At 42.0% G+C, this 1,086,633-nt stretch overlaps 8 protein-coding genes and 1 long non-coding RNA gene across 11 annotated transcripts; 6 read left to right on the top strand and 3 right to left on the bottom strand.

Moving 5' to 3' along the window:
• Positions 1-3,223: 3,223 nt before the first annotated feature.
• LOC129821394 (serine/threonine-protein kinase 17B-like) lies at positions 3,224-29,777 on the top strand. The gene is made up of 8 exons (XM_055879024.1): positions 3,224-3,418; positions 3,766-3,901; positions 5,978-6,190; positions 23,138-23,276; positions 23,713-23,839; positions 23,965-24,013; positions 24,188-24,367; positions 24,586-29,777. The coding sequence occupies exons 2-8, from the start codon at positions 3,783-3,785 to the stop codon at positions 24,800-24,802; spliced, it is 1,044 nt and encodes a 347-aa protein (XP_055734999.1). The 5' UTR covers positions 3,224-3,418; positions 3,766-3,782; the 3' UTR covers positions 24,803-29,777.
• A 12,648-nt stretch (positions 29,778-42,425) lies between these two features.
• LOC129821500 (nck-associated protein 5-like) lies at positions 42,426-152,223 on the top strand. Its single transcript, XM_055879173.1, has 12 exons — positions 42,426-42,486; positions 80,037-80,253; positions 82,445-82,535; positions 84,160-84,321; positions 94,292-94,360; positions 102,292-102,330; positions 105,587-105,706; positions 129,216-129,389; positions 129,531-132,454; positions 133,050-133,167; positions 139,109-139,190; positions 151,732-152,223. Exons 1-12 carry the CDS (start codon positions 42,426-42,428, stop codon positions 152,202-152,204), a joined length of 4,530 nt encoding a protein of 1,509 aa, XP_055735148.1. The 3' UTR covers positions 152,205-152,223.
• Positions 152,224-182,142: 29,919 nt separating this feature from the next.
• Positions 182,143-232,254, top strand: LOC129821393 (ly6/PLAUR domain-containing protein 1-like). The gene is made up of 3 exons (XM_055879023.1): positions 182,143-182,570; positions 190,778-190,912; positions 227,864-232,254. The coding sequence occupies exons 1-3, from the start codon at positions 182,522-182,524 to the stop codon at positions 228,118-228,120; spliced, it is 441 nt and encodes a 146-aa protein (XP_055734998.1). The 5' UTR covers positions 182,143-182,521; the 3' UTR covers positions 228,121-232,254.
• On the bottom strand, positions 231,536-295,392 carry LOC129821392 (G-protein coupled receptor 39-like). The gene is made up of 3 exons (XM_055879022.1): positions 295,099-295,392; positions 294,055-294,909; positions 231,536-232,744 (listed from the first exon to the last, which is right to left on the bottom strand). The coding sequence occupies exons 2-3, from the start codon at positions 294,842-294,844 to the stop codon at positions 232,242-232,244; spliced, it is 1,293 nt and encodes a 430-aa protein (XP_055734997.1). The 5' UTR covers positions 294,845-294,909; positions 295,099-295,392; the 3' UTR covers positions 231,536-232,241.
• A 14,466-nt stretch (positions 295,393-309,858) lies between these two features.
• Positions 309,859-343,876, bottom strand: LOC129821390 (solute carrier family 35 member F5-like). Its single transcript, XM_055879020.1, has 17 exons — positions 343,668-343,876; positions 342,183-342,279; positions 341,743-341,805; positions 341,502-341,636; positions 340,812-340,961; positions 340,569-340,634; positions 340,341-340,422; positions 329,651-329,841; positions 320,728-320,809; positions 320,404-320,491; positions 320,247-320,311; positions 319,815-319,919; positions 319,405-319,564; positions 318,007-318,097; positions 317,230-317,387; positions 316,804-316,904; positions 309,859-312,190 (listed from the first exon to the last, which is right to left on the bottom strand). Exons 4-16 carry the CDS (start codon positions 341,634-341,636, stop codon positions 316,823-316,825), a joined length of 1,455 nt encoding a protein of 484 aa, XP_055734995.1. The 5' UTR covers positions 341,743-341,805; positions 342,183-342,279; positions 343,668-343,876; the 3' UTR covers positions 309,859-312,190; positions 316,804-316,822.
• Positions 330,638-331,395, top strand: LOC129821391 (uncharacterized). The gene is made up of 2 exons (XR_008754304.1): positions 330,638-331,091; positions 331,302-331,395. It is a non-coding gene; the product is annotated as an uncharacterized LOC129821391 (long non-coding RNA).
• A 12,015-nt stretch (positions 343,877-355,891) lies between the features above and the next one.
• On the top strand, positions 355,892-383,499 carry LOC129821389 (actin-related protein 3-like). The gene is made up of 12 exons (XM_055879019.1): positions 355,892-356,087; positions 364,330-364,385; positions 364,811-364,923; positions 367,701-367,811; positions 369,260-369,355; positions 369,574-369,681; positions 370,544-370,687; positions 379,939-380,112; positions 380,861-380,953; positions 381,172-381,297; positions 381,472-381,555; positions 382,408-383,499. The coding sequence occupies exons 1-12, from the start codon at positions 356,044-356,046 to the stop codon at positions 382,501-382,503; spliced, it is 1,245 nt and encodes a 414-aa protein (XP_055734994.1). The 5' UTR covers positions 355,892-356,043; the 3' UTR covers positions 382,504-383,499.
• A 97,799-nt stretch (positions 383,500-481,298) lies between these two features.
• LOC129821387 (inactive dipeptidyl peptidase 10-like) lies at positions 481,299-795,668 on the top strand. 3 transcript variants are annotated; one of them, XM_055879015.1, is made up of 26 exons: positions 481,301-481,569; positions 638,753-638,867; positions 640,742-640,837; positions 676,482-676,576; positions 676,824-676,898; positions 695,502-695,554; positions 695,898-695,979; positions 708,008-708,128; positions 712,771-712,925; positions 744,569-744,666; positions 744,770-744,893; positions 745,734-745,772; positions 745,986-746,093; positions 746,333-746,424; positions 754,228-754,275; positions 755,259-755,380; positions 758,632-758,676; positions 769,758-769,856; positions 769,953-770,022; positions 770,177-770,371; positions 770,603-770,657; positions 770,858-770,957; positions 775,044-775,102; positions 791,851-791,923; positions 792,330-792,403; positions 794,206-795,668. In XM_055879015.1, exons 1-26 carry the CDS (start codon positions 481,498-481,500, stop codon positions 794,341-794,343), a joined length of 2,403 nt encoding a protein of 800 aa, XP_055734990.1. In that variant the 5' UTR covers positions 481,301-481,497; the 3' UTR covers positions 794,344-795,668. The 3 variants fall into 3 exon arrangements, with proteins under 3 accessions (XP_055734992.1, XP_055734990.1, XP_055734991.1); XM_055879016.1 differs by lacking the exon at positions 481,301-481,569 and adding an exon at positions 603,884-604,388; XM_055879017.1 differs by lacking the exons at positions 791,851-791,923; positions 792,330-792,403; positions 794,206-795,668 and adding an exon at positions 775,736-775,951 and having other exon boundaries at positions 481,299-481,569.
• A 9,009-nt stretch (positions 795,669-804,677) lies between these two features.
• Positions 804,678-1,050,257, bottom strand: LOC129821388 (inactive dipeptidyl peptidase 10-like). Its single transcript, XM_055879018.1, has 26 exons — positions 1,050,053-1,050,257; positions 883,693-883,804; positions 876,359-876,454; positions 872,062-872,156; positions 871,637-871,711; positions 842,396-842,448; positions 840,299-840,380; positions 834,340-834,460; positions 833,298-833,452; positions 825,881-825,978; positions 825,589-825,712; positions 824,403-824,441; positions 824,102-824,209; positions 821,226-821,317; positions 820,887-820,934; positions 819,132-819,253; positions 818,863-818,910; positions 815,357-815,455; positions 814,495-814,564; positions 809,404-809,598; positions 809,211-809,265; positions 808,970-809,069; positions 808,111-808,169; positions 807,751-807,823; positions 807,031-807,104; positions 804,678-806,328 (listed from the first exon to the last, which is right to left on the bottom strand). Exons 1-26 carry the CDS (start codon positions 1,050,107-1,050,109, stop codon positions 806,194-806,196), a joined length of 2,385 nt encoding a protein of 794 aa, XP_055734993.1. The 5' UTR covers positions 1,050,110-1,050,257; the 3' UTR covers positions 804,678-806,193.
• Between the last annotated feature and the right edge of the window lie 36,376 nt (positions 1,050,258-1,086,633).

Raw genomic sequence — 1,086,633 nt, 5'->3', positions numbered from 1 at the left:
CTCCGGAAGGTGGTGATTGACTCCGCTGTCCTGGCGTCGTGAGGGAGTTTGTTCCACCATTGGGGTGCCAGAGCAGCGAACAGTTTTGACTGGGCTGAGCGGGAACTGTACTTCCTCAGTGGTAGGGAGGCGAGCAGGCCAGAGGTGGATGAACGCAGTGCCCTTGTTTGGGTGTAGGGCCTGATCAGAGCCTGAAGGTACTGAGGTGCCGTTCCCCTCACAGCTCCGTAGGCAAGCACCATGGTCTTGTAGCGGAAGCGAGCTTCACTTTACATGTTGCATTTATATTTTTGTTCAGTGTATTACGTCCATGTGAAAATGTGGTGCAAACTGAGACATCACCGCTCAAGTTGGTAATCCAATGTTTTGAAAATAGCTGGCTAGCCATCTGTCCAGTACATATCTAATGTTATCTTAAGGCTACCTCTGCAGTTTATTTTGTCATTGACAGGATGTACATTTATCCTACTTATTTCCTGACATTGTCCAATCCTGATTCTCATTAATTATCCCTTCCTCCTCCAATGAATTCCATGTTACCCACTTCCTCACCAGACAGTAGCAACAAATTATTAGAAACGGTGCTAATTTCATTCAACATTTTAAAAAGGGTAGTATACATTTACAGTAGACATTTCCCTGATCATAGTCTAGCTCAAAACTAATGACTGTTTCAGCATGTAAAAAGTAACAGTACAAAACATACATTTTAGCAAACATAAAAGTGAGTTGACTAAATAGATATTTAATAAACGTTTCGAACCAATACATACTATAGACCTGCTAAATTACTCACATAATTCTGTATTTATTTAAGATGTAACAATTGTTCATGAAGCAAACATTGTATGACTTGGTGAAGGTGTGGGAGAAAGAAGCAGTCTGTTTTCCTCCCCATCCATCTGTGGTGCTTGTTCAATATAGCATGTGGAGATTCCTGTGAACATCAAGAGTCATAAACACGTCATTCTGAACAGCAACATCTTCCAAACAAGAATTTAGACCAGTTGACAATTCAACAGAATTCAGTCTTGTTCATGATCGGTACAACATGAGACAAATAGCAAGCCATGGTATATCAGACTGTATACCACAGGTATGAGTCAATCTTACTTGTTTACTGTTAAATTATGTTGGTAACCAGTTTTTAATAGCAATAAGGCACCTTGGGGGTTTGTGGTATATGGCCAATATACCACGGCTAAGGGCTGTATCCAGGCACTCCGCATTGCATCATAAGTAAGAACAGCCCTAAGCCGTGGTATTTTGTCCATATACCACAAACCTCTGAGGCGCCTAATTGCTTAAATATAACAGATAATTGCACATGTGAGGTTTCAAATAATTATGTTACTACTACTAGCTTGCTCTCTCCCTGTTTTTCCTGAACATGTTTATCTTATATAGCTAGTTGTTATTGTTCTTCCTTGCTCATCCAAAGCAGGCTTTTTTCCTCCTCGTTAGTCTTCAGATGCTTGACTACATGATCATCATGTTGTGGCTGTAATATGGACATTGCATTAGAACTAGATACACTCTTAGAAAAAAGGGTTCTTCAGCTGTCCCCATAGTATAACCCTTTTTAGTTCCAGGTAGAACCCTCTGTGAAAATGGTTCTACATGGAACCAACAAGGGTTCTTCAAAAGGTTATCCTATAGGGACAGCTGAATAGCTTTTTAAGTTCTAGATAGCACCTTTTTCTAAGAGTGTAGCTTATCAGATAGACATTTTCAGGAAAAGCAGCTCATTTAGCAAGCCAATCAAATGTCTCTGATATAACTAGCTAGTAATTCTTGTTCTATAGACGTTCCTCCTCCTCGCTGGTCTGCAGATGCTTGCGTACTTGACATTTCCTAGAACTAACAACTTTACCAGAAATACATTTTTCAGGAAAAGCAGCTCATTTAGCAAGCCAATAAAATACCTATTGCATTAGTTCAACCTTGAAATATGGCTGCTCAAGATAGAGATCTTACCATTTTATCTCTGTAGCAGTTTTGTCTCACCTCTTCTGGGCACTGCAACAGGCAGATCTTATTCCCCATTCTCTATTGTCTAGATTCTGCAAGGAGCTAGCCTGTTATCCTAAACCATTAGCTAATAGCTAAGTTAGCCAACTTGATCAAATACATCTCACCTTGCTAACTAGCAAAGCCAACCAATTACACAACACATATATACAAAGTAAACAATTATTTTCTAAAATAAAGTTAGTCACAACCAAATGACAAACAAAGAACTATTGCTCTGTTCCACACGTAACAACCAGTAGGCTAGACAGAATACTGTAATGAAACAGCAGGGAGCAGGTCTCGAACCCTCAACCTCCTAGCCCGAGGTCCGGCGCGCTATCGACTGTGCCGCAAAAGCATGCTCGTGCGGCAGAATCGATTTCCGCGCTTATAAACCACGTGTCGTTACAATACTATTGCGAGCTATCTAACTAACCTTGCTATTTCAATTCAAATAGGTGAGATACCCAGCGTCAGCTTTGTAGTTTTAATGCTATGTGGAAAAAGTGGTTTTAATTTATTCCTCCATTTTTCTCACCAACGCCTTGACTAATTTTAACAATTTGATCCATATCTAGAAACACATTCTCCCTCCCTGAGTAAGCGATTAATCGCAAAAAGCCGGAAGTCAAAGAAATTCAAACTCACAAAAATGGTGGTGTGAGGCCTACAATGTGGTACTTTCAGACACATGGAACGTACCCGTTACTACACAGGCGTTCAGAACGTGTGCAGTGGCACAATCTCATGCGTCTGAAAGCACAATATTCAAAAGTTCTAATCACCTTGTAAATGCAGGTGTAATGAACGCGTGTAAAAATGCCTGGCACAATTTCATGCGTCTGAAAGTGCAATATTAAAAAATTCGAATCACCTGTAAATGCAAGTGTAATGAACGCCTGTAAAAATGCCCACAACAAGCGCTCAAATCAAGACGATTTGAAACTCTTGGCCTTCCATTTAAAATTCCCATAACAAGCGTTCAAATCACCTGTAAACAAACTGGACACAAAAATCGCGTGTATAAAAAAAAATACATTTCACACTTGAAAAAAGCAAGTGAAAAATGAATAAGTGTTAAGACGTGTTCCGGGTAAGACGACTTGAAACTCTTGGCCTTCCATACCTCACAGCAGGTGGCGGCATGCACAAAGAAATTGCGCGAACGCCACGATAGCAAAGAAGAAGCTGTAGACACCTCGCGCGTGCGCATAACGAGGCGGCAAATATCAAACCTGTGGACAGGTGAATGGTAGTAAAATTAGAAGACGTTTTGCGCACATCGACGAGTGTAAGGATTTTAGCCAGTTGTTAGGAAACTAGGCACTAAAGTCGCTAATAACTCAACAATGTCCCAAGGGACAGTTTCGGCACGTTTGTCAATCAACCCCACAAGTGCCAATTCGTGAGTGACGTAATTCGCTGTCTAGCTTACGTATTAGTGTTGTTTGTTTAGTTAGCTGCAGTACAGTAGATGAGCTGACGTTAACCGTTGTTCTTGTTGACCTGTCTGTCAAACAAGTAACTAACGTTAGCTAGTTTTTCTCCAACTAGTTAACAAGTTCTCTACAGCTAAAACATTTCAAACTAGCGAACTTAGTTATTTAGCTATGTAACGTTATCCAGCTAATATAATGATGTTAGTAAACGCTAGTTAGCTATAAAACTGCCAACTAACCTTAACTGGTTTAGCACTAAACACATTTCGCTAGCTAGTCTACGGCCTTAACAGGCGCTAATTTATTCCCACAGTCAGGCTAACAACAACGATGTCTCGGAGGCGGCTTGACAACCGCAATGGACCTAATGGGTTACTTGGAGAAATTCAAACCCTTATCAATACGGAACCGATGGACAGTATGTACGAAATCACCGGCGAGTTGGGCAGGTGAGCCAATGCTAACGTTACGATGTCCCCCTTTCAAACTTTCTAATTCCTTCATTCTCTTCTCACATCTTGACCTCCTTCTGACTCCATCTTGACCGTCTGATGCATCACTGGCCTCTTGGATTATAGAGCGATACATCACAATATACTGCTGACTAACTAACGCGTCAAATATGATTAGAACTAACGTTATCCTTAAAATTAGCTATAACATGGCACCTCTGATAACCTCAGTGTAACGTTAGTTAGCTGTAGGAGTCTACTAACAGTTAAGACTTTTTAACTACATTGATGCTTGAACTTTGTTTATTAACTGTAAATGCCTACCTACAATAAAGCTAGCAAGGCTACATCTAAGATTGTGTATCAGATAGATTTGGTGTACCGTGAGTTTTTATGGTTGGATAGGCTAAATGTTAGAAATTGCACCAAATAGGCAAGTCTACAAATAGATTTGTGGAAAGGCATTTCTCACAAGATCATTTCGTTTTATGAAATTTCGTGAAAATGCGACCTTGGTGGACATTTTTTGTTCCGTTTTCACACGATTACTTCATTGTCCTTTTTGTAAGCGATGTGGCTATAAGTGCTCTACATGAGCCAAACCTAACCTTTGTTGCCTATTATAAAGGACCCATTAGGGTATGTCGCATCGCTGGTGTTCCCAACCTTGCTAGTGCAATTCAGGAAGCAAGGGCATGTGAAAACCAGACTTTAACTGTTTTCTTGGTGTTGTTGGCAAAGTTTTTAGGGGAAACATTGGCTACATTAAGAATTTGTGCCTAAACAAATATCTGTTATCATGGTATTATTACCGACCGCAGGACCCCCCTTGACTTTGTTAGTCAGCCTCGCTCAGATATATTAAAAACGGCAAACGTTTCTCTCTACCCTATGGCAAAAGGTGTAGAATTGCAGGAGATTCGTTATAAAACAGCTAATTTTCCACTACCACATGGCGAAATGAGTAGAATTGCAGGAAATTCGTTATAAAATTGTTAAATGTTCTCTCCGCCCAATGGAAAATGTGTAAAATACAGAAAACTTGCTTTAAAACTGTAACGTTTCCTCTCCGCTGTCAACAGGAGGGCCACTAAAACTTTGGTCAAGAGCGTCTGCTAAATGACCTAAATGTACATTTTACATTTACATACAGTACCAGTCAAACGTTTGGACACACTTACTCATTACAGGGTTTTTGTTTATTTTTTACTTTTTGTATATTTTAGAATAATAGTGAATACATCAAAACTATGAAATAACACATGTAATAACCAAAAAAGTGTTAAACAAATCAAAATATATTATATATGAAATTCTTCAAAGTAGCCACCCTTTTCCTTGATGATAGCTTTGCACACTCTTGGCATTCTCTCAACCAGCTTTGTGCGTTAGTCACCTGGAGTGCGTTTCAATTAACAGGTGTGCCGTGGTAAAAGTTAATTTGTGGAAATTCTTTCCTTAATGCATTTTAGCCAATCAGTTATGTTGTGACAAGGTAGGGGTGGTACACAGCGGATAGCCCTATTTGGTAAAAGACCAAGTCCATATTATGGCAAGAATACCTCAAATAAGCAAAGAGAAACGACAGTCCATCATTACTTTAAGACATGAAGGTCAGTCAATCCATAATATTTCAATAACTTTTAAAGCTCAGTATATGTGGGAAGTCCTTCAAAACTGTTGGATTAGCATTCCAAGGGAAGCTGGCTGGGAGAATGCCACGTGTGCAAATGTCATCAAGGCAAAGGGTGGCTACTTTGAAGAATCTAAAATATATTTTGATTTGTTTAACACTTTTTGGTTACTACATGATTCCACTTGTTATTTCATAGTTTTGATGTATTCTTTTATTCAACAATGTAGAAAATAGTAAAAATAAAGAACCCGAATGAGTAGAAAATAGTAAAAATAAAGAACCCAAATGAGTAGGTGTGTTCAAACTTTTGACTGGTACTGTATGAACTGATGTACAAATGGTAACAATGTTGTCTCCTTCAGAGAAGACTAAAATGACCCAGATAGTGTGTGATTAAAAAATAACTCAGCCCTCCCTCGCTCTGTCCTTGGTGCCAGGGGGAAATTTGCAGTGGTGAAGCGGTGCACGGAGAAGGCCACGGGAAAGGTGTTCGCCGCCAAGTTCCTGCGGAAGCGGCGGCAGGGCCGAGACTGCCGGGCCGAGGTGGTGCACGAGATGGCCGTGCTGGAGGCGGCCCGCAACAACCCTCGTGTGGTCAACCTGCAAGCTGCCTACGAGACAGACCACGACATCATCCTGCTGCTGGAATAGTGAGTTGTTATTGGCAACTTTTTTATTTTTTATTGCACTCAGTGCTATCAGTTCAATCAGTAACATTTGAAATGTTTATTGTTCCCACAACATCCACTTCACACCGCCATCAGCTTCCTCCACTACATCTGTCAACTCCTTAAAAACCTTTTCTCAATAGGGGGGGCGCTATTTCCACTTTGTAAAAAATCGTTCCCAAATTAAACTGCCTCGTACTCAATTCTTGCTCGTACAATATGCATATTATTATTACTATTGGATAGAAAACACTAGTTTCTAAAACCGTTTGAATTATATCTGTTAGTAAAACAGAACTCATTTTGCAGCAAACTTCCTGTCAGGAAGTGAGAAATCTGAAATCGAGGGCTCTGTTCCAGGGTCAGTTTATTAACCTGTTGAGGCTGGGGGCGCTGTTGTCACTATTTATGCTAATCGTGTAATTTTTGAAACGGCTTCCCACAAAATTCTTGATCTTACAATATGCATATTATTATTATTATTGGATAGAAAACAGTCTATAGTTTCTATAGGAGTTGAAATTTTGTCTCTAAGTGGAACAGAACCCATTCTACAGCAATTTCCCTGACATGGAGTCAGATTTCAGAAATGTTGGCCCCTGATCTGCAGTCAGTTAAAAGGCCACTGTTATTGCTATGAGTATACGGACACTGCTTACGTCTTCCCCTGGATGCCTTTACGTGATGACGATTTGAATGGGGTCGATTGCGCGTTCACAGGCACTATAAATTAAAAAACCCTGTAGCTAGTAAGTCTTTTGGAGCTGCGTTATGCGCGTGGAGGACACCGACCCGCACCTGTTCCAAGCATTAGTGTTGGGAGTAATCTTTCTCCGGTCATGTTAAGACTCGTTATAGGAGTTAAAAACATCATAAGGTAGTTAATTTAAAGCGTTTTATAGCAATTTATATCCGTTTAGTGCGATTTTGGGGCATTTATTTCTGAAACGCTGTGAATCGCTGGGCACGCTTCCAGTTCATCCCGAACGCAGTTGGCATTTCCACATGGCAAGAGGACAGCTTTCCACCAAAAGACGATTAGACCCAAGAAAGGATCATTTGCCCAAGATACTGATGGAAGAACAGCTCAAAGTAGGACATTTTTATTATGATAAATCGTGTTTCTGTCGAAAAATGTTAGTGGCTTAGGACGCCATGTTTTTTGACGTAGCTTCGCTTGGCGCAAACTGTATTGAAAAGTAAGGATAATTTAAAAAATGTAATTCCGCGATTGTATTAAGAATTAAATTGTCTATCAATCCCTGTCCACCCTATATTTTTTAGTCACGTTTATGAGTATTTATGTATAAGAGTAGATCACTGTCTAATATGGCGCACGGACATTTTCTCACCAGCTGGGCTACATTTCACATTGTCTAACCATGATTTTGGTGGCTAAATATGCACATTTTCGAACAAACTGTATATGTATGGTGTAATGTGATGTTACAGGGGTGTCATCTGAAGAATTCTGAGAAGGTTAGTGAAAAAAATAATATATTTTGGCGATGTTGACGTTATCGCTCTCTTTGGCTAGAATCAATGCTGGGCTGCTATGTGCTATGTGCTATGCTAATATAACGATTTATTGTGTTTTCGCTGTAAGACACTTAGAAAATCTGAAATATTGTCTGTATTCACAGGATCTGTGTCTTTCGATTAGTGTATGCTGTGTATTTTTACGAAATGTTTGATGATTAGTAAGTAGGTAAACACGTTGCTCTATGTAGTTATTCTAGTCCATTTGTGACGGTGGGTGCAATTGTAACCTATGCCATCTACCTGAAATATGCACATTTTTCTAACAAAACCTATCCCATACCATAAATATGTTATCAGACTGTCATCTGATGAGTTTTTTTCTTGGTTAGGGGCTATAAATATCTTAGTTTAGCCGAATTGGTGATAGCTACTGGTGTTGGTGGACAAATAAAAGATGGTGGATTATGCTAATGTGTTTTTAGGTAATAGATTTACATCTTTACATATTGTGTCTTCCCTGTAAAACATTTTAAAAATCTGACATGTTGGCTGGATTCACAAGATCTGTGTCTTTCATTAGCTGTATTGGACTTTAATGTGTGAAAGTTAAATATTTAAAAAAAAAATTTTTTTTGAATTTCGCCGCTCTGCCTTTTCAGTGGGGGTGGGGGGGGAGTGCCGCTAGCGGCACCCTCATCCTAGACAGGTTAATTTGCATGGAATCTATGGGTCTACATGCACTGCATACGCCTTCCACTAGATGTCAGTAGGCAGTGAGAGTTTGAATGGGGTGTCTAGCTAGATCTGAGGCCGAACAAGACCTCTTGGAACCGTGGGTCTGGTCTTTTCACCGTTTAGCTTGACGCAAGAGGGACCTCTGCATTGCGTTCAGAAAAGCTTTCGTTTTAGAAGTTAAATATATCCGGCTCTGATTTTATTTGATATGTGTTAAAAACATCAAACTAGTTATATTAAACCGACTTATATCAGTTTATATCAGTTGATTGCGATTTTCGGTATTTTGTTTGTTATGCGTTCTGGTGAGTTGGGCACTTCCGTGCCGCATGGCCATCTTTGTTAGCTAAATCGACAGATGAAGACGACATTCACCAACCGAACAACAATTATTCTGAAAAAAAGGACACCTTGTACAAGATTCTGATGGAAGCTCATCAAATAGTAGGAACCATTTATGATATTATTTCGTATTTCTGTCAAATGTTTAGACTATATTCCGCCCAGATTTCGGGCGCTGTCTCGCTATAACGTAAGCTGTATGTCGTACTAAGGTTATTTAAAAAAATCTAACACAGCGGTTGCATTAAGAACTAGTGTATCTTTCATTTGCTGTCCAACCTGTATTTGTTAGTAAAGTATATGATTAGTTATTTGATTAGATGATGTGAGTGTCAGAAATACATTGTTCAACCACGAATTGTACCGCTAAATATGCACATTTTCGAACAAACCATATGTGTATTGTGTAATATGATGTTATAGGACTGTCATCTGATGAAGTTTGAGAAGGTTAGTGAAAAAATTAATATCTTTTGCTGGTTTATTCGCTATCGCTAACGTGCCTTGAATGAATGCGGTTGTGTGGTAGGCTATTGTAGTAAGCTAATATAATGCTATATTGTGTTTTCGCTGTAAAACACTTAAAAAATCAGAAATATTGGCTGGATTCACAAGATGTTTTTTTTTGTTTGTTTGTTTTTTTTTTTCATTTGCTGTACACCGTGTATTTTTCATAAATGTTTTATGATGAGTATTTAGGTATTTCACGTTGGTTTCTGTAGTTATTCTAACTGCTTTGGTGAGACTTGTGATGGTGGCTGCAATGTAAAACTATGAATTATACCTGAAATATGCACATTTTTCGAACAAAACATATGCTATACAATAAATATGTTATCAGACTGTCATCTGATGAAGTTGTTTCTTGGTTAGTGACTATTTATATCTTTATTTGGTCGAATTTGTGATAGCTACCTATGCAGTAAAAAAATTGTGAAAATATGCGGTTGGGTCTTTTGCTATCGTGATTATCTAATAGAAATACATATTGTGTTTTCTCTGTAAAACATTTTAAAAATCGGAAATGATGGCTGGAGTCACAAGATGTGTATCTTTCATCTGGTGTCTTGGACTTGTGATTTCATGATATTTAGATGCTAGTATTTACTTGTGGCGCTATGCTAGGCTATGCTAGTCAGCTTTTTTACTGATGAGGGTGCTCCCGGATCCGGGATGAGTACCAAGTAGAAGTTTTAACTCATGTATGTTTATTTATTTTTTAAATATATAAACTTATCCATTGTACAGGACAGATGATAAACTGTTAAGATTTTTAAATAGCCTATCATATAACTGAGACCGTATGTGTCATTGCTATGGATGCAAATTTAGGCAAATTTTGCTTCTGACTAACCCCCATTCATTAACCGGGTCAGCAAACGGTTATATTTTTTTACAAGACTAAAGTGACGTGACCAACAGAAAATGCTATGCATGCATACCAGGAACGGACATTTTTCATTAAGAGCTTAATGGAAACATTCAACAATAGCAAGCCTATCGTTTTACAGTCAAAAGGCTATATCCTATGATTGAGCATGCAATCCCTGTAATGAAGCAGTTAATAAAACACAATTTTCAAATATTTGCCAAAATGCAATTCGCGGAAAAACACAGTTCTTAACAGCGCACCTAATGCGAGCAGTTCCATATATGACAGCTAAAAACCTCTGTTAGAACCTAAAAGATGGGGAATCTAATACCAACAACTAGGATGGGTTGCTATGACTAGGATTGTGCCTTAGGCTTCTGGACAGCAAAAGAAAGTTCATATAAAACAGTAGAGAAATGATGGTCAATACATTATTATTTTTTCAGCCTTTATTTAACTAGGCAAGTCGGTTAAGAACAAATTCTTATTTATGACGGCCTACCAGAGAACAGTGGGTTAACTGCCTTGTTCAGGGGAAGAACGACAGATTTTTGCCTTGTCAGCTCGGCGATTTAAACAAGCAACCTTTCGGTTACTGCTCTAACCACTAGGCTACCTGCCACTAATGGCATGAGGAAGTCTTTATAAAATTTCCTCCAGGTTTCTATGGTAGGATTTTGGCTAGGCTACTTTGAAGCAATGTATGACATTGCTCCTTATTTGAAGTCAAGTAAAACATTCAGGTTTCAAACAATTATACTGCCTCAAGCTTGCAAAGTGGTGGGTGACGCACTGATAGCCTGCCTACCGTTGACTATAGCCTATGCACTCGAATGGGAATGTGAGGTGCTCTTGAATTACGAGTTGAGATTGAGAAATAAAAGTAGTATCGCTTTTTAATCGTGGTCATCAAGAGTTTAATAGCGATTGCATTTAGAATTGTTATTTATTGCGCAATGACTGGGTTTATAAAAGCACGTTTCACTCCAGTACCAGCTTTTTCAGGCGGTGCCCTCGCGCAGTCTGAGAGGTGATAGGCTATTCCGCTCCTCTAACTAGGCTCTGTACGCTGTGCGAGTGTAATAAATAAGATGCATGACTGGGGCTGTGGCGGTTATGACATTTTGTCAGCCTGTTATTGTCATGCAAAAGAATGCTGGTCTCACTGATTGACCGTTTATTAACGTAAACATGTAAAGCATCTCCAGGCCTCTGCACATACAAGCTGCTGATGCACTACTTTTGAACATCTACATAAAAAAAATTATTATAATAAATCTATTTAACGTACACCATCACAATCAATCCATTATTTATTTTAGTCAGTTCTAAAGAAACATGATAGGAAGCTCACGTATTTCAGAAGAACAGAATATGAGTTGGCCTACTGTAGTCTTATGTTATCTTGCTATGCTCCATTCCATAGGCTGTAGGCTTGTTCATTTAGCGGACAAGATATGCTTAAGTCCCGTGCCATTACTTTATCTGATTTTATAGAAAGAGGAATATAACTGAGCTTAGCTGAAGAAAATATAAATATATTTTTTCCCAATTAGAGTGAGTGCGCATATGAAGTCGCTGTGTTGAGCGTAAAAGTTATCATTTGAAACAGGTCCTATATGCTAGACTGAGAGTTATTTGTAGGTGTGAATTATATAAACCTTAGAATGTCTTCTAAATCAAAACGGCATGGTACAACTATAGGCTGTTGATGATTTGAGACAGGAGCAACAAAAAAGCTTGCACTCTGTTCCTTGCCTCAGGCTGCACAGCTGTTCTCTCATGAAGTTATCATATTTTCACTGATCAGACTATTCTCAATTTAATCTTGTCTTTACTAATATGTAAACATAGTTTCGATTTAGAATAGCCCGTTATCAAATGGGCAGGTGAAAAAATACATGTCTGGGAGTGAAAGTAATTCCTGTCCCATCTTGTCATGTTAATTATTTTCCTGTACTGTCCTGATCCTGCAACAGTTCTATAACCTCTGAACTTTCCTGTCCCTTCCCGATTAAAAAATCACTCCCGTCCCGTGCTCATTTTTGCGCCAGAAATATGTAGGCTATTATTTGTTTTCGAAATATTGAAAATAATTTCAGTAATTCCATATGTGACAGTGATATGTAGTTGTCTTACCTGCACTGACTGTAGGCCTAAGTCGATCTGGTTAAGACCGTATTCGAAATGACCTAAATGTAGATGATTAAGCTTGGAGGATGAGGACAGACCCCAGCAAGATGGTCTGCTCAGCACCTTCATAAAACTGTAGCCTACAGCTGAGCACTGTACACCATATGAACATTTACACACACATTAACATTTACAACTTGAACATAAAACATCAAATTAACCTGAGCGTCAGTACTGCATAAGTCAATCTATTTATATATCACTCTTCACCTCAGATGGCACGGGTTTAGTTAAATACGCAAACAATTGGGTTTGAAGGTAAACTTGTTAGGAGTAGAGCTTCAGGCCGCTTGTCCAGCTCTCCGATTGGTAGCCTATTTGATTGACCTGTCTGGCACCGGGGTTCCGCTAGCAGAACTCCTCCCACATTCCACTGAAAATGCAGAGCGCGAAATTCAAAACATATTTTTTTGAAATATTTAAATATCACACTTTAACAAGTCCAATACAGCAAATGAAAGATACACATCTTGTGAATCCAGGCAACATGTCCGATTTTTAAAATGTTTTACAGCGAAAACACCACATATTTATGTTAGCTCACCACCAAATACAAAAAAAGACAGACATTTTTCACAGCACAGGTAGCATGCACAAAGCCAACCAAACTAACCAAGAAACAACTTCATCAGACGACAGTCTTATAACATGTTATACAATAAATCTATGTTTTGTTCGAAAAATGTGCATATTTGAGGTATAAATCAGTTTTACATTGCAGCTACCATCACAGCTACCATCAGAAATAGCACCGACGCAGCCAGAGTAATTACAGACACCAACGTCAAATACCTAAATACTCATCATAAAACATTTCTGAAAAATCGATGGTGTACAGCAAATTAAAGACAAACATCTTGTGAATCCAGCCAATATTTCCGATTTTTTAAAAGTATTTTACAGCGAAAACACAATATAGCATTATATTAGCTTACTACAATAGCCTACCACACTATTGCATTCATTCATCAAGGCACGTTAGCGATAGCAATAGGCACGTTAGCGATAGCGAATAAACCAGCAAAAGATATTAATTTTCACTAACCTTCATAAACCTTCATCAGATGACAGTCCTATAACATCAGGTTATACATACACTTATGTTTTGTTCGAAAATGTGCATATTTAGAGCTGAAATCAGTGGTTATACATTGTGCTAACGTAGGATCTTTTTCCCAGAATGTGCGGATATTTTTATGACACTCAACTATTCTGACCAAATAACTATTCATAAACGTTACTAGAAAATACATGTTGAATAGGAAATGATAGATACACTAGTTCTTAATGCAATCGCCGTGTTAGAATTCTAAAAATAACTTCATTACGACATCCAGCTTAGTTATAGCAAGAGAGTACCCAAAATCTGGGCGCAAACTACGATTTCACATGTTCGACAGATATATGAAATAGCATCATAAAATGGGTCCTACTTTTGCTGATCTTCCATCAGAATGTTGTACAAGGGGTCCTTTGTCCAGAACAATCGTTGTTTGGTTTTAGAATGTCCTCTTCTCCAGTCAATTAGCACGGAAAGCTAGCAAAGTAGCGCAAAGCTCTCCTTCCTGAACAAAGGCACACAACGCAACACGCCTAACGTCCCGAATAAATTTCAATAATCTAATAAAACTATATTGAAAAAACATACTTTGCGATGATATTGTCACATTTATCAAATAAAATTAAAGCCGGAGATATTAGTCGTCTATAACGACAGCTTTTCAGAAGGCAATACCAGGTCCCTTCTCGCGCGCTCCATAAAACAGGAAACTGGTGACACGTCATGCCGAGAGCTTTTATTCGACCCCAGATCAAGTTATACACTCAATTTCTTCTCTCACTGCCTGTCGACATCTAGTGGAAGACGTATGAAGTGCATGTAGACTAATAAATATGAAGGACATTTATAGGCAGGCCCTAGAACAGAGCATCGATTTCAGATTTTCCACTTCCTGTCAGGAAGTTTGCTGCAAAATTAGTTCTGTTTTACTCACAGATATAATTAAAACGGTTTTAGAAACTAGAGAGTGTTTTCTATCCAATAGTACTAATAATATGCATATTGTACGAGCAAGAATTGAGTACGAGGCCGTTTAATTTGGGCACGATTTTCCCCCAAAGTGAAAACAGCGCCTTCTGTCCTCAACAGGTTAAACCACAGCATTATTTATGTTTTTACATGCCATGTACACTACATACAAAATATTTGGACACCCCTTCAAATTAGTGTATTCAGCTATTTCAGCCACATCTGTTGCTGACAGGTGTATAAAATTGAGCACACAGCCATGCAATCTCCATAGAAAACATTGGCAGTAGAATGGCCTTACTGAAGAGCTCTGACTTTCAACGTGGCACCGTTATAGGACGCCACCTTTCCAACAAGTCAGTTCGTCAAATTTCTGCCCTGCTTAAGCTGCCCCGGTCAACTGTAAGTGCTGTCAAGTGGAAAAGTCTAGGAACAACAACGGCTCAGCCGCGAAGAGGTAGGCCACACAAGCTCACAGAAAGGGACCGCTCAGTGCTGAAGTGCACAGCGCATACAAATCGCCTGTTCTTGGTTGCAACACTCACTACCAAGTTCCAAACTGCCTCTGGAAGCAACGTCGGCACAATAAGTGTTTGTCGGGAGCTTCATGAAATGGGTTTCCATGGCCGAGCAGCCACACACAAGCCTAAGATCACCATGCCAAGTGTCTGCTGGAGTGGTGTAAAGCTTGCCGCCATTGGACTCTGGAGCAGTGGAAACACGTTTTCTGGAGTGATGAATCACGCTTCACCATCTGGCAGTCCGACGAACCGATCTGGGTTTGGCGGATGCCAGGAGAACGCTACCTGCCCCAATGCATAGTGCCATCTGTAAAGTTTAGTGGAAGAGGAATAATGGTCTGGGGCTGTTTTTCATGGTTCAAGCTAGACTTCTTAGTTTCAGTGAAGGGAAATGTTAATGTTTGAGCATACAATGACATTCCAGACAATTCTGTGCTTCCAACTTTGTGGCAACAGTTCGGGGATGGCCCTTTCCTGTGGCCGACCTCACTAATACTCTTGTGGCTGAATGGAAGCAAGTCCCTGCAGCAATGTTCCAACATCTAGTGGAAAGCCTTACCAAAAGCGTGAAGGCGGTTATTGCAGTAAAGGGGGGAGGTGGAATGTGGAGGGGGAAGGTGGAGGAGTGCAAGGTCTCTAACATCCACCAGCTCCGTGACGTCGTCATGGAGGAGTGGAAGAGGACTCCAGTGGCAACCTGTGAAGCTCTGGTGAACTCCATGCCCAAGAGGGTTAAGGCAGTGCTGGAAAATGATGGTGGACACACAAAATATTGACACTTTGGGCCGTCTCATGCTACCACTAGAGTGAAAGCACCGCCAGCATTCAAAAGTGACCAAAACATCAGCCAGGAAGCATAGGAACTGAGAAGTGGTCTGTGGTCACCACCTGCAGAACCACTCCTTTATTGGGGGTGTCTTGCTAATTGCCTATAATTTCCACCTGTTGTCTATTCCATTTGCACAACCGCATGTGAAATTTATTGTCAATCAGTGTTGCTTCCTAAGTGAACAGTTTGATTTCACAGAAGTGTGATTGACTTGGAGTTACATTGTGTTGTTTAAGTGTTCCCTTTATTTTTTTGAGCAGTGTATATATAAATAACTTAACTATTCCTGTACTGCCGGTTCCTGTAGACTGTTGATCCTGTCCTGAATTTGATTCTAGAACTAAACTCCCATTCCTACCAGAATCCCGGGGGACCCGTGTCAATACAGATAGCCCGGTTAGCCAATGTTGGACGGGTTGGTTGGGCCAATTAAGGTAGTATGTACATGAATGTATAGTTAAAGTGACTATGCATATATGATAAACAGAGAGTAGCAGCAGCGTAAAAAAGGGGTTGGGGGGGGCACACAATGCAAATTGCCCGGGTAGCCATTTGATTACCTGTTCAGGAGTCTTGATGTGATTTTTGATTGCATTGATGACAGTGGTTAGATGGACAATAGACCCCATTAGGACCTGATGGCCAGTTGGGTACTACCAAAGCATGCCCAGAGTAGAGGTCGGCCGATTTAATTAGGGCCAATTTGAAGTTTTCATAATCGGTAATCGGCATTTTTTGGACACCGATTATGGCCGATTACATTGCACTCCACGAGGAGACTGCGTGGCAGGCTGACTGCCTTTTACACGAGTGCAGCAAGAGCCACGGTAAGTTGCTAGCTAGCATTAAACTTATCTTATAAAAAACAATCAATCTTAACATAATCACTAGTTAACTACACATGGTTGATGATATTACTAGTTTATCTAGCTTGTCCTGCTTGCATATAATCGATGTGGTAGCTGTTAATTTATCATCGAATCACAGCCTACTTCGCCAAACGGGTGATGATTTAACAAGCACATTCGTGAAAAATCACTGTCGTTGCACCAATGTCTACCTAACCATAAACATCAATGCCTTTCTTAAAATCAATACAAATGTATATATTTTTAAACCTGCATATTTAGTTAATATTGCCTGGTAACATGTATTTATTTTAACTAGGGCAATTGTGTCACTTCTCTTGCGTTCTGTGCAAGCAGAGTCAGGGTATATGCAGCAGTTTAGGCTGCCTAGCTCGTAGCGAACTGTGTGAAGACCATTTCTTCCTAACAAGGACCGTAATTAATTTGCTAGAATTGTACATAATTATGACATAATGTTGAAGGTTGTGCAATGTAACAGCAATATTTAGACTCTGGGATGCCACCCGTTAGATAAAATACGAAACGGTTCCGTATTTCACTGAAACAATAAACTATTTTTCTTCTTCGAAATGATAGTTTCTGCATTTTACCATATTAATGACCTACGGCTCGTATTTCTGTGTGTTATATTATAATTAAGACTATGATTTGATATTTGATAGAGCAGTCTGACTGAGCGGTGGTAGGCAGCAGCATGCTGGTAAGCATTCATTCAAACAGCACTTTCCTGCATTTGCCAGCAGCTCTTTGCTGTGCATTGTGCTGTTTATGACTTCAAGCCTATCAACGCACGATATTAGGCTGGCAATACTAAAGTACCTATTAGAACATCCAATAGTCAAAGGTATATGAAGTACAAAAATGGTATAGAGAGAAATAGTCCTATAATTCCTATTAAAAACTACAACACTTCTTGCCTTGGAATACTGAAGACTCATGTTAAAAGGAACCATCAGCTTTCATATGTTCTAAACAAGGAACTTAAACGTTAGCTTTTTTACATGGCAAATATTGCACTTTTACTTTCTTCTCCAACGCTTTGTTTTTGCATTATTTAAGCCAAATTGAACATGTTTCATTATTTCAGACTAAATAGATTTTATTAATGTGTTAAGTTAAAATAAGTGTTCATTCAATTGTCATCATTACATACAGTATATATAAAATTGGCCGATTTTAATCGGTATCGGCTTTTTTTGGTCCTCCAATAATCGGTATCAGCGTTGAATAATGATAATCGGTCGACCTCTAGTCCAGAGTGCATAAAAGGAGATTACCGTGGCTCAACGGTCATGTGGAATTTTACTGCAGTCATGACTCATGACTGCCGGTGTGGCGCTAATACAGCCACCTAGGGCTGAGCAATATGGCCATATCTCTTCATCATATACACTATCATTCAAATGTTTGGATACACCTACTCATTCCAGGTTTAAAAAATAGATATTTAAAAAAATTAAAAAAAAATAAAAAAAATGGACTATTTACTACATTGTAGATTAATAGTGAAGACATCAAAACTAAAGTGGCTTGCGAAAGTATTCACCCCCTTGGCATTTTTCCTATTTTGTTGCCTTACAACCTGGAACTAAAATAGATTTTTTTGGGGGGGGTTGTATCATTTGATTTACACAACATGCCTACCACTTTGAAGATGCAAAATATTTTTGGGTGAAACAAACAAGAAATAAAACAAAAAAACAGAACTTAAGCGTGCATACCTATTCACCCCCCCAAAGGCAATACTTTGTAGAGCCACCTTTTGCAGCAATTATACCCCAAGAGACTTGCAGCTGTGTCTCTATAAGCTTAGCACATCTAGCCACTGGAATGTTTGCCCATTCTTCAAGGCAAAACTGCTCCAGCTCCTTCAAGTTGGATGGGTTCCGCTGGTGTACAGCAATTTTTTAATCATACCACAGATTCTCAATTGGATTGAGGTCTGGGCTTTGACTAGGCCATTCCAAGGCATTTAAATGTTCCCCCTGAAACCACTCAAGTGTTGCTTTAGCAGAATGCTTAGGGCCATTGTCCTGCTGGAAGGTGAACCTCCATCCCAGTCTCAAATCTCTAGAAGACTGAAACCGGTTTCCCCTCAAGAATTTCCCTGTATTTAGCGCCATCCATCATCCCTTCAATTCTGACTAGTTTCCCTGTTCCTGCCGATGGAAAAACATCCCCACAGCATGATGATGCCACCACCATACTTCAATGTGGGGATGGTAAGGTGTTGGGTTTGCGCCAGAAATGGTGTTTCCTTGATGGTCGAAAGGTCAATTTTAGTCTCATCTGACCAGAGTACCTTCTCTTTTTTTTATTTTTTATTTTATTTTTATAAACCCCTTTTCTCCCCAATTTCGTGGTATCCAATTGTTAGTAATTACTATCTTGTCTCATCGCTACAACTCCCATACGGGCTCGGGAGAGACGAAGGTCGAAAGCCATGCGTCCTCCGAAACACAACCCAACCAAGCAGCACTGATTCTTAACACAGCGCGCCTCCAACCCGGAAGCCAGCCGCATCAATGTGTCGGAGGAAACACAGTGCACCTGGCTACCTTGGTTAGCGTGCACTGCGCGAGACAAAGATATCCCTACCGGCCAAACCCTCCCTAACCCGGACGACGCTGGGCCAATTGTGCGTTGCCCCGTGGACCTCCCGGTCGCGGCCGGCTGCGACAGAGCCTGGGCGCGAACCCAGAGTCTCTGGTGGCACAGCTAGCGCTGCGATGCAGCGCCCTAGACCACTGCGCCACCCGGGAGGCCCAGAGTACCTTCTTTAATATGTTTTGGGAGACTCCCACATGCCTTTAGGCAAACACCAAATGTGTTTGCTTATTTTTTTTCTTTAATTATCTAAGGGCTTTTTTCTTGCCACTCTTCTGTAAAGCCCAGCTCTGTGGAGTGTATGGCTTAAAGTGGTCCTATGGACAGATACTCCAATCTTCACTGTGGAGCTTTGCTGCTCCATCAAGGATACCTTTGGTCTCTTTGTTGCTTCTCTGATTAATGCCCTTCTTGCCTGGTCTGTACATTTTTGTCGGGGTTGTGACACTTTGATTGCACGCAGGTGGATTTCATTTAACTAATTATGTGACTTCTAAAGGAAATTGGTTGCACCAAATCTTATTTAGGGACTTCATAGCATAGGGGTGAATACATATGCACCCACCACTTTTCTGTTTATTTTTTAGAATAAAAATATATATTTATTTTTCATTTCACTTTACCAGTTTGGACTATTTTGTGTATGTCCATTACATGAAATTCAAATAAAAAATCTATTTAAATTACAGGTTGTAATGCAACAAAATAGGAAAAACGCAGAGGGGGGTGAATACTTTTGCAAGGCACTGTATGAAATAACACACATGGAATCATGTAGTAACCAAAAAGTTGTTAAACAAATGAAAAATTGAGATTCTTCATATTCTTCAAAGTAGCCACCCTTTGCCTTGATGACAGCTTTGCACACTGTTGGCATTCTCTCATCCAACTTTGTAGGGTAGTCACCTGGAATGCATTTCAATTACCAGGTCTTCCTTGTTAAAAGTTTGAGCCAATCAGTTGTGTTGTGACCACGGTAGGGTGGTATACAGAAGATAGCCCTTTTTGGTAAAAGACCAAGTCTATATTATGGCATGAACTGCTCAAATATGCAATGAGAAACCACAGTCCATCATAACTTTAAGGCATGAAGTTCAGTCAATCTGGAAAATTTCTTCAAGTGCAGTCACAAAAACCATCAAGCGCTATGATGAAACTCATGAGGACTGCCACAGGAAAGGAAGACCCAGTGTTGCCTCTGCTGCAGAGGATAAGTTCATTCGAGTTACCAGCCTCAGAATTGCAGCCCAAATATATTATTCAGAGTTAAAGTAACAGACACATCTCAACATCAACTTTTCAGAGGAGACTGCATGAATCAGGCCTTCATGGCCGAATTGCTGCAAAGAAACCACTTCTAACGGGCACCAATAAGACCACTCACACTTGCTTGGGCCAAGAAACAAGAACAATGGACATTAGACTAGTGGAAATCGGTCCTTTTGCTCTGAGTGCGAATTTGATATTTTTGGTTCCAACTGCCGTGTCTTTGAGACGCGTAGTATGTGAACAGATGATCTTTGCATATGTCGTTCCAACCGTGAAGCATGGAGGAGGACGTGTGATGGTGTGGGAGTGCTTTGCTGGTGTACTGTCTGTCATTTTTTTTAAATTCAAGGCATGCTTAACCAGCATGACTACCACAGCATTCTGCAGCGATACGCCATCCCATCTGGTTTGCGGTTAGGGGGACGATCATTTGTATTTTAACAGGACAATGACCCAACACACCTCCAGGCTGAGTGATGCATCAGATGACCTGGCCTCCACAATCACCCGACCTAAACCCAATTGAGCTGGTTTTAGATGAGTTGTACCGCAGAGTGAAGAAAAAGCAGCCAACAAGTGCTCAGCATATGTGGGAACTATTTCAAGACTGTTGGAAAAGCATTCCAGGTGAAGCTAGTTGAGCGCATGCTAAGAGTGTGCAAAGCTGGCAACGGGTGGCTACATATAAAATATATTTTGATTTGTTTAAAACTTTTTTTTGGTTACTACATGATTCCATATGTTATTTCATAGTTTTCACTATTATTCTAAAATGTAGAAAATAGTTAAAATATATATATATAGAAAAACCCTGGAATGAGGTTTCCAAACTTTAAAAAATATATTTTCTCTAAATAAACATTGTACAATTTAAAGGTCAACCACGCTGCATTTGAATCAGTCAGCAATAATCTAATGAATGCAGGGCTTGTGAAGTTGTACCTAAATATAAGCCATCCACAACCATTAGTCCCAATAATTTAATTATTGTGTCAAAATAGTTTAACCTGCTTTTTTTTCTTTTGTAATAATCACTTTCTGGCTTTCAAGTCGGTCTATGAAAATGCCTCTTTTGTCACAAATGTAACTAGAATCATGCATAATGCACATTCACTAATGATAACTTCTTGTAGCAGGCATTAAACTTTGGAAATTAACACAGGTCTCATCAACAATGTCTCAAGCCAACTTGCTAGTGATTAGCCAGCTAATCTTTGTATTTCAAGTTTAGCCAACTTGGATCTATTTGAATACCCTTCTGTCTGTCTCCAACTGTTTGAAAAGCATGTTTGAAAAGCCTGTACACTCTGTTCAGATGTTGAAATCAAGTGGCCTACCTTATTTCTTAGAATGAGAATGAGTTGCCAATTCCTTTATATAATTGTGTTTTATGCTTATTGCACATTTTATAAAACAGACTTGACAGCTAGTATAACGTTATTTGGTACCCCAATGCAGTGCGACAAACTGAGCATTCATTTTCCAGCATCAATATTCATTGATACTCTCGTTTTAGTCACTACTCTCCACGCAATTTGAGTAGTTGAGACAACTTTCATAACGATACCCTTTTTAACTTCTCCTTTATTACAGTAAAATAATGTCTCATTGTGTTTGTGTCCATGTGACCGATTTCTGTTGGACCAAACCTGAAATGCAAATAGCGAGTTGAAACAGCTTTTTAGAGATGTGATCTCTCTCAACTGTGTTGGTGAGAGTGGTAGGGGGAGGGGTTCAGGGTGTGTGTGTAAACCATAGAGGAAGAGGCAAACCGAGAGGTTTCACTCTGGCTGAAATCTGTCAAATAAGGCCAATGCGTTTCTACAGTATGGGCTTATTTTGGACCTTAGCTTGTCGCCTGCCTTTGGGACAATGATTCCCATTGTTAGGGCGGAGACGTGTATAATGACGAGATGGATACACAGATCTCTGGTGTAAATGGGAAGGTGCACACAGCGAAGGAGACTAAAAATACAACGCGAGAACAAGCGGAAATAAACATGAATAATAACAAAACATTGATTTGTGCAATACAGGCATTTGGAATATGGTGCAAAGACATTCATTTGATAGATTGCCCAGCCCTGCAGTCACCGCAACAGCCGTGACTATACATGACGACTGACAAACACGTGCCAATTTAATTTTACAAATGAACCTATTGACTGTTAACCATGACCGGATGTATTTTCAGAGGCTAACCAGTTAACCATTAACAATCCCTAGTGATTGCGCTTTGAACTTCATTGGAACGAGTACACCTTTTACTCTGAATCCAGCGAAACAGAAACTAGAATGCAGATTGGAGATAAAGAATTCAATCCACATTCTGTCCTTAGGTTGGAAAGTTCTGTTGTTCCTAAACTCCACCCGTGGCACTCTTGTGTATTCTGAGAGCCAACTCGAATAGAAACGTTTCAACCCTCCCTATTTGTTTCATTGAGTTTTGAAGAAAGACTTACTAATCCTTCCACGAAAGCAGAGTGCCTTGTAAACTCTGAAAGGGATAGTCTATTCCATTAGAAATAGACAATTATCTGTTGCCAAACCTGAAATGATATGAAACAGACTTATGCGCTCATCAGAGCCAAAACCACCTAGGTTTTATGGATGTAAGAATGCAACAATTGATGATATTTAGCGTTAGACACTGTGACAGTACTGACTACCGTGTTTCACAGTGCGGCGGGGGGTGAGATCTTTGACTACTGTGACTGTGATGAGCTGCTCCCCGAGGGCCAGGTCACACGGCTGATCAGACAGATGCTGGAGGGCGTTCACCTTCTCCACCAGACCAGCGTGGTGCACCTGGACCTCAAGGTCTGTCCCTCCACACCTATTAATGCACACACACAGACTAGTTTACAAACAGAAGTGCACTGCGCACACACGCATACAACAAAAACACATGCATATACCTAAAATACACTTCTCAACTTTATTTGCTCCCTTTAATAATCTTTACATCACCACCTGCATATTTACATTTTACCAGAACGACTTACAGGAGCAGTTAGGGTTAAGTTCCTTGCTCAAGGACGCAACGACAGATTTTTCACCTAGTCAGCTTGGGCCAGTAACCAAAAAGTCACTGGTTTGAATCCCCAACGCCCTTAACTGCTTGGCTACCTGCCGTCCCACTTCTCCCCTGTAAACATGATCACATGCGGAAAGGATTGTGCTGTATACAGCTGTAATTATGACCCTGCACAAACTTATGTCACCCTATTGGACTACTCTTCCCTCTTTCTTACAGCCCCAGAACATTCTCTTGACCAGCCTGGCTCCGCTGGGGGACATAAAGATTGTGGACTTTGGCCTGGCGCGCAAACTGGGCACAGTCGGAGAGCTCCGAGAGATCTTGGGCACGCCCGAGTATGTGGGTAAGGCAACGTCCATTTAACTTATGTCCAACATTCCCTAAACCAGTTGCAATTAAGTCTGACATTCTACACTAACAATGTTGCAATGTAATGATCTGGCCTCTTTCTCCCTTGTTATACCTTAGCCCCAGAAATTCTAAACTACGAGCCTATCACCACGGCAACTGACTTGTGGTGAGTCATCACAATCAACACTATAAACTTGAATGACTGTGGATAGATATGTATGTGCGTGCCTGCCTGCCTGCCTGCCTGCGGCACTTGTGTGAAGTGTGTGTTTGCAGGTCATTGCGCGTGTGTACTCTGACACATTTGTACTAACTGTGTTCTGGGTGTGTTATTCCTCAGGAGTGTGGGGGTGATAGCCTACATGCTGGTGACAGGCGAGTCTCCGTTTGCAGGAGACGACAAACAGGAGACGTACCTGAACGTGTCCCAAGTCAATGTGGACTACAGCCAAGAGGCCTTCTCCAGGGTGTCGGAGCTCGCCGTCGACTTCATCCGCAAGCTGCTGGTCAAAACACCAGAGTAAGGGGGAATGTTGCAGGCCAGTTAAAGTTCAGGGAATTCAAATCATAAGGGAAGTACTGCTACTGACAGGAAGTGTTGTCACATTGTGTTTAGCAATACAGAAAATGTAAAAAAAAATATTTCATTTTAAATATTTGTGTTTGTGAGATATAAATTCAGCTAGAACTTTCACCACTTGGTGTTCACCTTGGTCCGTTTTCACCCTCTCCACACAGGGACAGGTCCAGTGCAGCCGACTGTATGACCCACCCCTGGCTGTGGCATCAGTACCCAAGTACCGAGCCCGTCACGCCACGTACACGCCGCCAGAGGAGCAGTGGTAACAAGTGGGCCGCCCCACCCGAGGACCCACAGGACAAGGAGAACTTCACCTTGGACTCGCCCCACGCCAAGCGGTTTCGGTTTGATGTGGACACGCCCGGGGACTTTTGAGGGGGAAAGAGCGACGCAAGCGCCCCCCTCCTGCGACCTCCCCTTGTGGTTTTATGCAGCAAGGAACCTGCAGGCCTTTTCTGTTCTACCGCTCGCTTGTATCCAGTGTGTCCGGCCAAACCAAAGTTAACCAGCTTACTTTGTGATCTAATGAGTAATAGTATTTTAGAGTGAGCTGTTTTGTCTTTTGTTTTGTCTAGGACATTTATGTCCCTGAATTTACAGAGAATGGGTGGCCAGATATATCTCAAGGGAAATCGATGCTATACTGTTTTTCCACAAACTTTTAAGAGACATTTTAAACAGTCAACAAATTATTACTTGACCATTTTTGCCAGAAGGCTAATAAGTGGTCGTAAAAGTGTTCTTAGACGCTAAAAAGCATTTGAAAGAACACTGAGCTGTGCAGATACAAGCTAAATCAGTCTACTTGAGGACGTGAAAGTAAAGTATCCTCGTACTATATGCTTGTTTGCTTGACCCAAGATGTGCATTACCTCCCTACTCTCAAACAAGCATTAGCTTTGGGCCATGGCTTTCGCCGAGTGGCATATTACATTCCATTCCATCTGACATTCCCTTGTCTAGTTCTCAGGAACTCTACAACACATCTGAAAATGCATGTCATTGAAGACAGGTTTTCTATGCACACATTACCCAGCCATGGCCTGCATGATAAGTAAGCCAATGAGTCATGCTATTTTCTGTCTATTACAGTGTTTATTGTTTACCTGAACTCTCCTGGTTTACAATTCCACAGTAATAGAGGCGGTTTAAGAGGGCTCTAAAAAAGGTGACTCATAGACAGTTCACACCACACCCATGCTTACTCAAATGTTTCTGCAAAGTTGTCAGTTCCTCTTTAATCATTAGCCTAAGGCAAATGTGACTGAAGCACTTTCTATTTATCATCTGGGTATTTCATGAATTACTTACCTGGAAAATGACCATGTCCTCTGAAGTGTTTCTATTCCAAGTATAACTTGAACACAACTTATTTCCTGATGTTCACCAAAGTAATCTAATCTGCATCCCTTTAATCAGCATTAAAAAGCTATTACATTTTTCTAGGGCTCGGAAGCCTTTTAAAGCTCAATGAGTCAGATACAGTGCATTTGGAAAGTATTCAGACCTTGACTTTTTCTACATTTTGTAAAGTTACAGCCTTGTTCTAAAATGGATTAAATCGTTTTTTTTCCCCTTCATCAATCTACACACAATGCCCCATAATGATAAAGTAAAAACAGGTCTTTAGAAGCACGTTTGGCAGCGATTACATCCTTGAGTCGTCTTGGGTTTGACGCTGCAAGCTTGGCACAACTGCATTTGGGGAGTTTCTCCCATTTTTCTCTGCAGATCCTCTCAAGCTCTGTTCGTTTGGATGGGGAGCGTTTCAGTTCTCTCCAGGGATGTTCAATCGGGTTCAAGTCCAGGCTCTGCTGGGCCACTCAAGGACATTAAAAGACTTGTCCCGAAGCCACTTCTGCGTTGTCTTGGCTGTGTGCTTAGGGTTGTTGTCCTGTTGGAAGGTGAACCTTCGCCCCAGTCTGAGGTCCTGAGCGTTCTCAAGCAGGTTTTCCTCAAGGATGTCTCTGTACTTTGCTTCATTCATCTTTCCTTCGATCCTGACTAGTCTCCAAGTCCCTGCTGCTGAAAAACATTCGCACAGCATGATGCTGCCACCACCATGCTTCACCATAGGGATGGCACCAGGTTTCCTTGGCACTTGGCATTCGGCCCAAATAGTTCAATATTGGTTTCATCAGACCAGAGAATTTTTTTTCTCATGGTCTGAGTCTTTAGGTGCCTTTTGGCAAACTCTAAGAGGGCTGTCGTGCCTTTTAACTGAGTGCGATCCGTCTGGCCACTACCATAAAGGCCTGATTTGGTGGAGTGTTGCAGAGATGGTTGCTCTTCTGGAAGGTTCTCCCATCTTCACAGAGGAGCTCTGTCAAAGTGACCATCGAATTCTTGGTCACCTCCCTGACCAAGGCTCTTCTCCCCCGATTGCTCAGTTTGGCAAGGTGGCCAGCTTTAGGAAGAGTCTTGGTGGTTCCAAACTTCTTCCATTTAAGAATGATGGAGGCCACTCTATTCTTGGACCTTCAATGTTGCAGAAATGTTTTGGTATCCTTCCCCAGATCTGTGCCTCAACATAATCCTGTCTCGGAGCTCTACGGACCATACCTTCAACCTCATGGCTTGGTTTTTGCTCTGACGTGCACTGTCAACTGTGGGACGTTATATAGACATGTGTGTGCCTTTCCAAATCATGTCCAATCAATTGAATTTGCCACAGGTGGACTCCAATCAAGTTGTAGAAACATCTCAAGGATGATCAATGGAAACAGGATTCAGTTGAGCTCAATTTCTAGTCTCATAGCAAAGGATCTGCAAAGTGGTGTAAATAAGGTATTTCTAATTTTTATAAATTAAAAAAACAATTAATTTGTTTGCTTTGTCATTATGAGGTATTGTGTGTAGATGTGGATTTTTTTTTTTGATTTAATACATTTTAGAATAAGACTAACGTAACAATGTGGAAGAAGGGAAGGGGTCTGGATACTTTCCGAATTCTCTGTATATTGGGAGTCATAACAGATTGTCTCTGTATGGAGGCGAATACATTCCGTCCTATCCCCTCTTCATTCCATTTCCTTCTCGTCTCAGGGCAAATGACTTTTCACTTTGGTCATTACTATTGTGTGCCTCTTTTTATATTTGCCCTTTTTATGTACATTTTGTCTAACCTGATTATCAATATATTTATATAATGGGATGGTGTTTTGTTTGTTTAGATGTACATTGTGCTTTTATTTAACTGGATTCCGATGGGTTTATTAAGAATATATGGGATATAGCATCTCTTAACAAAAATATGTTTTGGTAATGGGTGACATAAAATTTAAATATGCTTTGCTTGTAAAGTGGTGAATGTTTGATATGCGTGACAGTTTTGGCAAAGTGATTAGAGATGGATTTATAATAGAAAAGATGGGTTTCGGTTATGAGGAAAGGGTATGCCGTTGAGATGCTTGCGGAGAGGACGATAAAATATTTTTGGTTACGGAAGTGATGTGGGTAAAGGTTATGGAATTGACTATGAATTATGGACAGGAAAACTTTTTAGTAATGCAGTCGATTAACAGGAGAAACATTTTTGAGATATTTGTACAGTGTTACCAGGAGGAGAATTATTTTTGGGATATATGGACGGTCCTTGAACGGAACATTTTTGACAGTGAAGAACATGAAATGGAAGTGCTCTGTTGAGCATTCATTCACATGGAAGCCCATCCACCTGTGAACTTATGAAATAATATACAAATGCTTCCAGGGGTTCTCAGTATTGAATCTGGATTGTTATGAAGCCTAACTGCCAGTAGACCTCAACTGAACATGTCAGTTGTCCAAAAAGGTGCAAAGACTTTCTTGTTTGTGGTCCTCAAGGTTTCCCAGAGAGAGGTCACCGGCCTGGCACACACAATAGCCTTTGTCTTGGAGAGGGGCTTCTCCAGTCACGGCCAAGCGCTCAATGTATGCTGTCATCCATACGGAGAACTAGAACACCACTACATCATTACATTGGTTTAGTAATCATTACCCTCAGTTCAAAGACATTAAAATAGAAGTTTGAGGTGCTGCTGTCACCAATTGGCACAAAGTGGACTTGTACAACTTGATTATTTGTAGGAGCGCAACTGGTGTATGACTGAGTACCACAGGAGGTTGGTGGCACCTTTTAATTAGGGAGGATGGATGGTAATGGCTGGAGCAGAATAGGTGGAATGTTTGATGCCATTCCATTTGTGCCGTTCCAGACATTATTATGAGCTGTTCTCCCCTCAGCAGCCTCCACTACTGAGGCCAAGTGACACAAAATGGACTTGATTACAGTTGTAGGAGATTCACTGCTGTAACGCTATTGTTTTGTATCGCTGTTCGCTGAGACCAATTGGCACAGAAGTGGACTTGTACAACTTGGTTATATTTGTGAGTGTGCCACTGCTTTTTCATTTTGTACGGCTGTCAGAATGGACTTTGACTTACAGACGTCAGTCAAGTGACTGACTGGTCTCTGGGGACTTAAGTGGCATTTTCTCCCACTTTACCAGGGTAATACTTAAGGAAAGGTGGGTAAAACTCGTGCTAGTTAGAAGCACAAGCAATAACCCTTCGAAAGATATGTTTATTTTGCAACTGATAGATTTTAGGTACACTCAGTTTAGAATGGACCAATTCAAATGCAATCAAAAACAATTTACACTGAACAAAAATATAAATGCAAAATGTGAAGTTTTGGTCCATGAGCTGAAATAAAAGATCCCAGAAATGTTAGATATACACAAAAAGCTTATTTCTCAAATTTTGTCTACAGATTTGACATGCCTATTAGTGAGCATTTCTCCTTTGCCAAACTAATCCATCCACCTGACAAGAGTGGCATAGCAAGAAGCGGATTAATCAGCATTATCATTACACAGGTGCACCTTGTGGTGGGGATAATAAAAGGCCACTAAAATGTGCAGTTTTGTCACACAACACAATGCCACAGATGTCTCAAACTTTGAGGGAGTGTGTAATTGGCATGCTGCCTGCAGGAATATCCACCAGAGAATTGAATGTTAATTTCTCTACTATAAGCTGCCTCCAATGAAATTTGTCAGTATGTCCAACCAGCTCAAAACCGCCGGCCACGTGTAACCACGCCAACCCAGGACCTCCACATGTGGCTTCTTCACCTGTGAGATCGTCTGAGACCAGCCACCTGGACAGCTGATGAAACAGTATTTTTCTCTGTAATAAAGCCCTTTTGTGGGGAGAAACTCATTTTTATTGGCTGGGTCTGGGCCTATGCCCACCCATGGCTGCGCCCCTGCCTAGTTGTGAAATCCATAGATTATGGTGTAATGAATTTATTTCAATTGACTGATTTCCTTATATGAACTGTTACTCAGTAAAATCATTGACATTTTTGCATGTTGTGTTTACATTTTTGTTCAGTATAATAACCAGTTATTTCCAGGGACAATTGTTCAGCACTTGGAACTACAGTATAACAAATCAAAATATAGGGGTAGGAGAGGAAGTATGGGGCCCACGTGGGTAACTGGGGGACCCTGCTTTGATTGGGTAAGTGATTAATAAAGAGTAAAACAAATAACTGCATAATAAAAAAATGTGACTTGTCATAGGCGGGAGGAGCCCGCTCTCAATGTTCAAAATACACCAGAGAGCATAATTTAGCCAGGTGACTACCTCATGAAGCTGATTGAGAGAATGCCAAGAGTGCAAAGCTGTCATCAAGGCAAAGGTTGGCTACTTTGAAGAATCTCAAATATATTTTGATTTGTTTAACACTTTCTTGGTTATTACATGATTTCATATGTGTTATTTCATAGTTTTAATATCTTCACTATTATAGAAAATAGTAAAAAAAATACTCATCTAATTATGTTACTATCAATTGATTAAGCTATTCACTTTCTGTACAATAGAAGATGTTTAAACCCAGACAGCTTTAAGGTAAACACTTGTGACCTTCTCTCGTAGGGTTAAGCCACGGAAGAAGAGTAGCAAACAGTTAAAGATGAAATTTTTCTGCATTGGTAGGCCTACTCTGTCTGGGGTGGAAAGGTAGGCCTACTCTGTCTGGGGTGGAAAGGTAGGCCTACTCTGTCTGGGGTGGAAAGGTAGGCCTACTCTGTCTGGGGTGGAAAGGTAGGCCTAACTTTTGAAAGTATCATGCTCAGATTTAATTATTTGCAAACAAAGACTGTTTCATTGCAAACAAGACACACTGATTTGGCATTAGGCTAGATGAACACATAGGCCTATCTCTGTCCAGTCTTAGCCTGTAATTTCGGTTATTTGTGTGGTACTAAACATTCTTCTAATATGTAAAATGACGTAGAGTTGCATGAAATATTTATAAAATTTAAAAAAATTCTCTGACCTGCAAATACGATGATAGATTCCAGCAATGCTTTTACTATAAAGGAGATCTCTTGTCCACTGTGGTCTGCAAATTTACAAAAGTCTGGCCCGCAGGCCTGTGCACTAAAAACTGCCTGCATTGCCATGGTATGCTTAATGGATGAACAGTTTCTTAAACTGCATATCTAAGGCTCTGGTCTATCCAAGAAGTGAGGGTAAATGGTAGACATGTTCTCTGCTATACACTTTGTTTAAATTATTCATTTGGGTATAGGGTAGGGTCACTTGTCTTTTCAGTTAGGGTTTAGGTAAAATACATTTTATTGAAGGGAGGGACATCTATTTTTATTTCAGAGAGGTTACATTTTCTCCATGTAACCCTTATTATAAATAAAGTTCAAATCCTAAATGACTAAAATGTCAAATTTAAAGATCATGAGGGCTGATACATTCGCATGCCAGGGTTTATTTTTGGAGAACATGTTCTCTCAGACTGCGTTTATGCACCCAACTCTTTGAAACAAAAAAAAAATCTAGATTATTATCTAATATTTCCTCATTTACCACTCCCTACATACTGCTTGCCTGACCAGTCGTCTGCTATGAAAAGTGCCAGTCTTAAGAGCTATGTATTGAGTTGTCTGACGCCTGGAGAATAATACATCCCGGGGGGAGAGATTTTACTTTCTTTTCTCAGTCGCACCAGATTTTATTTCTAGAATAAATCAAATCAAATGTTTTTTTGTCACGTGCTTTGTAAACAACAGGTGTGGACTAACAGTGAAATGCTTACTTACTGGATCATTTTCCAACAATGCACAGTTAAAGATAAAAAAAAATAGAGAGAGAAATAGTGACACGAGGAATAAATACACAGTGAATACCAGAAGGCCAAATATGCACCGGTACATATTTGTGTACAAGGCAGTGCTTGGCCTACTCCCTACATATCGTTGCTCCTCACTAACAACAACATCCTACAGCCTCTGCAATCTCAGTCAATGCTCTCATTCTCAGTTCCTAGGGCAAGGACTGAAATTGGGAAGCAATCCTTCTCCTACAGTACAACACTCCTTGGTCTTGGAACAAACTACAAAATACTTAAAAACTAGAGGAGAGGGTCTCACTGCCTGAGTTTAAAGCTCTGACAGAATAACATGTCATTGTTTTGTGTGGTGTCATTATGCATGTGTGCGTATGTTATGTGTGTGTGGGAGTATGTGTGTATTTGTGTATGTGTGGTATACGTGTATGTGTACTATTGGTATACGTACTCTATCTGACCATTGTCTTTTACCATTACTATCAGTCCTCCTTATAATGATCTCTCCTGCTGTTATTGGCGACTTAATCCCTCAATATTGAGCAGCCTGGCATTTACTGATTATATCACAACTCAATTAAACTTTTTTATGTCTGTTATAATCACCAGATGTCAGCCCATCAATGCTGTAGGAAACAGCCAAAGCTTACATGAGAGGGGCTATTATATATCAGCTAAAAAAAAGGAAGCTATTAATTTTTTATATATTTTTTAATTTCACCTTTATTTAACCAGGTAGTTGAGAACAGTTTCTCATTAAAAAACAACTGTTTCTATAGAATATGATTCAGATTGAGAAAGAATTGAAAACCACATTCTCTAAAACTGTGTCAAGGGAATTCAGCTTCAGACCAACTTCTAACAAGAAAAGCTGAATCTGCTAGCTTCTTTGCCGGGCAAAGGCTCTATTAACCAAGCAGTAAACCAGGCAGACTTCTTGATCGCCTTGCAAGGGGTAAAGTGGAAACTGTTCCATATTATTGCTTAAAGACAGTAATGGGCTCAGGCACCATGACAATAAGAATATAAATAGGATTATGAGGGATTTTTGATCAAAATCTTTACTCTGAGTGTGTCTCATCTGAGGTGAAGAGGAAAGAGTTTATCGATAGGGTTGCTTTTCTATCCGTAGCAGAGGAATAGAGAGAGGAACTTTGTAGACCAATCACAGGGGAGAAGGTCTCTGAGGCCATTCACTCATTTAAAGGGGACGGATATTGCCCTGAATTTTATAAAAGTATAAGTAAGCTTGTTCTCTCACTGACATGTATTTACATTCTTATCAAAAGGGAAGTATCCCAACTATTAACTTGGAAAATATTACTCTAATTTTGAAAAGGAGTAAGCCTCCTGCTGAGTGCGGGTCTCAACGGCCTATAAGCCATAGAAAATAAGTTAAACGGCTTGAGAGCCTACTGCCTGGACATATAAATCTAGACCAAACTGGCTTTGTATTAAATCGATTTTCATTTTAAACATCAGAAGGCTCTTGAACATGATACGATTTGCTAGTCAGACTAACCATAGGACACTTGCTGTGTGCCTACATGCTGGAAAGGCATTTGATAGGGTGAAGTGGGGTTATTTGTTTGAGGAGATTTCCTTGAATGTATACAGGTTTCATGTCACTCACCAGCAGCTTGTGGTATTACTAATGGCCAATGCTCTGCCCCTTTTCCCCTGGCCAGGGGTACAAGACAAGGCTGTCCCCTTCTCCCTTGCTCTTTGTGCTAGCGCTTGAGCCACTAGCTGAAACTATCAGAATCCGGCAAGATATCCAGGGTATGACAGTTTGTAACATGACACATAAGATCGCATACTGATAAAACATTTAAATCAAGGTAACGCATAAAAAGGTACCCATAGTCTTATAGAGAGAAGACTATTCACTAGTTGTATTGGAAAACTAGAGCGAGTGTGTAACGGTACCACGGAAAGCTGCTAACAGCTTTCTGTAGGCATTTAGAAGAAAAGTCTATGTGGTCTGCAGCCACTACAAAATAACACAAGGTATTTTTTAATACGGGGTGTTATTTATATGTATAGCAAGTAGCGGCAAGAGAACAATTGAAGATGCATATGGGTAATAAGGGAGATTACAGAGTGTGTTTGGGAATAGTACTAAGTGAATGTGGATGGGAAAATTGTGAGATATGACATATTAAGCTGAAAGATTGATATTTGGAAAACAATAGCTGATTGAAATGTGGATAATACATGGATTGAAATTATTACTATTAAGATTGGATTGAAATTTGAATAACAAGAGATAGATTGAAATGTAGCTATTAAGCATTGAGCGAATGAGAGCTGTCAGGGGACCAGCTCCAGTTTGAATATGGAGTGAATGTGAGCAGAGTTTGCCCGTTCTGTGTGAGTTGAGTTTTCTAGTTCTGTGTGAGCTGATCTATAACGTTATCTACAGTAGAGGATAACGTGTTAGAAATCTCATAAGTGATAACATGTCTCGGATGATGTCTTGATTAGTAACGAGGATAACATGTTTAGATTACATGTCTCGATTAGTAACGAGGATAACATCTCTGAGGGTAACATGACTCATTCTGATAATATGACGATAACATGTCTCATCAGTGGAGTTTGGTGTATAACGTCATTATGTATGGAGATATGAAAGAAGAGAACTATTTCCGAATATGCTGTAAATAGAACAACTATTGTAAATATCGAAACCCCTGTATGAATAGAACACTAGTCTATTCATCATTGCTTTGCACAAAAAGGGCTTCACAGGCAAGGATATTGCTGCCAGTAAGATTGCACCTGAATCAACCATTTATCGGATCATCAAGAACTTCAAGGAGAGCGGTTCAATTGTTGTGAAGAAGGCTTCAGGGCGCCTAAGAAAGTCCAGCAAGCGCCAGGACCGTCTCTTAAAGTTGATTCAGCTGCGGGATCGGGGCACCGCCAGTACAGAGCTTGCTCAGGAATGGTAGCAGGCAGGTGTGAGTGCATCTGCATGCACAGTGAGGCGAAGACTTTTGGAGGATGGCCTGGTGTCAAGAAGGGCAGCAAAGAAGCCACTTCTCTACAGGAAAAACATCAGGGACAGACTGATATTCTGCAAAAGGTACAGGGATTGGACTGCTGAGGACTGGGGTAAAGTCATTTTCTCTGATGAATCCCCTTTCTGATTGTTTGGGGCATTCGGAAAAAAGCTTGTCCGGAGAAGACAAGGTGAGCGCTACCATCAGTCCTGTGTCATGCCAACAGTAAAGCATCCTGAGACCATTCATGTGTGGGGTTGCTTCTAAGGCTAGGGAGTGGGCTCACTCACAATTTTGCTTAAGAACGCAGCCATGAATAAAGAATGGTACAAACACATCCTCCGAGAGCAACTCCCAACCATCCAGGAACAGTTTGATGACGAAAAATGCCTTTTCCAGCATGATGGAGCACCTTGCCATAAGGCAAAAGTGATACCTAAGTGGCTCGGGGAACAAAACATTGATATTTTGGGTCCATGGCCAGGAAACTCCCCAGACCTTAATTCCATTGAGAACTTGTGGTCAATCCTCAAGAGGCGGGTGGACAAACAAAACCCCACAAATTCTGACCAACTCCAAGCATTGATTATGCAGGAATGGGCTGCCATCAGTCAGGGTGTGGCCCAGAAGTTAATTGACAGCATGCCAGGGCGGATTGCAGAGGTCTTGAAAAAGAAGGGTCAGCACTGCAAATATTGACTCTTTGCATCAACTTCATGTAATTGTCAATAAAAGCCTTTGACACTTATGAAATGCTTGTAATTATACTTCAGTACTCCATAGTAACATCTGACAAAAATATCCAAAGACACTGAAGCAGCAAACTTTGTGGAAATTAATATTTGTGTCATTCTCAAAAGTTTTGGCCACGACTGTACAGTCACATTAGCCTCTGTGGTAGTTAGTTAGCTCGCTAGCTAACGGTTAGCTAATGTAACTTAACAAAGCTAATGTTAGCTTGCAAAGTTACAAATCACATCGCCAGATAGCAGGTGGCTAATTACATGGATATGCTTTGGAATGTCTAGCTAGCCTATTATGACAGCTAGCTAGATTTTGGTTTAGATAAACAAATGTAGTTTGCTTGCCAGCTAGTTAGCTATGTAACGTTAGCTACCTTACCTGATCTTGTTCTCTTTTTTGCTTAGCTGATTTTGGCATATCGGATGCCTTCTACTTTAAAGCGAAGGGGGAAATCAATGCAATAATATCACTATTTGACAACATGGCAATCCCATCAGTTGAGACTTCAGTTCTGTTTCGAAATCCTCTGTCTAACAGTGACAAATACAAACCCATACATTTTGATATTTCCTCCAAGGGGCAGTCCTCCACGTTCCGAAATCGCTACGAGTTCTGGATATTGTGTGGTTTGCTTACAACCAAGAAATGTACCGGTGAGATGCGGAAATGCTTGTATTTGCGTGCAGTGAGGCTATTAAATATTTTATGACACATATGATATGTTAATAACATATTAATGGACGTACAGTGCTTTCGGAAAGTATTCAGGCCCATTGACTTTTTACACATTTTGTTACGGTACAGCCTTATTCTAAAATGTATTAAATACATGTTTTTCCTCATCAATCTAAGCACAATACCCCTTAATGACAAGGTGAAAAGAGATTTTTTAAATTTTAGCAAATGTAGAAAAAAAAGAAAAAATAGAAAAACCTTATTTACATAAGTTTTCAGACCTTTTGCTATGAGACTCGAAAATTGAGCTCAGGTGCATCCTTTCCGTTGATCATTCTTGATGTTTCTACAACTTGGAGTCCACCTGTGGTAAATTCAATTGATTGGACAGGATTTTGAAAGGGACACACCTGTCTATATAAGGTCCCACAGTTGACAATGCATGTCAGAGCAAAAACCAAGCCATGAGGTCGAAGGAATATTCCGTAGAGCTGCGAGACAGGATTGTGTCGAGGCACAGATCTGGGGAAGGGTACCAAAAAAGTACTGCAGCATTGAAGGTCCCCAAGAACAGAGTTGCCTCCATCAATCTTAAATGGAAGAAGTTTGGAACCACCAAAACTCTTCCTAGAGCTGGCTGCCTGGCTAAACTGAGCAATCGGGGGAGAAGGGTCTTGGTCAGGGTAGTGACCAAAAACCCGATGGTCACTCTGACAGAGATAACTCCCCAAATACAGGTGTGCCAAGCTTGTCATACGTAAGAAGACTCAAGGCTGTAATCATTGTCAAAGGTGCTTCAACAAAGTACTGAGTAAAGGGTCTGAATACTCATGTAAATGTGATATTTCAACAACATTTTTTTTTTTTTTTGCACAATCCAGGTGTGCAAAGCTTTTAGAGACTTACCCAGAAAGACTCACAGCTATAATCACTGCCAAAGGGGATTCTAACTTATTGACCGAGGAGTATAAATACCTATGTAAATGAGATATCTGTATTTCATTTTAAATAAATGTACAAACATTTCTAAAAACACGTTTTCACTTTGTCATTATGTGGTATTTTTTGTAGATATATTTAATACGTTTTGAATTCAGTGTGCTGCCATCCTGTTAACAGATTATTTTATTACAATGGTTAAGATGGATTTTCATTGTGTTCCATGGTGTTATTTGCCCCCTAGTGGAGCTTTCTGGTACTTAGAATGTACGCAAACAGGAAGTAGAGAATTCGTTCTACATGCATAGAAGCAGCTAAAAACAATGCCACAGTGCAGGTCTTTCAGTGTAGCTATTTCTTGTCACGCTTCAGCCTTGGAAAATATTTGTTTGTAAGTTCGATTCAAGCATTTAGCTAGTGATGATAATCTTGTTATTGATAGAGTTGTTTACATATCAATGTTGGTTGGTTGCATTTACTCACACAAATTGCAATGCTTTTCATGTATGCCGTTAGCTGTATTGCTTTGCTCGTGCGTCATGCAAACGAATTGTAAAATATACAATACTGTAGTTTTGTTACCGATTCTAGTGTAATATGCTTTGTTATTCTACATAGATGGTTGTACATTATTAGAGTAATGAAAGGAGTTAGTCAATTACCATATGAGTAACAATTAGCTATATGGTTTGGCATCATGCCAGATGCATGGTACCTTAGCACGTGCTTTGTATTCATGCAACTTCAAATGTATAATGTACAGCTACAGTATGTCGGTCTGAATTGAATACTAAAGTATGTTCTTTTCTGTATTTTGCAGTTTTACAACATAAACGTTTTCAATATATTCATTCAAGAAAAGTCACGCCTTGGGAGTTTTATTGAAGACTTAGTTGTTAGCTATCTGTCTAGTTTTGCATGGGAACGCAACTCAAGGGCAGAATATTCAGGCTGTAACCCAACAAAATGTGGAATAAGTCAAGGGGTATGAATACTTTCTGAAGGTACTGTATGTTCCTTGTCTGTTTCAGGGGGATGGCTCACAGTGCCATGGGCCGTGTCTAGTCGCTTGTCTCCTCAACATCTCTGAAGTCCGCAGGAAAGACCTGTTAGAAACGGGCAGGGGCAGCCATAATTTACAGTACCAGTCAAAAGTTTGGAGACACCTACTTATTCAAGGGTTTTTCTTTATTTTTACTATTTTATACATTGTAGAACAATAGTGAAGACATCACCACTATGAAATAACACATATGGAATCACCCTGCCTTTCTAAGGTCTTCGAAAGCCAAGTCAACAAACAGATTACCGACCATTTCGAATCACACCACACCTTCTCCGCTATGCAATCTGGTTTCAGAGCTGGTCATGGGTGCACCTCAGCCACGCTCAAGGTCATAAACGATATCGTAACCGCCATCGATAGGAAACAATACTGTGCAGCCGTATTCATTGACCTGGCCAAGGCTTTTGACTCTGTCAATCACCACATCCTCATTGGCAGACTCGACAGCCTTGGTTTCTCTAATGATTGCCTCGCCTGGTTCACCAACTACTTCTCTGATAGAGTTCAGTGTGTCAAATCGGAGGGTCTGTTGTCCGGGCCTCTGGCAGTCTCTATGGGGGTGCCACAGGGTTCAATTCTTGGACCGACTCTCTTCTCTGTTTACATCAATGATGTCGCTCTTGCTGCTGGTGATTCTCTGATCCACCTCTACGCAGACGACACTATTCTGAATACTTCTGGCCCTTCTTTTGACACTGTTAACAACCCTCCAGGCGAGCTTCAATGCCATACAACTCTCCTTCCGTGGCCTCCAACTGCTCTTAAATACAAGTAAAACCAAATGCATGCTCTTCAACCGATCGCTGCCTGCTCCTGCCCGCCTGTCCAACATCACTACTTTGGACGGCTCTGACTTAGAATATGTGGACAACTACAAATACCTAGGTGTCTGGTTAGACTGTAAACTCTCCTTCCAGACCCACATCAAACATCTCCAATCCAAAGTCAAATCTAGAATTGGCTTCCTATTCCGCAACAAAGCATCCTTTACTCATGCTGCCAAACATACCCTTGTAAAACTGACCATCCTACCAATCCTCGACTTGTAAACTCTCCTTCCAGACCCACATCAAACATCTCCAATCCAAAGTCAAATCTAGAATTGGCTTCCTATTCCGCAACAAAGCATCCTTTACTCATGCTGCCAAACATACCCTTGTAAAACTGACCATCCTACCAATCCTCGACTTCGGTGATGTCATTTACAAAATAGCCTCCAAAACCCTACTCAATAAATTGGATGCAGTCTATCACAGTGCCATCCGTTTTGTCACCAAAGCCCCATATACTACCCACCACTGCGACCTGTACACTCTCGTTGGCTGGCCCTCGCTTCATACTCGTCGCCAAACCCATTGGTTCCAGGTCATCTACAAGACCCTGCTAGGTAAAGTCCCCCCTTATCTCAGCTCGCTGGTCACCATAGCAGCACCTACCTGTAGCACGCGCTCCAGCAGGTATATCTCTCTAGTCACCCCCAAAACCAATTCTTCCTTTGGACGCCTCTCCTTCCAGTTCTCTGCTGCCAATGACTGGAACGAACTACAAAAATCTCTGAAACTGGAAACACCTATCTCCCTCACTAGCTTTAAGCACCAGCTGTCAGAGCAGCTCATAGATTACTGCACCTGTACATAACCCATCTACAATTTAGCCCAAACAACTACCTCTTTACCTACTGTATTTATTTATTAATTTATTTTGCTCCTTTGCACCCCATTATTTCTGTCTCTACTTTGCACTTTCTTCCAATGCAAACCAACCATTCCAGTGTTTTTTTTTTAGTTTTTATTTTACTTGCTGTGTTGTACTCACTTCGCCTCCATGGCCTTTTTATATTTTTATTTATTTATACATATATCTGTTTGCCTTCACCTCCCTTATCTCACCTCACTTGCTCACATTGTATATAGACTTATTTTTTTTCACTGTATTATTGACTATATGTTTGTTTTTACTCCATGTGTAACTATGTGTTGTTGTATGTGTCGAACTGCTTTGCTTTATCTTGGCCAGGTCGCAATTGTAAATGAGAACGTGTTCTCAATTTGCCTACCTGGTTAAATAAAGGTTAAATAAATAAAAAATATAGTAACCAAAACAGTGTTAAACAAATCAAAATATATTTTACATTTTAGATTCTTCAAAGTAGCCACTTGATGACAGCTTCGCACACGTGTGCAATTCTCTCAACCAGCTTCATGAGGTAGTCACCTGGAAAAAAAGGCCCTAAAAATTGTCAGACTCCAGCCACCCTAGTCATAGACTGTTCTCTCTGCTACCGCATGGCAAACGGTACCGGAGCGTCAAGGTTAGGTCCAAGAGACTTCTAAACAGCTTCTACCCCCAAGCCATAAGACTCCTGAACATCTAATCAAATGGCTACCGAGACTATTTGCATTGCCCCCCGCTTTTATGCCATTGCTACTCTGTTATTATCTATGCATAGTCACTTTAATGTACCTACATGTACATATTACCTCAATTACCTCGACTAACCAGTGCCCCCGCACATTGACTCTGTACCGGTACCCCCCTGTACATAGTCTCGCTATTGTTATTTTACTACTGCTCTTTAATTACTTGTTACTTTTATTTCTTGTTCTTATAATTTCAATTACCTGGTGTGCCTTGTTAAAAGTTAATTTGTGGAATTCCTTTCCTTTTTAATGCGTTAAATCTTTTTTGGTTATTACATGATTCCATATGTGTTATTTCATAGTTTCGATGTCTTCACTATTATTCTACAATGTACAAAATAGTAACTGGTGATCATTTATGTATCACCAATATTTACATTTCCCAACAGACATGATCGTGGAGATGGATGGATATGAATTTTTAGGCACAATAAAATGATAGCACATACCTTATCCCAATTGTAGAAGGAGTTGTCAATGTGTTTCTGTTGCAGGGGAGGCAGTGTTGTCTGCCTGTGAGCAGGCCCGTGGGCTGATTGACATGAGTGCCCATGCAGTGGGCCATCCAAAAATGGCCATTGTGCCCCTCTATCCTCTGGGAGAGGAGGTGGGACGGGAGGACTATGCAAAGGAAGCTAGAGCCATATGTGTGTGCGTATGTGCATACTCTTTAAGGCTTTCTCTCCTCTCAGTATACTTGCATCATACTGTATACAGGTATACAGCACATTTGAAAAGTACATTTACATAATTTAGCAGATGCTTTTTTGTCTAGAGCAACTTACATTAGTGAGTGCATACATTATCCATACTAGTCCCCTGTGGGAATTGAACCCACGACCCTGGCATTGTAAGCACCATGCTCTACCAACTGAGCTACAAAGTATTCAGACCCCTTACATTTTTTCACAATTTGTTACGTTGCAGCCTTATTCTAAAATGGATTAAAAAAATACAAATCCTCATCAATCTACAAACAATACCACATAATGACAAAGTGGAAAAAGGTTTTTAGAAATTTGCAAACATTTCTAAAACCATGTTTTTACTTTATCATTATGGGGTATTGTGTGTAGATTGATGAGGGGGAAAAAACTAAATTTAATCCATAAAAAAAAATAAGGCTGTAACGTAACAAAATTTGGAAAAAGTAAAAGGGTCCGAATACCTTCTGTGTGTACTGTACATTGTGAGGCGTCTCTTGCAGTGGTGTATGTATGTAAGGTATGTATGCTAACCCATCTTCTCATCTTGTCCAGCGGTGGCTGCTTGACTGACTGAGTGGGTAAGTGGCACCAGTGCTTTCTTTTTTGGCTGGGCAGTCTCGCCTCAGCATTGAGGCCTGGTGCAGAGACGCAAGGAGGTGGGCTGGTTCAGGAAGAATCCAGACACGTGAACCATCCAACCCGACATTGGGCTCCTGCCACAGAGACAGTACAGCCTCAGAGATTAGCACCGGTTTAGGGCTAATATTGACATGTCACTGGATGAAATGTGAGGTGATTTTGGAAACTCAGGATCAGGTTCCATTTGCAAGTTTCATTCTAAAAAGACAGTCCCTCAGTTCCCCCACATTACACTCTTATGAAGCAGAGAACAGGGAGAGTGTACCCAGAGTGTAACCACTAATTGGGCACATTTGAAAATAGCCCCATCTCTGTAATATTTAGTTTGCACCCTTTTGTGACCTTTTTTTTTATTTGTGACCTTTCACCTCACCATTGACATGCAGGCGTCGGAGTTAGTCCCTAGATCATCAACTGGAACATCACAATTGATACCCAGGACCTGGCTCTTGGGCGCAGCAACGCCATGGCGATCAGGGGGCCTACCAAGGGTGCAAGTGCTGGCCCTTTCACACAATGGTTCTATGGAGAGCATAAAGGGGAACTCCCCTAGCCAGGTTGGCGGGTGAGACGTGGCCAACCTACAATATTGGTGGGCAGCCGTGCTTCCACACCCCGGCATCTCTTATCACAGCCAGGGTGGCAGAGCTGGCAGGACAGCAGGGATGGCCACTAAGAGCACGACGCTGGAAGGGTTCACCCCCATGAGTGCAGGGGCCTGGCAGAGTGAGCTTTGTCATTGGACATTGCTGAGTTCTAGAAAGGAGCAGGGTACACATGTAACTGTACAAAATGTTCCCACAAACCCTCAACGTTTTGTATCATTCAGGTTGATAGGACTTAGAATGTAATAGTACTTGCAAGCTGTTATCTGAAAGGTTTACAGGGTATGAATTGCACAAATGCATGACTATTACGCAACAGTTTTGAATCAGTGGGCTCTGGATTTGATGTAGCATATCTGAACAAAGAGATTGTACAGAGAATCTTATTTGGTGTTGTGATCATGGCCCTATTATCGATTTAAAGTTGAGGCAAGAGTTGTGTAAATTATTGAATGACGTCAATGGGAGACTTGCACAACATTTTTTGTTAATCGTGCATATCTCTAGTCCCAGCTTTGATGCACCTGTACTGCTCTCAATGGTGCATCTCGGTAGAAGTTCGTGAGGATACGTTGTACGGCATGGTCCTACAGTCAGCCAGGTCGGTTCTGGCCACCTTCAGACAAACCTGAACACTGTTTGACATGGTATAGTCCTTCACCGAGACGTGCCTAAACACATATACATTTGTCCTGTCTTTTTACATGTTATTGCCTTCCCGATTGGATTTAATATTGCCAGGTGATGTTGGCTTACCCCTAAAGCTATTTATAATGACGGCCTACCCCGGTCAAACCCTAACCCAGACGAAACTGGGACAATTGTGCGCCGCCTTATGAGACTTGCAATCACAGCCAGGTTGTGATACAGCCTGGAATCAAACCAGGGTCTGTACTGACACCTCTTGCACTGAGATACAGTGCCTTAGACCGCTGTGCCACTCGGGAGTGCAGTGGCGCAAGTTTGTACATTGCATCTTCTAATGTCCACCACTTTGGAATTTGGGCGATGCTCAGGCTATTTCCTGTTTGGAATAAATAAGGCACTGTGTTTACAGATGGGTCCTGGATAATTTACTGTAATCAGGTGTACATCGCTTTCTGTCAGAGACTATTTTTATCATCCAAGATGCAAGTTCATAATATCCTAGAGCATGTACAGTGCCTTCAGAAAGTATCCACACCCCTTGACTTCTTCCAAATGTTGCTGTGTTACATTGCGTTGTGTTAAAATTGAATACATTGAGATACCCCACAATGTCGAAGTGGAATAAAAAAATTAAAAAACATTTTTACAAATTAATAAAAAATGAAAAGCTGAAGTGTATTGAGTCAATAAGTGTTATGGCAAGCCTAAATAAGTAGTAAGAGTAAAACTTGTTTAGCAAGTTACATAATAAGTTACATGGACTCACTCTGTGTGCAATAATCGTGTTTAACATGATTTTTGAATGACTACCTGTACCCAACACATAGAATTATCTGTAAGGTCACTCAGCCGAGCAGTGAATTTCAAACACAGATTCAACTACAAAGACCAGGGAGGTTTGCCAATGCCTCGCAAAGAAGGGCACGTATTGGTAGATGGGTAAAAAAAAAAATCGGACATTGAATATCACTTTGTGCATGGTGAAGTTATTCAAATCAAATCAAAATGTATTGGTCACATACACGTGTTTAGCAGATGTTATTGCGGTTGTAGCGAAATGCTTGTGTTTCTAGCTATGACAGTGCAATAATATCTAACTGTAACAGTCTCTTTCGGTGAGAGAGTGGACCAAGGCGCAGCGGGTGATGAATACATAATGATTTATTTGACAAGACGAACACTGACACGAAATACACTTGATAATTTACAAAATAACAAACGCACGTAGACAGACCTGAACTAACGAACTTACATAAACACGAAGAACGCATGAAACAGGTACAGACTACATAAACGAACGAACAAACCGAAACAATCCCGTGTGGTGCAACAAACACAGACACAGGAGACAACCACCCACAACAAACAATGTGAAACAAACTCCCTATATATGGTTCTCAATCAGAGGAAAACGTAAAACACCTGCCTCTGATTGAGAGCCATACAAGGTCAATTAAACCTGACACTTAACATAGAACAAACAACAGAGACTGCCCACCTAGCTCACGTCCTGACCCACTAAACACAACTATACAAAAGGAAAACAAGGTCAGGAACGTGACACTAACAAGTAAAATCTAACAATTTCACAACATATACCCAATACACACAAATCTAAGTAAATGAATGATGAATTAAGAATATATAAATAAATGAGCAATGTCAGAGCGGTGTACATTAAGATACAGTAGAATAGAATACAGTATCTACAGTACATATGAGATGAGTAATGCAAGATATGTAAACATTATTAAAGCGTTTAGTATTCCGTTTATTAAAGTGGCCTGTGATTTCAAGTGTATGTATATATGCAGCATCCTCTAGTGTGCTAGTGATGGCTTTTACCAATCTGATGGCCTTGAGATAGAAGCTGTTTTTCAGTCTCTTGGTCCCAGCTTTGATGCACCAATACTGCCCTCTCCTTCTGGATGATAACAGGGTGAACAGGCAGTGGCTCGGGTGGTTGTTATCCTTGATGTTCTTTTTGGCCTTCCTGTGACATTGGGTGATGTAGGTGTCCTGGAGGGCAGGAAGTTTGCCCCCGGTGATGCGTTGGGCAGACCGCACCACCCTCTGGAGAGCCCTGAGGTTGAGGGCGGTGCAGTTGCCGTACCAGGCGGTGATACAGCCCGACAGGACGCTCTCAATTGTACATCTGTAAAAGTTTGTGAGAGTTTTAGGTGACAAGCCAAATTTCTTCAGCCTCCAGAGGTTTAAGAGGCGCAGTTGTGCCTACTTTTAATTAGGACACTGCCACAACTGGAGGTCTGCTGGTTGGATTATTTTTATTTGCCCTGCACACGAAGAGACAACACACACTATTTTAGCCTTTGGCGCAGTCACAGTTCTCAGGCACCTCGCTAGCCGAAGGTCAGGCAAAAGAGAACAATAAGGGGGTATGGAAATACAGATAACCCGCGATGGGCCAAACCAAAATAAACAAAACTTTTACAATCACGCGTATGTACAATATTGATATGAAAAGGTGTTTGTACACCAAAAAATAGCATTAGCTATGCAGCTGTAATTAAATTTTAAAAAACACACTGAATTATTATTATTATTATCAAATTAGTAGTGTCAGACGACTGATCAGAATCCTGGTAGAATCCTCAGGTTCCTCCCACAAAGGCAAAGGCAGAAAGTTGACTGGCATAATCAGGTTCCTATGCACAGTTTTGATGCGTCCAGTGGTAGGGTGTTGTATACGATATGTGTTCAGTGAGCTGTTCTTCGCAACAACTATGTACACCACACTCTCCCAGCGATCAGCCAGTTTCTTCTTGCCCCTCTCCCCCTTGTTAGCAAGTAGAACTCTGTCTCCCTTCTGCACCGAGTGACCCTTAGACCGTCTGTTGTAGACCTTGGCTTGTCTCTTTTGTTGCTTACTGGCATGCTGCTGGGCCAATGTCATGGCCTCTCTCAGATCCTCACCCAGAGACTGGACATACTTATCCACATCTACTGTGTCCCCATCCAACAGCACACTTTCAAACATAACATCTACCGGCAACCTAGGGGTGCGTCCGAACATCAAGAAGAATGGTGGAAACCCAGTAGTCTAATGAACAGTGCAGTTATAGGAGAATGTCAATGTGTTCAACATCTGAGGCCATTTAGCCTTGGACCTAGCTGGCAGAGCTCTAATCATCCCACCCAGTGTGTGATTCAGACGTTCTGCTTGACTGTTACCCATGGGATGATAAGGTGTGGTGTGGGACTTTTCAACACCAGATAACTGAAGTAATTCTGCAATAAGGGAACTCTCAAAGTTAGCACCCCTGTCAGAATGGATACAATCAGCGAACCCATAAATGCAGAAGAAATTATTCCAGAGAACACGAGCAACAGTCTTAGCAGACTGGTTTGGACATGGATACGCACAGGCCAGCTTAGTAAAGTGATCAGTCACTACTAACACATCAATAGACTTGTTGTTTGAATCTTCTGCAGTCCAGAAATCAATACACACGAGTTCTAAAGGTGCCCTTGTCACAATGGAGACAAGTGGAGCTCTTGCTTCAGGCTCAGGTGCTTTACTCAACACACATCTCTTACAGTGGGCCACGTACTCCTTGACATCCTTTTCCATAGATTCCCAGTAAAACCGCTGTCTCGTGAGCCACAATGTGCGCTGCTGACCCTGATGACCAGCATCATCATGAACTCCCTTCAACACAAGGCCTCTCAAAGACACAGGTACGACATACTGGAATATTTTCTTCTTACTCACTGGGTGTTTTGAGACACGATACAGAATCCCTAATCGCGTGGTGAGTTTTCCCCACTGTCTTAGAGTATAAACTGTTTCTTTAACTTCAAGTACTCGCTCTCTCCTAGATGGGCGCCGGCCTTTATCTACAAAGAACATGACTCTGCTGATGATAGGATCCAGTGACTGGTTATCATACAGCTCCTTATGTGTAAGGACAGGTAAAGGGCTCTGACCCATGGACATCAACTTCTCAAGGTGCTGCACATGTGAAACGGCCCTCACTGTGTCACCATCCTCCCATCGGCGGTAAGCATGGAGGACAGCAGACACCTCTTCACAGGAAACCAACCCACTGACATCGTCTCCAGCTCTACTCAACTCACTGCCAGGAGCCATAGACGTTCTACAGCCAGCCTCGGGCTGCTCACAGGAGAGGTGGAACATGTCTTGTACATCATCCACTCAAAGACCTCTGGCTGTCCAGCAGGACATCATATGGAATTCTTGTCAGTCGGTGCAGAACTTTGGAGCGGACAAATGGCTCTCTGCTCAAAGCATCAGCAACGACATTCTTGGGCCCTGGTATGTACTGGATATCAAAATCAAAGGGTGCCAGCTTTGCAACCCATCTCTGCTCGCATGCATCAAGTCTCGGCTTTGTAAGAATATATTTGAGTGGATTGTTGTTGGTCCACACAACTTATGCCCTTGCAGCCAATGGCTGAATTGATCATGAATGTCCCATTTTATGGCTAGAAATTCCAGCCGGTGAGCAGGATACTTGGATTGTGCATGATTATGAGATTTACTAGCAAAAGCTATTGGCCTGGCTATGGCCTTCCCATCTTGCACTTGGGATAGTACAGCTCCCAAACCACTAGTAGAGGCATCAACAGAAAGTGAAAATGTCTGAGAAAAATCTGGATGAGCCAGCAGTGCCTGGTCAACTAGTGCTGCTTTCAAAGCTTCAAAAGCGAGTTGACATTCAGCAGTCCAGTCCGCAGCAGTGAGCCTGAGAGAGGGACCTGGCCTCTTTCTGCCCTTGCCTCTCCTAGGCTTCTTCTGACCTGTAGTCAGCTGAAACAATGACCTAGCAACCATGGAACAATTCTCAATGTAGTGTTGATAGTATACTACCATACCAAGGAAAGAACGGATTTTGCTAGGAGACGGAGTGACACCCTCAGCTTCCATCATCTCACTCTCAGTCACATTTAAAATGGTTTGAGCCTTAGCAGGGTCAGTGGCTACACCCTCCTGAGAAATGATGTGGCCCAAAAACTTAACAGACCTCCTCAAAAACTTGCACTTAGACGGAGACAGTTTAAGATTGTGCTCGTGCAACCGCTGAAAAAGCATCTCAAGTCTCTGCAGACTCTCTTCCTCCGTCTTAGCAAAAAACCACCAGATCATCCAAATAGCAAAGGAGACTTAGAAAGTTTTGGTCCCCAAAGATGGTCAGCATCATTCTCATAAAAGTAGCTGGGCTGTTGCAAAGGCCATGAGGTAAACGATTGTACTCGTGCAGACCTAAAGGAGAGGAAAAGGCAGTGTATTTCTTATTCTCCTCATGCAGTGGCACATTGTAGTACCCTGATGTCAAGTCTGTTGTGCTGAAGAAGGCATTACCTCCCAGCGAAGCAAGTACATCAGCCCGATGAGGCAGGGGATGAACATCCTTTACTGTGGGGGGCTTTTAACCACCTAAAGTCAGTACATAGACGCAAGTCCCCATTATTTTTCCATACCAGCAGCAATGGTGAGGCATACTCGCTGCTGGATTTTCTGAGGATTTCCCTGGGTTTTTGGTAATGAGCTGGAGAAAGCCTACGATAAGGTAATCGAAATGGGCGGTCATCAGTCAGCCGCATGCGATGGCAGAACTCTTTTGCCTCGCCACAATCCAGGCTATGTCTAGAGAACACTGTGACATACTTCATACTTCTCGACTAGTTTGTCTTTCCAGAACTGTGAAACTGGACTCTCCTCAACAGACAAGCCTTGAAGTTCAAGATTGCTCAGTGTACTGTTGCCATTAACTACACTGCCACCAACTGAACTCTTAGCTGTAAGACTGCCATGTGAGCTGTCACATTGTACTTTTGCCACGTTCTGGTAAGCTGCTTGCTGTTTGACATCATCAAAATCCTCCAATGCAATGCAAGGGTACACATTCGCCACTTTAGCATTTTGTCTCAGGGTAACTGGTGAAGTTGTTGGATTCACAATCTTCACAGGGAGCTATCCATCCCCCCACAGAGGCGTAACTACTCTCCCTACTGATATGTGTCGATTCACACAACGAGACGTGCTGGGCTCGACAACAACAGTACTGCCCACAGAGACTTTTGTCTTTGGCGGTAGGCGGCCCCACACCAGATGCTCACTCATGGGTTGGAGCGTTCCTGCTCTCTTCAACTTAATGGTGCCCCCTTTATCTGGGATGGAGTCTCCTCTCCATCTCTCCAGATTTGATAGGAGACGCAGGAACTGGCTGTCATCACACTGGCCAGAAGGACCTGGCGTACCCACCACCCGCCACTAGCTGTCATTTGATTTGAACTGTCTAATCAGAGACTTCAACACGTTAGTGCCCACAATGAGTTCATCAACCTGCCCATCTACAATAAGCACTGGGACTACTTAACTGAAGCCATAAAACTGTATGTTTAAGTCACACATGCCCACTGAGCTAGTTTGCGTCCCACCACAACCCACCAGAATGATGTCTGAAGGAGCTAGAAAGTTCCCCTCTACCACTCCTGCCTCCCTCAACCGAGGTGCAATATCTGCGCACAGAGTAGTAGCCATGGACCCACTATCTAACATCCCCTTCAGCTCAACTTTATCCTGTACTAGCACGATGGTGTAAAACAAACTGTCAGTCATTCTGAGTAATTCTCATTGGTTTCTGAAAAATTACTGTGTTGTTCTTGGGTACTGACTCACAAAACAAAGAATAAACAGATTGGATATCATCATCAGTGGAGGACAAATTAGACTGCCCCACATTGCCCTCCTCAGAATGGAGGCTTTCTAGTTTTCCTGAGACCTGCCAGTCTGTCCACATCCAGGGCTCTGTCGCTGCCCAGTCTCACTACAGTCAAAGCTCATATGGCCCGGAGAGAGGCACTTGAAACACAGCTGGTGCATCTGACAGTGAGCTTTGGTCCAGTGATTAGTGCTTCCACAGACAGCGCTCTCACGCTGACGTTTGGGGAACTGTTTATGGGGCCCTCTGTTCACAATCTGAGTATTGCTGACAAAGAGCCTTCTTTAACACACTCAAAACTTTCTCTAATGTCCCCCCCCCCCCCCCCCTCAGATACAGATGGGGCCTGTTCTGGTTCACGGCCACATCGAGAAAAAGATGACACATTAGGTCTGCTCACAGGATCCACTTCCTCCTGGGGGGATCAAGGACAGCAGCCACCTGCTGTGAAAGTTGTGTTCTACATGCTTTACGCTCCCTTAACAGTTCATCCAAACGATCCTGTACCTCACTGGCTGTCCAGTCACAAAGAGGTTTGCATTTGAACACTTGGGCCAACTCTTTATCAGGACAGTTGCGTACGAACATGACTGCCAACTCTGAGCACTGATTGGGCAAGGTTCTACCCTCACTTACAATGTACTGTTCAGCTGCCTCTGCAGCTTTGTTAAGCCTAATCCAGAAATCTAGTGGACCCTCATTAGCATATGGTTTCATTGAATAGAAATCAGCTAATGGCATACCTGAGCAGACAGTATCCCAAAAGTGTTGCTTGAGAACATTAAACACTGCCTTAACATCTGTGACAACAGGGTTGCTACACATCCAGACTTAGGTCACATCCCATGCCCTCCCCATGAGCCTAGACATCACCTCCCCAACATTCTCAGACCCAGTGTAACACCTCTTCTCTAGGTAGACTCCCATTAGCTCCTCCCACTCCAGGACAAAGTACTTATCTGAGCCATCAACCCTAAAGAAAGGTGGAGCACTAACATCTGACTTCACAACCAGATTCAGCTTGGACGCATCAATAAAAGTTGACCCACATTGCTCAGGCAGGGGAAACTGCTGGGGTTGATGAGGGGAATGGGCAGGAGAAAGACTTGAAGCCCCAGGCTGCAGTAAACTCGCTCTGATAGATTCTCCTATCTCTGACCCAATCTGCTTAATAAGGTCACTAAGCTGACTCGGAGGTGTCCCATTATTTCTGAGGACTGGGGATGATTGTACATCAAGAGACATAGGTGGGATACCCTGGTCAGTTGGAATTAACAGCCTACCCCTCCCAGTGCTTGTAAACTCAGGTTTAGCAAATACTCTACTCCCAGGAGCTGACTGTACAAATGGTGTAAATGCAAGGACACCCCTCCCTCTACCCACAATCCCCAGCACAACTTATCTTATGGACTTGAGAGTCTTCCATGGTTCAATAGAGCACTAAACACAATGTAATTTACTGCATACAAATACCCCAAAAAATTCAATAAACAAATTCCTTCAAAACAGGCAAATAAACATCAATACCCTTATCTAGTGAATATGCTACATTCACCTTCACTATTTACAGTATACATTCACTTATAGCAAACCATCAAAAGTGCGCATGCGCAGATCGCGCATCTCCTCCACATGCACAGCTCCGGTGGTCGGCTTGAGCTGACCAGTCGGCAGGTCGCGGCACCAGTTTGTAGCGTGGTTCGTATTTGCCCTGCACACAAAGAGACAACACACAATATTTTAGCCCCTGGCGCAGTCACAGCTCTCAGGCACCTCGCTAGCCGAAGGTCAGGCAAAAGAGAACAATAAGGGGGTATGGAAATACAGATAACCCGCGATGGACCAAACCAAAATATACAAAACTTTTACAATCACATGTATGTACAATATTGATATGAAAAAGTGTTTGTACACCAAAAAATAACATTAGCTATGCAGCTGTAATTAAATTTAAAAAAACACTGAATTATTATTATTATTATCAAATTATTCACATCCCCTCTTGACCTGGCCTATTTGAATTGGTCCTTGTGTGCAACTTGGTGCATAATCTAGGGGAACAACATCACACTGTTACATATGCACTATCATCTTAATGATTGTGTGTACCATTATGGTTTGTCTGTACAGTTAACTTTAGGTATGAATTTTCCTTCAGTCGTCTATACTCATTTGCATTAGTGTTATATTCATCTGTACGACCCCTCTTAACGTGTGCACATTCATCCCAATGTATCTTGTCCAGCTGAGCCTCTTAGTCATACAGTTAATGCAGCCATGCAGCTTCATCTCATCAGTACAGTACATACTACACACACACACACGCACGCACGCACGCACGCACGCACGCACGCACGCACGCACGCACGCACGCACGCACGCACGCACGCACACACACACACACACACACACACACACACACACACACACACACACACACACACACACACTCCCTGCCAGCCTTTGGAGTATCAGGCCACAATGTAGGTCACGACATAAGCCCAGGGGTGTCCTGGTCCTCCCAACACTGTCACACACACACTCATGTTGTACATGGACATGCACATGAATCCCTATTCTCATTTTTGCTCATTTATATTCCAACCCTACAGTATCCATCGCACACTCATAAATTACAGTTTTTTACAATCGCTAGGACCCATTTCTCAATACTTCAAAACTCTTCACACAGTTCTCCTAACTAACTTTCAGCTTGGCACAGTAGTTTATTTCACGTGCAAAATGCCCTAAAACTACCAAAACACTTCATACACGTCTCAAATCAACTCGTTCTTCCATAACACTAGCAACGGTTGTCACCCAACAAGCACAAGTTGTCGCTCATAACACAATGACATAAACAACACTAACAACAGGAGGCATTACACAATGTTTTCTTTACAAAACAAGAATGACACCTCTCTAACTGTTAAGAATACACTGCAGTATATGTTACAGGAATGCATCAGACATGATGCAATATGCTTCAATATGTTTTATGTCATTTTATGGCATTGAGTGATTCCAAAATAAAATAATTTGTATATTCACCATCTACCGATACAGATACAGTAGCAATACTAGTCAACCCTGTCTTATGCATTTGGCCACAGGTTCTCATCCACATCACATCTTATGTCATCTTGGACAATACACCTAGGAAAGAATCTTTTGGCATGCCTGGTCCATCCCTGGCAATCTTCTTCAGACATGTCCAGGCATCCACCATTCATTGCGTCCAGGAGTGACATTTGATCATGTGGATGGTGGTCATAAACGTTCCACCTCCATGAGGAAAATAATTCCTCTATGGGGTTGAGGAATAGAGAGTAAGGAAGGAGGAAAAGTGACACCATCCTGGGATGGGCTGCAAACTACTCTGTGACTGCACGGGAGTGGTGAAATGCCACATTGTCCCATACAATTACAAACGTTGGCCGATTTCGCCTCACTGCAAACCTTTCCTCACCTGGCACAACCCTTTCCTCACCTGGCACAACTCTTCCATAGAGGTCACCCAGGAATGAAATGAGATGCTCAGTGTTGTATGGCCCAATTAGCTCTTTTTCCAGTCACATTCCTTTCATACAGTGTTTTGGCCAAGTTGAAACCAGCCTCATCCACAAAGATGAATCTGTGGGGTGTTCGCCTGGCTTCAATCTCCATGACTCTCTAAAATAAATCCACAATGCAACATAAGAGTTAGGCTATTACGGTAGTTTACATTATACCTTAAAACATGCAGTTGTGTGCCTCTGCCCTGTTTGGTTCTGTTCAAAACCAGTTCTCTATTTTATAGTCATCTTACCTGGACTTATTGGTTCCTGAGTTGCTTGACTCGTTCAGAGTTCCTCTCAAAGGGGACAGTGTACAACTGCTTCATCCTGACTTGATGTTGTTTCAGGACTCTAGAAATATTTGTTATGCTTACATTGTCTGCCAACACTCGTTGCGAATCTCTGTGAGTTTTATGCCATTGTTTCTGATGACCATATCAACGATTGCAGTTTCCTGCACAGCAGTGAAAATCCTACCTCTCCCGCCTGGGGGAGGTAACCGTTCGGTCCTAAGCAGAAATACAAAAACAATTACAATTACACACAAGTAGGTTTGGAGGCTTTGCTCAATATACTTCTGTAATGTGCAGTTTAGTCAGATGCCCTTGCAGAATGCACATCTTACCTGTTGTTTTGCCGGAAATGTCTCAGAATAGATGCCACTGTTGAGCGTTGCAGATTTGGCTGCACTCTCAGACCAGCCTCTCTCATTGATAGACCATGATTTATTACATGATGAATTATAGTAGCCCGAATCTCATCTGAGACTACAGCTCTGGATCTTCCTCTCAGTCTTCTTCCACCACACATACGTACTCCTCTCCCTCTCCCAGCCACTCTTCTTCCTCTGTCAGCCACTTCTCTATCTCTGGCTGGGTCCATGTTTACATTACAGTGCAGCATTATTCCTAAAATGTCCACTTTTGTAAAGATGGTAATGTAATTGAAAGACTAACACCTGGGTAGGTGTTCAGCTACAATGGGAATCAGCTGTCTAATTGTTTTGATAGTATTTCATTTTTTAGATTTGGAATATATTTCAATAGGGTGTTACTGTAGAAATGTAGCAAATTTATGTCTTATTCAATTTTGTGTTATTTTAGGTTTTGAACTTAAGTGTAACAGTTTTGAAAATAGTATGTGCAACATGTGCAAATTGGCCTGTAGGTACATAGAGTTTTGGTGGTGGTTGTGTCTGAGTGAGAAAAGACTTGAAAATTGAAAGATGTAGTCATTGAATGCGTTTTGTACCAAAGCAATGAAAAATGATCCACAGTTTAGCCACATAGACTGCTGTTGTGTTCACTGTGTAAAGAGTTTTGAAAAAGTGACCTAAGTATTGAGAAATGGGTCCTAGCGATTGTAAAAAAAAAACTGTAACACTCACTCCACACTTCATTCAATCTAAGCAACTGTCACTCATGTCCCCATACATTAGCTTACTGTCTGTCATAGGATGCAATTGGTGATGTGTGGCATCTGGTGGCTTAGAACCAGTCAGTTGGGTGCTCTTACTAGAAGAACAACCACAAGTCTGAAGACTCATGTATTCCCCTCAGGTGAAGAAATGACAACTAATTGACTGTCTCTATGCACACTCACAGGACTCAACACATTCACACACACTGGCACTCCAACACACACACACACACACACACACACACACACACACACACACACACACACACACACACACACACACACACACACACACACACACACACACACACACACACACACACACACACACACACACACACACACACACACACACACACACAATCATCGTATACACTGCTGCTACTCTGTTCATCATATATTCCCGATGCCTAGTCACCTTACCCCTGTACATATCTACCTCTATCACTCCAGTATCCATATGTTATTTTTAGTACTACATTGATATTGATGACTGCATTGTTGGATTTAGAGCTGGCAAGAAAGGCATTTCACTGTACTTGTGCACATGACATTAAAACTCTCTCTCTCACTCCCCTTTTCTCTCTCTACATACCTCCCTCTTTATTAATCTCATTAAGCCTGGTGAGTCACTTCTGAGAGCCCTAATGACTATAAAATGCCATCATGCTAGTTTCTAGGTTGACACTGCCTTCTAAGCACTTTCTAGGAGGGTGCTTTGGATCCTCAATAGATCGTGTGGATTAGGGAGTCACTGAGCAAACAGACATTATGATAACATGGAATTGGTTGTCTGTTACTGTATTTTCAAACCATAAATATACTGTAGATCAGGGATGTGCAACTCCAGTCTTCGGGGACCTGATTGGTGTCACATTTTTGCCCCAGCTAACACCTGACTCCAATAATCAACTAATCACGATCTTCAGTTTAGAATGCAATTAGTTTAATCAGCTGTGTTCACTAGGGATGGGGGAAAAGTGTGACACCACTCCGGCCCCTGAGGACTTCAGTTGCCCCTCCCTGCTCCAGATACTATATTATATCATATCAGGCGTTAATGCTATTGCCCTTATTTTATAGCCCTTACATTTCTCTCTAATAATCTAATGTTCACTATAGAAATGTCACTGTAATTATCAAATGCTTTAAGAGTTTTATGCATTTTAGTTCTTCAATAGACGCGGTATAGGATTCTTTTGAAATGAGTTGCCTGGCAGCGTATCATCTGAGGGTCATGTGACATGATGTGCATCTTCTATTGAATCATACCACTCCACTGAAGACATTGGACTAATCTTTTCAAAAGAGGGGCACAACCGAGACCAATTCAGTCGTGACCGTGTAGCATATCTTCCTCGGCAGTGCCCACAAGTCACACATTCCCTTTGAACTTAATAGATTTTGTCAATTCAAATACATTTATACCATTGGTCAAATATCGCATTGGTACATTCTCATGTAAAGTATTACGATTTTGAAGTACCTATGGAGGCAACTTTGACCTCATGGTCTCATCATGGTCTCTCTCTTTAAAATAGTACAAAATGCGATGGCTATCCTCACCAGCCTTGCAGAAGCAGAACATGCCACCTATGAAGTCAGCAGTCCCCAACCCCCACCCCGAACACATGTTATACATGCCCCGGGCACAGGCTGAGCATAACACTGAAACACAGCTGAGAGAGAGAGAGAGAGAGGGGGGGGGGGGGGGGGTGAGAAAGAGAGAGAGGAAGTATGAGTGAGCATCAGAGAAAAGGACAGAAATAGAGTGATTAAGGAGTTATTGCAGAGAGGCTAAGAGAGAGAGAGAGAGAGAGAGAGAGAGATAAAGAGAGAGAGAGAAATGTAGGTGCACATGGGGTTATGGTATTTTTGCGAGAGCCTTTTCCTTTCATCTCCGTGGATATGAACCTCAAGTGGATTTTGTTGTCTCAGATTCCTACTGGATTTCCCTGTAATTCCTCCCTGGATCTAAACAGCTGTTGAAGTCGTGAAGACCAAACCGTGCCTTCTCTTCATTGAAGCTTCAACATGGGCCCTTGACTGGGTTCCCTGGCTGGATTTTATTTTATCTCTATTTCACCAGGTGGTCCCATTGAGATCAAAATACTTATTTTTCAAGGGAGACCTGGCCATTAAGGATGGTGCTATGTTGCGCCCCCACTGATCACCACCACTGCGTGCTCTACAGTGAAGATTCCTCCATGTGCTGACATCCCTACTCATGGATAGCCGCTGGCAGGGTAAGACGCTGCCATGACGGCTGCTTTAAATTAATGACCGTCATGCTGAAATGTAAGCCTGCTTCGTGCGGCGCTGGATTGCCACATTGTTGGTGTGTTATGCATGGCCTGAGAATTGTCATGGCGACTGACTGACAGACAGACAGACAGATGACAATTGTGAGGTATGGTTTGTGTAGCAGTAGCAAGGTCCATGATGTGTTAATGGACCGCACTTATGTAATAAGGAGTATAAACTGGATAAACCCAAAGGAGTATAAACCCCAAGGGGTATATTCAAAATGGCACTGTGCCGGGTAACTGTGAATTACGGTTGAAACTTGAATGCGGAATCCAATGGTTTTCCGTGCCAGCTGTGCACTTTAGGTGAAGCAACTTTCTTAGATTAGTGTACATGCAGAGTATTGCTTCTGTTGGCGCCTATCTAAACAAGTGTGCACACAGATCCAAAACGGGAGTACAACATTTTGAAAAGTGCGTAGCACGCGTTATGTGATGTACACCTCCGTGTTTCTTCCCGACGAGAAGGCTGTCTCATCCAATAGAAATGGGAGATAATGGGCAACAACAACAGCAGCAGCAGCCCTGAATAGGAGAGGACTCTTACTCAACAGTGGATGTGATGTGGCTCAGGGCAAGGGGATGGTCATTGTCCACAGATACATTTGCATGATTAGTCCATCAAGGCACACAATCGACTGACTGGACAAGAGAGACTGCGAAATACCTTTAGGTTGAGGTAGTTAAGCTACATGTTTAGGGTACAACCAGGCAAGTGCAACGAGAATATGATACACACAGTGAACGATATAAATACTCTCCGTCATAAATAGACTGTGGTAGTATGCATTCATTTTAGTTTCATGAAATCAAATAGTTTATGTAATCAAGGTGTTGTTTACATAATCAAGTTTGTGCTGCAGATAGCAATAGCCTGGGAGCAAAGATAGCTAGCCCCGCTTCTACAGGCTTATATATGGGTACTCTAACCTATCTAAAATAAATAAGACAGTTCATTTTCAGCTGGCGTCAGAGGCTTTATCAACAACATGTTTGTATACTTTTTGTCTTGAACACCCTGCAGGCCCTTACTGCACATCCTTGCTTCACCCCTTTGGGTAGAACTGAATTGTTACGCAACTAGGGCCGCGCAATACGGCCTAAAAATCACATCTAAATTTTTTCAAACTTATGGGCGATTCATGTTTCAGTATCAGTCAAAAGTTTGAAAAACCAACTCATTCAAGGGTTTTTCTTAATTTTTTACGATTTTCTACATTGTTGAATAATAGTAAATACATCAAAACTATGAAATAACACATATGGAATCATGCAGTAACCAAAAAAGTGTTAAACAAATTAAAATATATTTTATATTATTCAAAGTAGCCACCCTTTGCCTTGATGAGAGCTTTGCACACTCTTGGCATTCTCTCAACGAGCTTCACCTGGAATGCTTTTCCAACAGTCTTGAAGGAGTTCCCACATATGCTGAGCACTTGTTGGCTGCTTTTCCTTCATTCTGCGGTCCATCTCATCCCAAACCATCTCAATTGGGTTGTCAGGTGATTGTAGAGGCCAGGTCATCTGATGCAGAACTCCATCACTCTCCTTCTTGGTCAAATAGCCCTTACACAGCCTGGAGGTGTGTTGAGTCATTGTCCTGGTAGCCATGCTGGTTAAGTGTGCCTTGAATTGTAAATTATTATAATTCACAGACAGTGTCACCAGCAAAGCACCCCCACACCATCACACCTCCTCCTCCATGCTTCACGGTGGGAACTACACATGCAGAGATGATCTGTTCACCTACTCTGCGTCTCACAAAGACACGGCAGTTGGAACCCAAAATCTCAAATCTGGACTCATCAGACCAAAGGACAGATTTCCACTGGTATAATGTCCATTGCTCGTGTTTCTTGGCCCAAGCAAGTCTCTTCTTATTATTGGTGTCCTATAGTAGTGGTTTCTTTGCAGCAATTCGACTATGAAGGCCTGGTTCACGCAGTCTCCTCTGAACAGTTGATGTTGAGATGTGTCTGTTACTTGAACTATGTGAAGCATTTATTTGAGCTGCAATCTGAGGTGCAGTTAACTCTAATGAACTTATCTTCTGCAGCAGAGGTAACTCTGGGTCTTCCTTTCCTTCCTCATTTCATCATAGCTTTTGCGATTGCACTTGAAGAAACTTTGACAGACCTTCATGTCTTAAAGTAATGATGGACTGTCGTTTCTCATTGCTTATTTGAGCTGTTCTTGCCATACACAACTGATTGGCTGAAACGCATTAAGAAGGAAAGACATATCCCAGTATTCCTCCTCACCCTCAGACTCGCCCCTCGGCTTAGCCGACCAATCCGTGTTCCCCCCCCCCCAACATTTTTTGGGGGGGCTGCCTCTCGGGCTTCCGTCGTGGTCGAGAACTTCGGAGTCGACGTTGATCCTCCTTTCTCACCCGGGCCCAGGATCTCTGCTCCTCCTGGCCACGTTGCTTGGTCCTTTGGTGGTGGGATCTTCTGTCACGATCGTTATAAGGAGTGGACCAAGATGCAGCGTGGTATGTTTCCATCCTTTTATTTGGAAGAGAAACTAAAAGAACAAAAACAAATACCGCAAACAAACGAAACGTGACGCTCAGAGTAGTGCTCACAGGCAACTATACCTAGACAAGATCCCACAAAGCACAATGGGGAAATGGCTATCTAAATATGATCCCCAATCAGAGACAACGATAAACTGCTGCCTCTGATTGGGAACCACACCAGTCCAACATAGACATACAATTCCCCTAGATAACCCACCCTTAATCACACCCCGACCTAACCAACATAGAGAATAAACATCTCTCTATGGTCTGGGTGTGACACATGCATATCATTGCATGTTCATAGTGACATAGAGCAGGGGCACTTACCATAGTTGCACATATGGAGAAAATATTTAAAGGCCTAGGGTACGAGAACATTTTTACCTTTTAAAGATACATTTCATGCAATTCGACATCATTTTACGTGACTGGAGACTTTGGCATTTCAATGCCGTGTTCAAAACTCTCTGATTTGGAAATCTCCGACTTCTGACTCCAGTGCTTTCAAGATAACTGAGGACTCATTCAACTCGGAATTCCAAGTCGGGAGCTCAGGCCTCTTTCTAGAGCTCCGAGTTTCGACCCGAAGATCACTGACGTCGTGTTTGGACCTTGTTTTTTTCAGAGTTCCCAGTTGTCATGAAAGCACCATAATACCACACAAATGTTCGAAATGACAAGCTACTTTGACACTGACAAACTGATAATCTGAGATCAATAAAACGACCTCGTCTTGAATTCATCAATAGCCTAGGCCTAGGTGTTTGCAGACACATATTGTAGCCTACAATATCAGGAGGAAATTATAGTCCTAAAAATGCTTTCCAGCTTTACTGACTCACTCAATGATGCGCAGCTCACTCGCTGGTGATGGCCGATGAGCTCATGCTAAAAGCCTCTCTCTCTCTCTCTCTCTCTCTCTCTCTCTCTCTCTCTCTCTCTCTCTCTCTCTCTCTCTCTCTCTCTCTCTCTCTCTCTCTCTCTCTCTCTCTCTCTCTCTCGTTTTACTTTATAAAACAATAGGCCTATTTGAAAGTTGATCAAATATTTTGGTAGCCAACAGCAGACAGATGCGAGTCCTCTCATTTTGTCAGGAGCCATTTGCTTTCCAACCTGTGTTTTCCAGCTATAGTATTTCAAGTATTGCCAAAGGCCTGTTTCGTCTGCATGCTGTTTGTTCAGTGACAGATTTGCCACGTGTTTCCGACTGTAGGCTATGCCTTGTTAGTGGGCTAAACCCCAGAGCTAGGAATTGTTAATTTATTTTTTAGCTGATCCTCTGTGGCTAAATGATATGCCAAAAAGTACGATCTTTGTCCCCATGTGCAGTTGCAAACCGTAGTCTGGCTTTTTTTATGGCGGTTGTGGAGCAGTGGCTTCTTCCTTGCTGAGCAGACTTTCAGGTTATGTCGATATAGGCCTCATTTTACTGTGGATATAGATACTTTTGTACCTGTTTCCTCCAGCATCTTCATAAGGTCCTTTTCTGTTGTGCTGGGATTGATTTGCACTTTTCGCACTAAAGTACGTTCATCTCTAGGAGACAGAACGCGTCTCCTTCCTGAGCGGTATGATGGCTGCGTGGTCCCATGGTGTTTATACTTGCGTACTATTGTTTGTACAGATGAACGTGGTACCTTCATGCGTTTGGATATTGCTCCCAACGATGAACCAGACTTGTGGAGTTCTACATGAGGTCTTGGCTGATTTCTTTTGATTTTCCCATGATGTCAAGCAAAGAGGCACTGAGTTTGAAGGTTGGCTTTGAAATACATCCACAGGTAAACCTTCAATTGACTCAAATTATGTCAATTAGCGTATCAGAAGCTTCTAAAGCCATGACATCATTTTCTGGAATTTTCCAAGCTGTTTAAAGGCACAGTCAACTCAGTGTATGTAAACTTCTGACCCACTGGAATTGTGATACAGTGAATTTTAAGTGAAATAATCTGTCTGTAAACAATTGTCGGAAAAATGACTTGTGTCATGCACGAAGTAGATGTCCTAACCGACTTGCCAAAACTATCGTTTGTTAACAAGAAATTTGTGGAGTGGTTGAAAAACGAATTTTAATTTCTCCAACCTAAGTGTATGTAAACTTCCGACTTCAACTGTATGTGCCCTCTGTTCCCCATTGTCCTTGTTGATTATTGTTCAAGTTGGTCTTGTGAGTACTTGTGCTCTGTTGAATCGGCTTGCATGTTACAGTGTTAGTGTATACTTGTTATTACGGGTCTCGTCCCGTGTATTGTTATTACGGGTTTCGTCCCGTGTATTTATTAGAGGTTTTACACCTCTCTCTTTGTTTGGGTACAGCCCTGTGTTATATTTTGACGTGTTTGTTTTGGGCTTCGTCCCCGTCATGTTCATGACATACGCTTTTTTGGGTAGTGAAATAAACCCCCCCTATTTTGTATTCCTGCGCCTGTCAGCGTTTTTGTGCGCTTTTGTGTTGCTTAATATGTGTGATAAGACATATTTTTTTGCGACGTAATTCATAGGTAAACACACGCATTTTTGTGCAACTGTATTAATTGGAAAATACTTGTTCGGGGTGGCAAACTTCGGAACAATCTTTTGGAAGTTATTATAGCAATGCATGATGGGCAATGGTGTTATACATTCCCATTTTTTGTGTCCCACATTTATTTATATATTTCTAAAAAACATGTAAACAACCCAATATTGTTAATCAACCAGGTTGTCACCGAAATAATTATAATGTCATTGTAGCCTTACTGTAACGGTTGTCGTCGATGGAAGGAGAGGACCAAAGCCCAGCGTGGTTAGTGTTCATCTTATTTAATGAAACTGAAACTGAACACTTCAAATTACAAAACAACAAAGTGAAAACCGAAACAGTTCTATCTGGTGCAGACACACAAAGACTGAAAACAACCACCCACAAAACCCAACAGAAAACAGGCTACCTAAATATGGTTCCCAATCAGGGACAACGATTGACAGCTGCCTCTGATTGAGAACCATATTAGGCCAAACACAGAAAACCAACACAGAAATAGAAAACATAGATTACCCACCCAACTCAGGTCCTGACCACACTAAAACAAAGAAAATACAAAAGAACTATGGTCAGAACGTGACAGTACCCCGCCCCCTTCCAAGGTGCGGACTCCGGCCGCAAAACCTGAACCTATAGGGGAGGGTCTGGGTGGGCATCTGTCCGCGGTGGACGCTCTGGCACTGGACGTGGACCCCACTCCACCATTGTCATTACCCGCTTCCATGGCCTCCTAGGAACGGCGACCCTCGCCGCCGACCTAGGATTGGCAACCCTACTAAATGGCTCCACTGGACTGAGGGGCGCCTCTGGACTGAGGGGCAGCTCAGGACTGAGGGGCAGCTCAGGACTGAAAGGCAGCTCAGGACTGAGGGGCAGCTCCGGACTGAGGGGCAGCTCCGGACTGAGGGGCAGCTCCGGACTGAGGGGCAGCTCCGGACTGAAGGGCAGCTCTGGCAGCTCCTGACTGCCGGACGGCTCTGACGGCTCCTGACTGGCGGACGGCTCTGGCGGCTCCTGACTGGCGGACGGCTCTTGTGGCTCCTGACTGGCGGGCGGCTCTGGCGGCTCCTGACTTGCGGCCGGCTCTGGCGGCTCCTGGCTGGCGGGTGGCTCTGACGGCTCAGGACAGACGGGCGGCTCTGACGGCTCAGGACAGACGGGCGGCTCAGGCGGCGCTGGACAGATGGGCAGCTCTGGCGGCTCCTGACTGGCGGGAGGATCTGGCGGCTCCTGACTGGCGGGCGGCTCTGGCGGCTCAGCACAGACGGGCGGCTCTGATGGCTCAGGACAGACGGGCGGCTCTTACGGCTCAGGACAGACGGACGGCTCTGGCGGCTCAGGACAGACGGGCGGCTCAGGCGGCGCTGGACAGACGGGCAGCTCAGGCGGCGCTAGACAGACGGGCAGCTCAGGCGGCGCTGGACAGACGGGCAGCTCAGGCGGCGCTGGACAGACGGGCAGCTCAGGCGGCGCTGGACAGACGGGCAGCTCAGGCGGCGCTGGACAGACGGGCAGCTCAGGCGGCGCTGGACAGACGGGAGACTCTGGCCTGCTGAGGCGCACAGTAGGCCTGGTGCGTGGTGCCGGAATTGGTGGTACCGGGCTGGGGACAAGCACCACTGGGCGAGTGCGGGGAGCAGGAACAGGGCATACTGGACCCTGGAGACGCACAGTAGGCTTGGTGCGTGGTGCCGGAACTGGTGGTACCGAACTGGGGACACACACCACTGGGCGAGTGCGGGGAGGAGGAACAGGGCGTACTGGACTCTGGAGACGCACAGGAAGCCTGGTGCGTGGTGTTGGCACTGGTGGTACTGGGCTGGTGCGAGGGGCTGCCACAGGCGGACTGGTTCTCCTGTTGCTGCCCGTGACCACGCTGCTTGGTCCTTTTTTTGGTGGGTGGTTCTGTAACGGTTGTCGTCAGTGGAAGGAGAGGACCAAAGCGCAGCGTGGTTAGTGTTCATCTTATTTAATGAAACTGAAACTGAACACTTCAAATTACAAAACAACAAAGTGAAAACCTAAACAGTTCTATCTGGTGCAGACACACAAAGACTGAAAACAACCACCCACAAAACCCAACAGAAAACAGGCTACCTAAATATGGCTCCCAATCAGGGACAACGATTGACAGCTGCCTCTGATTGAGAACCATATCAGGCCAAACACAGAAAACCAACACAGAAATAGAAAACATAGATTACCCACCCAACTCACGCCCTGACCACACTAAAATAAAGAAAATACAAAAGAACTATGGTCAGAACGTGACATTTACGTTGTTGCCATTTTTTGTAATGCAAATACTGTTTTCTATTCTTATTTTTGCTTAATACTTTGGGATACTGGAAAGGCCCTCTTTTTGTGAAGGCAACAGTAGGCCTACACAATTTTCTTCATAACGCATTTTGTATTTCATGGAGTCTACATTACACAATTTTCTTCATAACGCATTTAGTACAAGCAACCACTTTTTCATGTACATTACACCATTTCTTTCATAATGCATTTTATCAAAGGCTATGTTGCCAGATTGGAGAAAAAATACAGATTTTTCTGTTGTGTTTTGTGGTATCGATGAAGGTATTTGATTATGGATTGGGGATACATTTTTATGATGGGAGATTGTAATACACACCATAATACACACACACGCACACAAACACTTACACACATAATACACACACTCACTTTGTTTGCATTCAAGTTCTAGCCAACTCTTTACTTTTGTAGGAATTATAATGTATTAAATATTTTTATCTAGTTGTCATGTATTCATTATCTTTAACTGGTGAAATGTTTGTAGTTTGCATGTTTCAGTAATAAGGAAGATGGTTAAATAGTCGTACATTTCTGCTTGATTTAGATTTAGGTCAATTTGGCATTTTTATACATATTCTGCATTTCCACTGAAGAAAGAAAGAATTATGTTCAATGTCAGCAGCACTTTCCATTGAGAAATGCTCAGTCTGAAGCCTTTCGGACACGCGTTTCACAGCCAATCATAATTATACAAGTTATATCACCTTAAAAGGGGTTTAAGAGAGTCTGAGGGAATAGGGGTATAAGAGAGTCTGACGTATAACCACTTACTTGAGTTCAGTCTTCGCCGATGAGAAGCAAGAGAGGCCCAGCTTTGTCCTTCATGACTGGGAAAGGCCTCAATTCTAGGCCGTGGGAAATCCTACATCCATCTCCTTAGATCAGGACAGGATGGATCAACAGTGATTCATATTATTGGTTTGCACCCTAAAAAAACGGATAGTTGTGTTTTTCTGCATAACACACTTCCATTATTTGTCTACCCGTATGATGTGGATCATTGCCAGGTTATTAGATGAGAAGCTTCAGAAACAAAGTAACACCATGGTTGTAAACACTTTCAACAGGAAGTTTGCAAATGTGTATCGTGACTTTGTTTTGGGGCCACACTGGTACGTTAACTCATGTAAATGTCTAGTCACAGAGGATTTTCTTCTGAATAAACGGTCAGGGCAAAGCACTTTCCATTCCGCTTCAGGCAACTTTGATGTAAGGCTTGATCACACCTGTAGTGACCACTTCTATCCGTCACGCCCGTTGTTGCTTATCTATTATTCACTAGATATATCAATGTAATTACACCCAACACAATGTTGAATAGCAGAATGCTTCCCACCACTAGATCACTTAACTAGACGTGAGCTGGACGTGAGCCCAACGCTGCCAACAATGTAGCGGAAGAAAGTAAATGATAGACACGAGCATAATAATCATTATGAAATGGCCTTGGAAGTGCCATTAGTGTAAGCTAACATAATTCATTATTTTACATTAACCTGTTACACTGCATTGGTGTGGCTTAATTGATCATAGCCCAGACTCGTTATAATTGCAAATACCATGCAGTTGCTCCAGGGGAATTTAAACCAAACATATATTTTTTTGCAGGTATTCTGTTTCCCCACATTTATTGATTTATTAATTTCCCATCATGAAAATGTATCCCCATTCCCCAATCAAATACCTTCCTCAACAACACAAAAAAACCTGACAATATAGCTTTTTTCCAATCTGGCAACCGTCTGATATAGCAACAGTATCCCAAAGTATTAAGTGAAAACAAGCATAGAAAACAGCATTGACATTAATAATAAATAAAACATAAGGCTACTATGATATTGTAGCAACCCTCAAAGACAGCTGTGTGTAATGAGTTATGCTGTTCGTTTCTTGTGTTGCACTTACCAGTACCCAGTGTTCGCGAGGTCCAACATTTTTTTGTATTTATTTTATTTCACCTTTATTTAACCAGGTAGGCCAGTTGAGAACAAGTTCTCATTTACAACTGCGACCTGGCCAAGATAAAGCAAAGTAGTGCGACAAAAACAACAACACAGAGTTACACATAAAACAAACGTACAGTCAATAACACAAAATAAATGAAAAATAGAAAGATCTATGTCCAGTGTGTACAAATGTAGAAGAGTAGGGAGGTAGGCAATAAATAGTCCATAGAGGCGAAAATATTTACAATTTAACATTAATACTGGAGTGATATATGTGCAGATGATGATGTGCAAGTAGAGATACTGGGGTGCAAAATAGCAAGAGGGTAAGTAATAATATGGGGATGAGGTAGTTGGGTGTGCTATGTACAGATTGGCTGTGTACACGTAAAGTGATTGGTAAGCTGCTCTGACAGCTGATGCTTAACGTTAGAGAGGGAGATATAAGACTCCAGCTTTAGAGATGTTTGCAATTCGTTCAAGTCATTGGCAGCAGAGAACTGGAAGGAAAGACGGCCAAAGGAAGTGTTAGCTTTGGGGATGACCAGTGAAATATACTTGCTGGATCGCGTGCTACGGGTGGGTGTTGCTATGGTGACCAGTGAGCTGAGATAAGCCAGGACTTTACCTATTAAAGACTTATAGATGACCTGGAGCAAGTGGGTTTGGAGACGAATATGTAGTGAGGGCCAGCCAACGAGAGCATACAGGTTGCAGTGGTGGGTAGCATATGGGGCTTTGGTGACAAAACGGATGGCAATGTGATAGACTACATCCAGTTTGCTGAGTAGAGTGTTGGAGGCTATTTTGTAAATGACATCGCCGAAGTCAAGGATCGGTAGGATAGTCAGTTTTATGAGGGTATTTTTGGCAGCATGAGTGAAGGAGGCTTTGTTGCGAAATAGGAAGCCTATTCTAGATTTAATTTTGGATTGGAGATGCTAAATGTGAGTCTGGGAGGAGAGTTTACAGTCTAACCAGACACCTAAGTATTTGTAGTTGTCCACATATTCTAAGTCAGAACCGTCCAGAGTAGTGATGCTAGTTGGGCGGGAGGGTGCGGGCAGCAATCGGTTGAAGAACATGCACTTAGTTTTACTAGCATTTAAAAGTAGTTGGAGGCCACGGAAGGAGTGTTGTACGGCATTGAAGCTCGTTTGGAGGCACAGTATCCAAAGAAGGGCCAGATGTATACAGAATGGTGTCGTCTGCGTAGAGGTGGATCAGACCAGCAGCAAGAGCGACATCATTGTAATACACAAAGAAAAGAGTCGGCTCGAGAATTGAACCCTGCCAATCAACCTGTTATCTGCCAAACACGGGAACGCCTAGAATGTTCCAGTGCCGGGCATCCTTGTGCTTAGTGGAGCGGTGGGGCGGTTTGGAAGGGGGGTGGAGCACCGCAAGTTTAAGACCATGCTTAGCCATTGTTCTCTCTCCTTACGTCTGGTCTTAACAATAGATGAGTCACCGTTGTTTGATACTGTTTTCCTTGGTTTATTTGGCGTGGGCTACGGCCAAACAGTAGCCTGTGTTGAGTTCGGTTAACAAATCGTAAACGCAATCCTCCGTCTGGACATTTGTTAATTTATGATCTAGCCAGGTCAATACAATATTATAATTATATCGGTGACAACCTGGATGATTAACAATATTGGATTATTAACATGTTTCTTTTTTCATATAAATACATGTGGGACACAAAAAAAGGCAGTGTAGAACACCATTGCCCAAAATGCATTGCACCAATAACTTTCAAAAGATTGTTCCGAAATTTGCCACCCCAAAAATGTATTTTACTGTGAATGAAGTCGCACAAATATTGGTGTCTATTCCTGCGAATTAAGTCGAACAAAAATTTTAGTATTTTCATACACAAAAAAAGCACAATCTGCTGAAACACTTTTGTACATATTTGCACGAATTGAGTGTGAGATTGTTTTGTTCTATGAGGAAATAAATGATGAAGTGCAACGCTGGAGAGATGAGAGTTGCAGGCTCATTCATGTCTATCAGAGTAGAGAGAGGGAGATCATAGTTAGTGAATCTCGTTCCAGTTCTGCGAGACACAGGCACGCTTCTCACACAGCCACGGCCAGCCGTTGGTCTCTAACATACAGTAGGTTGCAATGTTGTGCAAACCATAAGCCGAGGCCGGCCCAACCCGAATCAACTCGTACAATATCATGCCCGGCCCTGATAAGCACTGTCATGAGTATGACAGTCTTTGGCTAAAAGGCTGCTAACAGTACGTGATACCCCAATGCCATGCGACAAACTGAGTATTAATTTTCCATAATCAATGTTCATTTGCAGGCTACTCTTGTTTTAGTAGAGTATGCTCTAAGTGCAATTATTATTAGTATTCTTTTTTTAATTGAACCTTTATTTAATTATAGTTTTTGAGACATAAATGGGTATTGTTGTAAAAACGTCTCTATCGCAGTAAAATAATGTCTCAATGTGTTTTGGTGTCCATATGGCCGATTATGTTGGACCAAACCTCAAATGCAAATAGCAAGTTGAAACCGCTTGTCAGAGAGGAAGATGTGATCTCTCTCAACGTTGTTGGCGAGAGAGGCAGGGGGAGGGGCTTGGTGTGTGTGTAAACCATAGAGGAAGAGGCAAAGCGAGAGGTTTCACTCTTGCTAAAATCTGTCCCAAATAAGCCCATAAAAACACATTGACCTAAGCTTGTCACTCACCTTCCCGCCTTTGGGACAACGATTCCCATTGCTAGGGAGGAGACTAGAATCTCATCATTATATACAGATCTCTGGTGTAAGTGGGAAGGTGGACACAGCACAGAGGAGCAATGGAGACGAGACCAAAAATACAACATGAGAACAAGCGGCAAATAAACGCTCATAAAACCGAAAAATAACAAAAAATTCCTGAATACTTAGATTCTAATCCTGAATGCTGATTGGTTTAAACCACATTCCAGCCGGTGTCTATTTAAGTGGTAATGCCAGAGAAGCCTGTGTTTGGAGGATGTATTGGCACGGGTGTTGTGGGGCCCCCGTGTTGAGGATCAGCAAAGTGGAGGTGTTGTTTCCTAACTTCACCACCTGGGGGCGGCCCATCAGGAAGTCCAGGACCCAGTTGCACAGGGCGAGGTTCAGACCCAGGGTTCCGAGCTTAATGATGAGCTTGGAGGGTGCTATGGAGTTGAATGCTGAGCTATAGTCAATGAACAGCATTCTTACATAGGTATTCCTCTTGTCCAGATGGGATAGGGCAGTGTGCAGAGCGATGGCGATTGAAACGTCTGTGGATCAATTGGGGCGGTAAGCAAATGAAAGTGGGTCTAGGCTCTAGGTATCAGGTAAGGTAGAAGTGATATGATCCTTAACTAGCCTCTCAAAGCACTTTATGATGACAGAAGAGAGGGTTACAGGGTGATGGTCATTTAGTTCAGTTACCTTTGCTTTCTTGGGTACAGGAACAATGGTGGACATCTTGAAGCAAGTGTAGACAGCAGACTGGGATGGGGAGAGATTGAATATGTCCGTAAACTCTCCAGCCAGCTGGTCTGCGCATGCTCTGAGGACGCGGCTAGGGATACCGCCTGGGCCGGCAGCCTTGCGAGAGTTAACACGCTTAAATGTCTTACTCACATCAGCCATGGAGAAGGAGAGCCCACAGTCCTTGGTAGCGGGCTGTGTCGGTGGCACTGTCTTATCCTCAAAGCGTGCAAATAAGGTGTTAAGCTTGTCCGGAAGCAAAATGTCAGTTTACGGATGTGGCTGGTTTTCCCTTTGTAGTCTGTGATTGTCTGTAGACCCTGCCACATAAGTCTTGTGTCTGAGCCGTTGAATTGTGACTCCACTTTGTCTCTGACATTTTGCCTGTTTGATTGCCTTATGGTGGGAATAACTACACTGTTTGTATTCAGCCACATTCCCAGTCACCTTGCCATCTATCCACGGTTTCTGTTTTGGGTAGGTTTTAATACAACTTCTCCTATACACTTCCTGATGAAATCAGTCACTGTGTCCGTGTATTCGTCGATGTTATTCTCAGAAGCTACGGGAAACATATCCCAGTCCGCGTGATCAAAACAATCTTGAAGCATGGATTCCGATTGGTCAGACCAGCGTTGAATAGAACTTAGCACGGGTACTTCCTGTTTGAGTTTCTGCCTATAGGAAGAGAGGAGAAAAAGTTGTGATCAGATTTGCTGAAGGGTGGGCGGGTGTCACGATAGTCTTCTTGTGAGAGATTGGACCAAGGCGCAGCGTGTGCAAAATACATCTCTTTATTGTGGAAGAGAGAAAAACACGAAAACGAACACTATACACAAACTAACAAAAACAACAAACGACCGTGAAGCTAAATAACGTAAGTGCACAGACAAGCAACAAACGTTCAATATAGACAATTACCCAAAAACACATGATGCCCATGGCTGCCTTAAATATGGCTCCCAATTAGAGACAATAAACCACAGCTGTCTCTAATTGAGAACCAATCTAGGCAGCCATCGACATACAAACACCTAGACAAGACATTGCCCCATTAAACCTAAAAACCCCTAGACAAACCAAAACACATACTTCCCCATGTCACACCCTGACCTAACTAAAATAATAATGAAAACAAAGATAACTAAGGCCAGGGTGTGACAGCGGGAGAGGTTCTTGTAGGCATTTCGGTGGTCCAATGTTTTTCCAGCGTGAGTACTAAAGTCAATGAGTTGTTAGAACTTCGGTAGCGTTTTCCTCAAATTTGCTTTGTTAAAATCCCCAGCTACAATAAATGTGGCCTCAGGATATGTGGTTTCCAGTTTGCATAAAGTCTAGTGTAGTTCTTTGAGGGCCGTCGTGATATCGGCTTAAGGGGGAATATACACGGCTGTGACTGTAACCGAAGAGAATACTCGTAGGAGGTAATACGGTCGGCATTTGATTGTGAGGTATTCTAGGTCGGGTGAACAAAAGGACTTGAGTGTCTGTATGTTATGACAATCACACCATGACTAGTTAATCATGGAACATACACCCCCGCCTTTCTTCTTCCCGGAGAGTTATTTATTCATGTCTGCGTGATGGACTCAGAACATTATCACTTTTATACAACAGGTTACCAACATATTCAAATAATGACTGATATATTTTCATTAAAAACTGTATTTTGATTAATTTAGTCATAATATTTCATCCTTCCACAAGATATAGTCCCGACACAAATTTAGGGTTGCTACCCAAGCCGGCTGGTTATTTGTTCTATCTGTTCTGTGTCTATGGACTGGCGACCCAGTCGTTCGTTCTAAACGTTCCATTGCCGTACTGGCTAGTACTCCTATCTCTTGCTTGCTAGCTGGCCAACTACAGTTCATTTACAGTCACGTCAAAAAGTGTAGCCAGAATAACATCAAAGTAGCTGCATTTGCATTTGTTTAAGCTGTTTTCTAGTGACATTTACCTGGATACATCCATAACAATGAGCTAATGAGGTGCGATTTCACCTGACATAGAAAATTTGCTCACTCGTCAGGACACTGTTGTTCAGAGGAGCTAGCCAATAACACAGCTAACACAATCACTTCAAACTGAAGCTGGAAAGGCTGCAAACTAGCTGCACGTCATTTAGTTGGACCTTTTTTCAATTTACATTTCTTTGTGTATAACCATAAAAAGGATGCCAGCTGATTCATGTTTTTGACTGGCTGAGAAACACTGCTTGTCTGTCTTATCCAGACTCCCATCACGTTCGTTACTATGGGACAGCTGGAGATCCAATTTGAATATTGAAACAATCTTTCAATGTTGGAGAGGCAGACAGAAAGGTTTATACAAATCTCCGCAGTTAAAAACTAAATCTTAGTCTAAAAGAAATGTGAGATAATGTGCTATTTATAGTGGTCTAGATGTTGTTGTTTTTTCTCCCCAATTGTTAGTAGTTACTGTCTTGTCTCATCGCTACAACTCCCGTACGGGCTTGGGAGAGACAAAGGTCGAGGGCCATGCATCCTCCGAAACACAACCCAACCAAGCCACACTGCTTCTTAACACAGCGCGCATCCAACCCGGAAGCCAGCCGCACCAATGTGTCGGAGGAAACACCGTACACCTAGCGACCTGGTCAGCGTGCACTGCGCCCGGCCCGCCACAGGAGTCACTAGTGCACGACGAGACAAGGATATCCCTACCGGCCAAACCCTCCCTAACCCGGACGACGCTAGGCCAATTGTGCGTCGCCCCATGGACCTCACGGTTGCGGCCGGCTGCGATCTGCCTGGGCACAGCTGTGCCTTAGACCACTGCGCCACACGGGAGGCCTAGATGCTTTTTATAGTGGAGATCAAGTATGTACATTTCCTGGCATGGCTGATGAGAAAGTGGATTGCGCAGTCAGATGGAACAGACTAAATAGGCACTTTAACGTCATAGATTTAGCCGGTGGTAACTTGTGGAATAGAAACCGTCTGGAATGCAGTTTTAACCAATCAGCATTCAGGATTAGAACCACGTGTTAAATTCAATATATCGCCCTGCCCTATACACAATTTTACTGAAGAATCTACATAGTCTTTTAACATAATGTATGGTAAATGTCTGTCGGTACTACTGCTGAATCTGAGATGTGGAGGGGAAATGGTTGGTTCTGGGTTCCCGGAATTAAACAGAACAGTACACTGTACAAGTTATGTCAAATGATCAAGTTTTCTGGGTTGCAGCAGGATGTGAGTTACTGAAGAAATATTTGAACGTAAAGGTCCCAAGGCCTTACCCTAATTCATTCAAAACATCAATGCAAGAGGAAGAGGAGAGCTTCCTCAATTATACTAATTTACCCTCCACCCAGAGGAAAACATTTAATGACAGTGTTTATTTTTCTGTTCTAAATTTTTCCAAATAAGCACACATACAGTGGACTGCTGCCTGCTGCTGACAAGACAGCAATGGAATGACTGTGGGCCCACCCTCAATTGTTCCCACACCATGGGCTCAATTCAGGATTGTGGTATAAATGTTTGCACATGTTGATTTGATTTGCGCACATTTAAGTATTGCACACGTATGAACTGAAGATTCGACAGCATCTTACTCGTGTATGTTCACTTGTCAGAGGAACAATTTGTGAGGATTGTGAGGAACTATTAATCCACTATGGCAACAATTGTATGTTTTACCCTGGTCACCATAGATGTAGTGTTTATCTGAGCATATGAGGGCCTATCATGTTTGTCCTCACAGTAAACCCCAACAATGGGTGAATCCCTTGGCTTGGTAATGTAATTAAATACAAAACAAACCCCAGCACAGCAGCTCTCGCACAGCCCTCTAACATGCTAGTCTGACACTCCTGATCTAGGTCACTTGTCCTGAGTTCCGGCAGATCCTACTAATTCAGTGAACTCTCGCCTTTTACTTTGCCTGTGTATGCTACTGTAGCCTCGGCGCTTTCACCATCACTTTAGATAGATATTGCAGATATAGCTTTGTTTTTGAAATGCAGAGTCTATGCATTTCTTTATTCGTTGTTATTAATGAGCAGATTTTTGAGCTAGGCAAACTGCTCTTTTAGAAAGGCTTTGACATTTTACGATTATGAACCATCTCCATGGATTCAAAATCCACAAGCGTTCGAATGATGGCATTGTTACCATTATATTATGATGGAATATTACACTGAATTGAATGGAAATATTTTGACATTAATACAATGTGTGCAGATCATGCTATTTATCAACCAATGCATACAAAAGTAAATTCCAGATTAAGAATCATGCTCTTGGGTTGAGAGCTCCATCTGCAGGACATAATAAAGAGAACATCGATACTATTATATGAGGCAGACTGTTACATAATGCCCATACACGAGATCTGTTTCATAATAATAGTATTTTCCACACCATATATTTATTGCCCATACACAGAATATCCATAAGAGTGACATAAATGTAGTGACTAAATGCTACTAGAAAAATAAATACATGCTGCGATTAAATCAAATGTCACGTGACACGGAGATTGATTTCACGACTCCATGCCTTAATTCCCCTCTAGTAACTGATTGTGTTCACCACTAGATGGGAGTAATGAACCAGGTTATAGTCAATACTGCCAGGCACCTAGTCTCCGCAACCCAGAAGCAGACAAATATGACAAAAACTGACATTCAAATTGATGTCTCGCACATTTGTAGTTAGAATGTAAACGTTTGGGATGATACTGCTGGAGAGATTAATATGGTTATTTAGAAGGAGAAATATGCTGAGAATATAAGACATATATGTATCTACAAGTAAAAACATGTTTCTGTCCAACAAATAATTGCACCATTCTAAATTGCATACAAGTTTGAGGAAAAAGACCATATATTTGACTATAGAAAAGATTGTTGAATGAGTCAAGGAACCAACATTTTACTGAACTAAGCTCATACATAATATCACAGACTTGACATTAGCCTACAATGAATAAAACTCATAAAATAAAAGACATTCTTTCAGAAACAAATGAAATAGGGATTGAGTTTGTGTTACCTCTAACAGCACAAACAAATGGTGCACTCATAAGTTGCAATGGCAGTAATGCAGTTTATAGAAATGAATATGTAAATAGGCTACTTGGCAGCATGTTGAATGGAGAACGGTGGTTCGACATGATGAGAGAGCAGAAGAGAGCTTGCGTCATCACATAGGCTGCTGTTCAATAGGCCTAAACGTTCAATAAATAAAGGAATAGCCTAAATGTTCAAGAAAAACATGTTCAAGAGAAAAAAGGGAACACTATATTTGCGGGTTAGAGTCCTGTGCGGGCCTGAGATTTTCACTTTATCACATATAGTCGGGTGGTTGCGGACAGGTTATTAGCAATTGCAAGTAGCTGCAGGTGAACAAACTACTGAACCGCGCACCACTAGTGTGAATCATTTCTGAAGGCACTGTAGGTGGCAGGCTACAACTCAGATTTTTTCATATCGCCACCACTGCAGTTCAACCTAAGTATTTTCTCATATGTCATTGGGATGTAGTCAGACCTGTAACCTGTCAACTATGGGGTTATAACACATATTTTTGTTGAGGTTTTCCCAAGTAACATGCCAATTTGCTTGGTCCTTATGTAACCTACTATCTTTGCATAGATAAAGGATTATGATATCATGCAAGATTAACAGAAAAATATGATATTTATTTATGTTACAACCGGTATTCATTCTTCTTACAGCCTAGCTGGAGAACAAACAACATCTGGGCGTAGAGAGAGAGGAGAGGGACAAGGTTCAGCAGACACATAGCCAGATGGTGTCACTCCAACAACACTTCTCCAGGTACTGTAACGCAACTTCACGTCCACCCACACCCCCTTAGGGTGCCATGCAGCATAGATGTAACCAACACAATTGTTTCCGGTGTGAGGGAATTACACCCTTTAACATAGTTATAGCTATATGACAACTCAAACCACGCCTCACCAACACTATAAACACCATGACCAAAAGCTTACCTCCATGAAATGTAATGGTATGTTTGAGAAATTTCAGGTGGAAAATGACATTTACATCTTCCCTTGTGTTACGCAACACATGAAAAACTGTGCATAGGGACCCCATGAGAACCCCATGGTAACCTAGACAGAACCCAGACAACGCAACCCAACCCAAAGACTGTGGTATATTCAAACATGGCCAACACAGTAATATTCCAGGTCAATATCCTTCTGTCCTTCTAGAATAAATCTATGTAATATGAACCAGGTCAGCTTTAAATTCAGTAACGTTCACAGAAGCGTCGATGGGTACCGTACTGTCGTCTGTTGACGTTGTTTCAATGGAAAACTACAAAGCCAGGTGTCAACACTTTTCTCTAAAACTTAATATGAAATAAAAACTATTTGCAGAAATCCAGCAACTATATTTATTTTATTTTGATCACCTTCTCAGTGCGTGATAATTCATCGAAAATAATTCCTGCATCCAGACAGTGCATTGTGCACCCGCCAACTTTCTTTCAATTCGCAGGTGGCTAAAACTATCTCACAGGAGAAAGCATCCGAGTGAGCAAAACAGCGCCCCTCTGTATTACTATATGTAGCCCATGTATCTGGTGCTGTCTGGCCAAAAATAGTATGACAAGCCATATTATTTTTGGCCAGATAGCATCACATACAGTAGATGAGCTACACATACATGTCCTTTGCCTCGACGACGTTGGTAGTATAATCATTAGCACCTGTCTTTTTTACTAAAGAAATGCATTAACTTAGGTAATTTTTCTGGTAAAATTAAATTTACATTCTTTCTTTTTCTTTTTTTCTGCCCCACGCTGAAAGCGCCTCATTGCTGCAGCTTAATTTCAATGAAAGGCCTCGAGCGGAGCATGGGGGAGCCTCAAGCAGGGAGATTATTCATTTTTTTACAAGTATAATTTTTGTTTAAATTATGCCCAGCTCACAAAGCCCCTTGATGATGTGAGGTCTGAGGCAATTGCCTCTTCTGCCTAATGGTAAGTCCACTACTGGTTTTGTGCAATGTTGGTGATTTCAAAGCATGGCAAATGTAATGTTTTAGAAAAGCACATCCAATCAAATAGATTCCTTAGTTTATTTTATATCTTCATGGCACTTGCTCCTTTAAACAATAACATCATGCAGTGTGCGAGAGAGATCTATGTTTATGCACCTTTTAAAATTATTTAATTTGGATTCATTGTTATGATTGTACAGTACAAATGATTAAAGCACCAGTGAAGTTAAAGTTCTCTCTATAATTAGATTTTTATAAAAAATACATAATTAAAGAACCTTATTTGTGCAAGGGGTGCGTAACCGGTGGCAGGGAAGTCAGACGCAGGAGAGCAGAACTAAGTAATAGCCGAAGCAGTTTAATAGCAAAACCCACGGCATAAAAAGTAACAGGACATGGGTACAAAACCCGTCACGCACCAGTCAACATGTGCACAAGCACTTACAAAAAACAATCTCACACAAAGACATGGGGGGGAACAGAAGGTTAAATACACAACAAGTAATTGAGGGAATTGAAACCAGATGTGAGGAAAAACAAGACAAAACACATGGAAAATGAAAAGTGGATCGATGAAGGCTAGAAGACGGGCGACGCCGACCGCCGTGCGCCGCCCGAACAAGGAGAGGACCCGACTTCGGTGGAAGTCGTGACAATTTGTTACTCATGAGTAACTCAAAACAATTAAATAACTGATCTGAAAATATTGTTAAAGCGCTGTTCTTTTAATTGACAAGCACACATCTTCATTTTACAACTATGTATATAGTATATCAACCCAGTTCAACAGACACAAAAAGGTTTTGCCTCCCTACAAAAGTAAATGAGGTGTAGGCCTACAGAAAGTTTATGTGGTTTGGTCTAATCGAGGCGGAGCCAAATAACTGTTGTAAAGACCATTTTCAGACAGAGAGATATGATAATTTTGTGGAAGAATCAAACCACTTTTTGATCTGGCGTTACAGAGGTAAATTGATATCTGTGGTCCCTGTACCACTTAAAATATGATACTATTTCATTCATTACTGCTGGTGGAGAACCTAACAATTGAAAATGCCTGACAACCTTTAATTTGGAGTGAACTAGTACACCATCCACTTCAGTGACCCGCTTCCCCCTCTTGACAGTATTCAGCCCCAACTCCAGAATTAAAAGTGTTTTTCTGTGGAGCTTCTGGTATCCAGACACACCTCAGTGCATTAGAAAGCTGTGGCTGCTCAGTAATGACAACCCTGGAGAGCAGAAGCCAGCATTGTGCTCTGAGTTAGTCTCTGCCTGCCTGCCTCGGATTAGCAGGGCTACAGTAGTTAGGGTCTGTCATTGGAGTGGACGGTGAAAGGGGTCACTTCACGGCCTGTTTGTAAAACTAGGGCATCCATTCACACATTGTGTGCTGGCGATGGGGGAGGTTTTGAGAATTGTAGCCTTTGGCAAAATGTTATGGAGCAGCAGCAAACCATTTGGTGATAAGGTGGTTGTCCCTTTGTCTGTGGCTTCAATGGAGAAAATCTAGATAACAACACACAAGGGGAATATGCACATGTTGGGTTGAACGCGCACGCACACACACACACACACACACACACACACACACACACACACACACACACACACACACACACACACACACACACACACACACACACACACACACACACACACACACACACACACACACATGTGTGCAGAAATCACACATGCCTGCACACACACATTAACCAAATACTTGCAACATTAGAAATGTAATGCTTTATCCTTGTAATGCAAGAGGTTTAAGTGGTCCCAGATCCCCAATACGCATTTAACAATACCTAGCAGTATATCTGTCAGGCCTCTTTGTGCGAGTACAGTTTTCCTCGATTGCTTAACACTCGTAACAGGGATCACTTTTGCAAACAGTAAACACAGCCCACTAAACTGCAAGTGCGTTTGCCAACACATTTCTCTTGCAAAATGCTAACACTATCAACACTTAAAATACTTGTCACAATATTAAATAACTATCAAAACCGTATAATGTGTCATCTAATGAGATCATCTTACCATTTATTAGATAATGGCTCAACAAATACTAACCATAACCATCAATAGACCAACTTTTTTCTAAGAAAAAGAATCAACGGTACAAGATGGTAATCAAACATTTTATAGAAGTGAGCTGTATTCTTATAATTTACTCTTATCCATGCTTTTTCACTGTGGAATTCCCTCATGAGCTACTGCCCATGGGTGTGTTATCATATGACTTCACTATAGACAGATGAGGACAAGGGCAGACAGAGTTCACCAAAAGGCCAACACTGAAACACACTGAAGCACTAAGTCACCAGGGTGTGTTTTTGGATCTTGGTCAAGAAAAGGTGATAAGAGGTCACCACAAGGTGGACCTGCATGATCCCAATCCATGAAGGGACAAGCACCTGATTGTTTTTCTGTCTCTAAGTTGATTTGTGGCTCTAATGTTTTGACGCTGTCACGGTTAGTGGTCCAACAGTAATGCAGTAAAAAAAACTCAATTAAACAGGGTGCTTTACTAGGACAATACAAGCCAGGTATGGTACAACCTGCCTCCTTTTCTATCTGTGTGACAGTAGGCCAGCTATATGTTTATGTGAATGTGTTTGTGCGTTTACATATTTACGTTGTCTGCCTGTCCGTCTGTCCGTCCCTTTGCACTCTGTCTGTCTGTCTGTCTGTCTGAATAGGTTGTCTGTCTGAACATTGTGTCAGTCTAAACTGTCTGTCTGGCTGGAAAGACGACATATAATATAGCCTTGTTTCAGTAATCCATGAAAACAAAACAACTATTGTTTTTGGTCGTATCTTGGTCGTATCTTAACAACGTTTCTATAGTTTGTCGTGCACGCTTGATAGAAGCAGTGAGCACATGACCCAGTAGAACAGGGACTAATGTCTCAGTTCTGATATTTGCTAAAATTGTAAGTACTGTATGAGGAAAATAACATTATATTTAGAGGAGTTCTTCAAACTCCATCCATAGTGCAACATTGAGCTAAAGGCTATTACTGATTAACTGATTACGGGCAAAGGCCTTAAACGCTGCATTGCCCTTGCCCTTGAGGAGTTCAGTGTTTGGACAGATGGAAGAGAGCTTCACTCCCAACCTTTATCCCTGCCAGACCCAGAGTCATGGGATAGGGTTGTCACAGAAACAGGGGCCTCCTTTTTAGTGAATAGTCGAACAGAGGGTGGAACATGTCATTTTCCAATTCCGGGAGCACTCAGGCTCACATTATTCCTCACTGGCCTACATAAAGAGGCCGGAGACCCACTTTTACCAAATGCCCACTCACACACACGCACTCACACACACGGAATGCTAACTGAATCCCAGTATGAATACACTATGGACCTGAGGAATATGTGCACCGTGTTTATAGCATTATTTAGAGGGAACAGCAACGTCCCAGAATTTGGATGGAACAACAGCATGGGGTGAGTGGTTGACTGTGTTATAAGAGGAGTTTAAAAGGTTTTTATTGAGGGTGAAGATAAACAATAGCTTAGTTTAAGAGCGTGTCATTTGATATGAATTGCAATGTATGAAGTAGGACAGAGCTGAGACGTAATGAGACAGCGATATAATGAATGAGACATTGCTGGGATGTTCAGAGAATGCTATTATACAGTATGTGGTTGAATAAAGAGAGTGAGAATGAGATGTAGTGAGACAAAGCTGGGATACATGGAAAAGCACGGAAATGGGGATAAGATATTCTGAATGAGACAAAGCTGAGCTGTAGTGAGACTATGATGTCACGCATACCAGTCTCACTGAGAAAGTGATATCTGCGAATGAAACAGTAACGTGACACAAAGCACAAGGCTGCCATAGATTAGCCCAGGAGTCAAGTTCAGCGTGACAAGTGAATGGAGAGCAGGGAAAAGGATAGAGAGGTTAGTGTGATTGTTATACAAGCTTTAAGAAGAGGGGCTCGCTCAGCAGGGTTGAGAAGAGGTTATGGCTAAACGCCACCAAAACAAATCAACGAGGGTGCAAATTATTTTAGTAAAGTACTCACACATTGTTATGTAAACTTCTGATACCGTTTAGCAACTGCTGTGCTTAAGTAACTACAAGCTATGTCACAAAAGTGAGCCTGTCATTTCTAGTAATTAGTCTAATAAATACATTGAATTGAATGTATTAATTAGAGTAAAGTACTATAAAACCAAAACGGTGTGCATTGTTTCATTATTCCATTTAGTTACTTCCCTTTAAATGTGTTGTTATTTTTTATTTTGTACTTTTTACCCCTTTTTCACCCCAATTTCGTGATGTCCAAATGGTAGTTACACTCTTGTCCCATTGCTGCAACTCCCATACGGACTCCGGAGAGGCGAAGGTCGAGAGCCATGCGTCCTCCGAAACACGACCCTGCCAAGCCGCACTGCTTCTTGACACACTGCTCGCTTAACCCGGAAGCCAGCCGCACCAATGTGTCGAAGGAAACACCGTCCAACTGGCGACCGTATCAGCGTACATGCGCCCGCACCGCCACAGGATTCACTAGAACGTGATGGGACAAGGACATCCCGGCCGGCCAAACCCTCCCCTGACCCGGACGACACTGGGCCAGTTGTGCGTCGTCTCATGGGTCTCCCGGTCACGGCCGGCTATGATACAGCCCTGGATCGAACCCGGATCTGTAGTGACGCATCAAGCACTGTAGTACCTTAGACCACTTTGCCACTCGGGAGGCACCTTTCCTTTGTTTTTACTTGCCATTTTTTTGCAATTTCCTGCTAGTCAAGCATAAGTGGGTCTGCACTTCCTCTCCTGTTTATTTGCTGGGTAGTTTGCAGGTCAGTGCCAGTGTCTCCAATACCCAAGACCTTCCCTCAAAGAGTTGCCTGGAAAAGCCTGGTCACAGTTAGCTGGGTTGGACTAATATCGGTTCCACATGCATCAAGCGGAGAAAAGTTGCTATAGAAATAACCGGGAAAAATGTCACTGAGCACAGCATTATGAGAAACGTGGTCAGTGTCTAAGGGAAAGCAATTACAAATCCGTAAACAAGGATGTACCAGTTTAATGAGGACTAAGAGCTCAAATGTCAGCTAGCATGATGGTTGTTTGCAAAGGTTACTAACTGACGGGCAAAGTCTTCACCAACAGAGAAATCTAAAGTATGATACAATGGGTTGGAGTCCAAATATTTCGGGGGCTGTGATCTTATTCGTTGACGACTGAGGTGTCTTCGTAGGCTACTCGTTGTTAGTTAGGAGTTTTTTGGCAATGCGGTTACATATGACGCATTCATGACGCTTAAATAATAGTTATGTCAGGTGTAAAATAGTCATGCCTTATCTTATGTGTCCCTTAGAATGAAGTGTTACTTTGTTCTGTTTGTTGGCACACTGCCCTGGGTGTCGATCTGAAACACATTCAATGACAGCTTCGTGACATGTGCTGTTACATGTATGTATTTCTCCTCCCACGTACTGTATGAACCAGCCAGATCGTGTTCATTAGGCATCAAGCGGAAGAAAACTGTCTGACACAGGAAGGGACTACCTGAACTTATTCAGTAAGAAAGGCTCATTTTAGTTTTCTGTTTTCCCTCAAGCTTGTTTATTCCACAGTCTATGTTCTGATTGGTGCCCTTGCTCTGTGTGCCTGCAGCATGGAGGAGATGGTGAGGACCCTGCTACAGAACCAGGACACACTGGAGGACCCCAGCGTGGATCCATTAGACCTCAGGAAGGCCTACAAGGTACAACACTGACCATATTGGTTCATTTGCTTTCTGTTTATGTTGTTAACTAAATAAATAAATACAAATTTTATGCAAGTATGCAAAATGTGATAAATCACCTTCTAGGTTCTGTAATAAACAGTGTTGCATGAAAGGCTGTGAACAATCAGAGATTTTTTGTGAGAAATTATCATATCACAAAGGAAAATATTAACTTTCAGTTCACTGTCATCGGCGATCCCCTGTAATATCTTACTGTACATACAGTAGCATGGGGATAGGGTATTTGGAAGAGACAGTGGGAAGAGTGGTCCCCCTTAGGCTAGATTCTATCAAATCTCCTGATGAATGTCATATACTGTAGCAGCTTAGGTCAGTCACACATTCTGACACCAATGCAGCGACCGCCAAGAGCAGGTACAGCCACTGGGGATATTCGAACCCTAGTCACCTGGCTCCAAGGCAAGTACGCTAACCACAGTCCCAAAATAGTTCATAAATAGGGGAATGCTTCCAACTCATTCAGAATTGCAGGGTCGTTACAATACAATACATTGATGGGGTCCTATTGTGTTTTTTACCATTTTACCATGATCTCTCTGCAAGGTATTATTTTGTTTTTCCTGTAACACATTATGGGGTCTTTGGCCACAATTCAGGTTTTAAGTACCTGTAACATATTGTTAATCAGAATTAATGGGAAAGTGGCTGGATTTTAAGACACACTTACGTAACACTGGACGGCACTGCATGTATAAGTAATTATGAGGGAAGTATGTGTCACTGGAGAACTTACTAATTGTCTACTGGATGGTTGCTTGGTTTTGAGAAAGTTGCAATGCGATGAACACTAAATCGGTTTGCAGCCATGATGTTTCGTAGACTCGACAGTACACTACGCCCTCACACGCCTTTTCGACCACTCCATATCTCGAAAACGTGTGGTATGCAAATGAATGTTGTAAGTAGCGGGGCTAAAAGTTTTTGACATAAAAACTAACACGGCGTTGTACAAATGCCAATAAGCATTTGTGGATAATCATCAGAGCTTTTAAAGTTACTTCACAATACTTCATGGAAGGAAGGAGACTTCCTTCCGTATTTCATAATGTTACAGATAATTAATGCCAAGTTGTTTATGCGTCAATCAATAAACATTGGGGGTGTCAACCAAGGACAAGCCTTATGAGTTATGGTGGCAAAATGGTGAAATGAGCAGCCAGCGAAATAAGAAGTAGCCTACTGTGTTAGTGGTGGCTATAAAACCAACTATAATTGTGAAGAGGCAGCTACAAAATAGCAAATATAACATCAATCAAATCCTGTGATTGCTCTTCTTGCAAGGAGTCAAAATACTATGAATTGGAAGTCTTAATTTTCGTGCCTTCACAGTTTTTGCAGTTCATATACAGCAAACCGCAGATACAGAACAGCAGTTCACCTTCTGTATATGACGAAATAAAATCCATACTGTAGGCCAAATTCTATATCTTTCTATTAATACTTTGTGTACATGTACAGTATCTTGTATGTTGGAGAAAATAGACGAGGCAAATAACCCCTTAGTTCCAATAGGCAATGCATGACAAAAATAGTTTCAGCAACTTTGTGGCTCCCTGCAACCCCTCTTTCTATGGTTTAGGACAAACTCCTGGAGGAGATGTGGAAACAGCAGGACAGTCTGGAGGGCCCACTGCCCCCCTCGAAAGAAAGGAGGCCCAACTCTCCAGGAGCCGTCAGTAGTGGACACGAGGAGGACTACGACGAGACTAAGCCCATTCTAGAGCGTCTGCGGGCCCTTGAGGTAAGCTCAGGCACAGGAGAGTCTATTTTCCCCTTACTACCTCTCTCCATCCTCTCTTATGGATACTTCATAGGGTTAATTACCAATATAAATGTTTTGCTGTAATGTCACACTTGGTATATTCGAAGTTGGTCAGGAATTTGAAGCCTACTCACATTGGCTCATTTTATTATATCATTAGGATCATGATATAAGCATAAATTAAGAGTAGATAAAGTGCCGGTAACAATGGTGTTACTTGTACTGTATGTAGGTCAGAGACGGACAATCTTGGAGGCTTTCTCTCCAACCAAGTAGAAATGCACTTGATTCTACTGATTAAAGCCGATTGGTCAAGCTTCGATTAGTTGAACCAGGTGTGTTACTGCTTGTGTGGAGCAAAAGCCTGCGCCTATACTGGACATGTGTGTATCTTTAGTCTGAATATGGCCCGTAAAGAGAACATTTTAAGTTCTCCAAAGGTTATATGAGGATACGGTAGTGCAGTGGGCACCGTACCGAAGGGGATAGTATCTGGCCTGTCAGAAACACTTTGATAACTATACACATTCATTCTGTCTGTTGAAGCTGCCAGGTATCATTCCTTAGACCGTCAATCGTACTTTAGTCTGGCTGATTCCATTATGAGCTAAGAGCTGATTGAATACATAGTCCCAGGTTAATGCAGAAAGAAGAAAAGAAAAGATGACAGTGATTCTATTCATTATATTCTATTCTACTTTATTCATTCTTTGTGTCCATTTCAGTATTTTCTATGTGAAAAGGCCAGAGTATATTCATGCAGAGAGGAATGGGTCTGACTTGACAGTACTTAGTCATATCCAGTATGTGATAATTCCGTAACGAACTGGTAGTTAACGTTTGAAGCCACTGTTCCTGAATATATTCCTCATTCACACCTGCTCTACAGAAAGCTAATATGAGGTACAAACTGTCAGCAGATCCCAGATCAGTAATATTTTGGGGGCCCTAAGCGAGATTTGGTAACTTTGTGGGCATTTTAGGACCCCCACTCTTGGCAGTGGATAATTATTTTGCAGTGTTATTCTACTTAATTTTTTGTAATTGTTCACATTTTGCCACAGAGCGGAGAAGATGTTGCAGTTTTAAGACGAATTTCATGCAATTCTACTCATTTTGCTTTTGGGTGGAGAGAAATGTTTGCAGTTTCAAAGGGAATATTGCAATTTTGCCATGAGGTGGAGATAAACTTGAGCCGTTTTAAAGCAAATCTCCTGCAAGTGTACACATTTTCCCATGATTTATGCCATGTTCAAATTATATCTGAGTGAGAGTGACTAAGAAAATCAATAGGGTCCCCTGGAGTTCAGGACCCCTGGGCACATGCCCCGTGTGCCGGTCGGTAATTTGGTGATGTTTACTACAAGGTTTAGTTAGCTGGCTAGGCTAACTTACCTACAGCAGCAATCTAAAACATGTTAGCTGACATGGGCAAATTGAGTGACTGTCAGTAACCACGTTTCCATCCACAGTTTTTAACTCATACATCACGACAGCTGTGATGGAAACAGGAGGTTTTGGTACAATTTATCAATGCAAACGGATCATTTGTTCGTTCGACACGGTGGGATCTTTGTGTGTCGGTAAAATGAATTATGATCGAAATGGCGGTAATTATACAATTACCATCATGTCGAAGTAAACTTTAAGTCACACGATGATATGTGGTGTGGTCCTCCCACTGCGATTTGGGAAACCTTGCAGTTTATTAGGCTACAGATTAAATAAATTACAATGAACTTCACAGGGTGTTGAAATTGCAGGGTGATCTTCATGCTCCTTTCCAGTAAAATAGAGGGTGTTATTCTGGTGCCATGATGATTGATGCTTGACTGCCATTTGACAAAGAAAATATTATTGCATTTTACCCATAAAAATCTCACTGTATCTGTGAGCTGTTGGCTAGAGCACACGTGCCAAGACCAGAGTGGGCTAATTTGTTATTTAACAAAACTTTCGATTTTTTTTCGGTAAAGGCGAAAAAGTACATTTTGTGTGCACTAAGTCAAGAGTGTGCAAAGCTGTCATCAAGGCAAAGGGTGACTACTTTGAAGAATCTCAAATGTAAAATATATTTTGATTTGTTTAACACTTTTGGTTACTACATGATTCCATAAGTGTTATTTCATAGTTTTGATGTCTACACTATTATTCTACAATGTAGAAAATAGCCACAAAAAAAGAAAAACCCTTGAATTAGTAGGTGTGTTCAAACATTTGACTGGTACTGCACATGTGACTAAATTAAATCAATTTTTACCCGTTTTTTCATGAAAAAGGAAAAGTTAGGGATTCATGCACTGCATAAAACACATACGATGAGGAGAAATAGTACAACTTCAAGTTTTTTGTGATCTACCTTTGCTTTAACCGTTCGTACAGGGAGGATTTAGTAACTTTGCCCCACCCCATGTGAATGTGAATGTGATTCAGGGCTATCACATTCACATTCACACCTATACCCCATCCAGATGGTCAATGGATCAGCAGGAGTAATGGACTATTATATCCATCCCCATTGATTAGACTGGATTAATGAAAACATTGTCATCTAACTCAGCAGTAGCCTTCATAGTTTTAATTGTATTACAATCAAATATATTTGGAATCAGGAGGAATACGTCCACATTTCATTTAGCACGCAAGCATGACCATTACTTCCATAAACCTGCTTCTTAAATTACATTGAATACCTTGTCTGCCTCTGTAGACGCCATTGTATATTTTATATTTTGACTCATATATTTTGGTTTCTGCTTTCCCTGTTAATTATATTTGTAAATAAACGTTTAGTCTGACAATCATTGACATTATACATTTCCTCGTTTAATTTCAAACTACTTCCCGAGTTTTCCAGCTGTGAAACATTAAAAAAATCGAATCAAATTGGATTTGTCACATGCTTCGTAAACAACAGGTGTAGGCTGACAGTGAAATCCTTACTTACAGAGGCCTTCACAACAATGCAGAGAGAAAAATAGAGAAATAATAACACCAGGAATAAAATCACAATGAGTAACGATGACTTGATTATATACGAGGTACCAGTACCAAATCTATCTGCAGGGGTACGAGGCAATCGAGGTAGCTTTCCGTGCGGTAGCAGAGAGAACAGTCTATGACTTGGGTGGCTGAAGACTTTTTAAAATGTATTTTTGTTGAGAACAAGTTCTCATTTGCAACTGCGACTTGGCCAAGATAAAGCAAAGCAATTCGACACATACAACAACACATAGTTACACATGGAATAAACAAAACATACAGTCAATAATACAAAAAAAAAAAAAAAAAAAAAAAAAGTCTATAAACAATGTGAGCAAATGAGGTGAGATAAGGGAGGTAAAGGCAAAAAAAGGCCATGGTGGCGAGGTAAATACAATATAGCTGTAACGGTCCTGACCTGTTTTATGTTGTTTTTGTATGTGTTTATGGTCAGGGCGTGTGTTTTGGGTGGGCAGTCTATGTTTTGTATTTCTAGGTTGGGTTTTGTGTTCGGCCTGGTATGATTCTCAATTAGAGACAGGTGTGTATCGTTTGTCTCTAATTGAGAGTCATACTAAGGCAGCCAGGGTTTCACTGGTGTTTTGTGGGTGTTTGTTCCTGTGTCCACACATGGACGGTTGAAGGTTAGTCACGTTAGTTGTTTTGTAGTTTTGTAGTGTCTTGTTTGCTGTTTTCATTAAAAGATGGCTTATTTCCCTCAATCCGCATCTTGGTCCTATCCATGCTCCTCCTCGTTTGAGGAGGAGAACAACATTGACTGCCTTTACAGAAACACCCACCATAACAGGACCAAGCGGATTGAGGAGAGAGAAAAGGAACTAAAGCACTGGACACAGGAGGAATGGTCTTGGGAGATCATGGACGGAAAGGGACCCTGGGGAAGGGTTGGAGAGAATCGCCGCTCTCGGGAGGAGGAGAAGGCAGCCACAGCCCAGGAGCGGTGGATTGAGGAGGCAGCACGTATGAGAGGCTGGAAGCCCGAGAGGCTCACCCAAAAATTTCTTGGGGGGGGGCTAAAGGGGAGTGTGGCGAAGCCGGGTTGGATACCTGAGCCAACTCCCCGGGCTTGCCGTGGAGTAAGAGGGCGTCGTACTGGTCAGACACCGTGTTATGCGGTAAAGCGCACGGTGTCCCCAGTACGCGTGCTTAGCCCAGTGCGGGCTATTCCACCTTGCCGCACTGGGAGGGCTAGGTTGGGCATCGAGCCGAGTGCCATGAAGCCGGCCCAACGTATCTGGTCTCCAGTACGTCTCCTCGGGCCGGCGTACATGGCACCAGCCTTACAGGTGGTGTCCCCGGTTCGCCTGCAGAGCCCAGTGCGGGCTATTCCACCTCGCCGCACTGGCAGGGCTACGGGGACCATTCAACCTGGTAAGGTTGGGGAGGCTCGGTGCTCAAGAGCACGTGTCCTCCTTCACGGTCCGGTATATCCGGCGCCACCTTCCCACACCAGCTCAGTACCACCAGTGCCTACACCACGCACCAGGCTTCCAGTGCATCTCCAGAGCCCTGTTCCTCTTCCACGCACTCTCCCTATGGTGCGTGTCTCCAGCCCGGTACCTCCAGTTCCGGTACCACGCACCAGGCCTAGAGTGCGCCACGAGAGTCCAGTGTGCCCAGTTCCTGTTCCCCGCACTCGCCCTGAGGTGCGTGCCCTCAGCCCGGTACCTCCAGTTCCGGTACCACGCACCAGGCCTATAGTGCGTCTCAGCCGGCCAGAGTCTGCCGTCTGCCTAGCGCCAGAGCCGTCCTGCCATGACCAGCCAGAGCCGTCCTGCCATGACCAGCCAGAGCCGTCCTGCCATGACCAGCCAGAGCCGTCCTGCCATGACCAGCCAGAGCCGTCCTGCCATGACCAGCCAGAGCCGTCCTGCCATGACCAGCCAGAGCCGTCCTGCCATGACCAGCCAGAGCCGTCCTGCCATGACCAGCCAGAGCCGTCCTGCCATGACCAGCCAGAGCCGTCCTGCCATGACCTGCCAGAGCCGTCCTGCCATGACCTGCCAGAGCCGTCCTGCCATGACCTGCCAGAGCCGTCCTGCTATGACCTGCCAGAGCCGTCCAGCCAGGACCTGCCAGAGCCGTCCAGCCAGGACCTGCCGGAGCCCCTCAGCCAGGACCTGCCGCCCCTTATCCCGGTGCTGCCCCTTATCCCGGTGCTGCCCCTTGTCCCGGTGCTGCCCCTTGTCCCGGTGCTGGTCCTTATCCCGGTGCTGCCCCTTGTCCCGGTGCTGCCCCTTGTCCCGGTGCTGCCCCTTGTCCCGGTGCTGCCCCTTGTCCCGGTGCTGCCCCTTGTCCCGGTGCTGCCCCTTGTCCCGGTGCTGCCCCTTGTCCCGGTGCTGCCCCTTGTCCCGGTGCTGCCCCTTGTCCCGGTGCTGCCCCTTGTCCCGGTGCTGCCCCTTGTCCCGGTGATGCCCCTTGTCCCGGTGATGCCCCTTCTCCCGGTGCTGGCCGCTCATTTAGGGGATGTTAGTTTTAGGGTGGTCATTGGGAGGGGAAGACAGAAGCGGGGAGTGACTATGGTGGTGTGGGGACAGCATCCAGAGCCTGAGCCACCACCGTGGTCAACTGCCCACCCAGACCCTCCCCTGGACTTTGTGCTGGTGCGCCCGGCGTTCGCACCTTGAGGGGGGGGTTCTGTAACGGTCCTGACCTGTTTTATGTTGTTTTTGTATGTGTTTATGGTCAGGGCGTGTGTTTTGGGTGGGCAGTCTATGTTTTGTATTTCTAGGTTGGGTTTTGTGTTCGGCCTGGTATGATTCTCAATTAGAGACAGGTGTGTATCGTTTGTCTCTAATTGAGAGTCATACTAAGGCAGCCAGGGTTTCACTGGTGTTTTGTGGGTGTTTGTTCCTGTGTCCACACATGGACGGTTGAAGGTTAGTCACGTTAGTTGTTTTGTAGTTTTGTAGTGTCTTGTTTGCTGTTTTCATTAAAAGATGGCTTATTTCCCTCAATCCGCATCTTGGTCCTATCCATGCTCCTCCTCGTTTGAGGAGGAGAACAACATTGACTGCCTTTACAGAAACACCCACCATAACAGGACCAAGCGGATTGAGGAGAGAGAAAAGGAACTAAAGCACTGGACACAGGAGGAATGGTCTTGGGAGATCATGGACGGAAAGGGACCCTGGGGAAGGGTTGGAGAGAATCGCCGCTCTCGGGAGGAGGAGAAGGCAGCCACAGCCCAGGAGCGGTGGATTGAGGAGGCAGCACGTATGAGAGGCTGGAAGCCCGAGAGGCTCACCCAAAAATTTCTTGGGGGGGGGCTAAAGGGGAGTGTGGCGAAGCCGGGTTGGATACCTGAGCCAACTCCCCGGGCTTGCCGTGGAGTAAGAGGGCGTCGTACTGGTCAGACACCGTGTTATGCGGTAAAGCGCACGGTGTCCCCAGTACGCGTGCTTAGCCCAGTGCGGGCTATTCCACCTTGCCGCACTGGGAGGGCTAGGTTGGGCATCGAGCCGAGTGCCATGAAGCCGGCCCAACGTATCTGGTCTCCAGTACGTCTCCTCGGGCCGGCGTACATGGCACCAGCCTTACAGGTGGTGTCCCCGGTTCGCCTGCAGAGCCCAGTGCGGGCTATTCCACCTCGCCGCACTGGCAGGGCTACGGGGACCATTCAACCTGGTAAGGTTGGGGAGGCTCGGTGCTCAAGAGCACGTGTCCTCCTTCACGGTCCGGTATATCCGGCGCCACCTTCCCACACCAGCTCAGTACCACCAGTGCCTACACCACGCACCAGGCTTCCAGTGCATCTCCAGAGCCCTGTTCCTCTTCCACGCACTCTCCCTATGGTGCGTGTCTCCAGCCCGGTACCTCCAGTTCCGGTACCACCCTCCCCTGGACTTTGTGCTGGTGCGCCCGGCGTTCGCACCTTGAGGGGGGGGTTCTGTAACGGTCCTGACCTGTTTTATGTTGTTTTTGTATGTGTTTATGGTCAGGGCGTGTGTTTTGGGTGGGCAGTCTATGTTTTGTATTTCTAGGTTGGGTTTTGTGTTCGGCCTGGTATGATTCTCAATTAGAGACAGGTGTGTATCGTTTGTCTCTAATTGAGAGTCATACTAAGGCAGCCAGGGTTTCACTGGTGTTTTGTGGGTGTTTGTTCCTGTGTCCACACATGGACGGTTGAAGGTTAGTCACGTTAGTTGTTTTGTAGTTTTGTAGTGTCTTGTTTGCTGTTTTCATTAAAAGATGGCTTATTTCCCTCAATCCGCATCTTGGTCCTATCCATGCTCCTCCTCGTTTGAGGAGGAGAACAACATTGACTGCCTTTACAATAGCAAGTAAAACACTGGAATGGTAGATTTGCAGTGGAAGTGTCCACGTATTCTAAGTCAGAGCCGTCCAGAGTAGTGATGCTGGACGGGCGAGCAGGTGCGGGCAGTGATCGGTTGAAAAGCATGTATTTAGTTTTACTTGTGTTTAAGAGCAGTTGGAGGCCACGGAAGGAGAGTGGAATGGCATTAAAGCTCGTCTGGAGGTTAGTTAACACAGTGTCCAAAGAGGGGCCAGAAGTATACAGAATGGTGTCGTCTGCGTAGAGGTGGATCAGAGACTCACCAGCAGCAAGAGCAACATCATTGATGTATCCAGAGAAGAGAGTCAGCCCGAAGATTGAACCCTGTGGGACCCCCATAGAGACTGCAAGAGGTCCGGACAACAGGCCCTCCGATTTGACACACTGAACTCTATCAGAGAAGTAGTTGGTAAACCAGGCAATGCAATTATTTGAGAAACCAAAGCTGTTGAGTCTGCCAATAAGAATGTGGTGATTGACAGAGTCGAAAGCCTTGGCCAGGTCGATGAATACGGCTGCGCAGTAATGTCTCTTATCGATGGCGGTTATTATGTTGTTTAGGACCTTGAGCGTGGCTGAGGTGCACCCATGACCAGCTCTGAAACCCGATTGCATAGCGGAGAAGGTACGGTGGGATTCGAAATGGTCGGTAATCTGTTTGTTAACTTGACTTTCGAAGACCTTAGAAACACAGGGTAGGATAGATATAGGTCTGTAGCAGTTTGGGTCTAGAGTGTCACCCCCTTTGAAGAGGGGGATGACCGCGGCAGCTTTCCAATCTTTGGCAATTTGTTGTGCCTTCCTCTGACACCACCTGGTATGTAGGTCCTGGATGGCAGGGAGCTCAGTCCCAGTGATGTACTGGGCCATAGGCACTCCCCTCTATAGCACCTTGCGGTTGGATGCCAAGCACTTGCCACACCAAGAGGTGATGCCGCCAGAAAAGATGCTCTCAATGGTGCAGCTGTATAACTTTGTTTTATTTATTTATTGATCTGAGGGTCCATGCTAACTCTTTTCAGCCTCCTGATGAGGAAGAGGCATTGTCGTGCTTTCTTCACAACTGTGTTGGTGGGTGTGGACCATTCATTTCTTAGTGATGTGGACATTTGAAGCTCTCAACCTGCTCCACGACAGCCCCGTTGATGTGGATGGGGGTATGCTCTGCCCTCCATTTCACAATCAGCTCCTTTGTTTTGCTGACTTTAAGTGAAAGGTTGTTGTCCTGGCACCCCACCGCCAGATCACTGACCTCCTCCTTGTAGGCTGTCTCATCGTCGTCGGTGATCAGGCCTACCACCGCCAGGCTTTTCTTTGGATTTTCTCCTACCATATCTATTGTGTTATAGTCTACTACATTTTTTAAACATTTCTATCAACTTTAAAGTGTTTTCTTTCCAATGGTACCAATGTCAGTGAAAACAGTTGGGGGCTTCCCTGTAATCCGCCATGAACAATTTGCTGCAAACTGAAGTAAGTCAATAAACAAATGAACACAGATCCAGCCGACTGTGCTCACTGTCTAGAGAAGCCTCTCATTTGATTCTCTTCACCACCTCAACCAAAAAGTAATTTGTTTCTCATTTGCTTGCTGAGGAGGCAAAGAAGCGACACGGATATCTGGTTTTGAATACTCTGCTTTCCGCATGTCAATCGATTTAATTATTTGTCTTTTTAAAAAAGTTAATTCATCTAAGTTTAGATGACTCACATTTGAACCCACTCTTATTTACATAGCGTTCGTGCTAATGAACGCATAAAGAGCTGTGGGTAGGGTAAAAATGTGATGCACGAATACACACACACCCACACAGGCAGGCATGCACACACATTTATAACACATAAAAACAGTGATGGCATCCTAATTAAAATACATGTTATACATGAGAGGTTAATAAAACTGTTTTTTTTTTTTAAATCATTGTGAGATGCTTCTATACCTTATAAAATGTTCCTGTGATTTTCAGCAACAGCTGAGCATAAAACAAACCATTCACTTTTCCTCCCTCGCAAACCACCAAACACTTCCAGCAGTTGTCTATAATATTTACTAAGTAGCATCCCCGAGTCTCTTAGCTAGTATAATACCTTAGCTACCCCTTGAGAGATTTACTGAACTAATAATTGCAATAGAAAGCTACCTTACTCGCTTCTGTATTCTTGGAATGGATCCGTTCCTGATTGGAAACCTTCTACCAGTAATTTCTTTCCACCTGGGACACCTCCAGGAGACCTGGTGGCTCTTAGGGATGGGATTGAGATACCACAGATTTATAGCATTATCCATTGACTGTGTATACTTTGGCGGATAGGCCTCATAAGGCCCTTATTGACATATGACTCCAGTGAGAAAGAGATTGTAGAATAGTAAGCAAAGAGGTGCTGTACAGAATGTGTTGTGAACCAAAAGGGTTCTTCAAAGGGTTCTACCATGGGGACAGCTGAGGAACCCTTTAAAGTTTGAGAAATAACAAACAATTCCAAGAGTATAAGAGTTTCCTTCAGCTCAGTCAAGAGCTGATGTGTATACAAGTGGTATGTTTATCTGTAATTGTTTAAAGATTTATATTTAGAATATATTTATATGGACACGTGAAAGTGTTTTTTTGTGTACATATTCAGTATATCTGGAGGTGTTTGCTATTACAGGTGGAGAACTCTGCCTTGACAAAGGAGAACGACAACCAGAGGAAGCAGTATGAACGCTGTCTGGATGAGGTGAGTGACTCTTTCTCTCTCTCTCGCTCTCTCTCTCTCTCTCAGACGCACAGACACACAAAAACAGACACACTCACAGCAGAAGACACAGATACACACATACTCACACAGTTAAGTTAACAATCACAAGCGGAAGCACTTACTCATTCCTTTGTAATTGTATCAGCCCTTCTCAACCCATTTTTTCATTAGTAAATAGACGCTTATCAAGATATTGATCGTCGTAAATGCTCTGTCGATGCAGTGCCGGAATCTAGATTGCAATCAGCTGCTGGATGAGACAGAAGCAAGAATCAGGGGCAATTTACGCCAGAACTGGCATAGACTTTCAAGTTCACCAGAGTGTTTGCATCTCAAATGGCCCCCTATTCCTTATGTAGTGCACTACTTTTGACCAGGGCGGTGCCATTTAGGGTGCCATTTGGGCTGAAGCCAGTGAGTTCACTGGGTTTACTTTAAGCTGAAATGCTTTATAGGGTCTGGAAAGGACGAGAAATTACTGCAGTTTCCTTATGGAAACAGACATAGAGTCTGTTTCTAACCTGTTTTTCAGGTTTTTGAATCTGATGAGAGTTAAAGCAGCAGTTAGTGGGGCGGCAGGTAGCCTAGCGGTTAGCGCGTTGGACTAGTAACCGCAAAGGTTGCGAGATCGAATCCCAGAGCTGACAAGGTAAAAATCTGTCATTCTGCCGCTGAACAAGGCATTTAACACACACTAGGCCGTCATTGAAAATAAGAATTTGTTCATAACTGACTTGCCTAGATAAATAAAAAGCTAGAATCCTTAGTTGCTACATCAATTTTTTGGACGTGTAAATTAATGATATATACCCATTGACTCTTCAAGAATTTAACTTATTGAACTAAAACCCCTAAATATAACCTTGGTTTAACCCAATGTTTGTAAACAAAGTAAATGTAAACAAACATGGTTAAAACGATCATGTTGATAACATGATGATGAGTCCTTGCATCCATAGCTCTGTCTATGAATTTGAAAGTGGTTACATTTCTCCAGCCCCATCCCTTAGCTTTTCACTGGAACCGGGGTGGGGAGGACACTTTGTTATTGTTTCTAAGCAGTGGAGCTCTAAGGGATGGGACCTCCTGCTCAGAAAGACTGGCCGGGAGGGATCAAGTGTGGGGTTGCATGCCCTCCTTTCCTCCATCGCAAGGGCTGAGCTGATTGTCTCTCCAAACTGACAAATGGAATTGTTTTAAGAAGGTCATACCATGGGTCATTTGGCTAATTGATTTTGAGTTTTAGGACCCCTTTACGTATAAAAAAATAAATAAATATATATATAGAAATTATTTAATAAAATATAGCAATAAGAAAAAAATAAAGGAATAAGGAAGGAAAAATAAAGGAATAAGGTTTTGAAGTGTCTGTCCTATATCTAGGAGACATTTTCATTTTTTAAAACACATATTTAACCCCTTATTTTTGTTGGCATAAAACTACCTCCCTACTTCCATTAATTTGTATGGGTTTCCTTTAGACTAGTGGTGACACTTGTGGGGGTCATAGAGCAAAACCGAGAACACCATTGAACACCATCCAGGCTGTATCACATCCGGCCGTGATTGGGAGTCCCGCAGGGCGGCGCACAATTGGCCCAGCGTCATCCGGGTTTGGCCGAGGTAGGTCGTCATTGCAAATAAGAATTTGTTCTTAACTGACTAGCCTAGTTAAATCAAGGTTAAATCAAAATACATTGTGTTCATGAGAGTCCCATTAGTTTGTAGGCCAAACTGTTTGGATGCTACTTCGGGATGTGTCCTGGTCTGACAAACAGCGCTGTACCTCTTCCACTTCCACCGCAGATGCGGAAGGGTGACATAGGCGGATGCGGTGGACTGAGACGCAGCCCATGCAAAAAACAGATATCTTAGACCGACAGATTTTGATGGGGATTTTTTCGTATTATGTTACTTAGATTGAATCACCAGTGCGTCAATAGACTAGGGGGTTAATGAGGCAGTTACCATGGCGCTATCCTCTTGAATTTGAAGTATTCAGGGAGAAGACAAAATGTTTCGAAGCAACTGTAGTGAGAGTAATTCACTCTGTATGGGTTGAGAACTTGTTATAGTTTGTGCATGGGCTTTTTTTTGGCCAATCTCTCAGGGTGCTCTGTGTCAGGACTTCTGAGACAAGTTGTCGTGACAGCTGGATTAAAGGGCAACATGTTCTACTGAATTAAAATGGTACCACTGAGTCATAACTACATGTGTTGATTCAGAACCGAGTCAAGTCAAGCTAAGCTGCACTGTGCCTGCACTAGCCTAGTTGTTCGTCCACCATACTTTCAGGAACAGTGCTGAAATGGACAATGTGATTTTTATTTTTTAGCAGAACCAGCATGATACACTTCTGGTTGACACAATTGTCTTTCAGACAAAAAATAATATTATCTGTGTTCAAGTTTCTGCTCATGTTTACTGCTATGTATGAATCTTCAGCCTTCCTCCCATCCTCCAGCTCTTATGAATATTACATAAGGAGAGCTTAACTCATTAGATTAAATTATGCCATGTAATAAGCAGTGAATTAGTGGTCACTGTGATGCAACCAGCCAGTTCATCTTTGTCACCGGTAGCAACTCATCAGCTAACACAGTACCCTCCAAAAGGACCACTGTCTTCTGTAAGGATCTTAAGTCTAAAGTCACATTTCTACAGCATCTCTGCCCCCTGCCAGCTCACACAGTCAGCAATGTGCAGTGCACTCAACATCACTCTTGACATCCCCAAAATGTTGAATGATCAGCACATTCTCTGAAACTAAACTACATAATTGCTCAATTATATAACTGAGATCAAGTAATAAGTTCAAGCCCTTCATGACATTCTGCTACCTTCGTTCATATTGCATATTCAAGGCTACCAACTCAACAAAATGTTTTTTAACTGCGTGGAAGCGAACCGAGGGCCTCTCACATTAAAAGCCTTTTTCTTGAAAAGACAGGAGATTTCGACCAAGATAATAAATAGAGCAGTTAAAAAAAATTGCGATGGCAAGATGACATTGAAAAGGTAAAAGAGGAGACTTGACCAGGATCCAGTCTAAGTAAAAGATTTAATACAGAACTTTCGAAAGGTACAGGTAGTCATGAGAATGCAAAAGGTCTGATGGTAAAAAGGACTCTTCAAGGTGTCGAAAGCGTTCCAAAGGGATGCTGGCCCATGTTGACTCCAATGCCTCCCACAGTTGTGTCAAGTTGGCTAGATGTCCTTTGGGTAGTGGACCATTCTTGATACATGGGAAACTGTTGAGCGTGAAAACCCACCAGCGTTGCAGTTCTTGATACAAACCGGTGACCCTGGCACCTACTGCCATAACCCATTCTAAGGCACTTAAATATTTTTTCTTGCCCTTTCACCCTCTGAATGGATAATCCCATATCAGCGGGAAGTAGGCGTGTTGAGGGTGCTTTAATCTGTCTCCTCCCCTTCCTCTACACTGATTGAAGTGGATTTAACAAGTGACATCAATAAGGGATCATAACTTTCACCTGCTCAGTCTATGTCATGGAAAGAGCATGTGTTCTTAATGTTTTGTACACTTAGTGTAGTCATGAGAATTCAAAATGCCTGACGGTAAAAAAAAAAATCTTTGTTTTAAGACATAGTAATTCTGAATTACGCATACATGCATCAGTACAGACGATGGATGATATGAAACTGATACAACATTCAATTGAACTAAGAGAACAGTGAGACATTTTCTACTTTGGATACAGTGTGGTGTTCAGCAGCCTAAAGCCATTTCAAGGTTTGTATTGTCACGAATTGAGGCCTCCATCTGGGTCAGCCTCCCCAACAGGCAGGCGATAAAAGGTGTATAAGGGGATGACCTTGTAAAACCTGGAGTAACACATGTGCAAACTAATCCCCTAATTATCTCTCTCCCTCTGACCAACAAACACTAGAGTTTAACCATGGCTTAAGTAAGCACCTGTACTTAATAAGGGGTGTGGCCAATTTGCACCTACCCTGTTCCAATGCCTGGGCTGCGATCAGTACATAAAAATGTAATAGAATAAAATTGAAAGGAAACGGTGCTGTAGTGAACGATCAGTTGAAAAACAGGGAGGGGTTGGGTTTGTGGGTTCAAAATGCAACGCTGCCCTTTAAATACGTCACTCGCTGCTTCAAGCCACATCAAATCAAATGTATTTATATAGCCCTTCTTACATCAGCTGATATATCAAAGTGCTGTACAGAAACCCAGCCTAAAACCCCAAACAGCAAGCAATGCAAGTGTAGAAGCACGGTGGCTAGGAAAAACTCCCTAGAAAGGCCAAAACCTAGGAAGAAACCTAGAGAGGAACCAGGCTATGAGGGGTGGCCAGTCCTCTTCTGGCTGTGCCGGGTGGAGATTATAACAGAACATGGCCAAGATGTTCAAATGTTCATAAATGACCAGCAGGATCAAATAATAATAATCACAGTAGTTGTCGAGGGTGCAACAAGTCAGCACTCCAGGAGTAAATGTCAGTTGGCTTTTCATAGCCGATCATTGAGAGTATCTCTACCGCTCCTGCTGTCTCTAGAGAGTTGAAAACAGCAGGTCTGGGACAGGTTGCTTGTCCAGTGAACAGGTCAGGGTTCCATAGCCGCAGGCAGAACAGTTGAAACTGGAGCAGCAGCACGGCCAGGTGGACTGGGGACAGCAAGGAGTCATCATGCCAGGTAGTTCTGAGGCATGGTCCTAGGGCTCAGGTCCTCCTAGAGAGAGAAAGAAAGAAAGAAAGAGAGAGAGAAAGAGAGAATTAGAGAGAGCATACTTAAATTCACACAGGACACCGGATAAGACAAGAGAAATACTCCAGATATAACAGACTGACCCTAGCCCCCGACACATAAACTACTGCAGCATAAATACTGGAGGCTGAGACGGGAGGGGTCACAAGCCACACCCCAGAACACCCACCGAATGTAGGAAACGTATCTCAAAGTCTGTTCAAGAACGTTTTGGGAAAATGTGTCGTTCAGTACAAACCGTTCCGCAACTTAGCAAACGTTCAAGTGACCTGAATGCACCCTTGTTCTAAACACACACCACACACCACACACCACACACCACACACCACACACCACACACCACACACCCACACACACACACACACACACACACACACACACACACACACAATTCTTTAACTGTAGAAATGTAGATGATAGTATTAACGGGGCGTCACACGGAGTTACTGGAAGTTCGGAGTTCCGACTGGGAAATTTCACTTGAACAACGCGCCAAGTCGTAATTACATGTGGGAAACTCGAGTTGCCGAGGTAGTGGCGTTTCACCACTGGCCTTTCACCACTGGCCTTTCATCTTTTCAACAAAAAGATTACAACAAATCCGTTTTTTAGAATTACAAGCTTATCAATGCGGATAATGTGGCTAGTTTCACCATATTGTCAATGTTAAGCAAACAAGTTACCTTTCTTAGTAGCAACGTTAGCTTGCTTATCTAGATAGCTAAAATCGTATTGGTTCAATAATGACTCTGACTTTAATAGCACTTGAACACAGTCATGTCAGACTCACGACTTCTTAGCGACAGTTCGAAATTTACTGGGGTGGGTGGTCCAAAGTAGGGGACGGTTGTGTGTTTTTTTATTGGGTAAAAAGGAGGGTGGTGCATTTTTCCCCTGGTTTACATTCACCCTTTTTCCGATTTGACTATATGTACTGAATAAAAATACAAATGTGTTCATGAAACAATTTCAAAGATTTGACTTATTTACAGTTCACACAAGGAATTCAGTCAATTGAAATCAATTCATTAGGCCCTAATCTATGGATTTCACATGACAGGGCAGGGGTAAAGCAATGGGTCGATGTGGGAGGGCAGCCTAGCCCAGCCAATCAGAATGAGTTTTTACCCACAAAAGGGCTTTATTACAGATAGAAATACCTCTCAGCACCCCCCACGCCCCTCAGACTATCCCGCAGTTGAAGCAGCCGGATGTGGAGGTCCTGGGCTGGTGTGGTTGCACGTGATCTATGGTTGTGAGGACGGTTGGACGTACTGGCAAATTCTCTAAAACAACGTGGAAGGCAGCTTATAATGGAGAAATGAAAATTCAATTCTCTAGCAACTGCTCTGGTGGATATTCCTGCAGCCGGCATGCCAATTCCATCTATGGCATTATGTTGTGTGACAAAACTGCATATTTTAAAGTGGCCTTTAATTGTCCCCAGCACAAGGTGCACCTGTGTAACGATCATACCGTTTTATCAGCTTCTTGATATGCTAAACCTGGTAGGTGACTGTATTATGTTGGCAAAGGAGACATGCTCACTAACAGACATGTAAACAAATTTGTGCTAAAATATTTTGAGAAATACGCTTTTTCTGTGAATGGAAAATGTCAGGGATTTTTTTTCCATGAAACATGGGCCCAACACATTACATATGTTGCGTTTATATTTTTGCTCAGTGTAATTTATTCCATACTAGCCAAATTTCCTCATCTGCTTGCATGCGCCTCCCCTATTTGAAGGTGTTTTGGTACTTCCCTTATGCAATTGATGACGCTTTACCGCGCACTAACTATGCTACAGGTCAATATAGTCTATCCTGCCCTCTCTCCACCGTTCATAGTGACAATGTGCTAACTAGCAATCATACCACATAAAATCATTCAAAGCTGCACCAATTTTCAATTTTCAAAAGCGGAAAGGCCAGGTGAGTCATTGAGCATGAAAGAACAGTGAAGAGATGAGACACAGATCAACAAGCTACCCTCTTGATCTTGTTAAGGGACAGCACAATTACCCTACCTAGACGAGCCTACAAATTGCAATGAATAATTGCATTATTGTTTTCAAGTGAGTACAAAATTATAGTAAACTGAAGTGAAAATGTCATTTAAATAATTGCGCAAAGGCCCTGTGATTTGAAAATGTAATTCCATTCATTTCGACAGTTTATAAGTTACAATGCAAATTATTAGCAAATTATTAGTCTATATTTTACGTTCTGATACTGAGATGCCCTGTGTGTCGCGGATCATCATTCTCCCAAGTCGTCCTATAATAATGCGACTACATATGCTCCTAACAGGCCCAGTTATTCAGGAAGGCTTAACGCGCACTCTGCTTCCTCTCCGTTCTGACCGGCAATATAGCATCAACATTTTGAAAAACTGATTTCCACCTTGCTGATCATTGTCTGCCGCTGGCTCTTATCGTAGTGTAGGTCTAATGGAACAGGCAGGGAGAGTTAGGTCGTTTGTGGTGGTTGGCAAACCTTCTAGCCCTGAGTAGCTTCGACGGTGCCACAAAAGCATGCTGAAGTGGGAAAGTCGGTATCCAGGGTCGTTATGGTCGTTATAGTCATTGTTACTTGTGGTCGTATGTTATGTTGTTATATCGGAGGGGGAAGGTGTGCAGTAGTTTTTTACATTGGGGGGGGGGGGTCGTGTAAAGAATTAAAATGTTGGGGAGGGATGGTGCAAGGAGAGGGTCGTGTAAAAATATTTTTTACGTTGGGATGGGGGTGCATTTTATTTTTATGACACCTCAAGTTGGACCACCCGTGACCTGTCCCTTAATTAGGACGTTTCCCACGTCTGACGAGCATCTGAACACTCCATCAATATTGTTGATAATATTGAATGAAAAGAACAAGTAGAGCCCTTGAAACGAACAACCAATTGAGACAACAATTAAAACATCGGGGGGGAGTGAATAAACGTCCCCAGTGAAGATCTGCTTCTTCACACAAGCGTTACACAACAAGCCTGGACGAATCAAATCCAAATTGTATCAGTCACAAACACATATTTAGCAAATGTTGTTGTGCGTGAATGTTGACTGAATGTCGTCTTCACTTTTCTTTGAGAGTGTTGCTTATGCGACATCTCTCTATGTCATTTACCTCTCTTCTCTCTTCCCCATCTTCCTCTTCAAGGTGGCCAATCAGGTGGTTCAAGCTCTCCTCACTCAAAAGGTTTGTCTTCGTTTTGTTTTGATTGAAGCATCGTTAAATAAGTCTTACCAAGTCTAATGGAGGCTATGAGAGAAATAACGGTGGAATGTCATAATGATATATAGTTGTGTACTAGGTAGCAAGTCATGTCTGTTGAAACTGAAAGACCACATGCTCACTTTAGCTGTTGGTGTATGCGAATTTCTGCGGACTTGCCATCGGCCAGCAGGCCAAATTTCACATATTTATCCACTTTGGGGTCGCAAAGTCTAACGATGATTTTCATTAAGGTCCATGTCTGTGGGCTATACAGTGCATTCGGAAAGTATTCAGACTCCTTGACTTTTTCCACATTTTGTTACATGACAGCCTTATTCTAAAATTGATTCAATTGTTTTTTCTCCCCTCATCAATCTTCACAACAATATCCCATAATGACAAGGCAAAAACAGATTATAATTTTTTTTTGCAAATGTATACAAATAAAAATCTTAAATGTCACATTTACGTAAGTATTGATAACCTTTACTCAATACTTTGTTAAAACACCTTTGGCAGTGGATACAGCTTCGATTCTTCTTGAGTATGATGCTAAAAGCTTGGCACACCTATATTTGGGGAGTTTTTCCCATTCTTCTCTGCAGAACCTCTCAAGCTCTGTCAGGTTGGAAGGGGAGCGTCGCTGCACAGCTATTTTCAGTTCTCTCCAGACATGTTCGATCAGGTTCAAGTCCGGGCTCTGGCTGGGCCACTCAAGGACATTCAGGGACTTGTCCCGGAGACACTCCTGCGTCGTCTTGGCTGTGTGCTTAGGGTTGTTGTCTTGTTGGAAGGTGAACCTTCACCACAGTCTGAGGTCTTGAGCGCTCTGGAGCAGGTTTTCACAAGGATCTTCACTGTATGATGTTGCCAGGTTTCCTCCAGGCGTGACGCTTGGCTTTCAGGCCAAGGAGTTCAATATTGTTTTCATTAGACTAGAGAATCTTGTTTCTCCTGGTCTGAGATTCCATTATGTGCCTTTTTTCAAGCTCTAAGCGGGCTGTCATGTGCCTTTTACTGAGGAGAGGCTTCAGTCTGGACACTCTACCATAAATCTCTGATTGGTGGAGTGTTGCAGAGATGGTTGTCCTTCTGGAAGGTTCTCCCATCTCCACAGAGGAACTCTTGAGCTCTGTCAGAGTGACCATTGGCTTCTTAGTCACCTCCCTGATCAAGGCCCTTCTCCCCCGATTGCTCAGTGTGGCCAGACGGCCAGCTCTAGGAAGAGTATTGGTGGTTCCCAACTTCTTCCATTTAAGTATAGTACACTTAAATATTTTGGACACATCTACTCATTCAATGTTTTTTCTTTATTTGTACAATGTTATATATTGTAGAATAATAGTCAAGACATGAAAACTATGAAATAACATATACGGAATCATGTATTAACCAAAATCAATTTGAGATTTGAGATTCTTCAAATTAGCCACCCTTTGCCTTGATGACAGCTTTGTACACTCTTGGGATTTTCTCAAAAAGCTTCACCTGGAATGCTTTTCCAACAGTCTTGAAGGAGTTCCCACATATGCTGAGCACTTGCTGGCTGCTTTTCCTTCACTCTGCAGTCCAACTTATCCTAAACCTTCTCAATTGGGTTGAGGTCAGGTGATTGTGGATGCCAGGTCATCTGATGCAGCACTCCATCACTCTCCTTCTTGGTCAAATAGCTTTTACACAGTCTGGAGGTGTGTTGGGTCATTGTCCTGTTGAAAAACAAATGATAGTCCCACAGAGCGCAAACGAGTTGGGATGGCGTATCACTGCAGAATTCTGTGGTAGCCATGCTGGTTAAGTTTGCCTTGATTTCTAAATAAATGTTGTTGGAAGCCACTGTGTTCTTGGGGACCTTCAATGCTGCAAAAAAAAATGATAACCTTCCCCAGATCTGTGCTTCGACACAATCTTGTCTTGGAGCTCTACGGACAATTCCTTCGACCTCATGGCTTGGTTTTTGCTCTGACATGAACTGTCAACAGTGGGACCTTACAGTTGAAGTCGGAAGTTTACATACACTTAGGATGGAGTCATTACAATTTGTTTTTCAACCACTCCACAAATTTCTTATTAACAAACTATAGTTTTGGCAGGTTGGTATGGTATTTTCCAACAATTGTTTACAGACAGATTATTTCACTTATAAATCATTGTGTCACAATCCCAGTGGGTCAGAAGATTTCATACACTAAATTGACTGTGCCTTTAAACAGCTTGGAAAATTCCAGAAAATTCTGTCATGGCTTTAGAAGCTTTGGAAGGAGGCATGATCCCAAGCATACTTCCCAAATACATTTAATTGAACTAGCCTACCTGGTTAAATAAAGGTGAAAAAAAATGGAGGTGTTCCTGTGGATGTATTTCAAGGGCAACCTTCAAACTCAGTCCTCTTTGCTTGACATCATGGGAAAATCTAAAGAAATCAGCCAAGAACTCAGAAAAAAAAATTGTAGACCTCCACAAGTCTGGTTCATCCTTGGGAGCAATTTCCAAACTCCTGAAGGTATCACGTTCATCTGTACAAACAAAAGTACGAAAGTATAAACACCATGGGACCACGCATCTGTCATACCGCTCAGGAAGGAGACGCGTTCTGTCTCCTAGAGATGAACATACTGTACTTTGGTGCAAAAAGTGCAAATCAATCCCAGAACAACAACAAAGTACCTTGTGAAGATATTGGAGGAAACAGGTACAAAAGTATCTATATCCACAGGTAAACGAGTCCTATATCGACATAACCTGAAAGGCCACTCAGCAAGGAAGAAGCCACTGCTCCAAATCCGCCATGAAAAAGCCAGACTACGGTTTGCAACTGCACATGGGGACAAAGATCTTACTTTTTAAAGCAAAGACTCACTGAGTTTGAAGGTAGGCCTTGAAATACATCCACAGGTACACCTCCAATTGACTCAAATGATGTCAATTAGCCTATCAGAAGCTTCTAAAGCCATAACATAATTTTTGGGAATTTTCCAAGCTGTTTAAAGGCTCAGTCAACTTAGTGTATGTAAACTTCTGACCCACTGGAGTTGTGGTACAGTGAATTATAAGTGAAATAATTTGTGTGTAAACAATTTTTGGATAAATTACTTGTGTCATGCACAAAGTAGATGTCCTAACCGACTTTCCAAAACTAAGTGTATGTAATCTTACGACTTCAACTGTATAATTATAAAACTGGTTCATACTGTGCATAGTGTAACCAACCATTATTGTGTTTATGTGGGTGAATCTCCAGGACCTGAAGGAGGAGTGTGTGAAGCTGAGGACACGCGTGTTTGACTTGGAGCAGCAGAACCGCATACTGAGCGTTCTGTTCCAGCAGCGGGTCAAAACATCCACCAACCCTATCTCTCAGGTAGGCTGGCCTGGCATAGACTGGATACAGGCAAATATTGACCAGTTATAAGCGTGCTATAATCGCATTTGAGCAGGTTCATGGGTTTATAATAACATTATAAGTTGACGACCTTGAACGCGTAGTCTAGAATTGGTAAATACATTTTTTGACTAGTCAATTTGAATTTAAAGTAACGATATATAGCCACTGGTTATTGAAGACTATGACTTACAAAAGTCTCATGAGCTTAGTTCTACTGTCTTACCACAGCATTAAAAAATATATATTGTTTTACTCTCTTGTTTGTAAACAATATAATTGTAAACAAACACTGTATAGCTTCAAAACATGGGTAGAACTGTTATTTTGAGCTCATGGATAGTCAAAGCTTTCATCCATCGCGCTGTCTTTGAATTTAAGAGCTGGTCCATTTCTCTAGCCCCATACCGTTGCTGTTTACCGAAACACGTTTTGTTTCAAATCTCAGATTGTGCCTTTAAAGAGAGATACAGAGAAGGTATTCTTCAAGAGCAATAACATATCAATGCACATTCCACCATAGAACCGTACTTGTCTACTTCAAATTCACTATGAATCTTAAGAATATATCTAATTAAGTAAGTTATAATAATTACAGAATAATTATGTCATGAAATTATATTTCTGAACGATGGATTATTACAGTGCTATGACAGCCAATTATCTTGTTATTTGTCCTATTAGATATTCAAAAGGAGCATGTTGTTAATTTCAAGCGAGCTACAGGCATGTCCAAAACAGATGATACCCAACCTCTATTGCCTTGAACAGCTGAAGCCTATGACACACGAAGCAATCTGAATGCAATGTATGTTGTATGTTGCTTGCAACACAGTTGCATCTGGGTTACTCATAAATCAATCCTATTTCACGCAACTGACTGTACAGTAGGCAATGTCCAATCAGTGAGCGCTTGGAACTCCGACCCAGTTGTCATGTCAACAAAGGTGTCAATGCTGCTGCAAACCATGACAAAACAGACATGCCAAATGGGAAATGTATGAACAATTCTGGACACCACGGCCAGCCGAGGTTTATGTAAATGATCTGGCATTCAATAAATGTCATTTTAAAAGTGAACCCAGATCTTTCTCTGTCCAGTTTCAACAGAAATGCTCCAACATGAACTACACTAGCTAGCTAGTTTGGTAAAACATGGTTGGCAAATAGGCAGCATTTTGGCTATATTGATGCTGTTATAAATGACCAAACTTTTGATACACAAATCATTTATGAAACCATGCTGTGATGTATGACAGGATTGTGTGTTGCATGCAATTTGACATGCATTTGAAATGCTTTGTGTATCAGCAAAGTTGCTTGAGATCATGTCACTTGCGACTTTCGTCTGGAACAGAAATAGCATGCAAATTGTATTCGGTCATCTAAGAGTATTGCTGACCGAAAGAATTCTAGGAGATACTTTGTTAATACCGTAATGTTCAAAGTCGATTAGTCCAACGTAGACAGACACTATTCATATATTCGTCCCGTGGGGGATTCAGCACATCTACTCCCTGGGTAGTGTTGCACAGTGTTTTGACATCTATGGTGGGTCGTTCATCTCTTTGCAAATCCATGAACAGTAGTAGGAGGCTGCACAGATCCGCCAGGGAGTAGGAACCTTGGGAGATTAGCCTGTTGCTATTTCATCTGAAGAAAAAAAATATTACAATAGAGAGAGAAAATGACAGATAAAAATAATGATATTAATCAAGTCTCTTTCTAGTTATTCTCAACTAAAAAATGTCCTCACTTCAAATGGTCACGGTTTGAACATAGCATAGAACATTTATGAAATGTATGAATCCCCTGCCAGTTCATTAAGTCTACTGTATGCTTACAAGTGCAGTAAGACGTCGTTCCACATCCCTGGCCTTTTCTATAAAGGTCAAATGTACCAACTTGCCAAGGGTGCAACTGACTGGACTTCTTCCTGCCAGAGATCAGTGGCTGCATGGAGTTGTATTGGTAGAGATCTGACAGGGTACAATATGTGTTACTATTGTACAAGATTCAAGTGGGATTAGACATAGCCATGGGAAGTTGTTTTGAGTAGGGGTGCTTTATAATAAAGCATTGCATGCATCTATGCAGACTAATCAATCAATCAATCAATTTTATTTTATATAGCCCTTCGTACATCAGATAATATCTCGAAGTGCTGTACAGAAACCCAGCCTAAAACCCCAAACAGCTAGAATGCAGGTGTAGAAGCACGGTGGCTAGGAAAAACTCCCTAGAAAGGCCAAAACCTAGGAAGAAACCTAGAGAGGAACCAGGCTATGAGGGGTGGCCAGTCCTCTTCTGGCTGTGCCGGGTGGAGATTATAACAGAACTATGCCAAGATGTTCAAAAATGTTCATAAGTGACAAGCATGGTCAAATAATAATGAATAATTTTCAGTTGGCTTTTCATAGCTGATCATTAAGAGTTGAAAAACAACAGGTCTGGGACAGGTGGCGGTTCCATAACCGCAGGCAGAACAGCTGAAACTGGAATAGCAGCAAGGCCAGGCGGACTGGGGACAGCAAGGAGTCACCACGGGCGGCAGTCCCGACGCATGGTCCTAGGGCCCAGGTCCTCCGAGAGAAAGAAAGAGAGAAGGAGAAAATTAGAGAGAGCCAAGATTTTCAAAATGTTCATAAATGACAAGCATGGTCAAATAATAATCAGGAATAAATCTCAGTTGGCTTTTCATAGCCGATCATTAAGAGTTGAAAACAGCAGGTCTGGGACAGGTAGGGGTTCCATAACCGCAGGCAGAAGAGTTGAAACTGGAATAGCAGCAAGGCCAGGCGGACTGAGGGCAGCAAGGAGTCACCACGGCCGGTAGTCCCGACGTATGGTCCTAGGGCTCAGGTCCTCCGAGAGAAAGAAAGAGAGAAGGAGAAAATTAGAGAGAGCCAAGATTTTCAAAATGTTCATAAATGACAAGCATGGTCAAATAATAATCAGGAATAAATCTCAGTTGGCTTTTCATAGCCGATCATTAAGAGTTGAAAACAGCAGGTCTGGGACAGGTAGGGGTTCCATAACCGCAGGCAGAAGAGTTGAAACTGGAATAGCAGCAAGGCCGGGCGGACTGGGGACAGCAAGGTGTCAGCATGCCCGGTAGTCCTGACGTATGGTCCTAGGGCTCAGGTTCTCAGAGAGAAAGAGAGAACGAGAGAATTAGAGAGAGCATACTTAAATTCACACAGGACACTGGATAAGACAGGAGAAGTACTCCAGGTATAACCAACTGACCCTAGCCCCCCGACACATAAACTACTGCAGCATAAATACTGGAGGCTGAGACAGGAGCGGTCAGGAGACACTGCGGTCAGGTAACAATACAAAAATACAAAAAAGGAGCGGTCAGGAGACACTGAATAGGCGGTCAGGTAACAATACAAAAATAACTCCTAATGTGATGAGTAGCCTAAGCATAGGACACGATTCAGTAACAGTATCACTGCAGCCTCAATTAATGTAACACATGGCTGTTTGCAGAAAAAGCCTTTTGCGAACAGTGAGCACATTTCTTTGTACTGCTTTAATTACAACAGGTGTGTGAGAGAGAGAAGGGAAAAACTAGAGGGGTGTTGTAACTAAATGAGTAAACAGAAGATTGTACCTAATAAAACTGAGCACAAAAATAGAACAGTTTTAGGACCATGGACAGCTATGCGAGCCATCACGGAAAAAAGCACTGATCCAGCACTTGATCCAGCACAGGCGAGGCCGTGCCCTGTTGCTTGCTAGTGGGCTACGTGTTTGACATGGGCCGGAGAAGGCCTGCGAGCCGAGGGCGAGAGAATGCCATGCCCCATATTTGGTATTGTTCTTATTTCCTTTTCACCAAGTTTCGAATTGTAAACTAATACAAAATAGAACTGGGAGACTACTGCGAGCGCTGCTCCAGATCACTTGATATCTACCACAAGGGAGAGAGAGGCGGAGAGGGAGAGAGAGGGACAGAGAGGGGGAGAGGGACAGAGAGGAGGGAGAGAGAGAGATCCGAATCAACTTAAACTAAACTGTCTATCATACAGAAGAGCATGTGTCCGACTCCAAACCCCCACAACTGAATAGACGAGAGCATAAATCATGAGCGCACTGCTTACAAAACAGAGACGAGAGCTCTCCATGGCGAATCATGCCGTTGCCACCCAACTAAATCCAGGAAAGTGGACTGACTCACTTATCACTGGAACCTCGCAGCGAAGCACTCCTCCCAATTGCTCAACAAACCACAACACAACAACTGCGTTCAAGAACAGAAGAAGAAGAGTTGATTCATTTCAGTAGCACCACACAATCCACAAGCTATTGGCCATGGCGCACAAGAGTAGCCAACACATTAACATTGCAATAATATGACTGTCACGCCCTGGCCTTAGTATTCTTTGTTTTCTTTATTATTTTAGTTAGGTCAGGGTGTGACATGGGGAATGTTTGTGTTTTGTTGGTTTTGGGTGTTTCTATGGTAAAGGGGTTGTTGGGTGTAGTAAATGGGTTTGTGTTGAGTACATGTGTCTAGCGTTGTCTATGTATGTTTAGTTGTCTAGGAGAGTCTATGGTTACCTGAATGAGTTCCCAATTAGAGACAGCTGATTTCGGTTGTCTCTGATTGGGAGCCTTATTTAGGGTAGCCATAGGCTTTCATTTGTTGTGAGTAGTTGTCTATGTGATACGTTTGTAGCCAGTGTGTGCACATCGTTGTTTAGCTTCACGATCGTTTTCTTGTTTTGTTTAGTGTTTAAGTGTTTTTGTTTCGTTTTGCCTTCTTCGTCAATAAAAGGAGATGGCTTATTTTCCTAATGCTGCGTTTTGGTCCGTCAATCCTCCACACGATCGTGACAATGACATTTTTACATTTACATTTTAGTCATTTAGCAGACGCTCTTATCCAGAGCGACTTACAGCAGAGTGCATACATTTTTATTACATACATTTTTGATTTATTTATATATATATTTTTTTACATACTGAGACAAGGGTTCACTGTACAATGACATATTGTAACGCAGCAAAAAACAATTCATACATGTGGCCTGCTGGAGGTCATTTTGCAGGGCTCTGGCAGTGCACCTCCTTGCACTAAGGCGGAGGTACCGGTCCTGCTGCTGGGTTGTTGCCCTCCTACGGCCTCCTTCACGTCTCCTGATGTACTGGCCTGTCTCCTGGTAGCGCCTGCATGCTCTGGACACTACGCTGACAGACACAGCAAACCTTTTTGCCACAGTTCGCATTGATGTGCCATCCTGGATGAACTGCACTACCTGAGCCACTTGTGTGGGTTGTAGACTCCGTCTCATGCTACCACTAGAGTGAGAGCACCGCCAGCATTCAAAAGTGACCAAAACATCAGCCAGGAAGCATAGGAACTGAGAAGTGGTCTGTGGTCACCACCTGCAGAACCACTTCTTTATTGGGGGTGTCTTGCTAATTGCCTATAATTTCCACCTTTTGTCTGTTCCATTTGCACAACAGCATGTGAAATTTATTGTCAATCGGTGCTGCTTCCTAAGTGGACAGTTTGATTTCACAGAAGTGTGATTGACTTGGAGTTACATTGTGTTGTTTAAGTGTTCCCTTTATTTTTTTGAGCAGTGTATATATGCATCTGTTGGTCACAGATACATACAAAAAAAGGAAGGGGCGTGGATCAGAAAATCAGTCAGTATCTGGTATGACTACCATTTGCCTCATGCAGCGCAAAATCTCCTTCGCATAGCTAATCAGGCTGTTTATTGTGGCCTGTTGAATGTTGTCCTACTCCTCTTCAATGCCTGTGCGAAGTTGCTGGACACTGGCGGGAAATGGAACATGCTGTCGTATAATTCGATCCAGAGCATCCCAAACACGCTCCATGGGTGACATGTCTGGTGCATATGAGGGCCATGGATCAACTGGGACATTTTCAAATTCCAGGAATTGTGTACAGATCCTTGTGACATGAGGCTGTGCATTATCTGTAACGATCGTCGTCATATTCCTCCTCCTCGGGTGAGGAGGAGCATGGATCAGACCAACACGCAGCGAGGTATGTGGACATAATGATTTATTAGACAAAAACGACGAAACACGAAATAACACTTTAGAAATACAAAATAACAAAACGAACTAAACAGACCTAAACTTACGAACTTACATGAAACGAAGAACACACGAACAGGAACAGACAAGCCGAAACAGTCCCGTGTGGTAACATGTACTGACACGGAAGACAACCACCCACAACAAACAATGTGAAACAACCTACCTTAATATGACTCTCAATCAGAGGAAACGCCAAACACCTGCCTCTAATTGAGAGCCATACCAGGCAACCTATTAACCCAACATAGAAAACACATAACATAGACTACCCACCCAAAACTCACGCCCTGACCAATTAAACACATACCAAACAACAGAAAACAGGTCAGGAACGTGACATTATCACGCTGAAACATGAGGTGATGGAGCAGATGAACGGCATGACAATGGGCCTCAGGATCTCATCACTGTATCTCTGTGCATTCACATTTTTATGGATAAAATGCAATTGTGCTCATTTTCCGTAGCTTATGCCTGCCTGCCCATACCATAACCCCACTGCCACCCATACCATAACCCTGGACATTCTGACATTCCCCCCAGGTGTTGAAGGTAGGAAACAACATCTCCACATTGCTGACCCTCAACACTGGGGCCCCACAAGGGTGCGTGCTCAGCCCCCTCCTGTACTCCCTGTTCACCCATGACTGCGTGGCCATGCAGGCCTCCAACTCAAGATGGCCTACAGGGAGGAGGTGAGGGCCCTCGGAGTGTGGTGTCAGGAAAATAACCTCACACTCAATGTCAACAAAACAAAGGAGATGATCGTGGACTTCAGGAAACAGCAGAGGGAGCAGCCCCTTATCCACGGTGACGGGACAGTAGTGGAGAAGGTGGACAGTTTTGAGTTCCTTGGTGTACACATCACGGACAAACTGAAATGGTCCACCCACACAGACAGCGTGGTGAAGAAGGCGCAGCAGTGCCTCTTCAACCTCAGGAGGCTGAAGAAATTCGAACTTTTACAGATGCACAACCGAGAGCATCCTGTCAGGCTGTATCACCGCCTGGTACGGCAACTGCTCCGCACACAACCGGAAGGCTCTTCAGAGGGTAGTGAGGTCTGCACAATGCATCACGGGGGGCAAACTACCTGCCCTCCAGGACACCTACACTACCCGATGTCACAGGAAGGCCATAAAGATCATCAAGGACAACAACCACCCGAGCCACTGCCTATTCACCCCGCTATCATCCAGAAGGCGAGGTCAGTACAGGTGCATCAAAGCGGGGACCAAGAGACAGAAGCTCTTTTTCAATCTCAAGGCCATCAGACTGTTAAACAGCCATCACTAACATTGAGTGGCTGCTGCCAACATACTGACTCATCTCTAGTCACTTTAATAATGAAAAAATGTATGTAATAAATGTATCACTAGCCACTTTAAACAATGCCACTTTATACACTGCTCAAAAAAATATAGGGAACACTTAAACAACACATTGTAACTCCAAGTCAATCACACTTCTGTGAAATCAAACTGTCCACTTAGGAAGCAACACTGATTGACAATAAATTTCACATGCTGTTGTGCAAATGGAATAGACAAAAGGTGGAAATTATAGGCAATTAGCAAGACACCCCCAAAAAAGGAGTGATTCTGCAGGTGGTGACCACAGACCACTTCTCAGTTCCTATGCTTCCTGGCTGATGTTTTGGTCACTTTTGAATGCTGGCGGTGCTCTCACTCTAGTGGTAGCATGAGACGTAGTCTACAACCCACACAAGTGGCTCAGGTAGTGCAGTTCATCCAGGATGGCACATCAATGCGAGCTGTGGCAAAAAGGTTTGCTGTGTCTGTCAGCGTAGTGTCCAGAGCATGCAGGCGCTACCAGGAGACAGGCCAGTACATCAGGAGATGTGGAGGAGGCCGTAGGAGGGCAACAACCCAGCAGCAGGACCGCTACCTCCGCCTTTGTGCAAGGAGGTGCACTGCCAGAGCCCTGCAAAATGACCTCCAGCAGGCCACATCGTCTCCACATCGTCTCCTGAGAGCAAATATCTTGTGTCCCCACCTGAGTTCTCATACTCCAGCACTTCAGCATCTTGAGGCCGATTTGGGTAGCTCATGCCGGCACCTTGGTCATGAATGGAATCAGTCTTAATTAATATTAGGCTGTCATTGTTACTTTTTTATTTTTTTATTTTATTTCACCTTTATTTAACCAGGTAGGCCAGTTGAGAACAAGTTCTGATTTACAAATGCGACCATGCCAAGATAAAGCAAAGCAGTGCGACATAAACAACAACACAGAGTTACACATAAACAAAAGTACAGTCAATAACACAAAATAAAAGAAAAATAGAATAGATCTATGTACAGTGTGTGCAAATATAGAAGAGTAGAGAGGTAAGGCAATAAATAGGCCATAGAGGCGAAATAATTACAAATTAGCTGTCACGCCCTGGCCTTAGTTATCTTTGTTTTCTGTAATATTTTGGTTAGGTCAGGGTGTGACAGGGGGGATGTTTGTGTGTTTTTGTCTCGTCTGGGGTGGTTGTATGGTATAGGGGGTTTTGGTAGAGTGTATGGGTTTGTGTTGAGTGCAGGTGTCTAGGTAAGTCTATGGTTGCCTGAATGGTTCTCAATCAGAGACAGTTGTCATTCATTGTCTCTGATTGGGAGCCATATTTAAGGCAGCCATAGGCAGTAGGCTTTTGTGGGTAATTGTCTATGTCTATGTTGCATGTGTGCACGTAGTTTGATTAGCTTCACGATCGTTTGTTGTTTTTGTTCGTTTGTAAGTGTTTGTCTTCATTAAAGAAGATGTATTCATATCACGCTGCGCCTTGGTCCTCTCTTCAAAGTTACGACGATCGTGACATTAGCATTAACACTGGAGTGATAGATTTGCAGAGAATTTGCAGAGCAAGTTGAGATACTGGGGTGCAAAAGAGCAAGAGGATAAGTAACAATATGGGGATGAGGTAGTTGGGTGTGCTATTTACAGATTGGCTGTGTACGGGTACAGGGATCGGTAAACTGCTCTGACAGCTGATGCTTAAAGTTAGAGAGGGATATATAAGACTCCAGCTTCAGTGATTTTTGCAATTTGTTCCAGTCATTGGCAGCAGAGAGATGGAAGGAAAGGCGGCCAAAGGAAGTGTTGGCTTTGGGAATGACCAGTGAAATATACCTGCTGGAGCGCGTGCTACAGGTGGGTGTTGCTATGGTGACCAGTGAGCTGAGATAATGCGGGGCTTTACCTAGCAAAGACTTTTGGGGGTTTGGCGACGAATATGTAGTGAGGGCCAGCCAACGAGACAATACAGGTCGCAGTGGTGGATAGTATATGGGGCTTTGGTGACAAAACAGTTTGCTGATTAGAGTGTTGGAGGCTATTTTGTAAATGACATCGCCGAAGTCAAGGATCGTTTGGATAGTCAGTTTTACGAGGGTATGTTTGGCAGCATGAGTGAAGGAGGCTTTGTTGTGAAATAGGAAGACGATTCTGGATTTAAATTTGGATTGGAGATGCTTAATGGGAGTCTGGAAGGAGAGTTTACAGTCTAACCAGACACCTAGGTATTTGTAGTTGTCCACATATTCTAAGTCAGAGCCATTAAGAGTTGTGATGCTGGACGGGCGGGCAGGTGCAGGCAGTGATCGATTGAAGAGCATGCACTTAGTTTTACTAGCATTTAAAAGTAGTTGGAGACCACGGAAGGAGTGTTGTACGGCATTGAAGCTCATTTGGAGGTTTGTTAGCACAGTGTCCAAAGAACGGCCAGATGTATGCAGAATGGTGTCGTCTGCGTAGAGGTGGATCAGAGAATCACAAGCAGCAAGAGCGACATCATTGACATATACAGAGAAAAGAGTCGGCCCGAGAATTGAACCCTGTGGCACCCCCATAGAGACTGCCAGAGGTCCGGACAACAGGCCCTCCGATTCGACACACTGAACTCTATCTGAGAAGTAGTTGGTGAACCAGACGAGGCAGTCATTTGAGGAACCAAGGCTATTGAGTCTGCCGATAAGAATGCGGTGATTGACAGAGTCGAAAGCCTTGGCCAGGTCGTTGAAGACGGCTGCACAGTACTGTCTTTTATCCATGGCAGTTATGATATCGTTTAGGGCCTTGAGAGTGGCTGAGGTGCACCCATGACCAGCTCGGAAACCAGATTGCATAGAGGAGAAGGTACGTGATCTGTTCGAAATGGTACATGATCTGTTAGTTATCTTGGCTTTCGAAGATTTTAGAAAGGCAGGGCAGGATGGATATGGGTCTATAACAGTTTGGGTTTAGTGTCTCCCCCTTTGAAGAGGGGGATGACCCCGGCAGCTTTCCAATCTTTGGGGATCTCAGACGATACAAAATAGAGGTTGAATAGGCTGGTAATAGGGGTTGCAACAATTTAGAAAGAGAGGGTCCAGATTGTCTAGCCCTGCTGATATGTAGGGATACAGATTTTGCAGCTCTTTCAGAACATCAGCTATCTGGATTTGGGTGAAGGAGAAGCGGGGGTGGGGGGATGGGGGGCAAGTTGCTGCAGGGGGATCTGAGATGTTGGCCAGGGTAGGGTTAGCCAGGTGGAAAGCATGGCCAGCCGTAGAAAAATGCTTGTTGAAATGATCGATTATCATAGATTTATCAGTGGTGACAGTGTTTCCTTTCCTCAGTGCAGTGAGCAGCTGGGAGGAGGTGCTCTTATTCTCCATGGACTTTACAGTGTCCCAAAACATTTTGGAATTAGTGCTACAGGATGCAAATTTTTGTTTGAAAAAGCTAGCCTTAATTTTACTACCTGACTGAGTTTATTTGTTCCTGAATTCCCTGAAAAGTTGCATATCGCGGGGGCTATTCGATGCTAATGCAGAACGCCACAGGATGTTTTTGTGCTGGTCAAGGGCAGTCAAGTCTGGGGTGAACCAAGGGCTATATCTGTTCCTGGTTCTACATTTATTTTTGAATGGGGCATGCTTATTTAAGATGTTGAGGAAAGCACTTTTAAAGAGCAACCAGGCATCCTCTACTGACGGGATGAGGTCAATATCCTTCCAGGAAAACCGGGCCAGGTCGATTAGAAAGGCCTGCTCGCTGAAGTACTTATTTTATTGGCTTTGTTTTATCGATGTTCCATGTCATATTAGTACTTTATTATGTATGACTTGCATGTGTTTTAACCTTGTGTGGTCTATGTGTGTCATTCATTTAATTACGCTGTTTTTGAATGCAAACCTTTGCTTTCATCTCTTCCACGACACGGTCATCTCTCAGTGCCCTGACCCGTTCCCTCAGCACATTGGCACATTTGAGGGCGCCAAGTGCACTCACCTTGGTGCTCTGCAGGGTCCTGGCCACTGTCTCACATGGACCGAACAGTGCTTCACAACACAATATGCTGAAGTTGTTTCTTGTTTCCCCCTTGACACTCGTGTCATCCTTCAGCATGTCGTGTGTGAAGTGGAGATTACTTCCCGCGGTGCAGACAGGCGAGATGAAAACCCCCCAAAACTCAGTGTGACTCCAGGTTCGGGCCGACATACTGGAGACTGCTGAGAATTAAATACAATTTGAATTGAGTTGTTCCATGGTGCTCATGTCAGTTGCGCCATCAGCAGACACTAATATGTGCAACACAATCTCCCTCTGTACTGGGCGAGCCAGTTGTTGAATGAGCTCATTCTGTATTGTGTCCGACATCCAGTTGTCTCTCCTGAGAACCCATTCCTTTGGTAGACTGTAAGTGCATTTTATTATCAACGAGTTGTGTCGCCTCTAAAATGCACTCCCTAGCGGATGAGAAATCAAATGGATCTAAATTAGCCAAATCTGAAAACAAGGCACTGATTGGGGTGGTACCTAGAACAGCAACTTTTTAAGGGACTTTGTGTGTAGAGGTGACTTTTCATGTTCCCTAAACTTCTCGGCTGCTTTGCGCCAGTTTGAAAGAATGCCATCTGTGGGTGCAGTAGGCCAAGAATGCTCCTCCGCTTGGGGCTGGGCTAACGTGGAGGGTAGGGACTGGGCACAGAGTAACTGGTGGACTGCTGCAGGTGCTAGATGCAGCAGGCCTGTGGTTTTCATCAGTTGGAGCTGCTATGATGGCAGTTTTTTTTGGTTGGCTAGTACCACGATTGAAAAAATCCGAAATCATTTTCTGAGACAATTTGATTTTGATCTTGTAAATGCTAACTGCTAGCCTACAGGAAAGAATGAACAGGAAACGTTTAACCTTGCGGTAATGCATTGTAAATGATTGGTTGTAGTCTACAATTTGAATAATTAGATTTTTTTATTTTTTATTTCATCGCCCCTACCCCAATCCCATTATAAATTAAATCAATAATGCAATGGAAAAATAGCAGGGGGTGCTGCTATTTTGCCGCTCCCCCAGCACCCCTACTTGTATGTATCATGTGGCGTGTGTTATAGTTAGGATTGTTAGGATATCAGTGCCCTTTTCGTGTTAGAGCTTGTGTTTTCAGAAGAAAAAGACTCCTGGAGTTCCAACTGAATCAAAACCGGCTGCCAGGTGTTCGATAATTTCCCAAGGAACCCTTGGTTTTACTTTTTTCAGTGTCTGATGAAACCCTAAAAAAAATATTTTTAGGAGGTTGGGACAGATGGTAGTCCTGATTCAGATTCAGAGTTGGAGTGTTTAATAGTCACGTGTACAGGGTTGCAGGTGTGATTGCAGGATACAGTGAAAATCTTAGGCGCCAAGCTCCAACATACAGGACTAAGTGAAATGAAATCATGAAAATGTCCATAGGGGGAGTAGCAGAGCGGAGGGGGGGAGCATGTAGCTATTTAGCAGCCTGTTGGTCTGAGGGTAGAAACTATTGGTCAGTCTTCCAGTTTTTGCCACGATGCTCCTGTACTGCCCACGTCTGAGTGATTGAAGCGGGGACAACAGGGCATGGCTATGAGTCCCAGATGATGTTCTTGGCCTTCCTGCGACACCTGGTGTTGTAGGTTTCCTGTAGAGCAGGCAGCGTGCACCCAATGGTGCGTTTGGCAGCACGTAGAACGCTCTGAAGCGCCTTGCGGTCTGCGGCAGTGGAGTTGCCGTACCAGGCTGTGATTCAGCCCGACAGTATGCTCTCGATGGTGCTCCTGTAGAACACAGTGAAGACCCACGGAGACAGGGCAAATTTCTTCAGCATCCCGAGGTTGAAGAGTCGCTGTCGTGCATTCTTCACCACTGTGTCAGCGTGGTTAGACCATTTCAGCTTCTTTGAGATGTGTACGCCAAGGAATGTGAAGTAATTGACCAGGGATGGGGGCATGTCCAGCCTGGTTCCTCATGAACTCCACAATCAGCTCCTTTGTTTTGCTAACATTGAGGAAAAGTTTTTTTTACCCGGCACCACGCCGTCACAGTGCCTGTCTCGTTGTTGTTGCTAATGTAATGCGGTCTGTGTGTAGCTGGTGTAGAGGAGTCAGGCACAGGACAGCAGATATGAGTAAATAAACGTACTTTACTCAAAATATAGAAATGCAATACAAAAAGAGAGCCCACATCAACGGACCGTACTACATACAAACTCATAGGTATGCAGATAACATTTGCGTATAACATTTGTCTGTCAAATGAAAAGAAGAGAGTGTGACCTGCAGCGAGATTTCAGGCTCTCAAGCAGTTCAATCTACTGCTGGCCTCCTGGGCATCTTGAGTTTCTGTGATAAGACATTATGATGCCCCTAGCATTGGAATGAATTAGTAATGGCTCACAGGAGCATGTAATGTGGAGAATGCTCTCCCTTGATTTATTGGTTCAGCACACACCGTTATCCAGTATGCTGTGGGTGTACTAGACCGCCTTACAATATAGAAATGATTTAGGCAATGACTTCATGCTTTTAGGCAGAATCCTAACTTGTGATCTGGGCACTTGACTCAAATTCTTACGTTTTTCGTCCATATACATCAATAAATGATTTTCACATACTGTATCTTATTTCAAGGTTTGTAAATAAGGATTATTCATTGAGGGAATTTGCATTGTTTCTGATGTGATGATGTAAATTGTAGATCACATGTGTTCATCTGCCATTGGATTTCGGTATGGATTACAGTACATATTTGATCATGTTCAATTTAGATTCCAATAACAATATCACATTTACTCTGTCCACATGACATTGGACAGTTCCCGACCGAATAAACAATTTCCTGTTTATTTGATCATGATTCCTGAATCGTGTGATATGTGATGTGTGTACACGTTTTTTCCCGTTCAGAGCTTCAGGGTCAGTTTGATGTGTTCTGAAAGGACTTTCACTGGGAGAGCTCGGTGTGTCACCTGTCCCTTCCAAACGTTGGCCGACAGTGTTGAGTGAGTCACTCTACCCATTGGTGACATTGGCTTAGCTCGAGCCTCAAGCTGATTCCGTACGTACATATAGAAACCGACAGAGATCCAGAGATAGAACAAGAGTGAGCAAAAGAGGTAGATGAAGAAAGCAGATAAACAAAGAAAGGAAAGAGGTAGCGACTGTGAATGAAATAGGTTCAAATTCGGTACCTTGTGATTTAGAAGAGAAAATAATTGTCAAAGTATGAGCTGTTTTCAGTTCAATATAAGACATCAAGCGTGCTCTATATCCGAGACATATTAGATGTAGCATGTAAGATGGTAATGGTTGCTCCTGTAGAAGTTTTTGCTCATGCTTGTGCTTTTGCTCATGCAGAAACAGTTCTAAGGCCATGGGCCATGTCTTTCTAATGCCATCGGTATATGCTCTTAGAAAAGCAATTCATCTTGTGATTACCAAGACAAAGATCCATGGCTTTAGTCAATTAAATCAAATCAATTGTCTCATGCTTCGTAAATAACAGATTTTTCAACAACAAGATCTTCACAGATCTTCATTGTAAAGGGTTTAAACACTGTTTCCCATGCTTGTTCAATGAACCATAAATAATTAATGAACATGCACCTGTGGTACGGTCGTTAAGACACTAACAGCTTACAGACGGTAGGCAATTAGGGTCACAGTTATGAAAACTTAGGACACAAAAGAGGCCTTTCTACTGACTCTGAAAAAAACAAAAAGAAAGATGCCCAGGGTCCCTGCTCATCTGCGTGAACGTGCCTTAGGCATGCTGCAAAGAGGCATGAGGACTGCAGGTGTGGCCAGGGCGGTAAATTGCAATGTCCGTACTGTGAGACGCCTAAGACAGAGCTACAGGGAGACAGGACGGACAGCTGATCGTCCTCGCAGTTGCAGACCACGTGTAACATCACCTGCACAGGATTGGTACATCCAAACATGACACATGCGGGACAGGTACAGGATGGCAACAACAACTGCCCGAGTTACACCAGGAATGCACAATCTCGCCATCAGTTCTCAAACTATTCGCAATAGGCTGAGAGGCGCTGGACTGAGGGCTTGTAGGCTTGTTGTAAGGCAGGTCCTCACCAGACATCACCGGCAACAATGTCGCCTATGGGCACAAACTCACCGTCGCTGGACCAGACAGGACTGGCAAGAAGTGCTCTTCACTGATGAGTCGCGGTTTTGTCTCAGCAGGGGTGATGGTCGGATTCGCGTTTATCGTCGAAGGAATGAGCGTTACACCAAGGCCTGTATTCTGGAGAGGGATCGATTTGGAGGTGGAGGGTCCGTCATGGTCTGGGGCGGTGTGTCACAGAATCATCGGACTGAGCTTGTTGTCATTGGAGGCAATCTCAACGCTGTGCGTTACAGGGAAGACATCCTCCTCCCTCATGTGGTACCCTTCCTGCAGGCTCATCCTGACATGACCCTCCAGCATGACATTGCCACCAGCCATACTGCTCATTCTGTGCATGATTTCCTGCAAGACAGGAATATCAGTGTTCTGCCATGGCCAGTGAAGAGCCCGGATCTCAATGCCATTGAGGAGGATCGGAGGGTGAGGGCTAGGGTCATTCCCCCAAAAAATATCAGAGAACTTGCAGGTACCTTGGTGGAAGAGTGGGGTAACATCTCACAGCAAGAACTGGCAAATCTGGTGCAGTCCATGAGGAGGAAATTCACTGCAGTACTTAATGCAGCTGGTAGCCATACCAGATACTGACTGTTACTTTTGATATTTTTAGCAGTTTGATGTGTTGGGGGTATCACCATAACTGGAAATTCCCCAAATAGCCAAAGCAGACATGCACATATTATAGATTTAACCAATGCCCGGACAGCCACACAAACATGAATAGTTCCATCATTGCAATGTTACTAACCAAGTAATAAGGCCCAGAAACATTCGATATTAACAACACAAAGGAAAGTGAAAGTCTTTGAAATGAATACCATGTCCTCACACTGACCTGGGGTGAGTTTTTCTAAAACCGTCTTAGCTAGTGGTACTTTATTTCTATCAATGAACCAGGTGTACGCCACACGCAGTAGTAACTGTAGAGCGGTAGTCACATAGAGGCACACAGGAGATTCTTTCCCTCGGGGTTACGTAACGCTGCATGGGCCCAGGCCAAGCTTGGTCTGTTGCGCTGCTTTCCCCATGTCTCTGTCTAGTGTGAAAATGAAAGTGAACAGCAGTACAGACTAATTACTGGATGGACTGCAAGCCATGGTGCTCAGCAACCCGAGAGGGAAGAGGAGAGATGAGGAAGAAAAGAGGGGGGGGGGGTGAAATGGCTTTATCTTCACATGACCTTTTCATTCAATTTCTAATGCATATTTGGAGATTCGTGGAGATGCATCTCATCCCAAAAAAATCTGAATCTTTGTGTGTCTTTTAGACATATGTGATATTGGGATTGTTCTCTCTGCTACCTTACGTCAAGCGGTTCCCGTAGCGCCAAGTCTAGATCCAAGAGGCTTCTAAACAGCTTCTACCCCCCCAAGCCATAAGACTCCTGAACATCTAATCAAATGGCTACGGCAGACTATTTGCATTAACCCCCCACCCCCCGTCTTTTACACCGCAGTCACTCTCTGTTGTTATCATCTATGCATAGTCACTTTAATAAGTCTACCTACATGTACATATTACCTCAATTACATTGTTTAACCGGTGCACCCGCACATTGACTCTGTACCGGTACCCCCCTGTACATAGTCTCGCTATTGTTATTTCACTACTGCTCTTTAATTACTTGTTACTTTTATTTCTTATTCTTATTCTTATTTTATTTTTTGAACTGCATTGTTGGTAGGGGCTCGTATGTAAGCATTTCACTGTAAGGTCTACTACGCCTGTTGTATTCGGCGCATGTGACTAATAACATTTTATTTGATTTGATTTGATTACTTTCGAATATCATATATGGACATTTCCTTACGGCCAGATGTGGACTCGTTCTATATCCTGAGATATGTGACATCCTATTTTCTGTCTTCATGTTGACAAGTATTGACTGTATACATATCATATCTGTGTTTTCTCAGCACATTCAAAGGCCTTTCTTTGAATTTTGTCCCAATTTTTGTTCTGTGATAAAGGGCAATATTATATAAGTGTGTTGATGCAATCAAGGTGACATTGGTTATACCCAGCTTTTATTTTCACATTCAAAATGTATCTTAACAGCAGAAAACAAGAACATTTTAGTTATTGTACAATATCCCCTAGCTTTCAAATTCTCTTAAAGTCATTCAGATATGAAAGCAGGAAAAATTCTCCCAGCACTGGAACCGAAGTCGCCCTTGACCCGTAATCGCTGCTGTACATGGAATGTTTTTGTTTTACTGTATCAGTGATGTCAAATCTCTGAGAAACTCTTGGAGTTGCCAGCGGTAATTAGCTTGCGGATTAATCCGCTTGAACGTGCTTTTGTTTGGCATTCTCCCGCAGCGCTTGTGAAATAAAGTATAGAGCAGATCACCAAATACTAGGTGAATATCAATGAATGGACTAAATCGGCCTAGTCCCCAGCTCCCTGATGCAATTATTTTCTATTCACATTAATTATTGCTAACAGATGACACTAATGACTTTGAGCGAATGCTGGCAATGGTAGCCCTGTTAGGGATCAATGCTATTTAAAAAGGGGTCACATCACACCTAACACTTTCCGTCTTTCAAAATGTTTTGCATGTCAGCAATCAAGTTCTCAAGATATAGAACTTTCAAAATACAGAAAGTGTCTCAGTATGATGCATTTGAAAGTTCTATATCTTGAAAACTTGCTTGCTGACACGCAAAACATTTTGGGACTGTATCAACAGTGGAATAATGACGTAAATGCCAAAATATAGTTCTTGAGTGGTATTTTCCTTCAAGTTTAAATCAACGTTTATTGGTCTCTTACACAGTTTAGCAGATGTCATAGTGAAATTCTTGCGTTACTAGCTCCTAACAGTGCAGCAAAAATGTCAAACAAATACAACAAAAAAATAGAAACAAGAAATCAGGAACTAACCCAGTTCAAATCAAATCAAATATTAAGCGTCCGATGCCCAGAATACAACAGGTGTAGTAGACCTCAAGGTGAAATGCTGACTTATTTACAGTCAACCAAATTAACACTTTATCAGTAATCCAAATGCAATCTATGCGTATACACACCAAAAATATATATTAAGAATGATATGTACACCAGTGAGCTATGTCGAGAATTCAGTGTCAATAAACAGTATAACAAAATGTGATGTACAGTAGTAGATGTATTAGAATGAGCTATGTGAAGAATACACTAAATTAATACACAGTGTGAAAAACATTATGAAAGAAATAGTCCAGTGTTTAATGTCTCTATATACATGGGACTGCAGCATTGGCTGTGTGTGAGTGTGTGTACGCTACCAGTCAAACGTTTTAGAACACTAGCTCATTCAAGGGTTTTTCTTTATTTTTTACTATTTTCCACATTGTAGAAACTATGTAGAAAACTATGAAATAACACATATGGAATCATGTAGTTACCAAAAAAAGTGTTAAATCAAAATTCTTTAAAAAGCCACCTTTTGACCTTGATGACAGCTTTGCACACTCTTGGCATTCTCTCAACCAGCTTCATGAGGTAGTCACCTGGAATGCATTTAAATTACAGGTGTGCCTTGTTAAAAGATCATTTGTGGAATTTCTTTCCTTCTTAATGCATTTGAGCCAATCAGTTGTGTTGTAACAAGGTAGGGGGGTATACAGAAGATAGCCCTATTAGGTAAAAGACCAAGTCCATATTACGGCAAGAACAGCTCAAATAAGCAAAGAGAAACAACAGTCCATCATTGCTTTAAGACATGAAGGTCAGTCAATATGGAACATTTCAAGAACTTTGAAAGTTTCTTCAAGTGCAGTCGCAAAAACCATCAAGCGCTATGATGAAACTGGCTCTCATGAGGACCACCACAGGAATGGAAGACCCAGAGTTACCTCTGCTGCAGAGGATACGTTCATTAGAGTTACCAGCTTAAGAAATTGCATCCCAAATAAATGCTTCACAGAGTTCAAGTAACAGACACATCTCAACATCAACTGTTCAGAGGAAACTGTCAATCAGGCATTCATGGTCGAATTGCTGCAAAGAAACCACTACTGAAGTACACCAATAAGAAGAAGATACTTGCTTGGGCCAAGAAACACGAGCAATGGAAATTAGACCAGTGGAAATTTGTCCTTTGGTCTGGAGTCCAAATTGGCTTTTGGTTCCAACTGCCGTGTCTTTGTGAGATGCGGTGGGGGTGAACAGATGATCTCTGCATGTGTATTTCCCACCGTAAAGCATGGAGGAGGTGTGATGGTGTGGTGGTGCTTTGCTGGTGACACTGTCTATAATTTATTTAGAATTCAAGGCACACTTAATCAGCATGGTTACCACAGCATTCTGCAGTGATACACCATCAAATCTGGTTATGGGCTTAGTGGGACTATCATTTGTTTTTCAACAGGACAATGACCCAACACACCTCCAGGCTGTGGAAAGGCTATTTCACCAAGAAGGAGAGTGATGGAGTGCTGCATCAGATGACCTGCCTCCACAATCCCCCGACCTCAACCAAATTGAGATGGTTCGGGATGAGTCGAACCGCAGAGTGAAGGAAAAGCAGCCAACAAGTGCTCAGCATATGTGGAAACTCCTTCAAGACTGTTAGAAAAGCATTTCATGTGAAGCTGGTTGAGAAAATGCCAAGAGTTTGCAAAGCTGTCATCAAGGAAAAAGGGTGGCTATTTAAAGAATTTTGATTTGTTTTTGGTTAGTACGTGATTCCATATGTGTTATTTCATAGTTTTGATGTCTTCACTATTATTCTACAATGTAGAAAATAGTAAAAATAAAGAAAAACCCTTGAATGAGTAGGTGTTCTAAAACTTTTGACCGGTAGTGTATGTGCGTGTATTTGTGAGTATGGGCTTCTGCGTGTGTAAGTAGATATCCTGTCTAGGATCAGCGTGGCGCTAGCGGCACACCCCCCCCCCCCCACACTGAAAAACCAGTGCCGCGAAATTCAAAAAAAATATTTTTTTTAAATATTTAACTTTCACAAATTAAAGTCCAATACAGCTAATGAAAGACACAGATCTTGTGAATCCAGTCAACATGTCCGATTTTTAAAATGTTTTACAGGGAAGACACAATATGTAAAGATGTACATCTATTACCTAAAAACACATTAGCATAATCCACCATCTTTTATTTGTCCACCAACACCAGTAGCCATCACCAATTCGGCTAAACTAAGATATTTATAGCCCCTAACCAACAAAAAAACTCATTAGATGACAGTCTGATAACATATTTATGGTATGGGATAGGTTTTGTTAGAAAAAAGTGCATATTTCAGGTAGATGGCATAGGTTACAATTGCACCCACCGTCACAAATGGAATAGAAAAACTACTTAGAGCAACGTGTTTACCTACTTACTAATCATCAAACATTTCGTAAAAATACACAGCATACACGAATCGAAAGACACAGATCCTGTGAATACAGACAATATTTCAGATTTTCTAAGTGTCTTACAGCGAAAACACAATAAATCGTTATATTAGCGTAGCACATAGCACATAGCAGCCCAGCATTGATTCTAGCCAAAGTGAGCGATAAAAGTCAACATCGCCAAAAGATATTAATTTTTTCACTAACCTTCTCAGAATTCTTCCGATGACACTCCTGTAACATCATATTACACAATCCATATAGAGTTTGATCGCAAATGTTTATATTTAGCCACCAAAATCATGGTTAGACAATGTGAAATGTAGACAAGCTGGTCAGAAAATGTCCTTGCGCCACTTAGACAGTGATCTACTCTTATACATAAATACTCATAAACGTGACTAAAAAATATAGGGTGGACAGGGATTGATAGACAATTTAATTCTTAATACAATTGCGGAATTACATTTTTTTATTTATCCTTACTTTTCAATACAGTTTGCGCCTAGCGAAGCTACGTCATAAAACATGGCGTCCTAAGCCACTAAAATGTTTCGACAGAAACACGATTTATCATAATAAAAATGTCCTACCTTGAGCTGTTCTTCCATCAGTATCTTGGGCAAAGGATCCTTTCTTGAGAGCAATCGTCTTTTGGTGGAAAGCTGTCCTCTTGCCATGTGGAAATGCCTACTGCGTTCGGGATGAACTGAAAAGCGTGCCCAACTATTCACATCGTTGCAAAAATAAATGTCCCAAAATCGCACTAAACGGATATAAATTGCTATAAAACGCTTTAAATTAACTACCTTATGATGTTTTTAACTCCCATAACGAGTAGAAACATGACCCGAGTAATATTACCCCCTTCACTAATGCTTGGAACAGGAGCGGGCCGGTGTCCTCTAGGCGCATGACGCAGCTCCAAAAGAATGACTAGCTTCACGGTTTTTTCATTTGTGGGGCCTGTGAACGCGCAATCGACCCCATTGGAATCGTCATCACGTAAAGGCATCCAGGGGAAGACGTAAGAAGTGTCCGTATAGTCATAGCAATATCAGTGCCGTTTTAACTGACTTCAGAACAGTGGCCAACATTTCTGAAATCTGAATCCATGTCAGGGAAATTGCTGTAGAATGGGCTCTGTTCCACTTAGAGACAAAATTTCAACTCCTATAGAAACTATAGACTGTTTTCTATCCAATAATAATAATAATATGCATATTGTACGATCAAGGATTTTGTGGGAAGCCGTTTCAAAAATTACCAAATTAGCATAAATAGTCTAAACAGCGCCCCCATCCCCAACAGGATATGCGAGTACTGGAGTCAGTGTGTTTGAGGTGTCTATCTTTGTCTCTTACTACAGGAGATGACGTGATGGCTGTTCAACAGTCTGATTGCCTGGAGATAGAAGTTGTTTTTCAGTCTCTTGGTACTGGGTTTGATGCACCTGTACTGTCTCTGTCTGCTAGATGGTAGCAGAGTGAACAGAACGTAACTCGGGTGACTGAGGTCCTTGGTGATCTTCTTGGCCTCATCCATCAAGTGTGGCTGGTGGCTGAGGTCCTTGGTGATCTTCTTGGCCTCATCCATCAAGTGTGGCTGGTGGCTGAGGTCCTTGGGGATCTTCTTGGCCTCATCCATCAAGTGTGGCTGAGGGTTGGCCAAGTAGACCTACCATTCTGGGAACAGACACATTCTCTTTGCTCACAGGCTATGTGATTGAAAGTTGGATAAAGCATTTTCCCTTTGGGAAACGACGTCCCATGGTTCCAACCAGAGAGAGAAGTTAAGAGAGGAGGAGTGAGGCTGAGTCATAGACCACTGTGTGATTATCGATCACTGTCCATCCTGTAGACTCACGCTAAACAACAGTATTACTCATCTGACATTTGTCATTTATTATGCATTAACTTTTGAGATATGATAGAATTCCAAAAACCCAAGGGTCTACAGGCTCAGTGAATTGTACATCTAAGTCTTGGCACTGAGACCACAGATTGTAAAGCGTTCAGTAACTGGGATACAATCCAATGTGCGTTATAGCAGAGGGCACTATAGAGTTGTCAATGCGTCTTTCAACAGCATTTTCGCTGATGTCCACATAGATTACCTTCATCAAAAACTCTGCACATGTCAGCTAAATGGGAAATTAGCTCTAAAAGTATTTTATAATGCCCTGTGCTGTAATGCACATTGGATTGAATCTCAGCCTTAGTTTCTGACTTTTGATGAACAATACATAATCAAGACAAAACAAAGATTGTCTGCATGCACAGAGAAGACGAGTGAATGCCTGCATTGCAGAGTGAGATTTCTGTGACAAGTGGAGTGGAGAATGTCATACCTTTCCTTAATTAGCCGTTGGATGGAAAGGGACAGTGATGTATTCAATAGTTCATTTTTTTGTTAGTCGTGAACTGCTTAACCTATTTGGAAAATGTTTTGAATTGCTCTGAAGATGGGCTTTCTACCAAAATCGTATCAAAATAAACCTTTATTTTCATTCAAGTCACTTCTCCCTGCTGATACTTCACTTCCATGTGTCTGTCTTTTGAATTTCCGTGCGGGGACAATAAAGTTTGAACTTAATTTCTGAACGCACTCCTTATTTTCCAGGAAGTCCAGCAGAATGGGAAGGCAAGTGTTCCTGCAGGGAGGTGGCCCAGCCTGCTTAGTCTAACCTGTCCACGCAGTAGCTGCAGTGGCAGCGAGGCCTCATTATCCAGCGCCTCTACTGAGTACTCCAGTGGTTCACATACTTGGGCAGAAGGACGTCGCTCCTCCAAGCTGGTCAGTCTCCCAGTCTGAACTCAAACAAATTGCATTCATAAATTACTATGTAGGATGGATTCTCAACCTTCATCAAGACATTCCAATGTCTTTATTTTTTGTTGTTGTTGACAACTAAAATGTCTTTCTCTTTTGTCACAGTCTGTAATAAGCCGGGAGAAGAGGATGAGCGCAGGGTCAGTGTCCAGCAATCAGTCTGTCCCAGCGGAGCAGCCCGATCTAAATTGGAAGGAGGGACACATTCTGAAAGGCCTGAAGAGGCTCCAAATGCGCAGCCCAACTCCCAAGGAGACATCTTCACTCGCCTCCACGTCACATTTCAAGGACTGCATTACCTCCAACGAGGGCATATACTCTTTAGGGGTTAAGGGGGGGCCCCAGGGGGTAGTGCCTAAATTGCCATTGGCAAAGGGAAATTATTTTAAGCCAGGAGCAGGAGTCAGAGCCTTAATCTCTGACTCAGACGATGCAGATGATGAACTGCCTCAATCACCAGCCAGGGAGTCCTGCGTCCAACCCATTAAAGAGACTCTCCATCTGGAAGGAGAGCCTGCGTCTGAATTGGGAACGGCACAAGGGGGAAAGAGCTCTACGGTCTACAACTCCCAAGAGGAGCCTGTAAGACTCGTAAGTCCCAGCAACTCCATCTCACCTATCAAAGATGTCTTCTTGCTCGAGGGTCCCACACTGAAGCCTGGACTCAGCCCAACGGAGAGCCCTACCATTACGAGTGGACTTCAAAATAAAAACTGGATAGAAAAAGACAGGCTAGTTACAAGACATAGTTACAATTTGAGGCCAGAGAGGGTTAAACAGCCACAAAACAAAGTTACGGTCAAACATCTAGAGGCACGGGCTAGGGAAGTGAGCCTACCCATTCAGTATGCAGCAGCCAGAGCTCTGAGTTGGGTTAGTGAGGCCAGACAGCGCAGTGCTTCCATGGATACGAAGCAGTACAGAGAGCTGAACAGCCAGGGTGGAGCTGATACCAAGGACTACACCATTTCCGAGTCCCGACAGAGGAAAACAAAGCCTAAGGCCTGCGACTCAGCAAGGAAGGCCTTTATCCTCCGAAGCAAGAGTGCGGATGGAGGTCCAGACCAGGCCAAGCTACACCAGCCCCTTCGTCAGAAACTTATCAAAGTCAATCAAAGGACCAAGAACCGCTCGAACCCTCCTGGGCCAGGTGGCCCTCGCACAAAGATTAGCCTTAGCAAGGCACCAGGTCCAGCTAAGGCATCAGTACAAATGGCTGAGAAAGGTGAGACTGCTAGTGGGGTAAGAACTTCAGGGCCCCTTGAGAATACAGTACATGGCTCCCCTTCTTACTCCCCTCAGAAACTGGTCAAAGTATTTGAGCCACCTGTGCTGAATGATTGTCCCAAGAGCACATCTAAAGAGTCCCAACCAGTCTCCAAACTTCCATCAAGAAACGACTGTGGGGTAAAAGGCTCCAACTCCAACAATTCAGCTTGCTCTCCACTTAAACAGAGGCAGCAAGACCAGCACTCGGATTCCTCTCGGAATGATATCAGGTCCCCTTCACCTCCACTTCCACCAGGTCGGACCACCTCCCTAATGATTCGACCTGGTTATGGCTCCTTACCTCAGGCGCATAAGCCTGTGGTTATGCTCCAAACCTCTAATACCGTGAAGGCAACTGCTCGTAGCACCAAACCTCCGTCAAGTCATCATTCAGCTGTTTTACAAAAGCAACCTCTAGCCCCCAACAAAATGCAAGACACTCGTCATATGGCTCCCAAAATGGGTGTTGAGGTGAAAAAGTCACCAAAATGGGTCCCTGCCAAAGTCTACCATCCTTTACCAACTTCGACCACTCTTCAAGAATCCAAGGAAACAGACTCTTCCCAATTCTCAATGAACAGGACTGTGGCACAAGCCTCCCATCGGGAAAATAGTGTTCCCTTTGTGGTGCCAAATCAGGACAGCTTACCTGTGTCCCAGCAAGGCAATGGTGAGCCACAAAGTACAGAGCCCTTACCTCAGGCCTCAGCGTCTCTACTTTGCCATGACATAGTTAGTATCTCTCAACATTCTGTGACCAGGGCAGTAAATGCATTCCTTCCTGTTGGCTCCATAACCAATGAGACAACCCCAAACCTGGGCAACAACTTTGCAGTTATCACTGCTACAAAGGGAGTGCAGACTTTTGACACCTTCAACCAGGACACCTACAGACGTCCAATGATGCACTGTGTCCATGCAGCTGTAGCCAAGGCCAAAGCCAGGAGAAAGCTTGAGACCCACTGTAGCTCACTAGAGGAGGCTGCACTCCCACCTCCAGTGGCAGAGAATGGTGTAACTTTGGACTGGAGATTTGATGAAGAGAGCTGGCTATTTAAGCGCTCGGTCTCAGTCTCGACCCGACCTCCTCTCCATCCGGTTATGGGCATGAATGGAGCGAAGGCTCGCAGTCAAAGCTTCGGCGCACGCTATATGGACAGACCGAACATCAGCAGGTCCGGAAATGTCCCTAGTCACATCAAAACTAACTCAAGAAGCTCTTTGAATTCTCTTGGTGATGTATTCCGGGGTAGTATGAGTTGCTCCAATAGCTACAATTGTCCAAGGAACAAATCCCACATCAACAATGTCATGATTGAGGAAGGCTTGCCAAAACCTCTGCATCTGGAGGCCTCCAGTGATCGATTTGGTCTCAAACGCCAGAGAGTAAACTCATTTTCACATCTCCAGACCGAGAAACAGTCCCCTAGCACCTTCTATGAACGTATCCATGGGGAACCAGAGAGACAGTCAAACATCTCCACCATTGAGGAGAAGGTCATGATGGGAATCGAGGAGAATTTGCAGAAATCTCAGCAGAAGGAGAAGACAACTGAAACTAAGCAGAAATCCGGTTCACTGTCAAACTGGTTTGGATTCCGCAAGAGCAAGCTCCCTGCTCCGATTGGTAAAAAAGGAGATTCTCCAAAGGGAAAGGAGGAGAAGAAGGAACCTAAGCTTGGATCTCTCTTGGGTGGGAAGCAGGCAAAGTTTGACAAAAAGAAGGAGGGGAGGAAAAGTGAAGGTCATCAAATGGATGGGTAAGGCTTTTATAATGTTTAGGTGGGGTAGCTGAGAAGTCATGTTCACCGTTTTACTGCTGGGAAAATAATGTTTATGAGAGGCTCCAAGACAATGTAACTTCTTATTCATTACAAAAAATAACCTTGCTTTAATGTAATGCATTGGTCATCTTTACCATAAAGGCCGAAATCTACTGTTGCTTTTCACTTAAAGGAGATTTTTGATATTGTCTTCAGTAATGATTGAAATCAATTAAATCCAACATCAGTATCTCTGCTTAAAACTACTGAGTTCGATAGTTTTGAGTCATACCTCATGTACACTGAACAAGCACAACTTGACTGAAACATCAAACAGATCTCTTCATATCTTTCCATGAGGTGATTTACTGCCCCAGATAACCTAAGCCATTGCCATCAAGCGCTGTTAGAAACTTGTATCACTCCACGAAGTCCAGAGACCAGTTCAGACATCTTTCAGACCCATATAGCACAGCAAGGTAGGCAGTGGCTTCACAGTATCATTTATTATCTGAAACACCCCTGGGCATGGTAAGTCAGTATGAAAGACTCGCAGATTATAGTGGTTACGTGAAAACCTGTTTTCTTTCAGCTCGGTTGGGAAAAGAGACTCCCAAGATACATTGCTCGTCTGCCTTTCGATGGCCTCCCTGGGAGCCCCAGGTAACAGCAACATACAAGGACAAACCGACATCTGTGGGGACACAAAGGTACATTCAATTATACACAACATAAGGAGAAGGACTGTGTTATCGGTTTAGGTTCCATTTTATGTCGATTTCAGTCAACACTGGGATTAAATTGAATTTGAAATTAGAATTGAGAAATTAGAATTAACCTTATGGGCATTTTCCCATACAAATTCTTTGTCCAATTCAATTCCTGAAATGACTGGAAAATGTATTGACCATAACTCTACAATGTGTCCATTTCATGTCTAATGATTAAATTATGGGGTATGCATGCATAATGTCTCTGAAAGGCCAATTATAGAAAACAATATTTCTGTTTATGACAATTTGTGTCAACACACCTTTGCATGGACCTCAAGTCAGATAAGTGAATTATACATTTAACAGTGACAGTTAATTTCAACCTGTCAGTTTTTCTGGAAGACTTGTATTACTACCTCTTCCCTAGCACCAGAAGACACACTTTCCGAAAGGAAGTATTTCTGTATAATACCATAATCTGTACAGGAAGGAAGTGGAGCTAAGAAAGAAATACTGTATGATCAAAACTGACCTCGCAAGGTCCCATCTATTGGAAAAACAGAGAGCTGAGATTAATACAAAGGGAAAAGGGGTGGGTGACAGAAAGAAAGAAAGGAAAATATGAGAAGAATATAAAGGACCCAGGAATACATCAGATGGATATGGAGTTAGGGTGAGAGACAAGAAAGACAAGAATGGAGAGAAGGTGAATAGAGAAAGAAAATTGTAACAAAGACTTACAAATAAATAAACGCCAAAGAAACATAGATTACCGGAACAAACCCTTCATATGTTTAGTATGGATCAGTGTAGGTCGCTGAGGGGAGGAATGACGTGTTTGATGTTTTTGAAACAATTCCACCTATTCTGCTCTAGCCATTTCCAGGAGCCCGTCCTCCCAAATTAAGGTGCCAGCTGTCTACCAAATTAAATAAGAATGGCGCCGGAGGAGATGGCTGCTGTTTTACGGGCTCCTAACCAATCGTGCTATTTTGTGTGTTTTTTCGCATTGTTTGTAACTTATTTGGTACATAATGTTTCTGCCACCGTCTCTGATGACTGAAAAGAGCTTCTGGATATCAGAACAGCGATTGCTCACCTCGAACTGGACGAAGATTTTTCTTTAATGAGTCGGACGCGAAGGATTTACTCCAAACACTGGACCAGGCCAAAATCCCGTCATTCGCATTGAAGAAAAGATGGTGATAGAGGGGACGCAGGTCCAGGTGCCTTGTGAGAATTTGTCGGCAAATGGATAACCCGCCTCTACCATCCGTCCGATTGGCCAACGTGCAATCATTGGAGAATAAACTGGATGAGCTCCGTTCAAGACTTTCATCTTACCAACAGGACATTAATAACTGTAATATCTTATGTTTCACCGAGTCGTGGCTGAACGACAACATGGATAACATACAGCTGGCTGGGTATTCGGTGCATCGCCAAGAGAGAACAGCTGCCTCCGGTAAGACAAGGGGTGGCTGTCTGTGTCTATTTGTCAATAACAGCTGGTGCGCAAAATCAAATATTAAGGAAGTCTCAAGGTTTTGCTCGCCTGAGGTAGAGTATCTCATGATAAGGTGTAGACCACACTATTTACCAAGAGAGTTTTCACCTATAATTTTCGTAGCTGTTTATATACCATCACATACTGATGCTGGCACTAAGACCGCACTCAACGAGCTGTGTAAAGCCATAAGTAAACAAGAAAATGCTCATCCAAAGGCAACGCTCCTGATGGCCGGTGACTTTAATGCAGGGAAATGTAAATCTGTTTTACCTCATTTCTATCAGGATGTTACATGTGCAACTAGACCACCTTTACTCCACACACAAAGCTCTCCCTCGCCCTCCATTTGGCAAATGTGACCATAATTATATCCTCCTGATTCCTGCTTACAAGCAAAAACTAAAGCAAGAAGTACCAGTGACTCGCTCAATACGGAAGTGGTCAGATGAAACAGATGCTAAGCTACAGGACTGATTTGCTGGAACAGATTGGAATATGTTCTGGGGCTCATCCGATGGCATTGAGGAGAATACCACATCAGTCATCGGCTTCATCAATAAGTCTATGACATTGTCCCCACAGTGACCGTACGTACATACCTCAACCAGAAGCCATGGTTAACAGGCAAAATCCGTACTGAGCTAAAGGGTAGAGCTGCCGCTTTCAAGGAGCGGGACTCTAACCTGGACGCTTATAAGAAATCCTGCTATGCCCTCAGATGAACCATCAAACGACGCTCGTCGGATGTGGCAGGGCTTGCAAACTATTACGGACTACAAAGGGAAGACCAGCCGCGAGCTGCCAACGGACACAAGCTGATCCTCAACACGGGGGTCCCTTAGGGGTGCGTGCTTAGTCCCCTCCTCTGTTCACCCATGATTGCATGGCCAAGCATGACTCCAACACCATCATTAAGTTTGCCAACAACACAATCGTGGTAGGTTTGATCACCGACAAGGATGAGACAGCCTATAGGGAGGAGGTCAGAGACCTGACAGGGTGGTGCCAGGACAACAGCCTCTCCCTCAACGTGATCAAGACAAAGGAGACGATCGTGGACTACAGGAAAAGGAGGGCCGAGCACGCCCCCATTCTCATTGACGGGGCTGTAGTGGAGCAGGTTGAGAGCTTCAAGTTCCTTGGTGTTCACATCACCAACAAACTAACATGGTGCAAACACACCAAGACAGTAAGGAAGAGTGCACGAAAACGCCTATTCCCCCTCAGGAGACTGAAAAGATTTGACATGGGTCCTCAGATCCTCAAAAGGTTCTACAGCTGCACCATCGAGAGCATCCTGCCTGGTTGCATCACCGCCTGGTATGGCAACTGCTCAGCCTCTGACCTTAAGGCACTACAGAGGGTAATGCATACTGCCCAGTACATCACTGGGGCCAAGCTTCCTGCCATCCAAGACCTATATACCATGCTTTGTCAGATGAAGGCCATAAAAATTGCCAAAGACTCCAGCCACCCTAGTCATACACTGTTCTCTCTGATACCGCACTGCAAACAGTACCGGAGCGCCAAGTCTAGGTCCAAAAGTCTTCTTAACAGCTTCTACCCCCACGCCATAAGACTGCTGATTAGCTAATCAAATGGCTGTCCTGACTATTTGCATTGACCCATCACCCCCTTTTTTTACACTGCTGCTACTCGCTGTTTATTATACATGTATATGCATAGTCACTTTACCCCTACCTACATGTACATATTACCTCAATAACCTCGACTAACCTGTACATCCACACATTGACTCGGTACCGGTACCCCCTGTATATTGCCTCGTTATTTTTATTTAATTATTTAGTAAATATTTTTCTTAACTCTTATTTTTCTTAAAACTGCACTGTTGGTTAAGGGCTTGTAAGTAAGCATTTCATGGTAAGGTGTATGTATACCTGTTGTATTCAGCGCATGTGACAAATAACATTTGATTTGATTTGACCTCCTGTGGTATGGATCACTCCAACACATTCACACATGATCACAAACATGGATGAGATACTGGAGATATTTAATCTACACTTAAGAAGAAATAGAAACACGTAAAGTGTTGTTCATGTAAAAATAAAAGATCCCTGAAATGTTCCATACCCACAAAAATATCATTTCTCTCACCTTTTGTTAACAAATTTGTTTGCATCCCTGTTAGTGAGCATTTCTCCTTTGCCAAGATAATCCATCCACCTGAGAGGTGTGGCATATCATGTTTCAGCATGATAATGCACGGCCCCATGTCGCAAGGATCTGTACACAATTCCTCAAGCTGAAAATGGCCCAGTTCTTCCATGGCCTGCGTACTCACCAGACATGTCACCCGTTAAGCATGCTTGGGATGCTCTGGATCAACGTGTACGAAAGAGTGTTCCAGTTCCTGCCAATATACGGCAATTGAAGAACACTGGAACAACATTCCATAGGCCACAATTGACAGCCTGATCAACTCAATGTGAAGGAGATGTGTCGCACTGCATGAGGCTAAATAGATTTGGGCCTAATTTATTTATTTCAATTGATTGGAACTCGGTAAAATCTTTGAAATTGTTGCATGTTGTGTTTATATTTTTGTTCAGTGTAGATACTGAGGAAAATCTATGGACTATTTCGATTAGTACACACATTCACAAGCAGTCTTGATAATAGAGTGATCATTAGAATGAACATTGCTTTGAAGTCTTTTCAGTGAAAGTCCATCATTGTCCTGATGTGATCAAAAAGAAAGGAGGACCAAGGGACTCTTCATATAATTAATTAAAATGCCTTTATTAGTATGGCATGTTCAATAGAAACAAAGTTGTTTAAAAACCGACGCGTTTCGGCTGCATGGCCTTCGTCAGGGAGTACAGAAAAAGGAGAATACAATGTCCTCTTTTGAAATTGCCTTTTGAAAGGCAATTGCCCTCAGCTATGTTTGGACTGTTGTTCATGTTTTGCTGTGGTCTAGTGTACTGTGGAATATATTGCTTTCTTGTTCTGGACACTTCTCCCAGTCTGTCGCGCTTCTACTAAGTTGAACCCAAAAGCAGACCAGGACAAGGAGAGTAAGACGAAGGTGAGTATTTATTTACAAGTTTGAATGTAGTGATAGAAAAATCCAAGTGACGGAGGTGAGTTGATGGGATTGAATAGGCAGAACCAATGAAGTAACTGAAGTCACCGACGACCAGGTAGGGATGAGATGAGTGTTCCGGGTGAATGACTGTAGACAGAAAAAACGGAGGTGAGTTCAAGGCAAGCAAGACGTACAAAACAACAAAACAAACTCTATCAAACTGGAGGCTGATACACTGGCACAACATACGATCCGGCAGGGAATAGATGTCAGGTCAGCGCTTATGAAGTGGAGGGGTGATGATCAGGACCAGGTGTGCAGATAGCTGATGGGATACAGGTGCAGGTACTCAGAGATACAGGGTGCGTTCCAGGACACCGGAAAAAACACTCCAGGACAGAACACAGGCAAAAACAAACTCAGGAAGCGGGATTCGTGACACAGTCGTGGTTAGGGCTGGAACTGCCTCTCTGAGTGTTCTGATGCTTCTAGCTTGGAGTTGTATGCTCATGATAACATAGCTACAGTATTTCACCTTTTCATGTGTATATTATTGCTTACTAGGTGTGTCCAATTTGGTAACCATTCCCTCTTCTAATTAGGGCTAATTGGAAAAGCCTTTCAAAAGAGGACATTGTATTCTCCTTTTTCTGTACTCCCTGACGAAGGCCATGCAGCCGAAACGCGTCGGTTTTTAAACAACTTTGTTTCTATTGAACATTCCATACTAATAAAGGCATTTTAATTAATTATGTGAAGAGTGCCTTGGTCCTCCTTTCTTTTTGATGACCAATTTACACCTTTTACCAAAGAGCACCTTCTATCTACCAAAATGTACTATAGTGTACCTTAGTAGCGCTTCCCTTCCTCCTCTTTCTATTGTCCTGATGTGATTCAGATACATATTATTTACCTGTTGCATGGATACATTATCAGATAGGCCTATAACAAACTCTAATTCAATTGCCATTTTAGCTGTCAAGACTATCAGAGATTTTCCCACCAAACTTAAGACCTACTCTGTTCAATTACATTACCAGGGGTGAAAATAAGTCAAATCTGTCAAGTAGTCAACTGGCTAAATGGTCTTCTTGCTGGTTCAGAAACTTTTGTGAGATTGTGCTTTACAAAGAACTGAAATCATGTCTTAACATAGAGGACTGGGGACTCTTTATGCCTTTTAAGGGATATATTCATACCACTTTATAATCATAGAGTCAAACCATGATGATAGATTGCCACCACAAATTAAATATAAAACATGTAATCACAAGTACAGACAACTCATCTGTTGCTTTACAATTGACATATCCCATTTTAGTCCCCTATTCTGTACATGTATAATTATGTTTTCTTCCTGCTTCCACAAACAGACAAAGACACAGAGGATGAACCTCAGGACTGATAATGACCACAGAGTTGCTCTGAAGAGCCCCAGTGAAGATCACTTTATCGGTAAGGGAATTAAGAAAACTATCTGTGTTGTACTTGATAGATGGGTCACGTCGAAAATTAACCCCTTGCTTCTACCCATAGCGACTTCATGTAGATTTGTAAGAATTGGGGAGGTGTTTTATGGTAGTAACTCCACTCTAAAATCCTATCCAGATCTACACAAGGGCACTTTCCATCCGTCAAGGACCATTTTACCCTTTAACCCCAATGCAGTGATCTTCAAACCATAGAGATCCTATGAAATGAGTATTCTAATTACAAATTCAATTCTATGCTTCAAACCTGGTCCTGAATACATTAAAATCGTTCAACCTTTGAATTGCTCAAGCACCGGTAATGCTAGCAGATTTCCTTCCTAGCCCTCTGACCTCTTTTCTGTCATGTCATTGTAACCTATGAACCGAATTGAAAGGGATGGAATCGCAGTTGAAAGAGCAAGGTTGAGAGCAAACACTGTTTCACTGTACGTGACAACCCCTCACTCAGAGTTACCGTTTCCTTTTATGCGTTTGACTTCACAGAGAAATACTGAAGCACAGTGTGTTCGGTCTTTCTCTCATTAAGGATGATTTAGATAGTGTCAAAGTGACAGCCAAGCATGCTCAAATGAAGTGTTTCAACTGCGTGAGTCGAAGGAATAATGCAACTTATCGAATTTAATGGCAACTAGAAGCAACTTCCAAGTGAGTGGAGGTCTAAATGTCACTCGGTATATTTGATCAATTTGAACATTTAAGGACAATATGCTGACCTATGGTAAAACCTTTGGATATTTGAATCATTTACTTGTTGAATAGGTCTGCCAAAGCCATCTGTAAAATTAGCATGTCAAAACGCATTTAGTCAAACAAAGGAAAACCATCCTTAAACTACACTGAACAAAAAAATTAACGCAACATGCAACAATTTCAAAGATTTTACTGAGTTACAGTTCATAAGGAAATCCGTCAATTTAATTCAATTCATTAGACCCTAATCTATGGATTTCACATGACTGGGAGTACAGATATGCATCTGTTGGTCACAGATATCTTACAAAAAAGGTAGGGATGTGGATCAGAAAACCAGTCAGTAGCTAGTGTGACCACCATTTGCCTCTTGCTGCACGACACATCTCCTTCGCATAGAGTTGCTCAGGCTGTTTATTGTGGCCTGTGTAATATTGTCCCACTCCTCTTCAATGGCTGTGCAAAGTTTCTGGATAATGCACAGCCCCATGTCCCAAACATGCTCAATGGGTGACATGTCTGATGAGAATGCAGGCCATGGAAGAACGGGGACATTTTCACCTACCAGGAATTGTGTACAGATCCTTGCTACATGGGGCCGTGCATTATCATGCTGAAACATGAGGTGATGGCTGCGGATGAATGGCACGACAATGGGCCTCAGGATCTCATCACGGTATCTCTGTGCATTCAAACTAAAATAGAATGCAATTGTGTTCGTTGTCCATAGCTTATGCCTGCCCATACCATAACACAACTGCCACCATGGGGCCTTCTGTTCACAATGTTGACATCAGCAAACCCCTCGCCCACACAACGCCATACACGCGGTCTGCCATCTGCCCTATGCAATTGAAACCGGGATTCATCCATGAAGAGCACACTTCTCCAGTGTGCCAGTGGCCATCGAAAGTGAGCATTTGCCTACTGAAGTCGGTTACGACACCGAACTGCAGTCAGGTCAAGACCCTGGTGAGGACAATGAGTACGCAGGTGAGCTTCCCTGAGACAGTTTCTGACAGTTTGTGAAGAAATTATTCCGTTGTGCAAACCCACAGTTTCATCAGCTTTCTGGGTGGCTGGTCTCAGGTGATCCAACAGGTGAAAAGGCCGGATGTGGAGGTCCTGGGCTTGCCTTGTTACACGTGGTCTGCAGTTGTGAGGCCAGTTGGACATACTGCCAAATTCTTTAAAATAAGGTTTATTTTAGAGAAATTCTACATTAAATTCTCTGGTAGACATTCCTGCAATCAGCATGCCAATTGCACACTCACTCAAAACTTGAGACATCTGTGACATTGTGTCGTGTGACAAAACGGCACATGTTGAAGTGGCTTTTGATTGTCCCCATCACAAGGTGCACCTGTGTAATGATCATGCTGTTTAATCAGCTTCTTGACATGCCACACCTGTCAGGTGGATGGAATATCTTGGCAAAGGAGAAATGCTCAATAACAGGATGTAAGCAAATTTGTGGCCACAATTTGAGAGAAAATGTGAACATTTCGGGGATATTTTATTTCAGCTCATGAAACATGGGACCTTTTGCGTTTATGTTTTTTGTTCAGTGTAATAACATGTGTAAAGTAACAATTGTTTGGAGTGGAGGATTGGTTGGGTGATTTTCCCTTTCAAAATCTTCTTTAAAGGGCCTGTGTGAACAATTTGATTGTCTATCCTGCAGCCCTGTTACATTCACCTGTCAAGTGACCTCCCTCAACCATTTGAAAACCTTGAAATAAGTTCAATAGACATGAATAAGTAACACAATTTCCAGTGAATAAAAAATTAGCAGATGGTTAACATTCTAGCATTGGTCTCACCCCTAATGAAGCCTTCACATAAGGCAGGGGTCCTTAAACTTTTTCAGCCTGGGACGCAAATGAGATATTCAGTGTTTTCCTGGGACCCAAGCTCATAAAAACATGCCACCTTTTGGGGGCCCTAAACAATTCAGTGGCTCCCTCTTGATGGTGGAGAGAACATGTAAGTATTAAAGTGAATTTCCTGTAATTCTACACATTTTGCCATGGGGCGTAGAGGAAAGGTCCAATGCAGTGTTTGGGTGGGGAGGGAAAAACTGAACATGTGCAGTTATTGGCAGAGAGGTTTGGAACTCTCTTATTTTTCTATTAACAAATTCACCACATGGAATTTTGACTTCTATAACCGAACGTTTTGTACTCACGATACTCTATACCAAAATGATCCCATATATGCCACGGCAAAAAAAGGCGTATTAGCTAAGTCACAGAATGACACTTCCCGCGTGGCACACACTGGTTGAATCAACATCGTTTCACACTGGACACACACTGGACACACTGGACACACTGGTTGAATCAACATCGTTTCACACTGGACATACACTGGTTGAATCAACATCGTTTCACACTGGACACACACTGGTTGAATCAACATCGTTTCACACTGGACACACACTGGTTGAATCAACATTGTTTCCACATCATTTCAATGAAATTACATTGAACCAATTGACGTCTATCCCCAGTGGGTTGATCCAGACAGATAAACTCAATCGTTGGGCGTTTTTTTTAATTCAAACATGACACTTCACATTTGATGTAAAAAAAATTCAGAGACAGCCATGTATGCATTAATGAATCAATTATACAATCATGCGATTCCTATGACTTTGTTTTTACCAATCTAACTACATATCAAGATAATGGTAATCATGTATTTGAATGGTAAATCTCTATTCATAAACTGGGTAAATCAAGATATAGCCTAAGCCTATTCACAATACAGGTGAATGCATATTCAATAGGAATCTGTGCATGCATTTGCTGTTTTCCTGGGGCTACAGATGACAATCGGTTTCCCTTCCATTTGGGAATTGTTTTATTCTACTGATCAAGAACATTTGCATAGAAGTAGCAATCTCTTCTTTTATAAAAGGGTGCGTCTCTTTAACCCAGTAATGACGTCATTCATGACCAGGCACATGCCCACACAGTTGAGTTGAGTTCGGTGAGGGTCTGGGGACAAGATGTGACACAGACAAAAGGGGAAAGTTTCTTTGGATGGGAGGGAGAGACGATTAAGTGAATTAATACCGTTTTTGGTGACAATAAGCTTTGAAATCAGCATATTTTACATTATGGTTCGTATATTATTATTATTATAATAATATTGACGCTGGATGACAGCTGATATCAGGAACATGATGACTCCTCGTCAAAATGAATATGGCGTGGAAAGAATTCAACTCTTTCCAGAATCTACAGGAACAAAGTTCAGGAAGCCATCTGGCATGCAAAACAGACATTTTAGTCAAACCAGATTTCTCATCTTAAAAAAGAAAACCCACACACTTATTAGCCTCCTGGACTGTTTATACAAGCGATCAGACATCCCATCCACCATAACCACCCTCATCACCGTTGACAAAATTGACTACACCATAACCATTGAACGCCTAATCTAACTGGGTGTCAGACCTGCCCTCACAGCATAGCTCTGCAGTTTTGTGACCGTCCGCAAAAAAACAGATACGCTACCAAGACAGCCTCTCAGGCTGGCAGGAGCTGATGGCGTGGCTCGAGGGACTCTTCTTGGCCCTCTCATCTTCCTTGCAGTCATAGAAAGTGCAGCCCAGGATTTCGACAATAGGTGGAAATATGTTTACGATCTAAATCTGGTCCACACGTGTACAACAGGAAACATCAGCACACCATAGCAGGCCCTGAACAACTTCAACTGTCAAATGCAAAGTGACCTTCACAAGAAATCCACCTGTCCCGTGCCCTCTCCGGATCGAGGGCCAGCATCTCAAAGTATTTGATAGTAGAACGATTTTAGTGGTAATGGTACAGAAGGACTTACAATAGGGTGAGCAGGTTGCAACTATGGTAACCAAGAGCAACAGTAAACCTTTTCTCCTTCGCTACTATAATAGGTTCCATGTGCCACAGGAAGACCTGATGACCATTTGGACCGGCTACACCGGCCCACCACGGAGAATAGTGCTCCTGCTTGGCACAGCTCTGTGTTTCAATGTGTAGCAGGAGACAGAACGCGTCTCATTCCTGAGTGGTATGACGGCTGCGTGGTCCCATGGTGTTTATACTTGCGTACTATTGTTTGTACAGATGAACGTGGTACCTTCAGGCGTTTGAAAATTGCTCCCAACGATGAACCAGACTTGTGGAGTTCTACAATTATTTTTCTGGAGTCTTGGCTGATTTCTTTTGATTTTCCCATGATGTCAAGCAAAGAGACACTGAGTTTGACGGTAGGCCTTGAAATACATCCACAAGTACACCTCCAAATGACTCAAATGATGTCAATTAACCTATCAGAAGCTTCTAAAGCCATGACATAATTTTCTGGAATTTTCCAAGCTGTTTAAAGGCACCGCCAACTTAGTGTATGTAAACTTCTGACCCACTGGAATTGTGATACAATGAATTATAAGTGAAATAATCTGTCTGTAAACAATTGTTGGAAAAATTACATGTGTCATGCACAAAGTAGATGTCCTAACCGACTTGCCAAAACTATAGTTTGTTAAACAAGATATTTGTGGAGTGGTTGAAAAACGAGTTTTAATGACTCCAACCAAAGTCTATGTAAACTTCCGACTTCAACTGTATATACATATAACATTTTAGAATAATGCCGTAACATAACAAAATGTGGAAAAAGTCAATGGGTCTGAATACTTTCCGAATGCACTGTATATATATATATATATATATATATATATATATATATATATATTTGGAAAGGCACACACCTGTCTACAAAAGGTCCCACACTTGACACTGCATGTCAGAGAAAAAAACAAGCCATGAGGTCGAAGGAATTGTACGTAGAGCTCTGAGACAGGATCGTGGGGAATTTGGGTTTTTGGAATTTGGGGAATGGTACCAAAAAATGTATGCAGCATTGAAGAACACAGTGGCCTCCATCATTCTTAAATGGAAGACATTTGGAACCACTAAAACTCTTCCTAGAGCTGGCCAGATGGCCAAACTGAGCAATCGGGGGAGAAGGGCCTTGGTCAGGGAGGTGACCAAGAACCTGATGGTCCCACTGACAGAGCTTCAGAGTTCCTCCATGGAGATGGGATAAACTTCCAGAAGGACAACCATCTCTGCAGCACTACACCAATCAGGCCCTCATGATAGAGTGGCCTGACAGAAGCCACTCCTCAGTTATAGGTACATGACAGCCCGCTTGGAGTTTGCCAAAAGGCACTTAAAGGACTCTCAAACCATGATGAACAAGATTCTCTGGTGTGATGAAACCAAGATTGAACTCTTTGGCCTGAATGCCAAACGTCACGTCTGGAGGAAACCTGGCACCATCCCTACCGTGAAGCATGATGGTGGCAGCATCATGCTGTGGAGATGTTTTTCAGCAGCAGGGACTGGGAGATTAGTCAGGATCAAGGGAAAGATGAACGGAGCAAAGTACAGAGAGATCCTTGATGAAAACCTGCTCCAGAGTGATCAGGACCACAGACTGGGGCGAAGGTTCACCTTCCAACAGGACAACAACCTTAAGCACACAGCCAACACAGCGCAGGAGTGGCTTCGTGTCAAGTCTCTGAATGTCCTTAAGTTGCCCAGCCAGAGCCTAGACTTGAACCGGATAGAACATCTCTGGAGAGACCTGAAAATAGCTGTGCTACGACGCTCCCCATCCAACCTGACAGAGAATAAGAGGATCTGCACAAAAGAATGGGAGAAACTCTCCAAATACAGGTGTGCCAAGCTTGTAGCATCATACCCAAGAAGACTTGAGGCTGTAATCACTGCCAAAGGTGCTTCAACAAAGTACTGAGCAAAGGGTCTGAATACTTATCTAAATATGATATTTCATTTTTACATTTTTTGTACATTTGCTAAAACATCTAGAAACCTGTTTTTGCTTTGTCATTATGGGGTATTGTGTGTAGATTGATGAGAGAAAAAAAACAATTTAATACATTTTAGAATAAGGCTGTAAAGTAACAAAATATGGAAAAAGTCAAGGGGTCTGGATACTTGTATAAAGCTTATAAAAAGGAAGAGATGCTTATGCCTAACCGCAGAGAGGCAGTGATATGCCGGTGGCATGCTACGACACCGGCATGCATTTCTTTATGTCAGATGGCTACTGCGTCTGCTATACAGATATAAACGTACAGAAGGAGGCTAATTCATTATTTTTTCGATCTGAATATTTTGTATAAAGATAAGCATTATATTATCATATTATAAGGGTAACTCTGGTGGACCTTAAACAGTCTTCTTGACCTTTAATTCAACTGTCAGAGTCAGTTAGAGTGCCGGAGCGCACTGCCTTCATATCATAGGCCTGCAGTAGCTAAAGCTTAATAATAGCCACACCATACCAAACCTTCACAAATGTTTCTAAACTTTGTTAGGGTGATATCAAAAGTAAGTCAATGTCACGATCGTCGTAACTTTGTTGAGAGGACCAAGGCGCAGCGTGATAGAAAGACATCTTCTTTTTATTATGAAGACGAACAAACGAACAAAACAAACAGACGACCGTGAAGCTATTCAAACAAAAAGTGCTGACACTAAACACTACACATAGACAATTACCCACAATAGCCTAATGCCTGTGGCTGCCTTAAATATGGCTCCCAATCATAGACAATGAATGTCAGTTGTCTCTGATTGAGAACCATTCAGGCAACCATAGACATACCAAGACACATACACTCAAACACAAACCCATACACTCTACCAAAACCCCCTATACCATACAACCACCCAAGACGAGACAAATACACACAAACATCCCCCCTGTCACACCCTGACCTAACCAAAATATTACAGAAAACAAAGATAACTAAGGCCAGGGCGTGACAGTACCCCCCCCCCCCCCCCCCCCAAAGGTGCGGACTCCGGCCGCAAAACCTGACACAGAAGGGGAGGGTCCGGGTGGGCCTTCCTACGGCGGCGGCTCGGGTGCGGGACGTGGCCCCCACTCCACCATATTTAATACCCGCTTTGGTGGCTCTGGCTGACTGGTGGCTCTGGCAGATCCTGGCTGGCTGGCGGCTCTGGCAGATCCTGGCTGGCTGGCGGCTCTGGCAGATCCTGGCTGATTGGCGGCTCTGGCAGATCCTGGCTGGCTGGCGGCTCTGGCAGATCCTGGCTGGCGGGCAGCTCTAGCTGGTCTTGGCTGGCGGGTGGCTCTAGCTGGTCATGGCTGGCGGGCGGCTCTGGCTGGTCATGGCTGGCGGGCGGCTCTGGCTGGTCATGGCTGGCGGGCGGCCCTGGCTGGTCATGGCTGGCGGGCGGCCCTGGCTGGTCAAGGCTGGCGGGCGACTCTGGCTGGTCCTGTCTGGCGGGCGGCTCTGGCTGCTCCATTCTGGCGGGCGGCTCTGGCTGCTCCTGTCTGGCGGGCGGCTCTGGCTGCTCCTGTCTGGCGGGCGGCTCTGACGGCTCGGGACAGACGGGCGGCTCTGACGGCTCGGAACAGACGGGCGGCTCTGACGGCTCGGGACAGACGGGCGGCTCTGACGGCTCGGGACAGACGGGCGGCTCTGACGGCTCGTGACAGACGGGCGGCTCTGACGGCTCGGAACAGACGGGCGGCTCTGACGGTTCGGGACAGACGGGCGGCTCTGACGGCTCGGGACAGACGGGCAGCTCTGACGGCTCTGGGCAGACGGACAGCGCAGGCGGCACTGGACAGACGGACAGTGCAGGCGGCACTGGGCAGACGGACAGTGCAGGCGGCACTGGGCAGACGGCAGACTCTGGCCGGCTGAGGCGCACAGTAGGCCTGGTGCGTGGTACCGGAACTGTAGGTACTGGGCTAAGGACACGCACCTCAAGGCTAGTGCGGGGAGCAGCAACAGGACGCACAGGACTCTGGAGACGCACAGGAGGCTTGGTGCGTGGTGCCGGAACTGGTGGTACCGGGCTGGAGACATGCACCATAGGGCGAGTGCGTGGAGGAGGAACAGGGCTCTGGAGACACACTGGAAGCCTGGTGCATGGTGTTGGCACTGGTGGTACTGGGCTGGGGCGGGGAGGTGGCGCCGGATAAACCGGACCATGCAGGCGTACTGGCTCCCTTGAGCACTGAGCCTGCCCAACCTTACCTGGTTGCATGCTCCCCGTAGCCCGACCAGTGCGGGGAGGTGGAATAACCCGCACTGGCCTGTGTAAGCGAACCGGGGACACCTTGCGTAAGGCTGGTGCCATGTATGCTGGCCCGAGGAGACGCACTGGAGACCAGACGCGTTGAGCCGGCTTCATGGCACCTTGCTCAATACTCAATCTAGCCCTGCCAGTGCGGGGAGGTGGAATAACCCGCACCGGGCTATGCACACGTACAGGAGACACCATGCGCTCTACCGCATAACACGGTGTCTGCCCGTACTCTCGCACTCCACGGTAAGCATAGGGAGTTGGCGCAGGTCTCCTACCTGACTTCGCCACACTCCGTTGTAGCCCCCCCCCCCAAGAAATATTTGGGTTTTACTCGCGGGCTTCCAGCCTTGCTTCCGTGCTGCCTCCTCATATCGCCTCCTCTCGGCTTTAGCTGCCTCCAGCTCTTCACGAGGGAGGCGATATTCTCCCGGTTGTGCCCAAGGTCCCTTACCATCCAGTATCTCCTCCCAAGTCCAAGAATCCTGTATGCGCTGCTCCTGCTGCTGCTTGACACGCTGCTTGGTCCGAGTTTGGTGGGTAATTCTGTCACGATCGTCGTAACTTTGTTGAGAGGACCAAGGCGCAGCGTGATAGAAAGACATCTACTTTTTATTATGAAGACGAACAAACGAACAAAAACAACAAACAGACAACCGTGAAGCTATTCAAACAAAACGTGCTGACACTAAACACTACACATAGACAATTACCCACAATAGCCTAATGCCTGTGGCTGCCTTAAATATGGCTCCCAATCAGAGACAATGAATGACAGCTGTCTCTGATTGAAAACCATTCAGGCAACCATAGACATACCTAGACACCTACACTCAAACACAAACCCATACACTCTACCAAAACCCCCTATACCATACAACCACCCAAGACGAGACAAATACACACACACATCCCCCCTGTCACACCCTGACCTAACCAAAATATTACAGAAAACAAAGATAACTAAGGCCAGGGCGTGACAGTCAAGCCATTGTTTATAGGGAAAATACGATCAGAAGAGCTAATGTAAACCAGGGAAAAAACACACTATCCTCCCCTGTGACCCCAAAAACCCACACAACCCTCCCAAAAGCAAAAAAAGTTTGACAACCCTCCCCTATTTTGGACCACCCCTCCTCCGGTAAATTTTGTGATCTGTCCTTTACCCTGTAGTGCGAAAAATATAATTCATATTTCTATGTGGTTTAATCCCCAGTGACATTTCTATACTCCGCCAACGAAGCAAATGTGTCTCATTTATCTTGTCTCCTCTGAATTAATAAATAGTCTTATAAAGATCTTTGGTCTTTACCACAGTGATTTTCTAACTTTTCTGGCCACGCACCCTATCAACCCCTAGCAAACCTTGAAACCTGTGTGTTAAAATCTGCGTTAAAATTTGACAAAAGCTCAGTTGATTATGTTGATGATTTTCTTTGATGTATTCAACCACCAAGCCACATTGATGCAAAGTTGATAAATCTAATAAAGTTGATTGGTCGTGTACACAGTTTAGCAGGTGTTAGACTAACACTTTGAACTATGCTGCGGTGCATTGAACTTATTTTTTATGCTTGAATATGGATGAACTGTAAACGTCATGCCATGAATACTACTTTCTTCCTTCTCATCAATATTTACACACGAGGACACCCGAAGGACTTCTGTGTGACTTTAAGATATTGAATATACAGTTGACCTTTGAGTTTAGATGTTCATACTGTTCCATTTGATCATCGCCGGTTGTTTGTAGCCACTGAACTTTGTAGGTGTTAGCTTGTTAGTCCTTGTTCAGTGTCTTTTCATTCTTTCAGGCAAATTGAAAGGAGATCAGACAAGGACAGGATCCTTAGCTAGTGCCAAGGGCTTTTTGAGGGCAATCAATGGTCAACCTCTCTGATGCTGCCTTCCCATGCAAGGAAGTGTCACAGAGGTCCTTGTTAAGTTTTTCCTTCAAAAACACTAATCAATAACGTCTCCGATCTGTATCGTGCTCTTGCCCTTATTAGTTCATCCTATTAGTTACTCCTGCTTGTGTGACAGGAAAGCAAGAGCTACTTCCAAGAGTGGCCTCCCGGGTAGCGCAGTGGTCTAGGGCACTGCATCGCAGTGCTAGCTGCGCCACCAGAGTCTCTGGGTTCGTGCCCAGGCTGGGCTGGGTTCGCGCCCAGGCTCTGTCGCAGCCGGCCGCAACCGGGATGTCCGTGGGGTGACGCACAATTGGCATAGCGTCGTTAGGGAGGGTTTGGCCGGTAGGGATATCCTTCTCTCAATATGTAAATAAAATGTATGCATTCTACTGTAAGTCGCTCTGGATAAGAGCGTCTGCTAAATGACTAAAATGTAAATGTAATGTAAAATGTTGTTGTTATTTATTTCGAGAGCTGTTTGTTACAGGTTTGTCACAATTTGAAACTGACCCCCTGAATCGTCTAAGTTTATTCTTGATGTATAATTAAAACACATAGTGAATGAAGACACCCAATTATCAGTGAAGTTGTCAGTTAGCAGCCCACCTGTTTCTCTGGATTGCTGAAGAGGAGCCAGTATTTTATTTTCTGTTGCTAAAGAAGTCTACTGGCTATTAGGTAGAAAATCATGCCAGCATGACAAGGAGACAGGGACTTTGATGGTTTGATTTCAATATATCTTGTTCTGAGCTGTGTTTGTCTGTGCCAGGAGGTGCATGTGAAAGAATGCAGTGTGAGAATGCAAAATGACAAGAGTTGTCATTATTGTACTATAATTATTTTATACATTAAATATTCAAACATTGTGTTGCCCAGCATACTACATGAAGTGTAGAGTTGTATTACAGTTGAAAAAGATACGTATTCAAAATTGCTTGAACAGTAATTCATTAGCAATCGCTTTGTCACCAACTGTACAATATCATAAATGCACTTCATTTGACACACTGCCACTAAATCACAATCTCAATTGGTCTCAAAAGTGCCACATTTCCCCTAAGCTTTATCCACCATGATTCCTCTCTGTTTGGGTGAAGCCCATTCTCTCTGGTGGCAACCGTGGTATCATGCGCTAATTAGCGAGGAATCATTAGCCAGCATCACAGTTAAATGTAATTGGATTGTACGTAACTACCATCCATCTGGCTTGGCTCTTAGAGAGGACCTTTGCCGAGTGGCGTAGAACGAAAAAAACAGACCATCTGTTGCATTAATGTACTGAAATTACCACAAGGCTGCCTGGGTGACAGCCAGTCGCAGCTGGTTAAGACTCCCTCATGCACAACATAATGTGGTCGAGATAGGACAGGGGACAAGGAGAGAACAGACAATCAAACCAGGCTGGAGAGAAAATAATTCATTAAAATTGATCATGTTGAGGATAATGTTGCATTTCATGTTGCGGAGACATATTTCCAATGCTATTATAAACCCATTAATTCATAGATTTTCGATGTTATACTAGTCATAACATGAGGTAGTTATCATTATTCAGAGGGCATAAATAACACAAGATTTTTGCGGTGTGATTGTATTTTGTTTTTATTTGATGCAATACAGCAGGCATCTGCTTGACTCTTGATGATACCTACTTAACCAATTATATGAAAACATGACATTCTGTTTAGATGTTTCCTTTTGTTGTGTGTCATTCCTGCATCTCCAAGCCCTATCATGTTTTTTCCTTGTGCCTCAGGCTCCGGCTGCAAGATGCGAATGTTGGACAGCGGCATTGGAACGTTCCCCCTCCTCGATTCCTCCTCCTTCTACTCCTCCATCCTCCACCTCCTTCCCAAGTCCACATCGGCCCAACAGTCCCTCAGCCCTCCCAGTGCTCCCAGTTCCTCTGGTGAGGAGGTGTCAGCCTCCCCATTACCCCGGTGGAGAGTACCGTCTGGCTCAAAAGACCCTCCCTGCAGCCAACCAGGCCTGGACAGCTCCTCGTTATCCGACACCACTGTGACCCTTGTCCAATCAGTGCCTTATCCCACTGTGGCCTTCCTTCAGCCTGTCCAATCCCTGTCTAAGCCCCTTGTGACCTGTGCCAGTGTGTGTGATACCCAGAGCAAGCTGCCCAGACTAGCCTCAGGTAAAGTCAATAGACCACTTGTCCAGAGATACATCTGTCTGGTCATCGGGATCTCAGTCGCGGTCTCAACTTACTGTTGAGAGTTAAGGAGAAAACACATCGCACCAATTGACGGTCTCCAATTTGTTCGCATGTTGGACCCGCTGGTGGGAGACTGACAGCTGTAATTTCTCCCCGTTTTTTTACATTTAGATTCGGTTTGACACTTGGTTGTAGCTTTTTTACATTTAGATTCGGTTTGACACTTGGTTGTAGCTTTTTTACATTTAGAATCGGTTTGCAAATTACAACCGGCACTCTGTTCAGAGGTGCTAAGTATAAACGCTTGACAATCCTATCGGTGTGTCCTTGTCTTTAGAATGGTAGAATACAAAGGTGGCAAATTTTTGAATTTGGTAGTGCATCAGCAGTTTTCCTCTTCTTACGTCAGTCACTGACAGTCACTCAATTAGCCCCATTGCAAAATGTGTAGAATTTCAGAAAATGTGCTTTAAAACTGCATCATTTTCTTTGCACCCCTTTGCAAAATAGGTGGAATTGCAGGAACATTTTCTCTCCACTGCCAAAAAGGGAGCCTCTAAAATATTTTGCCCGTGAGGTAAATACAGTCCCGGAGGGGACAGTGATCAGAACTTGTTATTACTCCAACTAAAGCCAGCATTAAGGCAGAGGATCACATTTTAAGTGAGCAGAGAGAAGAGGCTTGCCCATATTAGTATGCGAATGATAGCCCCAGTTTAGACTCTGCTAAAGAGACACTCTCAATTAGCCTGTCATGAGAGGAGATTTGGTGGTGATTGAAATTCATATCTCACTCGCTAGGTTTCCATCCAATTGGTGACAGATTTTCATAAAAGGCTGTGAGTGATGACGGAATGCAAATATAAATACCTTTTGAGGTATAATTACCATGTACCAAATAAAACATCCAAGTTAAATGGGTTTCCATCGAATTTTCAACTCTACTGATGGTTTTCTCACTCAAAAATGTTGCTTTATATTGCGAGTGTGCCCACGCACATGCAATCTAGCCAACAGCTCAGATACAGTGTGGTTAGGCCTATAGCCTGCATGTTTTTTCTTCTTCTAGGCAAGTCAGTTTTAAGAACAAATTCTTATTTACAATGACAGCCTAGGAACAGTGGGTTAACTGCCTTGTTCAGGGGCAGAACGGTAGATTTTTACCTTGTCAGCTCGGGGATTCAATCTAGCATCCTTTCGGTTACTGGCCCAATGCTCTTGTAACGAATCTCATCCTCGTCTGACGAGGAATATGAAAGATCGGACCAAAGTGCAGCGTGGTACGTGTTCATGATTTATTAAATAAAAACTGAAATACCAAAAAACAACAGTGAATGAAATGACGAAACAGTTCTGTAAGGTGACATACACTAAACAGAAAACAACTACCCACAAACACAGGTGGGAACAGGCTACCTAAGTATGGTTCTCAATCAGAGACAACGATTGACAGCTGCCTCTGATTGGGAACCATACCAGGCCAAACACAGAAATAAAAAAACATAGAACAAAACATAGAATGCCCACCCCAACTCACGCCCTGACCAAACCAAAATAGAGTATTAAAAAAGGAACTAAGGTCAGAACGTGACAGCTCTAACCACTAGGATACCTTGGCGCCCCAAGATGATGAGATTATTGATGAGATTATTATGAGAATACTATGAGATTATTATGAGATTATTATGGACAAAAGAGCGAGATTATTTTTATTTGTCCAACGGCAGCCAAACATTGATGATCCTGTCACCAGAATCAGACACTCAATATTTACATGAATATTTACATTATGTTCACTGTGCAATTTCACCACAATGTGAAGTTCATAAATTAATTTAATCTGTAGCCTAATAAACTGCATGATTTCCCAAGTCTCCAAGTTTACTTCGATATGATGGTTATTATAATAATATTTGGGCATAAAAGTGTTTCCACCAACATTTCTCGCATAAGTTATTAGACCTGTTTCTTTTTATCTGATATGTACTTAACTCTGATAAAAAGGTTGGATGGAAACCTGGTTATAGTGATGCACAGCGAGTTTATTTTTTGGTTGGCACTATTTCTGAGGTGGGGTGTAGTGTCAAGAGAAAAACTGACAAAAATGGCCATTGTTAAGTGATGCCCAGATAATGCCTTAGGATGGGACAATAACAATAACTTCTGTTAATTACCGAACACCAGATTCAGTGAAAAAGGCTCTATGCTCTAGATGTTTTCTATTACAACTGTATTGTTCTCCTGTTACTGTTTGCAAAGCAATAGAACAATCCCTTAATAACTTATTTTATGGATGAGGTTCACTTTGTCTGGGATGACACTCAGCAGTATCATGGAAACAACATCCTTTTCGAAAGCAATATGTACGGGGGAAAACATGTTGTGCTCTGACAACTAGAGAGGAGGTGCTGCCGAAAAATGACTAACTACTGGGAATGGATGTAATATTATTCTATGTTTAATAAAATATGACTTTTTACACATGGAGAGAGTGTTGCACCCTACACCCGTCTGCATTGCAGATATTGTTACCCTGGGGGTGTAAGAGAAAATCAACTTGACACTGCTGTATATTGCTGTCTTAGAATACTGAGAATCTGTTAGAATGTAATGACCAGGGCCTCCTTAGTGGCGCAGTGGTCTAAAGCACTGCATCGCAGTCGGTAGGCGTCACTACGGACCTGGGTTCGATCTCAGGCTGTGTCACAACCGGCTGTGACCGTGAGTCCCATAGAGCGGCGCACAATTGGCCCAGCCTTGTCTGGGTTAGGGGAGGGTTTGGCCGGGGGAGCTTTATTTGGCTCATCGTGCTCTAGCGACCCCTTGTGGTGGGCCGGGTGCCTGCAGGCTGATCCTGGTTGTCAGTTGAACGGTGTTTCCTCCAACACATTGGTGCAGCTGGCTTCCAGGTTAAGCGAGCGGGTGTTATGTTTGGCGGGTCATGTTTCGGAGGACGCATGACTCGACTTTTGCCTCTCCTGAGCCCGTTGGGGAGTTGCTGCGATGAGACAAGATTTAAAAAGGGGGTAAAATACTAAAAAATAAATGTAATGACCATACCACTTGAACAAAACCGTGCTCTCTCTTCTTTTTTCAGCAGTTAGAATGACATGATCGTGAAAGACTGACAACTGCTAAGAAACCATCAGCAGTGAGTTGTTTTTAAAACAATATTATTTGTTTTATTGGTAGGTGGAATGGAACCAATGATATTGAGCCATTTCAAATCAAAGACAAGCCCTGCCAACATAGACAGCAGACAAGACTCCAGTTTGCTGTTAGAACCGTTAGCCATTTGATATCCAATTAATTGATTATAGCAATCAAGGAATGCACTGAAAGTAATTTTCAGAATAGAATAACTGTTCTACAATCATCGGTAGTTGATCAACCATAGGCCTGCACTTACAGGAGTCAATATGTAAGAAGACTGGTTCTGTGGAGCTAGTAAAAATATACAATTACACAGCAAATGTACAAATATTTATTTGATTTTAATTTATTTTAATTTAATTTAATTTATTTATTTCACCTTTTTTTAACCAGGTAGGCCAGTTGAGAACAAGTTCTCATTTACAACTGCATTGTCGGAACTAGAAGCACAAGCATTTCGCTACACTCGCATTAACATCTGCTAACCATGTGTATGTGACAAATACAATTTGATTTGATTTGACCTGGCCAAGTTAAAGCATAGCAGTGTAACAAAAACAACAACACAGAGTTACACATAAACAAACGTACAGTCAATAACACAAAATAAATGAAAAATAGAAAGATCTATGTACAGTGTGTGCAAATGTAGAAGAGTAGGGAGGTAGGCAATAAATAGTCCATAGAAGCGAAAATATTTACAATTTAGCATTAATACTGGAGTGATAGATGTGCAGATGATGATGTGCAAGTAGAAATACTGGGGTACAAAAGAGCAAGAGTGTAAGTAATAATAGGGGGATGAGGTAGTTGGGTGTGCTATTTACAGATTGGCTGTGTACAGGTACAGGGATCGGTAAGCTGCTCTGACAGCTGATGATTAAAGTTAGAGAAGGAGATATAAGACTCCAGCTTCACAGATTTTTGCAATTCGTTCCAGTCACTGGCAGCAACGAGAGCATAGAGGTCGCAGTGGTGGGTAGTATATGGGGCGTTGGTGATAAAATGGATTGCACTGTGAAAGACTACATCCAGTTTGCTGAGTAGAGTGTTGGGGGCTATTTTGTAAATGACATCGCCAAAGTCAAAGTGAAGGAGGCTTTGTTGCAAAATAGGAAGCCGATTCTGGATTTAATTTTGGATTGGAGATGCTTAATGGGAGTCTGGAAGGAGAGTTTACAGTCTAGCCAGACACCTAGGTATTTGTAGTTGTCCACATATTCTAGGTCAGAACCATCAAGAGTCGTGATGCTAGTCGGGCGGGAGGGTGCGGGCAGCAATCGATTGAAGAGCATGCATTTAGTTTTACTAGCATTTAAAAGCAGTTGGAGGCCACGGAAGGAGTGTTGTATGGCGTTGAAGCTCGTCTGAAGGTTTGTTAGCACAGTGTCCAAGAAGGGCCAGATGTATACAGATTTTTTTTTTTTTTTACCTTTATTTAACTAGGCAAGTCAGTTAAGAACAAATTCTTATTTTCAATGACGGCCTAGGAACAGTGGGTTAACTGCCTGTTCAGGGGCAGAACGACAGATTTGTACCTTGTCAGCTTGGGGATTTGAACTTGCAACCTTTCGGTTACTAGTCCAACGCTCTAACCACTAGGCTACCCTGCCTAGTGAATGGTGTCGTCTGCGTAGAGGTGGATCAGAGAATCACAAGCAGCAAGAGCAACATCATTGATGTATCCAGAGAAAAGAGTTGGCCCGAGAATTGAGCCCTGTGGCACCCCCATAGAGACTGCCAGAGGTCCAGACAACAGGCCCTCCGATTTGACACACTGAACTCTACCTGAGAAGTAGTTGATAAACCAGGCGAGGCAGTCATTTGAGAAGCCAAGGCGATTGAGTCTTGTGGTGATTGACAGAGTCGAAAGCCTTGGCCAGGTCAATGAAGATGGCTGCACAGTACTGTCTTTTATCGATGGTGGCTATGATATTGTTTAGGACCTTGAGGGTGGCTGAAGTGCACCAGCTCGAAAACCAGATTGCATAGTGGAGAAAGTACGATGGGATTCGAAATGGTCGGTGATCTGTTTATTAACTTGGCTTTCGAAGATTTTATAAAGGCAGGGCAGGATGGATATAGGTCTACAACAGATTGGGTCTAAGGTTTCTCCCCTTTGAAGAGGGGGTTCACCGCGGCAGCTTTCCAAACTTTGGGGATCTCAGACGATACGAAACAAAGGTTGAATAGGTTAGTAATAGGGGTTGCAACAATTTTTGAAAAAGAGGTTCCAGATTGTCTAGCCCAGCTGATTTGTAGGGATCCAGATTTTGCAGCTCTTTCAGAACATCAGCTGTCTGGATTTGGGTGAAGGAGAAGTGGGGTGGGGGTTGGGGGGGGGGGCATGTTGCTGCAGGGGGTGCTGAGGTGTTGGCCGGGGTAGGGGTAGCCAGGTGGAAAGCATGGCCAGTCGTGGAAAATGCTTATTGAAATGATCAATTATCGTAGATATATCAGTGTTGACAGTGTTTCCTATCCTCAGTGCAGTGGGCAGCTGGGAGGAGGTGCTCTTATTCTCCATGGACTTTACAGTGTCCCAAAACTTTTGGGAATTAGTGCTACAGGAAGCAAATTTCTGTTTGAAAAAGCTAGCCTTAGCTTTCCTAACTGACTGAGTATATTGGTTCCTGACTTCCCTGAAGAGATGCATATCGCGGGGGCTATCGATGCTAATGCAGAATGCCCCAGGATGTTTTTGTGCTGGTCAAGGGCCGTCAAGTCTGGGGTGAACCAAGGGCTATATCTGTTCTTAGTTCAACATTTTTTGAATTGGGCATGCTTATTTAAGATGGAGAGGAAAGCACTTCTGAAGAGCAATCAGGCATCCTCTACTGACGGGATGAGGTCAATATCCTCCCAGGATACCAGGGCCAGATCGGTTAGAAAGGCCTGTTCCCTGAAGTGTTTTAGGGAGCGTTTGACAGTGATGAGGTGTAACCGTTTGACCGCGGACCCATTAGGCATGCAGGCAATGAGGCAGTGATTGCTGAGATCCTGGTTGAAGACAGCAGAGGTGTATTTAGAGAGCAAGTTGGTCAGGATGATATCTAAGAGGCTGCCCTTGGTTACGGATTTTGGGTTGTACCTGGTTGGTTCCTTGATTATTTGTGTGAGATTGAAGGCATCTAGCTTAGATTGTAGGACGGCCGGGGTGTTAAGAAAGTCCCAGTTTAGGTCACTTAACAGTACGAACTCTGAAGATGGATGGGGGGCGATCAATTCACATGTGGTGTCCAGGGCACAGCTGGGGGCTGAAGGGGGTCTATAACAAGCTGCAACGGTGAGAGAGTTTTTTCTGGAAAGGTGGATTTTTAAATGAAGAAGCTCAAATTGTTTGGTCACAGACCTGGATAGTATGACAGAACTCTGCAGGCTATCTCTGCAGTAGATTGCAACTCTGCTCGCTTTGGCAGTTTTATCTTGTCAGAAAATGGGAAAATGTTAGTTAGGGATGGAAATGTCAGGATTTTTGGTGGCCTTCCTAAGCCAGGATTCAGACACGGCTAGGACATCCGGGTTGGCAGAGTGTGCTAAAGCAGTGAATAAAACAAACTTTGGGAGGAGGCTTCTAATGTTAACATGCATGAAACCAATGCTTTTACAGTTACATGTGGGATAATGTGCTCTGAAACCATTAGCAAGCCATGCATAAAAAGCCTGCTGAAGTGTGTGAGTCATGGTTGATAATGGAAGTGTCTTCCTACGGCTACCCCCCCTTACTACCATGATGAGCAGCCATTTTGACTGCAACATTCTAAGAGTCTAATAAATGCATTTCATATATGCTATTGGAAAAATAATCATTTGGTTATGTTTATGAAGGTCTTGGGTAACATTAGAATACGGGGGGAAAAAAAACATTTCAATGAACACAATAGCATTTCCATTAGTTTATGTTACTGTAGACTATCAGCTGCCACATGCTCATGTTGAACAGGAACAGTATGAACAGCATGGAACAGTTATTCTTGGAAAATGTGATATTTTGAATAGACCTAATCTCTTCCATTTGGAGAGTTATTTGGCAAAGGTAAGGGTTTTGGAAACCTCAGAATCTGCTGTTTCTGATACTATATCGAAATCCTCCATGTAGGGTTGCAAAGCTACCGGTAAATGACCAAAGTTACCAGAATCTTTGTTAATTTTGGTAATTAACAGCTAATCTATGGCAATCTATGGTATCTTTGGTAATTTATACTTGAATAACTAAAACAACAAGTAATTCATATATAGTATTATTTTTTTTACATCTGTGTTCATATTGTCCATGAGTTTCTCATGGTAGACCATATAGTAAAAGAGAAAATTGGTTTATATTAAGGATAATGTTTTACAGCTACGTCATTAAATTGAATTAATTATTTCATATGTTAAAATTGCCATACAGAGGGCCAGAGATAATTACAGTCACTGGTCATAATCTGAAGTACCCAAAAGGGCCACTAGATGTCTTGTGATAAATTACGTAAAATCCTTGAACGTTACCAAAATTCTGGTAGTTTACTGGTAAACTTAGATAGTTTCCAGTAATTTACCCTCCATTTTACCCTTAACTGCATGTGACTCTATAGGAGGATTTGAAAAAGTAACTTTTTAGCGCTCCACTGAACAAAAATGGCATCCTCTTAAAACTGCTTATAACACCAATTCTGTTTGTGATATCAAAATTCTAACATACTGTAAGTGTGTTAAATAGACCTACAGTATTTAGGAAAAGTCGAGGACAGAAGGGGCCATGACTTAAAAAATGGCACAGATATTCCCATTTAAAATTTGCATGCAGTCAAAATGACTGCCTCTGCGCTTCTATTGTTAAAGAGTGCATCCTGTCAATTTTTTGGGTGTTGGTGGATATCAAATAAGATGGAATTGATTCTCAAGGAAGTTCTGCATTAAATATCTCAATGCATTAAATCTGTCATGAAATAGGTGCGATTGTTTAGTATAGTATTTTATTAGATTCCCCGTTAGCTGTTTCTAAAGCAGCAGAAGCTACTCTTCCTCAAGTCAATTTTGAGAATAGCAACTATAAAAATAATAAAAACAAGTGGGTCACTATCAATTCACTTCCAAAAGTATTATATTGTTTCCTGGTTGCACTCGACCACCATAAAGCTCTTGATTATTTATCTTCAATTCCCTTGCCAAATTGGAGTATGATGAGTCATTTAACAGTGTCCTGTGGATGCCACACTTATGATTAAAGACTGGGGCCACCCTGATTTCTCCGTCAGGTATTGATTAAACCCATTACTATACAACCCCACAGGTCTACGCTATTTGTCAAGCGCGGCCTCTAACTCTCCACCTTCACTGGATGTCCCCGGAGGACAGAATGACCATAAATATAGTCTAGTGTATTCCTGTGTGTCACTGTAAAAGTAATGTAGACTGACTGGAACATCAACACATATATTGATGACAGTACAAATATATTGATGAAAGTACTTTTATGTATTTTACGTAACTTAATTGAACTACCATTCAGATAATTTTCTACGTGTAAAAGCACTTTGACAATTTGGAAAAGAATGTTAGATATTACAGTGATTCTTATTTCATCATTGAAATTTGAGACTGCACTTGATTGTAAAGAGCTGTAAAGCAGTTCAAAGTCAAGACTTGACTGTTAGATTGCACTGTTGCATACACTGTTACACACTTGCATACACTGTTACACACTATCACAGAACTGGTCCTGTGTACTGCTATATGTCTTGTTACTTCACAAGCATCGAAATTATAGGCTGTAGTTTGCTGTAGGGTTAGGAATTCGACAATAGCCCGAAGTCTGATACATTTTATTTTCTCACCACGTTTGTCTGTCAGAAAACGTTTTTTACCTGTGTGCAGGAAATTGAAGTTTACATGAAGTGTGACTTTTGTCTTCTGCATCGTAATTCTGTATAGGTTACTTCTTCCTGAGAGGAAAACTGGAAGTATGTGACATGTATTTCTGAGTTTTTTTAATCACTCCTGGCAAATTTCTTTCATGAATGTGTTCCGGTAGAGTAGCCGTAAACCTGTCTTTGCAATGTGCTGGTCCCAAGGTCAAAGTATAATATTAACAGTAAGGTTAGTATTTGGTGTGTGTATTAGCTAAGAGCATAACGATTCACAGTATTAATAATAATGGGTGAACCAGAGTTTTTGCTGGTCAGGTAAGGGCCCCATGCACAGCTGTAATTATTTAATGATTGACATGATTGTAATTATCATGATTGACATGACGACATTATTGGTATATCTTTAAAGCCAGAGGTTAAACCTGATCTATATGTGTTCCTACAAAAAATCTCCCCTGAAACCGACTAAATAGCCATGCAAAGAGACATCAAATGTAATTGGTAGTTCAGAAAGGGGTGATTTAGAATACATTAGCATCTCTCACCTCCCCCTAGTTGTTCTTGTTTAATGCAGTAATGTACTTAATTAACGTTTAAACGTCTTTGTCATTTGAGTAACAACCTTGCGGCTAGGTTCCATCGTCAAATATGCAGCCTTCAGTGAAACATCATTATGAGCAAGAATGATTGACGTTTATGACTTTGACCCTATGTTGCATTCCAACACCTTGGCAGCTGCAGAGCGACAGGTGTCTCGGACATTTTGCTGAGCTCATAATCGTCCAATTGCAAATGATTCATGCCATCGCAATGAAACTCCTTGATTGTCCATATGGCTGAAACGCTAAGATTTGAGGTACTTGTGTATTATTAGTAGGAAGGTTGAAGTTGAACTTTCATCCCGACAGCAGTGGGTGGAGAGTTTGCCGTTTTTCATAATGAAACAATTGCAATTGCATTTTTTTGTGTGACACAGATGTTGATTTTTCCACATGTATCATCTAATTCTGTTTTCCTCTTCCATTTCAGAATGAATTATGGAACAAAATGAGACGCATCGAGGGGAGAGAGGGCAATCAGCAGGCATGTAACCTAGAGGGAGATGCATGATTACAATGGCTCATGGATCAAACAAAAGCACTCTACCTACCTTTAGGAATAGAACTGCCCGGGAAAACATGTTATGTCAACATATGAAGGCTAGAAGCCTGAAAGTTGCCCATTTCCTCCTGATGAGTTTCTGTCCACAGGACCAGACGTGTTAAATTCAACTATTGATTTACAGTCACAGGCAATTATAATCATCATTGGACTTGGTTTGCTGTACTTGACACACATTAGCCTCTTCAGTAGCTTTACCAGTTAACTCACACTTAGGTACTGTGCTGTAATTTCTAATTGCTCCTTATCTTATCAACTTAATTGTCGACGGATGGCGTGGGAAGAACGCCACAATGACCTTCTCTCTTTCGGGAGTTTTATGAAAGGGATAGTTCACTCAATTTACAAAATATTGATTTCCTTACCCTGTATAAGCAGTCTTTGGACAAGGTAAGACATGTTTATTGAAAATATTATTTTGCCCAATAAGCAGTTGTTTTCTCTCAAATAGATAGTTAAAGATATTGGGTAGCTAGCTAGCGAATTTTTGCCATATTAGCATAGACATACAGAAAGTCAAGCACCTCAAAACAAGACCTTGTATCAAGAACAAGATACAACTAGCTGAAACAAGCCACCTACGATTCCCCACATGCCAGCTTCTTGTCAATGTTGCTAGCTATCTGATGTTGCTATTTATCTGCCCCATCAATGCGCAGGCGTAATGTTCTTGACGTTGTCGGGAAACCCGTCTATATGTACTGTCAACTGACACACAAAATCAGTGCGCAACAAACATAACTTCCAGGACGTCTGACTGGCTAATAAGCTATCAATCACAGAAGTACAGAATAGGCAGGATCTCCACTCATAACTGTGTCGTTCCACCTCAAAAATCACCAGAAAGAAGATTGACACCCACCATCTCAGATTGTTCTGAAATCGGTTCTGTAGTTAGTGACAGATTCCATTAGCGTTCCTAAAACATTATTTTGTCTAAATATAATTTGATCTCTGAGAAATTCAGCTAATTGATTGCACCCAAATTGGGCATTTTAGTTGACAGGATTCTGATAATATTCAATTAATACAGTACCCAACATCCGACATGGATCAAACATGGGATGACTCAACTGTATGTCACTACATTGAATAGATTCACCCTAAAACCGCATGAACAAGTAAATTAAAAAGCACGTTAGCTTTGTATAGAACAAGCACTTTTAATGACGTGTTACACATTACTGAACTCTTGTATGTATAGTATACCTATGAACTCAGTTATACATAAGCGCAACATGAATATTGCTATGCAATCAGCTCAGGGAAATGCCATTACTCATTTAGGAAAGACTTAATAGATGGCTATATGGAAGTTATAAGCAGGTTTTCAATTTAACCCCAACACATGTTTTTTGTGTAATGTAATGTATATTTACAGTGCCTTCAGAAAGTATTCACACCTTTTAACTTTTTCCACATTTTGTTGTTTATTTTTGTATTTATTTAACCTGGCAAGTCAGTTTAGAACAAATTCTTATTTACAATGATGGCCTACCACGGCCAAACCCTCCCCTAACCCAGACAATGCTGGGCCAATGGTGCGCTGCCCAAAGAGACTCCCAATCACGGACGTTTGTGATACAGACCAGGATCAAACCCGGGTCTATAGTGATGCTTCAAGCACCCTGCGCCACTCAGGATCCCTGTGTTACAGCCTGAGATTAAAATAGATTAAATGTAGATTTTTTGTCACCTGCCTACACACAATAACCCATAATTTCAAAGTAGAATTATGTTTTTCGATTTTTTTTATTTTTACAAATGATAAAAAAATGTAAAGCTGAAATGTATTCAACCCCTTTGGTGTGACAAGCCTAAATAAGTCCCGGAGTACAAATTTGCTAAACATGTCACATAATAAGTTGCATGGACTGACTGTCAATGACTGCCTCATCTTTGTACCCCAAAAATACAGTTATCTGTAAGGTCCCTGTAAAGAAGGGCACCTATTGGTAGTTGGGTAAACATTTTAAAAGCAGACACTGTAGATCCCTTTGAGCATGGTGAAGTTATTATTTGGATGGTGTATCAATACACACAGTCACTACAAAGACACAGGCATCCTTCTTAACCTGTTTGGCGTGCAAGCCCGACGTCGGTACATTTATGACAACAGCCAGCTCAATGTGCAGGGCGCGAAATATATTTTTTTTAAATATTTAACTTTCACACATTAACAAGTCCAATACAGCATATGAAAGGTACAGATCTTGTGAATCCAGCCAACATGTCCGATTTTTAAAATGTTTTACAGGGAAGACAAAATATGTAAATCTATTAGCTAACCACGTTAGCAAAAGACTCCACTTTTATTACTCCATCAGTTTTTGACTCCATCAGTAGCTATCACAAATTCGGCCAAATAAAGATATAAATAGCCACTAACCAAGAAACAACCTCATCAGATGACAGTCTGATAACATATTTATTGTATAGCATATGTTTTGTTGGAAAAATTTGCATATTTCAGGTATAAATCATTGTTTACATTTCAGCTACAATCAGAAATTGCACCGAAAGCAGCCATAATATTTACAGACACCAACGTCAAATACCTAATTACTCATCATAAAACATTTCTGAAAAATACATAGTGTACAGCAAATGAAAGACAGGCATCTTGTGATTCCAGACACTATTTCCGATTTATTAAATGTTTTACAGCGAAAACAAAATGTAGCGTTATATTAGCTTAGCCACAATAGCCAGAAACACTTGGGCGCCGACGACCAGTTCACATGCGCAACAGATATTAGAAATAGCATCATAAAATGTTTCTTACTTTTGGTGATCTTCCGTCAGAATGTTGGACAAGGTGTCCTTTGTCCAGAACAGTCGTTGTTTGGATCTGGAACGGCAAATTTCCCTCTTCATTTAGCATGGGCACTTGCCAAGTGGCACGGATCTCTCCAACTTCAACAAAGTCAGAGAACGGAACACGGCAAAATTGATTAAACTATATTGAAAAAACATACTTTACGATGATATGGTCACATGTATCAAATAAAATCTAAACCGGAGATGTTAGTCGACCATAACGACAGCTAAACAGAAGGCAAATCCATGTCCTCTTTCGAGCGCTCCAGAAACAGGAAATGGACGGTCACGTCATACAAAGAGCTTTAATTCCACCTCAGACTAAGATAGACACAACATTTCTTCTCTCACCGCCTCTTGACAACCAGGGGAAGGTGTATGAAGTGTACGTAGACTCTTACGTTCATTGCTTATGTATAGGCATGAAGTTGAACAGAGCATAAATTTCTGACATTCCACTTCCTGGTCAGGAGATGTGCTGCAGAATGAGTTCTGTTTCACTCAGAGAAATAATTCAAACGGTTTTAGAAACTAGAGAGTGTTTTCTATCCAATAGTAATAATAATATGCATATTGTACGAGCAAGAATTGAGTACGAGGCCGTTTGAAATGGGCACGATTTAACTGGCTACTCAATACTGCCCCTTGCAGCCATAAGAAGTGTTAACATAGTTGCCGGAGAGGAAGGAAACCACACAGGGATTTCACCATGAGGCCAACAGTTGCAGAGTCAAACAGTTACAGAGTTTAATGGCTGTGATAGGAGAAAACTGAGGATGGATGTAAAGGCTGTCGTTCTCCTCATCCTCGGACGAGGAGAGGAGAGAAGGATCATCAGACCAAAATGCAGCATTCGGGAAATAAGCCATCTTTTTATTTGTAACGACGATGGCAACACGAAAAACAAAACACTTTCAAAATTACAAAACAAGAAAACGACGTAGACGAAAAAACCTGAACATGAACTTACTAAACTAAAACGTAAAACTCACGGACAGGAACAGACTACATCGAAACGAAACGAACAACCGAACAGTCCCGTATGGTGCAAGACATAACACAGATACGGAAGACAATCACCCACAAACAAACAGTGAGAACACCCTACCTAAATATGACTCTTAATTAGAGGAAAACGCAAACCACCTGCCTCTAATTAAGAGCCATACCAGGCAACCCAAAACCAACATAGAAACAGAAAACATAGACTGCCCACCCAAAACACACGCCCTGACCATAAACACATACAAAAACAACATAAAACAGGTCAGGACCGTTACAGAACCCCCCCCTCAAGGTGCGAACGCCGGGCGCACCAGCACAAAGTCCAGGGGAGGGTCTGGGTGGGCAGTTGACCACGGTGGTGGCTCCGGCTCTGGACGCTGTCCCCACACCACCATAGTCACTCCCCGCTTCTGTCTTCCCCTCCCAATGACCACCCTAAAACTAACATCCCCTAAATGAACGGCCAGCACCGGGACAAGGGGCAGCACCGGGACAAGGGGCAGCACCGGGACAAGGGGCAGCACCGGGACAAGGGGCAGCACCGGGACAAGGGGCAGCACCGGGATAAGGGGCAGCACCGGGACAAGGGGCAGCACCGGGACAAGGGGCAGGTCCCGGCTGATATACTCAGGCAGATCCTGACTGAACGGCTCTTGACGCTCATGGCAGGCTGACGGCTCTCGACGCTCATGGCAGGCTGACGGCTCTCGACGCTCATGGCAGGCTGACGGCTCTCGACGCTCATGGCAGGCTGACGGCTCTCGACGCTCATGGCAGGCTGACGGCTCTCGACGCTCATGGCAGGCTGACGGCTCTCGACGCTCATGGCAGGCTGACGGCTCTCGACGCTCATGGCAGGCTGACGGCTCTCGACGCTCATGGCAGGCTGACGGCTCTCGACGCTCATGGCAGGCTGACGGCTCTCGACGCTCATGGCAGGCTGACGGCTCTCGACGCTCATGGCTCTCTGACAGATCCTGTCTGGTTGGCGGCTCTGGCAGATCCTGTCTGGTTGGCGGCTCTGGCAGATCCTGTCTGGTTGGCGGCTCTGGCAGATCCTGTCTGGTTGGCGGCTCTGGCAGATCCTGTCTGGTTGGCGGCTCTGGCAGATCCTGTCTGGTTGGCGGCTCTGGCAGATCCTGTCTGGTTGGCGGCTCTGGCAGATCCTGTCTGGTTGGCGGCTCTGGCAGATCCTGTCTGGCGGGCGGCTCTAGCGGCTCCTGTCTGGCGTGCGGCTCTAGCGGCTCCTGTCTGGCAGACGGCTCTGTAGGCTCATGGCAGACGGGCGGCTTAGCAGGCTCATGGCAGACGGGCGGCTTTGCAGGCTCATTGCAGACGGATGGCTCAGACGGCGCTGGGGAGACGGATGGCTCAGATGGCGCTGGGGAGACGGATGGCTCAGATGGCGCTGGGGAGACGGATGGCTCTGGCCGGATACGGCGCACTGTAGACCTGGTGCGTGGTGCCGGAACTGGAGGCACCGGGCTAAGGATAAGCACCTTCCTACTAGTGCGGAGAGCAGGGACAGGGCACACTGTACTCTCAAAGCCCACTCTATAACTGATGCGAGGTACCGGCACTGGTGACACCGGGCTGAGGACAAGCACATCAGGATTAGTAGGGGGAGAAGATACAGTGTGTACAGGGCTCTGGAGACGCACAGGAGGCTTTGTGCGTGGTGCCGGAACTGGAGGCACCGGGCTAGATACACGCACTACAGGGAGAGTGCGTGGAGGAGGAACTGGGCTCAGGAGACGCACTGGTAGCCTAGTGCGTAGTGTAGGCACTGTAGGTACTAGGCTGGGGCGGGGAGGTGGCGCCGGAAATACCGGACCGTGGAGGCGTACTGGCACTCTTGAGCATTGAGCCTGCCCAACCTTACCTGGTTGAATGCTCCCGGTCGCCCGACCAGTGCGGGGAGGTGGAATAACCCGCACCGACCTATGTAGGCGAACCGGGGAAACCATGCGTAAGGCAGGTGCCATGTATGCCGGCCCGAGGAGACGCACTGGAGACCAGACGCGTTGAGCCGGCCTCATGACACCTGGCTCAATACCCAATCTAGCCCTGCCAGTGCGGGGAGGTGGAATAACCCGCACTGGCCTATGCACTCGAACAGGAGACACCGTGCGCTCTACTGCGTAACACGGCGCCTGCCCGTACTCCCGCTCTCCACGGTAAGCCTGGGAAGTGGGCGCAGGTCTCCTACCTGCCCTTGGCCCACTACCTCTTAGCCCCCCCCCAAGAAATTTTTGGGTGTTACTTACGGGCTTTTTGGGCTTCCGTGCCAGACGCGTTCCCTCATAATCTCCGGTAGCCTCTGCTCTCCTCAGTGCCTCCAGCTGTTCCCATGGGAGGCGATCCCTACCAGCCAGGATCTCCTCCCATGTGTAGACACCTTTTCCGTCCAATATATCGTCCCAAGTCCATTGCTCCTTCTTTTCCTGTCCCTTACTCCATTGAGTTTTCCCTTGCCGCTTGGTCCTAGCGTGGTGGGTGATTCTGTAAAGGCTGTCGTTCTCCTCATCCTCGGACGAGGAGAGGAGAGAAGGATCATCAGACCAAAATGCAGCATTCGGGAAATAAGCCATCTTTTTATTTGTAACGACGATGGCAACACGAAAAACAAAACACTTTCAAAATTACAAAACAAGAAAACGACGTAGACGAAAAAACCTGAACATGAACTTACTAAACTAAAACGTAAAACTCACGGACAGGAACAGACTACATCGAAACGAAACGAACAACCGAACAGTCCCGTATGGTGCAAGACATAACACAGATACGGAAGACAATCACCCACAAACAAACAGTGAGAACACCCTACCTAAATATGACTCTTAATTAGAGGAAAACGCAAACCACCTGCCTCTAATTAAGAGCCATACCAGGCAACCCAAAACCAACATAGAAACAGAAAACATAGACTGCCCACCCAAAACACACGCCCTGACCATAAACACATACAAAAACAACATAAAACAGGTCAGGACCGTTACAATGGATCAACAACATTATAGTTACTCCACAATACTAACCTAAATGACAGAGTGAAAAGAAAGAATTCTGTACAGAATAAAAAATATTCCAAAACATGCATCCTGTTTGCAATAAGGCACTAAAGTAAAACTACAAAAATTATAGCAAAAAAAATAACTTTTTGTCTTCAATACAACACAACACATCACTGAGTACCATTCTTCACATTTTCAAGCATGGTGGTGTGTGTAGGTGAGAGAAAAAAACAATTTAATCAATTTTGAATTCAGGCTGTAACACAACAAAATGTGCAATAATTTAAAGGGTATGAATATGTTCTGTATAAACTTCATATGTATAAAATAACTGTGTGAGGTATTGCGTTTAGGCAACTCACTTTTAAGCTCCAAATATAATGCATATTGTGTACTCTACTGATCTTTCATTGTTATGAATGCATTCTGACATGTTTGGCTACTTAGGCTGCTATATGAAATGTTTTGCTTCCCTAACCTTTTTTAAAATTGTTTCCCTACCTTGACTTTTATACATTGTGACGACCATTTACCCCAGGGTGGTCTCTCTCCTCCTGGGTATACAGTAGTGCATAATCAGTCCTGGTAACCTGGGGTATTTTAGACACCACACCAGAGCCAGAATAAGGACATAACAAAAATATATTAGCACTGTTGTGACCTATTGTATTGCCCCCATATTCCCAACCAACCATAGTCCATCCTACGTCACCACTTATGACAAAATGTGTAAATGTAGTATGACAGAAAACAACTTTGGGCTTTCTGAGAAGCAAGCCAAACTATCCCTAAAACTATTGGGATACATATCAGGTCAATTTTCTATATGACTACAGAGATAGTCTCGATTGATACTCCCTATAAAGAGACATTAAAGAGGCTATCTGCATTTCAACAAAAACTATGTTTCTGAGCTACTGTTTTGGTAAAAAATCTGAGGTGTGGGGCTGGAGAAATGTAACAACTTTCAAATTCATAGACAGAGATATGGGTGCAAGGACTGAGCATACATGATATTCTAATTATTGTGTTAATCATGTTTTGAGGCTGTACAGTATTTGCTTACAATTAAACAATGGAGTAAAACAAGCTTATATTTTGGTATGACAGTTGAACTAAGCTAATTAGGAATTTCTAAGATATACTCAATACAATCACAGATTGCCCTTTTAACCTTATGTATGAAACATAAACTATTGTGTAACATTAATTGACGACAATTAGTTATTTTTGCCAACAGATTAAACTATTACAATTTCACACAAAATAAGTCATTTGAATAGATGCCATAAATACTTATGAAATACTACTGCTTTCCTCTAATGCACACTTACAAATGTATATCACTGTTTATACTCATGATAACCCTTTAATTGTTGCAATATTGCATTTATTTTTAAGAAAATATGAATAACTGTTAATAGATTTTTTATGAGTATAGTAATATACATGTGGACTAGCCATTTAAGCAATTCTAACGCGTCAATGAAGTCTTCCGACATGGTACTGGTTGTGAGAGCATGAAGTCTTCCCACATGGTACTGGTTGTGAGAGCATGAAGTCTTCCCACATGGTACTGGTTGTGAGAGCATGAAGTCTTCCCACATGGTACTGGTTGTGAGAGCATGAAGTCTTCCCACATGGTACTGGTTGTGAGAGCATAAAGTCTTCCAACATGGTACTGGTTGTGAGAGCATGAAGTCTTCCCACATGGTACTGGTTGTGAGAGCATGAAGTCTTCCCACATGGTACTGGTTGTGAGAGCATGAAGTCTTCCCACATGGTACTGGTTGTGAGAGCATGAAGTCTTCCCACATGTACTGGTTGTGAGAGCATGAAGTCTTCCCACATGGTACTGGTTGTGAGAGCATAAAGTCTTCCCACATGGTACTGGTTGTGAGAGCATGAAGTCTTCCCACATGGTACTGGTTGTGAGAGCATGAAGTCTTCCCACATGGTACTGGTTGTGAGAGCATGAAGTCTTCCCACATGGTACTGGTTGTGAGAGCATGAAGTCTTCCCACATGGTACTGGTTGTGAGAGCATGAAGTCTTCCCACATGGTACTGGTTGTGAGAGCATGAAGTCTTCCCACATGGTACTGGTTGTGAGAGCATGAAGTCTTCCCACATGGTACTGGTTGTGAGAGCATAAAGTCTTCCCACATGGTACTGGTTGTGAGAGCATGAAGTCTTCCCACATGGTACTGGTTGTGAGAGCATGAAGTCTTCCCACATGGTACTGGTTGTGAGAGCATGAAGTCTTCCCACATGGTACTGGTTGTGAGAGCATGAAGTCTTCCCACATGGTACTGGTTGTGAGAGCATGAAGTCTTTGGTTTGATATTGTTCATATTAATGGAGAGAGTCAATTTCGAAAGACTATTGTATTTTTTTTGTATTCATGCCTTAAAACCCAGTACTTGTATGCTGTACATAAGTATGGTGATTACAATGTTCTTTACTATTCATCCTCAGCTCTCTGTTTTTCTAAGAACTCAATGCCAGTTATGTTCCTCTATGTGATAATTTGTCCGATGTTTGACAATACTATCCTCTGTTCTATCCAAAAACCTATCAGGGTGAAATAAACTATTTCAGCACTTATGGTGTTGCTACCACCAGGGGACATTATTATGTCATAAAAACCTGACTACGCCAACTGGTGGAGGTTTGGAGCACCAGGACGGTTAAATGTAAAAGATCTAGTGACCAGTTGGGAACCACAGTAACCATGAAACACAAGGAAGCAAGAGTTCAGCAAAAAGTATTAACATTTATTTAAAACAATAGGCAGATTGGAAATGTATAAAAAATGATGTAGGCCACCCACTAAAGGGGTTAGCGTGGAATCGATTACACACAACAACAACAAAAAAGAGTTTATCTTGTTTTAGGGGATACGGGAATTCTGGCAGCCTGCCAGCGCCGAGCCTCGTTTTACTCCGGTTCTGTCCACTCATCTGTGTGGGCCTGAGGCACAAAGAAACAAGGAACAGCAAATATTTCTCAACTGTTGGCTCAATATTCACAAGGTTGAGGAATTGTTGCTCTCATGATAATCACCTCTTATTAACAGTAACAGGCCAGTATTCCAAAACAATAGATACAGTAATAATCCAATCCACATGAATTGTCAATACTTTAAAAGCATTTGTCCTTCCTTTTAAAAGCAGTGAGCCAGGTATTGCAGGTACGTTAAAAGGGAGTGAGATTAAAAGACAGCAATATTGGTCCTTTGACAGGCATTTAACGTTTCACTTCCCTGTTTACTTTGTGAACCAGTCCGGATTTTGCCGCTGATCAGTCTGATGCGCCTTCAAAACTTCATCGTAGCTCCGCTCCGTTTTTCCAGTTCCAGTGTTTCGCAAGAGGTCCTTCCTCGTCTCTGTCCCAAACCATTCTGGCACACCTTCTTCTTCTTCCTCAAGTTGCATCGCACTGAGCGCCTGCTCCCTCTGATCTGAAAAAGCACAAACAAACATCACAAGTCCACTTTGGGTTCATTCTGGCACATGTTGCTTCCATGGCCTTTAAATACACACCTCAATCTGGTCATCCACCAATGGGAATGTGCTGGACATTGAATTATTGATTCTTGCATTCTCACGAGGGGCTGAGAAATTCCGGGAAGTGGTGTGCTCCTGTATTCCCTCCGTAGTAGCACTCCAATGTTGACAGCGATGCTCCTGTGAGTAAACAGTGGAACTTCCAACAAGGGTAAGTGAAACAGTGCAAAAAAGGTGTGATCAAGACATGTTACGGTGGAATGTACAACAAAGACCTCATTATCATTTTGTCTTTGTCATTTCAGGACAGTTATAGTGTTATATTGACCAAAATATAATGTGTGTGATTGTTAAAAGTAATTATGTCTGTGTGTGAACAGTCAATGTGGTTTGTGAGGGCATTAGTACATACACTGGCAATATACTGTAAGTACAAAATCTGCTTGCAGTGTATACTGTACATAACAGACTTACAAAGTTGTCATATTGCCTTAACACCACTGTTGAGAGTTAAGTCCATGGGTCAATGAATCATTGATTACCACAGTGACTCGAATCTCACCTTTGCGAAAGCTCACCTGTCTTTTCTCCCAAATATGTCTTAGAATGTGGATCTACTGTACTTCTAAAGAATCCATTGAAAGTAAGAGTGCCTTTAACCTTGAGCAGTGACAGCTGTCAGATGACTTAAGTCCTGGCTCTAAGTCACTGTGACATATACCTTCCCTTTGATGAATAGATCTTGATTCAGCATGAACCCCCGGGATTCTTTTTCCAACAGGCAAAATGTACGGGGCAGCTAAGGTTTTGCTATTGGTTTGAAAGTCTCTCTCCACATCTTGATCCTGTTGTCATACCATATTTAAATTCAGCATCTGAACCGGCAGAGGCCTTAGGTTCAATGTTATTTGAAGGTCTGTTTGTTGTATATTTGAACGTTTGATACAGTGCCTTGCAAAAGTATTCATCTCCCTTGACTTTTTTCCTATTTTGTTGCATTACAACCTGTCATTTAAATTGATTTCTATTTGGCTGTCATGTAACAAAATAGTCCAAACAGGTTTCGCAAAATGAAAAAAATTACTTGTTTCAAAAAGTTATTTAAAATTTAATTTAAAAAAAGTGGTGCGTGCATATGTATTCACCCCCTTTGCTATGACGCCGTTACATAAGATCTGGTGCAACCAATTACCTTCAGAATGCACAGAATTAGTTAAATAAAGTCCACCTGTGTGCAATCTAAGTGTCACATGATCTCAGTATATATACACCTGTTCTGAAAGGCACCACTAAGCAAGCAGCACCATGAAGACCAAAGAGCTCTCTAAACAGGTCAGGGACAAAGTTGTGGAGAAGTAAAGACAGGGTTGGGTTGTAAAAAAAATATCAGAAACTTTGAACATCCCACAGAGCACCATTAAATCCATTATTAAAAAATGAAAGAATATGGCACCACAACAAACCTGCCAAGAGAGGGTCTCCCACCAAAACTCCCGGACCAGGCAAGAAAGGCATTAATCAGAGAGGCAACAAAGATCAAAGATAACCCTGAAGGAGCTGCAAAGCTCCACAGCGGAGATTGGAGTATCTGTCCATAGAACCACTTTAAGCCCTACAATCCACAGAGCTAGGCATTACGGAAGAGTGGCCAAAAAAAAAAGCTATTGCTTAATTAAAGAAAAAGAAAATAAGCAAACACGTTTGGTGTTCGCCAAAAGGCATGTGGGAGACTCCCCAAACATATGGAAGAAGGTACTCTGGTCAGATGAGACAAAAATTGAGCCTTTGGGCCATCAAGGAAAACAAAATGTCTAGCGCAAACCCAACACCTCTCATCACCCTGAGAACACATCCCCACAGTGAAGCATGGTGGTGGCAGCATCATGCTGTGGGGATGTTTTACATCGTCAGGGACTGGGAAACTGGTCAGAACCGAAGGAATGCTCGATGGTGCTAAATACAGGGAAATTCTTGAGGGAAACCTGTTTCAGTCTTCCAGAGATTTGAGACTGGGACGGGGGTTCATCTTCCAGCAGGACAATGATCCTAAGCATACTGGTAAAGCAACACTCGAGTGGTTTAAGGGGAAACATTTAAATGTCTTGGAATGGCCTAGTCAAAGCCCAGACCTCAATCTAATTGAGAATCTTTGGTATGACCAAAAATATTGCTGTACACCAGTGGAACCCATCCAACTTGAAAGAGCTGGAGCAGTTTTGCCTTGAAGAATGGGCAAAAATCCCAGTGGCTAGATGTGCCAAGGTTATAGAGACATACCCCAAGAGACTTGCAGCTGTAATTGCTGCAAAAGGTGGCTCTGCAAAGTATTGACTTGGGGCGGTGAATAGTTATGCACCCTCAAGGTCTCAATTTTTTTTGTCTTATTTCTTGTTTTGATTCACACCAAAACATTATTTGGCATCTTCAAAGTGGTAGGCATGTTGTGTAAATCAAATGATAGAAACCCCTCAAAAATCTATTTTAATTCCAGGTTGTAAGGCAACAATATTAGAAAAATGCCAAGGGGGTGAATAGTTTCTAAGCCACTGTAGTTTCTGATACTTTCCTTGCTGTCCAAGCCAATGCCTCAAAGGTTAACTTCTTATGGCTGCAGGGGCAGTATTGAGTAGCTTGGATGAAAGGTGCACAGAGGTGCCCAGAGTAAACAGCCTGCTCCTCAGTCATAGTTGCTAATATATGCCTATTATTATTAGAATTGGATAGAAAACACTCTGAAGTTTCTAAAACTGTTTGAATTATGTCTGTGAGTATAACAGAACTCATATGGTAGGCAAAAACCTGAGAAAAAATCCAAACAGGAAGTGGAAATTCTGAGGCTGGTAGATTTTCAACCAAGCTCCCATTGAAATTACAGCGAGATATGGATCAGTTTTCACTTCTTTTGGCTTTTACTATATGTCAACAGTCTGTAGAACTTTGTCTGATGACTCTCCTGTGAAGGGGGGCCGAAGGAGACAGGAATGAGTCACCACTGCCATGAGGTGACCATTCTTTCACCATGCGCGTTCACATAAGAGGGAGCTCCGTTCCATCGCTCATCTGAAGTCAATGTAATTCTCCGGTTGGAACGTTCTTCAAGATTTATGTTAAACACATTCTAAAGATTGATTCAACACATCGTTTGACATGTTTCTACGGACTGTTACGGAACTTTTGGACATTTCGTCAGGTTTTAGTGAACGCGCTTTCCTGACGTTGGATTTGTATACCAAAACCGTGACAAAAATAGCTATTTGGACATAAATGAGGGACATTACCGAAAAAAAACGAACGTTTCTTGTGGAAGTGGGAGTCCTGGGAGTGCATTCCGACGAATATCAGCAAAGGTAAGTGAAGATTTATAATGCTTTTTACGAGTTTTGTTGACTGCACAATTTGGGCAGGTAACTGTATGGCTTGCTTTTGTGGCTGAACTCTGTTTTCAGATTATTGAATATTGTGTTTTGCCGGAAAGCTTTTTGAAATCTGACACAGCGGTTGCATTAAGAACAAGTGTATCTTTAATTCTATGTAAAACATGTATCTTTCATCAAAGTTTATGATGAGTATTTCTGTTATTTGGATATTTTGGAGGCATTTCTGAACATGGCGCCAATGTAAACGGAGGTTTTTGGATATAAATATGAACTTAATCGAACAAAACATATATGTATTGTGTAATATGAAGTCCTATGAGTGTCATCTGATGAAGATCATCAAAGGTTAGTGATTAATTTTATCTCTATTTGTGTTATTTGTAACTCCTCTCTTTGGCTGGAAAAATGGCAGAATTTTTCTTTGAGTTGATGGTGACCTAACATAATCGTTTGTGGTGCTTTTGCTGAAAAGCCTATTTGAAATCGTACACTTTGGTGGGATTAACAACAAGATTACCTTTAAAATGGTATAAGACACATGTATGTTTGAGGAATTTTAATTATGACATTTCTGTTGTTTGAATTTGCCGCCCTGCACATTCACTGGCTGTTGTCATATCGATCCCGTTACCGGGATTGCAGTCATAAGAAGTTTTAAGGGCTCGATTCAATCCGTACCAAAGTTCAGCGCCATAGGGCGCTTGAAATGTAAAGGTAATTTTCGATTGAGCAAACATATGCAGTGCTTAGCGTGAATGCAGTCTCCGCGAACGCGGGAAAATTGCATTGAAATTAAAATTGTGCTATAGCGCTGAACTTTGGCATTACGGATTTAATCGAGCCTTAAGCAAGCTTTGGGTAACAGTTTTAGGCTGGGATTCAATACGATCACCCCTATTCGGCTATGCACCTTTTAAAGTCAATGTTACTGAGTTCTCTGAGACCACATTCACGGTAAACGCTGCATATGTCTGCTCAATCGGAAATGGAAATGTCAAGCGCTCTATTATGCAGATCTAACGCTGATCGGGTTTAATGCTGGCTTTAATATCATTCATCGGCATTCATGACAGGTATAATAAGACAAGAAAACTTCACAATTCACAAACATTTCACAAAATCTGCAATGTTCTAACCCTAAAGAGAGAGATCAAGCTTACTTGATAACAAACTGGTGAATTGCATTCAATGTGAGCCTTGTGGCTGTAATCAATCGGTATCGCCGGAGTTCAGTGGTATGTATAGCATGCTTGAAATGTAAAGGTAATTTCCGATTGAGCCGACATATGCAGCGTTTGCCGGGAACGCAGTCTCTACTAACATAGGAACATTGTCTTTAAATGCCAATCCAGTACAATATGGAACTTTGGCAATAGAGACTGAGGGGGTTTATTTAAAAAAAAAAGTCATAATAAAAGTATTCGGAATCCCCAAAAACTTTTTGGCTTACTGGGGCCAATTAACAGATTTTGAGCTCTAATGAAGCAGGGTATTCTTAACAATTGACAGTCTCTTGATGGGCAATTATGGAGGAATAAATAAAGCTAATTAACTTAACTCAGTAGCCTAAGTCAAGAGCAACTCCTCAATAGCCCTCTGATACTGTCAAGAGGGTATGATAGAGGGAGAAAAAAAGTCTGTCTATCTCTTGAAAGGTCATCATTAATAATAAGAATATGTTCTTAATTGACTTACCGGTAAGTGTGTAAATAAAGGTTTGATAAATAAACTACAAACCATTTTGAAAAGACAGGAACAGTGCAATAAACGATGTTGGACTGGTCAGCAATGGCTATAGGCTTGACAAATAGGCTACTATACGGTATATACCTCTTGTTGATTCAAGTCTTAGTCATTCTGATGGAACATTTGAAGGTTGACATAGAGTATACATTCACAGTGTTCCTTGTGAAGGTGTCGTTAACCTTCACACAGGAACATGTGGGCAGGTGTAGACAGCCATCTAGTGAAAATTAGTTTGGAGCCTGGAAAGAGTAAATCGACGTGGAGCGCAATTCAGCAGCGCGAGACAGGGTGTTAGATGGTTTTGTAGAGGAAATTGCAGCTCAGTTTGAAACTCTTATTCAGAAAGAGCACCATGCTGTACTATTTCTGATTCCTCTTAGCAGAAAAAAGGTACTGTATCTTATCTACTATCCCTTTCTACATACACAGTACATTTTGCAGTGATAAATCAACACTTAAAGAGTTCCTTTTAGCACTACCTCAGATAACATATGGTCTCACTATATAGAGTGTAAAAAGTACACTGTGTTACATTTTGAGTGTTAATGTAGTGTAAAAAAATCAGCACTGCTTTCATTACACTTGTCGGTGTTACTTAAATGTAACATTATAGGGTAATTAACACTCAGTGTTATTTCAATTCAACACTAGTGTTAATCTAAAGGTAACTCCTGTTATTGTTCAACAAAAGCACTGTTACAGTAAATCATTTTGGGTGTTGTTTTAACACTGTGTGGTGTAAAGCCTAATTTACATATTTCCCATGGTGGTGTTTCTTTTTCGAGTGACGTATAGAGTCACCACCCATGACTTTATTTGTTAGTGACAGAGACATGATTGTTGAATTCTTTGCTTTCAAAGGCCTGTGGATTTTACCAAATGAGCACGTAGGTGAAAGTTATCATAAAAACTTTTTGAAAATACATTACATCATAAGGCCTTACTTTGATGGCCTAGTTTTAACCTAAACAGTGATGTTAGGAAATTCTAAGACACAGATTTTTAAAAAACACAGATTTTTAAAAACAATCCTAAAAAATGTACCTGCAGTAGAGCATGCTGGGAAATACAGTGGCTTGCGAAAGTATTCATCCCCTTGGCTATTTTCTTATTTTGTTGCCTTACAACCTGGAATTAAAATGGATTTTTGGGGGGGGGTTGTATCATTTGATTTACACAACATGCCTACCAATTTGAAGGTGCCAGATATTCTTTCTTGTGAAACAAGCAAGAAATAAGGCAAAAAAACTGAAAACTTGAGCGTGCATAACTATTCACCCCCTTAAAGTTTATACATTGAAGAGCCACCTTTTGCATCAATTAGAGCTGCAAGTATCTTGGGGTATGTCTCTATAAGCTTGGCACGTCTAACCACTGGGATTTTTGACCATTTTTCAAGGCAAAACTGCTCCAGCTCCTTCAAGTTGGAAGTGTTCAGCTGGTGTACAGCAATCTTTAAGTCATACCAAAGATTCTCAATTGGATTGAGGTCTGGGCTTTGACTAGGCCATTCCAAGACATTTAAATTCTTCCCCTTAAACCACTTGAGTGTTGCTTTACCAGTACGATTAGGGCCATTGTCCTGCTGGAAGGTCTCAAATCTCTGGAAGACTGAAACAGGTTTCCCTCAAGAATTTCCCTGTATTTAGCACCATCCATCATTCCTTCAATTGTGACCAGTTTCCCAGTCCCTGACGATGAAAAACATCCCCACAGCATGATGCTGCCACCACCATGCTTCACTGTGGGGATGATATTCTCGGGGTGGTGAGAGGTGTTGGGTTTGCGCCAGACATTGCGTTTTCTTGATGGCCAAAAAGCTAAATTTTAGTCTCATCTGACCAGAGTACAATCTTCCATATGTTTGGGGAGTCTCCCACATGCCTTTTGGCGAACACCAAACGTTTTTGCTTATTTTTTTCTTTAAGCAATGGCTTTTTTTCTGGCCACTCTTCCGTAAAGCCCAGCTCTGTGGAGTGTACGGCTTCAAGTGGTCCTATGGACAGATACTCCAATCTCCGCTGTGGAGCGTTGCAGCTCCTTCAGGGTTATCTTTGATCTCAATGGTGCTCTATGGGATGTTCAGAGTTTTTTTTTTTTTTTTTTTTTTTTTTTTTAACTCAAACCTGATCTGCACTTCTCCACAACTTTGGTGCCCCTTGCTTATTGGTGTTGCAGACTCTGGGGGCTTTCAGAACAGGTGTATATATACTGATATTATGTGACAGATCATGTGACACTGAGATTGCACACAGCTGGACTTTATTTAACTAATTATGTGACTTCTGAAGGTAATTGGTTGCACCAGATCTTATTTAGGGGCTTCATAGCAAAGGGGATGGAAACATATGCACACACCACTTTCTTGTTTTTATTTTTTATTTTTTTATTGAAAGAAGTATTTTTTTTAATTTCACTTCACCAATTTGGACTATTTTGTGTATGTCCATTACATGAAATCCAAATAAAGATCCATTCAAATTACAGGTTGAAATGCAACAAAATAGGAAAAACACCAAGGGGGATGAATACTTTTGCAAGGCACTGTATGATAATGATGGGTGTGGTTTTGGTTGGGACTGTTTTACTCTCCACAGTGTAAAACAATAACTCTGGTTATCAACACCAACACTGGGGTGCTTTTCACACCACTCTTACAGAGTGAATTTAACGCCTGAATCAACATTAGAAATGTTACAAAAAAATCAACACAACCATGCAATCATAATGGAAAAGCATATCTCATTGTGTTCATATGCATGAATACTGATAAGGCATACAAAATAGCTATAGACATAGGCAGACTGGCAAATCTAGAAAATACGTGAAGGGCCGGACCATCTTTCATTGGGGTGGGCTGGTAAAAAAAACAAAATCTCTATAAATAAATAAAAATTAATAAAGACATGTCCGGCGGCCCATGGGCCGTTTTTTAAAATTACTTTTGCGCAATTTCTCTGTTGTCATATTAATCTATATTGAGCATTTTTCTGACCAACGGTCAACGGCCGGCCCCCCTACCAAGATGTGCCGGTCCGGTTTTCTGATTGGCTGAGCTGAGGAGGCGCAAATTCACATTCAAAGTCAAATGTGACCCGATTCAGGAAACTAGGCGTATGTCGCAAGTCACGACTTCACAGGAGAGCCGTTTGAACGGAAAAAATATTTTTGACCTTTCATGTGCCTTAATAGCAAACTTGTACACCATCTGTAAATATGAATAACATTGTTACATTACGAGCCTTCTTGGTTAAGCCACAGAAAAAGTGAGCAACCTTCCCACTAGCCCTGATTGGCTGAGATAATAAGTGGGCTGTACATGCTGAGAGAGGAGTTCGGATTAGTCTGCCATATTGAAGACGTCTGTCTATTTGAGCTCTTCAGTCTGTGTTGGTAATCCTGTCGAACGGGGCTTTTTTTAATGTATTGTGTAGTGGAGCTGCATAAGTGTTGCTCTCCATTTTCTGGAGGATCAAGTTTTGAAATCAGTGGAATTAGAGTATGATAGCTAAAGAGATGGAGAAAACACCTGTCTCCGGATTACATCTTCAAACTAAGGACAACCGTGGTATGGCATTCCTGACAGGGAGACGCGTCCATGATGCATGTTGATGTACAGTATACAGGTAAGATAGTCTAGCGTTAGCTACGCAAGTTACATTTTAAGATATGTTGTGTTTATAAATTTGACAGGAAGTGGTTTCATTTCAAGCTAAAGTGTATTGCTAGCTAGCTAGCTAACGTTAGCTGGCTGGCTCCCTAGCTGACGTTATGGTTTGTTTCCAAGAGCCGTTTTCTTTTTTAGTTAGCGCCTTATGTTAGGCAGTGTTGGAACTTTGTTCATTGTTGTTTAACTAGCTAACTTTAGCTGGCTGGCTCGTTAGCTAACATTACGTGACGTGCGTACAACACCCGTTGAATATGGTCGGTGTCAGTAAACATCTGCAAAAAAAGCGTAATGAAATTGTTGCCAGCTGAGCTGGTTAGGCTGTTTTCATGTTATCCATAGGTAAACAAATCATCGGCCAGAGCATCAAGTGTACACTCCGAGAGCGAAACGAGATGGGTGGGGCTATAGCTTAAGGTACTGAATGGGTGTAGACAAAGAAGAGCTCTTCACTAGATACCAAAACATTAAAAGGCCATTTTCTCAATAGTGAGTTTACAAGTTGATCAACTTTCAAAGCGGAATTATTTTCCATTGTTTCTCAAATACAGTGTATGACATACCATTTTGTAGCTCCGGGTCTCTACTTTAATCCAATGTAAAAAAAAACAACAACACAATTTCACATTTTGCTACATGAGACCAAATCCAGGTGGTGAGTCACAAATGCAATCATCAAAGAGAGTGATACCTGTTCTGACTCTCTGTCAGTCACTCAGTCAGAATAGAGAAATTGAAATGTGTCACGCTGATGTGACTAAAATGCCAGGGCTGAATTTTTATCCCAGTCCGCCCCTGGATATAGATTACTTTATAGCACTAGAAATCTGATTAAAATCATAACATTTTTGGATTAAACACATAATCATATCACACTGTACACTTGCGACCGCCACTCCCCTCCCAGTTATCTCTGGCAAGTGCAGTGGCTGGTCTCACTGTCGAATCAGAGGTACGCAGGACTGAACGTTTAGGAGGCTACCATGGACGTTCGTCGGATCCATAAATGGACTGTGCACTACTCGCAACATCACCAGGTCTAATGTGTCCTTCCCAAGCGACACCATCGAAAGAATGCAGCTGCTTACTTACACAACTTTGTTCGGGTTTATCCTCAAAGCAGGTATGTTACCCACGGGATTTGTTAACTGTAACGCTGAAAGCCGTTTTGGAATGCAATGGATAGTCTACCTAAATTATGTGTAATACCAGAGGATATGAGTCTAAATGGAGTAGGCATAGTATTAATAATAACGTGTTTTGTTTTACTAATTGTTTTAACGCTCTAACAATATTTGGAGAGGAAGATAAGCTCAGGGTGGGTCATTGATGGCCAGTAGGTTACCCTGCTGCGCAAGCAATTTGGTTATTTTGAAAGGGGGGGGGGAAGTTGATAACATTTTCGGTAGTTTTTTACTTCTTTGTGATATTTCCTACTGCGTCTTTACGCACGGTTTGGCACTGTTGACGTGGGAACGCTAAATGATTATCTTTACACCAGTGTGTGGATGTCAAGAGAATGAGACAAGCCTGCTTACAGATGGAAACACTGTTCGAAACAATTTTGACAAAGGAGTGTATGCAACCGGTTCCCCTTAGTGCGTATTGATGCCTATATTATCACACATCCCTTGTAGCCTACGACACTTACCCGATTGAGAATAGTTAATTTGCTTAAATTGTGCCAGATGCTGCTGGAACAGGATCCGGCATCTCTCCTTTTTGGACTGTTTCGTTCCGGGACCTATTTGGCCGGATCCAATACCTCTCATGGCATGAAAAATAATCATAAAAAATATATACATGTGCATATATAATAAAAGCGAACAAAGTTCATTTGAGTTGCCTCTCAATTAGGTATCCTAAAAACCCCGAGTTGATTCGGGTTGGGCCGGCTGCTCTTAAGGTTTGCGCAACATTGTAACCTACAATGCATTCGGAAAGGATAGAACTTGAATCTCGTTTCAGTTCTGAGAGACACGGACGCGCTTCTCACACAGCCACGGCCATGCGTTGGTATCAAACATACAGTGCATTCTGAAAGTATTCAGACCCCTTTACTTTTTCCACCTTTTGTGATGTTACAGCCTTATTCTAAAATGGATTAAAAAATGTTTTCCCTACGTCAGTTTACACACAATACTCCATGACAAAGCAAAAACAGGTTTTTCGAAATTTTTGAAGAAAGAAACTGGGGGGAAACGAAAATATCACATTTACATAAGAATTCAGACTCTTAGTAGTTTCTTGAAGCACCTTTGGCAGCAATTACAGCATCGAGTCTTCTTGGGTATGAGACGGTACAAGCTTGGCACACCAGTATTAGGGGAGTTTCTCCCATTCTTCTCTGCAGATCCTCTCAAGCTCTGTGAGGTTGGATGGGGAGCGTCACTGCACAGCTATTTTCAGTTATGTCCAGAGATGTTCTTATCGGGTTCAAGTCCGGGCTCTGGCTGGGCTACTCAAGGATATTCAGAGACTTGTCCCGAAGCCACTCCTGCGTTGTCTTGGCTGTGTGCTTAGGGTTGTTGTCCAGTTGGAAGGTGAACCTTCACCCCAGTCTGAGGTCCTGAATGCTTTTCATCAAGGATCTCTCTGTACTTTGCTCCGTTCATCTTTCCCTCGATCCTGACTAGTCTCCCATTCCCTGCCTCTGAAAACATCCCCACAGCATGATGCTGCCACCCCCATGCTTCACCATAGGGATGGTGCCAGGTTTCCCCCAGACGTGACGCTTGGCATTCAGGCCAAAGAGTTCGATCTTGATTTCATCAGACCAGAGAATCTTGTTTCTCATGGTCTGAGAGTCTTTAGATGCCTTTTGGCAAACTCCAAGTGGCTGTCATGTGCCTTTTACTGAGGAGTGGCTTCCGTCTGGCCACTCTACCATAAAGGCCTGATTGGTGGAGTACTGCAGAGATGGTTGTCCTTCTAGAAGGTTCTCCCATCTCCACATAGGAACTCTGGAGGGAGCTCTGTCAGAGTGACCATCGGGTTCTTGGTCACTCTGACCAAGGCCCTTCTCCCACAATTTCTCAGTTTGACTGGGCGGCCAGCTCTAGGAAGAGTCTTGGTGGTTCTAAACTTCCTCCATTTAAGAATGATGGAGGCCATTGTTTTCTTTGGGGCACTTCAATGCTGCAGACATTTTTTGGTACCCTTCCTCAGATCTGTGCCTTGACACAATCCTGTCTCGGAGCTCATTCCTTCAACCTCATTGCTTGGTTTTTGCTCTGACATGCACTGTCAACTGTGGGACCTTGTATAGTCAGGTATGTGCCGTTCCAAATCATGTCCAATTAATTGAATTTGCCACAGGTGGACTCCAATCAAGTTGTCGAAACATCTCAAGGATGATCAATGGAAACAGGATGCACCTGAGCTCAATTTCGAGTCTCATAGCAAAGGGTCTGGATACTTATGTAAATAAGGTATTTCGTTTTTTTATTTGAAATGAATTTTCAAAAATGTATAAAAATCTGTTTTCACTTTGTCATTATGGGGTATTGTGTGTAGATTGACGAGGAAATACAATAATGTAATCAATTTTAGAATAAGGCTGTAACGTAACAAAATCTGGAAAAGTCAAGGTGTCTGAATACTTTCCGAATGCACTGTATGTTTGAGACCAACGCATGGCCGTGGCTTTGTGAGAAGCGCGTCTGTGTCTCTCAGAACTGAAACGAGATTCACGTTCTATGATCTCCCTCCCTCGCTCTGCTCTGATAGATATGAACGAGCCGGCAACTCTCATCTCTCCAGCGTTGCACGTCATTATTTATTTCCTTTATAGAACAACACAATCTCACGCTCAATTCATTAAAATATGTACAGAAAGTATTTCAGCAGATGTTGTGTCTTTTTATGTGGTTTTGTGTCGCTTAATTCATGTGAAAATACACACATTTCTGTTCGACTTAATTTGTTGGAAAATACACACATTTTTGTGCGACTTCATTCATAGGAAAATGCGCTTTTGGGGGGCAAACTTTGGAAAAAATATTTTGAAGGTTATTGGAGCAATGCGTTTTGGGCAATGGGGTTCTGCAATGGGTTTTTTGTGTCCCACATTTATTTATATTAAAAAAACGTGTTAACATCCCAATATTGTTAATCAACCAGGTTGTCACCGAAATACTTATAATAAAATAGTATCCTTACGTTTTTCAATGTATTATTCATGCCAATGCTGTGTTTTCTGTGCTTGTTTTTTCTTAATACTTTTGGACACTGGTGCTATGTCGGATTTATGAGGGTTGCCTAATTGGGGTTATAGCTGTATTTGTCAGTTTTTTTTGTGGTATTGAGGAAGGTATTTGATTGGGGAAACGGGATACATTTCCATTATGGAAAATTAATTAATCATTAAATGTGGGGAAACAGAAGACCTGCAAAAATCTGTTTTGTTTAAATTCCCCTGGTGCAACTGCATGGTATTTGCAATTATAACGAGTACAATGATCAATTAAGCCATATCAATGCAGTTAAACAGGTTAATGTAAAATAATGAATTATGTTTGCTTACACTAATGGCACTTCCAAGGCCGTTTCATGATGATTATTACGGTCATGTCAATCATGTTATATACTTAGGCTATTGTAACAAGGCACATTTATAGACTTATTTTTTTTCACTGTATTATTGACTATATGTTTGTTTTACTCCATGTGTAACTATGTGTTGTTGTATGTGTCGAACTGCTTTGCTTTATCTTGGCTAGGTCGCAATTGTAAATGAGAACGTGTTCTCAATTTGCCTACCTGGTTAAATAAAGGTTAAATAAAAAATAAATATGCCAGCATTGTAGGCCTACTGCCTCTGCCCAGAGGCCTACTAGGCTTTCATGTCAATGGCTGTTAGAGCTCACTTTGCCATGTATGAGCACTGGTTAGAGTCCCTGTTGCAGTTTATTCTGCTATATTGTTGGCAGCGTTGGGCTCACGTCCAGCTCACGTCTAGTTAAGTGATCTAGTGGTGGGAAGCATTCTGCTATTCAACATTGTGTTGGGTGTAATTACATTGATATATCTAGTGAACAATGGATAAGCAACAACGGGCGTGACGGATAGAAGTCGTCACTACAGGTGTGATCAAGCCTTACATCAAAGTTGTCTGAAGCGGAATGGAAAGTGTTACGCCCTGACCGTTTATTCAGAAGAAAATCCTCTGTGACTAGACATTTACATGAGTTAACGTACCAGTGTGGCCCCAAAACAAAGTCACGATACACATTTGCAAACTTCCTGTTGAAAGTGTTTACAACCATGGTGTTACTTTGTTTCTGAAGCTTCTCATCTAATAACCTGGCAATGATCCACATCATACGGGTAGACAAATAATGGAAGTGTGTTATGCAGAAAAACACAACTATCCGTTTTTTTAGGGTGCAAACCAATAATATGAATCACTGTTGATCCATCCTGTCCTGATCTAATGAGATGGATGAAGGATTTCTTATGGCCTAGAATCGAGGCCTTATGGATGAAACTATGGCCCTCTTGGTTCTCATTGGCAAAGACTGAACTCAAGTTAGGGGTTATATGTCAGACTCTCCTATACCACTTTACCCAAATGTTATACCCCAGAGGTTGTAAATAAACCCTTTTTAAGATGATATAACTTGTATCGTTATTACAGGGCAGTGAAACCAATAGCCGAAGGGCTTCAGACTAAGCATTTCTCACTGGAAAGCATAGGGTTAGGGTATTGAATTCATTTCAGACTCTCCTATACCACTATTTCCAACACCTTACACCCCATAGGTTGTAAATAAAAAAATGTAAGATATAACTTGTTACATTATTATAGGGCTGTGAAAGCCATTGCCGAATGGCGTCAGACTGGAAATTGCTTCTGACATTGAACATAGCTCAGGGTTAGGGCATTTAATTAATTTAAGATTCTCCTGTGCCACTTTTCTCAACATCTTATACCCAATAGTTTTTAAATAAACCCTTTTTAGGCTATTAGAACTTGTATCATTATTATAGGGCTGTGAAACCCGTAGCCGAATGGCTTCTGCCGTGATGTGACTACCATTAATGTGATGACGGCTATTTTATGAAATCTATTAACTATGTTAAATTATTACATGATTCAATAAATCACGTAACAATTAACTCATTAATAACTTGAGGCACCATGGGAAAAGTTTGCTTAATGAGTTACCATTTCCCGAAGTAACCCAGGAATATATCAGAATAAATCGTTATCATACTAGTCATCCATTAATCATTATTTCATCATATCAGTCTCATTCTGAACGTCGCAAAATTCTTGGATATCTGCACAAACCCTAGTCTAAATGATGATTCAGCGATACACAAATTGGCTTAATTATTTATTTACTAACTAACTAAATAATCACACAGAAATACATAAACACAAACACACATAAGTTGAATTGATTACTAACATAATGCAATGAAAAGTCCCTAGTGGACAAACCCGATATGACAGCTTGTTACACAATGAAAGGGATGGGAAAAGAAAGCGAGGGAGAGATAGAGAGTGGGCTTATTGTACATACATGTGGGAAATACGCTCATCATAAATATGGATATTTAGCACCCTAACAACCGCTCATTCAGATTTAAAAATGCAACACATATTTACGATTGTATGTCTTTGTCGTCTCTCTGTTGAAATCTCCCGTCCGTCTATGGCGAGTAGTTTGATATAAGTATCTGGTTGTCCAGCAGAGGTCACATGTCCTCAGTTGTAGTAGGCTTTTTGGTCTTTGAGTGTTCGTTAGACTTGATACATCAGAGGTACACATGCGGTGGTCTTTGGGTCGAGTTTACTAGACTAAACTACTTAAACAGCTGCAGACTGAATGTTGCGATGTAGTCTTTATCTTCTTCACTCGAGAGTTTGAGTCTTACCATTTTTTGGTCTTGTGGTTCTAAACCATTTCAATTTGTAGCCACCACTCCATGCTTTCTGGTCTAATGTAAATGTTGATACCATTCATTTATGCACTCTGCTTGGATGGCGGTTCCATCACATTGCAACAATGTCTGTGTTCTCGTGAGTGTGGTTACTGACTTGGCAAAAGTTTATATAAAAACAATTATCTCATTTTGAAGGCTAAAATCACCACAAAAAAATAACAGAAACATCTGTATTTATTCTCCAATCTGGCAACTCTCAGAAAACTCCACATAGCCTTGTACCCCAATAACAAGGCATAGTCTACAGTCGGGAATGCGCGGCAAATCTGTCAGTGAACAAACAGCATGCATACAGGCCTTTAGCAATATTTCAAATACAGTCGCTAGAAAACACAGGTTGGAAAGCAAATGGCTCCTGCTGAAAAGAAAAGTCTCTAATCTGTCTGCTGTAGGCTACCAAAATATTTGATCAACTTTCAAATAGGCCTATTGTTTTATAAAATAAAACGAGAGAGAGAGAGAGAGATGCTTTTAGCACGAGCACATCGGCCATCACCAGCGAGTGAGCTGCGCATCATTGAGTGAGTCAGTAAAGCTGGAAAGCATTTTTACGACTACAATTTCCTCCTGATATTGTAGGCTACAATATGTTTCTGCACACACCTAGGCCTAGGCTATTGATGGATTCAACACAAGGACGTTTTTATTGATCTCAGTGTGTCAGTGTCAAGTAGCTTGTCATTTACATAATTTGTGTGGTATTATGGTGCTTTCATGACAACTGGGAACTCTGGAAAAAACGAGGTTGAATCATAATGTCAGTGATCTTCATGTTAGAAAGTCGGAGCTCTAGAAAGAGGCCTGAGCTCCCGACTTGGAATTCCGTGTTGGATGACCGTTCAAAACAACTTTTTCCCCCAGAGTTCTCAGTTGTCTTGAATGCACTAAAGTCAGAAGTCGGAGATTTCCCAATTACGAGTTCCCATGTTTTGAACAAGTCATTAAAAAAGATTATGCCAACATCTCCAGTCATGTAAAATGATGTAGAAATGCATGAAAGGCATTTATGAAAGGCCACATTTTCCCCAAACCCATGGCCACTAAAAATGTTCTCCATGTGTGCAACTTCAGTAAGCGCCTCTACTCTACTGCTCTATGTCACTACGCAAATGCAATGATATGCAATGCTTTACTATAAAGGTGATGTTTTTCTCATGCGTTCCCGGTACCTCAGAGCTCCCTATTTCACAACACTATCGTGCTTTACATTTTGCTCCGGCACCTCCCGATTTACAAATTATGCACTGGGAATATATTATGTTTGGTAGTCTCATTCTATTGCTTCACATTGAATGACATCAACATAATTTGTTTTTGCTCACGTAATAGAGGGAGTTTAATGGTAATAGAACTCTCTTTTGCTGCATATCAAATGTCTCTCTCTGCCTGCCAAGAATGTCGTTTTTGATGTATCCCTGAAACCTGGTTTGACTGAATTAGTGTAACTTTCCCCTGGGTACCTGGAAAAAAACGCCCATGTACCCTGACATGGCAATTTCCCAACTGTCTGCCCTTATTAACAGTTTAAGATGTGTGTTTACCAAAGCAGAACTCCAGAAAATGAGTAACATTTGGATGGGGCATACTGTTGCACACTGGATGATTTAGCAGTGCTCATTGTGCAGTCAACTTGTTCTCTTTACATTTTCATTTGAGACCCAGTCACTACTCAACTGTAGCTGGATGAAGTTGCTTGCTGTGGTCATAGTTGGTAAATAAGGTGAATAAGCTACATTTAGATTCTTTCAGGTCCATTTTCAAGTTGAATAAGGTCCGACAGGGCTTTCTGATGCTCGCGTGAATTTTTTTGCGGACACAATGGCCTGTTAAGGAAAATGTTCTAATATCTGATGGTCTGTCAGGGGAGCACACTCTCCAACATGCACAATGCATCAGGTGAATGTTTCATGTCTGCTGATGTCAAGTTATAGGGTTTTGGTGAATTACAAAACATATTTTATGATTATACTGTATGACTTAACCACAGTAATTGCAGCTGCAGTTGTAACAGGAATCTTGTCATATTAGCCGATATCAAAATATTTTCAGAGGAAAAAAGGTGAAATGTGCCAAAGTGCAGGATTGGACTATAGTTGCAGAAGTAGTGAAAAATAAGGCTGAGATCCACATGAGTTAAATAGTTTGGACATGTCTGCACAGATATTTGTGAACTGTTTCATAGTTTTACCATACCATGCCTTACTGTATGTGTTGTTTGCACAGTATATTTTGTTGTCTATGGGTATACTAATGTCTCACTTTATACTTTTGTATTGTATTGTAATGAATTTTGAGTTCTTTAAAAAAAAAACTGACAGGTAATTCAATTAGGAACAGATTTGCAATGGAAACCTGTGTTTCTCACGTATGTTGCAGGGCTGGCACTGCAGATCCAGTGTTATCAGTGTGAAGAGGTCACTCACAATGACTGCTCCACACCCGAGTTCATCGTCAACTGCACTGTCAACGTGCAAGACATGTGTCAGAAGGAGGTACTAGTGAAAGAAGACGGTAAGCCACATATGATATGAACTTACTTGACTTAAACCGTTGTACTCTGTGAGAAGCACACAGTAGGCCAATCTAGCCAAGAAAGGTGTGTTTTGGTTGTTTGGTCTTGACGATTGTGTTGAGATCTTTCCGGTGCCTTCTATCTGTAACATGTACAAACATAAAACATAAATGCTTGGAGATTCACTCTGGGAATTTGAAAAACACCTGAATGCATTCAAATGAACACGAAGGACTTTCCCCACTGGGCAAAGACATCAGTTAAACGTCTAGTTTTGAGTTGCATTGGTTGAGACGTCAACTAACATGAATTCAACCAAAGCTGTCACCCTGTCATTGAATATAGGTAAACAATTGGGTGAAAAAATATGTTGATTACTTTTAGTAAATCCAGTCAGTTTTCCACGTTCATTCAACTTAATCATTTTTCTTGACATTTTTGTTATTACTGTTTTTTTGTTACATATACAGCACCAGTGAAAAGTTTGGTCACACCTACTCATTCAAGGGTTTTTCTTTATCTTGACTATTTTTTACATTGTTAGAATAATAGTGAAGACATAAAAACAATGAAATAACACATACGGAATCATGAAGTAACCTAAACAAATCAAAATATATGTTACATTTTAGATTCTTCAAAGTAGCAACCCTTTGCCTTGATGACAGCTTTGGACACTCTTGGCATTCAATCAACCAGTTTCACCTGGAATGCTTTTTCAACAGTCTTGAAGGAGTTCCCACATATGCTGAGCACTTGTTGGCTGCTTTTCCTTCACTCTGCGGTCCAACTCATCCCAAACCATCTCAATGGGGTTGAGGTCAGGTGATTTTGGAGGCCAGGTCATCTGATGAAGCACTCCATCACTCTCCGTCTTGGTCAAGTACCCCTTACACAACCTGGAGGTGTGTTGGGTCATTGTCCTGTTGAAAAACAAATTATAGTTCCACTAAGCGCAAACCAGATGGGATGGCGTATCAGTGCAGAATACTGTGGTAGGCATGCTGGTTAACTGTAGCTTGAATTCAAAATAAATCACAGACAGTGTCACACGCAAAGCATCCCCACACCATCACACCTCCTCCTCCATCCTTCACGGTGGGAACCACACATGCGGAGATCATCCATTCACCTACTCTGCGTTTCACAAAGACACGGCGGTTGGAACCAAAATCTCAAATTTGGACTCATCAGACCAAAGAACAGATTTCCAGCAGTCTAATGTCCATTGCTCATGTTTCTTGGACCAAGCAAGTCTATTATTCTTATTGGTGTCCTTTAGTAGTGGTTTCTTTGCAGCAATTCAACCATAAAGGCCTGATTCACGTAGTCTCCTCTGAACAGTTGATGTTGAGATGTGTCTGTTACTTGAACTCTGTGAAGCATTTATTTGGGCTGCAATTTCTGAGGCTGGTAACTCTAATGAACTTATCCTTTGCAGCAGAGGTAACTCTGGGTCTTCCTTTCCTGTGGCAGTCCTCATGAGAGCCAGCTTCATCATTGCGATTGATGGTTATTGCGAATGTACTTGAAGAAACTTTCAAAGTTCTTGAAATGTTCCGTATTGACTGACCTTCATGTCTTAAGGTAATGATGGACTGTAATTTTTCTTTCCTCATTTGAGCTGTTCTTGCCATAATATGGACTTGGTCTTTTACCAAATAGGGCTATCTTCTGTATACCACCCCTAACTTGTCACAACACAACTGATTGGCTCAAACGCATCAAGAAGGAAATTAATTCCACAAATGAACTTTTAACAAGGCACACCTGTCATTTCAAATGCATCCCAGGTGACTACCTCATGAGGCTGGTTGAGAGAATGCCAAGACTGTGCAAAGCTGTCATCAAGGCAAAGGGTGGCTACTGTGAAGATATAAAATACAATTTGATTTGTTTACCACTTTTTTGGTTACTACTTGTCCTCTCGCTCAGTTGGGCCTCCCACTCCTCTTTCTATTCTGGTTTGAGCCACTCCTCTTTCTATTCTGGTTAGAGCCAGTTGTGCATATGGAACATTTCTGGGATGTTTTATTTCAGCTCATGAAACATGGGACCAACACTTTACTTGTTCCGTTTATATTTTTGTTAAGTATATATTACATGTACTAACAATAGTCTAGTCTAAACGATCAACCATCATATTGGCTGCCTCATACCATTACTGCTTTACAGGAGTAGCTTGTATTTCAAAAAATGTCCTCTAAGCTGTCAGCCGAGTGCGTTGCGACTGAATACCATAGTGACAATTACTGGCAGTAATTCATTTTATCACATGGCTGCAGCTGTAATGGGCTATATTTTCAACTCATTATGCACAATGTATAAGCCTGATTGTCCATAGTCTATGAACCATAACTTTCAAATCCTACATTGGGCTTTATACATAACCACCTAAATGGAAGAGAAGAATTGGGCAGAAAAAGAAGACAAAAAGGGCCCACGGCCGATGTGCACCAAAAACAGTAGGCCTGCGTATTGCTGTTGTTGTTCATGTAGGTCCTAGCCTGTCATTTCTTCATGAAGGCCTACTGAAAACGTGGGTGAGCTGAAGTGCACTTACATTTGCCCTTACATAAGGACTCTACTTCCAATCCATCAATGTCCCATTTGCCTATTCATTCGATGCACATCTGCTGTGAGTTGCAGACATAAGGTACCGCTTATAGTAGTAGCCTAATCAATAACTTCTAACACAATATCACAACTAAAAATACAATTCTCTTTTATTACATTACATAGGCCAAAAAGCTTACTGGCCCCATACAGTTGAAGTCGGATGTTTACATACACCTTAGCCAAATACATTTAAACTCAGTTTTTCACAATTTCTGACACTTAATCCTAGTAACAATTCCCTGTCGGATCACCACTTTGTTTAAGGAATGTGAAATGTCATAATAATAGTAGAGATAATTATTTATTTCATCACATTCCCAATGGTTCAGAAGTTTACACCCACTCAATTAGTATTTGGTTGCAATGCCTTTACATTGTTTGACTTGGGTCAAATGTTTCGGGTAGCCTTCCACAAGCTTCCCACAATAAGTTGGGTGAATTTTGGCCCATTTCTTCTGACAGAACTGGTGTAACTGAGTCAGGTTTGTAGGCCTCCTTGCTCGTACACATTTTTTTTTTTTTGTGTGATGGTCACTCCAATACCTTGACATTGTTGTCCTTAAGCCATTTTGCCACAACTTTGGAAGTATGCTTGGGGTCATTGTCCATTTGGAAGACCCATTTGTGACCAAGCTTTAACTTCCCAACTGATATCTTGAGATGTTGCTTCAATATATCCACATAATTTTCCTTCTCATGATGCTATCTATTTTGTGAAGTGCACCAGTCCCTCCTGCAGCGAAGCACCCCCACAATATGATGCTGCCACCTCTGGTCTGATTAAATGTCCTCTGGTCTGATTAAAACAAAAATAGAACTGTTTGGCCATAATAACAATAGTTATGTTTGGAGGAAAAAGGGGGAGGCTTGCAAGCCAAAGAACACCATCCCTACCGTGAAGCACGGGGTGGTGTAGCGAACTTCGTCGGGAGAAGGAGAAGACCAAGGTGCAGCGTGGAAAGTGTTCATTTTAATGATATTAAATAAACTGAACACTGAATTAACAAAATACAACAAAGAGGGAGAACGAAACGAAACAGTTCTATAAGGTATACACACAAAACAGAAAACAACCACCCACAAACACAGATGGGAACAGGCTACCTATGTATGGTTCTCAATCAGAGACAACGATAGACAGCTGCCTCTGATTGGGAACCATACCAGGCCAAACACATAGAAATACAAAACAAGGACAACATAGAACACCAGACATAGAATGCCCACCCAAACTCACGCCCTGACCAACCAAAATAGAGACATAAAAAGGATCTCTACGGTCAGGGCGTGACAGGTGGCAGCATCATGTTGTGGGGGTGCTTTGCTGCAGGAGGGACTGGTGCACTTCACAAAATAAATGGCTTCATGAGGAAGGAAAATCATGTGGATATATTGAAGCAACATCTCAAGACATCACTCAGGAAGTTAAAGCTTGGTTTTGGAGTATCAAGGTATTGGAGTGGCCATCACAAAGCCCTGACCTCAATCCTACAGAAAATATGTAGGCAGAACTGAAAAAGCGTGTGCGAGCAAGGAGGCCTACAAATCTGACTCAGTTACACCAGCTCTGTCAGGAGGAATGGGCCAAAATTCACCCACGAAGCCTCCAGTGAGGATCCATGGCACAAAGCCTCCAGTGAGGATCCATGGCACGAAACCTCCAGTGAGGAGTTATGGCACGAGGCCCCCAACGAAGGACGTCAGTCCTGAGCCTCCAGCGACGCCCTCTAGTTTGGAGCCTCCAGCGACGCCCTCTAGTCCGGAGCCTCCAGCGACACCCTCTAGTCCGGAGCAGCCAGAGTCTCCCTCCTGTCCGGAGCAGCCAGAGTCTCCCTCCTGTCCGGAGCAGCCAGAGTCTCCCTCCTGTCCGGAGCAGCCAGAGTCTCCCTCCTGTCCGGAGCAGCCAGAGTCTCCCTCCTGTCCGGAGCAGCCAGAGTCTCCCTCCTGTCCGGAGCAGCCAGAGTCTCCCTCCTGTCCGGAGTTCTATGTTGTTCTTGTTTCTTGTTTTGTATTTCTATGTGTTTGGCCTGGTGTGGTTCCCAATCAGAGGCAGCTGTCTATCGTTGTCTCTGATTGAGAACCATACTTAGGTAGCCTGTTCCCACCTGTGTTTGTGGGTGGTTGTTTTCTGTTTTGTGTGTGTGTACCTTACAGGACTGTTTCGTTTCGTTCTCTCTCTTTGTTGTATTTTGTTCATTCAGTGTTCAGTTTATTTTATATCATTAAAATGAACACTTTCCACGCTGCACCTTGGTCTTCTCCTTCTCCCAACGAAGTTCGCTACACCACCCTGTGCTTCACGGTAGGGATGGTGTTCTTTGGCTTGCAAGCCTCCCCCTTTTTCCTCCAAACATAACTATTGTTATTATGGCCAAACAGTTCTCTTTTTGTTTTAATCAGACCAGAGGACATTTAATCAGACCAGAGGTGGCAGCATCATATTGTGGGGGTGCTTCGCTGCAGGAGGGACTGGTGCACTTCACAAAATAGATAGCATCATGAGAAGGAAAATTATGTGGATATATTGAAGCAACATCTCAAGACATCAGTTAGGAAGTTAAAGCTTGGTCACAAATGGGTCTTCCAAATGGACAATGACCCCAAGCATACTTCCAAAGTTGTGGCAAAATGGCTTAAGGACAACAATGTCAAGGTATTGGAGTGGCCACCACAAAGCCCTGACCTCAATCCTATAGAACATGTGTGGGCTGAACTGAAAAAGTGTGTGCGAGCAAGGAGGCCTCCAAACCTGACTCAGTTACACCAGTTCTGTCAGAAGAAATGGGCCAAAATTCACCCAACTTATTGTGGGAAGCTTGTGGAAGGCTACCCGAAACATTTGACCCAAGTTAAACAATGTAAAGGCAATGCTACCAAATACTAATTGAGTGTATGCAAACTTCTGACCCACTGGGAATGTGATGAAATAAATAAATAGGCTCTGTTGCGCCATTCTTCACCACACTGTCTGTGTGGGTGATCCATTTCAGTTTGTAAGTGATGTGTACCTCAAGGAACTTGAAGCTTTCCATAATCTCCACTGCAGTCCCGCCGATGTAGATAGGGGGGTGCACCTTCTGCTGTTTCTTGAAGTCCACAAACCCATTTAGCCACTTCACCTATCTGTGTACAAAGTAATTTACTGTACAACATAAATATCTGGTCATGGTCCCAGTCTTATGATCCACCTTTGATAGTGTTGGAGTCATCTTTCCTATGGGTATATTGTCCTTGTAGGTTGTTTGTTTCTTCCTGGTGTTTGGATTGCCTTCATAACGGGTCAGTTTCTTAGCACTGGGTCTGCTTTGTTATCACACTTCTTGAAATTGGGGATTTCTGTTTGGGGGCCATTTTTCCTTCCAGATGAACAAATACAGCATAAGCCCCTGTCTTTCAAAGCATTACATGTGATTCAAGATCCAAAGGGCATGGACATTGTATTGTGGAGTCGAAAGCACGTTAAGAAAATGTCCACATGAATGCCCATGTACATTTATGCTTTAATCTCACTGCGTTGTCATTATCGACTCCGCTGTGCCAACGAGGCTCGGGGAATTCCTTTGACCTGCTGTAGTCTTATCAGTGTTTGAAATGTAACTGATACTTTTCCAGTTTGTTTGACTCGCCACATTCATTAAAAACCACAATGAGAGTCTATTTGATTGAGGCAAGTACACTGCTCTGCTTCCTAGAAAGATAGAGGTGTCTGACGTGCGTGTTCTAACTGAGAGATTAAGGCCTAGATCCCAAGCCATGTACTCCATGTCTGCTTCCATCAAACTATACAACTTCTTTCCAGCCAAGTGGCTGGTGGCAGAACAATGGAGTTTCTGTGAACATCACCCAAAAGAGCCATCTACGAAGAAAATCCATCTGAGAAAAAAAAATCTGCACTTCACATTTAAATGATGGCCATTATTCAGCCATGCTCCGAGGGACAGAACCGTCTACCCCCTCCCTCCCTCATCATCATCCCCCTCAGATTATTTCTTGAGAAATGACAGGGTGTGTTGCGGTTTCACTTGGCTAGAGTGCTCTGCTTTCCCACACTCCCCTGGCTGGGATGATGATGATTGCTTGTCTCTGCTTGGTTGCAGTTCATTTCGATGGCTGCTTGCTCTTTTGTGGAGTGCTTTAGCCAAACCAGCATGGCCTACTTGTGAGGACTCCAGTTGCTGAGGAATTGCCTCTCCCCTGTGTAGATGCTGTCATTAAGAATATATAATCGCTGCCCGTCATTATGTTAGCAGCCATCTTACAATAGATGGTAAATAATTCAGTGTAATAATACAAACACAAATACAATGGCTTAGAATTGAAAATCCTGCAATGAACATAATATTGATGGATGCTGCCTGTCTCTGTCAGAATGGGCATATTGTTAGTTGTGGTTCCACACAGTGGGACATTTATATAGTGACTCATATAGTGGGACATTTATAGATTTTTTGGGACAGGCAGCAGGTACCCTAGCAGTTAAGAGCGTTGGGCCAGTAACCGAAAGGTTGCTGGTTCAAATACCAGAGCAGACTAGGTGAAAAATCTGTTGATGTGCCCTTGAGCAAGGCACTTAACCCTAATGGCTCCTCTAATTTGCTTTGGATAAGAGCGTCTGCCAAATAACATAAAAATGTACATGTTAATGAAGTGTACAACAATACTAAATATAGTTACATTGAAATAATGCCTGACAACCATTCAGAGCTGTAGGCTACACGTTTATTTATGTGGTCCATGAAGGACTTTTGATATGGTCAATTTAACCATGGCCTCATCCACATGCAGTAAAAGTAACATGACATGACACACGAGCATGTCAACACCTTCATAAAATATTATTCAATCTACATGGTAAACAGCAGTAACATAAATTACGACTGTTTCATATAAATGTTTTATGGCGTACACACATACAGATAAGTGATGTGCTTACGGTTGCCTTGCCTGGTGTGTGTCTGTCACTTTTGCAGCTTATCTATTTTAAGGGATCTGTGCATTTGTCAGGGGTGCGTAACTGGTGGCATGGAAGTCAAACGCAGGAGAGCAGAACTTGGTAAATAGCCGGAGCTGTTTAATGTACATAACTACCGGCATACAAAAATAAAAAACAAAACACATCGGCACAAAAACCCGTATCGCACCAGTCACATAAAGCACACGTACTTACAGTAAACAATTCCCGACAAGGACATGGGGGAAACAGAGTAAACATGTACAACATGTAATTAAGGAATTGAAACCAGGTGAGTGTGACAACCAGACAAAACAAATGGAACATGAAAAATGGATCGGCGATGGCTAGAAGACCGGTGATGTCGACCGCCGAACACAGCCCGGACAAGGAGAGGAACCGAAGTCGAGACAGTACCCCCTCCTTGAGAGCCGCGCGACACCGGCCTCGGGGACTACCCGGAGGACGAGGCGCAGGGTGATCCGGACGGAGACAGTGGAAATCCCGCAGCATAGAAGGGTCCAACACGTTTTCCTCCGGAACCCAGCATCTCTCCTTCGACCCGTACCCCTCCCAGTCCACTAGGTATTGAAGGCCCCTCGCGCGACGTCTCGAATCCAGGATGGATCGAACAGAGTACGCCGGGGCCCCCTCGATTTCCAGAGGGGGCGGAGGAACCTCCCGCACCTCAGCTTCCTGGAGTGGACCAGCCACCACCGGCCTGAGGAGAGACACATGGGACGAGGTGTTAATGCGGTAATCAGGAGGAAGCTGTAACCTATAACATACCTCATTCACTCTCCTCAGGACTTTAAATGGCCCCACAAACCGCGGACCCAGCTTCCCACAGGGCAGGTGGAGGGGCAGGTTCCGGGTCGAGAACCAGACCCGGTCCCCCGGTGCGAACACCAGGGCCTCACTGCGGTGACGGTCTGCGCCCACTTTCTGGCGCAGCACGGCGCGCTGAAGATGGACATGGGCGGCGTCCCATGTCTCCTCCGCTCGCCGGAACCAGTCATCCACCGCAGGAGCTTCGGTCTGACTCTGATGCCAAGGAGCCAGAACCGACTGATTCCCTAACACACACTGAAAGGGAGAGAGGTTAGTGGAGGAGTGGCGGAGTGGCGGAGTGAGTTCTGGGCCATCTCTGCCCAAGGCACGAACACTGCCCACTCCCCCGGCCGGTCCTCAGAAACCTACCCACATCCTGGTTAACTCTTTCCACCTGCCCATTACTCTCAGGGTGAAAACCTGAGGTAAGGCTGACCGAGACCCCCAGACGTTCCATGAACGCCCTCCAGACCCTCGAAGTGAACTGGGGACCCCGATCAAACACTTTATCCTCAGGCACCCCATAGTGCCAGAAGATGTGAGTAAATAGGGCCTCCGCAGTCTGTAGGACCGTAGGGAGAACGGGCTAAGGGAGGAGATGACAGGACTTAGAAAAACGATCCACAATGACCAGGATCGTGGTGTTTTCCTGTGAAGGTGGAAGATCGGTTATGAAATCCACCGACAGGTGCGACCACGGCCGTTGTGGAACGGGTAAGGGTTGTAACTTACCTCTGGGCAGGTGCCTAGGAGCCTTACACTGGGCGCACATCGAACAGGAGGAAACATAAACCCTCACATCCTTAGCCAAGGTGGGCCACCAGTACTTCCCGTTAAGACAGCGCAATGTCCGAACAATCCCAGGATGATCAGAGGAGGATGAAGTGTGGGCCCAATAGATCAACCGGTCGCGGACAGCAGACGGAACGTACAGACGCCCAGCTGGACACTGAGGGGGAGTGGGCTCTGCATGTAACGCCTGCTCAATGTCCACGTCCAGCTCCCACACTACCGGCGCCACCAAACAAGAGGCGGGGAGTATGGGAGTGGGATCCATGGACCGCTCCTCTGTGTCATACTGCCGGGGCGTTAAGTCCACACTTTCTTTATATCGTAAAGATTTTAAATGATTATTGAAGTTATCCCTGTGGTAATGTAAGCACAGTACATGCGTAATTTGGTCAGGTTGAGATTTGGAATAATGTGTCTTTGTGAAGGTTGTCGATAGAGTTATTTGATCATTCCATTGAATCACTGGGGTACTAGCCATTGGAAAGTCTTTATATTGCAAAGCCTTTAAATTATTTTTGAAGTTATCCCTGTGGTAATGTGAGCACAGTACATTTGTAATTTGGTTAGGTTGAGGTTTGTAATCATGTGATTAACAGTTACGGGGTACCGATGTTGGAATGTTTTTGTCGGTTTTGGATTTGATCAACCTGTCACGATCGTCTTCGGGAGAAAGAGAGGAGGACCAAAGCGCAGCGTGGTTTGAATACATTCTTCTAAGTTTAATGAAGAACACTTAAACAAAATACAACAAAACGAATAAGACAAACGTGACTGCTATATAAACACTGTGCTAACATGCAACATAACATAACATAGCCGATACGAGGTGCTGTTATGTACCACACCGGGCTATGCCTGCGCACCGGGGACACCGTGCGCATCTATGCATAACACGGTGCCTGCCCGGTCGCTCTCTCTCCACGGTAAGCACGGGAGTTGGCTCAGGTCTCCTACCTGGCTTAGCCACACTCCCCGTCTTCCTCCCCACCCAAGACATTTTTGGGGCTGCCTCTCTGGCTTCCAGCCGCGCTTACGCGCAGCCTCCTCATACCGCCGCCTCTCCGCTTTCGCTGCCTCCAGCTCAGCTTTTGGGCGGCGATATTTACCAGCCTGTGCCCAGGGTCCCTTACCTCCCAAGTCCATTTCTCCACAAAGCGCTGTTCCTCCATTTCTCACTGCTTGGTCCATTGATGGTGGGTTATTCTGTCACGATCGTCTTCGGGTAAAAGAGAGGAGGACCAAAGCGCAGCGTGGTTTGAATACGTTCTTCTAATTTTAATGAAGAACACTTAAACAAAAAACAACAAAACGAATAAGACGAACGTGACCGCTATATAAACACTGTGCTAACATGCAACATAACATAGACAATAACCCACAACCCACAATACAAAAAAGGCTACCGAAATATGGTTCCCAATCAGAGACAACGCAAAACACCTGTTTCTGATTGAGAACCATATCAGGCCAAACACATAAAAATAGACAAACCAGACATACAACATGGAATGCCCACTCAGATCACACCCTGACCAAACAAAACATAAAACATACAAAGCAAACTATGGTCAGGGCGTGACACAACCAATACTTTCATTTGATGTGAAGTTGGCTTTTATGTTACTGTACTGTTTACAGCCTCAAAATATATTTTATATTCAACTTCATACATATTTATGACTTGCGTGTTGGATGATTGAAGTAAACATACTGGTTAGTAAGTGAAATATTAGATTTTCAGCACGTTAATATGTTCCCTAAATGTGGTAGGCCTATGGCTTTTAAGACTTCCATATTAGTTACATTGTAACAGGTAAGCTCAGTCAAATTCAGCTAAAATATTATTTGAACCCAGCTCTGGGATCATGAAGGACATGAGAATGACAAAGGAAGATTATCAGGACACCAATAACGTAGTCCACCAATTTGTTTCCACCATTCCATAAGTTATGATATTGTCATGCCTACTCCCGCTCCCATTCTCTGGCACTCGACGGCGCCAGGCGGCCCATCATTACGCACACCTGTCACCATCGTTACGCACATCAGCGCTTCATTGGACTCACCTGGACTCCATTACTTATTGATTGCCTCCCCTATATCTGTCTATTCCTCAGTTTCATCCCTGTGTCAGCAATAATGTTGTTTCGTTCCCCCTGTCCAGACGCTGCCCTTGTTTTATCAAATTTTCACTCCCTGTAGTTGCTTCTCGTCTGTCCTCACAGAATGCTGACACCACAATTTGAAGCATCAGTGAGTATTGTTTTGGTTGGTGGCGTCGGGTCCGGGGCCAGGGGTCGAGAGGTTTCCTTGGCTCGGCAGGCTCCTGTCCCACGTCATGCCTCAGCCGGTTCGCCAGGCTCCCACGCCTCAGCCGGAGGGCGCATTGATGGTACTGTACACCCAGGGATAAAGTCAGTCAGTCAAAAAAGCCGGAGCTGCTGCTGGATTATTTATATGCAAACATTAACCATCCAGCTAGCTAGCTAGCCAAGGCAAACAAACTGATTGAACAATTCCTCTAACTTTGAGATTGAAGACCACCATGTTGATGTGATCAAAACAGCTTTTTTTTTAAATGTAACAAAACACACTTAAAGTGTTCAAATATTTACAAAAAGTACAGGAGCTCTCTACCTAGGCGACCTCACGTCATCATGGCAAACATGGAAAGCACCATCAAATGTATCATGTCGATGAAATGTACTAAATTTACTGAATTATGTATTTTCAGTCTATCCTGACCACCCCCTCAAGCCAGGCTTCTAGGTGAGAATATGTCTATGTCTGGCTACATAAGACTAACCCAACTCAAAGTGACTTAGACAGAATGGACATGTGACTGTCCAAAAATGGACACTGTATGTACAGGATGTGAACCTGCAAAACTCAGCAGTGCACTGATGGTTGTTCTCCTCTCAAGGCTTAAAGCTGGAATCCTTAATGGTGAAACTGCCATGTCCGTTTGGGATATTATGTCAGCATAGAAGTTACTTCAAAAATAACAAACACTGTTTTTTTCCCCTCGGACATCATTTCACCTGCGATGGAACAGCAGAAGATGTAGCGCATTTTTTATAACCACATATCTTGACGCACCACCTCCGTTTCGTCCACCCAACAACAACAATAACAAAGGTGCAGGGACAGACAGCGTCGCCGTTTCCCGTAATGCGGATTCAATATTTTAATAGCCAGCCATTTGCCCAGAGGGTAAATATCTGTCTTCAGGGCGATGGCGAGGTAACCGCAGTAGTGCTCATCAGTGAACTTTGCTATTTCAACACCTGCTCAAACTTTTGTCCAAGTCCCTTAACCTCTAACGAGCATCTACCCCGGATCCGGGAGCACCCCCCACCCCCCACCCCCCACACTGATTAGCATCGCTAGCATAGCGTCACAATTAAATAGTAGCATCTAAATATCATTAAATCACAAGTCCAAGACACCTAATGAAAGATACAGATCCTGTGAATAAAGCCACCATTTCAGATTTTTAAAATGTTTTACAGGGAAGACAAAATATGCAAATCTATTAGCTAACCACGTTAGCAAAAGACACCACTTTTCTAACTCCATCAGTTTCTTACTCCATCAGGTGCTATCACCAATTCGGCTAAACTAAGATATTGATAGCCACTAACCAAGAAAAAACCTCCTCAGATGACAGTCTGATAACATATTTATGGTATATGATAGGTTTTGTTAGAAAAATGTGCATATTTCAGGTAGATATCATAGTTTACAATTGCACCCACCGTCACAAATGGACTAGAATAAATACATAGAGCAACGTGTTTACCTAATTACTAAGCATCAAACATTTCGTAAAAATACACAGCATACACTAATCGAAAGACACAGATCCTGTGAATACAGACAATATTTCAGATTTTCTAAGTGTCTTACAGCGAAAACACAATAAATCGTTATATTAGCATACCACATGTGCAAACATTACCCCAGCATTGATTCTAGCCAAAGAGAGCGATAACGTAAACATCGCCAAAATATATTAATTTTTTCACTAACCTTCTCAGAATTCTTCAGATGACACTCCTGTAACATCACATTACAACATACATATACAGTTTGTTCGAAAATGTGCATATTTAGCCACCAAAATCATGGTTAGACAATGAGAAAAGTAGCCCAGCTGGTCAGACAATGTCGTGCGCCATATTAGATAGTGATCTAGTCGTATACATAAATACTCATAAACGTGACTAAAAAATATAGGGTGGACAGCGATTGATAGACAATTTAATTCTTAATACAATCGCTGATTTACATTTTTTAAATTATCCTTACTTTTCAATACAGTTTGCGCCAAGCGAAGCTACGTCTAACAAGATGGCGTCATAAGCCATTAACATTTTTCGACAGAAACACGATTTATCATAATAAATTGTTCCTACTTTGAGCTGTTCTTCCATCAGAATCTTGGGCAAAGAATCCTTTCTTGGGTCTAATCGTCTTTTGGTCGAAAGCTGTCCTCTTGCCATGTGGAAATGCCCACTGCGTTCAGCATGAACTGGAAACGTGTCCGGAGCTTGAAAGTGTCTCAGAAATAAATGTCCCAAAATCGCACTAAACGGATATAAATTGCTATAAAACGGTTTAAATTAACTACCTTATGATGTTTTTAACTCCTATAACGAGTAAAAACGTGACCGGAGAAATATTACTCCCTACACTAATGCTTGGAAAAAGAGCAGGTCGGTGTCCACCGCGCGCCCGGCGCATCTGGAAAAGAGTTCCTACCTACAGGTTTTTTTCATTTATAGTGGCTGTGATTGGGCAATCGATACCATTCAAAGCGTCATCACGTAAAGGCATCCAGGGGAAGACGTAAGCAGTGTCCGTATCCTGATAGCGTTCACAGTGGCCTTTAAACTGACTCCAGATCAGGGGCCAAAATGTGTGAAATCTGACTCTATGTCAGGGAAATTGCTGTAGAATGAGTTCTGTTCCACTCAGAGACAAAATTCCAACGCCTATAGAAACTAGAGAGTGTTTTCTATCCAATAATAGTAATAATATGCATATTGTACGAGCAAGAATTGAGTAGGAAGCCGTTTAGTCTGTAATGCAATTATGCTAATGAGAAAACAGCACCCCCTGTAGTCGCAAGAAGTTAATTACATAAATGAATGATTTATTTGAAAGTTTCGTCCATTATAATTGGCTGATCAATGTGTGGTTAGGTTCAGTGAAGCGTCTGGTCCAAGAGATGATGAAGCCTTATAAGCCGTAGTTGTGAATAAAACTACATTTGGTTTAACTACTGAATGTGCCCTCCTCTCTTATTCATTCCTATACAGACTGCATATCTTGATGACAGGTTTATATTGGCTATAATGTAATATAATATAATTAATGGCATCTAATGTCAACGCTTTGTCGTGTTTGATACAGTATAAATCTCATAGTAAACTGTTGAAAGTGTAAAATATAGCCTTCAAATGAAGATACGTAGAAGTTTGCTGGCCACACACCAATACATGGATTTTACAGTCAAACTATCACTTAAATAGCAGTCAACTGTTGATATCCTATGCAGCGTGATTCATTTAAGTTAACTAACAGAAAAGGTGGTCTGGTCCCCTTTCCGTGATGGCGGCCTCCCAAAATCAACATCTGACAATCTAAAATATATACTGTAGACATAAGCTATCTACAAGTACTCGTCTAACCAACCATGTATAGGTTATTCCAAGTTTCTGTGTGGCCTTTGAATAGTGTTTGTTTAAACAGCTCTTCACCCCAAACGTTTGCCCCCTGTTCTATTCAGCGTGATATCGTTCTATTTCAGCGTGATATCGATGGAAGTGATCAACAGAAAAAGTGTAACGTTATAGTTAATGCGTTGGCGACCCACTTAAATTAAAATGCAACACTTCAAAATGTTGTTAGCCCAGGGTTTCCCAAACTCGGTCCTCGGGCTCCCAAAGGGTACACGTTTAGTTTTTTTGCCCTAGCACTACACAGCTGATTCAAATAATCAACTAATCATCAAGGTATGATCATTTGAGTCATCGGTGTAGTGTTAGGGCAAAAACCAAAACCCGAGAAGCGAGTTTGGGAAATGCTGAGCTAGCCGTTTCTTCAAATTGTCCTCTAACCAGTGATGTACACATTATTCCCAGATTCCGTGTGGTTTTTGAGCTGTGTTACTTTTAACAGGACGTGCAACCTCATCTCCCCCCTCTCGCGCAATGGATTTCAACGTGATATCGATATGAGTGATTGACAAATACGTGTTGTGTGTCTCTTTCCGTTTTGGCGACCCCCAAATCACAATGCCTCACTCCAAAATGTAGCTGACTGTCTTCTGCAGGTTGTTCTCTAACCATTATTTTGTTTCAACAGCACACCAGCTGAATTCCCCCTGAACTATATCAGTGATTTATTGCCACTTGTCAAAACACCAGGGTTTTTGGTGCGTGTGCAGATTTAAAAAATACAAGTAATATGATTAGTATTGTTGCACATGTACAGTATGTGTAGATAGTATATTTTATGGTTAGGTTTTCAATATATCACAAACTGTTTCTGCATATTGGTTATTGATTTGGACATGTTAAAGCTGTGTTTTGACATTGGGCTATTTATCAACAGGAAGCAGCAACAGCATAATTTTACACTTAAGTTTTAGGAATATAAATGGAACATTTAAACCTAATTTCCAATGGTATTGTACTTAATTGGATTAAAAAGTGCTAAATGAGTCCAAAAACGTGCTGCAATTGATTGATTTTGATGGTATACCAGAAATCACTAAAACGGGTTTTCCCTGCCTAGTCTCAGCCACCCAGAGATTACAACTATTGAAACTATGACATTAATGTTTGTGTTGAAATACACTGCAGTGCCGTTATTGAAACCACAGTCGAGGTTCTAACCACATGATTATTTTTCTATCTAGTTTGCGAAGGCCACTCGGTAGGTTTGTCTGCGTTTCTGCCTGCATGGCACAGAAAAACCCACCTTTAAAAGTGAAATCCCACCGATCCACACGAGGGTCCACTCGCCGCTGTACGTGCAGCCAACCATATCCTTTCTCATTAGTGTTTGAGAGTACATGGTACATTTTTTTTACTCTCTTTTCTCACAAAATACCTCAACATGATCATTTAGACCGGGTAGTGCTGCAGCCTCTTTGGAGTTCCACTCTGAAATTTGAATCAAATCCCTCGAGCGGAAAAATGGTCGAAACACGATTGCGTCTGGAATCTTTATGGTCGTTCATGCAATATGAATGAGTGTTTCACCATTGCCTGGTGGTCTTGAGATTTATTGTAATGATATTGGCAAGACTTACTCGGCTCACGCTTTTTAAGTTGCAGCACCATTATTGGTGGTATGGAATACAATCATACTGCCTAATACATAAAGGTGTAGTGGCACTGTCACTTTAATCTAAATGACGGAGTGCCTCAGGAATCGTATGCACATTTCAAGACAATGCATGCAGTCATCCATATTAGCGAATTAGCTTAAAATGATGTCATTATGCATATTTCTATGATCTCACATGAGGTACCAATTATGGAACATTAGGTACAGAACGTCACATGCAAAAACAAGGTGAAAGTTGGAAATGGTTCTTGAATGTTTCACTTTCGTAGCCTGACAATTGAAAACAAACTACTGTTTGATACTTCTCTGTTTGCTATGCTGTCATGGACTACTCATCTGAGGCTTTCTAATTCCCCCCCCGAGCTTTTCAAACACTGTCATGTTTACCAGCTTAGGATGCCACTGCGATGACAAATTTGTGTACAAAGAATTTTAAATGGAATGCCATATGTCACCACCTCAGTTTCCACTTGAATATTGGAGAGCCACCGTGACAGTGTCAACTCCATGGTTGAAATGGTACACTAATAGGGATGCCAGAGGGGACTTCTGAGACAAGGTGTCAGCTGAACACTTACTCAGCGCCAACATTTGTTTGACACTAGGCTTTAAGGTTTGCTAGCACCGGTAGTATTTATACTTTGACGTTCAGTCGTGAATGAAGTCTATTGAGCTCTACTTACACAGATGTGAAGACTTCTGTAGGTGCACATTTTGTTGTTGTCTGAATGGTTGTGTACAAAATTAGATTTGAGTTATGATGACTGTATTTTGAGCCATGACTGTTTTCCTTGAATTGGATTAGGAAACAACTCAAAGCTCATTTTGTGCACATCACCAGTTCCTAACCACTTACTTGCAATCTGAAGTAATTGCCTATACATTGAAAGGCTTACATAAGATAGACACTGTACATGTTGATGACACACAAAACTAAATGTTAGATAACCATAAGACCAAAAAATAATTTAATTAAATAGCATTCATTTTCAATTAGATGTCAGAGTAGCGATAGTTCCAAGTCTCAATATAATATTAGTGATTTTGGCAGAAGCAGTGTTTCATGTGAATGTCTGTCTTTTCTAATTTATTGTCATGTGGAAAATGGAGTCTGTGTGTGTGACCGAATTAACTGTGATTCATCAATAGATTGTGTAAGAGAGACAATCATATCAACACGGGCGTCAGAGTTGAATCGAAAACAAATGTTAGAAATTCATGCACTCAGTACTGCTTTTGGCAGAATTGATGTCAGAAACATGTCCCCACTATGTTCCACAGGAATGCTCTCGATGATGTGCACTGAATACGTGGTGTGAAATAAGTCAAGTCTATTTTTTCTATGTTTTTCAAAAAAGTTACTTTCTATTCAAGGGGGCAGATTCTCTGATACCCATCTGGGATACGCTCTCTCCGACTGTGCAATTTCGGTTGCATCTCGCACCTGCACGTATCTGTCCATCAAACATGTAAACAACTATCATACATGTTCCACAGCAACCTACTCTATCCAAACTAATTGGTGGAGTAAATGATTGAGCTAAATGTAAAAACGATGTTTATTTAACAGGGTAAAAAAATGAATCAAAACTATATGAACCATTCTTTTTTGGGGGGCTGTGAACGGTTCAGAACTTTATTTGTTTTATTTATTTAACCTTTATTTAACTAGGCAAGTCAAATTCTTATTTACAATGACAGCCTACACCTGCCAAACTTAGACGACGGTGGGCCAATTGTGCACCGCCCTATGGGACTCCCAATCACGGCCGGTTGTGATACAGCCTGGATTCGAACCAGGGTGTCTGTAGTGACGCCACAAGCACTGAGATGCAGTGCCTTAGATCGCTGTGCCACTCTGCGCTGGTCGGTACACTGGAACAGAAATAAAGAAATATGGGTTCTGCGCAGAACAGAGCGATTGGAAAGAAAATCTGGTTCCAACCGCTGGTACAAACGAACGCTGGACTGACAGGAAATGAAAACGTGTTTTTCCGAGTAAAATGCCCTGGTTACACTTTACATTAAGTTACCCTTATTACTATGTAACTACACAGTATTAACTGTGGTAACAACATAGTAGTTACATAGGTATTACAATGTAATGACTTGATAATAGGGTTGTAGCGTTACAGTTATTACACAATAGCGGACATGGATAAAGATGGTGAACCCAATGTAGTTATACCACAAATTCCAAAAAGTAGATTGTGCAAATTTTTGGGCACATTGAACTATGTTGCATCCCGTAGTTTAAGAACTCTGTGGGTAGTGAATTCCTCCATCTTTATGCACCTTCGCTATTGAAGGTGCACAAGGACCGTGTAATTCCACATCCACTTGCTGAATGTTAATCCACATGTGTAATTACTGATGGTATTACCCATTTTCCGTGTGTATGTTTGAAAGTCACCTGTGAATTACCATGTCAATACCTCAAACCAAAGCCAAGCCCTTACAAAAAACGTACGATGGTATTACTATGGTACTTTCATTCATACCATGGTACTGGTATGGTACTTTCACTTATACCACAGTATATTCTGAATCATGGAAATGTACCATGATTTTAGCCTTGAAGTATGATGGTACTACCATGGTACTGCCATTGTACCTAAATATTACCATGATATGGCATCATTTATAACATGGTATAGATCTGAATCATGGAAATGTACAATGGTTTTAACTTTGAAGTATGATGTGACTGCCATGCACCTAAAAAAATACCATGGCATTGCCTTATGGAAATACCATGGCTTTAATGTGCATTATACATTCTACCACGGTAGCACACAATTATGATAAATGGTAACACAAATTATCATATTGTTCCATCTTTATTAATTGTGCGTTACCATAGTACAATGGCAGTATAATAAATTAACCCACACAAGGTCAAAAGAGGTTGGTTGGTATTATATTGAATGTATATACCTGCATGGGCAAGTTTCTGATAAAGTCACAGGCAGGCTATTATTGTTGGTCCTAGTTTGTCTGTAACGTCAAAGAAAAGGGAAATACTTGCTATGAAAAAAAGTTAATACTTTCCATTTTTGCTCCAGTTTGGGTTGCCTGTGTTGCCAATATAAAATGTGGGACAATGTGAGATGTAATCAAATACAATCAAATATTATTTGTCACATACACATTTCTAGCAGATGTTATTGCGGGTGTTGCGAAATGCTTGTGTTCCTAATCTTTGAAATGCTTGTGGTCCTAATGTAATGTAGCCTAATCTTTGGCATATTGTAATCATTTACAGTACTTATAGTCAAGGGGTGCTGTGTTTGTTTCGACCCAGAGAGGCAGTCGCTTGCTCTAGTGCCGCTCGCTCTAGTGGTTGCTTCACACGCTCTCACTCTACTGTAGAGTGGCTCTCGTGCTGGCCTGCGTCAGTTGTCAGAGTCAGTTGAATGAGAGCCCGAGCCTGTTGGAGAGTTGCAGCGATGAGACAAGATCGTAATTGGATGTGACGAAATTGCGGGAAAAAAGGGTAAATTAAATATTTAATCATCACGTTGACCGAGTTCTAAAGCATAGGATGGAAACTGACGTTGGATAAAGTTACCATTAGAGAGTCATATTTACTGCCGCTGTTTACCCGCTCTTCATTGAATTTCTTCACTTTGACATGAGGAGCACCGGCGAAACGGGACTTGTCTCTTTTGAATGTCAGCCATTACATTCGGTTGAGCCGCATGGCAGAGTAGACTCTTTTCCATCTTACAGACTGGCCGTCAGTCGACAAGTCATCAATGTGCTACGCACTACTTACGTGGAAACGAGAACCAAGGCTAATATTTAGGTTCCTCCAGCTGGGGTGGGCATCCGATTCCTACTGCTTGACTCCGTCTGACACTCTGAGAACTCCGAGAAATCTGAGGGTGACAAAAGAGAGGGATTAGTCGGCCTTAAATCGGATGGTAGCGCCTTCGGCATTGTATGGAACTGTATCACTATGTGTGTATCACTATGTGTACGTATGTATGTTGTGTACCGTGTCATCCCTTTCGGCCTGTATTCTTATCCGGTCTAGTCACCATGAGGGTAATTCTTACTCCCAGAGTCCCTGGAACATGGGACACATCCGTAGACGGTATGCTTTTACGCTAAGGCTAGTGGCTAGGCGGTGTTGGGGAGGTTGCCCTCCTTTCCCCCGCCTGCCCTTTACTAGAGCGCGAGGCCATAGTTCACAAAAAGGTTTGAGGTTGAAACGAAAGCATCCGGGTGCTCCACCGCCACTGTCGCCAAGGCGACGGCAAGGGGAAACATTAAACCTCCGCCTGAGCCGGGGCGCAGAGCGGTCGGCCACCCTCCCGGGCCAGAACCCCGCGCCAATGGAAGGGAGAAGCGGAGGGCAAGGGGCCCCTGCAATACCCAGCCCTCATAGTCATAGATACTCCCGCCATTTTCCCACACTTCAGTGGTCTGTTTTGCTTGACGGCCCTCCTACCTGCAACCATTTTTTACGGTTATATATGTGTTCCCTTTCTTGTAGTGTATTTTGTTGCCCGCTTTACTATAGATCGAGGTAATCCTTATCCTGAAGTCACAGATCTGACTTGCCGACTTCTCTTACCTACATTGTTCTAAGGCTGTTCACCTTGGAGACCTGCTACAGATATGGGTATGGCCCGGCGCGAGATTTACACCCTCTCCCCTGGATTTTCAAGGGCCAGCGAGAGCTGACCGTACACCGCCGGAACCGCAACGCTTTCCAGAGCTTGAGCCCCTCTCTCGGGGCGAACCCATTCCAGGTTGCACTGCCCTTCACAAAGAAAAGATAACTCTCCCCGGGGCTCCCGCCAGCTTCTCCGGGATTGGTCGCGTTACCGCACTAGATGCCTCGCAGTGCCCGTCTCCGCAACTCCCAATTCGGGGATCTGAACCCGACTCCCTTTCGATCGGTCGGGGGCGACAAAGGCCATCGCCCCTCCCTTTCGAACGGCGTTCGCCCATCTCTTGGGACCGGCTGACCCATGTTCAACTGCTGTTCACATAGAACCCTTCTCCACTTCTGCGTTCAAAGTTCTCATTTGAATATTTACAACTACCACCAAGATCTAGTCAAGCTAGCCTGTTGTAGTCATGGCAACAGGAACAACAAACCTTCAAACCAAGTATAAATTTACGAATGCGCAACACCCGTTAAATATGACCGGTGTCAGTAAACGTTGGCAGGTGCTGGTTGAGAGAACGTGTGCAAAGCTGTCATCAAGAGTTAAGGGTGCCTATTTCAAGCATCTCAAATATAAAATATATTAAGATTTGTTTAACCCTTTTTTGCTTACTACTGTACATGATTTCATAATTTTGATGTCTTCACTATTATTCTACAATGTAGAAAATAGTAAAAATAAAGAAAAACCCTTGAATGACTAGGTGTTCTAAAACTTTTGACCGGTAGTGTATGCTTGATTTATTCCACAAAAGAGCTTTATGTGGTGAAAAATTGTGCAGGAAACATATTTTCCAGGACATTAAAGCTTGTTGGTGAAACCAAGCCAATTTAGCAGGTAATCTTTCAGGGATATAATTACATTTCAGTAAAAATTGAAGACCTCCCAACTTATTAAACACATTGTTTGGAATTAAATACCAAATTGATTCTGTATTGACCAAACATCTTTTCAACCAATTGATCTTGAAAGTGTTATTTATGTCAACACTTCCAGACCTCCTTCAGATCTTTTATTTGAGAGGACTGACTTTTAGTTTGAGAATTATTTTTCCACTCAAGTCAAGAAAGGTATTGTTGATTTCTTTACAGGTAGAGGGATTTACAAATAAAGATAATGACGGGTACACAAAGCGAGACAGTCCCTCTGCCTTGGACAGAAGCACTCTCCCAAGTATAGAAAGATCCCTTTGTAGCCAATTATTAAATATATTATTGGTTCTTAATTTTATGAGAGAAATTAATATGTTGCCAGACTAAGTGTTTTTTTGATAGTCGTATTCCTAAATATTTAACACAGTCCTTTACAGGAATATTTTACATTTTGTTATCATCACAGTCATCTAAACATAAGATTTCACATTTATTTAGTTTTAGTCCAGATGCAGTAGAGAATGCAGTGATAGCATTAAGGGCATGATCTTTGACCTGGTCTTTGTCTTTTTAAAAAATAATAGTTTCGCCAGTTGGGAAGTTTTGATTTCTCTGTTAAAAATGGATAAGCCATGCACATTTGCATTATTCAGAATATCTAGAGATAGAGGTTCCACTACCAAAAGGAATAAAAAGGGCGAAACTGGGCATCCCTGTCGTACACTCCTGTTGATACTGAATATTTAGGATTTATTAAGGTCTAGTATCACAACCATTTTCAATGCAATCTTGAAACATACTATTAATAGGGTATTCTAGTAACTCCCAAAACTACCTATAGATTTCAACTGACAGGCCATCAGGGCCAAGTGATTTCCCTTTTTTCATTGAATTCAGAGCCTCTAATTTCTTCAATTGACACAGGTGAATCGCAAACTGAGTGGAAATCATCCTCAATTACAGGGACATAATTCTGAATGTGGCAAATGTAGCTTTCAAAAGCATCTTCCTGAAATTGTGAGTTGTAAAGGTTTTCATAAATGGAATTGACAAATGTTGATATTGTAATGGGATCCTTGTATAATACATCATTCATTTTGAGTGCCATTATAGATTTTATTTTGGAGTTTCTCTTTTCAAAGAGAGGATATGTCGGATATGTGCCGGATATGTGCAAAGCTGTTCTAATTCTAGTTGTAAAGATTTAAATACAGACTCTTCTTCTTGAGATAGATTATCTGTCTTTAGAAAACTGTCAAGCTTGCGCATCAAATATTTTTCTCTAAGGTTATCCAGGTGCTTCAACTCAATGGCTACAACTCTGACTTCATATTTGAAGAATCTCCATCTACTTCCATGACCCAAGTCTTTTCTTGCAAAAAATATCTTTGGCTAACGATTTGATGTTTCCAAAGAAAATAGGATCTTTAAGAAGTGTGTTGTTTAATTTCCAATATCCTCGAATACCTTTTGATTTTTTAGTAGCTTGTAAATTCAGGGAAATCAAATGATGATCAGAAAAGGGAGTCAACTGATGATTACATCTATAACAAATTGTAACATAAAGGGGGGAATTAGGAATAAGGTCCAGGTATAACCCTTTGCATCCTGATTGAAATAATGTCAGGCATCATCAACAGAGAGATCCTTGCATAATGTTATGATGATATTGCTATTTTGAGAGCTTTGACTCATTCTAGGAGGAAAATGATCCGCAGATGTATTGTTAAAATCTCCTGAGAGAATTAGAAAAGCCTCTGAGTATTTGTTACGTAAATCCTGGAATGTTCTGGTAAATTGGGCAAAAGGTGTCTTATTTAGGGCATGCTAGTTATGTCCATACTCATTAAAGGTGATGAAAATAGCATTGTCAAGTTTAACAGTTACTATGACAGTTACTACATCTGCCATCATGTGAAGATGTGGTTTCTAGAATATCGCCTTTAAACTTGTGGGTTAGCGTCAAAACACCAGCAGAACGGTTTGATCCATGACTGATATAGGCCATGTCTCCCCATTGTGACTTCCAAAATTTCAAGTCACTTTCACACTAATGAGTTTCCTGAAGAAAGACAAAATATGCATTAATGCGTTTACAATATAAAAATAAGGCTTTCCTTTTTGTAACATCTCTCAAACCCCTAGATTTCAGGCTAACAATATTGAGTGAGTTGAAAACAAATTCCTGCATTAAAAAAATAAAGAGACACATACTGGACAACTGATGTAGTAATGTGAACAATAAAACAAACAGTAAACCTTGAGAGGGTTACTCCGACGGAAAACTACACTCAGTTGAGATAGCGGTAGTTATCAGTGTAACAAATCACTTTTCAAATTTTTGGGGTAAATTTACTTGTGGCAGTACAGTAAATGTACTCTTGGCAGTACTCACAGTTGTGGGTCATGTCATCAGAGTTAACCAGTAATCTTTCTTCCTTCGATGATCGCGTTACGGCCCTTGAACCCTGCCTTTTTCCCCTCTTGTCGTGCTTTCTGTACAAGCGGCCACAGTTTCTCCCTGGCTGTCTGATCCTCAAAGAGGCTCTGATGCTGAGCTTCTTCTCATCTAGAAACTTGTTCTTCATGACCATTTTCCAGATGATGTCCCTGTAGTTGCGATTAGGGAAACGCAGAATGACATTGCGAGGGGCTCCATCAGATCTTCGTTTCTCAAGTTGATGTACCACGTCGATCACGTCTCTTAGCTTGTCTTTGATGGACGGAGCCACCTTTCCCAGGATATTGATGACTGATTCCCTAATGTCCTCTCCCTCTACCTCTCTTACAACTTGGATTTTCAGATTCCACCTGCGAGAGTACTGTTGAAGTTCATCTACAATCTCACACAGCTCATTATTTTGGGATTGCAGTTTCTTCAGCTCGTTCTCTAGGAACGTTATATTTTCCTTGTTCTCGCTCACAACTGTGTGAAGCTGACAGACAGTCTCTGACAAATGATCAATCTTCTTTTATGTTTCTTCGGTAGCCAGCTGTCACGACTTCTGCCGAAGTCAATGCCTCTCCTTGTTCGGGCGGTGCTCGGCGATCGACGTCACCGGTCTTCTAGCCATCATTGATCTATGTTTAATTTTCCATATGTTTTGTCTGGTCTTTTTACTCACCTGTCTCCAATCCCATTCATTAATTGTTGTGTATTTAACCCTCTGTTTCCCCTCATGTCCTTGTCAGAGATTGTTTATTGTTATGTTCATGTTTATGGATTGGTTTGCGACGGGTTCTTGTACCCACATTTATTTTATTATGGACTTTGGTTTTGGAGTTTATGTTTTCATTTATTAAAATACTCAATTTATACCAAGTTTAATTCTCCTGCGCTTGACTTCCCTGCCACCTACATACACAATGTGACACCAGCTCCATGATGGACACTTTGGAGAATGTGGCGTCTTGTTTAGTAGTCAGTGTCTGGATTGCAAAAAAAAGTTCAGACATGGAAATGTCCTCTTTCACTTTTTTCTCCACGATATTTTTAATTGGGGTTCGAGGTAAAGAGATTGCAAGGATCTCATCCTGGTCCGCCTTGTTCTGTCTCTTGCTTGAGCTAGCGGCATCTTGTGTATCCATGCTGCTCGGGCTCTCGTCGTAGCTGGCATGCCCGCCGTCTTCTGTGAGGCTTGGATATTCATTTACATTTACATTTAAGTCATTTAGCAGACGCTCTTATCCAGAGCGACTTACAAATTGGTGCATTCACCTTATGACATCCAGTGGAACAGCCACTTTACAATAGTGCATCTAGATCTTTTAAGGGGGGGGGGGGGGGGGCAGAAGGATTGCTTTATCCTATCCTAGGTATTCCTTGAAGAGGTGGGGTTTCAGGTGTCTCCGGAAGGTGGTGATTGACTCCGCTGTCCTGGCGTCGTGAGGGAGTTTGTTCCACCATTGGGGTGCCAGAGCAGCGAACAGTTTTGACTGGGCTGAGCGGGAACTGTACTTCCTCAGTGGTAGGGAGGCGAGCAGGCCAGAGGTGGATGAACGCAGTGCCCTTGTTTGGGTGTAGGGCCTGATCAGAGCCTGAAGGTACTGAGGTGCCGTTCCCCTCACAGCTCCGTAGGCAAGCACCATGGTCTTGTAGCGGATGCGAGCTTCAACTGGAAGCCAGTGGAGAGAGCGGAGGAGCGGGGTGACGTGAGAGAACTTGGGAAGGTTGAACACCAGACGGGCTGCGGCGTTCTGGATGAGTTGTAGGGGTTTAATGGCACAGGCAGGGAGCCCAGCCAACAGCGAGTTGCAGTAATCCAGACGGGAGATGACAAGTGCCTGGATTAGGACCTGCGCCGCTTCCTGTGTGAGGCAGGGTCGTACTCTGCGGATGTTGTAGAGCATGAACCTACAGGAACGGGCCACCGCCTTGATGTTAGTGGAGAACGACAGGGTGTTGTCCAGGATCACGCCAAGGTTCTTAGCGCTCTGGGAGGAGGACACAATGGAGTTGTCAACCGTGATGGCGAGATCATGGAACGGACAGTCCTTCCCCGGGAGGAAGAGCAGCTCCGTCTTGCCGAGGTTCAGCTTGAGGTGGTGATCCGTCATCCACACTGATATGTCTGCCAGACATGCAGAGATGCGATTCGCCACCTGGTCATCAGAAGGGGGAAAGGAGAAGATTAATTGTGTGTCGTCTGCATAGCAATGATAGGAGAGACCATGTGAGGTTATGACAGAGCCAAGTGACTTGGTGTATAGCGAGAATAGGAGAGGGCCTAGAACAGAGCCCTGGGGGACACCAGTGGTGAGAGCGCGTGGTGAGGAGACAGATTCTCGCCACGCCACCTGGTAGGAGCGACCTGTCAGGTAGGACGCAATCCAAGCGTGGGCCGCGCCGGAGATGCCCAACTCGGAGAGGGTGGGGAGGAGGATCTGATGGTTCACAGTATCGAAGGCAGCCGATAGGTCTAGAAGGATGAGAGCAGAGGAGAGAGAGTTAGCTTTAGCAGTGCGGAGCGCCTCCGTGATACAGAGAAGAGCAGTCTCAGTTGAGTGACTAGTCTTGAAACCTGACTGATTTGGATCAAGAAGGTCATTCTGAGAGAGATAGCAGGAGAGCTGGCCAAGGACGGCACGTTCAAGAGTTTTGGAGAGAAAAGAAAGAAGGGATACTGGTCTGTAGTTGTTGACATCGGAGGGATCGAGTGTAGGTTTTTTCAGAAGGGGTGCAACTCTCGCTCTCTTGAAGACGGAAGGGACGTAGCCAGCGGTCAAGGATGAGTTGATGAGCGAGGTGAGGTAAGGTAGAAGGTCTCCGGAAATGGTCTGGAGAAGAGAGGAGGGGATAGGGTCAAGCGGGCAGGTTGTTGGGCGGCCGGCCGTCACAAGACGCGAGATTTCATCTGGAGAGAGAGGGGAGAAAGAGGTCAAAGCACAGGGTTGGGCAGTGTGAGCAGAACCAGCGGTGTCGTTTGACTTAGCAAACGAGGATCGGATGTCGTCGACCTTCTTTTCAAAATGGTTGACGAAGTCGTCTGCAGAGAGGGAGGGGGGGGGGGAGGAGGATTCAGGAGGGAGGAGAAGGTGGCAAAGAGCTTCCTAGGGTTAGAGGCAGATGCTTGGAATTTAGAGTGGTAGAAAGTGGCTTTAGCAGCAGAGACAGAAGAGGAAAATGTAGAGAGGAGGGAGTGAAAGGATGCCAGGTCCGCAGGGAGGCGCGTTTTCCTTCATTTCCGCTCGGCTGCCCGGAGCCCTGTTTTGTGAGCTCCCAATGAGTCGTCGAGCCACGGAGCGGGAGGGGAGGACCGAGCCGGCCTGGAGGATAGGGGACATAGAGAGTCAAAGGATGCAGAAAGGGAGGAGAGGAGGGTTGAGGAGGCAGAATCAGGAGATAGGTTGGAGAAGGTTTGGGCAGAGGGAAGAGATGATAGGATGGAAGAGGAGAGAGTAGCGGGGGAGAGAGAGCGAAGGTTGGGACGGCGCGATACCATCCGAGTAGGGGCAGTGTGGGAATTGTTGGATGAGAGCGAGAGGGAAAAGGATACAAGGTAGTGGTCGGAGACTTGGAGGGGAGTTGCAATGAGGTTAGTGGAAGAACAGCATCTAGTAAAGATGAGGTCAAGCGTATTGCCTGCCTTGTGAGTAGGGGGGGAAGGTGAGAGGGTGAGGTCAAAAGAGGAGAGGAGTGGAAAGAAGGAGGCAGAGAGGAATGAGTCAAAGGTAGACATGGGGAGGTTAAAGTCACCCAGAACTGTGAGAGGTGAGCCGTCCTCAGGAAAGGAGCTTATCAAGGCATCAAGCTCATTGATGAACTCTCCAAGGGAACCTGGAGGGCGATAAATGATAAGGATGTTAAGCTTGAAAGGGCTGGTAACTGTGACAGCATGGAATTCAAAGGAGGCGATAGACAGATGGGTAAGGGGAGAAAGAGAGAATGACCACTTGGGAGAGATGAGGATCCCGGTGCCACCACCCCGCTGACCAGAAGGTCTCGGGGTGTGCGAGAACACGTGGGCAGACGAAGAGAGAGCAGTAGGAGTAGCAGTGTTATCTGTGGTGAGCCATGTTTCCGTCAGTGCCAAGAAGTCGAGGGACTGGAGGGACGCATAGGCTGAGATGAGCTCTGCCTTGTTGGCCGCAGATCGGCAGTTCCAGAGGCTACCGGAGACCTGGAACTCCACGTGGGTCGTGCGGGCTGGGACCACCAGGTTAGGGTGGGCGCGGCCACGCGGTGTGAAGCGTTTGTATGGTCTGTGCAGAGAGGAGAGAACAGGGATAGACAGACACATAGTTGACAGGCTCCAGAAGAGGCTACGCTAATGCAAAGGAGATTAGAATGACAAGTGGGCTACACGTCTCGAATGTTCAGAAAGTTAAGCTTACGTTGCAAAAAATAAATAAAATAAAAGATCTTATTGACTAAAATGATATAGTACTGCTGGCTGGTGAAGTAGCCTGGCTAGCAGTGGCTACGTTGTTGAAAGTGAAGCTGGCTAGGTAACCTCGACAATTTCACTAAATTTCTCTAAACTACACAATTATCATGGATACAAGGACAGCAAAGACAACTAGCTAACACTACGCTAATCAAGTCGTTCCGTTGTAATGTAAGTTTCTACAGTGCTGCTATTCGGTAGAAGTTGGTAAGCTAGCAGTGTTGGCTAGGTAGGAGGACGGCAGCGCGGCAGGCGAAAAATAGCTGGCTAGCTAACCGATAATTACTCAAAGCTACACAATTATCTTAGATACAAAGATAGCAAAGAAAACTATGTAGCTAGCTAACACTACACAAGTCAAGTCGTTCCGTTGTAATGTAATCGTTTCTACAGTGCTGCTAATCGGTGGCTAGCTGGCTAGCTAGCAGGGTTGACTACGTTACGTTACGTTACGTTAGGACGAGAATACCTGGCTAGCGAACCTCAGCGAACCTCGATAACTACACAATTATCACCGATACAAAGACGGCTATGTAGCCAGCTAAGTAGCTAGCTAAGATCGAACAAATACAAATCAAAGATAGCAAAGACAACTGTGTAGTCAGCCAACACCACACTGATCAAGTCGTTCCGTTGTAATGCACTCGTTTCTACAATGCTGCTATTCGGTGGCAAGCTGGCTAGCTAGCAGTGTTGGCTACGTTGCGTTACGTTAGGGCGAAAATAGCTGGCTGGCGAACCTCAATAACTACACAATTATGTTTGATGCAAAGACGGCTATGTAGCTAGCTAAGATCAAACAAATCAAACCGTTGTACTGTAATGAAAATGAAAATCAGACCGTTGTACTATAATGAAATGTAATGAAAAGTTATACTACTATTCGGTAGACGGTGGACGTTTGCTAGCTGCTGGGCAGATAGCAGTGTGGACTACGATAGACGACGAAATACGATAATTACGCAATTATCTTTTATACACAGACGGCTAAGTAGCTGGCTAAGTAGCTAGCTAAGAAGAAATTGCTAAGGTTAGACAAATTAAACCGTTGTACTATAATGAAATGTAATGAAATGTAATGAAAAGTTATACTACCTGCAGAGCGAATGCAAATGCGACCGCTCGCTCCAAACCGGATGTTTGGTAACTTTGGTAATGTTTGGTAATATTCCATCTTCTGTTGTCTTTCTGTCGTGTTCTTCCCATTCAATTTGACAAAAATGAACTCTAAACTTACTATATGTAGCTAAAACAAGTTATAGTTAGTTTCTTGCTACATTGACTGTGTTAAGTTCTAAATAAACAGGGTTAAAAACACGCGGACGACTAGTAAAGCTCAAACCAAGTTTGTTCACCCAATGGGTCAGACAGTTGAACAGAGTAAGACATATTCACACAAGCACTGGTATTTAAACCTTCTTCCTATGCTGAGTCTCCTCCTTACACATACGGACAGCCAATACATCTTTATTACTAGACAGGACTTTTGTGATGCATGTTCTTTCTCACTTCATCTGACCTGACCTCGGCCAAAATTCCTCACTCCTCCCCAACTCACGGCTGTCCTGATGATCTGATCCAGACATTGTTTCATTGTACTACCATGGTTCATTTGTGTACCCTGGTAGCTAGGACATTGAAAAAAAATTGTGTTTTTTTTACAGGAAAATACCATGGTAGTTGCACCAGTATTTTCCAGCCATGTAGTGATCAAAAAACATGCAATTTTTTTTATTGTACTAGCTACCATGTTATATTTTTGTAAGGGAGGGTGGTAAAAGCTAGCTAGTGTTTCCCCATGGTTCACAAATCTAGATAGCTAAGCCCTGGCACAATCTCAACATGATTTCCAACTCAGTCAATAACAGTTACAGAATCGTCAAAAAACTCATGACACATTTAGTTAACAATGTTATTTCACTGTTTTGAGACTTACATTGCACTTTTGCACATTACAACCTTTAAAAACAGGACCAATTAAGAGATTAAAAACAGCAAGTATATCCTATCCAACTACATTGTTCTTACATTACACTTGATTCGGTATTAGATTTGAGCCAGAAAGTAACACAGAAATAAACTTGTTGACAATAAGCAGTTGTTAATGAGAGACAATGCCCTGTTACAATTGTTGTTACCAGGTCCTAACCTATTTACATCATTAGATCAGTATGGTATCAACCCTGGTATTACCTGTGGATTTGATGGTAGTGGCACCATGTAGTTACATGTAAAAAGGTCACATTTTGGTTTGAGTTATTAACATGGTAATTCACATGTGACTTTCAGAGGTGTAATTACAAAACATTAGTTACATAGTAGAACAATAAAATGTGCAATAACATCAGTAATGTGTTGTTGTTCCAATTTTGTAATAACTGACACCACTACAACCGTATTACCATGTAATTACATAGGTATTACTATGTAACTACTGTACTATGTTGTTACTGCAGTTATTACTGTGTAGGTACATAGTAAGAGGGGCAACATAACGTAAGGTGTTACCAACAGTACTTTAAAGAATGTGAGTCCTGGAATAACAAAGATAAATCGTTCTGGTTAAGAGGGTCTGCTAAATGACAAGAATGTAAATGTAAATATCTATTGTTGCCTCTTACAAGCCAAATTGTAAACATCAGATGTGATAATTAACTTGTTTACTTGCTACTCAGAATGGCGCTGCAATGGGATAGCTGTCGTTTTACGGGCTCCTGACCAATTCTGCTATTTTTTTCTGATCTTAACTTATTTTGTACATAATCGTTTTCTATGACCGAAAAGAGTTTCTGGACATCAGAACAGCGATCACTAACCTCGATTTGGATGAAGATTTATACTTCAATGAGTTGGCTGCGCTGGACATACTGCTCACCCCGGACCAGGCCTTAATCCCCAAGACATGGAAAAGGAAAAGACAACATAAGACATGCCTACATGCTGGCACCCTGACGAAACTACTTTGCAGAGTAAATAGTCCTCTCTCTGTGTTCTATTGGCGAACATAAAATCACTGGAGATTAAACTGGATGAGCTCCCTTCAATAGTATCCAATCAATAGGACCTATGTTTCTCAGAGTCGTGGCTGAACAAGGACATGGATAATATACATCTAGCTGATTTTTCTATGCATCATCAAGACCATACAGCAGCTTGGGGTATGGTTAGGGAGAGGAGTATGTCTGTTAACAACAGCTGGTGCTCGCTCTAATGCTCGCAATGCTGGCATTAAGATCGCACTCAACGAGCTGTATAGGGCCATAAGCAAAAAAACTTAAAAAAATGCTCATCCATTTCTACCAGCATGTCAACTGTGCAACTAGAGGAGACAAAATATTGATCACCTTAACTCCACACACAGAAATGCATACAAAGCTCTCCCTCACCCTCCATTTCTCCAAAACTCTATCCCCCTGGTTCCTGCATACAAGCAAATACTCAAACAGGAAGTGGCATTAACGCCATCAATACAGAAGTGGTCAGATGAAGAAGATGCTAAGCTACAGGACTGTTTTGTTGGCACAGACTGAAATATGTTTCGACATTCATCCAATGGCATTGAGGAGTTTACCACATCAGTCACCAGATTAAGTAATAGGTGCATGGACAACGTCATTCCCACAGTGACCGTACGTACATATCCCAACCCGAAGCCATGGATTATAGGAAACATCCACACTGAGCTAAAGGCTAGAGCTGCCACTTTCAAGGGGCGGGACACTAATCTGGACGCTTATAAAAATCCTGCTACGACCTCAGATGAGCCATCAAATAGGCAAAGAAAGCGTCAATACAGGACTAAGATTAAATCCAACTACACCGGCTCTGATGCTCATCGGATGTGTCAGGACTTGCAAATTATCACGGATTACAAAGGGAAACCCAGCCACAAGTTGCCCAGTGACGCAAACCTACCAGACGAGCTAAATGCCTTCTATGCTCGCTTCGAGGCAAGCAACACCGAACCATGCATAAAAGCACCAGCTGTTCCAGACGACTGTATGATCACACTCTCCATAGCTGATTTGAGTAAGCTTTAAACAGGTTAACATTCACAAGGTCACAGAGCCAAACGGATTACCAGGACGCGTACTCAGAGCATGCTCTGACCAGCTGGCAAGTTTCTTTTCAACCTCTCCCTGACCCAGTCTGTAATACCTACCTGTTTCAAGCAAACCACCATAGCATGCCCAAGCACGCCAAGGTAACCTATCTAAATTACTTTGAAATGCTTTGAAACAGCCTAGACCCACTCCAATTCGTATATCGCCCAAACAGATCCACAGATGACACAATCTCTATTGCACTCCACAATGCCCTCTCCCACCTGGACAAGAGGAACACCTATGCGAGAGTGCTGTTCATTGACTACAGTTCAGCGTTCAGCACCATAGTGTCCTCCAAGCGCATCACTAAGCTAAGGACCCTAGGACTGAACACCTACCTTTGCAACTGTATCGAGGACCTCCTAACGGGCCATCCTTAAGTTTTGAGGGTAGGCAAAAACACATCCGCAACACTGACCCTCAACACGGGGTACCCTCAGGGGTGCATGCTTAGTCCCCTCCTGTATTCCCAGTTCACCCATGACCGCGTGGCCAGGCACGACTCCAACACCATCAGCCTATAGGGAGGAGGCCAAAGACCTGGCAATGTGGTGCCAGGATAACAACCTCTCCCTCAACGTCAGCAAGACAAATGAACTGATCGTGGACTACAGGGAACGGAGGGCTGACCACGACCCAAATTTACATTGACTCGGCTGTAGTGGAGTGGGTCGAGAGTCCACATCACTAAAGATCTATCATGGTCACACACACCAACACAGTTGTGAAGAGGGCATGCCTATTCCCCCTCAGGAGGCTAAAAAGATTTGGTATGGGCCCTCAGATCCTCAAAAAGTTATACAGCTGCATCACTGTGAGCATCTTAACAGGCTGCATCACCACTTGGTATGGCAACTGCTTGGCATCCGACTGCAAGGCGCTACAGAGGGTAATGTGTACAGCACAGTACATCGCTGGGGCCAAGCTCCCTGCCATCCAGAAAGGCCCTAGAAATTGTCAAAGACTCCAGCATCCAAGTCATAGACTGTTCTCTCTGCTACCGCACTGCAAGTGATACCGATGCACCAAGTCTGGAACCAACAGGACCCTGAACAGCTTCTACCCCCAAAGCCATGAGACTGATAAATAGTCAAATAGTTAACCAAATAGCTATTTGGACTGCATTGACCCTTTTTGCACTAACTTTTTTGACTCTTCACATATGCTGCTGCTACTGTTTATTATACTATATATCCTATTGGCTAGTCACTTTATTCCTAGTTATATTTACATATTTACCTCAATTACCTCATACCGCTGCACATTGACATGGTACTTGTACCCTGTGCCAAGTTATCGTTACTCATTGTGTATTTATTATTCATTGTATTATTATTTCTCTATTTTCTTTCTCTGCATTGTCGGGAAGGGCCAGTAAGTCTACACCTGTTTACGAAGCATATGACAAGTTACATTTGATTTAATTTGAGGATCTCCCCAGAGAAAGGGAGAAAGCTATTGTCTTTCATTGAAGTACAGTGTTCCACCACCTGACAGCTCTGCGTGTAACAAACACTGTGATGACCCAGTCTTTGTGGCGTGCCAGCAAATCCATCCCCTTGCTTTTAGCCCACAAAGCCATAATGTTGTAGGCTACACTTACTCTGTTCAGAATTGATTGTTTGATACCAGTTGGGAAGAGATAAGTGGAATTACAATATTGTCTTTGTAATGGGACACCAACTGTAAACAATTTCTTTATGACACTGTTCTCCGTGTTGAGTTAAGCCTCGCCCTATAACTGCATTTCATGCTTTGCTTTGCATGTCCTGTTGACACTGGTTATTCACATACACTATATATACAAAAGTATGTGGACACCCCTTCAAATTAGTGGATTTGGCTATTTCAGCCACACCTGTTGCTGACAAGTGTATAAAATCGAGCACAAAGCCATGAAATATCCGTAGACAAACATTGGCAGTAAAATGGCATTACTGAAGTGCTCAGTGACTTACAACGTGGCCCGTCATAGGATCCGACCTTTCCAACAAGTCCGTTCATCAAATTTCTGCCCTGTTAGAGCTGCCCCGGTCAACTGTAAGTGCTGTTATTGTGAAGTGGAAACGTCTAGGAGCAACAATGGCTCAGCTGTGAAGTGCTAGGCCACACACGCTCACAGAACGGGACCGCCGAGTGCTGAAGCGCATAGCGTGTAAAAATAGTCTGTCCTCAGTTGCAACTCTTACTACCGAGTTCCAAACTACCTCTGGAAGTAACGCCAGCACAAGAACTGTTCATCGTGAGCTTCATGAAATGGGTCTCCATGGCCGAGCAGCAGCACACAAGCCTAAGATCACCATGTGCAATGCTAAGTGTCGGCTGGAGTTGTGTAAAGCTCGCCACCATTGGACTCTGGAGCAGTGGAAATGAGCTGTTTTTCATAATTTGGGCTAGGCCCCTTAGTTCCAGTGAAGGGAAATCTTAATGCTACAGCATACAATGACCTTCTAAACGATTCTGTGCTTCCAACTTTGTGGCAACAGTTTGTTGAAGGCCTTTTCCTGTTTCAGCATGACAATGCCCCCCATGTACAAAGCAAGGGCCATACAGAAATGGTTTATCGAGAATGGTGTGGAAGAACTTAACAGGCCTGCACAGAGCCCTGACCTCAACCCCGTCGAACACCTTTGGGATGAATTGGAATGCCGACTGCGAGCCAGGCTTAATCGCCCAACATCAGTGCCCGACCTCACTAATGCTCTTGTGGCTGAATTGAAGCAAGTCCCCACAGCAATGTTCCAACATCTAGTGGAAAGCCTTCCCAATTCCATATTAATGACCATGATTTTGGAATGAGATGTTCGACGAGCAGGTGTTCACATACTTTTGGTCATTTAGTGTAAGTATCACTCTCAGACTCAGCAAATTTTCGTCTTCCCTGTATTGTATGCCACAGGTCTACATGTACATTGCACTCTAAAAGATAAGGACTGCCACACCCAATGTCCTCTCACAATATGATTATACTACAGCAGATTATCTGTAGAAAATGTATTCTCTGAAAAATTCTTAACATAATCATTCTCAAGAGCCCAATATCTTGAACATAACAGATATTCAGTGGCCTTGAGAACCTTCATGCAAAATCAATGGACACTGCCAAGGGGAATAATCTTCAAGAGAATCAACTCGAAGGCATACGAATACATAGCCATCCAGGTGATTATTGGTGTATACCTTGTAATTGTAATTTTCATAGACTGACTTTTATCTCAGAATGATGACTAATGCATCTTCTGTGAGTCAGGAGGACCACTTTCTGCCATTGTGCGTTTGGTAACAAGGTACTGAAGAGGGCACACTGTACCCGACTCCATTACGTGGTAATTGGTTATCTTTGTGAAGGCACAGCTTGTAGATTCACTGTGGATTACTGAATTAGTAAAGAAGCTCTCTCAGGAGACTCACATTGACCACACCGTATAGTTGGAGTGCCCGAACCCTGGATAAATGTTTTAGTTATGCCACATACTGTATATAGAGATCGAGAAATTCGATTGATGGATGATTTTCCAAATGTTCATTCATGTCTAACAACAGATCTAATAACTTGTCTGTCCACTGTATGGCTGTATTACAATTTATTCATTATTAGAACTCCTCTAATAAACCACACATGTTATGTGTAGATTTGCTTTCCATAAACAATCACACAGACATACACAGACTGTTGCCTGATTCAAACTATATTTTATTTTCACATCGTCCTGACCAGCCCGGTTCCAGCAACTACGTTGGATGGCTAACCAATCCCACAGTGTAGTACAGCTCAGCTTACTTCAGAGGTGTGTTATAAGTATCTTGGCATACAGTATCTAACGGCAATGTTTCTGTCCTTGTTCCAGGAAAACACTACCGCAAGTCCTGCGCCTCGTCTGGTGCCTGCCTCATCGCCTCCTCTGGCTACCAGCAGTTCTGCACAGGGAAACTCAACTCAGTGTGCATCAGCTGCTGCAACACACCCCTCTGTAATGGACCGCGTCAGAAGAAACAGAGTTCCAGAAAAAGAGTTCCCTCTGCTGCCTCGTCTCTAATCCCACTACCCAGCCTCTCCCTCATTTGTATTCCCTTCCTCCTGTACCCATCCTCCATATTCTGCTGACAGAGCTTACGATTGGCTGGTTTGGTCTCATCAAGACTGTGGTCCAGCTTTTTGGACTCAGCCTGTGCTTCAGTGAAAGGTTCTCCAGCCTGTACGGTGTCCATATCTTCAATGGATGTGTGACACTGTCCTAATATGGACACCGTATTTAAGAAGATGCCCTAATATGGACAGTGACTTAAGGTCTAAAGACATTGACTGAAATGAGGTACTGATCTTGACAAATATGTTCATTGAGTGAGTCAGGTTTGATAGACAATAGGCAGGTTAACCAATGGCCCAGGTTTATTTGACAAAAGCAAGCTAGGTGTAATGGAAACGGAAGATATAGATCGACAACATTATTATCCATTTGACAGGGTTGATTTGACTTTTGCTAAACTTTCCTTATTGCCACAATGATGATGGAAACAGTGTTTTTTCAAATAAATGCTGATTGCCAAATCATTTTGAAGGTACCAGTTAAAAGTTTGGACAGACCTACTCATTCCAAGATTTTTCTTTATTTTGACTATTTTCTACATTGTAGAATAATAGTGGACACATCAAAACTATGAAATAACACATATAGAATCATGTAGTAACCAAAAAAGTGTTAAACAAATCAACATATATCTTAAATGTGAGATTCTTCAAAGTAGCCACTATTTGCCTTGATGACAGCTTTTTGCACCCTCTTGGCATTCTCTCAACCAGCTTCATGAGGTAATCACCTGGAATGCATTTTAATTAACAGGTGTGCCTTGTTAATTTGTGGAATTTCTTTCCTTCTTAATGCGTTTGAGCCAATCAGTTGTGTTGTGACAAGGTAGAGGTGGTATACAGAAGATAGCCCTATTTGGTAAAAGACCATGTCCATATTATGGCAATAACAGCTCAAATAAGCAAAGAGAAACAGCAGTCCATCATTATTTTAACACATGAAGGTCAGTCAATACGTAAAATTTCAAGAACTTTGAAAGTTTCTTCAAGTGCATTCGCAAAAACCATCAAGCTCTATGATGAAACTGGCTCTCATGAGGACCGCACAGGAAAGGAAGACCCAGAGTTACCTCTGCTGCAGAGGATAAGTTCATTACAGTTACCAGCCTCAGAAAATGCAGCCCAAATAAATGCTACACAGAGTTCATGTAACAGACACATCTCAACATCAACTGTTCAGAGGAAACTGTGTGAATCAGGCCTCCATGGTCGAATTGCTGCAAAGAAAAAACTCCTAAAGGACACCAATAAGAAGAAGAGACGTGCTTGGGCCAAGAAACATGAGCAATGGACATTAGACCGATGGAAATCTGTCCTTTGGTCTGATGAGTCCAAATTTGAGCTTTTTGGACTCATCCAATGTGTCTTTGTGAGACGCAGAGTAGGTGAACGGATGATCTCCGCATTTGTGGTTCCCACCGTGAAGCATGGAGGAGGTGGTGTGATGGTGTGGCGATGCTTTGCGTGTGTCACTGTCTGATTTATTTAGAATTCAAGGCACACTTAACCAGCATGCCTACCACAGCATTCTGCAGCGATACGCCATCCCATCTGGTTTGCACTTAGTGGGACTATCATTTATTTTTCAACAGGACAATGACCCAACACACTTCCAGGCTATGTAAGGGCTATTTGACCAAGAAGGAGAGTGATGGAGTGCTGCATCAGATGACCAAGCATCCACAATCACCCGACCTCAACCCAATTGAGATGGTTTGGGATGAGTTGGACCGTGGAGTGAAGGAAAAGCAGCCAAAAGGGGCTCAGCATATGTGGGAACTTCAAGACTGTTGGAAAAGCATTCCAGGTGAAGCTGGTTGAGAGAATGCCAAGCATGTGCAAAGCTGTCATCAAGGCAAAGGGTGGCTACTTTGAAGAATCTCAAATATAAAATATATTTTGATTTTGTTTAACACTTTTTTGGTTAGAACATGATTCCATATGTGTTATTTCATAGTTTTGATGTATTCACTATTATTCTACAATGTATAAAATAGTACAAATAAAGAAAAACCCTTGAACGAGTAGGTGTGTCCAAACTTTTGACTGGTACTGTATGCTGGGCACATGATGGCATCACATAACTTTAAAGCTCCGCTACACGTTTAATTCTAAATGCCAACTGCTTGCAAAAAAAAAAATATATACTATAAAATGAATGTTTCTTTGCAGGACAAGGATTGTCCTGACTTTCACAAAGGCCTGAATTGCTTTGCCTTGTTGGCAAGTTTTACCTTCCAATTATTTCAGATCTACAGGAGTGTAAGTTTCACCATGGCACGGACGGTGGCAATACATTGGCACATGATAGTTAATATAATATGGCAAATGTTAGTAAATGATTTCATTTTATCAATGTTGCTGGCTTTTGCAAGCCTACCTGAGAAATGAAACCGATAGGTGGGAGGGCATACAGGCTGTCGCCAAATTATTAATGTGCTATTTGCCTAAATGGGTAATAGAAACACTTAAACCACATTTTGTTCGACACCGTAGGTTTTTGCAAACAATTTTTTTTTTGGTGTGACGTCACTATGTACAGCTGTTTTAGATAGTTAATTGGAAACACACACAGGCAATTGTCACATGTATTTTCTATGCAAACTTTCTAAATGTCAACAAAAAAATCACTGGACAAGTTCATGGAAACATAGCTGTTGACTGGCCAACTGAGGGCACTAGAAGGTAATATGTACATTTATAGATGAACTGGATGAGGTATATTTGTACAGTAGATGAAATGGAGTTCATGAGGTTGGCACTAGAAGGTAATATGTACATGTATAGATGAACTGGATGAGGTATATTTGTACAGTAGATGAAATGGAGTTCAACTGAGGGCACTAGAAGGTAATATGTACATGTATAGATGAACTGGATGAGGTATATTTGTACAGTAGATGAAATGGAGTTCAACTGAGGGCACTAGAAGGTAATATGTACATGTATAGATGAACTGGATGAGGTATATTTGTACAGTAGATGAAATGGAGTTCAACTGAGGGCACTAGAAGGTAATATGTACATGTATAGATGAACTGGATGAGGTATATTTGTACAGTAGATGAAATGGAGTTCAACTGAGGGCACTAGAAGGTAATATGTACATGTATAGATGAACTGGATGAGGTATATTTGTACAGTAGATGAAATGGAGTTCAACTGAGGGCACTAGAAGGTAATATGTACATGTATAGATGAACTGGATGAGGTATATTTGTACAGTAGATGAAATGGAGTTCAACTGAGGGCACTAGAAGGTAATATGTACATGTATAGATGAACTGGATGAGGTATATTTGTACAGTAGATGAAATGGAGTTCAACTGAGGGCACTAGAAGGTAATATGTACATGTATAGATGAACTGGATGAGGTATATTTGTACAGTAGATGAAATGGAGATGAAAAAAAACACAAATAACACAACAGAGTAAGTGTCCATTTTTAATATTAAAATAATGATGCAGATACTGTAGTGATGAAACATAAATTACATTTGTCTTGAGATCAAATCATGTGCACTGGGTCCAATTTAGGAAGTGGTCAACTATGTCAGTGGATGCCATGCAAATGAATGGAAAAGTATACTTTGGACACAATGTACAATGCAGACACCATGTCATGATGAACAATGTTGAGATTAGTTTTCACTGGCATCTTAAGTGACTGATAATATGAGTTACAGTATGGCCAAGAGAAGTGTAATCTCATGTAATGGAAACAAATCACTGTAATTAACACTGCTCAAATACCAAGCTTTTCCAATGTTCCAGGTATTACAATGTACAGTATGAGATGAAATTGGTAAAAATGTCCTGACTGTTCTTTGACTGGATGTATTACTTAGTATGTTAGACTCCTCACATATTATGTCTGTAGAGGCACCTCTCTGACAAATCAGCTTGTGGCAGATTGTTGGAGTCTGGGTTGGATGACACCTTGTATCCCTCTTCGATGAATTGAATACTGTAATACTGAACACAGCCAGGTGTCTCTCTTTTGGTTCATCTTTCAAAGTCGCATAGAAGTCTTTCTGGACTGTATTGACTCACAATGTCAATCCTACTTCATAACCTCAGCCAAGAAGCATGTTAGAGCATAAGTCAAAACAACTGTCATACATGTATTTTAATAAACTTATATTTCAGTCTCTTCGGGGATGTTTCCCTTTCGGACTGAATTTGAAAGTGATTCATCGGTTGTGGGGAGGGCCTCCCCAGGGCTGGGAGGGGGAGTGTCCTTAGGACTATGGAAGGTAGTGAACGTAGGCATCTTGAACTCCTTGCTCTGAGTCTGAGGAGACCTGTTGCCACCACCACGACGCAGTGACTTTAGCAGGGGCCGCAGTGAGCGGGCCGAGTTGGCCTCGAAGCTCCTCAGAGTCCGCTTGTTTACGTGCTCGATGGTGAGGCGGCAGCGTAGCACCTGGACGAAGACCTGTCGGAACTGGCGGGAAGAGAGGTTGTACAGGAAGGGGTTGAGCACGGAACTAAGGTAGAAGAAGGTGTCGGCCACAGGGTGCAGCACCACATAGTTGCGGAAGTAGGACATGGTCCAGCTGGACTTGGGCACGGCGGCGGTCATCAGGCGACGCACCTGGTTGGGCAGCCAGCACACGGTAAGGGAGCCCACGATTAAACCTGAGAAAGAGGGAGGGGGAGCGAGAGGGAAGGAAAGAGAAAAAGTAATTAAGAATTTTCGATAATGGGAGAAGAGGGCAGTGGACCACACCTGGGTTAAAATACATGCGTATTAAGTATTTGTTATTTAAATACTTGTTTTCTGTGCATTTTCAAATAATGTGGCTAAATCAGCTACTTCTATTTGAAGTATTTGAAGGTCTTTCAAATAACTTCCTATAAATAGCCAGAACTATTTTGAAATACTTATTTACAAATATATTATTTCAAATACCACCAGAAGACCTGCATTCAAATGCACGGGGTGTTTAAATATTTCATATTTTAAAATACACTGAGTGTGGCAAATAAACCTGATAAATATCTCGCAGCTCTCACAAAACGAGTACATGTTAAACCAGTAATCATTTTAAAAGATGAAGATACAAAGGGGTAATTAGAAACAACAACACAATGACAATTGTAAAAGTTTCTATGAAAATGTATATAAATCAGAATTAAACAACAGTTGGACGGTTCCTATAGCCTTCTTAGACTCAACAAGAAGCAATTATCAGCAGACTGAAAACAGAGATACCCCAAGAATAAACCTTAGATGCTGTTGAAACAGTTGCATGGAGAAAAGCACCAGGAATGGATGGCTTCTATTCAGTCATTTGGAACGAAGTAGCCCCCCTACTTACATATGACAACACGTCACTCAATTCAGTACTTCCTAGTTCCATGTATCAAACAGTTATTTCAGTTCAATTAAAACCAGCAAAATCTGGAGAGTCCCCTGCTGATTAAAGACCCACAAGTTGAATAAATTGTGACAAAATAATAACAAAGATTAAAAGCTATAGAATTGCAAATGTCATACCAGACTTCATATACACTACCGTTCAAAGTTTGGGGTCACTTAGACATTTTTTTGTACATTAAAATAACATCAAATTGATCAGAAATACAGTGTAGACATTGTTAATGTTGTAAATGACTATTGTAGCTGGGAACAGCAGAATTGTTATGGAATATCTACATAGGCATACAGAGGCCCATTATCAGGAACCATGTTAGCTAATCCAAGTTTATCATTTTAAAAGGCTAATTGATCATTAGAAAACCCTTTTGCAATTATGTTAGAACAGCTGTTTTTCCTGATTAAAGAAGCAATAAAACTGGCCTTCTTTAGACTAGTTGTGTATCTGGAGCATCAGCATTTGTGGGTTCGATTACAGGCTCAAAATGGCCAGACACAAAGAATTTTCTTCTGAAACTCATCAGTCTATTGTTGTTCTGAGAAATGAAGGCTATTCCATGCGAGAAATTGCCAAGAAAATGAAGATCTTGTACAACGCTGTGTAGTACTCCCTTCACAGAACAGCACAATCTGGCTCTAACCAGAATAGAAAGAGGAGTGGGAGGCCCCAGTGCGCAACTGAGCAAGAGGACAAGTACATTAGAGTGTCTACTTTGAGAAACAAAAGCCTCTCAAGTCCTCAACTGGCAGCTTCATTAAATAGTACCCGCAAAACACCAGTCTCAACGTCAACAGTGAAGAGGCGACACCGGGATGCTGGCCTTCTAGGCAGAGTTCCTCTGTCCAGTGTCTGTGTTCTTTTGCCCATCTTAATCTTTTCTGTATATTGGCCAGTCTGAGATATGGCTTTTTCTTTGCAACTCTGCCTAGAAGGCCAGCATCCTGGAGTCGCCTCTTCACTGTTGACGTTGAAACTGGTGTTTTGCAGGTACTATTTAATGATGCTGCCAGTTGAGGACTTGTGAGACATCTGTCCAAATGTATTTCCAAATACATTACAATACTCAACTACTTGTTTTCTAATTGAAATATCCAAATACTGTACTTATTCTGAAATATCATTGAAAATAATTGAATAACCCTAAATAGTATTTCGAACCCAGGTCGGTGGACTACTGAATAATGCAAATATTTTTTTGTAGATTGGGTTTGCTTTGCCATCTAAACCAGCGTCGATGCAATGATATGCTTTCGAGAATACTCAGAAACAATGCCTTTTGTTGGTGTTTTTGAACATTTTTGTGCTGTCTCTTTACATGAACTGATTTAGTTTCCCCTGATGATTCGTAATGCTAATTATACTAAGACAAAAACAACCATTTGATATGAAGTGCACTGTTAAAAAATATACAATTTATCGGTGCATGGAGGTCTGTGCTGTTGCAAAAAATACTGCCGGCTAGTCCTTAGGGCAAGGTGATTTCAAATTACATTTAGATCATTTGTATTTATTTAAATTCATATCAGCATACTACTATTATGAATTGAGGACTGAAATTGAAATGCTGTGAAATTCAACAAAAAACGGGAAAATAAAAATGATGGGGTGTGGAGATATTTTCTTCAGCCCTCTCACAGTAAAGTGGAGCTGAGAGTGTAAGACGTGCAGTATGGGTCGACACTGTGAAGGGGTCCATTAGAGAAATTCCCTGAAGGGTAATTACACTTTCTTACTGTCTCCTTGCTCATTTGAGTGAATGTCAGACTACAACAGTACCCATTTGAATGAAAAACATTATACAACAAATGAAGAAAAAACCTAAACAGGGATATATGTATTTTTATCCGATTTATGTTTTCGTTAAAGGGCTAACTTAGCTGGGTGTAACTGAAGTGTAACTGTGCCAAGCAATTATTTTAAAAGAAAACCCCAGAATAAAGGCAACTGCTGAAAACATTGTTATGACTGAACATTATCCTTGCCAAAATAAATTAAATAGGATTTTAATAAGAAGGCCAAAACATTTTCTTGGTAGGTCTCAGACTGTAGAAATCCTCTGTGATGAGGCAAAAGTTTTTGATATATTCCTACCTGGCTAATGTTGTATGTACCTCTTTGGGGAAAACACTGCTAAATGGGTTCTACACTGCAGGACAAAGTGGTAACAATTTGCTTGATTGTAAAAGAATAACTCCCGCACACATAGTTACCGATCCCTCATTCATTTATTTGAACACTTTTAAGTATTAAAACAAATAAGTATTAAACAGTCTAACACTTTAAGTGTTGAAATAAATAGCTTAAAACCTTTTCTCAATAGGGGGCGCTGTTTTCACTTTGTAAAAAATTCGTTGCCAAATTAAACTGCCTCGTACTCAATTCTTGCTCGTACAATATGCATATTATTATTACTATTGGATAGAAAACACTATCTAGTTTCTAAAACCGTTTGAATTATATCTGCGAGTAAAACAGAACTCAAGTTGGAGCAATTTTCCTGTGAGGAAGTGAGAAATCTGAAATCAGTCAGGCTGTTCTGAGGTCAGCTTATTAATTTGCAAGTCGTCTATTGGTCGAGATGCACTGCATACGCCTTCCCCTAGATGTCAGCAAATAGTGAGAATTGGAATGGTGTTGATAGGCAGATCTGAGGCCATATAAAGGGTTTGGGAACGTGGGGTCCACTCTTTTCAACATACGCCATGACGCAAGACAGACCTCAGGATGGCGTTCTGGAAAGCTACCGTTATAGGCCTTAGATATATCCGGCTCTGATTTTATTCGATATAGGTGTTAAAGAGATCATAATGTTGTTATTTTAAACCGAGTTATATCAGTTTATATCAGTATACTGCGATTTTTGGATATTTCTTTGTGCTGCGTTCTAGTGAGTTGGGCACGTCTGGGCCACATGGCAAATGTTTACTGCTAATTCTAAAGTTGAAGGCGACAATCTACAACCAAGCAACGATTCTTTTGGACAAAGGACAACTTGCCTGAGATTCTGATGGGAGCTCATCAAAAAGTAAGAACTCTTTATGATGTTAATTCGTTGTTCTGTTGAAAAATGGACTAATGTATCTTTCATTTGCTGTCCAACCTGTATTTTTTAGTCAAGTTTATGATTAGTTACTGATTAGATTAGGTGCCTCTCACAAGATTTCTCCCGACATATTGTTGGCAGCTTGGCTACTATTCTCATTGTATAACCACGATTTGTGCCGCTAATTATGCACATTTTCGAACAAACTCTATATGAATTGTGTAATATGATGTTATAGGACTGTCATCTGAAGAAGTTTGAGTAGGTTATTGAAAAAATGTATATCTTTTGCTGGTTTATTGGTTATCGCTATTGTTGGCTTGAATCAGTGCTGTTGTGTGGTTGGCTATTGTAGTAAGCTAATATAATGCTATATTGTGTTTTCGCTGTAAAACACTTAAAAAATCTGAAATATTGGCTGGATTCACAAGATCTTTGTCTTTCATTTGCTGTACGCTGTGTATTTTTCATAAATGTTTTATGATGAGTATTTAGGTAATTCACGTTGGTCTCTGTAGTTATTCTAGTTGCTTTGGTGAGAGTTGTGATGGTGGCTGCAATGTAAAACTATGATTTATAGTGAAATATGCACATTTTTCGAACAAAACATATGCTATACAAGTTGTTTCTTGGTTAGTGACTATTTATATCTTTATTTGGTCAAAATTGTGATAGCTACCTATGCAGGAAAAAAATGGTGGAGAAAAAAAAGTTATGTCTTTTGCTATCGTGGTTAGCTAATAGAAATACATATTGTGTCTTCCCTGTAAAACATTTTAAAAAATCAGAAATGATGACTGGATTCACACGATGTGTATCTTTCATCTGGTGTCTTGGACTTGATATTTAATGATATTTAGATGCTAGTATTTACTTGTGACGCTATGCTAGGCTATGCTAGTCAGCTTTTTTACTGATGGGGTGCTCCCGGATCCGGGATTGTGATGAAGTAGAAGTTAACAATTTAGTTTAACAATTTGCTGACAAACACTTACATGAAGTTATAGATTCTACAAGACATAACTATTTACCCTATTCTTATTTCCAGTACATAGTCAGCTGCTTATCTAGAATTCCACATGCAAATTACAGTTCCTGTTGGCTTTGGCTCATACATGTTCGTTGTGCAGACTTGAGTCTATTCGAAAGACGTCATTCAGCAGGTTGATCGTCCATTTACAAACAGAATTCTTCCACAGTGTGAATGCACAATGAGGCAAAGTCATACAGTAATCATGGCTGTGAAGCAGCAGGCTAACCTTCACTTTGTCCCTGGGGGAACTATGAAGTAAAGGTTTAGTTTGAATCTACCAACTGTCCGGAATGGGTCTTCAAAAACTCAAGACAGAGAAACTTTAAATGTCAAACATACAGTATAGGCTTAGATAATTGGCATCAGCCTGGTGTGTTATGATTATGCTATAATTGGTGCACAAACCATGAGTTATGGTCTCAGCACATCTCTAGCATATGCTTTAAGCGTCATACTAAAGTAGACTAAGCTGACAGTGTAGCACGTGGAGGTTACGTGGAGTGGAACAGGGAAACCCAAGAGCAGACTCAGACGAGGAGACTGGGATGAAGTAACCAAGGTATTTGTTGAAAAACAGGGGGAAGATGGAGTGCAGGCCAAGGGAAGCTCGGGCGGGTTGCAGGAAACCATATGCGGAGGCTGAGGCTAGAGCGAGAGGGGTTAGGACAGGGTAAGCAAGTCCGGGGGGGAACCCAAGGGAGCAGTAGAGTGGGGAATCCAGGGCAAAGTAGCAGGATGAGGAGACGTGGGACTGGAGACATGGACCAGGAGTCAGAGCGGGCAGAACAGTAACGGAGAAGAAAACCGTGTTAGGCAAGGAAAACAGACACAACAGGATCTAAATAGTAACAAATGGATAGAACCGTAGACTGACTGAGCAAAGATTACGATCTGGCAGTGTGGAAATAGCAGGCCTGAATATTTGTAGAGGTCTTGATTATGGAACAGATTGCAGCTGGTGGGGATCTGCTGACTCCAGCACACCTGTCTCTGCCCACACACAGAGGGAGAGAGAGAGAGCACTAGGGTGGTGGCAGTTCAAGGAGACACTGCTGAGCAGTAGAGGGCGTGACAGGAGCAGATGTAACAGTACCCCACTTGGCACCCGACCAGACTTATCTGGGTGTAAGGTATAGAACTCATGTAAGAGGGAGGGGTCCAGAATGTGACTGCGGGGCACCCAGCAGCGCTACTCCGGTCCATATCCTTCCCAGTCCACCAGGTACTGCCAGCCGCGACCCTGATGGTGCACATCCAAAAGCCAGCAGATGGTATAGGCAGGATGGTCATCGATGAGCTGAAGGGGTGGAGGAACTGCTGCAGGAGGAGACAGGGGACTGGAGCAGACAGGTTTAATCAGGGATACATGGAAGGTAGGATGGATCCTGAGACAGGCTGGGAGTTTCAGGCGCACAGCAGAGGGGTTAATGACACGGTCAACTTCAAAGGGACCAATGAATCGCGAAGGAAAGTTTCTTCGATGCCACCTTCAATGGCAAGTCCTTTGATGAGAGCCATATCTTTTGACCTGGGGTGTAGATTAGGGCTGAGACCCGGCGATGGTTGGCTTGGGACTGGATCCTGTCGGAGGCACGAAGAAGGGCAGCCTGAGCCTTCCTCCAGGTACGAAGACAACTAAGCAGATGGTCCTGGACAGAGGGAACCGCAACCTCAACCTCTTGGGCGGAGAACAAGGGGGGGGGGGGGGTTGGTAACCCAGAGCACACTCGAAAGGTGACATACCTGATGAGGTGTTGGTGAGGGTGTTGTGGACATATTCAACGCAGGGTATCTGAGTGCTCTAGGAGGAAGGGTTAGCAGAAGTCACGCAGCGTACGGCAGTCTCCATCTCTTCGTTTGGCCGTTGGTCTGGGGGTGATATCCAGAAGAAAGACTGACATTGATACCAAGAGCTGAACAGAAGGATCTCCATACCTAGGAGGTAAACTGGGGTCGCCTGTCGGAAACAATGTCAGTGGAAATGCCATCCAGACGAAACACATGGGATAGTAGCAGGTCCGCAGTCTCTCTGGAGAACGGGAGCTTGGAGAGCGGAATGAAGTGAGCCATTTTGAAAAACCTGTCAATAATGTTGAGGATGACGGATTTACCGTTAGATGGGGGAAGGCCAGTGATGATGTCCAGAACTATATGTGACCAGGGGCTACTGGGTATGGGAAGACGGCGCAGCAGCCCGAAAGTGGGTTTAGTGGAGGTTTTGTTCCAAGCACAAACTGAGCAGGCTGAGATACGGGACCCGATCTCCCAGGCAACGGCGGCATTGATGCAGGTGGATGGCACAATGGCTTCTGGCTCAGTTCCCGTGTTGTCGGTGGCGAACTGGCAGGAGAGGGCATCAGGCTTGGTATTCTTTGAACCGGGGCGATAAGTGAGTGTAAAATTGAATCTACCGAAGAACAAGGCCCACCTGGCTTCCCAGGAGTTCAGATGTTTGGCGGTCTGGATGTAGGACAGGTTTTTATGGTCCTTCCACACGATGAAGGGGGGGACAGAGCCCTCCAGTCAGTGACGCCATTTCTCAAGAGACAGTTTAACTGCCAGTAGTTCCCGGTTTCCGATGTCAAAATTCCTCTGCAGGTGAGAGCTTACGGGAAAAGAATGCACATGGGTGGACCGTCTGATCAGAAGGGTAACGTTGAGACAGAACAGCACCTATCCCGGTGTCAGAGGCGTCCACCTCCACGATGAACTGGAGTCCTGGGTCAGGCTAAGGACCGGAGGTGAAGCGACGCTTAAGTTTCAGGAATGTTGCCTCTGCTTCAGGTTGGAGGGCGCAGGCCACTCTGTGACTGCCATGATCTTGGCGGGGTCCATACGAAACTGTCCCTGTGCAATAATATAACCAGGAAAGACACTGAGGCAGCATGGAACTCACATTTTTCAGCTTTAACAAAAAGATTATTCTCCAACAGCCGTTGAAGAACTTGGTGAATGTGTTGCTGGTGAGCCTCAGGGTCCTTGGAAATAATCAGGATGTCATCTGAATAGACAAAAACGAAGCATCCAATCACATCCCTCTGCACATCATTGACTAAGTTATGGAAAACTGCCGGGGCGTTAGTAAGACCAAAAGGCATGACCAAATACTCAGTGACCCAGTGGTTTGCTGAACACAGTCTTCCACTCGTCCCCCTCGCATATGCGGTCAAGGTGATAGGCATTCCGGAGGTCGAGTTTGGTAAACACCGTGGCACCATGGAGGGGGGAAAAGCAGAGCTGATGAGTGGCAAAGAGTACTTGTTCTTTACTGTGATATTATTCAGCCCACGGAAGTCTATGCAGGGCCTCAGTGACCTATTCTTCCTTTTCACAAAGAAAAATCCAGCACCCACCAGGGAGGAAGATGGCTTGATGAGTCCTGCAGCCAGAAAATCCTGGATGTACCTTTCCATAGCCTCTTGCTTGGGACAAGAGAGGTTAAATAACCGGCTACTGGGAAGAGGATCTCCAGGCTGGAGGTCAATTGGACAGTCGTATGGCCGATGAGGCGGTAACGACAGGGCATGGTGCTTGCTGAACACAGGAGCTAGATCGTGATACTCTGGAGGAACTGATGACAGGTCCAGAGGTTCTGGAATGACCTGGGGCACAGACAAGGCAGGGAGGGGGACGGGCAGAATGTAGACAATTAGAGTGACAAAATGAACTCCAAGTGGTTACCTTTCCGGCGGTCCAGTCAATCTTTGGGTTGTGTAGCTTTAAACATGGATGGCGAAGAACCAGGGGGGAGTAAGGACAGTCGATTATGTGGAAACTGATATTTTCCTGGTGGTTTCCAGAGAGACGCGGGATGACAGGGATGGTTCTCTCAGACATGGGCGTGGAGCTGTCTGTTGAGAGCATTGGCATCAAGGGGTGATTCGAGTCGGACAGTGTCCAGGCCTAACACCTCGGTCCAGGAAGAGAGCAGATAGAGAAAAAGCCTGGCTCTGACAGACAAGGTTGCCTTCAAGCAGGGGTCTGGGGGAAGATGGGCAGGCGATTTGGCTCAACAGTATATCCCCCACTACTGCCGAGCCCCCTTTTTTGCTGGACGCAGGGAACAAGTGGAGACCAGGTGACCAACCTGGCCACAGTATAGGTAGCACCCAGCGCCGATTCGACGCTGCATCTCCTCTGGAGAGAGACGGGCCCGGGCCGAGCTGCATGGATTCAGGATCAGGAAGAGCCTTGGAAAGGGATGCAGTCGAAGAAGAAGAACAAGTTGCTGAACAGATCTTATGGTGCATGCAACCCTACCTACTATCTCCCTCCAATGCTCACTGAGACGGTTGTCGATGCCGATGGCAAGAGAGATGAGTTCATCAAGTCTATCAGGCTCATCCCTGGACACCAACTCGTCCTTGATGGTCTCAGTGAGCACGTTCTGGAATGCTCCCTGAAGGGCCTACCGTTTCTGCAGCTCTCAGCGGCGAGGGTGCGGAACTCACATACCATCTCAGCAACACTATGGGGGCCTTGACGGAGGGACATGAGTCGTTTAGCGGCATCCTTACTGATCGTACTGTTACGTGGAGTGGAACAGAGAAACCCAAGAGCAGACTCAGATGACTGGGATGAAGTAACCAAGGTATTTATTGAAACACAGGGGGAAGATGGAGTGCAGGCCAGGGGAAGCTCGGGCGGGTTGCAGGAAACTAGGTGCTGAGGCTGGAGTGAGAGGGGTTGGGACAGGGTAAGCAGGTCCGGAGGGGAATCCAAGGGAACAGTAGAGTGGGGAATCCAGGGCAGAGTAGCAGGATGAGGAGACGTGGGACTGGAGACAAGGACCAGAGTCAGAGCGGGCAGAACTGTAGCGGAAGGGAAAACCGTGTCAGGCAAGGTAAACAGGCACAACAGCATCTAAATAGTAACAACCGGATAGAACCGTAGACTGACTGAGCAGAGATTACGATCTGGCAGTGTGGAAGTGGCAGGGCTGAGTATTTGTAGAGGTCTTGATTATGGAACAGGTTGCAGCTGTGGGGGTTTGCTCTGACTCCAGCACACCTGTCTCTGCCCACACAATCACACACACAGAGAGAGAGGGAGAGAGCATTGGGGGAGTGGTGGCAGATAATGAGACACAGGATGAGCAGTAGAGGGCGTGGCAGGAGTAGATGTAACAGTGGAGGTTAATAAACTCCAACCCTGGTTGGTAGTGAGTTTGGACTATTATAGTCTAACTATTCTCTTACCTATGCACATGCTAGTATTGTGTTGAAGATGCGTTATGTCCAATATCCACACTCAACCATATTTCTAAATCTAAATTAATTATGCTTAGTTACACACCAACAAATGCATCCTGAAGATACAACTTCCTGAAACGTTGATTGAATGCATCAAGAACTCATACTTAACGTGTCGATGGGCACCGATTTCCCAATTGACATCAAGTCAAGGAAATAGAAATTGCCAAGGTCCACAGCTCGAGTTACAGACATTGGAGAGGCAAAAAAAAAAAAGTTTGTATATTTTATTCATTACAAACATGTCTCTAGACAATACAAGCCTAAAGGGGTAAACAGAAAACTGATAGGGTAAGTCAAATGGAAACTTCTCAAATAATATTGAGCAGGAATACATGAATAACAACGCTATTAAATTGCTCCAGTGGTGCTCAAACCTTTTTTACATCTGGACTAATTTTCACTAGTCCAAATGTAAGAACATTTTGTCAAAAACGGCACAATTTTCTGAGTGTATGACTGTGCATGAAATATCTCTCCGTATTACATTATTATAACCAATGGGTTTGTGATAATTTGACCATCAATAATAGATCTGCTTCTCTGGCTAGTTGTATTGTGCAGACCAAGTTGTTCTTGTGCATGTTGGACTTTACTTCATAATTGAAAATGAACTTTATAATCCTGAGAGGATTTTCTCATTCAACTGTCATGGTTTGGGCCATATAATTTCTATAGACAAATAATGAAATTACTTTTCAGGCCAGTCATTAGTACTCCATAGCAGCTATTTGTTAGCTACGTACACTTGATTTGTAATTATTTTCTTGTCAAATGTCAATTTTATCTTTAACGATAGATAGGTATGTCAGAGACAAATTGTGTTTCTCAAAATGCATACTACAGTGCTCCGAACACGCAAATTGGAGCACGGAAAGGTCGGAGTATGAGTCCATATCAAAGTATACGAAACTGAGCACGGAGAGCACTTCTAGGATGCATACTCTGTTTGTTCATGTTTACCTGCCTACGTACCGTAGATGGCAAGCCCATAAAAGTCAATAAGGCTAACTGGCTAGCTACTAGTGCTAGTAGTAGAATTGACATCTATCCTGCATAATATTCATTTTGGGTCATTTTTGCCTGGTAAACTATCTAGTTAGCTACATTATTACGATTCACATATAGCTCGCTGATAGTTATGAAGTAATACGGTTGCTTTGTGTATATCTTGTGTAGTTTTGTGTTGCCATTGTCCTGGCTGGAAGAAGGTCCAATGAATGAGGTTTCTTATATCTCTCAGATAGACACTTCAAAACCTTGTTCCTTAAGATTTATTTTTTGACTGTATGTTTTTCCATGTAGTAGGGAGAGTGCGAGCACTTCTCAAATGTATTGTTTTATGCACGCTCCACACTCTCGTCCTCACAAGAAAATACTCAAGTGAGCGTGGTTGGAAAACGCACTCAGAGCATGAGAGTGTGGAGCGCGGCAGTACGCATATTGATCTATGTAAAGTATCAATACCCTAAACCATAACACCTCACAGACCAGTGAAACAATACAATTTCCATTAACAAGCTCCAATCTGTGCTTACCAGCAGAACGAGGAACCATGACAGCCACAGGCCCACTTCCACCGGTCACCGTAAGCCACATTAGCTTGTCTCCAGGCAGAGGCCAATCCATTAGCAGGCCACTGTGACCGTAGCATGTTAGTCATAGCAGAGGTCAACCCATTAAAGGCTGGACAGGCCACTGCACTACGCGTCAGCTGATTACCAGCAGGGTCAGTGGCAACGGGGCCAATTCCCTGCCTCAGTCAACGCACAACATGCAGACAGCTAACAAATGCCATCAGTGGCCTCCCTTCCAAACAATGCAGCAGAGGGACAAATGGGACTGGAATTTTAAAAAGGAAAGCCTGCACGCGGTACTGTATAACGCTGCTGTCGTGCTTTATTCCTGCACACGCACATTACTCGACATACGAGACTGGAGCATAGCATATGTCTCAGTTAGACTGCTGAAGGGGTTGTGGGACATGGGAATGCACTACTCTGTGTATGCTTTTGAGGGAGCATAATAAATAGTTAATTTAATTTATATGATTGTGGAGACATCTATGAATACTAAAGAAGCCTGAAAACCGATTGCTTTTTTTTTTTTCACGGCAAAATCTTTTAACCCCTTTGTGTGTAAAATCAACCAGGGGCCTGTCACAATAACCCTTAACAAGACAAGCACGTAACATGAGGATTATGAGAGGGACAGAGGGAGAGCTAAAGAAAGAAGGGATGGAGGGAGAGAGCGGAGAGAGGCTGTACGAAAGAAAAAGAGGTAGACGGGACGAGAGAGTGAGAGGAAGAGTGGGAAGGACAGCGATGAAGAGGAGAGAAGGGATAACAAGAGAGGAGAATAAAGCCAGTGGTGAGATAATGAAGAGGCAGAGCATAACACACCACACACTAAGAGCTCTCTATGGATAGACACAGACAAAAGAGGCAGTGCTTACACTTTTCAGTGAATGATCATTATTGGCGCTATCCACAGGTCCACTGGTTCACATTAGACTAATACAGTCCCGCAGGTGCAGCATTAGAGTCCCGCAGGTGCAGTATACATACAAAGGTGATGAGAACACCGCTCTCTGATCTGCTACTCACAAACCAAGCCAAGAGTTCATGGTCCACACAACAGAAACTCTTCACTACCCTACTGCTTTTGAGGAAAGGGTACTAAATGCCAGTTTTCAATTCAATTCAAAATAACTGGGGACTTGTGTTAGGCTATAATGTAATCAAAATAACCCAGTGCAACCAATTGGTTCATTTCTTCCTTGTCAAATGGAAGATTCATGACTAGGATTATAAGCAGTTACACACAAATTAGTAAAGTGTGGAGTTTGTTGCCCTTGAGCATTAAGGACCACTTTTAAATACATTTCTTTACACACACTTTATTACATTTCTGTCAGTTTAATAAAAATCAATGACAATTGCAAGGCTGAGTGAGCTTTGCTTGATTCTCTTAGAATCGATTAAGTCTATCTTTCGCATGACCTTTTAGCTGATCCCATGTCCAAATGTTACATTTAGCAGAGAACCATGAAGACAATGCTGACTGCTATCCTATTGTCTCCAAATTCCTGTGGAGGCAGTCGATCCCCGAGTTTGGTTCCTCCTATCCCATGGCTTCCTCATTCTAATGTGGCCAGTCACCTGGAAAATTGGCATTTGGCCAGCATGGATTGGTGCCCGTGAAACAGCAATAGAATACAACTGTAAAACATTCAAATGTTATAGCCTCCATAATGGTAGTTGCTTTGTCAATGCATGTTGATTGATGTTTTTTGTTGTTGTCTTGTGGGTCTTTGATTGAATATAGTATCTAGTATCTATCTTATGCTATAACCATATGCCATGAACACACACCACGCACATACAACTCACAACATTTGTAGTCATATCATGTTGTCAAGACACAAAAGGTACACAAACGGTGCACACCCACATCTACATATCCCCCCTTCCCTCCCCACACACACACACACACTGTATATCACCAGCATTCACCATTATCATACATGCTTGGCGAAACACACTTATGTTCTGGCACTGGGTCTGTTTGTTTTTCTGCTATCATGCTGGGCACTCCTGCTGCCTCACACTGTATATTATGAAAGAACCGTCTGGACAGCCTGGTCCCATGCCACACACACATACACAGACAGTACCATAGAGCCCCCTTAATAAAGTATTACCTTCTCCTGCCAAGGACAGTACAGGTCCAGTTACTAATTAGAAAGCAATTAAAGCTGATTATTCAACCAATTAATTCCCTGTCTCGTCTGTAAATGGAGTCTCTCTGATTGAACCTCTCGTATTTATTGTGTGGCTAGATATCGCTCCGTGGTAGTTACACCACTATTGTTATGTAGTACAAACAGGTTATAGAACCTGTAAGCAAATGTGTGGTCTAAAAAAAAAACTAGAGTTGATTGACGCACTCGGGCGTCACACGGTGACGTCAATGTGAATATTGAATAGCTTCCGTGTGTTTATGCCAGGCCCCCAGTGTCAAGTCTGGAGTGTGAAGTCAAGAGCTCTGCTGGTCGACTACTGTGTAGCAACCTAGCAGTACCAAAAGCCCTGGTCTGTCCTAGAAAGCCTATGTCAATTACGATTTCCAGAACGTACGCAATTTTTGGGGGGGATGCCCGTTTTGGGCTCTAACATTAGTTTATTATGATCAAATTCGATCTCCATGATTAATTATTTACAAGTTTGCTACAAGTCAAGATATTTAATTAAATAGTGATCCATTCTGACTAAAACATTTGTCGTCACACAGGACCACGTGCTGACACAGACGAATCACGGGCCGGCAGGCCACAAGGAGGCTCGTTTGCATGTGTCTGAGGCAAGATGAAAATGACTACATCGGCCATGATCCTTTGCTAGCTACGGCCACTTTCACAAGGATCCTTAGCAATATTTTGGTGCCATTCAGCAATTCAAATACCCCCGGCTTCAGGCGCCATTGTGAGTTTTCCCTAGGAATATGTGAATAACGTCAGCCCTATAACTATCTACTGATTTGAATGTCTATGGTTTATGCTAGAGACCTATCGTTACTTTTAGTGGCTGCAGCTCAATCTCCTATTTCTTCCGCCAATATAAAGTTTGCACCTATTCCATAACACGGGGCTTGTGAAAGCCGCCTTTTCGTACACATGAGAGGATCCGGAAAAGAAAATAGTCCAGAACCGTGTGAGCTACAAACTAATGTCACCACCATCGATTGTGTCTCACGAACATGACAATGACGGTTGTTTGGCTCTACGACATACACAAGCTATATATACAGCAGTCGTCTGAACTCTCTGTCACGGATGTTCTCATTTCAATAAGGTCTTCTCACAAAACCGACTGTCCAGACCGAACCGTTGGAGTGACAAACGAACAAACACGAAGGTGTCGGTTGTCCTGCTTCAGGGGAAGTTTCAGGGGTAGTCTGAAGGTAACCCAGTAAGTACCGGGCTGTAAAAATGGCAAAAAAGTGCATAGGGGTACAATGTGCCACAATAACATGACCAAATAAGTGTCAAATGTAGAGATTTTTTCCTGAGGTTTCTTATATCTCTCAGATAGACACTTCAAAACCTTGTTCCTTAAGATTTATTTTTTGACTGTATGTTTTTCCATGTACAAATGTGTTATTCAATGCATTTCTATGGCTTATAGCGGTAAAGGCCAAATTCAATGTTTCATCAAATACTTGTTTCTATATTTTTTTTATATATCTACAGACGTCCTAAAATTCTAAATCAAATGGCTAAATGATACATTTTACGATCATCTTTCATACAGTGGCTTCCAAAAGTATTCACCCCCCCTCACACCCCCCTCACATATTTTTTATTGTGACACAAACAAGAAATAAGACAAAAAAAATGGAAAACTTGAGTGTGCATAACTATTCACCCCCACTCCCCCTCAATACTTTGTAGAGCCACATTTTGCAACAATTACAGCTGCAAGTCACTTGGGGTTTGTCTCTATAAGCTTGGCACATCTAGCCACTGGGATTTTTGCCAATTCTTCAAGGCAAAACTGCTCCAGCTCCTTCAAGTTGGATGGGTTCCGTTGTTGTACAGCAATCTTTAAGTCATACCAAAGATTCTCAATTGGATTGAGGTCTGGGCTTTGACTAGGCCATTCCAAGACATTTAAATGTTTCCCCTTGAACCACTCAAGTGTTGCTTTAGCAGTATGCTTAGGGTCATTCTCCTGCTGGAAGGTGAACCTCCGTCCCAGTCTCAAATCTCTGGAAGACTGAAACAGGTTTCCCTCAAGAATTTCCCCGTATTTAGCAACATCCATCATTCCTTCAATTCCAAGTCCCTGCCGATGAAAAACATCCCCACAGCATGATGAGGCCACCACCATGCTTCACTGTGGGGATGTGTTCTTGGGGTATTGAGAGGTGTTGGGTTTGCTCCAGACATTGCGTTTCCTTGATGGCCAAACCCAAAATGTTTATCTCATCTGACCAGAGTACCTTCTTCCATATGTTTGGAGAGTCTCTCACATTCCTTTTGGCGAACACCAAACGTGTTTGCTTATTTTTCTCTTTAAGAAATAGATTTTTTTCTGGCCACTCTTCCGTAAAGCCCAGCTCTGTGGAGTGTACGGCTTACAGTGGTCCTATGGACAGATACTCCAATCTCCGCTGTGGAGCTTTGCAGCTCCTTCAGGGTTATCTTTGGTCTCTTTGTTGCCTTTCTGATTAATGCCCATTCTTGCCTGGTATGTGAGTTTTGTTGTGGTGCCATATTCTTAAAAAAAATTAATAATGGATTTAAATGGTGCTCCATGGGATGTTCAAAGTTTCTGATATTTTTTTTATAACCCAACCCTGATCTGTACTTCTCCAAAACTTTGTCCCTGACCTGTTTGGAGAGCTCCTTTGTCTTCATGGTGCCGCTTGCTTGGTGGTGCCCCTTGCTTCGTAGTGTTGCAGACTCTAGGGCCTTTCAGAACATGTGTATATATACTGAGATCATGTGACAGATCATGTGACACTTAGATTGCACACATGTGGACTTTACTTAACAAATTATGTGACTTCTGAAGGTAATTGGTTGCACCAGATCTTATTTAGGGGCTTCACAGCAAAGGGGGTGAATACATATGTACGCACCACTTTTCTGTTTAAAATAATAATAATGTTTTTTTTTTAACTTCACTTTACCAATTTGGACTATTTTGTGTATGTCCATTACATGAAATCCAAATAAAAATCTATTTAATTACAATTTAACTAACCTCCAACAAAATTTTAAAAATGCCAAGGGGGATGAATACTTTTGCAAGGCACTGTACTCACAACATGGGAAGTTCTATTGCCTTAGAGAAAAATGTTAGTCCATCCGTGATGATCCACTGCCACCATGCGGAACTTCCATAGCCTACCACGCTACTCAATTTGTTCTCCCTCATTGACGTCCATGACACACTTCTTTGCCTCTTTTGAGTCTGTGAAATTACATAATGATCCTCCTCCCAGAACACGGCGGGATATTGGAACGAGTATTTGATTCCCTGTTTCAGGCACTTATGCCTCACCTCCATGAACGCATTTCTCTTGTCTTGAACCTCTTTGGAACAGTCAGGAAAAAACTCCACCTTTGTCCCCTTCCATTGAAAAGTCCGAAACTATTTGGCTCTGAGCCGGACCTTCTCTCTGTCAGTATATTGTTATAATTTCACCAGGATAGGCCGGGGGTTGCGTGGGGCTGGCCTGGGCGCCATCGACAAAAGACAGTACTGTGCAGCCGTCTTCATCGACCTGGCCAAGGCTTTCGACTCTGTCAATCACAGTATTCTTATCAGCAGACTCAATAGCCTTGGTTTCTCTAATGACTGCCTCGCCTGGTTCACCAACTACTTTGCAGGCAGAGTTCAGTGTGTCAAATCGGGCGGGCCTGTTGTCCGGACCTCTGGCAGTCTCTACGGGGTAACCCCGGCGATCAATTCTCGGGCCGACTCTTTTCTCTGTATATATACCGTATATGATGTCGCTGTTGCTGCGGGTGATTCCCTCATCCACCTCTACGCAGACGACACCATTCTGTATACTTCTAGCCCTTCCTTGGACACTGTGCTAACTAACCTCCAAACGAGCTTCAATGCCATACAACACTCCTTCCGGGGCCTCCAACTGCTCTTAAACGCTAATAAAACCAAATGCATGCTCTTCAACCGTTCGCTGTCCGCACCCGCCCCCCCGACTAGCATCACCACCCTTGACGGTTATGACCCAGAATATGTGGACTAGAAATACCTAGGTGTCTGGCTAGACTGTAAACTCTCCTTCCAGACTCATTTTAAACATCTCCAATCCAAAATCAAATCTAGAAGCGGCTTCCTATTTCGCAACAAAGCCTCCTTCACTCACGCCGCCAAACGCACCCTAGTAAAACTGACTATCCTATCAATCCTCGACTTTGGCGATGTCATCTACAAAATAGCTTCCAATACTCTACTCAGCAAACTGGATGCAGTCTATCACAGTGCCATCCGTTTTGTTACCAAATCACCTTATACCACCCACCACTGCGACATGTATGCTCTAGTCGGCTACATATTCGTCGCCAGACCCACTGACTCCAGGGCATCTATACTTATATTTCCCTCACCAACATTAAAAATCAGCTATCTGAGCAGCTAACCGATCGCTGCAGCTGTACACAGTGCATCTGTAAATAGCCCACCCAATCTACCTACCTCATCTCCATACTGTTTTTATTTACTTTTCTGCTCTTTTGCACATCAGTATCTCTCTACTTGCACATCATCATCTGCTCATTTATCACTCCAGTGTTAATCTGCTAAATTGTAATTCTTCGCTACTATGGCTTATATATTGCCTACCTCCTCATGCCTTTTGCACACATTGTATATAGACTTTCTTTTTTTCTACTATGTCATTGACTTGTTTATTGTGGTATTGGCTTGTTTATTGTTTATTCCATGTTATTCCATGTGTAACTCTGTGTTGTTGTCTGTGTCACACTGCTTTGCTTTATCTTGGCCAGGTCGCAGTTATAAATGAGAACTTGTTCTCAACTAGCCTACCTGGTTAAATAAAGGTAAAACCAGACTCTGCTGACTTTCTTCGTTTAGCTAAGCAGCTAGCTAGCTATTTTGATGCTGTTAGCCAGCCTAGCTTGCTGACATTTGCAAGTCACAAAGTGTGCCCTGTTTCTGGTGCATGTATTTCATGATACACGTTTGCTACAACACCTTGCTAAAACAAGTTGATCTGAATGCCCTGTTTTTAGTCAGCTGTTCTAAAACCGGCTAGTTTTGTCCCATCTCTCCTTATGTCGTATGTTCTATCTGAACTGGGATAAAGACGGTGAGGTTCGTTAATAACAGTGCATTGAGGAAAAATAGATTTAGGGAATAGAAGAGGTGAAGTTCTAGTCACTGATAAACACGTTTGTAATTTAGTGTTGCAAACAGACAGACAGCCATGCACAGTTCAGATCAGAAGGCGCAGAGACATACACTCCCATTCAAAAGTTTGGGGTCACTTAAAAACGTCCTTGTTTTTGGAAGAAAAGAATTTTTTTTTGGTCCATTAAAATAACATCAAATTGATCAGAAATACAGTGTAGACATTGTTAATGTTGTAAATGACTACTGTAGCTGGAAACGGCAGATTTTTCTAAGGAATATCTACATAGGCATACAGAGGCCCAATATCAGCAACCATCACTCCTGTGTTCCAATGGCACGTTTTGTTAGCTAATTCAAGTGTATCATTTTAAAAGGCTAATTGATCATTAGAAAACCCTTTTTGCAATTATGTTAGCACAGCTGAAAACTGCTGTGCTGATTACAGAAGCAATAAAACTGGCCTTCTTTAGTCGCTATTCATGTAATGAAGAAGTAATCCCTTAAAACACACCCACCTTCGGGGAAGTCAACTGATGTTCACCATCTGTGCCCATTTAACATAGGCTAGATTTACATAGTTATTACTTCTAAACAAAAACATTTTAGGGGGTTGTCATAGGCTTACAATGTTGTTTTTGTATTATTTCTTGAAGTTGTCAAAGACTCCAGTCACCTAAGTCATAGACTTTTCTCTCTGTTACCGCACGACAAGCGGTACCGGAGCGCCAAGTCTAGGTCCAAAAGGCTCCATAACAGCTTCTACCCCCAAGTTATAAGACTGCTGAGCAATTAATCATTGTTGAATTGCTACAAAGATATCACTACTAAAGGACATCAAGGCAAAGGGTGGCTACTTTGAAGATTCTCAAATAGAAAACAGATTTGTTTAACACTTTTTTGGTTACTACATGATTCCATATGTGTTATTTCATAGTTCATGTCTTCACTATTACGCTACAATGTAGAAAATAGTAAAAAGAAAAGAAAACCCCTGGAATGAGTAGGTGTGTCCAAACTTTTGACTGATTTTGTATTTTTGTACATGTATATTAAAGCCGCAATATGTAACTTTTTGAGCGAACCGACCAAATTCACATAAAAATTGTAGTTATCGATCTGTCATTCTCATTGAAAGAAGTGGTAGATGTGTGTTCTATGTGTGCTATTTGTATGCTTTCCGTTCTTAAGTTCCATTTTTGCATCTTTCACTTTCAGTTTTGTTCACCAGCTTCAAACAGCTGAAAAAATATATATTTCACAGCAGTTTAGATGTTATAATGATTCTTAAAAAAATGACTGCTTGTTTAGTCACATAAACTGAAATTAGGCTAAATATTAGAATTTTAGCAACCAGGAAATGGCGGAATATATTCATATGTTCACATGTTCATATCATGTTTACATACTACTTTGCTCATTTCACATGTATATACTGTATTTTACTTCATTTTAGTCAATGCCACTCCGACACACTTCAATCGAATATTTATATATTTCTTCATTCCATTATTTTACTTTTAGATGTGTGTATTGTTGTGAATCGTTTTTAGATACTATTGAACTGTTATATACTACTGCACTGTTGGAGCTAAGAACCCAAGCATTTCGCTACACCCGCAATGACATCTGTGTATGTGACCAATACAATTTGGAATAGTCTGTCCATTATTTGTGTACATGGACCCTAAGCATGATGGATTGTTAATTGCTTAATTAACTCAGGAACCACACCTGGGTGGTTAATAGCTTAATTTACTGAAGTGTTTCCATTATTTTGGCAGTTACCTGTATGTGTGACGCACACAAAATATATGGTCACATTTGTGTTAATATATTGTTTCTTTGTATTGGGAAAGAATGTTTTTACTGAAATGTCAGTCCTCTAAGGTTTAGCCATTGTGATGCGTTTATACTACTGTTGGCCAGTAGGGGGCAGTGAGACGTGTCCGCTTCGCACTGGGACTATATGCGACCATGCACCTGTTTGTTCTCATAATTGAGAGAACCTTTGAAAGAGAAGCCACGTTCTCCTGTTTCATCATTTATCCTGTGTTACAGGAACTATTATCTGCTGCACCAGTCCCAAAAATGGGATCTGTAACATATGCACCTATTCATTTTTTAAGAATATAACTTGCAAATGTCTCATTGACTTAGCTAAACTGTCATACCACATGAGAACACAAAATAGCTAGTTTTACTATAATGTTTGTATTAAAACAATGTTTTTGATATCATGGGTGCTTAGTCCTTGCATCCACAGCTCTGTCTACGAATTTGAAAGTGTAAGTTTTGTAATTGTTTTAACTGCAATTTTCCCCTTTAACACCCCGGGCCGTCCTACAATCTAAGCTAGATGCCCTCAATATCACACAAATTATAAAAGAACCTACCAGGTACCACCCCAAATCCGTAAACATGGCCACCCTTATAGATGTCATCCTGACCAACTTGCCCTCTAAATACACCTCGGATGTTTTCAACCAGGATCTCAGCGATCACTGCCTCATTGCCTGAGTCCGTTATGGGTCCGCGGTCAAATGAACACCCCTCATCACCGTCAAACGCTCCCTAAAACACTTCAGCGAGCAGGCCTTTCTAATCGACCTGGCCCGGGTATCCTGGAAGGATATTGACCTCATCCCGTCAGTAGAGGATGCCTGGTTGTTCTTTGAAAGTGCTTTCCTCACCATCTTAAATAAGCATGCCCCTTTCAAAAAATGTAGAACTAAGAACAGATATAGCCCTTGGTTCACTACAGACCTGACTGCCCTTGACCAGCACAAAAACATCCTGTGATGTACTGCACTAGCATCGAATAGTCCCCACGATATGCAATTTTTCAGGGAAGTCAGGAACCAATATACACAGTCAGTTAGGAAAGCAAAGGCTAGCTTTTCATACGGAAATTTGCATCCTGCAGCACTAATCCAAAAATTTGGGGGACACTGTAAAGTCTATGGAGAATAAGAGCACCTCCTCCCAGCTGCCCACTGCACTGAGGCTAGGAAACACTGTCACCCCCGATAAATCCATGATAATCGAGAATTTCAATAAGCATTTCTCTACGGCTGTCCATGCTTTCCACCTGGCTACCCCAACCCGCCCAAATGCTCTGCACCTACTGCAGCAACTGGCCCAAGCCCCCCCCCCCCACCCCGCGCTTCTCCTTCACCCAAATCGAGCCAGCTGTAAAATCTGGATCCGTACAAATCAGCTGGGCTAGACAATCTGGACCCTTTCTAAAATTATCTGCCGCCATTGTTGCAACCCCTATTACTAGTCTGTTCAACCTCTCTTTCATATCATCTGAGATTCCTAAAGATTGGAAAGCGGCCACGGTCATCCCCCTCTTCAAAGGGGGAGACACTCTAGACTCAAACTGTTACAGACCTATATCCATCCTAACCTGCCTTTCTAAAGTCTTCGAAAGCCAAGTGAACAAACAGATCACCGACCATTTCGAATCCCACCGTACCTTCTCCACTATGCAATCTGGTTTCCGAGCTGGTCACGGGTGCAACTCAGCCACGCTCAAGGTACTATATCTATAAAGTATATATACATAGTATCTCTACTTGCATATCATCTGCTCATTTATCACTCCAGTGTTAATCTGCTAAATTGTAATTATTCGCTCCTATGGCCTATTTATTGCCTACCTCCTCATGCCTTTTGCACACAATGTATATAGACTTTCTTTTTTCTACTGTGTCATTGACTTCTTTATTGTGTTATTGGCTTGTTTATTGATTACTCCATGTGTAACGCTGTGTTGTTGTCTGTGTCACACTGCTTTGCTTTATCTTTGCCAGGTCGCAGTTGCAAATGAGAACTTGTTCTCAACTAGCCTACCTGGTTAAATAAAGGTGAAATAAAAAAAATAAAAATATATGATAAACTGAGAGTAGCAGCAGCGTAAAAGAGGGCTTGGGGGGCGCACAGTGAAAATAGTCCGGGTAGCCATTTGATTACCTGTTCGGGAGTCTTATGGCTTGGGAGTAAAAACTGTAGAGAAACCTTTTTGTCCTAGACTTGACACTCCAGTACCGCTTGCCATGCAGTAGTAGCGAGAACAGTCTATGACTGGGGTGGCTGGGGTCTTTGTCAATTTTTAGGGCCTTCCTCTGACACCGCCTGGCGTAGAGGTCCTGGATGGCAGGCAGCTTAGCCCCAGTGATGTACTGGGCCGTACGCACGTGGCCCTGAAGCCAGGATATGTATATAATTGGTACCATTGGAAAGAAAACACTGAAGTTTGTAGAAATGTTAAAATAATGTAGGAGAATATAACAAAATAGATATGATAGCAGAAAATCCAAAGAAAAACCAACCAGAATTTTATTTGAGAGACCATCCTCTTAGAAATACAAGAGAAAGGTCATATTGTAAATTAGCTCCCTGGATGCAATTCCTATGGCTTCCACAGGGTGTCAGCAGTCTATGTTCAAGGTTTCAGGCTTGTAACTTCAAAAACAAATAAGAAATAACAGTTGTAGTAGAAGGACACAGTCTTGGAAATCTGTGTTTGTGTGCACCATGAAGAACTTACGCACCTGCTAAAATTGGTTTCCTATTGAACATACCTCTTTCCTAAACACATTTTATAGTTTGATTTCATTTTAGGTTTTCGGAGGAGTAAATAGAAATGTATTTTGACTTGTTGAAACAAAGTTTAGGGGTAGATTTTCGGATTCCTTTCTCTGCAAATTGAACGAGTGGGTTACTCAAATCGATGGCGCCAACTAAACTGACTTTGTGGGATATAAATAAGGATTTTATCTAACAAAACGACACTACATGTTATTGCTGGTTCCCTTTGGATGACAAATCAGAGGAAGATTTTCAAAAAGTAAGTGAATATTTAATCTTTATATGTGAATGTATGAAACCTGTGCCGGTGTAAAAATACTTTGATGTGGGGCCCCATCCTCAAACAATCGCATGGCATGTTTTCGCTGTAATAGCTACTGTAAATCGGAGAGTGCAGTTAGATTAAAAAGAACGTAAGCTTTCAGCCAATATAAGACACTTATATGTACCAAAATATTTAAAATCCTTAATATTCATTTGAATTACACGCCCTCCAGTTTCACCGGAAGTTGTCCCGCTAGCGGGACCCCGATCCTTATTTAAGCATATCCCAATTCAGGTCACCTAGCAGTATGAACTCTGATGATAGATGGGGGAAATCAATTCACATATGGTGTGCAGGGCACAGCTGGGAGCTGAGGGGGGTTTATAACAACCGGCAACAGTGAGGGACTTATTTCTGGAGAGATGGATCTTTAAAATTAGAAGCTCAAACTGTTTGGGAGTAGACCTGGAAAGTATGACAGAACTCTGCAGGCTATGTCTACAGTAGACTGAAATTCCGCCCCCTTTTGCAGTTCTGTCTTGATGGAAAATGTTGTAATTGGGGATGGAAATTTCAGAATTTTTGGTGGCCTTCCTAAGCCAGGATTCAGACATGGCTAGGACATCATGGTCGGTGGAGTGTGCTAATGCAGTGAATAAAGCAAACTTAGGGAGGAGGCTTCTGATGTTAACATGCATGAACCCAAGGCTTTTACGGTTGCAGAAGTCAGCAAATGAGAGCGCCTGGGGACACACAGGGCCTGGGTTAACCTCTACATCACCAGAAGAACAGAGGAGGAGTAGGATGAGGGTATGGCTAAAGGCCTTTTACGGTTGCAGAACTGGTCGTCTAGTGCTTTGGGAACAGAGAATAACAGGAGCAGACTTCTGGGCGTGGTAGGATAGATTTAGGGCATAGTGTACAGACAAGGGTATGGTAGGGTGCGAGTACAGTGGGGGTAAACCTGGGCATTGAGTGACGATGAGAGAGGTTGCATCTTTGGAGACGCCAGTTAAGCTAGGTGAGGTCTCTGCATGTGTGGGGGGAGGGACAAGGGGGCTATCTGAGGGATGTTGAGCAGGACTAGGGGCTAGGCAGTAAAATAAAACAATGAGAGCTGCCCTAAACAACAGTATACAAGGCATATTGACATTAGAGAGAGGCATAAAGCAATCACAGGTGTTGATTGGGAGAGCTAAGACAACAACGGGTGAGACAACAACGGGTAAATGCCGATAAATGGGCAGAGAGGGTCAGTTAGCTACACACAGGGCCTGAGTTTGAGGCTGGGGCCGACAGATAAACAAAATGAAGTACCGTGTTAATCCAGTCCAGCAGGCATCAGCTGTGTAGCTGAGTGATCATAGGGTCCAATGAGCAGCAATAGATGAAACAGGGAGTCGTTCGGTAGTCGATTACTACGCTAAGCGAGCGGGAGACAAATTTGATTTGATTTGTGTTCAGGAAGCTAGCGGGCCGGGGAAAGCAGATGGATCGTCACCACATCCACGACGCAGAGCCCGGTTAAGAGCACATTGGCCGAATTACGTCAGCAGATCAGCAGACCAGTCGTGATGGATCGGCAGGGCTCCGTGTCAACAAAGGGTCCAGGCTCAAATTGGCAAGAGAGGTATTGTAGTGCCATGACATAACAGATAACTCCACATTAAATTGTAACTGGCATAGTCGGCAGGATGAATAAAAGTAAAAGGTATAATGACAATACTGCTCCGTTACAACGCCACAAAGGTGGTATGTCAAGATGCCTCAAGCCAATGGAAGAGTTCTGTTTTGGGTTCTACAAGGAACACAAAAGGGTTCTACCTGAAACCAAAAAGGGTTCTACTTGGAACCAAAAAGGGTTCTCCTATGGGGACAAAGATTTTTTTCTAAGAATGTACAGGCTTGACACTATAACTAACTACCTCACACCAGAGACGAGTGGAGCTATGTATTAATTACACTAATGCTGTAGAGGGAACCTGGGCTCCAGCTTCCATTGGTTTTACTCTGATTAATACAGGAGGCCCATAACAATGCTTTATGGAAAACGATGACTGTGGGAGCCGGGAGCCAGAGCCAAAAGAAGAATGCCTCCCTTGCTCCATCCATTCATCTCTCAATTTGACCACTGCTGGTCCTCAAGGCCTTCTACAGCTGAATGCCAATTAGGAACAGGCATATTCTTATTTTCTGGTCATGTCACAGTCCCAACCTGATGGTGGAAGGAATGGAGGGAGCGGGAGAAGGAAAGAAAGAGAAAGTGGAGAAAAGTTGTTGGTAAGTTGGTTAAGCAATTCACCTTTAACATCTTTGTGTGTATGGGGAGTGCATCTAACGTGACTAGTGTGGTGAGCATTTCCATACATCTTACAAGGCACTTCTGATGCCAACTGGTAGGCTATAAAACACACAGTTTGTCTGTTTATAGCTTTGACTTCCAGAAGTGCTCTGGTAGCCATGATTAATCTCATCAATGATGACTGACTGAACAGAGGACTGACTGAACATGCCAACAGAATATGTGCAAACACTGCTCAATGCTAAGCGGATAATATTGTGGACTGTTTCATGATACTGCAGATCAGACTATGCACCAAGTCTGTAACCAACAGGACCCTGAACAGCTTCTACACCAAGCCATAAGACTGCTAAATAGTTAACCAAATAGCTACCAGGACTATCTTCATTGACCCTTTTTGCACTAAGTCTTTTCAAATCAAATCAAAGTTTATTTGTCACGTGCGGCGAATACAACAGGTGTGTAGACCTTACAGTGAAATGCTTACTTACAGGCTCTAACCAACAGTGCAAAAAAGGTATTAGGTGAACAATAGGTAAGTAAAGAAATACAAACAACAGTAAAAAGACAGTGAAGAATAACAGAAGCGAGGCTATATACAGTAGCGAGGCTACATACAGACAACGGTTAATCGGGCTAATTGAGGTAGTATGTACATGTAGATATGGTTAAAGTGACTATGCATATATGATAAACAGAGAGTAGCAGTAGCGGAAAAGAGGGGTTGGCAGGTGGCGGGAACCAATTCAGATAGCCCGGTTAGCCAATGTGCGGGGGCACTGGTTGGTCGGACCAATTGAGGTAGTACGTACATGAATGTATAGTTAATGTGTCTATGCATATATGATAAACAGAGAGAAGCAGCAGCGTAAAAGAGGGCTTGGGGGGGTGAACACAATGCAAATAGTCCGAGTAGTCATTTGATTACCTGTTCAGGAGTCGTATGGCTTGGGGGGTAAAAACTGTTGAGAAGCCTTTTTGTCCTAGACTTGGCACTCCGATACCACTTTTCACGCGGTAGTAGAGAGAACAGTCTACGACTGCGGTGGCCGGGGTCTTTGACAATTTTTAGGGCCTTCCTCTGACACCGCCAGTGATGTACTGGGCCGTACGCACTACCCTCTGTAGTGCCGTGCGGTCAGAGGCCATGCAGTTGCCGTACCAGGCAGTGATGCAACTAGTCAGGATGCTCTCAATGTTGCAGCTGTAGAAACTTTTGAGTATCTGAGGACCAATGCCAAATCATTTAAGTTTCCTGAGGGGGAATAGGCTTTGTCGTGCCCTCTTCACGACTGTCTTGGTGTGTTTGGACCATTCTAGTTTGTTGGTGATGTGGACACCAAGGAACTTAAAGCTCTCAACCTGCTCCACTACAGCCCCGTCGATGAGAATGGGGGCGTGCTCGGTCCTCCTTTTCCTGTCGTCCACAATCATCTCCTTAGTTTTGGTTACGTTGAGGGATAGGTTGTTATTCTGGCAACACCAGACCAGGTCTCTGACCTCTTACCTATAGGCTGTCTAGTCGTTGTTGGTGATCAGGCTTACCACTGTTGTGTCATCTGCAAACTTAATGATGGTGTTGGAGTCATGCCTGGCCATGCAGTGGTGGGTGAACAGGGAGTACAGAAGAGGACTGAGCCCGCACACCTGGGGGGCTCCAGTGTTGAGGATCAGCGTGGCAGATGTGTTGCTAACTACCCTCACCACCTGGGGGCGGCCCGTCAGGAAGTCCAGGATCTCAGTGACTTTCAAAGTCATAAGATGCCTCCTTTCCAACAAGTCAGTTATCAAATTTCTGCCCTGGTAGAGCTTCCCCGGTCAACTGTAAGTGCTGTTTTTGTGAAGTGGAAACGTTTAGTAGCAACAACGGCTCAGGCGCAAAGTGGTAGGCCACACAAGCTCACAGAACGGGACTGCTGAGTGTTGAAGTGCATAGCTTGTAAAAATCGTCTGACCTCGGTTGCAACACTTACTACCGAGCTCCAAACTGCCTCTGGAAGTAACGTCAGCACAAGAACTGTTCGTCGGGAACTTCATGAAATGTGTTTCCATGGCCAAGCAGCCACACACCAGCCTAAAATGATCATGCGCAATGCCAAGCGTCGGCTGGAGTGGTGTAATGCTCGCCGCCATCGGACTCTGGAGCAGTGGAATTGTGCACTCTGGATCGATGAATCAGGCTTCACCATCTGGCAGTCCGACGGATAAATCTGGGTTTGGTGGATGCCAGGAGAACGCTACCTGCCAGAATGCATAGTGCCAACTGTAAAGTTTGGTGGAGGAGGAATAATGGTCTGACGCTGTTTTTCTTGGTTCGGGCTAGGCTCCTTTGTTCCAGTGAAGGGAAATCTTAACGCTATAGCATATGATGACATTCTAGACAATTCTGTGCTTCCAACTTTGTGGCAACAGTTTAGGGAAGGCCCTTTCCTGTTTCAGCATGACAATGCCCCCGTGCACAAAGCGAGGCCCATACAGAACTGGTTTGTCGAGATCCGTTTGGAAGAACTTGACTGGCCTACACAGAGCCCTGACCTCAACCCCATCGAACACCTTTGGGATGAATTGAGATGAACGCTGACTGTGAGCCAGGCCTATTTTATTTGATACCTTATTGCACGAGTGGGCCTGGCCATCTTCCTCTGTCGACCAGAACGATGTGTGGTCTCTGTGATATTGACTCATATATTTCTGACTAGACTAGGTTGTAGTTCGACTTTTGAGAATATCAAAGGAAAAGGACTGAATCGTCTCTTGGAAAAACACTGCAGGTATTCAGGAAAGTTCATGACCGACCCTTAAAAGAGAATTATAATACTAAATAAGTCTATCATCCGCATTTAAGAGGAAGGTTTAAAAGCAGCTGCTCTGAAAAATAAAGACTAACCTTAATATACCTCAACACGTCCTGAAGGGCATGTTTTGAGTCTCCCTTTCTGAATGACTTTTTAATTGCTTATCAAAGTCAAGATTGTACACACCAGGCCACTGTATTGTTTGTTTCTATCGAGTGAAAACTCCTTGAAGCAAATTCCTGGCATTTGCTTATCCTCAAGGAGCTACAGAAAGGAAAACTTGTCCTCCTTGCTTATCCTCAAGGAGCTACAGAAAGGAAAACTTGTCCACCCCCATATTTGTCCTTGTATGCCTGTAGCCCTACCCTCAACAGGTCATCTCAAAGAACCATCAACCATTTTGGAAAAAATAAAGAAAAGGTGTGTCACATATTTATACGCAACATTAGAGTCTTGAGACAGACATGGACCTACAGGAAAATATGTTAGCCTACCCATACCATTAATGTAGGCTAACGCTGTCCAGTAACACAACGATAATAGGCTTATACCTGTCACCGCACCATGGCACTGTAGAGATAGGGCCTAGCTTTCAGGGTCTCTGAGGGGTTAGGTATGGGCAAGATACTACTGCTAAAAGGTAGCACACAAGAAACTCATCTCATTTTACCTGAGGCCTCTCAGTGCTACACACTGTGCAAAAGATCATCACAACCCTGAAGCATTTCCATCGAGAGAGGAAGGCAGGGTCGAAGCTCTCTTATAAACATTGAAATACTGACATTTTAAAAGATCCAACGCAGACGTTTTTTTTATCTCAATATCAAATAATTTCTGGTTAATAATTAAGTACCCTACTATGATTGTTTTGAATTAAAATGGTCAAAAAGAAACAAAAATAGCTTCTTCGCAAAATGCAATTTCTCATGCAAGGATTTTGCGAGGACTGTCTGGGAGTGGTCTGAGAAAGGGGTCTAATTGGAGGACACTAATGAGTGGGATGTGTAACCTGAACACTAGCTGTTATTGGCAGAGGAGAGCTAACTCTCTTTGTTATTCGTCTATTACTGTACCTTATACCGCCTGGTGATGTCACCAGGAGGTCCAAAAAACCCACCCAGGCAAACAAGCTGAAATTTCAGGTGGTCTTTTCAAACAGCTCTTACACAAAAAGCATTATCATAAATGTCACAATTTCACAGTATTATTCCAACCTCATAGTATGGTTTGTTTTTGCTCTGAAATCCAGCCCTTTAGATTTGAAATGATGCAACGACTACGAGGTAAAGTGCAGACTATCGCCTGAACCGTTTGGAAATTACAGCACTTTTTAAGGGGCCAAAAGTAATGGGCCAAATTCTCTTATATATGTATTAAAGTTTAGTATTTGGTCCCATATTCCTAGTACACAATGATTTCATCAAGCTTGTGACTCCACAAACGTGTATGCATTTGCTGTTTGTTTTGGTTTTTGTTTAAGATTATGTTGTGCCCAATAGAAATGAATGGTACATAATGTAGTGTGTCATTTCGGAGTCACTTTAATTGTAAATAAGAATAGAATACTTTTCTAAACACTTCTACCTTAATGTGGATGCTACCATGATTACTGATAATCCTGACTGAATCGTGAATAATGATGAGTGAGAAAGTTACATACGTACAAATATAATACCCCCAAGACATGCTAACCTCTCACCACTACAATAACGGGTAGGTTAGCATTTTTTGGGGAGGTATGATATTTGTGTGTCTAACTTTCTCAAAAATAATCTGAGACACAAGCAAAACAATCAGCAAATACATCCAACAAGTGTGCCGAGTCGCAAGCTTGATGTAATCATTGTGTGCAAGTAATATGGGACCGAATACTACACTTTTGACTACTTTAATACACATAAGTGAATTTGTCCCAATACTTTGGGTAACCTAAAATGCGGATACTATGTACAAAAATTCTTTTCTAAACGATTCACCTGATATGGATGAAAATACCCTCAAATTAAAGCTGACAGTCTGAATTTTATTAGTCAATGTACTGTATAATTTCAAATCGAAAGTGCTGGAGTACAGAGCCAAAACAACGAGAAATATGTCAAAATCCCTATACTTTTGGAACTCATTATATATAAAACACAAAGAAATCACATTTTTGGACTGCACTGGCCATTTAACAAGGTAACAGTTTGACGAGTGCTACTGAAAGGTATTACAGAAAAACACAGTGACAAATTCACTAATTTCTCACAAACTACTCAGTGACGTTAGTATCCTCAAAGACCAAAACGTGAGAACAATTACAGCAAATGGCGTGTGGTTATAGCATCCACTGTTATGTAAATATTGAGTATGTCATGTAAAAGGAATCAGTCAATGTCAAGTTATGGCAACTTGATTCTTATTTGTATTCCACCACTATCACATCAAGCCCTACATATTGTCAGACAAGTAAACACACCCACACAATTATTCTGTCATTGCCCTCTGTGCCGTCACACCATGAAGCCATGCTATTCTCCCCGTCAGCCATTGTCTCCTGTGTGTGTTAGTGAGTCGAGCTGTCACTCTGAGGTAGGATTGCCGATAGCAACACCACTAAGGCAGGGAGCCCATCATTAAAAGTATGCGGCTGTCATTCTGCGGGAGGGAGGGAAGAAAGGATGGAGGGAGGGAGGAGAGGAAAGAGGGTGTTAAATCGACCTGCCCGGAGGGAATCGTACATCTCTTGTCACAAATCCTTCCCTGGGGTTTGTTTTACTTCACCATCCGGCAGGTAAAAAAGGGGACCATCGTCTGTGGTGCAGTTATACACAATAAATAAACAACATCGATCCAATGGACTGCGGTTTAAGAGTTGTGTAGGTGGCAATAGGGTTGTCACCATGTTTATGAAATATGGGCGCATTCTGGCTGACTGGGGATGAGAGAGAGTTGATAGAGGGGAACGGGTCTTTACAGGACTGAGAGGTTTAAAGGATGTAGTCTAAGACTGATTCAGTGAGTAGGAATTCCTTACAAAGGGGAATAGTCAACAGATAGGTGGTGCAGGCCTTAATGCACTGTAACGTGATGACAAGCAGACTTGTTTTGAAGAAGTTGTGAAGTCTAGAAGTATTGAGAGTGTGTGTTCACATTAAGAGACCGATGAGAAGCAATGCCTCCATTGAATAAGACAGAAAATGTGAATAAATGGACTTAGGCTACACGTAACAGTGTAGCCTAATTACCAATTGTTAAATGATAATTACACCATTGTGACAAGAGAAGATCGAAATCCCATGTAGCTGTGAGTGCTATTCAACATGGTGTGTGTCAAGTACTTTTACACAACATTCTCAACAAGTCTAATTTACTCTAATAGAAAAATAACAATGTCAAAGCCACCAACCAATAAGTGAAAGGAAGCAAACAACCCACTCTGTATGTTTATGCCTCAAAGCACTTTTATATTTAACCCTTATTTTACCAGGTCAATTGACTGAGAACACATTCTCATTTACAGCAACGACCTGGGGAATAGTTACAGGGGAGAGGAAGGGGGGACGGACGAGCCAATCGGAAGCTTACAGCTTTTACCACACCACATATCTACCCTGTCAGCGTGGAATAATACACGCTGCACAGACAAAGTTCACACCACACGTTGGGCTAAAAAGGGCGCGTGTCAAAGGCCGAAGGCGGCAAAACAAAATGAATATTAGTTTCGGAAATGCAAGCCGCCGTGACCGACCAAAAAATATCTAAAGCAATTAACCTTATGTCCTATTTGTGATGTGTGGGCAACTTAACGAGTTGGCACACTGCATTTAATTACTCTCCAAAGTCACAGAGTCCACCCAAGATGAAAAAGTTACTTTCAAGGTAAAGTGGCAAGGTGACAGCGGTGATTACCACAGCCCAGGTTGTTTTTAATGAGCACTTCTAACAACCCCCATACAGATACATCTTGACTAGTCTCACTGAACTCTCTCAGTGTAGCGCAATAGGCCTTGTCTAGATAGGCACGTTACTATCTACCCCAAGCCACTTAACCATATTGAAGCAGTGGTAAGCAAGTTTACCTAAGAGCCAGGAGAACTGCGTTCGAAACCCGCATGGAGCATTGCTACAATATTGTCATGTCAGCTTAATTAACTTAAGTTGACATCTCAGCACAGAAATACAGTATGACACGCAAAGCAAATATATGAAAATGTGTAGACCTCCTGAATAAGGATGTCGCGTTGAGACAAAAATCTGTCAACGCAAGCACAAAGTTGACCCTAAACTCAATAAGACCTCTATAGGAAAATGAATCAATGCATTTCTGAATGTATTGCTGCTGCACTTCCTGTCTCTCAATATCGGGCAGTTATGAATTTTAGAGTAGCTGAGAGTGATATGATAATTTTAGGACCCTGAGGGGAGCGAGGTAGAGCCAGGTGAAGTGGATTGATTAAAATAAGCCGTCGGCAATGACACACATTTTTATAGACATCATTTGCACTGCGGGTCTATGAAGTGGTACACGTAGGGCTGTGACGGTCATGGAATTTTGGATTACAGTAATTGGCCGGCCAAATGATGATGGTTCTGTGGATGCCATGGCACCATAAGGTAACCTAGGCAGAGAACTCTGTAAATATTGAACATATTTTGTATTCTTTTTTTACAATTTGGGGGGCTTTGGCTACTCTAGGGTTTGACCATTATATCCTGTGGTATTGACTCTCAGCGTTGCTGAGTAGTAAAGTACAGATACCTCCCACCAAAATAGAGTATAAAATCTATATTTTATATACTTGATGTGATACTAGTATTCACTCAAGATAATACAATACTTTGTTTTTATATTAGCAAATATTCAAGATTAAAACATTCTTGAATGTCCTCTCATATACTTCTAAAGTGAACAATGATGATATTCATTTGGAAGAGTCAGCTTTTTAAACCAACATGGCTCAGTTTAAATTGTTTTTACATTGTAGTAAAACAAAATCTCATTTGATATTACACCAAGTAGTACTTTAAAGTACTTTTACTTAAGTACTTTACACCACTAGTTCTAGTTATATGTTTGCTGCTGTGGCATTGTGGAGGGCGTTGCCTAGGCAACCAAAGACTCGTTTGCTTGTTTCAGCATAGAGTGACAAAGTTTCATCATGTTGTTAAGAGTCCATGTTATGGCCGAACTGCACAAATGCCCGGCTGCCCTGTCTTGTCAGCTGTCCATTCCACACAAAAATAAGAATAAATGTTAAACAGTTATGATGGTTACACGGTTATACGGTAATTGTGCCAGCCCATGCAGTGGCTCTTGTAATATTCACATTTCTGAATATTGCTTTGCTGCACTTACATTTTCAATCAACATGAGTGTCAGCAAAACTTGTTGGATTCAGTATCTTTCAGATTAGCTATCCAAATAATTTGATTGTTTTGTACTTTTCCCCTTGGCCAATGTAGGTTTTTGGGTAATGGGCAAGAAATGTACAGATTAAGGCTATTGTAAGCCTATGAGTCAATCATCGAAACTTGTGTATATTACTATATATTGTTATCAGCTAATATACAGTACATGTTGGACTGCATAATGCAAATATCTTAGTAGAGTAGGCCTATACACAGTCACTAATAAAGACTTAATAATAACAGTAATTCAATCAAATAAAAAGGCCTAGACATGCATAGCCAATTTAAATGTTTCTATTGAAAAGGGAGTGTATTGCCATCTTCTGGTTAAAAGCAATAGATACTGACCTATGTTAGTTTATAGGACCTGAGAGTAAAGCAAGTCTTCCCTGTCAACACTAAACACATTGTCATACAGCACATGAACCATTCTGAATGATTGTCTGTTTACAATGAAAGAGACAGAGGTGAACATCTTTGCAAAAAAGTCAAACAAGTGCTGCGTGTAACTGCAAACAGTACGCTTTTGTACAAAATAAAAATCAGTGAAATACTAATGTAAAACTGTTTTCACTCTACCGCAGTGCTGTAAACCTTTATAGAATATGCAACAAACAAAAAAAACAATTTTAGGGGGAATACAGTTATGACTTTGCACGATTACAAATACAGTATAGCCTATGTTATGGTATAGGATAGGCTGTTTAGTTTAGTTCTTATGAGCACACTAAAAAAGGGCTTTTTGGTGCGGAAAAAGAGGCATTATGCTTTTACCCTTCATTTCATCATCCCTGCATACCAGAATCATCTAACGTAATTATCCAATTAGTCCAAAATAAAATCCCAAACATGTGGATTGACTTCAAATTAAATATCTGCACACACATACTAAAGCCTCTTCAAGGACATTATGAACATCAATATTTCACTACTTATTATTTGTGTTTTAGGAAGCAACATTTTTTCGGCAAGATTCACTTTTTTTTTTGCGCTTGTGCCTACTTTTTTCTGAATGAGTTGGGTAGAGCGTCTAATCTGCACCTTTTATAGTCTACCTGTTGATATGCTTTAAAAAAACAAAAAACAAGATGGCATAGCAGTCAGACGTCCTTTGTCCTCGTCTTGTCGTGTCTCGTGTATATATATATTTTCATCTTTCTTCGCATATCTTTTATATATTTTCTTTCCAAAAACTCAACTTCAAAACACTCTCCTGCAACCCACCTGACCAGTTTAAAAAAATAAGTATTATTTACCTTAAATCTGAAATCCACAATAGAAGCTAGCCAGAAGCTAGCCAGAAGCTAGCCAGAAATAAGCCAGAAGCTAGCCAGTTTACTGGCTAACGTTAGTATTCAGCTAACCACGGTTTGTGGTCATCAGCTATCCTTTAGCTCGAAAAGCTATCGCCAGTTTTGTACAAAGCGACTCAGAACATACCGGACCTATTTTTCTCTCCATATCCTCGGATTTCAACCACAAGCTCTGGACATTTACACCTGGATCTTGCAGCTAGCTAGCTGCTATCTGTGTGACTATTGGCTTACGTCGATCCCGGAGCAAATATCAATTATTCCGGAGCTAGCCAGCTGAAGAGTTCCATCAGCCACTCCTGGGCTACAATCACCTATCCGGACCCGTTTTACTGCCGATGCGGAGCCCCAATGGGCCTTCACGACTGGACTACCGACGTTATCTGCCCGAGGGAGTTATCCAACTGGCCCCTCCGTCGCGACGTTACCTGAACGCCCATCTGCGGCCCGCTAATCGTTAGCTGTCTTATTGGCTGCTATCTGAATAGGTCTATCGGACAATTTTTCTTGGGTCACGATAACTATATCTATTTTGCCAATTGGATTGATCCCCTCTACCAAACGGAACCCCACTAATCTACCGTCGGAAACGCACGAGGTGGCTAAAAACAGACCTCCATCCTATGTTAGCTTGCTACCGATGGCCCGGCTAGCTGTCTGAATTCGCCGTTACCCCAACCAACCTCACTACTCACTGGACCCTTATGATCACTCGACTAAGCATTCCTCTCCTAAATGTCAATATGCCTTGTCCATTGCTGTTCTGGTTAGTGTTTATTGGCGTATTTCACTGTAGAGCCGCTAGCCTTGCTCATTATACCTTATCCAACCTTTCAGTTCCACCACTCACACATGCGATGACATTTCAATTATGTTTCTAGAGACAATATCTCTCTCATCATCACTCAATACCTAGGTTTACCTCCACTGTATTCACATCCTACCATACCTTTGTCTGTACATTATACCTTGAAGCTATTTTATCGCCCCCAGAAACCCCCTTTTACTCTCTGTTCCGGACGTACTAGACAACCAATTCAAAATAGCTTTTAGCCGTACCCTTATCCTACTCCTCCTCTGTTCCTCTGGTGATGTAGAGGTGAATCCAGGCCCTGCAGTGCCTAGCTCAACTCCTATTCCCCAGGCGCTCTCTTTTGATGAGTTCTGTAATCGTAATAGCCTTGGTTTCATGCATGTTAACATTAGAAGCCTCCTCCCTAAGTTTGTTTTATTCACTGCTTTAGCACACTCTGCCAACCCGGATGTTCTAGCCGTGTCTGAATCCTGGCTTAGGAAGACCACCAAAAATTCTGAAATCTCCATTCCTAACTACAACATTTTCAGGCAAGATAGAACGGCCAAAGGGGGCGGTGTTGCAATCTACCGCTAAGATAGCCTGCAGAGTTCTGTTCTACTATCCAGGTCTGTACCCAGGCAATTTGAACTTCTACTTTTAAAAATCCACCTCTCTAAAAACAAATCTCTCACCGTTGCCGCCTGCTATAGACCACCCTCTGCCCCCAGCTGTGCTCTGGACACCATATTTGAACTGATTGCCCCCCATCTATCTTCAGAGCTCGTGCTGCTAGGCGACCTAAACTGGAACATGCTTAACACCCCAGCCATCCTACAATCTAAGCTTGATGCCCTCAATCTCACACAAATTATCAATGAACCTATCAGGTACCACCCCAAAGCCGTAAACACGGGCACCCTCATAGATATCATCCTAACCAACTTGCCCTCTAAATACACCTCTGCTGTTTTCAACCAAGATCTCAGCGATCACTGCCTCATTGTTTGCATCCGTAATGGGTCAGCGGTCAAACGACCTCCACTCATCACTGTCAAACGCTCCCTGAAACACTTCAGCTAGCAGGCCTTTCTAATCGACCTGGCCGGGGTATCCTGGAAGGATATTGATCTCATCCCGTCAGTAGAGGATGCCTGGTTATTATTTTTTTTTAAATGCCTTCCTTTAAATGCCTTCTTAAATAAGCATGCCCCATTCAAGAAATTTAGAACCAGGAACAGATATAGCCCTTGGTTCTCTCCAGACCTGACTGCCCTTAACCAACACAAAAACATCCTATGGCGTTCTGCATTAGCATCAAACAGCCCCCGTGATATGCAACTTTTCAGGGAAGCTAGAAACCAATATACACAGGCAGTTAGAAAAGTCAAGGCTAGCTTTTTCAAGCAGAAATTTGCTTCCTGCAACACAAACTCAAAACAGTTCTGGGACACTGTAAAGTCCATGGAGAATAAGAACACCTCCTCCCAGCTGCACCTCAGCCACGGTCAAGGTCCTAAACGATATCCTAACCGCCATCGATAAGAAACAATACTGTGCAGCCGTATTCATTGACCTGGCCAAGGCTTTCGACTCTGTCAATCACCACATCCTCATCGGCAGACTCGATAGCCTTGGTTTCTCAAATGACTGCCTCGCCTGGTTTACCAACTACTTCTCTGATAGAGTTCAGTGTGTCAAATCGGAGGGCCTGTTGTCCGGGCCGCTGGCAGTCTCTATGGGGGTGCCACAGGGTTCAATTCTTGGATTGACTCTCTTCTCTGTATACATCAATGATGTCGCTCTTGCTGCTGGTGAGTCTCTGATCCACCTCTACGCAGACGACACCATTCTGTATACTTCTGGCCCTTCTTTGGACACTGTGTTAACAACCCTCCAGGCGAGCTTCAATGCCATACAACTCTCCTTCCGTGGCCTCCAATTGCTCTTAAATACAAGTAAAACTAAATGCATGCTCTTCAACCAATCGCTGCCTGCACCTGCCCGCCCGTCCAACATCACTACTCTGGACGGTTCTGACTTAGAATATGTGGACAACTACAAATACCTAGGTGTCTGGTTAGACTGTAAACTCTCCTTCCAGACTCACATCAAACATCTCCAATCCAAAGATACATTTCCCAATTTCACAACAAAGCATCCTTCACTCATGCTGCCAAACATACCCTTGTAAAACTGAACATCCTACCGATCCTCGACTTCGGCGATGTCATTTACAAAATAGCCTCCAATACCCTACTCAACAAATTGGATGCAGTCTATCACAGTGCCATCCGTTTTGTCACCAAAGCCCCATAAACTACCCACCACTGCGACCTGTACGCTCTCGTTGGCTGGCCCTCGCTTCATACTCGTCGCCAAACCCACTGGCTCCAGGTCATCTACAAGACCCTGCTAGGTACAGTCCCCCCTTATCTCAGCTCGCTGGTCACCATAGCAGCACCCACCTGTAGCACGCGCTCCAGCAGGTATATCTCTCTGGTCACCCCCAAAACCAATTCTTCCTTTGGCCGCCTCTCCTTCCAGTTCTCTGCTGCCAATGACTGGAACGAACTACAAAAATCTCTGAAACTGGAAACATTTATCTCCCTCACTAGCTTTAAGCACCAGCTGTCAGAGCAGCTCACAGATTACTGCACCTGTACATAGCCCATCTATAAATTTGTCTTGTCACCGAAAACACTCACAAACTTTTACAGATGCACAATCGAGAGCATCCTGTTGGGCTGTATCACCGCCTGGTACGGCAACTGCTCCGCCCACAATCGTAGGCTATCCAGAGGGTAGTGAGGTCTGCACAACGCATCACCGGGGGAAAACAACCTGGCCTCCAGGACACCAACACCACCTGACGTCACAGGAAGGCCAAAAAGATCATCAAGGACAACAACCACCTGAGCCACTGCCTGTTCACCCCGCTATCATCCAGAAGGCGAGGTCAGTACAGGTGCATCAAAGCTGGGACCAAGAGACTGAAAAACAGCTTCTATCTCAAGGCCATCAGACTGTTAAACAGCCATCACTAACATTGAGTGGCTGCTGCCAACATACTGACTCAAATCTCTAGCCACTTTAATAATAAAAAATTGGATTAAATAAATGTATCACTAGTCACTTTAAACACTGCCACTTTATTTAATGTTTACATACCCTACATTACTCATCTCATATGTACATGCTGTACTCTACACCATCTACTGCATCTTGCCTATGCCGTTCGGCCATTCCTTTACACTTGTGTGTAAAAGGTAGTTGTGAAATTATTTGATTACTTGTCAGATATTACTGCATGGTCGGAACTAGAAGCACAAGCATTTCACTACACTCGCATTAACATCTGCTAACCATGTGTATGTGACCAATAAAATTGTATTTAATTTGATTTGAACCAGGTGAGGCAGTCATTAGAGAAACCAAGGCTGTTGAGTCTGCCGATAAGAATACGGTGATTGACAGAGCCGAAAGCTTTGGCCAGGTTGATGAAGACGGCTGCACAGTACTGTCTTTTGTCGATGGCGATTACCATATTGTTTAGGACCTTGAGCGTGGCTGAGGTGCACCCATTAGGAAACCAGATTGCATAGCGGAGAAGGTACGATGGGATTCGAAATGGTAGGTGATCTGTTTGTAACTTGGCTTTCGAAGACTTCAGAAAGGCAGGGCCGGATCAATATAGGTCTGTAACAGTTTGGGTCTAGAGTGTCTCCCCCTTTGAAGTGGGGGATGACCGCGGCCGCTTTCCAATCTTTAGGAATCTCAGACCACACGAAAGAGAGATTGAACAGACTAGTAATAGGGGTTGCAAAAATGGCGGCAGATCATTTTAGGAAGAGATGGTCCAGATTGCCTAGCCCAGCTGATTTGTAGGGATCCAGATTTTGCAGCTCTATCAGAACATCAGCTGTCTGGGTTTGGGTGAAGGAGAAGCAGGGGGGTCTTGGGCCAGTTGCTGCGGGGGGTGCAGAGCTGTTGGCCGGGGTTGGGGTAGCCAGGTGGAAAGCATGGACAGCCGTAGAGAAATGCTTATTGAAATTCTCGATTATCGTGAATTTATCGGTGGTGACAGTGTTTCCTAGTCTCAGTGCAGTAGGCAGCTGGGAGGAGGTGCTCTTATTCTCCATAGACTTTACAGTGTGCCAGAACTTTTTGGAAGTAGTGCTGCAGGGTGCAAATTTCTGTTTGAAAAAGCTAGCCTTTGCTTTCCTAACTGACTGTGTGTATTGGTTCCCGACTTCCCTGAAAAGTTGCATATCGCGGGGACTATTCGATGCTAGTGCAGTACATCACAGGATGTCTTTGTGCTGGTCAAGGGCCGTCAAGTCTGAAGTGAACCAAGGGCTATATCTGTTCTTAGTTCAAAATGTTTTGAAAGGGGCTTCCTTATTTATGATGGTGAGGAAAGCATTTATAAGGAACAACTAGACATCCTCTACTGACGAGATGCGGTCAATATCCTTCCAGGATACCCGGGCCAGGTCGATTAGAAAGGCCTGCTCGCAGAAGTGTTTTAGGGAGCATTTGACAGCGATGAGGGGTGGTTGTTTGACCGCGGACCCATAACGGACATAACATACCAAACATAACGTATATTACTAATGAGGGTCCCTGATTTTCGTTGACTATGTTACGTCTACCCCTATTGTCAGGGTGCTTTCTTCAAATCAAATTTTATTGGTCACATACACATATTTAGCAGATGTTATTGCGGGTGTAGTGAAATGCTTCTTTTGAAACAACTTTGATTGAAACAAACTTTTTGGGGGGGACTGACTGGCTGTAATATGAGTTGAGTTTATATGACCTGATTAAATGTATCCACACATTTACAGTTAACTGTCTGGTCTGTGTTGTTGTTTACTTTGACACTGTTGAATTGTTAACTGCCTGCAAATACACGGAATCAACCAGAACAACTTCTTCACCTTGCTCACCTTTGCAAGACAAAGTAAATATGAAGAACATATTGGCCGTGTGTGTCAGATGATTATGGAGATGCTTTTGCATTTCTTGATTTCAGACGCGGTCTATTGTGCATTTTCATTTGTAGTAAAGTAGCCTAATTTTGCAGGTTTTGCAGAATATATTATTGTCATTTTCTGTGAAGGTCACAGTGGGGTCCTGACACACTTTTTTCCAGAAATATTAATATATTGGATCTACTATTATTTTCTATATACGCTCTTAGAAAAACGGTTTCCAAAGGGTTCTTCAGTTGTCCCCATAGGAGAACCCTTTTTGGTTCGAGGTAGAACCAGGTTTCGGTGGGCAGCTATATGTTGTCCTTTTTGTATGTACTATTATTTGTTGGTCACCACTTACTAGCATTGACTGCTGATAGCTACTTTATTGAGGAAAAATGTACTTACTATGACTAAGATGTGGTTGTCCCACTTAGCTATCTTAAAACGAATGCACTAAAAGTAAGTCACTCGATAAGAGAGTCTGCTAAATGACTAAAATGTAAATGTAAAATAACATCAATAACTCGTTTGAGCTAGTCGACCAAGGAGGTAAGACTGAGCTGGCCCTGGATCCAGGTAAGTTTGCCGTCTCCTGGGGAACATGTATACAACACGGTCTGCATACTCCGACTTCTCACGCAAATGCACACATTAAATCAGGTTACAGACCATTTAGCTAGGCCTAGGATCCCTAGGCTCAGCGAGTGTTGCAATATTAGTATGCTAGCTAGCTGGTTTCGTAACACCTATGACTAGGCCCAGCAGTGGGGTAGTGTTCATATTATTGATGTTTTTTACAGTTATCTATGGAAGAGGTGGCCGTTACTCTTCTTTAAAAGGCTTACAAAGGAACTTTGTAAAAGGCTTACAAAGAAACTTAAACTGTTCCAACATTTTTTCAGTTATGCTCAGTCATCCTACTCCTATTCAGGTTAAGGGGAAGGGGAAGGGTGTTGCATGTTCTTGGCTCAATTTGTTTGTCACACAAAGCTGTGATTTGCCTGCTGTTCCCTCTCAACTGGTGGAAGACGACACTCTGATTGAGTGTCTGTCGCAATCTGAATGAGAACAAAGCTGTGCATCCCAAATGACACCCTATTCACAATGTAGTGCACTACTTTTGACCAGGGCCCATATGGCTCTGGTCAAAAGTAGTGCACTACATTGGGAATAGGGTGTCATTTGGAAGAATTTATATGATTCATCTTGTATCTCCCCTTGAGACACTAGTGCTGCTTTCAAACAATTTCAGAATACACAATTCTTAACAAACACTAATGTGTGGATCAAAGTTTCCATTGGTTTAGATAGAACTGGCTTTCATGTGAAGTTGATCAGACACGAATTCATGCAACATAAGCTACAGTACTTGAGTGTATTAAATACTACTGTAATGAAAGTATAATTAAGCAATAATGCCCGAGGGGGTGTGGTATATGGGCAATATATCACGGCTAAGGGCTGTTCTTAGGCACGACGCAAACGTGGTATATTGACCATATATCACAAACCCGAGGTGCCTTATTCCTATTATACAGTGTGTTTGGAAAGTATTCAGACCCATTCCTTCTTCACACATTTTGTTACGTTACAGCCTCATTCTAAAATGGATTGAAAAATGGATTGAAAAATGTCACAATTAACCCCATAATGACAAAGCCCCAAAAGCTTTTTAGAAATGTTTGCAAATGTATTACAAATAAAAAACTGAAATACCATATTTACATAACTATAGAGACGCTTTACTATGAGACTCAAAATTGAGCTCAGGTGCAGGACAACCATCTCTGCAGCACTCCACCAATCAGGCCTTTATGGTAGTGGCCAGACAGAAGCAGCTCCTCAGTAAAAGGCACATGACAGCCCGCTTGGAGTTTGCCAAAAGGCACCTTAAGGACTCTCAGACCATGAGAAACATGATTGTCTGATCTGATGAAACCAAGATTGAACACTTTGGCTTTGAATGCCAAGCGTCACGTCTGGAGGAAACCTGGTAGCATCCCTACGGTGAAGCATGGTGGTGGAAGGATCATGCTGTGGGGATGTTTCTCAGTGGCAGGGACTGGTCTGGGGAAGGGTACCAGACTGTTGTAGTCTCAGGATTGAGGGAAAGATGAACAGAGCAAAGTACAGAGAGATCCTTGATGAAAATCTGCTCCAGAGCGCTCAGAACCTCATACTGGGGCAAAGGTTCACCTTCCAACAGGACAACAACCTTAACCACACAGCCAAGACAATGCAGGAGTGGCTTCGGGACAAGTCTCTGAATGCCCTTGAGTGTCCCAGTCAGAGCCCGGACTTGAACCCGATCGAGCATCACTGGAGAGACCTGAAAATAGCTGTGCAGCAAAACTCCCCATCCAACCTGACAGAACTTGAGAGGTTTTGCAGAGAAGAATGGGAGAAACTCCTCAAATACAGGTGTGCCAAGCTTGTAGCGTCATACCCAAGAGGACTCGAGGCTCTAATTACTGCCAAAGGTGCTTCAACAAAGTACTTATGTAAATGTGATATCAGTTTTTTATTTGTAATAAATCTACAAGAATTTCTAAAAACCTGTTTTTGCTTTGTCATTATGGGGTATTGTGTGTAGATTGATAAGGATTTTATCATACCAGTTGTATATACTGTCTGATATACCACAGCTGCCAGCCAATCAGCAGTTTGTAATTAAATATATACTCATAAAATGACATTATTTTTTATAGTGAAGCATTACTATTACTATTAATTCCAAATGAACATGCCCAAACTAGAAGTCTCCAAAATGAATACTTCATCAGGCCTACCCAGAACTCATTTGTAAAGTGAGTTTAGTCAAAGAAGCATGACAATTGTACAGACCATCACTTCAAATAGGTTCCCCCCCATATTCATCCAACATACTCGTCAGGAGACAGGGAGGATTTTGCATTACTCCAAGAATTTGCCAGAGAGGCAGATTGACAATTTCCTTAAGGGACGGGCTGGGGGTAAACGCAGTGACCCACGGTCCCAGAGAGCACCAGCATCAGAAGACGAGGGGGGCATCTCCAGTCCGCCCAGAACACTGAGGCACCATGCAGGGGAAGAGCAGATACACTGGCCTCTTCATCATAGCTCTATGTGGGGTGGCCTGGTCTGTTGAGAGAGCTCTTCAACGTGGACAGCCGGATAAACAGCACAGACGCACATACTGTAGGTACTGCAGTGAGCACTACACTGGCTTGGCGTCCATTGAAGATGTAGCGGGTTTGGATGGACCTATTGGTTGGGACACCAATAACCAAATGATAAGGTGTTGGAATAACCACTCAATCAACTCAGTTGAAGACACCGTGAACTGTGTCTTCATTGCCAAAAAGGTACTGACATTGTATCAGTTCAGTGATTTGCAATTCACTTTCTACTGCTTTGAGGAGATGCGACAAATGACCCTGGTCCATGAGAAGACATGGGAGGAGGCCGTGCGTTACTGTAGAAAGCATTTCACTGACATCGTCAGCCGTCTCTCTGAGAACGAGAATAACGTTGCAATGAGAAAGATCCAGGAGGAGATAAAGAATACCACTGATGCTGTAGTCCACTGGTGTAGATGGGCCTACGCTTCCTTGGTGGCTACTGTCTGTGGGTGAACAGGGATGCCTTGGATTACGAGAACAGGGAGGGTTGGGATGATAATTGTTCCTCCGCATTTCCTTGTGGAAGCGTTACCACTAAAAAGCTCCATTGGGGATACGTAAAAATGTGAGAGGAAGCCGAGGTTCATCTGCTACAAGGAGTGATTCGGTACATTGTTTGCTGAGAAGTTGTTAATTACTAATGATCATAATGAATAGTTACCTGTATGACTTTTAAGACAATCGCAGATTGAGAGACAATTCTTACTCGTCCTTTTCATTATTCGCAAATGATATATTAACTGTATAAACATCCTGTTGACTGTATAACCATTAACAATGAAACATATCTTTATGTAAATACATTGATTGAAATAGTTGTTAGAGACAGTTTAGTATAAATAATGCTATCATGTGGTTAACATTATTCGGTTAAACTTGACCTTTACAAAAGGCACTTTTTAATAAACTGCTTATACGAGGCCATTAATAGTTTATAATTTCATTACAGAGATTAGCTTCATGTAGTGAAACAAAACGGCCATATATTTACCTATTAACTTGTTATTGGTGGATTCATTAAAGCCGATGTCCATATTATTTTCATCCTCGTCTGTGTAGTAGTTACACACGATATTATCTCCTTCCTCATTACCATTACCGATAATAGTAAGATTTGTCCAGGCCTCAATTGTTCCTTGACGAGCACCATTCATTCTAATAGTATCTGTATCAACTGGAAAATTGGGAGAGAGAGTGAGGTTGTTGGCATCTTAGTCCAAAATGTTGTTGTAGCAGTTCCGCCTGCCAGCAGTAATCTTCTCTGATTGTTTGCGAGATTCAAGTGGTTGTCATCGTTAAGTAACATAATAGATGCTAAGCATTAAATATTTCAATTCATTCACTATGAAATTGTAACTTTCCCCCGGGAAGCATTTAACTGCAGGGCACTCCCACATCATATGAAGTAACGTGCCTACCTGATTTAGGGGACACAGTGAACAACAGTTGGGCGATGAGGCCAATTTAATTGTAAAACGTTTCCTTGGTGTTAAATATAGTCTGTGAACAAGTATGGGAATGCCATTTTGATTCCCAGTTACATTGTTTTTTAATTTAGCACCTAATAGAAATTGTGTGAGCAATAATAGGACCAAAGTGTAGTTTACATTTTTTAAGAGATATATCAAGTGAAGACCAGTGGTGGGAAAAGTACTCAAATATCATACTTTAGTAAAAATAATGATACCTTAACAGAAAATGACTCAAGTAAAAGTGAAAGTTACCCAGTAAAACACTAATGGGGTAAAAGTCTGAAAGTATCTGGTATTAAATAAACTTAAGTACAGTGTTAGAAAAAGTACTCAATCGTCATACTTGAGTAAAAGTACAAAGTAAAAGTAAATGCTATACATCAAATTCCTTATATTAAGCAAACCAGACGGCAAGATTTTCTTCTTATTTTTAATTACGGACATACAGGGGCACACTCCATCACTCAGAGATAATTTACAAACACAGTATTTGTGTTTCGTGAGTCCGCCAGTTCAGAAGCAGTAGGGTTGACAAAGTGTTATTTTGATAGGTGCCCTAATTCTGTCCTGGTTGAGCATTCTAAATGTAATGAGTACTTTTAGGTGTCAGGGAATATGTATGGAGTAAAAAGTACCATATTGTCTTTAGTAATATAGTGGAGTAAAATTAAAAGTTGTCAAACATATAAACAGTAAATTAAAGTACAGACACCCAAAAAAACTAAGTAAGTAGTACTTTAAAGTATTTTTAGTTACACTACCATTAAAAAGTTTGGGGTCACTTAGAAATGTCCTTGTTTTTGAAAGAAAATCACATTTTTTGTCCATTAAAATAACATCAAATTGATCAGAAATACAGTGTAGACATTGTTAATGTTGTAAATGACTATTGTAGCTGGAAACGGTAGATTTGTTATGGAATATCTACATAGGCGTACAGAGACCCATTATCAGCAACCATCACTCCTGTGTTCCAATGGCACGTTGAGTTAGCTAATCAAAGTTTATCATTTTAAAAGGCTAATTGATCATTAGAAAACCCTTTTGCAATTATGTTAGAACAGCTGAACACACCCACCTTCAGGGAAGTCAACTGATGTTCACCATCTGTGCCCATTCAACATAGGCTAGATTTACGTAGTTATTACTTCTAAAGACATTTTTTTGGGGGGGGGGTTCTCATAGGCTTACAATGTTGTTTTTGTATTATTTCTTGAAGTTGTCAAAGACTCCAGTCACCTAAGTCAGAGACTTTTCTATCTGTTACCGCACGGCAAGCGGTACCGGAGCGCCAAGTCTAGGTCCAAAAGGCTCAATAACAGCTTCTACCCCCAAGTTATAAGACTGCTGGACAGTCAAATGGCCACCCAGATTATTTCCATTGATTTGAACAGTCGCTAAGATTATATTTAGTTGTGATTGTTGCAAAATCCCTATTTTGAAGGATTACCATGGAAGTAATGGTTGAGTCTTACTCGGTGGATGGCAAATTTTGCTCTTTAAAAAAAAATCAAAACATTAAGTTCTGTCTTGACTTTGGAAAGAGTAATAGCTACCGGGTGTGAAAAGAGTGTTTGTTGAGAACGCTGTAACACAGTTAACAATTGTCCAAATCTGATGTCTTCTTTTATTGTGATTTATTCAGCGAAGATACAAATGCAGTTGAATTATTTTTATAAAACCTTTGGTGGCATCCCATAGAATCCGCAGGTCATTGACAGAATTCTAATTGATCATTACGAATTAATTTTGTGAAATTTCTATTTGATCACAGAATGTATGATGTTGTAGTAATGAAATGTTGAAACGCCACCTTGTGGCTCTTTTCGGAGATGTATACATTTGAAATAGGCAGTTGTAAGCGTAGTGGTCAGACAAGCTCATATGTGAAATTTCTATTTTCTTACTGAAAGCAAATATAGGTTTAGAAAATAGTATTAAATCAAGAATAATTTATGCCGGTTTGAGTAGAAAGTGTACTCTTTTGCTTCGGGATTATTCATCATGATATTAATCATCAGAGGATAATTGCCTCAAAACAATGTCATTTAAGTTTTCATTTCCATTGGCTCAGTATGACATGATTGTCACCTGCTCCAGTGATTGGGATGCCTTCATCACTGTAATATGGCCAGCCATCTCCCTGTTCTGTCAGAACCAGACCCCGTAGGGAGGTCACCGGAGCACATACTGTACACTCAATCTGATTCTCACTCTATCCAATATCAAAGACACAATTAGACCAGTGAAGATGTACGTGCCGACATGTAATTGAGTCTATGAAAATGGCATCTTGTTTTTACACTCCAGGCAATGAGATCATTACACAACAGCGTCAATCAGTTATTACTATGTTTGAGTGTGTTCACTTACTTTAAAATATAACATGAATAAAATAATATTGTATAAAATATACTATACTATGATTTCACCTTTATTTAACCAGGTAGGCCAGTTGAGAACAAGTTCTCATTTACAACTGTGAACTGGCCAAGATAAAGCAAATCAGTGCGACTAAAACAACAACACAGAGTTACACATGGAATAAACAAACATACAGTCAATAACACAATAGAGAAATCTATGTACAGTGTGTGAAAATGTAGTAAAATGAGGGCGGTAAGGCAATAAATATGTCACGATCGTGTGGAGGATTTACGGACCAAAACGCAGCATTTGGAAAATACGCCATCTCGTTTATTTATGACGAAGGCAAAACGAAACAAAAAACACTTACACATCAAACAAAACAATAAACGATCGTGAAGCTACAAACGTTGTGCACAAACATACATGCTACTAACGTTCTTACATAGACAATTACCCACAACCAATGAGAGCCTATGGCTACCCTAAATAAGGCTCCCAATCAGAGACAACCGAAATCAGCTGTCTCTAATTGGGAACTCATTCAGGCCACCATAGACTCTCCTAGACAACTAAACATACATAGAAAACACTAGACACCTGTACTCCACACAAACCCATATACTATACAACAACCCATAACCCCTTTACCATATAAACACCCAACACCAACAAAACATAAACATTCCCCATGTCACACCCTGACCTAACTAAAATAATAAAGAAAACCAATAATACTAAGGCCAGGGTGTGACATAACCCCCCCCTTGAGGCGCGAACTCCGGGCGCACCATACACAGTCTAGGGGAGGGTCTGGGTGGGCTTCCATCCACGGTGGCGGCTCCGGCTCTGGTCGCGGTCCCCACGTCACCACAGTACCTAAACACCTCCTAGGCTTCCTCCAAACGACCCCCCTCCACCTTAACCCCATTGCATTCAGGGGCAGTTCCGGACTAAGGGGCAGTACCAGGGTAAGAGGCAGTACCAGGGTCAGGGGCAGTACTAGGGTCAGGGACAGTACCAGGGTCAGGGGCAGTACCAGGGTAAGGGGCAGCACCAGGGTAAGGGGCAGCTCCGGACTGAGTAATGGCAGCTCCGGACTGAGTAATGGCAGCTCCGGACTGAGGGACTGCAGCTCCGGACTGAGGGACTGCAGCTCCGGACTGAGGGACTGCAGCTCCGGACTGAGGGACGGCCCATGGCTGGCTGACAGATCTGGCTGCTCATGGCTGGCTAACGGATCTGGCTGCTCATGGCTGGCTAACTGATCTGGCTGCTCATGGCTGGCTGACGGATCTGGCTGCTCATGGCTGGCTGACGGATCTGGCTGCTCATGGCTGGCTGACGGATCTGGCTGCTCATGGCTGGCTGACGGATCTGGCTGCTCATGGCTAGCTGACGGATCTGGCTGCTCATGGCTAGCTGACGGATCTGGCTGCTCATGGCTAGCTGACGGATCTGGCTGCTCATGGCTAGCTGACGGATCTGGCTGCTCATGGCTAGCTGACGGATCTGGCTGCTCATGGCTAGCTGACGGATCTGGCTGCTCATGGCTAGCTGACGGATCTGGCTGCTCATGGCTGGCTGACGGATCTGGCTGCTCATGGCTGGCTGACGGATCTGGCTGCTCATGGCTAGCTGACGGATCTGGCTGCTCATGGCTGGCTGACGGATCTGGCTGCTCATGGCTGGCTGACTGATCTGGCTGCTCCTGTCTGGTTGGCGGCTCTGGCAGATCCTGTCTGGTTGGCGGCTCTGGCAGATCCTGTCTGGTTGGCGGCTCTGGCAGATCCTGTCTGACGGACGGCTCTAGCGGCTCCTGTCTGGCTGGCGGCTCTAGCGGCTCCTGTCTGGCGGACGGCTCAGTGGGCTCATGGCAGACGGGCGGCTTTGCAGGCTCATGGCAGACGGGCGGCTTTGCAGGCTCATTGCAGACGGATGGCTCAGATGGCGCTGGGGAGACGGATGGCTCAGATGGCGCTGGGGAGACGGATGGCTCAGATGGCGCTTGGCAAACAGGCAGTTCAGTCATTGCAGTGCAGACGGCAGACTCCTGCCGGCTGAGGCGCACTGTAGGCCTGGTGCGTGGTGCCGGGACTGGTGGCACCGGGCTGGGGACACGCATCTCAGGGCTAGTGCGGGGAGCAGCAACAGGACGCACAGGACTCTGGGGACACACAGGAGGCTTGGTGCGTGGTTTAGACACTGGTGGTAAAGGGCTGGAGACACGCACCATATAGCTAGTGCGTGGAGGAGGCACTGGTGGTACTGGGTTGGGGCGGGGAGGTGGCGCCGGAAATACCGGACCGTGCAGGCGTACTGGCTCCCTTGAACGCCGAGCCTGCCCAACCTTACCTGGTTCTATGCTCCCCGTCGCCTGACCAGTACGGGGAGGTGGAATAACCCGCACCGGCCTATGTAGGCGAACCGGGGACACCATGCGTAAGGCTGGTGCCATGTACGCCGGCCCGAGGAGACGCACTGGTGACCAGATGCGTTGGGCCGGCTTCATGACATATGGCTCAACGCTCAGTCTAGCCCGGCCGATACGTGGAGCTGCAATGTACCGAACCGGGCTATGCACGCGTACAGGAGACACCGTGCGCTCTACTGCGTAACACGGTGTCTGCCCGTACTCTCGCTCTCCACGGTAAGTACAGGGAGTAGGCGCAGGTTTCCTACCTGACTTCGCCACACTCCCTTTAAGGCCCCCCCCAAGAAATTTTTGGGTTGTACTCACGGGCTTCCAGCCTTGTCTCCGTGCTGCCTCCTCATATCGCCTCCTCTCGGCTTTCGCTGCCTCCAGCTCTTCACGAGGGAGGCGATATTCTCCAGGTTGATCCCACGGCCCCTTACCATCCAGTATCTCCTCCCATGTCCAGAAATCCTTTATGGGTAGGTCCTGTTGCCTTGTTTTCCGCTGCTTGGTCCGATGGTGGGTAATTCTGTCACGATCGTGTGGAGGATTTACGGACCAAAACGCAGCATTTGGAAAATACGCCATCTCGTTTATTTATGACGAAGGCAAAACGAAACAAAAAACACTTACACATCAAACAAAACAATAAACGATCGTGAAGCTACAAACGTTGTGCACAAACATACATGCTACTAACGTTCTTACATAGACAATTACCCACAACCAATGAGAGCCTATGGCTACCCTAAATAAGGCTCCCAATCAGAGACAACCGAAATCAGCTGTCTCTAATTGGGAACTCATTCAGGCCACCATAGACTCTCCTAGACAACTAAACATACATAGAAAACACTAGACACCTGTACTCCACACAAACCCATATACTATACAACAACCCATAACCCCTTTACCATATAAACACCCAACACCAACAAAACATAAACATTCCCCATGTCACACCCTGACCTAACTAAAATAATAAAGAAAACCAATAATACTAAGGCCAGGGTGTGACAAAATAGGCCTTAGTGGCGAAATAATTACAATTTAGCATTAACACTGGAGTGATAGATGTGCAAGTAGAGATACTGGGGTGCAAAAGAGCAAAGTTTATACATGATAAGGTTTCAAAAGAGCATGCAAGTCTTAAAATCAATGTGCTACATTACATCAATGTGTCCTGTGTTAATACAGTAAAAGCATGATGAATGTTGATGGGTCAAAGACGTATAAGGTTTTCAAAGTAGCAAAAAAATAAAACAGCAATTACAATTCTCTAAAATGCTTTTTTATGTTCAATGGAGTGTCACCTATGCCCTTATTTGAGTTATATTCAAGAATAAAGCCAATAATACATTTTTTCTGTGATTCATATGAATATACCCTAGTAAAATGTAAATCAGTATAAGCGTTTTTTTTTTTTTTTTTTTTTTATGCCAATATTTCATAATCACAAGGTTATATATCCATGCTTAGACTGGCAGAAATATAACTACCCAGAAAAAAATGACATTTTATTTTGAATACCACATATTTGATGTGTCATGGGTACAACTCAAGATTTGGTATTTTTTTTTTACAAAAACAATCTGAAAAAAATCATTGAAAATATCTTTCACTTCATCCTTTGAGATTTGTTTTTGTCTCTCTGAGTCAACAACACAAAATGATTGTATTTTAATATAAAATACTGGTGTTATACTGTATGACACTATTTTGTTACCCTGAATGACACATATCACTAAGGCCCACAAGTGATTCCTTCAGCAGTAACAATAATGATCATATTAACTATTATTAGTAGCAGCAATAGTATTTTTCTTTTAGCTATTTTTTTAAAGATATAAAACTGTGTAAAAAACAGGATAAGATGTTTAAAATGTGCAGGCTAGCTGAACTTAGATTGCTTCCATACTAGAGAGAGAGAGAGAAATGACCCATACGCCACACACATAAAGAACATGGGTTTTACTATGCAACATAGTTTAACTGGCACATGAGATACAATTTAATTCACGTAGGATTAAATTAGCATTGAACATTTCAAACAAAGCATTCATCGAAAAACATTCCGTAAACATTGTGCAAAAAACTGTAGTTTTGCTTAAAATCATCACGAAACAGTGGAGATCAGGCATTTGAAAGAAAATACTTAAAAAATTATCCCACCAACATCAAAACAAAACATTTCTGTATTCTGAACATCAGAATATTAACCAAATCCATTGTCTGAACATCAAATGGAACTCATCAACGTTCTCAAACTGAACTCATCATTCAATAACATCTTTAAAACATGGATTTATTTTTAGTTTGCTTGTGTATGTCATTTTCTTGTGTAGGCCTATGTAGTATTCTGTAGCCTAACTGGTGTGTAACTTGGAATTTGGACCAATGAAGCTCTGTAAACTTTTCCCAGTCAGAGTTGCAGAGTTTTGAATTCCTTCGTTTTGTAGTAAACGGCTCTGGTTCGGAGATTACTGCTTGGACATCCGACTTGAAGTATTATGTGATGTCCTTAACTTGGGGCCATGCAAATTAATTAATTATTTCTGCTGCTTGTTGCATGCAACCGATTTCCATCTCCCCTTCCACAACCTTCAGAACTTGGCCGACAAATGGCTGGTAATCGTAATTGACTATTACGAACTTTCCGTTTTAAATCCTCTTGTGGTTTCACCATTGTGTACAAGCTGTCTTCTATTTATGCATTTTGCTTCTGAAAGTCCACCTCTGTTGGAGCATTGCACTCACAGGAGATGCATGCTCGGGAGCAGAAGCAGGACACCTCCCGATGGTGGATCTTTCCAGGTTCCTTTGCGATGATCTGGTGGATTTTTAAGGTTCCTTTGACAGCTGGCAACTCATTTGGAACTGCTTTATCAAATCGGTTAATCTCATCCTCAGCAATCCAGAAGTACTTTACACGTGACTGCGTTTTCTCCAGCATGGTGTAGAGCTCCTTTGGGCTCTGGAGGTCACCACCGTTTTTTTGACAAACTCATCTGCACAGCGTTTCACGGAACCACCAAACCCAACGGGTGCACCTTTTCCGTGGGACTTTTCAGATTTTTTTTTTTTCCTTCTTATTATCCAAGACTGGCTTCAGATCAGCCCACACGGCACGCTCGTCATGCCGAAGCGACTCTGAAATGGAGACATAGGATTGGCATTCCTGTGATGTGTACACAACCCTTGTGTGTACAGTTGCCTGCTTACGGCCGGCCGGCCTCCAAAATGAAAAACTTGAACCTCTGTATGCAGCTGACACGCTTCATTTTCATAAAAGTCCATGTGGATTACAACCTCGTGTTCTTTAAGTGTGTCTTTTAAGTTTCGGCACTGCTCAACTTGATGCAGCCAGTTAAACTGCAGGTACACACATGCAATTTGAGCTACACAAAATAGCTACATAAAATGCCCATCAAACTACTTCAATTCAAACTTGTACAGTCTCAATTTTTCATAAAGTTCCCCAAATGTGAAGCAGCTATTAACGAATATAATTCAAAATAAAAAAAATGATCCATAAATGTGTGTGTGTAATATTATATTAACTAATATAATCCATCAGTTATACCTTAACTGCAGTTCAATAAAACATTGACTACAGTGTAATAGTGCAACTTAATGTTAAGTGTTATCCACCCAGCTTTATATCCTATTATATCCTATTCTGTTGCTGACAGTAGCATGAAACCATGAAAACAATACCTTGCTTTTCTTCTGGCTAGTCTTTCCTCCCTAGCAACTGGATCTGCGTTTAATATTTTGTCTGTGCCGTGCAGCCCTCTCCTTATTGGACAACGGCATCTACAGTATAAAGATAATGTGCCTTGAAATACGTTAAGATGCCATAAAATAGTTTGAAATGCTAATATTCAGTATTCATACAACAAGTAATTATGAATTGCATGATTAAATGTTGTAAACGAGTGAAAACATGGGATAACAAACTACTGTCATTCAGCATAACGGGTGACATTGTGGTATAACATGACACTTTTGTTGTGCTGAAGGACAAAAGCGTGATACTGAAGAATGGATTTCCCACATAAACATATTTAACAGGAAGTTCCTTGGCCACCTATATAAAGTAATGACCTATAAAGATTATCCTTACTTTTCATATTTAATATAGCTTTTTATAAAATAATAACATTAAAAGTATGTTTTCTGTGTTGTTCTGAAGGACATGTGGATGTTACTAGAGGGTGGAAAGGTGAAATCATCAAATATTTCAGAGAGATTTACTCACCTCATAACTTTGATAGAGGGTCTTTAATTGGTATTATTTGTGATGTCACATGATTACCATCATGTGATATGCTTTAAAATGGCGTTTTACCTTTGCTATATTGAATGACATTGATGAAGCGCAGAAGTCCGGGGCAAAAGCTATTCAAGTTTTTAATTTTTTTTTTAGATGCAGTATGTCGCCTATAATTCTATGTGTTGTTGCAAACAATAACACAATTATGCCATGGGTGTTCATTTATATTTTTAGGATGAATTTCTACATTTTAAAAACACTTTCGTCGTTAGAATTTTAACCCGGACTGTTACACTGAAGGACATTTTGACACTTTAGGGCTCAATAACTCCCTTAATGTAATAGTTTGCAACACAATCATTTCTGGGTCAAAAGAAGGGTAAGTGTTGAGTGATTTAACATTATATTTCTACATATTTATCTTTTTTATGTTAAACGAATGGCCTTCGGACACCGAATGTACACGTCTCGTCTTTGACCCTGATACTACAGCACCGTGTTACAGGTAAAGTGGCTAGAAAGGGTAGCACTGTGCCCTCTGAGACTCAAATCATCAGGCTGATGGCATTAGTTATTCTCTCAGAATAGTTAGTGAAGAAAACACTGTTCTAGACCGGCTGATGAATTCTTCCTGTCCTACCTTACCGGGAGGCTGATAAATTACTGAAGCTACTGGCTAAATTACAGTCATGCTATTGGAACCTTATGTAGTCAATCCCTTTGTCATGAAAAGGGGGAGCAGATGGTACAAAGCATGACACAGGATAAATCATCTCACACAATGAACACTAGACTGGAAAATGAGGGTTTGACGAACATATACATCATTTATATAGCAGCAAATTCGGGAGGTAGCCCAGCCTAGGATTTGAACCCAGGACCAGCAATTGTCAACCAGGGACTGCTTTTACAGTTTTTCCCAAAATTGCACTTTCTCCATGACACTGTTCATTTATTTTGACAACAGACATGTACTTAACCTTACTATGCTCCAGCAACTCACCAATGCTTCAAGTCTCCAAGACATGTCTCCGTACTATGGGGGACCAAGCCTTCTGCTCCCGTGCCCCTCGCCTCGGGAAGGCTCTCCCTGAACATTTGAGAGCTGCTCCATCGATCAGAACTTTTAAAATTTGCCTTACAACATATTTATACAGATTGTCTTTCTTATAGTCCTACTCTTAAGTCCTTTTAGCACATCTATTCTACTACTGTACTTCTATTTCCTGTCTTGATGCTAAACGTTTTTATACTGAACAACAATATATACGCAACATGCTACAATTTCAAAGATTTGACTGAGATACAGTTCATATAAGGAAATCAGTTCATTGAAATAAATTCATTAGACCCTAATCTATGGATTTCACATGACTTCCCAGTCATTGTTGGTCACAGATACACGCCCCTACCTTTTTATTTAAGGTATCAGAAAAACAGTATCTGATGTGACCACCATTTGCCTCATGCAGCGTGACACATCTCCTTCGCATAGAGTTGATCAGGCTGTTGATTGTGGCCTGTGGAATGTTGTCCCACTTCCTCTTCAATGGCTGTGCAAATTTGCTGGATATTGACGGGAACTGGAACACGCAGTCGTAAACATCGATTCAGAGCATTCCAAACATTCTCAATGGGTGACATGTCTGATGAGTACGCAGGCCATGGAAGAACTGGGACATTTTCAGGTTCCAGGAATTGTATACAGATCCTTGCGACATGGGTGCCGTGCATTATCATGCTGAAACATGAGGTGATGGCAGCGGATGAGTGGCACGACAATGGGTCTCAGGATCTCGTCACAGTATCTCTGTGCATTCAAAATGCCATTGATAAAATGCTATTGTGTTCAATAGCTTATGCCTGCCCATACCATAACCCCACCGCCATCATGGGACACTCTGTTTACAATGTTGACATCAGCAAACCACTCGCCCACACGACGCCATACACGCTGTCTGCCATCTGCCTGGTACAGTTGAAAACGGGATTGATCTGTGAAGAGCACACTTTTCCAGTGTGCCAGTGGCCATAAACGGTGAGAATTTGCCCACTAAAGTTGATTACGACGCCAAACTGCAGTCAGGTCAAGACCCTGGTGAGGACGACGAGCACGCTGATGAGCTTCCCTGAGACGGTTTCTGATAGAAATTATTTGGTTGTGCAAAACCAGTTTCATCAGCTTTCTGGGTGGCTGGTCTCAGATGATCCCGCAGGTGAAGAAGCCGGATGTGGATGTCTTGGGCTGGCGTGGTTATACATGGTCTGCGATTGCGAGACCGGTTGGACATACTGCCAATTTCTTGTGTTGTGTGACCTGTTATTGTCCCCAGCACAAGGTGCACCTATGCAATGGTCATCCTGTTTAATCAGCTTCTTGATATGCCACACCTGGCATATCCAGGTGGATGGATTATCTTGGCAAAGGAGAAATGTTCACTAACAGGGATGTAAACAAATTTGTGCACAACATCTGGGAGAAATAAGCTCTTTGTATGTACGGAACATTTCTGGGATCTTTTATTTCAGCTCATTACATGTTGCGTTTATATTTTTGTTCAGTGTATTTTATGTAATTTAAAAAAAATCCTTATTTACGTTTTTGTCTATGTAGAGCATTGAGATAACACTGTAATGAAGTGTTATGCAAATGACATGTATTATTATTATTACATTCTGATTGCAACACAAACTCAAGGATGCCATGTTGCAATTCTAGCTGATGAATACAACCACACCGCTCTGAAAACAAATACACATAATTACATATGAATCACTTTCAAAGTGCCACTTGTCAAGTGGCAGCAGACCAGCCAGGCACTGAAATTCCTACCTTGCAATCAGTTGAAGGACAGCTCTTCAAGCACTGCTCAGTGAGCTGTTGTACCTTCAAGTAGTGATCACTGGTCTAGTAGTGAAATGGAAGCCATGATGGCATAACCAATTGTGGAGATTGTTGTTGTCTGAAAGGGCTGTGATGGTATTTAGGAATGGAGAAGCCTTAGGATGTACATGAACAAAGTAACTAAAGAAGCTACATATTTCTAAGGCGAATCCAATGATGATTTAGCATATACCTGGTTTCTAAGCGTACACGATATGGTTAGCGTATATGCTACTGTAGGCCTATATTTTACAAATGGACATTCTTCAAATTTATATCACTTATTTAACTGTTGATTTAGATGAATAATATATAATAGATGACACACAGAAATGTAAAAATGCAAGGGTATGTTGTCTGTGTTCTAAATATGAATATGTATACATTGAATGGTTCAAGTAGGTGGTTGAGAGGAGCAGAGTGCAGTATTGAGGAGAGATGAGGCTACACGTTCTCTCAGTTTACATTATCAAGTGCCAAATTGAAGTAAATCTGCCCATTTTCAATTTGATAACACAAGTAGCCGCAGAGAGATCTACTGTACCATTAATAGAGTAATTTTAATCTAAATATATCATACTGTTGGGTTCTGAAAATATGAAATATACTTATTCAGGTCACTGAGGGAGAGAGGGGAATGTATAACATTTACATTCTGTCCGGATATATTATTGTTCGCCATCAGGGATCCTATGGGAGAAGAGACACTCTGGTACAAGTCAACATGACAGCCGTGAGTTGGGGAGGCGTGAGCAAAGGGAGGTCAGATGAGGAAGAACAGATATCACTAAAGTTCAGTCTAGCAAAAAAGATGCATTGTCTTTTCAGATGTGTAGGAGGAGACTCGGTATAGGAGAAAGGATTAAATATCAGTGCTTGTGTGAATATGTCTTATGCAGCTGTATGACCCAATGGGTGAATAAACTTGGTCTAAGCTTTACTAATTGTCTGTGAAATTTTATAAGGTTAATTTAGAACCTAACAATACATTATATTCACGTTGACGTCCGATACTCTTTGCCATGTGGTATTATTTGCTGTCGGGATAAACTATTGCCTGGAAACCCTGTAACCAATTTAGAGCAAACACTTCACATGTGCATGTTGACTTGTCTGCACGCAGCCACACATAGTAATCATTATAGTCAATGTTAAGATGGATTACAGGCCTCCAATTCTAGACCGATGTCTCTGTCAACAAATGTACAGTATACAAGGCTTCCTGCTTCCAGCACCCGAGAACTTTACATTCATTCAAGACATGAGAAAATACAATAATACGGTCCCGAACTAATGAAGAAATAACTCTACATACTTAATGTGTATACACACTACAATGTTGTGTGGTATTTCTTTCTATCCACGTGACATCAATATAACATGGCCAACTACAGGCGTGTTCTTCATGTGAGTTCCCTTGAGATTCTCTGTGGACAGTAATGGCAAAGACCACCCCAAACAGAAGACGTATGTGTGAAATCAATCATTTGAATGGTCATAACATTTAAAAATGGTGTCGTGGAGTCAATCGGAGCTTGGGGCCCGAGAGTGGCATTTCCACTGTTAAGTAAACAGAGGAGTTAGACAGACTCTCAACACAGAGGTGGCACCACATGTCCCAGCGTGGTGTGGTGAGAAAAAACATTCTGGGGCCCATCGTTTTTCCTGATCTGGTAACCTAAGCAGGTAAAACTACGGACATTGTATGGTATGGCATGACTAATCTATTGTAAAAAGGTTTAAAATGGGCTATGATCGAACCAGAGTTTTTCTTATCAGGTTACATGGATTCTAAAAAACTCCTGGAAAAACTCCTGGCCTTGGAGAGGATGAAAAACCTGTCAAACTGCAGCAACAGTACTTATATATTTTTTTAAGGGACTAGGGGGTTTCCTATGCAGACACAGAGAAAGCAACATGATTGGACAATAGAACTAACAGAGCTTGCTTTATGCAGATTGGCATAGTGTAGTCCTGACATATGCAACTGTAGGCCTAATATGAAATTGACTTACGGTCTATGTCAGCTATTGTTTTTAGAGATTAATTCCAGTTAATACGTTTAGATTGAAAAAGGTAGGTAGCCTAGTCAGCCCAAGTCTGAATATAAACCAAATTCAAACTTGAGCTGACAAAATGTTTCTTCATCCCGTCGATGCAGAGGTTCCATCGACTTTTATAGCACTCTAATTCTATAGGGTTGGTCTTGAACTCCTTGTTGTCTTTCAGGAGTAATGAGGCCTTCTTTTCCAGGTAAGCACTTTTCGTTTTGCTTTCTTTTATCTCAGCAGCATTGAATTCAAACGCCTCAGATGCTTTCGTGATCCTGAGAATGTTCTGTTTGATTTGAGAGTTAATGTCCTCAAGTGTTTTGTCTTGCTTATCGAACCTGTCTTTGAGCATGTTATCTCCAGGTAGTGTTGCATTGGAAGTCTTGTCTACTTTTGGTTCATTTTCATCTCCTTCCCCGGGTTTGCCTTTATCTTTGGGTTGTGGTCTTTAATGGGGGAAACGTGAGAGGAATCCCTGCGTCTGTCTTTTGGTCCTGATGAGGAGGGGATAGCCAGGACATAGTAGTGTAGTGGTCAGATGCTTTTGCTCTGTAGCCTTAGCGTTGTTGCAATGGTTGTTGCTCGCTCCTTTGACACTAGCTTTCAGAGGACCGGATCCTGAGGAAAATGTTTTACATTGACATTCTCTTCTAGGACAATAACCAACAGTATAGTGACTAATACGTCTTTTGTATTTACAGTATTTTGAATTGAGTGAAGTTCAGGTTGTAAATATAAATTGAGAGACTTCGCTAACTAGCGCTTTGAAGTTTGCGTGCTTAGGTCGTCATCTTGACGAAATACCCAATACTGGAGGAAAGTGAAGAGAGCGCCTTGAGCGTTGTGTCCAGCATTCACGACCTGTGATCTCCGTAAATCTGATTGGTCAAGACACAGCAACGAGCTTGCAGCAGCACTTCGATGTGAAGGACAGCGAAATTGCGCTCGAGTTGTGAGTTGACAAATCATGAGGCAAATAGAAATAAAAAACAATACTTTGGCCATCTTTTTAACGCTTTGCGACAATATATTTTATTAACCTAAATCAAAATCGCCACACATTTTCCGGCGGCCCTGTCACAACAGCTACACTGTCTACCAGTTGGAATGCAATGGTGTACACGCCCTGTGTAATGCAAACATGCACACGGACACACACACACACATTGTGGCCACCAGTTGGCTAAACAAAATGTATCATCATCCTTTCAAAATTGCAATCGGTAACATCTTAGATATTTTAGGTAGAATGTAAAAGTGTCAACTTACCTAGAAAAAGGATGGTTTGCTTCTTGGCGGCTTTGACCCTAGCACTCTCGTGTTTTGGCTTGTCCTCTATACCGTTGACCCCTCTTCCTATGGGCCCCATGGTTTTCTGAAGGACCAGGATCATGGCCCGACACATGACTCCCACGCTGACCAGCACCACCATGTACACAATGAACGCCACAAAGATACTGGCCCTGTACATCCCCCACTGGTTTCTCAGGTTGGTGCAGAACGTCAGGTTCTGGACGGGCATGATGGCTCGCTCTGGGACATAGCCCTCCATTCCTGTGACGAACAGCAGCGGGAGGGCTATGAACACGGACGTGACCCAGGCGAGAGCGATGAGACTCCCCGTTGTTCGCTCTCTGCCCAGGACCTTGAAGCGGAACGGGTGGCAAATGGCTATGTAGCGTTCAAAGCTGAGCGTCGCCACGTTCAAGATGGTGGCGTAACTGCAGGCCTCAAACAGAAAGTTGTAGATCTTGCAGGAAGCGTCACCCGAGGCTGAGGTGAAGGGGAACCACGTGGCACTATAGAGCTCTACAGGCATTCCTATGAGGAGGACCAGAAGGTCGGAACATGCCAGGCTCACCATGTGGTCCGTGACGTACTTTTGCAGGTAGCCATTCTGCCGCAGCACCTGTGTCACCCGAATGGTGATTCCATTACCCACGATGCCTGTGAGCAGGATGAGGCTGTACAGGACAGTGAGGAAGACTTTGATGGCATAGTTGGGCTCCAGCTCCTTCCAGTCTTTCTCCTCGGCTATCTCGGCCTCCCCCTCATTCATGGTTACTTAGTTTCGATTTCCAGATATAGATTTTTTCCTAGCGTATCAGTTCAGCAGGGCAGAGTCTGTAATAGAGTCCAGAGGAAATCCAAACAGCCAGGGAGAGATATATTTTTCAGAGATAAAATCATATATTTCTGACACCCTCGTCCAAAACCGTGGTTAACTCTAAAAGTAGATTAATTTAACACAGACCTCTTGGTTGCCCAGATAAACCATATCACAGAAGAATATTAGGATCCCATTAGACATACCAGAAAGTTTCTTCCTTGTTTTAGCTTCTTTGATACACACGACTCAACGTGGCAGGACTTCCCATTACTGGCCTGAAGTCTGAGTTTTGTACCATCGGCCGTCCGCACAGTTCTTCATCCAGAAAGTATTGGATTTACTCCTTTGCTTGTGCCATGCTTCAAGCTGCACCCTGACAGCAGGCACTGATTTTCTCCTATCTCCTCTCTCCTACCAGTTAAAAATTAAACTTCAGAGCAAGGGAGAGAGAGAGCACGGCCCTGTTCTGTTATCACTACTCAAGTGCAGTATGAACCCTGGCTCTACTTCAGGGACAAGGGTGATTGTGTGTAGGCGGGACCAAGGCTTACTACACATCTCTTTAGTCATACAGAGGTGTGGCCCTTCCCGAATATTATCAACTCCCATTTGGATGAATATAATACTTGCCAGAACTAAAAAATTTAACTTTGCTACATGGCACATTTATTCAAACACTATTCTTAGGCTTATTTACACAAATTAAAACTATTTCAGAATATACAAATGACTTTGACACTCTTCCACATGCCTTCTAAGAAAACAGAAGTGGTGAAATAACTTCACTGTGTAGGATGAATGTAAACAAAAGGCATACCGGTACATGGAAGTTAAAAAGTTCGAATGGAGGAAGTTGTATTGAAACTAGCCAGACATGACTGAATTAAAGTGCACACATTTTCTATTGAGGCCGTATCAAGTGCATATCACTTGACATTAACAATGAGCTGGCTCCAGACAGGAAGTAAATCAAACAAAAACGAACACTTTGATTTAAGACAGGAAAAGTGACTGTATCCATTCTAGGAAAACTTGGCCTGCAATCTGCTCTGATTTCACATAAGCATATTCCACAACAATTTGAGGTGGGTAAAGTTATAAAGCAGGTTTTACAAATCTGATTAGAGCACAGACTTGATTGGTTGAGTGCCAATCTCCGTGTCCTCAAAAGCTCTCATGCAGATAAAGCATGATAACCCAGGCCTATCTGCATGACAAAGCGTTGTCAGGCAGGTGCACTCTCAACAGCGAAGCTAGCGAAATCAATTTGGTTTGTTTACAATAATTACCCTACCTCTTCATTTTCATCCCTTTTCTATTTTCCTAATGATCTATCATTATGTTCTGTAATTGCCCTGATTGTAAATGTCTCTGTAAAACTGATATTTTGAATGTTGTATGAGACGAGATGCTGACGTGCGTTTGACAAAACAGCTGAACCGAGTGCACGATGAATCACGAAAGAAATATATCGCTGCAAGTAATGTACAAATAGTACAACGGGCAGAACACAGAGAGACAGGTATGACGTTTCCCAATGTCAACTTATGAGGATAGGTGAGAGCTGTATCCTCTTATGAGCCTTTCACAATTATGGTCCAATTCCATTACTACAATTCATGCCAGCTGAATTTGGATATGGAATTTGCCCATGTAACTGCAATTATCTTCAATGCCTAGACATATTGGATCCAAACCAGAAATGTATTTGGAAGCCATAACGTTATTGACGTAATTACACTGCTAGCTTCTGTGTTCATCTTTTGTAGCTAGTATAAATATACATTCTATAAAACAGGAATGTGGTTTCTATTTAGTGTTGTCATAAACACCAAAGATCATACAATACAAGAGTTGATCTATTGTTTTTCCTCTGTGCCAGTTTTTGACTCGTAAGTTGGTCTTAAAAAGTCTCTCAAATGTTTTTGGCCGGATTTCTCGGACATAAATTGATAATAGCTTATTGTGGGTCAATGCAATGATGTACAGTAGATTACACTGTACATACGATACTAAAAACAACACTCATACTATCGCTATTGTATTAGTCTTTCAGGATAGAAAACCATTGTACAATTCAATTGTGTAGGCCATAGAGAAGTCTGAAAAATGTATAAAACTGTTAAGAGATGGTGTTAGGTGGAGATCTGCTCCCCTGATTTGGACTTCCTTACCTCTCAGGCTGAATTAAAAACACTATCTGGCCAAATGAACGACCATGAACATACTGCTCTCTTCCAACCTAATCAGAGAGCGGAGTGGAAGAGGATTCACTGAATACAACACAACTTCTGAACTGTAAACCAGAAGTCGTCCTGAGTTTTGAGTTTAGACTTGGGTCTTCTGTAGGTAGTCCTGTGACCAATAACAGAGATACAGAAGGAAATGATAAAGTGTGAACCAACACACACAACACAAACCTTAGCTAACAAATCCTAGGTAACTTGAGCCCTACACTTACAAATCATGTTTGAGGAACACTTTGGTCAACTCTTAGTTCAACTCAGGATAACCGGTACCACGAAAGTGGCTCACCTTTAAGCCAGGTACATTTCTATGGCAACAAATCCTTCAGAACGAGCCTGAATGAAGTGTCTGAGCCTAGAATTGAGGAAAAATGAAATCAGACTCCCTCCCTCTCGCAAAGATTGCATCATCATCCCCTTCATTTGAGGTAGACGACTGATATTTTCTTGAATGTTTTTGTGTTAAAAAATAGTAATGTTAAAATACATATCACATTACAAATGCAGTAATGACAGAATACATTTGAAACGTCACGCACAGTGAAACTTTTCTATAACTAAATACAATGAATGCATATAGTTCGGAGTGGGAAAAAAGCTGCTTGTGTATTGATAAGCACACCAAAGACGACTTTAACAATAAGTAATCAAATAAAGACGGCACTTCTAAAAGCCTATTTCACATCAAAGCCTGCTGAACTTCCAAAATAACTTTTTGACTTCAGCACAAATTAAAATGTGACACTGACCCGCCTATGGATTGATGTTCCGGCATTGTCTCAAAGAAGAGTTTGGCGTTCGACTCGCCATGTGCGAGAAGCACGTGCAGGTACAAGCTTGCTAGGGTTAGCGGCGGGCAGACGAGCAATATCCACCTGCGTAGTATGGATGAGGCCTGAGCTGGAATGTTTAGCTAACTGAAGCTGGCTAGCTTTATAAGTAAATCTAGCTTGATTCGTAGTGTACCACTCTGCCCTGTGGTGGGTACATGTTGTTTGAAGCACAGTAGACCAACATAGCTACAGAAAAGTGGCAGGTCTTGGTAGTGCACAGTTAGGGCTGTGGTGTACATTTGAAAATTGGCTATTTCAGCTTTTGACCAGCTTTAACTTTTTTGTGATGTTATTGAAATAGGTTTAGATTTCAAAATAGTAAATTAGATGGCAAAAAAAAGGTATCTTAACTGAGGGAAAGTAGGGATAAAAGGACAAACCTTATGAAAAAGCACTATAGCATTCCTATAAGATTCCATTAGAAACTGTAAGTTTTTTTATAATACCCTATAGTTAGCTTATAGTATACACTGCTCAAAAAAATAAAGGGAACACTAAAATAACACATCCTAGATCTGAATGAATGAAATATTCTTATTAAATACTTTTTTCTTTACATAGTTGAATGTGCTGACAACAAAATTACACAAAAAGTATAAATGGAAATCAAATTTATCAACCCATGGAGGTCTGGATTTGGAGTCACACTCAAAATTAAAGTGGAAAACCACACTACAGGCTGATCCAACTTTGATGTAATGTCCTTAAAACAAGTCAAAATGAGGCTCAGTAGTGTGTGTGGCCTCCATGTGCCTGTATGACCTCCCTACAACACCTGGGCATGCTCCTGATGAGGTGGCGGATTGTCTCCTGAGGGATCTCCTCCCAGACCTGGACTAAAGCATCCGCCAACTCCTGGACAGTCTGTGGTGCAACGTGGCGTTGGTGGATGGAGCGAGACATGATGTCCCAGATGTGCTCAATTGGATTCAGGTCTGGGGAACGGGCGGGCCAGTCCATAGCATCAATGCCTTCCTCTTGCAGGAACTGCTGACACACTCCAGCCACATGAGGTCTAGCATTGTCTTGCATTAGGAGGAACCCAGGGCCAACCGCACCAGCATATGGTCTCACAAGGGGTCTGAGGATCTCATCTCGGTACCTAATGGCAGTCAGGCTACCTCTGGTGAGCACATGGAGGGCTGTGCGTCCCCCCAAAGAAATGCCACCCCACACCATGAGTGACCCACCGCCAAACCGGTCATGCTGGAGGATGTTGCAGGCAGCAGAACGTTCTCCACGGCGTCTCCAGACTCTGTCACATGTGCTCATGTGCTCAGTGTGAACCTGCTTTCATCTGTGAAGAGCACAGGGCACCAGTGGCGAATTTGCCAATCTTGGTGTTCTCTGGCAAATGCCAAACGTCCTGCACGGTGTTGGGCTGTAAGCACAACACCCACCTGTGGACGTCGGGCCCTCATACCACCCTCATGGAGTCTGTTTCTGACCGTTTGAGCAGACACATGCACATTTGTGGCCTGCTGGAGGTCATTTTGCAGGGCTCTGGCAGTGCTCCACCTGCTCCTCCTTGCACAAAGGCGGAGGTAGCGGTCCTGCTGCTGGGTTGTTGCCCTCCTACGGCCTCCTCCACGTCTCCTGATGTACTGGCCTGTCTCCTGGTAGCGCATCCATGCTCTGGACACTACGCTGACAGACACAGCAAACCTTCTTGCCACAGCTCGCATTGATGTGCCATCCTGGATGAGCTGCACTACCTGAGCCACTTGTGTGGGTTGTAGACTCCGTCTCATGCTATCACTAGAGTGAAAGCACCGCCAGCATTCAAAAGTGACCAAAACTTCAGCCAGGAAGCATAGGAACTGAGAAGTGGTCTGTGGTCACCACCTGCAGAACCACTTCTTTATTGGGGGTGTCTTGCTAATTGCCTATAATTTCCACCTTTTGTCTGTTCCATTTGCACAACAGCATGTGAAATTTATTGTCAATCAGTGTTGCTTCCTAAGTGGACAGTTTGATTTCACAGAAGTGTGATTGACTTGGAGTTACATTTTGTTGTTTAAGTGTTCCCTTTATTTTTTTGAGCAGTGTATTATTTTGCTATGAAAATACTATAGAATGATTATAGGAGTCCCTATAGTATGTATTTTTGACCTATAATGACTTCAAAATATCCAATAAGATTTCAATAGTATAAATGTTATGCAGTATCTCTATAGTGTTCTTATGAATTTAAATAGCGTTCCTGTATTATTTTCTATAGTATTCCACTGAAGTTGTTGAGAGAATTCCTACAGGCTATTCCTGTCGGGTTTGTCATAGTGTTCTAATTGAAGTGACGAAAATTATCCAAGAAAAAACATTTCCTGCAAGCAAAAAAAGAAAGCCAACCACTTTTTATTTTATATGCCAACATGGGTATAGCCAGGTAACTTTTAAAGTAGTGTGAATTTTTGGGATGGATATTTTCAATACATTACATCCATTAAAAACATGTGGCATCTTAGTAAAAACAGACAAGTAATATTAATGTTCATGTATTTTAATAAAAAACAAAAAAAATAACATGAATTAACATAAATACATTTACACTTGATATCGTCCAAAGAAAAAGCTTTTTTTTGGGAATCGACCTCTCAACTGTCACATTTTTTTTATGACATGCCTAGATTGAGGTTAATAAACAAACTGTCAGCTTGAATTGCATATGGTTGAACCACAACAATGGGAATAGGCTGACATAAGCAGTTTGTTTGACAAATGCAATTCAGTCGAACAAAGAAACAGAACAGCAGTTGGGCACAACGTCCATTTTTTTAACACGACTGAGGTGTCATCCCTTTTTTCTGAGATTTTGTAGTTAGTTGTGTGATAAACAATCTGTTCACAAATGAATTGACCGTATGACCACAGGTTGGGACGGGACAGATCAGGTAATTAGTTCTTCTACAGAAAGTTTTACAGAAGCTGATCACTTATATACAGTGATCGCGGTATTCTTGTAATTTCCTTTGGCGGCTTGAGAGTCGGGAGTCTAATTCTGTAATTTGTCGACCTATGTACCATGGATTCAAACAGTTGCACGTGTCCAATCAAAGAGACAGAAGTTGTCGAGTTATGCCGAGGAGAACAGGATGCATGTAGTCAGGCGCAAAACCAAACAAAATGTTGAACAATGGAAGCAAAAACAGTGTTGACAACCCCTTTACACCATTTTGCGGAATGTCAGTGTGAGCAGCGTGAAATGCATTATCCTTAAATTGAGTGTGTGATCTTTCAATTTGCAGTTGTTGACTGTAAGGATATGATCTTACATATCCCTCTGCCTTTTGGGACAACTTTACCAGGGTGCAAGCACCAATCACAACCATATTCCCCATTGACTTTCTTACAGTAACGAAGGATTGGCCTGGCTATTGCATCTGAGGAACAAATCAAGGGGAAGACCTTTGTCCTCTTCAAAATCCCACTGTTATCTCTCTAAAGTAATGGGTTTTGGGCTAAATTGAAACATTCATCAATAAAGGTTTTAAAAAGGTATCCATTCTGGGGTTTTCTGGGCCAAACCAAAGTCCTGCAACCATCACATTTTCTTTCCGATGTATGGTAAATTGAAGGGGCCAAACTGAGTAATTTGAGGAGTTAAAAATGGGTACACCCTCACAGTTCCAGGTTCATGTTAAATCATCAGCAGATAGCCTCTTGTCTTTCAGTAATGTCTGGTACATCTTTCCATCCATGACATCCTCAATTTCATATTCCTCTTCCTTCACTGTTTTCCTAAAAACATCTATTCCATGGTTCCCCAGTGAATCTCGCAGAAGGTCCCTCAGAGGGATTGACAAAAGTTTTGTTTCTCTGATGAAGGACGTTCCACAGTGTGAGCAATTTGTGTCTTCGGGTTGCTTTTCTAAGTTGTTTTGGCATTCATCACAAAATAAACGAGACAACTGTCAGGGCTGGATTACCCCGCAACTTTTTGAAGAGATATTGAGAAGTTGGAACCAAGCAAATTCAGCAAGGCAAGTAGGTCTATCAGGGCAGTTCAAGGAAAGGTGATAATGCAGAACAAAGAGCATTATTGCCATAAGGCATTGCCCTTTTGTTACTGATGCCCCAGGGTAAATAATTTCTTCGTTCTAAAAAGATTTAGATTCAAGGTATTTTTAAACATTTGTTGAAGCGAGAAGGAAATGTATTATACATCTGCAAAGGTAGAACAGATTGCTAAGGCCTGAGAGTTGTGTGTTTGTGTACCTGACACTAACCATCTCAGGGGCATCATCACGGTCTAAATCATCAGAGCCAGGTTGATTGGGGTGTGTTAGAGGGTCCTAAAAAATTAACAGAGAAAACCAACACAGAACATTATCTAATGAGAATATTCGCTAGAATACGTGACACTGACTTCACAAGGGTGAGGCTAAGAAACTGAATGTCTGTGTGTGTGTGTGTGTGGGGGGGGGGGGGGAGTCTACCTGACATGCGACTAAATCCTCATTAAACTCTAAATAATCAGAGCCATGTTGATTGAGGTTGTAAGTAGCTAGCTGGAAACTAGACACTATATACAAATACTGACAATGTACCATCTAGCTAACAAGTTAACTAGATACTGTATCTAGCTAGCAGATATCTTCTACTTCATCACAATCCCGGATCCGGGAGCACCCCCATCAGTAAAAAAGCTGACTAGCATAGCCTAGCATAGCATCACAAGTAAATACTAGCATCTACATATCATTAAATCACAAGTCCAAGACACCAGATGAAAGATACACATCTTGTGAATCCAGCCATCATTTCTGATTTTTAAAATGTTTTACAGGGAAGACACAATATGTAAATCTATTAGCTAACCACGATAGCAAAAGACACAACTTTTTTTTCTCCACCATTTTTTTCCTGCATAGGTAGCTATCACAATTTCGACCAAATAAAGATATAAATAGCCACTAACCAAGAAACAACTTAATCAGATGACAGTCTGATAACATATTTATTGTATAGCATATGTTTTGTTAGAAAAATGTGCATATTTCAGCTATAAATCATAGTTTACCATTGCAGCCACCATCACAACTCTCACCAAAGCAACTACAATAACTACAGAGACCATCGTGTATTACCTAAATACTCATCATAAAACATTTCTGAAAAATACACAGCGTACAGCAAATGAAAGACAAAGATCTTGTGAATCCAGCCAATATTTCAGATTTTTTAAGTGTTTTACAGCGAAAACACAATATAGCATTATATTAGCTTACTACAATAGCCAACCACACAACAGCATTGATTCAGGCCAACAAAAGCGATAACGAATAAACCAGCAAAAGATATTACTTTTTTCACTAACCTTCTCAAACTTCTTCAGATGACAGTCCTATAACATCATATTACACAATACATATAGAGTTTGTTTGAAAATGTGCATATTTAGCGGCACAAATCGTGGTTATACAATGAGAAAAGTAGCCAAGCTGCCAACAATATGTCGGGAGAAATCTTGGGAGAGGCACCTAATCTAATCAGTAACTAATCCTAAACTTGACTAAAAAATACAGGTTGGACAGCAAATGAAAGATACATCAGTTCTTAATGCAATCGCTGTGTTAGATTTTTAAAATTAACGTTACTACGACATACAGCGTGCGTTAAAGCGAGACCGCACCGAGATTAATGGCGGAATATGAGTTTAACATTTTTCAACAGAACAACGAATTAACATCATAAATAGTTCTTACTTTTTGATGAGCTCCCATCAGAATCTTGGGCAAGTTGTCCTTTTTCCAAAAGAATCGTTGCTCGGTTGTAGATTGTCGTCTTCAACGTTGGAATTAGCAGTAAACATTAGCCATGTGGCAAAGACGTGTCCAACTCACTAAAACGCAGCACTAATAAATACCCGAAAATCGCAATATACTGATATAAACTGATATAACTCGGTTTAAAACAACAACATTATGATGTCTTTAACACCTATATCGAATAAAAACAGAGCCGGATATATCTAAGGGCTATAACGGGAGCTTTCTAGACCGACATCCAGAGGTCCTTTTTGCGTCATGGCGAAGAGAAGAAAGGACGGACCCCATGTTGCCAGCCCATTTATAAGCTCTCAGATCTGCCTAGCAACACTATTTCAATTCTCACTATTCGCTGACATCCAGGGGAAGGCGTATGCAGTGCATCTCAACCAATAGAAGACAAGCAAATTAATAAAGGGACCTCAGAACAGCCTGCAGATTTCAGCATTCTCACATCCTCATAGGAAAATTGCTCTAACTCCAGTTATGTTTTACTCACAGATATAATTCAAACGGTTTTAGAAACTAGAGAGTGTTTTCTATCCAATAGTAATAATAATATGCATATTGTACGAGCAAGAATTGAGTACGAGGCAGTTTAATTTGGGAATGAAATTATTACAAAGTGCCAACAGCACCCCCTATTGAGAAAAGGATATACAGCTAGTGTGTACATACCAGTAACAGCATAGCTAAGCAATTGAACACCCCAAGCAGTAATATGGTTGTAGCTACATTAAAAAAAATCAATCTAGTTTTCTAGAGCTCACACCTAGCTAAGGCAATATAACAACAGCAATACCTTAATATTTCTCCTTGACCTGGTCTGTCGAGGAAAAGGGAAGTTTTCATCACGCATCCATTTTTTATATGGTCCCCTTATCACTCGGACTGGAGTCATTTCTTACAAGGGTAAGCAAATTAACAAATTGTTGAAAACTGCTTGCATTATGTCAACTGCCAATGAAACTGATTCCGTAGCTAGCTATAAAAAAAACTTGCCGCCAAAGCATAAAAGGCGCCAAGCTCTACGTAACTAAATCGTGCGCATGGGCGAAATTCTAAAAACTAGGCGAGAGCAAAACAAATAACGGTTTACTCTCAGTTTGCACTTTGCAGCAGAAGCAAAATATCACCAAACATGTATGCACTTGTGGATTTTTTTGAAGGGACATCAGAAATTGTTCCAGTGGAAAATATTGAAGAGTTTGATCGGCCGTGCGACAATTGTCGTGGAAATATTCAGTCAATAATATTTCTCAAATACCGGAGCCTGTGAGTTCAAATTGGCTTTTATTACAGAGTAATATAAGCCGAGCTGGTTCATGAAAACAACTGCCTTTCGAGCTTTGGCACACAATTTTTATACAGGTTTCATCCTTATGTCACACACATAGTAACTCCTCTTTATGTTAATGATTCATCCCCTCTGACATTTAGCCACCGTTATCTTTTAGCCTTGCACTAATTTTTGTTTGGTTTCACATTAGAGCATGGAAACTTTAGAGCCATAGCAATGGTTCAAAAATAAATAGACATGTTCACTCCCAAGACAGGTGCATGTCTAATGGTGCCTAATGACCTATATATACATACAGAGTGCACTTATTCTGCAGACCACTCTGAGATGAGCACACATGTTCTGGAAAGTTCCCAATAGGTGTAACCATAGCAACAGTAAATATTAGGCCATAGCACTGGTACAGAAATAAACAGTCATGTCCAGTCCCCAGACAGGTGCATGTCTAATGGTGTCTAATGACGCAGACACACATATGGAGTGCACTCATCCTGCTGTCTCCTCTGAAATGTATAATGGACACATATGTATTGGAAAATGTCCAATACAATTTGAAAGAATGTATTGTTAATTGGCAGCGTACGGGGAAGAGATATCCCGCCTATGTCATGGCTCTGGATGGTAAGCTAACTAGCTAGTTAACGTTACCCAGATAATGACACAGTATACCGTAGCTAGCTAACAATATATGGTTAATGTTATCAATCGTTAAACTTACGTTATTAAAAAGTTATACCGTCAAGACATTGGCTATAACAATAACAACTAATGTAGCTAACGTTAGCTAGCTAAGGAGCTAGTTATATCACTTAAGTTCACTAGTATGTGTAGGTAGCATGCTAACCACTGGCTAGTTAGCTGTTCGTCAGGCCGATCCACCAGCTTACTAGCTGCTGGTTAGCACGTAAGCTAGCTAACACATTAACTAGGCTGATTGCCAGGTCGTTGTTGTAAATAACAATGTGTTCTTAACGGACTTGCCTGGTAAAATAAAACAAAAGATATAACTAGTAAGCAAAGTTGGGGTATGGAACATGGTGAGTGATGTGAGCAGCTCTAAGCTATCACCTAGCTAATAATATAAATTATTACTTTGTAGAAGATCGCAAGAGACTAGTAGAAATTTCAAAAAAGGTCAGAATGTGCAAGATAAGAAAGGGAGAGGAATGAGGGACAAAAGATAGAGCCCACATTATGTGGAAGAAGCGGAAAATACTACTCAAAAGGTATGCTTAGTTGTGAAGTTGACTAACGTTAGCTATATCTTTGCGCAAAATCTGTAATTTCCTGACTGTAGCTATGTTACTCTACCAGAGTGTATCACAGAAAAAGAAGAGGGCCGAGTCTGAAAAGAAACATCAAGGGGAACTAATGACCAGTGTATCACGTCAAGTAAGTTCCTAACACTTTGTAGCATTAGTTGTGCAATTAAAGTTGATGCATTAAAGGTGAATTTAACCCTGTCTCATCTACTTAATGTACTAATCACTAATATTACCATAACACTTGTCATAAAAATCTGATTTCTCCTCAACGCAACCAAATACATGTAAAAAAAAATGTTCTGTGGTAAATAATTATGCCTGAAACATCTCCAACCATTGAGACTAAAAAACACCACAAATAGTGTCCATTGCTGGTCTTTAAAAAATATGTTGCCTATTCATGTCTAAATTTGTAAGCTGTACAAAGAATCTTTGTCCTTCCAGGCCAGACCTCAAAGTGACACAGAGAGTGAGGACCTCACCTTAGTGTCAAAACAGAATATGCAAATGCAGCTAACAATGAAAACTTTCAAATAAGTGAGCTCAAAAGAGAAAATACAGCACTCAGACAATCTCTCTCCGTGATTGAAGGTAAGCATTCCTGTGGATGCTCCCACAGAATATTCTCACCCTGCATGCAAGTCCGGGTTTAGTTTGGTATATATCCATAGATATCAAATCAAAGTATATTTGTCACGTGCGCTGAATAGAACAGGTGTAGACCTTACAGTGAATTGCTTACTAACCAATAGTGCAAAAAAGGTATTAGGTGAACAATAGGTAGGTAAAGAAATAAAACAACAGTAAAAAGACAGGCTATATACAGTAGCGAGGCTACCTACAGACACCGGTTAGTCAGGCTGATTGATGTAGTATGCACATGTAGATATGGTTAAAGTGATTATGCATATATGATGAACAGAGAGTAGCAGTAGCGTAAAAGATGGGTTGACGGGTGGAACACAATGCAGATAGCCCGGTTAGCCAATGTGCGGGAGCACTGGTTGGTCGGGCCAATTGAGGTAGTATGTACATGAATGTATAGTTAAAGTGACTATGCATATATAATAAACAGAGAGTAGCAGCAGTGTAAAAAGAGGGTTTGGGGGGGGGGAGACACACAATGCAAATAGTCCGGGTAGCCATTTGATTACCTGTTCAGGAGTCTTATGGCTTGGGGGTAAAAACTGTTGAGAAGCCTTTTTGTCCTAGACTTGCCATGCGGTAGTAGAGAGAACACTCTATGACTGGAGTGGCTGGGGTCTTTGACAATTTTTAGGGCCTTCCTCTGACACCGCCTTGTGTAGAGATCCTGGATGGCAGGCAGCTAAGCTCCAGTGATGTACTGGGCCGTATGCACTACCCTATGTAGTGCCTTGCGGTCAGAGTCCAAGCAGTTGCCATACTAGGCAGTGATGCAACCAGTCAGGATGCTCATCGATGTTGCAGCTGTAGAACCTTTTGAGGATCTCAGGACCCATGACAAATCTTTTTCGTTTCCTGAGGGGGAATAGGCTTTGTCGTGCCCTCTTCACGACTATCTTGGTGTGTTTGGACCATTCTAGTTTGTTGTTGATGTGGACACCAAGGAACTTGAAGCTCTCAACCTGCTCCACTACAGCCCCGTCAATGAGAATGGGGGCGTGCTCGGTCCTCCTTTTCTTGTAGTCCACAACCATCTCCTTAGTCTTGGTTACGTTGAGGGATAGGTTGTTATTCTGGCACCACCCGGCCAGGTCTCTGACTTCCTCCCTATAGGCTGTCTCGTCGTTGTCGGTGATCAGGCCTACCACTGTTGTGTTGTCTGCAAAGTGTGATACGGTGATTAGGTTCAGTTGTAGGTGTATCTGTGAGTAGGTGCAGTTGTCGTGTCTACCAATTGATAGTTGAATGCATATTACATGCAAGTCTAATGATAGCATGTGTTCTAAATTGTCAGTTGCCAGGTTTGCTCCAGGAGGTGAAAAACCTAAAGAGGGAGAGAATGAGACACACAACTTCAAAGGGTGTCTGTTTGTTTGGTTTACGCATGATGACCAGAATGAGGAGTAGGAAAGATGATTAGAAGATGGAAGGAGGTGGTTGAATTAATCTCTATTCACTTTCTCTAACTCTGTCGTGTGTTCCCGGACATCATGGCAATTGGATCCACACCCATCTCCAAAACTCACATCGGTGAGAGAGGAAACACAGTTTCTAACAGTGAGTGTGTTTGGTTTAAGCATGATGATCAGAATATGAGGAGTAGAGATTGAGAGTTGGAGGAATGATTAGAAGTTGTAAGGAGGTGGTTGAATGAATCTGTATTGAATCTCTTTAACTGTCTGTCATACTGTGTGTTCCCAGACATCATGGCTGGTGGATCCACATCCTTCCTCCAAACCCCAAAAGCAGCACTCCAAGACATAGCCGTCACAACCCTACGAGACAGCATGGTAGGGTGACTTGAGCTGTACAGCGGGGATGCAAACCAGTCACAATTTGAATAGAAAAGCAGGTGTATTAACATTGTAACAATACAGCAAGCAGAAAAATATTGTATGGATGTGCAGTTTTACTTACTTTACCGTAAATGTTTAACGCATATTGTAGTACAATGATCATTTGTCTTATAAGTGTTTTAATTTATAGCGCGCCATATAGGATTATGCAAAACATATTCACGAAACTATTTCTCGTTAACTACTAAAACTATCTAACGGAGTACAGGAAGCAAACAACTTGAGTCATGGCAGAAAGGACGACGAGAATTGTTTTAAAATTCAAAAACATTTACTTACTTAAAAGGGGTGGTTCATCGAAAAAATATTTTAACCTCTTTAGAACATTTGCTTAGGCATTAGCCTTTACCAGAGACCGTTTTTAGGCTAGTTGGATCAGTATTTAGAATTCTAAAATTTTATTTCAAAATGCGACATTTACGATTGTATCTAGAATGTATGAAAAACTATGTATTTATCCTCACTTTATGCAACAAATGTTGTCTTGTCATTGAATTGCACAAGAACAATCTTTTTTGCTTTGAAACATGTTACAAAAATTGACCTACTAGGTTAATGTTTTCTTCAGTTTGTGTCATCTGGTTGATACTCTTCCTCTTGTTCCAAAGATTTAAGTAAGTAAGTTCTGACTCTGACCCAAGTCGCGGCTTGGCGCAAATTAATCGAAAATTACTTTCTGGATTTTAATGAAAAAAATTTCCGATATCATTGGGAAATATTAGGCTAGGTAAATATTTTAGCAAAGTAATCTTATTCCTTTAAGAATACTATAGTATGTCCGAATTTACCATCAGAATATTTCTATAATAATCTTATAGGATCACTATAACATTGCTATAGTTATTGCTATATTTTTACTATAAGAATGCTATATTCTATAGTATGTCCGAATTTACCACAAGTTTTTATACGTTTTTCAGTTATATATGTATAATACTCTTTTACTGCTTTCGTAAGGGAAGAATCACAATTTTAAAAAATTCTTACAATCTGATTTGGGAAAATAGCACTGAAGTCTATCTACTAAAAAAACGATATTTGAGACAAGAATGAAAATCTTCAGTTTTAATAGTGCAGCATAACATTAGAAAAAGGACTTTACGCAATTTCACCAAAGACTCTTAAAAGAGCCTGTGATGATAGGCTAAACTACGATGATCACACTTAGATAAATCTGTATACATCTTTTTAAAAGAGATCCATTAATAAAGGACAGGAAATTATCAAAACAAAATCTGATTGGACAGAGGAAAAAGTCATCCTTCCCCCAAAGTACCTGAGAAAGAAAAAAACAACCTTCATACGATATACGCACATTTCGTAAGAACCGTTGAAAAAAATACATTTTTTAAAAAACCTTTTAAAAACATGAGCTTTGAGAAAATATATACAATGCACTTATTGATGGGCGAGGTGCCAGATGCATAAGAGACTTCAACATGGATGATATGCGGGGAAATCTGATAAATGTTTAGATGGGAAACAAATTATCAACTTTCGTAGGATGTATAGTTCCAGAGTGGCTGGGTTTTTCGCAAGTAAAAATAGGCTACAGGAACCACATGTTTTAAACATCCAAATATATCTCACGGCTGGTTTCCTTTGTGCATGAATCATAGCTGATGGTAATAAGAGCTACTGGCTAGGGTAGATGATTATTTTATTTTTTTACAATGTGAAAGTAACAACCGAGTTGGACAAAGGTAAAACATGCACTTGATGGGCTGAACTTTTTTCCACTTTACAGGGCAAGTTATTACTTCCTGCAGTTAGCTCAAGTCATAAAATGTCTTCCATCCACAATGGGTGCTGGGCAAACACTCCATAAAGTTCTGTACACAGGTTGACAGCTGGTGGAATAACATTGATAACATGCCCATTGTCATGGTGTACATCAAGGGTTACAGAAGAGACAGTTCACTTTAACCGATCAAACATGTGTTTAAGTCAAATAAAATCAGCAATAGAATAAGGGTGAGTGGGTGATTGATTTGAATTTCATGTGCTGATCAAACAAAATGTGTCTAAAATACAATTGTTGGACATAGAAACTCTATTATAGCATAAAATTGTCCGTTTTCAACAGGTGAAAGATATTCAATCAGATCAGGTCCCCGTTCGTAGCTCTGCAATACCCAGCAAAGTGGTATGAATAATCTCAGATGCAATAACATTTTCTATTTACGACTATGGGAATCTAATTGGATGAAAAATAGTGCTTCTGTAACATACTGGAAAATCCATGTACTTGGTCTGTCTTAAATCCTTTTTAGTGTCAAAACAGTCAAGACTTTAAAAGAACAAAAAACATTGGAGTAAACCATTTTTCGGAGAACACGAAGGCCAGATACTCAGAGGGTCTTTGTAGTAGTCATTTTTCAAAACACAAACTAAAAAGTAAGAATACTTCATTCGAATTTCATGGCGTAGTACAGTATTTAGACCTGTTTTGAGATGGTTACTGTTTTCGGTTGGAAAGGCAACAGCATTATAACTTCTGTATAGCAGCTTAGCTTAGTCGAGGGGTTAATGTTCGTTCCCATTCTAACACACAAAAGGCTTCATCACAGTTTGCCTTCATGATCCAGCATTACCTGGCTGCCAGGGGCCAGAGATGGAGAGATGTAGAATATGGGGGAGAAATCAAATGCGGTAGTTCATAGGCTGTAGTGCCGTCTCCTACTCTCAAACTTCTGAGACTGCTTGTTCACAGGAACTACTACTCTGTGTCTCAGAGTAGCAGTGCTGATCAAGGGACAGGTGCTCCCTGTCTATATAATCTTATTCATTATGATCTAAAAGGCAAAATGGATCCTTTATTAATACTTTAACTCTGAGACTATTTGTGAATACGCCCAGATCTCTACATCAGATGTGTAAATCACCTAATAGCCTGATGATCAAATCCATGACCGACTTGTTCCACCCATACTATTTCTACATTAACGAGAATTAATTTTGCCTGCTCCCAAACCTACTCCTGTGAACAAGCAGCGACCCTTTCATTGTTAAAAATCGCTGCCACGGGAATAACAACCTTGCTCTTCTCCTTATGAAACCACTCTGTCCGATTATTTAAACGTGTGCCATTTGAAGTGGCCACATGACACTATGAATCATTGATAAAAAGGCCGGCACCTTCAGAACCGTCAAGTTTTTCTTTTTACACATTCAACACAGCAAAACACACAATCTCAGTCAATGACGAGTCGCATCAACGCTGTACAAAGTAAAAAGAGTTCATCTTGTAGAGATGGAGCGTCAATTCCACACGGCAGAGAATAAATAGGTTGAATAAGAGGCACTGGGGATAGTTCAAGGTCTCTGTTTGGTTGCTTCAAGATTGTCACTTCAGCAAGCCGCTCCGCGCTGTATTCACGATCTGGTGAGAGACAGAAAAAGGTGAGAGAGTACACCTTGGTTTTCTATTGGAGACAGATGTTTGCAGGTCTCACTGACTTATTCTGATATAAAAAGGGAGATCTGAAAGACTTCCATTTCATGTGCCTGTTGTTCACATTGTCATATTTTTTTATCTTGCCGATATCAGGTCGTTAGATGCCCCACGGAGGGTCTCAAACGCATTGTGACTAAAGCTGTGTTGCCTGTCTACCGGAAGTTGATGCTGTTGCTATGCAACTTCTTGTTAGCATAGCTTGTTAGCATACAACTTCATTAACAATATCCATTGAGAACACACACCTATACCACTTAGCTAAGCTAAGAATGACGTGAATAATCAAGTCATACGCTGGGTAGTTAGATAGCATATAGTTAATATACTAGTAAGTTCTATATATTAGTAGCCAACTAACGTTAGGATGGTAGCTAGCTAACATACCGGTACATAAAAGCAACTGCTGTAATGATATGCTACGTGCTTCGTAAGGCTAGCGACGCTAACAAATTGCCAGACAACGTAACTTCTTTGAAAAGGCATTACTTTAATACATTGCTCAACATTTACTTAATATTTGTCATAATTAGTTAAAGCAATGAATTTCAATACACGGACTTCGGCTGCAAATCTTCCACCATTTTCTTAAAATCTGAAATGTTGTGAAGCCACGCCCATTTGCTGAAGAATTGCATTATGTGCTCCAAAAGTACAGAAATAGTGTAAACTGCTTGTATACTTCGTATTTTGGCGAATGTATTACGACATTATGGAACTTTTGGCATTCTAACTATATCCATACTATGACCAATAAGCATACTACATTCTCTATTTACGTCACAAATAGAACGGTTAGTGCGGTTAGTATGAGTATTCAAACACAGCTTAAGTTGTCATTGTTGCTATGAAAACCACTGACAGCCTCCAGCTGGTTGCGTTGAGAAAAAAAACCTTGCTACATCATCATCAGCATAAATCCAGCAGAATACTAGCTGCATGTCTACCTTGGTAAAAGGGGGAGGGTATTTATCAGACAAATCCTGGATAGTCTGGAAGCTCAGAATAAGTACTCAATGGTTAGCTCTAATACAGCATTCACCAACAGCACATCTACGAGACACCATGTCTTCATTTAAAATGTATTGAAAACCCTTAAAAGGGAAAACTAATTACATTTTTTCACATGGTGAAATCCAGATCCCTTGGAGTCTTATCTAAAATATTTACTTGATGATCATCCTAAGTCATGTCCTTCCTCTCTCACGCAATACTGTGTCTAAACATTGAAGTAGATAAAAGCGAGACAGATGTTCAAAGACAAACAAATTGCATGATTATAGGAAGTGAGTTAATCCAGTGTTTTCCTGACGATAAGTGGCAAATATCATTGGACAAAGAGCAAATACTTGTGTCTGTTATCAAATCAAATGTTATTAGTCACATGCGCCGAATACAGTGAAATGCTTACTTACGAGCCCCTAACCGACAGTGCAGTTTAAAAAAATAGAAGAGATAAAAGTAACAAGTAATTAAAGCGCAGCAGTAAAAAATAACAATATATACAGGGGAGTGCCGGTACAGAGTCAATGTGAGGGGGCACCGGTTAGTTAAAGTAGTATGTACATGTAGGTAGAGTTAATTAAAGTGACTATGCATATATGACAAGAGAGTGGCAATGGTGTAAAGAGGGGGGAGGGGGGCAATGTGAATAGTCTGGGTAGCCATTTGATTAGATGTTCAGGAGTCTTATGGCTTGGGGGTAGAAGCTGTTTAGAAGCCTCTTGGACCTAGACTTGGAGCTCCGGTACCGCTTGCCGTGCGGTAGCAGAGAGAACAGTCTATGACTAGGGTGGATGGAGTCTGACAATTTTTATGTCCTGGATGGCAGGAAGCTTGGCCACAGTGATGTACTGGGCCGTTCGCACTACCCTCTGTAGTGCCTTGCGGTCGGAGGCCGAGCAGTTGCCATACCAGGCAGTGATGCAACCAGCCAGGATGGTCTTGATGGTGCCTCTGTAGAACCTTGTGAGGATCTGAGGACCCATGCCAAATATTTTCAGTCTCCTGAGGGGGAATAGGTTTTGTCGTGCCCGCTTCACGACTGTCATGGTGTGCTTGGACCATGTTAGTTTGTTGGTGATGTGGACACCAAGGAACTTGAAGCTCTCAACCTGCTCCACTGCAGCCCCGTCGATGAGAATGGGGGCGTGCTCAGTCCACAATCATCTCCTTTGTCTTGATCACGTTGAGGGAGAGGTTGTTGTCCTGGCACCACACAGTCAGGTCTCTGACCTCCTCCCTATAGGCAGTCTAGTTGTTGTCGGTGACCAGGGCTACCGCTGTTGTGTCATCAGCAAATTTAATAATGGTGTTGGAGTCATGCCTGGCCGTGCTGTCATGAGTGAACAGGAAGTACACGAGGGGGCTGAACATGCACCCCTGGGGGGGGCCCCTGTGCTGAGGATCAACGTGGCGGATGTGTTGTTGCCTACCCTTACCACGTGGGGGTGGCCCGTCAGGAAGTCCAGGATCCAGTTGCAGAGGGAGGTGTTTAGTCCCAGGGTTCTTAGCTTATTGATAAGCTTTGTGGGCACTAAGGTGTTGAACACTGAGCTGTAGTCAATGAATAGCATTCTCACATAGGTGTTCCTTATGTCCAGGTGGGAAAGGGCAGTGTGGAGTGCAATAGAGATGGCATCATCCGTGGATCTGTTAGGGCGATATGCAAATTGGAGTGGGTCTAGGGTTTCTGGGATGATGGTGTTGATGTGCCAGCCTTTCAAAGCACTTCATGGCTACAGACGTGAGTGCTACGGGTCAGTAGTCATTTAGGCAGGTTACCTTAGTGTTCTTGGGCACTATGCTGGTCTGCTTAAAACATGTGGGTATTACAGATACGGACAGGGAGAGTATGAAAATGTCAGTGAAGACACCTGCTTGTTGGTCAGCGCATGCTCGCAGGACACGTCCTGGTAATCCGTCTGGCCCTGCGGCCTTGTGAATGTTGACCTGTCTAAAGGTCTTACTCACATTGGCTGTGGAGAGCGTGATCACAGTCTTCTGGTACAGCTAGTGCTCTCAGGCATGTTTCAGTGTTATTTGCCTCGAAGCGAGCATAGAAGTAGTTTAGATCGTCCGTTAGGCTCATGTCACGGGGCAGCTCTCGGCTGTGCTTCTCTTTGTAGTCTGTAATGGTTTGAAGGCCCTGCCACATCCGACGAGCGCCAGAGCCGGTGTAGTACGACTCGATCTTAGTCCTGTATTGTCCCTTTGACTGTTTGATGGTTCGTCAGAGGGCATAGCGGGTTTTCTTATAAGCTTCCAGGTTAGGGTCCCAGCTCTAGCCTTCAGCTCAGTGTGGATATTGTCTGTAATCCATGGTTTCTGGTTGGGGTATGTACGTACGGTTACTGTGGGGATGATGTCATCGATGCACTTATTGATGAAGCCAATGACAGATGTGGTGTACTCCTCAATGCCACTGGACGAATCCCGGAACATATTCCAGTCTGTGCTAGCAAAACAGTCCTGTAGCTTAGCATCTGCTTCATCTGACCACTTTTTTATTGATCTAGTCACTGGTGCTTCATGCTTTAATTTTTGCTTGTAAGCAGGAATCAGGACAGAATTATGGTCAGATTTGCCAAATGGAGGGCGAGGGAGAGCTTTGTATGCATCTGTGTGTGGAGTATAGGTGGTCCAGTTCTTTCCCCTCTGGTTGCACATTTAACATGTTGATAGAAGTTAGGTAAAACTGATTTAAGTTTCCCTGCATTAAAGTCCCCGGCTACTAGGAGCACCGCCTCTGGGTGAGCATTTTCTTGTTTGCTTATGGCGGAATACAGCTCATTCAATGCTATCTTAGTGCCAGCCTCTGACTGTGGTGGTATGTAAACAGCTACAAAGATTATAGATGAGAACTCTCTCGGTAGGTAATGTGGTCTGCAGCTTATCATGAGAAACTCTACCTCAGGCGAGCAATAGCTTAAGACTTCCTTTCGATATCGTGCACCAGCTGATGTTTACAAAAATACATAGACCAGACGGTGCTGTTCTATCCTGCCGGTACATTGTATAACCAGCCAGCTGTATGTTGATATTGCCGTCTTTTAGCCACGACTCCGTGAAGCACAAGATGTTACAGTCTTTAATGTCCCGTTGGTAGTTTAATCTTCCCAATAACTCGTCCATTTTATTGTCCAAAGAATACAAGTTTGCGAGCAGAATTGAGGAGAGTCGGGGTTTATTAGATCGCCTCCTACTCTTCAGAAGGCAGCCCGCTCTCCGGCCTCTCTTTCTCTGCCTCCTCTTCACGCAGATCACTGGGGTCGGGGGCCTGTTCCCTAGGGTATCCATGTGTATGTGTGTATATAGTGCGTATGTTATTGTGTGTGTGTGTGTATGCATGTGTCTATGTTTGTGTTGCTTCACAGTCCCCGCTGTTCCATAAGGTATTTTTTTAATCTGTTTTTTAAATCAAATTTTACTGCTTGCATCAGTTACTTGATGTGGAATAGAGTTCCATGCAGTCATGGCTCTATGTAGGTAACCTCAGGTTGTAGCAGGACATAGAAAAAATAAAAGTTGTGTCTCCTTACCCTGTGACTGGCTGGTGGATCACGAGCAGAAGCTTTCGTTGTCATGGGAGACAGTGTGTAAGGGAATAAGGCTTTCACACTGTTCACTGTCCTCTGGCAATCTGAGGGAAGAGGATTATCCTTATCATCATGACCATGATCATAAACACTACCTGAATGGGAACAACTAGCATTCAGATAAGAACTGAGTGCAATCACAATATATCAAATTAGCGCCATAAACGCGAAATAATTTAAATACAATCCCAGCAAGCCTAAAGGCAACCAACACTATCCATTGTCCTGGATTCAATGGGGCACATTTCAATTTGGGCAAATTTAAGTGTGTGTGTGTATACACAATTCCTGTGAAAGTAAAACCTTACAAAGCATTGGCCAAGTAAACAGTAGGCAAAAATACAAAGAGTAGCGTGTTTTTCCCAATACCTTTGAATCCGATGTTTCGAGCGGCATATGAAGGCAAACACTCTTCGTAGCCCCACCATGACGGGGTCCCAGTTGTTGTAGTGGCATAACAGAGTGGCGATGAAGAAGGAGAGGAAGACGGGAACCGCTCCAGCGAAAAACAGCCAGGAGAAACTCACCTGGGGACCGAAATATAGCAGTAAAGAATGTGATAGCTGCTTACATAGTATACCTATAGATGTACAGCAAGTGCCGGCTGCCTAACAGTGGGTCAATAACATTCCAAAACTTGCAATACAGCTACATGTATAACAATCACCACCATCTCAGAAGGATGGCTTCTTACAAGATGAGTGCATTGTACTTGAACTTCAGTGTTACTAGCTAGCATGTACTGTATTTAAGAAATGAGAGTTGTTGACTTGACATCTCAACAGACTGGATATCCAACATCAGAAGCCTGGGAGTTGTCTAACTATTGCCACAAAGAAATATGCTATTTTTAAACTTCAAATGATGCTATATCCCATGCAGTCTACTAAGGGAATAGCTTCTAAGGTTTCAAAGTTAGATCCCCACAGGCAGACAGACAAAACTCACTCATAACCTTGCTAGATGAAGCCCTGTCATAAAACTCATTACGCTAAGTGCCATGTGACAAAGCATCCATCACAAACCAATTCACAAACCAATTCCACTTTATTTGACCTATAAACTGACTCCACCTTTGGTAGAGCAGCCATGCTCAAGGGTGTGATAGCAACATAGACATGCAGTAATAATACTGCCCCCTCTTACCTTCTGCATGCATATGTCTGCTATGATGGACAGTGGGATGGTGAGGCTGAGGGCCAGAGTGCCTATGAGGGAGGAGGTAAGGAAGCAGCCCCTATGGAGAGAACACACAACATTATATTGAACACACAACAAGGTTACAATTAAATCAAATGCAAAAAAGCTCCTCTTATGCAATAAATAAAATTGTATCACTTGGCATAACTCTGCATATCACACTATAGCCCAGTGGTCACCAACAGGTCGATCTCCTACTGCGCTGGCCAATCGGATTGCTCAAATCACCGTGCCTACAGCTTCCACGACAAAAATTGGATACCAGCCTACTGAGATTTCATAACTTTTAAAACCATGACCAGAGAAAGACTGTTCATGAATACAGCAAAGAGCTGCTGTTTTTAGGAGTGAGTTCATGTCTAGGTTTTTATTGCAGCCCCATCAACACTGTTTTTATTCAACATCATTACATAACATGCTTCTCCATACTTCCACTCATGCTGCAGCTGCAATGAATGAGTAGCCAAGTATCGATAGGCCTGCGTTTTTTTATATTATTATCAGCGTGTCGTGTCTATTTTAATATTGAGGAATATTTCACTTTCTTTGCTCATAGGAACAACTTGAATTTGTGCATGACGCAGATGCGGTCTGACTTGAGTTTCACCATCAGGTGGAAGACTGTCCCCTCTCTCTGGTCAGTCTCACCGGAGGAAAGGAAGGAGAGAGCAGGGACCGTGAGAGGCGGACCCTCTGCTGCTCTCTCCCCCCTCTGCTGAGACTAATGCCGTGTTCAAAACAACTGGGAACTTCAAAATCTCCGACTTCCAACATTCAAGACAACTGAACTCTGAAAAAAACGAGATCCGACTGGACAAAAAAGTTTGGAACGGTCATCCAACTCGGAATTCCAAGTCAGAAACTCTGGCATCTTTCTAGAACTCCGACCTGAAGATCACTGACGTCATGATTTGACCTTGTTGTTCCCCCCCCCCCAGAGTCCAGTAAAATAAAAAAGCTTACAGCACAAACCTCAATACTACAGAACAGTTTTTATTTTGGTAACGTTACATTATCTATTTTATTAATATGAGCGGTAGATCTCGACTTGCTTTTTGACTGTGAAAGTGATCTTGACTGGTGACCACTGCTTTAGACAGAGGGACGAATCTTAACCAGAGATATGTGTGGCTAACTTGCATTTTGGTGCATATCTCATATTCACATCAATGCATGATTTAAGTACAAGTCCAAGTTACGCACACATATATAATTTTCCGATTCAAGATACGCGTTTCTGCACAGTGTGTGTTTCTGCAGTGTGAATAGCAGAGTGGACAAGGAGTAGTAAACATATGTGGTCATTCAATCAATCAAACCATCCATTCATCAACCGAGACGCACCAGAGCCAGAGGAACTCGGAGAGCACAGTGCCGATGAGGCCGTTGATGAGGATGTAGGTCCACACTAGCTTGCTGGGCAGCTCAAAGGCCTCAAAGCCTGTGTAGTGAAGCACAAGGAAGCCTGGCCATAGGAGGAGCAGGTTGAACAACCCCACAAATCCTAAGAGACACAAATAAGAGAAGATCACTACTGTATTAATACTGATATGTTGACATTTAGCGCTATTTGCAGGTGAAAATGTTATTACATATTACAAACATTTAATTGAATATAATTACTGTATACACAATTCAGGATCATTATATGGAGTTATATCAGTGAAGAAAAGACCATCTGAAAATCAGCAACAGACCAAGCTGCCACACCAGACTCTAGTAAGATGTTTAAGACCTAACTATGATCTACTTACCAAAGAACATAGGGATGTCCAGCTTGTCCTCCCGGTCCACCTTCCTCTTGATCATGACGATGTAGACGGCGTACAGCGCAGCCCCAGCCAACGACCACAGGGAGCCTGAACATTACACGACTTCATCATGTTATGTTATGCTAATAAAAACCCTTCCTCATGGTTTCTCTCCAAATGTTTTTTCTGCAATGCAAGCAAACGTGACATCGAGGCATGGCCTGCACGTCTAGAGAGGATTTAATGCTTAAATAATACATTGTATTTATATAGCACATTTCTAGGACACAAATCAAGTACGGTGCAAGGCATGACAAATACATACAATATGAAGTGGGATAGAAAAGTAACAGGAGGAAGGGAAAAAGACAAACAAATACAAAAAGGTTTTGAGGAATGATGTTTATCTGGAGCACTTCTATCTCTCATTGTTACCTGTAGCACCGTTCCCATCGGGGCTGTCTATGCTGGAAAAACTGACCAGAGCCACTCCTCCCATGCTATGGGGAAAGGGACCAGACAAACAATGTAACTACAGACAATAGTAAGAAACCAGAGTAACTACAATAATTCAGCTTATGTCATGGCTTACCTCAGAGCCACAGCTAAAAGCTTGGACAGAGTAAAGCGGTCACTGCTGTTACTGGGAAATACGGCCGCCAGGATGAGGGTGAAGAGACCTGGTGAGACAAATACCAGCGAGAATACCAACAACCTGTGTAAGGTGACATGTTGAAATACCCCTTCTGTAGTTATCTAACATCGTAACATTTCTTTGCAACAAGTTATTCCAAAGGAACAATACTGACTTTTTTTTTCTCTTTTTTTAAAAATTAGAAACATCCATGTTTTTTTCATTGTAAGATCCTACATGTAAAATTAGCTGTGTAAAGTCATATTTAGTCTACGGACTCACCTGAAGTGGAGGACAGAACGTTCACTATGGCAACCGGAGTGTCAGACAGGGCCTCTTGGTAGGAGAGGTTGGCTAGGAACCACTGAGGGAGAGCAGGAGGCAGATACGGGTCAGCATGACACTTTTAATGTGTGATTGGTAGATTGACGATTACTCATGTGTGTAGATTTCCCTCAGCTCTGAGTCATTGCTCATGTGGGAAATGAGTGATGATACAAAGATTTGTTTACAAGCACAAAGTTTGTAAGATAAACGAGTTCAGGATTCTGCATGCATAATGTGTTAATTTACACTATTCACGAAGGGCAAACCACAAAGCCATGACTTCTTGGTGAGGGGGGGGGGTCATTCCACCTCAAAAAGCACAAGAAAGAGGTTTGACACCCGCCATCTCAGATTGTTCTTAAATCGTTTCTGTAGTTAGAAACAGATAAAATTAGCATTCCTGTAACATTTTATTGAAATATAATTTGATCTCTGAGAAATTAAGAAAATTGATCGCACCCAAATTGGCTACTTTCAATGTTAGGATTCATATAATATTCAATATATTAAAATAACGTCCGATTTGGACCTCCAAAAATTCTAACAATGAGTAAGACCTGATGATTCCAAAGAAATGGTAAAAAGCCACCCACGGAACCCACCCGCCAATCCCACCCTAACAATGAGTATATACAGCCGTGGCCAAAACTTTTTTTCAAATAATGCACCATGTCTATCAGAAAACTATTGAAAAAATATTTTGGTATCCACATATGTCTTTGGTTTACAGTTGAACAAAACAAGAATAATTTACAACATCTTAGCTTATTCCACAAAGAAGTCCTAAAATGACCCAGACAATATTATTGGCACCGTCTGGAAGTAGTTACAAATAATTCGATTTCAAGCAGGTGATTCTCCTCTACTTTGGAATTAAACTCTCCTGGGGTGCCTGCAATATAAAAAAACACTAATTCAAACCGTTTTAATAGAGAAAACGACTCATTCTTCCTGTTTTGTGTCACTTTGTGTGTACCGCAATGAGCATGGAGAAAAGAAACACAGAATTATCTGAAGAGGTCAGACAAAAATATATATATTTTTAAGTGTTTTTTATTTTATTTAACTAGGCAAGACATTTAGGGACAAATTCTTATTTACAATGACAGCCTACCGGGGAACAGTGGGGCAGAACGACAGATTTTACCTTGTTAGCTCTGGGATTCGATCCAGCAACTTTTCAGTTACTTGCCCAATGCTCTGTCCACAAGGCTATCTGCCGCCCCATTGTAGCCAAACATGGACAATCTCGAATCTCCAGAAACCTTGATGTTCCGGTTTCCACCGTACATGTTATCAATATGTTTAAGGCCCATGCCTCTGTAGCCAACCTCCCTGGACATGGTTGCAAGAGACAACTTGATGGAAGCGAAGGATTGGTGGAGAAAGCACCTCGATCAACTGCCACACAGATTCAAGACATTCAGACCCAAGTTAAGAGAGTTAACTCGCACCATCCGACACCAACTCAATGAAAGGGGGTTATATGGTAGGAGACCCAGGAGGACCCCACTGCTGAGAGAGAGAGATAAGAAATCCCGACTGCAACTTGCCAAAACACACCTGAACATGCCAAAATCCTTCTGGGATAATGTGCTGTGGACAGATGAGACCAAATTAGAGCATTTTAGTAAAAGCACACCATCTCTATGTTTACAGAAAAATAAATAAAAAATAAGCCTTCAAAGAAAACACCTTCCGTACAGTCAAACATGGAGGAGGTTCAGTGATGTTTTGGGGTAGCTTTTCTGCCTCTGGCACTAGGTGCCTTGAATGTGTGCATGGCATAATGAAATCAGGAGAACACCAAGGCATTTTGGAGCGCAATGTCAGACCAAGTGTCAGAAAGATGGGTCTTTGTCGAAGGTCACGGGTCTTTCAGCAGACGCCCAAAACACTTTAAAAAGCACCCAGGAACGGTTCAAGACGAAAGGCTGGACTGTTCTGAAGTGGCCAACAACTTGTGGAGAGATCTGAAAACAGTAGTCGGGAGAAAGCACCCTGGGAGAATTGGGCCAAATTGCCAGTACAGAGGTGCAGGAAGTTCATCGATGGCTATAGGAAAAGCTTGATTGCAGTTATTTTGACCAAAGGCTGTGCAACAAAATATTAAGACTCTAGGGTGTCAATAATTTTTTCAATGCCATTTGTTTATTTAATGATTTAAATTGATATATTAAGTTCTGAATCAAAAAAACGTTCTGCAATTTTAACAGTGAAATAAAGAATTGTGGAGACCAAGTACTTCGGCCAATTTCAACTTATTTGTTGTGAAAATTGTGAGTTACTTGAAAAAAGTGCAAGGGTGCCAATATTTTTGGTCACAAATGTAGTGTCAGTTCCCTATGTCTGACAAGTAGTATGGAGCTGCGGCTCAGAGGATTCTTTTTTCATCCTATGTAATGTATTCCCAGTGAGTTTGGTGATGTTAATATCCCCTGTTCAGAGTAGAGGTCGACCGATTACGATTTTTCAACGCCGATACCGATTATTGGAGGACCAAAAAAAGCCGATACCGATTAATTGGGCGATTTTTTATTTGTAATAATGACAATTACAACAATACTGAATGAACACTTATTTTAACTTAATATAATACATCAATAAAAATCAATTTACCCTCAAATAAATAATGAAACATGTTCAATTTGGTTTAAATAATGCAAAAACAAAAGTGTTGTAAAAGAAAGTAAAAGTGCAATATGTGCCATGTAAAAAAGCTAACGTTTAAGTTCCTTGCTCAGAACATGAGAACATATGAAAGCTGGTGGTTCCTTTTAACATGAGTCCTCAATATTCCAAGGTACGAGGTTTAAGGTTGTAGTTAATATAGTATTTATAGGACTATTTATCTCTATACCATTTGTATTTCATATACCTTTGACTATTGGATGTTCTTATAGGCACTTTAGTATTGCCAGTGTAACCGTATAGCTTTCCGTCCCTCTCCTCGCCAATAACTGGGCTCGAACCAGGAACACATCAACAGCAGCCACCCTCGAAGCATCGTTACCCATCGCTCCACAAAAGCCGGGTAACTCCCCTCTGCAAGGGGAACAACTACTGCAAGTCTCAGAGCGAGTGACGTTTGAAACACTATTAGCGCGCACCTCGCTAACTAGCTAGCCATTTCACATCGGTTACACCAGCCTAATCTGTGGAGTTGATAGGCTTGAAGTCAATAACAGCTCAATGCTTGAAGCACAGCGAGGAGCTGCTGGCAAAACGCACGAAAGTGCTGTTTGAATGAATGCTTACGAGCCTGCTGCCTACCACCGCTCAGTCAGACTGCTCTATCAAATATCAAATCATAGAATTAATTCTAACATAACACACAGAAATACGAGCCTTTGGTCATTAATATGGTCGAATCCGGAAACTATCATTTGGAAAACAAAACGTTTATTATTTCAGTGAAATACAGAACCGTTCCGTATTTTATCTAACGGTTGGCATCCCTAAGTCTAAATATTACTGTTACATTGTACAACCTTCAATGTTATGTCATAATTACGTAAGATTCTGGCAAATTAGTTTGCAACGAGCCAGGCAGCCCAAACTGTTGCATATACTCTGACTCTGCGTGCAATGAACGCAAGAGTAGTGACACAATTTCACCTGGTTAATATTGCCTGCTAACCTGAATATCTTTTAGCTAAATATGCAGTTTTAAAAATATATACTTCTGTGTATTGATTTTAAGAAAGGCATTGATGTTTATGGTTAGGTACACATTGGAGCAACGACAGTCCTTTTTTGCAAATGCGCACCGCATCGATTAAATGCAACGCAGGACACACTAGATAACCTCTACCGAGTACCTAACCCGGATTCGGGAGCACCCCCCACCCCCCCCACACTGATTAGCATCGCTAGCATAGCGTCACAATTAAATAGTAGCATCTAAATATCATTAAATCACAAGTCCAAGACACCCAATGAAAGACACAGATCTTGTGAATAAAGCCACCATTTCAGATTTTTTAAAATGTTTTACAGGGAAGACACAATATGTAAATCTATTAGCTAAACACGTTAGCAAAAGACACCATTTTTTTACTCCAACAGTTTTTTCCTGCGTCAGTAGATATCACTAATTCGACTAAATGAAAATATATATAGCCACTAACCAAGAAACAAATTCCTAAGATGACAGTCTGATAACATATTTATGGTATAGCATAGTTTTTTTTTTTTAAATGTGCATTTTTCAGGTATAAATCACAGTTCTACATTGCAGCTGCAATCTGATATAGTGCTGATGCAGCCAGAACAATTACAGAGACCAACGTCATATAACTAATTACTTGTCTTAAAACATTTCAGAAAAAATACACAGCGTACAGATATTGAAAGCCCAACATCTGGTGAATCCAAACAATATTTCAGATTTATTAAATGTTTTATAGCGAAAACAAAATGTAGCGCTAAATTAGCATAGCCACGCCAGCCAGAACCAGCTGGGCGCGCCCGACCAGTTCACATGCACGACAGATATATGAAATAACATCGTAAATTGGGTCTTACTATTGCTGATCTTTCATCAGAATGTTGATAAAGGTGTCCTTAGTCCTGATGAGTCGTTCAAACCATTCACAATGGCAACTTTCCCTCTTCATTTAGCATAGGTACTGGTCGACTAGCACGGTTCTGTCCAAAGTTAAAAAACTCACAGAACGGAACACGGCAAAACTCCCGAAAAAATTCAAATAATCTGATTAAACTATATTGAAAAAACATACATTAAGATGATATGGTCACATGTATCAAACAAACTTCGAGACGGAGATAGTTTTCATCCGTAACGGCAGCATAACAAAAGACAATTGCACCTCTAAAACGCGCGTTTCAGAGAACCGGAAGTTGTCGGTCACGCTAAAGAAATAGGTCTTATTTCACGTCAGTACAAGATAAACAAAAAATTTCTCCTCTGACGTCTTCATGACACCCAGAGGAAGACGAATGAAGTGTGTTTCGGGTCATAGGTGGCGTGACCATATATAGGCAGAGCGTTGAAGCGAGCATACACATCTTGCAATCTTCTTCTTGCTCAGGGAAAGTGCTGTCAAATGACTTATGTTTCACTCAGAGACAAAATTGAAACGGTTTTAGAAACCATAGCTTGTTTTCTATCCAATGGTATATGGTTATATGCATATAGTAACAGCAATAATTGAATAAGAGGCAGTTTAATCTGTAGAGGAAATTATGCTAATGCGAAAACAGCACCCCCTGTATTCTCAAGAAGATAAACTAGTAATATCATCAACCATGTGTAGTTAGCTAGTGATTATGATTGATTGATTGTTTTTTTATAAGAGAAGTTTAATGCTAGCTAGCAACTTACCTTGGCTTCTTACTGCATTCGCGTAACATGCAGGCTCCTCGTGGAGTGCAATGAGAGGCAGGTGGTTAGAGCGTTCGACTAGTTAACTAAGGTTGCAAAATTGAATACCCGAGCTGACAAGGTAAAAATCTGTCGTTCTGCCCCTGAACAAGGCAGTTAGCCCACCGTTCCTAGGCAGTCATTGAAAATAAGAATGTGTTGGGGCAGTATTGAGTAGCTTGGATGAAAGGTGCACAGAGGAGCCCAGAGTAAACGGCCTGCTCCTCAGTCATAGTTGCTAATATATGCATATTATTATTGGATAGAAAACACTGAAGTTTCTAAAACGGTTTGAATTATGTCTGTGGGTATAACAGTACTCATATGGCAGGCAAAAACCTGAGAAGTTCCACTTCCTGTTTGGATTTTTTCTGAGGCTGTTTTTCAACCAAGCTCCCATTGACATTACAGCGAGATATGGATGAGTTTTCACTTCCTACGGCTTCCACTAGATGTCAACAGTCAATAGAACTTTGTCTGATGACTCTAATGTGAAGGGGGGCCGAAGGAGACAGGAATTAGTCACGAGCTGACCATGCTTTGACCACGCGCATTCACGTGATAGGCAGCTCCGTTCCATCGCTCAACTGAAGTCAATCTAATTCTCCGGTTGGAACGTTATTCAAGATGTATGTTAACAACATTCTAAAGATTGATTCAGTACATCGTTTGACATGTTTCTGACTGTTATGGAACTTTTGGACATTGTCATGTTATAGTGGACGCGCTTTGTGACTTTGGAATTGTTTACCAAATGCGCTAACCAAAGTAGCTAATTGGACATAAATAACGGACATTATCGAACAAATCAAGCATTTATTGGGGACCTGGGATTCCTAGGACTGCATTCTGATGAAGTTCATCAAAGGTAAGGAAAATGTATCATGTATTTTCTGGTTTCTGTTGACTCCAACATGGCAGCTAATTGGGCTATTGTTCTGAGCGCCGTCTCAGATTATTGCATGATTTGATTTTTCCGTAATTTTTTTTTTAAATCTGACACAGCGGTTGCATTAAGGAGAGGTATATCTACAATTCCATGTGTATAACTTGTGTTATCATCTACATTTATGATGAGTATTTCTGTTGAAACGATGTGGCTATGCAAAATCACTGGATGTTTTTGGAACTAGTGAATGTAACGCACCAATGTAAACTGATTATTTTATATAAATATGAACTTTATCAAACAAAACATGCATTTATTGTGTAACATGAAGTCCTATGAGTGTCATCTGATGAAGATCTTAAAGGTTAGTGATTCATTTTATTCTATTTCTGCTTTTTGTGACTGCTATATGTCGCTGGAAAAATGGCTGTGCTTATTGTGATTTGGTGGTGACCTAACATAATCGTTTGTGGTGCTTTCGCTGAAAAGCATATTTGAAAATCAGACACTTTGGTGGGATTAACAACAAGATTACCTTTAAAATGATATAAGACACATGTATGTTTGAGGAATTTTAATTATGAGATTTCTGTTGTTTGAATTTGGCGCCCTGCACTTTCACTGGCTGTTGTCATATCGATCCCGTTAGCGGGATGCAGCCATAAGAAGTTTTAACTGACTTGCCTAGTTAAATAAAGGTGTAAAAAAAAGATATAATTCGGCCAAATCGGTGTCCAAAAATACCGATTTCCGATTGTTATGAAAACTTGAAAATCGGCCCTAATTAAATTGGCCATTCCGATTAATCGGTCAACCTCTAATTCAGAGAAATTAGTCACTGAAGTTGTTAGGTTTATGTTCTATCCTGCATCCTGATATTACCAGGTCTGACCACTAGATGGCACTGTTCTGGGTGTTTGTTTTTAAAGAATTGCATTGGATATGTGCCACAAATGCAAAAAAGTTAGCATTTGAAACAATGGGCAGGTAAACAAAACCAAAGTATGGGTGACATGTCTGGTGAGTATGCAGGCCGTGGAAACCTGGGACATTTTCAGCTTCCAAGAATTGTGTACAGATCCTTGCAACATGGGGACGCGCATTATCATGATGAAACATAGGTGATGGCAGTGGATGAATGGCACGACAATGGGCCTCAGGATCTTGTCACGGTATCTCTGTGCATTCAAATTGCCATCGACAAAATACAATGGCTTTCAATGTCCTTAGCTTATAACAGCTCATACCATAACCCCTCCGCCACCATGGGCTCCTCTGTTCACAACGTTGACATCAGCAAACCACTCGCCCACAAGAGGCCATACACGCTGTCTGCCATCTGCCCGATACAGTTGAAACCAGGATTCATCTGTGAAGAGCACACTTCTCCAGCGTGTCAGTGGCCATCGAAGGTGAGCATTTCCCCACTCAAGTCGGTTATTATGCCGAACTGCAGTCAAGTCAAGACCCTGGTGAGGATGACGAGCACGCAGATGAACTTCCCGGAGACGGTTTATGACAGTTTGTGCAGAAATTCTTCAGTTGTGCAAACCCACAGTCAGCTGTTTGGGTTGCTGGTCTTAGACAATCCCGTAGGTGAAGAAGCCAGATGTGGAGGTTCTGGGCTGACGTGGTTAAACATGGTCTGCGGTTGAGGCCGGTTGGACGTACTGCGAAATTCTCTAAAATGATGGCTTACAGTAGAGAAATAAACATTAAATTTTCTGGCAACAGCACTGGTGGACATTACTGTAGTCCGCATGTCAATTGCATGCTCCCTCAAAACTTGAGGCATCTGTGGCATTGTGTTCTGTGACAAAACTGCACATTTTAGAGTGGCTTTTAATTGTTCCGAGCACAAGGTGCACCTCTGTAATGATCATGCGGTTTCATCAGCTTCTTGATATGCCACACCTGTCAGGTGGATAGTTTATCTTTGCAACAGAGAAATGCTCACTAAAATTTGTGTGCAAATTTGTGTGCAAAATTTGAGAGAAATACATTTTTTGTGCATTTAGAAAATGTCACGGATGTTTTAGTTCAGCTCATGAAGCTAACACTTTACATGTTGCATTAATATTTTTGTTCAGTGTAACTTCATTTCTCAGAGGTCCAATTTTATTTCTACAAAATAATAATCTTATCCGTTTCTAACTACAGAAAGGATCTCAGAACAATCTGAGATGGTGGGTGTCATGACTTGCTGAAATGACATGGAACGACTCTGGGGGTGTTCTTCAGCAAACACACTGCAGCAAACACACTGCAGCAAAATTAGTAGTACTACCAGCAATAACTCATCAATGATAATAATAAACTTTGTAGGTAACTCACCTACTACTAACAGTTAACAGTAATGTGACAAGTTTAACTATTTAGATTAAGTTGACAGACATTAAAAATAGAAAAAAAGACTTTATTGCCTTATACATTTGGGTTTTGGTTCAATTGCCTATACTCCAAAGATGTATTTAAGATACTGACTTTTCTTCCTCCAACTTAATACGGAGGTGCCCAGCTAGTATACTAAAGTTCGAGAGACTACCAATTCAGTAAGTCTACAGACACAAAACAAGTTCTCACACTCTGAAAATGTGACTCACCACAAAGCAGAAGAAGAAGCTGATCTTGGCCACGTCGGTGACGGTGAACTTGCCCACAGTGCGGAGCACGGCCTCCTGGTCCTTGGCGGCGGGGAAGGACATGCGGGACAGCTTGGCTTCCAGGGCCTGTGTGGACGGGAGCTGGCGTACCTCCATGATGTTGCTGAAGCGCACCCGCTGTTTTTTAGAGGCTGAGAGGTGGGAGGATGGAGGGGTGCAGAGAGAGATCAGCATTTTAGGCCTTTGTGTCTTTGTATAAGAAGTAAATGAAGTGGTAGCTAGATGGATCACAGCATGACAAATGAAATGAACGAGACAATGAACCCTTCATCTAACGCATGCTTTTATTCTACTTATGTAAAAAAGCAATGAGTGTGAGTATTTAGCGCTCATACAATGAGTATTTAGCACAGGCGTTTTCTAAAAACCATCCGGTGCCCTATACTGGGCTTTTGGCACAATAATAGCATGGGATTGAATGGGGCAGCTTTGATTGGACACTTGAAAGTATAGGACCCTGAAAGCAAAAATGTACGTAATCTCCAAATGTACTATAATCATTCTATAACGATCAACACAGACAGAGCAATATGTAATCGTTTCATAATGAGAAACAAGAGAGGACACTAAGCCAGAGGGTCACTCAAAAGGTCAGACCCAGTTCTCATGAGACAACCTTTTCTTTCACATTATTTATCAACTCACTCTCATGGGTCAAACTTGATGGCCATCACATCTCACAGCTCATCAGAAATACTACACCAAACATCTCGGTTAGATGTAAAATTACGCAAAGACGACATCCTAGGCAAAAACATCAAAATGACTTCGATTTCTTGATTCGTTTTTAGATTCATTCTGATTAAGTATATACTGGCTATTTTGTTGCTATGGCATCTCAAGAAGGACAAACGGTAATATTGCCACGTTTTTCTAGATTTTCAAGCGAAGGTCTTTTAATGGAGTATGCGAGACAGAGACGTTAGCTTCGCCTAGCCGAGTTCTGCTAGAAGCAAACCGAACCTAATATGTGGGCGCCTTAAAGGTACATTTCATGGCTGCTCTATTTCACTATATATGTCTACATATCATATGCGCCATAAAAAGGTTGCACTTTCTCACTACACGCATATACGAGCGTTTCTGCATCCACCAGTAGAAACGGGCCAGCTACATTTCCTGGTTGTAAGCAAACCACAAAGAGAACAGCCCCGTGGAGGTGTATCGAATTGATGTGAGACATATCAAAATGTCTGTTTGTAGCCAGCACTTTCAGCCAGAGGACTTCGAAACAGAACAGTAATCTCAACTGATGGGGTTGCCATGTCATCAAACTTTGAAAAGTGATGCTATTCCATCGCTGTTCTCCTTCACTTCAAAGAGGAAGGCCAACAGCCAACATCAGCCAACATTAGCGCAGTATAAAATAAGTCAAACTGAGGTAACGTTACCTGGTTAACGAACTACATGTGTTTATCTAAACCAACATCTAGCTAGCGTTCATAAGACGCTGGCTAGACATTCCAAATAATATGAATGTAATTAGCCAGCTGCTATCTGGTGATGTAACTTTGCAAGTTAACCTTAGCTTCGTTAGGTTACATTAGCTCGCTAGCCAACTGCCGCATAACTAACATTGTGTTCTATTTAGAGTCCGATCCCATCAACACCTGCAGTGGCATCAACATCAAGCTCAGTACCAGGAACATCTATCACGTAAAATCTTACTAAAATCGCACAGAAAACAGTACCGGAGCGCCAAGTCTAGGACCAAAAGGCTCCTTAATAGCTTCTACCTCCAAGCCATAAGACTTCTGAACAATTAATAAAATGGATACCGGACTATTTACATTAGATAAATTTTTCCATGACTCAATGATGAAGAAATAAATATACTGGAGCTAGGCATAAACATAGTCCGTGTCTTGTCATAGCTGGTGTGTTTACAAATGGGCTACAACTTGTACTGTAGTTATCTCTGTATTGTGGAGGCATAGTTGATTGAAGGCTTGGAAGACTAAATTTGAGAAGAGGCAGTAATAGTAAGGAGCTGGTGTGGGTGACTGACTGGTGGGTATTGTGTTTGAAGGATAGTATGCATGAGGGGAGTGGGTGGATATAGTACCTTGTTTGAGTGTGTATTGATGGCAACGCCCATGGCGGCATTTTCTGAGCTAGACGCACCAACAACACATAAAGCCTCACATAATTCTGCCCCAAAACAACAAAAATGTCTCTCAACCAATGGCATATGGGCTTTTTAGGTGAGCGCTGATACCTCCCTGTGATGAGCAGTGCCCACTTTGTCAAAGGCGCAAAATATTTTTCTTGTCCATTCCCAGCCCGCCTCTCCAGGGTGCTGTTAGGAGAGGTCGCAACGGCACTCCACCAACGTTCCGTCTCAAAAATAATCTAACATAAATTATGTAGCAGATAGAGTATGTGGACTTTTCTGTAGCCTACAGGCTGGAGATAAAATGTAATGAGATGGACACTTCATACATCATGCAGGTTTCTCCGATCAAATAGCCTAACCTAAATGGCGCTCAATCAAAAGAAAATGCGCTGTAATGTTAACATATCCTAAAAAGAGGACAGGTCAAAGTAAAATGGACAATCACAACAATGAGTTTAACCCCATTGTCATGATCAGTGGTTTCAAGTTTTAATCTGTATTTTTGACAAGCTGATCATAGCAAAGAAGAAAATACTTCTAAATTTCCCACTGTGTAAACACATTGCAAATAGGCTCATGATAACTCCTGATAAAATTGGGTAGCTGATATTAAGAGCTTAATTAGCCCAATTGATTAGTCACAGGAATCAGGACCAATAAAGACAATGCTACAGGCGGTGGGCCTACCACATGGATGGGCATTCATAAACTGTAGGCTAGTAAGCATGGACCGATGCCTTTTAGATGTTTATTTTTGTGCAGTTTGGACCGGCCTTGATTTCCACATCCACAGACATTGGTTTTTGGTCCAGTCCGGACCAAACATGAACCAATCACAGATATCTATGTTTGGTTCAAATTGTGTCTGGTCTGGACCAGCCTTGATTTGGCCCCCCAAATTTTTTTTTTCCAACTTTCATTCAGAACAAAAAAATTGCCTGATTTCAACAACCGGGAAAAAAGTATTTTTCAAAGTCCGGAAAAATATATATTTTAAACATGAAAAATACTTTTTCACCTTTCATTCTGAACCTAAATCGAACAAAACTTCAATGTCATTTTGGTACTGGGACTACTCTAGTTTTGCAGGGGGCCTGCGTTTTTTGGTTTCGCCTTGGGCGGCAGAACAGCAAGGACCAGCCCTGATTGATGGGAACAAAGTAGTAAGATGTTGGCTAATCACTGACTACTGTGTGTCCTACAGACTAATCCTTCTGCTGCTGCTAATGACCTTGACACCAGTTTTAGTAGTACAGCGCCCGTAGACCCGTAAAATAAGCTCAACCTCATCTGATTTTGAAACAAGCCAGGACAGCCAAAGGTATTTATGAAAGCACAATACCCTCAAACAAAATAGCCATTATGAACTGGGTGGTTCAAGCCCAGCATTATGTTGGTAAACCAGTTTAAAAATAGCAATAAGACACATCGGGGGCTTGTGATATATGACCAATATACCATGGCTAAGGGCTGTGTCGTAGCACTCCGTGTTGCGTCGTGCTTAAGAACAGCCCTTAGACGTGGTATATTGGCCATATACCACACCCCCTCTGCCTTATTGCTTAAATAAACTAAACTATCTACAAGACAAGATCTCCTCAAACATTTTACACCTTTGCAGTCAGTTCTTTGGCATGGGGAGAGGGGCTGTTAGTATACTCTCCTAGCCAATTCACACTGTAGGTGATCATACACAACTAGACTGTCTACAAGTCCCCCTCAAACTTCTCACATATTTGCTAACAGCCCATTTCAATGCCCCATTATTGACTGAGTATAACCAAACACATAATAGTCTACTGTACCCTTTTTTGTGTACAGATGAACATGGTTAAGTGTATGGCTACACATCAGTCTTCATGTTTTATACATCCTCATGATTAGTCTTCAGGTCAAAGCAGTGGGTGGTGAAGAACATCGCCAAAGCCTGCTAACCAGCTGGCATTACCCAAAACACAAGAGGTTCAACCAGTTGAAGAACATTCTGGAATCTGCCTGGAACATTCAACCAACACAACATCCATATTCAGTTAGACTGATGTAGTATAATATAGAATGCCTAGTATGCTCACAACTGCATTGCGGTATAGACATTGCTAGCTGTTGTACATAATATTTTGTGTGTACTGACAAGTGACTAAATGATTCCGGCTGCATCTGAAACCAATCAAGTGTTGACTTCAACTTCAGGATCATGTCATTGTGATATTCATCAAATGTATTTGGATAAACTAGCTACAATCTTATTGCTAAATCAAATGACAGGGAGTTGGTTAATCATTTAAAATAATTTGTTGGCAAGTAAACATGTTTCAATAAAACAGTAGATTAGTCTGTCAATATAGCATATAAGTAGACATGGCTTGTAATCAAGACAGCGTTTATTTGCTCTGGAGACAGATGAGTTTACACAGCAGTATGCAGGAACAGTTATGGCAATGTATGACATACAGTAAAAGAAAGATACCATTAACGCTTATAACACTAGTTCTAAAAAGGGAATACTTGCATATGGTGTGTTTGGGTGCTGCAGTGAGGTGTTCGGAGTCACTTTGACACAAGGAAAGATTGTAGTTAGGGGACCTTTCACATCTCCTCTTGAGAGTCAACTTCTTTGTGTCCAAGCGGTATTGTCTGTGAGAGAAAGACAAAAAACACTATTAGACATTCATAGGCAATCACTGTGTACTGTTTGTATTCCTACTGTAGCAGCATGGTGTAGAATGAGACATCCCACAGACACACACTAGCTAGCTAGAACACACGGGTATAGTTACTCCAAGACTAAAGAAAGCCAAAGTAATTTCTTTACTCTCTGCCATCATCATCAAAACACTTCTCCAGTTTTGCTCTTAATGACAGGCACTGAGGCTAACTAGGCTAGTTGGTTAACTAGCTATAACATTAGACTACAGTACATTTTAGGTTTAGCAAGCACAGCTAGCTTGGCTTGTAGTGATACTAGCAAGCCCGGTTATTGCAGAATCGATCATTAAATTGTACAACACTGCCACGTGTAAAATGTGTAAAATGAAAGGTTATATTGCTACCTGGCTACTGACAGCAAAACAACTTACTCGTTTGTTACTTGCCTCCTGAGTCCTGGTCCAGCTGGTCTAAGCTGCCACCGCTGCTTGCCGGTCTCGCAATTATTATTTATCCTTGCTGTCTCAACTTGTCTTCAGTGTATTCCGACTCAAATAAATAGGGCTGCATGTTCCTAAAGAAAAAATAAATATTGTCCAGCTCTTCTTGGAAAGAGGAATCATCAGTAGCAGCCATTAGCTAGGTTTCCTCCAATTGGCGACAGATTCTCATGAAAAAATAATCATCTGCATTAAAAAAATATGCGCATTTTACCACCAGTGGTGCGTTTACACCAAACAGACTTGTGGATAAAAATTTGTGCACGATGACGTAGTGCACACAAAATTTACTTTTTATGTACCGAATAAAAATCTAATGTTCAATGTGTTTCCATCACATTTTCAACTCGACCAATACTTTTGTCACAAAAACTTTTAGGGTAAATAAGAATGTTTCTAAACACTTCTACATTAATGTGATTGCTGCCATGATTATGATCATCCTTAATGAACCGTGAATAATGATGAGTGAGAAAGTTAAAAACGCAGAAATATCATTCTCCCAAGACATGCTAACCTTTCATCAGTGGGGGGGTGGGGGGGGCATCTAACTTTTCTCACTCATCATTGTTCACGATTCATTCAGGACTATCCGTAATCATGATAGCATACACATTAATGTAGCGGTGTTAAGAAACATATTCTGTTCGTATTTACAATGAAAGTGACTAAATACATTATTTACAATTCATTTCTATTGGGTACAAAATAATCTGAAACACAACCACAACAAACAACAAATGCATCCAACAAGTTTGTAGTCACAAACTTGCTGTAATCATTGCGTGCTAGGAATATGGGACCAAATACTAAACTTGACTACTTTAATACACATAAGTGTATTTGTCCCAATACTTTTCGTCCCCTAAAATGAGGTAATATACACAAAATGTGCTGCAACTTCTAAACGGTTCACCCGATATGGATGATAAAAATACCCTCAAATTAAAGCTGACAGTTTGCACTTTTAACTTCATACTCATTGTATCATTTCAACAAAAAATGTGTCACTGTCCTAAAACTTTTAGAGCTCACCATAGCTCCAGTGAACCTGTAAACGAGTACATCCACTGTTTTGAAAAGCCAGCCTTCGAGGGTCGGGAACAATTCATTGGGCTCCCGTCAGGCTGTATTTAGTTTCATTACAAAGCCAGGCAAAATGAGTCAACCTAAAAATCCAGCAATGTCCTGGCAGATAGTCCAATTCTTATTTACAATGACGGCCTACACCGGCCAAACCCGGACGCTGCTGAGCCAATTGTGCTCCGCCCTATTGAATTGAATTTATTTTGGGTAACAGACATATACAACAAAATGTACAATGTGGATCCAGAGGATATGACTTGAAAGCATTAATTAAAATGCTTGTTTCCTAAGTGGCCCTCGATGGTAAAAACAATAACGCATATAATGGGACTCCCAATCACGAACAAGGACAACCATATCTACTCACTGGTAGCGTGATCATGCAATTGGCAAAACACAAAGGCCCCACTAATTGCAACAAAACATGACTCCATTCAATTTTAGATCAGACAGCAGGCTTAATCAATCAATGACGTCATTGTTTGAACTCTCCCAGCGCAAAAAAAATAAAAAATGTCCAGCTATAGTGCATAATTATGTCTGGGGCACCCTCTTATCACTCATAATTATGTGGAGGCTGGAAGAACACCCCAAATAGTGTCTATTGGTGAAGCTTCCCTTTAACAGTCCCATTCTACAACCCCATTATTTTCCAAGGTCTTTACATATAAATATCAACCTTAGCCAATAGCAATGTGTGCAATAATTATTATGTGCAATGTCTTGACTTCTGTGTGGAAACGCATCTGTATGTCCTGATCTTTTTTTATTTCATTTATTTTTATGTTTTTTATTATATAATATTTTTCATATTTGTATATTCACCTGCTCGGGGACTGCAGACAGAAATGAGCTGTTGGCTAAATCTGGTACAACAAATGTGTACCGAGAGTGTACTGAGATTGTTGTACTGTACATTGTCCCTCTTCAAATAATGTATTATTTCAGAGAAAAATGTAGAATTCAGAATGTTTGCTTGTGATATAAATCATTGTTGCTATGGCTTTGCAATTCATATACAAGGGACTCTAGATTTCTAAATGTTTGGTTAAATTGTTGCGACAAGATGAGGAGCCAATACAACGAGGGAGGGAGGCAGGTGGGCACAGGTTGCCAGTCAAATCACAGGACCATTCGTGTTTGTAGCCAGCGTGGGAAATGAACACCTGCCAAATGAGGGTCGATTTTGGCATTGGCGGGTAAGAATGTCTGTTTCACAAGCCACATTGGCAGGTGGTCATACACAGCATTTGGGCACAGTTTTTTTCATTACAAACCCCAAATGTAGAAGCTGGTGAAATTGATCTGAAAGCCTACTAAAGTGTGACTTTGTCCTCGTGTTTCTTGGTTAGTTGCATCGTTTTGTCACACACTAGGTTGTTTTTCAATATTAAGTTTGAATTGGCTGCAACTCTCTGCTGCTAGCGCAGACACAGATTATCATCTCTGACAGAGAGACACAGAGATTATCATCTCAGACAGACACAGAGGCCAGCTGAACATATTTGTTTTGCTCCTAAATGTATTTGTGTGCTCCTAAATATCAACTCATGTAGTCCTTGTAAAAAATGTCAGCGTTACAGCCCTGAACTAATGATAATAAATAAGCCATATCACTCAGCATTTTGTTGGCAGGGCAGGCACTTTGTTTACTCTGATTGATGTTCAGTTGTAGAACTGTTTGTCAGGTTTTACGTTTTTAATCAAAGTTATTTATTTTAATCTACAGTACATTGGTTAAAACACTGGTCACAAAAATGTAATTAGCGATATACCACATTACTTCTTACTAGTAATACATTTATTGTTTTAGAAATATTACAAAACACGCTCATCAGTTGTTTGCAATACATTTATGGTGTAATTATGACGGAAAAATATTTTGGCTGGTAAAAAATCTGAGTGGCTGGTAGATGTATGAATCTATCTGCCACAGTGTCTGGTGAACCAAAAAGTAAATGTCCCACCCTGGTTGTAGCCTGTCGAGAGGGCCTATGTTATATCTAAAAACCATGGAAATCAATAAACAAATTCAAGTTATGTGAGGCACCTTATCCTCACTGTGGTCAGGATTATCATATTCGGTCTGTCAATCATGAATTTAACCACATCTAAGCACTTTGATGTAGAGAACAAAGATTGCCCATAGGGTGAAACAAGTAGCCTAAATGATTGAACATGGAAAAGATAATCTCAATCAACAAGACAGTCCACAGGATTCCTACTCTCTAACATGATGAAATATTGATTATTGAAGGTTTCTTTGAAGAAAATACTCATTAAACAACCGCTGCTCCCGAGTGGTGCAGCAATCTAAGGTACTGCATCTCAGAGCTAGAGGCATCACTACAGACACCCTGGTTCGATTCCAGGCTGTATTACAACCGGCCATGATTGGGAGTCCCATAGGGCGGCGCACAATTGGCTCAGCGTCGTCCGGGTTAGGGTTTGGCAGGGGTAGGCCGTCATTGTAAATAAGAATTTGTTCTTAACTGACTTGCCTAGTTAAATAAAGATATACACTGCTCAAAAAAATAAAGGGAACACTTAAACAACACAATGTAACTATAAGTCAATCACACTTCTGTGAAATCAAACTGTCCACTTAGGAAGCAACACTCATTGACAATAAATTGCACATGCTGTTGTGCAAATGGAATAGACAAAAGGTGGAAATTATAGGCAATTAGCAAGACACCCCCCAAAACAGGAGTGATTCTGCAGGTGGTGACCACAGACCACTTCTCAGTTCCTATGCTTCCTGGCTGATGTTTTGGTCACTTTTGAATGCTGGCGGTGCTCTCACTCTAGTGGTAGCATGAGACGGAGTCTACAACCCACACAAGTGGCTCAGGTAGTGCAGTTCATCCAGGATGGCACATCAATGCGAACTGTGGCAAAAAGGTTTGCTGTGTCTGTCAGCGTAGTGTCCAGAGCATGCAGGCGCTACCAGGAGACAGGCCAGTACATCAGGAGACGTGGAGGAGGCCGTAGGAGGGCAACAACCCAGCAGCAGGACCGCTACCTCAGCCTTTGTGCAAGGAGGCGCACTGCCAGCGCCCTGCAAAATGACCTCCAGCAGGCCACAAATGTGCATGTGTCAGCATATGGTCTCACAAGGGGTCTGAGGATCTCATCTCGGCACCTAATGGCAGTCAGGCTACCTCTGGCGAGCACATGGAGGGCTGTGCGGCCCCACAAAGAAATGCCACCCCACACCATGACTGACCCATCGCCAAACCGGTCATGCTGGAGGATGTTGCAGGCAGCAGAACGTTCTCCACGGCGTCTCCAGACTCTGTCACGCCTGTCACATGTGCTCAGTGTGAACCTGCTTTTATCTGTGAAGAGCATAGGGCGCCAGTGGCGAATTTGCCAATCTTGGTGTTCTCTGGCAAATGCCAAACGTCCTGCACGGTGTTGGGCTGTAAGCTCAACCCCCACCTGTGGACGTCAGGCCCTCATACCACCCTCATGGAGTCTGTTTCTGACCGTTTGAGCAGACACATGCACATTTGTGGCCTGCTGGAGGTCATTTTGCAGGGCTCTGGCAGTGCACCTCCTTTCACTAAGGCGGAGGTACCGGTCCTGCTGCTGGGTTGTTGCCCTCCTACAGCCTCCTCCACGTCTCCTGATGTACTGGCCTGTCTCCTGGTAGCGCCTGCATGCTCTGGACACTACGCTGACAGACACAGCAAACCTTTTTGCCACAGTTCGCATTGATGTGCCATCCTGGATGAACTGCACTACCTGAGCCACTTGTGTGGGTTGTAGACTCCTTCCCATGCTACCACTAGAGTGAGAGCACCGCTAGCATGCAAAAGTGACCAAAACATCAGCCAGGAAGCATAGGAACTGAGAAGTGGTCTGTGGTCACCACCTGCAGAATCACTCCTGTTTTGGGGGTGTCTTGCTAATTGCCTATAATTTCCACCTTTTGTCTATTCCATTTGCACAACAGCATGTGAAATTTATTGTCAATGAGTGTTGCTTCCTAAGTGGACAGTTTGATTTCACAGAAGTGTGATTGACTTGGAGTTACATTGTGTTGTTTAAGTGTTCCCTTTATTTTTTTGAGCAGTGTATATATATATATATATATATATATATATATATATATATATATATATATAATATATTTTAGACTTTGTTTACCAGCTAAATAAGGAAATATTATTATTTATAGATCTTCATCAAATATTTAATCTACATTCTTAGTCTGTTGGTTAGTCTGCTAAAGGTTTTATTTCTAAATATAAAAAATATATATTTTAATACTCACTGGAATCACAGTCTTCATTGGCACAGTTTGTCTGTTCTGTGGGAAGGTCCTGAAACTTCACAGGAACGTACAGGGGTTCACTCTGAAGTAAGAAAGAAAGTCTTCAACTAACGGACTCAACTAAAAGCATTTCTTATCATCACATTCATTACAGTATATTCAGCCAGCCAACAGTAAAATCTAAATGTGAGTCAGGGAGAATACAAAAAGCAAATCAATTATACTCACTAAGGTATGGTCATTCAAACTGGTATCGTTGATACAGGGGGTAAAGTAGGCCTCGGCATCAGCAAACTGTGGGAAAATACTGTAGGTTAGACTGGGCTGTTTCATCATAGCAAATCAACATTACCTTAGTATCAACAACCACTACAAATATACTGCATGTGCTAAGCAACAATTTATCTTTAGAGGGAAACAACAATGTTTCGCTGCCCCCATGTGGTTGTGGGACGTCAGTGCTATACGTACAAAGGCTGCGTGTCGTCCCCGGAGACTGCCCGTGCACTGCTGCCTCCATGGCCTCCACAGCAGGAACCCCAGCAGGTACAGCACAAACATGGAGGTCTTGGTGAACGTGCTGAAGAAGGGCTTATTGTACTCCTGCCGCTTGAATATGTACTGGGGGAAAATAGAGGTGAAAAAAGTATGACTTACTGTTCAAATGTCTGGCACTTCAAACTGATCCAGTGCAGATTAAAGAAAAAAATAATTAGGGTAAAGTCACTTTGAAACTATTGAGATGTGGCTATTCCTAGTACAGGGCGGGGGGTATTAAAAATGTCTGGATAGACATTATGAGCAACATGGCGAAAACGTGACCCCACTAGTAGGCAAGGTGGAGCTACTACCATATTCCTAGTCAATCCTTTCAAATCTACACAAGTGCCTATGGGGTAGGGGTTAGCGGTCAAGCATTGTCGTGTAATTGAGCACTAGTCTTAAGATTGAGCATATTATCCGAAATAAAGGGTGCCTATCCCAGGCCACCCATTTCTGGATTGGTGCTGGTTTCCATTTCTCCCTGTACACTGTAATTGTCTGTAAATTGCACCTGCCAATCAGTTCCAAGCTTAAAAGCAAATACAAGAAGTAGGAATATGGCCCACGAAACCAGGGGAGATGTGCACCCCTGGTCTACAGGAAGTGCTAGTGTCTTACTGAGGTGAGCTCAGAGGAAGCAACCCAGATGATGTCCACCAGCACGAGGATGACCACCCCCAGGGCCATGCGTCTCTGCTGGGCCACCGTGCTGCTCTGAGAACCAATCCGGTTCATGATGAACACCCACACCATCTGGACAAACACACAAACATGTTATTACACACACACATTTCAAAACTGTTCATAAACAAATACCAAAAACAGATGTCTGGGAGATGTTCTTCAGATGTGACAGTACCTGGAAATTCTAATACAGGATTCTTCAGAGTTTTGGACTTTCTGACTCGGAACAGGCAGGAATCTGAAACCGTGTCAAAGTAGATCATGAGAAACACTGTCCAACAATCCTATAGGGAGTGCACAAAACTCATCAACCGCAATCTACTATACGTCATATTGTTATACAACACCGAACGTTACTGTTTGGGTCAAAATCCATATAGATATCTGAAACCCAGACAAAGATGTTATAGGCTATGCCTAGCTGTTTGGTGACAATGGTTTCACAGGACACAAGACACAAGAATGGGGGTTTTCTTCAGAGCTGCCTCAACCAAAAATGATTTGTGACGTTACAAACTAATTTTAACACATTCTAACATCTGTACACTTTTCAACTGGTTTACCCACAAATATTAGAGTTTACAATTACTTTTTAAGAACTCTTTAGGATCTTACCGGGTCGACCCCAGGATAGGCGCGTTGGCTCTAGGAGTTGCTGTGCAGACCAGTTCAGGAAAGAGGAACACCAACATGGGGCTTCACAGGCACCATACTTCACATGCAATGAAACGGGGAAAACAAATAAGAACCTGACAATGTTCATTATCATAGCTAAGACAATTCGAAACCAATTTTTTTAACAGAAAGACAGGCAGGAGAAAAATAATAAGAAATCTATCAGCAGAAAAGAGGTAGGCCTCCACACAGACGAGTATGACGGGACTATTCACTGATTAGTCTAAAAAGTCATTGATGAAATATGCTATGCTCTCCTAATAAAAACACATAAGCCTACATCATTCCTACTAGATTTGACTAAATGCTCATTTTTGCACCACCTGAGTAAACACATCTAGTTCTCTCATGGGTGTACTTACTAGGAAGCAAACAGGCCAAAACAGGGACCAACCTGAACTTGTCCATTATGAAACTGTTTTAGATGGAAAATGCACCAGCACTAATGCACCAGATCTTGGAGGGGAAACCAGAGGTGTCTAAGGGTCAGAGCTAGGTCCCTTTGAAACATGGCCTATCCACAAGGGGACTTGAGAAGACTCATGAGACCATAGACCTACTGGTAAAATGCACCTGACATGAGGGGGGTACTTCAGGGGTACTCTGGGTAGAGAAGAAAAAAACAGTTGGTGGTACAGTAACCGAAAAAGGTTGTGAACCACTGGATTAGCAGACAGGGAGCGGCTTATGAATGAACGCATTCATCGTTCTAATGTTTGCTCAGTGTTGCCTTAGCTATGCTAGTCTACTAGGGAGGAATCATGTATGCTAACGTTACAACTATGCAGAAGATTTGCATTATTTAACTAACGTTACAAAGTAGCCCTTTATCCATAGCAACATCAAAGAACTATGGAGTAAATTACCGAAAAAAAATCCTGATATTTTTAGCCAAGTAGCTAAATCGAATAATCACGGTCAAGGAGGCATGCACAACATACATTTGTCAAAGGGGTGAGAGGAGTTTGACACGTCACTGAGTCTGACAGATTACTGTCTGTAACACTATAACGTTAGTTAGTGGTAGTGATTGCGGAGGTGCCCTTCATTTTATAATCAGATCTTTCTAAGCAGCTCACTAGCTCGATTCATCATTCATAGGACAAACAAGAGCGAAAGAGGGGGTAGTTAGCTTGATAACAACTAACAAGATAAACCATTTCTTCCTCTGCTCGCAATGACTCACGAGCTTGTTAACTAGCTGCAATATCATGCCGATTAGACAGCAGTTATCTAATTTAGCTAGTTAGTTTACCTGAATTAGTTTAAAATTCATGTAAAAAGTTATTTTTGCAATATGGGAACTGCAGTACTAGAGCCATTATTAGCCAACGCGTGAACTAGCTAGCTTTCTCGATGTTTACAGCTAACGTTGGCTACAGAGTAGCTAGTTACCGTCAACAAATCATTCGTATTAAACGTTACCTAGCTAGCTAGATGGTAAGTAGGTTTCGTTCTATTTGACGTGGTCGTTCATTCTTCGTCTTTGCAGGAAAATAAAATTGCTTGATCATCGGTAATACATGTACAGTGTGCGATGATAACACATATCTAAACAAACTGGTTTTGTTGTAAACATTAACAATCCTTATGATTCCTGCTCAGGTGACTCTGCTTAGTCATTTAATTAAGACGCAGAGACTTCTGGTATATGCAGTCTTAATTTGGCGCCATGTATAATATTTTATACTCAACAAGACTTCACTTCCCATGAAGCAGCTAGAGTGCAGCTGGCGTTGGTAGAAAATATACATTTGACATGTAGGCCTACACAGAATCAAACCATGTATATGGGATGTATATTTTGTTGACATGTACAGTATACAAAATATATACATTAATAAAATCAAGACATATATTTGAGGAAATACTATATATCACAGTATTTTTAAAATTTTAAATAACAGTTAAACCACCATCAATCTAAATCTACATGTCATTGGAGGCATGTTTCAACATTCATTTATCAAATTTTACACAATGAATTAATACAATTGTTGAAGCAATACTATAATGGCTACCATACTCCACACAATAGATTAATTGCATTTTTTGAAGGAATACTACACCATATATCAGAGTTATTTTGAATAAAATAATTGCAATAGACTAGTGCACACGCCTGAGAAGAGGACCATTGTGATACTGCAAGCTTTTAGAAATCCATAATCCATGCCCTTTTTCTCAGATTTGTCAGAAAAACAAAGACAGTGGGAACCAGACAGATCTTTTAGAGGTCCTCAGGTGCAAGTGCTATTTGACATACTGCATCTGTCTGATGATAATGATGACCCATTGTATCTGATGACAATTTTGGAAAGGTCTATAAAAAAAAAAGTGAATTGTTTGGCTCTGATTTGAGGAAAATGATGGAATTATATGAAAATTAAGTGGGATGAAAACAACACACAATACAAATTAGTATATGGCAACATAGACAAATTGGAAGGAAGTCAAGTATATATTGACAAATTAGATTAATCCATTGGCTAATTTCAAATTGTCTAATGCATATTTGTATTAGAATGCAATGGCTTAATTATGTAGCTAGCACTGTAAAACTCATTCCTGGCCCAGAGCTCTCTGTTCATCATATATGCATAGTCACTTTAACCATATCTGCATGTACATACTACCTCAATCAACCTGACTAACCGGTGTCAGTATAGCCTCGCTACATTTATAGCCTCGCTACTGTATATAGCCTGTCTTTTTATTGTTGTTTTATTTCTTTACTTACCTATTGTTCACCTAACACTTTTTTTGCACGATTGGTTAGAGCCTGTAAGTAAGCATTTTACTGTAAGGTCTACACCTGTTGTATTCAGTGCACGTGACAAATAATCTTTGATTTGATTTGAGCATGTGTGTGTATATAAATTAGGCCAAAGGTCAGTGACTGAGATGTTGTGTGTATCTCACACTACTGCAAAATTATATTATTTTATTTGATGTTATTAAGGCACAACCACCTAAAATAAAAAAGTAAATTACATCATAATTTCCTCAAAGTTTTTTTACCAACAGATGTAGCCTATTTAATAGACTATCATTTTAGAATATGCAGAAAATGTATCTTCCAATTGCAACGTCTGCCTATACCCACACATTCTCCCAAGAAAAGTTTATATTTTTAATACCCTCAAACACCAAGTTAGGCATACCTAATTTTAAAATAGACCATCATCACTGTCAATTGTGAATTATAATTCTTCACCTTTTCATTTGATTGATCTCAATCAGTTTCATGGGAATTGATCTCAATCAGTTTCATGGGAATATGCATTTAAATCTTCTTGAAGTACCGTTTTGTGAGCAAATAAGAACAAATGGTGTTAATCTATTTGCCTTTTCTTGTATTTTCAATCAAAGCATATATCCTGCCAATTGAGTGGTGCTCTCAGTTTAGTTTTGGCACATCACTTTTTTGTGACTGTCCAGTTTCAGCTAACTATCCTAAAATCTCATTAGAAATTAGGTGTTTTTGGTGTAACAGTATAGTTATAGGCCTGCTATGCTATGCTATTATATTCAGTTCTGTTATGTATATTCATAATCTTGCAAGACATTCATTTATGGAGCGATTTCAGTGCCAACAGAAATTGTACTTGAATTCGATACTTTTGAATTTGTATTCAAATATTGAATTTGTATTTAATATTTTTGAATTTGTAAAGCACAAATGTAATCATTGAATTCATAAATTGACCTTGTATTTCATGATTTGAAATTTAATTGAGTGAATATTGCATTCAGTTTAAAATGTCTATTTAGTTGAAATTATATGTTCGGTTTCAATATGGTAGATATTGCATTCATTGTCTGAGTATCAAGATTCCAAACTATCATTTCAAGTTTCCAAAACTTCTCAGATGCATTCAGGTCCGTGTGCTTATGGGTAATTCATATTTCCTTTCATCTCAGCAAGACCAAACAAGAGGAAATTAATAGTTTTGTTATTTTTCTTGTTGAAAACCAAAACGAAAATGTTATATCAACTCGTTTATGGTTTACAAATTGGGCATCGAGTAACAGAAAACGAATAAAGACAAAATGTATATACAGATATATATTTTTTTTTACCTGGAAGTACACGCCCCCTAATATAATATTCATGGTGCATACCGTCTGTGTTTACAGTCTGGGTTGATCTTAAGTGTCCGCCGCACATAGAAAGGATTAGAAATTTGTGTGACAGGAAGATACAAATAGTAATGTCAGCCAAGATGCTTAACTTATCATGCCAATAGAACGAACTCAACACAGTTGGCTTTTACTACTTTCCTAGCTAGCATTAGCCGGCTAACGTTACTGCTGACTAACTAGCAGGCTGGCTAGTGGAAGTAAACGAGTCCCTCATGCTAGCTAGTAGTTAAGGTTAGTCTCTCAACCTGCTAAATTACAAAATGAAGCGGCCCGGCCAGAGGTACCTGCTGCAGAAAGGTGAGATTTCTACACTGCCTTACCAAGCAAAAAGGCAGTAACTGCTCATAGCGTGGAACTGAGAAAAATGTATTGCATTTTATTTTATTTTATATACCTTAGTTTCACAGTAACTTTATGCAGTTATTGCTAACATGACCCCCATTTTATCCCAAACAATAGAGGCAGGATACTTGCCCGCATGTATTTAATGTAGCAAAAATGAAGAACTCATTTTCGACCAAATGAGCAATTACTGCTTTTTTGCTTTTCCTCAATTACCTCGACACCGGTGCCCTCGCACATTGACTCTGTACTGGTACTCCCTGTATATAGCCCCGGTATTTTTATTTACTGCTGCTCTTTAATTATTTGTTATTCTTATCTCTTCATTTTTGGGGGTGTATTTTCTTAACTACATTGTTGGTTAAGGGCTTGTAAGTAAGAATTTTATTGAAGGGTCTACACCTGTTGTATTTGGCGCGTGTGACAAAATTTGATTTGCTTGGTAGGGCAGTACAATACTTTCCGTAGCTACTTAGCTAGATCTTCTGTTTGGCTTGTGCTTATTCACGGAGTAGTGTTAAAGATTGATGATATTTACTAGAAGAGAGAGACCAAGTTGAGACGCTAGACCAGGTGGATAAGGTATGATATTTAAGGCAGTTTAATAAGTTGCAAAGATATCTGACAACACGTGCACGGGCTCTTCCATTTAGCTCAGAGGGAGCTAGCAGGAGGAGCCCCGACTCATATTGTGCAATACATTTTATACAGTGAAACGACGTAGTTAGATTCTAGTAGTTCTGCTCTCCTGACTGGTCGCTGTGAGTGGAGGGCGGTCCCCTTCAGGCTGATATCAATGTTCCATTGGTTCTCAGTAGTGTTCTTTGTCCTTGGAACTCCCGCCTGAAACAGGGGTTTGTGTGTGTGTGTGTGTGTGTGTGTGTGTGTGTGTGTATGCATGCGCATGCTCGTTGAGTGCCATGCCGGTCTGGGTTGTCTCTTGTATTGACAAGATGTTGTAGCAGACACCAGCAACTGGCGCCTGAGGTCAGAGCGCCCCCCTGAGGTCAGAGCTCATAAATGGTTTGTGTCAGCCATCTCTCTGTGTGTGTGTGTGGGAGTAAGGTTAGTATCTGGCACAGGCAGAACTGGTTCATCTGTGGGGTGCAGCAAAGTGTTACAACCACGTCTGCTTTAATAATGAAGGCATTATAACAATATTATAGCTAACAGTAGCCTACTAATGAACTTAAGTTACTGTAAATGGGTACATATCTGAACCTTTGTATTGCTATTTCTTACCCATTTCAATACAACAATATCCAGTGAAGCTACAGTCAATGCTGATATTGTGTGTGTGGGCTCAGAATGTGCCTGCAGGAGGACACAGTATGGCATCTCAACAGATTATCATGAATTTCATCCAGTTACATCTGCCAATACAATAAATTAAAAATCTGACTTTTTTATTGGTGTCCAACTCTCTCTCATTGACAGGACCATTCACACAGTCCAGTCACTTAGCCCTATCCAGAAGCTCTCCAGGGCCATGCAAAAAGCCTGGCCCCATGACTAAGTTTGCATATCTCTCTAATTTTGTTGTACCCTACCATGCTGAGACCATCTGTCTCTAGAACAACATTCAACATTTCAAAGGATACCGTGACGGTTTTGGCTCAATAAAACAAAGTAAAACACACCAATCCCTGTCCTAATTTCAACAATGTGTACTAATGTGGTATACCTCTTATTTTTTGTAGTAAATCTCGCTCATTTGTGCCTCTGGTCTGGAAACTCAGTCATATTTTTAAAACTTATTTTCAACTTCAGTATTCAAAATGGTCTGGCTGCTCCCATATTAATTATAAGCTGAAAGTAGGACTTAGTTATAAAAGCTCTCATATGGTGTTTGTCATTAGAATTTTGGTGGGCACAATTAATTTGACTAGGATAAAAGAGGACCTACTGCCTGATGCCTCTGGATCTGCAGATGGATACAGAGAAGATATTGTCTCAACACTTACCTTCCAATCGGTGTTGGCAACTCAATAGTACTGGAAATGACACCCTTCAAGTACTGAGCAAATGTCCAAATGAATGAAATGCCCTTCATTTGCATTGCGAATGTTGCTTTGGTTTTTGTGACCAACAGTACGAATGTAAGAGTGGTAACTCAAATTATCAAAGCTGCTATAATCCAAATTGAGCAGCTTGAGTGCCATTACTCAGTGTTGAAGTCATTAAACCCACATTTCTGAAACGTTTAACCTGCTGTGCTCTGCTCCCTATACTATCAACCTGAAGTGCAACACACCCTCCTGTTTCGTAAAATGAAATATTAACACCGAGCAGTTTACAAGCTACATGTAAAATATAACACCAGAATTGAATGACCATCCCGTTGATATAAATCAACACAAAACACTATAGATCTGGAGAAAGTGACTGCCAAATATGAGAAGTCTATCACTAAACCTGCATTGGAAATACTTATGACATATGTATTAATCATAACAGATAATGGCAATGCACCATTCTACACATATCTACGAGTGATATCAAGGCTGTGACAATACATCTTGATTTGGCATATAGTGGTGACAGACTGTACTGTCAAACAAAGCTGAGAGAGAGTGAAAGACTAGAGATGTAGCTTCATTCAACTCACTGTAGTTAGCCAGTAAAATATTCTAGGTTATGTTTTGCTGGCATTTTTTCAAAGCTTTTATGCTCTCTATTAACCTCATTTGAAGTTTAACTGTGGTACAATAATACACTGAGTCCATCGTGATATGGAATATGGGTTTATTAGACACATACATGAACACGTACACGAGTAAGTCTTTGTCAGAGCTAACAAGCCACAACTGAATGATGCTTGTAATTTTGTTCTAAACTCAATGAAAACAAACAAACAGGCCACTGGTCGATCTTAACACATCTGCGAGTGATATCACTGAGCTGTGACAACGCATCTTGCTATGGCCTATAATGGAACATATTTATTTACTGTCAAACACATTGACTTCTACTGTAACTGTAAAACGGTAGACTATTGTGTGCTTAACTTTCAGAAACATTAACACTGGAAAAAATAGTTTTGGAAATTGTCAAGGTAGATCTGTCATCACCGCCAGGGCTTCCCCCAGACCGACCACCCTTTGGGTTTCTAGTGGACCCTCTGCCCGGCACTGTGATAAGTTCTGTGCGCACTCTCTCCCACAAGCATGGCACTCCATCTCTCATTGTTCTATCTGTGCTTGAATGTTATATTAGGGGGTGTGTACTTCAAGGTACAAAAATAAAATAGGATACATTTAGTCATTATTTGTCTTCTGTTATTCGATGCCCAATTTCGAGACCACAAACGAGAAAACAAGTTGATATCCAATTTTCGTTTTGAACTTGAAAAATTATAAAATTATACATTTCCTCGTTTGGCCTTGCTGAGATGAAAGGAAATAGGAATTATCCATAAGCACACGGACCTATTAGGAATAAGCAACAGATCTTGATGAGTGTTATTTTAATGGGTTGGAACGCCCTCCATGGTGCTGAATGGACTGCCAGGATCGCGCAATGATATTAAAGAAGTTGAACCAACTTGTGGTGCTGAAGGATAGCTCTGACATTTAGCCAGTTCAGGAACAAACAACAATTTGCGGTATAGCCTAATAGGCCTACGACTACGTGGTATAGCTATTTGTAGCCTATAGCCTAATATAAATTCAAATATAGCTTAATATCATTGCACTGTTTGCAAGGAGAGACAGAAATAAACACTTTCTTTTGAAACTCGTCAGTCTATTCTTGTTCTGAGAAATGAAGGCTATTCCATGGGAGAAATTGCCAAGAAACTGAAGATCTCGTACAACGCTGTGTACTACTCCCTTCACAGAACTGCGCAAACTGGCTCTAACCAGAATAGAAAGAGGAGTGGGAGGCCCGGTGCACAACTAAGCAAGAGGACAAGTACATTAGCGTCTAGTTTGAGAAACAGACGCCTCACAAGAATGTTAAATGTGTTTCCTGTCAGGTATTTTAATTATCTGTATTGTCTACTTCATGAATGTTTGTGAAGTCTTGATTGTGGTTGTTTGTAATGTCTTGTTAATTGGTGTTGGACCCCAGGAAGATTAGCTAGCGTATGGTGTTAGCTAATGGGGATCCTAATAAAAAATTACAAGTCCTCAACTGGCAGCTTCATTAAATAGTACCTGCAAACCACCAGTCTCAACGTCAACAGTGAAGAGGCGACTCTGGGATGCTGGCCTTCTAGGCAGAGTCCTCTGTCCAGTGTCTGTGTTCTTTTGCCCATCTTAATATTTTCTTTTCATTGGTCAGTCTGAGATATGGCTTTTTCTTTGCAACTCTGCCTAGAAGGCCATTAATAATGTTTACACTGTATTTCTGATCAATTATGTTATTTTAATGGACAAAAAATGTGCTTTTCTTTCAAAAACAAGGACATTTCTATGTGACCCCAAACTTTTGAACAGTAGTGTAATTCATTTGAATAGATTAAACAAAATGTTTTATTACCTCCAACTTGGACCAATTCACATTTCCAATTTCCTGACATACCAAGCTAGAACGGGCCCTGCATCTCAACCAACAGCCAATATAGGCTAACTATCCCAAGCAGGGCTACAGCAACTTCCATAGAGGGTCAGGCTGCTTGGGCTTTGCGTTGGCTTCTCTGGTTTGGGTGTCCTCAGCAGAATGGTGTTGCCATAACTATGTGGTCACATACAGTGGGGCAAAAAAGTATTTAGTCAGCCACCAATTGTGCATGTTCTCCCACTTAAAGATGAGAGAGGCCTGTAATTTTCATCATAGGTACACTTCAACTATGACAGACAAAATGAGAAAAAAAAATCCAGAAAATCACATTGTAGGATTTTTAATGAATTACATAGACCTTACATAGACAGGTGTGTGTGCCTTTCCAAATGATGTCCAATCAATTGAATATACCACAGGTGGGCTCCCATCAAGTTGTAGAAACATCAAGGATGATCAACGGAAACAAGATGCACCTGAGCTCAATTTTCTCATAGCAAAGGGTCTGAATACTTAGCGACCAGTCAAAAGTTTGGACACACCTAGTAATTCAAGGATTCTTTAATTTGACTGTTTTCTACATTGTAGAATAATATTTAAGACATCAAAACTATGAACACATATGGAATCACATAGTAACCAAAAAAGTGTTTAACAAATCAAAATATATTTGATATTTGAGATTCTTCAAAGTTGCAACCCTTTGCCTTTGGCAGCTTTTCACATTCTCTCAACCAGCTTCACCTGGAATGCTTTTCCAACAATCTTGAAGGAGTTCCCACATATGCTGAGCACCTGTTGGCTGCTATTCCTTCAGCCTGCGGTCCAACTCATCCCAAACCATCTCAATTGGATTGAGGTCGAGTGATTGTAGAGGCCAGGTCATCTGATGCAGCACACCATCACTCTCCTTCTTGGTCAAATAGACCTTACAGACTGGAGGTGTGTTGGGTCATTGTCCTGTTGAAAAACAAATAAGTCCCTCTAAGCGCAAACCAGATGGTATTGCGTATCGCTGCAGAATGCTGTGCTAGCCATACTGGTTAAGTTTGACTTGAATTCTAAATAAATCACAGACAGTGTCACCAGCAAAGCACCATCACACCTCCTCCTTCATGCTTCACGGTGGGAACCATACATGCGGGGATCGGATCATCCGTTCACCTACTCTGCGTCTCACAAAGACACGGCGGTTGGAACCAAAAATCTCACATTTGGATTTTCCACTGGTCTAATGTCCATTGCTGGTGTTTCTTGGCCCAAGCAAGTCTCTTCTTCTCATTGGTGTCCTTTAGTAGTGGTTTCTTTGCAGCAATTCGACCATGAATGCCTGATTCACACAGTCTCCTCTGAACAGTTGCTGTTGAGATGTGTCTGTTACTTAAACTCTGTGAAGCATTTATTTGGGCTGCAATCTGAGGTGCAGTTAACTCTAATGAACGTATCCTCTGCAGCAGAGGTGACTCTGGGTCTTCCTTTCCTGTGGTGGTCCTCATGAGAGCCAGTTTCATATATCGCTTGATGGCTTTTACAACTGCATTTGTAGAAACATCCAAAGTTCTTTCAATTTTCCACATTGACTGACCCTCATGTCTGAAAGTAATGATGGACTGTTGTTGTCTTTGCTTATTTGAGCTGTTCTTGTCATAATATGGACTTGGTCTTTTAACAAATAGGGCAATCTTCTGTATACCTCCCCTACCTTGTCACAACTGATTGGCTCAAATGCATGAAGAAAATAAATTACTCAAATTAACTTTTAAGAAGGCACACCTGTTAATTGAAATGCATTCCAGGTGACTACCTCATGAAGCTGTTTGAGAGAAAGCCAAGAGTGTGCAAAGCTGTCAAGGCAAAGGGTGGCTACTTTTAAGAATCTCAAATGTAAAATATATTTTTACATTTGAAGTAACTTTTTTGGTTACTACATGATTCCATATGTGTTATTTCATAGTTTTGATGTCTTCACTATTCTACAATATAGAAAATAAACTCAGCAAAAAAATGAACGTCCCTTTTTCAGGACCCTGTCTTTGAAAGATAATTCGTAAAAATCTAAATAACTTCACAGATCTTCATTGTAAAGGGTTTAAACACTGTTTCCCATGCTTGTTCAATGAACCATAAACAATTAATTAACATGCACCTGTGGAACGGTCGTTAAGGCACTAACAGCTTACAGACGGTAGGCAATTAAGGTCACAGTTATGAAAACTTAGGACACTAAAGAGGCCTTTCTACGGACTCTGAAAAACACCAAAAGAAAGATGCCCAGGGTCCCTGCTCATCTGCTTGAACGTGCCTTAGGCATGCTGTAAGGAGGGGCAATAAATTGCAATGTCCGTACTGTGAGACGCCTAAGACAGCGCTACAGGGAGACAAGACGGACAGCTGATCGTCCTCACAGTGGCACACCACGTGTAACAACATCTACACAGGATCGTTACATCCGAACATCACACCTGCGGGACAGGTACAGGATGGCAACAACAACTGCCCGAGTTACAGCAGGAACGCACAACCCCTCATCAGTGCACAAACGGTTCACAATAGGCTGAGAAAGGCTGGACTCAGGACTTGTAGGCTTGTTGTAAGGCAGGTCCTCACCAGACATCACCGGCAACAATGTCGCCTGTGGGCACAAACCCACCGTCGCTGGACCAGACAGGACTGGCAAGAAGTGCTCTTCACTGACGAGCCGTGGTTTTGTCTTACCAGGGGTGATGGTCGGATTCGCGTTTATCGTCGAAGGAATGAGCGTTACACCGAGGCCTGTACTCTGGAGCGGGATCGATTTGGAGGTGGAGGGTCTGTCATGGTCTGGGGCGGTGTGTCACAGCATCATTGGACTGGGCTTGTTGTCATTGCAGGCAATCTCAACGCTGTGCGTTACAGGGAAGACATACTCCTCCCCCATGTGGTACCCTTCCTGCAGGCTCATCCTGACATGACCCTCCAGGATGACAATGCCATCAGCCATACTGCTCGTTCTACTTAATGCAGCTGGTGGCCACACCAGATACTGACTGTTACTTTTGATTTTGACCCCCACCCCCTTTTGTTCAGGGACACATTATTAAATTTCTGTTAGTCACATGTCTGGATTTTTGCTGAGTTTATTTTTACTAAAGAAAACCCTTTGAATTAGGTGTCCAAACTTTTAACTGGTACTGTATGTAAATAACGTATATTTTTGTGTGCCTGGAGCACAGAGAGTAGCATAGAAACGCATCAAGACAAACCCTTCTTAGTATGCTATGTTTTCTCTGATTTATGCCAGTGTGAAAGAGATTGCAACCTTACGGGGGAGATGCACATGATGTAAGATGACCTGAAAGAGTTATCCATACAGACAGCGTGATTGATAGGTGAAACTCACAGGCATCTTGAAGCTGAGGCTAGGCGCCCACGAAGGTGAGGGGCCCAGACATGCCAAACCACAAAGCCAAGATGGCCACCAGCGTGCTGAAGGGGATGGCTGCCAAGAAGCCCTCCACCCACAGGATCAGGTTAATCAGGAAGTCTGCAAACAAGAGCCTGAGAGGGAGGGATTAAAGGGGTAGGGGGGGACAGTGAATATTTTACTGGAAAAATGGGCAACAGCATCAGCCCCATAATCTCCATAAAGTCTAAAGACATGTTTAAATATTTTTTCAGTCAAGCATGTTGCCATGATGTGTAAAAGCTGTTATTGACAAAAGGGAATATTTATCATAAATACATAGAAAATTTTGTTGTTTTGACAAGGAGTATTCATTAGAAAAGTGGTGGATTTCATCCTAGCGAATAATTTTAATTAAAATGTAGTCCACTCCTGATCGGCTAAACGTTCACATTTGTAAAATAAGGATATATAACCAAAACAACACTCACTGTTCTTGTTATAAATGCATGCCTATTGTCTCAAGTTAATCAGGACAGCCCTTATCAACAGTCACAAAGTGGTTTACAGATACCCAGCCTAAAAACCCCTAAGCAATGCAGCGGCAGAAGCACAGTGACTACATGGGCTAAACTTGATCAGCAGAAGTCTGGGACAAGATAGAACGCAGAGGTTAGACACTAAACTCAAAGCAAGCAGATTTGACATGAGCAAATGTAGTTTTGATTCACAGATGAAGAGTCCCCAGTTGCAAGTTTAGTAAAGTAGTTGCATTAATTCTCAAATTGAGTTGCATGCTTGTAAATCTTATTCAATGTATTCACATAATGTATCAAGTTATGTTTGCAAGTGTTGTATTTATTCACACATCACTTACGTGCTTGCAAGTGTTGTGTGCGACTACAAAACTGATAATACAGGTGAAACTCATATTTGACATGTGCAAATCATACTTTACATGCATGTACACTTATGTCTCTATTTTACCTTCGAACACAGGGGCCACTGTGAACCACACTGCCTGCATTGCTCAAGCGCTCCCCGGCGTCAGCCATCTTGCCTCTCCCTGCCTGCCGGTTTCCACTAGATAACGCAGCCACAAAGTCAAAATTGGCTATATCGGAAAATAATAATGACATTTTTTTTGTTTTTTGTTCTTATTTAAAGCATAGGTTAAGACATAATGTTGGCGGAGTGGTTAAGATTTCAAATCAGATTTTAAGATGAGAAATTGTAGAAAGAGGCGGGGTTTATGACTTTGTGGCTGTGTAACCTAGTGACGACCTGCCTGTCCAAGACCAAGTGCGGAAGTAAAAACTGTACGGGTTCTGGATTCCGTACTTCTGTGGACGGTTTGCAAGATCCTCCACCCGACACAGACTGCTTTCAATACAAAACAAACATTTGTGATTACCAGAAGTACACGAGATGGCAGGACGATTACCGGCGTGTGTTGTCGACTGTGGTACAGGGTAAGCTATTCAAACTAGAACGCTGTACAGACAGCATCGAGATTTTGGGTGTCACCGAGACAGCCCATCGCTGTCAGCAACTGGGTGTGTTGCTAGTTAGCTTGCTAAATATAATTAATGTAACCTTTCATGCCGATTCATTGCGAAACAAATGTTTTCATTGTTTTGTTAGGTCGTTATTGCACGACTGTTTCATTGTAATTGACTGCGGTTTGCTGTGTTCGCTAGTTGGCTAACGCGTTAGCTAGATGGCAAAAGCGTGCTAATTGCTTGATATCAGAAAATGTTTTTTTGTCGGAAAGGCTTTTTCAATACAAAAAAATACTAACCCTATTGCTGGGGTTCTAATATAACTGTTTTACATTTCTGACTTACTCTGAGTGGACATTATAAATGGGCTTTGCATATTTTTTTGTACTGTGTAATGGTAGTTACTAGCTATACAGTTCATAAGTAATTTTACAGTGCTCACTACAAGTCATCCCCGACTTTGAGCACGCGCAGAGCGACTTCCTATATTGTCGACTTCCTCATTCACGCTTTTTAGTCCATATATGGTCGTTTTCGGCATCTGAACATGTTTTTTTGATTAGCAAACTTCTCTAATTTCTTCACTTTAGCTCTAGTCTGATCCTTAAATATCTCAAATGAAACTACACATGAATCATTTTTCTGAAAAGCAAAGACTGATTCGAATTCGTAAATAAACAAGGGAATTTTCATTTAAGAGTGACCTCACAGTTCTACAACGCTTTTCATTGATTGTGCATACTTCTGCATTATGCCCAATATTTTTGGATGCCAATATATTCATTGCACGTCCCAAGATGTATTCAAAGCCAGTGAATAAGGAACAGTTAGGTTTAGGCTAATCCCTCATTATCGAACTGTGCAATACATCACAACATTTTAGTTGCCTCGTTTTAGCAAATAATCACTTTGGTGAGTCTTATTCAGTAACACAATAATGTTTTTGTTCGGTCCTCAGTCTTTGAATAAGTATTGCTAGTGCAATTCTCTGCATCTGTTACTTGTGTTAATTGTTCGGCCTACTTATTCTTTATCAATGTACATGATTTAATCTAAGGAGCAATATCTAATGTATGCATTTGAAATATCCTTGGCCTAGATGTAGATTATTTGAAATTACAGGGATTTATGTTTAATACTATAGTTAGGGTTATTGCCTAACTGAGATGCGACTGTGCTGCAGCACTTGCATGTAAAGACTTGAACTCGTCACTCCGTATGTTGCCCTGCATACCTCTCCACTTATCTTCCCCCCTCCCTTTGGGCTATTAGGCTAGTGCATCTGGTCCTCGCTGGGGAAGAGGACAGGAAACTACAGCTGAGGATGGAGAATGAGGCTAACTCCTTTGTAAAGCAGATGTTTGAAAATGCTGAGAAGGCCAAGATGCTAAAGTATCAGACCAGCAGAAATCAAATCGAGTACACCACCACACAGCTCATGAGTCACGCTCAAATAGCCAAAATGTGTGAACTGAACTCCACATCCTTTTACCTCATGCACAAGTGGGATGCTATTCTTAGAACTCAACTGTTCCATTTCACTGTTATTGTAGGGCTAGTTTGTCCATTCCTCTGTAAAAGTTGTTTTCGGGGCTATGTGAAAGAGCCACTATTTTATGTAGGCTACTGTATAATATGTTTTTTGCAGGGGTCCATTCTTGGTCAAAACAAAGGCTTCATATGTAGGCTAGGTGTTGCAGGCAAGGCTTACAACTGAGACCTGTACCTGCGACTAGGGTGGAGTCGTCCTTTGCTTATCATCCACAGCAAACAGTTTTTATCTCATATATATTTCGGCCTAATCATTGTCTAAATTTAGCCTGCATTTGGTCTTGATTCACAGTATAGCCTAGTGGATAGGCCTAGTTAGCATTTCACAGAGAGCTACCCAGTCCAGGCCCACTGCCCAATCTCGACTCGATCTCTAGCCCCCACCTTCTATCTCTTTCATAGAAAGTGGGCCTAGATTTTTAGAAGATTGGGTGTAAGCAGTATGTCAGAATATCCCCACTATAGAGAGGGTGAGTTAGGACAATGGACAGCCTACCTTCCTCTCTATCTCACCTATCCAATCCTTTAAGATATAGTGACGAAGGGCAGGGATCAGCAAGTAGATTCAGCCCTGGGCCGATTTTATTTTACATTTACTTTTACATTTAAGTCATTTAGCAGACGCTCTTATCCAGAGCGACTTACAAATTTTAAATTACAAATCATTTGTAGAATGCAAATTGACCGCAAGAAGCCCAAACAGATATATTTGACTAAAACGTAGTCATTGCTTACATTTGTATACGATCATGTCTCTATTTTTCGTGGGAATAGTTGGGGGAAAGATTTCCAAAATTAAAATCACTTGGAGCTGATTTCCTAGTGTTTTTAATTTACTATTTTATGTCCAACAATGACAATGTTAAATAAGAATGCAAATTTGCAAAGAACACTTGGGGCACCAAAAACCCCCACCCGTGGGCTAAATTCGGCCTGTGGGCCGCCAGTTGGGGAACCCTGTGCTAGGGGGTCGATTTGGAATTGAAACACTCCTGTGTTTGTGTTTGTGTCCACTGCTAGGAGTGTGGTGCAACAGGCTTGTTGAGGCAGGTAGCTGCCCCAGACATGCTAGGGCTGTTCAGTGGAATGAAGCCCTAAGCCTGTGTTTTTGTGTCTTCCACGTTCCAAGTGCACATAGTAGAATTCTTCTTCTTCTTCATAGTTAGGCTTTTATAAGCAACTAGGCCTAGCCTACTTTCTAGCTAGGCTATAGCCTATTCATTGAAACTATGGAATTGAAAAGCATCTTTAGACAATGTCTCATCCTTATTGTAGTGTCAACTAAGCTAGGCCTATATCCTTATGGTATTGTCTCAACTAGGCTATATCCTTAAGGTATTGTCTCAACTAGACTAGGCTATATCCTAGAGCTGACCACATTTTAGTCGACTGGTCATTTGTTTGGTCGATAGACTGTTGGTTGACCGACATTTCTTTAGTCGAGCAGTCGCAAAATATATATATTTTTTTATGGTGCACAAGACACCTGTCTGATTTGCACCTGTCTCAGTGGACTAATCCATTGCAGGCCACAGGGATGGCACAGTCCATCACTCTAAGACACGTGATACTGAAATTGTATGCAAAAATAATGGTGCAACACTAAAATCAATTTTATTACAAATGCGCTTTCTCCCTCGATGGATAGGGTCGCTGTCCGCGGTTCTTAAATGTAATTTACAGTGCGCCGTATAATTGGCACCTTTCCCCGTGTTGCTATGTGCATAATATTAAAGTTAACCAGCATATTGGGATTGAGAACAATGCGGCGGAGGCAGCAGCAGAGACGAGGAAACAGCCCTTGCCTTAGCCTAATTGTCAAAGCAAATTTAGTAGAGAGGAAACCCCAACTTAATTAGGTCTGTAATCAATAGCCTAACTGTTAAATGTACCTGGCTTTATAAATCATCCACATATACAGTATCTACAAAAGTTAGACAGATCTGTTTTCTGTTTGAGTGTTTTTTTTATTTATAGCCTACTGAGTCCGTGAGCACCAAGCCTCATGCAACGGTAAAATGTCGGACAAAGACATTTTTTTTTTTTTTAGAACAGACTGGTATTACTTATTTATTCAGTGTTCCAAACGGGCAGAAAAATAATACAGCACCTCTTTGTCACACATAATATGCACGCAGCTCTTGCTCCTATACCCTCTTTTCTTGATCTCCTACTTATTGTTATTACAATTAGGATGATCGTCATTATAATAATATGTAATGTCGTTATCATTTGTAGGCTTTGTTTAGTAGCCTTGAATAGCCATTGAGCTGTAGGCCTGAGAGCACGTCCCTGTTTAGTCTTAATTTACTTGCGCCTATATTTCAATAAATAGGCTACTGTATCATTCGTTCATGCCATCACACAGCATACGAGTCATTCATGCGTTGAAATGCAATCGAGCGTTTTAGTTTAAAAATGAAATCACAAAGGGAATTTTGAATAATTTGCCTTAACAATAAATAAACCGCAATTGACAAATGCATGCTACTGTTTTTAGTCTGCTGTAATAAAGGCTTTATATTTGGGCAGGGTGATATTGAAAAAATATATCACAGTATTTAAAAAACAATGACGGTATTTGACAGTATTTTTAGTTTTTGTATAATACAAATTCTACATTTGCTTTATAAGTAGTGGGAGATCCTAGGGTGGCAACACATGCATTCTAAGTGATTTCAATGAGTCTTTCTCCATTCTGATTGCTTTATACTGTTCAATTCAACTTCAACCAAAACAAATTTCAGCACTTTTATTAATTTCTGCATTTCCTGCACTCAATTGCAGTGGTGGAAAAAGTTCTCAATTGTCATACTTGAGTTAAAGTAAAGATACCTTTAATAGAAAATGACTCAAGTAAAAGTCACCCAGTAATATACTACTTGAGTAAAAGTCTAAAAGTATTTGGTTTTAAATATACTTAAGTATCAAAAGGTGAAAGTGTAAATAATTTCAAATTCCTTATATTAAGCAAACCAAATGGCACCATTTACTTTTTTATTTTTATTTACGGATAGCCAGGGGTACACTCAGACAGAAATAATTTACAAACAAAGCATTTGTGTTTAGTGAGTCCTCCAGATCAGAGGTAGTAGATGATCAGGGATATTCTCTTGACAAGTGTGTGAATTGGACCATTATCCTGTCCTGCTAAGCATTCAAAATGTAACGAGTACTTTTAGGTGTCAGGGAAAATGCATGGAGTGAGAAGTACAGTATTTTCTTTATGAATGTAGTGAAGTAAAAGTTGTCAAAAAATAGTAAAGTACAGATACCAACAAAAAAAAATGACGTAAGTAGTACTTGTAAGTATTTTTTACTTATGTACTTTACACCACTGCTCAATTAAGATAATTTCCACACTGCCACCAAGGGCTGCACAATATGCACGATAAATCATCTAGGATTTATTTTTAACCAAATGTTGCAATTGCGATTTGACTTACCAATTATCAAATTGTGTTAGTCACATGCATACAGCAGGTGCAGACCTTAGTGAAATGCTTACTTACGAGCCCCTAACCAACAATGCTGTTTCAAAAAATACAGATAAAAATAAGAGATAAAATTAACAAGTAATTAAAGAGCAGCAGTGAAATAACAATAGCGAGACTATATACAGGGGGGGGGGGGGGAGATACCGATTCAGAGTCAATGTGCGGGGGCACCGGTTATTTGAGGTAGTATGTACATGTAGGTAGAGTTATTAAAGTGACTATGCATAGATGACAACATAGTAGCAGTGGTGTAAAGAGGGAAGGGGGGGCACTGCAAATAGTCTGGGTAGCCATTTGACTAGATGTTCAGGAGTCTTATGGCTTGGGGGTAGAAGCTGTTTAGAAGCCTCTTGGACCTAGACTTGGCGCTCCGGTACCGCTTGCCGTGCGGTAGCAGAGAGAACAGTCTATGACTAGGGTGGCTGGAATCTTTGACAATTTTTAGGGCCTTTCTCTGACACCGCCTGGTATAGAGGTCCTGGATGGCAGGAAGCTTGGCCCCAGTGATGTACTGGGCCATTCGCACTACCCTCTGTAGTTCCTTGCGGTCGGAGGCCGAGCAGTTGCCATACCCCGCAGTGATGCAACCAGGCAGGATGCTCTCGATGGTGCAGCTGTAGAACCTTTTGAGGACCTATGCCAAATCTTTTCAGTCTCCTGAGTGAGAATAGGTATGTCGTGCCCTCTTCACGACTGTCTTGGTGTGCTTGGACCATGTTAGTTTGTTGGTGATGTGGGCACCATAGAACTTGAAGCTCCCAACGTCCTCCACTGCAGCCCCGTCGATGAGAATGGGAGCGTGCTCGGTCCTCTTTTTCCTGTAGTCCACAATCATCTCCTTAGTCTTGATCACGCTGAGGGCGAGGTTGTTGTCCTGGCACCACACGGCCAGGTCTCTGATCTCCCTATAGGCTGTCTCGTCGTTGTCGGTGATCAGGTTTACCACTGTTGTGTCATCGGCAAATTTAATGATGGTGTTGGAGTCGTGCCTGGCCGTGCAGTCATGAGTGAACAGGAGGGGACTGAGCACGCACCCCTGGGGGGCCCCTGTGTTGAGGATCACCGTTGTGGATGTGTTGCTACCTACCCTTACCACCTGGGGGTGACCTGTCAAGAAGTCCAGGATCCAGTTGCAGAGGGAGGTGTTTAGTCCCAGGGTCCTTAGCTTAGTGATGAGCTTTGAAGGCACTATGGTGTTGTACACTGAGCTGTAGTCAGTGAATAGCATGCTCACATAGGTGTTCCTTTTGTCCAGGTGGGAAAGAGCAGTATGGAGTGCAATGGAGATGGCGGCAAATTGGTTTGGGTCTAGGGTTTCTGGGATGATGGTGTTGATGTGAGCCATGACCAGCCTTTCAAGGTACTTCATGGCTACAGATGTGAGTGCTATGGGTCGGTAGTCGTTTAGGCAGGTTACCTTAGTGTTCTTGGGCACAGGGACTATGGTGGTCTGTTGTATATATATTTTTTAGAATAGACTCTGGTATACTTATTTAGTGTGTACACTGTTCCAAATTGTCTGAAAAAAGAAAAATATTGTAATCTAACAGCAACTGTCTGGCACACACAATCCGCACGCAACGCTTGCTCCTATACCCTCCTTTTATACGTGTGTTGGATTATTGATCTCCAGTAGTTTTTCCACAACTTCCGCAGGCGACTTCCCCTTTCCCTCCTGAGTAACCATTTCGAGTTTCTTTTTCACGTCCGCCACATCCATTTTGCTGTCACGTGTTCGGAGTTTGTTATAAACAATTTATTGACGTGATTATGATAGGTTATAGGTCAAGCCCTATTGGTCACATGCATGCGCCGCTTACATTTTTCACGTAAAGAGAGCAAGGGTTGAGGGAATAGGCTGTTTTTTTCCAAAACAAATGAGGGATTTCGTAAAACAGAACTTTTCAGTCAGAAACAATTAACAAACTACATGGCGTAAATGATGTTGCAGCTTCAGCACGGACAGCGCAATAAACATGTTCTGTGCTGTGATGCCTTTTCGCTGCAGTAGAGGAGAGCGAGACAACGTGCACCAGTCACACAGGTACTCGCTGTCATTGTTTGAACACAGTGAACATCGTGTTCTTTCTTGAGTCATTTGTGTGTTTTATCGATTGGTCGAAGGAACAGTACGACTCTCGGTCGACTAAGACTTTTTTTAGTCGGGGACAGCCCTACCATATCTCTAACTAGTGTGTGTATCAACTAGGCTATGTCCTTATTTTTGGTTCATGCACTTTAGAGACTGCTACTGCCTCCTCCCAAGTACATGAACTGAAAGACTGCACTGTTATGACTAGTAGTTACTTGCCTACTGTAGTCTTTGATGCACACTGTGCTTTGGCACTCTTCAACAGTGTCCTCGATCATTCCCATGGGCCCTGTCCAGGAAGCGATGGGAGAACAGAGCCACAGCCGCCGACATCTGGCTAGCATGTGCCTAGCAAAACGCCACTACACAATGGATCATAGAAAGGCCCATGAAATGTGCTAGTATTTAAGTCTTTGATGTGGTATTTAAGCTAGGTTATGTTCCAAGTGTTACGTCTATATGTTGGGAAAAATTTGGGAAATAGTTTTGACCACAACAAAAGACCATTAGATAGGTTCTCCGGGTATGTGTGGGAAGTCTGTGCCATGCTAGCCTAAATGCCCACCCCAAGTTTTCAGAGATTTCTGCCGACTGCCAACTTTCAAACACTAATATGCCCATTTTTTATGATTTTGACAGTTTCTGTACATTTTGGGGCTGAGCACTCTAGGCTTCATTATCGATCTGTGGAAGGCTTTAGCCTACTGCAAGTGAACTTCAAATGCAACACTGCTGGCACTCCAACTAGTTGTAGGATGACGCTATGCTAAGATTTATACGTGTGTTGGATTTTGGGAAATGTATGAATAGCCGCTTTGATTCCAAATGCCCTTTTACACTCTTCCTATCGAAGGGTAGGCTATTCAGAGTTGAGCTGCAGTTGTTGGCTCTGATCCATGGAAGAACAGGGGTTGTATTGAAGCTAACCCAAATATAGTCTAGGCTTGCTAATATATCTTTTTCTTTTTTACCAACTGGCACCCATACAACATAAATGTGCACAGTGAGCATGTGTTAAGTCTACCGTGGCTGTTAAATCTAATGGTGTAGCTACCTTTTCGCTCTCTTCCAGATACACAAAGCTGGGGTATGCAGGGAACACAGAGCCACAGTTCATTGTTCCATCATGTGAGTATATCTGCCCAGACGATTCGCCTCACATAGAGGGTAGGCCTAACTGTTGAACTTGAACTCAGCCAGTGGTGATTATTATTTTTTTTTTACATGTTGTGTTGCCTAGACCAAAGTAATTTTAAAGCTGGTCAAGCAGAGAGCTAACACGGTTTCAAAGAGGGGAACCCTTTGGGGCCATGCGTTGGGAATACAAGTCCGGAGAGTGAACAGTGAGGACATAGTTCACTCTTGCACTTGGTGTTTGACTGAATTTGTGTCTTCTTTAGAGAACACACATAGTATCCCTAACAAAGCTCTTTCATCAAACACAGCCTTAGTCTAATCGATTCGCTCTTTCTCTTTCACGCTCCTTCTCGTGCTCTCTTGCTCTTTCTCTCTCGCGCGCTCTTGCTCTCTGTCCCTCCATCTCTTCCTCCCAGGTATTGCAATCAAAGAGTCAGCCAAGGTTGGATCAAGGACGGTCAAGGGGGTGGACGACCTGGACTTCTTCATTGGCGACGAGGGGATAGACAAGCCCAATTACGCCACAAAGGTACCAAACCTGTTGACTTGAAAAGGCTACAGGCCCACCCAATACAGTATATCAAAGCTCACATAAACCACAAACAAACCTGCCAACCATGACAGCCTAGAAGTCATTTTTATTTACAAGCCCACCAATTGGAAGTTGTCATGCAAGGTGTGTCACGCGGCCTGCAAGGTGTGTCACGCGGCCTGCAAGGTGTGTCACGCGGCCTGCAAGGTGTGTCACGCGGCCTGCAAGGTGTGTCACGCGGCCTGCAAGGTGTGTCACGCGGCCTGCAAGGTGTGTCACGCGGCCTGCAAGGTGTGTCACGCGGCCTGCAAGGTGTGTCACGCGGCCTGCAAGGTGTGTCACGCGGCCTGCAAGGTGTGTCACGCGGCCTGCAAGGTGTGTCACGCGGCCTGCAAGGTGTGTCACGCGGCCTGCAAGGTGTGTCACGCGGCCTGCAAGGTGTGTCACGCGGCCTGCAAGGTGTGTCACGCGGCCTGCAAGGTGTGTCACGCGGCCTGCAAGGTGTGTCACGCGGCCTGCAAGGTGTGTCACGCGGCCTGCAAGGTGTGTCACGCGGCCTGCAAGGTGTGTCACGCGGCCTGCAAGGTGTGTCACGCGGCCTGCAAGGTGTGTCACGCGGCCTGCAAGGTGTGTCACGCGGCCTGCAAGGTGTGTCACGCGGCCTGCAAGGTGTGTCACGCGGCCTGCAAGGTGTGTCACGCGGCCTGCAAGGTGTGTCACGCGGCCTGCAAGGTGTGTCACGCGGCCTGCAAGGTGTGTCACGCGGCCTGCAAGGTGTGTCACGCGGCCTGCAAGGTGTGTCACGCGGCCTGCAAGGTGTGTCACGCGGCCTGCAAGGTGTGTCACGCGGCCTGCAAGGTGTGTCACGCGGCCTGCAAGGTGTGTCACGCGGCCTGCAAGGTGTGTCACGCGGCCTGCAAGGTGTGTCACGCGGCCTGCAAGGTGTGTCACGCGGCCTGCAAGGTGTGTCACGCGGCCTGCAAGGTGTGTCACGCGGCCTGCAAGGTGTGTCACGCGGCCTGCAAGGTGTGTCACGCGGCCTGCAAGGTGTGTCACGCGGCCTGCAAGGTGTGTCACGCGGCCTGCAAGGTGTGTCACGCGGCCTGCAAGGTGTGTCACGCGGCCTGCAAGGTGTGTCACGCGGCCTGCAAGGTGTGTCACGCGGCCTGCAAGGTGTGTCACGCGGCCTGCAAGGTGTGTCACGCGGCCTGCAAGGTGTGTCACGCGGCCTGCAAGGTGTGTCACGCGGCCTGCAAGGTGTGTCACGCGGCCTGCAAGGTGTCGTGATAACTCACATACTGTGTGTTTAACAGATTCCTCTTCCAAGGCAATATGGAAACAATATACTTCACTAGAGAGGCATCTGTCACAGCTAGTCACTAAGCCATGTACTGAATGAATGTTAGTATTCCTACGCCATGCAGGCCTACGAAATGTATGTTATTGTATGCTGAACAATAAAAATATAGATGCAACATGCAGACAATTTCAAAGATTTTACCGAGTTACAGTTCATGTAAGGAAATCAGTCAATTGAAGTTTCATTAGGCCTTAATCTATGGATTTCACATGACTGGGAATACAGATATGCATCTGTTGGTCACAGATACAAAAAAAATTAAATATGGGCATGAATCAGACAACCAGTCCATATCTGGTGTGTTCACCATGTGTCCCTCTGCATAAGGCAGATCACCTTCGCAAAGAGTTGATCAGGCTTTTGATTGTGGCCCGTGGAACGTTGTCCCACTCCTCTTCAATGGCTGTGCGAAGTTTCTGGATATTGGTATTAACTGGAACACGCTGTTCTACACGTCGATCCAGAGCATCACAAACATGCTCATTGGGAGACATGTTTGGTGAGTATGCTGGTCATGGAAGAACTGGGACATTTTCAGCCTCCAGTAATTGTGTACAGATCGTTGAGACATGGGGCCATGCATTATCATGTTGAAACATGAGGTGATGGGGGCGGATGAATGGCACAACAGTGGGGCTCAGGCTCTCGTTACTGTATCTCTGTGCGTTCAAATTGCCATAGATAAAATGTGATTGTGTTTGTTATCCGTAGCTTATGCCTGCACATGCATAACCCCACTGCCACCATGGGGCACTCTGTTCACATCAGCAAACCGCTAGCCCACACGATGCCATACACGTGGTCTGCAGTTCTGAGGCTGGTTGAACGTACTGCCAGATTCTCTAAAACAACGTTAGAGGAGACTTATGGTAGAGAAATGAACATTACATTTTCTGTCAGTGGCTCTGGTGGCCATTTTTGCAGTCAGCATGCCAATGGCACACTCACTGAACTTGAGACATCGGTGGCGTTGTAACAACTGCACGTTATAGAGTGGCCTTACATTGTCGCCAGCACACTGTGCACCTGTGTAATGATCATGCTGTTTTTAATCAGCTTCTTAATATGTCACAAGTATCAAGTGGAACGATTATCTTTGCAAAGGAGAAATGCTCACTAACAGGGATGTAAACAAATTTGTGCACAACATTTTTGAGAAAAATAGCTTTTTGTGCGTATGGAACATTTCTGAGATCTTTTATTTCAGCTCATGAAACATGGGACCAACTCAACTACGTGTTGCGTTTTATAATTTTGTTCAGTGTACTTGGTTTGTCACTAGGTCATGTCCTAAATGTAAGTTGGTGTACTTGAAGTTTCATTCAACCATGCACTAAAGTGTATGTTGGTGTACTTGGTGTCACTTAGTAATTTACTAGCCTGTGTGACTGACCTTTGACCTCTCGCCCACCAGTGGCCGATCCGTCACGGCATCGTGGAGGACTGGGACCTAATGGAGCGGTTCATGGAGCAGGTCATCTTCAAGTACCTGAGGGCAGAGCCTGAGGACCACTACTTCCTGTTGGTAAGAGGCCCATGGGCCAAATGGGACATTTACGGAATAGGAAGAAACCATGTTGATGGATAGAGGGTAGGCTCTCTTTCCAACTTCCTGGGAGAAACAACAACCGGCTGTACTGTGGAACTCAAGGGCCTGAGTTGTGCAACCGTGGTTTAAAAAGTGATGTCATAAATGTCAAGAGACTTGAGGAAGTACGACTATATCGGCACTGTGAGCCATGTGAAATGGATCCGCTAGTGAAGGGAACTGAAACTAAATGTTTAAAACAGTCGGCCAAAATCTTTAAATTATGAGCTTTATCTCATTCTCTGTGAATTGGGTTGCATTTAAAGCCAGTGTTTGTGATCCATTAACACAAAGTTGACTATTCCTTAATAAAAGGTTGAAAATAGAGCCCATTTCAAAAGGACTTCCCTGACAGTTATAAATGCATTGTGAGGCTCTTATAATGCATTGTAACTAAGACCTGTTCTGTAGGTGCAAAGCGAGGAGTTTTACATGTAATTGAGGTGACGGTCATGGAATTTTGGATGATGTTTATTCACCTAACATAGGTGAATAGAGGAAAAACGAAAGGAAATGAAGGTACTTATTCAAGAACGATCAAGTGTAATGTATTACAAAAATAAAGCGAATTGGATGAAACATTTTGAAAAATGCAACGTTTTTCTTGAATCTTCAGCATGAAAATTATACCAAAAACGATTTATTTAATCCAAAATCAAATCTAGAAATGGCTTCCTATTTCACAGAAAAGCATCCTTCACTCATGCTGCCAAGCATACCCTCATAAAACCGACCATCCTACCGATCCTCGACTTCGGCGATGTCAGTCTATCACAGTGCCATCCGTTTTGTCACCAAAGCCCCATTTACTACCCACCACTGGGATCTGTATGCTCTCGTTGGCTGGCCCTCGCTTCATATTCGTCACCAAACCCACTGGCTCCAGGTCAGCTACAAGTCTCTGCTCGGTAAAGCCCCGCCTTATCTCAGCTCACTGGTCACTATAGCAGCACCCACCCGTAGCACGCGCTCCAGCAGGTATATTTCACTGGTCACCCCCAAAGCCAATTCTTCCTTTGGCCGCCTTTCCTTCCAGTTCTCTGCTGCCAATGACTGGAAAGAACTGCAAAAATCACTGAAGCTGGAGACTCACATCTCCCTCACTAGCTTTATGCACCAGCTGTCAGAGCAGCTGGTGCTTAAAAACATTGTTAACAAGTCCATGTTACCTCTGAAACGGACTCTACCGCACGAATGCCCGGCCGTCCGGTCTTCAATCAGCTGTTCATCCCACACGCTAAAATAATTAAAAGGTCATAACCGTCGGTTATACGGTAATTGTGCCAACCCTAATTGAGTGTCCATGTGGTTGTTATTAAAACTGATGGATTAGTGTGTCTGTGTGTGGAAGTCTTAACCCCCAGTACTGTGGTGTCCTCTTGCAGACAGAGCCTCCTCTGAACACACCAGAGAACAGAGAGTACACAGCAGAGATCATGTTTGAGTCCTTCAACGTCCCAGGGCTCTACATCGCAGTGCAGGTAAACGCTTAATCTCTGGGAACACAATTTTATCTAGCACACACACACACACACAGCCGATATGCTGTTAAACTGTATAAAACACAGACTCCGTAACTGCCCTCTGCTGTTGTGGTAAAGGATGTGGTCAATGACATCGCAGACTTGCTGATGTAAGACACGACAGTGTTGTTTTACAATGGTGTCACATTGATGCTGTTTTCTCTGTCCCCCACCAGGCTGTCCTGGCACTGGCGGCCTCCTGGACATCCAGACAGGTAGGGGAGAGGACACTGACGGGGACGGTCATCGACAGTGGAGACGGAGTCACCCACGTTATCCCTGTGGTGAGTGGCACAATCAGCTGACCTAAGGACAGCCTTCTCACACATGACAGAAAATACAGATATATTACAAACACAGTATAGGGGGAGAACTTTTTGTAATGGGGAGGTACAATCTGAAGTGATTTGTTCCATTACAAAGGGTTTGGATTCTGTGTGCCATACTGAACACATCCCTGGTTGTAGTGAAAGGCTCCCTCAGCCAGACCTCTAATTGTTCAAGTTGAGGTTCATGTGTCTCAATACTTTTCAGTGGCCTCATTTGCTTGTCTCCTTTCGTATTTTCTGAACTGATCTTAAAAAAGACTGGATTGGTAAAAGCCAGGGAAAAGATTCATATTGTGGGTATGTTTTTTTCTTTTTCTTGTCCATTTATTTTCAATCAGTGCAGATGATGGAGAGGAAACTATGAAAGTAGGCCACTGTATACTTTTGACACACAGACTTAGGTAAAGAAGGAATTTCCTGGCAAGAACACAAGTTGTGCAATGGTGAGTTAGTCACCATTTTGGTTTTAAACTGCCCTGCAGGATGTACAAGCCACTGCTTATTCATGGTCATTCAAGTTTGGTAAAAGTATACAGTATATTCCCTCATACCCTTTTCACACTACTGAGCCACATTTAAGCTGTACTGGCTTGGCCTTGTTACACATCCACCGTATTTGCTGGAAACCATGCTGAAAAGGGCAATGTGAAAATAAAATATCCAAGCCGTAAGTTTAGTTGAGCACCACAGTGTAAATCTGGAAGTAGAGTCATTTAAACATGTGCTTCTACTTTGACCTATTTATTCTGATATGCTGTGACATCACCTTACTCCAAGCGTTGTGAACTCTGACTCATCTGCCTTTGTGTTGCTATAGGCTGAGGGCTACGTCATCGGCAGCTGTATAAAGCACATTCCCATCGCTGGCCGTGACATCACCTACTTCACCCAGCAGCTTTTGAGGGAGCGGGAGGTGGGCATCCCCCCAGAGCAGTCCCTGGAGACAGCCAAGGCGGTCAAGGTAGGTTGCAGCGAACTACATTTCCGATCATCCACCACTCCTCCTATTACTAACCACTGTACTGGTTCATAGTATAGTCAAGGCGCCAATCCTAGACCAAATTTTAACCCTAACTGTATCCCTGGTTCTCTGAGGCAAGTTTTTCCAGAATGTTGAATTCTAATTGAAATGGTCCTGTGTTGTCTTAGGGCATTTTCACACAGAAATTACATACCTTGTTGCAGTTCCGTAGGCCAACAAAATACTGTATGTTTCGCTTTCACAAGAACAGTTTCAGGGACGATTTACAACATACTCTACATGGTATTAGCATACGAGCTTGGCTTGACTACAACAGGTCAAAAGTTCCATGCAAATCACGCTACTGCATCACAATACCTGTCACTCTGGTCCCGGACTGACCACTCTGGCAGAAGTCTCACTGTTTTGTCTTTCTGGCACTAGTCTACTAGTCCCATTTATTGGTTTTCAAATCATGTAGACGGCATGGGCTGATGCACAATAGCAACCAAAGCTCATGTAAGTCAGTTTATAACATTCCATAATTGGTTACTCTGAGAGTTCCTCATATTGACGTTGGCTGCGGCCACAGGGCCTAAAAAGCAATTCCAATTTCTATTACTAATAGGGATTGACCAAATGGGGCAGTTCCATGCAATCTTATAGCCATACTAGGGCTGGGCGATATGGTCAAAATATCATATCACGGTATTTATTAAAAAATAAAAAATAAAATAAAAAAAAAGATCATTGGACAGTATTGTATGTTTTTGAGTAATGAAAGTTCAACATTTGCTTTATGAGTAGTGTGTTACCGTAGTGTGGCAAAGCATACACTCTAAGTGATTTCAACGGGTGTTTCTCCATTCTGATTGTTTTATACTGTTCAATTCAACTTCTACCTAAATTAATTTACAGCAATTTCTGCATTTACAGCACTCATTTGAGATCATTTCAACACTGCTACATGATATGGGCAAACAATCTAGACCTTTTTTAAAACTAAATGTTGCAATTGCAATTTGACTTGCAATTTAGAGCAAAACACTTGTGTGAACTGTTTGAATCATGGAAATAGAAGGATTATTCTAATTCTATAGTAATTATATAATAGTGGGCACTCTGTATACAGTGTTGTTTGACATGACAACAAATGAAAATGTCAGGGAGGAGTTAGTGTGACAGGGTAGGAACCAAAGTGTTGATATGCTGATTTCTACAGCGTTTAGGGCACCCTATAATCTTTGGCTATATTGAATGTTTTTCTTCGCTACTTCATGTAGCTAACGTTCTTGCTTTGCGTCTTCCTCTTTGATTTAGAAGATACTGTTGCACAAACATGCTGATTTAGGTCTACGTCATCGCTGGTATTATCAGGCTGTATAGCTAATTACGTTTGCGTTGACTCAGTACATTTTATTAGCATTAGCGGCTAACAACATTCAGGCCCAATTTGCTAAGAAAATAGAAACTAGCTGTTTGCGGATGTAAGAAACACAAAGTAATAGTGTCATTATAGAACGCTAGTGGGTTTATATTAAGAAGCAAAGTGAAAACGGCGTCATTGTCATCAACATTGTTGCATGTGCTGCATTGACCGTGCAGACTGAACAAAAGTGTCTCGTGGTCGAGGAATAACAAATGTGCTCCTTGAGTGACGGGGCGGGGCTCGGTCTGTGTGGAAAGCGGCATGGAGAGCGATGACTCGAGTAGCAAAGTAAACTACAAAAATGGACATTACACACGGCATATCACATTTAACAAACCAAACATTTAAATACCGTTATAGAAGGTAAAGTAAAAACCCAAACCAGTCCATGCATCAATAACGGTATATCGTAAAATATGGTATACTGCCCAGCCCTAAGCCATACGAACTATATCCATATCAACCGTCAGACAGGGTCTGCAACCGCCTACTGGAAATAGCTTGTTTGAGTTGGAGACTCCGTGTGACATTAAACATCATAAAGGACTTGGGTTGATGCATCTGAACATTAGGAGCTTACTTCCTAAACTGGATTACATCAAGATCTGGGCTATGCAGACGAATCCGGACATTCTGGTATTGACTGAAACTTGGATCTCTGGGGACATTCTGGAATCTGATATTAATATTGAGGGTTATAATGTGTTCAGAGCTGATAATCAGAGTAAAGGTGGTGGTGTGGCCATTCTTATTAAAAGTAATTGGTATTTTTACTGAAATCTATTCCCCTTGCCAAAAAATGTGACCTACCATCTTTAAGCCTTTGTCTGCCATAGAGATCTTCCGTCCTCTCTCGACTAACCTTTGTGCACTCAAGGAGTTAACTAGTTTTTTGACGTCTTTTACTAAATCAGAAGTTATTATCCTGGGTGACCTAAATTGTGTAAAAGACGCATGTAATGATCTAAACCTAACCCAGCTGGTGACTAATCCTACACGGACCAACCCTAAAGGTCCTTCAAAGTCAACTCTGATTGATCTTATTTTAACGAATACACCAGAGAAATATATTTCTACTGGTGTCTTCACCCAAGATATTTGTGACCATTGCCCACTTGTTTGTGTTCGAGATCGAGAATACAAAAATCTAAGTTTCGTGTCATAACAAAGTGGAACTTTAACTTCAGTGAACAGGCATTTTTACATGATCTTTATTTTAGTGACCTTGATTGTATTTTATCCATTCCTGAACCTGATTTATATTTCACTCTTTTTGCAGATGTGTTTAGTACTATTGTGGATTATCATGCTCCCTTCAAAAAAATAAGGATTAAAAGGTAGATCGAATGCCTGGTACACTCTGAAATTATCAGAAGTCATTCATAAAAGAGATGATGCTTGGGTCAAGGCTATGAACACAGGCTTAGGCCCGGACTGGCAAGCTTTTAAGCAACTGAGGAATCATTGTGTAAGACAAATTAGTAAGGTTAAATCTGATTATTTTGTTACCTCTTTTTCAGATTGTAATGGGAACCTAGTTAAATTCTGGAAAAAATGTCTACTCCCTGAAGGGTTCTACTTCCTCCTCTCTGCCACAACAAATTATTCAGACATGAGCCTCATTACAAAAAAAATGTCATCATTGATGCATTTAATCACCATTTTATTTATCTTTGAAAGAACTTTTAAGCCTATTCACAATGATATTGGGCTGGATGCTGATAGGGGGGTTTGCTGAATGATCAGAGAAATTATCGTCAAAGCATTTCTTTTAGGCTATTTACAGAAAAATAAGTCCTGGATGCTTTTCTAGCAATAGACAACAAAAAATCCACAGGCGCTGGCCAATGTGGATCCCAGTCTGCTTAAGTGTGCAGCTCCCATCATGTTTTTCCAATAACCCACATTTTTAATTTAAAAAACCTGGCTACAGTCTGATATTGCAGTTGTGCAGGAAGCCCTTAAAGATTTTAAAACTCGTGCTTAATAGAGTACCACAGTATGAGTCATAATACCCATAAAACCTAGCAGTCAAACTAAGAAATGGTTCCAGTCGTTTTTCCACAATTCATTTTGTTGAAAAGTCACCTTGTTCGTGAGAGATTTACATGGTTATTATATGGTACTTTGTGAAAATGGTGCCGAAAGAGAGCGCTGCCTCGATTCTTGCTCTTAGGAAACTTTGCAGTATTTTGTTTTTTTAATGTATTATTTATTACATTGTTAGCCCAGAAAATGTTTTGTGTTATTACATACAGCTGGGAAGAATTATTGGATATCAGAGCGGCGGTCGGGAGTAGGCCTAGGCTACTAAGTGACTGTGAGTGAAGAGCAAAATAATCCTAACATTTTCACACCCTAATTCTAGTCTAACCAATACCCAAATGGAGATTCAGTGAAAATAAAAATCTCATTGCTCTATCAAGACCAGTCCCATGCATGTCTCAGAGCAGCACAAAACGGTGCTGAAATAGTTGACCACACACAGTTAGGCTATTGCTTCAAATCCTATTATAACAATTGGATGACTTTGGGTGTTCCAGTAAGCAACAATCTGTTGCCTTCATTAGCCTACTTTATTCAAAATGTTCTGTTATTCAATGATATTTATTCCCATAGTAAATCATTATGGATCCATCCAGATGTGTTTAGAAAACAGTGCATTCGGTGGACTCAGTAAGAGTCTATTGTCCTGCTGATAGCCCATCAAGGGTGAAAGGCGTCTTTTGTATTCTTAAATAGAATATTGTTCAACGAGCGTTTTGTACTCATAAATTCATATTTTGTGAATCTTGGCTTAACAAGTCTGTATAATTCACAATGTAAAAAAAAAAAAAAAAAAAAATGTATTACCTTTTATTTAACTAGGCAAGTCATGAAGCAATAATGCAGTGCACCATCATTTGCTAATTTCCTCATTATTCAGTTGAGGAATGAATCTTTAATAGATGTCGGAGATAGACGTCACCAAACGCTGCATAAATATGTTTTACAATGACTGACTATCAACATGTAACCGTTTGAATCATTGCGTACTGTCGTCTACATTTGACATATCTCATGAAATCCCATGGTAAAACAGAACGGAGCTCTTCTAGATTCTCTGGGGACAAACGCATGTATTTGTCTGTATTGCTGATCATTTAGGAAGCGCATCGGAACGAGAGCCTTGGGGCTACTGACGGGGTGTCAGACAGTGGAGAGGGTGAGAGAGGGGCATCACCTCGGCAAGAGTCTATTGTCCATTTCGTCTGTTCTCTTTGGTCGCAAAGTCATTTTTTAATGGTAAACGTGTTAAGGGTGGAGTTTGGGGCGGGGTGAGGAGTACTGGAAAGGTGTGACTCCAGGTTACAATAGACCATAAGTATACAGCAGAACGCCGATTGTCCTCGCTTTGATTATGTTGTAACAACATACTGTAGCACCATGACCAGGATCTCTATTCATTTAAGTGAGCAGATTGGGGCTTTCAGGGGGAATGGAGAATCTACTGGAGACATTTAAAAAAAATACTGTTACACTTGGGGATTATGTAGCTGAGATGTACAGCAGTTGAAATAAACATCTGCATTATGAAATATTATTTTAAACATTTTATTAACGAAAGCATAAAGATGTTGATAAAAATACTGCAAATTTATGTGCTTTATCAGACATTTTGCAGTTGCATGAGGTTGGGAGTTAGAAATGTAAAACTTTAGAGTACTTAATACACTACTGTAAATAAATACAGCATCTACAGTGGTACAAATATGATTGAATTCAATAAAAAAATCGCACAATTTTCAATGTTAAACTAACAAGTGGTTGCCATGGTGAATAATCCAATAATAATTGGTATAACGACTCTCAGAACTCAGAATATTAAAATACTTGAAGATCAATAAATTGGCCCTGGAGGTCTAATTCAATTTAGAGGATTCAAAATTAATATCTAAGGGGCATTTTATGTTAGGACGAATCTGGTCTGTGAGAATATCTAATAGATAAGCGTTCTAACTCACCCTTGTGAGGTGCAATGGCCGAATGTCACCATCTACCACTAACGGCCGTGGCATAAGCTCAAAACTTTTAAAGGAAGAACCACTGTAGCTCAGCATTCAACACCATAGTACCCTCCAAGCTCATCAATAAGCTTGAGGCCCTGAGACTGAACCCCGCCATGTGCAACTGGGTCCTGGACTTCCTGACTGGCCTCCCACCAGGTGGTGAAGGTAGGAAACACCTCCACTTCGCTGATCCTCAACACTGGGGCCCCACAAGCACGCCTTCAACTCAATCATCAAGTTTGCAGATGACACAACAGTAGTAGGCTTGATTACCAACAATGACGAGACAGCCTACTGGGACGAGATAAGGGCTCTGGGAGTGTGGTTCCAGGAAAATAACCTCTCACTTGATGTCAACAAAACAAAGGAGATGGACTTCAGGAAACAGCAGAGGGAGCACTCCCCTATCCACATCGACGGGACAGCAGTGGAGAAGGTGGAAAGCTTCAAGTTCCTCGGCGTACAGATCACTGACAAACAGAAATGGTCCACTCACACAGACAGTGTTTTGAAGAAGGTGCAACAGCGTCTCTTCAACCTCAAGAGGCTGAAGAAATGTTGCTTGTCAGCTAAAACCTGCACAAACTTCTTACAGATGCACACTCGAGCATCCCGTCGGGCTGTATCACCGCTTGTTACGGAAACTGCACCGCCTGCAACCGCAGAGTTCTCCAGAGGGGTGGTGCGGTCTGTCCAACGCATCACTGGGCGCAAACTACCTGCCCTCCAGGACACCTAGAGCACCCGGTGTCACAGGAAGGCCAAAAAATATCATCAAGGACAACCACTCAAGCCACTGCCTGTTCACCCTGCTATCATCCAGAAGGCGAGGTCAGTACAGGTGCTTCGAAGCCGGGACCGAGAGACGCTGTTTTTCAGTCTATCTCAAGGCCATCAGACTGTTAAATAGCCATCACTAGCATATTAGAGGCTGCTGCCTATAAACATAGATTTGAAATCACCGGTCACTTTAATAATGTCTACATATCTTGCATTACCTATCTCATATGTATATACTGTATCCTATACTATTCTACTGTATCTTATTCTATGCCGTGTTGACATGGCTCGTCCATATATTTTTTTATATTCTTAATTCCATTCCTTTACTAGATTTGTGTGTATTGGGTATATGTTTTGTAATTGTAAGATATTACTGCACTACTCCTCGGATGGTGCTATAATCGAGTCCATGCATACAAATACCTTAGTATTTGGATTGTCAAGGATTTATTGTTTAAAAAACATACAACTGAGCTTGTTAAGAAACTACGTTTTAAAATTATTATTTTTTACAGAAGCAGAACTTGTCTCTTTAGTAAGCAGGAAGCAGATTGACTGCACAATCTTTCTGCCTGTTGATTATGGCGATGCTATTCATCAAAGTGCAGCTGCCTCTACTCTTAAACCCTTGGATGCCGTTGGAGGAATTGGTGCCTCCTAGGTAATTTCAGACAGGTGTAACGTGACCTTTCTACTGAAGAATGTTTTTTTTTATTATGTTTTGCTTTTTGTGTAATGTTGTGTATATGAATGTGTAGTTTAATGTGTTTTTATGGGTATTGTGTTGCTATACAGGGCTCATCTGGAAAATAGACCTTGGTCTCAACATTGTCTCCCTGTCAAAATAAAGGTTAAATATATTGTGACTGTATGAAGGCATGCGCCCCAACAGCATTCCTCTATCAACCACTACTCACACAGTTAAGATTTGGTCACTGTTTGCACTTAAAGTTGGGAAGTTGACTGAGTATATGAAATGGTGCTAGCACACTTCACAATGTTTTATGAAATGTAAATAAAGAAAATACTAAACCAAGATGTTTTAAAAGAGGATGTGAAATGTTCACTTTGCCTGTAGTGTGTAGACTTGAACACTAGGTGGAAGCCTTATTCCACCGGAAAGTTTCATACCTCAACGCAAAGAACAACATCACTTGATATTCAAACTGCTCTTTTGTGAAGAAGTTTGAAACGTGGGATACATAGACGTGGTTGTGTTTTTGATTGTTTTGTTCCGTTTACAATTCAAGATAGACCGCTTGACTCCCTTGGTGTTTCTTAGGGTGTGCTGTTCCCGTTAAACCCATGCTTGTAATTGCTGCTCGTTTTTACCAGAATCCATTGTGATTCACTTCGCTTCCTTTTATCCAAAGCAGTAAATGTTTATTGGAAGACTCATCTAAAATCCTTGTTGGCCCTTGTGTTGAAGATAAGTGTTTGTCTCGGGGTGAAAAACAATTATCCGGCTTTTCATCCTACTGAGACTTGACTGCAATTGGTCGCTTGGTTTGTATTCAGTGTTCTTGCTCTTGGAAAAGAGCTATCCAATCGTTTGCGTTCATATCTACCAGAACGTGTGTAATGGAGAATTAAGTGGAGTCCTGGGTTTTTTGACAACATTATTTAGAACGTAATTAGGGCCAAAATCATGTGGGTCTTTTAACAAGGCTGAAATCATGCAGGTCCTTAATCAGCAACGGCTTAATCGAGGAAGAAGAGTCACTGGTCTCTGGATTTAACCAATATGTTTTTACCTCCCTGAGTTGATTTGCTCATCAAGATAAATACTAAAAACTTAAAACGATAAATAACTATTGACTTTTTTTAAACTTTCAGTTCTGCTCTGTAGGACCACGCTGGTCCCACATGATGTAACATGCAGTGAGCTCCAAAGTATTGGGACAGTGACACATTTGTTGTGTTTTGGCTCTATACTCCAGCACTTTGGATTTGAAATTATGCAATGACTATGAGGTTGAAGTGCAGATTGTCCGCTTTCATTTGAGGGTATTTTCATCTATATCGTGTGAACCATTTAGTTATTACATCACTTTCTGCACATATTCCCTGCGTTTTAGGGGACTAAAAGTATTGGGACAAATTCATTTATGTGTATTAAAGTAGTAAAAAGTTAAGTATTTGGTCTGAGATTCATAGCACCCAATGAATACATCAAGCTTGTGACTATACATTTGTTGGATCCATTTGCTGTTTGTTTTGGTTCTGTTTCAGATCATTTTGTGCCTAATAGAAAATAATGGTGTTTTGTGTGATTTTTGGAGTCACGTTTAATTGTAAATAATATTATATGTTTCTAAACTCTTCTAAAACTCTTCTATGCTACCATGACTACAGACAGTCCTGAATGAATCATGAATAATGATGAGTGAGAACGTTAGAGGCATAAATATCACCCCCCCCCCCCCCCCCCCCCCCCCAAAAAAATGCCAAACTCCCCTATTGTAATGGTGAGAGGTTAGCATGTCTTGGGGTATGATATTTTTGTGTCTGACTTTCTCACTGAACATTATTCACGATTCGTTCAGGACTACCCGTAATCATGGTAGCATCCACATTTTAACGTGAAAGTGTTTAATATTATATTCTTATTTTACATGAAAAGTGGCACAATACATTATTTACCATTTTCATTTCTGAGAAACAACCAAAACAAATGGCAAATGCATCCAAGTTTGTAGAGTCACAAGCTTGATGTAATCGTTGTGTACCAGGATTATGGGACCAAATAATAAACGTATTACTTTTAATACACAAATAACTTCACTTGTTCCCATACTTATGGTCCCCTAAAATGGGGGGGGGGGGGGGGGGGGTGTTTACAAAAAGGGCTGTAATATATAAACGGTTCAACCTAAATGGATGAAAATACCCTCACATTTAAAGCTGTATCATTTCAAATCCAATGTAGCCAGTTACACTGTAGTTTAAGCATCCACTCACGCTTTGTCTTCCATGTCTTTTTACACCAGGAGAGGTTCAGCTACGTGTGTCCGGACCTAGTGAAGGAGTTCAGCAAGTACGACACGGACGGCTCCAAGTGGATCAAGCAGTACACCGGCATAAACAACATCAGCAAGAAGGAGTTCACCGTCGACGTAGGCTACGAGCGCTTCCTCGGCCCTGAGATCTTCTTCCACCCGGAGGTTAGCAGTGAGCACTTTGCTATTTAAACGGCTGCTTGGCGAGAGGTTTGCGCTATGCTAATCACCTAGCATGCTATGAGTGGGAGATGTTCCTCTTCAGTGTCATCCCACATTAGCATAACTCTGACCTCCCCCCCCAGGTCTCTAGGTTAGAGTAGCTTAAAATGAGTGGTTAGGACCGTCATAAGTAGGGTACTACGACACTGAAAGCACAGATGACCTATAAACACAAACTACAGCCAGAAAATGAGTTGTGCAGTTAAGAGCTGCAGAGGCCAGAGTGAATGATGGATAAATACGTCTTTAAAATGGTTACGGTGTTATTTTAAGGTTACACTATGCAGAAATTGCTCCGCCATTTCCTGGTTGCTAAAAATCTAGTAGGTTGCCTAATTTCAGTTTGTGACAAAATAAGCTAGTATCGTGTAGAGAATTATTGTACCGTCTAAACCGCTGTGAAATATATTTTCCATAACCAAAAATGTGGTTTCAGCTGTTTGAATCTGGTGTACAAACCCGAAAGTAAAAGATATACTTAAGAACGGGAAGCATAGAAATAGGACAGATCTACTGCTTCTTAGACTTGCTTTCAGGTAGAATGATAGCAACGTGAGTTATAGATCTATGTGAATTTGGTCAGGTCGACCAAAAAGTTACATATTGCCACTTTAAGGTATTTATCTTTGAACGTAGGCGTGTCCACACTTTTAAACTTTCTCTCGCACTCTTCTTCCTCAAAATCCACCAGTTTGCCAATCCCGACTTCACCCAGCCCATCTCTGAAGTTGTGGACGAGGTTATCCAGAACTGCCCCATTGATGTCAGACGTCCCCTTTACAAGGTAATCATATCCCTGAACTACATAGATATTGGTTGAAAAACCACATCCAATTAATATCCAATCAGCACTTTGGGTTTGACTTGTACAGACTTATCAGTTCTCTGGGCCCTTTCAATATTGGTGTGTGTGTGTGGTGTGTGTGCTCGAGTTGAACACTGTTTCGTGTGTTAGGGCATGTGTTAAGATTGGTTAACTCGACACGCTGTGTTCTTCTCCAGAACATTGTGTTGTCGGGCGGCTCCACCATGTTCAGGGACTTTGGGCGGCGTCTGCAGAGGGACCTGAAGAGAACGGTGGACGCCAGGCTGAAGATGAGCGAGGAGCTGAGCGGGGGAAAGCTCAAGGTGAGAGCAGTCCCTAGTCATGGAGATAATTGTGGTCCCCGCGAGCTGCTCCTGTTCTTATTGTTTTTTTTCTCTTAGTTGTAACCAGCTACAGTTTTGGCAGAGCATTAGGTTAATGTAGGAGGTAAGACATGTAAGATCTTTATTTGTGGTGTTTTGCTTTTGCCCTGTCAGCCCAAACCAATCGATGTGCAAGTCATCACTCATCATATGCAGAGATACGCAGTGTGGTTCGGAGGATCCATGTTAGCCTCAACTGTAAGTATCACAAATCCGTTTCGCCGTTCTGTAGGGGACAAAAACGGTACTAAAACTAAAATTGTGGAAATTAGTATTAGTTGTTCTATGGCACACATTTCCTGTTATAAGGAAACCTCTTACTTGGCACATAGTAAAGCAACTTAATGATTGGAAATGTCATTCAGAAAATGTTATTTTCTATGCCATCTGCGAAACTTGCCTCCCTAAATATGTATTAGTGCTGAAAGGTTACTGTCAGCACTTTATCTGAATTTCAGTGATTTGTATTGTCAGCATGATTACTACCATGTAGTGCTTACTTAAGGGCATGCTGTCTTCCAGTTTCCCTGTAACTCAGTTGAAATGCAAAAGTAATTAAAAAAAATACAATAAAAAAAATCCTTATTTTAATTGAATATGAAAGGGAAACGCCCGTAATGTACTCGGGAGCATCCTTTGACAATGTTTCGGGAGGTTACAACATTGCCTGATGAGCCACTTGGCACTTTTTTTAGAACAGGAACTCTGGGACTGTAATGATGTGCCTGTGAAGTGGGTTGTCATCAGTGTGAGATTTTACAGCACAGCATTACAGACTTTTAGTCTTGGGTTATCCAGGGCATCATTTATTTGTTTCTGTTTTCTGAAATGTCCTTTTGGTTTGTATGGTTGAGATGTGCATCTGAAACCATGTTTTTAAGATGGGGGAAAAAAGGAGGGAACCTCTGCACAGCAGTGTGTCCGAGTTCCAGGTGCTGGTTTTGACAGGAACAACTAGTATTCAAAAACAAGAGTCAAAACCGCACACAAAGGCTGTTTGTCTTTTATTCAAATATGCCAAATATCAACACATTGCTTTCTCTTTTCTAGCCCGAGTTCTACCAGGTATGCCACACCAAAAAGGACTATGAGGAGATTGGCCCTAGCATCTGTCGCCACAACCCCGTGTTCGGAGTCATGTCTTAACTGTGGCCCTCCAACATCCTAATGGTTAGACCGGGTGGGGTCGGTAGGGTTGGGTGGGTAGGGGTTGGGAGGGGAGACAGTGGGTCAGGGGTGGTGAGTTTGTGCTTTTTGATTGCTTGTTCACTCTGGATGTACAGAACGAGAGGCGATACAGATTTTTTTTTTTTTTATGAGAAAAAAAGAAACAGTCCGGCTGGAAAATCTATTGTGAATGTTCCTTTTTTTGTTTTGTTTTTGTTTTCCAAAATGAGGGAAATATGGTTTCTAAACCAAAACAATAAAAGATCATTTCCGGATCTGTCAAGCAACATGCAGAAAGCTAAACGATGATGGTAATGATGGTGGTGGTAGATGTAATGATGATGACAACAACATTGATGATAATAAAACCAGAAGTCATGAAACATTTATTTATGTTTAAAGAACATGAGTCCGGGCAATATCTGACGACTCAAGATATCGTTGATCATGCCAAGGTTATAGAACATATTAATGTCTTTATTTTCCATTACATTTTTCTGCTTCAAATGCACTTCACTTTGTGTATCACAGCAAGAGCTTGTTTATATTTCGTAAAGGTTTTTTATATGTAAAAGTTGGGAAATTGGGGAAAGTTTTTATTGCATACCAGTATCAGCAAGTGACTGTTTTAACCCACAATGCAGCTTTGATACGCAGTATTTTCTTAAGTTAGAAAACTGAAATGTTTCTCCCTCATCATTCCCCCATTTGTCTGTCCTTGCTATTCTCCCTTTAATTCTACATTAACACGCCTTCGCTTTCACTTTCGACCATGCCAGATTTCCTCTTCTATGTCTTAGCGAAAGAAAATAAAACTATTCATGAAATAATAACAATGAAAGAGAATGACTGTCGGACCAGTATTGTTAGCCTAGATTTGTTTTCAAATTAAATACCAAATTATTACAAAAAAGATGTGATTTGTTTATTTAATGCCTCGCAACATTCCAATAAAGGCTCAGATTTGTTTCTAAAGTGGGCTATCGTTTTTTTTATTTTTATGATTAGCATTTTTGTTGAGATTTCAAACAGAAATGAAAAGCACGGACAGCAAATGCGGTCAACACTCCACAATGTCATATAAAGATCTCCAGCCTATGATGAACAAAAAGCGAAAAGACTGGAATATATAAATTTTTGACTGGGTTCTTGTTTGCCGTGTCTCAAATTTTGTCCAGTGCTATGTCACTGGTTCATGTGCAATTGTATATTTTCTCAAATACATCTAGCATAAATCTTAAGATATATAGTTGATGGAATTCGATGCTTTATTTAGTGTGGGATGTGACTGACATGCAAAACAAAGTCTTTACACTTTTGTAGTTTTACCCAGAAGTCAATCTTTTCATTGGAGCCATTGAATTGTCATTTGCTAGGGATCCTTGAGAAATGTCACATTAGCATGTATCGCCCTGTCCCATTCTGTCTTGCGGTCTGAGCTCTAAGCACTGCCAAATGTGTGACATGTTGCTGAGTACAAAGCACTTTGGGTTTGTCACTGGCATGAAGTCTCACAGGTCGAGTGCAAAATGATCTAGGGAAATGCGCTTTCACACCCTCGCACACCGGAAACTTTTTCTAACATGCATTCAGAGACTGCAAGACAGGAGAATGGGATAAGGCTTATGTCTCCATCAGGAAGTGATGCCAGCATTAGGCCATGGCCACATTGGGATTTCGTGTTGAAGAATTTGAGGGAGCCCATGTTTTTTTAATGGGAGTCATCCGTTGCCGTACAACCAAGATTATTGTGCGAAGACGAAGATCCGTCTTTTCGTGCGAACTTGTCAGAAGAAAGTAGAGATGAGTTGTACTTTTGAATATACAATTTTATCTGTGTTCATTCATCTCAGTGTGGCTGTGGCCTTAGGCCAGAGACACACTGAGATGCATGAACACTTAGTTGAAGTTGGAAGTTTACATACACTTAGGTTGGAGGCATTAAAACTCGCTTTTCAACCACTCCACAAATTTCTTGTTAACAAACTATAGTTTTGGCAAGTCGGTTAGGACATTTGTGCATGACACAAGTCATTTTTCCAGCAATTGTTTACAGATTATTTCACTTCTAATTCACTGTATCACAATTCCAGTGGGTCAGAGGTTTACATACGCAACAACGTTGACTGTGCCTTTTAAACAGCTTGGAAAATTCCAGAAAATGATGTTATGGATTTAGAAGCTTCTGATAGGCTATTTGACATAATTTGAGTCAATTGGAGGTGTACATGTGGATGTATTTCAAGGCCTACCTTCAAACTCAGTGCCTCTTTGCTTCACATCATCGGAAAATCAAAAGAAGCCAAGACCTCAAAGAAAATTGTAGACCATAAGTCTGGTTCATCCTTGGGAGCAATTTCCAAATGCCTGAAGGTACCACATTCATCTGTACAAACAATAGTATGCAAGTTTAAACACCATGGGACCACGCATCCGCCATACCACTCAGGAAGGAGATGCGTTTTGTCTCCTAGATATTAACATACGTTGGTGCGAAAAGTGCAAATCAATCCCAGAAAAATAGCAACGGACCTTGTGAAGCTGCTGGAGGAAACGGACAAAATGATCTATATCCACAGTAAAACGAGTCCAATATCGACATAACCTGAAAGGCCGCTCAGCAAAGAAGAAGCCACTGCTCCAAAACCGCCATTAAAAAAAGCCAAAATACGGTTTGCAACTGCACATGGGGACAACGATTATACTTTTTGGAGATATGTCCTCTGGTCTGATGAAAGGAAAATAGAACTGTTTGGCCATAATGACCATCGTTATGTTTGGAGGAAAAAGGGGGAGGCTTGCAAGCTGAAGAACACCATCCCAACTGTGAAGCACGGGGGTGGCAGCATCATGTTGTGGGGGTGCTTTGCTGCAGGAGGGACTGGTGCACTTCACAAAATAGATGGCATCATGGGGAAAGTAAAATTACGTGGATACGTTGAAGCAACATCTCAAGACATCAGTCAGGAAGTTAAAGCTTGGTCGCAAATGGGTCTTCCAAATGGACAACGACCCCAAGCATACTTCCAAAGTTGTGGCAAAATGGCTTAAGAACAACAAAGTCAAGGTATTGGAGTGGCCATCACAAAGCCCTGACCTCAATCCCATGGAAATTTTGTGGGCAGAACTGAAAAAGTGTGTGCGAGGAAGGAGGCCTAAAAACCTGGCTCAGTTACACCAGCTCTGTCAGGAGGAATGGGCCAAAATTCACTCAACTTCTTGTGTGAAGCTTGTGGAAGGCTACCCAAAACGTTTGACCCAAGTTAAACAATTTGATGGCAATGCTACCAAATACTAATTGAGTGTATGTAAACTTCTGACCCACTGGGAATGTGATGAAATAAATACAAGCTGACATAAATCATTCTCTCTACTATTATTCTGACATTTCACATTCTTAAAAAATAGTGGTGATCTTAACTGACATAAGACAGGGAATTTTTACTAGGATTAAATGTCAGGAATTGTGAAAAACGGAGTTTAAATGTATTTGTCTAAGGTGTATGTAAACGTCCGACTTCAACTGTATATGAGGTACTACATTGTCATTTTCTTTCTGTCAAAAGTACAACTCCAGTCAACTATTTTCGGAAGAGTTGCATCAGCTAAAAAAAGGGACTGTTTGTGCTATTTTGTCGGACATTCATCTCCGTTGAATTCCATTTTCGATGACTGCTTGAGGAAAACTTGTTCCTACCTGTGGGCTATTTCTGTCCTTCAAGAGAATCAAAGCCACCATAAACTATCAGTGTCTGCGTGTACGTGAATGCATAGCCCTTTGGCAAAAGACAATATGGAACCAGACGACTTACACGCAAGTGGACTGGAGGCGATTAGAGACTGCAGGGGCCTTTTAGTGATGTCCACTCAGAGCAAATACGAGTGCCTAATTAGTCACTTAGGCAAGGTAGTTGGTCTTGATCTCAACTTATTTTGCTTGTCTAAGGGGGAAAAACTTGGTGCACCACTTGGTGTTAAAAGATTCAGCTCTAATGTACGATACCTTCGACACAGGCAAATTACACCACAATTCAAAGTAGAAACTCACTGTCAGCTCTCATGCATTGGTCCTGAAAACCAAATCAGAGCTAACTTGAGCATGAGCCTGTTCTTCACCAATGAAAATGGTTTGGAAAGGAAATCATTGCTGTTCAAGAGACCCATAACTGGTTGTGGTAATTACAAAAAAAAGGATGAAGGGAAGGCAGGATTTCAGTAGCACTTTACATAAACCTATTTATTCCTAGCTGTAATATAAAGCGTTACCAGAATTTCCTTGGCAATCTCACTCCAAGTCTTGCTCACCAACCATACACACCTGGAAGCCTGGCAAGGGAGACTGAAACTACCCCAAAGGGCAGGGTTTCAGGATATTCCTGGGTTTTAGCGTTAGTGCAACGGCCCCAATTACACCTGTGAATGGCTCGTAAGTGCTTCAGTTTCACTTGGTCGGCAACTAGGTCCTCATCAATGAGTTTAGAAAAAAAGAACATGAGCATTCGGATTCCCCCAGCACTGTAGCAGGACAAATAGAGAGTGAGCTGAGAAACGATAGCCTCATTTATATGGAGAAGAGGTTTCTTCTTTGAGCACAGGTAATAGGTTCCTGCTCGAAAAAAGGAACCTACCTATTCAAACAGCCTTATTTCGCAAACAGAAAATCAATTTCGGTGACCGGCACTTAAATGGGCAATTTTCATACGGTATTGTTTGTGCAAGCTGGGACAAAGCAAGGCTCTGATGTATACATTAACTGTGACAGAAGGAACAGATGAGTTTTGTTGACAAAGGAGAAATTATGTGTGGGGTAGGAAATTAGAAAGTGTTATATGGGAAATAACACTATTTTGGTGTTGGTTTGTAGTATAATGTGTCTGGAATATAATTCATATGAAACAACTTTATGTATGTGATTGATTGTATAGACTGTATCCCTAACAGTAAGTACAAACCAACTATTATTTCAAACAGAACAATCAAAATATTCCCATTGTTGATGCAGGTCCAACCAATTTAGGTTCGGCATCAACAACTCTGGCCCAAGGCCTATCCCCTAACAGAACACCAATAATTGCACCCATTTCAATCCACTGCATACTTTTTACGTGCAGTGTCTGGTTTTGTGATGTGCAAATATGGGTTCAACTAAAGTTACACTGACAAATTAGCTGAATACTACAACAATGTGAGAATCGCTTTTGAACGATAGTATGTATCTAAAGTACATGATCACTCTGGGTCTAAAATGCATGGTGTTCTCTCTCCAGACGGGAAAGTGTCTCGTTCCGCCGAGGTAAAATAGTTTTTCATTATCACGGTGAAAAACCCATGCATGAGTTCTATAAACCTGTAAGCACTATAAGAAGGGCTTCTGTTTACCCTGACACATTTGCCTGAATACGCACACTGAGTGAGGACAGGAAATGAGTGGCCTCGCAGGTCTGCAGTTCACACAACATCTTCTGCGTGTGACAGAGTGGGGAGGAGGTTCAGAGACAGAGCCCTGGAGCCCTGGAGCCCAGATCAAAGCCCATGTCCAATATAATGGGCAATCAGCATCCAGGAAAGGATTGTGGGTAGGTTAAATACCAATGTGTCACACAAGGCAGATCGATTGGACACAGCATTTCCATTGGGGGGGGACTTGAATAGCCGCCGCTTCCCTCGGCGTCACACATCCGATGTCATTTGATGGCTAATGACATATAGACTCGGGTGATTGCAGGTCCTTGTGCGTTCATAACTGAAATCCAGGAGAGCAATACAGGGTCCATCTACTGTGATGGGCCGGAAATCAGATGCCTCCTCGCTTGAACGATTGTCAATCATATGGAGAGGGTCAAAAGGCTTCCTGGAAGATGACCACAGTAATAACAAACATCAAGGTGGAAATGATTCACTGTCTCCATTTTAGTGGACCCACTGTTCCATCCAGACACACTTAAGTAGTCACCTGTCTGAACCTGATGGAGTGTGTGTGTGTGTGTGTGTGTGTGTGTGTGTGTGTGTGTGTGTGTGTGTGTGTGTGTGTGTGTGTGTGTGTGTGTGTGTGTGTGTGTGTTGACCATAAGCATAGTAAACCAACAAAAATCGGGGACATTTTATTATTCCTCACGAGGTCAATTGCTACTTCTAGGGGGTTAAGGTTTGAATTAGTGTTAGGGTTAGAATTACGTTAAGGTTTAGGAGCTAGGATTAGTTTTAGGGTTAGAGTTAGGAGCTAGGGTTAGGTTTAGGGTTAAGGTTAGGGTTAAGTTTAGGGTTAGGGTGAGTTGATGGGTAAGAGTACGGGTTAGGTTTAGGATTAGGGGTAGGGAAAATAGGATTTTGAATGGGACTGAATTGTGTGTCCCCACAAGGTTAGCTGTACAAGACTGTGTGTGTGTGTGTGCGTGCATCTGTGGGTTGTCCATTCACCAGAAAGCTATACATTTGGAGTCCACACCTACCCTTGGCTGGTTTCACCAAAGGGAGTTTTCATCTCTAATTTAATGCAGGAAAAAAGTCAAACGCAGAAAAGGAGAGAGGGTTCTTTTTCAGCACCTTAGTGCTAATTGAACTATTTTCCAATTTCCCTGAGCCCAAAGGGCACAGCACCAACACATAACACAAAGGGAAACAAATGGGTCCCTTCAGAGAACAAACACACTAAATCCTGCTCTCTGCATAATGTTCTATAAATGTATTTGTAACATTTAAGAATAAAAAATGATCACGTTCATGTTTATGGTTATATTGCGATATGCTCCTTATTGATTTGTGCAATAACAATCCATATGTCAAACAATAAAATGTATGTACCTTTGGATGTAAATGGTAGGACTACATGATCAACCAATAATGTTGATTAAGTTATACTCAAGTTGAAATGATAACCGGTACACTTACTGTATACTCACTTAACCAATCTCACGTATGCTGCAATTCAAAGTTTAGCTGCAATGTGTGGAATTCAAAATAACCTACATATATATGTGATGTATTGGACCAGAAGGCTCATTTGGATATTGACAGCAACTATCACCACAACATGCAGAAATGCTCTAATTGAGAAATTAAACTTAAAACCAGATTTTAGCTCAGAAATGAGAACTCCACTGTGCTTCACTCTAGCCTGATCTAAGTCTATATTTTCATTCTCCCCGGGTGAAATAAACATGTCATAACAACGATTAAAGGAGAAAGGGAGGAGGAAGGAAACGGGATGTCAATGTTGTCGGATGGGTTTTTATTGGACGGACAGAGACCGGACCCTGCAGAGTCAGGATAGATAGAGGAGCCTGGGGAGAAAGAGGAGAGATGAAAGAGGTTGAAAGAGGTTGAAGTCTGAGGGTTGAATAGAAGTGGCTGGGATCGCATCCAGAAGGAGATATCGGGGAGACAGAAGAGATGTAGGGGGTGATAGGAGTCTGAGGAGAGGAGGCTAGAGAAGGAAAGAGGAGAGAGTGATTGGTCCATCCTCTGGATAAGAGATAACAGGAAAGACAGGGATGGAACGAGGGAGCGCGCCAAGCACAGCTTCTTATTTACCTCCTTGTTTTATGTTGCTTTCATGTTTTCAGGGCTCATCATTTCCAGTTAGACGTATTAGGTCATATGGGTTATAACTATGAGGCGTTTCACTATGAAAAATACATAAATGAGAACTACATTGCATTTTCTATAGCCTCTAATGTCTTATGCACTGACTTGAAGTTGCTTCGGGTAGGAAGATATAATGTAAATTCAACCATAATTCATGAAGTGTATATTCAAATAATGTAGATCATTTCAGACAGATTGTTTTGCATCATACACCTTATGTGCTGAATACCTAAGCTAACCCTTGGTGGAGATCTGAATGAGGACATTCATAGATTTAGCTGAGGATCGGGGGTGGGAGAGAAGTCATTTTTGAATAACAGCAGGAGCCACGTTACTGCTCTTTGCAGTTAGTAAACATACTTTAATTGGGACTTGCGAGAAACAGATGGTCGTGCTGACCTTAGTGTGCCATTCCAAATGCACATATTTTCTAAGCTGTGGGCATTATCCGATGACAGGGTCATTTATCAACTGTTCCCAAATTCCATTGTAATGCTTAAAAACCTCTTAATAAGGATCCGGCCCTTTAAAATAAAAATTTGCCTAAAATGACATACCCAAATCTAACTGCCTGTAGCTCAGGACCTGAAGAAAGGATATGCATATTCTTGATGCCATTTGAAAGGAAACACTTTGAAGTTTGTGGAAATGTTAAATTAATGTAGGAGAATATAACACATTAGATCTGGTAAAAGACAATACAAAGAAAAAAACATTCGGTTTTTTGTATTTTTTTGTACCATCATCTTTGAAATGCAAGAGAAAGGCCATAATGTAAAATCGCATTAGCCTACGTTAGCTCAACCGTCCTTAACCTCTCTTGGGTAGGGGGCAGTATTTTGCCGTCCCAATGAAATGCGTGCCCAAAGTAAACTGCCTGTTACTCAGGCTCAGAAGTGAGGATATGCATATAATTGGTATATGTGTATAGAGAACACTCTAAAGTTTCTAAAACTGTTAAAAGTATGTCTGTGAGTATAACAGAACTGATTTGACCAAACCATCCCAACAAACCATCCCAAAAAAAGAAATTTCAGCCTACCTCTATTTTCAATGGCTATCACTTTAATTATAAGGCCAAGTCCTCCCAGATTGCAGTTCCTAGGGCTTCCACTAGATGTCAACAGTCTTTAGAAAGAGTTTCAGGCTGGTTTTTGTAGTGTTTCCAAGCGCGTGGACGAGAGTGCGTTCTTTGGTATTTTTCTCCGGTAAAGACAATAACAATTCTCCATCTTAAATTGTATTGTTTATTTACGTATAAGGGTACCTAAGGTTTGATTATAAACATTGTTTGACTTGTTTGGAAAAGTTTATTAGTAACGTTTGGGATAATTTTGTATGCATTTTGATGGAGGGAAACTGGGTGGATTATTGACTGAAGCGTGCCAGCTAAACTGAGTTTTTATGGATATATAGAAGGACATTATCGAACAAAAGGACCATTTGTGATGTAACTGGGACCTTTTGGAGTGCCAACAGAAGAAGATCATCAAAGGTAAGGCATTTTTTATATCGCTATTTCTGAATTTCGTGTCGCACCTGCCTGGTTGAAATATTTTTTCCATGTGTTTGTATGCGGGGCGCTGTCCTCAGATAGTCGCATGGTTTGCTTTCACCGTAAAGCCTTTTTAAAATCTGATACCGCGGCTGGATTAACAAGAAGTTAAGCTTTATTTTGAGGTATTACACTTGTGATTTTATGAAAGTTAAATATTTATAATACTGTAATTTGAATTTCACGCTCTGCAATTTCACCGGATGTTGGCCAGGTGGGACTCTACCGGAACATACTGGGACAATACAGTATATAACCTCTACATAAGGTGAAGGAACATCCTGGGACAATACAGTAAATAACCTCTACATAAGTTGAAGGAACATCCTGGGACAATACAGTATATAACCTCTACATAAGGTGAAGGAACATCCTGGGACAATACAGTAAATAACCTCTACATAAGTTGAAGGAACATCCTGGGACAATACAGTATATAACCTCTACATAAGGTGAAGGAACATCCTGGGACAATACAGTATATAACCTCTACATAAGGTGAAGGAACATCCTGGGACAATACAGTAAGAAACCTCTACATAAGGTGAAGGAACAACCTGTATGTGGGACACAGGAGGAGTAATTCAATTTATTTAAATTTCTGGTTTATTCAATAATGCCAACCTCCAAAGGCAGGGCAGGGCAGGGGAGGGCAGACACACACACACACACACACACACACACACACACACACACACACACACACACACACACACACACACACACACACACACACACACACACACACACACACACACACACACACACACACACACACACACACACCTGTAGTTCACCATGATTAATCAGAGAGATGGCCATTAGTCAGTACACTCCACCGTATCCCTTTAATAAAACAAGCCTTTAGAAACCCCATGATTAATCAGAGAGATGGCCATTAGTCAGTACACTCCACCGTATCCCTTTAATATAACAAGCCTTTAGAAACTCCATGATTAATCAGAGAAATGGCCATTAGTCAGTACACTCCACCGTATCCCTTTAATATAACAAGCCTTTAGAAACTCCATGATTAATCAGAGAGATGGCCATTAGTCAGTACACTCCACCGTATCCCTTTAATATAACAAGCCTTTAGAAACTCCATGATTAATCAGAGAGATGGCCATTAGTCAGTACACTCCACCGTATCCCTTTAATATAACAAGCCTTTAGAAACTCCATGATTAATCAGAGAAATGGCCATTAGTCAGTACACTCCACCGTATCCCTTTAATATAACAAGCCTTTAGAAACTCCATGATTAATCAGAGAGATGGCCATTAGTCAGTACACTCCACCGTATCCCTTTAATCAATTTTGAATTCAGGCTGTAACACACCAAAATGTGGAATAGGTCATGAAGTATGAATGGATATGAAGACACTGTATATTTTGCATTCTGATGGAGTACGACAGTTGAACTAAGCTCATTAGGAATTCATAGGTTAGATTCTTCAATAATCAATGGGTATATTACATTAATTTCTAAGTCCAAAAATGTATGCAGCAACTGCTGTTTGCCCCTTTAACTGTTAGTGGGGGAAATGCTAAACTGACCCAAGATCAGCGTTTAAGGGAAACTTCACCCTCCACCCCTGAAAGTAGACAGTAGAGTCCTCATCACCACACACTCCACACTAAAGACCAAGGTCCAGGATGTATCCATGAAAATGTTTCACCCAAACTTTCTTGAAGGTCTTCAGTCTGATAAAGTGCATCCTGGCTTTTGAAAAGCTGCGGCAAGCTATCTGATGCCGACAGACCAGCCAACGTGCAGAGCTAATGCTGTTTTCCCAGAGATGCACTCAGCCACTGCAGATCACAGTTGTGTTCCTTTCGCAACGATGTGGGATAAAAACAGCGCAGCGTGGATGGACAACATAATATAAAGCTTGCGCTTTCTTTCACAAACTTTCATTCTAATACTTTCCCATTGCCACACTGAAAGTTGAAAAAGTTTTTTCAGACTGGTTGAAAAAAAAGATCTGAGAGAATTCCTCAAAAACTTTTCCAGTACTTCACGTCCCCCTTAAATCGTCAGTCAGAGAGCCAATGAACAGCCACGATATCAGTCAGCACTGTGGTTGCCTCAAATCCTGTGCTGTGAAGGATATTGGCACCCAGACAATTATGGCAAAACATAGCCATTGGCTAATGTTAAGCTGTGCTTTCTCTATTGATATACTGGCTAATGGTTGGTGCAACTTGGGAATGTTACCACTTTAGTGTAATGCGTTTAAAAAGTGTTTAAACTCACTCAATATAGAATGGACGAAAGCCTTATGGTGTTGTGAGGCTAACGTGACATCTGGAACATTTGGATGCCAATCCGTCAACCAACCTATGACTGTAGCTACACTCAAATTGACATTATAGACTGCAATTCTAGCCTACAGGTGGGTTAAAAAATAGACAAAATGCATATTTCAACAAAACAAAAAATGTTAATAGCTTGCCACCACTGCATACGTAAATACAGGTGCCTCCGGTCCAAATACAAAAATGTTTTCACTCCGAACAGACTTCGCAACCACCCCACCCCACCCCACCCTATGTAATGTCTTTGTTGAATAATACATACGGTGGGGTTTTGTACATGGAAAGACTGAAGCATATGCTGTTTTCTGCATCCCTCGTCCACACCCCTAACAGTAAACTTCAAAGCACAGTACTCTATGCTCCTGTCCTCCTGTGTCTCGTCACGTGGCTTCTCTGAACCGTTGACACATCTTTAACAATGCCTACAACACCTGCATCCACAGAATCCTGTATAGCCACCTCCATACCTGTCTCTGCTCCCGCGGTCTCTCTGACAGCACCAACAGCCCACGAATCACACCATATTATCCAGGAGTCATCCTCAAAGGAGCGTTGGAGGTCAGATACGGGACTATTTACCACGCCTGCCATACCTGCCACCTGGCTCAAAGGGTTTCCTTGTTGTTGTGACACATTGATCTGGCAGACAGTAGCCTTGAATAACAAATACTTTTGACAGGTATCTAGTGTTTGGTCTGCGCAGACAGTACAGTGATTGGACTTTCACTCAAACTTTTGGGCCGTGACATTTACTCGAAGCTATCGATTTGTTTGCCAGGTGTGTCCTGTAGAAATAATTATTTTACAGAATCAACAAAAAAAATTGTCCATGAAGTATTATGTGTCTTTATTCACAAAGAAGATTTGTTGTCATGAGATTTCTGTGAAATACAGAAGTGTCTTTGTGTACCAGATGTATACTTGTTCTTTGGGGACAGTGGACACTGTGCCTAGAATAGTTTTGCTTGTGATGCCAGGACAATACCTATATTTAATAGGAATGGATTTACCGGCAATCCTTTATAAAAAATAATAACACTGGCTTAAATAATGAATAAAGAGATTTTTCTCTCTCACCGATCAACACACAATACCCCAGAATGACAAAGTGAAAACATGTTTTTTTACATTTTTGCAAATGTACTCAATATGAAATACAGAAATACCTCATTTACATACTGTAAGTATTCAACACCCCTGAGTCAATACTTTGTAGAATCAACTTTGTCAGTGATTGCAGCTGTGAGTATTTCTGAGTAAGTCTTCAAGAGCTTTCCATACCTGGTTTGTGTAACATTTGTCCATTATTCTTGGTTGTTGATCATTGCTAGACAGCCATTTTCAAGTCTTGCCATAGATTTTCAAACAGATTTAAGTCAACTGTAACGTGGCCATTCAGAAACGTTCACTGTCTTCTTTGTAAGCAACTCCAGTTGCATTGTGTTTTAGGTTATTGTTCTGCAGAAAGGTGAATTCATCTCCCAGTGTCTGGAGGAAAGCAGATTGAACCTGTTTTCCTTTAGGACTTTGCCTGTGCTTAGCTCCATTCCATAATTGTTTTAATTGTGAAAAACTCCCCAGTCCTTAACGATACCAAGCATATCCATAACATGATGCAGCCACCACTATGATTGAAAATATGGAGAGTGGTTCTCAGTAATGTGTTGTATTGGATTTGCCCCAAACATAACACTTTGTATGAAGGACAAAAATATAAGTGCTTTGCCACATTTTTTGCAATATTACTTTAGTGCTTTGTTTTTGTTTTTGGAAAATCTTCTTTAATTTACGGGGTAGATCAGCATTAATATTGCAGATAGATTGTGGCTTCTATCAATATAATTATCTGCATAATTTCCACCACCCATTTATATTTGTGTAAATATCCAGTGCATTCGGAAAGTATTCAGACCCCTTCACTTTTTCCACATTTTCTTATGTTATTCTGAAAGTGATTACAATACAACTTTCCTTCATCAATTTAAACACAATACCCAATAATGACGAAGCGAAAACAGGTTTTTAGAAATTTTGCCAATTAATAAAAAATAAGAAACAGAAATAGCTTCTTTACATACCACCAGAACCACCAAGACTTTTCCTAGAGCTGGTCGCCAAACTGAGCAATTGGGGGAGAAGGGCCTTGGTCAGGGAGGTGACAAAGAATCCGATGGTCACTTTGACAGAGCTCCAGAATTCCTCTGTGGAAATGGGAGAAACTTCCAGAAGGACAACCATCTCTTCAGCACTCAACCAATCAGGCCTTTATGGTAGAGTGGCCAGACGGAAGACTCTCCTCAGTAAAAGGCACTTGACAGCCCGTCTGGAGTTTGACAAAAGCCGCCAAAAGGACTCTCAGACCATGAGAAACAAGATTGTCTGGTCTGATGAAACCAATATTGAACTCTTTGGCCTGAATGCAAAGTGAACGGTGAAGTATGGTGGTGGCAGCATCATACTGTGGGGATGTTTTTCAGCGGCAAGGAGACTAATCAGGATCAAGGCAAAGATGAACAGAGAAAAGTACAGAGAGATCCTTAATGAAAACCTGCTCCAGAGCACTCAGGACCTCAGACTGGGGCTACGGTTCACCTTCCAACAGGACAACGACCCTAAGCACACAGTCAAGATGATGCAGGAATGGCTTCAGGAAAAGTCTCTGAATGTCCTTGAGTGGCCCAGACAGAGCCCGAACTTGACCCAGAAAATAGCTGTGCAGCGACTCTCCCCGTCCAACCGGACAGCAATTGAGAGAATCTGCAGAGAAGAATGGAAGAAACACTCCAAATACAAATGTGACAAGCTTCTAGCATCATACTCAAGAAGACGTGAGGCTGTAATTGCTGCCAAAGGTGCTTCAACAAATTGCTAAGTACAGGGTCTGAATACTTATGTAAATGAGATATTTCAGTTTTACATTTTTTATAAATTGGTGTAAAATTCTAAAAACTTGTTTTTGCTTTTTCATTATGAGGTATTGTGTGTAGATTGATGAGGAAAAAAACAATTTAATGTGGCTGCAACAAAACAAAATGTGCAAAAAGTCAAGGGGTCAGAATACTATCCGAATGCACTGTAAATATAATGTATTTTGTATGTATTTTCCTTTATTATTTTCCACTAACCCTACCATCCCTAATTGGAGTAAAGTAAAAGACAACAATTGTTAGGCTTCTACTTTCAGCTTATACATACTATATACAGTTGAAGTCGGAAGTTTACATACACCTTAGCCAAATACATTTAAACTCAGTTTTTCGCAATTGCTGACATTTAATCCTAGTAAAAATTCCCTGTCGTAGGTCAGTTCGGGTCACCACTTTATGTTAATAAGAATGTGAAATGTCAGAATAAGAGTAGATAGAATTATTTATTTCAACTTGTATTTCTTTCATCACATTCCCGGGGGGTCAGAAGTTTACATACACTCAATTAGTATTTGGTAGCATTGCCTTCAAATTGTTTAACTTGTGTCAAACGTTTCGGGTAGCCTTCCACAAGCTTCTCACAATGAGTTGAGTGAATTTTGGCCCATTCCTCCTGACAAAGCTGGTGTAACTGAGCCAGGTTTTTAAGCCTCCATCCTCACACACACTTTTTCAGTTCTGCCCACAAATTTTCTATGGGATTGAAGTCAGGGCTTTGTGATGGCCACTCCAATACCTTGACTTTGTTTTCCTTAAGCCATTTTGCCACAACTTTGAAAGTATGCTTGGGGTCATTGTCCATTTGGAAGACCCATTTGTGACCAAGCTTTAACTTCCTGACTTATGTCTTGAGATGTTGCTTCAATATATCCACATTTCCCTGCCTCATGATGCCATCTATTTTGTGAAGTGCACCAGTCCCTCCTGCAGCAAAGCACCCCACAACATGATGCTGCCACCCCCCTGCTTCACAGTTGGGATGGTGTTCTTCGGCTTGCAAGCCTCCCCCTTTTTCCTCCAAACATAACAATGGTCATTATGGCCAAACAGTTCTGTTTTTGTTTCATCAGACCAGAGTACATTTCTCCAAAAAGTACGATCTTTGTCCTCATGTGCAGTTTCAAACCATAGTCTGTCTTTTTTGATGGCGGTTTTGGAGCAGTTAATCAATCAATCAATTAATCAAATTTATTTATAAAGCCCTTCTTACATCAGCTGATGTCACAAAGTGCTGTACAGAAACCCAGCCTAAAACCCCAAACAGCAAGCAATGCAGGTGTAGAAGCATGGATTCTTCCTTGCTGAGCGGCCTTTCACGTTATGTCAATATAGGACTCGTTTTACTGTGGATATAGATATTTTTGTACCTGTTTCCTCCAGTATCTTCACAAGGTCCTTTGCTGTTGTTCTGGGATTGATTTGCACTTTTCGCAACAAGTACGTTCATCTCTAGGAGACAGAACGCGTCTCCTTCCTGAACGGTATGATGCCTGCATGGTCCCATGGTGTTTAGAAGCCTATCAGCGGCTTCTAAAGCCATTACATAATTTTCTGGCATTTTACAAGCTGTTTAAAGGCACAGTCAACTTAGTGTAGGTAAACTTCTGACCCACTGGAATTGTGATACAATGAATTATAAGTGAAATAATCTGTCTGTAAACAATTGTTGGAAAAATGACTTGTCTCATGCACAAAGTAGATGTCCTAACCGACTTGCCAAAACTATAGTTTTTTAACAAGAGATTTGTGGAGTGGTTAAAAAACGAGTTTTAATGTCTCCAACCCAAGTGTATGTAAACTTCTGACTTCAATTGTACATTTTATGGACACAGTATACAGTGCCTTCTCTGAATGTCCTTGAGTGGTCCAGCCAGAGCCTGGACTTGAACCCGATCGAACATCTCTGGAGAGACCTGGAAATAGCTGTGCAGCAACGTTCCCCATCCAATCTGACAGAGCTTGAGAGGATCTGCAGCGAAGAATGGGAGAAACTCCCCAAATACAGGTGTGCCAAGCTTGTAGAATCATACCCAAAAAGACTCGAGGCTGTAATCGCTGCCAAAGGTGCTTCAACAAATTACTGAGTAAAGGGTCTGGAGACTTATGTAAATGAAATATTTAAATTTGCAAAACTTTCTTACAAACCTGTTTTTGCTTTGTCATTATTGGGTATTGTGTGTTGATTGATGAGTGAAAAAAATGATTTAATCAATTTTAGAATAAGGCTGTACAGTAACAAAATGTGGAAAAAGTCATGTTGTCTGAATACTTTCCAAAGGCACTGTATGTCTACGTATCTCTGAACAACATCCAGTTTTTTTAACAGCATCCATATATTTTTTAATTGTGCTGTAATGTTTCACAAAAGTTCTGAAACTTTCTATTCTCATCGTTTCTACAGATTGTATATTAAAGAGTATTATTATTAGTATTAAATAATATTATTATATTATTGTTCGATTGACTACAACTTTTCAAATCACCCAGCAGTGCTTTTTGCAGAGTTAGCTCCAGGTAAATGTTGATATTATTCAATTATTCCTGAACCTACGACAAAAACAAGCTACATATGGGCAGTACCAAAACAAGTGATCTTATGATTCTGTCTCTTCACAGCAAAATCTGCAGAGCTGGGATGGTTGTATCCCCCATATATATAAAATTCTATTGGTTGCAAAAATGTTGTATAATAATTTAAATTGAAAAATTCCAAGTTTTAAATCCAGCATAGTTTTGTGTTTCAGTTCAGAAACCATGTGCCATAGAATAGGTACATCGAACCCTGCAACCTTTAAGGCACAGATACACATTTTTTGGTCCTTAAATGAAACTGCTATACTTTATTATTTTTCATATTTTCCTTTAATCAGTTTTGGTGTTTAATGCAGGGCCGACAGACAAGTTCCTTACTTTCTCCCCCTTCCACTTGCCTCTGATTTTGGCGGAAATGTTTCAATTAGTTGGTTGTAAATTTGGATAGAGCATTTCCATATATTTTTGTTAGCTGCATGTGTGACATAACTCCACCAGTCCTATTTATGATATAACTTACAAAGATTATACCGTTTTTTTTTTCTCCCAAAATAATGATGATCAATTAGTATATTTACATTTAACCGTAACATTTGTTCTGTCTTTTCTGGTAGATTAAACTGAAATTCTGAAAGTTTTTTTTTCAAATAGCAATATTTTGGAGATGATTTCTTTTAGGTTAGTGAATGAGGTTAGTATTGTGGAGTAACTACAACGTTGTTGATCCATCCTCAGTTTTCTCCTATCCCAGCCTTTAAACTTTGTAACTGTTTTCAAGTCACCATTGGCATCTTGATGAAATCCCTGACCGGTTTCCTTCCTCTCCGGCAACTGAGTTAGGAAGGACTCTTGTAGCTTTATAGTACTGGGTGTATTGATTCAAAGTTTAAATAACAACTTCACCATTTTTTTTATTTATCTACTGTACCAATAGGTGACCTTCACTGCTCGACTGAGGGACCTTACAGATAATTGTATGTGTGGGGTACAGAGTTGAGGTAGTCATTAAAAAACCATGTTAAACACTATTATTGCACAGAGTGAGTCCATGCAACTTATTATGTGACTTGTTAAGCACACTTTCACTCATTAACTTATTGAGGCTTGCCATAATACAGGAGTTGAATACTTATTGACGGAAGACATTTACATTTAAAAATGTTAATTAATCTGTAAACATTTTGATAAACAAAACATGATGGGTGTTGTTTGTAGACCATTTACAAAATAATCTACATTTAATGCATTTTAAATTCAGGCTGTAACACAACAACATTTTGAAAAAGTCAAGGGGTGTGAATACTTTCTGAAGGCAATGTATGTAGCATGTTCCGAACGCCTGTGTGTAATGGAAGAAGGCTGCCAGAAACACGTTGTCACCGAAAAAATACTGTAGGCTGAAACTGTGATAAAGCCGGTTAAAACAGTGTGTATTTTTTAAAACAAGTGTATTTTTTGCTTTGTGAAATTATGTTGATGTGATATGAAAGTAAAGGGCTTTATGTTTCCTAGAACCATATCGTAATTTTTTTTTTTTTAATTTTGAAACGATTAACGTTTAGATGGAATATTTGGCTGTTTTGGCTGCCAGAGCCAGTTTACTTCTGAAAATAACATAACAGCCTTGAACGGTAGGCTCCTTAAGAGTACATCAATGGGCTAACATCAGGCATTCTTGTGAGTTAACTGAAATTCAATTGGCTTTGCTATAAATTCTGGAGCCGGCAATGTCTTTTTCATGTAGAAGTACACTCGTGTTTTATGTTGAGAAGGTTGTTAAAGAACGGTGTCCTTGCAGTGTCTCTCTCACCTTCAACACATTCAGATTGACGTCGTAATTTCCGGAGCATCTAAAAGCATTTATTTGTCAGATGCCTTGCTGTTTAGGTTGCACATAGTGCCGTGTAAACGCATTAACACCTATGTTGCACACTCACCCCTGAACCATAAATAAGACTATGCATTTATAAAACCTCTATAGTGCATGGCACTGCCATTTCTAGCCTGTATACAATAATTGGAAATGACTGTCAAGGGAAATACTTTGTATCCAATCACTTATACTCTACTTCTACATTTTTACAGAGACACTCCACTCGTTCCAGAAGTAAACAAATCATGTTATTATTGTTGCAACAACATGATTGAGGCTTGTTTTTAAAAAATTGGTCTTCGGGAAGTTTAGCCATACATGTTTGAGCTGGGGTCTGACTGAGGAAGAGGCACTGGTAGTCATCATGATGATTGAGGCGCATGCCTTAACCAACATGCGTCTCAATAGCAAGCTAACGATATCTTATAAATCCTATAATGTATAGTATATGTATATTGGGCAAGGGCGTAGGAGCTGGGGGGGGGGCATGAAGAATTTTATTTAGAATAGAACGAGTCAGCATTTTCTTTGAGTGATAGAAATTTTGAAAAGGTCTCCGTGAGTCACTTCTCTGCCTACACTGACTTCTGAGTACTGGTCTCTTTCACCCCAGACAATAGCAATCAGTCAATATAATCGAGAACTATCATCAGAAATCACGTGATATGAATCAGACAGTGGGGCACCACCTGACCCACCAGCTGGTCAGAAGGTTCAAATCAACGTTTCATATCATGATGTAGATGTGCTGTATTGACAATGACACAATAATGCAAGATCATATTTCCAGCATGGCCGACAACCAGACTGTCAACCGGGCTGTTGCCCGCCATAGGAAGCAAAATGGTAATTAAGAAATAATAAGTGGGGCCTCCCGGGTGGCGCAGTGGTCTAGGGCACTGCATCGCAGTGCTAACTGCGCCACCAGAGTCTCTGGGTTCGCGCCCAGGCTCTGTCGCAGCCGGCCGCGACCGGGAGGTCCGTGGGGCGACGCACAATTGGCATAGCGTCGTCCGGGGTAGGGAGGGTTTGGCCGGTAGGGATATCCTTGTCTCATCGCGCTCCAGCGACTCCTGTGGCGGGGCGGGCGCAGTGCGCGCCAACCAAGGGGGCCAGGTACACGGTGTTTCCTCCGACACATTGGTGCGGCTGGCTTCCGGGTTGGAGGCGCGCTGTGTTAAGAAGCAGTACGGCTGGTTGGGTTGTGCTTCGGAGGACGCATGGCTTTCGACCTTCGTCTCTCCCGAGCCCGTACGGGAGTTGTAGCGATGAGACAAGGTAGTAATTACTAGCGATTGGATACCACGAAAATTGGGGAGAAAATGGGATAAAAATTAATAAAATAAAAAAAAGAAATAATAAGTGAGCATTACATTTGCAGCTCATAAATGAATACAATAATTTAAAACATAGATTTAAACGTCACCTCTGAACGAGTTCCTGTCAACTCGGAGCCCAACTGGCTAGCTTGACTGACATTGCTAGCCCGCGGTTGCAAGTTGCAGGTTCGACACGGGTGCGTTCCAGGTTTTACTTCATTGTGTCTGCTTCTTAACTTATGGGTGTGTTATAACGCTTGGATAGTCAAATCAGTTTCCTTGATTTTCTGATTTTGTGTAAGGATAATGTTCTGTACAATGATCTTTACAGGAATCCTACAAAATCCTACAAAAATGGTCAGATGAATACTGCCATTGAGAAAATCCAAAACAAATCGAGACATGACCTCTTTCAAGGACAGTCTCACAAAAATAAGCATTCTTGTGTCCTCACTACCCACTATTCAAAGTGCTCTAAACAAATTAAGGCAATCGTTCACAATTACTGGCACATTCTAAAATCCGATGACTGTATCCGTAATGTGTTTTCGGACCCTATCTTGGTCGTATTCTCGCGAGGCAGAAATCTCAGAGATCAATTGGTAAACTCTATTTACCACCCCAAAATACCCCTGCAAACGTCTATTTGCACCTCTACCGGATGGAAACTGTAACTGCTGCGCTCAATGCAATGGCACTTACAAATGTAGATCCTTTAAACACACCCAAACAGGGAAACGGATCCCAGTCCAAAGGGTTATCACGTGCTCCACTAAGGCAGTTATTTATTTTATAACTTTTCCTTGTGGTAAAAATGATGTGGGTAAAAGTAAGCGCAAATTAAAAGTACGAATCTCGGAGCATTGTAGCACCAATAGGTGCAAAAACTTGATATACACAGTTGCCGCCAACTTTTTGGAAGCGAACCACTCGATTTCGTACCTTAAGTTATATTATTATATTAGTTGTGCAGCATCGAACATGTCACCCTCCCTAGGAAAGGGGGTGACCTCAACAATTTATTGTTAAAACGAGAGGCTGTCTGGATCTTTAATTTAAAGAGCCTTGCTCCTATCGGTCTGAACGTAGACATTGATCTGAAGCCGTTCTTGTGATTATTGTGATTTTGCTATTTATTGTAAATGTTTGTAAGCCTATGTAGCCAAATTGTATAATAGGTTCAGATTATTTGATGATTTATTGGTCTCTACTTAATTTTTTTTTTTTTACAAATCCCAAATCACTATTGCAGGGCTGACCAACCAGTTAGTTAGGTGTGCTAGATAAGGGGTTGAACAAAAACCTAAAGTCCCATTCATACCCTGACGGGCCGCCCCCCCAGGTGATAAGAGTAGGCAACAACACGTCTGCCATGCTGATCCTGAAAACACTGGGGCCCCTCAGGGGTGTGTTCTTAGTCCCCTCCTGTATTCCCTATTCACCCACGACTGCGTGGCCAAACACAACTCCAACACCATAATTACATTTTCTGACGACACAACAGTGGTAGGCCAGATCACCAGCAATGATGATATGGCCTATAGGGAGGAGGTCAGAGAACTGGCAGTGTGGTGCCAGGACAACAACCTCTCCCTCAATGTGAACAAGACAAAGGAGATGATGGACTACAGGAAAAGGCGGGCCAAACAGGCCCCCATTAAAACTTCTCTGGGATATGTGGCCAAAAGCCAGTAAAAATGCAGCGCGCCAAATTCAAATAAATTACTATAAAAATCAATCTTTCAGGAAATCACACATGAAAGACAACAAATTAAAGCTACACTTGTTGTGAATCCAGCCAACATGTCTGATTTCAAAAAGGATTTACGGCGAAAGCACACCAAACATTATGTTAGGTCAGTACATAGCCACAGAAAAACACTGCCATTTTCCCAGCCAAAGATAGGAGTCACAAAAAGCAGAAATAGAGATAAAATTAATCACTAACCTTTGATGATCTTCATCAGATGACACTCATAGGACATCATGTTACACAATACATATATGTTTTGTTCGATAATGTGCATATTTATATCCACAAATCTCAGTTTACATTGGCGCCATGTTCAGAAATGCCTCCAAAATATCCGGAGAAATTGCAGAGAGCCACATCAAATAACAGAAATACTCATCATAAACTTTGATGAAAGATACATGTTTTACATAGAATTAAAGATACACTTGTTCTTAATGCAACCGCTGTGTCAGATTTCAAAAACGGAAAAAGCAAACCATGCAATAATCTAAGACGGCGCTCAGATATAAACAACATTTCTACGCCATGTTGGAGTCAACAGAAATACGAAATTACATCATAAATATTCCCTTACCTTTGATGATCTTCATCAGAATGCACTCCCAGGAATCCTTGTTCCACAATAAATTGTTGTTTTGTTCGATAATGTCCATTATTTATGTCCAAGTAGCTACTTCTGTTAGCACGTATAGTACACATATCCAAACGCTAGCGCAGATCCAGGCGAACGTCGGACGAAAACTTCAAAAAGTTATATTATAGGTCGAATAAACTTATCAAACTAAGTAGAGAATCAATCTTTAGGATGTTGTTATCATAAATATTCAATAACGTTCCAACCGGAGAATTCCTTTGTGTCTATAGAAGTAATGGAACCCAAGTCGATATCATGTGGAATACGCATGATCAGGAACTGGCACTCTGCCAGACCACTGACTCAAACACCTCCCACCCGGCCCCACATCACAGTAGAAGCTTCATTCAACGTTCTACAGACTGTTGATATCTAGTGGAAGGTGTAGGAAGTGCAAACAGATCCATATCCCACTGGGATTTCAATAGGCGATGAGTTGAAAATCGACCAGCCTCAGAATTCTCACTTCCTGTTTGGATTATTTCTCAGGTTTTTACCTGCCATATGAGTTCTGTTATACTCACAGACATCATTCAAACAGTTTTAGAAACTCCAGAGTGTTTTATATCCAATAGTAATAATAATATGCATATATTAGCATCTGGGACAGAGTAGGAGGCAGTTCACTCTGGGCACGCCATTCATCCAAAGTGAAAATGCTGCCCCCTATCCTAGAGACCGAGCACGCCCCCATTCTCATCAACGTGGCTGTAGTGTAGCGGGTCGAAAGTTTCAAGTTCCTTGGTGTCCACATCACCAACGAACTATCATGGTCCAAACATACCAAGACAGTCATGAAGAGGCCCTACCCTCCGCACCTGGTTTCCAGCAACCCGCCAGAGCTTTCCCTGACCTGCACTCCATCTCCCCCCAGTGCTTCAATAAATACTTTATCCCAGTCTCCTCGTCTGAGTCTGCTCTTGGGTTCCCCTGTTCCACTAACAAGGAAACTGGAGATGTCACCATGAGGTCATCGGTCATTTTAAAACAGCTACAGAGTTCAATGGCTGTGATGGGAAAAAACTGAGGATGGATCAACAAAATTGTAGTGGCTCCACAATAAGGACCTAAATGACAGAGTGAAAAGAAGAATCAAAATATACCAAAACATGCATATGTATGCAACAAAGCACTAAAGTAATGCTGCAAAAGAACACGGCAAAGGAATACACTTTTTGACATAAATGCAAAGCCTTATGTTTTGGGGAAAATCCAACACATCACAGAGTAACTGCCTCTTTATTGTCAAGCATGGTAGTGGTTGCATCATGTAATGGGTATGCTTGACATCGGCAAAGACTGGGGAGTTTTTCAAGCAAAATCCTAGAGGAAAACCTGCTTCAGTCTGCTTTACAGAAAGGTATTTAACTTTCAGCAGGACAATGAACTACAACACAGCCATATCTACACTGGGGTTGCTTACCAAGAAGACAGTGAATGTTCCTGGCCAAGTTACAATTTTAACTTAAATCTGCTTGAAAAACTATGACAAGACTTGAAAATTGCTGTCTAGCCATGATCCCCAACACCTTGACAGAGCTTGAAGAATTTTGAAAAGTATAATGGGCAAATATTGGACAACACTTGTGTTTATAGGTCTTATGAGACTTACCCAAGAAGTGTCACAGCTGTAATCGCTGCCAAATGTGTTACTAACAAGTATTGACTCTCGGGGAGGTGAATACTTATCTAATCAAGATATATTAGTGTTTACATTTCATTAGTCTTTAAAGAATGTTAGAATTTTTCTTCCACTTGACATTACAGAGTATTTTGTGTAGATTGTGCAAAGGACTAAGTAAGGTTCTTGGCAACTGCCAAAACTAGCTGGCAATTTTGAGTGCTTTCAGCTTAGATGTCTTTAACTTCATCACAATGATTATGGGTCATGAAGGTGTTAAGACATTGTTTGGTGCTCTCGTGATCATGGTAGGAGAGTGACAGCCATGAACAAACAGACAGGCAGAGAGAGGCCACAAATCAACAGGCTGACACTATGACAGACAATGTCCTGCCAAGGGTGGGGGATTTGCCCCCAGACCAAATCTTGCTTAGGGCCCCCAAATGGCTAGAGGAGGCGTTAGTCTGACTGCTGCTTTTATTATTTTAAGTAAAGATGTAAAACATAATGGAATAAAGTACGAACAACTTATTTAATAACTGTTAGGTTGACTTTTTAAACTCAACAACTTTAGATTAGCAGAACACAAATAAATAAGGTTATATTTACTCAATAACATAATATTTGTTAACAGTACTCTAAAACATTAAGTGACAAGAAATCTTATTGACATATGATTTAGTCCTACTTTTATGATTTGAGTTCTACTGACTGTTGGATATGTTTGAGTAGCCACTACTCAATTTCTTTAATGAGTTAGGCAGTTACTTTTTACAGTGTGTATTGCATGTGCTAACTTCATGCAGGAGAGATGCAGCCATGATGATACCCACAGATGGACAGGAAAACAGGCAGAGAGAACGACAGGCCACAAACCAACAGGTAAGATAGTCAGAAGTGCCACTCTTTGCTCATAGAGTTCATAGACTGACGTTCTGTCAGAGTGTGAATCAATTTGAATTATCATATAATATATGATATTATGATCTTTGATGAAATGATAGCAGCTTCAGTCTAGAGGGTGATTTGCATGTGTTCATTTCATGCAGGAGGCAGTCATGATGATATTTGATTTTTGATAATTGTGTAGAGTGGAAATTGATTCGTTTCAGTTTGACCTTTCATGCCTACCTTTAAAACTAGAAATTATCATTTTAAACATGTTTTCCAAAAGTTGCTCCGAAACCCCTGATATTGGCCAGTTTTGTCAGATGGCTTGCATGCACTGAACAACAGCTAGCTATTTGTATCTAGAATATTTTTATCATACTATATTTGCAAAGACAAGAAAATACTTAATCCAAATACACTTTCAATTTGCATTCTGATGGACATTGTAATACAAAAGATAAAAGCAACATAAATCACACTGAACAACTGGCCTACTGTGAGTTGAACAATTCTGAGCCAGTCTAACAAACTACAACGGATGCCACAATTATAATCACAATTCATATGTCCAAGGTCACAATTCATATGTCCAAGCGGGACTCATTTCTTATGCTCGGCATTGAATCTCCTCCTCACGCCCCACGCCCCTTTATCGGCTCAATCTGAATGAACTGTTTGGGCCATAGGGATGGATTGAATCCCATCTCGAGGCTGGAGGCAAAGCCTAAGGTGGAGTGATTTGAGAAAGAAGGAAGAAAAAAGAAGGAAGAAAATCAATTGCGGCGAGTTGCCAGAGATATAGGCTGTTTATTCTTGGAGAAGGGAAATAAAATAAGTCTGAGGAGATACAAAACACTCTTATCCCTCTGAGGTAATCAGATTTTACCCACCTTCCCCTTGAAATGGCCAACTTCAAAGGTCGTGACCCTGAATATTTTTCAGGATTTTATCTTCTCTCAGACATTGTATGCAAGAAGGATTAACGTTTCTGAAATACCACTGTTAGGTTCATTTCCATTTTTTTCCTTTTCATCTCTCTATTACAGTTGAATAATTTAGATTTTTTTTTTATCCAGATCTAATAAATCAGTGTTTTAAATATATTCTAGTTGATGAATAAATAATTAATCACCAATAAATTAATGAAACAAAACAAGCCCATGATCATCTATAATACACTAGTAAAGAGGTCCGGATCTCTGTATTAATAACTACATATATATTTTTTGCACAATAAAGAAAGTCTATTATGGGTCAACATCTAAATATGGCTCCCAGCGTTGATCAAAGCTCAGAACACTTATATTCTTGACCTGACTGAGTTTTAATCGCACCTGCCTCTTTGCGAATGAGTGGAATCATGAAGAGTGGTCTGTTCGTTATGTTCACCTGCGTCCTTCGGATTTATAGCACATTAACCACTCTCTCAAATGGCGAACTCCACCCTCTAGTGGTACAGGCCAAGGGCCTGTTTGGAACTCAGTAGGGAGTGTTGCAACCACGGACAGCCCTCGGCGGTCCGATTCTGTGAGCTTGTGTGAACTACCACTTCACGGCTGAGACGTTGTTGCTCCTAGACATTTCCACTTCACAATAACAGCACTTACAGTTGACCAGGGAAGCTCTAGCAGGGCATACATTTGTCACTGAGTTCTTCAGTACGGTCCATTCTATTTCCAATGTTTGTCTATGGAGATTGCATGGCTGTGTGCTCGATTTTATACACCTGTCAGCAACGGGTGTGGCTGAAATAGGCAAATCCACTAATTTGAAGGGGTGTACACATGGGGTACAGAGTTGAGGTAGTCATAAAAAAATCCTGTTAAACACTACTACTGCACACAGAGTGAGTCCATGCAACTTATTATGTGACTTGTTAAGCACATTGTTACTCCTGAACTTATTTAGGCTTGCCATAACAAAGGGATTGAATACTTAATGACATTTCAGCTTTTTATATTACATTAATTAGTAAAAAATGTGTCTGGGCAAGTGACACAAAATCTCAATTTAATCAATTTTAAGTCAGGCAGTAACACAACAACATTTGGAAAAAAGTCAAGGGGTGTGAATACTTTCTGAAGGCACTGTAGTTGACAAATGCTTTTGAATTAAAAGAAAATTGTACCTAGACATTGAAGAAGGCTGTGAAGCCAAAACGTCGGATTACGCTATCCCAGATGCAGTGAAAATTCTTTAAAAAAAGTAATAATTCAGTAAGCTTTATGCAAGCTTCATCTTTTTGAGTGCGAAAGCATTCCACCTTTTTGTTTTATAGGTTTTTTAGCCCCAGGTAGGGCGACAGGTAGACGGTTAGTGCGTTGGACCAGTAACGGAAAAGTTGCTGGTTTGAATACCCTAGCCGACAAGGTGAAAAATCTGTGGATGTGCCCTTAAAGAAGGCCCTTAGCTACTATAACTGACCCTGTAAAACAACACATTTCACTATACGAAATATATATGTGGGTTAATTTGCATAGCTATGAGAAGTCTGCTGAGAATTCCCTCTCAGGTAATAATTTCAGACCAAGCACATGTTCCCTGTAGTTGCGGTAGCGAATTCTGCCTCTCCTACTAAAGGAAGAAGTCTATCTCATGAGCAGATGCTCCTCGGGACTGGAGGCTGGACTTCCTCTGTCATCCTCTGTCATCTCCCAACAATCATCTGGGAGAATACAATTAGTGCCGGGAAGATAGAAATACATTTAGTGTCAAAACACCCCCACCCTCAATCAGGGGTTAGAAGACCTGCTAGACTGTTAACACACTCATGATTTAAAGGACACTTCGTTTCCCTGTCATCATACATGTGCACGATTTACATTGAAAACTGGTTACGTTCTGTTGGAAAGTAAGGGCTTGAATAGATGAAATGCAAATTGATATCATGAAACCAAGATGTTTTTCTCCTGGTTGTGGTTTTCAATAGGCAATAGGGATTCCCCTTTGTTATGTGGTTCCAAACTTCTTCCATTTAGGAATGATGGAGGCCACTGTGTTCTTGGGGACCTTTAATGCTGGAGACATATTTTGGTACCCTTCCCCAGATCTGTGCCTCAAGACAATCCTGTCTCGGAGCTCTACGGACAATTCCTTAGACTTCATGGCTTGGTTTTTGCTCTGACATGCACTGTCAACTGTGGGACCTTATATAGACAGGTGTGTGCCTGTCACGCCCTGGCCTTAGTATTATTTGTTTTCTTTATTATTTTAGTTAGGTCAGGGTGTGACATGGGGAATGTTTTTGTTTTGTTGGTTTTGGGTGTTGTTTATGGTAAAGGGGTTGTGTATAGTATATGGGTTTGTGTGGAGTACATGTTTCTAGTGTTGTCTATGTATGTTTAGTTGTCTAGGAGAGTCTATGGCACAGGTGTCAAACTCATTCCATGGAGGGCCGAGTGTCTGCGGGTTTTCGCTCCACCCTTGTACTTGATTGATGAATTAACATCACTAATTAGTTAGGAACTCCCCACACCTGGTTGTCTAGGGCTTTATTGAAAGGAAAGACCAAAAACCTGCAGACACAAGGCCCTCCGTGGAATGAGTTTGACACCCCTGGTCTATGGTTACCTGAATGAGTTCCCAATTAGATTTCGGTTGTCTCTGATTGGGAGCCTTATTTAGGGTAGCCATAGGCTCTCATTGGTTGTGGGTAATTGTCTATGTAATTGTCTATGTAGAACGTTTGTAGCCTGTATGTATGTGCACAACGTTTGTAGCTTCACGGTCGTTTTGTTGTTTTGTTAGTTTGTATAGAGTTTTGTGTCGTGTTCATCTTCGTGGTGTTAATAAAAGAAGATGGCTTATTTTCCAACTGCTGCGTTTTGGTCCGTCAATCCCCCACACGATCGTGACAGAATTACCCACCACCAATGAGAGCCTATGGCTACCCTAAATAAGGCTCCCAATCAGAGACAACCGAAATCAGCTGTCTCTAATTGGGAACTCATTCAGGTAACCATAGACTCTCCTAGACAACTAAACATACATAGACAACACTAGAAACATGTACTCCACACAAACCCATATACTATACACAACCCCTTTACCATAAACAACACCCAAAACCAACAAAACAAAAACATTCCCCATGTCACACCCTGACCTAACTAAAATAATAAAGAAAACAAATAATACTAAGGCCAGGGCGTGACAGTGCCTTTCCAAATGATGTCCAATCAATTGAATTACCACAGGTAGACTTCAATCAAGTTGTCGAAACATCTCAAGGATGATCAATTGAAACAGGATGCACCTGAGCTCAATTTCGAGTCTCATAGCAAAGGGTTCAAATACTTATGTGAAGAAGGTATTTCTGTTATTTATTTTTAATACATTTGCAAAGAAAAACTTTTTTTCTTTTTTCTTTATGGTGTATTGTGTGTAGATTGGGACAAATTTTTACTTAATCCATTTTAGAATAAGGCTGTAACGTAACAAAAGGTGTAAAAAGGGAATACTTTCCGAATGCACTGTAATGGTCCGCCTACCTATAAGTTGGATTGTTGCAGGGAAGTACTGAATATTTAACCTCAACAAAATGAAATGCAAGTCAATGATACCACACAGACTTATTTTATTCAAACACTGCACCGTGTGGTATATAGTAACCACATTTCTGCAGTATTCACTAAACTGTTCATTATTCTATATGATTTATTGTTTGACATGTTCCCTGAGCCTTTGATGACTCCTGTCTGATACTAAAAGGTTAAGTATCACACAGTCATCAGTTATGTTCATCTTTAGATGGGGATATGAGTCATTGCTTATGTGCAACACAACTCGATACTGTCTTATGTTGGGATGCTAGAAGCAGGCAAGCTGTTAGGTCTGTTGCAAGGTTTCAGCTAGCATTTGATGTCCAATTAATACTAAGTGCATACATAAAGCATAAAGGTAGAAATGTGATGGTATAAAAAAACAAGTTGTGTTCTAAAATGATTATGATTATTTTTTAAATGGTTTCCATTTCATCTTTTTCACTCCATATGCAAACTTATACAGTACATACGAACAACAATTTACAGACGCACACAAACAATCTCATCTGCCCAGATCCGCATGCTCACACCCCCATCCCTCGTGTCTGCATTATTGTTTGCCAAATTGTATCAATAAGTTTCTCAGTCGCCAATGCTACTGTAAATATTTAAATAATAAATCATTCAGAATGAGACTAATATGAGGCAATGATTAATAAGTGACTACTATCGATATATAACATATATTCTTGAGTTTAATTAGGGAGATAACTCGACAAACAACTTCTTCCCGGGGTCCCCCAAAAATGAGTTGATTGTTACACGATTAATTTAATCTGGTAACAATTAAACATAGTATATTCAATAAATAACAGTCATCACATTAATGAAAGTCACATCACGACAGCAGACAGACGGATTAAAAGTACGTTTACATTGTAATACCTCTGACAGCCAAATTTCTAGCCCCGCCCACAACTTCCGGACTTTTTAGCATTCCCAGAAATGGATTATTAAGTCATTATTCGTTTTACACTTAAGACATGACTCTGCCATTGTGCTGTAGCATTTGTGAATTTTATCTCTTGTATAATAAAGTCTGTACATTAGTTTATACTGAATTTAGCGCCAGTAGCGGCGCCTGGGTGAAATCAGTGGGGAAGCCAAGCCAGGGGAAAAAAGCCATATTACAACCAATGTGTTGTGATAATTGCGTTGTTTGCTCTATAACCTGTTAGTTCATATGCCTTGCGACCGTGATATATAGGCCTAAGGCCGAGACAATAAGAAGATACAATGGAAGAGTAAATTCAACCAGACCCTTGTTTCATCACAAAACCAGAGAGCAACCTCTGTCCGGTGAAGTCCGAAAGCATATTGTATTTAAAAAACAATTGCATGACCTACAGCATGGTCAAGCAAGTTAATGCTTCTGACATTTTCAGACTACTAAACAACAATTGATTTAGAACCACGGAGAGTTACCCAAGTTGCAAAGAAAACAGGAGCTGCCTCCACTATTCCAGCACCATTTCAACATCATCAAATCACCTGTGCTTAGACTAATAGTGACAACTAAAATATACCAAAAACAATTTATTCCAATCAGTGTAAGCTAAACATGATGTGGCTGTCCATGGTTCTGATTTATCTTTGTGTCTGTGTGTGTGTGCGTTTGTTCAGGAAGAAAAAACGTGTTGACTCACCCTACTTGTAGAGAAACCGCAATGCCATCCTCCTCTCTTTGATGTTAACGAAACGGTCTACTACTCTGTCATACAGTACATGCTTCTTTTTTTTTGTTGTCCTAGGCTATCTGGCTAAAATGCTTGCTGACTAGCCTTCTTCAACATTAGCCTTCTACATCTAGCTACATATTGTGCTTCCCATCCTCTCAGGCCAGGGGCACACTGTATGAATTTATGGTTGGATCAGAATCGTCGTTATAAACATTGGCCAGCACGGAAAATTAAGTTAAACCACAAGTCCAAATCCCTATCTCTATCCATGGCTAATTTAGGAAAGGGACAAATTAAGCTAGCCAGTTAACGACCGGAGGACAACGAGATGCAACAATTCAGGTTGTTTTTGTCATTGACTTGTTGCTCTCGATGTGATGTGATTGGAGGGAGTGAAGCCAAATCCAAACGGGTTTACCTTGACACTTTCTTATTGGTGCACCAGGACCATTCACAGTTGATCTCACTCAGTTTAGCTCAACGTTGATTGGCTATTATTTTATACTTTTTTTTTATCAAAGGAGGCCAAATGCTTGCTATGGTCGGCAATGCCGACCATGCTATGGTCGGCAACAATGTCATACTGTTTTTGACCAAACAGCATCAGATAGATACAGAGACAGAGGGGGCGCTGTTTACCTCACTCGGATGCTTTCTCCTGTGAGAGACATTCAGCCTCTTGTGAATTGAAGGGAAGTTATGAAACACAGAGAGACGAAAGATCAATTATTTTATCGTTTTTTATATTTTTTTATCTGTAAATGTTTTAGGGAAGCCGAAACATTTTCGTTAACTGTAATTTTGTTAGTTATGCTCCAATTTTCCCTTACTCTTGTGCAAACATCAATTATTTTTATTATTTTATTTTATTTTTATTTTCCAATAGTTTATATTTTTTTCTGAGAGATTATCAGTTGTATGCATTCTGCAAGGTTTTGTATATCTTCCCTATCATATGAACGTCATTTTCTGACTCAAATAAGATTCCCTCAAGGTTGTTCTGATAAAAATCGAAATTTCGGGAAATGCAACTTTTTTTGTTGCATGTATTTGAAACTAAAGTATATACATTGGTCAGTTCAAAATGACTTTTAAATTCTGTCATGGAAATACATTTATTTCCTGTTACGAAGTCATTTACGATGTATATGTTTAGTTTTCCATGTGGACCAATTTATCAGTGAATTCTGAAAAGCCATCCAAGGATTGTTCCATAAGGTTGTGTTTAATTTACTCCTATATTGTTATAGAGTTCTTAACTCTCAAATTGTTAATTTTCTTCACTTTATCCTTTGAAAAAAGACATGTAAAAAGATTCTGGGGATGAGCATGCGCATCTTAAATATGTTGCCCATTGTTCCTCTTTAGTGCATTTAACTATATGCTGCAAGTAAAATCCTTGGGTATCGAGTTCATACAATTCCATGTCTGGAAGGTTAAAACCACCTTTAGGAAGACTTGGGAAGATGTAAAACTTTCCTTTTTATTCTGTGAATTTTATTTGCCCATATAAAGTCTGTTATGACCATATAATTGATATTACTGAAAGTAAATACCAACACTTTGTCAGCCATGCCATTCTAAAGAGGTTTATTCTACCTGTAAGGTTTAGGGGAAGATTATTCCATTTAGTTAGATCTGCTTTCATATTGTTGACTAAGTTTTCTTAATTATATAATTGTTGTTCGTTGTTACTTATTAAGCAAAGTATTTCATATTTTTTGTGGTCCACTTAATTATAGGATTGCTGTAAACCGTGAGTTATTATAAAAATATTGCCATTATTATTTTTTTCCACATTAATGTAATATCCTGAGATTTTTTAGTATTCCAAAAAATATTTTTAGCAAAGGAGGATTTGAGTTTTCAATATTGGTCAGGTATATCAGGACATCATTTGCATCTGCTTGAATAATATACTTTAATGGCTCTATTGTCAGCCTTTGATCTGTTGCGTGTAGAATATCCACATCTCAGGAAATTGTTCGTCGGGCTCTCATGCCTCAGCTGGATCTTCGTGCTCTCACGCCTCAGCCAGATCGTTGCACATTCAAATGTCATAAAAAAGACTGCAGAGCTTTCCCTGTCTTTCGCCGTGCCCTGATTGTTTTACTCTTGATGATACCTGGAAATGTGCATGTACACCCTGGCCCATCTACTGTTGCTCTCCCCAATTCTGACTTGTGGTCTGATTTCTGCCTTGCTGATTTCTGCTCTCATAAAAGCCTGGGTTTTCTGCACATTAACACTAGAAGCTTATTATCTAAAATGTATCAATTGAAAGTGTGGGTCCACAGCTCCAAACCAGATGTGTTGGTCATTACTGAGACGTGGTTAAGAAAGAGTGTTTTGAACACTGACTTTAACCTTTCTGGTTATAACCTTTTTCAGCAAGACAGATCTTCCAAAGGTGGAGGAGTGGAAGTCTTTACAAAGGAATACCTTCAGTGCTCTGTTGTCTCAACCAAGTCTGTCCCCAAACATTTTGATCTGCTGGTTTTATGCATAACGCTTTCAAATAGCTCTTTATTGACTGTTGCTGGGTGTTATCGTCCACCATCAGCACCGGCCTGAACCCTACCTGCCCTATGCTCTCTCCTGGACCCTTACACTAAGTCTGAATTTGTCCTGCTAGGTGACTGTAACTGGGACATGCTTAAACCACCTGACCACGTCCTAAAACAATGGGGCTCCCTAAATCTCTCTCAGATTATTACCTGTCATAATGTGGCCCTCTTTGGGTATAGCGTGCCCCCCCCCCCTCTCTCTCCTACACCCAGGCTGCTGTTATCTCAGGTCGTAAATTCCTGGAGGAGATTCTCTCCTCATGGCCAGAGTATAAGAGAGAGTGAGTTTTCATAGAGAGAACAAAGGAATTTCTTCCACTTCACAGAACTTGAGAACTGAACAATATTGATGTTCTGGAGAATGTAGAAACGGTCGGTGAAGTAGCCAGCTACGAACTGATCTGTTTTGTACAATTCTGTGAATCTCATGAGAGACAATACAGCCACATTACCATAACTCTGTTTATAGAAGAGGCTCAGTTGTGAGGCTTGCATCTAATTGTTGAATGAGTAAAGATGAAACTATTTGTGAAATTATGTAATGTGATTTTAAACTGTTTAATGAAGGAAACTCCAATTCCCTTTGGAGTTTAACTAAATCATTGGCCAGCCCCATGAGCACAGACATTGATCTGGCATCATGGGACAGCCCCTTTCTGCTGTTACGAATATAACCCCCACCAGGAGGAATTCCCTTCAGACCAAGCTTACCTCAATTACGAGAGGGCTAAGGTTTGAGTAGAGACCAGTACTTCATCACAGAGGGAGTTACGGTTTGAGTAGATTGCTGAATCTTTTAACCATACCACATGGTTAAACTCTGAGACTATCGATACCGACAGAATAAGAATAAATCTTTGATACTAATTACTAGTCTGCAGCTAGGAATTATGTACCCATGAACGTGAAGGCCGAAAACTACCGAAACATCTATTCTGTAACAACATTGCTGTATGTTACTCTGAACTATCCATTTTAACCAGGGCAGAGAGATGGCGGACAAACTCTCCAACAGAAACAAACTTTCCAAAAGAGATCACGACGACACACTGAGCGTAAATATACACTGCTCAAAAAAATAAAGGGAACACTAAAATAACACATCCTAGATCTAAATGAATGAAATATTCTTATTAAATACTTTTTTCTTTACATAGTTGAATGTGCTGACAACAAAATCACACAAAAATTATCAATGGAAATCAAATTTATCAACCCATGGAGGTCTGGATTTGGAGTCACACTCAAAATTAAAGTGGAAAACCACACTACAGGCTGATCCAACTTTGATGTAATGTCCTTAAAACAAGTCAAAATGAGGCTCAGTAGTGTGTATGGCCTCCACGTGCCTGTATGACCTCCCTACAACGCCTGGGCATGCTCCTGATGAGGTGGCGGATGGTCTCCTGAGGAATCTCCTCCCAGACCTGGACTAAAGCATCCGCCAACTCCTGGACAGTCTGTGGTGCAACGTGGCGTTGGTGGATGGAGCGAGACATGATGTCCCAGATGTGCTCAATTGGATTCAGGTCTGGGGAACGGGCAGGCCAGTCCATAGCACCAATGCCTTCCTCTTGCAGGAACTGCTGACATACTCCAGCCACATGAGGTCTAGCATTGTCTTCCATTAGGAGGAACCCAGGGCCAACCGCACCAGCATATGGTCTCACAAGGGGTCTGAGGATCTCATCTCGGTACCTAATGGCAGTCAGGCTACCTCTGGCGAGCACATGGAGGGCTGTGCGGCCCACCAAAGAAATGCCACCCCACACCATGACTGACCCACCGCCAAACCGGTCATGCTGGAGGATGTTGCAGGCAGCAGAACGTTCTCCACGGCATCTCCAGACTCTGTCACGTCTGTCACATGTGCTCAGTGTGAACCTGCTTTCATCTGTGAAGAGCACAGGGCACCAGTGGCGAATTTGCCAATCTTGGTGTTCTCTGGCAAATGCCAAACGTCCTGCACGGTGTTGGGCTGTAAGCGCACCCCACCTGTGGATGTCGGGCCCTCATACCACACTCATGGAGTCTGTTTCTGACCGTTTGAGCAGACACATGCACATTTGTGGCCTGCTGGAGGTCATTTTGCAGGGCTCTGGCAGTGCTCCTCCTGCTCCTCCTTGCACAAAGGCGGAGGTAGCGGTCCTGCTGCTGGGTTGTTGCCCTCCAACGGCCTCCTCCATGTCTGCTGATGTACTGGCCTGTCTCCTGGTAGCGCCTCCATGCTCTGGACACTACGGTGACAGACACAGCAAACCTTCTTGCCACAGCTCGCATTGATGTGCCATCCTGGATGAGCTGCACTACCTGAGCCACTTGTGCGGGTTGTAGACTCCGTCTCATGCTACCACTAGAATGAAAGCCCCGCCAGCATTCAAAAGTGACCAAACATCAGCCAGGAAGCATAGGAACTGAGAAGTGGTCTGTGGTCGCCACCTGCAGAACCACTCCTTTATTGGGGGTGTCTTGCTAATTGCCTATAATTTCCACCTGTTGTCTATTCCATTTGCACAACAGCATGTGAAATGTATTGTCAGTCAGTGTTGCTTCCTAAGTGGACAGTTTGATTTCACAGAAGTGTGATTGACTTGGAGTTACATTGTGTTGTTTAAGTGTTCCCTTTATTTTTTTTTTGAGCAGTGTACATATATTGATTGCAATTATTCCTGAATGAGTGAGCGTTCATGTGCAAAGGAGTAGCCTTTCAATTGGTATAATTATCAACTGTGTAGTGACTCTTCTGTCTTTAGCGGCGTTCTCAGTCCCTTTGTCTAACAAGCCGCCATGCCAGTTAAGCCCACTAGGGCACATTCCCCTATCATTTCCTTGTAACCATATCTACTTGTTTGTTTGTGTGTGTATTTCTGTGATTATTTAGTTAGTTAATAAATAAATGATTGAGACAATTGATATATGGATGATTCATAGTGAAGACTGGGTTCGTGTAGATAACCAACAATTTACAACGTTTGGAATGAGACTAACATGAGGTAAAGAATAATTCATTAATTAGAAGACTAATTGGTCAGATATTAAAATATCTGAAAGTTATATTAGGAAAATTATAACTTTGAAATCGAAATATTTTCCTTGGTGCCCCGACTTCCTAGTTAATTACATCTACCTGATTAGTTAATCACGTAATAATAATTACAGAGAATTTATTTGATAAACTATAGTCTTCAGTTTAATGATGCCAAATACCAATCCCACAAGGTATGAATCCAAACATAACCAGAAAAGGCTACTATCCTTGATGTTATCCTCACAAATAATCCAAATAATCAGTCAGGTGATTTCTGTATTGACCTTAGTGTTTTACAGCCTGTGTTCATTTTATGACCTGGCTTCTGTAAATTGATATAGAATCAGCTTGATCCCCCCCTGTTAAAGAAGATTGGATCTTCTTTTTTGATTTTTTCAATGATATTGAAAATGATAATTAAAAACAGGTTCAGCCCCTGGTTCGACTGTGATCTGGCAGAGTTATTCCACCTCAAGAACACCATTTGGCGAAAGGCTCTGAACACAAATACTCAGGCTGACTGGATGTCGTTCAATGAAATGAGAAATATGTGCACTCAGGCTACCCGGAAGGCCAAAGTTAGTTACTTTAAGGAGCAGTTCTCTCTCTGTGGGTCTAACCCCAAGAAGTTCTGGAAAATGGTGAAAGACCTGGAGAATAAACCCACCTCCTCACAGCTGCCCATGTCCCTTAATGTTGATGATATGGTTGTTACTGATGAGGAGCGCATGGCTAAGCTCTTTAATCACCACTTCATTTAGTCAGGATTCTTATTTGACTCAGCCGTGCCTCCTTGCCCATCCAAAATGACCAGTTTACATCAGAGTATAGAGTGCGGTGTTGTCCTATGAGGAGCATTGGTGGCAAATCTGATGTCAAAATAACAAAGAACATCTAGCTGATCGAGAGCACCCTTACCTGCCGATCTATAAATTACATCTCCGTAACCTAGCATGGATAGGATGGTCATCTGAATCAGGGTTCATTGGCAGCTGGGGTGAGAGATACAATTAGGATAGACGAAACCAAGTCTAGATTCAACTTTAGCCTGCAGCTTGGATATGTGCTGAGAGAAGAACTGTATACCATCTAGCCATACTCCCAAGTACTTGTATGGGGTGACTACCTCAAGCTCTAAACTCTCAGAGGTAGTAATCACACTGGTGGGGAGAGGGGCATTATTCCTACCAAACCACATTACCTTTGTTTTGGAGGTGTTCAGCGAAAGCTCCTTAGACACTAAGAAAGCTTTGTTGTATTGCGTAACACACAATCTGAGGAGGGGCCAGGTGAGTATAAGACTGTATCATCTGCATATAAATGGATGAAAGAGCTTTCTACTGCCTGAGCTGTTGTTGGAGATGTAAATTGAGAAGAGTGTGGTGCCTAGGATCGAGACTTGGGGTACTCCCTTGGTGACAGGCAGTGGCTGAGGCAGCAGATTTTCTAACTTTATACACTGCACTCTTTGAGAGAGGTAGTTAGCAAACCAGGCCAAAGACCCCTCAGAGACACCAATACTCCTTAGCCGACACACAAGAATGGAATGGTCTACCATATCAAAAGCTTTAGCCAAGTCAATAAAAATAGCAGCACAATATTGCTTAGAATCAAGGGCAATGTTGACATCATTGAGGACCTTTAAGGTTGCAGTGACACATCCATAACCTGAGTGGAAACCAGATTGCATACCAGAGAGAATACTATAGACATCAAGAAAGCCAGTCAGTTGATTATTGACATGTTTTTCCAACACTTTTGATTAACAGGGCAAGATAGAAATTGGCCTATAACGGTTAGGATCAGCTTGATCTCCCCTTTAAATAAAGGACACACCGTGCCTGCCTTCCAAGCAATGGGAACCTCCCCAGAGAGGAGAGACTGGATAAAAAGGTCAGAGATAGGCTTGACGATGATAGGGGCTGCAACCTTAAAGAAGTAATTTCATCAGATCATTTATTTTTTCTGTATATTTTTGCTTTGTACATTTATACAATATTTGAAAAGTTGGAACGCTTTGAATGGAAAATGCCATTCAACACGGTCGAAAGCCTTTTCGGCATCACCAGCCATTGTTGATGAATCTACAGTATGTCTTGTTTTTTTGTATTAAACTGAAACATGTTCTTGCATTTGTTTGTAAGTATCTGTTATTAATACACCCTGTTTGATTGATATCTTTTGCCATTCTACAGCGTATAAGCTTTGTTATTATTATATTGTCACAAAAACTCACAATTTATTGAATTTATGGGTCTATAATCAGCAGGGGACTCTCCAGATTTTCCTGGTTTTAATATGACTGGAATAACTGTTTGATTCATGGAACTAGGAAGTTCTGAATTAAGTGGCATGTGTTTAGTTATTTGTGTAAGGGGCTACTTTGTCCCAAAATGTTGAATAGAATTCTATGGGAATTCCTGGTGCTTTTCTCCGTGCAAATGTTTTAACACTATCTAATATTTATTATTGGGTGATCTCTGTTTTTAGTGACTATGTAAGAACCAACGCTGGAGTAGAGAAGCAGGTATGGAGAGTGAACAATGAATATAGCCAAGACATGGAATAGGACAGGAACAGCGTCAGAACCAGGTAACAAAACAACAATTAATGCTGAAGCGGGGAACAGAGCTGTGGAACAGACAGATATAGGGGAGGTAATGACACAGGTGATTGAGTCCAAGTGAGTCCAATGAATCGCTGATGCTCGTGACGAGGGAAGCAGGTGTGCGTAATGATGGTGGCAGGAGTGCGTAATGCTGGGCAGCCTGGCGCCCTCGAGCACCTTGGAGGGAGAGCGGTAGCAGGCGTGACAGATTATGTTTTGTCTGCTGATAATTGCTAAGAGTGGTTGATTCTAAAAGGCTATAGCATCCGTCCAACTGTTGTTTAATTCTGATTTGTATACATTTTCATAGAAACTTTTAAAATTGTCAATAATCTCGCTGTTGTTTCTAATTACCGCTTTGTATCTTTATCTGTTAAAATTATAACTGGATTAGCATGTATTTGTTTCATGAGAGCTGCAAAATATTTACCAGGTTTATTTGCCATTAAGTAGTATTTTTTGTTTGTGTAACCTGTAGTTGTTGGCTCTTTTCAAAAGTAAAGATTATATTTTATTATTTACACGTAAAGATTTTTTACGGGCTTTTTTTCTAAGATAGTGATTCATTTTTCTTTCATTTTAATTTGTAAATCAGACGTGACTTTTGCCAAGTATGAGATTATCATGCTGCAATAGTATGACCTTCCCATGGTGATATTCTGGTGGGACCGAGTGTGTGTGTGTATCAGAGGAGACTGGTGGGAGGAGCTAATGAAGGACGGGCTCATCGTAATGGTTGTAATGGAATTAAGGGAATGGCATCAAACACATCAAACATATAGAAACCACATGTTTGACTCCATTCCATTAATTTCATACCAACCATTACAATGAGTACGTCCGCCTATAGCTCCTCCCACCAGCCTCCTCCGGTGTGTGTGCGTGCATGCGTGGGTGTGTGTGCGTGCGTGCATGCACACAAGCGTGTGAACACTTTACTATGGCCTAAATAGGACAAATAGCAAATATAAGGACACATCTTATTTGAGATATTTCTTTGTAGTTCTAAAAATCTACTCTCATAGATATTCGTGTTTCTTTGATTTAGGCAGGTAGCCTAGTGGTTAGAGCATAGAGCATTGGGCCAGTAACCGAAAGGTTGCCGGATCAAATCCCCGAGCTGACAAGGTAAAAATCTGTCGTTCTGCCCCTGAACAAGGCAGTTAACCCACTGTTCCCCGGTAGGCAATAATTGTAAATAAGAATTTGTTCTTAACTGACTTGCCTAGTTAAATAAAAGTAAAAATAATAAAATACCTGAGTTCTAACAGCATGTACAGTTTAATCTGCTTTCCAAGGCAGAGCAAAGGTAGTAATATAATGGGGGTCCTGCCATTTGCTGTGTTTTACAGGAGTTGACCTCCAAGATGTTCTATTTTAACAAGAAGTTACTGTTCATTATATCCTTAATTTGACACTCCAGTGGTGTGTGTCACAATGAACTTCTCATTATACAATCATAATTAATTATTGTTTTTTGGAAAGGTTTATAATATTTCATGTGCCAGAAGAGTAATGAATTAGCTGGCAAAACACTGGGGTCAAATATGTATTTCAATTACCTAATGGACATTCTTTCAAAACAGGGTGGCACATTTCTGCTAACTTTCCCAAAATTCCCTGGTTTTCCAAAAATCACGATTGAAAGATTCGGAATCAGGAGGGAATGCGTAGGAATTTGGGAAAGTAAAAAAAAAAAAGTGCCATCCCATTTCAACATTTACTTATTTTGTATAAACCATTCAAGATACAGGACAAACCTGCAGGTCACTTTTGACATTTTGACCTATCCAATTGTTTCTGTCTGTCTTATACTTTGCTCTCCATTGAAAGAAAAGACAGCATAGAAACACTTCCAATAATAAAAAGCTTGAAATTGATACCCTTTGACCCCAGCTTTGAAAGACAGACTTCAGGTTAGAGGAGCTAAATACATGTCGACAGGTGTGTGTGTGTGCGCGCCTACGTGTGTGTGTGTGGGTGGCAATTCCACATTAACGGAGTTGTGCTGCGATTTTTCACTTAAAATGTATGCCGAACAAAACCATTTATGCACAAGGACTACTTTTAACAATTTACACTGAATATTTGACAAAAACACATTTACTGGAAGAGCTGTGCAGATGGAAAATATGTTAAAAGAATTTCTGTAAAATCTACCTCAGTTTTGATGTGTTTTAAGATTTCCAATATCTGCTCCGAATTATTAATCATCATATCTACAGAAAAAAATGGGTTGTTAGCTATGACATGACACATGGACTTTGAAAATAATCTATTTTGGTTATTGAAATACAGTAACGGAATTGTGAACCTGTTAAGGATAGGGGGTGCTTTTGTCACTATTTATGGAAATCGTGTAATTTTTGAAACGGCTTCCTACAAAATTCTTGATCGTACAATATGCATATTATTATTATTATTGGATAGAAAACAGTCTATAGTTTCTATAGGCGTTGAAATTTTGTCTCTAAGTGGAACAGAACTCATTCTACAACAATTTCCCTGACATGGAGTCAGATTTCACACATTTTGGCCCCTGTTCTGGAGTCAGTTTTAAGGCCACTGTTATTCCTATGAGTATACGGACACTGCTTACGTCTTCCCCTGGATGCCTTTACGTGATGACGCTTTGAATGGTATCGATTGCCCAATCACAGCCACTATAAATGAAAAAACCCTGTAGGTAGGAACTCTTTTCTTGGTGCGTCATGCGCGCGGAGGATACCGACCTACTGTTTTTCCAAGCATTAGTGTAGCCAGTTATATTTCTCCGGTCATATTTTTACTCGTTATAGGAGTTAAAAACATCATAAGGTAGTTAATTTAAAGCGTTTTATAGCAAATTATATCCGTTTAGTGCGATTTTGGGACATTTATTTCTGAGCCACTGTGAATCTCTGGGCACCGTTCCAGTTCATGCCGAACGCAATGTGCATTTCTGCATGGCAAGAGGACAGCTTTCGACCAAAAGACGATTAGACCCAAGAAAGGATTCTTTGACCAAGATTCTGATGGAAGAACAGCTCAAAGTAGGAACAATTTATTATGATAAATCGTGTTTCTGTCGAAAAATGTTAGTGGCTTAGGACGCCATTTTTTTTGACTTAGCTTCGCTTGGCGCTAACTGTATTGAAAAGTAAGGATAATTTAAAAAATGTAATTCCGCGATTGTATTAAGAATTAAATTGTCTATCAATCGCTGTCCACCCTATATTTTTTAGTCACGTTTATGAGTATTTATGTATACGACTAGATCACTGTCTAATATGGCGCACGAACATTTTCTGACCAGCTGGGCTACTTTTCTCATTGTCTAACCATGATTTTGGTGGCTAAATATGCACATTTTCGAACAAACTGTATATGTATGTTGTAATGTGATGTTACAGGAGTGTCATCTGAAGAATTCTGAGAAGGTTAGTGAAAAAATTAATATATTTTGGCGATATTTACGTTATCGCTCTCTTTGGCTAGAATCAATGCTGGGGTAATGTTTGCACATGTGCTATGCTAATATAACGATTTATTGTGTTTTCGCTGTAAGACACTTAGAAAATCTGAAATATTGTCTGTATTCACAGGATCGGTGTCTTTCGATTAGTGTATGCTGTGTATTTTTACGAAATGTTTGATGATTAGTAGTTAGGTAAACACGTTGCTCATTGTAATTATTCTAGTCCATTTGTGACGGTGGGTGCAATTGTAAACTATGACATCTACCTGAAATATGCACATTTTTCTAACAAAACCTATCCTATACCATAAATATGTTATCAGACTGTCATCTGAGGAGGTTTTTTCTTGGTTGGTGGCTATCAATATCTTAGTTTAGCCGAATTGGTGATAGCTACTGGTGTTGGTGGACAAAGAAAAAATGGTGGATTATGCTAATGTGTTTAGCTAATAGATTTACATCTTTACATTTTGTGTCTTCCCTGTAAAACATTTTAAAAATCGGACATGTTGGCTGGATTCACAAGATCTGTGTCTTTCATTAGCTGTATTGGACTTTAATGTGTGAAAGTTAAATATTTAAAAAAAAATTTTTTTTTGAATTTCGCGGCTCTGCCTTTTCAGTGGGGGTGGGGGGGGTGTGCCGCTAGCGGAACCCCGGGGCTAGACAGGTTAACGGAATTTCATCACAGGTCCCTGATCTGTACTACACATAAATGTATAGTTTTATTCACTTAATATTTAATAAACAAAATCAATATCAGTAAAAACACTAACTAATTGATAGGTCTGCCTTTACTTGTTACATCTGTGAACTTTCGTTATTCTACCTCCTCATGAGAGAGAAATAAGAAAATATCTTCAAGATATGTGGATTTTTGGTAATGGAATTTCAAGGCACATGGTAACATTTCTTAAAAACTCTTAGATGTCAAGTCCCCTGTTTAGGGAGACCTGTGTGGTTCTGGTATCGGTTCCGACTGACATTTTTTTCTTATAAATGGATCTGTGGACAGCGTAGATCAAAATGGCTTGCATTGAGCGGTAGATCTGGCTCTCATGTTTTACATTTACATTTAAGTCATTTAACAGACGCTCTTATCCAGAGCGACTTACAAATTTGAAAGTTCATACATATTCATCCTGGTCCCCCCGTGGGAATTGAACCCACAACCCTGGCGTTGCAAGCGCCATGCTCTACCAACTGAGCCACACATGGACTCATGAGTGTATCTCTTCCTCCTGTGTGAGTAGGATGTGAAATCTGACACCACTTGAAGATGGGATGTCCCTCCTACCATTTAATTTACTCTTCATACTGTCCATCAACTCTTGGCTGAACCCTACATCACAGCCACTGACAGGAGGGAGTTGTTTTGTCGCTCTAGCACATTCAGAGGTCGATTTATAGCCCACTTTATCAAAGTAATCTAAAATATGTCATCGATTTTTAAGGAAAACAACGTTCTATTTGTCATAGACGGAGAATATTAATATGAGATGAAATGCGAGTTCCTAACCAGTTCAGGAAGCCAAGCTAGAGCTCTGTGTGACATTCACGGCGGTGGGGGCAGACGTTTTGATCAAGATCAAACATACAAATATGTATTTTATAAGTAACGTGAAATCTTATAGTTACTCTAATTAGAATTTATAATACTATATTTAGAAAGCATTTAATTAATTTCAAGCCTTGATCATACAGTTTTGTTGAATAGGAAATACTTATCATATTTGCACTGTGTACTTGACTACGCCTCAGCAATTTACATAAAATAATGCCAGAAATGGATTTTAACACTTTTTGGAGTATGCAGCATTACTTGTTATTGTTTATGGCCCTCTCGTGATACATCACCACTTTTGGGGATTACATAAATTACGTTTTAGATTACATTTAGTTACATTTAAGAGGTTTCTTAAACATGCAGAAGGCAGCATTTTTTTCTCCAAACTCAATAAACAGTAATTGTTAATATTAGTTGGCAGAGGACTTTACTTCAACATTTTATGTTTTGATGTATTTCTAATACCTTTAAAGATTTTTTCTGGCAGAAGTTTTCTAAGACCCCTTAAAATTAGAAATAAGTGAAGGCTTTGATTTCTGGTCAAACAGATGGAAATCTGTGCAAACAGATGGAAATCTGTTCAAACAGATGGAAATATGTTTGACCAGAAATCAAAGCCTTCACTTATTTCAAATTTTTAGGATGGAAAATTGTTGAAAAATGTATATATGCCTTAATATTATTTTTTTTACTCTTAGCTTTCATTTGACACACAATTTGACATGCTCCTATGAACTTCACAAGTTGGCGCTCATGGGTCCTTTTACATGGAAATGACCTGTGCCTTTAATCTGTACTGTTTTGAGCGTGGCAGATAGGGATGTAACAGTTTAGGAGTAGACAGAATCTGGCCACAAACTCACATTTTCACCTGTAAAGCATTTGTGTCTGAATGGGGCTGAGTGGGCTTACAGTTTCTTAATTATTGTTTGATTAATGTCTAGTAAACTAACATAAATCTCACAAAATGTCACATACAATTTTGATGTACTTATTGTGACAACAATATTCTGGTCTGTAATATAACTGATGTAACGAAGGTGAGAATTATTGTAGATGCTCCAAAGCAGGAGAAAGCATCCAAACTCATTTGAATTAATTCTGATGAGAACCACTAAAATGATAATCAGCTTCATCTATTTGTTAGTTCACTGGATGTTTCCCTTATGCTTCAATCGCTCTCCAAGTACACAGATGCACTGATGGTTAATGATGTTGTTGAATTGTAATTACGGAAATGTGCTTTTGAGAGATTCACCTGTTCTCACGTTTGATTAAATCTACCGGAGTCATTATGATGGATTCATTATGATGTGTGGACTACAGTCACAATGGTGCTCCTTATCATACTTGCAGAGATCATCAGCAATGGACTCTTTTCAGGACACCTACATTGCACCTCTTCCCCTCTCTAAGTGACACTAATGTCCTTGGACCACCTCATCATTACTCTTTTCCCCCCCTCTCTTCCTCTCCCTCTCTCTCCTTCAGGTGTTTTTTTCCCCCTCCTGCCTAATGATACATGCTAATTGTTTTTAAATGGCTTTTCGGTGTCTGTGTGTTCTCCCCCCTTCAATTCTATTATGTGCGGTGGAGCGAGGCAAAGTGAAAATTCATGGAGATTGGTCAGAGGTACAAATCAATAAGGCCAAATACAATCACTGTGTCAGCTGACCTGAGTCACCTGGCTGATATGGGGGGAATAGTTGGCGCAAGACACCTGTAAGCCTATGTGTTCTTCCAAATGGGTTGAAAATGGGAATAAACTAACTCGCACTTCATTTCTCATATATTATCTGTGGCACATGGAGAGATGCAGAACCAAGAAACTGTGCCTTGTACAATATCTCGCACGATATCTGAAAGAGGAGACCCTAAAGTAAGGAGATGTGGTGGTGGTGGTGGGTAGGCTGACAGCGAGTAGTGATAGGAAGAAAATGCTGCAGCTGCTGCCCAGGCCATTTTAATGTCATCAGAGATTACAAAGTGTGATGAGCTCCGTTGTCGTAATACAAACCCCTCGACGCCACGGCGGGCATCGCCGGCGCTGCTGCTGGCGGAGTGCGCTGCTGGAGACCATGAATTCCCCTTATTATTATTTAATGGAGATGGGAATTCAAACAAATAAGCAGCCTTTGCTTGGCTCAGCACCACAGGCCCTCATTAATCCAGCTGCGGAGACACTGATGGCACTAATTTCTCAGCCGCCGAGGTGTCTGTATCTCTCCACCCGTCATGGCCTAGCACATCAAAGCGGCCGCAATCAGACACAGCCTCAAAGGCATGAGACCGTGTGTTCATATCTCCCCTGGTCACCCCAGTGTGCTCCCTCACTGTCACTCCCCAGGTCTGTGTGTCCATCCGTCTCTGTAGTGAAACAGAGAGGCAGAAAGGGCTGCAGGGTTACGTCACGGTGTATGAGTGAGTATCACTATTCAGTGTCACTGCTGGTGGCTGTGGAGGGTAAGGTGATGATGGAAAGATATAAATTACATTCTGATGACTAGGTACAGTAGGTAAAGATAAAGATCATCTGTGGTGATGGGGAAAGCCAATGCACAAGATGTAGAAAATGCAGTAGGCTCCGGCGCCTTCATCCAAAGGTTCTGGCGCCCAGCGACTTCATCCCTGGGGGCTTCCTCTTCAAGATCGGATCCGGAGGCACCTGCGCCTCAGGAAGGAAGGCTTGCTCAGAACTGCAGAACATTGATTTTAAAGAACTGATTATAGCTCTACAATTTTCAAAAAGGCGGCCAATTATTTCGGGCAAAGTACCATCGTTGGGCAGCAGCTGTGACAGATTCAGCAGGCTACTGGCATTAAACACCTGGCGAAAAGACTACTGTAGCTCTGTTGGCATAACTTTTAGAGATAACTTTGATACCTTCTGGAAACAGAAGATGCGCCACAGGAATGACGGAGTCCATCCAAATCATCTTGGCTCCTGATCTCTGTCCACACATTTCAAGGCTGCACTGAGACAATGACTTATCAATGACCCAAGACCTGCTGAGATAATCCTTATCATTGTGTCACTGAGTTGTAGTAGTGCTGCAGCAAATGTACAATTGAAGTCGGAAGTTTACATACACCTTAGCAAAATACATTTCAACTCAGTTTTTCACAATTCCTCACATTTAATCCCAGGAAGGTTCTGATAGGCTAATTGACATTCTTTCAGTCAATTGGAGGTGTACCTGTGGATGTATTTCAAGGCCTACCTTCAAACTCAGTGCCTCTTTGCTTGACGTCATTTAGCAGACGCTCTTATCCAGAGCGACTTACAAATTGGAAAGTTCATACATATTCATCCTGGTCCCCCCGTGGGAATTGAACCCTGGTCCCCCCGTGGGAATTGAACCCACAACCCTGGTGTTGCAAGCGCCATGCTCTACCAACTGTGCCACACGGGACATCATGGGGACATCATCCTTGGGAGCAATTTTCAAACGCCTGAAGGTACCGTTCATCGGTACAAACAATATGTATGTACATTTCTGACTTCAACTGTATATATGTATATTTTTTACTGCTCTATGGATATAATTATTGTTTGCGTAACCTTATTTACTACTTATTTGTTTCTATTCTTTTTGTGATGCACACTGCAGAAAACACCGGAAGAATAATTATCACATTGAGTTATTGTCATGTTTGTTTGTGTGTCAATTAATCCCATAAGGGATGGATTGCCATCTGGTGATTTGACACAAAAATAATGTCATTCATTCATTTCATTCATTCATTTGTAGAGACAACGTTCATGAAATCGATAACTTGCTAGGAACAGATGACATTCATATACTGATTATCTCTGAAACTATCTTAGATAATACATTTGATGATATAGTGGAAGCAATACATATAACATATACAGAAGAGACAGAAATGCCAATGGGGAGGTGTAGATGTTTATGTTCAGAGCCACATTCCAGTAAAGCTTAGAGAGGATCTCATGTTAAATACTGTTAAAGTAATATGGCTACAGGTTCAACTGCCTCACCTAAAGCCCATTCTGTGAGAAGTTGCTATAGCCCACCAACTGCTAACAGTCAGTATCTGGATAATACATTGCATTCGGAAAGTATTCAGACCCCTTCACTTTTTCCACAATGTTACAGTACAGCCTTATTCGAAAATGGATTAAATAAATGTTTTCCTCATCAATCTTCACACAATACCCCATAACAATAAAGCGAAAACAGGTTTTAGTATTTTTTTTGCAAATGAATAAAATATATAAAAAATTACTTATTTACATAAGTATTCAGACCCTTTGCTGTGACACTCGACAATTGAGCTCAGGTGCATCTTGTTTCCATTGATCAAATTTGAGTTGTTTCTACAACTTGATTGGAGTTCACCTGTCGTAAATTCCATTGATTTGATATGATTTGGAAAGGCACACACCTGTCTATATAAGGTCCCACAGTTGACAGTGCATGTCGGAGCAAAAACAATTGGCCTAGGGTCGTCCGGGTTAGGGAGGGTTTGGCCGGTAGGGATATCCTTGTCTCATCGCGCACCAGCGACTCCTGTGGCGGGCCGGGGGCAGTGCGCGCTAACCAAGGGGGCCGGGTGCACGGTGTTTCCTCCGACACATTGGTGCGGCTGGCTTCCGGGTTGGAGGCGCGCTGTGTAAGAAGCAGTGCGGCTTGGTTGGGTTGTGTTTCGGAGGACGCATGGCTTTCGACCTTCGTCTCTCCCGAGCCCGTACGGGAGTTGTAGCGATGAGACAAGATAGTAATTACTAACAATTGGATACCACGAAATTGGGGAGAAAAGGGGGTAAAATTGAAAAAAAAGTGGAAATTGAGCAGGTGGAGGAGACTAAACTGCTTGGAGTAACCACTGATTGTAAACTGATATGGTCAAAATATATTGATGCAACAGTAGCTAAGATGTTGAGTGGTCTGACCATAATAAAGAGCTGCTCTGCTTTGTTAACAACAATATCAACAAGGCAGGTCCTAGTTTTGTCGCATCTAGACTACTTCCCAGTCGTGTGGTCAGGTGCCACAAAGAGGGACTTGGCACTTAAATATACACATCCAGCTCAAATTAATAATCTGCATATCAATCTCTCATGGATCAAAGTATAGGAAAGACTGACTTCATCACTACTTGTTTTTGTAAGAAGTATGGATATGTTAAATGCACCGAGCTGTCTGTTTAAACTACTAGCACACAGCTCGGAAACCCATGCATACTCCACAAGACATGCCACCAGTGGTCTCTTCACAGTCCCCAAGTCCAGAACAGACTAGACTATACACATGCACTGTTGCCGCGAATGACTCTGAATTTACAATGGCTAGCCCCAAGTTGTTATATATTAGATTCTTTTCATGCGCATTTTGCTATTTTGCCATTTGCCTCATGACCCCTGCATACTTTGTTGACTACAAACTGTCTTTACCCAACCGTGGGACAGACTATGTTTGTTCACACTCGGGACTCTGACTCTCTATTGGTTACACAGACTTTTGGCCTCCCATCCTATTCTAACAACCTCTCGCCGGCTTTGTATTCATCTTACCTGATGAAATTGCTTTACAATAAGATCTTGTTGCCATCTGATGCACATTCAGATGTCATAAATCAGCACTGCAGAGCTCTCCCTGTTCTCTGCTGTGCCTTGATTGTATTACTGTTGATGATATCTGGAAACCTGCATGTACAGCCTGGCCCATCTACTGTTGCTAGCCCCAATTCTGACTTGTGCTCTGATATCTGCTTCACTGATTTCTGCTCTCGTAAAAGCCTGGGCTTTCTGCATGTTGACACTCGAAGTGAATTACCTAAAATGGATCAATTTAAAATGTGAGTACACAGCTCCAATCCAGATGTGTTGGTCATTACTGAGACGTGGTTAAGGACGAGTATTTTGAATACTGATGTTAATCTTTCTGGTTTTAACCTTTTTTGGCAAGACAGATCTTTCAAAGGTGGGGGAGTGGCAATCTTTACCAAGGATCACCTTCAGTACTCGGTTGTCTCCACCAAATCTGTCCTCAAACAATTTGATATGCTGGTTTTAAGCCTTCAACTTTCAAATAGCTTTTGTTGGCTGTTGCTGGGTGCTATAGTCCTCCATCAGTACCGGCCTGTACTCTACCTGCCCTAAGCTCTCTCCTGGCCCCTTACACAAATTCTGAATTTGTCCTGCTAGGTGACCTAAATGGGGACATGCTTAAACCACCTGACCAAGTCCCAAAACAATGTGACTTCCTAAATCTTTCTCAGAATATTACCAATCCCACGTGTGACGCCAAACACGCAGAAAAGGCTACTCTCCTCGATGTTATCTTCACAAATAATCCTGATAGGTATCAGTCTGGTGTTTCTGTAATGACGTTAGTGAACACTGTTTTACAGCCTGTGTTCGTAATGGCTGCTAAGTGAAACGACCTGTCCTGATTTGTCATAGACGCTTGCTAAGAAACTTTAACGAGCAAGCCTTCCTTCATGAACTGGCCTCTGTAAAATGGTATAGAATCAGCTTGATCCCCTCTATCGAAGATGCTTGGACTTTTCTTTTTTGACATTTCCAGTGGTATTGTTAAAAACATGCCCCCATAAAGAAAATGAGAATGAAAAACAGGTTCAGCTCTGGTTCGACTGTAATTTTGCAGAGTTACTCAAGTGTCATTTGGCGGAAGGCTCGGCACACGCATACTCAGGCTGACTGGCTATCGCTCAGGCAAATGAAAAATAAGTGCACTCAGGCTATCCGGAAAGCCAAAGCTATTTACTTTAAGGAGCAGTTCTCTCTCTGTGGGTCTAACCCTAAGAAGTTCTGGGAAACGGTTGAAGACTTGGAGAACAAACCCTCCTCCTCACAGCTGCCCATGTCCCTTAATGTTGATGATATGGTTGTTACTGACAAAAAGCACATGGCTGAGCTCTTTAATGACCACTTCATGAAGTCAGAATTCCCATTTGACTCAGCCATGCCTCCTTGCCCGTTCAACATTTCCTCATCTCCCATCCTTTCTAATGCGACTATCCCAGATGCTTCTCCCTCTTTTTTCACTGCCCTGCTACAAAGTTTCTCCCAGCAGGCAGTCACTGAGTCCGAGGTGCTAAAGGAGCTCCTTAAACTTGACCCCAAAAAACCATGTGGGTCAGATGGTTTAGACCCTTTCTTCTTTAACCTGTCTAGGACTGGGGTGCCGCTAGCGATTCTAGCCAAAGAGAGCGATAACGTAAACATCGCCAAAATATATTAATTTTTTCACTAACCTTCTCAGAATTCTTCAGATGACACTCCTGTAACATCACATTACAACATACATATACAGTTTGTTCGAAAATGTGCATATTTAGCCACCAAAATCATGGTTAGACAATGACAAAAGTTGCCCAGCTGGTCAGACAATGTCGTGCGCCATATTAGACAGTGATCTAGTCGTATACATAAATACTCATAAACGTGACAAAAAAATATAGGGTGGACAGCGATTGATAGACAATTTAATTCTTAATACAATCGCTGATTTACATTTTTTAAATTATCCTTACTTTTCAATACAGTTTGCGCCAAGCGAAGCTACGTCTAGCAAGATGGCGTCATAAGCGATTAACATTTCTCGACAGAAACACGATTTATCATAATAAATTGTTCCTACTTTGAGCTGTTCTTCCATCAGAATCTTGGGCAAAGAATCCTTTCTTGGGTCTAATCGTCTTTTGGTCGAAAGCTGTCCTCTTGCCATGTAGAAATGCCCATTGCGTTCGGCATGAACTGGAACCGTGCCCAGAGATTCACAGTGTCTCAGAAATAAATGTCCCAAAATCGCACTAAACGGATATAAATTGCTATAAAACGGTTTAAATTAACTACCTTATGATGTTTTTAACTCCTATAACGAGTAGAAACATGACCGGAGAAATATAACTGGCTACACTAATGCTTGGAAAAAGAACGGGTCAGTGTACACCGTGCGTCCGACGCAGCAGGAAAGGAGTGCCTACCTACACGTGTTTTTGTTTTATAGGGGCTGTGATTGTGCAATCGATACCATTCAAATCGTCATCACGTAAAGGCATCCAGGGGAAGACGTAAGCAGTGTCTGTATACTCATAGCAATAACAGTGGCCTTTTAACTGACTCCAGATCAGGGGCCAAAATGTGTGAAATCTGACTCCATGTCAGGGAAATTGCTGTAGAATGAGTTCTATTCCACTCAGAGACAAAATTTCAACGGCTATAGAAACTAGAGACTGTTTTCTATCCAATAATAATAATAATATGCATATTGTACGATCAAGAATTTAGTAGGAAGCCGTTTCAAAAATTACACGATTTCCATAAATAGTGACAACAGCACCCCCTAGCCTCAACAGGTTAAGGTTGCTGCCCCTATCATCGCCAAGCCACCTCCAACCTTTTTAACCTGTCTCTCCTTTTTGGGGAAGTTCCCATTGCTTGGAATGCACGCAACAGTCCATCCTTAATTTAAATGGGGAGATCAAGCTGATCCTAACTGTTATAGGCCTAATTCTATTTTGTCCTGTTTATCAAAAGTGTTGGAAAAACTTGTCAATATCAACTGACTGGCTTTCTTGATGTCTATAGTATTTTTTCGGGTATGCAATCTGGTTTCCGCTCAGGTTATGGATATGTCACTGCATCCTTAAAGGTCCTCAATGATGTCAACAAGCAATATTCTGCAGCTATTTTTATTGACTTGGCCAAAGCTTTTGATACGGTAGACCATTCCATTCTGGTGGGCCAGCTAAGGAGTACTGGTGTCTCTGAAGGGTCTTTGGCCTGATTTGCTAACTACCTCTCTCAAAGAGTGCAGTGTATAAAGTCAGAAAATCTGCTGTCTCAGCCACTGCCTGTCACCAAGGGAGTGCTCCAAGGCTTGATCCTAGGCCCCACGCTCTTCTCAATTTACATCAACAACAGCTCAGGCAGTAGGAAGCTCTCTCATCCATTTATATGCAGATGATACAGTCTAATACTCAGCTGGCCTCTTCCCGGATTTTATGTTAAATGCTCTACAACAAAGCTTTCTTAGTATCCAACAAGCTTTCTTTACCCTTAACCTTGTTCTGAACACCTCCAAAACAAAGGTCATGTGGTTTGGTAAGAAGAATGCCCCTCTTCCCACAGGTGTTATTACTACCTCTGAGGGTTTAGAGCTTGAGGTAGTCACCTCATACAAGTACTTGGGAGTATGGCTAGACGGTGCACTCTCCTTCTCTCAGCACATATCAAAGCTGCAGGCTAAAGTTCAATCTAGGCTTGATTGCATCTATCACAATCGCTCCTCTTTCACGTCAGCTGCCAAACTAACCCTGATTCAGATGACCATCCTAACCGTGCTAGATTACGGATACATAATTAATAGATTGGCAGGTAAGGGTGCTCTTGAGCGGCTAGATGTTCTTTACTATTCGGTTATCAGATTTTCCACCAATGCTCCTTACAAGACACATCACTGCACTCTATACTCCTCTGTAAACTGGTCATCTCTGTATACCCGTCGCAAGACCCACTGGTTGATGCTTATTTATAAAACCCTCTTAGGCCTCACTCCCCCCTATCTGAGATACCTACTGCAGCCCTCATCCTCCACATACAACACTCGTTCTACCAGTCACATTCTGTTAAAGGTCCCCAAAGCACACACAACCCTGGGTCGCTCCTCTTTTCAGTTTGCTGCAGCTATTTACTGGAACGAGCTGCAACAAACACTCAAACTGTAAAGTTTCATCTCAATCTCTTCATTCAAAGACTCAATCATGGACACTCTTACTGACAGTTGTGTCTGCTTCGCGTTATGTATTGTTGTCTCTACTTTCTTGCCCTTTGTGCTGTTGTCTGCGCCCAATAACGTTTGTACCATGTTTTGGGCTGCTACCATGTTGTGCTGCTACCATGTTGTTGTTATGTTGTATTGCTACCATGCCATGTTGTCATGTGTTGCTGCCTTGCTATGTTGTTGTCTTAGGTCTCTCTTTATGTAGCATTGTTTTGTCTCTCTTGTTGTGATGTGTGTTTTGTTCTATATTTATAGTCTATATTGTATAATCCCAGGCCCCTGTCCCCGCAGGAGGCCTTTTGGTAGGCCGCCATTGTAAATAAGAATTTGTTCTTAAGTTCTTAACTGACTTGCTTAGTTAAATAAAGGTTCAATAATAATTAAATAAAAATATAGGAGACGCACAGCATTACACAGAGCCATGCATACAAGGAACTCTATTCCACATCAAGTAACTCACGCAAGCGGTAAAATCAGATTAAGTTCCTGCCCCATGCACCCTTTCCATCACACTAGCCTCATAGGCCCTACCCCCATTAAACGATTCCATTGCTCAGCGAAAGGATTTTGATTAAAAAAGATAGAAGTCAAAATGATTGGCACCCCTGTTATCAACACTCTGGCACCGTCCCCTTGTGAGGATAATGGAACTGAGCCTTTTTCTAAAATGTTTTATGAGAGTGGAGATGGTTGATGGTTACTTGATGGTTACTGGTTGGCCAGGGTGCATGGGTGGGTGTATAACGCGAACGCCTAGCAACCCAAAGGTTGCGAGCTGGAATCTCATCACGGACAACTTTTAGCTAATTAGCTACTTTTCAACCAGATGCTACTTTTTTTAGCTACTTTGCAACTACTTAGCATGTTAGCTAACCCAATCCCGTAACCCTAACCTTAACCCTTTTATATAACTCTTCCCCTAACTCCAACCCTAACCTTAACGCTTTAACCTAGTTACTAAACTTAATCCTAACTCCTAACCCTAATCCTCCAGCCTAGCTAACGTTAGTAATCCAGCTAGAACCCGTTACGTAACGCACATTTTGCAAATTTGTATCATACAGTGCATTTTGCCAATTTGTAACATATTGTACGTTTTGAAAATCCGTAACATATAATATGAATTGTAATTCGTAACGTATTACATGAAATGGGTGATGGACATCTATAAATGAATACATACCAATACATAATGTAACGTATTATACAAAATGAAGTTTATCGGATTTACGTACAGAATGATACGAAATGCTGTTAGACGAGCTTGAGTTACATAGAAGTAGTAGAAGTAGAAGTGTAGGCCAACATTTTTAAATGTGCGTCTACTTGATGTTCCTTATGGGCTTCTATGCATTTGCGTGATGTTATATTAGGGCACATGAATTTCTCAGCATAAAATAATACGCTGTGTTGCTTTGTTGACCACTTCTTCTAATTTGAGATGTTTCTCTTTTTCACCCGTCTCTTAGAATTGTAGGCTACTAAACAATGGTATCACAAAACAGCACGCCAACATACACTTGCTACAGACGATTACATGACAAGTAGACAGGAGAGTGAACGTTTAGGGATGACTCTCAAACTTAGTTGTACTGTATATGGCTCATGAAATAATGAGCTCTGAATATAAATGTAGGACGTGACTGAGGAAAGAATAGGAAAACAGCAGAATATCTTGCGGCTGAAATGGGTTTGCGTCCATGCAACCCCCTTTGGGTTCCCCTCTCTTCATGACCAGTTTTGATATCAATGCATGCACTAGAATCAGGAGGAAAGGAAGTCCAAAGACACCAGACATCTGCTGTATGAGTTGATTAGTGAACTAGATGGCTCAGTTGGTTGGAGAAATTAGTTGGTATCACTACAATGGTGTGTTCCATTCCTGCACGGGTTTCATAAATATATTTTCTTTATGATGATGTGCAACAACAACAAAAAAGTGTACAACATTTTTACAATTTTCAATAAAAAAGTAGACGGAGAGTACAATGTAGCATAAAGATAATCAACTATTGCATTTCAAATACACTTTTAAAATGGTAGAGATTGTTTGAACCATCCCTTATGACAGAGCCTCCTATTTAGATATCCTCATCAATACAAGAGAAAGGAAACAACATGGCTTCCAGATAGTAGTGGTCCCTTGAGAAATCACAGGCCTGCTTTATATAAGGGTTTGTTATTGACACACTGACAGATGTGACACTACCTGGGGGCATACTTAATAGCAATTTTATTAGCTTTTGCTGATAGTCTACAGAGGATCAAAGACAAGCTTGTTTGACATTCGGATGCGTTTGGCTGATTGGCAATTCATCATCTCGCCACTCTCATACAGCCAAAGTGGAGCTCTGAATTCTAGTTCACAGACCCAGCCCTCTCTACATTGGTATATTTCAATAAATTACACACACAATTAGTTGACAAAAATCAAAATACCAGTAACTATTTTTCCATGCTTGAGATCTGAATAAATATTAGTTTAATGAAATACGTATTTGCAATGATAATAGATTACATTTGTTTTGGCTCTGTTGGTATGTGTCGATGATCCCTTGGAACGGTATTGTGTACAATTCCATGTGGATTTGAATTGTCAAGGTGATGCTGGTTCAACCTAACTGGCATAAATGATTATATAAAAACAACAGAAAAGTCAACGTGATCCTTTGAAAAAACGTTTCAGTTAGGCCCATAAAATAATTGTACTTGTAACAATAATACATTGAATTTAGGTTAAAAGTTGGGTGAAAAAAAGACTAAATTCTCATACAGTACTTTGATGACTTTTTGCAAATCCAATCAGTTTTCCATGGTTTTTATATATTTTCTGACGTGGAAACAACGTTGACTCAAGCACTTTTTTACCGGTGGGCTTTGTCTTTTTCAGTGAGGAAGTTGCACAGGATATCGACCCTCTTTCATACCATGTTGTATATGCATACATCCTCACACAAATGAATCACCTCCTTAGCTAACATTGAAGCTCTCGTGACATGGTAAGGAATTACTTAGAAACACCTTTGCGTGGCATACAGATCAAACAATCACATACTTTTCTAGGAACTACGGATTCAAATGACTAGTAACAATTGTTTTGTGTGTTCACAAATACCTACAAAGGGACGAAGGGGTCCTAAAGGAGAGGCGCCATGTTCTATTGTTCTTTCTCAGTACAGCTCTGAACTATGTTGTGTTTTTTTTGTTGTCCTTTGTTCAAATTTCATTTCACTCAGCAGAAGTGGCAAATTTGAACACCCCCTGACCTCTATTTCTCTTGACATTCAATGTGTTTTTCTGTTAAAAAGCAATCCTGCGACATGGCAATCAAGTGTCACAACCACTTCAGTTGGCCTTGAACGAAGCACACTTTTTTTTTCATTTCTGTGTTCAGAACACTCATTACGCAGAAGAAACCAGTCCAGGATCGGAGGCAAAAACCGTGAGACATTGTTCAAGCTTCTCATTTCTCCAAACTCACTGTGGAGGCGGCTTATGAAGTGAGAACTGAAATGGCGTTTTTCTTCATAATATTGATTTTTACATACACTTTACATTATATTTCTGGACCTATTGAGAGCTGTATTGTTGTACATCCTGAATACCTGCACAATCAAATGACCATCTATTAAATTCTAATCGGTGCAGGTTCTAATTCCCTCTAAATCAATCACCTCATGCAGTAATAAGCTTTGGACTGTGCAACACCTGGTGTGCCTCAAATAAAGAATTTAGAAAAGAGTCAACTACAATCTGTTACTATATTGCATGTCTTTATCGTGGAACTTCAGCGACACATTCAACAAAGCAGTACTGAATTAAAGTCCTTAGATAAAGAGGCATTAGTTTAAATGGTAATTCGATGTATAGTTCGTTTAATCAATAATGCATGACAGGAAACTGAACCATATCCCCATTTCCTGCACAGAAGTGTCAAGGCGTATTACCATGTGATTTGTTGTGTAGTGTCACATGTCACTGTCCTTTCCAGCAATACCCATGGAATCATGGAAAAGTAAAGGCCTCGATGTCGACCATTGTCACTTTCTAAGGTTACAACATGTCCTGCTGTCATCCAGGCCTGTGTTGTACACATCACTGCCAGGGAGCAAAGTTAGAGAACATTATCTCTCTCGGCTGCAAGAAAAAGATGTGGACGCAAGCACACACACACACACACACACACCTTTTTCACTTGAGTTTTATTGAACCTGTGCTGTTCTTGCCAGTAAATGAGTCAAATTATAACTTTGAAACACCGCCTCCTTACCTCTTTCAAATTTGCATCTCAAAACTGTGTGTGTGTTTGTGTGTGTGTGTCTGTGCGTGTGTTTCCATGTGCGCGCATGTGTTCGACTGCGTGCGTGGGCGCGCGTTCATATGTGTTTGTGCGATGCCTAGATTTTCTATTCAGTTGGGTAATATATGACCTAGGGCAGCAGGGAAGGAATTTTGCACTGTTTCATTTGTCATGCCACCCCTTCTCCTCCACTTTAACCAATGTTGGTCCTGGGCTTCTCTATTCCCAAGTGATGACACACACACACACACACACACACACACACACACACACACACACACACACACACACACACACACACAAACACACACACGAGCTTAAAGTATTTACTGCGAATGTACATTTCTATCCAGAGTGACTGTCTCCTTATTTGTACAAGTTTAATAGTCCCAGATCAGTCCACTACAATATTAAAGGCACATACAAAATATTGTAATGGTAGGATTGCAATTAAGATTCTTGGCTGGCGCTAAGGCGGCGCAAGTGCCAAACGCTCATTAGTTGCCAATTTCATCATGTAAAAACTGGGTCTCTGGCTGTTTAATAAGAGCGCTTCTGCGCTGAGGTGGGAGGGGTGGCAATATTTGAGGTGTGTCCTTGAAAACAAGCGTCTTAGCAGTAACACGGTTGGTAATGGCATGGATTTTGTGAGCGGATGCACAACCTATCCAGCCATGATGCAGAGTGCCCTGATGCTCATGAAATACGAGGTAATTCTTATATTATTAAATATAATAAACATCATTTCATTAAAAACCAAGCATATCCTCTCCTCAATGAAGGCTGTTTTGTTGTCCTGCCCAATGCATTCGCCAAGTAGCCAAACCTACCAATTAAGGATTTGGCTCATGACTTCTTTGAAATAAATCTTAATCACCGAAGCTTGATAAAAAGATCAAGTTTGGGAGCAGCAAAATAGTGAGTGGACATCCTCTTTTTATCTATGTGTTGTCGGCCTACATTATTTTAGCCAGCTCCTGTTTTGGACGAGCATAAACACCCCTCCATGTAGGCTACAAGCATACATATGCCCATCATGAAACGAGAGATGATATTATGCTGGTGATCCTCCTATTTAGAAGTTATTTTCCTGCAACAATTGCTTGTTTTCCATTTCATATAATTCAAAACCAAGTCTGTAGGCTACCCTTACCCTAGGCCTAAACTCTCTTGGGAAAAAAAGTATAGAACCTAAAAGGGTCTCCATAGGAGAACCCTTTGAAGAACCCTTTTAGGTTCCAGGTAGAACCCTATTGGGAAAAAGTGCCCTACATGGAACCAAAAAGAGTTCTACCTGGAACCAAAAACGTTTTTTTTTACCTGGAACTAAAAAGGGTTCTCCTATGGGGACAGCTGAAGATCCCTTTTGAAACCCTTTTTTCTAAGAGGGTACACTACTATAAGGAAGGCTTGTTCAACAGCAATGCTTCCTAAATGTCAAATTGCGGGAATTCCGATCGCTGGAATAATATTGTGAAATTGTGAAAATGTTGATAATTCCCTTTTAGTGTAAGAGCTGGTTGAAAAGGCTGACATTTCTGCCTGTTTTGATAGGACAGCGTTTTGGCCTGCCTAAAATAAGTTAATAGCCCAATAACCAGAGTTGGGTAGGTTACTTTCTGAATGTAATTCGTTACAGTAACTAGTTACCTGTTCAAAATTGTAATCAGTGACGTAATTGTTGTATTACCCAAACTCAGCAAAGTAATCTGATTACATTCAGTTACTTTTAGATACTAAAAGATACTTTTAGATAATATTATACTACATATAATAATACGATTAAATTATATCTTTACATTAAAAACCAAAATTCATCAGAATTTCATCATTCCAATAAATGTCATACCCCTTGATCTTCAAGAATAGGACTTGGAAATATGCATGTATAGATAAGCCAAATTCTTTTACCTGAGCATAACCCCAAAACGAAGGACTTATTAACCAGCCCTACTCTGTTGTTTATGATTTTGTTGTCATGGAGGACTGATTTGGCTCATTGATTCAAGTTGAAAAGTAAATGATGCTCTAATGGAATGGCATGCTTTGGGCACTACTGAAAAGTGCTATTTACATGTAAAAAATGAATGCCACATGCTGCAATTACTATAGGCTGTTTTGGTAAAAAGCTGAGGGATGGGCCAGGAGAAATGTAACCACTCTCAGATGAATAGACAGAGATATGGATGCAAGGATTGACCATCCACGAAATCAAAATGATTGTTTTAACCATGTTATGAGGCTATACAGTGTTTGTTTACATTACATTTACATTTAAGTCATTTAGCAGACGCTCTTATCCAGAGCGACTTACAAATTGGTGCATTCACCTTATGATATCCAGTGGAACAACCACTTTACAATAGTGCATCTAACTCTTTTAAGGGGGGGGGGGGGGGTTAGAAGGATTACTTTATCCTATCCTAGGTATTCCTTAAAGAGGTGGGGTTTCAGGTGTCTCCGGAAGGTGGTGATTGACTCCGCTGACCTGGCGTCGTGAGGGAGTTTGTTCCACCATTGGGGTGCCAGAGCAACGAACAGTTTTGACTGGGCTGAGCGGGAACTGTACTTCCTCAGAGGTAGGGAGGCGAGCAGGCCAGAGGTGGATGAACGCAGTGCCCTTGTTTGGGTGTAGGGCCTGATCAGAGCCTGAAGGTACGGAGGTGCCGTTCCCCTCACAGCTCCGTAGGCAAGCACCATGGTCTTGTAGCGGATGCGAGCTTCAACTGGAAGCCAGTGGAGAGAGCGGAGGAGCGGGGTGACGTGAGAGAACTTGGGAAAGTTGAACACCAGACCTGCTGCGGCGTTCTGGATGAGTTGTAGGGGTTTAATGGCACAGGCAGGGAGCCCAGCCAACAGCGAGTTGCAGTAATCCAGACGGGAGATGACAATTGCCTGGATTAGGACCTGCGCCGCTTCCTGCGTGAGGCAGGGTCGTACTCTGCGAATGTTGTAGAGCATGAACCTACAGGAACGGGTCACCGCCTTGATGTTAGTTGAGAACGACAGGGTGTTGTCCAGGATCACGCCAAGGTTCTTAGCACTCTGGGAGGAGGACACAATGGAGTTGTCAACCGTGATGGCGAGATCATGGAACGGGCAGTCCTTCCCCGGGAGGAAGAGCAGCTCCGTCTTGCCGAGGTTCAGCTTGAGGTGGTGATCCGTCATCCACACTGATATGTCTGCCAGACATGCAGAGATGCGATTCACCACCTGGTTATCAGAGGGGGGAAAGGAGAAGATTAATTGTGTGTCGTCTGCATAGCAATGATAGGAGAGACCATGTGAGGATATGACAGAGCCAAGTGACTTGGTGTATAGCGAGAATAGGAGAGGGCCTAGAACAGAGCCCTGGGGGACACCAGTGGTGAGAGCACGTGGTGCGGAGACAGATTCTCGCCACGCCACCTGGTAGGAGCGACCTGTCAGGTAGGACGCAATCCAAGCGTGGGCCGCGCCGGAGATGCCCAGCTCGGAGAGGGTGGAGAGGAGGATCTGATGGTTCACAGTATCAAAGGCAGCCGATAGGTCTAGAAGGATGAGAGCAGAGGAGAGAGAGTTAGCTTTAGCAGTGCGGAGCGCCTCCGTGACACAGAGAAGAGCAGTCTCAGTTGAATGACTAGTCTTGAAACCTGACTGATTTGGATCAAGAAGGTCATTCTGAGAGAGATAGCAGGAGAGCTGGCCAAGGACGGCACGTTCAAGAGTTTTGGAGAGAAAAGAAAGAAGGGATACTGGTCTGTAGTTGTTGACATCGGAGGGATCGAGTGTAGGTTTTTTCAGAAGGGGTGCAACTCTCGCTCTCTTGAAGACGGAAGGGACGTAGACAGCGGTCAAGGATGAGTTGATGAGCGAGGTGAGGTAAGGGAGAAGGTCTCCGGAAATGGTCTGGAGAAGAGAGGAGGGGATAGGGTCAAGCGGGCAGGTTGTTGGGCGGCCGGCCGTCACAAGACGCGAGATTTCATCTGGAGAGAGAGGGGAGAAAGAGGTCAAAGCACAGGGTAGGGCAGTGTGAGCAGAACCAGCGGTGTCGTTTGACTTAGCAAACGAGGATCGGATGTCGTCGACCTTCTTTTCAAAATGGTTGACGAAGTCATCAGCAGAGAGGGAGGAGGGGGGAGGAGGGGGAGGAGGATTCAGGAGGGAGGAGAAGGTGGCAAAGAGCTTCCTAGGGTTAGAGGCAGATGCTTGGAATTTAGAGTGGTAGAAATTGGCTTTAGCAGCAGAGACAGAAGAGGAGAATGTAGAGAGGAGGGAGTGAAAGGATGCCAGGTCCGCAGGGAGGCGAGTTTTCCTCCATTTCCGCTCGGCTGCCCGGAGCCCTGTTCTGTTATAAACATTAACAATGTTTATAAACATTGGAGAAAAACAAGCTTTTAATTTGGGCTATCATGGAGTTTGACAGTTGAACTAAGCTCATGAGGCATTTATAAATTATATTCTGCAACAATTAATGGATTTATATATTTATAAGTCCAAAAATGGATGTAGCAACTAACGATTGCCCTTGTAAGTCGATCAAAAGTGCGAGTTAGAGCGTGTGTCCATTAGGCCTATGGATTTTCTTTTTTTATCAGCATGAATTAGATTAAGAAATAAAAGCCCCACTTTTATTCCAGAAGCTTGGATCCGCACTATGCAGCTGTTGCAAGACCGCATTTTTCACTGGCTGTCCACTGGGTTCAAAAACAATGATTGATAGGCAGCTTAAACTTCTTGAATTCATTCTTGGGTTCAAATACACATTTAGATTTGTGAAAAGACATCCACAACAACCACAGTCCGTAAGGCGCAAATCGCTAAATGAGAGAGCAGCAGTGTGATTCACATCAATGCGCTATGTAGTTATCAATAATAAGTGATACCTGTATCGCCGTAGACTACACCACTGCTGTCATCATTACCTTTAAGCGTTTATTCCAGTTGAATCATCTTTGAATGCCGACAGCAGTCGCACCATTGGAAGACATAGCTTGGACTGTAGCCCACAAAAGCCTATTCCTGCTCTTTTCCAGAGATCCATCAAACACATGTGGTGTGTCATCATAGTGGTCTCTGACTTGTGGTCAGACTCGCTCAGGTGGAACAAACTTAAACTTGAACCTTTTTTCAATGCTGATTTGAATGTCATTGAGAAAACAAACAGAGAAGTGTCAAAGAATTTTTTGCACAAACATCCTTTCTGAATTTAAAAATAATACTCAAAGTAATCATCTACTTTTTCAAAAATATCTGTAATCTGCTTACAATATTTTTTGCTGGTAATGTAACGGATTACAGTTACTGTTTTTTTGCAATCCCTTACATGTAACGGATTACAACCAGGATTACAACCCTGCCAATAACCATGATAGTTTCTAACCTCTCTGGCAATAACAGCTAGTTTTCAGGGTGCATATTCCTCTAATTAGGCTTGGCCAATTAGGCCCTCACTCAGACCACTCCCAGACAGTCCCAGCTAAGTGTGAAACCTACATGTCAAGTATATAACATATGTTGTTTTTTGTTATGGGTTATAGAAGAGAGCAGAAGCGACTAACTACCTGCTCAGACCCCAGTCCTACCAACCTACCTAATTTGGTCCAGCTTTAAATGACATACAGCTTATAAAGCCTTCATAAACACTACATACATGTGTTACAGATCATCTATAACTGAATGTCAAGCTTTATAAAGGGTTCATAAAGGTGGCATAACTGTGTGACATAATCACCAATGTCAAATATGACATAAACCTGTGCTTTATAAAGGGTGGCATAAGCATCGCTTATTAAAGGCCTTATAGATCATATTAAATTGAGGCTTCACAAAGTATTTATAACCCTGTCATGCATCTTGGTAGATCATTGTAAAGCCAGGATAGTGGGTGCGATTCCCGGGATCACCAACACTTTTAAATGTATTCATGCATGACTGTGAGTAAAAGCATCTGCTAAATCTTATGTATTATATTACATTCTAGGAAGGCCAAACTTCTTTCTCTCTTGGATGTATAGTCAATATTGGACCTGACCTCAACTTTCCCTAAAACGCTGTGCTGCAGGATGACACACACTCTAAAGTGCAGTAATGCACTGCAAAAAACATTGGTGAGGCCTTTTAAAATCCGTTTTTATTTTTTGCCTACTTGTCGGACTTTTCGGATTTCCCCCCGTTTTTTTCAGGTTTTCCTCCATTTTTTTCACATAACATTTTATTTCCGGTGTTCACAGCAATGCTTAAACCACATCTGTGGATGACTTTTGAGGTTTGTGAAAAATGTAAGAACCTTTTCTGAGTGCCGTTGACCTTTAATTCAGTGCAAGTGCCCTGCACTGTTGCTTGGTTAGAGGGTTTTTCTGTAGTGCAGCAATCGCACATGTGGTGATTATGAATTCCATATGCTTTGACTCGTATCATTAATGAGTGACCTTACTGACTATAGTATTTGTCATCGTCACTAATTAACTCTGTAAAGAAGTCACAATTATGGCTAAACCCTGGCCATTTACACAATTTATCTTCTCAAAATTTGATTACCCTAACTAATGAAGACCAAGTTTAATGCATTGGTCCACAGACCTTCCACACGTTTGGGCGGAAGTATCTGCAAATGAGAATAGGTGTAATGTGACTGACATCACTTCACTTTAGAGCGTATTCCAATCTTTCAACCCAACATGTCACCCTTTATAGAGCACATCTTTACATAATATTCGACATAGTGGGTTATGTCACATTACGCCATATTTATGAACCCTTTATAAAGCATGATATACGGTTATAGATACTTTTATTTAGTGCTTATGAAGGCATAATGAAGCCTTTATGAAGCCTTTATAAGCTGAACGAAATTTGAAGAAGAGCTGAAAATGTACTCTTTTAGTATTTCTCTATTAGGTTTCCTGACGGAGAAAGCCTCCACTTCTATGTCAAGGATAATAAAACAAAAACACGACTGTAAATGCTACAGTATACTACAGTCTGCAAAAACACTACAGTATACTACAATCCACAAAACGTTATTAATTACTTTAGTATATATTACAGTTCTTTTACTACAGTATTTATACCATAGCTAACTGTAAATAATTCAGTATACTACTGTATCCTACTGTATACTACAGTAAATTCCACAGTGACTACTACAGTAAAGTCAGAAAAAACACAACAGTGAATACTATTTACACATAGTTTATTAATATAGCATTTTTTCATGTTGGGAGTGAGCTTCTCATTAGTCCAAATTGTGGTATATTAAATGAAGTTTGCCATCTCAATTTTATCCTGAAGTGAACGACTAGCAGCCCTATTCAGATTTTTGATTTTCAAAAGTTTAATGGGAAAAAGTTGAACATTCCTCCCATACTGTGTGATTGAAATTTTCTATTGGTCCTTGAGCTTTGTATAGACTGTGGGCTCTGCCCCAGTCACTCCATAGCCACACCCATAGTCACAGCCATAGTCACTTCCTTGTGTGTGCTCAGTTCGATTGAACGTTTGCTACTTTGCAGAATGGTTTGTAAGGAACAACACTTTTCTAAAAAATTATTGTACGTTCTAAAACAGACTTTGAGGTATGTCTGCTCTGTTTGGTGGGTGTGGCTTGAAGCAATGATTAACATATTTAAAGGGCAGCGGCTATGCTGACAGCGTCCCCCAAACCACAACCCAACACCTCCCGGTGTCTCATCTGGTCAATCATAACAGCAGCGTTTCTGTTTAATTGAACATTACCATTACGTTTTTTTTTCGTACTGAACGCAGCCCTGGTTTGAGTTACATGCAAAGTGGGTGTTTCAGGAAGAGGGAAGCCATTTTGACTGATTGCATGTTGTAGTCGGAAATGTTTGGTAAGTAGGTTACTGTTAAAAGCCTAGTTTTCTCACTCAACTTGTTAAATTCAGAGACATTGTATTGATTGGTAAAGGAGTTCTCTGTGGACTTAATGTCCTCTAAGGACCAACATTTGGAAGACAATGTCGAAGGCCTACTTATATATTTTGGGTTTTTCTTCCCTTTGGATTGTTACACATGTAGAATAACAACTGATCTTATTAACAATATTCCCACATAGGTGTTCCTTTTGTCCAGGTGGGAAAGGGCTGTGTGGTTTCATACTTTCATGGCTACCAACGTGTGTGCTACGGTGCGGTAGTCATTTAGGTAGGTTACCTTTGCTTTCTTGGGCTCAGGGACTATGTTGGTCTCCTTGAAACTTGTAGGTATTACAGACTCGGTCAGGGAGAGGTTGATAATGTCAGTGAAGACACTTGCCAGTTGGTCCGCGCATGCTTTGAGTACACATTCTGGTAATCCATCTTGCATCTTGTAAATGTTGACCTGTTTAAAGGTTTTGCTCACATTGGCTATGGAGAGCGTGATCACACAGTCATCCAGAACAGCTGGTGCTCTCATGCATGCTTGGGTGTTGCTTGCCTTGAAGCGAGGTTAAAAGGCATTTAACCTGTCTGATAGGCTCGCTTCACTAGGCAGCGCACGGCTGGGTTTCCCTTTGTAGTACATTTTTTTTATTTTTTTATTTTACCGTTATTTTACCAGGTAAGTTGACTGAGAACACATTCTCATTTGCAGCAACGACCTGGGGAATAGTTACAGGGGAGAGGAGGGGGATGAATTAGCCAATTGTAAACTGGGGATTATTAGGTGACCATGATGGTTTGAGGGCCAGATTGGGAATTTAGCCAGGACACCGGGGTTAACACCCCTACTCTTACGATAAGTGCCATGGGATTTTTAATGACCTCAGAGAGTCAGGACACCCGTTTAACGTCCCATCCGAAAGACAGCACCCTACACAGGGCAGTGTCCCCAATCACTGCCCTGGGCATTGGGATATTTCTTTTAGACCAGAGGAAAGAGTGCCTCCTACTGGCCCTCCAACACCACTTCCAGCAGCATCTGGTCTCCCATCTAGGGACTGACCAGGACCAACCCTGCTTAGCTTCAGAAGCAAGCCAGCAGTGGTATGCAGGGTGGTATGTTTCTAATAGTTTGTAAGCTCTGCCACATCAAACGAGTGTTAGAGCCGGTGTAGTAGGATTCAATCTTAGTCCTGAGAGTTCCTCTGTCCAATGTCTGTGTTCTTTTGCCCATCTTAATCTTTACTTTATATTGGCCAGTCTGAGATATGGCTTTTTCTTTGCAACTATTCCTAGAAGGCCAGCATCCCGGAGTTGCCTCTTCACAGTTGACGTTGAGACTAGTGCTTTGCGGGTACTACGCATTTAATGAAGCTGCCAGTTGATGACTTGTGAGGCATCTGTTTCTCAAACATTCTAATGTACTTGTCCTCTTGCTCAGTTGTTCACCGGGGCCTCCCACTCCTCGTTCTATTCTGGTTAGGGCCAGGTTGCGCTGTTCAGTGAAGGGAGTAGTACACAGCGTTGTACGAGATCTTGGCAATTTCTCGCATGGAATAGCCTTCATTTCTCAGAACAAGAATAGACTGAGGAGTTTCAGAAGAAAGGTTTTTGTTTCTGGCCATTTTGAGACTGTAATTGAACCCACAAATGCTGATGCTCCATACACTCAACTAGTCTAAAGAAAGCAAGTTGTATTGCTTCTTTAATCAGGACTACAGTTTTCAGCTGTGCTAACATAATTGCAAAAGGATTTTCTAATGATCAATTAGCCTTTTAAAATGATAAAGTTGGATTTGTTAACACAGCATGCCATTGGAAGACCGGCGTGATGGTTGCTGATAATGGGCCTCTGTTCGACAATGTTGATATTCCATAAAAAAATCTGCGGTTTCCAGCTACAATAGTTATTTACAACATTAACAATGTCTACACTGTATTTATGATCAATTTGATAAATGTGAATTTTTTTCAAAAACAAGGATATTTCTAAGTGACCCCAAACTTTTGAACGGTAGTGTATATGAACAGATTTTTATAAGATTTCATGTTATTAAAATTCTGTTAGTTCCATTTTAACTGACCGTTACAGAAAATCTTAATTGACACTCCAGTTACGTTTTTGTTATTTTGTTCCACAGAGTAGTCTATACCTTTGTTTAGGTGTGATTGATAAATGCAACCATTTTCCCAGTGGAAGAACGAAATTGTCAGAAACAGCAGGAGCATATATTAAGTGTCACAGAAGTGATCTCAGGTCATGTTCCCCTTTTATTCGTTATGATGTAGGCAAAACTGGTCCTAGATCAGCACAACTACGGTGAGTTGCTTTTGTGAATAATATCCCAGGCCTTTAACCAGTCAGCTTCGTTGTTCCCTTACGATTAGTTCTAATTCATGCAGTGACTTCACTTTAATTAAGGTGAGGATTTATCGACGGCCATCTAGCGGTGTCAGGCATTGATCCAACTCTGCTGCAACTGATCAGTCATGCTGAACAAATAGCGCGATATCAATCCCAATGATCATTACCCCGCCCGGTGTCAATAGGGAGGATGTGACGTCAGTGACCTTCACTAAACTAAATTTGTCAGTTACACCAGCGGCCAGTGAAATCCGTGGAGAGTTAGGCGCTCTGAACTGGAGCCTATGGTACTGTGTGCAATAGGCAAGTTCTTAGTGTGAATTTGTATGCAAAAAAGTATCTTTGACAGATGAAATCAAACGGTAACCAATTGACCAATACAAAAAATCATCAAATCAAGTTTATTTTATATAGCCCTTCGTACATCAGCTAATATCTCGAAGTGCTGTACAGAAACCCAGCCTAAAACCCCAAACAGCAAGCAATGCAGGTGTAGAAGCACGGTGGCTAGGAAAAACTCCCTAGAAAGGCCGAAAGCTAGAGAGGAACCAGGCTATGAGGGGTGGCCAGTCCTCTTCTGGCTGTGCCGGGTGGAGATTATAACAGAACATGGCCAAGATGTTCAAATGTTCATAAATGACCAGCATGGTCAAATAATAATCAGGAGTAAATGTCAGTTGGCTTTTCATAGCCGATCATTAAGAGTATCTCTACCGCTCCTGCGGTCTCTAGACAGTTGAAAACAGCTCTCATAGACAAGCTGTCAGATGTCTTTATCCACCCAGGATAACATTTGTACACTTCGGTGTTTGGAGTTTTCCCCAAATAAACTTTGATGATTGGGAACATTTGAGATCAGAAGTGAACAAATATAACAGGTCATCATATACTGTATGAACCATTGAGGCAGAACGTGGAAAGGAGGAAAGAGTAAATATAACAAAGAAAATACACAGTAGCAGTTTATCTTCGGAGTCCCACATAGAGCTGACGGCTATCTGGGAATCAATAGGCTCCGAGCAGCCCTGCTCTGACTCACCCAGCAGTCACCATCATGTCCAGGGCTGCACGTGAGAAGTTTATACACACACACACACACTTGCATACATGCACATACCAACAGTACACACACACACCAACAGTACACACCCCAACAGTACACCCACCCACACACACACAAACACCAACAGTACACCCACCCACCCACACACACACACATGCATGCATGCACACACACCAACAGTGCACACACACCAACAGTGCACACACACCAACAGTACACACACACACACACACACACACACACAGGACGGAAGCTATCAAAGTAACAAAAACAAAACAACCCTAAAAAGGAATAATATTTGTATGAGCACCAGAATTTATATGATACGGGTCTAATTCGCCGTGACTGGTAGGCAGTGTTGAGGTATGTTACCATTAAAAGTACTGTAACTTGCTGTGGAAAGTAATTCGTTGCATTACTTTTACGTTACCAAAAACAGAAAACCCTCTTAAGATGACTTGCACGTGTGGGTCATTCTTATGCCAAGTAGAAGGCGCACACTACTTTTGAATAGCTTTCATAGATCTCACCTGTAATATATATATATATATATATATATATATATATCTGTAACAGCTGTCATCCCCTTCTTCCTCTAAAGAGGTGTAGCAAGGATCGGACCAATACGCAGCGTGGTAGGTGTCCATGTTTTAATAGGGAAAACTGAACATGAACACAAATACAAAAACAATAAACGTGAACAAACCGAAACAGTCCCGTGTGCCACAAATCCTGACACAGGAAACAATCACCCACAAAATACCCAAAGAACATGGCTGCCTAAATATGGTTCCCAATCAGAGACAACGATAAACATCTGTTTCTAATTGAGAACCAATCTAGGCAACCATAGACTTACATAAATGCCTAGAATGAACACAACCCCATCAATCTACAAAAAAAACCTAGACAGTACAAACACCCTAGACGAGACCAAAACACACAAACCACCCTCGTCACACCCTGACCTAACCAAAAATATAAAGAAAACAAAGAATACTCAGGTCAGGGCGTGACAATATCTGGGCTATACCAACTGAACTAATAATGACAGATGCAATATCTTGAATTTTTACTTTACCTTCTATAAGGGTATTTTAATGTTTAATTTGATGCATTAAATATTTCAGCAATGACTCAAAGAAATGATGGCAATCATGTCACGCCCTGGCCTTATTATTCTTTGTTTTCTTTATTATTTTAGTTAGGTCAGGGTGTGACATGGGGAATGTTTATGTTTTGTTGTTTTGGGTGTTTATTTGGTAAAGGGGTTAATGGGTGTAGTATATGGTTTTGTGTTGAGTGTAGATGTTTAGCATTGTCTATGGTGGTTAGTATTCTAGGGGAGTCTATGGTTACCTGAATGAGTTCCCAATTAGAGACAGCTGATTTCGGTTGTCTCTGATTGGGAGCCTTATTTAGGGTAGCCATAGGCTCTCATTAGGTGTGGGTAATTGTCTATGTAAGAACGTTTGTAGCCAGTGTGTGTAAGTGCACAACGTTTGTAGCTTCACGGTCGTTTTGTTATTTTGTTGTTTTGTTAAAGTGTTTTTGTGTCGTGTTCATCTTCGTGTTATAATAAAAGAAGATGGCTTATTTTCCAACTGCTGCATTTTGGTCCGTCAATCCGCCACACGATCGTGACAGAATTACCCACCATAGGACCAAGCGGCATGGAAGGCGGCAACAGGACCTACCCACAAAGGATTTCTGGACATGGGAGGAGATACTGGATGGTAAGGGGCCGTGGGATCAACCTGGAGAATATCGCCTCCCTCGTGAAGAGCTGGAGGCAGCGAAAGCCGAGAGGAGGCGATATGAGGAGGCAGCACGGAGACAAGGCTGGAAGCCCGTGAGTACAACCCAAAAATTTCTTGGGGGGGGCCTTAAAGGGAGTGTGGCGAAGTCAGGTAGGAAACCTGCGCCTACTCCCTGTACTTACCGTGGAGAGCGAGAGTACGGGCAGACACCGTGTTACGCAGTAGAGCGCACGGTGTCTCCTGTACGCGTGCATAGCCCGGTTCGGTACATTGCAGCTCCACGTATCGGCCGGGCTAGACTGAGCGTTGAGCCATATGTCATGAAGCCGGCCCAACGCATCTGGTCACCAGTGCGTCTCCTCGGGCCGGCGTACATGGCACCAGCCTTACGCATGGTGTCCCCGGTTCGCCTACATAGGCCGGTGCGGGTTATTCCACCTCCCCGCACTGGTCAGGCGACGGGGAGCATAGAACCAGGTAAGGTTGGGCAGGCTCGGCGTTCAAGGGAGCCAGTACGCCTGCACGGTCCGGTATTTCCGGCGCCACCTCCCCGCCCCAACCCAGTACCACCAGTGCCTCCTCCACGCACTAGCTATATGGTGCGTGTCTCCAGCCCTTTACCACCAGTGTCTAAACCACGCACCAAGCCTCCTGTGTGTCCCCAGAGTCCTGTGCGTCCTGTTGCTGCTCCCCGCACTAGCCCTGAGATGCGTGTCCCCAGCCCGGTGCCACCAGTCCCGGCACCACGCACCAGGCCTACAGTGCGCCTCAGCCGGCAGGAGTCTGCCGTCTGCACAGCATTGACTGAACTGCTCGTCTCCCCAGCGCCATCTGAGCCATCCGTCTCCCCAGCGCCATCTGAGCCATCCGTCTGCCATGAGCCTGCAAAGCCGCCCGTCTGCCATGAGCCTGCAAAGCCGCCCGTCTGCCATGAGCCCACTGAGCCGTCCGCCAGACAGGAGCCGCTAGAGCCGCCAGCCAGACAGGAGCCGCTAGAGCCGTCCGTCAGACAGGATCTGCCAGAGCCGCCAACCAGACAGGATCTGCCAGAGCCGCCAACCAGACAGGATCTGCCAGAGCCGCCAACCAGACAGGAGCAGCCAGATCAGTCAGCCAGCCATGAGCAGCCAGATCCGTCAGCTAGCCATGAGCAGCCAGATCCGTCAGCTAGCCATGAGCAGCCAGATCCGTCAGCTAGCCATGAGCAGCCAGATCCGTCAGCTAGCCATGAGCAGCCAGATCCGTCAGCTAGCCATGAGCAGCCAGATCCGTCAGCTAGCCATGAGCAGCCAGATCCGTCAGCTAGCCATGAGCAGCCAGATCCGTCAGCTAGCCATGAGCAGCCAGATCCGTCAGCTAGCCATGAGCAGCCAGATCCGTCAGCTAGCCATGAGCAGCCAGATCCGTCAGCTAGCCATGAGCAGCCAGATCCGTCAGCTAGCCATGAGCAGCCAGATCTGTCAGCTAGCCATGAGCAGCCAGATCCGTCAGCTAGCCATGAGCAGCCAGATCCGTCAGCTAGCCATGAGCAGCCAGATCCGTCAGCTAGCCATGAGCAGCCAGATCCGTCAGCCAGCCATGAGCAGCCAGATCCGTCAGCCAGCCATGAGCAGCCAGATCCGTCAGCCAGCCATGAGCAGCCAGATCCGTTAGCCAGCCATGAGCAGCCAGATCTGTCAGCCAGCCATGGGCCGTCCCTCAGTCCGGAGCTGCAGTCACTCAGTCCGGAGCTGCAGTCCCTCAGTCCGGAGCTGCCATTCCTCAGTCCGGAGCTGCCCCTTCCCCTGGTGCTGCCCCTTACCCTGGTGCTGCCCCTTACCCTGGTACTGCCCCTTATCCTGGTACTGCCCCTGACCCTGGTACTGCCCCTTACCCTGGTACTGGTCCTTAGTCCGGAGCTGTCCCTTAGTCCGGAACTCCCCCTTAATGCAATGGGGTTAATGTGGAGGGGGGTCGTTTGGAGGAAGCCTAGGAGGTGGTTAGGTACTGTGGTGACGTGGGGACTACGACCAGAGCCGGAGCCGCCACCGTGGAGGGGAGCCCACCCAGACCCTCCCCTAGACTGTGTATGGTGCGCCCGGAGTTCGCGCCTCAAGGGGGGGGTTATGTCACGCCCTGGCCTTATTATTCTTTGTTTTCTTTATTATTTTAGTTAGGTCAGGGTGTGACATGGGGAATGTTTATGTTTTGTTGTTTTGGGTGTTTATTTGGTAAAGGGGTTAATGGGTGTAGTATATGGTTTTGTGTTGAGTGTAGATGTTTAGCATTGTCTATGGTGGTTAGTATTCTAGGGGAGTCTATGGTTACCTGAATGAGTTCCCAATTAGAGACAGCTGATTTCGGTTGTCTCTGATTGGGAGCCTTATTTAGGGTAGCCATAGGCTCTCATTAGGTGTGGGTAATTGTCTATGTAAGAACGTTTGTAGCCAGTGTGTGTAAGTGCACAACGTTTGTAGCTTCACGGTCGTTTTGTTATTTTGTTGTTTTGTTAAAGTGTTTTTGTGTCGTGTTCATCTTCGTGTTATAATAAAAGAAGATGGCTTATTTTCCAACTGCTGCATTTTGGTCCGTCAATCCGCCACACGATCGTGACAAATCATCTGTTTATATTGCCAGTATGTAACGGCTAACTGCGGAGAACTGCTAGATAACTTGCAGACACAACAAGTCAACAACTTTGGGAGTACACACCTCCAGGGATCAGGTGACTACAACAGCCTTTACAATATTCGAGGTGAACTCTTTTTTTTTTTTTTCATGTGAGATTTCTAGCTACAAACGTGCATTTGTACTAGGACCCAACGGAACTGTGTATAACCACACACGAGATAAAGGAGGACATGGATACACTTCAGGGTATGTAGCGCTTCCGTATGTGTCTTAGGAGATAAGTTGTTTTCATCAAAAAATTCAATTTAGGACTACCAGTTCAGAGCAATCACAATCAAGGCATACAACCCCACCACTCACCACCGCTGAGGAGGAGAGTCTGCCTCGTCTGTATGACTGTGATATGAGATGTTCAGTGAAGATGTGTCAAAACTGCAGGGGGAGTACACAAAGGCAGCTCAGTCATTGAGGAATGAGAAAACTTTGAGTATGAAATTGATGCTCTGACCTCTAAGCACTACCTTTTGAAATAGCCATCGTATGTAACTGCAGAAAAGCATTCACTATACCTGGCTTTCACACATTCACATACAATGGGGACTGGCATTACACAACCAATTTAATCTTAAGCAGAGAATGGACAACATTTTGCTAACAGGAGTCCAATTCACATGGTTCTGGCGGGTATAGTGTAGTGATAGGGATGTACACTGAAGCCTCAAAATGGGCAGTTCTGTCCTGTCAGTTGTCGTAAATCAATAACAGCTATTCAAGTACACTGACAGCATACAATATTAACAATAAGTAGGCCCACATAGTATGATTGAGTTTCCCAGTTGCCATCTTTAAACTATTTATTTACACACTTCAAGTCTTATTAGAACTCTCTATCTCTATCAAATCTGGTACTGAGAGACTGAAAAACAACTTCGATCTTCAGCCATCAGTGTCATGGCTTCCGCCGAAGTCGGCTCCTCTCCTTGTTCGGGCGGCGTTCGGTGGTCGACGTCACCGGCTTTCTAGCCATCGCTGCTCCATTGTTCATTTATCCATTTGTATTTTCTTGTTTTGCACACCTGGTTTACATTCCCCAATCACACTGCATGTATTTATTCCTCTCTTCCCCCTCATGTCTTTGTGTGATATTGTTTGTGTGTTACGTGTTTTGTACCGCGCCAGGTTGGCGTTCGTTATTTCCGGGTATTTTCACGAAGCTTGTTCGAATTGTTATACATTTATGTTTTGTGACTATTTTTGCGCGCTTTACACTTTGCCTTGTTGGCTGGAGGTTTTTGACGCAGCTGTGTCCGTCTGTAATCTTTCTCCTGCCGAAATAAAGTACCCTGTCCTGAACCCAGTACCCTGCCCTGAACTTCAGTCACTGTTACTAACCAGCTTCCACCCATTACTCTACCCTGCGCCTTAAACTGCTGCCCTATGTACATAGTCATTGAATCCTGGTCACTTTAACAATGTTTACATATTGTTTTGCCCACTTCATATGTATATACTGTATTCTACTCAAGGCTCATCCTATATAACTACTGCTGAACACATCTTTTCCATTCATATACTGTCCATAATGTCTATACATATTTATATTTCGTACTCTGACATTGCCTGTTCTAATATTTCTATATTAATTCCTTTCTTACATTTTTGGGGATTTGTGTGTAATATTTGGTATTGTTAGGTATTACTGTACTGCTGGCGCTAGGAATATAAGCATTTCGCCACACCCGCAACAACATCTACAAAATATGTGTACGCGACCAATAAAATTAGATTTGATTTTTGTACACGTCTAAAAAGCTAGGCTTCACATGTCCACAAATAGACCTGTCTCATTTGAATAGGCAGTAAGTGAAGAGTGTATACATTCACATTGTGGTCGAGGACTATACGTTTCAGATACAGCTGGGATGCAGGGAGATGGAGCTCTCCATGGGGGACTCCTTTTAAAATCTGCAGGGGGGGGAGCTCATCTGGAGTTTCCTGATGCAGTGTTTGATAGGGCCTATTCATCAGCCTTCCACTCTGAGGTATAGGTCTGCCAGGCCTTTCCTCCCCTCACCACGGGTTACTCTGAATGGACGATGTGTGCGAGTGAACGAGCGCCACTGCAACAGGACTGGGAAATTGAAAGAGGGGGGAGTAAACGCAACGATAAAAGACTTGTGTCATGAGGCTACTCAGGATAATGTGACTGAAGACTGTACAAAAGCCTAGGTACAGTCCCAGTCTATGAGCTAATCATGTTACAACTTGGTTAATACATCGATTTTCAAACTTGAAATTTGTGTGGCAAGTTATGATGTTTCCATGCATGTAGTCTCTACAGAATATTGTGGAAAATAGTCATCAAAGACTGTAAAAGCTGTGGTCTGGAAACGAATTTGAATTTCTTCTCAGGAGAAGGGAGGTAGAATTGTGTCATGCATTTTCTGCCTGAGACAAACAAAATGGTCTCAGTATGCACCCGTAGGTAATACCCCCATTTTGCATGAAGAACTAGCAAATCAAAACATACAATGCAAAGACAGGGCAACAAACCGAAACTGAAAGAACATTGCTTCCAGGTGACAACATGTCAGGAACTCAAAACCTTCAAATTGTGTTTATACCGAATAACACCTCCACGGCATATCGCAGTTAGCCTATTGTACCAGCAGAATATAAAATCACATCCAGATTTTGGTCCATTCAAAAGCAACAACACATAGGCCCTACATACAATCAGAAATACTTTGATGAAATCTATGTATCGTGTTTCAGGATATTGGTGTGTACTTCACAGATTTTGCAACCTCTTGTAAAATATTAGCTCAATGCAAAGTATGTGCGACTCCACACACTTAACATAAGTACCATTACTGACCATCCGTGGGGAAATGACCAGAAAAGCCACAGGACCAGCCGGCAGGTCTGGAAATGAGAATGGAGTCCCATGGTTCAGCAAGCGAGTCCATATTGGGAGGAGTACATTGACTTCTTATAGATTTCTCAGCTAACAGGGCAGACGTAATAAAACATGACAGATGGCATCTGCTCTCCCTCCTACTGCTCCCGAAGAAAATGAAGCGTCGCAGAAGCTGCATGTTAATGGCCTTACACTCGTGTCACATCCCCCAACATCCCCCAAGTGACTGTGATATTCAATGTGAACAACAGACCAACGAGGGTACAGAGACGTGGCGTGCTAAAGTTCTCTTTCATCATCTGAGCATGGATCTGGGAAAATGTTTATACAAGCTCTGTTTGGTTATTTGCTTTTTGGAAATATGCTAGATGGATACAGTATTAGTTTATTTATTGCATAACTGTAACCCAAAACACATTTTTTTTAGTTGTACTTTTTAAAATTAAAAAGCAGATTGATGAGCTCCATTGAAAAACCTGATTGCCTTCTAACTTCGTTGGCAGAAAGCGCAGCAACGCTTATGCAACGGGCCATAGAAAGAGAATGATTCACCTCACCAGATCAGTCTGGCTCATATGAATACGGCTGCAGATTCATTTTGTAATTCCCTTCCTGTATTCAATGGGTGAACAATTCCATCGTCCTTCCAAACCAATAACAAACTTAGCCATTTTCCCTTTTCCAGATAGTGCTAATATGACATGTTTCAATTTTAAACAGAAACTACAGCTTACAGGACGGGGTCATTTGGATTCTGAAAAGAAACGTCCTTAGCATCCTACTTTTATTTAAAGTAAACTAAACCATTGAATAGAAACCACGTTGCCTCAAGCTATGCTACCAACTAAAACACTATCTATGAATAAGGTGTGTTTGCCGGCCTTTACTTTTTGATTCCTGGCTGCCTGTGCCTCATACAGTGGACCTTGTGTGACTCTAGCTCAATAAATTACAGTGCCTTCAGAAAGCATTCCCACCCCTTGACTTTTCCCACATTTTCTTGTGTTACAGTCTGAATTTAAAATGGATTCAATTGAGGTTTTGTGTCACTGGCGTATACACAACACCCCCTAATGTCAAAGTGGAAATATATTTTTAGACATTTTTACAAATGAATAAAAAATGAAAAGCTGAAATGTTTTGTGTAATAAGTATCCAAACCCTAAATAAGTTCAGGAGTAAAACGTTGCTTAACAAGTCACATAATAATTTGCATGGACTCTGTGTTCAACTTCATTTTTGTATGACTACCTCATCTCTGTACCGCACACATACAATTGTCTGTAATGTCTCTCAGTCGAGCACTGAATTTCAAACCAAGATTCAATCACAAAGACTAGGGACAATTAATATCCCTTTTGAGCATGGTAAAGTTTTTAATTACATTTTGGATGGTGTATCAATATATCCATTCACTACAAAGATACAGGTGCCCTTCCTAGCTCAGTTGCCGAGAGGAAGGAAGCCACTCAGGGATTCCACCATGAGGCCAAAGGTGACTTTTTAATGGCTGTGATTAGAGAAAACTGAGGATGGAGAAACACTGTAGTTACTCCACAATACTAACCTACATGAGAGAATGAAAAGAATGAAGCCTGTACAGAATAAAACTATTCCAAAACATGCATCCTGTTTGTAATAAGGCACTAAAGTACATTTTAAAAGAAATTCACTTTATAACAAAGAGTTATGTTTGGGGCAAATCCAACAGAACACTGAGTATCACTCTTCATATTTTCAAGCATAGTGGTGGATGCATCATGTTTTGGGTATGCTTGTCATTGGCATGGACTAAGGCATTTTTGGGGGGATAAAAACAATCAGAATAGAGTTAAGCACAAGCAAAATCCTAGAGGAAAACCTGGTGCAGTTTGCTTTCCAACAGACACTGGGAGACAAATTCACCTTTCAGCAGGACAATAACCTAAAACACAAGGCCAAATATGCACTGGAGTTGCTTACCAGGACGACATTGAACGTTCTTAAGTGGCCTAGTTACCATTTTGACTGAAATCGGTTTGAAAATGTATGACAAGACTTGAAAATGGCTGTCTAGCAATGATCAACAACCAACTTGACAGAGCTTGAAGAATTTTTAAAAGAATAATGTGCAAATATTGTACAACCCAGGTTTCCAAAGCTCTTAGAGACTTACCCAGAAACACTCATAGCTGAAATTGCTGCCAAAGGTGATTCTAACAAGTATTGACTCGGGTGTGAATGCATATTACACATTTCTCTATTTCATTTTCAGTAAATCTGCACAGTTTTCACAAAAAAAAACTTCTCTTTCATTGTGGGGTATTGTGTGTAGATGGGTGAGGAAAAAAACATTTTTAATACATTTTGAAATAAGGTTGTAACGCAACAAAATTTGCAATAAGTCAAGGGGTATGAATACTTTCTGAAGACGCTGGATTTAGAGGCTCCCACATAAAGGGGAATGACGGATGAGAGACAGAGCTCGCACTCTACACAGCTGAAAAATACATTAAAGCTGAAGCGGTGGCCCCAGGTTTAGTACCGCAGGTAATCAAAAAGCGTCTCTCTCCACAGGTGCCAGTGCCATCGGACTTGCATGATCACGCAGGACAGAGGGGATGTGGTAAACATGAGGAAACGTACAAGAAATTAAAACAAGTCAAATAACAGTAGAGGATTATGCATCTGGGAGTCAGGTCCCGTTCTCTGTTGGGGTATCAACATGGGACATATTAATTAACAGGCCTACCCTTTGGGTTTATGTCAGGCACATGTTTCTAAATATGTTATTCATAAAGATGGCTATACGTTGAAGTTCTCATTTTGATGATCTAAATTATTAGCGCCCACATTAAAAAATATTACACTTTACTACAGAATACTACAGTACTTACTATATAATTCTGTGGTAAACTAGTATATACTGTAGCATACTATACTACACACTGTAGTATCCCTTGATTATGTGTAGTACTTACTATAGAATGTTCTAGTATACTGTAGAATACTATTGTAAATACTACAGTATTATCTGAACGGATAGTTCAGAGCTTCAGATCTTTTCTATAACCTGTACGCAACACACTATATGCTCTATACTAGACATGTAGGTTTCTCACTTATGGGTGGCAAAAATTGGGGGAGGGAAATGGGCAAGGTATATGCAAATTAAATACTGTAATATTTGCTTTAGTTAAAAAAAGTGTAGTGTTTTTGCGGACTGTAGTATTTTTGCTGACATTGTAGTATGTACTACAGGGTTGTTTTGCGGATAATATTGTGGTATTTACAATAGTATTCTACAGGATACTAGAACATTCTATAGTAATAAGTATGTTAGTGTGTAGTATAGTATTCTACATTATAAAATGGGTGGGTCTAATCATGAATGCTGATTGGTTAAAACCGCATTCCAGCCGGTGTCTATTCCACACGGTACCACGGCTAAATCTATGATGTTAAAATGCCTATTTACTATGTTCCATCTGACTGCGCAATCCACTGGCTCATCAGCCCAGCCAAGCAATTTATAAATTTGATCTCCGATACAAAAAACATCTAGACATTTATCTCACATTTCTTTTCGACTAACAGGAGATTTGTATAAACCTTGCTATCTGTCTCTCCGACATTTGCAACATTGTTTCAATATTCAAATGTGGCTTTTCTCAGCCAGTCGATAAATCATGAATCAGCTGGCATAATTTTTATGGATATATATAAAGAAATGTAAATTGAAAAAAGGTCAAACGAAACGAAGTGCAGCTAGTTTGCAGTCTTTCCAGCTTCAGTTTGAAGTGATTGTGTTCGCTGTGTTGTTGGCTAGCTCCTCTGAACAACAGTGTCCTGACGAGTGAGCACATTTTGTATGCCAGGCGAAATTGCTCTTGCTACACTCGGATTGACACAGTTTATCTTGAACTTAAGTGGTTATTGACATTCCTGGTTCAATTGAAAACAGAATTAACTGTACAGCAATACACTTCCACTGATGCTAATTACTAAGCTATTGTATCACAAACCATCCATGTCTCATTGGCTGTCACAGGAACATGGCAAGATGAGGCTGCTTTGAAGACCGTTCCAGCACCTCCAATATACTGTATAATACTTTAAAATGTCTGCAATGATTGAATTCAAGTCTGTGGCCATCTAAATGCTTTGCTATTTTGTGATATAGCTACACTTCATTCAGTTTCAAACCAAAAGTCTACCCTGTGAAAGTAGAAAGTCTGAATGTTGAGATACCAAGGGAAAAGTCTGAGCCTGTATATTAGGCCAAGCATATTTTCCCATCAGAATTAGGGATTACTAGCAGGGAAGCTTGAATATCAGTGACTTTAAAAGGGAGGAAAATACCATCCTTAAATCAGGTAGAAAACACAGTAAATGTCAAGCGTTTACAAGAACACACGACAGAAACAGGATTCTGCCCTTTGTTACTCAAGCATGCAAGGCCTTTCCATACACTGCTAGCTTTAGAAATGGCTGAGAAGTTTAAACTTACTGTTAGAACAGGAGTTCAAAAGCAGTGACAGCAATATTTTGGAGGGATGACGTCATGTCCAGGGACCATAGCTGGACTGGTCCTCTACTCATGAGTTAGGTGATACAACAATTTTTCACTCTCAGATTGCTCGAATATCAGGATAATATGGTGCAAAAAAATTGTCTGAAATGATAAATGTGTGCTTATGATGGGGGAAAGAATTCGGCAAGGGGGGGGGGGTTGCTTCATATTTATTTACGTGCTTATGAAATACTACTTTTTTTCACCAACTTGTGTTCAATTTGTGTAACAGTTTATTGATTGATTTGTTGAACTACAATTTCTACACTATTTGTCCTGTTACTCGTTCCTGTCATTGCTTCAGATGGATCGTAAACACGTACATTAACATGGATTCTGGCTTTATTAATCAACAACGAATTTAATCCCATATTTGACTGCAAAAACAAGTGACTTCATGCCCATGGGTCCATACTCCCTTCACTAGCTAAATAGTATTATAGTGTGTTCCCTAAGAACAACAAATCTTATTTAGAGTCAGTGAATGCCATAGCCTCAAGGCATTTGTGTAGAGTGCCATTCCTCAGGGGATTCCTCCAGAGCAGGAGGTCTGCTCTGCGTAAGAAGATGGATCACCATATAGATTATTAATCAAAAGATGGATGGTGCTGAACATATGCCTCGGGCTAGCTGCTCTCACACTGCAAATGGAAGAAAACAGATCTTTCGGTCCATTCCTAATTGTCCATGGTCTTTTCTCTTGAAAGAAGGCAGCGACTGGACTTTGCAACTCTATAAGGTGTTGGAAAGCGATCATCTTGTTTTTTTCCCCCCCAGAGTGAATAGAGAAGACACATAGAGAGCAAATAAGAGGGTAAAGTTTTCTTCAGATGTGGAATAGTTAAGTTACATTTAAATTAGGGAACGACTCCGAGCAATAAAGGACATAGCCTTATTGTCCTGAAATGAAAGATGAGCTGTCATTTACTAATCCACTTGGTCTGGTTAAGGAGTCGTCTTACAGTAAGCAACATTATTACCTTTTCAACTCACTTTGTCTCATTGGTATTGTATATGTCAGAAAGTCACTTTAAAATGGGTTTCTCATGAGAAATCCTCTGTAGTACTCTAAGCACTTGTCGCAGTGTGGAATACATACTTTATTGTATCTAGGTAGATCGCAAGCGAATGATTTCATTTAAATACGTCTCAGTGTGGAATAAATACTTTATTGTATCTAGGTAGATAGCAAGAGAATGATTTCATTTCAATACCTCTCCAAGAAAGGTTCCCTTATGATTGTTCCATTTGTTGGAGAAAGAGTGGTACAGCAGTTGCCTAGTTCCTGTACATCAACCTATCAGAGTGTACTGTGTTTATGGAAAGGGTGCGCATCTTTCCACAAGGGGTTTTAATGATGTTTTGAATGTTCTGAAAGAGGTTGCTGTATAGTTTTACTGTAATTACTGTATGTCTGAGGCCATGTGAATAGTGGCCTATAAAGTGGTGGGTTTTTTCTATTTGTCTACTTCAGTGTGCCCCAGCTGTTACTTTGGTAAACCTAGAAAAAAAATAGAGTTAAATTGATTCACATGGCTAGAAAATAAGCTATTTGACAAATGTTATGCTCAGACACAAAGGCAAATATTATGCAGAACTATTTCAAAATAAAACTAATTTCAGTTTTTTGATTTCTACATTTTCCACCATAGTGACAGTGACATTTTAAGTTGGACACCAGACAATTGCCTCTTTGGTTATGATCAGACTTTCAATGTAAAAATATTATAATATACTATACATAAATCCGGGATGGAAAACTTTGATAGGGTTGGGGTCCACAAAAAATATGAAATCATCATGAGGGGCCACAGAGGTTTGCGGGTCTGCTACCTACATCCATACCCACACATGAAGTCAGAGCCCGCCTTAGTGTTTTGGGGGCCCTAAGCAAAATGTACGTTTTTGAGTTAGTTTCTAGCAATTCTACTCATTTTGCCATGAGGAGTAGAGAAAATGTTGCAGTTTTACAGCAAATGTCCTGCAATCCTACACATTTGCCATAAGCTGGAGATAAATGTTTGCAGTTTTTAGTGATATCTGAGTGAGAATGTTTAGATAGACTAACTTACCAAAAAGAACAGTGTTATCTGACATGGGCTAATTGAGTGTCAGTGACTGGCATAACAAGAGAAAATCCTCTGTAGTAAAAGGGAAGTGTATATACTATAGTAATTAATGTAGTGTTTTTGTGGATTGTAGTTTGCTGTAGTATTTACTGTAGTGTTTTTGCAAACATTACTGTAGGTTTTACTATAGTGTTTTGTTTTATTAAATTTGACATAGAAGTGGAGTTTTTTTCCTTCAGAAAACCTACTGGAGAAATACTAAAATAGCAAATGTTCCATAACCTGTAGTTCGGTAGGTATCACAGGAGGCTTCTGAGGGTAGGATGCCTGACAATAACGTCAGGAACAGAGTGAAGGGAATGGCAACAAACACATGGAAACCATGTTGTTGATGTATTTGATACCATTCCACTAATTTTGCTCCAGCCTTACCACGAGTCTGTTCTCCCCAATTAAGGTGCCACCAACTTCCTGTAGTAGGTGTGTTGTGTTTATAAATGAGGTATGCTGATGTTGTGTTCGATGTGAGTTTGTTTTTGTATCAGTCTTGCTTTGACATCTGGAGCATGATTGATAGAGGTGTTTCTGTGGCCCATTGTTATTCTTATAAAGTTTTCTTGAGTGATGGGTTGTGGATTGCTCTGTTCAGGTATTCTTGTGTCACGATCATTAGAAGAACTGGACCAAAGCGCAGCGTGATCTGGTTTCACATCTTTTTATTACTATGTGAAACTCACAGCAAAACAAAACAATAAATAGCAAAAATGAAATGTGAAGCTGCTATAGTGCTCACAGGCAACTATACATAGTCAAGATCCCACAAAGCGCAAAGGGTAAATGGCTGCCTAAATATGATCCCCATCAGAGACAATGATAAACAGCTGCCTCTGATTGGGAACCATACCAGGCCCACATAGAAATATAATTACCTAGATGACCCACCCTAGTCACACCCCGACCTAACCAACATAGAGAATAAAAAGCTCTCTATGGTCGGGGCGTGACATCTTGTCCTTTTATTGCTTGTCTGCCTTTGATGGTCTTGATTCTGGTGGATCTGGTGGATGTATTGGTTGTTGATGTGTATGTGACCCGTTTCAGGAAACTAGGTGTATGTCACAGGAGAGCCGTTTGAACGTCAACTTTTTTTTCAATCAAAATTCACTTTCTGGAGGACCGAGTTTTGAAATCAGTGGAATTCAAGTTTGATAGCTAAGGAGATGGAGAAAACACCTGTCTACGGATTATATCTTCAAACTAAGTGCAACCATGGCATCCGTCAGGAGACGCATCCATCCATGATGCATACGGGTAAAATAGTCTAGCTAGCTACATTTTCAGATATTACACATTTTTAAATTTGACAGAAAGTGGTTTCATTTGAAGTTGAAGTGTACTGTTTGCTAGCTAACATTAGCTGGATGGCTCGCTAGCTAACATTACATGTATGATCTTATTATTAGTATCTCAGAGCCATTGGCTTTGCTAGTTAAAGCCTAATGTTAGCTAGCTAACATTGAAACTGGTTGGTTAGCTACCTGCAGATTCATGCAGGGTAGTAACGTCATGAGTTGTTATGTCTTAACAAAAGACTCCACTATGCAAGTACCCATTTCAATAGAATGTCACTTTAACTGTTGATAGATGTACTAGCTTGTAAATTCGCTCTGGCTATCTACTCCGATTTCAGACCATGGGTAAGACAGTCTCGCTAGCTACATTTTCAGATATTACACATTTCTAATTTGGAAATAAAGTATTTTCATTTCAAGTTTAAGTGTACTGTTAGCTAGCTAATGTTAGCTGGCTCTTTAGCTAAAATTACCTGTATGATCTTATTATTCGTATCTCAGAGCAATTTGCTTGACTTGTTCAATTCTAATGTTAGCTAGCTAACATTGAACCTGGTTGGTTAGCTACATGCAGATTCATGCAGGGTAGTAACATTGTGAGTTGTGATTATGGTTAATTGCTTACCTAGCTAGCTAGCTACATGTCTTAACAAAAGACTCTCGTTTGAGTGTACAAGAGCGCATAATAACTGATGAATTTACGAATGCTCAACACCCGTTGAATATGGCCGGTGTCAGTAAACGTCAGCAAAATAGCGTAATTAAATTGTTGCCTGCAGCAGAGTTAGTCACCAACGCTCTTGATAACATAAAAACAGCCTAACCGGTTCTGCTAGGGCGAGTAAAATGGTTAAAGTGGGGTGTTCGCTCATGTGTCTGGAAGTATCTAGCAAGCTAGCCAATGTTAGGCAGTTCGCTTGGGTGCTTGACTGCCGTTGTGAAGTCAGAACGTTCGGATTAACCCTACTCATTGGCCAGAGCGTCCAGTGTGCACTCTGAACGCTGAGAGTACGAATGAACAATCTGACAGCACAGTCAACGCTCTGGATAATTTAACAGCCTAACCAGCTCTGCTAGGGCAAGTAATGTTCAGTGAGCTTTTCTCTAATTTGTGTCTGGAAGTAGCTAGCAAGTTAGCTTGGGTGCTTGACTGCTGCTGTTAGTACAGAATGGTCGGATTAACCCTTAAAGAGATGGGTGGGGCTAAAGCTTAAGAGGGTGTGAACAATGCTGAATGGTTGTAGACAAAGGGCTCTGTAGTGGTTGTACCAAAACATTCAAAGGACATTTTCTCAAAAGTGAGTTTACAAGTGTATCAAATTTCAAAGCAAAATTACTTTCCCGTTGTTCCTCAACTGTAGTGTATGATATACCATTTTGTAGCTTTGAGTCTCTACTTTTATCCAATGTTAAAAACCCAATTTCTAATTTTGCTACGGCTGGGATCCCGTTAACGGGATCGATATGACAACAGCCAGTGAAAGTGCAGGGTGCCAAATTCAAAACAACAGAAATCTCATAATTAAAATTCCTCAGACATACAAGTATTTTACACCATTATTAAGATACACTTGTTGTTAATCCCACCACAGTGTCCAATTTCAAAAAGGCTTTACGACGAAAGCACAACATATCATTATGTTAGGTCAGCACCTATTCACAGAAAAACACAGCAATTTTTCCAGCCAAAAAGAGGAGTCACAAAAAGCAGAAATAGAGATAATATGAATCACTCTCTTCATCAGAGGACACTCATAGGACTTCATGTTACACAATACATGTATGTTTTGTTCGATAAAAATCATATTTATATCCAAAGATCTCAGTTTACATTGGCTCGTTATATTCAGTAATGTTTTGTCTCCAAAACATCAGGCGATTTTGCAGAGAGCCACATCAATTTACAGAAATACTCATAATAAACATTGATAAAAGATACAAGTATTTAACATGGAACTTTAGATAAACCTCTCCTTAATGCAACCGCTGTGTCAGATTTCAAAACAACTTGATGGAAAAAGCACACCGTGCTATAATCTGAGTACAGCGCTCAGAGCCCAAACAAGCCATGAAGATATCCGCCATGTTGTGGAGTCAACAGATGTCAGAATAGCATTATAAATATTCACTTATCTTTGATGATCTTCATCAGAATGCACTCCCAGGAATCCCAGTTCCACAATAAATGTTTGATTTGTTCCATAAAGTCCATAATTTATGTCCAAATACCTCCTTTTTTGTTTGCGCGTTCAGTACACAATCCAAACTCACGACGCGTGGGCAAGTCCATGCAAAATTTCAGACGAAAAGTCATATTACAGTTCGTAGAAACATGTCAAACGAAGTATAGAATCAATCTTTAGGATGGTAACATAACTCTTCAATAATGTTCCAACTGGAGAATTCCTTTGTCTTCAGAAATGCAGTGGAACGCAAGCTAACGCTCTCACGTGAACGCGCGTGGTCAGCTCATGGCACTCTGCCAGACCCATGACTCAAAGAGCCCTCATTTCCCCCTCCTTCACAGTAGAAGCATCAAACAAGGTTCTAAAGACTGTTGACATCTAGTGGAAGCCTTAGGAAGTGCAATATGACCAACTGGATATTCGATGCAATATGACCAACTGGATATTCGATGGGCGATGAGTTGACAAACTAAAAACTTCAGATTTCCCACTTCCTGGTTGGATTTTTTCTCAGGTTTTTGCCTGCCATATGAGTTCTGTTATACTCACAGGCATCATTCAAACAGTTTTAGAAACTTCCGAGTGTTTTCTATCCAAATATACGAATAATATGCAAATATTAGCAACTGGGCCTGAGTAGCAGGTAGTTTACTCTGGGCACCTTATTCATCCAAGCTACTCAATACTGTCCCCAGCCATAAGAAGATAAGAACGATTTGAGCCGGTCGGTCACATATTGTCAGATTCTGCAGAAAAGGGGGTAATGGGTCACAGTGCTTGGCTGAAAGACAAGTAGCGATACAAGACTTGAATATTGGATCGTGAGGCTCTTGTTAGGCTCAGATGTATCAATAAACAATCCCTAATTGGAAAGGGGAACTAATCAAGCCACTAATCTGGGTAGCCTCTTAAACCCGATCTGGATGCAAGAGGGTTGAGAATTGTTTTTTGTAGTCATGTCATGTCAAGAGTTTAGGCATAATGAGACATTATGGGCAACTATGGGGGACACAGATGTCTTCCTGGGGGGTGTAACAAAGTCTGAATGAGGGCAACAACATTAAGACAATGATAAAACATAGAGTTAGCATAGGTTCAGAAAGATAAAGAAGCTTTCTTTCCTTCATTGCACTTATGTGGCTTCAAGTCAAATAAGAATAAAATCGAAGTTTATTGGTCACATACAAAGATTTGCAGATGTTATAGCAGGTGCAGCAAAATGATTGTGTTTCTAGCTCCAACAGTGCAGTAATACCTAGCAATACAAAACAATAAACACATGATCCATAAAAGTCAAAAGATCAAATTAAGAAAGCACGGAATTTAAATACACTGAGAGTGTACAAAATACTAGGAACACCGGCTCTTCCCATGAGATAGACTGAACAGGCGAATCCAGGTGAATCCACTTGTTAAATCCACTTCACCTCCCCTTCATCATTGTAGATGAAGGGGAGGTGCCAGGTTAAAGAAGGATTTTTATGCTTTGAGGCAGTTGAGACATAGATTGTGTGTAACGGATGTGAAATGGCTAGCTAGTTAGCGGGTACGCGCTACTAGCGATACAAATCAGTTACGTCACTTGCTCTGAAACCTAGAAGTAGTGTTGCACCTTGCTCTGCAAGGGCCACGGCTTTTGTGGAGCGATGGGTAACGACGCTTCGTGGGTGACTGTTGTTGATGTGTGCAGAGGGTCCCTGGTTCGCGCCCGGGTCGGGGCGAGGGGACGTACTAAAGTTATACTGTTACATGTGCATGTGTGCCATTCAGAGTGTGAACGGGCTAGACAACGAGGATATGGTAGTAGGTAACAGGTGTGCTGGTTTGAGTGTGTCAAGAACTGCAACACTGGCAGGTTTTTCACACTCAACAGTTTCCCGTGTGTATCATTAACCGTTCACCACCCAAGGACATCCAGCCAACTTGACACAACTGTGGGAAGCATTGGAGTCAACATGGGCCAGCATCTCTGTGGAACACTTTCGACACCTTGTAGAGTCCATGCCACGATGAATTGAGGCTATTATGAGGGCAAAAGTTGGTGCAACGCAATATTAGGCATGTGTTCCTAATGTTTTGTACAATCAGTGTATAATGCTGTGTATAGACAGTATGGACAGTATATGAGTAGAACAGAACTAACTGAACTAAATGACTATTGCCCCATAGCACTCACGTTTGTCATCATGAACTGCTTTGAGAGACTAGTCAAGAATCATATCACCTCCACCCTACCTGTCACCCTAGACCCACTCCAATTTGCTTACCGCCCCAATAGGTCCACAGACGATGCAATCACCATCACAGCGCACACTGCTCTATCCCATCTGGATAAGAGGAATACCTATTTAAGAATGCTATTCATTGACTACAGCTCAGCATTCAACACCATAGTACCCTCCAAACTCATCATTAAGCTTGAGACCTGGTTCTCGACCCCGTCCTGTGCAACTGGGTACTGGACTCATTGTCAACAGTGGCGACTCCGGGATTTTGGCTTTCTAGGCAGAGTTGCAAAGAAAAAGCCATATCTCAGACTGGCAAATGAAAAGAAAAGATTAAGATGGGCAAAAGAATGCAGACACTGGACAGAGGAACTCTGCCTAGAAGGCCAGCATCCCGGAGTCACCTCTTCACTGTTGACGTTGAGACTGGTCTTTTGCAGGCACTATTTCATGACGTTGCCAGTTGAGGACTTGTGAGGCGTCTGTTTCTCAAACTAGACACTGATGTACTTGTCCTCTTGCACAGTTGTGCACCGGGCCTCCCACTCCTCTTTCTATTCTGGTTAGAGCCAGTTTGCGCTGTTCTGTGAAGGGAGTAGTACGCAGCGTTGTACGAGATCTTCAGATTTTTAGCAATTTCTCACATGGAATACCCTTCATTTCTCAGAACAAGAATAGACTAATGAGTTTCAGAAGAAAGCTCTTTGTTTCTGGCCATTTGAGCCTGTAATCAACCCCCCAAATGCTGATGCTCCAGATACTCAACTAGTCTAAAGAAGACCTGTTTTTTTGCTTCTTTAATCAGGACAATAGTTTTCAGCTGTGCTAGCAGAATTGCAAAAGGGTTTACTAATGATCAATTAGCCTTTTAAAATGATAAACTTGGATTAGCTAACACAACGTGCCATTGGAACACAGGAGTGAGGGCTGCTGATAATGGGCCTCTGTACGCCTATGTAGATATTCCATAAAACATCTGCCATTTCCAGCAACGATAGTCATTTACAACATTAACAATGTCTACACTATATTTCTGATCAATTTGATGTTATTTTCATGTACAGAAAATGTACTTTTCTACCCTTAAACAAGGACATTTCTTGGTGACCCCAAACGTTTTAACGGTAGTGTAGGTAGTTCTGTTGTCCAGGTGGGATAGCGCAGTATTCGATTGCATCGTAAATGGATCTGTTGGGGCGGTATGTGAATTGTAGTGGGTCTAGGTTGTCGGGTAAGGTGGAGGTTATATGGTCCTTAACTAGCCTCTCAAAGCACTTTGTGATGACAGAAGTGAGTGCTATGGGGGGATAGTTATTTAATTCAGTTACCTTCTTTTTCTTGGGTACAGGAACATTGGTGGAAGCAAGTCGGGACAGCAGACGCATATGGAGAGATTGAATATGTCCATAAACACTTCAGACAGCTGGTCTGCACATGCTCTGAGGACGCGGCTTGGGATGCCGTCTGGTCCCCCAGCCTTGCGAGGGTTAACATGCTTAAATGACTTTTGTCGGCCACGGAGAACGGGAGCACACAGTCCACATTGTAACGGCTGTCCTCGCTGACAGAAGGAGAGGACCAAAACGCAGAGTGGTTAGTGTTCATTATTTAATGAAAGTCAACAAAACACTTCAAAATAAAAAACAACCAACAAACGTGACAAAACCGAAACAGTCCTGTGTGGCACAAACACTGACACAGGAACAAACACCCACAAAACACACGTGAAACCCCGGCTGCCTTAGTATGATTCTCAATCAGGGACAACGATTGACAGCTGCCTCTGATTGAGAATCATACCAGGCCGAACACAAAATCCCAACATAGAAAATCCCACATAGATAAACCCACCCAACTCACGCCCTGACCAACTAAATAAATACAAGACAAAAGAAAACAGGTCAGGAACGTGACACACATGAGCAGCAAGGGCCTGCGTCGGTGGCTCAATGTTGTTTTCCTCGACGCGGGCGAAGAAGGGGCTTAGCTTGTCTGTGTTCGTGATGTGTCTGGCTTTCCCTTTATAATCCGTGATTTGTCTGGAGTCTTTGCCACATACGTCTCGTGTCTGAGCTGTTGAATTGCGACTCCACTTTGTCCCTGTACTGTTTTTGATTGCCTTACGGAGGTTATAGGTGGTCTGTTTGTACACGTTAATGTTCCCAGTCATGGTTAAACGCAGTGGTTCGCACTTTCAGTTTTATACGAACACTGTCATCTGTCCACAATTTTTGATTTTGATAAGTTCTAATCTTCACAGTGGGAACAACATCCTCTATGTACTTCTTGATGAACACAGTCACCGAGTCAATGTACACGTCAGTACTATTCTCAGAGGCGACCCGGAACATTTTCCAGTCCGTGTAACAGTATAACTTTAGTACGTCCCCTCGCCCCGACCTCGGGCGCGAACCAGAGACCTTCTGCACACATCAACAACAGTCACCCACGAAGCATCGTTACCCATCGCTCCACAAAAGCCGCGGCCCTTGCAGAGCAAGGGGAACCACTACTTCTTCTAGCTTTCAGAGCAAGTGATGTAACCAACTGAAAGGCTGCTAGCTCGCACCACCGCTAACTAGCTAGCCATTTCACATCCATTACATCCACATGATGAAAACAATCTTGAAGCATACAGTGGCAAGAAAAAGTTAATGAACCCTTTGAACTGACCTGGATTTCTGCATAAATTGGTCATCAAATGTGATCTGATAATTCATCTAAGTCACAACAATAGACAAACATAGTGTGCTTAAACTAATAACGTACACATTATTGTATTTTTCTTGTCTATATTGAATACATAATTGAAACATTCACAGTGTAGGTTTGAAAAAGTATGTGAACCCCTAGGCTAATGACGTCTCCAAAAGCTAATTGGAGTCAGGAGTTAGCTAACTTGGAGTTCAATCAAAGAGATGAGATTGGAGATGTTGGTTAGAGCTAACTTGCCCTATAAAAAACAGTTTATTCACAAGAAGCATTGCCCGATGTGAACCATGCCTCGAACAAAAGAGATCTCAGAAGAACTAAGATGAAGAATTGTTGACTTGCATAAAGCTGGAAAGGGTTACAAAAGTATCTCTAAAAGCCTTGATGTTCATCAGGAGTAGCCGTCCTGCAAAGATGACTGCAAGAGCACTGCTCAGAATGCTCAATGAGGTTAAGAAGAATCCTAGAGTGTCAGCTAAAGACTTACAGAAATCTCTGGAACATGCTAACATCTCTGTTGACTATGATACATAAAACACTAAACAAGAATGGTGTTCATGCGAGGACACCATGGAAGAAGCCGCTGTCCCCCCAAAACTTATTGCTGCACATCAGAAGTTTGCAATAACGCACCATAATGCACCAAAATATTCTGTGGACAGATTAAACTACAGTTGAGTTGTTTGGAAGGAACAGACAACACTATGTGTGGAGAAAAAAAGGCACAGCACACCAACATCAAAACCTCATCCCAACTGTAAAGTATGGTGGAGGCAGCATCATGGTTTGGGGCTGCTTTGCTGCCTCAGTGCCTGGACAGCTTGCTATCATCGACGGGAAAATTAATTCCTAAGTTTATCAAGACGTTTTTCAGGAGAATGTTAGGCTATCTGTCCACCAATTGAAACTCAACAGAAGTTGGGTGATGGAACAGGACAACGACCCGAAACACAGAAGTAAATCAACAACAGAATGGCTTTAACAGAAGAAAATAAGCCTTCTGAAGTGGCCCAGTTAGAGTTCTGACCTCAACCCGATTGAGATGCTGTGGCATGACCTCAAGAGAGCAGTTCACACCAGACATCCCAAGAATATTGCTGAACTGAAACAGTTTTGTAAAGACGAATGGTCCAAAATACCTCCTGACCGTTGTGCAGGTCTGATCCACAACTACAGAAAACATTTGGTTGAGGTTATTACTGCCAAAGGAGGGTCAACCAGTTATTAAATCCAAGGGTTCACATACTTTTTCCACCCTGCACTGTGAATGTTTACACAGTCTGTTCAATAAAGACATGAACACGTATAATTGTTTGTGCGTTATTAGTTTAAACAGACTGTGTTTTATCTATTGTTGTGAATTAGATGAAGATCAGATCAAAATGTATGACCAAATTATGCAGAAATTCAGGTATTTCCAAAGGGTTCACATACTTTTTCTTGCCACTGTAGATTTCGATTGTTCAGACCAGTTACTGCCTATAGGTGGGGACAAGGAATGATCTGAAAAAAAACCTAAAAGATTTTTCAGAGTGCCTTGTCGACTTCGTTATTTAAGTGACACAGCTGAATAAGCCCCTGCCCCTTGTGTGTTCTCTGATCTTCTCTGATAAGTCTTTTTTTAATGAATTCCCCTAAAATACAATTAGTATGCTCCAAGCCCTTAGGCAAGTCTGCAGTTGGACAAGTCAACAATTCAAACAAACCTAATGAGTTGCCGGGGTGGTTGACAAATGTGCAGATACGCTATGAAAGTGAATACGGCAAATATTAACAATCATATTAAATGTGGCTGAATTCACAGGAATACAGCTGTAATTCGCCCTATCCTTTCTGTGCGAAGTGTGTAAACTGGCAGCTAAAATGTTACGAAACTATATCACTACATTGTCTCTACATCGTTATTAAAATTGTCAATGATGAATGTTTCGGTTGGTAAGAATTAGCATTATAGCTAAAAGCTAACGAGTCACCGTTGGCATGTTTGTTTAATGTAGAAAAAGAGGAATGGCGGAGGACTATTAATGCATCTCAACTTTGCATTCTATATTCACTACTATACTTATGAACATTACCGTATACATATATATGCTCTCATCTTTGTTCTTTATTGCCTGGATAAATTCAAAGACAAACTGAGGTGGATTCATGTTATGACTCAAAAGATACAAAAGACAGGCTTTTTTCCTGATGAACCCTCGCTTTGAAAAGTGGAGAAATTAAAATGGTTGAGAGTAGAGACCAGGGTTAGATTTGCATACTTTTAGCCTTGGGCAGTTAAGCAGGCACATTTTCTCATACATATACAGGTGAAGTCGGAAGTTTACATACACCTTAGCCAAATACATTTAAACTCAGTTTTTCACAATTCCTGACATTTAATCCTAGTAAAAATTCCCTGTTTTAGGTCAGTTAGGATGCCCTCTTTATTTTAAGAATGTGAAATGTCAGAATAATAGTAGAGATAATTATTTATTTCAGCTTGTATTTCTTTCATCATATTCCCAGTGGGTCAGAAGTTTACATACACTCAATTAGTATTTGGTAGCATTGCCTTTAAATTGTTTAACTTGGGTCAAACGTTTGGGTAGCCTTCCACAAGCTTCCCACAATAAGTTGGGTGAATTTTGGCCCAGTCCTCCTGACAAAGCTGGTGTAACTGAGTCAGGTTTGTAGGCCTCCTTGCTCGCACACACTTTTTCAGTTCTGCCCACAATTTTTCTATGGGATTGAAGTCAGGGCTTTGTGATGGCCACTCCAATACCTTGACTTTGTTGTCCTTAAGCCATTTTTCCACAACTTTGGAAGTAATTTGGGGTCATTGTCCATTTGGAAGACCCATTTGCTACCAAGTTTTAACTTCCTGAGTGATGTCTTGAGATGTTGCTTCAATATATCCACATCATTTTACTTTCCTCATGATGCCATTATTTTGTGAAGTGCACCAGTCTCTCCTGCAGCAAAGCACCCCACAACATGATGCTGCCACCCCCGTGCTTCACGGTAGGGATGGTGTTCTTCGGCTTGCAAACCTCCCCCTTTTTCCTCCAAACATAACGATGGTCATTACGGCCAAACTGTTCTATTTTTGTATCATCAGACCAGAGGACATTTTTCCAAAAAGTACGATCTTTGTCCCCATGTGCAGTTGCAAACCATAGTCTGGCTTTTTTATGGCAGTTTTGGAGCAGTGGCTTCTTCCTTGCTGAGTGGCCTTTCAGGTTATGTCGATATAGGACTCGTTTTACTGTGGATATAGATACTTTTGTACCGGTTTTCTCCAGCATCTTCACAAGGTCCTATGCTGTTGTTCTGCGATTGATTTGCACTTTTTGCACCAAAGTACGTTCATTTCTAGGAGATAGAATGCATCTCCTTCCTGAGCGGTATGACGGCTGCCTGGTCCCATGGTGTTTATACTTGTGTACTATTGATTGTACAGATGAACGTGGTACCTTCAGGCGTTTGAAAATTGCTCCCAATGATCCCAATTGTGAAGGTCTACAATTTTTTTTTTATGAGGTCTTGGCTGATTTCTTTGTATTTTCCCATGATGTCAAGCAAGGAGGCACTGAGTTTGAAGGTAGGCCTTGAAATACATCCACAGGTACACCTCCAATTGACTCAAATGATGTCAATTAGCCCATCAAAAGCTTCTAAAGCCATTACATAATTTTCTGGAATATTCCAAGCTGTTTAAAGGCACAGTCAACTTAGTGTATGTAAACTTCTGACCCACTGGAATTGTGATACAGTGTATTATAAGTGAAATAATCTGTCTGTAAACAATTGTTGGAAAAATGATTCATATAGTGCACAACCCAGCTCTGACCAATAGTGACATTGGAGCATTATGGTCCTGTACCACAAGCCCTTGAAACCGTTGCTATTGAATGATGCACTCGTGGTTCCAAGGGCATCTGAATACTCAAGAGTCCACATATACCAGACATAGCTATACTAAACAATGGGAGAATCTAAACTGTCTGTAGATATTTATTTTTTTATCTTCACAAGATTAGGTACCCTGGCCTTCACTTGAGAAGTTTGCTGACGATGCATACAATAGCTGGAAGAGATGTTCCAAGATGCTATCATAAAATGGAATATAGATATGCATGCAGACCTACAGATCGTACATTTGTTTTTCAGGGGCACTTAAAATTCCCGGATTGCAGTGACATGATTGCAATGCCCTCAAGACGTTATAATCTTGCACGTAATGGGATGTCTTGGTTGACTGAGCAACGTATTACAAACTTTGTTCGCTCAAAGTTGACTTTGATATGTTTGTATGCTAGCACAGTTCATTTGCATAGCATTAGCTACATAATATGATGTTTCTTCCTCACTTCCTGGTGTAGCTTCAGAGTCTGCTCATCGCATGCTTCTCGAGTCTATCTATATGGAGTGGGGAGGAAGAGACAGGCACTCTTGGGTGATTCGTTCAATCGTTTGGTGTCATCCAACTATGCCCGCAGGTACAGCTAATCTATTAGCCTCCTGTCCACCGTTTGTAGTGTTAAGCCCTCCGCACACAATGGCGCTTTGTAGTCACCGAACAAAACCTGGGACTCATTGAAAGAACCCATCAGAGGGCCATACACGCTCAGCCATGCGAATCGCCTGCAGCTCTCTCCCCATAGCCCGTTCTAGAAGTAGAAATATTTCTTATTGAAGAGAGAGAAAAAAAACACAAGTAAACAACGAACACATTTAATTTTGAATTGAATTAGCTATAGACTGGGAAAACATCTTAAGGTAGGCTATATATGCACGCCGATGCAATCTGCCTCACGCACCCAGGCACAACCCCTCACTCACACAGACACTGAAATACGCACACGCATTCAAACCTCTCATACCATTTCAGCTTGTAGCTAAGATGAAATGTAGGGGAAACCGGAAACAGTTGATTTAGTAACACTTCGCATGGTGTCATCCCAGCACCTCTGTCCAATACATACAGTCAAAGAAATTTGTATTCCAACACACATCTGTGCATACTAAATAATTACCACATAATCTGTAGCTAAATGCTAGTGTCTCATTTACACCTGCATGTACATGTCACGGTGTGGTTAACACCACGCAAAGCAATCTCTGAATATCATTAACAGATGTATACCTGCTAGTACAGTATGTCATTGACTCTTTGCTATGTAGTAAGGCCTATATCTCTAGGCGTATATGTCGCTCATTTGAAATGCATGTGTGTAGTTACTTCATTCCAGTACACTATCAGCATATTGACTAAAATTGAAACATGTTTCACTGAGATACGAAGTATGTTTTTAGTATACTAAAAAAGAAAAAAACACCAGTGGTGGGTACATTGCATTTCGGATGTATTATGGACATCGATATGCAATCCTCATATGCAAAACGCAATTCAAGATGCCATGGAGAGGCATGGGTGTAACACGCCTTTTGATGAGCCCGCCGGTAACCGTACACGGTGAGAGAACAGATGCACCACAACTGTTCAGTTAACACTTTGGATACAGAGGGACACTGGAGGGAGCCCAAAGGTATTTGCTGGAGTGCAAGCATGGGACAAGGGAGACAGAGGAGAAGAGGGAGACGAGAGGGGGGGAAGGAAAACAGAGGACAGGGACAATAGATCCAAAGAACAGAGACAGAGAGAGAAAGAGAGAGAGAGAGAGAGAGAGAAGAGGAGACAAGAGAGGAAAGGAAAGGAAATTCGAAATGGAGAAAAAAAGGACAATAGATGAAAGAGAAAGGAGAAGCACTCTGACACACACACACACACGGGTGGTGAGTCTGAGGCTCTGTGACATGGGTGGCTTGTAGAACAGTAATTCATCAGGTTCTGAAGGCCACTGCAGACACATTTACTCAGTGTCATGAAAAAAACATGTTTCTGCCCAAGCCTGTAAACTATTCCCATATCCCTAGCCTTCCCTCTCTCCATAAAATGTGCTGTTGGCAGTGGTGAAAGTAATGTGTGCCACAAACCATGAAGTAAATATATTTTGCTCATAAATAAATGTGATTCTGTAATCCATTTAGAAAAACTTATAGTGCACCTAGACAAGTGTATTATAGCGACCTTAACCCAACGCCTAGCAACCTCGTCAAGAGGTTCAGACCTCATGGCTTAATGAAGTTAAGGTGTTGGCTTGACAGTTGCTGGACCGGGATTCAAATATATTTTTATGCTGTAAAAACGGATCATGTTGATAACATCGAATGCACATTACCTTTAATGGTGTTGATGAGTAGCATCATTTGGTAGCTCTACTTCCATTTTTAAAATACGAACATGTATGATTATTTATGACTTCATTGTAATGCGATAGAGTATTATTAATAACCTGGTTATATTGTATCAATGGTTGTTGTTTTCACAAACTTTTCTGTATATTTCAGTGGGAATCAACAACTTCACAATGAGTGTGAGTAAATTGATGACAAATGAATATAGTGCTGGCAATCACACATGTCCGGTCGAGTTCATATTTCCCCAAGCCTGTTTTGGTTTGTGGTGTAGTGGATCAAACCACAGACAGCGTTGCAAATACCAATTCAGATAGCCTATGCGCTGACGCTGCACCCATCGAGGAGAAGCCAGTTGCGCGCATCATACACGACAAAAGAGTCAGTCGCCGAATACCCGGAGTCCACATATGCAACAGGGAGTTGCTGGATAGACGGTCACTGCTTTATATTTTGCTATATTTTGCCAGGTGTTTTACATTTTTGGGGGGATAGGAACGGCTCGTGGGTTTCCAAGATGAACCAAACTGCCGGCGTTTCGCACCAAGTGAAATGCCAGTCTTCTGTGTCTTCTAAGGCTATGGCCAAGGTAAGAACTTTATATCTACAAGGACAGGCACACGTGAAATTAGTTTGAAACATAATTGTTGCCGTATTAAGCTTGCGTTATTATGCTTGGGTTATTACGCAAAATAGCAAAAAGTTCCATGCGATCACCTCTATGAGCAAATGTAACTTTGTGGTGCTGGAAAGCTTTGCGAAAAGAGACCAGAACTCTTTGGCCTGGCTTAAATTATCGATCATGTTGATGTGTGGCCATTAACTTGACCTAATACTCTGTTTGGTGGCTGTTGTTGGTTTTAGATGTGGTTGGGTTTGAGAAATGTTGCAGTACTACCACACAGATTAGGCTTTATATTGAAGATTAATTTGACCTTATAGCAGTGTGTTGGATACTGTTCAGCATGTTACGCAAAATGTTGAAGCCAAATGCAACTATTTTGTAGGATAAAGAGCATTGTAGTGACACACAATGCTGCAGTACAGCAATTTCAAATTCAGATCACGTCGAGAGCAGAAGGGAAATGTGCTACCAATATATTCCTTTGAAAAGTGCATATCGATTCTACCCACCACCAATTCACTTTAATGTTAATACAAAATATGATCACAAGCCGCGTTAATTTAGTTAATCCATCATACCCATAGGCTATTAGTAAATTGCCATTTAAAGCTGGACAGATTGCCATAATTAGGCTACGTTTCTTTGGTTTGTGTATATGATGTCTCTAGGGAATTTGGGCCAGATGGACCTGTTGTTAGGAGTAACTCAATCAATGTTCACCAAGACCGTGCTCTGCGTCTTTTGGCAACTATTTGAGTAGGTCTCTGTCTCTCTCATGAGAATACAAGTAAAGCAGAATATATAGGTACATTCTTTACTGGTTTAATTGTGCATTATTTCTCTCTAGACTACCGGGGAAATGACACATTTGGGTCATATTTTGTTGGAGGAAACTTTATTGATATTTCCCTTAAAATGCATGTATACATATTTTGGGAATGACGTACAGTACAAAATAGAGATGTGCATGCAGTTGTCTGCCATATTTTGGTGGATACATTACTCACTGACAGCCCGTCTCACCACATACTTTGTTCATTGTAGAATGTGTTTGAAAGCTGAAACCCAATTTTCCCGGCCATGATAAGTGGCTTGTCTTAGGCTGTCAAATGTAAACAGGCTGCATCATGAAGACTTTGCTTTCTTAGACAGAGGATTACACATCTTGGGTCTTATATGCATACATTTTAGTCCATATAGATATGAGAGGGATTTCAAGCTAATCAAAATTGGTTGCACGTTCAATGCTTCTTGTTGGTATTGTAGATTTTAGCCCTGATTCCAGCGACACAACCTCTGCCGTCACCAACAGTACTATTACCCTGTAATGGCACAGGCCTGCCTACATAAGTGTTAGTCTTTTGCCATATACAATACCACATTAGCCACTCTCCATATAAACTGGATGCTTTTCTAATGGTTAACAGTGATTCTGCGACTGAATGTCACTGACTCACGACTTGGCAAGTAAAGCTGGGTATAGGCTCCATCAGCGGCTTCATACTAAAACATCTGTCCATTGGCAGACTTCTAAATGTGCTCAGGGGATAGTTTAAATGATGCAAGATTCACATCAACATTCAAACATATTACATACAATTAAGGTGGTATTGGAAATTGGTGTGAGTGAGAGAGAGCAGTTTGGCATGTGTCTATGTGTTGGTGGAAAGCACGTGGTGCTGAAATAGTTTGCGCCTCGCAGAGGCTAAGCAGCGCTTGAGGACAGTGGCATGGTGCTGAAATGGGACGGAGCACTACGCTGACTGACTCATCTGACTCAACCCTATTTCATGTGAGGAAAGCTCAGATGCAACAAATTGTGCTGGGTTAAAATTGAGGGCACAACAGTATTTCAAACCACAGGTAAAATACAGTGCCTTCGGAAAGTATTCAGACCCCATTCACTGTTTCCACATTTGGTTACAGCCTTATTCTAAAATCGATGTAAAAAAAATTCCCCTCATCAATCTAAACACAATACCCCACAATGACAAAGAAAAAATGTTTTTTAGATTTTTTTTTCTAATTTACTAAAAATAAAAAACAGAAATATTACATTTACATAAGTATTCAGACCCTTTACTAAGTACTTTGTTGAAGCACCTTTGGCAGCAATTACAGCCTCAAGTCTTCTTGGGTATGACACTACAAGCATGGCACACCTGTATTTGGGGAGTTTCTCACATTTTTCTCTGCAGATCCTCTCAAGCTCTGTCAGGTTGGATGGAGAACGTGGCTGCACAGCTATTTTCAGGTCTCTCTAGAGATCTTCGATCAGGTTCAAGTCCGGACTCTGACTGGGCCACTCAAGGCCATTCAATTACTTGTCCCGAAGCCACTCCTGCGTTGTCATGGCTGTGTGCTTAGGGTTGTTGTCCTGTTGGAAGTTGAACCTTCACCCCAGTCTGAGGTCCTGAGCGCTTTGGAGCAGGTTTTCTTCAAGGATCTCTCTGTCCTTTGTGCCGTTCATCTATACCTCGATCTTGACTAGTCTCCCAGTCCCTGCCACTGAAAAACACCCCACAGAATGATGCTGCCACCAACATACTTCACCGTAGGGATGGTGCCAGGTTTCCTCCAGACATGACACTTGGCATTCGGGCCAAAGAGTTCAATCTTGGTTTCATCAGACCAGAGAATCTTGTTTCTCATGGTCAGAGTCTTTAGGTGCCTTTTGGCAACTCCAAGCTGACTGTCATGTGCTTTTTACGTAGGAGTTGCTTTCGTCTGGCCACTCTACCATAAAGGCATGATTGGTGGAGTGCTTCAGAGATGGTTGTCCTTCTGGAAGGTTCTCCCATCTCCACAGAGGAACTCTGTATCTCTGTCAGTGTGACCACTGGGTTCTTGGTCACCTCCATGACCAAGGATATTCTTCCCTGATTGCTCAATTTGGCCTGCCGGCCAGCTCTAGGAAGAGTCTTGGTGGTTCAAACTTCTTCCATTTAAGAATGATGGAGGCCACTGTATTCTTAGGGACTTTCAAATGATGCAGACATGTTTTGGTACCCTTCCCCAGATCTGTGCCTTGACACAATTCTGTCTCGACCTTATGGCTTGGTTTTTTTCTCTGACATGCACTGTCAACTGTGGGACCTTATATAGACAGGTGTGTGCCTTTCCAAATGATGTCCAATCAATTTCTAAAAACCTGTTTTCTTTTTGTCATTATGGGGTATTGTGTGTACATTGCTGAGGATAAAAAAAAATAAAAATAAAAAACTAGAATAAGGCTGTAACGTTTACAAAACCTGGAAAAAGACAGGGGGTCTGAATGCTTTCCGAAGGCACTGTAGCAGCAACTATCTCTTCATCTCACGCAAACATGTCCTGGATCGTACATTAGATCCAATTTACCATTCTGTAACACACAGTTGGATTAACTGTTAGGCCACCTCCGTTTCATACAAAAGATCATCTCCCTTCCAGTGCCTGATCTCCCCCTACCAGTGTTTTGGATCTTAACCACCCTCTTTGATCCTCTAAAACACTCCTATGTCTTCTTCACTTCCTCTTTATACACACAATCCAATTAAGAAGAGGCAGCAGATTTTTTTGGCGGCTTTCACTCTCCGAGGCTCCTGCTGGGTTTACGAGACCAGCAAAGTCCGCGAGCAGCTGCGGCTCACGCCATTCGCTCCTTAAAAGTGACAGGTCCATCCAAGCACAGATAGGGCAATAAACTGAACACGGCCCCATCAGAAAGCAGGAAGCCAAGGGCTATAGTGACTGTAGTCATCTGGGATACCGCAACCGTATTACTGATGAGGTGATACGAGCACAAGAACGTTGTCCAATAGCAGGACTGGCTGTCATATAGGCGTAGGGTACTATTATGGTTTTACATCTCCTTCTCTCCTTCTCACTAAAGGGTGTCTTATATGTCTTATTAGGAGTGTATGAAGTTGTAGTTTATTAAACAGCTAGAGGAACTGCTTGCCTGCTTATCGGCTCTTTATGTGTGAGTGTGATTGTATCAGACCTTCTGGATTTCTGTTACCTTGCATGCTATATAGGACTGAAGACTGTTTTGGGCTGATTTTCCTTTAAGATCCAGACAAATAAGGCCATTCATAAGTAGTTGAAATTTGGGTGAGTTAAGAGGATTGCACTCACAGCCACTTACAAACTGAGAAACGTTCAGAAAGCAATCACAACTCTCATGTACTGTACACAATTCACTTGCAAAGTTCAATAACCCAAACCTCAGCTATTTACTGTTTGAGAAAAAAGCCATTTTGAGTTTGAGAGAGCATTTAGGAAAAGTAATTGCATATCGGAAAAACAATATTTATCGATGGTTAATTGAGTTTACACAGTGGGGGAAGTTCATTAAATTAGTAATCATGCTCATTAAATAATTATAAATGACGGCACATATTTATTAGCCATTTTAACAAGCACAGCGAGAGAGAAAAATATGCCACGCTCGTATTTCTGTAGTAGAGTTGATGTGAACTTCATTGTACCGTGTGGATATATATTGCATATCATCACATTAAACCATTAGATAGGCCTATCACATCATCTTCATATTTTCATGTTTTTGGCGTATTATGGGAATGATGCTGACGTGTGATGATGTGAAGATGTACTGAAGGCTGGATGTTGAAAGGTCACCGTGAGGGGAAGTAGGTGTTAATGGATCCTATAATGGAGGAGTGATGGAGGCCAGTAACTCTGAATAATGGGCTGATAGGATTGTGTAGGACTGAGGGTTGCGATGGTGGGAAAAAGATAGGGCAGACTGGAGGGATGTGATGAACTAGGAATGATGAGTGAAGATGAATCAACTGTAGTGACCCAGCGGGCAAAACTGGTTGCACTGATGTCGTTATGATGTGTTTTATAACGTCGTGGTCAGGTTGTGTACTGGTTGTAAAAGGGTGTTTTGTTAACTTGTTTTTAGCAACCAGAAAATATGTCTTAATCTGGTTTTAATCTGATTATCTAACCAGATAACCAAAATATGCTGTCTTAATAAAAGATGTCTTTACCCGGTTACAACTAGAAAAATACGTAATTAAGACGTCATGGTACAACATTTTACTGGAGATGGTAATGATGGTAGTAATATGGTGGTGTTTGGTAGCATTGTTCCGTAAAAGTATTATTTTGGTAGTATTCTTCTGTGACATTGGCATATTTCAAAGATAAAATCCATGAAACATGGATGAACATCCCGTTCGGACACTTTTAAAAAGTCCAAGTATATACAGTACACGCTTTTTCTCTAACCCACATGAGACACCCAGAGCACCTTGGATCTTGAATATCAGAGCCATCTTTCAATATACCAACTACCTTCATCTCTGCAGCTAGCTTTACTCCCCTGGTCCCAAACAACACCAATGGTGGGTTATTGAACCTCTGAGGCACTCCCTGTGCATTCTCTCCCCTTGCTAAGATCTATCAAATAAATTGTCTCGGAAAAACTCCCAGCAACTGACGTGTTGCAGGCTGCCTGCTCGACAGTCATCCTCAGCATCTGATCGATTGCTCGAATTTGTCTCAAAAGAATAATTGCATCACCTCTCCAGTCTGTGACTCTATAATTTATAGTCGGCATGCCAACTGATCTCAATATATTCTCTCCCCGCAGTGCATCTCTCATTCTTTCTCATTCCCTCTATTCACTGAGGAATGGGTGACAAATGGGTCGCTAATTTGTTTTTTTGTTGACACGTCTGTCGTTCATTTGCATATCAGTGCCTATTCCCAAGAAGTGGCTTATTTGTCCCTATGTCAAAGATTACATCTAAACCAATACTTGTTTAGAAAAAAAAACACACATCAGGATGTAAAATACCATTTGTCAAACTACTGTCTGACCGGTAGTGATCATTCTTTGGTTCTCTTTGAGTTCTCACAACAGGTACTAATGACTTGAACCCTGAGGCTTCCTAAGGCGTCCTATTCTTTAGATTCCTGAAGTATATTATAGCCTCGGAACAGAACTGACCATCCCTTAGGTGCAACTGTTTTTTCGAGCCTGCGGCAAAGTGGACTGATGTGAATATGTTATGAGCTGGTAATGGGGGCCATTGGGGGCTGTGTTGGGGTGTGATTAAAAGTTCTTTATGAAATGCCAAAGCTTTGGACAGTTGACCCGAGAGGTCTCTATACCATTAGTTCTTATAATATGACACATATGAAGTTTAAAAGAACGAAAGATATATTTTTTTAGTAATATTAGACTTTACTTCGTAATACCTCCTGTTTACAAGCTTTTTACTTCAGTGTTCTTAGTTTTTACCTCGGTAAGTTGTAATAGATCTGGTACTTGTGTAATCTATTTGAATCTTAACTGGGCCATCTTTGAAGATCTTTTTTTATACTCCCGACACTTTAGATCCCTTTGAAAGAGGACTTATTTTGCCAATATGCCGCTGATCATTTGTTATGCTATCTTTCGGATCACTTGTTATGGTGTCTTTGGAGATTGTCAACCACGATATGGTGACATCTCTTGCCATGCATTTAGACTGTATAAGACGTCGAGTAAAACGTCTCAACGCTTTAGCTGGCTTTTGTTTTGAATTGAGTGATCCATCATGAGGTTGTCTGAAAACAAGATTTAAAGTTTGACATAACTTGTAATGACAGTTTATGGCAACTTATGTCCTCAGACCCTAACTCTTTGGTGAAGCATGAAGGCGTCTGCGCAGAGAGCAGTGATTTTACATAAATGGGCATAATGTCAGCAAATGGCGTCATGTTAATGAGAACCTTATGGAGACATCGTGACAAGACATTCAAATCCATACCTGGGTCAAAAGAGCATTCGTTTCATTTCAACATCTTGAAATAGTTGGCCGGATAGGTGAAGATGGCACTTTCAGGACCATTGAGCCTGGCAAGCTTAACCAAGCACAACTAAAGTTTTCGTAAAGGAAACAAATACAGTACAATGTCAAGCCAGGTCTTGTGACCTCTTTTTTTAGAATTGTTTTAACAGAAATTCACACTTTCCAGAACATTTCTTGTGGCAGCTCCTCAATACTTTCTGATGTTGCCAATCCAGTTTGTGACTCTGTTGAGACAATGGAAATCTATTGATAATGTAAACCATGTATATTCCCCTTTACTCAGGCTCCTTTACTACATATTTAAATTGTGCAGCTTTTCTCAGTTATACTTTTCAATTAACGCAGACTTCCACTTTCTTAAATGACTACCCCATCTCTGTACCCCACACATATAATTATCTGTAAGGGCTCTCAGTCGAGCATTGAATTTCAAGCACAGATTCAACTACGGACTAGGGAGGTTTTCCAGTGGTTCGCAAAGAAGGGCACCTATTGGTAAATGGGTAAAAAGCATGGTGCAGTTATTAACAGTGGTGGGAAAAGTACTCAATTGTCATACTTCAATAAAAGTAAAGATACCTTAATAGAAAACGACTCAAGTAAAAGTGAAAGTAAAACACCTCGTAAAAGTAAAAAAAAAAATGTTTTTCACTATACTTAAGTATCAAAGTAAATGGAATTGCTAAAATGTACTTAAATATCAAAAGTAAAAGTATAAACCATTTCAAATTGCTTATATTAAGCAAACCAGATGGCACACTCCAACACTCAGACATCATTTAGAAATGAAGCATTTGTGTTTAGTGAGTCCGGAGGATCAGAGGGTGTAGGGATGACCAGGGATGTTCTCTTGATAAGAGTATGAATTGGACCATTTTCCTGTCAATATGTAACGAGTACTTTTTGGTGTCAGGGAAAATGTATGGAGTAAAAAGTACATTTTTTTTCTTTAGGAATGTAGTGAAGTAAAAGTAAAAGTTGGCAAAAATATAAATAGTAAACTACAGATACCCCCAAAAATGACTTAAGTAGTACTTCGAAGTATTTTCACTAAAGTACTTTACACCACTGGTTATTAATTTCACTTTGGATGGTGTAAAACTAACTTAAATTACTGAGTGAAAAGAAGGAAGCCTGTACAGAATAAAAATATCCCATAACATGCATCCTGTTTGCAATAAGGCACTTAAGTAATACTGCAAAAAATGTGGAAAATAAATTAAACTTTTTGTCCTGAATACAAAGCGTTATGTTTGTAACAACACAACACATCACTGAGTACCACTCTTCATATTTTCAAGCATGGTGGTGGCTGCATCATGTTATGGGTATGCTTGTCATTGTCAAAGACTATGGAGGTTTTTTTTGATAAAAAGAAACAGAATAGAGCTAAGCACAGGCAAAATCCTAAAGGAAAATATTGTTCAGTCTGCTGCATCAGACACTGGGAGACAAATTCACATTTCAGCAGAACAATTACCTTAAACACAAGACCAAATATACAATGGCGTGGCTTACCAAGACGGCATTGAATGTTCCTGAGTGGCCTAGTTACAGTTTTGACTGAAACCGGCATTAAAATATATGGCAATAATTGAAAATGGCTATATAGCAATGATTAACAACCAACTTGACAGAGCTTGAAGAATTTCTTAAAGGATAATGGACACAAAATGTTACCGACTGGCTCGATTTGGTCTTATGTAGCAAAATTTGAAAATGTGTTTTTTTACATTGGATAAAAGTAGAGACTCAGAGGTAGAAAATTGTATATCATACATTACAGTTGAGGAACAATGAGAAAGTAATTCTGTTTTGAAAGTTAATAAACTTGTATCCTCAATTTTGAGAAAATTACCCTTGAATGTTTTGGTAAACCTACTGGAAAGCTCTTCTTTGTCTACACCCATTCAGCATCATTCACACCCTCTTATGCCTTACCCCCACCCATCTCTTTAAGGATTCACATGTGAGGCCATGTACTAAACAACCAAAGATTTAAGACTAGTTTATACTACGGTCTGGTTTATACTACGAATGTGTTTGTAAATTCAATCTAGAGTGCCAGAGTGTGCTCAGAGTGCGCTCTGGGCATTCGTAAACTCAGAGTGTTGTCAGATTGTCAGTTGGTAAATTCAGCGCCTTTTGCTCTCGGAGCATTCAGAACGCACACTGGACTCTCTGGCCAAGGAGTAGGGTTGATCCGAGTGTTCTGACCCCATTTTACTTGCCCTAGCAGAGCTGGTTAGGCTGTGTTTTCTGTTATTCAGAGCATTGGTGACTGTAACTATGCTGCTGGCAATAATTTAACTACGAATTTACCAGCTATGTCTATCGACAGTTGTCACAGGGACATCATGAACATTCTATTGAAATGGTTAGTGGAGTCTTTTCGCACCAAAGTATGTTCATCTCTAGGAGATAGAACGCGTCTCCTTCCTGAGCGGTATGAAGGCTGCGTGGTCCCATGGGGTTTATACTTGCGTACTAGGTCTACAATTATTTTTCTTAGGTCTTGGCTGATTTCTTTTGATTTTCCCATGATGTCAAGCAAAGAGGCACTGAGTTGGAAGGTAGGCCTTGAAATACATCCACAGGTACACCTCCAATTCACTCAAATTATATAATTAGCCTATCGGAAGCTTCTAAAACCATTACATAATTTTCTGGAATTTTCCAAGCTGCTTAAAGGCTCAGTCAACTTAGTGTATGTAAATTTCTGACCCACTGGAATTGTGATACAGTGAATTAATTACAAGTTAAATAATCTGTCTGTTAACAATTGTTAGAAAAATTACTTATCCTTATCCGTCCTGCACAAAGTAGATGTCCTAACCAACTTGCCAAAACTATAGTTTGTTAACAAAAAATGTGTGGAGTGGTCGAAAAACGAGTTTTAATGACTCCAACCTAAGTGTATGTAAACTTCCAACTTCAACTGTATATTAGTGTTTTATTTTCGCTAAAAAAACTTTTTTTTATATATTTTACTTCCACTTTGACATGAGTTTTTTTGTGTGAATCATTGACAAAAAATGTAATTAAATCTATTTTAATCCCACTTTGTAACATTATAAAATGTGGAAAAAGTCAAGGGGTGTGAATACTTTCTGGAGGCTCTGTAACTGCATGAAAATATCCAGGAGAACAGCCAGTAAACTGCTCTTCTAAAGCTATGCTTATTCTGCTCACGGTATCACACAATGGAGTGCTGCAGAAAGATGAGATGAAGACCACACAAAGAAAATGTGGACTTTCTCAATAGTAAAGATTTATGTGTTGAATTTTTGATAGAGGACACATTAGCAGAGACCGCAAAAGATGACTGACATGTTAAATGTGTCTGCGAAAGCTCCCCAGTTTGCTGCACATAAAGACGGATGACTGGAGTTATCCCAGAGAGGTGAAATCTGCTGGAGACATCAGAAGAAACAGTAATCAGTGCTCTATATCAACCATGTGGCCATACTGGGACCGGTAACAAAGATTGTACTCTTGCCATCTTGCCTGTCCAAATCAAACATGCTTGCTCAGGTAGCTCTGCAACCTGTATTGAGAAGCTGATGATAGAGTTGCTTGCATCTGGAGGATAAGAAGACAGAGATTCTTCTAAGAACAATGGGACAGGAGAAATGTTTGAGCAAATAAATTCAAGGGCCTAGAATTGTATATTCTTACAGCTGCCAGAGGTCTACACTCAGAGACAGATTCCTGTCACCAAAGAAAACCTAATCTCACAGAATAACATCAAGGAATGGCTGTATCTCAATTAAGTGAAGTTGGCCAGTATTGATGCAGATGTTGGACTGCTTGTTGAAGTCAACGCCCCAAAGGCACTGGAACGGTGGACAATCATTAACAGTCAAGGTAAGGGTCCATATGCGGTACAGACTCGCCTTGGATGGGTGGTCAATGGTCCACTCAACAGCAGCGCCAGCGTAGATGAACATGGAAGACAGTGCATGACATCAAATTGTCTCTCTACTGCAAACATTGAAGCACTCCTTGTCAAGCAATTACAATCAAGATTTCCCAGAACAGCATCACAACGACCAGCAATTCCTCAAGATAGCATCAGACTCTGCGACGCTGAAGGGTTGACATTACCACCTTCAACTGCCTTTCCGGGAATCAGAACAGCAAGCCTTTAACCTCATAATGAAGTTCGGCAATGACAAAGTTCTATTTGAGTACTGCAAAGGTTTTTATGAATGAGGTCATACAGAAAGGTCACGTTGAAAAGGTACCAGAAGACCAGCTGCTCGATGAAGGACAAGTGTGGTACATTCCACATCATGCTGTCTACCATCCAAGATTGAAGACTATCCATGTGGTTTTTGACTGTGCTGCTTCATCCAAGGCCACATCTCTCAACAACGAGCTCCTGCAAGGCCCAGACCTATCCAACACACTGCTTAGTGTTCTGCTCAAGTTTCAGCCGGAGCCCATTGCCTTGATGGCCAATACTGAGGGCATGTTCCATCAGGTCAGAGTACCACCTCAGGACGTTGACTTCCTGAGTTTCCTGTGGTGGCATGATGTTGATGTAAGCCAACAGCTGGCAGAGTACGGGATGACAGTCCATCTACTCAGTGCAATTTCATCCCCCACCTGCGCTAGCTTTGCACTTAGTAAAACTGTTGAAGATACCATTAGAAGGAACTTTTATGTTGATGATAGTTTGAAATCCATTCCCACAGACAGTGAAACCATCACCCTGGTCAGAGACCTCAGAGCTGCCGTGCTGTCCTGGCTTCATTACCTGCAGTGGAGAAGGTGAAAGAGGTGAAAGAGCTTGACCACGACAGAGAGAATTTACCTGTGGAAAAGCACTGGGTGTCCAGTGGGATGTGGAGGCTGACACACTTTGATTCAGAACTCTCATGAAGAATCGACCACACACAAGAGGTATCTGTTGTGTGCTCAGCGTATGATCCTCTGGGATTCCTTGCACCTTTCATCCTGACAACAAGGGGAATACTCCAGGAGCTGTGCAAATCCAACTGTGGCTGGGATGAAGAAATACCAGATGTACTTTCTCAGAGGAGGAAGAAACGTCTTGCAGATCTGAACCAACTGACTGGTTTCTATGTCAACAGATGCATCAAACCAAGTGGCTTTGGCAAGGTAATATCTGCACAGTTGCAACATTTCTGTGATGCCAGTGTGGTAGTATATGGCGTTGTGACCTATCTACTGCAAAGAAACCCCACAGACGATCCCCACGTCCCATTCATCATGGAAAGAGCGAGAGTGGCCCTGCTAAAGCAAATTACCCTCCCCCAACTAGAGCTTTCAGCAGTAGGTCTTGCAGTATGTGTTGATACAATGTTGAAATCAGAGTTTCAGATTCAGCTGCAACAATCCGTCTTCTGGACTGATAGCACATCTGTGTTAAGCTACATAGCCAAAGAAACAAGAAGGTTGCACACATTTATGGCAAACAGAGTCTCAGTCATCAGAGGTTTGTCAAAAACTACTGAGTTGCGGTATGTGAGCTCCAAAGTCATTCCAGCAGATGATGCGTCACGTGGTACGACTGCAAATCTTTCCTGAAATACAGAGATGCATTGAAGGTCCAGATTTCCTGTTGATCGTGGCGTCACAGTGGCCAGAAATGCCAGATGAGCCCCATCCCTTCTGAAGACTGAGGTAAAGAAAGACATCACTGTCAATCACATAGTGGTGAAAGAAGAAAAGAGCCCCACAAATCAGCAAATAGAAAAATCTTTTCACAGTGTAGCTTGAAAATTGGCAGTTGTTTGGATGCTGAGAGTAAAGACAACACTACAGCAAAGAAAAGTCAGAAAATAAAATAGATCCAAAGCAACTTACTTCCTGAAGGAATAAAATTGACTCCTGTCTCCGTTCATGGAGGTGTGTGGGAGCGGCTGATACGCCAGGTAAAATCCATTCTGACCTCAGTCATGAGAAAACAAACACTGGATGATGAAGGCTTGCACACAGCTTTCTGTGAAGTGGAAGCTATCCTGAATGATTGTCCAATCACCACAGCGTCTGATGACCCCAATGATCTGGAGGCCCTCAGACCAAACCACCTTCTACAACTGAAAAGGTAAACCCATCATTCCACCAGGGCTATTTCAGAAGGAGGACTTGTATTCCAGATGAAGATGCAAACAGATTCAGTATCTGATGGATCTGTTCTGGAAAATATTAATCAGAGAGTACCTTCCATTAATGCAGGAGCACCAAAAATGGAAGCTCTTAAAAAGGAGTCTCACCACAGATGACATTATACTAGTAGTGGACGATATAGCACCACGCAACTCCTGATTGATGGCCAGAGTCATCAAACCCTTCCATGATTCTAAGGGTCAGGTAAGGAGTGCACTCTTCAAGACCAAGACGAGCATCTTGGAGCGACCAATCAGCGAGCTGCGCTTGCTGCAGGAAGCAACATAGTAGGACTAACATAGTATACTCTCTGTCACTTTACAAAGACACATTTAAAAAAATATTTATATGTATTTAGCTAGGCAAGTCAGTTAAGAACAAATTCTTATTTACAATGATAGCCTACCCCGGCCAAACCCGGACGACGCTGGGCCAATTGTGCTCCGCCCTATGGGACTCCCAATCACGGCCGGTTGTGAGATGCAGAGCCTTAGACCGCTGCGCCACTCGGGAGCCCATACACCAACGTGGCCCCTGGTGGGTCTCAACAAAGGACTAACACACACAAAAGAACTATGGACTTGAGAAATATGAAGAAGAAAAAATTGTATGATGTATGAAATATAGTAATGCTTTATTTTGGCTAGCAGCCACAATTAGGGACTGGAATGTAGGAGCCATTTCTCATGTTTTGTGTTCGATTCTCTTCCTCCCTATTTACTTACCTGTTTAGCACCTGACTAACCCCCCTTGATTTTGATTTGTCCCCATTGATTATATATGGCTGCCAGGTGATTGTGTGGGCTAGTGCTTCTACACCTGCATTGCTTGCTGTTTGAGGTTTTAGGCTGGGTTTCTGTACAGCACTTTGAGATATCAGCTGATGTAAGAAGGGCTATATAAATACATTTTATTTGATTTACTAGTCTGCCTGGGAGCACAGGCAACTTTCAACCGCATTGCGTCGTATCGTATTGGTTTGATTTTGGATTATTGGAAAGAAAGAAAATAAATGGACTAAAAGTATTCTTGTATTCCTCTCTTTTATTGGATTGTGTGCGTTGTAATTATCTCCATGTCACTAGTAAGTTGCGTCAGTAACTGTTTTGTTATTTTCCACTACAAAGTGTTTGTACAAATACCCTTGCAGCTTATATGCAGATATGCATGCACGCACACGCACACACACACACAAACATCTGCATACACATATCTATGTGTTTGTACATTGTTAATGTCCTTATACACTTTTTCTTGCACCAATTCTAAAAACTCTCATACCGTATTGTCAACATCGGGTGCACTGCACAGGACTCCTGTGTGTGTGTGTGTGTGTGTGTGTGGTGATGAAAATGCAGGCTTCATCAACTTTGTCACAAAGTCTATGCATTCACTAGTACAGCAAGATGGGCAAAACAGCCACTGAATACCAATGAATTCATGTTCCTTGTCAACAGAAAAACATCACATCCTGCATTGGAAGGCTAGAGCGGAACAATCACCTTTCAACATAATATAAGTCCAAATTAATAATTTGTAGAGTACCGTGTACTGGGATAGTTTTCGGGAATTTTAAACCAATCTCAATATCATTGTTGTTGTAGAATTCTAATACCAGCTCTACAGAAACCCCTGCCAAGTAAACAATGCATGGAATGCAAATATGCAAACTTGGCCTAAAATGTTTGTGGAACTATCTCTTTATTTCACGCCACTAGAGAAGCATTATGGCCTATAATAATGTATTAAACCACAATGAAGGCGTCACAACCCGTAAGATTAGAATCAATGCAAAGTCCCTGGAAATCTTGTAACCTGCCAGGTATCGTGCCGGGTGAGATTACAACACCAGCAAATCCTATTGTACCATGAGTTCATCCTGTTAGTGGAATTTACTTGTTTGGATGGGATAGAGGTAGAGATTACACAGTCTTAAACACAGATGAGACAAACTGAGTGGTTTAGAAAATACCATAGTTTGTACTATAAAGAAACTATATCCTAATACATTACACACACACACACACACAAACGATCCCACTATGGGGGATGACATAGTGACATCATATTACTAATTAGCTGTGGTCCAGGGTTTTAGTGCGCATTCCTCTACTAATGCCCTGTATCGATGTGTGATAAACGTCATGGACAGGACTAGAGCTGAGAGGGCAGATCCAAGAGAGAGTTGTGCAGTTCCAGTATAGGCCAGCAGAGAACAGAGTATTCCACCTGGCTGCCCATGGTGGTATCTCACTTTGCAGTCTTGAAGAGGGGAGGGTGACTGAGATGAGGGTGTTGGGGTGGGTGTTTGGTGTAGTGCCTTTAAGGTGAAACGGAGGTTCTCTGTCTAACATCTTAATTGCTAAGCTGGCACCACCAGCGCCCAGGGACACAGAACATTTCCCTCTGACACCGGTTTCCTTTTCTCTCACGTCTTCCTCCTGCGACACATTGATCTGTAAATACACATGCGAGGGCATACACACATATCAACCATTTCTATATATAGTTTCGGAGATGATTCTCTCACAGATGACAATCTCTCTACCTCTCTCTTCTGTGCTTTCTTCCATAGCACCAGGCCGACTGAAGGAGAGTGTTTGTAATATTCATTGTTAATACTTCCGTTGTCCATAATATTTTATTCTGAATGAGAAGAAAAAAACTAGTTGCACTTGAAGATGTCTGACCAACTTTAACCAACATGTTGGTGTTACGTTAATCTCTAAACACCAGTCATCCCCTCTGACACATAATGCCAAAGGTTACCCAATCCTGACGTTAACATGTTATGTCAGGTGTCATACTGTGCTTAGGTGTGAGGATAGTTATGATGATGCACTCTCACAATCTGTTGTCAGATGTCATGGCATTATGCAAGCTCTCAGTCAGGGCCTGAATATTTCTGTAAATTAGATATTTATATATTTCATTTTCAAAACAAATTGCCCAAAAATCTAAAAACATGTTTTCACTGTCATTGCATTGTGTGTAGATGGGTGAGAGAAAAATATATATTTAATAAATTCTGGATTCAGGCTGTAATGCAACAAAATGTAGAATAAGTCAAGGGGTGTGAATACTTTCTGAAGGCACTGTATATGGCAACAGCTCCTGCCAACCAGCCAAATAGCAGCATTTCTGTCGCATAATTACAACTTTGTCACGTGTCGTATTTGAAATGCTGCAGTGTTTTCATCCCGCCAAGATGGCAATATGGGTTATGTACATGTCAATCAAATCCCTTTGCGTTTATGGGTGGCATATTTCACATGCAAGCCAGAAGATAATTGTGAACTGGGCTATGGCTCTAGTATAATAAAAGCACTTGAAAATAATACGGCACATATAAAAGAGATAAATATAATGTAAAATGTGAGTTTGAAATTGAAATCTATCTATAGAATTATCTGCGATGTAGGATCAAACGGCACTTCAAAATCATGTTAAAACCTCTACGGGATCGGTGTCCCCCCACAGGACGGTTGAGCTAGTATAGGCTAATGTGATTAGCATGAGGTTGTAAGTAACAAAACAAATTCCCAGGACAGACATATCTGATATGGGCAGAAAGCTTAAATTATTGTTAATATAACTGCACTGTCCAATTTACACTATTACAGTGAAAGAATACCATGCTATTGTTTGAGAGTGTACAATTATGAACTTGAAAATGGGCTCATTTGGGCAGTCTTGATTCAACATTTTGAAGAGATATGTAATGGTTAATTGGATCAGTCTAAAACTCTGCACAGCCACTGCTGCCATCTAGTGGCCAACATCTAAATTATGCCTGGGCTGGAATCATTCATTATGGCCTTTCTCTTGCATTTCAAAGATGGTACAAAGAAACCACATGTTTTTTCTTTGTATTATCTTTTACTAGATCTAATGTGTTATATTCTCTTACATTCATTTCCCATTTACACAAACTTCAAATTGTTTCCTTTCAAATGGCATCAAGAACATGCATATCCTTGCTTCAGGTCCTGAGCTACAGGCAGTTAGACTTGGGTATGTCAATTTAGGCAAAAATTGGGTGGGATCTATCATTGCAGACAGCGTGAGTTCAAACAAATTATGATTGTGACTTAAGCAGAATTTTACTCCTGAACTTATTTAGGGTTGCCATAACAAAAGGGTTGAATACTTGACTCAAGACATTTCAGCTTTTCATTTGTTGTTCATTTTTAAACATTTCTAAAACCAAAATTTTATTTTGACATTTTAAATTCAGGATGTAACACACAAAAGTGTGTAACCATTCAAAGGGTGTGAATACTTTCTGAAGGCAATGTAAGTATTTTTGTCCTTTAGTGCCACCAGCTACAGTAGTGATTAAAGTGGTGAAACGGCTTCCTCTGTTCCCAGGATGGAGGCTGAAGCTTGGGATCTGAAGCCTTGGTCTTTAGAACAGCTTTGTTACCAGTAACAAAGTCTTCAACATTCCTGAATATGGGATCTGAGGCTATCCTAGCCTGCCTCTCAATGAAACTCACCAAGTCTGAAACTTGCTCATTGCTCAGTTTCTTCTTGAATGTCACATGCAGCTGATGTTCACTTGTCTCTGAGGTTGAATGGAGTTGATGCTTCTCATGTTGGGGGGTGTATTCATCTCTGTCATGTACTAGATGACAACCTCTCAGAAATAGACATGCGGAGCCTTACCTCATCTTCAACTCTAATGGGTGACCAGCCCAGAGCCTTCTCCATATAGGCAGCAGTGATCCTCATACCATTACCAAAGTTCTGCTTTAGGAACTTCTTGTCTTCCATATACCCTCTTGCAGGGTCCATATGTAAACAGCTGCGAACAAGGTCTCTTGGTTGCCCGCTGGTATACTGTTTTAAGAAGTACAGCTTGTCTTGGTGCCTGTCAGCTTTGCTGTTGATGCCATGATCAAAAAACTCTGATGAAGGACTGATAATACAAAATGGATCACCTGAAAACACTGGTATCTGTCATACAGGAAGTAGAGACAGCCGTTGTTGTTTTTGCTTTTGTGGAACACTGACAAGCATCCTTTGATTGCTTTCGTCAGCACCAGTACCAGTGTGTGGCGACATCTGCTGACCTTGTTGGTAACTGCTGGTGGCCACTCTTTGGGCACGCACCAGGACTAGAAGATGTGGGATTAGTGTTATATGTGTCATCGTATGTTGACTGAATGTCCCTTGCATTGATGCTGTAGGGGTTGTGGAAAAGAACCTCTCCAAAGTTCTTGGAGACTTAAAAATTCATACCATCTGTTGGTGTCCTTACACGGACTTGTGCTGCTTCACTGTGTTCCCTGATCCTCGGTGTTCCCTATATTCTCCAATGACTTTCAGCTTGGCAGTGAATGCTGCAAATTCATTTTCCAATTCCTCCTTTTTTTGCTTTCAGCTCTGCCAACAGCTTTGCTTCTTCTTTTTCAAGCTGATGATTCATTTTGAGCCTTTCTGCACGAGCCAATAGGGCTGCAGGTTTTTGTTGTTGCATCCGCTCTTACGAAGGAGGTCGAGGGTGCTGTGGAGAGCCCTTTGATCTCTGTGATACATGAAGTACATGAAGTGAAGTACTGTCCTCAGGTTGTACAGCTATAGGAACCTCAGTAGGAGTAAAACCTCCCCATTTCCATGTATGTACATTTTCAAGAAATGAATTGAACCTCTCCATTTCAGGCGTACACCAATCAACATGGTCCTTAACATTTCTCCTGTTCAGACAATAGCACTTGCACAGAATGGTGAAGTTCTGTGAATTCCTTCAGAATATCATTTTCGCATCATTTCCACATTTGTCTACATGGTCAACACGCCCACCCGTGCTAATGAAAGCATGTATTCCATTAATGTTTCTCGTCAATACACCAAGCTTAGCTGTCTGAGAGCCAATCAGCTTCATAAATCCAATCAGTTTCAGCAATCATGACATCATCACTTGCACTTTCAAGCGTTTGTGGCTTCTCTTCAGTAATAGTTTCACTCTCAGCCACATCCGGCTGCTCGTCAAGCTTTTTGTCTGCAATTCCGACAGCACGGTAAGACACAGTTCAACACGTAATAAAAAGCAGGAAACAACTCAACAGGTGTTTTAGATTGTGTCAGTTGCGTTGATTTGTTTGTGTGATTACTCTGGAGCGCGGTTGCAGGATTTGCCACACGTGCATATTGTTTCCGTTCACACGTGTGGCAAATCCTGCAACCGCGCTCCAGAGGTAATCACACAAACAAATCCACAATACCCAGTGAAATCCATGCACAATAATGAACCCTCCGATACGAGTAGTTTCTTCTTTGCTTTAGACAGCGATTGCTTCGACAGGTATCTCTGCACATCCATTCATTGTCTCTTTTACTCACGGTAGTATCCACGTCCAGTTGCGTCCATTCATTAGCAGTCGCTATACCCTAGCTCAAGACCAAACATTTAAAAGTAGACTAGAAAAGTGTAAATGTTTAGCATATTGAAAGGCTGCCTTTAGGACAGTACGGAGCATCGCTGAGAGAGAAGCTGCCAGCCTGCATGCCTTTCTCTCACTTTAAGAAAGCAGAGAGCAGAGACAGTGCCAGGCAGTTTGCTTTGCCAGTCCATTTAGGCATTGCGCCGATTGATTTGAATTTGATGTTGGCATTTGAACTCTCTGCCAGCAGTTTTTTTTGCACTGGTTACTTTCACATTGACTTTCACATTGATTACAGAATAGGCGGTGTGTCCAATAGGCTAGGGGCTTACACTAAAGTAAATTGAATTAGCTAAAATTGGCTATATAATTACTTGTGCCTATACACAAATAAATAAAATAATTCTAAATACTACACCAGAGAGCATGATTTGACCACAGAGGATCATTAGCTTCATTTAAAAAAATGAACTGGATTGTTTAAAGCGTGCAATTTGATTGTTAAGTTGTACCAGTCAGTGAAAAACAGTGAAATAGGTTTAGGCCTGTCGCAACATTTTTTTTATACAATCATATAAAAAAAACATAGTTTAGAAAGAAAAATTGCTATTGCTAAACAGAGAAGACAAAGAACACTATCTTATTGGCCCCAGTGGAGATCAACGGCCATATCCCCAGTCACTGTCTTTATCATTGGATCAGTATCACTGGAAAGTTTTTGGGGGGACAATGATTTCCTCCTTCAAACTAGATGGCCAATCATATTGTACAATTTATGTCTCCGCTTTTCACAGGCCTAGAGTGGGTGGTTGCATTTAAGACGAGGTCGTGTCTCCTAATCTGCTCGTCAGTGTCAGTAGAGTAGGCCACTAATTTGTGTCGTATTAAAAAAAGATGTTGCTTATGTCTCCAGTCATATAGAGTGGAGTAGAATTGCATGAAATGTGTTTATAAAAAAGGTCAAATTTGTCACGGGCAAAGGAGAAGAAACGTCTCTGATTAGGCTTGTCTAAACATCAGACTGTCACCATGGTTACTTCATGGATATTGGTCTGAAAGAAGTCGCTTTAAAAAAAAGATGCAATCATCTCTACAGCCCAGATTGTTGAATATAATTATATTTGAGGTTACTTTAAGAAGGTACATGCTGTTGGTCCTTTTGGCGGTAGGTGGTAGAGATAGGGTATCCACAGGAACGTGTTGTTTACCCGACTTTTTGCAGTGCCGATAGGTTCTGTAGCTTGTCTTTTCAATCTGGACGCATTGCATGTAATGCACAATATGTACACAGTAGACGAACGTAACCAAACGTAGTCGACCGAAGCACGTTTCCTTGCAGCCAGCTGGAAGTGTTTGCAGTTCGGTCTATGGTTAAGTTAGGCTTGTCCATATTGTGCAAGTGTTTGTCACCTGTGAATTGCATCAGTATTGAAAACAACAACCGGAACTACAATCCGATAAACAGACAAGCGTACTGAAAGTCATTTTAAATTACACTACTCTGTGTATATTTTGTCAAAATGTTTGAGCAACCAGAAGGACGAACCGCACAGGCAACCGGTAGAGCAAGTTTAAATGTCATTTTTAACAAGATTCTGGCTTGTAAGGAACATCTACACAATTTTGCACACAAATGTCTCAGGCTGTAAATACCAATCAATTGTGATAAGGCCTATGATTAGGCCTACTCTATGTCACTACGTGCTTCGGTATTGCATCGTTCAGAACTGTATGTTTTGCTAACAGTGATTGAGTTATATTATTAGCCTAAATGACTATGCAATCTACTCATCACATTAGGAATAGTAGCCTCTTACATTAGGCTGCAAATGTGGTGATAGATGCATGCAATCCTTTATTATAAAAAGGTGCAATGTTATTGTAAAAAAACAAATGCTTCCACAATGAAGTTAACCTTGTTGTGACTTGATAGCGTATATTATGCATCTATTTCACGTTGCACTGTAAAACGCCGTTCCACACGAAAATGAGTACATTTATGATGAGGTTGAGTAGTGGTTGACATTGAATATGCAGTTCCACAGACCATAAATTCTCATATTGCGGTGATCATTTTTGTTTGTTTTTGCTGTTCTCCAAATAGCATTTTAGAGTTTTAAAATTGTGTACAAATGCAGCAGTATCAACTTCCCCAAAAAATCCTCCCCCCACCCCACTTAGCCATATCCTAAGTTTAGCTGAACTGACGCCACTGAGCAAGTACAAAATAAGTTATTTATGCCACTAACTAGTGACCTGGAGATAATTCCAACACGCACAATCCAATATAAAAAAAACACTTTGAGTCCATTTCTTTTCTTTCTTTTCAATGATCCCAAAACCAAACAGATGCGATGCAGTTAAAAATTGTCTGTGCTCCCAGGCACACTAGTTCCCACCCACACAATCACCTGTCAGCCACAAATCCCATTCAAGGGAGGGGGGCAGTCAGGTGCTAAACCGGTAAGTATAGGGATCAAATGACACAAAACATGATAAATGGCACCTACAGACTTTGTGCAGTACGTACACCCTTACAAATGAAAAAACCTTGTGAACAGACTGTGAAAAACTTGAATTTTCGGACACGTGTGACAAGTCAAATACTTTTTTCACATGTGAAAAATGTCACCTGGGAATAGCAGCCACGTGAGTCAGACGTGGCTTTCGGACACGTGTGAAGTTTCACGTGAATTTTTCAAATGACAATTGGTTTCTCAAAATATCACATGTTACAGTTGAAGTCGGAAGTTTACATACACTTAGGTTGGAGTCATTAAAACTAGTTTTCAACCACTCCACACATTTCTTGTTAAGAAACTATAGTTTTGGCAAGTCGTTTGTCCAACAATTGTTTACAGACAGATTATTTCACTTATAATTCACAGTATCACAATTCCAGTGGGTCAGAAGTTTGCATACACTAAGTTGACTCTGCCTTTAAACAGCTTGTAAAATTCCAGAAAATTATGTCATGGCTTTAGAAGTTTCTGATAGGCTAATCGACATAATTTGAGTCAATTGTAGGTGTACCTTTGGATGTATTTCAAGGCCTACCTTCAAACTCAGTGCCTCTTTGCTTGACATCATGGGAAAATCAAAAGAAATCAGCCAAGACCTCAGAAAAATAATTTCTGAGCAATAATTGAGCAATTTCCAAAGGCCTGAAGGTACCACTTTCATCTGTACAAACAATAGAATGCAAGCATAAACACCATGGGACCACGCAGCCGTCATACCACTCAGGAAGGAGACGCGTTCTGTCTCCTAGAGATTAATATACTTTGGTGCGAAAAGTGCAAATCAATCCCAAAACAACAGCAAAGGACCTTGTGAAGCTGCTGGAGGAAACAGGTACAAAAGTATCTATATCCACAGTAAAATGAGTCCTATATTGACATAACCTGAAAGGCTGCTCAGCAAGTAAGAGGCCACTGCTCCAAAACCACCAGAAAAAAACTGACTATGGTTTGCAACTGCACATGGGGACAAAGATGGTAGTTTTTGGAGAAATGTCCTCTGGTCTGATGAAACAAAACTAGAACTGCTTGGTCATAATGACCGTCGTTATGTTAGGAGGAAAAAGGGGGAGGCTAGCAAGCCTAAGAACACCATCCCGACCGTGAAGCACGGGGGTGGCAGCATCATGTTGTGGGGGTGCTTTGCTGCAGGAGGGACCTGTCCACTTCACAAAATAGATGGCAACATGAGGAAAGTAAAATTATGTGGATATATTGAAGAGACATCTCAAGACATCAGTTAGGAAGTTAAAGCTTGGTCGCAAATGGGTCTTCCAAATGGACAATGACCCCAAGCATACTTCCAAAGTTGTGGAAAAATGGTTTTAGGACAAAGTCAAGGTATTGGAGTGGCCATCACAAAGCCCTGACCTCAATCCCATAGAAAAATTGTGGGCAGAACTGAAAAAGCATGTCCGAGCAAGGAGGCCTACAAACCTGACTCAGTTACACCAGCTCTGTCAGGAGGAATGGGCCAAAATTCACCCAACTTATTGTGGGAGGCTTGTGGAAGGCTACCAAAAATGTTTGACCCAAGTTAAACAATTTAATGGCAATGCTACCAAATACTAATTGAGTGTATGTAAACTTCTGACCCAATGGGAATGTGATGAAAGAATAAAAAGTTCAAATAAATCATTCTCTATGCTATTATTCTGACTTTCACATTCTTAAAATAAAGTGGTGATGCTAACTGACTTAAGACAGGGAATCTTTACTAGGATTAAATGTCAGGAATTGTGAAAAACTGAGTTGAAATGTATTTGGCTAAGGTGTATGTAAACTTTCGACTTCAACTGTAACTGGCCGGATTTTGTAACTGGCCGGATTAGAAAGTGGGTCTCCCATGGGAGAAGACAACATCTTGAACATTTGACCAAAAAGTCCAACACTAATTTTAAAGTCGCAGGCGGGGCTACCTCATCACGTGACCATGAGCAATCATGACTGACTCATGTGCGCTACACTCTGCGATACACTTTCATTAACACATTTTAATGTAAACTAGGGCTGTCAAATTACAAATAAATTGAATAGTTTATCACAAGATTTGCTGTGATTAATTGCAAAATCACAATTTGCTCAAATTGAGCTGTAAGGTAAGATGTTTTAAATAAAAATAGCATTACAACAATATTGCCGTTTTTGATTTTGTCCAAAGTAACGGTTAGCAAAATCAGATAAATTGATAAACACACTTTCTTTAAAACTTTAAAGTCAACTTGTTTTGACATCACATTGTTGTTTTTAGCTGTATTGATTATGTGTTTTGAACGTTTTCAGTGAACATTCTGACAACGCAAAAAAATAATTGTGCACTAAATGACAAAAAGTTAATTTGAGATAACTGATTAACTGTGACGCTGCTAATTTGAACATGTTAAAAAGTATAAATAATGAGACACAGAGCGCTAGCTTCTCTGTTCTTTCACTGGACTTCTTCCAAAGGTCACTGGTCAATGTATGAAGAAGAGAGGCATGTGCCTACTGCAGTACAACTCTGAATGGATGGTTCAGAAATAAATCATCATTATTTTTAACATACTTTAATTAATATACTCAGGTAGGCTAAGTTACCCTTTTACATCATGGAATTACAGAATTTGCAATTCCATATGTGGAAACATTGCCACGGTCACGGATTCTCCCGGTACATATATGATGGAGTATCTGAAATTGCTATCCGTCTAGTCAGATTTTGCAGTAAAAGAAACTCACTGCATTTTGCCTTTGTAGGGCAGGATGGGAATCATCCGTCTCCGAAGTTCTAATCATAAGCAGCTCAAGTCAAAATCCCTTACCTTATCTTTACAAACAGTTTGTTACAAAAAGCTCAACTTCATTGCTCCCCTTACACCAGCTCAATACTAAAACACTTCTCTGTGGCTATAGAGCACCATGGGAGCTTGTCTCCATAGGGATGCCCCATAATGACGAGTTTATGGGCCAGAGAGCAGTGACCTGCATGCTGCGATGTCGGAGGTATAAAGCTGTATGCTGTACTAAGGATATCACCTCCATTGACCCCTGATTCAACCCTCTCTAGAATATGGCATTGAGGCTCGTCTGTAAGAAAAGAAAAGAAAGCACTTCATTGGATTTATAATGCTGACATAATACCCGTTTTAAGTATGACATACCTTGACAACATGGAATGACAGTTTTTGGGCAAATGGAAGTTTCAGCCCTACTGTGAATGATGCATTGAATTCAAGTGAAACCTTTGACAGTCTCAAAGCTACACGCTTCATAATATATAATGTATTCCAGGTGTTATGTTGTGTTATTAACACTTCTAGTTAAATGGAATCGCCTATTCCTGACTTGGCTTTGAAAAAAATCTCTACTCTAGCCAGCCGGGCACAAGCTGCCAGCATCCAAGCAAAGCGTTGTGCTTTGGGACATTTTTCTTTATTTATAATTTCGCACAGGTAACTCAACCAAATGTTCAACCAATAAGTGTGCAGAGGGCTAGGCTAGTTAATAAATTGTTTGGTGAAGGAATGGACATCTCATAGTCTATCCCAATGAGGCAACGAATCAGATCGAAGGATATTGGGGCAGGTAAATAAAACCGCTCACTCAGCTCAGATAACACCTAAATCTGTCTCTTAAGCAAGGAGAAGAATGGTGGGATATTTCCATTTAGGAGCAGTGACAGATTCCTTTCAATATCTCTGCAGAAGGAGAGGGACTGTGTTGCCGCTGAATATCAATTGTATTTTTTGCTCTTGCTGTACAGGGACAGCCACTCAATGATGCTAGCTTTACTGAAATGGATGGGTTGCCGGTAATCAATTTCCCCTCGTGAATTTCCAAATGACCAAGCTGGCAGTAGTAAATATAGGGACCGTGTTACAATGATGTCTGACTGCAATACGTACAATGGTGTTACGTGTTCTAGTGCATTTCCACTCAATAATTTGTTACATTCAATCGCATATGCTTGTCCTTATATATTGTGTCCTTATAGCACAGTGTCTCTAGCTTATGTCTATTACTTTCTTGAAATCATTTTTTTGTAAAAGAAAGTATGCCATACAAATAACTATTTCTATTGGTTTAGCTCAGAGCCTAGAAAACAGTTTCAGACACAAAGTACAGTCCATTCAAACAGGAAGTAACATTCAAACATGTTTTTTCACTGTAAGGTTTTACGGTTGCATTTCTCAGTGCATCTATCAGTGGATGCGTTTTACCTTTCTGGCCACCAGAGATCAGCACCATGTCACTGTTCCTTCACTCATATCTCTACAAGAGCTAAATAAAATACAATGTTGTGGCGAATACAACTGGTGTCGACTTTACCGTGAAATGCTTGCTTACGAGCCCTTCCCGACAATGCAGAGTTCAGAAATAAAATAGTTACACGAGGAATAAAATACAATACACAAGAATTGAGCTACCTACAGGAAGTACCGGTACCAGATCAATGTGCAGAGGTACGAGGTATTTTAGGTAGGTATGTACATGAAGGCAGGATAAAGTGACTAGGCATCAGGATATATAATAATAAGAGTAAAATAATAGAGCAGTAGCAGAATATTACGAGTGTAAAAGTGTGTGTGTGTGCAATGCTTATGTGACTGTGTTTATGTTGGTCTGGTGTGTATGTGAATGTGTGTGGGAGTGTCATTGTAGTGTGAGTGAGTGCGTGTGCGAGTGTGTATATCAAATACAATTTTATTGGTCATATGCAACAGGTGTAGACTTTACAGTGAAATGCCTACTGACAAGCCTGTTCGCAACAATGCAGAATTAATAATGATTTTCTAAATAAAAAAGGAGATAGTAAAAGAATAAATAAAAAAATAACAAGGCTATATACAAGGAGTGCCAGTACCAAGTCAATGTGCAGGGGTACGAAGTAGTTACGGTAATTAAGGTAATACAGTATATACTGTTGAAGTCGGAAGTTCCATACACTTAGGTTGGAGTCATTAAAACTCGTTTTCCAACCACTCCGCATATTTCTTGTTAACAAACTATAGTTTTGGCAAGTCGGTTAGGACATCTACTCTGTGCATGACACAAGTATGTTTTCCAACAGATTATTTCACTGATAATTCACCGTATCACAATTCCAGTGGGTCAGAAGTTTACATACACTAAATTGACTGTGCCTTTAAACAGCTCTATAAAATTCCAGAAGATGATGTCATGGCTTTAGAAGCTTCTGATAGGCTAATTGACATCATTTGAGTGAATTGGAGGTGTACCTGTGGATGTATTTCAAGGCCTACCTTCCAACTCAGTGCCTCTTTGCTTGACATCATGGGAAAATCAAAAGAAATCAGCCAAGACCTCAGAAAAAAACTGGAGACCTCCACAGCTGTGGTTCATCCTTGGGAGCAATTTCCAAACGCCTGAATGTACCACGTTCATCTGTACAAAAAAAATAGTACACAAGTATAAACACCATGGGACCACAGAGGCGTCATACCGCTCAGGAAGGAGATGCATTCTATCTTCTAGAAATGAACGTACTTTGGTGCAAAAAGTGAAAATCAATCCCAGAACAGCGGCATAGGACCTTGTGAAGCTGCTGGAGGAAACTAGGAGGTCGACCGATTAATCGGAATGGGTGATTAATTGGGGCCTATTTCAAGTTTTCATAACAATCGGTATTTGGTATTTTTGGGCGTCGATTTGCATATATATATATATATATATATATATATATATATATATATATATATATATATATATTTTTTAGACCTTTATTTAACTAGGCAAGTCAGTTACGAACACATTCTTATTTTCAATGACGGCCTAGGAACGGTGGGTTAACTGCCTTGTTCAGGGGCAGAACGACAGATTTTCACCTTGTCAGTTCGGGGAACCAGTCTTGCAACCTTACAGTTAACTACTCCAACGCAATAACGACCTGCCTCGCTCTCGTTGCACTCCACAAGGAGACTGCCTGTTACGTGAATGCAGTAAGCCAAGGTAAATTGCTAGCTAGCATTAAACTTATCTTATAAAAAAACAGTCAATCATAACCACTAGTTAACTACACATGGTTGATATTACTAGATATTATCTAGCGCGTCCTGCTTTGCATATAATCTGACTGAGTATACAAGTATCTAAGTATCTGACTGAGTGGTGGTAGGCAGAAGCAGGCGTGTAAACATTCAAACAGCACTTTCGTGCGTTTTGCCAGCAGCTCTTCGTTGTGCGTCAAGCATTGCGCTGTTTATGACTTCAAGCCTATCAACTCCCGAGATGAGGCTGGTGTAACCGAAGTGAAATGGCTAGCTAGTTAGCGCGCGCTAATAGCGTTTCAAACATCACTCGCTCTGAGCCTTCTAGTAGTTGTTCCCTTTGCTCTGCATGGGTAACGCTGCTTCGATGGTGGCTGTTGTCGTTGTGTTGCTGGTTCGAGCCCAGGGAGGAGCGAGGAGAGGGACGGACGCTATACTGTTACACTTGCAATACTAAAGTGCCTATAAGAACATCCAATAGTCAAAGTTTAATGAAATACAAATGGTATAGAGGGAAATAGTCCTATAATTCCTATAATAACTACAACCTAAAACTTCTTACCTGGGAATATTGAAGACTCATGTTAAAAGGAACCACCAGCTTTCATATGTTCTCATGTTCTGAGCAAGGAACTGAAACGTTAGCTTTCTTACATAGCACATATTGCACCTTTACTTTCTTCTCCGACACTGTTTTTGCATTATTTAAACCAAATTGAACATGTTTCATTATTTACTTGAGGCTAAATTGATTTTTATTGTTGTATTATATTAAGTTAAAATAAGTGTTCATTCAGTATTGTTGTAATTGTCATTATTACAAAAAAGAAAAAAGCCGATTTGAATCGGTATCTGCTTTTTTGGTCCTCCAATAATTGGTATCGGTATCGGCGTTGAAAATCATAATTGGTTGACCTCTAGAGGAAACGGCTACAAAAGTATCTATATCCACAGTAAAAATAGTCCTATATCGACATAACCCGAAAGGCCACTCAGCAAGGAAGAAGCCATTGCTCCAAAACCGCCATAAAAAAAGCCAGACTATAGTTTGCTACTGCACATGGGGACAAAGATCGTACTTTTTGGAGAAATGTCCTCGTCTGATGAAACAAAAATAGAACTGTTTGGCCATAATGACCATCGTTATGTTTGGAGGAAAAAGGGGGATGCTTGCAAGACGAAGAACACCATGCCAACCGTGAAGCACGGGGGTGGAAGCATCATGTTGTGGGGGTGCTTTGCTACAGGAGGGACTGGTGCACTTCACAAAATAGATGGCATCCTGAGGAAAATAAAATTATGTGAATATATTGAAGAGACATCTCAAGACATCAGTTAGGAAGTTAAAGATTGGTCCCAAATGGGCCTTCCAAATGGACAATGACCCCAAGCATACTTCCAAAGTTCTGGCAAAATAGTTTTAGGAAAACAAAGTCAAGGTATTGGAGTGGCCACCACAAAGCCCTGACCTCAATCCCATAGAAAAATTGTGGGCAGAACTGAAAAAGCATGTCCGAGCAAGGAGGCCTACAAACCTGACTCAGTTACACCAGCTCTGTCAGGAGGAATGGGCCAAAATTCAAAATTGTGGGAAGCTTGTGGAAGGCTACCTGAAACGTTTGACCCAAGTTGAACAATTTAAAGGCAATGCTACCAAATACTAAAAGCTGAAATAAATCATACTCTCTGCTATTATTCTGACATTTCACATTCTTAAAATAAAGTGGTGATCCTAACTGACCTAAGACAGGGAATTTTTACTAGGATTAAATGTAAGGAATTGTGAAAAACTGAGTTTAAATGTATTTGGCTAAGCTGTATGTACATTGGGGTAGGTCGGGGCAAAAGTGACTAGGCAATCTGGATCTATATTAAACAGTAGCAGCAGCATGTGAAGAGTGTGAAAGTGTGTCTGTGTGAGGGTGTGTGTGTGAGTTTATGTAGTGTGTGTATGTGCTGGAGTGTCAGTGCTGTATGTGTGCGTGTGTGGGTAGAGTCAAGTTAGTATGCATAGAGACAGTACAACAGATTCTGTGCAAAAAAATGGAAGGGCTCAATGTAAATTGTCCGGGTGGCCATTTGATTAACTGTTCAGCAGTCTTATGCCGTGGGGGTAGAAGCTTTTCAGGAGCCTTTTGGTCCAAGACTTGGCGCTCCAGTACCGATTGCCGTGCCAGTAGCAGAGAGAACAGTCCATGACTTGGGTGGCTGAAACCTCTCAAATCGAGTTTGGCCCAGTAATGTATTGGGCCATAAGCACCACCGTCTGTAGCGCTTTGCGGTCTATGGTGCATTTGCCATTCCAAGCAGTGATGCAGCCAGTCAAGATGCTCTTGATGTTTCAACTGTATAACTATTTTCAGCCTCCTGAGACCGTGCTCTCTTCACGACTGTGCAGGTGTGTGTGGACCACGTTCGGTCCTTAGTGATGTGGACGCCAAGGAACCTGAAGCTCTCGACCCGCTCCACAACAGCCCTGTCGATGTGGATGGGGGCGTGCTCTCCCCTCTTTCTCCTATAATCCACAATCAGCTCCTTGGTCTTACTGACGTTGAGGGAGCTGTTGTTTTCCTGGCACCACAAGACGACATTGAATGTTCCTGAGTGGCCTAGTTACAGTTTTGACTTAAATTGGCATGGAAATCTATGACAAAGACTTGAAAATGACTGTCACGCAATGATCAACAACCAACTTGGCAGAGCTGGAAGAATTAAACAAATTATAATATGCAAATATTTCTGCCCCATATACTTCATTCAGTACAGTTAAGAAAAGCAGAGTATAGTTCCAAACAGTACAGTAAAGTACAGTACACAAGAGCACGGTAGAGTTGAGTACACCATAATGTACTGTACTGTAATGAACTCTACTGTTTTGTGCTGTACTCTACTATACTCTGAGCTCTACTGTACTGTACTTTGATGTCCAAACTTGTGAAACGTAGATGTCTATGATTGAAATCTGAATCATCCGGACCTACCAAATTTGGTCTTTATTTAATCTCACCTTTATTTAACCAGGTAGGCAAGTTGAGAACAAGTTCTCATTTACAACTGCGACCTGGCCAAGATCTGATCTGGTCTGATTTGGGGCAGAGCTCATAAAAAAAAAATAGCCACTGTGTAGAATTATAATCAAATATGCAAAGGAGGAGATTGCATATTTATAACTTTGTGCAGCTATTTAGGATACATCACCATGAAGAGAATGGCATTCATATCCATAATTATGCTTTTCTGTGTGGTACAGATCAGGGACCAATGATGAATTCCATTACCGCAATTATGTTGCCGGGTGTAAATCCACTTCACTTACTGTTGTTCAATAACCAAAAGTCAATGTGTCATGTCATAGTGGACAACCCATTCTTTCTGCAGTCATTGTTGAATCTTAAATTAGGAGCAGATATTTACCCGCGTTTTTAGAAAATGTGGACCCAATTATTATTGTACAAAAAGTATATTATTCTGCAGGCTTTATCGAACTCTATTTGTGATAAGGGTTTAACCTTAGCTCGCTGGCTTGCCAGGTAATCAATCTTCTAATGACATCTGTGATGTTGTGGATGATAACCATCTGATTACGTGTTTCTGAACTTGCGTGGGCTGCATTTTAAGTTGTGATCGTATCCACTGCTAGGTGAACAATAGGTTTTCTGATTCGGTACTGGCGCACAACCTTTCCCGGCGTGGCAGGGAAATGGGTCTATTGGGTGTAGTTCAAAGGTCGCAGTGAATGAAGTTGGTTTTGGCGGCTGGGTTTGGCATTAGTTCTCTACAGAGGTTGTTTACTTCTGTAAAACAACTTCTGTTGTTTTTTTCAGTTGATTTATTCATAACACCCTGCTGTACTCTTATAATTCACTTTTCAGCCCTGTACACATGTTTATCCTACTACCAGTCACTTTTTATGTTAAAACCGAACTCGCCCACTCCAGTAACCCTGTACATTGAATACTGACCTTTATATACTTGCATCATCCTGTTTCTTCAACTTATAATCGTACTTCTTGTGGGTTTTTTTTCTTCCATTTTCTATTATTATCTATATTATTATTATCACTGCATTGTTGGGAAAGAGCTCTCAAGGTAAGAATTCCACGGTACTGTTTCACACCTGTATCCTGTGCTTTGAAGCAAACGGAAATACAACTTTGAAATTGGAAGTAATCAATTTGTCACATTCGCCACTTTGATGAGTTCAGTGCAATTTTGACAGAATCTAATCACCCAATAGCTGCATTACTGCATTCGTGTTGCTTGAATTCCCCACTTATCCTTCACACATCAGTGTGTCATGATTATAGATGATAAAATCTACCCACCTAAGCCCTGTCTGTTTCAGTCAACGAAACAGACGGTAAACTAAAAACAGACAGTCAACCCTAACTGATGACAGCTAAACATCTCTCCAAGCCACATGTGATGCATGCAGCGATATGCATAATTAAACATGGGAATTGTGTGAGTGAGAGAGAGAAAGAGCACACACGCATGCACGTCTTTGAGGTGGGGAGAGATAGATGCCAGTATGTGTGTGAGGGCGGTAGGGGTGTTCATGAGATGTGTGTGTTTCCTAATGCAGGAATCCAGTGGCGGTCTGTGCCATTTAAGATGAGGGAGGATGAAAAAATATGTATGAGCATGGCCTTATTTCTATGACAGCATATTGGATGACTGTCACTCCTATTCCATTCACTCAGCTCAATGTAACATCGATAGGTTTAGGTTAGTACATGATACTCAAATGTTCCCTATTACCCATCATTAGGTTTCTACAACCTAGCCTATGAATGAAAGTTGACAACGAGAGAAAAATTGGAGTAATCAAGGTGATGGACAGTGACACATTCAGTACAGCCTTGCACACTCTTGCCTGCATCTAGCTGATATAGGGTGTAATCATTAGTCCAACAGTTGCAAACGAGAGTTTCTATTTGACAATTCAGGTATGTTTATCCCCTTTTTATTCCATTTGCTTCCGTTTAAGAAACTTTTTTCAACAGAATCGGCAGAATGAATACACACACCCCTGATAACACAGTTCTTTTTCATAGCAGCCAAAATGATCACTTTGCTAGTAAATTATTTTTCACATCTGTGCCCTCATCCTGTCTCCTTTTCCCTTCGCTTGTGGACTTCAGTGCGCAACATCAGCTGTCCAGGCGAAAATACCTTAGACAAGCCAAACCCTCATATCATAACCGCTACACACAGCCTACATCGTTGTCACCATATTAGCTAATGTCATAGTCAACATAGCTACTAGAGCTAACGTGTTAGTAAAACCGCTACAATCATGCAGTACAGTGTACAGTCAGCAAGCAGTTACACAGGCAGGTCCCGGGGCAATACATTAATAAAACCAAAAGCTTACCTTGACTTGGAAAAGTTCCGGTGTTGGATAGCCATAGCCAGCTAGTTAAGACGGCATCCTTCTTTCTTTGAGTAGGCTAAACTAGCTAGCTGCATTCAGAAGCTAAGTCAGTGTAAGGAAAAAACATTTTTTTTGAAGAAGAAATGTATTTGTTCAAAACTGTTCAGCTATTGTCTTTCTCTTTCTTTGAGTCAACTACTCACCACGTTGTATGCACTGCACTGCTAGCTAGCTTTAGCTTATGCTTTCAGTACTAGATTCATTATCTGATCCTTTGATTGGGGGGACATGTCAGTTCATGCAGTCATAATTACTGTGTAAGTCTATGGAAGGGGGTGAGAACTATGAGCCTCCTAGGTTTTGTATTGAAGTCAATGTACTCGGGCTACACCATAGTGCCTCACTTCAGGGTGCTGTTGAGGCTATTGCAGACCTTCATTGCAAAACAGTGTGTTTTAATCAATTATTTGTTGAGGTGAATATATTCAGTATAGTTTTATATATAAAAAAATCACAATTTTTATTTTAATGAAATTCACTGAGGAGGATGCTCTTTCCCTTCCTCTTCTGAGGAGCCTCCACTGCTGGGATCCCTCTGATTCATTTAATACAGGCCAGGTTCTACACAAACAGCAGAAGTGTCTAACTGTAGAGAAATGAATCCCTCAGAATTGTTATCCACTCACAGCAGAGGGATCCAATCAAGTTTAATTTGAGCATTCCTTATATTTGTGTCTTAATCAGATTCGCACAACACACCAACATGCAGACACATGAATACAAATGCAACCTCATATTCTCATACAAAATAGCCTACATACAAATAGTATAATATAGTATTGTATCGTGTTGTATCATATAGTATAGTCCATACCTTCCATAAGCATATGGTTTCAGTCAAGCAACTTAGAAAAGCGAGCCTCTCATCTTGTGGTTAGTGTTTGACCTTTAATACTGTAAAGAAAATCCAACCACAGCTTCTTTATTATTTCTAATGGTAGAACAGCTTTGTGTGTGCCACTTACAACTGCTATAGTAGAGAGCCAAGACCACAGGGAGCTTTTGAAAGACACTCTCATTTAATCTTGATGCTCTCTAACCCGATTCCTCTCATCTAATTCTCCAACAGTGGAAAGGAGAATATAATTCATCGGAGGGAAATGGCAGAATGGGGATGGAGGTCTTGATAAAAGGACCAGCTCCTTTGTCTATCCGCATCTTTAGAAGTCACTGTCCCTCCCTTGCGGCCTTCTAAATGAGGGGAAAAGCTGTGAGTGTACATCAAGACATGACTGTCATGTTTGAATCCAATTTTCAGGGCAGAAAGCTTACAGTAGATATCTGAAAGACGTAACAGTTATTATGGCCAATGTGGCTCAACGCAAGGCTTTTTTCCTCAGCCATTACAGCTATTAGCTATTTACTGATGTACAGGTTAGACACGAGGCCTATTCAACTCATCACAATAAGGGAAAAGTCTCACAACAGGGAAGCTACATCAATCTTGGGAGAAAGCTTGACTAAATCGCCCAAGTCAATTCACGGTTTATTTATTTCTATTGACCCACACCTCCAGGGGAGCCTACCATGCGACCACGGGTCCCCAACCCCAGCGTAACCACCTCTTGCCCAGCTGTGAAATTGACCTTGGCCCAGAGCCCTGGTGCTGATATAAGCCTAAACAGGGGAGATTAAAGGCCCGCTCCCCAGGCACCGCAGGAGTGTGCGGCGCCTGCCTGTTTTTATTGTCTGCTGGCTGCCAGTCGGGGGGGAGACGCTCAGCGACTCTAAACGCAGCCCTCCCACCTGCTTGCTGCATATTAAAATTCATGAGCGACGTTGGGTTTGAATGCCACGGTTTATAGCAGCACTCACCCTGCGCATAGGTCCTCAGGGATGTACACTGAGAAATGGGAAGAGAAAGTAGGTGCATAGGGAGAGAGGGATGGATTGGGAGAGAGAAGAGGAGAGGAGGGAAAGAGGAAGATAGCAGAAGAAGAGAGCATGTGGGGACACGTTGCTCAGTGGAAGAATGACAGTGAGGGGGAGATGGAGGGCCAGTGCGAGATGGGGAGGGTGAAGATCAAATGACACAGTCTGGGAGTGATAGTGTGGGGTGAGAAAAATAAAATGAAGCTTCAGAGAAAGAGGGGAGACGGGGTTGAAGGAGGAGGAGTAGGGGAGAAATAATGTGAGGTCAAGAGAAAGATAAATGGCTAGTGGCAGATAGAAACCTTCAGAGGACCGAAAGTAGGAAAACCCACAGTAGATTGTTGAGAATGAAAGAGGGAGAAAGGGGAGAGGCGGCGTGGTGCTGATAGTATGGAGGCAAGTGTAGGCGAGTGGATGAGAGAGAGAGAGGATTGCGAAGGGCGTGCAAATAAGGAGAAAGAGGGAGAGGGCGAGAGACTTGACAGACTAAGGTGTGGAGTTACTGATTGCGTAAGAGACTGAGACATGGCTGACTGACTGACTGATACATTGAGAGCGAGAGAGAGAGGGAGAGCGTGCAAGAGCGGGAGATATTGGGTGACGGTCTTACTTGGTGAGACAAACATACAACTGAATAAAATCTACCTTGAAAATGTGAAGATCCTCTTTTCAAGGAAGATTTTCCTTTTTTGGAGGGAAACACAAGAGGGCAGTGTTGAACTAGCTCATAGGGATTGATTGACACAGCTTGGTAATGTGCCTGGGCTTTCAAGCCTATCCAGCGGAGGTGCACATCACTGTTTCAGATATAGATGTTTTGAACCATTTAAAACACAATACAACCACACATGCTGATAATGCATTTACAATAATCGATTCTTATCTCAACTGAGAAAGGCCCCATCTACTACAACAATGCTAATCCAAATGAAATGGAAAGGGGATTTTGGATGGGTTGATATTAAAAGATGCCTCAGTTTGATTGCCATTTGAGAACCTCTATTTGAGTTGACTGGAGACGACAATGGTGGCATACATACACATTAGAAGCTTGCAAACCCGTGTAGCTAGCTAATCGTTAGCCTTCACAGTTGCACAAAGATTTGAACCGAAAGTGTTAGATCATAGACCAACTGATATACTGTATGACACTGACGGCAAGGTGCTCGCTCCCCTTGAGCTTCCTAACATCAGAGTTAGCTAGCGACAAGGCTGCCTTTTAAACGTCAGTGGCAATTAAATGAGGGCATTTCCATGGGAAAAGCACCATGAGAACTAAACACGTGAAGTTCATAGGAGCCCATCAGATTTGGTTTCAAATGAAAGCTAAGAGTCTATATATTTTTTTTTATTAAGGCATATATAAATATTTCAACCGTTTTCCATCCTAAAAATGTTGAATAAGCAAAGGCTTTGATTTCTGGTCTAATGAATGGTAAGTGGTCTTAGAAAATATCTAGGAGAAAAAAGTATTCAGGTATTAGAAATAACTCAATAATAAAACACAATATTTGACACCTTCCAACTAATATCAACATTTATATCTAGTTTTGCAGAAATTATTTGCCTTCTGTAAATAATGCCTAGTGTCTTGTCATTCTATTACCCAAACCCATATATCTTTAAAGGTTTTTATCTCAATATCATACAAAACTTAAGTACCTTACTGTGATCGTTTTCAATTAAAATGGTTAAAAGCAAACAAAATATCTCCTTAGAAAAGGGCAATTTCTCAAGCATGAATTTTGTTCGGACTGTCTGGGAGTGGGGAGAGGAACTGAAAATGTGCTGTTATTGGCAAGGAGATTTTTAATCTCTTTCTTATTGGTCTATTAACTAATTTACCACATGGTGATGTCACATCAATTCAGCATCTATTCCACGTTGGTTCAACGTCATTTCATTGAAATGACGTGAAAACAACGTTGATTCAACCAGTGTGTGCCCAGTTGGACAGCTCTTACACTAAAAGGGCATTATCATAATTTTCACAATATCATTCCAACATGAAATCGTGTTTTTGACTGCACTGGGCATTTAAGATATTTTCTAATTTCTCTCCCTCAGGAGAAAGTAGGATAATGAAGGTTCACAGAAGTAAGAAGTATAGGTAGACCTACCAATTAGTTAGTGTTTTTACTAAAAACTATTTGGTTTATGATGTATCAAGTGATTTAAAATTCCGGTTTGGTAATATAATGACCAAACAAAATCTGTAACAGAATGACTGAAACTGAGTTGGCTATAATGGAAATTCATAGTAGTTACAAACCAGTTGGGTCACCTCCCTTCCACTGGCGTACTGTTATGTTCAACTTGTAACAGTTTTCTTTCTCTTTCTGTCACATGGCGGTCAAAGCATGAGTGTGAAAACTGTCTGTACAACCCCTCCCTTTCTCTCCCTTTCCCTGTCTCTCTTCTCTCTCTTTACAGTTAACGTAACCTCTCCTGGCTGTTACTGACACCCACCTATGAGCCCCCTCTCTTTCCATTTACTGTAACCAGCCCTCTCACCCACTGAGCACCAACCAACACCAGACGTCCATGGACGTGGGAAAATTAGAAAAATATTTGGTCAGTCCAAATTTGATCCAATCATAGACGTGTTTCACGAGTTTGGACAGCACAGTACAGTATAGTACAGTGGAGCACACTATAGTAAAGTACTGTATAATATACTGTATTTTACTGTACTGAACTATACTTTACTGTACTGTGCCGTGCTGTCCAAACTTGTGAAACAGACGTCTATGATTGGTACAGATTTGGTCCGGACCGGATCAAATTTGGCATTGTTTTTAGGGCGGAGATCATTAGAATAATAGCCAGTGTGTAGAATAATACCCGAACATGCAAAAGAGTACGTTACATTTTTCTACCTTTGTGCACCTATTCGGTATACATCCCCATGAAAAGAATGACATTCATAATTATGCATTTCTGTATAGTACAGATCAGGGATTAATGATGTCATTCTGTTACCGGGTGTTAATCCACTTCACTTACTATAGTTCAAGGTGTCATATCATAGCTGACGCCTCATTCTTTCTGCAGACATCTTTGAATCTTAATTCGGGGTAGATATTTCACAAAAGGTAAACAAATCAGTTTGCTTACAGAACTTTTCTGTTGCAGTTTTGCACATAATTTCCTGCAAGTATAGCCATTTTGCCATGATTTATGCCATGTTAACATGATATCTGAGTGACAGTGTCGAACAAAATCAATGGGGGGCCCCCTGGAGGTCAGGGTCCCTGGGTACGTTCCCTGAGTCCATGGTCAGTAATTCAACCATGATTACCACACGTTTAGATTGCTGGCTAGACAAACGAGACTAATTTACCAACCTACATTTATTTGACTGACATGAGCTAATTGAGTGACTGTCAGTGAGTGACACTGAGTATACAAACATTAAAAACACCTGCTCTTTCCATGACATAGAGTGAATATGTGAATCCAGGTGAAAGCTGTGATCCCTAATTGATGTGTTCCTAATGTTTGGTATACTCAGTGTATAGCAAGAGGAAAACTGCTAATGCACAGCCAAGTTTTGAAATTGCACATTGTCTATTCTACTATTCTAACTCTTATCAGTAAATTGAGAACCCAGAATGAGTAAAAAAAACAAAAAAATAATTAGAGATACTGTGGTGGTTAGTTTCTTTACTATCAAATGATGAGAGACAAACTTATCACACATGTCAGTGTTATACTTGAACTAAATCTTTAACAATAAGAGCTTTGCAATAGCAATGACTTTCAACGATTCACCATTTTCGAATGATCCGTTGAGAGTGACAACACAATGGCTACTGAGATCTTTTATAGCAAAGATCCACCCCCTAGTCGACATAACCACAGATATTAGGGACAGTTCACAAAGGGAAACTTTATAAATGAGAAAGGAGTATCGCGAAGCATTCACTAGAAATTATCATTCCGTTTGGTCCCTAAGACGAGGTTCGAATCTCATGCCTGGTACTTCATAGCACAAAAAACACCAACTCATCCAATGGCATAACTTAATTGTCAACTCTAGATACACCCATCTCAAGTAAAACCCCTTCTTGACCCCACTCCTGGACAAGTTCACTGAGGGGAGTGGGCCTCTAGGTCATACACTATCCCAGGATAAGTGCAACATCAGAGAGGACATACAATGGTTCCAGACACGGCCATATACCTCCCCCCAATGCCAAAAGAGGGAGTGACTTGCGCACAGACATTGTGGAGACAAGTAATTGGTTCCCCATTAATCACGCCATCCCTTCACATGGTTTAAAAATAGGTAAAGACACATTCACATATGAAGACAATGTTCCATCCTGTCCTCTTCCCTTTCTGATATTCTGCATAGCACCAGAGACATGTAAAAGACAAGCCTGACCTCTCCCCTCTCTGGGCCCCAGCTGAGGGAAGAAGTGCAACTGCCAACACCAAGGTCCAATAAGAAGTATATCACATAAGCATATTACGCAGATAAGACATCTTAATTATCTATGTTACCCAACTAAGTCTGACTCATCCACCACGATACTCATATGTAGCTACAGCCTGTGTCCTCATATGCACTGTATCTACGGCCCTGACCGCCAATCCAACTCTCATTTGCCTTCAGTCCTGTCTGCTAGCATTTCTTAATGAGCGTTGATGAAAAACGAGGCCAAATCGGGAAGTGCAGTCGCCCTTTAAAATAAAGGAACGGAGTAGAACATGTGCCGGCACCTGCTACTGAACCATTAAAAAGGTCGAGCTCTCTGAATTCAACATTCGCTTAACACTCAATTAGTTCAGAATTTCATTCTGTCCACCAGGGAGCAGGTGATAATTGCTACAGGTCACACGTGATAATTGCCTGCATACCCCTCGGAGTTGCTGCCTATTAAAAAGGAGTTATTTAAATCTCGTCACCTTTGGGCATCTCTTGCCTTTATGCTCACATCCTTAATTGGGAACCACATCATATAAAACTCATGCCATAACCCGATCAACTCAAAGGCAGTCAAACTCTACGCAAGTAATTGAGGGGAAGTTGAAGAGTGAGTTATTGTCCAAGGGTTGGTCTAGGGGTTCTGTTTACGTCGGTAAGCGTGGACCTTGATGCAACTTGAGGGACTTGGTGAATACGGAGGAACACAGAACGGGCGACCTCTACCACATAGAAATACTCTGTCTTAAATGGCGAATGTGAGTTGATTTTCAGGGTGTGGTTCGATGTGGGTGTCGCTTGTGTGTGTTCGCAGGTGGGAATAGTCAGACAAATTATTTAGCCAATTAGTTTCAGCCGCCTGGTGTGCAACCATGGCAAAGTAGGTTTGACTTTGGACAGCCTATCTCTGAGGATAGTTAGGGGCTGTCAATATATTACACAATGTAAATGGAAAAATATTTCATGTATTTGTGTATATGAATTTCTACAAGTATAGTTGGATTGACATTTAAAAATATGGTCCCATGTACAGTACATTCAGTAATTTACTGATGCTCCTCAACTGGCTCCATAGTAATATTGAATGTCAAACCAAATTGAGGTCAAATAAACCCAACCCACGGAAAAGTGTTAAGGTACCCTTCATTCCGTGACATAAAATGTTTCCTATCATCTCGCAAATCTCTGTTTTGGAAGAGACTGACTTTATGACCAAAAGTATCATATTTACACTTTATAGTCAATCTTGACACTAAAATAAATGTTTCTGACTTACAAGGGCCATTTAAAAAAAATTGAAGTTGCTTTTTAGGGGCAATTGCTCTTTAAACTCAATTACGAATTTGAACTACCCCCCCCACTTTTCCAACATAAAAAAGTACTATAGTATACTATGGGATAAATACTATAGTATTGACCTTTTTGGGGGGCCTTTACTGTGGTATTCACTGTTGTGATTTTGCAGACTAAAGTCCACAAAAACTCTACAGTGAATACTGTAGTATTTACAGTTAACTACATTGTAAATACTGTAGTAAAAGAAAACTATACTAAGTCATGTAGTATTTTTACAGATTGTAGTACACTGTAGTGTTTTTGCAGACATTACTGTAGTATTTACTATAGTGTTTTTGTTTTATTATCATTGACATAGAGGTGGAGGCTTTCTCCTTGTGGAAACCTACTAGAGAAATATGAAGCACATTTTCCATAACCTGTCAGTAGATAACTATTTAAAAGGTCCAATTGACTATTATGAAATGTCTTATGCAGTGTTTTTGACTTATTAGGACCAATTGATAGATTTCCCAGAAATTCTCAGCCACCGTAACTATCACAGCTCAGGCTAAGACCCAGATGCAGACACAGGAGGCAAATAGTACGCTTCTCAGAGATTATTATAGTTCAAGGGGCAGGCAAAAGGTAGGCCAAAACAGGCAAAAGGTAGGCCAAAACAGGCAAAAGGTAGGCCAAAACAGGCAAAAGGTAGGCCAAAACAGGCAAAAGGTAGGCCAAAACAGGCAAAAGGTCATAATCCAAATCAGGGTCCGAACTGGGAAGAGTAAGAAAAACACAAACTAGAGCACAGGGACACACTGGTTGGACTTGACAAGACGAACTAGTAACAGACAAACAGAATACGCAGGTATAAATGCACAGGGGATAATGAGGGGAGATGGGAGACACCTGGTGGGGGTGGAGACACGCACAAAGGCAGGTAGAAACAGATTAGAGTGTGACAATAAGTTGAATGGATCCGTTGTCAAATGTTTTCCAATATACAAAAATAATGAACTCTCCAAATACTCCACCATTACATATTGTGCAGGTTCTAATGCAAAAGTAGCAAATATTAGTTTCAACAGCCCTGAAAAGAAAGATGAGCACAAGTAGGTAGGAAGATGGGAGAAAAAATTCTTACTTTTGTTTTTTTTAGATCTCCCTGTGAAAGGTGCTTTTTAAATGAAAATCATTTCCATTTTCAAAAGGATAGAGCAGAGAGAAGGGGGGAGGACGTGGAAGGGAGAGAGAGGGGGAAGAGGACACAGACAGAAAGTAATGGACGACTCGTATAGATTAGCGAGAGATAGGTAGAGAGGGGAGGATGAGAGGGTAATGGAAGAGACAGGAGAGGAGTGAGGGATAAGTGAGGAGAGCTGGGGGTGGGAGTTTAGTGCTCTCAGTCTCATCAGAGGAGATACATCGGTGTTCCAAATAGCAACCTATTTCCTTAATAGTGCACTGCTTTTGACTTTTGTATGGACCCTGGTCAAAAGTAGTGCACTGAAAACACTGAAAAGGGAATAGGATGTCATTTGGGACGGACCCAAGGTAAAGTGCTATGCTAAGCCTTTTAATTATTGGAACAACTAATCGGAGTTTAAAATCCTGAGGAATCTATTGACGCACCCGTGCATCAATCTCAGTAACATAATAAAAAAATCCTCATCAAAATCTGTCAATTTAAGCTAGATGTATCAGGGTTTTTTGCAAGGGCTCAAATCGGCTACTTTCCACCACATCCGCCTATGTCGGCCTTCCGCATCTGCGGTGGAAGGTGGCCGAGCTACAGCTGTGTTTGTCAGACCATGAGACATACCGAAAATCAGTCTTCTCGTGAAAACGTCTCTAGCGTCCAAACGGTTCGGTCTACAAACTATGACCAAACTATGAAAGATAACACTCACACAATGGTGTTCTCCGTTTTGCTCTATGATCCCCACGGGACTTATCTGAGGTCGGTAATGCTGATGTGCTAAAGTCTGTCTGTAGTGTCCGAACTGTTTGGGAAACAAACTAATATGACCCCACCGTGGTAACGGGAGACTCTCACAAACACAATGGTGTTTTCCGTTTCACTTTACAAAGCCCAAAAGTGTCACGGGACTCGTCTGAAGGTAACCCCTACCAATGAATCGAAGTATGGAGGAAGTTTGTGCCAACAAAAATAAGGGGTTAAATATGTGTCCAATCAAACATAAAAATGTCCTGCTTTCTTATATCTCCTAGATACAGGACAGACTGCTGTTCTTCATACTGTATGTTGTTATGGTTTATGACAGTGTGCTGCTTTATGGATAAATGGGTTGTCAGTATGAGTGGCACATGTCATTAAATGACAGAGTTATGTACAATGTGAAACTGTGCAGATGTGCGTTCTTTGACAGCTAAGATAGATATAACATTGGCGACGAAGATAGCTGAATTCAGCTTACCACCACCATTCCTCGCTGTGCCTGGCGAACTTCCAGTCCCGTGGAATAACTGGCTTGAAGGTTTTAACACTTATCTCGAAGCTAAGAACTTTTCTACAATCTCCGACAAGCGGAGGACAGGACTGCTCCGGTACAGAGAGAGAGAGGATTTTCAGAGCGCTTGGATCAGCTACTACATTCACCGCTGCAGTTAGCCTCGTACCGAACCACTTCGCCGGGAAAGAGCGAGTGCTCCTCTGACGCTACCGGTTAAGGAAAAGACATCAACTTTGCCGGGGTGAATCCATTCAAAGCTACATGGCTAATATGAGGGATTTGGCTAGTTCTTGTAACTATGGGGCACTTCAGGACGAGATCATCAGGGATCAGCAGATAGAGGGTACGTTATGTGAAAAGACAAGGGAGAAATTGCTTCTGGAATTGGATCATTTTACAACTTGGAGCTATTAAAACAGCACTCCATGTTGAAGCGGCTTTGGATTGCTCTACTATGCTAACAGATAGCTCTGCAGCATACACTCGTACCCCAGCCATTCTCACACAGCAGCATTAGCACGAGCAGTACAATGATCACGTGCTGCGCACCCGCAATACACCAGTCTCAATGTCAACAGTGAAGAGGCGACTCCGGGATGCTGGCCTTATAGGCAGATTACTTCTGTCCAGTGTCTGTGTTCTTTTGCCCATATTAATGTTTTATTTTTATTGGCCAGTCTGAGATATGGCTTTTTCTTTGCAACTCTGCCTAGAAGGCCAGCATCCCGGAGTCGCCTCTTCACTGTTGACGTTGAGACTGGTGTTTTGCGGGTACTATTTAATGAAGCTACCAGTTGATGACTTGTGAGGTATCTGTTTCTCAAACTAGACACTAATGTACTTGTCCTCTTGCTCAGTTGTGCACCGGGGCCTTCCACTCCTCTTTCTATTCTGGTTTGAGCCAGTTTGCGCCGTTCTGTGAAGGGAGTAGTACACAGCGTTGTACAAGATCTTCAGTTTCTTGGCAATTTCTCACATGGAATAGCCTTCATTTCTCAGAACAAGAATAAACTGATGAGTTTCAGAAGAAAGTGCTTTGTTTCTGGCCATTTTGGTGCCTGTAATCAAACCCCCAAATACTGATGCTCCAGATACTCAACTAGTCTAAAGAAGGCCAGTTTTATTGCTTCTTCAAATCAGGACAACAGTTGAGCTAACATAATTGCAAAAGGGTTTTCTGATGATCAATTAGCCTTTTAAAATGATACACTTGGATTAGTTAACACAACATGCCATTGGAACACAGGAGTGAGGGTTGATGATAATGGGCCTCTGTATGCCTATGTAATGTTCCATGGAAAATCAGCTGTTTCCAGCTACAATAGTCATTTACAACATTAACAATGTTTACACTGTATTTCGGATCAATTTGATGTTATTTTAATGGAGAAAAAAAAACGTGCCTTTCTTTCAAAAACAAGGACATTTCTAAGTGACCCCAATTTTTTTAACAGTAGTGTAGCTCCGAAACCAGCTGCTTCCAGAAGGTGATAAGCACCATGTTGGCTGGAATAACCATGGTGGTAGTCTATCTGGACGACATTGTGGTCCACGGCCCTGACCTCCACATCCATGACTATCACCTCCACAGAGTATTCAGTGCTCTACTGCAGGACAACCTGACCCTGAACGTTGGAAAGTGTACCTTTGCAGCGCCAGCCATCGAGTTTGTGGGGTTCCGCCTGTCGGCCAAAAGGTATTGCCCCACTCATATCGAACATTGAAGCAGTCTTCCGCATCCCGGAACCAACCTCAGCCTTTCAGGTGGCCTCATTCTTGGACATGACAGCCTACTACCTCCGGTTTCTGCCCCACTACTCTCAGACCACAGCGCCCCTTCGCCAGCTCCTCAAGAAGGACGAGCCATGGGCCTGGACGGCAGCCTGCTCAGATGCGGTCCGCTCACTGAAGAGCCAGCTCACCACAGCCCCAGTCTTGTTTCACTGTGACCCCGTCTGCTCCACCATTGTCACCTATGACGCCTCAGCCGGAGCACTAGGAGCTGTCCTCTCACAGCTGCAGAATAGCATTGAGAGACCGGACGCCTTCGCCTCAAGGGCCCTGAGCCCCAATGTACAACAGTACTCAGGTGGGAAAACCAGGAGCACTGGCCTGTGTCTGGGCATGCTAAAAGTGGCACCTCTACCTATACAACCTGCTTTTCAAGCTCCGAACCGACCATCAGTCACTCACAACGCTACTGTCGGCATCAGGAACTGGCCCCAAGCCACTTCAGTCGGCCCATCTGTGCAGCCGCGTCAGACAGTATGACTATCAGCTAAATACACCTCGGGGAGGGATAACGTGGTGGCAGACCTCCTCTCATTCTCTTCTCATGCTCCAACCGTCTTGCCAGACGACAACGAAACAGAGCTTGTACAAATGCTCTACGCTCCCCTTCAGTCAGCCGTCTCACTAGAGGAGCTGAAGCAAACATCAGAACAGGATCCCACACTGTCTACCCTGCGCACCTACATATGCAGTGGGTGGCTGGTGACTTTCGCCAGGGTGAAGCACAAACTTTCTTGCTGGGAAGAAGTCTGTCTCTCGGGGGTTTTGCACTGTGGTCCCGAGTGGCCTGCGTGCGTGTGTTCTATCAATGGCGCACGAGGGTCACTTGGGCATAGTGAAGGTCAAGCAGCGATGTCGAGACCTTGTGGGGTGGCCAGGAATCGACCACAACATTGAAGCCCTGGTCAGGGATTGTGCTAAATGCCTCCTCAGTAGGAAACCATGAAAGTCCACCCCACCCCCAAGGTAGCCTCTCGCATGGCTGTCCAGCCCCTGGGAGCACATCCAACTGGACATCTGTGGTGAGATCCATGGGCACGCAGTCCCTCACCATCAGCGCTTCCTGGTAGTGGCACATGACCTCCACTCTAAGTGGCCAGAAGTGGTTCCTGTCACAGCACAGAACTGTCACAGCACAGGCCATCGTGGACATCTTAGACAGCCTGTTCACAAGGTGGGGCCTACCCCTCACCCTCACCACAGACAATGGGCCCCAGCTAACCTCTGTCAAGTTCTCCTATCTCAGCAACAAGGGAATCAAACACTTCCGCACGGCCTACTACAATCCACAAGCTAGGGGGTGGAACGCTTCAACCAAACACTGAAGAACGGCATCAGCGCGTCCCTGGCCAGGGGTGCACGTTCTAAACTACTTTGAACCAAATGCTAATGAACAGAACACAGAGAGTAGCAGAACCGGCGACCAGGCGCAATCAAGAAAAGCAGGCAGTGACCAGGCACCAAAGAACAATGAAACAGCGTTTAGACAAGGCACACAGGATGAAGAAGCTAATCCAAGTGTCAGACTGGTTCCGAGCCCAATGATCTCAGTGGTGCAACAAAATGGCCTCATTCTGATCGGACCCCTTGCAGGTCAGTCGACAACTGGGGTCCGCCACCTTCATGCTGAGCAATGGATCACGCTGGCACGCCAACCGCTTCAGAAAAGTCCCTGCCTCTCAAGGAATACAAATGCCCACAAAACTGACATACAGACCAGAGACGCCACCTGATGGACCTCCTCCACTGCTACCACCTGAGCAAACAGTCTCTGTGGGCTCCCCAAGGGCCAGAGCCACAAGCGGGGGCTGCTGAAGCACGGCCTATGAGGGAACGAACTCGCCGTGCTCATCTGTGGGACTACTTTACCTCCTTTCATTCTTAGGCTCCGTTAGGTGTCTTAGTCAACCTCCAGGTTAATGGACTAAACTGGCTAGTTCGGAGATTCGATATTTACCTCTTCCGTTTAAGGGTTAATGTTTCTTTCTTACAGGTGTTACTAGGTTCTTGCCTTATGGAAATTTTTATACATGGTACCAGTCCCTGGTTTTGGAAAGGGGGGAGAAATATTATGTATGGTACGACGTGCTGTTCGTTCGTACTGTACGTTGTTATGGTTTACGACAGTGTGCTGCTTTACGGATAAATGGGTTGTCAGTATGAGTGGCACATGTCAATAAATGACAGAGTGATGTACAATGTGAAACTGTGCAGATGTGAGTTCTTTGACAGCTAAGCTAGATATAACACGTATTCCTTATGATAAATTTGTTTACTTTATTTTTGCCATTTATGAATGTGTTATTCATGAATGTGTTATTCAATGTGTTTCTATGGGCTACATTTAGTAAAGACCACATTCAATATTTTAGTAAACATCAATGAAGAATGCATGGTCACATTAAAATACAGTAAGAGCCTTGAAATAAAATAAGAGGACATTGCAATCATCCTGCACATGGTAGGCTTACACATCGCAGTCTCTCTCAAAACCCTGGATGTACAGTTGAAGTCGGATGTTTACATACACCTTTGCCAAAAACATTTAAACTAAATTTTTCACAATTCCTGACATTTAATCCTAGTAAAAATTCCCTGTCTTAGGTCAGTTAGGATCACCAATTTATTTTAAGAATGTGAAATGTCAGAATAATAGTAGAGAGAATGATTTATTTCTTTCATCACATCCCCAGTGGGTCAGCAGTTTACATACACTCAGTTTGTATTTGGTAGCATTGCCTTTAAATTGTTTAACTTGGGTCAAATGTTTCAGGTAGCCTTCCACAAGCTTTCCACAATAAGTTGGGTGAATTTTGGCCCAGTCCTCCTGACAAAGCTGGTGTAACTGAGTCAGGTTTGTAGGCCTCCTTGCTCGCACATGCTTTTTCAGTTCTGCCCACAAATGCTCTATGGGATTGAGGTCAGGGCTTTGTGATGGCCACTCCAATACCTTGACTTTGTTGTCCTTAAGCCATTTTGCCACAACTTTGGAAGTATGCTTGGGGTCATTGTCCATTTGGAAGACCCATTTGCGACCAAGCTTTATCTACCTGACTAATGACTTGATATCTTCAATATATCCACATAAATTTACTTTCCTCATGATGCTATCTATTTTGTGAAGTGCACCAGTCCCTTCTGCAGCAAAGCACGCCCACAACATGATGCTTCCACCCCCCTGCTTCACAGTTGGGATGGTGTTCTTCGGCTTGCAAGCCTCCTCCTTTTTCCTCCAAACATAACGATTGTCATTATGGCCAAACAGTTCTATTTTTGTTTCTTCAGACCAGAGGACATTTCTCCAAAAAAGTACAATCTTTGTCCCCATGTGCAGTTGATACCGTAGTCTGGCTTTTTATGCCAGTTTTGGAGCAGTGGCTTCTTCCTTGCTGAGTAGCCTTTCAGGTTATGTTGATATAGGACTCGTTTTACTGTGGATATAGATACATTTGTACCTGTTTTCTCCAGCATATTCACAAGGTCCACGGCTGCGTGGTCCCATGGTGTTTATATTTGCGTTTCACAAGGCTGTTGTCTTGGAAGAACAGTTCGTGAAATTCTGCAGTTTTAGAGATACAGAAACATTGATAAACATGTAAAAAAATATAATGTTAGCGAACATTCCATCAGTTGTATATAGATTTATACTTCAGACAGATCAGATGATACAATGTCCCGTCAAGCTGAATAGGCACTTTCTAAAGTAAACAATCCCAGAGCCCCTCTCTTGTAATCAAACTGTCCCTGAGACAAAAACTAGTCAAAAAATAAAACCTGTTTAACATATCTGCTAGGTCCTTCAAAAAGTTGGCGCTGGCTTCTCGGCTCAATATTCAGTACTAAAAACATGTATTTATTTATTAAGCTAGGCAAGTCAGTTAAGAACAAATTCTTATTTACAATGACGGCCTGGGTTAACTGCCTAGTTCAGGGGCAGAATGCCAGATTTTTACCTTGCCAGCTTGGGGATTCGAGATAGCAACCTTTCGGTTACTGGCCCAACACTCTAACCACTAGGCTACCTGACGTCCCGTCTACTTCAATTATTGACAAAGTTCCAAGTAATGGAAACAGATTTTTGTTTTAGAGGACATTACCTTCTTACTTAAATCACTGGTGTTACTCAAACTATAGAATTGAGTAATAAATTGTAAAAAGCATGTCTTATTCAATTATTCATACCTCCTTCACTTCTTTAAATCACTAAGACATTGCATTATTAGAATGCTATCTGTTACTTTCACTAGTCTACATATCCATTTCCTTCAACTCAGAAATCCTTCTCAAATCACCAACCTTTAGATTAACAGTCTAACGTTACTTTACCAGGTGAACAAAACGTTTTAAATTACAGACAACATAAAACATGATAAATTCTGTTCACAAGGAGGCCAATGTCCTCCCTCCACTCATTAACCGTTTGTGTTTTAATCCATCCCAACGTTTATGTATCCTTTATGTAGCCTGTACTACACTTAGACACAGCAGCATTTATCTCACCACCCAGTCTAACGATTTACTCCCGTATGTGACTGGTCTCTCTTTCCTCCCACGATTTTACATAACCACCGCACTACAATGCCCTTCATGTTTATGAACAAACATTTTAAAATGTAATTTTAGGTTTGGCAACCTCAATGCTGGCTCAAAACTCTAGAAACAATTACTCAACTCCACTCTTATTTCTCGTGACCCCTCCCTTTTGTCAATTCTGTAAATCTATTTCAGAATAAGATGGAGTTAAGTGTTTTATGAGATTTAAAACCCCCCAAGGTTTTCTGAGACTCACAAGGAGTGTTTGGCCTGGTAATTTTAATTTGTTACCTTTTGAAATCCATTCCCCTGGCATTTCACATAGATTCTTCCAACCCAAAAATTGCTTCCACACCCGTTGCTGTGTAACATTTTCTGGGTCTTGTTACTGGTCCTATGGTCAGAGACATGGGTAGTAGCTGTATAGCTTTCGATTCTGCCTGTTACCCCACTAAGTACAATACCTTTTCCTGTCGTAAATGTATCACATTTCGAGCTCCCTTGCCCTGCTATACTCATTCTTCCAACGGCCCCTCGCTATCAGGTATCAAGGTAAGACCCAGATGCAGACCGTGTCGAAGTAACATTGTTTATTACAGCAACAGGGACAAAGGTACAGGACGGCAGTCAGGCTCAGGTCAGGCAGAGTGGTCAGGCGGGTGGGTACAGGGTCAGGACAGGCAAGGGTCAAAAACCAGGAGGATGAGAAAAAAGAGACAGACAGAAAAATGCTGGTTGGCTTGACAAGACGAACTGGCAACAGACAAACAGAGAACACAGGTATAAATACACAGGGGATAACGGGGAAGATGGGCGACACCTGGAGGGGGGTGGAGACAATCACAAAGACAGGTGAAACAGATCAGGGTGTCACGCTACGCTTCTGTATTTTTCCGCTACTCTCGCAAATATCTGTTTTGATAACAGGTTTCAAACCTGCCGTCAAAACATACGTACACATTTTATCAATATATTCACATACCCAAGCTCTGTTCGAATACCATACTAACATACTGTATACTTCATACTTAATGAGTATATACTACATACAATTCACTAATTTTTGTATACTGTAAACGAACGGTAACCTTTCAGTTGAGCATACTGGTGCTTCGCCTGTATACCAGAAGTTGATGCTGTTGCTATGCAACCTCTTGCTAGCTTGTTAGCATAACAACTTACTAGCTAGACATCTTACGACTTTGGGTGTGTTCACTCTGGCCGAGGAGCAGGGTTGATCCGAGCGTTCTGACCTCACGATGGCAGTCAAGCACCCAAGCTAACTTGCTAAAGTTGGCTAGCTTGTAAGATATTTCCAGACACAAATTTGAGAACACCTCACTCTGACCATTTTACAAGCACTAGCAGAGCTGGTTAGCCTTTTTCATGTAATCCAGAGGGCTGGTGACTATAACTGTGCTGCTGGTAACAATGTAATTACACTTTTTCCCCGAGGTTTACTGACACCGGCCATATTCAACGGGTGTTGAGCGTTAGTAAATTCAACAGTTATTCTGCACTCTTGCACATTCAGAGGAGAGTGCTCTGAAATTAGAGCAGATATCCAGAGCGAATTCACGAACGCACCTGAACTAAAAATGTCCATTGAGAAAGCACAACGACTACACAATTTAGCTAAGCTAAGAATGACGTGAATAATCAAGTCAATAGGCATTGGGTAGTTAGTTATTATACTGGCAAGTTCGATGTATTAGTAGCCAACTAACATTATTACCGGCACATACTTCTGTAATGATATGCTATGCGGTTCATAAGGATAGCGTAACTAACATATTGTCAGCCAACATAACATGTTACTTACTTGAAAAGTCATTACTCTATTACATTGCTCAACATTTTCTTAACATTTGTCATAATTAGTTAAGGCAATGAATTTGTGTCTGCTTTCGTCGGACTTCGGATGGATATTTTCTGCCATTCTTCAAAAGCTGAAAAAGTTGTCAAACCATGCCCATTTTCTGAAGAGTTGCATTAGGAGCCTTATCCACACTATGACCAATAAGCATACTGTCACGATCGTGTGGGAGAGAGACGGACCAAAACGCAGCATGTGGAAAATAAGCCATCTTCTTTTATTATAGAAGAAGGCAAAATGAAACAAAACACTTACAAACTATCAAAACAACAAACGACCGTGAAGCTATAAAGGTAGTGCACACACACAGGCTACAAACGTTCAACATAGACACTGCTAGACAACTATACTAAACATAAACCCAACTACTCTAAATAAACCCCCTAAACCTTACAATCACCCTGGACACTACAAAACCCACATAAATACCCATGTCACACCCTGACCTAACTAAAATAATAAAGAAAACAAAGAATACTAAGGCCAGGGCGTGACACATACTACATACTCATTACGGTTATTCTGAGTACCTGTACTAATTCTTGTTTTATCAGTTTTGCTGTTGACAGAACACTAATATCAATATCATATTTTATTTTATTTTTCTCTTATGTCATTGTACCAACTCACAATACCATCTCTGAATTCTATATTAGATTGGAATTTTACAACGGCAGGGAAATGCTACCCAATTTGATCCATGATTCGATTTTTTTCATATTCGAGACGAATTTGTAGAATTCACTCGCGCTGCTTCTAGTGCCTCTATGGCTTTGCTGTAGTTTACCTCTTCTATTCTTACTTTTACGGGAGTGTCAAAAAACAACAGATGACATTTCAATGGTGGTTATTTCTGAGCCTCTCTCAACGGTGCCCACAGTGTTTAGACTTCCTCACTCACGGCTCTAATATATGTGAATTTTATTTGTTTCCCAAGGTCATGTTATCCACTTTCCTGGAGTGGAGTTATGGTATTTGTGCCATTTTATGGGTCACGGCCCCTGATACCTTGTATTAGAACAAGTAGTGAAGCATCTGCTAATTTACTACTGGAGAACATAGGAGACCTAATGTCTGATACTGGTGTCACGCTTCAAATATCACTATTGTTGACCACACATGTGACCTGATTCAGGAAACTAAGGGTATGTCGCAAGTCACAACTTCACAGGAGAGCTGTTTGAACGTAAAAACGCCAGAAATGCCTTCTCAATCGTGAACTTTCATGCCGTCTGTAAATATGAATAAAGTTGTTAAATTACGAACCTAGTTGGTTTAGCCAAAAAAAAGTCAGGAACCTTCCCGCTAGCCATGATTGGCTGAGATAATGAGTGGGCTGGACATGCCGAAGGATGAGTTTCAGATTGGTCTGCGGTGTAGCATCTTGTGTCTATCTATAAAATGACCTGCTCATTATGCGTAGATAATCCTTTCTAATGCAGTTTTTTTGAAAAATATAACATTAGCCATGGAGAACTGCAAATATGTTGCTACTGCTCTCAATAACATTGCTACCCTGAATTTACCAGGTGCTATCGACAAAGGTCAGTGGATCATGCCATGCTGACTCACTCTCATGGAATAAGTTGACCGAGTTTTGAAATCATTCGAAGACAGCAACGGGCCAAACAAGCTGTGCAAACTAACCGGAAACGACACAGGAGGTCTTATTTAATAAAAGGGTTTGCAGTCTGCCGTGAAGCTTTCATCCATGTTTACGAGTAAGAATCTAGCTACAGTTTCAGATATTATACATTTCTAATTTTGTCAGAAAGTTGCAAGGTAAAGCTTACTGTTAGCTAGCCAGCTGGAGTTTGATGGCTGGCTTGCTAACTGACATTAAACCTATTTGGTCAACTTTAGCTGGCTATGACAGTCGGTTTGTATTGCTAGTAATATTACTCTATGGATTGTGATTATCGTTCATTGTTTAGCTAGCTAACGTTAACGTGACATGTCTAAACAAAAGACCAAGTTAAAGCTTGCTGTTAGTTAACTAACATTAGCTGATGGCTGGCTTGCTAGCTAACATTAACTTACAGTGGGGCAAAAAAGTATTTAGTCAGCCACCAATTGTGCAAGTTCTCCCACTTTAAAATATGAGAGAGGCCTGTAATTTTCATCATAGGTACACTTCAACTAACAAAGTATTGAGATAAACTTTTGTTATTGACCAAATACTTATTTTCCACCATAATTTGCAAATAAATTCATTAAAAATCCTACAATGTGATTTTCTGGATTTATTTTTCTCATTTTGTCTGTCATAGTTGAAGTGTACCTACGATGAAAATTACAGGCCTCTCTCATCTTTTTAAGTGGGAGAACTTGCACAATTGGTGGCTGACTAAATACTTTTTTGCCCCACTGTACGTGTATGACGTGTGTGTAACGTTAGCGATATTTTCTCAGAATGCATTTCTCATTGCTAGTTATAGGCTAATGTTAGGTTCAATCTTAGCTAGTTAGTTAGCTATTTGGTTTAGCTAGCTATGACAATCGATTTGTATTGCTAGTTAAAGCTTGCTGTTAGCTAGCCAGCCATCTAACGTCAATATGTAAAGTATGCTAATGTACTGGTGTGAAGACATATGGCCAGTGGTGTAAAGCACTTCAGTAAAAATACTTTTAAATACTACTTAAGTATGTTTTTGGGGTATCTGTACATTACTTTACTATTTACATTTTTGGCAACTTTTACTTTAATTTCCCTACATTCCAAAATGAAAAGAATGTACTTTTTACACCATACATTTTCCCTGACAACCAAAAGTACTCGTTACATTTTGACAGGAAAATTGTCCAATTCACACACTAATCAAGAGAACATCCCTGGTCATACATACTGCATTTGATCTGGCAGACTTACTAAACACAAACGCTTTGTTTGTAAATTATGTCTGAATATTGGAGTGTGCCCCGTCAATATATATATATTTTTAATTGGGCCGTCTGGTTTAATATAATGAATTTGAAATGATTTATATTTTATGCAATTCCATTTACTTTTGATACTTAAGTATTTTTATTATTAAATATTTTTACCCAAGTAGTATTTTACTGGGTGACTTTTACTTAGTCATTTTCTATTAAGGTTTCTTTACATTTACTCAAGTATGTGTGTCTGGGTAATCGTCATCTAATATTTATAAAATATTTTTATCTGGACACTTTCTGTTTACCTGGAATTCTTCGTTATTGTAGGCTACTACCACATTTAGTCTTAATTTTTACTACACTACTCACTGTTTAGAACATGACCTCACATGTGAATCCTTAAAGAGATGGGTGGGGCTAAGGCTTAAGAGGGTGTGAACAATGCTGAATGGGTATAGACAAAGGAACGCTCTCCAGTAGGTACCAAAACATTCAAAGGCCCTTTTCTCAAAAGTGAGTTCACAAGTTTATCAACATTCAAAGCAGATTTACTTTCCCATTGTTCCTCAACAATGCAGTGTATGATATACCATTTTGTAGCTCTGAGTCTCTCCATTTCACCAATGTAAAAAACCCAATTTCACATTTTGCTACATAAGACCGAATCCAGGTGGTGAGTCACATATTACCAAAATTAGGGTCCATCACCCATCCATAATATACATCTCTCATCAATACACACGTACTCAGGTCACAAACACACAAAACAAAGCGTATTTGGTTAGGAACGTCTTCCTTTCTTATATTTTGAAAAGGTCCTATCATCCTTTCACTCCCTCTCTACCTTCTCTTTCTTTGCATTTGGTGCTAAAGCCACTTTCTACCAATCTAAATGTCAAGCTTCTGCCTCTATCTCTATGAAACTTTCCACATTCTCCTCCCTCCTTAATTACTATCAATCAAATATAGTCACATCTGAAAATATTCTCTTTCACTCTTCCTCAGGGCCTATAGTTTTTTCTATCACTGTGACATTTTCTCACGCTGACCTTTTGAGGAAAGCATGAGCATTGTGGTGTTGGGTTGCCAGCAATGGGGCACCTTCCTGTAGATTGCAGATCATTCCTCCTGTCCGTCTTGGCAACCTAGTAAGTCGGTTTTAGGCCTAGGTCATCCATAGAAAGGTAAAGAGAACAGAACAGCCAAACCTATGGACTCCTGAGTGGAATTGAACCAGTGACCCTGTGGTTACCAGGCCATAAAAGCACATAGTATATAGTATCAGCATCACATAGTGATATAGTATCACAAGTATATAGTATCAGTTCTCTGTGTCTGACAAGTAGTATTCAGCTGCGGCTTGGAGTATTGTTTCTTAATCCTATGTAATGTATTCACAGTGAATTTAGTCATGTTTTTTTCCCATTCAGAGAAATTAGTAATTGAAGTTGTTAGGTTTATGTCATATCCTACACCATGTTATTACCAGGTTCTGACCGCTAGATGATGCTGTTCCAGGTGCTAACTTTTTTAAAGACCCCCCACCCCCTCAATGTTAAAGGGATAGTTCACCAAAATTACAAAAGTATCTATTGGTGTTCTTAGTCTATGGACAGGGTATGACAACAATGCATGCGTGGGTTTTGTTATCTACTGTTTGAAATGGTAACTTTTCAGCATTTGTGGCACAAATCCAATGCAAGTCAATGATATCTATATTAGCATTTTCACGCTTCATGTCCAAATCATCCTGAAGTATCTACAAATTGATTGTGTTACTCAATGATGTTGCTTATACTGTAGATGATTTGGATATGAAGCACAAAAATACTAACATTAGGTACCATTGACTTGCATTGGATTTGTGCCACAAATGCAAAAAAAAGATAGCATTTGAAACAGTGCCCAGATAACAAAACCAAAGCATGGGTTGCTGTCATACCTAGTCCGTAAACTGCTTACAGGGTAAGGAAACCAATAGGAAATTTAGTCATTTAGAGGAACTATCCCTTTAAAATTGAGGGGTGGATGGGTGGTCTTAAAAAAAATACATCACCTGGAACAGCACCATCTAGTGGTCAGACCTGGTAATATTATGATGTAGGACAGAACAAAAACCTAAAAACTTCAATTAATAATTTCTCTGAACAGGGGAAAAAAACATAACCAAATTCACTGGGAATACATGAAATAGGATGAAGAAACAATACTCCAAGCCGCAGCTCAATACTACTTGTCATACATGATACTGTATACTCATTGTTGGGGTGGAATTGACATGGGGTTTGGATGGGCAGCTTTTGACAATTTCTTTGGATAAATAAAAAGTTTGGTCCAAATTGGATATGTATTGAATATTATATGAATCCTTTATATTAAAATAGACAATTTGGGTGCAATCAACTAGTTTAATTTCTCAGAGATCAAATTATATTTCAACTAAATAATGTTGCAGTAATGCTAATCTTATCTGTTTCTAACTACAGAAATAATTTCTGAACAATTTGAGATGGTGGGTGATATGGCTTGATGAAAAGACATGGAACAACCCCCTAGTCCTGGACTGAAAATACTGTTTAGTCCAGGACTAAGTGTAGCCTGTGTCCGGAAAATCACCCCATAATGTTGATTATAGTGAAATTGAAAATATGTTGTTGTTAGGTTTATTGCCAAATATTTACTCATATTTTTTACCCAGCATAAGCCTATCTGTTACAGTAAACAGAAAAAAAACTGTTGATAGATAAAAGTGTTTATCTTTCATACACATGCCAATGCATTTCTACAGCTGTTTGTTTGGAAAGGTACCCTGGTGGTTACATTTCATCCATATTTAATTATATTTTTGTAGCCAGTATCACTAGCCAGAAACATTATAAGTGGAAAATGCTGATATTCTCTGCAGACAACCATACAGTGCACAGTATAAAACACACATTGCCTTTATAGCCATCTGGGAATTCAGTATAGAACGGTACGGTCTAGCGCGCACACCAATAGCAAGCAAGAGAACTCAGTGGTGCAGCTCCACTTATACTCCCACAGCTTGTGTGGTTGGGCTTGGCTGGTCAGTGATTAGTTGATGGACAGGCCTGACCAGACCCGTCAGAGCCCCATTATTTTGTAAACCACCATTCGCAGTTGTGGCATTAAAACATCCCTTTAAAGCACAACGTAATAATAATACACTTGGGTTATTGATATTTTGAAAGGGCACAGAACACTCGCAATGGACTTGCCAGTCTTCCTATGTCAATTTATATTAACTGTGTTTCCCTTTTGGGACTTTAGATGACCTGTTACAAATTACCATGATCCTTGGTTATACTTTCCTGTAAGAGCAATGAAGACATTCAAATATAATATGATACTCTTTATTTGATTCACTATTTAATATGATACTAGATCAAATGGGGTTGTATATTTAATATGATCCACTATATTTAATATCATACTCTATATTTAATATCATACACTATAGTCACCTTGAAATGAGCCCATCCTCGAATCTAGGATGCTGTTATTGAACTTCGAACCTTTGACTTAATTATTAACCAAAAGCACTACAGGAAATGATTTCTCAAGGTTGGTGAGCGCAGCATCTCTTGCATGGCTGATCCTCTGGAATAGCGGTGAACACAGACTTCCCAATACAAATAGAGTCTTACCTACATCCTGCACTCTTTTCAATCCGTCACGTACATGAGATATGCAATTCATAACCTTGAATGGAGTGACGCCTTAGGCACACAGGCATCTCATTCCGTCTGTCAGTCACAGAGACATGATGGACAGCGCTGCTTTTACCAAATCGATTTGGATCTAGGCCCTGCCTCTCCACTGATCTCTTTGGGGGGGATAGACGGAGAATGCAGACTTAAAAGAGAATACACACCGTAGTCAGGCAACCACGGATTAAATCCACTAGTTGCCAATCACTTTCAGTAGCCCAAATATGCACTATATCATAATAATTCAGAACGAAAGAAATTGCAAGCTGATTGTAGCCTTGATTTCCCACAATGTGTTGCTCTCTCTATAGATGTGTTGTCTCCTCACATGCTAATTGAATTCCCCATTTGATTTTCCAAAAGTTGTTGCCATCTCTACTAAAGTCTTGTTTCACGGCCAAAGTAGTGTAATTACACGTTAAAGGAATACTTTGGGATTTGGTAATGAAGCCCTACTTCCCCAGAGTCAGATGACCGCATGGATACAATTTGTATGTCTCTGCATCCGGTATGAAGGAAGTTAGAGGTAGTTTCACAAGCCAATGCTAACCAGTTTTAGCACAATGACTGGAAGTCTATGGTATTTACTCGCATTCTAGCAGTTACCATAGACTTCCAGTCATTGCCAAAATCCTGAAGTATCCCTTTAATAATAGACTACACAACCCAGCTCATGTCACCATAGGCCTCCTCAAAAGTAGGAGGATTCCATGCCAGCGGGAGCAGAAAATAGTGTCGTATCTCAGATTGTTCTGGCAATTTTCACACAGAAACTTCATTGGGAGGAAGGATACTTGAAATGCTTTCTCCATTAACCATTTTTGTGAAAATCATGAAAGTGGTCATTTTAGGCTTTGAGACCCTATTATCTGTGAATCGTACATGACACAGACAACATCTTGGTGTTATTATAGTCTTTAGTGTTCTCTAACATATAGAGTATATCTAGATTCTCAAATACACATTTTCACTGTTAATTGATTTCACATTAAAAATATGAATATCTCAAAACGACACATTTTGAATTTGCTGATTTTTAGACATATTAATTGGATTAATATACTATTTATACACATCACATTTCCAGACTGAGCTCTCTGGTACTTTTAATGAAATGACCCATTTTACACAGAAAATTGGCATTAACTACTCACAGAACTCCATCAAGATTGGACATTCAGCAAATCACCAGCAGAGGGAATTCCCTTTGAATCCCTTTACCATTCATTGTTTTAGTGTGGTGCTCATACAATTGATCAGAACTTCAGAATTAGCAAACTGAACTAAATCAAAAAGGCTAGTTGAGATGTATTCATATTTTTTATATTGAATAAATTAATCTGAATTTGTATTTCAGAATCAAACCATACTCCATATTTTAGAGCACATAATGACACCAATATGTTGTCTGTGTCATGCACAATTCACTGATCATATGGTTTTCAGGAGGCAGGTATAGGTCTAAAAAGGGCGTAAAATGGCCACTTTCATCATGATTTTCTCAAAAATGGTTTGTGATACAAATGTTAAAAGCATGTCAAACATCCTTCCTTCCATTGAAGTTTCTATGTGAGAATTACCCAAATCTGAAATATCTTCTACTCCACGTTGGCGTGGAATCCCTCTAAACTAGTCCAGACTTTATCATTACAAGCAAGGCCATTATATCAATGCTGGAGCTTGGTCTCTTCTTATTTTGTGTCGGTTCTCCAGCATTATTCAGAACTGCCATTCATTTGTATATACATCAGCAGCAGCAAATGCATTTCCCAGCAGTACAGTGCGAGTGAATTACATGTTGGTCTGGGTAGCATGAAATGGCTTATTGATTGGTTGTGCGCCGAGTGATTAAAATGCAACGGAGGGGAAAGATACACAACACCGGGTGCTCCGTGACAAAATGGTCGCCCCGCCGGCCTTTCTGATGGTACATAAACTGTACATTTGAATCTATTGAAATTCAATACAGCCGATCTATCGGGAACCGCACGCTAGCGTGTGAAGTGATTTTTGCTGGGACTCTGAAGAACTTATGGGAATGTATGCGTGGTTAGAGCATTGGACCAGTAACTTAAAGGTTGCTAGATCAAATCTCTGAGCTGACAAGGTAAAAATCTGTCGTTCTGCCACTGAACAACCCGCTGTTCCTAGGCCGTCATTGTAAATAAGAAATTGTTCTTAACGGACTTGCCTAGTTAAATAAAGGTACGAATAAATATTTGAGTGTATGGATTGGGCATCTCAGTGCATGGGGAGAACATGAAGTGAGCAGCCAGCAACTGCATACCTAGATCAGGTCTTCATCCCTCAGCAACCATGATCTCCATCTGACACAAGGTAGTGGACTATGAACGCTGCATGGAGATATCCAGATTGCCTTCAGATCTGGGAGATTGAAGAGTTGACTGATGGATATCAACTATACCCTTGGACTGGGGGATAAGTTAGTAATCGCTACATTTCTGGTAACGATTGACTCTATAATCCCATCTCATGAGCATGTTATAACAGGTCCCAACTGCATTATTAGTTAATGAACTATATCTATAGCATATTCATGTCATGCTGTGCAAGAGCCCAGAAAGAGTTATGACCCTCAACTACACGATTTTATCTGTAACATTTACCCTGGAGGATTCAACCCTGTGAGGATCCCCATACAACATTGACCTCTGTGGAAAGAAGAGGAAGAAGAATAGGCAGGTAAGGCAAGTCACGGGCCTACCCCGGCCCGTTTTGTGGAAATGGGGCGAGTACAGGCTATGTATCAGCATCATTTTCTGAACCTTGTTTGGCACAACCACACTAGCAATTGTATGGCAGAAGCACACTGAGAACAGACATAATGATGACACAAGCTGTAATTGCAATGATGCATCTATTAAGATACCTAAATATGAGCTATTGCATAGCATAACATGAATGCGCTATACATATGCTATGGATATATTTCCTTATTGTTCATGAAATGCTTATAGAGGTGTAATTAATGCGTTATGGATATGTAAAAGTCAATCGTTACCGAATGGCTTTGTCTTTTTAAATCCCTCTGTGCTATATTGGTGGGCCTTCGAGCTTGTATACAGGGATCTTAGCTAGAATCTTTCATGTTACACAAATACTTGCTCCTAAGAGTATCAAGAGGTCGTACAGAGCATGACATTTGTGTGGAATATCGTGTTGTGTGAAATTAGCTTCTAGAACGTGTTTTACTCAATTATTTTGATCAATATTGAGCTCACCCGTGATGCAATTACTATTTATAATTATTCACTATTAGCTAATTCATATTGTAGTTTCTGTCAGCCGAGAGTTATAAAATTATGACAGCTTGTGTTATGTCAATTTTTCCTCAGTTAGCGCTAGGACAAATGTAGCCTACATTTTTCCGGTTTGAATGATTGTTATACTGTGAATGTCTAAACATTGCATCCAAAAATAAACAGGTCACATTCTGGACATAACTTTGTAAGGACTGTGTTTGTGCAAAAAGTTTCTAAAAAAACCCCCAGTGTGGCCAGCTCAAACGCTGATTGTTGCTTAATTCGAAACTAGACATTATAAATACGTGTTCTAATCACACCGGTTTGATCTTACACTACAAGGACCACTGTGGAGTGATCACACCCATGTGTTGGTACATGTGAAAAGGTTAATATCGATTAATTATTGCAGTAATGAGACTAGTCAACCCAACAGTCTTGACTGTTAGGCCGAGTAGCCTAACCTTAACACAAATGCAGAGTACTATATACAGCGTACACTCAAAATGCTTTGTCATTTTTGGTTCCACCCCTCCCATGCAGATTGGGGCATCATAAGCAACTCTGGGTCCATCCTGTCGTTATCTGCACGGGGTTGTTGTCTTAACCCCACCCTGGCTTAGTTTCCCAGATGCAAGGATGATTTTGAGACAATGCGTGATTGTTCTACTCCTAAGCTATCCCTAGCAAAACACAATCTTGTCTATGCAATGCAGTCTTTAACTCATTTGTCAGCTCAAGCCATCTCTAGTGACCATAAACCCAAATTAGCTGCAGGGAACTAGAGTGGAGACCATAAAAACACAGCTTTAACAGGACATAAATATCCTCCTATTTGTTAAGTATTAATTGCTAACTATTAATATCAAACAAATCAGGTAAATACATTATTTTTTTCTCACATCCTCCTGGTATAAAAAGGTCCATGAGGGCAGGGAGCTTGGCCCCAGTGATGTACCGGACCATACGCACTACCCTCTGTAGAGCCTTATGGTCAAATGCCAAGCAGTTGCCATACCAAGCGGTGATGCCAGTCAAGATGCTCTCAATGGTGCAGCTATAGAGCTTTTTGAGGATCAGAGGGCCCATGCAAAATATTTTCAGCCTCTTGGGGGGGGGGGGGGGGGGGGGGAGAGGCGTTGTCGTGCCCTCTTCACGACTGTGTTGCTGTGTTTGGACCATGATAGGTCCTTAGTGATGTGGACCCTCGGCGCGCTCCACTACAGCCCAGTCGATGTAAATGGGGGCGTGCTCGGCCCTCCGTTTCCTGTAGCCCACGATCAGCTCCGTTGTCTTGCTGACGTTCAGGGAGAGGTTGTTGTCCTACAGTAGCATCACACAGCCAAGTCTTTGACCTCTTCCGTATTGGATCATTGTCGTCGGTTTTCACTCATCACATAACTAGGAATAACTAAGAGTATGTACAGTGCATTAGGAAAGAATTCAGACCCCTTGACTTTTTCCACATTTTGTTACATTACAGCCTTATTCTAAAATTCATTCAATTTTATTTTGAACTCAATGAAAAAAAATATGAAATATTACATTTACATAAGTAATCAGACCCTTTACTCAGTACTTTGTTGAAGCACATTTAACAGTGATTACAGCCTCGAATCTTCTTGGGTATGATGCTACAAGCTTGGCACACCTGTATTTGGGGAGTTTCTCCCATTATTCTCTGCAGATCCTGTCAAGCTCTGTCAGGTTGGATGGGGAGTGTTGCTGCAGACCTATTTTCAGATCTCTCCAGAGATGTTCGATCGAGTTCAAGTCCGGGCTCTGGCTGGGCCACTCAAGGACATTCAGAGACTTGTCCTGAAGCCACTCCTGCATTGCCATGGCTGTGTGCTTAGGGTCATTGTCCTGTTGGAAGGTGAACCTTCACCCAAGTCTGAGGTCCTGGGAGCTCTGGAGCAGGTTTTCATCAAGGATCTCTGTACTTTGCTCCGTTCATCTTTCCCTCGATCCTGACTAGTCTCCCAGTCCCTGCCGCTGAAAAACATCCCCACAGCATGATGCTGCCACCAACATGCTTCACCATAGGGATGGTGTCAGGTTTCCTCCAGACGTGACGCTTGGCATTCAGGCCAAAGATTTTCATTATTCGTTTCATCAGACCAGAGAATGTTGCTTCTTACAGTCTGAGAGTCTTCAGGTTCCTTTTTGGCAAACTCCAAGAGTGCTGTCATGTGGCTTTTACTGAGAAGTGGCTTCCGTCTGGCCACTCTACCATAAAGGCCTAATTGGTGGAGTGCTGCAGAGATGGTTCTCCTTGCGGAAGGTTCTCCCATCTCCACAGAGGCACTCTGGAGCTCTGTCAGAGTGACCATCAGGTTCTTGGTCACCTCCCTGACTAAGGCTCTTCTCCCCCGATTGCTCAGTTTGGCCAGGCGGCCAGCTCTAGGAAAAGTCTTGGTGGTTCCAAAATGCTTCCATTTATGAAAGATGGAGTCCACTGTGTTCTTGGGGACCGTCAATGCTGCAGACATTTTTTGGTACCCTTTCCCACGTCTGCACCTTTACCCAATCCTGTCTTGGAGCTCTATGGACAATTCCTTTGACCTCATGGCTTGGTTTTTGCTCTGACATGCACTTTCAACTCTGGGACCTAATATAGACAGGTGTGTGCCTTTCCAAATCATGTCAAAATCAATTGAATTTACCTCAGGTGGACTGAAATCAAGTTGTAGAAACATCTTAAGGATGATCAATGTAAATTAGGTATTTAAAGATTTTATACAGGTTTTAAAGATGTTATACATTTGCAAAAAATAAAAAATAAACAGTTTTAACTTTGTCATTATGGAGTGTGTGTAGATTGATCAGGATTTGTTTATTTATTTAATCCATATTAGAATAAAAATATGGAAAAAGGCAATGGTCTGAATACTTTCCGAATGCACTGTACATATCAAGTTATCATTCATTACTCATTGTGTATTTATTTTTGTGTTATTACTTTCCTTTTTATTTTTCCATTTGACCTTTCTCTGCGTTGTTGGGATACGACCATAAGTAAGCATTTCACTGTTAGTCTACACCTGTTGTTTTACGAAGCATTTGACAAATACAATTTTATTTTAAGGTCAAAGTCCAGCAGAGGTTCTCAGAAGACATACCATCAATCTATGTATTCTCCGCGGGTAGTACCTTTGACATTTTGATTGTCATACATCCCTCAGATTGCATCAAAACCGCAGTCAGAGCATCGTGACATACAGCCATATTACGACCAAATGGACCTACAATTTATATTGATCTTCTCATTGGGCCCTGAGTGGTCTCTATTTATTTCTGTAAGCCAGAAAAGATATGTACAAAATGGACTTCTTGAAGGTGAACTGAGCTATTTCAAGCCAGACTATGTTAGTCTGGTACGCTCCATCCCTCATGTTTTTTCCCCCAGCCTTGCTTAGTGCCATTGCCTGTCAGTTGTAAGGAATATGATTTAGTGGGTATATGTGTACAGTGGGTATGTGTAGAATGCTTTAATGTAACGTCTGAACAAAGGTCAAAGATAAGTGGGGACTAAAATATGCTTCTTGGGCTTATTCCTCAACGTCGCAGAATAAGCAAAACATTTTGTCCAAGCATCATGTTCTCCGTTAGATACATCCAGCTCATGAACCTTAGTGCACAGGTATATTAAGAATGTATCCACAGCCATAGACACATACAATAATTCATAGGCAATAGTGGAGGCTCATCAGAGGAGGAAGGGGAGGACCATCCTCATTGAATTTCATTTAAAAAAAATGTAAAACATTTAAAATGTTATCCTTTTTAGATAAAACTATACTAAATATAATCACGTCACCAAGTAATTGATTAAAACACACTATTTTGCAATGAAGGTCTACAGTAGCCTCAACAGCACTCTGTAGGGTGGCACCATGGTGTAAGCCGGAGGACAGCTCGCTTCCATCCTCCTCTGGGCACATTGACTTCAATACAAAACCTGGAATACTCATGGTTTTTACCCCCTTCCATAGACTTACAGTAATTCTGACAAATTCCGGAGGACGTCCTCCAACCTATCAGCACTCTTGCAGCATGAACTGACATGTTGTCCACTCAAAGGATCAGAGAACTGCAGTGCATAAAATGTGGTGAGTAGTGGACACAAAGAAAGAGAAAGACAATTGTTATGTTGAAAAATGTATATGTTAAAAAATCAAGGAGATGCAAGAGACCGAGAGAGCTAGCTATATTTTTTTCATGTTCACTTACTTAGCAAGCACATGCAGCTAGCTAGTTTAGCCTACTCAAACACCTCGCTCAAACAGAGGGATGCTATGTTAGCTAGCTGGCTATGACTATCCAACACAGCACTGGAACTCTTCCAAGTCAATGTAAGCTTTTGTTTTTACTGATTTATTGCCACAAGGCCTGCAGTTGTAAGTGCTAAACTGCTTACACTAATGTTACTGCATGATTGTAGCGGGTTTACTAACACGTTCATTCTATGTTGACTATGATGTTAATTTAGCTAATATCGGTGACAACGATGTAGGCTGTGTGTAGCAGTTATGGTATGGTTTGGAAAGGATTTTTCACCTGGTCACATACTGTACAGCTGATGTGTTGTGCACTGAAGTCCATAAGCAAAGGGAAAAGGTGAGAGGAAGAGAGCGCATAGATGTGAGAAGGATCTAACGAGCAAACTGATCATCCTGTTTGTATGTGGCTGCTATGAATGAGAACTGTGTTTGTGTGTTTTCAGGGGTGTGTGCATTCATTCCGCCGATTCTGTTGAAAAACGTTTCTTAAACGGAAGCAAATGGAACTAAATGGAAGTAAACATACCTGAATTTGTCCAATAGAAACTCTCGTTTGCAACTGTTGGACTAATGATTACACCCTATATCAGCTAGATGCAGGCAGGAGTGTGCAAGGCGGTATTGAATGTGTCACTGTCTGTCCATGTGCCACTGTCACCTCTAATTTTTTCTCTCGACCTGTGTGCACCTACAGTGTAAACCTTCATTCATATGCTAGGTTGTAGCAACCTCATGATGGGTATAGGGAAAATTTGAATATCAAATTAGCCTAAACCTATCGCTGTTACATTGAACTGGTTGAACGGAATATGAATGACAGTCATCCAATATGCTGTAATAGAACTAAGACCATGCTGATGAAGACAAAAAAATAAATCAGCCCATCTTAAATGGCACAGACCGCCAGTGATAGGCACATATAGGTATGCTCAAGGTAGAATTTCATACACATATTCAGACTCAGATGCGTATACACACGCATGTACGCAGGCACGTACACAGTGACTGCTTCACTGTCTGGGCTTAAACAGCTGCCACTTCACTTTGGTGCTGCTTAAAATATTGAGGGAGAGGTATGCATTTTTAATCGCGTCTCTTGTGTGGAAGGTAAAATATTTCCTCATGCATGTAGCAGAGCCCAATACGAGATTATTCACGGTCCTAATGTGCCAGCACATCATGCATCTGAGAGATGTGCTTCTAAACCGGGTCCTTAGGAGCCTGGTGCGTAACCAGAGGGAAGCAGTAATTAAGGCATTCATTTTTAACAAAGGAACTTCAGCGTGCGGTGAAAAACAGCCATTGTCCCTACGCTTAATGCATTAACAATAAAAAAGCCAGTCTTCTGAGATACAGTAGGAGTGGGTGGCAGGCTGGGGGAGTGAGGGTCTGCTAAGGGCTTTACTTTTCTCCTTGCTCAGCCCACATGGGAACGTTGTGTTCACGGCCTCGGTAAGCATTGGGTATGACCTCTCTTAAATGTTGCTCTTCAAAGTATGCTGATGTGCTCACTCATGCCTGATTAGACAGTACACAGTTTGCCATTAAAGTTTGATAGAGTGAACTTGAAGTCGGCACATCTCGGCTCAAATGCACTGGTTCAGGTCTGTAGAGTACTCTGTGTGTCCTCATAAATCAGATGTCCTCAAAATGGTCAGTGACAGTATGTCCCTAGAATATGTATGTCTCGCCCGTTTAGAAACTTTTTATGAACATGTACACTATATATATACAAAAGTATGTGTACACTCCATCAAATTAGTGGATTTGTCTATATCAGCCACACACATTGCTGACAGGTGTATAAAATCAAGCACCCAGCTATGCAATCTCCATAGACAAACATTTACAGTACAATGTCCTCACTGGTGAGCTCAGTGACTTTCAATGTGGCACCGTCATAGGATGTCACCTTTCCAACAAGTCAGTTCGTGAAATTTCTGACATGCTAGAGCTACTGCAGTCAACTGTAAGTGTTTTTATTGTGAAGTGGAAATGTCTAGGAGCAACAACGGCTCAGCCGTGAAGTGGTGGGCCACACAAGCAGACAGAACGGGGCCACAGAGTGCTATGCGTAAAAATAGTCTGTCCTCGGTTGCAACACTCACTACCAAGTTCCAAACTGTCTCGGCAAGCAACATCAGCACAAGATCTGTTAGTCGGGAGCTTCATAAAATGGGTTTCCATGGCCGAGCAGCCACACACAAGCCTAAGATCACCATGTGCAATGCCAAGTGTCGGCTGGAGTGGTGTAAAGCTAGCCACCATTGAACTCTAGAGCAGTGGAAGCACGTTCTCTGGAGTGATGAATCACGCTTCACCATCTGGCAGTCCGACGGATTAATCTGGGTTTGGAGGATGCCAGGAGAATGCTACCTGCCCCAATGCATAGTGCTAACTGTAAAGTTTGGTGGAGGAGGAATAATGGCCTGGGGCTGTTTTTCATGGTTCGGGCTAGGCTCCTTTGTTCCAGTGAAGGGAAATTTTAACGCTGCAGCATACAATGTCATCCTAGATGATTCTGTGGCAACTATTGTGGCAACAGTTTGGGGAAGACACTTTCCTGTTTCAGCATGACAATGCCCCTGTGCACAAAGCGAGGCCTATACAGAAATGGTTTGTCGAGATCATTGTGGAAGAATTTGACTGGGCTGTACACAGCCCTGACCTCAACCCCATCAAACACCTTTGGGATGAATTAAAACGCAGACTGCAAGCCAGGCCTAATCACCCAACATCACCCAGTGTCCGACTAATGCTCTTGTGACTGAATGGAGTCCTCGCCGCAATGTTTCAACATCTAGTGGAAAGCCTTCCCAGAAGAGTGGAGGCTGTAATAGCAGCAGCAAAGGGGAGACAAACTCTATATTAATGCCTATGATTTTGGAATGAGATGTTCGACGAGCAGGTGTCCACATAGTTTTGGTCATGAAGTGGATATCACTTTGTTCTCAATTAATTCATCTGAATTGGTTTAACATTCCCTCAGCAGCTAAATGAATAACCCACTTGACAACTCTTTGTCCTCTCAATTACCAAACGTTCCCTCAATACCTACAGAATTTGACCCTTTCAAAGTCCAAATGCACCCTTTGGTGAAATGGTTTGAATCACAGAGTGGTGCATGTACCCAGTGCTGAAGCACAGCAGGTGCATTGCGACGCCAACACACACCAAACCCAAGTGTGGCATTATCACCGTTCCCAGAACTGAAAGCTGAGGCAAAGACATTTAGCAGGGTGTCAAAGTCGCTGGAGTCCTCCATCAAACACAGACTAAGAGGATAAAGGCTTTGTCAGAAACACTGACAGGTCTAATATTTCAAGAGCCCCTGGAAGCTATTCCATCACCAAAACCCAGACGTAAAAAAATAAATAATTATGTGCCGTATAAATATATACAGCACTTTGGGGGCTATTGCCTCAGCAATTGTTGTCATTGTCGGGGTAATTCTAAAGTTAAGAAATCAAACTTCTTTCCTGCAGGCTTTGAGCTCTGCTCTTCTTGGAGAGGGATGGATAGACATCAGAAAGCAATAAATATACAAATCCACAACAAATGTCTTACACTGCATTCAGAAAATATCAGATCCCTTGACTTTTTACACATTTTGTTACATTACAGCCTTATTCTAAAAATGATTAAATAGTTTTTTCCCCCTCATCAATCTACACACAATACCCCATAATCACAAAGCAAAAACAGGAAAACTCATTAAAAATATATATATAAAAAACATGACATTTACATAAGTATTCAGGCCCTTTACTCAATACATTTTTGAAGCACCTTTGGCAGTAATTACAGCCTTGAATCTTTTGGGGTATAATGCTACAAGCTTGTGTAACATTATAACGTTACGGCGTCCCCTCGCCCCGACCCGGGCGCGAACCAGGGACCCTCTGCACACATCAACAACAGTCACCCACGAAGCGTCGTTACCCATCGCTCCACAAAAGCCGCAGCCCTTGCAGAGCAAGGGGAAACCCTACTTCAAGTCTCAGAGCAAGTGACCTAACCGATTGAAACGCTATTAGCGCGTACCCGCTAACCATTTCACATCCGTTACACTCACCCCCCTTTCAACCTCCTCCTTTTTTTCTGCAGCAACCAGTGATCCGGGTCAACAGCATCAATGTAACAGTATAACTTTACGTCCGTCTCCTCGCCCAGACCCGGGCGAGAACCAGGGACCCTTTGCACACATCAACAACTGACACCCACAAAGCATTGTTACCCATCGCTCCACAAAAGCCGCGGCCCTTGCAGACCAAGGGGAAACACTACTTCTAGGTTTCAGAGCAAGTGACGTAACTGATTGAAACGCTATTAGCGCGTACCCGCTAACTAGCTAGCCATTTCACATCCGTTACACTCACCCCCCTTTCAACCTACTCCTTTTGCGCAGCAACCAGTGATCCGGGTCAACAGCATCAATGTAACAGTATAACTTTAGACCGTCCCCTCTTCCCGACACGGGCGCGAACCAGGGACCCTCTGCACACATCAACAACTGACACCCATGAAGCGTCGTTACCCATCGCTCCACAAAAGCCACAGGCCTTGCAGAGCAAGGGGAAACCCTACTTTAAGTCTCAGAGCAAGTGACGTAATCGATTGAAACGCTATTAGCGCGTACCCGCTAACTAGCTAGCCATTTCACATCCGTTACACTTGGCACACCTTTATTTGAGTAGTTTCTCCCATTCTTCTCAAGCTCTGTAAGGTTGGATGGGGAGCGTCACTGCACAGCTACTTTCAGGTTTCTCCAGATGTTTAATTGCGTTTAAGTCCCATCTTAAAACGGAACTGACCGCCACTGATAGGCACATATAGGTATGCTCAAGGAAGAATTTCATTCACATATTCAGACTCATATGCACACGCATTTACGCAGGCACGTACTTGTCCTTAAGTGGCACAGCTCTGGCTGGGCCACTCAAGGACATTCAGAGACTTGTCCCGAAGCCACTCCTGCAATGTTTTGGCTGTGTGCTTAGGGTCGGTGTCCTGTTGGAAGGTGAACCATCGCCCCAGTCTGAGGTCCTGAGCAGGTTTTCATCAAGGATCTCTCTGTACTTTGCTCCGTTCATTCCCTCGATGCTAACTAGTCTCACAGTCCCTGCTGCTGAAAAATATCCCCACAGCATGATGCTGCCACCACCATGCTTCACCGTAGGGACGGTGCCAGGTTTCCTCCAGACGTGAAAATTGGCATTCAGGCCAAAGAGTTCAATCTTGGTTTCATCAGACCAGAGAATCTAGTTTCTCGTAGTCTGAGAGTTCTTTAGATGCCTTTTGGAAAACTCCAAGCGGGCTCTCATGTGACTTTTACTGAGGAGTGTCTTCCGTCTGGCCACTCTACCATAAAGGCCTGATTGGTGGAGTGCTGCAGAGATGGTTGTGTAGATTGATGAGGAATTTTATTTTATTTCATCCATTTTTGAATAAGTGTGGAAAATGGGGAAGGGGTCTGAATACTTTCTGAATGCGCTGTATACTCCCATTCATACAGTGTCCAAAGGACTCAGGGGATACATCAGGGTAATGTTATTTCTTTGCTGCTTATTCATTACCCTCTTCAATCTGTTTTTAGAAAATCCGAGATTGTTTCTTTGGAGATTGTGGAAGAAAATATCCCAGAGGCAACTAGAATGTCCCTCGTGGAGGGACATCTAGTATCACCTATAAGGTCATGAATCATTTTTAAATGATGTCACGACTGCCACACTCTTTGTTCATGTCACTGTCCTCACTTTTGAACTTTGACCCTAGAGGGAGGCGGGTCAAGTGCTGCTTCTGGGCTCTGTGATTGGAACAGCCAGCCACATTCTTTATTGATTTAGGTCACTCGACAACTTGATATTATTCTCTAACATTATTTTTATTACTGTTAAATCATAGATGTGTAATATATGATAATTTATTTTATTTTATTTAACCTTTATTTAACTGGGCAAGTCAGTTAAGAACAAATTCTTATTTACAATGACGGCCTATCAAAAGGCCTCTTGCGGGACGGGGGCTGGGATTAAAAATGTTAATAATTTAAATAAAAATATAGGACAAAACACACATCACGACAAGAAAGACTACACAAGGAGAGACCTAAGACAACAGCATAGCATGGGAGCAGCACATGCCAACACAGTATGGTAGCAGCACAACATGGCAGCAGGACAACATGGTAGCAGCACAAAACATGGTACAAACATTATTGGGCACAGATGACTGCACAAATGACAAGAAGGTAGAGACAACAATACATCATGCAAAGCAGCCACAACTGTCAGTAAGAGTGTCCATGATTGAGTCTTTGAATGAAGAGATTGAGATAAAACTGTTCTGTTTGAGTGTTTGTTGCAGCTCGTTCTAGTCGCTAGCTGCAGCGAACTGAAAAGACAAGCAACCTAGGGATGTGTGTGCTTTGGGGACCTTTAACAGAATGTGACTGTCAGAACTGGTACTGTATGTGGAGGATGAGGGCTGCAGTATGTATCTCAGATAGGGGGGAGTGAAGCCTAAGAGGGTTTTATAAATAAGCATCGACCAGTGGTTCTTGCGACGGGTATACAGAGATGACCAGTTTACAGAGGAGTATAGAGTGCAGTGATGTGTCCTATAAGGAGCATTGGTGGCAAATCTGATGGCCAAATGGTAAAGAACATCTAGCCGCTCGAGAGCACCCTTATCTGCCGATCTATAAATTAAGTCTCTCCGTAATCTAGCATGGGTAGGATGGTCATCTGAATCAGGGTTAGTTTGGCAGCTGGGGTGAAAGAGGAGCGATTGCAATAGAGGCAACCAATTCTAGATTTAAATTTAGCCTGCAGCTTTGATATGTGCTAAAAGAAGGATAATGTACCGTCAAGCCATACTCCCAAGTACTTGAATGAGGTGACTACCTCAAGCTCTAAACCCCCATAGGAAGTAATCACACCTGTGGGGAGAGGGGCATTCTTCTTACCAAACCACATTATCTTTGTTTTGGAGGTGTTCAGAACAAGGTTAAGGGCAGAGAAAGCTTGTTGGATACTGAGAAAGCTTTGTTGTAGAGGTATTAACACAAAATCCAGGGAGTAGCCAGCTGAGTATAAGACTGTATCATCTGCATATAGTGTAAATGTATGAGAGAGCTTCTTACTGTCTGAGCTATGTTGTTGATGTAAATTGAGAAGAGCGTGGGGCCTTGTATCGAGCCTTGGGGTGCACCCTTGGTGACAGGCAGTGGCTGAGACAGCAGATTTTCTGACTATATACAATGCACTCTTTGAGAGAGGTAGTTAGCAAACCAGTCCAATGACCGCTCAGAGACACCAATACTCCTTAACCGGCCCACAAGAATGGAATGGTCTACAGTATCAAGAGGAGAACACCTTCCTAATATTGAGTTACACCCCTATTTTGCCCTCAGAACAGCCTCAATTTGCCGGGCCATGGACTTTAGGAAACTGTCGAAAGCGTTCCACAGGGATCCTGGCCCATGTTGTTTTAGGGGGTAGATCAGCTTTAATATTGCAGATTGTAGCTTCCATCAATGTAATTGTCTACATCATTTCCAACCCCCCATAGTATATATAGGTAAGTATATATATAGGTATATACCAGTCAAAAGTTTGGACATACTTACTCATTCCAGCGTTTTTCTTTATTTTTACTATTTTCTACATTGTAGAATAATAGTGAAGACATCAAAACTATGACATAACACAGATGGATGGAATCATATAGTTACCAAAAAATATATTTTACATTTGAGATTCTTGAAAGTAGCCATACTTTGCCTTGATGACAGCTTTGCACACGCTCTACATTATCTTAACCAGCTTCATAAGGAATGGTTTTCCAATAGTCTTGAAGGAGTTCCTTCAAGTCCTTCAAAACAACAAGAGTAGTCCCAATACCATCCGCAACGGATAAAAGTGGACTTTTAATTCTGGTTACATTCAATACCAATACCCTCCATTCTCTTTGGACAGAGAATCTACCCTAGCTCTGTCAATATGTCGCATTCAGCAGCTAGTCGGAACTAGGAATCTGACATTTCCGACATGCTAACTGGTAGTAGTATGCTGAGCACTTGTTGAGCACTTCACTCTGCGGTCCAACTCATCACAAAACATCTCAATTGGGTTGAGGTCAGGTGATTGTGGAGGCAAGGTCATCTGATGCAGCACTTCATCACTCTCATTCTTGGTCAAATAGATCTTACAAAGCCTGGAGGTGTGTTTTGGGTCATTGTCCTGTTGAAAAACAAATTATAGTCCCACTAAACGCAAACCAGATGGGATGGCATATTGCTGCAGAATGCTGTGTTAGCCATGATAGTTAAGTGTGCCTTGAATTCGAAATAATTGTGTCACCAGCAAAGCACCCCCACACCATCGCACCTGCGGAACCACACATGCGGAAATCATCCGTTCCCCTACTCTGCGTCTCACAAAGACACGGCGGTTGGAACCATAAATCTCAAATTTGGACGCATCAGACCAAAGGACAGATTTCCACGGTCTAATCTCCATTGCTCATGTTTCTTGGCCCAAGCAAGTCTCTTCTTATTATTGGTGTCCTTTAGTAGTGTTTTTTTTTGCAGCAATTTGAGCATGAAGGCCAGATTCACGCAGACTCCTCTGAACAGTTGATTTTTAGATGTGCCTGTTACTTGAACTCTGTGAAGCATTTATTTGGGCTGCAATTTCTGGGGCTGGTAACTCTAATGAATTTATCCTCTGCAGCAGAGGTAACTCTGGGTCTTCCATTCCTGTAGCGGTCCTCATGAGAACCAGTTTCATCATAGCGCTTAATGGTTTTTGCGACTGCACTTGAGGAAACTTTCAAAGTTCTTGAAATGTTCCGCATTGACTGATCTTCATGTCTTAAAGTAATGATGGACTGTTGTTTCTCTTTGCCTATTTTAGCTGTACCTGCCATATATATGGACTTGGTCTTTTGTAAAATAGGGCTATCTTCGGTATACCACCCCTACCTTGTCACAACACAACTGATTGGCTCAAATACATTAATAAGGAAAGACATTTAAAAAATGTACTTTTAACAAGGCAAACCTGTTAATTGAAATGCATTCCAGGAGACTACCTCATGAAGCTGGTTGAGAGAATGCCAAGAGGGTGCAAAGCTGTCATCAATGCAAAGGGTGGCTACTTTGAAGAATCTCAAATATAAAATATATTTAGACTTATTTAACACTTTTTTGGTTACTCTATGATTCCATCTGTGTTATTTCATAGTTTGATATCTTCACTATTATTATACAACGTAGAATATAGTAAAAGTACAGAAAAACCCTTGAATGAGTAGGTGTGTCCAAACCTTTGACTGTTACTGTAATTTTAAATACAAGTTGATAGGTGCAGGCAGGGCCATAAGCATATAGGGAAACTGGGATTTGCCAAAATAGTTAAACAAGTTGATATTTCCACAAATACAGGTATTTTCCTTTCCATGGTAGCAAGATTGTATATTTTTTGCTAACTACCTATTAAAATGTATTGTTTTGAGATCAATTCTTTCTTTCGGTATATGAATACCCAGTATGTCCACTTCACCGTCAGACCATTTTATTGGTAAACTACATGGTAATGTAAAACTCAAAAAAAAATTGTGATCCATTACATAATATAGTATACATCATAATTTGGTTGTAATCCAGAGAGGTTAGAAAAATTATCTGGATCCTTCATGAGGCTATGGAGGAATCCAAATTGTGTATTTAAAAGAAACCATGATTGAGCCCTGGATTTCTAGCCCCTGATATTATTGTTGGATCTGATTTTAATAGCTACCATTTTGATGGCCTAGATATTGGACAACCCTGTTTAACTCCTCGTGACAGTTTACTACTTTCTGAGAACTAGCCATTATTTACTATTTTACAACTAGGGCTTTCATACATATTATTAACTCACTGTATAAGAGATTCATTTTCCAATCATTTATATATAAATTCCAATCATACTTTATCAAAAGCTTTTCAAAGTTAGCTATGAATACCAGGCCTGGTTTCCCAGATTTTTTATAGTGTTAAAAAAAAGTGTGTTTGTCTTATATTATCTCCAATGTGTCATCCATGTAAAGAATCTGTCTGATTAGAAATAATAATATTTAACAATACCTTTTTAATTATAAGTATTTTGCTTGAATCTTTGCATTACAACACTGAAGTGTAAGAGGCCTCTACTTTTTTAATGGACTGGATCTTTATATTTACCACATGGGTCCTGTTTCAGTAGTAGTGAAATCATACCTTCTTGTTGAGTATCTGATAATCTACCATTCTTATATGAGTGGTTAAAACATGCAAATTATGGTCCTCTGGGTACATCAAAAACGGTGTGGTTTGGCCTTCACATGTGTACAGCTGTTCATTTTACATTATTAATAGAAAAAGAATCTTACAATTACCCTCGTTTGGTGGAGATGGATGAAATGAAACCAAAATATATGCTTAAAGGATTTTGCTTCCTCTATCCAAATATCGTTTGGTAACAAGTTTGTAATTTGTAACAAGTTTAAGACTATTATTTTTGGTAGCATTTTTATGTTGAAGATTTTTAAAGAATTTGGCGCATTTTTCCCCATATTCGATCCAGTTCGCTTTATTTTGACAATATATTACACTTGATCTCTCTTGAATAAGTTCCTCCATTTATTTGAGTTTTTTCTCTAACTTATTCTGTGCCTCTATAGTACAGTTTTTTTTTTGCTAACTATCTGTACTGTTAGTCCCTCTATTTCCATTGTTAGTAAGAATTATTTTGACCTAAATTGCTTTTGTTTTAAAGATGAGTATTGAATTGCATGGCTTCTAAAGGCACATTTAAAAGTGCCCCATACAATAAGGAGATCTGCTATGTTATGTTGAAAAAAAATCTGTTATAAATGATTCTGTCTTGGTTTAAAACAAGTTTACAACATGGTAGTAGTTTACAACATGGTGTTACGGCTTGCAACCGACCGACTTATCAGGGGCTTGCTTCATGGCTAACTTCACCTAAATAACATTAGCTGGATAGCTAGCTAATGACATCAAAAGTGGATTAAGTATTAGATAGGTGAAATGTCAACACAGCTGGGATACATTGTCATTTCTGTGGACATGTTATGCACGGCAGTTCTACAGTAGCAGCAATAGTAGACCTATGGGTCACTAGCTATATGCAAGTTGGGCAGGCTGGCTAGCTAGCTAGCTATAATATAGGTAACTGTGCATTGAAGTAAATCCAAACGAAGTAGGGGTGGCAGGTAGGGGTGGCAAGTAACCTAGTGGTTAGACCATTGGGCCAGTAACCAAAAGGTTGCTGGATCGAATCCCCTAGCTAACAAGGTAAAAATGTGTCATTCTGCCCCTGAACAAGGCAGTTAACCTACTGTTCCCCGGTAGGCCGTCATTGTAAATAAGAATTTGTTCTTAACTAGTTAAATAAAGGTTAAATAAAAAATATTAGGTAAATTCATATATATATATATATAGTGAGTAAATCAATGCTTTATCAGTACTAACACTACTAATGATACTAAATGTGAAGCTGTCTCCAATGCTGCAAGGTGTCTCTACAGTAATAAACCTATCTCCCAAACCGAGTGGGTGATTGCTGGCCAATCTGATGCAAAATGCTGCAAAGTGGAGAAAAAAATTCTAACCTTACACCAGCCAACTATGTGTAGCTTCACCAGAGCGCCGCTGAGATCAGTGGAAGCTGCTGAGGGGGAGGAAGGCTCATAATAAGGGCTGGAACGACGCGAATGGAATGGCATCCATGTGTTTGATGAATTTGATACCATTCCACCCATTCCGCTCTAGACAAAACCACGAGGCCATCCTCTCCAATTAAGGTGCCACCAACCTCCTGCGTGTTAGAATCACCTTTGGCAACTTTGAGTCTTTTTGGGTAAGTCTCTAAGTGCGTTCCACACCTGTATTGTGCAACATTTTCCCATTCATTTTTTTTCTAAATTCTTCAAGCTCTGTCAAATTGGTTGTTAATCATTGCTAGACAACCATTTTCAGGTTTTGCTATAGATTTCAAGCAGATTTAAGTCAAAACTGTAACTCGGCCACCCAGGAACATTCACCGTCTTCTTGGTAAGCAACTCAAGTGTAGATTTACTCAGTAATGTGTTGTATTTAATTTGCCCCGAACATAACACTTTGTATTCAGGACAAAAAGGGAATTGCTTTGCCACATTTTTTACTTTAGTGCCTTGTTGCAAACAGGATGCATGTTTTTGAATATTTTTATTATGTACAGGTTTCCTTCTTTTCACTCTATCAATTAGGTTAGTGTTTTAGAGTAACTACAATGTTGTTGATACATCCTCAGTTTTCTACTATCACAGCCATTAAACTCTGTAACTGTTTTAAAGTCACCATTGGCCTCAGGGTGAAATCCCTGAGCAGTTTCCTTCCTCTCCGGAAACTGAGTTAGGAAGGATGGTCTGTATCTTTGTAGTGACTGGGTGTATTGATAATTCATCCAAAGTGTAATGTTCAAAAGGATGGACTAAGCTGACATATTGAATTGTTTTAATTAAGATGGTCATACTATGGATAATTTAGCTATTTGGTTGATAATGTTAGGACCCCTTTAGTTATATAAGATAAATAATGAATTGATAAAATATTGATTTTGGCCTTTACTACTAAAGCCCAAAGCTTTGACTAACACGTTCATAAATAGCAAAAACGACAGTAAAAACATGTATTTTGAAGTGTCTGTCCTAAATAGGAGATATTTAAAAAACTCATGAATTATACGTATATTTGTATTTTTACACATATTTAATTGGGGTCGGCACAACACTACCTTCGTACTTCCATTAGTTTTTTAAAACCGGTACTGGTTACCTTCTGAGGAGTCCTGTGACACTTGTGGAGGTCGTAGAGCAAAACAAAGAACACCATCTCCCCTATCCACGTTGGGCTCCCATTAGTTTGTAGCCCAAACGGTTCGGACGCTACCAAACAGAAGATGGCACATCGACCGTGTCGATTTCAAACCAGCGTCCTGACACCGGGAAATATATTTTCTCGAAACAAAAATCTGATGTTTTCAGCTGTTTGAACATGGCGTATAGAACCGAAAGTAAAAGATACACAAATAAAAACCAGAACAGGAGGCATAAAATTAGCAACATAGAACAGATCTAAAAAACATTTCTATGTGATTTTGGTCGGGTTGCCCAAAAAGTGACATATTGCAGTTGTATAGCCCCCGACAGACAGTAAAGGGCATGCGGTTGTCCCGGCACTGTACAGTGCTGTCAGCCTGATTAACTTTTCATTTGGAGACGGTGACACAGTAATAATGCCCGGCCAGGACAAAGCCTGACCTTATTTATGACTATGCGGTCGACACCTCTGAAAGCCCGTTGCTGTTGTTGACTTTGTTAAGTTGCCTTTGGCTAGGGGTGGGGTCTGTTTGTGCATGGGGGTGGGGGCGGGGGTGGTGCGTGCAGGTGTGTTAGATCCGTGTTAGAACACACACACTATGTACAACCATTATCCTCATTGTCTTAACCGAGGGATTAGAAGATTACTAAAATGTGGTTTAGTATTTGAGAAGGCAGGCTCAATAGACTGCCTCAGACTAGTTCATACGTCCCCCATCTCAAATATCTTTCCAATGGAGAGCAACAGAGGACAAAGAACATTGTACCCCACATGGTAGTGTAGAAACAGTCCCCATATAGGATAATTTCATTAAAAAGAGATAAATTAAATTCCATCTCCTCTGCTCTTGTCCTGAAGATAAATATCAGTGGGAAAACAACTCATTGATCTTCCCAAGAGCACAGAGGAGAGTTCATTCTTTAAGCATATGGTCTGAGGAATGGTATGTGTTTTGTCTGTGGATGAAAAGTCTATCCAGAAGTGTACGCTTCATTAAGTATCTGAAAGCCTTGGTTGTATCCACAGCACGTCTGACAAATACAACAATCATGTGGTTGTGTGGGTGTGTGTGAGAGAGCGAGAGAGAGAGGAGAATCTAAGTGGCCTACGAGTGGAAGATCACAGCATTATGAGTTTCTAAAATATTTTAAGTTTCAAGTTTTTATTGTGTGTGTGTGTGAGTGTTTGGGTGCTTGAGTGTCAGTGTGAGTGTGTGTTTGTGAGTGTGTATAATGTGCATAGAGTAAGTGTGTGAGTGTGCAAAGAGACTGCAAAAATAAACTAGAACCGTCAATGCAGATTGTCCGTGTAGCCATTTTGTTAGCTATTTAGCAGACTTTTGTCCTGGAGATACAAGCTGTTCAGGAGCCTGTTGGTGTCAGACTTCATGCTCTGGTACCAACTTGCCATGCAGAAACAGAAAGAACAGTCTATGGCTTGGGTGGATGGATGGAGTCTTTAACAATTTTTCTGGGAGCTTGACCCCAGTGATATACTGGGCTGTCCGCACCACCCTATGTAGCGCCATGCGATCGAGGGCAGTGCAGTTGCCATACCATACCAACAGATAAGATAACTTCAAGATGGCAATTTAACAAGACAATCATTGTTTAAGAGATGAAGAGATAACGACTTTGCCTTCCAATATAAGCTAGCTTGTAACTGAGCCTTCGAGATCAGTGAAGTACCACCTGCTTAAAAATGTGTTATTATTTTAGGTGTCCAATCAAAAACAAATTTTGACCAATGGGTAAAATCAGGTGTGAAAGTAGAATAAATGTCTTTCCGGTACGGGACCACCTAAGTGAGCACGCGCTTGTCAATCACTTCAAAGGGCTCCTTTACTAGGCTACCCATGCATATTAATCCACTCGCTACATACAGTGCATTCGGAAAGTATTCCATTTTTTTTTAACGTTACAGCCTTTTTTAACGTTACAGCCTTAAAATTGATTAAAATAAACAAATCCTCATCAATACCGCAAAAAGACAAAGTGAAAACAGGTTTTTAGAATGTTGGCAAATGTAAAATCTAAAACAGAACGTAAGTATGAGACTCGAAATTGAGCCAGGTACATCCTGTTTCCATAGATCATCCTTGATATGTTTCTACAACTTGACTGGAGTCCACCTGTTGTAAATTCAATTTATTGGACATCATTTGGAAAGTCACATACCTGTCTATAAGGTCCCACAGTTTACAGTGCATGTCAGAGCAAAAACCAAGCAATGAGGTCGAAGGAATTGTCTGTAGAGCTCCGAGACAGGATTGCACAGATCTGGGGAAGGGTACCAAAATATTTCTGCAATATTCAAGGCCTCTAAGAACACAGTGGCCTCCATCATTCTTAAATGTAAGAAGTTTGGAACCACCAAGATTCTTCCTAGAGCTAGCCACCCGGCCAAACTGAGCAATCGGGGGAGAAGGGCCTTGGTCAGGGAGGTGACCAAGAACCCGATGGTCGCTATGACAGAGCTGGGAGCTGGGAGAATCTTCCAGAAGGACAACCATCTCTGCAGCACTCCACCAATCAGGTTTTTATGATAGAGTAGCCAGACGGAAGCCAATCCTCAGTAAAAAGGCACATGACAGCCCTCTTGGAGTTTGCCAAAAGGCACCTAAAGACTCTCAGACTATGAGAAACAAGATTCTCTGTTCTGATGAAACCAAGATTGAACTCTTTGGCCTGAATGCAAAGTGTCATGTCTGGAATAAACCTGGTACCATCCCTATGGTGGTGGCAGCATCATGCTGTGGGGATGTTTTTCAGTGGCAGGTACTGGGAGACTAGTCAGGATCGAGGGAAAGATGAATTGAGCAAAGTACAGAGAGCTCCTTGATGAAAACCTGCTCCAGAGCGCTCAGGACCTTAGACTGGTGTGAAGGTTCACCTTCCCACAGGACAACGACCCTAAGCAAACAGCCAAGACAATGAATGAGTGGCTTCGGGACAAGTCTCTGAATGTCCTTGAGTGGCCCAGCCAGAGCCCATACTTGAAGCCGATCGAACATCTCTGGAGAGACCTGAAAAGAGCTATGCAGCAACGCTCCTCATCCAACCTGACAGAGTTTGAGAGGATCTGCAGAGATGAATGGAGCAACTCCTCAAATACAGGTGTGCCAAGCTTGCTGACAAAGGTGCTTCAATAAAGTACTGAGGAAAGGGTCTGAATACTTACATAAATGTGATATTTCATTATTTTTAAAATAAATGTTACAAAAATTCTAAAAACCTGTTTGTGCTTTGTCATTATGGGGTTTTGTGTGTAGATTGAGGAGACCCCACCCCCCCCCCCCTCCAATTTCATCAAGTTTAGACTAAGTCTGTAACGTAACAAAATGTGGAAAAAGCGAGGGGGTCTACATACTTTCCGAATCCTCTGTAAATCCTCACAGTAAATGTGCAATAAAAATTGGAAACAAACAAACTACTTCACTCGGGTCTAAGCCCCACTATATTTAACATACTATATACACTGAGTGCACAAAACATTATGACACCTATTCTTTCCATGACATAGACTGACCAGGTGAATCCAGGTGAAAGCTGTGATCCCTTATTGATGCAACTTGCTATGTCCACCTCAATCAGAGTAGATGAAGGGGAGGAGACCGGTTAAAGAAGGATTTGAGACAATTGAGACATGGATTGTGTACGTGTATGTGTGCCATTCAGAAGGTGAATGGGCAATAGGATGGGAAATCACACACAGAACGAGCAGTATGGCTGGTGGTAGTGTCATACTGGAGGGTCATGTCAGGATGAGCCTGCAGGAAGGGTACCACATGAGGGAGGAGGATGTCCTCCCTATAACGCACAGAGCTGAGATTGCATGCAATTACAACAAGCTCAGTCCGATGATGCGGTGACACACCACCTCAGACCATGACGGACCCTCCACCTTCAAATCGATCCCGCTCCAGAGTACAGGCCTCGGTGTAACGCTTATTCCTTCGACGATAAACGTGAATCCGACCATCACCCCTGGTGAGACAAAATCGCGACTCGTCAGTGAAGAGCACTTCTTGCCAGTCTTGTCTGGTCCAGCGACGGTGTTGCCGGTGATGTCTGACGAGGACCTGCCTTACAACAGGCCTACAAGCCCTCAGTCCAGCCTCTCTCAGCCTATTGCGGACAGTCTGAGCACTGATGGAGGGATTGTGCGTTCCTGGTGTAACTCGGGCAATTGTTTCCATCCTGTACCTTTCCCGCAGGTGTGATGTTCGGATGTACAGATTCTGTGCAAGTGTTGTTACACATGGTCTGCCACTGCGAGGACAATCAGCTGTCCGTCCTGTCTCCCTGTAGCACTGTCTAAAGCGTCTCACAGTACAGACATTGCAATTTATTGCCCTGGCCACATCTACAGTCCTCATGCCTCCTTGCAGCATGCCTAAGGCACGTTCACGAAGATGAGCAGGGATCCTGGGTATCTTTCTCTTGGTGGTTTTCAGTCAGTAGAAAGGCCTCTTTAGTGTCCTACATTATCATAACTGTGACCTTAGTTGCCTACCGTCTGTAAGTTCTTAGTGTCTTAACGACCGTTCCACAGTTGCATGTTCATTAGTTGTTTATGGTTCATTGAACATGCATGGGAAACAGTGTTTAAACACTTTACAATGAAGATCTGTGAAGTGATTTGGATTTTTACGTATTATCTTAGAAAGACAGGGTTCTGAAAAGGGGACGTTTCTTTTTTTGTTGAGTTTATCTGGCAAATCTTTGTTTTCAGGGTTGTTTCTCCTATGTTGAAAGCTCTGATGAAAGGTGTGAGGCTGACAAGTTAGGTATTCATAACAGTAATACTTTGCAAGTGCAGAGCTTCTTTACTTTGAACGACATTTGAATGCTTCTGACGTACCTGCTGAAGTAACCCGCAAAGTGGATTTCATTTATCTGTTTCTCAGGTAATCTAGCGGTTAAGAGCATTGGGCCAGTAACTGAAAGATTTCCGGTTCGAATCCCTGAGCCAGGAAAGTGGAAAAACCTGCCCTTGAGCAAAGCAGTTAACCCTCCAACAACAACTGTGCCGATGATGTCGATTAAGGCAGCCCCCCGCAACTCTCTGATTCAGAGTGGTTGGGTTAGATGCAGAAGACATATTTCGGTTGAATGGATGTAGTTTCGCAATTGACTAGGTATCTACACCCCCACTCCCCAACCATCTGTGAATCAAAGGACAACAGTCCCAGCAGGAATTCCCACAGTCTGGCTTCCTGTGGTGTTGCTGAGGTATCTATATCTGTAGCTCCATCGCATGAGTCTCAGTCAGATACGGTTGCTGGTTTCACTCTTACTGTTCCATTTCCCTCTATAGGGCAACTTATCCTAACGCCAATCCCGACAGTATCACTCTCCCGTCAGCACAAATGAACAACGTGCCTCACTCTGCCAGCAGACATCGGAGGGCCGGTCTCTCCTCCCAGAGCTCGGTGTATTTATTAAATGCCAAATCACTCTCTGTTCGCTGTTTGAGAGCTCTCCAAGCGAGGTACGGGGAGCACCGGCACTATACTGTGGATGGATGAGCGCCTCGTACACAGCCTGTAATTTAGATTTCATTACGATAACGGCACAGGTACAGTAGAGGGCAGGCGGAGTGGAGGTAAGAGGGAGGGATGGGCAAGGATGGAGGCATGATGGATCACCCAGGAGAGAGTGCAGAGAGATGGGTACGAACGAGTGGAAGGGTGGGTGGTAGCGGGAGTGTACTGCCAGGCTATGGTGATGGAGTTTTGGGCAGTATGCAAAGAATTCAATTCACAGTTCATGCTTCAGAGGCCTTATAAGGGAGCATTTCTGCTAGTGTGAGGCAATGATGGGTGGTTGGACGGAGAACTTTACCCAGGAATGGGTCGGGGTGGATGTTGATTGTTATTGATGTGAACACACATAAAGGAGTGGCTGATATGAGAGATATGAAATTGGAGGTGGGTGTTTTCAACCATTGAATTGAATTACATTGAATCGAAAGTGGTATGAAAGGGTATCTTAGCTTTCAAGGTAGAATGTTGAAAAGTCAGTTCAAGCATGATAGGTTAGAGATAAGGAAACGTTGGAATTTTTCACTAAAATGACAAGTATGGAAGAAATATGCTGTAAAGCCTATTGAACCATAAATCTTTGTTTTTCTTTAGTACATTGAAGGATTACTGTTCACTGTAGACAGTAACTTTCACAAAAACTGCCATTATGTATAAATCGTCTCAGGAATGCTCTTGCATAACTGCCACACTGTTTCTGCTGCCTGCTTGGTCTCAAAGCCTATTTAATTGTATTGGGTTGTAGAGAGCTGTCCTTTGATCCATATGAAAGGCTTATTTGCAGATGCACATTTTAATAGTAAGAAGTCTAGATGTCAACTCATCTAGCCATTCTTTTATGTAGATGCTGTTTCACCACTGAACTCTTACCTTATCAGCTAAATGGTCAAATTAACAGGTTTCAACAAGCAAAAGGATCAACGTTGTTAATTTGTGACATTTCATGACTAACCCATAAACTGTGAGGACGATGAAACACAGAGATCCGTGAGGTAACCAATCGTAACTTCAGAGGGATTGCATTTTTCTCTGCATGACATTTCCTGTAATTTTGAACATTATGTTTCCAATATGCGTGTGTTTTCAGGCTAGATGATTCCTCGATTAAAATAAGACCTTTTGAGAACTGTAATCTACCCGATAGTTGAACTAAACTAATAATCAATTAGTTAGTCAATTATGAATAATTTAATCTCTGAAATAGCGAAGACTTGTGGATATTAGTGAACACATTTTAAAGTCATTCCATTGAGTTTGATAAAAAAAAAAAATTTTTAGAACATGCAATTACGGAGACAAATTGCAGCCGAGATATAACCAATTTTGCTACGCAAACCAATGTCTCTCATCCCATAGTGCGCTTAACCTTCGCAGTACTTTGCAAAACAAGTGACTCATACGTTCAATTTACATTCAATTTGCTACAACTTTATGATCAGAAGATGTAATTGACATCAGCAGGTTCTCAATTTAACAAAATGGTATGTGTAATTAAGACAGATTTAATGTTCTGCTGCTTATTCTGGTAATTATACTTCAAAGCATGATTATATTTGAATAAATCAAGAACATAAAGTATGCTCTAATGCTCGGGTCATGTGCTCTCCATCAACCCTTCTATCTCCTAAAAGGGAAGCGTAATTGAAGTTGTTTGTAAAACCTGACCACCTTGTGAACTTCCCCTCCTGTTTTTAACAGGTGTGTTTTGGTTCAAGGAAAACTCCACCCCAAAAACAATATTTTGGTATTTGCTTCATTAGTCCATTGTTGACATAGTCCCAAAATACAGAAATCATCCTTGTATGATGTATTTTGAAAGTTACATATCCTTAAAACTTGATCGCTGACAAGCAAAACTTTGAAACAAATACCAAAATATAGTTTTTGGGTGGTTTTCCTTTAAATAGTGCTTGGCAGTTTAAATCGCTGTCTATCCCAGGTTTTTGATTTTTGTCAGTGTTGTGTATTATGTGTATTACGAGTATAACGCCACTTTGAAACCTAGTGAACATTCCCACATTGTGTGGACAATAAAGTTTTACCATTCTATTCTAGATTTTGTAACATTAAAGCTGCATTACCTGTTCTTCACACTGTATTTTTTTGTGTAGGGCCTATTATGTGTATAATGCCACTGTAACACATAGTGAAAATTCCCACATTGTAAAGACGATAACGTTTTTGCTGTTATATTCTACGATGTGTAACTGTAAGGTACCTTGCCTGTCCTTCACACTGTCACTTCTTCACTTTCTCAAGTAAGGCCATGGCCTTATAGCCTGGTAAACCAGATTGAATGCTGTACTTCCCATTGTTTCACTTCACGTTTCATGCAGCGATATATATATATAGCTAGTGCAGCGTTCAGTCTGGTTTAACCAGGCTAATGACTTTAGGACTTCCCTGAAGCTGTAACCGCTATTGGTTGTAGTCGCTGAGGACCCTCCAGGCATTTCCCAAGGCTAGCAGTAGCAGGATTCATTTTCGTTGCCTTCCTCTCTCTGTTCAAGGTCATGCAGAGTATATTTGCGATGATAACTCTGAGCTGAGTCCATTTGTATCTTTGCTTATGCCTCTTGTATCCCCTTCAAGGTCCAACATAGTATTTTTGTGACTAAAACCCTTTCCGAAATTAATCTATACTTCCCTCACTAGGGCTAACAATCTCCAACAAACAACAAACCTCTGCTTTTGAGGGTTTTTGTAGAATCCACCAGTGGTCCAACATAGTATATTTGTGAAGAAAAACCTTAATTTAAATGATCTATAGTTCCCTTACTAGGGATAGCCTTTCCATTGAATGCTGTTATCAGCTAATGTACAGTATACACTGATACAAAACAACACATCTCTGCTTTCAAGGGTTTTCGTAGAATCCCCAAGATCATCATACACTTGTAGAAAAAAGGCTACCAAAAGTGTTCTTCGGCTGTCCCTATTTGAGAACGCTTTGAAGAACCGTTTTTAGTTCTAGTTCCCTTTTGGGTTCCATGTAGGGTTAGGGTTAGTCACAATCTGACAGAGGAACAAATGGTTTGATATGATGCCCCTTTCAGTATCTCTCCTCAAAGTACCTCTCTCTTCCCTGATAGACATCTACAGGGAGTAGAGATAGCATCTAGCGTGTGGCCAGCAATGCTGACTGTTTTATAGGATTCATCCCTGCCCTGCAGTTGAGTTGAGTTAGTTTTCATCAGGTCTGGATTTTCGAATTCTACTGCTACCCCAACCAGGGTTTCATACACACTCAGAGTAATGTGGCCAGTAAGAGCTCTTCTCCCCCCTCCTTCTTCTCTCCTTCCCCCTTCTCTTCCCCACCACCCAAATCCTCTTATCAGTCCACTCAGCCCTCCTCTGATCCCCTCATCTACTCTCACTTTCTCCAGTACATCCTCTCTCTGGAACTTTCTTTCTCTGGGTCTCCGTTCAATTTGCCATGCCTGTGTGCGCTCATTCACTCTCAGGTTGTATGTACCAACCACTGTCTACTGGTACTCTAGTATCTTATGAAGGGGATTTTGCTCTCTTAAAAATACTAAGAGTACTTCAAAGGAGGCTTTTTAGAAGGAAGTTGCAGCAAGTTATTTATTTTGGAGCTACTCAACCTGACACAGGTGTCATTGTCTTGTCCTTGTGATTGGGACTGATAGTCTGCCGTGTTACTTATCCTCAGAATGGTAACAGGTTAATATTTGATGAGAAAAGACAGCCTGGAGGCCCTGTCTCTGGTAACATTGATCTTTACTGATCCCATGTGCTATCTCCCTTTCATTATCTGAGGGTGGAGACGGCCAATCTGAAATGGATCCCTGTGCACTACATTTGGAATCTGGTCAAACTCTGGCCAAAAGTAGTGATTGCACTATGTAGGGAGTAACGAGCCATTTTAAGTGAAATTATAGGTGTTATATCATCCTTTTGTATGAATAACCTCCTCCTCAATGCCAACGCAGGCAATAGCCACCACATCACTCCGTCTTCTTCATATTCTGGGTTAAGGGTTTACAATGGCTCTACACACTGCACACGGCCTTGGCTTTTGTGTGTTTGGCATAAAGCATCACTTCAATGTCAAAGACTGCTCGAGGCCCCTCAACGCATTCTTTCAACTCCAGCCAAACTCTGCTGCCTTCCCTCTCTCCAACAGCATTGTTCTGACTGAAAAGTCTGTTTTTTTAAATGAGGAGCCTTGAGCGTAGTAATGCTATCGCATGCAGTACAAATGTGGAGATTCTGTAAAGTAGCCGCTTTGATATGAGAAGCACTGTTGAAAGCGCTCCGTGCCATGCAAATACCTAGGAACCGTATTGATTTGGAATTATGGAAGATGAATACATGTATAATTTGTCTTCATTACACCAGATCTGCATATTGACTTTGTATTCTTAATGGTGTGTGGTTTAGGAGTCTAGTGCTCCCAAGTGAATTCTGGATACTTAAAGGGAAGATGTTTCATATTTCATCACAGCCCAAGTAGGATAATTGTAAGATGCTGCCCTTAACAGGATCCCAGTCCTTCTGGGAGAAGGCATAGTAACGTTTACTGATTCCTTTCTGTTGAATTGAACATGGGATTTGGATGGAATACAAAACATGTTGCTGTGACCAAGTGGGTTTGAACCCAGTGTCGTCTGCATGCCAAAATCCGAAATTCGAATTAAAGCCTAGGTGTACTATATTACTTCAGGGAGCTAACAAGTCTGTCTCTAGCAAGGTTACTCATCACTTAATCAAGCATTGTTCACCAAACCACTAGTCTCGTGTGGCCACCGTTCCGAAATACCATGTCGTTCACTCGACTATTGGAAGTCTGGGTAATGGTGACATTCAGTGCTCTCACACTTGATTGGCTCGTTGTCACGATTGTCTACTTCGTCCTCCTCCTCAGACGAGGAGAGGCGAGAAGGATCAGAGGACCAATATGCAGCGTGGTAATTTGACATAATGATTTATTAACTGAAGTCAAAGACGAACACGAAAAACACTTGGAAAATTACAAAACAACAAACGAACGTAGACTGAGCGAAAAAATGTCAACTTACATACAACGAAGAACGCACTAACAGGTACACGACTACAAACAAACGATACAGTCCCATGTGGTAAATTATACGGACACAGGAGACAACCACCCACAACAAACAATGTGAAACAACCTCCCTATGTATGGTTCTCAATCAGAGGAAAACGTAAAACACCTGCCTCTGATTGAGAGCCATACAAGGTCAATTAAACCTGACACTTAACATAGAACAAACAACACAGACTTCCCACCCAGCTCACGTCCTGACCCACTAAACACAACTATACAAAAGGAAAACAAGGTCAGGAACGTGACACTCGTAGTATACATTTTCTTGGGGTTTCGTTTTTTTGTTGTTGTCCATGCCTTGTTCTGACCCTTCCTCGGTAGAATATAGATGGAAACAAGCGATGCTTTGCCAGTCACTTATCCAAAAAGACGCTCTGTTTCCCCCCCAAAATTCTGACTTGCAACAAGTTAGCATTCATAATATACAAAACTATGCCGCATTCGTTTTGTATCTTATACATGCTAGCTCATTGCAAGATATTTTTAGAAACACTGTCACATTTTCAGCTTTTGTCCTTTCTTCTATTTGTTGTCCAAATCAATCATCAGGGATACATTACAAGGGCATTGTGGCATTAAGTCTATCAAATATAAACATATCACGTTCAAAAAGCTATCTCCATACATCTACACATTCACAATCAAACACATTCACCTAATTACATTTCACTAATAGTCAAATGAATAGTGTATATAACCTGAAGCAATTCGATCAGTGTAGTACTTAGCATATACCATCAAAAGCTATTGGGCATGTAATACCACAACATTATACCATGAAGGGCTATATAATATTATATAGAGCTCACTATATAGCACTTTACATAAAGGTACACATGACTGTAGACCTGTGCTAAACAATGCTACAAACATTACGTTATCAACCCTCAACACAATAGCTGAAACCCAATAGCCTAGAGTGAGCTAGCTCTTAGCAAAGCACATTTTTGGTTTGCATAAAGCTGGGGAACTGTTCAATTCTATTTTCTTACAAATATTAACACTTTCAACACATTCTATCATCACATTGCATATGTACATATATAGTAAACTGAGCCTTCATTCACAGAAAATAAACCAAATAGCATGGAGATAACATAATGCCTAAACCACACACCATTAAGAATACAAAGTCAATATGCAGATCTGGTGTAATGAAGACAAATTATACATGTATTCATCTTCCATAATTCCAAATCAATACGGTTCCTAGGTATTTGCATGGCACGGAGCGCTTTCAACAGTGCTTCTCATATCAAAGCGGCCACATAATGCTGCGGCAGCATGCAAGGTGTGCCGCAGTATGCCGCAACTTTTAAAGGAGGAACCACTGTATGCAACTAGTTCAGCAACATTTTAATTTTTTTAATGTTCCACTCAAACATGGTTTTCCTACTCACCTTCGCTGCATTCAATGTGTCTGCATTAGATTTTTTTGGGGTCCATTTAGGTTGTTGAGGTTATGTTTCACTCGAAATGCAAACAGGTCACCTGGTTCTAGTGAAAGGCACAGTACTCAGTTTAGGCAAGGAGGTATATCATAAAGAGTGGCTGCAGCAGATCGCTGTGGGGTCTGATTTTAAACATCTTGGTAATGAGTAACAGCAGTATACATTACAATACACACCAATAACAGTATCAGTGGAAATAGCAGTGAAGGTTTTGGCTGAAATTGACTGAATAGTTGCATCGAGACGTGCTTATATTATGATGAAGATCTCCTTGGGTAGGTGGGGTATGCATTCCATTTACAGCAGTGAGTTTACTGAAGATGCTTTGATGCACTCAACCACCAATCTATGGGCCTTGGTGGTCATTTCCTAAACACATCACATAAACACAAGATACTACACATCACTGTCACACAAGTACTTCCTTTTTAGACTGTTGATATACTCCCTATGAGTGGATGTATGGTTATACATTAGCCACATTGGTCAGAGGATTTATGAATTAAAGGTGCATTATGCAGATATCGCTCCATCATTTCCTGGTTGCAAAAATTCGAATAGTTTGCCTAATTTCAGTTTACGTGACATATGTATTGTGTAGAGGTTCATTGTACCATCTAAACCACTGTGAAATATCTTTTTAATAACCAAAAATATTGGATTTTCAGCATTGTTCGAAGCTGGTGTACAAAACCCGGAAGTAAAAGATGCAAAAACAAAACTTAAGAACAGGAAGCATAGAAATAGAGCACATAGAACAGATCTACCGCTTCCCAGAATTACTTTCAATGAAAATCACAGATCTATAACTCACATTTCGATTTTAATTTGGTGGAGTAACCCAAAAGGTTACATATTGCAGCTTTAACATATTCCTATTTACAGTGACATCAATTGAGAGTGTAGGCTGGTCTTTCTGCACAACTCAACCTTGTTTGTCTTTAATAACTATAATAATAATAGCTCTGAGTGACCCATTATCTCCACACTGGAACACATCACAGTCAGAAATATAAATGAGAAACCATGTACGTATGTGCTGTACTATACTGTGGACTTTCACACATACAGCAATATATGGACATACGCACAGACACAACAATGCATTAGCAAGATGGCGCCGACAGAGATGGTCGCCTCGCCTCAGGTCCTTAGGAAACTATGCAGTCATTTGTTTTTTAATGTATTATTTCTTACATTGTTAGCCCAGAAAATCTCAAGTGTTGTTACATACAGCCGGGAAGAACTAGTGGATATAAAAGTGACTTCAACTTACCAACAGTACGACCAGGAATACGACTTTCCCGAAGTGGATCCTTTGTTCGGACCTCCACCCTGGACATGGGATCAAATCCCAGAGGCCGACCCAAAACAACGCAGTCGGGGCAGGAGAGGCAGACGGGGCTGTCTACTCGTCAGACTTAGAAGTCCAATCTCTAGACAACAAGGTGGACAAAATTATGGCACGAGTTGCCTTCCAGAGAGACATCAGGGATTGTAACATTCTCTGTTTCACGGAAACATGGCTCACTCAGGATATGCTGTCAGAGTCGGTTCAGCCACCCGGTTTCTTCATGCATCGTACCGACAGAAACAAACATATCTCTGGTAAGAAGATGTATGCCTTATGATTAACAACTCATGGTATAATCATAACAACATATAGGAACTCAAGTCCTTTTGTTCACCTTACCTAGAATTCCTTACAATCAAATACCGACCGCATTATCTCCCAAGAGAATTCTCTTTGATTATAGTCACAGCCATGTATATCACCCCCAAGCAGATATCTAACGTCCCTGAAAGAACTTCTCTGGACTCTATGTCAACTGGAAACCATATATCCTGAGGCTGCATTTATTGTATCTGAGGATTTTAACCTTTCACGAGCCTCTACCCCGGGTCCGGGAGCACCCCCCCCCCCACACTGATTAGCATCGCTAGCATAGCGTCACAATTAAATAGTAGCATCTAAATATCATTAAATCACAAGTCCAAGACACCTAATGAAAGATACAGATCCTGTGAATAAAGCCACCATTTCAGATTTTTAAAATGTTTTACAGGGAAGACACAATATGTAAATCTATTAGCTAAACACGTTAGCAAAAATCACCATTTTTCTTTGTCCACCATTTTCTCTCAACACCAGTAGCTATCACCAATTCGGCTAAACTAAGATATTGATAGCCACTAACCAAGAAAAAAACTCATCAGATGACAGTCTGATAACATATTTATGGTATAGGATAGGTTTTGTTAGAAAAATGTGCATATTTCAGGTATAAATCATAGTTTGCCATTGCAGCCACCATCACAAATCTCACCAAAGCTCTTAGAATTACTACAGAGAGCAACGTGTATTACCAATTTACTCATCATAAAACATTTCTTAAAAATACACAGCACATAGCAATGGAAAGACACAGATCTTGTGAATTCAGACAACATTTCAGATTTTCTAAGTGTTTTACGGCGAAAACACAATAAATCGTTATATTAGCATACCACATATGCAAACGTTACCCGAGCACTGATTCAAACGTTACCCGAGCACTGATTCAAGCCAAAGAGAGCGATATCGTTATCATCGCCAAAATATATTAATTTTTTCACTAACCTTCTCAGAATTCTTCAGATGACACTCCTGTAACATCATATTACAACATACATATAGAGTTTGTTCGAAAATGTGCATATTTAGCCACCAAAATCATGGTTAGACAATGACAAAAGTAGCTCAGCTGGTCAGAAAATGTCGTGCACCATATTAGACAGTGATCTAGTCTTATACAAAAATACTCATAAACTTGACAAAAATTACAGGGTGGACAGCGATTGATAGACAATTTAATTCTTAATACAATCGCGGAATTACATTTTTTAAATTATCCTTACTTTTCAATACAGGTTGCGCCAAGCGAAGCTATAGCAAACAAAATGGCGGCATAAGCGTTTAACATTTTTCGACAGAAACACGATTTATCATCATAAATTGTTCTTACTATGAGCTGTTCTTCCATCAGAATCTTGGGCAAAGAATCCTTTCTTGGGTCTAATCGTCTTTTGGTCGAAAGCTGTCCTCTTGCCATGTAGAAATGCCCATTGCGTTTGGCATGAACTGGAACCGTGCCCAGAGATTCACAGTGTCTCAGAAATAAATGTCCCAAAATCGCACTAAACGGAAATAAATTGCTATAAAACGCTTTAAATTAACTACCTTATGATGTTTTTAACTCCTATAACAAGTAGAAACATGACCGGAGAAATATAACTGGCTTCACTAGTGCTTGGAAAAAGTGCAGGTCGGTGTCCTCCGCGCGCCTGACGCAGCTGGAAAAGAGTTCCTACCTACACGTGTTTTTGTTTTATAGTGGCTGTGATTGGGCAATCGATACCATTCAAATCGTCATCACGTAAAGGCATCCAGGGGAAGACGTAAGCAGTGTCTGTATGCTCATAGCAATAACAGTGGCCTTTTAACTGACTCCAGATCAGGGGCCAAAATGTGTGAAATCTGACTCCATGTCAGGGAAATTGCTGTAGAATGAGTTCTGTTCCACTCAGAGACAAAATTTCAACGGCTATAGAAACTATAGACTGTTTTCTATCCAATAATAATAATAATATGCATATTGTACGATCAAGAATTTAGTAGGAAGCCGTTTCAAAAATTACACGATTTACATAAATAGTGACAACAGCACCCCCTAGCCTCAACAGGTTAAATAAATCTTTACTAATGTCATGCCACTGGCTATGAGTAAAACCAGTGTGACAATGTAGGCGGATAACTCAATACTATACATGTCAGCTACTATAGTGTGTGAAATTACTGCAATACTTAACAAACACGTATTCCTTGGGTGGTAAAACTAAAAGCATTGAATTTGGTACAAATCATTCACTAAACCCTAAACCTCAACTAAATCTTGCAATAAATCATCTGGAAATTGAGCAAGTTGAGGTGCCTAAACATCTTGGGAGTTACCTTGGATTGTAAACTGTCGTGGTCAAAACTGTTGATGCAACAGTAGCTAAGATTGGGAGAAGTCTGTCCATAATAAAGCACTGTTCTGCCTTCTTAACAACACTATCAACAAGACGGGTTCTACAGGTCCTAATTTTGTCGCACCTGCACTACAGATCTGGTAAAAGATAATACAAAGAAAAAAACATCCATTCTTTTGTATTTTTTGTACCATCATCTTTGAAATGCAAGAGAAAGGCCATAAAATATTATTCCAGCCCAGGGACAATTTAGATTTTGGCCACTAGATGGCATCAGTGTATGTGCAACGTTTTAGACTGATCCAATGAACCATTGCATTTCTGTTCAAAATGTTGTATCAAAACTGACCAAATGTGGCCAATTTGTTTATTAATAACTTTTCATGTTCAAAATTGTGCACTCTCCTCAAACAATAGCATGGTATTATTTCACTGTATTAGCTACTGTAAATTGGACAGTGCAGTTAGATGAACAAGAATTTAAGCTTTCCGCCAATATCAGATATGTCTATGTCCTGGGAAATGTTCTTGTTACTTACAACCTCATGCTAATCGCATTAGCCTACGTTAGCTCAACCGTCCCGTGGAAGGGACACCGATCCCAAAGAAGTTGCTGGAACCCAGGAAGTGTAACTGCTGCCTTGGAAGCAGCTAATGGGGATCCTTAATAAATACAAATCAGTGACGTCACCTGCTCTGAAACCTAGAAGTAGTAGTTTCCCTTGTGCTGAAAAAGCCACAGTTTGTGGAGCGATAAGTAACAACGCTTTGTTGTTGACAGTTGTCAATATGTTCAGAAGGTCCCTGGTTTAAGCCGAAGTTCTGGCAAGGAAAGGGAAGCATCACTGTTACGGTGCATACAGAATCACACAACCATTCACAGAAAATCGGAGAGAATATCTAGCATTTATCAGTGGTTTCCATGTAATACAGGCAGGCTAAACAAACAAGATATTTCTGAGCTGATATTTACGACAGCAGCAATGACCATATTTGATTTACAACCTGAGATGATAGAAATATATGATTATATTGGTCCCCAGATATCACTAATGCTACATGAGTTACAGAGAGGGTAGTACTGACTACATCTGTAAGTATTCATTGACTACCCAATCTTGTTGGCCGCCAGGTCCTCTGGAGCCAGTTCCTGCACCCTCATGGACACAGTGTTGTGGTAGAGCTTTAAGAACCTGTCAAGGTGTTGTAATGTGCTGGGAAGCATTGCACCAGTGTCACTGCTCACTGTGGCCTTCAGCCTTGCCCAGGGTGCACTGCAGCACTATCCACAGTTGCTTGGCCAGGTCGTCCGACAGGCCCTGCACTTTACCAAAGTAGTTTCGAGTGAGGTTCATGATGTCCGTGTTTATTTCTGCCCATGCGGTGCTGATCGTACATAAGCACTACAGGTTCACCAGCTTGTGGTGACCCTCGAGCATCTCAGCTTGCTCTATCATTAACGGAGTGTCTGCCACCATCTCAGGCACTGCACAGGAAGGAAGGAGAAATCTTATTACATTGTAACTGTATAGTGTCACATCAAATGCAATGCAAGACAACAATAATAATTCCCAATCAAGTGGCATATAATGGTGCAGCTGGACATACCTGAAAATATATTCTTCAAGTTCTCAATGACTAAGGCTAGCTGACTGAGGCTAGCTCCCAGCATATTTTACATCCTTCAGGTTCTCAATGGTGTTGATGCTTTGCATCCAGTCGCTGCTGACTTTAGGGAGTTCTGGATGTCCTTCACGTCCCCCAGGGTATGGTGGAGCTGACAGAGGCCTGAACGGAACCCACGTCTAACTGGGAGTGGATTGCAGCCCGGGGTGTGGAGACAGACAATTGTAGATGGTTTAAATAGGGTTTTACATTACTCAATGGGCAGTACAGATTCTCAGAATGCAGCCAATGTCAAAACGAAATAAATTATTTCTACCTTCAGTCCTGCTTCTACTAAAACTCCACTAGGTGATCAATACATCATGGGATTTATTTCAGTTGCTAGGTCTTAGGGAGTGAACGGTATTAATAATAAGGGTTACATGAAGAACATTTGACCTCTGAAATTAAAATGGATAGTTCCTCCATTCAGCAAAATATATTACCTATACCCTCCATGAATGCTAAAAAAAAACTCCCCTTTACCCAAAATAATAATGAAAACATAAAGTGGATAGCAGAGAACATGTCTACCGTTTACCCTCACTTCTTGGACCAGAGCCTTAGATATGCAGTTTTAGAAACAGTTCTTGGTCCTGTAAGCATTACATGGCAACAAGGCTGCGGGCCAGAAGGCTGTGGCTTCATAGACAACTGTGGACAAGAGAAGTGATGGAAAGATCTCCTTTAGAGTAAAAGCATTGCATGAATCTATCATCGTATTTGCAGGTCCGAGAAAAATTGCCTTTTGATAAACATGCGATTCTACGTCATTTTACATGTTAGCAGAATTTTTTTAAATACCACACAAATTTCCAAAATTACAGGCTAAGAATGGACAGAGACATAAGCCTATGTGTTCATCTTATCATACTGTATTTCTCCAATGCCAAATCAGTGTGTCTTGTTTGAAATGAAACTGTCTATGTTTGCAAATAATTAAATCTGAGACGTCATTAGCAATCTGAGCATGGTACTTTCAAAGGTTAGGCCTACCTTTCCACCCCAGACAGGGTAGACCTACCTTTCCGCTCCAAAAAGAGTAGACTTAGCGGCGTAAAAAGATGTAAGCTTTAACTGCTGGCTACTCTTCTTCCATGGCTTAAACCAACGAGAGAAGGTCACAAGTGTTTACCTTAAAAGCTGTCTGGGTTTAAACATCTTCTATTGTACAGAAAGGGAATAGCTTAGTCAAATGACAGTGACAGAATTAGATTACTTCCCAAGCAAAGTACATTTTTTGTCTACTCGGCTATAGAAGGTTGTATCTCAGACTCTGAATGTCAAAGAAACTAAACACGTATACCCCCATATGCATTGGAGGCATGTCTTTCTCTGTTCTTTTACAGCTTGTTAATAGCATAAAGCATGGCAGACCCAAGCTCTGTTATAGATCACTTTATATAATCAGATCAATTTTATTTTCTTCAAAATCTTAAGCTTTTTTCAATTTTCTGTAATTAAAAGTAGTCATATAGGCATACCCTTTTATTCAATCAAATAAAATAAAATCAAATTGTATTTGTCACATGCGCCGAATACAGCAAGTGTAGACTTTACTGTGAAATGCTTACTTACAAGACCTTAACCATTAGTGCAGTTCAAGAAGAGGAAAATATTTACCAAGTAGACTGAAATAAAAAGTTAGAATTAAAGTAACACTTTAAGAATAACAATAACGCTATATTCCCCCTCAATTCGAGTCTTGGTTTTAACCTAACAGCCCTTCACTAACATGGAGGTAGGCTATTTAAAGAGTGAATGGTGGGTGGAGGAATTGACCAACAAATCTATGGAGCCTGCAGCCTATAGCCTAATTTCGTGTGTCAAACAGGTAGCCCTACCTCATATTTCTTAATTAGGAAGAAATAGGCTCCAACACAAAGCCCTCTTCTTGTTTGTAAAGTTTAATTAAAATGAATAATGATTGAAATATGCCTACTCTAATTTGCTCACCTTCAGCACTATGAGCTGTCCATTTCCGATTGATTGTGATGTTGCTGCTGCTTCAAGTTTCAGCACCAGAATGTAAAGTAAAGTATCTGGCTTATTGTGTAGTCAATAACTATGATAAATAGGCCTACATCATGGGAAACAAAAATGTTGTTTAAAACAAATCATTTATAGTAGTAGCAACTTAGCAAGCTGTCAAAGTTTACCTCTGGTCCTCCTCATACTGAACAGAATGTAGGCTATAGGCTTGTCCGCACTCAAGATAGTGATTTTGTTGGTCTAGGCCTAATCAAAAAACGAATTTGGAAGAAGCCTTTGACTCTCCTCCTGAACTGCCACAAATGTTTTCATTTTTTTCACCTTTATTTAATAGAACAAGTTCTCATTTTCAACTGCGACCTGCCCAAGATAAAGCAAAGCAGTGCGACACAAACAACAACACAGAGTGACACATGGAATAAACAAACATACAGTCAATAACACAATAGAAAAAGTCTATATACAGTGTGTGCAAATGAGGTAGGATAAGGGAGGTAAGGCAATAAATATGCCATATTGGCAAAATAATTACAATCTAGCAATTCAACACTGGAGTGATAGATGTGCAGAAGATGAATGTGCAAATAAAGATAATGGGGTGCAAAGGAGGAAAAAAGGAAAAAGAAATAACGGAATGACGGAATGAGGTCAATATCCTTCCAGGATACCAGGGCCAGGTTGATTAGAAAGGCCTGCAAGCTGAAGTGTTTTAGGGAGTCTTTGACAGTGATGAGGGGTGGTCGTAAGACCACAGACCCATTATGGACGCAGACAATGAGGCAGTGATCACTGAGATCCTGGTTGAAGACAGCAGAGATGTATTTGGAGGACAGGTTGGTTAGGATGATACCTTTGAGGGTGCCTGTGTTTACGGATTTGGGGTTGTACCGTGTAGGTTCATTGATAATTTGTGTGAGATTGAGGGCTTCAAGCTTATTTTGTAGGCTGGCCCGGGTGTTAAGCATGTCCCAGTTTAGGTCACCTAACAGCACGAGCTCTGAAGATAGATGGGGGCAATCAATTCACATATGGTGTCCAGGGCACAGCTGGGGGCAGAAGGTAGTCTATAGCAAGCGGAAAGGGTGAGAGACTTGTTTCTGGAAAGGTAGATTTTTAACCTGTCTAGGATCAGCGTGGCGCTAGCGGCACACCCCCCCCCCCCCACTGAAAAACCAGTGCCGCGAAATTCAAAAAAAATATTTTTTTAAAATATTTAACTTTCACACATTAAAGTCCAATACAGCTAATGAAAGACACAGATCTTGTGAATCCAGTCAACATTTCCGATTTTTAAAATGTTTTACAGGGAAGACACAATATGTAAAGATGTACATCTATTACCTAAAAACACATTAGCATAATCCACCATCTTTTATTTGTCCACCAACACCAGTAGCCATCACCAATTCGGCTAAACTAAGATATTTATAGCCCCTAACCAACAAAAAAACTCATTAGATGACAGTCTGATAACATATTTATGGTATGGGATAGGTTTTGTTAGAAAAAAGTGCATATTTCAGGTAGATGGCATAGGTTACAATTGCACCCACCGTCACAAATGGAATAGAAAAACTACTTAGAGCAACGTGTTTACCTACTTACTAATCATCAAACATTTCGTAAAAATACACAGCATACACGAATCGAAAGACACAGATCCTGTGAATACAGACAATATTTCAGATTTTCTAAGTGTCTTACAGCGAAAACACAATAAATCGTTATATTAGCTTAGCACATAGCAATTAGCAGCCCAGCATTGATTCTAGCCAAAGTGAGCGATAAAAGTCAACATCGCCAAAAGATATTAATTTTTTCACTAACCTTCTCAGAATTCTTCCGATGACACTCCTGTAACATCACATTACAACATGCATATACAGTTTGATCGAAAATGTTTATATTTAGCCACCAAAATCATGGTTAGACAATGTGAAATGTAGACAAGCTGGTAAAGAAAAAGTCCTTGCGCCACTTAGACAGTGATCTACTCTTATACATAAATACTCATAAACGTGACTAAAAAATATAGGGTGGACAGGGATTGATAGACAATTTAATTCTTAATACAATTGCGTTATTACATTTTTTAATTTATCCTTACTTTTCAATACAGTTTGCGCCAAGCGAAGCTACGTCAAAAAACATGGCGTCCTAAGCCACTAAAATGTTTCGACAGAAACACGATTTATCATAATAAAAATGTCCTACCTTGAGCTGTTCTTCCATCAGTATCTTGGGCAAAGGATCCTTTCTTGGGAGGAATCGTCTTTGGTGGAAAGCTGTCCTCTTGCCATGTGAAAATGCCAACTGCGTTCGGGATGAACTGAAAGCGTGCCCACCTATTCACAGCGTTAAAGAAATAAATGTCCCAAAATCGCACTAAACGGATATAAATTGCTATAAAACGCTTTAAATTAACTACCTTATGATGTTTTTAACTCCTATAACGAGTGAAAAGATGACCGGAGAAATATAACAGGCTAAACTAACGCTTGGAACAGGAGAGGGTCGGTGTCCTCCACGCGCGTTACGCAGCAAGAAAAGACTTGCTAGCTACAGGGTTTTTTCATTTGTAGTGCCTGTGAACGCGCAATCGACCCCATTGGAATCGTCATCACGTAAAGGCATCCAGGGGAAGACGTTAGAAGTGTCCGTATAGTCATAGCAAAATCAGTGCCCTTTTAACTGACTTCAGAATAGTGGCCAACATTTCTGAAATCTGAATCCATGTCAGGGAAATTGCTGTAGAATGGGCTCTGTTCCACTTAGAGACAAAATTTCAACTCCTATAGAAACTATAGACTGTTTTCTATCCAATAATAATAATAATATGCATATTGTACGATCAAGGATTTTGTGGGAAGCCGTTTCAAAAATTAGCCAAATTAGCATAAATAGTCTAAACAGCGCCCCCATCCCCAACAGGTTAAATGTAGAAGGTCACATTTTTTGGGCACAGACCTGGACAGTAAGACAGAACTCTGCAGGCTATCTCTGCAGTAGATTGCAACTCCGCCCCATTCGGCAGTTCTATCTTGTCGGAAAATGTTATAGTTAGTGATGGAAATTTCAGGGTTTTTGGTGGCCTTCCTAAGCCAGGATTCAGACACGACTAGGACATCCGGGTTGGCAGAGTGTGCTAAAGCAGTGAATAAAACAATCTTAGGGAGGAGTCTTCTAATGTTAACATCCATGAAACCAAGGCTTTTATGGTTACAGAAGTCAACAAATGAGAGGGCTACACATAGGCCTACACAGCACAGCCGTTTGTTTGGTAACACACAAATACGTTTTTGATCAGCAGAGCAGGCCGGGGCTCAGGGTTGGAATAGCCATTGCAGTGTGTAATGCAGCCTAGTTTATGTACACCATCCCAGCAACTATCTTAGAAATGTAACTTTGCTTTGTCCTTAGCAGGTGAAAGATTCATTTTCTAACGACTATGCTGGCTAGCTAGTTATGGCTCCATACAGAATCAAGCTGATGTTAGCCTACTAGCTAGCTAGCTTGAAAATAGCTTGCGAAATAACTTTACCTGATAGATTTTGTTAGCTAGTATTAAGACTTCAATGATAGAGTTACAAACTCTTAACAATGAATTGGACAATAACTTCCAAAAATGTATTACAAAGAAAAAAGGATTGCTACCTAGCCATAAAATAAAGACATTTAAACGTTCCCGCCATGACAGCTGGGCTTTATTGGTGGACATTGCACAACCAGTCTCAGTGATAACCTGATAACGCACCATCCGCTCAAGAAATAAACCACCCATGGCTGAATCTACTCAATCCCTGATGTATGCTAACACACTATGAGACTTTTATGTGCTCCAAGTAACTTTGAGACATGGCTATTTGAAGTACTACAACTGTTTTAATACCCATGTGAGCTTTCACCAATCAACCAGTGTAGAGTATGCTGGTCTATGAAACCTCATCTAATTGATTAGAAGAGACGGACCCCATCTGCCAGAGCTCGTGCTCACTCTCTCGCTCTCCTTGCTTGCAAATCGTTGTCTGCACAACTACACATTGTATGTCATTGTAGGGCGCTAACAGTACTGCCAAAAGTCTGAGCGAGCGAAATTGACATGTGCATGGGTACAGATGCAATTGTTTCTTGCAAATATTAACTTTGAATGTGATTACAAATACATTTTTGGTTCATGTTCACAACTCATCAGTTACACATTTGAGAATGTGTCTACAACTAAAAATCTATTCTGCACGCTCAAATCATTATATCAATAATTTACCTCCATAAAATATCATCATGAAACATTGCTGAGAAAGTACAAAACGTTTGCACGCCATCTGGTTCCCTTTGCTTACATGTAAACCATTTATAATGGAGAAAATACCAACCAGTTTTTCACTTGGTTAAAACTCCCTTCAATTATCTTCAAACATCACCCAACTAATGGACTATGTAGTTTACCATATTATCTCAATATTTTGTGAGTCATATTGTACTTTTGCACATTACCTACCTGAATTAACAGTGTAGAATGATCAGACTGAGAAAGGCTAGTCTGTGCAGTATCAGGCATTTCCTAGATTGAAGAAGGAACATCTAAGACCTCACAATCACACTAACGCTCCCCATTGATGTCACAGCTCCCCCTTGTGGCGGTAACCATATGCATTACTTTCAATACAAATACCCGGAAAGCCTAGAAAATGATACAAGGGATGGCTCCATAAAATAACAAACGAAAGAAAACGTAAAAAATATAACCATACATATTTGTGTGCGTCACACCAATAATGTCACATCCTTTCATGTGTGTGTGTGTGTGTGATCTTCCACCAGGCGGTTAACAAAGGCATATATCAACATGGTAAATTGACATATCCTCAATTGCCTTCTCCAGTCTCCAAACTTCAGGGTTACGCCTGCTTTCAGTACACGGACATCAGTATTATTAATCTCTGTATATTGGGAGAAATGATCCGCATATTCACTCAGCAGTCCGATGAAAGGACTACTGCTGGTCATTTGAAGCGTCTGATGTTTCCGTGCCCAGAGTGAAACCTTTGAAAAACGCAAATTGCAGAGCAAAATAACCATTTTGATGTCAAACTTCGTGACAGCAGGCTTCTCAAATTGGTGTTGATATGCAAATGTACCCTGCAACAGGAAATTATGTTGCGCCACGTTGTCTTTAGATGAATGTCATGCCACTGTGGTGGAATGTGCAAAAAGACGTGTGGAGATATAAACATTAGCGTGACAGATATAAATGAATGGAAACATATGCTGCAATTGCATTTCCCATTGAAATAAAAAACCTCATGCAGCATTAATAAATGGTACTGTCAAAAAACTTTAGGCTACATACAGAATCATACTAGTCATACAAATTGCCACTTCATTACAGTGTTTTAATCGAAGTATTTCCATTAAAACTTAAAGTTTTAAGTGAAAAGGTGTTTATATCATTCATAGAGCGTTGCCTTCTTTGAATACATAATCCTAGCTGTTCAAAAGTTAAATCAGATAGGGCCTCGACGTGATATGTTGTTGTGGGAAAACGTCTCCTTGAATGAAGTGCAGATTAATCAGATATCATGGCCTGCTGTGTCTCTGTGAAGTCAAAACTCAGGCACAAACCCTTCCATCAAACTCACCAGTTCAAAGCTCTTGACAATAAGTAAAAACTAAAAAATCTAAGTAGATAAGAACATAAGCTTCAGACAATAACAACACAGCATTTCTTGTCCAGTTAAGAGACTTCATTACAGGATTTTTTATTAATAATAATGGTAATACATGGATGCGACTTTTAAGGTATTGGCTTAAAGCTATGACATCATCATACACAGCTGGGCGACTTCCTGCTTACGGACAACAACAACAAAATGTATATCTTCAAAGAATGTCACTATTGGCTGTCCCCAATGTTTTGTATGACTCATGGGAAGGCATACATTGGAAAGATCCAACATTGGCAGTCTGGGCAGATATGCATTTTGTTTTTGATAACTAAGTAGGAAGTAGCCCCTTATCTTAAAACACTGTACACGAGATGTTGTCTGGCACTGCAGAGAACATATGAACAAGCAATCTCACAAACTAAACCTCACTGTTCACGAGTGTAAATGTGAATGTTTTGAGGCCTAATAGAAAGAATAACTTTTTGGTATTTGTTATTGCAACAAATCCAAGCGGTGAGTTCAACTGGGCTGGTCTTTTACATGTGAAGTTGACCCTCCTCAAGTCTACAATAGGATTTTCCAGTACAACCATATTTCCCAAGAGGCAAAACAGAACCTTGAACTGAAGTTTTACCAAAGTACAGCAGTATATGGATTTCTACAGATTTTCTACAGTTGAAAGTGAATAAAAAATGCTTTCAACTGTAGAAATCCATATACTGCTGTACTTTAGTAACACTTCAATTCAAGGTTCTGTTTTGCCTATTTCTCCTTTGTTATATTGTGAAAACTCCCTCCAGCTTTAGCAAAGCAATAACCTGAAACACACTTGATTACTCTCCCCGCCTGCAGGAATGACTTTGATCTCGATGCTGTAATTCAACGTTCCTAGTCCCAGTGACATATTCTTCCTATACAGCTGGATAACATGGTGTTTGAAGTACAGCAGTGAGAGGGAGGCGAGTTAAAAACAAGCCATCGCATACACTGAGTGTACAAAATATTAAGAACACCTTCCTAATATTGAGTTGCGTTCCACCTTTTTGTCCTGAGAACAGCCTCAATTTGTCGGGGCACGGATTCAACAAGGTGTCGAAAGCATTCCACAGGGATGCAGGCCCATGTTGACGCCAATGCTTCTCACAGTTGTGTCAAGTTGGCTGGATGTCCTTTGGGTGGTGGACCATTCGGGATACACACGGGAAACTGTTTAGTTTGAAAATCTCAGCAGCGTTTTAGTTCTTGACACAAACCGGTGCGCCTGGCACCTACTACCACACCCCGTTCAAAGGCACTTACATCTTTAGTCTTGCACATTCATCCTCTGAATGGCACACATACACAATCCATATCTCAATTTTCTCAAGGCTTAAAAATCCTTCTTAAAATCCTTCTTCTCCTCCCCTTCATTTACACTGATTGAAGTGGATTTACGAAGTAACATCAATAAGGGATCATAGCTTTCACCTGAATTCACCTGGTCAGTCTATGTCACGGAAAATGTTTTGAGCCCCACATTTTTTGGGGGGTTGCCTGTTTTGCAAGTTATTTTGGCAGTAATATGTGCCACATATTACTTTGCAAACAATGTAAAAAAATAAATAATATTAATTGAGTTAATAAAGCCTTCATACAAACACGGTCTCTTTTTTGCTTTTTGAGTAAGCTAGCTTCAAAATGCAGGTGTTTCTGCCTAGCTCAGTGCTTTCTGTGGTGGTGGGGCAGCCAGCGGAAAAGCATAGGCATTGTTAAATTTCTCTAGTTGCGCCGTTGATTGGCTCTAGTTGATTGGCTCAGTGTTCTGTCACTCATGGGGATTCTACGTCACTGCCAAATCTAAGGGTAGACTTCAAAAATTCAAACCCCTGTGGTGCTACCATATCGGTGCTCATCGGCCATTGGACATAAACATTACAAAATGGAAATCGCAAATTCCACCAATGAGTGGTTTGTAAGGCATCAGTGGCTAACTGCAAGCATTGCAAAGCAATCACTAGACTGCTATTCAGTGGAGTGGGTTTGTAGTCCCAATTCTGGGTTTTAGGGTCTCTTTTCCAAACTTAAAATTATGAACATTAAACATTGGCCATGCTGTCAATTCAGCATGGTTTCTGCCGCGCTCAAACAACTGTTAACTCGTTACTGGGAAATCTGACTTCAGTGAGTTCAGGACAACTGGGTACTCGTAAAAAAACAAGGTCCAATCATGATGACGTCAGTGATCTTCAGGTCGTAGCTCTAGGAAGAGGCCCGAGTTCCCGACTTACAGTTCCGAGTTGGATGACCGTTCAAAACGTATTTTGCCAGTCGGAGGTCGAGTTTTCCCGAGTTCCCAGTTGTCTTGAAAGCACCATCAATCCAGGGAATGCCAGACTTTGATGACAAAGTTTGATGACAAAATTTGCCCACGAAGGACCGCTGCGCCTCCTTCCTGTTCAAGTGAGCACAAGGTGAGTCCATAAATGTATTGTATGGTGCTGCATAAATTAGGTAATATGCCAGGGAGATATGTATACTGCAGCTAAGAAAGTAATATGTTGTGTAGTAAGCTGTTAGTAGCCCATGTACCGCACCGTAATAAATTGGTCTATTTCCCCTCTTAATTTCGCCTACTGTTCTCTCTTGGTTGTGCACATGTAGTCTATAACCTGTTTTAGAGAAATGTAATCATTGAATATTGGAAGAGCTTTCATGGTCTGCTTATATGCCCCCTTTTATGAACGAACGTTTCGCTGCCAGACAAGGCTCCGCTGATAGCCAGGTATAGCAGTGGTAAAGTGTTGGAACTGCTGTTGTGTTCTCTGCTGTTGGGACAGCTTTTTGTAGCCCCTAACAATTTGTGGGCACCGTTTGTCACCATTGTAGTTCAATTCATGTATTGTTTAGTGTTGTGTTGTATTGTGTAGGGGCTTTGCTGGCATGCATCCCCCCAAAATGTTTTGGGTTTGCCCCACCAAGAATCGCCACTGGTCATGATCAACAGCCAAACTGTATCAACATGTTTCAATGCAAAACAACACGTTTGGTTGTGTCATGGCCTACCAGAACCGTACTGTGCTGACTCAAATATATTTTATTTTGACATGCGTAACCTGTTCAGTTTGGCTTGACTCAGCTCGGTTTGGCTCAATGGTGAGGAAAACGGGTAAAGCTGTTGTTTTACAACAATCCCAATGCATAGTTTCCATTGTCCAGCACTAGAAAACTATGTGATTGGCTAACAAACAGACAATCGTGTTGTCAACCTGTCCAATGTGAATCCAAGAAGGAATGATATCCAAAGGCCATAGATCTAGTAGTAACCTTTGTAGTCTGTTAAAGCTGCCCACATATTACTTCAATGTTATATCATCGCTGTTTTCTCACACAGTAAAGAACATGCTATATTATAGGCAACACTGATACGGCTAATGCGAGTTTTGCTCTCATTTTTATGCAGGCTTCATTCCACTAGACAACGAGTGGCGCACATGCAAAGGTTAAGTAGGATTTATGCTAATACTAGAGACGCTACCAGAATGCACAGCACAGCACACAGAACAAAACAGTACTTCCCCTCTCGCTCTTCTTCTATATCTTGTCAAAACAAAGCCTAGATTAATTTACAACCTTCACGACTCACCTCCTTTAGTGTTTTTCTTCATAAATATATTTTAAGCACAATTGTGGTTGTTCTAAAGTTCTAAAGTAAGTCCATGTTTCTGACATTTTGTATACAGTAAGTAGAGCGGGTCAAGTGCAGACGCCTGCCAGGACCCTCAACTGGCAGCTTCATTAAATAGCACCTGTAAAACACCAGTCTCAACGTCAACAGTGAAGGACGACTCCGGGATGCTGGCCTTCTAGGCAGAGTTCCTCTGTCCAGTGTCTGTATTTGTTTGCCAATCTTAATCTTTTCTTTTTATTCACCAGTCTGAGATATGGCTTTTTCGTTGCAACTCTGCCTAGGAAGCCAGCATCCCGGAGTTGCCTCTTCACTGTTGACGTTGAGACTGTTGTTTTGCGGGTACTATTTAATGAAAGCTTTCAGTTGAGGACTTGTGAGGTGTCTGTTTCTCAAACTAGACACTCTAATGTACTTATCCTCTTGGTCAGTTGTGCTCCGGGGCCTCCCACTCCTCTTTCTATTCTGGGTAGAGACAGTTTGCTCTGTTCTGTGAAGGGAGTAGTACACAGCGGTGTACGCGATCTTCAGTTTCCTAACAATTTCTCGGAATAGAATAGCCTTCATTTCTCAGAACAAGAATAGACTGATGAGTTTCAGAAGAAAGTTCTTTGTTTCTGGTAATTTGGAGCCTGTAATCGAACCCACAAATGCTGATGCTCCATATAGACAACTAGTCTAAAGCTTTTTTAATCAGACAACTGTCACGTTCTGACCTTAGTTCCTTTTTCATGTCTTTATTTTAGTTGGTCAGGGCGTGAGTTGGGGTGGGCATTCTATGTTGTTTTTCTATGTTTTGTTCTGTTGTTATATTTCTGTGTTTGGCCTAGTATGGTTCTCAATCAGAGGCAGGTGTCAGTCGTTGTCTCTGATTGGGAGCCATATTTAGGTAGCCTGTTTTCTATTGTGTTTTGTGGGTGGTTGTTTCCTGTTTCAGTGTTTGCACCATACGGGACTGTTTCGGTTGTTTTGTTTGTGTTTTGTTATTTTTGTTCTGTGTTCATTTTGATTTATTAAAAATCTATTATGGACACTTACCACGCTGCACATTGGTCCGATCCTTGCTACTCCTCCTCAGACGAAGAGGAAATCTGTTACAACAACAGTTTTCAGATTTGCTAACCAAATTGCAAAAGGGTTTTCTAATGATCATTTAACCTTTTAAAATGATAAACTTGGATTAGCTAACACAACGTGCCATTGGAACACAGGAGTGATGGTTGCTGATAATGGGCCTATGTACGCCTAAGTAGATAATCCATAAAAAAATCTGCCATTTCCAGCAACAATAGTCATTTACAACATTAACAATGTCTACATTGTATTTCTGATCAATTTGATGTTATTTTAAATGGACAAAAAAAATGTTTTTCTTTCAAAAACAAGGACATTTCTAAGTGACCCCAAACTTTTGAACGGTAGTGTATATATACAGTCCCAGTCTAAAGTTAGGACACACCTACTCATTCAAGGGTTTTTCATTATTTTTTACTGTCAACCAGCTTCATGGAGAAAGCTTTTCCAACAGTCTTGAAGGAGTTCCGACATATGCTGAGCACTTCTTGGCTGCTTTTCTTAGACTCTGCGGTCCAACTCTTCGCAAACCATCTCAATTTGGTTGAGGTCGGGTGACTGTGGAGGCTAGGTCATCTGATGCAGCACTCCATAACTCTCCTTCTTGGTCAAATAGCCCTTACACAGCCTGGAGGTGTGTTGGGTCATTGTCCTGTTTAAACACAAATGATTGCCCCACTAAGCTCAAACCATATTCCCTGAACTACATTGTTGGTTAAGGGCTTTGCATTTCACAGTAAGGTCTTCACCTGTTCTATTCGGCGTATGAGACAAAAACATCTCAAATTTGGAGTCATCAGACCAAAGGACAGATTTCCACCGGTCTAATGTCCATTGCTCGTGTTTCTTGGCCCAAGCAAGTGTCATCTTCTTATTGGTGTCTTTTAGTAGTGGTTTCTTTGCAGCAAAACGACCATGAAGGACTGATTCACGCAGTGTCCTCTGAACAGTGGACGTTGAGATGCTGCAGAATCCTGTGTAAGACATGCTGGTTAATTGTGCCTTGAATTCTAAATATATCACTGACAGTGTCACCAGCAAGGCACCCCCACACCATCACACCTCTTCCTACATGCTTCACGGTGGGAACTATACATGTAGGGATCACCCGTTCACCTACTCCGTATCTTACAAAGACACAGCAGTTGGAACCAAAAATCTAAAATTTGGACTCATCAGATCAAAGGACAGATTTCCACCAGTCTAATGTCCATTGCTTGTGTTTCTTGGCCCAAGCAAGTGTCATCTTCTTATTGGTGTCATTTTGTAGTAGTTTATTTGCATCACTTCGACCATGAAGGCCTTATTCACTCAGTCTCCTCTGAACAGTTGATGTTGAGATGTGTATGTTATTTGAACTCTGTGAAGCATTTATTTGGGCTGCAATTTCTGAGGCTGGTAACTCTAATGATCTTATCCTCTGCAGCAGACGTAACTCTGTGTCTTCCTGTCCTATGGCGCTCCTCATGAGTGCCAGTTTCACCATAGCGCTTGATGCGACTGCACTTGCGAAGAATGCGAAGAAACTTTCAAAGTTCTTGACATTTTCCGGATTGACTGACCTTTGTCTTAAAGTAATGATTAACAGTTGTTTCTCGTTGCTTATTTGAGCTGTTCTTGCCATAAGTTAGGGGTGGTATACCTTCTGTATACCACCCCTAACTTGTCACAACACAACTGATTGGCTCAAACGCATTAAGAAGGAATGAAATTCCACAAATTAACTTTTAACAAGGCACACGTGTTAATTGAAATGCATTCCAGGTGACTACCTCATGAATCTGGTTGAGAGAATGCCAAGTGTGTGCAAAGTCATCATGGCAAAGCGTGGCAACTTTGAAGAATCTAAAATCTAAAATATATTTTGATTTGTTTGACACTTTTTTGGTTACTACATGATTCCATATGTTATGTCATAGTTTAGATTTCTTCACTATTATTCTACATGTAGAAAATAGTAAAAATAAAGAAAAACCTTTGAATGAGTAGGTCTGTCCCAAATTTTGATTGGTACCGTATTTATTTGTACTTATACTCCAGAATCCAACATTACTCATCCTAATATTTCAATATTTCTTAATTCCATTCTTTAACTTTTTAGATTTGTGTGTATTATTGTGTATCGTTAGATATTACTAAATGGTTGGAGCTATAAACACAAGCATTTTGCTTCACCCGCAATGCTTACTTTCAAGCCCTTAACAAACAATGCAGTTCAAGAAAGTTAAGAAAATATTTTATACATAAATTAAAGTAAAGAATAAAATAAAAGTAACACAAAAAAATAACAATAACGAGGCTATCTATAGGGGGTACCGGTACCGAGTCAATGTGAAGGGGTACATGTTAGTTGAGGTAATTTGTACATGTCAGTCGGGGTGAAGTGACTATGAATGGTGGCCATTTGATTAATTGTTCAGCAGTCTTATGGCTTGGGGGTAGAAGCTGTTAAGGAGCATTTTGAAACTAGACTTAGAGCCATGGCACCGCTGCTGTACGGTAGCAGAGAGAACATTCTATTACTTGGGTGCCTGGATTCTTTGACAATTTTTAGGGCCTTCCTCTGACACCGCCTAGTATATAGGTCCTGGATGTCAGGAAGGTTGGCCCCAGTGAGATACTGGGCCATATGCACTACCCTCTATAGCGCCTTACGGTCGGATGCTGAGCAGTTTCCATACCAGGTGGTGATGCAACTGGTCAGGATGCTCTCCATGGTGCGGCTATAGAACCTTTTGAGGATCTGGGGACCCATGCCAAATCTTTTCAGTCTCCCGAGGGGGAAAAGACATTGTCGTAGCCTCTTCATGAATTTCTTGGTATTTTTGATAGTTTGTTGGGGATGTGGACACCAAGGAACCGCTCCACTACAGCCCCGTCTATGTGAATGTGGCATGTTCGGCCCTCCTCTTCCTGTAGTCCACGATCATCTCCTTTGTCTTGCTCACGTTGAGGGAGAGGTTCTTATCCTGGCAGCACACTGCCAGGTCTCTGACTTCCTTCCTATAGGCTGTCTCATCGTTGTCGGTGATCAGGCCTACCACCGTTGTGTCGTCAGCAAACTTAATGATGGTGTTGGAGTCGTGTTTGGCCACACAGTCTTGGGTGAACAGGGAGTACAGTAGGGGACTAAGCACGTACCCCTGAGGGGCCCCCGTGTTGAGGATCAGCATGTCAGATGTGTTGTTGCCCACCCTTGCCACCTGGGGGCGGCCTATCAGGAAGTCCAGGATCCAGTTGCAGAGGGAGGTGTTTAGTCCCAGGTCCCTTAGCTTAGCGATAAGCTTTGTGGGCACTATGTTGTTGAAGGCTGAGCTGTAGTCAATGAACATCATTCTCACATAGGTGTTCCTTTTGTCCAGGTGGGAAAGGGCAGTGTGGAGTGCTGGAGTGGGTCTAGGGTATGTGAATTGGAGTGGATCTAGCGTTTCCGGGATGATGGTGTTGATGTGAGCCATGACCAGCGTTTCAAAGCACTTCATGGCTACCGATGTGAGTACTACAGGGTGGTAGTTATTTAGGCAGGTTACCTTTGCTTTCTTGGGCACAGGGACTATGGTGGTCTGCTTGAAAAGTGTAGGTATTACAGACTCGGTCAGGGACAGGTTGAAAATGTCAGTGAAGGCACTTGCCTGCTCCGAGTACACGTCCTGGTAATCCGTCTGGACTCGCGGCCGCTAGGGAGAGTGTGATCACACAGTCGTCCGGAATAGCTAGTGCTCTCATGCGTGCTTCAGTGTTGCTTGCCTCCAAGCGAGCATAAAAGGCATTTAGCCCTTCTGGTAGGCTCGCGTCACTGGGCAGCTTGTGGCTTCCCTTTGTAGTCCGTAATAGTTGCGGACTACAAAGTCCGACGAGTGTCGGAGCCAGTGTAGTAGGATGCAATCTTAGTCCTGTATTGACTTTTAGCCTCTTTGATGGTTCGGTTGAGGGCATAGCGAGATTTCTTAAAGGGGTCCGGATTAGTGTCCCACTCCTTGAAAGCGTCAGCCCTAGCCTTTAGCTCGGTGCGGATGTTGCCTATAATCCATGGCTTCTAGTTGGGATATGTACGTACGGTCACTGTGGGGACGACGTTGTCGTTGCACTTATTGATGAAGCCGGTGACTGAGGTGGTATACTCCTCAATGCCATTGTAGGAATCCCGGAACATTTTCCAGTCTGTGCTAGCAAAACAGTCCAATAGCATAGCATCTGCATCATTTAACCACTTCCGTATTGAGAGAGTCACTGGTACATCCTGCTTTAGTTTTTGCTTGTAAGCAGGAATCAGGATAGAATTATGGTCAGCTTTTCCAAATGGAGGGCGAGGCAGAGCTTTGTATACGTCTCTGTGTGTGGAGTAAAGGAGGTCTAGAGGTTTTTTTCCTCTGGTTGCACGTGACATGCTGGTAGAAATTAGCTAAAACGGATTTAAGTTTGCATGCATTAAAGTCCCCAGCCACTAGCTTCTGGATGAGCATTTTCTTGTTTGCTTATGGCCTTATACAGCTTGTTGAGTGCAGTCTTAGTGCCAGCATTGGTTTGTGGTGGTAAATAGACGGTAAATAACTCTCTTGGTCTGCTACATATGTTTATGCGGCTTGGAGTATTGCTTCTCCATACTCTGCAATGTATTCCCTGTGGATCTGGTGATGAGTTGTTTCCCCTGTTCAGAGAAATGGAAGTTTCTTACATTATTTACCATAAGTTAGTGTGGAAGTACCAGGTTTTGACCACTAGATGCTGCTAGATTTCGCCACACTCTTTTATCCATTTAGCTGTTCTCTTGTGTTTATTAAATAGATTGCAACACTTCCTTTGCAACTTTGGGTGGAAAACCAATAGATTCGGCTCATTACGAAATACATTGTGTGGTCATCCTCACAATTCAAGCCAGTCTTGCATGAAAGCAAATCAGTTTGTCCTTCTCTTAGCAACCTAATACTTCAACCCAACTCTCCATGAATAGTGCAACAAGTGGGCACTCTCTAATACCACATGAATGCAATTCCTATATGAAGACTTTTCCTACAAGCCCAAAGCTTTTATGGAGAAATGGGCTAGGTACTAAAACGTTGTGACAACCCAAATAAAATATTTCATTGCATGGCTGTCTTATTGTGACACAGCTCTGTATGTGTTGTGATGAGTGACATTTACCATTAAACCCAACCCAATATCATTACAATTGCAAAACACTGTAAAGTGTGTGTTTGGGACTTTTACCATTGACGACTATTAGAATGGCTGTAGCCTAATGGTTTGCTTGTTCACCAGGAATGGTCTAACAGTAACTAATCCAGACCTTTTTTGAAGGGAAAAAACAACACATAAAGCCACTGTTTCCTGTACACAGATTAAGAGTTAAAGAAGGACAAACCGATTTGCTTTCCTGTAGGACTGGCTTGAATTGTGAAGATGACCACAATTAATTTTCATACTGACCCAAATCTTTTGGTTTTCTACCCAAAGTTCCAAAGAAAACGTTGTGATATATTTAATAAACACAAGAGACCAGCAAAATGGATAAAAGAGTGTGACGGTATAGCAGGAACAGTGGTCAAAACCTGGTACTTTCACCAGTAATAGCCAAACAGCGTTGAGCTAAACTGAGTGAGCTCAACGGTGAATGGTCCTGGCGCAACAACAAAAAAAGTGTCATGGGAAGACATTTTGGATTTGGCTTCACTCACATCACATCGAGAAAAATACCTCATTCACAGAAACAACTTCAATTGTTGCATCTCGCGGTGTTGTTGTCTTCCTGTGGCTAGCTAGCTAAAATGATCCCTTTCCTAAATTAGCCATGGATGGAGATAAGGATTTGGACTTGTGGTTTTACTTCATTCTCCGTACTGGCCAATGATTATGATGGCGATTCTGATCCAACCAGAAATTCATACATTGTTGTGCCCCTGGACTGAGAGGATGGAAGTTCAACATGTAGCTAGATGTAGAAGTCTAATGTCAACGAGCTAACGTTCCCCATAAAAAGGAAGTTTGGTTAGTGAGAAGGCATTTTAGCCAGGTAGCCTAGGACAACAAAAAATAAAAGTGTGTACTGTATGACAGAGTCATAGTCCGTTTCGTCAACATGAAAGAGAAGAGGATGGCATTGCCGTTTCTCTACCTGTAGGGTGAGCCAACATGTTTTTTTCTACTTGCACGAACACACACACACAAATCAGAACCATGGACAGACACATCATATTTAGTTTAAGTTGATTGGCCTAAATTGTTTTTTAGTATTGTTTATTTGCCAATGTAGTAGACTAAGCATAGGTGATTTGATGATGTTGAAATGTTGAAATTGAAATGGTGCTCTCCGTGGTTCTAAATCAATAGTTGTTTAGTAGTCCGGAAAAGTCGGAAACAGTATCTTGCTTGACCGTGCTGTAGGGCATGCAACTGTTTGTTACATGCAATATGCTTTGAGGACTTCACCGGAGGTAGCTCTCCGGTTTTGTGATGAATCAAAGGTGTGATTGAATTTATTCAAGGCATATGAACTAACAGTGTCACGTTCCTGACCTGTTTTCTCTTGTTTTTGTATGTGTTTAGTTGGTCAGGGCGTGAGTTGGGGTGGGCATTCTATGTTATGTGTTTCTATGTTTAGGTTCATTGTCATTTAGCCTGATATGGTTCTCAATCAGGGACAGGTGTTTTACGTTTCCTCTGATTGAGAACCATATTAAGGTAGGTTGTTCACACTGTTTGTTGTGGGGTGGTTGTCTTCCGTGTTTGTGTCTGTGCACCACACGGGACTGTTTTGGTTTGTTCGTTCGTTTTAGGTAGTCTGTTCCTGTTTCATGCGTTCTTCGTGTTTATGTAAGTTCTTGTTCAGGTCAGTCTACGTCGTTTGTTATTTTGTAATTTGTTTAAGTGTTTTCGTCTTTACTTTAATAAACTTCATTATGTCCCCATTCCACGCTGCGCTTTGGTCCAATCCATACTCCTCCTCTTCGGACGAAGAGGAGGAGGACAACCGTTACAAACAGGTTATAAAGCAAACAATTCAATTATGTGGATTTTTTTCCTACCTTGGCTTCGCCAGTGATTTTACCCACACACCACTATTGACTTTCACATTACTCTATGGTAAATAATGCAAGCGTCTTGAATTAATAATTTCTCTCAACAAGGGAAAAAAATCATGACCATATTCACAGGGAATACATTACAAAGTATGGAGAAGCAATACTCCAAGCCACAGATTCATACGACTTGTCAAACATAGAGAACTGATACTATATACTGTGTTTTGGGGGTGGGATTGGCATGGAGTGTGGGAGGTGTTATTCCTCATGTCTTACTCATTGGTAGGAATAAGTTTGGTCCAAATCGGATGTTACAGTAGGTACTATGTTTAATTTATATTATCTGAATCCTATAAATTAAAATGGCCAATTTGGGTTCAATTAATGTATCCAAGATAAAATGTTATTTCAGCAACAACAAAAAATTCAGGAATGCCAAATTTACCTGTTTGTAACTAGAAAAACATTTTCAGAAGAATCTGAGATGATGGGTGTCATGGCTTGCTGAAATGACATGGCACGACTCTGATACCACACATCAGGAGATTTATGAATTGGTGACACTTGGACTGTGGGATAAAGCATACAATGGGCCTAGGCTTACATGATGATACTATGTGTATTACATGTCATATCTATCACAGCAATCGATGGAATGGCATGTCTCATTTATCACATGACAGCATCCATTACAGTATCTTGTCATTGTAATTTCCCGGTTATTCAGGTCATTAACTCTGCTCATTTTATGGCCATGTACAAAAACTACATTTGTTGTTGGAGGAATTATGGTTCTGGTAAGTAGAGTATTCAAGACTATTGTACCTCTAACTTTACCTCATCCAGACCTTAACAAGAATTCATAAAACACTATGCATAAGGTTGAAAATAGGGCTTGACAATACACCTTCAAAAAACAGGTATTGACGAATTAGGCTACATTATAACTGAGACCAGGTAGGGATTATAAAATCCCTGATAGCTAACATATGTTCAAATGAGACATTGTTTATAGCAGCAGTACAAAGCTGTCATCAAGGCAAAGGGTGGCTACTTTGAAGAATCTCAAATATACTTTGATTTGTTGAACACTTCTTTGGTTACTATGTGTTATTTGTCTTCAATATTATTCTACAATGTAGAAAAGACCCTCGCAGCGGGCCCCGGACAGGAGGGCGACTCTGGAAGCTCCGGACAGAAGGGCGACTCTGGCAGCTCCGGACAGGAGGGCGACTCTGGCAGCTCCGGACAGGAGGGCGACTCTGGCAGCTCCGGACAGGAGGGCGACTCTGGCAGCTCCGGACAGGAGGGCGACTCTGGCAGCTCCGGACAGGAGGGCGACTGTGGCAGCTCCGGACAGGAGGGAGACTCTGGCAGCTCCGGACAGGAGGGAGACTCTGGCAGCTCCGGACAGGAGGGAGACTCTGGCAGCTCCGGACAGGAGGGAGACTCTGGCAGCTCCGGACAGGAGGGAGACTCTGGCAGCTCCGGACAGGAGGGAGACTCTGGCAGCTCCGGACAGGAGGGAGACTCTGGCAGCTCCGGACAGGAGGGAGACTCTGGCAGCTCCGGACAGGAGGGAGACTGGCAGCTCCGGACAGGAGGCAGACTCTGGCAGCTCCGGACAGGAGGCCGTCTCTGGAGGCTCCGGGCTGGAGGCCGTCTCTGGAGGCTTCGTGCCATGTCTCACCCCTGGAGGCTTCTTGCCATGGATCATCACTGGAGGCTTCGTGCCATGGATCACCACTGGAGGTTTCGTGCCCTGGATCACCACTTGAGGCTTCTTGCCATGGATCATTGCTGGAGGCTTCGTGCCATGGATCATCGCTGGAGGCTTCTTGCCATGGATCATCACTGGAGGCTTCGTGCCATGGATCATCACTGGAGGCTTCGTGCCATGGATCATCACTGGAGGCTTCTTGCCATGGATCATCACTGGAGGCTTCTTGCCATGGATCATCACTGGAGGCTTCGTGCCATGGATCATCACTGGAGTGGAGAGACATTACATTACATTTACATTTAAGTCATTTAGCAGACGCTCTTATCCAGAGCGACTTACATTTTACTTTTTTTTTATTTTTTTAAACTAGGCAAGTCAGTTAAGAACAAACTCTTATTTTCAATGACGGCCTAGGAACAGTGGGTTAACTGCCTTGTTCAGGGGCAGAACGACAGATTTGTACCTTGTCAGCTCGGGGATTTGAACTTGCAACCTTTCGGTTACTAGCCCAACGCTCTAACCACTAGGCTACCCTGCCGCCCCACTAGGCTACCCTGCCGTTGTACCACACACAGGAGGCCTGGCTCTGGGAGAAGGCACTGGACTCACCAGGCTGGGGAGACATGCAGGAGGCCTCTTCCTTGGCCGAGGCACCGGATACACTGGGCCGTGGAGGTGCACTGGCGGTCTCGAGCGCAGAGCTAGCACATCTCGTCCTGGCTGGATACCCCCTGTAGCCCGGCAAGTGCGGGGAGCTGGAACAGGCCGCATTGGGCTGTGCTGGCGAACCGGGGACACCGTGCGTAGGGCTGGTGCAGGATAACCCGGGCCGAGGAGACGCACTGGAGGCCAGATGCGCTGAGCCGGCACCATCCCTCCTGGCTCGATGCCCACTCTAGCCCGGCCGATGCGAGGAGCTGCGATGTAGCGCACCGGGCTATGAGTGCGCACTGGGGACACCTTGCGTGTCACCGCATAACACGGTGCCTGCCCGGTCAATCTCTCCCCACGGCAAACACGAGGAGTTGGCTCAGGTCCTCGAGCCAACTCCTCGTAGCGTCGCCGCTCCACCTTAGCTGCCTCCAGCTCCTCTTTTGGACGGCGATACTCTCCCATCTGTGCCCAGGGTCCCTTGCCGTCCAGGATTTCCTCCCATGTCCAGGAGTCCATTACACCACGCTGCTTGGTCCTTTGGTGGTGGGAAATTCTGTAACGATGTTCGTCTGAGGAAGAAGGAGTAGACCAAAGCGCAGCGTGGTACGTGTCCATGATGTTTATTATCACCTGAACACTGAAACAAAACAAAAGTGGAACAAAACGCAACAGTTCTGTCAGGTACTCACACAAAACAGAAAACATAGAACGCACAACATAGAATGCCCACCCCAACTCACGCCCTGACCAAACCAAAATAGAGACATAAAAAGGATCTCTAAGGTCAGGGCGTGACAGACTCAAATATACTCTCCTGCATTTAACCCAGGTATTTGTTGTATAGCATAGTATTTGAAAAGGTGTTTGAACACACTGCAACTGACTATTTTTTTTATTTTTTATTTTTATTTTTTTAAACAAATAACGAAATACACAAAAAGTACTTTTTTTTAAAACACTCAAATACCCTCGAAAAAGTATTTTGAAATAGTAGATCCTCAAATACACATGTATTTGAACCCAAGTCTGATCATTCGGAAATTTCTTCCACATATTTCCATTATGCTCTGACTGTTTTCCCACTCATAATGTCAGAGAGCTGGAATAAAAGAAAAGTACATTATAATCCTTGCAAAAGTATTCAGACCTGTCACGTATACTCCCTCTCCGGCCTCTAGGTCATCAGGCTGCTGATTATTGCGCACACCTGTCACCATCGTCTTGCGCACCAGCGCCTCATGACACTCACCTGGACTCCATCACCTCCTTGATTATCTTCCCTATATCTGTCACTCCCATTGGTTCTTTCCTCAGGTGTTATTGACTCTGTTTCATGTCGGTGCGCTGTTTGTGTTTCGTGTTCATTGTTTTTTTATTTTATTAAAACACTCACTCCCTGAACTTGCTTCCCGACCCTCAGCGCACTCGTTACAAGACCCTTTGGATTTCTTCACATTTTAGTGTGTTACAAGCTGGGATTACAATGGATTTAATTGTCTTTTTTGTCAACAATGTACACAAAATAAAATAAAATGAATCATAAATAAAATATTTTTGTTGCAAAAGCATTCAGACCCTTTGTTTATGCAAGCCTAAATTAGTTCAGTAGTACAATTAGTCTTAACAAATCACATAATAAATTACATGGACTCCCTCTGTGTGAAATAATAGTGGTTGACATGTTTTTTTAATAACTAACCTTTCTTCTGTCCTCCATAGATACAACATCTGTAAGGTCCCTCAGTCAGGTATTGAATTTCAAGTACATATTCAACTTCAAAGACCAAGGAGCTTTTCAAAAGACTCATAAAGAAGGGCAACGATTGGTAGATCGGTAACAATAACAAATCAAACACTGAATATCTCTTTAAAAACTCTTAAGAATCCAACCCTTTTTTTTTCAATTTTCACCAAAAATGACATACCCAAATCTAACTGCCTGTAGCTCAGGACGTGAAGCAAGGATATGCATATTCTTGATACCATTTGAAAGGAAACACCTTGTGGAGAATAATATGAAAATAATGTAGGAGAATATAACACATTAGATCTGGTGAAAGCAAAGACGTGCGCTTGTTTTGTTGTTGTACCATCATATTTGAAATGTAAGAGAAAGGCCATAATGTATTATTCCAGCCCAGGCGCAATTTTAATTTTGGCGGCAGTGTATGTGCAAAGTTTTAGACTGATCCAATGAACCATTGCATATCTGTTCAAAATGTTGTATCAAGACTTCCCAAATACATGTTCAAGTTCATAATTGTGCACTCTCCTCAAACAATAGCATGGTATTCTTTCACAGTAATATCTACTGTAAATTGGACAGTGCAATTAGATTAACAAGAATTTTAGCTCTCTGCCCATATCCGATATGTCTACGTCCTGGGAATTTTGTTTGTTCACATTAGCCTACAGTAGCACAATCGTCCCGAAGGGAGGGAGGGAGGGGGGGGGGGGGACCCGTAGAGGTCAATCATGGTCAAGTTAATAATTATGCTGTGGATTATGTATTAACCCACCAGACACATCAAATATACAGTTGTCCTTCTAAACTGAGCTGCAGGACAGGAATTAAACTGCTCAGTGATGTTACCATGAGGACATTGGTGATTTTAAAACAGCTACAGAGTTCAATTGCTGTGACAGGAGAAAACTGAGGATGGATCAATAACATTGTAGTGACTCACAATAATGACCTGAGTGACAGAGTTAAAAGAAGAATACAAATATACAGACTAAAAATATTCCAAAACATGCATCTTGTATGCAACAAAGCACTAAAGTAATACTGCAAAACAATTGTTAAGGAATACACTTTGTGACCTTAATGCAAAGACTTATGTTTGGGGCAAATCCAACACAACACATCTGCCTCCTTATTTTCATGCATGGTGGTGTCTGCATCATGGTATGGGTGTGCTTGTCATCAGCAAATACTGGGGAGTTTTTCAGGATAAAAATAAACGGGATGGAGCTAATTACTGGCAAAATCCTAGTGGAAAACCTGCTTCAGTCTGCTTTACACCACAGACTGGGAGAGGAATTCATCTTTAATAAGCAAGACAATGACCTACAACAAAAGCCCAAATCTAAACTGGAGATGCTTACCAAGAAGACAGTGAATGTTCCTGAGTTGCCAAGTTACAGTTTTGACTTAAATCGGCTTGAAAATCTATGGGAATTTTAGAAAATTGCTGTATAGCCATGATCCTCAACATCTTGACAGGGCTTGAAGAACTTTGAAAATAATAATGGGAAAATATTTCACTATTCAGGTGTACAAAGCTCTTAGAGACTCACCCAAGAAGACTCACAGCTGTAATCAATAGATAGAGTATGGAGGCACTGATTTAAGTGATTCAACACTATCTATTCTTTATTTTAGAGGTGGCTGGCTCATATTGACAAAGGTTTTAATTGTGTTGGGCTTCTTGTAATTTCCCAACCAGCCTATAACCTTGTCAAAAATGTTTCTCTCAAACGCTACAGTGAGTTTGATGTAGCTGTCTTCAGATTGGCATAGCCGATTGTACAAATGCACAGGCCAATCAACAACAAAAAAAATGGACAAGAAAACGAACAACAATTTTAAGCTCCACACTAACCAAGAGCCGCTTCCCATAAAACATATTCGACCAAAAATAAATGAACCCAGATTACGTCAGTGATCATTCCTTTTTGACGGGGTGGTATAGTAAAAGCAGGATGTGTTCATTGTGCGTGACAGCGCGTTTGCACTCAATGGAGATAAATGCGGGTCACGGTTCAGGTCTTCAGCACCATGGACAGCACGCACAAAGCTCAGTTGCTGAACATGATTTATGATTCAAACTGATACATATCAACCAACCAAAAGCTATAGGCCGACATTACACTGCAGCCTACCACTACTACAATCAACTGTAGCCTTCACGCATAATGGGCAAACTAGTAGGACTTGTAATGGCTATATTCTGAAATAGTATAACTAAAAGATGTGGAAATAACATGCCCATTTGAGCTCTGTTGGGTCTTCATTAAGTGTATATTATGTCAAACACGTAATCACACCCCCACCCATTTTGCCGTGGGAACGCATCAGACCACTCCGATGCCCCTTCCCCTCCTCCCCCTCCCAGTTCCCCAACCACACCATCACCATGGATCACACAGACAGACAAGGAGCGAGTAGTCAAGATCCCCTCGTCTGTCGCTTGCAGAAAGATAGAGGGCTATAGGCAGCCGGTCTACTTGATATGTTTCTGTGTATTTATTATTATTATTCTGACGACTGAATATTTTTCCCCTCTCTATTTCACATAATAAGGAGAGACAACCAGCATTAGAAGGGTTCTTGTCAGACGTTCTGAGACTTCGCAGAATTCATTCGTGACGGACCACACTGCTGCATGCCTCCTGCTTAATTAAGATTCTGCAATTGATAAACCGGCGCCTAAACTTACCAGGCAGTACTAGGACACCACGATCGCTGTTTTGACTAATCAACGGGGCAGTGGGATCTGACTGCAGCGCATCTTTAGGATTCTCAGCGAGTTGACTCCAAGTTCTATTACAAGGAGTTTACAATGACAGCCACGAAGGAGCCGCAGCCGAATCAGAGACAGAAGCCACCGCCGAAGGATGACGAGGAGGTGGGCTTGCCGGTCTATCTATTTGCAATGATCTGTGGTTAGGCCATTGAAGAGTTAATGAGCTAATTTCTATTCTTTGATAATACATTATCCATCTAGTTTGTGCATTCTAGACTACAAGGTCAGTTAGGCTAGAATTCTAAAATTGGATGGCCGCAAATGAATGCCGGTTGTGTGTGGCAGTGTGTTAGAAATAGGGGTCATATAACACCTGAATATCCCTACTTTCTATGTTTTTGAACATTTCATATTCAGGAACATATTTCCTAGTCTACAGCAAGGAAGTGCAGTGATGTGTCTTTCATTGGATATGTTGCGTCTTCACTGTCTGCTCTTAGAGAGCCTGTGTCTTATTTACCCTACCAGTGATTGCTTTCTGTCCACGCGCTCCCTATTGTGCGTGAATATCGCAAGACAAGATTCTTGACTTATCAATTAGTGACTCTGTAAGAAGACCTCGTCAGTTGTCAAGCCCGAGAATAATGAGTGCTCGCGTAGGAGGGGGTGACCGCACGGCGTGCGTGCTCGGCGGCTCGCGGCGAGATTGTAATTCATCCTTTGCCTCCTAACAGCTGTCCGCAACACAACACCTTGACAGAGAACAGCCGCGGAGAATCACTCTGAGAAGAGCAACTCACACACACACACATACACACCGCACAAGACGTGCAGCAGCTCACCTCAGTAACTGTTTTCTGTATTTTGGGCACGTCAACCACAATTATCCGAGAGGCAGGGCTTTCTTGTCAGTGTGTTCATGCAGTACAAATAGCCCTCAGTGTACCAGTCCGCATCTGCAATGTTTTTTTCCGGAATTTGCTATGTTTCTAGTTAAGAATTTCAAGGTGTGATATCTCTGAATGGAAGAATTGGTGGAGCATTAACTTGACAACTAGGTCGGTACTTCTAGTTATGTCAACTCTGGGCGCTAATAATTGATTTTGCCTTCCTAAATGTTTGAATACCCCTACGTGTTGCACCCGGCAAGGGGATCTTCCAGACCATTGCTATCTATCTGTTTTGACGTGAGAGGTATCTTACTGTATATTATGCCCAACATCTGTGGCCACCACCATGTCAATTTTATATGCCACATTTCCGGTGTCCCTTGTGTTGGGGTCTTGCGGGGTTCAACACCACGGGCAGAACCCATATATAGTCCTACTACTAGACATCTAAGACTCTGGGCAAATATTCCTATTGTGCTGAGGTATCTTTTATGTTGTTGTAATTACAATAAAATACTGTGAAATAGCAACCTCTCCCCTCAATGAATTTCAGTCTGAACGGAAAGTCAACCACACTGTAAAAGATACCAACATCTTTAATTGTATCTCTGAAATGCTGTTTTTCCCAAACACTGAAAACTCCTGCTTTGATTGAATGATGTTGTGTTAGGGGTACCATTGCATTTCCAGACTTGGGTTCAAGAAGTATTTGATATTTATGGGATTTGAATGGGCCTGTCTGGAGTGACAGATGGGCAGAGGTGGCACTTTTTTTCTCTCACTTTTAATTGGTTCAATTGTACCAGGCATGCTCAATCAAGTGCATCACATATTTAAAAGTAAATAGATACTACTTGAACTGAGGTATGACTAATTCATTGCATGACAAACATGCAGTACACTGTAAAGGGGTTACCATGAATTTGACAGCAATTCACAGGCAGCTCAACAATGCAGCATCATTTACAGTATGCTGCAGTAAAACATTTCAGAGTTTTTTTACTCGTGATAATATCTCAAATTACCGTATAATTTACAGTGTAGGCTTACACTGTAAAGGGGTTGCCATGAATTCGACAGGAATTTACAGGCAGCTCATGGCAAGTAAAATGCCATATTTCATATTACAGTACACCTACTGTAATATAAATACAGTATCAAAGCAAGTACTGTGTAATGACACACAATACAATGCCGTAAAATGTACTGTATTATACTGTAAAAAAGTAGAAATGCTACCGTAATTAGATTTAATGAATTAATGGATGAATTCATCAAATTCATTGAGTGGAGGGGTTGTATTTCCACTTGATTTTAAGGTAATTACAAGGGATTGGTGCAAGTAGGTTGGCTGCTAGGTAAAGTGTTTACACATTATAGCATATTAATGAATAGTTGGTGTTTTATATCACTTGCAACTCTAGAGGCCTTAACAAAAGGTTACAAACTGGCAACGACTACAGGGCAAAACAGACCAAAAGGACATGGCAAAATACTCAACCGTTTAAGGCTTGGGCCACTTCAACGGTTTAAGACTTGCTGCCACTTCAATCTGTCCCTTATATATTCTAAATGAATAACCACGTAGGAATTAAATTGGTACAGCAATCTCACTCACGGGTGCAACAAAAATATAACAAGGCACACCTCAAAATAGGTTAAACTTCTTGAGAATACAGGGGGTGCTGTTTCGCATTAGCATAATTGCCTCTACAGATTAAACTGCCTCTTATTCAATTATTGCTGTTACTATATGCATATAACCATATGCCATTGGATAGAAAACAAGCTATGGTTTCTAAAACCGTTCCAATTTTGTCTCTGAGTCAAACACAGGTCATTTCACAGCACTTTCCCTGAGCCAGAAGAAGATTGCAAGATGTGTATGCTCGCTTCAAAGCTCTGCCTATATATGGTCACGCGACCTATGACCCGAAACACACTTCCTTCTTCTTCCTCTGGGTGTCTGGAAGACGTCAGAGGAGAAATTTTTTGTTTATCTTGTACTGACGTGAAATAAGACCTATTTCTTTAGCGTGACCGACAACTTCCGGTTTCTGAGATGCGCGTTTTCAGAGGTGCCATTGTCTTTTGTTATGCTGACGTTACGGATGAAAACTATCTCCGTGTCGAAGTTTGTTTGATACATGTGACCATATCACCGTAATGTATGTTTTTTCAATATAGTTTAATCAGATTATTAGAATTTTTTCGGGAGTTTTGCCGTGTTCCGTTCTTTGAGTTTTTTAACTTTGGACATGGACCGTGCCAGTCGACCAGTACCCAGGCTAAATGAAGAGGGGAGGTTGCCATTGTGAATGGATTGAACGACTCATCAGGACTAAGGACACCTTGATCAACATTCTGATGAAAGACCAGCAATAGTAAGACCCAATTTACGATGTTATTTCATATATCTGTCGTGCATGTGAACTGGTCGGGCGCGTCCAGCCGGTTCTGGCTGGCCTGGTTATGCTAATTTAGCGATACATTTTGTTTTCGCTATAAAACATTTAAAAAATCTGAAATATTGTTTGGATTCACCAGATGTTGGGCTTTCAATGTCTGTACGCTGTGTATTTTTTCTGAAATGTTTTAAGACAAGTAATTAGTTATATAACGTTGGTCTCTGTAATTGTTCTAGCTGCATCAGCACTATATCAGATTGCAGCTGCAATGTAGAACTGTGATTTATACCTGAAAAATGCACATTTAAAAAAAAAAAACTATGCTATACCATAAATATGTTATCAGACTGTCATCTTATAAATTTGTTTGTTGGTTTGTGGCTATCAATATCTTAGTTTAGCCGAATTGGTGATAGCACCTGATGGAGTAAGAAACTGTTGGAGTAAGAAAATGGTGTCTTTTGCTAACGTGTTTAGCTAATAGATTTACATATTTTGTCTTCCCTGTAAATTAAAAAATTTAAAAAATCTGAAATGGTGGTTTTATTCACAAGATCTGTGTCTTTCATTGGGTGTCTTGGACTTGTGATTTAATGATATTTAGATGCTACTATTTAATTGTGACGCTATGCTAGCGATGCTAATCAGTGTGTGTGGGGGGGGGGTGCTCCCGGATCCGGGTTAGGTACTCTGTAGAGGTTAATGAGCCAGAAACAACAAAACCATGCATCCACTAGTGGTCAAAAGGTTGTTGGCGCACTAAAGATACAGTACGGTACTGTATTCTGTGGGGTGGAATTACAGTACCTTTTCAATTACAACAATTTCCCCACAATATACCATCATTTACAGTATGCTGTAGTAAAAGGTTTCAGAGATTTTTACTGTTGGTAATACCTACAATTACAGTATAAATTACAGTTTCCATTACAATGTGTCACAGAATTGTAGTGATACGCAATGCCACAAAGGCCATTTTTTTTTTGAGATTTTGTGAGGCAATAACTGCACCTGACTCTCTGACAGCCCTTGCAGATCAACCGTCCACAACATTTATTGAGTGCATTGAGAGATATACAAATAGAGAAGAAAAACGTTTGGATATTTCATTATTATCTAGTTCCATTTCACTGTTAGAGACGTAGCTTAACTATAACTTAAATGCAATGGTTTTCACAGCTTTGTTTTCATTATCAAGTAAGTACCATTGTTTCCTAATGTTGTTTTCAACTTTCCCTTTTTGTTCTTTATTATATATCAGTTGCATGGGGATGGATCGTCTTTAAAAAAAATATTTTTACATGAAGACAAGTGAAACATGGCTTCTTGATGGGTCTTGACAATCATATACATCTGTGTAAACTTTTGCATATTTTATTTGCTCTTTCAGTGACATTCAAGTCATCACGGTTAGGTAAGCATATTATGAAAGAAAATAGTCAAGCAACCTGTAACGTTAAAATTAATTCTTAAGTTTACTACAAAATTACTGGAATTGATATATTTGAAAGTGAGAGCTGGCTTCGGACAATACGATAATGTATTTTCCATGTGGAGAGCCCTTATGAAACAAAGACAGTGAAACTCCACAGCCAAGGAGTCACTAAAAAGATACTGAGATAATTGGCATCTTTATGACTCATAGCTTTGTCAATGCAACCATAGACACGCAGGTTAACCTTGAGACTGACTTTGGTGTGAACTCATCTCAAAGGCCTCTCATTGCAGTCAGTGGGTGTGTTGTGTTACAACCTGCTCAGACATCCACTACACTGTGGACAAAGGCACGCAGAGAAATCAATGCCTCACCATTGTGAGTAAGAGAAGGGCTTTCACACGCCACAATCCCCTGTTCTGCCCTTGTACCTCACTCTAACGGACAAGGAGTCTGTCACTGTCTGAAGTGGAAAGGAGAAGAGTAGGAGAACGAATAGGATAACCAGAGGAGAGGGGAGCACTAGAACAAATATTTAGCTAGTTCTACTTAAGAATATGAGGCTAATTGCATTAGCTATTTATTTGCATCGGCTATTTGTATTAGCTTTTTTAGTATTTCCAACTTTAGTTATTTTCATGTATAATATACTTCACTTTTAATGTTTCACAAACACAAATACTGTATTATATCCATAAAGAAAATAGTTTAGATTAAACTCAATTTGATAAATTCCAAAACTATTAGTATACATTAGATTTACTTTAAAAATACTTAAGTTTCAAAAGTAAATGTAATTGCTCAAATATACCTAAGCATCATAAGTAAAAATAAAATGCCAAGAGTGTACAAAGCTGTCATCAAGGCAAAGGGTGGCTTTTTGATTTGTTTAAACGTTTTTGGGTTACTATATGATTCCATATGTGTTACTTCATAGTTTTGATGTCTTCACTATTATTCTACCATGTAGAAAATAATCAAAATAAAGAAAAACCCTTGAATGAGTAGGTGTTCTAAAACTTTTGACCGGTAGTCTCTATATGTTTTCTGTACCCCTTTTTCACCCCAATTTCATGATATCCAATTGGTAGTTAGACTCTTGACCCATCTCTGCAACTCCCATAGACTCGGGAGAGGCAAAGGTCGAGAGCCATGCATCCACCGAAATATAACCTTGCCAAGCTGCACTGCTTCTTGACACACTGCTCACTTAATCCGGAAGCCAGCCGCACCAATGTGTAGAAGAAAACACTGTCCAACTGGCGACCGTGTCAGCATGCATGTGCCCTGCCCGCCACAGGAGTCGCTAGAGTGCGATGGGTCAAGGACATCCTGGCCGGCCAAACCCTCCCCTAACCCAGACGATGCTGGGCCAATTGTGCTCCGACTCATGGATCTCCTGGTTGCGGCCAGCTGCAACCAGCCCATGCTCAAACTCAGATCTATAGTGACACTTCCAGCACTGCGATGCAGTGCCTTAGACCACTGCGCCAATCGGGAGGCACAGAAGGAGATTCTACCTTAATTCTGTTACTAAACTTCGCACCTGCAGAGTTCTTCCAGTAAATGTGTTTTTGTGAAATGTTCTGTGTACATGTTTTAAAGTAGTCTTTGTGCATAGAGTTGTATGGTTTGCTAAACTCTGAAATATATATTTTTTGTTCGTCATATATTTTAAAGTGAAACATCTGAGTCTTAGTGTATTTCCGTTATCGTGGTATTGCCCACACTGGAAAAAAAATGGTATAATCAACAGTAACATATTATTGATATTTTACATGCATTGCTTTGCTTATGGCGTGCAGTTTTATATTATATAAAAGGTCTACAATCAGAAAGGTACATCATAAAAATAAATCACTTTCCATTGATAAAGGTAAACCAAACACACACATAATAGGAGCTTCATGTAAAACACAGGACCCCTATGGAAAAAAAGGTGAATTGCAACATCACCTAGCCTGAGTTCAAATCACTCTCCCCCTTCCCTCCCCACCCCATACAATAGATTACAGTACCAGTAATGGTACCGTCAATGGATTACCGGATTACCGGCATTGTTACCATAAAACTGTTTTGTTTACAGTAACTTAATGTCAGCCCGTTACCTGTAAGTTACTGTAAAACTACGGTAATCATTATCATATTTCCCAGCATGCTCTGAATCCTTTGACCAGGATTTGGGGGTATTTTGTGAAATGTAATGAAATTTTGCATCCCTGCTTGCATGCTTTATGTGGATTGTAACATGCTGACCACACCTCTCGCTTCGCCTGCGCGAGCGTTGCAAAATACATATAAACACACGTTATTCACTTATTGCAACCACACTGCTCGCACGCGCCAACGAGCGTCTGCGTTGCCAAGCGCTAAAATAGAAGTCAGTTCTATTTGTGACACTGAACGTGGTGCAAGTCCTGCCTCTCCCATCTTCTCATTGGTTTATAGAAGCAGATACCCACGTGCTATCTCCTCATTGGTTAAACCCACTTGGGTGATTGAAAGAAGAATTTGGTCGGTCGTCATGGTAACTATGAAAGTTAGATGCCATTCTCCATATAAAGTCCAAAGATGAAAAGGCCTGGAAGGAGGAGAGATAACTAAAAACGATTCGGTTGACCGTTTTATATGTGGATTAGTAGTCGGAGTAGAGGACCTTGTCCATTTTAGGTAAAATAACAACTCAACGTTTATATCCCAGGACAAATTAGCTAGCAACAGCAAACTAGCTAAATAGGACAACTTAGGTAGCAACTGCTAGCTACCTAGCTAAATTGACAGACATTTTCAATGCTTTTCGACCTGTCCCTAAATTAATATAATTGATTCAGAGTTTGTTTTGATATTTCAACCTGTGTGTCGTGATCGCGTTTGGTGTGGGGGGACAAAATCAATCTGCGCATGATGGTGCACAGGCGTGGCTGGTTTGGGTACAGTGTAAAACATTAATGAGACCTTATGCGTTAAATAATTACATTTTAATGAGAACATATTCACTTAGGATCTCACTTGGTGAAGGCCACAAGACTGAACATGGATGAATGCAACAACCAGGTCTCTGCTGCTAACAAATACAATAATGAGTGGTAACTCAACAATTAATTCCAAAGGCAAGGCATTTTGGGAAATATGCAAATAAGGCTTTGCAGTAGGAGTATGTTACCGTAAAATGACTACAGTAGCATTATTGGTAGTGTAAATCAATAACAGTAACAGTATTGGATACCGTAAAATACGGTGTGGAAACACACTTTTCCTTTTTTGGGGGGATTGGGCCTTTGTTTTTAGGTAGTGTTCAGTGAGTCAATATGTATGTGTTTGTTTAATGTGTGTTGGCATGGACAGGTTTGTCTACCAGGGTTGGGTCAAATCCATTTAAATTCCAGTCAATTCAGGAACACAGAAATTATCTTTCATGTTTTTCAAGAAGGAACATTTGGAATTAGATTTGGAGTTTGATTTACTTTCTGAATTGACTGGAATTGAAATGGAATTGACCCCAGCCCTGTTGTTGTCACGCCCTGACCTTAGAGAGACTTTTTATTTCTCTATTTGGTTAGGTCAGGGTGTGATTTGGGTGGGCATTCTAGTTTTCTATTTCTTTGTTGGCCGGGTATGGTTCCCAATCAGAGGCAGCTGTCTATCGTTGTCTCTGATTGAGAATCATACTTAGGCAGCCTGTTTTCCACCCTAGTTTGTGGGATCTTGTTTTTGCACAGTTATTAGGTAGCCTGCAGAACGTTAGTTTATTATTTTGTTGTTTTGCTGTTGTTCATCTTAATAAAGAAAGATGTACGCTTACAACGCTGCGCATTGGTCTTCTATCAACGAGCGTAACAGAAGATCCCACCACGAACGGACCAAGCAGCGTGGCCAGGAAGAGCAGGGATCCTGGGCCCGGGGGAAAAATTAGTTGAGGACATCGTGGACATGGGAGGAGGTTATGGCAGGGGACAAGACCCTGCCATGGAAGCAGGCGGAGGCAGCAAAGGAGGACCAACGGCGACTCCGAAGTTCACAACCACGAAGGAAGCCCGAGAGGCAGCCCCCAATTTTTGGGGGAGGGGGGACACGGGTTGGTTGGCGAAGCCGAGGGCGAGTTTGAGAGCAAAGAGGAGTATTGGGATAGACTGAGCGAGTATTGTGAGATGGTTGAGGGGAGTGATGAGGTAGAGTGGATGGTTTGGTGTCTGGAGCAAGACAGTCGCCGTGAGGAGCGTGGCACCAGTCAGGCACCATGTTTTGCGGAGATACGCAATGTGTGCATCCACAGCTCGGGACGTTTTGTGCCAGCTCCTCGCACTTGCCATGCGAAAGTGAGCACCCAGCCAGGACGGGTTGTGCCGGCTCAGCGCTCCTGGTCTCCAGTACGCCTCCTCGGTCCAGGATATCCCGCGCCGGCTCTACGCACTGTGTCTCCAGTGCGCCTTCACAGCCCAGTTCGTCGTGTGCCAGCGCCCCGCACTTGCCGGGCTAAAATGAGCATCCAGCCAGGACGCGTTGTGCCAGCTCTACGCTCCAGACCTCCAGTGCGCGTCCACGGCCCAGTATATCCTGCGCCGGCCATACGTACTGTGTCTCCAGTGCGCCTCCACAGTCCAGTACGTCCTGTTTCTCCTCCCTGCACTCGCCCTGAGGTGCGTATCATCAGCCCGGTGCTACCTGTACCGGTCCCATTCATCAGGCCTCCAGTGCTCCTCCACAGTCCAGAGCTTCCGGCAACAGTTCCCAGTTCAGAGCTACCGGTGACAGTTCCCAGTCCAGAGCTTCCGGCGACAGTCCCCAGTCTAGAGCTTCCGGTGACAGTCCCCAGTCCAGAGCTACCGGCAACAGTCCCCAGTCCGGAGTCTCCAGCGATGGTCTGCAGTCCGGAGTCTCTGGCGTCGGTCGGCAGTCCGGAGCCTCCGGCGACGGTCTGCAGTCCGGAACCTCCGGCGACGATCCACGGTCCGGAGTCCCCGGCGATGATCTACAGTCTGGTCCTGCGGCGACGATCCACGGTCCGGTTCCACGGAAGCAGAGGGATCAGCAAGCGGAGCGGGGTCTACGCCCCGAACCAGAGCCGCCACCGAGGCTAGATGCCCACCCGGACCCTCCCTCATAGAGTCAGGTTTTGCGGCCAGAGTTTGCACCTTTGAGGGGGGGGGGGGGGGGGGGTACTGTCACGCCCTGACTTTAGAGAGACTTTTTAATTTCTCTATTTGATTAGGTCAGGGTGTGATTTGGGTGGGCATTCTAGATTTCTATTTCTTTGTTGCCCGGGTATGGTTCCCAATCAGAGGCAGCTGTCTATCATTGTCTCTGATTGGGAATCATACTTAGGCAGCCTGTTTTCCACCCTAGTTTGTGGGATCGTGTTTTTACACAATTACTAGGTAGCCTGCAGAACGTTACGTTCGTTTATTCTTTTGTTGTTTTGCTGGTGTTCATCTTAATAAAGAAAGATGTACGCTTACTCCGCTGCGCCTTGGTCTCCTTCTATCAACGAGTGTAACAGTTGTCTACTTAAGTGATAATGCCTGAGAAGCCGGTGTTTGGAGGATATGTTGGCACGGCTGTTTTTGACAAACATGCCAATATATCCTCCAAACACTTGCTTCGATGTCATTATCACTTTTTTACAACGGGTTACCAACATATTCAAATAATGATTGACATATTTCATTCAAAACGATATTTTGATAAATGCATTCATATTATTTCATCCTTCCACAAGATTTCGTCCAGACATAAATCTAGGGTTGCTACCCAAGCCGGCTGGTCCTTCGTTCTATCGGTTCGGTTGCCAGAGAAGCCACCCAGTCATTCAGTCTTATTGTTCTGTATCTACAAACGTGACCCAGACATTCGTTCTAAATGTTCTATTGCCATACTGACTGGTAACGTTCTTAATCCTTGCTTGCTAGCTAGCCAACTACGGCTAATTTACAGTCACGTCAAACAGTGCAGCCAGAATAACAACAGTAGCAGCATTTGCATTTGTTTGAGCTGTTTTCTAGTGACATTGAATTGGATACATCCTTAGCGATGAGCTAATGAGGCGTGATTTCGCCTGGCATAGAAAATGTGCTCACTCGGCAGGACACTGTGATTCAGAGTAGGAGCTAGCCAACAACACAGCTAACACAATCACTTCAAAGTGTACCTGGAAAGACTGCAAACGGACCTTTTTTCAGTCGACATTTCCTTGTATATCCATAAAAAAGGATGCCAGCTGATTCATGATTTCGACTGGCTGAGAAACGCTGCCTGCCCCTCTGTCTCGTCCCGATTCCCGACACATTCATTGCTGGTATGGGACGGCTGGAGATTGAATTTGGATAATGAAACAACGTTGCAAATGACGAAGGGACAGACAGCTTGTGTAATAATAATACAAATATCTTTTGTGTTCAGATGGGTTTCTGTCGTAGTGCCTAGAAGTTCAACCTGTTCTAAATATATGTTGTCGGACTCTGATCTATGTACAGTATATCCTTTTCCATCATGATTACTATGTGTCCACTCGTGACATGGGTGCAGATGCCTAAAGACGTGCCTAGTATTAGTTTAGTATAGCTGGTACTCAAAATATTCTTAGGACATTCACGTGTATTGTAGAGGTCATCGCTATATGAGCCACGTTACAATTCCCACTTTGTGTGATGCCTAGTGTGTTTGCCTTTCACGCCAGTGTGCCAGGTTAGCTTTTCGCTACGGTGTGTACTTAGTTCATTATCTATCTTAGAGTCCTGGGGAAACATGTTTTCTGCTCTTCCAGGGGTTTTGTGAGTGTTTAGGAATCGATCTGTTGCCCAGCAGTATATCATCAAAGGGCAAAAGTATTGCCATGACTCTACTGTCATGAGAAAGGCTAGGAGTGTGTGTGTGTGTGTCAGAAAGAGAGAGGTGGCCTTCCACTTGTGCAGCGACTTACATAAGATGGGAAAATGAAAAAGACGTACCTGAGCTGTCTTTCTCCCCCAACTATCTACATAAATCTCAATGACAAAGTGTAACTTTTAGATATGTACTCCTCTAACTTTTACATCCTTAAAGTTATTCATAGATGCAATACATATTTGGTGAATAGTTGCCATGTTACCAAGCTACAGTTCATTTGAAAATAATTGCTTAGAGAGAGGTTGGAAATGTGAGCCAAACTCCTGGACCAGCAGACAGGGCTGAGGAAACGAAAGAGGAGATCAGTCGCATGAGCAGCCCTATAAATCCAACTCAAACTCCCACTGGCATTGTCCTTCGTCCTCGCCTTTCCGTTCTTAATTCGCCCCTCGCCGGTAATTTTAGAGCTCAGTGGCTGCTGGAGGCCCCAATGTCACCTATGTCTCCAAAACATTTAGAGAGTGAAAGACTCTTTTGGCACACAGAGAAGGGCTATCTCCAAAAGTGCAGAGACTGTGTGTGACTGTGAGTGTGACTACAATCTTCACTCAGACACATTCAGCTGTGTGTCAATGAGCTTATCTTGTGGATGGCTTCCCATCACAATTTTTGGTTACATTTGATTTCTCTGGAATAGATAAAAGACAGGTTTGTTATTCAGAGGGAAATGTCTGAATTCCTATTCACACCCTTGAGCATAATTTCACTAGTTCTACCCTAACCCTAACCTTAACCTCCCTACCCTTACCCTATCCCCAACCCTCACCTACCTCTAACCTTAACCCTTAACTTAACCATTTTACATTTCAACTTCAATGGGTTAGGGATGTCCTATGGATCCCTGATAGCATGGACAAATTTGACTGGTAATGTAGTCCGCTGTGTTTAATTGGCTTCAGTTACATTTCACTGCAGGAGAGAAAAAAGCTTTAACACCTACCGTGTAATTTAAACCAAATCACAATTGAATGTGCGGTAGAGTAAAATTGATTTGAGTATTCAAACCTGATTAATAGAATCACTGTACTGTCCTGCATATGCTTCTGCGGAGGTGGTCTGGGCATTATTCATACATTATATGGTCTTATACCGATGACTGCATCCTTTGAATGGCCACGTCCTTATTTGACTTAATGCTTCTAGGAAACATTTGCTGTTTTGTGTACGTCATTGACTCTATTTGTATTTTTTTTGGACAACAGCATAGCGATTTCAAAATACTCCAAAATGAAACAAGAAGGTATTGTTTTAGAATGGAATTAACGGAGCTCCAATCTGACATCTGGTTTTATGTGCTATTTTCCTTTGAAAACAATGAAGATCACTTGGCATAGGGGGTAAGATTGTGAAGGAGTAGACATTCATAGCCGATCATGTGAGCTCCATTGAGTGCAACTGTCTCCTAGATTTCCATCCGGACTAGACTCCTGACTTCAGTTGCGAGACAATGATTATCACATGAAGCATCACCTATCTGTCGTTAGAGCTCTGATAAGCAAACAAGGAACCAAATGGGACACAATTTGTCAATAGCACAGCTGCAACACTCCACGTCTTCTGTGCTCAGCCACTCACATTAAAGACAGAACGGACTCCTAGATTGAGCTGGCTCACTGTTAACGTTGAGAATTGAGTTTCATCAGCGAAGGCCCGAGTCATGTTTCCCTTTGTGTGTCATGGGCATACTGGGTAAGAGTAGTTTATACATTAGAGCCCCACTGTGGCATATGGACAAGATCCGCCTGTGGAGGTGATCAATGTACATTTTTAGCTTCGACCTCAAACCTCCTTCAGAAACGCTTGGTCCCCAACTTGCACTTTGTACAAGGCTGCTGTGGTTTGAATGTTTTGGTTTCTTATTGGAACGTTTTGTCTGTCTTCTTTGGTCCAATTTTTTCTCATCAGTTTATCTACTTCTCTCTGCAGCTTTAACTGTTGAAGGCATTTGTAAGGCATACACAGAACTTTACAATCAGCAAGGTTCTGTGCTCTTGAGGCCATCCATGGATGGACACCCAAGGTGTATATTAAATATGTGATTGGGTAGTGTTGTGGTGTATGTTGTGGTGTGGGTAGCGTTGTGATCATTGGCAAATGTTCCGTTCTCAGAGTACTGGTGGCTCTTGGCTACAGTAGAATTGCATGCATGTCATTACAGAAATACTGTATGTGTAACATCTACACTTCTCTTGACTTGAGGCTTTTCACGGCTTGTCGAACTGTCATTCAATCTATTTTGAAGCAAAACACTCTATTAAGAATAACATACTCAAGGCGGATATAATGAAAAATAATGAGTCGTACTTTTCCAACAGTCATACAGTAGTTAGGGTTGAAAAGCTACTGGTAATTTACCAAAGTTACCAGAATCTTCAGTAAGTTTGTTAAAGCAATCTATCGTAACTTTGGTCATTTATACTGTGCCTTCAGAAAGTATTCACAACCCCTGATTTTCTACATTTTGTTGTGTTACAGACTGAATTTAAAATGGGATAACATTGAAAATTGTTGTCACTGGCCTACATACAACACCCCATAATGTCAAAGTGGAATGATGTTTTTTCATATTTTTTTTTTACAATTTCATTAAAATGTAAAGTTGAAATGTCTTGAGTCAAGAAGTATTCAACCCCTTTGTTATGGAAAGCCTAAATAAATTCAGGAGTAAAAATTATCTTAAGCCCCTAGAGTCTATTGACCCACCTCAATCTAAGAAACGTAATAAAAAAAATCCTCAGCAAAATCCGTCAGTTTAAGCTAGAGATATCAGTTTTTTTGCATTGGATCAATCGACCATCTACCGTATCCGCCTATGGCGGCCTTCCACATTTGCGGAAGATGGCCGAGCTACGGCATTGTCTGTCAGACCACAAGTGTCCCAGGACTCGTCTGATGGTAACCGGTACTGGTTTAAAAACTGAATGGAAGTATGGAGGTAGTTTTGTGCCTACCCCAAAAAAGGAGTTAAATATGTGTAAAACATATATATATACACTACTGTTCAAAAGTTTGGTGTCACTTAGAAATGTCCTTCTTTTTGTAAGAAAAGCAAAAAAATGTGTCCATTAAAATAACATCAAATTGATCAGAAATACAATGTAGACATTGTATTTGTAAATTACTATTGTAGCGGGAAAGGGATGATTTTTAAAGGAATATCTACATAGGCGTACAGAAGCCCATTATCAGCAACCATCACTCCTGTGTTCCAATGGCACGTTTTGTTAGCTAATCCAAGTGTATCGTTTTAAAAGGCTAATTGATCATTAAAAAACCCTTTTGCTATTATGTTAGCAGAGCTGAAAACTGTTGTCCTGATTAAAGAAGCAATACAACTGGCCTTCTTTAGACTAGTTGAGTATCTGAAGCATCTGCATTTGTGGGTTTGATTACAGGCTCAAAATGGCCAGAAACAAAGAACTTTCTTCTGAAACTCGTCAGTCTATTCTTGTTCTGAGTAATGAAGGTTATTTTATGCGAGAAATTGCCAAGAAACTGAAGATCTCGTACAACGCTGTGTACTACTCCCTTCACAGAACAGCTCAAACTGTCTCTAACCAGAATAGAAAGAGGAGTGGGAGGCCCCGGTGCACAACTGAGCAAGAGAACAAGTGCATTAGAGAGTCATGGATACCTAAAGGGGTCCTGAAATTCAAAATCAATTAGCTAAATGATCCATGGTTTGACCATCTAAAAACCATTCTATATGTCATGTTATAACAACATTGCAGTTACTCCACAATACTAATTTAATTGACAGAGTGAAAATAACGAAGCCTGTACCTAATGCAAATATTTCAAAACATGCATCCTGTTTGCAACATGGAACTAAAGCAATACAGCAAAACATTGTGGCAAAGCAATTTACTTTTTGTCCTGAATAGTAAGTGTTCTGTTTGGGGCAAATCCAATACAACACTTTACTGAGTACCTCTATCCATATTTTCAAGCATAGTGGTGGTGTTATGGGTATGCTTGTAATCGTTAATGACTGGGGAGTTTTTCAGGATAAAAAAATAAAAGAATTGAGCTAAGCACAGGCAAAATTCTTTCTGAAGGCACTGTATGCTACATTTGATAAAGCCACGCGGTGGGAAAGAGATAATTACAGACACCTGTGATAATCTGAAGAACCCAAAAGGGCCACTAGATGTCTTGTGGTAGATTACATAAAATCCTTCAAAGATACCAACATTCTGGTATTATACTGGTAAACTTCTAAAGTTTCCAGTAATATATTCTCCCTTTGCAGCCCTAGTCAAATCCTTTACCAAATAAATGTTGATACGTAATTGGTGTGTTTGAAAAGCATGTTGTCTACAAAGCAAAAAAAAAAACTTCAACGATAAAGGGTATATGATATGTCACTTGATTTCTTCAGATATGTTAATCTTGCTCGAGGGTAGATCCTTAATTGGATACAGCAAGCCCCAACAGACCAGCACAGATACACACAACGCAGTACAACTCAACATTGACTAGAACACGAACGTAAGCTAATGCTACAGACTGAGTGCCAATGCGACTGTGAGGATCAACGCTGGAGACAGGAAGCAGGTACAGGGAGAACGTTTAATAAATGACAGACATAAAACAGGACAGGAACAGCATCTGGACAGGCGACCAATAACAACATCAATGCTGACAAAGGATGGAACAGAAGAAACAGACAGATAAAGGGGAGGCAATCAAATAATGATGGAGTTCAGGTGGGTCCAATGAGTCGCAGGTTCGCATAATGAATGGGACAGGTGTGCGTAGTGATAAGCAGTCTGGCGCAGGAGAGGGAGAGCGGGAGCAGGCACGACAATACCACCCTCTTCTAGGGGCGCCACCCGGTGTACCACCTGGGCTAGCCTGACAGGCCGAGGCCTGGGAACTGGACAAGCCGGCTGGGGGCCTAGAAGCCATATGAACCGGCAGAGACGTGGGAGCCTGACGAACCAGCTGAGGCGTGGGAGCCTGACGAACCAGCTGAGGCGTGGGAGCCTGACGAACCAGCTGAGGTGTGGGAGCCTGACAAACCAGCTGAGGCAAGGGAGCCTGATGAACCAGCTGAGGCGAGGGAGCCTGATGAACCAGCTGAGGCGTGGGAGCCTGATGAACCAGCTGAAGTATGACGTGGGGTGGGCGCCTGCCGAGCCCACCGGGGCAAGAAAAACCTCTCGAGCCAGCTAGGGCCTGAGCTAGCTGAGGCACCCCCGGTAGCATCGGCAACGGCAACGGCACCCGGACCCGACGTCACCAACAAAAAACAAGGCCTCCCTGATGCTTTCAATTTTGGGTGTCAGCATTCTATGAGGATCGACGCTGGAGACAGGAATCAGGTACAGGGAGAACATTTAATAAACAACTGCCATGAAACAGGACAGGAACAGCGTCTGGACGGGGGACAAAGTAACGACATCAATGCTGACACGGGGATGCAACAGAGGAAACAGACAGATAAAGGGGCAATCAAAGGCAATCAAATAATGATGGAGTTCAGGTGGGTCCAATGAGGCGCAGGTGCGCGTAACGAATGGAACAGGTGTGTGTAGTGATAGGCAGTCTGGCGCCCTCGAGCACAGGAGATGGAGAGCGGGAGCAGACGTGACAGTGACGACTATGAATCTGGAATAAGTAATGTAATGCTTCCCTACTAATCAGTTTGATACCCTCATTGATTACAGCTGTATGTAAATCGTTTGAATTATAGATGTTGGAATGCACTATGTGTGTTCACCCTATTCCCTATGTAGTACACTACTTTTGACCAGGACCCATTGTGCTCTGGTCAAATGTACTGTGGTGCACTATATAGGGAAATTGTTGTAATTTCAGACACACACTATGAGACCAGCATTATTACAACACTGGAGAGACTCGTATTGCTGTTGTATCGTGAGGTGCAGATTAGGAATTCACGAGTATTTTCACGAGTTGCTTACCACAGTTTTGGCAGAACCTCAATCAAGGCCTCGATTTGTTATCTATTTGTTGTCTGGCGAAAAACAGTAGCAGACATTGATGGAATGAATCAGAGAAACTTGTGAACTTTTCGGTACATCGTAAGTATTTTTAGCCCCTAGAAAACACACAACTATTTTATTCCCGCCTTCTTTGTAATGATGTAGCCTTCATAATACCGCAGACAGCAAGATAATCACTAAGGATTTGTTTTTCACAACAACAAAACATGTAACGTTGAGATCTCATGACTTTGAGAAAACGATTTTATATTCTAGGGGCAGTCATAGCTCTTTTGTCTTACATAGCTGCACCGTTGGTTTTAAAACATTTAAGGTTTTATACATGCAACATGAATATGAACAGAGAACTCTGATCCTGTGAATTTGATATGGAAGCAGCTGAACCCTGCGGTTGTATGAATACAATATCGTTACAGTGTGGTATGAATCCAGCGTTGTGCGTATACCTGAATTCAATATGACAGAGACAGTAACTAATAGAAAGGGGTGTTTCCTCCAGACCTCAGGGCAAAGTTAGTAATGCTAAATACAATAAGAAGACAGCCTATGCCAGGCTAGTCATTTCCAAATATTCAGTGGATCAATTTTGACCCAGACAAAGTCCATTAACTCCTTGCACACCGCTACTGTTTCACTATACACTTTCCCAATATTTGACCCTCTTAATTTCTACTGTAGAATAACGATGCAATACTTAGGTAAACTACTCGACTTGACTTGACGAGGGTAAACGAAACAAAGAAATGGCAGAGAGTGTTTTTTTCCCCCAGAGGTTGCACTGTCAACGTTGTGAAATAGCTGCGTGTTGCGGTGATGGCCTGGGCAAAAAGTGGTTGTATCAACGTTCTTCCAATGTAATTTGTCAACGTATTGTAAAGTGAAATAAATTCAACATCACTTTTGAAATACAAATAATTGCCTATTAACTTGTCGACAAGTTAACAAATGATATCTTGGATTCACATCTCCAGAAATGAAAGTAAAAAAACGGGCAGTGGCCCAGATTGATACAGTAGATACATCTCCTTTAAATATTGATATTTGGTTGCCATAGTTCTTACAAACTAATGTATCATTCAACCTTAAAAATGAGTAACACATCCATACATTTTGAGGTTACTGTAACTAGACATTTTTTTCTCATAGGCCTAATCATGTAAAGCGTGCATTTTCAAGATAGCACGCATAGCTCGTCGCAGGTCTGTAGAGATCTTCACAATTGCTGTAATAATCTGCCCCGAATTTCGAAAGGCATTGATCACTTGCATCATGTCATGTAATCTCAACTGTTATCCAGGTCATTTGGTTCTGCTATTAGATGAAGCAAAGTGATAACAAATTATTCTGTTTTATATATAAACAAAAAAAAAACAGACATTGATTTTCCATTGGAATTTGGTTGTGCTATTAGATGGTCGAAAGCATAGAGATAACACATTGGGTATTCAACAAACTTTTGGCTGGCGTTTTGAGTGGTTGAATATAGGTTGTAATCTCATTGATCAACTCAACCAAATATGACCCAATTATCCACGTTGAAATAAATGTGGCGTTGCCAGTGTCTTATTTGTCACATGCTCACCAAGGTCACATTGGAGGTGAGGCGAGGGAGCACTCTAAGGTGCTATTAATAGCTATAGGCTTATTAAAAATAAACACAATAGTCCTCAGAATGTGGGCTTAATTACATGGGTTCATAAAGATGCCATGAGTCACATTCTATCTGCTAAGGGTCATCCTTTTCAGGCTAATTACATTGAATATCTTTCGCTCTCTGAATCCTCATTAAGTAATCATGTCATTTGAGGTAATCATGTAATTCAAAGTCAGTTTTCATGTCTGTTTTCTTAGGTTATACCTGGTTTCGATTCTCAGAGACAAATGATGTGATTACGGATAATGGGATAAAGTTCTCTCTGGCCAAGTCCAAGGACCCTATTGGGTTTGTGGTTACTGTGCTTGTTATCCCCATTGTATTTATATATTGCTATATCATTATATAGATATAGATACCCTATTATCAGTGCTGATTTTAGCATGTCAATCTTGTTGGGGCAAACAAAACAAAGAAAATGTTGGATGTATGCAAAGCCACTACACAACTCAACACTAAACAATACATGAATTGCACTGTAACAGTGACAAACGGTGCCCACAAACTGTTAGGGCCTACACAAAGAGAGAGAGATGATTTGACGTAGTTTTATCTGTGGCCAATGACCTTAAGCCTATTTGGATGGGCAGTTCTACAGTAACTCTATGGCATCACCCAAGGGGCTTGAATTCTCTAGCTCTCCCTGTAGATTTTGCGGCGACGTAGTGTCCCCCTGAGTGACAGAACACTGAGCCAATCACAGTGCAACTAGAGAACATTACCAACCCCTACGCTCCATATTTACCACTGGCTACCCCACCACCACAGAAAGCACTGAGCTAGGCTGTTGCACCTGCATTTTGAAGCTGCCTTACTCAAGGAAGCAAAAAAGAGACCATGTTTGTATGCGGCTTCATTAACTCAATGTTGTTGTTTTTGACTTTGTTTGCGAACTGATATGTGACACGTACTAATGCCAAAATAACTTGCAAAACAGGCAACAACAAGAAAGTATACGGTACCAGTCAAAAGTTTGGACACGCCTACTCATTTAAGGGTTTTTCTTTATTTTTGATATTTTCTACATTGTAGAATAATAGTGAAAACATCAAAACTATGAAATAACACATGGAATCATGTAGTAACTGTAAGAATATTTTGAAGATAAATACACAATGCAGAGGACGAGATGAAAATAGAGTACTTATCAGCAATCAAGGTAAGACCCAGATGCAGACAGTGTCAAAGTAACAATGTTTATTACAGCAACAGGGGCAAAGGAACAGGACGGCAGGCAGGCTCAGTGTCAGGTCAGGCAGAGGTCGGTAATCCAGAGGTGGGGCAAATGTACAGGACGGCAGGCAGGCTCAGTGTCAGGGGCAGACAGAGTGGTCAGGCGGGTGGGTACAGGGTCAGGACAAGCAAGGGTCATAAACCAGAAGGATGAGAAAAGAGAGACTGGGGAAAAGCAGGAGCTGACATAAAAAAAAAAATCGCTGGTTGGCTTGACAAACAAGACAAACTGGCAACAGAAAAACAGAGAACACAGGTATAAATACACAGGGGATGAAGGGGAAGATGGGCTACACCTGGAGGGGGTGGAGACAATCACAAAGACAGGTGAAACAGATCAGGTTTTGACAGTACTAAAGGTCAAGAGGACTAAAAGTCAATAGAGTACTAACAATCAATGGAAATAGTGTTTTTTCTGTAATAGGGGATTAATGATCAATGGGTCAGAGACATGGGAGGAATTTCAGTCCGGGACTCATAGCTACATGGTAAGTTCTCATTGGTCCAAATTGTTTATACATAGAAACTGAAATAGGATACTTGTTATTTGGCCATTGGCCCAGTTTTATTGCAAGGAATTGTAATTGGTAAACTACAGGCTAGGGCTGGGTTATAAAGTACATCCTGTCCCTTTGTTCTGTGGAGAGAATCACAGGAGAGAATCACTGAGGACAGGGGAGAAGGAACATCTACCTCCCAGCATGATTTATCTTCTTTGAATGAATCTATTTTTGTCCCCCTGATTGTTTTTTGGGGTCTGTGTGTCAGGTCAGGCAGAGGTCGGTAATCCAGAGGTGGGGCAAGAGTGACGTCAACTGCTAACATAACCAAAAAGAAGGAGCGTGATGCCATTTTCATCATAGCGTTTGATGGTTTTTGAAACTGCACTTGAAGAAACTTTAATAGTTCTTGAAATGTTACGCATTGACTGACCTTCATGTCTTAAAGTAATAATGGACTGTCGTTTCTCTTTGTTTTTTTGAGCTGTTGTTGCCATAATATGGACTTGGTATTTTACCAAATAGGGCTATCTTCTGTATACCACCCCTACCTTATCACAACACAACTGATTGGCTCAAACGCATTAAGAAGAACATTTATTCCACAAATTAACTTTTAACAAAGTAAACCTGTTAATTGAAATGCATTCCAGGTGACTACCTCATGAAGCGGGTTGAGAGAATGCCAAGTGTGTGCAAAGCTGTCATCAAGGCAAAGGGTGGCTACTTTGAAGAATCTCAAATATAAAATATATTTAGATTTGTTTAACAATTTTTTGGTTACAACATGATTCCATATGTGTTATTTCATAGTGTTGATGACTTCACTATTATCCTGCAATGTAGAAAATAGTAAAAATAAAGAAAAACCCTGTAATGAGTAGGTGTGTCCATACCTTTCACTGGTATTATATATACTATATATATATACACAGTGCATTCAGAAAGTATTCAGATCCTTTGACTTTTTCCACATTTCGTTACATTACAGCCTTATTAAAAAAATGTATTACATTTCCCCCCCTCATCATTGCACACACAATGCCCCATGATGACAAAGCAAAAACAGTTTTTTAGGACAACTATTCAGACCCTTTATTCAGTACTTTGTTGAAGTACCTTTGGCGGCGATTACAGCCACAAGTCTTCTTGGGTATGACGCTACAAGCTTGGCACACCTGTATTTGGGGAGTTTCTCCCATTCTTCTCTGCAGATCCTTTCACGCTCTGTCAGGTTGGATGTGGAGCGTCGCTGCACAGCTATTTTCAGTTCTCTCCAGAGATGTTCGATCAGGTTTAAGTCAGAGCTCTGGCTGGGCCAATCAAGGACATTCAGAGACTTGTCCCAAAGCCCCTCTTGCGTTGTCTTGACTGTGTGCTTAGGGTCGTTGTCCTGATGGAAGGTGAACCTTCACCCCAGTCTGAGAACCCTTTCCACAAAGGGTTCTACATGGTACCCAAAAGGGTTCTACCTGAAACCAAAAAGGGTTCTACTGCAACCAAAAAGTGTTTTCCTGTGGGGACAGACAAAACGTTTTTTCTGAGTGTAGCCTTCATAATGCATACAGTTTAATTTTATTTATTTTTATTTCACCTTTATTTAACCAGGTAGGCTAGTTGAGAACAAGTTGTCATTTACAACTGCATCTGGCCAAGATAAAGCAAAGCAGTGCGACACAAACAACAACACAGAGTTACACATGGAATAAACAAACAAAGTCAATAAAACAATAGAGAAAGTCTATATACAGTGTGTGCAAATGAGGTAGGATAAGAGGGGGTGAGGCAATAAATAGGTCATAGTGGCGAAATTATTATAGTACGGCAAATTAAACACTGTGGTGATAGATGTGCAGAAGATGAGTGTGCATGTACCGGTACTGGGGTGCAAAGGAGCAAAATAAATGAATTAAATAACAACATGGTGATGAGGTAGTTGGATGGGCTACAGTTGAAGTCGGAAGATTACCTACACTTAGGTTGGAGTCATTAAAACTTTTTTTTCAACCACTCCACAAATTTCTTGTTAACAAACTATAGTTTTAGCAAGTCGGTTAGGACATCTACTTTGTGCATGACACATGTAATTTTTCCAACAATTGTTTACAGACAGATTATTTCACTTATAATTCACTGTATCACAATTCCAGTGGGTCAGAAGTTTACATACAATATGTTGACTGTGCCTTTAAACAGCTTGGAAAATTGCTTCAGAAGCTTCTGATAGGCTAACTGACATAATTTGAGTCAATTGGAGGTGTACCTGTGGATATATTTCAAGGCCTACCTTCAAACTCAGTGCCTCTTTGCTTGACATCATGGGAAAATCAAAAGAAATCAGGCAAGACCTCAGAAAACAAATTGTAGTCCTCCACAAGTCTGGTTCATCATTGGGAGCAATTTCCAAGCGCCTGAAGGTACAACGTTCATTTGTACAAACAATAGTACGCAAGTATAAACACTATGGGACCACGCAGCCGTCATACCTCTCAGGAAGGAGACACGTTCTGTCTCCTAGAAATTAACGTACTTTGCTGCAAAAAGTGCAAATCAATCGCAGAACAACAGCGAAGGACCTTGTGAAGATGCTGGAGGAAACAGGTACAAAAGTTTCTATATCCACAGTAAAACGAGTCCTATATCGACATAACCTGAAAGGCCGCTACGCAAGGAAGAAGCCACTGCTCCAAAACCGTCATAAAAATGCCAGACTATGGTTTGAAACTGCATATGAGGACAAAGATCGTACTTTTTGGAGAAATATCCTCTGGTCTGATGAAACAAAAATAGAACTGTTTGGCCATAATGATCATCGTTATATTTGGAGGAAAAAGGTGGAGGCTTTCAAGCCGAAGAACACAATCTCAACCATGAAGCACGGGGGTGGCAGTGTCATGTTGTTGGGGTGCTTTGCTGCAGGAGGGACTGGTGCAATTCACAAAATAGATGGCATAATGAGGAAAATTATGTGGATATATTGAAGCAACATCTCAAGACATCAGTCAGGATGTTAAAGCTTGGTGTAACGGCTCTCGTTGGTGGTAGGAGGAGTGGACCAAAGCGCAGCGTTGTAAGTGTTCATGATTCCTTTTATTCAAACAACACTTAAACAAAATAACAAAGCGAAAACAACCTCCTGAGTCACACCCTGACCTAACCAAACATAGAGAATACTAAGGATCTCTAAGGTCAGGGCGTGACACTTGTTCGTAAATGGGTCTTCCAAATGGACAATGACCCCAAGCATACTTCCAAAGTTGTGACAAAATGGCGTAAGGACAACAAAGTCAAGGTATTGGAGTGGCCATCACAAAGCCCTGACCTCAATCCTATAGAAGATTTGTTGGCAGAACTGAAAAAGCTGTGTGAGCAAGGATCCTACAAACCTGACTCAGTTACACCAGCTCTGTCAGGAGGAAAGGGCAAAAATTCACCCAACTTATTGTGGTAAGATTGTGGAAAGCTACCCAAAACGTTTGACCCAAGTTTAACAATTTCAAGGCAGTGCTACCAAATACTAATTGAGTCTATGTAAACTTCTGACCCACTGGGAATGTGATGAAAGAAATAAAAGATTAAATAAATTATTCACTTGTTACGGTCGTCGTAATCCTCCTCCTCGGACGAGGAGGAGAGGCGAGAAGGATCAGACCAATATGCGGAGTGGTTTGTGTCCATGATTATTTTAATGAACAAATCACTGAACACTTACACATACAAACAACAAACGTGACAAAACCGAAACGAACCAACAAACAGTCCCGTGTGGCACGAATACAGACACGAGATACAAACACCCACAGCAACCACGTGAATCACAGGCTGCCTACGTATGATTCTCAATCAGGGACAACGATTGACAGCTGTCTCTGATTGAGAATCATACCCGGCCGAACACAAACAACCCAACAAGAAAATAACACCTCGACAACCCACCCCAACTCACGCCCTGACCAACTAAATAAACACAAGAAAAAGGAAAAACAGGTCAGGAACGTGACATAACCCCCCCCTTAAGGTGCGAACTCCGGGCGCACCAGCATAAAGTCTAGTTGAGGGTCTGGGTGGGCGTCTGTCCACGGTGGCGGCTCTGGCGCTGGTCGTGGTCCCCACCCCACCACAGTCAAACCCCTCTTCCTTGGCCTCCTCCAAATGACCACCCTCCATGTCAATCCCACTCTACCAAAGGGCAGCACCGGACTGAGGGGCAGCACCGGACTGAGGGGCAGCACCGGACTGAGGGGCGGATCCTGGCTGGCTGGCTCTGGCGGATCCTGGTTGGCTGGCTCTGGCGGATCCTGGCTGGCTGGCTCTGGCGGATCCTGGCTGGCAGCCCCTGGCGGATCCTGGCTGGCTGGCTCTGGCGGATCCTGGCTGGCTGGCTCTGGCGGATCCTGGCTGGCTGGCTCTGGCGGATCCTGGCTGGCTGGCTCTGGCGGATCCTGACTGGCTGGCTCTGGCAGCTCCTGGCTGGACGGCTCTGGCTGGTCCTGGCTGGACGGCTCTAGCTGGTCCTGGCTGGACGGCTCTGGCTGGTGCTGGCTGGACGGCTCTGGCTGGTCCTGGCTGGACGGCTCTGGCTGGTCCTGGCTGGACGGCTCTGGCTGGTCCTGGCTGGACGGCTCTGGCTGGTCCTGGCTGGACGGCTCTGGCTGGTCCTGGCTGGACGGCTCTGAAGGCTCAGTACAGACGGACAGCGCTGGGCAGGCAGACAGTTCAGACAGCGCTGGGCAGGCAGGCAGCTCAAACAGCGCTGGGCAGGCAGGCAGCTCAAACAGCGCTGGGCAGACGGGCAGTTCAGCCGCCGCTGGGCACACGGCAGACTCTGGCCGGCTGAGACGCACTGTAGACCTGGTGCGTGGTGTAGGCACTGGCTGCGCTGGAGAGGAGGAAGGCTCTGACAGCGCTGGACAGGTGGGAGCAGCTGGAGAGAGAACCCGGAGAGACAGCCTGGTGCGGGGGGCTGCCACCGGTGGACTGGTACGTGAAGGTGGCACCGGGTATACCGGACCGTGAAGGAGGACACGCGCTCTTGAGCACCGAGCCTGCCCAACCTTACCAGGTTGAATGGTCCCCGTAGCCCTGCCAGTGCGGCGAGGTGGAATAGCCCGCACTGGGCTATGCTGGCGAACCGGGGCCACCATTCGTAAGGCTTGTGCCATGTATGCCGGCCCGAGGAGACGCACTGGAGGCCAGATGCGTTGGGCCGGCTTCATGACATCCGGCTCGATGCCCAACCTAGCCCTACCAATGCGGCGAGGTGGAATAGCCCGCGCTTTACCGCATAACAGGGTGTCTGACCAGTACGACGCCCTCTCACTCCACGGTAAGCAGGGGGAGTTGGCTCAGGTATCCTACCCGGCTTTGCCACACTCCTCGTGTGCCACACTCCTCGTGTGCCACCCCCCAATAATTGTTTGGGTCTGACTCTCGGGCTCCCAACCGCGTCACCGCGCTGCCTCCTCATACCAGCGCCTCTCTGCCTTCGTTGCCTTCGCTGCCTCCAGCTCCGCCTTGGGACGGCGATGATTCTCAATCAGGGACAACAATTGACAGCTGTCTCTGATTGAGAATCATACCTGGCCGAACACAAACAACCCAACAAGAAAATAACACCTCGACAACCCACCCCAACTCACGCCCTGACCAACTAAATAAACACAAGAAAAAGGAAAAACAGGTCAGGAACGTGACATCACTCTATTATTCTGACATTTCACATTCTTAAAATAAAGTGGTGATCCTAACTGACCTAAGACAGGAAATTTTTACTAGGATTAAATGTCAGGAATTGTGAAAAACTGAGTAGAAATAAATATATTTGGCTAAGGTGTACGTTAACTTCAGACTTCAACTGTATTTACAGATTGGCTGTGTTCAGGTGCAGTGATCTGTGAGCTGCTCTGACAGCTGGTGCTTAAAGCTCGAGAGGGAGATATGTGTCAACAGCTTCAGTGATTTTTGCAATTCGTTCCAGTCATTGGCAGAGAACTGGAAGGAAAGGCGGCCGAAGGAGGAATTGGCTTTGGGGGTGACCAGTGAAATATACCTGCTCGAATATGAAGCGTTGGCCAGCCAAGGAGAGCGTACAGGTCGCAGTGGTGGGTAGTATATGGGGCTTTGGTGACAAAACGGATGGCACTGTAATAGACTGTATCCAATTTACTGAGTAGAGTGTTGGAGGCTATTTTGTCAATTATTTTGTAAATCGCCGAAGTCAAGGATCGTGGGATAGTCAGTTTTACTAGGTATGTTTGGCAGCATGAGTGAAAGATGCTTTGTTGCAAAATAGGAAGCCGATTCTAGATTTAATTTTGGATTGGAGATGCTTAATGTGAGTCTGGAAGGAGAGTGTACAGTCTAACCAGACACCTAGGTATTTGTAGTTGTCCACATATTCTAAGTCATAACCGTCCAGCGTAGTGATGCTGGACGGGTGGATAGGTGTGGGCAGCGATCAGTTGATGAGCATGCATTTAGTTTTACTTGCATTTAAGAGCAGTTGGAGGCCACGGAAGGAGTGTTGTATGGCGTTGAAGCTCGTCTGAAGGTTTGTTAGCACAGTGTCCAAGAAGGGCCAGAAGTATACAGAATGGTGTTTTCTGAGTAGAGGTGGATCAGAGAATCACCAGCAGCAAGAGCGACATCATTGATGTATACAGAGAAAAGAGTCTGCCCGAGAATTGACTTCAGAGAAGTAGTTGGTGAACCAGGCGAGGCAGTCATTTGAGAAACCAATGCTGTTGAGTCTGCCGATAAGAATGTGGTGATTGACAGAGTCGAAAGCCTTGGCAAGGACGATGAATACAGCTGCACAGTATTGTCTCTTATCGATGGCGGTTATGATATCGTTTAGGACCTTGAGCGTGGTGCACCCATGACCAGCTCGGAAACCAGATTGCATAGCGGAGAAGGTACTGTGGATTTCGAAATGGTCGGTGATCTGTTTGTTAACTTGGCTTTCGAAGACCTTAAAAAGGCAGGGTAGGATAGATTTAGGTCTGTAGCAGTTTGGGTCTAGAGTGTCTCCCCCTTTGAAGAGGGGGATGACCGTGGCATCTTTCCCATCTTTGGGGATCTCAGACGATACGAAAGGGAGGTTGAATAGGCTAGTAATAGGGGTTGCAACAATTTCGGCTGATCATTTTAGGAGGAGAGGGTCCAGATTGTCTAGCCCAGCTGATTTGTAAGCGTCCAGATTGTGCAGCTCTTTCAGAACATCAGCTATCTGTATTTGGGTGAAGGAGAAATAGGTGAGGCTTGGGCAAGTTGCAGTGAGGGGTGCAGGGCTGTTGACCGGGGTAGGGGTAGCCAGGTGGAAAGCATAGCCAGCTGTAGAAAAATGATTCTTGAAATTCTCAATTATCGCAGATTTATCGGTAGTGACAGTATTTTCTAGCCTCAGTGCAGTGGGCATCTGGGACGAGGTGCTCTTATTCAGTACTTACACTATGTCAATATTTTCTGCGTATAATTTCTGCTCATAAAAATACAGTATGTTATTGGATTGAATACATTATACAACCTATTCATATGGGCAATTCCGGGGTTATGGCTGTGACATTTACACACAAAATCACAAATTAAATGGTTTTGCAGATTAGACAAACAATAAATACAACTTTTGATCTGTGTGTCTATAGTACCCCTTGGGGGGAGTGTATCCCTAAAAAGCGGACTTATAAATATCGGCTTGTTTGAGAAATAAAGCAAATAGTAGGCATTTTGCAGGTGATATGAAATAGACAAGCTTTTTGGCGAGACGGAACATATTAGGAAAAGTCTGTGAGTTTGTAAATTCTACGTTAGAACATGGATTGGCGTTTCAAAAGAAAGGCTTGGCTCAACACAACATTAATAATTTTGAAAAGATTGTAATTTCTTAAATATTACTTTGAGTATAACCAATTGTTACGTATGTTTCACCCTCCATTCCGGAGTCTGAAGTAGAGTCTGATTTCTTTATCAAAATCTATCAAAACACATTTGTTGTCATCTGTATTTTGTTGTTGTTGATGTCATCAGAAGCCATAGTACCTTAGAACTACATAATTACAGATAGTCTGAATAGTATAATGCAGGGGCCAAGGAAGGCCAGGCCCCACCTCAACGAAAGAGAGTATTTTTTAAATATATATCGCAATTACTATTACATGTTGAAAAAATATAAGATTATTTGTATTACACCTTTTCTGAAATATTATATCAAAATATGAAAATGAAGCAAACATTTAAATATAAACGCAACATGCAACAATTTCAAAGATTTTACTGAGCTACAGTTCATATAAGGAAATCAGTCAATTGAAATAAATTCATTCCTAACGTAGGAATTTCGCATGACTGGGAATACAGATATGTATCTGTTGGTCACAGATATATTAAAAAAATGCAGGACCGTGGAGATAGATACCACTCAGTATCTGGTGTGACCACCATTTGCCTCATGCAGCGCAATACATCTAATTCGCATAGAGGCTGTTGATTGTGGACTGTGGAATGTTGTTCCACTCCTCTTCAATGGCTGTCTGAAGTTGCTGAATATTGGCGGGAACTGGAACACGCTGTCGTACACGTCGATCCAGAGCATCCCAAACATGCTCCATGAGTGACATATTCTGGTGAGAATGCAGGCCATGGAAGAACTGGGACATTTCCAGCTTCCAGGAATTGTGTACAGATCCTTGCGACATGGGGCCGTGCATTATCATGCTGAAACATGAGGTGATGGCGGCAAATGAATGGCACGATAATGGGCCTCAGAAACTCGTCACGGTATCTCTGTGCATTTAAATTGCCATTGATACAATGCAATTGTGTTCGTTGTCCGTAGCTTATGCCTGTCCATACCATAACCCCGCCACCACCATGGGACACTCTGTTTACAACGTTGACATCAGCAAACCGCTCGCCCACACAGCGCCATACACGTGGTCTGCGGTGGTGAGGCCGGTTGGACATTGTGAGGGTGGGGGGAAATATGATTGAAAACAGTAAACACACTAAAATGTGGCGTCATACTCTGTAATGGCAAAAAAAGTATGTAATGTCCTGTTAAAATAACGTCTGCACGTTAAGGATATTTAGGAATGTGATGTCTTCAATTTGAAACGACAAACTTAGGTTGACCTGCCGCTGGAATTGCCCATATAGACTAATGTTGGCCCATACCTTACATTGTATTACCAACTTCATAAATCCCATCCTGAAAACAAGAACCTGCATTACTCTTCAGTTTCGCATTAAGACAGACATAACTAACAGGGCTATTTTATGTGTACCTACATAACACTTCAACCCTAACTCTCCATAGACCTGTTCTTCTTCTCCCTTGAGTCTCTTCTCTAAGAGATAGAGAAATGAAGGCTTTGAATGTATCCCAAATGGCACCCTATTGCATACATATTGCACTACTTTTGGCCTATGGGCCTTGGTCAAAAGTAGTGCACTATAAAGGGAATGAAGGTGACATTTGGGATGCAGTTCATCTGCTTGCTTATTGCCGGAGCTGTCAGATATTTCTTTATGGTTTTCGGTGCCTCTCTGCAACACAGACTAACACCCCGATGTGGAGTAAAATAACACACTTGCAAGATGAATGACGGTCTACGAGCAGAAAATCTAAGGGCAAAAAAATGGGTTACTAAAAAATGGTGTGGGTTTCCATATTATGACTCTGTTATTTAGTCTGGGCTGTAAAACGAAATAAACTCTGTCTAGAATGGTGAAAGTAAAGAAAGTTAGACGTGCGTTGCTTGTGGGCGACAATATTGTCTTGTTGGGATTTACTGTTGCGCTTTGGCTGTCCCTCTGCCTATTTGGCCCTTGCCCGTGGATGTGTCTATGTACAGTATGTGTTATAACACTTTACTTGAAGTGTTATTCATGAGCATATTGTAAAGTGGTGTAAAACTCAAGGGAAAGACCCGTGGTACTGAATGTGGGTTAGAGAAACTGTGATTCTAATGACTTCAGGTAAAAAATCTCTGTAGACAAAAATAAGAGCTAAGGTCATGACCTGAGACGGGAAGAAGGGATTAGTACCACTTTGTAAAAGAGAGCTTTAGCCCGTCCTCTAACCTACAGGCCTAGTCCTGTGGGTTGTGTGTGTGTGTGTGTGTGTGTGTGTGTGTGTGTGTGTGTGTGTGTGTGTGTGTGTGTGTGTGTGTGTGTGTGTGTGTGTGTGTGTGTGTGTGTGTGTGTGTGTGTGTGTGTGTGTGTGTGTGTGTGTGTGTGTGTGTGTGTGTGTGTGTGTGTGTGAATGGGGGGGGGGGGGGTATGTGTGAAACACACCCAAGCTATTTTCTCTTCTCCTGGGGGCTAGGCATTTGTCAGTGCCCTGACATGGTTCCCTAATCCCCATAATGGTAATGGAGAGACGCACCGGGCCAGAACTCTCTCAGTGGCTTCATCTGCTCATAATTGAGTTAATAAATTAAGGATGATGATTCCAAAACTGCTAAGTAGGAAATTGGAGAGAGAGAGATATATTTGAGATGAAAAGAGAAAAAAGAAACTCACGCATGGCGGGCTTTGGCAATTTAGAGTTGCTGTCAGTGTTCAAGGACAAGGCAGCCGTTTTTTTGTGGTATTAATGAAATGAGCGTCAGCCCCAACCTCTGATAATATATCAGCCGCCTGTGCCCTTTGGGGGCCGAAAATGATATAACACAACGTCCCCAGAACAAGGGCACGCTCCTACGGCTTTGCCAAGGGATGCAAATACGGATAGTCGGACACGTCCCTCCCCACAGCTGTTGGAGAGGTGCTTGAGCGTTTTAACCATTTCAATCATTTCAACATTTTGGGAGCAGGAGGAATGTGACGGTTTGGTTCACACCTACCTGTGAACCCTCCAGGATACACAGTAAATAGATCGCTACAGGTCGTCTTCTTTGAAAAATTGAGCAGAAATGTGACAAAAACTTTTTGAAACGGCGACCTGGATCTTATTGGTCATATTTCTACTTCACCGCCTCTAGCCAGTCACAACTCAGAAGTGAATCGGAGGCCAATAATCCCCTCCCTGTACCTGCAGGGTTTTGTGGGTAAGTGAGGCCAGGAAAGCCAGTGGTTTGGGTCATGTGGAGAGAGGGTCTTAATGTTGCCACCTTATCAGCCTTAACAGATATGGATGAAGGACAGAACCTATTTAAGACCACTGAGGCAGAACTCCTCTGACGCTGTGCCACAGTCTCTTAAAGGCCCAGCGCTGTCACTATTCTGTTTTTGCTGTGTTTTGTATCATATTGTACAACAGCTGATGAAACTAACACTGTAAAAAAAACTGTAAATCACTGTAAATCAGTGTTATTCCTGATAGTTGCTAGTTGAAAATTCAATCTGCACAGGACCTTCTAATCAGCAGGTTTGCATGAGCGGCAGTTTCGTCTTTTCACGGTGACATCTCCATGTGTTAAAATGGTTGATAAACCAATAACAAAGAGATTTTCAAACCTCTCTGACAATAACAGCTAGTTTTCAGTTTTCCCTGCCCCACTCAGACCACACCCAAACAGTCATAGCAAAATGATTGCTTCATAAAAAGTCCCTTTTGCTCATTTTAAAGTTGTAATATGCAGAAATCGCTCCGCCATATCCTGCTTACCTAAACTCTAATAGTTCGCCTAATTTCAGTTCATGTGACAAAATAAGCTAGGATAGTGTAGAGAATCATTGTACCATCTAAACCACTGTGCAATATATTTTCCATAACCACAAATAGTGTTGTTTCAGCTGTTTGAAGCTGGTGTACAAAACTGAAAGTAAGAATGGGAAGCATAGCAATAGAGCACATAGAACAGATCTACGGCTTCTTAGACTTGCTTTCAACTAGAATCGCATATCTATGACTCGTGTGAATTTGGTCAGGTCGCCCAAATAGTTAGATATTGTCACTTTAAAGGAAATCTGTTACAGTAAGGTACTTCATTGTGACCTAGAAATGATTTGATATTGATATAAAAATGGCTGCGTTGGGCCTTTACCCCACCACTGCATGGCTATTAAAGTAGACGGCCACCTCGACCTGTCCTTTCGCCACCATGTTAAGCTGTAAAAATTGTTGAATGCAAAACATGTAGTCCTCTGCCTGAGTTTTGTTTTCCGTCTTGTCGAATAGGGGTTATGACACACGGTGATACTGTAGCACAGCTGGTAAAAGGCTGCTTGCTTGTGCCAGGGAGCTGCTTCAGTAGTCATGAAGTAGGAGTATGAGAGAGAGACTCCGAGAGAGTGTTTAATGAAAGCTAGTCAACCATGCAAATAGCCTTTCTCCCTTGAAATGCAAATGATGAAATATTACCTTGCATTTTTTCATGAAGTCCCTCAATGCCCTTTTCCTCGGAGCCCCTCCGTGCAGCTTATAAACAGCTGCTTACCTCTGAGTTGAATTTAAACACAGGATGCCATGATGTTGCCCGTGTTCATCACTGAGCCCCACCGCGCAGCTTAGATTGAACAATATCATGCAGTTTATTTTCGAGACCCACCACGAAGCTGGTTATCAATGCTACTTTGCAGCTTCCAATGAGCCCCACCACGCAGATCATGGTGAAATGCTGAAACCTGTATGCTAGCACATCCACTACAATAAATCTGAACAAATACTTCAACATTTTTTGTGAATATCATTTGCTAGTTTACGTTTTTCTACTCCTACGTGATTAGATTTTCACTTTCCTGTCGAAGTCATTGCTATTCTGACACAATGACCGGCATTCAATCATAACACATTATGCTATTTAAGTATTGTGGGTTTTTTTCTTAGATTGTTTACATTATATTGTAGGGGTCAACCCATGCTGACCCATGCTGCTGCCTATTGTGTCGCTGCTTAAAAAATGTGTGTCTATGACGTGTTCAATGTCTGTGAATTGGATTTGGCTTTCAATTTGACTTTCTAGCAATTCAGCCATATGGCTATGTTTTTTGTAAGCTCCTACATCACTGACTCAACATAGAATGACTCACGTATTGACAATCTGTGGTCTTCAATCAAATAGTTTGTATGGATTGATGCAAGAAAATATTGGACTCAAATCTGAAACATTTATGTAGGGCTGTTAGCATGTTTATCCCTGTGTTTTGTGGTTCTGTACACTGTATGTCTAGGTATCTCCACTTTGTTATTTTTTAGAACTCCCTTTTAAAAACTGTTTCTCTCTCTCTCTCTCTCTCTCTCTCTCTCTCTCTCTCTCTCTCTCTCTCTCTCTCTCTCTCTCTCTCTCTCTCTCTCTCTCTCTCTCTCTCTCTCTCTCTCTCTCTCTCTCTCTCTCTCTCTCTCTCTCTCTCTCTCTCTCTCTCTCTCTCTCTCTCTCTCTCTCTCTCTCTCTCTCTCTTTCCCCTCTCTCTCTCTCTGTCTCTCTTACACTCCCTTCCCTATTCTTTCTCTCTCTCTCTCTCTCTCTCTCTCTCTCTCTCTCTCTCTCTCTTACACTCCCTACCCTATTCTCTCTCTCTCTCTCTCTCTGTCTCTCTCTCTCTCTCTCTCTCTCTCTCTCTCTCTCTCTCTCTCCCTTCACCCCCCCCCCCCCCTTCTCTCTGTTTACAGGACCTTGGTGCAGGAGCTCCACCTGAGAGGAACTGGAAAGGGATTGTTATCGCTCTGCTGGTTATATTGGGGGTCTGCTCTCTGATCACATTGTCTGTCATCCTCCTCACTCCAGGTACAGTCCTGGGCATGGATCATTTGTATATTACTTTATTAACCAGAGTTGTGTTATGCAGGATAGACATAGCATCTGTCCCAGAGGTGGTTCAGTGCCTATGGTTTGGTAGACTATTGGTGAAAGTAAGGAAATTAGTCCCAAAATTTTATTATTGCCTAACATATCTCAACTTTCTATGATGAATTTTGGGCTACATGTTCAGTTGTGCTACTCATTTCTAATATGGAATCGCCATTTTTGCCTGCACCTTTTTATATTAACTCAGTATCAGCACTCAGCTGTTGATCGACCTCCTCAATTTATTGCAATGGAGAACAGTTTATGCTGAGTGACGTACTCAGACGTGTTTTGGAATGACTCACAGATACAAGGAGACCACGCTGTCCCCTGGTGTTCCAACCCCTCGCATGTCTGCTGGGCTAGTTATCTATTGCGTGTGGCTGCCACATCATTTACAAACAGGAGTGCTCTGTAGTTATACAGCCCTGGGTAACATGGCTGACATTCAAAATCATTTGGCTCTCCTCCTCTCTCTCTCTCTCGCGCTGCACAATTAGCGGCTGTCCAAGTCAACATTAGTTTACAATTGGCTTAACAACATTCTATTTTACTGATGGCTTAACATTTTCTAATTAAAACATGTTTACAAAGGCAATGTTTACACAGCTGAGGGATTTCAGGTTGGATAACAACCTATTAATGACATTCATTGTGTGTGTGTGTGTGTGTGTGTGTGTGTGTGTGTGTGTGTGTGTGTGTGTGTGTGTGTGTGTGTGTGTGTGTGTGTGTGTGTGTGTGTGTGTGTGTGTGTGTGTGTGTGTGTGTGTGTGTGTGTGTGGTAAAAGGTTGCTCGAAGTATCTGCCTCTAGAGCAGGTGAAGCCATCCAAGTGCATCCAATCTTCTTAGAAGATTTTATCCTAACTTATTTCATTCATAGAGGCTAAAGTAAGCATGACACTCTCACAAGTCCTGCCAAAAAAACATACATAGCTGCCCTAGATTAAAGTCCCTGTTTACAGACCACTCCACCTCTTCTACATGCCATATTCACATGATTGTCATTTGTCTGACTGAAGCGTAGACCTAAGACATTATAAACACCCATATGCTTCTGTGTATACTCTCTTATTTAACTGGTTGTTTGGATCCTGGATGCTGATTGGACGTGCAGCGTTCCAATCCATGCTGTGTTGGCCATCACAGACACACCTACGCCTGCTAACAGTTCCCTCTAAAATGATCAATCAGAATATCATGTTCATGTCGCTGTCCGAATCATCCCTTGTATTTATCTCAACTTGCACATTATTTCCCCTTGTTTCCAACCTGGCATTTAGTTTGGTACAGCGTGGGTTAATATAAAAACTATGTCTGCCTGTCCGACCTCGGAAACAAAGTTTCACTTTTGAATTTTGATCTCTGTAGTAGCGTACGTAGAGTGAAAGTTGACACCTTAAACACAGATATAGGATCAGATTACCCTACCCACAATGCTTACCTTGAACATTAGGGGAAACAACGTGAAAACTGATCTTAGATCAGTGTCTCTAGTGGCAATCTCTTGGCGGCATCTGCCTGGGATAACTTCTAGGTCAGGGCCAAGGAGACTGTCTTGTCCTTGATTGGAGACTGACCTGATGCTTTCTGGTAACTGGGTTCCTCAGAAAGACTTCGATGCAGCACACTTCACAATACAAAGCAAGAAGCAATAGAACTACATTTTACTACTCGCTCCTTGATTGTGAGAATAAACAATGCTGGAAATATCAATAACGATAATGATAAAATAAGGATTTGATCATTATTGAGTTCCCAGTATTAATAGAGTTTGGAATTAATGCACCTTTTTTTCTATTTGTTGTTGTTGCAGCGGACAGCCAAGCTGGCAGTGATACCAAACTCACAGTGGAAGATCTGTTCAAGCCTGAGTTTGTGGTCCATGACCCAGAGGCCAAATGGATCAACGGTAAGTGCCAACACGTACTGAACAGTGCTGCCTTTTGGCAACCATAAAGAGAGCAGCTCTCTCTCGTGATTTGTTGATGGAGCTCTCATCGACACAATGGACATTCCGATGCAACTTGGTTGCAATGTTCTGGTGAGGAGAATCATGTGCGACATGGTTGCGTGTCCTTTAAACGACAGGTGGCATAGATCGGCTACGAACAGTCCTTCGTCGCAATGTTGGGAGTTCATTGTGGCTGACGTTAAATATTTCGTTATTTAAGTGTTTTTGTAACTGATCCGTGTGTTATTATCCCCAAATAACTGTGGCAGGGTCTAGGTGGAGCTATTGCATTGGTCTTTTGTTTTCAAAGTTAGCCTTCAGTGATACAGAGTTTCTCACTTTGCCTGCCTGCGCCACCTACGACCTGTCTCATTGTTCCCAAAACAACATAATCAGTTCTACCTACATCTGTAGTACGAGTGAGAATGCTTCATTCAACTGCCTCGTTGAAGCACTTAGCGCATGTACGTAAAAATACACACACCTTCACATCCCTTCTTTGACACGAACAAGATCTTGATATGCCGCGAGTCTGCAGTCGGTTCTGCGAAGCGAAAATAAAGGGCTGAGTTTGTTCCACAACAAAGGGACGATCCCTCGCCGGGCGCAGTGAAACCATCTTGTGTAATTCACCGTCAAACTGAACTAGGCTTGCATGTCTCATACCCCCTGCCTTCATGTGTGTCTTTTCTTTCCCTCTGGTACATATTTACATTGCATTGATTCCTTTTCTGCTGGAGGGGGCTTGTATGTAAAAATAAGGCCCTGGAAGAGCAGATCTCTGACTAAAGCATTAAGTGAAGCACAAGTGAATCTGATTATGGCTGTGTTGTATGGAGAGGATAACGATAACTTTTACAGGATGGGACTCCGACTTCCTAAGATGCTCTGGAGATCCAAGTTACCATCCGTTTCTCTATTCCGCTCCCCTGATGCCGTTTGAGTTGTTTGTTTCAGATTCCTCTCTGCCCATAACTGCATGACTTCGCTCGCTCGCAGCCAGAGGGCACGGGGTTAGAGGCAAGGCCTTTCTGTACATCAATATTTAATCCCCTCAGTGACATTTCTCCACTACCTCCACTGCACCATCTCAATCCCAGAGCAGACCTCAGGCTAGAGATGGAGAGGGCTAACATTGCATTGAGCCAGTCAGAAATCTAGGTTGATGGGGAACGGCTTTGATGATAGATGGACCGCAGACAAATAGGATGAAATAATAAATAGACAGGGAGTGCAACATGGGAGAGCTGAGATTGAGCATGGTGTGGCTTCGGAGGTTTTAGATGACCCAGACAATACTTTTTTGAGAGAGAAGGTATAGATAGTATCGGTTAGAAGATGTACTGTATGTGGAAATGTATATGTGCAAGGTTAGATTAAAAAGGATAGTTATTATAGATTGCAGAGGGTGGAATGGGTGGAATACATTAAATGGTTGATGGGAGAATCAATGGCAGAGTGTAAACGGAATGTACAGTAGAAACCTTGATTGATGCCGCCTCTCTTAAGCACACGGGGCTAAAGAGTCCAGGGACGGAGATCAAATGTGTTTGCTAGGGATGGATGATACAAATTGATGTTAAGAACAAATGATTGGTAAGACGGAAGGGATAGTTGAAGAGGATAAATGAGTGAAATCAGTTCTTAAAAAGCCTGGGGATTCATCAGGTATGTCCTTATGACCGGGTGTAACGGAGCCAAGGTTTTACAGACCATTGTTCCCCAGGAACATCACCGTTTGAGCTTGTCGCTATTATGTATCCCGACACTTTAGTTGGATATGTACCTGGAGAATTGGATAGCTATACACCCAGCAAACATGTAGCATTCCTACAACAGTTAGGGTAATATTCCATGCTAAGTTGCATGCCAAGAATATCTCTCTATGCATTCATCCATCTCTTTATCTTGACAGTTGGCGGTAATTAAAATTGTGCATCATTGCATGTTGATGAATCATATTTCCAGTGTGTCCAGTTATTATTCATGAAAATCAGTATAAACATTACAGGTAGATAGCTGGCTAATGAATGCCCACGTGTAAAGTATGAAGTAGAATATGTACCCCAGCTGTTGTTTTCTGTGTTGGCATTTGTGTGTGTGTGTGTGTGTGTGTAATAGTCACAGTCAGCCACTGTCACGCAATGCTCTCTCTCTGGGCTGTCAGTCTCTATCAGTATTGGCACAGCCTTTCCTTGAGGGCTGAACATCCTCAACCTGCCAGTGACAATCTGGTGAGAATAGTACGTCACATCAACTTGCATCTTGTAATTCAGTCGCATAGCACAGGAGTTACCAGTTGGCTCCATTACCCTCTCAAGGCTTAAGGCAATTGGCAATTTTTGCGGGCACTATTGCCAAGCAATGTTGCTGGCAACAGGGTGGGGTATGAGACACTGGTGCAAATGATGAGCAATGAGCAAGATGGACATGAATAATATATTTCATATGAAGTATATATTTAACTTAAAACTCAATTTCCATATTTATTTTCTCATCTCCCATAGCTGTTTCTTGCCTGTTGGCTGCCACATCTGTACTGGATTTTATTAGCTAACAAACAAGCAATAAAGAGGTGTTGCCTTGGGAATCCACTCAACCTGCTGCCAGTCAAGTCAACGCAGGCAACGCAGACGAGGATAACTAGATTAAAAAATGTTTTACTTCAGAATTTTAAGCTAGGAAGTGTAAATGGTATTAATCAAGCTAGCCAGCTAGTTAAACATACAAAAACGATATAAAACGAAATGTCAAATCTACATGACTAGCTAGCGAATTAGCCTGTATGTCCCATTGACATAGCATGGTTTACGGTTAACATGCTAATCGATTAGCATGAGCATCACCGTGGATATTTCAGCAGTTAAACATGACAAATTGAACACAGTATGTATTTATTTACGCCTCATGATATAATATTGTAGTGGAGCAAAATACGAGATGTGAATGGCCAACATTTCACTCCAACATGGGAGTTGATTTTTCTCTTGCTTCAGCTCAAAACGGTTGCGATGTTTTCCTAAATATTTTGGAACAGCGGACTGATCACATTACCAATATCTGTGCTCTGATGGGAGGATTCCTACAAATTGCCCAATAAGTGGAGCTGCCAATCAACATTCCCAGATAATAAAAAGTTGCTCATTTTCATTGCAAAATAGTTACATCAACCATTGCTGGCAACATTGTTCGGCAATATTACTTAATAAAATTCCCAGTGTATCATGGCCTTTATCCTTACTATTAGTTTCAGTAACCAATCAGTTCTATGTCCTAAAACTTACCAGTCAACTCTGTTACTATGTAACATGAGAACAAACATTTTTTTCTTCCCTTACAACACTTTCTTGTTTTAGACGTTATGTTGGGTAATGCATTGAGCTGAAATAATGTATACACTCTTGGATGTTTCATTATACTCTCAGTTATTGCGGGTGGTTCAGGATACGGTTATGTCATGACAAATCCCACCCAGACAGGCACCCTAAGGCACAGGGATCAGTGCAGCCACAGCTCCTGGAATGGACGGGTAACGGAAATGTTGGGACATAGGGACATGTTGATGGGTACTGAAACATATGGTCACATACAGTACCGAAGTCTTAAATGTGGAAGTGCTCACAATGGCTGGCATCTGCCCCTTGTCCATACAAGGTTAGTCGTACTCACCCAATTTGAACTTACCGATGACAAATGCTTGCGCATTCTGACTTGTACACAAAACAAAAAAAACGGACACTTACTGAACGACTCGAGTTATGATTACACAAATGCGTAGATATGTTGACTCGTTCGCACATGTGTTGACCCCTGCTGAACCTACTGCTGCAATCTTACCCACATACGTGCACCCGCTGGCACAACCTTTCCCACGTAGATGCACTTACAGAGACATTTCATTTTACTGACTCATACCGACACATTGAAAGACGGTCACATTCATCCTCATCCCTATTTGCACAGACATAGCCAATGATGGTAAGATGATCAGCGTTGTCAACTGCCCTGAGGTGGGCAGTTCACCTTGGCACACATCAGTGCACTGTGTGACACGTTCCATTACTCACACCAGGCGAGTGCTTGGTAAATCATTGTTTTCCTCCACACCGCTTATACTAAATTGAGGATCTGGCGTGGGCCTATAGCCCTACAGCTACACAGTCTATGATTAGGGTAAAGGCGTTCAGGGGAGGCAGAATTTTGAGTGTGTAGAGAGGACAGCTCAGTTTGGATGCGGGCTGCTTGAACGTACTGTTTAGCTACAGACTGTGGTTGAGTTAAACAGTGATATCAGACCATGCTCCAGGTTTATATATCTTTCTTTAGATTGACAGATTGCAGAAGAGTTCTTGAACTTTGTGTGTACCTCACACCCCACCCATATGCTTCATTTTGGGTTCCGTCACAGTAACCCTCCACCCCACCTGGATTCCCTCTAATTTACCCGATTAGCTCCGTAATTAATTCAATTAAGTCACTATATTCCCCTGCCGCTTGCCATTAAGAAGCCAGAGGTAAAGAACGGCCTCCGTCTTGTCGGCTGCCAATGATCTGTAGAGCAGGATGCAAAGAACGGATCAGAAAGTACAATGGCGTCCCTTTTTAGAGTGTTTTTCTACTTGCATGCTTCTGCAGCATCGTTCTCCCGGGTTAATGAGAAATCCCATGCTCCGGTGCCTGCCATTAATTAACAATAGAGGCTCCTCAAGCTGCATTATAGGGCATCAGAGTAGGGGAGAATACACCAGGTGTGCGTGCGTGCGTGCGTGCGTACGTGCGTGTGCGTGGGCTGAACGGATGTAATATCCTTACACCTTTCTCAAAGACAAATATTCTGTTTCTGGGGTGCAGAGGCCTCTATAAAGCTTGATGTATTCACTATTCTACTCCCTCTATTGCAAGGCTACTGTGACATCAATCAATTCCAGCAAATGCTGGCTCCCCCATTATCCAGGTCTGAACAGTGAGGGAAAATTATTAAAACTATGTATGCAACAGTATATTTTTTTCTCTTTTTGCCTCTTCTGCTCTCATTGTTCCTAGTTTTACAGGAGTTGTTATGAGTTGTACTGTGTGCCTCAATGTGTCTGTTAGCTCAGCATAATCAGATTAAGAGAAGAATCCTGCCACTGTGTCTTATTTTCCAAGTCACTAGTGTGTGTTTCCTGCTTACGTTGCGTAGAAGATATCTTTTGATTTGGAATACCCGACAGACCTGCCAAAAATACAGACAGAACGCTTCTCTCAGAAAGATACACATAGATCAAGAGTAAGAAAGAAATAGAAAGACAGGGAAACATATATACTTCCAGAGATATGAAAGAGATGTAGGAGACATATTCTACAATGTGGGACGTGGAAACAGTGAGGTCTCCAACACAGAAGTAGAGTGCGAGACGAACATAGAGTGAAAGTGAGATATCTGTCTCGGTCTCTGATGAGAAGAACCCTTCCATTTCCCGTGGTGTTCCTCACACCCATGTTTGGCAGTTGAAAATGACTGCCTCTAATGCGTGTTGATTGTCTTTATCGGAATCTGTCATCAGCCAGACAGTGGGTTTCCAGCCCAGTGGATTTCCATTTATTCCCCAATCCCATAACAGGGAAAACTGGCAACATTCTCCCTCCCCCTTGATTTGCAATGAACCACAACACTCCACTCACCCCTAAGGTTTTAATACACAGTAATACACCGTTCCATTCGGTGTCACACTGTTTCGGCAGAAAAGGCCATTTAGTGGCATCCTAACGAGTCTAGGGTATTGATTGGCTCTCACCTGGTGGTGAGGAGGAGGGAGGGCCAATGAGAGCAGACAGTGATGTATTGGATAAGGGTTCCTGGCTGACAGGGCTCAGCACTAGGCCAGCATGGGTTAGAGCCACCAGTCACTGCTCATTTAGAAGTTTGGAAATCGACTCGATCAAAGCACATGGGACTCTCACTTTAAAGCCGGCAGGTTTTAACTGACACTTACATTGTGTGGATCCTCTGACCTTCATAGTAATCTCCTGTGTGACATTTACAACTGTCTACTGACTGCAAATACCTCTGTCTTTTCCTCAGCATTGATCACATCAAAGGAAATCAAGACCATCAGACGACTATGTCTAACCCATGTGACGCAGGTGCACCATCAAAAATTGGGATCAAATTAGAGAGTTATGGACATTTTCGTGCTGCAATACCAGAATAAATTGATCAGTACGAGGTGGTACCTGAATAACCGGCACTATATCTTTCCTTGAATTGTCATTAGCTACCTGTCACGCAATTCGTGTTGTGTGTATAACATAATGGTATAGGAAATACAGCGATAAGTCATTAAAATACAGTGCATTCGGAAAGTAGTATTCAGACCCCTTTACTTTTTCATTTTTTTTTATGTTACAGCCTTATTCTACACACAATACCCCATAATGACGGAGAAAAAACAGGTTTTTAGAAAGGTGTGCAAATGTATTACAAATAAAAAATTGAAATATGACATTTACATAAGTATTCAGACCATTTACCCAGTACTTTGTTGAAGCACCTTTGGCAATGATTACAGCCTCACGTCTTCTGGGGTAAGACGCTACAAGTTTGGCACACCTGTATTTTTAAGTTTCTTCCATTTTTCTCTGCAGATCCTCTCAGGCTCTGTCAGGTTCGATGGCTATTTTCAGGTCTCTCCAGACATGCTCGATCGGGTTCAAGTCCGGGTTCTGGCTGGGCCACTCAGGACATTCAGAGACTTGCCCCGAAGCTGCTCCTGCGTTGTCTTGGCTGTGTGCATAGGATCGTTGTCTTGTTGGAAAGTGGACCTTCACCCCACTCTGAGGTCCTGAGCGCTCTGGAGCATGTTTTCATCAAGGATCTCTCTCTACTTTGCTCTGTTCAGCTTTCCATTGATCCTGACTAATCTCCCAGTCCCTGCCGCTGAAAAACATCCTCACAGCATAATGCTCCCACCACCATGCTTTACTGTAGGGATGGTCCCATGTTTCCTCCAGATGTGACTCTTGGCATTCAGGCCAAAGAGTTCAATCTTGGTTTCATCAGACCAGAGAATCTTGTTTCTCATAGTCTGAGTCCTTTAGGTTCCTTTTGAAAAAACACCAAGCTGGCTGTCATGTGCCTTTTACTGAGGAGTGGCTTCTGTCTGGCCACTCTACCATAAAGGCCTGTCTAGGCGCTCTACGGGCAATTCCTTCGACCTCATGGCTTGGTATTTGCTCTGACACGCACTGTCAACTGTGGGACCTTATATAAGTGTGTGCCTTTCCAAATCATGTCCAATCAATTGAATTTACCACAGGTGGACTCCAATCATGTTGTTGAAACGTCTCAAGGATGATTAATGGAAACAGGATGTACCTGATCTCAATGTCAAGTCTCACAGCAAAGAGTCTGAATACTTACGTAAATAAGTAGTGCTTTTTATTTCTAATAAATTTGCAAACATTTCTAAAAACCTGTTTTCACTTTGTCATTATGGGGTATTGTGTGTAGATTTATGAGGGATTTTATTTTATTTTATCCCCATTAGAGTAGGGTACTTTACTTTTGCACATTTGTGGCCTGCTGGAGGTCATTTTGCAGGGCGCTGGCAGTGCACCTCCTTGCACAAAGGCGGAGGTAGTGGTCCTGCTGCTGGGTTGTTGCCCTCCTACGGCCTCCTCCACGTCTCCTGATGTACTGGCCTGTCTCCTGGTAGCGCCTGCATGCTCTATACACTACGCTGACAGACACAGCAAACCTTTTTGCCACAGTTCGCATTGATGTGCCATCCTGGATGAACTGCACTACCTGAGCCACTTGTGTGGGTTGTAGACTCCATCTCATGCTACCACTAGAGTGAGAGCACCGCCAGCATTCAAAAGTGACCAAAACATCAGCCAGGAAGCATAGGAACTGAGAAGTGGTGTGTGGTCACCACCTGCAGAATCACTCCTGTTTTGGGGGGTGTCTTGCTAATTGCCTATAATTTCCACCTTTTGTCTATTCCATTTGCACAACAGCATGTGAAATATATTGTCAATCAGTGTTGCTTCCTAAGTGGACAGTTTGATTTCACAGAAGTGTGATTGACTTGGAGTTACATTGTGTTGTTTAAGTGTTCCCTTTATTTTTTTGAGCAGTGTATGTTTGTTCTACAAGGAGGGATGTTTTTGTTTCGGTAAAAAAAAAATCTCCATATAATAACCATCATATCGAAGTAAACTTGGAGTCACGCGATGACATGGCGTGTGTTCTTCCCACTACGACTCTGGAATCCATGCAGTTTGAGGCTACAGATGAAAGTGCACGGACATGAGCTTGATTCTCCTTTCCAATGAATAGCGAGGGTCTATTTCTGGTGACATAATGATCGATGCTTGCCTTCTGTTTGACAAATACAAATATTCTCGCTCTCATCCATAATAATATAATTGTGTAAACTACCCGCACTGTATCTGCTAGCTGTTGGCTAGGGTTCGTGTGTCAAGAACAGAGTGGGCACATTTGCTCTTTAACACAACTATTTTTATTTTGGTACATGAAAACTTCAGCGAAAAAGAAAATTGTCTGTGCACTACATCATCACTCACTGATTTTTATCTGCAACAAGTCAGTTTGCTGGAAACACACTACTGGTGGGAAAATGCACCTACTTTCTTTATATTTGCACAACAATCTGTCACCAATTAAATGGAAACTTAACACCGGGCCTCCTATGGAGTGTAGTGTTGTCACAATACCAGAATTGTGGCTTCGATACCATACCAGGTTTAGTATCACGATACTCTATACCGAAACGATATACAATACCAAAACGATACTCGATACCGAAACGATACCACAGAAAAAAAATGAAGTGCATTAGCTAAACAGAATAACCACTGGGCTTTATTTTTTTAAACATTGAACAATATATTGATAACTGATAGAAGAACTAAAATAACAAATACAATATCTTCTATTCTATATTCAATTTCTAAAATAAAATACACTATTAAATAACAGAAAGATGTCTTACATTTGCCTTTATATGAAACCATATCTGAGAAATAATTGTACAATAAAAATTACAGCCTTATTCTGAAGGATTTGGAAGGGCATTCTGGGAAATCATTACAACTGACACAATCAGATGCGTGCACGCACACACATACACACACAATTAAACACAGACACAATGTAGGGATTTGAGTTTACCTGAAACATTTGAAAGCTTTTATTATGTGAGAAGAATGTGTATGCAGGGCATGGAAAGGATCATATTTGGAAACAAAATGAATAGAATTATTATGAAACACAAACCACTATTACACTATTAGATAACAGAAAGATGTCTTACATTTTCCTTACACAAAACCATATCTGAGAAATAATTGTACAAATAAATCTAAATGGTTTAAAAATGTAATTTGATACATTTCAGGATTCATTTGCTCATCTATGGCCATACATTTGAGACAAATTATTTTCTTAAACCTACAGTATGATTCGTTATTCATTACAGCTAAATAGTTTAGTTCCAAAATGACATACAACACTTGGAAGCTCATTTCTGAAGCTTCTATATTGCAATAGTCTACACTCCATAGAAATGCAATTGATTTCAAAAAAGCATACTACGATTCCCAGAGTGCAATCCAACTCCCAGGGTGCAATGCTCTGCACAGGGCTGCTGGCAGGCTACTGGCTACTGATAGCAAGCCCAGACAAACACAAAGTAGTCTAACATTTACTGTCATAGCTAAATTATGAGTGCCTTTCATATTACTTTTGGTTTGTAATCATATTATAATGCTCACATGAATGTCACTCACAGGCCAGTTTAATAGGTAAACCCAACTAGTATCGGGTCAGACCCCACTTTGCCTCCAGAACAGCTTGAAATCTTTGGTGCATTCTACGAGGTGTCAGAAACGTTCCACAGGGATGTGGGTCCATGCTGATGTGAAGGCATCACGCAGTTGCTGCAGATTGGACTTTGGTACATTCATGCTGCATACAGCCCGTTCCATCTCATCCCAAATATGCTCTATTGGGTTGTAGTCTGGGGACTGCGCCGGTCACTCAAGTTAACTGAACTCGCTGTCATGTTCCAGGCAATGTTTTTCTACTCCTCAATTGTCCAGTTTTGGTGATCATGTGCCCACTGTAGCCGCTTCTTCTTGTTTTTCGCTGGAAGCTGTTGTGGTCGTCTGATGCAATAGCCCATTCGTGACAAGGATCGACGAGTTGTGTGTCCCGAGATGTTATTCTGCACACCACTGTTGTACTGTGACATTATTTGCGGCCCACCGGTTAGCTTGCACGATTCTTGCAATTCTCTTTCGACCGCTCTCATCAACAAGCTGTTTTCACCCACATAGTTTTTTTTTGTCGCACCCATTCTGGGTAAAACATAAACACTGTCATGTGTGAAAAGGGTGGCTGTTTCTGAGATACTGGATCCGGTGCGCCTAGCATCATAGATCGTACCACTCTCAAAGTCGCCTAGGTTACTAGTTTTGCCCATTCTAATGTTCAATCGAACAGTAACTGAGTACCTCAATGCCTGTCTGTCTGCTTTATATAGCAAGCCACGGGCCACGTGACTCACTGTCTGTAGGAGCGATCCATTTCCGTGAACGGGGTGGTGTACCTAATAAATTGGCCTGTAAGTGTACGTTCATGTCATTGTCACTCAAAAATAATTAGAATTTAGTTGCTAGTACAATAAAACAACAATGAAATGTCATGTGTTAATAGTTTTTTATGTCGTTTTGCAACTTAACCTCCCCTGCACTGATGTGTAACTAACACCTTTTTTCATAGTTGTTTCCGTGGCCCTCATCATCTACTTTGTAAGAAAAGTATTCCCATAGTTCGCTTCTGGGGCCAGTTTTGTCAACAAGCTGCGGGCGTGAAAGTATGGTGTTTTCATTTGAAGAAAACATGCTGTCGGCATTTTCTCTCTCCTCTTGCTTCTCAAAAGCAACTCATGCTGTGTCAGCTGCATGCGCAAGTGCAAGTAGCCCGGCTAGCTTACTCCTGAAGATTCAGACAAATTACTAGACAGACTTGATCCTCTCAATCCGTATATGACGTGAGACACATTTGACAGAAGTACTGAAAGTAACAAAAATTCTAGTTTCAAACCGTTTTTCATGTTCTAGTATCAAAAAGTTTCAGTATACCGTGCAACAGTAATCATGTGTGAAATTCTGTTTTGTTTTGAACCGTGAATATAGCTGTATAATAAACAATATATTTGCCCTGTACTTTTTTTAAAAGATTTTTAATGGGTTAGTGGGCAAACTTTAGGAAATGCCAACAACGAACAGTAAGACATCGTATCATGCATAAAAAAACTAATAATGAAAAGCATTGCAAGTTTCAATTTTGTAAAGTTAGTATGGGAGAGGTGGCAAAAATATTGTTATTGATCAATAATGACAAACCTCCTGGCATTGACAACTTAGATGGAAAGCTACTGAGGATGGTAGCTGACTCTATAGCCACTCCTATCTGTCATGTGTTTAATCTGAGCCTAGAGAAATGTATTTGTCCTCAGGCCTGGAGGGAAGCCAAAGTAATTCCGCTACCCAAGAGTGGTAAAGCGGCCTTTACTGGTTCTAACAGCAGACAAATAAGCTTGCTGCCAGCTCCTAGCAAACTGTTGGAAAAAATTGTGTTTGACCAAATACAATGCTATTTCTCTGTAAACAAATTAACAACAGACTTTCAGCATGCTTATTGAGAAAGGCACTCAACATGTACTGCACTGACACAAATTACTGATGATTCGTTCAAAGAAATTGATAATAAGACGATTGTGGGAGCTGTAGTGTTAGATTTCAGTGCAGCCTTTGATATTATTGACCAAAACCTGTTGTTTCAACCTCTGCCATATTGTGGATTCAGAGCTATCCATCTAATAGAACTCAAAGGGTTTTCTTTAATGGAAGCTTCTCTAATGTCAAACATATACAGTGTGGTGTACTGCAGGGCAGCTCTCTAGGCCCTCTACTCGTTTCTATTTTTACCAATGACCTGGCACTGGCATTAAACAAAGCATGTGTGTCCATGAATGCTGATAATTCAACCATATACGCAATCATCAACCGCAGCTAATGAAGTCATTGAAACCCTTAACAAAGAGTTGCAGTCTGTTTTGGAATGGGTGGCCAGTAATAAACTGGTCCTGGACATCTCTAAAACTAAGATAATTTTATTTGGTACAAATCATTCCCAATGTTCTAGTCCTCAGCTGAATCTGGTAATGAATGGTGTGGATGTTGAAAAAGTTGAGGAGACTAAACTACTTGTTGTTACCTTGATTGTAAACTGTCATGGTCAAAACATATAGATTCAATGGTTCTAAAGATGGGGAGAGGTCTGTCCATAATAAAGAGATGCTCTGACTTTTTGACACCACACTCCAAAAAAGCAAGTTCTGCAGGCTCTAGTTTAGTCTATTCTTGATTATTGTCCAGTTGCGTGGTCCAGTGCTGCAAGGAAAGACCTAGTTAAGCTGCAGATGGCCTAGAATAGAGAGGCACGTCTTGCTATTCATTGTAATCAGAGGGCTGATATACAGTACATACTATGCATGCCAATCTCTCTTAGCTAAGAGTTGAGGAGAGACTGACTGCATCACTTATTCTTTTTATAAGAAACATTAATGTGTTGAAAATTCTAAATTGATTGGGATTACATACAGCTCTGACACACACACTAACCCAAAAGACATGCCACCAGGGGTCTTTTCACAGTCCCCAAATCAAGAAAGCATACAGTGTTATATAGAGCCATTATTGTATGGAACTCCGTTCCATCTCATATTGCTCAAATAAACAGCAAACCTGTCTTTCAAAAAACAGATAAAGCAACACCTCACGGCACCACGTCTCTCCCCTATATGACCTAGATAGTTTGTGTGATGCGTTGATATGTAGGCTACGTGGGCCTTTAAAAAAAATGTAGTTCTGTACTTGAGCTGTTCTAGTCTATTAATGTTCTGTATTATGTCATGTTTCATGTTTTGTGTGAACCCCAGGAAGAGTAAGCGCTGCTTTTGCAACAGCTAATGGGGATCTTAATAAAATAAATAAAAACAATTTCAACTCCTCTCAGGAAAACTAAAACCAACTGAATTAGCATAATTACAATTGAAAATGTAGAATTTGTCAAATTAATTCCCTTGTCAAGGGTGCACTTTTCATCGCAAGCAGTTTTCTCACTTTTGTAATTGCCTAATGGACCGTGGGAACAAAGAATAATTTGCAATAATTGGCCTTACAGTCCAATATCAGTCATGCACTTAGTCACTAATCATACAAGTCGTTGAAGTGTCCACTCACTCTTCCTGCTTTGGTCTAACCCTGAGGCCAAAACGGTCCAAGCAAACACAATGACTATTGTTATCTATTAAAAGCTTTCTATATTACTTCCCCCCAATGAGGCTATTGGCGAGCAGCCACATTAAACCTCTGTGCCACTGTGTTGTGCCCTGACTTCACCCCTCCGAAGATACTGATTACTCCTCCTTTCACTTCTACCTTCCAACAGGATTTATCACCATGGCGAAACGTGTTAATGTAACCTTTTTGAGCTGTCACATTTGATCAGTCAGAAACTGTTTATGAAGACCTCACGTGCTTATTTAGGGTTGTTTTTGGCAATGGCTACGCTATTATCTAGAGAACTGAGTCATGGCGTATGAATATTTGCTTTTTCCAAAGTGTGCTGGTAAGGGCTCTTCCATGCTGAACTCGAGTGCATTCGGGAAGTATTCAGACCCCTTGACTTTTCCCAATTTTGTTACATTACAGCCTTATTCAAAAAAATAAAAAATAATTCACTCATCAATCTTCTCATAATACCCCATAATACTACAATACCCCTCTTTATCTTGCTGGAAGGTGAACCTTCGCCCCAGTCTGAGGTCTGTAGCGCACTGCAGCAGGTTTTCATCAAGGATCTCTCTGTACTTTGCTCTGTTCAGCTTTCTATTGATCTAGTCTCCATGTCCCTGCCACTGAAAAACATCCTCACAGCATGATGCTGCCACCACCATGCTTTACTGTAGGGATGGTGCAGGTTTCCTCCAGAGATGATGCTTGGCATTCAGGCCAAAGAGTTCATTCTTGGTTTCATCAGACCAGGGAATCTTGTTTCTTACGGTCTAAGAGTCCTTTAGGTGACCTTTGACAAACTCCAAGTGGGCTGTCATGTGCCTTTTACTGAGGAGTGCCTTGCGTCTGGCTACTCTACCATAAAGGCCTGATTGGTGGAGTGCTGCAGAGATGATTTTACTTCTGGGAGGTTCTCTGTTCACCGGACGTGCTACCTCTCCCAGACCTGCTGTTTTCAACTCTAGAGACAGCAGGAGCGGTAGAGATACTCTTAATGATCGGCTATGAAAAGCCAACTGACATTTACTCCTGAGGTGCTGACTTGCTGCACCCTCGACAACTACTGTGATTATTATTATTTGACCATGCTGTTCATTTATGAACATTTGAACATCTTGGCCATGTTCTGTTATAATCTCTACCCGGCACAGCCAGAAGAGGACTGGCCACCCCTCATAGCTTGGTTCCTCTCTAGGTTTCTTCCTAGGTTTGGGCCTTTCTAGGGAGTTTTTCCTAGCCACCGTGCTTCTGCATTGCTTGCTGTTTGGGGTTTTAGGCTGGGTTTCTGTACAGCACTTTGAGATATCAGCTGATGTAAGAAGGGCTATATACATCAATTTTATTTGATTCTCCCATCTACATAGAGGAACTCTGGAACTCTGTCAGAATGACTATCCAGTTCTTGGTCACCTTCCTGACCAAGGCCCTTCTCCCCCGATTGCTCAGTTTGGCCGGGCGACCAGCTCTAGGAAACGTTTTCCATTTATGAATGATGGAGGCCACTGTGTTCTTCGGGACTTTGAATTCTGCAGAAATATTTTGGTATCCTTCCCCAGATCTGTGGCTCGACTGAAATCCTGTCTCAGAGCTTTACGGACAATTCCTTTGACCTCATGGCTTAGTTTTTGCTCTGACGTACTGTCAACGGTGAGACATTATATAGACAAGTGTGTGCCTTTCCCAGTCATGTCCAATCAATTGAATTTACCACTGGTGGACTCCAATCAAGTTGTAGAAACATCTCAAGGAAGATCAATGGAAACAGGATGCACCTGAGCTAAATTTTGAGTCTCATAGCAAAGGGTCTGAATACTTATTTAAAAAAGTATTTCTGTTTTTATTTTCAAATAAATATGCAAAGATTTCTAAAACCCTGTTTTTGCTTTTTCATTATAGGGTATTGTGTGTTGATTGCTCAGTATTATTTTTTATTTAACCCATTTTAGAATAAGGCTGTATTGTATCAAAATGTGGAAAAAGTCAAGGGGTCTGAATACTGTCCGAAGGCACTGTATATGAAGTAGCATTTGCCTAGTTCAGGCTTCCTGTATGCTGCAAATGACAAAAAAAACAAACATTTTTTTTTCATCATCCACTTTTATTTTCAGGAGCTCATCCATCCAATCATTTTTCAGGTTCAGCCAAAGTCTAAAAGGTTGAATCCCAACCTAATGCTGTTTTATGTGCAGCAAATAACCCAACTACCCTGCCACAGTCCCCCGGGTCTCTTGGGTCACCAGGACAATGTATTATGGGATGACTGTTTCACCCCGCCATAGCCCTGTGACATTCCTCTACTGAGTACATTTAGTCCGAGTACATTTGGCCTCATTGAAACAAGGCCTTGTGCATATGAGTGGATAGCGTACTATGAGTTAAATACATTTGGTTTAAATATAAACTTTGCAGGACAAAGATGTCTGTCTTGTATTAGTTATTCTTCATAGATTGTTCACTCAGTCTCCTACACGACAATTGCATTGTAAAATCTGTTGCCGTGGCAACTTAATGGGGTCAGAGAAGGGACATGAAGATGCAGGACATTTTCGGGTCTTGGTTTCATACATTTTTCAGAGCATTGTCTGGAGCTGGGCAATTATTATTATTTTAGTATTTTTTCCTCCCTGAAACGCAAGCCTATTATCACATTCAAATTGGGCTGAGCCACAGGTCTGCCTGAATGGTTGAGAATGATTGTGTCATTTAAAAGGTCACTGGAAGGACATTCACTGACTGTAGCCTGAGGTATGAGCGTGATAAAGTTTGTTTGATTAACAGACTTTATACACATGCCTCTTGGGCTCAAAGAGTTTAATCATGAAATAAAATAGCTGTCACTTTCAATATTCCAAGACCGTCCCCTTAAGCATTTTAAGGTTACATGTATTCTATTTGGATCATGCAAGGCATCTTTTAAAATGTGTTCATTCCCGAGAGACACCTGAAGTGCAGTGCTCTATATGTAATGTTTTAATGTTCTTTTACAGTGGCATCTATCATCCTTCAACAGCTTTCCCAGTGTACAAAACTGGTTGTAATGATGTAAATTTAACCAGTTTTGTCCACTGGGTCCACTTTCCCCAAAACCACAGACTCCAGTTGGGAGGAGAGCTTGTTTCTTCTCAATCTTTACGCACCATGTGCCTCCTCCCAGAAACAAAAGGGCACCATTCACCCACTTTAACGAATGAGAGAGCATCACTCACCTACTTTAACGAATGAGAGGACGCCACTCACCCACTTTAGCGAATGAGAGGACGCCTCATACGAGCTTGAAGATCCCAATTAAAGAAGTTCTGTGAAGCATGGCCCTGCCACCTATCCATCGCAAGATGGGGGCGTTGCTCCCTGGGGAACAATTAAAACCACCCTGCGCCCATCCCACGCACAGTCAACCACGTATCCAGGCAACTTCATCCACAACGCACAACCGTTGGAGGAGAAAGTGACAATGTGGGCCAGTCTGACACGTGGGCGTGTGCTTTTCTCATTGTGTGTCGTGCACATTTCCGCTTTCAAGATAGATTTGTTATGGACATGACTGATTTGTGTTTCTAGTACATGGGATGTTGATAGGGAATGGAGTAGTAATGCTGCTTGTTGCCTCCATGTAAGAGAAGCGTCCTAGTCCAGACCAAACAGCTATTTTGTATGTATCTCTGTATTCTGCAAAATACTGCAAATAATGATATTTATGGGTTAGTTAAACAGCCTCTTGCTTAGTGTCAGTTTATTACACTGAAATTAGGCTCCCTTAACCCACCATTTTCTATCCTATATCGCTTATCTTACAGATCCTTATGAAATCCCCTTTTCCCACAAAATAAAAACATGTTTGCAATGCACAATAGTACACAGAAAGCCCCAGTGCTTCCTGTATGCCTGTTTAGTGACCTATAGATAAAAGAGCTTGAGCTAACGGGGATGCGACTGTTTACTCCATGTGAGACAGGCTTTAGTGATGTCTGGTGTGTCTGCAGGCTAGAGCGCAGGTTGCAGTTTCCAGGTGCGCTCCGGGATAGCGTGGGAGGGTGAGAGAGGACACCTTTGAAGAGGATTTCCTACCACAGGTTACAGGATGGTGCTTTGTGCCACAGCCATGCAGCATCAGCAGGCCCCAAACGCCCTGCGGCGAGAGGAGAGGGTGACTTCATTTTCTGTAACAGTTAGGGCCAACTTTACTTGTTGAGCTGCTATTGTTGTTGGTGCAGGTACTTTATTGATGGCTGCTGCTGTTGCTTTATTTGTCACATGCGCCGAATACAACAAGTGTAGACTTTACCGTGAAATGCTTACTTACAAGCCCTTAACCAACAGTGCAATTCAAGAAGAGTTAAGAAAGTATTTACCAAGTAGACTAAAATAAAAAGTAATAATAAAATGTAACACAATAAGAATAACAGTAATGAGGCTACATTATATACAGGGGGCACCGGTACCGAGTCAGTGTGCGGGGGTACAGGTTAGTTGAGGTAATTTGTACATGTAGGTGGGGGTGAAGTGACAATGCATAGATAATAAAAAGCAAGTAGCAGCAGTGTACAAAAGGGAGGGGGGGGGGGGGGGGGGGGGGGGGGCAATGTAAATTGTCCGGTTGAGATTTTATGCATTGTTCAGCAGTCTTATGGCTTGGGGGTAGAAGCTGTTGAGGAGCCTTATGGTCCTAGAATTGGTGCTCCGGTACCGCTTGCTGTGCGGTAGCAGAGAAAACAGTCTATGACTTGGGTGACTGGAGTCTCTGACAATTTTTGGGGCTTTCCTCTGACTCCGCCTATTATATAGGTCCTGGATTGCAGGAAGCTTGGCACCAGTGATTTATTGGGCCATTCGCACGAACCTCTGTAGCTCCTTACGGGCAGATGCCGAGCAGTTGCCATACCAGGCGGTGATGCAACTGGTCAGGATGCTTTTGATGGTGCAGCTGTAGAAACGTTTGAAGATCTGGGGACCCAGATCTTCAGGAGGAAAAGGTTTTGTCGTGCCCTCTTCACGACTGTCTTGGTATGTTTTGACCATGATAGGTCATTGGTGATGTGGACACCAAGAAACGTGAAACTGTCGACCCGTTCCACTACAGCCCCGTCGATGCTAATAGGGGCCTGTTCGGCCTGCCTTTTCCTGTAGTCCACGATCAGCTACTTGTCTTGCTCACATTGAGGGAGAGGTTGTTGTCCTGGCACCACACTGCCAGTTCACTGATCTCCTCCCTATAGGCCGTCTCATCTTTGTCAGTGATCAGGCCTACCACTGTTGTGTCGTCAGCAAACTTAATGATGATGTTGGAGTCATGTTTGGCCACGCAGTCGTGGGTGAACAGGGAGTACAGGAGGGGACTAAGCACACACCCCTGAGGGGACCGTGGGTTAAGGATCAGCGTGGCAGACATGTCGTTGCCTACTCTTACCTCCTAGGGGCAGCCCTTCAGGAAGTCCAGGATCCAGTTGCAGAGGGAGGTGTTTAGTCCCAGAGTCCTTAGCTTAGTGATGAGCTTCTTGGGCACTATGGTGTTGAACGCAGAGCTGTAGTCATTGAAAAGGATTCTCACATAGGTGTGATTGAGATTGCGTCAACTGAGGATCTGTTGGTATGCGAGTTGGAGTGGGTCTAGGGTGTCCTTGAGGATGCTGTTGTGAGCCATGACCAGCCATTCAAAGCACCTAATGGCTACTGACGTCAGTGCCACGGAGCGGTAATCATTTAGGCAGGTTACCTACGCATTCCTTCGCACGGGGACTATTGTGGTCTGCTTTAAACATGTAGGTATTACAGACTCGGTCAGAGAGAGGTTGAAAATGTCAGTGAAGACACTTGACAGTTGGTCTGCGCATGCTTTGAGTACACGTCCTGGTAATCCGTCTGTCCCAGCTGCTTTGTGAATGTTGACCTGTTTAATGGTTTTCTTCACATCGGTTACCGAGAGCGTTATCACACAGTCATCCAGAACAGCTGGTGCTCTTATGCATGCTTCAGTGTTGCTTGCCTCGAAGCGAGCATAAAAGGCATTTAGCTCATCTGGTAGAATCGCGTCACTGGGCAGCTCGCGTCTGGGTATCCCTTTGTGGTCCGTAATAGTTTTCAAGCCCTGCCACATCTGGCATGCGTCAGAGCCGGTGTAGTAGGATTCAATCTTAATCCTGTATTGACGCTTTGCTTGTTTGATGATTCGTCTGAGGGCATAGCGGGATTTCTTATAAGCGTCCGGATTAGTCTCCCGCTCCTTGAAAGCGGTAGCTCTAGCCTTTAGCTCGATGCGGATGTTGCCTGTAATCCATTGCTTCTGTTTGGGATATGTACGTACAGTCACTGTGGGGACGACATTGTCGATTGTCAAAACAGTCTTGTAGCTTAGGATCTGCTTCCTCTGACCACTTTTTTATTGATCTAGTCACTGGTGCTTCCTGCTTTCATTTTTGCTTTTAAGCAGGAATCAGGAGGATATAATTATTGTCAGATTTGCCAAATGGAGGGTGGGGGAGAGTTTGTATGCATCCCTGTTTGTGGAGTAAAGGTGGTGTAGGATTTTTCCCCCTCTGGTTGCACAGGTGACATGCTGGTAAAAAATTGGTATAACTGATTTGAGTTCGTCTGCATTAAAGTCCCCGGCCACTTGGAGCACCGCTTCTGTGTGAGTATTTTCTTCTTTGCTTATGGCCTAATAGAGTTGGTTGAGAGCGGTCTTAGTGCCAGCTTTGTTCTGTGTTGTTAAATAGACGGCTAAGAATGATATAGATGAGAACTCTCTTGGTAGATATTGTCGTCTACAGCTTATCATAAGGCACTCTACCTCAGGCGAGTAACACCTTGAGAAGTCTTTAATGTTAGACATCGCGCACCAGCTGTTATTGACAAATAGACACACCCTCACCACTCATCTTACCAAAGGTAGCGTCTCTGTTCTGCCAATGCATGGAACATCCCTGCTTGCTCTAAATTGTTGGTATCTTCTTTCAGCCACGTCTCTGTGAAACATAAGATGTTACAGTTTTTGATGTCCCTTTGGTTGGATCATCTTAATCGTAGGTCATCAATTTTATTTTCCAATCATTGCACATTAGCAAGAAGAACGGATTCTCAGAAGGCTGCCCGATCTGCGAACCCTTTTCCTGCATCTTTTCTTCACGCAAAAGGCGGGAATCTGTGCATGTTCCAGTGAAAGTAGGATATCCTTTTCGTCAGACTAGTTAAAAGAAAAAGTTTCTTCCAGTCTGCTGTGAGTAATCGCTGGTCTGATGTTCAGAAGTTATTTTCGGTCATAAGAGATTGTAACAGCAACATTATGTACACAAAAAGTTCAAAAATAAGTTACACAAAATGCAAAAAATAAACAAATTAGCACAATTGGTTGGGAGAATGTAAAACGTCAGCCATGTTCTTTGGCGCAATCTTTCTTATGATGATGATGGTGGTGATAGTTATGGTGGGTGCTATTATATAGAGTTGTTTGACTTGTTACAAGTAAGACCATGCACAGCCACAAGCATCTGCGTTGTCTCAGCATTGATACTGTAGCCAAAACATACAGCAGACAGTGTATGTAAGAGAAATATTCAAACCAGATGCGCTGTGATTCTATCTCACCGCACAGTTTGTGCATCAAAGAAACAAACTGTATGGCATTCAGAAATTAAGTGTATATAGACTCTGACGAAGAGTTCCTTGATACCAGTTCTATCCATTGATTAAGTGCAGTTTATAGAACTTGAATACAATTTTATGTCACGTGTTGAATACAACAGGCGTAAACGTAAAAAAAAGGGTGAAATGCTTAAGTTAAAAAGAGTTAAAAAGTAAGAACAATTTGTAACACATATAAAAGGAAAGAGTGACGCAATAAAATAACAATAACGAGACTATATAAAAGGAGCACCAGTACCGAGTCATTGTGCGGGGGTACGAGGTAGTTGAGGTAGGGGTAAAAGTGACTATGCAATCAGGACAAATGACAGAGTAGCAGCAGCGTATGTGAAGAGTGTGAAAGAGAGTGTGAAAGAGAGTGTGAAAGAGAGTGTGAAAGAGAGTGTGAGTGAGTGAGTGAGTGAGTGAGTGAGTGAGTGAGTGAGTGAGTGAGTAGGTGAGTGAGTGAGTGAGTGAGTGAGTGAGTGAGTGAGTGAGTGAGTGAGTGAGTGAGTGTGTGTGTTGGAGTGTAGTATATGTGAGTAGAGTCCACTGAATGTTCATAGAGCCGGTGTAATGGTGGTCAATGCAAATAGTCAGGGTGGCCATTTGATTCACTTTTCAGCAGTCTTATGGCTTTGGGTTAGAAGCTGTTTAGGAGCCTTTTGGTCCCAAACTTGGCTGTCCGGTACCGTTTGCCATGCGGTAACAGAGAGAACAGTCTATGACTTGGGTGGCTGGAGTCTTGGACAATTTTAGGGACTTCCTCTGACACCGCCTGGTATAGAGGTCCTGGATGGCAGGGAGCTCGGCCCTAGTGATGTACTGTAGCACCTTATAATCGGATGCCAAACACTTGCCATACCAAGCGGTGATGCAGCCAATCAAGATGCTCTGGTGCAGCCAAAACCACTAAACATCCAATGCACCAACAACCAACAAAAACAACAAAAGAGGAAAAATGTAAGAAACTAAGGAAAACAACATTAGAAAACACAAGACATCAAGGACAACTAATATCAGCTCCTTTGTCTTGCTGATGTTTAGGGAGAGGTTGTTGTCCTGGCACCAAGATGGCGTAGCAGCAAGACGTTTTTGTTTTTTCCCGTTATTGTCCCGTTGAACATTCAGCTATTTAGTTTTTTGTGTATACATTTGTTTTTCCATTTCCGAATTAAATATACCTTTCTGCAACCCGCCTCACCCAACGTGGTACGCATCTGCATTTTTTTAGACCTTATAACCGGAACCTCCTGAAGCTAGCCTTCAGAAGCCAGTAGGCTAATTAGCTACTAGCTATTTAGTCATTGTTAGCCACTGCTAGCAGTCTTTACCTTTAGCACAGACACCAGTCTGCACAGCGCGATATCATCCCGGAGCATATCGGACTGCTTTTTTCCCCCACTATATCCACCGGATTCCTGCCGCCCGCTCTGTGTTTAGCTAACTGACCCTCTCTGCCAATTTATCGCCATTTACCCTTTGTTGTTGTCTTCCCTCCCTCTAGTGTCAATATGCCTTGTATACTGTTGTTTAGAGAAGCTCTCATTGTTTTGTTTTACTGCGGAGCCCCTAGTCCCGCTCTACATGCCTCGGTTAGCTCCCTTGCCCCCCACTTCCCACATATGCGTAGACCGCACCTAGCTTAACTGGCGCTTCCAGAGATGCGGCATCTCTCATCGTCACCCAAGGCTTAGGTTTACCTCCACTGTACTCACACTCTATCATGCCCTTGTCTGTACACTATGCCCTGAATCTATCCTACCATGCCCAGAAGTCTGCTCCTTTTACTCTCTGTTCCGAGCGCACTAGACTACCAGTTCTTATAACCTTTAGCCGTACCCTTATCCTACTCCTCCTCTGTTGATGTAGAGTTCAACCCAGGCCCTGTGTGTCCCCAGGTGCTCTCATTTGTTGACTTCTGTAACCGGAAAAGCCTTGGGTTCATGCATGTTAACATCAGAAGCCTCCTCCCTAAGTTTGCTTAATTCTTGCTTTAGCACACTCCATCAACCCTGATGTCCTAGCCGTGTTTGAATCCTGGCTTTTTTTTCAGTTTTGTCACCAAAGCCCCATATACTACCCACCATTGCTACCTGTATGCTCTCGTTGGCTGGTTCTCGCTACATATTCGCCGCAAAACACACTGGCTCCAGGTCATCTATAAGTCTTTGCTAGGTAAAGCATCCGCCTTATCTTAACTTCTAACGCCTACCAAACCCGGATCCGGGAGCCTCCCCCATCACAAAAGCTGACTAGCATAGCCTAGCCTAAAGCCACAGGGATATCATATAATAAAATGTTCATGAAATCACAAGTCCAAGACACCAAATGAAAGATACACATCTTGTGAATAAAGCCATAATTTCTGATTTTTAAAATGTTTTACAGGGAAGACAAAATATGTAAATCTATTAGCTAACCACGTTAGATTTAGCTAAATGAAAGTGTTGAAAAGAACGGTCCTTCCGTTCCACGGTCCTATATAAAGTCCCAGATTGCGCAATCGACTCCATTCAAAGTCTCACCGCTTACTGACATCTAGAGGAAGGCGTATGCAGTGCATGTACCCTCATAGCTTGCATGGGGACTTATAAACTGATCTCAGAACAGGGACCTCGATTTCTGAAATCTCACTCCCTGACAGGAAAAGTGCTGCAGAATGAGTTCTGTTTCACTCAGAGAAATAATTGAAACGGTTTTAGAAACTAGAGAGTGTTTTCTATCCAATAGTAATAATAATATGCCTATTGTACGAGCAAGAATTGAGTACGAGTCAGTTTAATTTGGAGACGAATTTGTACTATGTCGAAATGGCACCCCCCTAGTGGCAAGAAGTTAACTCACTGGTCAACATAGCAACACCCACCCGTAGCACGCACTCCAGAAGGTATATTTCACTTTTAATCCCCAAAGCCATCACCTGCTTTGGCCGCCTTTCCTTCCAGTTCTCTGCTGCCAATGACTGGAACGAATTGCAAAAATCACGGAAGTTGGAGACATATCTCCCTCACTAACTTCAAGCATCGGCTGTCAGAGCAGCTTACCGATCGCTGCAGCTGCACACAGCCCATCTGTAAATAGCCCATTCAACCTACTACCTACCTCATCCCCATATTGTTTTTTGTTTTTTCTGGTCTTTTGCACACCAGTATTTCTACTTGCACATCCTCATCTGCACATCTATAACTCCAGTGTTAATTGCTAAATTGCAATTACTTCACCACTATGGCCTATTTATTGCCTTACCTCATTACTTAATTTGCACACACTGTATACAGATTTTCTATTGTGTTATTGACTGTACATTAGTTTATCTCATGTGTAAATCTATGTTCTTGTTTTTGTCGAACTGCTTTGCTTTATCTTGGCCAGGTTGCAGTTGTAAATGAGAACTTGTTCTCAACTGACCTACCTGGTTAAATAAAGGTGAAATAATATAAAATAAATAAATAAAATGTAAAAGGTCTTTGACCTCCTTATAGGCTGTCTCATCGTTGCTCTTGGACACATGGACTATGGATTGATCTTTTGCCAAGCATTATGATTGTCTTAGAGGCATTAAAATACTTGTTCAAATGAGAACAGTATCACGGCTAGTGCCTTGCACCTTTGACCACATCACACGGAAGGAAATCCCCTCGTGTATAATTACCCAAATGTAGAACAACACACAACATACAAAACATGAATATTTGTTCTTCTGTAAATAAGGAAATGGCAGTTACGCCCACGAGGATCATGATCTACTGTACCAAACATTTTTTGTTTTACTTTTAATTAGAGGTGGTGCAAGACAATGTTTTTGTCTTAACTATTTACTTTGGGTTTAATTGGAGCCGTCTGTTTCAGTTTAACCATTTTGATAGGTACTAAATTCCTTGACAAGCCTGCCCTGGCTCTTGCCAGATTAAAAGAAGAGGTGACCGACCAGGATTTAATTCAAAGGCAATTATTTTCCCTTTATAATTGTTTTCCTGTTCATTTAATTCTTGCTCAGATATTGAACTGTTCAAATGTTGAAGTGTAGGTGGAAAGAAAGGACATTTTCTGAAACATAAACAGAGGAGCTATCCAAAGGAAGTAAAATGTTGTATTATAGTCAGGTTGTCTGTTATTGTAAACCCCAATTAATTTTTGTGCATTATGGATCATTCTTCTACATTCCCATGCCCTTATGCAGAACCCAGTATAACAAGAGCTGTCATAAGATAGTGCTTTGTCAAAGTCCAATTTAGGAATGGAAGATGGTGAATCGAGGACCTTGTTCAGCTTGCTTTGGCTGTTGATGTATGACCTGACCTTCCCTTGACTGTAATGAGGACAGAATGTGTATTTTTGAAGTTTATACAGATAGTTGATATGTTTTGTTGCTTTAGAAAGACCTGATCTTCCATAGACATGTATAACAAGGATATAATATGTGTGAAAGATAGCAGGCAAAGAGTGTACCCTCCCATGTAGGGTCAGAGTACAAGGGATATGTCGAATGTTAAGCAACCCTCTTCTCTTTCAGTTCTGCCAAAGGTGTTACTCAAGCTGCACTGACCCAGAAAAGCTTTGAGTTCCACAGGGTGAGAGCTAAGTAGTATGGATCCGTGACGCCAAGAGCAAAACAAACTCAACATGAGCGAATCATCTTCTGCTTTTAACTTTGGCTTTAATGTTGCTCATAACCAGGGGTTGGAACCAAAATTATTTTCCAATCGTTCAGTTCTGATCAGAACCCTTATCTATTTTGTTTCCGTTCCAGTGTTCGGACCAGCTTAATAAAGTTCCGAACAGGTTCAAACCAAAAAGTAACAGGTCATGTAGTTCTTTTTCGTTCTTTTTTTACCATGTGAAATCAACGTTGTTTTTACATTTAGCTCATGAATGTACTCCACCAATTAGCATGGGTAGAGCAGCGTGCTATGGAACGAGTAAGGTAGTTGTTTACAGATTTTATGGGCAGATAAGTGCAGGTGCAAGATGCGCCTGAAGTTTTACCAGTGGGGAGAGAGCGAGAGAGAGGGCTGGACATGGAGGGGGCTTGGCTTGAATTGCTGAGCATCATTACATGATGCGAATTGCAATGTGTATAGGCTACTACTAGCATCATAACGTTACAGAATTATATACCAGACTTTAGGAATGTTTTTGGGAACAAAAAGTTGCATTAATAACCGGTTCTCAAGATTAGAAAATAATGGTTCTGTTCCGGGAACATTAGAGATCACTTTCGTTCCCGGTTCTGTGTCCGTTCCTCAAATAATTTTTGTTTTTTTTGTTCTGTGTGCTTAACTGGTTCCAGCCTCTGTATCAGTTATATGCTCTGTCGCCGGCGCTCTAGGTCGACAAACTCCCGCGCCTCAGCCAGATTGACAGGTTCCCACGCCTTAGCAGAGGTGGCCGGTCTGCTCCTGATCCCCAGGATCATCATTTTAGTCTGCTTCCTGCGGCTGGAGCCGCGCGTCGGGGAGGGGAGGGGGTACTGTCACCTGTGCTCCCTCTCCGGCCTCTAGGTCACCAGGCTGCTCGTTATGGCGCACACCTGTCACCATCGTTACACGCATAATGACACTCACCTGGAGTTCATCACCTTCTTGATTATCTGCCCTTTATATCTCACCCTTTGTTTTTTTCCCCCAGTCGTAATTTTTTCTGTTTCAGTTTCATGTCTGTGCGTTGTTCGTGTTTCTTGTGTTGTATTATATGTTTTCATTTATTTATTAAATGATTCACTCCCTGAACTTGCTTCCCGACTCTGCTCATAACCTAGCCACATAATGCTTTGGAAATGACTGAACTTAAAAATACAAGTTTTGGGGCCTTCAAAGTGCTTTAGCAAAGCTACTGAAGGTGAGTTGCAAGTTACTTAGGGTGAGTTGGTTGCAATGAGGCTTGAGTAACGTGCATTTTTCAGAGTACCTTGTCCAAACAGACTGTTGCAAAGAAGTAAAAGAGAATATCCCCATAGCTGTATGTTTGCCAACTCAATATTCCATCTTGAGAGCTTTTCTCTCACAGTGGATATCCAGTATGCTGAGCCTCAGGGTCATTTAGCAACAGTGCGAAATCTCAAAATATCCCACAACAGACGCTTGTTGTTCTGATGAATATTTCATATCCACTGTCTATGTATAACCTGGGTCTCCACTGGAGCCCGGGACACCAGTCTGCACATAGCCATATTCACAACCACTCCACTACAACACCCAGACCTCATTTACCAATGGAGTGTGTTTGCCACTCTCCAACACTCATTAAATGTGTCAACAGAGTGAGGTTTCTGGGTAGCTAATTTAGATATTATTCGGTGGTGAGTGGGGTTCTTCTGTGCAGCTAATTCAGATGTTATTCAGTGATAATTGTTACTAATGCCATAGACCTCTTGTAAAGTTGATGATATATGCAGTGTTTATTTTACCTACCATATGGTGCAAGATGGTGGAACACCAGACATACACTACCGTTCAAAATTTTGGGGTCACTTAGAAATGTCCTTGTTTTTGAAAGAAAAGCGATTTTTTTGTCCATTAACATAACATCAAATTGATCAGAAATACAGTGTAGACATTGTTAATATTGTAAATGACTATTATAGCTGGAAACGGCTGATTTTGTATGGAATATCTGCATAGGCTTACAGAGGCAGGTTCCCACGGCGACTCCGGGATGCTGGCCTTATAGGCAGAGTTGCAAAGAAAAAGCCATATCTCAGACTGGCCAATAAAAATAAAAGATTAAGATGGGAAAACAAACACACACTGGACAGAGGAGCTCTGACTAGAAGGCCAGCATCCCAGAGTCGCCTCTTCACTGTTGACGTTGAGACTGGTGTTTTGGGGGTACTATTTAATTAAGCTGCCAGTTGAGGACTTGTGAAACTTGTCTGTTTCTCAAACTAGACACTCTGACGCACTTGTCCTCTTGCTCAGTTGTGTACCGGCGCCTCCCACTCCTCTTTCTATTTTGGTTAGAGACAGTTTGAGCTGTTCCTTGAAGGGAGTAGTACACAGCATTGTACGTGATCTTCAGTTTCTTGGCAATTTGTCACATGGAATAGCCTTCATTTCTCAGAACAAGAATAGACTGACGAGTTTCAGAAGAAAGTTGTTTGTTTCTGGCCATTTTGAGCCTGTAATCAAACCCACAAAGGCTGATGCTCCAGATACTCAACTAGTCTAAAGAAGGCCAGTTTTATTGCCTCTTTAAGCAGAACTGTTTTCAGCTATGCTAACATAATTGCAGAAGGGATTTCAATTGATCAATTAGCCTTTTAAAATTATAAACTTGGATTAGCTAACACCACATGCCATTGGAACACAGGAGTGATGGTTGCCGATAATGGGTTTACAGCTACAATCTTCATTTACAACATTAACAATGTCTAGACTGTATTTCTGATCAATTTTATGTTATTTTAATGGACCAAAAAATGTGCTTTTCTTTAAAAAACAAGGACATATCTAAGTGACCCCAAACTTTTGAACGGTAGTGTACATATCACGGGTCCTGATGAGAAATTTATAAAATTGCACATATCTTCTTGGCCGTCTGTCTTCGTCAGCTGTTATATGTGTAGATTTATGGGGACGCTAATTGCTCCGGAAATCCAAAGTTAGATTCACTGAGGCGACTGCAGCAGGCTGATTCAAGGTCTTTGACACTCACCGTGATCAATGAACTCTTTTGACGTTCCATGATACTTTTATTCAGTAGTAGAAGCACATGCTAATGCAAGTTATGAAATAGCTTGAACACTGTGGACTATGCATGCACTCTTTTTACAGCACACTGACGAGTAGTGCTGTCGCGATGTCTTCTGCACATTGTGTAACATGCCTGTCCATAAGACATGTGATGCACACCGTAGAGAGCACTGTGGACTCAGCCACTGTTTATTCTTTGCCAAGTAAGCTCCAAGTTTGACCGGTTCTGACCATTCTGGAGAACCTTAGAGATCAATGTTACAGCATTCATCTGTTACAGAACCTTGGATTAAATAATGCAGTTGTGTGTTGCATATTTCATTGTCCAGTGTTCTCCCTGTGGCCCTGAGCCTCTGCACTCCTAGTGTATTAATCAACCAATACCTGTGAAACCCGATCTGCCAAATGCCAATTGAATCCCCAATGCTTTCGGTCGTAGGTCTCGAGAAAGTGTAAGCAGGTTGTGTTCATGATCTTTTTTTTTGCACGGTGGCTAGCCCTTAAGAAAACCTAAGTAACATAATAAAAAAATCCTCATCAAAATATGTCTGTTTATTCTATAGATATCAGATGTTTAGCATGGGCTACATCTCGATCCACCGCGTCTGCTTATGTCGGCCTTCCGCATCTGTGGTGGAAGGTGGCCGAGCTACATTGGTTTGTCAGATCATGAGATCGTTCTTCTCATGAAAACATATGCAGCGTCCAAACGGTTTGGCCTACAGACGTATGACCCCTCTATGGAAAGGGGAGACTTGCTCTACGGCCCCCACAAGTGGTACGGGACTCATCTGGAGGTTACCTCTACAAACTAATGGAAGTATGGAGGTCGTTAAAATAATGTGTTAAATATATGTCAAAAAAATATATATATATTTCATGAGCTTTCTTTAAAACTAAATGGACAAGTATATGTGGACACCCCTTCAAATTAGTGGATTCGGCTATTTCAGTCACACTCGTTGCTGAGGTGTATAAAATCGAGCACACAGCCATGTGATCTCCATAAACAAAGAGCTCAGTGACATTCATTATGGCACCGTCATAGGATGCCACCTTTCCATCAAGTCAGTTCGTCAAATTTCTGCCCTGCTAGAGCTGCTCCAGTCAACAGTAAGTTCTGTTATTGTGAAGTGGAAACATCGAGGAGCAACAACAGCTCAGCCGTGAAGTGGTAGTCCACACAATCTCACAGAACGGGACCGCCGAGTGCTGAAGCGCGTAGCACCTAAAAATTGTCTGTCCTCGGTTGCAACACTCAGTACCAAGTTCCAAACTACCTCTGGAAGAAACGCCAGCACAATATCTGTTCGTCGGGAGCTTCATGAAATGGGTTCCCATGGCCCGAGCAGCCGCACACAATCTAAGATCCCCTATAGTGCATTCTGAATGTATTCAGACCCTTTGACTTTTTCCACATTTTGTTACGTTACAGCCTTATTCTAAAAATGGATTTAAAAAAAAATCCTCATCAATGTACACACAATACCCCATAATGACGAAGTGAAAACATTTTTTTTTTTGTGTGGAAATGCATTAAAAATGTAAATAGAAAAACTTTATTTACATAAGTTTTCCGACCATTTGCTATTAGACTCAAAATTGAGTTCAGGTGCATCCTGTTTCCATTGATCATCCTTGAGATGTTTCTACAACTTGATTGGAGTCCACCTGTGGTAAATTCAATTTGATTGGACATGAAAGGCATACACCTGTCTATATACGGTCTGACAGTTCACAATGCATGTCAGAGCAAAAACCAAGGGGGAGGGGCAATAGGGGGAGAAGAGAGGTGACCAAGAACCCGATGGTCACTTTGACAGAGCTCCAGAGTTCCTCTGTGGAGATGGGAGAACCTTCCACAAAGACAACCATCTCTGCAGCACTCCACCAATCAGGCCTTTAAGGTAGAGTGGCCAAACGAAAGCCACTCCTTAGTAAAAGGCACATGACAACCCACTTGGAGTTTGCTAAAAGGTACCTAAAGGACTATGAGACCATGAGAATCAAGATTCTCTGGTCTGACGAAACCAAGATTGAACTTTTTGGCCTGAATGCCAGGCATCACGTCTGGGGGAAACCTGATTCTATCGCTACGGTGAAGCATGGTGGTGGCAGCATCATGCTGTGGTGATGTTTTTCAGCGGCAGTGACTGGGAGACTAGTCAGGATGGAGAGAAAGATGAACGAAGAGGTATTAGATGAAAACCTGCTCCAGAGCGATCAGGACCTCAGACTGGGGCAAAGGTTCACCTTCCAACAGGACAATGATCCTAAGCACACAGCCAAGACAACACAGGAGTGTCTTCGGGACAAGTCTCTGAATGTCCTTGAGTGGCCCAGCCAGAGCCTGGACTTGAACCCAATCGAATATCTCTGGAGAGACCTGAAAATAGGTCTGCAGCGACGATCCCCATCGAACTTGACAGAGCTTGAGAAGATCTGCAGAGAAGAATGGGAGAAACTCCCCAAATACAGGTGTGCCAAGCTTGTAGAATCTTATCCAAGAAGACTTAAGTCTGTAATCGCTGCAAAAGGTGCTTCACCAAAGTACTGAGTAAAGGGTATGAATACTTCCGAATACACTGTAGATATATGACAGACACTTCAAAACATTAATCCTCATGATTTATTTTTGACTGTCTTTTTTAAAATACATTTATCAATGTCTAATGTACTAAAGTACTAAAGACAAAATTCGACATTACATTTTTTTTATACCTAAAATTGCAAATCAAATAGCTAAATAATCTGTGGTATAACCATCTTAAAACAATTCCATATGTTAGCTTAGTACTCTCAAAATTTCACTAAGAGTATGTCTGGTGAGGATGCTCATAGCTCTCGTATCCCCTCAATCACATCTATTTCGACTAGGAGCCCTTTCCAATACAGCCCTTTCCGTTACAATCTGACTAATGATATCTGTGTGATGACTTGAAAACCTGCTCCAGAGCGATCAGGACCTCAGAATGGGGCGAAGGTTCACCTTCCAACAGGACAATGATCCTAAGCACACAGCCAAAGACAACACAGGAGTGTCTTCGGGACAAGTCTCTGAATGTCCTTGAGTGGCCCAGCCAGAGCCTGGACTTGAACCCAATCGAATATCTCTGGAGAGACCTGAAAATAGGTCTGCAGCGACGATCCCCATCGAACTTGACAGAGCTTGAGAAGATTTTGTGTCACTGGCCTACACACGATACCCCATAATGTCCCGATACCCCATTTTTACAATAAATTAAAAATGAAAAGCTGAAATGTCTTCAACTCAATATGTATCCAACCCCTTTGTTATGACAAGTCTAAATAAATTCAGCAGTAAAAATGTGCTTTAACAAGTCACATAATTGGTTGGAGCATGGACTGTGTGCAATAATAGTGTTTAGCATGATTTGTCAATGACTACCTCATCTCTATACCCTACACATACAATTATCTGTAAGGGCCCTCAGTCGAGCAGTGAATTTCAAACACAGATTGGTAGTTGGGTTTAAAAAAAACTGTTTAAATATCCCTTTGAGCATGGTGTTAATTACATGTTGATGGTGTATCACCCAGTCACTACAAATGTAAAGGTGTCCTTCCTAACAATGGTGACTTTAAAACGTTTACAAAGTGGCCAAGTTACAGTTTTGACTTAAATCTGCTTGAAAATCGATGGCAAGACCTGGAAATGGTTGTCTAGCAATGATCAACAACCAATTTGACAGAGTTTGAAGATTTTTTAAAATAATTATGGGCAAATGTTGCACAGTTGAGGTGTGGAAGGCTCTTAGAGACCCAGAAAGACTAACATCTGTAATCGCTGCCAAAGGTGATTCTATGTATTGACTCAGGGGGTTGAATACTTCTCTAACCAAGAAATATTAATGTTTTATTTTTGATATTGTCACGCCCTGGCCTTAGTATTCTTTGTTTTCTTTATTATTTTAGTTAGGTCAGGGTGTGACATGGGGAATGTTTATGTTTTGTTGGTTTTGGGTGTTGTTTATGGTAAAGGGGTTGTGTATAGTATATGGGTTTGTGTGGAGTACATGTTTCTAGTGTTGTCTATGTATGTTTAGTTGTCTAGGAGAGTCTATGGTTACCTGAATGAGTTCCCAATTAGAGACAGCTGATTTCGGTTGTCTCTGATTGGGAGCCTTATTTAGGGTAGCCATAGGCTCTCATTGGTTGTGGGTAATTGTCTATGTAGAACGTTTGTAGCCTGTATGTATGTGCACAACGTTTGTAGCTTCACGGTCGTTTGTTGTTTTGTTTCGTTTTGTTAAAGTGTTTCGTGTCGTGTTCATCTTCGTGTTGTAAAATAAAAGAAGATGGCATATTTTCCAACTGCTGCATTTTGGTCCGTCAATCCGCCACACGATCGTGACAGATATATATATATTTTTTTACAAATGTTAGAATTGTTTTACACTTTGACATTCCAGAGTATTTTGTGTAGATATTTGACCAAAAAATTACCATTACATCAATTTTAATCCCACTTTGTAACACAACAAATAGTGGAAAAATGTCAAGCGGTGTGAATACTTTCTGAAGGCACTGTGTGAAGCTCAAATTCATGTGTCTTGACCATGTCCATGAAGTCTTATGAAAGTCACAATTATAAGATTGAGTACTATTCAACTGAAGTCTGTGAAAATGGAAATAGTCATGTTTTAAGTTGAAATGGAGGGACACTGCACCCATGACTGACTCTGGAGGAATGCCCCACAGCTGGGGCGCAGCCCTGCTAAAAGCCTTGTCTGTCTCCCATGGTTTTGAGTTTAGTTAAGTTTACAGAGGGCTTCTGGAGGGGGATTGAGATGGAGCTTGAGGATGGTAGGGTGTGAGGGCAGGGTAAACCACCAGCCCAATCCTAAAATGGGGATTTTCAGACCGGTAGAAGGACCAGAGTTATTTATTATTCAACATTTTACAGACGTAGTATATAACTTATACATTCGAGTCTTAGCTTGTAGTTTCCAGCGTGGAATCTTCCATTATTTAAGGAAACAAGCACAGCACGGAGACCATGACTATCAGTGGCTGGCAATGTTTTCAAGACCATGAGCAAGACGCTTTTATCTGTCAAAATATTCAAAATCCTCTCACCCCTATCTCAATTAAACTCCAAATGAAATGTTAGGGTAACAGCTCCCAAAGTTGCCCAATGCACAATAACTAACAGTAATTGTGATAAAGTCAAAATGAGTGCTACATCCTACATGAGTGTGTCAAACTTTATCTGCGTCACAGGCTCAGAGCCAGAGATTTTTATTTCAATGGGAGATTATTTTTGAATCTGTGGTGCATGCAGAAGCCAAGGTGACCGGAGCATCTACAGCAGGATGATACAGATCGTGGATGGGTTCTGCTCCTGTTTTGTCAGTGGGCCAGCCCGCTCTAAACTGCTGTTCTTTTGAAAAGCCAAGAGTATTCCTGAGGGTACGCTGCTCTGTCCAAACTCATGGTTGGCATCTGTTTGGGGTGAGACACTGTTTGCGAGGACGGATCTGTTTACTTCTGAAGCTACTTCATTACCATGCCAAACATTGACCTTCACGCAGACACGGACGCATGCACACCCAGACACGCATGCGCACGCACAGATCCAGACACACTGACACACACATACCCAGACACGCATGTGCACGCACATATGCAAACACACTGACAAACCCATTGACACAGACACACACACACACACTCACGTCTCATGCTCATTTTCCGACACAGATGTTGTGCCTTAATGATGATGCTTGAGAAGCACAGCATTCCCTAAGTGATTACAACACTCCACAATATATAAATATAAACAAACACTCAAACTCTGGTAAAAAAAAAAATGTTGTACTGTAGGGGGTTAATTTTGGCGTTTGGTTTTGAATGTCCTTATTTATATGGTAAACACCAGTATTTTGACCAGTGGTTTTGTGGCATCAGATTACTTGTCTTTGATGATGACATTTATGTCTGTGATAGGCACACATAGGTTATGACAGGTACAAATGTATGGGGCGGGATTGGGCCGTGAGAGCCCCATCACTCATCAATCAAGCCCATAGTAACTATAGCACGATGACAGGGTCCTGATTGGCTGGGAATGAGAAAATGTTTGACGGGCAATTGAGAAAGTTGAGAAACGGTAATAGCTGATCGCCTCCTATTGTAGGATTCCAATATCTGCCGGGGTTGCCAGGTTTACTGGGGTTGCCATGTCAGGGGCATAACCGCCCTCACCTTTGACAGAGATGGATAACTTAATTACAATTTATTTGTCCCAGCTTGTTTTCACACAGAGCTTTATGGATTGTCCTCCATCTAGTTTTGTTTGCATTTGATCGTAACTCATCTATGAGTTAGTGATTATAAAGGTAGCAATGCATGGTTTCATATGATCACTGTGTGTGTGTGTGTGTGCATTCGTGTGACCTGCCAGTTGCCATACCCCCTTGCTGGATGAAATTTCCGGGACATGTCTGCACATCATACAGAAAACAAAGCTGTGGTATCCAACAACTAGCACACAGGACAAAGAACATGCAGGTTTTGAAGAAAAAGAAAACTCAAGGTGGCTCTTTATTTGGCTTCATCACAGTGCAGTCACACGCAAACGCATATGAATGGAGTCAGTGCTGTCATGTTACTATTGTTTCTTGATTTTTCAGACACAATGATGTGACAAGGTACTGGGCATTTTGTCTTTGCTGTGTCGAAGAAAACAAGGACACGGGGATAGAATGTAAACTTCCATTGTCAAAGTGTCAGTGCGAAACCTTTTTTCAAGGTACGGTTTGAGTCTTGACAGAAGGCCTTGTGTTCAAAACTGCAACAAAGGCCTCCATACCCCCTTCCCTGTTTTTCTCAGTAGAAGAACTACCGAAGAATTGTTTCACCAAGACTTGTTTTTTCTTCCTTTATTTCTCCTTTCACAGACTCAGAAGTCATCTATAGGAATCGCGATGGCCACGTCATCAAGTTCAACATCCTCACCAATGAGACGGATATCGTACTGACAAACACAACGTTCGTAAGTGCAAACCCTTTGCCATCTGAAAATGCATGCACATGCAGACAAAGACACACAAGCATATAAGTAAAATGTGTTTATAAAGCTTTTTTTTTAAAACATCAGCCGATGTCATAAAGTGCTCTGCAGAAAACCCGCCTAAAACCCCCAAACAGCAAGCAATGCAGATGTAGAATCACACATATATCACTCAAACTGACATGTCAGCAAACTGATACTCTCTATTTCTGTCTTTTTTGTCTTCTAGGTCAATTTCAACGTTGCAAAGTACTCTGTTTCCCCGGACTTGAAATATGTGCTCTTTGCCTATGATGTTAAACAGGTAAGCTGCTCTTACTTTCCTGCTCTTACTCTCGTTCTTTGTCCTGCTGTTGTGAAAAACTCACATACCCTCATTATTCATAAAATATGAAAAGTAATTGCTTTTGCAGATAATTGGACTGGTAGAGTAGCCTACAGTACAAAACACAATTATGCTCGCTCTCTTCCTCTCTCTCTCTCTCTCTCTCTCTCTCTCTCTCTCTCTCTCTCTCTCTCTCTCTCAGTCTCTCTCTCTCTCTCTCTCTCTCTCTCTCTCTCTCTCTCTCTCTCTCTCTCCCTCCCATACGCTCTGTCTCTCACACATTCTGGAACACACTAACTCCATCAAATCAACAAACTCAATCTTAAATATATGCAGACGAGAGTACCATACAAGCTTGTGCACAACAAGACACACATCTTGAAGTCAGCCAACTATACAGTGGGACTGTTGACCAAACACCCACACCATTCCGTGTGTACAGGGGCGGACTGGCCATCTGGCATTTGGGCAAACAAGTGGGCTGGTCCATTTTTAGCCTCAATGAAAAAAAATGAGTTAGCGTGGGGGCCTCAAGACTGTAAACACCAATGTGCTGTCATTACTCAAAACTTTTGAGGAAACCCGTTGCGCTTAATATATCTGAATACAGTTACTTAAAGTGATGTTGCAGTTGTTACTCAAACCGACGAAGTCACTGTGACTCCGTAAGGGGTCCGGATTTGAGTTGTATCAGCACTAAGCCACGCCTCCAAATCTAATTTCGAAGTGTGCCTTGTCTTTTCGAGTGAATTGTAGAGTCACCACCCATAACTGTATTTGTTAGTGACAAAGACATAGTTGTTGAATTCATACATTTTCAGTCCTTTGGCCACCCAGTGAGTTCCTAGGAAAATATTATCATTATAATTGTGTTCTTTATGACAATACGTTACATATCTCATAAGGCCTTATTTTGAGGCCTAGCTTTACCCTAATACAGTAGCCTGAAACTCATGGTTTACAGGCCACATCAGGCCTGCAAGTAGGGTTGCAAAATTAAAAATTAAAAAAGATCCTGGTTGGAGGATTTCCAGGAATCTTCCAACTGGGATATTGGAAAACAAGTTTGCATCCCTACTTGCAAATCACATTATTTTGTCTTGGAAATTGATGTGTAATTCCTACTGGAATCCAGCTAGTTAGGATACCCAACAGTTGGAATTTTTATTCACCTGCAATCTGCATTCCTAATGACTGCCAGGGTTAATGATTAGTGTGAGGAGACTACCTAAGCCATTTAAACTGGAACAAACATTTCAGTAACTGGTGCAAAAACATATTACTAAATGATTGGATTCGTTTTCTTTGTGTAGCATAAGATGAATTAATCAATCAATCACTCAATAGACATGCAAAAACACAGATATTAAAAACAATTTAAAAAAAATCTACCTTCAGCAGAGTAAGCTGAATAGAAATTACGTTTTTTAATAACTTAAAAACATTTAGTTGATGTGACTGAGTCTGTATGTACAGTATAATTCACGGTGCTTGGGGGCGGAATGACAAGTGATAAAACATTTAGTTGCATGCAATTGACAGGTCACGTTCATTAATTAATATAGCAGTGGCCCTGTTTCCATCAGAAACGTGTAGATGCGAAATTAGATATGCAAATTACACCCTCTACTCTGGAAGGGATCAACTATGAGGATTACCGACAATGAGATTAACCTTAATTTATTTGCATAATTCCTGTGATTCTTGTGCTGGCTAAAAATAAGTTCAGTTCACTGTGCAATCCCTTTTCTTTTGCCGTGTAGTGGTATGTTGTATGTTATAGAGGGACAAGCTCAGAATTGATTGTGAAAGATATGTAAAGAGGCTGTCATTTGTTCATTATATAATTCTATGTTCAGAACCCCTTTGGGCATCTACTGTATGAAAACAACCTCTGGACCCTTGGGAAATTGTTTAGTTGAGCAAACAGGGCAATACTGGTACAGCATGATGGAATGAGAAGGAAGCACGGAATAATGTTGTGGCATTTGAACAAGTAAGTCCACCACCAACATCAAACTAATCTTCATTAGACGCAAGAGATCCTGTATGTTCTCACTCTTCAAAAGTAATCTATGCTGACTGTTAATAACTACAACATGTGTTATAGACATCAATTCTCCAAATTCTTTTTGTTGTTGACCGAGTGCATTGAAGACATCTCTGGTAGTCTCACCTAGCTCGAAGGATTACATGCCATTATCTCATTACTGAGGTGTCCGAGAGCGATTAAACTTGATAAACACTCATAATCTCTGTGTGTGTTTGTCAATTATGATAATCGGCTCTGTTTTCTTTGCTGGTGAACGTCTTGTCATGCTCTTGCATTTTGTAAATCCTCTAGTCAAGTCTATGTTGATCCAGGGCATTGTGTTTGCAATGAACATGTGCTAATAGACTCAAGCTAATCAGGTTGGAGTGGGTGGAGTACCTCACCAAACAAAGGTGTATAAACAGGATTTATGTTTACCCGTGGAGTATAATAATGGAGTCCATTGTTTACTTGACATGACGTAGATGATATGCTATTTGGGTGTCCTCTACAATCATTAAATCGCTCTGTGAGGAAATTGTGTTTTATTTTGTTTTGATGACAGATCTAAATCAAATAGACAACTGCACAATTATTTTGTCTCACATTGTTAAACCACAAATAGCCTATCACATCGCAATTGTGTTTCTGACATTTTGGTGAAGGAAATAGATTAAGAATTCAGTTGCTTCTCACTTGCTTTGCAAGGAGAAAACTATTTAAGTCCGAAACATCCTCGTGATGGATAAAACATTGGCTAACATTGATGAAGTAGTCTTTATATTCAGTGGCTCGCTTCCCTCAAATTAACAAATGCTGGCGGGAATCAAAGATGTGATGCGAAGGAAGAGGAAGAAGGAGAATCTATTCGAGCTATCTCATCAGGACCATTCGGGGGTCACGGGAACCCAAATAGCCCAATGGTGTGTGTTTTAACAGGCCAAAAGCAGCACCTGGGGCCATAAACACTGTTATCACCGTATCCATATTCCCAAGCCCTCTAAATGGGTCTAGATTGGGTAGACCTTTGAGACTGAAGTGCCTTCACGGTGCTGGCACCTTGAGGGCCCATGCTATTATAGTAAATCTGAGGGAGCCAATGTGCTGTGAGGGCCCAGATTTGCTGTGGTAACCTGAGGGACCCATACTGACTGCTGTACTGAGAGGGTCGCAGTGATCCTGTCATCCACACTGGGCGGACACTGTGCACAAAATATGACAAGTTAGCAAAAAAGTACATGACACCGGTAGCTTCAGGGATCACTTTGCTTTGATCCTCGTAGGGGTTCAGACGGCTCTTACGTTCCTTGCACAGAAACTTCTGGAGTGGCTTATAGCCTAAAATAATTCCCAAACTGGGGAGTTTTCGTCTTTCCCCCCCCTTCGCTTACAAATGGATCCCAGTGGGGCTGGAATCGCAATTTAACTTGTTTTGGGGTGACAGTGCTGGGAAACTGCTTCACTGGCTCTCTCTGCTCCGATGGTCCTAGGAGTTGCTTAAGTTTCCTTGCTGTATTTGATTAAGGCTCCTCTGTAACCCTTTCAGTACAGCTTGAGCAAAGTCGTGCATTAAGTGTGGTCATGTCCCAAATAAGGGGAGTAAACTAGGCCTTTATTTCCTCAATGCTGACGAGGCACATGTTTTTTAGACAGAACATTAGTAGGGCTGGGACGATACCAGTATCACAATACTCATTAGTATCGTGGGAAGGAAACAAAAGACGAAGCAGATTTAACTTCTTTAGGGAAACAGCCCTAATGTTGGAAACAAACATCAATATGTTGTCACCCAGAGACAGATTTATTTATTTTCCAAGCTATAGAACACAATATTTTGCGTACAGCGGGTACGCTTCGTGTTTTAATTTTTGACATGGAAAACACATTGTGATACAGGTATCGTCACAGACCTAGTGATTAGCTACAACAACAAACGTTCACATGGTAATTCTACTATCCTACTGTATAACACAGTAAATGATAGTATTAAACATGTTATTACTATGTCAGAATATTCACATGTACGAGCAGACCCAAAAATGTAGAGGACGAAAAATATTTTGTATCATATTTTACCCAGAGGCTGAAAGCACCCATTGTAAACCTTAGTATGCATTGCTCCATTAACTGGTCCAGTGTACTCTTCTCTGAGGCAGTATAGAAGACCACCTAAACCACCTAAACTTAATCATCAGATGATATTTGAAATTGTCACGCCCTAACCATAGAGAGCCCTCTGGGTTCTCTATGGGTATAGGTCAGAGCGTGACTAGGGGGGTTTCTAGCGTTTCTATTTCTATGTTGGTATTTGTATGGTTCCCAATTAGAGGCAGCTGATTATCCTTGTCGTCCAGTACAGTGCTCTCTGTACTGGACGTTCATTTTTTCTTTGTTGTTTTTGTTAAGGTTTACTTTGAAATACAATATGTGGAACTATACGCACGCTGCGCCTTGGTCCGCTCCTTTCGACGATCGTGACAGAAATGGAGGAACGTGGTGATGGAAATTGTCATTAATGTGACATGGGCTTTTCATTGGTTCAGGCAGAGGCTGTTCCCTCTGTGTGGTTTTATTCTCAACTTTTGCAGTGTGCTTAGTTGTGTTTGATAAAACGTCCATGTCCCCAGAGCTGAGTGTACCACTCATATTCATCATCGACCCTGCAGCTCAAATTTGAGTGCAAAGGGAGTTGAAAATGTCAGCCTCCTTGTTTTTGATAAAATCACCATGCTGACCACAAAGATCATGTGCCCATGTGAGCTTCTCAGCTCTTGAAGGAATGTGGGGAGGGGAAACAATTTGAAACATTTGGAAATTGTCCTCTAACTGTACACATGATATGGAAACTGAGAGTTGATATTAGTCATTTGTATCATGATATACAGAGTAGGAAATGTAATCAAAGCTAGATAGAAGGAGCACCTCAGAGAGAGCAAGAAGGTCAAAGTTGTATCCCACAAGCAGTAAAAAATGTTTTGCCAAAGGTCAATGTGTGTTCGGAAGTAAAACTCCAACTGGAGGGTGTCAATAGGGTTCAAGTAAAAGTCACTGTGTCCATTCCTCTTTTTGTAAACAGTAATTTGCCATCACAGGGAACGAGAGTCTGTGGTTCTTCCGTTGATATTTCACAAAAGCTCATTACCTCCAGTTCCAAATGCTTACCTCGAATTTGTTTTAAAGAGACAACGCATCTTAACACTTTTGCCTCCTAACAAAGGATGTGTTTTCACAGATGTTTAACCCCTACCTGCGTCTCTGTTTCTCAGCAGCTAATAGCAACAGAGGGAGCGGATACATTTGTCAAAGCCATCGGAGGTATACTCTCCACCCTCCCCTCACTCTGACATCACTCGTCTTAGCTTTTCAACACTATTTCAGCAGTGAGGAACGAATACTCATCAATCTCGCCATTATAACAGCCCCCACCGCCGTCCGTCGTTGCCACCTCCATCGAGCCCTTCCGCCTTCCTCGGGCGCTATGCATAATTCACTGTGGCGAAGTGCGTTCTTTCCGAGTGAAGAAGGCCTTTTTAATTCCAGCTATCCATCCTCTGCCGTGGCATCCCTGTTTTAAGACTCCTTTCTGCTCAAACAGATATATATGTTATTCTCCAAGTATATGTTTTTCTGCAAATCATGTACAAATGTGTCTGATGATTTATGCATATGTACATTGGATGGTGCCTTCATTGATCATGTCCCCGCTTATAAATATCGGGGCGTCTGTATCGACGAAAAGCTATCTTTCAAAAAAGTATGTTGATGAGTTAGTTAAGAAATTAAGAATTAAAATCAGCGTATTTTATAGATGTTATTATTTTATAGGTCATGCCTTTCATTAAATAGCAGAAAACAAATAATTCAGTCGACGTTCATACCAGTTATAAACTATGGAGATGGAGATATTGTCTATAGGAATGCAGCTGCCACTATATTGAAGCCATTAGCCCACTACGTTTTATTATGGCGATTGGTTTAGTGCACATCACTGCATTCTGTATCAGAAAATAGGCAGGCCCTGTGAAGTATTTTAGATCTATGATTTGTACTCGTTTTGTTTATAAAGCCCTCCTGCATAAACTTCCGCTTTACCTACTTCATCGTTAAATTATAGATTTATACACCTGATTGTTTTTTTTACAATTATTTTTTACCTTACATGTGGAATGATCTCTAGAGCACTTTAGAATAGGAGGAAATTGTGCCGCTAAGGCATTTCAGATGGCTGTTAGGGGACCTTTTAATCAAAAATGTGTCTGTTTTAATGATTGTGTTTTGTTTTTCATGTACAGTGTCTTCAGAAAGTATTCATACCCCTTGACTTATTCAACATTTTGTTGTATTACAGCCTGAAATCAAAATGGATTTAAAATTTAAAAAATGTCACCCATCTACACACACTACCCCAAAACAAAGTGAAAGCATTTATTTACAATTGTTTGCAAATGTATTGAAAATGAATTACAGAAATATCTCATTTACATACAGTACCAGTCAAAAGTTTGGACACACCTAGTCATTCAAGGGTTTTTCTTTATTTGTACTATTTTCTACATTGTGGAATAATAGTGAAGACATAACAATTCTGTAACAACACATATGGAATCATGTAGTAACCAAAAAAGTGTTAAACAAATCAAAATGTAATCTTCAAATTAGCCACCCTTTGTCTTGATGACAGCTTTGCACACTTTGCATTCTCTCAACCAGCTTCACCTGTAATGCTTTTCCAACAGTCTTGAAGGAGTTTCCACATATGCTGAGCACACGTTGGCTGCTTTTCTTTCACTCTGCGGTCCAACTCATTCCAAACCATTTCAATTTAGTTAAGATCGGGTGATTGTGGAGGCCATGTCATCTGAGGCTGTCACGATCGTTGTAATGATGAGACCAAGGCACAGCGTGCATAGAGTTCCACATCATTTTAATAAAGAGAAACTCACTAAACAAAACAACAAAAGCACAAATGAAACGTGACGCTACTGGAGTGCACAAAGGCTACTTACTGTAGACAAGATCTCACCACTAACAATGGAGAATGGCTACCTAAATATGATCCCCAATCAGAGACAACGATAAACAGCTGTCTCTGATTGGGAACCATATCAGGCCAACATAAACATACAGACACCTAGATGACCCACCCTAGTCACTATCACGACCCAACCAACACAGAGAAAAACAGCTTACTATGGTCAAGGCGTGACAGAGGCAGCACTCCATCACTCTCCTTCTTGATCAAAATAGCCCTTACACAGCCTGGAGGTGTGTCTGGTCATTGTCCTGTTGAAAAGCAAATGATAATCCCACTAAGCACAAACCAGATGGGATGGCGTATCACTGCAGAATGCTGTGGTAGCCATGTAGGTTAAGTGTGCCTTGAATTCTAAATGAATCACAGACAGTGTCACCAGCAAAACACCCCTACACCATCACACCTCCTTCTCCTTGCTTCACGGTGGGAACCACACATGTGGAGGGAACCACTCCTACTCTGCGTCTCACAAAGACACGGCGGTTGGAAACAAACATCTCAAATTTGAACTCATCAGACCAAAGGACAGATTTCCTCCCGTCTAATGTCCATTGCTCGTGTTTCTTGGCCCAAGCAAGTTTCTTCTTCTTATTGGTGTCCTTTAGTAGTGGTTTCTTTGCAGCAGTTCAACCATGAAGGTCTGATTCACGTAGTTTTTTTTTTGATTCCAAGATGGCTTAGCAGTTCAGACGTCATTTTTGTCCTCGTACTGTCTTGTCCTGTATATATATATTTACACCTTCTTCGCATATCTTTTATATTTTTTTATTATCCAAGAACTCAACTACAAAAGCTTTCCTGCAACCCGCCTCACCAATTACAACAAAAAAGTATTATTTACCTCAAATCTGAAAATCCACAGTGAAGCTAACCAGGGGCTAATCAGAAGTTAGCCAGGAAGCTAACCAGAAGTTAGCCGAAAGCTAGCCGAAAGCTAATTTGAAGCTGCCCAGAAGTTAGCCGGCTTGCTGGCTAGCGTTGGTGTTTCAGCTGCCCACGTTTTGTGGTCATCAGCTATTCCTTTAGCTCGATAATCTACCGGCACTTTTGTGCAATGCGACTCGGACCGGAGCATACCGGGCCTTTTTTTTCTCTCAGTTTCCCCGGATTTCAGCCGCAGGCTCTGGACATTTGCACCTTGATTTCGCAGCTAGCTAGCTGCAAACCGTGTGACTATTGGCTTACGTCGATCCCGGAGCAAACTTAAATTATTCCGGAGCTAGCCAGTTGAGGAGTACCATCAGCCATTCCTGGGCTACAGTCACCTATCCGGACCCGGGTTTTTTTTTTTGCTGCAGATACGGAGCCCCACCGGGCCTTCACGATTGACTGCCGACGTTATCTGCCCGAGGGAGTTATCCAACTGGCACCTCCGTCGCGACGTTACCTGAACGCTCACCTGGGGCCCGCTAATCGTTAGCTGTCTTATCGGCTGCTATCTTGATAAGTATTTCGGACAAAAAAAAAAGATTTTTTTTTTATTATTATTTATTTATTTATTTATTTATTTTATTTTTTCTTGGGTCACTATATCTATTTTGCCAATTGGATTGATCCCCTCTACAAGACACGGAACCCCACTAATCTACCGACGGAAACGCACGAGGTGTCTAAAAATAGACCTCCTGTCACGATCGTGTGGCGGATTAACGGACCAAAATGCAGCAGTTGGAAAATACGCCATCTTCTTTTATTATAACACGAAGATGAACACGACACAAAAACACTTTAACAAAACAACAAAATAACAAAACGACCGTGAAGCTACAAACGTTGTGCACTTACACACACTGGCTACAAACGTTCTTACATAGACAATTACCCACCACCAATGAGAGCCTATGGCTACCCTAAATAAGGCTCCCAATCAGAGACAACCGAAATCAGCTGTCTCTAATTGGGAACTCATTCAGGCAACCATAGACTCTCCTAGATAACTAACCACCATAGACAATGCTAAACATCTACACTCAACACAAAACCATATACTACACCCATTAACCCCTTTACCAAATAAACACCCAAAACAACAAAACATAAACATTCCCCATGTCACACCCTGACCTAACTAAAATAATAAAGAAAACCAATAATACTAAGGCCAGGGCGTGACATAACCCCCCCCTTGAGGCGCGAACTCCGGGCGCACCATACACAGTCTAGGGGAGGGTCTGGGTGGGCTTCCTTCCACGGTGGCGGCTCCGGCTCTGGTCGCGGTCCCCACGTCACCACAGTACCTAAACACCTCCTAGGCTTCCTCCAAACGACCCCCCCCCACCTTAACCCCATTGCATTCAGGGGCAGTTCCGGACTAAGGGGCAGTACCAGGGTAAGAGGCAGTACCAGGGTCAGGGGCAGTACTAGGGTCAGGGACAGTACCAGGGTCAGGGGCAGTACCAGGGTAAGGGGCAGCACCAGGGTAAGGGGCAGCACCAGGGTAAGGGGCAGCTCCGGACTGAGGAATGGCAGCTCCGGACTGAGGGACTGCAGCTCCGGACTGAGGGACTGCAGCTCCGGACTGAGGGACGGCCCATGGCTGGCTGACAGATCTGGCTGCTCATGGCTGGCTAACGGATCTGGCTGCTCATGGCTGGCTAACTGATCTGGCTGCTCATGGCTGGCTGACTGATCTGGCTGCTCATGGCTGGCTGACGGATCTGGCTGCTCATGGCTGGCTGACGGATCTGGCTGCTCATGGCTGGCTGACGGATCTGGCTGCTCATGGCTAGCTGACGGATCTGGCTGCTCATGGCTAGCTGACGGATCTGGCTGCTCATGGCTAGCTGACGGATCTGGCTGCTCATGGCTAGCTGACGAATCTGGCTGCTCATGGCTAGCTGACGGATCTGGCTGCTCATGGCTAGCTGACGGATCTGGCTGCTCATGGCTAACTGACGGATCTGGCTGCTCATGGCTAGCTGACGGATCTGGCTGCTCATGGCTAGCTGACGGATCTGGCTGCTCATGGCTAGCTGACGGATCTGGCTGCTCATGGCTGGCTGACTGATCTGGCTGCTCCTGTCTGGTTGGCGGCTCTGGCAGATCCTGTCTGGTTGGCGGCTCTGGCAGATCCTGTCTGGTTGGCGGCTCTGGCAGATCCTGTCTGACGGACGGCTCTAGCGGCTCCTGTCTGGCTGGCGGCTCTAGCGGCTCCTGTCTGGCGGACGGCTCAGTGGGCTCATGGCAGACGGGCGGCTTTGCAGGCTCATGGCAGACGGGCGGCTTTGCAGGCTCATTGCAGACGGATGGCTCAGATGGCGCTGGGGAGACGGATGGCTCAGATGGCGCTGGGGAGACGGATGGCTCAGATGGCGCTTGGCAGACGGGCAGTTCAGTCATTGCAGTGCAGACGGCAGACTCCTGCCGGCTGAGGCGCACTGTAGGCCTGGTGCGTGGTGCCGGGACTGGTGGCACCGGGCTGGGGACACGCATCTCAGGGCTAGTGCGGGGAGCAGCAACAGGACGCACAGGACTCTGGGGACACACAGGAGGCTTGGTGCGTGGTTTAGACACTGGTGGTAAAGGGCTGGAGACACGCACCATATAGCTAGTGCGCGGAGGAGGCACTGGTGGTACTGGATTGGGGCGGGGAGGTGGCGCCGGAAATACCGGACCGTGCAGGCGTACTGGCTCCCTTGAACGCCGAGCCTGCCCAACCTTACCTGGTTCTATGCTGCCCGTCGCCTGACCAGTGCGGGGAGGTGGAATAACCCGCACCAGCCTATGTAGGCGAACCGGGGACACCATGCGTAAGGCTGGTGCCATGTACGCCGGCCCGAGGAGACGCACTGGTGACCAGATGCGTTGGGCCGGCTTCATGACATATGGCTCAACGCTCAGTCTAGCCCGGCCGATACGTGGAGCTGCAATGTACCGAACCGGGCTATGCACGCGTACAGGAGACACCGTGCGCTCTACTGCGTAACACGGTGTCTGCCCGTACTCTCGCTCTCCACGGTAAGTACAGGGAGTAGGCGCAGGTTTCCTACCTGACTTCGCCACACTCCCTTTAAGGCCCCCCCCAAGAAATTTTTGGGTTGTACTCACGGGCTTCCAGCCTTGTCTCCGTGCTGCCTCCTCATATCGCCTCCTCTCGGCTTTCGCTGCCTCCAGCTCTTCACGAGGGAGGCGATATTCTCCAGGTTGATCCCAAGGCCCCTTACCATCCAGTATCTCCTCCCATGTCCAGAAATCCTTTGTGGTTAGGTCCTGTTGCCGCCTTCCATGCCGCTTGGTCCTATGGTGGGTAATTCTGTCACGATCGTGTGGCGGATTAACGGACCAAAATGCAGCAGTTGGAAAATACGCCATCTTCTTTTATTATAACACGAAGATGAACACGACACAAAAACACTTTAACAAAACAACAAAATAACAAAACGACCGTGAAGCTACAAACGTTGTGCACTTACACACACTGGCTACAAACGTTCTTACATAGACAATTACCCACCACCAACGAGAGCCTATGGCTACCCTAAATAAGGCTCCCAATCAGAGACAACCGAAATCAGCTGTCTCTAATTGGGAACTCATTCAGGCAACCATAGACTCTCCTAGATAACTAACCACCATAGACAATGCTAAACATCTACACTCAACACAAAACCATATACTACACCCATTAACCCCTTTACCAAATAAACACCCAAAACAACAAAACATAAACATTCCCCATGTCACACCCTGACCTAACTAAAATAATAAAGAAAACCAATAATACTAAGGCCAGGGCGTGACACCTCCATCCTATGCTATCTTGCTACCGATAGCCATCTTCCCGGCCAGCTGTCTGGATCGCCGTGACCCCAACCAACCTCTACTCACTGGACCCTTATTGATCACTCGATTAAGCATGCCTCTCCTTAATGTAAATATGCCTTGTCCACTGCTGTTCTGGTTAGTGTTTATTGGCTTATTTCACTGTAGGGCCTCTAGCCCTGCTCACTATACCATATCCAACCTTTCATTTCCACCACCCACATATGCGATGACATCACCTGGTTTCAATGATGTTTCTAGAGACAATATCTCTCTCATCATCACTCAATACCTAGGTTTACCTCCACTGTATTCACATCCTACCATACCTTTGTCTGTACATTATTCCTTGAAGCTATTTTATCGCCCCCAGAAACGTCCTTTTACTCTCTGTTCTAGATGCTCTAGACGACCAATTCTCATAGCTTTTAGCCGTACCCTTATCCTACTCCTCCTCTGTTCCTCTGGTGATGTAGAGGTGAATCCAGGCCCTGCAGTACCTAGCTCCACTCCTATTCCCCAGGCGCTCTCTTTTGATGACTTCTGAAACCGTAATAGCCTTGGTTTCATGCATGTTAACATTAGAAGCCTCCTCCCTAAGTTTGTTTTGTTCACTGCTTTAGCTCACTCTGCCAACCCGGATGTTTTAGCCGTGTCTGAATCCTGGCTTAGAAAGACCACCAAAAATTCTGACATTTTCATCCCCAACTACAAGATTTTCAGACAAGATAGAACGGCCAAATGGGGCGGTGTTGCAATCTACTGCAAAGATTGCCTGCAGAGTTCTGTTTTACTATCCAGGTCTGTTCCCAAACAATTTGAACTTCTACTTTTAAAAATCCACCTCTCTAAAAACAAGTCTCTCACCTTTGCCGCCTGCTATAGACCACCCTCTGCCCCCAGCTGTGCTCTGGACACCATATGTGAACTGATTGCCCCCCATCTATCTTCAGAGCTCGTGCTGCTAGGCAACCTAAATTGGAACATGCTTAACACCCCAGCCATCCTACAATCTAAGCTTGATGCCCTCAATCTCACACAAATTATCAATGAACCTACCAGGTACCACCCTAATTCCGTAAACACGGCACCCTCATAGATATCATCCTAACCAACTTGCCCTCCAAATACACCTCTGCTGTTTTCAACCAAGATCTTAGCGATCACTGCCTCATTGCCTGCATCCGTAATGGGTCAGCGGTCAAACGACCTCCACTCATCACTATCAAACGCTCCCTGAAACACTTCAGCGAGCAGGCCTTTCTGATCGACCTGGCCGATGTATCCTGGAAGGATATTGATCTCATCCCGTCAGTAGAGGATGCCTGGATATTTTTTTTAAATGCCTTCCTCACCATCTTGAATAAGCATGCCCCATTCAAGAAATTTAGAACCAGGAACAGATATAGCCCTTGGTTCTCTCCTGACCTGACTGCCCTTAACCAACAGAAAAACATCCTATGGCGTTCTGCATTAGCATCGAACAGCCCCCGTGATATGCAACTTTTCAGGGAAGCTAGAAACCAATATACACAGGCAGTTAGAAAAGCCAAGGCTAGCTTTTTCAAGCAGAAATTTGCTTCCTGCAACACAAATTCAAAAAAGTTCTGGGACACCGTAAAGTCCATGGAGAATAAGAACACCTCCTCCCAGCTTCCAACTGCACTGAAGATAGGAAACACTGTCACCACCGACAAATCCACTATAATTGAGAATTTCAATAAGCATTTTTCTACGGCTGGCCATGCTTTCCACCTGGCTGCCCCTACCCCGGTCAACAGCACTGCCCTCCCCTCTGCTACTCGCCCAAGCCTTCCCCATTTCTCTTTCTCCCAAATACAGTCAGCTGATGTTCTGAAAGAGCTGCAAAATCTGGACCCTTACAAATCAGCCGGGCTAGATAATCTGGACCCTTTCTTTCTAAAACTATCTGCTGAAATTGTTGCCACCCCTATTACTAGCCTTTTCAACCTCTCTTTCGTGTCGTCTGAGATTCCCAAAGATTGGAAAGCAGCTGCGGTTATCCCCCTCTTCAAAGGGGGGGACACTCTTGACCCTAACAGCTACAGACCTATATCTATCCTACCCTGCCTTTCTAAGGTCTTCGAAAGCCAAGTCAACAAACAGATTACCGACCATTTCGAATCCCACCATACCTTCTCCACTATGCAATCTGGTTTCAGAGCTGGCCATGGGTGCACCTCAGCCACGCTCAAGGTCATAAACGATATCTTAACCGCCATCGATAGGAAACAATACTGTGCAGCCGTATTCATTGACCTGGCCAAGGCTTTTGACTCTGTCAATCACCACATCCTCATCGGCAGACTCGACAACCTTGGTTTCTCTAATGATTGCCTCGCCTGGTTCATCAACTACTTCTCTGATCGAGTTCAGTGTGTCAAATCGGAGGGTCTGTTGTCCGGGCCTCTGTCAGTCTCTATGGGGGTGCCACAGGGTTCAATTCTTGGACCGACTCTCTTCTCTGTATACATCAATGATGTCGCTCTTGCTGCTGGTGATTCTCTGATCCATCTCTACGCAGACGACACTATTCTGTATACTTCTGGCCCTTCTTTTGACACTGTGTTAACAACCCTCCAGGCGAGCTTCAATGCCATACAACTCTCCTTCCGTGGCCTCCATTTGCTCTTAAATACAAGTAAAACTAAATGCATGCTCTTCAACCGATCGCTGCCTGCACCTGCCCGCCTGTCCAACATCACTACTCTGGACGGCTCTGACTTAGAATATGTGGACAACTACAAATACCTAGGTGTCTGGTTAGACTGTAAACTCTCCTTCCAGACTCACATCAAACATCTCCAATCCAAAGTTAAATCTAGAATTGGCTTCCTATTCCGCAACAAAGCATCCTTCACTCATGCTGCCAAACATACCCTTGTAAAACTGACCATCCTACCAATCCTCGACTTCGGTGATGTCATTTACAAAATAGCCTCCAAAACCCTACTCAATAAATTGGATGCAGTCTATCACAGTGCCATCCGTTTTGTCACCAAAGCCCCATATACTACCCACCACTGCGACCTGTACACTCTCGTTGGCTGGCCCTCGCTTCATACTCGTCGTCAAACCCACTGGCTCCAGGTCATCTACAAGACCCTGCTAGGTAAAGTCCCCCCTTATCTCAGCTCGCTGGTCACCATAGCAGCACCTACCTGTAGCACGCGCTCCAGCAGGTATATCTCTCTGGTCACCCCCAAAACCAATTCTTCCTTTGGCCGCCTCTCCTTCCAGTTCTCTGCTGCCAATGACTGGAACGAACTACAAAAATCTCTGAAACTGGAAACACTTATCTCCCTTACTAGCTTTAAGCACCAGCTGTCAGAGCAGCTCATAGATTACTGCACCTGTACATAGCCCATCTATAATTTAGCCCAAACAACTACCTCTTTACCTACTGTATTTATTTATTTATTTATTTATTTTGCTCCTTTGCACCCCATTATTTCTATCTCTACTTTTTTCTATCTCTACTATCTCTACTTTTTTTACTTTTTTTTTTACTTGCTATATTGTATTTACTTCGCCACCATGGCCTTTTTATATTTTTATTTATTTATATATTTTGTTTGCCTTCACCTCCCTTATCTCACCTCACTTGCTCATATTGTATATAGACTTATTTTTCACTGTATTATTGACTGTATGTTTGTTTTACTCCATGTGTAACTATGTGTTGTTGTATGTGTCGAACTGCTTTGCTTTATCTTGGCCAGGTCGCAATTGTAAATGAGAACGTGTTCTCAATTTGCCTACCTGGTTAAATAAAGGTGAAATAAAATAAAATAAAATAAAGTCTCCTCTGAACAGTTGATGTTGAGATGTGTCTGTTACTTGAACTCTGTGAAGTATTTATTTGGGCAAAAATTTCTGAGGCCGGTAACTCTGATGAACTTATCCTCTGCAGCAGAGGTATCTCCGGGTCTTCCTTTCCTGTGGAGGTCCTCATGAGAGTCAGTTTCATCATAGCGCTTGATGGATTTTGCGACTGCACTTGAATAAATTTGACATTTTCCGAATTGACTGACCTTCATGTCTGAAAGTAATTATGACTGTCATTTCTCTTTGCTTATTTCAGCTGTTCTTGCCATAATATGTACTTGTTCTATTACCAAATAGGGATGTCTTCGGTATACCACCCTACCTTGTCACAACACAACTGATTGGCTCAAACACATTAAGAAGGAAAGAAATTCCACAAATGAACTTTTCACAATGCAAAACTGTAAATTGACATGCATTCCAGGTGACTACCTCATGACACTGGTTGAGAGAATGCCAAGAGTGTGCAAAGCTGTCATCAAGACCAAGGGTGGCTACTTTGAAGAATCTCAAATATAAAATATTTGTTTATTTGGTGTTTTTCATTAACACTTTTTTCAGTTATTACATTCCATATGTGTTATTTCATTGTTTTGATGTCTTCACTATTATTCTACATTGTAGAATATAGAAAAACATTAAGAAAAATCCTGGAATGAGTAGGTGTGTCCAAACTTTTGACTGGTACTGTAAGTTTTCACACCCCTGAGCCAGTACATGTTAGTGTCACCTTTTGCACACACTACAGCTGTGAATCTTTATTGGTAAGTCTCTAAGAACTTTACACACCTTGATTGTACAATATTTGCACATTAGTCTTAAAAAAATACTTCAAGCTCTTTCAAGTTGATTGGTGATCATTGCTAGACAGCCATTTTCAAGTCTTGACATAGATTATCAAGATGATTTTATTCAAAACAGTAACTAGGCCACTCAGGAACATTCAATGTCTTCTTTTTCAGCAACTCTAGTGTATATTTGGCTTTTTATGTTTTAAGTTATTGTCCTGCTAAAAGGGGAATTTGTCTCCCAGTGTCCGTTGAAAAGTAGACTGAACAAGCTTTTCCTCTAGGATTTTGCCTGTGCTTAGCTCTATTCGGTTTCTACTTATCCTAAAAATCTCCGTAGTCCTTGCCGATGACCAGCATACCCATAACATGATGCAGCCACCACCATGGTTGAAAATATGAAGAGTGGAGCATCCCGAGTGGCACAGCGGTATAAGGCACAGCATCGCAGTGTTGTGGCGTCCCTAAAATCCCAGGCTGTGTCACAACTGGCCATGACCGGGAGTCCCATCATCGTGCTTTAACGACTCCTTTTGGCTGTCCGGGCGCCTGCAAGCTGTCTTCGGTCGCCAGTTGAACGGTGTTTCCTCTGACACATTCGTGCAGCTGGCTTCCGGGTTAAGCGAGTGGTTGTTATGGACCGCGGTTTGGCGGGTTATGTTTCGGACGACGCATGACTCGACCTTCGCCTCTTCCGAGCCCATTGGGGAGTTACAGCGGTGAGACAAGATTGTATTCACGAAATTGGGAAAAAATTGCATTTAAAAAAGAACAGTGGTACTCATTTGGATTTGTTGGATTTCCCCAAACATAACGGTTTGTATTCAGGACATGAAGTATGTTTCTTTGCCATATTTTTGTAGTTTTACCTTAGTGCCTTATTGCAAACAGGATGCAGGTTTTGGAAATGTGTTTTATTCTGTAGAGGCTTCCTTCTTTTCAATATGTCATTTAGATTAGTATTGTGGAGTAACTACAATGTTGTTGATCCATCCTATTTTTTTGCCTATCACAGCCATTAAACTCTCTAACTGTTGTAAAGTCACCATTGGTCTCATGGTGAAATCCCTGAGTGGTTTTCTTCAACTCCGACAACTGAGTTAGGACGGATGCCTGTCTCTTTGTAGTTACTAGGTGTATTGATGCACCATCCAAAGTGTAATTAATAACTTGACCATGCTCAAAGAGATAGTCAATGTTTATTTTGTTTTTTTTACCTGTCTACCAATAGGTACCCTTCTTTGCGAGGCATTGGTGTACAGAGATGAGGTAGTCATTCAAAAACCATGTTAAACACTATTATTGCCCACAGAGTAAGTCCATGCAACCTATTATATGACATTTTTACTCCTGAACTTATTTAGGCTTGCCATAACAAAGGGGTGAAATACTTATTGACTCAAGACATTTCAGATTTTCATTATTTATTAATTTGTAAACGTAAAAAAAAACATAGATCCATTTTGACATTTTGGGGTATTGTGTGTAGGCCAGTGACACAAAATCTCAATTGAATACATTTTAATTTAAGGCTGTAACACAACAAAATGAGGAAAAAGTATTTCTCTGTAAAGTTTGCAATGCACTTGCCATACAGTACAATAACACTCCTGTCAGATAATGTTTCTTGGTCTATATTTGAACTGTGTGGATGGAGCATGTCATTATTATGAAACACTGCAACATTGGGGCTGTTTCCTGTCCCCGTGTACAGTCTGAATGCTATTATCATGTAAGGCACAGCTTCTCTAGGGGAATCCAGACAGATTTACTCACACCCCAGACCATTTGGATTCTCTCTCTCTCTCTCTCTCTCTCTCTCTCTCTCTCTCTCTCTCTCTCTCTCTCTCTCTCTCTCTCTCTCTCGCAGGCTTTCAGACCCGAAGTCATGGGGGTTCTATGATCGGTTTCTCAGATGGAATTAAAATGTCTCATCTCGCAGCTGTCAACCATGCAAATCACATTGTCCACATAATCTATTTGTGAAAACAGCTACTGGTCTATTCTGTTCGATGTCTTTCTCTGCCTGTTTTTATGATGTTGTTATCAGCCAAGCTGCCTCCATCGTTAATGTTTCGTGCAGTAATCTCCTCTTTCTTTTCTCTCTTTTGTTCCAGGTTTACCGGCATTCATACGTGGCCTCATATAGCATTTATAACATTCACACAAGGTATGTTTCATGTGCTTGTTTACCGTGCGTTTGTTTACTTGTCAAGTCAATCTCTTCCAAGGCAGTTTAGCTCAGGTGGATGCTAAGAGCCTGGTGAATCCACAACAAACAATGAAATTCAATATTTTGGCAGTCATGACCTTTTTAAATGTCAATATTTATGATAAAACAATGTTTTGAAGTGGGCTTTTTTTGAACATCGTAGTCATTTAGCGAATGCTCTTATCCAGAGCGACTTACAGTTAGAGTTACCAGTGTATCCGGAAGTTAAAGGTGTATCTTTGTAAATGCCTTCCACTGCTCTAGGTAGCAGTCTTACTCGTTACTTACTGTTGTTTTTCAGGGAGGTATGGGAGTTGGACCCTCCGGAGGTGCTTAACTCTGTTCTGCAGTACGCTGAATGGGGAGTGCAGGGCCAGCAACTGGTAAGTCAAAGACAAGCTGCCACTCCTACATGCAACCCTCCCATATCACACCTGTTACCATTGGGAATAATGCAACAGGCATTTTTTGTGATTTTTCATGTGCCCGGAAGAAGGGTGGTTAGTCACAATCCTATATCACATTCCTTTTGAATATTACTCCAACTAGGAAGTTTGCATTCTTGGCGTAATGGCTAACGTACTGCGTTGATAGTCGGTAGACCCAGGTTTGAGTCACAGGCGGGAAAAATACTCTAGACCTCCTTTACTCCACACACGGAGATGTATACAGTACAAAGCTCTCCCCCGCCTTCCATTTGGATAATCTGACCATAATTCTATCCTCCTGATTCCTGCTTAAAAGCAAAACTCAAGCAGGAAGTACCTATGACTCGCTCAATACGGAAGGGGTCAGATGACGCAGATGCTACGCCACAGGACTTTTTTGCTGCCATCCAGGACCTATATAATAGGCGGTGTCAGAGGAAAGCCCATAAAATTGTCAGAGACTCCAGTCACCCAAGTCATAGACTATTTTGTCTGCTACCGCAAGACAAGCGGTACCTGAGAACCAAGTCTAGGTCCAAAAGGCTTCTTAACAGCTCCTATCCCCAAGCCTTAAGACTGCTCAACAATTAATCAAATGTTCACCGGACTATTTACATTGACAACCCCCCCCCCCCCCCATTTGTTTCGTACACTGCTGCTACTCACTGTTTAATATCTATGCATAGTCACTTCAACAATATCTACATGTACAAATTACCTCAACTAACCTGTACCTCCGCAAACTGACTCGGTACCGGTACTCCCTGTAAAAAGCCTTATTATTGTTATTTTATTGTGTTACTTTTTATAATTTTTTACTTTAGTTTATTTGGTAAATATTTTCTTAACTCTTCTTGAACTGCACTGTTGGTTAAGGGCTTGTAAGTAAGTAAGCATTCAATCAATGAATCAAATGTATTTATAAAGCCCTTTTTACATCAACCGATGTCACAATGTGCTGTACAGAAACCCGGCCTAAAACCCCAAACAGCAAGCAATGCAGGTGTAGAAGCACAGTGGTTAGGAAAAACTCCCTAGAAAGGCCAGAACCTAGGAAGAAACCTAGAGAGGAACCAGGCTCTGAGGGGTGGCCAGTCCTCTTCAGGCTGTGCCGGGTGGAGATTATAACGGAACATGGCCAAGATGTTCAAACGTTCATAGATGACCAGCAGGGTCAGATATTAATAATCACAGTGGTTGTAGAGGGTGCAACAGGTCAGCACCTCAGGAGTAAATGTCAGTTGGCTTTTCATAGCCGATCATTCAGAGTTAGAGACAGCGAGTGCGGAGAGAGAGTCCAAAACAGCAAAACATGTCCAGTAAACAGGTCAGGTTTCCATAGCCGCAGGCAGAACAGTTGAAACTGGAGCAACAGTATGACCAGGTGGACTGGGCACAGCAAGGAGTCATCAGGCCAGGTAGTCCTGAGGCATGGTCCTAGGGCTCAGGTCCTCCGAGAGAAGAGAGAGAGAAAAAGTGAAAGAAAGAGAGAGAGAATTAGAGGGAGCATACTTAAATTCACACAGGACACCGGATACGACATGAGAAATACTCCAGATATAACAGACTGACCCTAGCCCCCCGACACAAACTATTGCAGCATAAATGGAGGCTGAGACAGGAGGGGTCGGGAGACACTGGACAGGGCCAAACAGGCTGGGTATAACCCCACCCACTTTGCCAAGGCACAGTCCCCACACCACCTGAGGAATCTCTTCAACCACCAACCTACTACCCGGAGACAAGGCAGAGTATAGACCACGAAGATCTCCCCCACGGCACGAACCCGAGGGGGGCGCCAACCCGGACAGGAAGATCACGTCAGTGACTCAACCCACTCAAGTGACGCATCCCTCCTAGGGACGGCATGGAAGAGCACCAGTAAGCCAGTGACTCAGCCCCCGTAATAGGGTTAGAGGCAGAGAATCCCAGTCGAGAGAGGGGAACCGGCCAGGCAGAAACAGCAAGAGCGGTTCGTCGCTCCAGTGCCTTTCAGTTCACCTTCACACCCCTAGGCCAGACACACTCAATCATAGAACCTACTGAAGAGATTAGTCTTCAATAAAGACTTGAAGGCTGGGACAGAGTCCGCGTCTCTCACATGGAAAGGCAGACCATTCCATAAAAATGGAGCTCTATAGGAGAAAGCCCTACATCCAGCTGTTTGCTTAGAAATTCTAGGGACAGTAAGGAGGCCTGCGTCTCGTGACCGTATTGTAGGTACGGTATGTAGGTATGTACAGCAGGACCAAATCAGAAAGATAGGTAGGAGCAAGCCCATGTAATGCTTTGTAGGTTAGCAGTAAAACCTTGAAATCATTCTTAGCCTTAACAGGAACCCAGTGTAGAGAGGCTAGCACTGGAGTAATATGATCAAATGTTTTGGTTCTAGTCAAGATTCTAGTAGCCGTGTTTAGCACTAACTGAAGTTTATTTAGTGCTTTATTCGGGTAGCTGGAAAGTAGAGCCTTGCAGTAGTCTAATCTAGAAATGTCAAAAGCATGGATCCATTTTTCTGCCACATTTTTAGACAGTAAGATTCAGATTTTTGCAATGTTACGAAGATGCAAGAAAGCTGTCCTTGAAATATTCTTGATATGTTCGGCAAAAGAGAGATCAGGGTCCAGAGTAACACTGAAGTCCTTCACAGTTTTATTTGAGATGATTGTACAACCATTAGGAATAATTGTCAGATCCAACAGAATATCTCTTTGTTTCTTGGGACCTAGAACTAGCATCTCTGTTTTGTTCGAATTTAAAAGTTAAAAAAAATGATGCCATCCACTTCCTTATGTCTGTAGCACAGGGTTTCAGGGAGTGCAATTTTGGGGATTCACCATGTCTCATTGAAATGTACAGGTGTGTATCGTCCACATAGCAGTGAAAGTTAACATTCCGAATGACATCACCAAGAGGTAAAATATATAGTGAAAGCAATAGTGGTCTCAAACGGAACCTTGAGGAACATCGATATTTACAGTTGATTTGACAGAAGACAAACCATCCACAGAGACAAACTGATATCTTTCCGACAGATAAGATCTAAACCAGGCCAGAACTTGTCCGTGTAGACCAATTTGGGTTTCCAATCTCTCCAAAAGAATGTGCTGATCAATGGTATCAAAAGCAGCACTAAGGTCTAGGAGCACGAGGACAGATGCAGAGCCTCGGTCTGACGCCATTAAAAGGTAATTCACCACCTTCACAAGTGCAGTCTCAGTGCTATGATGGGGTCCAAAACCAGACTGAAGCATTTCGTATACATTGTTCTTCTTCAGGAAGGCAGTGAGTTGCTGCGCAACAGCTTTTAATTTTTTTTGAGAGGAATGGGAGATTCGATATAGGCCGATAGTTTTTTAAATATTTTCTGGGTCAAGATTTGGCTTTTTCAAGAGAGGCTTTATTACTGCCACTTTTAGTGAGTTTGATACACATCCGGTGGATAGCGAGCCGTTTATTATGTTCAACATAGGAGGGCCAAGCACAGGAAGCAGCTCCTTCAGTAGTTTAGTTGGAATAGGGTCCAGTATGCAGCATGAAGGTTTAGAGGCATTTAACGGTAAGGTCTACACTTGCTGTATTCGGGGCATGCGATAAATAAAGCTTGATTTGATTGGGTTGATAGTCGATAGACCCAGGTTTGAGTCCCAGGTGGGGCTAATCCCCGAACTTGCTATATTCTGTGTTTACATACCCCAGTGTTGAAATAGTCCTTGCCTACTGAGGGTTATGTCAGCTATTTGTTTGGAAGGTTTTGGGTACTGCTTGATAATAAACTACAAATAAGTTGCTTTAAAACTTCTTAGGGCTGCAATCCCGTTAACGGGATCGATATGACAACAGCCAGTGAAAGTGCAGGGCGCCAAATTCAAACAACAGAAATCTCATAATTAAAATTCCTCAAGCATACAAGTATTTCACACCATTTTAAAGATACACTTCTTGTTAATCCCACCACTGTCCGATTTCAAAAAGGCTTTACAGCGAAAGCACCACAAACGATTATGTTAGGTCACCGCCAAATCACAGAAAAACACAGGCATTTTTCCAGCCAAAGACGGGAGTCACAAAAAGCAGAAATAGAGATAAAATGAATCACTAACCTTTGATGATCTTCATCAGATGACACTCATAGGACTTCATGTTACACAATAGATATATGTTTTGTTCGATAAAGTTCATATTTATATCCAAAAACCTCAGTTTACATTGGTGCCATGTTCAGAAATGCCTCCAAAAATATCAGGAGAAATTGCAGAGAGCCTCATCAAATAACAGAAATACTCATCATAAACTTTGATGAAAGATATATGTTTACATAGAATTAAAGATAAACTTGTTCTTAATGCAACCGCTGTCAGATTTCAAAAAAGCTTTACGGCAAAAGCACAATATTCAATAATCTGAGAACAGCGAGCCATACAGTTACCCGCTAAATTGTGGAGTCAACAAAAGTCATAAATAGCATTATACCGTAATTCTTCACTTACCTTTGCTGATCTTCGTCGGAATGCACTCCCAGGACTCCCACTTCCACAAGAAATGTTCGTTTTGTTCGGTAATGTCCATCATTTATGTCCAAATAGCTACTTTTGTTAGCGTGTTTGGTAAACAAATCCAAAGTCACGAAGCGCATTCACTAAAAGCAGACGAAATGTCAAAAAGTTCCATAACAGTCAGTAGAAACATGTCAAAAGATGTATTGAATCAATCTTTAGGATGTTTTTAACATAAATCTTCAATAATGTTCCAACCGGAGAATTCCTTTGTCTTCAGAAGTGCGATGGAACAGAGCTCGCTCTCACATGAACGCGCATGTTCAGCTTATGATAGACCTTACTCAATCTCCTCTCCTTCGGCCACACTTCACAGTAGAAGCATCAGGCAAGGTTCTAAAGACTGTTGACATCTAGTGGAAGCCGTAGGAAGTGCAACATGACCCATATCCCACTGTGTATTCGATAGGCGATGAGTTGAAACCCTTGAAACCTGAGATTTCCCACTTCCTGGTTGGATTTTTTTCTCCGGTTTATGCCTGCCACATGAGGTTTTTTGCCTGCCATATGAGTTCTGTTATACTCACATACATCATTCAAACACTTCAGAGTGTTTTCTATCCAAAACTAATAATAATATGCATATATTAGCAACTGCCCCTGCAGCCATATTAACAAGTGTTGCCCGTGGCCTGAAATGTATGTGCAAAGAATAGGAGAGGTTGGTTTGCCCAGGATCAACAGTTAAAATTTGTTTTTTTTATTGTATATTTTTTGAAATGCTGTTATTTCTTTGTTTAGCCTATGGGGTGATTTCTTTTCCCCTCTTCCTCGTGTAATTGCTTTGTTCGACTTAATTGTTCTCCAATTTAATCCCTGCATGGAGTGCATTCTGAACTTTTAATTAGAATGTGTTTTGATTATGTTGTGGTTGAAAGTGAATCATGTTTCTCATTAAAGTGGCAACAATAGAGTATGCCTGTTGTCTGCTATTGCATCCCTGTCATGTTTGTCTTTCTTACATGAACATTTATTTTCCAGTTAATTAAAATGTAAAGCCAGAATGTATAGATAATATCCACTCCGTCTCCTGTATTGGCTTTGAAGGTCTACCAAGTTACCTGGCCTTTAAAACATTTGCATCAAATAATTACTTTGATCTTTTTAGTCACAGAACGATGCTGTGGACATACAAACACATTGACAGCTTTCAGTCAGATTATTTGAGAACATGATATTTGATTAACATGACAATCAGTAGTGACATTCCAAGGACACCTGAAACAGCCTGTACTAATGTGACATTCAGTATGCCAGGTAAATGTGGACCATTTCTTCCAAGCCTGACTATTTCTCTCAAATCTGCTCATTTTCTAGTGCTTTGTGGTGAAGCCACGGAGCAGGATTAACCACAGTGTAACGTTAGTCTATTTCTTCCTCCTCCTCGGATGAGGAGAGGCGAGAATGATCGGACCAAAATGCAGTGTAGGTGGAATACATGAATGAATTTATTGAAACAAGCCGACGAACATGAAGAACACTTGAATAACTACAAAACAATAAACGATGTGAACAAACCTGAACTAGAGAACATAACGCACTAACAGGAACTAACATAGGACTAGTGCGTGGAGGAGGAACGGGGCTCTGGAGACGCACAGGAGGCTTGGTGCGTGGTGCCGGAACTAGTGGTACCGGGCTGGAGACACGCACCATAGGGCTAGTGCGTGGAGGAGGAACAGGGCTCTGGAGACGCACAGGAAGCCTGGTGTGTGGTGTTGGCACTGGTGGTACTGGGCTGGGGCGGGGAGGTGGCGCCGGATATACCGGACCGCGCAGGCGTACTGGCTCCCTTGAACACCGAGCCTGCCCAACCTTACCTGGTTGTATGCTCCCCGTAGCCCGACCAGTGCGGGGAGGTGGAATAACCCGCACTGGGCTGTGTTGGCGAACCGGGGACACCATGCGTAAGGCTGGTGCCATGTATGCCGGCCCGAGGAGAGGCACTGGAGACCAGACGCGTTGAGCCGGCTTCATGGCACATGGCTCAATGCCCAATCTAGCCCTGCCAGTGCGGGGAGGTGGAATAACCCGCACCGGGCTATGCACACGTACAGGAGACACCGTGCGCTCTACCGCATAACACGGTGTCTGCCCGTACTCTCGCTCTCCACGGTAAGATCGGGAAGTTGGCGCAGGTCTCCTACCTGACTTCGCCACACTACCCTTTAGCCCCCCCCCCCAAGAAATGTTTGGGCTTGACTTACAGGCTTCCTACCGCGTCGTCGTGCTGCCTCCATTCGCCGGTATCCCTCCTCACACTGCGCCAGAGAATCCCAGGCGGGCTCCGGCACTCTCCTTGGTTCGATCGCCCACCTGTCAATCTCCTCCCAGGTTGTATAGCCCAGATCCTTCTCCTGCTTCCATGCTGCCTCCTCATACCGCCGCCTCTCGGCTTTAGCTGCCTCCAGCTCTTCATGAGGGCGGCGATATTCTCCAGGTTGTGCCCATGGTCCCTTTCCGTCCAGAATTTCCACCCATGTCCAGAAATCCTGCGATCGCTGCTGCTGCTTTTTCCCACGCCGCTTGGTCCTTGGTTGGTGGAAGATTCTGTAACGTTCGTCTATTTCTTCCTCCTCCTCGGATGAGGAGAGGCGAGAAGGATCGGACCAAAATGCAGCGTAGGTGGAATACATGAATGAATTTATTTAAACAAGCCGACGAACACGAAGAACACTTGAATAACTACAAAACAATAAACGATGTGAACAAACCTGAACTAGAGAACATGACGCACTAACAGGAACAAACACATACACGAACAAAAACTAAACAGTCCCGTGTGGTGCGACATACACAGACACAGGAACAATCACCCACAAACAAAGTGTGAACAACCTACCTTAATATGGTTCTCAATCAGAGGAAACGTAAAACACCTGCCCCTGATTGAGAACCATATCAGGCTAATAGACAATGAACCTAAACATAGAAACACATAACATAGAATGCCCACCCCAACTCACGCCCTGACCATACTAAACAAATACAAAAACAAGGAAAACAGGTCAGGAACGTGACACACGGTGCCAAATTGGCAAACTCGCTGGGCAGTGGTCGTAGTGGCAGCAGGGTCCTTCTACCCCAGCCCCATCTCCTTTGGAAGGCTTCTTTGAACTTCTTCGTACTGCTGCTCAGACACAGTTCTGATGGGTTCATCTGTATTGGATCCCACTTCTGACACCAAATGTTATGAAGTTGGGTGTCATGTGGAATTCAAACCCGATGCCATCCATTTGGATGGTGGGAGCACAATTGTAACTATACACGGCTTTGTGAAAGGCCGGCCTAAATCCAGCTATCAAAGCATAGCATTCTAAGCAGGTTCATTTGGATTGTCAAATGACTCTCGCATTGTACTCCAGTTCATTTTCGAAATAGAGAATCATTCAAATGATATGATAATACCTTTTCATTTGTTTGCATTAGACCAATGGGGCACCTTTTGTGGACAGCTAACAGGCTTAGGTATTAGAGGTTTCTTGTCTGCAATTGTAACATTTGGTGTGGTTATTTAGGCATAAATCAAACTCACCTCCATTAGACGGCCATAACGGTGATGAGAGGTGAGGCAGACAGATGTGCAGCCATTCTGGACTCTCGAGTAGCATAAGCTTCATCGTTAGCCACAATTGTATCTTATAAACACATGACACTGCTAGTATATATTGGATAGCATGCCAGTTCTGTGAGTGGTTTTGTTGTGTAGACTAGATATTGCATTGACAGCATCCTTAAAGTGAACTAGCTATCAACACAAACTCAAGCCCAAAACATACAAAACATACATGGAACTGTTATGATAGCGCTTCCTCATAACCAAATATGTCATAGCCAATGTATTTCCAAACCGAAAATCCTACCCCGTCTTAGGACAGCTAGTTTCAGTCTTTAGTGAAGCAAATCAAATCAAATCAAATTGTATTGGTCACATAGACATACTTAGCTGTTGTTATTGCAGGTGTAGCGAAATGCTTGTGTTCCTAGTTCCAACAGTGCAATAATATCTAACAAATCACAACAATACACACAAATCTAAAAGTGAAATAATGGAATTAATAAGAAATATATAAATATTAGCTCGAGCGATGTCGAAGTAGCATTGACTAAAATACATTAGAATAGAATAAAGTATAAACATATGAGTAAAGCAGTATCTCAACATTATTTAAACATTATTAAAGTGACTAGTGTTCCATTAATAAAGTTGCCAGTGATTCCAAGTCTATGTATATAGGGCAGCAGCCTCTAAGGTGCAGGATTGCGTAACCGGGTGGAAGCCGGCTAGTGATGGCTATTTAACAGTCTGATGGACTTGAGGGTGGACCATTTCAGTTAGTCACTGATGTGTACGCCGAGGAACTTGAAGCTTTCCACCTTCTCACTGCGGTCCTGTTGATGTGGATAGGGTCGTGGTCCCTCTGCCGTTTCCAGAAGTTCACGATCAGCTCCTTTGTTTTGTTGACGTTGAGTGAGAGGCTATTTTCCTGGCACCACCCCGCCAGGGCCCTCACCTCCTCCCTGTAGCCTGTCTCGTCATTGTTGGTAATCAGGCCTACTACTGTTGTGTCGTCTCCAAACTTGATGATTGAGTTGGAGGCGTGCGTGGTCTCGCAGTCATGAGTGAACAGGGAGTACAGGAGGGGGCTGAGCACGCCCCCTTGTGGGGCCCCTGTGTTGACAATCAGTGAAGTGGAAGTGTTGTTTCCTAACGTCACCACCTGGGGGCAGCCCGTCAAGACGTCCATGACCCAGTTGCACAGGGCAGGGTTCAGACCCAGGGCCCCGAGCTTAATGATGAGCTTGGAGGGTACTATAGTGTTTAATGCTGAGCTATAGTCAATGAACAGCATCCTTACATATGTATTCCTCTTGTTCAGATGGGATAGGGCAGTGTGCAGTGTGATGGCGATTCCATCATCTGTGGATCTATTGGGGCAGTAAGCAAATTGAAGTGGGTCTAGGGTGTCAGGTAAGGTAGAGGTGATATAATCCTCAACTAGCCTCTCAAAGTCATTCAGTTCAGTTACCTTTGCTTTCTTGGGTACAGGGACAATGATGGACATCTTGAAGCAGGTGGGGTCAGTAGTCTGGGATAGGGAAAGATTGAATATGTCTGTAAACACTCCAGCCAGCTGGTCTGCGCATGCTTTGGGGACGTGGCTAGGGATGCCATTTGGGCTGGCAGCCTTGAGAGGGTTAACACACTTAAATGTCTTACTCACGTTGCCCACGGAGAAGGAGAGCTCATAGTCCTTGGTAGTGGGTCATGTCGGTGGCACTGTGTTATGCTCAAAGCAGGGGAAAAAGGTGTTTAACTTGTCCGGGAGCAAGATGTCGTCGGTGTCCCCGACGTGGCTGGTTTTCCCTTTGTAGTCCGTGATTGTCTGTAGACCCTGCCACATACGTCTTGTGTCTGAACCGTTGAAATGCAACTCCAGTTTGTCTCTTTACTTGCCTGTTTTCTTGCCTTACAGAGGGAATAACTACACTGTTTGTATTCGGCTATAGTCCCAGTCACCTTGCCGTTGGTTAAATGCGGTGGTTTCCGCTTTCCGTTTTGCGCAAATGCTGCCATCTATCCACGTTTTCTGGTTTGGATAGGTTTTAATAGTCACAGTGGGTACAACATCTCCTATATACTTCGTGATGAACTCAGTCACCGTATCCATGTATTCGTTGATGTACATTGATGGTACATTGATGTTGAAACTGTTGAAACGGTTCAAGACATTGCTGTTTTAAAGCAGCTCTTTTGCTGAATCCTATACCACACACTGCCTTCTGGAGCGATCTAGGCAGTTTGTCTCTACTCAATGCCTTTGATATAACAGCGGGGCTTACAGAGCCTCAGACGGGGTCAGCTCAGCTCAGCTCCGTGACCGAGTGACTACATAACGGTGCTTTATGTAAGTCTGGCTGATGCAGACAGCTGGTTGACTGGGAAACGTTGGTTGGTTCTGGGGGAAAAAAAGACATTTGAGGATAAGGAGTTGGTTGATAATTTCAACACAGGTCTATGTAACACAGGTCATTTAGGTTGTTAATGGAATCGGACGTTAGGTTTCTGGAATTTCTCTGGACAGGGTGATTCCAGGCCTCTTCAACCACATCCATTCAGGGAATGAGACCTGAATTGAAAATGTGGTATTATTTCCCCCTTTTCGTGAATTTAAATATATCTGCTAAATTGGGTGTGTTGAAAATGATGTTATCTAGGCCTTGTATTTACCCTGTGACATTATAGGGGTTTGGATATACAATATTCGTCTTTCTCTCTCTGTGTTCAAAAATTGTCATAAGTTGCTATTTTATTGACTTTCACATTTCAGACCTGTAGAGGTCATGCCAAATTGAAATGAAATGTGATATTTATTTAACCTTTATTTAACTATGCAAGTCAGTTATGAACAAATTCTTATTTTACAATGACGGCCTATCCCTGCCAAACCCTCCCTAACCAATTGTGCGCCGCGCTATGGGACTCCCAATAATTGCCGGTTGTGATCCAGCCCGGGATCGAACCAAGGTCTGTGGTGACACCTCTAGCACTGAGATGAAGTGCCTTAGAGTGCTGCATCACTGGGGACCCACTATTGTCAGTGATTACTTTTCTGATCCCCTTGTGTGTCTTTGTGCCCACAGATCTATCAGTCCCAGGAAATCCCACACTGAAAAATATGAAATTCACTACTTTTATTGATCTGCTTGCTCTGCCCTCATATTTATCCTCACATATAAGAGTTTAACATGTTCTTTTCAGGACAACTAGGGCTACAAGTTGAACACTATTTAACAAAAACAGTTCCATTTATGAGTTTTATTGACAAATGCCATTTGAAAAAAAGGTCAACCAAGCAAAATCCTGATTTAAAAAAAAAATGTATTTATAAGAATGCTGTAAGTACATAAATTATTTGCTCAGTAAGAAATGAATATCCAACCAGTCAGTGACAACTTTTGTGGAGTTTGTGACAGGAACTATGTGAGCTTATTACAGTATTATAAAACACTATATTCTGGGATTTCCTATGACCTGTGTAGAATAACCTCTTACCTCCTAACGACTCTTGTGTGGCTTGTGAGCATCATAGTCTCAGCTTTCAGAGTCTCAGCTTTTCATAGATTGGTCATACCTTTTATAGCTCAAACCGTTCAAACTTTACAGACATTTTTGTGAGAAGAAGCATTTCACAAACAACGCTCTGGCTCAGCCCCCGTGAATCACATAGACTAATGGTTGATATCAGCGGCTACAGAGGAAATAGACAAATCCAAAAACCCAGAAATCTGTAGCTCCAACACACAATGTTCAAAATGGGTTAGAAGTCCAAAACGCACTGGTGTCACGGTGGAACTGTTGAAGATGGAATGTGATATATCAGCGATGACGTTCCTGATCTCCTTGTGTGTCCTTGTGCGCGCAGATCTACATATTTGAGAACAATATTTACTACCAATCAGATGTGAAGAGCAACTCCCTCAGACTGACATCTTCTGGAAAGGAAAGGGTCATCTTCAATGGGATCGCTGACTGGCTGTACGAAGGTGGGTATTACCATTTACTTAAATAGACTGTAAAACTCAAGTCCTTTTAGAAATGTGGCAGGTGTTCCCCAAAGTTGTCGACAAGTTATTAGGCTATTTGCTGTATTGCAAAAGATATATGTAATTGTGTTTGGTTGTCAACACATCCAAATATCAACATTTGAAGGAGATGTATATTTTGTGCAACTGACTTAGTCTGGCTTTAATTCCAATTTGTCTGCATATTAATAATTGATATATTGGATTCATATCTACATCTCAACCAAAAATCTAAGTTAAAGAATATAACTAAATCAAATCCAACTTTATTTTCAGTTCATTTAAAGTTTGATTTAATTTGGTTGAGATGGATACTTGAATCCGACATATCAATTATTAATTTGTAGACTAAATGGAATTAAAGCCAGAATAAGTCAGTGGCACAGATGGAACTAACCAAGCAGAAGAAACATCTACTTCATATGCTGATAGTTGGTTGTGTTGACAATCAAACACAATTCATAATCCAGTTTGTCTACAAATTAATATTTCATATCCCAACCCCAACAAATTGTTAAGGAATAGGACTAAATCTAATCAAATTTAAAATGTACTTTAAATATTTTATATTATTTAGTCCTATTCTGTAAATTAGATGATTGGTTGAGATGGAGACATGAATCCAACATATTAATGATTCACTTGAAGATTACATTTGAAATCAACCAAAGCTTGAAACCCTAGGTCTACATGTACAGTTGAAGTCGGAAGTTTACATACACCTTAGCCAAATACATTTAAACTCAGTTTTTAACAATTCCTGACATTTAATCCGAGTACAAATTCAGTTTCTTAGGTCAGTTAGGGTCACCGCTTGGTTTTAAGAATGTGAAATGTCAGAATAATAGCAGAGAGAATGATTTATTTCAGCTTTTAGTTCTTTCATCACATTCCCAGTGGGTCAGAAGTTTACATACACTCAGTTAGTATTTGGTAGCATTGCCTTTAAATTGTTTAACTTGGGTCAAACATTTTGGGTAGCCTTCCACAAGCTTCCCACAATAAGTTGGGTGAATTTTGGCCCATTCCTCCTGACAGAGCTGGTGTAACTGTGTCAGATTTGTAGGCCTCCTTGCTCGCACACGCTTTTTCAGCTCTGCCCACACATTTTCTATCGGATTGAGGTCAGGGCTTTGTGTTGGCCACTCCAATACCTTGACTTTGTTGTCCTTAAGCCATTTTGCCACAACTTTGGAAGTATGCTTGGGATCATTGTCCATTTGGAAGACCCATTTGCGACCAAGCTTTAACTTCCTGACTGATGTTTTGAGATGTTGCTTCAATATATCCACATAATTTTCCTGCCTCATGATGCCATCTATTTTGTGAAGTGCACCAGTCCCTTCTGCAGCAAAGCACCCCCACAACATGATGCTGCCACCCCCGTGCTTCACGATTGGGATGGTGTTCTTCGGCTTGCAAGCCTCCCCTTTTTTCCTCAAACTAACGATGGTCTTTCTGGCCATTTTTGTTTCATCAGACCAGAGGACATTTCTCCAAAGCTACGATCTTTGTTCCCATGTGCAGTTGCAAACCATAGTCTGGCATTTTTTATGGCGGTTTTGGAGCAGTGGCATCTACCTTGCTGAGCGACCTTTCAGGTTATGTCCATATGGGACTCGTTTTACTGTGGATATAGATACCTTTGTACCTGTTTCCTCCAGCATCTTCACAAGGTCCTTTGCTGTTGTTCTGCGATTGATTTGTAGTTTTCGCACCAAAGTACGTTCATTTCTAGGAGACAGAACGCGTCTCCTTCCTGAGGGGTATGACGGCTACATGGTCCCATGGTGTTTATACTAGCGTACTATTGTTTGTACAGATGAACGTGGTACCTTCAGGCGTTTGGAAATTGCTCCCAAGGATGAACAAGACTCGTGGAGGTCTACCATTTTTTTCTGAGGTCTTTGCTGATTTCTTTTGATTTTCCCATGATGTCAAGCAAAGAGGCACTGAGTTTGAAGGTAGACCTTGAAATACATCCACAGGTACACCTCCAATTGACTCAAATGATGTCAATTAGCCTGTCAGGGGCTTTTAGAGCCATGACATATTTCAGGAATTTTCCAATCTGTTTAAAGGCACAGTCAACTTAGTGTATGTAAACTTCTGACCCACTGGAATTATGATACAGTGAATTATAAGTGAAATATTCTGTCTGTAAACAATTGTTGGAAAAATGACTTGTGTCATGCACAAAGTAGATGTCCTAACCGACTTGCCAAAACTATAGTTTCTTAACAAGAAATTTGTGGAATGCTCGAAAACTAGCTTTAATGACTCCAACCTAAGTGTGTGTAAACTTCCGACTTCAACTATGTATTGTTTATTTTTTGTTGATCCCTGGGTTGAATTGAAGCAATAGCTGTTGAGGTCTTTGCAAATGCTATAAGGCCTAAATAGTATAATTGATATATGACTGATGTATGGTTATATTTGGTTATGTTTATATTTAATGTTTTCTGTTCAACCTACCCTTTGGAATGACTTCGATAGCAACAGTGAATATATTTAGTTATTAAGAGATCTCTCAATATGAATTCTCATGACTGCACATTGGTACTATCAAAATATCAAAGCTGGGCTTGATTAAAACCCTGGATGGGAGACCAAATAAATTGCTGTAGATCGATCAAGTCTCCAGTATGAAGTGCTGCCTAGCCTATAGCTTTTTTTCTTATAGTGGATATAACGTTGAAGATCTGACATTGTTTCAAAGGTACAAATTCAACATATTTTATATCAGGTTTGCATATGTTGAAAATTGGTTACAATAGCTAGGTTTCCATCCAACTGGCGACAGATTTCATGCGATTATTTTAAAATCCGCATAAGAGTTCAAAGTTCTCCATAGCTACGATATTGTCAATAGTATTTCGTGTAACGAAGATATTTGTGACTGAGTAAACACAGTGGAATGATTTTCAGCTATTCCAACATTTCATGTTTTTCTGATGATGTCAAATTAGTCAAACACAGTGGGGTAGTCAAACTAATACATTTTCCAATTTCTCTTCAGCTGCACAATAGGTAGATTAATTCAATTCTAAATTAGTGCCAAAAGCCAGTTTATTTATTTTTTGAAGTATTCAATATGAATGTGATCAAATAGCACATTTGAATAGGGAAGAGTTTCATCCCGTTACTCAGGAGTGTTGGGATTGTTACTTGAAAATATATTAACGCGTTACTTTACAATACTTTACAATATTACTTTGTGATGAAAGTAACACATTATATTACTAGTTTTATAACTTTGCGTTACTTTCATGAAAAATCAAAATCTCTCCGCATTCGATGGCAAAGATCAGAGGTGCTCCCTCTATACATGTCTATGGACAGTAGCTGTTTTGACATTCCTCCAAACAGCCTTTCTCTGCTCTCTCTAAATGCGGAAATTAATCGAGTTCGGATCATGGAAACACACGGCCGGTAGAGATATGACGCTGAAAGTAACGCAAGCGTTGTCTGACAAAGTAACTGTAATAATAATACCCAATTTGAAAAAGTAACATGTTACTTTACTCAGTTACTCATGAAAGTAATCTGATTATGTAACGCGTTACCCCCAACACTGCTCAGGAGAAACACAATTATACACTGATTTAGGAAGTGTTTCTGCAAGCAGTCACTTTAACTGTGCAATTGCATATATTGTTTGTTCATTATTCCTTGTACCTTTGTGTGAAAAATTACCATTGTCATTCTATGTTGTGTGGGTATTTTTGCCTTTAAATGGACATTTAGGGCCAAGTTTGCACCTGTTTTTCCCCCACAAATATGTGAAACACCAAAAACAAATCCAAAACATGAGATCATGTGTATTTACCGTTTACTTTTGTTTTTTTCTTTCTCTTGACCTTTATTTTACCTTTTTGTTATTTCATCAATGTTTTAATACACTTTTGAAGGTACAAAGCTAACTTGGCCCTTAGCCTATTTTAGTTCAAAGCTTCATCTGATACGGTGTGGTACTTATTGGTTTCCTATAACTATACCTCTGGGAAAACAATTGATATTCTTTTATGTTTTATCTGTATGAACTACACTTTTTTCCCGCATAAACTATGTGATTTTCATGGTAATATGACAGTCTCTATGACAACCTATTATTCCTTAGTTTGTCTCTCTGACAATGTGAACTAACATGTTAATCTCTCTCTCTCTCTCTCTCTCTCTCTCTCTCTCTCTCTCTCTCTCTCCGATCATCTATTTTGAGATATGCAAATGCCTCTTAATCAGACCTAATTAACATCTGAATTGTGTGACCTTACGCTGTCACAGACCCTCGAGTACCGTTAACTGCACTCGAACATCATGCTCGCGAGCATCATACTTGAGTCGTGGAAATGATTTAGTGGCGCTGTATTTTTGAACACACTATGGATATGTGTCCTTCTTATATGAAACAGTACATATGAAAAGTTAAGACTGAACTTAAGGAAATATGTTAATATCAACTATTATCTAAAAAGCCATTCTCACATTAAATGTCCATGTACGGTAACATATTAATACAACCATATGTGGCCATATCGTTGGGAAATAAAAACATTTATAGAGCTCTATAATGTATTTATCTATTCCTTATGTCTTTCTACAGAGGAGATTCTCCAGTCCCATGTGGCACACTGGTGGTCACCCGATGGAGAGAGATTGGCCTTTCTGGTTCTCAATGACACTCTGGTGCCAAATATGGCCCTTCCTCGCTTCACTGGGTCTTCATACCCCAAGGGAAAGCAATACCCCTACCCTAAGGTAAGCAATAGCCTTAATCTGAGATTATGTATATTACATTGTCTGCTGCCACCCACCTAGCGAGCTCGATAGGTGGAATGAAACAAATTAATATTTATTAACTATATCTCTAGTCTTCATATAATCAAAACCAAAATCGGTGTTTCGGGAGTAAGACAAATCAACATTCCTCTTGAGCTTTTAGAATGCACACTTAGATATTTGTATTTGACTTATTTACAGTGTAAAACACGACGAAACCTATTATTTTAATCATTATAATTCAAAACTTATATCAAGCAGCGATGACACAATGCTATTTCAATGTAAAGTAAGATCCATCCAAAAAGTGTCCCTTTCCTGCAGCAATTAAGACTAAAACTCCCCACCAAATAGATGTTTCCCAATTTACACCCTTTTCCCAGTAAGGTGCACTACTTTTTACCAAAGCCCTACGGGCCTCAGTCAAAAGTGGTGCACTATAAAGGGAATAGAGTTCCATTTCTTTCGACAGTGATAATTAGAAAACAGTGGACACCTAAGCGATCCCTCTTCCTGGTTTATGTGTGCCTCTCGCAGCACAGCCCTGTGGCCCAGTGTGAGGCCAATCCGGCCCTGTGTTTTTGGCCCAAGGTTAAACTAGAAGCGTCAGAATCCATACCGAGGGTGAGAACCAGTAGAGCTTGGCATATGGCATTTAGGGTTGAGTACCAACAGAGAATGCCACACTGAATGTAGAAAAAGCACTGCTACTCTATTAGGGAGGTTTGGCATTAGTAAAGGTCAATACGATACTGTGTCTCTATGATTAGTCTCTATGGGGTCTGGTACATGTCTTCATGCATTGTTCAAAGCCAACCTTTGTGGCTTTCATTCATATTTAAACATGGTTAGGCTGAATACAGTGTTGTGTGTAAATGAGGTGATAACTTTTTGTCATACTGTATTTTCTCGTTTTCTTTCACAACCATTAACATTTGGGTAACCCTTTACATTGAGTTGCCCTTATTACTATGCAACTACACAGTAATAACTGCAGTAACATAGGAGTTATAGGTGTTACTATGTAACTACTTAGTAATAAGGTTGAAGCGCATTCAGTTATTACACAATCCGAACAAGGAAGGTGTAATTACACATCCACTTGCTGAAGGTTATTCCACATGTGTAATTACTGATGTTATTACACATTTTATTGTTCCACTATGCAACTAACGTTTTATAATTACACATTTGAAAGTAAACTGTGAATTACCATGTTAATAACTCAAAACAAAATCTGACCATTGTTACATGCAACTAAAAGGTGCCACTACATTCCGCTAGCAAACGTGCAATCTTTGGACAATAAAATTGACAAGTTACGCGGAAGATTAAACTACCAACAAAACATTAAAACCAGCCAGCTGTAACATCTTGGCTGAACGACGACAACATCAACATACAGCTGGCTGGTTATTCGATGTACCGGCAGGATAGAACAGCTGCATCTGGTAAGACAAGGGGAGGCAGTCTATGTATTTTTGTAAACGACAGCTGGTGCACGATACCTAAGGAAGTCTCGAGCTATTGCTCGCCTGAGGTAAAGTATCTCATGATAAGCTGTAGACCACACAGCCTATCGAGAGAGATTTCATCTGTATTTTTTGTAGCTGTTCACATACCACCACAGTCAGAGGCTGGCACTAAGACAGCATTGAATGAGCTGTATTCCGCCATAAGCAAACAAGAAAACGCTCACCCAGAGGTGGCGCTCCTAGTAGCCAGGGACTTTACTGCAGTGAAACTTAAATCCGTTTCACCAAATTTCTATCAGCATGTTAAATGTGCAACCAGAGGACAAATAACTCTGGACCACCTTTACTTCACACACAGGGACCCATACAAAGTTCATCTCTAAGCTAAGGTCCCTGGGACTAAACACCTCCCCCTTCAACTGGATCCTGGGCTTCCTGATGGGCCGCCCCAGGTGGTAAGGGTAGGTAACAACACATCCACCGCGCTGATCCTCAACACAGGGGCCCCTCAGGGGAGCGTGCTCAGTCCCCTCCTGTACTCCCTGTTCACTCATGACTGCACGGCCAGGCACGACTCCAACACCATCATTAAATTTGCCAACAGTGGTAGGCTTGATTACAGACAACGACAAAACAGCCTATAGGGAGGAGGTCAGAGACCTGGCCGTGTGGTGCCAGGACAACAACCTCTCCCTCAACGTGATCAAGACAAAGGAGATGATTGTGGACTGCAGGAAAAAGAGGACAGAGTACGCCCCATTCTCATCGACGGGGCTGCAGTGGAGCAGTTTGAGAGCTTCAAGTTCCTTGGTGTCCACATCACCAACAAACCAACATGGTCCATGCACACCAATACAGTTGTGAAGAGGGCACAACAAAACCTAGTCCCCCTCAGGAGTATGAAAAGATTTGGCATGGGTCCTCAGATCCTCAAAAGGTTCTACAGCTGCACCATCGAGAGCATCCTGACTGGTTGCATCACTGCCTGGTATGGCAACTTCTCGGCCTCCGGCCGCAAGGCACTACAGAGCCCTTAAAATTGTGAAAGATTCCAGCCACCCTAGTCATAGACTGTTCTCTCTGCTACCGCACGGCAAGCGGTACCAGAGCGCCAATTCTAGGTCGAAGAGGCTTCTAAACAGCTTCTACCCCAAGCCATAAGACTCCTGAACATCTAGTCAAATGGCTACCCAGACTATTTGCAGTGCCACCCCACCTCACCCCATGTGACTAATACAGTTTAATTTGATTTAATTGTAACAAGGCACCCCTGTCATCAACTACTGGTCATTTTCAGTTAGTTTATTTATATTCCTTACTCCAAGATAGCACTGACTAGTCTGAGTAAGTGATATTAACTATATCTCTCGTCTTCATACGATCAAAACCAAAATCAATGTTTCGGGAGTAAGACAAATCAACATTCCTCTTGAGCTTTTAGATAGCACACTTACACCACATCCGTGAGATCCACATCTGTGAGATCCACATCCGTGAGATCCACATCCGCGAGATCCACATCCGTGAGATCCACATCCGTGAGATCCACATCCGTGAGATCCACATCCGTGAGATCCACATCCGTGAGACGTGCGTGATGCAGAGTTGATAGAGTCCTACTGCAGTCAATGTGACCTGCTACATAGACGTGTTCTCAAAGAATAGACGTTGCACGGCTGCTGTAGCAGCAACAGAAGTCTATTGTTCTCGGATCTACGCATGTAAACACCATACGAAGTGTTTGCGATATTTGGTATAAATATATTTTTTTACACTTAAACATATTCACTCAGTGTACAAAACCGTATAACTGTGAAATGTAAACCCTCATCCATTAAGTATTCAAACACTCTCCATGGCACTGGGACTTTTACTGCTGTGGTAGGCTGCCATCCCCTGCCTCAGCCTGAATCTATTGTCCACTTACAGAGGCCACTTCACACATCTGTGTTAGGGACCAGGTTTCCAGGGCACTCAGTCAGCTGACCCCAGGCCCTATCAGGTGGAGTAACAGACCCCTATTCCTGCCTGTTATTTAATTGGACACAGAGGTGCAGAGATACATTGACATTTACATTTGAATCATTTAGCAGACACTCTTATCCAGAGGGACTTACAGTCAGTGCATTGATGTTAAGATAGCTAGGTGGGACAACCACATATCACAGGCATAGAACGTACATTTTCCCTCAATAACGTAGTAGTAGTCAGTAGTCAGAGCTAGAAGTGGTGGGGGGTGGGTTAGGGGTGTATAACCAGCACTTGCACTTGACAACAAGTCAGAAGAACTCACCACTGGACCCATCCTACGAGGACAAGCCTCCACCCTGGACTTTCCAACCATGTGTTAGTGCTTCACTGACCCTGTAAGTGGACTTTGTTAGGGTTCATGTGTATATTCTGCCTCTGTATGTAATAGGCCATTGGTACTGTTTAACTACTGCGTAATTACTACCATGTGTTTATTCATTTGTATATAGCCTGTTGTGTTCATTGTGAGCTATTAGCCACTGTATTGCGTATCACTGTACAATGATGTAGTTGTTAGCCCCGCTATTACTACAGTAACATTGCAATTGCATTGTTATTACTGCCTTTGTAGCTATAACAGTTGTACAGTGTCTGATACATTATCTCTCTCTCTCTCTTCTTTTCCTAGAGAACCACTATACACTATTCCCTAGCACTAGTCTCTTCTTCCTGTTTACCACTAGTCTCCTCTTCCTGTTTACCACTAGTGTCCTCTTCCTGTTTGCTGCGGGTGTATGGAAATAAAGTGTTGAAATAAATTGTATCCCTGGCTCCTACTCATTATGTATGTCCTCTAGCAGGCGCTGGAACAGTTGTACATATAACCTAAACCGGAACCACTTTTGGATACTACCAAAGGGTGGCGCTCTTTTTCGCTCAGCTTCATAGTTTGAAAATGTAATAGGAACATGAATAATAGTAGTAGGCTACATCAGTACAATAGTAGTAGGTCTACCTGTATGAAAACAAATATATAAATGGAGCTGTCGTCTTCCTACTTCAAAATATGAAGGTAGGTTTTTATATCTATAGTATCAATGCTTTTTGGAAACTTTTAAACATTCAAACCAGCGGATGAACGGCACGGCAGTTGTAGGTGAGGGTCTACCTTGTATCAGCTTTTGAGGCAGAGGATGCTGTAGAGTCCCCTCCCCTGACAGGACAAAGTTAGCTAAATGGATGACACAATATGGATGACACAGCCGACAATACAAGAACGCTTTGTTGTCAATCAGTGTTGCTTCCTAAGTGGACAGTTTGATTTCACAGAAGTGTGATTGACTTGGAGTTACATTGTGTTTGTTTAAGTGTTCCCTTTATTTTTTTGAGCAGTGTATATAAGAATGTATCAACTCTACAAGCAACACAAGACTCTATTATTACGGTGGGGGATTTTTAATACGGTTTTAAATACCTCTATGGAGCGTAAAGGAAATCACACTACAAACTATCACCCTCAGGCACTTAAGGAAATCATGAATGCCATGGATATATTGGAATTAGTGGCTATATGGAGGCTTAAATACCCTGACTTAGTGAGATATACATGGCGGAGGCTTAATCAAGCTAGTCGTCTTGATTACTTCTTATGTCATTCTCGCTGGCACCAAAAGTTTAAAAAGTGTTGATAGGGGACAGAATGCAGTCGGATCATCACATAATTGGCATATATATTACTCTTACAGAAAGAATTTCCACGTGGGCGAGGATATGGAAATGTAATCATAGCCTACTAGATGATAACTTGTTTATAACTAGGACACAATAATTTATAACTGGCTTTTTCCGACATAACATAGGTACAGCAGATCCCCTTATTGTATGGGACACTTTTAAATGTGCCTTTATAGGCCATACAGTTCAGTACTCATCTATAAAACAAAAGCAATTGAGATCAAAGGAGTCCATATTAACAAAGGAAATTGAAGGACTAACAGTACAGATAGATAGCAATAGAAACTGTACCGTAGAGGCACAGAATAAGTTAGAGGAAAACCAAAAAGTAATGGATGAACTCATTCAAGAAAGATCCAGTGTAATATATTATAAATATAAAGCAAACTGGATGGAATATGGGGGAAAATGCACCGAATTCTTTTTCAATCTTCAACATAGAAATGCTAGCAATTTTTTTTTTATTGAAACTGGTTACAAATGATGGAGTCACACATGATTCACCGAATGCTATTTTGAAAGAGGAAGTAAAGTACTTTAAGAATATGTTTTCGTTTCAGTCTCCTCCATCTCCACTAACCGAAGCTAATTGTACGGATCTTTTTCCTATTGATAATGTAATATTAACATCTGTACAGAAAGACTGATGTGAAGGCCAACTTACAGAGGAGGAACTTATTGCAATTAAAGCCTTTAAGGCTGAGGAAACTCCATGGCTAGACGACATACCAGTGGAAGAATACCAAACGTCTTTTGATGTACTCAGAGGACCGTTATTAGCATGTTTTAACCACTCCTATATATGTGGTAGATTATCAGATACTCAACAAGGTCTGATTTCATTATTACTGAAACAGGATCCAAGTGGTTTATATAAAGATCCAGTCCATTCAAAAAAATTGGAGGCCTCTTACATTTCAGTGTTGTGATGCAAAAATTTGAGCTAAATGCTTGGCGCATAGAATTAAAAAGGTATTGTCAGATATTATTAATCCTAATCAGACAGGTTTTTTACATGGACGATGCATAGGAGATAATATAAGACAAGTACTGGAAACAATAGAATACTATGAAATATCGGGGACACCAGGCCTGGTTTTCATACCTGATTTTGAAAAGGCTTTTGATAAAGTACGACTGGAGTTTATATATAAATGCCTAGAATATTTTAATTTTGCAGAATCTCTTATAAAATGGGTAAAAGTTATGTATAGTAACCCTAGGTGTAAAATAGTAAATATATTCTACGGCTCAGAAAGTTTTAAACTGTCAAGAGGAGTAAAACAAGGTTGTCAACTATCGGCATATCTATTTATTTTTGCCATCGAAATGTTAGCTGTTAAAATTAGATCCAACAATAATATTAAGGGAATAGAAATCCATGGCTAAAAAACAAAGGTGTCATTGTGTGCTGATGATTCACGTTTTCTTTTAAAACCACAATTGGAGTCCCTCCACAGCCTCATAGAGGATATCGATACTTTTGCTAACCTCTCTGGATTAAAACTAAATTATAATAAGTGTACTATATTACGTATTGGATCACTAAAAAATGCTACTTTTACATTATCGTGTAGTTCACCAATAAAATGGTCTGAAGGGGATGTAGGCATACTCGGTATACAAATCTCGAAAGAAAGAAATGATCTTACTCCAATACATTTGTATAGAAATAGATAAGATCTTGCTACCATGGAAAGGAAAATACCTGTCTATTTGTGAAAAAATCACCCTGATTAACTCTTTCGTCATATCACAGTTTACCTATTTGTTTATGGTTTTGCCTAAACCTAGTGACCTGCTTTTTAAATTATATGAACAAACAATATTCAATTTTATTTGGAATGGCAAGCCAGACAAAATTAAAAGGGCCTCTTTATATAACAAATATGAATTCGGATGGCAGAAATTATTAAATATTAAAGCTTTAGACCTCTCACTAAAGGCATCAGTCATACAAAAGTTATACTTAAATCCGAAATGGTTCTCCAGTAAATTGGTAGGAATGTCTCTCACCCCATGTTCAAGAATGGCCTTTTTCTCGCTCACTTTCGGTTATTTGAAAACAAAATCATCTCCAAAATATTGTTATTTTTTAAACAAGCCTTAGAAAGTTGATTGCAATTTCAGGTTAATCCACCTGAAAATACAGAACAAATAATACAACAAATATTGTGGTTAAACTCAAATATACTAATGATAAAAAAATTTTTTGGGATGAAATGTTTAAAAAAGGTATCATTTTTGTAAATGATATCCTAAATAGGACTGGTGGAGTTATGTCACACATACAGCTAACACAGACATATGGAAATGTCGGCTCTGCCCAACATTTCAACCAACTAATTGCAGCATTACCACAAAAATGGAAGAGGCAAGTAGAAGGGGGAAAAAGTAAGGAACTTGTCTGTTGGCCCTGCATTAAAGACCATAAATATTAAAAGAAAATTGTGATGAATAAGAACGTATACCAATTTCATTTAAGGACCAAAATATTGACACCTGTGCCATATAAAATGCAAAATATTTGGGAAGAGATTTTCGATATACCTATTTCATGGCACATGATTTATGAATTGACACGCAAAACAACGCTGGATTCAGAACATTACATTTTTCAATTGAAATTGTTATACAAAATTCTTGCAACCAATAGAATGTTCTGTATATTGAGGATGCAATCTTCCCCGCTCTGCAGTTTTTGCAGTGAGGAGGCAGAGTCATTAGATCATTTTATTTTGGTACTGTCCACATGTAGCACGTTTTTGGTCAAAGGTCCAGGAACGGCTGAAGAATTGCAACATTTACCTAAAACTAACACTGCAGATAGCAATACTAGGTGATTTGAAAAGTCATAATCAATCAATAAATAATAATGATTTTAGCAAAACAAATTATCTTTAATTTACAATCTGAAGAAACTATGAGAATAGAACGGTTTAGTACTTTTGTGAAGCATCATAGTTGAAAAATATATGGCAAATAGAAATCCAAAATGGATGGTGTAAAGAGATAGATGGGAGGGGTTGAATGGAGCTGAAGGGTGGGACTAATAACAACAAGATAACCAATGTACAACATACGTGTTCTGTAAAATGTATATAGGTTCCAAAATTTTGTGAAATAGCACCGTTACAAATAGAAATCGAACTGCATGGACAACAAAAAGAGGAAGGACTAAAAACAAACAAAATATAACTATTGTAAAATAGATTGTGTCTGTAAAATGTGTAAAATATGTATAAACTGAAGGTAGAAGCCTAGGTGTTATTGTTTATTAGTTGACTCCAATTGGTGGAGGGGTGGTAGGGTTTATGTCTGTATATGTATGTGTATGTATTTCAGCTTTTATTTCTTTCATCACATTCCCAGTGGGTCAGAAGTTTACATACACTCAATTAGTATTTGGTAGCATTGCCTTGAAATTGTTTAACTTCGGTCACACATTTCGGGTAGCCTTCCACAAGCTTCCCACAATAAGTTGGGTGAATTTTGGCCCATTCCTCCGGACAGAGCTGATGTAACTGAGTCAGGTTTGTAGGCCTCCTTGCTCACACACACTTTTTCAGTTCTGCCAACAAATTGTCTATAGGATTGAGGTCAGGGCTTTGTGATGGCCACTCCAATACGTTGACTTTGTTGTTCTTAAGCCATTTTGCCACAACTTTGGAAGTATGCTTGGGTCATTGTCCATTTGGAAGACCCATTTGCGACCAAGCTTTAACCTCCTGACTGATATCTTGAGATGTTGCTTCAATACATCCACATCTATTTTGTGAAGTGCACCAGTCCCTCCTGCAGCAAAGCAACCCCACAACATGATGCTTCACGGCTGGGATGGTGTTCTTCGGCTTACACGCCTCCCCCTTTTCCCTCCAAACATAACAATGGTCATAATGGCCAAATGGTTCTATTTTCTTTCATCAGCCAGCAGCATACCACCCTGCATACCACTGCTGGCTTGCTTCTGAAGCTAAGCAGGGTTGGTCCTCGTCAGTCCCTGGATGGGAGACCAGATGCTGCTGGAAGTGGTGTTGGAGGGCCAGTAGGAGGCACTCTTTCCTCTGGTCTAAAAGAAATATCCCAATGCCCCAGGGCAGTGATTGGGGACACTGCCCTGTGTAGGGTGCTGTCTTTCGGATGGGGCGTTAAACGGGTGTCCTGACTCTCTGAGGTCATTAAAAATCCCATGGCACTTATCGTAAGAGTAGGGGTGTTAACCGGTGTCCTGGCTAAATTCCCAATCTGGCCCTCAAACCATCATGGTCACCTAATAATCCCCAGTTTACAATTGGTTAATTCATCCCCCTCTCCCCTGTAACTATTCCCCAGGTCGTTGCTGCAAATGAGAACGTGTTCTCAGTCAACTTACCTGGTAAAATAAAAATAAAGAGGACATTTCTCCAAAAAGTACGATCTTTGTCCCCATGTGCATTTGCAAACCGTAGTTTGGCTTTTTTTATGGCCATTTTGGAGCAGTGGCTTCTTCCTTGCTGAGCAGCCTTTCAGGTTATGTCGATATAGGACTTGTTTTACTGTGGATATACAGTGAGGCAAAAAAGTATTTAGTCACCCACTAGCCAGTCTCCAGATCTCAACCCCATAGAAAATCTTTGGATGGAGTTGAAAGTCTGTGTTTCCCAGCAACAGCCCCAAAACATCACTGCTCTAGAGGAGATCTGCATGGAGGAATTGGCCAAAATACCAGCAACAGTGTGTGAAAACCTTGTGAAGACTTACAGAAAACGATGCAATGCAGAAAACCTCTGTCATTGCCAACAAAGGGTATATAACAAAGTATTGAGATAAACTTTTGTTATTGACCAAATACTTATTTTCCACCATAATTTGCAAATAAGTTCATAAAAAATCCTACAATGTGATGTTCTGGATTTCTTTTCTCATTTTGTCTGTCATAGTTGAAGTGTACCTATGATGAAAATTACAGGCCTCTCTCATCTTTTTAAGTGGGAGAACTTGCACAATTGGTGGCTGACTAAATACTTTAATGCCCCACTGTAGATACCTTTGTATCTGTTTCTTCCAGCATCTTCACAAAGTCCTTTGCTGTTGTTCTGGGATTGATTTGCACTTTTTGCACCAAAGTACGTTCATCTCTAGGATACAGAACGCGTCTCCTTCCAGAGCGGTATGACGGCTGCATGGTCCCATTGTGTTTATACTTGCGTACTATCATTTGTCCAGATGAACGTGGTACGTTCAGGTGTTTGGAAATTGCTCCCAAGGATGAACCAGACTTGTGGAGGTCTACAATTCTTTTGATTTTCCCATGATGTCAAGCAAAGAGGCACCGAGTTTGAAGGTAGGCCTTGAAATACATCCACAGGTACACCTCCAATTGACTCAAACGATGTCAATTAGCCTGTCTGAAGCTTTTAAAGCCATGACATAATTTTCTGGAATTTTCCAAGCTGTTTCAAGGCACAGTCAACTTAGTGTATGTAAACTTTTGACCCACTGGAATTGTCACACATTGAATTATACGTTAAATAATCTGTCTGTAAACAATTGTTGGCAAAATTGATGTCCTAACCAACTAACCAACCCTGATCCTACTCCTCCTCTGTTCTTCCGGTGATGTAGAGGTTAACCCAGGCCCTGTAGCCCTCAGCAACACACCTATTCCCCAGGCGCTGTCATTTCTCGACTTCTGTGACCGCAAAAGCCTTCATGCATGTTAACATCAGCAGCCTCCTACCTAAGTTTGTTTTATTCACATGCTTTAGCACACTCCACCAATCCTGATATTCTAGCTGTGTCTGAATCCTGCTTTAGGAAGGCCACCAAAAATTCTGAAATTTCCATCCCCAATTACAACATTTTCCGACAAGATAGAACTGCCAAAGAGGGCAGAGTTGCAATCTACTGCAGAGATAGCCTGCAGAGTTCTGTCATACTATCCAGGTCTATGCCCAAACAATTTGAGCTTCTACTTGAAAAATCCACCTTTCCAGAAATAAGTCTCTCACTGTTGTCGCTTGTTATAGACTCCCCTCAGCCCCATCTGTGCCCTGGACTCCATATGTGAATTGATTGCCCCCCATCTATCTTCAGAATTTGTACTGTTAGGTGACCTAAACTGGGATATGCTTAGCACCCGGCCGTCCTACAATCTAAGATAGATGCCCTCAATCTCACACAAATTATCAAGGAACCGACCAGGTACAACCTTAAATCCGTAACAATGGGCACCCTCATAGATATCCTCCTGACCAACTTGCCCTCTAAATACACCTCGGCTGTCTTCAACCAGGATCTCAGCAATCACTGCCTCATTGCCTGCGTCTGTAATAGGTCCGCGGTCAAACGACCACCCCTCATCACTGTCAAACGCTCCCTAAAACACTTCAGTGTGCAGGCCTTTCTAATCAACCTGGTCCGGATATCCTGGAAGGATTTTGACCTCGTCCCGTTAGTAGAGGATGCCTTGTTGTCTTTAAAAGTGCTTTCCTCACCATCTTAAATAAGCATGCCCCATTCAAAAAACTACAACTAAGAACAAATATAGACCTTGGTTCACCCCGGACTTGACTGCCCTTGACCAGCACCAAAACCTCCTGTGGCGAACTACATTTAGCATCGAATAGCCCCTGTGATATGCAACTTTTCAGGAAAGTCAGGAACCCATATTCACAGTCAGATAGGAAAGCTAAGGCTAGCTTTTTCAAACAGAAATTTGCATCCTGTAGCACTAATTCCAAAAAGTTTTTGGACACTGTAAAGTCCATAGAGAATAAGAGCACCTCCTCCCAGCTGCCCATTGCACTGAGGTCAGGAAGTACTGTCACCACCAATAAATCTGCAGCAACTTGCACAAGCCCCCCCCCACCCCCTCCCCGCTTCTCCTTCACCAAAATCCAGACAGCCGATGTTCTGAAAGAGCTGCAAAATCTGGATCCCTGCAAATCAGCTGGGCTAGACAATCTGGACCCTCTCTTTCTTAAAATTCACAGCCAAAATTGTTGCAACCCCTATTACTACCCTGTTCAACCTCTCTTTTGTGATGTCTGAGATCCCAAAAGATTGGAAAGCTGCCGCGGACATCCTCCTCTTCAAAGGGGGATACACTCTCGACCAAACTGTTATAGACCTATATCCATCTTGTCCTGCCTTTCTAAAGTCTTTGAAAGCCAAGTGAAAAAACAGATCACTGACCATTTCGAATCCCACCGTACCTTCTCCGCTATGCAATCTGGTTTCCGAGCTGGTCATGTGTGCACCTCAGCCACGCTCAAGGTCCTAAATAATATCACAACCACCATCAATAAAAGACAGTACTGTGCAGCCGTCTTCATTGTCCTGGCCAAGGCTTTCGACTCTGTCAATCATCGCATTCTTATCAGCAGACTCAATAGCCTTGGTTTCTCAAATGACTGCCTCGCCTGGTTCACCAACTACTTATCAGATAGAGTTCAGTGTGTCAAATCGGAGGGCCTGTTGTCCGGATCTGTGGCAGTCTCTATGGGGGTGCCACAGGGTTCAATTCTCAGGCTGACTCTTTTCTCTGTATATATCAATGATGTCGCTCTTGCTGCTGGTGATTCTCTGATCCATCTACGCAGACGACACTATTCTGTATACATCTGGCCCTTCTTTGGACACTGTGTTAACAAACCTCCAAACAATCTTCAATGCCATACAACCCTCCTTCCGTGGCCTCCAACTGCTTTTAAATGCTAGTAAAACTAAATGCATGCTCTTCAACCGATCGCTGCCCACACCCGCCAGCCCGACTAGTATCACTACTCTGGACGGTTCTGACCTAGAATATGTGGACAACTACAAATACCTAGGTGTCTGGTTAGACTGTAAACTCTCCTTCCAGACTCACATTAAGCATTTCCAATCCAAAATTAAATCTACAATTGGCTAAGAATTTTGCAATGAAGACTCCTTCACTCATGCTGCCAAACATACCCTCGTAAAACTGACTATCCTACCAATTCTTGCCTTTGGCGATTTCATTTACAAAATAGCCTCCAACACTCTACTCAGCAAATTGGATGTAGTCTATCACAGTGCCATCCATTTTGTCACCAAAGTCCCATATACTACCCACCACTGTGACCTGTATGCTCTCGTTGGCTGGCCCTCGCTACATATTCGTCGCCAAACCCTCTGGCTCCAGGTCATCTATAAGTTTTCGATTGGTAAAGCCCCACCTTATCTCAGCTCACTGGTCACCATAGCAACACCCACCCGTAGCACGCGCTCCAGCAGGTATATTTCCCTGATCATGCCAATGACTGGAACGAATTGCAAAAATCACTGAAGCTGGAGACTCATATCTCCCTCTCTAACTTTAAGCATCAGCTGTCAGAGCAGCTCACCGGTCACTGTACCTGTACACAGCCCATCTGTAAATAGCACACCCAACTACCTCACCCCATATTGTTATTTTTTTGTTGTTGCTATTCTCTCTCTCTCTCTCTCTCTCTCTCTCTCTCTCTCTCTCTCTCTCTCTCTCTCTCTCTCTCTCTCTCTCTCTCTCTCTCTCTCTCTCTCTCTCTCTCTCTCTCTCTCTCTCTCTCTCTCTCTCTCTCTCTCTCTCTCTCTCTCTCTCTCTCTCCAAACTCAAGGCTTCATACTTACAGACGGCTATATCGGTCTACTAATTCAAGGATTACTTCTCCTCACAATCTGATCCACGCTCAGGAAAGCAGTAGATGCATAATCCATTCACCAGCACTGAAGAGACTCAGCTTGTCACCGGTTCTTAATGATCAATTATTGAAGCTGTCCTGTGACCAAGGCCTGCGCTCTAGTTTTAATGAGATGCGCCTGTCCACATTCTGGCTGTTCAGCAGTGGAGAATACCTGCAACTCTGCGAGATGGCAGGGAAGATGTTAACCCCCTTTCATTCTACCTACTTATGTCAGACCAGCTTCTCCTCTCTGCCTGCAATAAAATCTTAATAAAATCACATCTGGGGTGTCCCTGGCACAAAACAGTTGGCTGGCATATACTGTAGGCTATAGGCCTAGGCTATACGAAGAGCATGCTCGGCGGACAGGGCCAAGTTATATTTCTAAGAAAATATACTTACCTCCCGAGTTTTTGCACTTCTGAAATGGTGTATATAAAACTAGAATACACTGCATTACACACTGCAATGGATAGGTGTTCCCAATCATGAGCACCGGCCTGCCCTGTTCTTGCTGATGTAAACCCTTTTGTGCTGCCTAACCAATGACTATGCTGTGTATGGTGGCAGGAGGAGAGTCAATTTGTACAAAAATTGCAATATACTGTATGTGTGTGCGGACTAGGCCTATTGCTGTCCTGTTCAGCTTGAGAGAGAGCGTGAAGATGGAAAGGAGGACCGGAGGTAAGCTTGCTATTGCTAGAATTGACTTTAATAAAAACAATATGTTATGTTGCCCATAATGAAGCTATTTATCAGAGTTATTGACCTCACAATAAGCCATTTTCAAGTAATTTACAAACATTACTATGAAGCAGAAACTGGTGCTGAAAGTAGGCTAACTTGAGAAGACCTAATCCATTTCAAAAGTCTAATTTAAATTTAAATTTAGGCTACTAACAACAAGAGGGCTTTGTGTTGTAACCTATTTCTTCCTATTCAATAAATAAGAGGTAGGCCTACCTGTTTGACAGACTAAATTATAGTCTACTATCCATATATTTTATCTGCCAATTCCTTCAGTTACCATGCACTCCTTAAATATCTAAGTGTCACTGAAGAGCTTGGTGTGTTTAGTTAAAACCAGGGCATGAATTGAAGGGGTATGTGAGGGTATTGTGGCTTTTGTTAAAGAAAATACAATACGTGACCAAGATACACATCTCATTCCAAAATCATGGGCATTAATATGGAGTTGGTCCCCCCTTTGCTGCTATAACGGCCTCTACTATTCTCTTCTGGAAAGGCTTTCCACTAGATGTTAGAACATTGCTGCAGGGACTTGCTTCCATTCAGCCACAAGAGCATTAGTGAGGTCGGGCACTGATGTTGGTCGATTAGGCCTGGCTCGCAGTCGGTGTTCCTATTCATCCCAAAGGTGTTTGATGGGGTTGAGGTCAGGGCTTTGTGCAGGCCAGTTAAGTCCTTCCACACCAATCTCGACAAACCATTTCTGTATGGACCTCACTTTGTGCAGGTGGGCATTGTCATGCTGAAACAGGAAAAGGGGCTTCCCCAAACTGTTGCCTCAAACTGGAAACACAGAATTGTCTAGCATTAAGATTTCCCTTCACTGGAATTAAGGGGCCAAGCCCGAACCATGAAAGACAGCCCCAGACCATTATTCCTCCTCCACCAAACTTTACAGTTTGCACTATGTATTGGGGCAGGTAGCGTTCTGCTGGCATCGGCCAAACCCAGATTCGTCCGTCAGACTGCCAGAAGGTGAAGTGTGATTCATCACTCCAGAGAATACATTTCCACTGCTTGAGAGTCCAATGGCGACGAGCTTTACACCACTCCAGCCGACGCTTGGCATTGCACATGGTGATCTTAGGCTTGTGTGCGGCTACTCGGCCATGAAAATCCATTTCACGATGCTCCCAACGAACAGTTATTGTGCTGATGTTGCTTCCAGATTCAGTTTGGAACTCAGTACTGAGTGTTGCAACCGGGAACAGACGATTTTTATGCGCTATGCTCTTCTCCACTCGGCGGTCCCTTTCTGTGAGCTTGTGTGGCCTACCACTTCGCGGCTGAACCATTGTTGCTTCTAGACGTTTCCACTTTACAGAAGTGAAGTGAACTTACAGTTGATCGGGGCAGCTCTAGCAGGGCCGAAATCTGACGAACTGACTTGTTGGAAAGGTGGCATCCTATGGTGGTGTCAAGTTGAAAGTCACTGAGCTCTTCAGTACAAACCATTCTGCTGCCAATGTTTGTCTATGAAGATTGCATGGCGGTGTGCTCGATTTTATAGCCGAATCCACTAATTTGAAGGGGTGTCCACATACTTTTGTATTTATGGTGTGGCTAAATGCATAGGCTTGTTAACTTAAGATTTTGGAAAAAAACGTTGTACCTGATTATATAATGTACCTGATTATATAATGCAATCTTTAACGACACTTTAATCCGCAATGCTTTATGCTAGAAACAAGCTGTAGAAGGCTGGGGAAAGACATGACTCCAATGCATGTGACGTTCAGAGGCTGCGTTACAACGTTATATAGCCGATGAGGAGACAATTTTTTTTACTTTGCTTGGGAAGTAATGGTTCTGTCACTATCAATTGACATTCAACATTTCAACAGACTATTAAACAACAAACTGACTCTATATCAGTCAGGAGCAAGCAGGTAGCCTAAGAAGGAATCTAGGCTATATTATTATGATTTCAAGGCTATAGCCTGCCTTTTAAGAAGTAAATTGTGAAGCATTTGCGACAAGCTACAGGCTGGCAGGAGTGTTCAGCATGTCATCAACACATCATCAACAGTACTTCAAAAACATGCTTATAAATGTAGCGTTTAGGCCAAATAAAATAACTTTATTGGTATTAAATAATAATTAAACAAAAAATGCCTTATTAGGCTATGCAGTCACTCTACAGTGCCTTTTAATTCACTTTTAGAAACACGAGTTTGGCCAGTCGTTGGTTTGAGGATCATGTGGTGAGCTATGCATGCCTAGTTCATTCATTTAGCCTAGCAGATGCTCTTACAGTATACTCCCATGCCCTAATCACAGTCAACACAAATGTTGTGTATAGCAACAATATTGTGGACTAAAATATATTAAATTAGGAAAATTATAGTTTCCCAAATGAAAAAAAAGTTAAAAGTGCATACCTGATGATATGAGGTGGCTATGTTAAACAGTGAATTGCTTTTTCGCAAAATCATTGACGATCAGATACTTATGTTGTAACTGGTTTGGTTGCGCTAAATGTTTACCGTTGATAGACAACTTTAGCATTGTTCCAAACTTAGACTATCCTCTTTTTTTAACAATAGCCTTTCTAAAAAATCCAAAGCAGCAGGAGGCGTTCATTGGTTGTCATGCTCAGTTGTGGTATTAAAAAAGATTTTGCTTCTCTCCATTTTATAAAAGGCCATTTTTTCTCAGACCACAAAAAAATATGATTCATGCAGTGCTTTTATTCTAATGGATATCTGTTCACCCTTGTCCGCGAAGGTCTACGAATTCACAACCTTCTGGCTACTTTGTAATGCTTACAATACGAATAACAGTTTCATATCTAAGGCTTTGGTCTGTCCTAGGAGTGAGGGTAAACTGTAGGCATGTTAAGTGCTATCCACTTTATGTTTCAGTTATTTGTTTTTTACAAGCGTTCGGGGAGGGTTGGGTAAAAATATATTTAACGAAAGGGAGGGCCATCTATTTTCATTTCAGAGAAATCCAATTTTCCCCATGTGTCCTTCATTATAAATAACATACAGTCCCTTATCACTGCATTCCTGTTTGAATAGATTTTGAAGGGAGTGGACCTTCTTGCTTTGCCTTTTCCTCTCTGGTTTTGTCAACATAATCATTTGATATGAACAAAAATTTTACCAGCAAAGTACAGACAGCTAGCCAGCTACTGTTCAAATGTTGATTAGTGAACAAGGTTAATTAATTGAATGCAGATGGTTGTGTAATTTTCATTCAACTTACTTTTTTATGTATTGAGAAATATGGTTATATAGTGGTTATATATGGTTATATAGTCAAATAGGCTACCTATATGGGCCCCAAAGATAATAGATTCCTTGCAGGAGAGATTCTGCTTCCACGTGCAAATCTGTTTACTTCTCTGGTGTAGCAGGTAAAACTACTGTGCTGAGTCCTGTTCACGGTTTGCACACGTGTAATACCGGTGTAGTTGCTCTGTGAGAACAATGTAGTTACATAGGATGTACTTTTTACATTTTTTGTCATTTAGCAGATGCTCTTATCCACAGCGACTTACAGTTAGTGCATTCATTATAAGTTCGCTACAGTGCCTTCATAAAGTATTTATACCCTTCACTTACTCCACATTTTCTGTTACAGCCTGAAATCAAAATGAATTAAATAGATTTGTTTTTCTCACCCATCTACGCACAATACACCATAATTACAAACTGAAAACATGTTTTTAGACATATTTGCAAATCTAATTCACATACAGTACCAGTCAGAAGTTTAGACACACCTACTCATTCCAGGGTTTTTCTTTATTTTTACTATTTTCTACTATGAAATAATCATGTAGTACCCCAAAAAAGTGTTCTTCAAACTAGCCACCCTTGCTTTGATGACAGCTTTGCAGACTCTCTCAACCAGCTCAATAAGGTAGTCACCTGGAATACATTTCAATTATCCTTTACTGCTCCAGCGTTCCGCCAGCGGAACTCCTCCCACATTCCACTGAAAAGGTAGAGCGCGAAATTCAAAATACATTTTTAAGAAATATTTAACTTTCACACATTAACAAGTCCAATACAGCAATTGAAAAGTACACATCTTGTGAATCCAGCCAACATGTTTGATTTTTAAAATGTTTTACAGTGAAAACAGCACGTATATTTATGTTAGCTCACCACCAAATACAAAAAAAGGACAGACATTTTTCACAGCACAGGTAGCATGCACAAAGCCAACCTAACTAACCAAGAACCAACCAAACTAACCAAGAAACAACTTCATCAGATGACAGTCTTATAACATGTTACACAATAAATCTATGTTTTGTTCGAAAAATGTGCATATTTGAGGTATAAATCAGTTTTACATTGCAGCTACCATCACAGCTACCGTCAAAAATAGCACCGAAGCAGCCAGAGTAATTATAGAGACCAACGTGGAATACCTAAAAACATTTCTGAAAAATGCATCGTGTACAGCAAATGAAAGACAAGCATCTTGTGAATCCAGCCAATATTTCAGATTTTTTAAGTGTTTTACAGCGAAAACACAATATAGCATTATATTTGCTTACTACAATAGCCTACCACACTATCGCATTCATTCATCAAGGCACGTTAGCGATAGCAATAGGCACGTTAGCGTTAGCGAATAAACCAGCAAAAGATATTAATTTTCACTATCTTTCATAAACCTTCCTCAGATGACAGTCCAATAACATCAGGTTATACATACACTTATGTTTTGTTCGAAAATGTGCATATTTAGAGCTGAAATCAGTGGTTATCCATTATGCTAACGTAGCTTCTTTTTCCCAGAATGTGCGGATATTTCTATTAGACTCTCACCTATTCTGACCAAATAGCTATTCATAAACATTACAAAAAAATACATGTTGTATAGGAAATGATAGATACACTAGTTCTTAATGCAATCGCAGTGTTAGAATTCAAAAAATATCTTCATTACGACATAAGGCTTATGTTATAGCGAGAGAGTGGCCAAAACCTGGGCGCAAAACTACTAGTACACAGTTCGACAGATATATGAAATAGCATCACAAAATGGGTCATACTTTTGGACAAGGGGTCCTTTGTCCAGAACAGTCGTTGTTTGTATTTAGAACATCGTTTTTCCCTCTTGAATTAGCAAGCACACTGGCCAAGTGGCGCGAAGCTCTCCTTTCTGAACAAAGGCACACAACGCAACACGCCTAACGTCCCGAATAAATTTCAAAAATCGAATAAAACTATATTGAAAAAACATACTTTACGATGATATTGTCACATGTATCAAATAAAATCAAAGCCGGAGATAGTAGTCGCCTATAACGACAGCTATTCAGAAGGCAAATCCAGGTCCAACTTCGCGCCTTCCTGAAAATATGAAATGGGTTACACGTCATTCCAAGAGGACGTATTCCATCTCAGACCAAGATAAACACTCCATTTCTTCTCTCACTGCATCTTGACATCCAGGGGAAGGTGTATGACGTGCATGTATACTAATAGGTATCATGCCCATTTATAGGCAGGACCCAGAAGAGAGCATCGATTTCAGATTTTCCACTTCCTGGTCAGGAAGTTTGTGCCAAATGAGTTCTGTTTCACTCACAGATATAATTCAAACGGTTTTAGAAACTAGAGAGTGTTTTCTATCCAATAGTAATAATAATATGCATATTGTACGAGCAAGAATTGAGTACGAGGCCGTTTAAATTGGGCACGTTTTTCCCCCAAAGTGACAACAGCGCCCTCTGTCCTCATCAGGTTAACAGGTGTGCCTTCTTAAATGTTAATATGTGGAATTTATTTCCTTCTTAATGCATTTGAGACAATCAGTTGTGTTGTGACATGGTAGGGGTGGTATACAGAAGATAGCCCTATTTGGTAAAATACCAAGCCCATATTATGGCAACAACAGCTCAAATAAGCAAAGAGAAACGACAGTCCATCATTACTTTAAGATATGAAGATCAGTCAATGCAGAACATTTCAAGAACTTTGAAAGTTTATTCAAGTGCAGTCGCGAAAACCATCAAGCTCTATGATGAAACAGGCTCTCATGAGGACTGCCCCAGGAAAGGAAGACCCAGAGTTACCTCTGCTGCACAGTATAAGTTCATTAGAGTTACCAGCCTCAGAGTAAAGCCTCAAGTAACAAACACATCTCAACATCAGCTGTTCAGAGGAGACTGTGTGAATCATGCCTTCATGGTCAAATTGCTGCAAAGAAACCACTACTAAAGAACACTAAGAAGAAGAAGAGACTTCCTTGGGTCGAGAAACATGAGCAACGGACATTAGACCGGTGGAAATCTGACCTTTGTTCTGATGAGTCCAAATTTGAGATTTTTGGTTTCCTTCCGCCGTGTCTTTGTGAGACGCAGAGAAGGTGAACGAATGATATCTGCATGTGTGGTTCCCACCATGAAGCATGGAGGAGGAGGTGTGATAGTGTGGGGTGCTTTGCTTTTGACACCGTCAGTGACTTATTTAGAATTCAAGGCACCCTTAACCAGCATGGATACCACAGCATTCTGCAGTGATATGCCATCCCATCTGGTTTGGGCTTAGTGGAACTATCGTTTGTTTTTCAACAGGACAATGACCCAACAGACCTCCAGGCTGTGTAATGGCTATTTGACCAAGAAGGAGAGTGTTGGAATGCTGCATCAGATGACCAGGCCTCCACAATCACCTGACCTCAACCCAATTGAGATGGTTTGGGATGAGTTGGACCGCAGAGTGAAGGAAAAGCAGCCAACAAGTGCTCAGCATATTTGGGAACTCCTTCAAGACTGAAAATCATTCCAGGTGAAGCTGGATGAGAGAATGCCAAGAGTGTGCAAAGCTTTCATCAAGGCAATAGGTGGCTACTTTAAAGAATCTCAAATGTAAAATATATTTTGATTTGTTGAACACTTTTTTTGGTTCCTATTTGATTCCATATGTGTTATTTCCTAGTGTTGAAGTTTTCACTACTATTCTACAATCTAGAAAAGAAAAAAAAGAAAAAGCTGTGTCCAAACTTTTGACTGGTACTGTAGATAAAAAAATGTTTTTCAATATTTCTAAGGTGTTTCAATATTAGGAAGGTTTTTCCTAATGTGTGGAATGTATATGTAATACAAAAGCTGTAGAAACAAAGTTATAGTAAAAATAAAGAAAAAACATTGAATGAGTAGGTGTGTCCAAACTTTTGACTGGTACTGTAAGTGTTCACAATACATGTACAATAATGTACATATGGCAGCAATTACAGCTGCGCGTCTTTCTGGGTATGTCTCTAAGGTCTCTAACATCTTTGCAAACCTGGATTGTACAATATTTGCACAATCCTTCAAGCTCTGTCAAGTTGGTTGTTGAACATTGCTAGACAGCTATTTTCGAGTCTTACCATAGAACTCCCTAGAATACTCATAACATGATGCAGTCACCACTATGCTGGCGGGGGCAGGGGGGTTTCAGAAGATGGGCAGGGAGTCTGCTGTTCAAGCAGATGGTTCTACCTTTGGGGTGCCAAGACAGAGACGAGCTTGGACTGGCCTGAGCAGGAGCTGCCCTCCCGTAGGGGTGGTAGGGCCAAGTGACCAGAGGTGGTAGAATGGAGTGCTCGGGTTGGGGTGTATGGTTTGAGCATAGCCTGAAGGTAGGGAGGGGCAGTTACTCTTGCTGCTCCATACGCAAGTACCATGTTCTTGTAGTAGATGCGCGCTTCGACTGGAAGCCAGTTGAGTGTGCGGAGGAGCAGGTTGACATGGAAAGAGAAATTGGGAAGGTTGAACACCAGGCGGGCTGCAGCGTTCTGGATAAAATGCTGGGGTTTGATGGCACAAGCGGGGAGACAGCCAACAGCGAGTTGTACTGGTCCAGAGGGTAGAAGACAAGTGCCTGGATTGGGACCTGCACCTCTTTCTGTGTGAGGTTGGGTCCTAATCTACGGATGTTGTAGAACATGAATCTGCAGGAGCGAGTAAATGCTTTGATTTTGACAGAGAATGAGAGGGTGTTGTCCAGGATCACGCTAAGGTTCTTTGTACTCCACACCATGGAGTTGTTAATCGTGATGGGAGGTCTTCCAGGGAGGAAGAGCAGCTCCATCTTGTCGATGTTGAGCTTGACGTGGTGGGCCGACATCCAAGACAAGATATCTGCCAGGCACGTAGAGATCTGTGTCACAACCTGGGTGTCAGAAGGGGGGAAGGAGAAAAGTAGTTGAGTGTCATCCGCATAGTAATGATAGGAGTGACCATGTGAGGATATGACAGAGCCGATTGACTTGGTGTAGAGAGTTAAGAGGAGAGGGCCTAGTTCCAAGCCCTTGAGGAGACCAGTAGTGAGAGTATGTGGTGCAGACACAGATCCTCTCCACGTCACCTGTAGGAGAGGCCTGCCAGGTAGGATGAAATCCAAGAACGTGCAGAGCTTGAGACTCCCAGCCCTGAGAGGGTGGAGAGGAGGATCTGGTGGTTCACAGTGTCAAAGGCAGCGTATAGATCAAGGAGGATGAGAACAGAGATTTGGCAGTGCGGAGAGCCTCAGTCACACAGAGAAGAGCAGTCTCGGTTATTTGACCCGTCATGAAGCCTGACTGATTAGTGTCAATGAGATCATTCTGGGAGAGAGAGAGAGAGAGAGAGAGAGTTGGTCAGAGACAGCATGGTCCAGTGTTTTGGAAAGAAAAGAAAGAAAGGATACTGGTCTGTAGTTTTTGACATCATAGGAGGTTAATGTTGGTTTCTTGGGGAGGGGAGCGACATTTTGAAGTCAGAGGGGACGCAGCCACTGTTCACGGATGAGTTGATGAGGGAAATTAGGAATGGGAGAAGGTCTCCAGAGATGGCCCTGAGAAGGGAAGCGGGAATAGGGTCGAGCGGGAAGGTTGTCTGGCGGCCGAACCTCACTAGTCACAGGATTTCATCTGGAGAGAGGAGAAAGAGGTCAAGGCGTAGGGTAGTTCTGTATGAGTGGGAAAAGTGGACTCAATAGGCTGAGTGAATGAAGAGTGGATGTCGTCAACCTTCTTATTAAAGTGGTTGACAAAGTCGTCCGTAGAGAGGGAGGTGGGATGGAGGGGGTGGAGGAGAAGGTGAGAAAGAGTGTCCTAGGGTTACATGCAGAAGCTTTAAATTTAGAGTGATAGAAAGTGGCTTTCGCAGTGGATACAGAGGATGAGAAAGTAGAGAGGAGTGAGTGATAGGATGATAGGTCCTCTGGAAGTTTAGTTTTCCTCCATTTTCGCTCAGCTGCCCACAGCCCTATTCTGTAAACTCGCAATGAGTTACTCAGCCAAGGAGCAGGAGAGGGAGGGCCAAGCCGGCTGGGAGGAAAGGGGACCCTGCGAGTCATAGGATGTGGACGAGTGTAGTGTCGATTCTCGTAATTATCATGTACCTACCCAGGAGCAAGCAACTGAATGTAACGTGAAACCCAGTAGGGTATAATCTTTATAATTACTAATTGGTTACAATATAACAGTCTTTGTAGACAACAGGCTAACCAGAATAAATTAGGAGACACGAGAACATTAGGTATAACCCTTGAGTTACATTGAACTTACAATATTTAACAACCAACTCTGTAATTAGAATGTTGTTACAAGGTATATACATGTATTTACAATGTACTTATCCAGGACCAAGAAACTTAATTTAAAGTGAAGTGACATGCGCTTAACTTTGTAGTTACAATGTAACAACATTTGCAGACAATAGGCAAACCAGGAAAAATAAGGACAGGAACATTTTACAGTTTGCTGTTTCTTTTAATAGATTTGACAAAGATTCATATTTAAACAATTTAAACGAAATTCCCCATTTCAGACTCAAAGCAATAACTTTACAATCCTGGGTTGTAAAAGCTAGCTATCTAGCTAGCATTTATTTCTCCATTATTCATTAATGTAGCTTGCTAGGCACTGGCACAATGTCAACACAATTTTTTAACAACATTTTCACTGACTCGAACATCATGATTAGCTTTTCCGAGTGACTCATTCATTTGAGTCGTTCGTTCAATATGCTTTCCGCAATGAATACAGACGGATTCATATGCATACCTCCGGCTCAGCTGCTCCGGAGATCACCAACTGTCTATCACAAGTGCGCAGGAAAATAAATCTTCAGAACTGATTACTGATAATTAATCAATGCAATTAATTGATTACCGTATGTTATCAATGAAAACAGGTTTGAAAAACATAAACAGCCTGCCTCTGCTCAACAAGCTCGAACTCAAGAACTAATCATTTGACCGGCTGCTGCTGTTCACAAACTATATTGTGCTAATCTCCCTCGCGAGAGGCTTGTGAAATCCTGATTCTTTAGGGTTTTTAGTTCATTGTTAACTAGTAGGAGGTCTTGTCAACTCTTGCTTGCTCTGGGCATTACTGAATCAAATAAATGAAATGAGTTGAAAGATTTGTTCTTTTGAATGAATGAGATGAAAAGATCCCAGTCAGTAAAAAGAGCCGAACTTCCATCACTAGTGAGAAAGTGTGTTGTCACTTCCTGGGGACAGCCTAGCGTTCTTCTGACTTCTTATTTTTCTTTGTTTGAATGTGCAAATAAATAAACTAAATAGTGAACAAAAAGGTTACTAAATGTTTTGAGTTTTTTGGGGCGATTTTGTAGTAGTTCAGCAGAAAATGACATCACACTGACCTCTCACCTCTCACACTCTCCTCCGCAGCAAAGATCATGGATACACTGACAAGATGCATGTCTCTCCGCTCTAATAATGGGAGTCGTTCTCCACAAAGCGACACGGCGGGCTGTCTAGCTCCCACCTATCCTTTCTTTGGATTGGTAGATACATCTCATTATTGTATTCCTTTTTTGAATATTCGATGAGGGTTGTTGACGTCAACCGCCTGCATTCAGTGGAGAGAAATAGCATGCTACTAGATCATGCCATGAATATGCATAGCCATCTCACGACAACTAGTATTTTTTCTCAATGTTCCCTCCCGGGATGTCATGTGTCCTACTTATATCAGTACACTCGTAACAACTTAAGCAGCACAAAACTTCTATTCGATCAAATAAACCTCACGTAGCAAATAAGCCATTCATGTTTTTGTTGACCAAATTCGACACTCTCTCATTGACCTCCATGCAATATACCAGATGTTGTCAGAGGAAGGCCCTAAAAATTGTCAAAGACTCCAGCCACCCTAGTCATAGACTGATCTCTCTGCTACCCCATGGCAAGCTGTACCGGAGTGCCAAGTCTAGGTCCAAAAGGCTCCTTAAGGATTGGTGTCCCGCTAGCGGGACAACTCCCGGTGAAACTGGAGGGCACGTAAGTCAAATAAATTCTAATAGTTATTATTGCAATTAATTATTTAGGTACATATAAGTATCTTATATCGGCTGAAAGCTTAAAATCTTGTTAATCTAACTGCACTGTCCAATTTACAGTAGCTATTACAGCTAAAACATGTTGTAACGGCTCTCTTTCGGTGAGTGAGTTGACCAAGGCGCAGCGGGTTGTGAATACATAATGAACTTTATTTAACAAGACGAAACTAAACACACGAAGAACACTTGAATAATTTTACAAAACAACAAAACGAACTAGACAGACCTAAACTATGAACTTACATGAAACGAGGAACAATTAAACAGGAACGACCGAACGAACGAGACGAGACAGTACCGTGTGGTGCAACAAACACAGACACAGTGACAATCACCCACAAACAAACAGTGAGAACACCCTACCTTAATATGACTCTCAATTAGAGGAAAACGCAAAACACCTGCCTCTAATTAAGAGCCATACCAGGCAACCCAAAACCAACATAGAAACAGAAAACATAGACTGCCCACCCAAAACTCACGCCCTGACCATCACACACATACAAAACAACAGAAAACAGGTCAGGAACGTGACACATGTCATGCGATTGTTTGAGGACGGCGACCCACATCAAAATATATTTTCCACCGGCAAAGGTTTCATACATTCACATATAAAGATTAAATATTCACTTACTTTTTAAAAATCTTCCTCTGATTTGTCTTCCAAAGGGTCCCAGCGATAAAAAGTGTTGTTTTGTTAGATAAAATCATTTTTTGTATCCCTAAAAGTCTGTTTTGTTGACGCCATCGATTTGAGTTTTCCACTCGTTCAACTTGAAGAGAAAAGAATCCGAAAATCTACCCCTAAACTTTGTTTCAACAAGTAAAAATACGTTTATATTTACTCCTCAGACACCCTAAAATGTAATCAAACTATAATATTTATTATGTATGGTATGTAAGTATGTTCAATAGGAAACTGATTTTAGCAGGTGCGTAACTTCATCATGGCGCGTCATGACATGGACTTCTAAGACTCTGTCCTCATACAAAAACTGTTATTTCTTATTCTTTTTTGAAGTTACAAGCCTGAAACTTTGAACATAGACTGCTGACACCCTGTGGAAGCAATAGGAATCCATGGAGCTATTTTACAATATCAGCTTTCTCTTGCATTTCTAAGAGGATTGTCTCTCAAAATTGTTTTATTATGGTTGGTTTTTCTTTGGATTTTATCCTACCATATCTATTGTGTTATATTCTCCTACATCATCTTAACATTTCTACAAACTTCAGAGTGTTTTCTTTCCAATGGTACCAATTATATGCATATCCTGGCTTCAGGGCCTGAGCTACAGGCAGTTTGCTTTGGGCACGTCACTCAGGCGGAAATGGAGAAAAAGGGGCCTTATCCCTAAGTTAACAGCTTCTACCCTCATGCCATTAGACTGCTAAACAGTTAATCAAATGGCTACCCGGCCTGTATGCATTGACCCCCTTTTTTACACTGCTGCTACTCGCTGTTTACTATCTATGCATAGTCACTTTACCTCTACCAACATGCAGGGCCGGGTAGGTAACTTTATAATCCGTTACAATTATCAGTTACCTGTCCAAAATTGTAATCAGTAACGTAACTTTTGGATTACCTGAACTCAGTAACGTAACCTGATTACATTCCGTTACTTTTAGATTACTTTACAATTAAGAGGCATTAGAAGAAGACTAAAATGTATGTTACCAATTGAACGACATCTATTGAAGTATAAATCAATGTTAAAGTTTACATACCTGCCAGCAGCATACCACCCTGCATACCACTACTGGCTTGCTTCTGAAGCTAAGCAGGGTTGGTCCTGGTCAGTCCCTGGATGGGAGACCAGATGCTGCTGGAAGTGGTGTTGGAGGGCCAGTAGGAGGCACTCTTTCCTCTGGTCTAAAAAATATCCCAATGCCCCAGGGCAGTGATTGGGGACACTGCCCTGTGTAGGGTGCCGTCTTTTGGATGGGACGTTAAACGGGTGTCCTGACTCTCTGAGGTCATTAAAGATCCCATGGCACTTATCGTAAGAGTAGGGGTGTTAACCCCGGTGTCCTGGCTAAATTCCCAATCTGGCCCTCAAACCATCATGGTCACCTAAAAGTCCCCAGTTTACAATTGGCTCATTCATCCCCCTCCTCTCCCCTGTAACTATTCCCCAGGTCGTTGCTGCAAATGAGAATGTGTTCTCAGTCAACTTACCTGGTAAAATAACGGTAAAATAAATAAATAAATAAATATATGGATGTTACATTTTACTTTATGGGTTGGTTATGTAGGCTTCTTCCAACCCATCGATTTCTACAACATAAAATAATACAATTAAATTATAACATTACATTATAAACCAACGTTTATCAGAATTCCAGTCATTCCCTTGATCTTCAAGAATAGGATTTAGAAATATGGAAGTATAGATTAGCCAAATTGTTTTACCTGAGCATAAACTCAAAACTAAGGATTTATTAGCCAGCCCTACTTGGTTGTTTATGATTTTGTTGTCATGGAGAACTGATTGGGCTCACTGATTCGAAAAAATAAACGCTGCGCTCATGGAATGGCATGCTTTGAGCACTACTAAAAAGCGCTGAATGAATGCAATATTCTGCATTTGCTATAGGCCTGTTGTTTACCTTTTTGTTGGTGACACTTTGATATCTTGATAATATGCAGCTCCCCCAAAGAAACAATAACAAAACGGCTGCCCAGCTTCTGTTTTGGTACAAATCTAAGGGATGGGCCTGGAGAAATGTAACCACTCTCAGATTAATAGACAGAGCTGTGGATGCAAGGACTGACTATACATGATATCAACATTAAGTCCAAAAATGGATGTAGCAACTACAGATTGTCCCTTTAGTCTATCAAAAGTGTGCGAGTTTGAGCATGTGTCCATTAGGCCTATTTTTTTTTTTTATCAGCATGAAGTCGATTGAGCAATAAAAGCCCCACTTTTATTCCATAGGCTTGGATCCGCACTATGCAGCTGTTGCAAGAGCGCATTTTTCACTGGCTGTCCACTGGTTTCAAAAACAATGAGCAGCTTAAATTTCTTGAATTCAACCATAATTTGGTTCAAATACCCATTTAGATTTGTGAACAGCCATCCACAACAACCACAATCCGTAAAGCGCAAATAGCTAAATGAGAGAGCAGCAGTGTGATTCACATCAATGCGCTATGTAGATATCAATAATAAGTGATATCAGTATCGCCGTAGACTACACCACTGCTGTCATCCTTACCTCCAAGCGTTTATTTAAATTGGATAATCTTTGGATGCCGACAGCAGTCGCACCATTGGAAGACCTAGCTTGGACTGTAGCTCTTTTCCCGCGATCTATCAAACCCATTTGGTGTGTCATCATGGTGGTCTCTGCCTTGTGGTCAGACTCGCTCAGGTGGAACAAACTTAAACGTGTGCCTTTTTTCAATGCTGATTTGATTGTCATTGAGAAAACAGAGAAGTGTCAAAGATTATTTTTCACAAACATCCTTTCTAAATTTCTAAGTTAATCCTGGAAATAATCATCTAGTTTTTCAAACGTATCTGTAATCTGATTACAATATTTTTGCTGGTGAGGTAACCAATTACAGTTACCGTTTTTTTGTAACCCTTACATGTAACATATTGGATGGAATCCGTTACTCCCCAAAATGTACATATTACCTCAATTACCTCGACTAACCTGTACTCCCGCACATTGACTCGGTACAGGTATATAACCTGTATATAACCTTGTTATTGTTATTTTCTTGTGTTATTTTTTTCTTACTTCAGGTTATTTTATTTTTGTCTTTATTTTTTTCACAAATATTTTCTTACTTACTTTTTTAAAAATTCTGCATTGTTGGTTAAGGACTTGTAAGTAAGCATTTCACGGTAACCTTTTGTATTCGGCGCATGTGAAAGTTGCTTGTTGGACAAAACAATGAGAAAAATGCAACCTGCCGGAGGGAGACAGTACTGTGTTTGAATACTCATCCTCGCAAGCTTGCTACATTAATGAATAAGGGGGAAATGCTAGCTAGCTTGCTTTACCACTGTCACGATCGCCTTGAGGATAATGAGTGGACCAAGGCGCAGCGTGTGAAAAATACATCTCTTTTATTTGAGATGAGTGAAACACGAAACGAACACTTATAACAAAACGAAACAAAACAACCGTGAAGCTACAAACGTAAGTGCAATACAAAAGCTACAAACGTTCTACATAGACAATTACCCACAAAACCCAATGCCTATGGCTGCCTTAAATATGGCTCTCAATCAGAGACAATGAACCACAGCTGCCTCTAATCGAGAACCAATCTAGGCAGCCATAGACATACAAACACCTAGACAAGACACTGACCCATTTAACATACAAACCCCTAGACAATCCAAAAACACATACATTCCCCATGTCACACCCTGACCTAACTAAAATAATAAAGAAAACAAAGAATACTAAGGCCAGGGCGTGACAACCACCCTGTCTTACTTATTTGTACTAACTAACATAGTTATTGCTTTGAGTCTGAAATGGAGAATTGAATTTGAATGGTTGTGAATATGAATCTTTGGCAAATCCATTGAAGAAAAGTCACCTGAAAAAAAGTTTGCCCACCTCCTTATGTACATTGTAAGTACAAAGTCATAAGACAATTCACTTCGCTTTACATGAAGATGCTTACTCCTGGGTAAGTACATTATAAATACATGTATATCTCTTGTAACAACATTGTAATTACAGAATTGGATGTTAATGCTATATACATTTGAAGTAGAATGTAACTAATGTTCTCCAGTCTCCTCTATTTTCAGTCTGCAAAAGTTGTTATATTCTAACTACATGGTAATTATAAAGATTATACCCTACTGGGTTTCACTTTACATTAAGTTGCTTGCTCCCGGCTAGGTACATGATAATTACAAGGATATCCTATTAAAACAGATTGTTCTTACATTACATTTGATTCGGGATAGCCTTTGAGCCAGGTCATAACATAGAAATAAACTCATTGAAAATGACTGGTAGTTAATGACAATTGTTCAATTGTTGCAAACATACCCTAGCCTATTTATCAACCCTGGTATTGCATGTGTATTCGATGGCAGTGGCACCATGTAAAAAGGTCACATTTTGGTTTGAGTTATTAACATGGTTATTCACAGGTAACTTTCAAGTGTGTAATTACAAAACATTAGTTACATAGTGGAACAAGAACACGTGTAATAACATCAGCAAATACATGCGGAGTAACCTTCAGCAAGTGGATATGTAAATACACATTTCAAATTGTGCAATAACTGCTAGCGCTACAACCTTCCTACCATGTAATTACATAGTAACACCATGTAGTACTATGTTTTCACTACTGTTTTTTACGGTGTAGTTAAATAGTAATAGGGGCAACTTTATGTAAAGCGTTACCAACATTTGTATCACCATTCGATGAAATCAGTTTGTATTGTGTAATGACCTACTGTAGCTATTATTCATTGTTAGGGCATGTGTTAAAGGATTCTTATGTGTTTGTTATTATCATCCGTTGTTTGGGGATGTTTTGGCGTTGGGTTAATATGTACGTACATACACTGTATAATATTGCTCTACATAATTACAATGGAATTATACAATGTTTAGCTTAGTTTATATGGTGATTGTAATGAGTGGTATTTTTCTCTGTGATTCATCTTTGATTTATCATATGTAGGGGTGCTACAATATCTAAAATACTTACTCTGTTTTCAGGCGGGCCAACCAAACCCCACAGTGAAGTTATACGTGGTGAATTTGTACGGGCCGACCCATACACAGGAGCTCACACCACCAGACAGCCTCAAAATAAGGTGTGATACATAATGATATTGAAAACAAATCTTGGAAAGTTTTCTTTTTGGAGAGACAAGGTCATTTTCAATCAATATTAACTGTGGTTGTTCTCTCTCGTAGGGAGCACTATGTAGCCATGGTCAAGTGGATCAGTAAAACCAAGACAACGGTCAGGTGGATGAGCCGGGCCCAGAATGTGTCAATCCTGACCGTGTGTGACACCACCACAGGAGCCTGTGTTAAGGTGAGAAGAATGGCATTCTGTGTATAGAGGGGGGGGGGGGGGGGGGGGGGGGGGGGGTCATATTATATTGTTATATTGGCAGTGGGAGGAGAGAGCAGACAATGCACTGACTGTTATTGATATGCTACTGTACCAAAGGGAAGAGATTGTCTACTCGAATGCCTCATCTGAAAGTACTGTATGATTTCTATGTCAACAGTTTACAGTATGGGCTTAGCACCTGTTGTGTTGTTTGGTGTGCTTTTTACTGCGTATGCTAAAGGGTGCTTCTAAAGGGGTGTACCCACGCTCTGTTTACCCACCATTTTGAAGAGGAAGATTATCTCGTGGCATTTATCAGATAAACACACTATAAATCACATTCATTGTTCTATCATTTTTTACTGGGAAGCTTTTATCATCTCATAGAACTGTTTTCATGAACACGAAAGTAAAGATTTATCCTTCCCACGATTTGTTTTGATTGCAGAGTGTTATTATAAGCTTTGTCTGGAACAGGGCAGAGCAGCAGTCCCCTGTGGGGAAAGCGTGGCAGTATATGGGAAACGGTTCAGTTTTACTGTTCCAGGGTCAGGCCCCACAGATGGCTAGAGCACAACCAAACAGGCTCTCCAGCCAAGAAGCTGCTTCGCCTGGGCCCGGACTCATCTTCTCTGCCAGGGCTTTTGTCCTTGTCTGCAATGGGTTTAAATGAAAGAGCACAAATTCTGGCATTTTAAAGTATTGGGGAAGAAAGGGAATTGGATGATTTTGAAGGGCTTTGAGCTGTCTTGTGGAATGGTAAATTGGTTAATACGGGACATGCTATTAACTGTTAACATTTTGGTCTTTCTATTTCAGAGGCATGAGGAGACCTCAGAGCTCTGGCTTTCCAAGCAGGTAAAACATTTTAACTCCTGTAAAGTCAGTCATGGTCAAACATATCAAATCAAAGTTTCATTCCATTTAATTCAATAGATCTTTATTGTGCACATTGGTAATGATTGGCCTAAAATGCCAACACATGAATATTGCTAGTCTATTATACACAATCTCTGTGGTCATGTAATGATCATAACACTCAAAAGTAAAATGTTTGCTGTGTTTATGCAGAACCAGGAACCAGTGTTCTCCAGGGACGGCAGCAGATTCTTCCTGACGGTGCCCGTCAAGCAAGGCGGGCGCGGAGAGTTCCATCACATCGCCATGTTCACCACACAGGTATAGGATCAAGTCGCCATGGTTACTGAACCGATGGGGGTCACTCATGTCACCATGGTTACCACTCAAAGTGTTCTGTTGCTATAATTTCCACCAGGCTGAGGGTAATATCTTTGTGGTTACAGAACAAGAAGTGAGGGTCATGCTGATGATGATGATGAATAAGTTGTTTTTATAGATATGTAAGATGACTCTTCTAATTGTTTATTTCCTGTGTCTGTTCCCCTTCCTCCCTCCAGTTCAGAGCAGATCAAAATGAAGTCCGCCATCTTACATCAGGGAACTGGGAAGTAACTAAGATCCTGGCCTATGATGAGAGCAACGACAACATGTGAGTGTCTCTTCATGGGCTGTGCATAATATATGAATAATGAGGATTCAGGTATTGTGCATACAGTGGTTCTTCCTTTAAAAGTTGCGTCGTACTGCAGCACACCTTGCGGGCTGCCGCAGAATTCTGTGGAACGTTATTTAATTGTCAGCCAACACAAACAACAATACAGAGTTACACACGGAATAAACAAACATATAGTCAGTAATACATTAGAGAAAGTCTATATACAGTGTGGGCAAATGAGGTAGGATAAGGGGGTGAGCCAATAAATAGACCATAGTGGCAAAATTATTACAGTATGGCAAATTAAACACTGGGGTGATAGATGTGCAGAAGATGAGTGTGCAAGTAGCGGTACTGGGGTGCAAATGAGCAAAATAAATAAAACAAATAACAATATGGCGATGAGGTAGTTGGTTGGGCTTTTTTATCAGGCTACTATTTGTTTATTAGGCTACTGTGCCATCTGACAAGTAAACGTGGCCTACAGTACATACTGTGGTAAACATGGTAAAGTTTCTAATTCCTGACATAAGGGGAAGCAGGCCATGTCCAGACTTTCTCGGTGACCTCAAGTACTCATTAACTCTGCCTTCAATGCTTTTTGGGTTGCATCAATCGTGGACAGAAACTTCTAAGACACACTATTAATGATGAACACCCGGAAGTTCACTGGTAAGCCACATTTGCCTCGGGACCCATCCCACTTGGTATTCGGTGTATCTCTTCGGTTACACATCCTTGGAATAGCAGAACAGCATAACGGTCCGGACGGCCCTTGCTGTGCCTGGTGAGCAGTTGGTCAAGTTCTGTTGTCAGAAGCAGAATGGAAATGTCAGGGTGAACCGACGAGCTGAAGAACCCGCCAGGTATGTTGACTCTGCCTGTCAGAGGTGAAGTTCCAGAGCTCACAGGTGTGCCTGGCATGGATTGTGACTCCATCTCGTTGCTCGCCCTCTTCAATGCGTCATTCTCCACCTGACTTTCCGCCAATGACGCCTGACTCTCTGCCAATGATGAGTGACTCTCTGCCAATACCGCCTGGCTCTGGACCACTGCATCAGCTGCCGCCCGTATCTCTGCCCTCAGATAATGTTTCTCTTTCTGCTGGTCTGCCTTCAAGGGTGGAGTTTGGGGCGGGGTGAGGAGTACTGGAAAGGTGTGATTTTCAGCTCACAATAGACCATAAGTATACAGCAGTTCGCCGATTGTCCTCACTTTGATTATGCTGTAACAACATACTGTAGCACCATGACCAGGATCTCTATTCATTTAAGTGAGCAGATTGGGGCTTTCAGGGGGAACAGAAAATCTAGTACAGACAATAAAATAAAATAAATCAATTAGTATATTTGAGTTAAACCACAATATTTGTTCTATTATTTATTATCTGGTGGATTAAACTGAAATTGCAACCAACTTTCTTTGGCTTGTTTAAAAAATAACAATATTTTTGAGATGATTTTGTTTTCAAATTACCGAAAGTGAGCGAGAAAAAGGCCATTCTTGAACATGGGGTGAGACATTCTTACTCATTTGTAAATAAAGCTAGTTTGTTATTTAGAATTTCTGTATTTCTGTTTTTAGAGGAAGAGAAACCGAAAGCCCACTGTCGCCTCATGGGTCTCCCGGTCGCGACCGGCAAGGGTATGGAACCAGCATCTGTAGCAGCGCGGTTTGCACTGCGATGCATTGTCTTAGACCGCTGCGCCACTCGGGAGGCCCCATCCACAAAGATTTTAATGCTGATCAATTGCCTTGCACAAAGTATCAAAATACAGAGAGGTGTTGGCAAGAGTCTATTGTCCTGCTAATATCCCATAATGGACTATTATAATACATGGTGTCCAGGTCAGGATATCCAAAACATTTATTTATTAAAGTCTATCAGAAAGAACGTTTGTACATATTTATTTTGATCCAAAACCATGAATGAGTCACTCAGCTTTATGTAGGTGCCGAGGCTATATGACTGCGCAATCAACTTGATTATTTAGCAGACATCACTTGATTATATTCAGTAAACACATACAGTTGAAGTCGGAAGTTTAACATACACCTTAGCCAAATACATTTAAACTCAGTTTTTCACAATTCTTGACATTTAATCCTAGTAAAAATTCCCTGTCTTAGGATCACCACTTTATTTTAAGAATGTGAAATGTCAGAATAATAGGAGAGAGAATTATTTATTTTAGCTTTTAGTTCTTTCATCACATTCCCAGTGGGTCAGAAGTTTACATACACTCAATTAGTATTTGGTAGCATTGCCTTTAAATTGTTTAACTTGGGTCAAACATTTCAGGTAGCCTTCCACAAGCTTCCCACAATAAGTTGGGTGAATTTTGGCCCAGTCCTCCTGACAGAGCTCGTGTAACTGAATCAGGTTTGTAGGCCTCCATGCTCGCACACGCTTTTTTAGTTCTGCCCACACATTTTCTATAGGATTGAGGTCAGGGCTTTGTGATGGCCACTCCAATACCTTGACTTTGTTGTCCTAAAGCAGTTTTGACACAACTTTGGAAGTATGCTTGGGGACATTGTCCATTTGGAAGACCATTTGCGACCAAGCTTTAACTTCTTGACTTCTTGTCCTTAACCTTTACTTAACACCCATCTCGGATCCGGGAGCATCCTCATCAGTAAAAGCTGACTAGCATAGCCTAGCATAGCTCAACAAGTAAATAATAGCATATAAATATCATGAAATCACAAGTCCAATACAGCAAATGAAAGATAAACATCTTGTGAATCCAGCCATCATTTCTGATTTTGAAAATGTTTTACAGTGAAAACACAATATGTATTTCTATTAGCTAACCACAATAGCCAAAGACTCAACCGCATATTTTCACCATGTTTCTACCGCATAGGTAGCTATCACAAAACCGACCAAATATAGATATAATTACTCACTAACCAAGAAACAACTTCATCAGATGACAGTCTTATAACATGTTATACAATAAATTTATGTTTTGTTCAAAAATGTGCATATTTGAGGTATAAATCCTAGTTTTACATTGCAGCTACCATCAAAAATATCACCAAAGCAGCCAGAATAATTACAGAGAGCAACGTGAAATACCTAAATACTCATCATAAAACATTTATGAAAAATACATGGTGTACAGCAAATGAAAGATAAACATCTTGTGAATCCAGCCAATATTTCCGATTTTTTAAGTGTTTTACAGCGAAAACACAATATAGCATTATATTAGCTTACCACAATAGCCAAACACACAACCGCATTTATTCACCGCATAGATAGCATTCGCAAAAACCAGCAAAAGATATAAAATTAATCACTAACCTTGACCAACTTCATCAGATGACAGTCTTATAACATCAGGTTATACAATACACTTGTGTTTTGATCGAAAATTTGCATATTTAGAGCTGCAAACCGTGGTTATACATTGTGAATATGTAGCATAGATTCACCAGAATGTCCGGAGCTATTTTGGACACTCACCTAATCTGACCAAAGAGCTCATCATTAACTTGACATAAAAATACTTGTTGTATGGCAAATTAAAGATACACTGGTTCTTAATGCAACCGCCGTGTTAGATTTTTAAAAATAACTTTACCATAACAAACAGCTTGCGTTATTGCGAGACAGCGCCCGTCAAAACGGCAGAGAATAGGAATAACATTTTCCACAGAAATACGAAATAACATCATAAATTGTTCTTACTTTTGTTGAGCTTCCATCAGAATCTTGTACAAGGAGTCCTAGGTCGAGGATAAATCGTTGTTTGTTTTAGAATGTCCTTTTCTCCTTTCAAATTCGTGCCACAATGCTAGCCAATGTTGATGACGTTCCCAGTTTCTCTCGACGCAAAGAACGGAAAACTCCATAAGTCACAATAAACGTTGAATAAACTGATGAAACTCGGTTGAAAAAACCTACTTTATGATGTTTTTCTAATATGTATCAAATAAAAACAGAGCCGGAGATATTAGCCGTGTACACCGAATGCATATCATAAGACAATATGGAGGTGCTTCCCGCGCCTAGGTAGAGAAAGGAAATTCTGGACACGTCATTCCAAGAGCTCTTGTTCGACCTCAGATCAAGCTAGACACCCCATTCCACCTTCCACTGCCTGTTGACATCTAGTGGAAGGCGTATGAAGTGCATGCATATCGATAAATATTAGGCAATTGAATAGGCAGGCCCTGAAACAGAGCCTCGTTTTCAGATTTTTCACTTCCTATCTGGAAGTTTGCTGCATAATGAGTTCTGTTTTACTCACAGATATAATTCAAACAGTTTTAGAAACTTGAGTGTTTTCTATCCAATAGTAATAATAATATGCATATTGTACGATCTAGAATAAAGTACGAGGCAGTTTAATTTGGGCACGATGTTTTCCAAAGTGAAAACAGCGCCCCCCTATTAAGCAGTTTTGACACAACTTTGGAAGTATGCTTGGGGTCATTGTCCATTTGGAAGACCATTTGCAACCAAGCTTTAACTTCCTGACTGATGTCTTGAGATGTTGCTTCAATATATCCACATACTTTTCCTTCTTCATGATAACACCTATTTTGTGAAGTGCACCAGTCTCTCCTGCAGCAAAGCACCCCCACAACATGATGCTGCCACACCCGTGTTTCACGGTTGGGATGTTGTTCTTCAGCTTGCAAGCCCCCCCATTTTTCCTCCAAACATAACGATGGTCATGATATATTTTTGTTTCATCAGACCAGAGGACATTTCTCCAAAAAGTATGATCTTTGTCCCCATGTAAAGTTGCAAACCGTAGTCTGGCATTTTTATGGCGGTTTTGGAGCAGTGGCTTCTTCCTTGCTGATCGGCCTTTCAAGTTATGTCGATATAGGACTCGTTTTACTGTGGATATAGATACTTTTGTACCTGTTTCCTCCAGCATCTTCACAAGGTCCTTTGCTGTTGTTCTGCATTGTTAAGCATGCCTAAGCCACGTTCATGCAGATAAGCAGGGACCCTGGGCATCTTTCGTTTGGTGTTTTTCAGAGTCAGTAGAAAGGCCTCTTTAGTGTCCTAAGTTTTCATAACTGTGACCTTAATTGCCTACCGTCTGTAAGCTGTTAATGTCTTAACGACCGTTGCACAGGTGCATGTTCATTAGTTGTTTATGGTTCATTGAACAAGCATGGGAAACAGTGTTTAAACCCTTTACAACGAAGATCGGTGAAGTTATTTACATTTTTACGAATTATCTTTGAAAGACAGGGTTCTGAAAAAGGGACTTTTTTGTTGTAGCTGAGTTTATGTGCATGTATGGAATGATGAATGAATGTTGTAGAGGAGTTGGCGACAGCACAAACAGAAAATGTCATTGTTATCACAATGAACTTTTAAAAATGTATTTATTTCACTTTTATTTAACCAGGTAGGCTAGTTGAGAACAAGTTCTCATTTTCAACTGCGACTTGGCCAAGATAAAGCAAAGCAGTTCGACACATACAACAACACAGAGTTACACATGGAATAAACAAACATACAATCAATAATACAGTGGAAAAATCTATATACAGCATGTGCAAATGAGGTAGGATAAGGGAGGTAAGGCAATAAATAGGCCATGGTGTCGAAGTAATTACAATCAAGCAATTAAACACTGGAATGGTAGAATGTGCAGAAGATGAATGTGCAAGTAGAAATACTGGGGTGCAAAGGAGCAAGATAAATAAATACAGTATGGGGATGAGATAGATTGGATGGGCTATTTACAGATGAGCTATGTACAGGTGCAGTGATCTGTGAACTGCTCTGATAGCTGGTGCTTAAAGCTAGTGAGGGAGGTAAGCGTCTCCAGCTTCAGAGATTTTTGCAGTTCGTTCCAGTCATTGGCAGCAGAGAACTGGAAGGAGAGGTGGCCAAAGGAAGAATTGGCTTTGGGGGTGACCAGTGAGATATACCTGCTGGAGCGCGTGCTATGGGTGGGTGCTGCTATGGTGACCAGTGAGCTGAGATAAGGTGGGGCTTTACCTAGCAGAGACTTGTAGATGACCTGGAGCCAGCGGGTTTAGCGACGAGTATGAAACGAGGGCCAGCCAACGAGTGTCACGTTCCTGACCTTATTTCCTTTGTTTTGTCTTTGTTTAGTTGGTCAGGACGTGAGCTGGGTGGGCATTCTATGTTATGTGTTTCTATGTTGGGTTCATTGTTAATTAGCCTGATATGGTTCTCAATCAGGGGCAGGTGTTTTAGGTTTCTTCTGATTGAGAACCATATTAAGGTAGGCTGTTCTCACCGTTTGTTTGTGGGTGATTGTTCCTGTGTCAGTGTTTGTGCCACACAGGACTGTTTTTCGTTCGTTTCGTTATTTCATTCGTGTGTTCTTTCCTGTTCGTGCGTTCATGTTATATGTTCACAAGTTCAGGTCTGTTAACGTCGTTTATTGTTTTGTAGTTTGTTTAAGAGTTGTTCTGTCTTCCTTAAATAAACAAATATGAATTCAACCCACGCTGCGTTTTGGTCCGATCCATGCTCCTCTTCAGACGAGGAGGAAAACGATCGTTACAACGAGAGCATACAGGTCGCAGTGGTGGGTAGTATATGGGGCTTTGGTGACAAAACGGATGGCACTGTGATAGACTGCATCCAATTTGTTGAGTAGAGTGTTGGAGGCTATTTTGTAAATGACATTGCCGAAGTCGAGGATCAAATCAAATTTTATTTGTCACATACATGGTTAGCAGATGTTAATGCGAGTGTAGCGAAATGCTTGTGCTTCTAGTTCCGACAATGCAGTAGTAACCAACGAGTAATCTAACCTAACAATTCCACAACTACTACCTTATACACACAAGTGTAAAGGGATAAAGAATATGTACATAAAGATATATGAATGAGTGACGGTACAGAACGGCATAGGCAAGATGCAGTATATGGTATCGAGTACAGTATATACATATGAGATTAGTAATGTAGGGTATGTAAACATAAAAGTGGCATAGTTTAAAGTGGCTAGTGATACATGTATTACATAAAGATGGCAAGATGCAGTAGATGGTATAGAGTACATCGGATCGGTAGGATGGTCAGTTTTACGAGGGTATGTTTGGCAGCATGAGTGAAGGATGCTTTGTTGCGAAATAGGAAGCCGATTCTAGATTTAATTTTGGATTGGAGATGTTTAATGTGAGTCTGGAGAGTTTACAGTCTAACCCGACACCTAGGTATTTGTAGTTGTCCACATATTCTAAGTCAGAACCGTCCAGAGTAGTGATGCTGGACGGGCGGGCAGGTGCGGGCAGTGATCGGTTGAAGAGCATGCTTTTAGTTTAACTTGCATTTAAGAGCAGTTGGAGGCCACGGAAGGAGAGGTGTATGGCATTGAAGCGCATCTGGAGGTTAGTTAACACAGTGTCTATTGGAGCCAACTTGATTGTATGTTATGAGGGGCTTTGTGATATTACTTTTGTATGTTGTCAGGTAGATTCTGAATCTAATTCTCAGACCAATGTAACTACCAATCACAGGCAACACACCATAGTGCATGGTGGGAAAAGGAGGTTTACGAATTTACTTGTCGTAAAACACATAACCTTGAGTGTGAAACTGGGTAGTAACTGGATTAGCATGATATTTTTGCTAAATAGGCAGATTTTATTATTCTCAACTTGACACCAATAAACACCTAATGCCTAATGCCTCAAGACTGAATGTCATGTACATTGCTTATGAAGTACAAGGATGAATGCTGCTTGAGCATGTACACTATTTGTGGCATAACCGTGTTAACAAAGGCCACCGATCTTCTTTGAAACCCAATTAACTTGTTTGTTTCCTGCATACAGTTATTTCCTCAGCACTGAAGGCTCACCACGGAGAAGACAGCTTTTCAGGTGACACATTTAGCAACCTGTCATGAATCTTGTTTTTGACAGCTCCCCTTTGCTTTACAGTCCGTCTTATCGCCTATCATTTCCCTCTTGTGTAGGACATGTTATAACAACGGTAAACAGCTGAAGTTTTGTGCATACAGAAATATAGAGACGCTCTTGATGTAAGATTGTGTACACCCGATAATACAGGTAACTGCCAAAATAAAGAAAACACCAACATGAATTGTCTTAATAGGGCGTTGGGGCCACCACGAGCCAGAACAGCTTCAATGCACCTTGCAAAGATTGTGTGTCTGGAACTGTGATGAGATACCATTCTTTCACGAGGAATTCCATCATTTGGTGTTTTGTTGATGATGGTAGAAAACGCTGTCTCAGACGCAGCTCCAGAATCACCAAGAAGTGTTCAATTGGGTTGAGATCTGGTGACAGAAATGGCCATGGCATATGGTTTGCATCATTTTCATGTTCATCAAACCATTCTGTGACCCCTCTTGCCCTGTGAATGGGGGCATTGCCATCATATTGGGGCATAGAAATGGTATCCAAAATAATGAACCTACGCATGATGGGACGATAATTGCTAAATTAACTCAGAAACCACACCTGTGTGGAAGCACCTGCTTTCAATATAATTTGTATCACTCATTTACTCAAGTGTTTCCAATATTTTGGCAGTTACCTGACTCTTATAAAGAGTCTGAAGTCTGGAGAGGTAATAATTCAATTTTTCAACAAACCTTATCCAAATCCAGCTGGTCTTTTGATGAGGTCGAATGGGCTTAATTACATTTCAAATGCTTTCAGGTGAACTAATGAACTCTCAACCTCAACATTGCTCATCTCTTCATTTCTGTGGAGTGTAAATATCATGTGCAAACTGCAAACGCCACTGGTGCTAGATCCTCAATAGGCCTGCTCTTTAGGATTTGCAGTGGAAGTTAAAACGGTCTCCTAATCTTCCCTCTTCCCCTTCCTTTCAGTGTGAAGACTGTGGGGTTGTTCCCTCGACACTGTCTGACGTGTGAGCTAAATAAGGCCCACTGTCTGTTCTTCGATGCTGAGATAAACCCCAGTGATCAGCACATCCTCCTCCACTGTAAAGGTAAGCTAGTAGCAAAGCTAAATGCTAACACAGACAGCTAGCACCAAGATAGCACTAGCAGGCCAATGCAACGTAAACTAATTGCTAACTTAGACAGTCTATTGCATAGCAATGCTCCATAGTGCCAATATAGCACAAGCAGGCTAATCCATACATGTCATTTTACAGTTAGTCAGCTAAGCTAAATGCTAAAACAAGCAGTGCATCATTTTGAAGGCTAATATTCAACTAAATAATAGCACTACTCGTCTTTCTTTGTTTAAGACAGATAAATATTGGTAGAGCTTAGAGAACCAGAGCATCAACTTTCTTTGAGAGGTTATTTAAAGATATTAGGAACCAACATCAACTAACCATTTATTATAGACTGTGAAGGTATGCCAGCTAAGCCATTTGCTAAACCCAACCAATGCATCATCTGCTTAGACTTAGATACATGATCAGAGATACATCTTACCAAAAAAGTGTTAAACAAATCAAAATATATTTGATATTTGAGATTCTTCAAAGTAGCCACCCTTTGCCCTAATGACAGCTTTGCACACTCTTGGCATTATCTCAACCAGCCTCTGCTGCAGAAGATACATTCATTAGAGTTACCAGCCTCAGAAACTTCAGCCCAAATAAATGCTTCACAGAGTTCAAGTAACAGACACATCTCAACATCAACTGTTCAGAGGAGACTGCGTGAATCAGGCCTTCGTGGCCGAATTGATGCAAAGAAACCACTACTAAAGGACACCAATAATAAGAAGAGACTTCCTTGGGTCAAGAAACATGAGCAATGGACAATAGACCGGTGGAAATCTGTCCTTTGGTCTGATGAGTCCAAATGTGTGGTTCCCACCGTGAAGCATGGAGGAGGAGGTGTAATGGTGTGGGGGTGCTTTGCTGGTGACACTGTCAGTGATTTTTTTTATTTATTCAAGGCACACTTAATCAGCATGGTTACCACAGTATTCTGCAGTGATACACCAACCCATCTGGTTTGCGCTTAGTGGGACTATCATTTGTTTATCAACAGAACAATGACCCAAAACACACCTCCAGGCTGTGTAAGGGCTATTTGACCAAGGAGGGGAGTGATTGAGTGCTGCATCAGATGACCTAGCCTCCACAATTACTCGACCTCAGTCCAATTGAGATGGTTTGTGATGAGTTGGACCGCAGAGGGAAGGAAAAGCAGCCAACAAGTGCTCAGCATAGTTATTTAACCTCTATTTAACTGCGCAAGTCAGTTAAGAACAAATTATTATTTAGAATGACGGCCTACACAGGCCAAACTCTGGTCCAATTGTGCGCCGCCCTATGGGACTCCCAATCACAGCCAGTTGTGATACATCCTGGATATGTGGATACTCCTTCAAGACTGCTGGAAAATGATTACTCATAAAGCTGGTTGAGAGAATGGCAAGAGTGTACAAAGCTGTCATCAAGGAAAAGGGTGGCTACTTTGAAGAATCTAAAATCCAAAATATTTTAATGATTTGTTTAACACTTTTTTGGGTACTACATTATTCCATATGTGTTATTTCATAGTTTTGATGTCTTCACTATTATACTACAATGTAGAAAATATACAAAATTATGAAAAACCCTTGAATGAGTAGGTGTGTCCAATTTCTGGACTGGTACTGTATATAGTGAGCAAGCATATTTAGCACACTCCATCCAACAAACTGCTAGGAGCAAAAGGTCTTTATGCAAATGTTTTCATAATTCTATGGTATTTCATTTATCCTTTATTTATCTAGGCAAGTCAGTTAAGAACAAATTCTTATTTACAATGACGGCCTACCGGGGAACAGTGGATTAACTGCCTTGTTCAGGGGCAGAATGACAGATTTTTACTACGTCAGCTCGGGGATTCAATCAAGCAACCTTTCGGTTACTGGCCCAACGCTCTAACCACTAGTCTACCTGCCGCCCCTTGTATGTATGAATTTGTCAAAATTGTTTAAAAATAATTGTTCTCATAAAGGCCAGAACATTTTTATTTTTGTGATTTAGAGTCTAACATAATTTATGCAAATTTACTCCTTTAAACAAACATAATCGGAGATCCATTTGAGATCAATTATAGTTCAAATAAAGTTGTCTTTTCCAATGTAGTCAACCATTTTTGTGTCAGTTGCCCCTCGAGCCACAACCCATTTGACAGATGTCAGGGGTTTGCCTTTGGCAATCTATCATTATTTAACATTTAGTGTGGAGAGAGACCATCAGACAATTACGTATAAGAAGCAAAAAATATAATAAAAATAGTCGCTCTATGGTGTATAATTGCTTTAGGTGTTGTTATGGTGCCATGCGTACCAGTTAATTGCCGCCACAGTTGTTTATTGCTAAGGTTTGTTTTAACCATATGCTCGAGTGTGTTTGTCTTGTGTACCATAAGTTAATGGACAAAATGTACCATCCTTCTGTTTGTGAGCTATAAACACAATGCAGTTAGCACGTCATCTGAGGATAAGGCTAAATTCAGTAGAAACCAAGTAGCTTGTCGCTCCTTAGTCAAGCATATTAAAGCTAGTTAATTCCCTCCATCAAATGCAATGGATACTATTACCATTTTCAAACAGGTAACACAAATGAGAAACTATTTCTCTGTGTGACAAAATAGCAGCCCTTTTCTTTTACTGAGTTTGCAATTTTGTTGTTGGCCAGCGCCCCTTAAGAGTTTTAACACTGCATTGTTGTGAATAATATCGTATCTTTTTTTAATTAAAAAAAAGCCTATGTAAGGCATGATAAAACTTGCCTTAAGTGGTGGAAATGAAACAAAGCTTACTCTTCATTGATCAATGCTGGGCTTTAAAAGTCTCAGATGCTTACCATTCATGGCAACAGTGTGTGGCTGTTAAATCACCATTACCTCAGCTAGCATTATTCAAATAGAGGGGCTATTCAGACTAAACAGGTCTGATAGTTGCTGTAGGAGTGATTTGTGGAGGGTTGGGCAGCCGAACAGCGACTGCTAGATCTTATTAACCTCAGTGTGGGTGTCTTCCAATGGGGGCTGAATAGAATTGACTTAATTTGACAAGCCCAGGTTATTAGAGGCAGTTTGAATGACCTTTAACCACTGACTGTAATGGGTAAAGAAGGGGAAGTGACAGTGGTGACAGTGGTTGTGACAGCAGCTAGGGGATTGGAAAGGCTGCTGTATTGTATTTGTGACCGTGCTACCCTGCTTGGGAGGTGCTAGATCGGATACATTTGTATGTCTAACTTTTTTGTATTTCTTGCAGGTCCGGGAGCACCCACTGTGATCTTACACAGCCTCAATAATTCCAGTAAGAACTCAACTTAATCTTCCACAATTGATGGTCATGTCATGAACTTATTTTAGCAATTGGCAAGATAACTTGGAACATTGGTGTTTTGCCAGAACCAACAAGCGTTGAAAGGATGAAAAAAACAGCCATTGCTCATTTTGTTCAAATATTGAGGATTTGCTCTTTAATATGCCAGCTCCCCTCTCACTGTTACCCTCGTTGAAACGACCCCCTCGTTGTCTTAATTTCATTATTTTCCTTTACGCCGTCCATGTCTGGATTTCTGTTTCGTCTTGAATGTTAACAGATGCAGTGGGAAAAAAGGCAAGACATTTTTAAATTGGCAAGGATTATTTGGCCAGACCTTCCAATCCACATCTGAGAACTTTGGGGCCTTGGTGATTTCATAATGAGAGGCCTATTTATTTTGTGTTTCTATAAAAAAATGCTGGATAAATTCCATTCCATTCAGTTTCCTCTTAGATGGCGAAAACGGAATATACAATAGGCATTCGTTTTGTAGTTCCATGTGGAGGAAATTGATTATTTTAAAAACCATCATTGACAAACACTTGAATGTATAAGATGTATTTGGAGAAAGTAACATTTCTGCACTGCAGTGGGTCTGAAATTTATGCTGCCAGTTGCGACAAGATCAATAGCACACCTAGTCAATTGTACGTCTGACACTGATAATGTTACAGTGGTCGAACTCCGATGCGGGCAGCACTGCAGGCAGCATGCTGGTCAAAGGCTGACTATAGTTCATTATTTTGATGTACAACATTTAGTTCTGTCATAATTGTAGACCAACCAACATCTTATTATGGGTTAGGAAATACAATGCATCTAGTTTTATGAGACATTTAAAGTCTTGGGCCAAACAATTGGGCCTTGGTTTGTTATCAAGGACCATGTTTAAAACCCACACAAAGTCTGTGCTGGAAAAACACGTGCTGGAAAAACATGAAAAACATATTTTCTCTGCACTTGAGTTTTACTATATTTTTTACTTCAGACTTGAAAAATAAGTCTAAACCGTCACGCGCCAAATGTATTCGGACAGGAGTAGTATTACTAATTGATTTTGTACCTATTACCCCAGCATGTGCGTTATTTCAGAGGACGATTCAGACAGGATAAATTAATCTAACTCTTAAACTTTTTTATTCAATTGACTCACGACGGAAGCCTGGAGGTTTTTTCAACACGTCTGGACTATAATGAGCTACACTGATAACTCGTGCTTGGCTGCCAAATGTATAGGTGTCCCAATAATATTTAAATTGAGGAAGTGTGATCATAATTATTATTTTTGCGATCTATGGTAGACATACTTTTTGATTGCACATTGAAGTAAACTGACACATTTGGCAACGTTCAAGTTCAATCCATTGGCACAAAGTGTATGAACAAAAATATTCACTGTGAAAGTTGATTGTAGGTAATTCATATGAAATATATGTGCTGCCTTTTGTTTTAAGCATCAAGCTTTGAAATCCGTTCTTGTTTTCTTGCTCAAACTGCGAGCAAAACTTGTCAAACTCTGTAATTTCTCAGACATTGTAAGGATGTCGGTACGCACGGGATTAGTATTATCAGAGGACCTTGGAGTTTGACAAAAGCTCTTGCACATAATTACATTATCCGACTTCCCCCAGTAAAACTTACCTTGTTCAAAAAGCTTTAGAAGTCTAATATAAAGGTCCTTCAGAAAGTATTCACACACTTTGACATTGTCCACGTTTTGTTGTGTTACAGCCTGAATTTAAAATAGATTCAATTGTGTGTTTTTTTGCCACAGATTTACACACACTATCCCACAATGTGAATGTGGAATTTAGTTTTTACACATTTTGACAAAAAAAAAAAATGTAAAGCTGAAATCTTGAGTTAATAATTATGCAACCTCTTTTTTACGGAAAGCCCAAAGGAATAAAAATGTGCTTAACAAGACACATAATACGTGGGCTCACTATGTATGCAATAATTGTAATGGAATTCGTCCTCCTCATCTGACGAGGAGTAAGAAAGGTCGGACCAATCTGTAGCGTGGTGAGTATCCATTTTAATATGAATACTTGAAACAAACAAACAAAATAACGAATACACGAACGAACACAAAACAGCCCCGTATGGTGAACAAACACAGAAAGAGGAACAATCACCCACAAAACCCAATACAAAACAGGCTACCTAAATATGGTTCCCAATCAGAGACAATGACAAACACCTGCCTCTGATTGAGAACCATATCAGGCCAAACGAAAACCCCACATAGAAACACAAAGCATAGATAACCCACCCAACTCACGCCCTGATCAACTAAAACAAAGAAAATACAAAAGAACTAGGGTCAGAACGTGACAATAATAGGGGTTAACATGATTTTTGAATGATTACCCCATCTCTGTACCCCACATTTACTATTATCTGTAAGGTCCCTTAGTCAAGTAGTGAATTTCAAACACAGCTTACGACAGAAGACAAGGGAGGTTTTCCAATGCATCGCAAAGAAGGGCACCTATTGGTAGATGGTAAAAAAAAAGACACTGACTATCCCTTTGAGCATGGTGAAGTTATTAATTATGCTTTGGATGATGTATAACCCTGTCACTACAAAGATACAGGCATCCTTCCTAATCCAGTTGAGAGGAAGGAAACAGCTCAGGCATTTCACCATCAAGCCAATGGTGACTTTAAAACAGTTAGAGTTTAATGGCTGTGATAGGAGAAAACTGAGGATGGATCAACAACATTGTAGTTATTCTAAAATACTAACCTAAATGACAGAGTGGAAAGAAAGAAGCCTGTACAGAATAAAACATATTCCAAAACATGCATCCATCCTGCACTAAAGTTAAACTGAAGAAAATGTGGCAAAGCAATTCACTTCGAGTCCTAAATACAAAGTGTTTTGTTTGGGGCCAATCCAATACAACACATTACTGAGTAGCATGGGCTCCATATTCTCATAGTGGTGGCTGTATCATGTTATTGGTATGTTTGTAATTATTAAGGACTGGGGAGTTTTTCAGGATAACTTATTTTCAGAATGGAGCTAAGCACAGACAAAATCCTAGAGTAACACCTGGTTCAGTATGCTTTCCACTGGGAGATGAATTCACCTTTCATCAGGACAATAACCTAAAAGTCCAAATCTACACTGGATTTGCTTACTAAGAATACAGTGAATGTTCCTCAGTGGCCAGGTTTCGATTTATATCCACTTGAACTATGGCAAAATGTTTTTCTAACAATGATCAACAACCAATTCAATTTGACAGAGCTTGAAGAATAAAAATAAATAAATAGGCAAATGTGACACAATCCAGGTGTGGAAAGCTCTTAGAGACTTACCTAGAAAGACTCACAGCTGTAATCGCTGCAAAAGGTGCTTAATTTTCAATAATTTAGCTAACATTTCTAAAAACATGTTTTCACTTTGTCACTATGGGGTATTGTGTGTGGAAGTGGGTATTCTTTTCAATTTAAACCATTTTGAATTCAGGCTGGAGCGCAACACAATGTGGAATAATTAAGGCGTATGAATACTTTCTGAAGGCACTGTAATTCCACTTGCTTCTAAGAGCACTAAGATAAAAGGCCCACCAGTGGTGTAGTGGAGAAGTGGATATAATTCTGCAATACATTTTGCAACCGGCCCACCCGGCGCAGGAAAGGCGCCCTGTGTGAAAAATGATATTAGAAACAGTGACATGTACTCTGAATGACCTAAAATGACAAATACCATATTGGTCTTTGACAGTCAGGCCAACCCAAGGCAGCAGCTACTCTTCCTGGGGTCCGGCATAATTAAAGCAGTTAAACAATTTGAAAAACATTACAATACATTCAGGCCCATACTCCACTACTACATATCTACAACGCAAAATCCATATGCACATGTGTGTATAGTGCGTAGGTTATCAGGTGTGTGTATGCATGTGTCTGTGCCTATGTTTGTGTTACTTCACAGTCCCGCTGTTCCATAAGGTGTATTTTTACCTGCTTTTTGAATCTGATTCTACTGCTTGCATCAGTTACCTGATGTGGATTAGAGTTCCATGTAGTCATGGCTCTATGTAGTACTTTGCACCTCCCATAGTCTGTTCTGGACAGTGAAGAAACCTCTGGTGGCATGTCTTGTGGGGTATGCATGGGTGTCCGAGCTGTGTGCTAGTATGTTAAACAAGCAGCTCGGTACCTTCAGCTTGTCAACACCTCTTACAAAATCAAGTAATGAGGAAGTCAATCTCTCTTCCACTTTGAGCCATGAGAGATTGACATGCATGACATTAATGTTAGCTCTCCTTGTACTTAAGGGCCAGCCGTGCTGCCCTGTTCTGAACCAAATGCAATTTTGGTGGTCCAGGTGCAACAAAACCAGGGCCTGTAGAACCTGCCTTGTTGATAGTGTTGTTAAGAAGGCAGAGCAGCGCTTTATTATGGACAGACTTCTCCCCATCTTAGCTACAGTTATATCAATATGTTTTGACCATGACAATTTACAATCCAGGGTTATTCCAAGCAGTTTAGTCACCTCAACTTGCTCATTTTCCACATTATTCATTAAGAGAAGAAGTTGAGGTTTAGGGTTTATTGAATGATTTGTCCAATACTATGCTTTTAGTTTTGGAAATATTTAGGACTAACGTGTTCCTTGCTACCCATTCCGAAAGTAACTGCAGCGCTTGTTAAATGTTGCAGTCATTTCAGTCGCTGTAGTAGCGGACGTGTATAGTGTTGAATCACCCGCATACACAGACACACTGGCCTTACTCAAAGCCATGGGCATGTTGTCAGTAAAAATGGAAAAAAGCAAGGGGCCTAAACAGCTACCCTGGGGAATTCCTGCTTCTACCTGGATTATGTTTGAGAGACTTCCATTAAAGAACACCCTCTGTGTTCTGTTAGACAAGTAACTCTTTATCCACATTGTAGCAGGGGTTGTAAAGCCATAACACATATGTTTTTCCAGCAGCAGACTATGATCAATAATGTCAAAAGCTGCACTGAAGTCTAACAAGATAGCCCCCACAATAATGTTATCAATTTCTCTCAGCCAATCATCAGTCATTTGCATGTGCATTCGTGCTGAAAGTCTGCTGTCAATTTGTTTACTGTGAAATAGCATTGTATCTGGTCAAACTATCAAGGCACAAGGCAAGACCCAGATGCAGACACAGGAGGCAGATGGTTGGAGTCGTACAATGTTTATTAATCCAAACGGGTAGGCTAGAGACTAGTCAGGCAAAAAGGTCAGGCAAAAAGGCAAAAAGGTCAAAAGCAGATCAGTCCAATAGGTACCGAAGGGCAGGCAGAATCAAGGTCAGGGCAGGCATGATGTTCAGTTAGGCAGGAAAGTAGTCCAGAGTCAGGCAGGGGTCAGAACCGGGAGGACTAAAAAAGAGAATAGAAAAGGTGTACGAGAAAAACATGCTGGTTGACTTGACTAAACATACAAGACAAACTGGCACAGAGAGACATGAAACACAGGGATAAATACACTGGGGAAAATAAGCGACGCCTGGTGGGGTGGAGACAATCACAGGAACAGGTGAAACAAATCAGGGCGTGACACAAACACAATTTTTTCCAGAAGTTTACTAAGGGTTGGTAGCAGGCTGATTGGTCAGCTATTTGAGACATTAAACGGGGATTTACTATTCTTGTGTAGAGGAATGACTTTAGCTTCCCTCCAGGCCTGAGGGCACACACTTTCTAGTAGGCTTAAATTGAAGATGTGGCAAATAGGAGTGGCAATATTGTCCGCTATTATCCAAAGTAATTTTCCATCCAGATTGTCAGACCCCGGTGGCTTGTCATTGTTGATAGACAATAACCTCTTCCACACTGACTTTGTGAAATTCAAAAGTACAATTCTTGTCTTTCATTATTTGGTCAGATATACTTGGATACTTTTCAGCGTTTGTTGCTGAGTTTGTTTATCTTGCCAATGAAAAAGTAATTTAAGTAGTTGGCAATATCAGTGGGTTTTGTGATAAATTAGCCATCTGATTCAATGAAAGATGGAGCCGAGTTGGCTTTTCCCCACAAAATTTAATGTAAGGTGCTCCATAGCTTTTTACTATCATTCTTTATATTATTTATCTTTGTGTCATAGTATAGTTTATGTTTATTGCTATTTAGCTTAGTCACATGACTTCTTAATTTGCGGTAAGTTTGCCAATCAGTTGGGCTGCCAGATGTACTTGCCATACTTTTTGCCTCATCCCTCTCAACCATACCATTTTTCAATTCCTTATCAATCCAAGGGGATCAATTTTTACAGTCATTTTCCTAATGGGTGTGTGCTTATTAGTAACTGTTATAAGAAATTTCATAAATGTTTCAAGTGCAGCGTCTGGTTGCAGCTCATTACACACCACAGACCAGCAAATATTCTTTACATCATCAACAGTGCTAACAGTGTAACTCTGGTTCACAGGCTCATGATTACTGCATCCAATAGCTGTAGGATTAACCTCTACCGAGTACCTAACCCGGATTCGGGAGCACCCCCCACCCCCCCCCACACTGATTAGCATCGCTAGCATAGCGTCACAATTAAATAGTAGCATCTAAATATCATTAAATCACAAGTCCAAGACACCCAATGAAAGACACAGATCTTGTGAATAAAGCCACCATTTCAGATTTTTAAAATGTTTTACAGGGAAGACACAATATGTAAATCTATTAGCTAAACACGTTAGCAAAAGACACCACAAGTAATTTTCCAACAATTTTTTACAAACAGATTATTTCACTTAGAATTCAATGTACAGTCATGGCAAAAGTTTTGAGAATTACACAAATATTAATTTTCACAAAGTTTGCTGCTTCAGTGTCTTTAGATATTTTTGTCAGATGTTACTATGGAATATTGAAGTATAATTACAAGCATTTCATAAGGGTCAAAGGATTTTATTGACAATTACAGGGAATTGATGCAAAGAGTCAATATTTGCAGTGTTGACCATTCTTTTTCAAGACCTCTGCAATCCGCCCTGGCATGCTGTCAATTAACTTCTGGGCCACATCCTGACTGATGGCAACCCATTCTTGCATAATCAATGCTTGGAGTTTGTCAGAATTTGTGGGTTTTTATTTGTCCACCCGCCTCTTTAGGATTGACCACACGTTCTCAATGGGATTAAGGTCTGGGGAGTTTCCTGGCCATGGACCCGAAATATCGATGATTTGTTCCCCTTTTGCCTGATGGCAAGGTGCTCCATCATGCTGGAAAAGGCATTGTTCGTCACCAAACTGTTCCTGGATGGTTGGGAGAAGTTGCTCTCGTAGGATGTGTTGGTACCATTCTTTATTTAGGCAAAATAGTGAGTGATCCCACTCCCTTGGCTGAGAAGCAAACCCACACATGAATGGTTTCAGGATGCTTTACTGTTGGCATGACACAGGACTGATGGTAGCGCTCACCTTGTCTTCTCCGGACAAGCTTTTTTCCAGATGCCCCAAATAATCGGAAAGGGGATTCATCAGGGAAAATGACTTTACCCCAGTCCTCAGCAGTCCAATCCCTGAACCTTTTGCAGAATATCAGTCTGTCCCTAATGTTTTTCCTGGAGAGAAGTGGCTTCTTTTCTGCCCTTCTTGACACCAGGCCATCCTCCAAAAGTCTTTACCTCACGGTGCGTGCAGATGCACTCACACCTGCCTGCTGCCATTCCTGAGCAAGCTCTGTACTGGTGGTGCCCCGATCCCACAGCTGAATCAACTTTAGGAGACGGTCCTGGCGCTTGCTGGACTTTCTTGGGCACCCTGAAGCCTTCTTCACAACAATTGAACCGCTCTCCTTGATGATTCGATAAATGTTTGATTTAGGTGCAATCTTACTGGCAGCAATATCCTTGTCTGTGAAGCCCTTTTTGTGCAAAGCAATGATGACAGCATGTGTTTCCTTGCAGGTAACCATGTTTGACAGAGGAAGAACAATGATTCCAAGCACCACCCTCCTTTTGAAGCTTCCAGTCTGTTACTCAAACTCAATCAGCATGACAGAGTGATCTCCAGCCTTGTCCTCGTTAACACTCACACCTGTGTTATCGAGAGAATCACTGACATGTTGTCAGCTGGTCCTTTTGTGGTAGGGCTGAAATGCAGTGGAAATATTTTTGGGAGATTCGGTTAATTTCCATGGCAAAAAGGGACTTTGCAATTAATTGCAATACGTCTGATCACTCTTCGTAACATTCTGGAGTATATGCAAATTGCCATCATACAAACTGAGGCAGCAGACTTTGTGAAAATTAATATTTGTGTCATTCTCAAAACTTTTGGCCACGACTGTGTAACAATTCCAGTGGGTCAGAAGTTTACATACACTAAGTTGACTGTGCCTTTAAACAGCTTAGAAAATTCCAGAAAATTATGTCACGGCTTTAGAAGCTTCTGATAGGCTAAATGATATCATTTGAGTCAATTGGAGGTGTACCTGTGGATTTATTTCAAGGCCTACCTTCAAACTCAGTGCCTCTTTGCTTGACATCATGGAAAAATCAAAAGAAATCAGCCAAGAGTTCAGAAAAAAAATGGTAGACCACCACATGTCTGGTTCATCCTTGGGAGCAATTTTCAAACACCTGAAGCTACCACGTTCATATGTACAAACGATAGTGTGCAAGTATAAACACCATGGGACCACGCAGCCGTCATACCGCTCAGGAAGGAGACGCGTTTTGTCTCCTAGAGATGAACTTTGCTGCGAAAAGTTAATATTAATCCCAGAAAAATAGCAAAAAACCTTGTGAAAATGCTGGAGGAAACAGGTACAAAAGTATCTATATCCACAGTAAAACGAGTCCTATATCGACATAACCTGAAAGGTCGCTCAGCAAGGAAGAAGCCACTGCTCCAAAACCGCCATAAAAAAGCCAGACTATGGTTTGCAACTGCACATAGGGACAAAGATCATACTTTTTGGAGAAATGTCCTCTGGTCTGATGAAACAAAAATAGAACTGTTTGGCCATAATGATCATCGTTATGTTTGGAGGAAAAAGGGGGAGGCTTGCAAGCCGAAGAACACCATCCCAACCGTGAAGCACAGGGGTGGCAGCATCATGTTGTGGGGCGCTTTGCTGCAGGAGAGACTGGTGCACTTCACAAAATAGATGGCTTCATGAAGAAGGAAAATTATGGGGATATATTCAAGCAACATCTCAAGACAACAGTCAAGAAGTTAAAGCTTGGTCGCAAATGGTCTTCCAAATGGACAATGACCCCAAGCATACTTCCAAAGTTGTGGAAGAATGGCTGAAGGACAACAAAGTCAAGGTATTGGAGTGGCCATCACAAAGCCCTGACCTCAATCCTATAGAAACCTTTTGGGCTGAACTGAAAAGGCATGTGTGAGCAAGGAGGCCTACAAACCTGACTCAGTTACACCAGCTCTGTCAGGAGGAATGGGCCAAAATTCACCCAACTTATTGTGGGAAGCTTGTGGAAGGCTACCTGAAACGTTTGACCCAAGTTAAACAATTTAAAGGCAATGCTACCAAATACTAATTGAGTGTATGTAAACTTCTGACCCACTGGGAATGTGATGAAAGAAATATAAGCTGAAATAAATCATTCTCTACTATTATTCTGACATTTCACATTCTTAAAATTAAGTGGCGATCCTAACTGACCTAAGACAGGGAATTTTTACTAGGATTAAATGTCAGGAATTGTGAAACTGAGTTTCAATGTATTTGGCTGAGGTGTATGTAAACTTAGCTCAGATGTACTGTGCTGGTCTGGATATTTTTTTCACATTGACCTTTATGGCGGGGTTCAAGCCAGTATGGTGGATGCATATCCAGGCCAACTCGTCTGGACTTGGCTTGGCATGGCTCAGTGTCAGTTTAGTGCTGCAGTGTGTAAACCACCATTGTGTTCCCATGTTCTGTTCCTACAGTACCTCTCTTTACACTACAGAACCAATCTGAAATAGGCTGGCCTAGTTAGCCATTCAATTCAGTTGCTGGAAGCCTGCAACTGTGCTGAAATTGAAATTGTGAAAATAATAGATCAGAGTCCTAAGTGTAAAAATGGGTTCAGTGACTGTGCTGCATAATAATGCTAATAAGCTTCACTCTGCCCATTGTATAACAAATCGATAAAGTTGGATAGCAAGTTGGATAATGGGAGAAGATCAAATATTTTGGGATGGAATTACAGAGCATGCAGTAGGCCTAATGCATGAATATACCAAGATGTACTCAAGAAGTGTAGGTAGTTTTAACACATTTGACTTCATATGATATTCATACTTGTCAACATTTAAACACCACAACGGTTATGATATTAAACATATATAATATTTACCAAATTAATTTAGTTCTGGTCATTTCGAGTTTCATGTCAACATTTTAACAGTACGGTACATCTCAGTATGTAGGTCTGCGGTGTTTCTATCAAAATGCATTTTCAACAAACATCAAAGACAGGAGAGAGAGAGATGGATAGAGAGGGAGGGGGGAGAGAGGGAAAGGGAGAGAGAGGGGTTTCTGTGCGTCCACTTTGTCCCTCTAATTAGCATACCATGTCTGTAAAAGAAGTCAGTGCAGCGGCATCACCCTGGCTCAACACCAGCATGCCACACTTTACCTGCTCCAGACATGCCAAAAATGAGTCTGCGCGCTCTACCATGTCTTTAACTTCCCTTTCACAATTGTTACGAGGAGCGCACTTCAAATGTTTGGTGTCAGTATGTGAGAAAGACAAAAAAAACGTTAAGATATCTCAAGATATCCTTGTTACTTTTATGCACAGCCAAGGCGCCACTTATCAAAAATCTTTGATTGAACCAAAGTAATGTTCTCAATGACCAGCCAATCAGAGCCATTTCATCTGTTGTTCACGTGCACATTATTACTTTGTTGGCCGTTTTTTAAATGTAACGTTTGCATTTATTCACGTGATTGGATTAGCCAAATATTTGACGTGTTTTGCTCTTGTGTAGGCTACTTTGTGCATGATTTCTCTATTGTACTTCATAATTGATAAGGTGCATGTGTACCTTTTACTACACTACTGTGGCCCGCGTTGTGGACACTTCTAGAACGTATGCAACTTTTTCTCTCAACATAGATTACTACATCCTTGAGAACAACTCTTTACTGAAGGCAGCTTTGAAGGTCAAGAGGATTCAAATGACGGACTTCAGAACAATCCAGATGGAACATTTTGGTAAGACGGGTAATTTTCGCTACCTACATTTTTTACAAATCAGTTTCTCTTTCTATTATTCTAAGGTTATTGCTAATGGCTGCTTTCTCTGCTCAGATCTGCCTTTGAAGATCTCCTACCCACCAGACTTTTCTGAATCACGTCACTATGGCCTGCTTCTGGTAGTGTACGTATCTCCTTCAGTGTCTGTGCACACTGTTTTTTAAATTCGATTATGGTTGGTGCGGACCCCATCACGAGAGCCAGACTGTCTTTATGATGCCCATATTAGGACTGCCTCAAGCACTGTTTTATTCTGTCATTTGTATCTTTAAATTCAGCGATGGCTCCCCCGGTGGCCAGGCTGTGAGCGACCGATTCATTCTGGACTGGGACTCGGTTCTGGTCAGCTCGGATAACATCATTGTGGCTCGTCTAGACGGCAGAGGGAGTGGCTTCCTGGGCCAGAGGGTTCTACATGAGGTCCACCAACGTTTGGGGACAGTAGAGGTGCAGGATCAAATCGCAGCTGTGGAGTATGTACTAGTTTGATCCTTTCCCATTGAGTCTAATTTAATTATAATTTAATTCAATAAGTCATTAGCCTTCGAATACATGCCAATTTAACAATTTTCTTACGTTTTCTATTTAACTGAATTTGGCAAACAACTTTAAACATCTTTAGGAACTGTATTCATATTACTGTATTCCACTCTATGATATCATACTTTGTAACTTGGGCATCTCCTCAATATTGTTTATTTCAGATACATGTTGACATTCCCGTACATTGATCGTACACGGATAGGAGTATTTGGAAGGGTAAGATTCTATTGACAGATTCTCTCACAGAGGCTCCAGCTTGCTCGTCTCAAGTTGATTTGAATGACTTTACGAGACACACATACTCAACATGTTAGTATAAACTTTTACTTTATTTGCTGGCTTGTGCCCCATGATATAACATTTAACAAATACAACAATCTTTTTTTTGGTTACTTGTTTTTTTATATATCTTCCAGGGCTATGGTGCCTACATTACATTAATGATGCTCAAATCAACAGACAGCCTGTTAAAATGTTCCGTAGCAATGTCCCCAGTCACAGACTGGAAACTATATGGTGAGTAGAAGCTTGACTGTAAAATATTTGTTGTTATTAACCTTTATGACCTTTTATGGTGACTTTTATGATAGTCTTAATGACTGCTTTAATATGTTTAATGTAAAGTGTTCTCGACAAGTTAGATGCAAGATTTTCAAGACAGTCATCTATTATGATTTCATGTTCTTGTCACTTACTTATATGTATTACGCACAAACAGTCTTTCTCATGTTATGAAATAGGCCTCACAATCTGTGGTGTCATAGACCTGCATATCATCAATTGGGTCTAACAGGGCTTTTGGCCATCCCAATCTTTGATTGGTCCCAGAATCACATCAATAGATAGATGGGTAGGAAAGGAGAGGTGACAGAAGGGTTGATACCTGAGTAGGGGATTCTTCTCACATGGGGAACCATTTATGGAGGCGATGGTCTTATTTGTAAGAAATTCCTCAATAAGGAATTAGGATATTGTTCAAATTGTACATTGAAATGAAACATTGCAACACCTGGGCCACAGAGAGAGACCAAAAACGACTTAAGATTAAACCACAGAGTATCATAAGATCTCACTGGCTACTTATGCACTTTTATGTCTTAAAGTAACATTTATAAATTGTTTCATTTCATATTCATCATCTCCAGCACCACCCCCAACATCACCATATGTGAAAATGACACATTTCTATGTTTTGTAGTAAAAAAGATAGAGGAAGATAAATGTTTCCAATGACATCAACCAATTAGTAGACAATCAGTAGGCAAATAGTAGACAAATGCGGGGTGGCAGGTAGCCTAGTGGTTAGAGCGTTGGGCCAGTAACCGAATGGTTGCTAGTGGAGGTTGACCGATTGATCGGCAAGGCCGATTAAATAGGGCCGATTTTTAAGTTTTCATAACAATTGGTAATCAGCATTTTTGGATGCAGATTATGGCCGATTACATTGCATTCCATGAGGAAACTGCGTGTCAGGCTGACCACCTGTTATGCGAGTGCAGCAAGGAGCCAAGGTAAGTTGCTAGCTAGCATTAAACTTGTCTTGTAAAAAACATCAATCTTCACATAATCACTAGTTAACTACACATGGTTGATGATATTACTAGGTTAATTAGCTTGTCCTGCGTTGCATATAATCAATGCGGTGCCTGTATCATCAAATCACAGCCTACTTCACCAAACGGGTGATGATTTAACAAAAGCGCAATTGCGAAAAAAGCACAATCGCTGCACAAATGTACCTAACCATAAACATCAATGCCTGTCTTAAAATCAATACACAGAAGTAGATATTATTTAACCTGCATAGTTAGTTAAAATAAATTAATGTCAGCAGGCAATATTAACTAGGGAAATTGTGTCACTTCTCTTGCATTCAATGCATGCAGAGTTAAGGCCAATGCAACAGTCTGGCTCGTTGCGAACTAATTTGCCAGAATTGTACATAATTATGACAACATTGAAGGTTGTGCAATGTAACAGAAATATTTAGACTTTGGGTTGTCACCTGTTCGATAAAATACGCAAAGGTTCCGTATTTCACTGAAAGAATAAACGTTTTGTTTTCGAAAGGATAGTTTCCGGATTTGACCATATTAATGACCAAAGGCTCGTATTTCTGTGTTTCTTATATTATAATTAAGTCTATGATTAAACATTTAATAGAGCAGTCTGACTGAGCGGTGGTAGGCAGCAGCAGGGTCATAAGCATTCATTCAAACTTTACTGCGTTTGCCAGCAGCTCTTAGCAATGCTTGAATCACAGCGCTGTTTATGACTTCAAGCCTGTCAACTCCTGAGATTAGGCTGACAATACTAAAGTGCCTATTAGAACATCCAATAGTCAAATGTATATGAAATAAAAATGGTATAGAGAGAAATAGTCGATGCATCATAATTCCTGTAATAACTACAACCTAAAACTTCTTAACTGGGAATATTGAAGAACTGTGAATATTGAACCACCAGCTTTAATACAGTTGTAGTCGGAAGTTTACATACACTGATTTCCTTATATGAACTGTAACTCAGTAAAATCTTTGAATTTGCTTCATGTTGCTTCTATATTTTGGTTAAGTATAGAAAAAAATATCAACAGTTGAAGTCGGAAGTTTACATACACTTAGGTTGGTGTCATTAAAACTCGTTTTTCAACCACTCCACAAATTTCTTGTTTATTAACAAACTATAGTTTTGGCAAGTCGGTTAGCACATCTACTTTGTGCATGACAAAAGTAATTTTGCCAACAATTGTTTAAAGACAGATTATTTCACTTATAATTCAAAGTATCACAATTTCAGTGGGTCAGAAGTTCACATACACTAAGTTGACTGTGCCTTTAAACAGCTTGGAAAATTCCAGAAAATTATGTCATGGCTTTAGAGGCTTCTGATAGGCTAATTGACATAATTTGAGTCAATTCGAGGAGTACCTGTGGATGTATTTCAAGGCCTACCATCAAACTCAGTGCCTTATTGCTTGACATCATGGGAAAATCAAAAGAAATCAGCCAAGAACTCAGAAAAAAAATTGTAGACCTCTACAAGTCTGGTTCATCATTGGGAGCAATTTCCAAATGCCTGAAGGTACCACGTTCATCTGTACAAACAATAGTACGCAAGTATAAACACCATGGGACCACGCAGCAGTCATTCCGCTCAGGAAGGAGACGTGTTCTGTCTCCTAGAGATGAACGTACTTTGGTGCGAAAAAGGGCAAATCAATCCCAGAACAACAGCAAAGGACCTTGTGAAGATGCTGGAGGAAACAGGTACAAAAGTATCTATATCCACAGTAAAACGAGTCCTTTATCGACATAACCTGAAAGGCCGCTCAGCAAGGAAGAAGCCACTGCTCCAAAACCACCATAAAAAAATGCCAGACTATGGTTTGCAACTGCACATGGGGACAAAGATCATACTTTTTGGAGAAATGTCCTCTGGTCTGATGAAACAAAAATATAACTGTTTGACTGGGCCACAATTCACCTAACTTATTGTGGGAAGCTTGTGGAAGGCCACCCGAAACGTTTGACACAAGTTAAACAATTTAAAGGCAATGCTACCAAATACTAATTGAGTGTTTGTAAACCTTTGACCCACTGGGAATGTTATGAAAGAAATAAAAGAAGAAATAAATAATTCTCTGTACTATTATTCTGACATTTCTCATTCTTAAAATCAAGTGACGATCCTAACTGACCTAAGACAGGGAATTTTTACTAGGATTAAATGTCAGGAATTGTGAAAAACTGAGTTTAACTGTATTTGGCTACGGTGTACGTAAACGTCTGACTTCAATTGTATGTTCTAAGCAAGGAACTTAAACGTTAGCTTTTTTACATGGCACATATTGCACTTTTTCTTCTCCAACACTGTGTTTTTGCATTATTTTAACCAATTTGAGCATGTTTCATAATTTTTTTGAAACTAAATATACTTTATGTATTATATTAAGTTAAAATAAAAGTGTTCATTCAGTATTGTTGTAATTGTCATTATTACAAATATATATATTTATTTATACATATATAAAGAAAAATCGGCCGATTAACCGGTATATGCTTTTTTTGATCCACCAATAATCGGTATCGGTATAGAAAAATCATAATCGGTCGACCTCTAGCTGCTAGATCGAATCCACGAGCTGACAAGGTAAAAATCTGTCATTCTGACCCTGAATAAAGCAGTTTACCCACTTTTCCTAGGCTGTCATTGTAAATAAGAATTTGTCTTAACTGACTTGCCTAGTTAAATAAAGGTTAAATAAAAAATTGCCTACTCAAAATTTGTTAAAATCACAATATGTCATTGAAAACACTTATCTTCCCCTATCTTTTTTACTACAAAGCATTGAAAAGCAAAATGTTCCCATGTTGATGTTCGGCTGGTGCTGGAGATACGAAGTTATGATATGAATATGAAGTTGAATAATTGTGTAATCCCCCCCCATTTTTATTTTTTTCTCCATTTAGTTTGGATGCAGAATGACAGACATCACTTTCTGTGTAGAGTCAGCAACACTAACACTTAGCTCACCTGAAGCACTGAAACACTGTCTGCACCTGCCACCTTTTTAGAGTGTGTCGCTTTCTATTTGAACAGCATCAGCATTTTCTGAGAGGTACCTCGGCATGCCATTACGGGACGACAGCAGATATCAGGTGCGTCTGTTTACCGCCTCCCTGCTCTTGTTTGCCGCCATTCTTGTTTAGCTCTTTGAAAGCGCCACGTTCTAGCCTCAAAGACATGCCTCTAGTTTAGCGCCCACAGTTACAGAATGTCACTACCATCAAAGTCAGAGGTACTGAGTTTTTTTCCCCCTTTTCCTTTTTATGATGCTTCCAGAGCACAGAGACTTTGTCACTCATCTCCTACGGTAAATGTGGCGCATTAGCTTATTAAATCGCACTACATTCGTGTTTTGACGAGCTGCTGAAGGGGGTCGTCTGGCTTTCCCAGACTCCCCTAAGGGGTGGACCTGGTGCTGTGTCAAACAGCTGGTTCAGTTACACTGATAAGAAAGACTGAACAGTCAGGACTTCTGGACACACGGTTTATTTATATGACTGCAATTTGTACAGCAAACTAATTGAAATAATCCATTATATCAGAAACAACACAAAACTGTCTCCAACCAATACAGATTGTGCACATTACAGACAAGATCATTTATCACATTATCCATACCTCAGTAATAAAGTACTGTACGTACCATTGAAATATACACAGAGTGTACAAAACATTAAGAACACTTCCCTAATAACGAGTTGCACCCCCCCCACTTTTGCCCTCAGAACAGCTTCAATTCATCGGGGAATGGACTCTACAAGGTGTCGAAAGCATTCCACAGGGATGCTGCATGTTGACTCCAATGCTTCCCACAGTTGTGTCAAATTGGCTGGATGTCATTTGGGAGGTGGACCACTCTTGATTCACACAAGATACTGTTGAGTGTGAAAACCCAGGAGCGTTGCAATTCTTGACACAAACCGGTGCGCCTGGCACCTACTACCGTTCAAAGGTACTTAAATATTTTGTCATCAAACTTCATTTGCCACATGCGCCGAATACAACAAGTTTAGACCTCACCATGAAATGCATACTTACAAGCCCTTAACCAACAGTGCAGTTCAAGAAGAAGAAAATATTTACCAAGTAGACTAAAATAAAAAGTAATAATAAAATGTAACACAATAAGAATAACAATAATACAGGGGGCACCGGTACCAAGTCAGTGTGCAGGGGTACAGGTTGAGGTAACCTCTACATGTAGGTGGGGGCGAAGTGACTTTGCATAGGTAACAAACAAACAGCGTGTTACAGCAGTTTACAAAAGGGTGGGTCAAAGGTGATTTTTATGAATTGTTCAGCAGTCTAATGGCTTGGGGATAGAAGCTGTTGAGGAGCCTTTTGGTCCTAGACTTGGCGCTCTGGTACCGCTTGCCATGCGGTAGCAGAGAAAACAGTCGATAACTTGGGTGACTGGAGTCTCTGACAATTTTATGAGCTTTCCTCTGACACCGCCTATTATATAGGTCCTGGATGGCAGGAAGCTTGGCCCCAGTGATGTACTGGGCCTTTCGCACTACCCTCTGTAGCGTTCAGATGCTGAGCAGTTGCCATACCATGCAGTGATGCAACTGGGCAGGATGCTCTCGATGGTGCAGCTGTATAACCTTTTGAGGATCTGGCGGCACATGCCAAGTCTTTTCAGTCTCCTGAGGGGGAAAATGTTTTGTCGTGCCCTCTTCACGACTGTCTTGGTATGTTTGGACCATGATAGTTCGTTGGTGATGTGGACACAAAGGAACTTGAAACTCTCGACCCGCTCCACTACAGCCTGTTCGGCCCGCCTTTTCCTGTAGTCCACGATCAGCTCCTTTATCTTGCTCACATTGAGGGAGAGGTTGTTGTCCTGGCACCACACTGCCAGTTCACTGACCTCCTCCCTGTAGGCCATCTCATTATTGTCGGTGATCAGGCCTACCACTGTTGTGTCGTCAGCAAACTGAATGATGATGTTGAAGTCGTGTTTGCCATGCAGTCTTGGATGAACAGGGAGTACAGGAGTGGACTAAGTACACACCCCTGAGGGGCCCCAGTGTTAAGGATCAGCATGGCGGACGTGTCGATGCCTACTCTTACCACCTGGGGGAGCCTTCACCTCAGGAAGTCCAGGATCCAGTTGCAGAGGGAGGTGTTTAGTCCCAGGGGCCATAGCTTAGTGATGAGCTTCGTGGGCACTATGGTGTTGAACGCTGAGCTGTAGTCGGGGAACAGCCGGGTGAGAAAGAGCGGTGTGGAGTGCGATGGAGATTGCGTCATCTGTGGATCTGTTGAGGCGGTATGCAAATTGGAGTGGGTCTAGGGTGTCTAGGGGGATGCTGTTGATGTGAGCCATGAACTTTCAAAGCACTTCATGGCTACCGACGTGCTATGGGGAGGAAATCATTTAGTCAGTTTACCTTCGCTTCCTTGGGCACAGGGACTATGGTCGTATGCTTGAAACATGTAGGTATGACAGACTCGGTCAGGGAGAAGTTGACAGTTTAGTGTTCAGTTCAGTGAAGACACTTGACAGTTGGTCCGCTCATGATTTGAGTACACGTCGTGGTAATCCGTCTGGCCCAGCGGCTTTGTGAATGTTGACCTGTTCAAAGGTTTTGTTCACATCGGCTACCGAGAGCGTTATCACACAGTCATCCAGACAGCTGGAGCTCTCGTGGATGCTTCGGTGTTGCTTGCCTCGAAACATGGATTAAAGGCATTTAGCTCGTCTGGTAGGCTCATGTCACTGAGCAGCTAGCGTCTGGGTTTCCCTTTGTTGTCCGTAATAGTTTTCAAGCCCTTCCACATCCGATGAGCGTCAGAGCCGGTGTAGTAGGATTCAATCTTAATCCTGTATTGACGCTTTGCTTGTTTGATGGTTCGCCTGAGGGCATAGCGGAATTTTTTATAAGCGTGTGCATTAGTCTCCTGTAATGTAGCATCCTCGTCATCTAACCACTTCCGTATTGAGCGAGTCACTGGTACTTCCTGCTTTAGTTTTTTCTTGTAAGCAGGAATCGGGTTGATAGAATTGTGGTCAGATTTGCCAAATGGAGGGCGGGGGAGAGCTCTGTATGCATCTCTGTTTGTGGAGTAAAGGTGGTCTAGGATGTTTTGTCTCTGGTTGCACATGTGACATGCTGGTAAAAATTTGGTAAAACTGATTTAAGTTTGCCTGCATTAAAGTCCCTGGCCAGTAGGTAAACCGCTTCTGGGTGAGCATTTTCAGCAGCAACAATATGTACACAATAAGTACACAATAAGTAAAAAAATAAGTTCCACAAAACAAAAAATTGCAAAATTGGTTGGGAGAATGTGAAACATCAGCCATGTTCTTCGGCGTCATCTTCGCCCTCTGTATGGCACACATACACAGTCCTTGTCTCAATTGTCTCAAGGCTTCAAAATATATTTTTACCCGTCTACTCCCCTTCATCAACACTGATTAAAGTGGATGTAACAAGTGACATCAAGAAGGGATTATAGCTTTCACCTGGTCAGTCTGTCATGAAAATAGCAGGTGTTAGTAATGTTTATACACTGAGTGAATATTCATTGTTTTTGATTGAGGACTGAGAATGGACCATTCCGGAACATGCAACACCTCTTGGAAAGCCACTCTGGTGTGTCTTTGGCATTAAAAGGGGTCTAATTATTTATCTGAAAAAGTTAACTTCCCAGGGTTTTGAAATGTCTACGGCAGGTTTTTCCTTGACTTTTTCCTGGGCTTTGCTCCTTAATTTTTTATTTCAATCCTCACAAGCCTCCCAGTCCCTGCCGGTGACAAGCATACCCATAACATGAAACTTTAAAATACAGTGCATTCCATCCACATTACTGGCCTGTACGACAAAGTGAAAAGAACGTCTGCCAACACCTTGTCACGCCCTGACCTTAGTTATCTTTGTTTTCTTTATTATTTTGGTTAGGTCAGGGAGTGACAAGGGTGGTATGTGTGTTTTTGTCTGGTCTAGGGTTTTTGTATGTCTAGGTTGTGTGTGTAGTCTAATTTCTTTCCTTAATGCATTTGAGCCAATCAGTTGTGTTGTGACAAGATAGAGGTGGTACACAGACAATAGCCCTATTTGGTAAAAGACCAAGTCAATATTATGACAAGAAAAGCTCAAATAAGCAAAGAGCAACAACAGTCCATCAATACTTTAAGACATGAAGGTCAGTCAATGCAGAATATTTAAAAAACGGTGAAAGTTTCTTCAAGTGCAGTGGCAAAAATCATCAAGCACTATGATGAAACTGGCTCTCATGAAGGTCGCCACAGGAAAGGAAGACCCAGCGTTACCTCTGCTGCAGAGGTTAAGTTCATTACAGTTACCAGCCTCAGAATTTGCAGCCAAAATAAATGCTACAAAGAGTTCAAGTAACAGACACATCTCAAAATCAACTGTTCAGAGGAGACTGCGTATATCAGGCCTTCATGGTCAAATTGCTGCAAAGAAACCACTTCTAAAGAGATATATGATATATATTTATATATATATAAACATCACTGACATTTTCAACCTCTCCCTGAAAAGTCTGTTATACCTACATGTTTCAAGCAGACTGCCATAGTCCCTGTGCCCAGAAGTGAAGGTAACCTGCCTAAATTACTTCCTCCCTGTATCACTAACGTCGGCCATGAAGTGCTTTGAAATGCTGGTCATGGCTCACATCACAGATATCATCCCGGAAACTCTAGACCCACTCCAATTCGCATACCGCCCCAACAGAATCTCAATCACACTCCACACTGCCCTTTCCCAACTGGACAAAAGGAACACCTACAGTTGGAAGTTTACATACACCTTAGCAAAATAGATTTAAACTCAGTTTTTCAAGATTTCTCACATTTAATCATAGTTAAAATGTCTTAGGTCAATTAGCATCAGCACTTTATTTTAAGAATGTGAAATGTCAGAATAATAGTAGAGAGAATGATTTATTTCATCTTTTATTTCTTTCATCACATTCCCAGTGGGTCAGAAGTTTACATACACTCAATTAGTATTTAGTAGCATTCCCTTTAAATTGTTTAACTTGGGTCAAACGTTTCGTGTAGCTTTCCACAAGCTTCCCATAATAAATTGGGTGAATTTTGGCCCATTCCTCCTGACAGATCTGGTGTAACTGAGTCAGGTTTGTAGGCCTCCTTGATCGCACATGCTTTTTCAGTTCTGCCAGCACATTTTCTAAAGGATTGAGGTCAGGGCTTTGTGATGGCCACTCCAATACCTTGACTTTGTTGTCCTTAAGCCATTTTTCCACAACTTTGGAAGTATGCTTGGGGTCATTGTCCATTTGGAAGACCCATTTGCGACTAACCTCCTGACTGATGTCTTGAGATGTTGCTTCAATATATCCCCATAATTTTCCTGCCTCATGATGCCATCTATTTTGTGAAGTGCACCAGTCCCTCTTGCAGCAAAGCACCCCACAACATGATGCTGCCACCCTTGTGCTTCACGGATGGGATGGTGTTCTTCTGCTTGCAAGCCTCCCCCTTTTTCCTCCAAACATAACGATGGTCATTATGGCCAAACAATGCTATTTTTGTATCATCAGACTAGAGGACATTTCTCCAAAAAGTACAATCTTTCTACCCATGTGCAGTTGCAAACTGTAGTCTGGCTTTTTTATGGCGATTTTGGAGCAGTTGCTTCTTACTTGCTGAGCGGCCTTTCAGTTTATGTCGACATAGGACTCGTTTTGCTGTGGATATAGATACTTTTGTACCTGTTTCCTCCAGCATTTCCACAAGGTCCTTTGCTGTTGTTCTGGGATTGATTTGCACTTTTCTTGCACCAAAGTACGTTCATCTCTAGGAGACAGAACGTGTCTACTTCCTGAGCGGTATGACGGCTGCGTGGTCCCATGGTGTTTATACTAGCGTACTATTGTTTGTACAGATGAACGTGGTACCTTCAGGCATTTGTAAATTGCTCCCAAGGATGAACCAGACTTGTGTGGGTCTACAATCTTTTTCTGATGTCTTGGCTGATTAGTCAACTTTGTGTATGTAAACTTCTGACCCACTGGAATTGTGATACAGTGTATTATAAGTGAAATAATCTGTCTGTAAACAATTGTTTGAAAAATGACTTGTGTCATGCACAAAGTAGATGACCTAACCGACTTGCCAAAACTACAGTTTGTTAACAAGAAATTTGTGGATTGGTTGAAAAATGAGTTTTAATGACTCCAACCTAAGTGTTCGTAAACGTCCGACTACAACTGTATGTGAGAATGCTGTTCATTGACTACAGCTCAGCGTCAATACCATAGAGTCCACAAAGCTTGTCACTAAGCTCAGGACCCTGGGAGTAAACACCTTCCTCTTCAACTGGATCCTGGACTTCCTGACGGGTCACCCTCAGATGGTAAGGGTAAGCAACAACACATCTGCCACGCTGATCCTCAACACTGGGGCCCCTCAGGGGTGCGTGCTTAGTCCCCTGTACTCCCTGTTCACCTACGACTGCTTGGCCAAGCGCGACTCCAACACCATCGATAAGTTTGCTGATAACACAACAGCGATAGGCCTGATCACCGACAACGATGAGACATCCTATAGGGAGGAGGTCAGAGACCTGGCAGTGTGGTGCCAGGACGACAACCTCTCCCTCAACGTAAGCAAGACAAAGGAGATGATCATGAACTACAGGAAAAGGAGGGCTGAACATTCACATCAACGGGCCTGTAGTGGAGTGGGTCGAGAGTTCCAAGTTCCTTAGTGTCCACATCACCAATGAACTATCATGGTCCAAACACACCAAGAAAGTTGTGAATAGGGCACAACAACACATTTTCCTCCTCAGGAGACTGAGAAGGTTTTCCATGGTCCCAGATCCTCAAAACTTTCTACAGCTGCACCATCGAGACTATCCTGACCGCTTGGCATCCGACCGTAAGGCGCTACAGAGGGTAGTGGGTACAGCCCAGTACATCACTGGGGCCAAGCTTATTGCCATCCAGGACCTATATACTAGACAGTGTCAGAGGAAGGCCCAAAATATTGTCAAAGACTCCAGTCACCCAAGTCATAGACTGTTCTCTCTGCTACCGCACAGCAAGCGGTACCGGAGCGCCTTGTCTATGTCCAAAAGGCTCCTTAACAGCTTCTACCCCCTTTGTTTTTATACTGCTGCTACTCACTGTTTATTATCTATGCATAGTCACTTTACCACTACCTACATTTACAAATGACCTTGACTACCTGTGATCTTGCACATTGACTCGGCACCCGTACCCCTGTATATAGCCTTGTCATTGTTATGTTATTGTGTTACTTTATATTTTATTTTTTACTTTACTTTATAAAATATTTTCTTAACTCTATTTATTGAACCTAGTTGTTGGTTAAGGGCTTGTAAGTAAGCATTTCCCAGTGTTCGGGGCATGTGACAAATAACATTTCATTTGATTTGAACCTACTCCACATTTTTTAAGTTAATGAAAAGTATTGATTGTCTTGATCGCTCGCATATGTCTTCCAACTCCAGAGGTAATACTTGGTGGAAGCAGCTTTGGGAGCCTCCGAGACTCATTGTTTATGAGATTCTACCAACTTTGCAGAACTCTTAGGGCAACATACACTACTGTTCAAAATTTCGGGGTCACTTACAAATATCCATGTTTTCCATGAAAACATACATGGAATGAGTTGCAAAGTGAATAGTCAAGACTTTGACAAGGTTATAAATAATATTTTTTTAATTAAAATAATGTGTGCTTCAAACTTTGCTTTCGTCAAAGAATCCTCCATTTGCAGCAATTACAGCCTTGCAGACCTTTGGCATTCTAGTTGTCAATTTCTTGAGGTAATCTGAAGAGATTTCACCCCATGCTTTCTGAAGCACCTCCAACAAGTTGGATTGGCTTGATGGGCACTTCTTACGTATCATACGGTCAAGCTGCTCCCACAACAACTCAATAGGGTTGACTGTGCTGGCCACTCCATTATAGACAGAATACCAGCTGACTGCTTCTTCCGTAAATAGTTCTTGCATAGTTTGGAGCTGTGCTTTGGGTCATTGTCCTGTTGTAGGAGGAAATTGGCTCCAATTAATCGCCGTCCACGGGGTATGGCATGGCGTTGCAAAATGGAGTGATAGCCTTCATTCTTCAAGATCCATTTTACCCTGTACAAATCTCCCACTTTACCACCACCAACGCACCCCCACACCATCACATTGCTCCACCATGCTTGACAGATGGCGTCAAGCTCTCCTCCAGCATCTTTTCATTTATTGTTTTATTTATTTCGCCCAAAAAGTAGATTTCTTTGCTGTGTTGTTTTGCAGTATTACTTAACAGGCTTGTTGCAAACAGAACAGATCATTTGAAGTGGATATTTTTTAACACAGCCTTCACTTTGTAATACATGCCAATAATGTTGATTGAACGCACTGTATTTTCAAGTTTTAAGCTTGCAAAATCATGTTATGGGTTTTCTTGTCACTTGCAGGGACTGGGTAGTTTGTGACGATTAAAGTACAAATGAAAGGAGCATTACCCAGGTACAAAGTTAAAGAAAAACCTGTCGTAGTCTTTTGAAAACCCTGGGGAGTTTTCTTTTTCAGCGGAACAATTACACCCATTACACAATCACACCCAAAGACACACCAGAGTGGCTTTCAAAGAGATGTTGAGTGTTCCTGAATGGTCCGTTCTCAGTCTGCAATCAAAAACAATGTATATAGACTGAGTGTACAAAACATTTTAGAACTGCTCTTTCCATGACATAGACTGAACAGGTGAATCCAGGTGAAGCTATAATCCCTTCTTGATGTCACTTGTTAAATCCCCTTCAATCAGTGTAGATGAAGGGGAGGAAACGGGTTAAATATGAATTTTGAAGCCTTGAGACAATTTAGACATGGATTGTGTATGTGTGCCTTTCTGAGGGTGAATAGGCAAAACAAACTATGTAAGTGCCTTTGAAGAGGGTATGGTAGTAGGTGCCACGCGCACCGGTGTCAAGAACTAAAACACTGCTGGGTTTTTCACATTCAACAGAATCCTGTGAATCCTGTGAATTCCTGTGGATTCACAGCTCCAATCAAGATGTGTTGGTCATTAATGAGACGTGGTTAAGGAAGAGTGTTTTGAATACTGATGTTAACCTTTCTAGTTATAACCTTTTTCGGCAAGATAGATCTTCCAAAGGAGGGGGAGTGGCAATCTTTACCAAGGATCACCCATTACCCATTGTCCTCGGGTATTCCAGTACCATCTTCTCACGATCTCCTCTCTTGGTCACTCATGCTTGCTCGTTTTCTGCCTTGTGCCTTTTTTCTCTCCTCTGACCCTTCTAGTCCCTCATCCACCTCCTTTCATCTAATTGGAGTTAGGTTATGGGAAGGCCGTGCTGTACCACGTTACCTTCAGTGCTCGGTTGTCTCCACCAAGTCTGTCACCAAACAATTTGATTATCCGGTTTTAAGCATTAAACTTTCAAATAGCTATTTTTTGACTGTTGCTGGGTGCTATAGTCCTCCATCAGCACCAGCCTGTACCCTAAGCTCTCTCCTGGCCCCTTACACTAAGTCTGAATTTGTCCTGCTAGGTGACCTAAACTGGGACATGCTTAAACCACCTGACTAAGTCCCAAAGCAATGGGACTCCCTAAATATTTCTCTGATTATTACCAATCCCACAAGGTATGACTCCAAATACCCAGAAAAGGCTACTCTCCTTGACGTTATCCTCACAAATATTCCTGATAGGTATCAGTCTGGTGTTTTCTGTAATGACCTTGGTGATCACTGTTTTACAGCCTGTGTTCGTAATGGCTGCTCAGGGAAATGACTTGTCCTGATTTGTCATAGACCCTTGCTAAAAAACGTTATTGAGCAAGCCTTCTTTCATGAACTGGCCTCTGTAAAATGGTATAGAATCAGCTTGATCCCCTTTGTCGAAAAAGCTTGGACCTTTTTTAAAATATTTTCAGTGGTATTGTTAACAAACACGCCCCCATAAAGAAAATTTGAATTAAAAACAGGTTCCGCCCCTGGTTCGACCGTGATCTTGCAGAGTTACTCCTTCTCAATAATTGCATGTGGCGAAAGTCTCAGCACACGCATACTCAGGCTGACTGGCTGTCGTTCAGGCAAATGAGAAATAAGTGCACTCAGGCTATCCAGAAGGCCAAAGTTAGTTTCTTTAAGGAGCAGTTATGACTCTATGGGTCTAACCCCAAGAAGTTCTGGAAAACGGTTAAAGACCTGGAGAATAAACCCTCCTCCTCACAGCTGCCCATGTCCCTTAATGTTGATGATAGGGTTGTTACTGACAAGAAGCACATGGCTGAGCTCTTTAGTCACCACTTCATTAAGTCAGGATTCCTATTTGACTCAGCCATGCCTCCTTGCCCGTCCAACATTTCTTCATCTCCCAACTCTACTAATGCTACTATCCCCGATGCTTTTCCTCTTTTTCCCCTGCCCCACTACAAAGTTTCTCCCTGCAGGCAGTCACTGAGTCCGAGGTGCAAATGGAGCTCCTTAAGCTTGACCCAAAAAAAAACATCTGGGTCAGATGGTTTAGACCCTTTCTTCTTTAAGGTTGCTGCCCCTATCATCACCAAGACTATCTCCAACCTTTTAACCTGTCTCTCCTTTCTGGGGAGGTTCCCATTGCTTGGAAGGCAGCCACGGTTCGTCCTTTATTTAAAGGGGGAGATCAAGCTGATCCTGACTGTTATAGACCTATTTCTATTTTGCCCTGTTTATCAAAAGTGTTGGAAAAACTTGTCAATAATCAACTGACTGGCTTTCTTGATGTCTATAGTATTCTCTTGTGTATGCAATCTGGTTTCCGCTCAGGTTATGGATGTGTCACTGCAACCTTAAAGGTCTTCAATGATGTCATTGCCTTTGATTCTAAGAAATATTGTGCTGCTATTTTTATTGACTTGGCCAAAGCTTTTGATATGGTAGACCATTCCATTCTTGTGGGCCAGCTAAGGAGTATTGTTGTCTCTGAGGGGTCTTTGGCCTGGTTTGCTAACTACCTCTCTCAAAGAGTGCAGTTTATAAAGTTAGAATATCTGCTGTCTCAGCCACTGCCTGCCACCAAGGGAATACCCCAAGGCTGGATCCTAGGCCCCACGCTCTTCTCAATTTACATCAACAACATAGCTCAGGCAGTAGGAAGCTCTCTCATCCATTTATATGCAGATGATACAGTCTTATTCTCAGCTTGGACCCTCCCTGAATTTTGTATTAAATGCTCTACAACAAAGCTTTCTCACCAGGCTCTGTCGGAGCCGGCCGCGACCCAGAGACCGTTGGGGTGGCACACAATTGGCCCAGCGTCGTCCAGGTTAGGGGAGGGTTTGGTTGGCAGGGATGTCCTTGTCCCATCGCGCACTAGCAACTCCTGTGACGGGCCAGGCGCAGTGCACGCTGACACGATCGCCAGGTGCACGGTGTTTCCACCGACACGTTGCACATTGGTGTGGCTGACTTCCGGGTTAAGTGGGCATTGTGCCAAGAAGCAGTGCGGCTTGGTTTGATTGTATTCAGGGGACGCACGGCTCTCGACCTTCGCCTCTCCTGAGTCTGTACGGAAGTTGCAGCGATGAGACAAGATTGTAACTACCAATTGGATACCACGAAATTTGGGAGAAAAACGGGGCAAAAAAAGATATAAAAAAGCGTTCTCTACCCTTAACCTTGTTCTTAACACCTCCAAAACAAAGGTCATGTGGTTTGGTAAGAAGAATGCCCTTCTCTCCACAGGTGTGATTACTACCTCTGAGGGTTTAGAGCTTGAGGTAGTCACCTCATTCAAGTACTTGGGAGTATGGCTAAACGGTGCACTGTCCTTCTCTCAGCACACATCAAAGCTGCAGGCTAAAGTTAAATCTAGACTTGGTTTCCTCTATCGTAATCACTCCTCTTTCACCCCAGCTGCCAAACTAACCCTGATTCAGATGGCCATCCTACCCATGCTAGATTATGGAGACGTAATTTATAGATCGGCAGGTCAGGGTGCTCTCGAGCGGCCAGATGTTCTTTACCATTCGGCCATCAGATTTGCCACCAATGCTCCTTATAGGACACATCACTGCACTCTATACGCTTCTGTAAACTGGTCATCTCTGTATACCCGTCGCAAGACACACTGGTTGATGCTTATTTATAAAACCCTTTAAGGCCTCACCCAACTCTATCTGAGATAGCTACTGCAGCCCTCATCCTCCACATACAACACCTGTTCTGTCAGTCACATTCTGTAAAAGGTCCCCAAAGCACACACGTCCCTGGGTCACTCCGCTTTTCAATTCGCTGCAGCTAGCGACTGGAACGAGCTGCAACAAACACTCAAACTGGACATTTTTATCTCAATCTCTTCATTTAATAACTCAATCATGGACATTCTTATTGACAGTTGTGGCTGCTTTGTATGATGTATTGTTGTCTCTACCTTCTTGCCCTTTGTGCTGCTGTCTGTGCCCAATAATGTGCCCAATAATGTTTGCACCATGTTTGTTGCTACCATGCTGTGTTGTCATGTGTTGCTGCCTTGCTATGCTGTTGTCTTAGGTCTCTCTTTATGTAGTAGTGTGTTGACTCTCTTGTTGTGTGTTTGTGTTTTATGTGTGTTTTATCCTATATTTATATTTTATTCATTTTTTGTATTTTTAATCCCAGCCCCCGTCCCTGCAGGAGGCCTTTTGCCTTTTGGTAGGCCGTCATTGTAAATAAGAATTTGTTCTTAACTGACTTGCCTAGTTAAATAAAGGTTAAATAAAAATAAAATCAAGAATGGTCCACCACCCAAAGGTCATCCAGCCAACATGACACAACTGTGGAAGCATTGGAGTTGACATGGGCCAGCATCCCTGTGGAATGCTTTCAACACATTGTAGAATCCATGCCCCGACGAATTGAGGCTGTTCTGAGTGCTAAAGCGTAGGTGGAACTCAATATTAGAAATGTGTTCTTAATGTTTTGTGCACTCAGTGTATGTTGCCCTAAGAGTTGTGCAATGTTGATAGAATCTTATTAAAAAATGATTCACAACTGTAATTGCTGCCAAAGGTTCTTCTACCAAGTATTATCTCTGGGGTGTGAAGGCACACTGTCATAACTGTCGCTTTCCTCATCCTCGGAAGAGGTGAGGAGAGAAGGATCTTCAGACCAATATGCGGAGTCAGGGAAATATGCCATCCTTTTTATTTAATACGAAAACTGATGACACGAAAACAAACACTTTAACAAACTACAAAATAAGAAAACGACGTACACGCAACCTGAACATAAACTTACATGGACAAACGTAAACTCACGAACAGGAACGGACATCGAAACATACGAACAGCCAAACAGCTCCAAAAGTGAAATACATCGAACACAACGAAGACATCACAGGAGACAATCACCCACAAACACACAGTGATAATGCCCTACCTAAATATGACTCTTGATTAGAGGAAAATGCAAACCACCTGCCTCTAATCAAGAGCCATACCAGGCAAACCGAAACCAACATAGAAACAGGTAACATAGACTGCCCACCCAAAACACATGCCCTGACCAAAACACATAAAAACTAACATAAATAGGTCAGGACTGTTACAGTACCCCCCCCCCAAGGTGCGAACGCCGGGCGCACCAGCACAAAGTCCAGGGGAGGGTCCGGGTGGGCAGTTGACCACGGTGGTGGTTCCGGTTCCGGACGCTGTCCCCATACCACCATAGTCACTCCCCTCTTCTGTCTACCCCTACCACTGACCACCCAAACATTACCTTCCCCTAAATAATCAGCTAGCACCGGAACAAGGGGCAGCACCGGGACAAGGGGTAGCACCGGGACAAGGGGCAGCACAAAAACAAGGGGCAGCACCAGGATAAGGACCATCACTGGAATAAGGGGCAGCACCGGGACAAGGGGCAGCACCGGGACAAGGGGCAGCACCGGGACAAGGGGCAGCACCGGGACAAGGGGCAGCACCGGGACAAGGGGCAGCACCGGGACAAGGGGCAGCACCGGGACAAGGGGCAGCACCGGGACAAGGGGCAGCACCGGGACAAGGGGCAGATCCCGGCTGAAGGACTCTGGCAGGTCCTGTTTGGACGGCTCTGGCAGGTCCATGCTGGCTGACGGCTCTCGACGCTCATGGCAGACTGACGGCTCTCTACGCTCATGGCAGGCTGACGGCTCTCGACGCTCATGGCAGGCTGACGGCTCTCGACGCTCATGGCAGGCTGACGGCTCTCGACGCTCATGGCAGGCTGACGGCTCTCGACGCTCATGGCAGGCTGACGGCTCTCGACGCTCATGGCAGGCTGACGGCTCACGACGCTCATGGCAGGCTGACGGCTCACGACGCTCATGGCGCTCTGACGGCTCTGGCTGCTCATGGCTCTCTGACGGCTCTGGCTGCTCATGGCTCACTGACGGCTCTGGCTGCTCATGGCTCTTTGACGGCTCTGGCTGCTCATGGCTCACTGACGGCTCTGGCTGCTCATGGCTCACTGACGGCTCTGGCTGCTCATGGCTCACTGACGGCTCTGGCTGCTCATGGCTCGCTGGCGGCTCTGGCAGATCCTGTCTGGTTAGCGGCTCTGGCAGATCCTGTCTGGTTGGCGGCTCTGGCAGATCCTGTCTGGTTGGCGGCTCTGGCAGATCCTGTCTGGTTGGCGGCTCTGGCAGATCCTGTCTGGTTGGCGGCTCTGGCAGATCCTGTCTGGCTGACGGCTCTAGCGGCTCCTGTCTGGCTGATGGCTCTAGCGGCTCCTGTCTGGCTGACGGCTCTGTAGGCTCATGGCAGACGGGCGGCTTTGCAGGCTCATGGCAGACGGGCGGCTTTGCAGGCTCCTGGCAGACGGATGGCTCAGATGGCGCTGGGGAGACGGATGGCTCAGATGGCGCTGAGGAGACAGATGGCTCAGATGGCGCTGGGGAGACGGATGGCTCAGATGGCGCTGGGGAGACGGATGGCTCAGATGGCGCTGGGGAGACGGATGGCTCTGGCCGGATATGGCGCACTGTAGACCTGGTGCGTGGTGCCGGAACTGGAGGCACCGTGCTAATGATAAGCACCTTCCTACTAGTGCGGGGAGCAGAGACAGGGCACACTGAACTCTCAAAGCGTACTCTATACCTGGTGCGTGGTACCGGCACTGGTGGCACCTGGCTGAGGGCACGCACCTCAGGACTAGTACGGGGAGAAGTGACAGTGTGTACAGGACTTGGGAGACGCACAGGTGGCTTAGTGCGTGGGGCCGGAACTGGAGGCACCGAACTGGATACACGCACTATAGGGAGAGTGCGTGGAGGAGGAACAGGGCTCTGGAAATGCACTGGTAGCCTAGTGCGTAATATAGGCACTGTAGGTACTAGGCTGGGGCGGGGAGGTGGCGCCGGAAATACCGGACCATGCAGGCGTACTGGCTCTCTTGAGCATTGAGCCTGCCCAACCTTACCTGGTTGAATGCTCCCGGTCGCCCTGCCAGTGCGGCGAGGTGGAATAGCCCGCACTGGGCTATGCAGGCGAACCGGGGAAACCATGCGTAAGGCAGGTGCCATGTATGCCGGCCCGAGGAGACGCACTGGAGACCAGACGCGTTGAGCCGGCCTCATGACACCTGGCTCAATGCCCAATCTAGCCCTACCAGTGCGGGGAGGTGGAATAACCCGCACTGGGCTATGCACACGTACAGGAGACACCGTGCGCTCTACTGCGTAACACGGTGTCTGCCCGTACTCCCGCTCTCCACGGTTAGCCTGGGAAGTGGGCGCAGGTCTCCTACCTGCCCTTGGCCCACAACCCCTTAGCCCCCCCCCAAGAAATTTTTGGGAGTTACTCACGGGCTTTTCGGGCTTCCGTGCAAGACGTGTCCCCTCATAATTCCGGTTACGAGCTTGAATCTCCGGTTTCCATCCACGTCTCCTAGCTGCCTCCTCATACCAGCGCTCCTGGGCTGTGGCTGCCTCACTCTTCTCAAGAGAGCAGCGATTTCCTCCAGTTTGCGCCCAGGGTCCTCTACCAGACAGGATCTCCTCCCAAGTCCAAAAGTCCTTGTTGCTCCGTCGAGCATTTTTCCCATACCGCTTGGTCTCTGTATTTTGGTGGGTGATTCTGTCATAACTGTCGCTTTCCTCATCCTCGGAAGAGGTGAGGAGAGAAGGATCTTCAGACCAATATGCGGAGTCAGGGAAATATGCCATCCTTTTTATTTAATACGAAAACTGATGACACGAAAACAAACACTTTAACAAACTACAAAATAAGAAAACGACGTACACGCAACCTGAACATAAACTTACATGGACAAACGTAAACTCACGAACAGGAACGGACATCGAAACATACGAACAGCCAAACAGCTCCAAAAGTGAAATACATCGAACACAACGAAGACATCACAGGAGACAATCACCCACAAACACACAGTGATAATGCCCTACCTAAATATGACTCTTGATTAGAGGAAAATGCAAACCACCTGCCTCTAATCAAGAGCCATACCAGGCAAACCGAAACCAACATAGAAACAGGTAACATAGACTGCCCACCCAAAACACATGCCCTGACCAAAACACATAAAAACTAACATAAATAGGTCAGGACTGTTACACACACAATCAATATGTCTACTTTTTTTTTTACATATGTATTTATTATTTTACTTTGAAAGTGTTGAGTAGGTTGTGTAGATCGATCATTTTTTAAAATCTAATTTAATCCCTTATTAGATGTAATTTTTAGGCAGCAGAATGTGAAGACTGTGCAAGGGATGTATAGACTTTCACTAGCCACTAGGAATGCTTCTTGACCTTCCCTCTCTAACAATATGCCAGCAAATTCTTTCTGATACTCTTAACACTTCTATGGTTGGCTCTGTTGCAGTTCTCCAGTGTGTTGCAGAACGTCCAGCCACTGAGGGAACAGACTCTGATGCTTGTGCACGGCACAGCAGATGGTGAGTGACTAACTATGTGAAACCAAGAAAAAGGCCTCAACAATGATCTGGGGTCAGTTAGGTTGCTGTTATGTTGTTGTTTACGATGTAGGACCAGTCTGCAGTGTGCTTCTTGCCAGACGGCACTTAAAACAGCAATAATCTAACAATTGCAAAAACTGAAGAACCTTTAACAAAGAATGACAGTTTTTATGAAATATAAGTTATTGAAAGAATCAGTCAATTTCCATTGTACAGAGAATGGTTTTTCCACAAGAAATCCCAATGTGTCACAAATGTTTCAAGTTAGATCATGGCACTTTCATCTCCACCCTGTAGTGTTTTGTGTCATTATGTGATCTTGCCGCTCTTCCCGTTGACGATTCAAGCAGAATTCTGCCGACACATTTTCTTGTGCTTCCTTCAGCCAATGTCCACTTTCAGCATACTGCTGAGCTCATCAAGAACCTTGTGAAAGTTGGAGCAAACTACTCGATGCAGGTATGGAGAATGTCATTGTCCGCTATACTGTAGAATACAGGTTCTGTGTAGGTGCACTAGATTAATTAAGCTATAAGTCTACCCAAGCTATGGTTGCTTTAAATGTAAACTAACAGTAACAAAACGATGCAGTACCCAGCTATGTATGTAGAGTAGGTTACTGTAGTGTGTGTAGGACCATAAACATACAGTAACACCAGCCACTGCATATAGGGAAGGGCACTCAGCTTCTACTGCACTGGCTCAGATGACTGATGATTGGCTAAAATACATGGATAATACAATGATAGTCGGAGCTGTATGGTTAGATTTCAGTGCAGCCTTTGATGTTATTGATCCTAATTTGTTACTGACAAACTCACTCGTTCTGGCTTTACACCTGTCATCACACGGTTGGCGAGTTACTTATCCAATAGAACCCAGAGAGTGTTCTTCAATGGAAGCTTCTCGAACATCAGATAATGGACAGTGCGGTGTCCCCCTGGCCAGTTGCCTTGGGCCGTTACTCTTCTATACTTGTACAAATGATTGGCAACTTGTCTTACAAGAAGCTGAAAATTATTATGTATGCTGATGATTGCACATCACTCTACGCATCAGGACCTACAGCCAGTGAACTCACTGAAACTCTTAGGAAGGAGTTGTATTCCGTGTCAGAATTGGTAAATATCAATAAACGGACCATACATACATCTAAAAACCAAACGCATTGTATTTGGTTCAAATCGTTCTCTTAGACTTAAATCTCAACTGGAAATGCGCATATAGGGGGTGGCCATTAAACAAGTTGAAGAAGCGGAACTCCTAGGAGTAACAGTGGATGGTCAGTTATCATGGTCAAGTCATATTGACAAAGTTGAAGTGAAGGTGGGGAGAGGTATGTCAGTTCTAAAAATATGTTCTGCGCACAAGATCTACTGTACTAGTCGTTCAGGGTCTGATCTTGTCCCATCTTGATTACTCTCCGGTAATATGGCCAGGTCCAGCAAAGAAAGACATAGCAAAGCTGTGACTGGCTCAAAACAAAGCAGCACGCCTTGTCTTAACTGCACACACAGAACTAACACCAATAACATGAATGATAGTCTTTCATGGTTGTGGGTTGAGGAGAAATTGACTACTTCTCTTCTAGTCTTTTTAAAGAAACATTTGTGTGTTGAAAATGCCTAACTCCTTGTATAATCTATTTGCATACACTTCAAACAGACATACCCCACCAGACATGCCACTATGGGTTTCTTCACTTGTACCCAAACCAAAAACAGATTCAATGCGCTTCTCAGTTATCTGTAGAGCCATGTCATCATGGAATGCTCTGCCACCAGAGGTAACTCGGGCAAAATGCAAGTTTAGCTTAAAAACAAACAGATAAACAACATTTTGTATCACAGAGCCTCTCCTCTTTCTAAAGATCAAATTTAACTGTACTGCATCTAAGAATATGAATATGTACAGTATAAATGAATAGTGTGTAAATAGTCATTTTATTGTCTCTTGGTGTCTCTCCAATATACAACTCATATTTCAATTTTCTTTTGAATGTCATTTAATGTTGTTCTAATCTACAACTGTTCTGTACTTTGTCATGCGTTTGTACGTTTTATGTGGACCTCAGGAAGAGTAGCTGTTGCATGTGCAGTAGCAAATGGGGATTCTAATAAGCTAAACTAAACTGTGATGAGAAGAGAGTAATTACAAACATCCATATAGTAGTAGTTTATATAAATATAAGTATACTGTCTTTTCACTAATGCCGCTGTGCACGTTGTGGTCATGTTGTGCTCATTGTTGTGGTGTTCTAGATCTATCCAGATGAGGGTCATTTCCTGTCCCAGAGAAGTAGGCTGCACCTCTTTGCCTCGCTCACCAGCTTCTACAGGGAGTGTCTCAAGGAAGAGATCCTACCGCTGCCCGATGATGATGAGGAGGAGGAAGAGTAGGAGTAGGGTGTGGTGGAGACCTTCGGCAGGACTTTTGCAGGACTTTCTCACTGTAAAAAAAATGCTGAAGCCTGCACGAAAGGCTGGTGGCTTTTGGACCAAGTGTTAAGACGGAGGTGGACAGTGAGAGTTGCGGCGTGTGTGTGGGTATGTGCGTGTGTGTGCAAATCACATCGCTTGTGTTAGTTTGAGAGAGAGTTTGTGCGTGTTTGTGCGTGTGTCTGCGTATGTATGTTTGTGTGTGCGTGTGTTTGCAGTCAGAGAACTCCCAAGGACACCTGTCAAAGCCAATGGACACCAGAATTGTCAGGACTACAAGTGGGAACTCTCACTTATCCAAAATGCCACTTCAATCTCCACCTCTGAGACTATCCCTCTCACGGCAAAGCACATAGCAGACTGCCTCTATCTCCGGCAGGAGCCATTAGGGTTCCAACATCCACACTGACAAGTGCATGGTTCTTTTCCCCTTTCAGCTTAACTCGTTTTGCCATGTTAGTTTTCATCGTGGTAGACATTGGAAGAGGCAAACACATATGTACCCTTTTCAATTTTATCCTCTCTTTATTTTGGGGTTTCGATGCACACGGATATGCTCCACTGCTCCTCAGAGACATACTGTAGGCAATGCAAGTTCACCTTGACTGTGACGTTGTCCGCAAATAAGTGCAATTCCCGCTGAATGCTTTCATCTTTGAGACCCCCCCCCCCACTGAAAATAAGTCCTTTGTGCACACTTAATTGTACAAGGGTGTCATGTAGACATGTCCGATGCCTTATGAAGTGCTACATAAGACCACGTACTGGCATTCATATCCCTTAGTTATTAGAAGCTTCACACTAACCCGTGTCAGCTCAGTTCTTTGAGATGCAACATGCCAGTGCAGTCTCAGAGACAGTTAGTATCAGTTGTAATGTCAGGTCATAAACCAGCTGTAGTTCCAGTGACTAGTGAGTGGTCACAAAGGCCATAACATGACATCGTGTAGGGCTAAGTAAGGCGTTTCGCATGTCTACAGGGGGTCGCCTAAAGTGTTGCCGTATTTTGTACAGTACAATACAGCAGAGTGTGTACATACCTATATTTTTTAGATATGTCAGATCTCACGGATAGGTTAGTCTATGGGAATGGAATGATTTGACATGTATGTCTTGTATATTTTTCTGTTTTTTTTCCGGTTTTAGTAGATTTTTTCTTCTTAGGGTGGATTTTGTAATGCTTGTTCATGTTCATTTTGTTGTTTTTGAAGAGGGGGGGTGATGGTTTTGGGTTATTGTGATTGTCCTCCAGTGATGATTGTGAATAAAAAACACTGAGAAACGAATATATTACCGTAAGGTATTCAGCACAAATTACATTCAACCACAGCGTTGTTAGTATTGATTGACAAAATGACAAATGATCCAGGCAATTATACTGTATTTCATTGGTTCCTTGACCTTGGACTCACCTTTGTGCCTAGACGAGTTGAGTTGGTCATGGTCTGAAGACAAATTCAATGAGGGCCTTGAGGCAGATGGTTTATCAGTGTTGTGTTTAAAATACTAAAATGCTGCTCCCTGGGAGTGAGAAGGACACACTCCACCCAAGAACAGGAGTGGGCAGCTGTGGTTCTAGAGAGCAACTAATTGCAGGCTTTTGTTCCAACCCAGCGCTAACATATGTAAACCACTCGTGGTGTGCGAGAGAGAGAGAGAGATGTTGATACCTCTTTGTAGAACAGCATCCAACATAATCTCAAAGTGTATTATGTGCAGTGTATTACGTGAAGCAGAACTTGCTGTGATTAACAGTTCTTTGTGGTGTCTGATTAACATATTTTGTGTAATGGTGTGGCACTTTATGGTAGTTTGCAGTACTTTTTAGTTGATTACCTGATGTTTTGCCCGAAGAATGGGGTTTCTCTACTGTACAGTTTCCTACCAACAAACAAATTTGGAATCAAAGGTAGCTAGAGTACAGATATATTGGTTTTATTCTAGTGTACATTATGTAGACAAATATACAAATACAATTCACTAAGGACATTTACTGCATGGTGAATGGGACGTTTGTGTGTAATTCATTTGAGGCAAGCATTAATATACATGATCAACACTTCGGTAAAGCTGCACCATATGATGGATAGAATGGTACACAATTATTTCAGGGATATATAGAACATAAGTTGTGTTTTGTATAGGAGTCATGAACTTAGGCCGGGATTCAATCTGAAGCCTGGTTATACAGTAGCGTGCTTGACATTTGAAGGGTGACCGCCACGGACGGCACCAGAATGAATCAGTTGGACAGGCATTTGATTTCCAAACGGTGGCACCTTTTTTTTCACGGGACATCCTATATACATTTTTTATGGGTTTTATAGTAAAGGCAAGTCATTTAACTGTAAAAATGTTTCATCTTTTAATGTGGCATGAACACAAAAGGTTACGATGGTTTCACCTGATTGCCAAACAAATCACTTAATAGGCTGCACATGAGTTTCAAGTTTGGGGAAGCGTACAATTTATCTTAACATTTCTACCGATCTGCGTGCCAGTTATGATTTTCATATGCACATTTTCGTGGATCAGTTTTAGTTCAATAATGATCATTTTGTTTCTCAAAATCAGTTGGTTAATCATAAAAATCTGAATTAAAATGATAAAATTCTAAAAGGTCAAATTAAACTAATGCGAGAGCACCAGCCTCTGCCAAATGGACACATTGATACACCATGAACCATTTGCGGCTAAAGAAATGACCGTATGCATCACACCAGTGAGCTTGGGACAGAGAGCTGTTTTTGGGAAAAATGTTCAGGTATTTAAGGATGTTTTCAGTGGATATATGCAATCATCAAATCATTATATTTTGCTCTTGCAAACCGAGGCTTAGTGATTATCAAGGGGGAGAGTGTTGGAAAGATAACTATTATAATTCGCAATGGATGTAAAAAAAAATCCGACTTTGAAGGACTTACTGTGTGAGGTGAGGAAAAAATGTATTAGTGGTGGACATGGTGAGTTAAGACGATCCGAAATCAGACATCTCCAAATGGGCGCTTTCACGCACTCCCTCAAGAGGACAGAGAAACCAGACACATGCTCATTGCTCAAACTAAGCAATCCAAACAAAAGACAAGGAAAATTGACAAAACTCGTAAATGATGGTTATGAAATGAACCAAAACTTGTTTCTCACAAGTGTAGCATGTTGTAAACTCTGCAAACAACGTTTCCACCCCGAGAATGAGAACGGTAAATTACTGTAATTAATACATGCATTATTTTTTATTTTTTTATTTTATTTAGTCTTTTTTTAACTAGCCAAGTCAGGGCTGGGATATATATATATATATATATATATATATATATATATATATATATATATATATATATATATATATATATATATATATATATATATATATATATATATATATAGGATAAAACACACATCACTACAAGAGAGAAACCACAACACTACATAAAGAGAAACCTAAGACAACAGCATAGCATGGTAGCAAAACCACATGACAACAACATGGTAGCAACACAACATGGCAGCAGCACAACATGGTAGCAGCACAAAATATGGTACAAACATTATTGGGCACAGACAACAGCACAAAGGCAAGAAAGGTAGAGAAACAGAAATGAATGTAACTAAATGACGGGGACTAATGTTACATTTACTACAGGTGACATGCAAATGGGAAATGAATAAAAAATAAACAATCAAAGGGGAAACAATTCACACAATGAAACAATGAATGTGCAAGAATTAGCGGGAGACAGCTAAGGCATTCTGGAAAGCTGAGAGCATGTATTCTGGAGAGAGACGTGCCTATATCTTCGCCTCACACCCCTTCACTTCTTCTGTCTCAACATTATTCATTCAATTATAGACATGACACTTTATCTACGCACATATTTGAGATACTTTTCAATGACAGCTGCAACTCAATAATCAGCTAGGCCTATTGCCACGCGAGCTGTCCAAATTTCCGGGTTCCCAAATAAGCATAGTTAATGCTGTTAATTTGAAACAATCCACAGCAAATATTTTAAAGAAGCTCATAATCCTCTGGTGAAGTATTTTAATGATTTGATTTATTTTTGTAGAGACAGGAGTAAATATATAATTTTGGCAAATGTATTTAAATTTACTTTAAGCCAATTGGACGTGCTGCATATTCAAAAAGTAGTTGACCTTCGCACATTTACCAAAATAATTCCAGCATCTGAACAGCACACTGTGCACCCACCAACTTTCCTTCCATTCACATGGCTGAAACGACACTACATGGCATGTACAGTTGAAGTCGGAAGTTTACATACAACTTAGCCAAATACATTTAAATCAGTTTTTTCACAATTCCTGACATTTAATCCATGTAAGAATTCTCTGTCATAGGTCAGTTAGGATCACCACTTTATTTAAAGAATGTGAAATGTCAGAATAATAGTTGATAGAATGATTTATTTAAGCTTTTATTTCTTTTATCACATTTCCAGTGGGTCAGAAGTTTACACACACTCAATTAGTATTTGGTAGCATTGACTTCACTTTTTTTTTTACTTGGGTAAAACGTTTCGGGTTGCCTTCCACAAGCTTCCCACAATAGGTTGGGTGAATTTTTGGCCCAATCCTCCGGACAGAGCTGATGTAACTGAGTCAGGTTTGTAGGCCTCCTTGCTCGCACACACTTTTTTCAGTTTTGCCCACAAATGTTCTATAGGCTTTAGGTCGGGGCTTTGTGATGGCAACTCCAATACCTTGACTTTGTTGTCCTTAAGCCATTTTGCCACAACTTTGGAAGTATGCTTGGGGTTATTGTCCATTTGGAAGACCATTTGCGACCAAGCTTTAACTTCCTGACTGATGTCTTGAGATGTTGCTTCAATATATCCACATAATTGTCCTCCGTCATGACGCACTCTATTTTGTGAAGTGCACCAGTCTCTCCTGCAGCAAAGCACCCCCACAACATGATGCTGCCACCCCCGTGCTTCACGGTTGGGATGGAGTCTTCGGCTTGCAAGCCTCCCCCTTTTTCCTCCAAAAATAATGATGGTCATTATGGCCAAACAGTTCTATTTTTGTTTCATCAGACCAGAGGACATTTTTCCAAAAAGTATGATCTTTGTCCCCATGTGCAGTTGCAAACAGTAGTCTGGCTTTTTATGGCTGTTTTGGAGCAGTGGCATCTTCCTTGCTGAGCAATCTTTGAGGTTATGTCGATATAGGACTCGTTTTACTGTGGATATGAATACTTTTGTACCTTTTTCCTCCAGCATTTTCACAAGATCCTTTGCTGTTGTTCTGGGATTGATTTGCACTTTTCGCACCAAAGTACGTTCATCTCTAGGAGACAGAATGCGTATCCTTCCTGAGCGGTATGATGGCTGCTTGGTCCCATGGTGTTTACACTTGCATACTATTGCTTGTACAGATGAACGTGGTACCTCCAGGCATTTGGAAATTGCTCCCAATGATGAACCAGACTTGTGGACGTCTACAATATTTTTCTGAGGTCTTGGCTGAGTTCTTTTGATTTTCCCATGATGTTGAGCAAAGAGTCAGTGAGTTTAAAGGTAGGCCTTGAAATACATCCACATGTACACCTCCAATTGACTCTTAAATTATGTCAATTAGCCTATCATAAGCTTCTAAAGCCATGACATCATTTTCTGGAATTTTCCAAACTGTTTAAAGGCACAGTCAACTTAGTGTATGTAACCTTCTGACCCACTGGAATTGTTATACATTGAATTATGAGTGAAATAATCTGTCTGTGAAAAAAATTGGGAAAATGTACTTATGTCATGCACAAAGTAGATGTCCTAACCGACTTGCCAAAACTTTAGTTTGTTAACAAGAAATTTGTGGAGTGGTTGAAATATGGGTTTTAATGACTCCAACCTAAGTGTATGTAAACTTCCAACTTCAACTGTATGTGGACACGCCTGCAAATTAGTGGATTCAGCTATTTCAGCCACTCCCGTTTCTGACAGCTGTATAAAATCGAGCAAACAGCCATACAATCTCCATAGACAAGCATTGGCAGTAGAATGGCTGTACTGAAGAGCTCAGTGACTTTCAACGCCGCACAGTCATAGGATGCCACCTTTCCAACAAGTCAGTTCGTCAAGGAGCAACAACGGCTCAGCCGTGAAATGGTAGGCCACGCAAGGTCACAGAGCGAGACCGCCAAGTGCTGAAGTGCAGAGCGTGTAACAATGGTCTGTCCTTGGTTGCAACACTCACTACCGAGTTCCAAACTGCCTATGGAAACAACGTCAGCACAATAACTGTTCGTCTGGAGCATCATGGAATGGGTTTCCATGGCCAAGCAGCCACACACAAGTCTTTGAATATCATGCGCAACGCCAAGGGTAGGCTGGAGTTGTGTAAAGCTAGCCACCATTGGACTCTGCAGCAGTGGAAGCGCGTTCTTTGGAGTGATGAATCGCGCTTCACCATTTGGCAGTCCAACGGACAAATATGTGTTTGGCGGATTACAGGAGAACGCTACCTGACCCAATGCATTGTGCCGACTGTAAAGTTTGGTGGAGGATGAATAATGGTCTGGGTTTTGGGTTAGGCCCCTTAGTTCCAGTGAAGGGAAATCTTAACGCTACAGCGTACAATGACATTCTAGACGATTCTGTGCTTCCAACATTGTGGCAACAGTTTGGGGAAGGCCCATTCCTGTTTCAGCATGACAATGCCCCCGTGCACAAAACGGGGTCCATACAGAAAAGGTTTGTCGAGCTTGGTGTTGAAGACCTTGACTGGGCTGTACAGAGCCCTGACCTCAACCCCATCAAACACCTTTGGGATGAATTGGAATGCAGACTGCGAGCCAGACCTAATCGCCCAACCTCACTAATGCTCTTGTGGCTGAGTGGAAGCAAGTCCGTGCAGCAATGTTCCAACATCTAGTGGAAATCCTTCCCAGAAGAGTGGAGGCTGTTATAGCAGTAAAGGGCGACCAACTCCATATTAATGCCCATGATTTTGGAATGAGATTTTCGCCAACTTTCTGTTGGCGTGCATCTCGGTCAAATAAATTATCAAGATTTAAATATTTTATTTGAAAGGGCAAGGATGTACGGTATGGCGACTGCATTTCCTGATTTGGTCGCGTTTTAGATTTGGTTGATTTAAAAATGCTTGCAGTCATGACCAAATTGACCATGGGTATTATTATCGTGTGCCTGACGCTGAACTCTGAATTGATGATTACTTGGGTACTGCCAGCCGTGGCAGATTTTAAATAAACCCCACGCACGGAAAACTGTTACGGTACCCTTAATTCCGTGACATACAATTTTTTCCAATTATCTCGCAAGTGTCAGTTTAGGACAAGACATACTTTTTGACCAAAATGATCCTTTTTATACTTTATAGTAAATTTTGACACTAGAATAAATATTTGACTCATATCAATGCCAGATAGTGTCACGTTCCTGACCTATTTCTGTTAGTTTGTTATGTGTGTTAGTTGGTCAGGACGTGAGGTTGGGTGGGCATTCTATGTTTTCTGTTTCTGTGTTGGTTTTGGGTTGCCTGGTATGGCTCTTAATTAGAGGCAGGTGTTTGGCGTTCCTCTAATTAAGAGTCATATTTAGGTAGGCGTTGTCACAGTGTTCGTTGTGGGTGATTGTCTTCCGTGTCTGTGTCTGTACACCACGCGGGACTGTTTACGGTTTGTTCGGTTTGTGTAGCCTATGTTCCTATTCGTGCGTTTTCTTGTTTTATGTAAGTACGTCGTCTAGGTCTGTCTACACCGTTTGTTGTTGTTTTTGTTAGTTTAATCAAGTTCGTGTTTTTGTTTAATAAAATATGTCTTTTCACCACGCTGCGCCTTGGTTCCCTCAATACTCCTCCTCTTCCGAAGATGAAGAGGAGGAGGACTGCCGTTACAGATAGGCCATTTTAAAAATGACAAGTTACTTTTTAGGGACACTGTATTTCAGTGCCAACAGAAGTTGTATTTTAATTCCATAATAATGAATTTGTATTAGGATATTAAATAATTATTATTAAATAATAATTGATATTTTGAATTTGTAATTCACAAATTGAATTATTGAATTTGAACTTGAATTTCATGTTTTGAAACTGAATTGAATAAATATTGCATTCAGTTTTAAAATGCTATCCAATTGAATAGAATTTTCAAATGCAATATTTATATATTCAGTTTTAGTCTGTAAGTATATTTGTGTCCAACTAGTAACAGTTTAACGTGATTTGATTACTATATATGACAAATATTACCCTACTATGGGTGTATTGCCTGGCCTCAAGGTCAACAGCATCATCAATCAATCAATCAAATGTATTTATAAAGTCCTTTTTACATCAGCAGATGTCACAAAGGGCTTGTACAAAAACCCAGCTTAAACTGCAGAGAGCAAACAATACAGATGTAGAAGTTTCCTTGAAAGGCTGGAACCTGGGAAGAAACTTAGAGAGGAACCGAGCTCCGAGGGGTGGCCAGTCCTCTTCTGTCTGTGCCAGGTGGAGATTATAAGAGAACATGGCCGTTAAGGCCAGATTGTTCTTCAAGTTGTTCAAACATTCATAGATGACCAGCAGGGTCAAAATAATTATCAGTGGTTGTAGAGGGTGCATCAGGTCTGTACCTCAAGAGTAAATGTCAGTTGGCTTTTCATAGCCAAGCATTCTGAGGTTGAGACAGCAGGACAAGGTAGCATGACCTGTGAACAGGTCAGGGTTCCATAGCCGCAGGCAGAACATCATGAATTTGACCTACTGTAGTACCAGGACATTTTAGCCAAAAACGTGTGTGCCTCTGCCAGGAGGCTGAAACTTGGCCGCAAGTGGATCGTCCAGAAAGACAATAACCCCAAGCACACATCAAAATCCACAGAGAAATGGTCAATTAACATTTTGCAATGGCCGTCTCCAGACTTGAAACCCAATATTAAACCTGCGATTTGATTTGAAGAGGGCAGTCCATAAACACAGATTAAAGATATCAACGATCTGAAAGGATTATGTTTGGAGGAATGGTCCAAGATCCCACCTAATGTGTTTTCCAACTCATGCTGAGGCATTGAAAATAAGGGTGTCAATAATACAAATATATATATTTTTTTTTTGTGTGAAATAAAATCTCTTTCTTTGAGAAGTTGTAATAGAATAAAATAATATAATTCCACAATTCCCATTAGCATACAATGTAGCTCAATATTTTAATTATTTAGGTCGTCTTCATGAAGGGTGTCAATAATTTCCGAAACCCACTGAAATTCAAGAAAGTGGCTCAGTTGGTAAAGCATGGCTCTTGCAACATCAGCTTGTGTGTTCTGCTGGGGTCATCCATACAAAAACGTATGCACGCTAGGGATGAATATTTTCCAGAAAAGTCTTAATACCCGGGAATAATTCATATTTATCCTGAGAGCCCTGGAAAACACCACAAAAACCGGAAGTGCCTATTTGAAACATTTAAAACCAAGATATGGTCACTATGCCAGGGTTCTCCCAAGATAAGATTGTCGATATGCCACAATGCCGGCTTGGCTGTGCCAGTATGTAAAGATTTCACAGCAAGTGAAACTGATATTTACTAATGACAGAGTAACTTTGATCGCCAATGACATTGTTGAGAATTGAAAAACAGGCCGTTCATATATTCCCGGGCATTATCACGTTCCTTAATTAATTCAGCGCATTTCAGCAGTAGGCCTATGCTATCTCGACACAGAGCGCGCGCACCCCGAGTATGATATAGTCGAATCTTGCAAACTTTGTAACGGCAGTCAAACAAAGTCAAATGACCAAAATTGCTCAGCTTGCTGGTTAACCTCCAATGAATGGCAGAATATCTCCTATTTGGAAAAATCAAGTTGATGATAATACAGACAGCAGATCAGCTCATGAATAACAGGGAGATTAAGATATCTTAATGGGGATCAACTCTGTTAAAAATATCCATATCTATTCTCATACATATTGTTGATCACACATTCTCTGAAATGATCATATACGTGACCGCACACAACTATAGCATTAAATTGGTGTATAGGATTATTTTATGAGATTTCTTCTTTTCTGTTTCACTGTTGCTTAGTTTAAAAAAAGTGTGGAATCAGTTGTTTGAAATGGTAATAGTTATTGAGTATTTACCCAGTAACAATCTTGCATATTTGTGATTGGTGGAATGGGAATTATTGAAAATGAGAGAACAGAAAGTAGCTGAGTTCATTCATCACAGTATCTGTGCGCAGTTGATGATTGAATCTATAAAATAGTAATCATTCTCCATTCAGATTGTGTTCGCATAATGTGTCAAACTCATTCCAGACGGGGTGGGGGGGGGGGGGGTTGTGGGTTTTTGCTCCTCCCTTGTACTTGATTGATGAATTAAAGCAGTTAACCCACTGTTCCCCGGGCGCCGAAGACGTGGATGACGATTAAGGCAGCCCCCCCCCGCACCTCTCTGATTCAGAGGGGTTGGGTTAAATGCGGAAGACACATTTCAGTTGAAGGCATTCAGTTGTAGAACTGACTAGGGATCCCCTTTCCCTAATTAGTAAAGAACTCCCCTTACCTGGTTGTCTGGGTATTAATTGAATGAAAAAAAAAAAAACATTCCTAAATGGAATGAGTTTGACACCCCTGACGTAGATTGTCATCCATCCACCATTTTGAAAGAACTCTCAAACTACATTGGTATAACGGTTGGATATTACAGAGTGAGTTTCAGTATAAGCAATGCTTTCAATTGCATTAGCCTATTTTATTCCAATATTTTCATCATCAGTTGATCATAAATAAGGTGAGTTTTCCTCTCTTTGCGCTTTTTCTAGTCCCAATGTCCGTTTCCTCATCTACTCACTCCGCTGCCGCCCCCCATCCAGCACGTTGTTCTCAACACCATTTTAAATCAATATAGCCTATAGTTATTTTTTTTTATATATATGGATTTTTTGGGGGGTTCGGGCTGATTTTAGAATATTCAGTTCTGAAGAGAACTTTAAACTGTATTTAAGTCTTGTTGGCAGTCCAGCAGTGTCAATGTTGTGTGTGCTTTGAATTTATGGTGACTTTGTGTGAAGTAAATTCTCTAGACTAAAGGCTTCCATGCGACAACCTGATTGGATAATGTGCTATATATAAAATGTTTGCCAATTTGCTTCTGCGCCGATTGTGTATTTTGTGAAATTGCATTAGTGCAATATTGGGGGAAAATGTTTTAATTTCCCAGGTCATTTTACTTTGGGGGGAAATGTGAAGAGTGACAGTCCTAGGATCCCGGTTACCTGTATTTATCCCTAATGCACGCTCCGTAAATTGCTTTGGATAAAAGCGCCTGCTAAATGCCATTTTAGAACTGAATATATATTTAGGTATAAAATTCACAATACATTACAGCTGTCTGAAATAACTATATTCTTTAAAAGGAAAAATAAATAAATATCTCCCTTTCACATCTTTAACAGTAAAGACAAAAACATATCTCCCTTACAAACAGCTAATATGAACAAGTTTCCCTTCTTCTCTACTGAAACTCTACCATGCTAACTGTATACTTATGATATTTGCAGAACACTGGTAACAGCCTAAATGTTCCTATGTGAACTATTACTTGATCATAGTAATAGGAAAATGTATACATCACTGTACAGGAAAAATCTTCAATCTCTTCTCAGCCTATCATTACCCTTCATAGAGCACAACAACATTGTCTGACCCCTCTCTCATTCACATTGTCTCACCATATCTCACCACTTCTCACTGGTGGTTCCTCAGACAAGCAGGTCAAAGTCCACTTTCTCATTTCCAGGAGCAACAGGTTCTACAAAAACAAGGTGAGACATGGTCATCCTAGTCATCCTCAGACACAGGATGAGCTACAGGGATTTCCACTAGGAAGCATTCCCTGAAGAAGGTCATGACAGAGTTCAACAAGTAGCGTTGGCTCTTCACAGAGTCAATGTTGTGTCCTTCGTCCGGGAAGATCTAGGGAACAGAGAAATCAATAGTTGTTTATTATCATTGTATTGAATTCTACAGCAGAGTAGTTTTACATTTACTGTTATTACAAATTAGATAAAAAGCAGTGTTAACTTATATGACTACCACTATTATCAATGTCACAACACACGTGCAGAACTACTGTTATTAATTACACTTCAACGTAGACTCGGCGATATGACGTAGATGCACAAAGTAAACAGCATAGTGGGTCAATTTCTGCAACAACTAAAAACGGTGAAGAGCGAGGCTTAACTTCTCCACTGTTTTGGTCCTGTAGCTACCACGTTTTAAGAAGCCAACTCCTGCACAGATACTATGGGTGACTGTGTGAGAGCAAAGTCTTGCTCTCGCAACATTTGCAATGCTGCTCGTGGCAACGTAATTTAGCTGAGGTCGACCTTTATTTAATTTAACTCTTACCATTATCCCTCCACTATTTATTTCTTGAATTCTCCCTCTTATTTTTCAAAGGTGGGGCCTTTTTTAAATATCAGACAGATTTTCCTCAGGGCAGGTTTGGCACCACGCAGCAGGTAACTATTTTCACTTTGTCAAACTTTAAATAATAAATGATTCAAGGCAGAAGGGGAAGGTCGGCTTCAATTATACATGCATCACTGAGGCCTCCTTTGTCAGGGACATTAAATGGCTCTTGGCATAGGAAGGGAGAATGTAACTGGTCACCTGCAGAGTGTAGTTAACGTTTGATATTGACAGAAGTTTCACCAGCTCCGCGGAATGCTGGAAATGAACGGTGGCTGAAAGAGAGGGAGGAAATACAGTGAGATAATTGAAACGTTGGTGTCCTTGCTCGACAAGCATTTTCATCCAAAATTAACAACATTGTAGGCAATTTCACACAATTAAATGCAATACTACAGGGTTGAGGCTGGAGCAATGTAGAGAAAAAAAAAAACAGTATCCATTGTCATAGTCAATAAGCTATTGAGAAATGAACTAGATCTGATACAGTAGATGAAGCTATAGCACAATAGACGTACAATTGAAGATTCTTCAAGTTGTAAGTTTAAAATGCACTGTATCCCAGGTTTAAATGCGCACAGACTAAAAACCGAGCATGTGCACAAGTACCTGGTATGCAATTATAACGTGTGCTGCTCAGTTCTATTGTTGTGAGTGCCTGTCAATTACATCTTATTTCATTAACAACAGTATGATACATCTGTCTTTTTTATCCCCACTTAAGGTGAACAATCAACCGAACACAATGAATAAGCCCATTGTTTGACCCGAAACACTGCCTGTCTGACAGATAAAACACTAATTAGACAACGGCGTATCTCCTATCTTTTTCATTCAACCTACAAAATAAGCTCCGCATTGAAGTCCAACAATAGCGTGCAACCATGCCCCGAGTAGCAACTAGAGAGAACTAGTACTCACCATCTGCTGTTCCATGGATGATGAGAAACTTCCGTTGACCTGTGCCTGTGATGTTGGGAAGCAGACTGGAGAGCTGTTCGAGACACAATGACAATTTTACGTCGGTGAAAGATACTGAAAGCATACTGTAAATACCAACTAGTTTTCTATAAGAGAAATGCATTCGAGCACAACTTGGTGTGATTTAGCAGAGGCTTGCCATTAGCGAAGAATCAACAGGTATGACACTAATGCACTGTAACAAGTGTTTATTGGATGAATTGCTAATGATAAGATTAAATGTAGAATTTTCAAAGTGCTTCCACCTTGACCACCTCTCAATATAAAAAAAATAATGTAAACGTAGAAAGTCAATCATACTTGGTATTTACGCTCATCTTGGACCGGGAACCCAAAGTAACGCTCAGTGAAGGCCGAACCTTTAGAAAAATACAACATAGTTAAGTGTGTTTTTTGGTGTTTCTTTCATTGGTCCACTATTAATACAGTCCCAAAATGTTGTTTGTTGTTGTCAGCAGTCAAGTATTCAAGATATTGGACTTTCAAGAAGCGAAGTGTCACTTGCCACATCATCATGAGGTTGTGGCAAGTGACACTGCTTGAAAACCCAATATCCTGAAAAGTTGACTGCTGACATGCAAAACGTTCTGGGACTGTATTAACAGTGGACTAATTTTAAAAAATACCAAAATATAGTTTTTGAGTGGATTTTTCCACTAAGTCTTTGAAAAATGACAGGTAGGAAACATGAGATTGATCATGTAAAGTAAAGAGTCAAAATTCAGGCGAACTGGAAAGTGACAAAAGATACCAGTGATTGAATAGACAGAAAGCAGGTATATTTTCTCTCATTATTACCTCTAAAATCCCTGAACTATCAATGGGCTTCATGCCACTGTGTTTCGAGGAAGATATTCAAAGGCAGCTCTGAAGTGGTAGGAAACACTGTATTTCCTCCCGGTGCCTGCCGTATTTCTATAGAGTAATAGCGCATGCTGGCCTTACCATTCACATGAATGGTAGAAACAACAACATCCTTCAGCCTTATTGGACGTGGCCCTACATTTCACGTCAATGAATGAGTGCCGCATCCGCCTACCGTATTTGACATTGTATTAAGTGGCCATCAGCATAACTTCTAAGAGATATTGGACATGACTTGACAAACTCTATTAAATGAATGGCTACTGAAAGGATTCAACTTAGACTGGGAAAGTACCGTAGAGTCTCCAGTCTGTCACGGGAGCAACTGCAACCCCACATCTGAACATGGAGCCAGAGGAGAGGAGTAGAAGAGAGCTCAGGAAACCCCCATAAGCCTGGGGAAACACCCCCAAAAATAGTTGGACAAGCAACGTTGGATATAGGTGAAAACCCATGTACTGTAAGTAAGAATACAAAAAAAGGGGTTATAGCTAAATATACCATATCCACAAATATTCCATGTTACACTTCCTTACCTTTCCATAAACAGCAACATTATTTTTATCCACATATGGCAGCTTGGTCAGGTACCTAAGAAAATATGGGAGGGTATTAAAGTCTAACATTTCTGAAATGCAATGAATCAGTTCCCATCGAGTCAACAATTTCTTTCAACAGTATCCATGTGAGAGCTTTCAGATCGTGTTCAGATCATGCTCCAGTACATACTCTACTGCTGCGATCTGGTCCTGCACCTCCACGGTTCCCAAACGCTGGTGGACTTCATGTAGGACCCTCTGGCCCAGGAACCCACTCCCACTGCCGTCCAGGCGAGCCACGATGACGTTATCCGAGCTGACCAGAACAGAGTCCCAGTCAAGAACAAACTGGTCACTCACCGCCTGGCCACCGGGGGCACTGTCACTATGGAACACCATGAAAGTTGGTCAAATTGAACTTACCATCAAGGTGCAATATGAGTGACTTCTGGTGTGTTCAGTGCTCATTGGAATATCGTTATTTCCTAGTAGTCATAAATACAACAGGAGTGTGTTCAAGTGTTTTTGAAGTCATAACAACTTTCAACCACTGACATAATGAGTTAACTAGATTGCTAATATTGACAAAATGGTAAAACTAGTTAGATTATTCACATTATTAAAGGGCGATTCTGCCACTTTTCAACCTCATACCCATTTCTCCAGCACCATACCAGTGTCTAAATATGTTAAAATTGCATGTTTCTATAATCTGTTGTTAAAAAGACGAGAAGAAATGACCTAAAAAATGCTTCCCTGTTACATCAAAGGCTAGGATTAGGAAAAAATGATTTTCAAAACCTGCAATGAGTTCTTTTGCTTACTCCCTATTACGAATCTCACAGTGATTGAAAATCACAGTTTTTAAAAATGTTTTAACTTGTGATCATCGGGTACAAGTGCATCGCAGTGCTAGCTGTGCCACCAGAGATTCTGGGTTCGAGCCCAGGCTCTGTTGCAGCTGGCCACGACCGGGAGGCCCATGGGGCGGCGCACAATTGGCCCAGCGTCGTCCGGGTTTGGAACACCAAGGGATATCCTTGTCTCATCGCGCACTAGCGACTTCTTTGGCGGGCCGGGCGCAGTGCACGTTGACCAGGTCACTAGGTGTACGGTATTTCCTCCGACACATTGGTGCGGCTGGCTTCCAGGTTGGATGTGTATTGTGTCAAGAAGCAGTGCGGCTTGGTTGTGTTTCGGAGGATGCATGACTCTTGACCTTCGCCTCTCCCGAGTCCGTACGGGAGTTGCAGCGATGAGACAAGACAGTACCTACTACCAATTGGATACCACGAAATTGGGGAGAAAAGGGGGGAGAAAAAAAAAGTAAAAAAAAAAAAGTAAAAGGTCAATGATGAAATGTCCCAAAAAACTCTAAACTCAGTTATCACCTTCTGGTTTCCAACTTGTAACTCTTATGTGGAGGATCTGTCAAGTGGTTAGTTCCGTGTCGGAATGTTGGATTTACGAATTTCCGACAGCACCATTCATTCTATATCACAATCCATCCAATTGGCGACAGATGTTCATGCAAACATAAAAAAACACTACGCGCATTTTCCCACCAGAGATGTAATTCCATCAAATTGACTCCTTGCGGATAGAAGGATGTGTGTGACGATGTAGTGGACACAAAGTTACTTTTCTGGTTAAATTCCCATGCACCGAATACAATATACAAGTTAAATGGGTTTCCATCTCATTTTCAACTCTACAGATGGTTTCGTCACAAAATTATGAATGCTGATTGGCTAAAATTGTTTTCCAGCTGGTGTCTATTCGACAAGTTACCACCGGCTAAATCTATGACGCAAAAATGCCTATTTACTCTGTTCCACCTGACTGTGCAATCCACTGTCTCATTAGCCCAGCCGGGCACTTTATAACTTTTTATAAACATCTCCACTATAAAAAAGCATCTAGACATTATCTCACATTTCTTTTAGACTAACATTTAGTTTTCAACAGTGGAGATTTGTAAAAACCTTGCTTTCTCTCTCAAAGACATTTGCAACATTGTTTCAATATTCAAATTTGATCTCCAGCTTTCCCATAGTAATGAACATGACGGGAGTCGGGACAAGACAGACAGGCAGTGTTTCTCAGTCAGTCAAAACAGTGCATTCGGAAAGTATTCAGACCCATTGACATTTCCACATTTTGTTACGTTACAGCCTTATTCTAAAATTAATTAAATCGTTTTCCCCCCCTCATCAATCTACACAAATACCCATAATGACAAAGCAAAAATAGGTTTGTAAAAATTTTTGAAAATGTAAAACAAATATGTATTTTACATTTACATAAGTATTCAGACCCTTTACTCAGTACATTGTTGAAGCACCTTCATCAGTGATTACAGCCTCGAGTCTTATTGGGTATTACGCTACAAGCTTGGCACACCTGTATTTGGGAGTTTCTCGCATTCTTCTCTGCAGATCCTCTCAAGCTCTATCAGGTTGGATGGGGTGAGTCACTGCACAGCTATTTTCAGGTCTCGCTAGAGATGTTCAAGTTCGGGCTCTGGTTGTGCCACTCAATGACATTCAGAGACTTGTCGCGAAGCCACTCCTGTGCTGTCTTGGCTGTGTGCTTAGGGACGTTGTCCTGTTGGAAGGTGAACCTTTTCTCCAGTCTGAGATCCTGAGCGATCTGGAGCAGTTTTTCATCAAGGATCTCTCCCTACTTTGCTCCGTTCATCTTTACCTCGATCCTGACAAGTCTCCCAGTCCCTATCGCTGAAAAACATCCCACAGAATGATGCTGCCACCACCATGCTTCCCCATAGGGATGGTCCAGATTTTCTCCAGAAGTGACGCTTGGCATTCACGCCAAAGAGTTCAATCTTGGTTTCATCAGACCAGAGAATCTTGTTTCTCATGGTCTGAGAGTCCTTTAGGTGCCTTTTGGCAAACTCCAAGCGGGCTGTCATGTGCCTTCTACTGAGGAGTGGCTTCCGTCTGGCCACTCTACCATAAAGGTCTGAATGGTGGAGTGCTGCAGAGATGATTATCCTTCTAGAAGGTTCTCCCATCTCCACAGAGGAACTCTGCAGCTCTGTCAGAGTTACCATTGGAGTCTAGGTCACCTCCCTGACCAAAACCCTTATCCCCAATAGCTCAGTTTGGCCGAGCGGCCAGCTCTAGGAAGAGACTTGGTGGTTCCTAACTTCTTCAATTTAAAAATTATGGAGGCCACTGTGGTCTTGGGGACCTTCAATGCTGCAGATTGTTTTTGGTACCATTCCCTATATCTGTGCCTCGACACAATCCTGTCTAGGTGCTCTCGGACAATTCCTTCGAACTTATGGCTTGGTTTTTTCTCTGACATGCACTGTCAACGGTGGGACCTTATGTAGACACGTGTGCCTTTCCAAATCATGTCCAATCAATTGAATTTACCACAGGTGGACTCCAATCAAGTTGTATAAACAGGATGCACCTGAGCTCAATTTCGAGTCTCATTGCAAATAAGTAAATATTTTATTTTGTATATATTTGAAAACATTTATAAAAAACTGTTTTTGCTTTGTCATTATGGGGTATTGTGTGTAGAATGATGAGGAATATAATTGATTTAATCAATTTTAGAAGTCTAACTTAACAAAATTTGAAAAAAATCAAGGTGTCTGAAAACTTTCCAAATGCACTGTCTACAAAGAAATGTAAATTGAAAAAAGGTAAAACAAAACAAAGTGCAGCTAGTTTGCAGTCTTTCCAGCTTCAGTTTAAGGTGATTGTGTTAGCTGTGTTATTGGATCGTGTCCTGACGAGTGAGCACATTTTCTGGGCGAAATTGCACCTCATTAGCTCATTGTTATGGATATATCCAAATAAATGTCACTAGAAAACAGCTCAAACAAATCCAAATGCAGCTACTTTGCTGTTATTCTAGCTGCAGTTTTTGACGTGACGGTAAGTTAGCCGTAGTTGGCTAGCTAGCAAGCAAGGGATAAGAACGTTGCCAGCCAGTATGGTAAAAGCACATTTAGAATGAACAACTGGGTCGCGTCCATAGATACAGAACAACAACCCTAGATTTGTGTCGGGACTAAATCTTGTGGAAGGATGAAATAGTATGAATAAATAAATCTAAATAAGGTTTTTAATGAAAACATGTCAATCATTATTTGAATATGTTTTGAATAACCTGTTGTATTGGAGCGGCAGGTAGCCAGTGACCGAAACGCTGCTAGATTGAATCCCCGAGCTGACAAGGTAAAAATCTTTCATTCTGCCCCTGAACAAGGCAGATAACCCACTGTTCCTAGGCTGTTATTGTAAATAAGAATTAGTTCATATTAACTGACTTGCCTAGATAAATAAAGGTTAAAATATATAATTTTTTTAAATAAACGTGATAATGCCCTCAAAGCCGATGTTTGGAGGATTTATTGGCACGGTTTGCCGGCCCGAGACGCAATTTCAGTGCAAATATATCCTCAACACCGGCTTCTCGAGCATTATCACTTAAATATCCCCTCTGGTTTTGACACGTGAGCTCTAACCAATGTGCGCTCCAACCAACAGCTCACAGATATACAGTTCGGGTAGGCTAGCCAACATGATGAGATTATTATGGACAAAACAGCCAGATTATATTTATTTGTCAAACAGCAGCCAAGAATTGATCAAAGGAGCATCAAGCTCATCATCGTGTACTTTCACCACCCTGTGAAGTTCATCATCATTTATTTCATCTGAAGCCAAATGAACTGCATGCTTTCCTGAGTCGTAGTGGGAGGACCACACTAACATATCGCCGTGTGACTCCAAGTTTACATTGATATGATGTTTATTATATCAATATTCCGAATTAAAGGCCACCATTTCTCACAATTGATTTTACAGACACAAAAAGATCCCACCTTGTCTAACGTATTTAGTTTTTTCAACATTTGGAAAGTTGACCGAAAATTTAGCAGTTTCCATCAGGCCTGTCCTGACATTTTTTTGTTATCTGACATGTACTTTACTCGCATAAAAAGTTTGAATGGAAACCTGGTTACTGATACAGAAATAAGACTTTTTGGAAAATCACTATCTGGATAAACACACTACACAGACACTTATTTTCTAAGTCCCTGGAGTGATATAGAGAATGACAAAAGCCTTTATTTTGATCCCTCAATAATCTCGGGAGAAATGTTGAGGCGAAACTTGGTTCTGCTATTGCTCTAAAACAACATTCAATCTGAAGCCATTGATAAGGATAAGGATTTATGGAAATGTCACATCCAGTATCCTCCAAGATAAGGACTGGTGAAGGGTAGGATACGTACAGGATCAGCAGAAGTGGATACGCTGTGGCCTCATCAAAATCTATTGGCAAGGTCAGCTCCAGACGAAGTGCTATAAAATAAATCAGAATTCCCTTACACCTCAAATGCACATTGATTATACTAAGTACCAATCAGGCTTCCAAATGTAGTGTCTTAACATATCATGTTTATTTCTACAATGAGAATCTTAAGAGAATCTTCATATGTTAACCTGTTCCTGATTGCATGATATTATGATTTGACAAATGACATGTTACATCGCTCGACAAATGACCAAGCAACTGATTACATTGCAGGCAAATGTACATGTATGGCAGCATACATACAAATCAAGAGTGAAAAAACATGGACAAAAGGCAATCCTTGAAATGGAGCTCGAAATTGAGGTGCAGTCTCCATTCAGAAGCCTTAATGAAATGCAGCACATTGTGTCGAATGAAGAACCCATATGGCGAGCCTTCCCATCTAATTGGATTAGTAGATTGGCAGGCTTCTCATTCCAGAGCTGATTCGTAATCACCTCACAAAGCTGTGCACCTGTTCTTTTAATTGTGTTTATCCCTGGTATCTGCTTATTATGTACTCCGGCACTGCAAGCTCCATGGCTCACACTACATCTAAAAACCCTGCCTGTCGAATTGTCTGCATGGAGCAGGTCAACAGCTGAAATATGTTACCTGTTACTTTGCTATTATTCCATGAATGAACCACATGAGGGACAAGGATGATGACAATGATGCTGACAACTATGATTACAGTGACAGCGGTAGTGACGGTAATGATGATGTTAATGCCCAAAGATGAGTATGAAGATGACGGTCACGATGATAGAATGATCATGAGAAAGATTGGATTGTCATACCAAAGTTGTTGATTTGTAGGGTCCTGATATCTCTCCTTGGTATATTCCTAAATATCAGTGCATCTCTCAGTGCAGTGTTCTTCTCCAAAGTGTAATTCTCTATATACAGAGATGGAAAAATAAATATTTGGATTAACCAGACACATAATCTCTCTTAAATCCGTCATTGTAAAGCATTATGTTTTAATATCTGCATAGACTCCTAATTGCATATAATGTTATTAAATGTATTTGCATGTACAGTGCCTTCAGAAAGTATTCACACCCCTTGACTATTTGCACATTTTGGCTTGTTAGAGCCTGAATTTATAATGGATTCAATGAGATGTTGTGTCACTGGCCTACACACAAAACCTCATCATTTCAAAGTGGAATTATGTTTTTAGAAATGTTTACAAATTAATTTAAAAAAATGAAAAGCTGAAATGTCTGGCAACCCTAAATACGTTTTGCTTAGAAATTTGCTTAACTAGTCACATAATATATTACACGGAGTCACTCTGTCTGCAATAATAGTGTTTAACCTGATTTTTCAATGACTACCTCATCTCTGTACGTCACACACAATTATCTGTAAGGTCCCTCAATTGAGCAGTGAATTTCAAACACAGATTCAATGTTTACATATGTTACATTACTCATCTCATATGTATATACTGTATTTTATACCATCTATTGCGTCTTGCCTATGCCACTCGGCCATCGCTCATCCATATATTTATATGTACATATTCTTATTCCATCCCTTTACATTTGTGTGTATAAGGTAGTTGTTGAGGAATTGTTAGATACTACTGCACTGTCGGAACTAGAGGCATAAGCATTTCGTTAGATATTACTGAGCTTTCGGAACTAGATGCACAAGCATTTCTCTACACCTCCGTTAACATCGGCTAACCATATGTATGCGACCAATAACATTTGATTTCTATTTTTGAACCACAAAGACCAGGGAGGTTTTCCAATGCCTCACAAAGAATGACACCTATTAGTAAATGAGTAAAAATAAAAAAGCAGTCATTGAATATCTGTTTCAGCGCGGTGAAGTTCGGCAGTGGCTCGCCCATTACGGCGTTAGGGGTGGCGACCCACTTGTGATTGGCATTTTTTTTGGTATATATCCCCTGCTCAAAAAAATAAAGGGAACACTTAAACAGCACAATGTAACTCCAAGTCATTCACACTTCTGTGAAATCAAACTGTCCACTTAGGAAGCAACACTGATTGGCAATACATTTCACATGCTGTTGTGCAAATGGAATCGACAAAAGGTGGAAATTATAGGCAATTAGCAAGACACCCCCAATAAAGGAGTGGTTCTGCAGGTGGTGACCACAGACCACTTCTCAGTTCCTATGCTTCCCGGCTGATGTTTTGGTCACTTTTGAATGCTGGCGGGGCTTTCACTCTAGTGGTAGCAAGAGACGGAGTCTACAACCCACACAAGTGGCTCAGGTAGTGCAGCTCATCCAGGATGGCACATCAATGCGAGCTGTGGCAAGAAGGTTTGCTGTGTCTGTCAACGTAGTGTCCAGAGCATGGAGGCGCTACAGGCCAGTACATCAGGAGACGTGGAGGAGGCCGTAGGAGGGCAACAACCCAGCAGCAGGACCGCTACCTCCGCCTTTGTGCAAGGAGGAGCACTACCAGAGCCCTGCAAAATGACATCCAGCAGGCCACTGCTGGATGTCATTATATGTATATCAAAGAGACTACCGGTAGTTCAAAAACTTGACATCATATTTTTTGGCCTGCGGTTTTGTTGACGACTCCAACCATCTCGTGCCACGGTTATTAATTACACTTTGAATAGTGTATCAACACACCCAGTCTCTACAAAGATACAGACGTCCCTCCTAACTCAGTTGCCGGAGAGGAAGGAAACTGCTTAGGGATTTCATCATGAGGCCAATGGTGACTTTAAATCAGTTACAGAGTTGAATGGCTGTGATAGGAGAAAACTGAAGATGGATCAACAACATTGTAGTTACTTTACAATACTAACCTAAATTATAGAGTTAAAAGAAGGAAGCTCTACAGAATAAAAATAAATAAAAAAATGTCCTGAATACAAAGCGTTTTGTTTGGGGAAATTCCAACACAAAGTATCACTGAGTACCACTCTTCATATTTTCAAGCATGTTGGTGGCTCCATCATGTTATGGGTATGCTTGTCATAAGCTTGAAAATCTATGGCAAGACTTGAAAACGGCTGTCTAGCAATGATAAACAACCAACTTGGCAGAGCTTGAAGAATTAAAATAATAATAATGTGTAAATATTGTACAATCCAGGTGTGCAAATCTCTTAGAGACTTACTGTCACGTCTACTCCCGCTCCCCCTCTCTGGCGCTCATTTTCACCAGTTTACTTATTATTACGCACGCCTGCAACTTATGAGGCTCTACTGGACTCCATCACTTCTATGCTTACCTCCCCTATATCTGTCACTCCCTTTGGTTCTTTCCCCAGGCAGTATTAGTTATGTTTCACATGTCCAGACACTACTCTTCTTTTGTATTGTTCCATGTTCTATTTATTACTAAATTCACCCCCTGTACATGCGTCCCAACTCCCAGTGTCAGCGTTACACTTACCCAGAAAGAAACAGCTGTAATTGCTGCCAAAGGTGATTTTAACATGTATTGACTCAGGGGCGTGAATACTTATGTCAATTAGATATTTTGTGTTTCATTTTCAATACAATTGCAAAAATGTCTAAAAACAGGTTTTTACTTTGTCATTATGGAGTATTGTGTGTACCATAGATGGGTGAGAAAAACAGTCTATTTGATCCATTTTGAATTCAGGCTTTAACCCAACAAAATGTGGAATCAAGGGGTATGAATACGTTCTACTTTCATAATATCCTAAAATAGACACATCCATAGTTGAAAATTAAACCCATTTTACTGAAACGAGCAGCATAATCAAATCATATGGTAGAACTGATTCAATAGACACGATTCCTGTAATTTAATCACATTACCATATCTGTTCACACACATTTTTCCAAACACGTCCCACTCAATGCACACACATGCTTTAGGATACCCAGGATTCATTTAAATATTGTACCACGTCCACATCCATCTAAATGAGGATCAAATTGCTAGGAAACTGATTCAGCGATATACATTTGTTGTGGCCCCACGGAGGATGTAATGATGCAACTTTAATGAGTGAATTAATCAACATCACTCACGCACTGTGCCTTCAAAGGAAGAAGAGGTTGATCATTTATCTACTCCAGTATCCTATTCCCTATTTAGAGTATTACTTTTGACCAGGTCCCGTGGGTCAACAGGCTGGATGCTGCAGTAAATAGTATAGAACCAGGTGTACTCCCGGGTTTAACTCCTTGAAATAAGTATAAAACCTTGACCTGCTAAAAAAATGTCCTTTCTTCCCCTCATCCCACTGTTCTTCCTTTTTTACACAAGCAAGCAGTGTACACACAGTGCCATGGTTGCTATGGTTTGAATTGATGGTGCTCTTGTACTTACTGCTCATGTCATTCAGTTTGTAAAGGGTGGTTCTTGGTATACCAGGACCTGCAGAAACGAGACCAGGTATAACCATTTTTGTTCTTGTAAGAATTTCTAATCATTTGTTAAGCATTTCATGACAACATTTTAAATGTCAATGAATGTCTGCTAATTATTATTGTAATTTATATGTCGTACATTCAACTGAAAATGGTATATAAAACACACTGCAAAATTACAGGTGTATCCAACTCAGATTGAACTGATTGTCTTTATTTAACTATTACCTCTACAGTTCAGCAGGACATACTGCTTGTCTGGGTTGAAGACTGCATCGTAGTAGGAGCATTGTGTTTTGAACAGGGAGCAGGTCAGGCATTCACGGTGAAATGGGTTTACCGCCGACACTCTGATTGAAAGAAGTCGAGAAAATACTATACGACAAGAGGTCAGAGTCCAATTAACTTGAGAGCTTGGTCTCTACAATATACAGGGAATTCGGAAAGTATTCAGACCCCACGACTTTTCCCACATTTTGTTAAGCTACAGCCTTATTCTAAAATGTATTAAACCGTTTTTTTCCTTCATCAATCTACACACACAATACCCTCTTGGGTATGACGCTAAAAGCTTGGCACACCTGTATTTGCGGAGTTTCTTCCATTCTTCTCGGCAGATCCTCTCAAGCTCTGTCAAATTGGATAGGGAGTGTCACTGCACAGTTATTTTCAGGTCTCTCCAGAGATGTTCGATCGGGTTCAAGTCCGGGTTCTGGTTGGGCCACTTAAGGACATTCAGAGACTTATCCTGAAGCCACTCCTGCGTTGTCGTGGCTGTGTGCTTAGGGTCGTTATCCTGTTGAAAGATGAACCTTCACCCCAGTCTGAGGTCCTAACCGCTCTGGAGCAGGTTTTCATCAAGGATCTCTCCGTACTTTACTCTGTTCATCTTTCCCTTGATTCTGACTAGTCTCCCAGTCCCTGCCACTGAAAAATATCCCACAGCATGATGCTGCCCCCACCATGCTTCAAGTAGCGATGGTGCCAGGTTTCCTCCAGAAGTGACACTTGGCATTTATTCCAAATAATTTTGTTTCTCATAGTCTGATAGTCCTTAGGTGCGTTTTGGCAAACTCCAAGCGGGCTGTCAGGTGCCTTTACTGAGGATTGGCTTCCGTCTGGCCACTCTACCATAAAGGTCTGATTGGTGGAGTGCTGCAGAGATGGTTGTCCTTCTAGAAGGTTCTCCCATTTCCACAAAGGAACTCTGCAGCTCTGTCGGAGTGACCATTGGGTTCTTCGTCAACTCCCTGACCAAGGCCCTTCTCCCCCGATTGTTCAGTTTGGCCAGGTGGCCAGCTCTAGGAAGAGTCTTAGTGGTTCCAAACTTCTTCCATTTAAGAATGATGGAGGGGACTGTGTTCTTGGGGACATTCAATGCTGCAGACAGTTTTTGGTACCTCTCCCGAGATCTATGCCTCGACACAATCCTGTCTCGGAGCTCTACGGACAATTCCTTTGGCCTCATGGCTTGGTTTTTGCTCTGACTTGCACTGTCAAGTGTGGGACATTATACAGACTGGTGTGTGCCTTTCTAAATCATGTCCAATCAATTGAACTTACCACAGGTGGACTCCAATCAAGTTGTAGAAACATCTCAAGGATGATCAATGGAAACAGGAAACAGCTCAATTTCGAGTCTCAAAGCAAAGGGTCTGAATACCTATGTAAATACGTATATACTGTATATATATATATTTTTTTTACATTTGCAAAAAATTCTAAACACCTGTTTTCACATTGTCATTTTGGGGTGTTGTGTGTAGAATGATATTGTGTAGAATGATATAAAAATATTTAATACATTTTAGAATGAGGCTGTAACGTATCAAAATGTGGAAAAAGTCAAGGGGTCTGAATACCTTCCGAATGCACTGTACCTCTAGACAAATGTTTGGACCAGAGTTGATATCTGTTGGACGTCTAACATCTGCATATTGGCAATTACTATACTTTCTATTTAAATTTAAATGTATACAGTACCTGTACAGTTGTCTTTGTATTGAACTATCTTCTGTGCTGAGGAAATAACTATAGAAAGACAGAAGAAGATATTTTGTTATGATCCATGTTGACATATGACATTCATGAACATCATTTTGCAACTGAATTCAGCCCTACATTGAAGGAATATCAGAGTAGTGTTGCAAAATTCCGGTAAGTTTCCCAAAATTCACAGGTTTTCCAGTAATCCTAGTTGGAGGATTCTGAATTTTCTGCTTATTCCCTCCTGGTTACGTGAATCTTCCACTGGGATTTTGGGAAAGTTACCAGAATTGTGCAACCCTATGTCAGAGTATGGTCTGAGTATCAGTCATGTACACTGTATCTGCTTCCTCATCATACTCCAGGATCTGAGACACCTCCCAGCTGCCAGAGGTCAGGTGGCGCATGTTGACCTCATCACCATTGAACTGAGCAGGGAAACAAAACAAACACACATTACATCACCTTCAGTGGCACGCTAGACGCAACATAACCTTGTATAGCCCATGTGCGATGCATAACAAAACAAGGCAGTAAACATGTCGTCCCCCATGAATGATGCAGCGCCCCCCCCCCCCCCCTTGGGTCAATCAGTATAATTTGACGCATGATGGATCTCTATGGCAAGACGCATCATTCACCCAAGTTTCATCCAAATCAGGTCAGTGGTGTCTGAGATATCACATGTGTTAGCTAGACTCATATCCCTTAACTTCTTGCGACTATAGGGGGTGCTGTTTCAAATTAGCATAATTGTCTCTACAGATGAAACGGCTTCCTACTCAATTCTTGATCGTACAATATGCATATTATTGTTATTATTGGATAGAAAACACTATCGTGTTTCTATAGCCGTTTGAATTATGTCTCTGAGTGGAACAGAACTCTTTCTACAGCGAAATCCATGACAGGTTTTGCGAAGGTCTGAGAGCGAAGCTCTGATCTCAGTTCAGTTTAAAGGGGTGTGTATATCCTATGGAACGACACGAACTGCACCCGCCTTCCCCTGGATGTCAGTAACCAATGAGAAGTGGAATGGGCTTCCTGCGTAGCTCTCAGAGGTTATAAAACACCAAGGAGTGAGGTACGCCATCTTTTCGACGTTGAACTTTACGCAGAGAGAGACCCCGGGATGTCATTTTCGAACGCTTAGTAATGAACTTTAGATATATCAGTCTGTAATTTAATTTGATATAGGTGTTAGAAACATCATAACGAAGCTATTTGAAACCGAGTTATATCAGATTATGCGAGTATATTGCTATTTTTCGGAATTTCCTCAGTATTGCGTAATGAGGATTTGGACACGTTAGCTAATGTTAGCAATTGTTAGCTATAGTTAGCTGCTATATCAGAAGTTGAATGCAACGTTTTACAACCAAGCAACGATTCTTTTGGACAAAAGTACCACTTGGCCAAGATTCCGATGGAAGCTCGTCGAAAAGTAAGAGCTATTTATGTTTTGTGGCCTGCTGGAGGTCATTTTGCAGGGCGCTGGCAGTGCACCTCCTTGCACAAAGGCGGAGGTAGCGGTCCTGCTGCTGGGTTGTTGCCCTCCTACGGCCTCCTCCACGTCTCCTGATGTACTGGCCTGTCTCCTGGTAGCGCCTGCATGCTCTGGACACTACGTTGACAGACACAGCAAACCTTTTTGCCACAGTTCGCATTGATGTGCCATCCTGGATGAACTGCACTACCTGAGCCACTTGTGTGGGTTGTAGACTCCGTCTCATGCTACCACTAGAGTGAGAGCACCGCCAGCATTCAAAAGTCACCAAAACATCAGCCAGGAAGCATAGGAACTGAGAAGTGGTCTGTGGTCACCACCTGCAGAATCACTCTTGTTTTGGGGGGTGTCTTGCTAATTGCCTATAATTTCCACCTTTTGTCTATTTCATTTGCACAACAGCATGTGAAATTGATTGTCAATCAGTGTTGCTTCCTAAGTGGACAGTTTGATTTCACAGAAGTGTGATTGACTTGGAGTTACATTGTGTTTTTTAAGTGTTCCCTTAATTTTTTTGAGCAGTGTATTTTGGCGATGTTTACGTTATCGCTCTCTTTGGCCAGAATCAATGCTCTGGTAACGTTTGCATATGTGGTATGCTAATATAACGATTTATTGTGTTTTCGCTGTAAGACACTTAGAAAATCTGAAATATTGTCTGTATTCACAGGATCTGTGTCTTTCGATTAGTGTATGCTGTGTATTTTTACGAAATGTTTGATGATTAGTAAGTAGGTAAACACGTTGCTCTATGTAGTTATTCTAGTCCATTTGTGACGGTGGGTGCAATTGTAACCTATGACATCTACCTGAAATATGCAAATTTTTCTAACAAAACCTATCCTATACCATAAATATGTTATCAGACTGTCATCTGAGGAGGTTTTTTCTTGGTTAGTGGCTATCAATATCTTAGTTTAGCCGAATTGGTGATAGCTACTGGTGTTGAGAGAAAATGGTGGACAAGAAAAATTGTGATTTTTGCTAACGTGTTTAGCTAATAGATTTACATATTCTGTCTTCCCTGTAAAACATTTCAAAAATCTGAAATGGTGGCTTTATTCACAGGATCTGTATCTTTCATTAGGTGTCTTGGACTTGTGATTTAATGATATTTAGATGCTACTATTTAATTGTGACGCTATGCTAGCGATGCTAATCAGTGTGGGGGGGTGGGGGGTGATCCCGGACCCGGGGTAGGTGCTCGGTAGAGGTTAACATGTGTTCCAAATTTCATCACTCTGAGTCAAACAGATCAAGATATATAAACATGTGCTCATCATAGTGCCACCGTGTGGTTGATATGAATGAGTCTGGACAGTGTTTGCAACATGTGTAAAAAAATGTTGTAAAAATAGGAACATCTTTGACTGATTGTATATGCATTTGTATGTTGTATGTACTAGACCATGCCCAAGTGAAAGTTTAGGTCAAATGGTGTGAGGGGCGTGACTTTTCAAAGTCCGCATTTTCAATCTCTTGTTATAGCGCCACCTTCTGGCCAATCAACGCATTACTCACACAAGTTTCTTCAAAATCAAGCCAGATCTGTCTGAGATGTCGTGTGTGTGACTAACGTATTAACGCACTAACGGACGGAGACAGGTCCACAGTCCCCTCCGCAATTTCATCAGGGGGGACAACAGAGAGCGAATAACCTAATTGAGACTTTCTTTACCACAACTAGGACAGCTGAACATCCTACCTGGTCAGATATCATGGTGATGTGGTGGAATGACCCTCGTCCGCCATGTTTTATTGGCATGGTCAGGAAGAAGGTATTACCATCCTTGGAAAACAATGGCTCTTCATTCTGTAAGAAAAATGAGTGTAGCCAACTGGTCATGACCAGAAAAACACGTTTAACATTGAATAGGCGGATTTTCTGGTTTTGCAAGGTATTTCCTTTGTATCCCTCTCCAGTGAAAAGTATTGCACAATATATGTAGCTAAAGAAATTCTTGAATGAACTTGTGTAATATCTGTGTAATAACAATATGACTTACCTGACGGTCAAGCCACTTCTCTGATGTAATCACATGTTTCTGAGGGGGAAACAGAGAGCGGTTGGTGCAGGGTATATGTGTCTGCTGTTCAAACCTTTACCTGTAGACATGGACAACCCATCGGGCCTTTCACAGCGCAAAGACAGTAACGTGTACAGTACCACTCAAAAGTTTGGACACACCTACTCATACAAGGGCTTTTCTTTATTTTCATTATTTTCTACAGTGTAGAATAATATTTTTTTTACTTAACACTTATTTTTCTTAAAACTGCATTGTTGGTTAGGGACTTGTAAGTAAGCATTTCACTGTAAGGTCTACTACACCTGTTGTATTTGGCACATGTGACAAATACAATTTGATTTGATTTGAAGGCCTGATTCACGCAGTCTCCTCTGAACAGTTGATGTTGATATGTGTCTGTTACCTGAACTCTGTAAAGCATTTATTTGGGCTGCAATTTCTGAGGCTGGTAACTGTAATGAACTTATCCTCTGCAGCAGAGGTAACTCTGGGTCTTCCTTTCCAGTGGCGGTCCTCATGAGAGCCAGTTTCATCATAGCGCTTGATGGTTTTTGCGATTGCACTTGAAGAAACTTTAAAAGTTCTTGAAATATTCCGCATTGACTGACCTGCATGTCTTAAAGTAATGATGGACTGTCATTTCTATTTGGTTATTTGAGCTGTTCTTGCCATGATATGGACTTGGTCTTTTACCAAATAGGGATATCTTCTGTATACCACCCTTACCTTGTCACAGCACAACTGATTGGCTCAAATGCATTAAGAAGGAAAGAAATTCCACAAATTAACTTTTAACAAGGCACACCTGTTAATTGAAATGCATGTCATGAAACTGGTTGAGAGAATGCCAACAAGTGCTCAGCATATGTGGGAACTCCTTCAAGACTGTTGGAAAAGCATTCCAGGTGAAGCTGGATGAGAGAATGCCAAGAGTGTGCAACACTGTCAAGGCAAAAGGTGGCTAATATGAAGAAGCTAAAATATAAAATATATTTGGATTTGTTTCACACTTTTTTGGTTACTACCTGATTCCATATGTGTTACTTCATAGTTTTGATGTCTTCACTATTATTCTACAATGTAGAAAATAGTAGAAAATAAAGAAAATCCCTTGAATGAGTTGGTGTGTACAAACTTTTGACTTTTACTATACGATGCTCACTTTTAGACATGCCCCCATGGTGACCTCACATAGCGACAGAATGGAGGTGTTCTGGGCGCGGTTCAACCAGCGCACACCGATCTTCTCCTCTGTGACCCATTTCACCATGGTTATGTAGTAGTCACTATAGTGGACAAAGGGCCATTGGGACACAATTAAATACATGTTTTTTATTTAAAAAACAAAATCATATGCTGCCAACTGGGGCTTAATGAACGACATGTTCCATTTGTTGTCTTTTTTAATTGAAAATGCTGGTCTCTTCATAGAAACAACATTGTTCAATTGATACCTTTTTTCAAAGCTGTTGGGAGGTCGCAGTTCAGTTGTCTGGGATCCCCCATCCAAGGTGACGACGTAAAGCTTAACTGTGGGATTGACCTGCCCCACCTAAAACACAAATAGAAAAACCACATGCACAACAGTTTTCAAAGTGCTCACCCACCTTTGAGAGCACGGAGAGCACACACATGGTACATAGAAGACTTTATCATCTATACATAGAAGGCCTGTACAGTTTGTGGTGTACAGCCCCACAACATTCTGCTATGTACTTGTCATGTTTTGAAATGCCAGCATTCATAAACAGTCCCTCATCAGAGAAATATAATGACCAGGGAGAATCAGAAATGGAGTAAGCGAGAGTTGTGTTGCGCAGAAGCCTTCAAGGCCCATCTTAACTAGGCTATTGTTTTCTCCCATATGAGCTCAGTCCTCCCCTTAAAGCATGCAGCTCATTAGTCTATCAGGGCTGGAGGAGTCCCATACCACAGATCCTAACTTGAAGATGACAGGAGTCAAACTTTGGCTTTCACTGCACTGATATTGCCAACCCCTTTATAACCTTGTTCCGCTATTCTCTTTTTTCGGCATAATCGGGTCTCTGGGTGAAAGGAAAAAACAGTATGCCAACTGATATTCCAAGAGAAAGGAATTCTCTTCTTCGCGGACTCCCTCGATATTAGCCTGCCTCTCTTGTGGGTATGTGCAAAATTCTCGTTGTATATGTGTGTGTATGTGCGTACTGTTATGCGTGTGTATGTGTGTACGTACGTATGTGCTTGCCTGCGCGCGCGTGCGTGTGCGTGTGCGTGTGCGTGTGCGTGTGTGTGTGTGTGTGTGTGTTTTGTGTGTGTGTGTGTGTGTGATCAAAACTTGCTGTGGTTTATTAAGAAGATCCCCTCCCTCTCTGACTCAAATTATTTGTCTGGGCGAGGCAACCTTCCCATACCCCACTGCCCCCTCGCCCCTCAGAGGTAGCCCCACTCTTCCCCTCCAGATCAGAGGATGGTAGAGCATCACCTCTCCTTACCATAGCTTATCACAGCACTTCCCGCCTAACGCTACAGACCCCTACAACCACCACCACCGTGCTTTTCAAAGGAAGCCAGTCAGCGTTGATATGAATAAAACAAGAAAGGATTTTTTTAACCAGGATGAAAAAAGCGAAAGCCAAAAAGCCCTGTGCAGGTTTAATTATTCATTCCACCTGTAATATGATGAAGATGTTTCTTCTTTATGCCCTGGAAGAGCGCTTTGGGTACATGGCTACTCTACACAGAATGTGCTTGTTAAATGTAAGAGTCTGGTTAGTACACCGTGCTGTTGAGTGGAACAAACTACCACAGCAACTCAAAGCTATCCCGACCGTAACTTCATTTTTTTTAAATCTCAAAAGCTGGCTGATGATTGAACAATAGAACCATTGTTCATGTCTGTATCTACGTAATGTATCTGTATCTACAGTATACTGTTTTCATGAGCTGAAATAAAAGATCCCAGAAAGTTTCCACATGCACAAAAAGCTTATTTCTCTTAAATGTTGCGCACACATTTGTTTACATCCTTGTTAGTGAGCCTTTTTCCTTTTCCAAGATAATCCATCCACCTGACAGGTGTGGCATATCAAGAAGCTGATTAACCAGCATCTGGCTTCTTCACCTGTGAAGAAGTGGGACAGAAGTGGGAAGTGGGAGAACATTCCACTGGCCACTATCAGCAGCCTGATCAACTGTATGCGAATTAGATGTGATGTGCTGCATGAGGCAAATGGTGGTCACACCAGATACTGACCGGTTTTCTGATCCAGGCCCCTACAGTTTTTTAAAGGTATCTGTGACCAACATATGCATATCTGTATTCCTAGCCATGTGAAATCCATAGATTAGGGCCTATTAAATGTAGTTAAATTTACTGATTTTCTTATATGAACTGTAACTCAGTAAAATCTTTGAAATTGTTGCATGTCGCAATACACATTTTTGTTCAGTGTATGTAATGTCATAATGTTTTTTTGCACCATGCACTTTAGGGACCAAATTGAAAAACGTTATTATGCTACCTCTTTCACAAATCAATCAGTCAATCGATCATTCAAAAGCGCGAGAATTTCACAGTCACTCAGAGTCAGTGACAATAGCTGTGTCCTGTTTCTGAGTACAAAAGTAGGACCCCTATGTCCAGATAATTGTTTCTTTATTCTCTGGACCTGCAAGGGCTGACCTAACCCCACTATGACATTTGAGTAGAGTTATGCACGCTACGTCCTTGAAGTGGTAGTATTGCTAGACCAACCCTACACTGGAGTAAAGATAATGCTGGGCTCATTTTTACTTTGGGGTAAGGATTCGGGCTGTTATGGTGACTAGATTACTGCCAAACCGGCAGTCATGAGTCACGACAGCAGACGAATTCCACATGACCGTTTAGTCACGATAACTAGACTTCTCCAAGCTCTGATACTGCTGATGGTCGTTAGTAGCCTTCCAAACTTACTAACTGCCTGGTATTCCGCACTCCATTTTCCCTCTAATCACTCTGACATCAATGCAAATGTAATTGAAAATCTAATCGAACACTTCGTGAGAGCCCAGGAGCTCATGTTGCGCAACATTTCTATGGGCTATGCAATTGTGCGAGAGTGTTGATGGCCTCTATTAAAAAGAGGATGATCCCATCAGCTTTCTGTAGGCTAGGCCTACTATATTTATTTCTCAACTTTCCTAAATTAAGCACATTGCTTCGCTTTAGAACAAGAGTATAGCCATCCTGGCTGGCATGAAAAGGAACCACGGGAAAAGCATTCTCCTTTCACTATTGACAGTAAGTGCATAAAACATCCTTTTTTTTACCCTGCCCCTGTTCCAAGACAAGTGATAATAATGGTGATAATGATCCATTCTAAATCAAAACTAATTTCACACATATATTATTTAGTATATGTAAAGACAAGATGAAACTTTTCAAGTGTGAGTTCCAAATATCTCTAATCGTCGCCCCGGCATGAGTTTTTTTCATGCGCGTGACGTCAGAATGCTCTCACTGGTCCAAAATGTGATTGTTATCCAACTGGACAGTTACACGCCCTGCCTTCAAACCAAGACATGATGCTGCTAATTATCTATAGGCTGTCAATTTCAAATTATTTTCTAACAAGTTTTATTTTCTAACAGTTTAGATTGAGGTGTGTTTCGCCTCCTCGTTAAGTCGCATAAGAAGTAGAACATTTCACTTATGTTTTAGCGGACAAACTTCTCTCTTCAACGAGAGCCCAAGCACGTCCCTAAAGTATGAAGACATTGCACATCTATAGTCAGAACAGGCCTTGCACAAACGTTTTCCCCCAGCACATTTTCTGGCTGGCGCCTGCATTGCCTTCATGGTTGTTTTCATTACAAATTGGACTTTGGACATGTGTGCGTTCCTTTCAAAGTAAGTGGCTTATTTTCTGTATATCGTATTGTCGCTTCTGCTGTACCATACCATATGTATGTATGGATCATAATGTATTTACTGTTTTATTCACATGTTTTGGTGTCCTGGTGACAAATCATGCATTCCAATTATTGCATAGATTGAAATGGACACATTTGATGTGTGTAAAATAATTTTTGGAGTGTCCTGATTATGATGAGCTAATGCTAAGCTATTTGCCGGCTATGTGTGGTACCATGTCTGTTGACATCATACAATGCATTCTGGTTGTCATGTAGGCGTCTGTCAGACCAAAGATGTTATAATAAGGGATAGTTCATTCGACTGACTTATGGTGCTTTCAAGACAACTGTGAACTCAGAAAAATACTAGGTAAAATCATGACATCAATGATCTTCAGGTCAGAAATTCAGAGCTCTAGAAAGAGGCCCGAGTTCCCAAGTTGGAATTCCGAGTTGGATGACCGTTCAAAACGATTTTTCCCAGTCGGAGGTCGTTTTTTCCGAGATCCCAGTTGTCTTGAACACACTGAAGTCGGAAGTCGGAGATTTCCCATTTCCCAGTTGTTTTGAACACGGCATCAGATTGTAACTTTGGTACCTCAGGATTGCCAGCTCAGTCCCCTTTCCAGGGGTTAATTTTTATTTTGCGTATAACTTAGCGTATAACTCTTGTGTTTGCTCCCCATTTACTGATAAATCCCCCATCATAGTAATATTTCCTGCATCATATCCCCCACAATACCTTCCCCCATTTCTACCCACATGGACTTGTGTCTTATAGTGAATGGCATTCTGGGATTAGGGAGTTTTCACCAAGTCAAACATACAGTAAACAAACATGGCTGCCATCATAAATGTAGCTGCTGTTAGCTTAGCTGACACACATCTCTTTCTAAACAACATTACATTAGTCTCTTGTGCTCACCAGAGAAGTGGTACATTGTAAACTAGTCCAGCTGTTAGGTTGCTAACTTATGTTTTTTTTTTTTTTTTGTCAGCGCAACCTGTTATTTAGACTGGTTTATTGAATGAGTTTGGCTGTGGATGTGTTCCGTGTGATGCTTGGATGATGAAGTTGGCATTTATCTTTTACAATAAAAGGTCAAATTGAGGAATAAAGTTTAAGACCTTTATTTTCCATCAGTACAAAAAAAAGATTTAGATGATGTTCAGACAACAATGCTGTTTAGATGCATTTGTTTTGCGTCATACGTTCCGTTGCTACTGTTCCAATCACATACAGTATGTGAGATCGTACGCTGCAGGGACCACTCAACAATGATCACAAATATGTGATTGTACGAGTCAACAGGTTCAATTAAGATTATTTCTGATGGGTGACAATATTATCACTTGTGAATGATGTATTATGACTTGTGAATGATTGTGTGTGCAATAAGGCAAGAAACAGCACATGCCTTTTTTTGCGACTTTTTAAAATCATAGTCACACATCTCATGTAGCCTAGCCCACATGGCCAATGTTTTAATAAGATTTGTATCACAGTTAAAGTTGCCAAATAACTCCTTTACAACCGGTGTAGAGCCTAATGGCATGCATAGGTGACGCGTGAGTTTCCAGTTTGAGGAATATTACTTTCACCATAAAAATGCACCTTTATAATAAAGCATTACATGCATAATGGCATCTGCGGTCACTTTTGAGAATGGTGTTTTCCCGCTAATTGATTGCATTTTGGCACATTCGGAATTTGGAACACAGTCTATCAGCCATGTGCGCATTGCTGCTCTTATAATGTGAAGAAATAGCCTAATAGTTTATTAACATTTTAAGCTAAACGTTCTGATCTGTTGCATCCGCTTCATTTCTTGTAAAATGTTTTTTTTTTTATGCGAGTGGATGTATTCATTTGGGATGTATCGCATCCCACAACTGTCCCAGAGTATGTTTGGGAATATTTATTTCTCACACAGAAGAACACGTTGACCAATAGAATTGCAAAATGTTTGTACTATGGGGGATAGTAGATTGACATATGCTAGTGCTTTTGCTGTTCATTAGGCCTACTCATCTTGTTGGCGGAAGAAAATAACATTTGGACAGTTCTTCTAACATGTTCAATATGCGCCTCGGAATTTCGATAAGGACATGCACAGTTGTGTCCCCAATGTGTCTGTCTTCACTTGTAGCCTACTTCGGAGTTGAGATGCCTGTGAGAAGGACCCGATCACTTGAAGGTCATTGGCTAATAAGAATTGAGATATCTGAGAGAGCCATGTGAGTGAGAGGTGCTTTGGAGTGCTGCCGGCAAAAAATAATTATAATGATTATATTCAGACAAAATGCACAATGGCCACACAAGGGGGATGCCACCTAGAAATTCGAGGCCTGGTGAGAATATTGTTAAGTTCTTGTCAAATTATGAATGAGAGACTGATGAGATGTGTGCAGCCTGCGCATGAAACAAAGTAGAGCTCGTGCCTTTCATGCAACTTTTTTCAAATCATCATTAGTCGTATCATTCAGCATTAGAATATATTAAAAATCCAAACATATAGCCCAACGTTTGTATCACAAGTAAAGTTCCATAAATAACTCTAAATGGAGCATATAGGTGGACCTATTTCCTTGTTAACCGCTCAACACAGAATAAACTCATGTTTGCACTCCCTCGGAAATCGTTTGGAGAAAATATTCATTTTATTTTATTCAGCTATGTTCAATTGTATTCTTCATACTATAAAATAATGCCACAGAATTCTAAGCAAATACTGTCTGCTAAATGAACTAGTGTATCCCACAGCCTTATGGCATAGCCGGATCAGAGCCTAAAATAATATCAAAGTTTGTGATTCTGTTCTTCTGAAATAGTCTACATTTTCTAAAATAAGCTGTCTAAAATAAATAATGAATTTATTGTAATGGTGTAGGTTATATTACATGTATTTGTTCTACTTTTTTTTTTTAAATATTGATATTCCAAAGGTCTGCAGCAGTGGCTTGTAGGCTATGCGTGGAAGTCAATGATGCTAAACGTGTTTATGTTAATGATGGTCAATTACTGTGAGACTGGCAGTTATTTGCATAACAGTCACCGGCTGACACAATCTCATGACTGCGACAGCCCTAGTAAGGATACTGTTGGTCTAAGTCTTACCTTGGAGAAAGGTTACTGTTAGCCTAACTTGGTCTAAATTGGTACCGGGTCTAACTTACCTTGGGGAAGGGATTGTTGGCCTAACTCTTACCTTTTGGGTAAGGGTACAGTTGGCCTAACTCTTACCTTGGGGTAAGGGTACAGTTGGCCTGACTCTTACCTTAGGCTAAGGGTACAGTTGGCCTGACTCTTACCTTAGGCTAAGGGTACAGTTGGCCTGACTCTTACCTTAGGCTAAGGGTACAGTTGGCCTGACTCTTACCTTAGGCTAAGGGTACAGTTGGCCTGACTCTTACCTTGGGGTAAGGGTACAGTTGGCCTAACTCTTACCTTGGGGTAAGGGTACAGTTGGCCTAAATCTTACCTTTTGGGTAAGGGTACAGTTGGCCTAACTCTTACCTTGGGGTAAGGGTACAGTTGGCCTGACTCTTACCTTAGGCTAAGGGTACAGTTGGCCTGACTCTTACCTTGGGGTAAGGGTACAGTTGGCCTGACTCTTACCTTGGGGTAAGGGTACAGTTGGCCTAACTCTTACCTTGGGGTAAGGGTACAGTTGGCCTAACTCTTACCTTGGGGTAAGGGTACAGTTGGCCTAACTCTTACCTTGGGGTAAGGGTACAGTTGGCCTAAATCTTACCTTAGGCTAAGGGTACAGTTGGCCTAACTCTTACCTTGGGGTAAGGGTACAGTTGACCTAACTCTTACCTTAGGCTAAGGGTACAGTTGGCCTAACTCTTACCTTGGGGTAAGGGTACAGTTGGCCTAACTCTTACCTTAGGCTAAGGGTACAGTTGGCCTGACTCTTACCTTAGGCTAAGGGTACAGTTGACCTAACTCTTACCTTGGGGTAAGGGTACAGTTGGCCTGACTCTTACCTTGGGGTAAGGGTACAGTTGGCCCCTGGGGTAGAGGGCGCCAGTGAAGCGAGGCAGGAGCATGTTGGGTACCAGAGTGTCATTGAGGTTGAGGTAGGCCAGTCGTGACCCGTCAGGGGACCACCAGTGAGCCACTTGAGAGTGCAGTACTTCCTCTGTAAAACAATGAAAGGAGATTTGTTTTTAATAACTGTATACCAAGTGGATAAAACATTGCATGTGGTAAATCTACACTTTAACTCTGCCAATATCTAAATCCTTTTACTGTATATAAATAAACTGTACACAACAAAATAGGCATGTCAAAACACATTCACAGCACTAGTAATTAACGTGTATTTATTTATTTTTTAAAGAAATACAAGGACACTTATTTTTAAATATCAGCTTTTTTTAGCTCCTCATCTTACCATTTTCTATTTCCTCCAGAAATAATAATGTGCGTGTGTACAGCTAAACTTTGGATTCATGTACACTGACTGTTTCATTCCTTCGAGTAGAAGGAAAAGGAGAGGCTGAACCATTATCCAGTAGGAGTGCCAGGCAGGCAGAAATCATGTGGGAGATGACAAAATTATCAGCCTCTTCACTTTCCATTGGCCAACACAATATAATGTGTAAAAATAGCACATTTGGGGACATTTCTAATTTTCCTGCTCTCAACACCCAATAATCTAGCTGATTGTAACAATGGCCCTATATGATGCACAATCGTCATAGAGCTATTCAACATGTCTCCACAAATGGTACAGAGTAAATACAGTCACTATCTACGTGTGGGTTGTGTGTGTGTGTGTTTCTTTGTGTTTGTTTGTGTGTGTGTGTGTGTGAATCCTGTTCTATGCTGGACACCAGTCAAGTCCTTTTGCTATCCGTGGTTACAAAAGACAGTCCCCAGGCCATAAACAAAGAGAGCCATTTCAGAGTAGCAGAATGTACCTATACTGTCCACACAATATAGGTGAATTCCAGTCTGAGGTTGTCATTTATGGACCTTCTCAACCATTGTTGACCAATATTATCAGAACAGCGGCGGTCCTACCTTCATATAACCAATCAGCGATGCCATTGAAGACCACTCCTTCTCGCCCCGAAGACGTCAGTCTCCAAGAACTGCTTTTGACATCCGTCTGGTAGTAAATGTTGTTTTCAAAGACATACACCTGGTGAGAAAGATGTTTCATTCATCATGGGATCTCAAACCTACTGCGTTCACCTACATTTAGTCGATGTTCCTGCTACGTTATAAGATCACGCGCATCATTACTTATAAATAAAAGACCCTTGTGGTTTATTAAGACAAGTGTGTGGAGGCGTATGTGTGAAACACACACACACACACAAATCAGATAGCTTCTATCTCAAGGCCAACAGACTGTTAAACAGCCATCATTAACACAGAGAGGCTGCTGCCTACAAACCAGCCTTGAAATCATTGGCCACTTTAATAAATGGATCACTATTCACTTCAGTAATGCCACTGTTTACATATCTTGCATTACTCATCTCATGTGTATATACTGTATTTTATACCATCTACTACATCTTGCCTATGCCGCTCTGTCATTGCTCATGCATATATTTAAATATATTTATTCTTATTCCATTCCTTTACTTAGATTTGTGTGTATTAGGTAGGTGTTGTGGAATTATTTAGATTACATGTTAGATTGTCACGTTCCTGACCTGTTGTCTGTTATTTTTGTAATTATTCCAAGTGTTGTTTCGTGTTTGTCTTCGTCGTTTAATAAATTCATTATGTTTTCTAAACCTGCTGCATGTTGGTCTGATCCCTACTCCTCCTCTTCGGACGAAGAGGAGGAGAACAAGCGTTACAGAACCACCCACCAACGAGGGATCAAGCAGCGGGTTAACGGACAGCAGCAGGTGTACAAGGAGGAATGGGCATGGGAGGAAATCCTAGACGGAGAAGGACCCTGGGCGGAACCAGAGGAGTGTCGCCGCCCCAAAGAGGCGGCGATATGAGGGGGCAGCACGGAAACAAGGCTGGAAGCCCGCAAGTCAAACCCCAAAATTTATTGGGGGGGGGGGGCTCTCAGGGAATATACTTGGGTCAGTCAGGGGACTTGAGCCAACTCCTCCTGCTTTACATGAGGAGCCGGTGAGGGCGGATTTGGAGGTGAGTGACGCAGAGACAGTAAAGGAGTTAATGGAGAAATTGAAGGAGAAAGATATGAGCGATGTACTGGTTTGGTGCATGAGGCACGGCATCCGTCCGAATGAACGTATTGGTGAGTTAATGTCACTGGGAACAGCTCTCCACACTCGTCCTGAGGTGCGTGCTAGCCGTCTGGTGAAGACAGTGCCTACACCACGCACCAAGCCTCCTGTGCGTCTCCAGAGTCCTGTGCGTCCTGTTACTGCTCCCCGCACTAGCCCTGAGATACGTGTTCCCAGCCCAATACCACCAGTGCTGGCACCACGCACCAAGCCTCCTGTGCGTCTTCAGAGCCCTGGTTCTCCTCCATGCACTCTCCCTGTGGTGCGTGTCTCCAGCCAAGTACCACCAGTGCTGGCACCACGCACCAAGCCTCATGTACGTCTCCAGAGCCCTGTACGCACTGTTCCTTCTCCCCGTACTCGCCATGATGTGCGTGCCCTCAGCCCGGTACCACCAGTACCGGTATCAGGCACCAGGCCTATAGTACATCTTGAGAGTCCAGTGTGCCCTGTTGTTGTTCCCCGCACTAGCCTGAAGGTGCGTGTCCTTAGCCAGGTGCCTCCAGTTCCGGCACCACGCACCAGGCCTACAGTGCGTCTCAGCCGGCCAGAGTCTGCCGTCTGCCCAACGGCGCCTGAACTGCCCGTCTGCCCAACGGCGCCTGAACTGCCCGTCTGCCCAACGGCGCCTGAACTGCCCGTCTGCCCAACGGCGCCTGAACTGCCCAACGGCGCCTGAACTGCCCGTCTGCCCAACGGCGCCTGAACTGCCCGTCTGCCCAACGGCGCCTGAACTGCCCAACGGCGCCTGAACTGCCCGTCTGCCCAACGGTGCCTGAACTGCCCGTCTGCCCAACACCGTCTGACCTGTCCGTCTGCAAAGCGCCGCATGAACTGCCCGTCTGTACTGAGCCTTCAAAGCCACCCGTCTGTACTGAGCCTGCAAAGCCGCCCGTCTGCCATGAGCCTTCAGAGCCGTCCGCCAGACAGGAGCCGCTAGAGCCTTCCGCCAGACAGGATCAGCCAGAGCCTTCCGCCAGACAGGATCAGCCAGAGCCTTCCGCCAGACAGGATCAGCCAGATCCGTCAGCCAGCCATGAGCAGCCAGATCCGTCAGCCAGCCATGAGCAGCCAGATCCGTCAGCCAGCCATGAGCAGCCAGATCCGTCAGCCAGCCATGAGCAGCCAGATCCGTCAGCCAGCCATGAACAGCCAGATCCGTCAGCCAGCCATGAGCAGCCAGATCCGTCAGCCAGCCATGAGCAGCCAGATCCGTCAGCCAGCCATGAGCAGCCAGACCCGTCAGCCAGCAATGAGCAGCAGATCCGTCAGCCAGCCATGAGCAGCCAGATCCGTCAGCCAGCCATGAGCAGCCAGATCCGTCAGCCAGCCATGAGCAGCTAGATCCGTCAGCCAGCCATGAGCAGCAAGAGCCCGCAGGCCAGGATCCGCCAGAGCCCGCCGGTCAGGATCCGCCAGAACCCGCCGGCCAGGATCCGCCAGAGCCCGCCGGCCAGGATCCGCCAGAGCCCGCCGGCCAGGATCCGCCAGAGCCCGCCGGCCAGGATCCGCCAGAGTCGCCCTCCAGTCATGAGTCGCCCTCCAGTCATGAGTCGCCCTCCAGTCATGAGCTGCCCTCCAGTCATGAGCTGCCCTCCAGTCATGAGCTGCCCTCCAGTCATGAGCTGCCTTCCAGTCATGAGCTGCCCTCCAGTCATGAGCTGCCCTACAGTCATGAGCTGTCCTCCAGTCATGAGCTGCCCTCCAGTCATGAGCTGCCCTCCAGTCATGAGCTGCCACCCAGCCCGGAGCTGCCACCCAGCCCGGAGCTGCCACCCAGCCCGGAGCTGCCACCCAGGCCGGAGTTGCCAGTAGTCCGGAGCTGCCTCTCTGTCCTGAGCTATCTCTCTGTCCTGAACTATCTCTCTGTCCTGAGCTATCTCTCTGTCCTGAGCTACCTCTCTGTCCTGAGCTACCTCTATGTCCTGAGTTATCTAGGGGGGACCGGTGTGAAGGTTCCTAGACCAGGGTTGGGGGCGAGGATCGCCACTCGGAGGACGCTAAGGAGGGGGACAAAGACAATGGCGGAGTGGTGTCCTCGTCCTGTGCCGGAGCCGCCACCACGGACAGATGCACACCCAGACCCTCCTCTTGAGTTTTAGGAGTGCACCTGGAGTTCGCACCTTGAGGGGGGGGTTCTGTCACGTTCCTGACCTGTTGTCTGTTATTTTTGCATGTGTTTAGTTGGTCAGGGCGTGAGTTGGGGTGGGCATTCTATGTTTTGTGTTTCTATGTTTAGGTCGTTGGTAATTAGACTTATATGGTTCTCAATCAGAGACAGGTGTTTGACGTTTCTCTGATTGAGAACCATATAAAAGGTAGGGTGTTCACACTGTTGGTTTGTGGGTGGTTGTCTTCCGTGTCTGTATGTATGTTCGTATTACACGGGACTGTAGCGTTTTTTGTTTATAGTCTATACCTGTTCGTGCGTTCTTCATCTTATTTTGTAAGTTCTCTAGTTCAGGTCTGTCTTCGTTCGTTTTGTTATTTTGTAATTATTCCAAGTGTTGTTTCGTGTTCATGTTCGTCGTTTAATAAATTCATTATGTTTTCTAAAACCCGCTGCATGTTGGTCTGATCCCTACTCCTCCTCTTCGGACGAAGAGGAGGAGAACAAGCGTTACATAGATATTGCTACAGTGTCAGAACTAGAAGCACAAGCATTGCGCTACACTCGCAATAACATCTGCTAACCATGTGTATGTGACCAATAACATTTGATTTGTTTTAAAGTTATACTCACACACGCTCAAGAAGTTATTCAGTGAAGGAAGAATAAACAACACAGAAGAACCTCTTGAATCAACGCACACTTTGCGGAGGGAAGGAACCCACACTTAAATAGAGTATTCGACTTCGTATCCGCAGTTTTTAGCTTTTTTCCCCCTGTTGTATCTTAGGAATTAGCTTGGAAAGTTCCAAAAGAAATGCGATAAATTGTACCGGTGGAGGTCATAACACATGGCAAAGTGGTCATTTTTAACAATTTATCTTAGACAAATAGAGAAAATGTGTTTACATGATAGGAGACTGTGAGCAAATGTTGGTGTGAGGAGCTTAGATAAATGGATATGCAGAGGGCAGGCCATAAGTATCGAGAAGTGTGTGAAATGTGAAGTGGTAACACAGACAAATATGCAGAAAGAGCTAATGAATAATGAACCCTACTCTGTCATTACCAGAGCCACACACACTCATGCACCAGCGGACACAAATGGACACACACACACACACACACACACACACACACACACACACACACACACACACACACACACACACACACACACACACACACACACAGCTGTAAGGGCTTTCTAGGGTTGCGTTTACACAGGCAGACAAATTCAGATCTTTTTTTCCCACTAATTGGTCGTTTGACCAATCACATCAGATCTTTTCACATTAGACATTTTTCAGAGATGATCTGATTGGTCAAAAGACAAATGAGTGAAAAAAAATATCAGAATTGGGCTGCCTTTGTAAGCAGCCTATGTAACTGATTACATGGGGGCCAGGTATAAATACTGCAGTAAGTAGATAAATATGCTATCAAACGGTTAATTACTTTCCATGTCTACGCTTTACAAATAATGAACTGATTATACCATGCTTAATACTCCTTGGGTAGAGGGAATTACTCACAAAGAGAGATCTGGTAGCCAACAACATGTCTTAAAGCAACGGGTTGATTAGTAGTACTGTTGTTCGTTTTCTGTCTCGATAATTGGTTCCTTTTACGGCTTTTGTTTATGTATCTCTCATGTCAAAAACAACCTTTAATCAACATTCACCTTTGAGCAAAGGGGGTCTGGAGAATGAACTATACATACCATTGTTAAAGAAGAGGTTTAAACATTGCCCATGCCTCTCCATGGCTTCCGGCGATTGAAAATGAGTCAAAGCAATGTATTTGGTTGGTAAAACACAACAAAAAACATTTTATTTCATGGGCTCATGTTCATGTTGATTTCAGGTTTTGCAATAGACTTCAAAGACCTGATTTGAGATTGAGAGTCCTTCGCACCTGCTTTCGATTGTGTACATTTTTTTTAACTTATAGTATGCGAGAAGGTCAAACTATTTTGTTCAAACACAAATGGCTGTTTTGGCTTCAACACTACACACAATGACTTTAAACCAACTCTGGCCTTGTGGTTAGAGTGTCCGCCCTGATGGGGGTTCGATCCACAGTCGAATCAAACTAAAAAGTCTAGAAATGGGACCTGATGCCTCTCTGCTTGACACTCAGCATTAAGGAGCTGGATTGTGGGTAATGCCATGCGATAGACTAGCATTTTGTCATCAAGCTGCCTCGTGCTACAGAATCAGGAGATTCTGCCCTATGGGCCGTTCTGGCTCAGACAAGGCTTGTCCAAGGCTTACATACTTACTATATATGGCTTTCCAAAGGAGGAACGCCATTCACTGCTAGTCGTCTCGCTGTGTGATGTCATCTTCCTGAGATCTACAGTAAAAAACTCCTAGTGTCTTGCTCTACAAGTTCATATGCTTGGTTGTGTTGTTATGGTATAGTCCCAGTGCAGACATGGTACACATACCCAACCAATTTGCGGACCCGCCCCTATTCACCTCATCCCATTTCCTCCGACTTTAACGACGCATCATAAATCTACTGCCATGCATGAGTAAAGGAACGTGAACTCAACGTGATTGAGTACACGGTGTGCAGTGTACACGTCATAAACCCTACATTAGCATGAGCCATTTTCTTCAAGCTGACCCATAGGAATACTCACCAGCTGTTGATCCCGAACGCCCCAAGAAGCAAACTGCAGAACCGAGTCCGACACCTCTGGAGGGTTCAGCTCCTGTACCTCCCTGGGTGAAAGCACAGCATCATTACGCAGTCCCTCATGTACAACATTTCGAAGGATTATTCAGATTATCAGCAGTAGATTTGAGGTAGTGGTCTGCTTTCAGCTTTCGGGTCATAGCCACACCATGATTCCGAAGGCATTTAAAAGCCATCCAATCATTAGCCGAATCAGACCTTCTTGCTTTTGCCCCCACAGCATTCTGCTTCCTTATTATTTCAGCTAGTTCGTCTGTATTGTTTGATAGGGGCATGCTTGTTGCATATTGTACATCCTGGAATGTTTTGTGGAAGTAAGAAAAGACTCATTCAACATCAGGGATGAATTCAACTCTGTTCCAGGCAATATTTAAAACATCATGTAAAAAAGCCTGAATATCAAACAGCTTACAATTTCTATTCATGCCGATACGTGGAGGTCATTTAGACATTTTACAATCCCTTACACAGACAACCGCACAGTGACATTATTTGTAAAGACATCAGAACCATTAAAACGATGAGGAGTATTGGTTAAAATGAGATCAATCAAAGAGGATTTCAGAGGACCCTTCGCATTCAACCTTGTTACACTTTTGACAATCTGAGTAAGATTACAGGTGTTACATAAATTCTTTAGGTGATGAGAGTTGGATGTCAGGTCACCCATAAGCACGACTTCAGATTTGACATTGTGTTATAATAATAAAAAAATACAATCCAGAGAGCCAACAATAGCAGATGGGGGTTCTATAACAACAGGAGACAACCAGATTCAAGGATGCGCAGAGATTTACGGTATATTCAAAGACAGATATTCAAATTGCTTAGGCTTGGTAACAGAAGTCAGAATGGTCGCAGACAACTTGTCTTTTATGTATATAGCAACACCATCACCCTTAGATTTGTGATCTGCCCGATAAACAATGCCAAAATCTTTGTCAGTGATAGATTTTTTAGAGACAGGTTTGAGGAAGCATAAATATATCTGGGTCTGTTTTTTTTATCCAAATAATTACAAAATCAAGTTTCGGAAGAAAACTCCTTACATTTATGTGCAGAAACGTCAAACCATGTGCAGAAACTTCAAACCATTTAGACTTTTCAATTCAGATGGGGTAGAAATGTCCATTTCCTGACAGTAAAAGCAGCAATAGCGGGACAAGGGTATGGTTTCTCCCAGGATGCACCATGGGGGAAAACACTCAAAGCTCTCCGCATTTAAGAGGCATCAGGCCCTAAATGTGTCATCCTCAGTGTAAGCTTCAAGGGTAGACAATAGCAACAACAGCAACATGTTCGTTTGTAGCCGATCAATCAACGTGAATAATAATCATAACAAGTTTTCTAAGACTAAAACAATAGGCCTATGAGGATGCACACTAATAAGAAATAGGTCTAAGCTACAGTACATAAGCTACAATAAAATAACAATAAAGGCCAAGTAATAAAAATTGAAATTCATACACGTTCCCGAGTAAAAGTCCACAGAAGTCTACAGGCTAACGATAAAACGGTGTGTGTGTGTGTGTGTGTGTGTGTGTGTGTGTGTGTGTGTGTGTGTGTGTGTGTGTGTGTGTGTGTGTGTAAATGTGTGCTGGAGGTGAGCGAAGCACGGGGAAGAAGGGAGCAATTGGCGAAAGGTGAGGGCCAAGCAGTGCAGCATGTCACAGGAGTAGCCTAGGTACAGCCTAGGTACACACGCTTGGGAGAGGCTTGTTTCGGGAGGCAGGGTACGAGAGGAGGCTTTCAACCAGACATGTGCATAGTGATGGAGCTTTCAGCACTGGCACCGGAGTGGAGCAATTGATATCTGTTTGCTTTCTCCGATAAGAGAACAGATAGATTATCTTTTTTATAGCCAAGTAACTTGTGGACTGTAAAAAAAATACTGTTGTATCTGGAAATGATTACAACAACAAAAACACTTGCAAACGAATAAACAAAAGCGCGCGAGACACACGGGTTCAGCTGCCATCTTGGTAGGAAATTGCCTTCTGTTTACTATTAGTCTACTCAAATCTTGACAGGTGATACATACCTTGTATGCAGGTTGTATATCAAGTAGGATGCCAGGAAAGAGTACCGGTACACCTAAGGAGAAATCCATAGCAGAGAATGTGTTATCGCCAACACATAATCAGAAAAAAAGGTGGTGTTGATGAAAGATGAACAAAGCAAGATGTATTTTCCATTATAAATGTTTTGCACATTATCCAAATCTATAATTGTTTTTATTTGGCACTGTGACCTAAATGGAAAGCTGGACAGAAAACGTTTGCATATCTATAAGGCCATTAAAACTCAATCTACACTGAGTGTACAAAACATTAGGAACACCTTCCTAATATTGAGTTGCACCCCCTTTGGTCTCAGAACAGCCTCAATTTGTCCGCACATGGACTCTACAAGGTGTCGAAAGTGTTCCACAGGGATGCTGGCCCATGTTGACTCCAATGTGTAAGGTTCTGCTTCTCTTTTCTTTGTCAAACTTGTGTTCTTTTTCTTTGTGTTCTGGAACGTAGCCCTGTCTTTCATTTTTGTTCATTGATTTCACCTGTGTTCGTTTCTCACCTGGTCTCATCAGCTCCCTATTTAGTTCAGTTCTTTCTGTTTGTATGGTTGTGAGGTATTGTTTGTTTTTGACTGCCTACCTGTGTTTGACCATTGCCTGCGTGTCACGTTCCTGACCTGTTTTCTCTTGTTTTGTATGTGTTTATTGGTCAGGGTGTGAGTTTTGGGTGGGCAGTCTATGTTTTCTATTTCTATGTTGGGATTTTGGTGTTCGGCCTGGTATGATTCTCAATCAGAGAGAGGTGTCTATCGTTGTCCCTGATTGAGAATCATAATAAGGCAGCCTGGGTTTCACTTGTGTTTTGTGGGTGTTTGTTCCTGTGGAGGATTTGTTGCCACACAGGACGGTTTCGGTTTTGTCATGTTGGTTGTTTTTGTATTTTGAATTGTTTTGTTGACTTTCATTAAAAGAATGAACACTAACCACTCTGCGTTTTGGTCCACACCTTCTGTCAGCGAAGACAGCCGTAACACTGCGACCACGATTCCTGCCTTCCGTGAAGGCTCAATAAACATCTGCCGCGTATTCTCCCTGAGTATTCATTACACAATGCTTCCCACAGTTGTGTCAACTGGTGGACCCTTCTTGATACACACGGGAAACTTGAGTGTGAAAAACCCATCAGCGTTGCAGCTATTGATACACACAAACCGGTGCGCATGGCTCTTACTGCCATAGCCCCTTCAAACGTTTTGTCTTGTCCATTCACCCTCTGAATGGCACACATCCACAATCCATGTCTCAATTGTCTCAAATCCTTCTTTAACCTGTCTCCTCCCCTTCATCTACACTGATTTGAAGTGGATTTAACAAGTGACATCAATAAGGGATTATAGCTTTCACCTGGATTCACCTGGTGCTCTTAATGTTTTGGACACTCGGTGTATATCCATTGTTTTTGATTGCAGACTGAGACTGGACCATTCAGGAACATCCAACACCTCTTGGAAAGCCAGTCTGGTGTGTCTTTGGCATTAAAATGGGTGTAATTGTTTAAGTTGTTAAAAAATAAAAACTTCCCAAGGTTTATTAAAAAGACTACTGCAGGTTTTTCTGCCGTCAATAAGGGATCATAGCTGACATCAATGAGGGATCATAGTTTTCACCTGGATTCACTTGGTCAGCCTATGTCATGGAAAGAGCAGGTGTTCCTAATATTTTGTACACAGTGTATATCCATCAACACAGCTTTTTGTTGTCATCAGGTGAAGAGGGAATTTCTAAGTGGTGCTGTATGGGTAATCAGTGAGCTCATTTGCATAACAATATTACCGTAATCTTACCCTTGAGCATAGTGATAAATGCAGTGGAGGCGCGCCACTCATCTTAACCAGAGCTCAATTGCCCATGGAAATGGAGTCTGCTTGGCTGATTATACCAGTCACCCTGCCTTCAGTCTTAATTTTGGTTCTCCTGTTTGAGTTGCCCGAGAAAATGTTCACCGAAAAATACATTGCATCGTCACTGGTCACTCATACTCACACTCAGAAGGCTGTCTTGTCTACTCTGACACTGTGATAGGAGACATTTAGGAATGTTCTTTTCATAAGATTGTCAACAGTTGGCTAAAATGGCTACGAGAGAAAGTGAGGATTAGCCTCTCAGACTAAAAAAGCCTCTTAATAACCTGTTGGGGATGGGGGCGCTGTTGAGACTATTTATGCTAATTGGGTAATTTTTGAAACGGCTTCCCACAAAATCCTTGATCGTACAATATGCATATTATTATTATTATTGAATAGAAAACAGTCTATAGTTTCTATAGGAGTTGAAATTTTGTCTCTAAGTGGAACAGAGCCCATTCTACAGCAATTTCCCTGACATGGAGTCAGATTTGAGAAATGTTGGCCACTGTTCTGAAGTCAGTTAAAAGGGCACTGCTATTGCTATGACTATACGGACACTTCTTACGTCTTCCCCTGGATGCCTTTACGTGATGACGATTCCAATGGGGTCGATTGCGCGTTCACAGGCACTACAAATGAAAAAACCCTGTAGCTAGCAAGTCTTTTCTTGCTGCGTAACGCGCGTGGAGGACACCGACCCGCTCCTGTTCCAAGCGTTAGTTTAGCCTGTTATATTTCTCCGGTCATCTTTTCACTCGTTATAGGAGTTAAAAACATCATAAGGTAGTTAATTTAAAGCGTTTTATAGCAATTTATATCCGTTTAGTGCGATTTTGGGACATTTATTTTTGAAACGATGTGAATAGTTGGGCACGCTTTTCAGTTCATCCCGAACGCAGTTGGCATTTCCACATGGCAAGAGGACAGCTTTCCACCAAAAGATGATTACTCCCAAGAAAGGATCCTTTGCCCAAGATACTGATGGAAGAACAGCTCAAGGTAGGACATTTTTATTATGATAAATCGTGTTTCTGTCGAAACATTTTAGTGGCTTAGGACGCCATGTTTTTTGACGTAGCTTCGCTTGGCGCAAACTGTATTGAAAAGTAAGGATAAATTAAAAAATGTAATTCCGCAATTGTATTAAGAATTAAATTGTCTATCAATCCCTGTCCACCCTATATTTTTTAGTCACGTTTATGAGTATTTATGTATAAGAGTAGATCACTGTCTAAGTGGCGCAAGGACATATTCTGACCAGCTGAGTTACATTTCACATTGTCTAACCATGATTTTGGTGGCTAAATATAAACGTTTTTGATCAAACTCTATATGCATTGTGTAATATGATGTTACAGGAGTGTCATCTGAAGAATTCTGAGAAGGTTAGTGAAAAAATTAATATATTTTTGGCGATGTTGACGTTATCGCTCACTTTGGCTAGAATCAATGCTGGGCTGCTATGTGCTATGTGCTATGCTAATATAACGATTTATTGTGTTTTCGCTGTAAGACACTTAGAAAATCTGAAATATTGTCTGTATTCACAGGATCTGTGTCTTTCGATTCGTGTATGCTGTGTATTTTTACGAAATGTTTGATGATTAGTAAGTAGGTAAACACGTTGCTCTAAGTAGTTTTTCTATTCCATTTGTGACGGTGGGTGCAATTGTAACCTATGCCATCTACCTGAAATATGCACTTTTTTCTAACAAAACCTATCCCATACCATAAATATGTTATCAGACTGTCATCTGATGAGTTTTTTTGTTGGTTAGGGGCTATAAATATCTTAGTTTAGCCGAATTGGTGATGGCTACTGGTGTTGGTGGACAAATAAAAGATGGTGGATTATGCTAATGTGTTTTTAGGTAATAGATGTACATCTTTACATATTGTGTCTTCCCTGTAAAACATTTTAAAAATCGGACATGTTGACTGGATTCACAAGATCTGTGTCTTTCATTAGCTGTATTGGACTTTAATGTGTGAAAGTTAAATATTTAAAAAAAATATTTTTTTTGAATTTCGCGGCACTGGTTTTTCAGTGGGGGGGGGGGGGGGTGTGCCGCTAGCGCCATGCTGATCCTAGACAGGTTAACAGCTTTGATATGTTTCATGAGTGAAGGGTGGGAAGGAGGGGTAAGATGTTTTGGTATTATTTTTTGAATCTGTGAATCTGAGAGGTGGGTTTAGGTGTGATGAATGTGAACGATTACATCAAAACGAAGAGGTGAATATGAGCTTTATGTGTGAAGGAATACTTCGATCTCTATTTGACCCGGACGAATACTTCGCCAAGAAGCATGAGAACCACTTCCATGCTCTCAATGTCGTTTTCACAAATGGAAGGACTATGCAATGACATTTTCTCTGGGTGAGAATGCCAGATGATCTGAAAAAAAATTGAGAACACTTTACACCCAGCGTCATAACATGTTGTGAAATTGTCCTAACGATGTCATAATATGTCATAACAGCTGACATAACATGGTCATAACACTGTGATGACCCATATACTTACGCCTGTTGTTGCGCCTATTATGTTCTTTTATGGCTGGTTATGACACTCTACATAAGTGTCAAAACCCACATTTATTGAACTGTGTTTCTTCCCCTGACAAAAAGTTTCCTTTCATTTTAAAGTGTGTTTTTTAAGTCCTATGTTGTGGTTGTAATTCATTATTTACAGTCATGTTTCTTTTTCACCATATTAAATAACTTGCAAAAAATACACTTTATGACACGGTCAAGAAGCATTATGACCATCATAATCATATAAGCCAGATAGGTCTATCACGTACACGCCCTTATGTTAGTCATCAATCTAAAATAGGGTGTCTGAAATCTGCTACAAAATGTATCCCAGTCATCAGAAACAGTGTATTGGGGGTAGGTGCATGTCTGACATAAATTTGTGTGTAATTACAATGATAATTTAATATGGTCAATTTCAGAAAATGTTATATACTGTGCATCCAGAAAGAATTCAGACCCGTTGACGTTTTCCACATTTTGTTACGTTACAGCTTTATTCTAAAATAGATTAAATACATTTTTCCTGCATCAATCAAATCACAATACACAATAATGATGTAAAAAAAACAGATTTGTATTTTTTTTTGTGCAAATGTATTAAAAATCAAAAACTGAAATAAGGCCCTTTGCTAGGAGACTCGAAATTGAGCTCAGGGGAATCCTGTTTCCATTGATCATCCTTGAGATGTTTCTACAACTTGATTAGAGTCCACCTGTGGTAAATTCAATTCATTGGACATGATTTAGAAAGGCACACACCTGTCTATATTTATTTATTTAATTTATTTATTTCACCTTCATTTAACCAGGTAGGCAAGTTGAGCACATGTTCTCATTTACAATTGCGACATGGCCCAGATAAAGCAAAGCAGTTCGACACATACAACAACGCAGAGTTACACATGGAGTAAAACAAACAAACAGTCAATAATACAGTAGAAAAATAAGTCTATACACAATGTGAGCAAATGAGATGAGATAAGGGAGGTAAAGGCAAAAAAAAGGCCATGGTGGCGAAGTAAATACAATATAGCAAGTAAAACACTGGAATGGTAGATTTGCAGTGGAAGAATGTGCAAAGTAGATATATAAATAATGGGGTGCAAAGGAGCAAAATATAAGGTCCCACAGTTGACAGTGCATGTCATAGCAAAAACCAAGCCATGAGGTCGAAGGAATTGTCAGTAGAGCTCCGAGACAGGATTATGTCGAGGCACAGATCTGGGGAAGGGCATAAAATAATGTCTGCAGAATTGAAGGTCCCCAAGAACACAGTGGCCTTCATCATTCTTAAATGGAAGAAGTTTGGAACCACCAAGACTCTTCCTAGAGCTGGACACCTGGCCAAACTGAGCAATTGGGAGAGGTGACCAAGAACCCAATGGTCACTCTAACAGAGCTGCAGAGTTCCTCTGTGGAGAATCTTCCAGAAGGACAACCATCTCTGCAGCACTCCACCAATCAGGCCTTTGTGGTAGAGTGGCCAGACAGAAGCCAAATCTCAGTAAAAGGCATATGACAGCCCGCTTGGAGTTTGCCAAAAGGCACCTAAAGGACTCTCAGACCATGATAAACAAGATTCTCTGGTCTGATGAAGCCAATATTGAACTCTTTGGCCTGGATGCCAAGTGTCTGTAGGAAACCTGGCACCATCGCTACGATGAAGCATGGTGGTGGCACATCATGCTGTGGGGATGTTTTCAGTGGCATGTCCTGGGAGACTAGTGAGGATCGAGGGAAAGATGAACAGAGCAAAGTACAGAGAGATCCTTGATGAACACCTGCTCTAGAGTGCTCAGGACCTCAAACTGGGGCGAAGGTTCACCTTCCAACAGGACAACAACCCTAAGCACACAGCCAAGACAACGCAGGAGTGGCTTCGGGACAAGTCCCTAAATGTCCTTGAGTTGCCTAGCCAGAGTCCGGACGTGAACCCGATTGAATATCTCTAGAGAGACCTGATAATAGCTGTCCAGTGACGCTCCCCATCCAACCTAACATGGCTTGATACGATCTGCAGAGAAGAATGGGAGAAACTCCCCAAATACAGGTGTCCCAAGTTTGTAGCGTCATACCCAAGAAGACTCAAGGCTGAAATCGCTGCCAAAGGTGCTTCAACAAAGTACTGAGTAAAGGGTCTAAATATTTATGTAAATGTAATATTTGTATTTAATTATTTTTAAATGTGTGGGGGAAAAACCTGTTTTTACTATATCATTATCGGGTATTGTCTGCAGATTGATGAGGAAGAAAAAACGATTTAATCAATTTTAGAATAAAACTGTACCGTAACAAAATGTTATGAAATTCAAGGGGTCTGAATACTTTCCAAATGCACTGTAACATTAACATATTGTTGATTGTGCAATGGAATGTTTTGCCTTGTGTGGTAGGTTTTGTGGGTTTTGACACTCTTTTGCAGGTGTCAGAACAGCCACAAAATAATGCAATATACACTATATATACAAAAGTATGTGGACATCCCTTCTGCTATTTCAGCCACACCCGTTGCTGACGTGTATAGAATCGAGCACACAGCCATGTAATCGCCATAGACACACATTGGCAGTAGGATGGCCTTAATGAAGAACTCAGTGACTTTAAGCATGGCACTGTCATAGGATGCAACCTTTCCAACAAGTCAGTTTGTCAAATTTCTGCCCTGCTAGAGCTGCCCCGGTCAACTGTAAGTGCTGTTATTGTGAAGTGGAAACGTCTAGGATTAACAACGGCTCAGTCGCAAAGTGGTAGGCCACACAAGTTCAAAGAACGGGACCGCCAAGTGCTTAAGTGTGCAAAGATCGTATGTCCTCGGTTGAAAATTCAATACCGAGTTCCAGACTTTCTCTGGAAGCAACATCAGCACAAGAACTGTTCATTAGGGAGCTTCATGAAAGGGGTTTCCATGACTGGACAGACGCGCACAAAGGGGGGACCAACTCCATATTAATGCCCATGATTTTGGAATGAGATGTCCGATGAGCAAGTGTTCACATACTTTTGGTCATGTAGTGTATATGACAGCAGGTCTAAATATATGTGTCACGACAGTGTTTTGATCATTTTATAACAGGCTATGACGCGTTATGTCAGCTATTATGACCGTGTCATAACGTGTTCATGCGCTGGGTGTCAAGTAAAGTATTACTGAAAAGGTAGTTATTTCCATTAAAGGCTCAAAAAGCAATCCAATAGATATTCCTTACTGCTATTATTGCTAAATGTTTTTCAGATGATTGGCAGAAAAACATATACATTTAAACTTTGCCTTGATGATCCCAAACTGACAATTAACAATAAAACGTATGCCTATTGAAAACACACCTAAGGGAGACATATGGATCACAGCATTAAACGCAGCATTAAATGCCAAAGGAAAGTAACCACTCTAAAAGGTAAGTATTCAAGTCATGCAAAACATACATAACGATACCGAGCCACACATCTAAGAGAAGATACATAATATTAAGATGGATGGCTACAACCAAAGCTGAGATCCAAATATTCACTTCAGGATATCCTACTCCCTGCTGCTATAACAGGCTATATTTAACAATTGGCACAAGCTAACTTACCGAGCTTGGAGGCTATTGCTGCTGCATAGCGGTAGCACTATTATGATAAATTCATAAGACAACTGGAGATGGTGGTGCAGTGGCCATGCTATAACTCTCAATAGACTCAGGCTGTCAGTGTGATGATCACATCTGGTCACATCATCTCAGTAGAGCTCAGTTCCAGTCTCCATCAAACCGGTTTTCACAGAGCTCCCTCCCCAGCATGTGAGGGCAATGCCTCTAGAATGGAGGTGATCAGGGCCACCAACAGCTATAATGTAGAACCATGTAAACATTATACCACTTATCAAGCTACTTGCACAGTGTGACTTGATACATCTGTAATAACAGTTCATGTACAAAAGTAATCTGCATGATTTTATGAGATGACGAGTCATAGATACATTTATTCAGAAACATTTTGGTAAGGATTTTTGATTCCCGATTTACACAGATGAGGTGAAACATCATGCCTTATGTGTTTTCCGTTTGTACCGTACTTTCCCTAGTAAAATGTGTACATTGATTAAAATGCATCTTTCATGGTAGTCCACAATTTGTAAAAATGTGTACATTGATAAGTATATATGCTTCCTGGTAGTGCAAAATGAGACCCCTAACAGATTGTTCTGCTCAACAACCAACGATCTGTTTTCAATTTTTCAACAGAAGACAAGCAAAGACAGGGACTTGACAAAGTACAATGCATATACTGTCACGATCGTCTGAATGAATGGACCAGGGCGCAGCGTACGTAAGAGTTCCACATGTTTAATAAATAAGAAACTCACCAAAAATAATACAGAATACAGGAAAATGAAACGTGACGTTCTGGGCTGCTCACAGGCAGCTACACAAAAACAAGATCCCACAAACAACAGGTGGGTAAAGGCTGCCTAAATATGATCCCCAGTCAGAGACAACGATAGACAGCTGCCTCTGATTGGGAACCATACCAGGCCAACAAAGAAATAGAAAACATAGATTGCCCACCCTAGTCACACCCTGACCTAACCAAATAGAGAATTAATTAAAAGGATCTCTAACGTCAGGGCGTGACATATACAGTAAACACTTCTGGCACAGCCAGAAGAGGACTGGCCAACCCTCATAGCCTGGTTCCTCTCTAGGTTTTGGCCTTTCTAGGGAGTTTTTCCTAGCCACCGTGCTTCTACACCTGCATTGCTTGCTGTTTGGGGTTTTAGGCTGGGTTTCTGTACAGCACTTCGAGATATTAGCTGATGTACGAAGGGCTATATAACATAAACTTGATTTGATTTGGGACAGAATCATGACTTGAGATCCACTTGTGTAACTAGAGTATTTGCGGATAAATCAATGATGATTTATGCATTTGTTGAGTTAAGCATCTGGAAGAAGGATTTTGTTCTGCCCTTAATCTATTTTACATGAGTGTTGTACAGTGTACAAAACGTCAATGTTATATGTGCAGTATAATACTCATGACATGTTCCAGCATCACATACCCACAATGAGTCAATTCAAAAAACTACAGTCTCCACGGTGACCTGAAAGAATAAAAAGCAATATCCACAACCTTATTATTTTTATTTACAAAAAATGTTCAATGCTATATGTATTCCTACCTCTGTTCGGTCCTGTATGGCTGATTAACTAAATAATCCTTATTGTTTTTCTTTAAAGTTTGAATTAGACCATGGACAGTAGATATGTTGCTGGGGGTTAGACTATATGGGTTGCACAGCATTCCCCAAAGCATGAGAAGGAGGAGATAATAAACAATACAGGACTTGTACTGTATATACTCTGTATTCTCTAGATATACAGTACCAGTCAAAAGTTTGGACACACCTACTCATTCCAGGGTTTTTTCTTTATTTTCACTATATTCTACATTGTAGAATAATAGTGAAGACATCAAAACTATGAAATAACACATATGGAATCATGTAGTAACCAGAAAAGTGTTTAAAAAATCAAAGTATATTTTATATTTGAGATTCTTCAAATTAGCCACAATTTGCTTTGATGATAGCTACGCACACTCTTGGCCTTGAATGAGTAGGTGTGTCCAAACTTTTGTCTGGTACTGTATATTTTCCAACAAACATCCATTACTATAAACCTTGCACTGTAGACCTTGATTTTAGATATTCTACCAGACTCAAATGTTGACAGGTTGTGATATTAGCAGTTTGTTTCTTTCTGGCATAAGTCAACAAATATTCTGCACCTAGTAATCTTTGAAAATTCTGTAATGCAATTCAGACAAGAGGTAACAAATGCCTTTCTCTATTCTGCAATGATAATGAGTTTTCAGTAAGGGTGCAGAGACTGTTCCTATCTTTAGAAACACACCTGAGAGCACAGTCTCTTATCTCCGCAGCATGGATCACGTGCCTCAACCATCATTATAATGCCACACTGAGGCTTTAAAGGCACAATCTGTGATTTCAACAGTCTGACCCTTCCACTTTACCCCTACAGGCAGGCACATGAACGGATAGAAGTAAACCAGTGCCCAGCAGATGCCACTTTGCCATCCTACAAGCCTTCTGGGTGGTGCGATATATGTGTGTTTGTATAAGGTTTTGTTGCTGTTGTTCTGAACACATTGCCGCAAGTCATCACAATGTCATGAAGTTAGCTACCCGCCACCCTGTCCGTTGGTTGTGCCTGTTGGTATACCCTGTCTGGAGGTTGCACCTTTTTCCTACTCTGCTCTGTACTAAGATTGTGCATGCCCGGTATCCAAACATACCTTGAGATGCAGTCACTGGTTGAATGTGTGTAACTAGCTACCTAGTTTAAATATCAACAGTACTGCCACCGCAGCATAACATTTGATCAACACTTGATACCACTCGAGTTACATAATCATCATCAATAATCGGTCTGGAAGACAGACAGAAAAGAGCAGCTGCATCAACAACACTCGCTCCGACCCAACTACATCATTTCCTCTGTCGGCAGCAGCAACACAGGTAGTCTAGACTCTAGCTAACCACCATATATTAAAATATCCACACAAGCCACTAGCCAGCCATCCAGCCATACAGTGTACAGTATATGTTGAGTTAGAAGATATTGAAAATTATATTATGAAGTTAATATTTAAGAGCAATGAAGATAAATCACAATCAGTAACTAGCAGATTTACATTCACCTTTCACCCTCTCTTCCCATGTCAATCATGTCTTTAGGAGGCACTGTAACTAACTTACTTACAATGTGTGATGAGTGAGTGTACTGTTGCAGAAAAAAATAGGCCTATGCTCAAAAATGTAAAATGTCATGAATTTTGAGATAGGAATTATGAAATTTTTATGTTTTTTTGTCCCTTTTTTTCACCTGTAGGGGATTAGGTTGGGCGAATGTAAACAATCTTACATTTAATATTGTTAGGCGTATGTCATGGTTTTGTTGTAGTAGAAACAATTAACATTTCTACCAGAACCCTCTTAGCATTTTTAAAAGAAAGTTTGTGAATGCTTGTTGTTTTAGTTGCTTCTTGTTTTAGATGTTCCTTGACAGACGTGACATTAAAAACACTGAAAAATATAACTTGTGTTTTCAGAGAGAGTTTCAAGAAATAAAGATAAGACAAGTCATGTTTCTACATTACGCTGTAATGAAATGTGCCTTTAGAAAGTGTTCACACCCCTTGACTTTTTCCACATTTTGTTGTGGTACAGCCTCAATTTAAAATGGATTAAATTGAACCCCTTTGTTATGGCAAGCCTAATAAATTCCATGGACTCAATCTGTATGCAATAATAGTGTTTAACAATATTTTTTTTAAATGATTAACTCGTCTCTGTACCCCACACATAAAATTATCTTTAAGGTCCCACAGTCGAGCAGTGAATTTCAAACACAGATTCAACCCCAAAGAACATGGAGGTTATCCAATGCATTGCAAAGAGCAGCACCTATTGGTAAATGGGTATAAAACATTTTTTGAATATCCCTCTGACCATGGTGAAGTTATTAATTACACTGGATGGTATATCAATACACCCACTCACAATAAAGATATAGACGTCCTTCCTAACTCAGTTGACGGAGAGGAAGGAATTTCACCATGAGGCCAATGGTGACTTTAAAACATTTGCAGAGTTAAGCAGATTGAAGCAGGTTTTCCCATTTCTTTTCATCCTGAAAAACTCCCCAGTTTTTGCCAATGTCAAGTATACCCATACCATGATGCAGCCACCACCATGCTTGAAAATAAGGAGGTATTTACACAGTGATGTGTTGTGTTGGATTAACCCCAAACATAAGGTTTTGTATTTAGACCCCAAATAGTTTTTGCAGTATTACTTGAGTGCCTTGTTGCATACATATGCATTTTATTCTGTATATTTGTATTCTTCTTTTCACTCTGTCATTTAGGTCATTAATGTGGAGTCACTACAATGTTGCTGATCCATCCTCAGCCATTGAACTCTGTAGCTGTTTTAAAATGACCAATGGCCTCATGGTGACATAACGGCAAGCAGTTTCCTTCCTGTCCTGCAGCTCAGTTCAGAAAGACGACTGCATCTTTGACGTGTCTGGGTGGTTTAATACATCATCCACAGAATAATTATTAACTTGTCGTTATCGTTACCCATCTACCAATCACTGCCCTTCTTTATGCTCCCTGGTCTTCGTTGTTGAATCTGTTCTTGAAATGTAATACTTGACTGAGGGACCTTACAGATGTTGTATGTATGGGGGACATACATGTCAACCACAAAAAAATTCACAGAGGGAGTCCATTTAACGTATGATTTGTTAAGCCACATTTTACTACTCAACTAGTTTAGGCTTATACTGTGTACCAAGAGTGATATCGGAACACAATTATTATCTTCTGTTTTAAAATCAGCTCAACACGGTAGTTATTCATCGAGCGGGCAGGCCTCGGCTTGAGCCTCGCACAAATGTATTTTCAAAGTGCCAGTAGTGTCTGACAGACTTAAGCTCGTCTTGAGTTCATGTCGATCTATGGCGGATGACGGAGCTTTGAATCGATGCGAGGAATCACTGCAAACATCTAACAGCAAAGTATGCGTCACACTGCATTCATAAAGAAAACAACAAAGTTGCAGCAGACACGTGATAAATATTAATAATTGTGGTATGGTTGTTCACCGTTTTAAACTTAACTTGAATTTGGACCAAATAATGTTTTTCTCGCCGTTTACCCACATCATTGAGCACTGGAAAGTAAAATGTTTATATTATTATAGCTCCTATAGAGCAAAGCATGCTGGGAACACTAGGAAGTGAGACCTCAAAAGGGTACCTTGCCTGGTTGCATCAATATTAACAAATAAAGGAATGAATGAATATAGCATAACAGCTGTCAGTCTAAACTTTCATTATATGTACTGTAACATTTCATTTAATCAGCCATACCGAATGTATTGACGCCCAGGGAATTGAGATATCCTGCAGCTTGAGATTAAACAGACAATACTTCAATAAAATATCGACAGCCCCGATTCATACACTTGTCCAGCCTAATTCTTAAAGCGCAGTCAATCTATATGAATGGCATGTATGTAATTACAGTGAGTGGATGTGGAAATCAGAGTGGCATGTGTTAGAATAGCAGGACTAATTCTCCATATCAAGCGTCGGTACGTAAGTGCTCACAGCTGCTGGTGTTTGTATATTTCAATTGCAAAGCCTCACCGACAGACTCGGATAATGTAATTATAATACATTAGAGAACTGAAATGTTCACATTTGAAGTTTAAAGTGATGGTAATTGCCGTATTGCTGCCATCTTAAACTGGGATAATGTACTTTGTAGTTGTTGGGGTTTTAATTGTTCTTTTTTTATTTTTTTATTTGAGAGGCTGGAGCAATACAAAGCAGCATTGCCCAATTTGTCGAAATAAAGTGACATGATGTTAAAAGATGTTCTTTGTTCCATCATTTACATCAGACTACCGCAACAAATAGAGAACACTAAGTTCTCACATCTCACCAGAAAAATGTTATGTCTTGCCTGGAATTAAAACTTGTATAGCTCTTTAGGATCACGGTTGGTGACCACTCAGACAGTTTGTGAGACTCTGAAGTCTGAACATTGCCCAACATCTCCCCTGGGATTTATAAGTAGGTCTGTGTCTACAAGTCTATGTGTTAGAAGCTCCTACGTTTGAGTGATGTAGAACAAAAGTCAATCATACAACCCCTCTTTCCCCAGGGGGTCTCCTTGAGGAGGAGAAAAAAACTGCCTAATGGTTAGAAAGACAAGCCGGCAACCGGAGGGTTGCCAGTTCAAATCCCGGGTCTGACAGGAAAGTGAGCTGGCAATTGGAGGTTGCTGGTATCAAATCCTAGATGCCATTGCCTGCTGTTATGCCCTAGAGCAAGGCACTTAATCCCCACAACAACAGCTCCCCGGGCGCCGAGTGTGGCAGCTTTCCGCACCTCTCCAAAAAACGGAGATGTTTTTCAGAGAGGTTGGTTTAAAAGCAGAAGCCACATTTGAGATCGACCAATAATGTGATCTTAACCGTCAACACCTGAGCGTCTACAAAAAAACAATATTTTGGGATTATCTCCTCACACTTCCCCTCAAAATACACCTTCCAGCCCTCTGTGCAAATACAATGTTAAACGGCGGTGCAAAACAGGAGCGCGTGGCTTGCCTAAGACAGAAAGCCTTTTGTTTGTTTTGGGATATTGCCTTTTTGGCGTAAGCCTCCGCCACCACGGGAAGGCAGGAAAACACAGACACCTTGAGCTTTCGCTAGACTCTGCTCTGTGTGCGTCCCTATGGGTTAATCACTAGATCTGACTGTGTAGCAGCACTCCGCAAACCCATCTTAAAGGCCCACTCTAATTTTTTGCAGCCGTTTTTGATCATTTAAAATCATTAGACGCCCACTGATTCCCTTCCCTGAGCTTTATATTAAACCAAATGGCAGGGATGCCGTTTTGTTGTTTTCCAATGAAAGAGTGGGCCTTTAAAGCTGCATGGCTGTTACGAACGTGTCTAAATGGAACTTACGCAGCAGTGCATGTCAATCGTCTCATTATGGCACTGATAAGGGAGGAGGAGGCGTGTAAAATGTTCATGCTTGCAACAGCAATGTTGATTAAACCACTGCTAACAGTACTGGTGACTAATAAGAAAATTGGCTATTTTTTATGATTGAGAGGGATAGTTCCATCTAGTAAAAAATTTCAATAATTGAATGCTGTCAGGTCATATGGCAACACATTGAATGGCTAACCTCTCAGGCACATGTTAAGCCTAGCATAACTCACATTTACATCAATGTGGCACCTCTTTCTCAGTTCCATGTATCCATAAAAGCAAGCATAGGCTATCGCACGGCATACACAGTGCATTCGGGAAAGTATTCAAACCGCTTGACTTTTTCCACATTTTGTGACGTTACAGCCTTATTCTAAAATTGATTAAATATATTTTTTTCCTCATCAATCTACACACAATAACCCATAATGACAAAGTGAAAACTGATTTTCTTAAATGTTTGCAAATGTATTAAATATAAAAAACAGAAATTCCTCTATTTACAGGCATGTCAGAGCAAAAACCAAGCCATGGCATGGAAGGAATTGTCCGTAGAGCTCCGAGACAGGATTGGTTCGAGGCAAAGATCTGTGGAAGGGTACCAAAAAATGTCTGCAGCATTGATGGTCCCCAAGAACACAGTGGCCTTCATCATTCATAAATGGAAGAAGTTTGGAACCACCAACACTCTTCCTAGAGCTGACCGCCCAGACAACCTGATCAGTTGGGGAGAAGGGCCTTCATCAGGGAGGTGACCAAAAACCCGATGGTCACCCTTACTGAGCTCCAGAGTTCCTCTGTGGAGATGGGATAACCTTTCAGAAGGACAACCATCTCTGCAGCACTCCACCAATCAGGGCTTTATGGTAGAGTGGCCAGATGGAAGCACTCCCCAGTAAAAGGCACATGACAGGCCACTCTGATGAAACCAAGATCAAGAACTCTTTGGCCTGAATGCCAAGCATCAGGTCTAGAGGAAACCTGGCACCATTTTTACAGTAAAACGTGGTGGTGGCAGCTTCATGCTGTGGGTATGTTTTTCAGCGGCAAGGACTGGGGTACTAGTCCGGATTGAGGGAAAGATGAACGGAGCAAAGTACAAAGAGATCCTTGATGAAGACCTGCTCCAGAGTGCTCAGGACCTCAGACTGAGGCAAAGGTTCACCTTCCAACAAGACAACAAGCCTAAGCACACAGCCAAGGTAACGTAGGAGTGGCTTCAGGACAACTCTCTGAATGTCCTTGAGTAGCCCAGCCAAAGCCCAGACTTGAACCCGATCTAACATCTCTGGAGAGACCTGAAAATAGCTGTGCAGCGACGCTCCCCATCCAACCTGACAGAGTTTGAGAGGATCTGCATAGAAGAAGGGGAGAAACTCCCCAAATACAGGTGTGCCAAGCTAGTAGCGTCATACGTATGGAGACTCAAGGCTATAATCTCTGTAAAAGGTGCTTCAACAAAGTACTGAGTAAAAGTGAATAATTATGTATGTGTGATATTTCCGTTTATATATATATATATATATATATATATATATATATATATACGCTGCTCAAAAAAATAAAGGGAACACTAAAATAACACATCCTAGATCTGAACGAATGAACTATTCTTATTAAATACTTTTTTCTTTACATAGTTGAATGTGCTGACAACAAAATCACACAAAAAGTATCAATGGAAATCAAATTCATCAACCCATGGAGGTCTGGATTTGGGGTCACACTCAAAATTAAAGTGGAAAACCACACTACAGGCTGATCCAACTTTGATGTAATGTCCTTAAAACAAGTCAAAATGAGGCTCAGTAGTGTGTGTGGCCTCCACGTGCCTGTATGACCTCCCTACAACGCCTGGGCATGCTCCTGATGAGGTGGCGGATGGTCTCCTGAGGGATCTCCTCCCAGACCTGGAATAAAGCATCCGCCAACTCCTGGACAGTAGTTGGTGGATGGAGCGAGACATGATGTCCCAGATGTGTTCAATTGGATTCAGGTCTGGGGAACGGGCGGGCCAGTCCATAGCATCAATGCCTTCCTCTTGCAGGAACTGCTGACACACTCCAGCCACATGAGGTCTAGCATTGTCTTGCATTAGGAGGAACCCAGGGCCAACCGCACCAGCATATGGTCTCACAAGGGGTCTGAGGATCTCATCTCGGTACCTAATGGCAGTCAGGCTACCTCTGATGAGCCAATGGAGGGCTGTGTGGCCCCCCAAAGAAATGCCACCCCACACCATGACTGACCCACCGCCAAACCAGTCATGCTGGAGGATGTTGCAGGCAGCAGAACGTTCTCCACGGCGTCTCCAGACTGTCACGTCTGTCACATGTGCTCAGTGTGAACCTGCTTTCATCTGTGAAGAGCACAGGGCGCCAGTGACGAATTTGCCAATCTTGGTGTTCTCTGGCAAATGCCAAACGTCCTGCACGGTGTTGGGCTGTAAGCACAACCCCCACCTGTGGACGTCGGGCCCTCATACCACCCTCATGGAGTCTGTTTCTGGCCGTTTGAGCTGACACATGCACATTTGTGGCCTGCTGGAGGTCATTTTGCAGGGCTCTGGCAGTGCTCCTCCTGCTCCTTCTTGCACAAAGGCGGAGGTAGCGGTCCTGCTGCTGGGTTGTTGCCCTCCTACGGCCTCCTCCACGTCTCCTGATGTACTGGTCTGTCTCCTGGTAGCGCCTCCATGCTTTGGACACTACGCTGACAGACACAGCAAACCTTCTTGCCACAGCTTGCATTGATGTGCCATCCTGGATGAGCTGCACTACCTGAGCTACTTGTGTGGGTTGTAGACTCCGTCTCATGCTACCACTAGAGTGAAAGCACCGCCAGCATTCAAAAGTGACCAAAACATCAGCCAGGAAGCATAGGAACTGAGAAGTGGTCTGTGGTCACCACCTGCAGAACCACTCCTTTATTGGGGGTGTCTTGCTAATTGCCTATAATTTCCACCTGTTGTCTATTCCATTTGCACAACAGCATGTGAAATTCATTGTCAATCAGTGTTGCTACCTAAGTGGACAGTTTATTTCCCAGAAGTGTGATTGACTTGGAGTTACACTGTGTTTAAGTGTTCCCTTTATTTTTTTGAGCAGTGTATATATTTATATATATATATTTATTAAATGATTTCTAAAAACCAGTTGTTGCTTTGTTATTATGGGGTATTGTGTGTAGATTGATGAAGAAAAAAGCAATTTTAGAATAAGGCTGTAACGTAACAAAATGTGGAAAATGTCCAGAAGTCTGAATAGTTTCCAAATGCGCTGTACCCTCATCAGACCTATGTCCTCCTCTGCATTTTGAACCGGCTCTTAGCTACTCTACTAACCATCGTCTGGTGATTGGTTCTATCGTTCCACAAGGCTTGTGAGAATGCAGACTGCATTATACAAAGCGGTATCTGAATCAAGATGACTGTTGTTGTGAGCCACTCTCGTGTTCTCCGGTCTGCTATTAAACAGGAAGAAAATTGGCTCCACACCAAAGTGCCTGAAAGGAATGGCTTTAATGCGCTCCAGAAGAATGAACGTGAGAGAGGAGCTATATAGGCATCAGGAAAAGATTTGTGTGGATCACTGAAACCAAGTAGTGTTTTAATGGACACACTTTTCAGAGCCATAGGCTAGAGTGTCTATGTATACTGACTGAATAAGAGTTCATATTTTTAATAGGTTTTGCTGTAAGGTCTTGCTTTTTGCAAGCAAGCTATGCAATTCCATCAGGGCATTCAGTTGATGAAATGTGTAAATGGCACTGGTTTTGAAGCTGCCACTGTTTATTGAGTGTCCAATGTTTTTCAATGATAGGTTTGGAGACATTATGACTGTAGTCGGCTATGACACACAGTTCAAGTGAAATATCGGGAACTCAACGTGCGGCTGGTTATTCCATTAAAATACCGGTGTATTTATGTTTGTAGGCGAAATACCCTTGATGCTGAGTTAGGGTTAGGTCATTACAGAGCCAGTAACAGATTGCAGTCAGAAGATCAAAAACCGTGTTGCTAGCATTCCGTAGCCAGTTCTTTGTTGTTGTTTGCAACCAAACGAATGGATAAGTGGTCGTCCGAGTAGGAAGGTTTCCCCCGGATACCACCTATCTTTTCCTTCGCCGGAGCCTCTTCCTATTATGAAAGAGAAAATCACTGAACACAAGGACGGGAAATGGTTTCTGGATGGTTTCTGCAAATATGTGCTTTCGCTAAGTATTGCAAAGTATTCCCTATCATTGCATGTTGCTAATTATTCATCCAAGTAATACATTTCAATTGCACATCAAACAAGTACAATTTTGATTCGATATCTGTCGAGCCCGTAGCCTATCGGCTTACGTTAACCTGTTTGGGCTGCAGGGGCAGTATTGAGTAGCCAGATAAAAGGTGCCCATTTCAAACGGCCTCGTACTCAATTCTTGCTTGTACAATATGCATATTATTATTACTATTGGATAGAAAACACTCTCTAGTTTCTAAAACCGTTTGAATTATATCTGTGAGTAAAACAGAACTCATTTGGCACAAACTTCCTGACCAGGAAGTGGAAAGTCTGAAATCGAGGCTCTGTTCTATGTCCTGCCTATAAATGGGCATGATACGTATTAGTATACATGTGTAACGGATGTGAAATGGCTAGCTAGTTAGCGGGTACGCGCTAGTAGCATTTCAATCAGTTACGTCACTTGCTCTGAGACTTAAGTAGTGTTGCCCCTTGCTTTGCAAGGGCCGCGGCTTTTGTGGAGCGATGGGTAACGACCGTGCTTCGTGGGTGACTGTTGTCGATGTGTGCAGAGGGTCCCTGGTTCGCGCCCGTGTCGGGGCGAGGGGACGGTACTAAAGTTATACTGTTACATTGGTGCCGTGACCCGGATCACTGGTTGCTGCGGAAAAGGAGGAGGTTGAAAGGGGGGTGAGTGTAACGGATGTGAAATGGCTAGCTAGTTAGCGGGTACGCGCTACTAGCATTTCAATCAGTTACGTCACTTGCTCTGAGACTTAAGTAGTGTTGCCCCTTGCTCTGCAAGAGGCCGTGGCCTTTGTGGAGCGATGGGTAACGACCGTGCTTCGTGGGCAACCGTTGTTGATGTGTGAAGAGGGTCCCTGGTTCGCGCCCGGGTCGGGGCGAGGGGACGGTGTAAAGTTATACTGTTACATTGGTGCCGTGACCCGGATCACTGGTTGCTGCGGAAAAAGGAGGAGGTTGAAAGGGGGGTGAGTGTAACGGATGTGAAATGGCTAGCTAGTTAGCGGGTACGCGCTGCTAGCATTTCAATCAGTTACGTCACTTGCTCTGAGACTTAAGTAGTGTTGCCCCTTGCTTTGCAAGGGCCGCGGCTTTTGTGGAGTGATGGGTAACGACCGTGCTTCGTGGGTGACTGTTGTCGATGTGTGCAGAGGGTCCCTGGTTCGCGCCCGTGTCGGGGCGAGGGGACGGTACTAAAGTTATACTGTTACACATGCACGTCATACACCTTCCCCTAGATGTCAAGAGGCAGTGAGAGAAGAAATGGAGTGTTTATCTTGGTCTGAAGTGGAATAAATCCCCTTGGAATGACGTGTCACCCATTTCCTGTTTTCAGGAAGGCGCAAGAAGGAACCGGGGATTGCCTTCTGAAAAGCTGTCGTTATAGGCGACTACTATCTCCGGCTTTGATTTTATTTGATACATGTGACAATATCATCGTAAAGTATGTTTTTTCAATATAGTTTAATCAGATTATTGACATTTTTTCGGGAGTTTTGCCGTGTTCCGTTCTCTTCTGTTTGTTGACATGGAGAGATTCGTGCCACTTGGCAAGTGTGCTTGCTAAATCGAGAGGGAAAAAGGCCGTTCTAAATCCAAACAACGATTGTTCCCGACAAAGGACCCCTTGTACAACATTCTGATGAAAGATCAGCAAAAGTAGGACCCATTTTATGATGCTATTTCATATATTCAATTCAATTCAATTCAATTTGCTTTATTGGCATGACGTAACAATGTACATATTGCCAAAGCTTATTTACAATATAAAAATGAGAATCAAAATGGTCAACGGGACAATAGTAACAACAATAACTAAGTGTCAAAATAACCATACATTCAACAATAACAATAAACATACAGTAGAGGACATGTGCAGGTTGATTGGTCTGTCAGACACTGTCCCTCAACTTATGGCAGGCAGCAATGTAGTGCGCTGCCAACCCACAGCTCTCTGCGTCCTCCCCCAACAGGACGGGTAGCCTATCCTCATCAGAGAGGTCTTTGAAACCTTGAATAAGAGTTTCAAATTTGGGGAAATGACACTCTCTAATTGTTTTATATTTTTGACATTTTGTCAGGAAATGCAGCTCCGTCTCAGGTTCTGCTGTTGTGCAGTGGTTGCACAGCCTTTCCTCTACAGGGAGCCAGGTTTTCCTGTGTCTACCCTTCTCAATGGCAAGGCTGTGCTCACTGAGCCTGTACTTTGTCAAGGTTTTTCTAAGGTTTTGATCAGTAACCATAGTCAAATAGTTAGCCACGGTGTACTGTCGATTTAGGGCCAGATAGCACTGCATTTTGCTCTGTGCTTGTGCTTGTGTTTCCCAATAAGCAATGTAGTTTTGTTTTGACTGTGTTGTAATTTGGTTTATTCTGATTGATTGGATGTTCTGGTCCTGAGGCTTCAGTGTGTTAGTAGAACAGGTTTGTGAACTCAGCCCCAGGACCAGCTGGATGAGGGGACTCTTTTCTTTGCTCAGCTCTTGGTATTGCAGGGCTTGGTAGTGATATGAGAGGGGGTCACTGTATTTTAGATGTTTCCAAAACTTAATTGCTCTTTTTTGAGTTTTTATTATTAGTGGATATTTGCCTAATTCTGCCCTGCATGCATTGTTTGTAGTTTTCCTCTGGACATGTAGGAGAATCTTACAGAACTCTGCATGCAGGGTTTCAATGGGATGTTTGTCCCATTTGATGAAATCTTGTTTTGCAAGTGGACCCCACACCTCGCTGCCATAAAGTGCAATTGGTTCAATGACATATTCAATTAGTTTTAGCCAAATTTTAATAGGTATTTCAATTTGAATTTGCTTTTTAATTGCGTAGAATGCCCTGCATGCTTTCTCTCTCAGTTCATTCACTGCCTCATTAAGGTGTCCAGTTGAGCTTATTTTTAAACCTAAGTAATTGTAGTGTGTGCAGTACTCTATATATTTTGTACCAATTGAGAACTTTGGTCTAATTCCCTGAGATCTGGATCTTCTCTGGAAAATCATTATTTTAGTCTTTTTGGGGTTTACTGCCAGGGCCCAGGTCTGGCAGTACTGCTCTAGCAGATCCAGGCTCTGCTGTAGGCCATGTGCTGTGGGTGACAACAGGCATAGGTCATCTGCGAAGAGTAGGCATTTAACCTCTGAATTATGGAGACTAACACCAGGGGCTGAGGATTTTTCTAGAATAGTGGCCAATTCGTTGATGTAAATATTGAAGAGTGCAGGGCTCAGATTACAACCCTGACGAAGGCCCCGCCCCTGGTTAAAGAATTCTGTTCTTTTCTTGCCAATTTTAATGCTGCACGTATTGCCAGTATACATTGATTTAATTATGTCATATGTTTTACCCCCTACACCACTTTCAATAACTTTGTAGAACAGTCCTGTGTGCCAAATAGAATCAAATGCTTTTTGGAAGTCGATAAAGCAAGCGTATATTTTGGTATTATTTTGGTGGACATGTTTACCTATCAGGGTGTGTAGGGTGTAAATATGATCGGTCGTGCGATGTTTTGGTATAAATCCAATTTGGCTTTTACTCAAGACATTGTGCTTATTAAGGAAGTTTAGAACTCTTACATTTATAATACTACAGAAAACCTTCCCCAGGTTACTGTTCACACAAATGCCTCTGTAATTGTTAGGGTCAAATTTGTCTCCGTTTTTAAAGATTGGGGTTATGAGTCCTTGATTCCAGATGTCAGGGAAATAACCTACACTCAGGATCAAATTAAACAGTTTTAATATGGCCAATTGAAATTTTGCACTAGTGAGTTTGAGCATCTCATTTAGGATGCCATCAGGTCCGCATGCCTTTTTAAATTTGAGAGCCTGAAGTTTCTTATAGAGCTCCTGGTCAGTAATTGGGGAGTCCAGTGGATTTTGGTTGTCCTTTATAGCTTTTTCTAATCCATTCAACTTCTCATGAATTTGGCGTTGTTCTGCGTTTGTGTCAATTTGAACGGTGTTGTAGAGTGTTTTAAAATGGGTTGTCCATATGTCACCATTTTGTATCGCTAATTCCTCTTGTTTAGATTTCTTTAATTTTTTCCAATTTTGCCAGAAGTTGTTTGTGTTTATGGACTCCTCAATTAGCATCAGCTGCTTTCTGTTGTACTGGGCTTTTTTGGTTCTGAGTGTACGTTTATAGAGTTTTAAAGTCTCACAGTAATGAAGGCGTAATTCACCATTATTTGGGTCTCTGTGCTTTTGGTTGGATAGTGTTCTAATTTTTTTTCTTATAATTTTACAATCTGCATCAAACCAGTTGTCATCTGTGATCTTTTTTGTTTTGTTTTTTATCAATTTCAATTGTGCTTCTTTTGCCGTTTGCCTGAATATATAGTTGATGTTTTGTACTGCTAGATTGATGCCTTCTTTACTGTGAGTGAATGTGGTATCCAGAAAGTTATCTAAGAGTGTTTGGATATTTTGGTTCCAGGTTGCTTTCTGGTATTCTTCTGTGCTGTTTTGGGCCCATCTGTATGAATTTCTGATGTTGTACAGCTTACTGGGCTGTGAATGTGTGGTTGTTTCCTTGTCTGTTCTTTTGAGGAACAATGTAATTTGGCTGTGATCAGACAGAGGTGTTAGTGGCTTGACAGTGAATGAGCTGAGAGAGAAAGGGTCAATGTCTGTGATCATATAGTCTACTGTACTGTGGCCAAGAGGTGAGCAGTAGGTGAATCTCCCCAAAGAGTCCCCCCGTAACCTACCATTGACAAAGTACAGACCCAGGCTTCTACAGAGCTGCAAAAGATCCCTTCCGTTTTTGTTGACGGTGCTGTCACTGTTGTTTCTATGGGGGAGATTAAGGCAGTTAGAAACAGTATGGCCTGTAATAAAGCTGTCCCCTCGTGTGCTCGTTAGATCAGGTAGTGTTCCTGTGCGCGCATTTGTGTCCCCACAGATGAGCACATTTCCCTGGGCCTGGAAATGGCACGTCTCTTCCTCAAGGGTAGGGAAGATCTCCTCTGAGTAATATGGGGATTCTGAGGGGGGGATATAAATTGCGCAAAGGAACACATCTTTTTCTGTCAGTACAAGTTCTTTTTTCAGTTTTAACCAAATGTGATATTTGCCAATTTTGAGGGGGTCAATTAGATGTTGTAGTTCGGATTTGTACCAAATGATCAGTCCTCCAGAGTCTCTGCCTCTATTGACAGAGCTGTGTTTCTGTGACGGTACAATTACCTCTCTGTAACCTGTGGGACAGTGAGTGACAATGTCAGCCTTACACCATGTCTCCTGCAGAATGATGACATCAACATCTTTAAGGTTTTTGTTGAACTCCAGTGCTAAACTCTTCAGTCCAAAGGTTGATGAGTTTAGGCCCTGAATGTTCCACATGCTAACTGATAGCGATTTCATGTTACAAAAGAAAGAATAGCAGTCAGAAATACTGTGACTACTAACTATTAAGTTGTTAAGAGCGAGATAAACAGGATAACAGCTAACATTCTTTCTGTTATATATATAAACATTCCTATTCATTGAACAAGTACATTTGAGTACAATAGGTGTGTGTGTGTGTGTGTGTGTGTGTGTGTGTGTGTGTGTGTGTGTGTGTGTGTGTGTGTGTTTAGTGCAGTTTAGTGCAGATGTATTGGAGGAGCTGTTTAATCTCACTTAATCCTACAAGGTTCTCCTGTCCTCTGACAACCTCTGCGTAGCTGCGCTGGTCCTGCTGTTGGGCCCTGTGGAGAGGAGGGGGACCAGGTCTGGGCCGTGGGGCTTCCTCTCTGGTCTGGTAGGGGTGGTGGTCTGATGCGGGGTAGTAGGCTGGGCCCGGTCCGGTCTGGCTAAGCCGATGGAAGTGGTGATGGTCTGGTGGTGGGTGGGGCCTGTGGGGTGCGCTGGGTCTGGTGTGGCGTTGAAGGGGCCTGGGGCTTCTTGTTGGTGCAGTGGTCTGGTAGGGGTCTCTGGGTGGTCCTCTGTCCAATACGGCATGAGGTGTTTGTCTACCAAGTGCCACGTCCTTTAGAGACTTGGTAAACATCCCTAATGTCTGTTTCCTCAGATGGGAGTGGTCGTGCAGATGCTCTGGGGTGATTGTTGGGTGGTGAGCAACGTGTACGTTCGGGAGTAGGCCACACCCTCTGGTGATGTCAGCGTTGACTTTCTGAATGGTATGGGGATGAAAGTCTTTGCGGGGCAGCAGAGTGGAGATGGTGATGTGGGAGTTGGGGAACCGCTCAGAGGCCCTCTCTGCTATTCTGTTGACCAGGCTGCCTACTCTCTCCTGCTCCTCTCGCAGGTTGTTGGTGCCGGTGTGAATAATAATGTGGCCTGGTGTGCCAAAGTCAGGCTGGGACAGGATGTGGAGTGCATCCTGTGTTTTTGGGCAACATATTTTGCGCACCTTGTGTTGTGGGAAGAGTTTATCTTCTTGGAGGAATTTCCCATTTGAGTCAATGAGGATGGCCACCTCAGCGGGTTTTACCAGATTATTGCGTTTACGGTCTGGGGCTGGAGTACACAGGGCCTGTGTACATGGAGGGGCGTGTGGGGGTGTGTCAGGGGGGGCCAGAGAGCTTCTCTCTGTAGTAGGTGTTTCCATGTGAGCCTTCTTGTTGACTGGGGGTGTGGGTAAAGTGTTGTCGGTATGGGGGGGGGTTGTGGGTAAAGGTGGGTCAGTGGGGGTGTTAGGGGTGGTGGGGTTGTTAGGGGTGGTGGGGGGCTGCAGCTTCTCTCTAGGAGTCTCTACAGTCTGCTATCTGTGCTGCAGCACCCTCTTGATGCCAGACAACTCCTTTGCCATCTCCTCCTTTACCTGCACCAGCTCTCTCCTCATGGTGGTAAGGCTCTCTCTCAGCTCCTGGACAGAGTTCTTCAGCTGGGTCCTGCACTGGTTGATCTGGTCCTGTAGAAGCTCTGTGTCTGGGCTGGTGGTGGTGTAGCTGAGGGGCTGCTCCTTCAGCTCAGTAACCCATACCTCTATCACAGCCAGCCTGTCTCTCAACAGGCTGATGGTGGTGTGGTCTTGGCTCTGGTGGTTGTAGGCAGGCAGGGGGGAGGATGGTCCTGCTGTTGGGGTGCCTGAGGTGAGGGGAGAGGTCGGGGTGCTGTCCTTTTCTTTGTTGCTTTCCGCTATCTTCGTTAGGGTGGGGAAGTCCTGCACAACAGAGCTGAGTGCAGCCTCACTGCCCTGGACCATGACAGTGCCGTTCTGATACATATTTACCGTCAGAAACCTGTTTTCCTGGTCCTTATCGCTGTCCTCAAAAATGTGGATTTGCCTTCCCTTGCAGATGCCTTTCTTCGTGGTATAGCTGAAATGCCTGGTTACAGCTGCATGCCAGGCAGTAGTGTGGTCTGTGTAAAATAACAGGTTTGTAACAGTCCTGTTTTGTGAGCAGTCGGCAAACAAAGTTTCTGGGTTCTCCCTCAGAATTCTGTGTTTAAAATTGATTCTTCCTTTCTCTGATTTGATTTCTGCTGGGTATTCAAAAAAAAGCGGGGAAAGTCTCTCAGTTTCTGTCGCTGCTAACGCTGCTAGCGCTGCCTCAGTGGCCATGTTGCTATGGTTACCACCAGTAAACAGTTAGAGCAAGACGTTAAGCTAACTGACCGATTTGAATTTGGCTAGCTACCACGATAAAGATTGGTCTTTTAACTCACTCTCTCTCAATCTTTTCCTCCTGTGTTGATCTTCAGTTGTACAATTTGATTACCTATACATTTTTGCTAATTGAATCATGTCAATCTCGCTCTTAACAACCAAAAAGTTATAACAAGTCAGGAGCTGTTCCTCTGCATGACTTCTCTCTCTCTCTCTCGAACATGTATCTGTCGAACATGTTGTGCTAGTCGTTTGCGCCTAGCTTTTGGGTACTCTCTCGCTATACCTAAGCTGTAAGTCGTAATGAAGTTATTTTTAGAATTCTAACACGGCGATTGCATTAAGAACTAGTGTATCTATCATTTCCTATACAACATGTATTTTTTAGTTATGTTTATGAATAGCTATTTGGTCAGAATATGTGTGTCAGAAAAAGCGTCAGAAAAATATCCGGACGTTGTGGGAAAATATGCTACATTAGCACAATGTATAACCACTGATTTCAGCTCTAAATATGCACATATTCGAACAAAACATAAGTGTATGTATAACCTGATGTTATAGGACTGTCATCTGATGAAGAATATCAAGGTTAATCCAAAATGATATATCTTTTGCTGGTTTGTTACGATCGCTAACCTTTGCTACTGGGGAATGGCTTGTGTTTCTGGCTATTGTGGTAAGCTAATATAACGCTATATTGTGTTTTCGCTGTAAAACACTTAATAAATCAGAAATATTGGCTGGAATCACAAGATGCCTGTCTTTCATTTGCTGTACACTATGTATTTTTCAGAAATGTTTTATGATGAGTATTTAGGTATTTGACGTTGGTGTCTCTAATTATTATGGCTGCTTTCGGTGCAATTTCTGATTGTAGCTGCAATGTAAACTATGATTTATACCTGAAATATGCAAATTTTTCATCTGATGAAGTTGTTTGTTGGTTAGTTTGGTTGGTTGGTTCTTGGTTAGTTAGGTTGGCTTTGTGCATGCTACCTGTGCTGTGAAAAATGTCTGTCCTTTTTTGTATTTGGTGGTGAGCAGACATAAATATACGTGCTGTTTTCGCTGTAAAACATTTTAAAAATCAGACATGTTGGCTGGATTCACAAGATGTGTACCTTTCATTTGCTGTATTGGACTTGTTAATGTTTGAAAGTTAAATATTTCAAAAAAATATATTTTGAATTTCACACCCTGCACTTGAGCTGGCTGTTGTCATAAGTGTACCGACGTCAGGCTTGCAGCCAGAAGAAATTAAACGATAATTGCTTTCTCTTTGAACAACAGTTATTTTTGTACAATGATGGAAAAAATGTCTTGGATTGTTTACAACAAATTGCTTTGATGCGGATACAACTTTTGTCCTGAGGTTAATTAAATTTGAACGAGTTGATGTAAAAATACGATAATACATTTACACAACCTCTCATTATTTTCCAAACTGTTAGAAACATTGCAAAAACATGTTTTCCCACTATCTAGTCATACCACAAAGAATAAACACACTCGACTGAGACCAAAGGCACCTTCAGTGGGCATTCCATTGGCCCACAAGTGCCGGATCTAACCATCCAGTGAACCAAGCAAGCTATCCACTAACGCTGATGTTTTGTTGGTGCATGCCAACAAAGTTGCAGCAGACGCGTGATAAATATTAATAATTGTGGTATGGTTGTGTTATTTTTAGTTGATGGGTTGTGCTTAGCATTCAGAGATGCATCAGTGGGGTACTATCATATCTATATCGACTCAAAAAGAGCTGAATAACGTAAAGAGTCACAGTGTGTGTTTGGACCTACAAGAAGCATACAATATGTCAGCAGGGAGTGAACTAGTAGTATTTACAAAACATTTCAACGTCACTATGAACCTAATAAGAGCAGACACAGGTAGGACATGAGGAGGAAGACAAGACCTCCACCTTTTAATGCAGTTCCTTTTCCCCAGAGTTACGAGTCCAGCGAATTAGCTTTCTTTACCAGAACGTCACAGAATACGAACAAGAGGAAGGCCTCAAAGCACAGCGAGTGAGACCACCGCAAATGACAAGGCCAAGGGTACCAATCTCACAGAAAGGTCTCTTCAGGCACTCGCTGTCTTTATTGTTCTCATTCTCTGTGCATTTGTTGTGTCTAACATCTCTTCCTGAGAAATACTGAAGGATGCGTTAAGGAAACCGGAGACCACAGAGACACACAGGCCCAACACCATTCATTCTCCAATGTCATTCTCATTAATGTTGTAAAAACGTTATTTTTTTTTTTTTACTGTACCTCAGATTATTGTGTTATACATTTTCAAAATCAACAAATGTTCGTCATGACAACCAAACGAGTTGGCTATACAGCACAAATAGATCTGGGACCAGGCTACAAAGATGTGTATCCTTTTGAGATACTCCTCAGAAACGGCACATTTAAATCACTGACCTGTTTCACGTCATAGCCCAGAAGAACAAAGTTCAGATCTGGAGAAACTGCAAACTTGGAGGCCTTAAATGTTGCCTGGAAAGAAAGAGAAAAGAGCGGAAAGAGAATGACAGATACTGTGACTGTTCATCTGCAGTTACAGTCCATTCAAATTCTTTGTTTTGAAGCATAAAATACAATGATTTATTGGATTAGCATGAACTACACGTGTATTCAAATGCCACAAGAATGGCATAGTATTATCTTCTCCAACTTATTTAAAACATTGTCTAATTCCAGTCTACAACATTTAGCAAATAAAACAAGATGGCAAGGTGTCACTGGAGGCAGCCACTTGCCGAATGGCACCTTAAGGTGAGCATGTCGTTCTAATGTGAGTTCTCTGGGAAGAGGAGTTGGTATGCACTGAGACGGTAAGTACTCACAAAAGTGGTGTTTTTTAGTAAGAGGTGTGTCTCGTTGCTCTGCGTGTTGGCTTTGAACACGTCACCGTCCCAGCTCCTGAAAATGATCTCCTCATCTGTCAGAGAGAGAGAGGAAAAGAGAGAGAGAGGGAGAAGAGAGAGAAACAGAGAGGACACTGGGTTATAGGTTGCAAGGTGAATAAGTGAAGGGTTAAAGGTGAAGCCAAGGCTGAGACCAAGGGTTTATTTTTAATGCCTGGGTTTGTTTAGGTTTTTATACTGGAGGACCTTGCTCATGAACTGCCTTGAGGTGCTTAACAATGGTTTGCTACATCCAATCTAGTTACTTCATTCATTTAACTTGGCCCGCTGCCAGTAAATTAGAGATGTCACAATGAATGGCTAAGAGTTCCGGTGCTCATACACAATTATGGGCATGGTGCCAAATCTGTTTTTTTTTAAGCATAGCCACTTTGTCTCAGGTATCCTGTATAATGGCATCCCATGTGAGACATCCTTTGTATGAAGCACCAAATATGACTTGTCATTGCAGTGAGAAATTACAACTGCACGAAGAGGTCCGCCCCTGAAGAATTGAGACGCTCAACACTCACAAACTCACTTAGAGAGTATCGGTGACAACTTCGACTTAGTATTATTACACATCAACAGGAAGAAATAGGATGGGAGTTTCGGCCAATATCTTTCATCTCTGGCCAATTTTACAACCTGGGGAGTCCAGGATTTCATTAATGCTTTTGACAGACCAATATCATTACAAAGCCCTCATCTCATATACAGTAAATGTCATTGAATGAGCTCTAAGGCGTCGACCTTGGGCCGGCGGGCTATAAAACAGAGATGACTCGGAATACATTAAAGCACAATGACAGGCAAGTAAACATAAAAGATTGATGGGTGGTTGGCTTATGATCAATAGGAGAAAGAGGGTAGAAGAGAAGAGAAGGGACCAGAATGTTATTAAGTTAGATTTTTAGATGACACTCCTTCTAAGTGTACTTTATAAGAATGTATAAAACTGTCATTGTGATTCATAATTGGTTTGCAGTACGTGACATTGTGCAGTAGCATACTGAATCCACTGTAGCCTACCAAACTGTAAATATTGTGACACACTGTTAGCTTGTAGTCTTGAATCAACCTGTGTTTGGCTGGTATTTATATATTGCATTTGTGCAACATTTGTGCTGTACAGATCGTATGCAGACCATATGGAGTGCCCTTTCGATGCAATGTGTTCAATGTCCCATTTTCCTCTGTACATGTTTTATTGATACTTTTCACCCCAGAAATGTTTGTTGGTATTTTCCTTTGTGACGCAGTATTAAAAAAAAATCCTTTGTCAAATTTGTCAGACAATCCACATGTTATGGAGGCCTGTGATAAAGCACCGAGGCAGATCGGATTTGTGCTTATGATTTGTGTGCTCTGCTCAGAAACGGTGATGTACCTTCAAGGCAACCGTCACATCCACTTGCCATCTGCCAGTGTGTCGACAAAAGAAGTTTCATCCAGAACTTTATGAATAGTGTCCTTATGTGAAAGCAATTTGACAAAGTATTTTTTATACTGTGTCACAAAGGAAACACTGCCAAACACTGCCAAACACTGCCAAAAAACAGCTACTTTTCAGTTTCCCCCTACCCACTCAGACCACTCCCAGACAGTCCTAGCTAAATTCTTGCTTGAGAAAAATGCAAGGTTTTGTTTCTTTTTGACAATATTATTTTAAAATAATCCAAATGGTGACAGATTTGAATGTGAATAGTCAAAAATCCACATTTTTAAAAAATGTGTTTTTTTCCCCATCAGTGGTATGTTTCCACCAAACGGACTTGTTGCGGATAAAATCAGTGCGTGATGACGTAGTGCACACAAATTTTTACTTTTTCACATAAGTTTTGATGTACCAAATAAAAATCTAAAGTTCAATGTGTTCCCATCGTATTTTAACTCTACCGATAGTTAAGTCACATTAACTGTGGTGTTAAATAGCAAATGTCTTCGCATGTGCGCTCTGGCCGACAGCTCTCAGATGCTGTGCGGGTCGGCTGTGCGGGTCGGCTAGTCTACATGATGAGATTATTAAGGATAAGAGCGAGAATATGTTTCTTTTTCAAACGGCAGTCAAGCATCGATCATCATGTCATCAGAATAAGACCACCAATATGTATTGGAATGGAGTATCAACATCACTGTGCACTTTCACCACCCTGTGAAGTTTGTCGTAATATATTTCATCTGCAGCTCGTGATGGACGGACCACACAGACCATATCGTCATGTGACTAAGTTTACTTCGATATGAGTGTATCAATATTTGCACATAAAGGCATTTCCACTGCCAATTCTCGCGGCAGGTAGCCTAGTGGTTAGAGTGTTGGACTAGTAACCGAAAGGTTGCAAGATCGAACCCCCAAGCCGACAAGGTAATAATCTGTCGGTCTGCCCCTGAACAAGGCAGTTAACCCACTGTTCCTAGGCCGTCATTGAAAATAAGAATTTGTTCTTAACTGACTTGCCTAGTTAAATAAAGGTAAAATAATAATCAATTTCACTGACACAGTAAGATCCCACCATGTCGAACGAACAAGTTATCTGTCGGCTTTTATACAATTGTACCGAAACTTCCTGTTTCCATCACAGGTGTATATATGGTATAGTTGTTACTCAGAAATTATTTGATATTGACATAGAAACGGCTGCATTGGACTTTTAAGAATGTCAGTGAAGTAATTCGCAGTACTTCAGGGGTTTGCACTCAGGCAGTTGTGAGGAGCGCTCTTTAAAATTGAAGGATGAATAGTGAGGCGCCATCTTTCAGGTGTGGAAAATAGAGCATGACCGCAAGGAGACAGCAGCATGTCCTGGCCTGTCAGAAGACTGAGATGCTGAGTGAAGTGACAAGCTGACAGCACCCATACAGACAGGCCAAACTCAAACTCCTAGACAGAGAGACTAAGAAGGGGAGGAGTGCCTTGTCATGAAAGGTGCTATTTGTGATGCTTTATTCATGATATTTTGAAAAGACTCTCCTTCAGATAATGTGGATGAAAGGATACAGTGATTTGGGAGTGTTATAAATTGGTCTGACCCCTTCACATCTGCAACACCGCTTCTGACACTAGCCACAGCCTGACAGTGCTCTAATACAGTCTTCGCTTCACACACTGTAAACACAAACAAGCGAAAGCAGCAGTGATTTGCAAGCTTCAACTTAACGCATTAAATCCCTCTCGGATCTTCCGGATCTTGAGTTGTTAATGGTTGCAGATGGTACATGCCAGACCGTTCTGGCTCCGGAGTAGTGAATGTATGAGGAGGGAACGATTTATAAGCAAGAATGCTGGTTCCCAACGAAGCAAGAATTCCCATAGATTACAGTAATGTATTCTATCATTGTCCTCTGCTGGTGATATGATTAATTTACACTCCACTGGTGGTATTTAAACAGTGATTGTATCAATGTTACCTTCTCATGCATCCTCTTTCAAGGCTTGTATTTGCTTTAAAGGCTCCGATAGGGCTTGAAATTAGTTTGTTTCAGTATAATGTTCAAAATTGTGTAATACAGTTTATTTTCTTTCATGTGTTTGCTTATCTGCTGCAGTAAGGTTAACTATTTCATGCCCATGTGGAGAAGATTAACCATTTCCGGCCTCTCTGAATTAATTTTACATTAGCACATTCCTTAACAGCATGAATATGTAATATCAGACAAACAGCAGCAGTGATGGTAGTTTGGTACCGTTAAAGGCTTCGGAATATGCCAGCGCAATTCATCCTAAAGGCAGAACAATGTTCCTCAGAGATATACAGTATGTCGTTTCCATTGGAATTCTAATTCAGATTTTGAATGGTATGCCGATGAACAAACCACACCAGAGACAATTGGCAGAAACAAATGTACTTTGTCAGCTCAGAACGCATACAAAAATCTTCAAAGGACACAATTCTTTGAGAGCGTTTGCTGCCTGTGCCATTTCTCCTCGAAAGCTTTTTGATGTTTACTTTTGGGCATTGTGATGTTCTGTGTGGAAACTAAAGAGCAGACGGGTGATGTTTACAAATCTTGATTTAGAGGCACACGTCTCCAGCGCAGATAGCACGCAGATTCTATGAATATGATGTGCTCAGTCAATAGAGGAGACTAAAATTCGAGGAGCAACAGGTCCCAATAATGGCTGCTCAGCATTCATAGCAAATGGAAACAAAATACATTTGAGACAGATACAATGGTATTACAGATATGAGCGACATTAGATATGTAGCGTTATGAATATACTGCATAAACATACCATTGATCCACTTAGCATCAGGGTCATGCACCTGGAACTCTCGTTGAAAGAGGTCATCCAGGGTCAATTGGGTGCCTAAAGACTTCGCGCCATCATCTGTGAAGAAATGACACAAAGTCTTCAAATAGACATAGAGAACACTTTTACTCACAATTGACAGTTAGCTAAGGCCATTCCCAGAATGTTGGGCAATCAATCGCAGCGTTCCAATGTACAGAAACTGTCAACATTCACATTTAAATCACATGAAAGCCAGTGAGGGCTGTGGCAAAAACGGAGAGTTTTCTTTTTTTTTTAAACAAATGTTTAAATTGCTAAATAATTGAACAGTGCACCAGGAGGATTTTTCTAAAGCGGAATTATAATTGTAGTACATTGCTTGCTTGCTAGCTCAGCTGATGAGCTGACCACCAAACATTGCTATCGCTAGCTAGTTAGGTAGCCACTTAATATAAATAAAATCTTAAAACGTACGTTTTGTCACATCAGGATATGATTTGAGAGCACTAGTTTGCTCCAAAAGTGGTTATAGCTTTGACTGCATGCTGACAGTGGATTCAGAGCCATTCAGTAGTGTGTCCATCCACTCTGCCCAGAGTGGGTGAAAACGCGCTTTGGTGATGCCATTTCACTTCCTTATGTTATAAATTCATGTTCTGAATCATTCTTTCTCTAAGATACTGTATCTTTACCATTATATCAAAAAAGTTGGATTTCGAAACGTAATACATCCAATAATGAGCACCGAGCTCTGTTGACAGAGCAGAGCGGTGCAGGTTTATCATAACTTTTGAGGTTGCCATCTTCAAAGTTGTTTCCGCGGGTTGCGAAAAGCTAAATTCGCATGACATGAGCTGAATTAAATGTTAAAGGCTTTGAAAATATAAAGCTTGGTATATAATCAGTCGGTTGACATTTATGTGAGAACAGGAATTTTGAATGAATATGAAAGCGCACATTAACATATGAAAATACTACATGTCATGGCTCAAAATCGATATCCATTTTACCTCTATTATTGTTTTGTGTCCTGTGGATTCGAGAAGAAACATGACGAGTTCAACGGGATAGTGAGCCTATCAGGTAGTGCATTAGCCTTCATTCCCGCACAGAATCCAGCCTAGCTGACACAATTAAATGTTCTTGATTTTTTTAGCTCTATTTTTCTCTTGATTTAGTCACTGTAAATCTGTCCATCCTACAAGTGTAAAAACTCCAATAACCAGTGTTGGAAAAAGTACCCAATTGTCATACCTGAGTAAAAGTAAAGATACCTTAATAGAAAATGACTCAAGTAAAAGTGAAAGTCACCCAGTAAAATACTACTTGAGTAAAAGTCTAAAAGTATTTGGTTTAAATATACTTAAGTATCAAAAGTAAATGTAATTGTAAAAATGTACTTTAGTGTCAAAAGTAAAAGTGAAAGTATAAATAATTTCAAATTCCAAACCAGATGGCAAAATTGTTAGTAATTTTTTTATTTGGCACACTCCAACATTCAGACATCATTCAGAAACAGAGCATTTGTTTTTAATGAGACCGCCAGACGAGAGGTAGTATTTGTATTTATTATGGATCCCCATTAGCTGCTGCCAAAGCAGCAGCTACTCTTCCTGGTCTTCCATACTACTTCTGGCGCCGACAGAGATGGCCGCCTCGCTTCGCGTTCCTAGGAAACTATGCAGTATTTTGTTTTTTTACGTGTTATTTCTTACATTGGTACCCCAGGTAATCTTAGGTTTTATTACATACAGTCGGGAGGAACTACTGGATATAAGAGCAACGTCAACTCACCATCATTACGACCAGGAATACGACTTTCCTGAAGCGGATCCTGTGTTTTGCCCACCACCCGGGACAATGGATCGGATCCCAGCCGGCGAACCAATACAACGACGCCGTAAAAGGGGCAGACGAAGCGGTCTTCTGGTCAGGCTCCGGAGACAGGTACATCGCGCACCGCTCCCGAGCATACTACTCGCCAATGTCCAGTCTCTTGACAACAAGGTTGATGAGATCCGAGGGTAGCATTCCAGAGAGACATCAGAGACTGTAACGTTCTTTGCTTCACGGAAACATGGCTCACTCGAGACACGCTATCGGAGTCGGTACAGCCAGCTGGTTTCTCACGCATCGCGCCGACAGAAACAAACATCTTTCTGGTAAGAAGAGATGGCGGGGGGGTATGCCTTATCATTAACGAGACGTGGTGTGGTCATAACAACATACAGGAACTCAAGTCCTTCTGTTCACCTGACTTAGAATTCCTCACAATCAAATGTCGACCGCATTATCTACCAAGAGAATTGTCTTCGATTAAAATCACAGCCGCATATATTCCCCCCCAAGCAGACACATCGATGGCCCTGAACAAACTTTGTTTGACTCTATGTAAACTGGAAACCACATATCCTGATGCTGCATTCATTGTAGCTGGGGATTTAGAAAGGCTAATCTGAAAACAAGACTCCCTAAATTCTATCAGCATATCGATTGTGCTACCAGGGCTGGTAAAACCCTGGATCATTGTTATTCTAACTTCCACGACGCATGTAAGGCCCTCCCCCGCCCTCCTTTCGGAAAAGCTGACCACGACTCCATTTTGTTGCTTCCGGCCTATAGACAGAAACTAAAACAGGAAGCTCCCGCTCTCAGGTCTGTTCGACGCTGGTCCGACCAATCTGATTCCACGCTTTAAGATTGCTTTGATCACGTGGATTGGGATATGTTCCGCATTGCGTCAAACAACAACATTGACGAATACGCTGATTCGGTGAGCGAGTTCATTAGCAAGTGCATTGGCGATGTCGTACCCACAGCAACTATTAAAACATTCCCCAACCAGAAACCGTGGATTGATGACAGCATTCGCACGAAACAAAGCGCGAACCACTGCTTTTAACCAGGGCAAGGTCACCAGAAAAATGACCGAATACAAACAGTGTAGCTATTTCCTCCGCAAGGCAATCAAACAAGCTAAGCGTCAGTATAGAGACAAAGTAGAGTCGCAATTCAAAGGCTCAGACACAAGAGGTATGTGGCAGGGTCTACAGTCAATCCCGGATTACAAAAAGAAAAAAGCCCCGTCGTGGACCAAGATGTCTTGCTCCCAGACAGACTAAATAACTTATTTGCTCGCTTTGAGGACAATATAGTGCCACTGACACGGCCCGCTACCAAAACCTGCGGACTCTCCTTCCCTGCAGCCGACGTGAGAAAAACATTTAAACGCGTTAACCCTCGCAAGGCTGCAGGCCCAGACGGCATCCCCAGTCGCATCCTCAGAGCATGCGCAGACCAGCTGGATGATGTGTTTACGGACATATTCAATCAATCCTTATCCCAGTCTGCTGTTCCCACATGCTTCAAGAGGGCCACCATTGTTCCTGTTCCCAAGAAAGCTAAGGTAACTGAGCTAAACGACTACCGCCCCGTAGCACTCACTTCCGTCATCATGAAGTGCTTTGAGAGACTAGTCAAGGACCATATCACCTCCACCCTACCTGACACCCTAGACCCACTCCAATTTGCTTACCGCCCCAATAGGTCCACAGACGACGCAATCGCAACCACACTGCACACTGCCCTAACCCATCTGGACAAGAGGAATACCTATGTGAGAATGCTATTAATCGACTACAGCTCAGCATTTAACACCTTAGTACCCTCCAAACTCGTCATCAAGCTCAAGACCCTGGGAATCGACCCCGCCATGTGCAACTGGGTACTGGACTTCCTGACGGGCCGCCCCCAGGTGGTGAGGGTAAGTAACAACATCTCCACCCCGCTGATCCTCAACACTGGGGCCCCACAAGCGTGCGTTCTGAGCCCTCTCCTCTACTCCCTGTTCACCCACGACTGCGTGGCCATGCACGCCTCCAACTCAATCATCAAGTTTGCAGACGACACTACAGTGGTAGGCTTGATTACCAACAACGACGAGACGGCCTACAGGGAGGAGGTGAGGGCCCTCGGAGTGTGGTGTCAGGAAAATAACCTCACACTCAACGTCAACAAAACAAAGGAGATGATCGTGGACTTCAGGAAACAGCAGAGGGAGCACCCCCCTATCCACATCGACGGGACAGTAGTGGAGAGGGTAGAAAGTTCCTCGGCGTATACATCACGGACAAACTGAATTGGTCCACCCACACAGACAGCATGGTGAAGAAGGCGCAGCAGCGCCTCTTAAACCTCAGGAGGCTGAAGAAATTTGGCTTGTCACCAAAAGCACTTTTACAGATGCACAATCGAGAGCATCCTGTCGGGCTGTATCACCGCCTGGTACGGCAGCTGCTCCGCCCACAACCGTAAGGCTCTCCACAGGGTAGTGAGGTCTGCGCAACGCATCACCGGGGGCAAACTACCTGCGCTCCAGGACACCTACACCAACCGATGTCACAGGAAGGCTATAAAGATCATCAAGGACAACAACCACCCGAGCCACTGCCTGTTCACCCTGCTATCATCCAGAAGGCGAGGTCAGTACAGGTGCATCAAAGCAGGGACCGAGAGACTGAAAATCAGCTTCTATCTCAAGGCCATCAGACTGTTAAACAGCAATCACTAACATTGAGTGGCTGCTGCCATACATGTAAAAAATGTATCACTAGCCACTTTAAACAATGCCACTTAATATAATGTTTACATGCCCTACATTACTCATCTCATTGTTTATACTGTACTCGATACCATCTACTGCATCTTGCCTATGCCGTTCTGTACCATCACTCATTCATATATCTTTATGTACATATTCTACATCCCTTTACACTTGTGTGTATAAGGTAGCTGTTGTGAAATTGTTAGGTTAGATTACTCGTTGGTTATTACTGCATTGTCGGAACTAGAAGCACAAGAATTCCGCTACACTCACATTAACATCTGCTAACCATGTGTATGTGACAAATAAAATTTGATTTGATTTGATTTGGGTCCAGCAAAATTAAGGCAGTTTATACAATTTTAAAACATTACAATACATTCACAGATTTCACAACACACTGTCTGCCCTCAGGCCCCTACTCCCCACCACTACAGTACTAAATCCATGTGTATGTATAGTGTGTGTGTGTGTGTGTTCTGAGCGAATTGCAATTTTCCTAAGTCCTTTTTTGTGGCACCTGACCACACGACTGAACAGTAGTCAAGGTCAGACAAAACTAGGGCCTGTAGAACCTGCCTTCTTGATAGTGTTGTTGATAGTGTGCAGAGCATCACTTAATTATAGACAGACTTCTTCCCAGCTTAGCAACTACTGCATCAATACGTTTTGACCATGACAGTTTACAATCTAGGGTTACTCCAAGCAGTTTAGTCATCTCAACTTGCTCAATTTCCATATTATTTATTACAAGATTTAGTTGAGGTTTAGGGTTTAGTGGGTGTTTTGTTCCAAATACAATGCTTTTAGTTGTTCCAAATACAATGCTTTTAGTTTTAGAAATATTTAGGGATAACTAGTAGAGATGACCAGGGATGTTTTCTTGATAAGTGCCTGAATTTGAGCATTTCTGTCCTGCTAAGCATTCAAAATGTAACGAGTACTTTTGGGTGTCAGGGAAAATGTAAGGCGTAAAAAGTCCATAATTTTCTTTTGGAATGTAGTGAAGTAAAAGGTGTCAATAATATAAATCCCTGCAACAGATACAATTATATTTTGGCTTATGGCCAGATCCAGGGACGCGACTTTGACTGGGGACATGTCCTCCCCCACATTCTGAAATTGCATTTTTGCAATGTGATACAAAATGAGGCAACAGTGTGCTTTAGGACCATCAGAGCGGTCGGGTAGGCCGTTTGTCTGACTGGATTAATATTAATTAATATTAATTTAACAATTAAATGTAATATTAATATTAATATTAATATTAACGATTATTATTTTAGAACTGGGGCCTCTCCAAAAAATTGTCTAAATTGTCAATGAACTTCAAATTGATAGAGGAACCATAGGATTCAAGCCAGCAGTGTAGCCAGATGAGACAACTAAAGTGTTCCATTCCGTGACCTATTGTTGGTATAGGCCCGGAAATGAGAACCCGATTGTCTGTCTCCTTTAGCCTGTCTATGAAACCTTTGAATACATGTTTTAATTGCTACAATTTATGAAGATTTATATTGTTTGTACCATCATGAATGTCTACTGTGTGAGCATTCAGGTGCTTCTGCATCACAATAGGGACCTGGTGATCTATGTCACAAACACGGGATCCAGGGAAGCAGTTTGTCTTGCTTCCGGGACCACCACATCCCTAACTATGGACAAGGAGAGGGTCGCTGCCCCCCCCCCCCCCCCCCCCCCCCCCCGACTGGTGTCTGGGGTACTTGCTCTTTAAGGGCCGGTTTCCCAGGCACAGATTAAACCTATAAAATTGCCAGTGTAGAATTCTCCTACAATAACCCATGTACTGTATAGCCTACAATATGTATTCCATTTAATTCACACTTAATAGACAATTAAGACATTTTAATTTGTTTGGTGACAACAATAACACAGACAAGACAAAATGGAGGCTATAACATGGGACACAACATTACAGTAACATTTAGATAAATGCATTAGCTATATTGTTACAAGTGGGATATTTCATTTATTTTGTTAGAAATGTAGATCACATGTAGGACTATGTAATTAGATTGTAAGGATGTGCGGATAAATATGTATTTTAGCTCTAAATAGTCATCCACCTAAAACATGCATTGATAATAACCAATGATAGGTTGTGACATCAACCATATACTGTATGAGCATGTAGTGCCTTTTATTTCCAAAAGAAATAACAATAAGAAATTGTCTCCCACAATGCTTTGGTTCCGACTTCAGGTTGCAGTTTGTGAGGAGCAACTGCCGAAATTATAAATCGACTGCAGTTGAAAGTTCATGACCTTTGATCACATGGTTGTGGTAAAGGTCATGCAGTTAACAAGTCAGATTTTTTTTAACCCAAAATCCAACACACTTTGAAAAGTGGTGACCAACGTTGGTCAAAGTCTTGACCAAAGTTATCCGCTCGAATGCGCCCATTGTCTCTGAAAATGGTCATCATCCCAGAGTATTCCCGCACAATTAAATAACCTCCATTTGCTTAATAGAAAGACAATGGAGTGTTGAACTTTTAACTTACTGTAGATCTCATTCCTTTCAATAGGGATTAATGAAAGGTGTTCATTTTAAATTGTAAGACTAAATTATAAGCAGGTAGCTAGTCGTCTGTTTTAGAAAACATGCATTTATTGAGAATGGTGAAAAGTTAAAACCAAGGTCTTCTTTTAAAATGATTCGAATCAGGTTTTGAGGTTATATGTAAAAGAAAATATCTCCAGGAATTTACTTTTGGAAAGAAGAGCGATGGCCAGTCCAATGAGTGACAGTATGACCACGATGACCAGCAGAGAGATGGCGATACCTTTCCAGTTCCTGTCTGGACCAAAATCCGGCACATCCTTCAGAGAGAGAGAGAGATAGAAAGAGGGAGGAAGAGAGAGAGAAAAGGTTAATATTCATAAAGAATTTGTAGCAAGTTGAAGGTAGAAGTGGAAACAAAAAAGAAACATCTCCCAACCGGACAGTCGGTCCATAACGCCAGAGACGAAGGCGAAGGCGAAGCGAGAGGATTTACTCTGCCCAAAATTCAGTCTGTTTGAGATAAGCTCTTTTTTGTATGGAGGTCTATGAGAGTGTTGAAATTACGTGAGACTTTTTTGATCAAATAGAAGTTTTGAAATATTTAGGCTGTTACAAATGTAATGATATAAATGGATGCACACGGCATTCCGGAAAACTTTGAGATTACACTTAACAAAAATATAAACACAACATGTAAAGTGTTGGTCCCAGTTCAATGAGCTGAAATAAAAGATCCCAGAAATGTTCCATACGCACAAAAAGCTTATTTCTCTCAGCTTTTGTGAGCATTTCTCCTGGTCTGGGACAAGGTAGCACGTCCGGTGAACAGGTCAGGGTTCCATAGCCACAGGCAGAACAGTTCAAACTGGCGCAGCAGGGCGACAAGGTAGCACGTCTAATGAGCAGGTCAAGGTTCCATAGCCACAGGAAAAATAGCAGAAACTGGATCAGCAGCACGACTAGGTGGACGGGATGGAGACATCCAGGAGTTGTCAGGCCAGGTAGTCCTGACGCAATGTTCCAGGGCTCATGCCCTCAGGGAGGGGAGAGAGAGCGGAAAATTAGAGGGAGCATACCTAAGATCCCACATGACACCAGATAAGACAGGATAATTACACCAGATAGGGTGGACTGACCCTAGCCCCCCGGCACATAGTCTCCAGTATCTATGATGCAATAGTCTGAGACAGGAGGGGTCGGGGGACAATGTGGCTCTGTCTGATGATACCCCTCGGACAAGGCCGACCATGCAGGACATAACCCCACCCACGTTGCCAAAGCAAAGCCCCCATACAACTAGAGGGATATCAACAGACCACCAACGTACTACCTTGAGGCTGAGTATAGCCCATGCAGATCTCCCCCACCGCACTAGCCCAAAGGGGCACAAAACCGGACAGGAAGATCATGTCAGTGACTCAACCCGCTAAAGTCGAGTATAGTGGGGGAAAAAGCCTGGCACAACTTGACATACCCCTCCTTGGGACAAGAGGGGAGAGCACTAGTAAGCCAGTGGCTCAGCCCCTGTAATAGGGTCAGAGGCAGAGAATACCAGTGGAGAGAAAGGAGCCAGCCAGGCAGAGACAACAAGGGCGGTTCGTCACTCCAGTGCCTTGCCGTTCACCTTCCACGCCTGGGCCACACTACACTAAATCATAGGACCTACTGAAGAGATTAATCTTCAGTAAATACTAAAAGGTTGAGAACGAGTCTGCGTTTCTCACATGGATAGGCAGACTATTCCATAAAAATGTAGCTCTATAGGAGAAACCTCTGTCTCCAGCTGTTTGTTTAGAAATTCTAGGGACAATGAGGAGGCCTGCATCTTGTGACCATACCGTACATGTAGGTATGTATTGCAGGACCAAATCGGAGAGATAGGTAGGAGCAAGTCCATATAATGCTTTGTAGGTTAGCAGTAAAATCTTGAAATCAGAACTAGCCTTAACAGGAGCCAGAGGCTAGCACTGGAGTAATATGATTGAATTGTTTTGTTCTGGTCAAGATTATAGTAGCCGTATTTAGCCCTAACTGAAGTATATTTTGTGTTTTATCCGGGTAGAGTAGAGCATTGTAGTAGTCTAATCTAGAAGTGACAAAAGCATGGATTAGCTTTCTGCATAATTTCTGGACAAAACGTTTCAGATTTCTGCAATCTTACGAAGATGGAACAAAGCTGTGCTTTAAATATTCTTGATATGTTCATTAAAAGAGAGATCAGGGTACAGAGTTCCACCGAGGTCCTTATCAGGAGTATTCTTTAGTCATTACTTTAAACATATAAATCTCTATCAGTCCTTCACTGTTTCATTTGAGATGACTGTGCACCCATCCAGATTAATTGTCAGATCAAACAGCAGATATCTTTGTTTCTTGGGATATCTTTGTTCCAATAACTAGTATCTCTGTTTTGTCCGAGTTTAAAAGTAAAACATTTGCTGCCATCCACTTCCTTATGTCTGAAACACAGGCTTCCATCGTAGGACATTTTGGGGCTTCACCATGTTTCATCAAAATGTACAGCTGTTTGTTGTCCACATAGCAGTGAAAATTGACATTGTGTTTCTGAATGACATCACCAAGAGGTACTATAGAATATATAGTGAAAACAATAGTGGTCCTAAAATGGAACCTTGAGGAACACCAAAACTTACCATTGATTTGTCAGAGGACTAACCATCCACAGAGACAAACTGATATCTTTCTGACAGATAAGATCTAAACCAGGCAAGAATATGTCCGTGTAGACCAATTTGGGTTTCCAATCTCTCCAAAAGATTGTGATTATCGATGGTGTCAAAAGCCGCACTAAATTCTAGGAGCACAAGGACAGATAAACAGGCTTGGTCTGACGCCATTAATTAAAGGTTAATTTACCACCTTCACAAGTGGGGTCTCAGTATCAGTAAAGTCTGGATCTTTACTTATACATTATTTGTCTTCAGGAAGGCAGTGAGTTGCTGCGCAACAGCTTTTTCTAAAACGTTTGAGAGGAATGGGAGACTCGATATAGGCCGATTAGTTTTTAAAAATTTAAATAGGCACAGACACGGTCTCAATGGGAAAGCTAGTGGTACTCTCCACTAAGCTGGCAGGCTGGCTAACATTCTGCTGCCTGCCCTGCACCCTCACTCATTGTGGAGCAAGAGGAGTTAGAGCCTTGTCTATGTTGATAAATAAGATGAGAGCACCCCTTCAGCTTGGATGGAGTCTGTCACTCCTCAGCAGGCCAGCCTTGTTCCTGTTTGTCCGGGAATCCTAGAAAGAGGGACAGTTATCTTAAAATTCTATATTTTGGGAGTGGCAGAAAACAGTTTTCAACGGGCGATTTAGTTGTGTGAGTGCTATAGAGCACATCACTCCCATAACTGGGAGGGGGCCAGAGACAATTTCTCGATACCAACTCATCTTTCTAGCTAAGTTACACGCTGAATTTATGTTGCGCTTGGTGACCTCTGACTGTTTCATTCTAACATCATTGGTGCTGACAATATCCCTACACCATCTACACTCGCCAATTTTAGCCTCAGCCAGCACCATCTTCAGATTAGCCTTTACGTCGGTAGCCCTGCCCCCTGGTAAACTATGTAGGATCGCTGGATGATTCTTTTGAAGTCTAATATTGCAGGTAATGAAATTTCCAATGACTAGGGTTTTCAATTTGTCAGAGCTAAATGGTGGGAGGCTTCGATGGCTCAGACCCCGTAACGGGTGAGGAGAGTCCTGAGAAAGCTTGGGCTCTGAATCCGACTCGTTACTTAATAATGGGGAAAACAGGTTGAAAGTTTTTAATCGGCTGAATGAGCGACACCGGTTGATCATGCAGACAGCATTACTTTCCAGAAGCCATGAGAAAATTGCGGGGACTGGGCAGGGGGATTAACACTACTACCTGTATTGACTTGTGGCACAGATGCTGTATGCTTTCCTACACATAAATTGCTCTTGCCTAACGATTACGTCTGAAGCCGAGATTGCACCTTGGCTATCCTTCCCATAAGGCGATAGTTCTCCTGTATATTATGAGTACAGCGACTGCAATAACAAGACATGTTACTTAGCTTTTTTCGGCCGGAGGAGGTCCTGCAGATCTATGTGCAGATAAAGCGTCCGGGGTGAAAAAGTTGAATTAAAAAAGTTGTGTGAGGACAAAACTAATACGTTGGTAAACTTAATAAATCCAGAGTTCGATTAAATAGTTCTAAACAGTAAAAAGTGAAAAAGTTGTACAGGTAGCCAAGCAGCAACAAACAGAACAGCAGTGTGGAAACAAGGTGGAAGTGCATTGCATCACCAGTCATGTGATGACCAGAGGAAGAGCAGATCGTGGCCAATCCTTTGAGTATGGGAGTTGGACCTGAGCATCCACCTGACAGGTGTGGCATGTCAAGAAGCTGATTAAACAGCACGATCATTACACATGTGCACCTTGTGCTGGGGACAATAAAAGGCCACTCTAAAATGTGCAGTTTTGTCACACAACACAATGCCATAGATGTCTCAAGTTGGGGGAGTGTGCAATTGGCATGCTGACTGCAGAAACGTCCAACAAGCCTGTTGCCAGAGAATTAAATGTTCATTTCTCTACCATAAGCCGCCTCCGACATTGTCTTAGAGAATTTGGTAGCACGTCCAACCCGCCTCACAACCGCAGACCACGTGTAACCATGCCAGCCCATGATCTCCAAATCCAGCTGCTTCATCTGCGGGATTGTCTGAGACAAGCCACCCGGACAGCTTATGAAACTGTGGGTTTGCACAATTGAAGAATTTGTGCAGAAACGGTCTCAGGAAAGCTCATTTGCGTGCATGCCACCCTCAACAGGGTCTTGACCTAACTGCAGTTCGGGCAAATGCTCACATTCGATGGCCATCCTTGAAGTGTGCCTTCACAGATGAATACAGGTTTCAACTGTACCGGGCAGATTGCGTTGTGTATGTTTGGCGTTGTGTGGGCGAGCGGGGTTATGGTATGGGCAGGCATAAGCTACGGACAAAGAACACAGTTCCTTTTTATCCAAGGCAATTTGAATGCACAGAGATACCGTGACGAGATCCTGAGGCCCATTGTCGTGGCATTCATCCGTTGCCATCACCTCATGTTTCTTCATGATAATGCACAGCCCCATGTCGCAAGGATCTGTACACAACTCCTGGAAGCTGAAAATGTCCCAGTTCTTCCATGGCATGCTTACTCAAGAGACATGTCACCCATTTAGCATGTTTGGAATGCTCTGGATTGACTTGACCAGCAGCATGTTCCAGTTCACACCAATATCCAGCAACTTCACACCACCATTGAAGAGGAGTGGAACAACATTCCACAGGCCACAATCAACTCTATGTGAAGGAGATGTGTCATGCTGTGTGAGGCAAATGTTGGTCACACCAAATACTGACAGCTTTTCTGATCCATGCCACTACTTTTTAAATTTTTATTACTGTATCTGTGACCAGCAGATACAGTTGAAGTTGGAAGATTACATACACCTTAGCCTAAAACATTCAAACTCAGTTTTTCACAATTCCTGACATTTAATCCTAGTAGAAATGCTCTGTCTTAGGTCAGTTAGGATCACCACTTTATTTTAAGAATGTGAAATGTCAGAATAATAGTAGAGAGAATTATTTATTTCAGATTTTATATCTTTCATCACGTTCCCAGTGGGTCAGAAGTGTACATACACTCAATTAGTATTTGGTAGCATTTGCCTTTAAATTGTTTGACTTGGGTCAAATGTTTCAGGTATCCTTCCACAAGCTTCCCACAATATGTTGGGTGAATTTTGTCCCATTCCTCCTGACAGAGCTGGTGTAACTGAGTCAGGTTTGTACTCCTCCTTGCTCGCACACGTTTTTTCAGTTCTGACCAGAAATTTTCTATAGGATTGAGGCAGGGCTTTGTGATGGCCACTCCAATACCTTTACTTTGTTGTCCTTAGGCCATTTTGCCACAACTTTGGAAGTATGCTTGGAGTTATTGTCCATTTGGAAGACCCATTTGCGACCAAGCTTTAACTTCCTGACTGATGTCTTGAGATGTTGCTTCAATATATCCACATAATTGTCCTCCCTCATGGTGCCATCTATTTTGTGAAGTGCACCAGTCCCTCCTGCAGCAAAGCACCCCACAACATGATGCTGCCATCCCCGTGCTTCACGTTTGGGATGGTGTTCTTCGGCTTGCAAGCCTCCCCCTTTTTCCTCCAAACATAATGATGGTCATTCTGGCCAAACAGTTCTATTTTCGTTTCATCAGACCAGAGGACAATTCTCCAAAAAGTACGTTCTTTGTCCCCATGTGCAGATGCAAACCACAATCTGGCTTTTTATGGCGGTTTTGGAGCAGTGGCTTCTTCCTTGCTGAGCGGCCTTTCAGGTCTTGTTGATATAGGACTCGTTTTACTGTGGATATGGATACTTTTGTACCTGTTTCCTCCAGCATCTTCACAAGGTCCTTTGCTCTTGTTCTTGGATTGATTTGCACTTTTCACACCAACGTACGTTCATCTCTAGGAGACAGAACGCGTCTCCTTCCTGAGCGGTATGACGGCTGCATGGTCCCATGGTGTTTATACTTGCGTACTATTGTTTGTACATATGAACGTGGTACGTTCAGGCGTTTGGAAATTGCTCCCAATGATGAACCAGACTTGTGTAGGTCTACAAATCCTTTTTTTATGATCTTGGCTGACTTCTTTTGATTTTCCCATGATGTCAAGCAAAGTGGCACTGAGTTTGAAGGTAGACCTTGAAATACATCCACAGGTACACCTCCAATTGACACAAATTATGTCAATTAGCCTGTCAGAAGCTTCTAAAACCATGACATAATTTTCTGGAATTTTCCAAGCTGTTGAAAGGCACAGTCACCTTAGTGTATGTAAACTTCTGACCCACTGGAATTGTGATATAGTGAATTGTAAGTGAAAGAATCTGTCTGTAAACAATTGTTGGAAAAATTAATTGTGTCATGCACAAAGTAGATTTCCTAACCGACTTACCAAAACTATAGTTTGTTAACAAGAAATTTGTGGAGTGGTTGAAAAACGTTTTTTGACTCCATCTTAATTAAGTGTATGTAAACTTCCAACTTCAACTGTACATATCTGTATTCCCAGTCATGTGCAATCCATGTATTAGGGCCTAATGAATGTATTTCAATTGACTGATTTCCTTATATGAACTGTAACTCAGTAAAATCTTTGAAATTGCTCCATGTTGCATTCATGTTTTTGTTCTATGGAGTTGTACCTGTGGTTCACATGTGTATATGCCCTCTCATTGGCTAGAATGGTCCCACCTGATCTCGACTGCCTTCAATCATTGAGGAAATCTGTTTCCATTGTTAGAGTGGTCACTCGGCAATCTTGTCAATATAAGAGACAATCTTTGATGACTGGAAAATAGTACAGCACACCCGGCAAGGTCACAAAGCACAGGTTTGATGACCCACAATGTCGTTTTCCAGGTGAAAATGTAAAAAATATTGCAAGAACAGTGCATTTGTTAGGTATTACATTTTTCACATTTTGCTACGTTACAGCCTTATTCTAAAATGGATTCAATAAAAACTTTGCCTCATCAATCTACACACAATAGCCGATAATGACAAAGCGGAAACAGTTTTTGAGAAATGTTTTCAAATGTATCAAAAATAAACACAGAAATAGCTTATTTACATAAGTATTCAGACCCTGTGCTATGAGACTCGAAAGTGAGCTCAGGTGCATCCTGTTTCCATTGATCATCCTTGAGATGTTGATACAACTTGATTGAAGTCCACCTGTGGTAAATTAAATTGATTGGACATGATTTGGAAAGGCACACAGCTGTCTATATAAAGATCCCACAGTTGACAGTGCATGTCTGAGCAAACACTAAGCCATGAGGTCGAAGGAATTTTCCATAGAGCTCCGAGACAGGATTGTGTCGAGGCACAGATTTGGGGAAGGGTACAAAAAACATCTGCATTCTTAAATGGAAGAAGATTGGAACCACTAAGACTCTTCCTACAGCTGTCCGCCTGGCCAAACTGACCAATCGGGGGAGAAGGGCCTTGGTCAGGGAGGTGACCAAGAACCTGATGGTCACTCTGACAGAGCTCCAGAGTTCCTCTGTGGAGATGGGCGAACGTTCTAGAAGGACAACCATCTCTGCAGCACTCCACCAATCAGTCCTTTGTGGTAGAGTGGCCAGAAGGTAGCCACCCCTCAGTAAAAGGCATATGACAGCCCACTTGGAGTTTTCCAAAAGGCACGTAAAAATTCTCTGGTCTGATGAAACAAAGATTTAACTCTTTGACCTGAATGCCAAGAGTCATGTCTTGAGGAAACCTGGCACCAAACCTACAGTGAAGCATGGGAAAGATCAAGGGAAAGATGAAGATGAAATCCTGCACCAGAGCACTCAGGACCTCAGACTGGGACAAAGGTTAACCTTCCAACAGGACAACAACCCTAAGCACACTGCCAAGGAGTAGCTTCAGGACAAGTCTCTGAATGTCCTTGAGTAGCCCAGCCAGTGCCCGGACTTGAACCCGACCGAACATCTCTGGAGAGACCTGAAAATAGCTGTGCAGCGACGCTCCCCATCCAACCTGATAGCGCTTGAGAGGATCTGCAGAGAAGAATGGTATAAACTCCCCAAATACAGGTGTGCCAAGCTTGAAGCGTCATACAAGACTCAAGGTTTTCGTCGCTGCCAGAGGTCCTTCAACAAAGTACTGAGCAAATGTGATATCAGTTTTTTATTGTAATAAATTCAAATTTATAAAAACCTGTTTTTACTTTCTCATTATGGCGTAGTGTGTGTAGATTGGTGAGGGGGGGGAAAAATGTATTTAATCCATTTTAGAACAGGGCTGTAACATAACGAAATGTGGAAAAAGTCAATGGGTCTGAATTCTTTCCGAAAGCAATGTATGTCATTGTATGTCATGTAAAAGGTTTAATTGATTATTCTGAAAGAAATACTGAGCTGTACTAGGTTATTATTATCCAAGCACACCTTCATCCCGTTGGGGATGTATTTGTAGTGCAAAATAGGTAGGTGGAATTTCATACCAGGGATGAAAATGTAAATGATTATCTAAAGAAAAAGAAGATACTTTGAAATACTTCTCATTGTATCCAGCTACTAAGCTAACTTGAACAATCGTATTATGGGCTGAAAGTCATCCAAATCAATCCACTGCCACGGTAATGGGCTTGTCTATCAAAAGTCTTTATAGTTTTTATCATGCAAGGTCGTATGGAATGCAATTATGACAATCCAATATCTTTCCATTTTACAAAGAAATGTATTCATACAATTCCTTATATGTAGTGTCATACCACATAATGTGAAAGTAAAATAATCAGGCATACAAAGGTACTGTAAGTAAGAAATTATGAACAGAATTGCAGAGACCGGTGAGCATTGTGACATTGGACACTGACAAAGCGACCAACACACTTTTTAATTAAAAAGTAATTCGTTGTTATCCACCAGGTTAATCTTCTTCCAGGTCCTTTTACATGTGCTTGTTCGTATGGAGTTGGAGTACCAGCCATCTAGTTTAGCATCTCTGATGATATAGAACCTCCTAATGTGTCCTGCCTCTGCAAGTACCTTTCACAGATCTGTCACAAATCAGAGGACATGAGGACAGTCATATACCAACCCATCCTTCTCAACACCATCCTACCTAGCGGTAGCTCCAGACTGGGTTACATCTAAACAGATGCCTCCATTGGCAGCCCACTTTAAAGAACCACCAGCACCTCCATTCACTAATAGTTCACTTCCAAAGACAAAACAGTTGCTGGTATCAATGCAATCAGAATATCAATATGAGTATACTTTCATATTAGTGCATACAGTCATTTTGCTTTATTTGAACTAACGATAGCTAGCTACCAAGTGGCTGGAGCAGTTTTCCCAAAAGTGAACGATGTGTAACATCAAGTTTGCTTGCTATCAAGCCAATCTACTACACCGAATGCTGCTATCAAGCCAACCTACTACCCAGAATGCTGCTATCAAGCCAACCTACTACACCGAATGCTGCTATCAAGCCAACCTACTACACCGAATGCTGCTATCAAGCCAACCTACTACACCGAATGCTGCTATCGAGCCAACCTACTATACTGAATGCTGATATCGAGCCAACCTACTACACCGAATGCTGCTATCAAGCCAATCTACTACACCGAATGCTGCTATCAAGCCAACCTACCACACTACACCACTGAATGAGATATATGAAACTGACCATGACTGGATTGAATCGAATTTCAATAATGCAATAATACCTGTATACTGTCAATCACTGATATTGATTCTTTGCATTTAGATTAACAGTCAGATTAACTGAGTTTCTCTTTCCCCATCCCTTCTCAGTGACGGTGATGTAACCATGTGAACTGCTGATTATATAGTAAACGTTTCACAGTTAGCATACAGTATATTTTATTGTACTGGTGTTCTAAGCAATCTAAAAGGTTGATCACGCGATCTCTCTCTCCCCCCAATGTGACATTTTTCATTTTGTTTCAAGAAAATACATTTGGTATAAGCGTTGCTGGCTTCATTAAAAACTGTGACTCTGGTGGTGTTTGGATGTCCTTGGTCTTGTTTATTTGTTCGAGGGCTTATGCATGTAATCAAATCAAATTGTATTTGTCACATGCACCGAATACTTACAACAATGCAGTTCAAGAAATCGACTCTAGAAAATATTTACTAAATAAACTAAAGTAAAAAATGTAATAAAAAGTAACACAATAAAATAACAATAACGAGGCTATATACAGGGGGAAATATGAGGCCAACTCCTGAAGGCATACTTACACACCCAGTCTCCTTGTACAGGCCCTTACATTGTGTTAATGATATTGCTCAACTTTAAACAATGTGAAGTTTGAATACAAAATCATGTGTTTAGCTTCTTTCTATTCTGTGGCTGCATGAAATAGCAAACCACATGAATTCAGTGATGACATTTGTTTCCTTCATCTTTGTGGCTCCCTAATGAAACAGTTAAAATCCATTATATATCCGGCAAGATATAACTGCCAAAGGGGGTGGAGTTGTAACCTACTGCAGATAGCCTGTCATGTTATCCAGGTCTGTGCCCAAACATTTCGAGCTTCTACTTTAAAAAAAAGAAATAAATCTCTCACTGTTGCCGCTTGTTACAGACCCCCCTCAGCCCCCAGCTGCGCCCTGGACACCATATGTGAATTAATTGCCCCCCATTTATCTTCAGAGTATGTACTGTTAGGTGACCTAAACTGGGATATGCTTAACACCCCGGCCGTCCTACAATCTAAAGTAGATGTCCTCAATCTTACACAAATTATCAAGGAACCTACCAGGTACAACCCCAAATCTGTAAATTCGGGCACCCCCATAGATATCATTCTGACCAACCTGCCCTCTAAATACACCTCTGATGTCTTCAACCAGGATCTCAGCGATCACTACCTCATTTCCTGCATCCATAATGGGTCCGCGGTCAAACGACCACCCCTCATCACAGTCAAACGCTCCCTAAAACACTTCAGCGAGCAGGTCTTTCTAATTGACCTGGCCCAGGTATCCTGGAAAGATATTGACCTCATTCCAGCAGTCGAGGATGCCTGGCTATTCATTAAAAGTGCTTCCCTCACCATCTTAAATAAGCAATGCCTATTCAAAAAATGTAGACCCAGGAACAGATGTAGCCCTTGGTTCACTCCAAACATAACCTCGTAAAACTGACTATCCTACCGATCCTTGACTTTGGCGATGTCATTTACAAAATAGCCTCCAACACTCTACTCAGCAAATTGGATGCAGTCTATCACAATGCCATCCGTTTCGTCACCAAAGCCCCATATACTACCCACCACTGCGACCTGTATGCTCTCGTTGGCTGGCCCTCGCTTCATATTCGTCGCCAAACCCACTGGCTCCAGGTCATATATAAGTCTTTGCTAGGTAAAGCCCCGCCTTATCTCAGCTCACTGTTCACCATAGCAGCACCCACCCATAGCACGTGCTCCAGCAGGTATATTTCACTGGTCACCCCCAAAGCCAATTCCTCCTTTGGCTGCCTTTCCTTCCAGTTCTCTGCTGCCAATGACTGGAACGAATTGTAAATATCTCTGAAGCTGGAGACTCATATCTTCCTCACTAGCTTTAAGCATCAGCAATTAGAGCAGCTTACAGATCATTGCACCTGTACATAGCCCATCTGTAAATAGCCCATCCAATCTACCTCATCCCTATATTGTTATTTATTTTTATTTTAGATTTTCTTTTCTCCTTTGCCACCCAGTATCTTTACTTGCACATTCATCTTCTGCACATATTTCACTCCAGTGTTTATTTTCTAAATTGTAAGTATTTCGCCCCTACGGCCTATTTATTGCCTTACCTCCCTAATCTTACTTCATTTGCACACACTGTATATAGACTTTTCTATTGTGTTATTGACTGTACATTTGTTTATTCCATGCGTAACTCTGTGTTGTTTGTGTCGCACTGCTTTGCTTTATCTTTGCCAGGTCGCAGTTGTAAATGAGAACTTGTTCTCAACTGGCTTACCTGGTTAAATAAAGGTGAACTAAAAAATAAATAAATGACAATACAAAATACTACAGGAAAGACGGTTGTTTAATGTGAGAGACTCAGTGATGTTAAGATTTTGAAAGTCATGCAGTGTATGCCAGGTATTAGACAACATGTCACGGTGTGTGGAATAGATTCCACGATCGAGAATTGAGCGAGGGCTCGGCTCTTTGTCGACAGTATGAGCAGCCGTATACGTGCTGAAATCTATGCCCATCATGACTTATAGCACCAGCCACTGGGCTAAATGGCGTGAAAAGAGTGTGTACCGTCAACCCATACTTCTTCTTTAAATTTGTTTTGGCGAATAGCAACCAACTGAAAGGTGCATACACCGCCACCTACTGTACTGGAGTGGGGCCTCCCTATTCATCTATTTCTCTTATCAAGCCCTGCATTTCCACCTACACTACTGGAGTGTGAATTCATTACACTTTGTGACACAAAAAGAGAAGGGCAAAAGAACGGGGAAAGGGAAGAAAAATTGCACTACCAACTAACCCTACACACATTAAAACCACCATTCCATCACTTCACCATTTTGCCCTATCTGATCCTACACCAGGCCAGCAACCAGGAGGATGGGACACTATCAATCAACACACCATGTAACTCCTCTGCATTACAATCTCGTACACCCAAGTACTTCTCTGCAGCTGCCACCAAAACGTCTATTTTTTATCATTTCTGCGCTACAGTTGATAACCATGGCTATGAACACTAAGAAGCCCACGTCACTGAAAGCACGTTATTCCTATCACTCTCTGCCACAAAACTTAAAATGACAGGTACACTACATCACCAAAAGTATGTGGACACCTGCTCATCAAAAATGTCGTTCCAAAATCATGGGCATTAATATGAAGTTGGTCCCACCTTTGCTGCTATAACAGCCTCCACTCTTCTGGGAAGGCTTACCACTAGATGTTGGAGCATTGCTGTGGGGACTTGCTTCCATTCAGCCACAAGAGTATTAGTCAGGTTGTGCATTGATGTTGGGCAATTAGGCCTGGTTCGCAATCGGCGTTCCAGTTCATCCCAAAGGTGTTCGATGGAGTTGAGGTCAGGGCTCTGTACAGCCCAGTCAAGTTCTTCAACACCAATCTTGACAAACCATTACTGTATGGACCTCGCTTTGTGCGCGAGGGCATTGACATGCTGAAACAGGAAAGGGCCTTCCCCCAAACTGTTGCTTCAGCACTCTGCGGTTCCGTTCTGTGAGCTTGTGTGGCCTACCACTTTGTGCCTGAGCTGTTGTTGCACCTAGATGTTTCCTCTTCACAATAACAGCACTTACAGTTCAACAGGGCAGCTCTAGCAGAGCAGAAATGTGTTAAACGTACTTGTTGGAAAGGTGGCATCCTACGACGGTGCCATGTGCAAAGTCACTGAGCTCTTCAGTAAGGCAATTCTACTGCCAAGGTTTGTCTATAGAGATTGCATGGCTGTGTGCTCGATTTTATACACCTGTCAGCAACGGCTGTGGTTGAAATAGCTGAATCCACTACTTTGAAAGGGTGTCCACATACTTTTGTATATATAGTGTAGGTGAGTCGGGGTTTGTACACATGACAAATTGCAACATTTATACAGAACCTGCAGGGGCCATGATCGATATTGAACTAAATCATCTCCAGGTGTCTTTTGACAGAGCAGGTGCATAATAGGCAGAATCTACCACACACCCAGAGATGATTAGTGAAGGTGCTCGAGGCAAAAGGCAAAACTGGAGAAACAGGAGAAAGTCTCGGCACACTTCCAGTCAGATGCAACTTTAATTGTGGCTGAGCTTTCGGTCGGTCGATCTTCATCAGAGCAGGTGCACCATTGCGAAGTACCTACTCTTCAGCTTGCCTTGCAAAGTTTCCACATTAAATGTGGTACGAAATTAAATAGAATGAAATGTTATGCATGTATTCCTTGGTAACAAAAAAAGAAGAAATGGAATGTGTACATGTTGAGATTCATGCCATGATTTGTATGCCACCGAGATTAAATTTTGTTGATTGGTCAAAATGATACACTGTGAATACGAAGTATGTCGCCACCTCTTCAAATGAGTGGATTTGGCTATTTCAGCCACACCCGTTGCAGACAGGTGTATAAAATCGAGCACACAGCTATGCAATCTCCATAGACAAACATTACGGAAGAGCTGAGTGACTTTCAACATGGCACCGTCATAGCATGCCACATTTCTAACAAGTCAGTTTGTCCAATTTCTGCCCTGCTGGAACTGCCCCGGTCAACGCAACGCCAAGCATCGACTGGAGTGGTGTAAAGTTCGCTTCCATTGTGGAAACTGGAGTGATGAATCACGCTTCACCATCTGGCAGTCCATCAGACTAATCTGGGTTTTAGTGGATGCCAGGAGAACGCAACCTGCCCAATGCATAGTGCAGACTTTAAAGTTTGGTGGAGGAAGAATATTGGTCTGGGGAGGTTTTTCATGGTTTGGGCTAGGCCCCTTACTTCCAGTGAAGGGAAATCTTAATGTCACAGCATACAATGACATTCTAGATGATTCTGTGCTTCCAACTTTGTGCCAACAGTTTGGGGAAGGCCCTTTCCTGTTTCAGCATGACAATGGCCCCGTGCACAAAGCATATGGTCAAATGGTGTATTTGATTCAAAGCTTTCACTATCAAAGACATAACATATCACCATGAAGGTTAAAGAGACAGGACATGATATGACAGGCTAGGTAAACAACAGTAATACTCAGGCAGTAATTGAGGAAAGAAGACAGCGGATTTTTAGGTGAAACCTTAATCACTTTGAGGGGAGAAATGTAATCTCCTCATCCTATTGTCTACACCCACTAAGCTGTTTGCCCTTGCTCCTTAATGCAAGGGTACGAAAGAAGAGAGAGAGAGAGAGAGAGAGAGAGAGAGAGAGAGAAAGTAGAGTGTGTGCGCACATTTGGGTATCTTCTCCTGGTCTTCTGTGCCTGATAAAAAGGTTAAAGTGTCCCTTTTTTGCTGCTGCCCCGCAGTACACTGCTGTCACATTGAGGAATGACTCTCTCAGTCTCCCAAAAACATTATGCCAAGCCCTGCTCTCTGTTTGTCAGCACTGGGCTGCAGGGCTCCTTGCATAGAGGGCAATTTCATTCAGACTAAACATAGCATGATAGGGCTATTTAACAAAATAGGCCCGCAGGAAGGTTCAGGAAATAAAATCTTAACAGGTGTGTGATAAGAACATGCGTGCGACGATGAAGTCTGTAACCGTTTCATGACTCCCGTTGCCTCGGACAGTGCAGTATTTATATATTTATAGTTTATAGTATTTAAGTATTTTTCAAAAACTGTATCAGACTGAACTATTATAAAACATATTAGCTAGATAGATCCAGATTGGATATTTATTGTCATACAGAGGCAGAGACCATATAGAAAATACAATATAAAAAGACCCATTATTACTCAGGGCTCTATTTCAACAAATCTAACGCAATGGTAAATATAAGCGCAGGCGGTAGCACATCGGAAGGATATCAAGGATATGGAAAGATTATGTATGGAGGAACGGTCTAAGATGTGTTCTCATATCTCATAAAAACATTACCGAAAAAGTCTCAGTGCATTATTCTCACAAGGGGAGGGTGCTGGAGTATTGACAACAGTGGTGCCAAAAATTCTGTAGAGCATCTACAGATGGAAAATCCAGACCGTCAAAATAAAGTGTGACCAAATCTCTTACTCCGAGCAATTTTATTTTTATAAAATAAATTGTATTATTATTCAAAACATTAGGAACACCTTTCCTTACTGTTGGTCATACTGTTGCATATCTACTGTAACTGTACAGGGGTGAATATTTTGCGGGGACTTAGGTGGATGCATAAGTAGGTAGATTGATTTAGAACCGCTTGACATTTCCGTCATATAAAAGCAGAGACGAAGGCTGGGTGCCAGTAGTTATTCAGAACACTACATATTCAACAGAAGGGGAACTGCAGGAGATGTCTTTCGTTTTCGAGATGATCTGTCCCCAGAGAGGGAATAGCGAGATTTGACATATTGTGTGTATTTATTTATTTACTGAACACATTTCTGTGTCAATTCTTGCACATAAAAAAATAAAAAATACTTTTGAGTTCGCTAGCTGGACATGCAAACACTGCCAATGTGTACCATCTCTGCTAATCACGTCTGCCAATCACGTTCTCAGTAGCTAAGTGAGTAAACACAGCTGGTGACAGCTCGAAGGAGATCTCTGTCCGACAAACTGCTTTCAGGTAAAGTGTTATACCATCAATGCAAGCTGCAAAATGACTATCAACTTAGGATGCTTCAACGTTGGTTAAGTAGCTAGCTAGCTGGAGCAGATCGCTTTATAACTAGCATGTCATAAAGGTACAGAGAGCTTTAGCTATCAGTTTATTCCAAGTAATCGTTTAAGAATGCAAAAAGCTATAGAACAAGTAGTGTAAAGCTAACACAATACAGTCATCAGGGCAAGACCCATTAATTTCATTCATACTGACACATGCTACATTATCCCTGTCAATAGTTGGAGTAGGATGATTGCAGAGAACTCGGCTTCTATCCTAGTAGCCTAGTTATGTTGTCATTATTTAGACTGCCAGGATGTTTATTTCTGGCTCATAAACTACAATCCTTTGCTGTTAAAATATTTTTTATTCATTCTTGTCTCTCACTTTTGTCTCCCATGATCTATTCAGCTCTCCATTTGTCCTGCTACCAGAGATATCAACCAAGTGCTATTCACCAAGCATGAATTCATTCATTCACCTGTGAGGAGACTACAGGTCCGCGTTCAACACCGTAGTCCCCTCCAAGATTGTCACCAAGTTCGGGACCGTGGGACTGAATACCTCCCTCTACAACTGTATCATGGACTTTCTGATGGGCCGGCCCCAGGTGGTGTGGGTGGGCAACAACACCTCCGCCACACTGACCCTCAACCCCAGTGGTCCGTCCTTAGTCCTTTCCCGTACTCCCTGTCACCCACGACTGTGTGGCCACGCATGACTTCAAGTTTGCTGACGACACGACGGTGGTAGGCTTGATCACTGACGGTGATGAGACAGCATACAGGGAGGAGGTCAGAGGCTTGGCATCGTGGTGACAGAACAACAACCTCTCCCTCAACGCCAGTAAGACCAAGGAGCTGATCGTAGACTACAGGTGAAAGATGGAACAGCACGCCCCCATCCACATCGACGAGGTTGTAATGGAGCGGGTCGAAAGCTTCAAGTTCCTTGGCTTCTACAGCACAGCACAGCACTGACTCGGTCACGAGTCATGAAGGCAGTCAAATTCCACATGACCGTTTAGTCATGGTCATTGGGCTTTTCCAAGATCTGATGCTGCTGATGGTCATTAGCAGCCTACCAAACTTTCTAACTGCCTGGTACTCAGCACTTTATTGTCCCTCTAATCACTCTGACATTAATACAAATATATTTGAAAATCAAACACTTGAGAGCCCATGAGCTCATGTTGCAGCAACATTTCAATTAGCGAGAAAACAGAGTGATGGCCTCTACTGAAAAGATGGAGCATCAGCTTTCTATAGGATAGGCCTACGATATTTTATTTTTCAACTTTCCTAATATTAAGCACATTGCTTATCTTTACCACAGGAGTATAGCCTACCTGGCTCGCATGAAAATGAACCACGGGGAAAGCGTCCTCCATTCGCTATTTAAGTGCATTGATGACACGTATTTTTTCCCGCTGACCCTGTTTCGAGACAGGTGCATGATAATGGTCCATTCTAAATCAAAACACATTTCACACATATATTATTTAGTACAGTATATGTAAGACAAGATTAAATTGTCTGATGGGTGACAATATTAGCCTATCACTTGTGAATGATATATTATCACTTGTGAATGATGCCCAGCATAAGAAGCAATTACTTTTTTTGCAACTTTTTCTAATCATAGTCGCACACCTCATGTAGCCTAGCCCGTAGGCCTATATGTGTTAATAAGGTTTGTATCACAACTAAAGTTGCCAAATAAATACTTAAAATGAAGCACATTAATACGCTTTACAAAGGGTGTAGAGCCTAACTGACATACATAAGAGGCATGTGAGTTTCAAGTTTGGGGAAGATAATTTCCACCATAAAAATGCACCTTTCTAATAAAAGTACATGCACAATCGCAATACATGCACAATCGCATTTGTGGTCACTTTTGATAATGGTGTTTTCCCGCTAATGGAACATTTGCGCTTAAAGCCTACTACAGTGTGCACATCGCTGCGCTTATAATGGGAAGAAATAGCCTCATAGTTTATCAACATTTTAATCTAAATGTTCTGATCTGTTGCGTTAGCCTCATTGCATAAAAAAGTTATTTTGATGCTAGTGGTTGTATTAATTTGGGAACTATCGCATCCCACAACTGTCCCAGACTATGTTTGGAATATTCATTTTTTGCACAGAATAGGTCGACTTTTAGGTACTATGGGGGATAGTAGATTGACATAGACTAGTGCTTTTGTTGTTCGTTAGGCCTACTCATCTCGTTGGCTGACGAAAAAAGTAAATGTGGACAGTTCTTCCAATATCTTCAATATGCACCTCGCAATTGGATAAGGACGGGCATAGTTGCGTCCCCGATGTGTCGGTCTTCAAATCAAATCAAACTTTATTTATCACATGCGCCGAATACAACAAGTGTAGACCTTACCGTGAAATTCTTACTTACAAGCCCTTAACCAACAGTGCAGTTCAAGAAGAGTTAAGAAAATATTTACCAAATAAACTAAAGTAAAAAATAATAAAAAGTAACACAATAACATAACAATAACGAGGCTATATACAGGGGGTACCGGTACCGAGTCAGTGTGCGGGGGTACAGGTTAGAGGTAATTTGTACATGTAGGTAGGGGGGAAGTGACTATGCATAGATAATAAACAGTGAGTAGCCTGTGAGAAAGACCCGATCACATGATGGTGAGCCATGTGAGTGAGATGAGAACTGCTTCAGAGCAGGCAGCATTTAGGGAGAATGGCTGCAAAAGGCGTGGATTTTTTTGGGGTGCATTATGGCCACACAAAGGGGATGCCGCCGGGAAATTCGAGGCATTATCAAGTGCTTCTCAAATTGTGAATGAGACACTGACACTGAAGTGTGTACAGCCTGCGCAAAAAAAAACAGAGCAGAGCTCATGCCTTTCAAGTGACTTTTTTCAAATCATCATTAGAGTTGCATCATGAAGCCATACAATGAATTAAAAATCAAAACATAAAGCCCAATGTAGAACAAATAAAGTTACATTAATAACCCTAAATTAAGCATAAAGGTGTGCCTCTTTCTTTCTTAACCGCTCAACATGGATTACATGGATTTATTTGACTTTTTAAAATGATTGATTTTCCAAAGGTCAGCTTCATGTGTGGAAACCAGGAGATGATAAATGTGTTTCTGTTAAATTAATGCTTAACCTCTACGGGACCGGGATGGCTGAGCTAACGAGCGCTAATGTTATTAGCATGACAGTTATAAGCAACAGCAAACTTTCCAGGACATAGACATGTCTTATATGGGCAGAAAGCTTAAATTCTTGTTAATCTAACTGCACTGTCCAATTTACAGTCGCTATTACAGTGAAAAAATGCCATGCTATTTTTTGAGGAGAGTGCACAACAACAAAAAACGTATCACGGCAACTGGTTTGATACATTCACCTATGAAGGTAAATAATGTACTGACATTCGGTAAACTTGCTCGATTTGTCATCCTGAGAGTCCAAGAGATAAAATGTAGCATAGTTTTCTTTGATGAAATCTATTTTTATATTCAAATGTAGTAACTGAGTTCTACAGTTTGAACCCCTGCTGTCTCTGGCTCCACACCCACCCCACCCGGCCATCTAGATGTGTGAAAGTTAGTGTATAAGCTAATGATGCATCATGACCTTCCTGGGAGTGTGTGAACTTTAATTTTGTATTACTATATAATTTTTGTATGTTCTCTATAGTTATGCACTTGAAAATGTATCAATTGACCAATTTGGCACATTTGGGCAGACTTGATTGCAACGCTCCACTGGATCAATCTGAAACTTTTCACACACACTGCTGCCATCTGGTGGCCAAAATCTAAATTGAGCCTAAACTGCAATATTATAGTATGGCCTTTCTCTTGCATTTCAAAGATTATGAATAAATAAATAAATAGAAAACACATGTTTTTCTTTTAGTATTGTATTTGACCAGATCTAAGGTGTTATATTCTCCTACATTCATTTCACATTTCCACAAACTCCAAAGTGTTTCCTTTCAAATTGTATCAAGAATATGCATATCCTCCTTGCTTCAGATCCTGAGCTACAGGCAGTTAGATTTGGGTATCATTTTAGGTGAAAATGTTTAAAAAAGGGTACGATCCCAAAGAGGTTTTAATTACCGTGAGACCGACAGTTACTTGCTTGACAATCACCGGCTGACGAAATTTCGTGACCGCCACAGCCCTAGTCCACACACACCGGCACAGTCGTGAAGAGGACACGACAGAGCCTATTCCCCCTCAGGAGGCTGAAAAGATTTGGCATGGGCTATCGGATTCTCAAAACGTTCTACTGCTGAACCAACAAGAAAATCTTGACTGGATTTATCACTGCTTCGTATGGCAAATGCACCGCCGTCGACCGCAAAGCGCTACAAAGGGTGGTGCAGGTGACCCAGTCCATCACTGGGGCTGGGCTTCCTGCCATACAGGACCTCTATTTCAGGCAGTGTCAGAGGAAGGCCCGAAAAATTGACAAAGACTTCAGCCACCCAAGCCATAGACTGTTCACTCCGCTACCGGCAAACGGTACCAGAGCATCAGTTCTCGCCACAACAGGCTCAGAGACAGCTTCTACTTCAAAGCCATAAGATTGCTGAATAGTTAATTAAATGGTTACACAGACTATCTGCATCGACCCTATCTTGCACTGACTCTATGCACATTCACATTCACTATATGCATTGCATTCGGAAAGTATTCAGACCTCTTCACTTTTTCAAAATGTTGTTACATTGCAGCCTTACTCTAAAATTGATAAAATTATTTTGTTCCCTCATCAATCTACACACACAATACCCCATAATGACAAAGCAAACATTTATTTTTATACATTTTTGCAAATGTATTAAAAATAAAAAACAAAAATACCTTATTTACATATGTATTCAGACCCTTTGCTATGAGACTTGTGTTTGAGCTCAGGTGCATCCTGTTTCCATTGATCATCCTTGAGATGTTTCTACAGCATGATTGGAGTCCACCTGTGGTAAATGCAATTGATTCGATATGATTTGGAAAGGCACACACCTCTCTATACAAGGTTCCACAGTTGACAGTGCATGTCAGAGAAAACCCAAGCCATGTGGTCAAAGGAAATGTCCGTAGAGCTCCGAGACAGGATTGTGTCGAGGCACAGATCTGGGGAGAGGTACCAAAACATTTCTGCAGCAGGGACTGGGAGACCAGTCAGGATGGAGGGAAAGATGAACGGAGCAAAGTACAGAGAGACGCTTGATGAAAACCTGCTCCAGAGCACTCAAGACCTCAGACTTGGGAAAATGTTCACCTTCGAACAGGACAACAACCCTAAGCACACTGCCAAGACAACGCAGGAGTGGCTTCGGGACAAGTCTCTGAATGTCCTTGAGTGGCCCAGCCAGAGCCCGGACTTGAACCTGATCGAACATCTCTAGATAGACCTGAAAATAGTTGTGCAGCGACGCTCCCCATCCAACCTGACAGAGCTTGAGAAGATCTTCAGATAAGAATGGGAGACACTCCTCAAATACAGGTGTACCAAGCATGTAGTGTCATACCCAAGAAGACTCGAGGCTGTAATCACTGCCAAAGGTGCTTCAACAAAAACGATTTAATCCATTTTAGAATAAGGCTGTAACATAACAAAATGAGGAAAAAGTCAACAGGTCTGAATTCTTTCCGAATGCACTGTACACACACACACACACACACAATACAAATACACACACTTTCACACACATCATAAACTGCTGCTAAACTGTTATTTAATCTTACTCTTATTATGATGCCTACTCTGCCTTTATTTACATACCTACCTCAAATAACTCGTAACCCTGCACATTGATCTGGTACTGGTACTCCCTGTTTATAGCTTCATTCTTGTGTATTTTATTCCTCGTGTTAGTATGATTTTTTTTTAAACTCTGCATCATTGGGAAAATCTTTCAACCAAGCAAATGCACCCGTTGTATTCAGCGCATGTGATAAATGACATTTGATTTGATTTTGATGAACTCGTGGATACCATTTTAAGGACTTTGCGTCCAGTATGAAGGAAGTTAGACTTCCAGTCATTACGCTGACACTAGTTAGCAATTGCCTTAATGCTAGTTGGCAAATTCCTTCAAATTGAACGCAGAGACGTTAAAATGGTATCGACAAAATATGAATTGACCAAATCCCGAACTATCCCTTTAAACCACATCAATTTATTCACATTTACTGAATGTTAAGTACATGAAATTCAAACATTAATTTCCCAACTGCTTTTTCTATAATTCTGCAGGTTTTCACCATTCTCAGTGAGATCCAAATGTATTTCTCAATACATCAAACATGCAGCAAGGTTATTTGGTAGCTGCTAACAACTGGGATCTCACAGTCTGGTTTAGAATCTTATTGCAGAGCACGTTGTACAAATTTAGCCCAGCTGTTTTTAGAGAAGATTGTATTGCAAGGTCGAGTATACTGTATGTGTAGGCTATGCCATATGTGTTATGTACTGTAGCTGTACTGTAATTTTTAAACCTTTTTTTCTTTAGCATACATGACCCACATCTTTCTATCTCCATTACTTTATTTAGGTTTCCATGCAAATATGATTTAATGTTATTTTATCCTGCAAATAGCTATTTACTTCAAATTAGACATACAGTAAAATTATGAAATAGTTCAATTCACTGGCAGAGATTAATGAAACGCACACAAATAAAATGGGTCAAGATGTGTTCATTTTGAACATTAGTAAAGGTATCGTTTATTATGGTCACTGAATAGCTAGCAGGCAATTGACACAGTAGCATTAGCTAGCTAGGCTAGTCAGCTTTCAGAAAATTGGCTAAATGGTCAACACAGTTACCTTCTCAAGACAGTTCTAATTGCATGCTGCACATCTCAAGTGCACTCAAACAGATATTGATCTTATTTTAGTCTTTTAGATGTAATCCTCTTCATCACACACAGCAGCTCACGACTTCATGTCAGCCTGTGTTTACATCGTAGGTAGAAGAAGCAGGCCATTTGGCTGACTTCTTCACGACGTGTATGTATAGGAGTTCTGATTGGTTCTAAGTTCAGCAGTTCTGCAAAGTTGCCTGAGCAGACAGTGTCAGAATAAAAGTTTCCTGAGAAAACGTGCAAGGTAAAGAACAAGACCGGCACATTGTTAAAGCGCCCAATTCATCGCTTTATTGACAACGTTTCAATCCGAAATGGATCATTGTTAGGTCAAAACAAACAAACTGAGTGGTCACATCCCAAAATAGACACATTTCACCTCACATGACCATTACACACATAGTGCATGGTGGGTGAAAAACAGTTTGTGTAGCTATAATAATTTGATATCAATGAGATGGGCACAAAATAATATACAGCACCAGTCAGAAGTTTGGACACACCTACTCATTCAAGGGTTTTTCTTTTTTATTATTACTATTTTGTACATTGTACAATAATAGTGAAGACATCAAAACTATGAAATAACACATATGGAATCATATAATAACCAAAACAGTGTTCAAAAAATAAATGTCATATTTGAGATTCTTCAAAGTAGCCACCCTTTTCCATGATGACAGGTTTACACACTCTTGGCATTCTCTCAACCAGCTTCAACTGGAATGCTTTTCCAACAGTCTTGAAGGAGCTCCCACATATGCTGAGCAGTTGTTGCCTTATTGGTATACTTTAGTAGTGGTATCTTTGCAGCACATTCGACCGTGAATGTCTGATTCACACAGTCTCTTCTGAACAGTTGATGTTGAGATGTGTCTGTTACTTGAACTCTGTGAAGCATTTATTTGGGCTGCAAAGAGGCTGGTAACTCATCCTCTGCAGCAGAGGTAACTCTAGGTCTTCCTTTCCTCTGTCGGTCCTCATGAGAGCCAGTTTCTTCATAGACTGCACTTGAAGAAACTTTCAAAGTTCTTGAAATGTTCCGGATTGACTGACCTTCATGTCTTAAAGTAATGATGGACTGTTGTTTCTCTTTGCTTATTTTAGGTGTTCTTGCCATAATATGGACTTGGTATTTTACCAAATAGGGCTATCTTCTGAATACCACCACTACATTGTCACAACACAACTGATTGGCTCAAATGCATGAACTGCTTCGGGATCAGTGTCCCTTCCACGGGACAGTTGAGCTAACGTAGGCTAATGCGATTAGCATGAGGTTGTAAGTAACAAGAACATTTCCCAGGACATAGACATATCTGATATCTGATATTGGCAGAAAGCTTAAATGATTGGGCCTCCCGGGTGGCGCAGTGGTCTAAGGCACTGCTAGGCAGTGTTAGCTGTGCCAGCAGAGATTCTGGGTTCGCGCCCAGGCTCTGTCGCAGTCGGCCGCGACCGGGAGGCCCATGGGGCGTTGGCGCACAATTGGCCCAGCGTCGTCCGGGTTAGGGAGGGTTTTGCTGGCACGGATATCCTTGTCTCATTGCACACCAGTGACTCCTGTGGCGGGCCGGGCGCAGTGCACGCTGACCAGGTGTTTCCTCCGACACATTGGTGCGGCTGGCTTCCGGGTTGGATGTGCATGGTGTCAAGAAGCAGTGCGGCTTGGTTGGGTTGTGTTTCGGAGGACGCATGGCTCTCGACCTTCACCTATCCTGAGTCCGCATGGGAGTTGCAGCTATGAGACAAGACTAACTACTACCAATTGGATACCATGAAAAAGGGTTTGTTAATTGTTAATCTAACTGCATTGTCCAATTTACAGTAGCAATTACAGGGAAAGAATACCAATTTTGCACAATTTTGAACATAAAAAGTTCTTAAACAAATTAGGCACATATGGGCAGTCTTGATACAACATGTTGAACAGAAATGGAATTGGTTCAGTCTAAAACGTTGCATGTTGCACATACTGTTATATAGTGGACAAAAAATTGCACTTGGGCTGGAATAAGTCATTATGCCCCTTCTCTTACGTTTCAAAGGTAATTGTACAAAAAAATACAAAAGAACAGTTGTTTTTTTCTTTGTATTATCTTCTAAATTATCTTCTATATTCTCCTACATTCCTTTCACATTTCCACAAACATCAAAGTGTTTCCTTTCAAATGGTACGAAGAATATGCATATCCTTGCTACAGGCAGTTAGATTTGGGTATGTCATTTTAGATGAAAAAAAGGGGTGGATCCTTAAGAGTATTTATTAAGAAGGAAAGAAATCCCACAAATTTAACATTGCACAACTGTTAATTGAAATGCATGACTACCTCATGAAACTGGTTGACAGAATGCCAAGAGTTTGCAAAGCTGTCATCAAGGCAAAGGGTGGCTACTATGAAGAATCTCAAATATAACAAATATTTTGATTTGTTGAACACTTTTTTGGTTACTACATGATGTCTTCACTATTATTATACAATGTAGAAAATAGTAAAAACTAAGAAAAACCCTGGAATGAGTAGGTGTCTCCAAACTTTTGACTGGTACTGTAAATTTACAAAATGACCAAGTAGGAGACCTGGGCCCAGATTCACGAAACCTTCTTAAGAAGAAATGTTAAATAAGGGGGTTAAATAAGAGGGTTAAATAAGGAACATAATTAATGGAATTAAAATCAGGTGTGTATGATGAAGACAAACAAAACGAAAATGAAACCTGGATCGGTGGTGACTAGAAAGCCGGTGACGTCAAGCGCCGAACGCCGCCCGAACAAGGAGAGGGACCATGACAATGAAATGTGCAGCCATAGGGTTTTTCTGGCCAAGGGTCCTGATATTACTCCTGTGATCTGCTATCCTTGTTTTCAGAGCTCATTTCATTTTTTCTACATAGCATATAGCACAAATACACTTGATCAGATATATCAAATGTCTTGTGGAATACGTAATGATGCCCTTAATCTTAATGGTCTTGCCCGTAACAGCGTGATTGAACATGTGTGACTTGTTTCAGTACTTGTTTTTTTTATCAAAATGTGTTTTTGAGCAGAAATGCCTTCTGGAACATGTGAACTTTCATGTGCCTTAATAACAAACTTGTGTGCCATCTGTAAATATGAATACAATTGTTAAATTACGAGCCTAGTTGGTTTAGCCATAGAAGAAGATAATAACCTTCCCACTAGCCATGATTAGTTGAGATAATCTTACAGGCTGGACATGCCGTAAGATGAGTTTGGATTGGTCTGCCATGGAGTGTGCTTCTGTCTACATCACGAGATGGTCCGTATCTGCAGGTAAATCCTTTCTAACACGTCTTAAAAAAAAATAATATCACGTAGTTGTAAGGGTTGACGCTGGAGACGAGAAGCAAGTACAGGGAGGGAACATTTAATGGCAATGGACATGAAACAGGACAGGACAGCGTCTGGACATGAACACATAACAACAATAATGCAGACACAGGGAACAAACGGGGAAGCAGACAGTTATAGACCGGGCAATCAACAAATTGAAGGAGTCCAGGTGAGTCCAATGAGCGCTGCTGCGCATAATGATGGTGATGTAATGAAGGACAGCCTGGCGCCCTCGAGTGCCAAAGAGGGAGAGCGGGAGCAGGCGTGACAGTAACTCCCCCCCACCCCACTCTAGGGGTGCCACCCGGCGTCCCACCTGGGTGAGCCTGACAAGCCGGCCGAGGCATGGACGCTGGAGAAACCGGCTGGAGCTTAGAAGCCCGACAAACCATCAGCGGCGTGGGAGCCTGACAATCCGGCTGAGGCATTAAAAGCCGACGATCCTGCTGAGGCGTGGGAGCCCAACGAACCGTCTATGGTGTGGGAGCCTGATGGGCCGGCTGAAGCATGACGTGGGGTGGGCGCCTGCTGAGCCCACCGAGGCAAGGCGACCTCTCGAGGCAGCTAAGCCGTGGAAGCCCGACGAGCTAACTGAGGCATTTCGGATTTTCTTTAATTGGCTCACCATGAAATTGTAAATAATGATCTTGTTGTGAGTATATTTTCCTGTAATTATGAAGACAAATTAACTAAAGTGAAGAAGTTGTCAGCTATATAATATGGTAATTATTTCCACTGGCTAGCCAGCTCAAAACATTGTTTAGAGAGTTGCTTTTAGTTGCCTGGTTTGCTAGATTGGCGGACACTAAATTCATTTTTAAACGGTGGGTTTATTGGTGTTAAAATTCACTAGTTATGCTATTTTGGACCAACAGTCTGTTGATGTCATGCAGCCTGACGTTTTTGTGTTTATACTTTTTCATAACGACAACGACAAGTTTGATATCGGACGACAATAGCATGTTCATGATGTCACTGCGGCAGTTGTTGATAGACGTAGTACAAACCAGCCTTTAGTCTTGAATCTCGGGTTGTTTAGCACATGGCCTCACATGTGAATCCTTAACGAGATGAGTGGGGCTAATGCTTAAGAGGGTGTGACCGATGCCGAGTGGGTGTACACAAAGAAGAGCTCTCCAGTAGGTTTACCAAAACATTAAAGTGCCATTTTTTTCAAAAGTGAGCTTACAAGTGTATCAACTTTCAAAGCAGAATTACTTTTCCTTTGTTCTTCAACTGTAGTGTATGATATTCAATTTTCTAGCTCTGTGTCCAATTCAAATTTTGCTACAGAAGACCGAACCGAGCCGGTCTGTCACATTTGTTCGTAAAGTTACACTGGGGACATCGGCCACATCTATAATTACCATCCGGTACATTGTCTGGAAAGGTACTACGTGGCGATGGTGGAAGATCAGACCTCACCACCATTTGACTGATGTTGGGGGCGCGCCTGAAGACTACCCGCAGGGGTTCTTTAAACGTCTTTTATAGTTGTCGATCAGTGCTCAAGATGTGCTAGTGTTTTTTAATGATGTGGTCGAACTGTTTACCAAGTGGAGAGCACTGAAGGAACCATTGGGGAGTACTGAAGGAACCATCCTGAGTCATATTTTTTATAACGATCCCTTGCATCATGCAGCCATTCCACTGGGTAACCCCGCTGTCTGAAACGCTCATCCAGATAGTCGACCTGATTATCATAGTCACTCCGTGTACTACAAATCCTGCGTTTGCGACTGTATTGGCTGATGGGGAGGCTCTTTTTTAGGGGTGTAGTGTGGAAGCTGTCCTTCGGCTTCCTATAGGTCTGTGCTAAAGCCACCCCCCTCCCTCTTAATCAAAATGTCATGAAAACTTGTTTCATGCCCATCAAAGGTGAGGGTGAATTTCAAATGTTCACTGCTTGTATTGATGAAGGAGTGGAATCAATGAAGTTCCTCTGCTGTGCCCTGGAATAGAAGGAATACCTCATCAATGAAGCGTTTCCAGAGCCTGATATGGAGCAAGAATCGATTGTTAGGGCTGAAAATCACATTCTTCTCAAACAACCCCACATACATATTGGCATAATTCTGTGCCACTTTACTACCCATAGCAGTTCCCTTCTGATGAATGAACAAGTCCTTTTCAAACATGAAACATTTCTTAGTCAGAACAATCTCAGCAAGTTCAACAATACAGTTAGTGCTAGGAAGTGTGCGAGTGGGTCGTTGACTAAGATAGTGGGCCATGGCTTATAGCCCTCCCTGGATTCAACATCAAAGCAAGCCATAAGCATCTCCCCATTGATATTTTGTCCATTTTGTCCATCATGTCCATAGAATCGCGTACATAAGGTGCCGACAAATTTTATAGTCATCACAAGTATATTTCCCTGTTATTGTACAAACAAATCAGCTCCTCCGTCTACGCGGATCTATCAACTTCACATGTTGTGGGTTCGGCCCACCACCTATTTGTTTTTGCCTAAAAGGCTATCCATGGCATGTTTGTGATGGTAATCTTAGCATCTGAACTTAAAAGAGATCAAACAAACGTTGGTGCCGCTACTTAAGTACTGTAAGTGTATTATTCATCTTACACTGGGACAGAGACTATAACCCATTAGGAGAACCCTTTGAAGAATCCTTTTGGGTTGGATGCTGAGCCATTTCTACCTGAAACCAAGAGGGGTTCTCGTATGGGGCAGCCGAAGAACCTTTTTGGAATCCTATTTTCTAAGAGTGTAAGCTACATCCACATGTTTACAACCAATGACCTGAAAGTTATGTTTTGTATAAAATGATTAATTGCGTAGTCATTAAATCAAGTAAAGTTGCTTTTAAACCTGATTCATGTCTAAACATTTTTTATTTCAAGTGCTTATGAAGTGGGTGGGGGTGAAATTAAATAATGAATTAAAGTAAATTATGTGACAGTGTGATAAATAATAAAAAGCTTTCCTGATTTAACTCCTTCTAAGTCTCTCACGTCACACTCAAATGGCCATCTATATAATCATCCCCAAACTGGGCTAATTACTCTTAGTCTCTCTGCTGTGATGAGTCATTCTGGCACAACATGGCTGTCGCTCACCGCTCAGGTGCATGCTACACATTAGTGATAGATGGAGATAGTTAACGCCCTTTGATCCAAATTGCTTTAAGACTAAGTGAAAAGCAACCGAGTGTAGAGGTTAAGAGTGCTGGGCCAGTAATTGAAACCTTGCTGGTTCGAATCCCCAAGCAGACTAGTTGAAAAATCTGTTGATGTGCCCTTGAGCAATGCACTTAACACTAATTGCTCCTGTAAGTCGCTCAGGGCAAGAGCTACTGCTAAATAACTAAAACATAAAAAATATATAATTATATCACATTATATTTTAGATTGTGACATTTTCTAATACATTTACACTCTGTTAAACTGATCTATTAGAGTGAAACTGAATTCTGATAAATGTTCATGTTCGCCTCAACCTGCAGCTGTAGCAGCCTGTTATACCACACTGACTGCTGAGACATGAACCGATGCCTGCTGAGTTTCCCTGGTCCCCGTCCTAACCCCCTCAATTTAATTCTGGCAGTTACTTCACAGGCAAAAGCCTGGCTACAGAAATGTCTGAAACAGTCATGCCAGCTAGGACTAATAACTGGTCTTACATCGATTGACCCAGATCCATAGATACGTACGTATGGCTCTGGAGTGACTCAATAGAAAAGTCCAAAGTTTTTCCTCTTGCAGTAGCAGTAATAAGCATTGTGAAGACAATGATAGAAGAACCTAGCAGTGGCAGATAAGCCAGGCAGGCATGTATCGTATTAACGCCGGTAGCTGTGTGCATGGTTGATGCGCCACTGGCTCACCGTACATTCTGAGGCCTTATCGTAAAGGTGCAGCTTGTGTCTTCTGTAATAAAACGGGTGGCTATGACAACTATGGCAGGAGGGTGAAACCAACCTGCACAACAGGATGGGGAGAACAGAGATGAGCCATGGAGTGTTACTTTCAAAACTATCCAAAATGGCTTTGGGTGTTCCATGGACCTTTCACTTTCAGCCCATTCAGAATTGACATAGTATGTTATCTTTTTGCCTATGGCTCTTCTTTAACTGTATCTGTTTGGACAATGTCTTCATGCCCTCACAATAGCTTCTTTCCCATCCCTTCTTGCATGTGTCAGAGGATGCAGATTTGGAGAACATACATTTCTAAAGAAAACTGTTCCCCTCGTGATTTGTCGGTCAATTTGCAGACTTTGCAAACAGTGGTAATTTCCTGGCTTCAAGGAGAAATGTTTGCGAAACGCCATTATTTGAACACGGGTCCTTTGGGAGAATATTGCATACAGTACAGTGTATCTGAGATACAGTCGGGACTAATGGATTTTTAGACACACAGTAATTTGATGTTGAAGTGCTCGGTTATTTGTCTACTGCAGTCCCTCAATCATAGTCCCTGCAATTAAAAGGTTCCACAGTCACACAGCTTGGCTCTGTCAGTGACTCTGACCTACGCAGTGTGCACACAGGCTGTCAACATTATACAAGACCGCGTTAGCCCACAGAGCTAACTCTAGGACCTAACACCAAACCACCTCACCTACAGCTACCAACATTGTCCTCTGTTACATGTATGTATAAACAAGTGCCCTAAACACCAATGATTTATAAAGAGACATCAGCCCAAAATAGAAATCTGTCTCCCTGTAATATTGGGTGTTTAGCTAGTTCAGAATAATGTACAATGCTAACTACTAAATCAATCTGTTAACCCTCACATAATCTGTCAAGTCAACTACAAAAATAAACATTGATTCCATTAGAGTTTGACACACGCATCCATCTCCAGGAGCTGCATTTCAGACAATTTGTCAGAACACAAGAGAGAGAGAAAAAAACGGACTCATACAGGGGTAGCCTAATTAATTCAAATGGAGTTACAAAAAAAAGTATTTTCACGGCCAGAAAAAGTTCACTGAACTCATTTGGGGAGGCAAATGGAGAAAAACTTAGTTCAAGAACGAAGCAGCCATGCTATCGGCCTATTCATCTCCAGGGCAACACAGCGTTAATTAAGAGCGAGTGAAAAGAGAATAACAGGTTGCCTGTCTGTCTGTCTGTTGAAGACTGACACAGAAACAGAATGCTATTGCACTCTAGTGGAGCATAATTGGGGTGTTACTTATAACATAGTGCCAAGTATGCTTCTTAATTCAGTTAATTCATATCTTGAAATTCGTAGATTTTTTTTTGTAGAGCTACTGGATTTCTTGGCATCACACAACAAATATTTACCTCTGTTTTTCTTTACTCTACTAGACATTGGTTAATGGACAAGTAAATGATTACGTGGTTAACATGAAAACTTATTTCATGTCCATTAGCTGTGCACAATTGAAGTTTGGATTATATTATATTACATATTATATATTGTTCATGGCTGCTTATTATTTTTACTTTGAAGCTCTTGATGAAAATAATAGAAAATGTATGTAGATAAAGTATGTAAATAAAAAGAAAGTAACAGTACTGCAATGTGACATGTATAAATATGGGTACATTTCTATTGTTCTCCGAACACCAACAAAGGCTGGTGCCGAAACACGTCTGTTTGTTCTGACCTCTGCTGCTAAAAAATACATTCAAACTCAAAGAATATTTCTGCTTTTTCCTTTGTTCAAGTATATGCCTTTTGAGCTCGGCACCAAAATATTTTTCGTTACTACAAACATTCGACCTGAGCAAGCCAATTTCTCTTTCTATAATTTGCAAAATACCACATATTGATTCTTATGGGTGTAACGTACCAAACCTCCTCGCTATTTTGTAATGGTTGTGAATTACTGCCTTAAGATCCATTCCTACATGAGTCTTCATTTATGCAGTCTTTGAGAATATAAGTGTATATGTTATCTGTTAGAGAGTGCTTTATGCAGCCCTATTATCCTTACCAGGCCTCACACTTTTCCACAGTCGATAGTGAAACTCTATACACCCAAGTGTGGGTACATACAAGTGTCTTATATCGGTTAAAAGCTTAAATTCTTGTTAATCTAACTGCATTGTCCGATTTACAATAGGCTTTACAGCGAAAGCATGCCATGCGATTGTTTGAGGACGGCGCCCCACATTTGTAACGCTCGTCTGATGATGAAGGAATGGACCAAAGCGCAGCGTGGTACGTGTTCATGCTTCTTTATTAAAAAACCCGAACACCAAACAAAACAACAAAAGAACAACGAACGTAACGTCTTGAAGGCTCACCAGAGTTAACAAAAACAACATCCCACAACCTAAAGTGGCAAAACAGGCTGCCTAAGTATGATTCCCAACCAGAGACAACGATAGACAGCTGTCCCTGATTGAGAACCATATCCGGCAAAAAAACATAGAATCACAAATCATAGAAATAATGAACATAGAATGCCCACCCCAAATCACACCCTGACCAAATCTAATAGAGACATGAAAAGGCTCTCTAAGGTCAGGGCGTGACAGAACCCCCCCCCCCCCCCCCCCTCCCATAAGGTGCAGAATCCTGCCGCATAACCTGAACCTATAGGGGAGGGTCTGGGTGGGCATCTATCCGCGGTGGCGGCTCTGGTGCGGGACGTAGACCCCACTCCACCTCTAGCTCACCCCACTTTGGTGGTGCCTCTGGTGCGGAGACCCTCGTCGCCGACCCCAGACCGGGGGCCCTCGCTGCGGGCCCCGGACTGGAGACCCTCGCTGTGGGCCCCGGACTGGAGACCCTCTTTGCGGGCCCCGGACTGGGGACCCTCGCTGCGGGCCCCAGACTGGGGACCCTCGCTGCGGGCCCCGGACTGGGGACCGTCGCTGGAGGCTCCGGACGGGAGATCGTCGCTGGAGACTCCGGGCTGGAGACCGTCGCTGGAGGCTCCGGACTGGGGACTGTCGCTGGAGGTTCCGGACTGGAAACCGTCGCTGGAGACTCCGTGCCATGACTCATCACTGGAGGCTTCGTGCCATGGACAATCACTGGAGGTTTCGTGCCATGGATCTTCACTGGAGGTTTCGTGCCATGGATCATCACCAGAGGCTTCGTGCCATGGATCATCACTGGAGGCTTCGTGCCATGGATCATCACTGGAGGCTTCGTGCCATGGATCATCACTGGGCCGTGGAGACGCACTGGAGGTCTGGAGAGCAGAGCTGGCATAAGCCGTCCTGGCTGGATGCTCACCCTAGCCCAGCAACTGCGGGGCGTTGGCACAGGACGCACTGGGCTGTGAGAGCGTACCGGAGATACTGTGCGTAGAGCCGGCGCAGGATATGCTGGGCCGAGGAGGCACACAGGAGGTCTGGAACGTAGAACTGGCACCACCCTTCCTGGCTGGATGCTCACCCTAGCCCGGCAACTGCGAGGTGCTGGCACAGGACGTACGGGCTGTGGACACGCACCGGAGAAACAGTGCGCAGAGCCGGCTCAGGATATCCTGGACCGAAGAGACGCACTGGAGGCCAGATGCGCTGATCCGGCACCATCCGTCCTGGCTGGATGCCCACTCTAGCCCGGCCGATGCGGGGAGCTGAAATATAGTGCACCGGGCTATGAGTGCGCACTGGTAACACACTGCGCAGAGCCGCATAACATGGGACCTGACTAGTCACACTCTCCCCACGGTAAGCACGAGGAGTTGGCTCAGGTCTCCAACCTAACTCAGCCAATCTCCTCGTGTCCCCCCCCCCCCCCCCATTTTGGGGGGGAGTGGCTTCTCGGGCTTCCGTGCTAGCCGTGTCCCCTCGTAACACTTGGCCCCCTTTCTAGCTGCCTCCGCCTTCCTAGCTGCTTCCACCTGTTCCCATGGAAGGCGATCCTTCCCCGCCAGGATCTCCTCCCACGTCCAGGATCCTTTGCCGTCCAGGATGTCCTCCCATGTCCAGTCCTCCTTACCACGCTGCTTGGTCCATTTGTGGTGGGATGTTCTGTAACGCTTTTGTCTGATGAAGAAGGAGTGGACCAAAGTGCAGCGTCGTACAAGTTCATGCTTCTTTATTAAAAAACCCGAACACCAAACAAAACAACAAAAGAACAACGAACGTAACGTCTTGAAGGCTCACCAGAGCAAACATAAACAACATCCCACAACCTAAAGTGGCAAAACAGGCTGCCTAAGTATGATTCCCAATCAGAGACAACGATAGACAGCTGTCCCTAATTGAGAACCAAACCCGGCCAAAACATAGATTCACAAATCAATCAGAACATAGAATGCCCACACCAAATCACACCCTGACCAAACCAAATAGAGACATAAAATGGCTCTCTAAGGTCAGGGCGTGACAACATTAACATAAAATCATAAATAGCGATTAAATAATCACTTAATTTTTGAAAATCTTCCTCTGATTTGCTATCCAAAGGGTCCCAGCTACAACATGCATGGTCGTTTTGTTAGATAAAATCCTTCTTTATATCCCAAAAAGTCAGTTTAGTTGGCATCATCGAATTGAGTTCAACATGCAGACAAAATCATCCAAAAAGCTACCACTAAACGTTGTTAAAACAAGTCAAACTATGTTTCTATTTAATCCTGAAGTATCCCAAAATGTAATTCAACTGTAATATTTCATACGGAAAGAAGTGTGTTATATAGAAAAGTAAAGTTAGCAAGTGCGCGTCCTCTTCGCGCGCCCACAGACTGATTTCCAAATGTGACTTCAAGTACCAAAACTCAAAATTCTTCCTTTTTTGGAAGAAAAAAGCCTGAAACCTTGAACAAAGACGGGTGACATCTAGTGGAAGCCATAGGAATTGCAATCTGGGAGCTGGAATCGCATGTGACCCATAGCTTTCCATTGAAAGAGCATGGGTTCTCAAAAAACTAAATATTCTGGTTGTTTTTTCTTTGGATTTTCTCCTACCATTTCAATTGTGTTAAAGTCTCATACATTATTTAAACATCTCTACCATCTTCAAAGTGTTTTCTATCCAATGGTTTCTATCCAATTATATGCATATCCTGGCTTCTTGGCCTGAGTAACATTCAGTTTACTTTGGGCATGTCAGTCAGGTGGAAATTCTGAAAAAAGGACCCTAGCCCTAATTAATTGTGTTTGTCAAAATTAGCTGTCAGCCCGTTATCAGCCTCAAAACGTCATCCTGTCACGTTTCTCACAAAGTTGAAGCTTATGTCAATATATGTCAGTCAATGGGAAAAGATGCAAACTAACTGCATCGCCCTCGATCTTTTGGCGCTACAGACAGTGGTGCGGACCGCCTAGTACAGCACTGAGGCCGAGCTCCCTGCCATCCAGGGCCTCTATATCAGGCTGTGTGAAAGGATGGCTTGGAAAAGTGTTAAAGACTCCAGCCACCCAAGCCGTAGACTGTTCTCTCTGCTTCCACACGGCAAACTGTACTAGACCATCAAGTCTGACACGAACAGGCTCCTAAACAGCTTCTATCCCCAATTACAGACTGGGACAAGGAGAAGTTGAAAATGACCTTGAATATGCCTGCCAGCTGGTCTGCACATTCTCTGAGAACGCACCCTGGAATACCGTACGGCCCCGTGGATTAAAAACCTTGGAGAGCGAGATCACCCAGTCCCCTCATGCACGGCTCGGTGCTGTTTTTGTCTATGTGTGCATAAAATACTTTGAGTTCATCTGGTAGAGAGGCATCGTTGGGCAGACCATGGCTGGGCCCCTGCCACATGCATCGGACATCGGAGCCTGTGTAATAGTATTCCACCTTGTTCCTATTGCTTGTTTGATGGCTCTGTGGAGGTCGTAGCGGGACTTGTTGTACTTGTTTGTGTCCTCAGCCATAGCCTCTAGTTTGGCTGTGTGCAGTAGCCCTGTCCTTTAGTTTAGTGCCAATCTCAGTGTTAATCCAGGGATTTGATTGGGGAAGCAGTGAACCTTCACTGTGGGGACAACGGCGGAGATGCATTTCCTAATGAAGCCTGAGACAGAGGTGGTTAGCTCGTCGATGCTATCGGCGGAGTCCCAGAACATATTCCAGTCAGCGCTAGCAAGGCAGTCTTGTAGAATAGTTTCCGATTCAGGGGACCATTCCTCAACAGAGTGCATCACAGGTACTTTGTGTCTGAGCTTCTGCTTGTAGACAGGAAGCAGAAGTATAGAGTCATGATCTGATTTGATGAAGGGGAGACAGAGGAGGGCCTTGTGTGCTTGTGGGTAGACTAACAGTGGTCTAGGACTTTATCGCCCCTAGTGGCAAATTAGATGCATTGATAGAAGTATCCTAGTGGTTAAGCACATTGGGCCAGTAACCTGAATGTTTGCTGGTTTGAATCTCTGAGGAACTAGATAAAAAATCTGTCGATGTGCCCTAGAGCAAGGCACTTAACCTTAATTTATCCTTCAAGTCGCTCTGGATAAGAGCAACTACTAAATTATTCAAACGTGGAATTTAAATCAAAGGAATTTAAATCAAGGAAAGTAGCCTCCGGGTGCATGGTTCCCTGCTTGTTTATAGCCTTGTACAGTTTGTTAAGTGCCAGCTTGTTATTTTTATGTCTGCTCCTTATTGTGACCTGACAGACATTGTGAGTCATGGCTAGCCGATGCTGTGCTCCATTGAATTTAACTTGAGAGCCGCATCTGAGGACATTGTTATCCGCCCCTCCGCTGTCCCGATCATTTAGCCTGTCACAGAGACAGCCATGTGGCTCAATGCAGATTAATTATGATCCACCTGGCGACAGGGTGGCTGAAGTAATGAGATGAGCCACATGGCGAGGCGATACATCAACCCCCCCACCCCATCACGTCCCCACTATCACTTCCTGAAGGTCCACCCTCAATCGCCACTATTCACAACAGCAGATGGTGAGGAGAAAAATGGATGTACTAAAAAGGGGTGGGGACACTAATAATGTGAGGTGTGGAATGGTAGCGGTACACTAATACAACGTTCTGGGTATGGTAGAGTGGCGGATGGCCCCGGGAGTGTTTGTCCTCTGTTGAAAGACAGGAAGACAGATCTCTTTACTTACCATAGACTCCCCTCTGTATTTATTTGGATAGTGAAGCTAAAACTTTTAATTTGGTTCTAAACTCCAGCATTTGGATTTGAGATCAAATGTTTCATATGAGGTGACAGTACAGAATGTCACCTTTTATTTGAGGGTATTTTCACATGGTCATTTCCATGTAAAAAGACCCATGAGGACCAATGTGAAGTGTATAGAAATATAAAATGTGGTGTCAAATGAAAGCTAAGTCTGCATTTTGGGATATTAAGGCCTAGATTCGTTTTTCAACCATTTTCCAGCCTAACATTTCTAAATAAGCAAAGACTTTGATTTCTGGTCACATAGATGGAAAAGGTGTCACAAAAAGTATTAGAAACACAATAATGTAAACAATGGGAGTATTATGACTCAGTATATTCAACTATCTCTCTTTAAGCCTTCTCAAAATACAGTGCATAGTGAAAGTCTACACATGCCTTGCACAGTCTTCACATTTTGCTGCCTTAAAATTAAATCTAAAAAAGGTATTACATTTCATTTTTCCCCCCTACAGATCTACAAAACGTAGTCCATAGTTGTGAAAGTGAAACATATTGTGGGTATGCTTGTCACTGACATGGACTGGGGAGTTTGTCAGGATCAAAATAAATATGAAAGGAGAAAATTCTAGGTAACAAGTTAGAGGAAAACTCACCTCAGTCTTCTGAAAACCTAACCCTACAATTGCACAAATGTTAATGCCAAACACACCAGAATGGCTTTCCAAGAGGTGTTGTGCTTTCCTGAATCGTCCATTCGCAGTTCTGACTTAAATCTGCTCAACATCAGAGACAAGGTTTGAATATTGCTGTCCATCAATGATTCCCAAACACATTTACAAGCTTTAGCAATTTTGACAAAAACAATGGATTTATGTTGCCGTAAGAGTTGGTAGAGTCTTATTCAAAATGATTCACAGCTCAAAAGCAGGGAAAGGGAACTTAAAGGGACCACATTCAGTCTCAATGACCAATTTCCAAGGGAGATAAACGAACGTCGTAAGAGACTGTATCCGGTACAAAGACAACAAAGGGAGAATGGTAAGCGTGCCTTTATCATTGTGGACAAACTCTTTATAGATGGACAGCTATTCCAAGACAGCTCCATAACACAGTGGCTGTTCTAAATTCTACAGGGACTTCAGGTTACGAAAAAAAAGAAGGTATGGGAACTGTAAAAAATATCTTAACATTATGAAGTTGATATGAACACACACGTACTCAATTACATGCTTGCTTACACATAAGGACTTATACATACATACACACACACACCTGATCTCGCTCTCTTCTCTCACTCACTCTTTCTCTATTTTCTCTTCTCTCCCTCTCTCTCCTATTGTCGAGAACTGTTTAAAAATTGAATGTGTTTATTGTTTGTCTATCTTTTTTATATATTTGTCTACAAGTTTATATTTGTTTACAACAAGCAAGGGGAAGATATCAGAATAGGGGCATTGGGGAATAATAACATATTGTACAGAATACATTTATACTGTAGTGAAGCCGTCTCATGTCTCTTTCATGATGTGAAACGTCAATTGCTATGGAAATGCTGGGATGTGTTTTTCAATTATGTTAAAGGTAATGATGATGCAACTATGATGGTGATACAATATGGATTACAATTATCATCATGAATATTAAGGCTATACGCACTACATGTTACACACATAGACACTCAACCATGCAAATTGGCAGAGGTATTATTTATTTGGACATCACACATTATAGTCTTACTCTTATTCAGACATCGTACACACTCACTATGACATCCAATATCACACATATCAAACTTCTCAGATTTGCTACACACATAATATCTTGTCTCAATTTTGTAACATCTGTGGCATTGGCTCACATGCAAACAAGCAAGGGAATAAAACAAATATTGATAGAACTTATTTCTTGAATTCTAAATATCAGACATTTGAAAGCTCTAGTTTTGACCTTCATCATACCTCTAATGGCAGTAACTTTACAAGCACTAATTAAGGTCAATTTAAACTGAGAATAGTATCTAGTTATGGTAAGGGGTGAAATAAGTATAGCCAGTTATAATTGTAATGGTTTAGCAGATTATAAAAAAAGAAGATGAGTAAAGACTCATTCTTTGGGCATATAACTGGCTATACTTATTTCACATGGCTAAAAGAAAAGGAATATAACCTATACTGTTTACAGGAAACTCACTCTAAATCCTTAGATGATGTTGCGTGGAAAAAGGAATGGTGTGGTGAAATAATTTTCTGTCATGGACAAAGGAACTCAAAGTGTGTGATGATAATAATTAACAAAATGTTTTATCTGAATGTGCAAATAGTCAGGAATGATTCGCAAGGAAGGTGGATCCTTTTGAATATGAAAGTGGACGAAAAAGAGATTTGTCTCATTAATCTATATGGTCCAAATCAGGATGATCCACACTTCTTTGAAAACATTTACACCAATTGATTGAATTTACAGGCAACAAATGATCTAATCATTATGGTAGGAGACTATAACACAGTGTTAAGTAGCTCAATGGACCGTAAAGGTAATCACTCTACAAACTATCATCACCGTGGGACAGGGGGGCAGCATTTCCATTTTGAACAAATTGAACAAATTGCGTGCCCAAACAGAATTTACTCCTACTCTGTCCCAGAAGGTAATACATGCATATTCATATTACCATTGTATGGAAAACACTCTGAAGTTTCTAAAACTGTTTGAATTAAGTCTGTAAGTAGAACAGAACTTATTTGGCAGACAAAAACCTGAGAAGACTTCCAAACAGGAAGTGAGAACTCAATTTTCAAAACAGTGCCAAATGATACCCATTATAGTTATGGATAAGCAAACACTTCCTAGGGCTTCCACTAGATGTCACCGTCTTTAGATTTTGGTTATATGATTCTACTATAAAGGAGGGGCTCATAGGAGCTATTTTACCGAGTGGTCTTCAGAAATTCTCAGTCTCATTTTGCGCGCGAGCGAGAGAGAGTGCTCTCGTTCCAATGCTCTTTCTTCAGACATTGAAATTCTCCGGTTGGATCCTTATTGATGATTAATGTTAACTTCTTTGGGCTGCAAGCCCGAAGCCGGGCACAATATGACAACAGCCACTTCAAGTGCAGGGCGCGAAATTCAAAATATATTTTTTTGAAATATTTAACTTTCACACATTAACAAGTCCAATACAGCATACGAAAGATAAACATCTTGTGAATCCAGCCAACATGTCCAATTTTTAAAATGTTTTACAGCGAAAACACCACATATATTTATGTTAGCTCACCACCAAATACAAAAAAAGGACAAACATTTTTCACAGCACAGGTAGCATGCACAAAGCCAACCTAACTAACCAAGAACCAACCAAACTAACCAAGAAACAACTTCATCAGATGACAGTCTTATAACATGTTATACAATAAATCTATGTTTTGTTCAAAAAATGTGCATATTTGAGGTATAAATCAGTTTTACATTGCAGCTACAATCAGAAATTGCACCGAAAGCAGACAGAAAAATTACAGACACCAACGCCAAATAACTAAATACTCATCATAAAACATTCTGAAAAATACATAGTGTACAGCAATTGAAAGACAGGCATCTTGTGATTCCAGACAATATTTCCGATTTATCAAGTGTTTTACAGCGAAAACACAATATAGCGTTATATTAGCTTACCACCATAGCCAGAAACACAAGCCATTTCCCAGTAGCAAAAGTAAGCGATCGTAACAAACAAGCAAAAGATATATAATTTTGGACTAACCTCGATTTTCTTCCTCAGGTGACAGTCCTATAACATCAGGTTATACATACACTTATGTTTTGTTCAAAAATGTGCATATTTAGAGCTGAAATCAATGGTTACGCCGTGTGCTAACTTAGCTACCTTTTCCCACTACGTCCGGATTTTTCCTGACACTTTTTCTGACACACATATTCTGACCAAATAGCTATTCATAAACATAACTAAAAAATACATGTTGTGTAGGAAATGATAGATCCATTAGTTCTTAATGAAATCGCAGTGTTAGAATTCTAAAAAAGAACTTCATTACGATATGCAGCTTCGGTATAGCTAGAGTACCCAAACGTTGGCCGCCCACAACTCGTACAACATGTTCGACAGATATATGAAATAGCATCATAAAATGTTTCTTACTTTTGCTGATCTTTCATCAGAATGTTGGACAAGGTGTCCTTTGTCCAGAACAGTCGTTGTGTGGAATTAGAACGGACACTTTCCCTCTTCATTTAGCACGCGCGCTAGCCAAGTGGCACGGATCTCTCCATTGTCAACAAAGTCAGAGAACGGAAAACGGCAAAACTCCCGAAAAAAATTCAATATTCTGATTAAACTATATTGAAAAAACATACTTTACGATGATATGGTCACATGTATCAGATAAAATCAAAGCCGGAGATAGTAGTCGTCCATAACGGCATGGTCACCTAATAATCCCCAGTTTACAATTGGCTCATTCATCCCCCTCCTCTCCCCTGTAACTATTCCCCAGGTCGTTGCTGCAAATGAGAACGTGTTCTCAGTCAACTTACCTGGTAAAATAACGGTAAAAAAAATAATAAAAAAAAAAACAGAAGGCAATCCCACTGTCCACCGCGCGCTCCTCAGAGTACCGGAAATGAGGGACACGTCATACAAAGAGCTTGTATTCCAATTCAGACCAAGATAAACACAAAATTTCTTCTCTCACAGCCTCTTGACATCCAGGGGAAGGTCTATGAAGTGCACGTATACTCTTACGTATCATGCCCATGTATAGGCAGGAAGTAGAACAGAACATCGATTTCAGACTTTCCACTTCCTGGTCAGGAAGTTTGTGCCAAATGAGTTCTGTTTGACTCACAGATATAATTCAAACGGTTTTAGAAACTAGAGAGTGTTTTCTATCCAACAGTAATAATAATATGCATATTATATGAGCAAGAATTGAGTACGAGGCCGTTTGAAATGGGCAAATTTTATCTGGCTACTGCCCCTTGCAGCCCAAACAGGTTAAGAGTGTTTTACCAGGTATTGTTCATCCTGATCAGACAGTTTTTTTACATGGAGGATACATTGGAGATAATATATGACAACTACTAGAAATAATAGAACTTCATGAAACATATAAGAAGCCAGGAATGGTATTTATAGCGGATTTTGAAAAGGCATTTGATAAAGTAAGACTGGATTCAATTTATATATGCCTGGATTTTTTCCATTTCGGTAATTCTCTTATAAAATGGGTAAAAAATTATGTATAGCAACCCCAGGTGTAAAATAGTAGATAACGGCTACTTCTCAGAGAGTTTTGAATTGTCAAGAGGATTTTAACAAAGGTGTCCGCTGTCACCATATCTATTCGTTATGGCCATCGAAATGCTAGCTATAAAAATCAGATCCAATAACAACATTAGAAGATTAGAAACCCAAGGCTTAAAAACAAAAGGTGTCCATGTATGCCGATGACTCAAGTTTTATATTAAGTCCGCAAGCTAGATCCCTGCAATGTAGATCCCTGCAGCTAGATCCCTGCAACTAAAAGTGTACAATATTCCGTATAAGATCCTTAAAAAATAAAACTTTTGCATTACCCTGCAGTTTACCTATAAAATGGGCTGATGGTGAAGTAGACATACTCTGTATTTATATCACAAAATATATAAATACAATTCTCCACAATGAATTTCAATAGAAAACTTGTAAAAATAGACAAGATCCTGCAACCATGGAGAGGTAAATACCAGTCTATTTATGGAAAATTTCCCTGATTATCTCCTTAGTCATATCTCAGTTTACTCACTTATGGCGCTGCCTACTCCTGATGATTTGTTTTTCAAATTAAATGAGCAAAACATATTTTGCTTTATCTGGGACGCTAAACCAGACAAAATATAACATGGCTATCTATATAATCAATATGAATTGGGTGGGTTGAGATTGTTAAATATAAAAGCACTAAACCTCCCTCTAAAAGCTTCACTCGTTCAAAAGTTTTATTTGAACCCTTAATGGTTCGCAAGTAGATTATTAAGAAAAGCTCATCCATTGCTTAAAAATTGACTTTTTGCCTTTGTGCAGATTGCCATGTCTCATTTTCGATTAATTGAAAATTATACTTTTTTCAAAGTATTTCTTTTTCAAACAAGCATTGCAGAGCTGGCTATAATTTCAATTTCATCCCCCTGAAAAGATATTACAAATATTACAACAAATATTATGGCTGAACTCAAATGTGCTGGTTGATAAAATACCTGTATTTATGGGAAAGATGTTTGGAAATTGTATTTTGTTCTTAAATTATATTGTTAATTGGAATGGTAGAGTTATTGTCACGTTCCTGACCTGGTTTCTGTTAGTTTTGTATGTGTTAGTTGGTCAGGACGTGAGTGTGGGTGGGCAGTCTATGTTTTCTGTTTCTATGTTGGTTTTGGGTGACCTGATATGGCTCTCAATTAGAGGCAGGTGTTTTTCATTTCCTCTGATTGAGAGTCATATTAAGGTAGGTGTGTTCACACTGTTTGTTTGTGGGTGATTGTCTCCTGTGTCAGTGTTTGTCGCACCATACGGGACTGTTCGGTTTGTTTGTTCATCGTCATTTATGTGTAGGCTATTTTCCCTGTTCGTGCGTTCTTCGTGTTTTATTGTAAGTTCGTATGTCCAGGTCTGTCTACTCCGTTTGTTATTTTGTTTATTAGTCAAGTGTATTTCGTTTTCGTGTTTTCCGTCTTTACTTTAATAAATATCATGTCTTCACAATCCGCTGCATTTTGGTTCAATCCCTGCTCCTCCTCTTCGGATGAAGAGGAGGAGGACAACCGTTACAGTTATGTCCTTCATGGAGTTATCAGAATTGTACGGGAAGGTCTGCTCAATCCAAGAGTACAACCAATTGATTACAACATTACCCCAAAAATGGAGGAGGCAGGTGGCAGTGGGAGGAGGTAGGGAACTGGTCTGTCTGCCCAATATAAAGGATCAAAACTGGCGGAGGAATAAAAATAGCATAAATAGGAAAGTATACCAGTTTCATTTGAGGACCAGGATGTTGACAACTGTGCCAAACAGATTGCAAAATAGTTGGGAAGAGATTGTTTGATGTACCAATTCCATGGTACAAGGTGTATGAGTTGATATATAAAACAACGCAAGATTCAAGACTTCATGCTTTTCAGATAAAATTATTATATAGAATTCTTGCCACCAACAAAATGTTGAATATTTGGAGCATAAAATCATCGAAGCTCTGCAGATTTTGTTGTGAGGATACAGAATCAATAGACCATTTATTTTGGTATTGCCCTCAGGTAGCCTGTTTCTGGTCTCAGGTTCAGGAATGGCTGAAAATGCATAGCATTGATCTAAAATGGACCCTAGAAATCGTACTGTTAGGAGATCTGGAGAGACCGGGTCAGTCAATTATTAATATACTAATACTCTTAGTAAAAGTATTTATCTTCAACTCGCAATCTGTGGATTCTATTCGATTAGATAGATGGAAATTGTACGTTAAACATCACAACATAGTTGAAATTTATGTGTTGCGTAGAAACCCCATGTGGGTGGCCAGCATAGATAGATGGGATAGGCTGAGGGAAGCTGAGGGTTGGTATGATGAATTGGAGTCAAGTGGGAGTGAGTTGTTGTGTGAGAGATAGAATGATGGTAAAAGATGTAAAAAAATTTTTTAAAGAAAACATAATAAAAAGTAAATTTGAATGACACTAAGAGGCAGTGTTTTTACAACTAATGCCGGTTTGCCGGAGGCTGATGCCGTGCAGGTGTTTGTATACATGCATATACACACACTCTCATTCATATAAACACATACAAGAACACACACATACATGTAACAGTGCCAGACATGCACACAAACATATACAGTTGACATTGCTGTTATAATTTTAGTTGTCCTTGGATGTCCTTTGTTTTAAATGTATTATTTAAAAAAAAATTGCATTGTTGTTTGCTGTTTTCTTCTGTGTTTTCCTTTTTTCTCTTTAGTTTATTCTCGGTTGTTGGTGCATTGGGGGGTTCTTGAGGGTGGGGAATGGAATTAATTGTATTCTTCCTGGGGGGGACTGTGGGAGGGGTCTCGAATGGTTGAGGGACAGCTATTGGGGAACTGTGGGGGGGATCTTGGAGGGTTCGGGTTCACGGTTTTTGGCCTTTTGGTAGATCGGTCAACGTGCCCTTGAGCAGGGCATTGACCCTGGATGCTTCTGTGTGTCGCTCTGAATGGGAATCTGTTGGATGACTGGTATGATGTAGTTGTTGAGCGGCTTCACTGCAAGTATATTGTATGTTTCAAATATTCAATACATTTAAAAAATGAATTTAAAAATGATTCACAGCTGTAATGGCTGCCAAATATGCATCCCCCAAGTATTAGCTCTGGGGTGTAAAGACATACTGTCACGTTCCTGACCTATTTATGTTAGTTTTTGTGTGTTAGTTGGTCAGGACGTGAGGTTGGGTGGGCATTCTATGTTATCTGTTTCTATGTTGGTTTCGGTTTGCCTGGTATGGCTCTTGATTAGAGGCAGGTGGTTTGCGTTTGCCTCTAATTAAGAGTCATATTTAGGTAGGGCATTCTCACTGTTTGTTTGTGGGTGATTGTCTCCTATGTCTGTATGTACGTTCGTACCACATGGGACTGTAGCGTTTGTTTGTTTCGTTTCGTTTCGATGGCGTCCGTTTCCTGCACGTAAGTTTATGTTTAGTTATGTAAGTTTATGTTCAGGTTTCGTTCAACGTCGTTTTGTTATTTTGTAGTTTTGAAAGTGTTTGTTTAGTTTCGTGTTGCCATCTTTATCGTTGTGTTAATAAAGATGGCTTATTTCCCTGAGCCTGCGTTTTGGTCTGAAGATCCTTCTCTCCTCACCTCGTCCGAGGATGAGGAGAGCGTCACCCGTTACAGAATCACCCACCTACACGCTAAGACCAAGCGGCAAGGGAAAACGAAACGGAGTAAGGGACAGGAGAGAAAGGAGCAATGGACATGGGACGATGTTTTGGATGGAAAGGGTTGCTACACTTGGGAGGAGATCCTGGCTGGGAGGGATCGCCTCCCATGGGAACAGGTGGAGGCATTGAGGAGAGCAGAGGCTACCTGGGAGAGGAACCGGAGCTATGAGGGAACGCGTCTGGCACGGAAGCCGAAAAAGCCCGTAAGTAATTCCCAAAAATTTCTTGGGGGGGGGGCTAGGAGATAGTGGGCCAAGGGCAGGTAGGAGACCTGCGCCCACTTCCCAGGCTTACCGTGGAGAGCGGGAGTACGGGCAGGCGCCGTGTTACGCAGTAGAGCGCACGGTGTCTCCTGTACGAGTGCATAGCCCAGTGCGGGTTATTCCACCTCCCCGCACTGGGAGGGCTAGATTGGGTATTGAGCCAGGTGTCATGAGGCCGGCTCAACGCGTCTGGTCTCCAGTGCGTCTCCTCGGGCCGGCATACATGGCACCTGTCTTACGCATGGTTTCCCCGGTTCGCCTACATAGGCCGGTGCGGGTTATTCCACCTCCCCGCACTGGTCGGGCAACCGGGAGCATTCAACCAGGTAAGGTTGGGCAAGCTCAATGCTCAAGAGTGCCAGTACGCCTCCACAGTCCGGTATTTCCGGCACCACCTCCCCGCCCCAGCCTAGTACCTACAGTGTATACACTACGCACTAGGCTACCAGTGCGTATCCTGAGCCCTGTTCCTCCTCCACGCACTCTCCCTGTAGTGCGTGTATCTAGCCCGGTGCCTCCAGTTCCGGCCCCACGCACTAAGCTACCAGTGCGTCTCCAGAGCCCTGTACAAACTGTATCTTCTCCCCCTACTAATCCTGATGTGTTTGTCCTCAGCCCGGCGTCACCAGTGCCGGTACCACGCATCAGGGATAGAGTAGGCTTTGAGAATACAGTGTGCCCTGTCCCTGCTCCCCGCACTAGTAGGAAGGTGCTTGTCATTAGCACGGTGCCTCCAGTTCCGGCACCACGCACCAGGTCTACAGTGTACCGTATCCGGCCAGAGCCATCCGTCTCCCCAGCGCCATCTGAGCCATCCGTCTCCCCAGCGCCATCTGTGCCATCCGTCTCCCCAGCGCCATCTGTGCCATCCGTCTCCCCAGCGCCATCTGAGCCATCCGTCTGCCAGGAGCCTGCAAAGCCGCCCGTCTGCCATGAGCCTGCAAAGCCGCCCGTCTGCCATGAGCCTACAGAGCCGTCAGCCAGACAGGAGCCGCTAGAGCCGTCAGCCAGACAGGAGCCGCTAGAGCCGTCAGCCAGACAGGATCTGCCAGAGCCGCCAACCAGACAGGATCTGCCAGAGCCGCCAACCAGACAGGATCTGCCAGAGCCGCCAACCAGACAGGATCTGCCAGAGCCGCCAACCAGACAGGATCTGCCAGAGCCGCCAGCGAGCCATGAGCAGCCAGAGCCGTCAGAGCGCCATGAGCAGCCAGAGCCGTCAGAGCGCCATGAGCAGCCAGAGCCGTCAGAGCGCCATGAGCGTCGAGAGCCGTCAGAGCGCCATGAGCGTCGAGAGCCGTCAGAGCGCCATGAGCGTCGAGAGCCGTCAGCCTGCCATGAGCGTCGAGAGCCGTCAGCCTGCCATGAGCGTCGAGAGCCGTCAGCCTGCCATGAGCGTCGAGAGTCGTCAGTCAGCCATGAGCTGCCCTTCAGCCTGAAAAGGCTAGATACCCAGAACTGCCCATCAGTCCAGAGCTGTCTCTCTGTCTGGAGCTGCCTTTCAGTCCGGAGTTGCCCCTCTATCCTGATCTCCCTCTCTATCTTTTTCTACCTCTATATTCTTATCTATCCCTCTGTCTTGGTTTATCTCTCTGTCCCGGTGTTGTCATTCTTTGATATGTTATTAAGAGGATTTTGTGGGGGAAGAAAGAGGGTGGACATTCTTGGAGGGAGGAGGCTAGGATGGATTATGGTGGGGTGGGAACCGCGCCCGGAGCCTGAGCCACCACCGTGGTTAGATGCCCACCCAGACCCTCCCCTAGACTTTGTGCTGGTGCGTCCGGAGTTCGCACCTTGTGGGGGGGGGTACTGTCACGTTCCTGACCTATTTATGTTAGTTTTTGTGTGTTAGTTGGTCAGGACGTGAGGTTGGGTGGGCATTCTATGTTATCTGTTTCTATGTTGGTTTCGGTTTGCCTGGTATGGCTCTTGATTAGAGGCAGGTGGTTTGCGTTTGCCTCTAATTAAGAGTCATATTTAGGTAGGGCATTCTCACTGTTTGTTTGTGGGTGATTGTCTCCTATGTCTGTATGTACGTTCGTACCACATGGGACTGTAGCGTTTGTTTATTTCGTTTCGTATCGATGTCGTCCGTTTCCTGCACGTAAGTTTATGTTTAGTTATGTAAGTTTATGTTCAGGTTTCGTTCAACGTCGTTTTGTTATTTTGTAGTTTTGAAAGTGTTTGTTTAGTTTCGTGTTGCCATCTTTATCGTTGTGTTAATAAAGATGGCTTATTTCCCTGAGCCTGCGTTTTGGTCTGAAGATCCTTCTCTCCTCACCTCGTCCGAGGATGAGGAGAGCGTCACCCGTTACACATACACAATCAATACATCTTCATTTAATATCATTTATTAATTTGGAAAATGTTCTATAATTTTTCTTTCACTTTGAAATTGTTGAGTTTGTACAGATCGGTAGGAAAAATATACAATTTAAGGGTTTGAGGGAGAAAGAGAAAGAGAGAGAAGAGGTACGGGGAGAGGGGGGATTAGAGAATAGAAATAAAGAGAGATGTCTGCCTGTCTGTCTGTCTGTCTTTGAGTCTCATCTTTTCATCTTTTTCCATTGATTGCAATGTATTGATAAGCTTTAATTGGTTGGCACTCATCTATTGACATATGCGTCAAACCTACAAGACCTATCTTTTCACATTGACTAAGATGTAATGACATAGCTCTAAAACCTCTTGACACTCATCTTTTCCGATTGAATGCAATGTACTAACACATGCGTCAACCCTGCAAGACTTATTTTTTCCCTTCCCCTGCAATGTATTGACATAAGCATCAATTGGTTGATGCCTAACTTTTTGGGAAAACGTGACAGGATGAGGCTTTGAGGATGTTGTTAGGCTGCCAGCAAATGTGGACAAAAACAGTGAATATACACTCAGTGTACACCCCTTTTGCCCTCAGAACAGCCTCAATTCATCAGGGAATGGACTCTACAAGGTGTCGAATGCTTTCCACAGGGATGCTGGCACATGTTGGCTCCAGTGATTCCTACGGTTGGGTCAAGTTTGCTGAAGGTCTTTTGGGTGGTGGACAATTCTTGATACCAATGGGAAACTATAGTGATACCAAGTGAAAACCCCAGCAGCGTTGCAGTTCTTGACACCAACCGGTGCGCCTGGCACCTACTACCATACCCCATTCAAAGGAACTTAAATATTTTGTCTTGCGCATACACCCTCTGAATGGCACACATACACAATCCATGTCTCAATTGTCTCAATAAAAATCCTTCTTTAACCTGTCTCCTCCCCTTCAGCTACACTGACTAACACTGACTAAAGTCGATTTAAAAACTTCTTAGGGATAGGATCTAGTTTCCTGACTTTTCGCCTGACTGATATGCCCAAAGTAAACTGCCTATTACTCAGGCCCAGAAGCCAGGATATGCATATAATTGGTAGCATTGGATAGAAAACACTTCGACGTTTCTAAAACTGTTAAAAATAATGTCTGAGACTATAACAGAATTGACATTGCAGGCAAAAATCCAAAGAAAATCCATACAGAATTTTTTGGGGAGGTCCCAGGCTCTTATTATGGTAACCTATTGTTTCTATGTAAATCCGTCTCCCAGATTGCAATTCCTATGGCTTCCACTAGATGTCAACAGTCTTTAATCAAGGTCTCAGGCTTGTTTTTTGAAAAAACAGTAGTTGGAGTTTTGGTTAGGAGACCACCTGAACAATATCAGCCTTTCGGCTCGCGCGCTTACTAATCTTCCTGTCCTATTGAACATACTACTTTACATATGAAATATTATAGTTTATTTACATTTTAGAGTACCTGAGGATTAAATAGAAACGTTGTTTGACTTGTTTGGATGAAGTTTAGCAGTAGCTTTTCGGACTCCTTTGTCTGCATGTTGAACTAACAAAACGACCATTCATGTTGTAGCTGGGACCCTTGGGATTGCAAACAGAGGAATATCTTCAAAAGTAAGTGATTTATTTAATCGCTATTTGTGATTTATGAAGCCTGTGCTGGTTGAAAATATGTTGATGTGGGGCGCCGTCCTCAGACAATTGCATGGTATGCTTTCGCCTTAAAGCCTTTTTGAAATCAGGCAAAGCAGTTAGATTAACAAGAATTTATGCATTTAAATTATATAAGACACTTGTATGTTCATGAATGTTTAATATTACGATTATTTATTTGAATTGCGCGCCCTCCAATTTCACCAGATTTTGTCGGCTGGTGTCCCGCTGAATACTCAGTGTACGTTAACCTAAGAGATGTGCAAGGTTGGTAGAATCTTATTAAAAATTATTCACAGCTATAATGGCTGCCAAATGTGCATCCACCAAGTATTAACTCTGGGGTGTGAAGATATCTTAAGGTTCTATTTTTTTCTTTCACTTTGGAAATGTGGAGTATGTTGTATAGATCGGTAGGAAAAAATAAGAATGTGTCCCTTTTACATTTAAGGCAGCAAAATGGGTGTGTAGACTTTCAATGGTGACTATAGGAAAGTGTGTGAGGCCTGGTAAGGATAACAGGGCTGTAAAAAGCACCTCCTAACAGATAACATATACTCTTAAGTATTCTGAAAGACTGCATAAATGGAGAATCATATAGGAATGGGTCCTAAGGCAGTAATTCAAAACCATTACAAAATAATGGTTACATTAATTATTGTCCCAGTCTGTTGTCCCCTCATGCTTCAAGATGGCTACCATTGTTCCTGTACCCAAGAAGGAAAAGATAACTGAACTAAATGACTATCGCCCGTAGCACTTACTTCTGTTATCATGAAGTGCTTTGAGAGACTAGTCAAGCATCATAACACCTCCACCTTACCGGCCACCCTAGACCCACTTCAGTTTACATAACGCCCCAAGAGGTCCACAGATGACCAATCACCATCACCCTGCCCTATCCCATCTGGACAAAAGGAATACCTATGTAAGAATGCTGTTCATTGACTACAGCTCAGTATTCAACATCATAGTACCCTCCAAGCTCATCATCAAGCTGGAGGCCCTGGGTCCTAACCCCACTCTGTGCAATTGGGTCCTGGACTTTCTGACGGGCCGCCACCAGGTGGTGAAGGTAGGAAACAACATCTCCACTTAACTGACGCTCAACACTGGGGCCCCACAAGGGTGCGTGCTCAGCCCCTTCCTGTACTCCCTGTTCACCCATGACTGCGTGGCCATGCACGCCTCCAACTCAATCATCAAGTTTGGAGATGACACAACAGTAGTGGGCTTGATTACCAACAACGACGAGACAGCCTACAGGGAGGAGGTGAGGGCACTCGGAGTGTGGTGTCAAGAAAACAACCTCTCACTCAACATCAACAAAAGAAAGGAGATGATCGTGGACTTTAGGAAACAGCAGAAGGAGCACCCCCCTATTCACATCGAAGGGACAGCAGTGGAGAAGGTGGAAAGTTTTTAGTTCCTCTGCGTACACATCACAGACACACTGAAATGGTCCACGCACACAGACAGTGTGGTGAAGAAGGCGTAACAGCGCCTCTTCAAACTCAGAAGGCTGAAGAAATTTGGCTTATCACTCAAAACCCTGTTAAACTTTTACAGATGCACAATCAAAAGCATCCTGTGACACAGCCTGGTAAGGTAACTGCTCCGCCCTCAAAAAGCAAAGCTCTCCAGAGGGTGGTGCGGTCTTCACAACGCATCACCGGGGGCAAACTACCTGCCCTCCATGGCACCTACAGCACCCGATGTCACAGGAAGGCCAAACAGATCATCAAGGACAACCACCCGAGCCACTGCCTGTTCACACCACTACCATCCGGAAGGTTGAGGTCAGTACAGGTGCATCAAAGCTGGGACCAAGAGACTGAAAAACAGCTTCTATCTCAAGGCCATCAGACTGCTAAACCGCAATCATAAACTCAGGTAGGCTGCTGCCTACATTGAGACCCAATCATTGGCCACTTTAATAAAACGATCACTAGTCAGTTTAAACAATGCCACTTTAATAATTCCACTTTAATCTTGTTTACACATCTTCCATTACTCATATCACGTGAATACACTGTATTATATACCGTCTACAGCACCTTGCCTATGCCGCTCGGCCATCACTCATCCATATACTTATATGTACGTATTTTCATTCACCCCTTTAGATTTGTGTGTATTAGGTAGTTGTTGGGGAATTGTTAGATTACTTGTTAGATATTACTGCATTGTCAGAACTAGAAGCACACGCATTTCACGACACTCAAATTAACATCTGCTAACCATGTGTATGTGATCAATAAAATTTGATTTGATATTTTATTTGTTGTGTCGTTACAAGTGGCAGAGACTTCTTGTTCGTATAAAGGGCTTCTGGGTGACTCCTTGTTGGAGGGATATATAGTGTTTTTGGTTAATGTGTCAATACATAGGCAACTGTTTTTACTACAACTCAAACAAATGCCATCTGACTGGGGAAAAAACTGGTTGAATCAATGTTGTTTTCACATCATTTCAACAAAAACATTATATGTGATGACGCTGAATCAACGTGATATACTGATTGGATTTTCAAAATGTCATCAAGGTAAGGGGATTTAGTATTTTCTTCTCAGCCAAGTTTGAACATAAATCCAATGACATGGTGAATTCTTTTGTTGATTTCACTTTGAATTCACGTTAGTTGACAACTCAACCAAATGTAAATCAAAACTGCACTTTGAAATGACAGTGGGATACCTAATACTTAAATATACTCAAGCTGAGGGGATGGCTGAGCTGGAGCGCAATAGGTGGAGTGAAACATCAAATGAAAATGTCTGATTATCTACATTAATCTTATGCGCGCATTCAAACACTGACTTACAGTTACTGAGTTCAAATAAAGTGAAGCCAGTTCCGACAGGAAAACAGAGTGTGCATCATGCATCAGGTGATAGACTCAGCTGGTATTGCACCAACCAGATTCAGCACTCTACTGTACATTTACATGGCAGTTGACCATAAGTTGACCCTAAGTTTACCATGTCCACGCACACATCCTCTGATTTGCTGCCGCACGCAAGCTACATGCTGGATTTTCTTGCTTATATGCTGCTGCTGTAACATGAGTTATATGCTATGTTTGTCTGTTTTTGCTATTCCACCACCCCAGCCTCCAGCTGTTTGGCTCTGCTTTCGTTTCAGTCAGGGGGATTGATAGCGTATCGAGTTCACGGTCTGTAGTCATTTTATTATCTTAATGATTGCTGCTTGCTCTGGCAGTGAGTTACCCCGAAGGAGCAGAGCCTAATTCCAAGACCTAATATAGACCATTGGCATGTATTTTCTAATAAATGGTTGAACAAATGCATGTGATGTTTTCTGTTTGAACTAAATATTGGTTTTGAGACAGCCATTTGAAATACAGTAGAATTAAACAATATTGACTCATACAATGCTAAATACGTTCAATTGTTAGTCAAGAAGCTTATGAAAGACCAAAGGGTGGAAGGTTGCTCTCTCATTACAATTGTGTAAGAATTTGTAAAAATCCAGCTATACACTGATGGATTTGGCCATCTGTGGGCTGTGATTTTGATGTAGACTTGATGGCCCGTGAATGAACAATTGGCATGATTATACGATTTAACCTCCATTTTGAGAGTAAGACTAAACAACAAAAGACTAATGTGTTTGTTCATGAATTCTGCTCAATGACTGCATAGTGTGTTGGGATCCTACCCAACCATCCGGTTGCCTATTTGGACTTAATGAAGCGCTCTGAAAGGGCTTACCTCCGGTTTCTTAACTTCTTCAAAGCCTACTGCTGGTTTGGGATGTATTGATGTGTTCAATAGTGGTGTAGCGCTAAGTGCCCTTGGATTGGAATTGATTACATGATAGAGCACATACTTTTGTAGTGCACTTCACATGCAGCATATCCTGTTCACATGTCTCACATTACTGGCTGATTCAGACCCTTTGCTAAGAGACTCGAATTTGAGCTCAGGTACATCCTGTTTCCATTGATCATCCTTGAGATGTTTCTACAACTTGATTGGAGACCACCTGTGGTAAATTCAATTGATTGGACATGCTTTGGAAAGCACACACCTGTCTATATTAGGTTCCACAGTTGACAGTACATGTCATAGCAAAAACCAAACCAAGACTCTTCCTAGTGCTGGCTGCCCAGCCAACCTGAGGAATCAGGGAAGGACCTTAGTCAGAGAAGTGGCCAAGACCCTGATGGTCACTCTGACAGAGCTCCAGACTTACTCTGTGGAGATGGGAGAACCTTCCAGAAGGACAACCATCTATGCAGCACTCCACCAATTACACTCTCAGACCATGAGAAACAGGATTCTCTGGTCTGATGAAACCAAGATTCAACTCTTTGGCCTGAATGCCAAGCGTCACGTCTGGAGGAAACCTGGCGCCATCCCTATGGTGAAGCATGGTGGTGGCAGCATCATGCTGTGGGGATGTTTTTCAGCAGCATGGACTGGGAGACTAGTCATTTGTGAGGCAAAGATGAACGAAGCAAAGTACAGAGAGATCCTTGATGAAAACCTGCTCCAGAGCGCTTAGGACCTCAGACTGGGGCGAAGGTTCACCTTCCAAAAGGACAATGACCCTAAACACACAGCCAAGACAACACAGGAGTGGCTTCGGGACAAATATCTGAATGTCCTTGAGTGGCCCAGCCAGAGCCTGGTCTTGAACCCAATCAAATATCTCTGGAGAGAACTGAAAATAGCTCTGCAGCAACGCTCCCCATCCAACCCGACAGAGCTTGAGAGGATCTGGAGAGAAGATGGGAGAAACTTCCCAAATACAGGTGTGACAAGCTTGTAGTGTCATACCCATGAAGACTCAAGGCTGTAATCGCTGCCAAAGGTGCCTCAACAAAGTACTGAGTAAAGGGTCTGAATACTTATGTAAATGTGATATTTCAGTTTTTAAATTGTAATAAATTTGCTATGTCACGGCCGTCGATTGAAGTAGCCCAAAGCGCAGTGTGGTAAGCGTACATATCCCTTTTTATTAGGATGACGCAGACAAAAAAAATTACAAAACAAACGTGAAGCTTAAGGCTTTGTTCCACAAACAAAGACAACTTCCCACAAAGAAAGAAGGGAAAAGGGCTACCAAAGTATGGTTCCCAATCAGAGACAACGATAGACAGCTGTCCCTGATTGAGAACCATACCCGGCCAAAACATAGAAATACAAAATCATAGAAAAACAAAACATAGAATGCCCACCCCAAATCACACCCTGACCAAACCAAATAGAGACATAAAAAGGCTCTAAGGTCAGGGCGTGACATGCTAACAGTTCTAAAGTTTTTGCTTTGTCGTTATGGGTTATTTTGTGTAGATTGATGATGAAAAAAATATATTTAATCAATAGAAAAATAAGGCTGTAAACTAACAAAATGTGGAAAATACTTTCTGAAGGTACTGTATACTTGCATTCTCATGTTTCTTTAACTCTCATCGTAGTTCTTGTGTGGTATTTATTCTTTCAAATCTTTTTCTATTATTATCTATATTATTATCACTGCATTGTTGGAAAGAGCTTTCAAGATAAGCATTTCACTGTACTGTTTTACACCTGCTGTATCCTGTGCACGTGGTGAATACATTTTGAAACTTAAATTCCCTTTTGTCTACAAAAGAATCATTAATATGTTGGATTCATGTCTGTATCTCAACCAACCATCTACGTTAAGGAATAGGACTGAATCAAATAAAACTTTGAGTAAAATGCATTTCAAATTTGATTTAGTCCAAATTCTATAACTTTGATTTTTTGGTTGACATAGAGATGTAATTCCAACAAGTCCAGTTTGTAGACAAACTGGAATTAAAGACAGACTAGTCAATGGCACAGATTGAACTATCCAAATAAATCTCCTGTTAATTGCGTTGACAACCAAACACAATTCAATATCACTCTTGAAATACAATAAATAGCCTATTAACAAATTATATGTTGGATTCATGTCTCCAAGTCAACCAGTTGAAGATTGGGATAAAGCCATTGGCTCAGATTAATTCATATGTTGTATAAATAAACAACATAGCTGACATTGTATTCCCATTTTACGTTTGCCGTGCTTTTAAACGGTTGAAAGTGCAATGATTGACATTTGGGTGACATCTAAACAAAAAAAGTGACGTTTTTTCATTGAAATTTAGTTGTGCTTTTAAATGGTTGAAAGCATAGAGATAATACATTGGAAATTCAACTAACTTTTGTCTGTCTTTTTGAGTGGGTGAATATAGGTGGTAATTTCATTGATCAACGTCTCAACCAAATATTACCCAATGATGTGGTGTGCCCAGTGGGCTATTCCTAGGCTTAGGCTATAGACTTCAATTCTTGTTATTTTTGAAAGCCACTTTCGGACAATTCCTTCGTATTAGGAAATATTAGGAAAATTCGAAACAGTTCATAACTTAACTTGTCTCAAAGCTTTTATGGTAGGCCAGTAGGAGGAATGAGGATAGGCTTTTGGCCATTTGGTTTACAACCTCGATGAATTTTCTACCATGGATATTTTCTTTCTTAGTAAGCTTAAACTTGATTAAACTTGTCATTCGATTTTTCTAAAGGCTATTGATGTTGTTTGATCGCTCTCATTATTAGTCCTCTGGCTACCTTACATTTCTAGGCTACTCAAATAACTTTTTGAGATGGAAATCCGTTACATTCATTGTCTGATTGGGAGAAAGCCATTCATAAAACGATGAAGCCTAGCCTTTATATTCACATAGCCTATATTCCCTTCTCCATTCGATATGCTATGTTTTTGTTAAACATCTAAACACAAGATAGTTAAGTGTCTGTTATAAAAAAAAATTGATGAATAGGTTTAGGCTATAACTTAAAGCCCACATGCATCCGACAGAGAGAGAGATAAACAATATTTTCTGAATGCATATTTTCCACTGCTTCGGTTGAATTCTCTGCTCTGTCTGGCCTACAATCCTCTCTTGCATTCTGTAGGCTACATAGCATACAGTATTTATCGAAAGGGCTAGAGCAAATAGCAATAGGCAAATTACTCAGAATATCACTTGTGTGGGCTGCGAGACTCCATTCTTTACAGTGGGGCATCACTTAAGTTCAAATAAGCTAACCCCATCGTCTGTCACATTACGTCCTCGTCACCATCAACGATGGCTGTCGATCATCGTTGATAGAGGATGCAATCGTAATACCACCCAACCTTACTAGTAATCCAAGTCTTTACTAAAAGCAATTGGAACAAAAATTAGGCACAATGTAAGTACACTGGAATAGTAAAGACCATGTCTCATACTACTCATACCACATACTGAGTTTGAAGCATTTTAGTTTGGAAACTTGCAAGTGACTCCGACAGATATCCTGTTCGACAGCGAAGGGCACCTCAAAAGCTTGAGCTGTGAGTTGAGCTGTTTCAGGAGGTAACGAACGGTAAAACAAACAAACATTTCAATATGTCCAAGATAAAAAGGAAAGAAAAAGGACATTACTTGGGTTAGATATTAGGACAGAGGTTCCATCTTCGGGGCAGAACAATCCCCTGGATTTGTGCTAGGCTCTGAAAAGTCTGCTTCAGCCCAGTAGTTGAGAAATGTTTAAGAATGCATTGTTCAGATATTGCATTAGTATTTCGCAAACATATTTACCTTGTTCTCTGGGAGTTACAAGCTATGGAGGAGGAGTGTAGTATTGGTGATCTATATCTGTCAATATTAGTTACTATGCTGTTACTAAGCAGTAATGTATTACGGCAGTGTTATGTTACAACACCAAATAAGCAGCAGGACAGAACGATCGCTAGACCGGCACATTACAAGGAGCACAATAATAAAAGGTCCAGATGCACAATTAAAGGGGAATTACTCACTTAAAAATCAATATGTTCGTTTTCTTCCAGACCTGGTTTCGTTTTCTTCTTCACATGGATTTAAGCATCGACATTTTTGATGTTTCTCTATGAACAATTGTAATTTTGAGAGTGATTTAAAAAAAAATCTAAAACCAGGAAAAATAAAAAACTGAGAAACTATAATTTGGTGATACTATAATTTGGGAAAATAAAAATAATAATTTGGGGAAGAAATCACAGATTTTATAGGGCCCCATTAGAGTTGTTTATTGATCATTATTTTACCATGGTATATTGACAGAAAAAATAGTGCACTACTTTCTCTTGTACACTAAAGACCCAGGGAAGAGTTGCAGGGGAGAGGAGAAGAGAAGAATGTGCCTAAAAATGAGTAGCTCACAACATATTTTATTTTTTAAGTAGCTCGCATTCTAGAAAAGGTTGGAGACCCCTGGTCTATCCTGCCAGCTGACCTCGACTGGGCCCCACTGCTGTCAGTGGAGCACCTGTGGCGTCTGACTAATCTATCACACAAATGAACAGATGGGTGCCACAGCCAGCTCGTTAGTACCCACAATCCACAGGGGCCTCTGCACCATCACATCGTGATTGAGCTCCAGTCATGAATATTCATCGACTTTCTTCTCTCTGACAATGTGTAGACTGCTAAGGCTATGGTTCTATTCCACATATTTGATTGGAGATGGTTCCGAGGTTTTATTTTCTTCTCATGCGCCTATGGCTATCTAAAAATAAATATACTTGTGAGGTCCATTCTATGGTCAACAAAGACTTGCAATATGTCAAACACAGTTGGGAAAGCAGATCTTTGAATGTGACAGCCTTGTGTAGGTCTACACATACATGAGTATTTGCCAATGGGAGTTATGCTGTGGTGAGGTATTACTTTTATACTCAACTTATATTCTTTATGAAAATAAATTTTGCCCACAGCAGCTAAGCCCAGCTGCTTGGCTCCTGTGTGTTGTGTGAGTCATTGTTTGGAGTTTTTCCAGACCTCACCAGTTTTCGTTTTTTTTTTCAATCCAGATATCTGCTCACCATTAGAAATCGTAAAACCGTCCAACATGGTTCAATCTGGTAAGGCCCCTACATTGTTAAACTGTGTTTGATCAGGCCCCTGAGCAGTGTCTTTAAAGGGCCAACGCAGCAGTATCTCAGTATAAAATCATGTCTGTGTTGTTTTCAGATACAATGGTGAAAAAGAAACAAAAATAGCTTCTTAGCAAAGTAAAATTTCTCAAGGAAGAATTTAGCAAAGACTGTCTGGGAGTGGTCTGAGTGGGGAGGGGCAAACTGAAAATGAGCTGTTATTGGCAGACAGGTTTGGAACTCTCTTTCTTAGTGGTATATTAACTCATTTCCTGCATTGTGTTGTCACCGTGAAGGCCGTAACTCCACCCCAGCAAAACAGGCTGAAATTTCAGGCAGTCTTTTCCAACAGCTCTTGCACTGAAAGGGCATTATCATAATTTTTACGATGTCACAGTATTGTTATAACCTCATAGTGTGGACATATATATATATTTATACACACTACCAGTCAAGTTTGGACACGCCTCCTCTTTATTGTTAACGATTTTCTACATTGTAGAATAATAGGGAAGACATCGAAACTATGAAAGAACACATATGGAATCATGTAGTAACCAAAAAAAAATGTTAAACAAATCAAAATATATTTTAGATTTTTTTATCGTCTTGAAGGAGTTCCCACATATGCTGAGAGCTTGTTGGCTGCTCTTTCTTCACTCTGCGGTCCAACTCATCCCAAACCAGCTCAATTTGGTTGAGGTCAGGTGATTGTGGAGGCCTGGTCATCTGATGGGTCAATATCACAAAACAGTACCATTTGGACCATGCAAGATTTTAATTGTTCATTTCAGAATTTGTATTCCTTTTATGTCTTACTATAAAAATGAAATATTCGACGTGTAGAAAAACATGTTGGCCAAGCTCCAGCACTAAGAGTTAGATAATTATAAACACATTTTCAGTGAATCTGTCACGTTCCTGACCTGTTTTCTGTTATTTTTGTATGTGTTTAGTTGGTCAGGACGTGAGTTGGGGTGGGCATTCTATGTTTTGTGTATCTATGTTAAGTGTCAGTGTTAATTGACCTTGTATGGCTCTCAATCAGAGGCAGGTGGTTTACGTTTTCCTCTGATTGAGAACCATATATAGGTAGGTTGTTTCACATTGTTTGTTGTGGGTGGTTGTCTTCCGTGTCTGTGTATGTTGCACCATACGGGACTGTTTCGTTGTCGTTCGTGTATGTAGTCTGTTCCTGTTCGTGAGTTCTTCGTGTATTTATGTAAGTTCCATGTTCAGGTCTGTCTACGTCGTTTTGTTATTTTGTAGTTTGTTGAAGTGTTTTCGGGTTTTCGTCTTTACTTTAATAAACTTCGTTATGTCAAACTATCACGCTGCGCTTTGGTCCAATCCCTACTCCTCCTCTTCATCCGAAGAGGAGGACGACGACCGTTACAGAATCAGGCATATGATATGTCCACCCTGTTACGGAAATGCACTTATCGGTCTTTAATTACTTTCATTGGACTATTTTAATCATATTAACATTTCCATGAAGCTATTGTGTCCCCTTGTCAACCCTGTCCATTTGTTCTGATCAAATTCTAAAGATAGAACAGATTTTGTACACAATGTGTGGTTTTATACAGAACTTAATCTAATTTGCACCTTATCTTTCTAAATTGAGACAGGTATTATTTATGTGTTATCGAAGTTTATAATTGTGTGGTGTTGGTTGTGTCTTACTCTGTAACTGAATTCATTTGAAAAAGATGCCAAGATAACAGGGTGGACACCCTGAACACACATAGACATCTACATAGTAATACATGTAGTAACAACATTGGAACTGCTATTTAGTTACATGTTCATTGTGAAAAACAACACAAAAATGCATTGCCAGTACAAAATCATTGGAATTAGGATTAAAACACATTCCGGTTAAAACACATCTGTCTATCAGAGTACCAACAAATATCTTCCTTTGGGCTTGGCCTGAATCATTTGTTGATGCCATTCCGGTGCATGCAATTCACCTTAATGTTATGTTCCTCTACATCCATGATGATGCCAGGGTATCCTTCATGGTCATAATTGACCACACCACTCCCCTACATGATTAAGTTCAATGGTGCCAGGTCGCCATGTGGTGTCAGCCTCGTCATGAGATGCAGGGAGCTGGTTAGATACTGCAGTGTCACCCAGAGTTGCCTCTTAGAGCTGAAAACAAGGACAGTCCAACATGCCACTATCCTTCTTGCACAGAGTAATGTCCCTGTATTTTATCTGGCCTGGTGAGACACTGATAACCTGATGAATCTTCATCGTTCCTTTAATGGCATCTAAGGCAGGCATCTGAGGTGAGAAGAGATAGCATATTGTTACGAATCCCGCCGAGGATGGTGCCTCTTCCCGTTCGGGCGGCGCTCGGCGGTCGTCGTCTCCGGTCTACTAGCTGCTACCGATCCCCTTTTCTGTTTTCCTTTGAGTGTGTCTAATTTGTTTCACCTGTTGTGTGTTTAGGTTAGGGATTATTTAAACCCAGTTTGCCCGCTGTCTTTTGTGCGGGCTTGTTTTTCTGTTACGTGTTGGTGGTGTTCAGGAGTAGATTTATATGTACATTTTCTCTTGGACAATATTCTTTACGCGCCCTGTGTTTTGTGTGGCGTCGCCGTATTATATGTTATTTCTAGAAGGAAATAAACATCCACTTGTCAAGGATATTCCTGCTCTCTGCACCTGACTCTTTTATTCCACCACTGGAATTGTTACACATGTGATAAGATATAAAGGGTAACAAACACCTTATACATTTCAATACTCAACCAGCTACTGTACAATAAAAATGTATGTACAGTTGAAGTTGGAAGTTTACATACACTTAGGTTGGCGTCATTAAAACTCGTTTTTCAACCACTCCACAAATTTCTTGTTTAACAAACTATAGTTTTGGCAAGTGGTTAGGACATCTACTTTGTGCATGACAAGTAATTTTTCCAACAATTGTTTATAGACAGATTATTTCACTTATAATTCACTGTGTCACAATTCCAGTGGGTCAGAAGTTTACATACACTAAGTTGACTGTGCCTTTAAACACCTTGGAAAATTCCATAAAATTATGTAATGGCTTTAGAAGCTTCTGATAGGCTTATCGACATCCTTTGAGTCAATTGTAGGTGTACCTGTGGATGTATTTCAAGGCCTACCTTCAAACTCAGTGCCTCTTAAAATAAAGTGGGGATCCTAACTGACCTAAGACAGGGACTTTTTACTAGGATTAAATGTCAGGAATTGTGAAAAACTGAATTTGGCTAAGGTGTATGTAAACTTCTGACTTTAACTGTATGTGTGTATGGGGAGGAAGGAGGGTTACCTCGGCAGACTGCAGCAACGTATTAGACTTGGCCCTGGCTCTGAGTATCCTTATTGAATCTCTCCATTTCTTCCTTTCTGCATGCTGCACCCTGTCACTGAGTTCAGCTATTGTCTTATTCTTCCCTGTCTCTTTATCTTTCCTCCATTTCTCCCTCTCTTTCTCGAGATACCCTCTCCTTCTTTCTGGGTCAGCATTACGTCGTTCTCTGTATTGCCGCTGTCCTTCAGCTGCACTAAGAGGAGGTGCCATTCCTTCAGAAAGACCAGATTCAATTGATATGTATTTATTCTTAAAATACTATACATGCCATATATAACACACTGTACTGTATTTAATACAATTCATGAACAAAGACACATACTTTGTAACACATTACTGCATCATATCGATTTGTCCACCCTGTTGAGTGCATGTCCACCCTGTTACGTCTACATGGATAACAGGGTGCACAATAACAGGGTGGACATTTTGAGCTAAAATTAGCAACTATGCTCCAAGTGATCGTGATGAAGCTAGGATAATGGCTGCCACTTGAAAAATAATTTGCATTGTTCGACAAATATATTTTGAAATTATGTATTTTATATTTTTGCTTAACAGGGTGGACATGTTATGCTTTCCCACATCACATGAAAATGTAATAGTATGAAATCTAGATACTCACCAAGTTCACCACAGTTGTTTTCCCGCCAAGGAAGTGACATAATTTCCTGTTTTTGATGTCATTGTAGAAAATATATATTATTTGGGCTGCAATTTCTGAGGCTGGTAACTAATGAACCTATCCTCTGCAGAGGTAGAGGATAGGTAACTTCCTTTCCTGTGGCAGTCCACATGAGAGTCAGTTTCATCATAGCGCTTGATGGTTTTTGCGACTGCACTCGATGAAAATTTGACCTTCATGTCTTAAAGTAATGACGAACTGTCATTTCTATTTGCTTATTTGAGCTGTTCTTGCCATAATAAGGGCTATCTTCTATCTACCACCCCTACCTTGTCACAACAGAACTGATTGGCTCAAATGCATTAAGGATAGAAATTCCACAAATGAACTTTTAACAAGGCACACCTGTTAATAGAAATGCATTCCAGGTGACTACCTCATGAAGCTGGTTGAGAGAATGCCAAGCTTGTGCAAAGCTTTCATCACGGCAAAGGGTGGCTACTTTGAAGAATATCAAATATCTCACTTTTTGGTTACTATATGATCCCATATGTGTTATTTCATAGTTTTGGTGTCTTCACTATTATTCTACAATGTAGAAAATAGTAAAAATAAAGAAAAACCCTGAATGAGTAGGTGTGTCCAAACTTTTGACTGGTACTGTGTATATACACTGCTCAAAAAAATAAAGGGAACACTTAAACAACACAATATAACTCCAAGTCAATCACACTTCTGTGAAATCAAACTGTCCAATTAGGAAGCAACACTGATTGACAATACATTTCAAATGCTGTTGTGCAAATGGAATAGACAAAAGGTGGAAATTATAGGCAATTAGCAAGACACCCCCAAAAAAGGAGTGATTCTGCAGGTGGTGACCACAGACCACTTCTCAGTTCCTATGTTTCCTGGCTGATGTTTTGGTCACTTTTGAATGCTGGCGGCGCTCTCACTCTAGTGGTAGCATGAGACGGAGTCTACAACCCACACAAGTGGCTCAGGTAGTGCAGTTCATCCAGGATAGCACATCAATGCGAGCTGTGGCAAAAAGGTTTGCTGTGTCTGTCAGCGTAGTGTCCAGAGCATGGAGGCGCTACCAGGAGACAGGCCAGTACATCAGGAGACGTGGAGGAGGCCGTAGGAGGGCAATAACCCAGCAGCAGGACCGCTACCTCCGCCTTTGTGCCAGGAGGTGCACTGCCAGAGCCCTGCAAAATGACCTCCAGCAGGACACAAATGTGCATGTGTCTGCTCAAACGGTCAGAAACAGACTCCATGAGGGAGGTATGAGGGCCCGACGTCCACAGGTGGGGGTTGTGCTTACAGCCCAGCACTGTGCAGGACGTTTGGCATTTGCCAGAGAACACCAAGATTGGCAAATTCGCCACTGGCGCCCTGTGCTCTTCACAGATGAAAGCAGGTTCACACTGAGCACATGAGCACATGTGACAGACGTGACAGAGTCTGGAGACGCCGTGGAGAACGTTCTGCTGCCTGCAACATCCTCCAGCATGACCGGTTTGGCGGTGGGTCAGTCATGGTGTGGGGTGGCATTTCTTTGTGGGGCTGCACAGCCCTCCATGTGCTCGCCAGAGGTAGCCTGACTGCCATTAGGTACCGAGATGAGATCCTCAGACCCCTTGTGAGACCATATGCTGACACATGCACATTTGTGGCCTGCTGGAGGTCATTTTGCAGGGCTCTGGCAGTGCACCTCCTTGCACAAAGGCGGAGGTAGCGGTCCTGCTGCTGGGTTGTTGCCCTCCTACGGCCTCCTCCACGTCTCCTGATGTACTGGCCTGTCTCCTGGTAGCGCCTCCATGCTCTGGACACTACGCTGACAGACACAGCAAACCTTTTTGCCACAGCTCGCATTGATGTGCCATCCTGGATGAACTGCACTACCTGAGCCACTTTTGTGGGTTGTAGACTCCGTCTCATGCTACCACTAGTGTGAGAGCACCGCCAGCATTCAAAAGTGACCAAAACATCAGCCAGGAAGCATAGGAACTGAGAAGTGGTCTGTGGTCACCACCTGCAGAATCACTCATTTTTTGGGGGTGTCTTGCTAATTGCCTATAATTTCCACCTTTTGTCTATTCCATTTGCACAACAGCATGTGAAATTTATTGTCAATCAGTGTTGCTTCCTAAGTGGACAGTTTGATTTCATAGAAGTGTGATTGACTTGGAGTTACGATGTGTTGTTTAAGTGTTCCCTTTATTTTTTTGAGCAGTGTATATATATATATATATATATATATATATATATATATATATATATAAATAAACACAGAAATATCAAGTTTTGGACTGCACTGGGCATTTACATGATAGCTCAGGTGGATCATCAATGATGACCTGTCAGGTAATAGTTGGGAAGCCAATCTGCAATGAGGGTGGGACAAAGAAGTGATGGACCCCTCCATTAACAGATAGAGCCGTCCCCACAGACACAGGCTTCCACGGCAGGTCTCAACATTGTGTCAGTCTGCTGCTTCCTTATTTTATTTGCTGTCCGGAGTTTTAATCTGCCCCACTGATTGCTTCTTGCCTTCCTGGGCTGCCAAGCCTGCAGAAGCCAATCAGGCGGCAGAGCTTTATGTCACTGTAGCCCAGACACAATCAACTGTGGAGATTATGGTAATGCCGTCACATCCCGGGAGCGGTGTAAGCCTCCGCTCAGAGATAAGGCCGTAGGACCTAGTCGGAGCATACAGTGGACAATTAGTTTCTAGTTCGGGATCAACTATCATTTCCCAGACACATTTCCGAGAGCTTAAATGGATTCATAATCCACCCGTGTGCCCGAGAATTCCCTCTCCTTGAACATTGGTGTGATTTTTGGGAGGTTTAAGTCACAGGCTAACGTAAGACCACAACAACTTACTGCATGGTCAGCTGTAGCGTTTTTCAACTTTAGGTATACTTTAGCTCCGCAGGCTAAGTCTTGTGATGCACAGATGACCCAGATTTGATACACGGATGGTCATTCTTTTTATGATATAGAGATAAATAGCAGCATAATGATGATTGCTCCTGCAGTTTATTGTGCAACGTTTCGACCCAAAGATCTTCGTCAGGCTTCCATCTTCATGTCATGAGTATTTTGTTATACCCAGCAGTGGTAAGATATTGGATGTACTTACACTACATTTGAAAATGGTAATTCTTTCTATGTCATTTTCACTTGCCCTTACCTAAAACTCAACACTTATCTCTCTCCGTTTTGAAAAGCAAGTGGCCTCAGTTCATTTACAACCAACCTCTCTGTGTCAAGCACCCATTTAGTTTGAACCAGAAGAGTGATACACAAATCCAAATCAGAGGTGCATTAACCTTACAGATGGACATTATTCAACACTGCGTAGTCTTTTGACAAAAACACCAATCTACATGTATCAAATAGTTTCCAGGAAACCATAAAATGAAAGATTTCCATCTGAATTTCTGGGTAAAACTCATCTGTAGAGGCCTCTGAAGCATCATGTCCTTGATGCCATGGAAGGCTTTGAAGGCATGCTATCACATATAAAAAAGTTAACATAAGAGTAAAACAATTTTTAAATTACTATAAAAAGCAACAGAATCCATCCCTGACGTCAATGGTTTAAGGGAATGAAAGGAGCTATTCAGTAGACCTAGACAAGGATTGAAGGGCACTATAGATGGGTTCGTGGTTTAGCAACAAAACCGATGTGTGCGCAACTATGGGCAAAACAGACGGGTTGGCTTAGATTTGTTGACAAAGTGTAAACTATATTTCGGCAAAAAAAAATCTGGGTTGAATTTTTTTTGAAAACAAATACATTTGCACAATGAGCACTTGTTGTCTTTCAAATACATTGTTACAGTTTTTGGTTAGCTAGCTGCCGAATTGTAGCCCTATTACCATAGACATGACAATTATCAAAACACCTCAAAGCAAAACATGGTATCAAGAACAAGATGAATATATCTGAAACAAGCCACCTACGATATCCCACATGGCAGCTTCTTGTCATTGTTGCCAACTATCTGGCCATCTAGAATTACAACACAGACTTCTGCCCAATTGAACTGCGCCCATCGTTTTCGTGACGTTGTCAGCTTACTCATCTAAGTTGACAAAAGAGCCCACAAATATCAAGGGCAGATACACAAATAAATAATCAAGTTAATAGAATACGACAAAGACAAGCGTCTGAGAAACATTGCAGTATCTTCAAATGTCTCCATTCATGATGACTGCTGAACAGAGTTAAAACGTGGACGATGAATGATCCATGACTCAAGTGAATGGTCCTTGACTCAATTGTATATTCAAAGTTATTGTGTTGTATGTTCGTCAACATACTTAAGTGTTATTTTCCTGATTGGAATGCACACCGGTGAGTAACTTGTTTACATCAATGACTGTATATATGAATGGACAAAGCCATCAATTGTGTAACACCATTCACTCCTATGTGAAGACTCAACAGCGCATTGAAGCCAAATTAAGTCGGTTAAAATGGCGTCTCATGGCGCCAACATGCACATTTTGAGCTACTCCAGGAAATGATGTTGCAGCCGAGCTCAGTGCTGCCTCCTCTCATTGGGTAACTCAAGTTGAAGGCCGACCGTGGTGCTGTAGGCTGCCTTTAGCAACTAAATTATCCATATAACGTCTTCTGTGTGCGATTTCTAAATAATCGCTTCAAGACATACATCTGGTGTATTATAAGCAATTATTGGTACCATGATTGTCTTCTAAAAAAAATATTTACACGAAGAATGACCACGAAGTTTGCCATTTTTCCATTCACTAATGGGGGATCCTATTTTCTGCTAACAATGCCTGTAGTACTGCGGTCGGTACTGCAGGAACCTTCTGTGGCTTCAGTGAGACTGGGAAGTCGTTCTCCCCTGGTTTACACCTATAGAGGTTTGTGAGATTATACTCCAGCCCTATTGATTTACTTTACTCTTTACTTTGTTATGGATCCCCCCGGTACTGCTGCTCATTCCGTTTCTGGAGGTCTACGTCACCGGCTTTCTAGGATTCACTGAATGAGATTCATTATCATTAACCCATTTCCTCTGATTAGTATGTTATATACAGTTGAAGTCGGAAGTTTACATACACCTTAGCCAAATACATTCAAACTCAGTTTTTCACAGATCCTGACATTTAATCCTAGTAAAAATTCCCTGTCTTAGATTAGTTAAGATCACCACTTTATTTAAAAAATGTGAAATGTCAGAATAATAGTAGAGAGAATTATTTATTTCAGCTTTTAATTCTTCAATCACATTCCCAGTGGGTCAGAAGTTTACATACACTCAATTAGTATTTGGTAGCATTGCCTTTAAATTGTTTAACTTGGGTCAAATCTTTCAGGTTAGCCTTCCACAAGCTTCCCACAATAATGAATTTGGCCCATTCCTCCTGACAGAGCTGGTGTTACTGAGTCAGGATTGTAGGCCTCCTTGCTCGCACACACTTTTTCAGTTCTGCCAACACATTTTCTATAGGATTGAGGTCAGGGCTTTGTGATGGCCACTCCAATAGCTCGACTTTGTTGTCCTTAAGCCATTTTGCCAAAACTTTGGAAGTATGCGTGGGGTCATTGTCCATTTGGAAGACCAATTTGCGACCAAACTAACTTCCTGACTGATGTCTTGAGATGTTGCTTCAATATATCCACATAATTTTCCATCTATTTTGTGAAGTGCACCAGTCCCTCCTGTAGCAAAGCACCCCCACAACATGATGCTGCCACCCACGTGCTTCACGGTTGGGATGGTGTTCTTTGGCTTGCAAGCCTCCCCCTTTTTCCTCCAAATGTAACAATGGTCATTATGGCCAAACAGTTCTTTGTTTCATCAGACCAGAGGACATTTCTCCCAAAAGTACGATCTTTCTCCCCATGTGCAAACTGTAGTTTGGCTTTTTTATGGCGGTTTTGGAGCAGTGGCTTCTTCCTTGCTGAGCAGCATTTCAGGTTATGTCGATATAGTACTCGTTTTACTGTGGATATAGATACTTTTGTACCTGTTTCCTCCAGCATCTTCACAAGGTCCTTTGCTGTTGTTCTGGTATTGGTTTGCACTTCTCGCACCAACGTACGTTCATCTCTAGGAGACAGAACGCGTCTCCTACCTGAGGGGTATGACGGCTGCGTGGTCCCATGGTGTTTATACTTGCATACTATTGTTTGAACGTGGTGCCTTCAGACATTTGGAAATTACTCCCAAGGATGTACAAGACTTGTGGAGGTCTACAATTTTTTTCCTGAGGTCTTGGCTGAATTCTTTTGATTTTCCCATGATGTCAGGCAAAGAGGCACTGAGTTTGAAGGTACACCTTGAAATACATCCACAGGTACACCTACAGTTGACTCAAATTATGTCTATTAGCCTATCAGAAGCTTCTAAAGCCATGACATCATTTTCTGGAATTTTCCAAGCTGTTTGAAGGCACAGTCAGCTTAGTGTATGTAAACTTCCGACCCACTGGAATTGTGATACAGTGAATTCTAAGTTAAATAATCTGTCTGTAAACAATTGTTGAAAAAATGACTTGTGCCATGCACAAAGTAGATGTCCTAACCGACTTGCCAAAACTATAGTTTGTTAACAAGAAATTTGTGGAGTGGTTGAAAAACGAGTTTTAATGACTCCACCTAAGTGTATGTAAACTTCCTACTTCAACTGTATTACTAACCTCGATGTGGATGAGGACTTCTCCTTCAATGAGTCGGCGATGAAAGACATTGATTATCCCGGACCAGGCCAAAATCCCAGACACTCGGAGAAGGAGGAGACGGCGCTATAAACGCCGGCATGCAGGATACCTGACGAGACTACGTCGGAGAGTGGATAAGGCGCCTCTACCCTCCGTTCTATTGGTGAACGTGCAAACACTGGAGAATAAACTGGACGAGCTCTGTTTGAGACTGTCCTATCAAAGTGATCTGAATAACTGTAATATCCTATGTCTCTCAGAGTCGTGGCTGAACAAGGACATGGAAAATATCAATCAAGCTGTTTTTTCTCTACATCGGCAGGACAGGACAGCCGCCTCAGCTGGTGCGGAATCTCTAATATTAAGGAAGTCTGGAGGTCCTGCTCAGCTAATTTCGAATACCTCATGATAAGCTGTAGACCATTTGGGCTGTGATGGTAATTTGATAACCGTGTAACTGACAGTTATTGATGAAGACAATCATGAAAATAAAATATCTCAAAACTGTTTAAATAGGCCTACATTCATTTTGGTATACAGTACCAATCAAAAGTTTGGACACATCTACTCATTAAAGAGTTTCTTTATTTTTCCAACTTTCTACATTGTAGAATAATAGTGAAGACATCAAAACTATGACATAACACATGTGGAATCATTTAGTAACCAAAATAGTGTTGTTGCCAAGGTTTACTGACACCGGACATATTCAGCCGGTGTTCAGCTTTCAAAAATAAATCAGTTATTCTGAACTCTGGCACACTAAGAAATGTAGCTAGCTAGCTAGGTAAACAATGAATCCCAACGCATGACGTAAATTTAGTTAGCGAGCCAGCCAGCTAACGTTAGCTAGCTAGCTAACAGAACACTAAGTTGAAAATAAAAATACTTTGTCAAAATTAGAGTGGAGTAGCTAGCTAGCTAAACAATGTACCATAATCACAACTCATGACATTACTGCCCTGCATGAATCTGCAGGTAGCTAACTAACCAGGTTCTATGGCTATAACTAGGCAAGCAAATGTGTCTGAGATATGAAGAATAAGATCATACAGATAATGTTAGCTAACATTAGCTTGCTAACAGTACACTTGAATTGAAACCACTCTGTCAAAATTAGAAACATGTAATATCTGAAAATGTAGCTAGCTAGAGTATCTTACCAGTATACATCATGGTTGGATGCGTCTCCTGTCTGATGCCATGTATGGTTGCCCTTACTAGTTTGATAATGTAATCCAGACTGGTGTTTTCTCCATCTCCTTAGCTATCATACTCAAATTCCACTGATTTCAAAACTCGGTCCTCCAGAAAGTGGAGAGCATACACATAACGTTAGCTAGCGAGTCAGCCAACTAGCGTTAGCAAGCTAACAGTACACTTTAACTTTACATTCTGTTTATGGAGTTTTACTACGCAATGCATTTTTTTTAAAGCCACGTTTGACACGATTACCTAGATATACTGACCAGCTCCAATAGACAGACGCGTGCTATATGGCAGACCAATACAAAATTAATCTGTCGGCATGTGCAGCCCACTCATTATCTCAGCCAATCATGGCTAGCGGGAAGGTTGCTTTCTTCTTCTGTGGCTAAACCAACTGGGCTAATAATTTTATTCATATTTACAGATGGCAAAAAGTTTGATATTAACCTTTTCATGTGTGAGTTCCAATTATCTCTAACTGTCGCCCCAGCGTGAGTTTTTTTATGCAGGTGATGTTAGAACGTTCTCTCCGTTCCAGAATGTGATCGTTACGCAACAGTACATTTAATCGGCACTGCCCTCAAACCAAGGCACGCAGCCTGTTTTTATTTATAGGCTGTTTTCAACTTGTTAACTTCAAATGATTTTCTAACAATTTTTTTATTTTCTAAGAACAGTTTGAATTGAGGTGCGTTCCGCCTCATTCATTCACATAAAATGTGTCATTTTTACTTTTGCGGACCAATTGTTTTTGTTGACATTTCTGACTCGGACAAAATTCCCCAAGCACTTCCCAATTGTTTGTTCCATTCAAGTCTGCAGATATTTGCGCATCTACCATCCTGCACACACGTGTTCCACATTTTCCATTTGTTGCATTCATTGTTGTTTTCGTTACCAATAATAACTTTGGAAATGTGTGCGTTTCTATCAAAGTAAGTGCCTTACTACGTTACAATAGTTTCTGTATGTCGTGTTGTCATTTCTACTGAAGCATATTATATTTGTGTATATTCCTTATAACCACGGACACGCGAGGTAACGTTACTCATTTCATAACGTTTATGGTGTTCTATTCAATCATGCTAATGTAGCTAGCTACATTCTTCTATTAGCTCTGTAAAACAATGCTAATTGCATCAGAGAAGTATTAGCTTGTGTTGTATTTTGAAGCTACCCTGGCCTTATGACTCCCAAGTGGTGCAGCGGTGTAAGGCACAGCATCTCAGTGCTAGAGGCATCACTACAGACACCCTAGTTCAAATCCAGGCTGCGTTTCTATCAAATTAAGTGACTTATTACGTTAATAGTTTCTGCATGTGAACTGTCTGTCCATCCAATTGCAAAAACATACCTTGTTCAGTAATCATCTCACCTGTTAGTTGGCGGTGAACTATGTGGGCATTGAGGGCAGCGTCGATCAGATGGAAAAATCTTATTATACCACTTTTTTGTTTTCCGAGTGCATTCCGAGTGCATTATCCACTGCCCTTATTTTGAGGTTATAGTCAAGCACACAGTCTGGTTTGATTATTCTCTCTCTGTGGCCGACATGGTTGCTGTATGGACAGTGAAGAGGACATGGACGTCTCGTTTGTCATGCCACTTTACTGCCAGTTGTTGACCATTCTCCTTGAACTCCCTCTCCAATCTCTGCATCTTCCTGCATCCGAATGCCGGCATCCCCTTCCTGTTTGACCTGACTGTGCCACAGGCCTCTGTGCTGTTGGAGAGCAGATGCTGGAAGAGTGTGGGACTGCTGTAACAATTGTCCACATACAAAGTGTGTCCCTTGCTGAGATGAGGAGCCAGCATGGTCATCACCACAGACAAGGACACCCCAAGCCCCTCATACTCATCAATGCTATTGTGTTAGTATGCTAACCGCTAATTCTCCTCAGCCTTTTCACTATTGTTTTAGCATCCCCTTTAATCACTGTGTTACTAAATAAGCAGGGCCTTTCAGTATGCTATTGCAGTATGCTAATACACTAACACAGCCAAGTTATGCTAACTTATTAGTGCATATTAGCATCAGGGCCAGGGCAGCTCAAAATGCTTAACCCTGACCTGTTCACCAGACCTGCTGTTTTCAATTCTCTAGAGACAGCAGGAGCGGTAGAGATACTCTTAATGATCGGCTATGAAAAGCCAACTGACATTTACTCTTGAGGTGCTGACTTGTTGCACCCTCGACAACTACTGTGATTATTATTATTTGACCATGCTGGTCATTTATGAACATTTGAACATCTTGGCCATGTTCTGTTATAATCTCTACCCGGCACAGCCAGAAGAGGACTGGCCACCCATCATAGCCTGGTTCCTCTCTAGGTTTCTTCTTAGGTTTTGGCCTTTCTAGGGAGTTTTTCCTAGCCACCGTGCTTCTACACCTGCATTGCTTGCTGTTTGGGGTTTTAGGCTGGGTTTCTGTACAGCACATTGAGATATCAGCTGATATAAGAAGGGCTATATAAATAAATTATATTTGATAAATAGTTTCTGAAAAAACAGTGTGGCCAGCTCAAATGTTAATTGTTGCGTCATTCGAAACTGGCCGTTCTAAATAAGCGTTCTAAATAAGCGTTCTAATTACACGGGTGTGATCGTATGCTACAGGGACCACTGTAGAATGATCACACCCGTGTGATGGTACGTGTGAAAATTTTGGCATTTTGATAAAAAAATATTTTTTACGTTCAAACAGCTCTCCTGTGAAGTTGTGACTTGCCACATGCGCCTAGTTTCCTGAATCAGGTCACATTTATAAGTAATAACCTGAATAATAATAATGAAATGCCATGATAATAACAAAGTGCAATGGCTTGTTTCAAATAGATTTTATTAGGAAGCAGATCCATGTAAACAAGAGTACAAACAGAATTGTGAACTTTTTTATCTCCCCCCAATGGTTATATTGTTGACTGTGTACATTGGCCGCGACAATTACCTTAACCTCAAATTCTAAGACCGTCACAGCCCTATAGACCATACTATTTATCAAGGGAGTTTTCAACTATATTTTTCATAGCGGTCCATTTACCACCCAAACCTATGCTGGCACAAAGACTGCACTCAACGAGCTGTATAGGACCATAAGCAAACATGAAAATGCTCACCCACAGGTGGCGCTCCTATTTGAATGCAGGAAATCTAATTTCTACCAGCATGTCACCTATGCAACTAAAGGCGAAAAAAGTCAAGATCACCTTTACTTCACACAGAGATTCATACAAAGCTCTCCCTCGCCCTAGATTTGGCAAATCTGATCATCACTCTATCCTCCTGCTTACAAGCAAAATACATACTAGTGACACGCTCAATACTGAAGTGGTCCATTGAAGCGGATGCTAAACTACAGGACTGTCCTGCTAGCATAGACTGCAATATGTTCCGGGATTCATCCGATGGCATTGAGGCGTTTACCACATCCGTCACTGGCTTTATAAATAAGTGCATCGACAAAGACATCGTCCCCACAGTGACCGTACATATATCCCAAACAGAAGCCATGGATTACAGGCATCATCCGTACTGAGCTAAAAGGCTAGAGCTGCTGCTGTCAAGGAGCGGGACACTAATCCGGAAATGTATAAGGAACTATCAAACACGGCCCAGTAAATGTCTGGGGCTGAGATCCCTGCCATCCAGGACCTCTATACGAGGCAGTCTCAGAGGAAGGCCCTAACTGTCAAAGACCCCAGCCGCCCAAGACAGACTGTTCTCTCTGCTACCGCACGTCAAGCGGTACCGGACAGCCAAGTCTGGAACCAAAATGCTCCTGAACAGCATCTACCTTAAAGCCATAAGACTGCTGAACAGTTAATCAAATGGCTATTCTGACTATTTGCATTGATCTTTTTTTGCACTGACATTCTTGCACTGGGTCTATGCACACTCACTGGACTCTACCCACACGTGTTAAACTGACACTGCAACACACACATACATACGCACACACACACACACACACGTTTCCGTCTGTCTACCTGTTTCGCATCCTTATGCACGCGCATAAGGAGTCTCTCCCTCTCTTGCTAATGAAATATTAATAGACTCTGCCTCTCGCTGGCATGCACTACTGCTAAGCACACATCGGCTGGAGGGGGTTGAGATCCATGCCCAGGCAGAGATAACAGAGAGGGAAGGAGAGGAGAGAAAAAATGTACAGGGCTGCATTAGACCTCAGCATTAAAAGCTCCTGCAGAAAGCGTGCTCCTCTTTGAAGTGGAGATATACTATTATTTCTGTTTCTGCAACCACGTCAGCTGTGGACTAATTCAGCTGGGGCTTGAAACTACACTGTCTAATGTGGAAAGAAACATATTATTCTTATAGATTAAATTACCTTTACATGAAAGACTGCTGTATATGGTCGTAAAAGGATGGGTGTTTGTGGGTACAGTATCCTCACCAATGATTGTAGATCATATCGATCTACAATCATTGGTCATATCTGCTGAAAATGGACGCTCAATTCACATGTACCTTTTTCTTTGAGTGAAAACATACAGTACATACCGTGCATGTCTGTATGACATATTGAGTACTTCTCAGAGTCTTTTTCTCTAAAGCTCTTACCCACAAAATCATATTAAGATCGTATGTGGCTGTCAAGATCTAAAACCAAACAAAATCTAGAGCAAACAGCTGTAGCTTGTTATGGAACTTTAGAAGGTTTTAACCTAGTGTACAACCTCAACTTACATATTCTCAACTTTCTTTTGCTTATTTATTTAATTGACACATTTATCTACACATACATCATTCGAGAGTTCTTCTAAGAAACAAAAAGTAATACTCTCTTCTCAGTAGACTAGTGACTTTCCACAATTTGCCCTTGTCTTGCCTTGAAATCAAGTCTCCACTAAGAGGGCCATTGAGCAATGAGCAATAAGGATCAGTTGGTTTGAGCTCCTAAAAATTCATACTGGCACTATTTGAGTTCGAGCTCTGCTACAGTACGGGACAAACGAGGCGAAATGCAATTAAAAGTGTGGAAGAGAGAACATGGTTCGGCGCAAGCCATGAAATTGCGGGGAAACATCAAAGCCCAAGTCAGAGCAGGTGCAGCATTCTATAGAGTACAAAGCCAAAGGCCAAATAACTCTGAGCTAAATGTTTAATGAGTGGTGAGACATTGCTAACTACAGTGGATGTATGTTATACCCACTGAAGAATTAAAGACAAGTTACAGTCCATCAAAAAGGGCAAAACAGTAGGAGCCAGTTACCTACATATCCTACTTGGGTCCCACTTATAATGATGTTCAGCATTTAAAGGCTTCATAAAGCATTCATAATGCTTTAATAAGAACTACATGAATGTGTCTCTAAGCATCTATAACCGTATGCCATTTTTATTTTATTTTAACCTTTATTTAACTAGGCAAGTCAGTTAAGAACAAATTTGTATTTTCATGCTATATAAAATGGTCAGAAATGTGTCATAGGTGTGTGACATAACCACAATTGTAAAATGTGGCATAACACAGTGTCAAATATGATATAAACATGTCCTTTATAAAGGATGACATATTGTGCTGAAGGAAGGCACACGAAATATAAATCAAATGTATTTGTCGCTGAATACAACAGGTGTAGACTTAACCGTTTAAGGCTTACTTACGAGCCCTTTCCCAACAGTGCCGAGTTAAAAAGTGAGATAAATTTGCTAAGCAAAATGGAAATAGTAATGCAATAAAAATAACAATAACATATCAAACAAGGTTTATTAAAAATAGACACTTACAAGCAAATACAATAATATGTTTCAGTTTAATAAAATACGCTAAAAAATAAGATATAGATTTATCAATAATGGCTATTGTTGCCGAAAAGACTTTTGACTGTCTTGAATGGCCTTTTATATTCAAAACTTTGTAAGCTTTCAACTTTCCAGCTGACATAATTTAATCAAAATATTATTTAAAAAGGTCCTAAAGCAAAAATATACACAAATAATACATTATCTGATGACATTGCTTAAGAAAGGGGCACAAGACAGGGATGTACTCTCTTCCCCCTCCTGTTTGCGCTGGCAATTGAACCGCATGCAGAAAGAATTAGACAGGACCCCAATGTAACAGGTATCAGTATTGATAAACATGAATATAAACTAAACTTACACTATATATACAAAAGTGTGTGGACACCCCTTCAAATTAGTGGATTCGGCTATAATATAAAATCGAGCGCACAGCCATGCAATCTCGATAGAAAAACATTGGCAGTAGAATGGCCTTACTGAAGAGCTCAGTGACTGTCAACGTGCACCGGCATAGGATCCCACCATTTCAACAAGTCAGTTCATAACATTTCTCCCCTGCTAGAGCTGCCCTGGTCAACTATAAGAGTTGTTATTGTGAAGTGGAAACGTCTAGGAATAAGAACTCCTCAGCCACGAAGTGGTAGGCCACACAAGCTCACGTAATGGGGCCGCCGAGTGCCGAAGCACGTAAAAATAGTCTGTCCTTGGTTGTAACACTCACAATCGAACTGTCTCTGGTAGCAACGTCAGCACAAGAACTGTTTGAATGGAGCCTTATGAAATGGGTTTCATGGCTGAGCAGCCGCACACAAGCCTGAAATCACTATACACAATGCCAAGCGTCGGCTGGAGTGATGTCAAGCTCACCGCCATTGGACTCTGGAAACACGTTTTCTGGAGTGATGAATCACGCTTCACCGTCTGGTAGTCCGACAGATGTATCTGGGTTTGGCGGATGCCAGGAGAACACTACCTGCTCCAGTGCATAGTGCCAACTGTAAAGTTTGGTGGAGGAAGAATAATGGTCTGGGTCTAGGTCCCTTGGTTCCAGTGTTGGGAAATATTAACGCTACAGCATACAATGACATTCTAGACGATGCTGTGCTTCCAAACTTTGAGGCAACAGTTTCGGTGTGGAAGAACTTGACTGACCTGCAAAGCCCTGACCTCAACCACATCGAACACTGACTTCAAGCCAGGCCTAATCGCCCAACATCAGTGCCTGACCTCACTAATGCCCTTGTGGCTAAATAGATGCAAGTCCCCGCAGCAATGTTCCAACATCTAGTGGAAAGCCTTCCCAAAAGAGTGGAGGCTGTTATAGCGGAAAAGGGGGGACCAACTCCATATTAATGCCCATGATTTTGGAATTAGATGTTTGACAAGCAGGTGTCCACATACGTTTGGCCATGCAGTGTATTTGTAGATGATCTCCTGATTTTCCTGACCAATATTGAAAACTCAATGCCCCTTTTGCTAAAAAATATATTTTCAGAATACTAAAATCTTTGGATATATAATCAACATGGGGGTAAAAATGTAATAATTGCAAAATATATTTTTTTATAACTCATAATCTACAGCAATCCTTTAAGTCACATATGTCAGAGTCAAGGCCCGCGGGCCACATCCGGCCCGCGAGAAGGTTTTTTACGGCCCCTGGGATGATCTTGATTTATTATTAGAACCGGCCCGCAGACCGCAGCAAGCCGGCAGCCCGCAGATCTTTTACACGCACCAATACTACATTTCCCACAATGCAACGGTGACGCACCGAGCAGTAGGCTGCTTCATTTCAATATTTATTGGCACAGCAGTCGTCAGCATCACAGTAAAATTAACTTTCAGATACCCATCAAAAATGGCAAAACGGAAGGTGGACACTGAGAACCCGGGGTTTCAAACAAGGTGGGAGTCGGAGTATATGTTCACGGAGGTAGCTGGAAAACCTGTGTGTCTTCTGTGTGGAGAAAGTGTGGCGGTACTGAAAGAGTATAATCTGAGACGACATTATGAAACGAAACACGCGGACAAAAACAAGAATATGGACATGGAACAAAGGCTACAAAAGGCAGAGGAATTAAAACGAGGCCTCAAATCTCGACAGGCTCTGTTCAAAAAAGCCAAATCACAAGGCCAGGCTGCTGTCAAGGCCAGTTTTATTTTGGCAGAAGAGATCGCTAAATCAGCCCGGCCATTTACGGAGGGGGATTTCATCAAAAACTGCACGATTAAAGTTTGTGACGAAGTTTGCCCAGAAAAAAGGCAACTCTTTTTAAATGTGAGTCTGAGCAGAAACACCATTGCCGAGAGAGTAGACCAGTTGTCCATCAATCTAAAAGAGCAGCTTGTGAAAAAGGGAAAAGATTTCATTGCATATTCCTTGGCTGTGGATGAGAGCACCGACATTTCTGACATTGCCCAGTTGTCAATTTTCATCCGCGGAGTGGACTCCAGCCTAAGCGTGACAGAGGAGTTTTTGGCTTTACGTCCTATGCATGGCACAACTACGGGGCATGATTTGTATGAAGAGGTGTCAAGATGTGTAAATGAGATGGAGCTGCCTTGGGAAAAACTCGTGGGTTTGACAACCGACGGAGCACCTGCGATGTGTGGACACAGGAGCGGACTGGTGGCGAAGATACGGAAAAAGATGCAAGAGGAAAACGCGACAGGTGAGCTGACAGCTTATCATTGTATCATACACCAGGAAGCGTTGTGCGGTAAAGCCTTGAAAATGGAGCATGTAATGAGCATCATCACGCGCACAGTTAACTTTATCAGAGCCAAAGGTTTGAATCACCGCCAGTTCAAGGCATTTCTGACGGAGTTAGAAACGGAGCATGGTGATTTGCCTTATCACACAGAGGTGCGATGGCTAAGCCAGGGAAAGGTGCTTCAAAGATGTTTCGAGCTTCGTGAGGAGATTTGTCTGTTCTTGGACAGCAAAGGGAAAGACACAACACAACTCCGAGACGAAATGTTTCTGTGTGAAATGGCTTTTCTGTGTGACATTACGAGTCATCTGAATGCAATGAACTTGCAGCTGCAGGGTCGGGATCATGTCATCTCTGATATGTACAGTACAGTGAAGGCATTTAAAACCAAACTGACTCTGTGGGAGACGCAGATGCGGAAAGAAAATTTGAGCCACTTTCCCAGCTGCCAGACCATGAAAGAGAAGCTCTCTACCAGTGCGTTCCCGAGCGCACAGTTGGCTGATAAAATAGGTATGCTTGCCGCTGACTTTCGACGCCGATTTGCTGACTTTGAAGCACAAAAAAGCAGGTTGGAACTGCTCGGTAACCCATTTGCTGTTGACGTGGAAAGCTCACCACCAAACCTCCAAATGGAGTTGATTGACCTCCAATGCAATGATGCACTGAGGGCAAAATATGCGGCAGTGGGTGCTGCGGAGTTCGCCCGTTTCCTCCCCGACACAATGCCCCAGCTGCGCATCCAGGCTGCTCAAACGTTGTCTATGTTTGGCAGCACATACCTGTGTGAACAACTGTTTTCTTTGATGAACCTGAACAAAACATCACACAGAAGTCGACTTACTGCTGAACACCTCCACTCAATTCTGAGGATTTCCTCAGCTCAGAGCCTTACCCCGAACATTGATGAACTTGTGGAAAAGATGGGACACCACCAAGTATCACCCTCAACCTCAAACAAGTGAACATTACTGTGCAATCACATATTTAGAGTTTTTACTCAGTTCAAGTTTAAAAGTTCAAGTTTAATATTTGTTTTCACTGCATGTTACTTCTCCTTAAACAAAGTGTTGTTTTTGATTAATAGATTTTTGCACTTTATTTTATTGTATTTCAATCCAATTATATTTTAAAAATATTTCAGTTGAGTGGATGATAGAAAATTGCTATTATTGTTTTTTTCTTTGAAGTAAATTTAGCCCACTTTTGCTAAAATAGAAAATATAGGCTACTGATGGTGCCTTGAATACCGGTTTCTTTCATTTAATGTTCATGTTATGGGGATTTTTATATAAAGGAAATTTGTCTTTTGTGTCTGTTGAAAATTAAAGATTACTGACAGAGCCATAAGAAAATATTGCTTTATTTATCTGATCATATTGGAATATATTTGTTAGGTTTTCAGTAGGTTCAATTAGGTTCACTAGACTATATGCGTCATTTAAAATTTTTTCAATGAACATTCGAACAGTCCGGCCCTCGGCTTGTAGCTAAATTTTTTATTTGGCCCTCCGTCCATTTGACTTTGACACCCCTGCTTTAAGTGGACAACAAAACATATAAAACACCTCTTCAGAATGGCACGGCTTCCATAGTTATATTTATTATCGGTAATATCAATTACCCCACGGAAGCAATTCTTTAAAACAGTATACTCGGTCATAAGACTTTGTATGGGCAAATAAAACTCATAGAATAAAAAGGAATGCATTACATCTTCCTGAGTCTGTGCATGGTTTTAACCATCCAGACTTGGAATTGTATCAACTCGCCACCCAAGGCTTTTACTTGCAACATACAGTTAAATGCACTGAAGAGGAACAATGGGTACATATTGAAGATGTGCATGGCCATCCCCAGATTTTTTTCTCAAGTCTATAGAATAAAGCAAAGAATGTCATAGATAAGCACTAGATAACAACATGGAGGAAAAGTAAACGTATTCTACAAGAGCCAATATCACTCCCTAGAAACACAACCTTATGAAACGATCCTTGTATAGCTTTTCCAAATTCACTGATAAATTGGTCCACAACTAAAAGGCATAGAAACCTTAAATGACATGGTAATAGGAAATAGATTTATTTCCATGACAGGATTAAAACGCATTTTGGACTGACAAAATATTTTCAAATTCATGTAAGAATAGTTTCATATCACAAAATGTCGATTTGACATTTTTTGGACAGCAGAGTAATCTTGAGTCAATCCTAAATGAGTCAGAAAAATGTATTTATATGATAGGTAAGATATACAAAACCTTGCAGAGCCTATCGAACTGACAATCTCTTAGAAAAAAATATATAAACTATTGGAACCAAGACTTAAAAAGAACTGATATTTGTCACGAGTGTCGAAATGACTGGACCAACGTGCAGCGTGCTTAGGGTTCCACATTTTAGTAAAGTGAAGCAACCCCCAAAAACAATAAAGAAATGAACGACCGTGATGAACAACTGAAGTGCTCTCATGCAACAACAACAAAACAAGATCCCACAAACTAAAGGTGGAAAAACGGCTGCCTAAGTATGATCCCCAATCAGAGACAACGATAGACAGCTGCCTCTGATTGGGAACCATACCCGGCCAACAAAGACATAGAAAAACTAGAATGCCCACCCAAATCCCACCCTGACCTAGCCAAATAGAGAAATAAAAAGGCTCTAAGGTGAGGGCGTGACAATATTGGCACAACATGGTGGGAATGTTGCAAGATACAGTTGAAGTCGGAAGTTTACATACACTTAGGTTGGAGTCATTAAAACTTTTGTGGGCAGGGGGCAGCATTTTCACTTTTGGAAAAATAGCATGCAAAAATTAAACTGCCTGCTACTCATCCCCAGAATATAAGATATGCTATTAGTAGATTTGGATAGGAAACACTCTGAAGTTTCTAAAACTGTTTGAATCATATCTGTGAGAATAACAGAACTTATGTAGCAGGCAAAACCCTGAGGACAAACCATTCAGAATTTTTATTTTTTTGATGTCACTGTCTTTCAATAATATATCTTAGAAACACAAGATTTCTAATGGACTTGCTTGCAGTTCCTACCGCTTCCACTGGATGTCACCAGTCCTTGGAAATTGGTTGAGGTTATTCTTTTGTGTACTGAAGAAGTAGGGCTATCGTAAATGAGGGTCACATGAAGTACATTTTTTGAGAGAGCCACGTTACGAAAAAAGTTGCGTCAGTTTGTTTTCTTTTTGTATTGGACACAGATCATCCCATCTTCAAATTGATCGATTATTAACATTTAAAAATACCTAACGTTGTATTACAAAATTAGTTTGAAATGTTTTGGCAAAGTTTACATGTAACTTTTGATATATTTTGTAGAGAAGTGGCAATAGTTGGAAGCTGTCTTTTTCTGGATGAAACGGTCCAAATAAATTGACATTTTGGATATATATCGACGGAATTAATCGAACAAAAGGACCATTTGTGATGTTTAAGGGACATATTGGAGTGCCAACAAAATAATTTCGTCAAAGGTAAGGCATGAATTATATTTTATTTCTGCGTTTTGTGTCGTGCTTGCAGTGTTGAAATATGCTACTCTGTTTGTTTACTGTTGTGCTATCATCAGATAATAGCATCTTATGCTTTCGCCGAAAAGACTTTTTGAAATCTGACATGTTGGCTGGATTCACAACGATTGTAGCTTTAATTTGGTATCTTACATGTGTGATTAAATGAAAGTTATGTTTTTATATCATGTTATTTGAATATGGCGCGCTATATTTTCCCTGGCTATTGGCCGGTGGGACATTTGCGTCCCACGTGCCCGAGAGAGGTTAAAAGTAGTTTTTCAACCACTCGTGGAGAAGGTGTACAGTTTTAACCTGTCTAGCCCCGGGGTGCCGCTAGCGGCACCCACCCCCCACCCCCACTGAAAAGGCAGAGCCGCGAAATTCAAAAAATATATATTTTTTAAATATTTAACTTTCACACATTAAAGTCCAATACAGCTAATGAAAGACACAGATCTTGTGAATCCAGCCAACATGTCCGATTTTTAAAATGTTTTACAGGGAAGACACAATATGTAAAGATGTAAATCTATTAGCTAAACACATTAGCATAATCCACCATCTTTTCTTTGTCCACCAACACCAGTAGCTATCACCAATTCGGCTAAACTAAGATATTGATAGCCACTAACCAAGAAAAAAACTAATCAGATGACAGTCTGATAACATATTTATGGTATAGGATAGGTTTTGTTAGAAAAATGTGCATATTTCAGGTAGATGTCATAGTTTACAATTGCACCCACCGTCACAAATGGACTAGAATAAATACAATGAGCAACCTAACTACTAATCATCAAACATTTCGTAAAAATACACAGCATACACTAATCGAAAGACACAGATCCTGTGAATACAGACAATATTTCAGATTTTCTAAGTGTCTTACAGCGAAAACACAATAAATCCTTATATTAGCATAGCACATGTGCAAACATTACACCAGCATTGATTCTAGCCAAAGAGAGCGATAACGTAAACATCGCCAAAATATATTAATTTTTTCACTAACCTTCTCAGAATTCTTCAGATGACACTCCTGTAACATCCCATTACAACATACATATACAGTTTGTTCGAAAATGTGCATATTTAGCCACCAAAATCATGGTTAGACAATGAGAAAAGTAGCCCAGCTGGTCAGAAAATGTCCTGCGCCATATTAGACAGTGATCTAGTCGTATACATAAATACTCATAAACCTGACTAAAAAATATAGGGTGGACAGCGATTGATAGACAATTTAATTCTTAATACAATCGCGGATTTACATTTTTTAAATTATCCTTACTTTTCAATACAGTTTGCGCCAAGCGAAGCTACGTCAAAAAAGATGGCGTCCTAAGCCATTAACATTTTTCGACAGAAACACGATTTATCATAATAAATTGTTCCTACTTTGAGCTGTTCTTCCATCAGAATCTTGGTCAAAGAATCCTTTCTTGGGTCTAATCGTCTTTTGGTCGAAAGCTGTCCTCTTGCCATGTAGAAATGCACATTGCGTTCGGCATGAACTGGAACGGTGCCCAGAGATTCACAGTGTCTCAGAAATAAATGTCCCAAAATCGCACTAAACGGATATAAACTGCTATAAAACGCTTTAAATTAACTACCTTATGATGTTTTTAACTCCTATAACGAGTGGAAATATGACCGGAGAAATATAACTGGCTACACTAATGCTTGGAAAAACAGTAGGTCGGTGTCCTCCGCGCGCCTGACGCACCTAGAAAAGAGTTCCTACCTACAGGTTTTTTTCATTTATAGTGGCTGTGATTAGGCAATCGATACCATTCAAAGCGTCATCACGTAAAGGCATCCAGGGGAAGACGTAAGCAGTGTCCGTATACTCATAGCAATAACAGTGGCCTTAAAACTGACTCCAGAACAGGGGCCAAAATGTGTGAAATCTGACTCCATGTCAGGGAAATTGCTGTAGAATGAGTTCTGTTCCACTCAGAGACAAAATTTCAACGGCTATAGAAACTAAAGACTGTTTTTCATCCAATAATAATAATAATATGCATATTGTACGATCAAGAATTTTGTAGGAAGCCGTTTCAAAAATTACACGATTTCCATAAATAGTGACAACAGCACCCCCTAGCCTTAACAGGTTTGCTCCTCGGCGTACACATCACGGACAAACTGAAATGGTCCACTAACACAGACAGTGCGGTGAAGAAGGCGCAACAGTGCCTCTTAAACCTCAGGAAGCTATAGGCATTTGGCTTGTCACCTAAAACCCTCACAAACTTTTAGAGATGCACAATTGAGAGCATCCTGTCGGGCTGTATCCCCGCTTGGTACGGCAACTGCACCGCCCAACCGCAAGGCTCTCCAGAGGGTGGTGCGGTCTCCACAACGTATCACCGGGGGCTATCTACCTGCCCTCCAGGACACCTACAGCACCTGACAACACAGGAAGGTCAAAAAGATCATCAAGGACAACAACCACCCGAGCCACTGCCTGTTCACCCCGCTACCATCCAGAAGGCGAGGTCAGTACAGGTGCATCAAATCTGGGACCGAGAGACTGAAAAACAACTTCTATCTCAAGGCCATCAGACTTTTAACAGACATCACTAACACAGAGAGGCTGCTGCCTACATACACACTCAAAATGATTGGCCACTTTAATAAATGGATCACTAGTCATTTTAATAATGCCACTATAATAATGTTTACATATCTTGCATACTCATCTCCTGTGTATATACTGTATTTTATACAATCTATTGCATCTTGCCTATGCCGCTCGGTCATCGCTCATCCATATATTTACATGTACATATTCTTATTCCATTCCTTTAGATTTGTGTGTATTAGGTAGTTGTTGTGGAATTGTTAGATTACTTGTTAGATATTACTGCACTGGCAGAACTAGAAGCACAAGCATTTCGCTACACTTGCATTAACATCTGCTAACCATGTGTATGTAACCAATAAAATTTGATTTGATCTTTTACAGTGTATGAGGCCTATCTGATCTAAAGCAACCCTTTCCTTTCTTTAGTATCTCTCTCTATAAAGACCCATCTTCTAATAGCAGTGGCCTTAAAAGCCAAACTGCAGAGCTGCAAATGTGGGACTATGGGGACCTTGTTTGGGTTTCGTTTGCGACCTCATATGACTAATTAGAGTCATGCAGAAAGAGGAATAGAGGCAAAAAAGCCAGAGTGGTTACTGCACTTCTATAATAATTTGATAATGAATTACTTTGACTTCATATCAATAACGCATTTCTTACACATCTATAAGCATTTCATGAAAGTGTTTACAGGTCCTGACTGAATTATTAAAGGTTAATGAAATATATCCATAGCATATCTATAGCACATTCATGTCATCCTACGCATGAGCTCATATTTATGTATGTTAATAGATGCATCATTACAATGACAGGGTAGTGTCACAGGCCTATACCGGCCGGTGGGGGAAATGGGGCTAATACAGGCTACAGTACTTTCAGAATGTCTTCACACCCCTTGACTTTTCCACATTTTGTTGTGTTACAACCTGAATTAAAAACGGATTAAATAGAGAATTTGTGTCACTGGCCTACACAATACCCATAATGTCATAGTAGAACTATGTTTTTTGAAATTTTTACTAATTAATACAAAAATGAAAAGCTGAAATGTCTTGAGTCTTGATAACTATTCAACCCCTTTGTTCTGGCAAGCCTAATTAAGTTCAGAAGTAAAACATGCTGCGCCGTGACTGGGAGTCCCATAGGGTGGTGCATAATAGGCCCAGCGTCTTTAGGGTTTGGCGCCATTAGGGTTTGGCCAGGGTAGGCCGTCATTGTAAATAAGAATTTGTTCTTAACTGACTTAAATAAAAAATTAAAATAATAGTGTTTAATACTTAAGAGTCTGATGCACCCGTGCATCAATCTAAGCAACATAATAAAAAAATCCACATTCCCCATCAAAATCTATCAGTTTAAGCTAGAGATATGGGCTGGGTATCAACCCATCGCATCCGCCTATGTCGGCCTTCTGCATCTGTAGTGGAAGGTGGCTGAGCTACAGCGGTGTTTGTGAGACATCCCGAAAATCAGTCTTCAGATGAAAAAGTCTGTAGGGTTTAGCCTACAAATTTTTATGATTATGGAAAGGGGACGATGGTGTTCTCCGTTTTGCTCTATGACCCACACAAGTGTCAGGGACTTGTCTGATGGAAACCCATACAAATGAATGGAAGTATGGAGATATGGTATGGAGTTTTGTGCCAACAAAAATAAGGGGATAAATATGTGTCCAAAAAAAAGAATGTTTCCTGAGCTTTCTTATACTGTATCTACTAGATATAGGACAGACACTTGTTTTATTCAATGTGTTTCTATGGGCTATAGCAGTAAAGGACAAATTCATATATATGTTTTTTAATGTATACCTAAAGGGGTCCTAAAATTCCAAATCAAATAGCTAAACGAGCCATGGTATGCCATCTTAAAAAAATCCATATTTTAGCTTGGTACATGGTAGTAAAAAAAAAGGAAGCCTGTAAAGAATACAGATATTCCAAAACATGAATCCTGTTAACAATAAGGCACTATCAGGTTTCAGGTAAGACCCAAGTGCAGACTGTGTAGAAGTAACAATGTTTATTGTAACAGGGGCAGGCAAACGACAGGTCAAGGCAGGCAGGGGTCGATAATCCAGAGTAGTGGGGCCAAGGTACAGGACGGTAGGCAGGCCCAGGGTCAGGTCAGGCAGAGGTTGGTAATCTAGAGTAGGGGCAAAGGCACTGGATGGCAGGCACTCTCAGAGTCAGGACAGGCAAGGAGGCAAAGGGCTGTGAGACATGGGTTTAGATCTAGACACATGAAAAGTAGGAAGTATACAGAGTACGAGGGAACAGAGTGCAAACAGCAGAGGGGCTATTGATTTTGTAGCAGGAGAGAATGTTTTTTATTTTTTACCTTTATTTAACTAGGCAAGTCAGTTAAGAACAAATTCTTATGTTCAATAACTGCCTGTTCAGGGGCAGAACGACAGATTTGTACCTTGTCAGCTCAGCAATTTGAACTTGCAACCTTTCGGTTACTAGTCCAACGCTCTAACCACTAGGCTACCCTGCCGCCCCGAATGGTCTCGGCTTCCGGGGATGTAGCCACGGGAATGGCGGAGAGGTTCGGGGCAATTTCCAAGCCCCCAGGAAGACATCCTGGGGCAGGCAGTGCTGATTTCGGGCAATGGGCATGGCAGAACGGGTTCCAGCCCACGATGGCAACAGTAGACCAGTCAATCGAGGGATTGTGTCGCTAGAGCCAAGAGTCTCCTGTGGAGACTCAATTAGCAGGAATCAGAACGTCTCGCTGTGGTTCCCAGACACTCGTAGGTTGATGGGGATGGTATGGTGGGTGACCCAGCCTATAGAGTGCTCGTCCAGCGCTCTAACATCCATGTTAATGGAGAGGGGTTGAGTAGAGATGCCCAGCACGGATGTCAAGTTAACGTCCATAATACTCATATCGACCCCCGAGGATCTGGAGAGACTTGGACTGGTCGCCCCACAGCAGGGTGGCGTGGATAAGGGGGTGAGTAGGGGGAGAAGCAACATTTACCTTAATAAGACCCACCAGAGGTCTCATTCTTACCAATGAGCTAGGTCTCTTGAAGGGTCAGGTAGACACATAATGACCGGATGTACCGCAATACAGACAACTCTGGGTGTTAAGTCTGTGTACGCATTCGGCTGGAGACAGCCTAGCCCTGCCGAGCTGCATCGGCTTGGGAATGGGCAAATCGGCAGTCTTCGGAGGCTCTTGAATGAACTCAGGCAAGCTCGGATCCTCTCTGGGAGGAAGCCACCGGGGACTTCCGGAGTTAATCAGATGCAAGGTTGGATCCTTGAGTGAGCGATTGGGACCGCAATTAGACCTTTTCTCCCACCTACGTTCCCGTAGCCGACCATCGGTCCAGATGGTAAAAGCGATGACGGAGTCAAGATCTGTCGGCAGTTCCCGGGCTGCAAGCTCGTCCTTTACTTCCTCCGATAATCCGTGCAGGAACGTGTCGAACAGAGCTTTCCTGGTTCCAGGCACCCTCCGCTGCTAGCGTGCGGAAATCCACCGCATAGTCTGCCACACTGAGGTAATTCAGCCAAAGCTGGAGTAACTTCCGGACAGCCTCTCTCCAGGACACCGGAGCCTCAAACTTTTCTCACATCCGCCACGAAAACCTCCAGACTGAGGCAGAAGGCGGATTGTTGCTCCCACATCGCCGTGGCCCAGGCAAGTGCCCTCCCGGACATCAGCGTAATAATGTACGCTATCTTCGAGCGGTCCGAGGAGAACACGGAATTGCTCCCGCACAGCGTTCATCACTAGGTCGCGACGTTCGGCCATGCCCAAAAAATCCTTCCATCAGACCACGAAGCAACTCCTCGTGTCTACCAATGAGGGTTCCTTGAGAGGAGATGGCGTTGCGAAGCTTGGCCAAGGCTTTTCTGCTGGGTCAGTCATAGCCAGTTCGTACTATCAGGTTTCAGGTAAGACCCAAGTGCAGACTGTGTTGAAGTAACAATGTTTATTGCAACAACAGGGGCAGGCAAATGACAGGTCAAGGCAGGCAGGGGTCGATAATCCAAAGTAGTGGGGCCAAGGTACAGGACAGCAGGCAGGCCTAGGGTCAGGTCAGGCAGAGGTCGGTAATCTAGAGTAGGGGCAAAGGCACCGGACGACAGGCACTCTCAGAGTCAGGACAGGCAAGGGTCAAAACCAGGAGGACGAGAAAAAGGGAGACTGAGGAAAAGCAGGAGCTGAGACAAAACGCTGGTTGACTTGAACAAACAAGACAAACTAGCACAGACAGACAGAAAACACAGGTATAAATACCCAGGGGATAAGTGGGGAAGATGGGCGACACCTGGAGGGGGGTGGAGACAAGCACAAGGACAGGTGAAACAGATCAGGGCGTGATAGGCACTAAAGTACAATTGCAAAAAAATTGGCAAAGAAATTTACTTTATGTCCTGAATACAAAGCCTTGTTGAGTACCACTCTTAATATTTTCAAGCATGGTGGTGGCTGCATCATGTTATGGGTATGCTTGTCATCTGCAAGGACTAGGGATTTTTTTTTAAGATAAAAATAAATGGAACAGAGCTAGGCACAGGCAAAATCCTAGCACATCACCTGATACAGTCTGCTTTCCAACAGACACTGGGAGACAAATTCACCTTTCAGCAGGACAAAAAGCCTAAAACACAAGGCCAAATATAAACTGGAGTTGCTTACCAAGACGACATTGAATGTTCCTGAGTGGCCTAGTTACAGTTTTGACTTAAATCGGCTTGAAAATCGATGGCAATACTTGAAAATGGCTGTCAAGCAATGATCAACAACTAACTTGACAGAGCTTGAAGATTTTTAAAAAGAATAATAATTAAATATTGTACAATCCAGGTGTGCAAAGCTCTTAGACTTACCTCGAAAGACTCACAACTGTAATCGCTGCGTACAAAGTATTGACTCAGGGTATTGACTCAGGGTGGTGAATACTTATGTAAATTAGATATTCTATAAATATGTTTTTACTTTGTCATTATGTGGTATTGTGTGTAGATGGGTGAGAAAAGCATATTTCATCAATTTTGAATTCAGGCAGTAACACAACTATATGTGGAATAAGTCAAGGGGTATACATTTTAAAATATGGTTTGGCCTTTAGGCATATTCACTAACGCTGGTATGGCAGAATCACACTTGAGAACAGCCATAATGACGCATCTGTTAAGATACCTAAATGAGCTCTGACCTTTATTGTGATTAGGACCTGTTATAACGTGTTCATTAAATGCTGAGAGATGTGTAATGAATGTGCTATGGATAGTCAAAGTAAATCATTACCGATCATTTTAAATGGGAGACCTCATACAACATATAGACCTCGGGAACACAGCGACAGACAACCACAAGGACTGTAATCAATCGTCTCGTTTCACAACCTCCTATTCAGTTCAGTTAGACTGTATCTAACATTTATATTCAACTAATGCAATTTGAAGTATGCTCAGTGATTAGATAAAGCTGTCTCTTGTCTCTTACAAAATGGAAAAACCTAGCAGCTTTGCAGTTCTTAACACAAACCGGTGCGCCTGGCACCTACTACCATACCCGTTCAAAGTCACTTCAACATTTTGTCTTTCTAATTCACCCTCTGACCTAGGCACAAACACACATCCATGTCTCAATAGTCTCAAGACTTAACAATCTGTATTTAACATGTCTCCTCCCCTTCATCTACACTGATTGAAGTGGATTTAACAAGTGACATCAATAAGGGATCATAGCTTTATCCCGGATTCACCTGGTCAGTCAATGTCGTGGAAAGAGTATGTGTTAATGTTTTGTAAATAACTGTTCATATGACACTTTTTCCTGTCAAGTAAGTCTCCTACATACTGTCAAAACCAAGTCGAGAATGGATGGATGGACACTTAAGAAAACTGATATTCCAACAGTTCTTTCTCATCCAACTGTCTGAGGAATATTGAAGTTTTGGCTCTGTATGGAAGCTAACCTTCAAAAGAATTTCATCCCATTCTTCACCTCAGAGGTCTAAACCCTTCACTGAAAAGAGTTGAGAATCTCAGTTTCAAAAGGGAAAAAACACAAGAGAATTTGTCTGGTGTGGCGAATGAACTATTACCCCAACCCCTAAAAAGGGCAGCTGAGAGAACATTAATTCCGTCCTCATCTAGCAACAGAGAGATCTGCAATTCTAGCAGAGCCACTTTGTGGTCATATAATTGCCATTACCAAGCAATCATAACCAGGTAACTAGCATAATGGCTATGTGATACATAACACTGTAATGAGATCATTTTGATTATTAGTAGACTCCTCATTGTGGCAACACTTGAGGTCTCTGGCAATAATGTCCCTTCAATTACATGGTGATGTACTACATGTAGCTGCTTCAACGATCTGAACACTCAGGCAGGTATAATGAACATGACATGATGGATAAAGATGCTGGGTGGAATTGACAGTTCACTGACCTCTTGGGATGATTTTCCTACCCTCCCTGATGGGATTGAGTTAGAGGGGCCCAAGGAACAGATAACAGGTAGGCTAGGCTAGCATTAGTCTAAACTCTCCTCGGGGAGCAGTTGATGTATTTGATTTATTCCAAAACTAGCACACCTGATTCAACCTGCTAACTAATCATCAAGCTCTTGTTGAATCAGGTGCTGGTTCAGTGTTACAACCAAAGAATTGTCTGCAGGGGAAGATAGGTTTGAGAAACACTAGGCTACGCAGTCTGAGAATCTCTCTTTCAAACGATGTGGATGATTCTTTGCTCAACTCTCGTGTTTTCTCTTCTGAAATCCATGAATTGTTCCTCAACATTTTTCAGGCAATTATTACAAAAAGAACACATATTGATTTCCTGATGTTTGGGGGAAAAGAGAAACATCTGTGTAGTAGAAATCCTTGACCAAGAGACACATACATTTCCATCAGAGGAGACTAGTGGGAGGAGCTATAGGAGGATGGGCATATTGTAATGGCTGGAATGAAATAAATAAATGTTACCAAACACTTTTTTTTTAAACGCATGGAAACAACGTGTTTGACTCCGTTCTATTGATTCCAGTCATTACTGGGCGGCAGGTAGCCTAGTGGTGGGGCGGCAGGTAGCCTAGTGGTGGGGCGGCAGGTAGCCTAGTGGTGGGGCGGCAGGTAGCCTAGTGGTGGGGCGGCAGGTAGCCTAGTGGTGGGGCGGCAGGTAGCCTAGTGGTGGGGCGGCAGGTAGCCTAGTGGTGGGGCGGCAGGTAGCCTAGTGGTGGGGCGGCAGGTAGCCTAGTGGTGGGGCGGCAGGTAGCCTAGTGGTGGGGCGGCAGGTAGCCTAGTGGTGGGGCGGCAGGTAGCCTAGTGGTTAGAGCGTTGGACTAGTAACCGAAAGGTTGCAAGTTCGAATCCCCAAGCTGACAAGGTAAAAATCTGTCGTTCTGCCCCTGAACAAGGCAGTTAACCCACTGTTCCTAGGCCGTCATTGAAAAATAAGAATTTGTTCTTAACAGACTTGCCTGGTTAAATATATATATATCCAATTTGTAAGTCGCTCTGGATAAGAGCGTCTGCTAAATGACTTAAATGTAAATTACAATGGGCCTGCACTTCTATAGCTACTCCCACCAGCCTCCTCTGATTTACATAGATATGAGCAGTTCACCCAGTCCTGCCTTCGATATTTAACGCTGAGATCCACGAAAGGTGAAACAGTGCCACTCGTCAACCGAGGTGCATTGGTCATTGTCTTTTTTTCGAAAAGGAGATGAGCATCAAGCAATGTAATAAAAAACTAATAGTACATACTCTGCTGTTCTATCGCACGCGAGATGATGTGCAATGAGATCCGAGGGAATAAAACAGTGTTCATTGTTTGAAGTAATGTCTTTGTTGTTGTAATATCGCAAATGGACTTGGCAGTTCAAAAAAATTGTTCTCCATTTGATTTTGATAAGGTTATAGATGGAACAGCCAGATGGGGAATCATCCTGGGTATATAAGCCTTTGCGTACCACAGCCAAGGATTCAATTATGGTGGGCAGATGACTGCCATATGCAAGTCTAAAACAAATATGCCGGGAAGAGTACAGACGAGTTCAGAATAATACCACACCCCTCGTAGAAAGGGCAGATTAAGGTTACTGGCCTCTGTGGTTCTCCCATGGGGGAAAATAGGTCAAGTGCATACGGTGCTCAGCAAAACACTTGAGAATATCGAAAGCAGCTAGCTGTAGCTATCTGCTGTAGTGTTGCAGCATGGAGTGTCATTTGAATGGAGCATGTTGAGTTGAATCTACTCCCTTTCCATAGGAAGGTCCAAAGGACTAAAAATAAAACAGAAGGAAGGCATTGAGGGGCCTCCTGAGTGGTGCATCGCAGTGCTAGAGGCGTCACTACAGACCCGGGTTCGATCCCGGGCTGCACCACAACCGGCCAAGATCGGGAGTCCCATGCACAATTGGCCCAGCGTCATCCGGGTTGGGGAGGGTTTGGCCAGGGGGGCTATACTTGGCTCATCGAGCTCTAGCGACTCCTTGTGGCAGGCCGGGCGCCTACAGGCTGACCTCGGTCGTCAGGTGAACGGTGTTTTCTCCAACACATTGGAGCGGCTGGCTTCTGCGTAAAGGCGGTAAGAAGCGCGGTTTGGCGGGTCATGTTTCGACCTTCGCCTCCCGAGCCCGTTGGAGTTGCAGCGATGAGACAAAATCATTGGGGTGAAATGCAAAAAAATTGAAGGAAGGCATTGACAAAATGGTGTCATACAAGCAATAGTTGATGTTAAAGAGATCTCTGACAAACCACAGTAAGATTGAGCACTTTGTTCTGGATCTTTGAGAAAATTGGGAAAATTGAAGATTTGCATCAGAGTCAATGAAATATTTCCTGGAATTTGTCTTTCAGCTTAAGAAGAACCTGCTCTCCTCCACCATTACAAGGAGAAGAAAGACGGTGAACAAGCAGCACTTCAGGTATTTTGTCTTTGTTCTACTATGAGCTTATTGCTTGAACTTGGTGGTCAGTGAATGTTACTGCTCGTTTGCAAGGTTGTAATGTCTTGTCGATTTTTGTCTGCTTTCCTCTTTTTCAGCTTAAGATTTTTTCCAAAGTGGAAATAGCGCCCCCCTATTGACAGTGCTTTCACTCAGATGGAACCAGATTTCAGCTGCTATGCAAAGCTGACATCCTTCCTCCCAGAGATGTGCAAGCATCCCCTGGACTTGACACAACCCGGAAAACATATATTTTTTGAAATATCAGGACTTTTTCAAATCAAAAAGGGCATGAACATTACATGTCCTGCTCCAAAGGGCAGGATGGAAATAGGCTCCCAGGATAGATTCCTTTGTTCATAACATGACATCAACCAAAGTCACTCAAAGGATCTCATGATAGAGGCCTAGGTCTAGATAGTGTTTTTACCTTTATGTGTTTTAAGTTTTTCCTGCTTGTAGGCTAGCACTGGAAATCGTTTCATGTTTAAACACCTCACTGCTTTAGCACATGGCCACAGTCACATGGGTTCACATGTGAATTCTTAAAGATATGAGTGGGTCTAAGGCTTAAAATGGTATGAACGATACTAAATGGGCGTGTAGCTGTTCAATGTGTAAGGTTATCTTTATTATAAAACAATAGGCAATTTAATACTGTTAATGTTTTGACTAATGGGGGAACTTGGTGAGATAATGTTCAGAGAATCCATTTTCTGTAATTTGGTGAAAGTAACATTTTCCTAAATACACGTTTCCCAAGGATTGATGTAGAGCAAGTGTGTAAATCGCAGCAGCTTTTTTAAAAGACTTTTACTCTTAAATGGGATTATACAATTATCAACTTTTAAAGCAGCATTACTTGCCCCATCCTCCAACTACAGTGTTTGATATATCATTTTGAAGCTCTGTCTGTACTTTTATACAATGTAAAAAAAAGCTAATAACTTAAATTAGATTTAAGCCCCATAGAGAAATCTCATCACATAACACATTTTCAGAGCGGCCCTGCAGACCTCATTGAAGACCGATTGTGACACCCCGGGGCAAAACTACTTTGACACCACTGGCCTAGGCTACATAAAGTGAGTTTCTGAAACACGGAGTTGCTACTTGCTGATGTGAAGAAGAAACTGAATGAGAGTCCAGGGAGGAAAAACCAACAGGAAAATTGTCTGTGGCCTCATTTCGGGAACAAAGCATCCTTCAACTCAGGCTGCCAAACATACCCTCGCAAAACTGACTATTCTACCGATCCTTGACTTCAGCGATGTCATTTACAAAATAGCCTCCAACACTTTACTCCGCAAATTGGATGCAGTCTATCACAGTGCCATCCGTTTTGTCACCAAAGCCCCATGTACTACCCACCACTGCGACCTGTATGCTCTCGTTGGCTAGCCCTCGCTTCCTATTCGTCGCCAAACCCACTGGCTCCAGGTCATCTATAAGTCTTTGCTAGGTAAAGCCCTGCCTTCTCAGCTCACTCGTCACCATAGCATCACCCACCTGTAGCACGCGCTCCAGCAGGTATATTTCACTGGTCATCCCCAAAGTCAATTCCTCATTTGGCCGCCTTTCCTTCCAGTTCTCTGCTGTCAATGACTGGAACGAACTGCAAAAATCACTGAAGCTGGAGACTCATATCTCCCTCACTAAATGTATTATTATTAGTATTGGATAGAAAACACTCCGAAGTTTCTAAAACTGTTTGAATCATGTCTGTGACTATAACAGAACTTATTTGGCAGGCAAAACCCCGAGGACAAACCATTCAGATTATTTTTTTTTTTTAGGTCACTCTCTTTTCAATATGTTTTCATTGGGAATCCAGATTTCTAAGGGACCTTCTTGCAGTTCCTATCGCTTCCACTGGATGTCAACAGTCTTTAGAAATTGGTTGAGGTTTTTCCGTTGAGAAAAGAAGAAGAAGTAGCCATGTTCAAAATGAGGAGACCAGAAAGCACACTACACATTGTTTTCCTTCGGTATTGAACACAGATCATCCCGTCTTCAATTTTATCGATTATTTACGTTAAAAAATACCTAAAGTTGTATTACAAAAGTAGTTTTAAATGTTTGGACAAAGCTTACAGGTAACCTTTGAGATATTTTTTTGTCACGTTGTGCAAGTTGGAACCAGTGTTTTTCTGGATCAAACGTGCCAAATAAATGGACATTTTTGATATATATCGACGGAATTAATCGAACAAAAGGACCATTTGTGATGTTTATGGGACATATTGGAGTGCCAACAGAAGAAGCTCGTCAAAGGTAAGGCATGAATTATATCTTTATTTCTGCGTTTTGTGTCGCGCCGGGAGGGTTGAAATATGATGGTCTGTGATTGTTAGCCGGGGTGCAGATAATAGCATTGTTTGCTTTCGCCGTAAAGCATTTTTGAAATCTGACACGTTGGCTGGATTCACAACAAGTGTAGCTTTAATTTGGAATATTGAATGTGTGATTTCATGAAAGTGCATTTTTTATAGTAATTTATTTGAATTTGGCGCTCTGCATTTTCACTGGATGTTTGCCAGGTGGGACGCTACCGTCCCACATATCCCAGTTAAGCACCAGCTGTCAGAGCAGCTCACAGGTCACTGCACCTGTACATAGCCCATCTGTAAATAGCACATCCAACTACCTCATCCCCATCCTGGTGATGCTGTTCGGACTGACCAACGCTCCCGCAGTGTTCCAGGCCCTGGTCAATGATGTTGAACCGATTTGTTTTTGTCCACCTTGACATCCTCATCTATTCCCGGTCAGCTCAAGAGCATGTCCTCCATGTCCGACAGACCCTCCAGCGTCTCCTGGAGAACCAGCTGTTCATGAAGGTGGAGAAGTGTGAGTTCCATCCATTCCATCTCCTTCCTAGGATACGTCATCGCTGCAGGGAGTGTTCAGATGGACCCTGACAAGGTGAGAGTGGTGGTGGATTGGACTCAACCCACATCCAGAGCGCAGCAGCAGTGTTTCCTGGGGTTTGCCAATTTCTACCGTAGTTTCATCCGGGGTTACAGCACCCTTGCTTCCCCCCCTCTCTACACTCACTTCTCCCAAGGTGCCGTTCATATGGTCTCCAGGAACTGACCGGCGTTTTCTGACCTCAGGCAGCGATTCACTACAGCCCTCATCCTAATCCATCCGGTCCCGTCCCGTCAGTTCGTGGTGGAGGTCGACGCTTCGGACGTCGGAGTGGGGGCTGTCCTGTCCCAACGCTCTGCCCAGCACCAGAAGCTGCATCCCTGCTCCTTCCTTTCCCATCACCCTAACCCCGCCGAGAGGAACTATGACGTGGGGAATCGAGAATTACTTGTTGTCAAGATGGTGTTAGAGTGGAGGCACTGGTTAGAAGGGGCGGAACAGCCATTTTTGGTGTGGACGGACCATAAGAACCTGGAATATCATCAGAATCCTCCTGATGATCCTCAGTCCCTTGGGTGAATGGCTGAAGTCTTAGATCTACTCTGTTTCGTCTCAGCTGTGATCCATGCTCCATTTGGATCTCATAGGATTGCGGTGCAACTTCTCTCTGCATACACCCTTCCTGCATCTAGGTTCCTATAGTGATGTCTCGGAGTCGTACATGATCTCCAGGTTTCAGTTCAGGTAAGTGTCTTGCACTTTTGTCGTGTCGCTGTTTGTCCTTCGCGAGTTTGAATTTGTGAGCACCTCTGAGTGTTAGCAAGTCCTTATGGATAGGTAGGTTGGTTCTGATGCGACGTCCCATCAACATGTGCAGGCGAAAGTCCGTTCTGCTGCGCTAGATCAGATTTTTTAGGAAATCCTCCTTTCCATCGTGTGCCTTTTTCATCAGACGTTTGACTATTTTGAATGAACTCTGCTAAGCTGTTGGACCTTGGGTAGTTGGGGCTGGAGGTGTTGTGTCGGAATCCGCAGTTGTTAGCGATCGGAATTCGGAACTTGAGAACTGCGGGCCATTGTCCGAGTACAGTTCAGACGCAACCCCATGTCTTGCAAAGACTGATTTCAGGTAGGTGATTACAACTTTGCTGGAGGTAGTTGGCAGTGTTGCTACTTCAGCGTAGTTTGAGTAGTAGTTGGTAACAACAATCTGACTTGCCATTGCTGTCAAAAAGGTACATTCCAACTTTGTAGTAGGGTCTGTTGGCTGCTGGATGAGGCATTAGTGTCTCTGCTTGCTGCTTTGGCATGTAGGTCAAACATAGTTCCTATGAAGCAGTGGTCTGGCTGATTTCCTGGTTCATTCTTGGCCGGTACATTACTTCTCGTGCTCATTGTTTGCATTTTTCCTCACCCAAGTGGCCCTCGTGTATTTTCTGTAGCATTTCTTTGCATATTGTAATGGGAATGACAATCTTGTTGCCTTTGAACACTATGTCATCCACAATGGTGAGCTCTGCTCTGCACATCCTGTATTCTCCTTGGACAGATGTTTTCTATTCGGGCCATCCTATCAGTGTTGTTTCTTTCAACCCTATCATTTTTTGGTCAGCTGCGGTCTCTCTTTTGATCTGCTCCATTCTCTCAGAAGACACAGGAAGTGATGCTACGATCATCCATCATGGTCTCCACTCCTGGAATGTGCTCAACGATCATGTGGATTGTCTTGTGGTAGACATATCCTGAAATCACTGTTCTTTTTCACCACAATAACCAGTGAACTTACCCAGTCTGTAGGTTCATCCATTTTTGTGATGAGGTCCATCTTTTCCATGCATCCGAGTTCCTCCTTGAGCTTTTTCCTCAGTGCAAATGGAACTTAACTGCATGCATGCCCAACTGTAATTTTGTAATTTTGTCATCAGCACATATTGTGTTCTCCTGGTAAACAACCAAGACCCTCAAACACATCCTCATACTCAACCAGTAGTGATTCTTGGTCATTTTCAGTCTGAGATGTCACTACTTACACTCTTTTCAACAAATTGAGCTTTTCACATGCAATGATTCCTAGAATAGGCTGTACACTCTTGTCCACAATCAGCAGCTGTGCTCTGAACTGTTTTCCTTTATGCTGTAAAGTTACTATGCAGCTACCTTTGACTGGTACGTTCTCCCCAGTATAACCAGTAACCTTAATTTTCACCGGGTGTATTTTGTTCTTCACTTTCAGTGTTTTGTAGTCATCCAGCGACAACGGGTTTACCTGTACTCCAGTATCAATTTCCCCCTCTCTTTTAATTGCATACACTGACGTCTCATCCCTGCACAGATCTTTAGCTTGTGCTCTGCTCGTTTCAGCTGCTCGACACATATTCACTGCTTTATCCAAAGTTAAATCTTGCTCACGCAGCAATCTCTCCTTGAGTCCATTATCAAGTATGTCACATACTATCCTGTCTTTCACTAGTGAGTCTTTCAGATTTTCAAATTCACACGTTTTGCTCAGTGTGTTCAGCTCAGCCAAATACTGGTAAAAACTGACTCCCTGTTTCTGTTCATGAAAAAAAAAAACTTGTATCTCTCAAACGTGACGTTCTGGCTTGGTACAAAGTACTCCTCAAATTTAGCCATTAGCACAGTCAATGTCAAGTTTGCCTCGTCTTGCTGAAAGCTATTGTAAATGTCCAATGCATCCTCTCCAATAACATGCAGAAAAATGGAAGCTTTCAATTTGTCATAATCTCCCCCTGCTATGTAGACATTGAATCCCTGCTTGAAACGTTTCCAATTGTCAGCTAAATTTCCTGTTAACTGCATAGGAGTAGGAGGACTAAGCCTATCCATGACGGAGAACAGGAACAGTGTCAATTTCTCTTACTTCAGTATGTTTCTCATCAACTTGCTCATCAACACATTCCAATGCAGCCTCGCTATCGCTGCTGTCACTCTCGCTGCTGCGGCTTGTTGCCCTCGCTCTTGCAAGCTAGCATGTTCGACTACCCACGTCACTTGACTCGTGGTAGAATGTTCAATTATCGTTGCAGCTACTCCTTTCCTTTCTCTGTCTCGTCATAGCGACTACCAATCTGACACCATGTTATGTTTGTTCCTTGTATAATGACAAACCGGGGTGTAGGTTTAACTACTTTTAAGGAACATATACTTCAGCTAGAAAACTCTTTGTTTAGCCATGCAAGGCATTCTTCAACCATCTGCTTCCCCTGCATAGCCTGCTGGGTAACGTAGTCTAAATGTTATTAACACATAACAACACGGCATATACTTGGTTTTACCTGTATTAAGTACAAATTTCAGCTCAACAAAGGCTTTCTGCAGGGAAATAAAAAGACAGCTTGAAGCTCTAACAGAGCCTGGCCAGCTACGGGGGCAATAGCATACACCACAGTGTCATCTGCATATAGGTGAAAATGTTACTTTTTTTTTTACAGCTAAACCAATATTGTTCATGTAAATGGTGAAAAGAACTGGGCCAAAAATCGAGTCCTTTGGGACACCCTTTGTTATGTCCAAAAAAACTGATTTAACACCATCAATAAATACACAGTGTTTTGACCTTGAAATAATTTTCAATACAGCTACATGCAGCCTTGTCCAGGCCAATTGATGAAAGCTCTGAATAAGTAATGAGTGATCTACAGTGTCGAAGGTTTAAGATAGATAAATAAAAAGGGCGCACAGGGTTTCTTCTTATCCAAACAATTAAGAACCTAATTTAAAACCAAGTAGCAGAGATGGTGCTATGACCTGGTCTGAAATCTTACTGGTATACATTTAGAATACATTTTGTAGTTAAAAAGGATCCAAGTTGAGTATTTACCAAGGAATGTAGAATTTATGCTAGGCAAGAGAGTTTGGAAATGGGGAGATAATTATTTAGGTTACACGGGCTACCACTTTTGTGAAGGGGGAGTATATGGGCTGCCTTCCAGACCCTGGGGATGGTACCAGAAATAATTTAAAAGTAAAAAATATGTGTTAAAGGATCTGCAATCAGAGGAGCAGAAACTGCAACAAGAAAGGATCAAGCAATTAAGCAAATCAGCCCCAGTGGATTTTTTATTTTTATTTTTTTACATCAATCTTGTGCAAGGTGTAGAAAGTTGTAGAAAGTTGTTGAAATGAAAACAAAGATTCACTAGAAGTTGACGGAACTTCCATCGAGTCAAGTAGGTGCTGGGAGAAGGGAACACAGTTGACTGGCTGACCTAAAGCCTGCCGATATAAAACACTGATAAAAAGCATAACTTAGCAAATTTTTGTCAGTAATGATGCCAGAGTCTGACACAACCTGCTTTAGGCAGGGAATGAAAAGAATATCCATGCTTCAGTGGATTAACTGTTTTCTAGTCTGAGAGAAATCTTAGAAAGTAGCTAGATTTAGCTTTATTGATTGAGGAAGTGCATCTATTTCTCAATTATAGTTGGCAATCAGCTAGAGTCTGTTTTTCTAGCCTTGGCCCAGGCCTGATTTCTCACCATAACAAGGCCTGAAAGTTCTTTACAGAACCAAGGATGTTATATTTTTTACTCTAATGTGTTTAAAGGGAGCATGTTTGTCTGTCAGAGAGATAAACGTTGAACATCTGTGCTCACATACTCCCTTAAAAAGACCTCTGCTTGAAAAACGAGGTTAAAGCGGCAAAATTACTGTTTGTCCCTCTTGAGATGCTGTAGCAACAACAGCCTCAAAATAGTCTGAATTAATCTGAGATAAATCAAGAAATCTCTATTTTAATGTTCACATTTATGCAGAGGTCCTAGTAATGCAATTTGACATCTAGCTAAGAGGTTTTGGGCAGCATTTCTCAAGTGGAAAAATGTGAATGCAAACTAGTCGTCTCTACCAAACTCAAACACTTCATTAAAGAATCCCGTCCATGGTTCCCACTCCTACTAAGAGTAGTACAGTTGACCAATCACTGACGAAGGGGCATAGGCAGGCCTCTAAATAAAAGAATCATTGGTAACACTGGTGCACCCAACTTTAAAAAGGTTAGAAGCACCACATGAATTTAGGAGCACCAGATAATGATTTTTTTAAATTGAGATACAGCCGATATTGGGCCTATAAGTTTTCTAACTACTTTTGAAGCATACAGTATGTTGTGCTCTAGAAACAAATATGTAACACTGTAAAGAAGAGTTCATTATAAAAGCTAAAACATTGATGCAAATACCTGTCATTAAAATTACTAAGTAATTTGTAGAAAATTAGGTTTCTACATTGTGTAACAGCACTATATTCCTATTGAGATGACATTACATTGAACATCTGTCATTCATTCAATAGACAAAAGGTGGAGAAGTGGTCTGTGGTCACCACCTGCAGAACCACTCCTTTATTGGGGGTGTCTAGCTAATTGCCTATAATTTCCACCTTTTGTCTATTCCATTTGAACAACAGCATGTGAAATTTATTGTCAATCAGTGTTGCTTCCTAAGTGGACAGTTTGATTTCACAGAAGTGTAATTGACTTGGAGTTACATTGTGTTGTTTAAGTGTTCCCTTTATTTTTTTGAGCAGTATATATATATATATATATATATATATATATATATATATATATATATTAGATTCTTCAAAGTAGCCACCCTTTGCCTTGATGACAATTTTGCATACCCTTGGCATTCCCTCAACTAGCTTCATCTGGAATGCTTTTCCAAGAGGCTTGAAGGAGTTCCCACATATGCTGAGCACTTGTTGGCTGCTTTTCCTTCATTCTGTAGTCCAACTCATCCCAAACCATCTCAGTTGGGTTGAGGTCGGGTGATTGTGGAGACCAGGTCATCTGATGCAGCACTCCATCACTCTCCTTCTTGGTCAAATAGCCCTTACACAGCCTGGAGGTGTGTTGTGTCATTGTCCTGTTGAACCAGATGGGATGGTGTATCGCTGCAGAATGCTGTGGTAGCCATGCAGGTTAAGTGTGCCTTGAATTCTAAATAAATCACAAAGACAGTGTCACCAGCAAAGCACCATCACACCTCCTCCTCCATGCTTCACGGTGGGAACCACACATTGCGAGATCATCCGTTCACCGGTCTAATGTCCATTGCTCGTGTTTCTTGGCCCAAGCAAGTCTCGTCTTCTAATAGGTGTCCTTTTTTTGCAGCAATTCGGCCACAAAGACCTGATTCACGCAGTCTCCTCTGAACAGTTATTGTTGAGATGTGTCTGTTACTTAAACTCTGAGAAGCATTTATTTGGGATGCAATTTCTGAGGCTGGTAACTAATGAACTTATCCTCTGCATTTCATAGTTGTGATGTCTTCACTATTATTCTACAAGAAAGAAAAATCATGGAATGAGTAGGTGTGTCCAAACTTTTGACTGGTACTGTACGTACAAGAAAAATACAGTGCCTTCGGAAAGTATTCAGACCCCTTGACTTTTTCAAAATTGTTACTTTACAGCCTTATTTTAAAAAGGATTAAATAAAAATGTTCCCTCAGCAATCTACACACAATACCCAATAATGACAAAGCGAAAACAGGTTTAGAAATGTATTTTTTTTTTTATTAAGTATTTACATAAGTATTCAGACCCTTTGCTATGAGACTCGAAATTGAGCTCAGGTGCATCCTGTTTCCATTGATCATCCTCAAGGTGTTTCTACAACTTGATTGGAGTCCACCTGTGGTAAATTCAATTGATCGGGCATGATTTGGAAAGGCACACACCTATCTGTATAAGGTCCCACAGTTGACAGTGCATGTCAGAGCAAAAACCAAACCATGAGGTCGAATTAATTGTCCATAGAGATCCAAGACAGGATTGTGTCGAAGCACAGATCTGGGGAAGGGTACTAAAAAATGTTTGCAGCATTGAAGGTCCCCAAGAACACAGTGGCCCCCATCATTTTTAAACGGAAGAAGTTTAGAACCACCAAGACTCAGTAAAAGGCACACGACAGCACGCTTGGAGTTTGCCAAAAGGCTTCTAAAGACTCTCAGACCATGAGAAACAAGATTCTCTGGTCTGATGAAACAAGATTGAACTCTTGGCCTGAATGCCAATCGTCACGTCTGTTGGAAACCTGGCCCCATCCCTACGGTGAAGCATGTTGGTGTCAGCATCATGCTGTGCGGATGATTTTCAGCAGAAGGGACTAGGAGAAAAGTCATGGTCGAGGGAAAGATGAACAGAGCAATGTACAGAGAGATCCTTGATGAAAACCTGCTCCAGGACCTCAGACTGTGGCGACGGTTCACCTTCCAACAGGAAAACGGTCCACGGCCAAGACAACACGGGAGTGGCTTCGGGACAAGTCTCTGAATGTCCTTGAGTGGCTCAGCCAGAGCCCAGTTTTGAACCCAATCGAACATCCCTGGAGAGACCTGTAAATAGCTGTGCATCAATGCTCCCCATCCAACCTGACAGAGCATCTGCAGAGAGGAATGGGAGAAACTCCCCAAATACAGGTGTGCCAAACTTGTAGCATCATACCCAAATAAACGCAAGACTGTAATCGCTGCCAAAGGTGCATCAACAAAGTACTGAGTGAGGCCTTCCGGGTGGCGCGGTGGTCGAAGGCACTGCATCGCAGTGCTAGCTGTGCCACCAGAGATACTGGGTTAGAGCCCAGGCTCTGTCGCAGCTGGATGCGACCGGGAGGCCCATGGGGTGCGCACAATTGGCCCAGCGTCGTCCGGGTTAGGGAGGGTTTGGCAGGCAAGGATATCCTTGTCTCATCGCGCACTAGCGACTCCTGTGGCGGGCCGGGTGCAGTGACCAGGTCGCCAGGTGTACGGTGTTTCCTCCGACACATTGGTGCTGCTGGCTTCTGGGTTGGATGTGCATTGTGTCAAGAAGCAGTGCGCCTTGGTTGGGTTGTGTTTCGGAGAACGCATGGCTATCGACCTTCGCCTCTCCCGAGTCCGTACGAGAGTTGCAGCGATGAGACAAGACTGTAACTGCAACCAATTGGATACCACGAAATTGGGGAGAAAAAAGGGTTAAAAAATGTAATAAGTACTGAGTAAAGGGTCTGAATACTTATGTAAATATGATATTTCAGTTGTGTTTATTAATGCTTTGTCATTATGGTGTATTGTGTGTAGATTGATGAGGGGAAAAAAACAATTTTAGAAATTTTAGGAAAAAGGCTGTAACGAAAAAATACTTTCCAAATGCACTGTACATATACACAAAACATGACCACAATTATGTGGACAACTGCTCATCAAATATCTCATTCTAAAATCATGGGCATTAATATGGAGTTGGTCCCCCCTTCGCTGCTTTAAAAGTCTCCACTCTTCTGGGAAAGCATGTTGGAACATTGCTGCAGGGACTTGTTTCCACTCAGCCACAAGAGCATTAGTGAGGTTGGGCACAGATGTTGGGCGATTAGGCCTGGCTCGCAGTCAGCGAGACAGGCCTAATCGCCCAACATCTGTGCCCAACCTTCCCCAAACTGTTGCCACAAAGTTGGGAGCACAGAATCGTCTAGAATGTCATTGTATGCTGTAGCATGAAGATTTCCCTTCACTGGAACTAATGAGCCTAACCCAGTCCATGAAAAACAGCCCCAGACCATTATTCCTCTTCCACCAAACTTTACAGTTGGCACTATGTATTGGGGCAGGTGTGTTCTCCTGGCATCCGCCAAACCCAGACTCTTCCATCAGACTGCCAGATGGTGAAGCGTGATTCATCACTCCAGAGATTGCGTTTCCACTGCTCCAGAGTTCAATCACGGCAAGCTTTACACCACTCCAGCCGACGATTGGCATTGTGTATGGTGATCTTAGGCTTGTGTGCAACTGCTCGGCCATGGAAACCCCTTTCATGAAGATCCCGACAAACAGTTATTGTGCTGAATTTGCTTCCCGAGGCAGATTGGAACTCAGTAGTGAGCGTTGCAACCGGGGACAGACGGTTTTTACGCTCTACGTGCTTTAACACTCGGCTGTCCCATTCTACCAGCTTGCGTGGCATACCACTTCGCGGCTGAGCCGCTGTTGCTCCTAGACGTTTCCATTTCACAATAACAGCACTCACAGTTGACCGGGGCAGCTCTAGCAGGGCAGAAATTTGATGAACTGATTTGTTGCAAAGTTGGCACCCTCTGAAAGTGCCATGTTTGAAGTCACTGAGCTCTTCAGTAAGGCCATTTTACTGCCACTGTTTGTCTATGGAGATTGCAAGGCTGTGCGTTCGATTTTATACACCTGTCAGCAATGGGTGTGGCTGAAATAGCCGAATCAGAGCTCATATTGTAAACGCATATTCAGCAGCCCTTTCCTCTGTACTGCAGTATCCGCCTTCATCCATTAATCTCTACCTATACAAAATATATACCGTTATACTGTAATTAGTTGCCTTGTTTCATAAATCCATAACACATACTATAAAAAAAACTATGGTAGTTATTGACATGTTTGTCTGTTACGTCTCCTTATTTATCTCTCTGTCATCTGGTTTGTCTGGCCATTTGACTGGTTGTCACGGAGGTTTAATGTGTGCATGCTTTAGCTCCAACTTCAGTCTATCAGGTTATCTGACATGGTTTTCCTGCCTGTCAGATATCGATTTGTACTGTTACTGAACTAAGCTAGTAAGGTAGCTAGATTACAAAAAATACTAAATCCTAATTTAGCTCGATAGGATGGCATTTTTTGTGTTTGGTCCACTGTCCCTGTCCCTATCACTGTCCCTGATCAGCTGATGGCTTATCCATCATGTTCATTCACCACACATCCCATCCCAAGCCTATCTAGACACAAGCAAAGTGTGAAAGTCTTTGATGTAAGTCAGATAATGTCATTCTGGTTAGTCTACAGCCCTTGAGTGACTCACATGTCAGAGACTGAAGTTGGAGCATAGCTAACCACCTTTTACATGGTAGCTATATTCAGAGTGGCTTTTTCTACAATATTCACCACATAGACAATTACAATATTTATAGAATAAAAATCTAACTTAATCAATTACATGTGGAAACACAAATTTGAGTGAGCATTAGCAAGCCAGCAGCAGATGAAACAGAATGTGAATTCTCTCCTCCCCTTCCCTCTCCCTGGTTTTAGCTTGCAGCTATCACTGTCTAGCTGGCTAGGTTTAGGATATTTACTAGCCCATACCAGCGACAAACTTACTGTAGCTACGTTATCGACATATGGCAGTACACAAAGAAACTCTCGCTCACTCTTTTTGCCAGCTACAAAGAAATAGCCACAAATTCATTCAGAAACGGAGGAGGCTAGCTAGCTAAAGCAATAGTTAACGCTAATGTAGCTGCTGCCTCTTCAAGCAGCATTGCAACCACTAAATACAGACTTTTTAATCAAATAATTTACTTTTTCAAGTGACATTATTGATAAAACATTGTCATAACCAATTTAACAACTTTCTTACATCAACTGATCACCTGGTTTCCATTTAGAATCTTTCAAAATAGAGTTTGAGAAAAAACAGTTTCCGCCCACAAAGTCCTAAGCCAATTATATCTATTTGTAGCTCATGTTGTCATGTGTAAATGGCAGTTTTCAGAAATAAAATTGGTGATTGGACGGCAGTATTATGAGGGTTTAAACCATCATAACTATTGGAAAAATGTTGAAGAATCCCCATTGCTAACATACGGTTATCTTTCATTTTCACATATGTACATATATTGTAGTCCCAAAACCGTACATTTACATATTTCTTGATATATTAGATACAGTGGAGGAAAGGGAGGACCATCCTCATCAGTGAATTATTATTTTTATATATTTTTACCATTTTAAAAGTTATCCTTGTGGTGGAAAATCTACCCTTAATCAATAATGAGGGGCAAAATGAATAATCAATCAAGGTATTACTTTTATTAAGACTTGTTATAACAAAGAGGCTGGTCTCTCCATTCACGCAAGTGACATGAAGTGAGAGCCCCTGAGGGGAGTTAGCTTCTGGGTTATATACTATCTCAGGATAGGTCAGGATAGGTGCAACTTCAGATATGACGTACAATGATTCCAAACACTAACCCCACACATCCTGTGCCAAAATACAAATAACTTGTTGTTTTGTTCAGTACTAACAACTTAGGACATTTCATGTTACGTTGTTCTCTCCCCTAGTTCAAGATGGAAACTATCTCCCCCTAGGAGGAGGTGACTGACGCACAGACACTGTGGAGACAAGTGATTGGTTCCCCATTACCCACGCCATCCCTTCACATGGTTTGCAATAAAGACACACAGTTCACATATGGAAACAATGTTTCCTTCTGACCTCCTTTGCCATACTCCTTACTGATATTCTGCATAGCAACAGGGACATGTGATAGACAAGCCTGACTTCTCCCCTCTCTGGACCCAAGGTGACTGAGGCCCATTTGAGGGAGGAAGTGCAGCTGCCAACACCAGAGTCCGAAAGAAGACAATCTGATGACAAGAGTTTCAACAGTTCAATCATATAAGCATATTCTGCAGATAAGACAACTTAATTATCTATGTTACTTAGCTAATTCTGATTTCTCCACCACATCCTTTATAAATAAAACTACACTAAATATAATCACATCACTAAATAATTGATTAAAACACACCACTTTGCGAAAGTCTACAGTAGCCTCAACAGCACTCTGCAAGGTAACACCATGGTGTAGCCGGGGGACAGCTAGCTTCCGTCCTCCTCTGGGTACATTGACTTCCATACAAAACCCAGGAGGCTCATGATTCTCAGCCCCTTCCATAGACTTACACAGTAATTATGACAACATCCAGAGGACGTCCTCCAACCTATCAGAGCTATTGCATGATGTACTGACATCTTGTCCACTCAATCAAATGATCAGAGAGTCCTAGTACTGAAAGTATAAGCTACAGTAGCTAGCATTGCAGTGCATAAAATGTGGTGAGTAGTTGACTCAAAGAGAGAGAAATAATATAGTTGAATCGTTTTGAACAAATACATTTCTTCCAAAATGAAGGAGAAGCAAGAGAGATAGAGATTTCATATTTTTTTCCAGTTTCACTTACTTAGCTAGGAAATATAGTTAGCTAGTTTAGCCTACTCATACACCAAGTTGAAACAGAGGGATGCTATGTTAGCTAGCTGGCTATCAGTGGTGGAAAAAGTACCCAACTGTCAAACTTGAGTAAAAGTAAAGATACCTTAATAGAAAATGACTCAAGTCACCCAGTAAAATTTTACTTGAGTCTAAAAGTACGTGGTTTAAAATATACTTAAGTATCAAAAGTAAAAGTATAAATCATTTCAAATTTGTTATATTAAGCAAACCAGATGGCACCATTTTCTTTTATTTTTATTATTTACAGACAGGCACGGGCACACTCCAACATTCAGACATCATTTACAAATGAAGCATGAGTGTTTACTGAGTCTGCCATATCAGAGGCAGCAGGGATGACAAGGGATGTTCGGTTGATAAGTGGGTGAATTGGACTATTTTCCTGTCCTGCTAAGCATTCAAAATGTAACGAGTACTTTTGGGTGTCAAGGAAAATGTATGGAATAAAAAGTACAATATTTTATTAAGTAATGTAGTGAAGTGAAAGTAAAGGTAGTCAAACATAAATAGTAAAGTAAAGTACAGATACCCCCAAAAATGACTTAATTAGTACTTAATTAGTACTATTTTTACTTAAGTAGTTTACACTACTGCTGGCTATGACTATCCAACACTGGAACTCTTCCAAGTAAAGGTAAGCTTTTGGTTTTACTAATTTATTGCCACCGGGGCCCACCGGTGTAACTGCTTACTGACTGTACACTATAATGTTGCTTCATGATTGCAGTGGGTTTACTAATACGTTAGTTCTATTAGCTTTGTTGACCATGACGTTACTTTAGCTAATATGGAGACAACAATGTAGGCTGTGTGTAGTGGTTATGATATGGTTTGGCTTGGAAAGTTTATTTTGCCTGGACACATACAGCTGATGTGCTGTGCATTGAAGTCCACAAGCAAAGGGAAAAGGAGAGAGGAGGAGAGCGAATAGATGCGAGAAGGAATACGACGTGGCAGGTATGAAAGTGAACTGTGTTCACATGTGATCATGGGTGTGTATTCATTCCGCCGATTCTGTTGAAAAACGTTTCTTAAATGGAAACAAACGGAACAAAACAGCGATAAACATAACTTTGTCCAATAGAAACTATTGTTTGCAATTGTTGAACTTATGATTACACCCTATATCAGCTAGATGCAGGCAAGAGTGTGCAATGCAGTATTGAATGCAACACTGTCTGCCACCTCAAAATGTTGTATCAACTTGTGTGCACCTACGTTGTAAACTTTCATTCATAGGCTAGGTTTTAGCAACCTCATAATGGATATAGGGAATATTTGAGTATCATGTAGTAGCCTAAACCTAGCTTGTTATATTGTGCTGGGTGAATGGAATATGAATGACAGTCATCCAATATGCTGTAATAGAAATAAGGCCAGGTTATTGAAAAGAAAAGAACATACTCCCTCATCTCAAATGGCACCGACCACCAATGATTAAATGTAGTGACACTTCTTAAAAATACATGAAGATTTACCAACTTGCTCACTCATTTTCTCCAAAATGTTTGCTGATACTCACCATCTGGCCAAGCTGGAGAGGGGTACAATCCCATCACCTGGTGATATTTGTAGGTGTGTGGCTTAAGGCACATTCATTCACACACATCAAAAGATGGGACAGCATTGTTTTGAGAAAGACTAATTAGATCAGTATATTTCAATGTAATAATAGAACAACTCATTATGTTTTAGCGACATGAAAATCTTATTAAAATCTGTTCATATACACCCCGAGGAAGAATGACACTTTTTTTTTTCTGGTAATTTTCACGTTGTCATAAATTCCTAGAATGCTGAGAAGGACGTATAGTAAGGCATTTGTGAAAATTCTATAGCAATATAGAGTGGGAAGCAGCCGTGCGTTTGGACAATTAATAGCCACTGCAGCAAATAAAACCTAATAAAAACATCTGTCTTGTCCAGGACTGGAGTCTACACAGACCGGCGCGCCATAGCTAATCAGAGCTACATTAGGCCTATATGCAAATAAGCAATTTGCCACACGGGCCTGCCATCATTCACTTTGAGCTGGACTGTGTGTTTACAGGCAGTAGCAACAGCGTGACCTTAGATCATTAGAACACATTCGCCAAAAGCCACAAAATACACCTGAATGGATATCTACAAATATTTAAATACCACGGGACTCCTCTTACGTTTGGGAAGTTCACAGTCCTATTTATCACACAACCATGAAAAGGTAGACTCTCTATCCCTATGTTGCCTATCCACATCAACAAGATCAACAACTAATGCTATCTAGAGCAAGATAAGCTCAAATCCAACACCAGAAACATCAGATAAACCCTCTCAAACTTTTTAAGGTAGTTGGCCATAAAAATTGCATTGAAACAATGGGCAATAGTAGCCTGCTCATCCTTCTGCAGCTTGCCTGCCAATGCATGCTTGTCCCAACCTACGTTTGACAACTGAATAGGAACTTGCCTGCCTGCCCATTTGATCAATGCCAAATACATTTCATTGTCAACTAAAATATATGCTAACTGTGGATAACAGTCGTTCAAGTTTAGCATAGCTAGCTAGCTAGAAATTACATCTCTAGCTTTAGTCACCGAAAAATGATATGAGTGTAAAAAGTAGGTCACTCACCCACTCCTCCAATTACAGACACCCTCCCCGCAGCTAGCTAGCAAGCTATCATTAGGCTCTGTGTTTTTAGCTTTCTAAATAAATAGCTAGCTACATAAAAAATATTTATTAGCCTGAGGTGTCAAACTCAATCAGCGCTCCGGCCATATTGAAGCAACTGTGACTGCACCCTTTATAATGTCCACTTCATAAAGGGTGCTGTATAGCGTTTTAACATATTAAAACAAATAGATAAATTACATTTGTTCAGCATTTGCTGCTATGTTTGCATATGTGCATAATATGCTGTGACCCAAACAAAAACACAGCTAAGTTTGTTGTAACATTAAAATGTTTTTATTTTTTTTGCACTGCATAGATCTCCGCTGTGGTTTTATGCAGCATTGCTGTATGGTGCACTGAATGTTTTGTAGTTGAGTAGCCAGCCTAGGCTACTGCTCAAATGTTGCTGTAATAGGCCTACATGTGTTTCCTTTGCATGGTGTTTTGTTGCAGGTTTTGTTTTTTAGTTATTCATTGTCAAGCTTTAAAAACTGAAGCCAGACTGTAACATTTTAGTAGCCTAGCTAGGACTGTGACATGTGTCTGTACACTTTCCCTCTGCTGCACGCTGTAAACGGGACACACAAAAGCAGCACAATTGAAGTTGAATTCACTGATGCAGGTGCATCAGGCTGTAATTTCATTAAGTAGTAATAGTATAATAGTAATTTCATTAAGTAGTAAAAATTTCATTAAGTAGTAATGAGTCAACTGTTGACTCATTTATACTCACTTTTGTGTCCTATTCGGACTGCGGGCCTTGTGTTTGACCCATGTGCGCTAGCCTAATAGCCACGTTATGACTGAGTTGTCGTCATTGCCCTTGCTAGTTTGATTGTATTGACATTCCCAGCCTTATTTGCAGTCATTTGTTTCTGTTCAAAATATTGAGTCATTGAAACTGAAAAAGTGCATCCCGAATGGGTGGAGGCAGCAAACAATGGACCAGATCTATAACACACTTTTCTATGTGAATTAGATCGAGTCGCCCAAAAAGTGACTTATTGCAGCTTTAAATCCACTTCAATCAGTGTAGATGAAGGGGAGGAGACAGTTTAAAGAAGGATTTTTAAGCCTTGAGACAATAGAGACGTGCCATTCAGAGGGTGAATGGGCAAGACAAATTATTTAAGTGCCTTTGAACGGGGTATGGGAGTAGGTGCCAGCGGCACCGGTTTGAGTGTGTCAAGAACTGCAACGCTGCTGGGGTATTCACGCTCAACAGCTTCCCGTGTGTATCAAGAATGGTCCACCACCCAAAGGATATCCAGCCAACTTGACACAACTGTGGGAAGCATTGGCGTCAACATGGGTCAGCATCCCTGGGGAACGCTTTTGACACCTTGTAGTCCATGCCCCGACAAATGGAGTCTGATCAGAGCGCAAAAGGGGGTGCAACTCAATACTATTTTGGATATTTAACTGTTTTCTAAATATTTTTTGAGGGGTGGGACTGCAATTTATAACATTTCTGCAGACTCACACATAACTGCAGCACAACAAGACGTTTTCCTCTGCCACATCTACACTGGACAATACAGTATAGACTACACAGGAGGTTTGGAGGCACCTTAATTGGGGAGGACAGGCTTGTGGTAATGACTGGGGCGGAATAAGTGGAGTGGTTTCAAATACAGTACATCAAACACATCTGTTTGATGTCATTCCATTAACTAAATTCCAGTCATTATTATGAACCGTCCTCCCCTCAGCAGCCTCCTACCCTCCTGTAGGTTTTTCCGCCTCAACCCTAATATAGGGCACCTGATTCTAATAATTAGCTTGGTGATAAGCTTAATCGGTTAGTTACAACTGGGGTTGGAGCGAAAACCTACAGGAGGGTAGCTCTCCAGGAACAGGGTTGGAGAGCCCTGGACTCGAGTGTTCCTAACCATTCAGTAGTGTTCCTTCCTTTCAGTAGGGATAGATAGAACGCCTTAAAGCAGGGAGGCTGCAGAAGACAGATGGTCTCGGGAGACTCACGCTGCAGTCCGTCATGCAAGCGATAGCAGCATAGCGCACTACGGCCATGGATGGCTGACCCCGTCCTAACAGGAAATAGAAAAATAAATAGATCCGGATGGACAGGCTGAGAGTGTCAGAGCTACGTGTGGAAAGAAAAATACTGAGCCGTGACAAAGGCTAGAAAGATGTAAAGTTGCTGAGTTTAGACAGCCCATTGCTATAGTGTGCACTCTAAACAGGGGTGCACTTATTTTTAATGAGAAAGGAAGGTCCCTATTGGCCAAAGATACATTCATATTTCATGTTTGGCTAAGTGTGCTCTGACCTAAAGGACTAGGCCTAGGACGATATTGTGTATGGTTGCTAGGTACTGTAAGGACAAATTATGGATAGAACAAATTCCTTTCCAAGACATCGAAAAGTGAGTTGGACCTGAAAGTATACCGAACCAGCAAAAGTAGATGTGCTGGATGGGCTATATCCTACAAGTTTTATTTTCCAAGGAATAGCGATGAAGTCAATATGAAATATGATTGTTATATGATTATAGACTGAAAACGATAATGTTGTGCAAAGCAGAGTAATGTCTATAGCTTTAAGTAAACCTAACCCCTGGGAATAATTTAATTAAAGTTGACTTGAAATCAAATAAAATGGTATTTATCACATACTTTGTAAACAACAGGTGAAATGCTTACTTACATGCCCTTCACAAAGATGTAGAGAGAAAATTAGAAGAAAAAAAATAACAAGGACAAAATACACAATGAGTAACGATAATTTGGCTATATACCCGGAATACCAGTACAGAGTCGATGTGCAGGGGTATGAGGTAATTGAGGTAGATACAGTTGAAGTCGGAAGTTTACATACACCTTAGCCAAATACATTTAAACTCAGTTTCACAATTCATGACATTTAATCCGAGTAAAAATTCCCTGTCTTAGGTCAGTTAGGCTCACCACTTTATTTTAAGAATGTGAAATATCAGAATAATAGTAGATAGACTGATTTATTTCATTCTTTATTTCTTTCCTCACATTCCCAGTGGGTCAGAAGTTTACATACACTCAATTAGTATTTGGTAGCATTGCATTTAAATTGTTTAACTTGGGTCAAACGTTTCAGGTAGCCTTCCACAAGCTTCCGACAATAAATTGCGCACTTTATGTTGGTGTTTCTTTTGTTTTGCCAGTTACCTGTACATCTTGTACATACAACATGTTGTTATATACATGTATATAAAATAGTGTTGAAACAATTGATTTAGGACAAACTCTTATAATACTACATTTCCCAGAATGCATTAGTTTAACCTTTAAGTTGACCCTAAGGCCTTCAAAAAGAAGCCAAACAAATTACAGTTGAAGTCGGAAGTTTACATACACCTTAACCAAATACATTTAAAAACTCAGTTTTTCACAATTCCTGATATTTAATCCTAGGGAAAATTCCCTGTCTTAGGTCAGTTAGAGAATTATTTCTTTCATCTTTTTATTTCTTTCATCACATTCCCAGTGGGTCAGAAATGTACATACATTTCTAGTATTTGGTAGCATTGCCTTTAAATTGTTTAACTTGGGTCAAATGTTTTGTGTAGCTTCCCACAATAAGTTGGGTGAATTTTGGCCCATTCCTCATGACAGACCTGGTGTAACTGAGTCAGGTTTCTTGGCCTCCTTGCTCACACACGCTTTTTCAGGGCTTTGTGATGGCCACTCCAATACCTTGACTTTGTTGTCCTTAAGCCATTTTGCCACAACTTTAGAAGTATGCTTGGGGTCATTGTCCATTTGGAAGACCCATTTGCGACCAAACTAACTTCCTGACTGATGTCTTGAGATGTTGCTTCAATATATCCACATCATTTTTCATCTATTTTGTGAAGTGCACCAGTCCCTCCTGCAGCAAAGCACCCCCACAACATGATGCTGCCATCCCTGTGCTTCACGTGGTGTTCTTCGGCTAGCAAGCCTCCCCTTTTTTCCTCCAAACATAACGATGGTCATTATGGCCAAACAGTTCTATTTTTGTTTCATCAGACCAGAGGATATTTCCCCCAAAATTACGATCTTTGTCCCCATGTGTAGTTGCAAACCGTAGTCTGGGTTTTTTATGGCGGTTTTGGAGCAGTGACTTCTTCCTTGCTGAGCAGGTCTGAGGTCTTGGCTGAATTCTTTTGATTTTCCCATGATGTCAAGCAAAGAGGCACTGAGTTTGAAGGTAGGCCTTGAAATACATCCACAGGTACACCTCAAATTGACTCAAATGATGTCAATTAGCCTATCAGAAGCTTCTAAAGCCATGACATATTTTTCCGTAATTTTCCAAGCGTTTTAAAGGCACAGTCAACTTAGAGTATGTAAACTTCTGACCCACTGGAATTGTGAAACAGTGAAATAATCTGTCTGTAAACAATTGTTGGAAAAATTATTTGTGGAGTGGTTGAAAAAAAAATGTATGACTCCAACCTAAGTGTATGTAAGCTTCCGACTTCAACTGTATATACATATAGGTAGGAGTAGTGACTAGGTACCAGGATAGATAATAAACAGTAGCAGCAGAGAATGTGGAGTCAAAAGAGTTAGTGCACAAAGTGTCAATGCAGATCATCCGGGTAGCTATTTGGTTAACTATATAGCAGTCTTATGGCTTGAGGGTAGAAGCTGTTCAGGGTCCTGTTGGTTCCAGACTTGGTGCATTGGTACTGCTTGCCATGTGGTAGCAGAGAGAACAGTCTATGACTTGGGTGGCTGGAGTCTTTGACAATTTTGAAGGCCTTCCTCTGACAACGCCTAGTATAGAGGTCCTGGATGGCAGGGAGCTTGGCCCCAGTTATGTACTGGGCCATACGCACTACCCTCTGTAGCGCTTTGCGGTCAGATGCCAAGAAGTGTCCATACCAAGCTGTGATGCAGCCAGTCAAAATGCTCTCAATGGTGCAGCTGTAGAACTTTTTGAGGATCTGAGGGCCCATGCCAAATCAATATTTTCATTCTCCTGAGGGGAAAGAGGTGTTGTCGTGTGTGGACCATTAATTCCTTAGTGATGTGGGCCGAGGAACAACTTGAAGCTCTCGACCCGCTCCACCACAGCCCCGCCGTTGTGGATGGGAGCATGCTCAGCCCTGCGTTTCCTGTAGTCCACAGTCAGCTCCTTTGTCTTGCTGACGTTTAGGGAGAGGTTGTTGTCCTGGCACCACACTGTCAAGTCACTGACCTCCTGCCTATAGGCTGTCTCATCGTCAGGTCATCAGCAAACTTAATGATGGTCTGTTGGAGTCGTGCGCAGCCATGCAGTCATTGGTGAACAGGGAGTACAGGAGGGAACTAAGCACTTAACCCTGAGGGGCCCCCGTGTTGAGTGTCAGCGTAGAGGATGTGTTGTTGCCTACCCTCATAACCCTGGATTAGGAGGGTAGGCAGTTGCAGAGGGAGGTGTTCAGTCCCAAGTTCATGACCTTATTGATGAGCTTGGAGGGCACTATGGTGTTGAACGCTGAGCTGTAGTCAATGAACAGCACTCACATAGGTGTTCCTCGTGTCCAGGTGGGAGAGGGCAGTGTGGAATGCAATAGAGATTGTGTCATCTGTTGGGGAGGTATGCAAATAGGAGTGGGTCCAGGGTGTCTGGGATTTACATTAGGATGTAAAGCTAAATCATTCGCATAAATTAAATAATTAAAGCTCCATTTTCAATGTGTGCAATAATGATCCATTTTTTCCCAGTTACAAAATTAACTTCACTTTGCAAGGCAGAATATTATAAAGATTATACATCTCTACTGTATATTTCCACATTTTTCAATCACAAGCGTAAGTGTGTTCAAGTAGTACTGTCCAGGCATATTCAGCAAAACTCAGTCATGTATAGCTCAAGATAAAAACAGAGTACAACACACAGCACAGTACTCTACTGCTTGCTTTACAGAATGCAAGACTAATTTCCCCTGAGGGAGATACAATCAAGGGAAACTAAAGAACTATGGGTAAGTGTCTTTCAATTCATCCTGCTTTCCTCCCTGTGAGCTTCCTTAGCCGCCCTCCCTCTTTCCCTCCTTCCCCCCGTTCCCCCCCTCCCTATATAATGAATTGATCCACTTGTCTTCACATAGGATTCACGGTATTTGCCTGTAAAAACAATTGGGCAATGTTTCTTTCAGACAGCTCTATTTTTACCTCCTTTTTTAAGTCTTTACCTCATTTGCCTTTTATATAGCCATTGCTTTTGCCCTGTCATGTCATGTCCTGGTAACCTGACAGATGCAGGTTAGGAATTCCTCTGTTTAAATTCAGACCTACCATTGCTTTCCTTTCTTCACATTCACAATAGCAAGTTGGCAGCTTTCCTTAATCTACTTGTAAATAATTACCTTGTATTGGTGAATAAAAAGTTGGATAGTCAAAACGTCACTAATTTGTTTATGCAGGTCTTAAGAAACATTATCAGACTAATATAATTTATTTTCAAAAGAATAGAATAGCATATTTGAGTTTAATTATGTTACTGGTCTGTGCTGCCCATGGCTGTGCCATGACAATTAAATCAATAGTTGTTATTTTGTTCATTAAACAGACAAGAGACTAGGGCTGTCCCTGACTAAAAAGGGTTGTCTGTTCTTTCAACCAATGGATTGGGTAAAATATTTAAACATTTATTTTTCCATATATAGACACACCCTATGTGTTTTAATCAAATCAACTATATGCATTGAGCTTGTCTGATGCTTAAAGCTTATGGGTTGATCAAATAAGACAAAGGAGCACCAGACATCTAGATAACCAGAAGGAAAAAAAACTTAACCTGACATAACTATTCTCCTCCCGCTCCTGCTGGCTTTCGCAAATTCTGCCATTACTCTCCTGAAGTCGCAATAGGCTACACGAGGAGTCTGCAACTTTCTCATGTGGAATGCCAATTTGTCTTACCATTTCTACCAATCTGCGTGCTGGTTATGGTTTTCAGATGCACATTTTCATGAAACAGTTTCATTTAATTTATAATAACATCTTCATATCTCAAAACCATTGTGGTTAATCAAAATGTTATCCAATTCTAAAATGAAAATAATACAAACCTAAAAAGTAACATCTATTGCCATTGCCAACTATGTAAAAATAGCCAACATAAAGCCAACAAATAAAAACATTGTAAAAAAAAATATCCTGAGAAAATAAATATCCTATAAATCACATTGGCTATACGTGGCCTGTCTGCAATGAACTTGAAACATTGTATCAACTGTTAACTCTGTCCAAAGCTTGCCCTAGCGAACTTGCAACATCGTATAAAATATGCTGGGCCCTTAGAGCTTCCTGAGCCAGTGAGCTTGGGACAGACACAGCTGTAGGCTATTTGCACAAGAGATAAAAAGCAGTCCTTGACTTGGGCAGGAGCTCACCGGAGCTGAGTACCAGCACCTCACATTTTCTACTGCTTGAGCTCCTGGTCCTCTTATAGAATATTATCTTAACAGTATTGTGGAGCTCCTGCACTAATATAAACAGTACCAGCACCCAAAATGAGTACTGGAACCTATTTCAGTCCAAGTCAAGCACCGATAAGAAGAAATCTGGTAGGCCTATGTTATGAAGCTTCCATTGGGTCAGTGCATTACATTTTTCCCTTTCACACTGAGTGGTTGTCAAAAGGGAGAGAGCTGGGAAGTTTTTTGAAAAACATTGAGGAACTATTGTAATTCTCAATGGATGTAAAAACATAGTTTATTGGCTTGCTGTACGAGATGAATAAAACATTACTTTGAGAAGCTCCATTAATGGTGGTGCGTTAAGCCAATAAGAAATACTATCAGATCCCAAAATGGGCACATTTATAGGCCAGGAGCGCTCCAAACAAAAGACAATGACTAAATTGACAAAACACGTAAATGGAATGAAATAAACCAAAACTTGTTTCTCACAAGTTGAGCATAGGTTGTGCACTCTGCAAACAATGTGTCCACTCCGACAATGAGAACGGGAAGACTGGAATAATAATATTGAATGCATTAAAATAAATTACTGTAAGTAACAAACATTGTAGATTAGAAATGATATGAATTAACAGTAAATTTACTACAGGTGATATATGTCATGGGGAATTGATATACACTAACAATCAAACACAAGCAATTCACACAATGAAGTTATGAAACAATGAATGTGCACAAATTAGCGGGAAGAGAGCGCATTCTGGAGAGAGAAGTGCATTGTGTATCTGGGCACATAGTCAATCCGACATCTGCATTGGCCATGCAGCATTTACGGTGATACGGCCTCAGCAGAAATCAGGGCATTCATACTTCTTGCACTTTGTGGAGCAGTGCAGACCTGTTGTCAAGGACGTGAGTTTGTGTTTTCTACAGGATGTACCGCCCCCATCTACCATCAACCAATTATGTCAATGCGGAGCTACAGTATACAGAACCCCCCGCATTGTTACAACATTTGGGAGGTGCATGGCGATGCGGCACAGAGCTCGATTTGACCTGATGAGCTTCCAACCACATTTTCGGATCAAGCATAAATGGGCTTCTAGTCTAGGCCTCTACAATCAATTAGTTCACTGAGATGGGTGCAAGTATATATATGTATATATATACATATATATATATTTATTACTGCTCTACTAAAACAATCCTATCAACCAACAGCCTAACGACCAAACAATTGACCAGTCGACTAATTGGGGTCAGCCCTACAAGAGACACAATTAGCCTACATTCCCCTGCACTGATCACAGTCAACACACACAGGGCCTATATTTTATAGTAAGACTGAATATAACAAAATAAATGAGAAATAATATTTTTCACACACACATGTCACGGACATGTGGAACCTATTCTGAAACAGAGCCCATGTTCACATTTTTGAGCCCATGTCCAAATTTACCATTAGAATCTGCTCTTTCTGATCATGTAAATAAATACAAAATCTGACCTGGATGAACCTCTGTAGGAGGATTTCAGAAAGTAGTTTCCTTATCCATGTTGGATGTGATTACACCTATCGCACGCTTTCTCTTCTTTCAAACTCCCCCACAGTTATTTTGGCTGAAGACCGATAGCCTACTAGTGATTTGTAATTTATGTTAGAAACGTATGCATATTAACCCATCATTTATTAGCTAAATATAAGGGCCTTTAAATATTTGTCAAGAAAAAAATTATAAAATAGTAGTGTGCATTCCCCCAGGCTAAGTGCCAAAGCATTCATGTGACAATAGACAAAAACATCTACATATTTTTATATGGAGAGAATAAATGCATTAAAAGCATTTCTGTGATGCTTTGCGATTGACAAATACAAGTTTGATGCCGTACGATAATAGAAGTGTCATGATTTAATGCATTCCAAAGATGAAAGGTGACGTTTATACTGATAGGTTGGTGGCAAAAAGTTGGCGGCATGGTAAAGTTGGCGGAAAAACGTATTGGTATGAAAGGTGTTTTGGTTTGGTATTCCCATCAAATTCTGGGATTAACATGAGATGCATGGAGCCTATGTGAAGGAGCTTGAGAGAACTCTGGTCCTCTAGCGGATGGATAGATTGATAGATATGCTGTCTCCAAAATGTAGCCTCTGATTTTTCTTTGACCATCAGCTTAAGTACTTCAGTAAGTGATCTGAGAGGGGAGGGAAAGCAACCTGAACTCCGGGGTGGATGTAACATAGTAAATGAAAATCCGGGACACTCAAATTAGTATGATATGTTATGTTTGGTATGGTATGGTATGGTTTGTATTCATTTGTGGATGTCCATCATCCATTTCATATGATATGTTACGAATTACAATTTGTATGATATGTTACAAATTGCAATTCGTACAATATGTTATGAATTTCAATTTGTTGTGGCTAACGTTAGGTAAGTGGCTAGGTGGCTAATGCTAGGTAGGTAATGTTAGCTAGGCTAGGGGTTTAGGGCTAGGGCTAATGTTCATAGAAGGAAATCAGTCAATTTAAATAAATTCATTAGGCCCAGCCATGGGTGGACCTGACAGGGCATAGGCCCACACACTTGGGGGCCTAGCCGATCAGAGTTTTCCCCCACAAAAGGGCTTTATTACAGACAGAAATACTCATCTGCATCCCACCGGTGGTACAGTGGGACTTTTTGTAAAAGGGCTTTACAAATGAAAACATAGCAAGGTATCACCCTACGTGACATCAAAGAGGGACAACCAACTTTCTGGTAGAGAATGCAATGATGAGCACTAAAATTGTAACAAAGAGCAGTGCGCTATGATAAACTGCATCTAACATATGTAAAGAAGTGGCAGCTGCGTTCATATAGATGATGTCGCCATAGTCTAGGACTGATAGGAACGTCGACTGAATAATCTTCTTTAAATTATTTAGCGAGAGGCAGGACCTATTTCTATAGAAGAAGCCCAATTTGTATTATCAGCTTCTTAGCTAACTCATCTTTGTTTTAAATAATACTATAATGCCCTTGATGGAGTGATGCTGAATGTAAAACATAGCATCTAAACTCAGACTTCAGTTATGTCAGAGTGTCCCCTAGTGGTGAGTATACACAATCACTGCTCTATCCATAGAAATAGAATGACAATAACAGGAAAAAGTTCTTCCATTGACTTGAATGGGGATGTCTGTTCTATAGATTCTGGTTCTATGCATCTATTCCCCCATATCCATACAGGAGTCTCACTCATCCCAGCAGGCAGACTGACAGCATGATTCATGAGCAGGACTTACTACCAGGGTTTGGCTCAATTCAGAATTTTGGAATTTCGTGAATTGAATTGGCCACACCCCACAGGATGTACAATTTGAGTTTGAGTGACAGGAAGTAGAATTTAATTCAGTGCAATTCCAAGAAATTCCACTCAGTCATGGAACATCAGAGTTTCATTAAATCTGACAGGTCACACTACTAGATAACAAATAATACATCACTTTTCTCTGGAAACAATGTACATATACTCTTGTAGCCTTTTGCTAAGAATAGCCAATTGCTGTATATTTCCACCCACCATTTACAGTTGAAGTCGGAAGTTTACATACACTTAGGTTGGAGTCATTAAAACTCGTTTTTCAACCACTCCACAAATTTCTTGTTAACAAACTATAGTTTTGGCAAGTCGGTTAGGACATCTACTTTGTGCATGACACAAGTAATCTTCCAACAATTGTTTACAGACAGATAATTTCACTTATAATTCACTGTATCACAATTCCAGTGGGTCAGAAGTTCACATACACTAAGTTAACTATGCCTTTAAACAGCTTGGGAAATTCCAGAAAATTATGTCATGGCTTTAGAAGCTTCTGATAGGCTAATCGACATAATTTGAGTCAATTGTAGGTGTACCTGTGGATGTATTTCAAGGCCTACCTTCAGACTCTTTGCTCTTTGCTTGGCATCATGGGAAAATCTAAAGAAATCAGCCAAGACCTCAGAAAAAAAGGTACCACGTTCATCTGTACAAAAAATTGTTCGCAAGTATAAACACCATGGGACCACGCAGCCGTCATACCGCTCAGGAAGGAGACGTGTTCTGTCTCCTAGAGATGAATGTACTTTGGTCCGAAAAGTGCAAATCAATCCCAGAACAACAGCAAAGGACCTTGTGAAGATGTTGGAGGAACCAGGTACACAAGTATCTATATCCACAGTAAAACGAGTCCTATATCGACATAACCTGAAAGGCTGCTCGCAAGGAAGAATCCACTGCTCCAAATCCACCATAAAAAAGCCAGACTACGGTTTGCAAATGCACATGGGGACAAAGATTGTACTTTTTGGAGAAATGTCCTCTGGTCTGATGCAGCAAAAATAGAACTGTTTGGCCATAATGACCATCGTTATGTTTGGAGGAAAAAGGGGGACGCTGGCAAGCCGAAGAACACCATCCCAACCGTGAAACACGGGGGTGGCAGCATCATGTTGTGGGGGTGCTTTGCTGCAGGAGGGACTGGTGCACTTCACAAAATTAATGGCATCATGAAAAAGGAAAATTATGTGGATATATTGAAGCAACATCTCAAGACATCAGTCAGGAAGTTAAAGCTTGGTCGCAAATGGGTCTTCCAAATGGACAATGACCCCAAGCATACTTCCAAAGTTGTGGCAAAATGGCTTAAGGACAACAAAGTCAACGTACTGGAGTAGCCATCACAAAGCCCTGAAAAAGCGTGTGCGAGCAAGGAGGCCTAGAAACCTGACTCAGCTCTGTCAGGAGGAATGGGCCAAAATTCACCCAACTTATTGTGGGGAGCTTTTGCGAAGCTCCACAAAACATTTGACCCAAGTTAAACAATTTAAAGGCAATGCAACCAAATACTAATTGAGTGTATTTAAATTTCTGACCCACTGGGAATGTGATGAAAGAAATAAAAATATGAAATAAATAATTCTCTCTAACTGACCTAAAACAGGGACTTTTTCCTAGGATTAAATGTCAGGAATTGTGAAAAACTGAGTTTAAATGTATTTGGTTAAGGTGTATGTTAACTTCCGACTTCAACTGTAATTTGTTTGGCTTCTTTTTGAAGGCCTTAGGGTCAACTTGAGGGTTAAACTAATGCATTCTGGGAAATGTAGTATTATAAGAGTTTGTCCTAAATCAATTGTTTCAACACTATTTTATATACATGTATAAAACAACATGTTGTATGTACAAGATGTACAGGTAACTGCCAAAACAAAAGAAACACCAACATAAAGTGTCTTAATTGGGTGTTGGGCCACCACGAGCCAGAACGGCATCAATGCACCTTGGCATCGATTCAACAAGTGTTTGAAACTCTATTGGAGGGATGCTATTTTTTTGACCAGATATTCCATAATTTGGTGTTTTGTTGATGGTGGTCGAAAACACTGTCATAGGCGCTGCTCCATAATCTCTCATTAGTCTTCAATTGGGTTGAGATTTGTTGACTGAGATGGCCATGGCATATGATTTTCATGCTCATGAAACCATTCAGTGTCAGTGACCACTCGTGCCCTGTGGATTGGGGCATTGTCATTCGATGGAGGCATAGTCATGGAAGCCAAACTAATGGCCTGCCCAGCATTTTCATACATGACCCTAAGCATGACAGGATGTCAATTGCTAAATTAACTCAGAAACAACACCTGTGTGGAAGCACCTGCTTTCAATATATTTGTGTCCCTCATTTACTCAAGTGTTTCCATTATTTTGGCAGTTACCTGTGTATTTTTATAGACTACGCCTAGAGTAGAAGAGGCATTTGAATTTCGCTGAATTGAATTCTATTTCATTTCTTTCACATTCAAGTGCAATTCTGTATGCTATTTATATCACTTCAATTCAAAATCGAGAATTTAATTGAGAAGATCTCATAAATTCCAATGAAATTCTTGAATTTGAGTTGAAGTGGTAAACAGGATCCAGAATTGCAACCCTGGGACTGACGCCACTGGCACAGGCATTAATCAGTCCACTCATTTTCCCAGGGACTAAGTAACAAAGTGGCGATATATCTTGGCAAGAGTGCCTGCCTGTATTACAAACTGTTCAGATAGTCACAATCACACTTTGAGGGCACACCATGGATAGTTTATCAGCTGCCTTTGGCAGCGTTTTAGAACGCATTAATTGAGCGCATACATTTTCGAAACTCATTAATAACAACAACAACAACAACAAAAATTGGCCGATGCAGAGGAATGTGATGTGTTAGGCCCAATCACAAATGAGCATCGAGAGACAATGGTGAGGTAATTCTGATAGGACTCCATTTGCTATTGAAGGAAAAATCAAATAGATATGCATTAAGTTAGATCACAATCTTTTGGCATAATTGGTTCAATGTTAGAGTATTTTTAGTAAAGGGTTTTCTACAAAAGACTTGAGCTGCACAATACAAATGAGATCCTAGAGACACCACATGAGGGCAGTGTGTTTGTAAAGATACTATTTCAATTTCAGGAATCATATGGTACAGTACAAACTCTGTCACAAAAGTTAGCTGTGGGTTTGTTTTGAATGTCTGTTTTTGCCATATTTGTGAGTGTGTGTGGCCTACATACAGTCTTCACATGTGACTGTGTGTTTGTACTTGAGTGTTGTTTCTGGGAGTGTGCTTACAAATCGCTAATTTACTATGCCTGTATTACTTCCTGTTGTCACAATTAATGATTTACAATGTGCTGTGTTGACTACAAACATTACCAATCATCAAGGCAAGGCATGAAGCAAGCAGCTTTCTGTCTCTCTCTCTCTTTCCCTTTATCCTTCTCTTTTCATCTCTCTATCTTTCCTCTCTCTCTGCACCCTCCTCCGCTCTCTCTCTTTCTGCACCCCCCTCTCTCTCTCTCCCCCTAACTCGCTCTTTCTCTCTCCCTACATGTCCCTTTATCCCTTATCTCCCCCTCTCACTCTGCCTCTCTTTCTCCAATTAAAGCCCTGGTAAGAATCCATTCTCGCCGAAGGCTAAATCTACGTCGGACCTCTAAAGGTCCAGAGCCATCCGATTGTCATAGATCCTCCAGGTATGTAATGGGCCCTTCATCTTACGACACATGTGATTTATAAACACTCTGGATCCACCGCCTGGCCCAATATCCTAATGGTGTTTTACTGCTTATTCTATTTGAAGCAAGTATGCACACGTGTTCTACAATATGTGCCATGTTGGAAGCTTAAAGGGACCAGGGTATGGTATGGAGATTTCCTGTGACATATAGGCTAATTCCCTGGGTGCATTTAAAAGGCTGTGATCATAACGGCAGATATGGAGATACTTTGTGTGTGCTGCTTTAGAAGCTGTCTGACACTAGAGGCAATATGGCACTCTGGAAAATCATAAACATCTTTAGCTCTCCATTACGAGCAATATGAGCGCATATGCTATGAATAAAGATACAATATTTAGCTCCTCATTGTATCTTATTCTCTTCTTTGTGATTCAATTATCAAAAAAATAACATGTTGTTGTGGTAGACTGAGTTAATAGGATCCTTAAGATATTCCGTGTCTTTATTATATTCACAATGCCTAATATATGGTTTTAATGCTCAAATTATTGAACTTCACAATTTCCTAAAAAAATATAAAGAAGAATAGATGAATGAAAATGAAGTACATTATGTTATTGAGGCTGCTGCTTCTTCATACTCTGGAAGAATAACAATACTGCTGTGTGCATGCATTCGCACATACACTCAGTGGCCAGTTTATTAGGTACACCACCCCGTTCACGAAAATGGTTCGCTCCTACTGCCAGTGAGTCACGTGGCCGTGGCTTGCTATATAAAGCAGGCAGACAGTCATCGAGGAATTCAGTTACTATTCGAATTAACATTAAAATGGGCAAAACTAACGACCTAAGCGACTTTGAGCGTGGTATGGCAAATTCCAGTACCCTGTTGCGTCACGCTGATGGCAGAGTCAGGATTTGGCGTCCGCTGCATGAGTCCATGGCCCCATCCTACACGATGCCAATGGTACAGGCTGGTGGTGTAATGGTGTGGGGAATGTTTTCCTGGCATACGTTAGGTCCCTTGATACCAATTGAGCAATGTTTCCATGCCTCTGAGAATTCAGGCTGTTCTGGAGGCAAAGGGGGGTCCGACTCAGTACTAGATGGTTGTATCTATTAAACTGGCCACTGAGTATATGTGTTTGTGGGACTGTGAAAGAAGGGAATCGGACTCATTCCCAAATTGTTTCATGATCAGGAAATGACATACTAATTCATGCCTGAGCACAACACAGCTCAGATCAATTTAGTAGTCCTGCAGGCATACCCCTTCCAAATAGGGTTACATTGATTTGACTAAATTTGAGCTAAACATTCCCAGAAGGCTGACCCTACCAATTTCATTGTAATACAGTAATCCAAAGTTGAATACCGCCCGTATCATTTAACTTCAAGCTGGATTTCTCCAACATAGGGCAGAATTTAATTTGTGATATCTGGGTTTAAATTATGCAGATTTGATATAATCCAGATTAAAGTATTACTATAGAGAAGAGTGGTCACTGATAGGTCTCCATGTTGTCGGTCCTGTGTTGTGTGTGTGTGTGTGTGTGTGTGTGTGTGCGCGTGCGTGCGTGCGTGGGGAATGGGGTTATATGACATACTGTGTGAGCAGATTAGATGTTATGCAATGCCAGTTGATGAAAACACTCAACTAAATCTCCCTATTATTACTCAACCCTACAAGGCAATGTATGCATCCCAGCCAATGAATGCATTCATCAAGATTTTGTGAACAGTGGCATCATCAGTCCCCGACATAAAAGGATTTATGATGTTGAAAAGTCAATGACATGCCAGCACAGTTTTTTATCAAAGGGAAAGTAGAAAATAGTTTGTTTGAGCGTGCACCCATACTTTCACCTACTGTATCACTGATGTACCGATGAGTATGTATAGCTTGTATTCAGTGACTTTCCTTTTGGGAGTGTTTCTGGTTTAATATGGTTAGGACTTCTATCCATGAGGTCACATTTTTGAGAACGCAGGTCTTGATTTAATAGGACCCTGCTTCTTAGCACACAGTAGTACTGGGGTTACCTGAGTCCATGAGGGTTGAGACATAAGGTAAGCCTGATATCTTGGGCTGTGTCTCACTTGGGGCTATGCTGTCAACATGAGCCTGCACTTCAGATAGGATTCAAGCAGTGAAACTCCAATCTCCCTCGACAGTACCACCCTTACATTCCACTTAAACACAGCCATCCAAGCATACACACACATAGGCACACTTACACACACACTGAGTGTCTCGGTCTTGTCTCCGTGTCAGATGCACTTGTATTAGGTCTTGACTCGGTCTCGGACAGTCAGGACTCATCATTTCTTCCCGAAACCAGCCGAGACCAGCTGAGACCAAAAAAAGAGTCAAAAACTCCTAATTATCATCTTCCATTCAGTCAGCGCATAAAACAGCTCTGCCAGGCCAAATATATACACTACGTTCTTAAAACATGAATATCTTAACAGTCTTTAAATCTATTATAGACATGTTTGTGCAGTGGCGAACCTATAGGCCTTCAGTGTGTGACAGGTTTGGGACTCTGAAAGGACAGCAGCAGTAAAGCAAGTGCACTCATGTAGGAGAGTGAACTTTTTGTAAAACACAAAGGGCCAGTGGTTTAGTGGAGGGTATATGCAGGTATGCACTTTATACACACTTTGTTTTCAGTGGGCATTGCGTATACTCACTTCTTAATCCCTACTGATATCAAAGCAGTTTAGTGGCGGTATATGATTTATCAATTATGTAGTGCAATAGAGAAATGATGCACAAAGTAGCCTACACAATCGCAAAGCCCGTGAAATATATTCACATGCACGCTGCACACATAGCCTAGTTTCAGCGGAATATCATCTGCAGGCAGCAAGAGTGTGCACCTCTGAAATGGTTTTGGCATGGAGCAGCTCACAGAAGAATGACATCGGTAGCCAGCAGGGTAGGAAAGACGTTTCAACTTATGATATTTATCAGTAAATGCTAACTAAGGCTACAATGGGTATGCAAACCAGTGTTGGTTAGTAGGCTATTTGGGATGCGCAATTTTCCTCAAGCTTTTCATCATGCCCTGTTTGCATCAGGGGCGTATACAGTACATGGACTGACAGACCGACCCAATCAGATCGATTTGGTTTAAGCATTGTTGTGGACTTAGACCATCACATTTTTGCATTGGTGTAAAGCACTTAAGTGAAATATTTTAAAGTACTACTTAAGTAGATTTTTGGGGTACCTGTACTTAACTTTATTATTTATATTTTTGCCTACTTTTACTTCACTTTATTCCTAAAGAAAATAATGTACTATACTCCATACATTATCCATGACATCCAAAAGTACTTGTTACATTTTGACAGGAAAATTGTCAAATTATCAAGAGAGCATCCCTGGTCATCCCTACTACCGTTGATCTGGCGGACTCACGAACAACAAATGCTTCATTTGTAAATTATGTCTGAGTGTTGGAGTGTGCCCCTGGCTATCTGTCAATAAATTTAAAAAATCTGGTTTGCTTCATATAAGGAATTTGAAATAATTTATACCTTTACTTTGGTTACTTAAGTACATTTTAGCAATTCCATTTACTTTTACTTTTAGACTTTTACTCAAGTAGTATTTTACTGGGTGACGTTCACTTTTACTTGAGTCATTTTAAATTAAGGTACGTTTACTTTTACTCAAGTATGACGATTGGGTACTTTTCCCACCGCTGAATTTATTTATCATTTATTTTAAAAAGTGTCATTATGAAAGTGAAAATCTGAAAAATCGAAAGAAAAACTAATTTAAAAAAACATTGGATTTTTCCTTCGCTGGGCAGACCGTTTGGAAATCTTTTGACAAAATTAGACTGTACCACCTTCTCCAGGCACAACTTCACGGAATAAGGCCAATGGAAAGACAACAGTCACACACAGAATGATGTTAAAGGATAGGCAGTCCATAAACTCAACATAATAAGCCAGTAGGTCCCAATCATAAGAATACAAAAAACACTACCATAAAGCATTTCCCAATAAAAAATAAATCAGAAAAATACCTAATAATTAAAGAGCAACAATAAAATGACAGTAGCGAGGCTATATACAGGGGGTACCGGTACAGAGTCAATGTGCGGGGGTACAGGTTTGTCGAGGTAATTGAGGTAATATGTAATATGTGTATCATGGCACCGGAGAAGATGGCTGATGTTTAACGTGCTCCTAACCGAATGTGTCTTTTCTTTGTTGTTTTTTCCCGTTGTTTATAACTTATTTTTTTTACTTTAACTTATTCTGTACATAATGTTACTTATGACCGAAAATAACTTCTGGACTTCAGAACAGCGATTACACACTACGAACTGGCAGAAGCTTTTTCTTCCTTTAACGAGTCCGACGAGCCCAACGTGAAGGACATACTGCTTTCCCGGGAACAGACCCAAATCCCTGTCATTTGCGTGAAGAGAAGACGGGAGAAAAAGAGGACGGAGGTCGGGCTACCTTCTGAGAATTCGTAGAAGATCGAATAAACCCCCACTGCCTTCCGTTCTACTAGCTAACATGCAATCATTGCAAAATAAAATCGACAACCTATGAGCAAGATTAAACTACCAACGGGACATTAAAAACTGTAATATCTTATGCTTCACGGAGTCGTGGCTGAACGATGACACTATCAACATACAGCTGGCTGGTTATACGCTGTATCGGCAGGATAGAACAGCGGCATCTGGTAAGACAAGGGGGACCGGATTACGCATATTTGTAAACAACAGCTGGTGCACGATTTATATCGAAGGAAATCTTGAGGTTTTGCTCCCCTGAGGTAGAGTATCTCATGATAAGCTGTACACCACAATCTACCTATTGTCACGTTCCTGACCTGTTTTGTATGTGTTTATTGGACAGGGCGTGAGCTGGGTGGGCATTTCTATGTGTTGTGTTTCTATGTTGGGTTAAAGGGTTAATTGACCTTGTATGGCTCTCAATCAGAGACAGGTGTTTTCGTTTTCCTCTGATTGAGAGACATACATAGGGAGGTTGTTTCTCACTGTTTGTTTGTGGGTGATTGTCGCTGTGTCTAGGTCTATGTTCTATGTTGCATGTATGCACTAGTTCATTCTTAGCTTCACGTTCGTCAGTTTTGTTATTTTGTTAGTTTGTTAAAGTGGTTTCGTTTTGTGTTGGTTCTCTTCTAAATAAAATAAGATGGCTTATTTTCCACATGCTGCGCCTTGGTCCTCACTCTCTACCTTTGACATTCGTGACAGAATCACCCACCAAACTAGGATCAAGCAGCAAGGAAAAGGGCAGCGACAGCAGTGGGAGAAAACCCAGGACTCCTGGACTTGGGAGGAGATCCTGGACGGTAAAGGACCCTGGGTTCAGCCAGGGGAATATCGCCGTCCCAAGGCGTAGTTGGAAGCAGCGAAGGCAGAGAGGCGCTGGTATGAGGAGGCAGCGCGGCGACGCGGTTGGGAGCCCGTGAGTCAGACCCAAAAATTTCTTGGGGGGGGCACACGAGGAGTGTGGCAAAGCCGGGTAGGATACCTGAGCCAACTCCACGTGCTTACCGTGGAGTGAGAGGGCGTCGTACTGGTCAGACACCGTGTTATGCGGTAAAGCGCACGGTGTCCCCAGTACGCGTGCTTAGCCCAGTGCGGGCTATTCCACCTCGCCGCACTGGTAGGGCTAAGTTGGGCATCGAGCCGGATGTCATGAAGCCGGCCCAACGCATCTGGCCACCAGTGCGTCTCCTCGGGCCGGCATACATGGCACCAGCCTTACGAATGGTGTCCCCGGTTCGCCAGCATAGCCCAGTGCGGGCTATTCCACCTCGCCGCACTGGCAGGGCTACGGGCACCATTCAACCTGGTAAGGTTGGGCAGGCTCGGTGCTCAAGAGCACGTGTCCTCCTTCACGGTCCGGTATACCCGGTGCCAACTCCATGTACCAGTCCTCCGGTGGCAGCCCCCCGTACCAGGCTGTCTCTCCGGGTTCTCTCTCCAGCTGCTCCCACCTGTCCAGCGCTGTCAGAGCTTTCCTCCTCTCCAGCGCAGCCAGTGCCTATACCACGCACCAGGCTGTCTCTCCGTCTCCTCCCTACAGAGCTGCCCGTCTGTCCAGAGCCGTCCTGCCAGGACCTGCCAGAGCCGTCCTGCCAGGACCTGCCAGAGCCGTCCAGCCAGGACCTGCCAGAGCCGTCCAGCCAGGACCTGCCAGAGCCGTCCAGCCAGGACCTGCCAGAGCCGTCCAGCCAGGACCTGCCAGAGTCCCTCAGCCAGGACCTGCCAGAGTCCCTCAGCCAGGACCTGCCAGAGTCCCTCAGCCAGGACCTGCCAGAGTCCCTCAGCCAGGACCTGCCAGAGTCCCTCAGCCCGGACCTGCCAGAGTCCCTCAGCCCGGACCTGCCAGAGTCCCTCAGCCCGGACCTGCCAGAGTCCCTCAGCCCGGACCTGCCAGAGTCCCTCAGCCCGGACCTGCCAGAGTCCCTCAGCCCGGACCTGCCAGAGTCCCTCAGCCCGGACCTGCCAGAGTCCCTCAGCCCGGACCTGCCAGAGTCCCTCAGCCCGGAGCTGCCCCTTATCCCGGTGCTGGCCCTTATCCCGGTGCTGCCCCTTGATTTAGGTGGGTTTAGTTGGAGGGTGGTCATTGGGAGGGGGATACAGAAGCGGGGAGTGACTATGGTGGTGTGGGGACAGTGTCCGGAGCCTGAGCCACCACCGTGGTCAGATGCCCACCCAGACCCTCCCCTAGACTTTGTGCTGGTGCGCCCGGCGTTCGCACCTTAAGGGGGGGGTTATGTCACGTTCCTGACCTGTTTTGTATGTGTTTATTGGTCAGGGCGTGAGCTGGGTGGGCATTTCTATGTGTTGTGTTTCTATGTTGGGTTAAAGGGTTAATTGACCTTGTATGGCTCTCAATCAGAGACAGGTGTTTTCGTTTTCCTCTGATTGAGAGACATACATAGGGAGGTTGTTTCTCACTGTTTGTTTGTGGGTGATTGTCGCTGTGTCTAGGTCGATGTTCTATGTTGCATGTATGCACTAGTTCATTCTTAGCTTCACGTTCGTCAGTTTTGTTATTTTGTTAGTTTGTTAAAGTGGTTTCGTTTTGTGTTGGTTCTCTTCTAAATAAAAGAAGATGGCTTATTTTCCACATGCTGCGCCTTGGTCCTCACTCTCTACCTTTGACGTTCGTGACACCTATAGAGTTTTCATCTGTATTTTTGTAGTTGTCTAAATACCACAACAGACCTTTGTTGGCACTAAGACCACACTCAATGAGCTGTATTCCGCCATAAGCAAACAGGAAAATGCCCATCCTGAGGCGGCGTTCCTAGTGGCCGGGGACTTTAATGCAGGGAAACTTAAATCCATTTTACCAACTTTCTGTCAGCATGTTAAATGTGCAACCAGAGGGGAAAAGACTGTACCACCTTTGCTCCACACACAGAGATGCATACAAAGCTCTCCCTTGCCCTCCATTTGGTAAATCTGACCATAATTATATCCTCATGATTCCTGCTTACAAGCAAAAATTAAAGCAGGCGGTACCAGTGACGCGAAGGTAACCTACCTAAATGACTGCCTGTAAACACACAGTTCAGTTCAAAGTGAATGGCAGGCCCGTGTGGCAAATGACTTGTTTGTATAAAGGCTTATGGTAGCTCTGATTGGCTATAGCGCACCGGTCTGTGTAGACTCCGGTCATGGACGAGACAGATGTTTTTCTTTGGTTTTATATAATGCAGTGCCTAATAATTGTCCAAATGCACTGCCGCTTTCCCTCTCTATATTGCTATATAATTTTCACAAATGCCTTTGTAAACATAATTCCCAAACATTCTAAGAATTGATGAAAATGTGAAAATGACCATATCTAATTGGTCACTTGTTAGAAAAAGTGTCCTGTTCTTACTAGGGGGGTAAATGAACAGACTTTAATAAGATTTCATGTTTCTATAATGCTGTCAGTTCCACTTTAAATGCAACAATGTTTCACACACATAAGTTATTTTCAAAGAGATGGCTAACAACGACAAGCGCGCTGCAATAAAAAACACAGTTCCACTCACCAGATGGTGATCATTTGAAGCAAAACTTCTTGTTGAAAGGTATTCTTGAAAAGGGAGAAGCTAACAACTTTTAAAAAACATCCTCTTTGATAACACCTGCTGCAGCCGCTGAAACTAACAGACAACAAAAGCTAACTAGCTAGACAGTGGGAAAACTACTGCTCGCTATTGCGCAGTGACCTGTTGGCCTTCAAGGCAGAAGTTTCCATATTTTTTTTTTTATTATAAAAACGGTCCCACCTATTAATTCTGAAATCCCCATTATGGATCCGGGATTTCTGTCATTAAAAACCCTGACTAGCATAGCGTAGCCTAGCGCCAGAGGGTAATCATAAAATATAATTTCATGAAATCACAAGTGCAATATTGCAAAACACAGCTTAGCCTTTTGTTAATCCATCTGTCGTCTCAGATTTTGAAATTATGCTTTCCAGCGAAAGCAATACTTGCATTTGTGTAAATGTATCGATCGTTCGTCAAAACAATAAGAACAGCTAGCGCCAGGTAACTCGTGTAACAAAAACCAGCAAAGCAATCAAATTAATCGTTTACCTTTGTTGATCTTCGGTTGGTTTCACTCACGAGACTCCCAGTTAGACAGCAAATGTTCCTTTTGTTCCATAAAGATATGTTTTATATCCAAATACCTCCGTTTGTTTGATCACAAGTAATCACATCACAAGTAATCCACCGGAAAAAGCGTTCGCGACAACGGCGGAAGAAATTCCAAATTATATCCATAATGTCCACATAAACATGTCAAATGTTGTTTTTGATCCAACTTCATGGTGTTTTTCACATATCTATTCGATAATAAATCAACCGGGACAGTTGGCTCTTCACTAGGAGCGAGAGAGACAATGGCTACCTTTCAGATTTGTGCAAAAATCACCCGGAGAGCCCCCACCTGTCCACTTATCCAATGTGCTCTTGCAGGCTCATCCTTCAAAATAAAGGCCTGAAACTACGACTAAAGGCTGTTGACACCTTAGGGAAGACATAGAAAAAGAGGGCTTATTGATGTGACTTCACATATGCGATAGGAAGGCATTGGAACACAGAGCTCTCAAAATGAGTGCCATTTCCTGCTTGAAAATTTCTCAGGTTTTCACCTGCAATATCAGTTCTGTTTAACTCACAGACAAAATTCTTACAGTTTTGGAAACTTTAGAGTGTTTTCTATCCTAATCTGACTATTATATGCATATTCTAGTTTCGGGGGCTGAGAAATAGGCAGTTTAAAATGGGTACGCATATTTTGCCAAGTGTTAAAATTGCGCCCCCTAGTTGGAAGAAGTTTTAAGTCAAAATGTGATTGGTTGATTCCACTGTCACTCCAAAATTTTGCCCTAATACAGTTGAATGCCAAATGTCTTTATCTAGTGTAGCTTCTGATGGCCTAGCCAATAGCTGACTTAGCTAGCTAGATTTACCTCCTTAGAGACCAGCAAAGAACAATCATGTTTGGATATTTTTTATCTTCAGTGTTAACCCTCTCCAAACACAAACTCAAGAGATTAAATCAGAACATCATTGAAAATAATAATATAATTATAATTATAATAATTATTTTATAAATCCTTAGCCCTTCTCTGAATGTGTAGAAGGCCCATTGTTCCCCACTGTGTTTGGGTTAGTAATCATTTGTAGAGTGGCTCTATTTTCCCTAATTTTTTCACTACTCTGAATGTCTAAATATGTTGTTCTGAAATATGAACACAAAAATACTGGATTTTCTTAAATTATGTCTCGGACTCCTTGTCCCCCTCCCAGTCCCGGTCTTGACTCAGTCTTGCCACCCCTCCGGTCTTGACTCAGACTCGTTTTGCTTCGGTCTTGGTCTTGAATCGGTCTCGCTTTAGGTGGTCTCGAACACAACAGTGATAAGTAGCCTACTATTTCTGTGGTAGCTTGAGGTCTTGCCAACAGAAGCGGACATCCCATGACCTGTGTCTGGCCAGTCACTAAGGCCAGGGTTGCGTACTGAACGACCAGTTGAAAGTTGAAAAAAATGATAACGGTGGCCTAGAGGGCCCTTACCATATGGTGTGCTGCACAAGGTTTGCGATTTCAGAGGGTCACACGTACTGGAATTGATCAATCCACACTTTGCCACAACCACCAAACCTGAGCAAACGGTGTGCACCGTTTGGGGAAATGTGCCATTCAGTACAAACCGTCACACATCGTAGCAAACGTTAAAGTGAAGTGAATGCACATCTAATGCTAAACAGGGCTATTTAAAAGGTGAGGCTACGCACTGTAACTCAACTTAAGCAAAAAACGGAGCCACATTCACATGATTTATACAGTAGATCAGCATTGGGATGCATTGTGATGGAGCACCGCAGCTCCTTCAGAGTTGTGCTAGACAGTGAAGAGAGCACAGTGCCTTCTTCAATGATTTATAGTCGGAGTCCCATGCTTTCTCTGTCAGTTGATTCTCATTCCCATAGTACTGGGTGGCCGAGTCCCTCTGGCTGATTTGTGTGTCTAATTACGACGTCAGTGTTTGATTGATCATCTAATCGAGGATTTTTTAAGAGAGCTATCAGTCACATACCTTAACGGAGAAGTCATGTGACTGCAGTGGAATATTGGCTAATACAGCTGGCCATGAGAAATAAACGCTGAGAAATCTGGGTATCACTTGTTAAGGTCTATAGTGTGGTACAGGACCAATTACAAAGACTGTCAAGATGATTGCTGTAGATATATCAAAGGGGCATCCCACTTTGCACAATCTGGTTAAATCTACGTTGTTTCAACGTATTGTGATGTGGAAAATACATTGCATTGGAAAAAAGTCATCAACTGTTGTTTTGAGGGTGACATTTATGTCATCATGGTAACCAATTTTCAACATAGACAAACCTTGTATAAAACATGTTTATTTGTAACTTTGAAAAAACGTCAGATCTTCAACGTAATATCCACTATAACAAAAAAACAATAGGTTGGGCAGCACCTCCTACTGGAAGGTTGATCTATCTACAACTATGCCTTTGGTCTCTCATCCATGGTTTTCACAAAGACCAAGCTTGCTTAGCTGTGATATTTCTCAATGACCGTTACCAATGTGCATGTGCAATCGTGACAATTATTGTTGAGAAATCTCCACTTAGATTCACTGTTGCTATTGAAGTCATTCCAAAGGGTAAGTTTAACAGAGCAAATGAAATGTGACCACATTTTATCACTCAAATATCATAAATTATGCTATTCAGGCCAATGTTGCGTTTGGGAAGTCATCAATAGCTATTTTTTTTATTGAACACAGGATTCAACAAAAATAGACAATAAATATCTTCACTCTTAGAAAAAAAAGTGCTTACTAGAACCTTAAAAGGGTTCTTCTGCTGTCCCCATAGGAGAACCCTTTGAAGAACCCTTTTTGGTTGCAAGTAGAACCCTTTTGGTTCCATGTAGAACCCTTTAGGGTTCCATGTAGAACCCTTTTTTCTTAGAGTGTAGGGTTTCAAGCTTTGGTTGATTTCAAATGGAGTTAACATTTGTTAACAAAAACTTCGATTTTTGGTTTAAATGGAGACGTGAATCCAACATATCAGATATAAATGTGTAGACAAACTGGAATTAAAGCCAGACTCAGTGGCACAGATGGAACTAACCAAGCAGAAAATACATATCCTTCAAATGTTAATACAGTATGCAGCGTTTACCATGAATGGCGTCTCCACGACCGCATGAACGTTGCCTTTAATTATCAACTGCACTATAAGGTGGATCTTCAACACTGCGAATTGAATAGAGCCCTAAGCTATCAGTGTATTCAAATAAAAAATCTACGCAAGGCACCTCTAAGTGATGCAAGCCCAAAATAGTCCCTCACGTGTAAGCCAACCAGCCATTGCTTATTTAGATACGACACAGTTGGAGAGGTGAATGAGTTTCACAATAGGTGCCACAGATGTCACTGAAATGTGGTCTAAGTTCTCCATATTTAGAGCAACTGCTAAAGTAGCTCCCTCTGGCCAAATACTGTTTAAAATGCAAAGCTGGTTGAATGGAAGGGTTAAAAAAAAAAAACGCATGCACACTTTTACACACTCACACACACACATCCCTACGGCTTTGTTCCCTCGAGCATGCTCTGCTCTTCAAAGCGGTTTCAGAGACTGCGTATGAATCCTTCAGAGAGCGTCTTTGGAGTGTGGGAGATTATTGTAATGAGGCAGATGGCTGTGCAACATAAAAACATAAAATGGATGGTTACTACAGCTTCTCCCCCTGCTGGATTCTCACAGCTCAGATCTTTGACTTAGGGGTAGGACGACTTCCAGTGCGTCCATGGCACTCCCCATTGGTGGTCCAGTTGTCTTGGAAGATAAGAAGAAGCAAAAGGACAAGAACGAGATGAGCAGCATAAGGATTGAGATTGTCTGTACACTGTTGGGCTCTGTATAACATCTGCAACCAGGAAAAGAGCGAGGGACTAGATCAACATTGTCAGTAGAAGGGTGTGATGAAGGACCACAGAGTGTTAATGCATAGAGGAAGTATAGGGCATTGTTTTGTTGGTGAGGCGGAGACAGAGCTGTTCATGTTGTTAAATAAACTGGATCAATATTGTTTGCTGGAAGGTGAAACCAAGTGTGTGTGAAGAAGAGTGAGATAAACAGTTAGATGAGTATGGGCCAGCCCTGGCCTGTAAGAACCAGCCTGCAGTGAGTAAGCTGCGCGAGTGCCACGCCGGGAACAAACCTCTTCAGACCAGATCAAGATCACTGGCTGAACATACCGCTGATCAAAACTGATTCAGCAAAGTCCAGATTCCCAAGTAGCGGACTCAAACACCTGTCCACCCGTTTTCCCAGCAGAACATAGTGATGAACCTCCCTCTCCCCACCATGATACAGTCCCACTTTTCAGTATAAGTGCCCAAAATATAGACAAAACCAAGGAAAACTGTTTTTTTCCTTCTCTCAGCTCCCCCACCTCTTTTATTAGGAAACCCCTCCGATTATGAGTTTCTATGGAAGCTAGCGGCCCAGTTCCACAATCGCACAAAGGGCCAGGATTCTGGGAAACCGTCAATGTCAGCACAATCACTATTTACAGGTGCCTCTTGAAGGCTTATTCTAATCTATCCGTCACTGAACAAAACAGAATAATGCAAAAAGGATGGAGTTGTCTTCGGGAAATGACAAATGGCTCCTTTCTATTCTGTATCCTGCCAGTGCACGTGATGTGATTTTGAGAGAGGGAGGATTCAAACTACACAATATCTGTGCCAGCCCTGGATGGTTACGCAGTATGAAGATCGGATGCAAGAGAGGTATTCTACAGTAGAGGACACTGGGGATGTTTTAATATTTAGTTACGAGCTGCATGCCTTTAGATGTAGGGCATGAATGGGTTACTGAGAGAGACTTTGTTGTTCGCAGAAACTGCATCACCAGAGAATTATTTTGGACATTTGACCTTTGATTCTGCGTCACGAACAGTAAATATTTCACAAAACGGGAAATTCAAAGCTAAGCCGTTCAATAGCACATCCCTGTGCAAAAACCGAAGGGGTTTGAATTAAATTCTTTGTCTGTTAGCTGGCTTAAGTCCCATCTGCTTCTCCTAATGCATTCATCCTCACTTCATTTACTTAAGTAAATCTGCTGAATGGTTTATCTAAGTTCTACCATTTGTGGCATGACCGAATATTAACTTCCAAAATGTGTGGATGATTACACAGACCAATTACAATTTAGGTCCTCTGGGATATAAACTCAGCAAAAAAAGAAACATTCTCTCACTGTCAACTGCGTTTATTTTCAGGAAACTTAACTTAACTTAACTTGTAAATATTTGTATGAACATAACAAGATTCAACAACTGGGACATAAACTGAACAAGTTCCACAGACATGTGACTAACATAAATGGCATAATGTGTCCATGAACAAAGGGGGGTTCAAAAAAAAAGTAACAGTCAGTATCTGGTGTGGCCACCAGCTGCATTAAGTACTGCAGTACATCTCCTCCTCATGGACTGCACCAGATTTGCCAGTTCTACCTGCGGTTTTGTCTCACCAGGGGTGATGGTCGGATTCGCGTTAATCCAGACGTGCTTAATGGGATTGGTCCCAGACGTGCTCAATGGGCTGAGATCCGGGCTCTTCACTGGCCATAGCAGAACACTGACATTCCTGTCTTGCAGGAAATCACGCACAGAACGAGCAGTATGGCTGGTGGCATTGTCATTCTGGAGGGTCATGTCAGGATGAGCCTGCAGAAAGGGTACCACATGAGGGAGGAGGATGTCTTCCAAGTAACACACAGCGTTGAGATTGCAACAAGCTCAGTCCGATGATGCTGTGACACACCGCCCCAGACCATGACGGACCCTCCACCTTCAAATTGATCCCACTCCAGAGTACAGGCCTCGGTGTAACGCTCATTCCTTCGACGATTAACGCGAATCCGACCATCACCCCTGGTGAGACAAAACAGTGACACGTCTGTGAAGAGCACTTTTTGCCAGTCCTGTCTGGTTCAGGAATGGTGGGTTTGTGCCCATAGGCGACGTTGTTGCCGGTGATTTATGGTGAGGACCTGCCTTACAACAGGTTTACAAGCCCTCAGTCCAGCCTCTCTCAGCCTATTGCGGACAGTCTGAGCACTGATGGAGGGATTGTGCGTTCCTGGTGTCTCGGGCAGTTGTTGTTGCCATCCTGTACCTGTCCCGCATGTGTAATATTTGGATGTACCAATCCTGTGCAGGGGTTTGATACACGTGGTCTGCCACTGCGAGGGCGATCAGCTGTCCGTCCTGTCTCCCTGTAGCGCTGTCTTAGGCATCTCTCAGTACGGACATTTCAATGTATTGCCCGGCCACATCTGCAGTCCTCATGCCTCCTTGCAGCATGCCTAAGGCACGTTCGCGCAGATGAGCGGGGACCCTGGGCATCTTTCTTTTGGTGTTTTTCAGAGTCAGTAGAAAGGCCTCTTTAGTGTCCTAAATTTTCATAACTGTGACCTTAATTGCCTGTTAGTATCTTAACGACCGTTCCACGGGTGCATGTTCATTAATTGTTTATGGTTCATTAAATAAGTATGGGAAACAGTGTTTAAACCCTTTACAATGAAGATCTGTGAAGTTATTTGGATTGAGTTTAGGTTAAACACCTCACAGAAGAAATGTATGTTTGTAAAAAAAAATATATATCATTTTCATGAATTTAAATTATGCCTGCCAATTTGAAAAGGAAATAGCAAAGTGTGCTTGATATAAAATTTCCATGGTACTATCCAGTACAACACTGACATATTTAAAAATGTAATGTAAATGGTTAAATGACAAATTATTTATTCTGTTTGCCATTTCATTTCCATGTTGTGATAGCATGATCTCCATACTCTGTGTGGTTTAAGACTGTCAAAATTCAAATGATCAATAAAATTTGATAAATCAATTGCAATGCTTCATTTTGCTATAGAGTGGTGAGGAGGAGGGACTCTACAGTTTCCGGAAATGACTTCACCAATCATTTTCTGTATTCAGGGTTCACTCAAACATAGTTTTAAGCTTTGTTTTACTATTGACAGTTACAGCTGATTTCTATTGACAGTTATATTGATCCCCTTTCCTTAAATGTAAGTCATCTGATTTATTCGTTTCAGTCTCTGAATTGTTTAATTAAACTTTTCACTCCTGATATCAGGGCATAAAAATGACAATCTGTTTCCTGAATTAGCCTAGTGAGACTAGGCCCAAGCTCGTTTCCCCCGGTTTTCTCTGGCTAAACTAACTTGCTAGCTTATAGTATTGTCACGTTCCTGACCTGTTTCTGTTAGTTTTGTATGTGTTAGTTGGTCAGGACGTGAGTTTGGGTGGGCAGTCTATGTTTTCTGTTTCTATGTTTGTTTAAGGGTTGCCTGGTATGGCTCTCAATTAGAGGCAGGTGTTTGGCGTTTCCTCTAATTGAGAGTCATATTAGGGTAGGTGTTTTCACACTGTTTGTTGTGGGTGGTTGTCTCCTGTATCTGTGTATGTCGTTGCGCCACACGGGACTGTTTTCGGTTTGTTTGTATGTTCGTTCTTTTATGTAGTCAGTTTTCCCTGTTCATGCGTTCTTCGTGTTTCATGTAAGTTCGTCGTCCAGGTCTGTCTACATCGTTTATTTGTTTTGTAATTATCCAAGTGTATTTCGTTTCGTCTTCGTCTTGTAAAATAAACCATCATGTCATATCACAACGCTGCGTTTTGGTCAAATCCCTGCTCCTCCTCTTCGGATGAAGAGGAGGAGGAAAGCCGTTACAAGTATGCTAGTTTTGGTCCTCATTGCCAAACTTCATAACTTCACTACACTCTCAACTTCAAAATGTATTTGCTAGTTATACAAATATGTAACTAAGAAATTCACTGGAAAGAAACATAATTTATGGTTTTATTGAATAGTCATGACTGGTTCGATATACTGTATCTGTCGTAATATGACGGTGGCAAAGAATATCATTGCTACCTAAAAAGGATCCAAGTTCAGTTTTGAGATCCACCGGCGTCATTGGTGTAGGGTTAGCTGGACGTTTCAGACTGGTCTTGAAATTGTAAAAAAGGGTAGCCTCTCCCCGCTTGGCTCGATGGGATATGTAGGGCTTTTGCCAACCCAGCCAGATATGTACACAGTCTTGTACCATTAACCTTTTTTAAACTGACTATCATATTTTGGGATTTAATCGAACTTTATTCATATAATGAGTAATCCGGGAATGTCATGAGTTAATTGACACGAGAAAATAGCAACTCTACAATGAATGGCTAAATTACTTCTGGACAAAAAGATTCTAAGAAGTTCTTCCTCCTCACCACTCTATTCAGTTTCCTCATTGCTCCTCAATATCAATTTTTAAGTGGGTTAGACCTGTCCATCAATGTAAATGGATTCAATTGAGATTTTGTTGAGTTGCGTCGTGATTCTCCTCCCTTCTCCCAAAGTGTACACTTGCATACTTAAAATGATGAGTTTGCAAGTGCACACCATAAGAGAAGGGTGGAGAATTGGGACGTACGACCTCATGTGCTCTCTCAACCACCTATACGCCTATTCCTGTAGCTGAGGGCTACAGCGATATTACAATGAGTGGATTCGATTAAGCTGGCCTGAGTGGACAAAGATTGTACCAGGTGAAAAGTGATTGTATTAGTTTTGAAACCGGGCTGCCTCCTGGGCGTGAGCTGAGTGCCCGGTTCAAAGCCCACGGCGAAGTCGTCTCAAAGGTCGTTTCATGTCATTTCAGAAAGCCATGACACCCACCATCTCAGATTGCTCTGAAACCATTTCTGTAGTTTGAAACAGATGAGATTAGCATTCCTGCAACATTATTTTGTTGAAATATTTTTTTTTAAATCGAACAATGAGTAAGACCTGAGGAATCCAAAGAAATTGTCAAAAGCCCCCCATGGACCCCCCACGCCACACCAATCCTACCCCAACAACCAGTACAGTGTCAGTTCTCTATGTCTGACAAGTAGTATGGAGCTGCAGCTCGGAGTGTTGTTCCTTTATCCTATGTAATGTATTCTCAGTGAATTTGGTGATGTTTTTTTCCCCAAGAGACAGCAAAAATACTATTTACACACTATTTATATGTATTAATATTCTGATATACAATTAGATGTTTAGAAAGATGTTTAAAGTTAAACTTGCTTTTTGCCTGAGTAACCTCTGGTGGCAGAGCATTCCACGATGACATGGCTCTATGCATAACAGAGCGACTCACTGAATCTGTTTTTGGTTTGTGTACAGTGAAGAAACCCATAGTGGCGTGTCTGGTGGGGTATGTCTGTTTGAAGTGTATGCAAATAGATTATACAAGTAGTTAGGCATTTTCAACACACGAATGTTTCTTTAAAAAGACGAGAAGTAGTCAATTTCTTCTCAGCCCACAACCATGAAAGATTACCATGCCTGTTGATGCTAATTCTATGTGTGCAGTTCAGGGTGGGGCGTGCTGCTTTGTTTTGAGCCGGCTGCAACTTTGCTACGTCTATCTTTGCTGCACTTGACCATATTACTGGAAAGTAATCAAGATGGGACAAGACCAGAGCCTGAACAACTAGTACTGTTGATCTTTGTGTAAAAAATGCAGAACATCTCATTATAACAGACAGCTCTCCACATCTTCACTTCAACTTTGTCAATATGTGACCCGAAATATAAAAATCTGTTTTTGGCAGAAATGCCTTCTGGAACATGTTAACTTTCATGTGCCTTAATAACAAACTTGCATGCCATCTGTAAATATGAGTGCAATTGTTAAATTACGAGCCTAGTTAGTTAAGCCACGGAAAAAAACAGTAACCTTCCCGTTAGCTATGATTGGCTGAGATAATGGATTCGCTGGACTTTCCAAGAGATGAATTCGGATTGGTCTGCCATGTAGAGTGCTTCTGTCTATACGTTTGACGAGCAGGTGTCCACATCATTTAGATCATGTAGTGTATGTCATAACGGCTTACGTAACGTGTCATAACTTGTCATATTATGGTCATAACACTAATGATACATAGACCTGTTGTGACATATACTGGGTTATTTTATGGCAGGTTATGACACTTACATAAGAGTGTAAAACCCCACAGAACCTACCACAGTAGTCATTTTATGGCTGGTTATGACACCTACATAAGAGTGTCAAAACCCACAAAACCTACCACACAAGGTAACACAAGATAATCCATGACACCATAGGCTATGTGTCAACCAGTGGCGATTCTCGCTTGTATGGCTCCCAGGGCGAACTGTACGAAGTTAGAGGTGCGCTATTTGATCGATTCCCCCGCTCCCCCTACCTCGGGCTTCCAATGGGGAGACCTGAGGTCAACCCCCTCCCCATCTCATACTTCTGAGTGGGAGACCTTCCCAGGCAGTAGCCTGCCTAGCTCACAAACTAGAATTAGGGCACCCACTCCGACATGGTTAATTGACCCACAGTCCCACACGGTGACACGATATCATTGACGTGACGTGCAAATGAGCGATAGAAAACCGATCGCGCAAATGTCACCATTCGTAATATTATTATGTTCCTGGCAAGATGCCGCCCTGGGCGGCTGCCCATGTCGCCTATGCCTAAATCCGCCACTGGTGTCAACAGTATGTTTATGTTATATATATATTTTTAGAAATTGACAGTGGTGGAAAATGTACCCAATTGTCATACTTGAATAAAAGTTACGATACCTTAATAGAAAATTACTCAAGTAAAAGCGAAAGTCACCCAGTAAAAAACCTAAAATATACTTAAGTGTCATAAGTAAAAGTAATTGCTAAAATATACTTAAGTATCAAAAGTAAAAGTGGAAATAATTTCTAATTCCTTATATTAAGCAAACCAGACCGCAAAATGTGTGTTTTTTTAATTTATGGATAGCCAGGGACACACTCCAACACTCAGGCATAATTTACAAACAAAGCATTTGTGTTTAGTGAGTCCGCCAGTTCAGAGGCAGTAGGGGTGACCAGGCATGTTCTCTTGATAAGTGTGTGAATTGGACCACTTTCCTGTCCTGCTATGCATTCAAAATGTAACAAGTACTTTTGGGTGTCAGGGAAAATGTATGGAGTAAAAAGTACATTTTATTTAGTAATGTAGTGAAGTAAAAGTAAAAGTTGTCAAAAATAGAAATAGTAAAGTACAGATACTCCCAAAAACTACCTAAGTAGTACTTTAGTATTATTTTTTACTTATACTGGAAATTGACCATACTAAATTATCATTGTAATTATGCACACATTGACATCAGACATGCACCTACCCCAATGCTCTGTTGCTGATAACTGGGATGAATGCAGAAGCAGATTCCAGGAGCAGATGACTGATATAAGGGCATGTACGTGATAGGCCTATCTGGCTTATATGATTATGATGGTCATGATGCTTCTTGACAGTTTCATGAAGTGTATTTTCTTAGTCCCAAGTCAAGTTACACAGGTTGGGCCTGATGCTTCAGTTTCAAAGTTCATGACAGTTTCAAAGTGTATTTTCCAAAAGTTATTTAAAATATGATGAAAAAAAAAACATGACTGTAAAGAATTCATTCCAACAACAAAGGCTTTAAGAAACACATTTTCAACAGGAAAACGAAAGGAAACTTCTTGGCAGAGAAAAAACTCATTTGAATAAATTGGAGATTTGACATTCTTATGTATGACAAGTTGTCAGCTGTTGTGACATATTGTGACATAGTTATGACCGTGTCATAACGTGTTATGGCAGTTGGTGTCAAATAAAAAGTGTTGCCCAATATGGTAATACCTATGGCTTCATAACCAGCTCAGTGCCTTCGAGGTTAGTGTCCTCCCTGAGATTTGAAGGTTGGACAGTTCGATCACTGGCAGAGTCGTACCAAAAACTGTAAAAATGGGACAAGATGCGTCTCTACTTGGCACTCAGCATTAAGGAGATTGGGCCCAGGTAAGGCCCTGTACTTGCTGGGGGTAGGGATGTACTTATACAACAAGCTGTCTCACACAACAGAAACTGCCTCACACTAGAGAAATAGGCTCATGCTCCTATGAGCCGTTCCGGCTCGCACAAGCCAAGGCTCGTGCAAAGCTACCCTCTTACTTACTTTGGCTTGCAGCTTTAAAATCAGCAGTTGAAACAATAACAAAGCATTTTCCCTGCCCCTGTTTCGGTAAAAAGCTAAGGGATGGGGCTGGAGAAAATTCATAGACAAAGCTAGGGATGAAAGGACAGACCATCCACGCTATTATAATATAATAGTTTTAACCATGTTTTTTTATTATTTTTTATTATTTCCTTTATTTAACCAGGTGGGCTAGTTGAGAACAAGTTCTCATTTGCAACTGCGACCTGGCCAAGATAAAGCATAGCAATTCGACACAGACAACAACACAGAGTTACACATGGAATAAACAAAACATACAGTCAATAACACAATAGAACAAAAGAAAACAAAAAGTCTATACACAGTGAGTGCAAATGAGGGTATAGAGTATTTATTTACATTTACTTTGTTTGCAAACAAGCTTATATTTTGGGTTCTGATTGAATTAAGTTCATGAGGCATTTATAAATGATATTCTTCAAGATCAAAGGGTGCATATGATGAATTTATGAATCCAAAAATGGATGTACCAACTGCAGATTTCCCCTTTAACAGTATTGAGTCAAGGAACAGCTTTACTGTTCAAGAAAATGGTGTCACAGTACTTAAGGGGCAGCGAAGGCTATTGGGGTTCCAATCTCTTGTGGGGATACCGTGATAGTGCCATGACTGATATGACAACCAGTAGTTTTTGTAAATACTGTCCCTGTCACTGTCCCTGATCTGTTTCACCTGTTTTTGTGATTGTCTCCACCCACCTCCAGGTGTCACCTGTTTTCCTCATTAGTTCCTGGTCACTTATTCCTGTGTTCCCTGTTTGTCTGTTGTTAGTTTGTCTTGTCTTGTCAACCAGCATGCTTTTCTCTGTTCTTGCTAGTCCTCCTGGTTGTGATCCTTGCCTGCCTCTACTCTGAACCCGCCTGCCTGACCATACCGCCCTACTTGACCTCGAGCCTGCCTGCCACCCTGCACCTCCTGGACTCTGGCCTTGTTATGATCTTTGCCTGTCCACGACCATTCTCATGCCTGCCCCTTGGATTATAATAAATGTTGGAGACTCGAACCATCTGCCTCCCGTGTCTGCATCTGGGTCTTGCCCTGTGCCCTTATAGTCCCACCAAGGACTAACTCACAGACTAATGGCCAAAGCCGAAGGGGTCCTTCCCCCTCTCACACACACAGTCACTATGTCAATATACTGTATACAGTGCATTCTGAAAGTATTCAGACTCCTTGACTTTTACCACATTTTATTACGTTACAGCCTTATTCTAAAATTCATATTTTTTTTTGTTTTTTTCTCATCAGTCACAACACAATACCCCATAATGACAAAGAAAAAAATTGTTTTTAAATTTTGGGGCAAATTTATAAATATTAATAAATAATAAATAAAATAAAATAAAATATACAATTAAAACTGAAATATTTACATAAGTATTCAGACCCTTTACTCAGTACTTTGCTGAAGAACCTTTAACAGCGATTACAGCCTCAAGTCTTCTTAGGTATGACGCTACAAGCTTGGCACACCTGTATTTAGAGAGTTTCTCCCATTCTTCTCTGCAGATCCTCTCAAACTCTGTTAGGTTGGATGAGGAGCGTCGCTGCACAGCTACAGTGGGAAAAAAAGTATTTTTTTCTCATTTTGTCTGTCATAGTTGAAGTGTACCTATGATGAAAATTACAGGCCTCTCTCAACTTTTTAAGTGGGAAAACTTGCACAATTGGTGGCTGACTAAATACTTTTTTGCCCCACTGTATTTTCATGTCTCTCCAGAGATGTTTGATCAGGTTCAAGTCTGGGCTCTGGTCCTCCCGAGGGCGCAGAGGTCTAAGGCACTGTATCGCAGTACTTGAGGCGTCACTACAGACCCAGGTTCGATCCCAGGCTGTGTCACAGCCGGCCGTGACCGGGAAACAAATGAGGCGGCACACAATTAGCCCAGCGTCGTCTGGGTTAGGGGGGGGTTTGACCGGCCGGGATTTCCTTGTACCATTTCATGGTGTACTACATGCTGTTAGTAGTTTCATTGTATTACCATCGTTCATTTTTGTACCATGGTAGCTACTACAATGAACAAATATTGTTTTGTCACTACCATGGCAGGAAAATAAAATTGTATTTGCATCAGTACCATGGTATTTTCCTGCCATGGTAGTGACCAAAAAAACACGATAATACCATGTTATATTTATTGTACTACCATGGTATATTTTTGTAAAGGCTTTGAGTGGTGGACCATTCTTGATACACATGGGAAAATGTTGAGTGTGAGAAAAAACAGCAGCGTTGCAGTTCTTGACACAAACCGGTGCGCCTGGCACCTACTACTATACCCCGTTCAACGGTACTTAAATGTTTTGTCTTGCCGAATCACACAATATATGGCACACATAAACAATCCACGTCTCAATTGTCTCAAAGCTTAAAAATATCCTCCCTTTCATCTACACTGATTTAAGTGGATTTAACAAGTGACATCAATAAGAGATCATAGCTTTCACCTGGATTCACCTGGTCAGTCAATGTCATGGAAAGAGCAGGTGTTCTTAATGTTTTGAATACTCAGTGTATACTAGCCATCATACTAGCTGTAAGTAGCTTGCAGCAAACACCATTCCTGATCTGCCTCCCCGTGTCTCCTCCCGTGAACTCCTTGCTCACCGGCTGTTGTCGCCAGCTTGCCAGCATAGCTAAGATGATCTATACAGTATATAGAGTTATTCAGTATATAGTGCAGCTTCGCTTCTTCCTGTCTGGGCATAGCTAGCAAGCCCATGGAACCTCTTCCGCCTCACATTACTGAAACCACGCCCATATTGTTTGATTTACAGGTCTATCAAAAAAATAAAATAAGAGTTATAGCAGCTTAGCCGGCCCCGCACACTAGTTTGGGCTATGATTACTGCCTCACAGACAGAGCTTTGTTCCATTTTAATGCAGTCACCGCAAAGCGCTCCATTTCTCAACTTGACAAGCCCACTTTTTAGACTTTTTATGCCATCCCTCATTTTCAAAGAGTCCAATATCCTGTTAGTTTTTGCTACCTTTTTAAGTGTTGATAATGATCTCCACTTTCCTGCTTTCGGAGCTCTTTCGACTATCTATAGCTGGCAGATTTGTGAAGAGGATGAGGGGAAGGGGAACACAGAAGAAGAATAAAGCGATGGATTCTAAAATAACTAGAAAGTCAGTGACACGTGCATATGGTTTCAAAAGAGCTTGGATTTCCAAATGAAAGCCGTCGTATCTCAAGTCGTATTACGCCGATCTCGACTTCCCGACTTGTGCTCGAAAGTCTCGTCAAGCCTTCAGAATTGACAAGCCTCTATCCCATGCAAGCAAAATGACCACTGTTGACGTGTGACCATCCCAAGTAGTCCAACTTTCCATTCTTAATCTGGTGATTCGACTTGGTGTTTTTGACTCAGCTGGGGGTGAGTTTGCAGAAGGCCTCAACTAATGTTATTTCTCTCAATAACCCAGCCACAAAGCCACAATGGAGTAACATCAAACTTCTGTTTGACGGTCAATCTTCTATGCGTGAGTGATTGAAATTTGTAAACCTTTGGTGGAAGCTGAACGATTCACCCATTCACAACAAATAAGCCAACCCCATCTTGCACTAAAGAGCCCATGTATTCCACATCTGAGATGAAAGAAATATGAGGACATTACTGAATGCAGCTGTGAGTTAATATTGAATCCCCATAGACATTCTGAGAAAGGAGATAATACTCTGCAGTTACTTTTTAGTGATGATGTACACAGTGTACAAAACATTAGGAACACTTGCTCTTTCCATGACATAGACTCAAAAGGTTCTACAGCTGCAACATCGAGAGCATCCTGACTGGTTGCATCACTGCCTGGTACGGAAATTGCTCGGCCTCTGACCGCAAGGCACTACAGAGGGTAGTGCGTACGGCCCAGTACATCACTGGGGCTAAGCTGCCTGCCATCCAGGACCCCTACACCAGGCAGGAAGGCCTGGTGTAGAGGAAGGCCCTAAAAATTGTCAAAGACCCCAGCCACTCTAGTCATAGACTGTTCTCTCTACTACCGCATGGCAAGCGGTACCGGAGTGTCAAGTCTAGGACAAAAAGGCTTCGCAACAGTTTTTACCATCAAGCCATACGACTCCTGAACAGGTAATCAAATGGCTACCCGGACTTGATTTTAAGAAATTTGGCTTAATTCATTTGATTAATATTAATATTTGGGTGTTTCTATTCAGATAAAAACAAAAAACAAAACCCTCAGGGTTTCCGTTAGGATGGAATGGAAAATATGGCGATGTACAACATGACCGTCAGGAGTAGTTTTCACCGTGCCAGCTCCTATTAGTTCTATTGAGCACTGTGGCACCAACTCGCCTTCCAAACATTCTATTCCCAGTTTATTGTTCAACGTCACAATGCCTGCTTCGCTATTGTTGGCAATGAGACCTGCTCACGTTGTTTTATAGTTTGAATGTAAACAACAACAAAAATAATATTGGAACTGCGGTCTACCCATTGATTCCTATGGGGAAAATAGAAGCATGTCTGTCTATTTCGCCAAATATCTCGCAATGTGTATATTTAGCTTTTTTTCAAGGGACGCCATTTTAAATCATGAGAATCTCCTCTTTCCAATTATGTAAGCCTGGGCAGCTAGCTCGGTTATCATCAAATGCTAGCCACAAAATACTTTTTGCCTTTGGAATGCTGAGCTCCCCCCATTGTTTTCCTATGGAGAGGCATGCCGGTCTATTTCGCCAAATATCTCACTGTGTGCATTTAGTTTTTTTCAAGTCGGGCACCATTTTAATCAGATAATCTCCTCTTTGTAATTATGTAAATCTGGGCAGCGAGCTTCTTTGTCATCGATCGCTAGACCAGAAATAGTCAGAAGTTTTTATTTTTCCCTACTTTCTCATTACGCAGACATAAGCACAGTTGACACCATCGAAGTGCGGATGTTTACTTTCTTCACAAGTTGTTTTTTCCAGTTTTGTCTGACGAACAGATTGTAGTGGTAAAATAAAAAGGTATACATTTTTTGTGCCATTTAGGCGAAATGTAATTCTAAGCATCACTCCAGTCAAAACAGGCTCTGCAAACGTTGGGTCATTAAAGAGAAAAGAGACGGACTCCAGGTGTACAGGTCAGAACACAGGTTTATTCCTAAACTGGGCTATTGTTCAGGCCACAGCCCACGCCGCTAATGCCGAACGTACACAATTATACATGTCGAGTTAAGGTCACTCTCATAGGAACAGATCAAGGCCCGAACAGAAGAGAGAGATATGAGACACTCATCCCTCTTTATGCATTTCCAAATCCCGCGGGATTACCCATCATACCCCCCCAACCTTTCCATCTGTCCTGACATATTTAACCCCTGCTAGTAGCCATGAGAACCATAACACACCCACAAACACAGAACACAATACCGGGTCGTTACAATATACTGGCTAGGTAACGTAAACTCACCCCATTCCGTACAAATGTGCATAACCGCAACATTCAAACGAGGCTACAAAGAAAACTAATGGGACTGTAGCGACTTCAAAATCGGGGGTGTGAACTAGGTTTCTATTCAAGCATTGATCCACATGGTAATGGCTCTATAGTATTGGAGAAAAGTTGAAAAAACGGACCCTCCGTTACAACATGACGTGTCATGTCGTAACGTACAGCACGCGTAAAGCAACTATTTCTGTCTTACAACCTCTCTCCGCCAGGTGTAGCACCAGGTGTAGCCAGTCCAGTCATCGCCATCTCACCCACTCTTAAGATAACCATCATTGGGCCCCCAGTTGGCCCGAAGGTTAGGAGACACTGCAATTGTGATGAACTGAGAGAATATTAGGGTAGCCCTGTAATTCATGAATCATATGCTGTCTGCCGCTGTCCTTACCTCTTTCCCCTTCTGTCTTCTACACCTCTCTCCCCACCTCGTCTTTCTTCCTCGTTTTATAATGCACACCATATGTGCATTGAAGTACAGATTGAAATTGTATTTATAATATAATATTGCAATAATTATAATGAATGTATTAATAACACCTGGATAATGAACTTCTTTCAATAAAGCGTTTCACATTCTCCACTGGTTGAAATTAAGCATCTCATTGAAATACTATCCTGTGTCCTCAGATTAATGCAGATGAAGGGAGTTAGATATGCATAGTTCTTTTTCTGTGTATATGAATTACAAATCAATCATGTTTCTAGTCTATTGCATAGATACAATGTGTAATCATTGATGTCCCAGGAGCAGGAGTGGTAAACACTGTTGAAGTGTATAATTGTAATACATACATGCAGACACAGCATCGTTCAAATAAACAAGTTTGATTCGACTGAAAAATAATGTCTCAGAGATTCATACCTGAACCGCACCTTTATTTGCCAAGGAAGAGTACATGATCAGTGAATATATTCAATGTACCGGCTACAATGTGGGAATCTCATGCGTGGTAATAACTACAGTACATGTATATAGGATTTGCATCATTGGCACAATAAAGTTATTATATTCTACTCAAACCATAGGCTTCATTAATGCCATTCAGACTTGAAGTTGATACAACAACTATGATAGCTAAGGTTCATAGATAGGTTCTGAACTAATATTCATACCAAACGTTTTAGGGTCCAGCCACAGATGAGCTACATACTGTAGCTAGGTACACATCCATAGGCATACAGTTATTTTTATCCTCCACTACACAATAAGCAAGTAAATAGTTAGCTAGCTATGTTACTTCAGCTGCATTGCAAGGCAAACTTACACAATTGTACATTCAATTTGTAGTACATTCTTTAGCTAGCTAGATTCTTTACATCCACTGTTTCATAAGACAACAGCCTGGTTTGCTGGTTTTCTCAGGAGTCCCTAAAACATTAAACAACACAAAATACAAATTCATTCTCCTAACACTAGCTAGCTGGCTAATGTTAGCTAGTCAGAGAACTTGCTGAATAGCGATTTTCGTAAATTTACTTTACAACCAAAAAATATGCACAAACGTTTATCTCTACATTAACTAACACATTCCTCTCAATTGTAGATTTTTTTGCTTGACTCGTTATGACGTTATAACATTTGGTTCCACTGTAATGTTTTGTCAGACATCTTTGTTGAAGAACGCCACCTGGGACGGATGGCTTGCATCAAAATTCGTCATTGGAACCACTCGATATGATTGGTCATATAAAAACATTGGGACCCAAATGCATAATGAGTGCTCTAACTCCCCATGGTGGTGGTCTGGAGCAATGAAGCCGTGACGCTGGGTACCTCTAAGTCCTGCGGTGCAAGCTCACAACTTTTAAAAGGAGGAACCACTGTATGTGTGCCATTCAGAGGGTGTGTAACGGCGGTCCTCCTCCTCTTCGCCCGAAAAGGAGGAGTATTGATCGAACCAAGGCGCAGTGGAGTTTGAACACATAATTTATTAAAGAAAACACGAACTTGACTAAACTAACAAAAACAACAAACGGTGTAGACAGACCTATACGACGAACTTACATAAAACAAGAAGAACGCACGAATAGGACAATTAGACTACACAAACCGAACAAACCGTAAACAGTCCCGTATGGTGCAAACAATTACACAGACACGGAAGACAATCACCCACAACGAACAATGTGACAACGCCTACCTAAATATGACTCTTAATTAGAGGAACGCCAAACACCTGCCTCTAATTAAGAGCCATACCAGGCAACCCAAAACCAACACAGAAACAGAAAACATAGAATGCCCACCCAACCTCACGTCCTGACCAACTAACACACATAACAAACTAACATAAATAGGTCAGGAACGTGACATAACCCCCCCCATAAGGTGCGAACTCCGGGCGCACCAACACAAAGTCTAGAGGAGGGTCTGGGTGGGCATCTGACCACGGTGGTGGCTCAGGCTCCGGGCGAGGTCCCCACCCCACCATAGTCAATCCCAACCTCCATCTACCCCTAAAAATGTCCACCCTCCTTTTACCCCCACAAAATCTTCTTAGTAACATCACTGATAGGGACAGCACCGGGACAGAGAGATAGATCAAGACAGAGGGATAGATAAGAATATAGAGGTAGATCAAGATAGAGAGGGAGATAATGATAGAGAGGCAACTCCGGACTGAAAGACAGCTCCGGACAGAGAGACAGCTCTGGACTGATGGGCAGTTCTGGGTATATAGCCGTTTCAGGCTGAAGGGCAGCTCATGGCTGACTGACGAATCTGGACGCTCATGGCAGGCTGACGGCTCTCGACGCTCACGGCAGGCTGACGGCTCTCGACGCTCATGGCAGGCTGACGGCTCTCGACGCTCATGGCAGGCTGACGGCTCTCGACGCTCATGGCTGGCTGACGGCTCTCGACGCTCATGGCTGGCTGACGGCTCTCGACGCTCATGGCTGGCTGACGGCTCTCGACGCTCATGGCTGGCTGACGGCTCTCGACGCTCATGGCAGGCTGACGGCTCTCGACGCTCATGGCTGGCTGACGGCTCTCGACGCTCATGGCTGGCTGACGGCTCTCGACGCTCATGGCTGGCTGACGGCTCTCGACGCTCATGGCTCGCTGGCGGCTCTCGACGCTCATGGCTCGCTGGCGGCTCTGGCTGCTCATGGCTCGCTGGCGGCTCTGGCAGATCCTGTCTGGTTGGCGGCTCTGGCAGATCCTGTCTGGTTGGCGGCTCTGGCAGATCCTGTCTGGTTGGCGGCTCTGGCAGATCCTGTCTGGTTGGCGGCTCTGGCAGATCCTGTCTGGTTGGCGGCTCTGGCAGATCCTGTCTGACGGGCGGCTCTAGCGGCTCCTGTCTGGCGGGCGGCTCTAGCGGCTCCTGTCTGGCGGGCGGCTCTAGCGGCTCCTGTCTGGCGGGCGGCTCTAGCGGCTCCTGTCTGGCGGGCGGCTCTAGCGGCTCCTGTCTGGCGGGCGGCTCTGTAGGCTCATGGCAGACGGGCGGCTTTGCAGGCTCATGTCAGACGGGCGGCTTTGCAGGCTCATTGCAGACGGATGGCTCAGACGGCGCTGGGGAGACGGATGGCTCAGATGGCGCTGGGGAGACGGATGGCTCAGATGGCGCTGGGGAGACGGATGGCTCAGATGGCGCTGGGGAGACGGATGGCTCAGATGGCGCTGGTGAGACGGATGGCTCTGGCCGGATAAGGCGCACTGTAGACCTGGTGCGTGGTGCCGGAACTGGAGGCACCGGGCTAAGGACACGCACCTTCATACTAGTGCGGGGAGCAGGGACAGGGCACACTGTAATCTCAAAGCCCACTCTATACCTGGTGCGTGGTACCGGCACTGGTGACACCGGGCTGAGGACAAGCACATCAGGATTAGTAGGGGGAGAAGAAACAGTGTGTACAGGGCTCTGGAGACGCACAGGAGGCTTAGTGCGTGGTGCCGGAACTGGAGGCACCGAACTGGATACACGCACTACAGGGAGAGTGCGTGGAGGAGGAACAGGGCTCAGGAGACGCACTGGTAGCCTAGTGCGTAGTGTAGGCACTGTAGGTACTAGGCTGGGGCGGGGAGGTGGCGCCGGAAATACCGGACCGTGGAGGCGTACTGGCTCTCTTGAGCATTGAGCCTGTTGAATGCTCCAGGTAGCCCGACCAGTGCGGGGAGGTGGAATAACCTGCACCGGGCTATGTAGGCGAACCGGGGAAACCATGCGTAAGGCAGGTGCCATGTATGCCGGCCCGAGGAGACGCACTGGAGACCAGACCCGTTGAGCCGGCCTCATGACACCTGGCTCAATGCCCAATCTAGCCCTACCAGTGCGGGGAGGTGGAATAACCCGCACCGGGCTATGCACACGTACAGGAGACACCCTGCGCTCTACTGCGTAACATGGTGTCTGCCCGTACTCCCGCTCTCCACGGTTAGCCTGAGAAGTGGGCGCAGGTCTCCTACCTGCCCTTGGCCCACTACCTCTTAGCCCCCCCCAAGAATTTTTTGGGTGTTACTCACGGGCTTTTTGGGCTTCCGTGCAAGGCGTGTCCCCTCATAACTCCGGTTCCCTTCTCCGGTTGCCTCTGCTCTCCTCAGTGCCTCCAGCTGTTCCCATGGGAGGCGATCCCTACCAGCCAGGATCTCCTCCCATGTGTAGCAACCTTTCCCGTCCAATACATCGTCCCAAGTCCATTCCTCCTTCTTTTCCTGTCCCTTACTCCGTTTAATCCGCTGCTTGGTTCTGGAGATTTGGTGGGTGATTCTGTAACAGCGGTCCTCCTCCTCTTCGCCTGAAAAGGAGGAGTATTGATCGAACCAAGGCGCAGTGGAGTTTGAACACATAATTTATTAAAGAAAACACGAACTTGACTAAACTAACAAAAACAACAAACGGTGTAGACAGACCTATACGACGAACTTACATAAAACAAGAAGAACGCACGAATAGGACAATTAGACTACACAAACCGAACAAACCGTAAACAGTCCGGTATGGTGCAAACAATTGCACAGACACAACGAACACTGTGACAACGCCTACCTAAATATGACTCTTAATTAGAGGAACGCCAAACACCTGCCTCTAATTAAGAGCCATACCAGGCAACCCAAAACCAACACAGAAACAGAAAACATAGAATGCCCACCCAACCTCACGTCCTGACCAACTAACACACATAACAAACTAACATAAATAGGTCAGGAACGTGACAGGGTGAATGGGCAAGATAAAAGATTTAAATGCCTTTAATCAGGTTATGGTAGTAGGTGCCAGGCGCCCTGGTTTGAGTGTGTCAAGAACTGCAACGCTGCTGGGTTTTCACTCTCAACCATTTCCCATGTGTATCAAGAATTGTCCACCACCCAAAAGACATCCAGCCAACTTGACACAACTGTGGGAAGCATTGGAGTCAACATGGGCCAGCATTCCTGTGGAACGCTTTCCACTCCTCATGCCCTGACGAATTAAGCCTGTTATGAGGGCAAAAGAGGGTGCAACTCAATATTAGGGCGGTGTTCCTAATGTTTTGTACACTCAGTGTAGACCAACTGTGAAACTGTGAAAGGACTTGATGCAAATTGTGTATGTATATAATTTCACAGGTATTGTGACAAAGATATGACATGGGAACAAAACAGGGGATGCTAAATGGATCTGTTTATCCGGATCCGGATGTATCAAAATAGGAATGCTTTTCTAGGATCAGTTCTCCCAATCAATCAATCAAGTTTATTTTATATAGCCCTTCGTACATCAGCTAATATCTCGAAGTGCTGTACAGAGACCCAGCCTAAAACCCCAAACAGCTAGAATGCAGGTGAAGAAGCACGGTGGCTAGGAAAAACTCCCTAGAAAGATCAGTTCTCCCCTGTCCATTTAACCTTATTCATTGAGATCTAAAGGGCAAGACTGATTAGCACTCATACTCTAAGACACTTGATATATACATGGACCCATACACAATTGCATGATCCAGAACACGAAATGCTCCCAGAGACCACATTTTTACAAATCTGTTAGTTCCATGTTTTTGCCCACACCCACCCATGAAGAAAACATTTTAGACACGTATGCTCTGATAAATCACACGACATATCTGAATTGCATGAATGCTCTCTCTTGTCTCCCTATCTGAATCCTGACCTCCACACGGCCATTTAGACAAACGGAGAAATTCTGCTGGGAAACTGCAATCGTAAACATCTGCTTCAGCGTAGGGATCGGGTCTCTCCAGCTGATCCCCCTACTTATGCCGCCCTTGTGTAGTATTGACACTGAAAGGGCACAGCCCCCAAAAAATACTGGATAGCAAACAGAGATAATGACAGTTTAAAAATGGGCGCAGTGAAAGCCGTTACACTGCACTTCAAACACCCCTGCCTGTTTTGACAGTGGTGTAAAGTAACTAAGAAACACTTTGCAGTACTACTTCAGTCATTTTGGGGGGTATCTGTACTTTACTATTTATATTTTTGACAACTTTTACTTTCACTCCACTACATTCCTAAAGCAAATATCTACTTTTCACTCCCTTACAGTTTCCCTGACACCCAAAAGTACTCATTACATTTTGAATGCAGGACAACAATATGGTCTAAATCATGCACCTATCAATATAACGTGTTGTCATCCCAACTGCCTCTGATCTAGTGGACTCACTAAACACAAATACTGCATTTGTAAATTATGTCTGAGTGTTGGAGTCTGCCCCTGCCTGTCTGTAAATAAATACAAATACAAGAGTGACAGAGTGAAAAGAAGGAATACAAGAAAATCATGCCACCTGGTTTGCTTAATATAAGGAATTTGATGTATAGCATTTTCTTTAACTTTTAACTTTTAGTTATTTTGTAATTTTTTCCACCTCCGTACTTAAGTACATTTTTTCTCCTCAAAGACAACTGAAAGTGAAACAATTGCTTTGAGCTGGGTGTTGCTAAAGCGCAATTGTGGTGATGCACAAAGATGTGTGTTGCATGTTGATATCTACCAAGATGGTGTAATTACATCATGACGGTGAGTCAGAGATTAGGAGATACTGCAGGAACTAAAAGTCTACTGAGGGCTAAAAGCCTAAGACCTCCTTTATGAAAAGAGTTTGTGAATCTCATTCTACAGTAGATATTGTTTCCATTTAGTTTTTGTTCAGTTGTCATGAACGCACGGTCATACATCTGGCACAGGTTACGTAACATAATGTCGACCCAATCTCAAGGATTTACAAATGTGTCTAGTGGCTGAACTCATGTGATTACGCCTCAACTCTAAATTGTGCATATCATAATGTCACGCCCTGGCCTTAGTATTCTTTGTTTTCTTTATTATTTTTAGTTAGGTCAGGGTGTGACATGGGTATTCATGTGGGTTTTGTAGTGTCCAGGGTGATTGTAAGGTTTAGGGGGTTTATTTAGAGTAGTTGGGTTTATGTTTAGTATAGTTGTCTAGCTGTGTCTATGTTGTGTGTAGTTGTCTAGGAAAGTCTATGGTTGCCTGAATGGGTTCCTAATTAGAGACAGCTGGTTTCTGTTGTCTCTGATTGGGAGCCATATTTAGGGTAGCCATAGGCTTTAGTTTGTTGTGGGGAATTGTCTATGTTGAACGTTTGTAGCGTGCGTGCGTGCGTGCGTGCGTGCGTGCGTGCGTGCGTGCGTGCGTGCGTGCGTGCGTGCGTGCGTGCGTGCGTGCGTGCGTGCGTGTGTGCAGGTGTGTGTAGGTGTGTGTGTGTGTGTGTGTGTGTGTGCACTACGTTTATAGCTTCACGGCCGTTTGTTGTTTTGATAGTTTGTAAGTGTTTTGTTTCGTTTTGCCTTCGTCTATAATAAAAGAAGATGGCTTATTTTCCACATGCTGCGTTTTGGTCCGTCTCACTCCCACACGATCGTGACACATAATTAAAAAATGCATATGTAATCCCAAAATACTGTAGATACACTGTGTACAAAACCTTTAGGAACACCTTCCTAATATTGAGTTGCACCCCCTTTTGCACTCAGAACAGCCTACATTTTGGGGGGCATGGACTACAAGGTGTCGAAAGCGTTCCACTGGGATGCTGGACCATGTCGACTTTAATGCTTCCCACAGTTTTGTCAACTTGGCTGGATGTCCATTGGGTGGTGGACCATTCTTGATATACATGGGAAACAGTTGAGTGTGAAAAACCCAGCAGCTTTGCAGTTCTTGTGCGCCTGGCACCAACTACCATACCCCGTTCAAAGGCACTTCAATATTTTGTCTTGCCCATTCACCCTCTGAACGGCACACACACACAATCCATGTCTCAATTGTCTCAAGGCTTAACATGTTTTGTTTAATCTGTCTCCTCCCCTTCATCTACACTGACTGAAGTGGATTTAAACAAGTGACATCAATACGAGATCATAGCTTTCCCCTGGATTCACCTGGTCAGTCTATGTCATGGAAAGAGCTGGTGTTCCTAATGTTTTGTACACTCACGGTATATCATTCTCAATCCATAGTGTCTGTAGCTTTTAGACGTCCACCTGGATTCGCTATGCACATTTAGGTCAACCACTTGGCAGACAAATTATTGGCAAACGTTGTTGGCCAAAGCAGGGTTGTTTTGAGGAGGGTTTACTTTGAACAGCATTTCTGCTGTCCTCACTCTCGTGTCAACAACAACGTCAACAACACACAAACTGTTGACCTAGTAGCTCCTTGTCTGTCGGGGCAGAGTGATTCATCATGGGAGTTAAGAGTTTAGTTTGAATGATTTTTCATATCTCTTTCCAACAACAACCCATGCAGTCCCTCTCTATCCAAAATATTAAGCATTTTTCACCACATTTACTTTACATAACAAATTGCCCACCGGGGCGTACAAACACATTGATACAATGGCCATCTACAGCTCCCTAGGCTGAATGCATCGTCATGGTGCCAGACTCAAAGAGCACTGTACTGCACACCAGACATTAGCTACTGTATTTTAAGATTTTTTTCTGGTTGAGATCTTGGTATTTACTGCCATTTGTCCCAAGATGAACACTGATGGCCAATGTTAACATGAGATAAGCAACTCAAACTCAGTAAACTAAGTCAAATCGACAGTGCAGTGGCAACAGGGAGAGCGCCTACACTTAGAAAAAAAAGGTGCTGTCTAAAACCTAAAAGGTTTCTTTGGCTGTCCCGATAGGAGAACCCTTTGAAGAACCCTTTTTGGTACCAGATAGAACCCTTTTGGTTCCAGGTAAAACCCTTTTGGTTCCAGGTAGAACGCTTTTGGATTCCACAGAGAGTTCTACATAGAACCCAAAAGGATTCTACTTGGAACCAAAAAGGGTTTTACCTGGAACCAAAAAGGGTTCTATCTGGTACCAAATAGGGTTCTCCAATGTGGACAGCGGAATAACCCTTTTTTTCTAAGAGTGTAGAGAGCCATGGGATGTGGCTCTGTAGTGTGGCTCTGAATTACACTTACTGTATGTAATAGCACACTGGCCTGAGGCAAGTAAAAGCGTATTGGGATAGGTAAGGGTGTGAGATTTTGGGGGTCATCCAACCTACCATCTGGAAAACCCTTGGGTATAGACTGGTGGTCTTGTCAGGGTTGTTTTTTTTTTGCCCAGTCAATATAGTTAGCACCTGACATACTGTGTGTTCATTATGTAAGTGTAAGGGTACAATAGTTTTTTTGGGGGGGTTAAACTATTGTGTCAGCATCCATGATATTGTTCCAAGTGTGTCACTGCAGTAGATGCTTTGAAACTTGCAACGCTCAAGTCCTCCATGGAAATCCACAGCAAAATATTGTCACTAATAAGACAGCAAGCAAATGCAAAATTGAATAGCCCTGGGTGAGATGTGCACTTTGATTTATCTGTTTAAACTCCAGGGAGTCCATGCTCTAATTGTTTTTTATGATCCCAGGCTCGTTTTGTTGAGAACACATACACACATCATTTATCTCTCTTACATTTTGAACAGGACTACGCCACAAACACAAAGACGTGAGTGCATTAATGCAACGGTAGGCTAAACTATTATCCATTATATTGGCCAGACACTCGAGTGACTGCTCTAACAATGAAAATACATTTCTTCAAAAAAAAGGGAACGCAGTCTGGAGGAGGCAAGATCGGTTGGGACCATTCTAGTCAATGGAATGTCATATACGATTGTGACCAACAGGCACAACGGTTTCCACTAGTTACCACAGCCACAAAGTCGAAATGGGCTATTATCGTAAAACTTCATAAAAACAGAAATTGTATTTTTTTTTATCATAATTTAAGATTTGAGTTAGACATACGATTAGCAGTGTGGTTAAGGTTAATGTTAGGTTTAAAAGCACATTTTAATAAGATAATTTTTAGGAATGGGCAGGGTTTATGACTCTGTGACTGTGGTAACTCATGACGACTAGCCACAACTCTGATAGTGTTTTTTCTCAAAGTTGCCGGGATGTCACGTGTCCTACTTATGTCAGTACACCCGTAACAATGTAATCATTACGAGACGTCTATTCGATCAAATAAGCCACACATAGTCAATAAGTAATTCATGTTTTAACCAAATTCTACACGCTCCTTGACCTCCATACAAAAACAACTCGCTTGGTGAGCGAAAAAATATGAAAAAACGCCCTGTTATCCCTCTCGCTTCACCTCTTCCTTTCTGCCTTCCCCCATACCCATACCCACAAGCACACATACAAACTATCTATCTCGCTCTCTCACACTCTCATTCAATAATGAGAGAGGTTTATTGGCATGTGAAATAGATAATAATCACTCTCTCGCGCGCTCTTATACATACATATACGTACGTACAAACACGTACAAACATACAAACACACACAGACCGATATTTCTGCGGTAGCCTAATTGAAAGAGACGCAGAACTTCAGAACCAAACTGTAAATTGTGTTACAGCCTCAATTTCAAATGTATTACATTTAGATTTTGTGTCACTGCTCTATCTACACACGCCACAACGTCAAAGTGGAATGTTGTTTGTAGAAAAGTTTCTACATTTATAAAAAATGTAAAGCTGAAATGTCTTGAGTCAATAGGTTTTCGACCCCTTTGTTATGGCAACCCTGAATAACTCCAGGAGTAAAAATGTGCTCAACAAATCACATATAAATTGCATTGACTCATTTTGTGTTCAATAATAGTGGTTAACATGATTTTTTAAATGACTACCCCATCTCTGTACCCCACACATACCATTAGCTGTAAGATCCCTCAATCAAGTAGTGAATTTAAAGCACAGATTTAACCACAAAGACCAGGGAGGTTTTTCAATGCCTCACAAAGAAGGGCACCAATTGGTAGATGTGTAAAAAATAAAATAAAAAGCACACACTGACTATATCTCTTTGAGCATGGTGAAGTTACTAATTATGCTTTGGATGGTGTATCAATACACCCAGTCACTACAAAGAGGCAGGTGTCCTTCCTAATTCAGTTGCCGGAGAGGAAGGAAACTGCTCAGGGATTTCAACATAAGTTTAATGGTTGTGATATGAGAAAACCGAGGATGGACCAACAACATTGTTGTTAATCCACAATACTAACCTAAATGAAAAGAAGGAAGCCTGTACATAATTCAAATATTCCAAAACATGCATCCTGTTTGCAACAAGGCACTTAAAGTAATACTGCAAAAAAATATATATATAACATTTACATTTTGTCCTGAATACAAAATCATTATGTTTGGGGCAAATCGAACACAACACATCACTGAGTACCACTATTTACAAGCATGGTGGTGGCTATATCCTGTTATGGGTATGCTTGTCATTGACAAGAACTAGGAAGTTTTTGGGATACAAGAAATGGAATACAGCTAAGCACAGGCAAAATCCTAGAGGAAAACCTGGTTCAGTCTTCTTTCCAACAGACACTGGGAGACGAATTTACCTATCAGCAGGTCAATAACCTAAAAAACAAGGCCAAATCTATACTGGAGTTGCTTACCAAGATGACATTGAATGTTCCTGAGTGGCTTAGCTAGAGTATTTGTATCAAATTGGCTGGAAAATCAATAAAAATGGCTTTCTAGTGATGATCAACAACCAACTTGACCAAGCTTGAATATTTAAAAAAAATTATAATGGGAAAATCCAGGTGTGTAAAGGTCTTAGAGATTTACCCAAATAGACTCACAGCTGTAAACGGTAAGGTATTTTTTAACACGTATTGTCTCAGGGATTAAATACTCAAGATATTAGTCTTTTATTTTTCATATCTTTTTAATAAATGTAAGACTTTTTCTTCCACTTTGACATTACAGAGCATTTTGTGTAGATCATTGACCAAAAATGAAAATTAAGTCAACTTTAATCCCATTTTGTAACGCAACAAAATGTGAGATTATTTTTTTTCAAGAGCTGTGAATACTTTCTGAAGGCACTGTAAGTAATACAACCAGCATAATCTTTGTGAGAAGTTGGCAGACATGAGCGCAATTTCGCACAATGATTGATTACAGTGTCATCTCTATCAGGTGTCCATTAATTGTGCCTGCTAGGAGTCCCAGAAACTCACGTTTATAGCCTAACTTAGTTGATCAAAGATAACAAAAACAGAAAGCTTGTCCCTACCTTGGAAACGTGTTTACTCAGTATGCTACTGCTTGGGGATGGGGTCCCGAGACAAACATGTAACCAATTCATTAACTTGCAAAGATAAGTAACACATCCGTGCATGCTAAATATCCGTCCATTCGAAATAACAGCTCACTTTACATCGCTGCTTACCTTATCATCAGAAGAGTAACGACGAACATTTTGGGCTACTCCCGCACTTTGATTCATGTTTCAGCACCTTGGACCGCTCCAACGGTGGTAGAAATAAATACAAATCACCGTGCGCCTTTATGAATCCGCGCTCTCTTTGTATTGAGCAAGCTATGTTGTGTTCGTGATATATAGAGGGCAATTGGCCGACAGGGGACTCGTTGGAACTAGTGATGGGTCGTTCGCGAATGAACGGCTCTTTTTGAATGGCTCTTTTTGGTGAACGTGTGGAACGGAATCGAATCTGTAAAAGAACCGTTCATTTGGCTACCTGGTTGGCATACTGTTACTTTTACTTTTATTTAACCTTTATTTAACTAGTTAAGTTAGTTAAGAACAAATCCTTATTTACAATAACGGCCTACCCCGGCCAACCCCTAACGATGCTGGGCCAATTGTGCAACCTATGGGACTCCCAATCACGGCCGGTTGTAATACAGCCTGGAATCGAACCAGGGTATGTAGTGACACCTCTAGCACTGAGATGCAATGCTTTAGACCCCTGCGCCACTCTACTACTGCTTTTTGAGCTCCAGACAACTAATATCTGCATATAAGTTAGATAAAGGGATCTGAAGGTTGTTATTCCTTACAACAGGAACAATAGATAGTGAGGAGAGATACTTTTTTCTGGTCCACACACATTTTTACAGTGCTTTTAAAAAACATACTTTTTCTGCTGGCCATCTAATAATTTGGTCAGGTAAACAATGTATTTGAACTCACATGTGACAGTCTGACATAATGGCAGTTAACTTTCTAGCTTTACATTAGAGATGTGATCGTTTTTAGCTGGACGTTGTATTTTAGCTGAATAGAGCCACATGAGCCGGGTCAATGCCCATCACCAGTTGGAACCAGTTTACTATTCCGTTTTTTCCCGCGCTGTGCTTTTTCTGCTATGACATGCATGGTTTCTCACAGCCAATGATGCCAGTGCGTCAATGGTTACTGCAATCCGGGATCCCCAGTGGTAGTCGCCGATTGCCTGAATACCCGGGGCGAGTGGTGGTTGGAGTCAACAAAGCGGCATGACAGAAATGCGATGCCAAGTTTTCGAACTACCAGTAGTTTCTTTGAGAAGATATATAAAGTGATCTGTGTATTTGAACAACAGCATAAATACACCTATTTCACTTTTGCATGTCAAAACCTAATGACTACCACTGTTTTGGAACAGATTCAATTATACTATTTAGGATGAACAGCCAGCTCACAAATGCAACGGGGAGAATGCAACAGTGATTATCTATCTGGGGACAGCTGACATCATGTCAGAAAGCATGATGCGCTAGCCAGTTACATGAAATAACTTCACATTTCCGAGTTAGTCAGATATTAGTTTAGAAAGACTGAAAATTGGCATGGGAGTTAAAACTACATAGCAAGCTGCTTAAAAAAGGTAGATACAGAAAGAAAAACTAACAGGTCTGTGAGAGCCGGAATTCTTACTGGTTGGTAGGTGATCAAATACTTATGTCATGCAATAAAATGCAAATTGATTATTTAAAAATCATACAATGTGATTTTCTGGATTTTTGTTTTAGATTCCGTCTCTCACAGTTGAAGTGTACCTATGATAAAAATTACAGACCTCTACATGCTTTGTGAGTAGGAAAACCTGCAAAATCGGCAGTGTGTCAAATACTTGTTCTCCCCACTGTAACTGGTTAAGTTGACTCAGAAAATCGACCAAACTATTTCAATGTTTCTCAAAATTACAGTAGATGGCAAATTCATTTGATCATGCTTTGTGATTACACCCGGTTTTATGCTGTTTTAGTACACACAACATGTCACCCTGTCACCTACAGTAGAACCTGATGAACAACATGGGGGGAAAGGAATATTTGCCATGCTTTTTTTGTCCTACTAGATCCACGATGAGTAGGTTCTAGCTAGTGTGTCCTTCTGTCCTTCAACTCTTGTTGGATGTAGTTGTCCAGTTTATCAGGTCCCAGGATCCCATGACGGTTATGATTATTTATTTCCGAGTTAACTACAATTAGCTTTTTACTTTAGCGCCATCTGTACCTGATTGAGCAGATCTAGTCTCACGTGCGGAAGTAATCCGTCTGGTGTGAGAGACTCATTGAGATGGAGTCTAGAGGAGACCCAGAAGTTCTGACTGAACGGATGCACATTTGAGCACCCTAGGGCGGTCCATTTACTTTGTGCTGTTATAATTTATGCAATGAAATCCTGCGATTTCATTGAGACAGTTCCCCCTCATAGATGGGTTAGCTGACAACGTCACGAGAACAATGTGCACGCTTCAATGGGCAGAAGTCGGAAAGTTGTTGTGATTCTGGATGCCCAGATAAATACCAACAATGACAAGAAACTGCCATGTAGGGAATTGTAAATTACTAGTTTCAGCTAGTTTCATCTTGTTCTTGATACCATGTTTTGTTTGAAGTGTTTTGACTGATTTCATGTTAATATGGCAAAACATTGCTAATGCTAATATGGCAAAACATTTGCTAGCTAGTGTCGTGTCTTTGACTATGCCAGATTGATTGCTATGACATGCTATTCTATAAAATTATTTCTCCGTAATTAATATTACCTGATTGAACTAATCATGTAAATATTAATTAACGAGAGGGACACCACAAAAGAATATTTATAGAGCTGTTATCTTTCGTATAAACTCTTAAAGATTTTGTAATATTTTACTAAATAGCCGTCACATTAATCGTCATTATATTCAGTCTCATCTGAAAGTTGTAAGTCCTTGATTATCTGCAAGAATCCTAGCTAACAAGTTGAATCAGCAATACAAAATTGGGTTTAATTATTTATTTACTAAATACCTAACTAATCACACAGAAACACATATACACAATTAAATCATAACTTGATCACAAATTACGTCATACAGAAAAACGTCCCTAGCGGGCAGAATCGATATGACAGCTTGTTACACAAAGGAAAGGGGGGGAGTCCTAGTGAAAGCGCGGGAGACTTGAGCATAGGCGAGCTGTGCTATCGTAAATCTTATCTTATGCATTCTAAATTACCGCCATTTGAAGAGGAAAATGCAATGAATATTTACTCTGAGCTGCGCTTCAGTAGGTTGGTGGTAGATGGCCTGTGTCGCCAACCCGAGTCCTCTGTCCTTTGAAGAAGTCTCTGGTAGTCACGGGAACACGTTGTGTGTATTAGAGGGGATGCTTGGACTGTCCTTCCGAACCTGCGTTTAGCTGTTGCTAACTCCAAGGCTAGGAGATATCACTTCTGTAGTGAATACGAGTTCAAAGTTCATACCATTCACAATCAAAGTCCATGCTGATGTTGGCCTAGTTCTGTAGTTATTATCTGAACCATTCTGACCCTGGATCGTCATCCTAGAGTACCCGGAACAGGAAGTTATTTTCTGGGAAAATGGCTTTTATAGTGGAGGGAGAGGGGTGTGTCTGAAAAGTCTATTACCCAGGTCTCTTCACAGGGGCGGACCACTGTGAGCAGAGAAACTTATGAAAGCACAGATCTCTCATTTGGAAGCTAAAATTACATTTCATCTCTTCACAAATAATGTCATATTCAAACATTTGAATTAAACAACAATTCCATGTGAATCCGATATCTCTGACATTTAGACTTTGCACAGTAGAGTTTATGTCATTCTATCATTGATGAGAATGTGTCAGAGGGCAACCGAACTGACATAATATACCTTAAGTACCACCGCATATGTTCAGTTGGTCGAATTACCAGAATATAGTTCATTTCCCCCAACTTCTGATGTTACCCAGAATCTCTATGTTAACCCATGGGTTTCCTTATGTCACATCAGTTATAGTGGGGGAGAGAGAAAAAGGGGGAAAGAGGTATTTATGACTGTCGTAAACCTACCCCCAACCCAACGTCATGACACTAGCTAACCAACAACTGTAACGATGTATTTGAGAGACAATATTGTGCAAATATATTTATCCATGAATTATATAAATATATACTTTAAAATATAAATATTTGAACTTAGTTTTTTATCAATCACAAGTTTTGTAATTTTTTTCACAAGTGGGGTGCCGCCCTTAATCCCCAAATGGGCAGGCCACCGCTGCCTTACCCTAAACTCTAACCTTAACCCTTACCCTATGTCACGCCCTGGCCTTAGTATTCTTTGTTTTCTTTATTATTTTAGTTAGGTCAGGGTGTGACATGGGGAATGTTTATGTTTTGTTGGTGTTGGGTGTTTATATGGTAAAGGGGTTATGGGGTGTAGTATATGGTTTTGTGTTGAGTGTAGATGTCTAGCGTTGTCTATGTTGGTTAGTTATCTAGGAGAGTCTATGGTTACCTGAATGAGTTCCCAATTAGAGACAGCTGATTTCGGTTGTCTCTGATTGGGAGCCTTATTTAGGGTAGCCATAGGCTCTCATTGGTTGTGGGTAATTGTCTATGTAGAACGTTTGTAGCCTGTATGTATGTGCACAACGTTTGTAGCTTCACGGTCGTTTTGTTGTTTTGTTAGTTTGTATAGAGTTTTGTGTCGTGTTCATCTTCGTGGTGTTAATAAAAGAAGATGGCTTATTTTCCAACTGCTGCGTTTTGGTCCGTAAATCCCCCACACGATCGTGACAGAATTACCCACCATAGGACCAAGCGGCATGGAAAGCGGCAACAGGACCTACCTACACAGGATTCATGGACATGGGAGGAGATACTGGATGGTAAGGGGCCGTGGGTTCAACCGGGAGAATATCGCCTTCCTCGTGAAGAGCTGGAGGCAGCTAAAGCCGAGAGGAGGCGATATGAGGAGGCAGCACGGAGACAAGGCTGGAAACCCGTGAGTACAACCCAAAAATTTCTTGGGGGGGGCTTTAAAGGGAGTGTGGCGAAGTCAGGTAGGAAACCTGCGCCTACTCCCTGTACTTACCGTGGAGAGCGAGAGTACGGGCAGACACCGTGTTACGCAGTAGAGCGCACGGTGTCTCCTGTACGCGTGCATAGCCCGGTTCGGTACATTTCAGCTCCACGTATCGGCCGGGCTAGACTGAGCGTTGAGCCGTATGTCATGAAGCCGGCCCAACGCATCTGGTCACCAGTGCGTCTCCTCGGGCCGGCGTACATGGCACCAGCCTTACGCATGGTGTCCCCGGTTCGCCTACATAGGCCGGTGCGGGTTATTCCACCTCCCCGCACTGGTCAGGCGACGGGGAGCATAGAACCAGGTAAGGTTGGGCAGGCTCGGCGTTCAAGGGAGCCAGTAAGCCTGCACGGTCCGGTATTTCCGGCGCCACCTCCCCGCCCCAACCCAGTACCACCAGTGCCTCCTCCACGCACTAGCTATATGGTGCGTGTCTCCAGCCCTTTACCACCAGTGTCTAAACCACGCACCAAGCCTCCTGTGTGTCCCCAGAGTCCTGTGCGTCCTGTTGCTGCTCCCCGCACTAGCCCTGAGATGCGTGTCCCCAGCCCGGTGCCACCAGTCCCGGCACCACGCACCAGGCCTACAGTGCGCCTCAGCCGGCAGGAGTCTGCCGTCGGCACAGCAATGACTGAACTGCCCGTCTGCCAAGCGCCATCTGAGCCATCCGTCTCCCCAGCGCCATCTGAGCCATCCGTCTCCCCAGCGCCATCTGAGCCATCCGTCTGCAATGAGCCTGCAAAGCCGCCCGTCTGCCATGAGCCTGCAAAGCCGCCCGTCTGCCATGAGCCCACTGAGCCGTCCGCCAGACAGGAGCCGCTAGAGCCGTCCGCCAGACAGGAGCCGCTAGAGCCGCCCGTCAGACAGGATCTGCCAGAGCCGCCAACCAGACAGGATCTGCCGGAGCCGCCAACCAGACAGGATCTGCCAGAGCCGCCAACCAGACAGGAGCAGCCAGATCAGTCAGCCAGCCATAAGCAGCCAGATCCGTCAGCCAGCCATGAGCAGCCAGATCCGTCAGCTAGCTATGAGCAGCCAGATCCGTCAGCTAGCCATGAGCAGCCAGATCCGTCAGCTAGCCATGAGCAGCCAGATCCGTCAGCTAGCCATGAGCAGCCAGATCCGTCAGCTAGCCATGAGCAGCCAGATCCGTCAGCTAGCCATGAGCAGCCAGATCCGTCAGCTAGCCATGAGCAGCCAGATCCGTCAGCTAGCCATGAGCAGCCAGATCCGTCAGCTAGCCATGAGCAGCCAGATCCGTCAGCTAGCCATGAGCAGCCAGATCCGTCAGCCAGCCATGAGCAGCCAGATCCGTCAGCCAGCCATGAGCAGCCAGATCCGTCAGCCAGCCATGAGCAGCCAGATCCGTCAGCCAGCCATGAGCAGCCAGATCAGTTAGCCAGCCATGAGCAGCCAGATCCGTTAGCCAGCCATGAGCAGCCAGATCTGTCAGCCAGCCATGGGCCGTCCCTCAGTCCGGAGCTGCAGTCCCTCAGTCCGGAGCTGCAGTCCCTCAGTCCGGAGCTGCTATTCATCAGTCCGGAGCTGCCCCTTACCCTGGAGCTGCCCCTTACCCTGGTGCTGCCCCTTACCCTGGTGCTGCCCCTTACCCTGGTGCTGCCCCTTACCCTGGTGCTGCCCCTTACCCTGGTGCTGCCCCTTACCCTGGTACTGCCCCTTACCCTGGTACTGCCCCTGATCCTGGTACTGCCCCTTACCCTGGTACTGGACCTTAGTCCGGAGCTGTCCCTTAGTCCGGAACTGCCCCTTAATACAATGGGGTTAATGTGGAGGGGGGTCGTTTGGAGGAAGCCTAGGAGGTGGTTAGGTACTGTGGTGACGTGGGGACCGCGACCAGAGCCGGAGCCGCCACCGTGGAGGGAAGCCCACCCAGACCCTCCCCTAGACTGTGTATGGTGCGCCCGGAGTTCGCGCCTCAAGGGGGGGGTTATGTCACGCCCTGGCCTTAGTATTCTTTGTTTTCTTTATTATTTTAGTTAGGTCAGGGTGTGACATGGGGAATGTTTATGTTTTGTTGGTGTTGGGTGTTTATATGGTAAAGGGGTTATGGGGTGTAGTATATGGTTTTGTGTTGAGTGTAGATGTCTAGCGTTGTCTATGTTGGTTAGTTATCTAGGAGAGTCTATGGTTACCTGTATGAGTTCCCAATTAGAGACAGCTGATTTCGGTTGTCTCTGATTGGGAGCCTTATTTAGGGTAGCCATAGGCTCTCATTGGTTGTGGGTAATTGTCTATGTAGAACGTTTGTAGCCTGTATGTATGTGCACAACGTTTGTAGCTTCACGGTCGTTTTGTTGTTTTGTTAGTTTGTATAGAGTTTTGTGTCGTGTTCATCTTCGTGGTGTTAATAAAAGAAGATGGCTTATTTTCCAACTGCTGCGTTTTGGTCCGTAAATCCCCCACACGATCGTGACACCCTAACCTTAAGCATAACCCTTACCTAACCCCAAGGGTGCAACTTTGGTTTTAAAAGTGGGTGGGACGGTCGGATAAACATACCAAACAGCCTACCCGACCTCTTGGAGGCGTCCGCGAGGTCCTAAAGCACACCGTTGCCTTGTTTTGTAACTGAGTGGGACAAAATTGCAATTTCAGAATGTGGTCTTGATGGTAAAGACAGACAGGACCATATTTTAAAATACACCCCTCTGGAATTTCACACCCAACCACAATGATGTTGTAGGCTACTCTCGCCTCTTTTTGAGGGCCTCTCCCTTGGACCCTCCACTCACACCTCCACCGCCATAGAGCTATGGGCTACATTTAAGTTCTCAACCATTCTCACGAAGTGTGCACTAGTACACTTCCTGTCATGGATTTAAAAGGAATAGACTGGTGTGAGGAATATGTTGGTGGAAACTCCCTCCAGCCATACTTAACACCAATCCAACTGAGTGAACAAGCACATCTTTCTGTAGGACGGTAGACAATCGGAACCCAGCCATTGAGAACCTGATGGACCCCAAGGGACTTTGTAGAATCCACCTCTGAGCTTATTCTAAGCTGGTCCCCTGCTCCAGGGCCCAGAGAGATTACATGACCCAGATTCTCATCCAGGGAGTGGGTATCTTCTTTGACCTGTTGGGAGCCTGACTGTCTCACTGTGTCATGCCCTGATCTGTTTCACCTGTCTTTGTGATTGTTTCCACCCACCTCCAGGTCTCATCTGTTTTCCCCATTAGTCCCCGGTGTATATATCCCTGTGTTTCCTGTCTCTCTGTGCCAGTTCGTCTGGTTTTTGCCAAGTCAACCAATGTTTCTCCTAGCTCCTATTTTTCCCAGTCCCTGTTGTTTCCTAGCCCTCCTGGTTTTGACCCTTGCCTGTCCTGACGCAGAATCCACCTGCCTGACCACTCTGCCTGTTCTGACCTCGTGACTGCCTATCCCCTGGTACTGTTTGGACTCGGACCTGTTCACTGAACCCCTGCCTGTCCTGACCTCGTGACTGCCTATCCCCTGGTACTGTTTGGACTCGGACCTGTTCACTGAACCCCTGCCTGTCTTGACCTCGTGACTGCCTATCCCCTTGTACTGTTTGGACTCGGACCTGTTCACTGAACCCCTGCCTGTTCTGACCTCGTGACTGCCTATCCCCTGGTACTGTTTGGACTCGGACCTGTTCACTGAACCCCTGCCTGTTCTGACCTCGTGACTGCCTATCCCCTGGTACTGTTTGGACTCGGACCTGTTCACTGAACCCCTGCCTGTCCTGACCTCGAGCCTGCCTATCACCTGGTACTGTTTGGACTCTGACCTGGTTTATGAACTCTCGCCTGTCCCCAACCTGCCTTTTGTCTGCTCCTTTTTGTATAATAAATATCGGAGCTCGGCCATCTGCCTCCTGTGTCTTAATTTGGGTCTCGCCCTGTGCCCTTATACACTGTCTGAATCAGTCAACCTGAATGAAGGAGCATGCGGTTGCCAGATTGGCCCCTAAGACCTGCTGGGTGCACTCAATGAGTATGAAGGGGTTTCCCCTGAGAATCTGAAAACATGGATAGCCAATAAACTACAGCAGACTGGAGGCACGGTGATAGCTTGCCTACATGTCTCTCTCAACCGGTGTAATAGATTTACGTAAAAGACAACCTGAATAGATATCGTGCAAAAGGCTCAACCTGATCAATAACATATTATTGAACTACATAACAAATCACATTACAGAAAAATAATATACTGTTTTTAACTTTCATTACATTTTTGTTCAACCAGTCACTGCTGAAAGTAGTTCAGGAACTCTGTCCTGACAACTGTGTGACCAGATCTGGAAAAGAAAGTGTTTGTGCGTGTTTTGTCTTGACTCCATTTGTCTCAATGTTATAATGCAGTGACGTCTGCCTATGTTTTGGGGTTCCTATACACAGTATCTCCAGGTATCGATTGTAATAATCCATCTTTGCAATGACCAAACCAACTCCATTTCTAGATCTGAAGATACAGTACATATATGGGATGACACTTGTTAACCTTCATGGCTCTATCATCTCTCCTAGAATGGACCCTGGGAATGAGTTTCCAACACACTGTAGTGATGTGTCATTTGAATGTCATATGTTGAACAATGCTGAACATCATGTTGAATTGACCTTAACCAACTTTAGATTTTCTCCAGAAAATGCTTTTTCTACCTCCAAGACAATCTGTCATAAAAATGGCTCTCCACACCTACAGTAGGTGTGATACCATGTGACCTAGCAGGACTAGAAAAGTATTGTTCCCCTCTCTCTTACTCTCTTAACTCTGGACACAAAGGAGTGAGAAAGACGTCCATCTCCAGCAGGCCGACCACAGGCCCTGGACCTTTGCCTTTAATGGACAGAACTGTTTACTGATAAGTTAGGGAAAAAGTACTTTTTAGGGAATAGTACCTGTAACCCAGTACAGAAATTGAGACAAAAGTGCCCATGCAGTAAACAGGCTCAGAAGAAGACATAAGACTTAATGTCACGTGTGCTCCCTCTCCGGCCTCTAGGTCACCAGGCTGCTCGTTATGGCGCACACCTGTCACCATCGTTACGTGCATCAGCGCATTATGACACTCACCTGGACTCCATCACCTCCTTGATTACCTGCCCTATATACAGTGGGGAGAACAAGTATTTGATACACTGCCGATTCTGCAGGTTTTCCAACTTACAAAGCATGTAGAGGTCTGTAATTTTTATCATAGGTACACTTCAACTGTGAGAGACGGAATCTAAAACATAAATCCAGAAAATCACATTGTATGATTTTTAAGTAATTAATTTGCATTTTATTGCATGACATAAGTATTTGATCACCTACCAACCAGTAAGAATTCCAGCTCTCACAGACATGTTAGTTTTTCTTTAAGAAGCCCTCCTGTTCTCCAGTCATTGCCTGTATTAACTGCACCTGTTTGAACTCGTTACCTGTATAAAAGACACCTGTCCACACACTCAATCAATCAGACTCCAACCTCTCCACAATGGCCAAGACCAGAGAGCTGTGTAAGGACATCAGGGATAAAATTGTAGACCTGCACAAGGCTGGGATGGGCTACAGGACAATAGGCAAGCAGCTTGGTGAGAAGGCAACAACTGTTGGCGCAATTATTCGAAAATTTTAAGAAGTTCAAGATGACGGTCAATCACCCTCGGTCTGGGGCTCCATGCAAGATCTCACCTCATGGGGCATCAATGATCATGAGGAAGGTGAGGGATCAGCCCAGAACTACACGGCAGGACCTGGTCAATGACCTGAAGAGAGCTGGGACCACAGTCTCAAAGGAAACCATTAGTAACACACTACGTCGTCATATATTAAAATCCTGCAGCGCACGCAAGGTCACCCTGCTCAAGCCAGCGCATGTCCAGGCCTGTCTGAAGTTTGCCAATGACCATCTGTATGATCCAGAGGAGGAATGGGAGAAGGTCATGTGGTCTGATGAGACAAAAATAGAGCTTTTTTGGTCTAAACTCCACTCGTCGTGTTTGGAGGAAGAATCAGGATGAGTACAACCCCAAGAACACCATCCCAACCGTGAAGCATGGAGGTGGAAACATCATTCTTTGGGGATGCTTTTCTGCAAAGGGGACAGGACGTCTGCACCGTATTGAGGGGAGGATGGATGGGGCCATGTATCGCGAGATCTTGGCCAACAACCTCCTTCCCTCAGTAAGAGCATTGAAGATGGGTTGTGGCTGGGTCTTCCAGCATGACAATGACCCGAAACACACAGCCAGGGCAACTAAGGAGTGGCTCCGTAAGAAGCATCTCAAGGTCCTGGAGTGGCCTAGCCAGTCTCCAGACCTGAACCCAATAGAACATCTTTGGAGGGAGCTGAAAGTCCGTATTGCCCAGCGACAGCCCCGATAACTGAAGGATCTGGAGAAGGTCTGTATGGAGGAATGGGCCAAAATCCCTGCTGCAGTGTGTGCAAACCTGGTCAAGAACTACAGGAAACGTATGATTTCTGTAATTGCAAACAAAGGTTTCTGTACCAAATATTGAGTTCTGCTTTTCTGATGTATCAAATACTTATGTCATGCAATAAAATGCAAATTAATTACTTAAAAATCATACAATGTGATTTTCTGGATTTTTGTTTTAGTCTCTCACAGTTGATGTGTACCTATGATAGAAATTACAGACCTCTACATACTTTGTAAGTAGGAAAACCTGCAAAATCGGCAGTGTATCAAATACTTGTTCTCCCCACTGTATGTCACTGCCTTTGGTTCCTTCCCTAGGCATCATTGTTTCTGTTTCATGTCTGTGCGTTGTTTGTGTTTCTTGTTTTGTATTATGTTTAGTTTATTGATTAAATCACTCACTCCCTGAACTTGCTTCCTGACTCTCAGAGCGCTCGTTACAGAATGACGCCTCACCAAAGGGAAGCATCAGGGAGTGTTTTTTTAGTTTTGGAGGTGATGTCGTGTCCGGGTATCAGAACCGGAGCTACCTGGGAGGCCTCAGCCGATTTGTCGGATCCCCCTCCCTTGACGGGTTCCCCTACCTCATCTGGCTTGACAGGCTGCCATGCCTCAGCGGGTTCGATAGGCTCCTATGCCTCAGCTGGCTCGATTTGCTCCCATGCCTCAGCTGGGTGAACAGGTTCCCGTGCCTCGACCGAGGCAACCAGGGAGGTCTCAGCCGGTTTGTCAGGTTTCTGCGCCTCAGCGGAGGCGATCGGTCTCCTCCTGATCCCCGGGATCGTCCCTATGGTTGGCGTCCTGCGGCAGGATCCGAACACGCTGGGGAGGGGGTACTGTCACGTATGCTCTCTCTCCGGTGCTCTAGGTCGCCATGCTCCCGCGCCTCAGCTGGAATCGAATGGTTCCCATGCCTTAGCAGAGGTGACTGGTCCGCTCCTGATCCTTTGGAATGTCATCTTGGTTGGCGTCCTGCGGCCAGAGCCGCGCCTCGGGGAGGGGGTACTGTCACATGTACTCCCTCTCCGGCCTCTAGGTCACCAGGCTGCTCGTTATGGCGCACACCTGTCACCATCGTTATGTGCATTATGACACTCACATGGACTCCATCACCTCCTTGATTGCCTGCCCTATATATGTCACTCCCTTTGGTTCCTGCCCTAGCCGTCATTGTTTCTGTTTCATGTCTGTGCGTTGTTCGCACAGCATTGGATGAAGGGGAAATGGCCAGGTATATGCACCTCAATGTCACTGTTCTGTTCCAACCTGGGCCACACATAATAGCTTGTTTTTTCGTACTACTGACCCCAAATGAGCCAAACCCGAGCTGTGCTGATTATAGATGCTGCAAAAGTACTGAACGGACAATGTGAAAAGAAAAGTACAGCTTGGTTTGGGTCGGCAAGAAAGTGTGAAAGGGGTATGACAGCTACACCATGTACCGATCTGAAGAAAAATACAAGAAACACAGCTTTGAGTAGGGGTGTTGCTGTTAAAGCTATCTACTCTACCTTTTCATTGTGAGCGTGATAGAGTTTTCCCACTGCTCCACCCCCTCGCCTCACTCTCGAACCTCAGCATCAATAAGTAAAGTGTCTCATCTCTTTGGTTCTCACAGAGCTCTTTGAAGAGGATCGCTTCCCCCAACTTGAAAGACAGTTTCCACTGAGAGATACGCTGCCTTTTGAGCTGGTAAAGGTCGAGGTGGGAGAGTGAGGGGTCACTGTCCATCGATCAGCTTCCAAAATGTCACTGGTAGCTATAAAGTCGGATGGGGATGTGCTCTGAAATGAAGCCCGTTGCAGGAGTCTTTAGACCGGTCTTCTCATCCCAAAGACTGTCCCTGCATATCTGTCACTAGTGTCACATCTAAGTGGCTCGTTTGTGTGTGTGTGTTCACTGTGTGACCCCTGAGTATCTTCCGTTAGGAAAATGGAGAACAGATACTTTATCTGATTTTACATGACTTTCTGATGCATTGGTCCACTCAATTCTGTGCAGTTTCCAACGTTGTATCGTTTTGGACCGTTCTGCTTCACTGTGCATGTACATACATCTCATCCTCTCCTCCCTGTTTATCCTGACAATAATCTGTGCATTTAATCCTGCCCCATTTCCCACCAGTCTCTGGTGCCAAATAAATGTCTGTAATCTCAGACTATTTTAATCTATCAAATCAACATGCATATGCCCTAAATACCAGCGAGCATAGCTTTTTTTCTATTTATAACTTGGTCATGATTTCATTCTCTATTGTATTCTGTAAACAACTCCCGGTGACAGTTATGAGCTCTAACGTGGGAATAAGGGTCAAGCTCTAGTGAGGCAGCCAATCATGATCAAGATGTTTCAGCCTGATCATGACAGCACAGTACAAGACAGATTTTATCCACTCAAACATTCTCTTTCATTTGTTTTATCTATAGCCCTAGCTCTAGTCTCTTCTCATTTACCCACCGTATGGATTGATTCCTACGCACTCTTGGGGAGAAAAATGTGCTATCTAAAACCGAAAATGGTTCTTTGGCTGTCCCCACAGGAAAATCCTTTGAAGAACCCTTTTGAGTTCCCTGTATAATGTTTTACACAGAGGGGTATTTTTTCTAAGAGTGTGTCATTCACTCTCATCAATCTCCTTTGATCTCTATGCAATAATTCATAACTCCTGAATCGTCAAAATGAGGAAGATCGTGAGTGTATAAGAGATGGGCAGAGGAAGAGAAAGACTTCAAATAGAAGGTTGAGAAAGCCAGTGTCATCCTTATTCTCCTTGGTTCTGGAGTTAATCGGTGTCTGTCTTGTCTTAGCTCAACATTGATCATTGGGACCTTAAACAACAGTCTATGATGCTTTTCTCGTCGCCTGATGTAAGGATTCATCAATCAAGCAATCAATCAATCAGTAATCAATCAACAAATCAGCTTGATGTCCCAGTGACCACTCTACAGTAACGAGAGTGTCGTCTCCTGTGCCTACCTTCAGCTAAGGCAGCTACACTACATGGCACTCCTAGCCTGTCAATCACTTCCCCTCCCTCTCTACCCCCTCTCTCCCCAGAGAGAAAGATTTGAGTGTTTGTTTGATTTAATGGTCCCCCTCCTGTTTAGTGCTCCGTTTCACTTTTAACATTTCAATCCCTGGTTGGAAGATTGCTATTTTCATGCTCTTCTGATGTTTTTCCTCTGTGCTAGACAGTGTTGTCTTCAATCCTCTCATAAAAAACCAACCACTGCTAGTGTGCTTTCTCTCTCCTATACCTATGCAACAGGGATTTTTTTAGATGGATGAGAAGGAGAAGTCATTTTCTTCCTTTGATGGATCCCAGACTTCCCAGGTGTTCACAAAGTTCCGTTATCGGAAGTTAATCTGCTGGTTTAAAATGTATTTCCCTTAATGGAAAAATATTATATTCCCATAATGTAAAAATATGACCACAATTATTGTCCTCATACAAAAAAGAAAATGTTGTCCAAGCCCACTTTGTAGCCAAACCCCAACCTTTTAAGTAATGTGCATTCTCCAATGATAAGAGTATTCATTAATAACAAGAACAGTAATATGGAAAAAGTAATCTCAGAGATTAAGAATGTGTTCTCTTCACGGTGCTTTATTTAATTAAACTCTTAGCTGACTTCATGTCATTTTTATTGTTTTAATGAAACTATAACTTGCTTTGACACAAAAATGTTTGCAAATGTCATGCTCATCATTGTATTCAAATTAGGTCTGCTGGATATTTCTGTTCCAAACAGCAAAGAGAACTTTCTTGGCCTCGCAAATGAAACCTACAAAACTCATCAAACAGAGAATTTAGATAAAAATGTAATCCAGAAGCTGTATCCCCCATTGTTCTAATCCAAGAAAGCCCAATCATTCAAAGGAATGGTTTAATAGGATTTCCATTTGCCATGTCACAACCAGAGAGAGCCAGAGAGGTCATGCTTCTGAGTGGACTCATCCACTTCTGTGTTTTTTATCTTGGAAAATGAGGGAAAGTAGGCTAGCATCCACCCTCTCAATCCACACATATCCAATGAAAGGTGAAGTAGGCGGCTTGACCTTCTAGCCGCTAGCTGTGATTACCACTCAGGTTTCTATTAAGGCCAGCCAGGGCACACCCAATCAGCACCCACCGAGCATGTAGCATGCATCGCTACACAGCTACGCTAGCACTTTCTCTCTCTCCCTTTCGGTTGCCTTCTTTTTTCCTATTTCATCACACATATCGCTGAGTGTGTTCTCAACTGTGTTCTCCAGGGCCACTTTTTTCCTTGTCATATGTTGTCCATTAATTATAAATGAAAGACTGTGTCTCTGAAACATGTTGTTGGGGACATGGGTTGATGGTATGGGGCCAAGGTGAGAGGAGACCCTAGGGACTTCCTTCTATTTCATGACAGAGAAAACCACACTCAGAGAGAGAGAGAGAGAGAGCGAGAGAGAGAGAAGCTTTACTGTACAGGACCCTGCAGGGTATGAATAAGTGTATACAGTACCTGGGACGATGTAAACATCACCCAAACATACATGCAATGAAAGAATCGTGAGTTCCAAATGTGTTGTTGTGGCTTTCATGAAAGAGTATTGTAAAGACTAGAGAGAGAGAGAGAGGGAGTGATGCTTCACAGAACAGGACCCTGCAAGGTATGAAGAAATGTATACAGTACCTGGGATTATGTAAGAACCACCCAAACATACAACTAGAGCATCGTGAATAATGTCCAGAAAGCTGTTGAAATCGGTCAGTGCGGCTAAATATATGGGAACATAATTTTACCCGTTTCTCACAGCAAGAAAATACATTTGTCGGGGTTGATACATTGTTAGTTAGGGCAAATCAAGTCAAATGTTTTAAAGTGGAATTTACAAACTTTAGAAGCCTTTTTAAGCCTTGAATACACCGTAAGTTTACATTTCCTGCTGTGCAGAACATTTCCTGTAACAACAGGGTAATCAAATTATGATCCTACATCTACATCTATCTACAAAGTATGGTTGTGTTGTAACGGATTTCCTCCTCCTCTTCATCCGAAGAGGAGGAGCAAGGATTCGACCAAAATGCAGCGTTGGAATAGGACATAATGAATTTATTCAACAAGACAAAAAACGAACTAACTTGAATAACTAACAAAATAACAAAACGGAGTAGACAGACCTGGACATGCGAACTTACATAAAACGAAGAACTCACGAACAGGAAAAATGACTACACAAAAGAACGAACTGACAAACAAACCGAAACAGTCCCGTATGGCGCGACAAACACAGACACAGGAGACAACCACCCACCACAATCAATGTGAAAACACCTACCTTAATATGGCTCTCAATCAGAGGAAATGATAACCACCTGCCTCTAATTGAGAACCATATCAGGTCACCCTTTAACAAACATAGAAACACATAACATAGACTACCCACCCAAACTCACGCCCTGACCGTCAAACACATACAAAATAACAGAAAACCGGTCAGGAACGTGACATAACCCCCCCCTCAAGGTGCGTACTCCGAACGCACCACCAAAAGTCTAGGGGAGGGTCTGGGTGGGCGTCTGACCACGGTGGTGGCTCAGGCTCTGGGCGAGGTCCCCACCCCACCATAGTCAATCCCAGCTTACGTCTCCCCCTTAGAATGACCACCCTCATATTACACCCACTTAATTTAAATGGTAACCTTAAGATAAGGGGCAGCACCGGGATAAGGTAGCTCAGGACAGAGAGATAGCTCAGGACAGAGAGGTAGGTCAGGATAGAGAGGTAGCTCAGGATAGAGGGGCAACTACGGACTGAAGGGCAGCTCCGGACAGAGAGACAGCTCTGGACTGAGGGGCAGTTCTGGATAAATGGCAGCTCTGGGCTGAGGGGCAGCTCATGACTGGCTGACGGCTCTGGACGCTCATGGCTAGCTGACGGCTCTGGACGCTCATGGCTGGCTGACGGCTCTGGACGCTCATGGCTAGCTGACGGCTCTGGACGCTCATGGCTGGCTGACGGCTCTGGACGCTCATGGCTGGCTGACGGCTCTGGACGCTCATGGCTGGCTGACGGCTCTGGACGCTCATGGCTCGCTGACGGCCCTGGACGCTCATGGCTGGCTGACGGCTCTGGACGCTCATGGCTGGCTGACGGCCCGCTCATGGCTCGCTGACGGCCCTGGACGCTCATGGCTAGCTGACGGCTCTGGACGCTCATGGCTGGCTGACGGCTCTGGACGCTCATGGCTGGCTGACGGCTCTGGACGCTCATGGCTCGCTGACGGCTCTGGCAGATCCTGTCTGGTTGGCGGCTCTGGCAGATCCTGTCTGGTTGGCGGCTCTGGCAGATCCTGTCTGGTTGGCGGCTCTGGCAGATCCTGTCTGGTTGGCGGCTCTGGCAGATCCTGTCTGGTTGGCGGCTCTGGCAGATCCTGTCTGGTTGGCGGCTCTGGCAGATCCTGTCTGGTTGGCGGCTCTGGCAGATCCTGACTGACGAATGGCTCTAGCGGCTCCTGACTGACTAACGGCTCTGACGGCTCGGGACAGACAGGCGGCTCTAATGGCTCGGGACAGACGGATGGCTCAGACGGCACTGGGCAGACGGATGGCTCAGATGGCTCTGGGGAGACGGATGGCTCAGATGGCGCTGGGGAGACGGATGGCTCAGATGGCGCTGGGGAGACGGATGGCTCAGATGGCGCTGGGGAGACGGATGGCTCAGATGGCGCTGGGCAGACGGATGGCTCTGGCCGGATGAGGCGCACTGTAGGCCTGGTGCGTGGTGCCGGAACTGGAGGCACCGGGCTAAGGACACGCACCTTCAGGCTAGTGCTGGGAGCAGGGACAGGGCACACTGGACTCTCAAAACGCACTATGGACCTGGTGCGTGGTACCGGCACTGGTGGCACCGGGCTGAGGGCACGCACATCAGGACGAGTACGGGGAGAAGGAACAGTGTGTACAGGGCTCTGGAGACGCACAGGTGGCTTAGTGCGTGGTGCCGGAACTGGAGGCACTGGGCTGGAGACACGCACCATAGGGAGAGTGCGTGGAGGAGGAACAGGGCTCTGGAAACGCACTGGAAGCCTGGTGCGTGGAGTAGGCACTGGTGGTACTGGGCTGGGGCGGGGAGGTGGCGCCGGAAATACCGGACCGTGCAGGCGTACTGGCTCCCTTGAGCATTGAGCCTGCCCAACCTTACCTGGTTGAATGCTCCCCGTTGCCCGACCAGTGCGGGGAGGTGGAATAACCCGCACCGGGCTATGTAGGCGAACCGGGGACACCATGCGTAAGGCTGGTGCCATGTATGCCGGCCCGAGGAGATGCACTGGTGGCCAGATGCGTTGGGCCGGCTTCATGACATCCGGCTCAACGCTCAATCTAGCCTGGCCGATGTTTGTTATTTTAAGCTTGGAAGGAGACCCTTAAACCCAGACTTTGACCACACACCCACTCCACTGAATAGCAGGATAGTGATTTCTTTGCAATGCTTGCAGTTAGCCACTGATCCCTTCCAAACCACTCATTGTTAAATTTTCAATTCCCAACTTGTTGTGTAATGTTTATGTCCAATGGCCGATGAGCACCGATACGTTTTATCTATAATTTCTCTTCATATGACAAGGACTGAAAATGATTTGCCAGTAGATTGTTGGCATGATTCAGGATGATGACTGCTTGTCTAGCTTGCTAGCTAAGATTTTTAAAGTATGATGTTGGCATGATCAGGTCAATCAAAGCTACGGTAGATATAATGTGATTTGACGTCTGTGGCCAATGACCTTGAATCTTCTTGGATGGGCACTTCTATTCTAACTCTATGGCGAGTGCTCCCCATAGATTTTGCGGTGACATAGTGTCCCCATGAGTGACAGAAGGCTGAGCCAATCACGGCGCAACTAAAGAACATTACTAACCCCTACGCTCCGTATTTACCGCTGGCTGCCCAACCAACACAGAAAGCGCTGAGTTAGGCAGAAACACCTGAATTTTGGAGCTGCCTTACTCAGGAAAGCAAAAAAGAGACCATGTTTGTATGCAGCTTTATTAACTCAATTAATTTTTTTACATTGTTTGCAAACTGCTTTGTGACACGTACTAATGCCTTAATAACATGCAAAACAGTCAACAAAAAAATTACATTTTTTAACCTAAACAGGCAGGGCTCTGAATGACGGTTTGCCACTGAGTAAGTGGATATACAGTATGTACAGTGACGTGTCCAGCACATTTTGAAAGGGGTTGGCCAAGGTGGGGTACAGAACTAGTTTAGGGGGGCCATAACATTTCGAACCTTAATCGATGCACGGCGGATGTTTTCAATGTAATTCTGATGGTTCAACGCATTAAATACTTCAGCTTAGGTTTGGTACAAATCCCTGTTCAAATAAATCATCAAATAATTCCAAAAGTCTTGTTACAGTGTTCGCATTCAAGGTCAGTAATTCATATGAAGGTATGCTAATTACACGTGACATTCGGGTGGGTCTGTATTTATTTTTTGGGGACTTCTTATGTCTGCACTGGCTTTATGGGCTTTATAGTAAAGACATGTAACAGAACTGTAAAAATACCTTTTAATGTGTCATGAACACAACCAGTCATGACGTTTGGTTAAGTTGGTTAGCTGTTGTCACGTTCCTGACCTGTTTTCCATTGTTTTTGTATGTGTTTAGTTGGTCAGGGCGTGAGTTGGGGTGGGCATTCTATGTTATGTGTTTCTATGTTGGGTTAAATGTGTTGCCTGATATGGTTCTCAATTAGAGGCAGGTGTTTGACGTTTCCTCTGACTGAGAACCATATTAAGGTAGGCTGTTCTCACTGTTTGTTTGTGGGTGATTGTCTTCCGTGTTTGTGTTCGTCACCACACGAGACTGTTTCGTTTGTTTAGTCTGTTCCTGTTCGTGCGTTCTTCGTGTTATGTAAGTTATCATGTTCAGGTCTGTTTAACATCGTTTGTTGTTTTGTAGTTTGTTCAAGTGTATTTTCGTCTTCGTTATTATTATTAAAATCATCATGTCTACATACCTCGCTGCGTGTTGGTCCGATCCATGCTCCTCCTCGTCTGAGGAGGATAACGAAGTTGACAGCCGTTACAGAATCACCCACCCCCAAAGGACCAAGCGGCATGGGAGAAAGCAACAGCGATCGCAGGATTTCTGGACATGGGAGGAAATACTGGACGGTAAAGGTCCATGGGCTCAACCTGGAGAATATCGCCGCCCTCGTGAAGAGCTGGATGCAGCTAAAGCCGAGAGGCGGCGGTATGAGGAGACAGCACGGAAGCAGGAGAAGGATCTGGGCTACACTACGTGGGAGGAGATCGACAGGTGGGCGATCGACCCTAGGAGAGTGCCGGAGCCCGCCTGGGATTCTCTGGCACAGTGTCAGGAGGGATACCGGCGAATGGAGGCAGCACGACGACGCGGTAGGAAGCCTGTTAGTCAAGCCCAAAAATTTATTGGGGGGGGGGGATAAAGGGTAGTGTGGCAAAGTCAGGTAGGAGACCTGCGCCAACTTCCCGATCTTACCGTGGAGAGCGAGAGTACGGGCAGACACCGTGTTATGCGGTAGAGCGCACGGTGTCTCCTGTATGTGTGCTTAGCCCGGTGCGAGTTATTCCACCTCCCCGCACTGGCAGGGCTAGATTGAGTATTGAGACGGATGTCATGAAGCCAGCCCAACGCATCTGGCCACCAGTACGTCTCCTCGGGCCGGCATACATGGCACCAGCCTTACACATGGTGTCCCCGGTTCGCCTACATAGCCCAGTGCAGGTTATTCCACCTCCCCGCATTGGTCGGGCTACGGGGAGCATACAACCAGGTAAGGTTGGGCAGGCTCAGTGCTCAAGGGAGCCAGTACGCCTGCATGGTCCAGTTCCGGCGCCACCTCCCCGTCCCAGCCCAGTACCACCAGTGCTTACACCACGCACCAGGCTTCCTGTGCGTCTCCAGAGCCCTGTTCCTCCTCCACGCACTAGCCCTATGGTGCGTGTCTCCAGCCCAATACCACCAGCGCCTACACCACGCACCAAGCCTCCTGTGCGCCTCCAGAGTCCTGTGCGTCCTGTTGCTGCTCCCCGCACTAGCCTGAAGGTGCGTGTCCTTAGCCCGGTACTTCCAGTTCCGGCACCACGCACCAGGCCTACAGTGCGCCTCAGCCGGCCAGAGTCTGCCGTCTGCCCAGCGGCACCTGAACTGCCCGTCTGCCCAACGCCGTCTGAACTGTCCGTCTGCCAAGCGCCGCCTGAACTGCCCGTCTGTCCTGAGCCTTCAAAGCCGCCCGTCTGTACTGAGCCTTCAAAGCCGCCCGTCTGTACTGAGCCTTCAAAGCCGCCCGTCTGTCCTGAGCCTTCAGAGCCGTCCGCCAGACAGGAGCCGCTAAAGCCGTCCGCCAGACAGGAGCCGCTAAAGCCGTCCGCCAGACAGGAGCCGCTAGAGCCTTCCACCAGACAGGAGCCGCTAGAGCCTTCCGCCAGACAGGAGCCGCTAGAGCCTTACGCCAGACAGGAGCCGCCAGAGCCTTCCGCCAGACAGGAGCAGCCAGAGCCTTCCGCCAGACAGGAGCAGCCAGAGCCTTCCACCAGACAGGAGCAGCCAGAGCCTTCCGCCAGCCATGAGCAGCCAGAGCTGCCAGCCAGCCATGAGCAGCCAGAGCCACCAGCCAGCCATGAGCAGCCAGAGCCCCAGCCAGCCATGAGCAGCCAGTTGTTTAGTCTGTTCCTGTTCGTGCGTTCTTCGTGTTATGTAAGTTCTCATGTTCAGGTCTGTTTAACATCGTTTGTTGTTTTGTAATTTGTTCAAGTGTATTTTCGTCTTCGTTATTATTATTAAAATCATCATGTCTACATACCTCGTTGCGTGTTGGTCCGATCCATGCTCCTCCTCGTCTGAGGAGGAGAACGAAGTCGACAGCCGTTACAGCTGTGCACATTCATCTACTCCAAAGTAAGTCCATCATCCGAACAGTGCACTGCGCACCCGCCATTGGAATGGAAAGAGACATCTGTTACAAACACCATAAGTGTGATGACATTAAATCTACAAAGTGGCGTGTATTAATGGATGCCAAAATTGTAACAATAAAAAAGAAATGTAGAAAATTATTTCTCATTTGTGTCTATCCATGTTTTCATAATTTTCCTTCAATTCGCAAGAGGCTGAATCTACACTGAACAAAAATATAAATGCAACATGCAACAGTTCATATAAGAAAATCAGTCAATTGAAATAAATTAATTAGGTGTAAGGGCACAAGGCGAGACCCAAATGCAGAGACATGAGGCAGATGGTTGAGCTCCGATATTTATTATAACAAAAGGTGTACGTAAAAGGCAGGTCAAGGATAGGCGAGAGTTCATAAACCAGGTCAGAGTCCAAACAGTACAAGGGGATAGGCAGGCTCGAGGTCAGGACAGGCAGGGGTTCAGTGAACAGGTCCGAGTCCAAACAGTACAAGGGGATAGGCAGTCACGAGGTCAGGACAGGCAGGGGTTCAGTGAACAGGTCCGAGTCCAAACAGTACAAGGGGATAGGCAGGCTGGGGGTCAGAACAGGCAGAGTGGTCAGGCAGGTGGATTCGGCGTCAGGACAGGCAAGGGTCAAAACCAGGAGGGCTAGGAAACATCAGGGACTGGGAAAAATAGGAGCTAGGAAATTCGCTGGTTGACTTGGCAAAACAAGACAAACTGGCACAGAGAGACAGGAAACACAGGGATATATACACCGGGGACTAATGGGGAAAACAGATGAGACCTGGAGGTGGGTGGAAACAATCACAAAGACAGGTGAAACAGATCAGGGCGTGACATTAGGCCCTAATCTATGGATTTCACATGATTAGGAATACAGATATGCATCTGTTGATCACAGATACCTAAAAAAAAAGTAGGGCCGTGGATTTTGCCGGGAACTGGAAAACTCTGTTGGACAATTCGGTCAAGAGCATCCCAAACATGCTCAATGGGTAACATGTCTGGTGAGTATGCAGGCCATTGAAGAACTTGTACATTTTCAGCTACCAGAATTTGCGTACAGATCCTTGCGACATGGGGCCATGCATTATCATGCTGAAACATGAGGTGGTCTCAGACGATCCCGCATGTGAAGAAGCCGGATGTGGAGGTCCTGGACTGGCATGGTTACACGTGGTCTGCGCTTGTGTAAGGCCAGTTAGACATACTGCCAAATTCTCTAAAACAATGTTGGTGGCAGCTTATGGTAGAGAAATTAACATGAAATTATCTGGCAACAGCTCTGGTGGACATTCCTGCAGTCAGCATGCCAATTGCACGCTCTCTCAAAACTTGAGACATCTGTGGCATTGTGTTGTGTGACAAAACTGTACATTTTAGAGTGGCCTTTTTAATGTTCCCAGAACAAGGTGCACCTGTGTAATGATCATGCTGTTTAATCATCGTCTTGATATGCCACACCTGTCAGGTGGCAGGATTATCTTGGCAAATTTGAGAGAAATAAGCTATGGTACACATACTAAGACAGAGAGGTGCTGTTTCACTCACTCGGATGCTTTCTCCAGTGAGATTGATGAGTCTTGCTGTCTGTGCACATCTTGGTCGAAATTATCGATATATTCAGAGATGACCTATCAGATCTCAGAACTGGGGTAGCCAATTAGATTTCAGCAGGGGCCGTGGCCAACCCTGGGCCACCCCATGAACAAGCCACTGCAAATGTAGGTCCCTGGCATGGGTACAGCAAATCCAAAATAAGTGTAGAACATATAAAGAAGATAGATCAGGGACTATGAGCTGGTTTGAAATAAGGGCACCTTTCCTTCAGGTAAATGCCGTATGTTGTGTGTGCATAACAGATGTTCAGAAATAGCCAGAAGAGAGGAAATTGAAAGACTAGCCTACTCTATGGCAGCAAAGCCATCGACATATGTGATCAATAAATTATGCTGGAATAATGATAACTAAGAACTGTGTCAAAGAATATAGGCTGCACTGTAACGTGAGCTATTGGCATTTCAACATACATGACTTGACTGTCTGGATTTAAGCTGTGTGTATTCTGCATTTCTTTCTTCCTTAAAACAATTAGAAACTTAATCGCTATGTAGATACACATGGCTTACGTAGCTGCACATGGCTTGGTAAGTGTGGATTCACCTTGAACCCCATTTACTCTAACAAGGAGAGATTCACACGGCTAACTGTGTGCTTTGTAGAGAATCAAGTGGAGATTATCCCAGGCGTTTGGGACCTCCACTGGCACACTTCACAGTATGGGTGTAAGCCTGACGGAATAATAATTTATGCGTTGGAGCTATATAAGACTTTTTGCAATTAAGAAGAGAAAGAGTGAGAATAGCTGCACAGAGGGAATAACCCAAGAGCGGGAACGTTTCTGTTGAACAGAGAGATAGTGACACAAAGTGCAGCATAAATCATATTTTAAATGGTTTCAGTGTTATGGTGCCAACAGTAGCGGGCCAGATTTGCATTTAAGAGGGAATAAAACAATAAAGATGGAACAAATGGTATAAAGATGTTTAGGCAAGAGACATGAAGTTAAAGTATAAATAAAGACTGTTTGTGGTGTAAGCTTTGTTTTTGTCTTTAATTCCAAAAATAATAGATGCAAACCTTTACTGGTACAAATGCTTCCTAAATCACTTCCAAACAGCTCGTTCACAAAGTTGTTACAGCGACGTTCGAGAAAAATCATGAAAGACAGTGATAGATAGTGAGTAGGCCATTTACATTGGTTTTCAATCCCCTATCTCTTTGGTATACCACAACACGAGAGCCATGTAATGCTCAGTGGTTATTGACATCTACACTCTTAGAAAAAAAGGTTCTCTCTACTACCTGAAAGGGTTATCCAGCTGTCCCCATAGGATAACCCTTTTAAGAACCCTTTTTGGTTCCATGTAGGACCCTTTCTACAGAGGGTTGTACGTGGAACCCAAAAGGGATCTCCTATGGGGAAAGCCAAAGAACTCTTTTGGAACCTTGTTTTGTAAGTGTGTACTCATCAGCAACCCATCCACATATGGTTTGAGAGTAGCAAAATCCCACTAGAATGCATGGACACAAGCGTATAACAGCAGGCAGCATTACCCAATGGTCTCTCCCCATGAACACTGGGAACCCATTAAGCTAGGAAACACCTATGTTCAACAGAGCACCACTAGCTTGTATGTCCTACTATGAGCACTGTACACCACACCTGTGACACACTCAGAGAACATACTAGTGGGAGTGTTACACACCAAGGGAGACGGCTGTGTGAAAACTATCCTACTGGGCACACCACATCATTTCAACATGGATAATTGGTTAATATTTGGTTGAGACGTTGATTAATGAGATGAATGTTCACCAACAAAAAATAGTCAAGTTAGTTGAATTTCCAATGTGTTATCACTGCGCTTCGAACACCAAAGTTGAAATGGGAACACAATGTCAGATATTTTGTTTATTTATACAACAGATGAATGTGTTATGACTATGCTTCATCTAATAGCAGAACCAAATGACCTGGATTGCAGTTGAGATTAAATTAAGAGTACATGGTGCATTTGATCAATGCCCGTTCGAGATTATGCACAGGTTAATACAGCAATTGTGAAGATCTCCACAGACTTGCAAGGAACTGTGCATGTTATCTTGGATATGCACACTTTATAGGATTATATAAGAATACATGTATAGTCACAGTAACATCAATGTGAAATGTTTTCTTAAGTAGTCATAAAAAAAGTGTGCATGTTCAAGATAGTGTGCATAATTCGTTGCAGGTCTGTGGAGACACAATTTCTGTAATAATCTGTGCATAATCTCGAACGGCATTGATCACCAAATATCATTACATATTAAATCAACCTGAGCTTGAAAACCTAAGCCTATTGTATTAAAACATTAGCTGTTGATGACTGCAAATTCTATATAGGCGTAAATAGCCCCACTGATGATATATGAGTGATAAAGTATGGTCACATTTAATGTACTATGTTAAACCTTTCTTGTGGAATGACTTTGATAGCAACAGTGAATCTATTTCGTTTTCAAAGGTGCACTCTCAAACTTTTCCACATTAACCTGCAGGTACTCACACAACTTTTTTCATTGAACTTTTCCCCCCGGACGCTTTATCTGGACATAGATCTGCAGGACCTCCTCCAGCCAAAAAAGCTAAGTAACATTATGCCTTTTCGTTGCAGTCGCTGTACTCATAATATACAGAAGAACTATCGCCTTATGGTGAGGATAGCTAAGTTGCAAGCCCGGCTTCAGACGCAATCGTTAGGTAAGGGAAATTTAAATGTAGGAAAGGATGATACAGCGATTCCACCATTAAATACAGGTAGTAGTGTTTATATATATATACCTGCTCTATAAACTCTATTTGTTTTTGTTGTGTTTGAAAAATGTATTGGCGGATCCATCACCCCTCCTCTTTGTTTCTACAGCTTTTTTGCTACATATTTATTTATTTATTTAACCTTTATTTAACCAGGTAGGCAAATTGAGAACACGTTCTCATTTACAATTGCGACCTGGCCAAGATAAAGCAAAGCAGTTCGACACATACAACAACACATAGTTACACATGGAGTAAAAACAAACATATAGTCAATAATACAGTGAAAAAAAAAAAAGTCTATATACAATGTGAGCAAGTGAGGTGAGATAAGGGAGGTGAAGGCAAACAGATATATGTATAAATAAATAAAAATATAAAAAGGCCATGGAGGCGAAGTGAGTACAACACAGCAAGTAAAATAAAAACTAAAAAAAAACACTGGAATGGTTGGTTTGCATTGGAAGAAAGTGCAAAGTAGAGACAGAAATAATGGGGTGCAAAGGAGCAAAATAAATTAATAAATAAATACAGTAGGTAAAGAGGTAGTTGTTTGTTGTTTGGGCTAAATTGTAGATGGGTTATGTACAGGTGCAGTAATCTATGAGCTGCTCTGACAGCTGGTGCTTAAAGCTAGTGAGGGAGATAGGTGTTTCCAGTTTCAGAGATTTTTGTAGTTCGTTCCAGTCATTGGCAGCAGAGAACTGGAAGGAGAGGCGTCCAAAGGAAGAATTGGTTTTGGGGGTGACTAGAGAGATATACCTGCTGGAGCGCGTGCTACAGGTAGGTGCTGCTATGGTGACCAGCGAGCTGATATAAGGGGGGACTTTACCTAGCAGGGTCTTGTAGATGACCTGGAACCAGTGGGTTTGGCGACGAGTATGAAGCGAGGGCCAGCCAACGAGTGTACAGGTCGCAGTGGTGCGTAGTATATGGGGCTTTGGTGACAAAACGGATGGTACTGTGATAGACTGCATCCAATTTATTGAGTAGGGTTTTGGAGGCTATTTTGTAAATGACATCACCGAAGTCGAGGATTGGTAGGATGGTCAGTTTTACAAGGGTATGTTTGGCAGCATGAGTAAAGGATGCTTTGTTGCGGAATAGGAAGCCAATTCTAGATTTGACTTTGGATTGGAGATGTTTGATGTGGGTCTGGAAGGAGAGTTTACAGTCTAACCAGACACCTAGGTATTTGTAGTTGTCCACATATTCTAAGTCAGAGCCGTCCAAAGTAGTGATGTTGGACAGGCGGGCAGGAGCAGGCAGCGATCGGTTGAAGAGCATGCATTTGGTTTTACTTGTATTTAAGAGCAGTTGGAGGCCACGGAAGGAGAGTTGTATGGCATTGAAGCTCGCCTGGAGGGTTGTTAACACAGTGTCAAAAGAAGGGCCAGAAGTATACAGAATAGTGTCGTCTGCGTAGAGGTGGATCAGAGAATCACCAGCAGCAAGAGCGACATCATTGATGTAAACAGAGAAGAGAGTCGGTCCAAGAATTGAACCCTGTGGCACCCCCATAGAGACTGCCAGAGGCCCGGACAACAGACCCTCCGATTTGACACACTGAACTCTATCAGAGAAGTAGTTGGTGAACCAGGCGAGGCAATCATTAGAGAAACCAAGGCTGTCGAGTCTGCCAATGAGGATGTGGTGATTGACAGAGTCAAAAGCCTTGGCCAGGTCAATGAATACGGCTGCACAGTATTGTTTCCTATCGATGGCGGTTACGATATCGTTTATGACCTTGAGCGTGGCTGAGGTGCACCCATGACCAGCTCTGAAACCAGATTGCATAGCGGAGAAGGTGTGGTGTGATTCGAAATGGTCGGTAATCTGTTTGTTGACTTGGCTTTCGAAGACCTTAGAAAGGCAGGGTAGGATAGATATAGGTCTGTAGCAGTTAGGGTCAAGGGTGTCCCCCCCTTTGAAGAGGGGGATAACCGCAGCTGCTTTCCAATCTTTGGGGATCTCAGACGACACGAAAGAGAGGTTGAAGAGGCTAGTAATAGGGGTGGCAACAATTTCAGCAGATAGTTTTAGAAAGAAAGGGTCCAGATTATCTAGCCCGGCTGATTTGTAAGGGTCCAGATTTTGCAGCTCATTAAGAACATCAGCTGACTGAATTTGGGAGAAAGAGAAATGGGGAAGGCTTGGGCGAGTAGCAGAGGGGAGGGCAGTGCTGTTGTCCGGGGTAGGGGTAGCCAGGTGGAAAGCATGGCCAGCCGTAGAAAAATGCTTATTGAAATTCTCAATTATAGTGGATTTGTCGGTGGTGACAGTGTTTCCTATCTTCAAAGCGGTTGGAAGCTGGGAGGAGGTGTTCTTATTCTCCATGGACTTTACGGTGTCCCAGAACTTTTTTGAATTTGTGTTGCAGGAAGCAAATTTCTGCTTGAAAAAGCTAGCCTTGGCTGTTCTAACTGCCTGTGTATATTGGTTTCTGGCTTCCCTGAAAAGTTGCATATCACGGGGGCTGTTCGATGCTAATGCAGAACGCCATAGGATGTTTTTCTGTTGGTTAAGGGCAGTCAGGTCAGGAGAGAACCAAGGGCTATATCTGTTCATGGTTCTAAATTTCTTGAATGGGGCATGCTTATTCAGGATGGTGAGGAAGGCATTTTTAAAAAATGACCAGACATCCTCTACTGACGGGTTGAGATCAATATCCTTCCATATACATTGCACACATTAGGAACACCTTCCTAAAATTGAAAGACACAGTCATTTTTTGATGTACAGTACCAGTCAAAAGTTTGGGCACACATTTTTCTTTATTTTTTACTATTTTCTACATTGTAGAATAATAGTGAAGACATCAAAACTATGAAATAACAAACATGGAATCATGTAGTAAACAAAAAAGTGTGAAACAAAGTAGCCACACTTCAAAGTAGCCACCCTTTACCTTGATGACAGCTTTGGACACTCTGACATTCTCTCAACCAGCTTCATGAGGTAGTCACCTGGAATGCATTTCAATTAACAGGTGTGCCTTGTTAAAAGTACATTTGTGGAATTTCTTTCCTTCTTAATGCACTTGAGCCAATCATTGTGTTGTGACAAGGTAGGGTGGGTATACAGAAAGCCCTATTTGGAAAAAGACCAAGTCCATATTATGGCAAGAACAGCTCAAATAAGCAAAGAAAAATCACAATCCGTCGTTACATTAAGACATGACGGTCAGTCAATGTGGAAAATTTAAAGAACTTTGAAATTTTCTTCAAGTGCATTCGCAAAAACCATCAAGCGCTATGATGAAACTGGCTCTCATGAGGACCGCCACAGGAAAGGAAGACCCAGAGTTACCTTTGCTGCAAAGGATAAGTTCATCAGAGTTACCAGCCTCAGAAATTGCAGCCCAAATAAAAGCTTCACAGAGTTCAAGTAACAGACACATTTCAACATCAACTGTTCAGAGGAGACTGCATGAATCAGGCCTTCATGGTCGATTGCTAAAAAGAAACCACAACTAAAGCACACCAATAAGAAAAACAGACTTGCTTGGGCGAAGAAACAAGAGCAATGGACATTAGACTGGTGGAAATGTGTTCTTTCGTCTGATGAGTCCAAATTTGAGATTTTTTGTTCCAACTGCGGTGTCTTTGTGAGACGCAGAGTTGGTGAACAGATGATCTCTGCATGTGTAATTCCCACCGTGAACCATGGAGGAGGAGGTGTGAAGGAGTGGGTGTGCTTTGCTGGTGAAACTGTAAGTGATATATTTAGATTTCAAGGCACACTTAACCAGCATGGCTACCACAGCATTCTGCAGGGATACGGCATCACATCTGGTTAGAGCTTAGTGGGACTATCATTTGTTTTTCAACAGAACAATGACCCAACACACCTCCAGGCTGTGTAAGACACACCTCGACTCTCTGACCAACACGGAGAGTGATGGAGTGCTGCATCAGATGACCTGGCCTCCACAATCGCCCGGCCTCAACCCAAATGAGATAGTTTGAGATGAGTTGGACCACAGAGTGAAGGAAAAGCAGCCAACAAGAGCTCAGCATACATGGGAACTCCTTCAAGACTGTTGGAAAAGCATTCCAGGTGAAGCTGGTTGAGAGAATGCCAAGAGTGTGCAAAGCTGTCATCAAGGCAAACTGTGGCTACTTTGAAGAATCTAAAATATAAAGTATATTTTGATTTGTTTAACACTTTTTTGGTTACTAAATTATTCTATATGTTATTTCATAGTTTTGATGTCTTCACTATTATTCTACAATGTTGAAAATAGTAAAAATAAAGAAAACCCCTTGAATGAGTAGATGTGTCCAAACTTTTGACTGGTACTGTAGATATACAGTTGAAGTCGGAAGTTTACATATACTTGGGTTGGAGATATTAAAACCTCTTCGAAATAGGGGGCGCCCTTTTCACTTTTGGATAAAATTGTGCCCAATTTAAACGGCCTCGTACTCTGTCCTAGATCATATGATATGAATATTATTATTACTATTGGATAGAAAACTCTGAAGTTTCTAAAACTGTTTGAATTATATCTGTTAGTAAAACAGAATTCATTTGGCAGGCAAACTTCCAAACAGGAAGTGAAAATTCTGAAATGGGTCTCTCTCTGTGAAAGGCATCGCCTATTCAATTGCCTTGTATTTATGGATCTGTATGCACTTCATACGCCTTCCACTAGATGTCAACAGGCAGTAGAACGTGGAATGAAGTGTCTAGCCTTATGTTTGACCGGATGAGAGTCTTTGGAGTGACAGGTCAGCCATATTGATAGTATTTGGCTACGCACTTGGGCATGTCATATCTTTGTCTGCAATGCGTTAGGTAGACACGAAGAAATGCTCTGTCTGGGACGTTATTGGATATATACGAGAAAAACATCCTAAAGATGGATTCTCAACTGAGTTTGACCAGTTTATTCGACTTTTATTATCACTTTTTGAAATTTTCGTTCATGTGTCAAATCTTCATGGACACGTGAGCTACACATGCTAGCCAAAGTTGCTAATTCGACAGAAGAAATGGACATTCCAAAACAAAACAACGATTTATTGTGGAACTAGGATTCCTGGCACTTCATTCTGATGAAAGTTCATCAAAGGTAAGGGAATATTTATGATGTTATTTCGTATTTTTGTTTACTCCAACATGGCGGAGAATGGCTGAGCGCTGTCTCAGATTATTGCATGCTGTGCTTTTTACTAAAGTTTTTTTTTTTTTTTATCTAACACAGCGGTTGCATTAAGAACCAGTGTATCTTTAATTATATGTCCAACATGTATTTTTCAGCAAAGTTTATGATGAGTTTTTCTGTTAGATTACGTGACTCTCTAAAATTTCTCCGGACATTTTGGAGCCATTTCTGACCATGTAGCCAATGTAAAACCACAATTTGTAGCTATAAATATGCACATTTTCGAACAAAACATAAATGTATTGTATAACATGATGTCATAAGACTGTCATCTGATGAAGTTGTTCAAAGGTTAGTGATTAATTTTATCTCTATTTGTGGGTTTTGTGAAAGCTATCTTTGCGGTGAAAAAATGCTGTTGTGTGTTGGGCTATTGTGGTGAGCTAACATAAATATATGTTGTGTTTTCGCTGTAAAACATTTAAAAAATCGGACATGTTGGCTGGATTCACAAGATGTTTATCTTTCATTTGCTGTATTGGACTTGTGATTTCATGAAATTATATTATATTATATTCCCTGTGGCGCTAGGCTAGGCTATGCTAGTCAGCGTTTCTGATGAGAATGATCCCGGATCCGGGATGGGTGGTCCGTAGAGGTTAACCTTTTCTCAATAGGGGGTGCTGTTGGGACTTTGTAATAATTACGTTCCCAAATTAAACTGCCTCGTACTCAAATCTTGCTCGTACAATATGCATATTATTGGATAGAAAACACTCTCTAGTTTCTAAAACCGTTTGAATTATTTCTCTGAGTGAAACAGAACTCATTCTGCAGCACATTTCCTGTCAGGAAGTGAGATTTCTGAAATCGAGGTCCCTGTTCTGAGGTCAGTTTATAAGTCCCCATGCAAGCTATGGGGCTACAAGTACTGCATACGCCTTCCTCTAGATGTCAGTAAGCGGTGAGAATTTGAATGGACTGGATTGCACAATCTGGGACACTATAAAGGCTCATGGAACGGAAGTACCGTTCTTTTCAACGGGGCGCTTGGCGGGACATCACAATGGCGTCCTGAAAAGCTTTCGTTTTAGCAGTTCTGTATCTCCGGCTCTGATTTAATTTGATTTTTGTCTTAAAAACTTCATAAGGTAGTTAATTTAAACAGACTTATAGCAGTTTATATCAGTTTATTGCGATTTTCTGGGATTTCTTTGTCACGCGCTTTCACGAGTTGGACACCTCTCCAGTTGGTGGCTATCGTTAGCTGCTATTTCTACAGGAGAAGAGGACATCTTTCAACCAAAAGACGATTGTTCTGGAGAAATGACACCTTGCCCAAGATTCTGATGGAAGCTCGTCAAATAGTAAGCAGTCTTTATGCTGTTAATTCGTATTTATGTTGACAAATGTCAAATAATAATTCCACCATGAATTTCGGTGCGGTCTCGCTTTAGCGCACGCTATATGTTGAAGTAACGTTAATTTTAAAAATGTAACACAGCGATTGGATTAAGAACTAATTTGTCTTTCATTTGCTGTCCAATCTGTATTTTTTAGTCAAGTTTTGGATTAGATACTGATTAGAATAGCTGCCTCTCCAAAGATTTCTCCCGACATTTTCTGGGCAGCTTGGCAACTTTTCTCATTGTATAACCACGATTTGTGCCACTAAATATGCACATTTTCGAACAAACTCTATATGCATTGTGTAATATGATGTTATAGGACTGTCATCTGAAGAATTCTGAGAAGGTTAGTGAAAAAATTTATATATTTTGGTGGTTTATACGTTATCGCTATTTTTGGCTTGAATCAATGCTGTTGTGATGTTTGCTATTGTGGTAAGCTAATATAACGCAATATTGTGTTTTCACTGTAAAACACTTAGAAAATCTGAAATGTTGTCTGGATTCACAAGATCTGTGTCTTTCATTTGCTGTACACTGTGTATTTTTAAGAAATGTTTTATGATGAGTAATTAGGTAATACACGATGGTCTCTGTAGTTATTCTAGTTGCTTTGGTGAGAGTTGTGATGGTGGCTGCAATGGTAAACTATGATTTATACCTGAAATATGCACATTTTTCTAACAAAACATATGCTATACAATAAATATGTTATCAGACTGTCATCTGAGGAAGTTGTTTCTTGGTTAGTGGCTATTTATATCTTTATTTGGTCGAAATTGTGATAGCTACCTATGCAGGAAAAAAATGGTGGACAAAAAAAGTTGTGTCTTTTGCTATCGTGGTTAGCTAATAGATTTACATATTGTGTCTTCCCTGTAAAACATTTTAAAAATCAGAAATGATGGCTGGATTCACAAGATGTGTATCTTTCATCTGGTGTCTTGGACTTGTGATTTAATGATATTTAGATGCTAGTATTTACTTGTGACGCTATGCTAGGCTATGCTAGTCAGCTTTTTTTACTGACGGGGGTGCTCCCGGATCAGGGTTTGGGAGGAACGCATTGGCATGGTGCAATAGATGGTATAAGGTACAGTATTTACATATGAGATGAGTAATGTAAGATATGTTAACATTATTAAAGTGGCACTGTTTAAAGTGACTCGTGATCCATGTATTAAAGTGGCCAGTGATATGAGTCTCTATGTAGGTAGCAGCCTCTCTGAGTTAGTGATTGCTGTTGTTGTTGGTAATCAAGCCCAGTACTGTTGTGTCGTCTGCAAACTTGATGATTGAGTTGGAGGCGTGCATGGCCACACAGTCATGGGTGAACAGGGAGTACAGGAGGGGGCTGAGCACACACCTGTCGTGTCTTTACTATCATTAACTGAAGACTGATAGTTTTTTATCAAAGATTCTCTGTAATTAGTTATTACGCAATCAACTGATTAATAACGTAACTAATTAACTAGGAAGTTGGGGCACCAAGGAAAGTATTCAGATTACAAAGTTATAATTTCCCAATATAACCTTTCAGATATTTTCATATCTGATCAATAATAGTCTTCTGATTAATGATTTATTTATTTTACCTCACGTTAGTCTTATTCCAAATGTCGTAAATTGTTGGTTATCTGCACGAACCCAGTCTTCACTACGAGTCATCCATACATCAATTGTCTTAAATCATTTATTTATTACTAACTAAGTAATTCACAGAAATGCATAAACAAACAAACAAACAATTTAAATGTGGTTACAAGAAATGATAGGAGAATCGGCCTTAGTGGGCTAAACCGGCATGGCGGCTTCTTAGACCAAAGGGAAGTGGGGGTCGACTGAGATGAGACACTACAAAATTCATAATTATAACAATTGAAATGCTAATCCTTTACACATGAACGCTCACTCATTCGGGAACAACTGCAATCAATATATATATATTTACGCTCAGTGTTTCGTCTTGATTGCTGGTGAAAAGTTTGTTTCTGTTGGAGAGTTTCGTCCTCTCTCTCTCTCTCTCTCTCTCTCTCTCTGTCGTAGTTATAGTGGATAGTTCAGAGTGACATTCATTCGTTTTGTAGAATGGATGTTTCGGTGGTATCGTTCTTCGCGTTCAATGATACCGAATTCCTAGCTGCAGACTAGTAATTAATATCAAAGACTTGTTATTATTCTGTCGGTATCGATAGTCTAAGAGTTTAACCACGTGGTATGGTTAAAAGATTCAGCAATGGTCTGCAACCTTCAGCCAGCTCGTAATTGAGGTAGGCTCGGTATGGTGATAATTTCTCAAAGTTGGGTTTACTCGGAATGGCAGAAAAGGGGCTGTCCCAGGATGTCTGACCCTAACTTGGCTCAGGGGCGGTCCTCTGATTTAGTTCAAATGAAAAGGGAATTGTATTTTTCTTCATTAAACAGTCCAAAATCATAATACACAATTATACAAACAATATCATACTCACTCATTCATCTTGTACAACAATTAGATGTAAACCTCATATCTGAGGCTATTATATAAACAGCGGTATGGTAATGTAGCCACACAGTCTCCCATGAGTTTCCCCAAGTTGTAACAAACGGGCCAGTTCGTAGCTGGATTCTTCACCGATGTTTTATACTTTCTCCGGAACATGAAATTTGTTCGTACCTCAAGTTCTGTGAGGTGGAAGAAATCCCTTTGTTCTCTATGAAAGTGTACCCTCTGCTATACTGCGTGGCCAGGGTCTTCTTCTCAGGAATTTACGACCTCTCTCTGACCACAGCAGCGTAGTTGTATGGGGCAGTGAGAGGCAGGGAGCGGCAGGGAGCGGCAGGGAGAGGGGGATGGGGCTTGCTGTACCCAAACAGGCAACGTCATGACACACCCTTGTGGGGCCCCAGTGTTGAGGGTCAGCGAAATGGAGATGTTGTTTCCTACTTTCACAACCTGGGGGAGGCCCGTCAGAAAGTCCAGGACCCAATTGCACAGGGCGGGGTTGAGACCCAGGGCCTCTAGCTTGATGATGAGCTTGGAGGGTACTATGGTGTTGAATGCTGAGCTGTAGTCAATGAACAGCATTCTTAAAAAGGTATTTCTCTTTTTCAGATGGGATAGGGCAGTGTGCAGTGTGGTGGCGATTGCATTGTCTGTGGACCTATTGGGGCGGTATGCAAACTGAAGTGGGTCTAGAGTGGCAGGTAAGGTGGAGGTGATATGATCCTTGACTAGTTTCTCAAAGCACTTAATGATGACAGAAGTGAGTGCTACGGGGCAGTAGTGCTTTAGTTCAGTTATCTCTGCATTCTTGGGTACAGGAACAATGGTGGCCATCTTGAAGCATGTGGGGACAGTAGACTGGGATCGGGAGCGATTGAATATGTCCGTAAACACACCAGCCAGCTGGTCTGCGTATGCTCTGAGGACGCGGCTAGGGATG

Source organism: Salvelinus fontinalis, chromosome 23, assembly GCF_029448725.1.
Source record: "Salvelinus fontinalis isolate EN_2023a chromosome 23, ASM2944872v1, whole genome shotgun sequence".
NCBI lineage: Eukaryota > Metazoa > Chordata > Actinopteri > Salmoniformes > Salmonidae > Salvelinus > Salvelinus fontinalis.
This window is presented reverse-complemented; position numbering and strand designations above follow the sequence as displayed.

Coding starts and splice junctions, on each gene's coding strand:
- LOC129821394 (XM_055879024.1), top strand. CDS start 3,783: ATGTCTCGGAGGCGGCTTGACAACCGCAATGGACCTAATGGGTTACTT. Junction 6,191..23,137: donor ATCATCCTGCTGCTGGAATA/GTGAGTTGTTAT, acceptor CGTGTTTCACAG/TGCGGCGGGGGGTGAGATCT. Junction 24,368..24,585: donor CTGCTGGTCAAAACACCAGA/GTAAGGGGGAAT, acceptor CTCTCCACACAG/GGACAGGTCCAGTGCAGCCG.
- LOC129821500 (XM_055879173.1), top strand. CDS start 42,426: ATGGCCACTAAGAGCACGACGCTGGAAGGGTTCACCCCCATGAGTGCA. Junction 84,322..94,291: donor AGCGTCTGCGGGCCCTTGAG/GTAAGCTCAGGC, acceptor TTGCTATTACAG/GTGGAGAACTCTGCCTTGAC. Junction 102,331..105,586: donor AAGCTCTCCTCACTCAAAAG/GTTTGTCTTCGT, acceptor GTGAATCTCCAG/GACCTGAAGGAGGAGTGTGT.
- LOC129821393 (XM_055879023.1), top strand. CDS start 182,522: ATGCAGCTGCTTACTTACACAACTTTGTTCGGGTTTATCCTCAAAGCA. Junction 182,571..190,777: donor CGGGTTTATCCTCAAAGCAG/GTATGTTACCCA, acceptor CGTATGTTGCAG/GGCTGGCACTGCAGATCCAG. Junction 190,913..227,863: donor GGTACTAGTGAAAGAAGACG/GTAAGCCACATA, acceptor TCCTTGTTCCAG/GAAAACACTACCGCAAGTCC.
- LOC129821392 (XM_055879022.1), bottom strand. CDS start 294,844: ATGAATGAGGGGGAGGCCGAGATAGCCGAGGAGAAAGACTGGAAGGAG. Junction 232,745..294,054: donor GCAAACCATCCTTTTTCTAG/GTAAGTTGACAC, acceptor CCTCTTTCTCAG/GTTTAATCGTGGGCTCCCTT.
- LOC129821390 (XM_055879020.1), bottom strand. CDS start 341,636: ATGGTGTGGGTGTTCATCATGAACCGGATTGGTTCTCAGAGCAGCACG. Junction 319,920..320,246: donor CGATGGGAACGGTGCTACAG/GTAACAATGAGA, acceptor TGTAATGTTCAG/GCTCCCTGTGGTCGTTGGCT. Junction 318,098..319,404: donor TCCGAGTTCCTCTGGCTCTG/GTGCGTCTCGGT, acceptor TTCTCTCCATAG/GGGCTGCTTCCTTACCTCCT.
- LOC129821389 (XM_055879019.1), top strand. CDS start 356,044: ATGGCAGGACGATTACCGGCGTGTGTTGTCGACTGTGGTACAGG. Junction 369,356..369,573: donor GGCTCTACATCGCAGTGCAG/GTAAACGCTTAA, acceptor GTCCCCCACCAG/GCTGTCCTGGCACTGGCGGC. Junction 380,954..381,171: donor TCAGACGTCCCCTTTACAAG/GTAATCATATCC, acceptor GTTCTTCTCCAG/AACATTGTGTTGTCGGGCGG.
- LOC129821387 (XM_055879015.1), top strand. CDS start 481,498: ATGAACCAAACTGCCGGCGTTTCGCACCAAGTGAAATGCCAGTCTTCT. Junction 754,276..755,258: donor CGGAGAAGACAGCTTTTCAG/GTGACACATTTA, acceptor CCTTCCTTTCAG/TGTGAAGACTGTGGGGTTGT. Junction 755,381..758,631: donor CATCCTCCTCCACTGTAAAG/GTAAGCTAGTAG, acceptor TATTTCTTGCAG/GTCCGGGAGCACCCACTGTG.
- LOC129821388 (XM_055879018.1), bottom strand. CDS start 1,050,109: ATGAATCAAAGTGCGGGAGTAGCCCAAAATGTTCGTCGTTACTCTTCT. Junction 820,935..821,225: donor GATGAGGAAGCAGATACAGT/GTACATGACTGA, acceptor GTCTTTCTATAG/TTATTTCCTCAGCACAGAAG. Junction 806,329..807,030: donor ACGTTAACTACACTCTGCAG/GTGACCAGTTAC, acceptor TCTGTTCCCTAG/ATCTTCCCGGACGAAGGACA.